The sequence below is a fragment of the Phyllobates terribilis genome, unplaced genomic scaffold (genome assembly GCF_046119375.1).
Source record: "Phyllobates terribilis strain yellow unplaced genomic scaffold, ASM4611937v1 Scaffold_11__3_contigs__length_659146591, whole genome shotgun sequence".
Taxonomy (NCBI): domain Eukaryota; kingdom Metazoa; phylum Chordata; class Amphibia; order Anura; family Dendrobatidae; genus Phyllobates; species Phyllobates terribilis.
Window position 1 is genome coordinate 245766735 of NW_027362771.1, and position 1153433 is coordinate 246920167.

At 42.8% G+C, this 1153433-nt stretch overlaps 1 protein-coding gene across 1 annotated transcript; it reads right to left on the reverse strand.

Moving 5' to 3' along the window:
• Positions 1-343563: 343563 nt before the first annotated feature.
• TBC1D22A (TBC1 domain family member 22A) lies at positions 343564-929475 on the reverse strand. The gene is made up of 13 exons (XM_073652139.1): positions 929209-929475; positions 908412-908468; positions 882614-882954; positions 866856-867026; positions 804495-804565; positions 773952-774080; positions 771525-771587; positions 753090-753204; positions 682576-682688; positions 638983-639058; positions 555658-555785; positions 473078-473173; positions 343564-344115 (listed from the first exon to the last, which is right to left on the reverse strand). The coding sequence occupies exons 1-13, from the start codon at positions 929268-929270 to the stop codon at positions 343987-343989; spliced, it is 1551 nt and encodes a 516-aa protein (XP_073508240.1). The 5' UTR covers positions 929271-929475; the 3' UTR covers positions 343564-343986.
• Between the last annotated feature and the right edge of the window lie 223958 nt (positions 929476-1153433).

The window sequence follows — 1153433 nt, forward strand, 5'->3', positions numbered from 1 at the left end:
AAATGGCGCCAAAAGTGGAAACCGCCCCCACCAACAGAGACCGTGATGCTGGAGGTGTCTGTCAGCGTGAAAGAACTCCCCCTGGAGCTGACAGTCACCGAGTTGCCCCGGGACCGCCCTCGAAGTGGGAGGAGACGAAAGAAAAGAGCAAAGATGGGTGTCGCTTGGAGCAGTCTAGAACGAGCGCACCCGGAGGCAAGGTGTCCAGAGCGAGAGCACCCGGAGTCGAGAAGAGGAAGAGTAGACCCGGGAATGGAGCGGCAGCAGAGCAGCACCGGCCCGCTGGCCAGGAGCCTGCAAAAGGAAGAAGGAGGAGAGCAGAGCAGCACCGGCCCGCTGGCCAGGAGCCTGCCGGAAGCAGAGCAGAGCAGCACCGACCCGATGGTCAGGAGCCTGCTAGAGTCAACAACCCCGCTAGGCTTAGCGGAGATCCTGGCGCAGCTTCCCCGAGATCGGGAGTGCGCGCGGAGTGCCCTGGAGGGCCTCGCGGGAAGGATGGCCCGAGTGCAGAGGGAGATCCTGGCGGAGTGGGGCCGGGAGATGGCCCAGCAAGCTGGAATCCGTCCACGGAACCCGCTCCCTTGGAAGAAGACACCGACTACCTCTGCGGATGACGCGGGAGGACCCAAGGCCGGAGACGGCGCAGAAGAGGGAGCGAGACGTATGGCAGCAGGTAAGGGGGACGCCTATACCCCATACCGGAAGACCACCCACCTGCCCCAGCTCCCCGTCGCAGAGCCCGAAAGTCCCCCTGCCGTACCCGAGACCGCCATGACACCGCCACCGACTAGGCCCCGACCGGAAGCCGCCGACGCGACCCCAGTGACGTCACGCGTCGTGACCCGGAGCGTGGCGCAGGAAGAAGAGCCTCCGGCCTGGTCACAGGGCCTAGCGTTTCCGGGCGCCGCATCCAAAGCAGAGCCATCTATCTCCGCGGAGCCTCCGGCCTGGTCGCAAGGCCAGGTAACCCAGGGCGCCGCCGTCCTAACGGTGCCCTTCACCTTCCAGGTGCCCCAGGCCTGGCCGCAAGGCCTGGGCAACCCGGGCGCCATCACCACCGCGCCCGCGCCCGCAATACCAAGGGTGCCACACCTGGGGGAGGACCTCTTCGGCCAGCTCACATGGCCGGACGGGCGGCCCTTCATCTGGCCCGAAGGGTACCCTGAGCTAGAGCGGCAGCAAAGACCAGGGCCCTTGTGTGAGCCCCTAATCCCGGCTCCGAAGCCCGTGGCTCGGGTCTCGCCTCCTCTAGCAGAAGCCCAATTCGTGTGGGACCCCACGGGAGAAGATTTGATGGGGTTCACCGGAGAAACTCGGGCAGCCGCAGCTGAACGTACAGAGTGTTGCCGTCAACAGCTGGCAGAGTTTAAGAGAGAACGGGAGGAGAGGCGGGTCAGAGAACAACAGGCCCAAATCCAGAGCGCGGAGCAGAAGAGCCGGACTAGGAGGAACCCCCGTGCAGCGCATTGTCCCCGCACCATCGGGACAGTGATAAAGTTCAACCCGCAGCATGGGTGGGGCTTTATTCGGGACCGTAACAACCGCGGTGACGTTTTTGTGACTCGCAGGGACGTCGAGTCCCACCTGCCAGAAGGTCACAAAGGCCGTGACCTCTACGTCGGTGACGAGGTAACGTTCACCCGGCACAAGTGTGCCAAGGGACCTTACGCCCTCCACGTGCATCGCCTGACAGAGGAGGAGTTGCGGTGTAGGGAGAAGGAGCCAGAAGACCCGGACGGGTTCAAGGCTAGAAAGTACTATGACTGAAATAGTACAAAGGAGATGTAAATAGTTACCCATCGGGGTACACAAGTAACCGTGGCTGCTTTAAAGTTTAGTCCCCGTTGGGACCAGTGAACAGTTTAACCCGTGTGTCCCCTACCCAAACCAGGCTGAGGACTGTGAACAGCCATCCCATTCCCTTTACTTGGCCGGGGACTGAGAACGGCCAAAACTCCCCTGTAAATAGTTGCGCTTCCTAAGGCGCCCCCTACTGGTTTTAGGAGAAACTGCTTATCAAAAGACTGTCGCACTTTACCTGGTCACGAGTTGCACGGTGACCAGAGGAGGAAGAAAGAAAGAGACGACGAGAATGTTTATATGAAAAGGTTTTATATATATATAATGTTTTACATGTTTTATATGTTGATATAAAAATTTTGTATGTTTTGGTGTTTTGTCTTGCAGCCCGAGGACGTGCTGTGATTTACCAGGGGGGAATGTAGCACCCTGAGGATTCGGCTGCTACAGGAGTATTGCACCTCAACCCAGAGGTGTGATATTCCACTCCCGGGTAAGGATGGAGTGTGGAACTGAGCTCAGATAGACTGCATGCACTACATACATCCCATTCCAGAGGAGCAGGCCGACGGCACTCCCACTTAGAAATGTGCAGGTGCGACCGAGCCTGTTCCTGGCTGGAGTGGGAGGGGGGAGGAACATCCCATGTAGTGTAGGGGCAGATAGGGGGAGCAGTCTGGGTAGTGGTAGGAGCTCATTGGGTGCTGGTCACCTGAGCTCACACATAGAGGGATATATAAGGAGGGCACCAACTAGGATCAGGGTCAGACGCAGAGAGTAAGTCAGATGCAGAGGACAAGCCTGCAGAAAGAGAGAGAAAGAAACAACAGCCCTGGAGAGAGAGTGGAGTGAAGAAAGACCCAGAGGGGGACAAAGAAGGGACCCAAGAACCCAAATAAGAACACCGGGTGAGGAGTCAGCAAGAGGGTACCGGAACCCAAGCTGGTGGGGGCAAAGACATTCCCCAGCCAGAGACCGGAGACCGTGGGCAGTGTCTGTCACGGTCACCCACTACATTCACCCTGAAGGCACACCACATGGAGGGTCAGGGAACCTGAGGCCAAAGGTTGCCCAACAGAAGGCCCGAGGGAGCTGGATTTAGGTGAATCACTGGTGGGGACGGCTGAAGTAAGGACAGAGGGAGAGCTCAGGGCCACGCTCCGGACTTGTTTGGGGGTTGGCCGGATCCAGGACCTGGTGGACGCAGCACGGCTCGGGAGGTCACTTGGAGCTAGAGTGACCAGGAACATCTGCAGTAAGTAAAGACCCTTAACTGCACTACCCGAGTCTGTCATCATTACCGGCTGCACCGCACCACCACAACCCCCATCCTCTGCGCCTGTCCCCTCTGAGGCTATACCCCTCCCGTTGGGGGTTATCCCACCAAGCTGCGCATCCACCATCAGCCTCAGCGGACCCTGCTGCAGCGGCGGCCACAGTGACCGCATCACAACGGGTGGCGTAGTCGACACAACGAACTTTAATAACATCAGTAAAGACTGCCACATAACCCTGAGCTTGACGCCCTGGGCACGGGACCGGGTCACAGCCGCTCGGAGACTACAACCCCCCATCTGATCCGGTGCCGGGTATTCCCCTCAAAAAGGAATATGTCCCAGGGGGCGCGTCAATTGGTATGGCTGATCTCTAATATTACGGGCTGCTGCTGGATATACAGTAAATTACAGCTGTCATCTGCTCTGTATGGAGCAGGAACAGCTCCTGTACCCGCTCCATACACTTTAACCCCATACATGTATGGCGGGGGTGCACGAAGGAGTTAATGATAAATACATAGACATTTAGATGTGGACAGTCCTAATATTTTCATCTGATGGATATGATGTTTTATCTTAGCGTTAACGCCACAGTCATTATATTGGCTGGTGGTGGAATCATGATTATACATATATTAATAGGAATATTTTGGTAAGTTTTGGGCAATCTTTGTAGAACGTATTAATAGACTTTGTAGGATGGAGAACTTTTTATCTCTCAGTCACTGATCCTTTTTAATGTGAAAACTTGAGATATTCCTATTATCCAGAGAGTTTGTATTAGGACGGTAACGATGGGACATGATCATCATTATAATACTCTACTCTATCTTTTCTTTATAGCCATCTAAGCCTCTTCAAAAACCCAGAAAATTCTATCTGAAAACAATGGAAGCAGCAGAGGCCAGAAAATGCCGTTTGTCATCTAACGACCAGGCCATATTCAGAGGGTTTTCATTTATCATCTCGAAAACCTTCCGTGACGCCCCCCCACAATAGCCAGCTGAGCCTACTGCCCTCCTGAGTCCCTGGGAGGAGGGCAGAAGAATTACACAGGTAAAGCTTAATGACAGTAACATTTTCCTATCTGATGTAATCTTTGTTTTTAATGAAAGAAATTGCTAATTTTTATGAAATTAGGTCTTGGTTTTCCTAAAGGATGAGGAGCATTTACATTAGGAGCACATTAATGAAATGTATCATTTCTAGTGTGGTCAAACATGTGCAATTCTAATACTTATTAGATGTGTCTATGAAATCAGTAAGGACAGTTTCACACGTCAGATTTATTCTCATAATTAAAAACAGTCCGTGGTTTTTTTTGGTGCACTAGACCCATTTTTGGTCCATGTGTCAATTTGTGTAAACCTTGTTACATCCATTTTTCTTTTACATAGAAATGCATTTTTATCTTCTCCTACCCATTAAACACAATACAGATTAAAATAAAGACAGCACATGGATTTATCACAGGGCCAATGTCTTGCATTGGAGAGTTTCATTCACAACATGGATCAAAAGTAGGACACTGGCATCTTCTTTTTGTGGACTATTGGTCTGAAAAAAAGGACATGTGAAAAGTCACATTGATAATAATGGGTACCATAAAAATAGATAACACCTGTACCACAAGAATTTATATAAGGCCTGAGATTTTATATTTGTGGATTTATGAGTACATATAAAAGTGTAGGATTGTAGAAAATGTATTAACGTTCAGGGTTATTTACTCTTTTAGACAAGTCATCACATGAAGACCATGAAGTCCATGTGCATTGAAGAATTAACAGAGTGGATCACACTGTGCCATCAAGACGTCTTCAGTATTCACCAAGTACACCTGCAGGGATGAAGAAAGACGTAACAGAGACGCGCCATGTGGAGAAGACCGACATGGAATGACCACTACACAACAGAGAAGGTGTTAGGCGTGATCAACCGCTGTTGGCAAGTGGAAGAGCGAAAACATCTGCGCTGGATTGGTATTGTAGGCATGTGTGAGCCACTTCAAAATTTTTATACCGGTGATCACCATTCATCTCATCCATGACAGCACTAACACCCAGTGCTGTGTTGGGTAAGAGAGAAATAAATAGGTGAATTATGGCCAGCTATTAATGGCTGGAGGAGGCTGGACTTTTTTTCTTTTTTTTTCATCATCACATGTCTGCAATATTTCCATCTTTATTGTACTATATATAGATTTACACTCTGTATATAATACATAAAAATACCGGTAATTGAATTTCCCCAAGACCATGATAATGCATCATAGTTTTGGGGAAAAAGGTGAGTGTTGGCCGGCTATTTAGGGGTGGAGGAGGCCGGATTTTTTTTTTTTTTTTTTTTTTTTTTTTAGTTCAGTTTATAGAACATCACATACAATTTGAGTGTAAGCAGTGCACATAGCAGGAAAATTCACCCAGAAGTGGGCAAAAATGGGGCATAATAATGTGTATAGCTGGGCTGTGTACTATCAGACTGTCTATAGAGTCTATTGTCAATCATATTGTGTATAGGGGGGCTATCATAGAATCATAGAATGGTAGAGTTGGAAGGGACCTCCTGGGTCATCTGGTCCAACCCCCTGCTCAAAGCAGGATTCACTAAATCATCTCAGACAGATGTCTGTCCAGCCTCTGTTTGAAGACGTCCAGTGAAGGAGAACTCACCACCTCTCGTGGCAGCCTGTTCCACTCATTAATCACCCTAACTGTCAAAAAGTTTTTTCTAATATCTAATCTGTGTCTCCTCCCATTTAGTTTCATCCCGTTGCTTCTAGTCTTTCCCTGTGCAAATGAGAATAAAGATGATCCTTCTACAATGTGACAGCCCTTGACATATTTGTAGACAGCTATTAAGTCTCCTCTCAGTCTTCTTTTTTGCAAGCTAAACATTCCCAAATCCTGCAACCGTTCCTCATAGGACATGGTTTGCAGACCAGTCACCATTCTGGTCGCTCTTCTCTGAACTTGTTCCAGTTTGTCTATGTCTTTTTTAAAATGTGGTGCCCAAAACTGTACACAGTATTCCAGATGAGGTCTGACCAAAGAGGAGTAAAGACCGATAATGACTTCACGTGATCTAGACTGTATGCTTCTGTTAATACATCCCAGAATTGTATTTGCCTTTTTTGCTGCTGCATCACACTGTTGACTCATGTTCAGTCTATGATCTATTAGTATACCTAAGTCTTTTTCACATGTACTGTTGCTTAGCTCCATTCCTCCCATTCTGTATATGCTTTTTTCATTTTTATTGCCCAGATGTTGTACTATGCATTTTTCCCTGTTAAAAACCATTCTGTTGGTTGCTGCCCACTGCTCCAGTTTATTTAGGTCTTTTTGAATCCTCTCTCTCTCTTCTCTAGTATTAGCTATCCCTCCTAGCTTTGTGTCATCAGCAAATTTAATCAGTTTACCCTCAATTCCTTCATCTAAATCATTGATGAAGATGTTGAACAATACAGGTCCCAGGACAGAGCCCTGTGGTACCCCACTTGAGACATTCATCCAGCTGGATGTGAAGCCATTTACAACCACCCTTTGAGTCCGATCACTAAGCCAGTTATGAATCCACCTAACAGTTGCCTGGTCCATTGCATACTTGGTCATTTTTTCAATAAGGATGGTGTGAGATACTTTGTCAAATGCTTTGCTGAAGTCAAGATATACTATATCTACAGCATTTCCCTGATCCACCCAGTCAGTGATTCTGTCATAGAAGGAAATTAAGTTAGTCTGACATGACTTGTTAGTTACAAACCCATGCTGACTCTGGTTAATCACTTCATTCTTATCCAGGTACTTACATACATGATGTTTAATAATTTGTTCAAAGATCTTTCCTGGTATAGAAGTCAGACTCACCGGCCTATAGTTCCCTGGGTCCACCTTCTTCCCCTTTTTGAAGATAGGAACAACATTTGCTCTTCTCCAGTCTTCTGGGACTTCTCCTGTTCTCCAAGAATTTTCAAAGATTATGGAGAGTGGTTCTAAAATTTCTTCTACGATCTCCTTCAGTACTCTGGGGTGTAATTCATCTGGACCTGGAGACTTGAACTCATTTATGTTAGCTAAATATTCCCTCACAATCTTTCTGTTTACAGATAACTTGGATTCTTCTATTCCTTTAAAAGGACAGTGAAAATCAGTTGATGTTACATTTTCTTTCTGAGAGAAAACAGATGCAAAATAGGAATTAAAAAGTTCGGCCTTCTCAACATCCTCTCTTACCATTTCTCCATTTTCATCCTGTAAAAATCCTATAGCATCTTTGACTTTTCTTTTACTTTTGACATACCCCCAAAATCCTTTTTTATTGCTTTTGACATCTCTTGCAAGCCTTAATTCATTGTCAGCTTTAGCTAACCTGATACGTGCCCTGCAGGATCTGCAGACTGATTTATAATCTTCTTTAGATATGCCTCCCTCTTTCCATTTAATAAACATTTCTTTCTTTCTTTTTAGCATGTGTTTAAGTTCTGTGTTCATCCATCCTGGTTTCCTTAAATGCTTCCCATTCTTCCTACTTTTCGGGATTGTTAACGATTGTGCTTTGAGAATCTCATTTTTAAAAATTTCCCATCCTTCCTGGACATTTTTGTCCTTAAGGACATCCAGCCATTGGATCCCTCCTATTCTCTTTCTGAGTCTCTTAAAATCTGCCTTTCTAAAATCTAACCTTGAAGTTTGAGTCTTCACATGTCTTCCTCCTCTAGTTATCCAAAATTCTATAATAGCATGATCGCTGCCTCCTAGGGTCCCAGCCACCTTTACCTCCTCAACCATTTCCTCCCTGTTTATAAGGATTAGATCCAAAGTAGCAGATCCCCTTGTTTTCTCCCCTACCTTTTGGAAGATAAAGTTGTCAGCAAGAGAGGATAAGAATTTGCTTGACCTGTTAGTTTTAGTTGAGAGAGATTCCCAACAAATGTCTGGATAGTTGAAATCTCCCATGACCACTACGTCATATTTTTTGGAGAACTTGGTCATTTGATACATAAAGAGTTCATCCATATCTTCAGCTTGCCCAGGTGGCCTGTAGTAAATGCCTACAATGGTGTCCTTTCCGTTGTTCTCTCCTTGTATTCTTACCCAAACAGTTTCCCCAGAACTCCCAGTCTCTGAAGCTTCAATCTCTGTGCAGATATATGCTTTTCTAACATACAATGCGACACCTCCTCCTCGTTTATCAATTCTGTTTCTTGCAAATAAGTTGTATCCTTTTAGCCTTTTATTCCAATCATGTGTATCGTCCCACCAAGTTTCAGTGATTCCAATGACATCATATTTCTTTTCCTGCATTAGTAGTTCCAATTCTCCTTGTTTGTTGCCCATGCTTTGTGCATTTGTATAAAAACATTTTAGTTTGTGATTGGTTTCTCTTCCTCCCATATTTTTATTTAGATTTTTTTGTCTTTGTTCTTTCTTTCCACTTCCAGTAGCAGAGATCTCAATAGTATTTGTCAGCTGTATGGCTTTTTCTGGCCTTTTGCTTCCCTTCCCACATTGTTCTAGTTTAAAGCTCTCCTGATGAGTGTAGCAAGGCGACTTCCAAATACATGTTTTCCAGTCTTCGTAAGGTGCACCCCATCTCTAGCAAGTAGTCCATCGTATAGGTAATTCATCCCATGATCCAGAAATCCAAATCCTTGTTGACGGCACCATCGACGTAGCCAGTTGTTCACCTGTAGAATCTTATTCCACCTCATTGTTCCATGGCCATCCACTGGGAGGATGGATGAGAAGACCACCTGCGCTCCCAATTCTTTCACTTTCTTGCCTAAGTCTTCAAAGTCACTGCAGATGGTTTCCAGGTCCTTTCTTGCGGTGTCATTTGTCCCCACATGTATTAGCAGGAATGGGTAGTGATCTGTAGGTCTGAAGAGTCTTGATATCCTGTCAGACACATCTTTAATTTTTGCTCCAGGAAGACAGCACATTTCTCTTGAGGTTATGTCTGGTCTGCAGATAGCGGCCTCTGTTCCTCTTAACAGGGAATCCCCCATGACCACCACTCTTCGTTTTTTCTTCACAACATTCTTCTTTCTCCATCCAGGAGGATTCTGAGGACTTACAAGGTTATTCATTGCTGGCAAAGTCTTATCTTGCTGTATTTCTTCAAGGTTCTCCTGCGTGAGAGCCTGGTACTGGTTCCTGAGCAGTATGGATGCTGGCTGCCTCTCGATCCTCCTGCTTCTCTGGGTCACATGCTTCCATTCCTCTGTTTCGTCAGGTGCAGTTCGAATTTCTTCTCTTTCTGAATCATGAAGAGATAATTCTGCTCTGTCTAAGAACTCTTCACCTTCCTTAATGATTTTCAAGGTAGTTAACCTCTCTTCTAGATTTCGCAACTTTTCCTCCAACAGGGACACAAGCTTGCATTTCTGGCATGTGAAGTTTGGCTTTTCCACTGGCAAGTCTGTGAACATGTAGCAGGATATGCAGCTCACCAAATGGCTCCTGGACTCTTCCATGTTCTTATTGTTAATGTTCTGAAAACAGTGAAAAAAGCTTAAAAAAAAAGCTTCAAAATGCAAATTATCTCCTCAGGACTCCTCCCCTGGTTTACCGATGTCCTCTTTTCAGCTCCAACAGCCAAAATCCAGTGTTCTTTGAGCTCGCGGAGACTCTTCACTTACCCCAAAATGCAGTGGAAATATGCAAATTATCTCCTCAGGACTCCTCCCCTGGTTTACCGATGTCCTCTTTTCAGCTCCAACAGCCAAAATCCAGTGTTCTTTGAGCTCGCGGAGACTCTTCACTTACCCCAAAATGCAGTGGAAATATGCAAATTATCTCCTCAGGACTCCTCCCCTGGTTTACCGATGTCCTCTTTTCAGCTCCAACAGCCAAAATCCAGTGTTCTTTGAGCTCGCGGAGACTCTTCACTTACCCCAAAATGCAGTGGAAATATGCAAATTATCTCCTCAGGACTCCTCCCCTGGTTTACCGATGTCCTCTTTTCAGCTCCAACAGCCAAAATCCAGTGTTCTTTGAGCTCGCGGAGACTCTTCACTTACCCCAAAATGCAGTGGAAATATGCAAATTATCTCCTCAGGACTCCTCCCCTGGTTTACCGATGTCCTCTTTTCAGCTCCAACAGCCAAAATCCAGTGTTCTTTGAGCTCGCGGAGACTCTTCACTTACCCCAAAATGCAGTGGAAATATGCAAATTATCTCCTCAGGACTCCTCCCCTGGTTTGTTCTATCATACTGTGTAAATAGGGGATGTATGGCATCATACTGTGTATGGGGGGCTTTAGGTGCATTATACTATGTATAGGCAGGTATGGGGACATTATACTGTGTATAGGGGCTATTCGGGCATCATATTGTGTATAGGGGCTTATGGGCCATAATGCTGTGTATCTGGGCTATGGACTATCAAACTGTCTATAGAGGGGCTATTGTCTATCATATTGTATATAGGGGGCTATGTTCTACCCTACTGTGTATGGGAAGATATAGGCTATAAAACTGTGTAAATAGGGGATGTATTGCTTCATACTGTGTATGGGGGGCTATAGGTGCATTATACTATGTATAGGCAAGTATGGGGACATTATAATGTGTATAGGGGCTATTCGGGCATCATACTGTGTATAGCTGGGCTATGCACTATCAAACTGTCTATAGAGGGGCTATGGTTTATCATATTGTACATAGGGGGCTATGTTCTAATATACTGTATATGGGAAGCTATGGGCTATAAAACTGTGTTAAAAGGGGATATATGGCATCATACTGTGTTTGGGGGGCTATAGAGGCATTATACTGTGCATAGAGGCTTTTTGGCCATGATACTCAATTAAGGGACTATGGGCCATAATACTGTGCATAGCTGGGCTGTGGACTATCAAAGTGTCTACAGAGGGGCTATTGTCTATCATAATTTATATAGGGGCTATGTTCTATCATACTGTGTATGGGAAGCTATAGGCTATAAATCTGTGTAAATAGGGGACATATTGCTTCATACTGTGTATGGGGGGGTTATTGAGGCATTATACTGTGTATAGAGGCTTGTGGGCCATCATACTCTAAAAAGGGCTATGGGAAATCATATTGTGTATAGGTTCTTTTGAGCCATCATACACTATAGAGGGGCTATGAGGCCATAATACTGTGTATAGCTGGGCTATGGGCTACCATACTGCGTATAGCTGGGCTATGGGTTACTTTATTGTGTAGGGGTAGCTATGGGCTATTGACGCGCCCCTGGGCCTGTGTCGCGCTGCGTTGCGCACGCGGGAGCTTACCCGGAGCCGGATCTCTTGAGGGTTGTAGTCTTGTGGCGGTGACCCGGTCCGTGCCCAGGGAGTCAAACTGAGCGGCGATGTAACAGCGGTAGATGTAGGACGACTACGCCACCCGTTGAATGCAGCTATGGAGCTGCCGCTGCAGGACAGTCCGCTGAGGCCGGTGGATGGATGGTGCAGCGTAGATGGTATAACCCCCAACGGGAGGGGTATGGCCTCAGGGCAGCAGATGTGGATGATGGGGGTAGCAGGAACCACTCAGAGACGGTGCGGTGTAATTCAGGGTCTTTACTGGTAACAACGATAGACCCTCCCGGAGTACTTGCTAGTGAACGGGGCCTGGTCAGTCCTTGAGCAGATGGGATCTCCCCTGGCCAGGCGGAGTTGTAGGCCTCCCAAACTGACTGTACTCTTCTGGCTACCTTGCTAGAAGCGGATATAAGTAGCCCACGTCCCTGAGTGTACCGTGTGGTGCTCACCCGTATGGCCGGTGACTCGGGGCCTTCTAATGGCTTCCGCTCCACGATGGCGGTGCTGGTCCCACGCGTGTGACCGTGCCTTCGGGTTTCTGGGCCTGAGGACCTGAAATCCCCTGCCGGTCGGCTTCTGCTGCTGGGTAAGAGTTAGTCCCCACAGCCTCGGACGCCGGGTCCGGTAAGAAAGCTTCTCAGTCAGGGCGAGCTCTGCAGCTGCCAGCCCCTGACTCGTAGTAGTATTGCTTCTGCTGTTTCTTGTCTCTACTCTCCTTGACTCCAGGCTCAGGCCCCTGGACAGGGCCTGCCTGTGGAGCAGAGCCCATAGAGCAGCTCTGCTCCCTGTCTTCTCCTCTCAGAACTCCCTACCCTGCCTCAGCCCCAGGTTTATATAGGGGAAGTCCTTCCCCTCCCAAGACTGGGCAGGAGGTGTGGCATGCACAGGATCCCTGACCAAAGGACCTCCCACCTGCTCTCAGACGTAATATCTCTATCACTGTGGCAACCAGACCCCTGGGGTGTCACATTCCCCCCTAGTGAAATTTAGTACTCCGGGACTAAACATATTTTTTTAGAAAAACATAACAAGGTATAACAATAACAATACAATAAGAAAAACACATAAGATGGTTACGGTGTGTCCGCAACCGGGTGCAGTTTTGAAAAGCAAGGTGTCCATTTCACCAAAACAGGGAGACGTAACCAGGTAGGGGTCTGTCCTACCCCGAGTCCTTAACAGTCTTTTAGTCCATCCTGGGTTACGCTCCACTAACTGTACAAAGGATTCCCGGTAAATCCACCAAGGACTCCTATAAATAACTGGAAACACATAATATTTACAAGATATGGCCGCTCTCAGTCCTCGGCCAGTGGGGATAAGGATTGGCTGCTCACAGTCCTCAGCCTGTGGGGAGATGGGATGGCTGCTCACAGTCCTCAGCCTGGTTAAGGATAGGGGACACACGGGAACAGTTCACACTTGTCCCAACGGGGACCATATTTTAATTAGCAACACAAGTACCCCTACGGGTAACTATGTACAGTTCCACTTTACCGTACTTCAGTAACGGCATCCTCCTGCTCCTTCTTGTGTGTAGGCTTCAGACCCGTCCGGGTCCTCTTGGCCTTCCTCGTATTGGTAGTACTGCAGCTCCTCCTCAGTCAGACGGTGTACATGGAGGGCGTACAGTCCTTTGGCACCCTTATGCCGGGTGAAGGTAACCACATCACCCGGATAGAGATCACGTCCGCGGTGCCCGTCCGGGCTGGCATGTTGTGCGAAAAGATCTGCGCCCAGGGGTGGCACTGTGGAGGTTGAGGGCGCCGTAGGGGCGGCAGCGCCCGAGGGTACTCGGCCTTGCGACCAGGCCGGGGGTGCTTTGGAAGTAGAGGGCACTGTTGGAACAGCGGCGCCCTGGTTCACTAGGCCTTGCGACCGGGCCTGGAGAGGGTCGCCGTTGATGACGCCCGGGGTCAGAGAGTGCGACTTTGGGCCTGGGCGCGGGCTGGTGGTGGCGGTGCCCAGGGCTGGAGGGCTCGGCCGCAGGGCTTGTTGCGGGGGCTGGAGCAGGTCGGTGTTCGCAGCGCCCGGGGTCAGCGGCTCCACCAGGGGGCCCGGGAGCAGGCTGACGCTGGCAGCGTCCGGGACAGGGAGACTCCTCTTACCTGCTCCCGCGACCGCTCCTGCGTCACGCGTCTTCTCCTGGTGCTGGTCGGGGCCCACGACGGCTGGGGCGCTGCCGATGCTGGGCAGCTTAGTCTGCTGCCGGTTCGCCATCTTGCTGTCCGTTCCTGGTGTCCTCCTCCCCCCTAGTGGACCGTGGCCTACCTTGCGATGATCCTCTTCCGTAGGCCGCGGCTCCGCAGTGGATCGTCAGGGTTGAGGACCTTCCGTCACGCTCCTGTGACGTCGGCGTCTGCTGGGCTCCTTCCAGGACCTTACGCAACGTCCGGACGTGAGGCGGGGCTTCAGTTCTCACGCGGTTTCGGAGTCCACGCCCCTCTTCTTCCCGCGCGGCGTCCTCAAGATGGCGTCCAATGGCGGGAAAACTCCACGGATGGCGGGAAGAAGGCAGAAGATGGCGCCGGATGGCGGGAAACTTCACCGATGGCGGGAAGAAGGCTGAAGATGGCGCCGGATGGCGGGAATCTTCACCACAGGTAAGTTTGAAAAGTCTCTTTTTCAGGCACGCAGTACCCCGTGGTTGCGGGCACGAAATCCTGCCGACTACGCCAAAGTTGACGCGCCCCTGGGCCTGTGTCGCGCTGCGTTGCGCACGCGGGAGCTTACCCGGAGCCGGATCTCTTGAGGGTTGTAGTCTTGTGGCGGTGACCCGGTCCGTGCCCAGGGAGTCAAACTGAGCGGCGATGTAACAGCGGTAGATGTAGGACGACTACGCCACCCGTTGAATGCAGCTATGGAGCTGCCGCTGCAGGACAGTCCGCTGAGGCCGGTGGATGGATGGTGCAGCGTAGATGGTATAACCCCCAACGGGAGGGGTATGGCCTCAGGGCAGCAGATGTGGATGATGGGGGTAGCAGGAACCACTCAGAGACGGTGCGGTGTAATTCAGGGTCTTTACTGGTAACAACGATAGACCCTCCCGGAGTACTTGCTAGTGAACGGGGCCTGGTCAGTCCTTGAGCAGATGGGATCTCCCCTGGCCAGGCGGAGTTGTAGGCCTCCCAAACTGACTGTACTCTTCTGGCTACCTTGCTAGAAGCGGATATAAGTAGCCCACGTCCCTGAGTGTACCGTGTGGTGCTCACCCGTATGGCCGGTGACTCGGGGCCTTCTAATGGCTTCCGCTCCACGATGGTGGTGCTGGTCCCACGCGTGTGACCGTGCCTTCGGGTTTCTGGGCCTGAGGACCTGAAATCCCCTGCCGGTCGGCTTCTGCTGCTGGGTAAGAGTTAGTCCCCACAGCCTCGGACGCCGGGTCTGGTAAGAAAGCTTCTCAGTCAGGGCGAGCTCTGCAGCTGCCAGCCCCTGACTCGTAGTAGTATTGCTTCTGCTGTTTCTTGTCTCTACTCTCCTTGACTCCAGGCTCAGGCCCCTGGACAGGGCCTGCCTGTGGAGCAGAGCCCATAGAGCAGCTCTGCTCCCTGTCTTCTCCTCTCAGAACTCCCTACCCTGCCTCAGTCCCAGGTTTATATAGGGGAAGTCCTTCCCCTCCCAAGACTGGGCAGGAGGTGTGGCATGCACAGGATCCCTGACCAAAGGACCTCCCACCTGCTCTCAGACGTAATATCTCTATCACTGTGGCAACCAGACCCCTGGGGTCTCACACTATCATGCTGTGAAAAGGGCTCTACATCTCAATTATAGACATGTGTGAGACACTTCAAAATTTTTATACCGGTGATCACCTTTCATCTCATCCATGACAGCACTAACACCCAGTGCTGTGTTGGGTAAGAGAGAAATAAATAGGTGAATTATGGCCAGCTATTAATGGGTGGAGGAGGCTGGACTTTTTTTTCTTTTTCTTTCATCATCACATGTCTACAATAATTCCATCTTTATGGTACTATATATAGATTTACACTCTGTATATAATACATAAAAATACCGGTAATTGAATTTCCCCAAGACCATGATAATGCATCATAGTTTTGGGGAAAAAGGTGAGTGTTGGCCGGCTATTTAGGGGTGGAGGAGGCCGGATTTTTTTTTTTTTTTTTTTTAATAGTTTAATTTATAGAACATCACATACGTTTTGAGTGTAAGCAGCGCACATAGCAAGAAAATTCACCCAGAAGTGGGCAAAAAGGGCCATAATACGGTGTATAGCTGGGCTATGGACTATTAAACTGTCTATAGAGGGGCTATTGTCTATTTTATTGTATATAGGGGGGCTATGTTCTATCATACTGTGTAAATAGGGGATGTATGGCATCATACTGTGTATGGGGGGGTTATAGAGGCATTATACTGTGTATAGAGGTGTAGCGTCGGCGTCCCTGCCTCCTGCTAGGCAGGGACGCTGTTCCCCTCACCTCTCCGCTCCGTGCCCGGCGTCTTCCTCCCGCTCTGCTGGCAGCACACGCTGCTTCTCGGCCACGGTGCTTAGGGCGCGCGCGCGCTCGCTTCCCCTCTCTTAAAGGGGCCGCCCGCGCCGTCCTAAGGAGTCCCTGGCCAATGGCCGGAGGACTTCACCATATATAAGGCACCTCCTCCAAAATGGATGTGCCCGAGCAATGTTGTAGCACAGTTCATCACTCTGCTTCAGCCCTCAGGTCCGTTTCCAGTTACCTGCCAGTTACCTGCCAGTTTCCTGCCAGTTTCCTGTCTGATACCTGCCTGACTCTTGTCTACCTGCTGCTTATCCTGCGGTCCGACAGTCTGCCTACCAGCCCTGCCAGTCTGTCTATGGATCCGTCTGCCCGCTCACCTGGGAGCGCACATCTGCTACCTGCCTGCTAGCCTACCTGGAGGCTTCGCCGTCACGTGCTGTGACCACCTGCCTGTCCAGAGACTCTTGCCCGCTCATCTGGGAGCGCTCACCTGCTACCTGTCTGCTAGCCTACCTGGAGGCTCCGCCGTCACGTGCTGTGACCACCTGCCTGTCCAGAGACTCTTGCCCGCTCACCTGGGAGCGCTCACCTGCTACCTGTCTGCTAGCCTACCTGGAGGCTCCGCTGTCACGTGCTGTGACCACCTGCCTGTCCAGAGACTCTTGCCCGCTCACCTGGGAGCGCTCACCTGCTATCTGCCTGCTTTCCTACCTGGAGGCTTCGCCGTCACGTGCTGTGACCACCTGCCTGTCCAGAGACTCTTGCTCGCTCACCTGGGAGCGTCCACCTGCTACCAGCCTGCTAGCCTACCTGGAGGCTCTGCCGTCACTTGCCATGACCACCCGCCTGTCAAGAGACTGTCCCGGTCACTTGCTGTGATCCCCTGCCCGTTTACCCAGAGACTGTCCCGGTCACTTGCCGTGACCTCCTGCCCGCTTACCCAGAGACTGTCCCGGTCCCTTGCCGTGACCACCTGCCCGTTTACCCAGAGACTGTCCCTGTCACTTGCTGTGACTACTTGCCCGTCTTCCCTGGGCGCCACCCGCTTCCTTACAAGGACTGCCCCCTTGTATAGTAGCTCAGAGGTTCCGCCTCCCAGACCCGTTACAAGAGGCTTGTAGGCCATCATACTCTATAAAGGGCTATGGTCAATCATATTGTGTATAGGTTCTTAAGTTCCATCATACACTATAGAGGGGCTATGAGGCCATAATACTGTGTATAGCTGGGCTATGCGCTACCATGCTGTGTATGGGGAGCTAGGGGCATTCATGCTGTGAATAGGGCTCAGCATCTCAATTACAGACATGTGTGAGACACTTTAAAATTTCTTATACCGGTGAACACATTTCATCTCATCCATGACAGCACTAACACCCAGTGCTGTGTTGGGTAAGAGAGAAATAAATAGGTGAGTCATGGCCAGCTATTAATGGGTGGAGGAGGCTGGACTTTTTTTACTTTTTTTTTCATCAGTACATGTCTGCAATATTTCCATCTTTTTTGTACTATATATAGTTTTACACTCTGTATATAATACATAAAAATACCGGTAATTGAATTTCCCCAAGACCATGAGAATGCATCATAGCTTTGGGGAAAAAGGTGAGTGTTGGCCGGCTATTTAGGGGTGGAGGACGCCGGATTTTTTTTTTTTCAGTTCAGTTTATAGAACATCACATACAATTTGAGTGTAAGCAGTTCACATAGCAAGAAAATTCACCCAGAAGTGGGCAAAAAGGGTCATAATATGGTATATAGCTGGGCTATGGACTATTAAACTGTCTATAGAGGGGCTATTGTCTATTATATTGTATATAGGGGGGCTATGTTCTATCATACTGTGTATGGGAAGCTATAGGTTATAAAACTGTGTAAATAGGGGATATGAGTCATAATACTGCGTATGGGGGGCTATAGAAGCATTATACTGTGTATAAGGGCTTATAAGCCATCATACTCTATAAAGGGCTATGGGCAATCATATTGTGTATAGGTTCTTAACTTCCATCATACACTATAGAGGGGCTGTGAGGCCATAATACTGTGTATAGCTGGGCTATGTGTTACCATGCTGTGTATGGGGAGCTAGGGGCATTCATGCTGTGAATAGGGCTCAGCATCTCAATTATAGACATGTGTGAGACACTTTAAAATTTCTTATACCGGTGAACACATTTCATCTCATCCATGACAGCACTAACACCCAGTGCTGTGTTGGGTAAGAGAGAAATAAATAGGTGAGTCATGGCCAGCTATTAATGGGTGGAGGAGGCTGGACTTTTTTTACTTTTTTTTTCATCAGTACATGTCTGCAATATTTCCAACTTTTTTGTACTATATATAGTTTTACACTCTGTATATAATACATAAAAATACCGTTAATTGAATTTCCCCAAGACCATGAGAATGCATCATAGCTTTGGGGAAAAAGGTGAGTGTTGGCCGGCTATTTAGGGGTGGAGGACGCCGGATTTTTTTAATTTATTTTTTATTCAGTTTATAGAACATCACATAAAATGTGAGTGTAAGCAGTGCACATAGCAGGAAAATTCACCAGAAGTGGGCAGAAATGGGGCATAATACTGTGTATAGCTGGGCTGTGGACTATCAAACTGTCTACAGAGAGGCTATTGTCAATCATATTGTATATAGGGGGCTATGTTCTATCATACTGTGTAAATAGGGGATGTATGGCATCATACTGTGTATGGGGGGCTTTAGGTGCATTATACTATGTATAGGCAGGTATGGGGACATTATACTGTGTATAGGGGCTAATCGGGCATCATACTGTGTATAGGGCCTTATGGGCCATAATGTTGTGTATCTGGGCTATGGACTATCAAACTGTCTATAGAGGGGCTATTGTCTATCATATTGTATATAGGGGGCTATGTTCTACACTACTGTGTATGGGAAGATATAGGCTATAAAACTGTGTAAATAGGGGATGTATTGCTTCATACTGTGTATGGGTGGCTATAGGTGCATTATATTATGTATAGGCAAGTATGGGGACATTATACTGTGTATAGGGGCTATTCGGGCATCATACTGTGTATAGCTGGGCTATGCACTATCAAACTGTCTATAGAGGGGCTATGGTTTATCATATTGTACGTAGGGGGTATGTTCTAATATACTGTATATGGGAAGCTATGGGCTATAAAGCTGTGTTAAAAGGGGATATATGGCATCGTACTGTGTATGGGGGGCTATAGAGGCATTATACTGTGCATAGAGGCTTTTTGGCCATGATACTCTATTAAGGGACTATGGGCCATAATACTGTGCATAGCTGGGCTGTGGACTATCAAAGTGTCTATAGAGGGGCTATTGTCTATCATAATTTATATAGGGGCTATGTTCTATCATACTGTGTATGGGAAGCTATAGGCTATAAATCTGTGTAAATAGGGGACATATTGCTTCATACTGTGTATGGGGGGGTTATAGCGGCATTATACTGTGCATAGAGGCTTGTGGGCCATCATACTCTAAAAAGGGCTATGGGCAATCATATTGTGTATAGGTTCTTATGAGCCATCATACACTATAGAGGGGCTATGGGGCCATAATACTGTGTATAGCTGGGCTATGGGCTACCATACTGCGTATAGCGGGGCTATGGGTTACTATATTGTGTAGGGGGAGCTATGGGCTATCATGCTGTGAAAAGGGCTCTATATCTCAATTATAGACATGTGTGAGACACTTCCAAATTTTTATACCGGTGATCAACTTTCATCTCATCCATGACAGCACTAGCACCCAGTGCTGTGTTGGGTAAGAGAGAAATAAATAGGTGAATTATGGCCAGCTATTAATGGGTGGAGGAGGCTGGACTTTTTTTCTTTTTTTTTCATCAGCACATGTCTACAATATTTCCATCTTTATTGCACTATATATAGATTTACACTCTGTATATAATACATAAAAATACCGGTAATTGAACTTCCCCAAGACCATGATAATGCATCATAGTTTTGGGGAAAAAGTTGAGTGTTGGCCGGATATCTAGGGGTGGAGGAGGCCGGATTTTTTTTTTTTTTTTTTTTATTCAGTTTATAGAACATCACATACAATTTGAGTGTAAGCAGCGCACATAGCAGGAAAATTCACCCAGAAGTGGGGAAAAAGGGCCATAATACGGTGTATAGCTGGGCTATGGACTATTAAACTGTCTATAGAGGGGCTATTGTCTATTATATTGTATATAGGGGGGCTATGTTCTATCATACTGTGTATGGGAAGCTATAGGTTATAAAACTGTGTAAATAGGGGATATGAGTCATAATACTGCGTATGGGGCGCTATAGAAGCATTATACTGTGTATAGGGGCTTATAAGCCAACATACTCTATAAAGGGCTATGGGCAATCATATTGTGTATAGGTTCTTAAGTTCCATCATACACTATAGAGGGGCTATGAGGCCATAATACTGTGTATAGCTGGGCTATGTGCTACCATGCTGTGTATGGGGAGCTAGGGGCATTCATGCTGTGAAAAGGGCTCAGCATCTCTATTATAGACATGTGTGAGACACTTCAAAATTTCTTATACCGGTGAACACATTTCATCTCATCCATGACAGCACTAACACCCAGTGCTGTGTTGGGTAAGAGAGAAATAAATAGGTGAATTATGGCCAGCTATTAATGGGTGGAGGAGGCTGGACTTTTTTTCTTTTTTTTTCATCAGCACATGTCTACAATATTTCCATCTTTATTGCACTATATATAGATTTACACTCTGTATATAATACATAAAAATACCGGTAATTGAACTTCCCCAAGACCATGATAATGCATCATAGTTTTGGGGAAAAAGTTGAGTGTTGGCCGGATATCTAGGGGTGGAGGAGGCCGGATTTTTTTTTTTTTTTTTTTTATTCAGTTTATAGAACATCACATACAATTTGAGTGTAAGCAGCGCACATAGCAGGAAAATTCACCCAGAAGTGGGGAAAAAGGGCCATAATACGGTGTATAGCTGGGCTATGGACTATTAAACTGTCTATAGAGGGGCTATTGTCTATTATATTGTATATAGGGGGGCTATGTTCTATCATACTGTGTATGGGAAGCTATAGGTTATAAAACTGTGTAAATAGGGGATATGAGTCATAATACTGCGTATGGGGCGCTATAGAAGCATTATACTGTGTATAGGGGCTTATAAGCCAACATACTCTATAAAGGGCTATGGGCAATCATATTGTGTATAGGTTCTTAAGTTCCATCATACACTATAGAGGGGCTATGAGGCCATAATACTGTGTATAGCTGGGCAATGTGCTACCATGCTGTGTATGGGGAGCTAGGGGCATTCATGCTGTGAAAAGGGCTCAGCATCTCTATTATAGACATGTGTGAGACACTTCAAAATTTCTTATACCGGTGAACACATTTCATCTCATCCATGACAGCACTAACACCCAGTGCTGTGTTGGGTAAGAGAGAAATAAATAGGTGAATTATGGCCAGCTATTAATGGGTGGAGGAGGCTGGACTTTTTTTCTTTTTTTTTCATCAGCACATGTCTACAATATTTCCATCTTTATTGCACTATATATAGATTTACACTCTGTATATAATACATAAAAATACCGGTAATTGAACTTCCCCAAGACCATGATAATGCATCATAGTTTTGGGGAAAAAGTTGAGTGTTGGCCGGATATCTAGGGGTGGAGGAGGCCGGATTTTTTTTTTTTTTTTTTTTTTATTCAGTTTATAGAACATCACATACAATTTGAGTGTAAGCAGCGCACATAGCAGGAAAATTCACCCAGAAGTGGGGAAAAAGGGCCATAATACGGTGTATGGCTGGGCTATGGAGTATTAAACTGTCTATAGAGGGGCTATTGTCTATTATATTGTATATAGGGGGGCTATGTTCTATCATACTGTGTATGGGAAGCTGTAGGTTATAAAACTGTGTAAATAGGGGAAATGAGTCATAATACTGCGTATAGGGGGCTATAGAAGCATTATACTGTGTATAGAGGCTTATAAGCCATCATACTCTATAAAGGGCTATGGGCAATCATATTGTGTATAGGTTCTTAAGTTCCATCATAGAGGGGCTATGAGGCCATAATACTGTGTATAGCTGGGCTATGTGCTACCATGCTGTGTATGGGGAGCTAGGGGCATTCATGCTGTGAATAGGGCTCAGCATCTCAATTATAGACATGTGTGAGACACGTTAAAATTTTTATACCGGTGAACACATTTCATCTCATCCATGACAGCACTAACACCCAGTGCTGTGTTGGGTAAGAGAGAAATAAATAGGTGAATTATGGCCAGCTATTAATGGGTGGAGGAGGCTGGGTTTTTTTTTCTTTTTTTTTCATCAGCACATGTCTGCAATATTTCCATCTTTTTTGTACTATATATAGATTTACATTCTATATAATACATAAAAATACCGGTAATTGAATTTCCCCAAGACCATGAGAATGCATCATAGTTTTGGGGAAAAAGGTGAGTGTTGGCCGGCTATTTAGGGGTGGAGGAGGCCGGATTTTTTTTTAGTTCTGATTATAGAACATCACATACAATGTGAGTGTAAGCAGCGCACATAGCAGGAAGATTCACCCAGAAGTGGGCAAAAAGGGCCATAATACGGTGTATAGCTGGGCTATGGACTATTAAAATGTCTATAGAGGTGCTATTGTCTATCACTGTGTATGGGGCTATAGATGCATTATACTGTGTATAGGCAGGTATGGGGACATTATATTGTGTATAGGGGCTAATCGGGCATCATACTGTGTATAGGGGCTTATGGGCCATAATGCTGTGTATCTGGGCTATGGATTATCAAACTGTCTATAGAGGGGCTATTGTCTATCATATTGTATATAGGGGGCTATGTTCTACCCTACTGTGTATGGGAAGCTATAGGCTATAAAACTGTGTAAATAGGTGATATATTCCTTCATACTGTGTATGGGGGGCTATAGGTGCATTATACTGTATATAGGCAAGTATGTGGACATTATACTGTGTATAGGGGCTATTCGGGAATCATACTGTGTATAGCTGGGCTATGCAATATCAAACTGTCTATAGAGGGGCTGTGGTTTATCGTATTGTACATAGGGGGGCTATGTTCTAATATACTGTGTATGGGAAGCTATAGACTTTAAAACTGTGTAAAAGAGGGATATATGGCATCATACTGTGTATGGGGGCTATAGAGGCATTATACTGTGTATAGATGCTTTTTGGCCATCATTCTCTATAAAGGGACTATGGGCCATAATACTGTGCATTGCTGGGCTGTGGACTATCAAAGTGTCTATAGAGGGGCTATTGTCTATCATATTGTATATAGGGGGCTATGTTGTATCATACTGTGTATGGGAAGCTATAGGCTATAAATCTGTGTAAATAGGGGATATGGGTCATAATACTGCGTATGGGGGGTTATAGAGGCATTATACTGTGTATAGAGGCTTGTGGGCCATCATACTCTATAAAGGGCTATGGGCAATCATATTGTGTATAGGTTCTTATGAGCCATCATACACTATAGAGGGGATATGGGGCCATAATATTGCGTATAGCTGGGCTATGGGCTACCATACTGCGTATAGCTGGGTTATGGGCCAAAATACTGTGTATAGCTGGGCTATGGGCTATAATGCTGTGTATAGCTGGGCTATGTGCTACCATATTGTGTTTGGGGAGTTATGGGCTATAATACTGTGAATAGGCCTCTACATCTCAATTATAATGTTGTATCATACTGTGTATGGGAAGCTATAGGCTATAAATCTGTGTAAATAGGGGATATGGGTCTTAATACTGCATATGGGGGGTTATAGAGGCATTATACTGTGTATAGAGGCTTGTGGGCCATCAAGTTGACGCGCCCCCTGGGTCTGTGTTGTGCAGGGGAACCCGGAACCGGGCCTGTTGTAGGATGCTGGGGGTTGTAGTCTCCGTGTGGCGGTGACCCGGTCCGTGCCCAGGGTGGTCAAACCAGTGGCAGTCTTAGGCTGAGTTCACACGATGCGTTTTTCATGCGTTTCCGCGGCGTTTTTGCAGTTGCGGAAACGCTGCGGAAACGCATTAAAAACGCATGGTAGAAGGGCAGCAATGTTCCCCAATTGAAATCCGCATATGCTGTGCCCACGATGCGGATTTTTCCGCAGCGTAAACGCTGCGGTCAAAAATCCGCAGCATGTCAATTAATTTTGCGGAAACGCTGCTCTTTTGCCGCCATTGACTTGCATTAGACCGCATGGAATCCGCATCACTGTATATGTTGATGCGCTTTTCATGCGGTCTAATGTGCGGATGGTACCCGGGTGTGGATGAGAGGACTCGCATCCAGACCCAGGTACCATTAAAAAAAAAAGAATAAAATAAAAAATATATATATTCTCACCTTCTGACAGCCCGCGCTGCATCCTGCTGGCTTCCCGGGCACTTCGCGGTTGAATGAAGGACCTTCGCTGACGTCAGAGTCATGTGACGGGTCACGTGACGCTGACGTCGGAAGGTCCTAAAGTCTTCACTGCCGGCAGCCGGGACCGAGCGAAGCCGGACACCGGGGGCCATCAGAGGGTAAAGTATATATTTATTTTTTATTTTTTGACATTCACACACTATATAAATCCATGCCGGTTGCATGGATTTATATAGTGTAAAGTTGACAAGCACTTTCCAAGTGATGCTAAAATCGCTTGGGAAGCGCTTGTCAACCCGCATGCGGAAATGAAAGTGAAGACTGCTTAATTTCCGCATGTCCCTGGCAGGAAACCGCATGTACAATCCGCATGCTTTTTTTCCTGCCAGAGAGATGCAGAAACGCTCAGGAAAAATCCTGAGCATTTCTGCATCGTGTGCACATACCCTTAATGTATAGCAAATGTCCGACTACGCCACCCGTGGATTGCGGTCAGTGGGGACCGCCGCTGCGCTGCCAACCGCTGAGGCTGATGTTGTTTGCGCAGCCGACTATGGGATAACTCCCCACGGGAGAAGTATTGCCTCAGGGCAGCTAATGTGAGAGATGATGGGAGTGATGGTGTGAGGGTCCCAGTGCTAATGGTGCTGGGGCGGCAAGGAATCACAGAGACGTGAGGTGCAGTTCAGGGTCTTTACTGATGGTACAAGGCAGACCCTCCCGGGAGTACTGGCTAGTATAAGGGGCCTGGTCAGTCTGCGAGCAAGCAGGAGTTCCCCTGGCCAGGTGGAGTTGTAGGCCTCCCCGTTTATCTGAACTCTTCCTGGCTAACTTGCTGTCAGCGGTTACAAGTAGCCCACGTCCCTGAGTATACCGTGTGGTGCTCACCCGTATGGCTGGTGACTTGGGGCCTTCTGTTAGCCTCCGCTCCTGGATGGCGGCGCTGGTCCCTTCTTTGTGACTGAGCCTCCGGGCTTGAACAGAGGACCTGGAATCCCCTGCCGGCTGGTTTCTGCTGCTGGGTATATATATCAGTCCCCACAGCCTCGGACTCCTGTGTCCGGTTTTAGTAACTTCAGCCAGGGCGAGCTATATCTCTGCTCAGCTCCAGCCCCTGGTCTTCAGCTGCTGCTCCTACAGAGCTCCTGATGTATCTTTCCCTGTGTCTGGAACTTCACTGTCTAATCCCGCCCCAGACCCAGTTTATAAGGGCAGATTCCTCCCCTCCCAGGTCTGGGTGGGCCGTGTTGCATGTTTAGGGCTCCTGACCAGAGAAATCTCCCACTTGCTCTCAGACATAATATCTCTATTACTGTGGTAACCAGACCCCTGGGGTGCCACATTCCCCCCTAGTAAATTTTAGTACTCCGGGACTAAACACATTTTTAAAGAAACATAAATACAGGGTATAAACGATAATACAAAAACATATTTACAAGAAGCTTTAGTTCTTTAAAGGTCACGGCGTGTCCGTAACCGGGTGTCCATATCACCCAAGGTGAAGTTTGTAAAACAAGGGGGTGTCCATGTCACCCAAGGTGAAACTTTAAGCGAAGTAGGGGACCTGTCCAAAGCAAACCCCTTGCGTTGGCCTTGGGCGTGGCTGCAAGGCTGGAGCTAACTACTTTGGGCCGCAAGTAGGCCACGCCAGACAGGTTTTCTTTTCCGCGGCCGTCTTTGCAAGAGGCACCAAGGTGCAACTATCTACAAGCATTGTTCCGGTTATCCAGTGTCCATAACCTGTTAGTCCAAATAAATCTGCAGGGTAACTGAGAAACATAATTAGTAACAGGCAACAAACATAAACCATAAACAGTTAACAGATAAATTCACAGTGCATCACTTTAGATTTTCCAGCGAGCGGGCATCTGACCTCTTGTGACTCTAGTGGACCTACGGAGCTCACTAACTGGTTCTGCACTACAGGGTGTATGAGGTGTTATGGGCAAGCTGGGCAGCTGTCTGCGCACTCTTTGGCTCACTAGGGGGACGGCAGGCTCACTACTAGCAGAGGGTTGATTCTCCTGTACTGCTGGTGTGGACTCTTCTGCCTCTTGGGCCGGCTGCTCTTCCAGCTCTACCGGTTCCTCTGTAGGCACTTGCGGGGCAGGCTGGAGAAAGGTGAGGACGGGTACCACGACAGCGCCGTTTACTTGTGTCCAAGACCGGGGGAAGTCTCCGAGTACGGTACTGATCATTTCTTCCCTTTCCTCTGCGGGTTGAGGGTTTTCTTGATCTTCTTCAGGGCTTTGCAGCTGCTCGGGACACTTCTTCAGGTGGTCTCTGGAGACAATGGCTGTGGTTTCTCCTCCATCCTTACTGATTACGCAGATTTTTGGGTTCTCATGGCTTGAGGGCAGTACGGTGTATGGGTCCTTCTCCCACTGGTCTTCCAACTTGTGGAGCCGCCTCTTCCTCTTCAAGACCTGCTCTCCAGGTACCAGGGGAACAGCGGGAGCATACTGGTTATAAGCCTTCTCTTGCCTTTCTCTAGCTTGAGACAGACTTCGCTCGACTCTCTCCTGCACTTTCCGATACTGCTGCTGCCGCTCTGTATCCCAGTCTGCCTCTGGCGAGGTGTCCTCAGGTGTCAGGACTCCCATATCCAGGTCAATAGGCAGCTTACCAGGTCTTGCTCTCATTAGGTAAGCCGGGGTACAGTTGGTGGAACCTACAGGGATGTGGTTATACAGGTCCACCAGATTGGGCAGTTTCTCAGGCCACAGACTGCGTTCTTCCAGGGGCAATGTTTTTAGCAGATCTATCACCACCTGGTTCATCTTCTCGCAGAGTCCATTGGTTTGCGGGTGATAGGGCGTTGTTCTTATCTTCTTGCAGCCATACAGGTTGCAGAACTCCTGGAAGACCTCAGCTTCAAAGGCTGGTCCTTGGTCTGTCAGCACTTGGTCCGGGTACCCGTGTGGACTGCAGAAGTGCTGCTGGAAGGCTCTAGCTGCTGTTTGAGCCGTTAAGTCATTGACCGGGACCACCACCAGGAACCAGGAGTAATGATCTACGATTGTGAGGGCGTAGACATACCCAGATCTGCTTGGAGCCAGTTTCACATGGTCCAGGGCTACCAGTTCCAGTGGCTGTCTGGTGATGATGGGCTGCAGGGGAGTCTTCTGGCTGGCACGGTCCTTTCTTCTTAGGTTGCACGGGCCACAGTCTCTGCACCACCTCTCGATGGCTCCTCTCATGCCTACCCAGTAGAACCGTTCACGCAACAAGAACTCCAGCTTCTTCCATCCGAAGTGTCCTGCTCCGCTGTGGTATGCCTCCAGAACCATAGCCGCGTCTCGTCTTGGGACCACTACCTGCAAGGTCAACTCATGTGTTCGAGAGTTAACCATTCTCCGGCACAGCTTCTCCCTGTAGAGGAACAGCTTACTTTTCTCCTTCCACAGTTGCTTGGTCTCCTCCGGAGCGTCTGGGTCAAGACTGGCATCGGCCTGGGTCAGCATTTCCTTCACCAAACGGACTGCGGGATCACTGTCTTGCGTCTCCGCCCAGTTGTAGTGGGGCAAGGGATTGAACGTCACGGAGCGCCTGTCCTTCACACGGTGGGAATACAGGGTAATCCCATGACGGTGGAACGCACGGAGCTCGACTTCTTCCAGATCTTCTGGATCTTCCCCTACGTTCGGTAAGTTCGGCATTCTAGACAGGGCATCCGCGTTGGCATTTGATCGCCCCGCCCGGTATTTGATGGTGAATTCAAAGTTGGACAGGCGGGCCATCCATCTCTGTTCCAGGGCACCGAGCCTTGCAGTGTCCAAGTGTGTCAACGGGTTGTTATCCGTGTACACAGTGAATTTGGAGGAGGCAAGGTAATGCTTGAAACATTCGGTCACTGCCCACACTACTGTCAGGAACTCCAGCTTGAATGAGCTATAATTCTCAGGGTTCCTCTCCGTGGGCCGTAGCTTTCGGCTGGCGTAAGCGATTACCCGTTCTTTTCCTTGCTGGATCTGGGACAGTACGGCTCCTAGCCCGATGTTGCTTGCGTCCGTGTGGAGGATAAAGGGCTGGCTGTAGTCTGGATATGCCAGGATTTCATCCCCCGTGAGGGCCATCTTCAGCTGGCAGAAGGACTCCTCTTCCAGCTAATCCACCTGAAGGGCGGCTTCTGGTTTTTGGCTTTCCGAGATTGACCTATCAGGAGGTCCTGCATAGGGGCTGCCAATTTGGTGAAACCGGGAATGAATCTTCGGTAGTAGCCTACCAACCCAAGGAACTGCCACACTTCCTTTATGCTGGAGGGTCTTGGCCAGTCCTTAATCACGGTGATCTTATCAGGGTCGGGAGCCACTCCGTCAGCACTCACCACGTGTCCCAGGTACTGCACCTTTGGTTTCAGGAGGTGACACTTGGAGGGTTTCACCTTTAGGCCGTAGTTTGCCAGAGCTTCAAACACTTCTGCCAGGTGTTTCAGGTGGTCCTCATAGGTCTTGGAATAGACGATGACATCGTCCAGGTATAACAGGACCGTCTCGAAGTTCCGGTGTCCCAGACAGCATTCCATCAACCGTTGGAAGGTTCCTGGTGCGTTGCAGAGCCCGAACGGCATACAGTTAAATTCGCTGAGACCCATCGGGGTGGTGAATGTGGTCTTCTCCCAGTCCGCCTCTGCTACAGGAACCTGCCAGTACCCGCTAGTGAGATCCAAAGTAGAGAAGAAGTTAGCAGATTTTAATGCAGCTAAGGACTCTTCTATCCTTGGTAACGGGTACGCATCTTTGTGTGTGATACGGTTGACCTTCCTGTAGTCTACACACATTCTCATGGTGTTGTCTTTCTTTTTCACTAAGACTAGTGGAGCTGCCCAGGGGCTACAGCTGTCCCTGATTACCCCAGCCTCCTTCATGTCTCTAAGCATCCCCTTGGCGTGTTGGTAGTGTGCCGGGGGTAGGGGTCGGTATCTCTCCTTTATGGGAGGATGGTCTCCCGTGGGGATGTGGTGTTCTACCCCCTTTACTCGCCCGAAGTCTAGCGGGTGTTTACTAAACACTCTCTCGTACTCTCGAACCACCCGATAGACTCCCTGTTTCTGGTGTGAGGGAGTGGAGTCCGTACCCAAATGCAGTTGCTGACACCAGTCCTCCATTGGTTTCTTAGAGCCGTTACCTTCCTCTGGTTGAGATGGAGGCAAGGGTTCCACGGCCTGTACAGAATTCTGGTTTATGGTGAACAATTTGGCTAGCGTGGCATACCGGGGCAGGTGTACTTCTCTCTCCCCGATATTTATGATGCGAATGGGCACCCTCCCATGGCGTACATCGACCACCCCCCGTGCTGTCAAAATGGTGGGCCTACTGTCTGAGTAGACGGGTTCTACCATTGCTTGGTAATCTCTACCTCTTAGACCAATAGCTGCCCGGCACCAAATCATCATCTCACTTTTTTGGGGCATGGCAATAGGGAACGGGTCACACATTCTCACGCTACCTATCTCACCACCAGATAGTTCCACCTGTTGCCGCTTCATCAGTGCCCGGATCTCTTTATGGAGCACACGCTGCTGGCCGGAACTGCCGTTCTTGGCAACCTGCTGTAAAATGAGAATCACCTCTGCAAGACAATTTTCAATCACATTAGTTCCCAAGGTTATTCTAGGGTGACTCTCATGACGGTCTATGTCCACTATACTCAGTCCTTGTACCGCCAGTTCGACTTTACCGATCTTAATGGTCACCTCCTTGAATCCCACCTGCGGCACGGGCTGACCATTGCTGGCGATGATACTCAGGTCGTCATCTAGGTAGCGGGTTATGTCCGAGTCATTCCAGTACTGCTTAAAGAGCACGTACGGGATGGTGGTCACCTGTGACCCAGTGTCTAGTAGGGCACTCATAGGAATTCCATCCAGTACCACAGGCAAGATTGGACGTCCCCCTACGTACTTATCATGCCAGTTTGATGGGCCTGATGATCTTATGCCTGGGGGTTGGCCCTCTACCCCAGGTTGTGCCCGTTTAAATGACAGTACCTTGCCACATGTCCGGGTTGATTGCAGCGGCGGCAGATGGGTCGTCCGTCCTCGTTGTATCTGTCGCTGGGTCTTCCTCTGGCCGGTGGGGTCCTCCTCAGTCGGCGCCACGGGACGTCCTCTGGTCCGGATGCCAGCTGGATCTTTCCTGGAGAAGAGACCTGTAAAGACTGCACAGTTCTGGTTAGCGCGGCAACGCTCTTAGTCAGCTCTTGGACCTGATGGTGCAGGTCTGTAGCCGGGTCACTGTTTAAAGCCTGCGCATCAGCTCCCACAGGCCCTGCAGACAAGGGCACCGTCTCCTGGTGGTAAGTGATAGCAGGGCGCCTGTGGGTCACAGCGCCACCTGGTGTCGGTTCTCGGAGCACCCGGATGGCTCTGTCCTTGAACTGTGCAAAGTCCAGGTCAGGGTCCTGTAAGGCCATTGCCCGCAACTGGGTTCGGTGGGCATTGCACAGTAGACCCTCAATAAATTGTTCAGTCAACAGCTTATCTTCATTTCCCACGCTGTCAGGGTCTGCCTGCTTAATGGCTCTTAGGGCCTCTTGTAGGTTTAAAGCATAGTCTCTTATACTCTCATGTGCCCGTTGTTTGCACCCGTAAAATCGGAGCTTTATTTCGGCTGAGGTGCGGGTGTCAAATGTGTCTTTCAGCCGGGCTAGTATTTCTCTGACAGTCCTCTTCCTCCCAGGTGGCCAGGACTTTACCTCCCTTTGGGCTGCCCCGATTAATTGGGCCACCAGGATGCTCACTTTTTGCTCTTCTGTGAGGGGGTACACCTGGAAGAGGCTATACAGTCTTTCTCTAAAGTCATTTAGAGTATGTGACTCCCCTGAGTACTGGGGTAGCCAGGTTGCCCCCGGGATATAGGGCATGGTGAATGGCATGACTGCTGCAGCGGTTGCGCTGGCGGTGGCTGTGGCAGTGGAGCTCCCCTCGGTGTCCGACATCCTCCTTCCCCCCTAGTGGACCGTGGCCTACCTTGCGATGCTCTTCTTCCGTAGGCCGTGGCTCCGCAGTCGATCGTCGGGGTTGAGGACCTGGCGTCGCGCTCCGATGACGTCAGCGTCGCTCTTCCTCCCTTCCAGGACCTTGCGCGGCGTCAGAGCGTGGGGCGGAGCGTGAGGCGGAGCTTCGGATCTCGTGCGCTTTCGGCGTCCACGCCCCTCTTCTTCCTGTGCGACGTCCCGAAGATGGCGTCCGAAGGCGGGAAGCAGCTGCGGATGGCGGGAAGAAGGCAGAAGACGGCGGGAAACGGTCCAAGATGGCGTCTGATGGCGGGAATCGGCTCCGGATGGCGGGAAACGACTCCGGACGGCGGGAAACTTCACCACAGGTAAGTTCAAAAGTCTTTTTCAGGCACGCAGTACCCGGTGGTTGCGGGCACGAAATCCTGCCGACTACGCCAAAGTTGACGCGCCCCCTGGGCCTGTGTTGTGCAGGGGAACCCGGAACCGGGCCTGTTGTAGGATGCTGGGGGTTGTAGTCTCCGTTTGGCGGTGACCCGGTCCGTGCCCAGGGTGGTCAAACCAGTGGCAGTCTTAATGTATAGCAAATGTCCGACTACGCCACCCGTGGATTGCGGTTAGTGGGGACCGCCGCTGCGCTGCCAACCGCTGAGGCTGATGTTGTTTGCGCAGCCGAGTATGGGATAACTCCCCACGGGAGAAGTATTGCCTCAGGGCAGCTAATGTGAGAGATGATGGGAGTGATGGTGTGAGGGTCCCAGTGCTAATGGTGCTGGTGCGGCAAGGAATCACAGAGACGTGAGGTGCAGTTCAGGGTCTTTACTGATGGTACAAGGCAGACCCTCCCGGGAGTACTGGCTAGTATAAGGGGCCTGGTCAGTCTGCGAGCAAGCAGGAGTTCCCCTGGCCAGGTGGAGTTGTAGGCCTCCCCGTTTATCTGCACTCTTCCTGGCTACCTTGCTGTCAGCGGTTACAAGTAGCCCACGTCCCTGAGTATACCGTGTGGTGCTCACCTGTATGGCTGGTGACTTGGGGCCTTCTGTTAGCCTCCGCTCCTGGATGGCGGCGCTGGTCCCTTCTTTGTGACTGAGCCTCCGGGCTTCTATGGCCAGAGGACCTGGAATCCCCTGCCGGCTGGTTTCTGCTGCTGGGTATATATATCAGTCCCCACAGCCTCGGACTCCTGTGTCCGGTTTTAGTAACTTCAGCCAGGGCGAGCTATATCTCTGCTTAGCTCCAGCCCCTGGTCTTCAGCTGCTGCTCCTACAGAGCTCCTGATGTATCTTTCCCTGTGTCTGGAACTTCACTGTCTAATCCCGCCCCAGACCCAGTTTATAAGGGCAGATTCCTCCCCTCCCAGGTCTGGGTGGGCCGTGTTGCATGTTTAGGGCTCCTGACCAGAGAAACCTCCCACTTGCTCTCAGACATAATATCTCTATTACTGTGGTAACCAGACCCCTGGGGTGCCACAATACTCTATAAAGGGCTATGGGCAATCATATTGTGTATAGGTTCTTATGAGCCACTATAGAGGGGATATGGGGCCATAATATTGCGTATAGCTGGGCTATGGGCTACCATACTGCGTATAGCTGGGCTATGGGCTATAATGCTGTGTATAGCTGGGCTATGTGCTACCATATTGTGTGTGGGGAGTTATGGGCTATAATACTGTGAATAGGCCTCTACATCTCAATTATAGACATGTATGAGACACTTTAAAATTTCTTATACCGGTGAACACATTTCATCTCATCCATGAGAGCACTAACAGCCAGTGCTGTGTTGGGTAAGAGAAAAATAAATAGGTGAGTCATGGCCAGCTGTTAATGGGTGGAGGAGGCTGGACTTTTTTATAGAACATCACATAAAATGTGAGCGTAAGCAGTGCACATAGCAGGAAAATTCACCAGAAGTGGGCAGAAATGGGGCATAATACTGTGTATAGCTGGGCTATGGACTATCAAATTGTCTATAGAAGGGCTATTGTATATCATATTGTATATATGGGGGCTATGTTCTATCATACTGTGTAAATAAGTGATGTATGGCATCATACTGTGTATTGGGGCTATAGATGCATTATACTGTGTCTAGGTAGGTATGGGGCCATTATACTGTGCATCGGGGCTATAGACTATCAAACTGTCTATAGAGGGGCTATTGTCTATCATATTGTATATAGGGGGCTATGTTCTACCCTACTGTGTATGGGAAGATATAGGCTATAAAACTGTGTAAATATGTGATGTATTGCTTCATACTCTGTATGGGGGGCTATAGGTGCATTAGACTGTATATAGGTAAGTATTGGGACATTATACTGTGTATAGGGGCTATTCGGGAATCATACTGTGTATAGCAGCTTATGGGCAATAATACTGTGTATAGCTGTACTATGGACTATCAAACTGTCTATGGAGGGGCTATAGTTTATCATATTGTACATAGGGGGGCTATGTTCTAATATATTGTGTTTGGGAAGCTATAGGCTATAAAACTGTATAAAAGGGGGATATATGACATCATACTGTGTATGGGGGCTATAGAGGCATTATACTGTGTATAGAGGCTTATTGGCCATCATACTCTATAAAGGGGCTATGGGCCATAATACTGTGCATAGGTGGGCGGTGGACTATCAAACTGTCTATAGAGGGGCTATTGTCTATCATATTGTATATAGGGGGGTATGTTGTATCATACTGTGTTTGGGAAGCTATAGGCTATAAATCTGTGTAAATAGGGGATATGGGTCATCATACTGCGTATGGGGGGCTATAGAGGCATTATACTGTGTATAGAGGCTCATGGGCCATTATACTCTATAAAGAGCTATGGGAAATCATATTGTGTATAGGTTCTTATGAGCCTTCATACACTATAGAGGGACTGTGGGACCATAATACTATGTATAGCTGGGCTATGGACCATAATTCTCTGTATAGCTGGGCTATGGGCTACCATACTGTGTAAGGGGAGCTATGGGCTATCATGCTGTGAATAGGGATCTACATCTCAATTATAGACATGTGTGAGACACTTCAAAATTTTTATACCGGTGATCACATTTCATCTCATCCATGACAGCACTAACACCCAGTGCTGTGTAGGGTAAGAGAGAAATAAATAGGTGAGTGATGGCCAGCTATTAATGGCTGGAGGAGGCTGGAGGTTTTTTTTGTTTTGTTTTTTAACATCAGCACATGTCTACAATAATTCCATCTTTATGGTACTATATATAGATTTACACTCTGTATATAATACATAAAAATACCGGTAATTGACTCTCCAAGGCCATGAAATTGCATCATAATTTTGGGGAAAAAGGTGAGTGTTGGCCGGCTATTATGGGGTGGAGGAGGCCGGATTTTTTTTATTTTTATTTATTTGAGTTCATAGAACATCACATACAATTTTGTGCACATAGCAGGAAATTTCTCCCAGAAGTGTTCAGAAAAATGCAACATATCATCAAAGCTGCTATTCTGGACCTTCAAATTTTGAGAATACAGATATGTAAGAACTCCTGCAAGACCGACGCCGTAAGGTTTGTTCAACCACTGTGGGTAAGTGGAAGCACCAAAACATTTGTGTTGTATCCAGGGACAAACAGGCAACGCGGAAAATCTGGCAAATTCTTAATGGGCCAATCTGTTAACAAAACTTTTACCAGGGAGCTATATTTTATCACACTGTGTATGGGAAGCTATAGGCCAGTGGTGGTGAACTTATGGCACGTGTGCCAGAGGGGGCACGCAGAGCCCTCCTTGTAGGCAAGCGCTCCATACCCTCAGCACTAGTGCCGCTACCACTTTCCTCAGCCTGCGCACCATCCCCCTCGTCACTAGCGCCACTTTGACTCTCCTCTTCTGCACACGCACCCTCCCATCATGCCGCGCGCCGAGGGTGCGGGATGTCGTCGCACGGGGCAACAGGTAAGGCTGTGGTATGTGAAGAGAAAAGATCAGCATTGGAAATGGTAAAGGTGAGTGAGTAGTTATTTCCTTTTTTTTAATGTGGGGCCATTATATAGTATGGAGCACTATGTGAGGCCATTATACAGTATGAAGCATCATGGGGGGCCATTGTACTGTATGGAGCACTATGTGGGCCATTTTACTGTATGGAGCGCTATGTGGGGTCATTATTCTGTATGGAGCACTATGTGGGGCCATTATACAATATGGAGCAGTATGTGGGGCCATTATACTGTATGGAGCGCTATGTGGTGCCATTATACTGTATGGAGCACTATGCGGGGCCATTATACAGTATAGAGCATCATGCACAGCCATTATACAGTATGGAGCACTATGTGGGCCATTTTACTGTATGGAGCACTATGTGGGGCCATTATACTGTATGGAGCACTATGCGTGGCCATTATGCAATATAGAGCATCATGCACAGCCATTATGCACTATAGAGCACTGTGTGGGGCCATTTTACTGTATGGAGCGCTATGTGGGGCCATTATGCTGCATGGAGCACTATGTGAGGCCATTATACAGTATGAAGCACCATGTGGGGCCATTATACTGTATGGAGCATCATCTGGGGCCATTACACAGTATGGAGCACTATGTGAGGCCATTATACAGTATGTAGCATGATGTGGGGTCATTATACTGTATGGAGCACTATGTGGGTCCATTATACAGTATAGAGCATCATGCACAGCCATTGTATAATATGGAGCATCATGTGGGGCCATTTTACTGTATGTACCACCATATGGGGCCATTATACTGTATGGAGCATCATGTGGGGCCATTATACTGTATGAAGCTCTCTGTCGGGCCATTATACTGTATGGAGCACTATATGAGGCATTATACAGTATGGAGCATGATGTGGGGTCATTATACAGTTTGAAGTACCATCTGAGACCATTATACTGTATAGAGGACCATTCAGGGTCATTATACAGTACGGAGCGCTATATGAGGCCATTATACAGTATGTAGCATGAGGTGGGGTCATTATACAGTATGGAACACCATGTGGGGTCATTATACAGTATGTAGCATGATGTGGGGCCGTTATACACTTTAAACCATTATACTGTATGGAACACCATTTAGGGCCATTATACTGTATGAAGCACTATCCGAGGCCATTTAATAGTATGGAGTACCATGTGGGGCCATTATACAGTATGGAGCACTATGTGGGGCCATTATACAGTATGGAGCATGATGTGGGGCCATTATACTGTATGAAGCATTATGTGGGGCCATTATACAATATAGAGCATCATCTGGAGCCATTATACAGTATGGAGCATCATGTGAGGCCATTATACAGTTTGGAGGATTATTCAGGGCCATTAAACTGCATGGAGCACTATGCAAGGCCATTATACAGTATGAAGAATCATGTACAGCCATTATATCGTATGGAGCATCATGTGGGGCCATTTTACTCTATGGAGCACTATGTGGGGCCATTATACAGTATAAAGCATCATGTGGGGTCATTATTCTGTATAGAGCACTATGTGGGGCCATTACACCATATGGCGCATTATGTGGGGCCATTATACAGTTTGGAGCATCATGCGGGGCCATTAAACTGTATGGAGTACTACGTGGTGCCATTATACAGTTTGGAGCATCATGCACAGCCATTATACAGTATGGAGCATCGTGTGGGGCAATTTTACTTTATGGAGCATCATGTAGGGTCATTTTTCTATATGGAGCACTATGTGGGCCCATTATACAGTATGTAGCATGATGTGGGGTCATTATACTGTATGGAGCACTATGTGGGTCCATTATACAGTATAGAGCATCATGCACAGCCATTGTATAATATGGAGCATCATGTGGGGCCATTTTACTGTATGAAGCACCATATGGGGCCATTATACTGTATGGAGCATCATGTGGGGCCATTATACTGTATGAAGCTCTCTGTCGGGCCATTATACTGTATGGAGCACTATATGAGGCATTATACAGTATGGAGCATGATGTGGGGTCATTATACAGTTTGAAGTACCATCTGAGACCATTATACTGTATAGAGGACCATTCAGGGTCATTATACAGTACGGAGCATTATATGAGGCCATTATACAGTATGTAGCATGAGGTGGGGTCATTATACAGTATGGAACACCATGTGGGGTCATTATACAGTATGTAGCATGATGTGGGGCCGTTATACACTTTAAACCATTATACTGTATGGAACACCATTTAGGGCCATTATACTGTATGAAGCACTATCCGAGGCCATTTAATAGTATGGAGTACCATGTGGGGCCATTATACAGTATGGAGCACTATGTGGGGCCATTATACAGTATGGAGCATGATGTGGGGCCATTATACTGTATGGAGCATTATGTGGGGCCATTATACAATATAGAGCATCATCTGGAGCCATTATACAGTATGGGAAAAGAAAAGAAAGGGCGCATGTGTAGACTCACAGGGCTATTTGCTGAATTTAAAAAGTGCCAGTACACTCACCTGTGAAGGTTGTGTACGTCTACACAACCAAGATTAAGCGTGTAATTAATGAGGCTCCGGGTCACCTCTATTTGTAGTACTGTCCTGTCGGTGTTTGCCTCGCAACTCCGTGCTCCTCAAGTGGTCACACGATCCTGCTGGACCAGATACCACGTCACCGCAGGTCCTCAGTAGTTTAACCCGGTGGTTGGATACCGCAGGTCCTCAAACATCCAAATAGACCAGGCCGCTCCTGCCGCTTTAGCTCCGCATGGAGATATCTCACAAGTAAACAATGGTGCAGCGGTCTCAGGGAGTGCCAAAGGAATACTGGACAATTTAGTAGATGTCAACCGACTTTTATTCTTCCTCCAATACCACTGCCACAACGCGTTACAGTATGGAGCATCATGTGAGGCCATTATACAGTTTGGAGGATTATTCAGGGCCATTAAACTGCATGGAGCACTATGCAAGGCCATTATACAGTATGAAGAATCATGTACAGCCATTATATCGTATGGAGCATCATGTGGGGCCATTTTACTCTATGGAGCACTATGTGGGGCCATTATACAGTATAAAGCATCATGTGGGGTCATTATTCTGTATGGAGCACTATGTGGGGCCATTACACCATATGGCGCATTATGTGGGGCCATTATACTGTATGGAGCACTATGTGGAGTCATTATACAATATGGAGCATCATACGGGGCCATTATACAGTTTGGAGCATCATGCGGGGCCATTAAACTGTATGGAGTACTACGTGGTGCCATTATACTGTATGGAGCATCATGTACAGCCATTATACAGTATGGAGCATCGTGTGGGTCAATTTTACTGTATGCAGCATCATGTAGGGTCATTATTCTGTATGGAGCACTATGTGGGGCCATTATACAGTATGAAGCATTATGTGGGGCCATTATACTGTATAGAGCGCTTTGTCAGGCCATTATACAGTATTGAGCACTATGTGAGGCCATTTTACAGTATGGAGCATCATGTGGGGCTATTATACAGTTTGGAGCACCATCCTGGGCCATTATACTGTATGAAGCACCATGTGAGGTCATATACTGTATGGACCATTATGTGGGGCCATTGTACAGTATGGAGCATCATGTGGGGTCATTATACAGTAAGGGGCATTATGTTGGACTCATTACACAGTATGGAGCACTATGAGGGGCTATTATACAGCATTGAGCATCATGTGGGGCCATTATACAGTATGGAACATCATATAGGGCCATTATACAGTATGGAGCATCATGTGGGGCCATTATACAGTATGGATAACTATGTGGGGCCATTATACTGTATGGAGGACTATATGCGGGGCCCATTAGACTGTATGGAGGACTTTTTGTGCCCAATATACTGTATAGAGAACTGTGTAGGGCCATTAGCTTAAGTTCACATGAAGCATTTTTGATGCATTTTCGTGGCGGTTTTCCCACCGCAAAACGCTGCGAGAACGCTTGTTAATAGGTCTGCCAGGTATAGTAATGCGAATCTAGATATTCTGTGCACATGATGCGGAAATTTCCGCTCAATTTGCATTGCGGTAAAAACCACAGCATAGACCATGGTTTGGGCATTTCCGCCACGAATTCGCGCCCATTGACTTGCATTAAATCGCAGCAAACCCGCAGGTATAATATCTATACCTGCAGATATGCTGCGTTTCAATGAAAGTCAATGGGCGCAGATTTGCACCGGAAATGCGCTGCGAGTGGTACCCAGGTCGGGAGAGGAGGACTACATCTCCTCTCATCCGACCGCCGCTCTCGCTGATAACAGCGAGAGGGGCGTGGAAGGGAGGAGCAGTAGTCTTGCCCTGCCCAGCCCACATGCTCGCTGTTAAAAAAAGTGAAAATAAAAAAAATAAACCTCTCTACTCACCTGTCCGGCGGCCCCCAGTGCGATCCTCTCCTCCCGGCGGTATACTGCGGGGAGTGGGCTCGCTCCCCGCAGTATACTGTGCTTCCAGGACCTGCGCTGACATCACTAATCAGCTGAGCGGTCTCATGATCATCAGCTGATCGGTGACACCCACAATCAGCTGATCGGTCACATGACCAATTAGCTGATGCTCACCTGACCCTGGGAACATTCGCAAGCTCACTGGGGCTGATCAGCTGCAACATGTATACTGTGATTTTACAACCCTGTCATTATACAGTGCTGTCTTCTATAGCAGTGACATCAGTGATGGCTGATGTGACTGGTGTAGAAGTGACCCGGATCGTCGTGGGACAATCGTTGGCGGTACGTGGACTACGTTGTTGACGGCGGCCAGGTGAGGGATAAGGTTGCTTGTTATTTTACGTTTTTTTCAGAAGATCGATGGCTTCGCGGACAGAGTGTAATAAAATAATTTAAAAAAATTGTATTCTGGCCGTGTCTTTTAGTGAAAAAGCGGCAACCATTTTACTACGCGGTTAGTAATGGGGGCGTCTTATAGACACCCTCCATTACTAACTTTGGCTTCTCGTCAGCCACCAATTCAAGGCTGAGGTGAACCCCAACCCCATTACCCCACTCTCCACCTCTACAGGGCAGTGGGAAGAGCGGAGGCTAACCACAATATTTGGCGCATCTTATGGCTGCGCCATTTTTGGGACTCCTGAGGGGTGATATTAATAGCCGCGGAGGGGGCTAGTATCCATGGCCCCTTCCCTGGCTATTAATATCAGCCCGCAGCTGTCTAGTTTAGCCTGGTTAGATTTTTTAGGGGGACCCCACGTCAATTTTTTATGGGGCCCCCCTGTAATTTAGCCAGTAAAGGCTAAACAAACAGCTGTGGGCTGATATCAATAGCCAGGGAAATATTGTTGGATAATGGCCCCTTCCCCAGCTACTAATATCAGCCCCCAGAGGTTGGCTTTCCCTCCGCTGGTTATAAAAATGACGTGGGAGCCCACTCCATTTTTTTTTACATTTTAGGCTCTGTGCCCATGATCCGGACATAGCAGCGCTTTGGACACATATTTTTTGCAGCGTAAAAAATGTTGCATTCTATTGAACGCAGGTAAATACACATGTGTTCACTGAACCATGCGTATTTACCACATTCTATACATTCTAGTGGTCAAATTTCTGTTGCGGAGACTGGTGACTCCACAAGAGAATTTGACATGCTGCCGCCCTGAAAGACGCGCTGCATGTCCGCGGGAGATCCGCAGCCTCAGATGCACGCATAATGGACATGGTATTTCTAGAGATCCCATCCACTATGCTGTAACATCTGGACGCTGCGGGTTTGACATCGTATAAACATGCAGCGTCAAACCTGCAGCGGCTCCTGATTGTGGCCATGTACCCAAACTCACCCACAGCTTGTAAATTTCTGTAGCTGACACGCTAGTCTCCGCTGCAGATTTTGACCGATTGAAGTGTCATTATATGTGGTGGATTCACATGTACCGACAACAAAACACCGCATTTTGGACGAAAAATGCTCTGCATCCAAAGCGCTGCTGAGAGCTTATCAGGGGGCATAGCGGCTAACGAGCCAGCCGTGAGCTGTTATTTAATGGCCAGGGACCATGTTTGCAAATGGCACCTCCCCAGGCTAAAAATACCAGTTCACAGCAGCCGCATAAATTACATGAATAGAAATGCTAATGAAGATTGGGTGAAAGGGACTAGCTGACACCCAGCTCTTTTGTTTGGTTATGACAAGGTATCAATCAGACCTTTTCATGACCAAAACTAATTAAAGTAAAGTAAAGAGTTAAATATACAGACATACACAGACATTTATTTAAAATACAATGGACACATTCTTTAATCATTTAAATTAACCAATAACTTTATTTAGCTCCAAAAAGCATTCATTGATGTACAAAAACGCTTCAAAAATCGCACCAAAAAACAAGTCAAAAACGCATCAAAAACGCCCAGCGTTTTTCCTGCCGAGGAGATGCAGAAACGCTCAGGAAATTTCTGCTTCAAATCCTAATTGTGCTCACATACCCTTATACTGTATTTAGGGCTGTGTGGGGATTACATTTAAAGTATCATGCTATGATGGTGTCACCATTCTTTGCTGGGGGAATTGAGGGAGAGGGGTACAGTAGGGTCATCATACTGTGCGTGTGGAGGAATTCACGGTGGGGGTGTCATATTGTGTTTGGGGGCACTTTTGTTTATATCATACTATATTCTGTTTTATTCAAGGTTTTTTATTTATTTATTTTTATTTATTTTACTCGCTTATATAGCGCCATTAATTCCATAGCACTTTACAGACATTATCGGCACTGTCCGCATTGGAGCTCACAATCTAAGTTCCCTATCAGTATGTCTTTGGAATGTGGGAGGAAACCAGAGAACCCAGAGGAAACCCTCGTAAATACGGGGAGAACATTCAAACTCCTTGCAGATGTTGTCCTTGGTGGGATTTGAATCCAGGACCCCAGCGCTGCAAGACTGCAGTGCTAATTACTGAGCCGCTGTGCTGCCCATTAATCCTTTGTTATTACATATTTAAATTAAGCCTTATGCTTTCTACTGCTGCTACATAACATATTATATCATTCCACTATAATTCCAAAAGTTAATCGTTTTAATTGATAAGGAAAAACTTCCTCAATCGTAGACATTTTTTAAAGAATAACAAGGTTGGCCCGTGACTTTATCCAAGCTTTTAACTTTGCCTCTGTGTATTTGTGTTTGACATTCCTGGCTTAAAGGGTTATTCTCATCATGATAAAGAAATACAGTTGCAAAGAGGTTGTAAAAACAAATAACTTTGCAATTTTACTTTTGATTAAAAATCCTCTCCATTCTCAAGAACAGACCTCCACTGCAATCGGTGGCTAGTATCTTAGGCTTGGAGTGCAGTGCTTACAAGCTCTTAGCTATAGACTCTATAGCGTGCTAATGTAGGAGTTGTTTTTCTAAACTAAAATCAAAGTATTCAGGTTAAATTGCCGTGTTGGCACTTTTCGATAAATAAGTGGGTTTTGGATTGCAATTTGGGCACAAGGTCTCTAAAAGGTTCATCATCACTGCTATAGGTTATAAAACTGTGAAAAGAGGGTATATGAGACATCATACTGTGTATGGGGGCTATAGAGGCATTATAATGTGTATAGGCAGATATGGGGAAATTTTACTGTGTATAGGGGCTATCTGGGCATCATACTGTGAATAGCGGACTATGGGCCATCATACTCTATAGAGGGGTGTGACAAAGTCACTGGCAAAGTGCTGGAGGTGAGGTATGTTTCACTGAGGCTATTAGCTTAAGTGATTTGAAACCCAGAAGTTTTGCTCCAGCACACTAACTGGTGCAAGGGGTTAAGCAGCCATTTTAAAAGGGTTGGGTTTTTGTGAACGACCATAGAGCGTGTGGGAGGTCCTTCACCAGGGTGTGGCCTGGGGTTTAAACAGATGGCCTGCTGAGGCATTAGTTGTTCAGGTGTCTGCAGAAGCTAACTCCAGAGATGAGCTCTTGGTCTTCTTTGTTATACTGAACAGTGTGGTTTTTGCTAACCCGGAGCGGGTGGATCCCCGCCAACTTATGGACTGTGCTATACATTTTCTTTTTGTTTACCCATTAAGACAGAAAGGCTGTGTTTGTTTTGATGAACCTTACAGTAGTATATGCTGTGTCTTAATAAACCATTGAGAAATTTAAAGAAACAGCGTCCCTGTATCTACCTCCGTGTGCATCTGAGTGAGCAAATTACAACAGGAGCTATGGGTCATCATACTGCGTTTAGGTGCTTATGGGCCATCATACTTTATAAAGGGGCTATATCTCAATTATAGACATGTGTCAGCGACTTCAAATTTCTTATGCCGGTGATTACATTTCATCTCATCCATGACAGCACTAACACCCAGTGCTGTGTTGGGTAAGAGAGGAATAAATAGGTGAGTGATAGCCAGCTATTAATGGGTGGAGGAGGCTGGACTTTTTTTCTTTTTTTTTCGTCAGCACTAGTGTTGAGCGAGCACTAAAATGCTCGGGTGCTCGAAGCTCGGGCCGAGCTCGCCGTGATACTCGGGTACTCGACCCGAACAACGAGCCCAATGTTAGTCTATGGGAGACTCGAGCATTTTTGCGGTGGCACCCCCGGCAGTCTTTTAAAAGCCTAACAAGTGCCCAAAACGATAGTGACAGTGCTTAAATGACATGGGGACAGCATGGGGATCGCCCCAGGAAGCATTTCTGACCCCCAGGTCACTGCTGTCAACAACGTGGTCAGAGGTATTAAGCCACTTTTACGGGCTCACAATAAAACGTTCAAAAACGAAAGTGAAACTTTTTTCCTGTGAAATATGTTAAGGAACATCCTTTCCAGGGAAAAGACTTGTGTATAAGTTAAAATAAATGACCAAAAACAAAAGTACTCCTCCACACCTTCGGCAATGTTCACAAGTAGCATTTTTTATGCGTTTTTGCACTTTTGTATTGCTTTCAACTATGACAAATGCATTCACCGTGAAATGTCATTTTAACATTTTACAACCTTATCTGGCCATGTGCTGTGTGACACATGCATAAAGTGCTGAAAAGACAAGGGAACAGCATGAGGAAGACCCCTGGAAGCATCTCTGACTTACAGGTCACTGTCTAAAAGTGTGCCCATCATAAGTGATCCTTACCGCATCAGAAGATGCAGACTTGCAACTATCCCCATGCAAGTTCTAGTCCCAGGGCAGTGTTCAATTGTACCTCCCCCATTCCTTACAATACAAGCTCAAGTATGCAGCCTGCCACCCACCCACCCCCAGGCTGCAATACCATACTGCTTGCTTGCACTTTAAATTGGGCCTTTTAGGCATGTGGAGGCGGAATCTGGCCACCACGCCATGGCTGTGTCGGCGGCCTGGTATCCATACTCAGTCCCCAGCCGCCTGGTGGCCGGGTGTCCCCGCTTGCTCCCCAGCCTCCAGGGGGTGGCCGGGTGTCCATACTCGGTCCCCACCCACCCCTATTTGTCCTGGTAACCTTTCCCACACTTTTCTTAGCCTGGCCTGCTTTAGGGCAGCATTGGCCGAGCCCACCGGACTATCAGACTCCTCCGGTGGGCCCTGGCTTCTCCATCAGGGGAGTTGAGAGTGCCAAGGTGAGGAGCATGATGAGGATGATAGAAGTTAGCATCTGCTTTGTTTTGTTGTAATGCAAGCGCATGTATGTAGTAGCGGCTAGGCCTGAGGTGGTCAGCGTTTTGGCGCATATCCTACCTCCTCCGAGGATTGCTGGATGTTTTCCTGCTACTATCCAAGTTCTATGACTCCCGTTAAACCAAAGCTTCAGGTGATAAATGATGGATGAGGTAGTGGCAAAGGAGAAAGAGCAGGAGGAACAGGGACCATTCACATCAATATCAGGCCAGTCAACCAGATATGTCTTGTAGGATATGTTTCTGTAACAAAAGGAGCGGTTTGGCTACACAGTTATAGGGCATACAGTGAGTGCAATGCCTACCAAAAATTTCAAACCACTCCAATGCCCCTTGGAAATGACATGGAGGTCAGAGGGCGTTAACTAAACCTTTTTTTCCATTTATAGCAACTGGGTCTCCCGTGCACTGTTGGCCTAAGCAGTGAATGGAAGGCTTTCCAAAAATTATGAGGAACTGCAATGCCCCTTACAAGAGCCATGTGTGGCACCCCAGGGGTCTGGTCACCACAGTAATAGAGATATTACGTCGGAGAGCAAGTGGGAGGTTTCCTGGTCAGGATCCCTTAAACATGCAACATCCTCCTGCCCCAATCCTGGGAGGGGAGAATTCTGCCCTTATAAACTGGATCTGGGGCGGGGTTGAGTGAGTCAGAGAACAGTCAGAGTCAGAGTGAGAGCAAGGGAAAGTAACAGCAAGGAGCTCTGTAGGAGCTAGGAGCTAAAGACCAGGGGCTGGACGCTGAGCAGAGCTCGCCCTGGCGGAAGACAATAGGAACCGGACACAGGAGTCAGAAGCTGTGAGGACTTATATATCCAGCAGCAGAAACCAGCCGGCAGGGGATTTCAGGTCCTCTGGCCATAGAAGCCTGGAGGCTCAGTCATAAGCAAGGGACCAGCACCACCGTCGTGGAGTGAAGGCTAACAGAAGGCCCCAAGTCACCAGCCATACGGGTGAGCACTACACGGTACACTCAGGGACGTGGGCTACTTCTACCCGCTTACAGCAAGGTAGCCAGGAAGAGTGCAGACAGACGGGGAGGCATACAACTCCACCTGGCCAGGGGAAATCCTGCTTGCTCACAGACTGACCAGTCCTCTTATGCTAGCCAGTACTCCCGGGAGGGTCTACCTTATAATCATCAGTAAAGACCCTGAACTGCACTGCAAAGACTCTGAGTCATTCCTGCTGCGCTCGTGCACCATCACCCCCATCATCCACACTCACTTCCCTGAGGCTATACTCCTCCCGAGGGGAGTTATCCCATTCTATGCTGCGCACACAACACCAGCCTCAGCGGTCTGCCTTGCAGCGGTGGTACTCCCTGACCGCAATCCACGGGTGGCGCAGTTGGACAATTAACCTCAACACCTAAGAAAGACTGCCACTGGTTTGACCAGCCTGAGCCACGGGACCGGGTCACCGCCACGGAGACTACAGACCCCAGAGACCGGGCACCGGGTATCCCACACACGTGTACACATGGCCCAGGGGGCGCGTCACATGCAGTACAGCATATTACAAACATAAGTCTCATTATTGGGGAGTGGGTGTCCCATGGTATTTGCTTATGCTTTCCAAGCAAAAGTTGCCAAAAATTAGGACGGAGCAACTTGCAATGCCCCTTACAAGAGCCATGCAGTACAGCATATTACAAACATAAGTCCCATTATTGGGGAGTGGGTGTCCCATAGTATTTGCTTATGCTTTCCCAGCAAAAGCTGCCAAAAATTAGGACGGAGCAACTTGCAATGTCCCTTACAAGAGCCATGCAGTACAGCATATGGTAAACATAAGTCCCATTATTGGGGAGTGGGTGTCCGATAGTATTTGCTTATGCTTTCCCAGCAAAAGCTGCCCAAAATTAGGACGGAGCAACTTGCAATGCCCCTTACAAGAGCCATGCAGTACAGCATATTACAAACATAGGTCCCATTATTGGGGAGTGGGTGTCCCATGGTATTTGCTTATGCTTTCCAAGCAAAAGCTGCCAAAAATTAGGACGGAGCAACTTGCAATGCCCCTTACAAGAGCCATGCAGTACAGCATATTACAAACATAAGTCCCATTATTGGGGAGTGGGTGTCCCATAGTATTTGCTTATGCCTTGCAAGCAAAAGCTGCCAAAAATAAGGATGGAGGAACTTGCAATGCTGGCACCCTGGTGGTATAGTGGTGGTGGAGGCTGAGGATAAGGAGAAGAAGATTAAACAGCCGAAACGAGGAAGTGTATACCCATGTGTGGGTGTGAAGCGGTGCATGTGAATACACCTCCCGAAATAACACAGTGGATTTGACTTTATGTTACTCTGCTGTCATTTGGTGGTGATGAGAAGACTGGCCCAATCCAGCCCTTGTTCATTTTGATAAGGGTCAGCTTGTCAGCATTGTCAGTTGACAGGCGAGTGCGCTTATCAGTTATAATTCCCCCAGCGGCACTAAAAACACGCTCCGATAACACGCTAGCGGCAGGGCAGGCCAGGACCTCCAAGGCCTACAGAGCGAGTTCATTCCAAGTGTCCAGCTTGGATACCCAATAATTAAAAGGCACAGAGGAATCAAGGAGGACGCTGGTACGATCGGCAAGGTACTCCCTCACCATCTTTTGAAACTTTCCACTCCTTGTGAGAGTACCCCGCGCCTCAGGGCCTGTAAGCTGGGCGGGTGTCAGAAAACTGTCCCAGAACGTTGACAGTGTTCCCCTGCCTCTGCTGGATTGGAGTTGCATCTCTCTCACCAGTACGCCTTGGTTGGGCAACGAACTGTGACCTTTGCCACTAGCGTCTTCAGATGGGAATTTTTTTAAGAGTTCTGCAGCAAGGGCCTTCTGGTATTGCCCCATTTTTGTAGACCTCTCCACCTCAGGAATAAGAGAGTGAAAGTTCTCCTTGTAGCGGGGGTCTACAAGTGTCACCAACCAGTAATGACTGTCACCCAACATTTTGACAACGCGAGGGTCACGGTTAAGGCAGCATAACATAAAGTCAGCCATGCGTGCCAGACTGGTAACGGGCAAGATTTCCGTGTCCTCACCAAGATGACTGACCATGCTCTCCTCCTCCTCCTCCTCTTCCTCCTCCCCCCTGTCCTCAGGCCACCCACGCTGAACCGACGGTATGACACTTGTACAGGTACTACCGTCTACAACACATGATAGCAGCTCCTGTTCTTCCTCCTCCTCCTCCTCTCACTCATTGTCCCCCAATGCACGTTGGGATGAGATGAGGCTGGGCTGTGTGTAATCGCCCGCTATGGCTTCTTGACCCATCTCATCATACTCTGGCCGCAATGCCTCCTCTTTAATTCTCTGCAGAGAGCGTTGCAAAAGACAGACAAGTGGGATGCTGACACTAATGATGGCGTCATCGCCACTCACCATCTTGGTGGCCTCCTCAAAGTTTGTTAGGATGGTACATATGTCAGACATCCAGGTCCACTCCTGAGGTCTTATGTGTGGAGTCTGACCTGAATATCGACGGCCTTGTTGCAGCTGGTACTCCACAACTGCTCTCTTCTGCTCACAAATCCTTTGCAACATGTGGAGGGTAGAGTTCCAACTTGTGGGGACATCGCACACCAGTCGGTGTGCCGGAAGCTGCAAACGCTGCTGCAACACAGCAAGGGCGGCGGAAGCTGTAGCCGATTTGCGAAAATGAGCTGACAGGCGGCGTACTTTCACGAGCAGATCTGGCAACTCGGGGTACGATTTAAGAAACCGCTGAACCACGAGGTTAAGCACATGAGCCAGGCATGGTACGTGTGTGATCTCACCTCGCCTCAGAGCCGCCACCAGGTTACGGCCATTGTCACACACGACCATGCCGGGATGTAGGTTCAGCGGTCTCAGCCACAGATCTGCCTGCTCTTTCACAGCTGTCCACAACTCACAAGCAGTGTGAGGTTTATCACCTAAGCTTATGAGTTTCAGCACAGCCTGTTGCCGCTTGGCGGAGGCAGTACTGCAATGCTTCCAGCTTGTAACTGATGTGGTGATATCTGAGATGGAGGCTGAACATGAGGAGAAGGAGGAGGATGCGCAGGAGCTGTACACTGTGGGGGCAACTCTGACTGACATAGGGCCCGCAATCCTCGGTGTGGGGAGGATGTGTTCCGTCCCAAGGTCCGACTGGGTCCCGGCTTCCACTATGTTTACCCAGTGTGCCGTCAGAGAGATGTACCGCCCCTGGCCACAAGCACTTGTCCACGTGTCCGTTGTCAGGTAGACTCTCCCAGTAACTGCGTTGTTGAGGGCACGGCAGATGCTTTGGGACACGTGCTTGTGTAGTGCGGGATGGCACACCGGGCAAAATAGTGTCGGCTGGGGACCGAGTACCGAGGGACGGCCACCGCCATAAGATTGCGGAAGGATTCCGTCTCCACCAGCCTAAAAGGCAGCATTTCCAATGCAAGCAGTCGTGAAATGTGCGAATTTAGGACTGTGGCCTGTGGGGCGTTAGCTGCGAATTTCCGCTTTCGTTCAAAGGTCTGGGATATGGACAATTGAACGCTGCGGTGGGACGTGGACGTGGACGTTGATGCTGTTTCTTGAGAAACTGCCATAACAAGTGAAGACTGAGAGGAGGGGGCATCTTTACATGCAGTATGGACAGGGGATTGCCTTGCACACAGAACAGGGGGTTCTATTGCATGCACAACACTGGAAGAAGCAGTGGTGACACCCGCTGACACTGGTCGTGGACCCTGGGTTTCGCCCCACAAAGTCGGGTGCTTTGCTGCCATGTGCCTGATCATGCTGGTGGTGGTCAGGCTGGTAGTTTTGTCACCACTGCTGATGCTGGCATGGCAGGTGGAACATATGGCCTTTTGGGGGTTATCAGCAGAGTCTTTAAAAAAATTCCAGACTCTGGAAGACTTACCGCTTGTACTGGCAACGTCCCTCGTGTTGGTGTTACGGGGAACGGTTGCCTGCCTTCTGTCTGCGGCCACCACACTGCTTCTTCCTGCCTGTTGGGGTACTCTGCCTCCCTCCCCCTGTGTGCTGCTGGCCTCACTCTGCATGTCCTCCTTCCAAGTTGGGTCAGTTACTAGATCATCCACCACTTCATCCTCTTCCACTTGCGCACCACGATCCTCCTCCTCACTTCCTGGCAATTGTGTCTCGTCATCGTCCACCTCTTGTGACAGATTGCCAACGTCGACTTCCTGTGGCCGTGGCTGTTCAAATATTTGGGCATCGCAACATGGGATCTCCTCTTCCACCACTTCAAGCGTATCAGGCGAGGGGCCCAAATATGGAAATGGACCAGTGTCCAAGTGTGGGATCACTTGCTGTCTGACGACACTCGGCATGGTGGGAGGAAGGAGCATCAGGGTGAGGAGGAGTATGCGGTCGAGATTCACGGCTACTAAGAGTTGACCGTGTGGAAGACAGACCGGAGGTGGTGGTGCCCAGGTAACAGGAAGTATTGTCTGCTATCCAATTAATAACCTGTTCACACTGATCAGTTCTCAATACTGGTGTTGTTCTGTGCTTCCCTAGTAATTCGGTCAAGAAGTTGGTTGTGGCACATTTTCACCTTGGCCACGGCCCCGTCCTCTGCACGAACCATCATCAGAATGTCCACTTCCACGTCCCTTGCCACGCGCCTTGCCCATTGTAAATGAAGTAAAATAGCTTACACTTGCACTATCAATGGAAAAAGGGTAATAAAGAGTAGATTAGAACCGTGGAAGAGGAAAATCACAGTTATTGTTTACTGGGGTATACCACACTTTTTTAAATAGAGATATTTGCGGCTGAACAGTGAGTGACACACTCAAACTGCTTTTTTTTTAGATACCAAAGGCCCAAAACTGGATAGTACAGCGATTTGACCCATGGAACTGCGAAACCACACTGGGATGTCGGGCCTACACAAGACTATTTTCAACAGATATATTTTTGTGTCACAACAGTCAGGAGACACTACTGTTTTTCTTTACGGAAAAAACTACCAAAAGCTGAATAATAGAGATTTTTTACCGTGGGATGGCAAAACCACAGTTATTGTTTACTGGGGTATGCCACACTTTTTTAAATAGAGATATTTGCGGCTGAACAGTGAGCGACACACTCAAACTGGTTTTTTTTTTAGATACAAATGGCCCAAAATGGATAATACAGAGGTTTGAACCGTGGAAGTGCAAAACAACACTTCTGTTTCTCTAGCCTACACCAGACTATTTTCAACAGTTATATTTGTGTCTGAAAAAATAGAGACACGCTTTTTTTTGGGGGGAGGGGAGGGGGGACACACCAAAAGGTTAATAAGACGGGTATTTTACAGTGTGAAGGAGGCAAAAAAAAGGAGGATTGAGATGGAAAAAAAAGGATTTTTCCTGGCCCCCGACACCTGGTGCTAAGTCCAGCAATTTCAGCAACAGGAGCACACAGGACTGTAATGCAGCGTTTGCTGGTATAACCACTGTGTCTCCTATACAGCCTGCCTGCCTGGTATCTGGGATGGATATTAGTCCTGAAAAGGACTGTTTGTTTGTTCTGGCAGCCTTTACAGACCCTACACTAACTATTTTGCAGTTTATATCTCTCCCTAAATCAGCAGCGCTGTCCCTACACTGTCTAATCCGGAGCGACTGTGTCCAAGATGGTGGCGCCCCGTTTTAAATACTCGAGGTGACGCTGTGCGGCCAGCCAATCACTGTAATGCCCACAACCAACATGGCTGCAGCATTACAGTGACTGGCTGGCAATCCCTGCATGTTCATTGGCTCTGTAAAGAGCGCCAAACATGCAGGGCGGAGACCCGAGCTCCCGCCCGAGGAACCCGGAAATGCTCGGTGCTCGCCGAACATCCCGAGTAGCGTGATGCTCGGGCGAGTACCGAGCAGTGTCGAGCATGTTCGCTCAACACTAGTAAATAGACATAAAAATACAGTGCTCAAAAAAATAAAGGGAATACTCAAATAACACATCCTAGATCTGAATGAATGAAATATTCTCATTGAATACTTTGTTCTGTACAAAGTTGAATGTGCTGACAACAAAATCACACAAAAATCATCAATGGAAATCAAATTTATTAACCAATGGAGGCCTGGATTTGGAGTCACCCCCAAAATTAAAGTGGAAAAACACACTATAGGCTGATCCAACTTTGATGTAATGTCCTTAAAACAAATCAAAATGAGGCTCAGTATTGTGTGTGGCCTCCACGTGCCTGTATGACCTCCCTACAACGCCTGGGCATTCTCCTGATGAGGTTGAGGATGGTCTCCTGTGGGATCTCCTCCCAGACCTGGACTAAAGCATCCGCCAACTCCTGGACAGTCTGTGGTGCAACGTGACATTGATGGATGGAGCGAGACATGATGTCCCAGATGTGCTCTATCGGATTCAGGTCTGGGGAACGGGCGGGCCAGTCCATAGCTTCAATGCCTTCATCTTGCAGGAACTGCTGACACACTCCAGCCACATGAGGTCTGGCATTGTCCTGCATTAGAAGGAAGCCAGGGCCAACCGCACCAGCATATGGTCTTACAAGGGTTCTGAGGATCTCATCTCGGTGCCTAATGGCAGTCAGGCTACCTCTGGCGAGCACATGGAGCGCTGTGCAGCCCTCCAAAGAAATGCCAGCCCACATCATTATTGACCCACTGCCAAACCAGTCATGCTGAAGGATGTTGCAGGCAGCAGATCGCTCTCCACGGCGTCTCCAGACTCTGTCAAGTCTGTCACATGTGCTCAGTGTGAACCTGCTTTCATCTGTGAAGAGCACAGGGCGCCAGTGGCGACTTTGTCAATCCTGGTGTTTTGTGGCAAATGCCAAGCGTCTTGCACGGTGTTGGGCTGTGAGCACAACCCTCATCTGTGGACGTCGGGCCCTCATACCACCCTCATGGAGTCGGTTTCTAACCATTTGCACAGACACATGCACATTTGTGGCCTGCTGGAGGTCATTTTGCAGGGCTCTGGCAGTGCTCCTCCTGTTCCTCCTTGCACAAAGGCAGAGGTAGTGGTCCTGCTGTTGGGTTGTTGCCCTCCTACGGCCCCCTCCATGTCTCCTGGTGTACTGGCCTGTCTCCTGGTAGCGCCTCCAGCCTCTGGACACTACACTGACAGACACAGCAAACCTTCTTGCCATAGCTCACATTGATGTGCCATCCTGGATGAGCTGCAGTACCTGAGCAACTTCTGTGGGTTGTAGAGTCCATCTCATGCTACCACAAGTGTGAAAGCACAACCAACATTCAAAAGTGACCAAAACATCAGCCAGAAAGCATTGGTACTGAGATGTGGTCTGTGGTCCCCACCTGCAGAACCACTCCTTTGAGTGTGACTTGATAATTGCCAATAATTTCCATCTATTGTCTATTCCATTTGCACAACAGCATGTGAAATTGATTGTCAATCAGTGTTGCTTCCTAAGTGGACAGTTTGAATTCACAGAAGTTTAATTTACTTGGAGTTATATTCTGTTGTTTAAGTGTTCCCTTTATTTTTTGAGCAGTGTACATGATGCCTATAAAGTCTTACTTTAACCCCTTACCAACATGTGCTTTACAGATACGTCATATGTTGGCTACCTGACCTTGGCTGTTATAGACAGATAATGGCTGATTATCACAGCCATCATCTTCCGGGAAAGATGCGGGATCGGCTTGCGAGCAGATGATGGCTGTGATGATCAGTCATTATCTCCCTCTAAAAGCCAAGGGTGGAGCAGAGCTGTTAACCTGTTAAATGCCACTGTCAATCTCTGACAGTAGCATTTACTGCTCGCCCTCAGGGGGGGTGCACCATTCTATGACCGTGCGGGGTCTGCTGACAGTTCTCCTGTGAAAGTCCGTGCCTGGCGTTCATAGGGGTCTGTGATTTTCACTACACAAAGCAATACTGTAGTTTTGCTATATATTGCACAAACGATTAGATGATTGCAGGTTCAAGTCCCCTAAGAGGGCTAATAAATACAGTAGAAAGTGAAAAAGAAAAACGTTTTTAAAAATATGAAAAAAAGTAAAAACATATAAATTTTCAATTCACCCCCCTTTATTCCCATTGAAAATAAAGGAATAAAAATAAAAAATGAACATATTTGTTATCCCTACAAACATAAAAGTCTAATCTATAAAAATATTACATTAATTAATTTGATTGGTAAACGTAATCAGAAAAAAATCTAAACATCAGAATGCCTTTTTTTTTATGTCACAAGACTGCAATCAGAACATGATATCTCTCCCAAAAGACAAAAATAGAAAATGCTTCGGTTCTCGGAACATGGCGACACAAGCAAACTTTTTTTTTTTTACAAATTTGCAAATTTATTTTTGCCACTTAAAAAAAAACACTACATGTTTGGTATCTTTGTTACTGTAGTGACCTGGAGAATCATATTGTCAGGTCATTTTTACTGTATAGTGAACATGGTAAATAAAAAACAAAAAAATAATTGTGGAATTTAACTTTTTTTTGCAGATTTGCCGGACCTGGAATTTTTTTCCTGCTTACTGTTATATTACATGATAAGATTGATGGAGTCATTCAAAAGTACAACTCGTCCAGCAAAAAACAAGCCCTCTTATGGCTATATCGATGGAAAAATAAAAGAGTCTTTGGAAGAAGAGGAAAAAACAAAAACAGAAAATAGCCATATCAGGAAGGCGATAAAGGGAATCTGTCAGTAGGATCATCCCCCCTAAGCCGTCTATATGTGTATGTCGGTCATAAGCTGGATAACATGGCACCTTGATATCTGTAATCCAGTGTCTTATTCCAGAGAAATCCACGTTTTTCTGATATGTAGATGAGCTGTTCAGGACTATGGGCCGGACACTGATCTGTATGAGGATCTCCCTCCAGAGAATATTATACATGAAGGGGCATTACCTGTGTGAGACATGGAAGTAACACAGGACAATAGAGCTGTCTCCTCACAGACACATTGTTGCTTCTCTGAGCTCTGCTGTATTGTAACAATATTACAACCCTGTCTGCCTGTGAGATGGAAGCCGGAGCTGAGAGGAACCTGCAGATGTGTCCGTCCAATGGATGATTTTATATCAATATCATTTTATCAAGCTATAGCAACTAAAGGAGAATAACTGAGCCATCTTCTATCCCTGATCCTCCGGGGCCGTGTCCTTAGGCTGCTCTGCATTATTACCCTGTGATACACCCCCCTTGGTAGAGACCAGAAGAATTAGCACTACATAAAAAGGCCCAAATCTCTGGAACCGTGTGACACATTTACAAAGAACAAAATACGGACTACTCAGGGGAGCGGCGAGGATGCAATAAGAGCAAAACCTGACTCCTTGTCACCTGGTTCATGACCTCTTTAAATGGAATAAAAATGCATCATGAGAAACTGCTCATAGTAAATTTCTCTACTGTATATGAGCAGTTCAAGGCAATATTTAAAGAAGCACTCCTCCCATCAAAGTTTCTATCCTGTTAATCTATTGCAATCATCATATGATATAGCACTGTGTACTTAGAATTGCTCATTTTGCCTGTCTACACAGCTAATTCTTCTCTTTTCTCTGCTCTATGTAGAAACAGGAAGTCTCTTGTCCCTGCATTTATCATTCCCTCCAACAAGTGCGCTGCATCCAATCCACAGCATTTACTGACCGTGAGCATGCACCCTTAGGCTGCTCTGCATTATTACCCTGTGATACACCCCCCTCGGTAGAGACCAGAAGAATTAGCACTAAATAAAAAGACCCAAATCTCTGAAACTGTGTGACACATTTACAAAGAACAAAATACGGACTACTGAGGAGAGCGGCGAGGAGACAATAAGAGCAAAACCTGACTCCTTGTCACCTGGTTCATGACCTCTTTAAATGGAATAAAAATGCATCATTGGAAACTGCCCATAGTAAAGGTAATTGCCATTTTTCTACTGTATATGAGCAGTTCAAGGCAATATTTAAAGACGCACTCCTCCCAGCAAAGTTTTGATCCTCTTAACATATTGCAATCATCATATTGTACAGCACTGTGTACTTACAATTGCTCTTTTTGTCTTTCCACCCAGCTAATTCTTCTCTTTTCCATTAGGTCTATGATGTGATTAAAAACTGACTAGCTGACTCCTTCTAAGCTCTATGTATAAACAGGAGGTCAATTCTCCCTGTATGAGTCATAAGTCCCTGCAAAAGTCCCTGACATGGTGGAGGAGGGAGCAGCTGTGTCAGGAGTTGCAGGGGATGATAAATGCAGGGACAAGAGACTTCCTGTTTCTACACAGAGCAGAGAAAATAGTAGAATTAGCTGGGTAGACAGGCAAAATGAGCAATTCTAAGTACACAGTGCTATATAATATGATGACTGCAATATATTAAGAGGATAAAAACTTTGATGGGAGGAGTGCTTCTTTAATAGAACCATTTCCTTGAACAACATGTCTGCTGGTTATGGCTGATCACCAAAAACTGCATGTATTATTTTCAAGTATATTCAGATTTTATTCTTATCATGCACTAAACAAAATGATTTTCCTTTTGTGTAATCTATAAAATAAGCTTCTGCAATATTCTTCTCATCATTAAAAAACAAACTTTCCATTATATAAATAACATTGCAAAAAGTTGTTATTTGTATCTAAGTAGAAATGAGCAAAGTTTTATATGCCCAGAAAAAGAGTGAAGCTATCATTATGTTCAATCTAATGCATATACCTATAGCACATACAGTGACATGCTATTGGTCAGTTACTGGTCACATGACCTGTGCCATGCATGAGGCCAGGGTAATTATAATATTCATATTCTGACGGGAGTTGGAAGGTGATTGTGGCAGTTGGAGACTGGCGATGGAGAAGGAGATGATGTCTGCTAGACCAGAGCAGAGCGATTTTATGGAGGACGAGGAGGTTATTTTTATCTTGGACTCATCGGACGATGAGGACAACACTTCAATCAAGATTCAACGAAGTAATGAGGAGGTTATTTGTATATTCGACTCATCGGACGATGAGGAGAACACTTCAATCAAGACTCAACGAAGTAATGAGGAGGTTATTATCTTGGACTCATCGGATGATGAGGATAAGACTTCTATCAAGACTCAAAGAAGCAAGCGGGGAAGAATATTTTCAAGCTCCGTGAAGTCCACCGATGCACAGAGTCATCATGTGAAGGAGGACGTGAAGGAGAAGAGGCAAGCCAAGAAAAGAAACCTGGATTCTACCTTGGAAGAAATACAGCCACCGGTCAAGATCCAGAAGAAAGACCCTCATGAAGACCAGGGATACTCAGGTAGATATACTGTGTGTGTATATATACGGTATATATCTGTATCATGGCACATATGGAAAGTCACACGCACTAAACCTGTTCTCTAGCTTAACTTTCATTACTTTTGTTGGTGAGGAGAATAATAGAAATATTATATTGTACTGTATCATGTGAAAAACAAAAAAAATGCAAATATTTCTTGAAATTTCCATGATTTGCCATTAAACATATGAGACAAAATTGATCGCAGCATCTCACCAAGAACATCACCATTTTATTTTGACCATATGCAATAATAATATGCTAAATAGGAGCTCCTCATTCCCTTCCCTTCGCATTTCATTACTGTTTAAGTCCTTATCATTTTTTATTAATGTTCAGTAAAATGTTAACAAATATTATAAATGTGTGATTCTTATTTTCTCTAAGAATGTCGGGTTTAATTGTTTTATTTAATAAAGAATATACCAAAAAATGTTTGTTATATGTGATTTATAGATAGAGCTTGGGCTGCTGAAATCATGAAATGATCGGTTTTCCTATTTCTTTTCACCCAATTTATATCTGGATGACATATATCTCAGCTATCTTACCTCCAAGAGCCATAACCTTTACTTTCCGTTACCATAGCTCCACATTGCTTTTTTCTGGACAAGTTGTAGGTGTAAATTTATCAGAAGAATAAGAAAATATCTAAGTGGGGTGAAAATATGAGAAAAAGATTCAGTTGCACTGTGTGTTTCTTTTAGTTTTTCTTTTACAGTGTGCGATAAAAATGGCCTGATTGATTCTACAGGTCAATAAGATTATGGGATCCCCAAATTTTTTGTTTGGTTTATTATATATTTTACTGTTTTTAGAAATTTTTAACTTTTTTTTATTGGTTTGTGTTGCCGTTTTCTGAGACCCATAACTTGTTTTTTTCCCCAGTGATGGAGCTGTCTGAGGGATTGATTCTTTTGCAGGGAGGGACTGTAGGAGGTATCATTTTGGGACACATACAAGTTTTGGATTTTGGATCGCTGTTATTCTATTTTAGGGGAGAACTGAACCATTTCAGATTGGTGGAAGGAGTTTGATTTAGTCTTTTTTTCATATTTTTAATAAATATTTATTTAAACTATTATTTTTTTCCATTAAAGATCTAGGAACTGCATTCACTCAATCACTTGTGTGACACACTGTAATATTTTAGTATAGTCACATTATCGTCAAATTAACAGTCTCCTATGAAGATCTAAAGAAGTGCCGACATGATGGACATGGGGGCCTTCAGTAGCTAACAGCATTTGTGGCCGCCAGTGCACCAGTCGTCTTCTCAGAGGGGTTTCAATCACTGCCGCCGGGAATGACAGAACCTGCGTGAGATTTCGGACAGGGGAGGCAGGTCCCACAGTGTCACACAGTTTACATAGAGAGATTAGTGTATGATGGGTATAACGTTTGTGTCTTTTCATATAGCTTGTGTATGAGGTGTAATGTATATAGGTGGTTTATAATGTTTATGTTTTGTTTATGATCATTGGGTACAAAAATATATAACTTATTCTATTTATTGTACATGGGGTGTATGTGTGAGACTGGAATATATGTGTATAAGGTACACAATGTTATTCTGTAAATATATATCAGAAGATATATTAGTGCTACTAGGCCAGTTTTGTAGCATAATTTTCTTAAAGAAATGGCAATTGACACAATTATTTATTAAAGGGGTTAAAAAAAATAAGAAAATAATCCTTAAGCCAAATTCAGACATCCATGTGTCACTCCAAGAAAACAGACTGTGATGTATGGACTGACCGTGCTTCTCCTGACCCAAATTAAACAGTCTCATATATTAACACATTAACCGGCGCCATTTAGGTGAAGACTACTCATGGGGATAGCTCACATACCAATAGAACATATACAAAGAAAAGCAAATGGAGCAAAAAAAATCACCTAATAAATTTCAAAATGGATTATAATAAAAAATATTTAAATCTTTATTAGTACAATATTAAAATCAGTTACAAAAATACAAAAAATGACAAATAGTATTATATAGCGAGTACACAAGAATAATGTGACACGTGCAAGTCAGGGCATAATATTCAAAAAGGATGTAATGTTAATGCATGGGTAATGAGGCTTGAGAAGAGGGGGATTATGATTAATAATAACTATGTAAAAGTAGCCATCCCCATAGAATAAACTGTGCCCCTTACTGAGCAGTGGAATAGCTAACATAAGTTAGTCCCTGGAGTGTCTTAAAAGACTAACACTGCTCAGAAAGTATGAAGTCCCATATTGGGGCCATCCTTACCCATGAGATGTCAAAGCCCGACTGTCCTGTAAAATTGCCCCGATCCGCATTTCGCATGGATTGCTTCTTCAAGGGACCTGTGTATCAATCGCATCTGCTCTTTATAAACCCCCTAGACTAATAATCCCCAGGTGTGTGTGAAAGCGCTTCTAATTGGCGCATGCGGGCGGGATATCTGGCAACACCCACGTCACCTCCGGCAGATATTAGGGCGCAGTACGTTCCAGGAAGAATACTTCCTGAGACGTCATATGGAACGCACGGTCCTGTACAGATGACGGGAAGTGACGGGGATCAGAGGGACTCCACCTGCGCATGCACACCCGGCGCAATAACATTACAAGTGAGTATGACACATAAATAAGGGGAATAGTAAGACAACCCTCTTCAAAGTGCACTCCCATCCCTTATCTGAAAACCTAACACTTACAATATCTAAATATATCAATTCAATTACGAATAAATTGTTTGCAGAATAAATACAGCCATAGAATTATTTAGAACATAGATAATTATAAGCAAAACAATATCCGATGATTTTTCATGCCGACATCCGGGATGATAATAGATTATGCTATCCAGCGTTCAAGGCTTATTTGCATTCAAGAGGAGGGGAGTCAGCACTCAAGCTTGGATGGTGGATGATATTACCGGGGAGAAAAGCACTACTGAAATAAACAACAAAAAACATACACAATTAATACACAAAAAGAAAGACAAAAATAAGAAGTACAAGGTTAAAAGTTGAAATTCCAGAGAGCATAATCACAAAACATGTAAGTGAGTCATATCCCAAGAACGGATATCACAAAAGGGACTAATGGTATGCTTGAGCATATCTGTGCAGGCACGTACCCACATAAGTACACATATACACCTGCAAATGCATACAAGGGTATACACAATTGCGTACAGGTGTTACAAAAATGGAGAGAAGCTTAGCCTCTCATTCAATCCACTGGGAGTCATTGTCCCCAACTTGACTATCCATTTGCATTCCAGGCTTGCCAAAGCCCTCTTATGGTCACCCCCCCAGATGCCCATATGTAAGCGGTCAATGCTCACACTCATACAGGTACATATCCCTCCTCTATTTTTCCAATGTCCACCGCGTTCCCCCCATTAGCTCTGTGTCCTCAGATTGAGATCTTCTGCAAATTGGTTACGGAGGATCTCAAAGTGTTATCAAAATGCAGTAGAGATAATCTTACAAGGAAACAGAGAAAAGCATTGGATGATCTTAGATCAATTACTGATGTTGTTTTTAAAGCTGCAGATAAGGGGGGCAACGTGGTAGTCTAGTCAATGGAGATTTATGAGCGGGAGGCCTTTAGACAATTAAGGGACAAGGAGGCTTATAAATCCTTATCAAGTAATCTCCAACCTGTTTTTTTCTAGGGAAATTTTTCTTATTTTGGATGATGCCTTGATACAAGGCATCATTCCAAAAGAGATTTTTGACTGACTGATGGTTGAACATCCTGTTATTCCAACATTTTATTTACTGACAAAGGTCCACAAGAATTCTACTGTTCCACCGGGGCATCTTATTGTCTCTGGCATAGGAGGGCTATGCGATCCCATTTGTAAATTTATTGAATACTACCTGCACCCGTTGGTTGAGACGCTGTCCTCCTATGTCAGAGACACTGCAGACGTCCTGAGAAGGCTTGTTGGTCTCTCAATGGAATCTGATATGTTGCTTGTAACAGCAGAAGTGGAGTCACTCTACACTTGCATATGCCATCAACAAGGCCTAGAGGCAGTGGAATTTTATCTGACTATGAGCAACTTGGAGACGTCTTTGTGCACCCTGATTTTGGAATTATTATAGTTCATTCTGACTCGCAACTATTTTATTTTTAACGACAGGTTTTTCATTCAAACAAGAGGCACTGCGAATGCTACGCAAATCTCTTTCTCGGTTATAGGGAGAGAGAGATTTTCGGGGGTGGTGCAGGCGCCGCTTCCCAGGCTGGTACCGCTATATTGATGACTTGTTCATCATATGGCAGGGCTGTGCTAGTGATCTGCGGTCTTTCATGACCAGCTTAAATGATAATCATTACAACATCAAATTGACCTACAAAGTTGATGCGAGTCAGGTTGACTTTTTGGATATCCAAATCAGGGTGCACACTGACGAAAAAATTACGACTGATGTTTTCCGTACAGAGACGTCGGTAAATGCTCTGCTCCATGCTACGTCGGCCCACACACCATCCACTATATGGGCCATTCCTGTGGGTCAGTTTTTCAGAATGCGGCGTATATGTTCCACTGAGGAAATGTTTGAGTATCAGGCCAATGATTTACGGTCCAGGTTTATTGCAAGAGGTTATAGCAATAGATGCATAAAAAGGAGTTATAATCGGGCTAAGAATATTACCCACATGCAACTTCTGGCAGATCCGGGTATTCATAGAAGAAATAAGAAATCGGAATCAGTGGTCAGATTCATTTCCACGTACAACAATCAGTGGGAGGGTATGCGTCGCATTCTTCAAAAACACTGGTCAATTCTAAAAACAACGATTGGTGCATCTGTACCGGATCGTCCATTATTAACAGCAAGAGGCAGAAACATTAAAGATCTAATAGTGAGGAGTCACTATGTCCCAAAAGTGTCTTGACATTTTAGACTATGTCATGGTTCAGACCCCGAGGGCCTTAAAGTTCGAGGCATTGACCGCTTACATATGGGCATCTGGGGGGGTGACCACAAGCGGGTATTAGCACGCCTGGAATGTAGATGGATAGTCAAGTTGGGGACAATGACTCCCAGTAGATTGAATGAGAAGCTAAGCTTCTCTCCATTTTTGTAACACCTGTACGCAATTGTGTATACCCTTGTATGCATTTGCAGGTGTATATGTGTACTTATGTGGGTACGTGCCTGCACAGATATGCTCATGCATACTATTAGTCCCTTTTGTGATATCCGTTCTTGGGATATGACTCACTTACATGCTTTGTGATTATGCTCTCTGGAATTTCAAATTTTAACCTTGTACTTCTTATTTTTGTCTTTCTTTTTGTGTATTAATTGTGTATGTTTTTTGTTTTTTATTTTAGTCGTGCTTTTCCCCCCGGTAATATCATCCACCATCCAAGCTTGAGTGCTGACTCCCCTCCTCTTGAATGCAAATAAGCCTTGAACGCTGGATAGCATAATCTATTATCATCCCGGATGTCGGCATGAAAAATCACTGGATATTGTTTTGCTTATAATTATCTATGTTCTAAATAATTCTATGGCTGTATTTATTCTGCAAACAATTTATTCATAATTGAATTGATATATTTAGATATCGTAGGTGTTAGGTTTTCAGATAAGGGATGGGAGTGCACTTTGAAGAGGGTTTTCTTACTATTTCCCTTATTTTTGTGTCATACTCACTTGTAATGTTATTGCGCTGGGTGTGCATGCGCAGGTGGAGTCCCTCTGATCCCCGTCACTTCCCGTCATCTGTAAAGGACCGTGCGTTCCATATGACGTCTCAGGAAGTATTCTTCCTGGAACGTACTGCGCCCTAATATCTGCCGGAGGTGATGTGGGTGTTGCCAGATATCCCTCCCGCACGCGCCGATTAGAAGCGCTTTCACACACACTTGGGGATTGTTAGTCTAGGGGGTTTATAAAGAGCAGATGAGATTGATACACAGGTCCCTTGAAGAAGCAATCCAAGCGAAATGTGCATCGGGGCAATTTGACAGGACAGTCGGGCTTTGACATCTCATGGGTGAGGATGGCCCCAATATGGGACTTCATACTTTCTGAGCAGTGTTAGTCTTTTATGACACTCCAGGGACTAATTTATGTTAGCTCTTCCACTGCTCAGTATGGGGCACAGTTTATTCTATGGGGATGGCTACTTTTAGATAGTTATTATTAATCATAATCCCCCTCTTTTCAAGCCTCATTACCCATGCATTAACTTCACATCCTTTTTGACTATTATGCCCTGACTTGCACGTGTCAAATTATTCTTGTGTACTCGCCATATAATACTATTTATCATTTTTTGTATTTTTGTAACTGAAATATTGTACTAATAAAGATTTAAATACTTTTTATTATAATCCATTTTGAAATGATTTAGGGGATTTTTCTGCTCCATTTGCTTTTCTTTGTATATGGTCTCATATATGTCTACAAGGCTGTGGAATTTGGGCCAGGAGAGCTGCGGCCAGTCCGGGCAACTCTTGCAGAGCTGAGTTTAGGTCCATTTACACTGCACAATTATCATGACTGAGCATTGCTAGGAACGCTTGTATCACTATAATCATGCAGTGTGAACAGGCTGCCGATCACAGAGATCATCGTTCTCAGCAGCACCTAATCCTATATAAAAAGGACTCGCACTGCTGGGAACAATGGCAGCCTATGTGCACTCGTCTATCACAGGTCACTCAGTGCACATCTGAATTATGGTTATCAAGTTCTTTTTCCCCAGTGCGCAGCTGCCTGCTTATGACTGTCAGCATCCATCAGAAGGAAGAAGACTCTGACCAATGAAATCTCTCTGATAAAGCCCATTTGGCCAAATGCTTTGATTGCTAACATCTCTGCAACAGAGAGGCAAAATTAATATATGTATGTATGTATATATATATATATACAGGGTGGGCCATTTATATGAATACACCTAAATAAAATGGGAATGGTTGGTGATATCAACTTCCTGTTTGTGGCACATCAGTATATGGGAGGAGGAAAACTTTTCCAGATGGGTGGTGACCCTGTCAGCCATTTTGAAGTCGGCCATTTTGGATCCAACTTTATTTTTTTCAATGGGAAGAGGGTCATGTGACACATCAAACTCATTGAGAATTTCATAAGAAAAACAATGGTGTGCTTGGTTTTAACATAACTTTATTCTTTCATGAGTTATTTACAAGTTTATGACCACTTATAAAATGTGTTCAAAGTGCTGCCCATTATGTTGGATTGTCAATGCAACCCTCTTCTCCCACTCTTGACACACTGATAGCAACACCGCAGGAGAAATGCTAGCACAGGCTTCCAGTATCCGTTGTTTCAGATGTGGCACATCTCGTATCTTCACAGCATAGAAAATTGCTTTCAGATGACCCCAAAGGTAAAAGTCTAAGGGGGTCAGATTGGGAGACCTTGGCGGCCATTCAACTGGCCCACGACGACCAATCCACTTTGCAGGAAACTGTTCATGTAGGAATGCTCGGACCTGACACCCATAATGTGGTGGTGCACCATCTTGTTGGAAAAACTCAGGGAACGTGCCATCTTCAGTGCATAAAGAGGGCAACACATCATCATGTAGCAATTTCAGATATCCAGTGGTATTGAGGTTTCCATTGATGAGGAATGGCCCCACTATCTTTGTACCCCATATATCACACCATACCATCAATTTTTGTGTTCCAGCAGTCTTGGAGGGATCTATCCACTGTGGGTTAGTGTCAGACCAATAGCGGTGGTTTTGTTTGTTAACTTCACCATTCACAAAAAGTTTGCTTCATCATTGAACATAATGTACTGTGTAAACTGAGGGTCCTGTTCCAATTTTTGTTTTGCCCTTTCTGCAAATTCAGTTCGCCGATCTGGGTCATCCTCGTTGAGATGCTGCAGCAGCTGGATTTTGTAAGGGTGCCATTTGTGAGTAGCTAATATCCGCCAAAGGGATGTTCGACTGATACCACTCTCCAGTGACATGCGGCAAGTGCTACGCTGTGGGCTCTTGCTGAATGAAGCTAGGACAGCCATTGATGTTTCTTCATTAGTGACAGTTTTCTTGCGTCCACATTTTGGCAAATCCAACACTGAACCTGTTTTACGAAATTGAGTAAGCAGTTTGCTAACTGTAGCATGGGAGATGGGTGGTCTCGGAGGGTGTCTTGCATTGAAATCTGCTGCAATGACCCGGGTACTGCGTTCACCAGACATCAACACAATTTCTATCCACTCCTCATGTGTTAACCTCTGTGACATGTCAATGGCTGTAAATAAAGAGAAACTTGTTAACAACTCATGAAAGAATAAAGTTCCGTTAAAACCAAGCAAACCATTGTTCTTCTTATGAAATTCTCAATAAGTTTGATGTGTCATATGACCCCCTTCTCATTGAAAAAAATAAAGTTGGACCCAAAATGGCTGACTTCAAAATGGCCGCCATGGTCACCACCCATCTGAAAAAGTTTTCCCCCTCCCATATACTAATGTGCCACAAACAGGAAGTTGATATCACCAACCATTCCAATTTTATTTAGGTGCATCCATATAAATGGCCCACCCTGTGTATATATGTATACAGTGCCTACAAGTAGTATTCAACCCCCTGCAGATTTAGCTGGTTTGATAAGATGCAAATAAGTTAGAGCCTTCAAACTGCAAACGAGAGTAGGTTTTATGAACAGAAGCATAAATCTTCCAAACCAAAAAGTTATGTTGCTCAGTTGAATTTTATTAAATTTTAAACATAAAAGTGTGGGTCAATTATTATACAACCCCTATGTTTAATATTTTGTGGAATAACCCTTGTTTGCCATTACAGCTAATAATCGTCTTTTATAAGACCTGATCAGGCCGGCACAGGTCTGTGGAGTTATCTTGGCACACTCCTCCATGCAGATCTTCTCCAAGTTATCTAGGTTCTTTGGGTGTCTCATGTGGACTTTATTCTTGAGCTCCTTCCACAAGTTTTCAATTGGGTTAAGGTCAGGAGACTGACTAGGCCACTCCAACACCTTGACTTTTTCCCTATTGAACCAGGCCTTGGTTTTCTTGGCTGTGTGCTTTGGGTCGTTGTCTTGTTGGAAGATGAAATTACGACCCATCTTAAGATCCTTAATGGAGGAGCGGAGGTTCTTGGCCAAAATCTCCAGGTAGGCCGTGCTATCCATCTTCCCATGGATGCGGACCAGATGGCCAGGCCCCTTGGCAGAGAAACAGCCCCACAGCATGATGCTGCCACCACCATGCTTGACTGTAGGGATGGTATTCTTGGGGTCGTATGCAGTGCCATCCAGTCTCCAAACGTCACGTGTGTGGTTGGCACCAAAGATCTCGATCTTGGTCTCATCAGACCATAGAACCTTGAACCAGTCTGTCTCAGAGTCCTCCAAGTGATCATGAGCAAACTGTAGACGAGCCTTGACATGACGCTTTGAAAGTAAAGGTACCTTACGGTCTCGTCTGGAACGGAGACCATTGCGGTGGAGTACGTTACTTATGGTATTGACTGAAACCAATGTCCCCACTGCCATGAGATATTCCCGGAGCTCCTTCCTTGTTGTCCTTGGGTTAGCCTTGACTCTTCGGACAAGCCTGGCCTCGGCACGGGAGGACACTTTCAAAGGCTGTCCTGGCCGTGGAAGGCTAACAGTAGTTCCATAAGCCTTCCACTTACGGATGATGCTCCCAACAGTGGAGACAGGTAGGCCCAACTCCTTGGAAAGGGTTTTGTACCCCTTGCCAGCCTTGTGACCCTCCACGATCTTGTCTCTGATGGCCTTGGAATGCTCCTTTGTCTTTCCCATGTTGACCATGTCTGAGTGCTGTTCACAAGTTTGGGGAGGGTCTTAAATAGTCAGAAAAGGCTGGCAAAAGAGATCTTTAATCCACACATGTGAAGCTCATTATTCTTGGTGCCTGAACTACTTCTTAATACTTTAGGGGGACCAAACAGAATTCTTTTGGTTTGAGGGGTTGAATAATAAATGACACTCTGAATTAACTTTTTACGTTTTAAAAAAAAAAAAAAAACAAGAACAAAAACAAAATTTGCTGCAGTGCATTTCCCACTTCCAGGCTGATCTACAGTACAAATGTCACAATGCCAAGTTAATTCCGCATCTGTCAACCAGCTAAATCTGCAGGGGGTTGAATACTACTTGTAGGCACTGTATATATATATATATATATATATATATATATATACCCACACACATACAGTGGCATGTAAAAGTCTGGCACCCCTGGTCAAAATTATTGTTATGGTGAACAGTTAAGTAAGTTGAAGGTTAAATGATCTTTAAAAAGCTGAATTTGAAAAGAGACTGGTCTCAACAAATGGATGATGATCCTAAACACACATCAAAATCTACAATAGACTGAATAGGCGCAAGCTGAAGGTTTTACAATGGCCTACACAGTCTCCTGATCTGAACAACATTGAAAATCTGTGGCTAGACCTCAAAATAGCAGTGCATGCAAGACGACCCAGGAATCTCACAGAACTGGAAGAATTTTCCAAGGAAGAATGGATGAAAATCCCTCAAACAAGAATTGGAAGACTCTTGGCTGGCTACAACAAGTGTTTACAAGCTGTGATACTTTCAAAGAGGGTGCTACTAGGTATTAACTATGCAGGGTGCCCAAACTTTTGCATTGGCCCATTTTCCTTTTTGTAATTTTTAAAATGTAAAAAGTAGCAATATATATATATATAAATATATATTTTTTGCCTAGAAAATAAAGCAAATGTGTCATCGTTAACGTCAGGCCTTTTAGAGATCACTTCATCTTCAACTTGCTTGACTGTTCACAACAACAGTCATTTTGAACAGGGGTGCGCAAACTTTTACATGTAATTGTATATAGTATATGAATATATAAAAGATTTATTCTGCTATACAGCCACTATTACATCGTGTGTCCATTTCAAGAGGAAACATTTGGTAAAAGGTCCCCTTTAATTTATTGGGAACCTGTCATCTGATTCATGCTGCCCAGATCACAGCAATCATGCAGCCAAGTATTTTTCCTCCGGAAGGCTCTGGCATTTTAGAGAAGATGTACTCTAAGGCAGTGTTCCCCAACTCCTGTCATCACAGCCACCAATAGGTCATGTTTTTAAGATTTTCTTAGTATTGCCCAGGTAATAATTCCATCACCTGTGCAATATTAAGGAAATCCTAAAACATGACCTGTTGGTAGGTCAACTGGTGACCATAACAAAACATGAGAAAAGTCTGACACCACACCCAGATGGCTTTTTCCAGTGCTGCTAGAGGTGATTGACTGGTCTCTCCCTCGTGTGTGTAGATAGGTAGCAGCAGGCCCGGACTGGCAAGTTGCAGAGGCGGGCAGATGCCCAGTGGGCTGGCGGCTGTGACCTACAAAGTGGGCTGCTGGCCCTTTAAAACTTCTGAATTAAGGTCCTGTGTGCATGCACTCTTTCGCTTGCACATGGTGACAAGGGCCGGGAAAGCCCTTGTCAGCGTGTGGCTGCAACTGCGTCCCTAGTCAGCGTGCTCGCTGCTGCGGCCCCTGTCAGCGTGCACGCAGCTGCGGTCCCTGTCAGTGTGCGCGCGGCCCCTGTCAGTGTGCACTGCAGTGGCGGCCCTTGTCCTGTGTGAAAGCATGAGAGCACTCGCACACAGGGCCTTAATTCAGCAGTTTTAAAGGGCCGCTGCAGCGTGTACAGGGCTCTAAGAACATTGGGCTCTACTCACCAACCCCAGGAATCTGCTCCTCTGAATGTCTGACCCACTACAGCTTTTCATTCACTGGGTGCGTGCCAAGAACAGCCGCCCAGGAACAGTGACCACCTTCTTTAACCACTTCACTACCTGGCTGCTTCATTTCCTTTCCGCTGACATCCCCACTATCATCATGTGTGACTTCAACATCCCCATTGACACTTTCCACTCATCTGTCTCCAAGTTTCTATCCCTCATTTCCTTCTTTAGCCTTGCTCAATGGTCTTCAGCTCTCACTAACAAAGATGGCCACACACTTGACCTCATCTTCACCCGCCTCTGTTCCCTATCTAACCTCTCTAGCTCACTTCTCCCTCTTTCTGACCACAACCTACTCACATTCTCTTCCCTCTCCTCTCCAGGTGCACAAGCCCCACCCCACAAACTTGCATACCCTCGCAGAAATCTCAAACACCTTGACCTACACTCACTCTCTGAATCCCTTCTCCCTCTTACAGACATAAGTTCCTTACACAATGCAGATGCTGCTGCCACTTTATATAACACAACAGCTTAGCTCTAAATTCGTTCGCTCCCTCACACATACCACAGCTTGCCCACTCAACCAACAACCCTGGCACACCAACCTAACTAAAGAACTGCGAAGGGCCTCCAGGGTTGCTGAGGGGAAATGGCAAAGGACCCACTCCAGTGAGCACTTCATTGCATTCAAACAGTCCCTCACTACCTTCAAGTCCACACTCACTACAGCAAAAAAAACATACTTCTCATCTCTCATATCCTCCCTGTCTCACAACCCTAAACAGCTATTCAAAACTTTCAATTCTCTCCTCCATCCCCCAGCACCTCCTCCCTCTCCTCTCATCTCAGCCGAAGACTTTGCCTCATTCTTCAAGCAGAAGATTGACACCATCAGACAAAGCTTTTGCCTAAAGTCCCCACAGCCCCTCCTCATAAGTACTCAACCATCCTCCTCCAAAACCAGCTTCTCCACCATTACGGACGATCACCTCTCCTCTTTACTCTCCAAATCACACCTCACACCCTGCGAACTTGACCCAATCTGTCCCACCTCATCCCTAACCTCACCACAGTCTTCATCTCAACCCTAACCCACCTTTTCAACCTGTCACTAACTGGTGTCTTCTCCTCATGCTTCAAACATGCCTCGATCACACTCATTCTCAAAAAACCCTCCCTTGATCCATCCTCTCTGTCTAGCTATCGCCCCATATCACTTTTCCCTCCTCCTGGACCTGTCATCTGCCTTTGACACAGTGGACCATTCCCTCTTACTACAGACTCTCTCTTCTCTTGGCATCAAAGATTTGGCCCTATCTTGGATCTCCTCATACTTAACAGACAGGACATTCAGCGTCTCCCACTCACACACCACCTCCTCATCTCGCCCCTATCTGTCAGTGTCCCCCAACATTCAGTCCTAGGACCCCTGCTCTTCACAATCTACACCTTTGGCCTGGGACAACTCATAGAGTCCCATGGCTTTCAGTATCACCTCTATGCTGATGACACACAGATCTACCTCTCTGGACCCGATATCTCCTCCCTACTAACCAAAATCCCACAATGTCTGTCCGCTATCTCATCCTTCTTCTATGACAGATTTCTAAAATTTAACATGGACAAAACTGAATTCAGCAACTTTCCGCCGTCTCACTCAACCCCCCCAACTGACCTATCCATCAAAGTCAATGGCTGCCCACTCTCCGCAGTCCTGCAAGCCCGCTGCCTCGGTGTAACCCTGGACTCTAACCTCTCTTTTAAACACATATCCAAGCCCTTTCCACTTCCTGCTGACTCCAACTCAAAATATCACCCGGATCCGCACATTCCTCAACCACGAATCTGCAAAAACACTAGTGCACGCCCTCATCATTTTCCGCCTCGACTACTGCAACCTCTTGCTCTGTGGCCTCCCTTCTACCACTCTCGCACCCCTCCAATCTATCCTAAACTCTGCTGCCCAACTAAACCACCTGTCCCCCCGCTATTCCCCGGCCTCTCCTCTCTATTAATCCCTTCACTGGCTCCCCATTGCCCAGAGACTCCAGTTCAAAACCCTAACCATGGTATACAAAGCCATCCACAACCTGTCTCCCCATACATCTGTGACCTAGTCTACCGGCACTTACCTACATGCAACCTCCGATCCTCACAAGATCTTCTTCTCTACTCCCCTCTTATCTCCTCTTCCCACAATCGTATACAAGATTTCTCCCACGCATCCCCCCTACTCTGGAACTCTCTACCCCAACACATCAGACTCTTGCCTACCATGGAAACCTTCAAAAGGAACCTGAAGACCCACCTCTTCCAACAAGCCTACAACCTGCAGTAACCCTCGCTCCACCATTCTCTGCACGGCCAACTCTGCCCTCACCTACTGTATCCTCACCCATCCCCTGCAGATTGTGAGCCCTCATGGTCAGGGACCTCGCCGACTTGTATTGTTCAAAATTTATTGTAATTGTTTGTGCTATGTATATCCCTTTCACATGAAAAGCACCATGGAATGAATGGCGCTATAATAATAAATTATAACAATAATAATAATAGTATAATGGTGTCTTAATTATAATGTAGAGTTGTGTATATATAGTATATATAGTGCAGAGATGTTTATATAGTATGGTGCTGTGTATATACTATAGTATATAGTGTGGAATCCACATTATATACATGGAAATATCTCTGCATTAAATAGTATATACACAGCTCCAGTCTATATTCTTTTGCACAGTATAGAGAGTGGAGCTGTGTATATAATTGATTGTAGTATATATTGTGGAGCTGTATATGCTATCTTGAAAAAAGCAGAGGGCTCTTTATTAGCCCATGTGGCAATGTTTTGGATCCATAACAGAACGTTTCTCTGCTGTGGAACCGAAATGTTACCACATGGGCTAATAAAGAGTCCTCCGCTTAAGATTTGGTGTTGCTCAGTTTTATATATACAGTATATATACTACCTGCGTGGTGCAAATCTAAGTATCTGTATATATACACTGCACAGTACCACTTCTCCTGTCCTGTGTATATATACTGCACAGTACCACTTCTCCTGTCCTGTGTATATATACTGCACAGTACCACTTCTCCTCTCCTGTGTATATTGTGACATAGTCACTGGTAGGATCTATGAGGGGAGGTTTGTGTCACACAGATTGATAGCCTGTGTGAACTGAAACCAATAAACATTCTGCCAGCATGTTATATGCTGGAGGGTTAACTCATTTAAAAGGGTGTTCTTTTATGGGAAAGACGTAGAGATGGGAGGGAAGTCATTCCCCCTATCTCGCCTCAGGGTATGGCTGAGCAAGTTTTAAATGCTCAGTCAGCTTTGTGTCTGTGGAGTGTGTGTGGTCTGGAGAGTGAAGTCTCCAGGCTATGTTTGGGTGAAACCATAGAGCAACACCAGAGGACTGGTGTTGCTGAAGACTTCACTGTGCTGCTTGCAGCAGCAGAGCCTCGCTCACTATTGGACTCTGTCATACCTTATCTTTTGTTTTCCCGTTAACCCCAAGAGGGACTGTTTATTTTTTATGGGACGCTGCTGGAGTTTATGCCACACAATAAACCCGAAGACAGTTTACCCAAACCGTGTGTCCTGTGTCTGCCTCCGGAGAGCCAAGCAAGTCGTCTTTCCACAGTATACACTGCACAGTACCACTTCTGTCCTGTATATATAAACTGCACAGTACCACTTCTCCTGTCTTGTATATATACTGTAGAGTACCACCCCTCCTGTCGAGTATATATACACTGCACAGTACCACTTCTCCTGTCCAGTATATATATACTGCACAGTATCACTTCTCCTGTCCTGTATATATACTGTACAGTACCACCCCTCCTGTCCTGTATATATACACTGCACAGTACCACTCCTCCTGTCCTGTATATATACACTGCACAGTACCACTTCTCTTGTCCTGTATATATATACTTCACAATACCATTTCTCCTGCCCTGTATATATACACTGCACAGTGCCACTTCTGTCCTGTGTACATACAATGTACAGTACCACTTCTTTTGTCCTGTATATATAAACTGCACAGTACCACTCTCCTGTCCTGTATATATGCACTACACAGTAGCACTTCTCATGTCCTGTATATATACACTGCACAGTAGCACTTCTCCTGCCCTGTATATATAAACTTCACAGTGCCACTTCTGTCCTGTGTATATACACTGTACAGTGCCACTTCTCCTGCACTGTATATATACACTGCACAGTACCACTTCTCTTGTCCTGTATATATACACTGCACAGTACTACTTCTCTTGTCCTGCATATATACACTGCACAGTACCACTTCTCCTGTCCTGTATATATACACTGCACAGTACTACTTCTGTCCTGTGTATATACACTGCACAGTACCACTTCTCCTGTCCTGTATATATATACTGCACAGTGCCACTTCTGTCCTGTATATAGACTGCAAAATACAACTTATCCTGTCCTGTATATATACACTGCACAGAACTACTTCTCCTGTCCTGTATATATACACTGCACAGTACCACTCCTCCTATTCTGTATATATACACTGCACAGTACCACTCCTCCTGTCCTATATATATACACTGCACAGTACCACTCCTCCTGTCCTGTATATATAAACTTCACAGTGCCACTTCTGTCCTGTGTATATACACTGTACAGTGCCACTTCTCCTGTCCTGTATATATACACTGCACAGTACCACTTCTCCTGTCCTGTATATATACACTGCACAGTACTACTTCTGTCCTGTGTATATACACTGTACAGTACCACTTCTCCTGCCCTATATATATAAACTTCACAGTGCCACTTCTGTCCTGTGTATATACACTGTACAGTGCCACTTCTCCTGCACTGTTTATATACACTGAACAGTACCACTTCTCTTGTCCTGTATATATACACTGCACAGTACTACTTCTGTCCTGTGTATATATACTGCACAGTACCACTTCTCCTGTCCTGTATATATATACTGCACCGTGCCACTTCTGTCCTGTATATACACTGCAAAATACAACTTATCCTGTCCTGTATATACAGTGCACAGTACCACTTCTCCTGTCCTGTATATATACACTGCAGAGTACCACTTCTCGTGTCCTGTATATACACTGCACAGTGACACTCCTCCTGTTCTGTATACACACTGCACAGTACCACCCCTCCTGTCCTATATATATATACTGCACAGTACCACTTCTCCTGTCCTGTATATATACACTGCAGAGTACCACTTCTCCTGTCCTGTATATACACTGCACAGTGACACTCCTCCTGTTCTGTATACACACTGCACAGTACCACTCCTCCTGTCCTGTATATATATACTGCACAGAACCACTCCTCCTGTCCTGTATATATACACTGCACAGTACCACTTCTCCTGTCCTGTATATATACTGCACAGTACCACTCCTCCTGTCCTGTATATATACACTGCAGGTCTTTTTTTTATTGATAGAATAAGTACAGTACATGACAGAACAATAATACATTACAGGACACCAAACATAAGAACAAAACAAGACGACAAATCACAGAAAATAGAAACAAAATAAATCCCCCCAGGAATATATACATATACAAGAAATAACTATTATAAAACCTATAAAACCCCCGGCCCAGCTTCATTCATACTACTATATACAATCCCACACAACGCTCACACCGTCCTATATACACATAAAACACCGTCCTATATACAAGATTATATACAATAAAACACTAAACCTAATATAACGTATATACAACCGGAAACTAACACTAACCTACTGGTCCCACTGCCTGACCTTAGTCACACCCTTACCGCACCTCATTCACACCACAGAAAACCAAAAATAACAATATATACAATAGTGACATGGACAATTTTAAACTTTTTTTTTAGATTTTTTTGTATTTTTTTTTTTTTTTTTATTTTGTAATTTTTTAATATATATATATATAAAACACAGACCTACACTAACTATCCCGCCACCCCTGATCCAGCTCTGGCCACAAAGTTCAGGATTATTCCGAGCTAGGATCAGGCCCCAAAGTTTTTCTCCAGGCAGGGCCTGGACCAGGCCAGATCAGTCCTCTTATCACCGCTGATGAAGAACCCCACCCACAAATCCCCCACCCAACCTAACTAAAAACCCCTATTATACATTATATACAATATATACAGAACACAACCTACACACTCACCATCCAAGGCTCAAGTTCCATGCCGGCAAACCTTCTATCCAGGAGACAGAAATACAAAACAAAAATCTAGGGTGGAAAGACATCAGCCCACCACCAGGGTATAGGAGTACTACCGGACTAAGGCACCCTGAAGGAAAAGCCCCTCCAGAGACGGGCCGCCCTCCGGGCACCCAGTCCTTCATACTCCAGAGAACGTACCTTCACCAGGTCACCTAGGATGTTCCTACAGACTTCATCTACATGGAGGATTTTACTCTGCGTCGAGACTAAAACTCGTGCGTTCCACGTGAAATACCTCACCACTGCGCTGACTATGAATAAAGTGTCTCGGTCCCTTCTCCCAAGGTCTCCGAACGCTCCATAGGCCCACCCGGCGTAGGACAGAGTAGCCAGCCGCGGCCAACCAATGGAAGCCCCCACCCTGTTGTACACCTCTGTATTAAAGGGACAATGAAGCAGGAAGTGCTCCATGCTTTCCAGCACGTTAGCACAAGCCTCACGGGGGCAATTCCTGTCCTCGGAGCTCCTGAACTTCAAATTGTCCCTCACATACAGCTTACCATGGAAGCAGCGCCAAGTCAAGTCCCAGTACTTCTCGGGGATCCTGCTAGAATTTAACAAACTCAACCCAACCTCCAGATCCCGACTTGGGCAGTCTTTGAGGGCCAATGGACTCTGAAAATGAGAAAGCAAGACCCTCATATCGAGGAGTTTCCTCGGGAGGGACCTCACCTCCCACATTCCCAGACCCCACCGGCGGATCATTTTCAGAACCGGGGTAACATAAGCCGGGAGATGCCCGTGTGGTGTGCGAAGATCCTTCAATCTTCCCCCTGTCTCCCATTCCTGGAAGAAAGGCTGAAACCATCCCTTGCAGGAGAATACCCACGGAGGAGCCCTCTCTTTCCAGAGGTTTGCCACGTTCACTTTCAAGAAGGTGTTCACTAGGAACACCACGGGGTTCACCATATTCAAACCCCCTAGTCTCCTCGTGCGGTAAGTGACCTCCCGCTTGACTAGGTTCAGTCTGTTCCCCCATAACATCTGGAAGAACAGACTGTAGACCCGTGTCCAGAGAGGCTCTGGCAAGACACAGACGCTGCCCAGGTAGATTAGCAAGGGGAGCAGGAAAGCTTTGCACAGGCCAACCCTTTCCCTCAGGGTCAAAGACCAACCCCTCCATTGGTCCACTCTTTGGGTGACACCTTTGATTCTGCCTTCCCAGTTTTTCGTGGGGTAATCACCCTGGCCGAATTCGATGCCCATGACTTTGGCATGTTCTTGGGGTTCGGGGAGGGTGTCCGGAAGATCAAACCCGGGATCTCCGCCTCCCAGCCAGAGACTCTCACACTTATCCTGGTTGACCTTGGACCCGGATGCCTCCGAGTAGCGTTCCACTTCTGACATCACCACCACTGCCTCCTCTTGCGAAGAAACAAAGACGGTGACATCGTCCACGTAGGCCACCACCCTCAGGATAGCCTCCGGCGCCGCCCCGCCCATCCGCACCCCCGCCAACGGTCCACAATCGATCCTTCTGAGGAAGGGATCGATCGCAAACGCGTAAAGCAAAGGGCTAAGAGGACAGCCCTGACGGACACCGGATCCTACCCCGAAAGGTCGTCCAATCCACCCATTCACCAGAGGGAAAGTCTCAGCCCCTGCATACAAGGTCTTAAGCCAGTCCACAAACCCTCCAGGCAGACCATACCTCAAAAGAGTGGACCAGAGGTACTCATGGTTAACCCGATCAAAGGCTTTTGCCTGATCCAGGGTCAGCAAGAACCCCTTCCAGAGGCCCGCCCTGCCTTGCTCCACGGCCTCTCGGACACCTAGAACAGCACTAAAAGTGCTACGGCCAGGAACGCACCAGTGCTGAACCTCCGAAAGGAGCCGGGGTGCAAACTTCACCAGCCTGTTGAAAAGTATCTTAGCCAAAATCTTCCTGTCCACATTGAGAAGTGCTATGGGACGCCAGTTCTCAATGCGTGACGGATCCTTACCCTTTGACAAAATGATCAAAGCTGACCTCCTTAATGATCTCGGCAGAGTGCCCAAGGAGAGACACTCGTTAAACACCTGAGTCAAGAGGGGGACCAAAGAGTCCATAAAGGTCCTAAAGAACTCGGATGTTAAGCCATCCGGACCTGGCGACTTTTTGGGCCTAAGCCCATCGATCGCCAGTCTCACTTCCTCTTCTTTGATCGCTTCTGCCAAATCGCCCAGCGAGAGGTCAGCCCCTGGCTCAGGAACGGATTCAGCCAGGAAAGCCGACATCCCGTCACGATCAAGCTCCCTCCTTCCCAAGAGGTGCGAGTAGTAGGAACTGACGACCTCCAAGATCCCTGATCTGGACCTTCTCAGGGACCCCGTACTGTCCACCAGCCCCGTCACTATCTTACTATTCACTGACATCTTACAGTTTCTGTAAGGGTCGGGCGAGCAGTACTTCCCGTAGTCCCTCTCGAAAACCAAAGATGCGTGCCTATCGTACTGACACCTCTTCAACAAGGACTTCACTCTGGAGATCTCCTCGCGGCCACCTCCAGTCGAGACAAGATGCTCGAGTTTCCTCCTCAGGCTCTGATACAGGCGATCCCTGTTCAGGCTTCTGAGGTTCGAGAGCTGCCGGAAGAATCTCGCCACCCGATGTTTGAACATCTCCCACCACTCTGACTTAGTGTTACTTAGGCCCAGCAATGGTACCTGGCTCTGAAAGAATTCCTCAAAAGACCGTCTCACAGCTTCTTCCTCAAGGAGTGACGAATTCAGCTTCCAATAGCCTATTCCCATCCGAGGAGTCTCTGTAACGTTCAGAGAAAACATAATCAAACAGTGATCGGAGAACTCCACCTCCACAACCGACAACGGTGAAGAGACGGCCTCCTCCTTCAAATAAAACCTGTCTAGCCTAGACCTGCACTGACTACCTCTAAAAAAGGTGAATCCCGCGTCGCCCAGGTTGTGCCGGATGTGGACATCTACCAGGCGAGCCTCACTCACTATCCTGTTTAACGCGACGCAGTCATAAGCCAGCCGGTCTCCGGAACCTCCTCTATCACAGGATCTCGTGACATTGTTGAAATCCCCTCCGAAGACCACCTGCCGACTCGAAAATAAAAAAGGTTTGATCTTCAGGAAGAGACATTTGCGGTCCCACTTGGACTGGGAACCATAGATGTTAATGAGCCGAAGCTCTTGTCCCCCCATGGAGACATCTAGGATCAAGCATCTCCCCATTTCTAATTCGATCACTCGTCTGCATTCAACCGCTGCGATCTTAAAAAGGACCGCCACCCCGCTATACGGCTCGGCCGCAAGAGACCAGTAGGAGGGCCCATGCCTCCACTCCCGCCTTGCTTTATGCAAGGTTGATATATCGGTCAACCTGGTCTCCTGCAAAAACAAAATGTCGGCGTCAAGTTGGCCGAGAAAATGAAAGGCCGTGTACCTTGCCGCATGTGACTTTATGCTGCAAACATTAATAGTTGCCAGCGTCAACGGGGTGGGTGCCGCCATCATGATTGATTGAATTAGATAGCCTTTTTCTTCCCACCACTGACAGTCCCAACCTCTTCCTCCGATAATGACGGGTTTTTAGTGCGCTTAAGACAAACAGACTCGTCCATTCTCTCCTTACATACATTCTTGCCCTCGTCTGGTGGTCCTGGGTTAGTCGTCCCCCCAGAGGGCTTTGTATTTGCCCCCCGAGAGGAAGACCCAGCCATCTCCTGAGCCCCAACCACCTTGTCCACAACCTCCGGCCCCGGGTCCCCACTTCCCCCCTCCAGAGGGAGGTCCTGGAGAGCCCCGAACCGGTTGGAGAGATCCACCAGAGGGGGGGCGGCTGAACCCTCCAATGGCGCCTGGATCACGGCCAGAGAGTCAGAGGGGTCGCACTCCAAAGAGGCAGCTCGAGACCTGGTCCCCCTCCTACCTCTGGCCGTTTTTCTGTTACCCTTTTTCTTTTTCTGTGACCACTCCCCCTCTCCCTCATCTAGACTGTCACCAGAAGAGGGTTCCTAGGAAGACGTGGCGTCCTCTCGCTCTTCCCTTTCAAGTCTCTTGACTTCCTCGCTCAATTCACTGTCTTTAGGATCCTCAGCTGCAAGTGAAGTACCTGGGTCAGAGTTTAGGGACATTACTCCCTGCCCCCTGTCCCCACGGCGCTTCTCCTGCCGCCTGATGGTGGATGGCGGCAGCTTGCTCCTCACCGGTTCCCTGCCTCCCCCGCCCCTACTGGTCCCTTCACCGGCAAGATTAGTTCCAGCTTTCGCCTGTCCCGCACTCGCCGCTTTCAGGACCGCATTGGCGAAAGAACGCGGACAGCGACTGAACGGGTGACCGAGGTCACCACACAAGTTACACCTAATCCTGCGACAGGCAGCAGCAAGATGACCGAGGTCCCCACACAGTGCGCATTTCTGGGTGGTACACTGCGCACTGAAGTGTGTGGGACTACCGCACCTGTGACAGACCTTAGGCTGCCCCCGGTAGAAAATCAAGATCCTATCCCTCCCCAAAAAGGTTGAGGAGGGGATATGGGTAACAGTGTTTCCCGAAACCTTCAATCTCACCATGAAGGTCCAGGCCCCTGACCAGATACCATGGTCATCCAGATTCTTTTCGGGAATATTGGTGACCTCTCCGTATCGACTCAACCAGGTGGTAATGTCCATACAGGAAAGCGACTCGTTACTAGTCAAAACAGTCACTTTCCTGACTGAATCTTGACGGGTTATTGCCAGGGGAAAGAGACCATGCCATTCGGGGCGACTCCGAGCCAGCTCATGGCGAGACCAGAAAAGTTCAAGGCCCTCCGGTCTCACGAAGCTGACATCGAAGTAGGAGGTCCCGTAGGGATGGATCAAGGCAAAGATGTCATATGCCGCAAAGCCCATCCCCAGCAGGAGCTCAACCACCTTCGACCTATCAGGACAGGCATCCTTTCTTGCCCACTGGAGACGGACCACGTTCCTACGGTTACTCCTCTGCCCCATTGTCGGCAGAGACCAGACGGTCTCTGCCCCTCTATCTCGGAAGGCTGAAAGACCATGTCTCTCTATCCAGAAAGACAGATCAACCTCCCTCCCCTCTACAGTGATGGAGCTCTCCAATCTCCTCAGGGCGTCCAGGAGCTGCTGTTGCAAGTCACCATCCCCAGGGCCACCAGACGAGGGCGCACTACTACCCCCAGCACTGACAGCTCCTGAATAGCTTTGGGCTGAAGCCCCCGCCAATGCTGGGGGGGCAGCGGGACCAGCGCCTACTTCCCCCCCACCAACACCAGTGCTGCTCCCACCATTCACTCCAGTACTATTCACACCATTCGCAGGACCAATACTCCCATCGTTCACTCCACTACTACTCACACCATTCGCAGGACCATTACTCCCACCATTCATTACACCACTACCCCCAACATTTGCTACACCACAACTCCCACCATTCCCACAACTCCCAGCATTCATTCCACCACTACCCCCACCATTTGCTACATCATCATTCACTGCACCACTACCCCCACCATTTGCTACATCATCATTCACTGCACCACTACCCCCACCATTTGCTGCATCATCATTCACTGCACCACTAATTCCACCATTCCTACTACTCTCGTCATCTGCTCCACCATTACTCTCACCATCTGCTCCACCATTACTCCCATCATTCACTGCACCACTATTTCCATTCCCTTTACTTGTCACCCCATTACCTCTGCTGTTCTCTGCACCTTCCACAGTCACCTCCATTCCTTCCTCCCTTGTGTCTGGTGTCTCTGCACTCACACCTGCTGGGCCGGGGGAGGGGAGCACTTCCAGAGACTCCTTTCCCTGCAGCACCACACCCGTTTTCTTTTGGTTGCTGCTGGCTTTCTGCAGGTCGTCTGCTGGAGCGCCCCGCCCCCCTACTGCAGCATTTTGGTCCTTGTTCTGGCTAGACTGTTTTCTCGACACCTCTGCCCGCCCTGCACCCACAGACTTTGGGGTCTTAGTGTCCTTTTTGGGCGCTGGGGCACACTGCCCCCCTGTCGCAGCAGTGTGCCCAGTGTTCTTTGCAGATGTGTTTTTCACATCCTTCCCTGCCCCCCCAGCCCCGGTGATAACCGGCTTAGCCGCAGAGGGCAGGGTGGGAAACTCCACAGAACTTCCTATGTCCGGCGCTGTGAGTACCTCCACAGCCTCGCCCCCTGCACTGTTCCCCGCACAGATGGCAGCATCGCCGGACGTCCTCCTCCTCTCCCCACCTTGCCTCTGCCTCGAGCCCACTGCAGAGCCCGTGCCTTTAGGTTTGGTGGGGTTTAAACAGAAGGTGGCAGGCGCAACATCAGACATTGGTACATACTTGTAACTCACCACCTCCTGTGCAGCTCCTCCGGTCTTCCTCTTCCTCCTCTTGGTCTCCTCCACTGGTTTGTCCTCACCGAAGGAAAATCACGTCAGGTCCACTGGAGACTCCAGCAGTCGGATCTCCCTCAGCAGTCCTCCATCCTCCCCCTCCCCCGACACTCCAGCCTCTGCTGTGGGAGTCCTCTGCCCTGCAGGGAGACCGCTTGAGCTCCGGCTCTGCCCCTCACTGGCTCCAGCAACTGAGACTCCAGTCACCTCTTCATCCTCCTCCTCCTCTTCACTAAGGACGCCGGCTGGCGGTTCTCCTGAGGTGTTTAACCCCTTCATTTCTGAGAACCGCCGCTGGTTCTTAAACCTCTCCAGGAAGGGACCTGCGCTTTTCTCAATCCCCTCCCGGAGGAGCACTAACCTGACCATCTCGTCTCTGAGGGCTTTAAACCTCTGGGAGGTCGCGGGTCTTTCCTTGTTGGACGCCCGGGTGTTCAGGACCCGGGCCTCCCTCAGCTCCTCTTTCAGCTGGGTTAGTGCTTTGCCGGCGTCCTCGTACTCTCACAATGTGGCAACCACTCGGGAGGAGAAGGAACTTGTGGACTCGCTGGAGCTCATCTCCCCCCAGGATCTTGCTGGGCTCTTGTTCCTGGGGCCTGGGGTGCCCCGGTCTCCCTCTCTGGGCTGGCGGTGAACAGTCTCGGGGTTGGAGCAGGTGGATGTATTCTTCCTCACCCTTCCCGATCTCCTCACTCCCTCCTGGGCCGGTTGTTGAGGCTCCTTCTCCCCCGCCAGCATAGACCGGGGGATAGGAGGCTGGGAAGCCATGCCGGCCTCCCAGTAGGCCTGCCTCTCCCTGGGGAGAAGAGAGGCAGACGACGACCCTCCTCCTGGAAGTGCTTGGGCTCAGGAGGCAGGTGCTACTCTCAGCACCACTCCTCCTGTCCTGTGTGTATACACTGCACAGTACCACTCCTCCTGTCTTGTATATATACACTGCACAGTACCACTCCTCCTATACTGTATATATACTTCACAGTACCACTTCTCCTGTCCTGTATATACACTACACAGTACCACTCCTCCTGTCTTGTATATATACACTGCACAGTACCACTCCTCCTGTCTTGTATATATACACTGCACAGTACCACTCCTCCTATCCTGTATATATACTTCACAGTACCACTTCTCCTGTCCTGTATATACACTGCACATTATCACTTCTCCTGTCCTGTATATATACAGTGTACAGTACCACTTCTCCTGTCCTGTTGTCGGAGAGGCGACATTGGACTTTTGGGAGGGTCAATATTGGTTTATTATTTTTAATATTCCTATGGGAAAAATAAATATTAGAAAACTCGTTTAAATGTATTATCCCAAGTAATCCCCTATCCTGAGAACTTTCCAATCGCTGGGGTCCGACCACTGGGACCCCCATGATCCCGAGAACAGGAGATCTTAAGAGCACCATGTAAATGGAGCTGTGGTGGATCATTTGCACTGCTGCGCCATTCACATGTGGCTCTTTAAATAACTCCTTTAAGAGAGTTTTGAAGGGCATGACAAAGTATAGCAAAATTCAGTGATCGGGGGTGGGGAGTGTTAAAGTATGTGGGCTGATGGGGTTTGTGTGGCAGCGCTGCTTTTTTGTCCCAGTCCGGCCCTGGGTACAGTACCACCCCTCCTGTCCTGTATATATACACTGCACAGTACCACTTCTCCTATCCAGTATATATATACTGCACAGTATCACTTCTCCTGTCCTGTATATATAATGTACAGTACCACCCCTCCTGTCCTGTATATATACACTGCACAGTACCACTCCTCCTGTCCTGTATATATACACTGCACAGTACCACTTCTCTTGTCCTGTATATATATACTGCACAGTATCACTTCTCCTGTCCTGTATATATACTGTACAGTACCACCCCTCCTGTCCTGTATATATACACTGCACAGTACCACTTCTCCTGTCCTGTATATATATACTGCACAGTACCACTTCTCCTGTCCTGTATATATATACTGCACAATACCATTTCTCCTGCCCTGTATATATACACTACACAGTGCCACTTCTGTCCTGTGTATATATACACTGTACAGTACCACTTCTCCTGTCCTGTATATATGCACTGCACAGTAGCACTTCTCATGTACTGTATATATACACTGCACAGTACCACTTCTCCTGTCCTGTATATATACACTGCACAGTAGCACTTCTCCTGCCCTGTATATATAAACTTCACAGTGCCACTTCTGTCCTGTGTATATACACTGTACAGTGCCACTTCTCCTGCACTGTATATATACACTGCACAGTACCACTTCTCTTGTCCTGTATATATACACTGCACAGTACTACTTCTCTTGTCCTGCATATATACACTGCCCAGTACCACTTCTCCTGTCCTGTATATATACACTGCACAGTACTACTTCTGTCCTGTGTATATACACTGCACATTACCACTTCTCCTGTCCTGTATATATATACTGCACAGTGCCACTTCTGTCCTGTATATACACTGCAAAATACAACTTATCCTGTCCTGTATATACACTGCACAGTATCACATCTGTCCTGTATATACACTGCATAATACCACTTCTCCTGTCCTGTATATACACTGCACAGTACCACTTCTCCTGTCCTGTATATATACACTGCAGAGTACCACTTCTCCTGTCCTGTATATACACTGCACAGTAACACTCCTCCTGTTCTGTATACACGCTGCACAGTACTACTCCTCCTGTCCTGTATATATACACTGCACTATACCACTTCTCCTGTCCTGTATATATATACTGCACAGTACCACTACTCCTGTCCTGTATATATACACTGCACAGTACTACTTCTGTCCTGTGTATATATACTGCGCAGTACCACTTCTCCTGTCCTGTATATATATACTGCACAGTGCCACTTCTGTCCTGTATATACACTGCAAAATACAACTTATCCTGTCCTGTATATACAGTGCACAGTACCACTTCTCCTGTCCTGTATTTACACACTGCAGAGTACCACTTCTCGTGTCCTGTATATACACTGCACAGTAACACTCCTCCTGTTCTGTATACACACTGCACAGTACCACTCCTCCTGTCCTGTATATATATACTGCACAGAACCACTCCTCCTGTCCTGTATATATACACTGCACAGTACCACTTCTCCTGTCCTGTATATATACTGCACAGTACCACTCCTCCTGTCCTGTATATATACACTGCACAGTACCACTCCTCCTGTCTTGTATATATACACTGCACAGTACCACTCCTCCTATCCTGTATATATACTTCACAGTACCACTTCTCCTGTCCTGTATATACACTGCACATTATCACTTCTCCTGTCCTGTATATATACAGTGTACAGTACCACTTCTCCTGTCCTGTTGTCGGAGAGGCGACATTGGACTTTTGGGAGGGTCAATATTGGTTTATTATTTTTAATATTCCTATGGGAAAAATAAATATTAGAAAACTCGTTTAAATGTATTATCCCAAGTAATCCCCTATCCTGAGAACTTTCCAATCGCTGGGGTCCGACCACTGGGACCCCCATGATCCCGAGAACAGGAGATCTTAAGAGCACCATGTAAATGGAGCTGTGGTGGATCATTTGCACTGCTGCGCCATTCACATGTGGCTCTTTAAATAACTCCTTTAAGAGAGTTTTGAAGGGCATGACAAAGTATAGCAAAATTCAGTGATCGGGGGTGGGGAGTGTTAAAGTATGTGGGCTGATAGGGTTTGTGTGGCAGCGCTGCTTTTTTGTCCTAGTCCGGCCCTGGGTACAGTACCACCCCTCCTGTCCTGTATATATACACTGCACAGTACCACTTCTCTTGTCCTGTATATATACACTGCACAGTACTACTTCTCTTGTCCTGCATATATACACTGCCCAGTACCACTTCTCCTGTCCTGTATATATACACTGCACAGTACTACTTCTGTCCTGTGTATATACACTGCACATTACCACTTCTCCTGTCCTGTATATATATACTGCACAGTGCCACTTCTGTCCTGTATATACACTGCAAAATACAACTTATCCTGTCCTGTATATACACTGCACAGTATCACATCTGTCCTGTATATACACTGCATAATACCACTTCTCCTGTCCTGTATATACACTGCACAGTACCACTTCTCCTGTCCTGTATATATACACTGCAGAGTACCACTTCTCCTGTCCTGTATATACACTGCACAGTAACACTCCTCCTGTTCTGTATACACGCTGCACAGTACTACTCCTCCTGTCCTGTATATATACACTGCACTATACCACTTCTCCTGTCCTGTATATATATACTGCACAGTACCACTACTCCTGTCCTGTATATATACACTGCACAGTACTACTTCTGTCCTGTGTATATATACTGCGCAGTACCACTTCTCCTGTCCTGTATATATATACTGCACAGTGCCACTTCTGTCCTGTATATACACTGCAAAATACAACTTATCCTGTCCTGTATATACAGTGCACAGTACCACTTCTCCTGTCCTGTATTTACACACTGCAGAGTACCACTTCTCGTGTCCTGTATATACACTGCACAGTAACACTCCTCCTGTTCTGTATACACACTGCACAGTACCACTCCTCCTGTCCTGTATATATATACTGCACAGAACCACTCCTCCTGTCCTGTATATATACACTGCACAGTACCACTTCTCCTGTCCTGTATATATACTGCACAGTACCACTCCTCCTGTCCTGTATATATACACTGCACAGTACCACTCCTCCTGTCTTGTATATATACACTGCACAGTACCACTCCTCCTATCCTGTATATATACTTCACAGTACCACTTCTCCTGTCCTGTATATACACTGCACATTATCACTTCTCCTGTCCTGTATATATACAGTGTACAGTACCACTTCTCCTGTCCTGTTGTCGGAGAGGCGACATTGGACTTTTGGGAGGGTCAATATTGGTTTATTATTTTTAATATTCCTATGGGAAAAATAAATATTAGAAAACTCGTTTAAATGTATTATCCCAAGTAATCCCCTATCCTGAGAACTTTCCAATCGCTGGGGTCCGACCACTGGGACCCCCATGATCCCGAGAACAGGAGATCTTAAGAGCACCATGTAAATGGAGCTGTGGTGGATCATTTGCACTGCTGCGCCATTCACATGTGGCTCTTTAAATAACTCCTTTAAGAGAGTTTTGAAGGGCATGACAAAGTATAGCAAAATTCAGTGATCGGGGGTGGGGAGTGTTAAAGTATGTGGGCTGATAGGGTTTGTGTGGCAGCGCTGCTTTTTTGTCCTAGTCCGGCCCTGGGTACAGTACCACCCCTCCTGTCCTGTATATATACACTGCACAGTACCACTTCTCATGTCCAGTATATATATACTGCACAGTATCACTTCTCCTGTCCTGTATATATACTGTACAGTACCACCCCTCCTGTCCTGTATATATACACTGCACAGTACCACTTCTCTTGTCCTGTATATATATACTGCACAGTATCACTTCTCCTGTCCTGTATATATACACTGCACAGTACTACTTCTGTCCTGTGTATATACACTGCACAGTACCACTTCTCCTGTCCTGTATATATATACTGCACAGTGCCACTTCTGTCCTGTATATACACTGCAAAATACAACTTATCCTGTCCTGTATATACACTGCACAGTATCACGTCTGTCCTGTATATACACTGCAAAATACAACTTATCCTGTCCTGTATATACACTGCACAGTATCACATCTTTCCTGTATATACACTGCATAATACCACTTCTCCTGTCCTGTATATACACTGCACAGTACCACTTCTCCTGTCCTGTATATATACACTGCAGAGTACCACTTCTCCTGTCCTGTATATACACTGCACAGTAACACTCCTCCTGTTCTGTATACACGCTGCACAGTACCACTCCTCCTGTCCTGTATATATACACTGCACAATACCACTTCTCCTGTCCTGTATATATATACTGCACAGTACCACTCCTCCTATCCTGTATATATACACTGCACAGTACCACTCCTCCTGTCTTGTATATATACACTGCACAGTACCACTCCTCCTGTCCTGTATATATACACTGCACAGTACTACTCCTCCTATCCTGTATATATACTTCACAGTACCACTCCTCCTGTCCTGTATATATACACTGCACAATACCACTTCTCCTGTCCTGTATATATATACTGCACAGTACCACTCTTCCTGTCCTGTATATATACACTGCACAGTACTACTCCTCCTGTCCTGTATATATACACTGCACAGTACCACTCCTCCTATCCTGTATATATACTTCACAGTACCACTTCTCCTGTCCTGTATAGCAGCCAAAAGATAAATATCTGATAGGAGGTCAATAAATAGTACACTCATATAGAGGTAATACAAAAAACTTTATTGGAAACACAAGTTGGTGTGCAGTGGCAATGTAGGAGACACAATTGATAAAATCAAAATAAAATGGACATATAGAAAATGACATGTGTAGAGGAGAGGCACATATGTATAGAGAGAGGTATAATATATATTGGCCATATAGTCACATGTAAATGACAACTGCTATAAACATAATAGCTGAATGAATAAAATGCTGAAGATGCATAATATAACATAACATTACCAAAATAAATGGTAACCAAACAGCCCATATAGAAATTAGAGCATATACTAATATACAGTTATATAGAGTATAAAATTAAAAAAAGATTATTATTATTATAAACTTTATTAGAATAAAATGAGTAACACAAGTTAAAATCCAAAATGGAGACTTGGACAGCAGAAATCCCTTTGAACATAAGTGTGATCATAAATACATGCATGAAAAAATGTCAATCAATATACATAAAGAGATCAGTAAGCCCATAAGAGAATACATACAGTACAGACCAAAAGTTTGGACACACCTTCTCATTTAAAGATTTTTCTGTATTTTCTTGACTATGAAAATTGTACATTCACACTGAAGGCATCAAAACTATGACTTAACACATGTGGAATTACAGTTAGGTCCAAAAATATTTGAACAGTGGCACAAGTTTTGGCATTTTAGTTGTTTTCCAAAAAGTATTCAAGTTATATAATGAGAATGGGCTTAAAGTACAGACTTTAATTTGAGGGTATTCACATCCTAATTGGAGTGAGGGAAAAAGGGTTTAGGAATTACAGCTTTTTAATATGTAGTTGCCTCTTTTTAAAAGGACCAAGAGTAATTGGACAATAATCCCAAAAGCTCCTTAATGGGCTGCATGGGTTATTCCCTCATTAATCCATCATCAATTAAGCAGGTAAAATGTCTAGAACTGAGTCTAGGTGTTGTATCTGCATTTGGCAGATGATGCTGTGAATCCACAACATGCTGTCAAAAGAACTCTCAATAAAAGAAAAATAGAACATCATAAGGCTGAAAAAAATAAGAAATCAATCAGGGAGATAGCAGGAATCTAAGGAGTAACCAAATCAATGGTTTGGTACACTCTGCAAAAAAGAGGGCACTGGTGAGCTTGGGAACTCCAAAAGGCCTGGACATCCACAGAAGACAACATTGGTGGATGATCGCAAAATCCTTTCCATGGTGAAGAAAACTCTTTCACTACATCCACCCAAGTGAAGAATACTGTCCTGGTAGTAGGTGTTTCAGTATCTAAGTCTACCATAAAGAGATGTCTTCATGAGAGCGAATATAAAGGGTTCATCACAAGGTGCAAACTATTAATCAGCCTTATAAATAGAAAGGCCAAATTAGACGTTATAAAAAAAAAACATCTAAAGAAGTCAGCCCAGTTTGGTAAAGCATTTTTTGGGCAGATGAAACTAAGATCAACCTGTACCAGAATGATGGGAAGAAGAAAGTGTGGAGAAGACTTGAAACGGCTCAAGATCCAAAGCACACCACATGCTCTGTAAAACATGGTGGAGACAGTGTGATAGAATGGGCATGCATGGCTTCCAGTGGCACTGGGTTACTAGTGTTTATTGATGATGTGACCGAAGACAAAAGCAGCCAGATGAATTCTGAAGTGTACAGGACTATACTCTCTGCTCAGATTCAACCAAATGCAGCAAGGATGATTGGACGGTGCTTCACAGTACAGATGGACAATGACCCAAAACATACTGCAAAAGCAGCCCAGGGGATTTTTAAGGCAAAGAAGTGGAATATTCTGCAATGGTTGAGTCAATCGCCTGATCTCAACCACATCAAGCATGCATGTCACATGCTTATGACAAATCTTTAGGCAGAAAGACCCATAAACAAACAACAGAAGTCAGCTGGAGTAAAGGCCTGGCAAAGCATCACAAAGGTCAAAACCCCACATTTGGTGACGTCCATGGCTTCCAGACTTCAGGCAGTCATTGCCTGCAAAGGATTCTCTACAAAGTATTAAAAATGAACATTTTATTTATGGTAAAGATAATTTGTCCAATTACTTTTGGGCTCCTAAAATAAGGAGGCTTTGTAGAAAAATTATTGTAATTCCTAAATGTTTCACAGAATATTTTTGTGCACCCTCTTTAATTAAACTAGAAAGTCTACAATTGAATTGCATATCAGTTGTTTAATTTTAAATCAAAAGTAGTGGCATGCAGAGCCCAAATCATGAAGATACGGTCAATGTCCAAATATTTCTGGACCTAACTGTATATACTTAACAAAAAAGTGTGAAACAACTGAAAATATGTCTTATATTCTAGGTTCTTCAAAGTAGCCACCTTTTGCTTTGATGACTGCTTTGCACACTCTTGGCATTCTCTTGATGAGCTTCAGTTGTTTCACACTTTTTTGTTAAGTATATAATTCCACATATGTTAATTCATAGTTTTGTTGCCTTCAGTGTGAATGTACAATTTTCATAGTCATGAAAATACAGAAAAATCTTTAAATGAGAAGGTGTGTCCAAACTTTTGGTCTGTACTGTATATGAGAATTAAATCAATATTAAATGGTGGTGAAATCCATGGAATAGAAAAAAAAGTGCAAGTGCATGAATATACACTGCTCAAAAAAATAAAGGGAACACTCAAATAACATATCCTAGATCTGAATGAATGAAATATTCTCATTGAATACTTTGTTCTGTACAAAGTTGAATGTGCTGACAACAAAATCACACAAAAATCATCAATGGAAATCAAATTTATTAAGCAATGGAGGCCTGAATTTGGAGTCACCCACAAAATTAAAGTGGAAAAACATGCTGCAGGCTGATCCAACTTTGATGCAATGTCCTTAAAACAAGTCAAAATGAGACTCAGTATTGTGTGTGGCCTCCACGTGCCTGTATGACCTCCCTACAATGCATGGGCATGCTCCTGATGAGGTTGCGAATGGTCTCCTGTGGGATCTCCTCCCAGACCTGGACTAAAGCATCCGCCAACTCCTGGACAGTCTGTGGTGCAACGTGACGTTGGTGGATGGAGCGAGACATGATGTCCCAGATGTGCTCAATCGGATTCAGGTCTGGGGAACGGGCGGGCCAGTCCATAGCTTCAATGCCTTCATCTTGCAGGAACTGCTGACACACTCCAGCCACATGAGGTCTGGCATTGTCCTGCATTAGGAGGAGCCCAGGGCCAACGGCACAAGCATATGGTCTTACAAGGGGTCTGAGGATCTCATCTCGGTACCTAATGGCAGTCAGGCTACCTCTAGCGAGCACATGGAGGGCTGTGCGGCCCTCCAAAGAAATTCCACCCTACACCATTACTGACCCACTGCCAAACCGGCCATGCTGAAGGATGTTGCAGGCAGCAGATCGCTCTCCACGGCGTCTCCAGACTCTGTCAAGTCTATCACATGTGCTCAGTGTGAACCTGCTTTCATCTGTGAAGAGCACAGGGCGCCAGTGGCGACTTTGCCAATCCTGGTGTTCTGCAGCAAATGCCAAGCGTCCTGAGAGCATCAAGCATCCTGCACGGTGTTGGACTGTGAGCACAACCCCCATCTGTGGACGTCGGGCCCTCATACCACCCTCATGGAGTCGGATTCTAACCGTTTGTGCTAACACATGCACATTTGTCGCCTGCTGGAGGTCATTTTGCAGGGCTCTGGCAGTGCTCCTCCTGTTCCTCCTTGCACAAAGGCAGAGGTAGCGGTCCTGCTGCTGGGTTGTTGCCCTCCTACGGCCCACTCCACATCTCCTAGTGTACTGGCTTGTCTCCTGGTAGCGCCTCCAGCCTCTGGACACTACGCTGAGAGACAAAGCAAACCTTCTTGCCACAGCTCGCATTGATGTGCCATCCTGGATGGGCTGCACTACCTGAACAACTTCTGTGGGTTGTAGAGTCCGTCTCATGGTACCACGAGTGTGAAAGCACAACCAACATTCAAAAGTGACCAAAACATCAGCCAGAAAGCATTGGTACTGAGATGTGGTCTGTGGTCCCCACCTGCAGAACCACTCCTTTATTGAGTGTGTCTTGATAATTGCCAATAATTTCCATCTATAGTCTATTCCATTTGCACAACAGCATGTGAAATTGATTGTCAATCAGTGTTGCTTCCTAAGTGGACAGTCTGATTTCACAGAAATCTGATTTACTTGGAGTTATATTCTGTTGTTTAAGTGTTCCCTTTATTTTTTTGAGCAGTGTATATATAGTGGTCGATGTGGACCTAGGATTAACCCACAATAGAATATTAAAAAACTCCATTAAGATACAAATATTAGTACGACCACTCAAGATGGACTTAGATAATAATGACATTAGAGTAGAAGGTAAATGGTAAGAGGCAGATGCCCTCTGGTGGTCAGTGTTCAAAATAACCATGAATAATGAGTAAGAAATAAATAGTAACCTGTAATAAGGCCTGGAGGGTGAGGGACCAAGACCCTGACGCGTGTTTCGACACCCCCAGGAAGAAACTAACGTGAAACGACTGTCGGAGTCTTGGCCACCCTGCAGATGCATCTGTCTCCTACATTGTCACTGCACACCGACTTGTGTTTCCCATAAAGTTTTTTGTATTACCTCTATATGAGTATACTATTTATTGACCTCATATCGGATATTTCTATTTTGGCTGCTTCAGTGTTAAAACCAATTGGTCTAACTACCATGTCCCTCACAGATTTTACTCGAGAATTGAGAATGATAAACAGCCTGTGAAGAGAAAGAAGCAGATTTCTCTGATAAGATATATTACAAAGTTGCTTATTTACATGGGTACTACTGATTTAGGAAATAAAAATGTAAATGACTGTTACTCTTTAAACTATGAATTGGGGTCTCTACTGTCAGTTAGATCTGTCAGTTAAGCTGAGCCAGGTGGGAAAAGCCTCCGCGTGCACTCATGTCTGACTCATTCTCCAAATTCTGTTTTCTCTCACATTTATAAGAGTACAGTTGCTTGTACATAGTCTTCATGTGTGGCCATCTCAAATTCGAGTGACCCTAAAAAAAAGCATAAGAACACAGTATAGACTGATAACTGTACTGCAGGAAATAATAAAAAGAATAAAAAAAAGAAAAAGAAAAAGTAGCATCTTTCTTTCACTAACAAATGAATTAATCAATTCAGTGATTGGTTTCTATTATTGTTTTTCATGTCAGTGTGAATATTGTAGCAAATATTGCAAATAATATAATCTTGCCTATTTTGTCACCCTGCTAGGAGGGCCCAGTGGTGCTCAGCCAACCGGCTCCAAAAGCACCATCTCTGATACCATCAAAGAGAGACTAGAGTTCCATCATGTGCTTGGACAGGGAAATTTTGGGAAGGTCGTGCTGGCAAAAAACACCATTACCAGCCGGCAATACGCTGTTAAGATCATCAGCAAGAGAGCCCTGCTAGCTGAAGATGAGGCGGACGTGTTGGTGGAGCACCGAGTCTTACAGCAGGCATCTGGGAGCCCCTTCATTGTCACCGCAGCGTTTGCATTCCAGACCGAGGTATAATTGTTAGCATGTGTCACCACACAGTAGGCAGAAGAAGGCAACTGCCCAGGGCGCCACGCTCATACCACCCTGGGGAGGGGGCACACAAATCTTTATTAAAATTGGTGCATTGTGGCACCATTCATCCCCCAATCTAGTGCACTGAATTACAGCACAGTGGTGGCCCGAGCACAAGGAAACCAATGAGGAGTGTCAGTGAGTCTGCTTCCACTCAGCCTTTGCTAACTGTTAGCACACTAAGGTCCTGTGCACATTTTGCACATTTGTCGCTTTTTTTCTGTGCAGATTTGTCACAAAGCCTGAAGGGCGTCCTGGTGCCAGGAAAGTGAATGAGAACCCTGAAGTCTCATGCACACATTGCTTATTTTTCACTTGGAGATTTGGTGCAGATTATATCAGCTGCATGTCAATTCTTTCAGCGTCTTTGCTGCAGATTTCACTGATAACAATAAGGGGGAAAAATCTGCACCAAAAATACATGTAAAAAATGAATCAAAAATGCGGCAAAAATGTGCTTTTTATTACAGTGTTTTTCCTGCCAAGAGGTGCAGAAATGGTGCAGAATCTTCTGCTCCACATACTTAACGTGTGCACATACCCTAAGTATAATATTGCTAATCACTGTCAGTAAAAACCAGGTGAAGGCAGACTGGAGGTGAACAGCGTTACTTTGCTCCTAAGGCCGGGGTCATGCAAGCGTATAACACGGCCGAGTACTATGCAGTGTTTTATCAGATAGCACTCGGCCCAATGTTATATTATAGAGTAGTGAAGATCTGCAATTATTTTCTTATTCTGATTCAACATGAGAGAACAGTTGCAGTATGCAGTGATTGGCAGTGAGACTCTGCTCACTCACACCCATACAAGTCTATAGGTGCATGTGAAACACTTTACTGCACTCGGATGTCAGCCCAGTGCAGTCCGATATACGCCGAGACAGGCCATAGAGGAGATGAAGAAATTACTTTCTCCATTTCCTCCATTCCTGTGCTGTGATTCTTTCATGTGAGAGGATCGGAGCACAGAGCAATGACACTCGGGTCACGCTCGCAGCAGAACTGGAGCCGAGTGTCATTAGCATCTTGCATCCGATGCCATACGCTACTTCAATTCCAGCTTTAGGCTATGTGCCCACGATGCAGAAATGCTGTGGATTTTTCCAAAGCGTTTCTGCATCTCCCTGGCAGAAAAGACGCATGCGGATTGTACATGCGGATTTACATGCGGATTGTACATGCGGATTGTACATGCGGATTGTACATGCGTTTTTCCTGCCAGGGACAAGCGGAAGTGAAGCGTTTTGCACATGCGATTTCGCATGCGGGTTGTCAAGCACTTTCCAAGCGATTTTAGCATCACTTGGAAAAGTGCTTGACAACTTGGTCACACTAAATAAATCCATGCAACCGGCATGGATTTTATATAGTGTGACCAAGTTAGTTAAAAAAAAGAATAAAAATGGTAAAAAAAAAAAAAAAAAAAACAGTATACTTACCTTCTGATGGCCCCCGGTCTCCTTATCCGATGCGTGCGGTCTTCCCGGTGACTTGCGGTTGTGTATAAGGACCTTCCATGATGTCATTTAGTCATGTGATGGGCCGACGTCGGCGGTCGCGTTACCTGTCACATGACTAAATGACGTCATGGCAGGTCCTTTTAGACCATCACGAGCTGCTGGGAAGCCAGGACGCATCGCTATGGAGACCGGGGGCTATCGGAAGGTAAGTATAATGTATATTTTTTATTTTAATTCTCTTTTTTTAACAGGTACTACGGTACCCGGGTATGAATGAGAGTCTCCTCTTCTCCAAACCCGGGTACCATCCGCACATTGAATCGCTTAATATCCGCATGTGCACATGTAGTCATGAGGATATTAAGCAATTCAATGCAAGTCAATGGCTGTGAAAACGCCGCGATTACGCAAAATAATTGGTAGTGCTGCGGATTTTTCCGCAATGATAATCCACAGCGGAAATTCCGCAGCATGTGCACAGCACATGCGGATTATCATTGGGGAACATGGCAGACCTTCTACCAAGCATTTTTTAGGCGTTTCTACAGCGGAATTGCCGCTGCGGAAATGCTTAAAAAACGCATAGTGGGCACACAGCCTTAGTGTGTTCATTATTAGTGATGGCCGGGTGCAGGCCAACTGATAAGCTGACACTGCGCACTGGTCTGCCTGCAGTCCGGCCATGATGGCAGTGCCGGTGCAGTCACAGCAGAGAGGAAAGGTGGTGGTCAATCTGCCAGTTCAATGACAATGAAAGACCAAACAGCACTTTATACCCTCCAGTGCCTGTCAGCTCTAGAGTTGGCATAGTGCTCTGAAATCGGCGCAGGTTGTGGAGGGGGTGCAGTGGAATTATAGTTGTCATCAGGGTTTGGCAGGGGTGTTTATTAACAGGCTGCTATAGGTGCATTTAGAAGAGCAGCTGTCGGCCTGTTAAAAAGTAAAGATTGATCATACACAAGCCCATTGGTTTTAGTTTAGTGGGCCTGGTTACACAGTCCAACAAGTACTGATCGGAGCAGAATGATTGGTAAAACAATTGCTCTGTTCCTATGCTACACTATGTTGTTGGCAGCACATCTCCTGTTTACAGAGGGTTATGTGCTGCCGATGATGGGGTTTTTTACAAGCATCTTAGCCCTATTAAAAAAAGGAATACTTGTTCCTGACTATTGGCCCATCAAAACAGGCTGGGAAACTTCCAACGAATAAACAAAAGATGGCGTGATTGGTTACACTGATTTCTATGCTGGCTTTCACCAGAATCGGATGCACATGGTGTAAACAGGAGATGTGGTGTCGATAACATTGACAATTTATTTGCACCTTTTGTGTACATAAAACACTCTTTGCACTGTATAAATGGGCCAGTAAACAACCACTGATTGACTTGTATGTTTAGCGGCCTGGATTGGCCCATATTAACGGTGCATTAAGATTCTGATCACCCAAGAAACAAGCAAAGCATTTTGTGAGCCCACATCAAAGGCAAGGAGACAACTTATGACGGACATAGTACATTGCTAAGGGGCTAATCCATGTGGATGGACAACTATTACCTGATTTGACATTTGGACTTATTGCCTTGGGGGCACCATTTGCCTCATCTATCTATAGCTAATCCATGTGGATGGACAACTATTACCTGATTTGACTTTTGGACCCTTTGCCTTGGGGAGCACCATTTGCCTCATTTATCTATAGCTAATAAATGTGGAGGGACAACTATTACTTGATTTGACTTTTGGACCCATTACCTTGGGGGGCACCATTTGCCGGATCTATCTATAGCTAATAAATGTGGAGGGACAACTATTACCTGATTTGATTTTTGGACCCATTGCCTTGGGGGCACCATTTGCCTCATCTATCTATAGCTAATCCATGTGGAGGGACAACTATTACCTGATTTGATTTTTGGACCCATTGCCTTGGAGGGCAACATTTGCCTCATATATCTATGGCTAATCAATGTGGAGGGACAACTATTACCTGATTTGACTTTTGGACCCATTGCCTTGGGGGGCACCATTTGCCTTATCTATCTATAGCTAATCCATATGGAGGGACAACTATTACCTGATTTGACTTTTAGACCCTTTGCCTTGGGGAGCACCATTTGCCTCATATATCTATGGCTAATTCATGTGGAAGGACAACTATTACCTGATTTGACTTTTGGACCCTTTGCCTTGGGGAGCCCCATTTGCCTTATCTATCTATGGCAAATCCATGTGGAGGGACAACTATTACCTGATTTTACTTTTGGACCCTTTGCCTTGGGGAGCCCCATTTGCCTTATCTATCTATGGCTAATCCATGTGGAGGGACAACTATTACCTGATTTGACTTTTGGACCCTTTGCCTTGGGGGACATCATTTGCCTCATCTATCTGTAGTCCCACAATATCTTGCCCCAGGCCTGTGTTCATGATCTGTGAGAGGCTCATGTAGCTGTACAGAGGGTTTTTAATCCAGATCACATGAGACCCCTCAGAGGTTTTGACTGACAGGAATGGCTGAAGTAGCAATGGCGAACAGAAACACATCCTGGGTTTCTGAGGCCTTATTCACACATAGCATAAAAACTGTATTTTTTTGCTGTTTTTTTTTCACATATATTTTGTACCAAAATAAGAAATAGGAAAATCACTATTTCTTGCATTCCTGAAGCGTTTTACCCTTTTATTAATGCCTTTTTTGTCCAGCTTTGAATCAGCATTTTTAATGTGTTTTTTTTCTTTAGCACAGAAACACTGGGATTCTGCACTTAAAAAAGTGCCTAATTAGATGTGTTTTTTTCAGACTCCCTTAGAAACCTATAGATAAAAAAACACCAAAGAAAATAACAGTTCAACAACGTCTTAAAACAGTCAGTGGGCATGAGTTTTCATAAAATCATATCCACTTTGCTTGCACTGTTAGGCCGCCATCACACGTCTGTTTTTCCAGTTCATGGGGTATTCATTTTTTTAATGGATTTCACATGTACCCATTATAACCTATGGTGCTATGCTCATGTCCGTGTTTTTACAGGGACCATGTGACTGTGCAAACCACATGGAGACATGACCGTTTTTCTCCCTGCAGCACGGATGACAAAGGCCAATACTAGTCTATGGGTCCATGAAAAACACATGCAGCACACAGATGCCACCCGTATGCCATCCTAGGCTGTCCGTGTTTAACATTGCAAAGTATAAGAGAAGCTTTGTCATTGCTTTCCTTCTTTATCCATCAGTGAAAAACACGGATGACACACTGATGGAAAAAACAGACACACGGATGACACACGGATGGTAAAAACAGACACAGATGACTGATAAAAACGGGCACACGGATGACACACTGATGGTAAAAATGGACACACAAATGACACACTGATGGAAAACACTGATGACACTGGTAACGTTTTTTCAGGTACGTGTTTTATACGGACGTGTGAAAGAGGTCGCAAATGCAGTGGATTTCCCACCTAAAAAACACAGCGGAAATATTTCAGCATTTACACTACAAGTGAACATGGCCTAAACCTTCTAGAGATGATTTGGTGTTGATTATGGCGAGGTCAAAATGAGACAGAAAAGTTGCGGATGTTACGTGTTGGTAACATTTCCAGAAGCGTGCAGTTATCCAGCAGCTGAGTGTGATAGTAACAAGCCTCGTATAATGTGGAATTTTCTGCATGCAAATTGACCTGCAGCGAGGATTTTGCAATGTTTAGCATGTCAATTTCTGATGCCGGTTTTTAGCATGGATTTAACCTCTTTCAATGAGATGAGGAAAATGTACCCTGAATTCACAGCCAAATCCACCACAAAACTCCACATCTTCCACATGTTGTGGTTTTAGCTGCCGCTGTGCTGCGGACTAGAAGCAGGAAGATTTGCGAAGGAATAAACTACCACAAGTGGACCGACACTAAAGATTCTGTCTGCTTTGTATTACAGATGCTTCTTCTACTCGGGCTGGAATATATGAGCTGCGGGGACTTTGACAAATTCTTGCTGTCGAAGGGGCCGCTAGACATCTCCAGTGCAAGGTAAAGATTTAGGCTGCGTGCCCACTATGCGTTTTTTAAGCATTTTCGCAGCATAATTTCCAACACAGAAACGCTTAAAAAATGCTTATTAATAGGTCTGCAATGGTCCCCAATGATAATCTGCATGTGCTGTGCACATGTTGCGGAAATTTCCGCTGCGGATTAACAAAATCCGCAGCTGGTCCATTAATTTTGCAGAATCGCTGCGTTTTAGCCGCATTGACTTGCATTGGACCGCATAACATCCGCATGACTACATGTGCACATGCGGATATTATGCGGTTCAATGCGTGGATGGTACCCGGGACTGGAGAAGAGGAGACTCTCTTCCAGACCAGGGTACCATAGTACCTGTTGTTAAAAAATAATTAAAATAAAAATAAACATATACTCACCTTCTGATGGCTCCCGATCTCCTTCTCTGGTGTCTTCGGCTGCTCGCGGTGGTAAAAGGACCTTACATGACATCATTTAGTCATGTGACAGGTCATGCGACCGCTGACGTCGGCGGTTGCGTGACCTGTCACATGACTAAATGACGTCATGGAAGGTCCTTTTACACCATCGCAAACTGCCGAAGACACCGGAAAAAGAGACCGGGGGCCATCGGAAGGTGAGTATAATGTTTTTTTTTATTTTTCACCATTTTTATTCTTTTTTTTTTTTTTTTACTATTGATGCTGCATTTGCAGCATTGTAACTTGGTTGCACTATATAAATCCATGCCGGTTGCATGGATTTATATAGTGTGACCAAGTTGACAAGCACTTTCCAAGTGATGCTAAAATCGCTTGGAAAAGCGCTTGACAACCCACATGCGAAATCGCATGTTCAAAATGCTTCCCTTACGCTTCTACCTGGCAGAAAAAACGCATGTAAATCCGCATGTACAATCCGCATGCGTTTTTTCTGCTAGGGAGCTGCAGAAACGCTCAGGAAAAATCCGCAGCATTTCTGCATCGTGGGCACTTAGCCTTACGTTACATATAATGTGGGCTGAGTTTTAAATAAACTAGATGGGAAAGGACTTTCACATGGGAAATAATTACCCGAATGATTATTTCCTAACGTTGCCCAGTGTAAACGTTCATCATTGTTTGGCAGAACTTCCAACCCATGTAAACAGGTGATGGGCTGCCAACAAAAATACGAAGAGTTTTTTCACATACCCTGAGGTTTTCATAGGAACAATTGTATGTTTGCATCATGTAATTGTAAGGCAAACTTTATGATGACAAATGATGCAAGACAACACATCCCATAAAACTCTATACTTTATTACTTTAAATACCATCTAAAAATACAGGATGAACAATGAAACCTGATTGAGATGCAGAGAGGCCACACAAACATTAACCACATGGTACAGGGCATATCAAAAAAAGTTACATAAAGCATAAATATATACAACATGAAACCTGGGCTTGGGCAGATATACACAGCTCAATAGACAGAGATCCAATTACCGAAGCTAGTTAAGTATAACAAATCAATATATAATTAATGTATAAAAAAGGAATTTTACCAAATTTTTCATGTTGAACTGGACACATAATGTCATAGTGGCTGAATAAAACATTTTTATTTTTTTGCTTGTTTTTAATTTAATTTGTCTCTCCGTTGCTGAGATATTAGATTCCAACACGTTTGGCACCTAATGAGTTAACTGTCATTAAGTCCAAGTGAGTGTTATCAGATAGTTTACACTGGAGCGTGTACTTCTTCTCCCTCTATGATGCTGACCAATCATAAACGGGCAATAACACTCAGGAGAAAGAAGAACACACCCCCACAACAGCTTAAAGCAGGTGTCTCAGTGTGTGAGATGTAATGATACAGCCTTGGTCGCCTTGTCTAAGCTGGTGCAGGACTAGAAAGTGCTGGGCGTTGAGCACAGGTGACTAACACCTTTCAGACTAGGTCCCTGAAATCATTGTCACCTCTGCTGTACTGGCTCTCCCCACCCTCTGTCTGCAAGATCTCTAAAGTGTCAGTAATCACACGTGTGTCTGTTGTGCAGACCTGACTGAGCTGTAAGAGGAAGAGAGCTGATAGTAGGGTTTTATAATGTGACACAGCTACGCTCCCTCCACACTTACTGCCAGGACCTTACCTTGAAGGTGTTCGTCATCTGTGCTCTACTCCCAGCATTTTCTAATCATGCAGGAGGTTAGTCCAGTGCTGTATGTTATGCATATCACACACTGAGAAGTCTGCTCTAAGCTATGGGGGGACATGTTCTCTTTCTGCTTTGTTGCTGCCTGCTTATGATTGGTCAACATCATACAGGGAAAAAGAAGTACACACCATCAGTGAAAACTAGCAGATTACACCAACTTGAACTTAAAAAAAAACTCAAATAATAACTCATTGAGTACCAAATATTTAGATTTTTAATATCTCTGCAACAGAGGTAAAAACAAACAAACATTTTATTCCGCTCAGCAGTTACTATTACTTTGTGTGTCTAGATCAACATGAATATTTTGTTCCTTTTTAATGGTATAATTGCACCAGGAACTGAATACCAGTCAGAAACTGAAAACCAGCAGCCCAGGACACACAATGGAAGTTCCACACAACGTGTTTCACCTCTTGAATAGATTTAATAATTATATACCTGTGCAATGAATAAGAAAACCCCTCAGCTGCCATAGCACATATATGAACTTGTCTAATCCATTGATGCCAATATAAAATATCGACAGAATATGATAAGGGGTCTTGTGTTCTCCTCAGGGTATTACAGCCATTATTTTCTTCATTCAGATTCTATGCTGCTGAGCTTGTGTGTGGCATCCAGTATCTCCACTCCAAGGGCATCATCCACAGAGACCTTAAGCCCGAGAACATCCTGGTGGCTGAAACGGGCCATGTAAAAATCACAGATTTCGGTCTCTCACTTGAGAACATGTTTGGAGACCGAACAGCCACCGGATACGCTGGGACTGAAGGCTTCATGGCTCCTGAGGTGAGAGGAATTGCTGATGTGATTAAATTATTGATATTTGGAAGACATTGGAAAAATAGGATTACAGATCTACAGAGTAGAATATTGCAGGAACATTAAGAATGTAAAACTTTTCCAGCAGTTTAATAACTGTTATTTGTTTTATGGCAGATGCTGGCTGATGAGGAGTATAATGCCGGAGTGGACTGGTATTCATTTGGGGTCATCTTGAATAAAATGATTACCGGTGAGTGTGAATACGATCCAACACTCTTTAATGAGACACGCTCCGGCGCAAAGAACATCATAGAACAACTACTCCAGAAAGATCCAGCCAAGCGCTTAGGAGTCAACGGGAACATCAGGAAGCACAAGTTGTTCCAGCGTATTGATTGGGTCTCTGTGGAAGCCCTTAGGATGCCCCCACCACACGTCCCTGTGGTAAGTATATGTAAAGAAATTGTAATATAGTAATCCTTATATAAGAATATGCTGCTCAGCCTCTAGTACATGCAGCACGTTGTGACCTTTACCCCTGCAGGACTGGTCCATTTTTCATTTTTACACTTTTGTATTTTTCTTTCCCATCTTTGAAGAGCTACAACATATTAAATGACACCATCTATTTTACTGTATCTTGTACTGAAAAACTATAAAAGAAATTCCAAGTGGGATGAAATTATCAAAAACTGCAATTCCGCTATTGTGTTTTGGGTTTTCATTTTACAGAGTTTATTGTACAGTAAAAATAACTTAGCAACATAATTACCCAGGTTACTACGATTACAAAGAAAAAAAAAATAGTAAATTTGTAACAAAAAATTTACCCTCCATTTTATTGAGACCTGTAACTTTTTTAGTTTTATGTCGATGGAGCTGTGTGATGACTTGTTTTTGCGTGCAAAGCTTTAGTTTTCATTGATACCATTTTGAGATACATAAAAAATACTGATCACTTTTTATTGCATTTTTGGTTTACAATGTGGTGGCTAAAAATCTGCAAATCTGGCTTTTAGATTTCTTTTTGTTTTTAGGATTTAACATATGTTTTAAAAAAAGTTATATTTTGAAAGACCAGACACTTAGGAACACGGTGATACGAATTATGTTCATAATTATTATTGATATTATTATTTTTGTGTGTGTGGTTTGCGTTTTATATTAAAACTGTGAAAAGGGGGGTGATTTACACATTTATAATTTTTTTATATATGTTACTGTAAAAGTCAGAAGGCCGGTAAAACCTAGGATTTACCGGTCAATCTGGACATTTACCGAGGCCATCGGTAAAAGCTCAAAATGAAAAGTAAAATTGGACTTTTACCGCTGAAGTCTTGGTAAAGCTTAACATTTCTCAACAGCGTTGGTAAAAGTCAGATGTATTCCATATAAACAAACGATTTTGGACTTTTACCTGGGCGAATTGGTAAATCTTTACATTTAACAGCATGTGTTGGTAAAAGTAACTACCAGCATGTGTTGGTAAAACTGCCCTTACAACCCTTCTCAGCTACATTTACCAAGAAGCTGTGGTAAATCTGCACATTAACCAACTGCGCTTGGTTAAAGTCAGATGTTCCATCTTCACACCTGATATTTCTGACTTTTACCACGCTCGACGGTAAATGTTAACATTTACCAAGACTTCACAGGTAAAAGTCCAATTTTACTTTTCATTTTGAGCTTTTACCGACGGCCTCGGTAAATGTCCAGATTGACCGGTAAATCCTAGGTTTTACCGGCCTTCTGACTTTTACAGTAACATATATATATTTTTTTTTACCTTATTTCTTAGCCCTCCTTGAGGACTTTAACCTGCAATCTCTTGATCACTTGTTCTATAGACTTTAATACCATATTCTTGTAACATACAGTATAAAAGGACTTTTCCTTTGAAGCTTAGCATATACAGTAGCTGAGCTTTAGAGGAGTATCAAGATGGCAGCTGCCATACCTCCCATTGGTCCCTAATGATCGTGTTGCACTTAGCTGGTTTGCAACGTCAATTGACTATTTAAATGCTGCTGTGAGTAATTAACAGCGCCATTTAAATAGTTAAACTGCAGTGATTATCGGTAAGGCTGATCTCTAATATTACGGGCTGCTGCTGGATATACAGTAAATTACAGCTGTCATCTGCTCTGTATGGAGCAGGAACAGCTCCTGTACCCGCTCCATACACTTTAACCCCATACATGTATGGCGGGGGTGCACGAAGGAGTTAATGATAAATACATAGACATTTAGATGTGGACAGTCCTAATATTTTCATCTGATGGATATGATGTTTTATCTTAGCGTTAACGCCACAGTCATTATATTGGCTGGTGGGGGAATCATGATTATACATATATTAATAGGAATATTTTGGTAAGTTTTGGGCAATCTTTGTAGAACGTATTAATAGACTTTGTAGGATGGAGAACTTTTTATCTCTCAGTCACTGATCCTTTTTAATGTGAAAACTTGAGATATTCCTATTATCCAGAGAGTTTGTATTAGGACGGTAACGATGGGACATGATCATCATTATAATACTCTACTCTATCTTTTCTTTATAGCCATCTAAGCCTCTTCAAAAACCCAGAAAATTCTATCTGAAAACAATGGAAGCAGCAGAGGCCAGAAAATGCCGTTTGTCATCTAACGACCAGGCCATATTCAGAGGGTTTTCATTCATCATCTCGAAAACCTTCCGTGACGCCCCCCCTCAATAGCCAGCTGAGCCCACTGCCCTCCTGAGTCCCTGGGAGGAGGGCAGAAGAATTACACAGGTAAAGCCTAATGACAGTAACATTTTCCTATCTGATGTAATCTTTGTTTTTAATGAAAGAAATTGCTAATTTTTATGAAATTAGGTCTTGGTTTTCCTAAAGGATGAGGAGCATTTACATTAGGAGCACATTAATGAAATGTATCATTTCTAGTGTGGTCAAACATGTGCAATTCTAATACTTACTAGATGTGTCTATGAAATCAGTAAGGACAGTTTCACACGTCAGATTTATTCTCATAATTAAAAACAGTCCGTGGTTTTTTTTGGTGCACTAGACCCATTTTTGGTCCATGTGTCAATTTGTGTAAACCTTGTTACATCCATTTTTCTTTTACATAGAAATGCATTTTTATCTTCTCCTACCCATTAAACACAATACAGATTAAAATAAAGACAGCACATGGATTTATCACAGGGCCAATGTCTTGCATTGGAGAGTTTCATTCACAACATGGATCAAAAGTAGGACACTGGCATCTTCTTTTTGTGGACTATTGGTCTGAAAAAAAGGACATGTGAAAAGTCACATTGATAATAATGGGTACCATAAAAATAGATAACACCTGTACCACAAGAATTTATATAAGGCCTGAGATTTTATATTTGTGGATTTATGAGTACATATAAAAGTGTAGGATTGTAGAAAATGTATTAACGTTCAGGGTTATTTACTCTATTAGACAAGTCATCACATGAAGACCATGAAGTCCATGTGCATTGAAGAATTAACAGAGTGGATCACACTGTGCCATCAAGACGTCTTCAGTATTCACCAAGTACACCTGCAGGGATGAAGAAAGACGTAACAGAGACGCGCCATGTGGAGAAGACCGACATGGAATGACCGCTACACAACAGAGAAGGTGTTAGGCGTGATCAACCGCTGTTGGCAAGTGGAAGAGCGAAAACATCTGCGCTGGATCGGTATTGTAGGCATGTGTGAGCCACTTCAAAATTTTTATACCGGTGATCACCATTCATCTCATCCATGACAGCACTAACACCCAGTGCTGTGTTGGGTAAGAGAGAAATAAATAGGTGAATTATGGCCAGCTATTAATGGCTGGAGGAGGCTGGACTTTTTTTCTATTTTTTTCATCATCACATGTCTACAATAATTCCATCTTTATTGTACTATATATAGATTTACACTCTGTATATAATACATACAAATACCGGTAATTGAATTTCCCCAAGACCATGATAATGCATCATAGTTTTGGGGAAAAAGGTGAGTGTTGGCCGGCTATTTAGGGGTGGAGGAGGCCGGATTTTTTTTTTTTTTTTTTTTTTTTTTTTTTTTTTTTTTTTAGTTCAGTTTATAGAACATCACATACAATTTGAGTGTAAGCAGTGCACATAGCAGGAAAATTCACCAGAAGTGGGCAAAAAGGGCCATAATACGGTGTATAGCTGGGCTATGGACTATTAAACTGTCTATAGAGGGGCTATTGTCTATTATATTGTATATAGGGGGGCTATGTTCTATCATACTGTGTATGGGAAGCTGTAGGTTATAAAACTGTGTAAATAGGGGATATGAGTCATAATACTGCGTATGGGGCGCTATAGAAGCATTATACTGTGTATAGGGGCTTATAAGCCATCATACTCTATAAAGGGCTATGGGAAATCATATTGTGTATAGGTTCTTAAGTTCCATCATAGAGGGGCTATGAGGCCATAATACTGTGTATAGCTGGGCTATGTGCTACCATGCTGTGTATGGGGAGCTAGGGGCATTCATGCTGTGAATAGGGCTCAGCATCTCAATTATAGACATGTGTGAGACACTTTAAAATTTATTATACCGGTGAACACATTTCATCTCATCCATGACAGCACTAACACCCAGTGCTGTGTTGGGTAAGAGAGAAATAAATAGGTGAATTATGGCCAGCTATTAATGGGTGGAGGAGGCTGGGGTTTTTTTTACTTTTTTTTTCATCATCACATGACTGCAATATTTCCATCTTTATTGTACTATATATAGATTTACACTCTGTATATAATACATAAAAATACCGGTAATTGAATTTCCCCAAGACCATGAGAATGAATCATAGTTTTGAGGAAAAAGGTGAGTGTTGGCCGGCTATTTAGGGGAGGAGGAAGCTGGATTTTTTTTATTTTTTTTTTATTCAGTTTATAGAACATCACATAAAATGTGAGTGTAAGCAGTGCACATAGCAGGAAAATTCACCCAGAAGTGGGCAGAAATGGGGCATAATACTGTGTATAGCTGGGCTGTGGACTATCAAACTGTCTATAGAGGGGCTATTGTCAATCATATTGTATATAGGGGGCCATGTTCTATCATACTGTGTAAATAGGGGATGTATGGCATCATACTGTGTATGGGGGGCTATAGGTGCATTATACTATGTATAGGCAAGTATGGGGACATTATACTGTGTATAGGGGCTATTCGGGCATCATACTGTGTATAGCTGGGCTATGCACTATCAAACTGTCTATAGAGGGGCTATGGTTTATCATATTGTACATAGGGGGCTATGTTCCAATATACTGTATATGGGAAGCTATGGGCTATAAAACTGTGTTAAAAGGGGATAAATGGCATCATACCGTGTATGGGGGGCTATAGAGGCATTATACTGTGCACAGAGGCTTTTTGGCCATGATACTCTATTAAGGGACTATGGGCCATAATACTGTGCATAGCTGGGCTGTGGACTATCAAAGTGTCTATAGAGGGGCTATTGTCTATCATAATTTATATAGGGGCTATGTTCTATCATACTGTGTATGGGAAGCTATAGGCTATAAATCTGTGTAAATAGGGGACATATTGCTTCATACTGTGTATGGGGGGGTTATAGCAGCATTATACTGTGTATAGAGGCTTATAAGCCAACATACTCTAAAAAGGGCTATGGGCAATCATATTGTGTATAGGTTCTTTTGAGCCATCATACACTATAGAGGGGCTATGGGGCCATAATACTGTGTATAGCTGGGCTATGGGTTACCATACTGCGTATAGCTGGGCTATGTGTTACTATATTGTGTAGGGGGAGCTATGGGCTATCATGCTGTGAATAGGGCTCTACATCTCAATTATAGACATGTGTGAGACACTTCAAAATTTTTATTCCGGTGATCACCTTTCATCTCATCCATGACAGCACTAACACCCAGTGCTGTGTTGGGTAAGAGAGAAATAAATAGGTGAATTATGGCCAGCTATTAATGGCTGGAGGAGGCTGGACTTTTTTTCTTTTTTTTTCATCATCACATGTCTACAACATTTCCATCTTTATTGTACTATATATAGATTTACACTCTGTATATAATACATACAAATACCGGTAATTGAATTTCCCCAAGACCATGATAATGCATCATAGTTTTGGGGAAAAAGGTGAGTGTTGGCCGGCTATTTAGGGGTGGAGGAGGCCGGATTTTTTTTTTTTTTTTTTTTTTTAGTTCAGTTTATAGAACATCACATACAATTTGAGTGTAAGCAGTGCACATAGCAGGAAAATTCACCAGAAGTGGGCAAAAAGGGCCATAATACGGTGTATAGCTGGGCTATGGACTATTAAACTGTCTATAGAGGGGCTATTGTCTATTATATTGTATATAGGGGGGCTATGTTCTATCATACTGTGTATGGGAAGCTGTAGGTTATAAAACTGTGTAAATAGGGGATATGAGTCATAATACTGCGTATGGGGCGCTATAGAAGCATTATACTGTGTATAGGGGCTTATAAGCCATCATACTCTATAAAGGGCTATGGGCAATCATATTGTGTATAGGTTCTTAAGTTCCATCATAGAGGGGCTATGAGGCCATAATACTGTGTATAGCTGGGCTATGTGCTACCATGCTGTGTATGGGGAGCTAGGGGCATTCATGCTGTGAATAGGGCTCAGCATCTCAATTATAGACATGTGTGAGACACTTTAAAATTTATTATACCGGTGAACACATTTCATCTCATCCATGACAGCACTAACACCCAGTGCTGTGTTGGGTAAGAGAGAAATAAATAGGTGAATTATGGCCAGCTATTAATGGGTGGAGGAGGCTGGGTTTTTTTTTACTTTTTTTTTCATCATCACATGACTGCAATATTTCCATCTTTATTGTACTATATATAGATTTACACTCTGTATATAATACATAAAAATACCGGTAATTGAATTTCCCCAAGACCATGAGAATGAATCATAGTTTTGAGGAAAAAGGTGAGTGTTGGCCGGCTATTTAGGGGAGGAGGAAGCTGGATTTTTTTTATTTTTTTTTTATTCAGTTTATAGAACATCACATAAAATGTGAGTGTAAGCAGTGCACATAGCAGGAAAATTCACCCAGAAGTGGGCAGAAATGGGGCATAATACTGTGTATAGCTGGGCTGTGGACTATCAAACTGTCTATAGAGGGGCTATTGTCAATCATATTGTATATAGGGGGCCATGTTCTATCATACTGTGTAAATAGGGGATGTATGGCATCATACTGTGTATGGGGGGCTATAGGTGCATTATACTATGTATAGGCAAGTATGGGGACATTATACTGTGTATAGGGGCTATTCGGGCATCATACTGTGTATAGCTGGGCTATGCACTATCAAACTGTCTATAGAGGGGCTATGGTTTATCATATTGTACATAGGGGGCTATGTTCCAATATACTGTATATGGGAAGCTATGGGCTATAAAACTGTGTTAAAAGGGGATAAATGGCATCATACCGTGTATGGGGGGCTATAGAGGCATTATACTGTGCACAGAGGCTTTTTGGCCATGATACTCTATTAAGGGACTATGGGCCATAATACTGTGCATAGCTGGGCTGTGGACTATCAAAGTGTCTATAGAGGGGCTATTGTCTATCATAATTTATATAGGGGCTATGTTCTATCATACCGTGTATGGGAAGCTATAGGCTATAAATCTGTGTAAATAGGGGACATATTGCTTCATACTGTGTATGGGGGGGTTATAGCAGCATTATACTGTGTATAGAGGCTTATAAGCCAACATACTCTAAAAAGGGCTATGGGCAATCATATTGTGTATAGGTTCTTTTGAGCCATCATACACTATAGAGGGGCTATGGGGCCATAATACTGTGTATAGCTGGGCTATGGGTTACCATACTGCGTATAGCTGGGCTATGGGTTACTATATTGTGTAGGGGGAGCTATGGACTATCATGCTGTGAAAAGGGCTCTACATCTCAATTATAGACATGTGTGAGACACTTCAAAATTTTTATTCCGGTGATCACCTTTCATCTCATCCATGACAGCACTAACACCCAGTGCTGTGTTGGGTAAGAGAGAAATAAATAGGTGAATTATGGCCAGCTATTAATGGCTGGAGGAGGCTGGACTTTTTTTCTTTTTTTTTCATCATCACATGTCTACAACATTTCCATCTTTTTTGTACTATATATAGATTTACACTCTGTATATAATACATACAAATACCGGTAAATGAATTTCCCCAAGACCATGATAATGCATCATAGTTTTGGGGAAAAAGGTGAGTGTTGGCCGGCTATTTAGGGGTGGAGGAGGCCGGATTTTTTTTTTTTTTTTTTTAGTTCAGTTTATAGAACATCACATACAATTTGAGTGTAAGCAGTGCACATAGCAGGAAAATTCACCCTGAAGTGGGCAAAAAGGGCCATAATACGGTGTATAGCTGGGCTATGGACTATTAAACTGTCTATAGAGGGGCTATTGTCTATTATATTGTATATAGGGGGGCTATGTTCTATCATACTGTGTATGGGAAGCTGTAGGTTATAAAACTGTGTAAATAGGGGATATGAGTCATAATACTGCGTATGGGGGGTTATAGAGGCATTATACTGTGTATAGGGGCTTATAAGCCATCATACTCTATAAAGGGCTATGGGCAATCATATTGTGTATAGGTTCTTAAGTTCCATCATACACTATAGAGGGGCTATGAGGCCATAATACGGTGTATAGCTGGGCTATGGACTATTTAACTGTCTATAGAGGGGCTATTGTCTATTATATTGTATATAGGGGGGCTATGTTCTATCATACTGTGTATGGGAAGCTATAGGTTATAAAACTGTGTAAATAGGGGATATGAGTCATAATACTGCATATGGGGCGCTATAGAAGCATTATACTGTGTATAGGGGCTTATAAGCCATCATAGTCTATAAAGGGCTATAGGCAATCATATTGTGTATAGGTTCTTAAGTTCCATCATACACTATAGAGGGGCTATGAGGCCATAATACTGTGTATAGCTGGGCTAGTGTTACCATGCTGTGTATGGGGAGCTAGGGGCATTCATGCTGTGAATAGGGCTCAGCATCTCAATTATAGACATGTGTGAGACACTTTAAAATTTATTATACCGGTGAACACATTTCATCTCATCCATGACAGCACTAACACCCAGTGCTGTGTTGGGTAAGAGAGAAATAAATAGGTGAGTCATGGCCAGTTATTAATGGGTGGAGGAGGCTGGGGTTTTTTTTACTTTTTTTTTCATCATCACATGTCTGCAATATTTCCATCTTTTTTGTACTATATATAGATTTACGCTCTGTATATAATACATAAAAATACCGGTAATTGAATTTCCCCAACACCATGAGAATGCATCATAGTTTTGGGGAAAAAGGTGAGTGTTGGCCGGCTATTTAGGGGTGGAGAAGGCCGGATTTTTTATTTTTTTTTATTTTTTTTTTTGTTCAGTTTATAGAACATCACATACAATTTGAGTGTAAGCAGCGCACATAGCAGGAAAATTCACCAGAAGTGGGCAAAAAGGGCCATAATACGGTGTATAGCTGGGCTATGGACTATTAAACTGTCTATAGAGGGGCTATTGTCTATTATATTGTATATGGGGGGCTATGTTCTATCATACTGTGTATGGGAAGCTATAGGTTATAAAACTGTGTAAATAGGGGATATGAGTCATAATACTGCGTATGGGGCGCTATAGAAGCATTATACTGTGTATAGGGGCTTATAAGCCAACATACTCTATAAAGGGCTATGGGCAATCATATTGTGTATAGGTTCTTAAGTTCCATCATACACTATAGAGGGGCTATGAGGCCATAATACTGTGTATAGCTGGGCTATGTGCTACCATGCTGTGTATGGGGAGCTAGGGGCATTCATGCTGTGAAAAGGGCTCTACATCTCAATTATAGACATGTGTGAGACACTTTAAAATTTCTTATACCGGTGAACACATTTCATCTCATCCATGACAGCACTAACACCCAGTGCTGTGTTGGGTAAGAGAGAAATAAATAGGTGAATTATGGCCAGCTATTAATGGCTGGAGGAGGCTGGACTTTTTTTCTTTTTTTTTCATCATCACATGTCTACAACATTTCCATCTTTATTGTACTATATATAGATTTACACTCTGTATATAATACATACAAATACCGGTAATTGAATTTCCCCAAGACCATGATAATGCATCATAGTTTTGGGGAAAAAGGTGAGTGTTGGCCGCCTATTTAGGGGTGGAGGAGGCCGGATTTTTTTTTTTTTTTTTTTTAGTTCAGTTTATAGAACATCACATACAATTTGAGTGTAAGCAGTGCACATAGCAGGAAAATTCACCCAGAAGTGGGCAAAAAGGGCCATAATACGGTGTATAGCTGGGCTATGGACTATTAAACTGTCTATAGAGGGGCTATTGTCTATTATATTGTATATAGGGGGGCTATGTTCTATCATACTGTGTATGGGAAGCTGTAGGTTATAAAACTGTGTAAATAGGGGATATGAGTCATAATACTGCGTATGGGGGGTTATAGAGGCATTATACTGTGTATAGGGGCTTATAAGCCATCATACTCTATAAAGGGCTATGGGCAATCATATTGTGTATAGGTTCTTAAGTTCCATCATACACTATAGAGGGGCTATGAGGCCATAATACGGTGTATAGCTGGGCTATGGACTATTAAACTGTCTATAGAGGGGCTATTGTCTATTATATTGTATATAGGGGGGCTATGTTCTATCATACTGTGTATGGGAAGCTGTAGGTTATAAAACTGTGTAAATAGGGGATATGAGTCATAATACTGCGTATGGGGGGTTATAGAGGCATTATACTGTGTATAGGGGCTTATAAGCCATCATACTCTATAAAGGGCTATGGGCAATCATATTGTGTATAGGTTCTTAAGTTCCATCATACACTATAGAGGGGCTATGAGGCCATAATACGGTGTATAGCTGGGCTATGGACTATTAAACTGTCTATAGAGGGGCTATTGTCTATTATATTGTATATAGGGGGGCTATGTTCTATCATACTGTGTATGGGAAGCTATAGGTTATAAAACTGTGTAAATAGGGGATATGAGTCATAATACTGCATATGGGGCGCTATAGAAGCATTATACTGTGTATAGGGGCTTATAAGCCATCATAGTCTATAAAGGGCTATAGGCAATCATATTGTGTATAGGTTCTTAAGTTCCATCATACACTATAGAGGGGCTATGAGGCCATAATACTGTGTATAGCTGGGCTAGTGTTACCATGCTGTGTATGGGGAGCTAGGGGCATTCATGCTGTGAATAGGGCTCAGCATCTCAATTATAGACATGTGTGAGACACTTTAAAATTTATTATACCGGTGAACACATTTCATCTCATCCATGACAGCACTAACACCCAGTGCTGTGTTGGGTAAGAGAGAAATAAATAGGTGAGTCATGGCCAGTTATTAATGGGTGGAGGAGGCTGGGGTTTTTTTTACTTTTTTTTTCATCATCACATGTCTGCAATATTTCCATCTTTTTTGTACTATATATAGATTTACGCTCTGTATATAATACATAAAAATACCGGTAATTGAATTTCCCCAACACCATGAGAATGCATCATAGTTTTGGGGAAAAAGGTGAGTGTTGGCCAGCTATTTAGGGGTGGAGGAAGCTGGATTTTTTTTATTTATTTTTTATTCAGTTTATAGAACATCACATAAAATGTGAGTGTAAGCAGTACACATAGCTGGAAAATTCACCAGAAGTGGGCAGAAATGGGGCATAATACTGTGTATAGCTGGGCTGTGGACTATCAAACTGTCTATAGAGAGGCTATTGTCAATCATATTGTGTATAGGGGGCCATGTTCTATCATACTGTGTAAATAGGGGATGTATGGCATCATACTGTGTATGGGGGCTTTAGGTGCATTATACTATGTATAGGCAGGTATGGGGACATTACATTGTGTATAGGGGCTATTCGGGCATCATACTGTGTATAGGGGCTTATGGGCCATAATGCTGTGTATCTGGGCTATGGACTATCAAACTGTCTATAGAGGGGCTATTGTCTATCATATTATATATAGGGGGCTATGTTCTACCCTACTGTGTATGGGAAGATATAGCCTATAAAACTGTGTAAATAGGGGATGTATTGCTTCATACTGTGTATGGGGGGCTATAGGTGCATTATATTATGTATAGGCAAGTATGGGGACATTATATTGTGTATAGGGGCTATTCAGGCATCATACTGTGTATAGCTGGGCTATGCACTATCAAACTGTCTATAGAGGGGCTATGGTTTATCATATTGTACATAGGGGGCTATGTTCTAATATACTGTATATGGGAAGCTATGGGCTATAAAACTGTGTTAAAAGGGGATATATGGCATCATAATGTGTATGGGGGGCTATAGAGGCATTATACTGTGCATAGAGGCTTTTTGGCCATGATACTCTATTAAGGGACTATGGGCCATAATACTGTGCATAGCTGGGCTGTGGACTATCAAAGTGTCTATAGAGGGGCTATTGTCTATCATAATTTATAAAGGGGCTATGTTCTATCATACTGTGTATGGGAAGCTATAGGCTATAAATCTGTGTAAATAGGGGACATATTGCTTCATACTGTGTATGGGGGGGTTATAGAGGCATTATACTGTGTATAGAGGCTTGTGGGCCATCATACTCTAAAAAGGGCTATGGGCACTTATATTGTGTATAGGTTCTTATGAGCCATCATACACTATAGAGGGGCTATGGGGCCATAATACTGTGTATAGCTGGGCTATGGGCTACCATACTGCGTATAACTGGGCTATGGGTTACTTTATTGTGTAGGAGGAGCTATGGGCTATCATGCTGTGAAAAGGGCTCTACATCTCAATTATAGACATGTGTGAGACAAAATTTTTATACCGGTGATCACCTTTCATCTCATCCATGACAGCACTAACACCCAGTGCTGTGTTGGGTAAGAGAGAAATAAATAGGTGAATTATGGCCAGCTATTAATGGGTGGAGGAGGCTGGACTTTTTTTTTCATCATCACATGTCTACAATATTTCCATCTTTATTGCACTATATATAGATTTACACTCTGTATATAATACATAAAAATACCGGTAATTGAATTTCCCCAAGACCATGATAATGCATCATAGTTTTGGGGAAAAAGGTGAGTGTTGGCCGGTTATTTAGGCGTGGAGGAGGCCGGATTTTTTATTTTTTTTTTTTTTATTCAGTTTATAGAACATCACATACATTTTGAGTGTAAGCAGTGCACATAGCAGGAAAATTCACCCTGAAGTGGGCAAAAACGGCCATAATACGGTGTATAGCTGGGCAATGGACTATTAAACTGTCTATAGAGGGGCTATTGTCTATTATATTGTATATAGGGGGCTATGTTCTATCATACTGTGTAAATAGGGGATGTATGGCATCATACTGTGTATGGGGGGGTTATAGAGGCATTATACTGTGTATAGAGGTGTAGCGTCGGCGTCCCTGCCTCCTGCTTGGCAGGGACGCTGTTCCCCTCACCTCTCCGCTCCGTGCCCGGCGTCTTCCTCCCGCTCTGTTGGCAGCACGCGCTGCTTCCCGGCCACGGTGCTTAGGGCGCGCGCGCGCTTCCCCTCTCTTAAAGGGGCCGCGCGCGCCGTCCTAAGGAGTCCCCGGCCAATGGCCGGAGGACTTCACCATATATAAGGCACCCCCTCCAAAATGGATGTGCCCGAGCAATGTTGTAGCACAGTTCATCACTCTGCTTCAGCCCTCAGGTCCGTTTCCAGTTACCTGCCAGTTACCTGCCAGTTTCCTGCCAGTTTCCTGTCTGATACCTGCCTGACTCTTGTCTACCTGCTGCTTATCCTGCGGTCCGACAGTCTGCCTACCAGCCCTGCCAGTCTGTCTATGGATCCGTCTGCCCGCTCACCTGGGAGCGCACATCTGTTACCTGCCTGCTAGCCTACCTGGAGGCTTCGTCGTCACGTGCTGTGACCACCTGCCTGTCCAGAGACTCTTGCCCGCTCATCTGGGAGCGCTCACCTGCTACCTGTCTGCTAGCCTACCTGGAGGCTCCGCCGTCACGTGCTGTGACCACCTGCCTGTCCAGAGACTCTTGCCCGCTCACCTGGGAGCGCTCACCTGCTACCTGTCTGCTAGCCTACCTGGAGGCTCCGCCGTCACGTGCTGTGACCACCTGCCTGTCCAGAGACTCTTGCCCGCTCACCTGGGAGCGCTCACCTGCTATCTGCCTGCTTGCCTACCTGGAGGCTCCGCCGTCACGTGCTGTGACCACCTGCCTGTCCAGAGACTCTTGCTCGCTCACCTGGGAGCGTCCACCTGCTACCAGCCTGCTAGCCTACCTGGAGGCTCTGCCGTCACTTGCCGTGACCACCCGCCTGTCAAGAGACTGTCCCGGTCACTTGCTGTGATCCCCTGCCCGTTTACCCAGAGACTGTCCCGGTCACTTGCCGTGACCTCCTGCCCGCTTACCCAGAGACTGTCCCGGTCCCTTGCCGTGACCACCTGCCCGTTTACCCAGAGACTGTCCCTGTCACTTGCTGTGACTACTTGCCCGTCTTCCCTGTGCGCCACCCGCTTCCTTACAAGGACCGCCCCCTTGTATAGTAGCTCAGAGGTTCCGCCTCCCAGACCCGTTACAAGAGGCTTGTAGGCCATCATACTCTATAAAGGGCTATGGGCAATCATATTGTGTATAGGTTCTTAAGTTCCATCATACACTATAGAGGGGCTATGAGGCCATAATACTGTGTATAGCTGGGCTATGCGCTACCATGCTGTGTATGGGGAGCTAGGGGCATTCATGCTGTGAATAGGGCTCAGCATCTCAATTATAGACATGTGTGAGACACTTTAAAATTTCTTATACCGGTGAACACATTTCATCTCATCCATGACAGCACTAACACCCAGTGCTGTGTTGGGTAAGAGAGAAATAAATAGGTGAATTATGGCCAGCTATTAATGGCTGGAGGAGGCTGGACTTTTTTTCTTTTTTTTTCATCATCACATGTCTGCAATATTTCCATCTTTTTTCTACAATATATAGATTTACAGTCTGTATATAATACATAAAAATACCGGTAATTGAATTTCCCCAAGACCATGAGAATGCATCATAGTTTTGGGGAAAAAGGTGAGTGTTGGCCGGCTATTTAGGGGTGGAGGAAGCCGGATTATTTTTATTTATTTTTTATTCAGTTTATAGAACATCACATACAATTTGAGTGTAAGCAGTTCACATAGCAAGAAAATTCACCCAGAAGTGGGGAGAAATGGGGCATAATACTGTGTATAGCTGGGCTGTGGACTATCAAACTGTCTATAGAGAGGCTATTGTCAATCATATTGTATATAGGGGGCCATGTTCTGAAATACTGTGTAAATAGGGGATGTATGGCATCATACTGTGTATGGGGGGCTTTAGGTGCATTATACTATGTATAGGCAGGTATGGGGACATTATACTGTGTATAGGGGCTAATCGGGCATCATACTGTGTATAGGGCCTTATGGGCCATAATGTTGTGTATCTGGGCTATGGACTATCAAACTGTCTATAGAGGGGCTATGGTTTATCATATTGTACATAGGGGGCTATGTTCTAATATACTGTATATGGGAAGCTATGGGCTATAAAACTGTGTTAAAAGGGGATATATGGCATCATACTGTGTATGGGGGGCTATAGAGGCATTATACTGTGCATAGAGGCTTTTTGGCCATGATACTCTATTAAGGGACTATGGGCCATAATACTGTGCATAGCTGGGCTGTGGACTATCAAAGTGTCTATAGAGGGGCTATTGTCTATCATAATTTATATAGGGGCTATGTTCTATCATACTGTGTAAATAGGGGATGTATGGCATCATACTGTGTATGGGGGGCTTTAGGTGCATTATACTATGTATAGGCAGGTATGGGGACATTATACTGTGTATAGCGGCTAAGCGGGCATCATACTGTGTATAGGGGCTTATGGGCCATAATGTTGTGTATCTGGGCTATGGACTATCAAACTGTCTATAGAGGGGCTATTGTCTATCATATTGTATATAGGGGGCTATGTTCTACCCTACTGTGTATGGGAAGATATAGGCTATAAAACTGTGTAAATAGGGGATGTATTGCTTCATACTGTGTATGGGGGGCTATAGGTGCATTATATTATGTATAGGCAAGTATGGGAACATTATACTGTGTATAGGGGCTATTCGGGCATCATACTGTGTATAGCTGGGCTATGCACTATCAAACTGTCTATAGAGGGGCTATGGTTTATCATATTGTACATAGGGGGTATGTTCTAATATACTGTATATGGGAAGCTATGGGCTATAAAACTGTGTTAAAAGGGGATATATGGCATCATACTGTGTATGGGGGGCTATAGAGGCATTATACTGTGCATAGAGGCTTTTTGGCCATGATACTCTATTAAGGGACTATGGGCGATAATACTGTGCATAGCTGGGCTGTGGACTATCAAAGTGTCTATAGAGGGGCTATTGTCTATCATAATTTATATAGGGGCTATGTTCTATCATACTGTGTATGGGAAGCTATAGGCTATAAATCTGTGTAAATAGGGGACATATTGCTTCATACTGTGTATGGGGGTTTATAGAGGCATTATACTGTGCATAGAGGCTTGTGGGCCATCATACTCTAAAAAGGGCTATGGGCAATCATATTGTGTATAGGTTCTTATGAGCCATCAAACACTATAGAGGGGCTATGGGGCCATAATACTGTGTATAGCTGGGCTATGGGTTACTATATTGGGTAGGGGGAGCTAGGGGCATTCATGCTGTGAAAAGGGCTCTACATCTCAATTATAGACATGTGTGAGACACTTCAAAATTTTTATACCGGTGATCACCATTCATCTCATCCATGACAGCACTAACACCCAGTGCTGTGTTGGGTAAGAGAGAAATAAATAGGTGAATTATGGCCAGCTATTAATGGCTGGAGGAGGCTGGACTTTTTTTCTTTTTTTTTCATCATCACATGTCTACAATATTTCCATCTTTATTGTACTATATATAGATTTACACTCTGTATATAATACATAAAATACCGGTAATTGAATTTCCCCAACACCATGAGAATGCATCATAGTTTTGGGGAAAAAGGTGAGTGTTGGCCGGCTATTTAGGGGTGGAGGAGGCCGGATTTTTTTTTAGTTCTGATTATAGAACATCACATACAATGTGAGTGTAAGCAGTGCACATAGCAGGAAGATTCACCCAGAGGTGGGCAAAAAGGGCCATAATACTGTGTATAGCTGGGCTATGGACTATTAAAATGTCTATAGAGGTGCTATTGTCTATCACTGTGTATGGGGCTATAGATGCATTATACTGTGTATAGGCAGGTATGGGGACATTATACAGTGTATAGCGGCTAATCGGGCATCATACTGTGTATAGGGGCTTATGGGCCATAATACTGTGTATCTGGGCTATGGATTATCAAACTGTCTATAGAGGGGCTATTGTCTATCATATTATATATAGGGGGCTATGTTCTACCCTACTGTGTATGGGAAGCTATAGGCTATAAAACTGTGTAAATAGGTGATATATTGCTTCATACTGTGTATGGGGGGCTATAGGTGCATTATACTGTATATAGGCAAGTATGTGGACATTATACTGTGTATAGGGGCTATTCGGGAATCATACTGTGTATAGCTGGGCTATGCAATATCAAACTGTCTATAGAGGGGCTATGGTTTATCGTATTGTACATAGAGGGGCTATGTTCTAATATACTGTGTATGGGAAGCTATAGACTTTAAAACTGTGTAAAAGAGGGATATATGGCATCATACTGTGTATGGGGGCTATAGAGGCATTATACTGTGTATAGGCAGGTATGGGGACATTATACTGTGTATAGGGGCTAATCGGGCATCATACTGTGTATAGGGGCTTATGGGCCATAATGCTGTGTATCTGGGCTATGGATTATCAAGCTGTCTATAGAGGGGCTATTGTCTATCATATTATATATAGGGGGCTATGTTCTACCCTACTGTGTATGGGAAGCTATAGGCTATAAAACTGTGTAAATAGGTGATATATTGCTTCATACTGTGTATGGGGGGCTATAGGTGCATTATACTGTATATAGGCAAGTATGTGGACATTATACTGTGTATAGGGGCTATTCGGGAATCATACTGTGTATAGCTGGGCTATGCAATATCAAACTGTCTATAGAGGGGCTTTGGTTTATCGTATTGTACATAGCGGGGCTATGTTCTAATATACTGTGTATGGGAAGCTATAGACTTTAAAACTGTGTAAAAGAGGGATATATGGCATCATACTGTGTATGAGGGCTATAGAGGCATTATACTGTGTATAGATGCTTTTTGGCCATCATTCTCTATAAAGGGACTATGGGCCATAATACTGTGCATTGCTGGGCTGTGGACTATCAAAGTGTCTATAGAGGGGCTATTGTCTATCATATTGTATATAGGGGGCTATGTTGTATCATACTGTGTATGGGAAGCTATAGGCTATAAATCTGTGTAAATAGGGGATATGGGTCATAATACTGCGTATGGGGGGTTATAGAGGCATTATACTGTGTATAGAGGCTTGTGGGCCATCAAGTTGACGCGCCCCCTGGGCCTGTGTTGTGCAGGGGAACCCGGAACCGGGCCTGTTGTAGGATGCTGGGGGTTGTAGTCTCCGTGTGGCGGTGACCCGGTCCGTGCCTAGGGTGGTCAAACCAGTGGCAGTCTTAGGCTGAGTTCACACGATGCGTTTTTCATGCGTTTCCGCAGCGTTTTTGCAGTTGCGTAAACGCCGTGGAAACGCATTAAAAACGCATGGTAGAAGGGCAGCAATATTCCCCAATTGAAATCCGCATGTGCTGTGCCCATGATGCGGATTTTTCCGCAGCGTAAACGCTGCGGTCAAAAATCCGCAGCATGTCAATTAATTTTGCGGAAACGCTGCTCTTTTGCCGCCATTGACTTGCATTAGACCGCATGGAATCCGCATCACTGTATATGTTGATGCGCTTTTCATGCGGTCTAAAGTGCGGATGGTACCCGGGTGTGGATGAGAGGACTAGCATCCAGACCCAGGTACCATTAAAAAAAAAAGAATAAAATAAAAAATATATATATTCTCATCTTCTGACAGCCCGCGCTGCGTCCTGCTGGCTTCTCGGGCACTTCGCGGTTGAATGAAGGACCTTCGCTGACGTCAGAGTCATGTGACGGGTCACGTGACGCTGACGTCGGAAGGTCCTAAAGTCTTCACTTCCGGCAGCCGGGACCGAGCGAAGCCGGACACCGGGGGCCATCAGAGGGTAAAGTATATATTTATTTTTTATTTTTTGACATTCACACACTATATAAATCCATGCCGGTTGCATGGATTTATATAGTGTAAAGTTGACAAGCACTTTCCAAGTGATGCTAAAATCGCTTGAGAAGCGCTTGTCAACCCGCATGCGGAAATGAAAGTGAAGACTGCTTAATTTCCGCATGTCCCTGGCAGGAAACCGCATGTACAATCCGCATGCTTTTTTTCCTGCCAGAGAGATGCAGAAACGCTCAGGAAAAAATCCTGAGCATTTCTGCATCGTATGCACATACCCTTAATGTATAGCAAATGTCCGACTACGCCACCCGTGGATTGCGGTCAGTGGGGACCGCCGCTGCGCTGCCAACCGCTGAGGCTGATGTTGTTTGCGCAGCCGAGTATGGGATAACTCCCCACGGGAGAAGTATTGCCTCAGGGCAGCTAATGTGAGAGATGATGGGAGTGATGGTGTGAGGGTCCCAGTGCTAATGGTGCTGGTGCGGCAAGGAATCACAGAGACGTGAGGTGCAGTTCAGGGTCTTTACTGATGGTACAAGGCAGACCCTCCCGGGAGTACTGGCTAGTATAAGGGGCCTATTCAGTCTGCGAGCAAGCAGGAGTTCCCCTGACCAGGTGGAGTTGTAGGCCTCCCCGTTTATCTGCACTCTTCCTGGCTACCTTGCTGTCAGCGGTTACAAGTAGCCCACGTCCCTGAGTATACCGTGTGGTGCTCACCCGTATGGCTGGTGACTTGGGGCCTTCTGTTAGCCTCCGCTCCTGGATGGCGGCGCTGGTCCCTTCTTTGTGACTATGGCCAGAGGACCTGGAATCCCCTGCCGGCTGGTTTCTGCTGCTGGGTATATATATCAGTCCCCACAGCCTCGGACTCCTGTGTCCGGTTTTAGTAACTTCAGCCAGGGCGAGCTATATCTCTGCTCAGCTCCAGCCCCTGGTCTTCAGCTGCTGCTCCTACAGAGCTCCTGATGTATCTTTCCCTGTGTCTGGAACTTCACTGTCTAATCCCGCCCCAGACCCAGTTTATAAGGGCAGATTCCTCCCCTCCCAGGTCTGGGTGGGCCGTGTTGCATGTTTAGGGCTCCTGACAAGAGAAACCTCCCACTTGCTCTCAGACATAATATCTCTATTACTGTGGTAACCAGACCCCTGGGGTGCCACATTCCCCCCTAGTAAATTTTAGTACTCCGGGACTAAACACATTTTTTAAAGAAACATAAATACAGGGTATAAACAATAATACAAAAACATATTTTCAAGAAGCTTTAGTTCTTTAAAGGTCACGGCGTGTCCGTAACCGGGTGTCCATATCACCCAAGGTGAAGTTTGTAAAACAAGGGGGTGTCCATGTCACCCAAGGTGAAACTTTAAGCGAAGTAGGGGACCTGTCCAAAGCAAACCCCTTGCGTTGGCCTTGGGCGTGGCTGCAAGGCTGGAGCTAACTACTTTGGGCCGCAAGTAGGCCACGCCAGACAGGTTTTCTTTTCCGCGGCCGTCTTTGCAAGAGGCACCAAGGTGCAACTATCTACAAGCATTGTTCCGGTTATCCAGTGTCCATAACCTGTTAGTCCAAATAAATCTGCAGGGTAACTGAGAAACATAATTAGTAACAGGCAACAAACATAAACCATAAACAGTTAACAGATAAATTCACAGTGCATCACTTTAGATTTTCCAGCGAGCGGGCATCTGACCTCTAGTGACTCTAGTGGACCTACGGAGCTCACTAACTGGTTCTGCACTACAGGGTGTAGAAGGTGTTATGGGTAAGCTGGGCAGCTGTCTGCGCACTCTTTGGCTCACTAGGGGGACGGCAGGCTCACTACTAGCAGAGGGTTGATCCTCCTGTACTGCTGGTGTGGACTCTTCTGCCTCTTGGGCCGGCTGCTCTTCCAGCTCTTCTGGTTCCTCTGTAGGCATTTGCGGGGCAGGCTGGAGAAAGGTGAGGACGGGTACCACGACAGCGCCGTTTACTTGTGTCCAAGACCGGGGGAAGTCTCCGAGTACGGTACTGATCATTTCTTCCCTTTCCTCTGCGGGTTGAGGGTTTTCTTGATCTTCTTCAGGGCTTTGCAGCTGCTCGGGACACTTCTTCAGGTGGTCTCTGGAGACAATGGCTGTGGTTTCTCCTCCATCCTTACTGATTACGCAGATTTTTGGGTTCTCATGGCTTGAGGGGAGTACGGTGTACGGGTCCTTCTCCCACTGGTCTTCCAACTTGTGGAGCCGCCTCTTCCTCTTCAAGACCTGCTCTCCAGGTACCAGGGGAACAGCGGGAGCATACTGGTTATAAGCCTTCTCTTGCCTTTCTCTAGCTTGAGACAGACTTCGCTCGACGCTCTCCTGCACTTTCCGATACTGCTGCTGCCGCTCTGTATCCCAGTCTGCCTCTGGCGAGGTGTCCTCAGGTGTCAGGACTCCCATATCCAGGTCAATAGGCAGCTTACCAGGTCTTGCTCTCATTAGGTAAGCCGGGGTACAGTTGGTGGAACCTACAGGGATGTGGTTATACAGGTCCACCAGATTGGGCAGTTTCTCAGGCCACAGACTGCGTTCTTCCAGGGGCAATGTTTTTAGCAGATCTAGCACCACCTGGTTCATCTTCTCGCAGAGTCCATTGGTTTGAGGGTGATAGGGCGTTGTTCTTATCTTCTTGCAGCCATACAGGTTGCAGAACTCCTGGAAGACCTCCGCTTCAAAGGCTGGTCCTTGGTCTGTCAGCACTTGGTCCGGGTACCCATGTGGACGGCAGAAGTGCTGCTGGAAGGCTCTAGCTGCTGTTTGAGCCTTTAAGTCATTGACCGGGACCACCACCAGGAACCAGGAGTAATGATCTACGATTGTGAGGGCGTAGACATACCCAGATCTGCTTGGAGCCAGTTTCACATGGTCCAGGGCTACCAGTTCCAGTGGCTGTCTGGTGATGATGGGCTGCAGGGGAGTCTTCTGGCTGGCACGGTCCTTTCTTCTTAGGTTGCACGGGCCATAGTCTCTGCACCACCTCTCGATGGCTCCTCTCATGCCTACCCAGTAGAACCGTTCACGCAACAAGAACTCCAGCTTCTTCCATCCGAAGTGTCCTGCTCCGTTGTGGTATGCCTCCAGAACCATAGCCGCGTCTCGTCTTGGGACCACTACCTGCAAGGTCAACTCATGTGTTCGAGAGTTAACCATTCTCCGGCACAGCTTCTCCCTGTAGAGGAACAGCTTACTTTTCTCCTTCCACAGTTGCTTGGTCTCCTCCGGAGCGTCTGGGTCAAGACTGGCATCGGCCTGGGTCAGCATTTCCTTCACCAAACGGACTGCGGGATCACTGTCTTGCGTCTCCACCCAGTTGTAGTGGGGCAAGCGATTGAACGTCACGGAGCGCCTGTCCTTCACACGGTGGGAATACAGGGTAATCCCATGACGGTGGAACGCACGGAGCTCGACTTCTTCCAGATCTTCTGGATCTTCCCCTACGTCCGGTAAGTTCGGCATTCTAGACAGGGCATCCGCGTTGGCATTTGAGCGCCCCGCCCAGTATTTGATGGTGAATTCAAAGTTGGACAGGCGGGCCATCCATCTCTGTTCCAGGGCACCGAGCCTTGCAGTGTCCAGGTGTGTCAACGGGTTGTTATCCGTGTACACGGTGAATTTGGAGGAGGCAAGGTAATGCTTGAAACGTTCGGTCACTGCCCACACTACTGCCAGGAACTCCAGCTTGAATGAGCTATAATTCTCAGGGTTCCTCTCCGTGGGCCGTAGCTTTCGGCTGGCGTAAGCGATTACCCGTTCTTTTCCTTGCTGGATCTGGGACAGTACGGCTCCTAGCCCGATGTTGCTTGCGTCCGTGTGGAGGATAAAGGGCTGGCTGTAGTCTGGATATGCCAGGATTTCATCCCCCGTGAGGGCCATCTTCAGCTGGCAGAAGGACTCCTCTTCCAGCTTTTCCACCTGAAGGGCGGCTTCTGGTTTTTGGCTTTCCGAGATTGACCAACAGGAGGTCCTGCATAGGGGCTGCCAATTTGGTGAAACCGGGAATGAATCTTCGGTAGTAGCCTACCAACCCAAGGAACTGCCGCACTTCCTTTATGCTGGAGGGTCTTGGCCAGTCCTTAATCACGGTGATCTTATCAGGGTCGGGAGCCACTCCGTCAGCACTCACCACGTGTCCCAGGTACTGCACCTTTGGTTTCAGGAGGTGACACTTGGAGGGTTTCACCTTTAGGCCGTAGTTTGCCAGAGCTTCAAACACTTCTGCCAGGTGTTTCAGGTGGTCCTCGTAGGTCTTGGAATAGACGATGACATCGTCCAGGTATAACAGGACCGTCTCGAAGTTCCGGTGTCCCAGACAGCATTCCATCAACCGTTGGAAGGTTCCTGGTGCGTTGCAGAGCCCGAACGGCATACAGTTAAATTTGCTGAGACCCATCGGGGTGGTGAATGTGGTCTTCTCCCGGTCCGCCTCTGCTACAGGAACCTGCCAGTACCCGCTAGTGAGATCCAAAGTAGAGAAGAAGTTAGCAGATTTTAATGCAGCTAAGGACTCTTCTATCCTTGGTAACGGGTATGCATCTTTGTGTGTGATACGGTTGACCTTCCTGTAGTCTACACACATTCTCATGGTGTTGTCTTTCTTTTTCACTAAGACTAGTGGAGCTGCCCAGGGGCTACAGCTGTCCCTGATTACCCCAGCCTCCTTCATGTCTCTAATCATCCCCTTGGCGTGTTGGTAGTGTGCCGGGGGTAGGGGTCGGTATCTCTCCTTTATGGGAGGATGGTCTCCCGTGGGGATGTGGTGTTCTACTCCCTTTACTCGCCCGAAGTCTAGCGGGTGTTTACTAAACACTCTCTCGTACTCTCGAACCACCCGATAGACTCCCTGTTTCTGGTGTGAGGGAGTGGAGTCCGTACCCAAATGCAGTTGCTGACACCAGTCCTCCATTGGTTTCTTAGAGCCGTTACCTTCCTCTGGTTGAGATGGAGGCAAGGGTTCCACGGCCTGTACAGAATTCTGGTTTATGGTGAACAATTTGGCTAGTGTGGCATACCGGGGCAGGTGTACTTCTCTCTCCCCGATATTTATGATGCGAACGGGCACCCTCCCATGGCATACATCGACCACCCCCCGTGCTGTCAAAATGGTGGGCCTACTGTCTGAGTAGACGGGTTCTACCATTGCTTGGTAATCTCTACCTCTTAGACCAATAGCTGCCCGGCACCAAATCATCATCTCACTTTTTGGGGGCATGGCAATAGGGAACGGGTCACACATTCTCACGCTACCTATCTCACCACCAGATAGTTCCACCTGTTGCCGCTTCATCAGTGCCTGGATCTCTTTTTGGAGCACACGCTGCTGGCTGGAACTGGCGTTCTTGGCAACCTGCTGTAAAATGAGAATCACCTCTGCAAGACAATTTTCAATCACATTAGTTCCCAAGGTTATTCTAGGGTGACTCTCATGACGGTCTATGTCCACTATAATCAGTCCTTGTGCCGCCAGTTCGACTTTACCGATCTTAATGGTCACCTCCTTGAATCCCACCTGCAGCACGGGCTGACCATTGCTGGCGATGATACTCAGGTCGTCATCTAGGTAGCAGGTTATGTCCGAGTCATTCCAGTACTGCTTAAAGAGCACGTACGGGATGGTGGTCACCTGTGACCCAGTGTCTAGTAGGGCACTCATAGGAATTCCATCCAGTACCACAGGCAAGATTGGACGTCCCCCTACGTATTTATCATGCCAGTTTGATGGGCCTTATGATCTTATGCCTGGGGGTTGGCCCTCTACCCCAGGTTGTGCCCGTTTAAATGACAGTACCTTGCCACATGTCCGGGTTGATTGCAGCGGCGGCAGATGGGTCGTCCGTCCTCGTATCTGTCGCTGGGTCTTCCTCTGGTCGGTGGGGTCCTCCTCAGTCGGCGCCACGGGACGTCCTCCGGTCCAGATGCCAGCTGGATCTTTCCTGGAGAAGAGACCTGTAAAGACTGCACAGTTCTGGTTAGCGCGGCAATGCTCTTAGTCAGCTCTTGGACCTGATGGTGCAGGTCTGTAGCCGGGTCACTGTTTAAAGCCTGCGCATCAGCTCCCACAGGCCCTGCAGACAAGGGCACCGTCTCCTGGTGGTAAGTGATAGCAGGGCGCCTGTGGGTCACAGCGCCACCTGGTGTCGGTTCTCGGAGCACCCGGATGGCTCTGTCCTTGAACTGTGCAAAGCCCAGGTCAGGGTCCTGTAAGGCCATTGCCCGCAACTGGGTTCGGTGGGCATTGCACAGTAGACCATCAATAAATTGTTCAGTCAACAGCTTATCTTCATTTCCCACGCTGTCAGGGTCTGCCTGCTTAATGGCTCTTAGGGCCTCTTGTAGGTTTAAAGCATAGTCTCTTATACTCTCATGTGCCCGTTGTTTGCACCCGTAAAATCGGAGCTTTATTTCGGCTGAGGTGCGGGTGTCAAATGTGTCTTTCAGCCGGGCTAGTATTTCTCTGACAGTCCTCTTCCTCCCAGGTGGCCAGGACTTTACCTCCCTTTGGGCTGCCCCGATTAATTGGGCCACCAGGATGCTCACTTTTTGCTCTTTTGTGAGGGGGTACACCTGGAAGAGGCTATACAGTCTTTCTCTAAAGTCATTTAGAGTATGTGACTCCCCTGAGTACTGGGGTAGCCAGGTTGCCCCCGGGATATAGGGCATGGTGAATGGCATGACTGCTGCAGCGGTTGCACTGGCGGTGGCTGTGGCAGGGGAGCTCCCCTCGGTGTCCGACATCCTCCTTCCCCCCTAGTGGACCGTGGCCTACCTTGCGATGCTCTTCTTCCGTAGGCCGCGGCTCCGCAGTCGATCGTCGGGGTTGAGGACCTAGCGTCGCGCTCCGATGACGTCAGCGTCGCTCTTCCTCCCTTCCAGGACCTTGCGCAGCGTCAGAGCGTGGGGCGGAGCGTGAGGCGGAGCTTCGGATCTCGTGCGCTTTCGGAGTCCACGCCCCTCTTCTTCCTGTGCGACGTCCCGAAGATGGCGTCCGAAGGCGGGAAGCAGCTGCGGATGGCGGGAAGAAGGCAGAAGACGGCGGGAAACGGTCCAAGATGGCGTCTGATGGCGGGAATCGGCTCCGGATGGCGGGAAACGACTCCGGACGGCGGGAAACTTCACCACAGGTAAGTTCAAAAGTCTTTTTCAGGCACGCAGTACCCGGTGGTTGCGGGCAATAAATCCTGCCGACTACGCCAAAGTTGACGCGCCCCCTGGGCCTGTGTTGTGCAGGGTAACCCGGAACCGGGCCTGTTGTAGGATGCTGGGGGTTGTAGTCTCCGTGTGTCGGTGACCCGGTCCGTGCCCAGGGTGGTCAAACCAGTGGCAGTCTTAATGTATAGCAAATGTCCGACTACGCCACCCGTGGATTGCGGTCAGTGGGGACCGCCGCTGCGCTGCCGACCGCTGAGGCTGATGTTGTTTGCGCAGCCGAGTATGGGATAACTCCCCACGGGAGAAGTATTGCCTCAGGGCAGCTAATGTGAGAGATGATGGGAGTGATGGTGTGAGGGTCCCAGTGCTAATGGTGCTGGTGCGGCAAGGAATCACAGAGACGTGAGGTGCAGTTCAGGGTCTTTACTGATGGTACAAGGCAGACCCTCCCGGGAGTACTGGCTAGTATAAGGGGCCTGGTCAGTCTGCGAGCAAGCAGGAGTTCCCCTGGCCAGGTGGAGTTGTAGGCCTCCCCGTTTATCTGCACTCTTCCTGGCTACCTTGCTGTCAGCGGTTACAAGTAGCCCACGTCTCTGAGTATACCGTGTGGTGCTCCCCCGTATGGCTGGTGACTTGGGGCATTCTGTTAGCCTCCGCTCCTGGATGGCGGCGCTGGTCCCTTCTTTGTGACTGAGCCTCCGGGCTTCTATGGCCAGAGGACCTGGAATCCCCTGCCGGCTGGTTTCTGCTGCTGGGTATATATATCAGTCCCCACAGCCTCGGACTCCTGTGTCCGGTTTTAGTAACTTCAGCCAGGGCGAGCTATATCTCTGCTCAGCTCCAGCCCCTGGTCTTCAGCTGCTGCTCCTACAGAGCTCCTGATGTATCTTTCCCTGTGTCTGGAACTTCACTGTCTAATCGCGCCCCAGACCCAGTTTATAAGGGCAGATTCCTCCCCTCCCAGGTCTGGGTGGGCCGTGTTGCATGTTTAGGGCTCCTGACCAGAGAAACCTCCCACTTGCTCTCAGACATAATATCTCTATTACTGTGGTAACCAGACCCCTGGGGTGCCACAATACTCTATAAAGGGCTATGGGCAATCATATTGTGTATAGGTTCTTATGAGCCATCATACACTATAGAGGGGATATGGGGCCATAATATTGCGTATAGCTGGGCTATGGGCTATAATGCTGTGTATAGATGGGCTATGGGCTATAATGCTGTGTATAGCTGGGCTATGTGCTACCATATTGTGTGTGGGGAGTTATGGGCTATAATACTGTGAATAGGCCTCTACATCTCAATTATAGACATGTATGAGACACTTTAAAATTTCTTATACCAGTGAACACATTTCATCTCATCCATGAGAGCACTAACAGCCAGTGCTGTGTTGGGTAAGAGAAAAATAAATAGGTGAATTATGGCCAGCTGTTAATGGGTGGAGGAGGCTGGGTTTTTTTTTTTATTCAGTTTATAGAACATCACATATGTGAGCGTAAGCAGTGCACATAGCAGGAAAATTCACCAGAAGTGGGCAGAAATGGGGCATAATACTGTGTATAGCTGGGCTATGGACTATCAAATTGTCTATAGAAGGGCTATTGTATATCATATTGTATATATGGGGGCTATGTTCTATCATACTGTGTAAATAAGTGATGTATGGCATCATACTGTGTATTGGGGCTATAGATGCATTATACTGTGTCTAGGCAGGTATGGGGCCATTATACTGTGCATCGGGGCTATTCGGGCATCATAATGTGTATACGGGCCTATAGGCCATAATACTGTGTATCTGGGCTATGGACTATCAAACTGTCTATAGAGGGGCTATTGTCTATCATATTGTATATAGGGGGCTATGTTCTACCCTACTGTGTATGGGAAGATATAGGCTATAAAACTGTGTAAATATGTGATGTATTGCTTCATACTCTGTATGGGGGGGCTATAGGTGCATTATACTGTATATTGGTAAGTATTGGGACATTATACTGTGTATAGGGGCTATTCGGGAATCATACTGTGTATAGCAGCTTATGGGCAATAATACTGTGTATAGCTGTACTATGGACTATCAAACTGTCTATGGAGGGGCTATAGTTTATCATATTGTACATAGGGGGGCTATGTTCTAATATATTGTGTTTGGGAAGCTATAGGCTATAAAACTGTATAAAAGGGGGATATATGACATCATACTGTGTATGGGGGCTATAGAGGCATTATACTGTGTATAGAGGCTTATTGGCCATCATACTCTATAAAGGGGCTATGGGCCATAATACTGTGCATAGGTGGGCGGGGGACTATCAAACTGTCTATAGAGGGGCTATTGTCTATCATATTGTATATAGGGGGCTATGTTGTATCATACTGTGTTTGGGAAGCTATAGGCTATAAATCTGTGTAAATAGGGGATATGGGTCATCATACTGCGTATGGGGGGCTATAGAGGCATTATACTGCGTATAGAGGCTCATGGGCCATTATACTCTATAAAGAGCTATGGGAAATCATATTGTGTATAGGTTCTTATGAGCCTTCATACACTATAGAGGGACTGTGGGACCATAATACTATGTATAGCTGGGCTATGGACCATAATTCTCTGTATAGCTGGGCTATGGGCTACCATACTGTGTAAGGGGAGCTATGGGCTATCATGCTGTGAATAGGGCTCAGCATCTCAATTATAGACATGTGTGAGACACTTCAAAATTTTTATACCGGTGATCACATTTCATCTCATCCATGACAGCACTAACACCCAGTGCTGTGTAGGGTAAGAGAGAAATAAATAGGTGAGTGATGGCCAGCTATAAAAGGGTGGAGGAGGCTGGAGGTTTTTTTTGTTTTGTTTTTTAACATCAGCACATGTCTACAATAATTCCATCTTTATGGTACTATATATAGATTTACACTCTGTATATAATACATAAAAATACCGGTAATTGACTCTCCAAGGCCATGAAATTGCATCATAATTTTGGGGAAAAAGGTGAGTGTTGGCCGGCTATTATGGGGTGGAGGAGGCCGGATTTTTTTTATTTTTATTTATTTGAGTTCATAGAACATCACATACAATTTTGTGCACATAGCAGGAAATTTCTCCCAGAAGTGTTCAGAAAAATGCAACATATCATCAAAGCTGCTATTCTGGACCTTCAAATTTTGAGAATACAGATATGTAAGAACTCCTGCAAGACCGACGCCGTAAGGTTTGTTCAACCACTGTGGGTAAGTGGAAGCACCAAAACATTTGTGTTGCATCCAGGGACAAACAGGCAACGCAGAAAATCTGGCAAATTCTTAACGGGCCAATCTGTTAGCAAAACTTTTACCAGGGAGCTATATTTTATCACACTGTGTATGGGAAGCTATAGGCCAGTGGTGGTGAACTTATGGCACGTGTGCCAGAGGGGGCACGCAGAGCCCTCCTTGTAGGCAAGCGCTCCATACCCTCAGCACTAGTGCCGCTACCACTTTCCTCAGCCTGCGCACCATCTCCCTCGTCACTAGCGCCACTTTGACTCTCCTCTTCTGCACACGCACCCTCCCATCATGCCGCACGCCGAGGGTGCGGGATGTCGCACGGGGCAACAGGTAAGGCTGTGATATGTGAAGAGAAAAGATCAGCATTGGAAATGGTAAAGGTGAGTGAGTAGTTATTTCCTTTTTTTTAATGTGGGGCCATTATATAGTATGGAGCACTATGTGAGGCCATTATACAGTATGAAGCATCATGGGGGGCCATTGTACTGTATGGAGCACTATGCGGGGCCATTATACAGTATAGAGCATCATGCACAGCCAATATACAGTATGGAGCACTATGTGGGCCATTTTACTGTATGGAGCACTATGTGGGGCCATTATACTGTATGGAGCACTATGCGTGGCCATTATGCAGTATAGAGCATCATGCACAGCCATTATGCACTATAGAGCACTGTGTGGGGCCATTTTACTGTATGGAGCGCTATGTGGGGCCATTATGCTGCATGGAGCACTATGTGAGGCCATTATACAGTGTGGAGCATCATGTGGGGCCATTATACAGTATGAAGCACTATGTGGGGCCATTATACAGTATGGAGAATCATGTGGGGCCATTATACAGTATGAAGCACCATGTGGGGCCATTATACTGTATGGAGCATCATCTGGGGCCATTACACAGTATGGAGCACTATGTGAGGCCATTATACAGTATGTAGCATGATGTGGGGTCATTATACTGTATGGAGCACTATGTGGGTCCATTATACAGTATAGAGCATCATGCACAGCCATTGTATAATATGGAGCATCATGTGGGGCCATTTTACTGTATGAAGCACCATATGGGGCCATTATACTGTATGAAGCATCATGTGGGGCCATTATACTGTATGAAGCTCTCTGTCGGGCCATTATACTGTATGGAGCACTATATGAGGCATTATACAGTATGGAGCATGATGTGGGGTCATTATACAGTTTGAAGTACCATCTGAGACCATTATACTGTATAGAGGACCATTCAGGATCATTATACAGTACGGAGCGCTATATGAGGCCATTATACAGTATGTAGCATGAGGTGGGGTCATTATACAGTATGGAACACCATATGGGGTCATTATACAGTATGTAGCATGATGTGGGGCCGTTATACACTTTAAACCATTATACTGTATGGAACACCATTTAGGGCCATTATACTGTATGAAGCACTATCCGAGGCCATTTAATAGTATGGAGTACCATGTGGGGCCATTATACAGTATGGAGCACTATGTGGGGCCATTATACAGTATGGAGCATGATGTGGGGCCATTATACTGTATGGAGCATTATGTGGGGCCATTATACAATATAGAGCATTATCTGGAGCCATTATACAGTATGGAGCATCATGTGAGGCCATTATACAGTTTGGAGGATTATTCAGGGCCATTAAACTGCATGGAGCACTATGCAAGGCCATTATACAGTATGAAGAATCATGTACAGCCATTATATCGTATGGAGCATCATGTGGGGCCATTTTACTCTATGGAGCACTATGTGGGGCCATTATACAGTATAAAGCATCATGTGGGGTCATTATTCTGTATGGAGCACTATGTGGGGCCATTACACCATATGGCGCATTATGTGGGGCCATTATACAGTTTGGAGCATCATGCGGGGCCATTAAACTGTAAGGAGTACTACGTGGTGCCATTATACAGTTTGGAGCATCATGCACAGCCATTATACAGTATGGAGCATCGTGTGGGGCAATTTTACTATATGGAGCATCATGTAGGGTAATTTTTCTGTATGGAGCACTATGTGGGCCCATTATACAGTATGGAGCATCATGTGGGTCCATTACACTGTATAGAGCGCTGTGTCGGGCCATTATACAGTATTGAGCACTATGTGAGGCCATTTTACAGTATGGAGCATCATGTGAGGCCGTTATACAGTTTGGAGCATCATGTTGGGCCATTATACAGTTTGGAGGATCATTCAGGGCCATTTCATAGTATGGAGTACCATGTGGGGCCATTATACAGTATGGAGCACTATGTGGGGCCATAATACAGTATGGAGCATGATGTGGGGCCATTATACTGTATAGCGCGCTGTGTCGGGCCATTATACAATATAGAGCATCATCTGGGGCCATTATGTAGTATGGAGCATCATGTGGGGCCATTAAACTGCATGTAGCACTATGCAAGGCCATTATACAGTATGGGGAATCATAAACAGCCATTATATGGTATGGAGCATCATGTGGGGTCATTTTACTGTATGGAACACTATGTGGGGCCATTTTACAGTATAACGCATCATGTGGGGTCATTATTCTGTATGGAGCACTATGTGGGGCCATTACACCATATGGCGCATAATGTGTGGCCATTATACTATATGGAGCACTATGTGGAGTCATTATACAATATGGAGCATCATATGGGGCCATTATACAGTTTGGAGCATCATGCAGGGCCATTAAACTGTATGAAGTACTACGTGGTGCCATTATACTGTATGGAGCATCATGTACAGCCATTATACAGTATGGAGCATCATGTGGGGCAATTTTACTGTATGCAGCATCATGTAGGGTCATTATTCTGTATGGAGCACTATGTGGGGCCATTATACAGTATCGAGCATCATGTGGGGCCATTATACTGTATAGAGCGCTTTGTCAGGCCATTATACAGTATTGAGCACTATGTGAGGCCATTTTACAGTATGGAGCATCATGTTGGGCTATTATACAGTTTTGAGCACCATCCTGGGCCATTATACTGTATGAAGCACCATGTGAGGTCATATACGGTATGGACCATTATGTGGGGCCATTGTACAGTATGGAGCATCATGTGGGGTCATTATACAGTAAGGGGCATTATGTTGGACTCATTACACAGTATGGAGCACTATGAGGGGCCATTATACAGTATTGACCATCATGTGGGGCCATTATACAGTATGGATAACTATGTGGGGCCATTATACTGTATGGAGGACTATATGTGGGGCCCATTATACTGTATGGAGGACTATATGTGGGGCCCATTAGACTGTATGGAGGACTTTTTGTGCCCAATATACTGTATAGAGAACTGTGTAGGGCCATTAGCTTAAGTTCACATGAAGCATTTTTGATGCATTTTCGTGGCGGTTTTCCCACCGCAAAACGCTGCGAGAACGCTTGTTAATAGGTCTGCCAGGTATAGCAATGCGAATCTAGATATTCAGTGCACATGATGCGGAAATTTCCGCTCAATTTGCATTGCGGTAAAAACCACAGCATAGACCATGGTTTGGGCATTTCCGCCACGAATTCGCGCCCATTGACTTGCATTAAATCGCAGCAAACCCGCAGGTATAATATCTATACCTGCAGATATGCTGCGTTTCAATGAAAGTCAATGGGCGCAGATTTGCACCGGAAATGCGCTGCGAGTGGTACCCAGGTCGGGAGAGGAGGACTACATCTCCTCTCATCCGACCGCCGCTCTCGCTGATAACAGCGAGAGGGGCGTGGAAGGGAGGAGCAGTAGTCTTGCCCTGCCCAGCCCACGTGCCCGCTGTTAAAAAAAAGTGAAAATAAAAAAAATAAACCTCTATACTCACCTGTCCGGCGGCCCCCGGTGCGATCCTCTCCTCCCGGCGGTATACTGCGGGGAGTGGGCTCACTCCCCGCAGTATACTGTGCTTCCAGGACCTGCGCTGACATCACTAATCAGCTGAGCGGTCTCATGATCATCAGCTGATCGGTGACACCCGCAATCAGCTGATCGGTCACATGACCAATTAGCTGATGCTCACCTGACCCTGGGAACATTCGCAAGCTCACTGGGGCTGATCAGCTGCAACATGTATACTGTGATTTTACAACCCTGTCATTATACAGTGCTGTCTTCTATAGCAGTGACATCAGTGATGGCTGATGTCACTGGTGTAGAAGTGACCCGGATCGTCGTGGGACAATCGTTGGCGGTACGTGGACTACGTTGTTGATGGCGGCCACGTGAGGGATAAGGTTGTTTGTTATTTTACGTTTTTTTTCAGAAGATCGATGGCTTCGCGGACAGAGTGTAATAAAATAATTAAAAAAAATTGTATTCTGGCCGTGTCTTTTAGTGAAAAAGCGGCGACCATTTTACTACGCGGTTAGTAATGGGGGCGTCTTATAGACACCCTCCATTACTAACTTTGGCTTCTCGTCAGCCGCCAATTCAAGGCTGAGGTGAACCCCAACCCCATTACCCCACTCTCCACCTCTACAGGGCAGTGGGAAGAGTGGAGGCTAACCACAATATTTGGCGCATCTTATGGCTGTGCCATTTTTGGGACTCCTGAGGGGTGATATTAATAGCCGCAGAGGGGGCTAGTATCCATGGCCCCTTCCCTGGCTATTAATATCAGCCCGCAGCTGTCTAGTTTAGCCTGGTTAGATTTTATAGGGGGACCCCACGTCAATTTTTTTATGGGGCCCCCCTGTAATTTAGCCAGTAAAGGCTAAACAAACAGCTGTGGGCTGATATTAATAGCCAGGGAAACATTGTTGGCTAATGGCCCCTTCCCCAGCTACTAATATCAGCCCCCAGAGGTTGGCTTTCCCTCCGCTGGTTATAAAAATGACGTGGGAGCCCACTCCATTTTTTTTTACATTTTAGGCTCTGTGCCCATGATCCGGACATAGCAGCGCTTTGGACACATATTTTTTGCAGCGTACAAAATGTTGCATTCTATTGAACGCAGGTAAATACACATGTGTTCACTGAACCATGCGTATTTACCACATTCTATACATTCTAGTGGTCAAATTTCTGTTGCGGAGACTGGTGACTCCACAAGAGAATTTGACATGCTGCCGCCCTGAAAGATGCGCTGCATGTCCGCGGGAGATCCGCAGCCTCAGATGCACGCATAATGGACATGGTATTTCTAGAGATCCCATCCACTATGCTGTAACATTTGGACGCTGCGGGTTTGACATCGTATAAACATGCAGCGTCAAACCTGCAGCAGCTCCTGATCGTGGCCATGTACCCAAACTCACCCACAGCATGTAAATTTCTGTAGCTGACACGCTAGTCTCCGCTGCAGATTTTGACCGATTGAAGTGTCATTATATGTGGTGGATTCACATGTACCGACAACAAAACACCGCATTTTGGACGAAAAATGCTCTGCATCCGAAGCGCTGCTGAGAGCTTATCAGGGGGCATAGCGGCTAACGAACCAGCCGTGAGCTGTTATTTAATGGCCAGGGACCATGTTTGCAAATGGCACCTCCCCAGGCTAAAAATACCAGTTCACAGCAGCCGCATAAATTACATGAATAGAAATGCTAATGAAGATTGGGTGAAAGGGACTAGCTGACACCCAGCTCTTTTGTTTGGTTATGACAAGGTATCAATCAGACCTTTTCATGACCAAAACTAATTAAAGTAAAGTAAAGAGTTAAATATACAGACATACACAGAGCAAGCACTTTATTTAAAATACAACAGACACATTCTTTAATCATTTAAATTAACCAATAACTTTATTTAGCTCCAAAAAGCATTCATTGATGTACAAAAACGCTTCAAAAATCGCACCAAAAAACAAGTCAAAAACGCATCAAAAACGCCCAGCGTTTTTCCTGCCGAGGAGATGCAGAAACGCTCAGGAAATTTCTGCTTCAAATCCTGATTGTGCTCACATACCCTTATACTGTATTTAGGGCTGTGTGGGGATTACATTTAAAGTATCATGCTATGATGGTGTCACCATTCTTTGCTGGGGGAATTGAGGGAGAGGGGTACAGTAGGGTCATCATACTGTGCGTGTGGAGGAATTCACGGTGGGGGTGTCATATTGTGTTTGGGGGCACTTTTGTTTACATCATACTATATTCTGTTTTATTCAAGGTTTTTTATTTATTTATTTTACTCACTTATATAGCGCCATTAATTCCATAGCACTTTACAGACATTATCGGCACTGTCCGCATTGGAGCTCACAATCTAAGTTCCCTATCAGTATGTCTTTGGAATGTGGGAGGAAACCAGAGAACCCAGAGGAAACCCTCGTAAATACGGGGAGAACATTCAAACTCCTTGCAGATGTTGTCCTTGGTGGGATTTGAATCCAGGACCCCAGCGCTGCAAGACTGCAGTGCTAATTACTGAGCCGCTGTGCTGCCCATTAATCCTTTGTTATTACATATTTAAATTAGGCCTTATGCTTTCTACTGCTGCTACATAACATATTATATTATTCCACTATAATTCCAAAAGTTAATCGTTTTAATTGATAAGGAAAAACTTCCTCAATCGTAGACATTTTTTAAAGAATAACAAGGTTGGCCCGTGACTTTATCCAAGCTTTTAACTTTGCCTCTGTGTATTTGTGTTTGACATTCCTGGCTTAAAGGGTTATTCTCATCATGATAAAGAAATACAGTTGCAAAGAGGTTGTAAAAACAAATAACTTTGCAATTTTACTTTTGATTAAAAATCCTCTCCATTCTCAAGAACAGACCTCCACTGCAATCGGTGGCTAGTATCTTAGGCTTGGAGTGCAGTGCTTACAAGCTCTTAGCTATAGACTCTATAGCGTGCTAATGTAGGAGTTGTTTTTCTAAACTAAAATCAAAGTATTCAGGTTAAATTGCCGTGTTGGCACTTTTCGATAAATAAGTGGGTTTTGGATTGCAATTTGGGCACAAGGTCTCTAAAAGGTTCGTCATCACTGCTATAGGTTATAAAACTGTGAAAAGAGGGTATATGAGACATCATACTGTGTATGGGGGCTATAGAGGCATTATAATGTGTATAGGCAGATATGGGGAAATTTTACTGTGTATAGGGGCTATCTGGGCATCATACTGTGAATAGCGGACTATGGGCCATCATACTCTATAGAGGGGTGTGACAAAGTCACTGGCAAAGTGCTGGAGGTGAGATATGTTTCACTGAGGCTATTAGCTTAAGTGATTTGAAACCCAGAAGTTTTGCTCCAGCACACTAACTGGTGCAAGGGGTTAAGCAGCCATTTTAAAAGGGTTGGTGTCACGCTGTCTCTGTGTACTGGAGGTAGGGGGCCTAAGCTGACCCTGAGCTGGGGCCCTGACTAATCCCTCTACCTGGAGGTACTGTTAAAGGTACAGAGGTCCAAGCCGCCAGCGTAACCCCTACCTCCTGAGGATCCCTGCACCTAAGTAATCTTGTCCTGAGAAGGACCCCGATCACAACAAAAGGGGACAGGTAATAATAGGCCAACACTCAGTACTTAGACGAACGAGACAGTACAAGGGTAAAACCAAAACCACCTTGCATACAAAAACTACACAACTACAACAGAGGGAACACCAACGGGAAAGGAGATAAATGATAAAGCGAGGAAGGGAAAAATCACTCCAAATACACTTAGCTCTGAAACTCCAAATACCACGATCCGCTCTGTTAGTCTGCATGAAATGCTTTCACCGACAACTTCCCTAACAGAGCAGCAGACATATGAAGGAATCTCACTACTGCAGAATTGATTGCAGCTGGGCGAGGCTGGACCTTGTCTAGCACAGAGAGAGAGAGTTAACTCCCTCACTGCCGAAAAGCACAAAGCACCAAAAACTCAGCTGCGAGAAGTCAGGCTGTGCAATCGTGACGATCTTCGTGGCGACACAACCATGACAGTACCCCCACTTCTACGAGGGGCCTCCGGACCCTCAGGGCCAGGTTTATCCGGGTGAGTCGTGTGGAAGGCCCGAATTAACCGGTCTGCGTTAATATCTGACGCAGGAACCCACATCCTCTCCTCAGGACCATACCCCTTCCAATGAACGAGGTACTGAAGGGACCGACGATTAAAGCGTGAATCGATGACCTTCAATACCTGGAACTCCAAGTTACCATTGACCACCACTGGAGGCGGAGGTAAAGGTGACCGTATCACCGGCGCCACATACCTCTTAAGCAACGATCTGTGGAACACGTTGTGAATTTTAAACGTAGGGGGGAGATTAAGACGGAATGCCACCGGATTAATTATAGAACTGATCCTGTACGGCCCGATGAACCTGGGACCCAGTTTCCAGGAAGGAACCTTAAGTTTTATATTCTTAGTAGACAACCATACCAGATCGTTCACACTTAGGTCCGGACCAGACACTCTCCTCCTGTCAGCCATACGTTTGTAACGGTTCCCCATAGTACTCAGATTATTCAGTACCCCTCTCCATACAGAAGCGAGTGATGACGAAAATCGTTCCTCCTCAGGAACCCCCGAAGAGCCCCCTCTACTGAAAGTACAAAACTGGGGGTGAAAACCATATGCCCCAAAAAACGGGGACTTACCAGTGGACTCGCTCCGCCTATTATTAAGAGCAAACTCCGCCAGAGGTAAGAAAGAAGCCCAGTCCTCCTGGTTCTCTGACACAAAACACCGGAGATATGTCTCCAAACTCTGGTTCAGACGTTCCGTCTGACCATTGGTCTGGGGATGAAAAGCCGATGAGAACGACAAATGCATCCCCCGCCGAGTACAAAATGCCTTCCAGAACTTGGACACAAACTGAGACCCCCGATCCGACACCACATCGGAGGGTACCCCGTGAAGCCTCACAATCTCCCCAATGAACACCTGTGCAAGAGTTTTAGCATTAGGAAGAGCAGGAAGAGCGATAAAATGTGCCATCTTGCTGAACCTGTCTACTACAACGAGAATGACAGTTTTACCCGAAGACGGCGGGAGGTCCGTAATAAAGTCCATAGACAGATGAGTCCAAGGACGCTCCGGGATCTTCAAAGGTAAGAGGGCCCCAGACGGACAGGTATGTGGGGTCTTAGAGCGCGCACAAACCCCACAGGACGCAACAAAAGTTACCACCTCCTTATGTAAGTTAGGCCACCAAAACCGACGCGAGAGGAGATCCACAGTTGCTTTACTCCCTGGGTGTCCTGCTAAAGCTGAGTTATGGTGTGCCTCGATCACCTTTTGTCGTAGCTGATCTGGAACAAACAGTCTCCCTGGAGGTCCAACAGGGGCGTCCCCCTGAGCCTCCAATACCTCCTCCTCAAGCTCAGAGCATACTGCCGACACCACCACCCCCTCTTGAAGGATAGGAACCGGGTCATCCGTATTCCCGGCCCCAGGGAAACTACCAGATAAGGCATCCGCCTTCACATTTTTTGACCCAGGACGAAACGTAACGACAAAATTAAACCTGGTAAAAAACAACGACCACCTGGCTTGTCTGGGATTCAGACGTTTTGCAGACTCCAGATAAAGCAGATTCTTGTGATCGGTGATGACGGTGACCGGATGGACTGCCCCCTCCAAAAAATGGCACCACTCCTCAAAAGCTAACTTAATGGCCAAGAGTTCCCTATTGCCGACATCGTAATTTCTCTCGGCGGACGACAATTTTTTAGAGAAAAAGGCGCACGGATGCCACTTACCAGGGGACGAACCTTGTGACAACACTGCTCCCACCCTTACCTCGGAAGCGTCTATCTCTACAATGAATGCCTGTGACGCATCAGGTTGAATGAGTATGGGTGCCGAGGCAAAACATTTTTTCAAGGAGGAGAAAGCTTGACAAGCCTTGTCAGACCACCTAGAAAAATCCGTCCCCTTTTTTGTCATGTCAGTGAGAGGTTTAACCATGGACGAGAAATTTTACGAATGAACTTCCGGTAATAATTAGCAAACCCCAGGAAACATTGTAGTGCCTTAAGATTCTCAGGCAGATCCCACTCAAGAACTGCCCGCACTTTCCCAGGGTCCATACGAAAACCAGACGCTGAAACCAGGAAACCTAAAAACTGGAGTTCCTGTACGGCGAACACACACTTTTCCCATTTAGCATACAGTTTATTATCCCGCAAGATCTGTAACACCTGCCTAACGTGCTCCTGATGAGACACCAGATCAGGCGAGTAAATTAAGATATCATCCAGATATATGACAACAAACTGTCCAACCAGGAGGCGAAAAATGTCATTAACAAAGTGTTGGAACACCGCCGGGGCATTAGTCAGACCGAATGGCATGACAAGGTTCTCATAATGCCCCTCCGGAGTGTTAAACGCCGTCTTCCACTCATCCCTCTCCTTCATTCTAATCAGATTGTACGCCCCCCTGAGATCCAACTTAGAGAACCATTTGGCGCCCACGATCTGATTAAAGAGATCGGGAATAAGTGGGAGCGGGTACGGATCTCGGACCGTAATCCGATTAAGTTCACGGAAATCCAGGCAAGGGCGTAGGCCTCCATCCTTCTTCTTCACAAAGAAGAACCCCGCGGCCACCGGGGAAGATGAAGGTCTAATATGCCCCTTAGCCAGACTTTCAGAAATATAATCCTTCATGGCCTGCCTCTCAGGACCAGAAAGGTTATACAACCTAGATTTAGGTAACTTGGCCTCAGGGAGCAGTTTTACAGAACAGTCATACTCGCGATGAGGAGGTAGTTCCTGACACCCCTTCTCCGAGAATACATCCTCAAAGTCCACCAAAAATGGAGGCAAGACCCTAGGAGTGACAGCACCGATGACCGTATTCATGCAGTTTTTATTACAGAAATTACTCCATTGGCTTATCTCTCTGGATTGCCAATTAATAACCGGGTTATGCTTAGTTAACCAAGGAAGGCCCAACACTATAGGAGTGGGAAGACCCTCCAACACGTAGCAAGACAACAGTTCTTTATGTATCGCCCCCACTTGAAGTTTTACGTTATGCACAACATGCAAAAAACTTCCCTGACCGAGGGGCCTGGCATCGATCGAGAATATGGGGATGGGTTTAGCCAACTCACTCAAATGCATACCTTGAACCTGGGCAAACCGAGCGTCCACCAGATTAGCCCCGGCCCCACTATCTAAAAGAACAGATATTTTCTCAGTTCTCGTACCCACCACCACCTCCGCCGGTACAAGAAACTGAGATGACCCCAGGGACGAAATACCTACTCCCAGATTGCCGTCCACCACACAACCTGGGATTAAAAGTTTTCCGACAACTCTTTACTCTGCAAAGGACGGGATGGACACCCCCCAATAAAATGTCCCTTTCTCCCGCAGAAGAAACACCTTCCAGTCTTGTGGTGTGCCACCGGTCCCCTCCCCCGAAATGATGTCCCTCCTAATTGCATAGGCTCCTCTGGACTGACCAGGGGAACCACCATATGAGGGGACCTTGTAGGAGGTGGAGTCATCACAGGGGGTGGAGTTATCCCGCACCTCTCCCGAAGCCGTCTGTCAATGCGAATAGCAAGGGCCATAGCGGCTTCCAGTGACGCGGGAGAGTCATACTGTGCCAACACATCCTTTAATTTGTCGGATAAACCTTGACAAAACTGGCTCCTAAGAGCCGGGTCATTCCACTGGGTGTCAGTGGCCCACCTACGGAACTCCGAACAGAATTCCTCCACCGGACGATCTCCCTGCTGGATCCTACGTAACTTAGATTCAGCAAGGGAGATCCGATCTGGGTCATCATATACAAGACCCAGAGCAGCAAAAAACCTATCCACTGACTGGAGAGCTGGGGAGCCCGGGGGAAGAGAGAACTCCCAAGATTGTGGGTCCCCTTGTAGGAGCGAGATGACAATTCCCACCCTTTGTTCTTCACTCCCCGATGACCGAGGCCGCAGCCGAAAGTACAACTTGCATGCCTCTCGGAAAACAAAAAACTTGTCCCGCCCCCCAGTGAACCTGTCAGGGAGAGCTACCTTAGGTTCTGGTCCGGCTTGCTCCTGGGGATACAAAACCTTGGACCTAACGTCCGCCAGCTCCATGGACAAACTCTGCAACTGCCGAGCTAGACCGGCTACTGGATCCATGGTAGCTGGAGAAAATCTAAGGGGTCGGTGAAAATGTCACGCTGTCTCTGTGTACTGGAGGTAGGGGGCCTAAGCTGACCCTGAGCTGGGGCCCTGACTAATCCCTCTACCTGGAGGTACTGTTAAAGGTACAGAGGTCCAGGCCGCCAGCGTAACCCCTACCTCCTGAGGATCCCTGCACCTAAGTAATCTAGTCCTGAGAAGGACCCCGATCACAACAAAAGGGGACAGGTAATAATATGCCAACACTCAGTACTTAGACGAACGAGACAGTACAAGGGTAAAACCAAAACCACCTTGCATACAAAAACTACACAACTACAACAGAGGGAACACCAACGGGAAAGGAGATAAATGATAAAGCGAGGAAGGGAAAAATCACTCCAAATACACTTAGCTCTGAAACTCCAAATACCACGATCCGCTCTGTTAGTCTGCATGAAATGCTTTCACCGACAACTTCCCTAACAGAGCAGCAGACATATGAAGGAATCTCACTACTTCAGAATTGATTGCAGCTGGGCGAGGCTGGACCTTGTCTAGCACAGAGAGAGAGAGTTAACTCCCTCACTGCCGAAAAGCACAAAGCACCAAAAACTCAGCTGCGAGAAGTCAGGCTGTGCAATCGTGACGATCTTCGTGGCGACACAACCATGACAGTTGGGTTTTTGTGAACGACCATAGAGCGTGTGGGAGGTCCTTCACCAGGGTGTGGCCTGGGGTTTAAACAGATGGCCTGCTGAGGCATTAGTTGTCCAGGTGTCTGCAGAAGCTAACTCCAGAGATGAGCTCTTGGTCTTCTTTGTTATACTGAACAGTGTGGTTTTTGCTAACCCGGAGCGGGTGGATCCCCGCCAACTTATGGACTGTGCTATACATTTTCTTTTTGTTTACCCATTAAGACAGAAAGGCTGTGTTTGTTTTGATGAACCTTGCAGTAGTATATGCTGTGTCTTAATAAACCATTGAGAAATTTAAAGAAACAGCGTCCCTGTGTCTACCTCCGTGTGCAGCTGAATGAGCAAATTACAACAGGAGCTATGGGTCATCATACTGCGTTTAGGTGCTTATGGGCCATCATACTTTATAAAGGGGCTATCTCTCAATTATAGACATGTGTCAGCGACTTCAAATTTCTTATGCCGGTGATTACATGTCATCTCATCCATGACAGCACTAACACCCAGTGCTGTGTTGGGTAGTGTTGAGCCACCCCCGTAGTGTTCGAGTTCGGTTCGGTTCGTCGAACACCCGTGTGTTCGCCGAACTGTTCGTCGAACTGTTCGTCGAACACCTTCGAACACCGTTAAAACCAATGGCAGGCAAACAAAAACACATAGAAACACATAGAAAACACCTTCAAAGGTGTCCAAAAGCTGACAAACTGCTCAGAAGACACAACTAACACATGGAAAAGTGACAAGTACATATAGTCATGCGAAAAGAAAAGAGGTGGAGGAGTAAAAGGAGGGGGAGACACAGATATAGGCATGTCATGCCCTTCTAAAATCCAAAAAGTGAGAAGCCGAGACGGCCAGTCCGCTCCTGCCCGTGCCACCTCCGTGTCGCCGGGTTTGTGCCAGAGCCGCGGTGAACCCTGACGGCCAGCCCCCCTCTCCCAATACTGGTGCCTGTCCGCTGGTGGGTCGAGAGAGCCCCCCTGTGGTGGAGGCAGCTCTAAGCTTTTTAATTTAAATTGTCCCTCTAATTTGAATGAATACACTTTAAATCCATTTACAAGGATCTATTGGAGGGCAAGTCTCATGCCAGCAGCCGCGTAATTCCAGCTCCAGTAGCGTCCACTAAAGCTGCTGCAGTTAAAAAGCTTTTATAAGGATCGAGCTCGGCTGTCCACCGCAAGGCATCCTAGTGCCAGTCCCAGCCCCTATGCCTTGGGGTGCCTCCTGATGCTCTTCACTAAGTATCCCGTGGTCCCGAAGCATTTCCTTTGAAAAAATTAAGTGTCCAAACTACAGGTGGTGTAGCTTGCTTAACAGCCGGGATAATCCGCTGACTAGCAGACACTGCTACTAGGCACAAAGTATTTCCTGGGCTAGATGCAGTTAAAAATTTGTAAGTAGATACTCTCGTTGGATGCTGAGAAAGCATTCCATAGAGTCTCCTGGCACGCCATATATGATTCTCTTAAAAAGCTTGGGGTAGGGGTCTAGGGGACCCTTTTATAGCCAAAATCACGGCCCTGTATCACAATACGTCACCTAGGCTGAAGATAAATGGAACTGTAGCACCGAGGGCTCGGTTGCTACAGACGTATTGCACCTCACCCAGAGGTGTGATATCTCACTCTCAGATAAGGATGGAGTGTGGATCAGGACCCGACACCTGCATGCATTACACCACATTGCCGTGGGGCAGGGCGACCAATATGCCCCTGAGATGGGCACGACAGTCCCTGTCCCTGGCTGGAGTGGGGGGAGGGAACACTGAGGAAGGGGAACCCTGCAGTGCAGGAGCAGGGAGGAAGCAGTTCCTGGGTGCATTGAGAAGGGAGTATAAAAGGTGGGCACCATCTTAGTTCAGTGCAGAGAAGTCTGAGCAGAAGTGGCAGGGAGCAGGGGCTCTGCATGAGCTCTGCTCCGGAGGCGGGCCTAGTAACAGAGGCCCAGGCCTGCAAGAGGGAGAAGGAAGGAAGAGGAGCGGAGAAGGCTCCAGGAACGAGGAATGAAGGGATCCCAGGGGTGCGGACGGGCGAGTCGCCACCGCACGCCCGAATCCACCTGCGTGGAGGGGTCAGGCCAAAGGGGGAGACCGGTCCCCGAACTAGTGGAGGCAGGAAACGACCCTCAGCTAGAAACCGGAGGCTCTGACATTTTATGTGGCGCAGCCCCTTGCTCCACCCGCTAGGAAGGCACCACATAGGGTCAGGGAAACTGGCGCCAAGTTTACCAAGAGGAGGCCCGAGGCAGCCGGACAGAAGTGTTGGTAAGAAAGGCCAGACAAAGGACACACAAAGGGGGTCCTGTGAAGCGCTCCAAAGTTATCTGGGAGTTGTCTGAGCCCCTCACCTGGTGAGCACAGTACGACGTGGGCAGCCGTTACCTGCAGACGTGGTCTGGATAATAAGAACTGTGAGTAAAGGCCCTGAACTGCATCACTGACTCCGTGTCGTTACTGCTGCTGCCCTGCACCATCACCCCCATCCTCCGCATACACTGCCCTGAGGCTATACTCCTCCCGTGGGGAGTTATGCTACGCTCTGCTGCACCCACAACACCAGCCTTAGCGGTCTGCCCTGTAGCGGCGGTTCACTCTGACCGCAATCGACGGGTGGCGTAGTCGGACATTTAAACATCAAAACCACATAAATAGTTCCGCCACTGGTTTGACCGCCCTGAGCCACGGAACCGGATCGCCGCCACGAAGACTACAACCACCAGCATCCACCAAAAAGGGTCCGGCTCCGGGTGTCCCAAGGCCCAGGGGGTGCGTCAGAACATTTTCATCACCTTTCACAATCACCAATGGGACAAGGCAGGGATGTCCTCTGTCCCATCTCTTATACATCCTAGTGACGGAGCACCTGCTCTCATCAATTCGCCATAACCCCAATATTAGGTGGATTGAGGTGGGAGGCACCGAGTACAAGTGCTCTCTATTTGCTGATGATGTCCTAGTATATATCACTCAATCACATATATCCATCCCTGCTGTTATGGCTGAAATAGATCACTTTGTTACATGGTAAAATTTTAAAATCAATGCAGCGAAGTCTGAGGCCCTCGATGTCTCCCTCCCTAAATCCATATAGGATTCCATCCAGTCCAACTTTCCCTTTGCCTGGCCCTCACAGGGTATCAAATACTTAGGAATTCCTATTCATAGAGACCTCTCCCATCTATGTTATCTTAATTTTGGGCCCTTTATTGAACAATTCCATACAGACCACGGTTGGCAAGTTAGAACTGTAAGATTCACTACGTGAACCACTGGTGTTTTGTGGAAAAGCACATGTACACCGCGTTCCAAATTATTATGCAAAAAGTGTTTAGGAGTGATAAGGGAAGAATTTGTTTGTTTGTCAGTTAAACTCATTGATGGTGATGTGTGTCAGGGCTCTTTATATCACTGTAAGCAATTGCAGACACCTGTGCTAATTAGTTTGGCAGGTGTGTCCAATGAAAGGCAAGACTACTTAAGAAGGCTCTCTCACATTATTAAGCAGCCTACATTTTCTGCCAAAATGGGAAAGAAAAAGGATGTGTCGGCTGCTGAGAAGCAACAAATTGTGGAGTGTTTAGGTCAAGGCATGACTACAATCAACATTGTGCGATGATCAGGATGAAGTGTCTTGGCAATCAAGAAGTATGTAGCTGATTCACAGTACACACGTGTGCGTGCTGATAAGGGCAAATTGAGGACTCTTTCCTACAGGCAATTACGTCAGGTTGAAAGAGCAGCGGCAAAAAAGCCTTGTCATAGCAGCAGACAAGTTTTTGAAGCTGCTTGTGCCTCCAACGTCCCCCGAACAACAAGATGCAGGGTCCTTCAGAGGTTTGCAGCTGTGCATACGCCATCCTGTCGACCTCCTCTATCCACTTCACACAAGCAGAAACGGCTCCAGTGGGCCAAACATTACATGAAGACTGATTTCAAAACTGTTTTGTTCACGGATGAGTGCCGTGCAGCGCTCGATGGTCCAGATGAATGGAGTGGAGGATGGCTGGTTGATGGACACCCCACGCAAACACGGCTACAGCGCCAACAAGGAGGAGGTGGAGTAATGTTTTGGGCTGGAATCATGGGGAGAGAGATTGTCGGCCCCTTTAGGATCCCTGAAGGCGCTAAAGATGAACTCCATAATGTATGTGGATTTTCTCAAACAGCACTTCCTGCCATGGTTCAAGAAGAAGAACCGTGTATTTCACAGCAAGATCATTTTTCTGCATGATAATGCACCATCTCATGCTGCACATAAAACATCTGCATCTCTGGCTGATATGGGCATAAAAGGGGACAAACTTATGGTGTGACCCCCATGCTCCCCTGACCTCTACCCCATTCAGAACCTTTGGAGCATCATTAAAAGGAGTGTCTATGATGGCGGGAGGCAGTTCACATCTAAGCAACAGCTCTGGGAGGGTATTCTGTCCTCATGCAAAACAATTGAAGCAGAAACCATCCAAAACCTGACAAATTCAATGGACGAGAGAGTTCAGAAGCTCCTTTCGAACAAGGGGTCCTATGTGAAAATGTAACATCACCTAGAATAAAGTTTTGAGTTGAAAACTGTTTGATTTCAGTTTCTAACAAACTGCTAATGCTTATAATTTCAAAAATGACCATTTTTTTGGTCTTTATTAAAATGAAAAGGTTGATCGAAAAGTTTGGGGGATCTAAGAGTGTGGCAACCCAGTAGTCATGATTACTTCGAATTCTGACAATATGAGGGTCATGCTGCAGGTAGTGCAGCAAGAAGGCACTTATGTGTCTTGCGCATCTCGGAGCCCCAAAATTATTTTCCGGGCTAGATGCAGCTAAAAATTATTTTTAATTTTAAATCTGGTGAAGCTTATTATAGATGGCCTAATAGGATCAGTGCTGCACACTGCTACAAAGCCCAAATTATTTTCCAGTCAAGATACAGATAAACATGATTAGTAATTTGAAAGCTTAAAACGGTTGGTAGGGTGATTTTAACCAATCATCAAGCTTTTACTCTCCCCAGGATGACACAGGGGTAGAAAAGTTGTTTCGGATCCATGATTTGTTCATCTTTATGAACGTGAGTCTGTCTACATTATCAGTGGAGAGCCGCGTGCGCTTATCTGTCAGCACACCACCAGCAGCGCTGAACACACGTTCAGACAGAACGCTGGCTGCGGGGCATGACAAGATCTCCAAGGCGTAAGTGGCTAGCTCCGGCCATTTATCCAGATTGGAAGCCCAAAAAGAGCAAGGGTCCAGTGACACAGTCGTGGCTTCAATGTTTACTTGGAGATACTCCTGTACCATCGTCTCTAGGCGTTGACTATGTGTCAGACTTCTTGTCTCCTGTGGCCTTGCAAAGGATGGGCTAAAAAAGTGGTGAAATGATTCCGCAAAATTGATGTTACCAGCAGATACTGTGGTTCTGTTACGGTTTGAGTGCTGAACACTTGACGGTCCCACGGTTGGCAAGTTGGAACTGTGAGATTCACTACGTGCACCACTGGTATTTTGTGGAAAAGCACATGTAAGATTCTGCAACAGTCTCTGCTGATACTCCTGCATGCGTGCATCCCTTTCTATGGCAGGAATAATTTCTGCAAATTTACTTTTGTACCGGGGATCTAACAGTGTGGCAACCCAGTAGTCAGGATTATTTCTAATTCTCACAATTCGAGGGTCATGTTGCAGGTAGTGCAGCAAGAAGGCACTCATGTGTGTTGCGCATCCAGGAGCACCAAGTCCCTGTTGTGTTGGTGGCGAGGTAACAATCATGCTTCCTTCCTCTGTCCTCTCCCCCCAACCTCGCACAACAGAAATGTGATCAAGGTCTCCCTCATCTGATGAGTCTTCCATCAGTTCGTCCTCCACTTCTTCCTGGGCTCCTGCACCTTCCTCACTAGTTTGGCTGCTACCATGCGCCCTGGTTAAACCATCTCCCCCACCCTCACATGCCTGCCGCCTTGGTGCTGCCGACCGTCTGGACCTTGCAGATGTTAGCCCTTCCGCATACAACTCCTCCTCCTCTACTTCCTCCACCTCCTCTTGTGCCACCACCTGACTCCGAATTCTGTTTAACATGTGCTCCAGCATGTAAATCACCGGAATAGTCATGCTGATAATGGCATCGTCAGCACTAAACATCTTCGTCGCCATTTCAAAACTGTGCAGAAGGGTGCATAGGTCCCTGATCTGAGACCACTCCTCCAGCGTGATTTGCCCCACCTCTGAATCTCGTTGGCCCAGGCTATACGTCAGAACGTATTGCACCAGGGCTTGTCGGTGCTGCCACAGTCGCTGCAACATGTGCAGAGTTGAATTCCACCGGGTAGGCACATCGCATTTTAGCCGGTGAAGTGGCAGGCCCAACGACTTCTGTAGAGATGTAAGTCGCTGAGCTGCGGGATGCGAACGGCGGAAGTGAGCACACAGCGACCGTGCCCTCTGCAGAAGGCCATCTAGTCTGGGATAGTGGGCTAAAAATTGCTGGACAACCAGGTTCAACACGTGAGCCATACAAGGCACGTGTGTGACATTGCCCCGGCGAAGGGCCGCACCCAGGTTTGCAGCATTGTCGCACACGGCCTTCCCTGGTTTCAGGTCCAGTGGAGACAACCATTCATGAAATTGGTTCTCCAGAGCTGACCACAACTCCTCAGCTGTGTGACTCACATTTCCCAGACATTTCAATGTAAAAACCGCCTGATGACGTTGAGCCCTACTGCCAGCATAGTAAGGAGGTGTGCAGGATCCCTTCTGCGCAGTTAGAAAGCTTGTGGCATGACCAGACAGGCTTTGGGTGCAGGTGGAAGACCGAGAGGAGGTTGAGGAGGCAGAAGCAGTGGAGGAAAAATGACATAAAGAGGATTGACGCACAACTCGTGGGGACGGCAAGACTTGGACAGCAGCCCCTTGTCCTGCTGTCACCATAGTTACCCAGTGCCCAGTCAGCGACATGTAACGCCCCTGTCCATGCCTACTCGTCCAAGTGTCTGTGGTGAAATGCACCCTGTCACACACAGAGTTTCTCAAAGAAGCGGTGATGTTGTGTGCGACATGCTGGTGGAGCGCAGGCACACCTTTCTTTGAGAAGTAGTGCCGACTGGGCATCTGGTACTGGGGCACTGCGACGGACATAAGGTCTCGAAAATCCTCTGTGTCCACCAGGCGGAAAGGCAGCATTTCTGTAGCCAAGAGCTTGCAGATGGTGAAATTCAACCTCTTAGCTTTCTCATGGCTAGGAGGAAATGGTCTTTTACTTGTCCACATCTGAGGGACCGAGGGCTGGCTATTGTGCTTAGACGGGGTTGATAAGGGTGTCCCCGGCAAACTGCCGGTCTGTGAGGAAGATGCAGGCGGACATGTTAGGTTGCCTTGATCCAAAGGTGGTGCTATCGATGTCGGACAGCGCTCAAGACCAGCTGGTGTTACCACCTCCAAAGAAAATGATGACCTGCCAATCACGCTGGCTGTTGCGGGTAAAGAGGTGGCAGGTCTGCGCCCCAAAACAGGTGTGACTGCTGTCCCCCCAGTCACAGAGGATGAAGAGGCCGCGGATGCACAAGATATGGCAGACGGTGGTTGGCCCGGCCGGCTAGACCGCATTGTAGCACACTGAGCTTCCCACTGCAACTTATGCTTCATGTCCATGTGCCGGTTCATGCATGAAGTACTCAAACTATGTATTTTTTGGCCTCTACTTAGCTTTTGCTGACAAATGTTACAGATAACACGAGTTGGGTCATCTTTATCGATCTGAAAAAATGCCCAGGCTATGCAAGGCTTAGCACCCATGCGACCTGAAGAGCCACCACGACTTGTGGTGAGAGGCAGAGTTGTGTTTGAGGATGCAGTTGTTGACGTGCTTCCAGTACTACGTCTCTGTCCAGGAAGGCGCAACCTGACCTCGTCGTCACTAGCATCTTCCTCCACCTCCTCTGCTGACCTCATCTCTTGGCTGACTGTGGGTTGACAGTAAGTGGGATCTCCGACCTCATCATCATCACCCTGTGCGTTATCACACCCGTCGTCCTCAGAGCCAACCTGTTCCTGCCCTGACAAAAAACTAAAGTTGTCGCTCCAATCAGGTATTTGAGTCTTATCATCGTCTTCCTCATTGTCTCCACCAACAGGAGTTACAGTTTGGGAATGAGGGTCTACATTATGGTCAGAACCTTCTGCGTCTGGTCCTGGATCCGACTCATAAAGATTCTGGGCATCAGTGCAGATCATTTCCTCGTCTGGATTCACAGAAGCGCTGGAGTCGACCTCTGATTCCCAGGCTATAGTATGAGTAAACAGCTCTGCAGACTCAACCATCTGTTCTACCTCATACTCAGACGGGCAGCTGGAGATTTGGGAGCTGTGAGGAAGCAAGTGCGATTTGGGTGACACCTTTGAGGACTGGAGTATTTGTGATGTTGAAGTTGATGTGGAGGAGAGCCCACTTAAAGGAGCACTTGATATCCGTTGAAGCACCTGCTGTTTTTGTGCCTCATCTGGAATTTGTAGCGATTGGCGTGGCCGTAAGAAAGGGATCTTATCACATTGTCCGCTAAAAGAAGTAGACATTTTAGTTTGGCTGGAAGATGGTCTTTCTTCTGCACCTACCCCACGGACACAACCTTTTTTCCCCTTCCCAACACGCCTATTCCCCTTTCCACCAGCAGCAGGCCTTTTTCCACTCATTTTGGTGGTTAACTAATTCACAACTCTGGAGTTGTTTGCACAAAAAAACAATGGATGGTAACCGAGCAGAGCTGAGTGGCCAAACTGTGGTATTAGGCCAAAACTATTGGCTGGGTTAGATGCAGAAAAAAATTATTTTTAATTTGCAACCTGATGGAGGTCAGTATAGATGGACTAATAGACCAAGTCCCACACACCGCTAGAAGCCCAAATATTTTTTCAGAGCTAGATGCAGAAAATTTTTTTATTCAATTTGCAACCTGATGGAGGTCAGTATAGATGGACTAATAGACCAAGTCCCACACACTGCTAGAAGCCCAAATATTTTTTCAGAGCTAGATGCAGAAAAAAATTATTTTTAATTTGCAACCTGATGGAGGTCAGTATAGATGGACTAATAGACCAAGTCCCACACACTGCTAGAAGCCCAAATATTTTTTCAGAGCTAGATGCAGAAAAAATTATTTTTAATTTGCAACCTGATGGAGGTCAGTATAGATGGACTAATAGACCAAGTCCCACACACTGCTAGAAGCCCAAATATTTTTTCAGAGCTAGATGCAGAAAAAAATTATTTTTAATTTGCAACCTGATGGAGGTCAGTATAGATGGACTAATAGACCAAGTCCCACACACCGCTAGAAGCCCAAATATTTTTTCAGAGCTAGATGCAGAAAAAAATTATATTCAATTTGCAACCTGCTGGACGTCAGTATAGAAGGACTAATAGAACAAGTCCCACACACTGCTAGAAGCCCAAATATTTTTTCAGAGCTAAATGAAGAAAAAAAATATTTTTAATTTGCAACCTGATGGAGGTCAGTATAGATGGACTAATAGACCAAGTTCCACACACTGCTAGAAGCCCAAATATTTTTTCAGAGCTAGATGCAGAAAAAAAATATTTTTAATTTGCAACCTGATGGAGGTCAGTATAGATGGACTAATAGACCAAGTCCCACACACCGCTAGAAGCCCAAATATTTTTTCAGAGCTAGATGCAGAAAAAAATTTTATTCAATTTGCAACCTGATGGAGGTCAGTATAGATGGACTAATAGACCAAGTCCCACACACTGCTAGAAGCCCAAATATTTTTTCAGAGCTAGATGCAGAAAAAAATTATTTTTAATTTGCAACCTGATGGAGGTCAGTATAGATGGACTAATAGACCAAGTCCCACACACTGCTAGAAGCCCAAATATTTTTTCAGAGCTAGATGCAGAAAAAAATTATTTTTAATTTGCAACCTGATGGAGGTCAGTATAGATGGACTAATAGACCAAGTCCCACACACCGCTAGAAGCCCAAATATTTTTTCAGAGCTAGATGCAGAAAAAAATTATATTCAATTTGCAACCTGCTGGACGTCAGTATAGAAGGACTAATAGAACAAGTCCCACACACTGCTAGAAGCCCAAATATTTTTTCAGAGCTAAATGAAGAAAAAAATTATTTTTAATTTGCAACCTGATGGAGGTCAGTATAGATGGACTAATAGACCAAGTCCCACACACTGCTAGAAGCCCAAATATTTTTTCAGAGCTAGATGCAGAAAAAAATTATTTTTAATTTGCAACCTGATGGAGGTCAGTATAGATGGACTAATAGACCAAGTCCCACACACCGCTAGAAGCCCAAATATTTTTTCAGAGCTAGATGCAGAAAATTTTTTTATTCAATTTGCAACCTGATGGAGGTCAGTATAGATGGACTAATAGACCAAGTCCCACACACTGCTAGAAGCCCAAATATTTTTTCAGAGCTAGATGCAGAAAAAAATTATTTTTAATTTGCAACCTGATGGAGGTCAGTATAGATGGACTAATAGACCAAGTCCCACACACTGCTAGAAGCCCAAATATTTTTTCAGAGCTAGATGCAGAAAAAAATTATTTTTAATTTGCAACCTGATGGAGGTCAGTATAGATGGACTAATAGAACAAGTCCCACACGCTGCTAGAAGCCCAAATATTTTTTCAGAGATAAATGAAGAAAAAAAATATTTTTAATTTGCAACCTGATGGAGGTCAGTATAGATGGACTAATAGACCAAGTCCCACACACCGCTAGAAGCCCAAATATTTTTTCAGAGCTAGATGCAGAAAAAAATTATATTCAGTTTGCAACCTGATGGAGGTCAGTATAGATGGACTAATAGAATGATGCTATGCCCAAAAGATTTTACTTCACTAGGTGCAGTAAAAAAATTGGTATTCTATACACAGGTGGTATATCTTGCAACACAGATAGGCTACTCCACTGACTAACACACTCTGCAATAGGCCAAAAAGGATTAGCTTTGCTAGATTCAGCCAAATGCTGTGAAAAAAACTTGCACAGCACTGGCACAGACCTGCCTGGCAAAAACTGATAGGAACTGATGTAACCTAGTCCTGAAAAGGACTCCAATTACAATTAGTCTTTACTCCCACAATCTATCTATTTAAGAGCACAGACCTGCCTGATAAAAGTCGTAGGAAATGCTGTAACCTAGTCCTTAAAAGGACTGCAATCACAACTATTCCCTACTCCCAAGCTATCTGTATATTTGTGCGAAAATTGGCTTGAAATTAACAAGGTATAGCGCACACAGCAACAGCGGTGCCGTCTAACACGCAGCTGCAGCAGTGAGAAAATGGTGGCGACGGGGAAAATGGCTTGGTCTTATAGGGCAAGGACATGTGACATACACTGCCAATCACACATGCCCTTGCTTGTGTGAAAAAAAGCACTTCGCTCCGTGTGTGCGCTGCTGATAGGCTGACAGATTGCACCTCCCCACTGCAAATGCGGGAAAGAGAAAAAAAAATGGAGATCTTCATTGTTCCTGCAGAGATCCATCCCCTGCCCCTCCCCCCGCCCCGCTGTACACTCAAACTGCGTATTAACATTAATTTTCATCATTACTGAGAAAAAATCCAGTTTTGATTTTGGTGCACGAACAGTTATCGAACATAACCTCGAACAGCCGAATTTTTCTCAAATTGTTCGTGTTCGCCGACCGGCTCGAACACCGCCCAAAACAGCTCGAATTTGAGATTGGCGAACAGTTCGAGTAGAACAACGCTCATCTCTAGTGTTGGGTAAGAGAGGAATAAATAGGTGAGTGATGGCCAGCTATTAATGGGTGGAGGAGGCTGGACTTTTTTTCTTTTTTTTTCATCAGCACTAGTGTTGAGCGAGCACTAAAATGCTCGGGTGCTCGAAGCTCGGGCCGAGCTCGCCGTGATACTCGGGTACTCGACCCGAGCAACGAGCCCAATGTTAGTCTATGGGAGACTCGAGCATTTTTGCGGTGGCACCCCCGGCAGTCTTTTAAAAGCCTAACAAGTGCCCAAAACGATAGTGACAGTGCTCAAATGACATGGGGACAGCATGGGGATCGCCCCAGGAAGCATTCCTGACCCCCAGGTCACTGCTGTCAACAACGTGGTCAGAGGTATTAAGCCACTTTTACGGGCTCACAATAAAACGTTCAAAAACGAAAGTGAAACTTTTTTCCTGTGAAATATGTTAAGGAACATCCTTTCCAGGGAAAAGACTTGTGTATAAGTTAAAATAAATGACCAAAAACAAAAATACTCCTCCACACATTCGGCTATGTTCACAAGTAGCATTTTTTATGCGTTTTTGCACTTTTGTATTGCTTTCAACTATGACAAATGCATTCACCGTGAAATGTTATTTTAACATTTTACAACCTTATCTGGCCATGTGCTGCGTGACACATGCATAAAGTGCTGAAAAGACAAGGGAACAGCATGGGGAAGACCCCTGGAAGCATCTCTGACTCACAGGTCACTGTCTAAAAGTGTGCCCATCATAAGTGATCCTTACCGCATCAGAAGATGCAGACTTGCAACTATCCCCATGCAAGTTCTAGTCCCAGGGCAGTGTTCAATTGTACCTCCCCCATTCCTTACAATACAAGCTCAAGAATGCAGCCTGCCACCCACCCACCCCCAGGCTGCAATACCATACTGCTTGCTTGCACTTTAAATTGGGCCTTTTAGGCATGTGGAGGCGGAATCTGGCCACCACGCCATGGCTGTGTTGGCGGCCTGGTATCCATACTCAGTCCCCAGCCGCCTGGTGGCCGGGTGTCCCCGCTTGCTCCCCAGCCTCCAGGGGGTGGCCGGGTGTCCATACTCGGTCCCCAGCCACCCCTATTTGTCCTGGTAACCTTTCCCACACTTTTCTTAGCCTGGCCTGCTTTAGGGCAGCATTGGCCGAGCCCACCGGACTATCAGACTCCTCCGGTGGGCCCTGGCTTCTCCATCAGGGGAGTTGAGAGTGCCAAGGTGAGGAGCATGATGAGGATGATAGAAGTTAGCATCTGCTTTGTTTTGTTGTAATGCAAATGTGGCACCCCAGGGGTCTGGTTTTCCACAGTAATGTAATGTTATGTCTGAGAGCAGGTGGGAGGTCCTTTGGTCAGGGATCCTGTGCATGCCACACCTCCTGCCCAGTCTTGGGAGGGGAAGAACTTCCCCTGTATAAACCCGGGGCTGAGGCAGGGTGAGTCAGACAAGGAGAGTGGAGACAAGAAGCAGCATAGGAAACAGGAGAGTTCCAAGGAGTCAGGGGCTGGCAGCTGCAGCGCTCGCCCTGACTAAGAAGATTCTTTACCGGACCCGGAGTCCGAGGCTGTGGGGACTAACTTCTACCCAGCAGCAGAATCCGTCAGGCAGGGGATTTCAGGTCCTCTGGCCCAGAAGCCCGAAGGCACGGTCACACGCGTGGGACCAGCACCGCCATCGTGGAGCGGAAGCCATTAGAAGGCCCCGAGTCACCGGCCATACGGGTGAGCACCACACGGTACACTCAGGGACGTGGGCTACTTACATCAGCTTCTAGCAAGGTAGCCAGAAGAGTACAGTCAGATTGTGAGGCCTACAACTACGCCTGGCCAGGGGAGATCCCATCTGCTCAAAGACTGACCAGGCCCCGTTTGCTAGCAAGTACTCCGGGAGGGTCTATCGTTGTTACCAGTAAAGACCCTGAACTACACCGTACCGTCTCTGAGTGGTTCCTGCTACCCCCATCATCCACGTCGGCTGCCCTGAGGCCATACCCCTCCCGTTGGGGGTTATACTATCACGCTGCACAATCCTACCACCGGCCTCAGCGGTCTGCCCTGCAGCAGCAGCTCCCTGGCTGCACTCAACGGGTGGCGTAGTCATCAACTATTTACTACTAATAGACTGCCGTCTAGTTTGACTCCCTGGGCACGGACCGGGTCACCGCCACGAGACTACAACCCTCCACTGATCCGGCTCCGGGTAGGCTCCCGCATGCGCAACGCAGCGCGACACAGGCCCAGGGGCGCGTCAACTTTGGCGTAGTCGGCAGGATCTCGTGCCGCAACCACCGGGTACTGCGTGCCGGAAAAGCAAAGACTGTTCAAACTTACCAGTGGTGAAGATTCCCGCTATCCGTGGAGGTTTCCCGCCATCCGGCGCCATCTTCTACCTTCTTCCCGCCATCGGTGAAGTTTCCCGCCATCCGGCGCCATCTTCGGCCTTCTTCCCGCCATCCGTGGAGTTTTCCCGCCGTTGGACGCCATCTTGGGGACGCCGCGCGGGAAGAAGAGGGGCGTGGACTCCGAAAGCGCGCGAGAACTGAAGCCCCGCCTCACGTCCGGACGTTGCGTAAGGTCCTGGAAGGAGCCCAGCAGACGCCGACGTCACAGGAGCGCGACGGAAGGTCCTCAACCCTGACGATCCACTGCGGAGCCGCGGCCTACGGAAGAGGATCATCGCAAGGTAGGCCACGGTCCACTAGGGGGGAGGAAGATGTCGGATACGGAGGAGAGCTTCACTGCCCCAACCCCCGCCAGCGCTACCGCTGCTGCAGTTATGCCCTTCACCATGCCCTATATCCCGGGAGCAGCTTGGCTACCCCAGTACTCAGGGGAGTCACATACCCTGCATGACTTTAGAGAAAAGCTGGATAGCCTCTTCCAGGTGTACCCCCTCACAGAAGAGCAAAAAGTGAGCATCCTGGTGGCCCAACTAACCGGGGCAGCCAAAAGGGAAGTAAAATCCTGGCCACCTGGGAGGAAGACTGTTGCAGGGATACTAACCCGGCTGAAGGACACCTTTGATACCCGCACCTCAGCCGAGATTAAGCTTAGATTCTACGGGTGCAAGCAGCGAGCGCATGAGAGTATAAGGGACTATGCACTAAACCTACAAGAGGCCCTGAGGGCCATAAAGCAGACCGACCCTGATGGGGTGGGAAACGAGGACAGGCTGTTGACTGAACAATTTATAGAGGGTTTATATTGCAATGCCCACCGAACCCAGTTGCGGGCAATGGCCTTACAGGATCCCCATCTGGACTTTGCACAGTTCAAGGACAGAGCCATCCGGGTGCTCCGAGAACCGGCACCAGGTGGCGTTGTGACCCACAGACGCCCCACTACCACTTACTACCAGGAGGCGGCGCCCTTGTCAGCAGGGCCTGTGGGAGCTGATGCGCAGGCTTTGGACAATGACCCGGCTCCAGACCTACACCATCAGGTCCAAGAGCTAGCTAAGAGCGTTGCTGCGCTAACCCGAACTGTGCAGTCTTTACAGGTTTCCACCCCAGGGAAGATCCAGCTGGCATCCGGACCGGAGGACATCCCGTGGCGTCGACCAAGGAGGACCCCACCGGCCAGAGGAAGACCCAGTGACCGATACAGCGAGGACGGACGACCCATCTGCCGCCGCTGCAATCAACCCGGACATATGGAAAGGTACTGTTCTTTAAACGGGCACAACCTGGGGTAGAGGGCCAACCCCCAGGAAAAAGATCACCAGGCCCATCGAACTGGCGCGACAGATATGTGGGAGGACGTCCAGTCTTGCCTGTGGTACTGGATGGCATTCCCATGAGTGCCCTACTGGATACCGGGTCACAGGTCACCACCATCCCGTACGTGCTCTTCAAGCAGTACTGGAATGACTCGGATATTACCCACTACCCTGACGACGACTTGAGTATCATCGCCAGCAATGGCCAGCCCGTGCCACAGATCGGATTTAAGGAGGTGGCCCTCAAAATCGGTAGAGTCGAACTGGCCGCACAGGGACTGATCATTGTAGATATTGATAAACATGAGAGTCACCCAAAAATAACTCTAGGAACTAACGTAATTGAAAATTGTCTTGCAGAGGTGATTTTCCTTTTACAGCAGGTTGCCAAGAACGCCAGCTCCGGCGAGCAGCGGGTGCTCCAGAAAGAGATCCGGGCACTGATGCAACGGCAACAAGTGGAACTCTCCGGCGGTGAGATTAGTAGCGTAAGAATGTGTGACCCTTTTCCTATTGCCATGCCCCCAAAAAGTGAAATGATGATTTGGTGCCGGGCAGCTATTGGTCTGAGAGGAAGAGATTACCAGGCAATGGTAGAACCAGTTTACTCAGACAGTAGGCCCACCATTTTGACAGCACGGGGGGTGGTCAATGTACGCCATGGGAGGGTGCCCATTCGCATAATAAATATCGGGGAGAGGGAAGTGTACCTGCCCCGGTATGCCACGCTAGCCAAATTATATACCACTAATCAAAATTCTATACAATCTGTGGAACCCTTGCCTCCATCTCACCCGGAGGAAGGTAACGGCTCTAAGAAAGACATGGAGGACTGGTGTCAGCAACTACATTTGGGTACTGATTCCACTCCCTCACATCAGAAACAAGGAGTCTATCGGGTGGTTCAAGAGTATGAGAGAGTGTTTAGTAAACACCCGTTAGACTTCGGGCGAGTCAAGGGGGTAGAACACCGCATCCCCACGGGAGATCATCCTCCCATAAAAGAGAGGTATCGACCCGTACCCCCTGCACATTACCAACACGCCAAGGGGATGCTTAGAGACATGAAGGAGGCTGGGGTAATCCGGGATAGCTGTAGCCCCTGGGCAGCCCCATTAGTTTTAGTCAAAAAGAAAGACAACACCATGAGGATGTGTGTAGATTACCGGAAAATCAACCGTATCACACACAAGGATGCGTACCCCTTACCAAGGATAGAGGAGTCATTGGCTGCTTTAAGATCTGCTAACTTCTTCTCTACCTTGGATCTCACTAGCGGGTACTGGCAGGTTCCTGTAGCAGAGGCGGACCGGGAGAAGACCGCATTCACCACACCGATGGGACTTAGTGAGTTCACCTGCATGCCGTTCGGACTCTGCAACGCCCCAGGAACCTTCCAACGATTAATGGAGTGCTGTCTGGGCCACAGAAACTTCGAGACGGTCCTGTTGTACCTGGACGATGTCATCGTATACTCCAAAACTTATGAGGACCACCTGAAACACCTGGCGGAGGTGTTCGAAGCTCTGGCGAGTTACGGCCTAAAGGTGAAACCCTCCAAGTGTCACCTCCTGAAACCAAAGGTGCAATACCTGGGACACGTGGTGAGCGCTGACGGAGTGGCTCCCGACCCCGATAAGATCACCGCAATTAAGGGATGGCCAAGCCCCTCCAGCGTAAAAGAAGTGCGGCAGTTCCTAGGGTTGGTAGGCTACTACCGAAGGTTTATTCCCGGTTTCACCAAAAAGGCAGCGCCTATGCAGGACCTCCTGATAGGCCAGTCCCGGAAGGCCAAGAACCAGAAGCCGCCCTTCAAATGGGAAGAGCTAGAAGAAGAGTCCTTTCGCCAGCTGAAGATGGCCCTCACGGGGGATGAAATCTTGGCGTACCCAGACTATAGCCAGCCCTTCATCCTCTACACCGACGCCAGTAACATCGGGCTAGGAGCCGTACTATCCCAGATTCAGCAGGGGAGAGAACGAGTGATCTCCTATGCCAGCCGAAAACTGCGACCCACCGAAAGGAACCCCGAGAATTACAGCTCATTTAAGTTAGAGTTCCTGGCCGTGGTATGGGCAGTCACCGAGCGCTTTAGGCATTACCTCGCTTCTTCCCGGTTCACCGTATACACGGATAACAACCCGTTGATACACCTGGACACGGCAAGACTCGGTGCCCTGGAGCAGAGGTGGATGGCCCGTCTGTCCAACTACGAGTTCACAATCAAATACCGGGCAGGACGCTCCAATACTAACGCGGATGCCCTGTCCAGGATGCCCAACCTGCCGGACGAAGGAGAAGATCCGGAGGGACTGGAAGAAGTTGAACTCCCTGCGTTCCACCGTCATGGGACTATCCAGTATTCCCACCGGGTAAGGGGTAAACAGGCTGCTACGTTGAACCCCTTACCCCACTACAACTGGGCGGAAACGCAAGACAGCGACCCTGCCGTCCGACTGGTGAAGGAGATGCTGACTTGGCCGGAGGCTCGACTTGAACCAGACGCTCCGGAGGAAGCCAAACAACTATGGGCGGAGAAGAGTCGACTATTCCTTTACAAGGGGAAGTTGTGCCGCAGAATGGTCAACTCCCGGACGCATGAACTACTCTGGCAAGTAGTGGTGCCACGAAGAGACGCAGCCATGGTGATGGAGGCATACCACGACGGAGCTGGACACTTCGGGTGGAAAAAGCTGGAGTTCCTGCTGCGCGAGCGGTTCCACTGGGTAGGCATGAGGGGAACCATCGAGAAGTGGTGCAGAGACTGTGGCCCGTGCAATCTGAGAAGGAAGGACCGGGCCAGCCAGAAGACTCCCCTGCAGTCCATCGTCACCCGGCAACCGTTGGAACTGGTAGCCTTGGATCATGTAAAACTGACCCCAAGCAGAAGTGGCTACGTCTACGCGTTAACCATCGTGGATCATTACTCCCGGTTCTTGGTTGTCGTCCCCGTCAAGGACTTAACGGCTCAAACAGCAGCTAGAGCCTTCCAGCAGCACTTCTGCCGTCCACACGGGTACCCGGACCAAGTGCTGACGGACCAGGGACCTGCCTTTGAAGCGGAGGTCTTCCAGGAATTCTGCAATCTGTATGGCTGCCGGAAGATAAGGACGACACCCTACCATCCGCAAACTAATGGACTTTGTGAAAAAATGAACCAGGTGGTAATGGATCTGCTAAAAACATTGCCCCTGGAAGAACGCAGTCTGTGGCCTGAGAAGTTGCCCGATCTGGTGGACCTATACAACCACATCCCGGTAGGTTCCACCAACTGTACCCCGGCTTACCTAATGAGGGCGAGACCTGGTAAGTTACCTGTTGACCTGGAAATGGGAGTCCTGACACCTGAGGACACTTCACCAGAAACAGACTGGGACACAGAGAGGCAGCAGCAGTACCGGAGAGTACAAGAGAGCGTGGAGCGAAGTCTCTGTCAGGCTAGGGAAAGACAAGAGAAGACTTACAACCAGTATGCTCCCGCTGTTCCCCTGGTACCCGGAGAGCAGGTCTTGAAGAGGAAAAGACGGCTCCACAAGTTGGGTGACCAGTGGGAGGAGGACCCGTACACCGTACTGCCCTCAAGCCACGAGAACCCGAAGGTCTGTACCATCAGTAAAGACGGAGGGGAAACCACAGCCATTGTATCCCGGGACCACCTGAAGAAGTGTCCCGAACAACTGAGGAACCCTGAAGAGGAACAAGAAGACCATCGACCCGTGGAAGAAAGGGAAGATATGGTTAGTACCGTGCTCGGGGACTTCCCTCAGTCTTGGACTCAAGTCAATGGTGCAGTTGTGGTACCCGTACTCACCTTCCTCCAACCATCATCCCAAGAACCTACGGAGCAACGGGTAGAGCTGGAAGAACAGCCGGTCCAGGAGGCAGAAGACTCCACACAAGCAGAACAGGAGAATCAACCCTCTGCTTATAGTGAGCCTGCCGTACCCCTAGTGAGACAAAGAGCCGGTAGACAGCTGCCCAGTTTACCCTTGACAGCTCCTACACCCTGTAGTTCAGGGCCAGACAGTCAGCTCCGTAGGTCCACTCGGGCCACTAGAGGCCAGTTACCCGCACGCTGGAGAATTTAAAGTGTATAAATTGTTTTATTTATGTTTTTCTGTGTATTGTTGCTTGTGAATAATTTTGTGTTTCCAGTTGTTTTTAGGAAACCTTGGAGGATTTACCGGGAATCCTTGTATATAGTTGGAGCGTAACCCAGGATGGACTAGAGACTGTTAAGGACTCGGGGTAGGACAGACCCCTACCTGGTTACGTCTCCCTGTGTTGGTGAAATGGACACCTTTGCTTTTCTTCAAAGACTGCACCCGGTTGCGGACACGCCGCAACCATCTTATGTGTTTTTCTTATTGTGTTGTTATTGTTATACTTTGTTATGTTTTTCTAAATGTGTTTAGTCCCGGAGTACTAAATTTCACTAGGGGGGAATGTGGCACCCCAGGGGTCTGGTTTTCCACAGTAATGTAATGTTATGTCTGAGAGCAGGTGGGAGGTCCTTTGGTCAGGGATCCTGTGCATGCCACACCTCCTGCCCAGTCTTGGGAGGGGAAGAACTTCCCCTGTATAAACCCGGGGCTGAGGCAGGGTGAGTCAGACAAGGAGAGTGGAGACAAGAAGCAGCATAGGAAACAGGAGAGTTCCAAGGAGTCAGGGGCTGGCAGCTGCAGCGCTCGCCCTGACTAAGAAGATTCTTTACCGGACCCGGAGTCCGAGGCTGTGGGGACTAACTTCTACCCAGCAGCAGAATCCGTCAGGCAGGGGATTTCAGGTCCTCTGGCCCAGAAGCCCGAAGGCACGGTCACACGCGTGGGACCAGCACCGCCATCGTGGAGCGGAAGCCATTAGAAGGCCCCGAGTCACCGGCCATACGGGTGAGCACCACACGGTACACTCAGGGACGTGGGCTACTTACATCAGCTTCTAGCAAGGTAGCCAGAAGAGTACAGTCAGATTGTGAGGCCTACAACTACGCCTGGCCAGGGGAGATCCCATCTGCTCAAAGACTGACCAGGCCCCGTTTGCTAGCAAGTACTCCGGGAGGGTCTATCGTTGTTACCAGTAAAGACCCTGAACTACACCGTACCGTCTCTGAGTGGTTCCTGCTACCCCCATCATCCACGTCGGCTGCCCTGAGGCCATACCCCTCCCGTTGGGGGTTATACTATCACGCTGCACAATCCTACCACCGGCCTCAGCGGTCTGCCCTGCAGCAGCAGCTCCCTGGCTGCACTCAACGGGTGGCGTAGTCATCAACTATTTACTACTAATAGACTGCCGTCTAGTTTGACTCCCTGGGCACGGACCGGGTCACCGCCACGAGACTACAACCCTCCACTGATCCGGCTCCGGGTAGGCTCCCGCATGCGCAACGCAGCGCGACACAGGCCCAGGGGCGCGTCACAAGCGCATGTATGTAGTAGCGGCTAGGCCTGAGGTGGTCAGCGTTTTGGCGCATATCCTACCTCCTCCGAGGATTGCTGGATGTTTTCCTGCTACTATCCAAGTTCTATGACTCCCGTTAAAACAAAGCTTCATGTGATAAATGATGGATGAGGTAGTGGCAAAGGAGAAAGAGCAGGAGGAACAGGGACCATTCACATCAATATCAGGCCAGTCAACCAGATATGTCTTGTAGGATATGTTTCTGTAACAAAAGGAGCGGTTTGGTTACACAGTTATAGGGCATACAGTGAGTGCAATGCCTACCAAATATTTCGAGCCACTCCAATGCCCCTTGGAAATGACATGGAGGTCAGAGGGCGTTAACTAAACCTTTTTTCCATTTATAGCAACTGGGTCTCCCGTGCACTGTTGGCCTAAGCAGTGAATGGAAGGCTTTCCAAAAATTATGAGGAACTGCAATGCCCCTTACAAGAGCCATGTGTGGCACCCCAGGGGTCTGGTCACCACAGTAATAGAGATATTACGTCGGAGAGCAAGTGGGAGGTTTCCTGGTCAGGATCCCTTAAACATGCAACATCCTCCTGCCCCAATCCTGGGAGGGGAGAATTCTGCCCTTATAAACTGGATCTGGGGTGGGGTTGAGTGAGTCAGAGAACAGTCAGAGTCAGAGTGAGAGCAAGGGAAAGTAACAGCAAGGAGCTCTGTAGGAGCTAGGAGCTAAAGACCAGGGGCTGGACGCTGAGCAGAGCTCGCCCTGGCAGAAGACAATAGGAACCGGACACAGGAGTCAGAAGCTGTGAGGACTTATATATCCAGCAGCAGAAACCAGCCGGCAGGGGATTTCAGGTCCTCTGGCCATAGAAGCCCGGAGGCTCAGTCACAAGCAAGGGACCAGCACCGCCGTCGTGGAGCGGAGGCTAACAGAAGGCCCCAAGTCACCAGCCATACGGGTGAGCACTACACGGTATACTCAGGGACGTGGGCTACTTCTACCCACTTACAGCAAGGTAGCCAGGAAGAGTGCAGACAGACGGGGAGGCCTACAACTCCACCTGGCCAGGGGAACTCCTGCTTGCTCACAGACTGACCAGGCCTCTTATGCTAGCCAGTACTCCCGGGAGGGTCTACCTTATAATCATCAGTAAAGACCCTGAACTGCACTGCAAAGACTCTGAGTCATTCCTGCTGCGCTCGTGCACCATCACCCCCATCATCCACACTCACTGCCCTGAGGCTATACTCCTCCCGAGGGGAGTTATCCCATTCTATGCTGCGCACACAACACCAGCCTCTGCGGTCTGCCTCGCAGCGGTGGTACTCCCTGACCGCAATCCACGGGTGGCGCAGTCGGACAATTAACCTCAAAACCTAAGAAAGACTGCCACTGGTTTGACCAGCCTGAGCCACGGGACCGGGTCACCGCCACGGAGACTACAGACCCCAGAGACCCGGCACCGGATATCCCACACACGTGTACACACGGCCCAGGGGGCGCGTCACATGCAGTACAGCATGTTACAAACATAAGTCCCATTATTGGGGAGTGGGTGTCCCATGGTATTTGCTTATGCTTTCCAAGCAAGAGTTGCCAAAAATTAGGACGGAGCAACTTGCAATGCCTCTTACAAGAGCCATGCAGTACAGCATATTACAAACATAAGTCCCATTATTGGGGAGTGGGTGTCCCATAGTATTTGCTTATGCTTTCCAAGCAAAAGCTGCCAAAAATTAGGACGGAGCAACTTGCAATGCCCCTTACAAGAGCCATGCAGTACAGCATATTGCAAACATAAGTCCCATTATTGGGGAGTGGGTGTCCCATAGTATTTGCTTATGCTTTCCCAGCAAAAGCTGCCAAAAATTAGGACGGAGCAACTTGCAATGCCCCTTACAAGAGCCATGCAGTACAGCATATTACAAACATAAGTCCCATTATTGGGGAGTGGGTGTCCCATAGTATTTGCTTATGCTTTCCCAGCAAAAGCTGCCAAAAATTAGGACAGAGCAACTTGCAATGCCCCTTACAAGAGCCATGCAGTACAGCATATTACAAACATAAGTCCCATTATTGGGGAGTGGGTGTCCCATAGTATTTGCTTATGCTTTCCCAGCAAAAACTGCCAAAAATTAGGACGGAGCAACTTGCAATGCCCCTTACAAGAGCCATGCAGTACAGCATATTACAAACATAAGTCCCATTATTGGGGAGTGGGTGTCCCATAGTATTTGCTTATGCTTTCCCAGCAAAAGCTGCCAAAAATTAGGATGGAGCAACTTGCAATGCCCCTTACAAGAGCCATGCAGTACAGCATATTACAAACATAAGTCCCATTATTGGGGAGTGGGTGTCCCATAGTATTTGCTTATGCTTTCCCAGCAAAAGCTGCCAAAAATTAGGACGGAGCAACTTGCAATGCCCCTTACAAGAGCCATGCAGTACAGCATATTACAAACATAAGTCCCATTATTGGGGAGTGGGTGTCCCATAGTATTTGCTTATGCCTTGCAAGCAAAAGCTGCCAAAAATAAGGATGGAGGAACTTGCAATGCTGGCACCTTGGTGGTATAGTTGTGGTGGAGGCTGAGGATAAGGAGAAGAAGATTAAACAGCCGAAACGAGGAAGCGTATACCCATGTGTGGGTGTGAAGCGGTGTATGTGAATACACCTCCCGAAATAACACAGTGGATTTGACTTTATGTTACTCTGCTGTCATTTGGTGGTGATGAGAAGTCTGGCCCAATCCAGCACTTGTTCATTTTGATAAGGGTCAGCTTGTCAGCATTGTCAGTTGACAGGCGAGTGCGCTTATCAGTTATAATTCCCCCAGCGGCACTAAAAACACGCTCCGATAACACGCTAGCGGCAGGGCAGGCCAGGACCTCCAAGGTGTACAGAGCGAGTTCATTCCAAGTGTCCAGCTTGGATACCCAATAATTAAAAGGCACAGAGGAATCACGGAGGACGCTGGTACGATCGGCAAGGTACTCCCTCACCATCTTTTGAAACTTTCCACTCCTTGTGAGAGTGCCCCGCGCCTCAGGGCCTGTAAGCTGGGCGGGTGTCAGAAAACTGTCCCAGAACATTGACAGTGTTCCCCTGCCTCTGCTGGATTGGAGTTGCATCTCTCTCGCCTGTACGCCTTGATTGGGCAACGAACTGTGACCTCTGCCGCTAGCGTGTTCAGATGGGAATTTTTTTAAGAGTTCTGCAGCAAGGGCCTTCTGGTATTGCCCCATTTTTGTAGAACTCTCCACCTCAGGAATAAGAGAGTGAAAGTTCTCCTTGTAGCGGGCGTCTACAAGTGTCACCAACCAGTAATGACTGTCACCCAACATTTTGACAATGCGAGGGTCACGGTTAAGGCAGCGTAACATAAAGTCAGCCATGCGTGCCAGACTGGTAACGGGCAAGATTTCCGTGTCATTACCAAGATGACGACTGACCATGCTCTCCTCCTCCTCCTCCTCTTCCTCCTCTTCCTCCTTTCCCCTGTGCTCAGGCCACCCACGCTGAACCGACGGTATGACACTTGTACAGGTACTACCGTCTACAACGCATGATAGCAGCTCCTGTTCTTCCTCCTCCTCCTTCTCCTCCTCCTCCTCTCCCTCATTGTCCCCCAATGCACGTTGGGATGAGATGAGGCTGGGCTGTGTGTAATCGCCCGCTATGGCTTCTTGATCCATCTCATCATACTCTGGCTGCAATGCCTCCTCTTTAATTCTCTGCAGAGAGCGTTGCAAAAGACAGACAAGTGGGATGCTGACACTAATGATGGCGTCATCGTCACTCACCATCTTGGTGGCCTCCTCAAAGTTTGTTAGGATGGTACATATGTCAGACATCCAGGTCCACTCCTGAGGTCTTATGTGTGGAGTCTGACCTGAATATCGACGGCCTTGTTGCAGCTGGTACTCCACAACTGCTCTCTTCTGCTCACAAATCCTTTGCAACATGTGGAGGGTAGAGTTCCAACTTGTGGGGACATCGCACACCAGTCGGTGTGCCGGAAGCTGCAAACGCTGCTGCTACACAGCAAGGGCGGCGGAAGCTGTAGCCGATTTGCGAAAATGAGCTGACAGGCGGCGTACTTTCACGAGCAGATCTGGCAACTCGGGGTACGATTTAAGAAACCGCTGAACCACGAGGTTAAGCACATGAGCCAGGCATGGTACGTGTGTGATCTCACCTCGCCTCAGAGCCACCACCAGGTTACGGCCATTGTCACACACGACCATGCCGGGATGTAGGTTCAGCGGTCTCAGCCACAGATCTGCCTGCTCTTTCACAGCTGTCCACAACTCACAAGCAGTGTGAGGTTTATCACCTAAGCTTATGAGTTTCAGCACAGCCTGTTGCCGCTTGGCGGAGGCAGTACTGCAATGCTTCCAGCTTGTAACTGATGTGGTGATATCTGTGATGGAGGCTGAACATGAGGAGAAGGAGGAGGAGGAGGATGCGCAGGAGCTGTACACTGTGGGGGCAACTCTGACTGACATAGGGCCCGCAATCCTCGGTGTGGGGAGGATGTGTTCCGTCCCAAGGTCCGACTGGGTCCCGGCTTCCACTATGTTTACCCAGTGTGCCGTCAGAGAGATGTACCGTCCCTGGCCACAAGCACTTGTCCACGTGTTCGTTGTCAGGTGGACTCTCCCAGTAACTGCGTTGTTGAGGGCATGGCAGATGCTTTGGGACACGTGCTTCTGTAGTGCGGGGATGGCACACCGGGCAAAATAGTGTCGGCTGGGGACCGAGTACCGAGGGACGGCCACCGCCATAAGATTGCGGAAGGATTCCATCTCCACCAGCCTAAAAGGCAGCATTTCCAATGCAAGCAGTCGTGAAATGTGCGAATTTAGGACTGTTGCCTGTGGGGCGTTAGCTGCGAATTTCCGCTTTCGTTCAAAGGTCTGGGATATGGACAATTGAACGCTGCGGTGGGACGTGGACGTGGACGTTGATGCTGTTTCTTGAGAAACTGCCATAACAAGTGAAGACTGAGAGGAGGGGGCATCTTTACATGCAATATGGACAGGGGATTGCCTTGCACACACAACAGGGGGTTCTATTGCACACACAACAGTGGAAGAAGCAGTGGTGACACCCGCTGACACTGGTCGTGGACCCTGGGTTTTGCCCCACAAAGTCGGGTGCTTTGCTGCCATGTGCCTGATCATGCTGGTGGTGGTCAGGCTGGTAGTTTTGTCACCCCTGCTGATGCTGGCATGGCAGGTGGAACATATGGCCTTTTTGTGGTTATCAGTAGAGTCTTTAAAAAAATTCCAGACTCTGGAAGACCTACCGCTTGTACTGGCAACGTCCCTCGTGTTGGTGTTAGGGAGAATTGTTGCCTGCCTTCTGTCTGCGGCCACCACACTGCTTCTTCCTGCCTGTTGGGGTACTCTGCCTCCCTCCCCCTGTGTGCTGCTGGCCTCACTCTGCATGTCCTCCTTCCACGTTGGGTCAGTTACTAGATCATCCACCACCTCCTCCTCTTCCACTTGCGCACCACGATCCTCCTCCTCACTTTCTGGCAATTGTGTCTCGTCATCATCCACCTCTTGTGACAGATTGCCATCGTCGACTTCCTCTGGCCGTGGCTGTTCAAATATTTGGGCATCGCAACATGGGATCTCCTCTTCCACCACTTCAAGCGTATCAGGCGAGTGGCCCAAATATGGAAATGGACCAGTGAACAGCTCTTCAGAGTGTCCAAGTGTGGGATCACTTGCTGTCTGACGACACTCGGCATGGTGGGAGGAAGGAGCATCAGGGTGAGGAGGAGTATGCGGTCGAGACTCACGGCTACTAAGAGTTGACCGTGTGGAAGACAGACTGGAGGTGGTGGTGCCCAGGTAACTGGAAGTATTGTCTGCTATCCAATTAATAACCTGTTCACACTGATCAGTTCTCAATACTGGTGTTGTTCTGTGCTTCCCTAGTAATTCGGTCAAGAAGTGGGAGTGAGAAGATGTGGCTGTTGGTTGTGGCACATTTTCACCTTGGCCACGGCCCCGTCCTCTGCACGAACCATCACCAGAACGTCCACTTCCACGTCCCTTGCCACGCGCCTTGCCCATTGTAAATGAAGTAAAATAGCTTACACTTGCACTATCAATGGAAAAAGGGTAACAAAGAGTAGATTAGAACCGTGGAAGAGGAAAACCACAGTTATTGTTTACTGGGGTATACCACACTTTTTTAAATAGAGATATTTGCAGCTGAACAGTGAGCGACACACTCAAACTGCTTTTTTTTTAGATACCAAAGGCCCAAAACTGGATAGTACAGCGATTTGACCCGTGGATCTGCGAAACCACACTGGAATGTCGGGCCTACACAAGACTATTTTCAACAGATATATTTTTGTGTCACAACAGTCAAGAGACACTACTGTATTTCTTTACGGAAAAAACTACCAAAAGCTGAATAATAGAGATTTTTTACCGTGGGATGGCAAAACCATAGTTATTGTTTACTGGGGTATACCACACTTTTTTAAATAGAGATATTTGCGGCTGAACAGTGAGCGACACACTCAAACTGCTTTTTTTTTAGATACCAAAGGCCCAAAACTGGATAGTACAGCGATTTGACCCGTGGAACTGCGAAACCACACTGGGATGTCGGGCCTACACAAGATTATTTTCAACAGATATATTTTTGTGTCACAACAGTCAGGAAACACTACTGTTTTTCTTTACGGAAAAAACTACCAAAAGCTGAATAATAGAGATTTTTTACCGTGGGATGGCAAAACCACAGTTATTGTTTACTGGGGTATACCACACTTTTTTAAATAGAGATATTTGCGGCTAAACAGTGAGCGACACACTCAAACTGCTTTTTTTTAGATACCAAAGGCCCAAAACTGGATAGTACAGCGATTTGACCCGTGGAACTGCGAAACCACACTGGGATGTTGGGCCTACACAAGACTATTTCAACAGATATATTTTTGTGTCACAACAGTCAGGAGACACTACTGTTTTTCTTTACGGAAAAAACTACCAAAAGCTGAATAATAGAGATTTTTTACCGTGGGATGGCAAAACCACAGTTATTGTTTACTGGGGTATACCACACTTTTTTAAATAGAGATATTTGCAGTTGAACAGTGAGCGACACACTTAAGCTGTTGTTTTTTTTAGATACAAATGGCCCAAAATGGATACTACAGAGGTTTGACCCATGGAAGAGCAAAACAACACTTCTGTTTCTCTAGCCTACACCAGACTATTTTCAACAGTTATATTTGTGTCTGAAAAATCAGAGACACGCTTTTTTGGGGAGGGGGGGAGGGGGGACACACCAAAAGCTTAATAAGACGGGTATTTGTACAGTGTGAAGGAGGAAAAAAAAAGGAGGATTTAGATGGAAAAAAAGGATTTTTCCTGGCCCCCGACACCTGGTGCTAAGTCCAGCAATTTCAGCAACAGGAGCACACAGGACTGTAATGCAGCGTTTGCTGGTATAACCACTGTGTCTCCTATACAGCCTGCCTGCCTGGTATCTGGGATGGATATTAGTCCTGAAAAGGACTGTTTGTTTGTTCTGGCAGCCTTTACAGACCCTACACTAACTATTTCGCAGTTTATATCTCTCCCTAAATCAGCAGCGCTGTCCCTACACTGTCTAATCCGGAGCGACTGTGTCCAAGATGGCGGCGCCCCGTTTTAAATACTCGAGGTGACGCTGTGCGGCCAGCCAATCACTGTAATGCCCACAACCAACATGGCTGCAGCATTACAGTGACTGGCTGGCAATCCCTGCATGTTCATTGGCTCGGTAAAGAGCGCCAAACATGCAGGGCGGAGACCCGAGCTCCCGCCCGAGGAACCCAGAAATGCTCGGTGCTCGCCGAACATCCCGAGTTGCGTGATGCTCGGGCGAGTACCGAGCAGTGTCGAGCATGTTCGCTCAACACTAGTGGAGACCCTAAAGGAGGTGGAGGAGGCAGAAGCACTGGAGGAAGTGTTAGATACAGAGATTTGTCCCGGAAGCCTTGGGGATTCCAACATTTGCTGTCTAGTGACATCTTGGTGTCTAGTGGTTTTGTTCTTCATCCCCTGGCAGTTTAGTTCTCCAACTCTAGCAGTTTAGTAGTTTAGTTTTCCAACCCCTGTTGTCTATTAGTTTAATTCTCCATGTTCTGGTGTGTATTTGTTTTTTTCTCCAACCCTAGCTGTTTAGTAGCTTAGTTCTCCAACCCCTGTTGCCTAGTAGTTTAGTTCTACATCTTCTGGTGGGTATTGGTTTAGCTCTCCATCCCCAAGCACCCTGCAAGCCTTTGGAGTTCCAAGACTTGTGGAGCAGCCCATTCCCCACCTGCCCCCACAGCCACCAGAGTCACCCAGTGCCCAGTCAGTGAGAAGTAACGCCACTGGCCATGCTAGCTTGTCCAGGTGTCAGTGGGGAAATGCACCCTGTCAAACATAGATTTTTTCAAGGAACCGGTGATGTTGTCTGCAACATGCTGGTGTAGCGCAGGCACAGCTTTCTTAGAGAAGTAATGGTGACTGGGCAACTAATACTTCGGGACTGCGACAGCCATCAGCTTTCGGAAACCGTCTGTATCCACCAGGCGGAAAGGCAGCATTTCCGTGTCCAACAGATTGGAGATGGTGAAGTTCAAGCTCTTTGCTTTGGCTTGTGTAGGAGGAAACAATCTTTTACGTGACCACAACTGTGGGATTGAGGGCTGGCTGCTGTTCTGAGAGAGGGTGGAGTAGGGTTAACACAAAAAGCTACTGGACTGTGAGAGAGGTGCAGACAGAGATGTTATGGTGGATTGAAAAAGATGGGGTGTGCTCGGTGTCTGAGATCAGTCAAAAACAGCAGGCATGTCTATTTCCGTAACAGCTGATGGACTCTCACTCCCCCCGATTTTAGCAGATAATCAAGTGGAGGCTCTGCGGCCTCAGACCTGTGTGAGAACACTTGCCACGGTGACGGAGGAGGAAGAAGCAGAAGATGAGGTTGATGGGGCGGCAATGGTTGGCGAAGCCCGCTAGTCTGCATTTTAGCACAGTGAAATTCCCAGATTACTGCATGTTGATCGTGCATGTGCCAGTTCATGCATGTAGTAGTCAACTTATTGCATTTTTTTTACTCTACTCTGTTGTTTTTAACAAAGTTGGCAGATAACGTGAGTTGTGTCATTTTTTGATGTCTCAAAAAAGACCCAGGCTAGGTAACTAAAGACTCGCGAACGTTGCTGGCCACTGCCAGAGTTGGGGCCGAGGAAGCAGTGCTTGTTGTGGTTGCATAACTTTGTATCTGTGCGGGAAGCCGCAACGTAATTTCCTCATCTTCCTCCTCCTCTACCTTCTCTGCTGAGCTACTCAGCTGCATGCCTCTAGGTTTACACCAAGTGGAATCTACAACCTCATCGTCATTCTCTCTGTTCTCCCACTCCTTGCCATGAGAGTCACTCTCCTCCCCTTCCTACCCTGACAGCGCAGTACAGTCCGCGTGCGCCTCAAGTATCTGAGTCTCATCAGGATCACCCCAACCCCACGGGTTAACGTCTGGTGATGAGGGTTTGAATTCTGCTCCGACGCTACTTCGTCCGGCCCTGGATCAACTGAAAAAAATGTTGGGCATCGCTGCAAATGCTTTCCCCTTCTGGAATCTGTGAAGCTTTGGATCAGACATCTGATGCCCTGGAATAGACCGTGTGAACAGCTCTGCAGACTCGCCCATCTGTGGTTTCCCACAGTCAGTTGGGCGGTTGAAGAGTTGTGACACTGGGGAAAACAAGCGTAATTGGGGTGCCACCTGTGAGCAGAGGCCATTTGATGCAGTGCTTGTCATCTACTGGAACACATGTTCTTTCTGGCCTTCATCTACAAAGTGTACCACTGTCTCGGTATCAGACTTGACCTTATGTTGGATCTCTTCATACCTAACCGACCGGACATTCAGTGTCTCCCACTCACACACCACCTCCTCATATCGCCCCCTATGTGTCTGTGTCCCCCAAGGTTCAGTTCTAAGACCCCTGCTCTTCTACATCTACACTTTCAGCCTGGGACAGCTCATAGGGTCTCACTGCTTTCAGTATCACCTCTATGCTGATAACACACAAATATACCTCTCTGGACCTGATATCACCTACTTACTAACCAGAATCCCACAATGTGTGTCCGCTATTTCATCTTTCTTCTCTACTAGATTTGTTAAACTTAACATGGATAAAACCTAATTCATCATCTTTCCACCATCTCATTCATCCACCCCCCAACTAAACCACCCATCAAAGTCAATGGCTGCCAACTCTCCCCAGTCCCACAAGCTTGACTCTGATCTGTCCTTCAAATGTCAGATCCAAGCCCTTTTCACTTGCTGCCGATTCCAACTCCAAAATATCTCCGGGATCTGCACATTCCTCAACCATGAATCTACAAAAACACAAGTGCATGCCCTCATCATCTCCAGCCTCAACTACTGCAAGCGCCTGCTCTGTGGCCTCCCTTCTACCTCTCTCACACCCCTCCAATCTATCCTAAACTGTGCTGGCCGACTAATCCACCTGTCACCCCGCTATTCCCTGGCTTCTCCCCTCTGTCAATCTCTGGGCTGACTCCCCATTGCCCAGAGACTCCAGTTGAAAAGCCTAACTTTGGCATACCAAGCCATCCAAAACCTGTCTCCTCCATACATCTGTCACCTAATCTCCCTGTACTTACCTGCGCGCAACCTCCTATCCTTACAAGATCTCCTTCACTACTTCCTTCTTATCTCTTCTTGCAAGATTTGTCCCGTGAATCTCCCCTACTGTGGAACTCTCTACTCCAACACATCAGACTCTCGCCTACCATGGAAACTTTCAAAAGGAAGCTGAAGACCCACTTCTTCTGACAAGCGTACAATCTGCAGTAACCATCACTCCACCATACCGCTGCACGACCAGCTGTACCCTCACCTACTGTATCTTCACCCATCCCTTGTAGATTGTTTGTGTGCCCTTGTGGGCAGGGTCCTCTCTCCTCTTGTACTAGTCGTTGACCCCTTTTCACATGTAAAGCACCATGGAATAAATGGCGCTATAATAATCAATAATAATAATTATACTACTTTGGGTCAATTGATAGCACTTTCCTGGTGTCTGCCCCTAATTTGATGTGTTTTGGCAGCTTTTGGGCCCGTTTGAAGGTGTTGTGTATGCATTTGGTTTTGCCCCCCATTGAATCCAATGGTGTTCGCATATGTTCGGCGAATATTCGACAAATAAATCAGCAAATATTGTAAAATGGGCGATTGTAATCCTAATTGAATATTGAAATATTCGCTCATCTCTAGTCATGTCACACAAAAAAGTTAATAAATAACATTTACCACATATCTACTTTACATCAGAACAAATTTTTAAACATAATTTTTTTGTTGTTATGAAGTTAGAAGGGTTAAAATATAACCAGCTATTTCTCATTTTTAGAACAAAATTGCTAAAACCATTTTTTAGGGACCACATCACATTTGAAGTCACTTTGAGGGGTCTGCTTGACAGAAAATACCCAAAAGTTACACCATTCTAAAAACTCCTCCCCTCAAACTTATCAAAAATGCATTCAAGGAGTTTATTAATCCTTCAGGTGTTTCACAGGAATTAATGGAATGTGAAATGAAAAAATAAACAATTAACTTTTTTTTCACAAAAAATTTACATTAGGACTTGGAAGGAAAGGAGAGCAGTCTTTTTGAACGCAAAATTGTCTGGAATCGAGAGCGGACACCATTTTGCGTTTGGAGAGCCCCTGATGTGCCTAAACAGTGGAAACCCATTGACCCCATGTTGGAAAGTAGGCCCCTCAAGGAACTTATCTAAATGTGTGGTGAGCAGTTTGAACCCCAGGTGCTTCACAGAAGTCTATAACATTGAGCCGTGAAAGTAATAAATCTAATTTTAAATTATTAGATTTTTAGCCCCAAAATTTTTATTTTCACAAGGATAACAGGAGAAAATTGACTGCAAAAATTGTTGCGCAATTTCTCTTGAGTACACCAATACTCAGTGTGGAGTAAATTTGGGCTCATGGCAGGGCTCGGACGTGAAGATGCCCCATTTGACTTTTCAAATGCAGAATTTACTGGAATCAAGAGCAGACGCCATGTTGGGTTTGGAGAGCCACTGATGTGCCTAAACAGTGGAAACACCTGAGGGAACTTATCTAGATGTGTAGTGAGCACCTTGAATCCCCAGGTGCTTCACAGAAATGTATAACGCTGAGCTGTGAAACTAAAAAAAAATTTTTTAACCCCAATTTTTTTATTTTCACAAGGGTAATAGGAGAAAATGGACCCAAAAATTGTTTTACAGTCTCCCCTAAATACGCCGATACCCTATATCTGGTGGAAAACTACTGGTTGCGCGCACAGCAGGTCTCGGAGAAAAGGAGTGACGGTTTGGAGCGCAGACTTTGATGAAATTTTCAGTCCAAACATAGATTCATAAGCACCATTGATTGATTTGTGCTGAACTTGAATGCGCCTCCCACCAGGTCACAAAGCAATATAAAAGTTCAAGAGAGTCAAGGAACCAAAACAGCAGGTTCTTGATCTTTATTCCATGTCAGTTAAAAACATCACAAGAGGACACAGCAGGCACCATTTCGGCCACAAATGGCCTTTTTCAAGTCCTCAAAGATTTCATACAGTTCCAGCTGTAAATCTTTGAGGGCTTGAAAAAGGCCATTTATGGCCGAAACATTGCCTGCTGTGTCTTCCTGGCTCTGAACTTTTATATGACTTTGATGAAATGGTCTGTGCACGCCATGTTGTGTTTGGAGAGCCCCTGATGTGCCTAAACAGTGGAAATCTCCCACAATTGACACCATTTTGGAAACTACACCCCTCAAAGAATTTACCTTAAAGGCATAGTTATAGTACTGATAATAATGCTGTTGGTTTTACTCATGTTTGAACTTATAATGTGGTGGTATGTGTAAGTTGTATGGAGAACATTAGATTAGAAAAGTGTGTTGTGTGAACAGGGTAAAAACAAATTTTATGAATTTGTGGATGTGTGGTATGCTTTAAAGCAATCCTTAATGCAAAGGCCAGGTTTTTCAGGGCTGGCTTCACAATGGTAAATTGTGTCTTTTCGGATTCCCTTTTGGAGCATATTCTGCACCATTTTTGTGTTCTTCTCTTGTTCGCTCTTTGGGGAACCTCTGTTGGAAAATGTTGACCTGGGAGGATACAGGCACTATCAGTTTCAGAAGTACCAGGACCCTCACCTTCCTGAGTGCCAAACATTAGGATCCTGATAACTACTTCCTGAAATTAAAGGAAGGTCCTCGTATTGCCTGTAAATCGAAATAGCTCAAAAGCATTGTACAGTGCCATCTGTACAATGTGAACAGCCAATTTTTTGTACCATACTTTAGCTTTTCACATGGTTCTGCATGGTTTGTGGACCTGATCTGAGAGATCTACACCCCTCATGTACTTATTATAATCCAAGATACAATCTTGCTTTGGGACTTGTGTTGTGGTACCTCGGACAGTGACAAGGGAGCTGTTGTCCCAGTGTATGCTAGTCAAGGTAAGGACATCTCTCTTGTCTTTTTACTTGACCACCATCATGTTGTTGTTGCATTGGGCTCTGCTGTCGCCCTTTCTTAGCAGTTTCCCAATTAGCGGCTTAGGGAGGCCTCTCTAATTTTTTCACACTATGGAGCATTAAACTGTACCTCGCACAGAGAGGATCTTGAAGAGTGGGATGCTGGTATAAATGTTATCTATGTAGAGGTGATAATCTTTATCCAGTAGTTGGTGTAGCAATCCCCACACAATTTTCCCACTCACCCCAGGACAGGAGGGCATTCAGGGGGGTCAATCTGGGTGTCCTTCCCTTCGTAGACCCTAAATCTGTGGGTGTACCCTCAGGTACTCTCGCACAGCTTGTACAGTTTAATTCCATACCTGGCCCTCTTACTGGACAGATATTGTTGGAATTGTAGCCTCCCTTTGAAATGAACCAGAGATTGATCTATAGTGATATCCCTTTGAAGGTTGTATGCCTCAGCAAATTTTCTGCTGAAGTGGTCGACTACTGGCTGAATTTTCAAAGTTAGGATCGTCTCCGGGAGGACACTGCATATTATCACAATAATGCAAACATTTTTGGATCACTTCAAATCATGTCCTTGTCATGGTCATATGGAATACTGGTGTGCTGTAGAGTATATCAGTACTCCAGTATTGCCGAAGCTCTGGTTTTTTGACTATGTCCATATGCAGCACAATGCCCAAAATGTCATAACTTCTGCTGCATTTACAGAGGTCCATCTGACGTATGATGACGTGGGATTTGGGGTGACAAATTGATGGGCATATAAAGTTGTCTTGGCCACCATAAGATTTATTATTTCCTCGCTGAAAAAGAATTTGAAAAAGTCAATTTGTAACATCAAATTGGATTCTTGAGCTGCCCATGAAATCTGGAATAATGGGCTGATAATTTTCAGGGGGAGAGTCCATATGGGAACGATTGCTGTACAGTTTGTCTGGGTTCCAGGGCGCCTTTCTGGGGGTCCATCCTCACTAGATGAGGAGGTGGAGGAGGAAGAGGAATAGAGGAATGTGGGATCTTCCTCACTGGCTGAATCTGTGTCAGAGGCATGGAAAGCGTATGCCTCTTCTAGGGAATAGCGTCTTCTTGACAAATGGGACGTGCTTTTACACGTCTATCATATGGGACTTGTGTAAAGAGTACTATTTATTATAAAAGTAGAGAAGAAAGAAGTAGATAAAAAAGAGTAAAAAGAAAAAAAATAGAAGAAACACTTAGAAGAAGAAAAATAAAAATAAAAATCAGCAGATGTAAAAAAAAAAAGGCTTGTATAAAAAAAATTACAATAACGTTCACTGCACTAATGCCTTACCTATAAAGTTGCTTGGTGCAAACAATTCTTTTTTTTTGCAAAAGAAAAATGAACATCACTAACAATGCGACATACGCACCCCTAATGCACTAGCTAAAAATTTACTCGGTGTTATTATTTTTTTTTTGTAAAAGGAAAAACGGGCGTCACTAACAATGCGACATACGCACCCCTAATGCACTAGCTAAAAATTTACTCGGCTCAAAGAATTTTTTTTTTTTTTTGCAAAAGAAAAAAGAACTTCACTAACAATGCGACATACGCTCCCCTAATGCACTAGTTAAAAATTTACTCCACGCTTAGAAGAAACACAAGAAAAAATATAAAGAGAAAAATCAGAAGATGTAAAAAGAAAGCTTGTATAAAAAAAATTACAGTGACGTTCACTACACTAATGCCTTACCTATAAATTCAATTCTTTTTTTTTGCAAAAGAAAAACATACGTTACTAACAATGCAACGTATGCTCCCCTAATGCACTAGTTAAAACTTTACTCGGCGCTATTATGTTTTTTGCAAAAGAAAAATGGACATCACCAACAGTGTGACTTACGCTTTCCTAATGCACTAGCTAAAAATTTACTCGACACTATCTATTCTTTTTTTACAAAAGAAAACCGGATGTTACTGACAATGCGACGTTCGCTCCCCTATACACTAGCTAAGAAATTACCCGGTAATAACAATTCTCTTTTTTTGCAATAGAAAAATGCTACTTCCCTCCCTATAAAGTTATTCTGTACTAACTATTTTTTTTCTAAAAGAAAATCGGACATCACTTAAAGTGTGATGTCCGCTACTCTAATACTCATCATAATCCCCTACAACTAGAATGCACAACAGACAATAATGAAAATCAAACAAGCTTTATTGAATAGAATAGACAAACAAATAAAGAATAATACAGAATCCGACAGGTGATGTTATACGGGATAAAGTGCCAAAACAGATAAATAGATAGATAGATATACAAAATCATGGGAACATGTATAAAATATTATGAGTAGCAAATGATGCTAAAGACTTGAGTAAACCCAAGAAAATGTATAATTTTGGACGGATGATCATCCTCTTTGCACAGATTATACATAAATGGCACTTTCCCTTCTTCTGGGCTTAATTCCTTCAACAGTTGATTTTATATGAACATAATGTCACTATATGCATTATTTATATTTTTCTTTTTCACTATATATTTTCTTATTTTATTATTTATATATATTTATTTCACTTATATTTTTTCATTCCATCATTTTTTTATTTTTTCTGTTAAGCTATGTCTATATCGGTTGTTTTATTATATATTTTTTACTTAATTATTGTCAACTTTTGGATAAATATATGTACCATTCTCTGGTTAGGAGATCACCGTGGACTTAGTATTAATTATGATTATTTTGTATCGGGCAACACCTCTAGTGTGTTCTCTAGCAATATATTATTTATTTATACCTCACTTTTTGCTTTCATCACTCCCTTTTTACCATCCCCGCTATCTCATCTTCCACATGCGTTCCACGGTGGAGGGCATTCTGCGTCCCATGGTGGAGCGCACTTTGACGTCATTTCCGCTTGTGTCGCGGCCTTTGGTCGTGTCGCATGATGTGGGGATGGCGCCGTGCGTCCCACGGTGGAGCGCATCCAGACGTCATTTCCGCTCTTGTGCCGCGACCTTTGGGTCGCGTCACGTGATGCGGAAGTGGCGCCGGGATTTGTGGACGGCCCCGCACGATCACCTGTTGCGGGGGTCCATAATTATTTACTTTTATTTCATTGGCCAATGGACTCTATTTAAGGAACCCATACCCATGTTTCCATTATCCCTCGTTAAAGCCAGCAAGGCGAAACGCATGTGGTAAGCATGCCTATTTTATTGCTCTTTGCATTTGCCCCCCTCCATATTACATGAGGGATTGTTTGCTCTAATTGTGGATACTATATCTTAAATGTTGCATTATTACTTCTTCTTTATTTATTTTTGCATATTTGCACTATTACTAGCACTGTCACTTTACTCCATTACTACTATGGGAAATATCACAATTATTTATTTTTACAATTTTGTGATGTATGCAAATTTTGAAGAGTCTCTGATCCACAATTCCACTTTTTGAGCTGTCGATATTTATATTATACATCTTGTGATTGTGTCTGCATGTACCCACCAGATATTAGATAAGTATCTTTATACATTTTCTTGGGTTTACTCAAGTCTTTAGCATCATTTGCTACTCATAATATTTTATACATGTTCCCATGATTTTGTATATCTATCTATCTATTTATCTGTTTTGGCACTTTATCCCGTATAACATCACCTGTCGGATTCTGTATTATTCTTTATTTGTTTGTCTATTCTATTCAATAAAGCTTGTTTGATTTTCATTATTGTCTGTTGTGCATTCTAGTTGTAGGGGATTATTATTCTGTGTTTACACAGCTATATTTTGCTGATTAATATTGTTGTTAATCTAATACTGATCAGAAGCGATACTGATTTTACAATTCTCCTGTAAAATCTGCACAATTTGGTAAATTCAAATTTTGGCAGATTCAATCATCTCTGGTTGCAGTGCTACTTTCAGCCCAACACAGCATGAGGTGAGATGGGCTTCCAGTACCTGGAATATCAAAAGCACGAATGCACATCAGCATCACAGATGTACTGTACATCAACTAGTTCAGTAAGAATAATTCTATTTTTACATCTTTTAAAAAAGTTACAATTTCCCACCCACTTTTCCCTTGTTGCAAGAACACCACAAAATCACAAGTTAATGTACACAAAATGCTTCTATCAAGACTGAAAAACTCCTAAATAACTTAAGAGATTGATATTTTATATGAAAACCTACAGAATTTGGCTATCCCAGTGCTAGGACTTAGAGTTCAAGCTGCGTACCTGACAGAAGACTGTGAGTTGGGGAGAAAGCCCCCATACACATTAGATGGCTGTTGGAAGAACAAAGGTTTGGCAAACTATTTGTTCGACCACTATCTCGGCCATTTCTCCTATACTTAGGAGAGCTCACTTTGCTGAGCACTCCTGTGTTCTCGATGAAAGAGTCATTGCCAGACATGTCTGGCAGTGGCTTATCTCATCGAGAACAAAAGAATTGGCAATCCAAAATCGGACATATATGGGGAGGCTTAAGGCTCCCTCTGCTTAGGGAAAAAGGAGCCACATCAATTAGAAGACTCTTTTGAGCCGTACACAGCCTCTAACTATGTGACCAGTCTCTTATCTTGCAATACATGTAAAAAATAATACCTTCACAAGATTTCTTTAATTTACCAACAAATAATGGCTGAATAATACAATTATACTTTTACTGAGCAAAGAACAGTATATAAAGACTAATGTAACCACCATACAATGACCTTATAATGGTCAATACTAGTTATACATAGGCCATATATAGATGGATACAGTACAAGTACATTCAATGACTCACAGTCAGCCACCCTCACAATTGGTAATGTAATTTGCTATTGGAATCTGTCACCAGGTTTTTGCTCCTCCATGTGAGAGCAGCATGATGTAGAGGTAGAGACATTTATTCCCGCTATGTGACCCTTACTGTGCTGATTGCTGTCATATCCATAAAATTACTGTTTATCTGCTGCAGATCTAGCAGTTCTCTGAATGCGTAGCTCTGTATAACCCCCCCACACCACTGATTGGCAGTTTTCTGTCTATGTACTGTGTACACAGAAAACTGTCAATTAGTTATAAGGTTGGGTTATCCAGGGCTCATGAATATGGAGTACTACATGGCAGCAGGTTTACTAGCCCTCTGCTGATAAACCAGTGATTTTATGAAAACTACACTAAGCAGCCCAGTAAGTGACAAAATACTGGAATCAGGTTCTCTTTCTCTGCATTATGGTGCTCTCAGATAAGGTAGCAAAAGCCCGGTGACAGATTCCCTTTTTAGTAAGAAATGTGCTAATGCATGTTCACATTCCTCAAGTGCTGTAGTTAAAGGGGTTATCCAATCTTAAACTACAAGTCTGCAGTCACTCTATGTGAATCCTCAAATCTCGTGCATTGTGAGGATTCTCCGGTGTGGGCTCTAGGAACTGCGGTAATGTCGCCATTAGTATGCGATATACAAATTCCCGGCCACATTCCGACTAGATGAAAGCGACCTCGCTCAATGAGCAATGCCAGAAACAGTCTAGTCGGAATGTGGCAGGAGTATGCATATCGCATACTTGTGGCCACATGACCGCCATTCCCAGCGCCCGCACCAGATTATCCTCACAGCGCTAAGCGTGCACAATGTGAGAATTCACAAGTATGTAGTCACATAGAGGGACTGCAGACTAGTAATTTAAGACCGGACAGCCCCTTTAATGGTATGAAGCTGTTGGTGACGTTGTTGAGGGGGTTAAACATAATTTCATTTTCTGGTTTTACACAGTCTGCAATTTTGTATTCTTTGAAGAATTTTTTAAGGCAGAATGTACTTGGATGAGGGTATGAGAAATAGCAGTGGGAGTCTGTCTCATAAAACATGAAGGCCATTTTGAATGATTTTCTTTTGTTTTAGCTTTGCGGAAATTTCCAGAACTGTAATTATGGAAAGATATAAGAAAAGTAGAGGCAGTCTTAAGATAATAATTAGCTGTTTATTGCATAGGTCAAAATTCTAGGATTGGATACATTCATGTAACCACCTTAAGATGCTTTTTAGATATATAATAAATGACTAACGGGTGAAGCCTGGAATTGTCCGAAATCATTTCTCTGAATTTAGTTTACATTTTCCCAGCATCATTGTAGAAATTTTAGAAGCTTCTAACAGGGTGAATCCTACTTCAACACATTTGAAAGCTTATAGACCCACTTGCTGTGTACAATGGAAAATATGTTTTTGTGGTTGTTGGTAATAGCTTATTGCGGTGTATGTATCTACAAATCACAAACTAATGTAAACTTCACTCTGTCATCTGAAGACAAAACTGCAGTGACACCATGTGGAATTTAAATTTCACTCCAGGAAACTTTTCATATTCTACTCCAGACAGGACACCATTCAATATTTGTCAGAAAGACCACCATGATCATTTGAAAAAAGCATGTTATACACTGTGCCTGCTGAAATAATACAATTTATGGTCCCCCTAAAATAAATAATACTGAATTCACTGAAATATATAATCCGTACTCTGTGGCTGTAAAATAAATAATACTATTCAGAGAAGTGCCCCCTGAAATAAATAATTCTATACATCATGCCCCTGAATTAAATGATACTACCCACAGTGCCCAAAAATAAATAATTATATATGGTACACAACGAAATCATTTTATATGTGGTACCCTCTGAAATAAATAATACTGTATAGTGTGCCCCCTGAAGTTAAATTCATTGAAATAAATTCATCAAGTGGGTGACACCTTCTAAAAAATACCCTACACTGTGCGACTTCAAATAAAAATATATATATACACATTACTTTGCATCATCTAGTGTAAGCAGTTGCCTCTCCTGGCCAAACTTTGCTCCTGCGGAATGACAATGCAATCATGTAATCACTGTATCTCTACCAACGGAAAAGTACTAAGTCCAGGATAGGGATCTGCTCACTCCCTTACATCTTCCTATTAGCTCCTAAATATTCAGAAGCATCCATGTCCAAAACACAGGGATACAAGTGTCACGGACGTGGTTTGTGGAAGCTGGGAGGGGCGTGACTAAGTGAGCACCGGACTGTTCACTAGAGCCTTTGATAGTGAGGTTAGACTTGGCTCCCAATGAACGCCAGGTGCCACTCCAGGACAGACCAATGGACACGCAGCAGCTGGACCCAGTAGGACAGACTGGATGGTGCAGCAGGCAGAGTTTGTTTCAGAGTGCAGCGGGCAGGATCTGCACCAGAGTGCAGCAGGCAGGATCGGCACCAGAGTGCAGCAGGCAGGATCGGCACCAGAGTGCAGCAGGCAGGGTCAGCACCAGAGTGCAGCAGGCAGGATCTGCCCCAGAGTGCAGCAGGCAGGATCTGCACCAGAGTGCGACAGGCAGGATCTGCACCAGAGTGCAGCAGGCAGGATCTGCACCAGAGTGCAGCAAGGACTGGTACGCAACCTTACACAACTTAGATTGCAGAACAGGAAGGTTGGCCAGGCACGTCCACAGTGGGGAGGAAGCAATATATACGTAATGTCCCACCGCCATTGGCTGGGAAGGTAATAGCAAGTGCACGTGCTGACCCTTTAAGAGGGCGGGAGCGCGTGCGCGCCCTAAGAACTTGGCTGGAGGCCCTGATGGAAGCAGGCAGAGCTTGGGAAAGGGAAGCACCAACCGCAGCGCGGGTGAGTGAAGTGACATGCCGGAGACCCTGCCTGTCAGAGCAGGGATCCGGCGTGGTGCTAACAACAATTGAGTCTAGGAGGAACTGAGTCAGGAAACCGCTGCGTCTTGGTTACAAAAGATATTCAGATCCCATCCCTCACTGTAAGCCCCATCAATACCAAGTAATGCATTAATATACAGTTACTACACATCAAAACATAACCTAGAAATACAGGTTAGTGAACTAAATTGCTAAAAGTTCCAGCATAACCTAGTAACAAATAGTACTAAGAGCTAAGCACTGGAGCACTAAGACACTGGAAGTCCCAGTATTATCCAGTAAGAAATAGATACATGGTGGAGAAGAACAGCAAGGCTCACCTATTTCAGGGCTAATGTGTTGTCACTGAGGGAGGCTAAAGGGGGGAATACTTTAGGATTCTTCAGCAGTTATCACCACTGGGGATTGATTAGCTGATGTAAGCCATCTCTTCTCTCTTTTTCCTTTGCACACATAGCACTGTACTCCTATGTGCAGATACTGCAGCAATCAGATTGTAGAGGAAATGAAAAGAATTACTAGAGACAAATCAATGTTTTCCTCCACCTGGGGCAAAAATTCAGTTTGGTACTCTCTCCTATACACAGCTTAAGTGGTTTTGAGTAGTTGCCATGTGATCCTGTATTTCTGTACTTATAGTGGTTCTGGTGATGTATTTGTGTACTGAAGATGATTGTGATGCTGTATGTCTGTACTGTTGATGGTTCTGGTGATTTATTTCTGACATCTGACCTGACATTACAATTGATTGCTGTACTAACATTAATGCTATATTTATGTACTGATGGTGGTTCTGGTTATGTATTCCTGTACTCATGTTGGCTCTGGTGATGTATTTCTGTTCTGTTGGTGTTTCTGGTATTGTATTCCTGTACTGATGGTGCTTCTAGTGATGTATTTCTGTACTAATGATGGTTCTGTTGCCCTGTTTCTGTACTAAAAGTGGTTGTGATGTTGTTTTTCTGTACATTTGGTGGTTCTTACTTTGTATTCCTGTGCTTGGTTCTGATCCTGTACATATGTATCAATTCATAACTTGTCAGATAACATGATACATGGCTATATTGATAAAGTATTGTGCCATCTGACAAGTTAAGGATTTCCACAACTGTATTTATGTTAGGAGCATTAATTATAAAATGAAGCATTGTAAAATCCCAACAGTGTTTAATATACTCAAAAACAGCTAATGGCAAGTGTATAAACACATCTGATCAATATTCAAATATGCCACAGCAAAGTGATCAGAATTAAACCGTAACCTTTAATAATATACTCTAAAATAAAGTGCCAAGTGCTCAGGTAAAATTACACTATAAGAAAAACATTGGCATGCTGACCACATAATTTATTATTATTATAATTTATTTATATAGCACTATTGATTCCATGGTGCTGTACATAAGAAGGGGTTACATACCAAATACAGATATCACTTACAGTAAACAAACTAACAATGATAGACTGGTACAGAGGGAAGAGGACCCTGCCCTTGCGGGCTTACATTCTACAGGAATGGGGAAGGAGACAGTAGATTGGGGGGTTGCAGTAGCACCGGTGTTGTTGAGGTAGCAGCAAACAAGGTCATGGCAGGCTGTAAGCTTGTTTGAAGAGATGGGTTTTCAGGTTCCATCTGAAGGATTCAAGTGTGGCGGATAATCGGACGTGTTGATGCACAGAATACCATAGGACGGGGGATATTTGGGAGAAATCTTGGAGGCGATTGCCAATCAGGATGTGCACAGTTATGCCAGTTTCACCAGGTGCATAGACAGTAACACACATGGACCTTCCAGATCCTACAGTGTTAAGCTCTCTTATATAGTGCTTCAAAAAATTAAACACATTATAGGATACACACTATATAAAGCCACTTATTTATTGACCTTTACAGTTTTACCCTATAGTCTTAGGTCATTCCGATAGACAGATATAGAACACTGTCCGTCAGTGATCTAATCCCATACTTTACTCTTACCATATGATTATGTGTGGTTGTTATAGGGGTTTTAACAGCATCCCCATCAGTGGAGTATTCAATGCCTTTCTATTAATACGGCACACACTGCAGCAAAACCAAAGGTGTCAGCATCAAAATGTAAATAACTTGTTTGTCCCCTAAATCAATAGGACTGTTTCTTGATTGTAAACCTCTCAAATAATTGGATCCTCTAGTGCTCATTCCAGGGTGATTTCATTGCTCACATGAACCTCTCAATGCATTTCCATTAAATCTTTCATCAGGGGAACGTGATTCAAATAAAAGGGGCGGCACCGCTCCCTGCAAGCGCCGACATGTTGAGCTGCTCACTGTCAATATTCAGATCTGCTTTCTGGTTCCAGCAGTCACCACATGACCACTCACATGCAATTTTCATATTGTACGCTCATGACAACTAGCTTCTCATCTTGCTTGTCTCCGTGAAACAGGGGCTGTAGTTATTAACTGAATATTGAGAGAATTAGGCCACCTTTATGAAAAAAAATGTATGTATGATCACAGGGATCCAACCCTTGAACTTTGAAAAATCATCCCAATAAAGGGACCAAGGTCCATGTTGTGGCCTCTGTGTGCACAATTATTAGACAAGTGAGTATTTTGACCATTTCATCATTTGTATGCATGTTCCAACTACAAGCTGTATAAATTTAATGTTTATTGGTTTGAAGCAGATCAGATGATATGTATTTGTGAAATGAGGGAGGGTGTGGCCTAAGGATATCAACACTTTTTATTAAAATTTGCAGAACTATTAGGCTAAGTGCCCACGATGCAAAAATGCTGCAGATTTTTTCCGCATCTCCCTGGCAGGAAAAACGCATGCGGATTTTACATGCGTTTTTCCTGCCAGGTAGAAGCAATTGTCAAGCGTTTTTGCATGTGTAGCACCCCGAGGGCTCGGCTGCTACAGGGGTATTGCACCTCAAACCAGAGGTGTGATATTCCACTCCCGGGTAAGGATGGAGTGTGGACCAGGACTCTGTAAGCTGCATGCACCACACACACCCCATTTCCGAGGGACAGCTCAACGGTGCTCCCACTAGACAGAAGTGCAGGCACGACAGCATCTGTCCCTGGCTGGAGTGGGGCGGGGGGAGGAATACCCAGTGGTGTAGGAGCAGATAGGGGTGGGTTTCTGGGCATAGGTAGGAGCCCATTGGTTGCTAGTCACCTGGGCTCACACATAGAAGGAGGTATAAAAGGTGGGCACCATCTTAGGACAGTGTTCAGTTCAGAGAGGAGGAGAAGAAGACAGGAGTTCAGCCAGAGAGGGCTGACAGGGAGCTGTGGCTCAGTCTGGGCCCAGCTCCAGAGGCAGGCCTGGAGTGGAGGCCAGAAACAGCAGAAAGAGAGAGGAGAGGGAGCGGAAAGGAAAGGAAAGTAAGAAAGGAACTGGAACAGAGGAGAAAGGAAGCAAGGAACACAGAGAAAGGTCCAGAGACACGAGGACAGAATGAACCCCATATGCCCAGAGAAGATACAGGGTGAAGGGTTGGCAGAACAGGGTACCAGAACCCAAATTGGTGGAGGCAACAGATTCCTCAGCCAAAGACCGGAGGTTGTTACCACATCTTGGTGCGACCCCTCACTACATCCACCAGAAAGGCATACCGTATAGGGTCAGGGAAACCGGGAGAGGTTTCGCCAACAGAAGGCCCGAGGAAGCTGGACAATGGTGGGTCACTGGTGGGGACGGCCAGAGAAAGGTAGAGAAGGGAGCTCTGAACCACACTCTGGAATTACCTGGGAGTTGACCGAGTCCCTCACCTGGTGGACGCAGCACGGCTCGGGCAGTCATCGCCTGCAGCATTGACATGAACAACAACTGTGAGTAAAGCATTGAAAACTTCAACCGCACGTCTCTGTGGTTCCTTGCCGCACCAGCACCATTAGCACTGGGACCCTCACACCATCACTCCCATCATCTCTCACATTAGCTGCCCTGAGGCAATACTTCTCCCGTGGGGAGTTATCCCATACTCAGCTGCGCAAACAACATCAGCCTCAGCGGTCTGCAGCACAGCAGCGGTCCCCACTGACCGCAATCCACGGGTGGCGTAGTCGGACATTTGCTATGCATTAAGACTGCCACTGGTTTGACCACCCTGGGCACGGACCGGGTCACCGCCACACGGAGACTACAACCCCCAGCATCCTACAACAGGCCCGGTTCCAGGTTCCCCAGCACAGCACAGGCCCAGGGGGTGCGTCAACTTTGGCGTAGTCGGCAGGATCATTACCAACCCGCCACAAGCGGGTATTGCGTGCCTGGAGAAAACTGCACATGTACCTTAAAAAGAAGTCTCCCGCCATTTCCAGAAGTTTCCCGCCGTCCGGAGTCGTTTCCCGCCATCCGGAGCCGATTCCCGCCATCGGACGCCATCTTGGACCGTTTCCCGCCGTCTTCATCCGTTTTTCCCGCCCTGGCAGAGCGGATGCCATTATGTGCGCACCAAAAGACAGCAGGAAGCCACCTCCCATCGTGGGCCAGGTCCCAGAATGGCGCCAAAGAAGGAGCCCGCCCTCACCAGCCATGAGTGCAGCAGTGGAGATGTCCATCAACGTGGGGGGGGCTGCCCCTGAGGGTGATTGTCAGCAGATGCCCCCAAGACCAACCCCCATGGGGGCGGATAGGAAAGAAAACTGAGGGGCTGGGTGCGGCCTTGATCAGTCTGGACCTGCTGCACCCGGAGATGGAAGGAGCAGAGAACTCCACCAGCACCCTGGCCCGCAGCCTGCTGCAAGCTGAGCCACCCTGCAGCCTGACAGAGTTGCTGGCCCAGCTGCCTAGAGACCCGGGCAGTGCGCGCGCAGCGCTGGAAGACCTAAACAGAAGAATGGTCCGGGCGCAGCGGGATGTGTTTGCCGGGTGGAAGGAGGAGATGACCCGGCAGCACGAAGGCAGCCAGCGGAGGACCCCGCTGGGACCGACAGCTGCAGACGACGCCGCGGAGGAGGCCATGGAGACCGAGGCAGGTAATGGGGACGCCACCACCCCAAGCCCTGGGAACACCAGCCTGCCCTCACCCTCCGTTGCGGGACCCAAAGCCCCGGGGACCGTACGTGACACCACGCCTCCACCGCCGCCAGCTAGGCCTCAGGCAGCGAGAACCGTCATCACGCCCCGCGCTGTGCCCTCTGAACCCGGGCGCCATAACGCGGGAGACGTCACAGGCCAGGACGCAAGGCCCAGCACACCCGGGCGCCGCTGCCTCACCAGCGCCCCCTACCTTGGCGGTGCCACCCCCGGGCGCGACCAACAAGCGACCACCGGCCTGGTCGCAAGGCCGAGTGCCCCCGGGCACTGCCACACGTCCGAAGCCCGCGGTGCCGCCCCTGGGTGCGGACCTGTACGCCCAACATACCAGCCCGGACGGGCTGCCCTTTGAGTGGCCACCAGAGTTTGACAACCCCCGTCTCTGGGGAGAACAACCCCTGAGCGAGCCTCTGATCCCGGCCCCGGAGCCCGCCAACATCGCTCCACCCCCGCTGGAGGATGCCAAGTTTGCATGGGACCCCACCGGTGAGAGTCTCATGGGGTTCACCCAGGAGACCCGGGCAGAAGCAGCCCAGCACCTGGATTGCTGCCGTCAGCAGCTGGCCACCTATGAAAGAGAGCGGCGGCAGAGGCGCATCAGGGAGGAGCGACTCCAGGCCAGGAGCGCGGAACAGAAGAGGAGGGCCCGACAAGACACCCACGGCATCCGCGGTCCCAGAGCCACCGGGACCGTAGTCAAGTTCCAGCTAGAGCATGGCTGGGGCTTCATCAGAGACCCGGAGGCTGACACCGACGTCTTCGTCACTAGAAGGGACGTTGAAAGCCACCTGCCAGAGGGACATCACGGCCGTGACCTGTACCCCGGTGACTTGGTCACCTACACCCGCCACAAGGGCGCAAAGGGACTGTACGCCCTCCACGTTCACCGGCTCACGGACTAGGAACTGCAGTACCGCCCAGACATGGAGTACACTGAGGGTCCGGACGGACCAGAAGATTACCCGGAAGAGCAAGGAGCATCAGGAGGACACCGTTACCAGTAAACGGTAAAGTGGAACTGTACATAGTTACCCGTATGGGTATAAGAACTGTTGCTGATTGAAGTGTGGTCCCCGTTGGGACTAGTGTGGAATAGTTAAAGGACTGTTACCCGTGTGCAAGTTAACCCCCTCAATCCCTAACCAGGCTGAGGACTGTGAACAGCCATTCCCCTATCCCCACTGGCCGAGGACTGAGAGCGGCCATCCCTGTAAATAGTTGCGCTTCCTAAAGCGCCCCCTACTGGTTTTATAAAAGAACTGCAACGTCTACCTCAGAATTAAATGGACTGTTGCACCTTTACCTGGTCGCAAGTTGCACAGCGGCCAGAGCTCAAGAATGTTCTACTTCAAAAAGTTTTATATTGAAAAGTTTTATATGCTGCTAGAATAATAATGCAAATGTTTCATGTGATGTTTTATATGCTAAAAGAGTTCCGGTAGTTTTGACCATAGCTAGTGACAGAAGAATATTAAAGAAAAGAAAAAGAGTACCAGCAACGTTAAAAGAGAAAAGTGCCTCCCATAAAGGGATGGGTTTATAGTTATTGTCTTATATACGAATGCATTCTAAAAATTTGTATGTTTAAATTGTTTTGCTCTTTTCCAGCCCGAGGATGTGCTGTGATTTACCAGGGGGGAATGTAGCACCCCGAGGGCTCGGCTGCTACAGGGGTATTGCACCTCAAACCAGAGGTGTGATATTCCACTCCCGGGTAAGGATGGAGTGTGGACCAGGACTCGGTAAGCTGCATGCACCACACACACCCCATTTCCGAGGGACAGCTCAACGGTGCTCCCACTAGACAGAAGTGCAGGCACGACAGCATCTGTCCCTGGCTGGAGTGGGGCGGGGGGAGGAATACTCAGTGGTGTAGGAGCAGATAGGGGTGGGTCTCTGGGCATAGGTAGGAGCCCATTGGTTGCTAGTCACCTGGGCTCGGGTGTTAGAAGGAGGTATAAAAGGTGGGCACCATCTTAGGACAGTGTTCAGTTCAGAGAGGAGGAGCAGAAGACAGGAGTTCAGCCAGAGAGGGCTGACAGGGAGCTGTGGCTCAGTCTGGGCCCAGCTCCAGAGGCAGGCCTGGAGTGGAGGCCAGAAACAGCAGAAAGAGAGAGAAGAGGGAGCGGAAAGGAAAGTAAGAAAGGAACTGGAACAGAGGAGAAAGGAAGCAAGGAACACAGAGAAAGGCCCAGAGACACGAGGACAGAATGAACCCCATATGCCCAGAGAGGATACAGGGTGAAGGGTTGGCAGAACAGGGTACCGGAACCCAAATTGGTGGAGGCAACAGATTCCTCAGCCAAAGACCGGAGGTTGTTACCACATCTTGGTGCGACCCCTCACTACATCCACCAGAAAGGCATACCGTATAGGGTCAGGGAAACCGGGAGAGGTTTCGCCAACAGAAGGCCCGAGGAAGCTGGACAATGGTGGGTCACTGGTGGGGACGGCCAGAGAAAGGTAGAGAAGGGAGCTCTGAACCACACTCTGGAATTACCTGGGAGTTGACCGAGTCCCTCACCTGGTGGACGCAGCACGGCTCGGGCAGTCATCGCCTGCAGCATTGACATGAACAACAACTGTGAGTAAAGCATTGAAAACTGCAACCGCACGTCTCTGTGGTTCCTTGCCGCACCAGCACCATTAGCACTGGGACCCTCACACCATCACTCCCATCATCTCTCACATTAGCTGCCCTGAGGCAATACTTCTCCCGTAGGGAGTTATCCCATACTCAGCTGCGCAAACAACATCAGCCTCAGCGGTCTGCAGCGCAGCGGCGGTCCCCACTGACCGCAATCCACGGGTGGCGTAGTCGGACATTTGCTATACATTAAGACTGCCACTGGTTTGACCACCCTGGGCACGGACCGGGTCACCGCCACACGGAGACTACAACCCCCAGCATCCTACAACAGGTCCGGTTCCGGGTTCCCCAGCACAGCACAGGCCCAGGGGGTGCGTCACATGCATTTCTGCATGCGGGTTATCAAGCGCTTTTCCAAGCGATTTTAGCATCACTTGGAAAAGTGCTTGACAACTTGGTCACACTATATAAATCTATGCAACCGGCATGGATTTATATAGTGTGACCAAGTTAATAGTTAAAAAAAAGAATAAAAATGGTAAAAAATAAAAAATAAAGATTATACTTACCTTCTGATGGCCCCCGGTCTTTTCTCCGCTGCGTCCGGTCTCTTGTACGGCTCGTGGTGGTGTGAAAGGACCTTTCATGACGTCATTTAGTCATGTGACAGGTCACGCGACCGCCGACGTCAGTGGTCGCGTGACCTGTCACATGACTAAATGACATCATGGAAGGTCCTTTTAGACCATCGCGAGCCGTACAAGAGACCGGACGCATCGCTGAGGAGACCGGGGGCCATCGGAAGGTAAGTATAATCTTTCTTTTTTATTTTAAATTCTTTTCTTGCGATTCAATGCAATTCAATTACACTACGTGTCCGCAAAATTAATGGACATACTGCATCTTTTTCCGCAATGACCATGGGGCACGTATTACCAAGCGTTTTTTAAGCGTTTTCGCTGTGGAAATTCAGCGGCAAAAATGCTTGAAAAACACATAGTGGGCACGCAGCCTTAGGCTAAGTGCCCACGATGTAGAAATGAAGCAGAAATTTTCCTGAGTATTTCTGCATCTCCTTGGCAGAAAAACGCATGCTGATTTTACATGCGTTTTTGACGCATTTTTTCATGCAGATTTTACATGCGTTTTTGTAAGCGTTTTTGAACACAAATAGGTGGGAAAAAAAAGAAAAAAATATGGCACTTCTGATGTCATTTCCTAGTCCAACCCCTCTTCACCATTTTCCTTTTTGCAATATACAGAATGCCACATGAACAACAGCCCACACATACCGGAGACACCGACACACACAGACCCATTCCAATGTGTGCTCGCACACGCATATCTGCAGTAACGTGGATATGTGGGCGTCAGAAACTGCCCTTACAGCGCATGCAGGAGCATTGAGTGAATGAACCTACATACGCTGTACAATAATCTAACATTTCAATATATTAAAAAAAAAATATGTGGTTACCGCATAATTTTCATAACTAGAAGAGGGAAAGCAGACGGTAGAGGGCTGATGTTATAGTCTCGGAAGCAGCCAATAATCATGGCCCCTTCCCTTGCTATTAATACCAGGCCGCAGCAGTTAGCTTAGCCTTTACTGGCCTTTCTACAGGGGGACCCCCCCAAAAAAATGACGTGGGGTCCCCCTATAAATTGTATCCAGCAAAGGCTAGGCGGACAGCTGCGACCTGATATTAATAGCCTTAGAAAGGGGCCATGGTTATAGGCCCCCTCCCAGGTTATAATATTAGCTCTCAACCGCCCCAGATATTGCGCATCATATTTGTGCGCCAAATCTGCGTCTTAGCCTCGCTCTTCCACGCTGCCCTGGTGCGGTGGCAGGGGGTAATTGTGTTGGGGTTCAGGTCAGCCGCAACTGGCATGAAGTCCAGGATAGTAATGAGGGGCCTCTATAAGACACCCCCATTACTAACCTTATTATCCCTAATTATGGGAACAATAATAAAATAAATTTAGGGGGCAATAATTAAATAAAAATATACGTGGCCATTAATAATTAATATGTAATATGGGGCACATTTTTTAGCAGGAGCAGGCTGATGGGAACTACTGCTCCCATCGAGCTGCTCCTGCTGACACTACTGAACGGGCAACAGACATAGGCCGATGGGAGTAATAGTCTCACATCGGCCTATGTCTGCCAGCAAACACCTGCACACAGACCCCACGCAGACCGCACACAGATCGCACACAGACACACACACAGACACTTTACCACACTAATCAAGTATTCAGGTCCATTCGCTTGTACCATCCCAGGTGAGCAGCCATGATCCAGGAAGAAGGTAATGGTCTGGGATTCTCATCTTCCTGGATTTATGGGATGCTAATGGGATGAATGGAACGCCCCCACATGAGGTCACTTACCATTTGCTGCAGTTTTGTGCTACAAAATCGCAGCAAATGCTTTTCAAATCCTTAAGAATTTTGACATGCTTGCGAATTTGAATCGGCTCAATGTAAGTCAATGGCGGCGATTTCGCCGCGATTCCGCAAAATTAATGGTAATGCTGCGTAAATTTCCGCTGCGGATTAACAATGTTAATCCGCAGCGGAAATTTACGCAGCATGTGCACAGCACATGCGGATTATCATTGGGGAACATTACAGACCTTGCACCAAGTGTTTTTTAAGCATTTCCGCGGCAGAAACGCATAAAAACCGCATTGTGGGCATGCAGCCTTAGACAGCTTGTTTTCCTCAGGCAACATGGGCCAAAAAAAAGATTTTGCTGACTCTGAAATGTTAAAAATTGCTAAAAGTCTTATAGAGGGATGCCATGTGACCACTCATATGCGATTAGCATCCTTACAGTCATGTGCCTACTAGCTTCTGTTCCAAATTCTCTCAATGTTCAGCAAATAACTACAACCCGTGCTTCATTGAGAGACTGAAGATGAGAAGCTAGTTGTCATATGAGAGTAAAATATGAAAATCGCATATGAGTGGTCATATGGTGACTGCTGAAACCAGAAAGCAGAGCTGAATTTTGACAGTGAGTATATTAAACACTATTGGGATTTCACAATACTTCATTTTATAATTAATGCTCCTAACATAAATACAGATGTGGAAATCCTTAACTTCTCAGACGGCACAATACTTTATCAATATAGCCATGTATCATGCTATCTGACAAGTTATGAATTGATACATGTGTACAGGATCAGAAGCAAGCACAGGAATACAAAATCAGAACCACCAACTGTACAGAAAAACAGCATTACAACCACTTTTAGTACAGAAACAGAGCAACAGAACCACCATTAGTACAGGAATACAATGCCAGAACCACCTAGAGAACAGGAATACATCATCAGAAGCACCATGAATACAGAAATACATAACCAGAACCACCATCAGTACATAAATACAGCATTAAGCTTAGTAAAGCAATCAATTGTAATCTCAGGTCAGATGTCAGAAATACATCACCAGAACCATCAACAGTACAGACATACAGCATCATAATCATCTTCAGTACACAAATACATCACCAGAACCACCATAAGTACAGAAATACAAGATCACTAAAACCACCATCAGTACAGGAACACATAACCAGAACCACCATCAATATAGGAATACATCACCAGAACCACCAGCAGTACATTAATACAGCAATCAATTGCAATGTCAGGTCAGCCTCATATACAATTGTATTGCATGAACCTATGATTCCCAATATATTCTTAACAATGGTAAGGAGATACTGGATGTTGTTTTTTACCGGTCATCATCAGACTGTGGACCATATAGGATTCACAGTACTGATGAGATGCAGGCAGTAATACAAATAAACATTTTTATCCATTTACCTTATAGGTACACTTTCTTTTCTTCTCTATCTTGTCCAGATGTCATGTTGACTTTTCACATACACAGTTTGTCCCTGCAGACTTCTCTCTTCTCAGGTCTTCTGCAGCACATTCTGACATGGTTACCTTAAAAATAACAGTGTCATTATAATGTTTCTGAATAAAAATATCTGCCCTATGCTGTACCAATGAATAATTGACCCTCAGTGTACTTACTGCACAAAAAAATGATTGATTCCCACACTATACTTCTTATGGTACATGGCTTCCACACTGTCTTCTCCTTTCCATGCTAGGTCCCTCTTTACATTGTCCCCCCTGTGTAACCCCTGTACTGCCCATTCTCTATACTATGCAACCCTTTCACACTCATCCTTTCTGCATACTGACCCCCTCAATACTGTGCCCTCAAACTTTGTCCTCATGCTGCCCCCTCAATATAGTGCTCCCCACTCTACCCAGTCTCTATAATGTGCCCTTCACACTTTTCTCCACTAATACGGTCTCCTCACACCATTTCCCTCAATACTGTCACTTCACACATTTCTGCCCTCATAATGTCCAATCAAACTTTTCCTCACATTTCTCCTCAATGCTGCTTCCTCTTTATAGTGTTCTTTCATGAAATCCAGTCTCTAAACTCTGCCTCCTCACACATTTCTCCCCAATACTGTCCCCTCACACATTTCTCCCCTATGCTGTTTACTCACAGAATTCTCCCTCCATACTGTTCCCTCACACTCCACCCCTACTGACCCATCACAAATTACTCCTCTTCCCATACTGTCTCCACACACATTTGCCCCTCACCGTAGTCTTCTTACACATTTTCCCCAGCTCCCCATATGGTCTCCTGACACATTTCCCCCCTCTCCCCATTTACTGTCTCCTCACACATTTTCACCCTCCTTCACCATACTGTTTCCTCACACATTTTCCCCTCCACCCATGCTATCTGCTGACACATTTTTCCCTTCCATACATACTATGTCCTCACACATTTTCCCTACATCACATACTGTGTCCTCATCCATTTTCCCTTCCTCCATACTGTTTCCTTATACATTTTCCCCTCCCTCCCATACTGTCTCCTCACACATTTTCTTCCTCCTTCTCCATACTGTCTCCTCATACATTCTCCCCGTACTCCCATGATGCCTACTCACACATTTCCCCCTCCCCACATACTATGTCCTCATACATTTTCCCCCTCCCACCATACTGTCTCTTCACACATTTTCCCCATCCCCCCATACTGTTGTCTCCTTACACTCCCCCCTTACCCAATAAAACTCCTGTGTCTTCAGCACCATTGGAGCCCGTACCTTTCGAAAGACAACCTCCTATGCAGTGCAGGTGTGATGTGTGCATTAGCTAACCTAATCATGCTTCTGATGTTATCCTGACCCAGAAGTGTAGGCAGTCAAGGCTTTAATTATACTCGTGCCCGAAAGACGAACGTACAATAGAATTCAGGAAGCTGGCTGTTTTCCCCTTCTCTAAGCCTAGGGCAGAAGCAGCGGCTGCCTCCCACCCACTGGATACACCACTGAAGTTGCAAGAGCATGCTGGATGAGAAACATGCTACAGGAGCCAGTCAGGAGAGGAGGACTAGCTACTGTAGCCCACAGTTAAAGAAGAGAGGACATTACAGAGTTTGGTAACCTACTGTGCTGCCTACTGTCAGCACCAGCCCATTTAACATTTTACAGAATTGCCAAACAGGCAGTCTAGTACTGCTCAAAGTTAATATATTCTTTATGGTCATTTTAATAGATACAGGAAATATAGTTATATGGAAAAGCATATAAAGTTTATATATCTTAGAAGGTGTATGAACTAGAATTAATAATGTTTGAAAGAAATATGATATAACACAGACAGCACCTGCCCTGCATTGAGACATGCTTAATTCCTGACCTTTCTCCATATGTGTGCACCCTGACACTAATATACAAACACATCTGGGTGCAGGAGTTAATTTCTGAGACAATATTGCTGCAATGAAATATTTTTTACTTGCATAACTTTTCAAATGGTATCATTAGCATGCAACCAATTTAGGAAAAAATGAAACTTACTGAAAAACAATGATTTTAGAATCAGCTTAGCCCATTTATATAAAATCATTTAATAAAATAAAGTAGAATAAAAATAAATATGTAATACATACTAAAAAACAGCATCTTCTTCTATTCAGTTTCTCAAAAAAACATAAAAAGCAAGCAAAAAGAGAACTCTAAATAGCTTAGAATACAAGCCACTGGTCTTTTAAATGATTGTGCTTACAAATGTTAAAATATACAGTAGATATGGACATCACACTGTAGAGAAATAGTATGGCCTGCTGCTGTTTTTTACAGCTACTTACAATATATTTTTCATTCCTCTGAGGCCTGTTGCTGAGAAAACACAACTGATGGAAAGCATAAAAATTGGATTTTGCAGTAAGTACAAGATAAAAGATGGGAAGTGGGAGGAAAAGGAGGAGGGCAAAAGCAAGCAGTGGGAATGCATTTAGCCAAGGTTTGTAAAGCTTACAAGTTCTCACTGGAGAATTCTACAATGAAATCACTATAGCCAGGCACTGACACTGTGCAATACTAGACATATCAACAAGAAAAAAAAGCAAAATGGGCAGTCTGGATGAATCTGTAAAGGTGCTGGGACATGACAAAAAAAAATTAGTTACCAATCAAATGAATGCCTATTGGCAGCAGGCCAGTTTCCATCAGCTGAATGTAAGGTACTATTCCTTCTCACTGGAATCAGATTTTGCAATTTTTGCAGTATGACTAATAGTTACAAACAGTGGATGGGCTGGAGTCCTTAGAAAATACACAAAGCAAAAAAAAGGAAATGGGGAAAAAATGATAAAAAAATCTATGTATATTTTTCTTCATATAGAAAAAGATAGAAGGACATTAACAATATAATCATTCAAATATAACAGGTGCCATCACAATAAGCCAAATCACCCCCTTAATAAAGGCCCAAACCCATGTATAATAATAACTAAAGCCATGACCAATGTTAGAAAGCAATAAAGTCATATACAAGAAAGTGCTATTCACTAGAAGCGAGAAACTAGTGATTGACATATGGATGTAGATAAACCATTGAACATATCACAACAAAATATTACAGAATCCGGATCCACCTCCCTCCCCCTCCTCCTCAGTCAGCCTACATATCAAAAAATACATGATCAAAGATATAGCAATACAACAAATCCAAGGAAAGGGGGACTTCTCACGGACCAGAGGGCAAGAATACACCCCAATCGCATCACCACCTCCCGTCATAAAGTTGCAAATGGAATTATCCCCATTGCTTTTCTTATGGATTCATAGAGTCAAGAGAATCTGATTACAATTTTCAAGAAATTGCTCCCACAAAGATTGTTTGTTCTCGGTTCAGTGTCATTTAATATGTATGGCCAATTTTTCTAATTTATATTGATTAAAATTGTGTTGCACAACGTCAACAATTGTTGAATAGTTATTCAAATGTCAACCCTTTTCTATCTAATGTGCATGACCACCTTTATGAAAAAACAAAAATGTATAATCACAGGAATCCAACCCTTGGAACTTTGAAAAATCATCCTAACAAAGGGACCATGATCCATGATGTGGCCTCTGTGTGCACAATTATTAGCCAAGTGAGTATTTTGACCATTTCATCACTTGTATGCATGTTCCAACTACAAGCTGTATAAATTGAATGTTTATTGGTTTGAAGCAGATCAGATGATATGTATTTATGTAATGAGGGACGGTGTGGCCTAAGGATAACAACACGCTTTATCAAGATGTGCAGAACTATTAGACAGCTTCTTTTCCTCAGGCAAAATTGGCAAAAAAAGAGATTTTGCTGACTCTGAAATGTTAAAAATTGCTAAAAGTCTCACAAGGGATGCAGAGTTCAATGGAGGCAGAGACAGAACAAGCAGCAGATGGGTATGTGAGCTGGTTTGGTAATTTCACCTTATTGCACAAATAAGGAGAGATGGGAGAAATTCCTAAAAAAAACTTGGGGCACTTGGGCATTAGTTGAGGTCAAGAGTAATATTACATTAGGGGACTGAACTTTTCAGTAATGAGGAGACAGCACATGCATGTGACCTTAGCCAGAGCGGGATGGAGGAGCAATTAGAATGAATAAGATGATGGACATGAGCACAGATTTGCTGGTGGAATGTTACAGGTACTTTTATGCACCTTTCCATAGACCACAATATTGCTAGATAAAATTATTTTAAATCTACTCTTGATCATATGAGATACAGGTGCATCCAAATATCCCCAAAACATTATGTGCTAGGGTAGGCAATGAGCTGAAAATATCAAAATTCTATATGATTATATTTAAACAAAATAATTTGCTAAGGGTTTTTGATTTTATAATATCACACCTCTTACCTATGACTTGAGTTCCAACATAAACAACATATAATTAATTTTTGTCTTGCACATTAAAAAAAAACGCTTTTAACTGTTCAAATACAGATGGATAATTTGACTTCCTATTCCCTAAACAACCAATTACCAGAGAAAACCAGTGGTATTTACTTGCAACATCTATAACCAATTGAAGGGAGTTGGAAAGCAAAGGCCATCCAAATAATGTAGTCAGTCAATTTTTGAAAGTCTATTACCTTTATTAAATTTTGAGATAATGGTGGAAAAGAAATTTGTGATATTTGCAGAAATATATCTGTACAAGTAATAATAAATATATTTTAGCATTAGCTGTTTTTTATTGGAAATAAGATTATTTCAGTTATTAGAGAGAACAACAGCAGAAACAAGACACTCTTGTTACCACAGCAACATAATAGAAATGTAACAATGTAATGATGAATGTGCCCTGCAAAAGAGCCTTTCATTCTTTCAACTTGTTAAACAGTAACTTGTAATTAGATAAGAAAAAATAGAAAGTCCTAGTCTTTAGACTGAGCAGTTAAACTTTAAAATTTTCATCTAACTTCAAAAGAAAAATCAAATACACTGGGTTGGAGCTAATAAATGCTAATTTGTTTGACGTATCTGCAACTATTTCAGAGTTATCCTGTGTTATTTCTGTTGCAGTTGCGATGACACTAGAAGCAATCTACATATTGAGCTAAAATTGCAATATTTTTTCAAGCAGACAATTTTAATGAAAGCTTATTTGATTTGATCATGCAGTTTTGCTAGTGTCAGATTAACAATAAGAAATAAAGTCAGTAATTTATCACAGAACTCTAGCAGCCAATTCACGTCTGTAAAGTAAAAAGTGATGACATCCCTCTGCCAATTTTCCTATGTAATTTTTGAAGCAATAGCAGAGCCTCCGTGCCGGCTGCTATATGCAATTCCATCTGAAAATTAAACATTTCCTTGAATTGATTGCTTGTAGGAAAAGATAGCTTAGCTAAAGGGGATTGTAGAAGAAATCCAGTCTCGTGCAAAAAAAAAAAAAAAAAACATATGCCCAAACTGCCATATTATAAAAATTGTAGCAGAACTTTTAAGTAAAGTAGAACATTTTATCTCATGGATCATTAAACTACACAAATATAACCTAGTTGGCTTGCACCCACATAAGGAAACTTCAGCCTATAATAAGATCAATAATTTTAAGTACCGTATTTTTCAGACTATAAGATGCACCTAGGTTTTAGAGGAGGAAAATAGAAAAAAAATGTAAGCAAAAAATGTGGTCATGATGCCCTGTTAAGGGGGAGGGGGTCTGCTGCTGACACTGTTATAGGGGTAATGTCTCCCAATTCTGTTAATATCTCCCATCCTGGTATATATGGCCCCCTCCTTCCTGTTTTACGTAGCCCTCATCCTCATCCTGATATGCATGGCACCCCTCATCCCCATCCTGGTATGCATGGCCCCCCTCATCCTTCTTCCTGGTATGTATTGCACTCTTCATCCTGGTATGTATGGCCCACCGCATCCCTCTTCCTGGTATGTAGGGCACCTCTCATCCCTCTTCCTGGTATGTATGGCCCGCTTCATCCCTCATCCTGGTATGTATGGTCCCCCTCATCCCTCTTCCTGGTATGTATGGCACCCCTCATTCCTCTTCTTGGTATGTATTGCACCTTTCATCCTGGTATGTATGGCACCACTCATCCCCATCCTGGTATTTATGGCACCCTTCATCCCTCTTCCTGGTATGTATGGCATCCCTCATCCCTCTTCCTGGTGTGTATGGTACCCTTCATCCCTTATCCTGGTATGTATGGCCTCCCTCATCTCTCTTCCTGGTATGCTTGGCACCCCTCCATCCTGGTATGCTTAGCACCCCCTGATCCCCATCACGCTGCACACAAAAGAATAAACAATTATACTCACCTCCTCTCTGCACCACCGCTGTGTCCTGCTCTGCCGACAGGAATCTCACTGAGACTGTGCATGTGGGGAGCAGTGACAATTCACTCTCCTTTAATAGCATGCACACTGTATCCTCAGGGCGGCTCCTGCTGCAGCCATCGGTCACATGTGTTAATGGGGGGGAGTCTGCTGCTGACACTGTTAAAAGGGTAATGTCCCCCAATTCTGTTAATATCCCCCATCCTGGTATATATGGCCTCCTCCTTCCGGTTATACGTGGGCCTCATCCCCATCCTGATATGCATTGCACCCCTCATCCCCATCCTGGTATGCATGGTCCCCCTCATCCTTCTTCCTGGTATGTATTGCACTCTTCATCCTGGTATGTATGGCCCACCTCATCCCTCTTCCTTGTATGTAGGGCACCTCTCATCCCTCTTCCTGGTATGTATGGCCCGCTTCATCCCTCATCCAGGTATGTATGGCCCCCTTCATCCCTCATCCTGGTATGTATGGCCCCCCTCATCCCTCTTCCTGGAATGTATGGCACCCCTCATTCCTCTTCTTGGTATGTATTGCACCCTCCATCCTGGTATGTATGGCACCCCTCATCTCTCTTCCTGGTATGTATGGCACCCTTCTTCCCTCATTCTGGTATGTATGGCCTCCCTCATCTCTCTTCCTGGTATGCTTGGCACCCCCTGATCCCCATCACGCTGCACACAAAAAAATAAACAATTATACTCACCTCCTCTCTGCACCACCGCTGTGTCCTGCTCTGCCGACAGGAATCTCACTGTGTGAGCCGTGCATGGCATAACTGCCATGCGCCCTCACACTGTTAGATGCTGTGCCGGAATAGTCACTGCTCCCCTTGCTGGGACTGAGTGCGTGGGGAGCAGTGACCATTCACTCTCCTTTCATAGCGCACACACTGTAACCTCAGGGCGGCTCCTGCTGCATCCAGCGGTCACATGTAGCTGCTATTAAAGACCATGAATATTCACTAAAACTCATGGGAGCAGGGGTGCAGAGAGAAGGTGAGTATAATTGTTTATTTTTTTTGTGTTCAGCGTGATGGGGATTAGGGGGTGCCAAGCATACCAGGATGGAGGGGTGCCGAGCATATCAGAAAGAGAGATCAGGGAGGCCATACATACCAGGACGAGGGATGAAGGGTGCCATACATACCAGAAGCTGCACTGCAAGTACAATGTGCGCACTATTAAAGAAATTAATATTCACTGCTCCCCACACCCAAGGGCGTGGAGAGCAGTGATTATTAATTTTCTTTAGCAGCGGGCACAGTGTAGGATGCAGCAGCGGATACTGCCTCCTGTGCCCCGCTCCTCCGCTGCTGCAGCTCCCCCCACAGTATATATATATATATATATATATATATATATATATATATAGGACTATAAGACGAACGCCCCACTTTCCTCCAATATTTTAATCTCTCAATTTAAAGCAAAGGTTAACTCCACTGAAGTTAAGAATACAATATATTGTATTACGACTAAATATATTAGTTATTATAAACTAATATATTTAGTCGTAATACAATTCACATGGAACAATTATATGCTAGCAGTTTAGAGTTTTAAACAATCATGGTTATCCTTAAACTGTCAGGGAACAATTATAGACTGAAAGTTAATTTTGAGCATAAGCCAATATTACCATTTTACCTAGGTCAAACACACCCTAAAACATAAAAAATAGAAAGTATGCTTCAGAGATTAATCATATACGCAGTCCAGCTTCTACAAGGTTTTTAAGCTACTCATTGGAATTTCCAGGAAGTGTTAGGAACCTCTATTGAGCTATAAATGTAGCTATGCTGCCAAACACAAATTAATGAAATAATATATTCTTAAGTATGACTATATTGAAATTTATAGTGATGGAAGAAAGCATTTTCATAAAGAACTTTATACTAGACCAGAGCCTCATGAGATTAAAAATGCTGGTTTCTTGTAGGTGTATGCTCCACGGGACAAAGATTAGTGTGTATTTTACTAGAATTACTTTTCAATTTCAAAGCAAATTTGCATCTAGTCATTAAAAAAGATGTATGGAAATTATCAGCTAAGTATTCCATCCAAAAGATTATAGTTCCCAGATTATATGTTCTGCTTCAGAGGCGAGTCACTAATATACAGATGCACTAATTATCTTGGCCATATTCTCAAAAATAACTAGATATTGTTTGCCAAAAGTACTTATTAAAACTACAAATCATAACAAACTGTAATACCAACAAAAAAAGTCTTTAAATTGCAACTACGTGAATTTTTTAGTAAAGTTAGAATTTTAAATAAGTTTAGATTATACTAAATCCTTAAAGGGTTGTCCAGGCACCAGATAAAAAGATAGGTCATCAATATCAGTTTGGTGGGAATCTGACATCAATCAGCTTTTATAAGATCCAGTGGCTCAAGAATGAAAAAATATTGAATGGAGCTGTAATCTGTATTTTAATCCAATGTATAATGACTGCTGTTGGGTACTGCAGATGAATAAAATCTGTTCTGCACTGTCTGGCAGCAGCCACTAACAATTGAAAGGATCTGTATATTTCCACATTGTTCAGTATGTTATCATATGATCTGGAGCTTAAACGAGCTGATTTTTGGGGAGCCGAGTGTAAGACCCCAACTAATCTAATATTGTTAACCTGTCCAAAGGATAGGTCATCAACTTCTGACCAGATAAACCCTTTATACAAGGTGCAAAGTCAGTTTCCTGACATGTCTCTCTATAGAACATACAAATAGATTGTAGCTTAAGCTGGAAACCCAACTATCTTGTATGCTTGTCAACGGCGGGCATATTTTTGCAGCAACACAGGGGCTCAAGAGGTAAGAGGGCCTACCTCCCCCTCAAAAGCATCAATGTCACGATTCTGTAGTTTGATAATCTGGGGCCAGGGGCTCCTTCCCTGTCCCTAACGCTAGAGGCACAGTAGCTATATCTGCTACTCAGGTTACTTCTGATGGTGAAGATTCTTGGGCCCTGTACCCTGCTGAGCTCCTGAATCAGCACTAATCTGTCCCCTACCCACCCAGGAAAGTGGCGAGGAATAGTGAATTTAAATACACAAACAAGGAAGGACGTACATAAATGAAAATACCAATCATACAAAATATGCACTCATGGACAACAGAGGGAAACACCGGAGAGATTAGGTAGGTAAACTAAATAGGAGAGGATGGGGACTATGCACACAGTTGAAACACCAAGCAGCAGTCACAGAACAATTCTCCAAAACTGACACCTCCACTCCATTCCTCACCAGGCAGTACAAGATTTAACACTGGCAATCCAGATTGCCAGAGGCTAGAATATATAGGAGAGAGAAGTGGCCAATACTGCACAGCTGAGATCATTCAAGCAGGAAGCTTCAGAGACTCAAAGCTGAACAATTTAACCCCTGCACTCCTGACAGAAACCTGCACCGTTTAATATGAGGGACAAGTGCTTCTGATCAGTGCAGGAATACGCGTAATCAGATGCTGCAGTCTTGTGGCTCCTCTCTGTCACGGTAAACCAGTGACAAGCAAGCTTCTGTAATTGCAGAACTATTGGACTGGAAAGGGCCCATATACTGTCTTTGCACAGGGGCCCTTTATTGTTTGTGTCCACCATTGATGCTTGTATGCGTATGTAATGTATGCTGTGCCTAATGCTTATTTAGCTATGGACTTCACTCATGAAAAAATACTATACTGGTAACATGTCTCTTTAAATGTTTACACACCTACCCCTAGAAGTCAGCATAAGGCCTCATACACATATCACAAGAACTCGGAATGCAGTGCTTAAACGGTTGTCTAGGACTGAGATTGCTTGACCAGTGGCGAACCGCAAATGGCGGCAGGCCACGCGACTGCTATGAGGCCCATGAGCCGGGGGGGCCCATAACAGTCCAGGGGTGGACATATCGCCGCTGGTGCAGCTGCTCCCTGCTCGCGGCGGGCGGGGAGCGATCCCTGCAGCTCCACTGCTGACAGGAGAGAATGGCAGCGGAGCTGCAGAGATCCATCCTCTGCTTCCTGCCCGCCACTTCCTCCCTCGCACAGGCAAGCACTGTTTGATGATGTCATCATGCAGCGCGGATGTGTGTGAGCAAGGGAGTTGCGGACATCAAGGATGCTGCAGCCTGCGGGGGAATGGGCAGAGATGTAAGAGTTGTTGTTTTTTTATTCTTACTGAAACGCTGGGGAGGGGAGGTGGGGGAGAGCAATGATGGGGATGGTGGGGCTGGGGAGAGCAATAATGGGGCCGATGGGGCTGGGGAAAGCAATAATGGGGCTGGGGAGAGCAATGGTGGGGCTGGGGAGAGCAATGGTGGGGCTGGGGAGAGCAATGATGGGGGTGGTGGGGCTGGGGAGAGCAATGATGTGGCTGGGGAGAGCAATTATGGGGCTGATGGGACTGGGGAGAGCAATGATGGGGCTGATGGGGCTGGGGAGAGCAATGATGGGGAGAGCAATGATAGAGATGGTGAGGCTGGTGAGAGCAGTGATGGGGCTGGGGTGAGCAGTGATGGGGATGGTGGGGCTGGGGAGAGCAGTGATGGGGCTGATGGGGCTGGGGAGAGAAATGATAGAGATGGTGGGGATGGGGAGAGCAATGACAGGTTGCTGGAAGAGAGCAATGATGGGGGTGCTGGGAGAGAGAAATGATGGAGGTGCTGGAAGAGAGCAATGATGGGGGTGCTGGGAGAGAGAAATGATGGAGGTGCTGGAATACAGCAATGATGGGGGTGCTGGGAGAGTAATGACGGGGTTGCTGGGAGAGAGCAATGATGGAGGTGCTCAAGAGAGCAATGATGGTGGTGCTGGGAGAGCAATGACTGGTGTTGCTGGGAGAGAGCAATGACGGGGGTGCTCGGAGAGAGCAATGACGGGGGTGCTAGTATATTTTCCGTGTGCAAATAGCCTTACAGTTAATTGGAGAGAGTCACAGAGACTGAATAATTTATATTATTGGGTGGCGGAGATTATAGTTAATGGGGTGCACCGTGCGCCTTATCACTTTATATTTTGATAACTAAGCGACTAATAGTATATTAATGGGGGGGTACATATCTGTATTCAGGGACGCAGTGTGGGGGAGACACATGTATATATACAATATATGTGACTTTGTTATTTTCTAGGCTGGAGATCATCGTGACAAGACGAGTCGTGGCTGGGAGATGTCGACATGAAGGTCTAACCAGATGGAAAAGAAGCAGCAGAAACCGACTCTGATCAGATGAGACGTCAGCGGTAAATGCCTGGATGTAAATATTATTCTGTATCTGCACTGTGTGACTTCTCACTTTTGTGTGAAATGTCCGTGTGCTGCCAGATTTTTTTTATCGGATGGTCCATGAACTTGCTGAGTTTTATAGATCCATTCACACATCCGTGAAAATCACGGATCTGAGAATGAGATCTGTGAGAGTCAGAGAATGTCCTGTTCTGATCTGATTTTGAGGATCAGAATAGGACATGCTCAATGCGTCTCTAAAAGGGGACAGCACACCGACACTGCACAAAGATGCAGGAATGTAGCCTTATTATGTATAGCATAGTCCCTTAGTATATAGTGCACTCACTTATTATGTGTAGCACAGTCCCTTAGTATATAGTGTACTCACTTATTATGTATAGAACAGTCCCTTAGTATATAGTGTACTTACTTATTATGTATAGCACAGTCCCTTAGTTATATAGTTTCATCTTTTATTATGTATAACTGCCTCCCTTATTGCCTACCATCCTCTCCAGCTCTAGGGCTCACAATTGGGGGATCATACTGTGCTGGGGTCAGCATACTTTGTCCTGGGAGTTGAGGTGGGGTACAGTAAGGTCATTATATTGCGCATGTGGAGGAATTCACCATGGGGGTATCATACAGTGTTTGGGGGACACTTTTGTTGGCATCACACTTTATGTGGCAATGAAAGAGGGATCTAGGACTTCAACAGGAAGAAAATTACTATGTAAAGGCTGGAAAGTTGTGAGATCTGTTCTTCTGTGACCCCGACAATTATTTACAATTTTTTTTTATGGGGGTGGGATAGGGGCCCAATTAGAACTTCTGCTATGTTGCCCCATGATTCCTATGTACGCCCCTGTGCTTGACCTATCCTATTCACTTGAATGGAAGATGAACAGCAGTACTCGGCAGTGGCAAATAAATTAGTTGTGGCAGCTGCTGGAGTGAATTTCAGCTGATCGGTGGGTGAGCTTTGTGTATGTCCTCCATGAATTGCATATTGATGACCTAGCTAATATCAGTATGTCAGTCTTGGATAACTCCTTTAATGCATTATAATTGAGCAATACATACTACCATTTCAAAACACTCTGGCATACACATCAGCATGCTTCAATGGATGCCAAAATTTGGACTAAACTCTCTACTTTTATTTCAGTAGTTCTAAAAGAAAACAACTATAGGATGTGTAATATGGTTCTGTATTGGACACAAATATTAAAGGCCAAATTGCCAATACCGGCAAAACAAAGACATGTCTCTACAAACATACAGTGGGTGCATAAAGTATTCACACCCCTTTAAATTTTTCACTCTTTGTTTCATTGCAGCCATTTGGTAAATTCTAAAAAGTTAAATTTTTTTTCTCATTAAAGTACACTCTGCACCCCATCTTGACTGGAAAAAAAACAGAAATGTAGACATTTTTTGCAAATTTATTAAAAAAGAAAAACTGAAATATCACATGGTCATAAGTATTCAGACCCTGTGCTCAGACACTCATATTTAAGTCACATGCTGTCCATTTCCTTGCGATCCTCCTTGAGATGGTTCTACTCCTTCATTGGAGTCCAGCTGTGTTTAATTAAACAGATAGGACTTGATTTGGAAAGGCACACACCTGTCTTTATAAGACCTCACAGCTCACAGTGCATGTCAGACCAAATGAAAATCATGAGCTCAAAAGAACTGCCCAAGATGCTCAGAGACAGAATTGTGGCAAGGCACAGATCTGGCCTAGATTACAAAAGAATTTCTGCATTACTCAAGGTTCCTAGGAGCACAGTGGTCTCCATAATCCTTAAATGGAAGAAATTTGGGACCACCAGAAAACTTCCTAGACCTGGCCGTCCAGCCAAACTGAGCAATCGTGGGAGAAGAGCCTTGGTGAGAGAGGTAAAGAAGAACCCCAAGATCACTGTGGCTGAGCTCCAGAGATGCAGTTGGGAGATGGGAGAAAGTTCCACAAAGTCAACTATCACTGCAGCCTTCCACCAGTCGGGCCTTTATGGCAGAGTGGCCTGACGGAAGCCTCTCCTCAGTGCAAGATATATGAAAGCCCGCATAGAGTTTGCTGAAAAACACATGAAGGACTCCCAGATTATGAGAATTAAGATTCTCTGGTCTGATGAGATGAAGATAGAACTTTTTGGTGATAATTCTAAGTGGTATGTGTGGAGAAAACCAGGCACTGCTCATCACCTGCACAATACAATCCCAACAGTGAAACATGGTGGTGGCAGCATCATGCTATGGCGGTGTTTTTCAGCTGCAGGGACAGGACGACTGGTTGCAATTGAAGGAAACATGAATGCAGCCAAGTACAGAGATATCCTGGATGAAAACCTCCTCCAGAGTGCTTTGAACCTCAGACTTGGCAGAAGGTTCACCTTCCAACAAGACAATGACCCTAAGCACACAGCCAAAATAACAAAGGAGTGGCTTCAGAACAATTCTGTGACCATTGTTGAGTGGCCCAGACAGAGCCCTGACCTACACCCAATAGAGCATCTCTGGTGAGACCTGAAAATGGCTGTCCACCAACGTTCACCATCCAACCTGATCGAACTGGAGAGAATCTAGAAGGAAGAATGGCAGAGGACCCCAAATCCAGGTATGAAAAACTTGTTGCATCATTCCCAAGAAGACTCATGGCTGTACTAGCTCAAAAGGGTGCTTCTACTCAATACTGAGCAAAGGGTCTGAATACTTATGACCATGTGATATTTCAGTTTTTCTTTTTTAATAAATTTGCAAAAATGTCTACATTTCTGTTTTTTTTCCAGTCAAGATGGGGTGCAGAGTGTACTTTAATGAGAAAAAAAATTAACTTTTTACAATTTATTAAATGGCTGCAATGAAACAAAGAGTGAAAAATTTAAAGGGGTCTGAATACTTTCCGCACCCACTGTATGTAGTAATATTGTGTAGATATTATTAGCTTCACGTTGCTGATAGTACACTTAGACTTATACAAGCACTATGCAAACACTCAGCTACAAGTTGAGCAGAAAGATTTGCAGGACCCTAATCCAGTGGCCATGTCCGTAGTCCAGTGAACTTCTTCCTACCTTCCAGTATCCCTGGCACTACTGCTACTGATTAGTAGGCATGGCGTGATGCAAAGCATGCATCACACCCTAAAGGTGACTTAGGGTCCTGGCCTACTAAATAGAAGAGGCGTAGAATGCTGAAAGGTAGAAGGAGGTTCATAGAGCATTGGTCCATCGGCCATGGACTACTGATGTTGCTGCTGGACCAGGGTGCTGCAAATAGTTTTTCTCAACTCTTACAAGAAAAATATTAAAAAAAAGTATTCCATCATACTTCACTAGCTTCCTTTTCATAGGAAGTAGCCATCAAACAAAAATGGCACAATTCTGCCTATTGATTTATAAAACACTTTATGATCCTTATACATTTTGCTCATCTTCCTTATAGACTGTAAGCTTGCGAACAGGTCCCTCACTCCTTTTAATATCTGAGTTATGCTTATTCTGTAACGTCTGTATTGTCTGTATAAGTCCCTCCTAAAATTGTAAAGTGCTGCGGTATATGTTGGCGCTATAAAAATAAAAATGATCATTATTATCCACCAGGTCATTATATACTGTGATACGGATGATGGGTTGGAGCCTGACATCACTTGCATCACTGTTTGGACATATACCCTGTATATTATGAAGATTGTATTGCTATGTTAACCTTTTCTTTCTGATACTTTGCTATTCCTTTAAAATATAATGGTTTAGAATGAGGAGGATTCAGCTTTGTACTTGCACACAAAGAACGCATCAGTTCTACAAATCTTATATGCACAAATAACAATAAACTCCTTAAATAATAAAACATACAACAGGTAATAAAAATTATTTAAAATCATCTGACAATGGATACAACCTTCAAAAAGATTTATACATGAAAATATATAATGGGTTATTTTATATTTTCTCTATATTTTTTTAATTTTTTAGATTTTCGATTCTCCTTTATCTGAAAATATTTAAAACATGCATTAAAGGGGATGTTTCATCAAATCAGCTCCTTTTAAAATGGAAACTAATTGTTGCAGGTTCATATTCACTATTCACGGATGATCAGCGGTTATTGCTATGAAAAGCTAATGGTTTATGGCATGAAGCATCAATTGATGGCCATTCAGATGAATCCATGACATGTTTATTCTGACTGTGTCAATAAGAGCAAGGGTGCCTCTTTCAGAGAGGTTCTCCATTCTGATGTCTAGTTAGGTCCTGAGCAAAAGGAGCCCCCTCTAGATTGTCCATTTGGTTTTAAGAAACAGCCCTTTAATATGGCGAGTAATCAAAGCTCAATAGATGATTATTTACATTAGTACTTTGCCAATAGTAGGATAAATCTACAATGGGTTTACAGTCTTTTATGCACTCCACTAGATGTTGAATAGTGTACTACTATTGATACTACTGAACTTGTTTTATTGAATTTTCCCATTATACATATCCAGCACTACAATTAGTACACAGAAGAATATCAGTGCAGTCTCTTCTCAAGACAAACTTTAGCAAAACTGAGATGTAGATGAGAATTCAACATAATGATATTTTTGGATTTAGTACCATGGATTGAAACAAATAGAGGATGGAAAATTTTTCTCAGCCTTTATGGAAGCAACAGTGCAGACAAGGGCATACATACATACATACATACATAGAAATCATGGGGCCACATAGCAAAAGTCCTCCCATACCCCCAAAAAAATATTTGGTGGAGTAAAAGGGTTAAAGGTGCACAGTCATGGAAGGGCATAAATCCCAATTTTTAAAGAAAGGAAGAGAGAATTGTAATGGCCCCAATAAAGTATAATGCCAACAAAAATGCCCTCCACACACAGTATGATACCCACACAGTGAGTTCCCCCACACAATTTGCCCCACATGCACAGAAGGATGACCAAACAATGCCCCCAATTGCAACCAAATTACTCCTAACCTATAGCCTCCAAAATGCAGTATGAGGCTGTCACAATGCACCCAACACAATATGATGCTGTTGTAGTGTCCCACATACATTATGAGGGTGCCACAGTGCCCCCAACACAGTATCATTTCCGTACAGTGCTCCCCAAAAAGTACAATGCATCCCCCCAGTCCCCAACACATTATGATTCTGTTTAAGTGCCCCACCCACATTATAATGTCCCACAGTTAACAAAACAGTATGATGTCCTCACAGCTCCTCCCTTAGCATGATACCCCTGCAGCCCTTTACATAGTATGATTTCCAGCACCCCCACCACACACACACAATATGAAATTCACAGCCCCCCCACACAGAATGATGCCCTACACACAATATTGTGGCCACAATTACACCCACACAGTGTTATGCCACCGCAGACACCCCCACTGTATGATCCCCCACAGTTCCACACATAGTATGATTGCCAACCACAGTCTCTCACATAAAGTACAATTCCTTCACAGCCACCCACACACAATATGATGGATCTCGCAACCCCTAGAGCCTCTACTGAGAGTACGATAGTATGATAGCCCCTACACACAGAATGATGGCTCCACAGCAACCATACAGAATATGATAGCCTCCACAGTCCTCCACACAGTATGATTGCCATAACAACCCCCCAAACAGTATGATTTACCCCTGTAGCTCCACCACAATATGATGTCCCCCACAGCCCACTCATACATTATGATTGCCCTTACTGCCCACCCACACAGTGCGATTGCACCCACAGCCCACCACGCATTATGATGCCCCTGAAGTCCCCATCCCCAAATGCTGACTGTGCAGCATGTGGACCGAGGCCCCACACTGTAGGCATGATCTAGTGTTGTCATCATGCCTGCTGCAATCAGACTCAAATGCGCAGACTGAATGGTGGAGTAGAAGTCATCGGTTCCCTAATCCATCATTGAATTCAACTGTATTTGCATCCTGATGCATATACTGTTGAAATTAAGATGCTGGGAGTAAAGGGGTGGGTCCCATGGCAGCCAGGTGGTTACCCAAAACCAGAAAGAGCCTGGAACATTTTGGGAAGTGGCAGCTCACACTAGTTGGAGTTGTCCTGTTAGCTTCCAACATGGTCTGCATATAGACCTCCAACCTCCTGACCTACCCAAACAATACTGTAAGGGAGGAACTACTGTAAGGGAAGGAAAAGAAGGAAGGAACTTTCATTGTTGACTCATGACAAAAAATGTCTTATCACCTTCATCAGAATGCAAATAATTTAATAAAATTACCTGGGATTTCTCCGTACCTAACAACAAACTTTTGTAAACCCTTAGTTTCTTATAAGTTCTTTGGTCTGACTAGCTTTTATGGTTCTCTATGATGAACAATGATCTGCGATGTGCTGAGTAGTATTGCGGTGGATCTTGTACTTCAGATTCGTGCTGCGTAGAACAAACAATGTCGGTGGCTTTCCGGCCAGTCACACTCGCTCAGAAGTCTGTTTGAAAAAGAAAACTGCTTCTCCCTCCCCAATCCATTTTCCCACACCTATCCATTCTTCTCCCGTCCCCCATATATTCATCTATTCCCTAACCCAATCCCTACCCCTTGAAATGTTATAAAATGTTAATAAAAATTATTGGAAAAGAAAAAGAAAACTGCCGTGCAGTATACCTGTGACGTCACTAGCTACGGGATCTCTTCAAGGCAAAAAAAGAGTGTGAATGTTCCAATCCGACAAATTTCTGAGGTATCGTCCTCCTTCTTCAGGGATCCTGATGCATGGCAATATATATAATTTGATGGAAAAATTAAACTGTAACAGCTTTGAAAAAAATGTCACTGTCCTTAATGGGACATTTATTTCTATCTTAGTTCTCTGTTTACTGAGCCTGGTGCCTATATACACTGCCCAAAAAAATAAAGGGAACACTTAAACAACAGAATATAACTCCAAGTAAATCAAACTTCTGTGAAATCAAACTGTCCATTAGGAAGCAACACTGATTGACAATCAATTTCACATGCTATTGTGCAAACGGAATAGACAATAGATGGAAATTATTGGCAATTATCAAGACACACTCAATAAAGGAGTGGTTCTGCAGGTGGGGACCACAGACCACATCTCAGTGCCAATGCTCTCTGGCTGATGTTTTGGTCACTTTTGAATGTTGGTTGTGCTTTCACACTCGTGGTAGCATGAGACAGACTCTACAACCCACAGAAGTTGCTCAGGTAGTGCAGCTCATCCAGAATGGCACATCAATGCGAGCTGTGACAAGAAGGTTTGCTGTGTCTGTCAGCATAGTGTCCAGAGGCTGGAGGTGCTACCAGGAGACAGGCCAGTACACCAGGAGACGTGGAGGGGGCCGTAGGAGGGCAACAACCCAGCAGCAGGACCGCTACCACCGCTTTTGTGCAAGGAGGAACAGGAGGAGCACTGCCAGAGCCCTGCAAAATGACCTCCAGCCGGCCACAAATGTGCATGTGTCTGCACAAACGGATAGAAACCGACTCCATGAGGGTGGTATGAGGGCCCAACGTCCACAGATGGGGGTTGTGCTCCCAGCCCAAGACTGTGCAGGACGCTTGGCATTTGCCACAGGACACAAGGATTGGCAAAGTCGCCACTGGCACCCTGTGCTCTTCACAGATGAAAGCAGGGTCACACTGAGCACATGTGACAGACATGACAGAGTCTGGAGACGCCATGAGAGCGATCTGCTGCCTGCAACATCCTTCAGCATGACCGGTTTGACAGTGGGTCAGTAATGGTGTTGGGTGGCATTTCTTTGGAGGGCCACACAGCCCTCCATGTGATTGCCAGAGGTAGCCTGACTGCCATTAGGCACCGAGATTAGATCCTCAGACCCCTTGTGAGACCATATGCTGGTGCGGTTGACCCCGGGTTCCTCCTAATGCAGGACAATGCCAGACCTCATGTGGCTGGAGTGTGTCAGCAGTTCCTGCAAGATGAAGGCATTGAAGCTATGGACTGGCCCACCTGTTCCCCAGACCTGAATCCGACTGAGCACATCTGGGACATCATGTCTCGCTCCATCCACTAACGTCACGTTGCACTAAAGACTGTCCAGGAGTTGGCGGATGTTTTAGTCTAGGTCTAGGAGGAGATCCATCTGCAACCTCATCAGGAGCATGCCCAGGCGTTGTATGGAGGTCATACAGGCACGTGGAGGCCACACACAATGCTGAGCCTCATTTTAACTTGTTTTAAGGACATTACATCAAAGTTTGATCAGCCTGTAGTGTGTTTTTCCACTTTAATTTTGGGGGTGACTCCAAATCCAGGCCTCCATTGGTTAATAAATTTGATTTCCATTGATGATTTTTGTGTTATTTTGTTGTCAGCACATTCAACTTTGTACAGAATAAAGTATTCAATGAGAATATTTCATTTATTCAGATCTAGGATGTGTTATTTGAGTGTTCCCTTTATTTTTTTGAGCAGTGTATATACTCATATATTCAATTGAAACCAGAAGTTTACATACACTATATAAAACGACACATATGCATGTTTTTCTCAATATCTGACATGAAATCAGAATAAACCTTTCCCGTCTTAGATCGATTAGGATTACCATAATTTTTAATATTTGCCAAATGCCAGAATAATGAGAGAGAGAGAGAATGTTTTAAGGCATTTTTATTACTTACTGCAAAGTCAAAAGTTTATATACATTTCATTAGTATTTGGTACCATTGCCCTTAAACTGAATGATTTGGGTCAAATTTTTGGGATATGCTTCCATGATGTACAATACAAAGTTATATTGTGGTACCGTGTTAGCCAGAAAAATCGATGTAAATACTTATATGCCAAAAATGACAAAAGTATTCTTGGGGTGATACCTTTATTGGCTAACCAGAAAATATATATATATATATATATATATATGCAAGCTTTCAGAGCACAGAGGCTCCTTCTTCAGGCAAGATTACAAATGAATTCATAAGACAAAAGGCACAGCATTTGAGAGATGTTACAACAAGACATTTGTTCATGAGGTGTAAGTTGTGATGCCTCCTATAGATAAGTTAGGGAGAGCAAATTAGTTTTTTTTGTTGCAAAATGAGAGGCCTTGGAAATGTTTAATTATCTGGAGGTGTGAATTGTGTCCATGTAGTGAATCATAAAGCCAGGTGTTATATTTAGTCCTGTTGTCAGTGAATTGAACATCCTTATCAATTTGAATTCCCAAATTTTTCTTTCTCTGTTGCCCTTGAAGTGAACTTTTAGTATTAAAACTTTTAGATCTTTCATACAGTGTCCCCGGCCAGAGAAATGTTTTCCCACAGGTGTATCCAGTTCATTCTTAATTGTGTGTCTGTGTAAATTCATTCTCATTTGCAGCCTTTGCATACAGTACAGACCAAAAGTTTGGACACACCTTCTCATTTAAAGATTTTTCTGTATTTTCATGACTATGAAAATTGTGCATTCACACTGAAGGCATTAAAACTATGAATTAACACATGTGGAATTATATACTTAACAAAAAAGTGTGAAACAACTGAAAATATGTCTTATATTCTAGTTTCTTTAAAGTAGCCACCTTTGGCTTTGATGACTGCTTTGCACACTCTTGGCAAGAGGAACTAACACATCATCAATGGATTTGATTCTACTTCATCCTCACTACTGTAACTAATACCAGACAATCCCCAAACAGGTACCTTCTACATGTTACCTAAAATACATAAAGAAGGTAACCCTGGGAGGCCAATCATTTCTGGTATTGGGACATTAACGGAAAATATCTCAGGCTGGGTAGAGAACATTCTGAAACCCCTTGTGAGACGCACACCCAGCTATATCCAGGACACCACGGATTTTCTCTGAAAACTGTCAGCCCTGGGCCCACTTCCGGAGGACACAATACTAGCCACCATGGATGTAGAGTCTCTCTACTCCAACATTCCTCATGAGGATGGGATTGCAGCATGCAAACATTTCCTACAAAAAAACAATCTGGCTACAGAACCAACTCTGCAATTCATCAGGTTTGTGCTCCATCACAATTATTTCTCCTTTGGAAACAATTTATACCAACAATGTATGGGTAGCGCCATGGGAAGCAAAATGTCCCCACAATATGCTAACCTATTTATGGCTAAACTAGAGGAGGAGTTTTTGTCATCTTGCTCTATTAAACCCCTAGCATACTTCCGCTACATTGATGATCTGCTAATAATCTGGACAGGCTCAAAAGATGATCTGCTCTCCTTCCACGACAACTTCAACAGGTTCCACCCAACCATCAAGCTCACCCTCAACTTCTCAAAATTCCAAATACATTTTCTGGACATGACCATATACATCAAAGACAACACCATACAAACATCAATTTACCATAAGCCCACAGGACGTCCAGCATATCTTAGATGGAACAGCTTTCATCCAAGACACACAAAAAAATCCATCATCTACTGTCAAGCTCTGAGGTACATTCGAATCTGTTCAGACAGCAAGGATAGAAAACTGCAGCTACTATCACTGAGGAATACATTCCTACAACAAGGATATCATCCACTGACAACAGGACTAAATATAACACCTGGCTTTATGACTCACTACATGGACACAATTCACACCTCCAGATAATTAAACATTCCCAAGGCCTCTCATTTTGCAACAAAAAAAAAATAATTTGCTCTCCCTAACTTATCTGTAGGAGGCATCACAATTTACACCTCATGAACAAATGTCTTGTTTTAACATCTCTCAAATGCTGTGCCTTTTGTCTTATGAATTCATTTGTAATCTTGCCTGAAGAAGGAGCCTCTGTGCTCTGAAAGCTTGCATATATATATATTCTGGTTAGACAATAAAGGTATCACCCCAAGAATACTTTTGTCATTTTTGGCATACAAGTATTTACATGGATATCCTTCCAGAAATTTCTCACAATAGTTGGTCAGAATTTGGGCCCATTCCTCCTGACAAAACTGGTGTAACTGATCCAGGTTTGTTGCCTTGCTCGCACCTTCCTTTTCAGCTTTGCCCATAAATTTTCAATAGGATTAAGATCATGGCTTTATGATGCCCACTCCAAAACATTGACTTTGTTATCCCTAAGCCAGTTTGTTACTGTTTTGGTAATCGTAATTGACCTAAAACAGGAAAGGTTAATTCGGATTTCAAGTTAGATATTGAGAAAAATATGCATATGTGTCTTTTTATATAGTGTATGTAAACTTCTGGTTTCAACTGTATATATGTATATGTATATATATATATATATATATATATATATATATATATATATACTGCTCAACAAAATAAAGGGAACACTCAAATAACACATCCTAGATCTGAATGAATGAAATATTCTAATTGAATACTTTGTTCTGTACAAAGTTGAATGTGCTGACAACAAAATCACACAAAAATCATCAATGGAAATCAAATTTATTAACCAATGGAGACCTGCATTTTGAGTCACTCCCAAAATTAAAGTGGAAAAACACACATTCAACTTTGATGTAATGTCCTGAAAACAAGTTAAAATGAGGCTCAGCATTGTGTGTGGCCTCCATGTGCCTGTATGACCTCCCTACAATGCCTGGGCATGCTCCTGATGAGGTTGCGGATGGTCTCCTGTGGGATCTCCTCCCAGACCTGGACTAAAGTATGTAACGGGTCTGGGAGGTGGAACCTCTGAGCAACTATACAAAAGGGGCAGACCTTGTAAGGAAGCGGATGGCTCCCAGGGAAGGCGGGCAGGTAGTCCCGCAAGTGACAGGGACAGTCTCTGGGTAGAAGGGCAGGAGGTCACGGCAAGTGACGGGGACAGTCTCTTGACAGGCGGATGGTCACGGCAAGTGACGGCTAAGCCTCCAGGTAGGCTAGCAGGTAGGTAGCAGGTGAGAGCACCCAGGTGAGTGAGTAAGAGTCTCTGGACAGGCAGGTGGTCACAGCAAGTCAGCAAGTGACGGCTAAGCCTCCAGGTAGGCTAGCAGGCAGGTAGCAGGTGAGCGCTCCTAGGTGAGCGAGTAAGAGTCTCTGGACAGGCAGGCAGGTATCAGGCAGGTATCTGGCAGGTACTTCCTGGTCCGCAGGCGGACTGATCCATAGACAGACTGGCAGGTGCTGGTAGGCAGACTGTCGGACCACAGGATAGCAAGCAGGTAAGCAGATATCAGGCAGGTATCAGGCAGGTATCAAGCAGGAATCTGGCAGGTGACTGGCAGGTAACTGATAACGGGACCTGAGGGCTGAAGCAGAGTTGAAAGGCTTTGCAACAACATTGCTCGGGCACCTCCATTTTGGAGGAGGTGCCTTATATATGGTGAGGTCCTCCGGCCATTGGACGGGGACTCCTTAGGAAGGCGCGCGCGGCCCCTTTAAGAGAGGGAGAGCGCGCACGCGCCCTAAGCACAGAGGCCGGGAAGCAGCGCGCGCTGCCAGCAGAGCGGGAGGAAGACGCCGGGCACGAAGCGGAGAGGTGAGGGGAACGGCGTCCCTGCCTAGCAGGAGGCAGGGACGCCGACGCTACAGTACCCCCCCTTTAGGCCCCCCCTTTTTTAGGCCAGACAGAAATTTATCAAGGATGAGCGGGGCATGGATGTTCTCCCGGGGCTCCCATTTTCTCTCCTCAGGACCAAACCCCTTACAATCCACTAGAAAAAAGGTCCTTCCTCTTACCCTTTTGGTGGCCAGAATGTTCTCTACCTCAAACTCGTTTTCAGCGGAAACCGGAGCAGGAGGCGTACCTGTAGACTTGGAAAAAGAGTTAAGTATCACGGGTTTGAGTAGAGATACATGGAAGGAGTTAGGAATCCGCAAATTGGCCGGGAGTTTCAATTTATAGGCCACCGGGTTGATTTGTTTGATAACTTCCAGTGGGCCGATGAACCGAGGCCCTAACTTGTAGGAAGGAATCTTGAGCCGGACATATTTGGACGAGAGCCAGACCTTATCTCCAGGATGGAATTGTGGTGGATCCAGACTTCTCTTATCAGCCTGTTTTTTCATCCGCTCGGATGACTGAAGAAGTGTGGATCTGGTACTCTCCCAAATGGAGGAAAATTCGTTAACGAGAGATTCCGCAGCCGGATTGTCCACCGGGGCAGAGACGGGAAACGGGATCCGAGGATGCTGACCGAAGACTGCAAAAAATGGGGATTTGGAGGAAGATTCGCTCTCGTGATTATTGTAAGAAAATTCGGCCCACGGTAAAAGATCCACCGAGTCGGAATGGTGAGCATTAACAAAGTGCCGGAGGTAACTGGTTAAAATTTGGTTGATCCGTTCTACTTGGCCATTGGACTGTGGGTGATAAGCAGAAGAAAAGTCCAAGGTGACCCCCAGCAGTTTACACATGGCTCGCCAAAAACGAGAGGTGAACTGAACCCCTCGGTCGGATACGATGTGGAGAGGAAGACCATGAAGACGGAAGACATGATGGATAAAGTCTTTAGCTAACTCTGATGCAGACGGGAGACCCGGCAGGGGAATAAAGTGAGCCATTTTGGAAAAGCGGTCAGCGACCACCCATATGACCGTACAACCGGCAGAGACAAGGAGGTCCGTTATAAAGTCCATAGCTATATGCTGCCACGGGGCAGCAGGTACAGGAAGAGGAAGGAGATGGCCAGCTGGCAGATGTCTCGGAACCTTGTTGCGGGCGCAGGACACACAGGCTGAAACAAAGTCTATTACGTCCTTGTGCAGGGTAGGCCACCAGTAATGTCGGGTAATAAGCTGCACGGTCTTTTCTGACCAGCGTGGCCAGCTAGCTTGGACGAATGTCCCCAGTGTAGAACCTTCTCACGATCAGGAACAGCTACGAACGTCTTACCGGATGGAAGACGATTTAGATTCACGGGGGCCACCTGCATTACTTTGGCGGGGTCGATGATGTGTTTAGGCTCCTCCTCAAGATCAGAGACCAAAAAGGATCGGGATAAGGCATCAGCTTTGATGTTTTTGTCAGCCGGGCGAAAATGAAGAATGAAATTAAAGCGGGCGAAGAACAAGGACCACCGGGCTTGGCGCGGGTTAAGTCTCTGAGCACTCTGGAGGTAAGCCAAGTTCTTGTGGTCCGTGTAAATTATTACCGGGTGAAGAGCCCCCTCGAGCAGGTAACGCCACTCCTCCAGTGCCAGCTTAATGGCCAACAATTCTCGGTCTCCTATAGAATAATTGCGCTCAGAAGAGGAGAAGAGTTTGGAGAAGAAGCCGCAAGTTACCATTCTTCCGGAAGACGACTTTTGGGTAAGTACTGCTCCGGCTCCGGAGGAGGAAGCGTCGACTTCAAGAAAGAATTGTTTGTTGCCGTCCGGACGATGCAGCACAGGGGCGGAGGAAAAAGCTTGTTTTAAGGAAAGGAAGGCCTCCTCTGCTTCGGGCGGCCATTCTCTGGGATTAGCGCCCTTACGGGTGAGTGCCGAGATAGGGGCAGTCCGGGAAGAGAAGTGCGGAATGAAGAGGCGGTAGTAGTTGGCGAAGCCCAGGAACCACTGAATAGCCTTCAACCCCTCTGGTCGGGGCCACTTCTGGATGGCAGACAGTTTCTCAGGGTCCATTTGTAGGCCGGTCTGAGAGATTATGTAGCCCAAAAACGGAAGCGAGGTCTGCTCAAAGAGGCACTTCTCATATTTAGCGTAGAGGTGGTTCTGCCTGAGCCTGAGCAGGACCTGACGAACGTCCCTCCGGTGAGTGAGAAGATCCGGAGAGAAGACCAAGATGTCGTCCAGGTACACTACCACGCAGGAGTAGAGAAGGTCACGGAAGATGTCATTGACCAACTCTTGAAAGATGGCGGGAGCGTTACAGAGACCGAAGGGCATTACAAGATATTCATAGTGGCCGTCCCGGGTGTTGAATGCCGTCTTCCATTCATCCCCCTGACGGATACGGACCAGATTATACGCCCCACGGAGGTCCAGCTTGGTGAAGATTCTAGCCCCCCTCAGACGGTCAAATAATTCAGGAATGAGCGGAAGGGGGTATTTATTCTTCACTGTGATCTGGTTAAGGCCTCTATAGTCTATACAGGGACGGAGTGAGCCGTCCTTCTTTTTGATGGAGAAGAAGCCTGCTCCCGCCGGGGAGGTAGATTTCCGGATAAATCCCCGGGCCAGATTCTCCTCAATATATTCAGACATGGACCGGGTCTCAGCAGCGGACAAAGGGTAAATACGCCCACGGGGAGGAGTAGCGCCGGGCATCAGGTCAATTGGGCAGTCGTATGGTCTATGAGGGGGTAATGTCTCTGCTTCTCTTTTATTAAAGACGTCCGCAAAAGACCAATAGGGAACCGGTAGGCCGGGTAGATTGGCTGGGGTAGAAGGACGAGCAGGATGAACGGGAACTAAACAAGTCTTATGGCAGTCCTGTCCCCAGCGAAGAACTTCTCCGGTTTGCCAATCAAGCACGGGTGCGTGTCTCTGGAGCCAAGGTAGGCCTAGCAAGAGGGCGTGAGAGAGTCCAGGCAGAACATGGAAGAAGATGCTCTCAGAGTGCAGCATTCCCACCTGCAGAGTTATGGATTCGGTGATGAGTTGGATGGGATGTGGTAAGAGGCCCCCATCCATGGCGGCGACAGATAAGGGTACAGCCAGAGGTTTGGTGGGAATGCGGTATTTCTCTACCAGGGACTGAGAAATGAGATTTCCGGCAGCTCCAGAGTCAAGTTGAGCCAGTTCAAAATAAAGGTTCTCCCCGCAGATGATAGAGACTGACAGCATTAGAGATGGAGAGGGTTTATTTCTGTTTAGGGTGACCTCTCTGAGCGATCCTAGACACAGGCGCTTCCCGACCTCTCCGGGCAGGAACGGATCCGGAGCTCCTTACTGCCACAGTAGAAGCAGCTCCCCTCGGCACGGCGTAATTCTTGAAGGGTCTTGACCATCTTGGTCTGGTCGACCTGCATAGGCTCGGGTGAGTGCGCCGGAGGAGTAACGGAGGAAGTGACGGGTCTCTGGAAGGTAGGGGCAAGGCGTGGAAACCTCCTCTCACGGGTGACCTCTTTGGTGCGCTCCTGGAACCGGATGTCAATCCGGGTGGCAAGTGTAATTAAGTCGTCGAGAGTGGTAGGAATGTCCCGACCGGCGAGTTCATCTTTTTAATACGGCCGGACAGACCCTCCCAGAAGACGGACACCAGGGCGTCGTTATCCCAGGCAAGCTCCGAAGCAAGGGTACGGAACCGTATGGCATATTGGCCCACGATGAGACTTCCTTGGCGGAGGCGTAGCAGAGATGAGGCGGATGAGGTCCTCCGTCCTGGTTCGTCGAAGACCTTCTGGAAAGCCGAGAGAAAGGCTGGCAGATTGGACACCAGGGGGTCTCCTCTCTCCCATAGAGGATTTAGCCAAGCCAGCGCCTCCCCCGTGAGATGGCACATGATGAAGGCTACTTTGGCTCGGTCGGTGGAAAACTGATGTGCCAACAGTTCGAAGTGCAGAGTGCACAGGTTAATGAAGCCCCGTGCCTGACCGGGATCTCCGCCAAAACGAGGTGGGGCGGTGAGGCGGGGACCGGGAAGAGATGCCATGGAATTGATGGGCAGCGACGCTGCCGGGGTAGGAGTCGTGCGACTGGAAGCCAGTCCCGAAGATGTAGTCAGTGTGTCCAGGTGGGAGTTAACACTACGCAGGTGACTCAGGATGGACTCCTGTTGGGACCTCTGACGGGACAGTTCATGGCATAGGTCCGAGAGCGAGGGAGCTTGGGTGCCACAGGGTTCCATGGCCCGAGCAAACTGTAACGGGTCTGGGAGGTGGAACCTCTGAGCAACTATACAAAGGGGCAGTCCTTGTAAGGAAGCGGGTGGCTCCCAGGGAAGGCGGGCAGGTAGTCCCAGCAAGTGACAGGGACAGTCTCTGGGTAGAAGGGCAGGAGGTCACGGCAAGTGACGGGGACAGTCTCTTGACAGGCGGATGGTCACGGCAAGTGACGGCTAAGCCTCCAGGTAGGCTAGCAGGTAGGTAGCAGGTGAGCGCTCCCAGGTGAGCGAGTAAGAGTCCCTGGACAGGCAGGTGGTCACAGCAAGTGACGGCTAAGCCTCCAGGTAGGCTAGCAGGCAGGTAGCAGGTGAGCGCTCCCAAGTGAGCGAGTAAGAGTCTCTGGACAGGCAGGCAGGTATCAGTCAGGTATCTGGCAGGTACTTCCTGGTCCGCAGGCGGACTGATCCATAGACAGACTGGCAGGTGCTGGTAGGCAGACTGTCGGACCACAGGATAGCAAGCAGGTAAGCAGATATCAGGCAGGTATCAAGCAGGAATCTGGCAGGTGACTGGCAGGTAACTGGTAACGGGACCTGAGGGCTGAAGCAGAGCTGAAAGGCTTTGCAACAACATTGCTCGGGAACCTCCATTTTGGAGGAGGTGCCTTATATATGGTGAGGTCCTCCGGCCATTGGCCGGGGACTCCTTAGGACGGCGCGCGCGGCCCCTTTAAGAGAGGGAGAGCGCGCGCCCTAAGCACAGAGGCCGGGAAGCAGCGCGCGCTGCCAGCAGAGCGGGAGGAAGACGCCGGGCATGAAGCGGAGAGGTGAGGGGAACAGCGTCCCTGCCTAGCAGGAGGCAGGGACGCCGACGCTACAAAGTATCAGCCAACTCCTGGACAGTCTGTGGTGCAACGTGACGTTGGTGGATGGAGCGAGACATGATGGCTCTGCACGGCATCTCCAGACTCTGTCATATCTGTCACATGTGCTCAGTGTGAACCTGCTTTCATCTGTAAAGAGCACAAGGCGCCAATGGTGACTTTGCCAATCCTGGTGTTCTGTGGCAAATGCCAAGCGTCCTGCACAGTGTTGGGCTGTGAGCACAACCCGCATCTGTGGACGTCGAGCTCTCATGCCACCCTCATGGAGTCGGTTTCTAACCGTGTGTGCAGACACATGCACATTTGTGGCCTGCTGGAGGTCATCTTGCAGGGCTCTGGCAGTGCTCCTCCTGTTCCTCCTTGCACAAAGGCAGAGGTAGTGGTCCTGCTGCTGGGTTGTTGCCCTTCTAAGGCCCCATCCATGTCTCCGGGTGTACTGGCCTGTCTCCTGGTAGCGCCTCCAGCCTCTGGACACTATGCTGATAGACACAGCAAACCTTCTTGCCAAAGCTCACATTGCTGCGCCATCCTGGATGAGCTGCACTACCTGAGCAACTTCTGTGGGTTGTAGAGTCCGTCTTATGCTACCATGATTGTGAAAGCACAACCATCATTCAAAAGTGACCAAAACATCACCTAGAAAGCATTGGTACTGAGATGTGGTCTGTGGTTCCCACCTGCAGAACCACTCCTTTATTGAGTGTGTCTTGATAATTGCCAATAATTTCCATCTATTGTCTATTCCATTTGCACAACAGCATGTGAAATTGATTGTCGGGGGCGTGGCCTAGCTCTTGATGTGAGAGGTCGGGTGGCAGTGCCTCTCCACCACCATTAGCTTCAATTATCCTGCACAGAGCCCGAACCAGCCAAATCCCTTATCAGGAACTACTGTCTGAGGGTCCCGGGAGTCAGAGGCGAGCTTCTGCCAGACTCAGAGAGTCCAACATGGGCCGCAAAAGTCAGAAGGATGCCGGGGCCTGCAGCAGTGCCTCAGCCCAAGATGGCACCGAGACAGAGGAAGAGGCGGGAAGGAGGAACACAGCCTATGCACGGAGGCTGGAGGCTTCAGCACGGCTGCACAGGTATGCGAGGGGCATGAAGGCAGATGAAGAAGGAAGTGAAGGCAGTGAGAAGCATGGAGATGAGGAGGAAGATGGTGAGGAGATGCCTGTGCCGGTGCTACATAATGAACAGCAGGAGGAGGGGGATGGTGACACTGTGCTGGCAGCTGAAAGTTCAGATGAGGCAGAGCCGACTCTGCGAGATGTATTCCAGGCTGTCTTATACTGCAAGACTGCTTTAACTGCTCTGACAAAGCAGGTGAATGGTCTGAAAGCCGACATGGGAGGCATTGAGGCTTCTATGCAGAAAGTTACAGCCAGATTGACTGAGGTGGAGGGCAGAGTTGGTGTAACAGAAGATCATTTAACCTCAGTGCAAAAGACGCAGCAACAGCACACTCAGAGGATCACGGTAGTGGCTAACAAAAACGATGACCTGGAAAACCGGTCACGCAGGAACAATTTGCGTATTGTGGGCATCCCTGAAAGAGCTGAGGGTGCTGACCCCACGACCTTTGTTGAAACCTGGCTGCTGGGAAAGTTTGGGTCTAATATCCTGTCGAGGGTGTTTGCTGTGGAGCGTGCCCATCGAGTGCCCATGAGACCCCCAGTGCCTGGAGAGGGCCCTCGTACGATGTTAGCCAGAATCCTGACCTGCAGAGACCGGGACACTATCTTACGTAAGGCCAGAAAATTGACAGATCTTACCCTGGAGGGCAAACGCATTGAAATATACCCGGATTACTCGGCTGAGGTGCAAAAGCTGCGGCTACGGTATGGTGAAGTGAAGAAACAGCTCCGCTCTTTGAATGTGAAATACTCTACAATTTATCCTGCCAAATTAAGAGTGGAAGCCTTTGGAAAGGTCAATTTTTTCCCGTCACCGGTAGAGGCCGCCTCGTGGTTGGAGCGGAACCGGAGCAAATTGAGAGAAGCTGAGGACTCGGCACGGTGAATGCACGACCCTGCTATCCTGACCACTGGACAGGGTTGTGGCTCTGCATTGCTCTGCGAAACCGCAGAGGAGGGGGAGAAACCCCCGCTGGGATCTACGTTTTATAGTTTTATAGTTAATTTGTTTGATTAATGGTTCGGGACTATGCATACTATTGATTATGTGGTGGAGAGACTGCCAATGCTGGAGGAGGACACGGCGCATGTTGATATGCGGTATACTACGATGTTGCTCAGGTTCTTTGAGCTCCCACTCTCACGTTGGGAAGAGAGTGACAAGAGAAGGGTGGGGGGGAGGTGGATGGGTTGGATTTGCGGGAAAATGGGGTTGCTTATGCTGTTTGACCTGGTATGCTTGGGAACAAAATGGAAAGATGTTACTTGATGATGGTGGATTGTTTTTTCTAATGCACAATGAGTAACCGTACGGTTCGGATTTTAAGTTGGAATGTACGTGGTATATCTGACAGGATTAAGAGGGCAGCAGTTCTGAATCACATCAGATCTTGTGATCCTATGATTGCGTGCTTACAGGAGACCCATCTCACTAGAGATACTAGGCACTGGCTATCGAGAGGGTGGATGTTAAAGACATATCATTCCACTTATTCCTCGTACTCCAGGGGGGTGTCAGTCCTAATACACAAAAACGCACATTATGAAGAGCTGGCAGTGCAAGTAGACAGTGAAGGGCAGTATGTATGGATTGCGTGCAGATTGTATGGATACAAAATGATTTTAGTGGCTTTATATATCCCTCCGCCTTATTCTAAAAAGGAACTTCAAGCAGTAATGGACTTGACGGCCAGATGGGGGGAGGCTCCGATGTTGATTATGGGAGATGTTAACAACACCATGAATGATTACTGGGATAAAGTACGTCCGGCAGGTATGGAAGCTGGACGGGACGGAATGACTGCATTTGGCACCTACGTGGGGGAGCTGGGGCTGGTGGATCTGTGGAGAGTACGAAATGAGGGTAAGAGGACCTTCTCGTGTCACTCGGCTACACACGGAACACTGTCAAGGATAGACCTGGCTTTTGGGGATACTGCTATGGATGGGATGGTTGGGGAGGTGGAATACCTACAGAGGACTCTATCGGATCATAGTCCTATGGTTGTCACGCTTCTAGTGGGATCTGCTCAGGGTCAGAGGGGAGGTTGGCGTCTTCACCCGACGTGGCTTAAAGTGGTGGATATGGGTGGCATAACCAAAGAACTAGAGCACTTCTTCCAAGTGAATGAAGGGAGTGCTGAGGCCACAGTGGTGTGGGAGGCTATGAAGGCATTTACGAGGGGACTCTTTATAAGTGAGATCTCACGGTGTAAGACCAAAACTAAATTGGCAGATCAACAAATAAAGGATGACTTGACAAGGGCAGAGGCAGACATGATTTTGGCGCCAACGAGTGTAGCTCACAATAGACTAAAATTGGCACAGGAGGCAGTTAATAAACTGCACATGATGCAAGCTGAGAGGAAAAGGGCATTTCAGCAAGCCCAATTCTTTGAGGAAGGAGAGAGAGTGGGTCACTTGTTGGCGGTGATATCTGCGGCACAGAGGGAGTCTTCCAGGGTGTACAGGTTGAGAGACCAAACGGGGACGACTCTGACAGACACAAAGGACATATTGGAGGTCTTCAAGGAATATTACATGGCACTGTACAATTCAAGAGTACGGGACACGGAGGGGGCCGTAGAGGAATTTTTGGAAGGCATCTCACTGTCTAAATTGTCTGAGGAAGATAGGATGAGGTTGGATGAACCTGTGAGTGTGGAGGAGGTGGAATGTGCAATTCTGTCTATGCCCAGTAACAAATCACCGGGTGCTGATGGTCTACCTGGGGAGGTGTACAGGGAGCTGGTGGAACTGCTAGCTCCAAAATTGAAATCTGTGTTTCATGAGGCTTTGGTGAAGGGGGCGTTACCGAGATCAATGGAGGAAGCGGTGATAGTGGTTCTGCCAAAGGAGGGGAAAGATCCCATGGATGCGGAGTCGTATAGGCCCATATCGTTGTTGACAACGGATGTCAAAATACTCGCTAAGATCCTGGCTACCCGGCTCACCGGGGTTGCGCATACTGTTATTCACGAGGACCAGTCGGGCTTTATGCCCAACCGCTCCACGGCTGTTAACTTGAGAAGATTATTTCTTAATATGCAGCTGCCTGCTGATAATGGTGGCGGGAGAATAGTGATGTCATTGGACGCTAGAAAAGCATTTGATAGCGTGGAATGGAAATATTTATGGAAAATCATGGAAATAATGGGATTTGGCCCCGCATTCATGGCCTGGGTGAAGTTATTGTACTCATCCCCAAGGGCGGTAGTTAAGGTGAATGGTGAACGGTCCGGGATGTTTGACTTACATAGGGGCACAAGGCAGGGGTGCCCGCTGTCCCCGCTATTGTTTGCGGTGGCAGTGGAGCCCCTGGCGGCCAAAATAAGAGCTGAGAGAGGAGTGGTCGGATTTAAATTTGGGAGGCTGGAAGAAAAAATATCACTGTATGCCGATGACATCCTGTTATTTCTGGAAAATGCAGGAGAGACATTGGGGTGCACGATGGATGTAATTAAACACTTTGGGAGCATTTCGGGACTGGAGATAAACTGGCACAAGTCTTATGTCATGGCCGTAGATAGACCAATAAAAGCGGAGGAGATAGATGAGAGGGGGAAGCAGCTCCAGCTGGTTTCACAATTTAAATACCTTGGGATATGGGTGGCGCTTCCATTGACACGATTCACGGATCTGAATTTAGTTCCTCTGCTAGAGAAATTTAAAAAGAAAATAGGCGCATGGTGCCAATTGGCTTTGACGGTGACGGGTAGAACTAACCTGATTAAGATGGTCCTTATGCCACAACTAATGTACGTTTTGCACAACTCACCGATATGGCTACCAAAAAAACGGTTTCAGGGTATTGATTCTATCTTCAGATCCTTGATATGGGGCAAGAGGCGGGCAAGGATTAAATTGGGAACGCTGCAAAATGGGAGGGAGGAGGGAGGATTGGCCGCACCCAATCCCTGGGTCTATTTCTTGGCAGTACAGGGCCAGCATGTCAGGGGATGGAGAGAACCCGATTGTGGAGGGGCAGCTTGCCGGGTGCTGGTACATGTGTCGGGGAGACGCCCACTGGTCCAGGCGTTAGAGGATGGTACCTTTAAGAAATTGGGAGCAATATATCCTACCTTAGGCTTGACTCATAAGGTATGGGACACTATTAAAAAGATCAGGGGGGTGGACGGGCTGACTAAGTACTCACCGGTGTTGGGCAATGAACATCTGCCGGAACTTAATAAGCTGTGTCAAATGGGCAATTGGAAGGCGCAAGGAGTGAGATATGTGTGCCAGCTGCAGAGTGGAACGGACCTGAAGACCTTTGAGAAATTAAGAGAAGAATTTGATTTGCCTTTGGTATGGGGATTTCAATACTATAGGCTTCGACATGCTTGGAGGGCACAGTGTGGATTGGGAGCCATGACGGTTCAGGGTGACATTGTACTAGACTCTGTGTGTATGAAGGGAGGGACGAGGGGAGTCATATCGAGCTTATATCATGACCTACTGCACTCCTATCTGGGGGGAAATCACTTCATTGCAAAGAGTAAATGGGAAAGGGAGGTGGGTACCCTCACAACAGAACAATGGGAGGCAATTCTAGAATATGTCCCGAAGATCTCTCTAAGCGAGCAGGCACGGATCTCCCAATTATACATAATACATAGGACATACAAAACACCGCTGCACCTGTACAAGGCGGGCTTGAGGGGAGATTCCAGTTGCCCTAGATGTGGCACGGACCAGGCCGGACTGCTACACATGCTATGGTCATGCCCGCGGCTAGTGGCTTATTGGTTGGTCGTTGTTAGCAAAATTGAGAGGGCTTATACATGTACAATTGACAGAAACCCGGTGCTGTGTGTTTTGGGGGAGGTGGATGGAATACCTGTCTCAGAACATTACAAAGTGGCGATAGCGCGATTGCTATATGTGGCACGCAAACTAATAGCACGAAAATGGACAGATTCGGAACCCCCCACTTGGAGGGAATTTATTGCTCAGACACGTACGGTAATGCATTTAGAGGAAAGCATTTACAGGCGGAGGCATGGAGAGAGAACTTTTGGGAAAATATGGTCCGCATGGATGGCGGTAATATGATTGTCAATGTTCCCAGGTATGCCCGGCATAAGGAGTATTGGCGGGAGGGGGGAGGGGGGAGAGGGTTTTGACTGTATTACTACACGTTATGTGAATTGTTATATGTATATTGATAACTGTTTGCTGTAAATTTTTGAAACCTAAATAAAAATAATTGGTTTAAAAAAAAAAAAGAAATTGATTGTCAATCAGTGTTGCTTCCTAAGTGGACAGGTAGATTTCACAGAAGTTTGATCTACTTGGAGTTATATTCTGATGTTTAAGTGTTCCCTTTATTTTTTTGAGCAGTGTATATATACAGTACAGACCAAAACTTTGGACACACCTTCTCATTTAAAGATTTTTCTGTATTTTCATGACTTTGAAAATTGTACATTCACACTGAAGGCATCAAAACTATGAATTAATACATGTGGAATTATATACTTAACAAAAAAGTGTGAAACAACTGAAAATATGTCCTATATTTTAGGTTCTTCAAAGTAGCCACCTTTTGCTTTGATGACTCCTTTGCACACTCTTGGCATTCTCTTGATGAGCTTCAAGAGGTAGTCACCGGAAATGTTTTTCACTTCACAGGTGTGCCCTGTCAGGTTTAATAAGTGGGATTTCTTGCCTTATAAATGGGGTTGGGTCCATCAGTTGTGTTGTGCGGAAGTCAGGTGGATAGACAGCTGATAGTCCTACTGAATAGACAGTTAGAATTTGTATTATAGCAAGAAAAAAGCAGCAAAGCAAAGAAAAACGAGTGGTCATCATTACTTTAAGAAATGAAGGTCAGTTGTCCAAAAAATTGGGAAAACTTTGAAAGTGTCTCCAAGTGCAGTAGCAAAAACCATCAAGCGCTACAAAGAAACTGGCTCACATGAGGACCGCCCCAGCAAAGGAAGAACAAGAGTCACCTCTGCTTCTGAGGATAAGTTTATCCGAGTCACCAGCCTCAGAAATCGCAGGTTAACAGCAGCTCAGATTAGAGACCAGGTCAATGCCACACAGAGTTCTAGCAGCAGACACATCTCTACAATAACTGTTAAGAGGAGACTTTGTGCAGCAGGCCTTCATGGTAAAATAGCTGCTAGAAAACCACTGCTAAGGACAGGCAACAAGCAGAAGAGACTTGTTTGGGCTAAAGAACACAAGAAATGAACATTAGACCAGTGGAAATCTGTGCTTTGGTCTGATGAGTCCAAATTTGAGATCTTTGGATCCAACCACAGTGTCTTTGTGCGACACAGAAAAGGTGAACGGATGGACTCTACATGCCTGGTTCCCACCGTGAAGCATGGAGGAGGAGGTGTGATGTTGTGGGGGTGCTTTGCAGGTGACACTGTTGAAGATTTATTCAAAATTGAAGGCATACTGAACCAGCATGGCTACCACAGCATCTTGCAGCGGCATGCTATTCCATCTGGTTTGCGTTTAGTTGGACCATCATTTATTTTTCAACAGGACAATGACCCCAAACACACCTCCAGACTGTGTAAGGGCTATTTGACCAAGATGGAGAGTGATGGGGTGCTACGCTAGATGACCTGGCCTCCACTGTCACCAGACCTGAACCCAATCGAGATGGTTTGAGGTGAGCTGGACTGCAGAGTGAAGGCAAAAGGGCCAACAAGTGCTAAGCATCTCTGGGAACTCCTTCAAGATTGTTGGAAGACCATTTCCAGTGACTACCTTGAAGCTCATCAAGAGAATGCCAAGAGTGTGCAAAGCCGTCATCAAAGCAAAAGGTGGCTACTTTGAAAAACCTAGAATATAAGACATATTTTCTGTTGTTTCACACTTTTTTGTTAAGTATATAATTCCACATGTGTTAATTCATAGTTTTGATGCCTTCAGTGTGAATGTACAATTTTCATAGTCATGAAAATACAGAAAAATCTTTAAATGAGAAGATGTGTCCAAACTTTTGGTCTGTACTGCATATATATATGCAGTATGTATATATATCTTTACGAGAAGAGTTTTTTTAAGATTTAACTTTGAGTACATATAACTGCATAATTAACTGTTAATTTTTGAGAGATCCCTAGTGTCTCCTGACCTCCCCCACAGTGATTAGACAGGGTACTAATGAAGCACTACCAATCAATGAGGGGTCTGTGCGGCATTTTAATTATAACAGCTTAATCCACTGTATTCCTTCACTAAAATAATCTCTAAAGTAATACATTTAAAAAATAAAAGCAACAAGGAGCAACAAAACAATGAAAAACAATGAAGTTTGTATTATAATGTATTTACTGTATTTTAAGGAATGAACATTTATTGATAAAACAAATCAGTGTACACAATAAAATAACATTCTGACTTTCATATAATGCAAGGAAATGCCAGATGGATTTTTTACTGGTATAACCTTAAAATAAATGTTGATTGGACTTAAAAAAAAATACAGAAGTTAATATTCACAAAGTAAAGTAAGGAAATAAAAGGACCTATATTTTATGTTTGGCAAAGTAAAATATTGTCCTAAAGGAATTGTCCACTTTCAGAAAACGTTTTGTTATTATCTAAGTTAATTCTAAAAAATAAAACATAAAATTACCTTCTTTGTGTCCGATGCAAGCTCTCTCCCGCTGCCTTGGTCTGTTTTTGGCTACAGCAGTGACGTCACATCGACAGTGCTACTTCACTGAGCTTATGGTCAGCACCGCTTAGCTCAGAGATTGGCAGCAGAACCATCAACTTGAAGTCACCACTGTAGCCACGGAACAGAAATTGGGACAGCATCGGAGAGCCAGCACTGGACCCAGGGAGAGTAAGTAATGCTCAGATTGTTTTTTATAACTAACTCAGCGCATGGTATACATTTTCTGAAATGGGTCAACCAATTTAATACATATTATCTAATATCTACAGTATATGGAGCTTTTAATTTACATTTTACTTTTAACGATAATCGTGCAGTGTAGACAGGCTGCCGATTACTTGATGAACGAGGAAATGAAGGTGAAATGATATTTTGTGCAGCACAAAAGATCATAATTCTCTGTGGTGCATCATCATGTGTAAACAGGACTCACACTGCAGAGAACCATGGCAGTGTATACTCACTGAATGATATTTTACAGATCATTACTAGTGTTCAGCGAGCAAGCACTAAAATGCTCGGGTGCTCGAAGCTCGGGCCGAGCTCGCCGTGATACTCGGGTGCTCGACCCGAGCAACGAGCTCAATGTTAGTCTATGGGAGACTCGAGCATTTTTGCGGTGGCACCCCCGGCAGTCTTTTAAAAGCCTAACAAGTGGCCAAAACGATAGTGACAGTGCTCAAATGACATGGGGACAGCATGGGGATCGCCCCAGGAAGCATTTCTGACCCCCAGGTCACTGTTGTCAACAACGTGGTCAGAGGTATTAAGCCACTTTTACAGGCTCACAATAAAACGTTCAAAAACGAAAGTGAAACTTTTTTCCTGTGAAATATGTTAAGGAACATCCTTTCCAGGGTAAAGACTTGTGTAGAAGTTAAAATTAATGACCAAAAACAAAAATACTCCTCCACACCTTCGGCTATGTTCACAAGTAGCATTTTTTATGCGTTTTTGCACTTTTGTATTGCTTTCAACTATGACAAATGCATTCACCGTGAAATGTCATTTTAACATTTTACAACCTTATCTGGCCATGTGCTGTGTGACACATGCATAAAGTGCTGAAAAGACAAGGGAACAGCATGGGGAAGACCCCTGGAAGCATCTCTGACTCCCAGGTCACTGTCTAAAAGTGTGCCCATCATAAGTGATCCTTACCGCATCAGAAGATGCAGACTTGCAACTATCCCCATGCAAGTTCTAGTCCCAGGGCAGTGTTCAATTGTACCTCCCCCATTCCTTGCAATACAAGCTCAAGTATGCAGCCTGCCACCCACCCACCCCCAGGCTGCAATACCATACTGCTTGCTTGCTTGAACTTGAAATTGGGCCTTTTAGGCATGTGGAGGCGGAATCTGGCCACCACGTCATGGCTGTGTTGGCGGCCTGGAATCCATACTCAGTCCCCAGCCGCCTGGTGTCCGTACTCAGTCCCCAGCCGCCCCGCGGCCGGGTGTCCACACACGGTCCCCAGCCGCCTGGGGGCAGCCGGGTGTCCATAAACGGTCCCCAGCCGCCCCTATTTCTCCTAGGAACATCCCCCCACACACTTTTCTTAGCCCGGCCTGCTTTAGGCAGCATTAGACGAGCCCACCAGAGAACCAGACTCCTCCGGTGGGCCCTGACTTCTCCATCGGTGGAGTTGAGAGTGCCAAGGTGAGGAGCATGATGATGATGACAGAAGTTAGCATCTGCTATGTTTTCTTTTAATGCAAGTGTAAGTGTGCAGCCTGCCACCCACCCACCCCCAGACTGCAATTCCATACTGCTAGCTTGCACTTGAAATGGGGCCTTTTAGTTTGGAGGAGGCCGAAGCTGGCCACTACCTCATGGCTGCTTCGGCAGTGAGGTATCCATACTCAGTCCCCAGCCGCCCATATTTGTCCTGGTGTGCCTTATACATAAGATTAAGCGCTTATACCAAAACATTACCTGTGCCCTCCCCAGTGCATTTAGTGGGAAGGAGAGCCTATTCCGCTATAGTGTGTGCATGCCAAACCCCTGTTCATGGTACATGCGAAGATGCCTCCCATCTTGCATCTGTCGTTGCAGACTTGCAACTATCCCCATTCAAGTCCTTGTCCCAGGGCAGTGTTCAATTGTACCTCTCCCATTCCTTGCAATGCAAGCGCAAGTATGCAGCCTGCCACCCACCCACCCCCAGGCTGCAATACCATACTGCTTGCTTGCTTGCACTTTAAATTGGGCCTTTTAGGCATGTGGAGGCGGAATCTGGCCACCACAGCATGGCTGTGTCGGCGGCCTGGTATCCATACTCAGTCCCCAGCCGCCTGGTGGCCGGGTGTCCCCGCTTGTTCCCCAGCCTCCAGGGGGTGGCCGGGTGTCCATACTCGGTCCCCAGTCACCCCTATTTGTCCCGGTAACCTTTCCCACACTTTTCTTAGCCTGGCCTGGTTTAGGGCAGCATTGGCCGAGCCCACCGGACTATCAGACTCCTCCGGTGGGCCCTGGCTTCTCCATCAGGGGAGTTGAGAGTGCCAAGGTGAGGAGCATGATGAGGATGATAGAAGTTAGCATCTGCTTTGTTTTGTTGTAATGCAAGCGCATGTATGTAGTAGCGGCTAGGACTGAGGTGGTCAGCGTTTTGGCGCATATCCTACCTCCTCCGAGGATTGCTCGAAGTTTTCCTGCTATTATCCAAGTTCTATGACTCCCGTTAAAACAAAGCTTCAGATGATAAATGATGGATGAGGTAGTGGCAAAGGAGAAAGAGCAGGAGGAACAGGGACCATTCACATCAATATCAGGCCAGTCAACCAGATATGTCATGTAGGATATGTTTCTGTAACAAAAGGAGCGGTTCGGCTACACAGTTATAGGGCATACAGTGAGTGCAATGCCTACCAAAAATTTCGAGCCACTCCAATGCCCCTTGGAAATGACATGGAGGTCAGAGGGCATTAACGAAACCTTTTTTTCCATCTATAGCAACTGGGTCTCCCGTGCACTGTTGGCCTAAGCAGTGAATGGAAGGCTTTCCAAAAATTATGAGGAACTGCAATGCCCCTTACAAGAGCCATGTGTGGCACCCCAGGGGTCTGGTCACCACAGTAATAGAGATATTACGTCGGACAGCAAGTGGGAGGTTTCCTGGTCAGGATCCCTTAAACATGCAACATCCTCCTGCCCCAATCCTGGGAGGGGAGAATTCTGCCCTTATAAACTGGATCTGGGGCGGGGTTGAGTGAGTCAGAGAACAGTCAGAGTCAGAGTGAGAGCAAGGGAAAGTAACAGCAAGGAGCTCTGTAGGAGCTAGGAGCTAAAGACCAGGGGCTGGAAGCTGAGCAGAGCTCGCACTGGCAGAAGACAATAGGAACCGGACACAGGAGTCCGAAGCTGTGAGGACTTATATATCCAGCAGCAGAAACCAGCCGGCAGGGGATTTCAGGTCCTCTGGCCATAGAAGCCCGGAGGCTCAGTCACAAGCAAGGGACCAGCACCGCCGTCGTGGAGCGGAGGCTAACAGAAGGCCCCAAGTCACCAGCCATATGGGTGAGCACTACACGGTACACTCAGGGACGTGGGCTACTTCTACCCACTTACAGCAAGGTAGCCAGGAAGAGTGCAGACAGACGGGGAGGCCTACAACTCCACCTGGCCAGGGGAACTCCTGCTTGCTCACAGACTGACCAGGCCTCTTATGCTAGCCAGTACTCCCGGGAGGGTCTACCTTATAATCATCAGTAAAGACCCTGAACTGCACTGCAAAGACTCTGAGTCATTCCTGCTGCGCTCGTGCACCATCACCCCCATCATCCACACTCACTGCCCTGAGGCTATACTCCTCCCGAGGGGAGTTATCCCATTCTATGCTGCGCACACAACACCAGCCTCAGCGGTCTGCCTCGCAGCGGTGGTACTCCCTGACCGCAATCCACGGGTGGCGCAGTCGGACAATTAACCTCAAAACCTAAGAAAGACTGCCACTGGTTTGACCAGCCTGAACCACGGGACCGGGTCACCGCCACGGAGACTACAGACCCCAGAGACCCGGCACCGGGTATCCCACACAAGTGTACACATGGCCCAGGGGGCGCGTCACATGCAGTACAGCATATTACAAACATAAGTCCCATTATTGGGGACTGGGTGTCCCATGGTATTTGCTTATGCTTTCCAAGCAAGAGTTGCCAAAAATTAGGACGGAGCAACTTGCAATGCCCCTTACAAGAGCCATGCAGTACAGCATATTACAAACATAAGTACCATTATTGGGGAGTGGGTGTCCCAAAGAATTTGCTTATGCTTTCCCAGCAAAAGCTGCCAAAAATTAGGACGGAGCAACTTGCAATGACCCTTACAAGAGCCATGCAGTACAGCATATTACAAAAAAAAGTCCCATTATTGGGGAGTGGGTGTCCCATGGTATTTGCTTATGCTTTCCTAGCAAAAGCTGCCAAAAATTAGGACGGAGCAACTTGCAATGCCCCTTACAAGAGCCATACAGTACAGCATATTACAAACATAAGTCCCATTATTGGGAAGTGGGTGTCCCATAGTATTTGCTTATGCTTTCCCAGCAAAAGCTGCCAAAAATTAGGACGGAGCAACTTGCAATGCCCCTTACAAGAGCCATGCAGTACAGCATATTACAAACATAAGTCCCATTATTGTGGAGTGGGTGTCCCATAGTATTTGCTTATGCTTTCCCAGCAAAAGCTGCCAAAAATTACGACGGAGCAACCTGCAATGCCCCTTACAAGAGCCATGCAGTACAGCATATTACAAACATAAGTCCCATTATTGGGAAGTGGGTGTCCCATAGTATTTGCTTATGCTTTCCCAGCAAAAGTTGCCAAAAATTAGGATGGAGCAACTTGCAATGCCCCTTACAAGAGCCATGCAGTACAGCATATTACAAACATAAGTCCCATTATTGGGGAGTGGGTGACCAATAGTATTTGCTTATGCTTTACCAGCAAAAGCTGCCAAAAATTAGTAAGGAGCAACTTGCAATGCCCCTTACAAGAGCCATGCAGTACAGCATATTACAAACATAAATCCCATTATTGGGGAGTGGGTGTCCCATAGTATTTGCTTATGCTTTCCCAGCAAAAGCTGCCAAAAATTAGGACGGATCAACTTGCAATGCCGCTTACAAGAGCCATGCAGTACAGCATATTACAAACATAAGTCCCATTATTGGGGAGTGGGTGTCCCATAGTATTTGCTTATGCTTTCCCAGCAAAAGCTGCCAAAAATTAGGACGGAGCAACTTGCAATGCCCCTTACAAGAGCCATGCAGTACAGCATATTACAAACATAAGTCCCATTATTGGGGAGTGGGTGTCCCATAGAATTTGCTTATGCTTTCCAAGCAAAAGCTGCCAAAAATTAGGACGGAGCAACTTGCAATGCCCCTTACAAGAGCCATGCAGTACAGCATATTACAAACATAAGTCCCATTATTGGGGAGTGGGTGTCCCATAGTATTTGCCTATGCTTTCCCAGCAAAAGCTGCCAAAAATTAGGACGGAGCAACTTGCAATGCCCCTTACAAGAGCCATGCAGTACAGCATATTACAAACATAAGTCCCATTATTGGGGAGTGGGTGTCCCATAGTATTTGCTTATGCTTTCCCAGTAAAAGCTGCCAAAAATTAGGACGGAGCAACTTGCAATGCCCCTTACAAGAGCCATGCAGTACAGCATATTACAAACATAAGTCCCATTATTGGGGAGTGGGTGTCCCATAGTATTTGCTTATGCCTTGCAAGCAAAACCTGCCAAAAATAAGGATGGAGGAACTTGCAATGCTGGCACCCTGGTGGTATAGTGGTGGTGGAGGCTGAGGATAAGGAGAAGAAGATTAAACAGCTGAAACGAGAAAGCGTATACCCATGTGTGGGTGTGAAGCGGTGCATGTGAATACGCCTCCCGAAATAACACAGTGGATTTGACTTTGTTACTCTGCTGTCATTTAGTGGTGATGAGAAGTCTGGCCCAATCCAGCTCTTGTTCATTTTGATAAGGGTCAGCTTGTCAGCATTGTCAGTTGACAGGCGAGTGCGCTTATCAGTTATAATTCCCCCAGCGGCACTAAAAACACGCTCCGATAACACGCTAGCGGCAGGGCAGGCCAGGACCTCCAAGGCGTACAGAGCAAGTTCATTCCAAGTGTCCAGCTTGGATACCCAATAATTAAAAGGCACAGAGGAATCGCGGAGGACGCTGGTACAATCGGCAAGGTACTCCCTCACCATCTTTTGAAACTTTCCACTCCTTGTGAGAGTACCCCACGCCTCAGGGCCTGTAAGCTGGGCGGGTGTCATTAAACTGTCCCAGAACGTTGACAGTGTTCCCCTGCCTCTGCTGGATTGGAGCTGCATCTCTCTCGCCTGTACGCCTTGGTTGGGCAACGAACTGTGACCTCTGCCGCTAGCGTGTTCAGATGGGAATTTTTTTAAGAGTTCTGCAGCAAGGGCCTTCTGGTATTGCCCCATTTTTGTAGACCTCTCCACCTCAGGAATAAGAGAGTGAAAGTTCTCCTTGTAGCTGGGGTCTACAAGTGTCACCAACCAGTAATGACTGTCACCCAACATTTTGACAACGCGAGGGTCACGGTTAAGGCAGCGTAACATAAAGTCAGCCATGCGTGCCAGACTGGTAACGGGCAAGATTTCCGTGTCCTCACCAAGATGACGACTGACCATGCTCTCCTCCTCCTCCTCTTCCTCCTCCCCCCTGTCCTCAGGCCACCCACGCTGAACCGACGGTATGACACTTGTACAGGTACTTCCGTCTACAACGCATGATAGCAGCTCCTGTTCTTCCTCCTCCTCCTCCTCCTCCTCTCCCTCATTGTCCCCCAATGCACGTTGGGATGAGATGAGGCTGGGCTGTGTGTAATCGCCCGCTACGGCTTCTTGATCCATCTCATCATACTCTGGCTGCAATGCCTCCTCTTTAATTCTCTGCAGAGAGCGTTGCAAAAGACAGACAAGTGGGATGCTGACATTAATGATGGCGTCATCGCCACTCACCATCTTGGTGGCCTCCTCAAAGTTTGTCACGATGGTACATATGTCAGATTTCCAGGTCCACTCCTGAGGTCTTATGTGTGGAGTCTGACCTGAATATCGACGGCCTTGTTGCAGCTGGTACTCCACAACTGCTCTCTTCTGCTCACAAATCCTTTGCAACATGTGGAGGGTAGAGTTCCAACGTGTGGGGACATCACACACCAGTCGGTGTGCCGGAAGCTGCAAACGCTGCTGCAACACAGCAAGGGCGGCGGAAGCTGTAGCCGACTTGCGAAAATGAGCTGACAGGCGGCGTACTTTCACGAGCAGATCTGGCAACTCGGGGTACGATTTAAGAAACCGCTGAACCACGAGGTTAAGCACATGAGCCAGGCATGGTACGTGTGTGATCTCACCTCGCCTCAGAGCCGCCAACAGGTTACGGCCATTGTCACACACGACCATGCCGGGATGTAGGTTCAGCGGTCTCAGCCACAGATCTGCCTGCTCTTTCACAGCTGTCCACAACTCACAAGCAGTGTGAGGTTTATAACCTAAGCTTATGAGTTTCAGCACAGCCTGTTGCCGCTTGGCGGAGGCAGTACTGCAATGCTTCCAGCTTGTAACTGATGTGGTGATATCTGAGATGGAGGCTGAACATGAGGAGGAGGAGGAGGATGCAAGAAGCTGTACACTGTGGGGGCAATTCTGACTGACATAGGGCCCGCAATCCTCGGTGTGGGGAGGATGTGTTCCGTCCCAAGGTCCGACTGGGTCCCGGCTTCCACTATGTTTACCCAGTGTGCCGTCAGAGAGATGTACCGTCCTTGGCCACAAGCACTTGTCCACGTGTCCGTTGTCAGGTGGACTCTCCCAGTAACTGCGTTATTGAGGGCACGGCAGATGCTTTGGGACATGTGCTTGTGTAGTGCGGGGATGGCACACCGGGCAAAATAGTGTCGGCTGGGGACCGAGTACCGAGGGACGGCCACAGCCATAAGATTGCGGAAGGATTCCGTCTCCACCAGCCTAAAAGGCAGCATTTCCAATGCAAGCAGTCGTGAAATGTGTGAATTTAGGACTGTGGCCTGTGGGGCGTTAGCTGCGAATTTCCGCTTTCGTTCAAAGGTCTGGGATATGGACAATTGAACGCTGCGGTGGGACGTGGACGTGGACGTTGATGCTGTTTCTTGAGAAACTGCCATAACAAGTGAAGACTGAGAGGAGGGGGCATCTTTACATGCAGTATGGACAGGGGATTGCCTTGCACACACAACAGGGGGTTCTATTGCACGCACAACAGTAGAAGAAGCAGTGGTGACACCCGCTGACACTGGTCGTGGACCCTGGGTTTCGCCCCACAAAGTCGGGTGCTTTGCTGCCATGTGCCTGATCATGCTGGTGGTGGCCAGGCTGGTAGTTTTGTCACCCCTGCTGGTGCTGGCATGGCAGGTGGAACATATGGCCTTTTTGGGGTTATCAGCAGAGTCTTTAAAAAAATTCCAGACTCTGGAAGACCTACCACTTGTACTGGCAACGTCCCTCGTGTTGGTGTTACGGGGAACGGTTGCCTGCCTTCTGTCTGCGGCCACCACACTGCTTCTTCCTGCCTGTTGGGGTACTCTGCCTCCCTCCCCCTGTGTGCTGCTGGCCTCACTCTGCCTGTCCTCCTTCCACGTTGGGTCAGTTACTAGATCATCCACCACCTCCTCCTCTTCCACTTGCGCACCACGATCCTCCTCCTCACTTCCTGGCAATTGTGTCTCGTCATCGTCCACCTCTTGTGACAGATTGCCAACGTCGACTTCCTGTGCCCGTGGCTGTTCAAATATTTGGGCATCGCAACATGGGATCTCCTCTTCCACCACTTCAAGCGTATCAGGCGAGGGGCCCAAATATGGAAATGGACCAGTGAACAGCTCTTCAGAGTGTCCAAGTGTGGGAACACTTGCTGTCTGACGACACTCGGCATGGTGGGAGGAAGGAGCATCAGAGTGAGGAGGAGTATGCGGTCGAGACTCACGGCTACTAAGAGTTGACCGTGTGGAAGACAGACCGGAGGTGGTGGTGCCCAGGTAACTGGAAGTATTATCTGCTATCCAATTAATAACCTGTTCACACTGATCAGTTCTCAATACTGGTGTTGTTCTGTGCTTCCCTAGTAATTCGGTCAAGAAGTGGGAGCGAGAAGATGTGGCTGTTGGTTGTGGCACATTTTCACCTTGGCCACGGCCACGGCCCCGTCCTCTGCACGAACCATCACCAGAACGTCCACTTCCACGTCCCTTGCCACGCGCCTTGCCCATTGTAAATGAAGTAAAATAGCTTACACTTGCACTATCAATGGAAAAAGGGTAATAAAGAGTAGATTAGAACCGTGGAAGAGGAAAACCACAGTTATTGTTTACTGGGGTATACCACACCTTTTTAAATAGAGATATTTGCGGCTGAACAGTGAGCGACACACTCAAACTGCTTTTTTCTTAGATACCAAAGGCCCAAAACTGGATAGTACAGCGATTTGACCCGTGGAACTGCGAAACCACACTGGGATGTCGGGCCTACACAAGACTATTTTCAACAGATATATTTTTGTGTCACAACAGTCAGGAGACACTACTGTTTTTCTTTACGGAAAAAACTACCAAAAGCTGAATAATAGAGATTTTTTACCGTGGGATGGCAAAACCACAGTTATTGTTTACTGGGGTATACCACACTTTTTTAAATAGAGATATTTGCGGCTGAACAGTGAGCGACACACTCAAACTGTTTTTTTTTTAGATACAAATGGCCCAAAATGGATAATACAGAGGTTTGAACCGTGGAAGTGCAAAACAACACTTCTGTTTCTCTAGCCTACACAAGACTATTTTCAACAGTTATATTTGTGTCTGAAAAATCAGAGACATGCTTTTTTTTTGGGGGGGGGACACCAAAAGGTTAATAAGACGGGTATTTGTACAGTGTGAAGGAGGAAAAAAAAAGGAGGATTTAGATGAAAATAAAGGATTTTTCCTGGCCCCCGACACCTGGTGCTAAGTCCAGCAATTTCAGCAACAGGAGCACACAGGACTGTAATGCAGCATTTGCCTGTATAACCACTGTGTCTCCTATACAGCCTGCCTGCCTGGTATCTGGGATGGATATTAGTCCTGAAAAGGACTGTTTGTTTGTTCTGGCAGCCTTTACAGACCCTACACTAACTATTTCGCAGTTTATATCTCTCCCTAAATCAGCAGCGCTGTCCCTACACTGTCTAATCCGGAGCGACTGTGTCCAAGATGGCGGCGCCCGGTTTTAAATACTCGAGGTGACGCTGTGCGGCCAGCCAATCACTGTAATGCCCACAACCAACATGGCTGCAGCATTACAGTGACTGACTGGCAATCCCTGCATGTTCATTGGCTCTGTAAAGAGCGCTAAACATGCAGGGCGGAGACCCGAGCTCCCGCCCGAGTAACCCGGAAATGCTCGGTGCTCGCCGAACATCCCGAGTAGCGTGATGCTCGGGCGAGTACCGAGCAGTGTCGAGCATGTTCGCTCAACACTAATCATTACGTGTGCAACGCTTACCTCTGATTGCCTGCAAAAACAAGTTATAAAACGAGAGCCAATTGGTAAATGTTTACCTATCGTGGTCATTTAGTGCCATCGTTAGGCCACGGCCCCAATATCAGTATTTGGTCAGTATTCGGTCAGTATTTTTTCTCAGGAGTGGGAATCAAACCCAGGTGAGCAACAATCATAGAAAAGATATAATAGAAACAAGAGCACCAATTCTGCATTTTTCACCCACTCCTGGTTTTGACTCCCACTCCTGTGAAAAAATACTGACCAAATATACTGCATTTCAATTTATTACGCAAATTGGATTTAAGTGTCGTAAAGATGTAATTTTTTGTTTTTTGTTTTTCAAATAAACTTATGGGTGGTATTGTGTCTCAGGGATCTTTGGATGAATTAAATCAATCTCAAGCATCTATGATAATTAGTTTGCTAGATGAGCCCAATTAAAGGAAAACTACTTAAGAAGGTGTGGTACGATGACTCACTTGGCTGCTTTCAGAAGTAGACTCAGGAAACTGCTTCTTCTGCAGGTTTATTGTAAAGGCATAAAGGACTGCAGGTTCAGCAAAATAAACACGGTCTTTCTGGAATAATGACAAAACAAAAGATAAACGATAGCACAGTCCTGAGCTGAAGCTTTCCAGTCTGGAGACTTGCCTCTCCAGACACAAAACCACAGGAAAAAAAAATAGTGACTGAGCATTTAACCCTGCTCAGCCACACCCTGAGATGGAGGTAGGGTGAATGACATCTCACCCATCTCTATGTCATTCACACAAAACCACTCCCTTTAGGTGATTTCACCCCCCCCCCACCCCAACATATAACATGCTGGAGGAAAGTTGTAGGTTCAGCTCGCTAAGGCTAGCAGCCGTGGTGAAACAAACCTCCCCTCACATATAACACCAGTGACTCTCTCTGTCACAAAGGATATTTCACATTATTAAGCAGGTCACAGGTATCAGGCAATATGGGAAAGAAAAAGAATCTCTCTGCTGCCGAAAAGTGCCAAGCAGGCCAATGCCTTGGACAAGGTATGAAAACATTAGATATTTCCCAAAAACTTAAGCGTGATTATCATACTGTGAATAGATCAGTGGCTGATAAAGAGCACAGACTGGTTTGTGCAGATAAAGGTATAATGAGAAAGGTTTCTGCATGCATACATGAAGACTAATTTTTAAATTCTTGTTTACTGATGAGTGCCGTGCAACCCTAGATGGTCCAGATGGATGGAACAGTGGATTGTTGGTGAATGGCCATCATATTCCAACAAGGCTGTGATGTCAGCTAGGAGGTGGCGGAGTCATGTTTTGGGCGGGAATCCTGGGGAAATAGCTGGTAGGCCCCTTGAATGCCCTGAAAGTGTGAAAATGACCTCTGCAAAGTATTTAGAGTTTCTGACAGACCACTTTCTTTGATGGTAAAAAAAGAACAATGGCATATGTAGAAAAATCACCTTCATAAATGCCATCTCATACTGCAAAGAATACCTCTGAGTCATTGACTGCTATGGACATAAAAGGAGAGAAACTCATGGTGTGGCAACCATTCTCCTCTGACCTCAACCCTGTTGAGAACCTTAGGAGTATCCTAAAGTAAAAGATCTATGAAGGTGGCAGGCTGTTCACATCAAAAATTCGGCTCTGGGAGGCTATTCTGACATCCCGCAAAGAAATTCAAGCAGAAACTACCCAAAATCTCAAATTCAAGGGATGCAAGAATTGTGAAGGTGGTTTTAAAGAAGGGGTCACATGTTAACATGTAATTTGGCCTGTTGTGTTTTGAATGAAAAGCATTTGATTTAAGTAAATGTGACCTCTTAATGCTGCAAATTCAGCAAATTACAATTTTCAGTTCTTTATAAAATGTTTGGAAACTCTGTTGTGCATAATAATTTGGAGCAGAGCATTTTGAGTTTTTTTAGTTTTGAAAAAAAATACTGTTATAATTGGGAGGTTTGTCCAATAAAATTTGATGTATACTCTAATGGTTGATGATTTGAACATTATACTGACTCATTTGTATTGACTTTTTAGGAAAACCTGAGAAAAATAGCCTAAATTAATAATTTGAAATGTGGTGTATAAACAGATCCTTAGGCTTGTTCATATCATGTCTGTGATGAACATTCAGTGTGTAAGTTGGAAAGACATGAAAGCACCTTAAATGATTTTTGTTAAATAACCCTGACTGATTTAATGTGCATACCGTCCTTAGTGTACTATGTCTAACCATTGACTAAACATAACATTTAACACAGACGTAAACCACATTTCAGCATGGAGGAAGGAAATTAACTTATAAATAATATGAATTATTTGATGTATGTAAATACATTATACACTAATCATTTTAGAGTCTGCGTAAAGTATTAAACTAGCTTAACATCCAATATTTATGTTCAGATCATAGAGAAATAAAATTATTGCTTTATTTTGGGCTGTCCGTGATATATTATGTACCACAAATAATCTATAGGATAAGTTATTCCACCGTTTTATTCTTAAATTGAACTATTTAAAAGCTACAATTTATCATAGCCTCTGGGATTGTTTGTTGATTAAAAATTATTGGCTATCTATCTCCCAGGCAGCTGCCATCATAACTAGTGTTAAACGTTTACATGAACTTTCCCTCTGGGGTAATAATAGACTTAGAACCACATACCTAAGATCAATAGAAATGTTCCTGGTTGCAGTTCAATCAATATGAAAGTTATAGATCACAGAGGACAGTACTATCATTATCATCAAAAATTACATTTCTCTTCACTTAATGGAACTTAGTCTTTTTTTATTTTTAATAACTGTATATGTGAATATTTATATCTAATGACATTAGTTTAAATTGTTTATGTTTAATAATTACAACCTCTATCCTAATCGTCAATTACCCTAACACTTGAAGACAGAGGGTTGCACTGGGAACTTGTTAACACAGTTTGGATATAAACATTCTTTGAAATATAAAATGCAACTTTAACATTAAATACTAATGTATTTTTATTACACAGGCTACTTGTGAGCTACTTGGCAGTTTGAGCCACTACTTGGCCTTGGTGATCCTCTAGATTGGGATTGGGTTTGCTAGAGTTTATGCAACATCTGTTACCTATTTGTTAAGTAAGTAAAAAGAAACATCTCACCAAGGCTCTAAAACTTTGTAGGATAACTAAAAACCTAATTTTTTTTACAGAAATATCTACATATAAACTGATTGTGTGGGCAAAACCATTGCAGATAAATTTTAATATTGATAAATGTAAAGTAAGGCACCCAGGCAACATTAATCATATTGCTGCTTATACATTGGGATTAGGGATTACAGAGCAGTAGAATGACTTGAGTATTCTGGTAACAAGTAAACTGAGCAAATTAATATACAGTGCCACTAAAGAAATTTTTAGCCTTTATATTCATAATAAACAACACACTAATAGTGCAATTGTGAAGTCTCTCTTAAAATGGCATAAATAAATCGTTTAAAATATTACATTTTATTATAGAGTTAAATAAAACAACATGGTGACATTGGAATTAAAATTAAGCAAAGGTATCACATGTAGCAAACAGGTAGTTAAGCAGGTAATTTCATGTCTCTCTTCCTTAGTTATGTTCACTTATAAAAGACCTAAAGTGCAAAGTGCTAATATGCGTAACAGAAAATCCTAAAAGGTAAGCTTATGAGCGCAAGTGCCTCTATCCAATATAGGTTAATCATTATTAAAGTAATATAGCAGCAGGTCTGAGTAAAGAGTGCATAGTGCTGATATGTAATGGAAGCAAGGCTTAAAGTAAAGTGCAAGTGCATGTATTTAAAGCAGCATAATTGGTCCTAATGTACTTTAGCAGCAAGATTAGGTATTAGTAATAGGAAGGAGAGTATGAATCAAAATAGTCAATCGTCAGATTAGTTTTCACTTACTGCCAGTAGAAGCCTGCAGCTGACCCGGCCACTACCCCGACGCTGCCGCTTCGCCTCATCTTTTTCAAAAGGGGCGTAGACATTCCAATGTCATCATGTTATAAACTCTAATAAAATGTAATATTGTAAACTATTTATTTACGCCTTTTTAATAGAGACTTCACAATTGCCCTATAAGTAAACTAAGCAGCATTACTCAATGTCAAGTGACAGTTGCAAAAACAAATATATTAGAGTGGATAAAAAGAGAGATAAAAAAAAATCTGTGATTACAAATCAAATAGTACTCCTCTTTATATCCTATGTAAGGCCACAACTTAAATATGGGCTCCATATTTTAAAATGGTTATTGAAAAGTTAGAGTTGGTTCAAAGGCGGCAACTAGATTTCTACACTGGATGGAAGGTCTCTCTTATAGTGAGAAGTTAAAAAAAAAATTAACCAGTTCAGATTATAAAAAAAATATTTGTGCTGCAGAAATGGACTCATTTAAATTCATAAATACATGGGTGGTCAATACAAAGAACTGGCAATGATTTTTACTTCCAAGGACCTTAAAACTGCTACAGGACATTCATTACATATGGAGGAAAGGTGTTATAGACATCTAAATAGGAAAAGGTTCTTTAAGGCTTGAACAGTCAGACTGTGGAATGCCCTACCACAAAAGGTAATAATGGCAGACTCTATATCAGCAATGAAAAAGGGCTGGATGCTTTTCTCAGAACAAATCGTAGTGAGGGTTATAAATAATCCGGTGTAAGGGTTTCTGCTCTATGGTAGCCGCTTGGATACGCACAGGCTGTTTATATCAAAACAGAATAAAATTTATTGTCCTTCATAAGCATCACAGCTCCAAACTGAAGACAGCTTTTCTTCAGCACAAACAAATAAGAAAACAGCATTCTCTGGGTAAGACAAAGAAAATCAAAACAGTCTCACCAACTTTGTGTTCCAGGCACTTCTCAATCTCTTGCATAACATGTCCACCATTAACAGTCTTTCTCCAGCTCCAAGACAACACACACTGCTGTGCTATCCAAGCTGCTTGTTATTAGGCCTGTAAGACTGGGATTGAAATATAGAAGCGACCTTTCCCATGCAGGCTCTCGTACTCGCTCCTAAATCCTGGGCCCAAAATCCGGTGGAATAAAAACCCTTTCAGTAACCTAGTGCTATTGGTACAGACTTTACATTGCCGAGGCCAGGCACCTCAGTGACACATAAATGCAAACCAGGACCTTTCTTCCTGCTTTCTTACACCAGTTACAAAGTGTGATATACACTGCTCAAAAAAATAAAGGGAACACTTAAACAACAGAATATAACTCCAAGTAAATCAAACTTCTGTGAAATCAAACTGTTCACTTAGGAAGCAACACTGATTTGTGGCGCCCCTGAGGGTTCGACCGCCACAGGGATGCTGCACTTCTCTAATGGAGTGTGGTGTTCCTCCTCTGAGGTAAGAACAGCGTGATGGTCAGGACCCAACCTTTACATCCAACACCACATTTTTCCACCAGAGGGGGTTAGAATGCACTAGGTGCTGCCCTCCTGGTTACAGGGAGACTGGGGAACCAAGAGTCAGGGTAACCAGTTAGTGGGTGAGGGTGGAGGACTCACAATTTAGTGACACTGTAAATTTCATATTTAATAAAAAGCCATCTTGGTTCTTGGTCTTTGTATTGTGATCTCCCTCCCTGAGCGTGTATCCTGTGTGGGCCTGCAGAGGACGGAGACACGGCCCTCGTACCCCGGCCTTGGGGCGAGGGGCAGGTTGCAGACGAGGAATGCCTCAACCGGGTCAAGGACCACGACCAAGAAGGCCTGGAGCTTAAGAGTGTAGCTCCACAGCAAATGGATCCCAGGGAGGATGCAGACGGAGCGGAGTACGCCACCTGTCCTCGCCAACCTGATATATTCAGAGGGAGTCCGGCTGCAAGAGGGGTACCGGCCCCCGACACCCGACTTTGCTACTCTATGTCCTGGTCAGGAAAGCCCGGTAGGCCCTGAGGATCCCACCGGGTATCGGAAGGAGCGGAGCTGCCACCCGTGCCCTTGTTCTGAGAGGAGCTCAGAGGGAGACCCGGCCTATCTACACACACACGGACAGGAGAGGATACGGTCTGTAGTTCAGGAACACTCTGGTGCAGGGTCCTGATTGAATGCTGGTCTTGCTCAGAGGTTGTCGGACCCCCGTCCCTGGGGACCGCAGGACTCTGCGGGGAGCAGGGCGTAGCCTTCCTTCTGCCATCTCTAAAGTGAGTAAAGCCTTGGAAGTTCACCCCTATGGCCTCTGGACTGTTTATTCTGTGCTACACCGCACGACGTGGCATTCGTTCTCCTCTACTACTACCCCCTCCATCCTGTCCCTCTGCCCTGAGGCCTTTCTCCGCCTGTGGGGAGTAGTAATAACTATGGCCGCCATACCACCATGCCTCAGCGGACTGCAGCGGTGCTGGTGGCCTTCACCAGGTGCCACAGGTGGCGTAGTCGGAATCAGCCACTCAACCCAGATAAGCCCACACCATCCTTTTAATGTGACGGCCCTGAGCACGGGTCGGGTCCGGGCCACGGCTGCTCCCCATCTCTCCATCACAGGACCCAACTCCGAGTCCCCATCTCCCAGGGTAAATGAAAGGGCTTCCGAGAAGAGGCGTCACAGATTGACAATCAATTTCACATGCTGTTGTGCAAATGGAATAGACAATAGATGGAAATTATTCTTAATTATCAAGACATCCTCAATAAAGGAGTGGTTCTGTAGGTGGGGACCACAGACCACATCTCAGTACCAATGGTTTCTGGCTGATGTTTCGGTCACTTTTGAATGTTGGTTGTGCTTTCACACTCGTGGTAGCATGAGATGGACTCTACAACCCGCAGAAGTTGCTCAGATAGTGCAGCTCATCCAGGATGGCACATCAATGCAAGCTGTGGCAAGAAGGCTTGCTGCGTCTGTCAGCATAGTGTCCAGAGGCTGGAGGCGCTACCAGGAGACAGGCCAGTACACCAGGAGACGTGGAGGTGGCTGTAGGAGGGCAACAACTCAGTAGCAGGACCGCTACCTCCGCTTTGTGCAAGGAGGAACAGGAGGAGCACTGCCAGAGCCCTGCAAAATGACCTCCAGCAGGCCACAAATGTGCATGTGTCTGCACAAATGGTTAGAAATCAACTCCATGAGGGTGGTATGAGGGCCCGACGTCCATATATGAGGGCTGTACTCACAGCACAACACCGTGCAGGACGCTTGGCATTTGCCACAGAACACCAGGATTGGCAAAGTCGCCACTGGCACCCTGTGCTCTTCACTGATGAAAGCAGGTTTACACTGAGCACATGTGACAGATGTGATAGAGTCTGGAGACGCTGTGGAGAGTGATCTGCTGCCTGCAACATCCTTCAGCATGACCGGTTTGGCAGTGGGTCAGTAATGGTGTTGGGTGGCATTTCTTTGGAGGGCCGCACAGCCCTCCATGTGCTCGTCAGAGGTAGCCTGACTGCCATTAGGTACCGAGATGAGATCCTCAGACCCCTTGTGAGACCATATGCTGGTGCGGTTGGCCCTGGGTTTCTCCTAATGCAGGACAATGCCAGACCTCATGTGGCTGGAGTGTGTCAGCAGTTCCTGCAACAAGAAGGCATTGAAGCTATGGACTGGCCCGCCCGTTCCCCAGACCTGAATCCGATTGAGTACATCTGGGACATCATGTCTCGCTCCATCCACCAACGTCACGTTGCACCACAGACTGTCCAGGAGTTGGCGGATGTTTTAGTCTGGGAGGAAATCCCACAGGAGACCATCCACAACCTCATCAGGAGCATGCCCAGGCATTGTAGGGAGGTCATACAGGCACGTGGAGGCCACACACAATACTGAGCCTCATTTTGACTTGTTTTAAGGATATTACATCAAAGTTTGATCAGCCTGTAGTGTGTTTTTCCACTTTAATTTTGAGGGTGATTCCAAATCCAGGCCTCCATTGGTTAATAAATTTGATTTTCATTGATGAATTTTGTGTGATTTTGTTGTCAGCACATTCAACTTTGTACAGAACAAAGTATTCAATGAGAATATTTCATTCATTCAGATCTAGGATGTGTTATTTGAGTGTTCCCTTTATTTTGTTGAGCAGTGTATATATATATATATATAGAGTTGCGCTCAAAAGATTACATACCTCAGCAAAATTTTTCCTTTCTTGGCCTTGTTTCAGAGAATATGAATTTTAACAAAAAAACTTTTTCTCCACTCATGGTTATTGGTTGGGTGAAGCCATTTATTGTCAAACTACTGTGTTTTCTCTTTTAAAATCTTAAAGGGAATCTGTCACCCCATTGGAGTTATCAGACCTCTAAAATGTGGGTACCAAACCTCATTGTTGCACATGCCGGAGGTCACTGGAGCAGAAGTCACAGTGACTCCCGATGCCTGCGCACTGGAGCAGACAAGTAAAATAGCACTTTGAGTGTACACATATATATTTTCTTTATATTTATGTATTTGATGTATTATTTATATGATCAGAGATTTATTGAGCACTGTGTCACTTTATACCTACAGAATTAATTAGAGTATATACAGTATTGGGCTCTCTCTGTTGCTCACTCACCTTTCTGTGCATCATTATACCTGTTGTTGGATCCCTATAATATTTGTTTGTGTCTTTTATTCAATAAAATTTACATCTTTTTAAATAATGTGGATGTATTTTGGTCCTGGCATTTTTTTCTTCTTCGTTGGATGTAATTATAGCTATATAGTACGTAATATCATCATACTGTTACTGACCTAAACTCAATTTCAAAATGCCCAATAATAACATTATAAAAGGATCAAGAATATAGGCACACTATTACCACATACAGATGCAGCAAGCTTTAAAGGAACGATTGGCACACCACTTGTTCTTCAGCAAACTGCTTTGAATGGTCGCTCCAACACAAAGTAAATGAGCCGCTGCACTATGGTTTTTATATAGGAGCAACACAGTAATAACACAGTATACCATGCACGCTGTTTTAACATTCACTGCAGATATATTCCCACCACATAATGACTAACTATGACCACCATACTGTTACTAAAAAAACTATAAGATACAAATAACAATATTACCACTAGACATTAACCTCTAGTGGTAGTTACATGTATCCTAAACACATATGGGATTACAGCACAGTTACATCCAGTGATTTACAGGTGACAGCTCGGCCATTCATCTGAGAATATCATGAGAATTTCTTTCAGCCACAACTTGTAGATACAAAGTTTGCTGCCCAAAAACGTTTGGCTTCGCCCTTTTACAGAAAAATTACTCCTTTATAGGCAACAGTAACTGAGGTATTAATTTTAGTACCTGTTTTAACCCCAAATTCAGTAAAATATCCCCTCACATCTCACTTTGGAGTAATGTCACCATGTATGCTCCCATGGTAGTAATATCTGCTCTTTGATCCCCACATAAAAGAAGTATTTCTTCTTATGGACTCCACATGGTTATAGTGCCTTTTTTGTGCTCCACACTGCAATATTTGATCACACCAAAATTGCTCAATAGTATCTGTAGGGATTAACTAATATTTTAAATCCAATAACCAAAGGACAAAAATCCCATTTTAACCAATATAAAATAAAACATAACTTTGAATTACTAAGTTAAAATATGAGTAATTAGTGCAGATCTTATGTTAAGGTGAACATTAAAAATTAGACTCTTTTCCTTATTGGTCTCATCTAGGTTTAAGTGTATCCCAAGCGTTCAAATTGCTACGCTAGTTGAGTCATTCAATTGTAGTATGCATATGGATAGATCTACCTATTTGTTTTTACATAGGTGTACAGCTCCGATAGCCTCAAATTATATAGCAAGTGTAAAGCAAAAGGACTGCCATCCATTATCTAACCTTAAGGCATTGTGTCCTATGTTGCATAGTCTAATGACCAGAGGAACAAGGCGCTATTAAAATAAAAAAGAGCCTCCTCAACATGCTTACGGGCTTCATCAGGTAAATGAGGCAAATATACTTTATATAACACCTGTTTTGACCTCAACACAGTAATCTCCTCCATTGTGCCAATGTTAGAACTGGAATAATGTCAACTCAGGACAATTCAGGGATAAAATAACTGCATATGTAATGGATGTTATAAAAGTAAATTACAACGGTGGTATTTCAGAAAAAAACAATTTGATAATGCGGTCAAGTTGACTTATACTCCAAATATTGATAGCAAGAAAATTCTAAGCACTGAGCTACAGTATATGGTAGATTATTATCAGCCTCTGAGCAGAACTTTGGGAACTTCTTAATTTAGTATATGCAACAATCTTTGGTAGTAATGATGAGTCTACAACCAGAAACAGCAGGTATGTCTCAAAGTGGAGCTAAGTACAGTCTTGGCATCAACACACTTGGACAATCTGAAACTTTAATTGAAACAATACAGTCTGTGTTGTAGCTAGGTCATTGGTACACCAGAAGCCCTCATAATGATGCCAGTTTCTTCTGAGAGTCATTAGCTTTGTTAGCTTGTCAGCTCTTTTGTTTCTGCCAGGTCTGAACTCATGGGGGACAGGAAGGGACAGAACCCCAGCTGACTTTAAGATGCTATGCTGAAGACTCTTTTGTGCACATTTACTTTAGCACAAAGTGTAAACTAAGGCTGTGTGCCCACGATGCGTTTTTGGTGTGTTTTTTGGTGTGGATTTGCAGTGCGTAAACGCTCCAGAAACGCATTGGATACCTTATCCCATGACTTCCTATGACATTCTGCAAGTTCTGTGCACATGGTCAGGATTTTTTCTGCGCAGATTTTACTCGGACATGACCAATTCTTGTGCGTTTCTGCATGCGTATTTGCCTATACAATGCATAGGAACAACGCATGGCAAATACGCACGCAAAAAAGCATCAAATATGCGTCAAAAACGCATGTAAAAAACGCATGTGGTTTTCTGCCAAGGAGATGCAGAAATGCTCAGGAAAATTTCTGCTTCATTTCTGCATTGTGGGCACTAAGCCTAAGAGGTCATCTCAGTCCTCACTCTTGTTCCACTATGCTGCTTCTCACTTCATATCTGGCAATAGAGGTTCTTTTCTGCTTCCTACCATCTCTCTGAGATTTTGACTACACTGTGCATATACTGTAGCTCTGCACTCTTGCTATCCTGCCTTCAAATTATCCTCTGCAACATCAACTATGCTCAATGATACCTTGTTCTGTGCATCACACCCATACACTAGTAATGTCACTTACGGTGCCTCTTTTTTAGATACCCTGCTGACCATAAAAACATATATTATATAGGCATAAGAGAGAGCTTACACTCTCCAGGTGAGAGAGAGGACCCCACTGACCATAAGAGCTTACACTCTGCAGGAGAGAGACTTACCCTGTAGCTTTGTAAACGGAAAATGACTCAGGTGCCCAAACTGAGCTCTGCTGGGAACGGGTGATTTGTAGTCGTCCAGGTACTGACCACTAATTTACAAGGTATGATAATCCGTCAGATTGTCATAGCTGCAGGGCATTGTATGGAGACTCATGCAACAATGCAAAATGAGGTTAGCCTGCTGTCTAATGCTTCAACAATGTGGGAAATGGAGCCAGGGAAGATTTTTTTTTGTGAACCGCAAATCAAATCTCAGAATGTTCAAGTTCTTATGAAACCGCAAATTTCAGGAATTTCGACACCAACTCTCCTCCTTGGATTGATCTGCTCCTCTCTAGCGTATATACAAAACACTTTAAATTATTTGGATAGAATTTATAGCCAGGTAGATTGTGGATAAGCTTGTGACAAGCATAGTTATTTTATTTACGCTATCTATACAGACTATGTGAAGAGTTTTAAAATGTCTAAGTTATTAGTATTCTGAATTTATGGCAGAAAAGCTATTATTTCTCCTTACAAATGTTTTCCATCCTGCAATTAGGGCAAGGATACAATTACTCCAGCATATAGAAATAGCACCCCTTCCATAGTAAATTAAACAATGGCAAATATTCTTCTTTTAATGGAACAGACAAGTTTGTCAATCTCAAAGTCATTCTTGAAAGAAGGTTTCACCTCTATGGAACAAATTATTCCGTAAATGATAGGGTTTTAAACGCTATAAAGAATTTATATCCCCACTGTCAACTTGTAACATCCCAACATAAAGGGTGTTCAGTATGCTTACTACATACTCTGAAGAATGCTGTCACTTCCCTGCCAGGGACACAACCTCAAAAGAAAAGAGAAGAGAATAATAAAAATTTTATTTATATAGCACTAACATATTCCATAGCATGTTCACGTTCAGACAATAAAGATATGACAAAGTAACACAGTTCTACTGTTACAGGAGAAGTGAGGGTCCTGCTCACAACCTTACAATCTATAAGGAAATGGGGGGGCACTCCCTGTAGGCTCCTGTTCCCAACTCGCTGGGGCTGTACTTCCACGTAACCCTGGTCGATTAGCAGACCAATCATCAGCCAATATTGCAGCCTCATCCAGGCTGAATGAATTTCTATCCGCCACCCATTATTTTAAGTCACACAGGAGCTTTGACATAAATTGTTCCAGCATGAACATATCCATGACATGTTCTGCTTCCCGAGCCCTCAGTCCTTCTATTCACCAAGTGCATGCCATACTTAGTAGGTTGGCAAACTCCCAATGCATGTGTACAATGGGCTTGTCAGTCTCCCGAAACTTCCTCCTCCTAGGACAGCATACCTCTCTAGTAATGCACTGCAACTGGTATAGTAACATCTCTGATCCCCAGAAGACAAGCTATTAAAAGCTTCTCTTGCTTTTTCAGTCAGGCCAATGCTCAAAAATCTGGGCCAATCACTGACTGACACCTCATGCATCAGGCAGAGGTTCTCAAATAACCAGAGATGTTCATCAATATCTGAGGTGTCCTCATTGAACTGTGGTATATCCCGGTACCATAACAATGCGGGCCCCTCTCTCCTGCTATCCACTGTCCTCTGTGCTGGGGTGGGTGGGGGTACTGCTACATGCACATCCGGATATTTGCTTTACACTGCCACCTGCTCTATGTGGCCCGCTTTTGTAGCGCGTCCAGCATCCGCCTCAACCCAGTCGGTCAATCTTCCACCATCTGGATGACAGCCCTGGGCTGTTGTCCCTCATCCACGTTGGAACAGACCTCCTCATATGGTTGCACACAGTCCCAATCATCCAAGTGTTGCATTAGGGTCGCTCGATTGTCCTCCAGCAACCACTCTAGTTATCTCTCAGAGCAAAGGGCTCTCAGCTCCTCGTTCTTGAGCCTCTTGTAGATGGAGTCTGCCATTACTTCTGCCAAGTCACCACTTGGTAACTTTCCCTGGTATGCTGTCCAGAGATAGTTGATCCCACCACTTGTGAAGATCTGAGATTGTGGGTTATAATAATCACCTAGGCAGGTTAACGATGCAATAATATTTTATTCCTTACATCCAAGCTAATACAGAAATTCCAGGTAAATGTTCAAAATACAATTGTCTCAGTCTACAATCCTCCATATGACAGATAAAACGATGGAAGCACAGGTATCCAGTAGCACAGTCCTTTAAGAAATTTTAAATCCCAACGACATGTCTCCCAACTGTAGCACGTTTACCAAGCCCAGTTGGTACTGATCTCCATATGCCATCGATCCATCCATAGACCAGGTCCACAGTTTCGATCCTACGCCTTAGATGTCCTTCCACACAACTGTCTGACTAAACATGTGGCTTTTTTTTTCTCCCTCACTGGGAACAGCCCCCTCCCCCTTAGATATTTGCTTTTAGCTGTAAGAATGAAAAATCTTACAGAGGCCCATCACTGGTGACCCCTGTGGTGATGGCTCCTCTCAGAGAACAATGGTTTAAGGCTCCTGAGATAAGGTCACTGAATGGAAGCATTGATACCTGAGGTTGAAATGATGAGCAAACAAATCACTAATAAAACACAGCAAAAAAAAATTCTAACAAAACACAACAATAAGATCAACGAAAATGGTTGCTCTGTGCTGGAAAAGTCTTTAGTAAGGCTATGTGCCCACGATGCAGAAATGCTCAGGATTTTTTCCTGAGCGTTTCTGCATCTCCCTGGCAGAAAAAAACGCATGCGGATTGTACAAGCGTTTTCCTGCCAGGGACATGCGGAAGTGAAGCGTTCTTCACTTACATTTCCGCATGTGGGTTGACAAACGCTTTCCAAGCAATTTTAGCATCACTTGGAAAGTGCTTGACAACTAGGTCACACTATATAAATCCACGCAAACGGCATGGATTTATATACTGTGACCCGAGAGAATGTCAAAAAATAAATATATACTTACCCTCCGATGGCCCGCGCTGTCTTGATTTCCTCTGTCCTGGCTGCCGGCAGCGGTAGAGTGAAGGACCTGCCGACGTCAGCGTCGCGTGACCCGTCACATGACTCTGACATCAGCGCAGGTCCTTCATTCCATCGTGAACTGCTGCCAAGCAAGGAGGAGTGCAGCGCGGGCCGCCAGAAGGTAAGTATATATTTTTTTTTTATTTTATTCTTTTTTTTACAGTTTTCAATGGTATCCGGGTCCGGAGGAGAGTCTCCTCTCCACTAGACCGGGGTACCATCCACGCATTAGAACGCGCCAATTACGCAAGTACAGATGTTGTCTTGCGGAATTAGCGCATTCTAATGCAAGTCAATGGCAGCAAAAATGCAGCACTTCCGCAAAATAATTGGTAGTGCTGCGTTTTTTTCCCCGATGATAATCCGCAGTGGAAATTTCCGCAGCATGTGCACAGCACATGCGGATTATCATTGGGGGACATAGCAGGCCTTCTACCATGCGTTTTTTAAGCATTTCTGCAGCGTTTTTGCCGCTGCGGAAACGCTTAAAAAACGCATCGTGGGCACACAGCCTAAATGGGCAGCTCCTCACAGACTGAGATGAGGGAGGAGTGGTGCAGAACTATGGAGTGCTTTGTAAGTGAGAGAGATAAGTTTGTATTGCATTCTGTAGTGAATGGGTAACCAGTGCAATGACTGGCACAAGGTGGAGGCATCGGTGAAGAATAAATAAAGGTTTAGGCCACAGCCACAATGAGTTAACCCTGAAAGGACTGTGGGTTTTTCCGTTTTTGTTTTTTGCTTCCCTCCTTCCCAGAGCCATAACTATTTTATTTTTCTGTAAATATGTGCATGTGAGGGCTTGTTTTTTTGTGAGACGGGTTGTACTTTTGAATGACACCATTGGTTTTACCAAATCATGTACTGAAAAATGGGAAAAAAACTCCAAATGCGGTAAAATTGCAAAAAAGTGCAATTCCACAATAGGTTTTTTTTGTTGTTTTTTTACCATGTTCACTAAATGCTAAAACTGACCCACCATTATTATTCTCCAGGTCATTACGAGTTCGTAGATAACAAACATGTACAGGTTCTTTTTTATTTATGTGGTGAAAAAAATAATCCACAATTTGTAAAAAAAAAAAAAAAAAAATGGCGCCATTTTCTTAGACCTGTAGTGCCTCCATCTTTTGTAATCTAGGGCTGGGTGAGGGCATATTTTTTGCGTACCGAGCTGACATTTTTATTCATACCATTTTGGGATAGATACAATGTTTTGATCACCCGTTATTGCATTTTATTGCAATGTTGCGGGACCAAAAAAACATAATCCTGGCGTTTTGATTTTTTTTCTCATTACGCCATTTACAATTGGATTAATTAATTTTTATATATTGATAGATCGGGTGATTCTGAACGCAGCAATACCAAATACGTGACATTTTGATTTTTTTTAATTGTTTTATTTTGAATGGGGCAAAAAGGGGGATGATTTGAACTTTTATATTTTTTACATGTATTTAATATTTTTAAAAACTTTTTTTTTTACTTTTCACACGCTTCAATAGTCTTCTTAGGAGACTTGAAGCTGTGATCATATGATTCAGCCCGGCTATGTGTAACAAAAGTGCTCATCTTCTATTAGTGCCAACCACGGGGCGGCGCTCATAGCAGTTGGAAAATGACAACCACAGGGGTCTCCTGCAGACCCCGGGTTCTCATGCCAACCCATCGGCGCCCCGCATTCATGTGACAGGGGCACCGATGGGCGGAGCTAATGACGCACATTCGGTTTGCGCAAGTTAAATGCCTCTGTCAGAGATTGACAGTGGCATTTAACTAGTTAACAGCCGCGGGTGGATCATGGTAGGAGCACATGACAGCAGAGCAGATCAGATCAGATGTCATGTGCCGGAAAAGGTGCAGGCTCCGGCGAAAACGGGGAGGCGACCTATGACGGATAATCACTACATAGGTCGTTAAGAGGTTAAATTGCCTAAAATTGCTAACAGCATAAACATGATTGATTAGACAAATATAGCATGATTTATGCAATTTGTAAAAAAGCAATTAACCACAATGGCCTATATGTAGAAAAACAAGGTTACCAAGAATTGTTCACAGGGTCATCAGGCTCCTCCAGGGCTGAACATGAAATCACTCAAATGAGTATAATCTGTTTGCATGTTTGTTACATCAATCTAGTAAAATATGGAAGGTTGTTTCCTGTCACCATGAGACTTTTCAATTTAAAACAACCTGTTGCAGGAGAAAAGTCAGCAATAGTGTGAACAATAAAACATAATTTCTAATAATCTTTTTTAAGATCAAAATAAATAGATAAACACCTTACTAATGTGCTTTCATTACCCTGATTATAAGGTTGGAATTCAAGTTCAGACTGTTAGGCAGGTATAAGAATTGAGTAGGATGAAAAAAAAGGATATTATTATTATGAAATAATTTCAGAGTGCAGCTGTTTTTTCTTAGCTTTATTGAATGGTTGTCTCAGCTTGCACCTGTTCACTCTTGTCTTGTTTTGTTTGGATGTGCTGATCAGTCTTTTTGATATATGTAGTATACTCTCTCTGACTGAGCACTCCTCCCATCAGCCTAAGGCATTTTTAATTAGAGCTGGATCCTACCTGCCCTTAAAATTGTAGGCTTTTAGCCCAGGAGAGGTATTAGGTTATGTTAGGGTCCCAACAAAGGAGTACGCCTTTTCGCTGGCTTTTGAGCTCTCATGAATTGGCCAATTTATGTGCTAAGTACCTTTATTTTGAACTTATTTTCTATAGCAGTAATGCAGTTCCAATTTCATATATTCAATGTTGGCATATTATAGCATTTCAGAGTGCAGCTGTTTTTTCTTAGTTTTATGACACAGTAGTGGGGTAACTTACTCCAGAAGTGTACTCCGGTTATTAGGCGTGTACATTCTGGCGGCGATGCACACCAGTTAAGAGATGCATCTAATTCATTAAGTGGTGTGTGCCTTTTAATGAAGTAGACACATCATACTAAAGGGAGCCCATTGATTAAAACTCGGGCAGCATGGCAGCTCAGTGGTTAGCACTGTTGCTTTGCAGCACTGGGGTTCTGGATTCAAATTCCACCAAGGATAATATCTGCAAGGAGTTTGTATGATATACTCTGTGTTTGTTTGAGTTTCCTGCGGGTTCTCTAGTTTCCTCCCACATTCCAAAGAAATAATGATAGGGAATTTAGATTAAGAGCCCCATTGAAGATAGTCATGATAATGTCTGTAAAGCACTGCGGAACATGATGGTGCTATATAAGCAAAGCATAATACTGGTAGGCTGTGGTGACAATACTGAATAGGTGGCAGCAGGGGACATTATACTGTATGGGGGCTGTGATGACTATATTGTATAAGAGGCTGTATTGGACATCATGCTGTATATTGTGGGGCTGTGGGAGACATTATACTGTATATAAGTGGCTGTGGGACCATTTTATTGCATCAGTGACTGTTGGGCCATAATACTGTATGGGGTGCTGTGGGGGCCATCATACTGTATATGGAGAGATGTGGTGGACGTCATACTATACATGTGAGGGGCTGTGATGGTGACCATATTATATATTTATGTACTAGTGATGGCATTGGTGTTCTATTTATGTTCTGATAATGATTTTGGTTTTCTATTTATGTACTGATGATGGTTCTGGTAATGAATATGTCAACAGAACAATCATCACTACATGAATATGTCAAAAGAACCACCATCAGTACATGAATACATCACCAGAACCACAAACCATACAGGAATATGGCACCAGAACCACCATCAATTTTGTTGCAAACTGTATTTGTTGCATGACGGATGTAAAAATCATCATACAGTACAGACCAAAAGTTTGGACACACCTTCTCATTTAAATATTTTTCTGTTTTTTCATGACTATAAAAATTGTACATTCACACTGAAGGCATCAAAACTATGAATTAACACATGTGAATAGACTGTTAGAATTTGTATTATAGCAAGAAAAAAGCAGCTAAGTAAAGAAAAACGAGTGGCCATCATTACTTTAAGAAATGAAGGTCAGTCAGTCTGAAAAATTGGGAAAACTTTGAAAGTGTCCCCAAGTGCAGTTGCAAAAACCATCAAGCGCTAAAAAGAAACTGGCTCACATGAGGACCGCCCCAGGAAAGGAAGACCAAGAGTCACCTCTGCTTCTGAGGATAAGTTTATCCGAGTCACCAGCCTCAGAAATTGCAGGTTAACAGCAGCTCAGATTAGAGACTAGGTCAATGCCACACAGAGTTCTAGCAGCAGACACATCTCTTCAACAACTGTTAAGAGGAGACTTTGTGCAACAGGCCTTCATGGTAAAATAGCTGCTAGGAAACCACTGCTAAGGACAGACAACAAGCAGAAGAGACTTGTTTGGGCTAAAGAACACAAGGAATGGACATTAGACCAGTGGAAATCTGTGCTTTGGTCTGATGAGTCCAAATTTGAGATCTTTGGTTCCAACCACCGTGTCTTTGTGCGATGCAGAAAAGGTGAACAGATGGACTCTACATGCCTGGTTCCCACTGTGAAGCATGGAGGAGGAGGTGTGATGGTGTGGGGGTACTTTGCTGGTGACACTGTTGGGGATTTATTCAAAATCGAAGGCACACTGAACCAGCATGGCTACCACAGCATCTTGCAGCAGCATGCTATTCCATGGAGAGTGATGGGGTGCTACGCCAGATGACCTGGCCTCCACAGTCGCCAGACCTGAACCCAATCGAGATGGTTTGGGGTGAGGTGGACCGCAGAGTGAAGGCAAAAGGGCCAACAAGTGCTAAGCATCTCTGGGAACTCGTTCAAGATTGTTGCAAGACCATTTCCGGTGACTACCTATTGAAGCTCATCAAGAGAATGCCAAGAGTGTGCAAAGCAGTCATCAAAGCAAAAGGTGGCTACTTTGAAGAACCTAGAATATAAGACATATTTTCAGATGTTTCACACTTTTTTGTTAAGTATATAATTCCACAGGTGCTAATTCATAGTTTTGATGCCTTCAGTGTGAATGTACAATTTTCAAAGTCATGAAAATACAGAAAAATCTTTAAATGAGAAGGTGTGTCCAAACTTTTGGTCTGTACTGTATATATATATCCATCTGAACTAACAGTCCTTCTGAGGACTAATCCAGCTGCATATATTCAGTGGTGATAGCAGCAGTTAGGCAGGCAGGCAGTGCATGTGGCAGACTGCACTGCATGAAACAGCACAAGAGGGTCCATTGAAGGTTCTGTCTGCTGCTGCTGTTCTTACCTATATTTGTAAACATAGCCCCATATATCAGGGACAAGGGCAATTTTTTTTTATCTTAATCCTGGTTATTTGCTTAAAAAGCAATCCAGAGTACATCATCTTTCTGTTCCATTTATTTGTTAGCACTGCAGAATACAGCCAGATCTGTTCCATATTTCAGCATAAAAATCAAGAAATTTGAACTGAACGTGGAAAATATTGGCCTACTTTTCCATTCTGCTGCAGTGTGTCAGTCAAGCTATTCACACTAGGTCTCTATGAAGAATAGTATTAGTAAATTACAGGCCTGCTATTTAAAACTGTGGTTCTCTGTCAGACATATCACATATAACAGCATTCCAAAATCAGCCATTTCTGCCTTCCATTTCATTGCAGTGTGTCGGTCAAGCTATTCACACTAGGTCTCTGTGAAGAATAGTATTAGAAAATTATAGGCCTGCTATTTAAAACCATGGTTCTCTCTCAGACATATCACATATAACAGCGTTCCAAAATCAGCCATTTCTGCCTTCCATTTCATTGCAGTGTGTCAGTCAAACAATTCACACTAGGTCACTGTGAAGAATAGTATTATTAAATTAAATATTTCAGCAGCCACGGTCACACGAAGGTAACAGTGGGAAACTGTTGCAAAAGGTGGATGATGATGAGACACAATTGCCAGAAAGTCAGGAGGAGGACCAGGGTGCGGAAGTGGAAGACGAGGTGGTGGATGATATAGTAACTGACCCAACCTGGCAGGTGAACATACAGAGCGAGGACAGCAGCACACAGGGGGAGGGAGAAGTAACACCACAACATGCAGGAAGAAGCAGTGTGGTGGCAGCAGACAAAAGGCAGGAAAGCGTTTCCAGTGACGCCAACACGACGGAAGTTGCCAATATAACTGCTAGGTCTTCCAGAGTCTGGTTGTTTTTTAAAGACTCTGCAGATAACCCCAAAAAGGCCATTTGCACCACCTGCCAGGCCAGCATCAGTAAGGATAGAAAAACTAGCAGCCTGACCACTACCAGCATGATCAGGCATATGGTAGTAAAGCACCCGACCAAGTGAGCCGAACCCCAGAGTCCAAAAACAGTGTCTGCGGGTGACACCACTGCTTCTTCCGCTGTTGTGCGTGCATGCCAATCCCCTGTCCATGGCGCATGCCAAGATGCCTCCCGCCCTGCAAGTGTCGTTGCAAAATTTCAACTAGCACCACCAGCAAGAACGTCCACGTCCTTGTCCCAGCGCAGGGTTCAGTTGTCCCTACCCCAGTCCTTGGAATGCAAGCGCAAATACACAGCCAATGCCCCACAGGCCACACTACTATATTCAAACATTTCGCGAATGCTTGAGCTTGAAATGCTGCCTTTTAGGCTAGTGGAGACGGAAGCTTTCCGCAACCTGATGGCGGCGGCCGTCCCTCAGTACTCGGTCCCCAGCCGCCACTATTTCTCCCAGTGTGCCATCCCCGCATTACACAAGCACGTGTCCCACAACATTACCTATGCCCTCAACAACGCAGTTACTGGGAAAGTCCACCTAAGCACGGACACGTGGACAAGTGCTTGTGAGCAGGGACGGTACATCTCACTGACGGCACACTGGTTTAATATAGTGGAAGCCGGGACCGAGTCGGACCTTGGGATGGAACACTTCCTCCCGACGCTGAGGATTGCGGGCCCTGGGACAGTCAGGGTTGCCCCCACATCCTACTGCTCCTGCACCTCCTCCTCCTCTTCAGCCTCCATCTCTGCAATGACCACATCAGTCACAAGCTGGAAGCACTGCAGCACTGCCTCGGCCAAGCGGCAACAGGCTGTGCTGAAGCTAATATACTTAGGTGACAAACCGCACAATGCTGAAGAGTTGTGGACAGCTCTGAAAGAGCAGACAGATCTGTGGCTGATATTGCTGACCCTACAGCCAGGCATAGTCGTGTGTGACAATGGCCGGAACCTGGTGGAGGCGCTGAAGCGAGGCGAGCTCACACACGTACCATGCCTGGCCCATGTGCTTAACCTCGTGGTTCAGCGGTTTATCAAAACCTACCTGAATCTGCCGGATCTGCTTGTCAAAGTACGCCGCCTGGGTGCCCATTTTAGAAAGTCAGCTACAGCTTCCGCCGCCCTTGCCATGCTTCAGCATCGTTTGCGGCTTCCAACTCACCGACTGGTGTGCGATATCCCTACATTGCAGATGTTGGGAAAGATTTGTGAGCAGAAGAGGGCAGTTGTTGACTACCAGCATCAACATGGCCGTCGGTATTCAGGTCAGACTCCACACATAAGACCTCAGGAGTGGACATGGATGTCAGACATCTGTACCATCCTCCAAAACTTTGAGGACTCCACCAAGATGGTGAGCGCCAATGACGTTATAATTAGCGTCACCATCCAGCTTCTCTGTCTTCTGAAACGCTGTCTGCTCACAATTAAATAGGATGCATTGCAGGCAGAGCACGATGAGATGGAGCAAGGAACCATACAGGGTCATTCCAAAAAGCCCAGCCTCATCTTATCCCAACGTGGAATAGGTGACAATGAGGAAGAGGAGGAGGAGGAGGAGGAAGAAAAGGAGCTAGTTTCCTGTGCTATAGACGGTACTACCTGCACAACTGTCATACTGTTTGTTCAGAGTGGATGGCCTGAGGACAGAAAAGAGGAGGAGGAGAGCATGGTCAGTCGTCTTCTTGGTGAGGACATGGAAGTCTTGCCTGTTAGCAGTCTGGCACACATGGCTGAGTTTATGTTATGCTGTCATTACTGGATGGTGACATTTCTAGACCCACGCTACAAGGAGGACTTTCTGTCTCTTATTCCCATGCCAGACAGGCCTAATAAAATGGGGTAGTACGAGAAGGCCCTTGTTGCGGAATTATTAAAAAAATTCCCATCTGAAAACGCTGGAGGCAGAGGTCCCAGTTCGTTGGACAACCAAGGACTACAGGCGAGAGAGACACAAATCCAGTCCAACGGAGGCAGAGGAACACTGTCAAAGGTCAGGGACAGTTTTCTTAGACTCTCCCATCGCATAGGCCCTGTTGCGCGGTGTACTCTCAAAAGGAGGGACAAGTTTTGGAAGATGCTGAAGGAGTACTTTGCCGACCGTACCGACGTCCTGCGTGATTCCCCTGTAACTTATAATTATTGGATATCCAAGCTGGACATGTGGCATGAACTGGCTCTCTATGCCTTGGAAGTCCTGGCCTGCCCTGCCACTAGCGTTTTGTCAGAGCGGGTTTTTAGTGCCGCTGGTGGAGAATTATAACCGATAGGCGCATCTGCCTGTCAAATGAAAATGCTGACAGGCTGTCTCTTATAAAAATGAACAATGGTTGGATTGGGCCAGACTTCTCAACACCACCGAATGATAGCAGCGTAACATAAACTCAAATACAGTGTCTTTTTTTTTTAAGAGGTCTAACTCTATTCCCATGCATCTCTGTCTTCACACCCAGACATGCGTATACACTTCCTGATTTTGTCTATTTGCTCTTGTCCTCCTTCTTCTCCTCATCCTCCACCACCATATCACCACCATATCTGCCATATCACCATATCTGTCTCTTGCAAGGGGCAATGGAGTTCCTCCAAATTTTTGGCAGCCATTGCATTCACTGCATAGGCAAACAGTATGGGAGACCCACTTCCTAAAAATGGGAGCATTTTTTTCAGGAGGCCCTCCGACCTCTACGTCTTTTGCAAGGGGCATTGGAGTTCCACCAAATCTTTGGCAGCCATTGCATTCACTGCATAGGCAAACAGTCTGGGAGACCCACTTCCTAATAATGGAAGCATTTTGTTCAGGAGGTCCTCCGACATCTACGTCTCTTGTAAGGGGCATTGGAGTTCCTCCAAATTTTTGGCAGCCGTTGTATTCACTGCATAGGTAAACAGTATGGGAAACCCACTTCCTAATAATGGGAACATTGTTTTCAGGAGGCCCTCCTACCTCTACGTCTCTTGCAAGGGACATTGGAGTTCCTCCAAATTTTTGGCAGCCGTTTCAGTCACTGCATATGCAAGAACAGTATGGGAGACCCACTCCTTTTTAAGGGGAACATGTCGTTACTGTGGCCCAGCTCTATGTGTCTTTATATTCTTATTGGGGTTTTTTCCCAATTTTTGGCAGCCCTTGCAGTCACTGCATACACAATAACAGTATAGGAGACCCACTCTTTAATAATGGGAACAACAAAGCGTAGCTGACTGCTGGCCCTTTAAGAATAGTAAGGGCCTCCTGATGGCCCTTTAAAAATAGTGTATGTGAATTTCAGAGCCCCTCCTTCATAAATGAAACAGGATGTGTCTGATGATATCTCACACACCACATGGCCAGATAAGGTAGTAAAATGTTAAAATGACATTTCCCGGTGAATGCATTTTTCACTGTTGAAAGCAAGGCAAAAGTGCAAAAACGCATCAAAAACGCTACATGTGAACATAGCCCAAGGTGTGTAGGAGCATTTTTGTATATTTATTTTGCCTTATATACAAGTCATTACCCTGGAAAGGATGTTCCTTAACATATTTCCCAGGAAAATCCATTTTGGTTTCGTTTTTGTATGTTTTATTGTGAGTCCGTAAAAGTGGCGTAATACCTCTGACAGCATTGTTGACAGAAGTGACCTGGGAGTCAGAAATGCTTCCAGGGGTCTTCCCCATGCTGTTCCCATGTCATTTGAGCACTGTTCCCATCGATTTGGGCAATTTTTAGGCCTTCTGCAGACCGCTGGGGGGGGGGCGCCGGAAAAATACTCGAGTATTCCATAGGCTTATATTGAGCTCGTTACTCGGACCGAGCACTCGAGCATTCCAATTTGCTCGACCCGAGCAACAAGTACCCGAGCATTTTAGTGCTCGCTCATCACTAGTAAAGAGCAGTACAGAAACTGTAGTATCCACTGTTCTGTACTGAAGTCATACTAAAGAGTCAATCAGTTTATGAATTTTATTAGTACAGGTGTTTTTGCAGTGAATTTACCATGTTGAAAAAAAATATTTAAAAAATAAAAAAATATATAAAACTCAAATCGTATTCTCTCTTATTAAAAATAAAGCTAAAAAAATTTTAAAAAATTAACATATTTGGTATCACCGCATCTGTAAAAGTTCACTAAAAATATTAAATTACCTAACCCAATCAGTAAAAACAGAAAATAGAAAAAAATAGAAATACCATGATTGTGTTTTTTCAGCTGCCCCAAACCTACAAAAAAATGCAGTAGGAAGTGATCAAAATGTCTTATTTACCCCAAAGTTTTATCAATAAAAATGTCAGATCAACAAGCAAAAAGCTAGGCTTCGCATAGCTCCATTGACAGAATGATGAAAATATTACAGGTCTTGGACAAAAAAAAGCTGTTTTAAGAATTTCCAAATAAAAATAAAATATGCAAGTTTAGTAGTCTAGTATTGTCATAATTGTACTAACTTATAGCGCACCTGTCAGCAGGATTGCGCTTACTAAAGTACATACACTGTCAGGTGGGCACCATTACACTGAATAAAATGATACCTTTGATGATGAAATCCGTCCAGTGATTCTTTAATAATCTTTACTTTCAGTTCTGCCATAATGATATGCATGTGCTCTCATTAAGTATTCATGTATTCCTATCTGTGCCTTGTGACAGGTCACTGTGCTTTCAGTGACCTGCCTACTGTTTTAAATATTGCCTGCGTAATTTCTGTTCAAAAGTGAAAATTTACATCCCCAATATCCCCACCGCCCGCGCTTGCGCAGTAGCATTTCTCGGCAACCAAAAGATGCTACTGCGTATGCGCGGGCCATGGAAGCCACATTGGGGGATGTAAATTTTCACTTTTGAACAGAAATTACGCAGGCAATATTTAAAACAGTAGGCAGGTCACTGAAAGCACAGTAACAAAGAAAATGACGGCACTTCCACTACAAAAACTAGGTGTGAACAGGTGCTTACTAAGAGCAGCTACCTCCATATATAATGAACAAATAAAGTAGCACACTGTAACACTGAGTATATAGATATGAAATATGAAATATGAATAGCTTAACTGCTGTAGAAAATAGAAATAAATGAAAAAAAATTTTTGAAAATTTTTTTTGCGCATGTAAATATGATGTATGGAAAATGAATAGCATTACTGCTGTAAATAAATGAGAAATCTTAGCGCATAAATTGGCCAATTCATGTGTACCTGACAGCCGCGGTAAGGCGTTTCTCGATGTCAGGACCTATAATGTGAATACCTCTCTAAGAGACCTCCGTCTGCTTATGTGTGGGAAAGACAGATCCTGATGCATTTAAAACCACCTGCGGCATGGGGGTGGGGGTGGAGTGCTCAGTCAACGCTAAATCTAGTAACAAAGAAAATGACGGCACTTCCACTACAAAAACTAGGTGTGAACAGGTGCTTACTAAGAGCAGCTACCTCCATATATAATGAACAAATAAAGCAGCACACTGTAACACTGAGTATATAGATATGAAATATGAATAGCTTAACTGCTGTAGAAAATAGAAATAAATGAAAAAAATATTATATATGGAGGTAGCTGCTCTTAGTAAGCACCTGTTCACACCTAGTTTTTGTAGTGGAAGTGCCGTCATTTTCTTTGTTACTAGATTTAGCGTTGACTGAGCACTCCACCCCCACCCCCATGCCGCAGGTGGTTTTAAATGCATCAGGATCTGTCTTTCCCACACATAAGCAGACGGAGGTCTCTTAGAGAGGTATTCACATTATAGGTCCTGACATCGAGAAACGCCTTACCGCGGCTGTCAGGTACACATGAATTGGCCAATTTATGCGCTAAGATTTCTCATTTATTTACAGCAGTAATGCTATTCATTTTCCATACTTCATATTTACATGCGCAAAAAAAATTTTCAAAAAATTTTTTTCATTTATTTCTATTTTCTACAGCAGTTAAGCTATTCATATTTCATATTTCATATCTATATACTCAGTGTTACAGTGTGCTACTTTATTTGTTCTTCACTGAAAGCACAGTGACCTGTCACAAGGCAGAGATATGAATACATAATGAGAGCACCAGAGCACATGCATATCATTATGGCAGAACTGAAAGTAAAGATTATAAAAGAATCACTGGATGGATTTAATTATCAAAGGTATCATTTTAGTCATAGTGTAATGGCGCCGACAGTGTATGTAGTTTACTAAGAACTATCCTGCTGACAGGTGCGCTTTAAAGAATCATATTTCTTGGTAATTTTTAGGACACGATGAATATCATAAAAATAAAACCCAAAAAACAATTGCTGAATTCCTTTTTTTTTTTTTTTTTTTTTTTTTTTTTTTGAGCAATTTCACTTGGAATTTTCCCTTAATATTACAGTGCATTGTATTGTAAAATAGATGATGTTATTCAAAATTAAAAATGTGCTGCTAAAATTAAGACCTCATACAGTGGGGAAAATAAGTGTTTGATACATTGCTGATTTTGCAAGCTTTTCCATCTACAAAGAATGGAGAGGTCTGTAATTTCTATTGGAGGTACATGTCAACCGTCAGAGACAGAATCTAAAAAAAAAAAAAAGATAATCACATTGTATGATTTTTACATAATTAATTTGCATTTCATTGCATTAAATAAGTATTTGATACAATAGAAAAACAGAACTTAATATTTGGCACAGAAATTTTTGTTTGCAATTACAGAGGTGAGACGTTTCCTGTAGTTCTTGACAAAGTTTGCACACACTGCAGCTGGGATTTTGGCCCACTCCTTCTCAGGTTTCAGGGTTGTCACTGAGCAACATTGAGTTCCAGCTCCCTTCAAAGATTTTCTATTGGGTTCAGGTCTGAAGACTGGTTAGGCCACTTCAGGAGCTTGAAATGCTTCTTACGGAGCCACTCCTTGGTAGCCCTGGCTGTGTGTTTTGGGTCATTGTAATGCTGGTAGACCCAGCCACGATCCATCTTTAATGCTCCTTACTGAGGGAAGGAGGTTGTTAGGTAAAATCTCACGATATATGACCCCATCCATCCTCCCTTCAATACGGTGCAGTCGTCCTGTCCCCTTTGCAGGAAAGCACCCCCAAAGTATGATGTTTCCCCCACCATGCTTCACAGTTGGGACTGTGTTCTTGGGGTTGTACTCATCCTTCTTCTTCCTCCAAACATAGTGAGTGGAATTGGTACCAAAATGTTCTATTTTGGTCTCATCTGACCACATGACCTTTTCACATGCCTACTCTGGATCATCCAGATGGTCATTGGTGAACGTCAAATGGGCCTAGACATGTGCTGGCATGAGCAGGAAGACCTTATGTGACCTGCAGGATTTTAATCCATGACGCTATAGTGTGTTACTAATAGTAATGTTTCAGACTGTGGTCTCAACTCTCTTCAGGTCATTGACCAAGTCATCCAGTGTAGTTGAAGGAGGGTTGTGGGAGATGAAGATGCCGTAGCAACAGAGGGGTTATGTGGTTATGTGTGATGTGCTAATATGTTATTTATGTGATAAACATGAGTATTATGTTTTATCCCTATGGCCGGTGTCTTGTTTCAGTTCTCCTCTAGGTTGTGCCTCAAGGCCATCCCAGGGAATGCGAGAGGTCTGTCTTCTAGGGGAACCATACAGCAGATAGGGACATAGTTTACACTGCATAGGGCACTAGGAGTTAACAGTTGGGATGAGCCCACAGTTTGGAAGGGGATAGAGCATTTTCATAGAAAAGGTTTTTCAAGGTTACAGTTAGAGTGTATGACTCACACAGCACAGGTGAAAGTTCAGGTTCAGTAAAGTGGAGTGGAGAGGAGAAAAGCTGGACAAGATAGGGAAACATGTTCTAACAATTAGAAGCAGCAGTGAGAGAAGTGTTTCACCAGTACAAGTTTTCTACTAGAATGAGGACACATCTGAAGCTCCATCGGGACGCCGGGACATTCTTGGGCCTAAGGTCTGAAAGAGGTTCTGAGAATTGGACCTCTGTCTCTCTGATGAAGAAGATATGGGTCTCAGGACAGGACAGGGACAAGGACGGTTAGGACACAGAACCAAGGGAACATCACTAAAAAGAGACTGTCTTAATCTGTATGCTGCAGCCATGTGTAAATTAATTGCCCAATAAAGATGAACTTGATAACCCGGACCCAAGGACTCCTGTCTTGTTTATTGCCGGATCCGGTCCCATGGATGGGGAGGTAACAAGGACTCCCGAAGTAACAGTGAGTAAAGAACGAACCCCACCCCACAATACACTCCACTCAAATTCATGTTTAGAAGAGGCCTTTCAGTACAAAGAGAACTCAGTTCCGCCCCACAGCATACTGCCCCTGTCTTCATAGTTCTGAGCTGATTCCTGACCTTTCTCACAATCATCCTTACCCCACGAGGCGAGATCTTGCAATGAGTCCCAGACCAGGAAGATTGACAATCATCTTGTGCTTCTTCCATTTTCTAATAATTGTGCCAACAGTTGTCACCTTCTCAACAAGATGCTTGCCTATTGTATTGTAGCCCATCCCAGCCTTGTGCAAGTCTAAAATTTTGTCCCTGGTGTCCTTAGGCAGCTCTTTGGTCTTGGCCATGGTGGAGAGTCTGGAGTGTGATTGATTGAGTGTGTGGACAGGTGTCTTTTATACAGGTAACAAGTTCAAACTGGTGCAATTAATGAGTGTGGAGAGGGAGGGTTTTTTAAAGAAAAACTAACAAGTCTGTGAGAGCCAGAATTCTTCCTGGTTGGTAGGTGATCAAAAACTTATTTCATGCAATAAAATGCAATTTAATTGCTTAAAAATCATACAATGTGATTTTCTGGATGTTTTTTAGATTCTGTTTCTCACAGTTGAAGTGTACCTACGATAAAAATTACAGACCTCTCCATTCTTTGTAGATGGGAAAACTTTCAAAATCGGCAGTGTATCAAATAGTTTTTTTCCCCACTGTATGTCTATGTTTGTAGAGAAATATAAAATGTATGGCTCTTGGAAGAAGGGGGGAAAGAAATAAAAGCACACAATTGACCCAGTGCTTAAGGGGTTAAGCAATGAATTTTTAAATAATTCTAGAAATAAATGGAAGGACCCATTTGTAACACTAATTAGTTTAATATGAGTTCAAAATAGGATAATGCAAAAAAGCACCACCGCTACACATACAGTAGCATGTGTCTATGTAGTTGCAATATTGGAGGCAGGGGACTTTGTGCAATGCATATGTTGGGGTAGACACTAGAGGTAATTAGATTTTAGTCAGCTTGTACCGAGAACATTATTCTGTTGGAATGAACAGGATTTTAATACCATTATTAATGAAGCTTACATTATTTATAGACATTCAGTGACTTAAAGGGGATAAAGTAATAAAATATAAAAAATAACAACATAAATTTGGTACTGTCTTAATCATAACCACTTGCATAATAAAATGTTACTTTTTAGTTATACTATAGGGTAAATGCCATAAAAACAAACTGCAAAACACTAGTGTAGAATTGCAATTGTTTCCCATTTCTTCCCTAAAAAAATGTAGAAAATGTTTATCAATACAGTATGAGACTAAAATCTGGCATAAAGCTGTTTGAAAGTTTTAGCATTTTTAAGCCAGTTTTCATAACTTTTCGGTAAGAGTGTAGTAGAAGAAGTCCAGCTTAACCGTATAAAATCTTCAAATTTATTTGTATATGATTAACCATCTCTGAGATGTTTTACTTATATACAAATAAAGTGGAAGGTTTTATACCATTAAGCTGAATTTCTTCTACTACATTCTGATCATCATCGACAATGGCAGTGACATTCATTCTATGCTCCGAAGGGACTGGGAAACTGCGATGGTCTGGCTTTTTTTGTTCTTTTCCAACTTTTTGGAAACTAGGTGGATCTTAGCAAAGATGGAAAAGAAAGTCATGAACGGCACTCTTATAACTGGTGAGAATGGTGCACAAGTAGGGCATCCAGCCCGCACATAGCAAGAATGAAGAACTTGGCATTCACACAGGAATAGGTGAAAATAAAGTTCCTTAGTTTATTTGTATTCAAAATACGTTGACCGCTTTCGGTCTTAACTCAGACCTTCATCAGAACTGAATGCTTGGAGGAACTGCATGTAGCTGCGCGTGTGTTGAGGTGACCTGCATCACTATGGAGGAGCGCTTTATTTTTACCTATTCCCGTGTGAGTGCCAAGTTCTTTATTTCAGCAAAGATGAAGTATGGCCGATTATGGCCTAATAATAATAATTTACTCCACAAAGGCGTCAAAAGAAATATTTTTGAATGTCAAAAAGCGTTAAACTTCAAATGTATTTTGAGATTTTAAAATTCATGACCATATGAAGATTAGATTTTAGACTTTAAAAAAAAGAAAGAAAATCACATCAACATTGTTTATAAGCTTTAGGGAATCTTACAATTTGTGCTTCAATTCTTAACAATAAATTGATTGTGCAAATCATCATTTATGCTACCTTCACAGAAAATTAGAATATATGTAGCACAGATGGTGTGGATTGTGCATCCTGATGTCCAGAGTCATTTTCATTCCTAGTCTAGCCAGTGCTTGTCACATTGCACATGATACACTACAGTACTTTGGCATAGAGCATGTTATATTAAAAGGAGCGGACTTGCCCCATAACTATACACATGGCTGCCTTTCCATCTACATTTCACATTTCAAACAAATACATTTTAAGTAAAGCTAACTTTTTATTTTCAGAAATGTTTTTACACATTCAATGAAATTTAGATGTTTTTCTCACTCGGCTACTTGATTACTGTAAAGCTCATGACCTCATTGATTGGGAATCACATTAAAGAAACTTGCTAATTTAGTTGCACTAATTGTAATTGTAAATTGCAAAAGAATCAATGCTTAAAAGGAGCGGACAACCAATTTTCTTAGAATATTATGTATTCACACATAAAAAAAAGGAAGACAGACGATCTCAGAGTCTAAGAGTTAATATGCATTAGTGGACACAAAAGTCTAATTGTTATGCATATTTTTTTGGGTTGATATTATCAATCAGGAAAATCATTAATTAGAGCCCTGGAGTCTGGCGCCTATACACATATATTTAAAAGACAAGTTAGCATTTATTATTTACATTCATTGGCTGAAATCATTCTTGCCCTAGTCCTGCTCACAGCTGAGAGTTCGTTATACTATATCAGTCTCAGCAATCAGTGCATTAAAGGGAATCTGTCAGGTCATTTTTGTGTAGTATACTAATAGTATCCTGAAATAGGGTTTGGGCAGCCCTTTCATGATATGTAACTTATATGCAAGAGATATTAGTATGGATACATGATGAATAGCCAGGGGTGGATTAAGAGTAGCAAGGGGCCCGGGCAGTTTAGAAGGCGCGGGGCCCCCCCCCACACCTGATTTATCACGTGACATGTCACATGATCCCCTGTGATAGATCATGTGATAGTTTATGGGAGATTAATTTGGCACAATATTAATTGTGCTGCCTCATCTGAGAGCAGCACAATATAGGGGCAGATACCCTGATTCCAGCGATGTGTCACTTTTTCAGCTGCTTGTTGTCATTTTGAGAAAATCACCGTTTCATCTGCTGCAGATCTAGCAGCTCTCTGAATGCTGCGCTCTGTATAGCCCCACCCACACCACTGACTGCCCATGCTCAGTGTACACAAAAATCTACTGATCAGTGATGGGGGTGGGGTCCTACAGAACTTACTAGTCATCTAGTGATAATTATCTTCTGACAAATCAATGATTTTATCAAAACAACACTAAGCAGCCCAGTAAGTGACACATTACTGGAATCAGTGCCTCTAACCCTACATTATGCTGCTCTCAGATTAGGTGGCAAAAACCTGATGACAGATTCCCTTTAAAGGAGCTGTAAACACAAAAAAGTTTGTATTAAAAAAAATACAAGCCATTTGTGAAATTAACTTTTTTTCATTGTTAATTCACATTAGACTGTATCTTCAACACTTTTGTCAGCAGGTCTTATTACAGACTCTGAATAGGGCAGCTCTCTCCCTCTCCCTCAGAAGAAAGTCACAGCATGGATAAAAAACGGGATCTTTTATGATTTTCTCATAATAAATAAAAAAGGACATGCAAGTCCTCCAAACTATTTTCCGTTTCTCTATAGGGGAGGTCCTAAATCTTTCTTGTTCTTTAGTTGATCACATGTCAAAAAGGTAAAGCATTTACTATGAACTCGCCTAAAAAAATATACACTGGGAGAGTAATATCATCATCTGCATGTAAATATTCCTTGACTCTAAGGGCTCGCTCACACTGTCATATAACACGGCCGAATGCTATGTGATGTTTTATCGGATAGGACTCGGCCCTATGTTATACTATGGGAAAGTGCAGATCTGCGATTATCGGCATGAGAAATTAATCTCATTCGATATTCGGACCATGTGCACCCATACAAGTCTATGGGTGCACGTAAAACATTAGACTGCACTCGGATGTCATCCAAGTGCAGTCTGATGAACACTCACAGAGACTATGGAGAAGATGGAGAAAGTAAGTTCTCCATCTTCTCCATATCTGTGCTGCGAGAGAATCGGATCACACTCAGTTGAAGCTCTGACAGAGTTTGAGCCGAGTGTCATTAGCATAATTGGCCCTATTCTCTTGCATGAAAGAATATATGGCTTAGTGAGTGGACCCTAAAACTGAATAGTAGTGACGGACAGGCACCTCACAAGCGGGATCCATGTAGCTCTCAGATGTCACATAGGTAGGGCTTCATTCCATGGGGTAGGGCTTAATTTCAAGGTATATAAAAAAATGGACTTCAAATAAAAATTAAATGAACACAAAAAGCACTAATTGAATTATTTTTTTCGTATTTATGTTTGCAGCCCCTTTAAAAACCCTTTGAGGACCAAGGCATATATATGTCCCATAGTTTTAAACTGGAAAAAAATTTGATTGAATAAAATTTAAGGTCCTCGAAGGTTTAAGTAGGTCATAAATTCATATGAATACTTGCTCATACAATTGCACATGCCAAAAGATGAAGAAGAACAGAATCAAAAATATGACATTAAGTGGAGCACTTACAGGTATTCAAGGTGAAAGAGACCAGCAAAGGCATCGTCTCGAATGACAGTAAATGAGTTAGAATTCAGCAAGCTGAAAATGAAGACAGCAGGTTAGAAGTGAACCAGACTTTATGGTGCTCAGAATTAGTCAAGCAGAATTTATTGACTGCTCTTGCAAAGCACTGAGACTCCCGCGGTGTATAGATGGCGCCGTGCGGCCTCCCGCTGTGTATAGATGGCGCCGTGCGGCCTCCCGCTGTGTATAGATGGCGCCGTGCGGCCTCCCGCTGTGTATAGATGGCGCCGCGCGGCCTCCCGCTGTGTATAGATGGCGCCGTGCGGCCTCCTGCTGTGTATAGATGGCTACGTGTGGCCTCCCGCTGTGTATAGATGGCTACGTGCAGCCTCCCGCTGTGTATAGATGGCACCATATAGATGGCTACGTGCGGCCTCCTGCTGAGTATACGTGTATAGATGGCTACGTGCGGCCTTCTGCTGAGTATAGATGCCGCACAGCGCCCCCCCCAGAGGCAGCAGGAGGCCGCACAGCGCCATCTATACTCAGCGGGAGGCCGCACGTAGCCATCTATACACAGCGGGAGGCCGCATGGCGCCCCCCCAGAGACAGCAGGAGGCCGCACAGCGCCATCTATACTCAGCGGGAGGCCGCACGCAGCCATCTATACACAGCGGGAGGCCGCACGGCGCCCCCCTCAGAGACAGCAGGAGGCCGCACATCGCCATCTATACTCAGCGGGAGGCCGCACGTAGCCATCTATACACAGCGGGAGGCCGCATGGCGCCCCCCCCAGAGACAGCAGGAGGCCGCACAGCGCCATCTATACTCAGCGGGAGGCCGCACGTAGCCATCTATACACAGCGGGAGGCCGCACGGCGCCCCCCTCAGAGACAGCAGGAGGCCGCACAGCGCCATCTATACTCAGCGGGAGGCCGCACGTAGCCATCTATACACAGCGGGAGGCCGCATGGCGCCCCCCCAGAGACAGCAGGAGGCCACACAGCGCCATCTATACTCAGCGGGAGGCCGCACATAGCCATCTATACACAGCGGGAGGCCGCACGGCGCCCCCCCAGAGACAGCAGGAGGCCGCACAGTGCCATCTATACTCAGAGGGAGGCCGCACGTAGCCATCTATACACAGCGGGGAGCCGCACGGCGCCATCTCTACACAGCAGGGGGCCGCACGGCGCCATCAATACACGGTGGGGGGCCGCACGGCGCCATCTATACACAGAGGGGGGCCACACGGCGCCATCTATACACAGCGGGGGGCCGCACGTAGCCATCTATACACAGCGGGGGGCCGCACGTAGCCATCTATACACAGCGGGGGGCCGCACGGCGCCCCCCCAGATACAGCAGGAGGCCGCACGGCGCCAACTATACTCAGCAGGTGGCCGCACGCAGTCACGCACACACACAAACATATACAGACATATACATACACGCATAAACACATTTGAAACACAAAAATACATATAAACAGACATCACACAATCATATCTGCCCACACACACACAAACAGACATCACACAATGATATCTGCCCCCCCACACACACATACAAACAGACATCACACAATGACATCTGCCCACACACACACACACAAACACACACACACAGACATCACACAATGACATCTGCCCACACACACACACAAACAGACATCACACAATGACATCTGCCCACACACACACACAGACATCACACAATGACATCTGCCCACACACACACACAGACATCACACAGTGACATCTGCCCACACACACACACACACACATACACACACAGACATCACACAATGACATCTGCCCACACACACACACAAACAGACATCACACAATGACATCTGCCTACACATACACACACACGCATACAAACAGACATCACACAATGACATCTGCCCACACACACACACAGACATGACAGAGTGACATCTGCCCACACACACACACACATACACACACACAGACATCACACAATGACATCTGCCCACACACACACATAAACAGACATCACACAATGACATCTGCCCACACACACACACACACAGACATCACACAATGACATCTGCCCACACACACACACAGACATCACACAGTGACATCTGCCCACACACACACACAGACATCACACAATGACATCTGCCCACACACACACACAAACAGACATCACACAATGACATCTGCCTACACACACACACACACACATACAAACAGACATCACACAATGACATCTGCCCACACACACATACACACACACACAGACATCACACAATGACATCTGCCCCCCCACACACACACACACAAACAGACATCACACAATGACATCTGCCCACACACACACACAAACAGACATCACACAATGACATCTGCCCACACACACACTTACAAACAGACATCACACAATGACATCTGCCCACACACACACACAGACAAACACACACACAAACAGACATCACACAATGACATCTGCCCACACACACACACAGACATTACACAATGACATCTGCCCACACACACACAAACAGACATCACACAATGACATCTGCCCCCCCACACACACATACAAACAGACATCACACAATGACATCTGCCCACACACACACACACACACAGACATGCACACACAAACAGACATCACACAATGACATCTGCCCACACACACACACACACACATACATACATACACACACACATACACACACACGCATAAATACACACACACATACACACACACATACATACACATACACACACACACATACACACACTCACCATCCCCCGTCTCGGCTCCAGTCCTCAGACTCTTCGGTGCAGCAGTGCAGGCCGGGTGCGCACTGCGTGACGTCACAGCTAGGAGACACGGCCGCGCACAGGGCCGTGTCTCCTAGCAGTGACGCGGCCGGGCCAGCACAGGGAAGTTAACTGCTGCAGTACTGGCCCGGCCGATGAAGAAGTAGCGGCGGCCGCTGCTGGGGGAGCGGTACGGGGCCCCCCCTCCCGCCACTGCTACCGGTATGTGCCGCGGCGGCCCGCACATATAATGAGGGCAATCCGGCATTAGACACCCCGCCCGGAGCCGCGGGCCCTCTGGAGGCTCGGGGCCCCGGGCGGTCGCCCGGATTGCCCTCATTATAATCCGCCTATGTGAATAGCCTGCCACTTTTCATCATGTATCCATACTAATATCTCTCTGACCTCCCAGGTCTTGTCCACTACAGAGTCATCATCATCATTTTTTCAGATTCGGCTGATGGTTGCCTCTATTTGAGAAATGGCATGAGCTCCTTTGTCCTCTGTCTGATTACCAACTTAAGATTTGCCATGGCTCAAAACACTCCTACCACTGTCAATGCCCATATCCTCATGGCTCATAGAGCCAGCAACACTGCTTGATGTTAGAATTAGGTCCTCCATTTCCTCTGTCCCCATGTCTTATGAGTACAAGAACGGACTGTTCATCTCTTACAGTATATCAAAAAGAAGTTGTTTCTGGTGTAGTACCTTCCTTAGTTCATTGGGTGCTGAGGCATAGGAAACTAAGGGGCAGAAAATAAACAGGTGTCATTGGTGGAATGAGCTATGGATGGCCCATGTCCTGAATTTAATAGTGTAACATTTCTTTCATATATTCCCACATGATGAAGGTGGTGGCTATGGTCTGTGCAGTGTCAGCTCATTTCAACCATTCTTGAAAGCAAAACGCACCCTCTTGGATTTGCATAAAAAGAACGGCCAGCCAGATTGCAGTCTTATTTGCAACATTGTAACCTGCTGGAACTCGATGTTGTATATGATGTGAGCACCATTTCAAGGTGGCGACAAAATTTGTGCAATCAACTTTGTGATACCCGGCATATTTTTTTGCATTAAATATTTTTAGTATTTTCCAAGAACCAGGATAATAAAAAAAAAACTACAAGAAACAAGATAATAAAGAGGAATAACATCCAGAATATAATGAATCAGACATCTATGACATATTAACAAGAAAAGGAGGAGGAAGAGAAGCAGCAGGTGGATGTAGAAGGGGACACAGAATTGGCACAGGCAGGGGACGAGGCTGACAGAGTGAAAATAATGATACTGGCCATGATATTGAACCATCACAGCAGTGTGATGTAAACAAACCAACTGAACCACTGAATGTGCTGGCCAGCATGGAAAGCAGTATTTCTGGAATGCTTGTGTGATTATATGTGTATTGTTACCATCAAGCAAAGGAGATGACTATTGGATAGTCATGATTTTTAGACCCTCACTATAAAAGAAAAATGGGACTATTTTTTCCAGCTTCCAAAAGGGAGTCGAAAGTGGCTTATTATCAGGATAAGATCAGCTTTGTAATGCTTTTTTTAAGTGACCAGTAGACCCCTCAGCAATACCCACAGATCCAATACTCTCCTGCAAGTTTCATCCTTAGGGCTGCAAAAAGTAACTAAGGCAGAAGCAGCAATAGCTGCAGTATCTTTGACATGATGGACCAGATGTTTTACCTACCATTGCGACAACCTGATACACTTCAGCAAACAGAGATGCACCACCTGCACATCCAGGTTCAATCTTACGTACACTGTGTCCTTTCTCAGGCAGATACCCTTAACCAGGGTTTCCATGGATTTGTGGGTCTGCAGATTGGACCAGTAGCAAGAATTGGGCCAGTTTGACATCACCATACTGTCATGTCCAGCCTCCTGTGTAATGTCAGAAAGTGTATTCAGTGTGATTGGTGGCTTTGTCACACCTAAGTAGACCAGGTTACCCACCTGAAGCATGGAAAACCTTATATTTGTCAAAATGAATCAGACATGGGTCTGTGCTAACTCACATTCATCTATGGCTGGTGCCAATAATTAAATCAGCTATATCATCTGCCCTTTTGTCTGTTTTCTGTCTTCTACATCTTTCTGCTGCCTCCAGTGTTGATGGCCCACATTCAGTGGGCATCTATCCTGTGTCCATCATGTCATCTACACTGTAGAACTACGTCTGGTATGGCTGCCATTGTTAGCATTACACTGCTCGGCATCTTGCCTACCTCGTCTTAATTCTCTAACATGCATTTTATGCCTCTACCACTTCCACTGCATAGCCATGCCATTCATATGTCTCCTGGTTGCCTGTCCACTGTGTTTTATAGTGCCAGACAAAACAGGGTAGATGACAGTAAAATAATTTCTGCTGGCGGCAGAAGGCACACTTCATTGGACGACCAAGGAGTACAGGCGAGAGAGACACAACTTCAATCCAGCAGAGGCAGGGGAACACTGTCAAAGTTCTGGGAGAATTTTCTCAGTCCCTCCCATTGCACAGGCCCTGAGGTGCGGGGTACTCTCACAAAGAGTGCAAAGCTTGGGAAGATGCTGAGGGAGTACCTTGCCAACCATGCCAACATCCTCCGTGATTCCTCTGTGCCTTATAATTATTGGGTATCCAAGCTAGATACGTGGAATGAACTGGCTCTCTATGCCTTGGAGGTACTGGCCTGCCCTGCTGCTAGCGCTTTATCAGAGCGGGTTTTTAGTGCCGCTGGTGGAATTATACCTGATAAGTGCATCCGCCTGTCAACTGAAAATGCTGACAGGCTGACTCTTATAAAAATGAACAAGGGCTGGATTGGGCTGGATTGGGCCTGACTTCTCAACACCACCAAATGATAGCAGCGTAACATAAACTCAAATCCAGTGTCTTTTTTTGGGAGGTGTATTCCCATGTACCTCTTCAAACCCACACATGGGTATACACTTCCTGATTTTGGCTATTTGCTCTTGTCCTCCTCCTTCTCTTCATCCTCATCTTCCGCCACCATATCACTAGAGTGACCGTTGTCCGTGATGCAACACCCACATAATTTTTTGAAAGGGTGCTTATGATGCCCGTAAAAAAATAATTTTATACTGTATGTTCATGTATACCCCCCATGGGTAAATGTTTGTCTGCCCATACACTTAGTGCATGGGCATTACAAGTATAGGAGACCCGCTCCTTTCTAATGGGAACATTTTTTATGATGCCCTCCTCCACGTCTCTTCCAAGGGGCATTGGAGTGCCTCACAATTTTTGACAGCCCTTGCATTCACTGCATAGGCCAACACTATGGGAGACCCACTTAATAATAATGGGAACATTTTTTTTCAAGAGGCCCTCCTCTACGTCTCTTCCAAGGGGCATTGGAGTGCCTCCAAATTTTTGGCAACCCCTGCATTCACTGCATAGGCAAACATAATGGGAGACCCACTTCCTAATAATGGGAACATTGTTTTCAGGAGGCCCGCTGACCTCCACGTCTCTTCCAAGGGGCATTGGAGTGCCTCCAAATTTTTGGCAACCCTTGCATTCACTGCATAGTCAAACACAATGGGAGACCTACCTCCTAATAATGGGAACATTGTTTTCAGGAGGCCATCCTCTAAGTCTCTTCCAAGGGGTATTGGGGTGTGTCCAAATTTTCAAAGTGATATTGGGGTGCGTCAAAATTTTGGGCAGCCCTGCCACTCACTGCATACACATTAACAGTATAGGAGACCCACTCTTTAGTAATGGGAACAATAAAACATAGCCGACTGATGGCTCTCTAAGAATAGTGAGGGCCGAATGCTGGCCCTTTAAGAATAGTAAAGGCCGCCTGATGGCCCTATAAAAATAGGCTTTTTGACTTTCAGTGTCCCTCCTTCATAAATGAAACACGATGTGTCTGATGATATCTCACACACCACATGGCCAGATAAGGTTGTAAAATGTTAAAATGACATTTCCTGGTGAATGCATTTGTCACGGTTGAAAGCAATGCAAAAGTGCAAAAACACTAAGTGTGAACATAGCCCAAGGTGTGGAGGAGTATTTTTGTTTTTGGTTATTTATTTTGCTTTATATACAAGTTATTAACCTGGAAAGGATGTTCCGTAACATATTTCCCAGGAAAATCCATTTTGGTTTCGGTTTTGTATGTTTTATTGTGAGTCGGTAAAAGTGGCGTGATACCTCTGACAATGTTGTTGACAGGAGTGACCTGGGAGTCAGAAATGCTTCCAGGGGTCTTCCCCATGATGTTCTCATGTCATTTGAGCACTGTTCCCATCGATTTGGGAAATTTTTAGGCCCTCTGCAGACCGCCGGGGGGAGCCGCTTGAAAAATGCTCGAGTTTCCCATAGACTTACATTAGGCTCGAGTATTCCAATGTGCTTGACCCGAGCATCGAGCACCCGAGCATTTTAGGGCTCGCGTATCACTAATGGTGACCTGACTATGCCTTTGTCTTACCCCTCGATTTATAACGAGCTCTCTTTACCCGGAGCCTCTTGACTTCCCTGTCTTATGGCTTGTTCATTAAAAGCAACTCAGAGTCACATTTGTGACTCAACATCTTAGTGTACTTAAAGAGTCAGAGGTGCGTGCAAATGTGCCATAAAATTCAGTTGAAAACATTGGAGATCAGGCAACGGGACACCCATGTCCCTCATTAGAATGGGACAGCCATTCATCAAGTAAAGTGCTGCAATCTTCATCCTTTGTACAACTGACTATAGTAGCAAAAATAAGCAGCTATCTTTTTAAGCCACATAGTATAACATCCATGCTAGTAACTGTCCGCTCTGTTTCCAGTTCTGTCACTGGGCAATGCAGGATGACCATGCTCTAGCTCCGTTTTACTGCAGTGACTTGTGGTACTGCCCAGTATAGAAGATTGGGAGTTAATTGTTAGCTAGTTAGAATTTTTCCCCGTTGTGAGCCCTTGACTGTATTTCTTTCTATTTAAACTCCTGAGTCTTAGTCTATCACTGCCAGTTATAGTTTTATTAGTTCTTGTTCACTTCTGTTCATCCTATCATTTATTCTTGCTCTGACCTCTGACTGTTTACTGACTATTCTTCTGATTTACAATTTTGTCCCTCATCTACCCTGCATTTTATGACCCGGTGACCTGACTTGAGGGTGCAGGCTGCTCTGGAGGCCAGTCAGTAATTTTACACAAATCCCATAGAGCATGAGCTATCCTTGATCATGCAGTGGTGCAGTGCTTACAAAACATGCTGTGGAAAGCTTTTAAGATTATTCGCGTAATGATTTCATAAGCAGCATATTTGGGCTCAGACTGGTCAAACAGAGATTTACAAACCTTTTCTGATGCATATTTTATACTCATTTTTGTCCACATTTAGTCAAAAGAAGCTGAATTTCATGCTCAGTTTTCAGTTTAGAATGTATCTATAGGATTTTTTACTCAGTTTCACAATTTTCACCATTAATATTCTGACTGAGGAAGTGAGGAATTTGTTTAAAGGGTACATATATTACTTTTATTTTATATCTAATCCATTACTAAAATGTCCAGCCGACCAGTGGGGTTCAAGTCTTGAGACCCCACCAATCACTCAAAAAAGCTGTTTAGTATACTGCCTCAATAGAAGTATATGAGCTTATACTATTTGTACTTTCTATTGAGCCTATGCACAGGTCTGTGAGTGCACTTATTCAGAATCTCAGCACTCCTCCCTGCTGGGCAGCATGCTGCAGTGGTGGAGCTTTCAGGACCCAGACTGTCATCGATCTGCTGCACATGTTAGGAAGGGACCTGATATTAAATAAAAAATAAAACAATAGGTATCCTTTAATCCCAGTTTAGTTGCATCTATAAAATGTATCCCCTTTATTATGGGCAGCTGTGTCATGTGATATCTAGTATGAGCACTACTTTATGTTCTCCTGTGTAGACAGGAGGTCAGTTTCTCATTTACTGTGAATGACTGGATGAAATTTACATGTATCTCATCCCCATAGCTCCCAACCATGCCAGATTCAGTGGGACTGTTCCGCTTTGAGGACGCAGTTCCGCCACGTCATTGCTTTGTCCCGGCTTCTATTCTCACCTCTCCAACTTCTTCATTGCTCCTCCTTGGGGGCAGGGACACTTCTCTCTGTCCAGTGTATAAATTAAATTAAATTTAATTTATTCACTTCTCCTGCCATCGTGTCTCCCTGGGATTCGAACTCACATTTCTATGCTGCAAGCGGCAGCTTTATCTATAAGCTGGAGTTCATAATGATAGACATAGGAGATTTTGGTAATTTTGACCTCAGGCAGTGAACCCAGAAACAGATTATACATGCACATTGTATACAGAAGTGTGTTTATTTGAACTTGTATACTGGGTTGAAAAAAGTCATTTTTTTGTTCCTATAAAACTAATAATCAATTACAAAAATGCAATTTTTTTTGTGAGTCCTCCCAGGTCTCAAACCCAAAACCCTCAACCTTACAGGCAGGAGCCTAAGCTGCTGAAGCACAAGCTCTGATGAGGTCATGTGGAGAATTTTGTGTCCTTTATCTGTACTCCATGCTCTGACTCCACAGGCAGATTGTACTGATACACTGTACACAGTAGTGTATTTCTATGCTTCTGTATTCTAGAGGGTGAATAAAAGGTTTTTTTTCTTACTATAAAATTACAAAAAAAAATGAAAAACACTTAAAATATTGTCATTTTAAGGCTGCGAGCACACGATGCGTTTTTCATGCGTTTATGCTGCGGAATTTCCGCAGCGGAAACGCATCAAAAACGCATGGTAATCTGCACCCCATGATCCCCAATGGCATTCGGCAATGTCAATGCACATGCTGAGGATTTTTCCGCAGCGTTTCTGCAGCGCAAATAAATCCGCAGCATGTTCATTAATTTTGCGGAAGCGTGGCGTAATCGCCGCCATTGACTTGCATTGAGACACATAGAATGCGCGTCTGTACATTTGTACAAGCGGATTATATGCGTCTCTATGTGCGGATGGTACCCAGTTCTGGAGGAGAGAAGACTCTCATCCAGACCTGGGTACCATTGTACCTGTGAAAAAAAGAATAAAATAATAAATAAAGTTTATATTCACCTGTCCGGCGGCCCCTGCAGCGCTTATCTTCCAGGACCTGAGATGACGTCGCGGTCATGTGACCGCAGACTGTCTCGCGAGATGCCGGCAACCCGGAAGAAGCCAGGACGAGCGCGACAGCACACGCCGGGGCATCGGGGGTGAGTATAGCTTTATTTTTTTATTTTTACAGTCACACTATATAAATCTATGCCTTTTGCATGGATTTATACAGTGTGACCTAGTTGTCAAGCACTTTCCAAGTGATGCTATCGCCTGGAAAGTGCTTGTCAGTCCACATGCGGAAACACATGCGTTAACGCATGTGGATACGCATGTGAATCCGCATGTATTCCGCATGTATTCTTCAGGAAAAACGCATGCACAATCTGCATGCGTTTTTTCTGCCAGGGAGATGCAGAAATGCTGCAGAAATTTTCTGCTTCATTTCTGCATCGTGGACACATAGCCTAAATGCACTTTTTTAAAAAAAATCAGCACATAACATGGACATATTTGGTGTCCATGTAATCGTAACGACCCACACAACATAGCGATCAGATGATTAATGGGGAACGGTAAATGACGTAAAAAATGGCATGATTGATATTTTTCTCTATTAAACCCATAAAAAAATGTATTAAAAATGTAATGCTGAGGCGACGTTCGCACGTAGCATAAATGCTGCATTTTTTCTACTGCTTTTTTTCCTGCATGTTTTCTGCAGGTGTTTGCAGAACATCACGCAATAACAATTATTTCTTTTATGTGTTTTCTATCTTATTTGATGTGATTTTGGTGCAGATATGAAGCAGAGTTTTTAATGCTTCTTTTAATACTCAGAAAAGCTTTGATTTTGCCCTTAAAAATGCAACAGTGTTTTGTTTTATTTTTTCAGAAGAATCCTATAAAGAAAAAATGCATCAAAACCTCAGCGTTCAGCAGCGTCTTTAGATGCACATAGGGCCGAGATTTCATGGAATCACATCCACTTTGTTTAGACATTTAGATCATGTTCACATGTAGTGTAAATGCTAGGTTTTTTCTGCTGTTATTTTGCACAGAAATTCTGCTGTGTTTAACTGTCCAAACAAAGTGGATGTAAATTTTTGAAAATTGCACCCACTGTGAGTCTAGAGATGCTGCTGAACTGTGCGGTTTTGGTGCTTTTTACCCTCTGGAGGCCTTTATGTGGAGGCTAAAAAAAACACATGTAAAAGACTGCAGTTACTTTTTAAGTGCAGAATCAAAGCTTTTCTGTACTATAAAAAAACACATTAAAAATGCGGCTTCACATCTCCACGAAAAAACGCATCAAATAAGGGGGAAAAGGCTTTAAAAATGCAGTGATATTCAAAGAGGAGTTTGGTGCGGACACCTGTAGAAAATTAAAAACACAGTATTTATGCTACGTGTCAACATGGCCTTACAGACAGAAAAAAACAGATCTCATATAATGCAGCCACATAAAGATGAGAATGTTATGGCAGTTCCAACTGTGAATGAAGGAACAAAAAATAAATCCACAGGTCCCAACTAGAGATAAGTAGGACACACAGGCTAATCAAAATCCAAGCTGGGGACACCAGAAGGTAAGAGATTTGCGGCCTCCCATCCAGCCATCAGGTAGCGCTGACCTGGACCGGAGTCCTGTGAATCGATCCACTCATCTCTAGTCCCAACCGTCCCGGATGCAACGGACAGTCCCGGATTTGGGTCTGCGCCCTGCAGTCTCCAGCGTCTGCTGAATTTTACTCACTGCCACTGTCCCTCTGAAATTTCCTCCTGCCAGGGTAGAAAATAATGGTAAATGAATGTGGATTGGGGAGTGATCAGTGACGTGACCAAAATTTGCCCCAACATGCTACGCACACAGCATCTTTTGGCCCTCTTTCTATTCTTCAAAACTTGGGAGGTATGCATCCCTTGTTGCAGTTCTCAGACATCTCCAGTGCTCACCACAACTACAACCTCTTTGTTCCTCTGTATGCCCCGCATGCAGCTAAAGATCTAAGGTCTGCTTTTTATAAGAGTCCAGCAATATAGTACACTTCCTGTCTATACCACATATGAATGCTCTGTAAAGAATCTCAAACATATTTTATGAGATGCTGCTTCACACTGCTCTCCCGAGCCTCATTAATCTATGAACTGTCAGAGGGAAACTAAGAACAAAAAAGGAGAGAGAGACAGGATATTTGATTTTTTTATAAAACCCAATTGCAAACATGCTTTTTAGCTCCAATTACATGCATTTAAAGGGGTTGTCCACTACTAGGAAAACCCCTTCTTAATCTGAATGCTTGCCCGTTTAAATAAAAGTACTGTATACTCACCTCCCGGGTTGGCGCTGTTACAGCGGTGTCAGGGCTAGCATTTCCGGAGTTCACCTGAGTTATGTCACGTGAGCCCTGCTCCCATTAAGCATTGGTGTCACTGTCCCTGCCTTCGGACAAATAAGTAATCAAGAGGAAGAGCTGCGCTGGCCGTTCTCTTCCTCTTGATTACTTATACATCAGCCAGCGCTGATAGCGTGCAATCAGACATAACAACTTCACGTAAGCCCCGGAAACACCAGGTCTGGCACCACTGGAATGGCACCGGTACAGGAGGTGAGTATAAGTAATTTTATTTTAACGTGGGAAAACATTCAGATTGAGAAGGGGTTGTCCTAGTAGTGGACAACCCCTTTAAGGCTATGTGCGCACAATCAGGATTTGAAGCAGAAATTTCCTGAGCATTTCTGCATCTCTTTGGCAGGAAAAATGTTGTGGAAATTCCACGCATTTTTTGCAGCGTTTTTGTACATCAATGAATGCTTGTTGGAGTTATTTGGTGGGACATTGCTTAAATCCTTGGATTACAGTCGGAACTGGGGTGAGTATATTGGTTAATTTAAATGATTAAAAAATTTGTAAATGTATTTCAAATAAAGTGTTTACTCTGTGTGTTTATTTAACTCTTTACTTTACTTTAATTAGGTTTGGTCATGAAAAGGTCTGACTGACACCTTGTCATCACCACACAAAAGAACTAAGTGTCAGCTAATGCCATTCACCCAATCTTCATTAGCATTTCTATTCATGTAATTTATGCGGCAGCTGTGAGCTGCTATTTTTAGCCTGGGAAGGTGCCATTTGAAAACATGGTTCCTGGCCATTATTAACAGCTCACAACTGGTTCGTTAGCGGCTACTTCCTCCCAATCAGCACTCAGCAGCGCTTTGGCCGCAGCATATTTTTTCTGCATCCAAAAAGAGGTTTTCTAATACCGCACTTTTTTGTCGGTACATGTGAATCCACAGCATATAATGACTCTTCAATCAGGCAAAATCTGCAGCGAAAACTAGCAAATTGATGTCGTGCGGGTGAGTTTGGGTACGTGGCCATGGTCAGTAGCAGCTGCAGGTTTGACGCTGCGTGTTTATACAGCGTTAAACCCACAGCGTCCAGATGTTCCAGCATAGTGGTTTGGATCTCTAGAAATTCCATGTCAATTATGTGTGCATCAGAGGCTGTGAATCATCCGTGGACACTGACATGTGGCGTGTCTTTCAGGACCGCAGATTGTCAAATTCTCGTAAGGAGTCGCTAGTCTCTGCAACATAAATTTTACCACTAGAAAGTATTGAATGGGGTAAATCCGCATGGTTCAGTGAACACATGTGGATTTACCTGTGTTCAATAGAACGCATTTTGGACGCAGCAAAAAATATGCGTCCAATGCGCTGCTACTTCTGGATCGTGGCTCAGCTGACATGTGTCTGGTTCAGTGCGGGCTCAGCGCCGGAGCCCGCGCTGGGGTTCACATCAGCTTTGTATTGGTGGCTGACGTGAAGCCCAGGTTAGTAATGGAGGGCTTCTATAAGACACGCCCATTACTAACTGCGTAGTAAAATGGTCACCACCCTTTCAAAATAAAAATTCCCAGAATAAAGTCTTTTAATGAAATAAAAAACACGGTTTTAATTTTTTTTATTGTACTGGGTTCCGCGAAGCCATCGATCTTGTGAAAAAAAAGTTAAAAAACAAACAACCATATCCCTAACCTGTCAGCCGTCTTGACGCAGTCCACGTACCGTCAACAATTGTCCTACGGCGATCTGGGTCACTTCTACAGCAGTGACATCAGCAATCACCGATGTCACTACGGTACACTGTGTGCAGACTTATTAGGCAAGTTGTATTTTAGAGGATTATTTTTATTATTGATCAACAACTATGTTCTCAATGAACCCAAAAGACTCATAAATATCCAAGCTTAATATTTTTGGAAGTTGGAGTGGTTTTTTTTTAGATTTGGCTATCTTAGGAGGATATCTGTTTGTGCAGGTAACTATTACTGTGCAGAATTATTAGGCAACTTAATAAAAACCAAACATAATCCCATCTCACTTGTTTATTTTCACCAGGTAAACCAACATCAGTGCACAAAATTTAGAAATAAACATTTCTGACATGCAAAAACAAAAACCAAAAAAATTAGTGATCAATATAGCCACCTTTCTTTATGATGACACTCAACAGCCTTCCATCCATAGATTCTGTCAGCCGCTTGATCTGTTTTCGATCAACATTGCCTGCAACAGCCACCACAGCCTCCCAGACACTGTTCTGAGAGGAGTACTGTTTTCCCTCCCTGTAGATCTCACATTTTATGATGGACCACAGGTTCTCTATGGGGTTCAGATCAGGTGAACAAGGGGGCCATGTCATTATTTTTTCTTCTTTTAGACCTTTACTGGCCAGCCACACTGTGGAGTAGTTGGATGCATGTGATGGAGCATTGTCCTGCATGAAAATCATGTTTTTCTTGAACGATACTGACTTCTTCCTGTACCACTGCTTGAAGAAGTTGTCTTCCAGAAACTGGCAGTAGGTCTGGGAGTTGAGCTTCACTCCATCCTCAACCCGAAAAGGTCCCACAAGTTCATCTTTGATGATACCAGCCCATACCAGTACCCCACCTCCACCTTGCTGGCGTCTGAGTCGGAGTGGAGCTCTCTGCCCTTTACTGATCCAGCCTCTGGCCCATCCATCTGGCCCATCAAGAGTCACTCTCATTTTATCAGTCCATAAAACCTTTGAAAAATCAGTCTTAAGATATTTCTTGGCCCATTCTTGACGTTTTATCTTATGTTTCTTGTTCAAAGATGGTCGTTTTTCAGCCTTCCTTACCTTGGCCATGTCCCTGAGTATCGCACACCTTGTGCTTTTTAATACTCCAATAACGTTGCAGGTCTGAAATATGGCAAAACTGGTGGCAAATGGCATCTTGGCAGCTTCACGCTTGATTTTCCTCAATTCATGGGCAGTTATTTTGCACCTTTTTTGGCCAACATGCTTCTTGCGACCCTGTTGGCTATTTGCCATGAAACACTTGATTGTTCGGTGATCACGCTTCAAAAGTTTGGAAATTTCAAGACTGCTGCATCCCTCTGCAAGACATCTCACAATTTTGGACTTTTCAGAGCCCGTCAAATCTCTCTTCTGACCCATTTTGCCAAAGCAAAGGAAGTTGCCTAATAATTAAGCACACCTTATATAGGGTGTTGATGTCATTAGTCAACACCCCTCCTCATTACAGAGATGCACATCACCATCTTTACTTAATTGGTAGTTGGCTCTCAAGCCTATGCATCTTGGAGTAGGACAACATGTATAAAAAGTATCATGTGATCAAAATACTCATTTGCCTAATAATTCTGCACACAATGTAGAAGACAGCAGTGTATACTGACAGGGGTGTAAAATCACCCGTCAGTATACATGCTGCGGGAAGTCACTGGAGTTCATTAGCTGAAGATCAGCTGATGAGCCCCGGTGAGCTTGCCATCATGGGAACGTTCTTCTGAATGTTCCCACAGTGAGGTTACTTGAGGGATCAGCTGATTGCTCACATGACTACAGGTCTTGGAAGCACAGTATACTACGGGGAGCGAGTGCGGGGAGACAACAACGCCGGCAATCTGGAGGACACCGGTGGCTGCCGGACAGGTGAGTATAAAGGCTTTTTTTATTTTTACATTTTTTTTTTTACGCCGGCTCTGCTGAGGAAAACTACTGCTCCCCTCAGCAGTGCCACTCTCGCTGTTATCAACGTGAGTGGCGGTCGGATGAGAGGAGTTCTAGTCCTCCTCTCCCGACCTGGGAACCACCCGCAACCCGTTTCCGCCGCAAATTCGCGGCCTTTGGCTTTAATTGAAACACAACAAATCCGCAGTTATAAAAATTCTGCGGTTCAATTCAAGTCAAATGGCGCAAATTCGCGGCAGAAACGCTCGCACAATGGTCATGCTGGGGTTTTTTCCACTATATTTGCCAGACCTATTAACAAACGTGTTTGTAGCGTTTCCGCGGCGGAAAAGCCGCCGCGAAAATGCATCAAAAATGCTTCGTGTGCACATAGCCTAAGTAAAAAAAAAAAAAGAACAAAAAAAACCTTTGACTTCTTAAGTCTGTGAGATACTCTTGGTTAAAGCCTGAAAACTCTGGGTCAGTACAGTTGAACGGCATCAAAAATAGCTTTTATAAGTATTTTAGGCCAAGGGGCTGGAAGCAATCAATGAAAGACTTAGGAGTGAATATTACTAAACAAACACTGACCATTTGAAATCTTTGAAAATATTGACATTCTTGTCACAAGGGCTGAAAACAGCCATTTACTACATGGTTGGCAATTCATATAAATGGTCACCACAATGTAATCTTTTTTTTTTTAAACTTCGGCTCTATCTCGAGCCATGGAAACTTGATGAATAAACAATCTGTAGGAAGATCCATCTTGTGCAAGACTAGATCGGTCCACCAGGGTCTTCTCCGCCGTTATTTTGATAGTATCAAGCCATCAGGTTGCTGTTCCTCATCTTCGCCTTGTTCCTTCTATTCTTCCAATCATGATGTTCTTCTCTAGCAATGGCTCTCTTAGTATGATGTGTCCAATATAAGCAAGTCATAGCTTGGTGATTCTTGCTTGTTTCTTTATAGTCCAGGGTGCACATCCATATGTTACCACAGAAAATACCCAACCATGTACGAGCCAGGTCTTCCTCACCAGTGAAATGTTCTTTGATTTGAAGACCTTGTCCAGTGACTTCATTTGCCCATAGCTAATCTGTTATCGACTTACGGTGTCATCGTTCCATGTTGAGTGATCATCAATCTGAGTAGGTTGAAGTCCTTTTGCAACATCCAATTCATTGCTGTCCATCTCAAATGTGTTCCAGTCATACCTGGCAGTACTCAATATCTTTGTCTTTTTTGTGTTGCGCATCAGTCCCATGTTTGAGCTTTCCATCTTGACACTCCTCAATGAGACCTTCATTCCATCTACGCTGTTGCTATCAATGTTGTATCATCTGCTTACTCACGTAGCTAACCCCAATTAACACTGATGATAACTGGGATTTCAGCACCCCAATCCTATGGTGATCTGATGTTAAATACTAAAGATTGTCATTTCATTAAAGTTCCCAACAGAAATAGTATCTAACAAGATTAGAATAGGATTTCATGTAATTTACTAAATTCTATATACCGCTATATTTAAAGTAAACAATATCCTAGATATCATTTTAGTGACGTATTAATTTTGAGTGACCTTTATTACTTTTTATTGATCTGTATTATTTTACCTAAACTTACTGTCCCTGTTATAAAATGAAAGCTAATGAGAAACTAAACAAATGTATGACTGTCTACTCATATGTACCAACCATGCAGATTTACTAGTCAGTAAATGAGTTCTGTTTAAAACAAACATTGCATTGTTATCAGTAGATATAGAAGAGACGCTCTCATACATACTAACAAAGATTGTAAATAACAACTCTATTCCAAGGTGATCAAAGTCATTCTGGGAATTTATAAAACCTAGGTGGATGAATGGCTTCATGAATAATATATTGAGGCCTGAACTGAGTAATTGAAAGTAAAAGGAACTAAAGCCAGGCCAGTCTATTGGAATTCATGATATTGAGTTTGCACCTAATTGGATAGCCTGCAGGGATATTGTATGTAAATGTTTAATTATTATGTTAGTTGATACTAACCATCCCAGAAGAACCAGAGCTTACATTTTCTAGTACACTTGATATATCCCAATATGTACAAATACATACAGCATAGAAAATTATAAAATAAAGAGAAAAACTTGCAGGAACAAAACCCAGTCTACCAGGTTTAAGCCCTTTTTACAGGACATATGCCTCATTCAGATGTCCATTAGTCACGTACGTGTTCTATCTGTGGTTTTCACAGCTAGAACACATATCCTTTATAATCTATGGGGTTTGTTTACCGATCCTTGCTTTTTTTTACAGAGTAAGGTGTCTACAAAAAAATCACAGACACACGTCTATTTTTCATCCGAGTCACAGATCAAAATTGCCTATATACTGTATGTCTCTAGGTGCGGGAAAATCACAGACAGCACAGGGATGACTTCTGGGTGTAATCAGTGTATTGTCAGTGATTAACACTGGGATGGATAGGAAAACCTCTGCAAACACTGACCAAACACTGATGAACCTTGGATGAAAAAGAAGGATCTGTATTTTTATGTGTGAGAAAAATCACTGATGTTAGAATGAGGCCTTAAGAAAGATTTTTTCTACTATTTAGAGGTTAATACTATTGCTGGGGCAGAATATTCGAAGCTCATGCTGTCACCACTTTTGCGCCCCCTGCACTAGCAAAGACTTGTTGGCTGAGGTTGTTGTGGATCAGGACTATTTGAATATGAGCATTATTTTTAAGTGGGGAAACAAGGGTGTCATTCATTTTGAAATTGTCAGGGGTATTCAACATTATTACTTTTTAATGAGGTTTCTCAGGGGGCTTGATTAATTTTTAAGGGAGAACTCATTAGCATTATAAATTTATAATAGGGGCACTCAGTGGTCATCATTAATTTGTAAGGTGGCAATCAGGGCATTATTACTTTTTAAATGGGCACTCAATTGCATTATTTCTTTAAGGTGGCATTAAGGTGAGAATTATTATCTAACACTATTGCTTTCTGGGGAACTGTCTGTATTGCACTTTTTGGAGATAATTATGGTAATGACTCAATTTTTTTAATTATTGTAGTCACTGTGTCACATAGCATGTGCAGTGGTAAGGCAAATGGGACAGCAATAGACACAGAATTGGGAGCAGCGGCAGGATGGCGAGCTTGTGTAAATTGGGAAAAAATGGGGAGCATGTCGGAAATGGGAGAAGTCAAATATGCTTGTGTTGCAAACGCTCTAGATGATAATTAGCCAAGAAGCCAAACCAGTGAAGGTTGACAGCAAAACTCTCTAGTTTGATCAAGCAAATAAGCAGAAAAGTACCAATATGTATCAATACACATAGAATAAAACCTAACTTTTAATAATGTATAGATAAAAGAGCTATGCTCAAATAGACATAGATGATGCAAAACAAAATAGCCAACCAAAAATGATAAAACCAATAGATATAAAGCAACAAAGTGCCCAATAGTGCCAGAAAAGTAAAGGTTGGATCTCACCCGTTTTTAGTAGTAGAGATGGATCAACCAGACGGCAGGAGTAAGGCGGTTAGGGATGCATGCTGTTAACGTATTATCCCCTGTCGTGTCCTATATCGCTCCCACCCTGATAAGGGCAGTACCCAAGTATGAACCTATATGCAAGTACATTGTACCCAAAAAAGTCCCTCCCTACGCATTTAATCCTCAGTCACGAGGCATCATCAGGGGAGTGTACTTGTAAAAAAGTAACAAAAAAGGGGGAAGATCAGACAGATTTCAATGTGAAAGGTGTAGGTCAGGTCCCTGCAGTAGCAGAACACCCCAATGGAGGGGTGCAGAGTGCTGAACAGCCTCAAAGAATATAGGCAATGGATATCCCAAAAGGCAAGATATATATTGGAACAGTAATCCCACCTCTCATGGCATCCCACATGGGAGGTAAGGCAATTCCGCCTAATCATGTGGTTTAGTCATATCGTTGTGTCTCCATAGCAATGGAACACCATAAACGTACTGGATATCTGTCAGACACCACAGCCGTGACGTTCTAAGCATCCATTAGATGTAGCGGCCGAGAGTTATACTATTTGTGGAGCGTGGACAAATGACATGATCAGACTGTGCGTTCATTAGACAGCTCGGTTGCAACGTTATGCACATCCATTGGATGCCACAGCCGGGAGTCGTGGCTATCACGTGGCGTGGTCCAGTGACGCAATAGTGACATGATGCCCTGGACCAACAGCTTAACAGTAGAGGAAATGGCCAATGGGTTTATGCTGTTGATGCATATTCTCTAAGATGAACTCGGCAGTGCATGGATGGCAAACACTGCCCAGGGAGGTGTGAAAGGAGAAAGCGTTATAGTAAGGGGGAAGGTCGAATGAGCAAAAAGCATGTGATGTATACATACTTCATATGATTTGGCATAAGTGATCACATGTAGAAGAACCCTTCAATGGGGATGTGAACAGATGTGACGCTTACAAAAAGAGATGTAAATGAATATGTAGCACCGTTGTTAAAATGACACAAGCTGGTGTGCCTTGATAGGCCAATGGTATCAAATGCAGGCAATCTGCTGTGGGAAAAACACTGATAGCTAAAATACCACAGACAAATTAGAGAAAGGGAAGCGAGGCAAGTAAACTGGTGGGTGGGGGGTGAATACCCAACCAAATTACATAATGGGACTCAAGATGGAAAGATTCATTTAGACCAGAGAAGACAAGGTATGGGGCACAAAGCTATGAGACAGGGGTGAGGCTATTACTCATAAAAAGGGGGAGGGCCTAGAGAAACAGCTTTAATTAGTTGCTCAAAAAGTCCATGAGAAGTAGTCTGTAATCGGAAGTTCCATTTGATCTCCCTCTGTAGGAGTAGTCTATCGAAATCACCACCCCTCTTGAGAGGCCTAACCAGATCAATGTCCATAAATCTAAGGTCTGAGGTATCGCCCCCCATGTACAGTGCTAATATGCCTCCCCAGGGATGTGTCCCATAGGTTACAGATGTCGAGAACATCTTCACCCACCCTCCTCCTGAATTCTCTTAGGGTTTTACCAATATATTCTTTTCCACATCCACAGGTGGCTTTATAGATAATACCCTTGGTTTTACAATATATAAAGTCTTTGATGGCAAAGTGTTCCATAAAATTCTGCAGATGAGTAGCTGGAAGAAGTTGTCATGGTAGTCTGGACCAGGTAGAAAAGATGAGAAAAGTGAACAACACAAATAGAAAGAACGCTACCTGTCAGGAATTCTATATCACTATTTTAATCCCTTATATGGTCTGCAGAACAGGTATCTACCACAAGATGGTGGTAATACTAGTGTTTTGTATAGTTTTTTTAAATTTAGTAACAGTTCAGTGGTACTAAACTGTAGTAGTATGGTAAATGTATAGTGGTAATATTGGCCTTTGCACAATGGCCCCAATTCATGAAGGTATTTACCACAGTTTTTAGAATAATTTCTGAAGTACCAGCCAGCTACAGCAACATGGAGGTACATGGGCAGGACGGTGCATGGTAAAGCTTGCCCATAGCAATATAGCGAATCAGAAGAACTATACTACATTTCTAATTTGAGGTATTTGCTAATATTATTATTACTCCTACTACATATTAGGATAGGATCTTGGAGATGGGAATATTACTTTAACTAAAGTTAACTCCTTAGGTGCCAATAATTTGATTTCTTATATCTCAGTAACAGAGAAGTGAAACTAAAACAAAAAAAACAAAACAAAACTTTTTATTCCACTTCTTCAGCCATCATTACATTGTGTGTCATGTTCAACATAAAAAATTGGTGAAAGGTCTTCTTTAAACTGGTGACACCAGCAGAACACAATGAAACATTAAAAATTCATCACAATATTCAAAATAGTGGCTGATTAGAATGCAAAAACATTTCATACAATCAGTGGTGGACACACATTTTCTGGCACATTTTCATTTTATCAAGATCGGCATTTTAAGAAATTTCTTATTGCTTCATCACTAATGTCAACCTTATCATGCTGTGTAATTGTGATATATGCAATATGGACACTCACAATCAGATAGCGGAAAATGAATCGTCAGAATTCATTTACAGATTTACGGAAGCTGATGGTATATAATATTCTGTTTGTTTAGAAATAACCAACTATTGAACAATCGCATCACCCAAGACAACACTGTGGCTGCAGTATTACAGAAGGCATGAGAGAGACTATCATAATATACTGTGGAACAGTATCAGCTGAATTGTAATGAAGTGTTTATCACCCCCAAGGAGTAACAACATATGATATGATTCTCTATCTAAGTGTTTTTCCTTCACGGTATGAACAGCATAAACACCTGAGCCACAGTCAAGGAAAGGGATGAAGATATCTCTTATTAAAAAAAGCAGCGGCTGGAAATTAACCCCTTTGTAGCCAAAAATGCCACCATTTGGAATATTTAATCAGAATGATTATATTTAACGTTATTACAGGCCATTATTATATTTGAAGAATATACTTTTATTATCCCTTTCGGTAGATAATAGATGTCAAAGTGTTATTTAGCTCTACTGCCAAGGGACAAAGATATATGTTTTAGCCACTGTAGGAAACATCCACAATGGATTTATTTATTGAGGACTTTTTTTTGCAAAAATGGTTTGGACTTTTCACTTTTACATTGCAAAGGATGAAATCCAAAATGAAATCAGTAGCATAATTTGACATGCTGCAGTTCTGATCAAATCTGCTGAATCAGCCAATTTTCTATGTGTATTTCTGTAAAATTCTATTCACAGTGCTATTGTGATATGTAGCATATTTTTAATCTAGAAAATTCAGATTGTAATTCTTCTGCAGAAACAACAGGTGCTCACATACCCAAAGTGTTCTCCTCCCCACTGATTTGAGACTAGGTTTAAATATTATTGAGAATATAAGGTTACATCATTTTCACAGTTAGGAATAAGGAGGGTTCTGAATATCCTGGTGAGCTGGTGTTCTTTTTATAAGGCTGTTGCAGAGACTAGAGTTAGAAAGCTATGCATACACACATTCATCTATGTTATTATAAATAGTCAATTAGAAATATTCCTGGAAACAGTCTCCTTATTGTACCACAAATCCAGAATGAAAGAGAGATATAAAAGAGCTAGAAACAGGCAAATTGACACTGGTGCAACTGTAAGGAGATGGAAATATTGCCCAACATTCCCCCTTGAAGTACAAGTGTAATGTTAGGTTGTGTAATTTTAATGATGACTTGCGATAATGATGTTAATGTTGTGTGCTGCCTGGCAGTAGGGAAAGTTAGAGTTAATGGTTGGGACAAGCCCAGAGTGAGAGGGGCTAGGCTAAATAGGCAGAGACAGTTCCTGTCAGAATGTCAGACATGGCCCAGTGTGCATAGAAAGCAGACCTAGGGTCTAATGTGTGCAGTGCCGCATGACGTGGGTGTCCCTAACATGAGAGGGACACCGGCGACATCCTGGTGGAAAATAGGAGAGAAGTGACTGAAAGAACAAAGTTGTCAACGGGTCCAGGGGAAGGATGCCTAGCAGTATGGCCCAGAGTTTATAACTCCAAGAGGTAATGGGCCTAGACAGGACACAGCACGTAAGGCGAAAACAGTGTCCCGGGTGGGAGTTCCAGAGCATCAGGGTCAGAGAAGATAAGTACCAGCCATACTGGCAATATTGTTCCCTAGAGGGGAAAGAAGATGTGGAACTGCGGGTTGAGAATAGGACTTTTGCTTGTTGGACTGTAGTACTGAACTGGGCTGTGGTGAAGTAGAGAAAAATGGTAAAGAGCACATGCGAGTGAATAGTAAGGAATTGAAACTGTGTGCATAGCAAAATCCTGCTGACAAGTTCTCTTTAAGCCGGTTTGAGATGGCCGAACTAACACTCAGACAAGTTATGTCTGCAAATTTCAGATGTGACTGGCTCTGTGTGTAGCTCGGTGTGCTTGTCCGTATATTGGACAAGTGCAAGGGCTGCCTGCTATTTACATGCACTATTCTAATTTGTAAAGCGGACCAGAATAGGGCATGCTGTGAATTTTTCTACACAGACAATTGATCCGCTAAGAAAATCGGCCATGTGCACTGGCCGTAGAACGCTCGTCTGAATCAGCCCTAAATTCCAGCAAAGGTGACCTGAGAGCCGTGGATTTTTATGGATTATGAAAGCTGACATGATAATGCAACACTTTTATAAGGCACAACCTTTTGTTAAAGAATTTCTGTGTATGGTGTATCATATAATTTAGGCATCAAGTTGTAAATTGGTGGAAAATCTCACCTTATAAGCATATGTTTGCACAGAATAATGGAACGGCAGATGGGCTGTAAAAGGTTATGAATTCAATGTGGTTGGCTCATTTCTGTGAACAGTCATCTTGAAATATTAACGGGTCTATGGTAATATGAATAATGTTGTAAACAATGTTGTGTATACTTACAAAATGTCTGAATGTAAAATTCATAGAAATGAAGTTTGAGAGGTAGGTTCACCTATGTATGTACATAAGAGAATTACTGTAATCAGAGTCATTTTCTCTTGTAAGATGAAGTGATTATAAATATACCGTAAAAAATCCCTCCTTTTGCTCCAGATCACCATATGCCCATATTATAGCAGAGCAAGTTTGTTTATTTTCCTGAAGTTTCTTTTTATTACTAGGATTATTACTTACATTCCCAGATGAAACACCATGCATAGGACCATAACACCCCAGGACACCTTTGAGGCACGATCGCCAATTAAAAAGTTGAGGAGCAATTTATATTGAAGAGATTGTCTTAAAGGATAAATTACATTTCAGGAGAACTTGCAGCAGAATGTGAGAGTCTACTTCTAGCTCCTCCCTCCTCCTCACCCCTCCCCATAGAACTTTATGAGCACTAACTGCCATCTTCAATCTCAGTAATGGGATAGTATAGTATCTGTATTCACTAAAGACAGATTTTGAACTCGAATTGAAAATATAGAACATGAATGATCAGTCCAGGAGGCAAAAGAAACAGATTAATTGTAAGATATATTACAAGGGTTTCTTGTTTATATGCATACTATTATTTCATAATAATAATAATCTTTTTATTTATATAGCACAACATATGGCGCACCGCTTTACAATTCAGACAATTTACAGAATTATTGGCATAACCTTCATAAGGTTTGGAAGCCAATCATCAAATATTCAGATGATAACTTTATATTACACAACTTTTAAAAAATAGTTTCCCTTTATAAAATAAAACAGTCATTAAGTCAAGCTTTTCTTACATTTTCTACTGATATAAGTATCATCATGTACGTTGTATAACACCAATGGATAAGAAAAAAAAAATTTAACTAGACAAGAAATATAGGGCTTCATTTATCAAAACTGTCTAATAGTAAAATGTCTTTGTTGGCTATAGCAACCACACACAGCACAGCTTTCATTTTACAATGCAATTTAAAAAATTAAAGCTGAATTCTCATTGGTTGCTCCAGGCAATAAAGTCAGTTCTACTGTTGGACTGCTTCGATAAATGAAGTCCGTAGTGTTGATAAATCATTCTAAATGAATTTAAAGTTTTAACAATGTAATAATTCTAAATACTATAATAACACATTATATTAGATAATGGAGTGTTCCTCAAAGAACTGAGGCAGGTCATTCTTAATGTTCTCTCATTGAGAAAATACAGTGCATTGTGAAAGTATTTGGCCCCCTTGAACTTTTCTAACTTTTGCCACATTTCTGGCTTCAAACATAAAGATATAAAATTCTAATTTTTTGGGAAGAATCAACAACAAGTGGGACACAATTGTGAAGTGGAACGAAATTTATTGGATATTTTAAACTTTTTAACAAATTAAAAACTGAAAAGTGGGGCGTGCAATATTATTCGACCCCTTTACTTTCAGTGCAGCAAACTCACTCCAGAAGTTCAGTGAGGATCTCTGAATGATCCAATGTTGTCCTAAATGACTGGTAATGATAAATAGAATCCACCTGTGTGTACTCAAGTCTCCGTATAAATGTACCTGCTCTGTGATAGTCTCAGGGTTCTGTTTCAAGTGCAGAGAGCATCATGAAGACCAAGGAACACACCAGGCAGGTCCGAGATACTGTTGTGGCGAAGTTTAAAACCGGATTTGGATACAAAAAGATTTCCCAAGTTTTAAACATCTCAAGGAGCACTGTGCAAGCGATCATATTGAAATGGAAGGAGTATCAGAACACTGCAAATCTACCAAGACCCGGCCGTCCCTCTAAACTTTCATCTCGAACAAGGAGAAGACTGATCAGAGATGCAGCCAAAAGCCCATGATCAATCTGGATGAACTGCAGAGATCTACAGCTGAGGTGGGAGAGTCTGTCCATAGGACAACAATCAGTCGTACACTGCACAAATCTGGCCTTTATGGAAGAGTGGCAACAAGAAAGCCATTTCTCAAACATATCCATAAAAAGTCTTGTTTGAAGTTTGCCACAGGCCACCTGGGAGACACACCAAACATGTGGAATAAGGTGCTCTGGTCAGATGAAACCAAAATCGAACTTTTGGCCACAATGTAAAATGATATGCTCAGCGTAAAAGCAACACAGCTCATCACCCTCAAAACACCATCCCCACTGACAACCATGGTGGTGGCAGCATCATGATTTGGGCCTGCTTTTCTTCAGCAGGGACAGGGGAAGATGGTTAAAATTGATGGGAAGATGGACGGAGCCAAATACAGGACCATTCTGGAAGAAAACTTGTTGGAGTCTGCAAAAGACCTGAGACTGGGACGGAGATTTATCTTCCAACAAGACAATGATCCCAAACATAAAGCAAAATCTACAATCTAATGGTTCAAAAATAAACGTATCCAGGTGTTAGAATGGCCAAGTCAAAGTCCAGACCTGAATCCAATCGAGAATCTGTGGAAAGAGCTGAAAACTGCTGTTCACAAACGCCCTCCATCCAACCTCAATGAGCTCGAGCTGTTTTGCAAGGAAGAATGGGCAAGAATTTCAGCCTCTGGATGTGCAAAACTGATAGAGACATACCCCAAGTGACTTGCAGCTGTAATCGCAGCAAAAGGTGGCACTACAAAGTATTAACTCAAGGGGGCCGAATAATATTGCATTCCCCACTTTTCAGTTTTTAATTTGTTAAAAAAGTTTAAAATATCCAATAAATTTCGTTCCAATTCACGATTGTGTCCCACTTGTTGTTGATTCTTCCCAAAAAAATTTGAATTTTATATCTTTATGTTTGAAGCCAGAAATGTGGCAAAAGGTAGAAAAGTTCAAGGGGGCCAAATACTTTCACAATGCACTGTACATAGTCTAATTAACGATTTATTGAAACTAATTAAGACATTAAATACTTGTGTGCAGATAAATGTAGATAATTGTATAAATGTATAATTATGAACTTTGATGTATGGGAATACTGTCATAATCTACCTTCTATTATGCAATATATTATTTATACTCTTAAAAAATTTGCTTAGCATTTTATGATTTTACTAAAACTCATGACAAAAATAAATCTTAAAGGGTTGTCCTAAAAATCAGAGTGACAATGAAATAATCTCTCATAGAAAGAACATTTTCAGTTTTTGCATTTTCGTTTTTTGCTCCCCTTCTTCCCAGAGCAATACCTTTTTTATTTTTCCATCAATATGGCTGTGTGAGGGCTTGTTTTTTTGCGGGACAAGTTGTACTTTTGAACAACACCATTGATTTTACCATATAGTGTACTGGAAAACAGGCAAAAAAATCCAAATGGGGTGAAATTGCAAAAAAAAGTGCAATTCCACAATTTTTTTTTTTTTTACGATGTTCACTAAATGCTAAAACTGACCTGCCATTATGATTCCCCAGGTCATTACTAGTACGCTGATACCAAACATGTATATGTTCTTTTTTATTTAAGTGATGAAAAAAACATCCAAATTTAAAAAAAATATATATATATATATATATATATATATATATATATATATATATATACAGCGCCATTTTCCAAGACCCGTACATCTCCATTTTTCGGGATCTGGGTCCGGGTGAGGGCATATTTTTTGAGCACCGAGCTGATGTTTTTATTGATACCATTTTTGGGTAGATACGATGTTTTGATCGCATGTTATTGAATTTTATTGCAATCTTGCGTCGACCAAAAAACAGTAATTCTGGAGTTTTGATTTTTTTTCTCATTGCGCCATTTACCGATTGGATTAATTCTTTTTAGATTTTGATAGATCTGGTGTTTCCGAACGCAACGATAGCAAATATGTGTATTTTTGAATTTTTTTTTATTGCTTTATTTTGAATAGGGCAAAAGGGGGCGATTTGAACTTTTAGAATTTTGTTATTTTTAATAAAAAAAATTTTTACATGCTTCAATAGTCTCCTTTGGAGACTTGAAGCTGTGATTGTCTGATCGCCTGTGCTACACCTAGCAGGGCCCTGCTATATGTAGCAGAAATAATCATCGACTATGAACACCGGCCACTGGGGGCGTTCATAGCAGATCAGCTATGACAACAACAAGGGTCTCCTGCAGACCTCGGGTTGTCATGCCAATCCATCAGTGCCCCACGATCATGTGATCAGGGCGCCGTTGGGCGGAGCTAGTGACGCGCTTCCGGTGCTGCCATGTTAAATGCCACTGTCAGAGTTTCACAGCAGCATTTAAAATGTTAACAGCTGCGGGTGGATCGCCACCCGTGGCTGTTAGAGGCACATGACAGTTGATCAAATTAGCTGTTACAATTATATGAAAAAGTTTGGGCACCCCTATTAGTCTTAAGCGTAATGTTTTATAAAAATTGGTGTTTTTGCAACAGCTATTTCAGTTTGATATATGTAATAACTGTTGGACACAGTAATGTTTCTGCCTTGAAATGAGGTTTATTGTACTAACAGAAAATGTGCAATCTGCATTCAAACAAAATTTGACAGGTGCAGAAGTATGGGCACCCCACCAGAAAAGTGACATTAATATTTAGTAGATCCTCCTTTTGCAAAAATAACAGCCTCTAGTCGCTTCCTGTAGCTTTTAATGATTTCCTGGATCCTGGATGAAGGTATTTTTTTTGACCAGTTCAGTTAAGTTTGATGGTCGCCGAGCATGGGCAGCCCTCTTCAAATGATCCCACAGATGTTCAATGATATTCAGGTCTGGGGACTGGGATAGCCATTCCAGAACATTGTAATTGTTCCTCTGCATGAATGCCTGAATAGATTTGGAGCGGTGTTTTGGATCATTGTCTTGCTGAAAGATCCATCCCCTGCGTAACTTCAACTTTATCACTGATTCTTGAACATTATTGTCAAGAATCTGCTGATACTGAGTGGAATCCATGCGTCCCTCAACTTTAACAAGATTCCCGATGCCGGCATTGGCCACACAGCCCCAAAGCATGATGGAACCTCCACCAAATTTTACTGTGGGTAGCAAGTGTTTTTCTTGGATTGTTGTGTTTTTTTGCCGCCTTGCATAACGCCTTTTTGTATGACCAAACAACTCAATCTTGGTTTCATCAGTCCACAGGACCTTCTTCCAAAAAGAAATTGGCTTCTCCAAATGTGCTTTTGCATACCTCAGCCGACTCTGTTTGTGGCGTGCTAGCAGAAACGGCTTCTTTCGCATCACTCTCCCATACAGCTTCTCCTTGTGCAAAGTGCGTTGTATAGTTGACCGATGTACAGTGACACCATCTGCAGCAAGTTGATGCTGCAGCTCTCTGGAGGTGGTCTGAGGATTGTCCTTGACTGATCTCACCATTCTTCTTCTCTGCCTTTCTGATGTTTTTCTTGGCCTGCCACTTCTGCCCTTAACAAGAACTGTCCCTGTGTTCTTCCATTTCCTTACTATGTTCCTCACAGTGGAAACTGACAGGTTAAATCTCTGAGACAGCTTTTTGTATCCTTCCCCTGAACAACTATGTTGAATAATCTTTGTTTTCAGATCATTTGACAGTTGTTTGGAGGAGCCCATGATGCCACTCTTCAGAGGAGATTCAAACAGGAGAACAACTTGCAAGTGGCCACTTTAAGTAGCTTTTCTCATGATTGCATACACCTGGCTATGAAGTTCAAAGCTCAATGAGGTTACAAAACCAAAAAAAGTGCTTTAGTACGTCAGTAAAAAGTAGGTAGGAGTATTTAAAACAAGAAAATGATAAGGTTGCCCATACTTATGCACCTGTCAAATTTTGTTTGAATGCAGATTGCACATTTTCTTATAGTACAATAAATCTCATTTCAAGGCAGAAACATTACTGTGTCCAACAGTTATTACATATATCAAACTGAAATAGCTGTTGCAAAAACACCAATTTTTATAAAACATTAAGATTAAGATTAATAGGGGTGCCCAAACTTTTTCATATAACTTTATGTGCCTGAACCAATGCATGCTCAGCGCCAGAGCCCACATCAAAGAGGGGGGAGGTAAAGGAGTTAAGCTGTATTTAAAGAGGATCTGTCACTTGTAATAATTATGTCATTTTTTTTTTTTACTTAGTCCAACGGGACTGAATCTGGCTTTTATTTTTGTTTTTGTGCCTCTCCTTTCTTGCAATATGGTTTCCTCTTCATTGTATGTAAATCTAGTCCTTTAGGGAAGGTTGTCTTCATAAGGAGCACACTCCCTTAGCTAAGATGATTAGATTTACATACATTGTAGAAGGAAGAACCGGTACAAAATAGCTAGATTCAGTAGAACAGCAGCAAGTAAAATGATTCCGTATTAATGTGTAAAAAAAATATATTTGGTGCCTGACGAAGACCTCATATTGAAGTTGTATCGTGATGTCTAATATAACTGCTTGCAAAAACCTCACATTTCTCTCATTACCATAGTTGTACCGCAGCATCTCTCCAGTGACTCATCCCCACCACCAACCCACCAATTCAGTCAAGATGACCATTTTGTCATCTTCTTAGATCTGCATACTTTACCAGTTTAAATGTCAAGAAAAAGCTCTTTGAAAATGTTTAACTTACAAAATATGCCAATTTTTACCTTAGTTTGGCATATCCTGGCTCTTACGCTGTCCAGCTTTTTGCATGTCCATGCAGCCCATGTTTTTTTTTTTTAGACCATGCATGTGCAGCTACATTGAGTGCTCTGCTGGATCCACCTAGCAAGCAGAGGTGCACTGATCCAAAAAGTATTTTCTGCCTCTCAGTTCATTGAGATTGTGAAGGCAATGATAGAGAAGCTGGGGCAGGAACAATGAAGGAGAGATGCATATGAGGTAATATGGGGCTTTTAGTACACAGTCTGTACTGTTCAGCATGTCACAGAGAGAGAAGAAAGTCTGAAAGTTATTGAAATGTTATGTTTTACACAAATTAATTTACACAGTTATTAGGAAGATGAATAGCTAATTGGGACCATTTGTGAGTAAAGCTTGTCCTGGGAAAATAATACTAGGTTTCCATCCAGCTCTAATTGAATTAGCCATTTTCTTTTACAGAGGGCTAAACTGAAGCTCCAGGGCCACGATGCAAAATCGATTACAGGACTTGCCACCTACCATTTATGAAACTAATGTCGTCTAATGTTTCAGAGTAGTCTTAATGCCCCTTCGGGCAGCAAGCTCCAGGTTAAGGTGCCAAACTCCTGATTTATTAGCTATATAATATAACCTGTAGGCTGAATACAGACTTACTTTGCATATTGCAAGCAATACAATGTAACAGCCTCAGAGTTAAATAATCAATGGGTAAAGGGAAGATTGAGAAAGAAGTGTTAAAGCTAAGAGATACATTTTATATAAGAAGTAAATATTCTTCAAACTTAAAAAAGAAAAAAAGAAAAATAAAGCAAAGGTAGAACTTGTTGATGCATTTAAGTGTCATACAGGTATGCCAATATGAAAGAATAAAGGCGCCATACTATAAGAGTAAACAAAAAGCTGCTATATATTGTCAGAACTTTTCTGTCATCATTTTAATCAACTGTATAATCATCTTCTTATTTTACCAGCGTTCAGTATTTAACGGAGGCAATGTAAGTTTGGGTGACATATATCTCCCTCAAAAAATGAACAGCATTTTAATTGTAGGCACCGCATTATGTTTCTTATATTACAGTATATTTCATCTCTGGCTGCTCCAAGATTCATTGCTTCATTACTTCATATTATATTGCCCAAAGCCTGATATCTACATCTTTATGATGCCCTGGAACCGGAGCTCATGAAATATGCAAGCTGACACTGCCTTTTGAGGGACAGATACAAGACGTTGCTATAAAATTTGGATAGACTGCCTGGAATTTATTGTCAGTTGAAGTAAAATAAAGTTTAGGAGAGTTTGTTAATGCTATGGAGCAAGAACTATCATTATTAGTATTACTATTTTGATTTTTGGCAGTTTTGAAAATCACTGATTTTGATAGGAAATACGTCATGAATAGAACAAAAGCAGCAAGCCCTAAGGAAGTTCTTCATGTGCTAGCCTGAAGACCATATATATCTTTATTATTATGGATTTATGACAACGCACATTAAATTCTGTGTCTATTATCATCACATATGGGATCATATATTACATATTTTCATGTTAAAAAGCAACATAAAATACAATGAATTCTAAATATGAAGAACTAAATTCACAGCACTATAAAGATTTCTGTAGTTAACTCTAAGTCTTGCAAAACGAGATATGAAATACATAAGTCCTATCTTCAATATTAACAGGGTTTTTTTCTTTTACTTTAAATGTGCTTGTTATTTTTTCTTTCAAAGGCTGATAGGCAGCAATCATGCAAAATAATGAAAAACAAAATAATGTGGTAATTTAAAATATAAAATATACAATTTTATTGTTCCATTATGTTCGATGTTACCCTTTTTTGCAGCAGTTTTTATGGAGGCCCTTAATGTTTTAACACAAAGAAATGTTTCAATGTTAGAGCAATTTTTTCTGACCCTCTTAAAATAAAAAGAATATTCCCTATGGGCAATTTATTTCATTAAAGGATAATTTATTTTTTTCAGTACACTTTGAATCAATATCAATACCATTTTTGGATCTCTACTTAACAGGTGACCCAGCCAACCATAAAATCATCACCAAGCTATACAGAAAGCCTTTATTTGGGAATATCAAACACTTTGATAGTTACCATCCTAAGTAGATGATGAAAATATTACCGATAGGTGAATATGTACGAGCATGCTCAGAGGAACAATGCTATATTAGAGAAAGTGTGGTCATTAACAAAAGGTTACACAACAGGGGTCACCCCTCCCCCTTCTAAAATGAGCAAAACAGATTACTGATTCAAATAATAGGGATTACTACCCACGTAAAAATTGTCAATCAACTAACATTACTCAACCCCATATAGCATACAGTTCCACAAAATTACAGACATCATCAGTAAGTATCTCCCTATCCTGTATGAAAATGAACAATTAGCACGCATACTGGAGAAAGGAGTTAAAGAGATTATCCACTACAATAAATAATGCCCCCATCAATTTAAACAGTGGAAAGAAGTGTTTTTGTAAATATCTTCCATTGTCATTCGTTGACCTCTCACTGGACATCATCTGACCCCGGCTGCAGCCTCCTGTGACATCACCTGATGTCAAGTCACATTCCGGGAACCCAGAGGCGTGACCCAGCGAAGCACTTCCCCCTGAGTGACTGGTCTGTGGGTGGTGTTTCACTGCACGTCACAGCCCAGCATCCAGCGTGTGCTTGCGGCCAATGAATACAGAGAAGAGGGAAAATACGCTCTGGATGCTGGGCTGTGGTGTGTGGTGAAACCCCACCCACAGACAGGCCAATAATAAATGAATCTGCTCTATCAATCAATCACGGACAGTGAAAGAATTTTTCTGCATTTCACAATATACCCAAACTTATCCCATTTGTTCTTTTATCAATTGCAATGTCACCTGTGAAGCATACGTTAAAGATTGCAGCGATTTCAATCTCCATTATGTTGGTTGCACATCTCACAAGCTAAAAATATGTACAGCAGAACACATAGTGGGATCTGTTCCTAAAATCCTTCCGGACACTAATTCTCTAGCAAAAAAACGCACGTTTTTGCATGGGGCTTTGGGAGTCCCATTTACTTTGCTAATATTGAGAAAGCCATTACTTCTTTGCAATTAAGTTACACAGGAAAGTGCACAACATGAGCGGAACAAAACTGCAATGTGTACACAGACTCTATTGACATTCATTATTATTTTTTTCCTGTGACATGTGTATGGGGCTTTAGGAGTTTCATCCACTTTGCTAATAATGGGAGAGCCCTCATATTTTTGTGATAAAATTTACACATGATAGGATGATAGGACACATTTTTTTTTTTTCATGCTGATCTGTTATTGGTTACAACAAACTTTTTGATTAAGCTCCACCTTTTCTTTTTACTATTTAAACCTTCACTTCATACTGTAACTTCCTGCAAGAGCTATGAATAAGGGTTTCTAACCCGAAACGCGTAAGCTCATGGATCCTTAATCTATTTTATTTTTTCTGCTTTTATCACCATATTTTTCATTGCACAGTAAAAGTTGTGTTTAATATTTTCTCATTGGTGCTGGAGCTCAGTGCTCATGGACCCTTCTTCCGTTTTACAGATGAGACATATTTATAAAATATTAACGCCTGAAAGCTCAAAAGAGGTAGTGGCTTATGAGTGTTTAAGCTTTAGACATATTTATGACTAGTTTTGGACAAAATGGATAGCAAAAATCTGGAGCCATCAAAATCACTTCCAAACTGTTGAGGTTTGACATGGTTAGCATAACTTACCATTAACACTGGATAAGCATCCAAATAAAAGTTTTTTAAACTATATTGAACAAAAATCTCAATTATCTTACTACATAAAGAGCTTAATGTTGAGGTGAGTCCGAGAAAAACATCAGCTGACATTGGAGCGATGACTCTGTTGTTGTAGATGACGATGATGAAAGGGAACATTTTCTATTGAATTTTTATATAGCTTAACCCCATAAGGCATGCCAAGTCATTGCCTTAGATTTAAGGTGGGCAGCATTATTATGTTCTTGAGAAATTTGAATTCAAAACAAGGACTCTGCAATGGTAGACGATTAGTTGTAACATCATTGAATAGAAATGTTCTTGAGGCAGAGATTTTAACAGGATCAGCTGAAGATGATAAGGCATACAGAGAAATTTCCATGCAATCTGCCCTGGGAAATTCACTTTTTGAATTGGCGAACGTCTCTGTAATCTTCTAAATTTTATTTTTGTTTGCCGTAATGCCATTTACTAATTTATTAATTATGACAACTTTGTTGTTTATCGTGTAAAAAGGCTGAAAGTAAGTAGACATGGGTAATTTGAGTTAGTTTTTATTATGTAGAGCACATTTTTCTACATTCCGAAACTTATTTGTTTTGCTAGTGCTTAAATAATGAAATAATGACTATTTTAGTCTTTGTTGATACATTTATCACTTTAGAGACTTTAAAATAACAAATATGTAATACAGCAGTTTGTGGCTCAGTGGTAAAGCTTCTGTCTTCCATTTCATAGGTTGCTGGTTTGAATCCTGGCTTTAACCATAACTTCTAGATTTATAAATAATATAAATGTAGCACAGTGCAAAAGTTTTAGGCAAGTGTGGCTCATTTCTTTGGTTTTTCTGCAATCTTGTGTACTTTGTACAAACAGGCACTTTCTGTACCAAGTATTTCATCTATATAGCTTCCCATGGATGAGTGTCTCAGTCAGGACCCTGTCCTGCTCTGCCCTTATTCACATTGAAGTTATTTGACACAAGGTAAGGTTTTAATAGTAGAGACAGGTTAGGACCATCCCAATGGGTACCCCCTTGTTGTGGTGTGATTATTGTGGTGGGATGGGTTTTATGATTTTTTTATTAAAAAAGCCTTAAAGGGGTATTCCCATCTCCAAGATCCTATCCCAATATGTAGTAGGTGTAATAATAATATTAGCAAATACCTCCAATTAGAAATGTAGTATAGTTTTCCGGTTTTAGGTTGCCGCTTTCCTCATGTGCAGGGCATTGCAGGACCTTAGATATCCATGGTTACGGCCATCAGCAATGAGCTAACTCACTATATCAATGGTCGTAACCATGGATACCTAAGGTCCTGCAATGCCTGAACATGAGATAAGTGACACAGAGAATCAGAAAAAACATACTACATTTCTAATTGTAGGTATTTGCTAATATTATTATTATTACACCTACTACATATTGGGATAGGATCTTGGAGATGGGAATACCCCTTTAACTAAGTACCCTATGTTATTTACATGTACTATTTACTCATTTACTTACTGCCGGATATATTTTAATTTTTACACTTTTTCTTGGGTTTTTGTCCATGAAATGGCCACAGAGTGAATGTGCTCTTACACTTTGAACATATACCAGCTTCTAGTCAGGTTCAATTCTTTGGTTTTGCTATAATTTCTTGTACTTTATACAAATTGGTGTGTCCCCCCCCCACACACTTTCTAAGCTTAGTTATTCATCTACAAGAAGCAAAATGTACATAAACCCTGCTATAAATAAATAAAAAGCAAAAGTGCATTTAAATAACATATGGTTCTTAGTAACATTGTTTTTGATCAAAAATGGCATAAAAGCTATCCCACCTCAACAAGGCGACCCCATTCGGGATTGTCCTACTCTATCTAATATTAAAAACCTCACCATGTGTCAAAGTTGACCTCAGTATGTGACTAAGGGCAGACAAAGGACCAGGTCCCGAACTGTTGCCACCAGCCTTGGGAAGCTATTTAAATGTGATTTCCAGCTCTAGGAAAGGAGGCTACACCCTGGCTTGCACAAAATGGAAAGCTACAAAGAAAAAAACACCAAAATTGAGCTTGATTTAAGTTGGTATACATGCAGCACATAAATGCATGTTCACAATGGCCATAAATCAGAAAAAGCCTACAAGAAACAAAATGAACATAAACCCTGCTGTCAATAAATAAAAAGCAAAAGGGCATTTAAATAACATAGGGTTCTTAGTAACACTGTTGACACATGGTAAGGCTTTTAATATTAGACAAAGTAGGACAATCCCGAATGGGATCGCCTTGCCGTATGGGATGGCTTTTATGCTACTTTTGATCAAAAACAGTGTGACAAAGAACCCTATGTTATTTAAATGCACTTTTGCTTTTTATTTATTTACAGCAGGGTTTATGTTCATTTTGCTTCTTGTAGATTTTTTCTGATTTATTGTGAATATGAGTTTATGTGCTGTATGTATACCAACTTAAACCAATCTCAATTTTTGTGTTTTTCTTAGCATTTCATCTGTATAGCTTCCTATGTTTGGGTGTCTCAGTTGGGTCTCTGTTCTGCTCTGACATTATTCACACTGAAATCATTTGACACAAGGTAAGGTTTTAAAACTAGAGACAGATTAGGATCGTCCCGATTGGTATACCATGCCGTGGTGGGATGGCTTTTACACTTGTTTTTATGAAAATAGCCTTAACTACAGGTGCATCTCGCTAAATTAGAATATCATAAAAAAGTTAATTTATTTCAGTTCTTCAATACAGTAAGTGAAACTCATATGTTATATAGAGTCATTACATTATATTATTTCAAGTGTTTATTTCTGTTAATGTTGATTATTATGGCTTACAGCCAATGAAAACACTAAAGTCATTATCTCAGTAAATTAAAATAATTAACAAAAAACACCTGCAAAGGCTTCCTAAGCATTTAAAAAGGTCCCTTAGACTGTTTCAGTAGGCTCCACAATCATGGGGAAGACTGCTGACTTGACAGATGTATAGAAGGCAGTCATTGACACTCCACAAGGTCACAGAGTTCCAATTTTCTTTTGGAAATCAAGGTCCCAGAGTCTGGAAGAGGAGTGGAGAGGCACACAATCCAAGCTGCTTGAGGTCTAGTGTGAAGTTTCCACAATCAGTGATGGTTTGGGGAGCCATGTCATCTGCTGGTGTAGGTCCACTGTGTTTAATCAAGACCAAAGTCAGCACAGCCGTCCACCAGGAAATTTTAGAGCACTTCATGCTTCCCTCCGCCGACAAGCTTTTTGGAGATGGAAATTTCATTCTCCAGCAAGACTTGGCACCTGTCCACACTGCCAAAAGTACCAATACCTGGTTTAAAAACAACAGTATCACTGTGCTTGACTGGCCAGAAAACTCACCTCACCAAACTCACCTATTGTCTGCTGGGTCTGTTTACATGCCTCCCTGGTTGTGGAGCCCTTTGGACAGTGTGTACTAACAACAGTCCCCTGCAGCTCCCCCAGATCTGCTGGGCTGAGTAGTATCCCACTGCTGCCACCAATATGTGAAGACCAAGGGTCTTCCATGGGCGTAATGCTACTCAGACAACACAGAGTGAGGGTAAAACAGTGTGGCAATACTTTACTGAACCACAAAGCGGACAATAAACACACAGAAAAGTCCCAGCAAATACCCAAGATGGTACAACATTACACAGTCTCACCCTTCCTTTTTACGCCCGCTGGAAATAGAACAGCTGCGACTTTGGAGACTTCCAGGGCCGACTACCTCAACCAGTGGCCCCCCGTTTCTGGCGGGTTCCCACAGAGATGAGGTAGCGGCAAGATTAGGAAGCTAGCAGTCCATTGAAGTACAAGGCCAGGAGACCCAAGGGTCCCACCCTGGCCTCTTTGAGAATATCCATGGGGCCTGGCAACTCCAAATGTCACAATGGGTTCTAGGCAACCGGTGGGTCCCTCCTAGCAACCCCAAAACAACATAACCATGGGGCCAGGTGACTTCTTAGTCCTCTCCTGGACTCTCCAAAATGCATCCATGTCTCTCTGATGGTTAATGGAGCAGATCCGAATCTTTCCAGTTAGGGCCGGTACCCTTAGACTAGAATCAGGTAGAATACAAATCTGTGTCTCTTTAGATGCCATGCAATCCATCTACTTTCCTGAATGATGTCTCTCATACTCCTTCTAAGGTCTTTCTGATGTTAAAGTTATGCCACTTTTGTAGTCTAACTTACATCGTAAACGTAACACACACATGCAAGCAAGTAGTAAGATGTGCTTAATTCTTTAAATGGAATGCACCTCTTAATGAATTAGGAGCATCTTACATGCACTTACTTCATTAAGGCTGGCATGCAAAATTACAGTCTTAATGAATCGGCCCCTCAGTGTTAGTCTTAGATGCATTAATGGTTCTGGTGCAAAAACTATCACAAATTTTGTTCTACAGTAAGAATTTGTGTATTTTAGAAAAAAATTGTAAGGCTATGTTCCCATGATGAGCTTTCAGTGAGTTTTTGATGTTGCAGATTTTCTGAACCCATTAAGTAAAATTTGTTACTTGCATTTTTTCCAAAATACACAGCAAAAAGTCAACAAATACTCATTGTGGGAACTTAGCCTACATGTTTCTTCTAAAATTGGTATTGTGCGCCAACCTGTACTAACTGCTTCATATATGCCTATGAAACAGCTCACATCTGGAGATCTGATGGTTTGGCTGGGTCTTCTAATGCAAGAATTGTCCATGTTTCATTAATATGTGAATTCTGGCCTAGTTAACAAAGAAAACAGGAAATATCATGATATAATCTCTGGATATCTAAAAGTATTTCAGGCACAAAAAAAATATATGCACTTCCATATACCATGGTTAACAAATTCAGGGATTACAATTAGGATCAGAAGTATTTGGACAGTGGCAAAAGTTTTGGCATTTTAGCTGTGTGCCAAAACATATTTAAGATGCAGTTATATCAATATGGGCTTAAAGTGCACAATGTCAGCATTAATTTGAGGGTATTTACATCCTAATTGGAGTAAGGGTTTAGGAATTACAGCTCTTTAATATGTAGCTGTCTTTTCTTAAAGTGACTAAAAGTAATTGGACAGTTATCTCAAAAGCTCTTTAATGGGCTACATAGGCTGTTCTGTCATTAATTTATCATCAGTTAAGCAGGTAAAAGGTCTGGGGCTGATTCCAGATATGGCATGTGCATTTGGAAGTTGTTACTGTGAACCCCCAACATGCAGTCAAAAGAGCTCTCAATGGAAGTGAAATAGACCATCATTAGGCTGAAAAAAAGATGAAATCCATCAGAGAGATAGCAGAAATGTTAGGAGTGGCCAAATCAACAGCTTTGTACATTCTGCAAAAAAAAGCATGCAGTGGTGTGCTTGGGAACTCAAAATGGCCAGGAAGTCAATGGAAAAAAACTGTGGTGGATGATCACAGAATCCTTACCATGGTGAAGAAATACCCTTTCACAATATCCACCCAAGTGAAGAACACCCTTAAGGAAGTAGGTGTTTAAGTATCTAATTCTGACATAAAGAGAAGACTTTTTGAGAAGGTTCACCACAAGGTACAAACCATTAATCAGCCTTAACAATAGAAAGGCCAGATTAGACTTTGCAAAAAAAAACATCTAAAGAAGCCAGCCCAGTTCTGGAAAAGCATTCTTTGGACAGATGAAACTTAGATCAAAGTTTACCAGAATGATGGGAAGAAAAAAGTATGGAGAAGGTTTGCAAAGCAAAGCACACCACATTCTCTGTAAAACATGGTGGAGGAAGTGTAATGGCATGGGTATGCACAGTTTTCAATAGCACTGGGTCACTAGAGTTTTTTGATGATGTGAATGAAGACAGAAGCAGCCGTATGAATTCTGAAGTGTACAGGACTATACATTCAGCTCATATTCAACCAAATGCAGCAAGGATGATTGGACAGCTCTTCACAGTACAGAGGGACAATGACCCAAAACATACAGTGAAAGCAACCCACGAGTTTTTAAGGCAAAGTGGATTATTCTGCAATGGCTGAATCAATCACTAGATCTCAACCCCAGCGGGCATGCATTTCAGATGCTTAAGACAAAACGTAAGGTAGAAAGACACACAAACAAGCAACAACTTAAGTACGCTGCAGTAAAGGCCTGGCAAAGCATTACAAAGGAGGAAACACAGTTTGGTGACGTTCATGGCTTCCAGACTTCAGAAAGTCATTTAAACCTATAAAAGAAGCTAACCAACCAAAGTAAATGTAACCAAAAAAGAGCCAAAAATGGAGAAGTGAAGCCAATATCCACAAAATATCGTGAAGGACACTGCTCACACTAATATAAAGACAAAGGAATACTATTAAGAATGAAACATATAATAATATTTTATTAAATGACAAACAATATTCCAGAATAAATAAATATAGAGAATATATATGATTATAGATGACTAAGGTGAAAGATACGATCGGGGGTGAGCAAAAGCAAACCCCAACAAAGAGAAAGGAGGACTCATACCCTCCTGCAGACAGCTATCCGTCTAATGTGTCCAAGTGCAAGTCCTGGGGCTCATGCCCAGATCTCAGACTACACAAGGACACAGAACAGTATAATGACTAGGTTAAAGCAAATAAAGAGTGTGACCAATCTGGTCAATAGAACCAGATAAATACAAAAATCACATAGACGTCCACATAGTATATGGTCACACATTACCTTGAGTCATATTAAGGTATAGAGGTATACGGTCTGCAGAACGGGAAACAAACAGCGCGCCTCGACGCGCGTTTCACCTGAATGGCTTCGTCAGGAGGCGTAGCCAGACAGGGCAGGTGAGTATATTTATATAAAATAATAAGCAGAGGCGTCCAATAGGTGCGCCTCCAGTCGCGGCGTCCCATCCGCTCCGGCGTGCAGACGATACCCCCGCCACCCGGCAGAACAGGAAAAGGAAACGCGTCACTTCCCCGTTGTCCGGGCGACCAGGGGCACGCCCACAACGCTTGGATCACAACACGCGAGCGGGGACCAGCAGAGGCCGGACGCGCACCTGAAACAGAGGGGGAGTGTGACATGCAACCAAATATCAGTCATCGGTAAGTAGGTGGGTGGCCAGTCCACAAACTCCCAGAGAATGATTTTGATCCATATCAATTACAATATAGACTAGTATACCATATAGAGGACAGTATTGCAGATACTATACAGTTAGAACAGATACTGTTCTCATATACATAGTCATCCCTCTTAAAAGAAGATCTTTTTGCAAAATGTATATACAACACATAATGATTAATCAAAATAATAACAAATACAAAAGATTTCCATAAGATGAATATATCCAACTGATCCCAATTATGTCCAAATGACTAAGATCAGTCTCTGTATACAATGAGCGTCATCCCAAATAGCATAGTATACAATAATGATAACAATCAAAATGAACAGTGAAATAAACAAGGCACAGTTAGTATATTAAAAAAAAAAAACAACAAACAACTATTATTAAATTTCAATATAATTTAAATAACAATTGTATAGGTCCTTTTCTTTCATCAATGATTCATACATCCAGGATGTTCGTAAATTTCCAGGATAGTAAGTGGACTGGCATGTTCAATAATCTCCCCAATATGGACACCACATATGAAAAAATATAAATGAATATCTGGAAAACAAATGTACTAATTAACAGCAGTTAAAAACATCACACAATTAAAAGAAGAAGATAGATAATACCACCCGCCAATGTCTTAGGTCAAAAAGGATTTGAAGCTAACGTACTCATTAAGCCCATAGGGGGCTATTGTATTCAGGAGCACAATCCAACGAGTTTCTTTTTGCAAAAGTTTTTGTTTTACATCACCACCCCTGATCCCCAAATAGACATGATCGATCCCACAGATAGTTGTACCTTTTGGGTCACCTTTATGAACTTCCCGATAGTGTCTTGGGATGGTTTTAAGTGCTTGGGGATCGAGGCATGTATTAGAATTTTTTATATCGCGGATGTGCTCCTGAATACGAACTTTAAGTGGTCTTGTCGTCATTCCTATGTAAATAAGTTTACAAGGGCATGTTAGATAGTACACAACTGCCTCAGTTTCACAAGAGATGTGATGCACTATTTTATATTGCTTATTGTTACCAGAGTCACAAAATTCTGTGACCCTGGGAACATATTTACAAATTGAACATCTACCACAAGAATGACTTCCCCATGATGGACCCTTACTCTTAAAGATAAATTTATTTCCTGGAGGGATATAGTGGCTCCTAGATAGAAGATCTCCCAAAGTCCTACTTTTGCGCCACGTAATGGATGGGTGTGCTGTTAAATTGTAGCGCAGATCTTTGTCCGTAAGGAGAATAGGCCAATGTCTAGATAAAATTAATTTAATAGCTGACCAGTTTGTATTAAAGGTGGAAATAAAGCGAGGGATTGTATTCCGCTGTATATATTTCCTTCTATGATCTCGTCGTCGTGGTTTATTCAGTAGTAGTTGCCTATCAGATTGCAAGGCTCTGACAAAACCCCTTTCTATATCTTGATTCCTATATCCTCTCTCTGAGAAACGTGAGGATAGCTCCTGTGCCTGATCCAGGAACCTTCCCTCAGAGGAGCAGATCCTGCGGGCCCGCAGGAACTGCCCCACTGGTATGGAATTCTTTAAATTTGGAGGATGGGATGAGCTATAATGCAAGAGAGAGTTCGTCGAGGTCTCCTTGCGAAAGATGTCAGTTTCAAGGCTGCCATCTAGATTCTTAAAGATAAGCAAGTCCAAAAAATCAATGTGACTCTGACTGTACTTCCATGTCAATCTAATATTCAAGTCGTTGACATTAAGACGGGCCAGGAAACCCTCCAATTGCGACGTGGAGCCCTGCCAGATAAAAAGAACATCATCAATATAGCGCGACCAGAGAATTACTGCTTCAATACCCAAAGTGTTCATGACAATATTCCTCTCCCACAGCCCCAGGAATAAATTAGCGTACGAGGGCGCACAACATGCCCCCATCGCAGTACCCTGGAGCTGAAGGAAGGGGCGGTCCTTGAACACAAAGTAGTTATGCGTCAAAATAAAATTGAGCAGTTTCAATATGAATTCTATATTCTCAGGTTCTAAGTTAGTCATATTAAGAAAGAATTCTACTGCACGAATTCCCTGGTCATGCCGTATCGACGTGTACAGGGACTCCACGTCGCAAGTGACCAACCACATATCATTATCTAAAAACACCCCATCCAACCTCCTGAGGACATCAGTAGTGTCCTTCACAAAGGAAGGAAGGGTCTCCACACACTGCTGTAAAAAGAAATCCACAAATTTGCATATTGGTTCACAAAGACCCCCGATGCCAGAGACAATGGGTCTGCCTGGAGGGCACAGGGGGTCCTTGTGAACCTTAGGCAGAAGATAAAATGTAGGGTTTATAGGAAACTCCGGTAATAATGCCTCACCCATTTTAGGCGTAATGACATGGTCTTCCATGCCATCGTCGATAAGATTTTTTAGTTCCTGCTTAAAGGAACTCAAAGGGATACCGTCCAATTTTCTATATTTCTGAGTACAGTGGAGTTGTTTAAATGCCTCAGCCTCGTACATCTCCACCGGCCACACCACTACATTCCCACCCTTATCCGCTCGTTTAATTACTACATTTTTCATCTGTTGCAATTCACGTATAGCACGCCTTGATGAAAAAGACAGATTATCTTGTTGAATCCGTGAATCGAGTTTACTCAGGTCCTCTCGGACGAGTTTCACAAATATATCAATCTGTGGGCATGCAGACAAGGGCGGGAAGGCACGGGATCGGCGGTGGAGATGCACGGGGCTGTTGATGGCCAATGACGACAATTGTTCCTCTTCTACCGACTCTAAATCCCTCAGAGCCTGTGCCTCTGAAAGGGATAGGTCCATGGCCACTGTTGAATTAAAATGTTTTTTATACAGTAAGGTTCTCGCAAATAATTCCAAGTCTTTAACCACTGTAAAGTAGTCAAATCTTTCTACAGGGGAAAAGGAAAGTCCCTTTGACAGTACATCAATTTGGGCTATGGATAAAGGTTTATTAGAAAGATTTATTACCTCTAAGGTTTCTTTCCTCTTTTCTCCCTGAAATTGTAGGGGCGACCTCTTAGATGCGCGGGGGGTGTTCTTGTATAAATGTGCGGTTGCATAGGAATGTCTTCCAAGTTGGAGAGAGGACGTTTGCCTAAAAAACGCCCAGTTCCACTGCCACATTCTTCCTCTGAATTAGTGGAGATAGATGAAATTGAATGTATGCGGGGTCTTGCTTTACCTCTATGTTTCCACCGATAGATATTATTCGACTGATAGTCAGCAAGGTCACGTATATATTTCTTAGACTTAATTTTTTGGATTTCACTCTCCCATTTGTTGAGATCTTCCTCCAAAATTATATCAAAAGCCTTACATTCTTCAGAGGTTAAGGAGTTATGTAATTTCTCTCGAATACTATCAATCTCTTTTTCTAGCGGTTCAAGGGCCTTTTTATCAAGACCTATAAGTAGCTCCAGAAGAGTTCGGGAACATTTAGTAAGTGTGTCTTCCCATTTATTAATGAAGACAGGGTCATCAATGTCCAATGTTGGAAATAATTGAATACGGAGACCTCTTGGCAAGATTTCTTTATGGAGATAGTTCTCCAAGGCCGCTTTATTCCACCACAATTTTACCCGTTTCTTCAGGAGCTCCCGTATTTTAAGCTTCAAATCCTTAATATCAAGAGTCTCCCTTTCACTGACCGTCCTCTCACCAAAGACCTCCCCGAGTTGATTAACCCAGGATTTGTCACGTTTTCTATAGTCCATGTAACCTGTTAAGGTCTCTGAAAATACAATAAATCAAAACCATATAAACCTATAAAAGAAGCTAACCAACCAAAGTAAATGTAACCAAAAAAGAGCCAAAAATGGAGAAGTGAAGCCAATATCCACAAAATATCGTGAAGGACACTGCTCACACTAATATAAAGACAAAGGAATACTATTAAGAATGAAACATATAATAATATTTTATTAAATGACAAACAATATTCCAGAATAAATAAATATAGAGAATATATATGATTATAGATGACTAAGGTGAAAGATACGATCGGGGGTGAGCAAAAGCAAACCCCAACAAAGAGAAAGGAGGACTCATACCCTCCTGCAGACAGCTATCCGTCTAATGTGTCCAAGTGCAAGTCCTGGGGCTCATGCCCAGATCTCAGACTACACAAGGACACAGAACAGTATAATGACTAGGTTAAAGCAAATAAAGAGTGTGACCAATCTGGTCAATAGAACCAGATAAATACAAAAATCACATAGACGTCCACATAGTATATGGTCACACATTACCTTGAGTCATATTAAGGTATAGAGGTATATGGTCTGCAGAACGGGAAACAAACAGCGCACCTCAACGCGCGTTTCACCTGAATGGCTTCGTCAGGAGGCGTAGCCAGACAGGGCAGGTGAGTATATTTATATAAAATAATAAGCAGAGGCGTCCAATAGGTGCGCCTCCAGTTGCGGCGTCCCATCCGCTCCGGCGTGCAGACGATACCCCCGCCACCCGGCAGAACAGGAAAAGGAAACACGTCACTTTCCCGTTGTCAGGGCGACCAGGGGCACGCCCACAACGCTCGGATCACAACACGCGAGCGGGGACCAGCAGAGGCCGGACGCGCACCTGAAACAGAGGGGGAGTGTGACATGCAACCAAATATCAGTCATCGGTAAGTAGGTGGGTGGCCAGTCCACAAACTCCCAGAGAATGATTTTGATCCATATCAATTACAATATAGACTAGTATACCATATAGAGGACAGTATTAAGATACTATACAGTTAGAACAGATACTGTTCTCATATACATAGTCATCCCTCTTAAAAGAAGATCTTTTTGCAAAATGTATATACAACACATAATGATTAATCAAAATAATAACAAATACAAAAGATTTCCATAAGATGAATATATCCAACTGATCCCAATTATGTCCAAATGACTAAGATCAGTCTCTGTATACAATGAGCGTCATCCCAAATAGCATAGTATACAATAATGATAACAATCAAAATGAACAGTGAAATAAACAAGGCACAGTTAGTATAAAAAAAATAACAACAAAAAAAAACTATTATTAAATTTCAATATAATTTAAATAACAATTGTATAGGTCCTTTTCTTTCATCAATGATTCATACATCCAGGATGTTCGTAAATTTCCAGGATAGTAAGTGGACTGGCATGTTCAATAATCTCCCCAATATGGACACCACATATGAAAAAATATAAATGAATATCTGGAAAACAAATGTACTAATTAACAGCAGTTAAAAACATCACACAATTAAAAGAAGAAGATAGATAATACCACCCGCCAATGTCTTAGGTCAAAAGGATTTGAAGCTAACGTACTCATTAAGCCCATAGGGGGCTATTGTATTCAGGAGCACAATCCAACGAGTTTCTTTTTGCAAAAGTTTTTGTTTTACATCACCACCCCTGATCCCCAAATAGACATGATCGATCCCACAGATAGTTGTACCTTTTGGGTCACCTTTATGAACTTCCCGATAGTGTCTTGGGATGGTTTTAAGTGCTTGGGGATCGAGGCATGTATTAGAATTTTTTATATCACGGATGTGCTCCTGAATACGAACTTTAAGTGGTCTTGTCGTCATTCCTATGTAAATAAGTTTACAAGGGCATGTTAGATAGTACACAACTGCCTCAGTTTCACAAGAGATGTGATGCACTATTTTATATTGCTTATTGTTACCAGAGTCACAAAATTCTGTGACCCTGGGAACATATTTACAAATTGAACATCTACCACAAGAATGACTTCCCCATGATGGACCCTTACTCTTAAAGATAAATTTATTTCCTGGAGGGATATAGTGGCTCCTAGATAGAAGATCTCCCAAAGTCCTACTTTTGCGCCACGTAATGGATGGGTGTGCTGTTAAATTGTAGCGCAGATCTTTGTCCGTAAGGAGAATAGGCCAATGTCTAGATAAAATTAATTTAATAGCTGACCAGTTTGTATTAAAGGTGGAAATAAAGCGAGGGATTGTATTCCGCTGTATATATTTCCTTCTATGATCTCGTCGTCGTGGTTTATTCAGTAGTAGTTGCCTATCAGATTGCAAGGCTCTGACAAAACCCCTTTCTATATCTTGATTCCTATATCCTCTCTCTGAGAAACGTGAGGATAGCTCCTGTGCCTGATCCAGGAACCTTCCCTCAGAGGAGCAGATCCTGCGGGCCCCAGAAAGTCATTGCCTGCAAAGGATTCTCTCCAAAGTATTAAAAATGAGCATTTTTATGATAAGGTAATATGTTCAATTACTTTTGAGCCCCTGAGATGAGGAGGCTTTGTAGAAAAATGGTTGCAATTTCCAGACGATTCATAGAATATTTTGGTTCAACCCCTTTACTCAAACCTGAAAGTCTACACTTCAATTGCATCTCAGCGGTTTCCTTTTATATAAAAAATAGTGGAATGCAGAGTCCAAATCATGAAGATTCGGTCACTATTCAAATATTTCTGGACCTAACTGTATATTATGTGAAATTATTTTACATGTTTGTGCATATGAAAAGAAGTGTTGGCATGTACTCTCTGCATTTACATTTAATAATTCCAAATAAGTAGTTATTTTGCTGCTGTAGCTCACTAGTTTAATGTCAATGTTACTTCAATAAAACTTGTGAAAGCATACACAACTCCTAGCTGAGAAATGCCATAAACTCCAGAGGTATGTGGATATATATTATTTTGACAAATGGCACTCTGCAGCAAGGCTGTATGCACTGGGTTAGGGCACTATAATTTCATACACGGATGCATCTTCACTTTGCTATCATATTGTAAGGTATGATGTCCCAACTAAGCTTTTGTGGCCCTCACAGACCAGGTATATAGTAAATTTACCAAGCTAAATGTGCTAGATAAATGTCACAAATTTCCACTTAAAAAAAAACTCTCACATGCCTTAAATCATCTGGAAATATTTGCGACTCTTTGTTACAGTATGTCACAGATCGCAATGCAACACCATAGGAAATCATTAGAGGAAATGTCGTAGTGCAATTTAAGCAAAAGAAATTACCAGCCCCAAGTGCGTTCAGCAATCTGATGTCATATAGATAAATAGATGATACACAGGGACTAGCACTTATCATAAATAGTCCCTTATATAAGGTCCCAGATGCATCAACAATCTGATATATGAATAAATAGGGAATAACACTTATCATTGGTGGTCCCTTATATCATGTCCCAACGCGTTTCTCCCTGGTAGTCACCAAAGTTATTCAGGGGACCTGGAGAGGGCATCAGTCTCTCTCCCCAGACACTCAGTCAATGCTGCATATAAAGAAATGAGACAATATCCAACATAAATAGACACACACTATCTCCAGGTGTTCACTCATTATACCTGTGATTTGGCGCCCATTTTCAAAAGTGTCACGCAAATTATGAGTCCAGCGCTCACACCATAGATCTAGTGGAGCGTAAACTGCGCATGTGAAACGCAAGCCCACAATCCGGAAGTAACACCCCCATGTCTCCACTGGCCAGCCACAATGCAGGCCGGAAGTGAGGTCATTGAAACGCATGCCATGCACCAAGGAGAGTAAACCGGAAGTGATGCTCCAATACCTTCGCTGGCCACCAATAACGTGGACCAGAAGTAAGATCACTGGAGCGCATACCAGCACCAGTAAGGTGCATAGCTTGCGAACATACAGGTCAACGGTTATCATGGTGACAAAGGTGGGCGCCCATAATTAACCGGTAACAAATAGCCACAATCTGCAAGTAACTACCATGAACCCTCATACACTCATAGATAGTTAATACAGAGGCCAGACACAATCCAAATGCTCAAGGAAATGATGTATTGACCTTTTTGCTGAGGGAAACTAAAGATTATAGGATGAACTCATATCAAATTATAATTAGTTTAACTAGTATGCGCCTATTAGCAAATAAATAGAAAGCAGGGAAAATCACATTTCTTCTAGTATAAATGTCAGTGTTATTCACACATTCTAACTCATCTGCCCTTTACTGCTCATTTGATTGTTATAATAAGGATAGAGGATAATCCCAAATTACAGATAAGAAGCCCCCATAACAATAATGGGTATATAAAAAAGTGATAGCCCAAACGGGCAATTATCACATATGCTGGTTTTGGCTTGGCCCTTAATGTCATACTCTAGATTAGATGAAACTGGAGAAGTTCAACTGCTCATTAAGGCCTCCTGGGGCCAGCTACTCCATCCAAAAAATCCAACGGGCTTCCTGTTGGAGAATTCTCTTATTCCAGTCTCCCTTTCAAATGGGTTGTTCAACAACCTCCAAAGCTCTGAATGAAATACATCCAACATCACCCCCATGTTTGGAATTTACATGTCTGGCGAGTGGTGTATCTCTGTTGTGTCTTATATCTCCAAGATGTTCACCAATCTGAACCCGTAGTTCGCGTTTGGTTTTCCCAATGTAATCCATTGGGCACGTGCAGAGATACATCACTCCCAACATTCTGCAGTTGGCAAAGCATCTCATGTCATATACACGATTTGTCACTGCACTGCTAAAACTCTTCGATGGTACCACAAACTTACAAATAGAGCAGTATCCACATCTAAACCTACCATTGGACCTATTACATAACCAAGTCCCTTCTTTGGTGGAGTGAAGTGGCTATGTACAACTGCATCCTTGACAGACCTCCCTCTCCTATAGGTGACCGAAGTTGTTTTGGAAATCAGGCCTGCCACATCCGGATCTACCTGCAAGATGCCCCAATGTCTTTTAAGGATATCCATGACTAGTCTTGACTGATCATCATAAGTGCCAACCAGGCGTGTGATGGATTCTGAGTCAGATCTATACCTTGGGGTAAGAAGGGATGATCTATCCGTTTCCCTCGCTTGCTGAAACACCTTATCGATTATTTGTTCAGGTTATCCCCTCTCACGGAATATCCCTGATAGTTGGTATGATTCAGACTGGAAGTCATTCCACGTGGAGCAGTTCCTAAGTTCTAAGGAACTGCCCCTTGGGGATGCCCCTCTTGAGGGGTTGAGGATGGAAGCTCCCCCACTGAAGAAGACTATTTGTTGCTGTTGGTTTCCGATATGACATCTACTTCTCGATATCTTCAAGTCAAGAAAGGAGATCTCCTCCACTCCTGCCTCACATGTGAAAGATAGTCCGATAGTATTCACATTCAGATACGCCACAAACGACCGAAAGGACACCTGGTCACCAGCCTACAGGACGAGGATGTCGTCTATATATCTGCCCCAAAAGAGTATTCGTGGGGCCCAGACGACATCCTCATCCCTGACACAATGGTGTCTTCCCACCAACCAAGGAGCATATTAGCATAGCTAGGAGCACAAGGGCTCCCCGTTCGCTGTGCCCCTGAGTTGGTGGTAATACTTCCCATTAAACTTATGCGGCCCCAAGTGTGCCCCTCAGATAGTACTCAAAAGCCTCTAGACCCACTGCGTGCCAGATACTACTATACAAGGCCTCGATATCAATCGAGACCAATACAGTATTGGAATCAATAGACACACCCTCCAGCCTATTAAGGAGGTCCATCATATCCCTCAAGTATGATGAAGGGCCAGCACGAATGGCCTCAAGACTTTGTCCAAATAAATGCTGGAATTTTGACACAGGTCAATGCCTGCGAAAATAGGTCGCCCCTTAAGGGGGCTGACGGCTTTGTGTATCTTGGGAAGCGCATAGAACGTCGCTATCACAGGCCGTTATAGGAGAAGGAAGTCAAACTCATTTTTTGAAAGCGGGTTCATTTTCAATGCAAAAATCTAAATCTTGGACAGTCCTTTAGTGTACTCTTTAGTGGGATCATTACGCAAAATTTCATATGTGGATTTATCTGACAGAAGTCTTTTTGCCTTCTAATCTTCTCAGCGCCGTTATTTTTGTTATAACATACAGACTTGGTCTTTTTAGTGAACATTTATGATGAATTGTCAGCTTCTTAATCTTTACGTTCACATTCTTCTATTTTTTTTTCACGACTGTAGTTTTTTACTTATGAAGTTAGTGATTTTCTAGGGACATCATGGACACGAACGTTGAGCGGGGGGACATGGAGCAAAAATTAGGGTGCCAACCTCCACTGTCAGGAAGGGAGAGAAATTAGGGAAAAATAGGAACAGAAATAGCTCGTAATCTCTCCTGGCCGGTGTGTCACTTATCACGGTTATCCCTTATGTATGGGTTGTTGTGGGGATTGTTGAGTCCTTTTAGAATATTTAATTAAAAGTTACATTTTAGGGCTCTAATCTTTTTTGTTTTTTGTGCATAACTAGGCCCCACATATATACACTGCTCAAAAAAATAAAGGGAACACTCAAATAACACATCCTAGATCTGAATGAATGAAATATTCTCATTGAATACTTTGTTCTGTACAAAGTTGAATGTGCTGACAACAAAATCACACAAAAATCATCAATGGAAATCAAATTTATTAACCAATGGAGGCCTGGATTTGGAGTCACCCCCAAAATTAAAGTGGAAAAACGCACTACAGGCTGATCCAACTTTGATGTAATGTCCTTAAAACAAGTCAAAATGAGGCTCAGTATTGTGTGTGGCCTCCCCGTGCCTGTATGACCTCCCTACAATGCCTGGGCATGCTCCTGATGAGGTTGCGGATGGTCTCCTGTGGGATCTCCTCCCAGACCTGGACTAAAGCATCCGCCAACTCCTGGACAGTCTGTGTTGTGCAAAGTGACGTTGGTGGATGGAGCGAGACATGATGTCCCAGATGTGCTCAATCGGATTCAGGTCTGGGGAACAGGCGGGCCAGTCCATAGCTTCAATGCCTTCATCTTGCAGGAACTGCTGACACACTCCAGCCACATGAGGTCTGGCATTGTCCTGCATTAGGAGGAACCCAGGGCCAACCGTACCAGCATATGGTCTCACAAGGGGTCTGAGGATCTCATCTTGGTACCTAATGGCAGTCAGGCTTCCTCTGGCGAGCACATGGAGGGCTGTGCGGCCCTCCAAAGAAATGCCACCCCACACCATTACTGACCCACTGCCAAACCGGTCATGCTGAAGGATGTTGCAGGCAGCAGATCGCTCTCCACGGCGTCTCCAGACTCTGTCACGTCTGTCACATGTGCTCAGTGTGAACCTGCTTTCTTCTGTGAAGAGCACAGAGCGCCAGTGGCGAATTTGCCAATCCTGGTGTTCTGTGGCAAATGCCAAGCGTCCTGCACGGTGTTGGGCTGTGAGCACAACCCCCATCTGTGGACGTCGGGCCCTCATACCACCCTCATGGAGTCAGTTTGTAACCGTTTGTGCAGACACATGCACATTTGTGGCCTTCTGGAGGTCATTTTGCAGGGCCCTGGCAGTGCTCCTCTTGTTCCTCCTTCACAAAGGCGGAGGTAGCGGTCCTGTTGCTAGGTTGTTGTCCTCCTACGGCCCCCTCCACGTCTCCTGGTGTACTGGCCTGTCTCCTGGTAGCGCCTCCAGCCTCTGGACACTACGCTAACAGACACAGCAAACCTTCTTGCCACAGCTCGCATTGATGTGCCATCCTGGGTGAACTGCACTACCTGAGCAACTTCTGTGGGTTGTAGAGTCCGTCTCATGCTACCACGAGTGTGAAAGCACAACCAACATTCAAAAGTGACCAAAACATCAGCCAGAAAGCATTGGTACTGAGATGTGGTCTGTGGTCCCCACTTGCAGAACCACTCCTTTATTGAGGGTGTCTTGATAATGCCAATAATTTCCATCTATTGTCTATTCCATTTGCACAACAGCATGTGAAATTGATTGTCAATCAGTGTTGCTTCCTAAGTGGACAGTTTGATTTCACAGAAGTTTGATTTACTTGGAGTTATATTCTGTTGTTTAAGTGTTCCCTTTATTTTTTTGAGCAGTGTATTTTGTCTAGGTGTTGACATGCTACAGAAGTATAAGAACAGACAAGTGGCACAAGACCAGTTGATTGGCCTTCCGGCAACATCGTAAAGAATTCTCACACATGAGATGCCCAAACATACTACTCGCTACCACCACCAGGTACTGTTGAGGTTTCAGGCACTTTTGAGTCTCCTATATCAACAACAGTCGTGACATCACCTGTTCCAGAGCTAACTGCAGAACAAGCAGATTTAGCCTCAAAAGGTGTTTCAGCTATACATTGCCTGTCCCGTGTATCGCTGAGACAAGTAACCTCCTCCTCTGTCCAAATCTTGACTGATCCCAACCAAGTCTTGCCTAATCACTGCTTGGAGTTTACCACATTTTCTATGTTTCTGTTTGTCCACCCGCTTTTTGAGGAGTAAGCACAGCTTCTTGATGGGTTTGTGATCTGGGGAGTTTCCTGGCCACGCACCTCAAATTTCAATGTTTTGTTCACGGAGCTATTTAGTTATACCTTTTTGCTTTTTGACATGGTGCTTCATCATGCTGGAAAAAGAATTGTTCAATACCAAATTTGCTGTTTATTGTTGAAAAAGTTGCTCTTAGAGGATGTTTAGATGCCATTCTTTATTCATGGCAGTGTTCTTAGGCAAACTTGTTAGCGATCCCGCTCCCTTGTATGAAAAGTAAACCCATATATGAATAGTCTCAGGATCCATCAATGTTGCCATGACACAGGACACACCATTTCTACCTGGACAGTCATTCTTTTAGATGTCCCTAACAGGCTGAAGAGAGCTTTATCAATGGAAACCCCTGAGGAGTGAATCCATTCTGGAAACTACACTGCTTTAAGATATTCATCTAGAGCATGTCAAACTCAAACACACAGAGGGCCAAAATGAAAAACTTGGACAAAGTCGTGGGCCAACCAGTATACAGTATAATGGGCCCCACAAAGTCCTCCATACAGAATAATGGGCCCCACATAGTTCTCAATACAGAATAATGTTCTCAATATAGCCCACCATACAGAATAATGGCCCCACATAGTCCTCCATAAAGAATAATGCGTCCCCCATACAAAATAATGACCCCACACAGTCCCTCATACAGCATAATGGCCCCACATAGGGGTAGTGGATCTTGTGTCGAGGGCCAAAAACCATCCTGTGGGCCAGATTTGGCACGTGTGATCTAGAGGTATAGAAAGTAGTAATAGGGGTAGAAGAAGTATCACTAGTTATATTTAGCAACCTAAATCCTGGACTGTCCTAAAAGAAGTAGAGTAGAGTGCTCTTCCAAACTACCTGCACAATACATTAAGATGGCATAAGTATTCCACTTTAGTAGCTGCACTGTTATAGTACGTGTTTATAATTGATTTGTGCAAATTAAAGAAGTTTTTGTCTTACATAAGCCTTAAAGTTTGTTCTCTACATCTAAGATGTTCTTCCTGTCAGAACGGTGATATTCTGTATAAATGAAGCTGAAGCATACAGATGGAATCCCCTTCAGAGCTTATTGTTTATGCACATATATAATTGGGAAAATCAGTTTATTCACAAGAACTGCATTTTATTCGCTCAGCAGGTAGAAAAGCAATATCAAATTAAATTGTGTACACTTTGAGGACTTAGAGAACAGCTTGATGACCAAAATAACAAATACTTTATTCCTTATTTACAGTTTAGATTTGCAAAACAGGATTTCATGTTGACAAATTACATTAAATTTAAACTTTTCATTTTGCCTCAACTTTTATTGTTTATATGTATTCCGATTTAAACATTTGTAACCAGCGCTCCAAGTTTTTAGGCTCCACATGCATTCGCAGTCATTTGCATCGAACTCTACAGAGAAATGGCATTAATTAAAGTCGAGCTCTACTGTTGTCCACCAATGCCTATACAGTCAATATGTGTAAAGCTGAATTACTTCCTTTTTTTCTTCTTAGTTCACTTTGCACAGTTAAATCAAGTTATTTTCCTGCTATCGACCAGGCCTGCCAGTCATCCCAACGACTGTTCAAACGTGAATGAGGCTTTAATCAGTCTACTTTGATGTCTACATGTCAATGAGCATTAGATGTTTTTAAATATATATTTGTAAAGGATACCTTACAAATACATTACAGAAAAAAAAAAAAAAAAAAGATACCAGAGTTTGATCCTTTTGCAGACCATATTCGCCATTTCTGGGTCTGGTTTTCAAATGAGCAGCACACATATGCCTTCAATGTTGCATCTATGTGCTGCCCGTCTGAAACCTTGATAAGTAGATTCAGCCTTAATGAGCAAGGTTGCACCAGTGGTTTCCTTAAGCAATAATAACATCTAGAAACAAAGATAGCCTATTTCTTGAAGGTGTCAATGTAGCAATAGATTGCACTTTATTATCACAGTCAAGTTTGGTATATTTTGGTATAAACCCATTCTTACACCACACTGTATACTTATAGTGCTAGTTGGATGAACAGCATGCTCAGGAGCTATGGCCTCACCATTCACAGCACATATCAGCTGTGACCTACAACATCAAAATTCATACCAATCCCAACTGTTCAACCCCTCATGAGCCAAGGTCAATACAGAGTCTTATGGGGCTGATGAGATGCCTTAGCAGCTTGTAGCCAAAATTCTACAGGACGGAAATGTAAAAGATCTGATTAAGCTTTCATTGTTCACCACTCTCCATAGTATCCATATTCAGTGCACAGGACATTCATTGACCTATTGCTGATTCATATACAAATTATTGCCACTGGTGTACATTATTGGATACCTTTCTATGAGGTTGAAGTCACACTTCTGCCTACTACAGTCCATGTATGGACCACATGTCTCCTGATCCACACAAACAGCCACGCATATGTTGTTAGTTCGGGTCAGGCCACCTGCAGTGGGTCCAGGCATTGTAGTCTGTACATGGACCTTGATACAAGGACACGTGAATTTAGCTTTAGAGTTTAAGAGGGTTTAATAAAAAACATATTACAGTAACGGAAGCGTTTTATTAAGACCAAAGCAAGAAAATAGGCTTGTTTACTTTGGGACATTGTTTTCGAGGTGACCTTACTGGTACATAACAATGCTTTATGTTCAATGTTAAGACAAAGCTCATGTGTTCAGAAAACTGCAGACATCATCAAGTAGCCCAAGGAGGGGTGCTTAGTGTAATGGCAATTAGGCTACGGTATAGGATTGCTTACATGAAAAACACAGTTACAGCAAATACAATAAGTGAATATCAAAAAGGATGCCTATATATAGTGTTAAAGTGGCATCTTTAAATATTATTTTACAAGCCTTTCACGTTAGCTGTAGATGTTTTCAGTCTTGCTAACCAAGTAATTGCAGTGTATAATACAACTATTGTGTATATTTTTATATACTGAAAGCAGCAAAACAAAATCCAACATGCATAAAAGATTTGTCCCTTCTTTTGCAGAAAATACACATTAAACTATAAATTCTTGTATCCATATTAAAACTGCAGAGTCAGCAAATCCTTTCCCATGAATCAATAGAATTCAATATGAGTTAATGTGCAAGCAATCTAGTTCTATTGGCCTCAGACTTGAATTGTGTATAACCTAGTGATTGGATAATAATCTATAGGAATAATCTGTCAGTTTTATTTCTATGTATCCTTAGAACTAAATCAGGTTGTTTCACTCATTGGAATTTTATCAATATTATGCCAAGTGGTAACCATATTATATGGGACGTCCTTCAGATATAGTGTAAACTGTATATGTAAAGATCACCTAATAAAAATTTGCAAATTTTAAATTTTGAGATAATGAGTAAAAATCTGTTTTACCACAAAGAACCAAACTTGCAATGAAAAACTAATAGCATGGCCTTTTAACATGACCCTTTTGGGCTTTTTACATTTTACAGAACACAGTAGTAGTACCTGTGATTATGGCAAGCTGATCCCCCAAAATCAACCCGAATATAATGCAAGATAAGAAATGTAAATCCCTTCTATTAGACCAATCTTCTCTAACCCCTTTATTACGCACAATTTTTTGTGCATTAATCGTTCCTTCTCCTCTTCCAAGAGCCATAACTTTTTACATTTTTTTGTCAATATAGCCATATGGGGCTTGTTCTTTGCAAGACGAGATGTAGTTTTAAATGACATCTTTAATTCTACCATATAATGTACTGAAAAATGGCAAATTAAAATTTCAAGAGTATTGAAGAAAAAAAACAAACCATATGCACACTACTGTTATTGCATTTTGTCTTTACAGTGTTTAATGACCTGGCAATATGATTCACCAATTGGTATGATTACAGTGAAACCAAATTTGTACTTTGTTTTTTATTTTTTAGCAATGAAAAAATTCTGAACTTTGTGAAAAAGAAAAAAAGTCTGGTTTCCATTTTTTGAGACCCATAGATTGCCATAAAGTGAGCTCTGCGAGGACTTGTTTTTCCCTATGTAGAGCTGATGTTTTTATTTATACCATTTTCAGATACATAATGTTTTAATTGACTCAGATCTTTCCTTCACTCCTCACATCAAATCACTCGCTCGTTCATGTCATCTACAACTCAAAAACATCTCAAGAATCAGGACTTTTCTCACCTTTGACTCGGCGAAAACTCTTACTGTCGCTCTTATTCATTCTCTTCTGGACTACTGCAACTCTCTACTTATCGGGCTCCCTCTTACTAACTCTCCCCTCTCCAATCAGTCCTTAACGCAGCAGCCAGGATCATATTCCTCGCCAACCGCTGCACCGATGCCTCTTCCCTGTGCCAGTCATTGCATTGGTTACCCATCCAATATAGAGTTCAATTTAAACTTATTATGCTTACCCACAAAGCGCTCCATGCTTCAGTACCCCCCTACATCTCCTCCCTTGTCTCAGTCTACCACCCTACACGTGCCCTCCATTCTGCCAGTGACTTAAAACTTAAATCCTCCATAATCCGAACTTCCCACTCCCGTCTCCAAGATTTCTCGCGTGCTGCGCCAATTCTTTGGAATGCATTACCCAGGACAGTTCGATTAATTCCCAATACCCACAGTTTCAAGCGGACCCTAAAAACCCCTTTCTTTAGACTGGCGTATCGCCTCCACACACTATCTGTCCATCCCAGTTGTCCGTCCCAGTTTTCCCTCATATTAAAATCTTCTTCAATTTCAGGCTCATACCAACCATGCACATAATAGCCTCGGTCAGGACTGCACACATACTGGCAGGCGACCAGTCCATGTATTATTTATCCTATTTAGTATATCAAGGCTGCATTATACAATATATGTACATTCTACCTTTTGTGTCTCCCCCATTTCCTCATAGACTGTAAGCTTGCGAGCAGGGCCCTCACTCCTTTCGATATGATTTGTTTATTCTGTATTATTGTATAAGTCCCCCCTAAAATTTGTAAAGTGCTGCGGAATATGTTGGCGCTATAAAAATAAAAATTATTATTATTATTATTAATTGCTTTTTATTTCAGCTTTGGATGCAAAGTAAAGTGTGGAAACCGAAAAACAGTGTTTTAATATATTTTTTTATCAGCTTTTAATGTACAATTTAAAGAAAACCTGTTACCAGGTCAAAAGTCACCAGTTTTTGCTTTCATTTAATTCCCACAGCTCCTCTGAGTAACTTGTTGTTTTTTTCTTATAAATCCGCCACACTGTTGCAGAGATATGGCCCACTTTATTTAGTGCTAATTTTTATGGACTTTCTCAAAGAGGGTAATAATGCAGAGCAGGCTAAAGACACAACCCCAGAGAATCTTCAGAGATAACACCCCCTTGTCAAAGAAAAATCACAACCGAGCAAGGCTGTTGTCACGTAAATAGCGTTGCAGCCAATCAGTGAGCTCATGCCGTCTACACAGGCAGAACCACTGAGCTCCCTGATTGGCTGCAGTGCTATCAATTCAACATCAGTGCTGCAGACAATAATAGACATCAGGAGCAGCGGGGACGTTCACTGCTGGACCCAGGGAGGGTGAGAAAAGAACAGTCTATTTTTTTCAAACAAACTGTGCCTGGGAGCGGGTTTTCTGAAAATGGAAAATCTCTTTAAACATGACAACTTTTATACTTTGACTCATTCATATATGATACAATGTAATATATTATAGATATTATTATCTGGTTGCTTGTTATGTCAAAATTAACTCGCTCATTTACAATCTTAGATCACAAGTTTTAACTTATCTACAGGAAAAATATATTGTGGAGCAGTGCTGGCTAGAAAAATCTATGTAAAAAAACAAAAGTATTATTACTCCTATGATCCCTACGTCTTTTACTCCACAGCAACTGCTCATGCTGGAATTTCTTTTAGTGTGGTGTGTCTTCCAGAATATGCTGTCCATCAGACATTAGATATGCAAAGACACTTTAAATTACAGTTGATCGGCTCTGACAGCTGAATAAGATGAAATAAAAAAATAAAAAAACATTGGATGGTACTTAAGGCTTTGTGAAAATCGGGCAAACTCAAAATATTATCAGAAGAATGATCAGATACTGGTCCTGAAATAGGGAGAAATGCTAATAAATGACCGCAGGAAAATGGCTTGCATTCAGCTTCTTTCACTTAAGGTATTTTGTGCCTGCCTGAAGTTTACATGACAGTTGTGCCACAAAACATTTACTACTGGGAAATACATCTCCGCACACTATTTCAGTGCAATTTTCCTGCTTAGAAAATAAATTGCTTGAAAGGCTCTATACTGCATCATTCAATACATTTTACTGCTGTTAAAGGTGATGTTCACATTACTATGGCATGCTGGGCTAATACATGAGGCTTACTATGATGGTGCACCCCTCCCCTTCTATTAACTAGAGACAGGACCTAAATACTGTGTGGCTCTCCGTTCAGGAGGACAGCAGGCTTGTATAGAAATTAATGGGTGCCCAATAATATAATGGGTACCTTGCAATGAAATCGCTTTTCCATGTAACCACACTGCTGTGAGAATTGGGACTTACAGTGCAGTTTCCACAGTCATTACAGCTGATTGTATTCGGCTCCCAGTAGTCCGCCGAGTTCAGTTGGTCTTAGTGGGACTGCCATAATACTTTAGATTTACAACTAAGGTAGTACTAATTTTCTTTTAGGGAAAAGTATAGTAAGGATAGTTTCTCTAATAATAATAATATTTTTTTCCCCCCCGAGATAAAAAAAAAAATAGTTAACCACTAATAAGAGCCAATCTCAAGAGAAATTCCTGGGATAATAAAGGTCTGTTGGCAAATTAGGCAGGAAACATAGGTAGGTGATTATATGGCTTTCCTGTGTGTCTTGTTGAGTGACATCACTTTCTAAGTTGTTTGCGGCATTTAGAGCTGTCAGAGCACATTTGCTGGACACGAAAGCTGCAAGGAAAAAGCTATTTATTTTAATATGACAATACACATACCTCTCAATGTTGAATTTACCAGTTAGGGATATGTGATGCAATGCATCAAGTATACTTTCAGATTACTGCTTAGAATCAGATGCTTTCAGCCAAATATTATCACATAAATGAAACTGAAGGGAAGCTATTATCAGAAAATTAACTATTGTTTAAATCAGATTTTTGTGTTACATTTTTGGGGGGCAATTTTTTTTTTACATATCACTTCATGTATTAAAAATAAAAAAATAAAAATAAAATATACAGAGTCACAATGGTCAAACCCTTTTGTTTGTATTCAAGTATATAAAGAACAAAATTTATTTTGAAAGAAGATTGAGCAATGTCAACTGTGACATAGCTCCACCCGTGGCAGTTACTTGCTAGATCCATCTGTCGATCTCTGACAGCAGCATTTAACACGTACTGGCAGGCAGTCGCGTCATTCTATGCTCCCAATGGCACGCCCGTAATGTGATCGTGGGGCGCCGATGGGTTGTCATGACATCTGGGGGTCGGCTGATGACCCCTGTGCCTGCCATTACGATCCTCCTGTGAAAGCAAGCCTGTAGCTGGTGTTCATAAGAGATTATAATTTACTGTATACATACCAGTGCTGATGCGTTGATATGTATAGAATAAGCGATCAGATAATCACAACCCCTAAGGGAACTATTAAATACAGTAAAAAGTGGAGAAAAAAAGTTTTTAAACATATGAAAAAAGAACACAAAGGTTCAAATCATACCCCTTTTGAATTCTTAAAAATAAAACAATTTAAAAAAATTAAAAATACACCTATTTGGTATCGCTGAATTTGTAAAAGTCCGACCTACCAAAATATTAAATAAATTAATCCAATCGGTAAAGTGCGTAATGGGGGAAAAAAAAAATAAAAATACGTTATTTTTTGTCTGCCACAACATTGCAATAAAATGCAATAAGAGGCGATCAAAACATTGTACCTACCCCAAAATTATATCAGTAAAAACATCAGATCAGGGCGCAAAAAATAAGCCTCTCGCACAGCCCCATATTCATAAAATGAAAACGTTAAGGGTCACGGAAAATGGCTACAAAAGCTATTTTTCTTCTTTAAACAAATTTCAGAATTTTTTTCATCGCTTAAATAATAAAAAACAAACAAAAAAAAATTATACGTGTTTGATATCTGCATACTCGTACTGACCTGGAGAATCATACTGCCAGGTCAGTTTTTCCGCATAGCGAACATGATAAGTGAAAAACCTAAAAAACAATTGTGAAATTGCAGGGCTTTTTTTTTGCAATTTCAAAGCACTTTTAATTTTTTTCCCATTTTCCAGTACACGATGCAATAAAATGAATGGTGTCATTCAAAAGTACTAGTCCCGCAAAAATAAGCCCTCATATGGCTATACTGACGGAAAAATAAAAAAGTTATGGGTCTTGGAAGAAGGGTAAATGAAAAAGAAAAATCACCATGTCCATGTCACGAAGGGATTAATATAGTGTTAGATGCACACACAATCCTAGATAAAGTACAGTACACAATTGTTACTGACAATTTACAATGTGAATAAATCCCAAAATAGGAAGTGAAGACACTATAAAGGTCTTATATTGTTGCAGAATAATACTCCACTTCATTTCAGATGACTTTTAGTTGATTATTTCGGATTGTATTCTATTTTTTGTACAGTAAACTATCTAAAAATATCTCATACTGTAGCTCATAATAAAGCAATTCAATAAGTTGACCTTGACACCATATAATAAGACATCTCATTATTTAAGGCTCGTAACACAGCTTCTCTCCAAAGCTGCCATTCACTGGCAGTCAATAAAAAAGCAGATACCAAAACATTTTTCTTTCCAATGCTTCCTTTATGACAAATTTTAATTTAAAGTAGACATTTTTCCTCCCTGTAAATATACAATAGAAAAACCCATCATTACTCTCACCAGGTTGAGTCCATATGTGACAGGCTTCGTTCTAGCCATATACAGCAGAGACAATGCATCAAGGTCCAAAAGTCTGCACCTGTGAATCGGAATTCAACATTAAGAAGCATTGGGGAGAATTTTTTTTGCCACTGCTACTTTATTGACTGCTCATAATTAGCGATGAGTGAACCCAAACTGTAAAGTTTGGGGGTTCGTATTTCTTCTGGAAGTCCGTTTTACAGTTCGGGGGTAAGAGAGGAGAGAGAAAAAGAGATATTTTCCAGCACCAAAGTTTGGGTCCCAATTGATTTCTATGGGGTTCGGGTTCAGGTACAGTTCTGGAGCCCGAACAGAACTTTGGACTAAAGAAGAACCTGTACTTACACGGGTACGCTCATCCCTACTCATAATAAAGCAACAGCCTATTAAAATGATCGGATATGGACCTCAGTGATCACCATCATCAATATTAAGGCAAAATAAAGGAAAAATTAAGATCCACGCAATGATGTGGTTAATATATTATAAGAATTTTAATGCTTACTGTACTGTACATTTCACAAGTTCCAAATAGTTATTCTCAGAAATACAAAGATTTGAAGATGTGGAGGTCTAATTCAAATTTGACAAACCTATCAAAACAATTCTCATCACATCTGTCATGATGATCTGAATCACAAGCGGGATGATGTCATAACTCCTACGTCTACCCTGTAAATATAATTAAAAATATGCTTCTTTGGTATATGGCATGTTCATGTCATAGTATAATCCACAGAAGAACTGACATCTAATGTTTTCATGTTGATTCCTGTAAATGTAAGCACTGTGATAAAAAAGGACAAAATAAAGTATTTATAATATTTATATATATTCATATAAATCATTAATAAGGAGGGAGACTCTCGAAACGTTGCACATGTTGAATTATGTTATTTTTTGTAGTGATTTGGGGCGTCTGCAAATGCAAATTTTAGTCTATAGGCTTCAGCTAAGAGAATGCTGATATCTTCATTCCCCCAGTGGACTGTTGGCAGATTCTGCAAAAGCATCAACAACCCCTGCAAGACATAAAAAAGAGAGTTTTGTTAAAGGAATGCCTCTATATAGTTGAGTTCAGGCAGAGATGCATTTACACACGGCAATCACACCTAATGTTTGACCTTAGAAAAGAACAAACGTCTTCCAATAAGATTTAGTGTTGATCTTGAACGATTACAAAATAAAATCTACCTAACCTTAAAAATATCACAAATAGCATTCAATTGGTTACTATAAGAAAACCAGGTTAACAGCAAAACATTGCATAAAAGTAATATTGTTAAGCGTAAAGTCTCCAAATATGTGATGGGCTTATCACTAGAAAATCCTCTGCAGATATTGTGATCACATTTGCAGAAAAATTTGAATGTGTTCCACACCATCAGCTTACCTGGGGGCCTGAGGCGTTGGTGGAGCAGGGTCCCAGGTGGCAGGGTCGAGTCATGGCAGAGGCAGGAGTCGGAAGATGGCTGCAGTCCCCATGCTGCGGTCCCATAGCTTGCGGTCCCCATGCTGTGGTCCCCATGCTGCAGGCCCCTTGCTTGCAATAGGTATCCGGCGGTGAGGGGGCTCCGCCGACATTTTGTAAAAGCCGGTGCCTCGCACCTTTCATACAGATCCATGCGGCGGTATCCGGGAAAATGGCCGCCGGAGGCGGCGCATGCTCAGATTGAGGCCTCGGCTTCCAAGATCTCAATTGCACATGCGCCGCCTCCCACGGCCATTTTCCTGGGGACCGCTGCATGGATCAGTATGGAAGGTGCGGGGCTCCAGCTTTTACAAAATGTCGGCGGAGCCCCAGCACCACCGGACACTTACCGTAATGCAAGCAAGGGACCCGCAGCATGAGGACCGCAGCAAGGGGACCCCAGACATCTTCCGACTCCTGCCTCTGCCGGAAGGCAGAAGCTTCCAGCAGCAGCGATCCTGGGATCCCGCTCCACCAACCCATTAAGTGCCAGTATAGTTTGCATTATAAGACGCACCCCCATTTTCCCCCCAAATTTGGGAGAAAAAAAGTGCGTCTTATAATCCAAAAAATACGGTATGTTCAATGTGTGGATAAGAATGTTTGTTTTCAACCACTTAACTCTTACTCTGTTGCACTGAGAATTTGCCACTGAAAACTCTGCAGCTTCGTAGGTGCAGAAACTTTACAACAAATATTACGGTTTGTTGAAAGTTATGTAGTATTTTCTCTATGTCCATATCTGTGTGCAGAATTATTGCAACTAGAAAGGCAACAAGATCCCGAAGAGGCAGAAAAAGGTTGACAATCATATGTAGCAAGTTTTCAACGAACAGATGGTAAGCAGAGATGCGCGAACCCCAACTTAAAAGTTCGGGGTTCGTACCGGACAGCTGGTGTCCGGTGCTAAATGCTGAACATTGACTTTTCCCAGAAGTCCATTGCAATGTTCGGAGGGGAAAGTGAGAGAGAGAGTTCCATGGGAAGTCCGGGAGGGGAGAGGGTGAGGGAGAGTGAGAGGGTGAGGAAGAGGGAAAGAGAGAGAGAAAATTTTCTAGCTCAAAAGTTTGGGTCCCCATTCTTTTTAATGGGGTTCAGGTATTGGTTCAAGTTCGGGTACAGCTCTGGAATAAAGTTCGGGTCGGGTACCAGAACCTGAACTTCCACGGGTCTGCTCATCCCTAATGGTAATGTGTGTATGCAATATATGAAGTGTGCTGATCATAGAACTCTGCACTATATTAATGGCGTAGAGCACTGTAGTAATGTCACGCAAGGTGAGGGAAAGACTAAGTGCACAACGACGGGAAGTGGGGAAGGGAACCCAACAACTAGGGAAAGGGGGAGTGGAGACCCCTAGTATTACCTCGCCTACCCTATTGTCCCTATACAGGTTCCACACCTATTGCCGCGAAGGAACCTAATCCCTGAATATCCCTAGAGCTAGGCCCTAGATAGGGAGGGGACTGAGTGAGCACTAATCAGGCCCCACTACAAACTAAAGACAACAAGGTAAACAAACAAAAGGGATACAATTAGCTTGAGCAGACACCAGAAAGATAATGCCAGCTGTCCTCCGAGGGCACCAAAAAATAAACTAGCAGACTGCTAGTGCTCCAAGCCTGCACAGAGGTACATAGAGCTATCACCGGTGACTCTCTGAAGAAACAGAGTTTTTAGCTACCAAGCAAGGGTGTGTCAATCAGCAGCAGGAGGTGGAGGTCGCTGCTGGGTCCTAAGGAGGAAGGATATAACTACACCACAGATGAGAGGATCAAGAAGGCATCTGCAATGCCAAGCGAAGTGATCTTCTACAGCCGGATCCAGAGCAACTGTCTGTCACACTTGACACACCCTTGACAGGTATTCTACATTATTTAGTAGCCCACCAGATGTATTGTGTCCTACATCTCTACAGGCCATGAATGTTACACTAATCCCCAGTTACTAGAACAATCCAGTGTAGTAGATGTTCTATCACACCCTGTGCTTGCTGAAGGATTTGCGGCAAAAGCACTGGAAAACTGAAATCCCTCAGTGTCCTCAATACTATTATGTAGTCCCCTAAAGTATTAACGTGATCCAATGCTGGAACTTCACATAAGTTTAATTTAAATTGACAAGATTTGTATTATAAAATACAATACATTGTTCCCAGTGAAATGTGTAATTTCCCTACACCAGTGGAGATATGAATGGAAGTCATCTGTTTCTATATTGTATGCTTTACAGTTCCCATTTCCACTATAATTTCAGTCTACAATTGAATGATCTCTAAAATTTATGCTCACTTTGCTAAAACCAGATAAGAAATAACTTCTCTTTTTTTTTCTTCAGAGTTTCGTTTTCAATCCATTTCACTTTATATTGCTATGACCTCTATAGTTCCAGGGTTGAATGCAGTGCTCCGGCATTATGGTAACTTACTGACTAAGCTACACACTCAATTTCAAAATCTAATTTAGGGATCCAAGTTCAGTAGATAAAGGGTGAATGAAACTGTCCAGACCTCTGTCTTATAAAATGTTAAAGAGATGAAAATTCTATTTGTTTGACCTTTGAAGATGGTAAGGCAGGAGCCTGAAAATAAAATCTGCTAACTACATTTCGGTCTGCTTTTATGGTCACCTCAATTATAGGCAGGACAAAAGACAAAGAAATCTCTTTGGCAGGACCTACTAACCTTTGTAAAGCAACAATCAGACTGATATGTTAGCTGGGTGCAGGCGTCGCTTACTTGTGATTTCAGAAACAAAAGCGCTAAAGAGACTTCTAGGTGATCGGATCAATGATCCAAATGATGACGTCTATTAGAGTGCATCTCATACACACAGCTTTAGGCTTACAATGCCAAGACATTTGATTTTGAAAGACCAATGCCCTGCATTACATGAAAGCATTCCTAACATACCTGTTATGTGTCTATGTACCATTTATTTAACTGTAAAGCAAAGCACAGCAGACTGCTTCTTCCTATACAGCAAGTCACCGCAAAAAATTATTTACAATGAGACTTTTGTAAGCGGATGTCTCAGTATTCAGACTTTGGCCACTGTTAGACCTATACTTCACAAAAGTGTAGCTCCACAAAGTCTGTACGCGGCATAATTATGGTAGCATTTAATAATACAAAAGTACAAACATAGAAAGAGTCCAAAAATTGAGCAGGAAAAGCTGAAGTCATCGATCTAGCAGCCTCCACTGGAATGATGGTTCATCAAGCCAGGACGGACAAGGTTGGAGAGCAGACTACTTGACTGTTCCTGATCTAGACATCAGACACTTATGTATAGCAAGCAGCATTGTATAAGTGATGTCTGCAATTTGTCTATATCAGATTTAGTGGTTAGAAACATTTTCGGTTTATGTATCAAGCTATATTGTCAGTTTAAGCACAGAAAAAGAGTTTCATAAAAGGAGATTTTCAAATGTGCCTATTTTTACTACAATTCTAATGATCTTCTAAAGAAGAACTGTTCAGATTATAGTAAAAAGACCAGTGTATGAAGCTGCATTGATCTCGATGGACTTTAAAATTTTTACTATACTGTATTATGTCACTGAAAAGATGTTAAGATATGTCAGTATTATAGAAATAAGGAAGTAAATGGCAATAAGACAACACATCTTCAGATGCAATCTTATTATATAGTTTATAAAGAATAAGTTTATATTTTTCCAATTGAAATTTGTACCCTGACAACTATACAGCACATCTGTCATATCCTGTTCTGCTGCTTTCTTACAGAACACAATAATTGCATGCCTCTTGTTGACACAAGTTTCTTAATTTAGTCAAATGATACTTTACCATCAGTTAATTAATAACTACGCCAACTCATACTGTGCCAGCGAGTACATTATAGTGTGCAGCTGATATATGATTCTACGCGGGGTCATGCATGGTCAAAATGTGCCAGCAATTAAATACCAAATGTAATACACACATATATATACACATATATATATATATATATATATATATATATATATATATATATATATATACACTGCTCAAAAAAAAATAAAGGGAACACTTAAACAACAGAATATAACTCCAAGTAAATCAAACTGTCCACTTAGGAAGCAACACTGATTGACAATCAATTTCACATGCTGTTGTGCAAATGGAATAGACAATAGATGGAAATTATTGGCAATTATCAAGACACCCTCAATAAAGGAGTGGTTCTGCAGGTGGGGACCACAGACCACATCTCAGTACCAATTGCTTTCTGGCTGATGTTTTGGTCACTTTTAAAAGTTGGTTGTGCTTTCACACTCGTGGTAGCATGAGACGGACTCTACAACCCACAGAAGTTGCTCAGGTAGTGCAGCTCATCCAAGATGGCACATCAATGGGAGCTGTGGCAAGAAGGTTTATGGTGTCTGTCAGCGTAGTGTCCAGAGGCTGGAGGTGCTACCACAAGACAGACCAGTACACCAGGGAACGTGGAGGGGGCCGTAGGAGGGCAACAACCCAGCAGCAGGACCGCTACCTCCACCTCTGTGCAAGGGGGAACAGTAGGAGCACTGCCAGAGCCCTGCAAAATGACCTCCAGCAGGCCACAAATGTGCATGTGTCTGCACAAACGGTTAGAAACCGACTCCATGAGGGTGGTATGAGGGCCCGAAGTCCACAGATGGGGGTTTAGCTCACAGCCCAACACCGTGCAGGACGCTTGGCATTTGCCACAAAACACCAGGTTTGGTAAAGTCGCCACTGGCGCCCTGTGCTCTTCACAGATGAAAGCAGGTTCATACTGAGCACATGTGACAGACATGACAGAGTCTGGAGATGCCATGAGAGCGATCTGCTGCCTGAAACATCGTTCAGCATGACCGGTTTGGCAGTGGGTCAGTAATGGTGTGGGGTGGCATGTCTTTGGAGGGCCGCACAGCCCTCCATGTGCTCGCCAGAGGTAGCCTGACTGCCAGTAGGTACTGAGATGAAATCCTCAGACCCCTTGTGAGACAATATGCTGGTGCGGTTGGCCCTGGGTTCCTCCTAATGCAGGACAATGCCAGACCTCATGTGGCTGGAGTGTGTCAGCAGTTCCTGCAAGATGAAGGCATTGAAGCTATGGACTGGCCCGTCCGTTCCCCAGACCAGAATCCGATTGAGCACATCTGGGACATCATGTCTCGCTCCATCCACCAATGTCACATAGCACCACAGACTGTCCAGGAGTTGGCGGATGCTTTAGTCCAGGTCTGGGAGGAGATCCCACAGGAGACCATCCGCAAACTCATCAGGAGCATGCCCAGGCGTTGTAGGGAGGTCATACAGGCACGTGGAGGCCACACACAATACTGAGCCTCATTTTGACTTGTTTTAAGGACATTACATCATAGTTGGATCAGCCTGTAGTGCGTTTTTCCACTTTCATTTTGGGGGTGACTCCAAATCCAGGCCTCCATTGGTTAATAAATTTGATTTCCATTGATGATTTTTGTGTGATTTTGTAATCAGCACATTCAGTTTGGTACAGAACAAAGTATTCAATGAGAATATTTCATTCATTCAGATCTAGGATATGTTATTTGAGTGTTCCCTTTATTTTTTGAGTGGTGTATATAATATAATATATATATATATATATATATATATATATATATACACACACACATTATATATATACACACACACATATATAGACATATTTGTATATATTAGAACCTCTAAAATTATATGTATAAATATCTACATATATAGATATATACACACACACGTGTATGTATTTATGTATATATATATATATATATATATATATATATACACACACATAAAATATATATACAGTACAGACCAAAAGTTTGGACACACCTTTTAATTTAAAGTTTTTTTCTGTATTTTCATGACTTTGAAAATTGTACATTCACACTGAAGGCATCAAAACTATGAATTAACACATGTGGAATTATATACTTAACAAAAAAGTGTGAAACAACTGAAAATTTGTCTTATATTCTAGGTTCTTCAAAGTAGCCACCTTTTGCTTTGATGACTGCTTTGCACACTCTTGGCATTCTCTTGATGAGCTTCAAGAGCTAGTCACTGGAAATGGTTTTCACTTCACAGGTGTGCCCTGTCAGGTTTAATAAGTGGGATTTCTTGCCTTATAAATGGAGTTGGGACCATCAGTTGTGTTGTGCAGAAGTCAGGTGGATTCACAGCTGATAGTCCTACTGAATAGACTGTTAGAATTTGTATTATGGCAAGAAAAAAGCAGCTAAGTAAAGAAAAACAAGTGGCCATCATTACTTTAAGAAATGAAGGTCAGTCAGTCAGAAAAATTGGGCAAACTTTCAAAGTGTCCCCAAGTGCAGTTGCAAAATCCATCAAGCGCTACAAAGAAACTGGCTCACAAGAGGACCGCCCAAGGAAAGGAAGACCAAGAGTCACCTCTGCTTCTGAGGATAAGTTTATCCGAGTCACCAGCCTCAGAAATTGCAGGTTAACAGCAGCCCAGATTAGAGACCAGGTCAATGCCACACAGAGTTCTAGTAGCAGACACATCTCTTCAACAACTGTTAAGAGGAGACTTGGTGCAGCAGGCCTTCATGGTAAAATAGCTGCTAGGAAACCACTGCTAAGGACAGGCAACAAGCAGAAGAGACTTGTTTGGGCTAAAGAGCACAAGGAATGGACATTAGACCAGTGGAAATCTGTGCTTTGGTCTGATGAGTCCAAATTTGAGATCTTTGGTTCCAACCACCGTGTCTTTGTGCGACGCAGAAAAGGTGAACGGATGGACTCTACATGCCTGGTTTCCACCGTGAAGCATGGAGGAGGAGGTGTGATGGTGTGGGGGTGCTTTGCTGGTGACAATGTTGGGGATTTATTCAAAATTGAAGGCATACTGAACCAGTATGGCTACCATAGCATCTTGCAGCGGCATGCTATTCCACCCGGTTTGCGTTTAGGTGGACCATCATTTATTTTTCAACAGGACAATGACCCCAAACACACCTCCAGGCTATGTAAGGGCTATTTGACCAAGAAGGAGAGTGATGGGGTGCTACGCCAGATGCCCTGGCCTCCACAGTCACCAGACCTGAACCCAATCGAGATGGTTTGGGGTGAGCTGGACTGCAGAGTGAAGGCAAAAGGGCCAACAAGTGCTAAGCATCTCTGGGAACTCCTTCAAGATTGTTGGAAGACCATTTCCGGTGACTGCCTCTTGAAGCTCATCAAGAGAATGCCAAGAGTGTGCAAAGCAGTCATCAAAGCAAAAGGTGGCTACTTTGAAGAACCTAGAATATAAGACATATTTTCAGTTGTTTCACACTTTTTTGTTAAGTATATAATTCCACATGTGTTAATTCATAGTTTTGATGCCTTCAGTGTGAATGTATAATTTTCAAAGTCATGAAAATACAGAAAAAAACTTTAAATGAAAAGGTGTGTCCAAACTTTTGGTCTGTACTGTAGATCTAAAGAAAAAATAGGTGCAGCACCAGCAAAAGCTGAAAGAAATGGTGGCTGCAAAGCCTCCCAGGCAAAACCAAACCTCAATAAGATCCAAAAACAGAACTCTAGCTTGGTAAAAATATAAAAACTGAATTTATTCCATGGCCATAGTATACAACATTTCGACTCAGTGAGGTTAGCCTTTTATATTCCAAATATATATATATGACTATATATCTATATAACATATGTATACACACAAAAATGCATACAGTACTCTGCAAAGTTTTAGGCAGGTACGGAGAAACTACTGCAAGGTAAGAATGCAGTTTAGTTAATGCTTATCAATTAACAAAATTATATAAATCAAATCAATATATGATGTGACCACCCTATGCCTTCAAAACAGCATAAAAGCATCAGTTCTTCAATGTACATTAGAAAGCAGCTTTTGTAGGGACCTGTCAGGAAGGTTGTCTCAAACATCTTGGAGAACTAACCACAAATCTTCTGTGAATGTAGGCTTGTGCAAATCCTTCTGTCTCTTCATGTAATCTGAGATAGACTCAATGATGTTGAGATCAGGGCTCTATTGAAGCCATATCATCACTTCCAGAACTCCTTGTTTATTTTTACGCTGAGGATAGTTGTTAATGACATTGACTGTATGTTTGGGGTTGTTGTACTGCAGTTGCATGTATGTTCCTCAGCATTGAGGACACTATTAATCTTGACAAAATCCTCAACTCAATTTGCTGAGATGCAGTTCCTCACTTTGCATTTTATTAATTGACAAACCTAATTTACTAGCACGTTGACTTTTGAAAGCATTCTTACTTCGCAGCATTTTTTCCACACTGGTCTAAAACTTTTGCACAACTGATAAAATGCTGATTTTAAAATTAAATTATGCAGCCATACTGGCATGAATTGTGAAAGTATACCACTCATCAAATATAATAGTGATTTAATAATGTGTACACTTTGTACTGTGAAATATGATGCCAGATCCAATTTATAGGCATTCAATTACTCCCACACATTTAGGCTGGATTAATACATCTGTGAAATAAAGACCATGCTCGGATCATCGTGTTGCCTGATTTGAACGGTTTTGTGTATGCCTATGATTCGATCATGATCTGTTTTTCACAGATGTTTAAATTCGCTCTTAGCTGGGTCTTTGGGACAGGGTAGTACTGGAAGCCCCTGTGTATTCCAAGTATAGAGCATGACTACCCAGATTGCCTTGGCCTGGTTTGTCTGATGTTCCATTTAAATTATGGCTGAATACAAATTTGTACAATTTTTCAAAATTTGCCATTTAAAAAGGAACTGTACTTTCAACACACTTTGCATAAAACATTAGTAAAGGCGATTAGAAGAACATTTGTAATGTATCTTATTAGAAAAATCAGCTTCCTTCCCTACTTATTAGATAAGTCTTACCCTCCCCCATGAACTAGTCATTCACTATAAAAAATCAGCTCAGAGTGACTGGACAACCCCTCTAATCTAGCTGAGTGCTCTGCAAAACTGCTCCTGCTGGTTCACTACTCTATCTTCCTTCTTGTAGTGTTATAGATACCTGCAGGGAGGGGGATGCACACACATCTCCACAGTGCGCAGAGGGAGAAAGCATATACTGTCTCAGTGCAGGCAGAGAAATAAATGCTAAAATTAGGAGGAAAGTATATGAAGAGTAAATAAGTGCAGAATAGAAGCTTTACTAATATAAAAGCTAATGAAGACAGTAGCACCCTGGATATACAAAGACCTCACATCTGGACTATGTTACTGTGAGAGATGCTCTCACAATAGAATGATCAGAAAATTAATAAAGCAATAAAAATAGCATCCTGAAACTTGGACCATTTTTTTAAACTAAAGAAAACAACTAACATGTAAAAATCATTTCTCCATGCCAAAATTTTCCCTAGTCTTTTAGGAACATATTTTATACAAGGATTGCTAAGGGCAACTTACGGCTTCAGTACAAAGTGTGGTCATAGGTATTCTCCATCAACAATTAAAAATACAGTACATAATAGATAAATATTACAAGTCTTGAAGAAATACATTCTCAGTAAAAATAAAAACGGTTATACATTGTCCGTAATTCTGTTTTCTATCAATTTTTAACAGTATTGCCACTTATGTCAGCCTTATGTCTTTATTAACAGCTGGAGTTTGGAAGCAGCTTTGGCTGTGAAACAAGTGATGCGGGTGCTGAAAACCTCCAGCAGTGACTGATAATGATGCCGGAATAAGCTGGTGCAAGATGTGCATCTTAGAATATACAGGCTATGCAATATATAACGGGCTACATTATTATAGATGATTAGGTAATGATATACATTCACATCTAATAATGCAATGAAGAAAACAAAAATTTAGATTTGCACAGATTACCACAAACACAAAATAGTTGAATATTACAGAAATATCACAAAGGAGAAGTTTTCAATACAAGTTGCTTAACCTCTGCATCTTATATCCAGAAATATCCTCTACTTAGACAATCACTATAAAAAAGAGAAACACAATACATCCAAAATACGTATAGCTGCATCAACTTGTCATGTCCTACATGTTATAGATTTCTAGCAAACTGTCTAAAATTAAGTCGTAGACTCCTAAAAGCATCTGTAAAAACCACAGGCCTTATAACATACTGAGATCAATGTGGTGGATGGAGCAATCTACGTAGATGGATCAAAAGTTGAGTATTACTAGCCAATGGCAATGTCAGTGTGTATAACAGGCTGAATTACACAAATAAGAGAGAAATACTAAACATATTAACATCAAGAAAGAGAAGATTAACAGATGTGTTCTAAACACAGATATTTAACCACTTTCAGACATCTGTAGTACATGTATGGCGCAGGCTCAGGAGCTGAGCCTGCACCATGCCCAGTATCTGCCTGTTAACAGACCTCTGACAATGGCATTTACGGTGCTCGGTCCGGGGAGTGCTGTTCCATGCGGCTATCGGTTGCCATAACAGTCGGGAACATAATGAATGCCTCTGTGTAAGCCATGATAGCGGCATGTATTGCAATTATATTGCAGCACATAGTGCAAGCAATCAGACTACCACAAGATCAAATTCCCTCAGTGGACAAAATAAAAATAATAACTAAAAATGAATCTTACCCCCAGTTCCCCAATTAAAAATAAAGATATTTTTGTTTTTAAAAAAAGTAAACATTCGGTATTTCTCACCACAAGAACAAATGCTTTGAGAAAGAGTCTGAGGACGTGAAACAGCTGTTGCTGCACATTTGTCTCCTGTATGTTTCCTGTATGCACCTTATGTAAATAAACCGAAATCGGGGATGAAGATTAATGTGGTGGGTGTCGTGAATACACTTCATCATAAAGGATATTTGGTATTGCTGCATCCTTAAAAGTCCAATTAAAATATACAATTACTTAACCTGTACGGTAAACAATGTAGCACCAAATAAAGGGATTAAAACGCCAGAATGGCCAATGTTTGGTGGTTGCATGTTAGCAAAAAATTTCAATTAAAAGCAATAAAAACCATTGCCTGTTCCCCAAAATAGTACCAACACAAATGTTTGCTTGACCCACAAAAACCAACCCCTCATGCACCTCAATCGACAGAAAAATGTAAAGGTCTCAGAAAATGGCAACACAAATAAGAATTTCAGATTTTTTTTCACCACTATAAATAAATAAAAACTGGACAAGTTTGGTATTTCCATAATCATAATGACCTGGAGAATCACGAAACCAGATCATTTTTACCACACAATGAAAGCCGTAAAAACAAAACAAAAAATAATGCCATAATTGCATTTTTTTTTTTTCAGGATTTTACTGCACTGAAATTTTTTTTCTATATTCCACTACATTTTATGGTAAAATCAACGGTGTCATTCAAAATTAAAAAATATACATCTGTGTTATGACTGTGTCGGACCTATCAAAACAAACAGGTTTATTCTTTACAGTAAATGAGTAAAAAAAAATGTAAATGCCAAAATTGCCATTTTGATCGTCGCGATCAAACAATCAAAACGTAGTACGTACCCCAAACTACAACTTGTTCCACAAAACCAAGCCCTCATATAGCAATATGGACAGAAAAATAAAGTTATGGCTGGTGAAAAGGGGAAAGAAAATATAAACGAAAAAAATGAAAATGGACAGTAGCTGGAAGGGAATTAAAGGAACAGGTCAGCAAAAAAAACCCCTACATTTACTGCATCCACAGCGGTAATCTGCTGGTAAATACTGTGTTAGAAATGTGCAGTAATGTTGCTGCAGGAAGAAAATTAAGGTATTAATTATTAAATTAAAAATTATTAAATTAAATTATTAAATTAAAGATTAAGGTATTATTAAATTAATTAAGTCCAATCTTTGAGGAGGTGCCGGGGATTTGAACAGTATACAGTAAGAGTGATGTAATCTTGCTACCTGCCCTTGACTGACATACCGCTCAGCACACATGCTGCAGTTGAGCGCACTGTTCACGCTTGCTTAGCATGTCCTCCTTGAAGAAAGCACCATTTATTTTATAATGTGATTAACTGGAAAGTGAAAAAGAATTCCAAGTGTGTTTAAATTGCAAAATAAAGTGCAATTTCACAATTATTTTTTGTTTTATTATGTTCACTATAAGGTAAAACTGATCTGGGAATATGATTTTCAAGGTCAGTATGAGTATGCAGATATCAAACATGAATAAGTCTTCTTTTTATTTAAGTAGGGACATTTTTTTTGGAAAAATTGTAAGATAATTTTTTTTTGTTTATGTTGCCATTTTCCAACACCCGTAGCGTTTTCATTTTTCGGGACATGGGGCTGGGTTAGGGCTTAATTTTTGAGCTGACGATTTTGTTGATACCATTTTGGGGTAGATACGATGTTTTGATCGCCTCTCATTGCATTTTATTGCCTTGTTGCGGCAGACAAAAAAACATAATTCTGGCACTTTGATTTTTTTTCTCATTACACCATTTCCCGATCGGATTAATTTATTTTATATGTTGATAGATAGGACTTTTACAAATGCAGTGATACCAAATATGTGTATTTTTTTAATGTTTTATTTTTAATGAGAAAAAAAGGGGGTGATTTGAATTTTTTTTCAAAATTTTAAAAACTCTTTTTTCTATGTTTAATAGGAGACTTGAAGCTGCGATCATCCGATCACCTGTGCTTTACATAGCAGTGCACCAGCACTGCTATGTAGAGCAGAAATCACAATCTCCTATAAATACGGCCACAGGCCAGCGTTCACAGGAGGATTGTAATGATAGGCTTGGGGGTCATCAGCAGACCTCCAGCTGTCGTGACTTCCCATCGGTGTAGCGTGATCACATAACAGGAGCACCGATGGGCAGGATAACTCAGTTATTGACAGCGGGATTTAACTTGCTAACAGCCGCGGGCAGAGCTCGGCTATACTCGCGGCTGTTAAAGGCACATAATTGCTGATTAACTCAGTCATCATGTGCGGAAAAAGACGTGGACTCGGCATGCAAGACCACATCAAAGGCAGGGACACAACCTTTCAAAGTAAATAAACATCAAAGGTCGTGAGGGGGTTAACAATAATAAATGTTCTCGTTGGAATATTAAAATCATTTTTGCTTCTTTTTGTCGCGATACAGAAGGTGTCATTTTTAGATTCCCTTTTTTGTTGTTGCTAATACCACAGATAAAAAAATGAAAAAATTTAATGTGTGTATTTTCCATATATAATTTTTATAGGACATAAAATATTTTGAACCGTGTCCCCTTTCCGTAGAAATTATGTTTGCATATTGAACATTTTCATTCTCAATATGGATGGGGCTAGGATTCCAACTGGCGTTTTTTTTTTACATTTTGGCTTTTTTTTTTTTTTTATTATGCTTATTTATTTTTTCATGTAGACCTTTAGGGGGGCATTTGAACACAATACATTTGTTTAATTGCAGATTTCCACTGTTACTGGGGCTAATATATTAGTACCAGTTATAGGAGAAAATTAGTCTCCTCTTGCATAGCAGTGCTGACTGGGCTTCCAAGGACCTCCATCTAGAGATCACATGATCACAGTAAATGCTTCCTAACCTGTATAGATTGTTAAGCACTGTGTATATAGCGATTGAGACGGAAGGCAGACATGACAATAAATCATATCTGCCTTCTTTGCAGGTAGTCTAGCTGTGTCTAATCGCTGGCTCCCTGTTCCCACAGCTACACAATAACATCATTGCATAATAGAGTGAGGACCGCTCAGACGTTTAGGCTATGGGTGGTCTAAAAGTAAAGAACTAAATAACATTGATAATGGCCATCCTCATATTAATTATAATGTATAAAAAATGATGAGATATGGGAATATTCTGCTGGATTTAAAAACATATAGGAAAGCTTGAAAAAAGAAATATGATTGGATATGGAAGCAATACATTTTTGAATATAGACAAGAGAAATGAGCCAAACGTTACAAAGATTTTCCTAGTAGTAAACTCCTTCACAATCTGATTCATGCCTCTGTTCACACACATAATTTGTCTCTGCTTAACGTATATGTTGTGAAAAGCTCATGATATATGCTATGATCGATGACCAACAGTGGCATGTCACCAATAGGCTATAATGGTATGTGTTTTATGGATAGGTCATGCGTTTCATCAAAGCCTTTGGTGATTTCTCCATTAAAGAAATACCATTATTGACTATGGCTGACAGAAGTAATTTTTTGTCAGGAGATTTGATATGGATCAAGCTAATTTATCAATCATATATATATCGTCACCAATTAGTGTCTTCATTTGTACTCTATTCTTTACGTTTCCACTTCAACATTTTTGCAGTTTTTTTTCTGCAGCCAAAACCTTCACTCATAACAATAAAATCACTGAATATAAAACGCAGCAAATAAGTGCGTTTTTGGTTACATTTTTTACTGTGTTTTTTTTTTTGACAAATTACACGTGTTATTTGTCCACAGGACATGTTAAAATTTAGTTTAATTCACCAAAAATGCAGCAAAATTCAGCACAAATGTTATGCTGTGTTTTTGCACTTTCTCATAGCTTTACAAAGAGGAAAAAACATTGTAAAAATGCTCAGTTACATGCTAGAGATTTTAAAAAGCTAAAGTGCTCAAATTCATTCAGGAAAAAAAGCTGCTTGTACATGAGATTTCTGAAATGTCAAAGCTTTTGCTGGTACTGTAAATACAGTTTATTTTCAGCAGAAAAAAAGGCTGCAAAATGCCTTGTAGGAACATAGCCTTCGTGTCTAGCTCGATCAACTGGCGAATATTGAAGTTTTTATATACCAACACTTTGTATAATTTATTTTATTGTTTTAGACGTTTTTTTTTTTTTCAATTAAACCAATTAATTTTATATGTATTTTTCTGAAATGTCTTACAATAGAGATGCCAGTATTACCAGCTACACTTGCAATATGCTGCACCTAAGCCTTATTTTCTTACTGAAAGTCTTATTAAAACCACTGCTATTTGTATGCATCTTATACTTGACAAGGGAGAACAAGAAGATGACATGGATTGTATATAACAAGGATTATCCATGCTGCGTAGTGACTCCTGATTGACCGTCACTGAAATCCAAAGCACACTTGACCTATGCTTTATTTCCGTCTGCTACCTCTGATATTAACAGGGTTTCTTCATCATAGTGCATCTAATTTCCACAAGCCATCCACAGATATTAACCCCTTAACACTTTATGATGGATATATCCATCATGGAGCCATTCGGGTTGTGCGAAGCAGGAATAATAGCTGAGCCAGCTACCCACAGATATATTACATAGTTGGTATATACCTCTAACAGCAGTAATCAGAGCTAACTCAGATCACTGCTGTTAAGCCTTTAAATGCCTTTGTCAATCACGGACAGCGGTGTTTCAGCAAGAGTGCTGCCCGTTGTCCACTCCAGGCCCCCATGAGCACCCACCACTATGCGATCACAATGACTTGTTCCTTGTCACATTTCCAGAACCTAGTACCCATGACCTGTGATATTATTTGATAAAAAGGCATTAAACCCCAAATTTTAATTTTTTAGTAAATCAACCATTACAACATGTTGCGACAGAGTTACATTGTCTCGCTGCTCACATAATAAAGAATAACTGGGGCCATATTAAGATATAGCAGTTTGGGAACAGTCCAGCAAGATAAAAACTTACCTCACATGATCAATCAAATGCAGCTTCCTTTCTAAGCAGATAATCTTTTCATCAAATGGGTATTTTTGAGAAATTTTTTAGCTGCGCATGTGCATAAACAGCCATGCAGACTTCGCTTTGCTTAGCAGATGCGGGTTGAATATATAGAACAGTGCTGATTGTTAATGCCTCAGATCCTGCTGCAGTTTCTTGCTGTTTTATTTAGTGTTTGGGAAAAGATTTTTCATATGACTGCAGCAGAGAACAAACCCAAGCAAAATACCATCATCTTTGGAAATAATTTAGTGCTTACAAAATCTTTAAGCAACTCAAAATAATGAAGATCATATCTGTGCATATTTTACAGTTGCAAGAAAAAGTAAGTTACTTCTCTGAAATTACCTATATTTCTGCATTTATTATTAAAAAATGTGGTTTCATCGTTATAACAGTCACAAACAGGCAAACACAACCTAACTAAAGTAACACAAAGAGTTGTACTGTTCAAGTATTCTATTTTCATGTAAGCATGAACAGTGCAAAAGAAAAAAGTAAGAGAACGTCTGTGTTAATGATTTCTCCAACAGTTACTTAACAAAATAATTTAAAAAGGAGATGTGATTGGAAATATGATATGATTTCACAAGTGCTTTGTACATTAAATAAAAGCACACAAAGCCTGGTTACTGCCTAATCAGTTTTTCTTAAAAGTTACATGTGTGAAACATACTCCAAAGCAAGCAATTTGGCATGTTAGAAGCTGGAAAAGGCTACAAATGTGTTGCTAAAGACTTATGTCTACATCGATCCAAATAGACCAATTGTATATCAATGGAGAAAACTTAAAGATGTTGTCCACTGCTTGAACAACCTCTTCTCATACTTCAAGCTTGGCCCTGATAAAATAAAAAAGCTTATACTCTCCTTAAGTGTCGGCGCCATTCCAGTGGTGTCGGCACTCGCGTTCCTGGGGCTCTAGCGCGGCTGTTGTGACACACGAGCCTGACACCCAATCAACGCTGGCATCACTGTCTCTGCCTTCAGACAAATCAAAGATCAAGAGGAAGTCAAGGATGATCTCTCACTTCCTCTTGATGTTCGATTTGTCTGAAGGCAGAGACAGTGACGCCAGCGTTGATTGGGTGCCAGGCTCGTGTGTCACAACAACAGCACAAAAGCCCCAGGAATGTGAGTGCTGACACCATTGGAATGGCGCCGACACTTAAGGAGAGTATAAGCTTTTTTATTTTATCGGCACCAAACAATTAGATCAAGAAGTGGTTGTTCTAGCAGTGAACAACCCCTTTAAGATAATTGCTACTCCACCTAGGACTGAGCATCGTACTATGATCAATCCAGCAGCACAATGGGCAATCCTCAAAAAGGTGATAAAAAAAGCAAAGGGTAACAGCAAAACTGAAAACTATACAAACGCCAAATCTGTTCAAGTGTCCGCAATTGGAAAAACATACAGACCAAGAATAGTGTTCATGGAAGGACACCACAAAGAAACGTGCTGCTGTCCCAAAAAAAACATGAAGGCCTACTATCTAAGTTTCCCGAGGCTTCCACATTGCTTCCGGGAAAATGTTCTATGTACATGTGAGACAAAAGTGGGAGGTTTTAGGACCAATGCACAATGTTTTCATTAGTGGAAAAAGGAAACTGAATACTAACACCAAACCCTCACCTCGACTGTGAAGCATAATGGAGAGCATCATGGTTTGGGGCTGGTTTGCTGTCTCAGGGCCTAAACACATTTCAATAATTGAGGAAACAATGAGTTTGAAGGTGTATCAAAACATATGTGTTAGGGCTGAAGTCCATGACCCCAAACTGAAGAGATGTGGGAAAATAATGACCCAAAAGCACTAAGAAATGTTATTAAAGAATGATTGAAAAAGAGGGCGATTTATTTTTTAGAATGGAAAAATTGCGAGTAGAGTCTTGACCTTAACCCTATTGAGATACTGCGGCATGACCTAAAGAGGACTGTGCATGCAAGACATTTCAGAATTATTTGAAGACATTTGGAATGAGGAATGGTCCAGAATTTCTTCTCAATGTCGTGCAAATATCACTTACAGAAATAGTTGGAGGTGATTGCTACTAAGGGGTTCATTTACTTTTTTTCCAGCACTGTGGTGATTTACTCAATGTGCTCAATTAAAGCAATAAATAGTGCAACTGCTTGCATGTTGTTAGCTTAGATTGTGTTTGGCTATAATTGTGACTTAGATAATGATCAGGCAATTTACTGGTTATCAATGTAAATATATGGGTAATTACAAAGGGCTCACTTATATTTTCTTGCAGTTATAAAAGTAACTTTACTGTATGCAAGAAACAGATGTCAGAAGATGAATACCCACTTTAAAAAAAAGTACACCTTTGTTAAACTATAATATCGTTTGATTAATATTAGTTCCTTTATTCATCAGTATTGGAAAGCCCAACTATGTATAGAAAAAAAGCTTAATGAAATCTCTTGCAAACCTGCTGAAAAATACCCGCTTAAGATGTCCTACTGAAAACAGGTGATATGATAGCAAACAAATAAATCATCTCCTACAGTGAACATTTCATATCTAATAGAAGCTGCCGCAATTTATACTCAATTTATGTTGCTAAGCTACAATAGGATATGAGAAGCACAATCCCTATGTCCTTAAGTGAAAATCCCCTGCTGTGCAACATATAAAAATCTTGACAAAGAAAAAATAAATCACATTAAAAGAATCAACATAAAAAAAACACTTACTAAGACTCTATAACTCCAAGTCCAAATCCTCTGCAATGTGTCCTTTGACGGCTTACCATCAAAAACCTATTCATTACTAAAACATCCTTCTCACTTGATTGCCATCATGACTCATTACACTGCCAAACGTGAAGACACAAACTAATTTGTGCAGATGTGATTGGAAAGTGTATTAGACCAATTAACCTGAATCTCCCTTGTTTGCATGTACAACTTAACGGCTATTGTTTTATCTCTTCTCTATGCAGTTATGACAGAATAATGAATAATTGTGAGTAAATGAGACTCTTATCTATGTCATTAGTGAGCTTTAGGTATTTAAATACAAATGTATACATAGCAGGAACGGCTGGTACATGTGATCCTGGCTAGATAGTCTTTAGAAACACTATAATCCTCATAGAAACATTATCATTTTAATATTAATTAAAAAATAAATTAAAAAAATGAAGAATATATATAATCTTCATGTTTAAAATTTACTTTTTAATTATTAACCAAATCATAAAGAGACATATGAGCCCATATATGTACATATATATGTATATACATATATGTTCATATATATGGGTCAAATATATTTACATAGCGGGGTGAGTCATTAGAGCTAGGGACCATCCATATTGGGATCACCTTGTTGTGGTTGGATGTAGCAATAGTAGAATTCATGTATTTATATATTGCAGTGTGCTGACATACAGTGCATGCAATGTATATGTTTATATACACCATGATCCACATTTAAAAGGGTTGTCATCAGCTCATTAGTATCAGATTGGTGAGGGTCTGACACCAATCACCCCCACTGATCATCTTTTATAAGCTCCTGTGGTGCCTGGACGTAAAAGCATTTAATGGAGTTAAAATGTGCATTTCCATTGTATCTGAAGTGGCCGCTGCCAGGTACTGCAAAACATCTCTTACTCTCAAGTGAACTGGAGCAGTTCTGCAATACTCGGCCACCACCAAGGCTGGGTGCCCACGTAGCGTTTTTCAAGCGTTTATGCTGCGGAATTTCCGCAGCATAAACGCTTGTGAAACGCTAGGTAATCCGCACCCCATGGTCCCCAAGGGGATTCCGCATGTTCTATGCACATGCTGCGGATTTTTCCGCAGCGTTTATGCTGCGTACAAAAATCCGCAGCATGTCATTTAATTTTGTGGAAGTGCAGCGGAACTCCCGCCATTGACTTGCATTGAGACGCATAGAAACCGCGACTGTACATTTGTACCAGCGGCTTCTATGCGTCTCTATGTGCGGATGGTACCCAGGTCTGGAGGAGAGGAGACTCTCATCCAGACCTGGGTACCATTGTACCTGTAAAAAAAGAAGAAAATAACAAAGTTTATACTCACCTTTCCGAAGGCTTTTCTCTGAATGCCGGCATCGCTTGAGGACCTGCGGTGACGTCACAGTCATGTGACCGCAGGCCCTTCACCGCTCTGTCTCGCGATATGCCGGCAGCCGGGAACCAGACAGGAACGAGCGCTGCTGCACACACCGGGGCCTCGGGGGTGAGTATAGCTTTATTTGTTTTAATTTTTACGGTTCACACTGTATAAATCCATGTCGGTTGCATGGATTTATACAGTGTGACCTAGTTGTCAAGCACTTTCCAAGTGATGCTATCGCCTGTAAAGCGCTTGTCAATCTGCATGCAGAAACGCATGTGAATCTGCATGTATTCTGCAGGAAAAACGCATGCACAATCTGCATGCGTTTTTTCTGCCAGGGAGATGCAGAAATGCTGCAGAAATTTTCTGCTTCATTTCTGCATCGTGGGCACATAGCCTAAAGCTTCTTAATGCTGATCAGTAGTGGTGACGAGTGTTGGACACATAAAAATCTGATATTGATTTTAAGAGTATAAGACATGTTCTGCAGTACCTGACAGCAGCTGCTACACAATGAAATGTGCATTGCATCTCCGTTCAACGTGTTTACATTCAGACATCACTGGAGTTTACAGCATAATAGCTGATCAGTGGAGGTGCAGGGGCTCGGATGTCCCCCCCAATATGAAATGGATGATGTATTCTAATTAGAGGTCCACAATAATATTGTGACCGGACAAACCCTTTAACCTACCATCATAATTAAAATATCCAACTGTTACAATTAGAAGGCCCAACAGTTGACATTATTAGTGATGAGCGAGTATGAATTGTTAACCCTTTCGGCGAGCACGCTTGGGTGCTCGCCGAGTATTTGCGCGGTGATAGGCATCGATGTCATTGTCGCTGCGGCGGCATGTTTCACTTCTGTTAGACAACTGTAACACATGCAATCCCTGGTATTTACTTCACATAGCTTTTGAATAAGTTTGTATTGATTTTTATTTAGATTTTTGTTACTGTGATTTTAATTGTGAAAAAATGATTATATTCTAATTGGCTTCTCTGCACATATTGGGTGAAACCCTTTTTCCATATATGCTTCTATTTCCATCGGAATACTTAAGTTAGACCATGATTAAGACTAACGTCGAAACGCATAGATCCTAACTCCTAGAGTGCACGTATGCCAACATGTGGTGGAGTATGACATTTTAAAGGCCAAATAAAAGCTAAGTTTTCTTAACTTTTTAGCAGTCCCCGCTGGATCGTTTTGTATTTTTTCCTAGCTCTCTCACAGCTGCTCTGACTGTGACAGTGCGAGACTGCAGATACTCCACATCCTTTCTTTTTTCAACCAAATATTAAGTTGAGGGTGTCAACAATTTTATCCAGCCCATATTTGGGGTTTTGTATGAAAATATGTCCAATTTGCCTTTTTTTCTCAGTTTTTTTTGTGTTCTGCCAATACACAAAGAAAATAAACACGTGTATAACAAAACATGTGTAATTGCAATACTTTTCGGGGAGAAATACTTCATTTTCTGGAACAACTTCAAGGGTGCAAACACTTTCAGCCATGACGGTATATTTGTCGCCTCTAGTTCATTCTACACTATTAAAATTACAAATAAACATAACTCCAGCTCTGTATTCGCACATGTGCAGAATTAACTAAACTGTACACCAGATTGCAGGAACTCTATTCCTTTTTGGGTGCTGTATCTTGGACCTGGCACAGTGTTTCTAAAAGAGAGTAAAATCAAAGAGGCAATAACTAAATAAACATGCTGTAATCTGTGTGTTTAACACCAGTGTGCGGTACAAATAACAAAATTCACAATCCAAATGAGGACGTTAGTGAATACCGTTTGGTCGTGCTCATACCATAGTTTTTTTTTTTTTTTTTTTAAATCTAGAAAGGCAAAATCTTTTTCCAGGATTCATTCCCACAGATGAAACCATGTGCAAAAAGCTTGTGTGGCAGCACGTGGAGTCCCCATTGGAGACGAGAGAATCCCTTTACGCAACTCCAGTCCACAGTCCAGGTCAGTGCTCTCCAGCCGTAGACAGGAACTGCGCAATTTTTCAGACCTTTGGGGGTTCCTCGGAGTGGCGTTTGATTTGGCGGCCTAGTGTGACGTCATCTGTGCACTGTGCAGCACAGCAGATCATAAGATGAGCCTAGGATCCCGGAAGGTCACAAAATGTGTGCAGCTCCTGTCCACAGCCATAAAGCACTGACCTGGACAGTGCACAAGGGTTGCATGAAGGATTCGCTCATCTCTAGTCCAAACAATAGAATCAGTATCTATCTCCAGTATTAGCTGCTGTTTATCCTGTCTGATACTGTAAATACCAAGGGTTGTGCGGTAAAGAGAGGCTGCCCTCAGCTGCTGTCCACCCTGTCTTTCTGATCTGATACTGGAGATACCAGTGGTGCAAAGGTAAGAAGTCACTGCTCACACTACTATCCCACGCAGTCCTTCTGATCTGAGGGCAGACACTTCTTTCCTCAGCACTTCTGGTATTTTCAGTATTAGATCAGAAACACAGAGAACAGTAGTGTGAGCAGCCTCTTCTCACCTCAGCACTACTGTTATTTCCAGTATTACATCAGAAACACATGGTGGACAGCAGTGTGAGCAGCCTCTTCTCACCTCAGCACTACTGTTATTTCCAGTATTACATCAGAAACACATGGTGGACAGCAGTGTGAGCAGCCTCTTCTCACCTCAGCACTACTGTTATTTCCAGTATTAGATCAGAATATCCGCTGGGAGCACATCTTGCTACATGTGAAAGGAGGGTGTGGAGCTTCATACTGCACATGCTCACAGGCACCTGCCCTACTAACATTCTAGAACAGATTTCTGTTATAACAATGAGGTCGTTATTTTAATCCTATAGTGATTAACTGACTAGTCAAATCTAATATGAACAGCTAATTTAAGATATTTTACAATTTATTTTCATTTCCTTTAGCTATTTTAATGTTTTTTTTTCATATACCAGAGAATCCCTTTAACTTCCTAACATAAGAAGAAGAGTTAATTTACCAAAGAACATCATGCTGCCCATTTAGATTGAATGTTTTTTCCTCTTCCAAGTGTTTTGACATGTTTAAAAGCGCTTGAATCATTTACTGATGGACTGTGTACAGGAGGTGGAAAGTATTATTTACTGCCGCTGTAGCTACACATGAATAACAACTATGTTGGTTAATTAGCATAAACATCTTGATAAATACTGACCGTCTGATCTACACTGCTTCAGAGGTGCTTGCAAAGAAAAATTACATCCGCAGTACGTGCAAACCACATTTGTACTCATCTAGTTTGCACATCCCCACTGAGCACTTAAGCAGCCATCTAGTAAGGAGAAAATACATTTTTTAACGGATTGTGTTCCTGAACTAAATATTATTCCCCAAATCAAGCAGCGGCAAGTCTCAATACCCAGGTCTAGTGAGTCATGAATAACCATGTAATTAATTTATTCATGACAGCTGCAGTACATAAAATATTCAAATTTTGTTTATATTTTTACAGATTGTTATAATTTCAATGTTGACTTTTTTTGGGGGGGAATTTCATAGACTGTATAATTTCTTCACAAAGTAAAGATTTAAAGGGGCAGCAGCAGCAGCAAATTCGAGCATACCCATTTATGTGTGTTACAGGCTACATTATTACATTTTATTTTCAAACTATTGCACCGACGTGTAATCAAAGATTAATAGGAGGTAGACATTAAAACAGACAGGCAGTACCAAGGTTTCTGTAAAGATGGAAAAAGTTGCTATTTCCTAATTTACCCTCTAATGATATCATATAACAGCAAAATAATTACATATCATTATTTTGATGTAATCACATAATCCCCTGACCCTAACCATTTCTACATAAATTAACCCAAAAGATAACATTTATAGATTGCTCATATTTTGTCCATACCGACATATTTATCATATTCTGCCTCTCCTCCTTTTCTCCACAAATTATCAACTACCCACATTCAATCTGCATTTCTCCACACTGGAGTATTAGGACAGCTTAAATGGAGATTCATTTTTACATAATGTAGCAGGAGGTACAATGTCAGTGTGAATATGTCAACCACTGGTAATGCCAATTTTTTTTAATAAGGCCTCATGCATGCTTCAGTATTTGCGTATGTTCACACACTGTGTATAGGCTCCAAATGTTTATTCTAAAAATTCTGCAACTGTCCTCATTCAGATTACTAGAACAAAGTGTCAGTCGCAGAAATAGTTCTAACAAAATCTTCAGCATGAGAAGTCATCCTTAGGCTATGTGCACATGGTGCGTTTTCTATGCAGTAAATCCGAGTGGCTCCAAAAACGCATTGCAAACCTTATCCCAGTATTTCCTATGAGATTTTGCAAGATCTGTGCACATGATCAGGATTTTTCCTCACAGAATTTCATGTGCGGAAAAAGAAGCAGCATGTACATTCACTGTGCGTTTTTCCTATACAATGCATTGGAAAAAACGCATGGCAAACCCGCAGGCAAAAACACACAAAAAATGCATGAAAATGCAAAAAAATGCATAAAAAAATGAGAGGAATTTCCACAGCGTTTTAGCTGCCAAGAGATGCAGAACCTTGAAGAAACGCAGCAGAAATTTCTGCAAGTAAATCCTGAACGTGCGCACATAACCTTAAAGGGAACTTGCCACCTTGGAAAACGCTATTTACCTACAGATACAGGGTTAAATTGCAAGTGAATAGCATTACGATGCTGCCTGGCCACCTTAATGAGAGTGGGGCTACTGTGAGAACATGAACTTATTTCTTCCCATGAATAATCGGCTTCCAGTCAAGGGGGCTGACGGGCACTTTGATTGACAGCCAGCTCTGAAGCACATCTGTGCAGAGCAAGCTGTCATTTAAAGTATGGGAAATGCTTAAAAAGTAACCGTCATTTTAATTTTTATTCCATAAATCAATAGTACACATGAAAATAAGCAGCTTTGTAATATATCTTTCCCATTATACAGACTTTCCCATTACTGAGATAGGAGATGGCAGCTGTTACGGATAAGATTCTATGTATATAGGAGCTAAAGACAGAGCTCCTCCCTCCTCCTATCTAAGTAGGATCTTTTCAACAGCAACTGCCATCTCCTATCTCAGTATTGGGAAAGTCAGTCTTCACTGAATACAGATTTTACCTCAGAATTGAGAATTTTGATAATGACTGATCAATTCTGGCAGAGAAAGAAGCAGATTTCTCTGATTGCAAAGTTGATTATTTTCATACATGTATCTGCTTATTCCAGGAAAATAGGCAAGTCCAGAAAGTGATGACAGTGAAGGGGATCATTTAGACAACTTCTGTGCAGGCAAGTAACCTATCTGTGGTTGTTAAGGGCTATAATGTCTCTTTAAGTCCCATAGATTTTTAATATAGGGGCAAGAGCAGATATTTAACTGGGGCACCATTCAAATTAATACTTATGGCAGTCAGATGGTATATCACTTCTCGGCCTTTTGGCTAAGATCAACTATAGGATGTTTAGAAAAAGTGACTCTGGCCTGGGCCACCACTGTAGATAGATATGTTATGTACACTGGGTTTGATGTGCTTGTTAGTACGCCGGCTAATATAATCATCAGTTGGAAAGCATGGTCCCCTTGGACCAAAGCTATTAGGCTGGGTAAAATTCAAAGCCCAAAGTGCCCCAGGAGTGGTGACCCTGGGTTGCCTTATTTCACTGGATTGGTAACCTCATTTGAATTTCGTCACATTTTCACTGCATTTCACCTTTTCATACTTTGTAAGCACACACCCTTTTTCGGGCCTTTTGGCCAAGATGGTGAATTTTTTAAAATTCCTGGTCAAAGGTCCGGCCAATATTACACTGAATAACCTTCACTATTTATTTTGATTGTTTCAACTGTGTTTCACTCATTTCACTGTGTGTCTTTGTCACAGGATTTGTCAGGATGCAGTTCCCTTATGGGTTCATCTCGACAGGTCTAAGGGGGAGTGTGTCGCCGTCAGGTTCCACTCAACCCTGATCCCTGGCTCTGCTCTCTCGGGACGGAAGCTGACAGTCGATAACTCCTAGTTCTCACTTGAGTGGGAACCAAGGCAGATGTTGGGAGCAAGATTAGGTCTCCTTTGGCTAGGGGAAGCCACTTGACCCTACGCTCGCTGTGGCCTTCTGGCTCAGATTAACGGGGAGATGTTATTGGGTGCCCTTTTTCCTGTTGGAGAGGGCAACAACAGACCACATCCTAGGGTACTTTTTTAGTGGTACTTGTAATTTTTTTTAAGGGCACTCGGGTTTTGTGCAAGATTTCAGGCTTCAAAAAAAAACACCCCCAAAAATTAAAGAACCTTAGTAGGTGTTGAGGTATTATAAATTGGTAAAATCTAATACATTTTTTTTAAAGAAATGTATTTTGCACACCATGGCTTTTAGTGAATTACACAAGCTTTAGATGCTTCTCAATAGTAAACGATGTTAGACTTTCTGAGTTCGATTGTGTACTCGTTACATATTAAACAATCATCTAAATAAAGTCATTAATTCCCCCTGCCTGTGGGCCCATGTTTCACTTTAAGATCTGGATTGGAAATAACAGCTAAGCATTCCATTGTCTACAAGTTTCTTGTAAGAAAATTGCCTATGAAAAGATCATCCTTATTTATCTTATTTTTAACCTTTAACAACACTCTATGACCTTTTCGCCAACGGATCAAAAAACAGAGAACACAACCTGATACACTGAAAAGATGAAACTAACTACAGACAAAAAGGTCATTCAGCACTGACTCAGATCTGACGGTGGGCACTCATTCTTGATTCTAAATAGGAGAAAAGTCAATCTTTACTGTCATGTTATCAAACCCAATAAGAACAAGCTACAGTCAATGTACGACATCAGTTTTCCAGAACATTCCACTGGCTTTATATATTGAAGTGAGCAACCTACGATTTGACTTCTCACTTGCCCTACCGCCAAACAAACCCTGATCTTTTAAAGATGGGGATAAATCTCCCCAGTAGTTATCTCTAAGCATCAGTGGATGCAGCTTTTCAAAGTTTATTGCTTTGACAGCTTGTTATTAGTTTGAATATCTTGTCAAGTTGTGGAAGAATCCTTGGCTAAAAATAGAGAGACATTGATAGCTCAATAGGACACAACTGCCAGCTTCTGAAATTGGTCAACAACTCGGGCTGACAGCTCTCAACAAAGTGAAAAATGGAAGGTGACACTTTGACAGAGCAATCTTCCGTTAATCTTCTGATAACATAGGGAGGTATATTGCTTGTGTAATTAATTTCATATTTTTGAGAAGAAGAAATTCCATTGAGAAATGTACCTTTATATCCGGAAAATAAAAGCTTATGACACATTGATGGTCTTTGCTGTTCATATTTCTTTTATCATACACTGGGGCATATATTTTATGATCACTACATGACCCACTTAAAGCAGCAATTAAATCTCTCATACATTTTTCTTGCAATTTTCACTTCATAAATACAGAATTGCCTAGTTGTTCAGCAGTGAAGCAAGTTTTAAGTCTCAGCAGTGTTTTATCTGAAGCAGTGAACATGAGACACCAGTGACTGGTGTGAATTTCTTGTACCTGGCAGACCAATGGAGGATGTCTTCTGTTTTTCTGTGTATGTTAGCATTCATATTAAGTCTGAAAGTACTCTCTACAGATTACTTTTTTTTCTATATTGCATTTTACATTAATAATGTAAATTTGTGTTCACAAATTTGTGTTATTTCCAAATAATCTCTCCAGCTGTACATTGAAACGTCTTCTGTTATAAGAAGGCCAATATAAACTTCTAGCATTAAGGAGGAGGCAATAAATATTGTAGCCATTAAAGTATATTTTTAGTATTATGTTTCTACATCAGATTATAATTTGGCACAGCCACCATAACATGCTACAATTAAGTCACAACCACGGCTGCAGACTAAATTATATTATTAATAAATTAATTTCATTATACAACGGTCCTAAAAAGAGAAAGAACGAAGAGGCTTTTTCCCACAAACCATTCTTCTTCAGTCTTTTTTATAAGCTAACTGTCATGAATGTGAATATTTAACATGCAATCTGAGGCCTTTAGAGCCTGAGCTGTAGCTCTTGTTTTTTTTTGCAAATTGTCCGAGCATAACTCAGTCTGAACTCAGGCAGAACTTCTGGGAAAATTGTAACTGCCTGGAATGTTTCCCAATTGTTAATAATCATTCTTACTGTAGACTGATGGATTTTAAACTGTTTGGAAATGGTCTTAAAACTATTCCTAGATTGATGGGGGGCAACATCTGCTTTTCTAAGATCATTGCTCATGTCTTTTCTCTTTGTCACCTCGCTGTTACTTACACTTTTAGTTCCTAAAGAATCAGTAAGAAGCAATAAGGGTTTATTTTATTATTCACAAACTTTCACATTATTTTTGCCTAGTATTTGTTCAATAAATAATGATGCGTGTAATTTGTCATGTTTTGCTGTTCATCTGAGGTTGTATTTATATCTAATTTTAAGACCTTCTAAAGGCCAGATTTTACTTTACTATGTCCTGATATGTAAAACCATAAAATTGAAAAAAGGTGTACTTTATTTTTCTCAAGACTGTATATAGTACATAAGTATAATATCTATATTCCAGTCACTTCACTCATACAATAACTAATATGCTAACCTAAATATATTAGATTTGTAGTATTATAGTCACTGTCTACATGTAATTGAATTCATCTGAGTATCAGCTGAGGGCATAAAACTATATTAATTCAAACCTTAATGGGTGATATTACTAGACTCTGATTATATTAACAGAACAGATAGAAGCCGGTTGTTAATTGTAAACAACCCATTTTACATATTAATGTGCAGTCTGCTTCATTTTAATGTGCAGTCAAGACTTAGAACTGATAAATGTTCTAAGACAAAATAATACGGTGTATGAATTATCGTAAAATGAGTCTGTATTTATATTGTACAGTTTGTCCAATGCCAGATCACATCAACTTAAATGCTCTCTGGCTAGAATAATTGGAGGTGATATAATGGCTTCATGAACATGGCTGTGTCTGGAAGTAAAAATAATTATATTTAAGTGTGTTGGCAACAATGTTGGCTTGCAGTATTTAGATCCTGGGTATCAACCAATGGTAAGATCTGCAAGAAGTGGTATGTTATACTTGTGTCTTTCTGGGGATTCTCTGGTTCCCTGCCACACTCCAAAAACATAAGACTGATTGGCATGGTGTGATATTAGATATAGCATACATGTATTTGAGAACTGTGTGCCATTCTAAGGAACATAAGCAACACAAAATACTTTGTTGTGAAAATTATTATTTAACAAGGAGATCTTATACTTGTCTTGGCTGCAACAGTCATGTGAAGTTAATATGATATCTTTACTGCAAAATAGTAAGGATAAACTGGTAGCCAGGCAGGGGGTTAAGTAGTGTAATGATATATACATTGTGACATGATTATCAATAAACTCGAATTCTTCGTGCAAACAGACTAGACCGTCTTAAAACGTCTCAAGCTGGATCTTGAAGTTTGATAAATCTGGCATATTTTAAGAATGTCTAGTCTAAGCTTACATTATTTATTAGTCGGCTAACTTTGAGTCAAAAACATGCACCACAATTTTGGAGCTTTTTTTTGGCACAAATGATGCTCGACAGGCTGCCACACTTTTAAGTGAGGTCAAGTCCATTTCTTTGACAAGTGTCTAAAGCAGATGCTAAGGCCACATTCAGACGTCCAAATCTTTCTGCTACATAAAAACAAGGACCGTTACTCATTAGTGTGTTGGATCCGATTTTCATCAGTATCTGCCATCAGTATTTGATCAATGATTTTTCTCTCATGAAAAAAAACAAACAAACAGCAAAGACATCCATTTGGTGTCCATGATTTTCATTCATCCATAAATTTGTATGGGTAATGTTGATCCATGACTCAGATCAAAAACAGACATGTCTCCATGACTTTTTGCAGGTCACTCAGTCCACAAAAAAACATGACCATGTGAACAGCTCCATAGACTATAACCGATATGTGTTCTATACGTGAAAAACACAGATCAATCACGTATGTGACTCACAGACATCTAAATGAGGCAATGATATGGGTTAAGTCATGAAACACAGTGTATTGACACAAATTGCTCACATAACCGCTCAACTCCTGGAACCGGAGATGTCTGACAGCATGCGCTGCCAGGATTCACAGGTCTGCAGCCACATACAGTGACTGCAGACTTTCGTGCCAAACCTGAACAACCCCTTTAAATGTAACCTGAGTAGGCAACTACTATAAGAGCAATTTCCTTCTTTGTAGTAAATGATGAGCTCCAAGGTTTCTCCATAGGTTTCTGCACTTTGGAGGGAAGCTATAAAGGTATGCTCGCATGAGCGTATAAAACGGACGAGTGCAATGTGAGAATACATCGCATTGCACTCTGACCAATGTTATTCAATGAGTTAGTGCTCATCTACTATTTTTTCTCCGCTCTAATCAAACAAAATCGCAGCATGCTGCAAGTGGATGCGAGAATCAGATCGCACTCGGCAATGCAAGTCAATGGGCGCAAGAAAAAAAATCGGACAACACACCGATCATGCACGTGCTGCCCGATTTTACACACACATCTCAAAAGGAAACCCAAAATTTCGTCGGCCAAGTACAGTAAATTCACAGCCTGAACCATAAGAATAGAGAGATAGATACAATAAATCTATTCTATCTATTTAATGTCACAAGCCCACTAATCTAATGTGATGCACCAATTCTGGGGTAGCTTCTGTATTTTTAGGCTGGGAAAGGCCCAATAACCATGGACCTCCCAGCCTGATGATATCAGTGCACAACGGTCCGCTTTACCTTGGCTGGTTCTAAAAAAATAAGGGGGACCCCACATCATTTTTTAATTTATTTATTAGGTTAATACTTGTACAGTAAACTACACATGAACTGCACTAATTATGTTTCTCACAGATCTGTTCTATTTATCTATCTATATATAAGATTGCTTTATTAGATTTGTAAGCTAGCTTTAAATGAGATAATTACTGTATGTAAAAGATAATGATAAAAACGGATCGCATAAGCATGTCATACGGATAATAGGGGAGAAAAACCGCATTGCACGTGCATGACATTCGTCCTAATTTTCTGGATCATATCGGAGTGATTTTTTATACGATCGTGTGACTCCAGCCTAAAGCTGATAAACATTACCTTCCATTGCATAGTGGCTTTATTTCTGTATGAATAAACTAATCTCTTTTCATCCATAGTTTATTATATTTGCGGTTTTAATTTTCTGATAGGTGTCTGAAAATTCTGATTGCAGGAGGTTTGGATAGATAAAATTTCTACATAAAATTAGAATAAACGTTACCTATATAAACTACAAATCAACTTATGCAAGGAAGCAAATCAATAAAAATGCACTTTAAAGGCTAAATTGTATAGATCATGAGAGTCAATTACATTAAAACCACACTGAACAATCCGAATACCCGTGTACACATCCGCGCAAGCTATACCATCGCTAAGATAGCAGAGCAGTGGAGTATAAACATATTACTAGATTAAATTAGTTACATGAAATTGCTGAGAACTACAGCATTTCTTGAATGTAAGAAGAGCACCATTATACATAGCAATGTGGGAGCGGAATTACATTCTGTGTGAATCTTATATGAAAACCCTAGAATGCAGATTCATAATTAGCCACACCGCAAGTGGAGTATAAGAGTTTTAACATGGTTTGGCCCTATATGAGCACTACATTGATCAATGTGGGCACAATGTGACACGATATGAGCACTATCCAACTAGGTGATAGCAGTAGACTGCGCCTACATTACTCAATATATTGCTCTTATAATATAATATTCTACACAATGTAGGATGCTAATGTTTACTTAGCGCTCAGCCAAGAAGGAGTTAATTTGTGTTTTGGGCCTGTATATAAAGGCTATACATTTATTATCTACACCAACAATAATAAACATTAAGGCTATGTGCCCACGATGCAGAAATGCTGTGGATTTTTCCTGAGTGTTTCTGCATCTCCCTGGCAGAAAAAACGCATGCGGATTGTACATGCGGATTGTACATGCGGATTGTACATGCGGACTGTACATGCGGACTGTACATGCGTTTTCCTGCCAGGGACATGCGGATGTGAAGCGTTCTTCACATGCATTTCCGCATGCGGGTTGTCAAGCGCTTTCCAAGCGATTTTAGCATCACTTGGAAAGTGCTTGACAACTTGGTCACACTATATAAATCCATGCAACCGGCATAGATTTATATAGTGTGACCAAGTTAATAGTTGAAAAAAAGATTAAAAATGTTTCAAAAACCCCCAAAAAACATTATACTCACCTTCTGATGGCCCCCGGTCTTTTCTCCAGCTCGCCGACGTCAGCGGTCTCATGACCCATTACATGACTAAATGACGTCATGGCAGGGTCCTTTTAGACCATCGCGAGCCGTAGAAGAGACCGGACACAACGGAGAAAAGACCGGGGGCCATCAGAAGGTGAGTATAATGTATTGTTTTACTTTAATTCTTTTTTTTTACAGGTACTATGGTACTCGGGTCTGGAGGAGAGTCTCCTCTTCTCAAGACCCGGGTACCATCCGCACATTGAAAAGCTTAATATCCACATGTGCACATGTAGTCATGCGAATATTAAGCGATTCAATGCAAGTCAATGGCGGTGAAAACGCCGCGTTTACGCAAAATAATTGGTAGTGCTGCGGATTTTTCCGCAATGATAATCCGCACCGGAAATTTCCGCAGCATGGGCACAGCACATGCGGATTATTATTGGGGAACATGGCAGACCTTCTACCATGCGTTTTTGTAAGCGTTTCTGCAGTGGAATTGCCGCTGCGGAAATGCTTAAAAAAACACATAGTGGACACACAGCCTAAAAGCCTTTTTGAACTGAATTTTTGTGTTACTGTCTCTGACTGCATTAAGCCAACTTTTCCTACCGCTAAAGAGCTAATCTTCCACAAAGAGAGATTCATGCAGTTGTTGTTTGCGTATAATACTCTGCAAACAAGAAAGTGGATTATACAGTAAGTGAACTGTAGTTTTACACATCTCTATTTCTGCCGCAACTGACTAGATCATAGAGAATTTCAAACCGAGCCTGTATAACCCCTTGGATGTGGCAGTCAATAGTGATCTTTTAGCAGCAACTAAGGTTACATTCACCTGCCCAATAGATATTTCTACTTTTGGATCGGTTTTAGAATAACAAGAATGGAAATAAAATGATCCTGTACAGATCCAATATGAAGCAGAACTAGAAAAATGCAGAATTCCACATAGGGTAGTGTACTAGGACCCAAATAAAGTTATAAAATTGAGAAACTCTCACCTTGTGTAACAACATTGCAAAGTCTAGTATAGTCGATTCAAAGACCAGCAGCAGAGGTTTAGGTGGATGATCGCCTAGGGAAGATCACTCGCAGAAAATCAAATGGTTTGTAGAGTATGTTTATGATAAGAAATAAAAATACTTTAAGATCTGGGCTAAAGATATTGTCTAAAAACAATGTCTTTCGGGGGAATCCCTTTCTTTCTATCCGGTGAAGGGGAATCCCCAGAAACAAGTAATTTTTAGGCAATAAATGTTTTACCCTTGACCTTTAGTGCAGATCCTTAGGTTATCACAAACCTGAGCTACAAACCCCAAACCTCCTCTACAAAACATTCAGTACGGTATCTATTCATTTGAATGAGGATGGAAATGTCCTAAAATGTCTTCAAGTTTGACTGCAATCCAGCTTCTTTAGCTGGATAAAAAAACGTAGTCTGCACAACTTTTTAGCCATGCCAAATAATGGATCTACATTTAAAACATTCAAGTCTATTAGAAATGGATCATAATGGAAGGCCATCTATTATGTAATTCATTAATTGATCCGTTTTTTAAGCATTGCCAATGCCCAGAACACTAGACGTGTTCAAAGATGCCTCTAGTAAAAACTGATCTGTTACAAACGGAACAAAAATGGATGCAAAAAAAGAAACCAAAGTGAGCATTAGTTGGTAATGGATCAATTTTTTTAATAAACTGGATTCATTACAAACAGATGAAAACTGGACATGTGACCAGAGTCATACGCTAGCTAACAAAAAGAGGGGGCTTCCTATGTCCCATCCCTGCCCCATGATGTGATCGTTGAATTATTAATTCAATTATTTTGCTATTCTAACAACCTGAGCACACATCCAGCACATTTGCAGAAGAAAATTCTGCTGCAAATCCTAATGCGTTGGCAGGAAAAATGCTATATAAAATAAGCAAGTTTTTGTTGCACTTTTGTCGCATTTTTTTACATGTATTTTTCTTGCTTATTTTTCCCCACTCATTAGTATGGGTGAAATTTGCAGCAAAAAATGGTAAAATAATTGACATGCTACAGATTTAAATCTGCAAGGAAAAAATAAGGACCGTGTCTACAAGACTTTATGAAGCTTATTCACTTTTCTGCTACTAAGAAATCCTTCAGGTTTTGTGACAAAACTATGCAGAAAAATGAGACAAAAACAAGACAAATAACGCAATGTGTGCACATACCCTACAGAAGTATGCAGATCTGTTATTTTCTTCTTTCTCCCTCTCCACAAAACAAGCCATCAGACAGATACATCAACTTCTTGTAAAATGAGGATACAAAAAAAAGGTAATTGCTTGGTGCTTAAGCTTAAAACAACAACAAAAAAAGCTTTATAAATTTCCATTAGTGGGATGGTAATTAGATTAAGGGAAAAACCCAATTTCTGTACTGGATACTGGAAATCATTTACCAGGACTTACATTTGATAACAATCGTCTGTCACTTATCAATCTGAAATGTTTTACATTTCACACTTTTGTAAATCCTGTTTCCGATGTATAAGAAAGATTTAATACCTGGCAAATCCAGGAGCTGGCAATAAAGGTAAACAGAATTAGGAAGGGAAGACGGGCAAGATTAAAGTCATAAAAGAACTCAAGCGAAAAATAGTGTTTACTTTCTGCTCAAGAAACATGTTACAGCAACTTTGTTACCATGCCACATTAAATGGGAATGCTATCATCGGAGATTTTACACACAGTATATATGATGCTACTTTCTGGTATTCAAAACTATTAAATCTCATTTCCCATCTTCAGCATCTGCCATAAGTTATTTCTCAGATTCTAGTTACCTAATAAACATGATGAAACTTCAACAACCGCTACAAGTTCTGCAAATGCCTCTATTCATTTTCAATATCAGAAATTACAGGCAGCCTAGATAATATTGCTGCTGATTACTGCTGGAGCGATAGAGCGGATTTCATCTGGGACACAGTGAATGGAGCATTTAGACACTTTCTCCTGTAGTGAGAGAATTCACAGATTCAAAGATACAACCAAGATTTTATCAAGGTAGGTTAAGTTAGACATACAAAGAGACTTAAAGAGAACCTAACACTAGGTCAAAGGTGGGCTGCTTTCATTTTCATCCTGTTGCTTTCTTGAGTATTACAAACAAGATTACAGAGATATGGGCCTTTTTATTTAGTACTAATTTTATGGTCTTTACCAAGGCTCACAGGGTAATAAAGCAGAGTGGGGTTAAAGACACACCCAGAGAATTCTGTGAGCAACGCCCCCTTGTAAATAATGAAGAGGAGCCTAATCGCATGCCCCCAGAGGATCCTGTGAGGACACCCCCTTGTAAATAATGAAGAGGAGCCTAATGGCATGCCCCCAGAGGATCCTGTGAGGACACCCCCCTTGTAAATAATGAAGAGGAGCCTAATCGCATGCCCCCAGAGGATCCTGTGAGGACACCCCCCTTGTAAATAATGAAGAGGAGCCTAATGGCATGCCCCCAGAGGATCCTGTGAGCAACGCCCCCTTGTAAATAATGAAGAGGAGCCTAATCGCATGCCCCCAGAGGATCCTGTGAGCAACGCCCCCTTGTAAATAATGAAGAGGAGCCTAATGGCATGCCCCCAGAGGATCCTGTGAGGACACCCCCCTTGTAAATAATGAAGAGGAGCCTAATGGCATGCCCCCAGAGGATCCTGTGAGCAACGCCCCCTTGTAAATAATGAAGAGGAGCCTAATGGCATGCCCCCAGAGGATCCTGTGAGCAACGCCCCCTTGTAAATAATGAAGAGGCGCCTAATGGCATGCCCCCAAAGGATCCTGTGAGCAACGCCCCCTTGTAAATAATGAAGAGGAGCCTAATGGCATGCCCCTAAAGGATCCTGTGAGCAACGCCCCCCTTGTAAATAATGAAGAGGAGCCTAATGGCATGCCCCCAGAGGATCCTGTGAGCGCCCCCCTTGTAAATAATGAAGAGGAGCCTAATGGCATGCCCCCAGAGGATCCTGTGAGCAACGCCCCCTTGTAAATAATGAAGAGGAGCCTAATGGCATGCCCCCAAAGGATCCCGTGAGGACACCTCCTTGTAAATAACGAAGAGGAGCCTAATGGCATGCCCTCAGAGGATCCTGAGAGCAATGCCCCCTTGTAAATAATGAAGAGGAGCCTAATGGCATGCCCCCAGAGGATCCTGAAAGCAATGCCCCCTTGTAAATAATGAAGAGGAGCCTAATGGCATGCCCCCAAAGGATCCTGTGAGGACACCCCCTTGTAAATAATAAAGAGGAGCCTAATGGCATGCCCCCAGAGGATCCTGTGAGCAACGCCCCCTTGTAAATAATGAAGAGGAGCCTAATGGCATGCCCCCAAAGGATCCTGTGAGCAACGGCCCCTTGTAAATAATGAAGAGGAGCCTAATGGCATGCCCCCAAAGGATCCTGTGAGCAACGCCCCCTTGTAAATAATGAAGAGGAGCCTAATGGCATGTCCCAGAGGATCCTGTGAGCAACGCCCCCTTGTAAATAATGAAGAGGAGCCTAATGGCATGTCCCAGAGGATCCTGTGAGCAACGCCCCCCTTGTAAATAATGAAGAGGAGCCTAATGGCATGCCCCCAGAGGATCCTGTGAGCAACGCCCCCCTTGTAAATAATGAAGAGGAGCCTAATGGCATGTCCCAAAGGATCCTGTGAGGACACCCCCTTGTAAATAATAAAGAGGAGCCTAATGGCATGCCCCCAGAGGATCCTCTGAGCAACGCCCCCTTGTTCATAATGCAAAGCAGCCTATTGGCATGCCCCCAAAGAATCCTGTGAGCAATGCCCTCTTGTAAAGACCTTAAAAATTATCATATTTGGCACACTAAAAAAAAAAGAGAGCACATATCTTTGGATTCATGCGGCCGATTTAAAGAAAACAAAAAACAAACAAAAAAATAAAAACAAAAAACAATATATTCAAGGGAGCAACAAGAATAAAATAAAATTTAGACACTTTTGATCTAGAGCCAGGACCTCTTTATTGTTTCGTTAGTGTCAGAAATTAATCCATGATACCTAGCTGAATTAGTCATCCAACTGATCCAAACGGTGTACGATTGCCCCACTGATTCACACGGTGATCTGTCTGCTGTTTTGATGACAAGAGTAGTACTACAAGCAAAGATATTTTTGCTGTGAAAAAGTTACAGGACTACTGATAAAGCCATAAATGGCAGAGTAAACACAGTGAAACGTACTCTCTTGGCGCATTCTGAATTAACAGAGTTGGGGGTACCTTGTTAGAAATGTCCATTAACTATTCAGAGTGGAAAGCAGCTATAAAGAGAGGGCCATTTTTTCAAATACAAAGGAACATCTAGCCAATTGATTTCAATGGGGACCATGGAGTGCTTAGCCCCTTGCACATTTCCTCTAGGTCAATGTCAATGATGACGGACATGATTGCCAGACTAGATTTCCCATTAAAGTGAGAATTTTGATAATGTCTGATCAATTCTGGCAAAGAAGCAGATTTCTCTGATAAGATATATTATAAAGTTACTTATTGTTATGTGGACTATTAATTTATTAAATAAAAATTAAAACTTTAATGAATATATATTTAATTTTGGTGCCGAAAAAAAAGTATTCGGCTCCTAATTATTCAGTTTAGGAGCCAAAGGTGCTTAGGTAATTTATTTAGCCTGGAGCACAGAATTAGCGATCCTGATAATCATCTTTTTTGGGAAACTGCTGTCTACGTATTTTTTTTATAGAATCTATAAAATGGATGTAACGGTGGAACTTTGCTTTAATAACAGGAAATATCAGAGTTATCAGAAGCACAATTTTACAAAATGACATAATGTAACTAATTCCACGACTGAATAAACAACATATACTTACTCCTTCATAATTAAGGCCAAATACATCAAAACGTTACTTAATACCAGACAATGAATATAAATTATGGGAAGGGATCTGTAATCTCATTTTAAGGCCTCGTAAAATGCCTATCTTTATTACAGAATCTGGTTGTCCATGTTCTCTATTGTATTTATTATGCGGTGGCTGGAAATTATTTATTCATTGCATGGCATAAACAAATAATATTCATTACGCTTGCCCATAATAAATGTCTTATCAAAAGAAGCATATTGCTTTCACTGAGGGGAAATCTAAAACTAGTTTTTATAACAAAGGATATTAATATTTTAACTGACGAAGCAATTTCTGGAAATGCAGGAAAAAAAAAACGGAATGTTTCCTGCCAACAAAATTGCTAAAGGTTAATAAATATGCATTTGGTTAATTCCTCGGATTGAAAAATAGGTGCTGTTCAACTTCACTAAATGGATTTCAAATTGCAACCTTAATTTAACTCCTTTTGTAATGCTAGTGTTTATGAAAAATTGCTGAAAACTGCCTTGGCAGATACATACGGAAACCATGCTAATTGTGATCCTCCTGTACAGTTATATAACATATAATGTCACCAGCAATGCTGAAATCAAATATGATCATGCCACCTGTGGCAGACATGCTTTCATCCGCAAAAAGCTGTAAAAGAAAAAAACATTTTTATGTAAAAAATAGAAACCAGAAAAACCTCAGATACTATTCTGATGAGAGGCATCATCGCAAGAAGTGTAAAGAATATAACAGAGCAGTAGTGCTAGAAGCAAGCAGTGTTGAGACATAACTTACAAAACTTTTTAGATGGGATTTTACAACTTTTTTCTCATACAGTGGGTATGCCAAGTTGTCACCAATTAGATATAAGTCCAGACAGCATTCCTGCAATGTGTCGCACAAGCTACACTCCTCATGATAGTCATAAATGCATAGTCTGCTTCAACTATGCAAGGATCAAGTTATATCCAAACTTCCACTCCCTTACAAATACTGTCAGCATCATAAAGGCGCCAGTAAGGCCCTTGTTACGCTTTCTACTGGCAGAATATGATCTTATGAACAAAGGATGGTTGTTTTTTTTTGCTGTTGAAACCTGCAAGGCAGTAGTAGAAATGTAAGTTATAATGTTCCAACTTGTAAAGGAAGGGAGTCTGATAACAATGGAAATGGATTTCTTCAGAAAGCAGTTCTCTAAATTCCTAGCTGGAGATAATTAGAGCAGTAAACTAAAGTATAATAGAAAATTATTTTTTATTATTACACAGATTTTATAAACAGGTATGCTACATGATATGCAAGAACTTTTCCCTGAAAGCAGCGCAATTAATCTGGTGCTACACAAAAACACCATACTGAAGGGCACCGACAGCTCCAAAGAACCTCGTCATACAGATTATGCATGCTCCCATACAGCCGGCATGGCACCTAGGCATGTTAAATATTGATCACAGCAAGAGAAACCTTAACATGCCAGCAACCATTAAAGAAGTACTTTAATGAATGTATTTTTTCACTAAACATTTGTATATGCAGTGTAGTGTCAATGTGTTTAAATACTCATCTACCGTGGTCTTCTCCGATATCCAGCGCCGCTCCTCTTCAAAGTGACATCACTGCTCTCCAAACTCTTCAGATCACTCTATGTGTGAACCGGGAGTCTCTTTTACAATGTACGCCTATGGATCCTTGTTCTGACCAGGGCTGTGGAGTCTGGAAAACCAAACCTCCCTGACTTCTGACTCAGACTCCAACTCCACAACTCCGACTCCACAGCACTGCCTCACTACTGAGCATGTACATGAAGAGTAGCACAGATTCATCTCAACTAAAAGCAGAGACCTTTAGATCAGGAATAGAACAGACATTTATAGGACATTTCATAACTTTTCTAAATTCTTATGAAAACATTTACAGCACATCCTGCATTGTACTACTGTACCCAATTTATTAGATATTTTAGGAGTCGGTCCATTTTATACCGTCTCCACTAAAAAGGACACCGACTCCACAGCCATGGTTCTGACGCTCCATAGGCTTACACTGTAAAAGCCACTTCTGGGTCACACAGAGTACAGTGTGATCTGGAGAGTCTGTAGAGGGATGATATCACTGAGAAGAGGAGAAGAAAGGAGTTGGATATAATAGACCACAGTAAGTGAATATATTAACAAACCACACTACATCTACACGTTTAGGGAAAAAATATTTCATGGGGGCGCTTCTTTAAGGCTGCATTCCCACATAGAGGAAACTGTACTTTTTACAAATATTTATGCCAGCCTTTGCAGAAAAATAAGCAATAGCAATCTACACTGTTTATTGCTTATTTGTTGGTGATTTTTGGAGGCGATATCCCTTCTAAGATGTGCATTTGACAGAGTGTCAAATCCACATTTCAAAACCACAATTGCAAATTTACACTTTTTTTTACTTTTTAAAGAAGTTTATAAAAAAGCTCCAAAAAACAGCTGAGTTCCAAACTTTTAATGCACAGTGCATGTGTGTTCAGGAAATCACCTCCACTTTGCTTTAGCTATATAATGCAGAGCAAAAAAAAAATGCAAAACAGTTGAACATAAGCAGCCTTTTCACTCAGTAGGAACATGATCCGAAGGGAATTTTTCACAAAAGAAGTTTATCACCTATCCACAACAGAATAGATAAATAACAGATTGCACAACCACAATGAGGCTATGTGCCTACAATGCAGAAATGCTCCGGATTTTTTCCTGCATCTCCCCTGGCAGAAAAAACGCATGCGGATTGTACATGTGGATTGTACATGTGTTTTCCTGCCAGGGACATGCGGATGTGAAGCGTTCTTCACATGCATTTCCGCATGCGGGTTGTCAAGCGCTTTCCAAGCGATTTTAGCATCACTTGGAAGAATGCTTGACAACTTGGTCACACTATATAAATCCATGCAAAGGGCATGGATTTATATACTGTGACCGAAAGAATGGTAAAAAATAAAAAAAAAAAATCTATACTTACCTTCTGATGGCCCCCGGAGTCTTGCTTCGCTCCGTCATGGCTTGCCAGCAGCTCGCAGTACACTGAAGGACCTGCCGACATCAGCGTCGCGTGACCCGTCACATGACTAGATGACGTCAGCGCAGGTCCTCGAGTCCACCGCGATCTGCCGGCAAGCGAAGACAAGCACACCGGGGGCCATCAGAAGGTAAATATAATATTTATTTTTTATTTTATTCTTTTTTTTTTTTTTAACAGGTTCTACGGTACCCGGGTCCGGAGGAGAGTCTCCTCTTCTCCAGACCAGGGTACCATCCGCACATTGAAACACTTGGATTCCGCATGTACAGATCAAGTGATGCGGAATCCAAGCGTTCCAATGCAAGTCAATGGCGGAGAAAACGCAGCGCTTCAGCAAAATAATTGGTAGTGCTGCGTATTTTTCTGCAATGATGATCTGCTGTGGAAATCTCCGCAGCATGTGCACAGCACATGCGGATTATCATTGGTGAACATGGCAGGCCTTCTACCATGCGTTTTTTAAGCGTTTCTGCAGTGTTTTTGCCGCTGCGGAAACGCTTAAAAAACGCATCGTGGGCACACAGCCTGAGGAAACTTTGAACAGAGATGCAGTCTAGCAGCAAGCATGATGCGGTTCTATTCAAAGTTGATGGAGACAGAAGAACATATTCCTCGGGCTGCTTTCCTCAGCCCTACAGACACTGCATGAAGAAGCAGTCGAGTAGTCTGTGTTGTGACACTAGGCAAAGTCTACAGGGCCTATAGAGACTGAAGAGCCCGGGTTGGGGTTGTTTCCTTCAGCCCTATAGACATTGGAGGGAGCATGGTACACCATACTCCATTCAAAGTTCTGATTATGGAGAGGTGATATCTGACCATTGTATGAATATCCCTTTAATTCCTAAGATAAAAACACATTGTGTTTATACTGTTACATCTTCTTTCTTGGCTACTTTAGATTTACATGTGTTGATCCTTTGTAGTTTGGACTCCGTTCAGTAACAACATCTGACACATTTGTATACGTATATTTATTGCCCCAGCTGAGTACTTCAGTCAATAGCTTGTTTCATTCCCAACTTCCCTTTATGGTCAGCATTTAGTTATTTGTCATGAGAAATACTGTAGTCAGGTCATCAAGAAACAAGACAGCAGTCAGAGTCAATAAAGTGAGCCATCCAATATTGCTTTATTGGGCAAAAACAATTCAGTGTCCTACATAGAACCCCTCAAGGAAAAGTTAAGACTTTGAGGTGTCAGACAAATGAGTTGATCTAAGAAATGCATAACCACATGATAATGTTAGGATAAGCTGACATCTACTTTTAATCATTTCCTCGATGCCTAATTTCACAATAATGTCATGTCTGGGATTTCTGTAATTTAATAAATCTAAGGTTCATTTCAAGAGAATAAAGACAAGTCAGGAGTATAACTATTCCATTAAATTGTCACAATAAATTGCCTTTGTGAATTGGAATCCTTATTGCAATAATCAAGGAATAAATCATTTAAATAAAACACATTTGCAATATTCAACTATAATAAAATGAACGCCACTTCATGTCTTGAAAAATAAAAAATGTTTATTTTAACAAATCTGTTTAACAGTTTGAAAAAAGGCACTTAAAATGCAGTCCAGGCCAATTTTACAATCGCCTCATGCCTCAGTTTGGAATAAATGTATGATTAATAAATCATTTACAAATAAGATGCACTTTCAAAGGCTTTCCAATTAGAAATGTCATATACTGTAGCTACTGAAAAGTGCTTCAATGATCATTTTCATTAAAGTGGACAGCTCACTTATAAGACAGGTTAAAAAAAGACTCCTGAGCACTGGATACTTAATAAAGGAACACTAAACCTATACGTGAATAAGAAAAGTAAACAGGAGATCATCTTGTCTCTATTGTTTGTCAGTTTGCAAATTTCCTGCAATCTCCTGCTAATCTGTTCTAATTTCTGGTGGTGACCTACTTAAGGTGACAAGGTTTAGGTAAGGGGGTGGCATTTAACAACCAATGTGTCACACTGCAGACAGAAGTGAAGGAAGACTTCTGCTGAAGCCAGTTGTCCCAAAGACAGACACATGACACATAATTCTCAGTTTTAATTGGAATATGACACAAAATAGAATCAAAGGAGAGGCAAAAGAGCAGGGATCGTAATTTATGAATGTTCGATCTTTAGTGTTAAAGAATATTGATAATTATCAAGCTTGTAAGACTATTAAAAGGCGTTGTCCCACAAACTAAGTACATTTTAATCAATAGATTTTGGAATAATAATATGTTCCACAATTGGATGTATTAAAAAAAAGTTCCTGTGCTGAGATAATCTTATGTCTCCCTGCTATGTACTGTGTAATGGCTGTGTCTGACTGTACAGAGCTGCTCCAGTACATAGTCAGTACTGACCACAGCTCGTGGCCAGGGGGGAAAGCATAAGACAATTATGATAAGTGAGTATACAGATGAAACAGGGGCTCGCAGCAACTGCTTTCTGAGGTAACACATTTACCTGCCTGAGGCAACACAAGAGTGAGTGTTTCTGTCCATTTCTGGCCCTCTGAGCTCATAAATCAAGTGACCGATGAGGTAGCTCAAGCAGCTGTTGAGCTTACATGTCATTGATTTGATACATGATGAGCTCAAAGGCCTGTTGACACAGCAGAAATATTCACTCCTGTGATAAAACAGACAAGGAAAAAGGAGATAGTTATGGATGAAAAACTGACAATTTTTAATAAGCTTGTGTAAACTTAGCCTAACACTGCAGCATAAAATACCATGATGCATGCTGCATAAAAGGAATTGTCCACCAATTAAACAAGGTTAGGAATAGGTTAATAAAACAATAAATGAAGGAAAGCAGGAAGTAGAAAAAAATATGAAGTAGAAGGCAGCGGTGGAAATGGGCAGCACTTGAAAGGAGTATTGCTTCATTTTTAAACCCATTATGATCATTTTTGTAAAAAAATAAATCAATAAATAACCTGCTAAGCATATATTTAAAAGAAAACTTTTTTTCTTTTTTTGCAATTAATAACAGTAAAATGGGTAACAGTGCAGAAAACCCTTATAACAGGTCAGATGCCATGGTAAGTTGCCATTGGCTGCCTGTTTAATCTGACCGGGCTGGTATGGAGGACATTTAGTATTACATGCAGTGGCTCAGTGGGGAGAACTATACAGTCATGGCCAAAAGTTTTGAGAATGACACCAAAATGATCTTTTCCCATGATCTGCTGGCCTCTGGTTTTTATTAGTGTTTGTCTGATGTTTATATCACATACAGAAATATAATTGCAATCATATTATGAATACCAATAGGTTATATTGACAGTTAGAATGAGTTAATGCAGCAAGTCAATATTTGCAGTGTTGCCCCTTCTTCTTCAAGACCTCTGTAATTCTCCCTGGCATGCTCTCAATCAACTTTTGGACCAAATCCTGACTGATAGCAGTCCATTCTTGCATAATCAATGCTTGCATTTTGCCAGAATTTGTTGGTTTTTGTTGGTCCACCCGTCTCTTGATGATTGACCACAAGTTCTCAATGGGATTAAGATCTGGGGAGTTTCCAGGCCATGGACCCAAAATCTCTATGTTTTGTTCCATGAGCCATTTAGTTATCACCTTTGCTTTATGGCAAGGTGCTCCATCATGCTGGAAAAGGCATTGCTGGGCGCCAAACTGCTCTTGGACGGTTGGGAGAAGTTGCTCTTCGAGGACATTCTGGTACCATTCTTTATTCATGGCTGTGTTTTTAGGCAAGACTGTGAGTGAGCCGATTCCCTTGGCTGAGAAGCAACCCCACACATGAATGGTTTCAGGATGCTTTACAGTTGGCATGAGACAAGACTGGTGGTAGCGCTCACCTCTTCTTCTCCAAATAAGCTGTTTTCCAGATGTCCCAAACAATCGAAAAGGGGATTCATCAGAGAAAATGACTTTGTCCCAGTCCTCAGCAGTCCGCTCCCTGTACCTTTTGCAGAATATCAGTCGGTCCCTGATGTTTTTTCTGGAGAGAAGTGGCTTCTTTGCTCCCATCCTTGAAACCAGCCCTTGCTCAAAGAGTCTCCGCCTCACAGTGCGTGCAGAAGCACTCACACCAGCCTGCTGCCATTCCTGAGCAAGCTCGGCACTGCTGGTAGTCCGATCCCGCAGCTGAAACAGTTTTAAGATACGGTCCTGGCGCTTGCTGGTCTTTCTTGGGCGCACTGGAGCCTTTTTGACAACAATGGAAGCTCTCTCCTTGAAGTTCTTGATGATGCGATAGATTGTTGACTGAGGTGCAATCTTTGTAGCTGCGATACTCTTCCCTGTTAGGCCATTTTTGTGCAGTGCAATGATGGCTGCACGTGTTTCTTTAGAGATAACCATGGTTAACAGAAGAGAAACAATGATACCAAGAACCAGCCTCCTTTTAAAGTGTCCAGTGATGTCATTCTTACTTAATCATGACTGATTGATCGCCAGCCCTGTCCTCATCAACACCCACACCTGTGTTAATGGATCAATCACTAAAACGATGTTAGCTGCTCCTTTTAAGGCAGGACTGCAATGATGTTGAAATGTGTTTTGGGGGTTAAAGTTCATTTTCTGGGCAAATATTGACTTTGCAAGTACAGTAATTGCTGTTAAGCTGATCACTCTGACATTCAGGAGTATATGAAAATTGCCATTACAAAAAATGAAGCAGTAAACTTTGGAAAAATTACTATTTGTCTCATTCTCAATACTTTTGGCCATGACTGTACACTGTGTTCCAAATTATTATGCAAATAATATTTTCTCAGATTTTCCCAAATTACCTATATGAATTGCAGTCATTGTAATTTTCCAGTCAAGTAACTATTAGAGTACAATTGAAAGTTTTTTGTACAAACTGCCTATGATAACAGTATATTTTAAAAAAAATAAACTCAAACTGCACTCAAAATGCATGTTCCAAATTATTATGCACAGCAGAGTTTTCAAACTTTTCATTTTAATAAAGAACAAAAAAAAGGTCGTTTTTGAAATTATAAGCATTAGCAGGTTATTACAAACTGAAATCAAACAGTTTTCAACTCAAAACTTTATTTTAGGTGATGTTACATTTGCACATTTGTTCAAAAGGAGCTTCTGAACTCTCTCGTCCATTGAATTTGTCAGGTTTTGGATGGTTTCTGCTTTAATTGTTTTGCATGAGGACAGAATACCCTCCCAGAGCTGTTGCTTAAATGTGAACTGCCTCCCGCCATCATAGACACTCCTTTTGATGATGCTCCAGAGGTTCTCAATGGGGTTGAGGTCAGGGGAGCATGGGTGCCACACCATAAGTTTGTCCCCTTTTATGCCCATAGCAGCCAGAGATGCAGATGTGTTATGTGCAGCATGAGATGGGGCATTATCATGCATGAAATGATCTCGATGGTCCAGATGGATGAAGTGGAGGATGGCTGGTTGATGGACACCCCATGCAAACACGGCTACGGCGCTAACAAGGAGGAGGTGGAGTAATGTTTTGGGTTGGAATCATGGGGAGAGAGATTGTCCCCTTTTAGGATCCCTGAAGGGGTAAAGATGAACTCCATAATGTATGTTGAGTTTCTCAAACAGCACTTCCTTCCATGGTTCAAGAAGAAGAACCGTGTATTCCGCAGCAAGATCATTTTCATCCATCAAAAGGAGTGTCTATGATGGCGGGAGGCAGTTCACATCTAAGCAACAGCTCTGGGAGGGTATTCTGTCCTCATGCAAAACAATTAAAGCAGAAACCATCCAAAACCTGACAAATTCAATGGAAGAGAGAGTTGAGAAGCTCCTTTCGAACAAGGGGTCCTATGTGCAAATGTAACATCACCTAGAATAAAGTTTTGAGTTGAAAACTGTTTGATTTCAGTTTGTAATAACCTGCTAATGCTTATAATTTCAAAAATGACCATTTTTTTGTTCTTTATTAAAATGAAAAGGTTGAAAACTCTGCTGTGCATAATAATTTGGAACATGCATTTTGAGTGCAGTTTGAGTTTTTACATTTTTTAAAAATATACTGTTATCATAGGCAGTTTGTACAAAAACCTTTCAATTGTACTCTAATAGTTATTTGACTGGAAAATTACAATGACTGCAACTCATATAGGTAATTTTGGAAAATCTGAGAAAATATTATTTGCATAATAATTTGGAACACAGTGTACATGAACTAAATATATATAAGGGTTAAAGTTTCTCCTTGTGGGGAGTGACATACTGACTCTGGCATGTCAAGGTAAGGAGGCTTATTCACCCTGCAATGCTCCTCTGGGAAATGTAATATGCAAATTGCCTCTTCAGAGAAAAAGAGGATTTGAACTCTATAGCGCCACCTATTGGAAGTAGCAATCCTACAAGTCACAATTAGAGATGAGCGGTGTTCGACTAGAACTGTTCGCCAATCTCAAATTCGAGCTGTTTTGGGCGGTGTTCGAGTTGTTCGACGAACCCGAACGATTTGCAAAAAATTCGGCTGTTCGAGGTTATGTTCGATAACTGTTCGTGCACCAAAAGCGTGTCCTGCATGTCTGGCGCTATTTAGAGCACCAATCATGCAGGGATTGTCTGCCACTCACTGTAATGCCACAGCCATGGTGGTTGTGGCATTACAGTGATTGCCCAAATCGATGGGAACAGTGCCAACAGTGAAACATGAAAAGCCGGCAATTCAGCAGCGGCATACACCTGTACCCGACAATTTAGAACAGAAAGAATAGAGCATCACACATAGATTAGATAGATATAAACATGTCAGCCACATATATAATAAGTACAGTGACAGTGTTGCTTACTGTACTTGTCATTTAGTGTAAAGGATTTATCAAAAAAAATAATAGTGTTTTCATGCACCGTCTCTTTAAAAAAGACGGCCGGCAATTCAGCATCTGTACCCGACAATTTATAACAGACAGAATAGAGCTTCACACATAGATTAGATAGATAGAAACATGTCAGTCACATATATATGAAGTACAGTGATAGTGTTGGTTACTGTACTTGTCATTTAGTATTAAAATAAAGGATTTATTATTAAAAAAATTGGCGTGGGGTTCCCCTTAATTTTAGGCTCTAGCGGAGGTTAAGCAGACGGCTGGGGCAGATGTTTGAAGCCTGGGAATTGGGTAATACCCACTGAGCTTCCCAGGCTACTAATATGAGCCCCCAGCTGAATACATAGCCTTTACTAGCTATTAAAATGGGGGACCCCCCCAAAAAAATGACGTGGGGTCCCCCCTAATTTAATAGCTAGCAAAGGCTAGGCAGACAGCTGGGGGCTGATATTAATAGCCCAGGAAGGGAGCCATGAATATTGGCCCCCTCCCAGGCTAGAAACACCAGCCGTCAGCCGCCCCAGAAATGGCGCATTCATAGGATGCGCCAATTCTGGCACTTAGCCTCGCTCTTCCACGCTGCCCTGGTGCGGTGGCAGGGGGTAATAGGGTTGGGGTTGATGTCAGCTTATAATGCCAGCTGACATCAAGCCCAGGTTAGTAATGGAGAGGCGTCTATAAGACACCCCCATTACTAACCCCATAGTCAAAGTTAAAAAAAACACAAACACCCAGAATAAAGTCCTTTAATTGAAATAAAGACACAATCCTTTATTGTTCTAAATTAAACCATACTTACCGTCACGCCCATTCCAGCTGAAGCCAACGATCTCCTGCAATAAAAGAAAAATAATAAAGCAACCTCATCCTTACCTTTCCATGGTTCCCACGACAGCTTCAGCTCTGCTACATCGAGATGACAGGCTGGACCGCAGCAGAACGCTGCCATCCAGCCTCTCATCCCGCAGACACTGAGAAGCGCAGGCTTACTTGCGCTGCTCAGCATCTCTCTGTGACGACATCCAGATGAGCCGAGTTCATGTCCAATGAACTCGGCTCACCTCATGCACGTCACTGACAGCGTGGGAAAATTCTCACGCTGAAGCGGTGAGTGCAGGAGAATTCTCCCACGCTGTCAGTGACGTGCATAAGGTGAGCTCATGTCCAATGAACTCAGCTCACCTCCTGCACGTCACTGAAAGCGTGGGAGAATTCTCCTGCACTCAGCGCTTCAGCGTGAGAATTCTCCCGCTGAAGCGCTGAGTGCAGGAGAATTTTCCCACGCTGTCAGTGACGTGCATAAGGTGAGCTCATGTCCAATGAACTCAGCTCACCTCCTGCACGTCACTGACAGCGTGGGAGAATTCTCCTGCACTCAGCGCTTCAGCGTGAGAATTCTCCCGCTGAAGCGCTGAGTGCAGGAGAATTTTCCCACGCTGTCAGTGACGTGCATAAGGTGAGCTCATGTCCAATGAACTCAGCTCACCTCCTGCACGTCACTGACAGCGTGGGAGAATTCTCCTGCACTCAGCGCTTCAGTGTGAGAATTCTCCCACGCTGAAGCGCTGAGTGCAGGAGAATTTTCCCACGCTGTCAGTGACGTGCATGAGGTGAGCCGAGTTCATTGGACATTAACTCGGCTCATCTGGATGCCCTCACAGAGAGACACTGTGGAGCGCAAGCAAGCCTGCGCTTCTCAGTGTCTGCGGGATGACAGGCAGGATGGCAGCGTTCTGCTGCGGTCCAGCCTGTCATCTCGATGTAGCAGAGCTGAAGCTGTCATGGGAACCATGGAAAGGTAAGGATGATGTTGCTTTATTATTTTTCTTTTATTTCAGGAGATCGTTGGCTTCAGCTGGAATGGGCGTGATGGTAAGTATGGTTTAATTTAGAACAATAAAGAATTGTGTGTTTATTTCAATTAAAGGACTTTTTTCTGGGTGTTGTGTTTTTTTTAAATACTTTACTAGAAATTCATGGTGGTCATGTCTAATATTGGCGTGACCCCATGAATTTCGGGCTTAGGGCCAGCTGATAATGCCAAGCTGGCCCTAACCCCTTTATTACCCAGTGAGCCACCGCATCAGGGCCCTGGATGAGTTGGGTACAGCGCCAGAAGATGGCGCTTCTATGAACGCGCCATTTTCCGGGGTGGCTGCGGACTGCAATTTGCAGCGGGGGTGGCCCAGAAAGCTTGGGCCTCCCTGCGCTGCGGATTCCAGCCCCCAGCTGCCTAGTTGTACCTGGCTGGACACAAAAACAGGGCGATGCCCCACGTCAATTTTCTTTAAATTATTTCATGAAATAATTAAGAAAAAAAGGGCTTCCCTATATTGTTGTGTCCGGCCAGGTACAAATAGGCAGCTGGTGGTTGGGGGCAGCCCGTTCCTGCCTGCTGTTCCTGGCTGGACACAAATATAGTGCGAAGCCCCACGTCAATTTTTTTAAAATTATTTCATGAATTTCCTGAAATAATTTAAAAAAATTGAAGTGGGGCTTCGCACTATATTTGTGTCCAGCCAGGTACAGCAGGCAGGAACGGGCTGCCCCCATCCACCAGCTGCCTATTTGTACCTGGCCGGACACAACAATATAGGGAAGCCCTTTTTTTCTTAATTATTTCATGAATTTCATGAAATAATTAAAAAAAATTGAAGTGGGGCTTCGCACTATATTTGTGTCCAGCCAGGTACAGCAGGCAGGAACGGGCTGCCCCCAACCACCAGCTGCCTATTTGTACCTGGCCGGACACAACAATATAGGGAAGGCCTTTTTTTCTTAATTATTTCATGAATTTCATGAAATAATTAAAAAAAAAGTACGTGGGGCTTCGCCCTATTTTTGTGTCCAGCCAGGTACAACTAGGCAGCTGGGGGCTGGAATCTGCAGCGCAGGGAGGCCCAAGCTTTCTGGGCCCCCCCCCCCGCTACAAATTGCAGTCCGCAGCCACCCCGGAAAACGGCGCGTTCATAGAAGCGCCATCTTCTGGCGCTGTACCCAACTCATCCAGGGCCCTGGTGCGGTGGCTCACTGGGTAATAAAGGGGTTAGGGCCAGCTTGGTATTATCAGCTGGCCCCAAGCCCAAAATTCATGGGGTCACGCCAGTATTAGACATGACCGCCATGAATTTCTAGTAAAGTATTTAAAAAAAACACAACACCCAGAATAAAGTCCTTTAATTGAAATAAAGACACAATTCTTTATTGTTCTAAATTAAACCATACTTACCATCACACCCATTCCAGCTGAAGCCAACGATCTCCTGCAATAAAAGAAAAATAATAAAGCAACCTCATCCTTACCTTTCCATGGTTCCCACGACAGCTTCAGCTCTGCTACATCGAGATGACTGGCTGGACCGCAGCAGAACGCTGCCATCCAGTCTGTCATCCCGCAGACACTGAGAAGCGCAGGCATGCTTGCGCTCCTCACTGTCTCGCTGTGACGGCATCCAGATGAGCCGAGGTCATGTCCAATGAACTCAGCTCACCTCCTGCACGTCACTGACAGCGTGGGAAAATTCTCCTGCAATCAGCGCTTCAGCGTGAGAATTTTCCCACGCTGTCAGTGACGTGCATGAGGTGAGCCGAGTTCATTGGACATGAACTCGGCTCATCTGGATGTCGTCACAGAGAGACGCTGAGCAGCGCAAGCAAGCCTGCGCTTCTCAGTGTCTGCGGGATGAGAGGCTGGATGGCAGCGTTCTGCTGCGGTCCAGCCTGTCATCTCGATGTAGCAGAGCTGAAGCTGTCGTGGGAACCATGGAAAGGTAAGGATGAGGTTGCTTTATTATTTTTCTTTTATTGCAGGAGATCGTTGGCTTCAGCTGGAATGGGCGTGACGGTAAGTATGGTTTAATTTAGAACAATAAAGGATTGTGTCTTTATTTCAATTAAAGGACTTTATTCTGGGTGTTTGTGTTTTTTTTTAACTTTGACTATGGGGTTAGTAATGGGGGTGTCTTATAGACGCCTCTCCATTACTAACCTGGGCTTGATGTCAGCTGGCATTATAAGCTGACATCAACCCCAACCCTATTACCCCCTGCCACCGCACCAGGGCAGCGTGGAAGAGCGAGGCTAAGTGCCAGAATTGGCGCATCCTATGAATGCGCCATTTCTGGGGCGGCTGACGGCTGGTGTTTCTAGCCTGGGAGGGGGCCAATATTCATGGCTCCCTTCCTGGGCTATTAATATCAGCCCCCAGCTGTCTGCCTAGCCTTTGCTAGCTATTAAATTAGGGGGAACCCACGTCATTTTTTTTGGGGGGTCCCCCATTTTAATAGCTAGTAAAGGCTATGTATTCAGCTGGGGGCTCATATTAGTAGCCTGGGAAGCTCCGTGGGTATTACCCCCTTCCCAGGCTTCAAACATCTGCCCCAGCTGTCTGCTTAACCTCCGCTAGAGCCTAAAATTAAGGGGAACCCCACGCCAATTTTTTTAATAATAAATCCTTTATTTTAATACTAAATGACAAGTACAGTAACCAACACTATCACTGTACTTCATATATATGTGACTGACATGTTTCTATCTATCTAATCTATGTGTGATGCTCTATCTTTCTGTTCTAAATTGTCGGGTACCGCTGCTGAATTGCCGGCCGGCTTTTTTAAAGAGACAGTGCATGAAAACACTATTATTTTTTTTAAATAAATCCTTTACACTAAATGACAAGTACAGTAAGCAACACTATCACTGTACTTATTATATATGTGACTGACATGTTTCTATCTATCTAATCTATGTGTGAAGCTCTATTCTTTCTGTTCTAAATTGTCGGGTACAGATGCTGAATTGCCGGCCGGCTTTTTTAAAGAGACAGTGCATGAAAACACTAATATTTTTTTTAATAAATCCTTTACACTAAATGACAAGTGCAGTAACCAACACTGTCACTGTACTTCATATATATGTGACTGACATGTTTCTATCTATCTAATCTATGTGTGATGCTCTATTCCTTCTTGTCTAAATTGTCGGGTACCGGTGTATGCCGCTGCTGAATTTGCCGGCCGGCTTTTTTAAAGAGTGTCTTCTGAGCAGTTTGTCAGCTTTTGGACACCTTTGCAGGTGTTTTCTATGTGTTTCTATGTGTTTTTGTTTGCCTGCCATTGGTTTTAACGGTGTTCGACGGTGTTCTAAGGTGTTCGACGAACAGTTCGACGAACAGTTCCTCGAACATCCCGGTGTTCGACGAACCGAACCGAACCCGAACACTACGGGGGTGGCTCAACACTAGTCACAATCAACCCTTTAAAGAGTCGTGCAATATGACTTAGGATAAAAGCCAAGTCAGAATCTCAATTTGCACTGATGAGGGACAACAGCCCGAAACACAGTGTCTGCCAATTAAATTGAATTGTGATTTGTAGGATTGCTGCTTCCAATAGGTGGTGCTATAGAAATCAAGTCCTCTTTTTCTCTGAATAGGAAATTTGAATATATATATATATATATATATATATATATATATACAGTACAGACCAAAAGTTTGGACACACCTTCTCATTTAAAGAAATTTCTGTATTTTCATGACTTTGAAACTTGTACATTCACACTGAAGGCATCAAAACTATGAATTAACACATGTGGAATTATATACTTAACAAAAAAGTGTGAAACAACTGAAAATATGTCTTATATTCATGGTTCTTCAAAGTAGCCACCTTTTGCTTTGATGACTGCTTTGCACACTCTTGGCATTCTCTTGATGAGCTTCAAGAGCTAGTCACCGGAAATGATTTTCACTACACAGGTGTGCCCTGTCAGGTTTAATAAATGGGATTTCTTCCCTTATAAATGGGGTTGGAACCATCAGTTGTGTTGTGCAGAAGTCTGGTGGATACACAGCTGATAGTCCTACTGAATAGACTGTTAGAATTTGTATTATGACAAGAAAAAAGCAGTTAAGTAAAGAAAAACGAGTGGCCATCATTATTTTAAGAAATGAAGGTCAATCAGTCAGAAAAATTGGGCAAACTTTGAATGTGTCCCCAAGTGCAGTTGCAAAAACCATCAAGCGCTAAAAAGAAACTGGCTCACATGAGGACCTCCCCAGGAAAGGAAGACCAAGAGTCACCTCTGCTTCTAAGGATAAGTTTATCTGAGTCACCAGCCTCAGAAATCGCAGGTTAACAGCAGCTCTGATTAGAGACCAGGTCAATGCCACACAGAGTTCTAGCAGCAGACACATCTCTACAACAACTGTTAAGAGGAGACTTTGTGCAGCAGGCCTTCATGGTAAAATAGCTGCTAGGAAACCACTGCTAAGGACAGGCAACAAGCAGAAGAGACTTGTTTGGGCTAAAGAACACAAGGAATGGACATTAGACCAGTGGAAATCTGTGCTTTGGTCTGATGAGTCCAAATTTGAGATCTTTGGTTCCAACCAGAGTCTCTTTGTGTGACGCAGAAAAGGTGAACGGATGGACTCTACATGCCTGGTTCCCACCGTGAAGCATGGAGGAGGAGGTGTGATGGTGTTGGGGTGCTTTGCTGGTGACACTGTTGGGGATTTATTCAACTTTGAAGGCATACTGAACCAGCATGGCTACCACAGCATCTTGCAGCGGCATGCTATTCCATTCGGTTTGCATTTAGTTGGACCATCATTTATTTTTCAACAGGACAATGACCCCAAACACACCTCCAGGCTGTGCAAGGGCTATTTGACCAAGAAGGAGAGTGATGGGGTGCTACGCCAGATGACCTGGCCTCCACAGTCACCTGACCTGAACCCAATAGAGATGGTTTGGGGTGAGCTCGACCGCAGAGTGAAGGCAAAAGGGCCAACAAGTGCTAAGCATCTCTAGGAACTCCTTCAAGATTGTTGAAAGACCACTTCCAGTGACTACCACTTGAAGCTCGCCAAGAGTGTGCAAAGAAGTCATCAAAGCAAAAGGTGGCTACTTTGAAGGACCTAGAATATAAGACATATTTTCAGTTGTTTCACACTTTAAGTATATAATTCCACATGTGTTAATTCATAGTTTTGATGCCTTTAGTGTGAATGTACAATTTTCATAGTCATGAAAATACAGAAAAATCTTTAACCCCTTAACAACATTTGACGTACTAATACGCGTCTGTGCCCTGGGACTTAAGAGCCAGACCTGTATTAGTACGTCATGGCGATCGCGCGTGCACACAGGCTGTGCGGGCGCCATCGCCGCCGGATGTCAGCTGATTGTCATAGCTGACACCCGGTACTATGTGCAGGGAGCGGTCCTGCACCGCTCCCAGCACATTAACCCCCGCGATGCTGCGATCGAAGTCGATCGCAGCATTGCGGTGGCAAGGGGAGGTGATCGCAGATACTCACCTCCTCTTCCGGCTTCCAGCGCTGACTGCCGTGGCTTCCAGGATGTTGCCATGACGACCCGATGTCGTCATGACAACATCCGGGTCACCAGACAGCAGGAAGATTTTTTGGACATGCGCAGTGCATCTCCAAACAATCTTCTCCCTGTCCAGCGCTGACAACCTGCATGACACAGGGATGGTGCTGCATTCCTGTGCCATGCAGGCGATCAGAGAAAAAAAAGTGAAAGTCCCATAGTGGGACAAAGTAATAAAGTATTAAAACTATCAGAAAGTGAAAAAAAAAATAAAAAAAAATTGTAAAAATATAAAAAAAAAAATAATCCACCAAAAATAAAAATATAATGTACCCATCAATAAATATTCAAAAAAAAACCAAAAGAAAACAATGAAAGTACACATATTCGGTATCGCCGCGTCCGGAACAACCTGACCTATAAAACTGTCCCACTAGTTAACCCCTTCAGTGGACACGGTAAAAAAAAAAAAAAAAAATGAAGCAAAAAACAATGCTTTATCACCATACCGCCAAACAAAAAATGGAATAACACGTGATCAAAAAGACAAATATAAATAAAAATGGTACCGCTGAAAACGTCATCTCGTCCCGCAAAAAACAAGCTGCCATACAGCTCCATCAGCCGAAAAATAAAAAAGTTATAGCTCTCAGAATAAAGCTAGGCTAAAAAATATTTTTTTCTATAAAATTGCTTTTACTATGTTAAACTGTAAAACATAGAAATACGATATAAATGTGGTACCGCTGTAAACGTACTGACCCGAAGAATAAAGCTGCCTTATCAATTTTACCACACGCGGAACGGCATAAAAAAAAAATAAAAAAATAATAAAAAAAAAAATTCCTGAATTGTTGGTTTTTGTTTATTCTGCCTCCCAAAAATCAGAATAGAAAGCGATCAAAAAATGTCACGTGCCTGAAAATGGCACCAATAACAACGCCAACTCATCCCGCAAAAAACAAGCCGTCAAATGACTGTCGGCCAAAATCTGGAAAAATTATAGCTCTCAAAATATGGCGATGTAAAAACTAGATTTTACAAAAAATGCGTCTTTTAGTGTGTGACTGCTGTCAGTCATAAAAACCCCATATGATTCTGGTATCGCTGTAGTCTCACCGACCCGAAGAATAAGGTCGTCTAATCACTTCTACCGCATGAGGAAAGGCGTAAAAAATAAACTCTCAGGTTAGGGTTGTGCTAGGGTTAGGGTTGTGCTAGGGTTAGGGTTGTGCTACGGTTAGGGTTAGGGCTGGGGTTGGGATTTTTTTCAAAAGTAAGAAAAAAAGATGACGATATGGCGACTAGTGTTGAGCGCAAGTGCTCGCTACTTGAGTTTGCATCGGGTGTTCTGGTATGCATTGAGTATCGTGGGTATTTGAGTGACATGCTCGAGCCTCCGCCCCATATGCTTCACGGCCCAAAAAACTTTGCGGGGATTGCCTGCCATGCACGAGCGATCCCCGCATGGTTTTTTTTGGGTGTCTAATAACCGTGAAACATCCGGGCGGGGACTCGAGCATGTCACTCGAGCACACGCAGTACATGGTGCATACCCGAGTACCCGATGCAAACTCAAGTAGCAAGCACTTGCGCTCAAGACTAATGACAACTTATTCAATATGATGACCTAATGTTATCAAATTCTGTGTCGTACCTCTGGGTTCAAAATGTTCACTATACACCTTAATAAAATCCTTGTGGGGTATAGTTTTCAAAATGGGGTCACTTGTGGGGGAGCTCCAATGTTTGGGCACACAGGGACTCTCCAAATGCAACATGGTGTCCGCTAACAAATTGAATGGAAAATCGGCTCAAATTGTTAGCGGACGCCATGTTGCGTTTGGAGAGCCCCTGTGTGCCCAAACATTGGAGCTCCCCCACAAGTAACCCCATTTTGGAAACTAGACCCCCCAAGGCACCTATCTAGATGCATAGTGAGCACTTGGAACCCTTAGGTGCTTCACAAATTGATTCGTAAAAATGGAAAAGTATTTTTTTTCCACTTTTTCATTTTTATGAATCAATTTGAGAAGCACCTGGGGGTTCCAACTGCTCACTATGCATCTAGATAGGTGCCTTGGGGGGTCTAGTTTCCAAAATGGGGTCACTTGTGGGGGAGCTCCAATGTTTGGGCACACAGGGGCTCTCCAAAAGCAACATGGTTTTCACTTTTTCATTTTTACAAAAAAAAAAAGGGTTAATAAACTTATTGAATGTGGTTTTGAGCACCTTGAGGGGTGCAGTTTTTAGAATGGTGTCACTTTTGGTTATTTTCTGTCATAAAGACCTCTCAAAGTGACTTCAAATGTGATGTGGTCCCTAAAAAAATGGTTTTGTAAATTTTGTTGGCAAAATGAGAAATCGCTGGTCAACTTTTAACCCTTATAGCTCCCTAACAAAAAAAAATTTTGGTTCCAAAATTGTGCTGATGTAAAGTAGACATGTGGGAAATGTTATTTATTAACTCTTTTGTGTGACATATCTCTCTGATTTAAGGGCATAAAAATTACAATTTTGAAAATTCCAAAATTTTCGCCAAATTTCCGTTTTTTTCACAAATAAACGCAAGTGATATCGAAGAAATTTTACCACAATCATGAAGTACAATATGTCACGAAAAAACAGTCTCAGAATCAGGGGGATCCGTTGAAGCGTTCCCGAGTAATTACCTCATAAAGTGACAGTGGTCAGAATTGTAAAAATTGGCCTGGTCATTAACGTGCAAACCACCCTCGGGGGTTAAGGGGTTAAATGAGAAGGTGTGTCCAAACTTTTGGTCTGTACAGTATATATATTATATATATATATATATATATACATACACACACACACACACACAATATGCACACTGCTCAAAAAAATAAAGGGAACACTTAAACAACACAATGTAACTCAAAAGTCAATAACACTTCAGTGAAATCTACCTGTCCAGTTATGAAGCAACACTGATTGTGAATCAATTTCTCCTGCTGTTGTGCAAATGGAACAGACAACTGGTAGAAATGATAGACAATTAGCAAGAAACCCCCTATAAAGGAGTGGTTCTGCAGGTGGTGACAACAGACCATTTCTCTGTTCTCATCCTTTTTGGCCGTTGCTTTGGTCACTTTTTCATTTTGCCATTGCTCTGACCCCTAGAGGTACAGTAGCATGAGGCGGTGACTAGAGTACAACCCACAGAAGTTGCTCGGGTAGTGCAGTTCATCCAGGATGGCACATCAGTACGAGCTGTGGCAAGAAGGGTAGCTGTGTCTGTCAGCACAGTGTCCAGAGCATGGAACATATACCAGGAGATGTGGAGGGAGCCATAGGAGGGCAACAACCCAGCAGCAGGACCGTTATCTACTCCTTTGTGCAAGGAGGAAAAGGAGGAGCACTGCCAGAGCCCTGCAAAATGACCTTCAGCAGGCCACAAATGTGCATGTGTCTGCACAAACGGTTAGAAACAGAGGGTAGCATGAGGGTCCGACGTCCACAGATAGGGGTTGTGCTCACAGCCCAACACCGTGCAGGACGCTTGGCATTTGCCACAGAACACCAGGATTGTCAAAGACGCCACTGGCGCCCTGTGCTCTTCACAGGTGAAAGCAGGTTCACACTGAGCACATGTGACAGACGTGACAGAGTCTGGAGACGCCATGGAGAGCGATCTGCTGCCTGCAACATCCTTCAGCATGACCGGTTTGGCAGTGGATCAGTAATGGTGTGGGGTGGCATTTCTTTGGAGGGCCGCACAGTGCTCGCCAGAGGTAGTCTGACTGCCATTAGGTACCGAGATGAGATCCTCAGATCCCTTGTGAGACTACATGCTGGTGTGGTTGGACCTGGGTTCCTCCATATACAGGACAATGCCAGACCTCATGAGGCTGGAGTTCGTCAGCAGTTCCTGCAAGATGAAGGCATTGAAGCTATGGACTGGCCCGTCCGTTCCCCAGACCTAAATACGATTGATATGGGACATCATGTCTCGCTCCATCCACCAACGTCACGTTGCACCACAGACTGTCCAGGAGTTGGCGGATGCTTTAGTCCAGGTCTGGGAGGAGATCCCACAGGAGACCATCCGCAACCTCATCAGGAGCATGCCCAGGCGTTGTAGGGAGGTCATACAGGCATGTTGAGGTCACACACAATACTGAGCCTCATTTTGACTTGTTTTAAGGACATTACATCAAAGTTGGATCAGCCTGTAGTGTGTTTTTCCACTTTCATTTTGGGGGTGACTCCAAATCCAGGCCTCGATTGGTTAATAAAATTTGATTTCCATTGATGATTTTGTGTGATTTTGATGTCAGCACCTTCAACTTTGTACAGAACAAGTATTTAATGAGAATATTTCATTCATTCAGATCTAGGATGTGTTATTTGAGTGTTCCCTTTATTTTTTTGAGCAGTGTATATAGAGTGAGGTATTTGATACACTGCCAATTTTGCAAGTTTTCCCACCTACAAAGAATGGTCTGTAATTTTTATTGTAGGTACACTTCAACTGTGAGAGACAGAATCTAAAAGTACAAAACAGAAAATCACAAAGTATCATTTTTAAATAAATGAATTGAATTTTTTAGCTTGAAACAAAAATTTGATCACCTACCAACCACCAAGAATTCTGGCTCTCAGAGACCTGTTAGTTTTTTTTTTGTTTTTTTTAAGAAGCCTGTATTTATTGCATCTGTTTGAACTCGTTACCTGTATAAAAGACACCTATCCATACAAATCAATCACACTCCAACTTTTGCACCATGGTCAAGACCAAAGAGCTGGCTAAGGACACCAAGGACAAAACTGTAGACCTGCACAAGGCTGGGATGAGCTACAGGACAACAGTCAAGAAGCTTATTGAGAAGGCAACAACTGTTGGTGTAATTATTAGAAAATGGACGAAACAAGATGACTGACAATCTTCCTCGGTGTAGGGCTCCATGCAAGATCTCGCATCGTGGGGGAAGGATGATTTTGAGAAAAGTCCGGAATCAGCCCAGAACAACATGGGAGGACCTGGTCAATGACCTGAAGAAAGCTGAGACCACAGTCTCAAATATTACCGTTAGTAATTTGATGGCCAAGCACTCCTCTACGATGGCATAGTTCTTTTCACAGGTAGAGAGTTTCCTACTCAGGAATAGGACTAGATGTTCGTCCCCATCTATTTCCTGGGCCAACACAGCTCCCAAGCTGACATCAGAGGCATCCGTCTGAACCATGAACTCCTTGGTGAAGTCAGGCGCGACTAAAACTGGCTACTTAAATAGGGCAAGCTTCAACTTCTGGAATGCCATCTCAACTTCAGAGCACCACTTGGCCATTGATGTCTTTGAGCCCTTAAGAAGATCAGTCAGTGGGACGGCTTTCATGGCGAAATTCGGGATACATCGCAGATAATAACCCACCATTCCCAGAAAGGCACAAACTTGCTTCTTGGAGTTTGGTTGCGGCCAATTTTGGAGAGCCTCCACCTTATTTACAGCGGCTTTATTTCTACCCTTCTGACGATGTAGCCCAAGTATTTTGCCTCTTCTTTCCCCATGGTGCACTTCTTTGGGTTTATAGTAAACCCTGCCTTCCTTAGCGCATCCATTACCGCTTGGACCTTCTGTAAATGACTTCCCCAATCCGGGCGGAATATTACAATGTCATCCAGGTAAGCTGCAGCGTACTTTTATGTGAGAGGCTAGGATCCGGTCAATGGCCCTCTGGAAAGTAGCTGGGGCTCCCTGCAGACCGAAAAGCATCCTGGCATCTCCTTAGCACTTGGGGACACAAGAATTTTCCAGTACCCTTTCGTTAGGTTCAGGGTGGTGATATATTTGGCTGACCCTAGCCTCTCAATGAGCTCATCGGGATATGCGTCGATCTTTGACACCTCATTCAGCTTCCTTTAGTCATTACAGAACCGCCATTCTCCACCTGGCTTCAGCACAAAGACAATGGGGCTGGACCAGATGCTTTTTGACTCCTCAAAGTCCAGGCTCAAAATTCTCCTCACCTCCTTGGGGGATCACCTCGCGGCGGGCTTCAGGAATCCGATACGGCCTTTGATTCACCCTCACATGCGGCTCCATGAAGATTTCATGCTCGACCACCTGCGTACAACCTGGCAGCTCTGAAAACATGTCCTGGTTCCGCTGAAGCAGCCCTCGGCACTGTTGCTTCTGGGGTGGTGACAGTGTCTCTGCCACTGTGATATCCTCTACTCAGGCTTCAGGATGGGCCCCAGGCACATAGCTTCCACCGGTTCCCTGTCTCGCCAAGGTTTGAGCAGGTTAATGTGGTACACCTCATACGGCTTTCTTCTCCCAGGTTGGTGGACCTTGTAGTTGACATCACTCAACTTTTCGACCACCTCGTCTGGACCTTGCCACTTGGAAAGCAATTTACTCTTCACCGTGGGGAACACCACCCAGTCTCCAGGGCTAAACTGTCTCAGTCTCGCCGACTGATTGTAGAACCTTGCCTGGGCCTCCTGTGCTTGAAGGAGGCTTCCCCTTACAATCGGCATCACCCTCACGATCCGGTCTTGCATCTGGGCCACTTGCTCGATGACGCTCTGGTTGGGTGTTACCTCAGCTTCCCAAGTCTCCTTTGCAATGTCCAACAGTCCCCGAGGGTGTCGTTCGTAAAGCAACTCGAAGGGTAAGAATCAAGCAGAGGCCTGGGGAACTTTACTAATGGAGAATAGCAGGTAGGGAAGTTGGCAATTCCAGGCTCAGCCATCCTTTTCCACTACCTTTTTAAACATGGACTTTAGGGTTTATTGAACTTCTCCACCAGGCCGTCCGTCTGCGAATGGTACACGGATGTCCTGAGTTGTTTAAGCTGGAGAGCCTTACACAACTCCCTCATCACTTTTGACATGAAAGGAGTTCCCTGGTCTGTCAGGATCTCCTTTGGCAGGCCCGCCTGGGAGAAGATATGTACTAGCTCTCAGGCTACACTCCTGGCAGAGGAGTTTCTCAATGGTAATGCCTCGGGGTACCATGTTGCATAGTGCAGCAACAATAGGATGTATTGGTGATCCCTGGCAAACTTAACTAAGGGCCCTACAAGGTCCATGGCAATTCGTTTAAACGGGACCTCGTTTAAACGATAATGGGTAACGGGACCAGGGGACTTCGAAAATGGGACACGTGAGCCGTTAGCTGACCAGTAAGGCAAGACCGGCAGAAATTAATGTCTCTAAGACATCCAGGCCAGTGGGACCTCTGCAGGACCCGCTCTTGGGTTTTGTCTACCCCTAGATGCCCACCTAAGATATGCGAATGGGCCAAATCTAATACCCTACGTCTATAAGGACCCGGCATCAACAACGGCTCTATCACTTCCCCTCTTGGTTTAGTGACTCAATAAAACAGCTCCTCATTTAAGGTGAAATATGGGAACCTAGTGTCAGCCCCCAGCTCATGAGTAACTCCATTTATCACATTGTCAAATGCATCTGTCAATGTATGATCCTGCATTTGTGCAGTACCAAAATTCCCCCCAGAAACCTCCAGTTCAGGAATCTCATCCTCATGGGTTCCTGTCTTGTCCTCATCACCAACAAGGATACACAGGGGAAACTCATCCTCATCTGACTGTAATGGGGATTCTTCATGGATTAACCGGCTCCGGTCTGAGTTAGGGGGCACCCCCGTCTTTCCCCACAAGTCACAGAACAGCCTGAAGTCCCATCTGATTATGACTGGGTGTAACAAGTCTCTCTATCCTGACCTCATGGGACTCAGTACAATGGTTAGTTTTTATAGTCATTGACGGGGTAGTCCTTGGCATCTCTGTGGATAAAGCGGACGCCAACATGGTTCCCAGGGATCAACTGTTGGGGGAGTATGGCCCTTACTAGAGTCACCAAACTCCCCAAGTTCAAAAGTCCCGACACCAGTATCCCATTTATGGTCACAGGACATGATTGTGGCCCCTCACTGGCCTGATAGTATGAGCGCCGCCTCCCTATGCTGCAGTCCATTTGTTCAGAGGAAATAGGACAACAGGCGGCTATGTGTCCAGGACCGTGACACCTCCAGCAGAGCAAGTGTTTACTGGCAGCCTTTGGCAACCCTTCAGCAAGCCCTTGGACTCCCCCAGTTGTGGCTCTACTACCGCTCTTTAGAGGTTTGAGCTCCTTCTGGGCACTCCCAGTATGGGGATGCAACTCCGCTCGGCTTCCTTAGGGACCTCTTGACCACCTGGTACCTCTCCGCTTAGCCAACCAGTTCGCCCGCATTCTGGGGGTCTCCCTGGGCAACCCAGGTCTGCACTGGCCTAGGAAGGGAGTGCACAAATCTGTCCATGACAACCCACTCAACCATCTGGGCTGGAGTGGAGGACTCCAGCTGCAGTCACTTCTGTACAAGATGCAGAAGGTCGAACATTTGGGAGCGAGGGGGTTTATCACCATAATACGCCCAGTGGTGAACCCTTTGGGCTCTGACTGACAGTCATTCCAACACATGCCAGTATCTCAGTTTTTAACTTTAAATATTCCTGGGACTCCTGTAAGGCTAGATCATAATAAGTCTTTTGGAGCTCACCAGTCAGATAGGGCGGCAGAACCTCCGCCCACTGCTCCGGTGGAAGCTTCACCCACTCTGCCACTCTCTCAAACACAGTCAAGAAAGCTTCCACATCATCGCCCAGGGTCATTTTTTGCATGGTCTCTCACGAACTGCCTCTGCAAGCAATTCCATCTGCTGCTGCTGCTGTCAGAGCTGGTCTTGTTGGTGTTGCTGCTGTTGGCGGATCTATAGTAGCTAACTTGTCTCCTGTGGGGTTAACACAAGATGCTTGACCAGGTCCTCCATACTGTCTGTCTTTGTTTCTTGGCTTATGGCCGCCTTTACCCAGGACAAGCGGTTTGTCCTCAGCCGTTACATGTGCCTCCTGGGGATCTTTCCCGCATTTCTACCACTACCTGTGATAGATCGCTCACTCAGCTGCACACAGAAGTAGAAACAGGTCCGCTGTCTCTTTAAATTTTCCTTGTTGGTTTATTAAAATTTGGCATAAACCAACATTGAGTCCAAAAAAGTAAACACGGCCCTGTGTGTAAAACAGGAAAAACAAACCAAAATGGTAACACAAAAAACAGTCCTTGTGGTAGCGGGAATCCGCCTGCTCAGAGTTCAGCAACTCCACGTGGTTCAGGATAGCTCAACACAAACAAATCTGGAGACACACTCCCCAGACCTACTGAACTCCGAATACCTCAGCAGGCTGAGTATTTAAACCCCAGACAACACCCTGGGGTGGAGATATCGTGAATGACCTCGAACCAGCTCTATAGTGGTCCACTAAAAACTGGTCCATTTAAATATGGTTGATTAACCCTCTCAGCACATATCATGCAGGAGAAGACACCCAGGTTTCACATCACTGAAGCTAATAACCTCAGTGAAACTTATCTCTCCTCCAGCACTCTGCCAGTGACTTTGTCACAATACCTACAATAAATATTACAGACCTTCCCATTCTTTGTATGTGGAAAAACATGCAAAATTAGCAGTGTATCAAATACTTATTTTCCCCACTGTATATAAACACACTGCACATACATATGAATATACAACACACACTGCACATACATACACGTCAACATATCTGTTAGGACAGGGCACAGTGTTACAGCCACATAGAGTGGTAACTAATATCAAAAGCATATAGCTAAGTTTACCACAGTCAATCATATTGTTCTGCCCCTGGACTTATACATATAAACCAATCGTCACTATATAAGTATAGGAGGAGCTTGAAAGCATAAAAGACGATCCATGGGTCTTAATAATATTAAAATATATAACTCTTTATTTAAACAAGGTAATTGAAAGGAGGTGAACACACAGGTATATATTAAAAACACCACCAGATCGCGTGCCACATGTGTATGGACCACATATTACATATATAAAATTCTCACATAGATCAAAATATGGAGAAAGGAAAGAAGAACAAAGTTCAAATTCCTCCATATGTATCAATATATCAGCATCGCGCATAGTGTCTTACCAGATAAAGAAGGTGGCCCCCAATCAGGTCCTACACATGGGCTTCCCGACGCAGCACATACATACACATGTATATACACACACTGTACTTACCAGACTAGTTCCTCTAGACTCCTGCAGTTAAAGGACCTTTGGTGACATGATGGTCACATGACTGTGATGTCACCAAAGGTCCTTAAGCAGTCAACCTCGGAACAGGCGGGGCCATGGGTAATTGACCAGTTTCCCCCCACAAACCCCTTGTGCCAGCCCTGCATACCAGTCTGTCTCTTTAGTTTCTCTAGACTCCCACAGTTAAAAAACCTTTGGTGACATCATAGTCACATTTCCGTGATGTCACCAAGGGCCGTAAGCAGTCTTAACCTCGGAAAAGAAATGCTGGGGGCCCCTATTGCCCCCAGCGTTAAGAGAATGCCCAGTTTGTTCCCCACCTCAAAAGCCAGCCCTGACAGTAAATATGGCTTGTTTTTGGAGAATGGCTTATATCTTAAGGATACTCCAAAAATCCTGTAAAATTATGCAAGGGTTCATTTTTGGGGAAACACCGTAGTAGTCCAAGTGCATTTATGTTGGAAGTAGGACACTGTAGATATAGAGTAACATACTTAGCTGCTGTCTGGACACAGCATTCTAGCACCTCAATGCACATTTCACCCTGCTTCATCATTCATGGTCTTATTATATTGTCTTTTTGCATTTTTTCAATAAAAATTTTTTTTTTACGTATATGGGGATCATTTTTTCATGCTGAATATTCTGAGCTTGCACTCAGGATTTTTGGTCTATATTAATCAATTAAGAGGCTGCCCATAGTTAGAAAAAAAGTCTGCTTTATCCCATAAGCAGTGCCTTTCTATTTTTTTGGGTTTTGTCTGGTTTTGCAACTTAACCCCATTTAAATTAATGAAACTGAACAACAGTACCAAAGCTCATGGACTGTGGTGCCATTACTGGAAAAAAAGCCACTTTTTCCAATCTAGAAAACCTCTTTAATCAATATGAAAACATGTGACGTATCAGTCATGCAAGAACAAATTTAGCAAAGTGAAGAAGGAAGTGGACTGCATACCAATTTAAATTCAGGATAAACAGGGCACCAGGCAAGTAGCAAAAAGAATTAGATAAAATATAAAGAAAAGCTAATCCTAAATCAGCTCCCCTCAATGAGAGGCATGTGTCACTTCATTCTATTATGGCGCTCATACTCCAAACACTTCTAGTTTCTATTAGTTTTCTTATCAGCCAACCTGATTGAATTTGGTAGTCAAGTGTGCAAGCTCCTGTGATTTTCCTCATCTCTGGGGTTATACACTGATAAGGCCAATAACTGACATTGTTATTCAGCATATTCTACCTGAGAAATAAACACTCTAAGAAAATGGTTTTCTTTAGAGAAACGTCTCCGGTGACAGCAGTGAATTACTAAGTAAATGAAGGTTCTGCAGTTACATTCCGCGGAATGGGGTAACTAAATTGTTTAAGAAGCATGGGTGTATTTACCCATGGCAGTGCTTCTGTGCGTCAGGAGTGAAGAGCTTGATGAATTAATTATCACAAAATACTTATAATAAATAACAAAACTAAGCAAACCAGATCACTCACCTATACAATGCTCCATACAATATATTTGTTCCATCGGAGAGGAATGGATTTAGTAAGGCTGACATCTGACTAAGAACCTTCATTCTAAAATCAGACTAGAAATCTGTGTTGGAGTGCAGTAATGTCCTTGACATCTTATCAAGTACAGAATAGTCTATTCTAATTTTGCCTGGATAAAAAAGGAGCAATGTAAGAATATACTCCAGGAAATAGACATCAGATTGGATCTATGTAACTCGGAGGTTAACAGTGTGCCGTGCAGAACTCACATGCTACTCAAGTCTCGCAGTAGATTGTACAGCACTGTTCAACAGAATGATCGACAAGATGCTGCCTAGACTGCAAAGTGGAAAACATCCATAGCTCTATCTAGGGCACGACCATGTAATCTACTGATGTTCCATTTCATAATCAAGCATCCTTCTAATACTCCCATGTAGATTGTTTCACATACTACTTACATTAACATAAAAACTGATTAACCGATTCCAAATCAAACATTTATGCACAAAAGAAATTGAAAAATTCTGTACATTTGATGAACTATTAGGTACTCAAACCAATCTTTTTAGGGCATGTGAACAAGGGTCACATATTAGCGGAAAATGTGCTGTGTACTAAAGAACCAACCTAATAGATCAGGGGACCTAAACCTGTGGCTTGTGGACTCATGATATGTGGCTCACAGCTATCTACCTACTTGGTGCATTAGCATCAGGTGTAACAAACAGCTATGAAAAGAAGAACTCCAGATGATGACTTTTGTGAGTAGCCCACACAGAAGACAATATCTGAGGGTATGCAGGGAATCAATATGGTAAGCTTGAGATACGAGGATACTGCCAGTGTTTGAAGCAGGGTGCAATAGTGTGGTGGGAGACCTTGATACTTGAATGCCGAGGGGTGTAAAGTGGGATGCCCTAGATTTAGGTATACTGCGTACAATGGAGAAGGGCACAACATCTTGGTGTGCTTTCTTTGGGGACATTTTGGGAGTCATTATACCTGAAATGTAGGGCTCTGTAGCTCATGACCATCTCTCAGACCTGAATATGGCACTCAAAGTAAAAAAAAAGGCTGGGGACCAATGTTGTACATTATTATTCATCTCTTCAGCACATGTGCTGGGCCTGTCTCCCTTCTCCTATGGCCGCCTACTTTTGCAGCAGTCCACACTAGATTTCTCTCATAATTTGACAAATCCTCTGACATCATCACCCCAGGCTTTTCAAGGCCAGCTGGCAGAACTCAAGTGCTTTGGTATGAAGAAGCATTGTCTACACTTGCTTCAAGTTGGTCAGGATAAATTGTTCTGCTTCAATTAACTGAACACCAGTCAGATGTTTATCATCTCTTCAGCTTCTCCTAACTTCCATGCTACAACCAGTATTATTTACTGTAGTCCGACTTGCTAGGTGTTGTCCACAATGACCTCTTAGTTACCAACTACTCACAATGGTTCTCACTCCTGTTCACAACTGGTCCCTGAAATTAAGGAAACACAACCTCAAGCGTGTCTGTAATACACATTTATTTCTCTGTTACAATGCTGCTATTTACCATAGCCCTGCTGCAAGATACAAGATTGCATTTACAGTACTTCTCTGTTACACCACTGCTAATAAGCATTGCCATGTTAGAAGACACCGTCCTGCATTCATGTAATTAACTGCTTCCCCGCCAGAGGATAACCGATTCCTATACAGTTACTTTCCTGCATTTACCTGCACAACTGGCTCAGATTAATCTGTGCTACCTGTTGTGCTGCTTTGTCTGGTATTGTGGTCCTTGCTAAAACACAGGTCATCCGTTAAGACCCACTCCATTGCACCTTCACCTCTTGTCTGTGCTGCTGACCCAGGCCTATGGCGCAAAAAATCGACCTCACCAAGTAACCCCTCAGTGTAATGGCTTACAAAGAAGTAGTGGCATCAACACTGCTGCCTCAGAACATAGAGGATTTATATGGACACATGCAGCTTGCTGTAAGCCAATGAGAGATTGTTAAAGTTGTGCATAACCATTCCGCTCATATGGATGTATTGCCTCAAACTCTTACTTTCACTCCTTCGAATTCTCTACTTCTGCTACAGATTCCCTTACGTCTAGGACATTCTTTGTGGGGGACACCTCCACATGCCTACTTCTGCTTGTTTTGATGGTGACCCTATGACTTGCCGTTCAAAAGTAGCATATATTTGTATATATTTATTTATAGGATGCCATCATTGATGGATTTGATGGGTGGACGTAGCCACACCCTAACCCACCCAGGCTTCTCCATTTTTTGGCAGAGCTGTCCGAAACCGGTGTGAAATTGCAAAAAAGTAGGAAAGGTGCGCAAAAATTTTGTGACTTTTTAAAGTGTTTATGCCATTTTTCTACTATAAACACTTTGATGACTTAGGGCTTATGTCTCTATTGTGGTGAAAAGGATTAACCTTGCATCAAATGTCCCAAACTTAAGATCCAACAAGGAAATTTCAGGCCCTAGATGAAAAACGAAGGTGACTCTATAGACTGAAGCACTTCATGTTGAGAGCCATTCATTTTTCAGTTTTACTACTCTGTGACACACGAGTGTTTCTGGGACTTACTTGGCTAAGACAACATGATCCGGGTATTGATTAGTTGCCCGATCAGATCCAATGATGGGGATCTTATTTTCAAAAATTTCTCAAAGCTGTACATCAACCAACCTCTCAGAAAGTCTGCTCTGCCTCTATATCCTCTAAGTTAACTGTTCCAAGATTTCGCAGATATCTTCTCAAAGCAGAAGGATGAGATCCTACCTGCACATCATCCATTTGACTGCGGAATACCTCTTCTTGCAGTTACTGAAACACCCAGAGAAATAATTAAATAAATCCTGAAATCTTGCCATTTTCATTCTGGCCATTGAGAATCATAAAAGGGTGACATTTCCGGTTATGTAGAAATCACATCTCATTATTATCATAGGCAAAATTACAATAACATGTTAAAATTGAATGTTCCAAATAACACAGGATCACATTTACATTTTTCCGCTTCCTCACCCAGTATCCAAAGCCCAAATCACAGAACACAACTAGTACACTTTACTACAGAAATCAATGTTATTTGGTGTTGATGTTGAATATGGCTGCCAGCATAGTCAATTAAAAGTTAATTTTCCAACAAAGTCGGAGTGCTGTAAGATTCTGCTGAAAGCTGAAATCTACAATAGGAGGTGGATAAATAATACAGGGAACGGATCCAATACCACTGGCTCAGCAGAGACTGGGCTCAGCAAACTTATTCCCCAGGGAAGTGCACTACTGTTGTTTTTTTCAGATCATGATTCCGACACCACAAGATACAATGAAGAGTGAATAGAGTACCTAATATTAAAAACTTAACACATTATACACACAATGCTGAACAATCACTAAAACTCTTCCTATTGTGCAGAAGTTACCTGAGTGACCATTTAATGTGAAATAACTTTATTTAACTTTTGACGTCCCTTTGTGCCAATAATCATACTTTATCTGATAATTTACATTCTTGGTGCATCCAAAGCAAGCCAATTAGGAAATGTAATGGCAAAAACAAATAAAATAATTAAAGTGCACCTATAATAATAAGAATAAAAAATAATAATAATTAAAATGAACCTAGTTTTGTTATAGAAGGTATAATATAATGTTCTATCAAGAGAGCATAAATGTGAAATTCCTACAATTATAACTGCAGAAGATGAGTGAAAAGGAATAATCTACCACCCACAATTGTAGAGCAAGTACTATGGTGTCCAGATCAGGAGGTCATTTCTTGTAATGAGCCTTCATGCCTAATAGATAAAGATGTGTATACCAGCCTCTATATCCGGTAACCTATCTAAACGCCATTAAAATAGTAACCTGAGATTACCTAATAATTGTGCAGACAACTTAAGTAATAACAATTCACCAATATTTTCCATGTCTCCAAAAAAAAAAAGTGTAGCTCTTAGCGGAATATGTCAAATCAAACCAAACTATGTGCTTATCATTTCACTGCTGTTAATTAACCATATGCATCAAATTAAAATGGAAAACTGACAAATAAAAAAGTCACAAACATTTCGCAAAGCATACCATGACTGTAACAGAACAGCGCAGATAGGCTTGTCACAATGACCCTGGATTCCTAGAAATGCCTATAGCAAAGCTGCAAGTCCACTATGTTTCTCCAGACTGACCTTCAAGATTCTACTAAGAGCAGAAGAAAACATACAGTTGAAACCAGAAGTTTATATACGCTATATAAAAAGACACCTATACATGTTTTATCAATCTCTGACATGAAATCAGAATAAACCTTTCCCATTTTAGGTCAATTAGGATTACCATAATTTTTAATATTTGCCATTTTTATTACTTACTGCAAAGTCAAAAGTTTACATACATTTCATTAGTATTTTGTACCATTGCCCTTACAATGAATGACTTGGGTCAAACATTTGGGATATCCTTCCACAGGCTTCTTACAATAGTTGGTTGGAATTTGGGCCATTCTTCCTGACATAACTAGTGTAACTGATCCAGGTTTGCAGGTCGCTTTGCTTGCACCTGCTTTTTCAGCTTCGCCCATACATATTCAATAGGATTGAGATCAGGGCTTTGTTATGGCCACTCCAAAACATTGACTTTGTTATCCTTAAGCCACTTTGTTACCATTTTGGTAATATGCTTCGGGTCATTGTCCATGTGGAAGACCCATTTCGCCCAAGCTTTAACTTCCTGACTGATGCCTTGAGATGTTGCCATTGCCACATAACATTCTTTTCTCATGATGCCATCTATTTTGTAAAGTGCACCAGTCCCTCCTGCAGCAAAACAACCCCACAACATGATGCTGCCACCCCCATGTTTCACAGTTGGGATAATGTTCTTAGGCTTCCAAGCTTCTCCCTTTTTCCTTCAAACATAACTATGGTCATTATGCTCAAAAAGTTAAATTTTCGTTCCACCAGACCACAGGAAATGTCTCCAAAAATTAAGGTCTTTGTTCCTGTGTGCATTTGCAAACATTAATCTGTCTTTTAATGTTTCTTTTGGAGTAATGGCTTCTTCCTGGAAGAGTGGCCTTTCAGCCCATGTTGATACAGTACTCGTTTCACTGTGGTTATTGGCACAATCTTACCAGCTTCCGCAATCATCTTCACAAGGTCTTTTGTTTTTGTCCTTGGGTTGATATGCACATGTCAGACCAAAGCATGTTCATTTCTGGGACACAGAACCAGTCTCCTTCCTGAGCAGTATGACGGCTGGACATTCCCATCTTGTTTGTACTTGCGTATAATTGTTTGTACAGATGAATGAGGCACCTTCAGGTATCTTGAAATTGTACCCAAGGATGAGCCAGACTTGTGCAAGTCCACAATTCTCTTCCTGATGTCTTGGCTGATTTCTTTAGACTTTCCCATGAAGCTACACCAAGAAGCAGTGTGTTTCAGGTGAGCATTAAAATACATCCACAGGTGTTTCTCTAATTAACTCAGATGTTGCCAAAAAAACAAAAATGTTGCCAAAAAATCAGAAGCTTCCAAACACATGACATCATCATATGGGCAGTCCAGAATTGTTTAAAGCATTTCAATCTTAGTGTATGTAAACTTTTGACTTTGCAGTAAGTAATAAAAATGGCTTAAAACATTCTCTCTCATTCTGGCATTTGGCATATATTAAAAATTATGGTAATCTTAATTGACCTAAAATGGGAAAGGTTTATTCTGATTTCATGTCAGATATTGAGAAAAACATGCATTGGTGTGTTTTTATATAGTGTATGTAAACTTCTGGTTTCAACTGTATGCTGCTTTTTCAGTATTCACCAAATACATTCCAACAATAATAACTACATCAATTGCCACTGCCAATTTTTGAATTTGTTCTGTCATTCTTTTTCCTTCTCCCTTCTCCCAAGAGCCATAACTTTTCTATTTTTCCCATTGACAAAGCAGTATGAGAGGTTGCATTTTGGTGGACAATTTTTAGTTTTCAATGACACCACTCACTTTACCAAATAATGTACTGAAAAATTAGAAAAAAAAAATCCAGGTGCAATGACATGGTATAAAATGTGATTCTGCAATTGTTTTTCTTGTTTTGTTTTTACAGTGTTCATTGTGTCAATTTTTTATCATTCTCCAGGTTACTATGATTATAGTCATCCTAAATGTGTATATATTTTTTTTATAATTACTTAAAAGGTAGAAAAAACATTTGAATAGTTGTAAACAAAAAAAATTATCATTTTCTGAGATGGATGCTCCATTGATGGAGCAGTATGAGGACTTGTTTTCTGCAAGGCATGCAGATATTTTGATACCAACTGTAAAACTACAATTCTAATATTTAGATTTTTTTTTCTCTTTAGATCGTTCACTGTATGGGTTAATTAAATTTATATTCGGATAGGTTCGAACTTTTCAAGACGTGCAATATTAAATATGCATATTTCCTTATTTCTTTAATTATAAAAGGGAAAAAAAGAGGGGACTAGAATTTTTTGTTTATATGTATATACAGGGTGGGCCATTAATATGGATACACCTAAATTAAATGGGAATGGTTGGTGATATCAACATCCTGTTTGTGGCACATTAGTATATGGGAGGGGGTAGACATTTCCAGATGGGTGGTGACCATGGTGGCCATTTTGAAGTCGGCCATTTTGGATCCAACTTTATTTTTTTCAATGGGAAGAGGGTCATGTGACACATCAAACTCATTGAGAATTTCATAAGAAAAACAATGGTGTTCTTGGTTTTATTGTAACTTTATTCTTTCATGAGTTTTTTACAAGTTTATGACCACTTATAAAATGTGTTCAAAGTGCTGCCCATTGTGTTAGATTGTCAATGCAACCCTCTTCTCCCACTCTTGACACACTGATAGCAACACCACAGAAGAAATGCTAGCACAGGCTTCCAGTATCTGTTGTTTCAGATGCTGCACATCTCGTATCTTCACAGCATAGACAATTGCCTTCAGATGACCCCAAAGATAAAAGTCTAAGGGGGTCAGAGAGGGAGACCTTGGTGGCCATTCAACTGGCCCACGATGACCAATCCACTTTCCAGGAAACTGTTCATGTAGAAATGCTCGGACCTGACAACCATAATGTGGCGGTGCACCATCTTGTTGGAAAAACTCAGGGAACGTGCCATCTTCAGTGCATAAAGAGGGCAACACATCATCATGTAGCAATTTCAGATATCCAGTGGCATTGAGGTTTCCATTGATTAAGAATGGCCCCACTATCTTTGTACCCCATATACCACACCATACCATCAAGATACGAGATGTGCAGCATCTGAAACAATGGATACTGGAAGCCTATGCTAGCATTTCTTCTGGGGTGAGGCAGCACTTTGAACACATTTTATAAGTGGTCATAAACTTGTAAAAAACTCATGAAAGAATAAAGTTATGTTAAAACCAAGCGCACAATTGTTTTTCTTATTAAATTCTCAATAAGTTTGATGTGTCACATGACCCTCTTCCCATTGAAAAAAATAAAGTTGTATCCAAAATGGCTGACTTCAAAATTGCCGCCATGGTCACCATCCATCTGGAAAAGTTTTCCCCCTTCCATATACTAATGTGCCACAAACAGGAAGTTGATATCACCAACCATTCCCATTTAATTTAGGTGTATCCATATAAATGGCCCACCCTGTATAACTACTTTTATACCCCAAAAGACAAATGTATTCTACCTTTATTGGCTAACCAGAAAAATTATATTTTCCATTTGACTTTTGTTAGGTGGCCAAAAAAATGTCATTTTGGCTTGTGGTGAGTAGTTGGCATACCTCCTTTTTTGCTGTGGTATAGGAAAGTTTATCAGACTACTCTTTTCTTCCATATATTGTTACTCTAGAAGTCACAGTGGCATATGCATAGAAAGCCTCACAATGTACACCTCCATTGAGAGGACTGAACGCAGTGGGCAATCAATCTTATTTTGTAGATATAACGTTCTGATATTTAAACATGAACAAAGAGAGTAGCAATATAAAATTGAATCTGTAGCATAAAGATTTCCAGTATTTTCTTTAACATATCAGAAAATACTGAAATAAATAGGAGGGCTTCCCACCTCCTGCTTAAGTTAAATCAGTATGTATAAAACATGGAAGGCTCTGTTTTATCTTTCGGGAAGAGACTGGAAAGCACGGCATGCGTTTTTAGTGCAAATTTGGCAATAAGAAAATAAACATGGTCTTGTAAGATGCCAATAAACTGCAGGTCTCCATCCCTCTGGGTGCATTTTAATTTTTATAGAGTGCCCAGCTGTTTTCAATGTCATAGGAGTAATGAAAGGAGAACTGGAAACAAAAGAAAAAAAAAAAGAAAAAGATGAAAAGAGAAAAAAAATCTATCAAGCATTCAGGGTGAACGTGTGAGGGTACGCATTGTTGATGGAAGATGACAGGGCAAGCTCAGTAACTCACGAGCATTGGAAGCTGCTCTTAAATGCAGTTGGCCCATTTTCAGAAAGTGATGTTTCTTTGTTAGGAGCACTGTTCAGAATCACAAGAACTTTATTTATTTACTATGGCGAAGGTTACTGGAGACCAAGAGTAGCTATTATGGCTCTGTGTAGGGAATAAAGCATGTCTCATTAAGATTAGTAGAGCAGTTTGGCAAACATACACCAATACAGGAGTGGAAGCAATAGAGTCCTTGCTGTTCCTTTATGTTCGCCATTTAGAATTATGATAGCTCCACACAACAAGGACTTTTCATAAAGCAAAAAAAGTTTAAGAGTATGCAAATCATAGAATAAAAGGATGATTTTATTTGACGCATAACGGCATGCAAGTACTTGAACTTATTGCATCTAAAGCATTATTAACAAACTTACTGTCGTTTTGCCTGTTAGTCTGTGGCTCTGTTAAACGGAACATTGTGTAACTTCAGAGCAAGCTGCTGTCTGTACATGGGTAATAACACAATTTCTGGCCACTATATAACTTGTATCCTACGTGCAGAGATAATCACAAATTGTCCCTTTTTACTAAGCTCATCTCCAGAATGAAACTAGTTGATCTTGTAGACGGGCAGGGTCCTCTCTCCTCCTGTACCAGTAAGTGACTTCTACTGTCTAAGACTATTGTATTTATTATGTATACCCCTTTTCACATGTAAAGCGCCATGGAATAAAAGGCGCTATAATAATAAATAATAATCTGACGTCTTCACTACACAGGAAAATAAAATCTCCTCTTCTCTCTTTGTATTGTCTCTCCCAAACACACAAAGAAATAGCCACAGAGTTGAGGACATAATACAGATGTAATGAGCAGTGTTGCTGTGACTCCAGCACTGGGGTGAGACAACAGAACCCTTATTAGAAGCAAAAGGCTCTTTGCGTTCAAGTGTCTCTTTTTCTGCAGCTGTTTCCCCTTTCTACTCCCCCTTTTCTCTTCATAGACTTTAAAGTGCAGCAGCTGTACCCAGATCTCACTGCCCCACTATCAGTATTTGGTCAGTATTTTTTCTCAGAAGTGGGAGCCAGAACCAGGAGTGGGTGATAAATGCAGAATTGGTGACTTGTTTCTATTATACCTTTTCTCTGATTGTTCCTCACTTGGTTTTGGCTCCCACTCCTGAGAAAAAATACTGACCAAATACTGATAGTGGGGCCGTGGCCTAAAGCAAATAAACAGTTTCCTCTCTGCCTCATTTTTAAGTGGATAAAGTGTGCAGAAGCAAGGTGGATGGGGGAAAGAAAAGTCTTCTAAGTGAACAAAAGGCACAATAGGTAATATGACATATTTCAATTTAAAAAAATGAAAACTACGGTTACCCCTTAATCGCCTTCAATTTGGATTCAAGACTATGGGCTCATTACATTAAGACTTCCGTTGGCATGCCAGTCTTAATGAAGACACCACTGGAGAAAGATGCACCTAATTCATTAAAAAGTATGTCAGCAGGATCAACCCTACTGAGCTGTCTACTTGGGCTTGCAGGTCACAAAAAGTTGAAAAATATGATATCTTGATATCTGCGATCCAATGTCTTGTTCCAGTGAAATCACCACTTTTCTTAATATGTAAATGAGCTGCTAAGATCTGTGGGTTGGACATAGATCTCACCAAGAATTTGCTGGCGGAGCCTATTTAAGATGAAAGGGGCCGCTACCAGTGTGAGACATGTAATGACTGACAGTATGCGCTCATGATCTACATGTCTCATACAGGTAATGTCCATTTTTTTTTAAATAAGCTCTGGAGGCAGATTCTCATGGAAGTCTATGTCTGGAACTTAACAGCGCATTTATATATTTCAGAGAAATCTATGTTTTTATTATTAAGACATTGGATCACAGATATCAAGGTATCTTTTTATTTGAATTTCTATGAACCGCGTGCCCATATAGACGGCTTAGGGGGGTTGATCCTACTGTCAGAATCCCTGTAAGAGACACAAGCCCCTAAATGTATTAGGCACATCTTACAACTGCCGTGTGCCACTGCCATAAGGGTTATTCCAGTCAGGGACTGGAGCACATTTATGGTGTAATTTATGCTACCAAGGCCAGAGTTATTTCTGCAATATGATGTAAAGCACAACATTTTTTCTGTGATTACTGGACATCACTAGAATTTGATGATGGAGGCCAGACCACTGGGACTCTTATCAATCACTACATCAATGTCAATTCCCCATTGGTGTTTTCACTGCGCAGGGATACTCCTATCCAGTCACCTGGGAACTCCAAAATATCAACAATTATGTGAATGGGGCTAAGGTGCATTATCTGCAAAGTGCCTGGAAATGGAACATGCTGTCGCGCTCTGACCCTTTATTTAGTAATCACGGGAGTTGCATTTCTCAGAAACCTACCATAAACACTCTTTCTTTTTCATTCCGTTCCAAAAGCCCAAACTTTTCTTGTGTCAACTTAACTGTATGAGCCAAATGAGGAAATTCAGGAAAGATCGATGTCAGACAACTATCTTAAATGTATGGGTATGGGCACCTTTACAAACCCTTAGCTCCTGTATCTGCTATACTATATGCAAGGGTCCATATGCCATAAATATATAATTATTATGCTGTTTAAATGACTTTGCTATCCTGCTTCCAGCATTGTGGTATTTTTTGTTCCTGTGCATTCCTATTATATGGCTTGTCATCCTTGTAAATTTAATCTAGTTAACAAAGGGCGTATGATTCTCAGTTTTTCCTTATGGATGTCTTCATAATGATTATGTCCCCTTATACAATAAAGAGGATGCCATATCTCAAAAAATGGAGAGAAGCAGACATCACAAGGCCAGATTCAGGAGAACATCGGAGTTTATACCAGATAAACCAATGACATATTTTTGGCAAGTGACAGATCCTCTTTAAGAACAATCATAGAAAAAAAAGATATAGGAAAAATAAAACCAGCGCACTCATATGAATTGGTACAATAATATATGAGTGGAAAAAGCTTATATGTACAATAATGCATCCCAAGTGTAGCGTCGGCGTCTCTGCCTCCTGCCAGGCAGAGACGCCGATCCCCTCACTGCCGCGGTCCCAGTCCGGTGTCCTCCAGCTCCCCTGCTGCTTCTGCCCAGGGTGCACGCACCACGTGCAGTTTCCCGGGCACTGACCTTAGGGTGCGCGCTCCCTCCCTCTTAAAGGGGCAGCGCGCCGTCCTAAAGAGTCCCGGGCCAATGGCCGGAGGACTACTCCTATATTAAGCACCTCCTCCAAAATGGAGGTGCCTGTGCAAGGTTGTTGTTTGTGTGCTAACACTCTCCTCAGTTCTCAAGTTCCAGTACCCGCCAGTCTGTCTATCACCCGTGCCAGCCAGCCTATTATCCGTGCCTGCCAGCCTGTCCATTAGCCATGCCCGCCTGCTTGCCTACCCGCATCACTTGCCTGTCTACCAGCAGTGCTCATCTGCTGTGCCTGTCAGCTTCAGCCATCTGACCCGTGGGAGTTGTCTGCTCTCACACAAGGTCGGTCCCAGAGTGGCACCTGGTTCACCTTCCCGGTCCCTCCTTGGTTCACGGAGTCGACTAAGCTGCCGTGTGGCCAGGGTCGGTCGGGGTATGCACTTAGTCACGCCCCTCTGGTCCCTCCTTGCATCACAGCACAGAGGTTCCACCACCCGGACCCGTAACACCAAGAAAACATCAAAATGTTAGGAAGGTACTTATGATCAATGTGAATCATACATTTCTTATTCTCGAGCAAACTTCAGAACTGCATCAAGACTTTACAATACTTTCCTAATGCTCTACTTGTAATAATATGACAGCTCTGCTATCATGCAGTTGCTTTGTTGAGACAGCAGGACTATAGGGCAAATCAATGGAAGACATCAATTAAAACCATACAGTTGGAGGTTCACGCTGTTGGGTCATGCTGTTCCACTCCTATATTTATGTTGTTCAAAACTTGTTTTAAGCTGGAAGCTTTCTTATGGATCAAAACAAAAATATGCAATGAAAGCTTACACTCTCAGCAACACAGTTCTATATGATCAGCAATACATTTATTTATCACAGTGCTCTTAAAACATTTAGCAATATTTTTGCTGACTTTTTCTAATGCTACGCACGAAATGAGTTTTACTTTTGGATGACTGTGCTGGTATCAAAGCAATGGACAAAGATTATTAATATTACAATAGAATTAGAATAACATGCTGCCGCTGTTACTTATTTATAAAGAGCCTACATATTTCACAGAGTTGCAAAAACATGGAATAGAAAAACACAATCCTTACATTTATAATCAGGTAATGTCTATAGGCGTTTTAATTGGCATGCATATGTTTGCTTTGTCTCAGATTATTATCCAGCTTCATGGTCTAGCTTCACTATGGAACTACTTTGCAAAAAATTAGGTGGGGATGGCATCAATAGAAATTTGCTATTAAAAAATCTGTTCAGGTTCCCTATAGCTATGGTGGTATTTATCCAACAATTATATTTAGAGCTGTACAAGGATCTTTAAGGTAACCTGACAGCTGATTCTCGCTGCTTCATCCATGGGCAGCATGGATCAAGTCTGGCTGCATTATTGACGGAGTTTATGTGCTGCTGCGCTTCAGAGAAAATGTACCGTATTTTGCGGATTATAAGACGCACCATAAGTTTTGGGAAAATAGTAAAAATGATTTTTTCTTTAAATAAAATGGTGGAGCGTCTTATAATCCGTTTAAACAGTAGCTTCCCTGGGGGGCAGCGGCGGTGGAGCAGGGTCACAGGAGGCAGGGTCGCTGCTTCAGGAGGACGGCAATGCTGCGGTGCCTGGGTGCTCATTAGATATCGGAGCTAGTGAGCGGAGTCCCCTTTCCAATTCAGTTCCCTGCAGTGGGCTTCGGGAAAATGGCCGTTGGAGGTGATGCATGTGCAGATTGAGATCCCAGGAAAAGAAGAAGGCAGAAGCTGCTGGGGACCTGCCTTGGACTAGTCAACCAAGATACACAGCTTGCTTTTCACAGCATTTCGGAGTAAAACAAACATGGCTGCAATATTCAAGCCCGTGTCTGATTCATGCTGCTGGCGTTCAGACAGCAAGAATCTACTGTCATTTTTGCTTTAACCTATATATTAAAAATATAATTTCAGGAGAATTTATCAGATTACAGGCTGTAGTTTGTGGAAAGGAAGAAGCAAGGCTCCGTCTATTATCCTATCCCGCTAAAAGATTTTCTATGTCTTCAATACTGAGACAAGGTTATGTTCAAACTAATTTCATGGCTTATGAAAAGATCAGTGAGGGCATGTTCATATAATGATTATTTCATGTGAATTTTGGTGCATATTCTACACAAGTATCAGCAGAAAATCTGCCTTACACTGCAATAGGTAATCTGCACAACGGTTCAAACATTGCAGAGTTTTTCCTTACAGATTTGAAATGTGTGGTGGAGAAAAAATAGTAAGTGAAGGCCCGATGCACAAAAGCCAGCGGATTGTTACACAGGGATTGGCCCTATTGTATGGGGATGGCTTGCCTATGGTATAGCATTACACTGGATGCGGACACGGACAGAAGAGGGCCCCTGTGTAGGAACAGTATATGGGTCCTTTGCAGTCCAAGAGCTCATCATAATGCATTTTTCCGCCTGCGTTGGAGGTGGATAGGGCCCTGTTACCTCTTGGGTCCCTGAATGTCCACCACTGATCTGCCTTGGATTTCTGACTGTAGCGTCTCTTGGATTATCTCTGATTTCTGCAACTTTCAGTGTCATATTTTTCTGTCTCAAGAGACAGTCCAGACATTAGTCAGTCAAATTGCTACATCTGGAATAGAGTGAATCCAAGTGCAAACAGCTATTAAGTGTGGAGGACCACCTTAAGGGATTGTTCCCCTTTAGACAATGATCGGTGTTGGCTCCAATTAGTTAAAAAACAACAAATCTCACAGTATCCACTTCCCCAGGTCCACCAGTGAGTGTTTGCCCCTAGTGCCTGGCATGTTTCATCTGTAGCATGGCAGCCAAACACTGAGCTCAGCGGCTGTCCATGTAGAAGGAATAGTCTCTACGCTGTTGAGCTTTATGATTGGCTGCCATACTGTCTAGGTGACATCAGCACCATTGCCAATGCTACAGCAGGTGACATCAGCACCATTGCCAATGCTACAGCAGGTGACATCAGCACCATTGCCAATGCTACAGCAGAGATTCTCCAGTGGACTCAGGGAAGGGGAGTACAGCGCTGGTTTTTTGTTTTTTTAACAAACGGCAGCTGGGCAGGACATTATCTAAAAGGGGACAACATTTTTAAAGGCACATGTGTATAGTCCCAAACCCCAAAACTAACCTTAACCCCAAAATTAAAACAACAAAGCACCCTAAAATTGTGAGCCTATAAGAAAGCATAGTCAGAAACAGTACATCAGCTATACACAGCAGAGAAGCAATCGCATGATTTGAAAAGCTGAATTCTGGCGTTTGCATCACTTTCTGGCTGCTCTACTTTGGGCAAAGTATCTTATCAATGACCAATGCATAGGGATGGCCATTAATATCAGATCAGTGGTGGTCTGATATCCAGCCCCCCCACGATCAGCTGTTATCTACTCCTACAACAGTTGGATGTAAAGAATGTACTTCTATTCACTTGTATATAAGATAAGATAGGCTGTATATGGTCACAAATATGTCAGTCTTGGACAACCTCTTTTAGTTTTTGTTCACAGACTGCAAAAATGGTAAAGAGACATTACAAGGACAAGTAGCTGGCATTTCTGCAAACCGGTGTTTTAGGCCGGGAAGATTATACTAAGATGTAAAGTGTTCAGCCTAAATCTGTAAAATCTGCTACAGGACAGAACAAGGAAAATAAATACATATGGATTATATAATTCAAAGACCATAAAAAAAAATGTTTCCATGTTACGCGTTTTAACCTTCCCGACCTTCAACCTTGGTAACCGCAGGCTTCTTCAAATGAATTAAAATAAGTCCTGTCATTTCATGGTTTTTATTTATGCATTTATTTTGTTACACTCTGGCAGCGCTCAGTAATGCCAATCAATATCAAAAGCAGATCTGCGAATCCGTAAAGTGTATGGTTGATATAAAACCACTTACAAAGAGGATTACTTAAATCCAACACATCCTTCAAATAAAAAAAATGAGTGATGGATGGAAATGCTACAGAATACATTGTTAGATACACAAGGCACTTAAAGCCTCTATTAAAAAGAAAAGAAACATACTGAACAACAGTGGCAAAAATGAAAACTTTATGTCACTAGCTGGATGGGTGACAAAGCACAAGTACTAACTGCTTTAAAGGTCCCGCAACTGAGGGGGCTGATATTCAGATGATTTACAGTTAGTGGAAACAGTATATGGTACAGTATATTGCAAAAATAAAGGCATTTGGTAAATAATCTTCAAACAGTTTCACCACATTAGTATCAATATTTCATGACAACATTTGCTTTCCAGTGAGCTGCACTAAAACTGGGAAATCTCCTGCATAGAAACATTAAGGCCACATTCACACGGTCAGTATTTGGTAAGTATTTACATCAGTGTCTGTAAGCCAAAACCAGGAGTGGGTGATAAATCAGAAGTGGTGACGTGTTTCTATTATACTTCTCCTCTGATTGTAAGTAAAAACCAGGAATAGAACAAATACTGAGGTAAGATATTGACCTTTTACTGACAGATGATGGCTGATTTAATCAGGCATCATGTGCCCTCAACAGCATGGCTCCACCCACGGTTGTTAACCTGTTAAATCCCACTGTGAATCTGTGACAGAAGCATTTACCGCAAGTTGGCAGGGGAGTGCGTCATTCCAAGAGCACATAGGCGCGCCCATGACGTGATCACCTTTGGCCTGCTGGTTCCTAGACCTGGCTTCCCAAATGTGCTCTGTGCTTTGTGGTCTGGAGAATTCTACCCCTTGTTTTCTTCACACTGCAGCAATAGTAGATAGTGTCCGTTTCACAGGCTCCCTCAGGCTTCTCTGAGAGGCGCTGTTACCCTGCCAAGCTGAACAGTGAAAAGGAAAGGAATGTCAAAGTTATGACATTTGGAGGGACTAGACCATGTTACTAGTTGAGGTGATGTCAGCAGAGAGATACCGTATTTTTCGGACTATAAGACACACTTTTTTCCTCCAAAATTTTGGAGGAAAATCGGGGATGCGTCTTATAGTCCGAATGTTGGGGGGGGGTGTATATTTATGTGTGGTGTGGGGGGAGTGGTATCGGTGGAGGAGCGGGGCACAGGAGGCAGCAGAAGCCTACTGCAGCCTACACTATCCCCGCTGCTAAAGAAAATGAATATTCACTGCTCCCCACGCCCAGTGTCAGCAGAAGACCCCCTTCCCCTTAAAAGTGCATCATAAAAATTTAAGCAAAAAATGTGGTTATTTTTTTTATTTTCCTCCTCTAAAACCTAGGTGCGTCTTATGGTCTGGTGCGTCTTATAGTCCGAAAAATACGGTACATAGAGACCACAAAAAATTCTATTGGGATTTTTTTTTTTTTTTTTTTTTTTTATAGTTCACCAGCTCTTCTTAGTATCCAAATAAATAACATGTTTCCCAGCATTAAAACTGAAAAAACAAAATAATCCTAATTTCTAGCCTTCTTGCATCATCAGAAAGTACCCATCGCTGCATTTACATCAGTTCAGCCACATACTCTTACCCTCTTCAGACACCATGTACGCCTTGTATGGGTAATTTTGTTCTGTGACTTGAATCAAAAACGGATACGACTATGTTGTTGATTTTTCAACAGATTATAATGGGTACGTGTTCTATCTATGACAAACAAGGATAGAACAAGTACACGAAAAACAGATGTCTAAATGAGACCTTATGAAGGCATTTGGCTAAGTTAGCTCAGCTAGGTTAAGATCAAGTTCACACGTTCAGTATTTGGTGAGTTTTTTACATCAGTATTTGTAAGTCAAAACCAGGAGTGGGTGATAAATACAGAAGTGGTGACGTGTTTCTATTATACTTTTCCTCTGATTGTTCCACTCCTGGTTTTGGCTTACAAATACTGATCGGGTGCATGTGGCGTGAAAGCTTTTAGTACTACATATTCCTGTTAAGCCATGTTCCCATGATGAGTACTTGGTGAGTTTTACTGCAATCTTTCTGCCACTATTTGGTAAATTAGGCTACTTGCATATATTGAGTGTGTTTTTTCCCATAAGTTTTATCATGTTTTTAACACTGTGTTTTTTGTCTCTTTTTTGCACGTCATTCTTTAAATAAACCTGCTTTATTTTTTATACTTCCTGGTATTATTATTGACACAGTCATGTGAGGATTAGATGCGGTTTTACTGTGTTTCCGCAGAGGATATGCACTAAAAATGCATGTGTTATTTCTTACCTGCGGATTTTCTGCATCTAATAGAATTCTATGGGGAAATTCCAAACATAAAACTCAGTGTACTTGTAAAAAACATGTAATGTAAAAAAAAAAAAAAAAAAGAAAGTACAGTGGGCATTAGATTTCTAAAAATCCCATCCACTTTGCTGGAATTATAAGACACTGCGTTTTTGTGTGCAGCGAAGATACCAGCGTCAAAAACTCAATGTGGGAAATTAATCCAAGGCTATGTTCACACGTTGCATTTTTGCTGCATTTGTTTATGCAAATTTTAAGCTGCAATTACAATACCAGAAAAACTATGAGATTTAAGAAATCTAATGCACCCATATTCTTTTTTGCAAAAACGCAGTAGTCACTTCTTTCAGTGTTTTTTCAGCATTTTTTCCCCCCACAGAAAGTAATGGGTAAGTGCAAAAACGCAGAAAAAAGCGCAGGTATCAGGTTTTGACTTGTTTTTGGAGCAAAAACTTGAATAAGTTGCATCTTTTTTTTTTTGGGGGGGGGGGGGGGCACTAAACTTTATCAGCATGCACAAGAGACAATAAAAACGCAGCAAATACTCAGCAAAACCTGTTGAAGCTGCTTCTTTACTGCCAAGAGAGCAGGCTTTGCCTGCAGAAAAAAAATGCACCAAAAACAGAACGTGTGAACATGGCCTAAGAGTTCGAAAAATTAAAATGACTGGACATATTTGTTTTCAGTTTAAAAATCACAGACAGCAGACAGATGACATCCGAGTGTAATTAACAGTGCAATAATATGGGAGAAATGTTGCAATGTTTTTTTTTTTCAAACATGAAAATCACTGATAAAACATTAATAGTAAAAATTGACACACTGAAGAAAATTGGATCAAAAAACACTAATGACACTCGGACCATGTTTTGCATACCGGAAAAATCACGGACGTCTGAGGATGAGGCTTAAAATGAAATGACTTTTAAGTACATTTTGAACTAAATGTACAACAAAGCCAGAGATTCAAATCATTAAGTAACTGATAAAATGTAACAGAATTTTGCACAGCCTTAAGCACAATGTGATGGCAGATAAGTACTTGGCCGACCAGTTGCACCATTTTTCTTTATGTTGTAAAAGCTGGAGCCCGGTATGGCTTCCTTTCATCTTTACAGTCGCTTTCTGTCATGCAGACAGAAAGTAAAACTAGATAATGAAACAGTTTTATTAGCAACATTCCCATTGTTTTTTCAGTGATTTAAAATGATATTACAGTGACCATATCTTCACAGTTCACAAATACAAAAGCAAATATATTTATACATTATTGCTGGGTGCCACAGAAAGGCTGCAGCCACCATAAAATGTGCACTATAATTTCAATCTTCATACCGCACCTCTAGTTTACAGTTATGCTGCATGCGCCGCCAGTCAGCCGTATTGGATGCTGTGATTGCTATTACTTTTGACAGGTCTTCATTCATAAATTTAAAAAGGCAGCCTCAAAGCTTTTCTCAACAGATATTTTGGAAGAATAGAATTTTCCCGAAGCCAGACTGAATTGACAACACCAAATAATTTTCATGGGTTAAAATGAGCTGTCGCACATAAAGCCTGACATTTGTAAGAACAGCCATTAGATAAAGGGTCTGGTGCTCCTCTTATCTTTTGTAACACACCTTCATAATTAGGCATCAAACAAAAATCCTTATGTAAACCTCAAATCTTGTACTTAAGAAATCAGAATATAAAATAAAAAAAAAATTATATCAAATCTAAAGAAGTGCATACATATTGCAGGAAAGTGAAACGCGTCATTTAACTGTTACTTTTCACCATAATTCAGGTTTGCAAAATACCTGCGATCTGATCGATAAACCACACATAACATGCTTATATTCATTAAATTAGAAATTCAATATATATATAAGATAATATACTAAAGGGGTGGTCTGAAGGCAAAAGTACATTTTATCTAAATCACTATATCTATTTGATGCCATAATCTATGGTAATCTAGTTTCTAATATACTTGCTTCAAAAATTCCCCACCGTTCCCTAATACTTTCTAACTGCTAGTCTATTTTATTTTTTTACTTCCTATCTGATGACGATTTGTTTCAGAGACTCCATTGCATGCTGGGATACTCAAACAAAACGTCATCAGAGCAGGGGGCAGAGGCTGCGGTCACTGACACAGCCTCTGCCCCCTCCCTGAAACAAAGAGTCATCAGTGACACTCACTTCAGGGGTGGGGCTAGTCTCTGCGCGCTGTGCACAATGACAGCAGCCGTTCTCTTGTTGGCTCAGACCTGCAGTAATGAGCCGGGAACATTGCGGTGATACAATACCTGGCAGAGATCAGTGACGTTACCTGTGGGGGCAGCGCTAATCTTCTGCAGGCCGGGTATTGTAATACTGCTGTGTTGCCAGCCCATTACTGTGGATCTGAGCCGACAAGAGAGCGAGCGCTGTCAGTGTGCACATTGCACAGTGTAAAGACAGAGCAGGGACTTGTTACAGGGGCATCTTGCTCATTTGTTGGGTGATTGCCGAAATGTTTAGATGTGTTGATAATCGAAATTAACCATTCCTTTGAAAGCTTGAACCTCGATCATCAGACCTACTAAATGAGTCCTAAGAACAGTGATATTATGGAGTTCTCTAGCAAAATGTTGTAATGGTCAAGGAAGTGGACTACTGGAGATGAGACATTGATCCAGGGATTTATTCCGACTACCAAATTATAAATTGGAAAGGAAATTTTTCTTTAGCATGATTAAAACTGACTTTTGCCTAATAAGGTTCTCACTGTGAATGAACACTACAAAAAATAGGCTGAAGTAGATGGACTTGTAGCTATTTTCCTCCTTATTTTTTTCTAGTACATTCTTACATAAAAGTACACTATATTACCAATTATTATGAGCTATATCAAGCAGGCAGATGTTCATAGAAACACACTTTCAATAGAGATATACATAAGAACATTGGCATGGCAAACAATAGATGCAATGTACATTATTGACATTCTTGTGAACTGGAAAACGAAGCATATTAAACAAGGTTTAGAATACAAAAGTTCTTATTTTTGTAACAGTTTGATTTATTGAACATTTTTTTTAAATAAAGCATAGTTTTTTAACTATTGTATAGAGGGCAGTAGTATCAAGTTAATATAAAAAGAAAAGAAATGTTAAATAGAAGGAAGTGTAAAAGCATATGAATAGAAAAAATTATATTGCATTTGTTATGTTTTCAACTGCAGTCGAACACTTCTTACATTAATTCCAAGGTCTGATACTCTCATACAGCATTAACTGCAAGCAAGAATGACTTACAATTGTGAGCTAATTTTCTGGTTGCAAGTACGCAAAAAAAATATTTTTATACATAAATTATTTTAAAATGATGAATGTAATAATTCAATTTTGGCCTATATTTTTTAACCCCTTCATGACGGGCAAATTTTCATTATTTTCTTTCCTACCTTTCTTCCAAAAGTACATAACTTTATTGATCATCAACACAGGCATATCACAGCATGTTTTTTTTTGTGGGACAAGTTATGTGCATACGACAATGTACAGATAGATGCAGTGACCGAAGAAATTCTACCATTTTGTTTTTCTCTCTTTACAGTGTTTACGGTAGTAGCAAGCTGTTCTGAACACAGTTGCATATTTCAGTGCATGTCTCCTCAAAGTGGGAAATTCATCACCACCCACGTAACGCTTACAGAACTCAGTGGGAGGTCTACAGTACACATTGCAGAGGAGACACTGACTGCTGAATGCATCACATAGGAGATCCTAAGACTGCACTATACATCACATAGGAAATATAGAGACTGCAGTACAAATCACACAAGAGATATTGCAACTGCTGAATACATCACATAAAATATACTGTTATATACAGGTGCATCTCACAAAATTAGAATATCATCAAAAAGTTAATTTATTTCAGTTCTTCAATACAAAAAGTAAAACTCATTATATAGAGTCATTACAAATAGAGTAATATATTTCAAGTGTTTATTTCTGTTAATGCTGATGATTATGGCCTACAGCCAATGAAAACACAAAAGTCATTATCTCAGTAAATTAGAATACTTTAAAACAACAGCTTGGAAAATGTTATTAAAATCCGAAATGTTGGACTACTGAAATGTATGTTCAGTAAATGCACTCACTACTTGGTCGGGGCTCCTTTTGCATCAATTACTGCATCAATGCAGCGAGGCATGGAGGCGATCAGCCTGTGGCACTGCTGAGGTGTTATGGAAGCCCAGGTTGCTTTGATAGCAGCCTTCAGCTCGTCTGCATTGTTGGGTCTGGTGTCTCTCATCTTCCTCTTGACAATACCCCATAGATTCTCTATGGGGTTAAGGCCAGGCGAGTTTGCTGGCCAATCAAGCACAGTGATACTGTTGTTTTTAAACCAGGTATTGGTACTTTTGGCAGTGTGGACAGATGCCAAGTCCTGCTGGAGAATGAAATTTCCATCTCCAAAAAGCTTGTCGGCAGAGGGAAGCATGAAGTGCTCTAAAATTTCCTGGTAGACAGCTGCACTGACTTTGGTCTTGATAAAACACAGTGGACCTACACCAGCAGATGACATGGGACCCCAAACCATCACTGATTGTGGAAACTTCACACTAGACCTCATACAGCTAGGATTGTGTGCCTCTCCACTCTTCCTCCAGACTCTGGGACCTTGATCTCCAAATGAAAATTGGAACACTGGGTGCTTGTGGAGTGTGTCAATGACTGCCTCCTGGACATCTGTCAAGTCTACAGTCTTCCCCATGATTGTGGAGCCTACTGAAACAGACTAAGGGGCCATTTTAAACGCTTAGGAAGCCTTTGTAGGTGTTTTTTGTTAATTATTTTAATTTGCTGAGATAATGACTTTTGTGTTTTCATTGCCTGTAAGCCATAATCATCAACATTAACAGAAATAAACACTTGAAATAGATCACTCTGTTTGTAATGACTCTATATATGAATTTCACTTTTTGTATTGAAGAACTGAAATAAATTAACTTTTTGGTGATATTCTAATTTTGTGAGATGCACCTGTACAAGATATAAGAGATACTTTGATTGCAGCATTCATCACAGGAAAGAACGGAACAGGAGCGCAGATTACGCTAACTTCATCCACAAAGGACATCCTCACGCTAGCCAGTACCAGCATCAGTATGTTATACAGCATTTTGTGCACTGCGGCGCTTAATACAGATTTCTACATGCGTCTGCGCACATTATCCAAAAAAATTAGAAGGCTGGAGACCCAAGCAGTATGGCCTGATGGGAATCTGCCAGAGGGCTGGAGCAAGCAAACTAAATCGGGCAGTGGGCTGAAGGATCCCCACACTTGGGTTATATACCGTACAGACCAAAAGTTTGGACACACCTCATTTAAAGATTTTTCTGTATTTTCATGAGTGAAGGCAAAAGGGCCAACAAGTGCTAAGCATCTCTGGGAACTTCTTCAAGATTGTTGGAAGACCATTTCCGGTGACTACCTCTTGAAGCTCATCAAGAGAATGCCAAGAGTGTGCAAAGCAGTCATCAAAGCAAAAGGTGGCTACTTTGAAGAACCTAGAATATAAGACATATTTTCAGTTGTTTCACACTTTTTTGTTAAGTACATAATTCCACATGTGTTAATTCATAGTTTTGATGCCTTCAGTGTGAATGTACAATTTTCATAGTCATGAAAATACAGAAAAATCTTTAAATGAGAAGGTGTGTCCAAACTTTTGGTCTGTACTGTATTTCTATACATCATTTTAGATCATATGTACATCATAGCAAGAGGTCGTATGATCAAATGGCTCTTATGGACACAGTTTAACCATGAATTATATGGTTGTCATTTCATGACTGAAAAGTAATACTGCATTACCTAAATGCTAGGGGTTTCAGAGGCCAGAAATGCAATGATCAGCTCATGGACAGGAAAACTTATCCTATTTACTTAGCTCTTGATATACGTTTTATGACACATACAGAAGTAACAAATTATGACTTAAAGATAATCTGTCCGCAGGTTTTGCTATGTACTCTGAGTCCAGCATAACGTAGTGGCTGTATGTTGTTGTTGTTTCAATAAAATCAGTGCTTTATTAGCAGGAGAATTATAATTAAATAATTCATTCTGATTCTCGGGGCCCAACTTTTATATCTCATATGGATTTAGATCTATTCTCTATTACAACTAATTTTACCAACATTATGATTGTCAGGCAAAATGTATTTTTGTCCTAGTTTTTAAAATGAGAGATGTCTTAAATCTCCACCCCCTGCTCATTTGGAAGAGGCTATATAGAACTCACTCTTGCTCCCCCTCAAACAAGGAATTTTTATAACCGCCATAAGACGTCAGCAAGCATACTGGTATACCCTGGATTTTCCCTCCAATCCTATTGTTTAATTGTACAAACTTTTAATGTCAAGTTTAATAATGCACATGACTATCACAAACACAGGGACCACATTTTTGGAATGCTCACCTTTTTCCAATTATAATAGTATATCTTGCATAACTGAGAAACCCCCGGAAACCCGGGAATAGGGTTCTGAGCTTCTGAGCGTCATAGAGATATCATATTTGATATACATCTTCATGAATATTGGTGACGGCAAACATGATGTCTCCATCTGGGATGTGGGACCCCCCCATATCAAGATATGAAATCTGAAGGATTTTTATGTCTTATGCAGCTGGGTGGGTTCACAAAACCGAGCCCCCGTGTGAGGTAAACAACATGGATGTCTCTTAGTGTTTTGGCCCCTTACTAAAAACCAGAACGCCCATTTTATGTCATTATTACCCCGGGACGTCAGACGCATGCACTCCTCGCTGCGTGGAGGAATCACACCTAATTTCCGGGGAGCCGTCCCCCCACAGAATCTGAGACCATCACTTTGTGGCGCAGGTTTTGCTATTACTTATCCCTTTTATTTTAATAACTGTTTTATGCATATATGTAAATTGTCTCTTTTATAATATCTTGTATATCTTTTGTAAACACTGCCCACTTTTGGGAGTTAGGCTGAGTTCACACGATGCGTATTTAATGCGTTTCCGTGGCGTTTTTGCAGTTGTGTAAACGCCGCGGAAACGCATTAAAAACGCATGGTAGAAGGGCAGCAATGTTCCCCAATTGAAATCCGCATGTGCTGTGCCCATGATGCGGATTTTTCCACAGCGTAAACGCTGCGCTCAAAAATCCACAGCATGTCAATTAATTTTGCGTAAACGCGGCGTTTTCGCCGCCATTGACTTGCATTAGAATGCGCCAATTCCGCAAGACTGCATTTGTACTTGCGCTATTGGCGCGTTCTAATGTGCGGATGGTACCCGGGTGTGGAGGAGAGGAGAGTCTCATCCACACCCAGGTACCATTAAAAAAGCTGTAAAAAAAAGAATAAAATAAAAAATAAATGTATATTTACCTTCTGGCGGCCCGCGCAGCGCTCCTGCTTGGTTCCCGGCACTTGGCAGTGAGTTGAAGGACCTGCGCTGACGTCAGAGTCATGTGACGGGTCACGTGACGCTGACGTCGGCAGGTCTTTCAATTCAAAGTTGCCGGCGAGGGAGAACGGATTGAGCAGGACAGCGCGGGCCATCGGAGGTAAGTATATACACTCTCTCGGGTCACACTATATAAATCCATGCTGTTTGCATGGATTTATATAGTGTGACCTAGTTGTCAAGCACTTTCCAGGTGATGCTAAAATCGCCTGGAAAGCGCTTGTCAATCCACATGCGGAAACGCATGTGAATCCGCATGTATTCCACAGGAAAAACGCATGCACAATCTGCATGCGTTTTTTCTGCCAGGGAGATGCAGAAATGATGCAGAAATTTTCTGCTTCATTTCTGCATCGTGTGCACATACCCTAAATCATTATTATTTACCAGCTTCGTTCTTCTTGTCCTATGTCGAGCAAACACGTTCCTCACCCGCTAATTCACGTTACCTAACGGGTACTCGATCCACCTGTTAAGTGATCGGTGGTGGCAGTATACCAGTATTTATGTGATATTGTGGTTTGAGGGTGGCTGGACGGAGGTATATATACGTTACTGGAAGGAACTGGTGGTGTATATATGTCCTGTCACATCACGTGCCACAATAGTCTACATAAATTAGAGCAGCTGCGCCCTGTTGCTTATCCTCGGTCAATACCGTGTTTGACCAGCAGGATAAGGGGGCGCCAGAGGGCTGCAAGGTCTGACCAAGTGTGTTTTCGTGACAATGATTAAATAATAACGCTTAGAAGCTGTCAATCAACATATAATTTTCCATGGCTTTTTTACAGTCTATCAGCAGACACCAGTTTATATATGACTGTTTCTGCCAATTGAGCAGCAGATACAAACTGACTAGCAAATATAAGTCTAGTCTAGAGTCTTCCAGATAATTTTATTGATAACTCTATGATCCAATTTTCTCCATCCTACATTTTTTATGTAATTCACAGATGCCACCTGCACCCTAACCTTTGCCAATGTCAACCTTCACTTCAATCACTGGCTGACAAACTGTTATGCTCCCCTCTTCTAAAATTTTGTAACTTGCCCTAAAAGAGCCCCCAAACTGGTATTTCAATTGTGCTTCCACCGGACGAGTTTAGAGCTGCTTATGCTGTTGCTTAACCTCTTATGCCTATCACTTAGATTGTAAGCCTGTATGGGCAGAGATGCTACCAAATATTTTTGTCTAGTGGGTTTTGTTTGTCTTTTGTAAGGGTTAGGCTACATTCACATAACTTTTTTCATGTTTACATCTGTGTAAAACGTTCCATTTTGTCTCCTGTCATCCATTTTGCATCTGTTCTTTTTTTCCAGCTCCATTTTTGAAAACTGAAGATGTTAAGCCTGAGTGAACTTTTTTATCCATCGACTAAGCAATGGACTATCTAAAAACAATGAAAGTAAGATAGAACACTGAAGGACAAAGTATGTCTTCAGAGCTTCATCCATTTTTAACGGCTCAACATGGATTTTAATGGGAGAGTCTAAACTGCAAAACAGATCAGAATAGGACATACGCTAAGTCTTGGGTCAGGCTCAGACAGACATATTTCAGTCTGTATACAGACCGCAATGCCTGGACTGCCCGGGGGTCTCCCAACCAGAAATTATAGCCTCATGTGTGTATGCCCACCGTCATTCCGGGCATTGTGGCCCATTAATAGTTCATGAAATACACTCCCTGACAGAAGTTATGTCGCTTATCCATGTTAGGTAAATAAAAGCTTATAACTTGACGTTAAATTTATCCATTGGTTTTATAAATTACTCTTGAAAGCTGAAACCCTCCCAAATTTGGCTTAGGTTAAGAAAATAAATTGGCATCAATGCTGAAATATTGATCATTTAATGAACACAGAATGGTCAGATTTTGGCAAGACAAAAGTTGTCGCCCACAGAAAGTACTGTGATATTCAAACAAATAATTATCTTAAAATACAAATATATGTTGCATAACATTGGTGAATGAAGTTGTGGTGCTATTAGAGTCATATTTAATATTTTGTGTGACTTCCATGAGCTTGAAGGACTGCATCTATGCGGTTCAACAATGATTCATACAATTTATTAATGAAGTCATCAGGAATAGCAAAGAATGCAGTCTTACATGCCTCCCAGAGTTCATCTAGATTCTTTGGTTTTGTCTTCCAAGCTTCCTCTTTCATCCTACCCCAAACATGCTCAATGATGTTCATGTCTGGTGACTGGGCTGGCCAGTCCTTGAACACCTTCATCTTTTTTGCCTGGAGGAACTTTGTTGTAGAGATGGATGTATGAGATGGAGCACCACCCTGCTGCAGAATTTGACCCCTTTTATGATTTGGAATGTAAGAGGTAGCTAATACTTCTTAATATTTTAGGCTATTGATATTGCCTTCCACCTTGCAAATGTTTCGCACACCCCCATACTGAATATAACCACAGACCATGATCTTTCCACCACCAAATGTAACTGTTTTCTGGGTGTATTTTGGATCCATACGGGCTCCAGTAGGTTTCCTGCAGTATTTGCGGCGGATGTGGTGTAATTCTACTGAAGATTCATCAGAGAAATCCACCTTTTGCCACTTTTTCAGCATCCATCTGTTTAGCAGGCTGTGGGACTTTGCAAATGCTACACGTTTTTTTATTTGCCTTTTGTTTAGTGCTGGCTTCTGGGCACTGATTCGACGATGGAGGCCATTTCGAGACAAAATCCTACAAACTGTTCTAGTTGACATGGACTTGAGGTGACCAGGCCTGTTGGAGCTCTGCTGCAGTGGAAGAGGGCCTTGCTTTGAATTTTGTAACCAACAAACTTTCCTCTTGAGCAGTTTTCTTGCGGGGTCTGCCAAACAAACCTGGGCTTGTCAAGCACATCTCCAGTCTCTTCAAATATTTTTTTTAATTCTTTGTACTTGACGCTGAGGCACATTAAAGGTGACAGCCACCTCTGCAGTGGATCTGGTCTTCAGCCTCTTGATAATCAAGGCTTTGGTTGCAGGGTGGATTTTTGGCATGTTGTCAGAGCTCAAGTTGCAGTTCAAGTGAAGGTCTGGGGTGCTGGGTTTATTTTTATACACACCCACTAATTAACCGATCATTTACTGAGAACTGGTGAGGATGTAAACTAGGATTGGGTGCATTATATGACCAGGCGACAAAACTTTTGTCTTGCCAAAATCTGACCATTCTGTGTTCATTAAATGATCAATATTTCAGCATTGATGCCAATTTATTTTCTTAACCTAAACCAAATTTGGGAGGGTTTCAGCTTTTAAAAGAGTAATTTATAAAACCAATGGATGAATTTAACGTCAGGTTATAAGCTTTTATTTACCTAACATGGATAAGCGACATAACTTCTGTCAGGGAGTGTAGGCTTGTCTGAAGCCAGCCTTATTAACTCAATGATATGTTACAGAAGTTGGTGGGCTTTTAGAAATATATTTATTCACTACTTTATTAAAAGTTCACTTCCAAATCAAGGAAACAAGTACAAGGACAGAATTATTTAGCAATTTCTTAAAATTCAAAAAAAGTATGCACTTTTCCACATTTTTTTACTATTATTTTTGCTGAGAGACCTTGTCAAGATCAAAAGACTCTTGACCAGTAACAATGAAATGGTCTCCCTATTGTCAACATTTTTCCAAACCGTCTGTAACTGTTAACTCCCTGTCAGTTATTCGCCTTATCTCCACTATCAATGCTGTTCTGTCACTGTCATTTATGATTTGTTCTTGTTTCATAGGTGCTAATTTTGTCTATGAAATGTGCTGATTGGAAAATAATTATCTCGACCCTGCTTATTCTTAAAACTAGAAGACAGCAGCACAACAATTCAGATTATAATCACGATGACAGGAAGATGGCTTTCCTTGAAAACAAAACAGCTAAGCAACTGTGAAATTGCAATATGGTCTACACTTAAGACAAATGTTCTCATTAAGTATCGAAAGCCACTCACAAGCTGTGCGCTTGTATTAATACAATATTCAAAGGTAATCCCCATAAACTCCCTTATAAGAGATTCGGAAATAATAAAGAGTACAGCTGCTTTCTTCACTGACAGCGAGATGCATTCATTATTTAGAATTTCAGAAAAACATGGCATTTGTTATCTACTTTCCAGAAAGTACAGTGCTAAGTGATTATACAGAATTATTAATATATTCCATTTTCAACCTCTAAAAAGACAAAAAGTTTATTTGCCAACATGGATACTTCCCAAAACAAGAACAAAGACAATCATGAATTTACGAGACCTACATTTATGATGGACCAAAATGACTGAGGCACTTTATCTATTAAAGGTACTGTACAAAAATTCAACTGTATATTAACTGTCCCTAGGATACAAAAGTAAGAAAAGGCAAAAAAGTTATGATATATTTTAGAACAATGACCCCTTATTACATACAGCACATGATTTACACAATAATTTCATTTAGCTATTTTTACTGTTGCATTTACAGAGCCGCTTTATTTCTACTGTTTTATTTCTCCAGGAATGTAGCAGAACGAGGGTTTGTTTTGTTTTTATTACAAATTAATTGTTTTTTAAAGGCAACATTTTGTTTGGGGTACTTATAAGGTAGTGATCAATTTTATACACTAAAGGGCACAAAAAAGGGGGTTAAGCATAGATATTTACCCTTAAATGGATAGCAATATAGTGTCAGGAGTGTTCGGGTCTAATTACATTGCTAGCTATGGATGTAAATATACAAAAAGATAGTCATTCACTTAGAAAATCATCTTTGAATCTTTATGAGGGTGAAAGTGCAATGAGGGCAGGCTTACTGCACATATTTTAGCGGTCCATGCTCAGCCAGAAGGGTAAGTTTGAATTTGTCTTTTACTGCCGTACCCAACAATGTAACAAATTTGGTGACCCTGAAGCTCCTGGCTCCTGACAAGTTTCTTTTAAAGGTAATCTGTCACCAGGTTTGGCTTCCCAATTTGACAGTTGAGTGATGTAAGCATAGAGACCCTGATTCCAGCTTTGTATTATTTACTGGGCTGCGTGATATACAAGTTCTCTGAATGCTGAGCGCTGTATAACCCCATGCACATCAGTGATTGGCAGCTTTCTGCCCATGCACAGTGTACACAGAAAGCTGCCAATCAGCTGTGAGGACAGAGTTATACAGAGCTCAAGAATATAGAGGACTACATGGCAGCAGGTTTACTAGTCCTCTAATGATAATCTCCTGCTGACAAAACAATTTCATCTGCCCAGGAAGTGACATCTTTTTCTACATTATGCTGCTCTCAGATTAGGTGGCAAAAACATGGTGACAGATTTTCTTTAAGATGCCAAGCTCTGGCATTTTGAATAGGTTATTAGGCCTTTTAGGTTTCAAATAGCAGTGGGTAGAATAACAATTTTAAATAAAAGATTAAGACAATCATTTAAAAAGGGTCTTCCAGGCCATTCATGAAATAGGTTATGACCTTTTGCTACTATGTCTTGTACTTTATTGGACGCTCTGATAATGACCACAATTCCAGTTTTTGGGCCACTTCTCCGGTAATCTTTGATAATGATCGACTGACCACCAACTTCACTATCGGACAATACTTCTATTAGGGAAGCCTCTTAAGATTTAATTTCCCGCTAAAAGCCTAAAACGCCCTGCCATAAACACCCATTTATAGTTATTTTATTTTTTTCTATATTTTGTAGTTTGTTTTTTTCATATTTTTCTTAAAGTAAATAAAATACAGTAAGTGAGAAATAACATTTAAGATGCTAAAAAAATGATCATCATTACATGAGCCTTAAAGGGATGCTACGGTCAGAAAATTATGCATTATTTAAAATCAGGTTTTCGTGTTAAATGTAATTTCTTTTTCATTTTTGGCAATATTTTTAATAACGCTATCTACTTTAAAAATAAATAGAAATCTTGAAATTTTCACACTGGCCACGGAGGCTTTTTTAGACTAAGGGTTCGTTGACACAGACCGACTGGCGACACGATACGTCGAATCATAAACCTTTACCTTTGGTGTTTGTTTAAAAACCTTTTACACAGGCAGACCAAAGTAAACGATGCGCATTAGATGATCTATATTAGGGAGATCGGGCAGCTTGTTTACAAAGCAAGATAATTGTGAAACGAGTGTGGTTAAGAATGCTCATTTATGATTATCTTGCAGTGTAAATGAAGCTTAACTTCGTATTGTTTCAGGAAATGACATATGGACATTAGCCACAATGAATAAACCTTTGCAAACCTGTGTAAATGTCATTGTGGAGGGAGAGGGAGCTGGATCAATGGTGACTTGTGATGAATTCAAGGGCTCGTTACGCAATATTGCACCGGGTGTGCACCGAGTATCTCAGATGCTCGAGTGACATGTTCGATTCATGTTTTGCTGTTGTTAGACAGTCACAAAACATGCGGGGATAGCCTGACAAACACAGGCAATCCCCGCATGTTTTGTAGCTGATTAACCCCTTTATGACATTTGTAATAATAGTACATCCTTGTGCCATGGGCCTATTGGACAAGAGACGTACTAATACGAGTGCTATGATCGCGCCCGCACACAAGCGGTGCGATTGCCGCCGGGTGTCAGCTGATTGTTACTGCATCGCTCCCGGCACATTAACCCCCGCAATGCTGCAATCAAAGTCGATCGCAGTATTGCAGGGACAAGGGGAGGTAAGCACGATACTCACCTCCTCTCCCGGCATCCAGCGGCGTCTGAGTCCGGTCGGGGATGTTGTCATGACAACATCCGGGTCATCAGGAGGCAGGAAGTTACTATGGTCATGCTCAGTGAATGACCAAAGTAACCTCCCTGTGTGCAGCGCTGACAGGCTGTATAAGATAGGGAGCTGCTGCTCTCCATGGTATACAGCCGATCAGGCGGCAAAAAGTGAAAGTCCCATAGCAGGACATAGTGTAAAAGTAAGTAAAAGGTCAGAAAGTAAAGAAAAAAATTGTAAAAATATAAAAAAATAAATAAAAATAATCCCCAAAAAATAAAATATACACATCAATAAATATTATGAAAAAAATAAATAAATAAAAGTACACATATTTGGTATCGCCGCATCCGTAACGACCTGACCTATAAAACTGTCCCATTTGTTAACCCCTTTAGTGAACACGGTAAAAAAAAAATTATCATAGAGCCAAACAAAAAATGGAATAAAACGTGATCAAAAAAACGAATGTAAATAAAAATGGTACCCCTAAAAAGGTCATCTTGACCCGCTAAAAACAAGCCTCCATACAGCTCCATCAGCTGAAAAATAAAAAAGTTATAGCTCTCAGAATAAAGCGATGCAGAAAAAATTTATTTTTTCTATAGAATAGTTTTTATTGTGTAAAAGCGCCAAAACATAAAAAAAAGATATAAATATGGTACCGCTGTAAACATACTGACCCGAAGAATACCGCCCTCTTATCAATTTCACCACACGTGGAACGGCATATAAAAAACAATTGCTGAACTGTTGGTTTTTGTTTATTTCGCCTCCCAAAAATCAGAATAGAAAGCGATCAAAAAATGTCACGTGCCTGAAAATGGTACCAATAAAAATGTCAACTCGTCCCGCAAAAAACAAGCCGTGACATGACTCTGTCGGCCAAAATCTGGAAAAATTATAGCTCTCAAAATATGGCGATACAAAAAATAAAAATAAACTCTAGGGATAGTGCTGTGCTAGGGTTAGGGTTGTTTCAAAAGTAAAAAAAAAAATTATGATGACGATATGGCGACTAGTGTTCAGCGCAAGAGCTTGCTACTTGAGTTTGCATTGGGTGCTTGGGTATGCACCGAGTATCACGGGTGCTCGTGTGACATGCTCGAGTCTCCGCCCCATATGCTTCGCAACCAAAAAAACCTCACGGGGATAGCCTGCCATGCACAAGAGATCTCCGCATGTTTTTTTTTGGGTGTCTAATAACCGTGAAACATGCGGGACGGGGACTCGAGCATGTCACTCGAGCACCCGTGATACATGGTGCATACCCGGCTACCCGATGCAAACTCAAGTGACGAGCACTTGCGCTCAAGACTAATGACAACTTATTCAATATGATGACCTAATTTTTGTGACGTACCCCTGGGTTCTAGCACTTGCGCTCAAGACTAATGACAACTTATTCAATATGATGACCTAATTTTTGTGACGTACCCCTGGGTTCTAAATGTTCACCATACCCCTTGATAAAATCCTTGAGGGATGTAGTTTCCAAAATGGGGTCACTTGTGGGCAGTTTCCACTATTTAGGAACATCAGGGGCTCTCCAAACGCGACATGGTGTCCGCTCTCAATTACAGCCAATTTTGCGTTCAAAAAGTCACACAGTGCTCCTTCCCTTCTGAACCCTGCCATGCACCCAAACAGTGTATTTTCCCCACATATGGGGTATTGGCTTACTCAGGAGAAATGGCACAACAAATGGTATGGCACAATAATTTCTCCTGTTACCTTATGAAAATGCAAAATTGGGGATGAAAAATATTTTTGTGGGAAAAATGTGAAAATTTTATTTTTACGGCTCAATGATATAAGCACCTGGTGAGCACCTGGGGGTTCAAGGTGCTCACCACACACCTAGATAAGTTCCCTGAGGGTTCTAGTTAACAAAATGGTGTCACTTGTGGGGGGTTTCCACTGTTTAGGCACATCAGGGGCTCCCCAAACGCAACATGGTGTCCGCTAATTATTCAAGCAAATTTTACATTCAAAAAGTCAAATGGCGCTCCTTCCCTTCCAAACCCTGCCGTGCGCCCAAACAGTGGTTTTTCCCCACATATGGGGCATCTGCATGCTCAGGAGTAATTGCACAACAAATTTTGGGGTCCATTTTTTCCTGTTACCCCTGAGAAAATAAAAAAAATTGGGTCTAAAGTAACATTTTTGTGAAAAAAGTTAAATGGTAATTTTTTTTTTTTTACACATTCCAAAAATTCCTGTGAAGCACCTGAAGGGTTTTTCTTGAATGTAGTTTGAGCACCTTGAGGGGTGCAGTTCTTAGAATGGTGTCACTTTTGGGTATTTTCTGTCATAACGGCCCCTCAAAGTCACGTCAAATGTGATGTGGTCTCTAAAAAAATGGTTTTGCTAATTTTGTTGGAAAAATGAGAAATCGCTGGTCAAATTTTAACCCTTTATAGCTCCCTAATAAAAAAAAAAAATTGGTTCCAAAATTGTGCTGATGTAAAGTAGACATGTGGGAAATTTTAGTTATTAACTATTTTGTGTGACGTATCTCCCTGATTCAAGGGCATAAAAATTCAAATTCTGAAAATTGCAAAATTTTCTAAATTTTCGCCAAATTTCATTTTTTTCCACAAATAAACGCAAGTGATATCGAAGAAATTTTACCACAATCATGAAGTACAATATGTCACGAAAAAAAAACAATCGAGAATCAGTGGGATCCGTTGAAGCGTTCCAGAGTAATTACCTCAAAGTGACAAAGGTCAGAATTGTTAAAATTGGCCTGGTCATTAAAGTGCAAACCACCATGGGTTGTAAAGAGGTTAACGTGCAAACCACCCTCGGGGGTAAGCGGTTAACAGCCGCGAAATATGAGGCCATGGCGACTCGAACATGTCACTCGAGCACCTGCCATACCTGGTGCAAGCTTGACTAATGAGCACTTGTGCTCATCACTAGTGGTGCCATCTCCTATTGTGATTGGTGGATCCTGTGTTATCAGCTGTGTATAGAGGTGTTACTTGGCATTGTAATCCTGCCCCTGCTGATATGGAGCCTTGCTGAAAGCTTTTAAAGTATAAGTATGAGTCTAGAAAAGCCTCCAAGGTTAGTGTGAAAATCAAGATTACTAATAACATCAGTAATCTAGCAATATCATGATATGAAGAAAAAAAAAAACTTTGCCAAATTATTTCATAAAATACAGGTAACATAAAAACTAGATTTAAACAATGGATCATTTTCTGTCGATAGCTTCCTTTTAAGTCTTTCCCTTCTTAACATGCTTACAAGAATTACTGGAAAAAAATCTCAATATCTTCTTCCCATCTAATTTTCAAGATCCAAAACCTGTTTTATCTGCAGAGCTTCATTCATTGAGCTATAGCTTAGGTGTCTCATAAAAGTCTTTAGCTTTAACCAGTACTTAGAGAGGCATGTAAAATATTTTATAAGTTTATGCATTTCAATTTTTAGCATCCCAAGAGAGGAATAATTTTATATGCTTATTACTTCCTTCTCCATTACCTATTTTCCCTTGAGAAAAACCTCTATTTGCTTTCTTTAAAACTCAATACACATTTCTATTTTTTTAAAATTTTGTGTTACTGAGCAACATGACTTTAAAAATAACATGCTAAATTACAGTCATTTAAAAGTTTTATTTAAGAGCTTCCACAATCTTGAAAAAAGTGATCTAGTGAGAGATTAAACCTACATCCCAGCTATAGGTGTTCCAGAAAATTGCCTAGCGCAGCACTGCACTCAGCAAGACCAGAAGTATCTAGTTTTAGATATTCTGTCTTAAGTGGATGCTAATAACCAAAAATGAAAAGATCATAAATGCATTCATACATCAAGGGATAACGTTTTACGCATTCAAAGCAGTGGAGGATTTTGGGAAGTTGCTTGCTCATTAATGCACACAACTGACATTGCCTGGCTGTGTGTTGGAAATGCATTATGGACAGGATATTAACCTAACTTTTTACCTTAAATAAGCAGATTTATCAACTGGATTTTGAAACACAGAACTTATGATTTTTTTGTTTGTTACTGAATTGCCAATAATTCTTTCATGTTTCCAAGAAAAATACTAGGATGTTTACACAGTGAATGCAAAAGGTGTATGTTTTGTTATCAGGAGTAATTTACGACACAAAATGTTATCCAGAAAGCTACAACGATATGCGATAAAAATAATCAAAAAATGCGTATAGCAAAAAGATATGCAAGAATTGAAAATTATATTTTTCTATACATTGGCAGCTGCAATATCCAATCCTATTTTAGCTTGAAAAGGAAATGGAAAACCTGCTGCCTTACAAGGTCTCTATGTAGATGGAAGACGTTTTAACGAACAATTATGAAGCTGTTCTGAAAGTTGATAATTTCACATACACACCATTGTCATCATTCAATATGGATTCCCTTTTACTTAATAGGCAGAGTCTGCTAGTTAATAATAGTCTGTGGGTGACCATACTGCATACTCTCAGAGAGACAGTCACTTCCAAAGGGTAAATTCCGGAGGTGTGAATTTTACAAGACTACAAGACCTCTGACACAGACAGTCAAGGAGAAGAAAATTGTGGCCTGGGAATCAGAGCTGATTTGGGGTTGCCAAGTGTGCCCTTCCTTTCTTGGTTCTTCTTTTTGTCCATTAGGCCAAACATCTAACATGAGTCAACTTCGGATGAAAACAATACTTCTCATTCATGGATCTGGTGTTCAAAGTCATGCCTCAGAGTTATCACACATTCTCAGAATAAAAGTTACATGGCCCTTTAAAGTTAACTTTCTTTAAGTACAGGTGCATCTCACTAACTTAGAATACCATCAAAAAGTTTATTTATTTCAATTCTTTAATACAAAAAGTGAAACTCGTATATTATATCAAGTCATTACAAACAGAGTGATCTATTTCAAGTGTTTATTTCTGTTAATGTTGATGATTATGGCTTACATCCAATGAAAACACACAAGTCATTATCTCAGTAAATTAGAATACTTTACAACAACAGCTTGAAAAATGTTTTTAAAATCCGAAATGTTGGCCTACTGAAATGTATGTTCAGTAAATGCACTCAATACTTGGTCGGGGCTCCTTTTGCATCAATTACTGCATCAATGCAGCATGGCATGGAGACGATCTGCCTGCGGCACTGCTGAGGTGTTATGGAAGCCCAGGTTGCTTTGATAGCAGCCTTCAGCTCATCTGCATTGTTGGGTCTGGTGTCTCTCATCTTCCTCTTGACAATAACTCACAGATTATGGGGTTAAGGTCAGGCGAGTTTGCTGGCCAATCAAGCACAGTGATACTGTTGTTTTTAAACCAGGTATTGGTACTTTTGGCAGTGTGGACAGGTGCCAAGTCCTGCTGGAAAATGAAATTTCCATCTCCAAAAAGCTTGTCAGCAGAGGGAAGCATGAAGTGCTCTAAAATTTCCTGGTAGACAGCTGCACTGACTTTGGTCTTGATAAAACACAGTGGACCTACACCAGCAGATGACATGGCTCCCCAAACCATCACTGATTGTGGAAACTTCACACTAGACCTCAAGCAGCTTGGATTGTGTGCCTCTCCACTCTTCCTCCAGACTCTGGGACCTTGATTTCCAAATGAAAATTGGAACTCTGACACCTTGTGGAGTACTTCAATGACTGCCTTCTGGACATCTGTCAAGTCAGCAGTCTTCCCCATGATTGTGGAGCCCACGGAAACAGACTAAGGGACCTTTTTAACCTCTTAGGAAGCCTTTGCAGATGTTTTTTGTTAATTATTGTAATTTACTGAGATAATGACTATTGTGCTTTCATTGGCTATAAGCCATAATCATCAATATTAACAGAAATAAACACTTGAAATAGATCACTGTTTGTAATGACTATATAATGAGTTTCACTTTTTGTATTGAATAACTGAAATAAATGAACTTTTTGATGATATTCTACTTTAGTGAGATGCGCCTGTAGATGTGGTTGATTGGACACTTCAAGTTACAATATTACAAAATGTAATATAATACAGTGCTAATGATTAGTAACCAGACAACAGGATATGTACAGTTAGGTCCATATATATTTGGACAGAGACAACATTTTTCTAATTTTGGTTCTAGACATTACCACAATGAATTTTAAACAAAACAATTCAGATGCAGTTGAAGTTCAGACTTTCAGCTTACATTTGAGGGTATCCACATTAAAATTGGATGAAGAGTTTAGGAGTTTCAGCTCCTTAACATGTGCCACCCTGTTTTTAAAGGGACCAAAAGTAATTGGACAGATTAAATAATTGTAAATAAAATGCTCATTTCTAGTACTTGGTTGAAAACCCTTTGTTGGCAATGACTGCCTGAAGTCTTGAACTCATGGACATCACCAGACGCTGTGTTTCCTCCTTTTTGATGATCTGCCAGGCCTTCACTGCGATGGTTTTCAGTTGCTGTTTGTTTGTGGGCCTTTCTGTCTGAAGTTTAGTCTTTAACAAGTGAAATGCATGCTCAATGGGGTTGAGATCAGGTAACTGACTTGGCCATTCAAGAATATTCCACTTCTTTGCTTTAATAAACTCCTGGGTTGCTTTGGCTTTATGTTTTGGGTCATTGTCCATCTGTAGTATGAAACGACGGCCAATCAGTTTGGCTGCATTTGGCTGGATCTGAGCACACAGTATGGCTCTGAATACATCAGAATTCATTTGGCTGCTTCTGTCCTGTGTCACATCATCAATAAACACTAGTGACCCAGTGCCACTGGTAGCCATGCATGCCCAAGCCATCACACTGCCTCCGCCGTGTTTTACAGATGATGTGGAATGCTTTGGATCATGAGCTGTACCACACCTTCGCCATACTTTTCTCTTTCCATCATTCTGGTAGAGGTTGATCTTGGTTTCATCTGTCCAAAGAATGTTCTTCCAGAACTGTGCTGGCTTTTTTAGATGTTTTTTTTAGCAAAGTCCAGTCTAGCCTTTTTATTCTTGATGCTTATGAGTGGCTTGCACTGTGCAGTGAACCCTCTGTATTTACTTTCATGCAGTCTTCTCTTTATGGTAGATTTGGATATTGATACTCCTACTTCCTGGAGAGTGTTGTTCACTTGGTTGGCTGTTGTAAAGAGGTTTCTCTTCACCATGGAGATTATTCTGCGATCATCCACCACTGTTGTCTTCCGTGGGCGCCCAGGTCTTTTTGCATTGATGAGTTCACCAGTGCTTTCTTTCTTTCTCAGGATGTACCAAACTGTAGATTTTGGCACACCTAATATTGTAGCAATTTCTCGGATAGGTTTTTTTCTGTTTTTGCAGCTTATGGATGGCTTGTTTCACCTGCATGGAGAGCTCCTTTGACCGCATGTTTACTTCACAGCAAAACCTTCCAAATGCAAGCACCACACCTCGAATCAACTCCAGGCCTTTTATCTGCTTAATTGAGAATGACATAACGAAGGGATTGCCCACACCTGTCCATGAAATAGCCTTGGAGTCAATTGTCCAATTACTTTTGGTCCCTTTAAAACAGGGTGGCACATGTTAAGGAGCGGAAACTCATAAACCCTTCATCCAATTTTAATGTGGAGACCCTCAAATGAAAGCTGAAAGTCTGAACTTCAACTGCATCTGAATTGTTTTGTTTAAAATTCATTGTGGTAATGTCAAGAACCAAAATTAGAAAAATGTTGTCTCTGTCCAAATATATATGGACCTAACTGTATCATCATGAAACTCCTTCACTCAAAAAGCATTAGCGCGAAGGGTAGAATCTCTGATGTTCATTAGACAGAATCCAAATCTGGTTTAGAATTTGATCTATATTAAAATTTGTTTCCATAATATTAATAATTACTTATATTGGAAAAAAATGTATTCCCAAGTGTTTACTATATAAAATACAATCAATTGCTATGCTAAAAATGCACAGAGGATGAATGGAATTTTTTGTAAAAAATGGATTAAAATAAAGAAATATGTTAAAGTAGAAAAGAACTAATGATGGTTTATTTAATCTTACGGTTCTCCAGTTCGCCATATTACATACATGAAGTTGTCACCGCTGATAGATATACTTAAAAGGTTTGTACCTTTTTGTTAACTTTCACACTGAGAAGAAAGCAGGGGAAGTGATGTCATGTCTACTGATACACGTCAAGCTGCATTGGCAGTCGGTAGGTATTGTGCACTTATCCTGTTCTAATGGATGGGACAGGTTCACCATACCTTCCAATGGAATGAAGTCCAGGAAATATCAGTAGAGGTCACTTATCCTGCTTAGTACTCAATGTCCAGCTGAATAGTGAGAGACAAAAAAAACTTTGATTACTTTACCTAAAGACCTAAATACACTGTAGATACTTATGACTAATTTACAGAGTAGACAGCTGGTACAGCGCATAATCAAATAAGCTACTGTTTGTCACCTACAATATGTCAGTGAATGATTGCAGTTCAATCAGATTAATCTCTGTCACAGACAATATGTTGGTAAGCAAAGACTGTCATTGTCACAGAATTTCTTTAGTATTCCTAAGAAAATAGAAACTAACAGGATTAACTTTAGAAAGTAACAAAAGAGTGCAGAATGCAATCAGATGGCTCACACGATCAGGATTAATTGCAACTATAAACACAACAGAACTAATGCAAATACCACTTTCAGATTGATATGGCATTCAGACATCTAAAAAAAATTTTAATCAATGCAAAATATGCTAATTAATAATATATGCAAGACAGTGCTAAACACATCAGTCTTTACACCAAGTTATGGGCGGGATAGTCAGTTCTATGTGCTAGCATAGCAGCAATAAATACATTTCCTTTTTCAGCCTGTCTCTTCCAAAAGGAATCTAACATTGGCTAAATGAACAACCTGTAATCTGTGGTAGCACCCTAATCTATGGGGAAATACAAGTGCTTCTCACTAAATTAGAATATTATCAAAAAGTAAATTTATTTCAGTTCTTCAATACAAAAAGTTAATCTCATATTATATAGAGTCATCACAAACAGAGTGATCTATTTCAAGTGTTTATTTCTGTTAATATTGAGGATTATGGCTTATAGCAAGGAGTGGACTGCTGTTGGAGTCATTGCTTCAAGAGCCTCCACACACAGACATATCCAGGACATGGGCTACAAGTGTCACATTCCTTGTGTCAAGCCACTCATGACCCATAGACAACAGAAGCGTCTTACCTGGGCCAAGGAGAAAAAGACCTGGACTGTTGCTAAGTGGTCCAAGGTCTTGTTTTCAGAGGAAAGTAAATTTTGCATTTCATTTGGAAATCAAGGTCCCAGAGTCTAGAGGAAGAGTGGAGAGGCACACCATCCAAGCTGCTTGAGGTCTAGTGTGAAGTTTCCACAATCAGTGATGGTTTGGGGAGCCATGTCATCTGCTGGTGTAGGTCCCCTGTGTTTAATCAAGACCAAAAAGTAAGCGCAGCAGTCTACCAGGAAATTTTAGAGCACTTCATGCTTCCCTCTGCCGACAAGCTTTTTGAAGATGGAAATTTCATTCTCCAGCAGGACTTGGCTCCTGTCCACACTGCCAAAAGTACCAATACCTGGTTTAAAAACAACAGTATCACTGTGCTTGATTGGCCAGCAAACTCGCCTGACCTTAACCCCATAGAGAATCTATGGTGTATTGTCAAGAGGAAGATGAGAGACACCAGACCCAACAATGCAGACGAGCTGAAGGCTGCTATCAAAGCAACCTGGGCTTCCATAACACCTCAGCAATGCCACAGGCTGATCGTCTCCATGCCACGCCGCATTGATGCAGTAATTGATGTAAAAGGAGCCCCGACCAAGTATTGAGTGCATTTACTGAACATACATTTCTGTAGGCCAATATTTCGGATTTTAAAAACATTTTTTAATCTGTTAAAGTACTCTGATTTACTGAGTTAATGACTTGTGTTTTCATTGGCTGTAAGCCATAATCATCAACATTAACAGAAATAAACACTTGAAATAGATCACTCTGTTTGTATTGATTCTATATAATATATGAGTTTCACTTTTTGTATTGAAGAACTGAAATAAATTAAACTTTTTGATGATATTCTAATTTAGAGAGAAGCAATGATTAGATAAGAGTGATTTCTATTCTGATAGATCCATTCTTTCCCCACCATCTGACATTGGGCTAAACATTAAAGGAGTTTAATTTTAATCAATAGATGTTAGAATAATAAAAAATGTTCACAATTGGATGCGTTTAAAGAAAATTTTCATATGCTGAGATCTTATAAATATGCCCCTGCTGTGTACTGTGTAATGGCTGTGTCTGACCGTGCAGGAACATGGTCTGATCATACCACAGCTCCTGGGCAGGGGAGGAAGCAAAAGAGTATACAGACATTACAGCAGGGGATCACAGATGATTCTTTCTTTGAAGTAAAACATTGTTTAAAAACAGGCAAGGAAATGTTTTATCTCAGAAAAAGAATCAGCTGCGATCCCATGCTGTAATGTCTGTATATTCTCTTTTGCGTCCCCCCTGCCCAGGAGCTGTGGTATGATCAGACACAGCCATTACACAGTACACAGCAGGGGCACATTTATCAGATTATCTCAACACAGGAATATTTTATTTCAACATATCCAATTGGGGAACTTATTATTATTCCAAGATCTATTGATTAAAATGCACTTTTGCTTGTGGGAAAACCCGTTTAACTAATACCATAGACAAACACGTGTCAAATGAGTCTTATTAGATAAGGTATTCTCATCTACAGTCATGGCCAAAAGTATTGAGAATGAGACAAATAGTAATTTTTCCAAACTTTATTGCTTCATTTTTTGTAATGGCAATTTGCATATACTCCTGAATGTCAAAGAGTGATCAGCTTAACAGCAATTACTGTACTTGCAAAGTCAATATTTGCCCAGAAAATGAACTTTAACCCCCAAAACACATTTCAACATCATTGCAGTCCTGTGTTAAAAGGAGCAGCTAACATCGTTTTAGTGATTGATCCATTAACACAGGTGTGGGTGTTGATGAGGACAGGGCTGGCGATCAATCAGTCATGATTAAGTAAGAATGACATCACTGGACACTTTAAAAGGAGGCTGGTTCTTGGTATCATTGTTTCTCTTCAGTTAACCATGGTTATCTCTAAAGAAACACGTGCAGCCATCATTGCACTGCACAAAAATGGCCTAACAGGGAAGAGTATCGCAGCTACAAAGATTGCACCTCAGTCAACAATCTATCGCATCATCAAGAACTTCAAGGAGAGAGCTTCCATTGTTGTCAAAAAGGCTCCAGGGTGCCCAAGAAAGACCAGCAAGCACCAGGACTGTATCTTAAAACTGTTTCAGCTGCGGGATCGGACTACCAGCAGTGCCGAGCTTGCTCAGGAATGGCAGCAGGCTGGTGTGAGTGCTTCTGCATGCACTGTGAGGCGGAGACTCTTTGAGCAAGGGCTGGTTTCAAGGAGGGCAGCAAAGAAGCCACTTCTCTCCAGAAAAAACATCAGGGACCGACTGATATTCTGCAAAAGGTACCGGGAGTGGACTGCTGAGGACTGGGGCAAAGTCATTTTCTCTGATGAATCCCCTTTTCGATTGTTTGGGACATCTGGAAAACAGCTTATTCGGAGAAGGGGTGAGCGCTACCACCAGTCTTGTCTCATGCCAACTGTAAAGCATCCTGAAACCATTCATGTGTGGGGTGGCTTCTCAGCCAAGGGAATCGGCTCACTCACAGTCTTGCCTAAAAACACAGCCATGAATAAAGAATGGTACCAGAATGTCCTCCAAGAGCAACTTCTCCCAACCATCCAAGAGCAGTTTGGCGCCCAACAATGCCTTTTCCAGCATGATGGAGCACCCTGCCATAAAGCAAAGGTGATAACTAAATGGCTCATGGAACAAAACATAGAGATTTTGGGTCCATGGCCTGGAAACTCCCCAGATCTTAATCCCATTGAGAACTTGTGGTCAATCATCAAGAGACGAGTGGACAAACAAAAACCAACAAATTCTGGCAAAATGCAAGCAAGAATGGACTGCTATCAGTCAGGATTTGGTCCAAAAGTTGATTGAGAGCATGCCAGGGAGAATTACGGAGGTCTTGAAGAAGAAGAGGCAACACTGCAAATATTGACTTGCTGCATTAACTCATTCTAACTGTCAATATAACCTATTGGTACTCATAATATGATTGCAATTATATTTCTGTATGTGATATAAACATCAGACAAACACTAATAAAAACCAGAGGCCAGCAGATCATGTGAAAATATAATTTTGGTGTCATTCTCAATACTTTTGGCCATGACTGTAGATAATTTTCTTATTTTTGTAGCTAACCCAGTGATTAAGTGAATGCTATTCACCCGTCTTCTACAATCCCATTAGTTGACATTTCTACATTTTTGGATGGTAGAACATGTAAACCTCCTAACATCAAGTTTTTACCAAAACCCAGAACAACAAGGCACTGGGTATTCGTCTTCACTAGAGATGATAGAGCTCGATTTATCCAAGCCTGTTCGGGTTCGGACAGAGTAGATTGCGTGCTCAAGTCAAATGCTCATGTACCTGCAGCTGCATTTATCATGGCTGATAAGACTGCTTCTACACATGCAGAGAATGCCCCTACGACACTAGAGGCCACGGTTACATGAGCATTTGACTCAAGCATGCTCGGATAACTCGATATCCGAGCATGCTCGCTCATCACTAGTCTTCACTCATTATTTTTTAATCCATTCTTTATATTTTTTATATCCTTTTTCTCGGTCTTCCCCATATTTTTATCTAACCATGCACTGAGAGTCAGACACTGAATATCGTACCTTGTTTTACATTATCTTCTCAACATTTTTTGAAGTTCTAATGCACATTTGATACCATCCTACCAGTAAATATGGACTATGTCTTAAGTCTGGGAATGTTTAGCCAATTATTTGCTGTTATTGGCCACCATGGAAGCGGTCGGCTCAGGACAATTCCTGTTCTATAACGAAATATGGAAGTCATAGATTGAGGTCACTGAATTTGGACCCTTATATTAGACAGAAATGAAAGCTTGGCTAACAGAAGGAAACTAATCACCAGGTTGGGTTTAATATAAAAAAAACATTATTGTTAATGCAGCCAATTGCAATACAAAATTTATTGAAATTTCTACAATTTTACTAGATTTAGAAAAAAAGTTTCAGAATTTTATCGCTGCATTATTTTGAAAGATGTGAGATTTTCCATATCCATTTTTTCTCCAACAAACCTTTGGCCCCTAAGATACCATAATTGAAGGTATTAAGAATAAAGTGAATGGTGGATTTTTTTGCCTTTAAGAGAAAGCACATAACATTCATTATCTAATTGCTTGATGTATGAACTGAATAGTAATTGTAACATTTTCAGCAAATCGATGAAATCCATTCAATCACATCTTGTCAAGGTGAGACATAGAGATCTGCCTCCAAATAAAAGATGAAATTATTGATGAGCCCACAGAGGAAAGAAAGATAGAATTGTTAATCGGAAAATAAAGCCTTTCTCATTGATTAAAGAAAATAACAAGGATAATTCTGATGCTCTAAGCAGCCAAATGAATCTCATCATGAAAACTCATATATTGATCATGTTTCTCAAAACAGGAGTATGGTTGTCCGTACATTCTTACAAGATAATATACATAAATGACAGGTTCATGTGATATTAAATACCAAAACCAGACTTCGTTGTACAATTAGGAATAGCTGGAAAATCAAAACTGCAGTCAAGTTATTACATGAAGTGAAATGGATTTCTTTAGTATTGGACAACAAACTGTTTTAACGATGATGGAACACACAGCAAAAACACCTACACTGGTTCTGTCTAATGTGCATACATCTACTGTATACATACTGCTGTTCAACAAATCCAAGAAACTGTTAAAAATATTTAATAAAATGCATGCAGCTGTCAGTCACAACTTTTTTTCTCCATGTAAAAATTTAAGTTCCACCCTACAATTATGAATACTGGTCACCTTCTTGAAGACCATCTGCCCAGAAAAACTACAATAACCTTTCCTCTTCTGATATTTAATCTTGGAGTGACTGCACACTTACATTTTTGAGCAGTCTTTGGTGGAATAGAAACTTAATGCTGGGTTATATGTGTCAACATCGGCTATATGCAAGTTAACCAGCGGTTGTTTTATGGCCAGCTACACTTCCATGCACATGGAAGGATCGTTAATATGATTGTTCTCTGCGAATAGAATATCATTCTTCTCTGCAGCACATAGATAATAACTATAAATAAGGAGTTGCTTCAGAACACTTAACTAAGTAGAGCTGCTATGTACAAAACCGGTAAGCCCCAAAATTCCCTACCCAAAACAGAAATATAAATGAATAGCTCTTTAACACAAGGGTACATTAGGAATCCAGAACAGTGATGCTGAGCATTAACTACTGGTTTAAAACCAGAAAAGATAATGTCTTAAAGTGAATTGTGCCAAATACGGAACTTTCAACCACCGTCGGCACATTAGTACAGTTCTATCATCTGGATCAAAGGTCTTCAATGTCCTACAGCTTTGTGAGATGTAAAGTGTAACCTGTCTGGTTGAAAAAGTATAAAGTACAAAACCACTAAATGTTCAAAGTATAAACAGGCGTTGTCCTACGGTGGCCAGCTATGGATGTCTTATAATGTTTTTAGTGAAGGTGCTTTTTAATATGTTCTTTCGTGAGTAAAACCACTTTATATCTTGATCATTTGGTGGCAATGAATTATATACTTTTAAACAAGACAGGCTACTGTATGAAGCTGCAAGACATTGAAGACATTTGACCCAGATGTTAAGACTGAATCAATGTGCCGTCGATCGAATGGGCTGAATCAGTTTTGATTCACATAAGACTTTCACAGTCCTGGTTATGAAGTGGTGGTGAGTGTTCAGTACCACTGTCTGGATTCCTAATGTAACCTAGAGTTAAAGCGCTACACATTGATATTTGTGACTCGGCAGCACATGTCCAGTTTGCAAAGTATGCATGCTGAGCAAGATGAGTTTTAAGTGGGCTAAAAAATCATCGCACCTGACGAACAAGCGTTTTTCCTGTTTAGACAGCACATAGTCAGGAACACACATTCTTAAGAACGCTTGCTTCCCAATTTCAGGAACATCTAAAAGCAGCATAAATATTTCATTTGCAGAGCCTTCCAGGAAAAATCTAATTTAAATGGAAAATGTCTAGTTGGGTAACAAAAAAAGTTAAAATTTAAAGTTTGATTAATTGCTATTTACCTGGAAATGTGCTGAAGTGTATATTGCATAACATGACGTGTTATAAAATATATGTAAATGTAGAATTTTCACAGTAAAATTATTCTCCATTAGTAATAAAAAATGCATTGAACTACATTCACAATTCTGAAGGACAGATTTGCCTCGAAAAAGAAAGGTTGAGATCAAAATCTTGGAAAACCACTTTGTAACTTTTTTTTATTACAATGCCAGTTAAATCTATACAAACACATCAGTACGTATTGAATATGAACAATGATTCATACCATGAGGCTCAGTAAGTTAGTTTACATGTAAATTAATATATTTCAGTCTAATGCCATATGGAATAATTCAGTCAGTATGTAGAAAGAAAAATAATAAGTAGTCACAAAGAGAGAACATTAGACTTCCCCAGGGTACTCGCAGAACAAAAGTGTCTTGGGTCGCTTTCATTCATGTGCAAATACGCTCAGTTCTGAGAATTTTTGAACAAGCGATATGCAAAGACTAAATTGTCTAAGCTTTGTACACTTTTGTAAAGAACTGTTTTTACAATTAGTGCTAAAAGCTAAATTACACTAATTACAATCATTAGTTGTATCTCCATGTTTCATCTTAATTATATTTTACAGATTGTAAGAAGAATGTATACTAGGGATTTTAGTTGCAACTAGACTCTCACTCTACACAGGAACGCCATATAATTTCTGATAAAATGCCTAGCAAATGCATTTAACACAGGACGGCAGTCCCACTTTCTCAAGGGTGAGAGCTAATTTAATTTTACACTACATTTGTACTGGGCCTCCTCTAAGTGCTGTGCCAAATTGAAGTATATGCAAAGGATAGAACTTAGCTGAGTCATTTAAATAAGACCATACATGTAATTACATCTCCTTAATGATTTAGTGCATAAACTTACAGAAGTTTATCTGCTTTGACACCTACCTGTAGCTGCCAGGATAACTTCATTATTGTAATTATTATAGACATACTTAAGGTCTGCTAGAATTTAAATAGTTAGACTAGTGGAATGGATTTATGGGACAGTTTTTACAACACACGTTTCCCAATATTCTAGCAGCAATAAAGTCAGTGAACAGCAGTTAGTCCGGAATACCGAATGAGAATTTAAATATCCTGGGCATTTAAAAAGAGAAAGCTTATTAAGTCAGTTAAATGATAGTCCAAACCACATTTTACAAAAAGGCATGTCTCTGCATAGAGTGTGCAAAAATATGCCTAAAGCAAGAACATTAGAAAGGAGATAGCAAACACTCCCATTAGAGTAATCTTCTAGAAGGAACTACAATATAAAAATAAGCCAGAGAGAAGTAAATTTCTCATAAAAATGGAGTTTTAATTAGAGGCCATTTTCTCTAGTCCCTAGACCCGGAATCGTTGGTGCATGATGCCTGGAATGATACATTCTAAATGTGAATGTCTGATAAAGAGGCTGTTAGATTACATGTCATATAATGAAGGTATTAAAAGAAGTTGTCCACTACTTTTTCATTGATGCCCTAGAGCAATGTTTGATCGGCCAGGGTCTCACACCTGGAACCCCGCCGATCAGCTGTCATCAGTGCCGGCGGACTACAGATGGACTGCCAAGCACCGCAAGTAAGTACTTACAGCCAGCGTCCGCCAGCACTGATGACAGCTGATCATCCTATCCAGGGCATCAATGAAAAAGTAGTGAACAACTTCTTTAATACCTTCATTATATGACAACTTCTTTAAAGAGAATACGTCAGCTTCTTCTAAATAACCACCAAGTCTTTATATAAGCCTACTGTTGCATTACACCAAACACCTTAAAGGGAATCTATCACCACTTTGTAGTTATCAGACCTCTACTATGGGCATACAGGGTATAGAAAAGTAAATCTATACACACCTGTATGGCCCACAGTAGAAGCCTGTACAAAATAGAACTGATTAAAGCGCTTTTCTCTGCAATCAAACCACGACTAAAGGCCATACAGGTATGTATAGATTTACTTTTCTATACCCTGTATGGCCATATTAGAGGTCTGATAACGCCAAAGTGGTGACAGATTCCCTTTAATGTGCTATATAATTATTTATTTCGGTGAAAAATAAAGGACAAACTTTGCGCTAGGCAAATAAAGTTAGAAACCATGCTTTTGCTATGTAAATTAGCCAGTAGTAGTCTGAAGGGCATTAGTTGTTTCAGAATGATCCAGTTTGGGATCTTGTAAGCGCACTTCCCTGGACATGGTTGATATCCAGACCAGTGGCGGTGTCAGCATCGGGCCCATACAAATCTTGCACATGCAAATGAAGTTAGACCTCCCTTGTCATGCACAATAAAGTCAGGTATACGTCCCTTGGTATTACTTGCAGGTTGTGCAAGTTCAGGGAGGCAGAAAGTTGTGTGTATGTTTGAGATTTACATGGATCCAGTGGTGACATTGAAGTTCCAGAAATTAATTACGTGCTTAAAAGATCTAAGGACTACTCTGGGGGAGAATCCACACGCCATTAATCTAATCTTGACTAATTTGCATAGTAAAAGTTATACTTACAACTTTCTTTTACAAACTCAGAAATAAGTTTACAGCACATGAACGAGTTGTTTGCAATGCAGCAATAAGCCGACTGATTTTATGTACGCCAGTTATTTTGGTGCATTTTTTGTGACATGCTACAAAACTTGCAACATTTCCAGATAAAAAAAAAAAAGCAAAACCAGTTAAAGACAGAAAAGAAGACCATTTTCGGCTTTGCCCAATATTCATAAATCATGTTTTTGATAAATTTTTTGCAAAAAACATCAGTGTATAGCTACAAGTAAAAAAAAAGAATAGGGACTTAAAAAAACACAAATGATTAATTGGGCCCAAAATCTTCACATATGTAACCCTGCAAATATCAAATATTTTCTTGCTAAAAAGTAGCAAAACCAGTTCAAGATGGGAAAAAAAGATAATTTTGGGCTTTGCGCAAAATTCTTCAATTGCATGCACCATTTTGACGAATTTGGTACAAAAAAACATCGGTGCATACCACAAGACAAAAAAGCAAATTGACCAAAAAAAAAGCTAATGATGAATAGGGCCCAAAATCTTTATATATATATATATATATATATATATATATATATATATATATATATATATATACACACACACACACACACACACACACATATCATCACATACATTCTATTTTCCGTGACAATCTACTGGTATAGTAAATTATATCAGTACAGGCAGAATGCAGAATGAAAGATGGCATCTCTATATAAGTAGGTAAAACAAAGTCCAATATTCACAATAGGTGGTATTCAAAGCTCACCCTCTATATTCCTGGATATATGTATTCTACACTATGGTCTAAATAACGCCTACTTGTTGACAGCAATATACAGAATAAGTATAAGCTTAGACTTTAGCGACTTGGCAACCTTTTGTGTTAAAGTTGGACACATTTTGAAAGCGTCAATCAAGATGGTTCTTCCATGTGAACATTACAAAGAAGCTAATTGGTGAAGCGTAAAGTCGTAAACACAAGTTACAAGTTGCCACTACAACAAAGAACCTTGTTAAAGCATAAACTGTTTGCAGGTTAAGGACAGCACCCCGGCTATTTTATTAATACTCCGACACAAATCATGGACAGATCACTGTCAACTTAACAATTCTAGAGACAAGCACATCAAACAAAAACAACTATTAATAGTGGCAAGCTGGCCTAGACGAGACAAGAAGGCCAAGGAAAATGGGAGTCTGAAACATCAGGTATTTCAAGAATGTAATAACTATGATAAAGTGTTTGGGTACCTTGGCAGCTAATGTAAGAGAGAGCAGCTGTCCATGCAGATGAATACTGAGCAATACAGTTTTATCAAAGGCATACCAGTCACTGAATAGCTTTTCTATTTCTTTCACCGTAAAAATGTGGAAGAAAAGAAGGCAATAAATGAAAAGGCCAGCAGTAATTAGGAATGTATTCTTTTAATGGTAGATTTTGGTTGGAGTTACACTAATAAACATGATTAAAGGGTTTTCAATTCTTATTGCTATTATTGCTTATATGTTCTGGATATGAATAAGTTCTGAAAAAGAGAAGGAAGAAGTTTTTGATATCAAACAGACGCAGAGGATATCATTCTCTGCATTGTGCAGCTTCAGCTAAGGGTAATCATTAGTCACGTGATTTCCGTTTTATAAAGGTTCAATGAATAATACTGCAGTATAATAAAGAAACAATGACGCTGAGTGGATTTATATTTTACTCTTGAATATAGAGTTGAGCAAAATCATTCTTAGGACCTTCTATATTATACACTACAAACATTTGTCAAAGAATTCCAATGTGGTACAGTAACAGGAAGCTATCTTTATAAAGAGCCAGCTTGTAAAGTTCATTCCTTCCTAAATATTCCACAAATCAGCTAAACGTGGTATTACTGAAAACATTTAGGAACCGCATCAACTAAGACACAAAGTGGAAAGACATGTAAAGTTACAGAGCAGGGTCAATGAGTGCCAAGACACATAGTCCATAAAAGTCCCAAACACTCTCCTGACCTAGTAACTACAGAGCTCCAAATCTCTGCCATTAACTTCAGCACAAAGACGATACACCAGAAGATTCATGGCATGGGTTTTCATGGCTAAGCAGTTGCATGCAAGCCTTACATCACCAAGATCAATGCCAATTGTTGAGTACATGTGTATCATGCTGCCTCTGGACCTGGGCGCAGCAGAAATACGTTCTGTTGAGTGTTAATTCACACTTCTCTATCCGGCCCTCTGATGGAGGACACTGGGTTTGGACAATGCCAAGAGAACAATAGCTGCCTGACTGCATTGTGCCAGCTGTAGAGTTTATTGGAAAAAAACCCTATTCTGCTGCTCCACGATCGTGCCCCACAGCAATAAACAAAATCCTTAAAGGCATGGACTGGTCCACAAAGAGCCCCGAGTTCAACTACATTACACATCTTTGGGATGAATAAAAACAGAAACTGACCACACAAATTCTCTTCAGAATTAATAGGCAAAGTCCCACAAAGGAGAAATGCTATAAAAGGTGTAGATGTACCAATACTTTTGTCCATATAGTACTAATATTTATATATAATATATATTACAATGCACACACTATATGGGCAAAAGTATTGGTACATCCTACATCTTTTATAGCATAAATATATATATATATATACACAGATCTGGCAAAAATTAAGAGACCACTGAACAGTTTTCTATTGGAAAGCATGGAAAGACTGGTGGAAAGCATGAAAGCTGGGATTAAAAATCATGGCTAGTCCATCAAATATTGATTTCTCAACTGTTTCTGAGTTAACATGAGTAATTTGAGGTCTGAAAGCACGGTTTCTTTTTTAGTATTTTGACGCTTTATCATTTGCTGCAAATAAATACAAAATTTTTAGCTTTGAATTTCGGAGACATGTTGTCAGTAGTTTATAGACTAAAACAACAATGTGCATTTTACTCAAAAATATACCTATAAAGAGAAAAATCAGAGAAAATGAAAATTTTGCAGTGGTCTCTTAATTTTTGCCAGAGCTGTATATATATTTATTTTTATGTAATGTATGCATTACGTATTTAGGAATATAGTGGTCAAGAGTCTGAAGGTAAGCTTGTAAACTAGACACTAGATTAACCATAGCGGTTCATGCTTTTTGATAAATGAGGTGCATTTTAGACTAAGTTTGCACTGTGTTAGACCATTTTAATAAATCAGGTCCTTTGCATATTGTTAACATGCTGTGCTGTCAATGTCATGGGTAACAAATGTTAGTAGTAAAATGCTAGGAAACGGTATACAAATATCCATTATATTTTCTGATGCAATTACTCCAGTTTTGCGCCTTAGGACACTGGATACATGACCCCCATTATCTTTCCAAGTACTGGGTTCAGATATCACTTACTAGTGCTTGACTAAAGGGTTTCTTTTGCTTCTAGTGTTATTAGAGCCACCACAGTGGCAATGCAAGACATGTGCAGTATCCTTCAATAATACAATTAATACGCATGGTTACAATTTACAGCACAAACTAAATTCAAACTACATCTTTACCATTTATTATGTGAATAAGACTTTAAAATGAACATGTTCCCTTGATTGAGGTCAGCAATTAAATAAGAAGCACTTTATTACTGTGATTTTGCTAAGAGATACCAGAATATTGCTAATACACGCATAAAACAGAGAAGGGTGAAATGGCATATGATTTAAATACTAATTAAACCAAACACATTTTTGGCCATCGCTACTTTCGAGATCTCAATTTCTAGAACAAAGTCAGAGCCTCCTATAAAATGTTAGCTTCAGTGCACGAAATCCACTCGCTATTACTGTATTAGTGCAAGAAAAGAAAAAGAAAACACAAGCCACAATTGCAAAGTGCTGCAAAGGTAAAGCTGTGTACATATAAATGTTCAGCCATATCCCAAACCTGTTCTGACAGGCACAGCAGATGCTGCACTAAGCTCAATAAAAAATAAGTTACTACACTGGCTGTACAGCTAAGCGATGCTCTAAAGCACAACTACTCTTGGAATAAATTTTGTTTTGGAATATAACTTTATAACCTATAGGAGACATATGCAAAGTAAGCCAAGACTACAGGAAGCCTTTACAAAATGGCAAATAGAAAGAAGCAAAGTCTGCTGATATTTCTCACCTATCTTATTGCTTAAAAAGATATTCTGTTTTATCGAAGATTTTTTAAGTTTTCAAATACATTCCTCAACAGCACCATGCACAGAGATACATGTATTCACCCAACCTGACAGGCTATCAACGAGGTTATTAATGGTTGTCTGAGGAGTGTTCTGCCATGATGCAAGTACTTTGGCATGCAAATCATCAAAATCCGCTGCTGGCAGCTTACTCTGCAATTGCCAACTAATGATGTCTGAGATGTGATCGAGTCCGGAGATCCTGCAGGCCATTGTAGCACGCTTAGGCCATGCAAGTTACTCACAGTAGCATCAGCAAAATGTGGTCTGGCGTTGTCAGGTTGAATAAGAGCTCCTGGACATTTTGGAGAAATGGCCATACAACTAGTTCCATGACCATGTCAATGTAGTGGTGAGCTGTTAATGTACCTGACATGAAGACTAGATGGGTTTGGCTACCATAGACTATGCCACCCCACTCCATGATTCTGGGAGTTTGATAGGTGTGACATTACCTTGTGAAGGCCTCTTCATAAAGTTGCCCATATGGTTTCTAGACCAATCTCCAGCTGTCACTACGTCCACGACAAAGGCGGGACTTAGAGGATAGATCTCCATTCCAGCCTCCAATGCAGTCTTTCCCTGCACCATGATAGACTTTGAGAGGAGTGGTTGTAGGTCAAAGGAGTATTTGTAGTTTGACATCTGGCTTATAGCCAAGTATCATGCAATCTATCTTTGTTTGTGCAAAAAAAATCCAGTTGTGAGTACAAGGGTTCTAAATGAAAAGAGAGTCACTTCCATATCCTCTTGGTAGCAGAAGTTTAAGGAGAATGGGATGGAAAGTAAACATGCCCAATTCTTTTCCCAACATCATCTTTCAGGGAACAGTCAGGTGGCTCTATATAAATGGTAGTCTGGTCCCAGTGCAATTAGGGGGTTCAGCCAAATTATACATATGAGGGCCTTTAGTCCTAATGATGATGATATACACATCCATGTCAAGTGATGATGCTATATAATTTCTTCACCTATTTTTATTTTAAACTTACGTACAGCAAAATATGTGGTGTAGTTCTGTTTCAAGAAAAATAAATGTGATATTAAATACTTTTGTGTAAAAAAAAAAAATGTATTACAGGCGTGCTACTTTTAATAGCTAATCAGTTCTCAATATTACTCCCCGTCTTTACTAATTCCATGGATTCCCATTTCAAATCGTCACTCACTCGTCATAATTTGTAGCAGTCACAAGTCTAGTCCTAAGAACTCCACAAAGTGCATTATTTTCATCATTTGCAGACAATTGATCAAAAGTTTGAAGCTTTAAGGACTGTTGGATGTTTTTTTTTTTGCTTGCACTTTCATTCTTCCCTTTCCTTCTTCCAACAGCCATAACATTTTTATTTTTCCACCGGCATAGCCAAATGAGGTCTTGATTTTTGTGGGACAAGTTGTAGTTTTGAATGACACCATTTTCCCATACAATATATTGGAAAACATGAAAAACATTCCAAATGCAGTGAAATTGCAAAAAAATCGCAATCATTAAAATTTTTTGAAATATGAGCACAATTATGACAATATCAAACTTGTCCATCATTTTTTATTATTATTTTGGATGTGCATTTTTTTTACATTTGAAAGAATTTTTTTTTTGTTTCTGCTGCCAGTTTCTGAGACCTGTAACTTTTTTATTTTTTTGTTAATGGAACTGTATGAGGGCTTGTTTTTTGCGTGTGAGCTCATGTTTTTGTTGATAACATTTTGAGATACATGCAACATTTTGATCATTTCTTATTGCATTTTGTGCACAGTTTTGTTAACCAAAAAATGCAATATTGTAGTTTCAATTTATTTTTTTTTTTTATTATCAATCGGGTTAATTTTATATATCAGTATTTTATGGATGCAGCAACACTTACTGTGAGGATCTGCCCACTTACTAAAGACTATGACACTTTCTCATCACGGAGCACCAGTTTCGTCAATATTATTATTATGTTTTATTAGAGATTTACTTGTTATATTTTATATAGTTCTGCTTGCTTGTCAGTGTGTACACTAGATTCACTTGTAAAATGTCCAGCATTCCGTTAATCTCATCTGTATCTCAGGAGTCTCTAACCATTGTTCCAACAGTGAATAATCTCATCGTGTGAGTGTTGATTGTAGACACACTGGAGCTTTCACCACAGGGGGTCTTACATAGAGTCTCAGATGAAGGCTCCTGTTTCAGCAAACAGAAAATGATTAAGGGGGAGGGTGTCATCACATCTGACCTGGGAGGGGGCTGAGCCAACAGAGGGAGAAGGGACATGTTTTAGTGGGAGTTGATGGAAGGATGCCGGAGGGATAGGATCTATGACTGAGGACGTGGAGCTGATGGATGGATTGCTTACAGAGTGTTGGAAAAGAGTTATCAACGAGGCTGGATAACCGTGCAACAGTTGTGGATATGTAATTTTTAGTCTATGTATTGCAACTGCGTCAATTATATTGCAGCATATAGTAAAAATGACAGTGTCTTTTGAAGCGCCCACACAGTCTGGATTTCAACACAGCAACCCCATGGCAAGCAAGCAAACCACTAGCGGCCAAACTTTCATGTTGTGGGGGGGTGGCATTTGGCAGAGGTACTCACCTGGTCCTCGACTAGGCATCAGCCTGAGAAGGCTCTGCCAAAGTCCCCCTTCCATTTATTGGGAGCTGTGTGAAGAGTATTCACGGCCCTCACGGGCTGGCCTAGATGGGCAGCTTGTGCCAAGTGCGTCTATGGCTGTGCCTTTGCTGGTTTGGTGCCGGACTTGGTGTGTCCCCACTGCGAAGCGCATAACAATAACACTGCCATCATCTGCCGGGAATGGGGCAGGCTCAGCCTCTTTGACAGCTCCATACACCCTCTCCCCACTTGCACCATACATATACAGTGTATGTCGGTAACTGGTCAATTTATTGTGTGGTTTATTCAAAGTTTTCACGAACGTGAAATTTCTAATTTTTGCGCTTTCGTATTTTAATACCATTCTTCGAAGAGCCAGAAGTTTTTTATTTGTTAATCAACATAGCCATAAGAGGATTTAATTTTCATGTTCCGACTTGTAGTTTTAAATGACACCGTTCACATCACCATGTAATGTACAAAAAAACGGGGAAAAAATCTTAAGAGTGGTAAAATGGTGAAAAGTACACAAGTCTGCCATTGTTTTTTGGATTTTGTGCTTACAGCATTCATTATACGGTAAAATTTACCTGGCAGTATGATTATTCAGGTTAACATGAGTACAGCAATACCATATTTTGATGCTCTTTCCATTTGATGATAATGGATTTGATGGTGCTCTGGGGGATCATCAGAGATTGGGATATTTTTATTTTTTTTTTTTTTATTTTTTTTTTTTAAATAACCCAACCCTGACTCGTACTTCTCAACAACTTTGTCCCTGACTTGTTTGGAGATCTCCTTGGTCTTTATGGTGTTGTTTGGTTAGTGGTGCCTCTTGCTTAATGATGTTGCAGCCTCTGTGGCCTTTCAGAAAAGGTGTGTATACACTGACCAACCATGTGACACTTAGATTGCACACAGGTGGACTTCCTTTTACTAAACATGGGACTTATGAAGGTAATTACTTGCATCAGAAATTTTTAGGGTTTTCATCACAAAAGTGGTGAATACATATGCACACGCCAATTTGCAGTTATTTGATCGCATAAATGTAATTTATGCCTATATTTTTCTCACTTCACCAACTTAGACTATTTAGTGCTGATGCATCACACACAAATTGGATTAAAAAAATATTTATACACAGGTTGTAATGTAACAAAATAGGTAAAAAGCCAAGAGGGGTGAATATTCGCAAGCCACCGTTTATAATTTTAGTGGTCAAAACAAATTCAGAACTTTGTAACTTTTTTTCCCCGCAACAGATCTGTGTGAGAGCTTGGTGTATATAAGCCTTGATCCTTTTTTTTTTGCATATGTGTGGTGTGTATAGACTAAAAAAAAATAACAGGTCTTGCGTTTCAACATTTTTTTCCCAGCGTTTTACATACAGTTAAAATAATTAGAAAACTTGATAATTTCTTCGGTTACAGACTTATTTCTTTATTCGCTAAATAGCCAAAGGAGAGACAATTTTAAGATTATTTTTAAATTTTTGTTTTTAATGGTTACTTTAGTTCTTAGTTCCCTTAGGGAACTTGAATCTGTGATCAGTTGATTGCTTATGCTATATAATGCAATACTAAAGTATTGTTGTATACAGTGTGAGGGATCGGCTCTGTGGTAGACGCTGGTTCACACACAGGGATGCAGTTCGCAGGTTCAAACAAACTGGTGCTTTATTAAGTGTCCATAAACCAGTCAGGTATCTAGGAGTAATATTTCTCCTTGTGGAGAGTCAAGTGTTAAGCACGTCAGGTGAGGAGACTTTTAAAGCAGCAATGCTCCTCTGGGTACTGCCCCTGAAGAGACAATTTGCATATTTACCAGAGGATCATTGTGGCTTTAAAAGTCCAAAAGTCTCCTCACCTGATGTGCTTAACACGTCGCTCTCAACAAGGAGAAGTATTACCCCTAAATACCGGTCTGACGCTTCTCATCCAGCCAAACCAGAACTCGCACTTTGCACTGATGAGGGGTAGTACCCTGAAACACAGTGTCTGCAAATTGAGTTTCTGGTATTTGCTTTTATCCTAAGTCATGTGATAAGGCTTATTAAAGGGTCACTATTGACTTTTAGGATTGCTACTTCTGGTAGGTGGCACTAGACTTCTAGTCGTCTTCCTCTCTGAAGAGACAATTTGCATAAACCAGTCAAGAAACAAAATATAACAGCCTCTTTCAGGTTCAAAAAGGTATAACTGAACAAAAGCTCAAAAGAATAAGTCCATATACAGCACGGCTTTAGCCGTTTAAATGAAGTGCTTTTCTCTGCCTTCAAAAGGGTCTGAGCAGCACATACAAGGTCTGCTCACACAGACACACAGACTGGGACAGACCCAAGTGCCTTAAATCAGGACATTTCAAAACCTGGACTGGAGGTAAGTGAGCAGCCAATCCCACCCAGCTCTTTCAGCTGCTCGTAAAATCCGGCCCCATAATCCAGGATCATTAAATACCTCTCAGCACTGTGTGTGCGGGAGCCTGCTTCTCCAGGTCCTACATCACCGAGGCTTGGTACCTCAAGGACACATACCTCCCGTCCACGACCTGTTTAGCTGCAACCTTACATACCCCCCCCTCTGCCAAAAGCTAGAGGGCTTGACACCTTCAGCCAACATACAATAGAGCCTTGATAGGGCATCTGCATTGCCATGTTGTTTCCCAGGCCTATGATCCACCTGAAAACTAAAATCCTGCTAGGAACCACCTAGTTACTCGGCATTGTTCCCCTTCTTCTCTTGCATCCACCTCAGTGGGGCATGGTCCAACACTAACCTGAACCTTCTACCTAACAGGTAATACCTCAAAGTGTCCAACGCCCACTTAATGGCCAAAGTGGACCCATTAAATACCTCTCAGCATTATGTGTGCTGGAGCCTGCTTCTCCGGGTCCTACATCACTGAGGCTTTGTACCTCAGGGACACATACCTCCCGTCCACGACCTGTCCAGCTGCAATCTAACAACAGTTAAACTTTCTCCTATAAAGCCCAGCTACAGACTGGGCTTCAGAGGCAGATCTACATGACAACCATAGGAGACTTCAGTAAACCCCCAGTTGCTATGATAACCCATTGGCAATTCACGCAATCGCATTGCAAAGGGGTTAATGGGCGCCAGAGCAAGCTCACATCAGCATCATAGCAATTTAAATGTTGCTATCTGTGATTCACAGCAGTACTTAAATGGTTACATATTTCCCAATTGTAGCCAGCTCTGGCTGCTGCTGTTAAGGGTATATGCTGGCTATGGAACACAGATGGAATATTCCAGGTATAGTGTGGGCTCAGTTCCTGAGCCTGCATCATAAACCCGCTGTAAACATATGATGTAAGTTTACGTGATGTGGTCGCAAAGGGGTTCATTTCTTCCACACTCTGTTTACCACAAAAATTTCAAGACTCCTTCAGATTCATGACAAGAAAGTTTATCTGGAGTAGACATGAGTAGAAAGAATGGGAGGTTGTTCTGTCGTTTACCAAACACCTATTCTTTTTATACCTCACAACCTCTTCATTAAGGCATTAATCAGCATGAAAAACTTCTAAAATGGATTTCCCATTGCATTCTTCATGAGTTTACTTTGCCCAATGCATTTTCTTGCGAACAAAATTATCTATATAGTTTTTAGGTTTCGAGGATATTATCAGGGACATGTTGAAAGTTATACTCCTATCCTAGTCCACTCATGCTTTTATTTTGTATTCCAGATTATGCTTTGGCAGCACATCACCTTATGCTGGAGAAGTTACTTCAATAAAGGTACAATGTCTCACAACTGGTGGAACTGCTCACCTTTAAAGACGATGTTGATAAGATAATCCAACTTCAATCAGTTTACGCTCTAATAAATATGACATATATGAGATAGAAATATATATGTGGTCTTTACTAATTAATTTCCTCCTTAAAGGGGTATTCTCAATTTGTCTCTTGAGCAATGTAGTGTCCTTGAAGTTTCCTTACTTCCTGGTTTCTGGCAGGGCCAGGCATTCCTCTTTGAGTGACAATTCTAGTGACAAAACGACCTGTACTATTAGTAGAACTATACAAGATCAGGACATGTTCAGTATTTTGTTTGAGTCTACACTGCTATCACTGTGTTTACATATAGAGATAACAGGGCATTAGAACAAGCAAACAACTCAGACAGTGAGAGCTGTGATTAGGAGACCTGCTCTGAAAGCTGCAGGCTGGTGATTTTGCAAGATTTATAACAGCAGCTTGTCAGAACCTTAGAGGGAGGTAGGGTGAGGGAGGTAAGCAGCTAACAGCAGTATAAAAATCAATGGCTGGAGAGAGATTGTTGGTAATTTAAACATTAACCCCTCTTCTGGATTGTAACTACTATGCACTCTCAGCAAGGGTCTGGGCAGGCACTAGTGGCCAAGCACTATGGAAACCAGCTCTACACTGTGAAAGATAAAATAACTCATTGTAGGAGAATGACTGCGGATAGAAACAGCAAGTCAATTGCAAACTTGCTTATTTTCATTCTGTTTAACTAATTAAAGCAATATAATTAACTCGAGAACACTGCTTTAATATATAACAATTAGAAGATATTTGTGGTGATGCCATGTACCACTGATCTAATATATCTTGATTAACATTTGTATTCTAATAAATACAAGTATTTGATCATGAATCTGAAATGTCATGAACTTGTAGTTCCCATTTTAAAACATGTATACATATTACTTTTCTATATGTAAACCATGTAGGACCCCATTATTCAATAATACAGTAGAATAGATTAATTTTGTATTGCCCCATATACAGAACACTTAAATAAATCACCTCTATTTAACTCAACTCTCACTCAAGTAATCTCACAGAGCTATTACCGTCAGATTTAAATTGTGGTTTGGAATGCTGCATCTCACTATAAATCACCTGTATTTGAAAAGTTTGTGATGCCAAAGGTGACATTGTATAACTGTACAATTTGTCACATTTTACAGTTGGTAATTACTTCCTTTTGTTGAGTGGATTTACTGCATAGCCACAATAGGCGCATAACTGTGGCCTCATTTCAATCCATATGTTATAGCAAGTAAAACAGAAACACTTACATGAAAATCTTTTTCTTCTAGAATCTCCTTCCTCCATCTCACAAGAAAGGCAGCACATACATATAAATGGAAGTGGGAAAATCCTTCGGGTTCAGACTAGAAGATACAAGAATGCAGGGAAAACATTTTATTTGTATTTTAATTTTCAAAGATAAATAGTCATAATAAATAATAAACATCATTTTTCTTTTTTTTCTGTTGAAAGCAGTTTATGCAGCTTTGGACACCTATGGAATCGTGATTTCCAAATAGGTCAGTGGTTACAGAGGAAAAAAAATGTTGCGGTAGGTTTCAGGCTGAATTCTTCATACTTTTAATTATTTTTCATATTCACCAATATGCAATTTGCAACCTGCTACAAGTTTCTGACTTTTCTATTTTGGAAGTTTCCTTCTTCGTAATACATGCTGGATGTGAATTCTGTGCATCTAGGATGCTGCATATTTAACGGGGTCTTATAAACTAGCACATCTTCATTTCTGTACAGATTTCCCCTTCCAGATTTAACCTGAGTGGAACTTTTCACCAAATGTTAAAACAAGAATGAATAAACTAAAAGGTACCCTAGATTTAGGACTAAACCATTGAAAGACCGTGCTACAATGGGCAAAACGCAAAATCTCGCATGGAGTTTATATCTTCTCCCTGTACTCCAGTTTCCTCCCAAACTCAAAAGACAAGATGCATAAACTAAAGACACGCTATATAGCTTTGGGGATTAACCATTTAAATACTAGGTTACTAGATTGTGAGCCCCAAGCTGGATAGAGATGACAATATTTGTAAAATGCTGTAGAATCTGCTTGGTGCTATATACAGTTATATGAAAAAGTTTGGGCACCCCTATTAATCTTAAGCTTAATGTTTTATAAAAATTGGTGTTTTTGCAGCAGCTATTTCAGTTTGATATATGTAATAACTGTTGGACACAGTAATGTTTCTGCCTTGAAATGAGGTTTAATGTACTAACAGAAAATGTGCAATCTGCATTCAAACAAAATTTGACAGGTGCATAAGTATGGGCACCTCACCAGAAAAGTGACATTAATATTTAGTAGATCCTCCTTTTGCAAAAATAACAGCCTCTAGTCGCTTCCTGTAACTTTTAATGATTTCCTGGATCCCGGATGAAGGTATTTTTGAACATTCCTCTTTACAAAACAATTCCAGTTCAGTTAGGTTTGATGGTCGCCGAGCATGGACAGCCCTCTTCAAATGATCCCACAGATGTTCAATGATATTCAGGTCTGGGGACTGGGATGGCCATTCCAGAACATTGTAATTGTTCCGTTGCATGAATGCCTGAGTAGATTTGGAGCGGTGTTTTGGATCATTGTCTTGCTGAAAGATCCATCCCCTGCGTAACTTCAACTTTGTCACTGATTCTTGAACATTATTGTCAAGAATCTGCTGATACTGAGTGGAATCCATGCGTCCCTCAACTTTAACAAGATTCCCGGTGCCGGCATTGGCCACACAGCCTCAAAGCATGATGGAACCTCCACCAAATTTTACTGTGGGTAGCAAGTGTTTTTCTTGGAATGCTGTGTTTTTTTGCCGCCATGCATACCGCCTTTTTGTATGACCAAACAACTCAATCTTGGTTTCATCAGTCCACAGGACCTTCTTCCAAAAAGAAATTGGCTTCTCCAAATGTGCTTTTGCATACCTCAGCCAACTCTGTTTGTGGCGTGCTTGCAGAAACGGCTTCGTTCGCATCACTCTCCCATACAGCTTCTCCTTGTGCAAAGTGAGTTGTATAGTTGACCGATGCACAGTGACACCATCTGCAGCAAGTTGATGCTGCAGCTCTCTGGAGGTGGTCTGAGGATTGTCCTTGACTGATCTCACCATTCTTCTTCTCTGCCTTTCTGATGTTTTTCTTGGCCTGCCACTTCTGGTCTTAACAAGAACTGTCCCTGTGTTCTTCCATTTCCTTACTATGTTCCTCACAGTGGAAACTGACAGGTTAAATCTCTGAGACAGCTTTTTGTATCCTTCCCCTGAACAACTATGTTGAATAATCTTTGTTTTCAGATCATTTGACAGTTGTTTTGAGGAGCCCATGATGCCACTTTTCAGAGGAGATTCAAACAGGAGAACAACTTGCAAGTGGCCACTTTAAGTAGCTTTTCTCATGATTGCATACACCTGGCTATGAAGTTCAAAGCTCAATGAGGTTACAAAACCAAAAAAAGTGCTTTAGTAAGTCAGTAAAAAGTAGGTAGGAGTATTTAAAACAAGAAAATGATAAGGGTGCCCATACTTATGCACCTGTCAAATTTTGTTTGAATGCAGATTGCACATTTTCTGTTAGTACAATAAACCTCATGTCAAGGCAGAAACATTACTGTGTCCAACAGTTATTACATATATCAAACTGAAATAGCTGTTGCAAAAACACCAATTTTTATAAAACATTAAGCTTAAGATTAATAGGGTTGCCCAAACTTTTTCATATAACTGTAAGTAAATGAAGACAGGCATATTCCAGTGGTAGACCTATGGCTGTGCATTTTCATACAGTAAGCTATTTCCCTTCCCTCGACCCCTTTACCCCATATCTTGTCACTATCTTACTATGTCTTGTTCAGCTTAAACTCAAGAAAAAAAGAGACATTAGTCTGACTTCTTTAGTCTTAATTTTTATATAAACTAAGAAAATGGAGTTATTCTTTGAATTGCTATGCTAAAGTCGATATCTCAATTACTTTATCCTTTAAAGGTGACCTTTATTTTGAATAGCAATAACAATGCTTTTCTTACAAAGAATAGTACACTCTTGAATACAAAAAAAATTACAATTAGTCAAAATATTAATATACTGGACCATGGGTCACGACGAATTAATTGCAATTAATCAACAATCATCTGATGATTTTTACTGTGAGGATAGAGTATGAAATTCATTTAAAAAGTGGTAACGCAGACAATGAGCACATTTTACCATTAGAAAACAAAAAGTTATAAAAATATATAAAAAGTCTGTTGAAGACCAATAAATAAAGTCCTGGTTTGTGTGTAGTATGGAGGTATTTTGCAGTACTGGGGACCGAAATTTTGTGTAATGGGCGCATCAGCATGAAATCTATGTTATCCCTGTGCTATACTGTAAATACACTAATGCCAGGCACACACCAAGCATATTGATAGGGTAATTGGTTTCCGATAAGAATGATCCTAGTTTGTAAATGATGTGGACATTACTTTGTCAGTCTCACTGAAAAAAGGGGCAAATGTGTATGATGACAGTCTCTGAAAAGCGCTGAGGAATAAGTTGGAACTAAATAAGCATCAGGAAACAATATACTTCGAAGTACAGAACAAGAAATTCACTGTGCTCTAGGCAGAAATCTGAAACTCGGATTCCAATTTCTACCATGGTCCTGCCATGCCGGTAAATCCACATGCTGATGAGCCTTATTGAAATCTAATGGAGTTTATTCACAGCTTTTCTGTGTAGATCCAGAGCAATAAAGAACATGCTGAGAATGTTTTACATCTGTAGCGCAAAATCTGTCTCCTTCAGACGGGCGTATTATACGTGTGCTGTCCGAGTAAGAATGGGACCGCATACCGACCAATGTTATTCAATAGGGCTGTTCAGATGAGACAAAGCCAGGGCAAAAAAAAAAAAAAAAAAAAATCACAGCATGCACAAGTTTCTCCGTATGTCTGATAAGACTCACCAGTACAGGTGTATGGGTGAGCAAAAAAGATCGGTTCCCATATGGATCAACCATATAGCATCTGATTTTTATAGATATATTGTCATTAACCTCGGAAACTGTATTAATCATGTACATTTTAAAATGTTGATGTATAAACACGGATCGTACACGGACATAAAATACAGACATACAGACGTACAGACGAAAATCGTCCTAGTTTTCTGGATGCAAATAAATCATTCTTAGTCGTAACAGCATCCTATATGTGAACATTCTCATGTTGTATATCAGGTCTCGCCCTTCAAATTTCAATGGGGTATTTCATTTAAATGAGTACACCCCCTTTGAAAAGCAAGATTTTAGTCAAGATCTCACTGAACACGTGAACAATTTCCAAAATTTTGACAAGACTGAGTTTCATAGAACATCTTTTTAACCCATAACATGAAAGTAAGGTAATAATATAACTTTCATTACAAAATCTTCAGTGTTACTCAAATTAGTTGATGCAAAAATGAATTCACCCCACATCATAAACTACTACATCTAGTATTTTGTATGACCGCCATGATTTTTAAAGTCAGCACCAAGTCTTCTAGGCATGAAATGAACAAGTTGGCGACATATTGCAACATCTATCTTTTTCCTTTCTTCAAGGACGACCTCTTTTATAGCCTAGATGCTGGATAGAGAGTGATTCTCAACTTGTCAGCTTGTAGCTGAAGATTTGGAGATTCTGGCACTTTTCAGAGCTACAGTGTAGCAGTGAGTTGCATAACTTAATTATTAAAACACAGGTAACTACAATTGATACATTAATTTCTAATTCTCAATGGATGTCTTAAAAATTGCTTCTGCAGAATATAGGCATTTGTACAATAATGCTCTTGACATAGGACTGGAATAGGAAGTTATGCAATTCTCTTACATATAGCAGAATCACCTTGAGGCCATAAACACATTAATAGATCTGAGTTAATGAAATAGATTCCCATGAAAGGAATTGGCACAGTTTTTTTTCTCACTGAAGAAACTGTGCAAATGGTTCCCTGTGGTTTTAGTCTTGTCTTCTGCTGGACCATTACAATACATCTAGAATTAACAGCATGAACTTATTGGTCCTTTATCTTTTCTATGTAACAGATTTAGAATTCGGGATCTATACATCCTTTTTGTTTTCAGAGACATTAGTACCATGTAGATGGCTATAAATCCCACAGATCTGCATTTACTAGAATAAATTAATTTTACAGCTTATATAAATCCTTGTCTAGCGGGCGGCTTAGAACGCCACTTAAAGAAAAACTTAAAGAACAACTAAAACCCAAACACAAGAAACATTAGAGCAGAATGCATGGTGCAGTCGAGTACAATTTTCCACTGCAGTATAATAGTTTCTTCTCTCTATCCTTCCATTTGTAAGACACTGCGTCAAGTGGTGTTGATACGAATAAGCATTGCTGTAGACATGCATTCTTTTTCATTCTTTTATACGATCCTTCTCACTTGCTACATATCACACTGCAGGCTATAGATGTGCTATTACTGGACTCCCCTAATCTTACTAATGGAAGCAGATGGCTTTTCAGTTTCAAGGAGCACACACTGTTTGGAATGTCCTACAAATCTTAGCAGGAACTCGAAAATGATTTTGCCTACAAATGTGTGGAAATGTTTTTTGAAACTAAAACTGCATAACCCATATTTGAGCATGTCTAAAGAGTTCTTCCATAAAGTATTTGAAAATCTAGAGAGCCTGAAGCTAAAAACCCACCAAGTCCATTGCATTCTTGGTAGCTGGTGAGGCGGAAAAAGAAAAAGGTGTTAACTAGAATTCTGTGTCATAAAATTAGCAGCAAAATTGCTTGTTTAATAACTCAGATTAACAGCACAGGGTGATTATAAGGTGCTGCTAATGCCATACTGTATATCCTCCCTCTGTGAGCACTCCATTAAAAGAGGTTGTTTTATGGAGACAACCCCGGACCATTTGTCCGGCTGAACATCATAGGGGATTGTCTCCCAGCTCCATATCACATGCTCTGTAGTACCAGCTTCCATTCTGGAGGACATAAATTATCCCCATATTCATGTGTATGACCACCATGTAATACTATTGAGCATTTGCTTGCCGAATTGTCTAGCTATCCACAGCTTTCCTTGCCAAGTAGCCACTTGCTGGGATCACCTGATTGATGCCTTGACTATATATTAAAGGAGGCTGTCCCTGATGAGATAACCCCTTTAATTGTGCACAAGCGGCTGTAAAAGGCATCTGTATTCTGCTATCTATGCATAAGTATAGGGCGTTACACAGGTTGGACTTGCTCTTAGGGCCTGTAGAGGCTTCATGACTTGATCCTCGGACAAACAATATAATATATATCAAAGCCTTGCATTAGAGATCTTTAAATTATGCCTTTAACTTCTGACAGCATCTATACAGCAACAAAAGTAAATCCAGAGATCCTAATGTATAGAAGAAATAGAAGTCTGTTCTCTTCTGGTCACATACACATGGCTGTATTCATACTGCAATACTTTTCTTTAGGATACTGCAGGATCACTGTGACGTCTTTTCTCTGGCTTCTACAGACAGACAATGACGCATATAGTAACCTGCTTGTATTACACCTGGAGTTTGCTTCACTGTATCTGAATGGTTGGTGCTCTGGATACAATGAATGAATGAGAAAAGGAAAAAATGGTTCATAGAGTTTATTTATCACTGCTCTGTATACTAAGAATAAAGCTGTAACAAGAAGAGAGAGCATAATATAATTTAATATCAAACCCTTCTGATCCGCAGTTTAGTGCTCTTCATATCTCAATCTACTCAATGAAATCATGGCAATAGACTTCTATTACTTTCATACTTGGACTTGTTTAAAATTGGACGCTATTACTGGATAGCGGTTGTTTGGACTGATCATACAATTTTAGAGACATGTATCTTGTCTTACAATAACTACGACATCATTCTAATAGCTCAGACAAAGGCCTCCAAATAATAATGACTTGAAACACATTTACGAAGCCAGATTTATGATCTTACCGTACTTAATAAAAGAAAAAGTGCACATAATTTTAGGGAATTCTCCAATTTAATTATCAATGTGTAAAAAATGTACATTTTTGAAAGTAGAGGAGCTCAGAGCCACACCAAGAATCCAAAACATATGTTTCCAAAAATTTATTCTGTATCTAATAGGGCTCTCTCATCTTCTTCAATGTGTCTAAACAAGCAACTTAGCTATTTAACGATTATTAAAAATTCACTCTGTTCTAGGGGAAAAAAGGGATTTTTATTTTTATAACTTACTGCTCATTGCCAAGGTTACTGGTGACCTCTGCTGTCTATCAGCTGCGGCCAGTCTCCTAGGCGCAGTGCTTACAAGATTTTATTTTCTATAAAGTCTGCAAGAGATGCCCTGAAACTGGTCGCTGGATCTGGCCAGCTTTCGAGCGCCTGCATTCTTTTTATTCTGTAGAGGCAAAGCTGTCTCTGTCTCTAGAAATGGTGGAAAGCACAGTTAAGAGCAGCCACGCAACCCTGCTGCTAGTCTGAACTGTCAATCATCAGGAGCGCACTGTCACTCGGCAAGCAGGAGGGCAAGAGGCAGGGGAGCAGTGTGCTCCTGAATAAACAGCCCCTTTAAGAATTGTCAGCCACCAATAGTCTTGCCTAAATCAAGAGAAAATAATTCTAATAAGTGTAGTGTCTGTGCCTTTATATACAAAACGTCTGAGGCGAAGTTTACAGTTATATTACCACCATCTCAGTTTTACAAAGCTTTGGACCCCTGTAATAAGCTGGATGGGAATTGTTGAGAAACTATTGCTCAGTAAATATGCCAAGAAATTAATGAAGCCATTAATGATGTATGCCAGAAACTCGCTGTTATTAAACTCAAAACCGCCTAACTGCCTTCCGTTGTCCCATTGGATACAGTTATTATCTACTCTAATAAAATATAAGATTCCTATCTAGAATCTTTTCTACAGTATTTGGATTGGAGTCTGATGCTTCTAACTCTAATTACAGTGTATGACAGAGTTGATACTATGAGTAGAATGAATGTGTTGGGTATTATACATCCTTATTCATATACTGTATATTTAATAGTTTGTTGTAAATGCAATAAAATAGTGCCAGAGGGAAAGTTCTTAATTTTCCTGTATTACTTTTTTGTGGTTACTTCTGTTTATTGAAATAAAAAACATAAATTTTTTTTTATTTTTTTTTTTTACTAAACAATATATAGGAGAAATAACATAATTCATCATGAAGACAAAGCAAGCCCCAAGCCCCGAACAGTCTAGTATTTGATCCTTTTTTCAAGACTCATCCAAAAAGGATTTAGTTTACAAAACTTCCTTTCTATTTTTTCTATTGTCTGCCCCAAGACTGTTCAACCACTGTCATTACAAAATACTGAAAGATCCAGCATGTAATTTATAGCACATCACCCCACACTTCAGCATAATAGTGTATTTTTCAAGCCAGAATATCCACTGGATGATTAGATCAATCTAAACTGTTAAAATAGGAATGAGAAAAAGATGATGTCAAGTAAATTATACATTCTGTATATCAAGGCTATTTCTTTGTGAAACTATATCACATGCAAGAAAGGCAGCATTTCCTGCCAAAATGTGAAACGGAAAGAAAAGTTTTTTTTGTACAATTATAGCACAATATGCACAGCTTAGATAATGGGGAACACAGTACTGGGAGGAAACTGGACATTTATGAAAAATAGTGCATAAAACTGTGACCAGAAAAAACAGATCTTTTTTGGCAAAATAAAGATCCTAGTTACTTACCGGCAACGGGATTTTACAGAGCCCATGACAGCACCACCTGAGAGGGTATCCGCCCACCAAGGACAAGAACCTACTGAATAAAAAGGCCGTACCTCTCTTCCGCATCAGTTTTTGTTTCAGAGCATGAGAGGGCCTCCGAAAAATAGGTTAGTACATAACTGCCACCTAAACATTTCTTAATAAAACACCCTACGAAGTGCACATCATAAGTGATAAAGGGGAGGGAATTAATAGGGTGCTGTCATGGGCTCCGTAAAATCCCGTTACCAGTAAGTAACTAGGATCTTTTCCCCTTCTCCCATGACAGCACCACCTGAGAGATTTAGAGAGATCAGACACCCGAGGGAGGGATCACCGCTTGCAACACCTTCCTCCCAAAGGACAGATCAGTAGAAGAGGAAAGGTCAAGATGGTAATGCTCGTAAAATGTAGCGGGGGATGACTAAGTTGCCGCCTTACATATGATGTCGATGGGCACATCCGCTTTCTCCGCCCAGGAAGCAGATACAGCTCTGGTGGAGTGGGCCTTCAGGTTCTCTGGAAATGGCAGATTCCTAGAAGAGTATGCTAAGCCAATGGTGTCCCTGACCCACCTAGCTATGGTCCCCCTTGTAACCTTAAGCCCTTTCCTAGCCCCCTGAAATGAAATGAATAAGGCGTCACTTTTTCTCCAGGCCTTCGTTACCTCCAAATACTGGACTAATACCCTCTTAACATCTAGAGTGTTAAGTTTTTGTTCCTCCAAATCCCTAGAGTCAGGATAGAAGAAAGGGAGAGTAATTACTTGTGTCCTATGGAATTTGGAGGCCACTTTTGGAAGATAGGCCGGGTCTGGTCTTAAGATTACTCTATCCATACACACTTGGGTGAACGGATGGTTAACTGACAGTGCGTGCAGATCACTAACCCTACGAGCTGAAGTTAGAGCTACAAGCATGGCTGTTTTTAAGGTGAGAATTTTCCCACCTTGGAGAGGCTCCCATCAAGGACAGGAACCAAAACTGATGCGGAAGAGAGGTACCGCCTTTTTATTCAGTAGGTTCCTGTCCTTGGTGGGCGGATACCCTCTCTCAGGTGGTGCTGTCATGGGAGAAGGGGAAAAAAAACATTTCTACAATAGACTGAGCACTATGAGGATTTGGTGAAAATTGCAGCCAAGTACTGTATTCTGAGATACATTTTTGCCCTACATCTAGATAGGCATTTGATGGTATAGCATCAGAAATTTTGGGGGATTTTTGAGCTGGAAACTTCAACAGAAATCTGTTAAATTGTAATGTACATGAACGTATTATAGTTGAATACCAGAATAATTCTAAACATCAACCAGAATAGATTTGGTCAGAGTATTAGAAAAATTCTAGAGTATCAAAGAGTAAGTCCCCGATTGATCAAAAAATTTTCACTCAATTTTCGCCAAGCTCCAAAAAAGGGGGCAAAGCTGAGGGGAACAGGGGCATGATGACCGCCGCTAGTCAAGTTCATGACAAGCGGTGGCACACGTTATGCCACAAATCTTACTTCAGTCACTGACTGTTTAAAGATTTGTGGCCTTTCTCCTGAGGGTCCTGAGTCATTAAGAGGCATGTACCTCTTAATGAAATAAGGACCCTCAGACTTCACTATGCCCCTTTATCAAGACTGGTGTGCAAAAAAGTAGGACTCATCGCTGCAGAAGTCAGACTTCTCTTCCAGTCTCCATTGCCATCATGCTCTGCACCATTATAGCTGTTGAGAATGGAGGTGTGACGTCAATGGAACACCTGTAGCTGGATATCTGTCTCCTAAACCAATGTTGTGCAAATGCCTTCTGACGGTTAGTGCAGACAATGTTTGACAAATTGGTATTTGATGTGCAATTTCACTTGCAGTACATAATTAACAACTACGTGTCATTCTTCTAATCTGTTGATACATCTGTGCAAAGGTTAGCCTTTGTAAGCCTCAGGCTGCCAATTCAGTTTGTGGTCTTTCTTTCAACCACTGGGACCTGCAATGGTGAGCATCGCTGACATCTGATTCTACGCGGGTAGCGAACTGACGGTGTGATAAACCAAGGTCTCTCAGTTTAAAGAACCCCTATTTTAATCAATAGATCTTGTAATGAAAATAAGTTTGTAAGACAACCCCTTTAGTGATTCTCTCCCCCTCAGCTTTTGACAACTGGCGATAATTGGTACGTTGATGAGCAGAAGGTGTCACACACTCATCCCACAAGACTTGATCCAATTTTTAAGCCTTTCGTGTGGCAAAAAAATAAATAACTGCTTTCAAGCTAGCTTTTATGCCTCTTCCACGTGATCAGATTTTTAGGTGCCTAGCTCCAATCTGTGGCATTTGCAGGTCTTAGAGACACTTGCTGCCTCCTAGATTTGCATAGGCTTATAACTTAACTTTCATGGTTGTGCAATTTCAATGTTTAGGAGTGTATATAGAGGCACTGACCAATAGAATTGCTAAAAGAAAAACTCGACAGCGATCTTCATTTTAGTTTGGTTAAACTAGATCACTAGACAGATGAATAGCTTTCCAGAAGACTTACTCAGAACTTATTAATTATGATTAGGAGTGTGTTTTTACTGAACCCATCTGTCAGAGTTAATAAAGATTATTCATATTTCACAATCATAAACATCAGGTTACAATGAAAAAAAATGTTAAACTTTATGTGATAAGCTTCATACAATAGCGCTTTAAATTAAATTTTTTTTTTATAAGACATCGTTAAAAAGCAAATACGACACTAAAATAGCCAACTAAGAAAAAAAGACAATAAATTCCTTTATTCCATCTGCCAAGAGTCAAAAGTTGATATCCTGGTATGAAAAACAAAAACCACACCAAGCTGAAAAGTATTTCTAAAGCTGGTATAGGCAGGGGTTCTGCCAGCTTGTATTTGTCTGGAAGTTACCCCATGTTGCGGTTCTCTGTGGTTTCCAAGTATAAATTACTTTTAGGCATCTCAAAAAGCTTAAAGGCAACAATAGACTAAAGTCATCTGATATTGGTAATCTCGGTCAACAGTCTAATGTGTAAGGGGGCCTCCTGGTTCTTCCCAAAAACATCTAAGTAGTCCGTTCTCAGAATGCCGATCTTTATGATTACATTGAGAAAGGCAGTTGCCTGAGGAGTCTGGCAGTTTGGCAGAGGGAACGCTCCTTTGTAATCCAGGAGACGAGAGAGATAGCAGCCAGCAGAATCATTGTTCGGTCGACAACTATCTGCTGTGTATGTTGCTGCTAAGAGCATTTCTGAAAATATCCAATAACGGAGCTACCCAATTCTAGCTTCTACATGAAGCTACTGGCCAGCCAAGGAGAATCTCAATGGATATGTCATGCTAACTCAGCTGTGCAATAGGGCAAATTTTACTGGTGTAAAGTTAAATATAAAGGTTCTTTAAGTTAAGTTATGGAAAATTATCCAATTCAGGGATCTTGGCCCTCTTTCCGTGTCAGCAAGTAACAAGTGACATTGCTTGCAGGGGGCTGGCTGGGATGATCAATTCAATAGTTAAGCCAGCCACCTTCTATGTCTTAGCATCAAATATGATGGAAAGGGTGGCTGACACTAGTGTACGAAGTCAATCAGCCAGTCCCCTTCATCATGCCAAGTTTTGACAGGGGGTGGGAATGAACTTGAAAAATGCAATGGACCTGCAAAGGAAAATTATGACACCAAGGCCGATATAATAAACAAATTTGTTTTACAGCTTTGATAAAGTTTTCTAACTTTTAGATTTTAATATTTTAAACACATTTAAACAAATATATGGCTGGGAAATCACTTTAACTGCTTATGCTTGAGACTTTGTGACTTCTTTTTAATTCTCCCTCTCTAAAGCCCAAAGTTGGAGGGAGAAAAATTATTTTTGTAATTCTGTATGGCAATTTGTTGTAAAAAAAAAAATCTAAAGCAAACTTCTAAATAAATTTAGAAAGAAGGCATAAACTAAGCTTCTAAATTAAATGAAAAGGAAAAGAGTAAACTACCGCACTTTAAAACACATACTGTGGAAAGAACACGTATACTGAGAAAGGTCGAAAGATAGCAAAACGGAGCACATACATCATTTAATAACTGCAGAATTTGGTATATGGAAATTAAACATTTTAGAAAACTAATGAGTCGACTTGCCACAGCTAGCCTAGGTCTTATCACCTGAATGCAATGTGATAATTGGGCCTTTGTATAAAAACTGCTCTTTTCTATCTGGTGCTAACAGACATTAATGGGTGTCTTAGTCCCATTTACTTGGAAGGGTAGTCCAGCTGGTTGAATAATATGCAGTACTACACCGGAGAAGATTAATTATCACCATCACAAACAACTTATACCCCAATCTAACAATATAATTATTACATATTTTACATTTTGATGTCTAAACTACTTACCTCATGTATCATCTTAATTACTTTTCTACTTGTTTCCCAGAGAAGCTGAGTAATATGGCATTAATTAATGGACACAATAAAGAAACTGCCAGTATTGTTTCAATTCTTTCTGCGTACCGGGCTCATTTGCATGTCTGTTTTTCCCCTACCTTTTATATTTAACAATAGCACCACTGAGATTTCTGCATTAAATTGTAAGCCCATTAAACAAAACACAAATATATCCATTCCTTCAGATATTCATCTATTACCATATTTTACAATGAGTACTTTTTATTATTTTGTCTCGGGGGTGTTGAGCTGTGAGGTCAAATTTGTACATTATATAATGTATTTTGCATGATAATATATTGTGAGGTTACTGCATTACATAGCAAATATATGGCGAGTTAAATGAATACCATGTAAGTGGGTGTTAAAGGCACAACTACAAAATCACATATGCTCAAGATACAAAAAAGAAAGCCTATGAAAAAGGATGTTAATACATTAATCAAATCCCAATGACAAAAGGCAGTGGTGAAGTAAATGGTGTGAACACTAATGCTAACATTTTTTTTGTTTTGCTACAGTGTAGGTAACAAAAAAATTTACCATTGTACAATCATCATGCGGTTTTGCGTATACATCCCCTAATTAAAAGCAACGCAGTTAACCCACGTTTTTCATGCTCCATTTTAAATCTCATGCTGATAAAACAGTGATTTTATAAAAACTACACCAAGTTGCTGGTCTCCCTTTCTACATCATACTGCTCTCAGATTAGTTGGAAAAAAATCTGGTGACAGATTCCTATTAAAGGGAACCTGTCACCAGGTTTGTCCCGTAGGAGGTAAGGCCACCACCTTTCAGCCCTCATATTCAGCATTCTAATATGCTGTATATAAGCCCCCGATCCGGCCTGCAAGACAAGAAAAACACCTTTTATTATACTCAACTGCGGGGCAGTCCGGTCCGATGAATGTCGTTCATACTGGTCCGGCCCTTCCCTTCCTCTTTCAATGCCATCCTCCTTTTGTGCTTTGCGTGGATGACGCATCCTACATCGTCCACACAATGTCCCTGCAATCTCGCTCCTGTGCAGGCGTACTTCTCTGCCCTCTTGACGGCAAAGCAAAGTGTTGCAGTGCGCATATGCCAGAAAAGGTCAGAGACCCGGCGCATGCGCGCTGCAGTACTTTGCTCTAATCAGGGCAAAGAAGTACGCCTGCGCAGGAGTGCGATGTCAGAGACACTGTGTGGATGACGTTGGACATGTCATCCACATGAAGCACAGAAGGAGAACAGCATCGCAAGAAAGGAGGCACCGGACCAAGACCAGTATATGAGAGCTGAAAGGCAGTGGCCTTGCCTCATATGGGACAAACCTGGTGACAGGTTTCCCTTAAGTATAGATACACTTTTCCTTTGCCTCTTCTTCATGACCTACAAATAATATACGAGTGGGCAGATGAAAAGCAACAACATAAATGCAATGAATAAAGTATGTTATTTTTAAACTGTCATTTTAAAAATTGTATTTTAATTAGGAGATGTATGTGTGGCTTGTCCTGATGAAGAAGTCAGATGACTTTGAAACACGTTGACAAATAAACAGCAATGAATATTCTTCAGTCTCCTGGATCCTTCTACTATTCATCAGCAGAGCAGTTAATCCATACTTTTCCAGTTCCGTTTTACATCTATATCTTCAAGGCTTGCAGCAGCTGACATTTCATACTTCTACAGTGGTTGTGTCTTGCACAACTCCATAAGATAAGCACCTATATGCACCTTTAAATGTTCTCACCAATCCTTGGATAAGACACTATTGAAATTTTTACATTGTAGCTCCAGCTTTTTTCTACTTATCAGCATGAGATTATTACTATAGGACTAGTAAACCTGATGCCATTATAGCCCTCCATATTAATGAGCTCTGTAAAACTCCGCCCCCACCATTGATTGGGAGCTTTCTGCCTATGCACAGTGTAGAGAAAAAGCTGATAATCAGTATTGTGGGCTGAGCATTTCGAGAACTGCTACATCTGCAGCAGGATGGTATGAGATACTTTGTCAAATGCTTTGCTGAAGTCAAGATATACTATATCTACTGCATTTCCCTTACACACCAAGTCAGTTATTCTGCCATAGAATGAAATTAAGTTAGTCTGACATGACTTATCCGTTACAAACCCATGCTGGCTCTGGTTAATCACTTGATTCTCATAAAGGTACTTGCATACATGTGGTTTATTAATTTGTTCAAAGATTTTTCCTGGTAAAGAACTAAGGCTCACAGTTCCAAACTTTACAGCTATTCAAGTTTCCACTTTCCTGGGAAGGCTCTCTACAAGATTCTAGAGAGTGTTTTTGGAAATTTCTGCTCCTTCATCCAGAGTATTTTCTTTGAGGTTAGATACGGATATTGGATGAAAAGACCTGGCTCGCAATCTGTTTTCTACTTCATATCAAAAGTGTTTGATGGGGTTTAAGTCACGATGTCTGGGTTCTGTGTGGCCAGTCAAGTTTTCCCACACCAATCTCACCCAACTATGAATTTAATAGCCATTGTTTTGTGCACATTGGCACTGCCATACTGGAACAGAAAACTTACTCAAGCTGTTCCCACTAAGTTAGAAACATACTATTGTCCAAAATGTCTTAGCATGCTGAAGGATTAAGATTTCCTTTCACTGGAACTAAGAGACCTAATTATCCCCCCCCCCATCTCTCCTGAAAAACAGCAACATACAATTATGCCTCCTCCATCAAACTCTACAGTTGGCACAATATGGCACAATACAGTCTGTCAGGGGACATTCTCCTGGCATTGGCCAATTCCAGATTATATATCATATTTCTAGATAAAGAAGTGAGATTATTCACTCTACAGAACAGGTTTGTACCGACCGGAGTCCAGAAGTGGCATGCTTTATACCAGGGTTCCCCAACTCCAGTCCTCAAGGCCCACCAACAGGTCATGTTTTCAGGATTTCCTTAGTATTGCAAAGGTGATAATTGCATCACCTGCACAAGCAATAATTCCATCACCTGTGCAATACTAAGGAAATCCTGAAAACATGACCTGTTGGTGACCTGGAGTTGGGGAATCCTGCTTTACACCACTTTATGCTTGGTATTGTGCTTGGTGATGTATGGCTTGTAAGCAACTGCTTGCCCATGGAAACCCATGCCATGAAACTCTATGCTAATTTTTTTGTGCTGATGTTAATGGTGGAACAAGTTTGGAAATCTATTGAGTGTGCAGCAGAGCATTAGCAACTTTTATGCACCATGGACCTCAGCACTCAGCGACCCTGCTCTGCAACTTTATGTAGAACAGCATTAAATGGATGTTTTGCTGTGGATCCTAAATACTTTTCAATAATACCACTCTCAGTTGATTGTGGAATATTTTTTGAGAAGGAACTAATTTCATATAATTGTTTGTTTGGCATACAATTACAAAGTCACACTTGAATTCAGTGAGCTCTTGGAAACAGGACTGAATGAACAACCCACATTCACTGATTAAGACGTGAGCCAGAAAACCTTTTTGTATATATGTGTGTACAGAACTGTGCAAAAGTTTTAAGCAAGTGTGGAAAAATGCGGTAAAGTAAGAATTCTTTGAAAGATAGTAGTGCTATTCATTTATTTTTAGCAATAAAAAAAAGCACATTATACAAAAGAGAAATTTGAATTGAATCAATATTTATTGTGCTCACCCTTAGCCTTCAAAAGAGTAACAAATCATCAAGTCCGCTAGGTACACTTGCAGTTTGAAGGAAATCAAAATCAGATTTAGTAGACTCTGGAGGTGTGGTGCATTATTCTACTGTTCAGAGACACCTTCACAAATATAGTCTTCATGGAAGAGTCATCAGAAGAAAACCTCTACTGCGTCCTCACCATAAAATTCAGAGTCAGAATTAAGAACATCTAAAAAAGCCTGATGCATTTTGGAAACAAGTCCCATGGACCAATGAGGTTAACATAGAACTCTTTGGCCACAGTGTTCAATGGTATGTGTGGAGAAAAAAGGGCACAGAACTTCAGGAAAAGAATATCTCACCAACCATTAAGCATGGGGGTGGATCAATCATGCTTTGGGGTTGTGTTGCAGCTTATGGCATGCAGAGCATTTCATGGGTAGAGGGAAGAATGGATTCAATGAAATTTTAACAAATTATTGATACAAACAAAACAGCATCAGTAAAAAAAAGCTGAAGTTGAAAAGACGATGGCTTCTACAAATGGATAATGATCCTAAACACACGTTAAAATCCACAATAGACTGCTACAAAAGGAGAAAGCTAAAGGTTATACAATGGCCCTCACAACATTGAAAATCTGAGTCTAGACCTCAAAATAGCAGTGCATGCAAGACGACCTAGGAATCTCACAGAACTGGAAGAATTTTCCAAGGAAGAATAGATGAAAATTCCTCAAACAAGAATTGAAAGACTCTTGGCTGGCTACAAAAAGTGTTTACAAGCTATGATACTTTCAAAAGGTCAAAAGGGTGTTCTACTAGGTACTAACCATGCAGGGTGCCCAAACTTTTGCATAGGCCCATTTCCCTTTTTTATAATTTTTAAAGTTTTTCCTAAAACTCAAAGGAAATGTGTCATCTTTAACTTTGGCCCTTTTAGAGATCATTTCATCTTCAACTTGCTTAACTGTTCACAATAACAGTAACTTTGACCAGGGAGATGTCTGATTGGCTTCAAATTTAATCTGCAACAATCATAGAGCAAATGTCATTAAGTACCACCTTTATTGCAAACAACAACAAAGAGTCCTGGAAGTAATGATATGGCACTCAAGAGTCCTGACCTTAACATAGATCATAGAATCAAATAGAATGTTAGAGGTAGAAGGGACCTCCAGGATAATCATGTCCAACCCCCTGCTTAATGCAGGATTCATTAAACCATCTCAGACAGATGTCTGCCCAGCCTCTGTTTGAAGACTTCTATTGAAGGAGAAATTGCCATCTCTTGTGGCAGCCTGTTTCACTCATTGATCAGCCTCACTGTCAAAAAGTTTTTTCTAATATTTAACCTGTATTTTCTCCCTTTCAATTTCATTCCATTGCTTCTCATTTTTCATATGCAAATAAGAATAAGGATGATCCCTCTACACTGTGTCACCCCTTCAGATATTTGTAGACTGCTATTAAGTCTCATCTTAGCCTTCTTTTTTGCAAGCTAACCATTCCCAGATCCTTTAACTGTTCCTCGTAGGACATAGTTTGCAGTCTGCTCACCATCCCGGTAGCACTTCTCTGATTTTTCTATGTATTTTTTAAAATGTCGTGCTGAGTACTGGACACATTTTTCCAGATAAGGACTGACAAAGGAGGAGTAGAGGGGGATAATTACTTCACGTGATCTAGACTCTATCCTTCTCTTAATACATCTCAGAACTGTGTTTGCCTGTTTTGCTGCTGCATCACACAGTTGACTCATGCGGAGTCTGTGGTCTATTAATATACCAAAGTCTTTTACACGTGCTGTTGCTCAGTTCTATTCCTCCCATTCTGTAGATGTAATTTTTGTTTTTCTTGCCCTGATGTAGAATCTTTCATTTCTCCCTGTTAAATACCATTCTATTAGTTGCTGCCCATTGTTCAAGCTTACCTAGATCCTTCTGAATCCTTTCTCTGTCTTCTCTAGTGTTAGATACCACTCCTAGCTTTGCATCTTCCGAAATTTGTTTCATTTACCTTCAGCTACTTTATCCTGATGAGTTATAAAAAATGTTGAACACTGGGGCCAGGACAGAGCCTTGTGGCTCCAGACCAGTCTGTCTGAGATTACATGAAGACACAGAATTATTTGTGAAAGCCTACATTCACAGATCTGTGGTTAGTTCTCCAGTATGTTTGGAACAACCTTCCTGCGGACTTACGTGAAAAACTGTAATCAAGTGTACCTTGAAGAATTGATGCTTTGAACTGTTTTGAAGTAAAAGGATGGTCATATCAAATATTTATTTGATTTCTCTTTTTTTGCATTCACTTCCTGTTTTGCTAATTGATAAAAATAAACTAATAAGACTTCTAATTTTGAAAGCAGTCTTTGCAGAATTTTTTTCTACACCTGCTTAAAACTTTCATATAGTATTGCATATATACATTATATATATATATATATATATATATATATATATATATATATATATATATATATATATATACACACACACACACAGTACACACCTTCTCATTTAAATATTTTTCTGTATTTTCATGACTATGAAAATTGTACATTCACACTGAAGGCATCAAAACTATGAATTAACACATGTGGAATTATATAATTAACAAAAAAGTGAGAAACAACTGAAAATATGTCTTATATTCTAGGTTCTTAAAAGTAGCCACCTTTTGCTTTGATGACTGCTTTGCACACTCTTGGCATTCTCTTGATGAGCTTCAAGAGGTAGTCACCGGAAATGGTTTTCACTTCACAGGTGTGCCCTGTCAGGTTTAATAAGTGGGATTTCTTGCCTTATAAATGGGGTTGGGACCATCAGTTGTGTTGTGCAGAAGTCTGGTGGATACACAGCTGATAGTCCTACTGAATAGACTGTTAGAATTTGTATTATGGCAAGAAAAAAGCAGCTAAGTAAAGAAAAAAGAGTGGCCATCATTACTTTAAGAAATGAAGCTCAGTCAGTGTGAAAAATTGGGAAAACTTTGAAAGTGTCCCCAAGTGCAGTGGCAAAAACCATCAAGCGCTACAAAGAAACTGGCTCACATGAGGAACGCCCCAGGAAAGGAAGACCAAGAGTCACCTCTGCTTCTGAGGATAAGTTTATCCGAGTCACCAGCCTCAGAAATTGCAGGTTAACAGCAGCTCAGATTAGAGACCAGGTCAATGCCACACACAGTTCTAGCAGCAGACACATCTCTACAACAACTGTTAAGAGGAGACTTTGTGCAGCAGGCCTTCATGGTAAAATAGCTGCTAGGAAACCACTGCTAAGGACAGGCAACAAGCAGAAGAGACTTGTTTTGGCTAAAGAACACAAGGAATGGACATTAGACCAGTGGAAATCTGTGCTTTGGTCTGATGAGTCCAAATTTGAGATCTTTGGTTCCAACCACCGTGTCTTTGTGCGACGCAGAAAAGGTGAACGGATGGACTCTACATGCCTGGTTCCCACCGTGAAGCATGGAGGAGGAGGTGTGATGGTGTGGGGGTGCTTTGCTGGTGACACTGTTGGGGATTTATTCAAAATTGAAGGCATACTGAACCAGCATGGCTACCACAGCATCTTGCAGCGGCATGCTATTCCATCCGGTTTGCGTTTAGTTGGACCATCATTTATTTTTCAACAGGGCAATGACCCCAAACACACCTCCACGCTGTTTAAGGGCTATTTGACCAAGAAGGAGAGGGATGGGGTGCTACGCCAGATGACCTGGCCTCCACAGTCACCAGACCTGAACCCAATCGAGATGGTTTGGGGTGAGCTGGACCGCAGAGTGAAGGCAAAAGGGCCAACAAGTGCTAAGCATCTCTGGGAACTTCTTCAAGATTGTTGGAAGACCATTTCCGGTGATTACCTCTTGAAGCTCATCAAGAGAATGCCAAGAGTGTGCAAAGCAGTCATCAAAGCAAAAGGTGGCTACTTTGAAGAACCTAGAATATAAGACATATTTTCAGTTGTTTCACACTTTTTTGTTAAGTATATAATTTTTCATGTGTTAATTCATAGTTTTGATGCCTTCAGTGTGAATGTACAATTTTCAAAATCATGAAAATACAGAAAAATCTTTAAATGAGAAGGTGTATCCAAACTTTTGGTCTGTACTAATATATATATATCTACACTACCGTTCAAAAGTTTGGGGTCATTTAGAAATGTCATTATTTTTGAAAGAAAAGCACATTTTTTTACAGTGAAGCTAACATTAAATGAATCAGAAATACACTCTATATATTGTTAATGTGGTAAGTGACTATTCTAGCTGCAAATGTCTTGTTTTTATTGCAATATCTACATAGGTGTATAGAGGCCCATTTCAAACAACCACCACTACAGTGTTTTAATGGTACATTGTGTTTGCTAAGTGTGTAAGAAGGCTAATGGATGTTTAGAAAACCCTAGAAAACTCTTGCACAAGTATGTTAGCCCAGCTGAAAACGGTTTGGCTGATTTGAGAAGCTATAAAATTGACCTTCCTTTGAGCTAGTTGAGAATCTGGAGCATTACATTTATTTGCTCTATGAAACTCTCAAAATGGCCAGAAAAAGAGAACTTTCATGTGAAACTCTACAGTCTATTCTTGTACTTAGAAATAAAGGCTATTCCATGAGAGAAATTGCCAAGAAACTGAAGATTTTCTACAACGGTGTGTACTACCCCTTCAGAGGAGAGCACAAACAGGCTCTAACCAGAGTAGAAAGAGAAGTGGGAAGCCCTGCTGCACAACTGAGCAACAAGACAAGTACATTAGAGTCTGAGAAAACGTAGCCTCACAGCTACTCAACTGGCAGCTTCATTAAATAGTACATGCAAAACGCCAGTGTCAAAGTCTACAGTGAAGAGGCGACTCCAGGATGCTGGCCTTCAGGGCAAAATGGCAAAGAAAAATCCATATCTTAGACTGGCTAATAAAAGGAAAATATTAATAAGGGCAAAAGAACACAGACATTGGACAGAGGAAGATTGTAAAAAAGTATTATGGACAGACAAATCAAAGTTTGAGGTGTTTGGATCACACAGAACATTTGTGAGACACAGAACAATTGAAAAGATGCTGGAAGAGTGCCTGACGCCATCTGTCAAGAACGGTGGAGGTAATGTGATGGTCTGGGGTTGCTTTGGTGCTGGTAAAGTGGGAGATTTGTACAAGGTAAATGGGATTTTGAATTTTGAAGGCTATCACTCCATTTTGCAACGCCATGCCATACCCTGTGGACAGCGCTTGATTGGAGCCAATTTCATCCTACAACAGGACAATGACCCAATGCACACCTCCAAATTATGCATGAACTATTTAGGGAAGAAGATCTATAACAGCAATGTGACCGCCAGATAAGAAGAGATTCTGACAATGTAAGGATAAAATACTAACAATTTTATTTCAAATAATGAATAAAAAATATAATAAAATAGACAAGGGAATAAACCTCCAAAAAAGTGGGGATAGGAAACACAGTATGGTCGAATAAATAATGACTGATATAATCATATAAAGCAGCTCATGACACGCCCCCTGGAAGAAGCGATCAAGTGAAACGGCGTCTGTCGGGTGTGGGGAGGACAAAGCAGGTCTTCAGCGCTCCAGGATCCACTTCATAACGAGGTATCCTCATTCCCTCTTCGATACAGATTACCCTTATCCCTAGAGGGACTAAGCATATCAGCTCCAATACCTCACTTAGAGCCCCCCCTTTTTTCTTGTTTTACATAACCTTGATTAAAATTGCATGTACTCCCTTTGTCGCACTTGCGCAAGATTTGGTGAAGTATAGCAATTGGTTTAATATGCCCTGCTACTATTTGGGTTAATTACTTGACCTCATTTAAGTGTATTTTCCTGTGAGCTGCTTTATATGATTACATCAGTCATTATTTATTCGACAGTACTGTGTTTCCTATCCCCCCTTTTTTTGGAGGTTTATTCCCTTGTCTATTTTATTATATTTTTTATTCATTATTTGAAATAAAATTGTTAGTATTTTATCCTTACATTGTCAGAATCTCATCTTATCTGGCGGTCACATTGCCGTTATAGATCTTTTTGTGGTAGAATTGTTTCGAAGTTGTCTGACCTCATGTTATTGGACTATTTTTGGATTTATTTAGGGAAGAAGCAGGCAGCTGTCACCAGATCTCAACCAAATTGAGCTGTTGTGGGAGCAGCTTGACCGTATGGTACGCAAAAAATGCCCATCAAGCCCAGCTAACTTGTGGGAGGGGCTTCAGGAAGCTTGGGGGAAAGTTCTCAAGATTACCACAGCAAATTAACAGCTAAAATGCCAAAGGTCTGCAATGCTGGAATTGCTGCAAAGGGAGCATTCTTTGACGAAAGCAAAGTTTGAAGGCCAAAATTATTCTAATAAAAATCATTATTTCTAACCTTGTCAATGTCTGGACTATATTTTCTAATCATTTTGCAACTCATTTGATAAATAAAAGTATGAGTTTTCATGGAAAGCACAAAATTGTCTGCGTGACCCCAAACTTTTGAACAGTAGTGTATATGCATAGATATACAGCTCTGGCAAAAATTAAGAGACCACTGCAAAATTTTCATTTTCTCTGATTTTTCTCTTTATAGGTATATTTTTGAGTAAAATGTATATTGTTGTTTTATTCTATAAACTATTGACAACATGTCTCCAAAATTCAAAGCTAAAAATTTTGTATTCATTTGCAGCAAATGAGAAATTGTCAAAATAATAAAAAAAAACAACAGTTTTCAGACCTCAAATAATGCAAAGAAAACAAGTTCTTATTCATTTAGAAACAATACTCATGTTTTAACTCAGGAAGAGTTTAGAAATCAATATTTGGTGGAATAACCATGATTTTTAATCACAGCTTTCATGCGTCTTGGCATGCTTTCCACCAGTCTTTCACACTGCTTTTGAGTGACCTTATGCCACTCCTGGCATAAAAATTTAAGCAGTTCTTCTTTGTTTGATGGCTTGTGACAATACATCTTCCTCTTGATTACATTTCAGAGGTTTTCAATGGGGTTCAGGTCTGGAGATTGGGCTGGCCATGACAGGGTCTTGATGTGGTGCTCCTTCATCCACACATTGATTGACCTAGCTGTGTGGCATGGGGCATTGTCCTGCTGGAAAAAACAGTCCTCAGAGTTGGGGAACATTGCCTGAGCAGAAGGAAGCAAGTGTTTTTCAAGGATAACCTTGTATGCGGCTTGATTCATACGTCCTTCGCAAAGATTAACCTGCCCAATTCCAGCCTTGCTAAAGCATCCCCAGTTCATCACCGATCCTCCACCAAATTTCACAGTGGGTGCAAGACACTATGGCTTGTATGCCTCTCCAGGTCTCTATCTAACCTTTAGATGACCAGGTGTTGGGCAAAGCTGAAAAGTAGACTCATCAGAGAAGATTACCTTACTTCAGTCATCTATGGTCCAATCCTTATGGTCTTTGGCAAACTTCAGCCTTTCTCTCCTTTGTTTCTCATTGATGAAAGGCTTTTTTCTAGCTTTACATGACTTGAGGCCTGCCTCTAGGAGCCTGTTACGAACTGTTCTTGCAGTGCACTTCACCCCAGCTGCCATTTGCAATTCCTTTTGTAGGTCACTTGATGTCATCCTGCGGTTGCTGAGTGACATTCGAATAGGAAGACCGTCATTCCGGTCAGTGGAGAGTCGCTTTCGCCCTCTGCCGGTCTGTAGCTTTATTGTCCCCAATGTCTGCTGCTTCACCTTGTTGTAATGGACTGCCGTCTTCGAAATTTTAAGGATGGAGGCAACATGACGCTCACTGTGTCCCTCTGCCACTAAAGCCAGAATTGAGCCCTTTTCCTCACTCAAGACTTATCTTTTCAACTTTTCAAGTATTTTTTCATTCAAATTACTCCTGGGCTATTCCAAGCACTTGTTTTGCCATCCAGTTTGTCCTATTGCAAGAGGATTGTGAAGACCACAGCAGTGTTTTTTATACTTTCTCTCGTTACATAAGTTTTGCTTTACGTGATAACCTAATCAGAAGTACATTAAGTAGAAAGAGGTGTACTTTGGTTGGAATTCAACTGACACTGGAATTGAATGGCTGTCAGACATGTAGAGATGGTGATTTTTACAATGGATTCCCTTGTACTTACTGAAGTGTGTGCACACTGTAGATTCAAACCGAAGACAGCAAAACCACAAAAGATAAATATATAGAAAAAAGGAGTAAAGACACACATGTGAAACAACAGAGTAAAGTACCCTCCCTTTACTCTGATGATTTACACTCCCTTGGCATTCTTTCAAGCAGCTTCATCGAGTAATCACTTGAAAAGGATTGCAATGAACAAGTAAGCTTCGTTAAGAGTTCATTAGAGGAATCACCGGCCTTCATAAATTGTTGTGACCATCTGGTACCTTTTGCAGAAGCAGTGTTGGTACACAGTTCCATACAGTGCTGACCCCTATTTCACAACTATTATAAGCCAGAATATGGTAAGAACCACTCAACTAAGTAAAAAGATATGACAGCCCATCATTACTTTAAGACATGAAAATTGATGGTTTTCATTACTGCATTTGAGAATATCTTCAAGGTTCTAGCAAACTGACTCATGAGGATCACCCAGGAAAGGAAAACTAAAAACTACCTCTATGGCAAAGGATACGATTAACAGAGTTAAAAGCCTTAGAAAACAGCAAATTGACAGCACTTCAGATAAAAGCTCTCATAAATCAAACAGCAGACACATCATAAAGCAGACACATCTTAACATCATCTAGGGTACAGTGCGAAAAGCAGGCTTTTATGGTTAAATAGCTGCAAAGAAGTCACTACTGAGGACCTCAAACAAAAAGAAGAGACATGTTTGGGCCAAAGAAAACAATGACTGGACTTTGGATCAGTGGAAATCTACTGTGTCTGATGAGTCAAAATCTGATATTTTTGTAACCATCCACCATGTCTTTGTGATATGCAGAATAGGTGAATGGATGGTTTCTACATGTGTGTTGCCAACCATTTAACATGAAGGGGTAGGTGTGATAGTGTGGCAGTGGTTTGCTGTTAACACTGTTGGTGATTTATTATCAAATTCTAGGCACACTTCCAAGCATGGCTACTAAAGCATTCTGCAACAAGACAATTCCATCTGGTCTGCACTTAGTGAAACTATAATATGTGTTGTAACAGTACAAGGTTATGTAAGGGCTATGTAACCAAGAAGGTGAGGGATGAAGTGCTGCCTAAGAGGACATGGTCTCCACAATCACCTGAACTCTGCCCAATTGAGATGGTTTGAAATTAGCTGAACTACAGAATGAAGGCATAGCAGCAATCAATGCTCAGCACCTCTGAGAACTTCTTCAAGACTTTTGGAAAGCCATTCCTGGTGACTATCTGATAAAGCTGCTTGAGAGAATGTGGAGGTTGTGTAAAGATTTCATTAGAATAATAGAGGTATTTTGAGGTATCTAAGATTTAGCATATTCTGGTTTGTTTTACTCATTTCTTTGACGCCTTATTTCCATATGTGTTTGCTTGTGGTTTTGCTGCTTTAGGTCTGAATCTACAATGTTCACATTCCAGTAAGAACAAAGAAAATAATTGTATGAACAGGTGTGTTCAACCCTTCAACCGATAAGTTATATACACACACACCATCAGATTCATATCTGTAATGATTCCGTCTGCAAACATTTACAATTATAGATCTTGTAAATATGTCTCTTCATAATACTTAGGGATTATTACTTTGCACATTTAATGCTTACTAAATGCACTGGGGACATGGTCCCATTCAGTGAATAATGCTAGCACAAAGGCTATTATTTACACTGCTATTACATTAAGCAAAGCCCAACATAAATGATTATAAAGCAATATTTTTCAATGTGACTAACTGAATTTTAACAGACATCAGCTAACAAGCCGTCATACAGATCGTTGAAAGAAACATACATAAACAACAGATTTTAGGAAAAAATCTACATACACTTCACTTACATCAATATCTTTAGTATAATTTATCGCTTGTCTTGCTGTTGATACAATAAAGAACAAGTGAACTGACTTTCTGTCATTCTAATACTCCACCTACAATTACCTATAAAGATAACCTCATACCTTGCAGCATGCTGTAATTGGAGTTTAACATTTTCTATGCCATTTAAGAATAATAACCTTTGGGTGACTTGTGGAGAAGTCTTAATATTTGGTACTTAAAGAAGTATTCTCAAGTTATTACATTGCTTTAGTTAGTGTGAGGAGCTGCCCACTTACTAAAGACTATGAGACTTTTCCATCATGGAGCTTCGTTTCCGTCGATATTATTATTGAGTTTTATCAGAGATTTGCTTGCTGAGTTTTATTATGTTCTGCTTGCTCGACAGTTTATGTACACTAATTTCACTTGTAAAGTGTCCAGCATTCCAGTAATCTCATTAGTATCTCAGGAGCCTCTAACCGTTGATCAAACAGCGTCTAGGCCCATTGTGAGTGTGTTGAAAAAAAGATCCGGCGGAGCCGTCACCACAGGTAGTCTCACATGCAGACCCAGGTGATGGGTTCGACCTGAAAAAATACCTTCACTAATGCACACTTAGCTTTGGGGGGGGTGGTGAGAGCAGTTCTGCCCATTCAGGGGGCTGATCCCAGTGAAGGAGATAAGAAGCCACATGTTTAATGGGGAGTCATGTGGAATGACATCGAAGGAATAGGATCAAGACTGAGGACCTGGAGGGATGGATGCATGGCATATAGAGTGTGGGAGATCAGTTACCGACTGGACTGGATAAACATGCTACAGTTGTGGGATCTGTCGTTTGGATTTAAACTTTCTTAAAGGATTGTTGTTACTGGATATCTGCGCTTGCATCGTTTTACCTTTCGTCTGGAGGATTGGGGACCGTGACTACAGACTATACTGGCACAAAAGCAGTGGAACTACCGTCCCAGGAAGGGGATCTTGTGGACTGAGACAATTGTATTTTGGACATTTACCTGGAATTGCTGAATTACCATGGATGTGAGAAATAAAATATTGTTGCATCGTTAATCTGCCTAGGTGATTATTAAAGCCCACAATCTCAGATCTTTACAGTTAGGCAACATAAAAATAAGCAATTTTGCAGTGAATGCTTTTATCTTTCATACTGTACAGCAGGTTTCCATGGAGTCTGGCCACTGGTGCCTGCTAAGACTCTGGCCAAGAGTGCTGCAGTAGACACATTCGAGAGAGGGGTTAACTCCAACATTCCAGCCACCTCTCTCCAGCCCAATGATTTTTATACAGTAGTTGTCTGCTTACCTCCCTCCCCCTCAGCTCCTGACAAGCCGCTGTTATAACTTGCAAAATCAATAGCACACAATGACTTCTCAAAGAGTAGTTCTCATAACCTCGGCACTTTGCTCATGCTGTCTGAAACTGTGCTTGTTCAAATCACTACTAAAAGTAGTAGTATAGTGAAAGCAGTGCACACAGTTCAGAACAATCCTCTGACAGCCGAATGTGTTACACTGAACACTCTGCTAAGCTTTAAAGTTCTTCTAACACCAAAGTTCTGCTGCTCATCAGAATTGCCACTTTAGTAGGAGTGCCCGTCATGCCAGAAACAAGGAATAAGTACACTGTAAAGAGCCTGCAGCTACTTCAGAAACAACTTGAGAACACCCCTACAATTTTAACACGCATTTAAAAAGCCAAAATGAAAAAGCAACAAAATTCTAAAAAAAAAGTTTTCAATAAATCTTTTATAAATATTCCCCTTTTAGATAAAACTGTCATTTTAATATTTTTTATTCGATGCTGCACCATCTCTAAATAAGTATTGCGAGACACGTTTAATACACTTTAATGTATGGGATAACGATCAGAGCAGATTTGAAGGGAGAACAGACATCAGTCTTTGGGATAGACAAATTACCTGTCTCAATTTAGAAACCCAATAAAAGAGTCTCTGTGTCTTGATTATTCCTGCCAAAATACAAAGCTATTTGAGATCAGTGCAGTCTCTGCTAGATATTAGTCATACCATTGCTGTTATCATGTTCTTACTAACAACCTGAATGAAGCTAATTAAATAAGTCAGAGAAGATCTATCAGTCTTAAATCTGTTAAGCTTGTAAGATACAAAATAATTACTATTACCTCTAGTTTATTTCAACTTTTATAATTAGATTCAAAGTTTTGACAGCAATTATTTTTTTTAACTAAAGAATGAGTTTCCTTCAGTTCTGCGTTCTTATTGCAATTTCTAGATCAGTGACGGATATTAAACATACAACTTTCCATCTTAAAGTTGTACCTCCAAATTTTAAATAATCTTTCTATACATATATTTGTGTCCACAGTACAAGTGCTAAGTGCCTATAAATAGAATGGAGTGAATGCAAGTAGGAAAACAAATGACCAGAATCCATATTGCACCTTCATCATGTTAGTACGTTATCCCTATTCCAGTCTTAGTATGGGCAGGAACCAAATCATATAGTTGTTCAACAAGACACAATTTGTGATCTCAAGTATGGGTGAATGACTGCTTTTAAGAATGAAAAAATGACAATTAGGACCTATGACGGGAGACCCCATCCGTAGATGTCCAATCTTCTTCTGCAGGCCCCTGACATGGAAAGGCTTTTCTTATACTGGGATATATAAAATATGACTATGGCACAGTGTCTCCAGGATGAACTTAACTTTTATTCTCACAAGCAGGTTTTATAGAGAATCACACAGGCTATTTTTAGCACCCATTGTTCTCACCAAATAATACCCACAGTAGGCTCCCAGACAGCAGTTATGCAACAACCCATTAATCAGCACATTGTCTGTTTGCCACTGCTAAGTGAGCACAGGAAGGTGGGGGCCCAAGAGTGCTTCGGTCACATCACAGAATGTCCAACAATATGCGATCCACAATATTCACCCCACTTTATAACATTATGTCCCATTAGCTGCATAGGCGCTACAACAACCCCCATGTGGCAAAATCTTGGAGTACGGGGTTGATCCGTCACAGGAACCATTAAATATGATTGTGCATCCCGTTGACTAAAGAGGAGTGGTTTGCGCAGTCTCGGGCCAAGTCAGTGCTCTTTGGCCATGCACAAAAGCAGTGCAAATTTCCTTACCTTTCAGGGTCCCAGGCTCGGCTTATAATTAGCTGGGCTGGTGAGAAGACACCTGCGAGTCACACAGTTAACATCATGCCATACCAGGTAAATCAAACCCTGCACCGTGGAGCCCAGGAAGTCAGGAAAATAGCGCAACTCCTGTCCACAGGACAATGGACTTTGGTTGCGCAACGCGATCTGCTCATCTATAATGTTGACAGGTACCGATTCTTTTTTCAAGATTGTTGAAGCGAATCTGTCACCAGGTTTTTTTTACCATCTAATCTGAAAGCAGCATAATGGAGAGACAGAAACCTTGATTCAAGCAATATGTCACTTATTCGGCTGCTTGCTGTAGTTTTGATAAAACCAATGTTTTATCAGCAGGAGATTATAACTAGAGTACTAGTAAACCCACTGCCAGGTAGTCAAGCATATTCATTAGCTCTGTGTAACCGCACCCCAGATTTCTGTATAAACTGTACATGGACAGAAAGCTTCCAATCACTGATTTGGGCGGGGTTATACAGCGCTCAATCTTCAGAGAACTGGTAGATCTGCTGCAGATAAAGCAGGGATTTTATCAAAATGACCAAAAGCAGCTCAGTAAGTGACACATGGCTGGAATCAGGATCTCTGCCCCTACATCATGCTGCTGTCAGAAGGGGTAGCAAAAACCTGGTGACAGATTCCATAAAAAAAAACCCTTTAAAACAAGAGAGCTATTCTTCTGTGTCCTGCTGAAATTGACTTTTTGTTTATGAAAAATAGATTTTTGGATTCTGGTTTTTCAGCAAGACAGCAAAAGGGACTTCGTCTTTTTTCTCCTGCTACATCTTGCATTGTTGGTATATTTGATCAAAAAGTAAAAACGTACCTTTCAACAGGATGCAAAAATGCAGTGTACAGAGCCTTATCATTTTAGTTGACAAGTCCCTGACACATTGCCTGAAATCTCCTTAGAATAGAAGCCTCAGCTGCTGCTAATATGACATTTAATTCTTTAGAGCTCTGCTTCTCGTATATGGAGCAGCGATGATCAGCTATCCTTTCCAGTTTGCTTTTCAGATTCTGCTTCTTCTTTTAGATGATACTTTAACTACTCAGTGTCCCTATCCAGGTCAATACTAAATAAGGTTGACACTGGTTCAGCAATTCTGGATATTTTGGGAGGCAATGACAATTTGGCTTCAAATAATGTAACGATTTCCATTGCTCAGCGACTTGTCGTTCCAGTCCAGAAAAAAAGTAACATTTTATGCAATTATTGCTATGATTCCAAGGCAACTGCATTTTCATATATTCCACTTAACTTTTTTATAGCAAAATTTTTCAACTTTGTATTGAGATTTCAATGAAAACCATCAGTCAAGATGTCCACTTAAATATTAGTATAGACAACTCTATTAAACTAAAAACTGAACAAAGTGCATTTTGTTCCCATAGTTAGACATTTCTGGTACCTCCCTCCCAGACATACAAAGGTCCCTCCTATTCATCATTTGGGGGATTTTATTTTTGTCTTATTTTTCTATTTGCTCTGGAGAATTTTTTCCCAATTTAAGCAAAATGGCACACAATGTTTGATCAATGTAAAACTAATTAACCACTTCGCACCAGAGCCTGTTTTTGCCTTCGTGACCAGGCCAATTTTTTCAATTCTGACCACTGTCACTTTATGAAGCAATTACTCTGGAACGCTTCAACGGATCCCCCTGATTCTGAGATTGTTTTTTCGTGACATATTGTACTTCATGATAGTGGTAAAATTTCTTTGATATCACATGCGTTTATTTGTGAAAAAATCGGAAATTTGGCGAAAATTTTGAAAATTTTGCAATTTTCAAACTTTGAATTTTTAAGCCCTTAAATCAGAGAAATATGTCACACAAAATACTTAATAAATAACATTTCCCACATGTCTACTTTACATCAGCACAATTTTGGAACCAAAATTTTTTTTTGTTAGGGAGCTATAAGGGTTAAAAGTTGACCAGCGATTTCTCATTTTTCCAACAAAATTTACAAAAACATTTTTTTAGGGACCACATCATATTTGAAGTCACTTTGAGGGGTCTTTATGACAGAAAATACCCAAAAGTGACACCGTTCTAAAAACTGCACCCCTCAAGGTGCTCAAAACCACATTTAAGAACTTTATTAACCCTTCAGGTGCTTCACAGAAATTTTTGGAATGTGGAAGAAAAAAATTAACATTTAACTTTTTTCACAACAATGTTACTTTAGACCCAATTTTTTTTATTTTCACAGGGGTAACAGGAAAAAAATGGACCCCAAAATTTTTTGTGCAATTTCTCTTGAGCGTGCTGATACCCCATATGTGAGGGAAAACCACTGTTTGGGCGCACCGCAGGGCTCGGAAAGGAAGGAGCGCCATTAGACTTTTTGAATGTAAAATTTGTCTGAATAATTAGCAGACGCCATGTTGCGTTTGGAGAGCTCCTGATGTGCCTAAACAGTGGAAACCCCCCACAAGTGACACCATTTTGGAAACTAGACCCCTTAGGGAACTTATCTAGATGTGTGGTGAGCACCTTGAACCCCAAGGTGCTTCACAGAAGTTTATAATATTGAGCTGTAAAAATAAAATTTTCACATTTTTCCCACAAAACCGTTTTTCATCCCTTAATTTTGCATTATCATAAGGGTAATAGGATAAATTGCACCATGAAATTTGTTGTGCAATTTCTCCTGAACACGCTGATACCCCATATGCGGAGGCAAATTACTGTTTGGGCGCATGGCAGGGTTTGAAAGGAAAGGAGCGCCATTTGACTTTTTGAATGTAAAATTTGTTTGAATAATTAGCAGACGCCATGTCGCATTTGGGGAGCCCCTAATGTGACTAAACAGTGGAAACCCCCCACAAGTGCCACCATTTTGGAAACTAGACCCCTTAGGGAACTTATCTAGATGTGTGGTGAGCACCTCGCACCCCCAGCTGCTTCACAGAAGTTTATAATATTGAGCCGTAAAAATAAAATTTTCACATTTTTCCCACAAAAAATCTTTTTCATTCTCTAATTTTGTATTATCATAAGGGTAACAGGATAAATTGCACCATGAAGTTTGTTGTGCAATTTCTCCTGAACACGCCGATACCTCATATGTGAGGGAAAACCACTGTTTGGGCGCACGGCAGGGTTTGAAAGGGAAGGAGCGCCATTTGACTTTTTGAATGTAAAATTTATTTGAATAATTAGCGGACGCCATGTCACATTTGTGGAGCCCCTAATGTGTCTAAACAGCGGAAACCCCCCACAAGTGCCACCATTTTGGAAACTAGACCCCTTAGGGAACTTATCTAGATGTGTGGTGAGCACCTTGCACCCCCAGCTGCTTCACAGAAGTTTATAATATTGAGCCGTGAAAATAAAATTTTCACATTTTTCCCATAAAAAATGTTTTTCATCCCCTAATTTTGCATTATCATAAGGGTAACAGGAGAAATTGCACCATGAAATTTGTTGTACAATTTCTCCTGAGTACGCCGATACCCCATATGTGGGGGAAAACCACTGCTTTGGTGTACGGCAGGGTTCGGAAGAGAAAGGAGCGCTATGTTGGCTGGGATAGGCAGCAGACACCATGTCACATTTGAAGAGTCGCTGACATGCCAAAACAGCAGAAACCTCCACAAATGACCCCATTTTGTAAACTACACCTCTCAAGGAATTCATCTAGGGAAGTAGTGAGTATTTTTTAATTTTTAAATTTATACCATTGGGCAGTGAAAAAATCATAATTATATTTTTACCACAAAAAAATGTTTTACCCTCAGATTTTACATTTTCACACAGGGCAATGGGTAAAAATGGTGCCGAAATGTGTCACACAATTTCTTCTAAAAGTGTCAATACCCCATATGTGGCTGTATCGTACCGCTTAGCCATACGGTGAGATCTGGGGGGGACGGAGTGCTATTTGACAATTGGAGAACAAATTATTGTAGAATAGGCATTTGGATTTGGGAGCACAAAATTTTCTGAATTTCTTTTGGGGGGCAAGGGTCATTTTGGTTTTCCAGAGCCTTTCTGCTACCAGTAACTTGGAAGTCCCTTATATTTTTAACAGATGACGGACCTGAGTGGGGACTAGCTTTTTTGAGGACTGAGTTGAACCTTTTATTGGGAACATTTTACGTAACATTTATCCGGCGCTCTAGGCTGAGCACTTACATCGGGGTTTCCATCTAAATTTCCAAGTGATGTAATTCAGATGAAACCCCTGCAGGATCCATTCACTGTAATGAGGCAGCAGAGTTACTCTGGACACCGTCTGGCCTCTGTGTAGCGGTGTCCTTTTTTTCAGAAGTGCACAAAACTGTGGCCAACCGCACTTTTATGCACGCCTAAAACAAATGACACCGTGGGATCCCAGGCTAGACGGCGTCCACAGTGGCCTATATCTGTCTCATTACAGGGAATCTTCCGTCATGGGTTCCGGCTGAATCATGTATTTCAGAGATTTACACGGAAACTCTGGTGTAAGTGCTCAGCGCAGAGCACAGGATAAATGTGGGCAGAGCCTTACTGGGATCTTTGGGGACATAATAAACAAATCAGTAGCAGGTGAAGAATTGGTTTTATTTATTTTTTACGCCGTTCCTAGTGTGATATAACTGATTAGATTACTTTATTCTTCGGGTCGGTGTGATTACAGAGATACCAGATTGATATCGGGTTTTTATGACTGACAGCTGTCACACACTAAAAGACGCTTTTTTTGCAAAATCTAGTTTTTGCATCACCATATTTTGAGAGCTATAATTTTTCCATATTTCGGCCGACAGAGTCATGTGATGGCTTGTTTTTTGCGGGACGAGTTGACATTTTTATTGGTACCATTTTTGGGGACGTGACATTTTTTGATCGCTTTCTATTCCGTTTTTTGGGAGGTAAAATTAACAAAAACAAACAATTCAGGAATTGTTTTTTGAGTTTTTTTTTTATGCCGTTCTGCGTGTGGTAAAAGTGATAAGGCAGCGTTATTCTTCGGGTCAGTACGTTTACAGCGATACTACACTTACTGTATTTTTTTATGTTTTGGCGTTTTTACACAATAAAACTATTTTATAGAAAAAAATATTTTTTTTGCATTGCTTTATTCTGAGCGCTATAACTTTTTTATTTTTCGGCTGATGGAGCTGTATGGCGGCTTTTTTTTTGTGTAACAAGATGACGTTTTCAGTGGTACCATTTTTATTTCTATTTTGTTTTTTGATCGCATTTTTTTCCACTTTTTGTTTGGCAATATGATGAAAAAGCATATTTTTTTGCTCCGTTTTTTATTTATTTTTATTACGGTGTGCACAGAAGGAGTTAATTAGTGCGACAGTTTTATAGCTCGGGTTGTTTCGGACGCGGCGATACCAAATATGTGTACTTTTTTTGGTTTTGTAAAAATATACGGATTTATTGGTTTAATATTTTATTTATTTATTTTTATTTATTTTGTGATTTTTTTATTAATAGTTTAAAAACTTTTTTTTTACTTTTTTTCACATTTTTACTTAGTCCCTGTATGGGACATTAATTTTTATTTTTCTGATCACTGATCTCATGTAATGTAATAGACATATATTACATTACATGAGATCTTCACACAGTCAGTGTGTCCTGCCAGGCTTCAGCTGTAGCTGAGCCAGACAGGACACCATATATGGCAGAGCTGGAGGCGGTCATGTGACCTCCAGCTGCCATAGCAACCCCAGGTCCTGGAAGGACACGGAGGTCTTCGGAGAGGTAAGTTGACGACCCCCTCTCCTCCTGCTGTCTCCTATATGCCGTGATCACTATAGATCACAGCATATAGATGACAGCTAAGGGTTAACATCACTGGGACCTGATCTAATCAGGTCCCGATGATGTTCCCTGTCAGAGCTAACGCTCTGCACCGGAATCGCAGCGCTTGCAGGACCCTAGGGGTCCTGAGCGCTGCGAGACCACCCACCGTTTTTAAACGTCGGCGCTGCACAGAGCCCAGGCAGCGCGGACGTTTATCTACAGTGGGCGGTCGGGAACCGGTTAAGAGATGTCTGTTTGTGCTTGTTTTGTGTCTTTTAGCATTAACAGCTACATAAGCCTTTAAAATGTTGCATGTTAGTCTACAACTGATGAAAAAAATATAACTACAAAAAAAATATGCCAGATGGCGTAACAGAGAACATTTGTGCAAAAAACTTTTTAAGATGTTGCAAATGATGAATAAGACGAATACATACGGAACTGATTAACTACTGGTACAATCGGAGCAGAGGGATGGATTGGAGCTGGCCATGCAGGAGGTATGTGGAGATCCGTTGCAGAAGGAATAACCGGTGGGTGGCGTACCTGCTGGTGATTTCAGCTGACGAGGAAAAGGCTAAAGGGTAATTTCCGCCACAAACATACAGGTATAAAAACAGGCCTTTGTTAGATCAGTTAAAACATGGTTAAAAACAGAAACCACAGAGCCTGACGCGTTTCCGGCGTATTAAGGCACCCTTAATCATAGGATATCACATTGAGGCAAATAAGGGGGGTATATATTATATATATACATATTATAAATATATATATATATATATATATATATATATATATCTATATATATCTATATCTATATCTATATCTATATATATATATATATATATACACAGTACAGACCAAAAGTTTGGACACACCTTCTCATTTAAAGATTTTTATGTATTTTCTTGACTATGAAAATTGTACATTCACACTGAAGGCATCAAAACTATGAATTAACACATGTGGAATTATATACTTAACAAAAAAGTGTGAAACAACTGAAAATATGTCTTATATTCTAGGTTCTTCAAAGTAGCCACCTTTTGCTTTGATGACTGCTTTGCACACTCTTGGCATTCTCTTGATGAGCTTCAAGAGGTAGTCACCGGAAATGGAATTCACTTCACAGGTGTGCCCTGTCAGGTTTAATAAGTGGGATTTCTTGCCTTATAAATGGGGTTGGGACCATCAGTTGTGTTGTGCAGAAGTCTGTTGTATACACAGCTGATAGTCCTACTGAATAGACTGTTAGAATTTGTATTATGGCAAGAAAAAAGCAGCTAAGTAAAGAAAAACGAGTGGCCATCATTACTTTAGGAAATGAAGGTCAGTCAGTCCGAAAAATTGGGCAAACTTTGAAAGTGTCCCCAAATGCAGTTGCAAAAACCATCAAGCACTTCAAAGAAACTGGCTCACATGAGGACCGCCCCAGGAAAGGAAGACCAAGAGTCACCTCTGCTTCTGAGGATAAGTTTATCCGAGTCACCAGCCTCAGAAATCGCAGGTTAACAGCAGCTCGGATTAGAGACCAGGTCAATGCCACACAGAGTTCTAGCAGCAGACACATCTCTACAACAACTGTTAAGAGGAGACTTTGTGCAGCAGGCCTTCATGGTAAAATAGCTGCTAGGAAACCACTGCTAAGGACAGGCAACAAGCAGAAGAGACTTGTTTGGGCTAAAGAACACAAGGAATGGACATTAGACCAGTGGAAATCTGTGCTTTGGTCTGATAAGTCCAAATTTGAGATCTTTGGTTCCAACCACCGTGTCTTTGTGCGACGCAGAAAAGATGAACGGATGGACTCTACATGCCTGGTTCCCACCGTGAAGCATGGAGGAGGAGGTGTGATGGTGTGGGGGTGCTTTGCTGGTGACACTGTTGGGGATTTATTCAAAATTGAAGGCATACTGAACCAGCATGGCTACCACAGCATCTTGCAGCGGAATGCTATTCCATCCGGTTTGCATTTAGTTGGACCATCATTTATTTTTCAACAGGACAATGACCCCAAACATACCTCCAGGCTGTGTAAGGGCTATTTGATCAAGAAGGAGAGCGATGGGGTGCTACGCCAGATGACCTGGCCTCCAAAGTCACCAGACCTGAACCCAATCGAGATGGTTTGGGGTGAGCTGGACCGCAGAGTGAAGGCAAAAGGGCCAACAAGTGCTAAGCATCTCTGGGAACTTCTTCAAGATTGTTGGAAGACCATTTCCAGTGACTACCTTTTGAAGCTCATCAAGAGAATGCCAAGAGTGTGCAAAGCAGTCATCAAAGCAAAAGGTGGCTACTTTGAAGAACCTAGAATATAAGACATATTTTCAGTTGTTTCACACTTTTTTGTTAAGTATATAATTCCACATGTTTTAATTCATAGTTTTGATGCCTTCAATGTGAATGTACAATTTTCAAAGTCATGAAAATACAGAAAAATCTTTAAATGAGAAGGTGTGTCCAAACTTTTGGTCTGTACTGTATATATGTGTATATATATATATATATATACACACACACATACATACACAGTATATCTATATATAGGGAACCAATCCCAACTGAAAAAAATTAATGGCATTATGAAAACATCAGCTGATTTTAACATTAGACATGTAATTCCTTTGTATGTCAATCATGGTATTTGCCTTTGCAAAAAAATGTTCTCTTTGGAAGAACTCAGCTAATGTTTTCATAATGTCATGAAAGGGCATATCCAGGACTTTATTCAAAGACCCCACCTGCCGGTGATTCAGCTACATTTGCGACGGGGAGTTAGGCAGTGGGGATCCGGCTGTCAATGACGTCGAAGTCCCACACCGTCGACAGAGCGAAGTGGAAAAGAAGCCTTCGCTCTGTAGACGTGACAGCAGCAGCTTCAGAATCGCGGAGGAGCACAGGAGCGGTCTGCGACCGATCTGTGCGGGGGAAGAACGGCACCGTGCACAACAGGCAGGTAAGTTACAATTACCTGCCTGTTGGTGCTTAGCCACATTTTTTATTTTTCTCTAAAGTCTTAGATATATCCTTTAATCCCTTTCACATGTAAAGTGCCATGGAATGAATGGCGCTATAATAATAAATAATAATAATTTGTTCAGTTGAGATTGGTTCTCTATTCATATATATACCCCCTTATTTGCCTCAATGTGATATCTTTTAAGGGCGTCTTAGAACACCAGAAACGCGTCAGGCTCTGAGGTTTCTGTTTTTAACCATGTTTTAATCGATCTAACAAAAGCCTATTTTTATGCCTGTATGGTTGTGCCGGAAATTACCCTTTCACCTTTTCCTAACTACTTCTACACTGGCAAAAAATAAAGTTGGCAAATGTGAAACGTTAAAAAAAAGAGAAAATCACTTAAAAAAATAAACACAAAATGAATGATGAATAAACTCCAAAATGCCCTTTTCCATGTAAAACCTCCTCATGTCATTGAAATATGTCACTTACTGAATATGTTCCTATCTACTTTTATTTTCCCATGGCCAAGATCAAATCAGCAGTGTCTAGATTCCTATGATTAGAGATGCTCGTAGATAACTTGCATATGTGGGAAGTGTAAAAGACTTATTAGTTGAAAGGCTGCACTTTTTACCAGGATGCATTTGACGTGCTGATATTACAGTACAATATTACAACCATTTCCTAGAAATTTCAGATGGGTTATAGACGTTACCGAGGAGATATTTACATATCAAGTATTCCTAGCTTCAAACATAGAGCAATCCAGCAGAAGGGCAAACAATGACACCATAGAGGAAATGCTAATTTATTTGAAGGAAATAACCCTTAAAAAAGTATACTAATGACTAGCAATCACAAGTGATTAAATAAATCAATTGAGCTCTTAGATATAATGAAATGCTTTAGAAGACAATCACTCTTTTATTATCAATAAATTGCCACTTATAATTAGATTACTATTTAAGTCCCCATTTATGTTTCTACAAAAAATACTCTAAGGATGACTGAATATAGTGGACCGCTAAGTCGCTGTTATGTTTTGTTTTTTTAAAAGGCAGTTTATGTTTTAAAATGGCACCAATTCATGACAATTATATAGAAGCAATAAAAAATAGAACCTGGTTTGTTTGCCTTATGTGGTGTCCACATGATAATGCTTATTGGACTCATTCATCAAGACCATCAGTAAACCTGACCTATCTACCTATTGCAACCAATCACAGATCTGCTTTCATTCCACCCGAGCGGAAATCGATGAGACCCACTGTATCCTTCACTGCCACGTGAGTGGTAATCTTTGAGGAGGGTCTTGTGCTTGAGTGTGTCCAACATGCCATTCAAAGATACAAAGAATTGCAACTGTGAAGGCCCATGTAAGCACAGGCTCGCTGACAAATACAGAACTGTTCTGCTGGTCTATTCCGTGACCTTACAGTAAAGCAAAAAGCAGTATAGATGGTTGGGTGTCTAAGTGGTGCAACTTGGTGTCTTCTCCATCAGGAAATAATGGCGCTCATTGTAGCTTCATTCACAATCAAGAGTCTAAAATACTCCATTGAAGCCATTTGAATGTACACAGACAACCCAGAAGTAAATGGAAGAGATTTATAAAGCTATATGCACCAAAATGGTGCCAAAAAATCCTCTCTTTCGTGACTTGCACCATATTATGTGTTTTAGACTTTTCTATGTCTTGGCCAATGATGGAGGTGTGATTTTGCTGAAAAGGGCACGGTTTATTGAAAAAGGCACATGACTTAATATACAGCATAGTGCACCAAAAAATGCACCAAACATTTTGGTGCAAATTTCTAATACAAAATAAGAAAGCTAATAGGTGGTGTAAATGTAGACTATAGGGTCCAAAGATGAACCATATTTATAAAAAAAAATGAGCCATTATGATCAATAATTTTAAGATTGCTTAGTCTAAAGCCTCCCCATACACTTAGATACCTTATTCAGCTGGCAGCCGTCTCGCCCAACTCTATACACAGGAGCTCTAGCTCTGTCAAGCACTCCGTTTCTGGCAGTGGCTCATCTATCACAGAACAAAAAGATTAGGAGTCCGAAATAAGACATGCCAGATCTTTATCTCATTCGACAACCCTCTGTTGGGTCCTCCATACAAATTAGACTGCTGTCCAAACCCTTTGATATCAACATGTTAGGCCAAAATTCATCTAATCTGTATGTAGGTATTACATTTTGCATTAAGAATTAGACAGTATTAATAAATATGCCCCAATGCCGTTTATTTCACAGTACTTAATTAATATTCTGGCAAAATATGCATATTCAATCTTCTTCAAAGTCTTAAACACAGTGGAGCATGAAATCAATGAGTTCTGCTATATTGACCTGTGTTATGTCGGCCTACTCAGTGCACAAACAATCTCAAATCACTCCATGTAAAGCAGGTTATGTAACCTTTCCATTAGTGGTAAACAATCAAGCATAGCCTAGAGATATTCTATGAGAATCATGTCAGGTGACTGACTAGCCCATGGAAGCTTCTGGTTGCCTTTTCTGCTTGCAAACCTTGGGAATTACATCTGCAATTGAGAAAAAATTAAGAGCAGAGTACATAGTACCAAAAGGTCTTCCATCAATGTTACAGATAAATCTAACTTAACTTAATCAGCTGTGAACCCACGCTGTCCTGTCTGTATATTCTTTTACTTCCTCCCCTGCCCAGGAGATGTGGTATGATCAGACCATGTTCCTGTACGGTCAGACACAACCATTACACAGTACACAGCAGGGGCACATTTGTAAGATTACGTCAGCATAGGAACATAGTCCAAATTTACAGTAGCTTACAGGGGAGGGGGTGGTGATAGAGCGGGGTTACAGGAGGCAGGGTCGATGCTGCAGAAAGCTGGCAACAGTGGCAGGAGTGGGACGATGCTGCGGGCCCCGGGCTGGGAGGAGATGGTGTCCCGTCTGTGCAAGGCTGTGGGCCCTGGGCTTTCAGAAAATGTCGGCGCTGAGCGGAGTCCCCATACTTCCCATTGATTTCCTGGTGGTAGGCTTTGGGAAAATGGCCGCCTACAGCTGCACATGTGCAGATTGAGGTCTTAGAAGCAGAGATCTAAATCTGAACATGTGCCGCCGTAGGCGGCCATTTTCCTGAAGCCCACCGCTGGAAGTCAATGGGAAGTGTGAGGAGTCCGTTCAGCGCCGACATTTTCTGAATTCCAAGGGCCCATAGCCTCGCACTACTGGGACACCCTCTCCTCCCAGCCCGGGGCCCGCAGAATCGCCCCACACCTGCTGCCAGCCTCCTGCAGCAGCGAGCGTGCCATCACATCACTGCATCCATATTCCCCCCCGGTATGCTACATTCGGATTATAAGACAAACCTCATTTTCCTCCCAAATTTTGGGGAAAAAAAGTGCATATTATAATCCGAAAAATACGGTACATTATACTTTGCCTATATATCAAAAAGGTCAACAAATTGCAACTCCCAATTCAAATGGTATTTAACAAACAAACTCGCGCTACATAAGTCCGGTTTAAAGGATGGGGGCCCCCATTGAAGAAGCCAAAGGCGAAACGGCGTCGCCGGGGTAGATTTCCTTCACATCCCTACAGGCTGTATACCGATACCAATACTTAACATGTAAGTACTCTCTTTACAATTCATGCCTAATGATAGTATAAATACAACTGTCTCTATATGTATAGCTCCCCATCAATGACATTACCAAGTGTTGTGTGCTGTTTCTCACATTCCCATAACTCGAGAAAAAAGGTATACTTTTGGTAATTATATTAAACACTTATGCACTTATACCTACAAGTATAGTCATTTTTGTTTGTTCCTCTAAATATTGAGTGAGAAATCTCCTTTTTACGCACTTGCACTTTATTTTTGGATTAGAGGGGATTAGATCAAATTGTTTTCAGCACTTTATTGTTAGGGAGAGAGTGTAAAAGAGGTGCCACAGACTTTTTGCATGCTATATAAGAGATAATTCATTGTATTAAACATTAGCCAGTAGGGAGATTTGAATTGGTGAAATCTGAAGGTACCTGTTTTTTAATTTTTTACAAAAAGTATTTTTAAATAATTGAAATAAAAATGAATTTATTTAAAAATGAATTTATTTTAACAAATCTGTATTTAATCTTCCTTTAAACCGGGCTTATGTAGCGCGAGTTTGTTTGTTAAATATTATACTTTGCCTGTAGCTCTTTCTCGCTATATATATACAGTGGGTACGAAAATTTTAAATTTGTCACTCTTTGTTTCATTGCAGCCATTTGGTAAATTCTAAAAAGTTAATTTTTTTCTCATTAAAGTACACTCTGCACCCCATCTTGACTGAAAAAAAAACAGAAATGTAGAAATTTTTGCAAATTTATTAAAAAAGAAAAACTGAAATATCACAGTCATAAGTATTCAGACCCTTTGCTCAGTATTGAGTAGAAGCACCATTTGAGCTAGTACAGACATGAGTCTTCTTGGGAACGATGCAACAAGTTTTTCACACCTGGATTTAGGGATCCTCTGCCATTCTTCCTTGCAGATCCTCTCCAGTTCCGTAAGGTTGGATGGTGAACGTTGGTGGACAGCCATTTTCAGGTCCCTCCAGAGATGCTCAATTGGGTTTAGGTCAGGGCTCTGGCTGTGCCAGTCTTGAATGGTCACAGAGTTGTTCTGAACCCACTCCTTTGTTATTTTAGCTGTGTGCTTAGGGTCATTGTCTTGCAGGAAGGTGAACCTTCGGCCAAGTCTGTGGTCCAGAGCACTCTGGAAGAGGTTTTCATCCAGGATATCTCTGTACTTGGCCGCATTCATGTTTCCTTCAGTTGCAACCAGTCGTCCTGTCCCTGCAGCTGAAAAACACACCCACAGCATGATGCTGTTACCACCATGTTTCACTGTTGGGATTGTATTGGGCAGGTGATGAGCAGTGCCTGGTTTTCTCCACACATACCGCTTAGAATTATCACCAAAAAGTTCTATCTTCATCTCATCAGACCAGAGAATCATATTTCTCATAGTCTGGGAGTCTTTCATGTGTTTTTGAGCAAACTCTATGCGGGTTTTCATATGTCTTGCACTGAGGAGAGGCTTCCGTCGGGCCACTCTGCCATAAAGGCCCGACTGGTGGAGGGCTGCAGTGATAGTTGACTTTGTGGAACTTTCTCCCATCTCCCTACTGCATCTCTGGAGCTCAGCCACAGTGATCTTGGGGTTCTTCCTTACCTCTCTCACCAAGGCTCTTCTCCCACGATTGCTCAGTTTGGCTGAATGGCCAGGTCTAGGAAGACTTCTGGTGGTCCCAAACTTCTTCCATTTAAGGATTATGGAGGCCAATGTGCTCTTAGGAACCTTGAGTAATGCAGAAATTCTTTTGTAACCTTGGCCAGATCTGTGCCTTGCCACAATTCTGTCTCTGAGCTCCTTCGGCAGTTCCTTTGAGCTCATGAGTCTCATTTGTTCTGACATGCACTGTGAGCTGTGAGGTCTTATATAGACAGGTGTGTGCCTTTACAAATAAAGTCCTATCAGTTTAATTAAACACAGCTGGACTCCAATGAAGGAGTAGAACCATCTCAAGGAGGATCACAAGGAAATGGACAGCATGTGACTTAAATATGAGTGTCTGAGCAAAGGGTCTGAATACTTATGACCATGTGATATTTCAGTTTTTCTTTTTTAATAAATTTGCATATTTTTCTACGTTTCTGTTTTTTTTTCAGTCAAGATGGGGAGCAGAGTGGACTTTCATGAGAAAAAAATGAACTTTTTAGAATTTACCAAATGGCTGCAATGAAACAAAGAGTGAAAAATTTAAAGGGGTCTGAATACTTTCCGCACCCGCTGTATATATATATATATATATATATATATATATATATATATATATATATATATATATATACACACATACACATATATACATACACATATATACACACACACACACACACATATATATATATATATATACACAGTACAGACCAAAAGTTTGGACACACCTTCTCATTTAAAGATTTTTTTTGTATTTTCAGGACTATGAAAATTGTACATTCACACTGAAGGCATCAAAACTTTGAATTAACACATGTGGAATTATATACTTAACAAAAAAGTGTGAAACAACTGAAAATATGTCTTATATTCTAGGTTCTTCAAATTAGCCACCTTTTGCTTTGATGACTGCTTTGCACACTCTTGGCATTCTCTTGATGAGCTTCAAGATGTAGTCACCGGAAATGGTCTTCCAACAATCTTGAAGGAGTTCCCAGAGATGCTTAGCACTTGTCGGCCCTTTTGCCTTCACTCTGCGGTCTAGCTCACCCCAAACCATCTCGGTTGGGTTCAGGTCTGGTGACTGTGGAGGCCAGGTCATCTGGCGTAGCACCCCATCACTCTCCTTCTTGGTCAAATAGCCCTTACACAGCCTGGAGGTGTGTTTGGGGTCATTGTCCTGTTGAAAAATAAATGATAGCCCAGCTAAACGCAAACTGGATGGAATAGCATGCCGCTGCAAGATGCTGTGGTAGCCATGTTGGTTCAGTATGCCTTCAATTTTGAATAAATCCCCAACAGTGTCACCTGCAAAGCACCCCCACACCATCACACCTCATCCTCCATGCTTCACGGTGGGAACCAGGCATGTAGAGTCCATCCGTTCACCTTTTCTGAGTCACACAAAGACACGGTGGTTGGAACCAAAGATCTCAAATTTGGACTCATCAGACCAAAGCACAGATTTCCACTGGTCTAATGTTCATTCCTTGTGTTCTTTAGCCCAAACAAGTCTCTTCTGCTTGTTGCCTGTCCTTAGCAGTGGTTTCCTAGCAGCTATTTTACCATGAAGGCCTGCTGCACAAAGTCTCCTCTTAACAGTTGTTGAAGAGATGTGTCTGCTGCTAGAACTCTGTGTGGCATTGACCTGGTCTCTAATCTGAGCTGCTGTTAACCTGCGATTTCTGAGGCTGGTGACTCTGATAAACATCCTCAGAAGCAGAGGTGACTCTTGGTCTTCCTTTCCTGGGGCGGTCCTCATGTGAGCCAGTTTCTTTGTAGCGCTTGATGGTTTTTGCAACTGCACTTGGGGACACTTTCAAAGTTTGCCAAATTTTTCAGACTGACTGACCTTCATTCTTTAAAGTAATGATGGCCACTCGTTTTTCTTTACTTAGAATTTGTATTATGGCAAGAAAAAAGCAGCTAACAGTCTATTCAGTAGGACTATCAGCTGTGTATCCACCAGACTTCTGCACAACACAACTGATGGTCCCAACCCCATTTATAAGGCAAGAAATCCCACTTATTAAACCTGACAGGGCACACCTGTGAAGTGAAAACCATTTCCGGTGACTACCTCTTGAAGCTCATCAAGAGAATGCCAAGAGTGTGCAAAACAGTCATCAAAGCAAAAGGTGGCTACTTTGAAGAACCTAGAATATAAGACATATTTTCAGTTGTTTCACACTTTTTTGTTAAGTATATAATTCCACATGTGTTAATTCATAGTTTTGATGCCTTCAGTGTGAATGTATAATTTTCATAGTCATGAAAATACAGAAAAATCATTAAATGAGAAGGTGTGTCCAAACTTTTGGTCTGTACTGTATATATATATATATATTTTTTTTTTATACATGCACCTATAGGCAAAGTAGAGTGTAATTGACTAAAGCCTTACTATTAAGTTATTTCGTTATTTGGAGACTTCCATGAATAGGTCAAGAATACAAGAGGTAATACCTAACTCTTTTACCTAGAAAACTCACAGTACACATTGTTGATGCTTCCCTGCTTTCTGTAGCGAAAGTTCTGTGCATACAGATTATTGACCCAACCTTCTAACAAAAACAGTATTCAGAACTGATTTTTAAGTGAGTTTCCACAATGGCCGAGCTACTTGACTTCAATCAGCTGCAAAGCTTCTTTTATTCTGTTATCACATCAGCATAGGGAACGAATGCCAAAGATTGAATAGTCTTCCTGAGGAAGTGCTGTCACACTATTAGAATAGCAATGAGCCTCCATCCTCTCTTCTCACATACTTTCATTCTTGTAGATGAATGTATGCATGACAAAAAATAAATACAACAAGGGAAGGTAAATGGTAGATAGGTGTGAGGGACATACATAATAACTGAAGAGGAAAAATACCGCAGCTTTTCCAAGGACATTCTGATCTGTGCACAAATGAATAGAAATAAAAAGTTTCTGCAAAGCGGAGCAGATAATCATCATGGATAGATCTCTTACATATAAAGGCTGAGAGTAATTTACATTATTTAGCTTGCGATGTGACCAAAAATACAGTGGAGATGTAGAGGTTTTATGAAAGATTGACTGGAGAGTCAGGTCAAGTGAAAAAAAAAAAACAATTTCAAGAAGAAGTATAAATCTTTATATTTTCTTGATATCTATCACATAGTTGATTTAAGGACCCCTATGCCCTGCAAATATCTAGCAACACAGGAAGAGTCAGCATTACTGCCTGCAAGGATATGCCAACCCTCATCCCACATTACAAATGCAGATGAGAAGAAACCTAAAATAAATCTTACACTAAAGCACAGTTTTACTATTAATTACAATTATTTTAATTTTCTTGGGGAGATCATCCTTATGAAAAAGTGTGCAAATATGGAGCAGTTTCCCAAATTATAAGGTTCTTAAAAAAAAGTTTAGATCTAGCAAGAAGATAGCAACTCCAACAATACAAGCCATCCAAAATAATTTGACTCTATAAATATTGTACAGCACTTACATACAGCCCTAATACACAAAGTATTATTCCGCAGACTCACCTGTACACAGCACCTCTTATATACCAAGGCAGATTTTACATGGCTTTAGTAGTTGTGCACAGGAGTATACAGTGAAGGAAATAGTTATTTGCTCCCTTGCTGTTTTGTAAGTTTGCCCACTGACAAAGACATGAACAGTCTATAATTTTAAGGGTAGGTTAATTTTAACATTGAGAGATAGAATATCCAAAAAAAATCAAGAAAATCACATTGTATAAATTAAATACATTTATTTGAATTTTGCAATGAGAAATAAGTATTTGATCCCTCTGGCAAACAACACTTAATACTTGGTGGCAAAACCCTTGTTGGCAAGCACAGCAGTCAGACGTTTTTTTGTAGTTGATGTGTTACCAATGGTTTTCTTGGTGACTGTGGTCCCAGCTGCCTTGAGGTCATTAACAAGTTCCCCCCCATGTAGTTTTAGGCTGATCTCTCACCTTCCTCATGATCAAGGATACCCCACGAGGTGAGATTTTACATGGTGTCCCAGATCGATGTCGATTGACAGTCATTTTGTATTTCTTCCATTTTCTCACTATTGTACCAACAGTTGTCTCCTTCTCATCCAGCGTCTTACTTATGGTTTTGTAGCCCATTCTATCTTTGTGCAGGTCTATGATCTTGTCCCTGACATCCTTAGAAAGCTCTTTGGTCTTGCCCGTGTTGTAGAGGTTAGAGTCTGACTGATTAATTGAGTCTGTGGACAGGAGTCTTTTATACAGGTGACTATGTAAGACAGCTGTCTTTAATGCAGGTAATGAGATGATTAGGAGCATCTAACTGGTCTGTAGGGGCCAGAACTCATAATGGTTTGTAGGGGATCAAATACTTATTTCTCACTGCAAAATGCAAATAAATTTATCAAATTTATACAATGTGATTTTCTTGATTTTTTTTTTATATTCTATCTTTCAATGATAAAATTAACCTACCTTTAAAATTATAGATTGTTCATGTCTTTGTCAGTGGGCAAACTTACCAAAACAGCAAGGGATCAAATCCTTATTTCCTTCACTGTATGTATCTTAAAGTGCTGTGGATTATATTGGCGCTATAGAAATACAAAATTATTATTATTAACTTATAGGGATGAGTAAATCTGCCAAACTTTGATTTTGTCAGTTTGCTCAAATTTAGCCAAAAAAAATGATTTGCATCCATGGTATTTGATGCAAAGTGAATGGTCCCATACTATAATAAATACAGAGAAATATAGTGAAAAAAAAAATACTCACCTCACCGGTCATCTGTGATGTTGCCACAACCCTCACATGCTCCTCCACACAGTATTATCTGGCACTGAACACGTGACGTCCTCTTCAGCATTTCCAGCATCTTCACTCGGCACCTAGTCAGCGCCTTGGACCACGCACATAATGATATCAGGGACCGACTTGGCACCAAGTGAAAATACTGGGAGATCCAAAGGGAGTGGTGCCAGAAATAGCCATGCAGAAGACCTAAATGGGGGCTGCTGTGGTGAGACCGGTGAGTAGTTTTTTCTTTCACTCCTTTTTCTGAGCCTCTAGAAATTGCTCAAAGCACATAAAAAAATGACAATTAGGAGAATCAGAATTGTTTAGCTGATTGCAGGGCTGCACCGCAAGGATCCACATTGGTTACACGAGGACAGCAATCTCCATTTACTCTCCAAGTCAATTTCTTTACATGCAGTACCTGCAGAGTGAATGAGTAACAGTGCTGGTGGTCCTGAAGATCATAAAGGACGTCAGCCCCTTTATTGGAGCAGTTGGGGGGGGGGGGTGCCAACAGTATGCTACCACACTTTTTTAAGACTTGGGCTGCATTACTTTTTTTTATCTTTAAAAAAACAGATTTGTTTTATAACATTGCATTCACTGGAAGACTGATGTAAAACAGAGGTCTCATTTGTCATTCGTCTTTGTCAATCAACAGAGTTTAGCTGAACCTTTTTTAGGATCTTTAAGTTCATTCTGCTAAACTCAATGCACGTCCTATTCTCATCCATTCTGCGGATCAGTCTTGGCAATTCAAGTCTATGGAAATCTTCAAAAACAGATGGAAAATCTAAAACACATTTGTTTTACACCCATTTTTAACTGATCCATTGGCTAAGTGGTAGAGATGTGTAGATCGCGTCACACAACCCTAGTTTATGATCCAAGTCAGTGCTCTCTAGTCATGGACAGGAGCTACGTGAATTTCCCTTGCCTCCAGGATCGGCTTATGATTATCCAGGCTGGTGAGAAGTCACCTATGAGCCTCACGATGCACAGATGAATTCTCGAAAGATCAGAAGCTCAGAAAATTTGTGCAGCATCTCTCCATGGCCAGAAAGAAGTGACCTGGACCGTGGATCGGGGTTGTACGAATCGATCTACTCGTATCTGCTAGGTAGTAAAAAGGTGAGAAAAATGGTACAGACAGATGACCTCCTTTTTATAAATAAATGATAAAATAGCTGTAAATTGGCTGTGAAACGGCAACAAAATGGTTGACACACAAGTCAAAAAATGATCCGGATGTAAAAACAGAAATGAGTGTGGGAATGTAGCCTTATGATGTCAATCTCAATAATTCTGTCTTTACAATCTATACGCCACAATGAAATTTAGTTGTACTTTGAATTTTAAAGCGTAAATGAGTTTCGGTCCACAGAAAATGTACTAGAATATACATCTCCCTACAGAGTTCGCAGCAACTCATTCTTCTCCCATCACCTCCGTGTAATAGATCACGTCCACACAGACAAATTTCTCCTGATAGCTATACTATGACCTACTTATCCTATGTTACTCAGGTACCAATTAAAGAAGAAAGCAATCCCCACTGGGGTACGCTCAACTTGCATTTCTTATTACTTATTTACTCTTCAGTAAGCTGGAACATAAGGTATTCATCCATTATCATTTTTGGGTGATCACATTCTCCTGCAAAAGAGGCAATTAAACATGTTTCCAAAAGATTCAAAGCAAACGGTTATAGTCCAAAGTAAAGCACAGCGCTCACTAATGATAATATTCCAGTTCTCTGATATATTTTGCATAATTTCTAGATCTATAAACTCCGGCATTCTTGCAGCTGTTGGACAAAGATAATTGTCGGCACCTGGCAATTGATCTGCAGCAAGTGCCCTGCGTACTGTAAAAGAACTCATTTATTTTAATAGCAACATCTGAGTAATCAGGTTTTAAATTGGCACCAGTGGTGCGCTTACACTAAATATTGCTGACTGTCATGTTTATTAAGGACTGATAAATAAAATGTTTGGAAGCTGGTTCCCATAGTGTTTTCTTGTCTCCACAATCCGGTGTCATACTGTGAGAGTTCAGAGGGCTCGAAGCAGATTGCTAGCTTTGATCTCCCATTTGTTTGTAAAGCAATTACAATGAAGTGGTTGGGGCTACAACTATATAATAATCATCCACGGTATTAGATTCAAGAAACAACCATAATAAATAAAACTTTAATACTATAAATGACTTTATGAAGGAAAAGCACTCCATTTGTATTAAGAAATTATGTAAAAAATTATATTCCTGCCCGGTTTTAAGTGCTTTCTAGGGGGAGGCTATCAAATATACCCAGGAGATGACAGGGGTAACAATTTCTAAAAGCCCAGAAGAAATTCATTTATACATATTCCCAATGTCCAAATGTGTTTATAAAAAATCCCTGCTATGGCACCTTCTTCAAGCTGCTAAGACATTAATCCTCGTTCTATAAAAGAGTGGTTCGCGGAGATAGCAGTTTTGCATCATATGGAAACACTGATAGCCCAAACCCAAGAAGAAACCAATGTAGTTGCTACCAAATGATTTAATCTTTTCTCCTTCTCCATTCTATCAGAGTATTGTAGGATGAATCATGAAGTGCCCTTTTCCTTTGCTTTACCCGCCAATAAAACATTTCAGACTTTTGGTTTGGTCGGTCTCTCTCCTCCTACAGTATGCTGCAGGTTGTCTATTGAACAGACTGGTCATCTTGGTCTCCTTTGTCTATTTTGGGTTCTCTTCTCCTCTATCTTTAAATTCACATTATATATATATAGTTTTAAATGAACGACTGTTAGGTTATTGATACCCTCCTCTTTACCCTAGTTTCGAATTTGCTAAATAACCCATTTTATGGTATTGCATTTTCTTTACTCTTGATTGTGGATTATTGTTTGTTCATGATTCTCCTTTAAGAAAAAACAATAAAACTTTGAATTGGAAAAAAGGATATTCCGGAGAGTAAAATACATTAGTTATCCAAATGTGCATTTTGATCCTCTGAACGCAGATTATTTATTCACACTGAGGTCTTGGAAATGGTGTCTGGAAAATGACACTGTGGCTGACTTTATTGGGCTGTGACACCAGCTGGACGAGTGAAAAAATGATAAATTCAGAGCGTTGTCTGCAGGGCTAGGACAAGGAACAACACTCTTCAAATGGACAAGATTCTCAATGCAATAGCACCTACTAAAATCACTTTTCTGCTTCCTATAGTCACATACAGAAGACTGTGAAACCTTAAAATCAGAAGTAGAATTGTTACCCACTGTATTTTAACACACATATTTTCGTCCAGCAAACTAAACTGAAATTCTTTCAATGATTAGAAAGACACATAAGCAGTCATCTATATATACAGCTATGTTCACATCAAATTTTTGCCAAAGAATTGAAGAATGATATTTTTAGCAGTAAAGAACAAATAGCAGAAACATGATGTGAACAAAGTTTAAAAGCAATCTGTCAGCGGGATTTCACCTCCTAAACCTAATTATATTGTAAGGTGGCTAATGGTCGCATAGTCGATGGGAGGTATGTGTCACAGAGATGGCTGTCCTCTGTGATGTATCCCGGAGTTTTTCTCTAGTGCACGTAAGCACTAAGAGGCTGTTTTGTGCACCTGGGACCGGGTTATTGGTAGCTTGGAGAGTTGGGCGGGTCCAGCTACCCACATACCTCACCTCTGGGTATGGTTAACAGCCTATAAAATGGAGGCTGTTTGGCACATTGTGTGTTTGGAGGGAGAAGGCCTCCTGTGTGTTGTGGTCTCCAGACTGAGACGTGTACTGGATGCCTACCAGCCTGTGTGACCACAGGACTGGCTAACCAGAGACTTTGCTTGAAATTCCACTTCACAATAACAGGACCCTGTCACAGCACTTAGTAATCCAACATGTAGGTGGCACACGCAGTGAATAAGAGTTACCTTTCCACTGGAGCCAACCTCTGAGCTCCTGTAGAACAATAGTAGAGTGAAGGAACTGCATACCTAAAGGCACTTAGAAATGCTTCAAATAGGATTTGTTAGTATTTCATATCCATTGATTTCACCATGGTAAGTAAACTATTGCATAACATTTCGGGTGAAAACCCTTCATCAGACGTATAGACTATATTCATTTCATATAGGTCAAGGGTATCCAGAGTGTGGGTGGGATTCCCCCAATCAGGGTTCAGTTGCATCAAGGCCTGTGGTGTGTGCAGTGAATATAGCCTATACATCTGATGATGGGTCTTCAACCGAAAAGTTACGTAATACTGTGCTTACAATGGTGTAACCAATGGATATGAAATACTGACAAAAAATCCTATTCAAAGCATCTCCAAACGCCATTAGGTGTGCAGCTCCTGTCACAGCACATAATCCTTCCTGTATAAGAGACAAGTTCTCTTTAAATATCAAACCCTGCAAAATGTAAAGTACACCGAAGAAAAATTCACCAAATACACAAGTCAGCCAGTAACACGAATATTATCAAAAATTAACCCAGTTATAACTTTAAACAAGTTTTACACTTTTATCCAAAATATAATCACTGTAGCATAAGGGGTTGCCCAATAGTAAAATAATATTTTTTTTAAACATGTATGGTCTTAAAATAATAAAGTTTTAGTCAGTTCCCAGCACTCGCATAGACCTAGCATAGGACCACTATAACAGCTAAGTGACTAGAAGGTAATGCCATTAGAAAAACATCTGAAGATGCACTTTCTAGTCACCTGATTGTTGCAGTCAATCACAGGCTGAAGCGTTCCTATGACTTTTGAGCGGAGCAGACACCATTTTTGAAGCCAGCACAGCTGCGTGTGCTGGGCGTGATTAGATGTATAAACCTCCATTTATTACTTTAAAATCATCCATGTCTAATTAATATATATTATATATTTTACGTATTTATTTCCCTTCTGTCTGACAACCTCTTTAAATCTTGCTTCTTATATTCATTCAGTACCATTTTCAATTCACTTGATTAATTGCATAACCCTTCTAATCATGTCTATCTACAACAGAAGGTTCAGAAATACTTATAGGGAATCTGCATGCTAGTCTTTAAAATGTAAATCCATTGACACCTTTATATGTTCTATCTGTTGCTGCATTCCCAAGTACTTAGCAGTTTCATTCATATACAAACAGTAGTCATGAGATCTAAGGAGACCAGGCCTAATCAGAACTTTGTCTTTAAAGCACCATCCTGTATAAACTGGGTAAAAGTCTAAAGAAGCCACTGTTAGAATGGAGAGGCAGTGCCCATTCTCATCCACTGCTCCATTCAAGCTTTTTCTGGCAGCCCCATAGAGAATGACCTGCTGAACCATTTTGTACTGGGGTCAAAACTTCCCCATCAGAGATGAAAATTTCCCAATAGGTGAACAGGTGATAACTTATTTTCACTGGACAACCCCTTTTAAGGGGAGCACAAACTGACTGTTCAAACCAAGCACAGTTGACTTGTGCAACCTATGTCCACCTCATTTTCCTGGAATGACAGCTGCGGCTTTACAGAAGCAGAGATAGATGGAGAACATGTGGGAATGTGGGAAGGTGCACTAAACAGACAAGTTTAAACGTCTTTAAAAATGTTTTCATACGACAGCAAATGATGATCTTAGTGAGAAAAAAAAACTTGATTTGCATACATTTCTTTAATTATTGAAAATAGCCCCAAATAGAAGTTATATCCATTGCAAATATTGGCCCAAATATGTATTGTATTGTAAAAGTCGTTTTCTTTACTTGCAAGACAGGACTATCACCATCAGGACCATATTGTTGATCACTGCCTGTCTGTATTATGAATGCAAATAGCATAGTCATTATAGTGGGTTTAACTTGGGTAACCTGTTTTTAGTTATTCCTTTTGGATAAGGTCTTATTACATATAGAATTTGTTGTTAAACTGCTGCTCATCATCACAAACAGATATGACAGTAGCAAAAAAAGAAATAAAAAGGTTTAGGACCTTGGCACCACAAGAGATAAAGAGCTTTTATGCAGTTTAGGAGTAGAAACGAGATTATAGCTTGCAAGCTCCAAAGTGCCACAAAAGACTGAAAACTGATGGATTATTGGGTTATAATAAACTAAAAAGCAGTCTTTCTTCCAACATTTCATAATCACAAAGATTTGTGATAGTAAAGCCTGTTAAGCTTTAACCCTGTACAAGGCTTGAATTACCGTCAAAATGAAGAGGATTTATAAGAGAAGTGCAGGAAAGATGCAAAGCCGCCAGAATGGTGCGGAAAAACACTTTAATAATTGGTCTAACCTTCTTATTTACTAAGGATTTACGACTAATATTTAATGAAGATTCCAGCATATATTTAACGACCCTGTGACTCCTTAACGAAGATCATTTTCTGGCTTAGGAGCAGAATGTTTAAAAGCGTCCCCATATGAGAAACATCCAGACCGAACAAAAGACAAAGTGTCGGAAATATTCTTGAAAAACAGCTTTATGCCTCATTTAAAGTACTGAGAAGAAACAAATTTAGTGAATAAGATAGAAATTGGTGCTTTAGCAGTGCCAAATCTACTGGACATCCACAAGAGAACAAGAGTAAAAGCACAAAATGACCCATCACAATGGGAAGTGTAGTTATAGGGCTGTTATTAAAGCCATTTTTTCAGTGTTATCAGCAAATATAATTCTGGTACCAACTGAGAAGTCATTTGACTTATGCCTATGTAAATCTGAACTGCCAGGCAACAAGACATTTACATTAGGCTTTGTATTCATTGTATAAGAAGCTGTTTTAGCACACTGTACTTACAGTACAGTGGGAAGGATACAAGCTTTCTTCTTCCCCTGGTAGAAACTTCTGTAAAGCAGAGAAACAAGACTGCAATCAATCAGCGTCAAGGGGCTGACATCAATTCAGAGACGTGGACTGCTATAGCTCCATCACTGAGCAATTATAAGTGGGAACTGCGGTTCATGCTCCTTCATAGTCTGAAAACATTATACTGAGACACAAAAAAAACAAAAACATTATGATCTACTTATTAATATAGCAAACTTGTATCTTACATAAAAGGACATGACATGCATAAAATGATGAGCGGCAAACAACCCCAAACACTGCCTGATCTGGCTTCATATCCTAAGTCATGTGGCAAGGCTCAAAGGGTCAATTACTTTTAGGATTACTACCCCCAATAGATGGCACTAGAGTTCAAGTCCTTTTCCTCTCTAATGAGGCTATTTGCATATTTAAATTTCCAGAGGAGCACTGTAGAAGGTATAAGTCCTTACTCTGGCTTGACATTCACAACAAGAAATGTTCCCTCTTAGGCCACGGCCCCACTATCAGTATTCGGTCAGTATTTTTTTTTCTCAGGAGTGGGTGATAAATGCAGAATTGGTGACTTGTTTCTATTATACCTTTTCTCTGATTGCTCCTCATCTGGTTTTGGATCCCACTCCTGAGAAAAATTACTGACCAAATACTGACAGTGGGGCTGTGGCCTTAGACACTTTGTCAGAGGACTCTCACCAAGTCAAATCAAATCTCCTGCTTTACACTGATTAAGGGTAAGCACCTTGAAACAAGTCTCCAAATGTAGTGTATTGTTTGGCTTCTTATCTTAAGTCAAGAGGCAGGACTCAAAAAAAGGGGCCAATATTAACTTTTAGGACTCCTGCCACCAATAGGTGGCACTAGAGTTCAACTCCTCTTCCTCTCTGAAGAGGTTATTTGCATATTACCAGAAATACTAATGTTCTGTTTATGTAGGCAATGAAAGCATAATGATTCGCTAAAAGCATTATTCTTGGCTTGCAGAATCGTTCCAGCGTTTTTTTATTTCAGCACTGGAGTGGTGCCACTAATCCAAGATCCCTGACACTAATATTATACTTAATAGCTGCTGTCTTCAGCTCTACCTGGTGCCACTCCGGTCCTATGCTGCCATCTTGTAATCTCAACAGATGACCGGAAGTCAGCAGTAATAGTCGCAAGCTCTCATTTTAAGTCTAGGAGAACCCCTTTATTGCTCTCCTAGACTTACATTGAGCGATTCAATGCAAGTCAATGGCGGCAAAAACGCCGCGATTACGCAAAATAATTGGTAGTGCTGCGGATTTTTCCGCAATGATAATCCGCAGCGGAAATTTCCGCAGCATGGGCATAGCACATGCGGATTATCATTGGGGACCATGGCAGACCTTCTACCAAGCGTTTTTAAGCGTTTCTGGGGTGGAATTGCCGCTGCAGAAACGCTTAAAAAACGCATAGTGGGCACATAGCCTAACAGTAAAGTCTAATAAGAGAAATTCCCGAATACACTTATGCACAGAAGCATATACTAATATAAAAAGAAAGGTCCTGGGAAGATAAACTGGCCAGCAGAAGATAATTCATTGCTGTTGATTACATTTCCTAATATATCAGGGTTGGTTCATTAAAGGTAAGCCTACACAAGGTATTACCATCTCAGACATTTATGGTACATCTGCAGGATATGCCATAAATGTCCTGAACATTTTATAGTGCAGTCATATACTCAATAAATCATTTCTTACCATAAAGAAAATGTCATTCACGAGCCCAATTTGATTCTTAATAATCATAAAATATTGTCTATCACTGATTACTGAACAGGAGAGTCACACATTCATAAAGATGCAGAATAGTAAAACTGAGGTGTGCTGTCTAATGTAAACAGATGTGTACTATCACTTTAATTGATGCCATTGGCATTTTAACTGGTATTATAAATTTACAGCTACGTCTGTTTGCCAAGGACTCGGAATTATGTAAGCCAGTAAAGTCAGATCAGCATGCATAGTCTCTGAAAAAGGATTAGGACAGATTGGGAGCCTGAGTTGGTAACAGATGAGGTTTAGCAGAGATCAATGAAAAAATATGTACATATTTGGGAAGTAAAATAATTTGTGTGTCTGGAGCGGTAAATACCAGCAGTCGGATTTCCTAGGAAGCGACATCAATTGTATACGCAAAACAATAGCTAGTCTATTTTTATACCAGTAAAAATAGTTACAACTATGCAAGCAAACCTCCTAACCCCTTATCTAATTATTCTCCACATTCTCCATTTTCAGGATACAGCTGGAAGTTGCACAATTTTCTCCTGTTTTTTTGTTTTACGGTATTTTCGCGCTCAGAGTAGAAAATGTGCATCAATTCCAAAACACTCAGCACCGTGCTTCAAAGAGAAGAGTGATGTTACACATGTGAACTCAAAGAGAACTTCAAATGAAAGTTACCCTGGTATAGATATGGCAGATATAGAATTAACTGCTTTACAGGACGAACAGTGGGTGTTTTACCAAGCAGCAGCATAGAAGAACATTTGTACAGTCAACACTGATTTCTATTTCTCAGCATTAACCGAGTTGGGAATATACAAAACACAACTGATTATTGACAACCAAAAATGGTAGTGGAATCCACAATAGTGAAAATAATAGCAGAAACAACAAAAGTGAATAGAAGATTTCCAAATAGTCAATATAATAGTAGAATTCAGAAGAATTAGTATAATAGTAGAATTCAGAATAGTGAATATAATAGTAGAATTCAGAATAGTGAGTATAATAGTAGAATTCAGAATAGTGAGTATAATAGTAGAATTCAGAATAGTGAGTATAATAGCAGAATTCAGAATAGTGAGTATAATAGTAGAATTCAGAATAGTGAATATAATAGTAGAATTCAGAATAGTGAGTATAATAGAATTCAGAATAGTGAGTATAATAGTAGAATTCAGAATAGTGAGTATAATAGTAGAATTCAGAATAGTGAATATAATAGTAGAATTCAGAATAGTGAGTATAATAGTAGAATTCAGAATAGTGATTACAATAGTAGAATTCAGAATAGTGAGTATAATAGTAGAATTCAGAATAGTGAATATAATAGTAGAATTCAGAATAGTGAGTATAATAGTAGAATTCAGAATAGTGAGTATAATAGCAGAATTCAGAATAGTGAGTATAATAGTAGAATTCAGAATAGTGAATATAATAGTAGAATTCAGAATAGTGAGTATAATAGAATTCAGAATAGTGAGTATAATAGTAGAATTCAGAATAGTGAGTATAATAGTAGAATTCAGAATAGTGAGTATAATAGTAGAATTCAGAATAGTGAGTATAATAGTAGAATTCAGAATAGTGAGTATAATAGTAGAATTCAGAATAGTGAGTATAATAGTAGAATTCAGAATAGTGAGTATAATAGTGGAATTCAGAATAGTGAGTATAATTGTAGAATTCAGAATAGAGTATAATAGTAGAATTCAGAATAGTGAGTATAATAGTAGAATTCACAATAGTGAATATAATAGTAGAATTAAGAATAGTGAGTATAATAGTAGAATTCAGAATAATGAGTATAATAGTAGAATTCAGAATAGTGAATATAATAGAGTTCAGAATAGTGAATGTAAAAGAAGAATTCAGAATAGTGAATATAATAGAAGAACTCACTATAGTGAATATAAAAGAAGAATTCAGAATAGTGAATATAACAGAAGAATTCACAATAGTGAATATAATAGAAGAATTCACAATAGTGAATATAATAGAGTTCAGAATAATGAGTATACTAGAAGAATTCAGGATAGTGAATATAATAGTGGAATTCACAATAGTGAAAATAATAGAGTTCAGAATAGTGAGTATAATAGTGGAATTCAGAGTAGTGAGTATAATAGTGGAATTCAGCATAGTGATTACAATAGTGGAATTCAGAATAGTGAGTATAATAGTGGAATTCAGAATAGTGAGTATAATAGTGGAATTCAGAATAGTGAGTATAATAGTGGAATTCACAATAGTGAGTATAATAGTGGAATTCAGAATAGTGAGTATAATAGTAGAATTCAGAATAGTGAGTATAATAGTAGAATTCAGAATAGTGAGTATAATAGTAGAATTCAGAATAGTGAATATAATAGTAGAATTCAGAATAGTGAGTATAATAGTAGAATTCAGAATAGTGAGTATAATAGTAGAATTCAGAATAGTGAGTATAATAGTAGAATTCAGAATAGTGAGTATAATAGTAGAATTCAGAATAGTGAGTATAATAGTAGAATTCAGAATAGTGAGTATAATAGTGGAATTCAGAATAGTGAGTATAATTGTAGAATTCAGAATAGAGTATAATAGTAGAATTAAGAATAGTGAGTATAATAGTAGAATTCAGAATAATGAGTATAATAGTAGAATTCAGAATAGTGAATATAATAGAGTTCAGAATAGTGAATGTAAAAGAAGAATTCAGAATAGTGAATATAATAGAAGAACTCACTATAGTGAATATAAAAGAAGAATTCAGAATAGTGAATATAACAGAAGAATTCACAATAGTGAATATAACAGAAGAATTCACAATAGTGAATATAATAGAAGAATTCACAATAGTGAATATAATAGAGTTCAGAATAATGAGTATACTAGAAGAATTCAGGATAGTGAATATAATAGTGGAATTCACAATAGTGAAAATAATAGAGTTCAGAATAGTGAGTATAATAGTGGAATTCAGAGTAGTGAGTATAATAGTGGAATTCAGAATAGTGATTACAATAGTGGAATTCAGAATAGTGAGTATAATAGTGGAATTCAGAATAGTGAGTATAATAGTGGAATTCAGAATAGTGAGTATAATAGTGGAATTCACAATAGTGAGTATAATAGTGGAATTCAGAATAGTGAGTATAATAGTAGAATTCAGAATAGTGAGTATAATAGTGGAATTCAGAATAGTGAGTATAATAATAGAGTTCAGAATAGTGAGTATACTGGAAGAATTCAGAATAGTGAGTATAATAGTGGAATTCAGAATAGTGAGTATAATAGTGGAATTCAGAATAGTGATTACAATAGTGGAATTCAGAATAGTGAGTATAATAGTAGAATTCAGAATAGTGAGTATAATAGTGGAATTCAGAATAGTGAGTATAATAGTGGAATTCACAATAGTGAGTATAATAGTGGAATTCAGAATAGGGAGTATAATAGTAGAATTCAGAATAGTGAGTATAATAGTGGAATTCACAATAGTGAGTATAATAATAGAGTTCAGAATAGTGAGTATACTGGAAGAATTCAGAATAGTGAGTATAATAGTGGAATTCAGAATAGTGAGTATAATAGTGGAATTCAGAATAGTGATTACAATAGTGGAATTCAGAATAGTGAGTATAATAGTAGAATTCAGAATAGTGAGTATAATAATAGAGTTCAGAATAGTGAGTATACTAGAAGAATTCAGAATAGTGAGTATAATAGTGGAATTCAGAATAGTCAGTATAATAGTGGAATTTAGAATAGTGAGTATAATAGTGGAATTCAGAATAGTGAGTATAATAGAGTTCAGAATAATGAGTATACTAGAAGAATTCAGGATAGTGAATATAATAGTGGAATTCACAATAGTGAAAATAATAGAGTTCAGAATAGTGAGTATAATAGTGGAATTCAGAGTAGTGAGTATAATAGTGGAATTCAGAATAGTGATTACAATAGTGGAATTCAGAATAGTGAGTATAATAGTGGAATTCAGAATAGTGAGTATAATAGTGGAATTCACAATAGTGAGTATAATAGTGGAATTCACAATAGTGAGTATAATAGTGGAATTCAGAATAGGGAGTATAATAGTAGAATTCAGAATAGTGAGTATAATAGTGGAATTCACAATAGTGAGTATAATAATAGAGTTCAGAATAGTGAGTATACTGGAAGAATTCAGAATAGTGAGTATAATAGTGGAATTCAGAATAGTGAGTATAATAGTGGAATTCAGAATAGTGATTACAATAGTGGAATTCAGAATAGTGAGTATAATAGTAGAATTCAGAATAGTGAGTATAATAATAGAGTTCAGAATAGTGAGTATACTAGAAGAATTCAGAATAGTGAGTATAATAGTGGAATTCAGAATAGTCAGTATAATAGTGGAATTTAGAATAGTGAGTATAATAGTGGAATTCAGAATAGTGAGTATAATAGTGGAATTCACAATAGTGAGTATAATAGTGGAATTCAGAATAGTGATTACAATAGTGGAATTCAGAATAGTGAGTATAATAGTAGAATTCAGAATAGTGAGTATAATAATAGAGTTCATAATAGTGAGTATACTACAAGAATTCAGAATAGTGAGTATAATAGTGGAATTCAGAATAGTGAGTATAATAGTGGAATTCAGAATAGAATAGCGAGTATAATAGTGGAATTCAGAATAGTGAGTATAATAGTGGAATTCAGAACAGTGAGTATAATAGTGGAATTCAGAATAGTGAGTATAATAGTGGAATTCAGAACAGTGAGTATAATAGTGGAATTCAGAACAGTGAGTATAATAGTGGAATTCAGAATAGTGAGTATAATAGTAGAATTCACAATAGTGAGTATAATAGTGGAATTCACAATAGTGAGTATAATAGTGGAATTCACAATAGTCAGTATAATAGTGGAATTCACAATAGTGAGTATAATAGTGGAATTCACAATAGTGAGTATAATAGTGGAATTCACAATAGTGAGTATAATAGTGGAATTCACAATAGTGAGTATAATAGTGGAATTCACAATAGTGAGTATAATAGTGGAATTCACAATAGTGAGTATAATAGTGGAATTCACAATAGTGAGTATAATAGTGGAATTCACAATAGTGAGTATAATAGTGGAATTCACAATAGTGAGTATAATAGTGGAATTCAGAATAGTGAGTATAATAGTAGAATTCACAATAGTGAGTATAATAGTGGAATTCACAATAGTGAGTATAATAGTGGAATTCACAATAGTGAGTATAATAGTGGAATTCACAATAGTGAGTATAATAGTGGAATTCACAATAGTGAGTATAATAGTGGAATTCACAATAGTGAGTATAATAGTGGAATTCACAATAGTGAGTATAATAGTGGAATTCACAATAGTGAGTATAATAGTGGAATTCACAATAGTGAGTATAATAGTGGAATTCACAATAGTGAGTATAATAGTGGAATTCACAATAGTGAGTATAATAGTGGAATTCACAATAGTGAGTATACATAATAGTAAATAAAATAGAATGACTATAATTGTAGAATTCACAATAGTGGCTAGAATAGTGAAATACACAGTACTGAAAGTAATAGTGGAATCCACAACAGTGAATATAATTGTGCAATTCACAATAATGCAAACAAGGCCTCATTCAGACATCAATGATTGTTCTCATAAGCAACAGTTGGAGGTTCATCAGTGCTGGGTGTCAGTGTTTTTAGTCAGTTTGTCAGTTTTTACCATCCGTACTAGGGCAAAGCTCCATCAGGTTTTCTCAGATGAATAAAAAGCAGATGGGGTTTCTTAAGCTTTGTCAAAAAGTGAAAAACGGACAGCACACAGATGGCATCTCAGTACTGTCCAATATTTTCAAGGAGGCATAGGCTTGCATTGGCAAGTTTGATCTGAGACTCGGAGGGACTTTGTTAGGGGAACAGTGGAGGGCATTATTGTTTGGGGCACGGAGAGGCGCTCTATTTTTGTGCTAAACAACAGGTCCAGTAATAAGGACAAATAAGGCAAGGGAAGACTCAGCATTGGGGTAACAGCAGGATGAGGAGTTTCTGCAGGTTGAGAATTGATGCGATTGATAATTAAATGTGAGAAGTCAAATGTGTCTGTTGTAAACTCTGCAGACGAGTCATTGCTGGAGGAAGCTGTCATGGCGGTCTGGGCAAAATAGAAAAAGTAAACAACTCATACAGAAAGAACAAAAGCTGTATATCAATAACAGTACTGAAATCTCTTAATATCTTCAAAACTTGTATCTACCACTATATGGTCGCCATAAGGCAATAATTTCAGTATTGCTTTTTTTATAGAGATATGTTTTCAACAATAGCATTATCATTGTCATGAAGCTCTTCTATACCCAAAATTAGGGTGCGCCACTGTAGATGTAAACATGGTTACCTAGTTAGGGGCCCATTCAGATGTGTATTGTTTGACCTGTTCTGAACCACTAACTACAGTGCATTGTGAAAGTATTTGGCCCCCTTGAACTTTTTTACCTTTTGCCACATTTCTGGCTTCAAAGATATAAAATTCTAATTTTTTGGGGAAGAATCAACAACAAGTGGGACACAATCGTGAAGTGGAACGAAATTTATTGGATATTTTAAACGTTTTTAAAAAATTAAAAACTGAAAAGTGGGTCGTGCAATATTATTCGGCCCCCTTGAGTTAATACTTTGTAGCGCCACCTTTTGCTGCGATTACAGCTGCAAGTTGCTTGGGGTACGTCTCTATCAGTTTTGCACATCGAGAGGCTGAAATTCTTGCCCATTCTTCCTTGCAAAACAGCTCGAGCTCATTGAGGTTGGATGGAGGGCGTTTGTGAACAGCAGTTTTCAGCTCTTTCCACAGATTCTCGATTGGATTCACGTTTGGACTTTGACTTGACCATTCTAACACCTGGATACGTTTATTTTTGAACCATTCCATTGTAGATTTTGCTTTATGTTTGGGATCATTGTCTTGTTGGAAGATAAATCTCCGTCCCAGTCTCAGGTCTTTTGCAACAGGTTTTCTTTCAGAATGGTCCTGTATTTGGCTCTGTCCATCTTCCCATCAATTTTAACCATCTTCCCTGTCCCTGCTGAAGAAAAGCAGGCCCAAACCATGATGCTGCCACCACCATGTTTGACAGTGGGGATGGCGTTTTGAGGGTGATGAGCTGTGTTGCTTTTACGCTAAACATATCATTTTGCATTGTGGCCAAAAAGTTAGATTTTGGTTTTATCTGACCAGAGCACCTTATTCCACATGTTTGGTGTCTCCCCCAGGTGGCTTGTGGCAAACTTCAAATGAGACTTTTTATGGATATCTTTGAGAAATGGCTTTCTCCTTGCCACTCTTCCATAAAGGCCAGATTTGTGCAGTGTACGACTGATTGTTGTCCTATGGACAGACTCTCCCACCTCAGCTGTAGATCTCTACAGTTCATCCAGAGTGATCATGGGCTTTTGGCTGCATCTCTGATCAGTCTTCTCCTTGTTCGAGATGAAAGTTTAGAGGGACGGCCGGGTCTTGGTAGATTTGCAGTGTTCTGATACTCCTTCCATTTCAATATGATCGCTTGCACAGTGCTCCTTGAGATGTTTAAAAGTTGGGAAAATCTTTTTGTATCCAAATCCGGCTTTAAACTTCACCACAACAGTATCTAGGACCTGCCTGGTGTGTTCTTTGGTCTTCATGATGCTCTCTGCACTTGAAACAGAACCCTGAGACTATCACAGAGCAGGTGCATTTATACGGAGACTTGAATATACACAGGTGAATTCTATTTATCATTACCAGTCATTTAGCACAACATTGGATCATTCAGAGATCCTCACTGAACTTCTGGAGTGAGTTTGCTGCACTGAAAGTAAAGGGGTCGAATAATATTGCACGCCCCACTTTTCAGTTTTTAATTTGTTAAAAAAGTTTAAAATATCCAATAAATTTCGTTCCACTTCACGATTGTGTCCCACTTGTTGTTGATTCTTCCCAAAAAATTAGAATTTTATATCCTTATGTTTGAAGCCAGAAATGTGGCAAAAGGTAGAAAAGTTCAAGGGGGCCAAATACTTTCACAATGCACTGTATGTCTCTGCAATGATGACATCCTAGTTGTATCCTAGTGCTGCCCATTTTTCACAGATTGCTAGGAGAATATGCATCAGGTTTTTTTTTTTGCATTATTGAAATAAATGAGGAAAATGTTATATATCAGAATGAGGCAGTTCTGAAACACTAATACCCTTTGTACATAATTCCACCGTTTACATGTAATCTGACTATAAACCAAGTATTTTGCTTAAACTCGTCCTGGGTTACAGAGTTAGTCAGATTTATACTAGTTGCAACTAAAATATTTCAATAAGTCTCTAAGGGATCATTCAAACGCCGTTAGAAATCGGTCCGAACATGGACCACAAGGCACAGTCTCCCGACATGAAGCTGTCGTTGTCATGCTCCGGTCAGGTGCCTGCGGCCAGTCTGCATTGCAGTCTGTGCTCAGCCAGATTTGCACTGAAGTCTGAATGAGCCCTAAGCTTACATTTCAGTGCAATCTCAGAAAATGTGATCATTCTACACTGCAGACAAAACCATTTGGAGAATGCAAGTGACTACTCAGCTAGTAGGGAATGATGGCAAATTTGAGCTTGAAAGTCTGCAGAAATGTGAATGCAGCTATGATTGAAAATGCGTTATTGTCAAGTGCTGTGACTCTGTATCAGTACAAGATAAGTAAAATGTTATATATAGATAAGATCTGAATGTCCTATATAAACTGACATTTTGCCAGTCTGTAGTTAGAGCTCCACTATCCATCTTTATCCTGCCATAAGATGTTGCCAACAGTTTGTCACCAAAGGGAAATGGGTAGCTGAAAGATTTTTTAATTTGTGTGCCTGCAAGCTGAATAATTGTCAGACGCTGATTTTCCATTCCATCATCTGGAGCCTATCATTTACTTGTAAAGGCACTCACTGGTAGTGCTGTCCAACTGGCATATTATTACGTAATGTATGTGAATAGCACAATGGTGCCCCTATGGAGCCAGCCTTGCAATGCGTGGCATGTGATCTAACCTTTAGGAACCTATTTTACACTTACAGAGCATGCCAGGGACATCTTACTTATGGAAGTTGTCACATAGAATTGTCACAGCTGTGATGTTTCATTGGTGTCTGGTATTTTTCACTACTCCTTCCACTAGAGCTGTGATGCCGAGTTGTAATACTTGAGACAAGCAGCATAAGTATAGCCATAAGTAACATAAAGCAAAATATATTCATGATGTTCATTTGCAAGCTGTTTGGAAAGGATCAACAAAATAAAGATGTAACGCTAATTTTCCCTGAGTTTATATTAATCTATGCGGTGACCATCTGGAAAAAATAGAAAAATAAAATCAAAGTGTAACCAGCTCAAAGCGAAAACGGTAATAACAGGATGCGAGTTGGATAATGAGATTAGTAACGAAGTCACTGCATCCGAGGGATTACAAGTTGTTTTTCTTCATCAGTATCCCATCAATACAGTACGGCGTTTTATCTTTTATAACCTTTTTTAAAACACAGGATGGACAGACATCTGTCTGAGATGGTTTAGTGACTCCTGCATTGAGCAGGGGTTTGGACCAGATGACCCTGGAGGTCCCTTCCAACTCTAACATTCTATGATTCTATGACATAAAATCCACTTTTTTTTCCAGATTTAACATGTGTGAATGACCTGTAAGATAGCTGTATTGTGTGTGTCACAGGCAAAATCAAAACTTGACACAAAAAAAAGCTTGGAACAAAGAAATAGGTTTTACAGACCCCACTTGCACCCTACTGACACTGATCTACTGATGTATGATGATGATGGAACACCAAGATTCTGTGATCGTGAGATCTGTGATACGGTGTCTGCAATCAGCAAATGACTATTAAAAAATTATGTCGTCTTACCCGCCAAAAGTTACTATAAAAAGTACCGACCACTAGGTGCCTCTCTTCTGTATTAACTGGCTAATGATTGCCTGTTGTAAAGTGCAATCCATCTCTAAAAGCAGAGACTAATTAGAGGAAAAGCCAGATACCGAGCCACACGGAAGACAAGTCAGACAGGTAGGTCACCAGTGGCTTCTCTCCGCCCGCTGCCAGTGACTGACAGGTCTCTCCTTACATGCCTCCATAGGGAGAGACCTGTCACTCCAGGGCAGTGGGCGGCGAGAGACTGAAGCCACCGGGGACGTGCCTGTCGGACTAGTCACCTGTGCGGCTCTGTCCCCAGCGGCTTTTAAACTATATTTTTCTCTGAAATGCTGGAGCGTTCCTGAGTTAGACACAAAAGGTTGAAATCATACGGCCAGCGACTGATACATGCTGCCCATGGGGTATAAGTTCTTACTGACAGGTTCTCTTTATATAGATGAACACTATTTTTGGCCAACTTCTTACAGACATCATATCGGTATCTAATTTAAGAGATTATTTTTAATTTTATCTATAAAAGAAAATCTAAGTTTTGCTCTGGAATGAAACAAAGCCAAGCGAACAGCATATTTGTGAATGTATGGCCATGCTCCAGAGTGTCACTCTGCACAGGGAAGCAGTGGTGATGAAAAGGCTCATAAATCAGAGAAAGCCTGGATTCATCTTTCTTCTTTGTAACTTCTAGGAGAAATACACATACCAGCTTTCCTCATTTACACAAGGTCTTTTGGCAAGCTTTTATGTCTCCCAGTGTGATTATAAACTGTGAACCTTCCGCATTGTAAGTTTATCTAGAGAGCGCTAAACAAAGATTTGGAACCACAACTGTTCAGACGTACCTCTCACACATGTGCACCTGCACCTAAATATATTGCATTAGTAAAGCCATCATGGGGCGAGTGAATATTAAATAAAAATGCATTTCAAAATCAAGTGGAAATGTATTAATAGAAAAACAGGAACAATAGATGATGTTGGATAATCTGAAAGGCATTTACATTGAAGGAAAAACACAAGTAGAATCTAAATTATTAAAAGGGTTGTCCACTTTATGTTTAGTTTACCAAATTTGCCAGGGACATGAGTTTTTGGCACTTATTAATATATACAGTATTTTGTGGACTATAAGACGCACTGGACCAAAAAACGCTCCCCAAATTTTGGGGAGGAAAATAGGAAAAAAATTTTTAAAATAAAACGGTGATGCATCTTATAGTCCAATTTTACGGCAGCTAACCAAGGAACGGCTGTGGTGGAGTGGGGTCACAGGAGGCAGGGTCGCTGCTGCAGGAGACCGGCGGTGACAGGAGTGGGGCAATGGTGCAGGCCTCTTGATGGGAGAATAGGATGTCCTGGCGGTGCAAGGCTGCGGGCCCTGGGCTTTCATAAAATGTCGGCAGTGAGCAGAGTTCACTTCCCACTGATTTTCTTGCGGTGGGCTTCGGGAAAATGTCTGCCAGAGGTGGCACATGCGCATATTGAGTTCTCAGGAGCAGGTCAAACACAGCCGGTAAGTTACATTCGGATTATAAGATGCACCCCCATTTTCTTTCCAACTTTGGGGGTGGGGGAGAGTGCGTCTTATAATGCGGAAAATACGTTATGTGAGGCAGGTTTTCATTGTGCACTTCCTTTCACAGACTGAACAACTCTCCTTTCCACAAAAATGGCTGCATGTGGAGGAGCATGTGACCAGACCTGTACATCAGTATCCTCCAAGAGCAAAACAGCTTTCCCCTGTGCAGGGGAGGATACTGACGGACAGGTTTGGTCACTTGCTCCTCCAACAGCAGCCATTTTTGTGGACGAGATAGTTGCATAGTCTGTGGGGAAAGTTGATCTAACAAATGCAGGAGGAGAACCTGTCATACCTACATAATAGTAAGTGCCACATAATCATGTCGTAACCACACCAACACATCTGATAAAATAGAGATAATGTGGCCAACACCTTTGAATTGGTCTTTGGCCAAAACCTTTCAGAACTGAGGCATTTTGTAGTTGTCCAAATATAATAATGAATCTGTACTATGTGTGTAATAAAATGGTTGTCAATCGAGCAAAGCTGGATGGTGAGAAGATGGAGGTAGCTACCAAGAACGCTCCTCTCCACATGTCTAGCTTATTATTAAGGCAAGGTTTTCTCGGTGACGCACTTGTCTAGATGCCATGCTGCCGGTGCTTGACATAACATAAAAACAGCTTGGGGGTTCCCTTTATACTTCAATTATTTAGGACATAAGAATACTTTTGTATATTGCATCAGACCGGTCTCCTATCACAAAAATTTGTTGGGTGCGGAGCTATATAAATGAATGAATGAATGAATGAATGAAACAATACAAGATGGATTTTAGTATAAAAGCAGGCAGACTCTGCTCCCATTCTACAGAGACAACAAGCAGCCAAAATTGCCTATATGAAAAGGACAAAGGCTCCAACATTTTTTCACATTTTCTTCCTGTGGACGTATCTTCGGATGGATGCATGAATACACACCATATAGTGTAAACCCGGCCCCTAGAATAAGTATTATTGAATTTATAGAAATGAGAACATGAAAAGCATATCAGATTTAAAAGTAAAAAAAAAATGCTGGCAAGAGATCAGTTCCATTCATCGAAACCCATCTGTTCCAATCTGTCAAAAACATAGTGCCAAACCGTATTTTGGCAATCCAGGAGACTTACTTTCTTCAGCTGTTGACATGTTTAATGACAATAACTATAGATGCTTATTTGCTGGGCTATAAACAAACAGAAAAGCATTTCTAATGAAATATGATGATTTATTGACCAACAACTCAAGATTTTGATCAAAACACAAAAGCGGTAATCATTTTTGTACAGTTTCTCATTTCCTTTTTCTCCTCTTCTTTTGTGGCTCACAAAACAGGAAATCGATATTCAAGAATTAAGGAATACCTTTAGATTATCAATGTAAGCTTTACCAGGCAATTGTCTATAACAACATGCATCAAACAAATGAAAAAACACACATCAGTCAAATGCTGTGCAAAATCAATGCTAAACGTAATACCAGTACAGCTTAAATCCACATATCTAAAGCACCACAAAAACGCGCTGTCCATCAGCTCCTGGATTTAGCTTAATCCGCTCGCGACAACAGGTACATTGTTCATTAAAACTTTTAAAGTCAGAGTAGATGTCACTAGGTGAATATAGTGTATGGAGAGAAATAAGAAACTCCATATGAGGGAATACAAAAGTTGCATTAATTTTAAGTACAAATAAACCTCAATGTATGACATCAACTTTTCATTCTAAATAATGTCACTAAATAATACCACATGTCAGCCAGCTGTTCTATAGTCTACAAATATCAGGTGTGTACATGTGCACACAGTGGATATAAAAAGTCTACATATCCCTGTTAAAATGCCAGGTCATGTAAAAAAAAATATTTCAATAAGAATCATTTCAGAACTTTTTCCACCTTTAATGTCACCTATAATCTGTATAAATCCATTGAGGAGAAAAAAAAAACCCTGAAATTATCTTGAGCAGGGAAATAAAAATAAAAAAACAAAAATGTGAGGTTACATAGGCGAAAATACCCTCTTATACTTGGGGATGTGGTTGAGATCAGAATTAGCCAATAGTGATGAGCGCTGGAGCTCGTTACTCAGATATGCACCGAGTGTCGCGGGTGCTTGAATGACATCATGTTCAAGTCCCTGATGAGATATTTTGCGGCTGTTAACCACAAAACATGTGGGAAATGCCCGTGCTTGTCAGACAATCCCTACATTTTGTGGCTGTCAAACAGCTGCAAAACATGCGGCCGCGGTGACTCAAACATGTCACTCGAGCACCCACGATACTCGGTGCATACCCGAGCACCCTAGGCAAATTCGAGTAAAGAACACTTATGCTCATCACTATTAGCCAATAACACAAACTCATGTTTATAGTAGTTGTTATGCACAAGCCCGGACTGACTGGCGTGTGCGTGATTTAGTGATTTCACTGTGCCATGAACCGGAGAGTGCCTCGAGGGGCATAACTAAGTATCCACCCGATCCGACCAAGGTCGCACGACGGCTAACGACGCCGTGCACCAGGGAGGAACCGAGCAGAGGGACCAGGTGCTACTCCAGGTCAGACCCCGGACACGGCTGTTGACCCACACCGGGGAATACAGGAACAGGCAGGTTAGGCTGGCACACAGACTGGTGGGTATAGGTAGGCACAGCTGGCGTATAGACTGGTAGGTACTGGCAAGCACGGCTGGAGTGCAGACGGGGAGGATACTGGCAAGCATGGCTGGTATGCAGATAGGGGGGTACTGACAAGCACGGCTGGCGTGCAGACTGGATAGAGTCCAGTACAGACAGACTCAGGAACAGAAAAGCAGATGCAGTAGACAAACAGAGCAGAAAGGAACCGCTGGAGCAGTGAGCAAGGCAGAGCAGGGCGAAACCGCCGGAGCGGTGAGCAAGGCAGAGCAGGTCGAAACCGCTGGGGCGGTGAGCAAGGCAGAGCAGAGAGGAACCGCCTGAGCGGTGAGCAAGGCAGAGCAGAGAGGAACCACCGGAGCGGTGAGCAAGGCAGAGCAGAGAGAAACCGCCAGAGCGGTGAGCAAGGCAGAGCAGAGAGGAACCGCCGGAGCGGTGATCAAGGCAGAGCAGAGAGGAACAGCAGGAGCGGTGAGCAAGGCAGAGCAGAGAGGAACCACCGGAGCGGTGAGCAAGACAGAGCAGAGAGGAACCGCCGGAGCGGTGAGCAAGGCAGAGAGGAACCGCCGGAGCAGTGAGCAAGGCAGAGCAGGCAGGAACCACCGGAGCAGTGAGCAAGGCAGAGCAGGTAGGAAACGCCAGAGCGGTAAGCAAGGCAGAGCAGGCAGGAACCGCCGGAGCGGTGAGCAAGGCAGAGCAGGCAGGAAACGCCGGAGCGGTGAGCAAGGCAGAGAAGGCAGGAAACGCCGGAGCGGTGAGCAAGGCAGAGCAGGCAGGAACCGCCGGAGCGGTGAGCAAGGCAGAGCAGGCAGGAACCGCCGGAGCGGTGAGCAAGGCAGAGCAGGCAGGAACCGCCGGAGGGGTGAGCAAAGCAGATCAGAGATAAACCGCCGGAGCGGTGAGCAAAGGCAGAGCAGAGGGGACAGGCCTCTGTTCACACGGAACAGACTGGAAGGGAAAGGCAGAACCAGATACACACAAGATACTTGCAATGAAATAGCGAGTGGACTCCAAACTCACAAACGTTAGTACAGCGACAACGAGTAGGAGTTAGGTGCAGGTTCAGACTCTGCAGAAGAAGGGAAGGTACGGACATAGAGAAAAACAGGTAACAGGCTAGGAGAGTGTTCAGACAGGAACTGAGTGTTCAGACAGGAACTGACACTGCAGCGAGATACAGGAGCGAGTCTGGGTATGCGGCCCCCAGAATGGCGGACAAACAGGCTAGAAGACACAGATAACAGGTCTGGGTATGCGGCCCCCAGAAGGCAGGACGAACAGTCTAGGAGCGTGTTCAGACAGGCCTGGGAATACAGCCTCCAGGAAGGCGGACAGGCAGGAAAAACAGAACAGGACCTGGCACATCAGAGGCTAGGAGCTCTCTGAGGGTAAGGGTTGCTCAGGGACCAGCTTCAAGGTGGAGCTGGTTTAAATATCCAGTGACAGACAGCAATAGGCTGAGGACGCATTAGGGGTGTGCCCACAGCAGTTACAAAAAACAGGAAGTAACCGGGCCGCCGTCCTAAGCAGTCAGGACAGGGACAAGCAGACAACATTAACAGAAGCCAGGCTGGCAGACTGGACTGAAGATTAAGTTTGCGATCTTGCATAGTGGGAGATGGTGCACTATGCAAGTATGCCGCCAGGTATGTTACAGTAGTCAAGACACAGATGCCATTATTTAAAGCTATTCTGATTAACCCCATCTAAAAGTTTAGCTGCTCTAGTAGGAGTTTCCTGACATTTTCTTAGTTATATTTTACAGTAACAACCAGGGTTTTATTTATAGCTTACAACACAGCAAAGGGGTCTCACTATTGAAAGTTATCAAAGATAAGATACAAACAAAATTTCCAAGGCATTAAAATACCATGGGACTGTGAAGATTGTCATTAAGAAGTGGCTTAAATTAGGCAAAAAAGTGACATTACCTAAATCTGAATGTCCATCAAAAATTGTTGAAAAGAAGAAAATTGGTTTGAGAGGCTGCCAAGAGGCCTACAGCAACATTAAAGGAACTGCGAGGAAATTCTGTCAATTACTGATTGTGTACTTCATGTGACAACAATCTCCTGCGTTCTTAATATGTCTGGCCTGTGGACTAAGGTGACAAGATGAAAGCCTTTTCTTACAAAGAGAAACATCCAAATCTGGATATATTTTGACAAAATGTACATCAAGTCTGCAAAAAGCATGTGGGAAAACCTGTTATGAGCTGTTGAGATCAAGATTGAACATTTTTGGCACATAAATCCAAGTGTTATGTTTGGCACAAAGCCAACAATGTATATCACCAAAAGAACACCATACCTACAGTGAAGCATGGTGGAGGCTGCATTATGCCTTTGTGCTGTTTTTTTGGCAGTTGGAACTGGGGTTTTAGTCAAGGTGGAGGGAATTATGAACAGTTCTAAATATCAGTCAACTTTGCATGAAAACCTTCAAGGGTCTGCTAAAAAACTTAAGATGAAGAGTAACTTCGCCCTTCAGTACGACAACGAACATAAGCATATGTCTGGCTTTACCAGAAAAAAATCAAAAGTTTAGGAATGGTCCACTCGGAGTGCGGATATGAATACAACTGAAAATCTGTGGGACTATACATAGGAGATGCCCTCGCAATCTTCATATTTGAAGCGCTACTGCAAGGGAGAGTAGGAAAGATTGCCAATTCTCAATGTGTGTTATGCTGATAGACTCAAAAGGTACTTAAACAAAGTATTATTTTAAGAATTTGCCTATTTATGCAACCACACTAATTTGGTTCTTTATTTTTTTCCTACCGTAAGGCTACATTACCACAATGAGCTTTTGGTGAGTTTTTGACGTTGCAAAATTTCTGCAACTATAATGTAAATTGGGTTACTTTCAGTTTTTTATTGTGTCTTTATCACGTTTTTGATACTGCATTTTTTGTCTTTTATTGGCATGTCATGTTTTAAACAAAGCTGCCTTGTTTTTGATACTTCCTGATATTTGGCTGTGACAAAAAAATTTTTGATATACTCATGTGCGTATTACATGCATCTTTGATGTGTTTAAGCAATGGAAACACACTAAAAACGCGTGTGCATTTTTTTTACCTGCAGATTTCCGCATCTATTGCAAGTGTATAGGATAAAATAAGCACAGAAAACTGAGCGTACTCGCAAGAGATATTGACATATTGCGGATTTGGAAGACTCACCAAAAACTCATTGCGGGCACACTGCCTAATAGAAATAAATCAGTTTGTTTTTTTCTGATCTCATATGGTTCCCCAGCTACAGGTAGGGCTTTATAGGAATAATACCATGGCATAGTCTTCAGAAGGCACAAGCTGACAAACCATTGGCACTCCACAATCAGATCGTGCAGGATGGCAAAAAACCAATGGTGGACATCTTGTAAATCTTACAACATTTAAGAGGTTAAACTGATATGACCAGAAGTAGCTCTCAGACTCTGGCTATGTAATGCAGCCAACACTTTAACTGTGTGGAGCAGGCTCTGCATCTGAATCCACTCCGTATAGTGATGGCGAATGGCCACCGTACAAGGCCAGAGATTTCATCACTAAATTTGACTGAATTTTTTAGTTTTCCTAATTTTATAAAGGAAAGGTAAACATTTTGGACACAGATGTTTATGCAATGATTTTCCTTGCTCTTATTGGAATCTGAACATTGTAGATTTAAAGAGGTTGTTCACTTATATACAGAATGTCCATATAGATTCAAACGGTGGAAATACGTTTTTTGTAATTACCATCTTTTGTGATTGTTGCCTGTGAGCGACGCTATTGCTGACCATTCACAGGCATCACGTGAGCCTCGTTGATGTCACGTCAAGTTCGGCTGCAGCCGGGCGTGACCCAGTGACGTGCTCCCCCCTGATTGATGGGCTGTGGGTGGGGTTTCACTGCACGTCACAGCCCAGCATCCACCGCGCGCTCTCGCTCTCCTCTGTATTCATTGGGAAAGTGAGCGGTGGATGATGGGCTGTGACGTGCGGTGAAACCCCACCCACAGCCCATCAATCAGGGGGGAGCACGTCACTGGGTCACGCCCGGCTGCAAGAGGGAACTTGACGTGACATCAGCGGATGTCAGAGCCGGCTGCAGCCAGGGTTACGTAATGCCTGTGAGCGGCCAGTGATAGCGCCACTCACAGGCAACAATCACAATAGACGGTAATTACAAAAAATCTTATTTCCACCGTTAATGGATATGGGCATTCTGTATAGTAGTGGACAACCTCTTTAAACTAAAAACAGCAAAAACACGTAGGAACACATATGGAAACAAAAGGTAAAGATACACACAGGAAACAAACTAAAATGTGCATTAAACCTTACAGTCCTCAAAATAACCCCATATTACTCTGATGACTGCTTTAGACATGCTTGGCATTCTCACAAGCAGCTCTATCCCATGAACATGTGTGTCCAAACTTTTCACTGGTACTATAAATCTGTAGGAAAGGAGACCAAAATATAAAACCAATAAGCCTAGTAAAATGAATTGTGACTGTGGATACAGTCCTTTATGAGAAAGCTATCCACTATGTGTTCAGAAATGAACTTATACACTTACATCCTCTATACAAACACATGAACCTTCCCCTTCATAGAACGGTAATTCTATTCCTACTAAATTAAACCTATGCAAAATTATGCATGTGGGAAAGAGATGCAAACACGTGGAGATTAAATCCTGCCCAGAAACACAATAAAATACATGAAGTAGATTAAAATTCACAATGTGAATTACAAAAGCTCGACAAGAATTTTGGTTCTAGCCACCTGGGACTTAGCGCTATTAGATCAGATAAGCTGCACTAAGAAGCATGGAGGAATTTACTAAACCGTGACAATCATTATCATCCTATCTGATCTAATCACATGGTGTATTGATAACCTTGATTGCCCGAATGTACAGTAGATACTGAGAAAGATGCAAAGTGAAAATGAAAATGGGAAAATAATTACTCTCCAAAACGTATGGCTGACACTGTACTAATGTGTATGGGATTGTACACTAATATAAACAACTATAAGTGTGGCGGTTTTAGATTTCTTACATATAACTAAGTCTGCATTCAACCTGGCCCTTAAACAACAATTGATTGGCCACATGCAAACCAAATCGGCAGTCACTTAATAGCCTGTTTAGACAGGCCGACGGCACTTAATGGTCACAGAATGATTCTTGTACACATAGAATATCATTGTTCTCGACAGCATGTCCTGTTTATATAGTACAAAGTGCACTAAGAACAATGATTTTTAATGAAGCTTAAAAATAATTTTACCCAACGAACAAACGTTTGGCTCATTTGTCACCTGGCAGGCTGCCTGCTTAGACAAGCAGATAATCGAGAATACAAGTTCCAAATTATTGGCCAGTGTAAATGAATCCTGACAGGTACAATGAATGCAGACCTCTACTTTATCAAACATCTTCAGGGTATGTTCACCGATCAACATGTTCCTTAGCCCCATTTTCAGGGCTGCTAAAGTCTGTTAAATTTATTGCCAAAAGTTGCTGAGCGTAGCTCTTGAGTATCTCCGGCAATTACATAGAGAATGAATAGACCAGAGTGCACAGGCTTGACCTCTGTTCCATTCAGATGCATCTCTGCAGAGTCCTGTGCTTGGGAATGGTGGTGGGGGTCCCAGTGGTCAATAGGGGATAACATATAATTGGCATAAAGCCTTTAGGGTATGTGATGACTCAATCTGCATCAATCTGGTCACTTGTGCAAGGGTGAACTATTCTTGCCAGACGTACTATTCCTTTATTCAGTAAGTCAAAGGACATGAACCATTGTTTCATGTGAGACTATCCGGTGCTCCGCTTTGAATCGTAATTTGTGTAATGCCTGCTGATTACGGATTGCATCAGCCCCCTGCGGTGTACTAGTCTGCATCATTTGAAGGACAATTATGTAGTCTAATTGAACTAGCGAACAATGAGGGTACAGCCATGACTATCTTCCCCTCCAATCCTGTGGGGCAATGCCCTGAAATGGGAGCTGAGCGATGTAAAAGTGGCCTGATCACATCATTGATGTGATTCTACAGGACTTCAGCATAGGGACCATGGTTCCAGCTGGTGGATTACAGGATTGCTCCACTGCCCAACACTAAGCCAACAAATTTCTTTGGAGAACCCAGGTTGACACAATCGGGTTACCTGGCCACATATCTCGCTGTTCTCGGTCAGCTTCCCGTTACCTCCTCTCCGTGGGTGCCCGCCAAAAGCGGGGTGCTGCTGGCTGACGGTAGTTGGCCCTGGATGCTTGGAAGTCACAGAGGTTCTAATCCCTGGCGAGTGAGCGGAAAGGTGATCATCTTGTATCATAAATGGGAATGTATTTTATGCTGTTGACTTTTGGTGATCAAATCAAGTTTTACCGGAGTGTGGTACCCTCACCATGTGTTGTCGTGTTCTTCCCACAGTGAAGGAGTACGGGTGATCAGTGGGATAAGTCCTGGCCTGTGCGCTCTTTCTAAAGACAGTCAGGCCAGTGGACGAGAGCACCCATTGACCCTCGCGTCTCCACAGGGTAGAATAACAAAGAACAAATTTGTTACAGAATTGTATGAATTTTCATAAAGGGTTTTATAGAAATCCATTTATCTACTGTAAAACAACCTCAGACAGATGGAAGGAAGGTGATGGGGGAACTGTTCAGCTACAAGAACATCTGCAAAAAATATACCATGCTGAACTGAAAAGAGTTGACAGGTATGGGTTGAGGAACTACATGCTGCAGAATAGTTAGCAGCATGTCCTCTAATAAGTATTACACAATTAACTACGGATTTCTGCACAAAACATATGTAAGCACATTCTAGTATGATTTAATAGCAAGGACAGAACTATGTCCCAACTATGATCAGACGGTGAAGGGCAAAATTCTACACACTGCAATATCTTCAGGACATTTTATTGACGTGATGTATTTCAGTAAAACTGCAAGTTTTCTGTTTAACCAATATGAAATAAACTCCAACATGCAATGCATTATATTAGTGTTTTATAGATGGTGAAATGAATATGGAGAAACATAAGCCTGTACAAGCAACTACTGAACTACAGTGTTAACACAATGAGAAACGGTTTCCAAAAAGGTTTCCACAAAATGATGCATTATCGCTGCTTACACTACAATTCTCAGCAGGCTTGACCAGGGTTAGCTGCCACAGATCAGGTTGACTGATTTCTAATACCACTCTCAGGGGGTGAAGATGACAAAACTGCAGCGCTAGTCGCATTAACCTGCTGAGGCACCGTACAACACACTAAAAGAGCCTATTCTTTACAAACAGGAGAATGTTAAAAGGCTTCTACTAACTCAACTTTATATTTCTAAAGCATATTCATGGAGCTAAACTCTTCACATAGATAGGCTGATTAAGCAGCCCTGACAACTATTTTTACATATAGCCAAGCATACAGCATGCATTATCAGTAGAAGGATCCGTAATCTTTTTCAACAATTCAGTTAGTAAACAGAAGTCCAACTGTAAAAACAGATTTACTAATTAAAATGATGAAGAATTCAGTGACAATTGCACAAAAAAGTAAAATACATGCTGTGTACCAAATATATTATACTCTCCTGACATATAGCTATGATGTATGCCAGTGTATAGGCATAGAGGGTCATACTCTGCATATAAGATCCCACTGCAAAAGAAGTACACTGGATGATATATACAATTATTATGGTTTCCATAGGATAGCAGTGTCAGCAGCACTTTCCTATACAGTTGGAAAAAAGATATACGTATGGCAAAAAATATACCAGGGTATACAATTCTCTGGGAAAGCTAAGTAGAAGTGGCATTTAATATGTAAAACCTGAATTTTATTACATTCTGACATTTAAAAACAGCAGGCTTGTATGAGTTAACGAGTGTTTCGCAAAGCAATGCGCTTCCTCTGGCTTATTCTTGTTGTTTTTAACTGATAGAAAAAAGGAAATGCAAAGAGCCAGTGCTGGAGACTTGCTGCACATCTATTATAGTAACTAGAAGTATTACAAAGAAAGCACTTATGTGAAATAAGTGAGCCCCAAAGCAAGTTCTTTTTGACGGTATTCCATTTTTTTTCCATCATTTAAAAACACCAAGAATAGAGCAGGCCCATATGACATAACGAGCGTTTCACAAAACCAATACGCTTTCTCTGAATTATTCATGTCGTTTTGAAATTATACAAAAAAAGGAAATGCAAATAGTGCTGAAGCCTTGGCGTATATCTACACTACCCACAAAAAGTTAGCGATAGTTGGCTTTCAGGTGAAATTTCAGAATGATCCTAAAATGCACTCGAACCTTCTCAGATGAACTTAATTTGACCTGGTCTAAACTTTTGAATGCACGTGTCCAACTGTTCAGTGTTTCAGTACTTTTTGCACAACTTGCTGTTCTCTAACAAGGAGCTTACTGGCAAAATTCACAAGTGTTGGATCCACGAATCGCTCAATATATTTCGGAGTTTAATTAGAATTGGTATTTAAACAGCGCTCCACATCATGCTGTTCACATTTTGACATCATGAGACCAAGACGACACCTAACAATTGATCAACACCACCTCATCATTGCGAGGTTTCAAGCCTCAGACGGAAGTGGCCACTGAGCTTAGAGTGTCACAGAGTGTCATCAGTAGGTTGCAACAGAGATACAGAGAGACTGGAAGAGTCACAAAAAGGCATAGAAATGGACGTCCTTTGGCCACATTCCACAACGATGACCGCTTCAATGTGAACAATGCCCTTCAGAATCGGATTATGAATGCCACACAACTCCAGGCACATTTAATGGAGGTGAGAGGCACCCAAATGTCACGCCAGACAATTCAAAACTGCTTACATTAGCTGGCTAGACGACCTGCAAGGGTACATTACCACATCACCAGACACAGGCGTCATCGTCCTGGATGGGTCATGGAGAATCTATGCTGGAAGAGGAACCAAGTGGGCCTAAGTGCTGTGCATTGATGAAAGTCGATTCACGCTGAGCAGAAATGATGGCTGCCAATGATGTTGGAGACGTCCAGGAGAGCGCCATGATTCAGCCAATTTTGTCATCTGACGAGCCTTTGGTGGTGTTACAGTGTGAGCAGGTGTGTCTAGTCAATACAGAGCTGCCCTACTCTTTGTGAACGGTACAGTGACAAGCCCCTACAACTTGAATAACATCATTAATGCAGTCATTGTGCCTCTGCACAAAAAAACACAGGCCTAATTTCATGTTCATGGACGACAATGCTCCAGCTCATCGAGGTCACATCATTAGGGATCGGCTGCTGGAGACTGGGGTACCTCAAATAGAGTGCCCTTCACTTTCTCCAGACCTAGAACCCATAGAAAACCTATGGGATCAGCTGAGTTGCCATGTAGATGCTCGTAACCCTGTACCCCATAACCTCAAGAAAAGTGGGATGGAATGCCTCAGCAGACAGTACCTGGACTTGTGAATCGCACGAGACATCGTTGTGAAAGGGGTAATTTAGGCTCTAGACCACATGACAAGTTATTGAGACACTGACATTTTTTAGGGGGCATACCCACCACTGTTGCTGGCTTTTGTTTAAATAAATTGTTTGAGATGAAGAAAACACCATTGCATGCTTTTACTTAAATGCCCTACTTTTATGATAAAAATATTACTGTAGCATAAACATTTTAAGTTTTCCATAAATTTCACCTGAAGGTCAAATATCTCAAACTTTTAGTGAGTAGAAGTATTACAAAGGAAGAATTGATGCCGAATAAGTAAACCCTGCTCTGTTTGTCGGTATACATTTTTTCCAACATGTAAAAACACCAGAAATACAGCAGGCTTGTTTAAGGTAACAACTCTTTCTGGCAGAAATGTGTTTCCGCTGACAGACACTCCTGTAAGAAACGGTCATTGCCCTATACAAGCCTGCTATATTCTTGTTGTTTTTAGATTAGGCATCAGAGGAAGCGCATTACAATGCGAAACGAGTTTGCTGTATTCCTGCTGTTTTTAAATGATAGAAAAAAGGTATGTCAACAAAACTAACTTTGTTTTGGAGACTCACATATTTAGCATCATTGCGTCTGTTGTAATATTTCTATTTACAATAAAAGATGTACAGCAAGGCTTCAGCACTGAAGATTTGCATTTCCTTTAAAAATGCTTATTTCTTCCACCTGCTACAAGATGCATGTTATTCTCTGCCTCACAGTCTTTCCTTCTACTTTCTTATCTTTTTTCACAAACTGTCTTCAGTATAAGTGTTTTAGCACGTTCTCTCTTCCATCCCCACTACAGTTTATCGGCTTTCTCCTTCCCTAAAATATCAATGTGTTGCATAATCAATTCAGAACAGAACAGTATTAGTTACATTTTAAATAACCAAAGATAAAATTGGGTAAAATGTAACCATAGCAGAAAATAAATGGAAGTCTTTACGCACAACAGCTAGATGGCATGCGTTTATTTTTTCAGTGCAGGTTCGAGGACAAGTTCAATGATTATCTGTGAAATTAGACGAATACCACAGTGAATAGCAGATTAAACTTGATAATAATTTCCTTGGGACACATTGTGTTTACTATGCGATTTAGCAAGCTATGTTATCTTGTTTGTCCAGTGTATTTCTACAAATTGCTCCTTAGAGAGTTAGCTGGTTTTGTTCATTTAAAATCCTACAAGATATAAGCTAAAAGCACAGCGGATCGTAGAATAAAATACAGAGAAAACATTGTACACTAAGATTATAGAGGACAATTAATTTCTGTACTATGACTACAATATATTGTCTATACAGTACAGTCTATATAGAATAATGTATACAAGAGCTATATCAGGACACTAGGAATTATATCCGTCCATATGCAGGCCAGCCTTCTCATGGTGGCCACAGGCAGCGGGAAGGAGGGATTGTACTGTAGCACCAGGAATCCGTCCTTACTGAAAGTTCAGACACTTAGACGGCATGCACAACCCTCAAACACACTGAGTTTCTACCAGTCGGTATTACGCACCATATACATTACTGAGAGTTCCATTGTATGGGGTTTGCTCTATCCTTTAGAACATTTCTTCCAAGGCAGAATACTTCTGTAATAGGGGATATGATGTAGGTGCACACATAATTATGGTATAAGCGCACATGAGGTGGACCTAGAAGTATATTCTGCACATCACTGAGTCAGTAAGTCAATTTACTTTGCAACAATAGAATTATAACTTCTTCTGCTGATCAATAACATTCATATTCCACAATATTCCCTGGATCTGCCTACGATGGTACTGAATTCCACAGACTGTTTCAGGTATGCATGTAAATATACGAAGCAGATGCTCATACACCTGACAGTAAATGCAAGTGGTTACCTGCTGTTCGGACTCACCTGGTAGGTATCCCACAGCCTGATGGTGCGCCGCAGGGGAACCTCTCTCATCAGAAGATTATTCATCCAGCGGAAAGCAAATTGCAGGTATTCCACCTCATACTGATGTAAGTGTCTGTGTACTTGTTCTGCAAGCAAGAATAAGACCACTTGTTACATCTTCAGATGCTTCACATTATCGCACACTAATAATATAATCACCCTGCGAGCCACACAGCAAATCCAGAAACAATCACATTTCTCTTACATCAGTGTAAGGATTTATATGTGATACAATACATACAGTCAGCTTGGGGTAATAAAATGGCCATTTGTTTTGCGCTGTTAAAACTTTATACATGGATATTATGTATATAGAGGTATAAATATATAATTAAATATTATATATACTTACATATTTATATATATATATATACATACATACACACACACGTATATGGATATATACACACACACACATACGTATTATACCCTCACATTCTTATATCCCCATACACAACAGAGAAAAGCTACTTTGTTTGGAGGCCTGCTTTATTAGATCAGGAGATAAGCCACCACCAGGGAGATTTGCCAGCAATCTATATACCCCTATTCACACAGAAAACTGAACAGTGTGCATGTATATGAGTGGTTGGAAAGAAAAACTGTCATATAAATGAGTGTTCAGCTCACAGGTATCTAAGCTATATGAGCACCTTTAGGCCTAGTGCCCATGATGCAGAAATGCTGCATATTTTTTCCGCTTCTCCCTGGCAGGAAAAACGCATGCGGATTTTACATGCGTTTTTCCCGCCAGGTAGAAGCGTTTGTCAAGCGTTTTTTCATGCATTTCTGCATGCGGGTTATCAAGCGCTTTTCCAAGCGATTTTAGCATCACTTGGAAAAGTGCTTGACAACTTGGTCACACTATATAAATCCATGCAACCAGTATGGGTTTATAAAGTGTAACCAAGTAATAGTTAAAAAAATATATATATATTATACTTACCTTCCGATGTCCCCCGGTCTCCTCAGCGATGCGTCCGGTGTGTTGGGCGGCTCGCGGTGGTGTGAAAGGACCTTTCATGAAGTCATTTAGTCAGGTGACAGGTCATGCGACCACCGACGTCAGCGGTCGCGTGACCTGTCACATGACTAAATGACGTCATCGAAGGTCCTTTCACACCACCGCGAGCCGCCCAACACACCGGACGAATCGCTGAGGAGACCGCAGGCCCTCAGAAGATAAGTATAATCTGTATTTTTTATTTTAAATTCTTTTTTTCACAGGTTCTATGGTACCCGGGTCTGGATGAGAGTCTCCTCTTCTCCAGCCCCGGGTACCATCCGCACATTGAATCGCTTAATATCCGCATGTGCAGATGTAGTCATGTGGATATTAAGCGATTCAATGCAAGTCAATGGCGGCAATTAAGCTGCGTGTCCGCAAAATTAATGGACATGCTGCGTATTTTTCCGCAATGATAATCCGCAGCGGAAATTTCCGCAGCATGTGCATAGCACATGCAGATTATCATTGGGGACCATGGGGCATGTATTACCAAGCGTTTTTTAAGCGTTTTCGCTGTGGAAATTCCGCTGCAAAAACGCTTGAAAAACACATAGTGGGCACACAGCCACAGGATAAGGCCTCATTCAGACACCAGTTTTTCTCATATAAGCGCTATCCGTGTTTTTCCCAAATAGCACTCGTACCTATGATGGTCTATGGGGCTGTTCACGAGTACAATTTTTTCCTGGAACCAAGTGGTCTGTTTAAAAAACAGAGACCTGTCCGATTTGGATCTGAGGGTAAGATTATTGCCATTGCAAAGCTACACGTCCGTTAAAAAAAGTGGTGAACTCTCAGAAAGAAGAAGGTGGAGAAACTTTTTTTTCTCCACATAAGAGAAAAACTGATGACATTCGGGATCATATTCTGATCAAACTAAATCGGTCTGTTTTTCTCTTATGTGGAGAATACTGACGTCTGAATGAGATCTTTTATCTCACAATGCTGCACTTTTGATGCTGCAGATTTTTTTGCCAGCATTTCTGCACCAATTAGTTAATTTAGGTTACTTGCATTTTTTTGTTTGTTTTTTTTTAGTGGGTTATTTATTTTTTTTTACATGCTTTTTATATTCCGTTTTTCAGCTGCAATTTTTTTTCTCAAGTGTTAAATAAAACAACTTTGTTTAGGAAATGTCCTGTTTGCTGAATTTCTTAGCTTTGATAGGATTTTATTGATAAACACATTTACTCTGCACATAAATTTACGGTAATTGTGGAAACACACAAATGCATTTTTAGGATTTTTGGATTTTTTGCCTGTCATTCATGTCTATGGGTAAAAATTCACACGAACCGGAGAACCTTACACACACACAACCAATATAATCTATGGGGCTGCGCACATATACGTTACAAATTTACATCTATTCAGTCACCGGGTACTGGCGACCACACTCAACAGCGTCGCTGGCTCCCCCTGCGCTCAGCGAGTCCCGGTGGCTCTGATGAGCGGTGACGTCAGTATACGGCAACTGTGAATAGCTGTAACTTTACTGCTATTCACAGTTGCTGATGCCGGATTTGGGGAACGCTGAACTACGTCGGAGCTGCGTGGGAACATTTTTTCTACTGAATTGGTGAACGAGGGTCTGGCTCTCCTGTTTATTTCTGTCTTTTCATGTTTTTCAGGTTTCCATTTCTGGGCTACATCCAATTCGGTGGATTGCGGCTAGACCTGAGTGGGAATTTTTTTTTTCTTACAATAAACTGGTGAACTAGGGATAGTGTGGGGGAGTTTTCATTCAAATAAAGTGTTTTTGTTTCTGTGTGTGTGGTTTTTTATTTTATTACTGGGTTACTACTGGAGGTGTCAGATAGACACCTCTCCATTACTAATCCCAGGGCTTAATGCCAGCTGTGATTTTTGCCAAATCACAGCTGACATCAACCCCAACTACCATTACCCCGATTGCCACTGAACCAGGGCACTCGGGGAGTGCCGGGCAAAGCGCCAGAATTGGCGCATCTAATATGATGCACCACTTCTGGGGCAACTGTGAACTGGTATTTTTAGGCTGGGAAGGGCCCAATAACCAGGGACATCCCCAGCCCGCAGCTGCCTGCTTTACCTTTGTTGGTTATCAAAAATATTGGAGACACTATACAGTTCCAGAGATATGGGCCTTTTTGTTTAGAGCTATTGTTACGATCTATACCACTTTTGTCCCGGTAACAGGTCCTCACTAAAGTTGTAACTATCACTACAATTGAACTTGTTGGGTCACACACATACCTCAGTTGGTGGCCAGGAACAGGGCTGTGATAGTTTAAGAAATATATCTTCTCCTAGTTGAACACAACGGAATTAGCATCATCTTCATACTCCTCAATATTTATTTGTTTTCTAGGTGGGCTAAAGTCAGTCTCCATGCACTTCTATAAAGCTGTCAGATTGACAGAGGAGGACGAAGCAATAGATCTCCTTGCCGAGCACAACGTGGGTTATGACGTATTTCTTCACATATCACTTGCTCCCAACCACCGATTGAGGTATGTGTGATACCCCTCTCATCAGTTGAGAGACAGGTCTCACGAGCTGCATGTCTTCAGTTTGCAGCTCGGCAGGTCAGGCTGTGGTTTGAATTACATCAGGGACGCCAGTTTATCTCATTCTTGGAGAATCCCTTTAAGTATAAATCTCATAAAACTGGGGATTAGGAGCCCAATAAAAGTTATATTCCAGTTAGGCTTTGCTCACACATTGTTCAGGGATTATAGCAGGATACAAGTTAAACTTCTGTAGAATAGAAGACACTCAGTGTGGGGCAGATGACCGGAGGCGATGCGGAGAGAGAGTTGATATTTCTTACTGAGATAACATCAGACACACTGCACTTTGAGTCTTTTGGGCTCCTTTATCAAGTAACAAAATACCAGATAGGCATTTCCATACTTGGTAAGAGGCCCAAAATCTCTGAAACATGTTGTATCTGATGCTATCTCAGTAAGAAATATCAAGTCTCTCTCCAAACAGAATGGACACCGAAGTGACTAGATAGGGCTAAAAACCCTGCTGACATGAAGTTAGGCACTATTTTCAAACTGATTGATAATTTTGTCAATAAAACTGCTATTTAACTGAATAGTTGAATCCATTAATAAATAGATCCATTAAACGGCAAAAAAGTTTCACGTAAACCTGTTTTTAATGTAAAATGAATAGCTAATTTCATATCCATTCATGTCCCTTATCTCTTGTCCCTACTTGTTACATATACTGCCCATACTGTAGTTCTCCAGTCATTACCACATAGTATTGGTCAGATCACTACGCAGCATGAGCAGGGAAAGAGTAGAGAAACTACTGAGAATGTGAGACCAGCACTGAACGTGGACATATGCTCCAATTACAGGAGAAACAGCATGGGTCATTATAACAATTCATTTAAAGTTGTTGCATATCGCAAATACACTTCTTTTCAAATTCTCTATGGAGTTTTAAACAATATTTTTCAAAAGACAACTACTTTATATGGGTCAAATGTGAGCAGTAGATAATTTAAAGATGTGTTCGAAAGCAGCCTAGTAGTGGTACAGGGATGAGAAATGTGACTAACATGCCAATAGAGATGTGCTGGAAATATACTACTACATGAAACATTTTCAGAAATTTCTTGCAGTTTGTGACATCTCTGCTGATTCAAAAGGTATGCATCTTATCAGACACTTCATACATCTCTGCCATTATATTTAGGAATCTTGCATACTGGAGATGTCTTTTTTCGAACCAAAAAAATAAATCTATTCCTCTCTAAATAGTCATCATTGGTTTTGGAGCTGGCTGAGATTTGGTTCTCATTATTCAGTGCAACTTTAGTAAAACCTTTTGCTTGTTGTATCTTTGATACCAAAGTTTAAAGGCCTCCATAGACATTAGAAAAAATTTAGATGAACCTGCCAATTTTGGCGGGACCAGCTGACCAACTGCTGTGTATGGGGTCTTCCTATTCTCCATCAACAGATTATGGGAGCGAGGTGAGAAGGATCAGGACATTAGGATATCTTCATCTGATCCCTTTATTTTCAGGGGTCACAGGGTCCTACCAAAGAAATCTAACAGTGACATTCACCTTTCATTCCACTAAAAACACAGGAACACTTGGCCAAGCCAAGCACTCATGAGTATGGGGGAGTCGAGGAGATAGCAGTCATGTATATGGGCAGCCTTACTTTGTGAACAAGGCCCTAATGGAGTTGTGCCAATGACATATACATCATAGATCACTTCTTTCTCGAGAAGGACAGATTACTCCTACTTTGAAACATAGTCATAATGAAATCTGATAATTGGATTTACATATCATGACTGCAACAGAAAGCTTTAATAAGCCCTATAAGCATCCGAGAGTCACTAGCATTTAAACAATGATGAATAATGTCCCAATAAATTATGAGGATTGCTCGCCAGTTATATTGATCAAGAAAAGCAATGGCAAAAGCTGAATGAATTCATTCTTCCTTCTTATAAGTAATTGTGAGCAGATGCACTTTCGCAGATAAAGGTAATTTGGTTAGCAATAATTCTAAATTTAAATTTTCCAACTCACTAGAAATAAGCATTTGCACATAATGAATGAACAGGCAAATGTAACTATTGTCATCTATCAACCAAAAAATATTTTTTTCATAAAATACTTATGCAGCAGTTTATGATAATAACATTATACAAGAGTGAAAGGAAATGATAGCTCTAATATAAAAATGTATAAGGCTTAAGCAAGAGCCGTTAAGCACATTTCTCAGCAGTTTTAACATTTTGCAGTCATATTTTCCCTCGATAACAAGCCACTAAGTTTCCTTAGAGATAAATTATGTATATCAATGCTGTTAAGAAGACTAATTATAACTGTATATCAAGCAGGGGAATTCCATAAGTAAGATCAATATCTGTAACTGCTCCACGTGTCTCAGTAAGATAGTTAGGATGGACAACATTCTGCCCTTTCAAAGAGCATCTATATGCCTGAAGGGTTATCCCAACAAAAACATTTATCAGACATTCACAGAATAGATGATAGATGTATGACTGCTGGGGTACACAACGATCAGAAGAATAGGCGTCTTGGACCACAGTGAGAAGAATTTAGACTAGAGCGGGTGGTACACACGCATGAGACCTGCCGCTTCATTAAAACACCTCCTCACTGTGATGGTCAAAAATGCTCCCAGCCATCAAGCTTTTATCTTTGTAAATTGGTAATATTTTGCATGGATAACCAAATTAACACAAAAGGTACTAATTTATTAAAACTAGCATTTCATAGTTTTTAAGGTTGAAGATTGACATAGGTTATAGGTTAAACTTGATGGACTTAACATGCTAATCCAGAGGAAAAGGAAAACCCAATGAGGCAGATGTTAATTGTCCCATATTAGGTAAAAAAATCCTTCCCGACTCCATGTGCGGCAATCAGACTAGTTTCCAGGATCAATGCCCCATCACAGAATCTAGTACCCATAACCTGTAATATTATATTTTTCAGGAAAGCCATCCAAACGCTCACTGAATCAATCATTACAACATCAAGTGGCAGAGAGTTCCATAGACTACCTGCTCCTAGAGTAAAGAATCCGCCTCTGTGATTATGAATAAACCTTCTTTCCTCTAGATGTAGAGGATGCCCCCTTGACACCCTTGCAAGCCTAGGGGTCAAAAAAGTGATTATACAGATCACTGTACTGTCCCCTCATATATTTGTACACTGTAAGCAGATAGCCCCTAAGGCTTTGTTTCTCCAAACTGAATAACCCAAGTTTGATAACCTTAGTACTGCAATCCACCCATTCCCATAATAACCTTGGTTGCTCTTCTCTGCACCTGCACGTTCAGCTACAAGTGCTTCCCACTAAATTAGAATATCAGCAAAAAGTTAATTTATTTCAGTTCTTCAATACAAAAAGTGAAACTCATATTATATAGAGTCATTACAAACAGAGTGATCTATTTCAAGCGTTTATATCTGTTACTGTTGATGATTATGGCTTACAGACAATGAAAACACAAAAGTCATTATCTCAGTAAATTAGAATACTTTATAACAACGGCTTGAGAAATGATTTTAAAATCTGAAATGTTGGCCTACTGAAACGTATGTTCAGTAAATGCACTCAATACTTGGTCAGGGCTCCTTTTGCATCAATTACTGCATCAATGCGGCGTGGCATGGAGGCGATCAGCCTGTGGTACTGCTAAGGTGTTATGGAAGCCCAGGTTGCTTTGATAGCAGCCTTCAGCTCGTCTGCATTGTTGGATCTGGTGTCGCTCATCTTCCTCTTGACAATACTCCATAGATTCTCTATGAGGTGAAGGTCAGTCGAATTTGCTGGCCAATCACAGTGATGCTGTTGCTTTTAAACCAGGTATTGGTACTTTTGGCAGAGTGGACAGGTGCCAAGTCCTGCTGCAGAATGAAATTTCCATCTTCAAAAGCTTGTCGGCAGAGGGAAGCATAAAGTACTCTAAAATTTTCTGGTAGACGGCTGAGCTGACTTTGGTCTTTATAAAACACAGTGGACCTACACCAGCAGAGAGCATGGCTCCCCAAACCATCACGGATTGTGGAAACTTCACACTATACCTCAAGCAGCTTGGATTGTGTGCCTCTCCACTCTTCCTCCAGACTCTGGGACTTTGATTTCCAAATAAAATGCAAAATTTACTTTCACCTGAAAACAACACCTTGAACCACGGAGCAACAGTCCAGGTTTTTTTCCTCCTTGGCCCAGGTAAGACGCTTCTGGCATTGTCTATTGGTCTCGAGTGGCTTGACACAAGGAATGCGACACTTGTAGCCCATGTCCCGGATATGTCTGTGTGTGGTGGCTCTTGAAGCAATGACTCCAGCAGCAGTCCACTCCTTGTGAATCTCCCCCAAATGTTTTAATGGCCTTTTCTTAATCCTTTCAAGCCTGCGGTTATCCCTGTTGCTTGTGCACCTTTTTCTACCACACTTTTTTCTTCCACTCAAGTTTCCATTAATATGCTTAGATTCAGCACTCTGTGAACAGCCAGCTTCTTTAGCAATGACCTTTTGTGGCTTGCCCTCATTGTGGAGTGTGTCAATGACTGCCTTCTGGACATCTGCCACATCTTCCCCATGATTGTTGAGCCTACTGAAACAGACTAAAGGACCTTTATAAACGCATCGGAAGACTTTGCAGGTGTTTTTTGTTAATTATTCTAATTCACTGTGATAAAGACTTTTGTGTTTTCATTGGCTGTAATCATCAACATTAACAGAAATAAACACTTGAAATAGATCACTCTGTTTGTAATGACTCTATATAATATACGAGTTTTACTTTTTGTATTGTAGAACTGAAATTAACTTTTTGATGATATTTAGTGAGAAGCACTTGTATGTCGTTCTTAGAATACTATGTACCAATGTATGCTCCAATGTATAAGTGTAGCCGCCCTAGTGAATTGTATAGACGAAAAACAGTTTTAATAAATAAGACAGAGCGTTTTGCATTAACAAATGCGCCTTAATAATTTTAGCTGCTGCGCACTATAGTATTATGTTCCCATACAAGCTCAGAGTTGCAAACAAGTACAATATGGTACCCATGTAAGTCTAAGGGACCATACTGTATCTCAATATGCCTTCTATTTCACATAGAATATGAAAGATAAAACATTGTGGCATGCTCCATCCTTTTATGAAGATACTGCCCCCAAAACCATTATTTATGGAGGAAGCATAAGTTATCCCATGGAGTACCTATGACTCATATGCACAGACCATTGTGCCATAATGCAAACTGTCCTAATATTATTATTATTATTTATTATTATTATAGCGCCATTTATTCCATGGCGCTTTACATGTGAAAAAGGGGTATACATACAAAAACAATTACAATGATCTTTAACAAAACGTGGGACTAGGGACTGACCTTTGTATACAATTATAAGGTAACATAGTTAGAAGGGGTATGGAGTTTATTTCCCGGGAGACAAATGGCACAAGGAATGTAATTGGGTGTAACTTGTAAAACAAGACTTGTATCACTGCAAAATATTTAAGGCAATAGAACAGCCCGACTTACGGTGGGTCTGGGACACATCACACACAGTCATTTAAAATGTAAGAAACATTTTTTACTCAGTATTAAAGGGAATCTATCAGAAGATTTTTGCTATTTAATCTAAGTGCGACAGGGTATAGAGGAAGACACCTCGATTCCAGTGATGTCGTACATACTGTGCTTTATGTTGCTCTTTCAGTAAAAACAGTGTTTTATCAGCAGGAGATTATCACTACAGGACTAGTTGTCTCATGCCATATAGTCCTGCTGCTCTGTATAACCCCACCACTGATTAGCAGCTTTCTGACAAAGTACAGTGTACACCGAAAGCTGTCAATCAGCTGTCAATTACTTAAATCTAACACCTTGTGTAGTTTCAGATCTATCTTGAAGCATTTTCTTTCAGTATCTAAACACAGCTACTGTGATAATTAATAAGCGTACTCACCCTTTCATAGACATGTAGCAGATGTCGTCAATTCTATTATTATCTCACGGACTGATTTATCTCTTCTTTACCTCTCATCACATTAGATATTAGAATTCAGCATATATACCACTAGGCACAACAGCAGATGTTAACTCCATTTTTTAGCACTTGCTTTAAAATTTGTCACCATTATTTAATGCTCTGTTTCTTTGGTGGGGCAAAGGACACTGTAGTCCTCTCCATATATATTTCAAGCAATGCCACGTTCTTGTGAACCATATGCAGGTTATGCATCTCAATGCATTATCCATAGCTTGGTACATTTCACTGGGAAAAAAATAATTGTCTTGATTTATGACTACCTTGTACTTAATTATTTGCATGCTATACCCTCCAATATGACTTTCTTTGTAAAATAAATAATGATGTCAAAGCATGTGCAAGTCTCTTTGGTACTCTTAAATGTTAATTATGTCTCCCTTTCAACACCTCTTTCCTAGTTAGTTTATTCGAAAGTACTTGAATCACTCTTACACTCAAGAGGACAAATCATTCTTCCTTTGCATCCATTGTCATGAGCGGCACTGCACAACGTCCTTCATGTAGCTTTTAACCTCCACTGTTGTCAAAATCCTGGAAATCCGCAGCGAGCACAGTAAATACCATTTCATTATCAACCATATATTAAAGCAAAAAAGATATATTTTTTCAGATATAAACCTACAAACTATATACAAGAAATCTGTGGATTACATCAATTTTGCCACATAGCCTTAGAACTTGTTGATATGATTATTGAGTCCGCAAAATTTTTTGGGAATTTTTCTATTTTTTTTTTTTTTTAAACAAAAGCAGAAGGAAATGGGTGCTAAACTCAACACCACTGAAGCCAATTCTCCTTTTTGGGCTTTTGTTTTCCTTCTCTTCTTCCAAGAGTCGTCTTATTTTTTTCCATCGAAATAGCTTTATGAAAGCTACAGCAAAAAAAAAAAGTAGGAAGAAGAATGCCAGACGCAAAAGTTAAATATATATATCTTTTGTTAATTAAATTATTAAAACTCAGAAAAATGAAAAACAGGGAAGAGAATCAAGATAACTGACATGGATAGTAAAAAAAATAGATACCTGGGCAAAGAGAATAGCTATGGCAAGTAAGTATAATAACTAGACTATGTAGTTAAGGTATTGGTCTTAAAGAGGGAAAAATATACCTCCTACCATATAGTGTTAATGGAACTGTCATAGATGAAGGGAAGACATAAGATTCGAGTAATGGCATAAAATATAGGCGTGACACAGTGTGCAAATTATACACACAGAAAATTATCATAAGCCATCTATATGGATATAAATAAAAGTAAAAAACAGATTAAGTCAACAGGATGGTGAGCAATTCAGCAGATAAAAACTAACACACAAAAGAGATAAATATCAAAAATTAAGCCATTCAATATAAAGTAAATATACCCATCCATGGGACCACACTCGAAGCGTGTTTCACTGAGGCTTCGTCTGGGTTGTAGTTTTGAATTACACCATTCACTTTATCAAACAATGTTCTTAAAAATGGAGAAAAAAAATCCAAATACATTGAAATAGTGAAAAAAACATGATTCTGCCATTGATTTTTTTTATACAGTGTTGATTGTGCAGTAAAAAAAATAACCATGCAAGATGATGCTCCAGGTTAATAGCAAAATCAAACTTTTTAAGTAATATAAAAAAAATTGTATATTTGAAAAATATTTTTTTCCCCATAGATAGAGTTCTTTGGGAGCTTGTTTTAGTGTGGCAGGTTGATTATTTCATTATTTTATTTTAGAATATATACCACATTGTAATAACTTTTTATTACAATTTTTAAACAAGTATGGTGACAATAAAAACCCGCAATTCTAGCATTTTGAATATTTCTTATTTCCTTTTTACAGCATTTCAGTTGGAAGTTAATTAATTTTATATTTTTAAGGATTTGAGTTTTACGGCCCCGAGATACCAAATTTTCTTTTTTTTTTTAAAAGGGCAAGAGGTGGATGTAATATTTTTATGTTTCTTTTTTCACTTTTTAAAAACTATACATGGTGATCCTACACAGGATGTGCTCTTACATTTTACATTAGGACGGTTTTAACTGGGAAAGTTTTATCCAACAATGCAAAAACATTGATTTATGATAATCTTCAAACAAATATGGCATACAGTTGGCATTTTACATTGAATTCAATGGGAGGATTTATGCCAGTACAGATGGAACTTATAACATAATTGTCATTCATTTTTTCATTAGTTCCTAGACTTAACTTCATGAGAGAACTTATTATTAATATTATTATTATAGATAACTGAAGTGAGAACTGGAAGCAAAATGGAAGCATAAACATGAATTTTAGGAAGGTTTTTTTGTTTTCCATAGGACTTGATAAAGTATTTTCCAGTTTAGAAGTTAACCCTTATCCATTAAAAAGGTGATAATGATCCAATCGCTGGGGATCTGACTGCTGGCAACCCTACCAATCCCAAGAACTGGTGCTTTGTAGAGGAGCGGTGGTCGATCATGCACACTAATGCTTCATTCATTCTTATGGGAGTGCTGAAGACAGGCTGAGTGTAACTCTGGGCTATCTCCGGCGGGCCCATTAGGAATAAGTGGAGCGGCAGTGAGCATGATTAATTATCATTCCATCTACACAGGGCTCTTCAGAGGCTCAATTTTCAGAACCAATGGGTTCCCAGTCGTTGGACACAAGCAATCAGGAATTTATTCCCTTTCAAATGGATCAGAGATTACTTTCAAATTTGATTATTATTTTCAGCTGCCTGTAAAGGCAACTCAATGCATAATTGTGAAATGCACAAGGTTGAAGACAAGAAAATTTCTATAAGAACAGCCCACATTTTAGAAATACCTGGAAAGATACTAGTTATTTCTACCCTATCATATGGAATCTGTCCGCAAAAGAAAAGTTGTGCAACCGTATAAAACTGATACAATGGTGGCCCATATGTACTCCACACAATGGGAAGTAGTTGCTCTCAAATGGCCACCAGATATGATGAGATTCATCCTAATGTCCAGGAATTAACAGACTTTGACATTTTGATTTTTTTAGATGTCAAAAGGACATTCCCATCTAAAAATGAGAGATCATATAACTAGAATATTATGAAAGGTGGGGCTCGGACATTGAGTATTCCCGCGTATAAGGATAATAAAAGGAATGAGGTTTCCTGTTGTGTTTGCAAACACTTCTGAGTTTAACATGAAATCCAGGCTGAAGAAAACACATCTCCTTCTGACACTGCACTCTAAAGCCATTAATACGTTTTCCTAATTTACTTCAGCCAGAAACTTGTTATTACATCTGAATAAATAGCTGTCTCTTTTTGCCATGCAGCCAGTTTGAGATGCTCAAGTATTAATTCCTAAGTAATGTGATTACCGAGGCTTCTGCCTTCTATAAATTAAATACAAACACACCGGGATTACGGAATATCATTCCGTTATTGATTTATATTAAATATGTAGTGTATAAAGGGTCTTAATCAACCTGTGTTTATAAACTTATAGGATAATACATCCAGCTGGAAGCACAGCATTAAATTCTGAGGTGCTCCTGAAAATGAGGATCACTGCAGTAAGGCAAGAAATCTAGCCGCAAAATACAAAATAATTGGTAACAAATATTAAAATAGTTCATTTCCATTTTGGCAGAGCAATAAACTAAATAAACTGATATATATTAAAGATGATTCAAAAATATTATTGAGATAAAACAATGTAGGGAACTCTAAAAATGGCTCAAAGTTTTCTAGTGCATTTAATTCACAACATTTTGCACATAGTTGGTCAAAGCAGTCACGGATTGAAAGATATTTAATATGCCACTCACAAGCAGTGCCAGGGATGTTTTCTGGCAGAGTTGTGTAGCAGTGGGAAAAGGGCACTTAAGTGGAGAGGTGCTAAGCATAGAATAAGACAAGTTAAACTACTAGGACCACCTCTTCTCAAGCACCATATTTCACCCATGTAAAATATTAACAGCTATACTCACTCCCGGTACCGATGCCGTACCAGCGTTGTCGGCTCCAGATCTCAACAACACGCAAGCCCAGCAGCCAATCAGCAGTCGCTTCGCTCTCACTTCCATTGGATGTAAGCTGACGTAACCGGAAAAAAGTCATAGAACAGCGGCACGCTCTCACTTCTTTTGGATGTCGGTTTCATCTAAAGGAAGTGAGAGTGATTTTTTGTAGGGCTCATGTGAGGCCCAGGGAGACCTCGCGCCAACATCACTGGAAAGGCACCTGTGCCGGAGCGGAATATAACAGTTATTATTTTAAATGGGAGAAATATGGTGATTGAGAAGGGGTAGTCTGAGTGGTTGACAACCCCTTTAAGAGTTTTGCCTGTCAGCATGTGCTAGACATTCACCATAGACAGCAAATATATAGACCGTATATCAATTTCCCCTTCACTATCTTATTGATAAATTGGGTAGACTTGGCCTTGAGTGGGTGAAATGGATTGTAGGCACGGACATAGATTAAATTACAGTCATCATCTCCTTCCCTAGATAATCCTGGCTGAATACAAGCAACTTGTACAACCCATGTGGATTCGCAGTTAAAATACTTTATGTATTCCAATAACTTTTAAAAAATGTTTGGATTACAGTTGTTGAAAACTCTGGATTACAAAATATCCTCAAGCTTACCTCTGAGGATTCATAGCTTTACAAGATATAAACACCTTTTGGGACATACAGGATTTAATTACAAAATTTCTATAGTATGACTTCTATAGCTTCTCTGTATCACTGTACACAGCAAACTGCAGAATAAGTTTATTGATTTATTTTACTTACTTATATAGCGTCATCATATACCACAGCACTTTACAGATATCATCATCGCTGTCCCCATTGGGGCTCAAAATCTAAATTCCCTATTAGAATGTCTTTGGAGTGTGGGAGGAAATCGGAGAACCCGGAGGAAACCCACGCAAACATGGGGAGAACATACAAACTCTTGCAGATGTTGTCCTTGGTGGGATTCGTACCTAGGGCCCCAGCTATGCAAAGTAACAGTGCTAACCACTCAGCCACCGTGCTGCCCAATCATACTGGATTAATGAGTCAATCAGCTGTCATCGGTGTCAGTGGTGGCTGGCAGGAACTACCCACTTGTGAAGCTGGCCGTCTAGTAGCCGAGGCTTGGTACTACACATCTGCCTCCTATTCAAATCAATAGGAGGCGGATATGTAGTACACTGTGGCGGCCACTATCATAAGACGGTCAGCTCCGCAAGTGAGTACTTCCGGCAGGAGGTGGCCGCCGACACAGATGACAGCTGATCCGCAGGAGTGTCAGGTGTCGGACCCCGATTGATCAGACATTGATGACCTGTCCTGAGGATAAGTCATCAATGATAAAGTAGCGAACAACCTCTTTAACATAGATCAGCTGTCATTAGTTTAGAAACACATTAACATGGATCAGTTTCGTCTATAATCAAAAACAAAACTATTCGTTTTAAAACTTATTTCAGTTTGTTACAGATGCCTTGCAAAAAAAAAAGTTGAAAAAAATTAAAGCATGTCATTACTTTAAAATAAATCTGGAGGATTATGAGTGCATACATGAATATTTAATGCCAATGAAATACACCCTTTTAAACTAATATTTCAAACATTGGTATGATTATGAGCTGGCAGACTGCCAATAATCTGATTTGCATAATTTGCATGACAAACAAGTTATTGACGAAGGCAATAAAAAGCATTACACATTCACAAAAAAAAAAATCTAGAGAAGTTCTCATTTTAATTACCACCAGGCTGAAACGCATGCATATATGATTTAAAGAGGTGGTTCGCAAAATGTTCACTATTACATCAATTTTATAAAAAACAGAAGGACCTCAATGCACATAAAACTATCTGAAAACAAGAAAATATTCAAAAATAGCTGATTTCATTACAGCATTTAGGCTTGAGACAAAACTGGAGATGTGAAAAGGGTATAATTTGACCCATTAAACAGATTTATTTGGTTATCAAATCAGCTGTGTTTTAAAAAAAAAAAAAATACCCCAAAATAATTGGTTATCATCAGCAGTGGCTGGGTTCAGCCAATACATAGCTAATGAGGATTTCAGGATGAGAAAGTAAAGACCAAAGAGGACTCAATAAACATCAGAAAACAAGAAGCAGGAGATAGGTGAGGGAGAGAATCGCTAATTCCCTTAGTGACCACCAATATGCCTTTTTACTGACCTGGGATATAAGAGAGTAACAGCCCTCGACAAGTGAAAATGCAGCATCTGTCCACTATGACTGACACCCTGCTGCGTCAGCCACGATTGGTGTTATCGACCATGGCCATTGAACCCCTTAGACATTTCTGTCAAAAGTGACTACATAATTAACAGTCTGTGGGGGCTCCCTCTTTGCCACCCCGATATCATGAGTGCGTGGTCCGGATATGCTTGCCATGACAATTCACGGCCAAATAACGGCCTTAGAGTTTGCCGACTATATTGACCTGTTCAAAAATTAGCAACATTTAGTTGGTGAAAATAAAATTTTTAATTTCTGTCATGCCACATTGCATTAATTCCTGAAAAGCACCTGAAGGGGTAATACATTATCCGACAGCAGATTTGAATATGTTAAGAGGAGCTGTTTATAAACTAGTATAACTTTAGGGGGTTTTACCAATATACCAAAGTCACTTTAAATCTGAATAGGTCCCTAAAAAATAGTAAAATGAAAAATTGCTGCAACAGTTTTAAACCTTTTAAAAACCTAACAAAATAAAAGAACATTTCACAAATGGTGTTGATGTAATGCAGACGTATGGGAATTGTTATTTATTAACTATTTTGTGTGGTATGACTCTGGATTAAACGGATAGTCATTAAAAGTTTGAAAACTGCAATTTTTTTTTTTTTTTTTTTTTTTTTTACAATTTGTCAAATTTCTGATACTTACACATAAATGGGAAACATAGCGTCCTAAATTTACCATTAACGTAAAGTATAATGCGTCAAGAAAGAACAAAATTACTGGGATAAGCTGAAACATCCAGAGTTATTGCCACATAAAGGGGCCCGTCAAATTTGAAAAATTTGGCCTGATAACTAAGGGTTTAAAATTTTGTGAGTTATTAGCAAAAAAAGCAAAATATTTTTAGTTGTGTATCATGTTCTGGAAGACCACAATTATCAATTATTATTAAAAGTAATGCAGAATAATGACCTAATGGGAATCTAGGAATGATGCATTCCCACTGTGGCTCAGCCAACAATAGCAGCTACTTGCAAGTTCCCATAAGAAACCTTTTTTTAACAGGTTGCCAACCTCTGAAAATTAAAAAAAGGAAAAAACAACTATCTATCTAGCATGCTGCTCCTCCTCTTTTAATGGTACCAGAGTCTCCGTCAGTCTTTGTGATGTCTCTTTATGGCCATGTGGACACTTCAATCACTTATTGCAGCAGTGCCAAACACGTAATTGTTCAGCCAGATATTTATCTATTAATGTGATCACAAGTCTATAAAGATGGTACAGGATGTGTCCTGAATAGTGATGAGAGAGCGTGTTCTGTTAACCCTTTCGGCGAGCATGCTCAGGTGCTCACAGAGTATTTTCAGCGTGCTCGGGTGTTTTGTTTTAGTCACTCCGTGCTCATGATTTGCGACTGTTTGACAGCTTTAATACATGTGAGGAATGCCTAAGAAACAGGCATTCCTCACATGTATTAAAGCTGTCAAACAGTCGCAAATCATGAGCACGAAGTGACTAAAATGTAACACCTGAGAACGCTGAAAATACTCGGAAAACACCCGAGCATGCTTGTAAATCTTGAGTAACGAGCATGCTCACTCATCGCTAGTACTGAACAATTTTTGTCCCTGTAAGTGAATGCATTTTACTGCTGAAGATGGAAGTGATACATGTCAAAGTAACATTGTCAAAGTAACATTCACACGAATGTGAGTGCCCAAAGTTTCTCAGTATAACATTGTCTACAGCAGGGGTCCTCAAACTTTTTAAACACGGGGCCAGTTCACTGTCACTTAGACCATTGGAGGGCCGGAATATAGTTTTTTTAAAAACTATGAACAAATTCCTATGCACACTGCACATATCTTATTTTGACGTAAAAAAACAATACAGGAACAAATACAATATTTAAAATGAAGAACAAGTAAAGTTATATAAACCGGTATTTCAATAGGCAGGTAAATGTCCCCAGTAGGCAGGGAAATATCCCCAATAGGCAGCATAGGTCCCCAATAGGCAGGTAAATGTCCCCAAAAGGCAGCATAGGTCCCCAATAGGCAGGTAAATGTCCCCAATAGGCAGGTAAATGTCCCCAATAGACAGCATAGGTCCTCAATGGGGAGGTAAATGTCCCCAATAGGCAGGTAAATGTCCCCAATAGACAGGTAAATGTCCCCAATAGGCAGCATAGGTCCTCAATGGGGAGGTAAATGTCCCCAATAGGCAGCATAGGTCCTCAATAGGCAGGCTATTCCCCCCTTATAATGCCCCATGCAGGCTGTTCCCCCCTTATAATGCCCCATGCAGGATGTCACCCCCCATATAATGCCCCATGCAGGATGTCCCTTTCTCCCACCATATAATGACCCATGCAAGATATCACTCCCCTGTCTTTATAATGTCCCATGCAGGATGCCACCCCCCCATATAATGCCCCATGCAGGATGCAACTCCCCTGTCGTTATAATGCCCCATTCAGGATGTCACCCCCCCATATAATGCGCCACGCAGGATATCACTCCCCTGTCGTTATAATGCCCCATTCAGGATGTCACCCCCCCATATAATACCCCATGCAGCATGTCACTCCCCCATATAATGCCCCATGCAGGATGTCACCCCCCCATATAATGCCCCATGCAGGATGTCACCCCCCAATATAATGCCCCATGCAGGATATCACTCCCCTGTCGTTATAATGCCCCATTCAGGATGTCACCCCCCCATATAATGCGCCACGCAGGATATCACTCCCCTGTCATTATAATGCCCCTTTCAGGATGTCACCCCCCCATATAATGCCCCATGCAGCATGTCACTCCCCCATATAATGCCCCATGCAGGATGTCACCCCCCCCCTAATGCCCCATGCAGGATGTAACTCCCCTGTCGTTATAATGCCCCATTCAGGATGTCACCCCCCCATATAATGCGCCACGCAGGATATCACTCCCCTGTCGTTATAATGCCCCATTCAGGATGTCACCCCCCCATATAATACCCCATGCAGCATGTCACTCCCCCATATAATGCCCCATGCAGGATGTCACCCCCCCATATAATGCCCCATGCAGGATGTAACTCCCCTGTCGTTATAATGCCCCATTCAGGATGTCACCCCCCCCATATAATGCGCCACGCAGGATATCACTCCCCTGTCGTTATAATGCCCCATTCAGGATGTCACCCCCCCATATAATACCCCATGCAGCATGTCACTCCCCCATATAATGCCCCATGCAGGATGTCACCCCCCCATATAATGCCCCATGCAGGATGTCACCCCCCAATATAATGCCCCATGCAGGATATCACTCCCCTGTCGTTATAACGCCCCATTTAGGATGTCACCCCCCCCCATATAATGCGCCACGCAGGATATCACTCCCCTGTCATTATAATGCCCCTTTCAGGATGTCACCCCCCCATATAATGCCCCATGCAGCATGTCACCCCCCCATATAATGCCCCATGCAGGATGTCACCCCTCAATATAATGCCCCATGCAGGATGTCACCCCTCAATATAATGCCCCATGCAGGATATCACTCCCCTGTCGTTATAATGCCCCTTTCAGGATGTCACCCCCCCATATAATGCGCCACGCAGGATATCACTCCCCTGTCGTTATAATGCCCCTTTCAGGATGTCACCCCCCCATATAATGCCCCATGCAGCATGTCACTCACCCATATAATGCCCCATGCAGGATATCACTCCCCATTCGTTATAATGCCCCATTCAGGATGTCACCCCCCCTCATATAATGCCCCATGCAGCATGTCACCCCCCCATATAATGCCCCATGCAGCATGTCACCCCTAATATTATGTCCCATGCCTCCATACATTAAAAAAAAAATGCAATACTCACCTCACTCCTCCTCACCTGCTGCCTCTGCTCATGTCTGGACACCAGCGTCGTCCCGCTCTGCGCTGCCTGTGATGGCTCAGGGGAGGGCGCGGTGTAAAGACGTCACCGCACCCTCTGACCTAATAAGTCACAGGGAGCGCGCACCAGGAAGACAGCGGATCTGCGGAGGCACGAGGAGAGGTAAGTATCCGGTTGCTGGGGCCCTGAGAAAGCAGGAGGGAGCGGGCGGGCGCTGACACAGCTCTCCTCTGCCCACAGCCCGGCGGGCCGGATAAAAATCCTCCGCGGGCCGCATGTGGCCCGCGGGCCGTAGTTTGAGGACCCCTGGTCTACAGTATCATACTGCCTCCACCACTACACCTTTTTCTCATGGCGCATCCAGTTGTATAAGTGAAATATCCAGAACTCTGACATATGGTATAATTTAAAAGTGTTTTGAAGCACCACTCCAGCGCTGGAGTGGTGTTACTAACCTAAATTCCCTGCAATTACGCTTATCCTTACCAGCTGCCATCTTCATTTTTTATTGGTGCCACTCCGGTCGGTCTCCGGCAGTTTGTGACTTGCTGAATCACTCCAGTGTTTGCCGGAGTGATCCAAAAATCACAATTCAATTTAAGTTTATGAGGTTCTCACAGTCTTACACTGAGCGATGATGAGCAAGATGGCGGTGCGGGACCAGAGCAGCACCCGGAAGAGCTGAAGACTACAGCTGGTGAGTATAAGCCTAGGGTCAGGAAACTTACAATAACAGCACCATTCCAGTGCAGAAATAAAAAAACAAAAAAAAAAGCTGAATGGCCAATTCTCATCGTTAAGTAAAGGGACTAATACAAATTGATTGTCAATGAGATCTATACTTCGATATCTAGCATTATTTACCATACCAGATTGGCTGGACATTTTAACGCTCACACCCGGACTGGCGTGAGCGTGGTTAGTGATCCCACTGGGCCACGCACCGAGGAGTGCCTGGAGGGGGCCTAGCCAGATCCGACAACGAACACACGGCGGCTTAATCGACTCCGTGGTCCGATGAGGGATGTGGGAGGTGGCCCAGGTGCTACTCCAGGTCAGACCCAGGTCACAGCTGTTGACCCACACCGGGGAATGCAGGAACGGGCAGGCACAGCTGGTATGCAGACAGGTGGGTACTGGCAGGCACGGCCGGTATGCAGACAGGCAGATACTGGCAGGTAGGTACGCAGGCTGGATAGGGACCAGTACAGACTGGGATACAGGAACAGATCCACAAGTGTGGTGGACAAGCAGAGCAGAAACGCAGGTGCAGAGGACAAGAAGAGCAGAGCGAAACCGCAGGTGCAGAGGGCAAGCAGAGCAGAGCAAAGCAGCAGGTGCAGAGGGCAAGCAGAGCAGAGAAAAACCCCAGGTGCAGAGGGCAAGCAGAGCAGAGCAAAACCGCAGGTGCAGAGTGCAAGCAGAGCAGAGCAAAACCGCAGGTGCAGAGGGCAAGCAGAGCAGAGCAAAACCGCAGGTGCAGAGGGCAAGCAGAGCAGAGCAAAACCGCAGGTGCGGAGAGCAATTAGAGCAGAGCGAAACCGCAGGTGCGGAGGACAAGCAGAGCAGAGCAAAACCGCAGGTGCGGAGGACAAGCAGAGCAGAGCGAAACCGCAGGTGCGGAGGACAAGCAGAACCAGATACACACAAGGTACTTGCAATGAAGTAACGAGTGGACACAAAACTCACAAAAAGAAGTACAGAGACAATGAGTTGGAGTTAGGTGCAGGTTCAGACACTGCAGGAAAAGGAAAGGATCGGACATAGAGACAAACAGGTAACGGGCTAGGACACTGTTCAGACAGAAACTGAACCTGGAACAAGATACAGGAACAAGCCTGGGTACTCGGCCCCCAGGGTGGTGGAAACAGACTAGAAGTCACAGATACAGGTAACGGTCCTGGGTACTCAGCCCCCGGGGTAGCGGAAACAGACAAGATACAGGACAGGACCTGGCAACTCAGTTGCACAGAACACACTGAAAGAAAGTGTTGCTCAGGCCCCTCCTACTGGGTGGAGGGGGCTTAAGTAGCCAGTGACTCACAGCAATAGGCGGGGACGCATTAGGACTGCGCACACTGTAACTTTATTAAACAGGAAGCAACAGAGCCGCCGCCCTAAGCAATCAGACAAGAGACATGCACACAGCAAGTAATGGATCAAAGTGTGCAGCCTGGACTGATAGGTAAGTTGGCGGTCTTGCATGGTGTGAGATGGTAAGCCATGCCAGCACGCCGCCAGGGATGTTACAGACATGTAGTAAAACATTCATTTATGCTTGTCTAACATACTGAACAACCTAAGACATATCGTTCTCATCTTGCAAAGAATGCCTGCTGAGTTACCATTATTTACACTTTGCTTTGCATGAGCTTACCAAAAGTAACTTTGCTATGATTCATTATATTGTACAGTATCTCAATGGTAATACAGAATATGATAACGAGTCTGACAAATGCGACATGAAATGTATAAAAGTTAACAAGTCAGCTGTCCTACCTCCTTAAACTGCCACCATGTCTCCACTGCTCCCTATTTCTACATTCTAACAAGCTCCTTCTTATGCTTTACTACTCTAGAATTATAAAATCAAGTCTTAATTCACACTCGGGAGTACTTCAGTGGGGCATTGATTTCACTGGACTAATTATTCCTCCCATCTTTTAAGCTCATTCCCGGGTCATGGTTGACATGATTTTCAAAAGCGTCGTCACTGATGGCTCTTAGCAAATCTCACTCATGTTATGCCTTTCTGGGCATGTGCAGTGCAGTACACTGATGAAGCTAGGGAGCATACACATCTCAAGTGAGGCAGAAAGTTGCATGCATGCACAAGACTTGCAAAAAGCCGACAATGAGGTTGGTCTTGCAAATCATGTCAATCGCATCAGTGCAGAACTGGCTGTCAAAGAGCCGAAGTGTGATTACATCCGCTGCTCATAGAACTGTGAGTGATGACTGCAGCCGCACTGGCACGCCTGTATTACTGAAAGCCGGCGGCTGCTGAACAATAAAGTTAATTTTCTCCCTGGTGTCGCACTTTTAGTAGAGAGTCTGTGAACCTTCCTAACACTATTAACCCGAAGATTAACCACATATTAGTAGGCAAATAGCATTATCTGACGGTGGATAACCCTTTCAATTTTAGCAGAGCCATGTTTTTGTAATCTTGTACGATCCATTCAAATAACATTCAAAATAAGTTTAGGAGACACTGTCTAATCAGACAAGGTCATCAGCTACTATGCAAACATATAATGTAAAACCTACTATCCTAAAAGAATAGAAAATGTCAGCAGGAATTACAGAAATGACATGTCTTTATGAGAGCTAACAAGTAGCACTTTGGTAGACAATTTTATGTACAATTTAGGAATGAAATATTAATATGTCAAATTAAGGCTCAGGGTATCCTATATTTAGCAGAAAATACTGCAAACCCCATTTTCTTGAATTTGAATTGGAAAAATTCAGATCTGTTTTTCATCTATTCTATTACTATAAGGTATAATCTCTGCACCAGTTGTCATGCTGTCACTGGTGGTAGAGAAATACAAATTACATCTGCAGGTAGTGTTCATTTGTGTGTACCCAAGCATGCCATCAGCACAGCCTTAGAAATGCACGACAAATGACAACACCTGGCAAAAAAAGGATAGAATGAGATTTACTAGATGTCACTTGTTATCACAGTTTCATTCTAAAATGTTTACAGATTCAACCTTAGCAGGGAATTATATTCAGGATATGTACAATTTGTAGAAGCCTTAAAGAAGCACTGCCGGAAAACTTTTATTGCCTGAACCTGTTTAAATGTATCTGGAGTGTAAGTGCAATAATATTCTCACTGCTCACTTTCTTTCCTGGTTTCCAGCGTGGCTCTGGTCCTCTTCTAGGTCTTGTGATGGCTGTTCCTACTTTCCAGTTTGTGTATGAACTGGAAGTGGCTAATACAATGTAATCCTATGGAGCCTAATTCTAAAACTCCATAGATTTAAATTGTAAAAGCTACTTCGGGATCACATCGAGTCCTGTATGATCTAGCAAGTCGGAATAGAAGTCATGTGGGTGAGAAGAGGACAGGAGCAGCGCTGGAAAACAGGGAAGACGGCAATCAATAAGTATATTACCGCACTCACACAACTTACACATTAATACAAATTTAGGCAATAAAAAGTTTTGTATGAGTGCTTCCTAAAGGCTCAAATTGAAAGCACATATTAATTTTACAGATTATTTTTTTTTATCCTTTGCTGTATTATATATAACCAGATGACCAGTGTCAGTATTAAAATATTCCTATTAAAAAGTAATGTAAAAAGTAATTCCCAGTGAAAGTCCTAATGGCAAATGAGATGTATGTTGTCCATAAAGATGTGCACCAAAACTAAGTAAATTCTGTAGACTGTAGAGAATCTTACAAGTGTTGTTCTCACTGTGAGACTACACATACTAGACATTTACCATTTCCAACAGGATAAGGAAGACGTGAACTGCATGTCATCAAGTGAAGTTTCTTCTGACTACATCCAAATCCGAAGGCAGCAGTATATACAGCAGCAAGCCATGTATTAGCTGTGCAAGGACTACACAGCGTTTGTTAACGCTCTTAATGTATTACAAGATTACGGAATTAATCTAATTAAGTCAACACAGCATTATTGACACTTTACATTAACCCCTTAAGAACCAGACAAAACCTAAGATAGAAACAAAATGAACACATACCCTGCTTTAAAGCGCACCTGTCAGCAGGATTGTGCTCAGTAAAGTAAATACACTGTCATGTGGGTGACATTACACTGATTAAAATGATACCTTGGTTGATGAAATCTGTCCTGCAGTTCTTTTGTAATCTTTACTTTCAGTTTGGAGATAATGATATGCTCGTGCTTCGGGGATTCACTGACCCGCCTCCTATTTTACCTAGCCCCACACTACTAGATGCATTATGTAAAATAGGAGGCAGGTCAGTGAACGATCAGTGAGATGTCATAAGAGCAAACAGATGAATATGTAAGCAGAGCACCAGATAGAGCCCCCCACGGGCTGCCCCAAAGCACGAGCATATCATTATCTCCAAACTGAAAGTAAAGATACACAAGAACCGCAGGACGGATTTCATCAACCAAAGTATCACTTTAATCAGTGTAATTGTCACCCACCTGACAGTGTATTTAATTTACTGAGCACAATTCTGCTGACAAGTGCACTTTAAGTGAGTAAAAAGCAATAATGCATATAAATAAAATACGGTACTTAATAAACACTGTTTCTGATCAAAAAAGCGTAAAAGCCATACCACTAGAGAAAAGGTGTACCCAGTCAGGACGGTCCTAACCTCTAGTATTAAAACCTTACCATGTGTCAAACTTGACCTCAATGTGAGTAAGGCCCTTATTCACATTGAGGTCATTTTTGAAACCGCATGCTCGGATTAACCTTATGGTCTCCAGTAAAATGGCGGCACAGTAAAATAGAACTCTTTGGCCACAATGATCAAAGGTATATGTGGAGAAAAAAGGGAACAGAATTTCAGGAAAAGAACATCTCGCCAACCATTAAGCATGGGGATGGATCAATCATGCTTTGGGGTTGTGTTGCAGCCAATGGCACGGGAACATTTCAAGGTTAGAGGGAACAATGGATTCAATGAAATTTCAACAAATTCATGATGCAAAAATAACACCATCTGTAAAAAAGCTGAAGTTGAAGAGAGGATGGCATCTACAAATGGATAATGATCCTAAACACACATAAATATCCACAATAGACTACCTCAAAAGGCGCAAGATAACGGTTTTACAATGGCCCCCACAGTTACCTGATCTGAACATCATTGAAAATCTGTGGCTAGACCTCAAAGTAGCAGTGCATGCAAGACGAGCCAGAAATCTCACAGAAATGACAGAATTCTCCAAGGAAGAATGGATGAAAATCCCTCAAACAAGAATTGAAAGACACTTGGCTGGCTACAAAAAGAGCTTACAAGCTGTGATACTTGCAAAAGGGGGTGTTACTAGGAACTAACCATGCAGGGTGCCCAAACTTTTGCATTGGCCCATTTTCCTTTTTGCAATTTTTAAAATGTAAGATGAATATATACTTTATAACACATATATATATAATTATTTAGTGCCTAAAATTAAAAGGAAATGTGACATCCTTAACTTTATGCCATTTAGCGATCATTTCATCTTCGACTTGCTTAACTGTTCACAAAAACAGTAATTTTGACCAGGGGTGCCCAAACTTTTACATGTCACTGTAACACGGCCATTATGGCCCTATCTTTACTTCAGCAGTTTAAAACGTTTTGACAGGTTCTCTTTAAAGGGAATCTTTCAGTAGGATCAACTCTCCTAGAAAGTTGAACAAAATGATATATTGATATCTGCGATTCAATGATGTTTTATTCCAGAGAAAATCATGTTTTTCTTAAAGGGAGTCTAACAGGAGGATCAATCTGTCTATATGGGTATGCAGGTCATAGAAAGTTGAATAAAATGATACCTGGATATCTGCAATATGATGTCTTAATCCAGGGAAATTATGTTTCTCTTAATAAGTAAATGAGCTGTTAAGAACTGTGGGCTGGACGCAAATCTGCCTCTAGAGCTTTTTTCAATCAAAAGGGGGCGTTACCAGTGATAGACCAGGAGAGCAGACTGTCAGTCATTACATGTCTCATGCTTTTAATTTAAAACAAGCTCTGGAGGCAGATTCTCATGGAGATCTGTCTACAGATCGTAACAGCCCTTTTATATATTAAGAGAAATGCAGATTACAAGGTATCATTTCATTGACATTTGTATGATAAACATGACCATATAAACAGCTTACATGTGTTGATTCTACGGACAAATACCTTTCAACTTAAGGACTGTAGAGAAATTTGTAAAAACTTTTATATCATCACATTCTGTAAGTATGTAAGCTGTATTATGGCTCTGTTTTTTAGCAGGACAGAGTGTATTAGTCAATTTAACATTTTCAGGGAACATATAACTTAAAGGGGATGCCTCATCTTATCATTATTAGCACACTGCTCTCCTGGCTTCCAGCTTGACAGAGAGTAGTGTGCTTCGGCTTGATTTATAGCTTGCACCACTGATCTGAATTGTCTGCTCTCCAGTGGTGAAAGCAGTGGCAGCTTTGAGTCTGCAGCATCAAAAGAGCATAGTTCCACTTAAAGGGGTTGTCCAGTTTAAATTACAAGTATGCAGACCCTCTATGTGACTGCAAACTTGTGAATTCTCACATCTCGCGCACTGCGTGCTATGAAGATTCTCTGGTGCCAGCATCAGGAGCGGCAGTCATGTGATCTCAAATATGAGATATGCATACTTTTGGTCACATTCCGACTAGACTATTACCGGCCTTGCTCAATACACTTGCATTGAATGAGGCCGTGCCCATAAAGTCGGAATGTGGCTGTGAGTATACACATCTCATACTTGAGCTCACTTGACCAACGCTTCCGATATCGTCACCGAAGCATCTTCACAGCACACGATGTTATGATTCACAATTCTGCTGTCACAGAGTGTTTGCAGACATCTAGTTTTAGACCGGACAATCTCTTTATGGAGTTTTCTCAAGTTCATAGATCTGCACTGTCCTTCCTGGTTGTTTTTGGAGAGGCGGGTACTTGTCCTTGAGACAGTTCTGGTGAGCATAGGCAGATTACAATGAGGGCAATCTGGGCTAGAGCCCGGGGCCCCAGGGCTTCAGGGGGCCCGGGGCTCCGGGGGGCCCATGGCCAGATTACCCTCATTATAATATGTGCGGCGCCGCGGCACATACCGGCAGTCAGACGCGGGGACCGCTCCCCCAGCAGCGGAGCACGGCCTCTACTTCTTCTTCGGCCGGGCCAGCACTGCACCTGTTAACTTCCCTGTGTGCTGGCCCGGCCGCGTCACTGCTAGGAGACACGGCCCTGTGTGTGGCCGTGTCGGCTAGTGTGACGTCACGCAGTGTGCGCTGCACTGCTGCACCGGAGAGGAGCTGAAGAACTAGAGCCGAGCCGGGGGGATGGTGAGTGTGTGAGTGTGAGAGAGTGTGTGTGTGTGTGTGTGTGCAGGCAGATATCATTGTATGATATCGCTGTGTATAGATGGCGCCGTGCGGCCTCCCGCTGTGTATAGATGGCTACGTGCAGCCTCCCGCTGTGTATAGATGGCTACGTGCGGCCTCCCGCTGTGTATAGATGGCTACGTGCGGCCTCCCGCTGTGTATAGATGGCTACGTGCGGCCCCCTGCTGTGTATAGATGGCTACGTGTGGCCTCCTGTTGTGTATAGATGGCTACGTGCGGCCTCCGGCTGTGTATAGATGGCTACGTGCGGCCTCCTGCTGTGTATAGATGGCTACGTGCGGCCTCCTGCTGTGTATAGATGGCTACGTGCGGCCTCCTGCTGTGTATAGATGGCTACGTGCGGCCCCCTGCTGTGTATAGATGGCTACGTGCGGCCTCCCGCTGTATATAGATGGCTACGTGCGGCCTCCCACTGTATATAGATGGCTACGTGTGGCCTCCCACTGTGTATAGATGGCTACGTGCAGCCTCCTGCTGTGTATAGATGGCTGTGTGTGCTCAATATTAAGCCATACAATTAATGTAAGGCTATGTGCCCACGATGCAGAAATGCTCCGGATTTTTTTTGAGCGTTTCTGCTCTCCCTGGCAGAAAAAAAAGCATGCGGATTGTACATGCATTTTTCCTGCCAGGGACAAGCGGATGTGAAGCATTCTTCACATGCATTTCCGCATGCGGGTTGTCAAGCGCTTTCCAAGCGATTTTAGCATCACTTGGAAAAGTACTTGACAACTTGGTCACACTATATAAATCCATGCAACCGGCATGGATTTATATCGTGTGACCGTAAAAGAATGGTAAAAAATAAATATATACTTACTTTCTGATAGCCTGCCGACGTCAGCGGTCGGTGACCTGTCACATGACTAAATTAAGTCACCACAGGTCCTTTAGTCTACCGCGAGCTGCCGGCAAGCCAGGACGCATCGGATAAAGACACCGGGGGCCATCAGAAGGCAAGTATAATATTTATTTTTTATTTTATTCTTTTTTTTTACAGGTTCTATGGTACCCGGGTCCGGAGGAGAGTCTCCTCTTCTCCAAACCCGGGTACCATCCGCACATTGAGAAGCATGGAATCCGCATGTACAGATGCAGTGATGCAGATTCCATGCGTTCCAATGCAAGTCAATTGCGGCGAAAACTCCGCGCTTCCGCAAAATAATTGGTAGTGCTGCGGATTTTTCCGCAATGATAATCCGCAGCAGAAATTTCCGCAGCATGTACACAGGACATGAGGATTATCATTGGGGAACATGGCAGACCTTCTACCAAGCTTTTTTTAAGCGTTTTTGCAGCGAAATTGCTGCTGCGGAAACGCTTAAAAAACGCATAGTGGGCACACAGCCTAAAAAAAATTATTATAATATATTAAAATTGTGCCAAATTAATTTCACGTGAACTATCACATGATCTATCACAGGGGATCATGTGACATGTGATACATCAGGTGTGTGTGTAGGGGGGGGGCCCGCGCCTTCGCTACTCTTAATCCACCCCTGCTGGTGAGCAGCTTCATTCTGCCATGGGCTGTCAGTGTTTGTTCTGATTCCACACGGTTTGAAAAAGCACACAATTCAAGCCAGTAAGAGCCATGATTAGCAAAGATCTGTAAAGTTAAAAATCTCTAAATTCTGGAGATCAGAGAGAATTTTTAATAGCAAGTAAAATGCAAAGTTGTTTGTTTTTACAAGCAATCTGTAATTTTACCTACCTTATTATTAATGCTTATTCTTTTTTGAAGCGAATGGTAGAGAAAAGACTAATTGCTTTTTTATTATTCATCTGAAATCATAGTTAACTGTGTTGTGTAATTAAAAATGTAAAAATTAAACCCCAAAACAAAGGTGGAAATAAATTTCTCTTTCTGTACCATTTTTGCTATACTTGGAATTTTTCCCCATTTTCCCGTATACTATGTGGTAAAATGAATAGAGTCATTCAAAAAATGAAAATGCAAAAATTATAATTAAGAGGTTAAACGTTACTTCATTTTTTTTATTAACACTAGGGTAACTGAATGTGTGTATATATAATGCTTTGGAATACTTGAGACTGGTAGGGTCTGGTGGGCAAACAAAAAAGATGCTATTAGGACTAGCTAGGACATAGAAACTAAAATCATCATCAGATGGCACCCTCCTCTATGGATGTGGCTATCAAAGTAACAAAAAGCTGTGGCTTGTGCTGTGTAAATCAGGGGCTGATTGCTCACATATAATATTGTTACAATTTCACTTCTTTACAGTATTTGTAATTATGACAAGCCAGTGTAAAACTCAAAAAAAAAAGTCAATGATATACGAACAACGTCAACAATAAGTTTCAAATTGATGAAAATTTTCATGAATAAAAATCATTGTTCTCTCTTATGAAATTGTAAAATGTGAATGGCCGTTCTTCAACTTGTCCTAATAATGTGGTGCTATCAACTGGGGTTTAAACATGGTTACCAATAAGTACAAAGTTGTAACAGCCTAAAAGGTTCATCTAATGCACAGCACAGATTTAAGTGGTTGACAACTTGAGTAAAATTCACCATAAACCTCACAGCTAACAGAAATGCTGGAATAAATTACAAAATAATTATACCAAAAATGGCCTAAACATCACCTGCTCGCAATCTGAATTTAAGGCAGATTAGCCAGGTCTGATATGTTACCAGATCGGATGGCAGCATAAGTTAGAGAATTAGATACTGAAGTCAGATATATACAGATTTCTATTATTTGATCATGAAATTTAATGTAAATGCTACTAAGACGTAGAATGCTTGTAAGTTCCACTTACCCCACTCACAGAGTGAGTGACAGGTTATTCTGAAGAATTGTTAATCACTGTGAGTGGGTGGGGAAGCAGAACTTACTGCTTTTTTTCCCAGAGTCCTAGTAATATTTAAACATTTTTACATAAAAATACAGATTCAAATCATAGAAGACTAGCTCAGCGACCAATTCTCAGCCAATTGTTGCCCTTCTGCTATCATGACACATCTCCTTCTACAATGTGTTTTGCGTTAACCTTTTCACTACCAGGGGTTTTTCATCATTTTTCTTCTCCGATAACCAGGAGAATTTTCACACTTTTGACATATACAGATAAAACCTAAAATTTGAAAATAACAAAAACTTACATTAAACACTGATACCTATGCATTTTCTAAAAGCAGGTACCTGGCACATTGTCGAAATGCCACTCAACACTTTATACGTGCAGGTACCTTCATGCAATTTTGCATCCAAGTGAAAAATGTTTTTAAAGGAAAAGTAGTAATTGGTATTCATGGATAAAAGTGTGACCAAAAAAGAAAATGAGATAACCCTTTATTTTTGGACAAAAATGTGGTGTAACATGTGCAGGGTCCATACATCCCATTCAATCATGTCTAAATATTACATAAAGTGGATATAATAAGTCTACACAAATCTGTTAAAATGGCAGGTTTTTGTCAGATAAAAGAAAAATCAAACCACAAAAAATAATTTCAGAACTTTTTCCACCTCTAGTGTCACTCATAATGTGTACAATTCAATTGAAAAACAAACCAAAATCTTTTCAGGTGGAAAAAGAAAAAACTAAAATAATGTGTCTGCATAATTATGCACACCCTTCAACTAATATCTTATTGAAGTACACTTTGAATAAATGACAGCATTCAGTGTTTTGGGTAGGAGTTTATCAGCATGGTACATCTAGAATTGTCAATCTTTGCCCTTTCTTCCTTGCCGTAGCACTCCAAATCTATCAGATTCTGAAGGAATTTGTGTGCAGCGCTCTCTTCAGGTTTTAATTGGATTCAGGTCTGGCTCTGGCTCTGCCATTCTAAACCTTTGATCTTCTTCTGGCATAGTAATTTTTTGTTGATATGAAGTTAAGCTTAGGGTTGTTGTAATGCTGAAAGGCGAAATTCTTCTTCAGCTTTTTAGCAGAGGGCTGAAGGATTTGATGTAAAACTGTCTGATATTTGGAGCTGTTCATAATTCCCTCCAGCTTGACTAAGTCCTCAGTTCCAGCTGCTGAAAAACGGTTCCAAAGCTTAATGCTGCCTCCATCATGCTTCACTATGGGTATGGTGTTCTTTTGGTGATGTGCAACATTGGGTTTACGCCAAACATACCTTTTGGAATTATGACCATATGGTCACATATTACTACAAAACGTTTTCCCACATGCTTTTGGCAGATTTGATGTAAGACGGCTAGCTGTAGGTAATGTCACTGTTGTGCCAAATTTAAGTTGTTTACAGAACATGGATTTTGCTATAAAATGCAACTAAGAAAATGTCAGAGGTTAGGATCATCCCGACTGGGTACAATTTGGCGCTGGTGGAATAGCTTTTACGCTTTTTTGTATCAAAACAGTGTTTACTAAATACTCTATGTTATTTACATGCACTACTGGTTTTTACTTACTTAAAGCAGGGTATATGTTCATTTTGTTTCAATCTTTTCAGCTGAATGTGTGTCTGAGCTGAAATGTAGTGCGGCACAGAGACCAGCTGTCTCCCTGTACCGCAATACACGTCTTCAGCCAATCAGAGGCTGGCAACTGATGTCGGTGTGTCAGTCACAGGTCGCACATGAAAGTGACATCTGTTGCCTGTGGCGGGAATGATGAAGTCAGGTGCCAGCAAAGACAGGGAACTCCATGTGCCGTGAAAAGAGCAGTATAATTGGGAACATTATAACAGGAAGGTGCCAGGATGGGGGACATTATTACTGGAAAGGGCCCAGGGTAAAGGACATTATAGCAGGAATGGCCCCAGAATGGGAGAAATTATACAAGGATCGGGGAAAACAAAAAAGGGAACCAAGATGGACAAGATTCTACCAGAAAGGGGCCAAGGATGGTGGACATTATTACTGGAAGGGGCCCAAGATGGGGGATATTATTACTGGAAGGGGACCAGGATGGAGGACATTACTACTGAAGAGGACCAAGATGGGAGCATGATTCTCGAAAGGGCTCAAGATATAGGACATTTTACCAATAAGGGGCCCAGGATGGGGGACATATTTACTGGAAGGGGACTAGAATGGGGGGCATACTATAGGAAGGGGCAAAGGATGGGGTACATTATTACTAGAAGGGGTCCAGGATGCCAACATTATTGCTGGAAGGGGCCAGGATCAGGGACATTATTACAGGATGTGGGACATTATTACATTGGGGGTGAACACGTATGTCTTTATAGGATCTAGAAAGCTTCAAGGGCAGGTGGAGGACCAGGTCCAAATTCTGCACAGAGGCTCATCAGACTCGTTACACCACTGGTGACTGATATCCAAGCTTGTGCAGGGTGGAGGAGAAGAGGGACGACATAGTTTTTAAACACATACATATAGTATTATTCAAAGAAAAAAGTGAGAGACAGCTCACCGTTCAGAAGTTCTGCGCATGGATGCCTGTATGCCCCAGGATAGGTCAAGAGAAAAAGGAGAAAAATCCAGAGTCCAAGTGTTCCATAAAAATAAATTCTTTATTATATATTTTGAAATCCATACAAAAAATCCATATACAGTACAGACCAAAAGTTTGGACACACCTTCTCATTTAAAGATTTTTCTGTGTTTTCATGACTATGAAAATTGTACATTCACACTGAAGGCATCAAAACTATGAATTAACACATGTGGAATTATATACTTAACAAAAAAGTGTGAAACAACTGAAAATATGTCTTATATTCTAGCTTCTTCAAAGTAGCCACCTTTTGCTTTGATGACTGCTTTGCACACTCTTGGCATTCTCTTGATGAGCTTCAAGAGGTAGTCACTGGAAATGGTCTTCCAACAATCTTGAAAGAGTTCCCAGAGATGCTTAGCACTTGTTGGCTCTTTTGCCTTCACTCTGCGTTCCAGTTCACCCCAAACCATCTCGATTGGGTTCAGGTCTGGTGACTATGGAGGCCAGGTCATCTGGTGTAGCACCCCATCACTCTCCTTCTTGGTGAAAGAGCCCTTACACATCATGGAGGTGTTTTGGGGTCATTGTCCTGTTGAAAAATAAATGATGGTCCAACTAGACGCAAACCGGATGGAATAGCATGCCGCTGCAAGATGCTGTGGTAGCTATGCTGGTTCAGTATGCCTTCAATTTTGAATAAATCCCCAACAGTGTCACCAGCAAACCACCCCCACACCATCACACCTCCTCCTCCATCCTTCACGGTTGAAACCAGGCATGTAGAGTCCATCTGTTCACCTTTTCTGCGTCGCACAAAGACACGGTAGTTGGAACCAAAGATCTCAAATTTGGACTCATCAGACCAACGCACAGATTTCCACTGGTCTAATGTCCATTCCTTGTGTTCTTTAGCCCAAACAAGTCTCTTCTGATTGTTGCCTGTCCTTAGCAGTGGTTTCCTAGCAGATATTTTACCATGAAGGCCTGCAGCACAAAGTCTCCTCTTAACAGTTGTTGAAGAGATGTGTCTGCTGCTAGAACTCTGTGTGGCATTGACCTGGTCTCTAATCTGAGCTGCTGTTAACCTACGATTTCTGAGACTGGTGACTCGGATAAACTTATCCTCAGAAGCAGAGGTGACTCTTGGTCTTCCTTTCCTGGGGCGGTCCTCATGTGAGCCAGTTTCTTTGTAGCGCTTGATGGCTTTTGCAAGTGCACTTGGGGACACATTCAAAGTGTGCCCAATTTTTCGGACTGACTGACCTTCATTTCTTAAAGTAATGATGGCCACTCATTTTTCTTTACTTAGAATTTGTATTATGGCAATAAAATAGCAGCTAACAGTCTATTCAGTAGGACTATCAGCTGTGTATCCACCAGACTTCTGCACAACACAACTGATGGTCCCAACCCCATTTATAAGGCAAGAAATCCTACTTATTAAACCTGACAGGGCACAACTGTGAAGTGAAAACCATTTCCAGTGACTACCTCTTGAAGCTCATCAAGAGAATGCCAAGAGTGTGCAAAGCAGTCATCAAAGCAAAAGGTGGCTACTTTGAAGAACCTAGAATATAAGACATATTTTCAGTTGTTTCACACTTTTTTGTTAAGTATATAATTCCACATGTGTTAATTCATAGTTTTGATGCCTTCAGTGTGAATGTACAATTTTCAAAGTCATGAAAATACAGAAAAATCTTTAAATGAGAAGGTGTGTCCAAACTTTTGGTCTGTACTGTATATGCCAAATAGTGAAAAATAGCAACAAATGCAATGATTAAGGATCTTAATTCGAAATGCATTTGCTGGTCTATCTGATCCCTATGTAGGGGTTGCGACTTTTCACTATTTGGCATATTAATAAAGAATTTATTTTTTCCCCTGACCCTGCCCAGAAGATGTGGTATGATCAGACCAGGTTCCTGCATGGTCAGACACAGTCATTACACAGTACACAGCAGGGACACATTTATAAGATTATCTCAGCACAGGGACATATTATTTAAATACATCCAATTGTGAAAGCTATTATAATTCCAAGATCCATTGATTAAAATGAACTTTTTTGTTCATGGAAAACCCCTTTTAGGTCTGTATATCATTTACAAAGGCTATTACCTTTGCCATCAATTTGCAGTTTCTGAGGCTAGTAACTCTGATGAACATATCCTCTACAATACAAATGTATTCTTGATTAGGCATATCTGTTTATTAGAAACCGTTAGCGGGGACTACCTGATGAAGCAGCTTGAGAGAATAGCAAGGGCGTGTAAAGTGGTTATCAGAGTAAAAAGGGGGGACTTTGAGAAAGCTAAAGTTTATCACATATTTTAGTGTTTCATACTTGATTCTTTACCCCTTGCATCCATATATGTTCTTTCATGGTTTTGCAACCTTCAGTCTAAATCTACAATGTGCACCTTCCAAAAAGAACAAGAAAAAGCATGATACTATATGCTACACAGAAGAAGCTTCCTTAATCTAACAGGTAACTATTTCATCCACATCTTCTAAGGGTGCTTTCACATTGCATTCTGTGTCCCTGTCGGGGCATACGTCCGGAAACCCCAGCAAAACAGGGTCCGGACGTATGCACTGACAGGGGCCATAGACTGTAATGGTGACGGCAGAGCGAACGTGAGCTCTGACATGCAACATTTTTGGTCATGTACACCTACAGGAGGTGGGCACTCAGATGTAGTAGACTGCTTCTGAGTTTCTGCCTCCTGTAGGCGCACACTCCCAAAAATGATGCACGTCAGAGCTCACGTTCGCTCTGCCTGCATCATTACAGTCTATTGCCCTGTCAATGCATACATCCGGACCCAGTTTTGCGGGGGATTTCAGACGTATGTGACACAGATTGCAATGTGAAAGCACCCTAACACATTATTAACTTAATTATCACTGCATCCTCTGGTACTACAGTGCCTCATAAAATCACACCACTGTGAATACGCAAACTTCAGTAGTGTCCATGTCCAGACTTAGCAAATCAAAGAAATTCTTTAAATTGCTAAAGTGAATAATTACGTTTAAGGATCCATCAACTAAACTAGGAGCCTTGATACTTAATATAATAAAAGCTTAAAGAGTGCAGAAAACTCCACTGTCAGTAGTGAAATATACCTCATTGTATAAAAATAAAGGAAATTGTTCCATTAATCATGCTGCCGACTGTGTAATAAGAAAAAAATATCTATGAGTATGAGACAGCCTCAAGGCTTATCGATAATGCCACTGCAGGTAGACAAACAAATTGTTGACTAAATCATTTAATTGCCATCTGTAGTAGATTATGTTTGTTTCTATGTACAGTAGAAATAATGCATTAATGCTTTGTTTTTGCTTTTTTTTATACAGCAACTCATAAGGTAACTAACAATATCAAGGTGCAAACCCATCCCAAAAATCCTCTGGTTAGATTCATATTATTATTATTATTATTATATATATTTTTTTATTTTACTCACTTATATAGCGCGGTAAATTCCACAGCGCTTTACAGACATTATGGGCACTGTCCCCATTGGGGCTCATAATCTAGATTCCCTATCAGTATGTCTTTGAAATGTAGGAGGAAACCGGAGAACCCAGAGTAAACCCACGCAAACACGGGGAGAACATACAAACTCCTTATGATTTCATTTATTTATTTAATTCATCTTCACAGTGACCACATGTTCTGAAGTGCTGCACATAGATTGTCAGTCCTACCAGTGTCAGTCCTCACAATCAAAAATTCTAAATTAATCTATTAGTATGCTTTTGGAGCATGAGAGGAAACCAAAGCACGAAGTATGAACCAAACCTATAGAATCACTACACTTGAAGGCAAAAGTGCTACCATGTTGCCTCTTCAATTCTATCAGATAAGAGAAACTGGGTAGCGCTAGGAAGGCGTTTTCTAATTCAAATGTAATCTAGCTCCATCCAAACATTAATAAGAAGACTGCTTAACCCCTTCTTAAAGGGAATCGGTCACCAGTAAAAACGCTATTACCCTCCAGATATGTGGTAAATCTGCAGGTTAATAGCGTTACTAACCTGCCCGGCGCCTGCACTTAGCTGAATGCTGCTGGGAGGAAATTAACTTTATTACTCCTCGCAGCACTCAGTTTCAGTCATGGGGGCGGCTCCGGCATGGGTTTAGTCACCCCTCTGTGTATAGAGATTGGAGGCTATAACTACGCCCCCGGCCCTGACTGATAGCCGGCCCCAATGCAGAGCCAGTGTGAGACAGGGCCGGGGACTCTGTTACAGTCTCCGCTTACTATACACAAAGCAGTGACTGAACCATCGCCGCCCCGCGATTGAAACGGGAACGCTGCTGGAGAAATAAAGTTAATTTTCTCCCAGCAGCATTCGGCTAAGTGCGGGCGCCGGGCAGGTTAATAACGCTATTAACCTGCAGGTCAAACCCATATCTGCAGATTAATCGTGTTTTTTTTCTCTCGTGACAGGTTCCATGAAATCTATAAAGTGCCACAGTAAAAAATAACAAATGAAAAACAACCACACACACATACATACCATCCAGACTGGAACTGTTCTGGCAATGTCGGCGCTGTCTCCTGGCAGTTACGGGACCACTGCAGCCAATAAAGAATCCACTGATCAGCTGCAAGTTTTCAGTTGCAACGCCTTTAAAACTGATGTGACTTGCCATATAATTTTTTTTAGAAATAATTTCAACATTAAGCATTCAGTGAATGATTTCTGAAAAGTCTATTCTGTATAACTTTGGCTACGCACTGAGAGAGCATTCAATCATGCTTATCTTGAAAAAAAAAAAAAAAGCTTTCAAAATAGTTGATGTGAAAGATGTTTCTTATGCACAAAGATCAAAAAAACTAACAAGCCAAAATTTTTTTTAAAGAAGCACTCCCATCAAGTTTTAATCCTCTTAATATATTGCAGTCATTATATTATATAGCACTGTGTACTTACAATTGCTCAATTTTCCTTTCATCCCAGTTAATTATTCTCTTTTCTCTGTTGAATGAAGAAAAAGGAAGTCTCTTGTCCCGGCATTTATCACCCCCCTCTTCAACTTTTGACCCAACCTATCGGCTCCCCCCTGCCACAGAATTTTGCAGTGACTCATGACTTGTTCAGACAAAATTGACCTCCTGTTTCTACATAGAGCATAGAATGATTCAGCTAGGCAGTTTTTAATCACATGATCTCATGGCCCTAATGGAAAAAAGAAGAATTAGCTGGGTAGAAAGGCAAAATGAGCAATTGTATGTACAAAGTGCTATATAATATGATGATTGCACTATATTAAGAAGATAAAAACTTTGATGGGAGGGCTTCTTTAAGTAAAATTCCAGGACTATGCCAAGTGCAGGGCCTGAAGGAGCCCTTGGCTTAACTCTCTCGGGTTATTTCAATCCCGCTGTCATGCAGCAGCCTCCCTCCAGGCCTAATCATTTTTTAACAGAACTTTACCCCTTGCTAAAGTAGGTTTTACAGGTTAATTATTTCAGGGCGAGGATTATATATGTATAATTGAACATATTTACCATATTTAACTGACATAAAATACCCAACAAAATAAATCTAAAATAAAAGCTGTGTAGAAATGATTTCTTACATAGACAAAAGAAGCTGTCACAGCCATTTACTCCCCATAAGACGAATATGAGTAACCAAATGCTATGACACAATCTTAATATTTCGCTCGGGCAGCTTATAAACACAAGAAAAAGTATGCTTTACTAAAGATGCTCATTTATTAAGCGCCCAATTAAACTGAAATGAAAGCGTCACATTAATCTTCTTGTCAACGACAGCACATCTCTACAGTAGTCTCTTTTGATCAATCACAAAGCACAAGCAGCGGGCAATTTGGTTAATGTTATTATTAATAAAGAAGTTTACAAAATTCTGTTTATTAAGTGGATCAACAGATTTATTAGCATTAGAAATGGAACTGTAGGATTTCATTAATACTAATTTAACTTTGGTCTTTTTGCTGCTTTTTTAACTTTAAATTAGTTTAGTCGATCACTGAGAATGATCTAAGCAAGTGTTACTGTCCTTCTAACCAGAGCAACTAATCAGAGTTCACATTTAGTTCAGTACAATTTAAAGAGGACCTTTAACCAAATTTGTCATGTTGAACTGGACACACGATGTAATGGTGGCTTCTGAGCAGAACACTTTCTTTTCTCCCAATTTTAACTTTCTGTTGCAAAGATATTAGCAATCTAAGTATTTGAAACCTATGAGTTAATTTTTGAGTGTTTCAGACAGTTTTCCCTTGAGACGTGTAATTCTTTTTCCTGCATGAATTGCCCAATCATAAGCATGCAGCAACACAGTAGAAAAAAAAACATGCCCCATAATAGCTTAGGTTTCTCAAAGTGTGAGATGATATAGTTTTGATCTCCTAGTCTATCCTCCTGCATAATTAGAAAGTGCTAGCTAGATTAGAGCACAGATGACTCACGCCTTTTATGCGTGGTCCCTGTGGTGAAAGGGGCAGCACAACTGAGTTTAGCTGTGTAACATTACAAACCCTTTTATCAGTTCTCCAACCATAGCACTGTCAGCACTGCTGTACTGCTCTCCTCGTCACACTGCTTGCAGTCGGCATGAGTGGGATTTCGTATGAGACTTCTTGTGCTGAGAGGGAATGAAGTCTTGTCAATCAGGGTTTGATTAATGGTTTAATCAAGCAGAAGGCATGACTTTAAACAGGTACCGTATTTTTCGGACAATAAGACGCACTTTTTTCCTCCAAAATTTTAAAGTTAAGTGGGGGATGCATCTTATAGTCGGGATAATACATAGTCCGCTATGGATGGTGGGGTGGAGGGTAAGCGGTGGAGGAGGGAAGGGTAACAGGCAGTCATCGGCTGCTGCAGCTATCACATGTGCATGCTGTTAAAGAAAATGAATATTCACTCCTCTCAACGCCCATGGGTGTGGAGGAGTGAATATTCATTTTCTTTAATAGCGCACACAGTATCAGTCGCAGCCGCCGCATTCCTGCAGAGGCTGGGCGATCACACGTGCCCGCTATTAGAGAGAATGAATATTCACTCCTCTCCACTCCCATGGGCGTGGAGAGGAGTGAATATTCATTCTCTTTAATAGCGGCCACACGTGATCTCCAAGACGCAGCAGGAGCCAGTGGCTGTGGCTAACAGTGTGCCGAGTATTAAAGAAAACTAATATTTGCTGGAATTATGGGCGTGGAGAGGAGTTAACATTACAGCAGCTGACCTCTGCGCGAGGGTTCATGGAAGTGACGTCATGCGCATCTTAAAGGCTGAAATCAGCGGCTAGCAGCAGAACAGGACGAAGCACTGGAACAGAGGGAAGGTGAGTAAAATTGTTTATTTTTTCATGTGTGTACTGATGGGAGGCCATGCATACCAGGATGAGGATGGGGGGACATGCAAACGAGGATGGGGATGAGGGGGCCATGCGTACCAGGATGGGGATGAGGGGGCTATATATATCAGGATGGGGATGAGGGGTGAAATGCATAGCAGGATGGAGATGAGGGGGCCATGAATACAAGGATGGCGATGAGGGGACATTGCATGCATACCAGGATGGTGATGAGGGGACATTGCATGCATACCAGGATGGTGAGGAGGGGACATTGCATGCATACCAGGATGGTGAGGAGGGGACATTGCATGCATACCAGGATGGTGATGAGGGGACATTGCATGCATACCAGGATGGTGATGAGGGGACATTACCTGCATACCAGGATGGTGATGAGGGGACATTGCATGTATACCAGGATGGTGATGAGAGGGCCATGCATACCAGGATAGGGATGAGGGGGCCATGCATACCAGGATGGGGATGAGGTGGCCATGCTTATCAGGATGGGGACGAGGGGGCCATGCATACCAGGATGGGGATGAGGGGGCCATGCATACCAGGATGGGGACAAGGGGGGCATACATACCAGGATGGGGACAAGGGGGCCAGGCATATCAGTATTAGGATGGGGGCCATGTATACCAGGATGGGGGATGGAGGGCCATGCATACAGGATTAGGATGGGGGCCATATATACTAAGATGGGGACATATATATACCAGGATGGGGGATATTAGTATAGAATTGGGGGACATTACCCCTATAAAACAGTGTCAGCAGCAGACCCCCTCCCCCATAACAGTGCATCACAACCACATTTTTTGCTAACATTTCTCCCCCCTATTTTTCTCCTCAAAAACCTAGGTGCGTCTTATGGTCTGGTGCGTCTTATAGTCTGAAAAATATGTTAATTATAACATTGGGCAGGAACTTGTTTGAGGGGTTAAACAAAATTTAAAAAATTGATATAGTCTAACATAACATAATCTAGGGTTATGAGCAGAGTTGAGCATTCCGATACTGAAATATCGGGTATCGGCCGATATTCGCGGTATCGGAATTCCGATACTTAATTCCGATACTTTTGCAATATCGTATACCGGAATCGGAAGTTCCCATAATGCAATGAGCCAGTTTCATTTTATTCAGCCAATGAGGATCCTAAGAAGTGTGGGCACATCCTGTTAGGCATGTAGGCATCTTAACTAATGGCATGGCTGTGATTGGCTGCTGAAATGATGTCATGATGCACTATAATAGCCGCTGCCATTTTGAGCGCACTCTGCTGTGAATTCAGTTAGGGATAGGACGCTTTTGCTCTGAGGGACAGTTTTAGCTACCTATTTGGTCTATTCTGCTTTACCCAAGCTACTTTATAAATCGCTGTGCCTTGCAGCGCTAGTGCACAGTTCTCTGTGCTGTTCAACGCTGTCTGCAAGGTCTGGTGTGTGAGTGCAGCTCACCCTGTAGTGTGTGCTTCAGCCACATCTGGTTGTAGTGCACTCAGTGTGTGTCACTGCCTCATACATTGTCCTTTTTTGCCAATTCATAATTTTTCCTGATTTCTCCTATTAGTGTGGTGGTTCCATCCGTATTCAGCTAAATTGGTTCCAAACACACTATATAGGAGTAGATAGAGAATTTTTTTTTGTCTTGCAGCGCTAGTGCACAGTGCTCTGCATCTGCACTGTTCACGCCTGTCTGCAAGGTCTGTGTGTGTGAGCGCAGCTCACCCAGTAGTGTGTGCTTCAGCCACGTCTGGTTGTAGTGCACTCAGTGTATGTCACTGCCTCATACATTGTCCTTTTTTTCCAATTCATAATTTTTCCTGATATCTCCTATTAGTGTGGTGGTTCCATCCGTATTCAGCTAAATTGGTTCCAAACACACTATATAGCAGTAGTTAGAGGAGCCTTTCAGCAGCATTGTGCCCTGCAGCCCCAGCCAGATTAGTATTAGCCTATTTTTTGTAGCCTCATCTATTGCATTGAAGGTTACCTTCCTACATTGTAATAGCTACAAAAAGTTTGTGATACTATCGGTATTACATCTTTGGGCACATCCAGTGTCTTTTTGTGACAAAAAAAAACTAAATAAAGTTCACCAAACACTTCACTTTACAGTTGTGTAGGCCACATTAGCTCATATTAAAGTCCAGTCCACACTTTATAAAATTAGTGTTTCTTATACCTGTTAGCAGCTGTACAGGAATAAGCACACTAAGCCCTTAGTACTTTTGTGCCTACCTTTATCAGTCTACCAAGATGAAGAAGGCAGGGAGTAAGGCATGTGGTCGTGGGCGTGGAGTTTCTGCAGGGAGAGGATGTGAGGATTCTGTGCCTGCAGGGAGAGGACGTGGGGATTCTGTGCCTGCTGCGGGCACCAGTGACTCAGCATCCCCCAGTTTTACCAGGGAACAGTCCTTTATGCGCAGCTTTGTAGGAGCTAGCCATACCCCACTGCTGCGGGAGGACCAAATTGAAGCCGTTGTCGGATGGATGGCAGCTAACGCATCGACTTCAATTAGTTCCAGATCCTCTCAGGTCCTGAGTACTGAAGAGCACCCATCTGTCTCTTCACCACCTGCCAAATTGCCCAGGCAGTCAGAGAGCCCTGGACAGGAGCCATCTCTACTTCTGTTCTCTGAATCTCTTGGCTTGGAAAGAGGGGGCCAGCCAAGCAGAATTCGAGAATTTGAAGAAGAGGTAGTATGCAGTGATGCGCAACCGTTTTGTCTCTCTGAATCTGAAGAGGCGGGTGGGCAAGTGCCTATGGTCAGCAGCACACCTTAGTACGCATCTGATGATGAGACTCAGGTGCCACTTTCTGGTGCGTACTGTGCTGTCGAGACTACCCAGGAGAAGCAGTTGTTTGAAGAGGGTGGTGTAGATGATGAGGTCCTTGACCCATCATGGTATGAGGGACAGGAAGGGGGTGGGAGCAGCTCTGAGGAAGAGATTCCCCGAACAGCCCAAAAAGGAGGGAGAGGGAGGGGGCAGACTTGGTTGCCTGTAGCCTCCACTTCGGCACCCATTAGGAGCATGGCTCTTCCAAAATCCAAAGCGGGCGCTCCCAAGACTTGCAATGCCTGGTCCTTTTTTGACACAGTTGCAGATGACATTTGCTTTGTCAAATGCAAGCTGTGTAATCAGAAGGTGAAAAGAGGGAAAAGTGTCAGCAACCTCAATACCACAAATATGTGGAAACATGTGCGGACCAAGCACGTGGTGGAGTTACAAAAGCACACTGAAGACCTAGGCCAACCTACAGCGCAACCTACCACCTCTTCAGCTCGTGTTGTAGCCTCTTCCTCCAGCTCACACACAGCTGGTTCGGCTTCCTCACAGGATCGCCATGGAAGAATCTCTGGCACTGTTGTACAGAGACACAGTGTAATTCGACCCACAGCACCACTTTCCCAGTCATCCTCACAATCCCAGGCCAGTCTACAGCCATCGTTAGCACAGGCATGGGAGAAAAGGCGCCCATACTCGGCAAACCACCCCCGAGCACAGGCTCTGAATGCTGGCATTGCTAAACTACTGGCCCTTGAAATGCTATCATTCAGGCTGGTGGAGACACCTTCCGTAACTTTATGGCATTGGCAGTCCCACAATACAACGTGCCCAGCCGCTTTTATTTCAGCAGGCAAGCCGTCCCTGCCCTGCAACATCATGTGGAGGGAAAAATTAAACATGCGCTACAAAACGCCGTCAGTAGCAAGGTCCACCTGACCACCGATGCGTGGACCAGTAAGCATGGACAGGGACGATACCTTTCCCTCACGGCCCATTGGGTAAATGTTGTGGAGCCGGGTACAGATCTTGAGAGTGGCGCTGTACGTGTTCTGCCAACTCCAAAGATTGCAGGAATCCAGTCTGTACACATCGACTCCTCCTCATACTCCAGTTCCTCTGAATCAGCGCTGCAGGAGCCGTCACGGTCTACCTCCACATCGACCCGTGAACGGTTACCTGTTATGATGACCGATATGAGCACAGCCGTGGCCAAACGTCAACAGGCCGTATTAAAATTAATTTCTTTGGGGAATCGAAGCCACACAGCGCAGGAGCTCTGGAATGGCATCAAGCAGCAGAGCGACGTGTGGTTTGTGCCAGCGAATCTCCAGCCAGGCATGGTAGTGTGTGACAATGGCCGAAATCTGGTGGCAGCTCTGGGCCTAGGCAACCTCACTCACATCCCATGTCTGGCACATGTGCTCAACTTGGTCGTGCAGAGTTTTTTGAGGGACTATCCGGATCTTGATGCACTGCTTCACAAGGTCCGCATAGAGTGCACTCACTTGCGGCGTTCCAGCAACGCAAGATCACGCATTGCAGCTCTGCAGCGCCGATTACGTCTTCCCGAACATCGCATCATATGTGACCTACCCACCAGGTGGAATTCAACGTTACATTTGTTGGAGAGGTAGTGTGAGCAGCAGGCAGCAGTAATGGAGTACCAGCTGCAGCAGGCGCAAACAAGTCGCAGTGCGCGCCGTTCACACTTCACCACCACTGAGTGGGCCTCTATGAAGGACATTTGCCACATTTTGCGTGCCTTCGATTATTCCACGCGGATGGCGAGTGCAGATGATGCACTAGTCAGCATGACTATCCCCCTTATCTGCCTGCTTGAAAAAACACTGCAAGCACTAAGGGACGAGGTTTTGGAAGAGGTGGAGGATGAGGAGTCACAAATGTCATCTGCTTCTCACCAGTCTGCGCAACGTGGTTCCTCACAAAGGCCTAGGCAGGGGACACTTTGTGAGGAGGATGAGGAGGAGTCAATGGATGAGGAAGACATCTGTCCAGAGGAGGGAGGTACACAATGCTCTAGTAGTCAGTATCTAGAGCGAGGGTGGGGTGATGCAGAGATCACACCTCAAGCAGGGGACAGCGTTTCTTGGCCAGTTGGCAGTCTGCAGCACATGGTTGATTTCATGCTGCAGTGCCTGAGAAACGACTATCGCATCGCCCATATTCTCAACACGGCTGATTATTGGGTGTCCACCCTCCTAGATCCTCGCTACCGGGACAACTTACAAAGCCTCATAACACCGTTGAACCGGGAGCGTAAAATGCGGGAGTACCAAGACGCACTGGTGCATTCCATCATGTTCTCCATTCCAACCGAGAGCAGTGCTGCTAGTGCTTTACAAAGCAGCTCAGTGCGTCGAGGCAGTGGAGGAAGCTCTGCACAAAGAGGGAACAGAAGCAGCGTCTCAGCACAAGGCAAGACCAGTATGGCCGAAATGTGGCAAAGTTTTGTGTCCCCGCCGCCACAGATGTCTACACCATCACAGACGGCTCCAGTCAGCAGGAGGCAACGTTTCCGTCAGATGGTGACAGACTACATGTCTTGCCCTCTTAGTGTACTCCCAGACGGCTCTTCTCCCTTCACGTTTTGGGTCAGTAAGCTGGATACATGGCCAGAGCTTAGTCAGTATGCATTGGAGGTGCTAGCTTGCCTTGCTGCTAGTGTATTATCGGAACGCATCTTTAGTGCCGCAGGTGGTGTACTAACAGACCGTTGCATGCGACTATCCTCCGATAACGTTGACCGGCTTACTTTTCTCAAAATGAAAAAGGCCTGGATCTCTCATGAATTTGCCAGTCCTCTTCCAGAATAAATAATTGGTTGGCAACAGTATCCAGGTCTCCTGTTGTGTTCATGTTTCTACCACCTGAACTGTAATCCCTGAGCTCCAACACCGCCAGTTGGCGCTCGGAAGTGCCGTCTGACACATTCAACACTTGCTGCCGTGTTATTGGGGTTCAGTAACGTCAGCTGTTCCCCTGCTGTGCGGACGGCAATTTCTCCTGCTCTGTCCACATTCTCACTACTACAGATTTAAAACTTGCTCCAATTACACCTCTGGCTCCTCTGTTTTTAGTATTTACCCTGGGCTCCAATACCGCTAGTTGCTGCTCGGAAGTGCCGTTTGCACAGTCAACACTTGCTGCCGTGTTATTGGGGTTCAGTAACGTCAGCTGTTCCCCTGCTGTGCGGACGGCAATTTCTCCTGCTCTGTCCACATTCTCACTACTACAGATTTTAAAGTTGCTCCAATTATACCTCTGGCTCCTCTGTTTTTAGTATTTACCCTGGGCTCCAATACCGCTAGTTGCTGCTCAGAAGTGTCGTCTGCACAGTCAACGCTTGCTCCAGTGTTGTTGGGGTTCAGTAACGTCAGCTGATTCCCAGCTGTGTGTCTGGCAAATTCTCCTGCTCTGTCCACATTCTCACTACTACAGATTTTAAAGTTGCTCCAATTACGCCTCTGGCTCCACTCTGTTTTTAGTATTTTCCCTGGGTTCCAGCACCGCCAGCTGTTTCCCAGCAGTGTCTTTGGCACGGGTACTCCCTCCTGCCCAGCCTGGTTCCAGCACGCCAGCTGTTTCCGGGTAGTGTCAACGTCACTTTGCCTCCAATGCGTTGTCCTGTCGTGTTGCGGTCGGGTTAGCCGACTCTATGGTGACTGCAGTTTAGGTGACTCCTATGTGGGCTGCGGGATCTGGCAATGAAGGCTGGTTCCATAGTGCCAATAGGACAAGCACCCCCTGTAGGTCTGTGGGTTTTGGTAACTGCGGCCGGCTCGCGGCCTTGAAACTTTTTTTTACATGGGTACCTTCTGCTACCCATCCGGGTTCCAGTACCGTCAGCTGGTTCTCGGCAGTGCCTTTGGATTAGGTGCCTCCTTCTCGGTATCCAAGTTCCACCAACGACTGCTGGTCCTTGGTAGTGCTTTCTGGCACAGGTACGTCCTGCTTAGTAACAGAGTTCCAGTACCATCAGCTGATCTTCGGTAGTTCCATTGGCTCTTGTACCTTCTGCTACCCATCCGGGTTCCAGTACCGTCAGCTGGTCCTCGGTAGTTCCATTTGCTCTTGTACCTTCTACTACCCATCCGGGTTCCAGTACCGTCAGCTGGTTCTCGGCAGTGCCTTTGGATTAGGTGCCTCCTTCTCGGTATCCAAGTTCCACCAACGTCTGCTGGTCCTTGGTAGTGCTTTCTGGCACAGGTACCTCCTGCTTAGTAACCGAGTTCCAGTACCGTCAGCTGGTCCTCGGTAGTTCCATTGGCTCTTGTACCTTCTGCTACCCATCCGGGTTCCAGTACCGTCAGCTGGTCCTCGGTAGTTCCTCAGCCTTCTTGTACCTTCTGCTACATTTCCAAGTTCAAGCTTTTTGAAATGGTTCTTGTTAATCACTCTGGATCTCCCTGACGAGGACCCTGAAGACGAGGACCCTGAAGACCAACCCGAAGAAGACGAGGACCCCGAAGACTAAGACCCTGAAGACGAGGACCCTGAAGACCACCCCGAAGAAGACGAGGACCCTGAAGACCACCCCGAAGAAGACGAGGACCCCGAAGACGAGGACCCGAAGAAGATGACCCCGAAGACGAGGACCCCAAAGACGACGACCCCGAAGACGACCCCGAAGAAGACCAAGAAGATGACCCTGAAGAAGTTGACCAAGAGGACAAAGAAGAGAAGACAACCACCAAGATACAGAAGAACAAGAGACAGAAAACCAAGAAGCAGAAGTACAAGAAGCTGTAGAACAAAAAGCGGAAGAACATTAAGCATAAGACTAAAAATCGGAGTAAAAGATTATATCTAAATTATAAGCAGAAGATGACTAAGCAGTGTATGGGGGTGAGTCCGTTCCTCCTCGTGGTGCCCGTGGAAAAGACCTGCTGCTGCAGGCCAAACTGAACGCGGACAAATCCTGTTGTAAATCTTTTGTGACGGGCAGAACGAAAGGTGTAATGTTCAAACTTTTATAGATAACAACTACAGGAATGCCTGTCACAAATAAGAATATGATGAAGAATATGAAGAAGATGAAGAAGTAGAATATGAAGAAGAATAATAGTTGAATAAGAAGAATATGAAGAATGTAAAAAAAAAGAATAATACGAAGAAGGTGAAGAAGAAGAAGATGAAGAGGGTGAAGAAGAAGTGGATGAAAAAGATGCTGATGCTGAGGATGATGAAGGAGAAAGTGTGGGAGAAGTAAAAAAGAAGGTGAAGAGCATGGAAGTAGTGAAACATAAATAACTGACAAAATATAAAAATACTTAACATAGTCAATATTTCCGTAACTCAGAACGTCTTAAAAAAAATATTAATTCCTGCTATTCCATTTAATTGGGCTAAACCTCTATGCCTTTATTGTCTCCCCCACGTCCCCCAATACATTCTACATTATGCTTAGTTGTTTTCCTTCATGTAGAATTAACCTACAAGGAAAGAAAGGGTTTATTTTCATTCCGATATTTCTGTCCCATTGACTTGCATTGGTTTCCGGTATCGGAATCGGCGATATCCGATACTTTTGGGGTATCGGTCCGATCCAATCCGATCCGATATTTGCCGATATCGGAAGGTATCGCTCAACACTAGTTATGAGTTAATGATTTAGAGAGGGTTCTGAAGTGTGATGGGTTCCCTTTAAATCTCTTCCCAAATCCATACATCTTACGGTGTGCAAAAAGTTGCAAATGTGTCTGTACATGAGAATACTGATTGATGTAAATTTGGTCTCAGCAGTGCAGCATCAAACAAAATAAATCATATCTTAGACTAGGTATAATACTGTCAATTTAAATATGTCTCCTTAAATGTAAAAATAAGTTCGAAAATCAGAAAAAAAAAACCTCTCACCAACTTAGCAGACTTCTATATTCCCAGGCATGGATGGCACTTACGTTATAGCACTGGACATGTGAAAAGTGGATATTCCAGCTAAAAAATCTTTACTATTTTGTATCTTGTGGCAGGGAAGGGAATAAAAAGCTGCTAAATACAACTGGTGATGGTTTATTTCAGCCGAGAACAAATTTATAAGTATGTTGAAATTCCACAAGCAAAAACCTTCTTTCCATCAACACTTTATGATATCTCTGTAAGCATTAGATAGCCATTAGTGATTAGCACAAAAGTGCTTGTTACTAGAGTTTGCCTGGGGTGCTCGAGTATGCACAGAGTAACATGAGTGCTCAGAGTGACATGTTCAAGGTTCTGCAGTCGCATGTTTAGCGGCTGTCTAACATCTGCGAAACATGGGGCCGCAGGGACTTGAATATGTCACTTGAGCACCCGCGACACTTGGTGCGTACCCGAGCACCCAAGGCAAACTCGAGTAACAAGCACTAGAGATCATCACTAATGGTCATCTGTTAATGCAGAAATTAGCCTGAAAATGCTTCTAATTTGTAAGGCATTCTTGTAATCTTGCAAATTACAGCTACCAATTTATCACAAAAGAATACATAAACCCTTAAATTTGAAAGTCAGACACGACTGGCATTACTCCTAATTCTTCTGACAAACAGCTACATGTGCATGGGTCCAGATTAATCCGCACAAGCATATCCCTTGTTGTAAATACCAGGGCTGTAGAGTCGTTGAGTCGGTGTCCATTTTGGTGGAGTCGATATAAAATTGACCGACTTAACACCTAAAATATATAATAAATTGGGTACAGTAGTTCAATGCAGATTGTGGGGAATATTTTTTCACAAGAATTTGGGAAAGTTATGAAATGTCCTATAAATGTCTGTCCTATTCCTGATCTAAGGGTCTAGACTTTTAGCGGAGATGTGTTAGAATCTACGTATGTTGTTTTACTTTTCGGCCATCTTTTTGTGGTTTGCTGGCTTCTAGTCTTTTCCTCTGGTGCTGGGTGTCTTGGTCACGTGATCTCCTCACTCTTTATTACTCAGCACCTGTCTCCTATTCCTCGCTGGACATCAGTGTTGTTACGCTTGTGCTCTGGCTAAGTTGCCTTGTTAGTTCTTTGTGCTTAGGACAATTGATATCCTGGGACGACAACTTCCACCAGTTTTATTTCCTTTAATCTTCATTTCTGCAACTAACCTTTCTTTTAGGAGGTCATTTGTTTTTGCTCCCAGTCCTTAGATCTTTTAGGGACACCCTTTCCCCTTCCTTCAGGTCTTCGTTTGAGTTCAGTGCAGGATCGTCGGTGGGGCTATTCACAAGGAATAGGGCACCCACCCCAGCGTAGGGTTTAAGCGGAGTCTCAGTGCAGGGACAGCTTTTCCCTTCTATTCCTTAGTTCAATTTTTCCGTAACCTTTGTCCAGGGGACAAAGAATGTTAAGGCAGACACTTTGTCTCATAGTTTCTCGGTTTGGCTTACCGACTCCACAGCCCTGGTAAACACTACACAAGAAATATATTATTACACAGTAGCCATTCAGATGTAACTGGCTCTCATGCTCAATAAGGAAGTCCAGGATGGAGTTAACACTGTATGAAGTCCATATTCCCAGAAAGAGCTTTTTATGGGACAGGAAGATGAATCCAAGCAGAATTCCAAATTTTAAGAATCAATGTAGTGAAAATATATAGGTAATAAGGGTAGGGGTGTAGGGTGGGTGTGGAATACCTATTTAATTTGCACATCTGCATTTTTTTTTCACAATTAGAACAAAATTATGTTAGCACACATACACACACACTAAAAGCAAATAATCGGAATTCATTATATAAAATATACACAGCGTTCCAAATTATTATGCAAATTGGATTTAAGTGTCATAAAGATGTCATTTTTTGTTTTCTTCAAATAAACTCATGGGTGGTATTGTGTCTCCAGGCTCATTGAATCAATCTGAAACACCTAAGATAATTAGCTTGTCAGGAGAGTCCAATAAAAGGAAAGCTACTTAAGAAGGACTTTGCATATCATTAACCACTTCACCCACAGGCCAAATTTTACAATTTTGACCACTGTTACTTTATGAGGTAATTACTCTGGAACGCTTCAATGGATCCCACTGATTCGGAGTGTGTTTTTTCGTGACATATTGTATTTCATGATAGTGGTAAAATTTGTTCGATATCACTTGCGCTTATTTGTGAAAAAATGGAAATTTGGCGTAAATTTGGAACATTTAACAACTTTCAAATTTTATTTTTATGTCCTTAAATCAGAGACTTATGTCATACAAAATAGTTAATAAATAACATTTCCCACTTTACATCAGCACACTTTTTGAAACCTAATTTTTCTTTGTTTGGACATAATAAGGGTTAAAAGTAGACCATCAATTTCTCATTTTTCCAACAAAATTTACAAAACCATTTATTTAGGGACCACATCACATTTAAAGTGACTTTGGGGGGCCTGTATGGCAGAAAATACCAAAAAGTAACACTATTCTAAAAACTGCACCCCTCCAGGTGCTAAAAAACACATTCAAGAAGTTTATTAACCCCTTCAGGTGCTTCACAGGAATTAATAGAATGTGGAAGGAAAAAAAAACATAACTTTTTTTTCACAAAAATGTTACTTTAGACCCATTTTTTTTTTTTTACTTTCACAAGGTTAACAGGACAAAATAGACCCCAAAAGTTGTTGTGCAATTTCTCTTGAGTACGCCAATACCCAATATGTGGATTTTAATTGCAGCATTAAGGGGGTTAAAGTGCCGGGAGCATTGTGGCACCACTTCTGGCACTGAGTGCCGGGTCTCAGCTGTCAGAATCAGCGGACACCCGGCGGCGGTTGCACGCACATAGCTCCTGTGCGCAGGCGATCGCCTTGACATATCCATACGTCCAAGTTCTGTAAGTACCAGGCGACCTGATTGTATAAATACGTCAAAGGTCATGAAGGGGTTAAGCACCACACAGGTATGAAACAACATGGGAAAGAAAAAGGCTCTCTCTGCTGTTAAAAATCATCTAAAAGTGCAATGACAATGGCAAAGAATGGAATGGAAGATCAGCTCACCTATCCACAGATGCAGGTGTGCACGGATCCAAATTCCAAATGAAGCAGTCCATGCAACAAAGGCAGTTGATCCAGCACTTCAAGTAAAACATATTTTTATTCAGTTAGAAATCCATCCATAAAAGGTATATAATTCCATAAAAAAATCCACATAGATATATGAAAAAGTATATCATCTGAGGAAATAGTCCCAAGAGAGATGAATCAATTGACAAGTTTTGAAGTAATACTTCTTATTCATAACCTCAGATTATATACTTTTCCATATATTTATGTGAATTTTTTATGAAATTATATACCGTTTTCTTCCTAAATAAAAATACATGTTTTAATTGAAGTGCTGGATGAACTGCCTTTGCTACATAAAAAGAGTAATGACTTGCACAAGGTATGAAAACATAACATATTTCACAAAAACGTAAGCATGACCATCGTACTGTGAAGAAATTTGTGGCTGATACAGAGCACAGGTAGGTTTGTGCAGATAAATGCATAATGAGGAAGGTTTCTGTTAGACAAATTCATAGGATTAAAAGAGCAGCTGTTAAAATACCGCTACAAAACAGCAAACAAGTAATTGAAGCTGCTGGTGCCTCTGGAGTCCCTTGAACCTTAAGTTGTAGGATCTTTCAGAGGCTTGCAGTTATGCATAAACCTATATGGAGCCGCCCCTAAACAGTGCTCACAAGCAGAAACATTTACAATGGGCCCAGACATATATGAATACTAATTTTAAAAGTCTTTTTTACCTTTGAGAGACGTGCAATCGTGGATGGTTCAAATGGAAGGCGTAGTGGTTGGTTGGTGGATGGCCACGATGTCCCAACAAGTCTGCGATGTCAGCAAGGAGGTGGCAGAGTCATGTTTTGGGCTGGAAACATGGGGAGAGAGCTGGTAGACCCCTTTTTGTATCATGGAAGAAAGTGGTCAGACAGAAACTTTACATACTTTGCGGAGTTTGGTTTCAGCAAAGTATATAGAGTATCTGACCGACCACTTTCCTCCATGGTACAAAAAGAAAAACTATGCCATTGGTAGCAAAATAATTTTCATACATGACAATGCACCATCTCATGCTGCAAAGAATACTTCTGAGTCATTGGCTGCAATGGGCATAAATGAAGAGAAGATCTTCGGGTGGCCATCATCCTCCCCTAAACTCAACCCTATTGTGAACCTTTGGAGTAACATCAAGAAAAAGATCTGTGAGGGTGGGCGGTGGTTCACATCAAAACAGCAGCTCTGGAAGGCTATTCTGACATCCCGCAAAGAAATTCAAGCAGAAACGATCCAGAACTTACACGTTCAATGGATTCAAGAACTGTGAAGGTGATATCAAAGGAGTCCTATGTAAAAGTGTAACTTGGCCTGTTACTATGTTTTTGATTGAAAAAGCTTTTAACCCCTTAAGGACCTGAGCTTTTTCAGTTCTTGCTTTTTCGTTTTATGCTCCCCTTGTTCCCAGAGCCATAGCGTTTTTATTTTTTGGTCAATATGGCCATGTGAGGGCTTATTTTTTGCGGGACGAGTTGTACATTTCAAAGCCATTACTAGTTTTACCATATCGTGTACGGGAAAACGGGAAAAAAATTCCAAGTGCGGTAAAATTGCAAAAAAAGTGCAATACCACAGTTGTTTTTTATTAATTTTTTTACCACGTTCACTGAATGCTAAAACTGACCTGCCATTCTTATTCTACAGGTCATTACGAGTTCATAGACACCAAACATGTAGAGGTTCTTTTATATTTAAGTGGTGAAAAAAAATTCCAAAATTTGGTTAAAAAAAAAATAGCGCCAGTTTCCGAGACCTGTAGCGTCTCCATTTTTCGTGATCTGGGGCTGGGTGAGGGCTTATTTTTTGCGCGCCGGGCTGACGTTTTTATTGATAACATTTTGGGGTAGATCCGATGTTTTGATCGCCCGTTATTGCATTTTATGGCGACAAAAAAACGTAATTCTGGCGTTTAGAATTTTTTTCTCGTTACGCCGTTTACTGATCGGATTAATTCTTTTTTTATATTGATAGATCGGGCAATTCTGAACGCGGCGATACCAAATATGTCTATGTAGGTTTTTTTTTTATATTTTATTTTGAATGGGGCGAAAGGGGGGTGATTTAAACTTTTATATTTTTTAAATTTTTTTATATTTTTAAAAACTTTTTTTTTTCACTTTTTGCTTGCTTCAATAGTCTCCATAGGAGACTAGAAGCAGCAGTTGTCTGATTGGCTCTGCTACATACAGGAGACGAGCAGATCCCCTGCATGCAGCAGAAATGGTCCTGTGCTATGAGCGCCGACCACTAGGTGGCGCTCATAGCGACCAGAACATGACAACCACAGGCGTCTGCTGCAGACCCTGGGTTGTCATGCCCACCCATCGGTGACCCGCGATCACGTGACGGGGTCGCCGATGGGCGGGGCTTATGAAGCACTACCCGGAAGCGCGCGTTAAATGCCGCTGTCGGAGATTGACAGCGGCATTTAACATGCTAACAGCCGCGGGTGGATCGCGATTCCACCAGAGGCTGTTGCGGGCACATGTCAGCTGTAAGAATCAGCTGACATGTGCTCGGTTCAGTGAGGGCTCAGCGCAGCAGCCCTCACTGAACGGGGGGTACGCAAATGTGCGTACTAATACGGCATGGGTTGTAAAGGGGTTAAGCTCAGTAAATGTGACCTCATAATACTGCAAATTCAGCAAATGAGCATTTTCACTTCTTTACAACCTTTAAAATGTTTGGAAACTCATTTGAAAAATAATTTGGAACAGTCCCTTTTTATTTTTTTATTGTTATTTTGAGGTTTGACCAATACAATTTGATTTATACTCTAATGGTTGATGATTTGAGCATTATACTGACTCATTTGCATTTACTATTTAGGAAAATCAGAGAAAAGTAGCATTTGCATAATAATTTGGAACACAGTACATACCAACACACACAATATATCCTTTAGCATATATAATATAAAGAAATCTGCTTTTGCAATGTACATAATTATTCAGCTAATCTGTTATTCTAGCTGAAGGCTTCTTAGTCTCCTCTTTTATTGGTTGACACATTTACTATCATGATCAAAAGGAAAGTTAAAAAAAAAAAAGCAAGATGAACAGTGCAGCGTTCTATTGCTTTTATTGTGATGGTTCTGTTCATAATTTATACTCTGGGGTGAAGCTATAAAAGGCTCCTTTCAAATTTACATTTTCTTTTCAAATAAAACAAAATAAAACCATAGTAAGCTATGAAAGTGACAATATTTGTCAAGTCAAATAATATTATATCTGAATGCAAATCAATCAGAGTCAAAAATTATTAATGTTACTAAATACAATGGGTAATAAATAATGTCTTTCATGCTGTAGACACCAAATAGTAACAAAGTGACATTAAAATTAAACAAAATGATGGTAAAATAGAATCGAAATTAAGTCATAATTGGCAGTGTAAAAATACTCTTAAAAATATTTTCCCAAGATTGAAACTCTGAGGCTAAGCATACATTAAGAGTCCTAAGCTGTTGCAGAGAACTTTAATAAAGATATCGACTCAAAAGTCACAGTTTTTGCATTTAAATGAACTTTAAAAAAAAATAAAAAATTCTTGCCAATTTGCCGTTCTGGCACCATGATAATCCCTCAGATGTTATACCCATGTGTTTCAGCAGTTTACAGTTCTCATTAGCAATTCAACTTAATAATTCTGTACAGAAGAAATCATTAAATACACACGCATTAAAAACTCGGGAAAAACACACAGATAAGATATAAGACACAAACTTTACTTGGAAAGTGGTTTATCATAAGCAAACGATCAAATTTGTTACGTGAACCAGTAAATTAAAGAACTATCAAGTCCCTGAAAGACATCTGTTTCAGACTGACTTGTTCTCTTGCCAAATCGATTTTACCCATCATACAGAAGAAATTAGTCTCCTCTCCATATCTTGGGGGAATTTGCATTGGGAAGTCAAATAGTTATCCTTAAAAAGATTGAATGTCTTATTTAAATTTAAACTGTAAATCAGGATTTCATTTCAGAATTCAATAGGGTAGATGGAACGCTGTTGTATGCAAACTTTCTTTTCCATGTGGTAGGACGGTTCAAAGACATTAGCCAAAAACATACAGTACAGACCAAAAGTTTGGACACACCTTCTCATTTAAAGATTTTTCTGTATTTTCATGACTATGAAAATTGTACATTCACATTGAAGGCATCAAAACTATGAATTAACACATGTGGAATTATATACTTAACAAAAAAGTGTGAAACAACTGAAAATATGTCTTATATTCTAGGTTCTTCAAAGTAGCCACCTTTTGCTTTGATGACTGCTTTGCACACTCTTGGCATTCTCTTGATGAGCTTCAAGAGGTAGTCACCGGAAATGGTCTTCCAACAATCTTGAAGGAGTTCCCAGAGATGCTTAGTACTTGTTGGCCCTTTTGCCTTCACTCTGCGGTCCAGCTCTCCCCAAACCATCTCGATTGGGTTCAGGTCTGGTGACTGTGGAGGCCAGGTCATCTGGCGTAGCACTCCATCACTCTCCTTCTTGGTCAAATAGCCCTTACACAGCCTGGAAGTGTGTTTGGGGTCATTGTACTGTTGAAAAATAAATGATGGTCCAGCTAAACGCAAACCGGATGGAATAGCATGCCGCTGCAAGATGCTGTGGTAGCCATGCTGGTTTGGTATGCCTTCAATTTTGAATAAATCTCCAACAGTGTCACCAGCAAAGCACCCCCACACCATCACACCTCCTCCTCCATGCTTCACGGTGGGAACCAGGCATGTAGAGTCCATCCGTCCACCTTTTCTGCGTCGCACAAAGGCATGGTGTTTGGAACCAAAGATCTCAAATTTGGACTCATCAGACCAAAACACAGATTTACACTGTCAATGTCAATTCCTTGTGTTCTTTAGCCCCAACAAGTCTCTTCTGCTTGTTGCCTGTCCTTAGCAGTGGTTTCCTGGCAGCTATTTTACCATGAAGGCCTGCTGCACAAAGTCTCCTCTTAACAGTTGTTGTAGAGATGTGTCTGCTGCTAGAACTCTGTGTGGCATTGACCTGGTCTCTAATCTGAGCTGCTGTTAACCTGCGATTTCTGAGGCTGGTGACTCAGATAAACTTATCCTCAGAAGCAGAGGTGACTCTTGGTCTTCCTTTCCTGGGGCGGTCCTCATGTGAGCCAGTTTCTTTGTAGCGCTTGATGGTTTTTGCAACTGCACTTGGGGACACTTTCAAAGTTTGCCCAATTTTTCGGACTGACTGACCTTCATTTCTTAAAGTAATGATGGCCACTCGTTTTTCTTTACTTAGCTGCTTTTTTCTTGCCATAATACAAATTCTAACAGTCTATTCAGTAGGACTATCAGCTGTGTATCCACCAGACTTCTGCACAACACAACTGATGGTCCCAACCCCATTTATAAGGCAAGAAATCCCACTTATTAAACCTGACAGGGCACACCTGTGAAGTGAAAACCATTTCCGGTGACTACCACTTGAAGCTCATCAAGAGAATGCCAAGAGTGTGCAAAGCAGTCATCAAAGCAAAAGGTGGCTACTGTGAAGAACCTAGAATATAAGACATATTTTCAGTTGTTTCACACTTTTTTGTTAAGTATATAATTCCACATGTGTTAATTCATAGTTTTGATGCCTTCAGTGTGAATGTACAATTTTCATAGTCATGAAAATACAGAAAAATCTTTAAATAAGAAGGTGTGTCCAAACTTTTGGTCTGTACTGTATATGTAAGCCAATTTGGAGGTTAGTGTCACGCACAGTGTGGGAAGGACTAAGTGCAACACGAAGGCATGAGGAGATGGAAGCCCAGACACTAGGGAAAGGGGGAGTGGAGATCCCTAGATAGATCTAATAATATACTGCCTACCCTACCGTCCCTATATTGGTTCCACACCAATCACCAAGCAGGAAACCTAAGCCTTGTATATTCCTAGAGCTAGGCCTTAGATAGGGAGGGGGGAGGTGAGTACTGGTCAGTCCCCACTATAAACTAAAGACAACAAGGGAAACAAACAAAGGAGGGAAAACTCAGCTTGAGCTGACACCAGAGAGATAACACCATACGTCCTCCAAGGGCACCAGAGAGGAATCTTGCCAACTGCTATAGCTCCGAGCCTTCACAAAGAAAAATGAGAATATCACGGGCGACTCCCTGAAGCAGACAGAGTTTATAAACACCCAGACCAGGATGTGTCAATCAGAGCAGGAGGGAGGTTGCCGCTGGATCCAAAAGTCAGAAGGTTTTATGTAATATTACTCTATAATAGTGTTCCCCAACAGGTCATGTTTTCAGGATTTCCTTAGTATTGCCCAGGTGATAATTGTAGTACCTGCACAGGCAACAATTCTATCATCTGTGCAATACTAAGGAAAGCCTGAAAACATGACCTGTTGGTGGCTCTTGAGGACTGGAGTTGGGGAACACTGCTCTACAAGACAAAAGTGTAGAGACACACCTCTTAATCACTGAATTCAATTGTTTCAGTTACATCACAAAGCACAAGGCCAAAATACGGACATAGTAGTGAAAAGCATGTTGCCACTGGACTCTGAAACAGTGGAACTATGATCTTTGGAGTCACACTTTTTTTTTATCATACTGACAGATAGAGTAGTCTGGGTTTGGTGAATGCATGGAGAACGCTATCTTCCTGACTGCATTAGGCAAACTGTAAAATGTTTGGCAAAGGGCTAATTGCTATGAGATTTTTTTTTTTTTTTTTTAAAGAGGTCAGCTTAGGCCCCTCAGTTCCAAAGAAGGAAAATCTTAAATGGAGTCTGTCAGCCAAATTTACAAGGTAGACCACTACTCACAACCAAATTCTATTTGCTGAAATACAGCCCCAAACTTGCAAGGAGCCTCTTCCATGCTTCACTATTGCCTGCAGACACTCATTATTGTACCGCTCTCCAGGTCTTCAGCGAACAAACTGCCTTTTGTCATATGTTTTTATTATAAATTATTTATCTGCACAATAGATGGGTGTAGTTGTGTCTCAATTGTTGCTGCCAGTTGCGAGATGATGGCAGCCCTGAACATCTTCCAATTTCAAAGAGAAGTAACTATGATGTGTCATTTATCTGCTGCACTAAGTTTCATTGGCCAACCACAGTCTACAGTTCTCAGCGTTGCCCATTTCGCAATATAATGAAGGAGGCAACTGATTGGCTCCAGATTTATTTTGCAGCAGGACAACAACCTGAAACATACAGCCAATGTCATTAAGAAGTATCTTAAGCGTAAAGAAGAGCGAGAAGTCCTGGAGGTGATGATATGGCCTTCACAGAGACCGGATCTCAACATCATCAAGTTTGTGTATGATTATACAACCAAAGATGGATCTCTATCTGCGTTCAACGTGGCCGAGAGAAGTAGTAATACTACAAAATATAAATTGTGTGGCCCGTCAGGGATTATGAAGAAACCAAAAACACTAAGAGGTTAATTAGAAAAGATAATACATTTTATTGAGCAATGCTTATATAAACTTACATAGGGAAGTAGAAAACATGGAGTAAAGAGGGGAAAAACGACTAAAAACAGATATGGGAAATGATGGAGAAGAACACCATATCAAAAAAGGAGACAACAAATCCCTCATGGTAAGTAAATGATCCTGAAAAGTGATATGTTGAATACCCCTGCAGAGGTATCATAAATAATATGTCCTAGTGTAGACAACTCCATATAAGTGACCTGTCAAGCAATCAAACATAATTGGTTCCATACAAATGTTTACAGAGTGCAACAGCAAGAGGGGACCAAAAGGGATCTAATCTAAAAGATCACAGGTTATAAATAAAAAATATACTTAAATACGTTCTTATCCCATAGACCCAAAAATATGTATCACCAGAATTAGGTAGATCAGGTCAAATAAATGAAAGGAATTACCTTGAGACATGATGTCAAAAGTTGGAGCACATGAGGTATAGTGCAATGGCCTCGTATGAGTAAGATTGCCTGAAGAGGTTCAACAGTTTGCATAAGCCTACATCCACAGAAGATCTGTGGTTATTTCTCCAAGATATTTCGAACATCCTCCCTGTTGCGTTTCTTCAAAAACTGTGCAAGCGTACATAGAATTGATGCTCTGATGCATTTTTGAATACAAAGCTTGATCACACCAAATAGTGATTTGATTTAGATTTCTCTTTTGTACGTTCACTTTACATTTTGTTAATTCATAAAAATATACTATCAATAGTTCTATTTTTGAAAGCATCATACTCTGTGTATATACACACACACACATAGCACATATAAAAAAGTTTTCTGTTTTCCCACTAAATACACTTCTTACCTACCCATAAGATGTATGATAGCTAGGGGAAACATTAAGACCCCACTGATCAGTTGAGCAGCGGTCCCACAGTTGCCTAGGTGAATAGAGAACATTCAACCAATGTTCTATGCACTTCCATTGGACTGAAACAAAAATCTTTCCCTGTCAGGACCATAAAAATTAATTTAGCAGTAGTTATACATGCTAAATTTATTTAGCGAGAAAGTATGTTTAACAACTTTAATGATTTATTGCATTTGACTTTTTAGTGCACGCTCTCTTGACAGCTATTACTTTTTAGTTAAGCTGCTGATTTTTGCATCTTAAATTTTAATTTACTCAAAGTGACAAATACAAGAAGCATCAGACACTTTCTTCTAAAGACTACAGAAAATGTAAAACAGAAATTATTTTAATATTAGAATTTAACAATTCTTAAAGAAAAACATGGGAAGGTTATATACTGTTTAACAAAATAGGATTTTGATGGAATCGTATAACAGGTATGTAATGAGCACATGTAAAATAATTTACTAACAATAATTACTTTCTCCAACAGAACAATAAGAGTGGTTTGCAAAGGCTATTTAGTTATTTGCTTAGCAGTACGGTTTGTAGAGCTCTGGTCCAGTGGCCATGGACTTTGAATGTAGTCGCTAGACCGGGATCATGGGCTCAACTTAACTTTTGTTCAACTCCAATGGTTTCTGAATTCTATCACAAGGCGAACATTTCTTTAAAAGCTTGTCAACTTTATATAGCGCACACAATTATGCGCTTAATAAATAAAACTTATAAATGTGTAAAAGTCAAAGAGGTTGTCCTCTTTCAGAAAAACTTGATCCAAGGGCCTGACAAAAAAAAAAAAAAAAAGAAAAAGTTCTTTACTCACCATCCCCAGATCCAGCGCCTAGACAGAACACCTTGCTCACAGTTACTGAGCTCTCCAATTGCCTGCCACACTTTTGAGGTGACTTCAGTGTCATAGCCAATACGGGACACTGGGAAAAGCAGATCAGCGTTGGACCCAGGGATGGAGAGTAAAGCTTTAAAGGTTTATTTGCTTTAACAATGAAAAAATGCGCCCGGGGACCTAGATTTTCTGAAAGGGGACAAAGCCTTTAAGTTGTCAAAGTTCTGCTACACTGATCAGTCCTGTTTTGCCTCAGAACAGAGTTAACATAGTAACTTTGCTGCACAGCATCGCTCAAGGATTTTAGTAAGTGATTGGGTTTGAAGACAGACAGATGTTCGTTATTGAGCCTCCAGAGGCAGGAGTCTGTCGTATTCTTTACCCTATATATTACAAAATCTTACAACTAGAGACGAGCAGATTGATCCATGGAGGTTTGACTCATTTTCTGAAATTCGCTGTTTCACGCGAATTTAAACATTTTGAGATTGTGCTAAAAAAAAAACTTGCACGGCACTACTTACTAACAGAAGCACCAGAGAGCGAATAACGTAATTTTGTTTTGTCACGCAGGCATGCCTATAATGCCCTGCAGCTATGACAGTTTGTATGTCAGGGTCGTTTTCCATCACAAGATTCACTGGGTAAGTCTCTCGCCTGTAGAGTGTAAGCTCTTATGGTCAGCAGGGTCCTCTCTCTCTTGTCTGTATAGTGTAAACTTTTATGATCAGCGGGGTCTTCGCTTTCTCTCTTTACTGTAGACTGTAAGCTCTTCTGGTCACCGGCGATCGATCTCTCTCTCTCTTGCAGAATATAAGCTGTAATGATCAGCAAGGTCCTCACTCTCTTCTATAAAGTAGAGCGTAAGTCCTTAAGGTCAGCGGAGTTCACTCGCATCTACTGTAGAGTGTAACCTCTTATGATCAACAGTTTAAGCTCTTATAATCAGTGGCGTCCTCTTGCGCTCTTCTTTAGATTAGAGTGTAAAGTCTTAAGGTCAGTGGGGTCCTCTCTCCTGTATAGTATAAGCCCTTATGATAAACAGGGTCCTCATTCTCTCTTCTTTAGAGTAGAGGGTAAGCTTTTATGGTCAGAGGGGATCTCTCTATTTCCAGTAGAGTGTAACCTCTTATGATCAACAGAGTCCTCTCTGCTCTGAACAGCAGAGGGTAAGCTCTTTTGTTAAGTTTGGTTCTCTGTCTCTCCTCTCTCCCACGTGTATTTTTTTACCCAGTCAAACCATATCTCACACTTTGCACTGACAAGGAGCAGTACCCAGAAAAACAGTGTCTGCAAATTGAGATTTTGGCTTTTATCCTAAGTCATGTGACAAGGCTTGTTAGAGAGTCGGTATTGAATTTTAGGATTGCTACTTCCTATAGGTGGCACTAGAGTTCTAGTCCTCTTCCTCTCTGAAGAGACCATTTCCACATTTATTCGCTACCAATCAAATTTTTGGGGAAAAGTCGGCAACTCAAATTTCAAAAGATCTGCTAATCTGTAGTTACATGTCACCACAATTGATGCAGATTCGGTGAATGACAGGTGTCATGAACTATAAGGTGTGGGGTATAGTGAAAGGTAATCAGGATTCTTACTGACAGAAATTTCTCTTGTTGAGTGGCAAAAGGATTTAAAAATAAAAAATCATTCATGTAATTTTAAAGAAAATATCTTAATCACAAAACTTTAAATGACTTAAATGCAACTGATAATTTCCCTTTCCCCTGTGAAATGTAGATAAATAGAGCGTTGCTTGGAAATCACTATATCAGTAAATGACAATCAAAGCACCCATGCATTAGAAGCTTTTCTACTTCTATTGAAGGGATTTAACTTTTGATTACAGCATCTTAAACAGTTTCTCTGCATCATTGAACTGTGTATAACTTAAATACATAATTACACATCCAAGATTTTACTAGCTTTGTACAGAACTTATTTAAATGCTCCCGTGTATGAACCGGAAAACTTTGAACACAAAATATAAACCAAGGCCAGCTAAAAAATGCAGAATTATCCCGACAATGGTTCAATTAATCCACAATGTAAAAAAAAATAATCTATGAAATACATCTCTTAACTATGTAAATAATGGTGAGGGCAAAGAGAAGGACAACCAGCTAGAGACCAACTAGAAAAGAAAAAACATTATTATTATTACACTAGGAGTAAGATGAAAACCTTATCATTAACATCAGTATCACTCTATGCCACCTCTCCATTTTCATGGCACTCGTTCACTCTTTAGGGTTCCCAATTTACTGCATCTTTAATACAAATATAAAAAAAACTGATTTGATAAAAAAAAAGGCAACAATATAACGTCCATGCACAGAGATAGAAAGTAACATAAATGGTACATTATGGACACCTTTAAAGTAGCACTCCAGATAAATCTAAGGGGGAGGGTTGTAGATGTGTAAGTGAATGCATATCTGATATTGAGTCGTGTAACATCTCTAAGTCTGGACGTGGCAAATAAAGGATTTCTATTTCGCCTTACAGTGGTATTCCTAGCTCCAAGATTCTATCCCAATATGTAGTAGGTGTAATAATAATAATATTAGAAAATACCTCCAATTAGAAATGAAGTACAGCTCTTCTGCTTCACTATGTCACTTACCCCATGTACAGGGCATTGCAGTAGCTTAAGTAGCCATGGTTACAACCACTAACAACTAACGGTCACTGTATGAGTGGTCATAACCATGGATACCGCAGTTACTGCAATACCCTGCACTGATATGCATTCTATTAATCAGCATGATGTCGTGACTCAGGCCCATAGACAGAGCAGCCTGGAAGAGGTAGAGCTGCTCTGCTGACGCAAGATCAAATGAGGCAGTAGAATTGCTGCCAGGAGCAGTCTGTGACCACTCTGATCTGGCGCTGGGCAGAACAGTCAGGTAATTAACAACTACCTGCTTGCAAGGAGAAAAAAAAAAAAAGATCCCGGATAACTCCTATAAAGAGCAGTTAAAGGGAATCTGTCACCTCCGTGGGAGATATCAGACCTCTACTATGGGCATACAGGTTATAGAAAAGTAAATCTAAACATACCTGTATGGCCCATAGTAGAGGTTTGATTGCAGAGAAAAGTGCACCTCTGTTTTCCACAGGCTTGGCGTCCGGGGCACGCCAAGAAATCTCCGCCTAACTTTTTATTATTCCCCGAAATACCCGCCTATCTGCTTAGTTATCATATCCCCCCTCTGATGCACGTCACAGGGCCCTGTGACTTGCACTGTGCTCCCTGACTTTCCAGCATGCGTGAAGCCCAGCTCACATAGAGCGCGCTTTGCTTCCTCCCGGCCTGTCTCTCCATGCTCTACTATAGCACAGGCGCCGGGAAGTGACAGTGACTACCAGGCGCCTGCGCAATAGAACCCTGCGGCTCAGTGCACGGAGAGACAGGCCGGGATGAAGCAAAGTGTGCCCTATGTGTGCGGCGCTTTGCGCATGCCCGGGAAGTCAGGGAGCACAGTGCAGGTCACAGGGCCCTGTGATGTGCAGGGGAGGGGAGGAATATGATAACTAAGCACATAGGCGGGGATTTCGGGGAATAATAAACAGGAAAGGATTTCTTGGCGTCCCCCGGACGCCAAGCCTGTGGGAAACAGAGGTGATAAAAACACTTTTCTCTGCAATCAAACCTCTACTATGGCCCACACAGGTATGTATAGATTTACTTTTCTATACCTTGTATGCCCATATTAGAGGTCTGATATCTCCCAGAGGGTGACAGATTCCCTTTAACAAGCCTAGATCTCACCAATTGCCCTCATTTTCAATTAGAGAGGTGTTTATCCCATACTTTGTAAATGACGAATACGTGTTAGAGCAGCACAAGATATTAACCTCATTATGTCAGGTGCTGCTGATTTATTGAAGACGTCAATTCAAAAAGATTTATTTACTTGCGGTTTTTATTCAACGCGTTTTCAAGATGAAAGGCGCTTCTTCTTCAGGAAACAACCACATCTTCTTCCCGAAGAAGTAGTGGCTGAAACGTGTTGAATAAAAACTGCAAGTTAATAAATCTTTTTGCGTTGACGCCTTCAATAAATCAGCAGCGCGGGAGGTATCCACAAATTCTCCAGATCCTGACAACCCATGGATTCCCAGGAGCTGATCATAAAAGTTAATACGCCTAATGCTACGGATGAGGTTAGAACAATCTTATAAAAAATACCTTTAATGTTTGTTGCATAAGACCCTATTTGCCCTACTTTCTCCCTAGTGTTTTAACTTTATTATGTGGCATTTGCAGCAATTTTTGAATACGCATTCAATATACCATAAATGTATTATCATTTGTTTTAGAAATATTGTAAAATGCAGTCCCAAAAATGTAAAATTTTCAGACTGGCTATTCACTCAGTTGACAACAAATAATGTAAATTTTACAGCAATACATAGTCTGAAGCACAGGTTTCCTTATAAAAAGAACTTTCCAAATAACTTTGAAAGATGAAGCGTTTATTACCAAACTGTAGCTCCACTTTAACAGCATGTCTAAATTAGCCAACAAAAATCCATGAGAAAATTCTCTGGTGCTTTTTCAGGTAGCAAAATATATATTTAATTGTTTTTAAGTGCACAAGACAAAGACAACATAAAGCAGCTAAACCATGATGTATCCTGAAACTGACTGCTAAGTGAGATCTGCAGATAAATACGTCTTGCTTGTCATTAAAACATGGAAAATGTGACATATCCAACAGAACGACATGGGCTATGCGATTGTAAATGCCTGTGAAAACTGAGAGGCTGACAGGAAGAAAAACCTCTAGAACAAAGCAGAACTTGGAAAGAAAGATACAAATTGAAGTCTTCGTGTTGCTAAGCATTTCATGCAGGTGTTTTAAACTTTTTTGCTTGATTCCTTTAAATAAAAGCAAACTGTCAATTCCTAATACATAGTGATGAAAAGAATAGAATTGGGAAGACCCAATTCTCATAGATTACTGAGACGATGGGGAATTTTTTCCACATTGGAGTATTATTTTTTTTATTAGGGTTTGTCAGTCACACAGTTCCCAAAAATAGAATAATACATGAAAATATAAGCTTAGTCTAGGGTTTAGTGCCAGGTCTTAGGGTAGCTTCATATGCAGCCCAAGTTGCATACATCTCTGGGAATGAAAAGAAGTTTCACCCTATTTGCAGTCTTCATCGGAATATGGGACGAACTGGTCCAAATAATAATTAGATACAAGAAGAATTAAATAGTTGTATCTATCCTATGGGTAATATTCAGGTCATATACTACAAACACAGAAATTTATAAAGGCCAGAATATCTCATCAGCATTCCGGCCACGGTGCCCCTTATTACACCAGCTATTGTCTAGCAGCAGTGCTCCCCTGTTATTCCAGTAATGGTGCCCACTGCCAGCAGGATTTTACACCCCAAAATAATATCATCACCATATAGTACTTGAAATGATGATTACTTCCATACCATAATAACAAATCTGTGTCTCCGTTATCTATCCATTGGCGATGTCTTATGGAAATGAGCTCAAAAGTGCAGGGGCTTGGTTGGCACTTCCAGTTCACCAGCTTCACCAATCTCGTCCTCCTAACAATGCCAGCCTCCTGCCAGTGATTAACAGTTCACTCTTGTCTGTGACTTTCTCTCCCCTGCTGACATCTTAAGCAGGTACCGTCATTTTGGGGATGGTGCATGCCTAGTAATGCCCTGATGACATTGACAGAGCCAGAATATCCATCTACACATGCAACACCCACGGGAATGACAGTGTCTTTGCAAGATGTCAGTTTATGTGACCTGTTTGCCCCGGCTCAGCATCTTGCGCAAATGACATCAAACTAGCAGGAGATAGATGCTTAGATCGATATTCAGGCTCACGAAATGTTATAAGGACCTCACCGCACATGCGCTGTCGGCATAGCAGGTGACAGATTACAGCAATCTGTTATTCACTGGCAGGAGGCTGGCATCGAAAGCAGAAAGTGGCCAGAGAAGCCGGAGAGTTGTAAATGCAGACAAAGCCCCTGCACTTACGAGCTTGAAGGGGTTTTCCCACAAATAAAGTTCATTTTAATCAATAGATCTTGGCATAATAATAACTTCCACAATTGGATGTGTTTAAATAAAATGTTCATGAGCTGAGATAATCTTATAAATGTACCACGGCTGTGTACTGTGTAATGGCTGTGTCTGACCGTGCAGGAACATGGTCTGATCATACCACAGCTCCTGGGCAGGGGAGGGAGCAAAAGAGAATACAGACATTACAACAGGGAATCGTAAATAATTCTCTTTCTTTGAGGTAAAACATTTTTTAAAAAATGGTAGGGAAATGATTTACCCAACACAAGAATCAGCTGTGATCCCCTGCTGTAATGTCTGTATACTCTTTTGCTTCCTCCCCTGCACAGGAGATGTGGTATGATCAGACAATGTCCCTGTACGGTCAGACACAGCCATTACACAGTACACAGCAGGGACACATTTATAAGATTATCTCAGCACAGGAACAGTTTATTTAAACACATCCAATTGTGAAAATTATTATTATTAATAAATGTATTGTTTAAAATCAACTTTAAAAGTAACTTTGTTTGTGGGAAAACCCCTTTAACTGCATAAGAAGTCGCTGATGGATTACAAGACAACGGAAACACAGATTTGTAATATAAAAGGTATGGAAGTAATAATTACAGGTACTTTACGGTGGTGATGATACTCTGGGGTCTAAAAACGACCTGACAGGTTCTCTTTGACTATGCCAGACACAATTCCCCGTTGATAACAAGTAGTGAATTTCAATACAACTATTCCACTGAGCTTAAAGCAAATCTGTCAGCAGGTTTTTGCCATGTAATCTGAGAACAGCATGAGGTAGGGGTTAAAACACAGATTTCAAGGATGTGTCACTTATCAGGCTTGTGCTGCTCTTTTTTTACAATGAAGATTTTATCGCCTGGCGATTATCATTGTCCGGACTACATGGCACATGCTTGCTAGGCTGACCACACCCCCTCCTGTGATAAGCAGCTCACTCTCCATAGACAATATACACAGAGAGGTGGGGTCTAGGAGGGGTTAGCTTTCTGAGCTCTGCTTCATACTGCATCTAATTACTCTGTATCACAACTGTTGCACCCAAAAAACATTGTTGGAATCAGTGTCTCTTTTCCTACATTTATCAGCATCTAGATAAGGCAGAAAAAACAGTTGTTAAAAGATTCCCTTTAACAGACAGTAGCAGTGCAGGGTTTACTGGGATGAATCTGCTTCCTATCACCATGTAGAAGAGTAGCGCAATCTGTCAGCTATTTGCAGCACAGCAGGAGTGGTTTATGCAGTACATGACCCATCCACACACTACCATAACAGAATTTTCAGAGCTCAGATTAGCCTGCTTATTGCATTTGGATTATTATAAATACCAGCGAAGTAAAAAAATATGATACAGCAACTGGAGTAACATTTCTGGTGTAAAGTACACTGTCACCGCATCTTCTTCCTGCTCCAGCTTCTACCAGTTTGGCAGAGGTGACTGAAAGTGGCGTAAAGATGCCAAAGGTCGCAACTTCACGTGGTGCAAAAAACGTGTAGCTTTTCAACATATTTTACACCAGAACTTAAACATTGATGATTTAGGGCCCAAATCTTTCCCAATCATAACAAGAGAGATTTGTGATCAGGCTCAGGCTGTACAAAGTTGCCCATTTGCTTTTTTTTCCCCACGTCATAACATACTGAACTCTTATAACGGATTTAAACTACATTTACATGACAGGTCACGAGGGCCATACAATTATATATTATGGAATGGTAGCAAGTACATGAGCAACTTGTTTTTCTACAAGAAAACATAACGCCTGTGATAATCACCTGACGAGGATGAATTTCCATCCAATATCAGAAAAATTAAGGTTTCTGTGCACTGAATCAAGTAATGTAAAAAAGTAGAAATTATGAGGAATCGATACCAAAAAGATATTAGAAAATTGTATAATCTAAAATTCCCGAAACCAAGAGAGCCCCAGAGGATTTATATGTTCAACTAAAATTTTCACTGTAAAGGTCAATGCTCAAATACTTTTTTTTTTCATTAAAACTGGGAATATTTTACATTGCTAAAAAAAAATGTGCCCCAGAAATTATTTCAATTAAGCAGGTGAAATTATAGGTATAGATTAAGTTTTTAGTAAAAAAAAAAAAAAAGAAAAAAGAAAGACTCGTGTCCAAAATATTTGTGTCATAGAGTTGGAATGCTAACATAATTACCAGATACGCTTCAATCAGCTGACAAATGTACAGATGGAGCCAAACAAGAACATCGCCAAATGTCTAACATCTGCAGAACTTGGATACAAGAGTCCTCAATGGATTCCAATTTTTACAAGAGCCAATTTGCTACACCGGGTTTGTGCAAAGTGCAACATTTCAAAGAGTAAAGGACGGAAAGAGGAAGGTTAAAACATTACTTAACCTTCTTGTGTTAGAAAAATAAGAAATCCACAGGCATGCAACTGGTTATAAAGGACGACAACAGAAGGAAATCATCACTTAAGGGATGCAAACTAACTAGCTCGATTGTCCTTGATGCAGCTTTCCCAATGCTGACTTTAAGAAATTATTTAAAACCAGGATGCTTTGCTAAATGAGAAAAAGGCATTCGGCTATCAATGTAAATAAAGACGCTGCTGAGCATTTCAAGACTGAAAACAGTTGTTCACTGCTAACAAGCACTTTAAATACTTGATTGAATTGCTTGTTTGCTAGTTAATGAAATATCTGACTGGCAACGTTTTATTTGACTGGGTCAGCTGGGTGTCATTTAAGTACAAACAGCTCCAGTGCTCTTTCTGTGCTCCGAGACTGACTACACTAACAGAGAACTAAGGCTATACTATATGAATACAAAATAAAAAAGCCAAACTCTCAGAGGACTTCCTAAAAATAACAGACATGTAATGGCCAGAGTACACGTGGAGACTATATTAGTCTGGGCTTACAGTATTTGAATTTTATGTCAATATCAATCTTGGGACTATACAAAAGTCTTGCAAAATCTCTACTTTATAAGAATGCAGAAGTTCTTTATTTTTTCATTTTTTGATAGCACCTGACCAGTAGTTTAGAGCAAGAACATGAAATAGTTGGCAATAAAAATCGCAGTTAATCAGCAGGATGTAACTGAAAGCATCAAATATTTGCTGCTTTTAAATACAACAAACTCTACTTAACAGGTTTCAGTTATTAGAAGAACTAAGTGGGCAAATCTGTTACAATGACTAGGAGGGAAGAACAGCGTGCTGCCTTTATGGCGTTCAAGTCCAACATATCATGGATAGGCTTTGATAAGATTACTGATGAGGACCAAGCAACCATGGCTCAAAGTGGCACCAATGATCACGTTAAGTCAGTGGAAGGTCTTTAAGTTTTAAGACATAAGCTTAAAAAGGTTATTTCAACAATCACATTATTTTACGCAAAGAACAGTAAATGCATACTTATTTGTAATAAAGAGACTGAGCCCAACATAGAAATTTCTTTCTTGGACCTTTGTGTCTTTTTTATCATCTCTACCTGGCCCTCTGTGCATCCAGCTTCGCATAATGAAATGGGTAGTCCTATTCTTATATGGCAAAAATTGCTACTCCTGAGTACTGAAGACCCCACCACCCTCTTTTGTGTGCAAAAGACTAGCCCACCACTCCGAGTTATCAAACTACTATCTGTTTCTGTAAAATACCCTTTCGGGCCAATTTTATGATCTACATTAGTAGTGCATTTTACATCATTGTTAGCTGGTATATAGCAGAGCTCAACTCTCCTGCAATTCTCCACGAATGAGTTTAATTACTAGACAGCGCAGAGTTGTGTTTGCTGCCTGCTGCTGACAGAACAGTGATTTGAAACTGCAAATGATGCTTTGCTGATGCATATGGCAGAGGATAAGTTTCTGTCACATGCATTATATGTGGTTATATCCAGAGTAAGAAGTTTGTGTTCTTTGAAAAGTGTCGATTAAATAACTGCTTGAATACAGCTTCTGACTTTGGATCCTCATTTCCAAGAAACAGCAGAGCGGAAAAATCCACGTCCTTTTGCTACATCGTCACATGCATTAACAGAACAGCATTTGCAGTTTCACATCCCTGATTTCTCTGCAGCAGGCAACGAAACGCTCAACCCTTTTCTGCCCACCGAATGATATTAGCTCTGCACTATATTAAAGGGGGCTCTGTCCCTTGTCCCTTCCCAGTACGTTATCCCTTACATGAGCAACTCCGTTTCGGACATGTCCCACAGTAGAGCTATACTGGTGGGAAGCCAGCTGAGAGAGACTGCACTGCGCATGATCAACCATGACGATTCTAATGGTAACCGGAGGGTAACTAGAGCCTTGAGTGGACTCCTTTGGGGGGAGTGATGGGTGAATTGGGGCAGATATAAAACAGAGTTATGATTGAACAAGCGGATCCAACAGCAATCATTTTATTTTAGCTGGACAAGTACGGTAAGTACAACTTTTTTCCCAATTAAGAAAAAAAAAAAAAAAAAAAGATTGCTGCAATGTGAATAGTCAGTTTTAAAATGCAACAGTTCTTTATCAGTTTGAAACTGATCCAGTGTTTTTATTTACAAGACTAGTTTCAAACAGATGAATGTACATGTGAACAACGGTCAGACGGCCGTAGATTTTCTCAGCTGAGAGAATTGCGCAGATTATGCTGATGACACTCGGATGAAACTCTGATCAGAGTTTCATCCTGTCAGCAAAGTGTGATAAGCTATAAAAAATTCTCCATCTTCTCTACTCTATGACTCCGCGGAAATCGGATTGCACTTGGATGTCATCTGAGTGCAGTCCAATGTTTTCTACACAGACACAGAGTTGAATGAGCTTAATTTTTTTTAAAAATTCTGTGGAAGCAATGACTGACTTTCATTTGTTCATTTTCATAGATTTTTAATTTATTATTACTTTTGTCAGATTCAAGTTATACTTGTGATCATTGTGGGTTTTTCTTTCATTAAACGAGGGGCACCAACAATTTTGACCACGTGTGTATAACTATAGGTTGAACTTGACGGACTTCTGTTTCTTTTTCAACCTTAGCAACTAAAAATAATGCCATTTAGTACAGAATCAGAGTAACTGCGGAGATCAGAAATAAAATTGATTGCACCGCCACAGTCAATAAAAATTGAAATTGCGTGTATACACAAAGCAAACTTTTTTATTAGAGTAGAAAATGAAAAGGAACTTTAAAAAATGCATTTAGCGGGGTCATATTCGTTAGAGTATCAGTAGGAAAAATTGTGATGCAATCTACCCCAACAAATTTCCCATTGAACCTTTCAAACCTGATTCCATAATCTTCATAAGTCAATGTGCTCAATACTAGGTAGGACTAAACCATGGCTCACACATAGTGTTGAGCGATACCTTCCGATATCAGGAAATATCGTATCGGATTGGATCGGGCCGATACCCAAAAAGTATCGGATATCGCCGATTCCGATACCGGAAACCAATGCAAGTCAATGGGACACAAATATCGGAATGAAAATAAACCCTTTCTTTCCTTGTAGGTTAATTCTACATGAAGTAAAACAACTAAGAATAATGTAGAATGACATGAAAAGCCGGCAATTCATCAGCGGCATACACCGGTACCCGACAATTTACAACAGAAAGAATAGAGCTTCACACATAGATTAGATAGATAGAAACATGTCAGTCACATATATATGAAGTACAGTGACAGTGTTGCTTACTGTACTTGTCATTTAGTGTAAAGGATTTATTAAAAAAAATATTAGTGTTTTCGTGCACCGTCTCTTTAAAAAAGCCGGCCGGCAATTCAGCAGCGGTACCCGACAATTTATAACAGACAGAATACAGCTTCACACATAGATTAGATAGATAGAAACATGTCAGTCACATATATAAGAAGTACAGTGACAGTGTTGCTTACTGTACTTGTCATTTAGTGTAAAGGATTTATTTAAAAAAATAATAGTGTTTTCATGCACCGTCTCTTTAAGAAAGCCGGCCGGCAATTCAGCATCTGTACCCGACAATTTAGAATAGAAAGAATAGAGAATCACACATCGATTAGATAGATAGAAACATGTCAGTCACATATATATGAAGTACAGTGACAGTGTTGATTACTGTACTTGTCATTTAGTGTTAAAATAAAGGATTTATTTAAAAAAAAATTGGCGTGGGGTTCCCCTTAATTTTAGGCTCTAGCGGAGGTTAAGCAGACAGCTGGGGCAAATGTTTGAAGCCTGGGAAGGGGGTAATACCCACGGAGCTTCCCAGGCTACTAATATCAGCCCCCAGCTGAATACCTAGCCTTTACTAGCTATTAAAATGGGGGAACCCCCCAAAAAAAATAACGTGGGGTCCCCCCTAATTTAATAGCTAGCACAGGCTAGGCAGACAGCTGGGGGCTGATATTAATAGCCCAGGAAGGGTGCCATGAATATTGGCCCCCTCCCAGGCTAGAAACACCAGCCGTCAGCCGCCCCAGAAATGGCGCATCCATAGGATGCGCCAATTCTGGCACTTAGCCTCGCTCTTCCACGCTGCCCTGTAGCGGTGGCAGTGGGGTAATAGGGTTGGGGTTGATGTCAGCTTATAATGCCAGCTGACATCAAGCCCAGGTTAGTAATGGAGAGGCGTCTATAAGACACCCCCATTACTAACCCCATAGTCAAAGTTAAAAGAAAACACAAACACCCAGAATAAAGTCCTTTAATTGAAATAAAGACACAATTCTTTATTGTTCTAAATTAAACCATACTTACCATCACGCCCATTCCAGCTGAAGCCAACGATCTCCTGCAATAAAAGTAAAATAATAAAGCAACCTCATCCTTACCTTTCCATGGTTCCCACGACAGCTTCAGCTCTGCTACATCGAGATGACAGGCTGGACCGCAGCAGAACGCTGCCATCCAGCCTGTCATCCCGCAGACACTGAGAAGCGCAGGCATGCTTGCGCTCCTCAGTGTCTCTCTGTGACGTCATCCAGATGAGCCGAGTTCATGTCCAATGAACTCAGCTCACCTCATGCACGTCACTGACAGCGTGGGAAAATTCTCCTGCACTCAGCGCTTCAGCGTGAGAATTCTCCCACGCTGTCAGTGACATACATGAGGTGAGGTCATGTCCAATGAACTCAGCTCACCTCATGCACGTCACTGACAGCGTGGGAAAATTCTCACGCTGAAGTGCTGAGTGCAGGAGAATTTTCCCACGCTGTCAGTGACGTACATGAGGTGAGCTGAGTTCATTGGACATGACCTCGGCTCATCTGGATGCCGTCACAGCCAGACACTGAGGAGTGGAAGTATGCCTGCGCTTTTCAGTGTCTGCGGGATGACAGGATGGATGGCAGCGTTCTGCTGCGGTCCAGCCTGTCATCTCGATGTAGCAGAGCTGAAGCTGTCGTGGGAGCCATGGAAAGGTAAGGATGATGTTGCTTTATTATTTTACTTTTATTGCAGGAGATCGTTGGCTTCAGCTGGAATGGGCGTGATGGTAAGTATGGTTTAATTTAGAACAATAAAGAATTGTGTGTTTATTTCAATTAAAGGACTTTTTTCTGGGTGTTGTGTTTTTTTAAATACTTTACTAGAAATTCATGGTGGTCATGTCTAATATTGGCGTGACCCCATGAATTTCGGGCTTGGGGCCAGTTGATAATGCCAAGCTGGCCTTAACCCCTTTATTACCCAGTGAGCCACCGCACCAGGGCCCTGGATGAGTTGGGTACAGCGCCAGAAGATGGCGCTTCTATGAACGCGCCATTTTCTGGGGCGGCTGCGGACTGCAATTTGCAGCGGGGGTGGCCCAGAAAGCTTGGGTCTCCCTGCGCTGCGGATTCCAGCCCCCAGCTGCCTAGTTGTATCTGGCTGGGCACAAAAATAGGGCGAAGCCCCACGCATTTTTTTTTTTTAATTATTTCATGAAATTCATGGAATAATTAAGAAAAAAAGGGCTTCCCTATATTGTTGTGTCCAACCAGGTACAAATAGGCAGCTGGTGGTTGGGGGCAGCCCGTTCCTGCCTGCTGTACCTGACTGGACACAAATATAGGGCGAAGCCCCACATAATTTTTTTTTAATTATTTCATGAATTTCCTGAAATAATTAAAAAAAAATTGACGTGGGGCTTTGCACTATATTTGGGTCCAGCCAGGTACAGCAGGCAGGAACGGGCTGCCCCCAACCACCAGCTGCCTATTTGTACCTGGTTGGACACAACAATATAGGGAAGCCCTTTTTTTCTTAATTATTCCATGAATTTCATGAAATAATTAAAAAAAAAAAAACGTGGAGCTTCTCCCTATTTTTGTGTCCAGCCAGGTACAACTAGGCAGCTGGGGGATGGAATCTGCAGCGCAGGGAGGCCCAAGCTTTCTGCCCCCCGCTGAAAATTGCAGTCCGCAGCCGCCCCAGAAAATGGCGCGTTCATAGAAGCTGGATGCTGTACCTGGCTGGCATACAAAAATATGGCGAAGCCCACGTCAAAAGTTTTGGGAAAAATTAATTAAAAAATAAATAATAATTTAGGGACTGCATCTTTATTAACTCCTCAAATGTCATTTAGTGTTAAAATAATGGATTTATTTTAAAAAAAAATGGCGTGGGATCCCCCATAATTTTAGTCTCTAGCGGAGGTTAAGAAGACGGCTGGGGCAGATGTTTGAAGCCTGGGAAGGGGGTAAAACCCACGGAGCTTCCCAGGCTACTAATATCAGCCCCCAGCTGAATACCTAGCCTTTACTAGGTATTAAAATGGGGGACCCCCCCAAAAAAAATGACGTGGGGTCCCCCCTATTTTAATAGCTAGCAAAGGCTAGGCAGACAGCTGGGGGCTGATATTAATAGCCCAGGAAGGGTGCCATGAATATTGGCCCCCTCCCAGGCTAGAAACACCAGTCGTCAGCCGCCCCAGAAATGGCGCATCCATAGGATGCGCCAACTCTGGCACTTAGCCTCGCTCTTCCACGCTGCCCTGGTGCGGTGGCAGGGGGTAATAGTGGTGGGGTTCATGTCAGCGCCAGCTGCCATGAAGCCCAGGTTAGTAATGATGGGCGTCTATAAGACACCCCCATTACTAACCTACAAAGTGTTAAAAAGAAAAAACACACTACACCCAGAAAAAAATAATTTATTTGAAATAAAACACACAATTTTATTTAATTCTTAGTTTACTAAAAATAATAGCTACCTGTCCACGTTCCTGCGCTGATCTCCCATGCACAGCTGTCACATCTGGAGATGGTGACAGCTGTGCATGGCTGCTGTAAGCTCACGCTGCCGGGAACACGTCCGCTCCCGGCAGCGGGAGCCACTGACTGAGGTCACCGGAGTGCATTCAGGTAGCGCAGCTCCGGAGACCTCCTTTACGGCACTGCTGTACCGTGGGAATTTCTCACGATACAGCAGGGCCGTAAAGGAGCTAACCGGAGCAGCGCTGCCTGAACTCCGGTGAACCCTTACGGCCCCGTCATTCTAGCGGCGGCGGCGGTTCAGAGCGGTCACATTCTATGTGGCTGCTCTGAACTGGAGATCTTCGTGGGACACTCGTGGACTGCTACGGAGGGGTAAGGATAAGGTTGTGGTTTATTATTTTATATTTTATTACAGGAGATCGATGGCTTCGGGGAATTAGGTGTCTAGGTGAGTATAGGTGTAGTTTTTTATTTTTTACTTTATTTTAGGTGGCGATCGGCGGGGACAGGTAATGTATGAACTAATTTATTGTAGGCAACCACTGGCCACCAATGACATGTATTTAACATTTATTGGGGACACAGTAGGGCAATTTAAATAGCAGGATCAGGCTGATGGGAACTACTGCTCTCATCGAGCTGATCCTGCTGGCACGAGTAGACGGGGGACAGACATAGGCCGATGGGAGTAGTAGTGTCACATCGGCCTATGTCTGCCTGCACGCACACACCCGCACACATCGCACAGACACCGCACACATCGCACAGACACCGCACACACCCCCAGACATCGCACAGACACCGCGCACACCCGCACACATCGCACAGACACCGCGCACATCGCACAGACACCGCGCACACCCGCACACATCACACAGACACCGCACACACCCGCACAAACATCGCGCACACACCCCGCACACACACTAATCATGACGGTCTGATCGTCTGGGAGGTGAGGCTGACCTGTGCGGCCGTGGGAAAGTTCATGTGAGTTCATGCAGTCAAGCATGAACTCACATGAACCCTCTGAGGGCAACGCGGCGACTTCAAATGAACAGCTGATCGGCATCACCTGATACCTCAGCTGTTCATTTGAAATAACCGGCGGGAAAGCGCAGCACAGAACGGGAAAGCCGGCGGTGAAGTCTTTTCACTGCCGGCTTCCCCGCCCGGGTCCTTCACTCCCCGCTCCTTGGAGTTGCGCTCCCCGCCCGGTCCTAACTTACGATCGGGATGGGAGGTGGCGAGGGGAGCGGAGGATCGGGGTGGGAGGCTGCGGGGAAGCAGTATGGGGCTGTGTGATTGTTTAAAAGCCGGCGGCTTTATACCGCCCGCCGGCTTTTAAACAATCAGGAGAATTCTCCCCCGCTGGGATGGCATTCTGATGACAGGCTGGATCGCGCTGCCATCCAACTTGTCATCCTTCACAGACACTGCAGAGCGTAGGCATTATGGGAACTTCCGATTCCGGTATCCGATATTGTAAAAGTATCGGAATTAAGTATCGGAATTCCGATACCGCGAATATCGGCCGATACCCGATATTACAGTATCGGAATGCTCAACACTACTCACACATATAATCTAGTGCAAACCAGTGCTTCCAGCTAAAGAGAGGTAACTGGTGAATAATGTATCGAGAACTATGATAAAACAAAGGTTTTATATTTAGCCAATGCCAGGGGTGGAAGCTAAAGAGAACAAATGTACAGAGGAATACTAGTCTTTTTTTGCATTTACTTCTGGTTTTGACTGAATAAGGCACATCAAAAACGGTTCTGTTCCTGTGCCAGGCCAAATGGTTTGCCTATAGCAGATGAAACAGAGTTTTGCAAGGAAGCAAGACAGCAAACCATTGGAAATCAGATAAGTGTATTATTACCAGGTAAACTACATGTCAACATAATCCTGTTACCTGCGGCCAACAATTTATTCCAAATGAAGAGCAATTAACAACTAAACTGTGTAAATCAAAATCCCGCCTTGAATTTGTAGGTGTATCAGCAACTGAAGATATCGTATAATATACACTGCTCAAAAAAAATAAAGGGAACACTTAAACAACAGAATATAACTCCAAGTAAATCAAACTTCTGTGAAATCAAACTGTCCACTTAGGAAGCAACACTGATTGACAATCAATTTCACATGCTGTTGTGCAAATGGAATAGACAATAGATGGAAATTATTGCCAATTATCAAGACACACTCAATAAAGGAGTGGTTCTGCAGGTGGGGACCACAGACCACATGTCAGTACCAATGCTTTCTGGCTGATGTTTTGGTCACTTTTGAATGTTGGTTGTGTTTTCACACTCGTGGTAGCATGAGACGGACTCTACAATCCACAGAAGTTCCTCAGGTAGTGCAGCTCATCCAGGATGGCACATCAATGTGATCTGTGGCAAGAAGGTTTTCTGTGTCTGTCAGCATAGAGTCCAGAGGCTGGAGGCGCTACCAGGAGACAGGCCAGTACACCAGGAGACGTGGAGGGGGTCAGAAGAGGGCAACAACCCAGCACCAGGACCGCTACCTCTGCCTTTGTGCAAGGAGTTACAGGAGGAGCACTGCCAGAGCCCTGCAAAATGACCTCCAGCAGGCCACAAATGTGCATGTGTCTGCACAAACGGTTAGAAACCTACTCCATGAGGGTGGTATGAGGGCCCGACGTCCACAGATGGGGGTTGTGCTCACAGCCCAACACCGTGCAGGACGCTTGGCATTTGCCACAGAACACCAGGATTGGCAAAGTCGCCACTGGCGCCCTGTGCTCTTCACAGATGAAAGCAGGTTCACACTGAGCACATGACAGACGTGACAGTCTGGAGACGCCGTGGAGAGCGATCTGCTGCCTGAAACATCCTTCAGCATGACCGGTTTGGCAGTGGGTCAGTAATGGTGTGGGGTGCCATTTCTTTAGAGGGCCGCACAACCCTCCATGTGCTCGCCAGAGGTAGCCTGACTGCCATTAGGCACCGAGATGAGATCCTCAGACCCCTTGTGAGACCATATGCTGGTTCGGTTGGCCCTGGGTTCCTCCTAATGCAGGACAATGCCAGACCTCATGTGGCTGGAGTGTGTCAGCAGTTCCTGCAAGATGAAGGCATTGAAGCTATGGACTGGCCCGCCCGTTCCCCAGACCTGAATCCGATTAAGCACATCTGGGACATCATGTCTCGCTCCATCCACCAACGTCACGTTGCACCACAGACTGTCCAGGAGTTGGCGGATGCTTTAGTCCAGGTCTGGGAGGAGATCCCACAGGAGATCATCCGCAACCTCATCAGGAGCATGCCCAGGCGTTGTAGGGAGGTCATACAGGCACGTGGAGGCCACACACAATACTGAGCCTCATTTTGACTTGTTTTAAGGACATTACATCAAAGTTGGATCAGCCTGTAGTGTGTTTTTCCACTTTAATTTTGGGGGTGACTCCAAATCCAGGCCTCCATTGGTTAATAAAATTGATTTCCATTGATTTTTGTGTGATTTTGTTGTCAGCACATTCAACTTTGTACAGAACAAAGTTTTCAATGAGAATATTTCATTCATTCAGATCTAGGATGTGTTATTTGAGTGTTCCCTTTATTGTTTTGAGCAGTGTATAATTTCATTATTATCATTTTATAACACTTATGAGCATGAAATGTAAAGCATTGACGTGGCTGTCTGAAAGTTTAAAAGGTATTTATTGGAAAAGTATAAAAATTGAGACATTCTCTACAGTGTGTTCCTGGGTACATGTGGAAGATAACCTGATAGAATTGTAGCAGTGTCTGAACAAAGCATCAGTCAGACACTAAAACTAGCCTACCCCAACTACACTTGCCTCATCTGGGATCGGATTCATTCTACAGGATGGGACAGGCTCAATAAAGACTTTTATTGAAGTTGTAAGTGCCTTGGCGCACAATACTGCAACGAACGTTTAAACAATTATAAGGGTTTAAGCTTAAAACTTTGCAGTGACCAATAGGTAGTCCTAAATAGTAACCCCTCTTCTCTGTATTCTTGCCTGAGTTACTGCAGACAGGGGAGACGGCAGGATGAATAGTTATGGTTACTGTCCGCTGTAAAATCCTATTCAGTTACAATCCCTGCTGTATATTAGACATGGAGCTGGTGCAGGCAGTGAAATCTTCGGTGGGTTACTACAAAGAGCAGCTTATAGCTGCAAGGGGCGATGAACAGAACTGAAAACATGCTGATGATGGTGCAGTAGAGCCGACTTGCGGAGTTGGAGGACAGGGATTTCACTATTGTACAGTGAGGGGGTAAATATTGTGGACTGCGCAGAGATGGAGGTGAGGAGGGCAAAGAGGGGTCTGGGAATAAGCTGTACATGAAAGAAAGATCCCTACCTGCTCTACACACAATATTTCACAGCAAACAGAAGCAAATCCCTGTCCCATTTCTTGCCATCGGTTTTGATTTTTCTGTAACTAAAAACGGATTTATCCGAACAACAGTGTCCAGCACTTTAGAGCATTTTCTTTACAGGGATTAGTCAACATTTTCTGTAAATGAAGTGATTTACAATTTTCCTATTTAGTACACTGGCTATCCAATCACATTTAATAACATTATCTGAATCTTTTTAAAGTCTGCTATAAGCATTTAAAGGGAATCTGTCATGTCCAATAACACTATTCATCTATTCACTAGCGTTACGTTATGAATGAGCCCGGCTGCTGTACTGAAAGTGCAATAAATTAACTTTATTCCTCCCGGGAGCTGTCGGCTTTCAGTCATGTAGGCGTGACCGGAGCAATCACAGTGACCACTCACAGCACTGAGAGGGACGACTGTAAGCACGTCCCACCACTGACCGGCAGCCGGCTCAGCATTGCATCAGTACGGAGAGAATTTACAATTAGTGCCGGGACGTGATTACAGACACCACTCTTGGTGCTCTTAACGGTGATTGTACTTGCTCCGGGTACGACTGCAGGAGTGAAAGCCGGTCGCTCCCGGGAGAAATAAAGTTAATTTTGTCCCGAGTGTCGCACTTTCAGCACAGCATCCGGGCACCTTCAGAACTAGATAAACCTGCACATTAGCAACATATCTGCAGAGTAATAGTGTTATCAGACCTGAGACGTTCCCTTTAATGATAAAGTGTGATAAAGTACACAATGGATCCATCAATTCTACTGTTAAAACATTTCACTCTATATCTTTTGTAACAGTTATGATGGGTATCAGAGCTCAGTCCCATTTTCTTGAATGAGATTACTCCAGGGTGACGCCAAGCACAGTCGCTACTAAAAGAATGAAGCCCTTCCTGGTAAACGATGAAGGGTATGTGGCAGCCCCCTCCAAACGGCTGATCAACAAGAGGCCATGACGAGCAGAAGATCCCTTTTAAAACTTATTAACCCTAACAGTTTCTATCTCTACAGCATTTGAACTCAATAATAGTTTCCCATTGTCATAACATTAGATATATCAATAAGAATCTAGAAAAAGAGAAACTTGTTTTAGTATCTAATCCGCATTTTTTGACATACAAAGAATAACATAAGCTTTGTCAAAAAGAAGTTGCCATGGCCTTGCGTTACTTTTTTTGTTGATCACTATTCTCCAACAGAAAAAATGAGAACAGAGATTCCGGTGTGAAGACTTTGTTTTCTGAAGTTTTTCCTTTTGTTCATGTTCAGGACATAAATTCCTTTGTATTTATGTGGGCTCTAAAATATTCAAGTCCTTTAGAGTGAGATCTTGCATTTAAAGACTAAGTAACATAAAAACAGATGGAATTAATCTTTTAACAAGATTCTTTTAAGCTATTTCTGGAAGAAGGAAAAAAAAATCATTTTTTGTTGTTTTCAGTTCCATCATTGACAAGTAAGTGTCACAAAAAGCTTAGTTCTGCTTGGCATCACTTTGTTAATACCCTGTTCATTAATTTAACAAACTATCCAGAGAATATGTTAAGAATGGCCAAGCATTATCTGTAGAATTTCTTTTAATTAAATTTTGCAATGGCATGATGACAGTCAGCATCTCACAAAGGGAATTCTTTTCAGAACAGGGAGGTCTAAGTACAAATCATATTTGCACACACAATTCATTTCAAACTTTACTGACACTTTCCTTATTAGTACTGCAATAAAAATGTATAGACTGAGAAGTAGGTGTAAGAATCAACAGAAAACCTCACAAACAGGCACCATAAGCAAGTGGAGGCTCTATGAAATTAATCAATCACCGAGCTTTGCTTAAAATGGAAGATGTTTCATTGTATTTGGTCTTTCCATTGCTGCAAGATTGCAATTGAATTTTTATTATGGAAGCTTAATACAAATAATGGAAGGTGCTCATGGTCTACTAGCTTCTCTTTAAATGATGCATAGTAGAAGTAATTCAAGCCCTGCTAAGCACTATGCTGATTGAGAATGACATGCCATATGAGAAGCGGAGGAAGACTGGCAGAGCACATAATTGCACGGATAGGAGTAGTACAATCACTTAGTACTGTAAATATACCTTGCCAAAACTGCTTTAAGCAACTCACCATCAATGCGGCTAACCAGCTCCTCCAACATTTTCACTTTTTTCTGAATCCCTGGTTGTGCAAAAGTGTAGTTATCCTAAAAGGAAAAAAGGATAGAAATAAATGAATGCAAACCTAGTAAAATGATTAGGTGTTACAATGCTACATGCATTTGACCATGATAGATTGTAAGTTCAGACATATTGTAACGTGGGTGGGTGTGGACCCACTGCGCAACTGGCCAGGCTTACCATGGAGGGGAGTAACTAAGGGACTACCTGTTATGCGCTAGAGCCTCTGATGGGGAGGATAGGTTTGGCAGCAGGTAGTCACCATGTACCACTCTCCAAGGCAGTCCCTGGGTCTGCAGCAGATGACCCGGAGGGTCAGAAACTTGGGTATGAGGTACAGGTGGACGAAGGCAAGGACGTAGTCAGACAATCCGAGGTCAGGGCAAGCAGCACAGGTTCAACATACGTAGCCGAGATCAGGAACGGAGAGATCAGGATAAATAGTAAAACAGCCGGTTCAATATAAGGAGAAACCGAAAGAACATGCACCAACAGGATCTAGAGATAAGCAACAAGGAACCTACGTTCAGGCAAGGTGTGAGCTGCTTAATAAACCCCCTGCTGTCTATGGATAGGCTAGAGAAGTTAACCTCTGCAGGACACCAGTGGTTTCGTTCCTGTAAAGTCTGGCCGCACCTCCCTATAAGTTGGGTGGAGATTCACCAGCAGCAGTAGGATGGCGCAGAGCTGGAAAGGCTGCAAGAGGCAGCCAACGAAATGACCAGAGACTAGGAGGAGCAGAGAGGTGACCACAATGAGTAGAGCGGCACTCACTGCCAAGGCGAATAGCCGACGTGACATATATTAAGTCCCTTTTTCTTTTGTAGTTTTATTTATTTGGTACATTGCTGGTTACCAAAAGTGCTAAAAAATATTCCACTATTAGTCAGTGTTCACATCTGCACTAGGAGCTCTGTATAGAGCCTCCATCACAGATAAAGCCACACTTGGAAAATAGAGCATCAAGCAGGATTAATTTCTCCAACCAAGCAAACAACACTTTGGCTAAACTAGAAAGACCCCTTTACAAGTCAGTGTGATCTATTAGACGCCGGCTGTATTTATTTTGCAACAGAGCGACATAGCGTTGTAATTTTATGCATATACTGAAGCTATAATTTAATATGAACAGTGCTTTACTAAAGGTTACCACTCGTATTAAAGACAGGCGTTTATACATTCTTTAAATTCTACTTTGATATTTCCTCACATAAAGTCCTCTCAAGCATTCTTCAAACAAAAAAAAAAAAAGAGTGAAAAGGAATTAACCCCTTCGCGACCTTGGGATTTTAAGTTTTTGCATTTTCGTTTTTTGCTCCCCTTGTTCCCAGAGCCATAGAGTTTTTATTTTTTGGGCAATAAGGCCATGTGATGGTTTATTTTTTGCGGGACGAGTTGTACTTTTAAACACCATTACTAGTTCTACCATATCGTGTACTGGAAAACGGGAAAAAAAATCCAAGTGCGGTGAAATTGCAAAAAAAAATGCAATTCCACAGTTTTTTGGTTTTTTTTCTTTCCACGTTCACTGGATTCTAAAACTGACCTGCAATTATTATTCTCCATGTCATTACGAGTTTGTTGATACCAAACATGTATAGGTTCTTTTTCATTTAAGTGGTGAAAAAAAATCCAAATTTTGCTAAAAAAAAAAAAAAAAATGGTGCCCGTAGCGTCTCCATTTTTCAGGATCTGGGGCTGGATCAGGGCTTATTTTTTTGCGCGCCGGGCTGACATTTTTATTGATACCATTTTGTGGTAGATCCGATGTTTTGATCGCCCATTATTGCATCTTATTGCAATGTTGCGGCAACCAAATAAACTTAATTCTGGAGTTTGGAATTTTTTTCTCATTTCGCCGTTTACCGATCGGATTCATTCTTTTTTTATATTGATAGATCGGGCGATTCTGAACGCGGCGATACCAAATATGTGTATGTGGGGTTTATTTTTTATTTTATTTTGAAAGGGGCGAAAGGGGGGTGATTTAAACGTTTATATTTTTTTCTTTTTTTTTTTTATTTTTTAAAACATTTTTTTTTTAATTTTTGCTTGCTTCTATAGCCTTTAATTCCAGTCCTCAAGGCCCACCAACAGGTCATGTTTTTAGGATTTCCTTAGTATTACACAGGTGATGGAATTATTGCCTGTGCAGGTACTACAATTATCACCTGAGCAATAGTAAGGAAATCCTGAAAACATGACCTGCTGGTGGGCCTTGAGGACTGGAGTTGGGGAACCCTGCAATAGAGGAGCCAGCTGGGACTGAGGAACAGAGGTGGACATATCATTGGTGCATCCTGTGCGGCTGCACAGAGGCCCGAGAGGTAAGGGGGCCCATTTCAAAGCAGGTGCAATTTTACATTTTTAGGAGCTCTTAGGCTGCAAAGGGCCCATATATTTTTCTTGCACAGGGGCTATTTTTTTGTCCGTGTCCGCAAGTGCAGAGGAACATACTTGTACATGGTTATAAGATGAATATCTTAAAAACCATGCATTATTTTAAAGTGGGAATAAACTCATAGAAGGTCAAAAATGTTATAAATAGACATATGATAGCGGCACAGCCCCTGTAAAAGGGTTAAAGGGTTCCCTAGCACTACTTGTTTGCACATCTTGAGGTAAGTTGTGTTAAAGGGGCTATCCTGTCCACATCAATAAGTCTGGAGTCACGTCGTATGACTGCAGACTTATGAACAGTGCGCTGCGGGAATTCACCGGATTCTGAGGCGGTGTAACAGGCCAGTTTCACCCCCCCGCCCAGAATATACCCTGGGGTATAAATTGGCCTAGGCCAGATTATACCCCTCCGGGTCAGAATATACCCCAGCTGCTGTAGATCAGATTTTTCACGCTTTTGAGAACCATTGAGTGATATACTTAATAACGGGGCCCCAGTCAGTGCACAGGGCCCCAGGTAGCACACAGGGGGCAGAGACAGAGCGCAAGGGGGGGGGGGAGAAAGCACGCAGGGCCCCTGTGAGCTTTCTCTGCACCCCTGTGCGCTGTCTCTGCCCCACTGTGTGCTATCTGGGACCCCCTGTGCAACGTCTGGGGCCCCGTTCTTGAGTATATCACTCAATGGTTCTCATAGGCATGAAAAATCTGATCTACAGCAGCAGGGGTATATTCTGGCCCGGAGGAGTATAATCTGGCATAGGCCAATTTATACCACAGGGTACAGCTTGGCCTAGGCTATAATATACCCATGGTCTATATTCCTCTACGGTAGCATATTAGTGCGTTTTTGCTGCTGCAGTGCTACAGTATATATAGATGCACATACACAAACCATATACCATTTCATGCGGCTTTTTTGTCAGATTTTGATGTGGTCTGCAGAAGATTTTCCTCTTCCATGTGACACAGAGAAATCTGCTGTGATTCTGCACAAAAAATCCACATCATTGGGAAGCGGATTTTGATACAGATTGGCTGCTGATTTTTTCCCTGTGGAAAATCAGCAGCAAATCTAGTGCATGAGAACGGGTGGACTAGACTTACAGCATGTGTTGGAGGCATTACATTGAACTGACAGTGGATGGTGCAGTTCCAACAGTGCATAGTTAATGTTATGTGTTGTAACTTGTTATGTATGCTTCTCCCTGCTCTCTATGATATGCACTTTAAGTTCTCCATGTGAGTTCCTATTCTATCCTGATAAGGTATATAAAGTGAACTTGGAACACCTCCAACAAAAAAATAAGTTTTCCAATTTTGACAACAATGGAAGACCAACTGTATGATCAGCTTTTGAGATTCTACACTGCAACAGAACAAAAGTACCCCCAGTGGATCTATGATCTACCTCCAGAGAAACGTTCAAATGCCAAGTCCCAGTTTAGACAAACATCTAAGTCACATCGAGCAGAGAAAGGGATTATTTACTATGGAAAAAAGGAGGTTCTCACTAAAAGCCAACTGCCAAATATCCTGAAGGCCTGTCATGACAACCCAACTTCTGGTGGCCATTTTGGCAGAGATAAAACATTTGCCAAAATTTCTGATTGTTATTACTGGAAGGGAATGAAGAACTATGTTCACCAACATGTCAAAGCTGTGAAAAATGTTTTGTCACAAGTCCCAAAATCAGCAAAGAAGCTCCACCACTCAACAGTATACCAGTGCCTGGAAAAGTATAGAGCTTAGTTGAGATTGATATGATCGGTCCTCTTCAGGAAACATCAAACGGCAACAAATATACATAGTTGTTGTCACTGATCATTTCTCCAAGTGGACTGAAGCAACAGCTGTTCCAGACAAGAGTGCCATGCCAGTAGCAAAATTTTTGGACACCATTATTTGGCGCTTAGGGTGTATGGACACTTTGATTAGCGACCAGGGAAGAGAGTTTGTGAACTCGATCATCGACAGCCTGATGGATCATTTTCAAACAGGTCACCGCATTTCTTCTGCCTACCACCCACAAACAAATGGCCAGCGGGAACGTGACAATCGAACATGCAAAGAATCTCTTAGCAAGCTTGTAAATGACCAAGGAACCAACTGCGACCAGTTCATCCCTGGTGTTTTGTTTGCCTATCACACATCTGTGCATGCCTCAACCAAGTGCACTCCATTTGAGGTCATGTATGGACGAAAGGCTAAGCTTCCTATTGACCTCAATCCATCAGCAAATGACACTGTGGATGTCATGTCTCTTTCAGATGATGCCAACCCTCATGTGCTAAATGCACTCACAAGCATTCATAACAGGATCCACTCAACTTTAAGTACCAACATCCATTCTGCTCAGGAACACTAAAAGTGTGCCTTTGATCGCCGACACAACAGCAACAAAGAAATCACTGCTGGCACCATTGTTTATATCAGGAATCAATGTCATATTCATCGCATAGGTTCAAAAATGGAACCACGCTGGGTTGGACACTACTTAGTTGTGGAATCCTTAACCAAGGGACAAGTAAAACTTAAGAACAATAAGACTGGTAAGATATTAAGCAACACCTACCATGCCAGCAACCTTAAGATTTACCAGAATGAAGAGACTTCTCTACCACTCTAGTCCCCTGATGACTGTCCCAGTGACTCTGCCACACAGAAACACAAGCAAAGCAAGTCTTTCAACCCACTACCAAGTTCAGGAAGGAAGTATCTTACCACCACTCTTGACCTTACGTTTAGTAGGGTTGTGTACTTTGGATGCACAAGAGATCTTGGACAACTACGGCGTACATATAAAACCAAAGGTGATGGGAACTGCTACTTTGGGCCATCAGCTATATCCTGACAGGAACAGAGGACAACTACTCCCTTCTCAGGGCTAAAGTCATCCACCACATGAAAACTGACTTGTCTAAAAAACTACAGGGCTACTTTAATCAAGATGTGAATGAATATGTGAACACCTCTGGCATCTCTCGTGATGGAATCTAGGCAACTGATGCAGAAATCATGGCCACAGCAAATCTGTTGAATTGTGACATAGTCATCCACACAAAAGTCGGTGACACCATGGATTGGTTGACCTATCCCGCAAGCTTCAATCTGCAGTCAACGACAGAACATGCACTTTATCTTGAAAACAAGCATGATCATTTTAATGTTATCAGTGTTTACTTTTGAACGTTTATATTGTAGTGTCCTGTCACCAGCCATGTGTACGATTATCGGCCAATAGCCTCTCTGGAACCAATAATCGCCCCATGTAAAGGAACCTTTATAAGTTGAAGTTTCAGAATGTTATGACTTTTATTCTATCCTGAACAGTCAAGTTTTTTATGAACCGTCAAGGTTTTCTGGTTGAAGTAAAAAAAAAGTCTGTGTGTTTAGAGTTTGAAACAATAAAATGTTGAAAAATTATGTAATTCTTGAGTATATCACTCAATGGTGCTCATAAACGTGAAAAATTTAATCTTTTATTTACTTTATCTATATCTTTAATATACTCAAGAACGGGGCCCCAGACATCACATCATACAGGGGCCCCAGATATTGCACAGGATTGAGTGATATACTCAAGAACGGGGCCCCAGACATCGCACAGGGGGTCCCAAACAGCGCACAGGGGCCCCAGACATCACACATCGCACAGGGGCCCCAGACATCGCACAGGATTGCGTGACATACTCAAGAACGGGGCCCCAGACATCGTACAGGGGGTCCCAAACAGCGCACAGGGGCCCCAGACATCGCACATCACACAGGGGCCCCAGACATCACACAGGGGGTCCTAGAAAGCGCACAAGGGGTCCCAGAAAGCGCAGAGTGGGGCAGAGACAGCGCACAGGGGCCCTGCGCGCTGTCTCTCCCCCCCCTTGCGCGCTGTCTCTGCCCCCCAGTGCACTGTCTGGGGCCCCGTGCGCCGTCTCTGCCCCCCGTGTCCTACCTGGGGCACAGTGCGCTGCCTGAGGCCCAGTTATTGAGTATATCACTCAATGGTTCTCAAAAGCCTGAAAAATCTGATCTACAGCAGTTGGGGTATCTTCTGACCCGGAGGTGTATAATCTGGCCTAGGCCAATTTATACCCCGGGGTATAGTTTGGCCTACGCCAGAATATACCCGGGGTATAATCAGGCCTAGGCCACTTTAACCCCGGATATATTCTGTGTGGGGGGTTAATCTGGCCTGTTACACTGGGACCAGAAGATATGTATGTGTTATACCTACTCCCGGCCACAGCCCGTCCAGTTGACGGCCGAGTCACTAGACAGGGCACGGCCTCGCTCAATACAAGTGTATGGAATGAGGCAGCGCCCACTAGATGGGCTCTGGCCGGGAGTAGGTATAATGCATACATACCCGCCGGTCCTGGCTCAGAAACCGGCGAATCCCTGCAGTGCAAGCGCTGGGGGGATTCAGAAGTCTGCAGTCACATAGAGTGACTGCAGACTTATCGATTTGGATCTGACAATCCGTTTAATGATGCGCCAGCAGATGATTGCTAGGATGTGTACATGATTGGCAGGTATCATGTGCCTGTTCTATGCCTATGATTATGTACAACACAGACTTCTCCAAAACGATGCTCCAGAATAGTTCTGAAATGGCGAACACAATTATTTGCTGAACAAAAACATCAAACAGAGCAAACAGGTATTCTTTACATTATCACATCATTCATCCTGTAGTTTTAAAGTATTATACGCATTTCTAACAGGTCCAATGGTACACTAAACTTAGAGGATCTGTCTTTTCTTTTAAATGGCTGAGGTACATTTAATAATTTAGCCTTTTGCTGCAAATGAAAGCAATCACACAAATGAACAGATAGTATTGAACTTTACAAGCTTTTCACAGGTGCTTTAGATGCCTTAGGCAGAGAACTAGGAGAAAGATCAATGTTAAGCTCTAATAATTATAAAGGCTGTGAAGCCACAAAAGAACACATGAACTGGGCTCTGCTTATTGTACTAATACAATGGGGCTGGTATATTATATGGAGAAGAAGTAATGTAGTAAACATCGACTACTGCGCTTTTAAGTTTACTTTTATTTCAAATAAAATTAAAGTGATATAGGTAGGAAACTTTTTAAGCACTAACAGTTTGGAACATTTTTCATATACAAGTGGTAGATATGTTAATAATCTAGTCTACATTAAAAAAGATGCTCATGGAATCCACAAAGATCATTATTAGAAAACCATAGGCACTATGGGGCCGATGCATTAGAATTCTGGCATAAAACACCTTATGAGTTGCAATATTTTTTGTAAGAGTCAGAAGTTGCACATAAATAGTGACTTTTGGAATTTACACAAAAGTCATTTCCACCTACACCATTATGGAGGTGGCATGGGCAGGAAAGGATGTCACCATACCCACCCATCAAATTCATGGAAATATAATCCACTTTAATGGCATAACTTCAGAAATACTCCAGTCACTGAACTAAAATATATAGTTGCAAAAAAATGTAACTACTTCCAGACTGCCAACAGACTATAAATGTCTGGCAAGTCCACACCATACTCTGCAGTGACGTTCTAAAACATCACTGTATAGTAAATAGAGTGCAGAAGATTGAGCGGCAGTGGGGGTGGGGAGTCGGATGTTAGACACAACTAGACTTAATAACTTCTATGGTAAGGGGAACACAATCTAAAATGTTTTAACCATTCTCTGTGGTTGTAAAAAGAAAAAGAAAATTGAAAAATAAACATTTATTCACCATTTAGTTTTTCATTCCCCCTGATAACCGCAAAAATTTTTTTTAGAAACTGTACCTTTTTTTGTTCCCAACAAGAAAACATCTTAGAGCAGTTAAAACCAAACCTGAAAATGTGCACGTCAGGAAAGGGGTAAAATAGCCCAACCACGTGAACGGCACTGAGCGAGCAGAGATAGCGCCAATCATAGGCAAATATGAAAAAAAGAATGTATTGGAAAATATACTTATTTCAGTGGTTTAAATTGATGCGCACAATAGAAATTATAGTGGACCACCTCTTAAAATGTATTTCGGCCTAAAAATAGTTTTTTGCAATTAGGTCTCATTAAAAATTTGTGGCTGCAGAATGAGTTGAGAATCCTTCGGTGAGCTTGTGCTGATGAGGGAATAACGCTATTCTTTTTTAGTAAGTATCTCTCAGCTGATTTATAACCACAGACCACATCAAAATTGAAGGAGCAGGGAAACAAATAAGTTATAAAAGACAAATGATGCAAATTTTTTAATGTAACCAAATTGAAAAAAATATATATTTTTAGCCCAATATACATGAAGTATCTATTAAAGTAAAATAAATACATTTAAAAAATTGTCTGCAAAGGAGGACAACATAAAATATTTAATGATAAGCAGGCTCTGAAACTAGATATAGGTTACATAAAAGGCTAACATTAGAATATAACATGTATACTTTGTATTTAAATGACATTGCATTACATTTATTTAAAGGGAATCGATAAGTAGGATCATCCCTCCTAAGCCGTCAATATGGCCACGTAGGTCATAGGAAGCAGAATAACATGATACCTTGATATCTGTGATCCAATGCCTTTTTTTTTCAGAGAAATCCACGTTTTTCTTATATGCAAAAGAGCAGTTCCAGGCTATAGGGCAGACACTGATCTGATTGATAATCTGCCTGATTTTGACTTACAAATACTGATATAAAATACTGGCCAAATACTGAATGTGTGAATGAGGCCTAACTGATACATCTGCAAGTTTCTCTCAGCTTCCATTTCACAAGCAGCTAGTGTTGCAATATTGTAGCAATACAGCAGATCTCAGAGAGCTGCAAAAAATGTGTTTGCAAGAAGACAAAGTTCAATTCCACTGTACTGTGTTAGCTACATTTAAAGCACCACTCAAGCGTTTTGTTTTTAGCGCTGGAGTGGTGCTTTAAGCGTAAGCCCCCAGCCCCTGTTGATATACTCACCTTCTAGTGTCTTCCCTGGTTTATAGCAGCGCTCCAGTCCCGCGGCACCATCTTGTGAGCGCAGCTTCTGACAGCCGGAAGTAAGAAGCTCAGCTCACAAGCTCTCAATACAAGTCTATGAGTCCCAGAACGGGGCTCTCATAGACTTGTAATGAAAAGTGACCTGCTGGAGCGGTCCAGCAGGTCACTTTTCACAGAAGATGGATCAGAGCGGCGAGGAAATCGATGAAGGCAGTGGAAGGTGAGCATATGACAAGGGACAGAGGACTTGCATTTAAAGCACCACTTCAGCGGTGCAATAAAAAAAAAAAAAACATGGCTTTGTCCAGAATAAAACATTGGATGCAGATTTCAAAGTATCAATATATTCAGCTTCCTATGACCTACATGTCAATATAGACAGCTTAGGGGAGTTAATCTTACTGACAAATTCCCTAGAAATTTGGCACAACAATGACATTACCAAGAACTGTACGTCCTTCAAAAATGTATTAAAATACAAGCCTACAGCACATTAAATGAGCTTCAGTAATTTCTGGCAAGTTCTGGTTGTGTACTGCATGTGAAAACAATCTCTCGCAATCTTCATATATCTGGCCTGTGGGGTAGGGTGGTAAGACAAAAGCCTTTTCTTACAAATAAAAATATCCAAGACTGGCTATGTTTTGTCAAAACCTACATCACGTTTGCCAAAAGCATTGTGGGAAAAAGTGTTATAGTTTGACGAGGCCAACATCAACAAAAGAACACCATACCCACAGTGAATCATGGTCGAGGCAGAATTATGCTTTGGGGCTGTTTTTCAGTAGATTTAATTGGGGATTTAGTCAAGGTGGAAGGAATTATAACTAGTTATAAATATCAGTTAATTTTGCATCAAAACCTGCAGGTCTCTGGTATAAAGATAAACATAAAGAGGAATTTCACCTTTTAGCATGTAAACAACCCAGGCTTTGCCAGAAGATGATCAAGGTTTTGCAATAACCCAGTCAGAGCCAAAACCTGAATCCAATTGAAAATCTCTGGGTTGACCTGAAGAGAGCTGGGCAGAGAAGATGACTTCACAACCTGACAGTTTATAGTTTAGGCATCTATCACTGATCTTCATGTATATTTGAGCAAATATCATTATAATATCTAAGAAGGCAGAGGTTAAATAATTGCATTAACGTTGTCTGGAACTTTTAAAATTTCCTAAAAGCAGGAATTCTTATTTACCGTACTAAAAAAAAACAAACAAAAAAAAACTCTTGATCCCAGCACTGCTGATTTGATCATTCCTGGAGGTTCTACATCAATGAGGTCACATTAATCAGTCACAAGACTGTTATATTCCATCACTAGCTATGATGTGAAATACAACAAGCAATACAGGGCAAACACTGCTAAATTTTTAAAGAAACCAAATTACAAAAGCCACAGGTTAAGCTTCATATGAGATCTTCATTTACACTATATATAATCCTAAGAATACCTCAGAGTGCACCACAGTCAGCTGACTGGTGCAAACAACCAAAAGAAAAGGCTATCAATATCAAAATCCAGGGAAACCCCTTTATCCCATTAACAGTTGGACAGTTACCAGAAAGTGACTATCACTGTTGACCCATCCACAACTTAAAGGATTTGGCCACTACTTTTTTAATGATGGCCTATCCTCTGGATAATCAATATCAATATCGGATTAGTGGGAGTGCGACACCTAGCACTCTCGCCGATCAACTGCTACCGATGCCCCTAGTAGCTAGAAGTTCTCAGATGCTGCAGAAAGCCAGCAGCTCCATCATTTGTATACTGGCCACGTCCATATACTGCAGATCCACCCCTTATTGAAATGAAAATTAAATGGATCTGTAGTACGCTGCCATGGCCACTATAGTTTTGACAGAGCTTATGTGTTGCGACAGCATTGAAAACTTCTGGCCACCACAGGCATCTGCTGATCGGCAGGGGAGCCAAATGTTGCACTCCCACCAAATATTCATTGCCTACCTGAAGTATAGGCCATCAATAAAAAAAAGTAGTGGCCAACCTCTTTAATCTTTCTTTGGGAGGTTATACAAAATTACCCTATCTTGCACAGGATTTTCTAGTTAAAAGCAGACAGTACTATGTCCTAATGTTTTATCCTCATTCATTTTAGCTATTCTTGGGGAACATCAAAATTTGGTATGGAATCTACTAATGGTTAATGAAAGAGTGTTCTACAGAACTCTGAGAAGATTGGAATGCTTCTGCTATTCTCAATGGAAAATAATATGGCAGGTAAAACCATTATAGCAGTGGTTAAGTTTGATAAGAGTAAGCCATACTAAGCAGCATCTCCAGTGAGAACATCAGAAGTAGCTGGGACATGAATAAACTGAGGTTGCTTCAGTGTAATGCAGGAGAGCAAATCAGCAGAAGAAGAATTTTTCCATAACGGAGGACATAAAAGAATTGTTCACAAATTATTTACATTGAAATATAAATAAAAACAACCAATGTACTTGCATTTTCAACAATGTCCCAATCATCATGTATCCGCACCTATCCCAGCTTGTGTTAAACGAGACAGTGTCACGTATGGGAATACGATCATTGTTGTGTGAGAAGGGGGGGATGGCTGACTGGTACATTTAAAACATATTTAAGGCACAGTTCCCCTCTGTTACAGCAAAACAAACTGAGTGGAGGACTGGCCTAGCTATTATCACATCCAGCACCATTGATGTTTCTACACCGGAAACTCTCTCTGTGCCAGAAACTCTCTTGCATTGCGCACATGCTGGACAAAGCTTTTGGGACTCGGAATCCATGCTCATATCTGAAGACTGATACACTTTTGTAAGTACCAATATACACTGCTCAAAAAAATAAAGGGAACACTCAAATAACACATCCTAGATCTGAATGAATGAAATATTCTCATTGAATACTTTGTTCTGTACAAAGTTGAATGTGCTGACAACAAAATCACACAGAAATCATCAATGGAAATCAAATTTATTAACCAATAGAGGCCTGTATTAGGTGTGACCACCAAAATTAAAATGGAATAACACACTACAGGCTGATCCAACTTTGATGTAATTTCCTTAAAACAAGCCAAAATGAGGCTCAGTATTGTGTGTGGCCTCCATGTGCCTGTATGACCTCCCTACAACGCCTGGGCATGCTCCTGATGAGGTCAGATGGTCTCCTGTGGGATCTCCTTCCAGACCTGGACTAAAGCATCCGCCAACTCCTGGACAGTCTGTGGTGCAACGTGACGTTGGTGGATGGAGCGAGACATGATGTCCCAGATGTGCTCAATCGGATTCAGGTCTGGGGAACGGGCGGGCCAGTCCATAGCTTCAATGCCTTCATCTTGCAGGAACTGCTGACATACTCCAGCCACATGAGGTCTGGCATTGTCCTGCATTAGGAGGAACCCAGGGCCAACCACACAAGCATATGGTCTCACAAGGGGTCTGAGGATCTCATCTCAGTACCTAATGGCAGTCAGGCTACCTCTGGCGAGCACATTGAGAGCTGTGCAGCCCTCCAAAGAAATGCCACCCCACACCATTACTGACCCACTGGTCATGGTGAAGGATGTTGCAGACAGCAGATCACTCTCCACGGTATCTCCAGACTCTGTCACGTCTGTCACGTGCTCAGTGTGAACCTGCTTTCATCTGTGAAGAGCACAGGGCGCCAGTGGCGACTTTGCCAATCCTGGTGTTCTGTGGCAAATGCCAAGCGTCCTGCACGGTGTTGGGCTGTGAGCACAACCCCCATCTGTGGACGTCGGGCCCTCATTACCACCCTCATGGAGTCGGTTTCTAACCATTTGTGCAGGCACATGCACAATTGTGGCCTGTTGGAGGTCATTTTGCAGGGCTCTGGCAGTGCTCCTCCTGTTCGTCCTTGCACAAAGGCGGAGGTAGCGGTCCTGCTGCTGGGTTGTTGCCCTCCTAAGGCCCCCTCCACGTCTCCTGGTAGCGCCTCCAGCCTCTGGACAATACGTTGATAGACACAGCAAACCTTCTTGCCACAGCTCGCATTGATGAGCCATTCTGGATGAGCTGCACTACCTGAGAAACTTCTGTGGGTTGTAGAGTCTGTCTCATGCTACCACGAGTGTGAAAGCACAACCAACATTCAAAAGTAACCAAAACATCAGCCAGAAAGCATTGGTACGGAGATGTGGTCTGTGGTCCCCACCTGCAGAACCACTCCTTTATTGAGGGTGTCTTGATAATGCCAATAATTTCCATCTATTGTCTATTCCATTTGCACAACAGCATGTGAAATTGATTGTCAATCAGTGTTGCTTCCTAAGTGGACAGTCTGATTTCACAGAAATCTGATTTACTTGGAGTTATATTCTGTTGTTTAAGTGTTCACTTTATTTTTTTGAGCAGTGTATTAATATGTGGTATGGATGTTTAATTCTAACACCTCAAGATTTTTTTTCAAGTGGACAAATCCTTTAATTCTTTGACTTTTATTACCCATAAGAACATTAAGTGAAAACAGAATGTGAACAAATGCTAAAGCATAATAAAATGAACAGTAAAAGCACAAGAATGGTTGCATGAACATAAACTTATCAAAAATTAATACAGTGATCAAATGAAAGAGCCATAATGCTGCAACCTTAGGTCACTTGCCATAATAAAGCATGAAGCTAAAGTATCAGACAGCACAAATTAGGACTTCTGTGTCTGCTACAAATCAACAATAAGAAACCTTTAAAGGGAACCTGCCATGTGAAAAAATGCTATTAACCTGCAGATATGGGGTTAATCTCCAGGTTAATATCATTCTGAAGCTGTGTAGCTTCCGCACTTAAAACCCGGTTCCTGGGAGGAAATTAACTTTATTCCTCCTGGCAGCCTGCGGCTTTCAGTCAGAGGCGCAGCTTTAGTCATTGCTCAGTGAAGTGATAAGCGGCTGTAACTGCACCCTGCACTGACTGACAGCAGTGCATCAGTACGGAGCTGGCAGTCAGTGCGGGGACATGGTTACAGTGGTTGCTTAGTGTGACTGAAGCCGCATCACCCACGCCAGTATGACTGAAAGTGAGAGACTGCCTTGAAGAATAAAGCTCATTTCCTCCAGGCAGCAGGGCTCTCAGTGCCAGCGCCGCACAGCTTCAGAATGCTATTATCCTGCAAATTAAACCTATAACTGGAGGTTAGTAAAGTTTTTTTCACGACAGGTTCCCTTTAAGAAGTGGTTTCCTATAAGTCAAACAGTCAAATATATGCAGCCATTTAAATGCTATATAACAAAGATAAGGTAGAAAAGTAAAAGCAAATTCGCTACACATGAAAATATAATACACATTTCTAGATTTCACAAAGGAAGCTTTGCAAAGAATCCATACCCTGGTCAAACTCAACAACACTCACTTGCCAATCACTAATGTCTGCAAGTTTTCCGGTGTCACCTTTGTTGCGGCTTGAAAATTGTCGGTTGTCAAGAAAAAAAAAAAGCTTTTGACAGAGATATACAGCACAGAGATTATTTGTTAAAGTATGAATTAAAAGATTTCCTCAGCTTCCTGGCACCCTGGAGCTGCGTAGGTGACAGCAAATGCTTCAATCCATTTATATTCTACCGTAAACATGCTTGGAAACATTTCCAAAAATGTGATATCAAATATGTTTTAAAAGTATTTATCGGAAAACTGTCTATTGAAAAGTGTTGATTGCAAAACCAAAAGTACATCAATGATGTACTGGAATGTAAACCACCTGGGAAATGATAAAACTTCTTCTGGTAAGCTATATTAAAATTGACTTCATTAAAATGTCGGTAAGTGAGAAATGGGGGAAAACTGTTAACATAGCATGTTTTACAGCATTAAAAATACATTATTTTTCTAGTTAGAATAGCTTCAAATCGCACTATGGTCCAGAGCAGCATTCACATTTCTGCTGATTCTTGTTCGAAAACAGGCAGCAAGCTTTTTGACAATCATACCGCCTATACTATACATGAGCGTCTGCAGCTTAGGTGGAGTTTTATCTAAAATAGAGCTCTAGCAATATTCATGTCCAAATGTAATTCTAACTCCGTTATATTCCAATTATATATTTTGTTTCATTTATACCTTTTTTAACCTTTATTATGGAAAGCTATGTTATGTAATCTCCAATTTGACCACTGATTTGAAACATTATATACTGGACGGGTAGGAGGAGTGTCTCTGACTTCCCGCAAGCTACATATCTTCACCAGCTCTCAGACATCTACACAATTTTTGTTCCCCTGTATATCCCATGCAGCTGAAGAGATCATTTCTGCCTCATACAGTATACAAATGCAGTGATATAGTAGGCAAGTCCATTCAATTAGTTACAGTTATAATCCTCAAAATGTCGAGACTAACGCACAACTTGCAGTTTCATACCGTCTGAGATGGAGAAACCTATCAACAGCAGGAGGCAGGATAAAGCAACATTGCATAAGACACACAGAGACTCAGCAGTGCGAAGGCAAAGTATTCACTGATCATTTACTGCTATAATTAGCTAAGACTAGGATTGTAGCAAATAACGGCAATGTGATGAGACTGTCCCTTATGTCTCTGGAATGCCATCAATGGAAATGTAGTCTGCATGTAGCGTCGGCGTCCCTGCCCCCTGCTAGGCAGGGACGCCGTTCCCCTCACCTCCCCGCTCCGTGCCCGGCGGCTTCCTCCCGGCCTCTGTGCTTAGGGCGCGCGCGCGCTCCCCCTCTCTTAAAGGGGCCGCGCGCGCCATCCTAAGGAGTCCCCGGCCAATGGCCGGAGGACCTCTCCATATATAAGGCACCTCCTCCAAAATGGAGGTGCCTGAGCAATGTTGTTGCAAAGCCTTCACTCTGCTTCAGCCCTCAGGTCCCGTTACCAGTTACCTGCCAGTCACCTGCCAGATTCCTGCCTGTTACCTGCCAGTCACCTGACAGATTCCTGCCTGTTACCTGCCAGTCACCTGCCAGATTCCTGCCTGTTACCTGCCAGTCACCTGCCAGATTCCTGCTTGATACCTGCTTGATATCCGCTTACCTGCTTGCAAGCCTGCGGTCCGACGGTCTGCCTTCTGACACCTGTCAGTCTGTCTATGGACCAGCCTGCCCGCTCACCTGGGAGCGCTCACCTGCTACCTGCCTGCTAGCCTACCTGGAGGCTCTGCCGTCACTTGCTGTGACCACCTGCCTGTCCAGAGACTCTTGCCCGCTCACCTGGGAGCGCTCACCTGCTACCTGCCTGCTAGCCTACCTGGAGGCTCTGCCGTCACTTGCTGTGACCACCTGCCTGTCCAGAGACTCTTGCCCGCTCACCTGGGAGCGCTCACCTGCTACCTGCCTGCTAGCCTACCTGGAGGCTCTTCCGTCACTTGCCGTGACCACCTGGCCGTCCAGAGACTCTTGCCCGCTCACCTGGGAGCGTCCACCTTCTACCTGTCTGCTAGTCTACCCAGAGACTGTCCCTGTCACTTGCCGTGACTACCTGCCCTTCTACCCAGAGACTGTCACTTGCTGTGACTACCTGCCCTTCTACCCAGAGACTGTCCCTGTCACTTGCCGTGACTAGCTGCCCTTCTACCCAGAGACTGTCCCTGTCCTTGCCGTGACTACCTGCCTGTCTTCCCTGGGAGCCACCCGCTTCCTTACAAGGACCGCCCCCTTGTATAGTTGCTCAGAGGTTCCGCCTCCCGTTACAGTTTGCTCGGGCAATGGAACCCGGTGGCACCCAAACTCCCTCGCTCTCGGACGTATGCCATGAACTGTCCCGTCAGAGGTCCCAACAGGAGTCCATCCTGAGTCACCTGCGGAATGTCAACTCTCGCCTGGACACTCTGACTGCTCCACCAGCAACCACTGCTAGTGTCATGACTCGCAACCCGGCAGCGCCGCTGCCCACCAATACCATGGCATCCTGCCCCGGTCCCCGGCTTTCTGCACCTCCTCGCTTTGGAGGCGACCCCGCTCAAGTTCGGGGCTTCATAAACCAGTGCACCCTGCACTTTGAACTCCTGGCTCACCAGTTTATCTCCGACCGAGCCAAAGTGGCATTCATCATGTCCCATCTCACTGGGGAGGCACTGACATGGCTTAACCCTCTGTGGGAGAGTGGGGATCCCCTGGTGTCCGACCTGTCGTCTTTCCTCACTGCTTTCCGTAGGGTCTTCGATGAACCGGGACGAAAGACCTCATCTGCCTCCTCTTTGCTACGTCTCCGCCAAGGGAGTCACACCGTGGGCCAATATGCCATACGGTTCCGCACCATCGCTTCTGAGCTTGCCTGGGATAATGAGGCCCTGGTGTCCGTCTTCTGGGAGGGCCTTTCCGGTCGGATTAAAGATGAGCTCGCCGGTCGGGACATTCCTACCACCCTGAATGACCTGGTCTCTCTGGCTACCCGGATTGACATCCGGTTTCAAGAACGTACCAAAGAGACCACCCGTGAGAGAAGCTTTCCCCGCCTAGCTCCTACTTTTCAGAAACCTGTCTCCTCTTCTGTCACTCCCCGGGCGCACTCACCCGAGTCCATGCAGATCGACCAGACCAAGTTGGTCAAATCTCGCCAAGAGTCACGCCGAGCCGAGGGGAGCTGCTTCTATTGTGGCAGTAAGGAGCACCTGATTCGTTCCTGCACGGAGAGGCCGGGAAACTCCAGTGTCTAGGACCGCTCGGAGAGGTCGCCCTAGACAAAAATAAGTCCTCTCCAACCCTGACTTTGTCTGTATCTATCTCCTGGGGAGAGAACCATCACTTTGAACTCGCCCACCTGGACTCTGGATCCGCTGGAAACCTCATCTCTCAGTCCCTGGTTGAGAAATACCGTATTCCCACCAAGTCTCTGGCTGAACCATTGTCAGTCGCCTCCGTGGATGGAAGACTCCTTCCGGTGACCATCCTGCTCGTCACGGAACCCATAACCCTGCAGGTGGGAATGCTGCACTCTGAGGTAATCTCCTTCCATGTGTTGTCCGGACTCTCCCACTCCCTATTGCTAGGTCTACCTTGGCTCCAGACACATGAACCCGTGTTGAACTGGCATTCCGGTGAAGTACTCCGGTGGGGGCCGGCCTGCCATAAGACCTGCCTGGTTTCGGTTCGTCCGGTTCGTCCTCCACCTATCCCAGCTAATTTACCCGGTCTTCCGGCTCCTTACTGGCCCTATGCTGATGTCTTCGGTAAGCAGAGACATTGCCTCCTCATAGGCCATATGATTGCCCGATCGACCTGGTACCTGGTGCCACTCCACCCCGTGGGCGTATTTATCCGTTGTCTGCGGCAGAAACTCGGGCCATGTCTGAGTACATAGAGGAGAATCTGGCCAGGGGATTCATCCGGAAGTCTACTTCCCCGGCTGGAGCTGGATTCTTTTTTTGTCAAAAAAAAAAGATGGCTCGCTTCGCCCCTGTATTGACTATAGAGGACTCAATCAGATCACGGTTAAAAATAAATACCCCCTTCCGCTCATCTCTGAGTTATTTGATCGTCTTAAAGGCGCCAGGATCTTCTCCAAGCTGGATCTACGCGGAGCATATAACCTGGTCCGTATCCGTCAGGGAGACGAGTGGAAAACAGCATTTAATACCCGGGACGGACACTATGAGTACCGTGTGATGCCCTTCGGTCTCTGCAATGCCCCCGCCATCGTCCAAGAACTGGTCAACGACATCTTCCGTGACCTTCTTTACTCCTGCGTGGTGGTATACCTGGACGACATCTTGGTCTTCTCTCCGGATCTTCCCACACACCGGAGGGATGTTCGTCAGGTCCTGCTTAGGCTCAGGCAGAACCACCTCTATGCTAAATACAAGAAGTGCCTTTTTGAGCAGACCTATCTTCCTTTCCTGGGCTATGTTATCTCCCAGACAGGCTTGCGAATGGATCCCGAGAAGCTCTCTGCTGTCCTAAAGTGGCCCCGTCCAGTGGGCTTGAAGGCGATACAGCGATTCCTGGGCTTCGCTAATTACTATCGTCTCTTCATTCCTCACTTCTCGTCACGGACTGCGCCCATATCTGCGCTCACCCGTAAGGGAGCAAATCCCAAGGTATGGTCATCCGAAGCTGAGGAGGCCTTCCTTTCCCTGAAACAAGCCTTCTCCTCTGCCCCTGTGCTGCATCGTCCGGACTGCAACAAACAGTTCTACCTGGAGGTTGATGCCTCCTCCTCTGGGGCCGAAGCGGTGCTCACCCAAAAGTCTTCCTCCGGGAGAATGGTAACCTGCGGCTTTTTCTCTAAAATCTTCTCCTCCACTGAGCGCAATTACTCCATAGGAGACCGAGAACTGCTTGCCGTTAAATTGGCGCTGGAGGAATGGCGTTACCTGCTTGAAGGGGCTCTATACCCGGTGATCATCTACACGGATCACAAGAACCTGGCATATCTCCAAAATGCCCAGAGACTTAATCCACGTCAGGCCCGGTGGTCTTTGTTTTTTGCCAGCTTCGATTTCATCCTTCATTTCCGCCCGGCGGACAAAAATGTCAAAGCTGATGCCTTGTCCCGATCCTTCCTGTCCTCTGACCAAGAGGAGGAGCCTATGCACATTATCGACCCCTCCAAGGTGATGAATGTGGCCCCCTTGCATTTGACTCGTCTTCCACCCGGCAAGACGTTCGTGTCGCCTCCAGACCGTGAGATGGTTCTTCGCTGGGGTCATTCTTCTAAACTAGATGGCCATGCCGGCCAAAAGAAGACCTTCCTACTCATTTCCCGGCATTACTGGTGGTCTACCCTGCGTAAGGATGTGGTAGACTTCGTCTCTGCCTGTTCATCTTGTGGCCGCAACAAAGTTCCCAGACACTTACCAGCTGGTCATCTCCTGCCGCTTCCCATACCTGTTGCCCCGTGGCAACACATCGCTATGGACTTCATTACCGATCTTCCTGTCTCTGCCGGGTGTACTGTCATTTGGGTGGTTGCGGACCGCTTCTCTAAAATGGCCCACTTCATTCCCCTGCCTGGTCTCCCGTCTGCACCTGAGCTGGCTAAGGACTTTATTCGCCATATCTTCCGTCTCCATGGCCTACCCCTCCACATCGTGTCGGATCGAGGGGTTCAGTTCATCTCACGCTTCTGGAGAGCCACATGTAAACTGCTGGACGTCACCCTGGACTTCTCCTCCGCTTACCACCCTCAGTCCAATGGTCAAGTGGAGCGGATCAATCAGATCCTTACCAGCTATCTCCGGCACTTTGTTAATGCCCACCATTCTGATTGGGTGGACCTCCTGTTAGAACCTTGCTCTTAGGTTTTTTCCTTTGCTGGTCACATGACCTTGTTGGCCTATTTAATCCTGCTCCGCCCTTCTGGCTTTGCTGGACTTCATTGTATAACTACTTTCTAGCTAGCCTGTGCTCTGTATCTAACTCTGTTAGTTTGCTTGGTCTACGGACCTCTATGTTCTATATATTTTGTTTGTTCGTCTGTCTGCTACTATTTCTGTTAGGAGGTGTCCCATTTTCCTCCCAGTCCTTAGTACTTGTAGGGATTCCTTCCCCACATCTATAGGTCTCCGGACAGACTAGCTTAGGACTTTAGCAGGTCTGATCGCAGGATCAGGTCCCCTGTTACATCGTAGGGATTCAGCTGAGTTCTATCGTAGGGACAGATCTCCTCTCTTTCCTTAGCTCTGGTAGCAGAACATAACACCTCCTTCCTTGGGCCGAGTTCTCTTATAATAACCACGAGAGCGAATCCTCTTCCAAGTCCCCGTTCTTTATTGTCTATGGCCAGCACCCCCGGATTCCGTTTCCCGTCTCCGCCACTGTGGACAACCCTGCCGCGCAGTCTCTTGTCAGCGAGTTTTCTACCATTTGTGAGAGTACTAGGTCTGCACTTCTTCAGTCCTCCGAGCGGATGAAGCGATATGCTGATAAGAGACGTCTGGATCCGCCTCAATTCCGTCTGGGAGACAAGGTTCGGCTCTCTTCCAAACATGTACGGCTCAAGATACCCTCCTACAAGTTAGGTCCTCGCTTCATCGGTCCTTTCGAAATCCTCAGGCAAATTAATCCAGTGGCCTACAAATTAAAACTCCCGGCCACCTTACGGATTCCCAACTCCTTCCACGTATCTCTCCTCAAACCCGTTGTCTTTAACTCTTTTTCCAACAATCCAGGTACTCCTCCTGCTCCGGTTTCCGCTGAAGACGTCTTTGAGGTAGAGAGTATTCTGGCCACTAAGAGGGTAAGAGGAAAGACCTTTTTTTTGGCAGATTGGAAGGGGTTTGGTCCTGAGGAGAGAACATGGGAGCCCCGGGAGAACATCCATGCCCCTCTCATCCTTGCTAAATTTCTCTCTGGCCTAAAAAAGGGGGGGCCTAAAGGGGGGGTACTGTAGCGTCGGCGTCCCTGCCCCCTGCTAGGCAGGGACGCCGTTCCCCTCACCTCTCCGCTCCGTGCCCGGCGGCTTCCTCCCGCTCTGCTGGCAGCGCGCGCTGCTTCCCGGCCTCTGTGCTTAGGGCGTGCGCGCGCTCCCCCTCTCTTAAAGGGGCCGCGCGCGCCGTCCTAAGGAGTCCCCGGCCAATGGCCAGAGGACCTCTCCATATATAAGGCACCTCCTCCAAAATGGAGGTGCCCGAGCAATGTTGTTGCAAAGCCTTCACTCTGCTTCAGCCCGCAGGTCCCGTTACCAGTTACCTGCCAGTCACCTGCCAGATTCCTGCCTGTTACCTCCCAGTCACCTGCCAGATTCCTGCTGGATACCTGCCTGATATCCGCTTACCTGCTTGCAAGCCTGCGGTCCGACGGTCTGCCTTCCGACACCTGTCAGTCTGTCTATGGACCAGCCTGCCCGCTCACCTGGGAGCGCTCACCTGCTACCTGCCTGCTAGCCTACCTGGAGGCTCTGCCGTCACTTGCCGTGACCACCTGCCAGTCCAGAGACTCTTGCCCGCTCACCTGGGAGCGCTCACCTGCTACCTGCCTGCTAGCCTACCTGGAGGCTCTGCCGTCACTTGCTGTGACCATCTGCCTGTCCAGAGACTCTTGCCCGCTCACCTGGGAGCGCTCACCTGCTACCTGCCTGCTAGCCTACCTGGAGGCTCTGCCGTCACTTGCCGTGACCACCTGGCCATCCAGAGACTCTTGCCCGCTCACCTGGGAGCGTCCACCTTCTACCTGTCTGCTAGTCTACCCAGAGACTGTCCCTGTCACTTGCTGTGACTACCTGCCCTTCTACCCAGAGACTGTCCCTGTCACTTGCCGTGACTAGCTGCCCTTCTACCCAGAGACTGTCCCTGTCCTTGCCGTGACTACCTGCCCGTCTTCCCTGGGAGCCACCCGCTTCCTTACAAGGACCGCCCCCTTGTATAGTTGCTCAGAGGTTCCGCCTCCCAGACCCGTTACACTGCATTAGTGGACTCATATCAGAGGCGGAGTAGAAATCAACATGACAACTGAGAAAGGATACAAAAACTAAAAATACATACACATAGGTATATATAAGGCATAAACAAGATCCTTTAGTGTATGTGTCCACGTTGCGGAAATGAAGCAAAAAATTTCTGCTTCATTTCCGTATGTTCTCTCCCGGAAAAACGCATGCGGAATTTCGCAAGCGTTTATCGCGCGTTTTCCACATTCGGAATTGCCTTGCGTTTTTTATTGCATTGCAAAGGCAATTCCGCATGCGGAAACGCAAAATTAATTGACATGCTACGGATTTTTGCGCGCATCAAAAAAGCTGCGGAAAAATCCGCAGCATGGGCATAGAACTTGCGGATTCCCCTTGGGGACCATGGGGGGTGGATTACCTAGCGTTTCACAAGCATTTACGCTGCGGAAATTCCGCAGAATATACGCTTGAAAAACGCTACTTGGGCACATACCCTTACATTATTCACTAAAAATAGCCAATTGTGCGCTGTATAGGCAAAAAACAGCTGGAGCATTGATTTAAGTAAGAATACTATTTAGGCTACTGTAAACTAATGGTTTGTAGAAATTTTGGGCAAAAATAAATGTTGGAACATTTCAGTTCTTTAGTCTGCAGAATTGTAAATACGATTATGGCGGGAAATCAAGATCAATAAGTTACAGGAGGAAATTTCTTTGCACCATGTTAGACAGTAGAAAGAAGAAGCATGAAAATAGAAACTCCTCAGTGGTTAATACATTTTAATGCCTAAATCAACAAGTAATGACTGATAGCAAGCTTTTGACGTTGCATAAATGGTTGTCTAGGACTAACACATTGACGAGTTACCCAGAGATAAACATCAGTATGTGATAGGTGTGGGGGGAGTCTGACCCTCCGACCGAATGTATGCAATGTTCAGAGCGAAACACCGCAACTCTGTACATTTAGTGACTGTTGCAGAGTTCGGCAGTATGTCCCATGCAAGTGAAATTTAGCAAAACAACACCCAATGGTGGCGTGTCTGAGGTGGTCCTTACGGTAAAGCTTAAATGTCCGGAGCTTAGGATTTTATGTGTGAATTAACGCACTATATTTTAAATACAACATGCAACGCTTAAAAAGGCAAGAAAACTCTATATTTTAATTTTATTTGCAACTAGTACAAAGGGAGGGATTGGGAAGTTTTACATGATTGCTAACATTACCAAACAAAGTAGCACTATGCTGATTCTGATCTATTGTACTATCTAGATTTCCAACATGTACTCAATTACAAACTGGGATACTGTATTATTTATCCCCCTCACTACCTCGAGACCGCTTTTGGTTTATCTATATTCGTGACACTAAATCTCAACTTCACTACTCGTTTGTTTTTTAATTTTCACTCTATTTGTCCTGTTCCCTATGGCAGTTTATAAAATGAAGCAACTTGCAGGACATTATTTCTTGCCCTGCAGCTGTCTGGAAGCATTAGGGACCATATACCTAATTGCAGTTAATACAGCAGACTTAGCCCCCTGCAGAGTATCAACTCCTTTCCCCATCATTAAGCTCTTAGTGCCGCAGTCCAGATTTCACAGCAAGAGAGAAATGCAAAATCTGTCAATGTTTACAGTGGGTGCCCCAAATCTACTGGCGCCATGTTGATAATACATACAAAGCTTTATTATCTGTACTCATCATCTTTTATTTCAGGCGTCACAGTGAAGATGCTCTCATTTTACAGAACGCCATTGAATATTCATAGAATCATTGCCTCCGTCTGAATTAAGTTGAGGACACTTGCTTCAGATGATATTTCAGATTATTCGCAGAAGGAGCAATACATAAACAGTGCAACCTCTTGTTCTGTCTGAATATTAAGGATACTCTGGGGCAGAGCTGCTGCTCACTGGCTGTATGAGACCAACCGTATACATGCAGTAAAAGGTGACAAGAAAAGCATAATCGCGAGGCCACCTAGGAATGACAGAAATCATTTTGAATGCTAACAGCAGGGAATATAGACTTTTCATGGAGGGTTTTAAGACTGTTGTGTAATATTCTGAATTCTGGCCTTTTGGACTAGAATAAAAATCATCAGGGTCAACAATATTGCGCCCTCAGAATAAAAACAAACCTACTTGCATTGTATTTGCCATGAACTTAACATTAAAGAGGTAGTCCACTACTAGGACAACCCCTTCTTGATCTAAATATTTGGCGCCGATAAAATCAAAAAGTTTATACTCACCTCCTGTGCAGGCGCAGTTCCAGTAGTGTCAGCACTCGCGCTCCTGGGGCTCTCCTGCGCTTGCTATGACACGTGAGCCTGGCGCTCAATCAGTGCTGGCATCACTGGCTCCGTCTTTGGAAAAATCGAACATCCAGAGGAAGTGAGAGAGCATCCGCAGCTCGGACTTCCTCTTGATGTTCGATTTGTCCCAAGGCTGGGCCAGCGACACCAGGACTGAATGGGCGCCAGGCTCACGTGTCATACAACCGCACGAGAGCCCCGGGAACGCGACTGACTATACCAATGGAGTGGTGGAGGAACGGGTATAAGCTTTTTTATTTTAATCGGGGCCAAGCGTGTGGTACGAGAAGAGGTTGTCCAAGTAGTGAACAACTTCTTTAAGTATAACAAGAAATTGCTCTTTTTATAGGGCTTTTCGAGTCCCATCATATCACCCGGTTCCCCTGCCGGTGAGTCACATCCTATTTACAAAAGATTTATAGACTATTTATTTTTCATTTGCACAGGGACACCCGAAGAAGCAATATCCTTTGTATTTCAACTTAATAATAATTCTTGGGGGGTTAAAGTTTTCATTATTTTCTTTCTTTCTCCACCACAAGGATTGAATTTCTGGATTTGGTCATCTACAAAAGGAGAGCAGGGTGATATTCACACTTCGACATTTTTCAAAACGTTGAGGTGAATAGTTAACTGGAATTCTCAAGGGGTCACTACCAGAAATGGATTAAAAACATCCCTTATGGTCAAATACAGGCGGATTAGAAGAAATCCGATGGGGAGTTTTTCAAGGAAGCTTCCAATTTAAATAAAAGGTTCAGGGAAAAGAAATACCCCCAAAAATTTGAAGGATGCCTTTCAGCATAAAAAAAAACTGAACTGAGGTCTCATGTAATAGGTAATAACACAATAAGGATGACAACCACAGAGGAAGCAGAAATAAATAAAAAAAAATATATATAGTTTTACAGCTACATTTAGTCAGTCCCACAAAGAAATAAAGGTTTGGACAAAGTATTGGACAAGTTTAACTAATTATCCTATTCTCTCAGGAAATATTACAAAACAATATATTATCTTCCATAGAAGCATGAATCATGTTGCACCAAGTAGGATCAAACTAGATACCCCTTTGACTGATCATGCATCAATTTCTATTGTACAAACCCTGGTTAAAGGATCTTATCGGTGTGGAGGGAGCAAATGTCTCTGTTGCAAAACGATAGTACAAGGCTGCATTGATTTTTCTTCCACAAACACAGGGGAAGTTTTTTGTTTCAGTCAATTTTTAACTGCAACTCTAATTTTGTGATCTACTTGTTACAATGCGACTGCAACCTTCAATATGCCAGCCGACACAAGCAGTTCACAATAGAATGAATTGTCACCGATACAATGTACACAACGGCATTATTAACCATAGCTTGTTAAGGCATTTCTTACTGGATCACTAAAAGGATCCCAGTTGTCTGACACTTATTATTCTTGAACAATAGCAGAGAATATATCCAATAGATTCCAGAGACTTGTCAACAGTGAATGGTATTGGATATTTAAATTGTCACCTCTTAATAACTGAGGGCCACAATGAATGTATAGAAACTATTCAGTGAGGGGGTGTTTGATTAAGGATTCCCCTTTGGGAAATCTTTTTTAATTACTGCATTTATTATTTTTATCAGTATTTTTATCTCTCTGTTATTAAAAAAGAAATAAAAAATATATATATATCGTTTAAAATCTATTTTTTTTAAACATTTTTTATAGTATTGGGGGGTATTAAACATCTGTTTAACATTGGTATTGTTAGTCCTTTTTATCCTTCTGTTCTCAAAATTGATAGTACATGTTGTTGTATACTAATTAAAACAGATTTCTGATGTCACTGGGGAAGGTATATCAGCTAGCCTTCACTATCTGTATTGTTTGAGCCTGAGGAAGGAGCTGAATCAGATCCGTTTTTGTCAGCGCTATTAATGCAAAGAAAACCCCCTTTTTATTTTCTAAAAAAATGGCTAATAGCTCAGAGAACCATCACATGCTTAACATAAAAAAATTCCCTTAAAATATAATTTTTATTTGATATATATTAAAACTGTAAACACACGAGCCAAAAATGAAACCAAAATCAAATTGAGGTAACCCTGTGACACTGTGCAGATTTGGACGTACCCACTGTAAAAAAGGATCCCCCCGGAAAAAAAAAAATTTTTAGGGCTATTTGTCCCTCAGTAGACCTAAATTGTTGCCTGTCTTACCGCGGAGGTTCGCACCCTAAATTATGAGCGATATTGGTGCCGCCAATAAGATTTATGCCTAACATTGGAAACCATAAATGATAGGGAAAATAATAGAAAGGTACTTATCTTTAGGTTTAGAATTTTAATAGCAAATAAAAATGATATTTTAAGGGATTTCTTCTGTTAAGCATATAGCTAACATTGTTAAATAATATGATCTTTTTCATAATATGCCCAGATAATTCTCTGAAATCATGCCCGATATGTTTTAGCAATGGTCCGGAATTGGCCCACCCACATCCTATCTTCCTGCTTCCAAAACAATGTTTACATAGCTTCAATTAAAAAAAATCTTTTTATCTAATTTTTGCTTTCTACTTTCCCTATAATGAGATTGATTCATCAAAGCTTTAATGCCAGAATTCTGACATAAAACTGGTTGAAATATAGTGAAATTTTGTCGCAATTTGAGGACACACTTAGTGATTTTGGCGTTCTCACGTTATTTTCGCCCAGCTTCAATAAACTGGGAGGAACAGGGGAATGGAAAGTGCTACTCGTCAAATTCAAACGGGCAGTGGCATTTGTTATGAGGCGCACACGGGGGTACACCTCACTTGGTCATCTGACTCCACCACGCCCCCTCATCAAGACCTGCGTGAACAATGCCGGTCTTGATGAATCGGGGGTCATGAACCTTATCTACATTGTGGATGGACAGCAGTGTCCATACATGTGACCCCTTATTTTCTTGGCTTTTTTATGCATTTATTAGCTTTGTTTTTTTGGTATAAAATTAAATCCGGCTTTAGGCTGGAACACCATGTTAACTTGTGGTTACGCAATATTAAAATTACCTCTGTCATGTTGCCGATTACAACTAATGATAATGAATGTGGCTGCAAGAAAAACCCAGTAGGGCTGGATTTCGGGCACCGTCCAGACCGGATTCTCTGTTAATAGTTGTAGAAAGACATAGTGATCTTAAGTTGTATAACCCCAGCCATAAAAACAGCAACCTACTTTAACCCCTTGATTATGATGATATATGATATAAGGGGTAATTAGAGAAATTGGTATAAATTAGGAAATTATTAATAATACTATTTCCTAATATTATATATGGCAATTGTGGAGCTGCATATTAAAGTGAATATTTCTGATAAAAGTAAACTAGAAGGAATTAAAACCATTCCAATGATCATGGCTGGAAAATGTTAAAAACTCATCAAACTAAGGCTTCCTGGTCAATTTTGTGCACATGTGACCTTTAGATTGGGGATTCATGTTGACTGTGGCTGAGAAACAGATCGCATGACCAATGATCGTTTTGGGCCACTGCTACATCGCAGCATAATGCAAGTGAATAAGGTTATATTGTGACCCGCAAGGTAATACGAGCCGAAAGTCAATTGGATATATGACCTTGCAGTTGTGGTACCCTGTGGGTCAAAATGTATCACCTTCATTACGCTGCGCTGTAGTAGTGGCACAGAGAATTCTTTGACCACGTTACCAGTGTTGTGGCCAAAGTCAATGTGTGGCTCCAGCTTTAAGAGTACATTCATTAATTAGTGGTTTGGTTGCAGACATTTCTGCAAGTGCCTCATATGTGAATAGGACATGCAGAAATCCATGGACATGCCGCAGAATGAATCTCATTCACATGTATGGAACTGAGCTTCAGTCATAGAAATGTTTGCAACAAACGTGCCATGGGTGAATATACCCTTTGGCTGTTTGCAAAAACTGCTTCTGGGAACAATAGGCGATTAGCAATATGGCCTCCATAACAAACGCACTGGCGCTTACACCAAGCTTTCCAATGCTGGTGAATATTTATATTGTACAACATATTGGTGGGAAAAGAGGTTTATTATATCTGATATATTTAAGAGTCTATTACCCATATTTTCTAGTACTCAAGATTTCTAGTCTCATTATATTCCCTTATAAAATAGAACTCCATCTGCTTAGGAACAAATTAGCTGGTGTTCTGCATTTAACAGGCTCGAACATTTGTATTTACTCCGGCTCGCACTGCACAGTGATATATGTTATCTTATATTCTCATGAAAAAGTACAAAATCTGGTGTCGTCTGATTTATGATTTGTTTCTCTTTTCCAACAGTGCACGATGACATCTGTATAAATTGTGCATCTGGCTCTTAAATAATATTTTATATTATAAAAATCAATTGAACAAGATGTGAATATTCTTGTTCAAACTTTATGTAGTCTCGAGCAGAGCCGAGGCGAAAAAGTCATGCACTAAGGAAAATATCAACCATATTAAAGGCAGTTCAGAAAGAAGAAACTTTATGCATACTAAATAAAATTTTTATTCATGAACAGAAGACCAAATCCCTTTCAAATCACATTTTCTTTCCTTTAACTTCCTCTCACAGCTCAACAATTTACGCAGCTTATGGTCCCACACGAGCATAAGTATCATGTTTCCATGTGGAAGCAGAATCTTTTGCGTCAAGCGCAAGATTGGATCCCATCAAAACAAAGTACGGAAACAATTGTAGAAAGAAAAAAAAATCTTGACTTATAGTCACCTTAAACCACCTATACATAACCAAATTACTAAGAGAGAAAAAGAATGCAGTGCACCGTATTAAAAATCCACAAAAAAGTTACCTGAAGGGCAGCTAGACAGCACAGTTGGGAATGCACTCAGTATAATTATGCAAAGCAAACACATTACCGCTAGAAGGCATGTAAGAAGACACATGTACTTCAGCTCAGCCTGCAATGGTAGAAATGTATTCTGGCACACAAGAGTAATCATGCATCAATGAAAAACTAGACAAGCCCATATCAAAAACCTAATAAATAAAGTTTCACTCTAACGCTAAAGCATACAAACATGAAATATATGAAATTGGAATTGCATCACTGCTCTAGATAATAGGAAAAAACAAAAGATACTTAGCACATAAATTGGCCAATTCATGTGTACCTAGCAACCACGAGAAGGCGATCCTCTTTGATGGGAACCTAACATAATGTGATTCCTCTCCTGGACTGATAGCATCCATTTATATGAATAGGTAGGATCCTGCTGTGATTAAAACCGCCAGAGGCTGATAGGAGGAGAGCTCGGTCAGAGAGCCTATGTATACAAACAGCAAAGACTGACAGTCACTTACAAAGACTGACGGACAGTCTTTGATATTCATAACAAAAAACCTATACAACCTAGATTGTCAAAAAAACTGACAATCACCCGACGAACAAGCAGAACACTTGTCCATTGGGTGAGATGATTTTTAAGCTAACTTAAAAAAATATTATTCTCGGCAGCACTTTGTCATGGGTAAACAGGATATGAGCTGCCAATAATACAATATCCTATGTGCACTGAACGGTCATATTAATGTTCGTTCTGTGAGCATAGAAATGTGGTAGGCTCCTCTAAACAGGTCATTTAAATGAATGCTGATCTGAATGCATGTGGACTATAGGCGGATGATTAACCTGTCTAAATGCAACCTGAGAGTGCAAGGCCATTCAGATGCAGATGTATTCTTTAAATTCCTTTACTGGCATTATTCACTATGGCACCGGAATAGTGCCTTCTTCATGTAAATAAAGTAATGAATGCAATTTAACAACCATATCCCTCTTTAAAAATATTGTCCACCTGACCCTGAAAGGTCCTGCACACTTTGTTTCTTGCTTTTTCTTTATGAGCCAGTAGAAGCAGAAGGATTAGGCATGTCCACAGATAATGTCATAAATGCATGATAGGTGAAGGTTCTATCACTGGGATCCCCACCTTTCAAGAATACGGGAGTCTCTGTGCATGCATGGCCAACTTTCTATTGAAATTTAGGGGGGTCCCGCAGCACAGAATCGGTTCATGCATGCTATGGGGCTCCTGTACTACTAATAGTTGAGAATCCAAGGGATGAAGATAGCATATTTATGGTACATCCTGTGGATGAGCCAACCAAAGGACTGTCTGACCTAAGGCTACATTCATATATACCATATATACTCAAGCATAAGCCAACTTTTTCAGCACATTTTTTATGCTGGAAAAGTCCCCCTCGGCTTATACTCTGGTATATACTTATATATATAGTATATACCGACTGCGGGGTGGGTTGCGGAGGCGGAGGAGCGGGGAACATGCAGTAGGCGGCTGCTGGTGCTACCACGTGTGCCCGCTGCTAAAGGAAATTTACATTCATTCACTCTTATCCACGCCCATGGGAGTGGAGAAGAGTGAATATTCATTTTCTTTAATAGCGCGCAGTGTCAGCAGCGGCCACAGCAGGCTCAGCGATCCTGTGTGCCTGCTATTAGAGAGTATGAATATTCACTCCTCCCCACTCCCATTGGCGTGGAGAAGAGTGAAGGCTCATTCTCTTTAGTAGCGGGCACACAGCTGCGGCCGCTGCTGACACTGCGCGCTATTAAATAAAATGAATATTCACTCCTCTCCACCCTCATAGTCCCAGCGTGAAGAGGAGTGAATATCCCCACAGCTCACCTCAGCGTCTGAGAGCACATGGCAGTGACGTCATGTGCTGCTCAGATGCTGAGGTGAGCTGCTGGCTGGCACAACAGGATGCAGCGCTGGAGCAGAGGGAAGGAAGGTGAGTAGAAGTGTTTATTTTTTTCATGTGTTCAGTGATGTGAGGTCCATGTATAGCAGGATAGGAGGGCCATGCATACCAGGAGTGGGAATGAAGGGGCCATGCATACCAGGATTGGGGATGAAGGGACCATGCATATCAGGATTGGGGATGCGGGGGCTATGCATACCAGGATTGGGGATGAAGGGGCCATGCATACAAGGATTGGGGATAAAGGGGCCATGCATACCAGGATTGGCGAAAAAGGGGCCATGCATAGCAGGATTGGGGATAAAGAGGCCATGCATACCAGGATTGGGAATGTAGGGGTCATGCATCCCAAGACTGGGGATGAGGGGACCATGCATACCAGAATGGGGATGAAGGGGCCATGCATACCAGGATTGGTGATGAGTGGGCAATGCTTACCAGGAGACGGAAATTTACCAGTAGCTGCTGCATTTCCCACCCTCTGCTTATACTCGAGTCAATAAGTTTTCAGTTTTTTTTTTTTAAATTAGGTGCCTCGGCTTATATTCGAGTAGGCTTATACTCGAGTATATACGGTAAATGGCACATAAAACAGATAAAAAATATATAAAAACTATTGTCCTTCAATAAGTTAGTAAATAAAGGCAATGTACTTGATTAACTAGAGATCTCATTGGAAAATATATAGCATATAATATTATTTCCATTTACTTAATTTCAATGTAGGACATTTCAAGTCACTTTTCATTCAAGTGTTAATATACTGACAGTAGACCACTTTTCTTGAAGTTTAATAAAGAACTTGGTGAATTTCTCTGCAGTTACTAGTGTCCAATTATGAAATCTCTAGAGCTCTATGCTTTTCTAAATGTCTATATTTCAAGCGAAAGCTAAAAATGCGCACATTTCATTATTCTATTCTTACTGCAGAAAAGGTTACTAATTAACAGAATTGCATATGTGCAGCCATATACCGTCCTAAGTGGAAGTACAAGATACCTAGTAGAACAAAGAGAGTTTACACAAGTCCACCAGAAAGGCTTTATACTCTGACTGCTTTCGTCCCAATTTACTAATGCCTCGGTGGAGAAAAAAATCTTTTAAGTCTTGAGCTCATTAGACCAAGTAAATGGAACAACATTTAATAATGTGCATTTGGTTAATTCACAGCACTAAAGAGAAATCAATACTGGATTGTAATGATGCTGCATGGAACCCTGTTTAACCTGATCAAAGGGGAGAAAACCTTGATCGTTTCTGCTAGGACAGGTACACAGATGGTAGATTCTAATTATCGGTATTATTCAGCCATAGTTGTAGCTATTAAAGTAAGCAAAGCATAGCGCGATCATAAACAAGCTGGCCGAAGATCATATTCCTTATCATAAATGTAGCTCAAATCATCAGAAAATATTTGTCCTCTTTATTTTCTTAACAGTTCTTCCTTATTCTGTAATACAATATTTGTAAAAAACATTGACTATGTATCTTCAGTCTTCATTAAACTCCTTGAGGACCAAGGCTCACTAATGCATTTGTAGAATAAAGTATTCCACCTGCGAGGACACGGGGCTTTCCTAGGGAGATGTGGTCTTATTGGCTTGCAATGGATTTGGCTTAGCACTAAACTGAAGACTAACGTTTAAGGGATTCCCAGGTTTTCACCCTTAAACCAGATTGCAACAATTGCAGTAGATTTCAGCGCACGGTACCAAAGCAAGAGACGGGAATCGTTGTCTTAGGGGCTAAGATGAGGGCGAGCAGAGTTTTATCAGAAAGGAGCGGTGATAGTGAGACAGGTGATTTCTTTTTTGTCTATCTTTTAATAAGTTTACTTATTGTGGGACACACGGGTATGATTATGGCATCAATATGAAACCACATTCTTTTCAATTGGTCACTAAATATATAGAGGGAAACTTTTTTTTTTTTGCGGTTTCACTTAAAAAGCGTTGACCCCTTTCAGTCATGTTCTGCTCCCATTTGCAGTTTGATAAAAAATACCAAACCACACTCTATTCTGTTTCGCGGGCCCACCGACGAGTCTCCACTGCTGCAAAGCGGACGTCATATCGACTTGGTGGTAGTTAAACCGTGAGCTGAGTAGCTCTGAAGGGGGCTGCCCGTCTGCACAGGCAGAGCTGCTGAACTCACTGATTGTGGGCAATGACCGATACCAGGAGGAGCAGCAGCAGACTTGCCGATGGGCCTTAAGGGGGTAAATAAAGTGTCGTTTGTTATTTTTTAACAAATTGCAACCAGGGAAGAACATTGTTTTGTGGGGGACAACCCTTTAATACTTGTAAGGAACCTGTTATCAAAGAATTCCCTCTCTAAGTAATGGCCAGAAAACAGTGCATATTCTAACCTTTTGTAAAATGCCCTTCTTGTAGACACTAAGCAGAGCAGATAGAAGGCAGAAAATGATATAATGCCACTGAGGCCAACATCATTTCAGTGATCTGGAGAGTAGTGCAGTACTGAGAAGGCATGACTTACCGTACATTCACAGCCGGATCAGGCCATCAATGAAGCAACAGTGGGGTGATTACTGAATACAGTTCAGAATTTTTGCAGCTTGGAACATTTTTGTTTCACTTTAAGGAGCAGGTAGGGACAAGTTGGCAAGACAAGAGCAAAAAAAGAGAACATCCAGTTGCATGATATAGGCATGAAAGACTGGCATTTGGGCTCGACATATAAAAAAAGTGTGTCTAGAATGGGAAAGTGTTTGTTTTATTTTACACACTTATACAGCGCACTGTCCCCATTGGGGCTCACAATCTACATTCCCTACCAGTATGTCTTTGGAGTGTGGGAGGAAACCCACGCAAACACGGGGAGAACATACAAACTCCCTGCAGATGCTGTCCTTGGAGGGATTTGAACCCAGGAGCCCAGCGCTGCAAAGTAACAGTGCTAACCACTGAGCCACCGTGCTGCCCATGTAGCAGTGAGCTTTATGTTTTTCCTTTTTTATAGGAACGAGAAAAAGTGTTTGCGTCTGAATCCAGAAACCACATGCTCACGTTAGTCAGAATTTTTGACCAGGACACAATTAGTTTAGCTTTTTTTGTGGAATCAAGTTGTCTCAAATGCACATCGGTCTTGGCAATTACAATGTGCTTTAGAAGCAAACAGTAATCCAATTACCAAATTAAATATAAAAATTGTAGCTCTAAAAGGGTTAAAAACATTCTATATGTCCAAGATGATAAACTAAGACACAAATTAAAAACCTCATCACCGTCAATGTTAACAAAAATAAACTGTATATCCTCTACCTCCCTCCAAAAGAAAGTCCTTCAGTTATGTTTATTAGCGACATTATTCCGTCAAGGACAATATTAATTTATCGTATACGCTATTGTCACGTAAGACAATTCTCAATCAATGCGAGCAATACAAAAGATGGATGACTGTTTTTCTTTAAAGTGTAGCAAAATAAAGATCTCAATGTCATTATAATTTTACTTTGTTGGTACTGTCAATAACATATTCAATCATTTTATGATGAGACCAAGGGTTTATTGGTTGAGAATATAGACGAATGCCAATCTTATTTTTCAAAGGACCTTGACTTAAAACCCTGCAGCAAACTAGTTGCACTCAAGTGCAAGCATTGAAAAAAGGCTGAAAGCATGGTGTCTGCAATAATCACTCAATTACTTTTTCCAACATAAACCACATAAACTAAGAGTGCATGATCAGGGACTACGCCAGTCACTGATAAGACCAAGTAACACATATCATGTTAACTGCCCGCCGGAGAAAGGTCTAGTCATTAAACATGCAAGCCAGAGAGCTACATTTTCTAAGTTGTAAAATAAACTAATCTATTGTATTGTAACGCACTGGATTATAAAACCACACCGCAGTGAGATGTATTTTACAGCCTGTGTTAGTATTTGGGAGAAAAGACTATATTTCAATTGCACGTGTTATATTATACACGTTGATTTCCTTTGTGTGTATTAAAACAACACCAAAAACAGAAAAAAAAAGTAAATTGGACATAATTTCACACAAGACCCCAAAAATGGGCTGGACATAGTTGTTGACACCCTCAACTTAATATTTGGTTGCACACCCTTTGGAATAAATAGCTACAATCAATCACTTCCTATAACCATCAACAAGCTTCTTACACCTCTCAACTGCTCAACTGGAATTTTGGACCATTCTTCTTTTGTAAACTGCTCCAGGTCTCATATTTGAAGGGTGCCTTCTCCCAACAGCAATTTTAAGATCTCGCCACAGGTGTTCCATGGAATTTCGATCCATTGCTGTCCACTTCAGATCTCTCCCGCTCCTTACTTCCATCCATTTCTGTGGGCTTCTTGAAGTATACTTGGGGTCATTGTCCGGCTGGAAGACCCATGACCTAGGGCGCAAACCCAGCTTCCTGACATAGGGCACTACGTTGCGACACACCTCATTACATTTTCGACAAACAGAATGATGCGTTTTACCAAAAAGCTCCATCTTGGTCTCATTAGTCCACAGGACACTTTCCCATAAGGTTTTTTGCTTACGTAGATTTTGGCAAACTGCAGTCTAACTATTTTATGTCTCTGGGTCGGCAGTGGGTTCTCCTGGGTCTCTTGCCTAAGCATTTCATTTCATTCAAATGTCGACGGATGGTTCGCGTTGACACCGACAAGTCCTCGGATAGTTCGCGTTGACGCCGTCAAGTCCTCAGACAGTTCTCTTCTTTTTTTGTTCTCCATGCCTAGTGTGGCACACACAATGCAAAGATTGAGTCAACTTCTCCCCTTTTTATCCGGTTTCAGGTGTGATTTTCATATTGCCCACACCTTTTACTTGCCACAGATGAGTTTGAACCAGCATCAAATTCTTGAAACAAAGTTGCTTACCCACAATTTTGAAAAGATGCAAACAAATTTTTCTGGCCCATTTTTCAGAGTCAAACTCACCTAGCTGAGATCTTTCATCCAGTGCCTAATACATACCGCCAAAAATTTGGGCAGCATGTATCATCTGAAAGGTTCCCTTTAAAACAAAGTCAAAACCCACCTCCCCTTCATCAGCATTTTTTACAAGAATCACTATTTTTAAAGATTAAGCTTAAAGGGACCTTCCCTTAGTGTCAGTCATCTTCTCATCATGAGGTACAAGTAGGTTACTGAGAACAACCCAACTTCTCAGCACAAAATGATACCAGCAAAGAAAAACTCAGCAATTACTAAATAAAAATGGAAAGAGAATTGAACTAAATAACACAGAGACACAAAGTCCAAGATGAAGTGAAAAGTTTGTAATAAACAGAGTTATAGATCTACAACAACATAGGAAGTGAACGGTTGGTAAATTGCCTCAGGATATATTACAGTTTTATCAGTAAATTTTAAGAGTCTTATCAGAAAGTATAGTAAAATAGTTTTGCTCATCACGACATGACATCTACTGTGTGAAGGAAGGTTCCCAAACGCTTAAATGCATATATAGACTACCCCAAACATATGGTAATCCCTTAGTCAATTAGACTGTATAATGAACAAAAACGAAAGATTAAATATTGTCACTGAATATTTTTGCATTCAGATGAAAAAAAAATGGTCATCATAATTGATGTCAGAATTAACAGTAGCAATTAAATACACTAAATGTACTCTTAGTCAGTGGACTTAGAAAACACAATGAGCCAATTGTATCCACTAGAAAGAATTGTATACACTCCAACAGAAAGCTGTTGTAATGAAATCTAAACAAGTGGGTGGAACGCTGCACTTAGCTACACCATAGGTGCACTGAGCACCCTCATTTGTATATTACAATAAAGTTGTTTTTGGGGGCAATGGAGGAACATGTTTAATTATGAAAAGATCAGTTATTATTGTTGCTCCTTCTACAAGGCTATGTGGTTAGTTTGAAATGTAAACTTGGGGTAGTAGTCTCCCTTTAAAAAGAACTAAAAGTAGATTATTAATACATTTTTTTGTAAATGTTAACCAAATTAAATCCCCTCCCTTTACAACATAAAAAAAGAAAAATAAAATGTTCTCATATAGATGGGTATGATTGATAAGAAAATTTAAATTTCAAACATTTAGTCTACACATTAGACTAAAGTGGGCTCAACCTGTCGATATCTGAGGCATCAGTCTGATGTGTATAGGGCCCCCCAATTGTCCACAGGCAGATAATGTCATCTTTTTATTCTTCGGGGAAATAAAGCTACCACCAGAGGACAAGGGTACTCGCTTTTTCAACGAGAACACAGGAGTGTGAGTCAGGAGAAATAGCAGCCGGCTGAACAAGTATTCAGCCAACAGCTATCTAATGTGCATGGAGGCCTATATACTCTATTTTATTACCAATACAATTCTAATCTAACTTTACAATTGATGCCGACAAAACTTTAAACTTATTCCAATTTGTTAGTATATTTTAATTTCTATAATAGAATGTAACTTGGCATTCCTTAATTGTTGAATTTTACTTTGTAATGAAAAATTGTACAAAAATAATTTTAAACAAAATTAAGAGTAAGAAAATTATGAAAATTTATTCATTCGGATTTCAGAATCATTTTATCAAATGGTAACTTTCACTTTTCAAAATAATTACAAAAAGGAAAAATTAGCTGAAAGTCTGTCTAGTATATGCTCTCACTTAATCGGTAATACAAATATGTTACCCATTGTGGAGTTTAAGACCTAGAACCTATGCCCTTCATTTGCAGAGCATTAACTTGTACTAAGTATGTATACCGTAGCGTGTCATTCTAGGGTGCCAGTGCCAGTAAGGTAGTAAATATTGTGCATTCACCATTATGCTGCAGCCTGTGATAGATTCAATCACAGATACCATTAGTACGTGACATTGTATATTACTTACAAAGGATATCTCTTTTCCTATATTGTAGAGCTGGCAGCAGGTTGCAAGCCAGACAGAATGAGTTACTGGCTCTTTAGAAGCCACTTATTGCAACCGACAATAGCTTTAGGGCAATCTATGTAAAGCAAAGGCACACTTTTATGTCCACACACTTTACACCCTGAATCTAGATGTCTGCAGTTTAATCATTGTGTGATGTTTGGGAGATTGGAATAGGATCGAGGAGCTAGGAGGAGACATGGCTGGACTTATAATACGTGAGAACGCAGAGACATTGTGTGTATAGGATTTTAAACTAAATAAAACAATACTTTGAGTATTTTCAATAACAAGGGATGTTTTCACTTTCCTAAACTTGAAGTCACGAGATTTTTATTTTTAATACTTTGCTGCTCTCTGACATACATATGAAAATTAGGAACACATTTCCACTTATGTCATAAGTATACGGTAAGTGTCGGAGAGACACGGAGTTTGTGACTGCATATCTGGGACTATGCTACAAATTCCTGATCTGCAGCTGAACGCTTCCTTCTCTGTCTATCCCTTGCACACCATTCTGTACATCAGGATTTTGAAAACCGTGAGATGGATCGCTCTAGTTTTTGGTAAGGCATTGCTGTTGGGGCAGTGATGATGAAAGCAAAAATATGTACAGATCAGCCTTAACATTAAAGGGGTTACTAAAACAAGCCCGTCTCATAGCCAACGCTTGGAACCAATAAAATAAAAAAGGTTATACTCACATATGGTGCCGCTCCAGTTGGCACTCATGGTCCCGGAATTCTCGTGCAGTTGTGATGACACTTGACCCTGGAGCCCAATCAGCGCTGGCGTCACTGACCTCGCCTAAGTACGAAATGAACATGAAGAGGAAGTCAGAGATCAGCAGTTCGCACTTGCTCTTCATGTTCAAAACATCTATAGGTGAAGCCAGTGAAGCCAGCGCTGATTGCGCTCCAGGGTCAAGTGTCATCACAACTGCACGAGAGTCCCGAGACCGTGAGTGCCGACTGGAAAGGCGCCATAGGTGAGTATAACCTTTTTTATTTTATCGGTTCCAAGCGTGGGGTATGAGATGGGCTTGTTTTAGTAACCCCTTTAATGTTAAGGCTGATCTGTACATATTTTTGCTTTCATAATCACTGCCCCAATAGCTATGCCTAACCAAAAAACTGGAGCGATCCATCTTACGGTTTCCATGTGGTCATGTGATACCACAACCATATGAGAGCCCCAGGACAGTGAGTGCTGACACCGCTGTAACGGCATCGGCACTGGAGGAGAGTATGATCTTTTTTATTTTATCGGCGCCAAACATTTAGATCCAGAAAAGGTTGTCCTAGTAGTGGACAACCCCTGTAAAGCTTGATATTTTATAGGACCCTCTAAAGCCACTAAAAAAAAATTAACCCATCAGGGCATGGATTTCACTAGACCTTTGAAGGTGCCTCATGATATCAGCACTAATCCATTAGAATTATCAGAAAACATGCAGCTTACTGGAGATCCAACATGCAAAACACCACGTATTGTTCTGCACCGAGGCGTTTTTCAAGTGCACGTGAAAAAGCCTCTATGTAGGCTGATATGTGGCTTTTGCATGATGGATCTCCAATAAACTGGAAGGAAATTCCGGATATTTTGGTAGTTGCATCAAGCTATACAGGTTTGTTTAATCCCGCCACTGCGGTCTATACCTTTTTACTGAAACATAGAAGATTTTAAGTCTAGTATGTTATTTGTAAGGAAGGACCTCCATGGATCAGACTTGTTTTTCCAGGAAGTCCTACAGATATTAGATGAAATTGACAATTGGGAAGTTCAAGGTCAAGTCAACGTCCTGAAGCATTTCTGTACAGTTTTAGGAACGTGAAAGGGTGTATTATCCTGCTTCTATCATTTGCAAAAAGATGCCGCCGACATTATGGAATACTGTTGTCTGTAACAAAATCTAGATAAGTGGCATGGTAATAATTTCATACATGAACGCAATGGCAAGAGGCTTCCTGGCAGAACATTTATGAGCATATCACATCGTCTCCGCTGATGTGCCTTCCATTAATGCAGCCCATGGCTATCTCTCCCCAGGTAAGTGGTCATCCAAAGGATGCAGCAAAAACTTGATTAAGCAGACTAAGCCATGGGCAGAAATCAGCACAGGCATAATAGTCAGTCTGTGACTTCACACCAGGCAGCGATGCACGCTCTTTTCTCACAGCTTTCTTTAATATCAGGGGCTTTTTGCAATGACTAACCTTTATTCCAGTTATGTTCCAGTTCACCTTTTTATTCTGCTGGCTAGATAGTAATCTAGCCAATGCAAAAAAAAGTGCAAGTCAGCAAGGATAAAAGGCCAGTCTTTGCATAAATCACCACAAAGAATTATATAATTTGTCCTCTGCCGTTAAAGAGGAGGTGGCGGACTACTGAATATACTGTGGATGTATAAAGCCCTGTGGTAACCACATTACTGTGTTTGCAAACAGATCTCAATATTACAAGCATTATGTAAAGAGTCCATGCAGGGATTGGGTAGAGCTTCTCAGCTGTGAAGGGCAGCTTTGGCCTATAGCTGAAGAGCACTGGGTCATGTCAGAATAAAGGGCGTTATTTTGCAATCGGTGTTCACAAAAAAGCAGATGTCTCATCCTGGTTCACACAAATATGCAAGAAACTTACATCTACAAGATAGTGGAATTTAGACAATTAGCAAAGGTGCTTAATTTTTATATGCACTGGATAAAAAAATATGGGAAACAAAAATGTACAAAGGGAGTCTATCACCACCAAAATGCCAATTAACTGCCTAAACATTTCTATAGGGGACGTAGCCCCTAGAGGAGTCATACCAGGCATATTTAAATTACCTTTTGCTGAAAAATCTACTTTTATTCAAAATACTAATGAGGGCGCTATCAGTGCAGCCTTGGTACAATCTATGCCTTGGTGCACCATTACCCCCCCTACTATCTGCACATTAAAGCTAGTCTCTTATATTGACAGCACACCACTGGGAAGAGCAAGCGCTGTCTAAAATCAATTTGCATGTCTGTGCTTGTGCACTGACATTGGAGGAGCACAGCGGTGCACTCCAAGTGCCTGTCTTTGGCTGCCGCTCAAGCAGTATCAGTAAGGAATGGATTGGTGAAGTGAGCAGACCGCATGAGCACATCAGAATGAAAGCTCCTCATCACTGGGACTGCTTGGTCGGTACACTACTAGGTGCATTAAAACGAACTTGTCAGCAGGATTTTGATAAGTAAACTACAGGCAATGTCATTTTGGGGCTGCTGCACTGATTAATATGATACCTGAGGTTCAGAAATCCGTCTTGTGGTTCTTGTGTAATCAGTGTTTGCAATTTTGAGTTAATGATATGCCCGTGCCCCGGGGCGGGACTGTAGGCCGGGTCTTTCCTTGGTGCTCTAGGCCAGATCAGCAAGAAAAGATCAGCCCACAGGCCTGCCCCTATCTGTTTCTCTGTCTGGCTGTCTTTATGATGAGGAACATACTTGTGGTTCGGGGCGGCCTGTGGACAGGTCTTTTCTTGCTGATCTGGCCTAGAGCACCACGATAAGATCCTGCCTACAGGCCCACCCCGAAGAACGGGCATATCATTAACTCAAAACTGAAAATACTGATTACACAACAACCACAAGACGTATTTCTTCACTTAAAGTATCATATTAATCAGTGCTGCAGCTCCCCACATGACAATGCCTTTAGTTTACTTAGCAAAATCCTGCTGACAGGCTCGCTTTAAGCATCAGAGAGAAGCCTGGCGTCAGATTAGGTCTACAAGCTAATATCATTGCACATTAGCTGTATATTCTGTGGAGAAGTGTTTTTATATGGCTAATAAAAGCTAAGTTTTATATTTTTTCTACTAAACAAGCCTTTACGCTGGATTATTTGCACTCTTCCTTTGATTCTTTGGCGGCTCAACCAGGATCCGTCCAAGGCGCTGATTGCTCCACACGCCAAAGAAGTGAGCTGACCTTTTCTTTTTTTGTGTTTATACTGATTACACAAGAACCACAAGACGAATTTCTACACTTCAGGTATCATATTAATCAGTGCAGCAGCCCCAACATAACACTGCTGGTAGTTTACTAAGCAAAATCCTGCTGACAGGTCCACTTTAAGCATCAGAGAGAAGCCTGGAGTCAGATTGTGCCTGCAGACAGATTCTGTGAGCGGCTGCACTGACACTTCTGACTCCAGTGTCAGTTAAAAGCGCAGACAAGAAAACTGATATTAGACAGCGTTTGCTCTTACCAACTAAGTGCTGTAATTTTAGATAAGGAACTGGCTTTAATATGCAATGTTGAGAATGTAATGGACCACCAAGGCATAGGCGTAGCAAAGGGTGCAGTGAAACGCCCTCATTTGCAAACCACAAATGAAAGTCGTTTTTAAAGCAAATATTAAGTTTCAACGTTTTATTGCTGATATGATTTTTATAGGGGCTACGTCCATTATATGAATGTTTATGCAGTTTAATTGGCATTTTAAGGGTGACAGACCTCCTATAAGGTGCACTGGCAAAATATAATCATCTTACAAAATAAGCATATGCTACTTTGCTGCGACATTGGTGAATTTTCTCAAGGGATAGATACTCCGAAACCTAACCTCAAACAAACAATCTGATGCACCACAATTGACTGCCATCCTTACTAATGTCTAGAGACTGGAAACAATATCCCAGGGGTTTGGACCCCAGCCCTGTGTTACACAGTGAAAGTTGGTTTTGTAAGTGAACGCATTTGTCATTTTACAAGCCAGCAGTAATGATACAATGTAGACAGATTTCCTCAATGGAGCAGGTTTTCCCATATGTATTTATTTCTCAGAGTCCCAGCAGTAGCTGAGATTCATGAAATAAATCAGATATAGAGAATGCACGAGGACATGGGGAATCAATTTACCTGAATGCCATCAAGTAACTTGCTCATGCACCAGTAACTGTCAGCTTCAATGTTCCGCAGCACCTCTTCGGGCAGACTGGAAACATCAACATTTTCCACTTCTTCTTCTTCAGCTAAAATTTAGAGAGAAGAAAGTATAGTAAGGTAGAGTGTGCAAATGAGTGAAGCTAGGTTATGTACAACCATGTGCAACAAAAACATGCAAAGACATCTCTAACAACACTGGCAGCTACAGGAGAGCGATGGCTACCTATCAATCCATTTCGATTAGTGAACACTTATAAACTACTTTGACAGATACAGGATACAGCTTAGAAATATTGACAGGATGAGCACAATTTGTACTTCACAATAAACATACGTGGAAAACTATTACAGCCCACGCTAAGCAGAATGTAAAAACACCTTTAGATTACAGTATGCAGTTGCTGAGAATATCTAAGCCCTGCTGTAAGCTTAGGCATTTAAGTGGATTTGTCTCCACATTTTTTAAATCAAATTACATACATTGTTAAAGAGGACTATTCACCAAATTTTTCATGTTGAACAAGACACGATATAATGGTGGCTGCAGAGCAGAATAATTTATTATTAGCCAAGTTTCTCTGTTGCGGAAATATTAGCCAAGTACCGTATTTTTCGTACTATAAGACACTTTTTTCCTCAAAAATTTGGGAGGAAAATGGGAGGTGCGTCTTATAGTCTGAATGTTGCTGGGGGGTATATATATTATATATATATATATATATATATATATATATACACACACACACACACACACACACACACACACACATATATATATATATATATATATATATATATATATATATATATATATATATATATATATATATATATATATATATATATATATATATATATATATATATATATATATATATATATATATATATATATATATATATACATATACACACACATATATATATACACATACATACACTGTGTGGGGGGAGCGGTTGCGGCGGCGGAGCGGGGCACAGGAGGCAGCAGCCGCCTGCTGCAGCCTACACGGTCCCCGCTGCTAAAGAAAATGAATATTCACTGCTCCCCACGCCTATAGGCGTGGGGAGCAGTGAATATTCATGCTCCTTAATAAAGGCACACAGTGTATCAGCAGTGCGGCACCTGCTATTAAAGGGCATGAATATATGAATATTCACCCCCTCTCCAGCGCTGAGGCTACACTGTGTGCCGGCTAATAAGGAGAGTGAAGTCACTGCTCCCCGCGCACACAGTGGGGAACAGTGACTTCCGGCAGCTGATCTCTCCTTGTGAGCCGCGCATGGCAGTGACGCCATGTGCGGCTCACATGGCGACATCAGTGAGGGCAGACAGGACGCAGCGCTGGAAGAGAGAGAAGAGAGGTGAGGAGTGTTTTTGTTTTTTTTATGTGCAGCGTGATGGGGATTAGTGAGACCATGCATACTAGGATAAGGATGAGGGGTACCATGCATACTAGGATAAGGATGAGGGGGCCATACATACCAGGATATGGATGAGGCGCATCATACATATCAGTATAAGGATGAGGGGGATCATACATACCAGGATAAGAATGAGGGGGATCATACATACCAGGATAAGAATGAGGGGGATCATACATACCAGGATAAGGATGAGGGGAGCCATGCATACCAGGATAGGGATGAGGGGTGCCATACATACCAGGATAGGGATGAGGGGTACCATGCATACCAGGATAGGGATGAGGGGTGCCATGCATTCCAGGATAGGGATGAGGGGTGCCATGCATACCAGGATAGGGATGAGGAGTGCAATGCATACCAGGATAGGGATGAGGGGTGCCATGCATACCAGGATAGGGATGAGGGGTGCCATGCATACCAGGATAAGGATGAGGGGTGTCATGCATACCAGGATAGGGATGATGGGTGCCATGCATACCAGGATAGGGATGATGGGTGCCATGCGTATCAGAATAGGGATGATGGGTGCCATGCGTATCAGGATAGGGATGATGTGTGCCATGCATATCAGTATAGGGATGATGGGTGCCATGCGTATCAGGATAGGGATGATGTGTGCCATGCATATCAGGATAGGGATGATGGGTGCCATGCATACCAGGATACGGATGATGGGTGCCATGCATACCAGGATAGGGATGATGGGTGCCATGCATACAAGGATAGGGATGATGGGTGCCATGCATACAAGGATAGGGATGATGGGTGCCATGCATATCAGGATAGGGATGATGGGTGTCATGCATATCAGGATAGGGATGAGGGGTGTCATGCATACCAGGATAGGGATGATGGGTGCCATGCATACCAGGATAGGGATGATGGGTGCCATGCGTATCAGGATAGGGATGATGGGTGCCATGCATATCAGGATAGGGATGATGGGTGCCATGCATACCAGGATACGGATGATGGGTGCCATGCATACCAGGATAGGGATGATGGGTGCCATGCATACAAGGATAGGGATGATGGGTGCCATGCATACAAGGATAGGGATGATGGGTGCCATGCATATCAGGATAGGGATGATGGGTGCCATGCATACCAGGATAGGGATGATGGGTGCCATGCATGCCAGGATAGGGATGATGGGTGCCATGCATACCAGGATAGGGATGATGGGTGCCATGCATACCAGGATAAGGATGAAGGGTGCCATGCATACCAGGATAAGGATGAAGGGTGCCATGCATACCAGGATAAGGATGAGGGGTGCCATGCATACCAGGATAAGGATGAGGGGTGCCATGCATATCAGGATGGAGGGGTGCCATGCATATCAGGATGGGGATGGGGGCCACGAATAATAGGAAGGGGGGCATATCTACCAAGATGGGGGATATTATCAGAATTGGGGGACATTACCCCTATACCAGTGTTAGCAGCAGACCTGCTCCCCCTTAACAGTGCATCGTGACCACATTTTTTGCTTCAATTTTTTTTGCCATTTTCCTCCTCTAAAACCTAGTTGCGTCTTATAGTCCGAAAAATACAGTATGTGACAATTAATTTTTATTTTAAGTCCAAGTGGGCATTATTAGAGAGATTTCATTGGGGACATGTACTTCTTTCTCTGTGTGTTGCTGCTTGCTTAGCCAGCATCAGAAAGAGGAAGAAGAACACCCTACCATAATAAAATAGAGCAAGCTGAGTGCGAAATGTGTATTCACAAACAGTCTGCTCTCCCGACTGCAGAGTGCTGATGTGCTGGAGCACAGCAGACCTGAGTGTGATTAACTGACAGCTTTCAGCTCTCATCTCCCATCTCCAGCAGTCAATGTGTGGAGACAGAAGAGTTGATAACACTACATATGCTCTGGCAAGGTTAATGTGTATTTTTTGAATTTCAAAGAAGAGCTACTAGCAGGATTTGTAGTGAGACTCAACTTCCCCCCACACTTATTGCTGGAGATGAAAGTTGTCACATAAAGGGAATCTGTCAGCAAGATTTTGTTACCTCATCTGAGAGCAGCCTGATGTAGGCAAAGAGAAGCTGAATCCAACCATATATCACTTAGATTACTGGATGCAGCAGTTCTCACACAATCAGAGCTTTTAGATTTAGAAAGAAGCAGAGCTGAGAAAGCTAACCCCACCCACACCAGGCTCTCCACGTGCAAAGTCCATAGACAGTGAGGTGCTTAGTAGCCGGACTAGTCTGACAATGTTAATTTCTTAGTCATAAATCCTTCACAGTTAGTAAACAACAGCACACGCTTTGACAAGCGACAGGTCTCTAATCTCTGTGTTTCAGACTCTATATCCTGCTGTCTTCAGATAACATAGCAAAAAGCTGCTGACAGATTCCCTACAATCACACCCAGGACTGCTGTGCGGCAGCACATGTCACCACTTTTCAGTGAGGAGAGACTGTTTTGTCAATACATGTCTCAGGCTGTGTGCCCACTATGCGTTTTTTAAGCTTTTCCGCAGCGGCAATTCCGCTGCATAAACGCTTAACAAATGCTTGGCAAAAGGCCTGCCACGTTCCCCAATGATAATCCGCATGTGCTGTGCCCATGATGCTGAAATTTCCGCTGCGGATTAGCACTGCGGAAAAATCCGCAGCACTACCAAGTATTTTGCGGAAGGGTGGTGTTTTCGCCGCCATTGACTTGTATTGGAACGCATGTCATCCGCATCACTGAATCTGTACATGCACATTCCATGCGTTTCAATGTGCGGATGGTACCCGGGTCTGGAGGAGAGGAGACCGGGTACCATAGAACCTGGAAAAGACAAGAACAAGAACACCGGGGGCCATCAGAAGGTAAGTATAATATTTATTTTTTACCATTCTTTCGGTCACAGTATATAAATCCATGCCGTTTGCATGGATTTATATAGTGTGACCAAGTTGTCAAGCACTTTCCAAGTGATGCTAAAATCGTCAACCCGCATGCGGAAATGCATGTGAAGAACGCTTCACTTCTGCATGTCCCTGGCAGGAAAACGCATGTACAATCCGCATGTACAATCCGCATGTACAATCCGCATGTGTTTTTTCTGCCAGGGAGATGCATAAAAGCTCAGGAAAAATCTGCAGCATTTCTGCATCGTGGGCACATAGCCTCACAATGAGCCCGTTCTAAGCTATTGTGGGGCGTGTTCTTCTTTCCCCAGTGTGTTGCTTCCTGCTCATCTAAAAAAACAAAGAAAGTTTTATTCTGCTCTGCATTGCCTATTACATTATGAGCCCAGTTAAATAAGAAACATTTGGAGAAAAGATCGATGAGACTTGTGTACTTACTATGATAATCCTTGTCAGAATGGCTAGAATTAGACTCAATACATGCTCGTTTTAATACTAGACCAGGAACGTTAAAAAAAAAAAAATTATACAGACATCATGATGAGTATTTTCAAAGTAAGTAGTATTCTCATCAGGTCTAAAAGTTCTCGTAATAATGTAAGCAATTTGTATTGTGAAAATTGGAGCTAGATCTGCTTTAAGTATGGTAGGTTATACAACCAACAGTTCAATGCTTCATTTCAACAACTTTTGAAATCTATAGCATTGTCATTATTACATAAAACACAACATGCACATATTATATATATATATATATATATATATATATATATATATATATATATATATATATATATATATATATATATACAGTACAGACCAAAAGTTTGGACACACCTTCTCATTTAAAGAAATTTCTGTATTTTCATGACAATGAAAATTGTACATTCACACTGAAGGCATCAAAACTATGAATTAACACATGTGGAATTATATACTTAACAAAAAAGTGTGAAACAACTGAAAATATGTCTTATTTTCTAGGTTCTTCAACGTAGCCACCATTTGCTTTTATGACTGCTTTGCACACTCTTGGCATTCTCTTGATGAGCTTCAAGAGGTAGTCACCGGAAATGGTTTTCACTTCACAGGTGTGCCCTGTCAGGTTTAATAAGTGGGATTTCTAGCCTTATAAATGGGGTTGGGACCATCAGTTGTGTTGTGCAGAAGTCTGGTGGATACACAGCTGATAGTCCTACTGAATAGACTATTAGAATTTGTATTATGGCAAGAAAAAAGCAGCTTAGTAAAGAAAAACGAGTGGCCATCATTACTTAAAGAAATGAAGGTCAGTAAGTCCGAAAAATTGGGAAAACTTTGAAAGTATCCCCAAGTGCAGTTGCAAATACCATCAAGCGCTACAAATAAACTGGCTCACATGAGGACTGCCCCAGAAAAGGAAGACCAAGAGTCACCTCTGCTTCTGAGGATAAGTTTATCCGAGTCACCAGCCTCAGAAATCGAAGGTTAACAGCAGCTCAGATTAGAGACCAGGTCAATGCCACACAGAGTTCTAGCAGCAGACACATCTCTTCAACAACTGTTAAGAGGAGACTTTGTGCAGCAGGCCTTCATGGTAAAATAGCTGCTAGGAAACCACTGCTAAGGACAGGCAACAAGCAGAAGAGACTTGTTTGGGCTAAAGAACACAAGGAATGGACATTAGACCAGGTGAATTCTGTGCTTTGGTCTGATGAGTCCAAATTTGAGATCTTTGGTTCCAACCACCGTGTCTTTGTGCGACGCAGAAAAGGTGAACGGATGGACTCTACATGCCTGGTTCCCACCGTGAAGCATGGAGGAGGAGGTGTGATGGTGTGGGGGTGCTTTGCTGGTGCACTGTTGGGGATTTATTCAAAATTGAAGGCATATTGTACCAGCATGGCTACCACAGCATCTTACAGCGGCATGCTATTCCATCCGGTTTGCGTTTAGTTAGACCATCATTTATTTTTCAATAGGACAATGACCCCCAAACACACCTTCAGGCTGTGTAAGGGCTATTTGACCAAGAAGGAGGGTGATGGGGTGCTACGCCAGATGACCTGGCCTCCACAGTCACCAGACCTGAACCCAATCGAGATGGTTTGGGGTGAGCTGGACCGCAGAGTGAAGGCAAAATGGCCAACAAGTGCTAAGCATCTCTGGGAACTCCTTCAAGATTGTTGGAAGACCATTTCCGGTGACTACCTCTTAAAGCTCATCAAGAGAATGCCAAGAGTGTGCAAAGCAGTCATCAAAGCAAAAGGTGGCTACTTTGAAGAACCTAGAATATAAGACATATTTTCAGTTGTTTCACACTTTTTTGTTAAGTATATAATTCCACATGTGTTAATTCATAGTTTTGATGCCTTCACTGTGAATGTACAATTTTCATAGTCATGAAAATACAGAATAATCTTTAAATGAGAAGGTGTGTCCAAACTTTTGGTCTGTACTGTATGTGTATATATATATATATATATATATATATATATATATATATATATATATATATATATATACACAGTACAGACCAAAAGTTTGGACACACCTTCTCATTTAAAGATTTTTCCGTTGTTTCATGACTATGAAAATTGTACATTCACACTGAAGGCATCAAAACTATGAATTAACACATGTGGAATTATATACTTAACAAAAAAGTGTGAAACAACTGAAAATATGTCTTATATTCTAGGTTCTTCAAAGTAGCCACCTTTTGCTTTGATGACTGCTTTGCACACTCTTGGCACTCTCTTGATGAGCTTCAAGAGGTAGTCACCGGAAATGTTTTTCACTTCACAGGTGTGCCCTGTCAGGTTTAATAAGTGGGATTTCTTGCCTTATAAATGGGGTTGGGACCATCAGTTGTGTTGTGCAGAAGTCTGGTGGATACACAGCTGATAGTCCTACTGAATAGACTGTTAGAATTTGTATTATGGCAAGAAAAAAGCAGCTAAGTAAAGAAAAACGAGTGGCCATCATTACTTTAAGAAATAAAGGTCAGTCAGTCCGAAAAATTGGGCAAACTTTGAAAGTGTCCCCAAGTGCAGTTGCAAAAACCATCAAGCGCTACAAAGAAACTGGCTCACATGAGGATCGCTGCAGGAACGGAAGACCAAGAGTCACCTCTGCTTCTGAGGATAAGTTTATCTGAGTCACCAGCCTCAGAAATCACAGATTAACAGCAGCTCAGATTAGAGACCAGGTCAATGACACAGAGTTCTAGCAGCAGACACATCTCTACAACAACTGTTAAGAGAAGACTTGTGCAGCAGGCCTTCATGGTAAAATAGCTGCTAGGAAACCACTGCTAAGGACAGGCAACAAGCAGAAGAGACTTGTTTGGGCTAAAGAACACAATGAATGGACATTAGACCATTGGAAATCTGTGCTTTGGTCTGATGAGTCCAAATTTGAGATCTTTGGTTCCAACCACCGTGTCTTTGTGTGACGCAGAAAAGGTGAACGGATGGACTCTACATGCCTGGTTCCCACCGTGAAGCAAGGAGGAGGAGGTGTGATGGTGTGGGGGTGCTTTGCTGGTGACATTGTTGGGGATTTATTCAAAATTTAAGGCATACTGACCCAGCATAGCTACCACAGCATCTTGCAGCGGCATGCTATTCCATCCGGTTTGCGTTTAGTTGGACCATCATTTATTTTTCAACAGGACAATGACTCCTAACACACCTCCAGGCTGTGTAAGGGCTATTTGACCAAGGAGAGTGATGGGGTGCTACGCCAGATGACCTGGCCTCCAGAGTCACCAGACCTGAACCCAATGAGGTTTGGGGTGAGCAGGACCGCAGAGTGAAGGCAAAAGGGCCAACAAGTGCTAAGCATCTCTGGGAACTCTTTCAAGATTGTTGAAAGACCATTTCCAGTGACTACCTCTTGAAGCTCATCAAGAGAATGCCAAGAGTGTGCAAAGCAGTCATCAAAGCAAAACGTGGCTACTTTGAAGAACATAGAATATAAGACATATTTTCAGTTGTTTCACACTCTTTTGTTAAGTATATAATTCTGCATGTGTTAATTCATAGTTTTGATACCTTCAAAGTGAATGTACAATTTTCATAGTCATGAAAATACAGAAAAATCTTTAAATTAGGTGTGTCCAAACTTTTGGTCTGTATATATATACACATACATACACATTTGTAAATATTTTATTATATCTTTATATCTTTTCATGGGACAACACTGCAGATATGACACTTTGATACAATGTAAAGTCTAAATTTGGTGTGCCCTCTAAATAACTCAACATACAGCCATTAATGTCTGAACTGCTAGCAACAAAAATGAGTGCGCCCCTAAGTGAAAATAGCCAAATTGTTCCCAATTTCCCAATTAGCTATTTTCACTCCCCGATGTCATGTGACTCATTAGAGTTACAAGGTCTCATGTGTGAATGGGGAGCAAGTATGTTAAATTTGGTGTTATCACTCTCAGTCTCTCATACTGGTCACTGGAAGTTCAATATGGTACTTCATTGCAATAAATTCTATTAGGATGTTAAAAGAAGAATTGTTTCGCTATATAAAGATGGCCTAGGCTATAAGGAGAATGGCAACACTAAAATAAGCTGCAGTACGGTGGCCAATACCATACAGCCGTTTAACAAGACAGGTTCCACTCAGAACTGGTCTCACCATGGTCGACCAAAGAAATTGAGTGCATGTGCTCAGCATCATATCCAGAGGTTATATTTTCAAAAAAGACGTACGAGTGCTACCAGCACTACTGTAGATTTGAATGGGTGGGGGATCAGCCTGTCAGTGCTCAAACCATACGCCACACACACAGCATCAAATTGGTCTGCATGGCTGTCATCCCAGAAGGAAGCCTCTTCTAAAGATGATGCATAAGAAAACCCACAAACACTTTGCTGAAGACAAGAAGACTAATGACATGGATTACTGGAATCATGTCCTGTGGTATTATGAGACCAAGATGAACTTATTTGATTTAGATGGAATCAAGCGTGTGTGGCGGCAACCAGGTAAGGAGTACAAAGACAAGTGTGTCTAGCCTACAGTCAAGCATGGTGGTGGAGTATCATGGTTTGGGGCAGCATGAGTGTTGCCGGCTGTGGGGAGCAACAGTTCACTGAGGGAACCATGAATGCCAACATGTACTGTGACATACTGAAGAAGAGCATGATTCTCTCCCTTCGGAAACTTGGCCGCAGGGCAGCATTCCAACATGATAACTAACTCAAACACACCTCCAAGATGACTACTGCCTCACTAAAGAAACTGAGGGTAAAGGTGCAGGACAGGCCAAGCAAATCTCCAGACCTAAACCCTATTGAGCATCTGTGGGGCATCCTCAAAAGGAAAGTGGAAGAGTGCAAGGTCTCTAACATCCACCAGCTCCGTGATGTCGTCATGGAGGAGTGGAAGAGGATTCCAGTGGCAACATGTGAAACTCTAGTGAGCTTCTTGCCCAAGAAAGTTAAGGCAGTGCTTGAAAATAATGGTGGCCACACAAAGTATTGACACTTTGGGCACAATTTGGCCATTGTCACTCAGGGGTGTACTCATTTTTGTTGCCAGCGGTTTAGACATTAATGGCTGTGTGTTGAGTTATTTAGAGGGCACACCAAATACTGACTTTACAGCAGATTTGTTAGTACTGCAGCAGTCGCAGCCACATTTACAATGTTCTAAAAAGGTAGTACTTCTATTTTTTATAGAATGGAAGTCTGTGGGAAAAGGAACAACTGTAAATGCATCCTGTTCCTGAGTTGTTTTATTTTTTCCCAACATGATGTGAATACATATGCATCAACTGTATGTCAAAAATGTGGAATGATCAGTTTTGTTTTGTTTTTTTACACTTTTAATACATAATTCCATTATACAGCCCACTTTTTATACAGGCTATATTCCTGGAAATTATGTATAAAAGGCTTTAGCACTAAAAAGCCTAAATTGTAACAGTTTTATATTGACACATCTGTATTTAAAAATCAAAATAATGAAAATAATAAATAGTATTTTACGTTTCAAATACATATTTAAATGAACAAGAAAGGAAACCATTCAACTGTGAGGAGCAAAAATAAAGCAAAAAAAACCTAAATATCATTGTGAGACAACAAGCTTTGTTGTAATTAAATCCCTTACATAATTAGAAAAAATAAATTCTTATCAGTCCTCTGCAATTTTCTGACAAGATCATAACCTCCAGCATACTTTCTAGAGACATCTCTTCTTCGCATATATACAACACTTTTGCTGTAAATGTGATTTGCATGTAAAATTTACATAACCATACACAGTAAAATGACATCTGCAATATAAAATTGATATTTATCATAATTTCTTTTCTTTCTTCGATCAAAGTTTCAGCATGTTTAGGCCTTGTCCACACAGTGCTGATACGCTGCAATAATGCAACAAAATTTTTGTAATATCTTAACCATTTTGCTAGTACTGTAATACACTTTAGATATTCTCACATATAATTCTGCAGCATATTTACTGAGGTCCACAATAGAGATCATAGATCTTCTCATCAAACACCTAATTAATGCTGCTAGAGCCCTATGGAGATCTAGATCTTCCATTATTCTCTGGCTACTTCAGGTTTACCACCTCCTTCTATAAACTTCACCTTTAGGTTCCATGTTAGTTTTTCTATGCTTTTGTCACATTGGCAGATTGCTTCCTGATTAGAGGCCTCCATTTTAGTATCCTTCATTATCAAATCTCTTCATCACGAGGCCTCCCCTCTACTACGATTGGTTTCTCAAAGCGGTTTATTACTGTATGTGTTAGATGATTTGTTTTTATTTATTGAGGCTGTCACCAGATCTTTGCTTCCCCATCTTAGGGCAGAATAAACCCAGATTCCAGAGATGCATCACTTACAGGGCTTCTTGCTGTAGTTTTGATAAAACCCTTTTATTTGATGTAGCTCTTTGAGACATCTGAATGCAAGTTCCTGCTTGTAGTTCTTGACACTCAAGCACTGTGGCTACACTTGACACGCACCTTTGAAGGACAGCTTTCTGCCTATGCACAGTGTAGGGAGGAGGCTTTGTTTAATTGCGTTTCACGGCGGAGTTCACATCTGTTTGGTCACAAGAGTATTATGAATGATCTAAAAATCTCCCCTGATGAATCTTATTGCTGTAAAACAAGGATGGTTAGTTAATGGTGATGCTGTACCCTTTCCCTAAAAGGAAGACTATCTGCCTGTTAGTGGTTTAAGAAATTGGATGAGACCTTTCCTTTATTAAGTATGATCGCATGCATTAAGTGTACTGTTTATGGTAATGTTTGAGTTGTTGTATTCCACTAACATCCGCTTACCATATTGACCCGTTCAAGGTATAACTGATATGGCTATCCTAGTGAGGGAGCCCCAATACATGCGGTCCGTGACAAAAATATTCTATAATCTGATTTGTATGTTTATTCAGATTGGTCCATGTGTCTACAATGTTGTAATGTCTCTATATATGTTTTAACACTTTTAAAACAAAATTGGGATCTTAGGGGTAAGGTTACTCCTTGTGGAGAATGACATGCCTTGCATGCTCCTCTGGGAAATTCAATATGCAAATTGTCTCTTCAGAGAGGAAGAGGACTTGATCTCTAGTGCCACCTATTGGAAGTAGCAATCCTACAAGTTATTACCAACCCTTTAACGAGCCTTGAAATATGACTTAGGATAAAAGCCAAATCAGAATCTCAAATTTGTAGACATGGTGTTTCGGGGTACTGCCCCTTGTCAGTGCAAAGTATGAGATCTGGTTTGGCTGGGTGAGAGGCTAAGGCTGGTATCTAAGGGGTAAAATTTCTCCTTGTGGAGAGTGACATGCCAGGTCTGGCACGCCAGTATTAGGAGACTTATGGTCGATAATGACTTGTAGGATTGCTACTTCTTATAGGTGGCACTAGAGTTCAAGTCCTCTTCCTCTCTGAAAAGACAATTTGCATATTTCATTTCCCAGAGGAGCATGCAAGGCATTTAAGTCTCCTCATACTTGCGTGGCAGACCTGGCATGTCACTCTCCACAAGGAGAAACCTTACCCTTTAAGATTCCAGTGTTAGCCTCTCACCCAGCCAAATCAGATCTCATACTTTGTACTGACGAGGTATAATAACCAGAAACATGGTGTCTACAAATTGAGATTCTTATTTCACTTTAATCCTTAAGTCTTATTTCAAGGCTCGATAAAGGGTCAATAATGACTTGTAAGATTTCTACTTCCTGTAGGTGGCACTAGAGTTCAAGTCCTCTTCCTCTCTGAAAAGACAATTTGCATATTTAATATAAGATTAAATGTCAAATTTAAGGCCCCATTTTTTTGCTACAGCCGTGATTTTATCAAAACTACAGCAAAGAGCCAAGTAACACCGTTGGAATCAGGGTCTCGGCCTCTAGTTTATGCTTCTCTCAGAGACAGATTCCCTTCAATACTCTCATTTTGTAAATTGCCAGGTAATAAAAATCAATATGCTAAATATATTTAAGCCCATTTGGATTTTACAGTGTCATAAGAGGATTTTTCTTCTTACACAAGAAGTCTTTGCAGCAAATCTAGCTAATATGGAATCACCAATACAACCAACTGTTCAACTACACCCATTAATAAATTAAGAAGGCAATTAGACTTAGTATGGTTTTATATGTTTACAGAAAGGTATGTAAACCCATATATCCATTTTTTTTTTCTAGCTACATCCTTTAGTATGCCCGCTGGCATAATGTGATACAATGGCTGAAGTACACTAGGAAGAGCTGCTCAGAAGAGCTCAGAATGTTTGATGGTCAGATGTCCGGATGTCCAGATGTCCGGATGTCCGGATGTCCAGATGTCCGGATGTCCGGATGTCCAGATGTCCAGATGTCCAGATGTCCAGATGTCCAGATGTCCAGATGTCCGGATGTCCGGATGTCCGGATGTCCGGATGTCCAGATGTCCAGATGTCCAGATGTCCAGATGTCCAGATGTCCAGATGTCCGGTTGTCCGGATGCACTCATCTGTGCAGCCGTCAAGAGCAACTCATTTCTTTTCCAGATCTATGATGAATCAGATATGTATCTCTTTTAGATGAATGCTTTTGAAACACTGTAAACTAGGTCAGCATCAAAGAAAGGATGCCGTCTTGAAGTGTTTTTTTCTTTTTCCTTTTATGTTTTTTTTCTTTATCTGCTAGGATCTTCAAAGCAACTGGGCAATACGCAATCAGCTAAAAGAAAATGGAGTGCAGCAAATGGCTCCATTATACAAGCCATGAGCAAACATTCTCTGCTCCTTCTGACACACAATTCAGGATCACAATGGGAAACGCACTGTGCTCTGCTATGAGATGAAAACAACTTCTGGATTAGGGGCAAATCATACTTAAGAAGAGAAATCTACTATTCACAAATTAAAGCATTTCACAGAACATCACCACAAATGAAACTCCTTAAATGTAAGATTTATATAACAGTACCTTTAAAGTAATCAGAGATCTTCAAAGAGATTATGCAGCTTATTTGTTTTATGGGGAAAACTCAAGATGACATGACTGTAGGGATATTAATTGCAAATATTGGCAGATAGAAAATATAAATAAAATTCAAATTCACAAAATTCTGTAAAATCTAATACTTAAATTACCTTGCATCTCATTTTATTAAAGGAAACCTGTAACCAGATTTTTGCTATGTAACACATGCTAGTCTGTGTGCTGCCATTTTGATACAATCACAGTTTTCTCTGCTGATCTAGCAGAGCTCAGAATGCTGATCCCTGTATAACCACGCCCCCACACCACTGATTGTACAGTGTACACAAAAAGCTGCCAAATGAGCGAACACTGCTCATCAGTGATGGGGGCGTTGTTGCAAATAGTAGTTGACTAGGAGACAGGAGGCAGCTACTCCTGTAATTTTAATCTCCTGCTGATAAAACATTGATTTTATTGAAACAGCAACACACAGCCTAGTGAGTGACATTACTGTAATCAGGGTATCTGCCGCTATATCATTCTGTTCTCAGATCCTGCTGACAGATTCCTTTAAACAAACTAAATATGACCATTAGTTCATAGAGACAAAAAAAAAACAATGAGACAGATCAAAGTGAAAAATAACACCATTAAAAAACTAACTAAAATATCTGTCTGCTTAAAGTACTGATACATTTTGTCAAACGATCATCCTAATATGATTATAATTTTCTGAAACAGTGCAATAAATTCCCTAAATATAATTTATGACAATTTAAGTATAACCATTTTTTTTACTTTATGACAAATACACAAATCGCAAATTTACTATTCAAAATGTGGTACAAGTCAGGCATGACATCAGATGTACATGAAATAAGGCACACTAACTTGCGCTGGGGCGCCTGCGCAATAGAACTCTGCGGCACAGTGCACAGAGAGACAGGACTGGGATGAAGCAAAGTGTGCTCTATGTGAGTGGGGCTTTGTGCATGCTCGGGAAGTCAGGAGCACAGTGCAGGTCACAGGACCCTGTAGCATACAGGGGAGGGAGGGAATATGGTAACTAAGCAAATAGGCGGGGATTAATAAACAGATAGGGGGGGATTTCATGGCGTCGGTGGACGCCAAGCCTGTGCAAAACGGAGATGATAAAAACAGATTTCTCTGCAATCAAACCTCTATTAGGGCCCACACAGGTATGTATAGACTTACTTTTTTTATACCCTGCATGCCCATAGTAGAGGTCTGATATCTCCCAGGGGGTGACAGATTCCCTTTAAGCCAATCACTAGTTATGTTTACGGTGCATTTAGACATGCTGATTTCAGCCTCCCAATGCACCTTTGAGAGCGCCGATTGGCAATTGTTTAACACTAATATGATCATTGTGTTCCCAGACTTGTTACTGGCAGCTCAACTCATGTGTTCATAAATGATGTCCAGCCAATAACAATGAGTCTGTGTGCCCACTATGCATTTTTTAAGCAATTCCGCTGCAGAAACGCTTAAAAAATGTTTGGTAGAAGGTCTGCCATGTTCCCCAATGATAATCCGCATGAGCTGTGCACATGCTGCGGAAATTTCTGCTGCGGATTATCATTGCGGACAAATCCGCAGCACTACCATTAATTTTGCGTAAACGCTGCGTTTTCGCCGCCATTGACTTGCACTGGAACGCATGGAATCCACATCACTGCATCTGCACATGCGGACAACATGCATTTCAATGTGCGGATGGTACCCGGGTGTGGAGGACAGGAGACTCCCCTCCGGACCCGGGTACCATAGAATCTGTAAAAAAAAAAAAAATAATAAAATAAAAATATACATTATACTTACCTTCTGATGGCCCCCGGTGTCCTTGTCTCTGCTTGCCGGCAGCTCGCGGTCAACTAAAGGACCTGCGCTGACGTCATTTAGTCATGTGACGGGTCACGCGACAGCTGACGTCGGCAGGTCCTTAAATCTACCGCGAGCTGCCGGCAAGCACACACAAGCACACCGGGGGCCATCGGAAGGTAAGTACATATTTATTTTTTTATTTTTTAACATTCTTTGGGGGTCACACTATATAAATTCATGCCGTTTGCATGGATTTATATAGTGTGACCAAGTTGTCAAGCACTTCCCAAGTGATGCTAAAATCACTTAGAAAGCGCTTGTCAACCCGCATGCGGAAATGCAAGTGAAGAACGCTTCACATCCGCATGTCCCTAACAGGAAAAACGCATGTCCAATCCGCATGAGTTTTTTCTGCCAGGGAGATGCAGAAACGCTCAGGAAAAATCCGGAGCATTTCTGCATCATGGGCACATAGCCTGACTTTTTTCGCCAGAACAAATGATTTGATCACCTCTACGAACAAGTGTTTTCTTTGTTCCTCTGGCAAATCGCCGGCATCTTTACACCAAGAAGTAATAGAAACGGGTGTTACTATGAACGTTCAATCAACGATTAGCCACTGGAGAAAGTGCTCCATCAGGCTCCATGCTGCATTATTTTATGGAACTCTGATTATACGTTTGTGCGACCATGTAATGATTCGCTTTCTTTCACTAATGCATTAACTTGATATTCGTACCTGTAAAGGTTATTAAATTTCTCTTTTGTGCAACCAGTCACTCTTAATTTACTATTTCACAATTACTCAGTTATTGAGGTTATCTATAGTTTCTGCCATGTACGTTATTTAAAACTCAGAAAGTATAGTGTGATATATACTGGCGATTTTCTACAATTTTCTGGAAGCATGGTATCATATTCATTAAACTATACAACAGGAAAACAGTATTCCTGAGAAAGAAAAAAGTGAGAAACTGAGGAAGTTAGATGACTATGACACACTTTGAAATTGCGAGTGATACCATTAAGCGAGTATTATTTCTATGTAGGACACAAACCAATTCTTTACGAAATTTCCTGTAGGACCAAAAAGCAGAATATAATAAGCAATCTGGATATTTTTCATTGCCTAAAGGGTGTGGAAGAGCTCATCTAATATAATAAATCTACTTTTTATTTCCAGTAAATGAACGGAACAACATTTTTAAAGCTTGTTGCCAAGTATGGCCAGTACCATTAAAAACATACAAAATAGGCATGAAAAATACCCCAAAATAACAGCAAAATATTAAAATAGATGGGGGTAATCTAAAAAAAAATTGGTCTGTATAAAAAGGAATATTCCATGAGCTTTAAGTTGTTTTCAGTGACCCTTTATTATATAACAATTCTTTTTCTTCTGCCATACCTAAAATAATACATAAAATGCTGACAGAGCCATCCATCAAAATGCAAAGAAAGACAAAAAAATGTCTGCAATAAATCTGATCATACAGCCTTAGTAGTACAGGTCATGACAAATGGTGTGAGAAAAATAGCCATTGCTGTTTTTCTGAGGCCTTGCTGCTAAGATTTATTAAAAAAAAAAAAAAAAAAGCATGAGTACCTATGAAATAGTTTCAATGAATGTCTAGCAGAATTACACATAACAGAATGAACTGGGCCATGCAGTTTTCTCATATACTTCATAAATGTGGTTATTTCAAGAAGACCACGCTTGTTCATATTTAGTATTAGGGCAGTGGCAGGCAGTGCATTTACCAGCAAGCAAAGGAGCGCCATTGGGCCACCTCATGACACGGTCTGATGTGCATTTTGCTACCCCCTGGAAATGGGATTTAGCTTTTCTACAAACTGACAGCCGGCACAGATAACAAGTAAAGGGAGATGTGAGTACAAGTGAACCTCTGATCGCCAGCACTTCTAGGATCAAGGCAACGTACAGCAGCTTGATGAGGTCACCTGATCACGCGGCAGATGACATTCCTGCGCCACAGAGTAATAGAAGATGACGGTAGTAAAAGAAGTGCTTTAATGGATCGCAAGAAAAAAAGGTGCTTTATTGGGTATTGGGGGTAGTGGAGAATAGTGTGAAGAGACAGTATAGAGAGGGGTAGCTTGGAGGGACAGTATTGTGGGAAAAGTGTGAGAAGTGGGAAAAGTATTGAGACTTGGCAGCAGTGTCTGGGGGAGCACAGTGTGAAGACGCAGCAAGGGGGAACAGTGTGTGGGCATGGTATGGAGGGGATTGTCTAGAGAGGGACTAAGTAAAAATGTGGTCCAGTATGGAACAGGGGCAGCATGAAGGTAAACTTAAAATAGGGACAGTCTGGAGGTTATAGCTATGAAAGCGAACCTTTCATCAAAATTGTGGTAAGTAAACTTCATGAATTATCAGGTTTGCACCGTTACACTGATTAAAATGATACCTGGGTTGATGAAATGGCCGTGGCGCATGCGCAGTAGCATTTATCAGCAAGTGACAGGTGCTACCGCACATGTGTGGGCGCCATTTTGTTGGAGCAAAAACATTTTTTTTAGAGCTCCAGCAAAAAGACCACGGTGCGCGCACAGTAGCTTCTATCGGCAAGCGACAGATGCTAATGAGCACGCACAATTTTGCTGGGGTTAAAAAAAATCTTTACAGACCACAATATGAGCAGCGCAAGCACAGTATTTAAAATAGGAGGCAGGTCACAAAGTTCAGTGACCTATCATTTAAGGTCATAAGCATGAATATAAGAAAAGAGCACCAAACAAAGACCCGCCCACAGTCCTGCCCCAAAGCACTAGAATCTAATTAACTTAAAACTACAAATACAGATTAAACAACCACAAGCCGGATATCATCAACCCAGGTATCATTTTAATCAGTGTAACAGTGCCGACCTGACAAAGCATGTAGTTTACTTTGCACAATCTTGATGACAGGTTCGCTTTAAGGGCTGATAGTGGGGCAGTTACAGAGAATAAGGATGGACAATGGCACTTTTAATTCATAAGGGTGGATGGTGTATGTTGTAGGGGAGGACAATGTGGAGGCCATGTGTCATAAAAGAGACAGTGTGGGGTCAAATTTTGTGAAGGGTTAGCATGCAGGTGCAATTATTTATTCAAGAGAACATCATGGGCAGACATTTTTATTTAGAGACATTATAATGACAATGTTATTTTTAAGGGCACCGTATCGGGATGTGCTGCAGAAGACCGGATAAGACGAAAATCAGCAGAGATGGCCTGTGAATATGAAAAGTCATCATGGTGTCTGGACTAGATCAAGACGAAATGGATGTATACAACTTCAATCAAAGATGTCATCTATAAAGGTTACTAGGTGTAAATGTATATTTGTAATACTGACTATGTCTCATCAGTACTGTGGTTACTGTATGGTCAGCAATCTGAGGACGACTAGTAACAACAACTGATAGCATCTCCTTACCATTGTTAAAGGGACTGTCAGCACAGAATGACAGTTCAAACCAAGTAAAGGTGCTCTGTGCTTCATGGCCTGGCCAAACATTTAAGTGCTCGGTCTCTTTCTTGGAGGCCTATTGCCCTATCTTTTTATGTTTTTTTCCTTCTTTTTTATTAATTTAATAAAATTATATATTTTTTAAATTTTCAGCTGGAATCTCTTTATAACCTGCAGCACATTATTTGTTGTTATGGATACTGGTTGTGAATCTATATGGGGCTGACCTGAGAAAGGATTTGATATGCTGTACTAAGCTCGGTGATGCATTCATGTACTGATAGTGATTCTGGTGCAGTATTCATGGTTCTGGTGATGTACTCATCTACTGATGGTAGATTAGTGATGTGTTCATGTACTGATGGTGCGTCTGGCAATGTTTTACTGTACTGATAGTTTTGGCAATATACACTGCTCAAAAACATAAAGGGAACACTCAAATAACACATCCTAGATCTGAATGAATTAAATATTCTCATTGAATACTTTGTTCTGTACAAAGTTGAATGTGCTGACAACAAAATCACACAAAAATCATCAATGGAAATCAAATTTATTAACCAATGGAGGCCTGGATTTGGAGTCACCTCCAAAATTAAAGCGGAAAAACACACTACAGGCTGATTCAACTTTGATGTAATGTCCTTAAAACAAGTCAAAATGAGTCTCTGTATTGTGTGTATGACCTCCCTACAACGCCTGGGCATGCTGTAGGACATTACAAGACTCACTACTTGATTTGTCAATTACAACTTAAATACTCACCTGGCCAGCACCTAACCACCCCTGAACGAAGGATTTCAATGCGAAATGCGCATTGGGTATGGTGGGACCAAGTACACAACAAGTGAGGTAATGCAGAATACACTTGTATTTACATTTATCTAGTTTTTATTGAATGCCTATACTCTGCTATATACTCTACATGCAATTGCCACTATGTTATATTTTGTATCATGCTTATTTCTACTGACAACAGTTTGATTGGTGCTTTATATATAGGAGTGCCACCTACATATTTTTTACTCTGGTATTAATGATTTAGATACTCAATGCTCCCTCATCCGGGTAAACCCACTTTGTGCCTTTGTGCATTTTATCTCACAATTTTATATTTATCTGCTTTTTTAAAATATTTCAATAAAATATACTATTTTATCTTTGTACTTTTGGTCACATGTAAAGTTTTTCTTGGGAGACCATTGTATCAAATACTTTATGGCCTTATTTTTTTTAATAGAATTTGTGTACTTACTTAACCTACGTATCAGAGGGAGCATCAAACTGATATTTTGCCCTGAGTGCTAATTAACCTAGATTCACCTCTATATTAGGAAATATAGCAATCATGTGGGTTTGAGGTGTCAGCAACCATGCAGCCACTGCTGATACAATTCAAATACCTTGCAGCTGCCACTAAATTAATACATTTTAGGTTATTCAAAGAGGAACTTCTACCAAATTTTTCACATTGAATTTGACACACAATATAATAGTGGCTGCAGAGAAGAATAAAACTTTTTTTTTTTTTTTAATTAAAAACTCCATTGATTAGATACTAGCAATCAAAGTATTTAGTAGCTAATAAGTCAAATTTTGTTACGTTAACGTGGGTATTATCATACAATTTTAACCAGGGGGGGTGTAGTTCTCCCTGTATGATGCTGACCAATCATAAGCAGGCAGCAACACTCAGGGGAAAGAAGAACAAGCCTCACCATAGCTTCAAGTAGGTTTCTCAGTGTGTGATATGACAGACAGCTCTGATCTCCAGGTCTAACCTCCTGTATGAATCAGTGTTGGAGGAGGTACACTGTAGATGAGTAAGCGGTGTCACATTACCAACCGTCTAAAGGCCCCGTCACACTTAGCGACGCTGCAACGATCCCAACAACGATATGACCTGTCAGGGATCGTTCCTGCGTCGCTATTTGGTCGCTGGTGAGCTGTCAAACAGGCAGGCTCACCAACGATCAGGGGAGCAGCGACATCGTGGAAAGAATCTTTCCACGATATCCTGCTCCTGGTTACCAGCCTGCTGCTGAAGCAGGAGCAGGCTGGTAACCATGGTAAACATCGGGTTACTAGGGGCTCACGCGCACCTAGTAACCCGTTGTTTATCATGGTTACCACTCTGCTACAGTGAGCGGGAGGTTACCGCTCACTTTAGCAGGCTGGTAACCATGATAAACATCGGGTTACTAGGAGCACACACGCACCTAGTAACCCGTTGTTTATCATGGTTACCGCTCTGCTACAGTGAGCGGGAGGTTACCGCTCACTTTAGCAGGCTCGTAACCATGATAAACAACGGGTTACTAGGTGCGCGTGTGCCCCTAGTAACCCGATGTTTATCATGGTTACCAGCCTGATCGCTGCTCCCGCTGGTCACACACAGCGTTGTGTGCTGACCAGCGGGAGGGCAACGACCAAAAAATGGTCCAGGACACTTTGCAGCGATCAGCGACCTCTCAGCAGGGGCCTGATCGCTGAAAAGTGTCACACATAGCGACATCGCTGGTGAGGTCGCTGTTGCGTCACCAAAACCGTGACACAGCAGCGATCTCGCTATGTGAGATCGGGGCTTAACAACCATTTGAACTTAAAAAGTTAACTCACTAGATGCCAAATACTTTGCCAACATCTCCGCAATGAAAAAGCAAAATTAAAAGCAAAACTAAACAAAAAAAATAAACCTAAAAATTTTTACTCCACTCTGCAGCAACTATTACATCATATTTGACTTCTAACTGACATTGTATTACTTAACTCAATGGTTTTGCAGAAAATTTGGAGATGTGTATCAGAAAAACAAAGGTTGAACAACAAATATTTGTATTGCACTTTCCTCACAATAGAATCAAAGTGCATCAGCCACAATATACAGTATATTATCAGAACAGACCTGAAAACCAAATCAATAGTAATAATCAATTAAAAAGTAAACCTAACAACACACATGCAGTTCTTCTTCATCTTAGATCATTGCACTATAAATATAATCTGGTATATGATAAAACTAACCAGAACCATAGTCCGTATGGACGGGAGCCAGGGCTGTAAAATCGGAGTCGTGGAGTTGGTGTCCATTAGGGTGGAGTCGAAGTCTGTATAAAATGGACCGACTCCAACTCCTAAAATATACAATAAATTGGGTACAGCAGTTCAATGCAGTTTGTGGGGAATATTTTTTTATAAGAATTTGGGAAAGTTATGAAATGTCCTATAAATGTCTGTCCTATTCCTGATCTAAGGGTCTAGACTTTTAGCCGAGATGAATCTGTGCTACAGTAAATTTATCACTTAAACATGAGCCATGTACAGGGTGGTCCAAAAGTAGGTGGACAGAAAGTGTAATAAGGTTATGAAGGGGGAGATTTATCAAACACTAAATTGCAGCCGTCTGTCTGGATCATTCTCCAATAAACCATGAATTAGACGTGGACGATAAGTTTCCACCCAATAGATTTCAGGATTCGCATGATAGAAGCTTGTGAAGTTCCCAATTCCAAAGAGGCTCTTCTGGTGGACTTTTTTGAACTCTGAACAAATGTTTCAGCAACAAGTTGTTTATTATCTTCTGTACAGACTGTTTTGGGTTGACTAGTTTTTGGCGCTTTATGAATTGAGCCAGTGGCATTGAATTTGTCACGAATGCGGTAAATGGTTTGTCTCATTGGGGCTTGAGTATCAAATGTTTCAACCCAATTTGCTCTAACGGTTTCAGCATTTTGAGATTTCCAATACTCTGTTAAAATCCATTTTCTTTGATCTGTATTTAAATTATTTGCCATTATGTGTTATCTGAATTATCTGAAAAGAAAACAGATTTGGGGGAGATCTATCTGTGAAAACTAGATTGGGCAACTGGCTCAGTTGCCCAATCAATCAGATTCCACCTTTCATTTTCCAAAGAGTCTGTGAGGAATGAAAAGTGGAATCTGATTGGTTGCTAAGGGCAACTGAGCCAGTTTCACTTTACACCATGTTTGATAAATCTCCCCCTTCATAACCTTATTACACTTTCTGTCAACTTACTTTTGGACCACCCTGTATAAGTAAGTCGGAGTCAGTGTCATGGAAATTGAGGAGTCAGAGGTTTGGCTTATAGACTCCACAGCCTTGACGGGAGTAATAACTGGTTAACAGGGCTGTCTACAGATGGGTGTCACAGGTTTGGGTGATCACCCTAGTTATGTTTCACAGCTCCCTAAAAGAACACTAAACTTAAAAATAAAGTAGCACAGGTACATAGGTGATAAAGTTGTCTCAACTGTTTAAAATCTGTAGAATCCATGCATGATCATAAAAGAAATAATCATAGAAAGTCTACATATACTACAAAGGATTCTTGGGGATCTGTTTCATTTTGGCTAGTGAACTGCTGAAAGTAAAAGCAAACTATGTGTCCCAACATTCATGATGAAAAACAGAATGCCGTCAGCTATACTGCTTTAGCCAGTTGTCTTACAGTAAGACACAAGATATTGAGAAGGGGGGGGGGGGGGGGCAGAAATAGCTGAACTGTTGGACACAGATTTGTTTGTTACATTTTTCTCAGTTTTACTTATATGACACAATAGAACCAAAGATACGAAATCAATTAAGGAAGGAATAGATGTGTCATTTTATTTTTTGTTTTTTTGTGCTTACTATATGTTTAGTGATCCTTTAAAGACTTTGTTATTTACTTACATGCTATAGTTGGCACTAGGTATACATTGTTGCCAAATCTCCCTTATCTCTATAGCAATTGTACTCTTACAAGAAAATATATACAGTGGGGAAAAAAAGTATTTAGTCAGCCACCAATTGTGCAAGTTCTCGCACTTAAAAACATGAGAGAGGCCTGTAATTGACATCATAGGCAGACCTCAACTATGAGAGACCAAATGAGAAAACAAATCCTGAAAATCACATTGTCTGATTTGGAAAGAATTTTTTTTTCAAATTTTGGTGGAAAATAAGTATTTGGTCAATTACAAACAAGCAAGATTTCTGGCTCTCACAGACCTGTAACAACTTCTTTAAGAGGCTCCTCTGTCCTCCACTCATTACCTGTAATACTGGCACCTGTTTGAATTTGTTATCAGTATAAAAGACTCCTGTCCGCAATCTCAAACCGTCACACTCCAAACTCCACTATGGTGAAGACCAAAGAGCTGTCGAAGGATACCAAAAACAAAATTGTAGCCCTGCACCAGGCTGGGAAGACTGAATCTGAAATAGGCAAGCAACTTGGTGTGAAGAAATCAACTGTGTGAGCAATAATTAGAAAATGGAAGACATACAAGCCACTGATAATCTCCCTCGATCTGGGGCTCCACACAAGATCTCACCCCGTGGGGCCAAAATGATCTCAAGAACGGTGAGCAAAAATCCCAGAACCACAAGGGGGGACCAAGTGAATGACCTGCAGAGAGCTGGAACCAACGTTCCACAGGCTACCATCACCAACAAACTACGCCACCAGGGACTCAGATACAGTGCCAGACGTGTCCCCCTGCTTAAGCCATTACTTGTCCGGGCTCGTCTGAAGTTTGCTAGAGAGCATTTGGATGATCCAGAGTATTGGGAGAATGTCATATGGTCAGATGAAACCAAAGTAGAACTGTTAGATAGAAACACAACTCCGCGTGTTTGGAGGAGAAAGAATGCCGAGTTGCATCCAAAGAACACCATACCTACTGTAAAGCATGGGGGTGGCAACATCATGCTTTGGGGCTGTTTGTTTGCCAAGGGACCAGGACGACTGATCCGTGTACATGAAAGAATGAATGGGGCCATGTATCGTGAGATTTTGAGTGCAAACCTCCTTTCATCAGCAAAGGCATTGAAGATGAAACGTGGCTGAGTCTTTCAACATGACAATGATCCCAAGCACATCGCCAGGGCAACGAAGGATTGGCTTCGTAAGAAGCATTTCAAGGTCCTGGAGTGGCCTAGCCAGTCTCCAGATCTAAACCCTATAGAAAACCTTTGGAGGGAGTTGATAGTCCGTGTTGCCCAGCGACAGCCCCAAAATATCACTGCTCTAGAGGAGATCTGCATGGAGGAATGGGCAAACATACCAGCAACAGTGTGTGCCAACCTTGTGAAGGTTTACAGAAAACGTTTGACTTCTGTCATTGGCAACAAAGGATATATAACAAAGAATTGAGATATACTTTTGTAATTGACCAAACACTTATTTTCTGTGTATATGTATAATATACACTGCTCAAAAAATAAAGGGAACCCTCAAATAACACATCCTAGATCGGAATGAATGAAATATTCTCATTCAATACTTTGTTCTGTACAAAGTTGAATGTGCTGACAACAAAATCACACAAAAATCATCAATGGAAATCAAATTCATTAACCAATGGAGGCCTGGATTCACCCCCAAAATTAAAGTGGAAAAACACACTACAGGCTGATCCAACTTTGATGTAATGTCCTTAAAACAAGTCAAAATGAGGCTCAGTATTGTGTGTGGCCTCCACGTGCCTGTATGACCTCCCTACAACGCCTGGGCATGCTCCTGATGAGGTTGCGGATGGTCTCCTGTGGGATCTCCTCCCAGACCTGGACTAAAGCATCCGCCAACTCCTGGACAGTCTGTGGTGCAATGTGACGTTGGTGGATGGAGCGAGACATGATGTCCCAGATGTGCTCAATCATATTCAGGTCTGGGGAACAGGCGGGCCAGTCCATAGCTTCAATGCCTTCATCTTGCAGGAACTGCTGACACACTCCAGCCACATGAGGTCTGGCATTGTCCTGCATTAGGAGGAACCCAGGGCCCACCACACCAGCATATGGTCTCACAAGGGGTCTGAGGATCTCATCTCGGTACCTAATGGCAGTCAGGCTACCTCTGGCGAGCACATGGAGGGCTGTGCGGCCCTCTAAAGAAATGCAACCCCACACCATTACTGACCCACTGCCAAACCTGTCATGCTGAAGGATGTTGAAGGCAGCAGATCGCTCTCCACGGCGTCTCCAGACTCTTTCATGTCTGTCACATGTGCTCAGTGTGAACCTGCTTTCATCTGTGAAGAGCACAGGGCACCAGTGGCGACTTTGCCAGTCCTGGTGTTCTGTGGCAAATGCCAAGTGTCCTGCATGGTGTTGAGCTGTGAGCACAACCCCCATCTGTGGACGTCGGGCCCTCATACCACCCTCATGGAGTAGGTTTCTAACTGTTTGTGCAGACACATGCATATTTGTGGCCTGCTGGAGGTCATTTTGCAGGGCTCTGGCAGTGCTCCTCCTTGCACAAAGGCGGAGGTAGCGGTCCTGCTGCTGGGTTGTTGCCCTCCTTCGGCCCCCTCCACGTCTCCTGGTGTACTGGCCTGTCTCCTGGTAGCGCCTCAAGCCTCTGGACACTACGCTGACAGACACAGCAAACCTTCTTGCCACAGCTTGCATTGATGTGCCATCCTGGATGAGCTGCACTACCTGAGCAACTTCTGTGGGTTGTAGAGTCCGTCTCATGCTACCACGAGTGTGAAAGCACATCCAACATTCAAAAGTGACCAAAACATCAGCTAGAAAGCATTGGTACTGAGATGTGGTCTGTGGTTCCCACCTGCAGAACCACTACTTTATTGCGGGTTTCTTGATAATAGCCAATAATTTCCATCTATTGTCTATTCCATTTGCACAACAGCATGTGAAATTGATTGTCAATCAGTGTTGATTCCTAAGTGGACAGTTTGATTTCACAAAAGTTTGATGCACTTGGAGTTATATTCTGTTGTTTAAGTGTTCCCTTTATTTTTTTGAGCAGTGTATATATACATATATGACACATACTGTAGCATCGGCGTCTCTGCCCCCTGCCAGGCAGAGACGCCGTCCCTCTCATCTCCCCGTGCGTCGTCCTCCTGCGCTCCTCTTCCTGCTGCTGCCGGCGCGCGCAGCTTCCCGGGCACTGTGCTTAGGGCGCGCGCTCCCTCTCTCTTAAAGGGGCCGCGCGCACCGTCCTAAGGAGTCCCCGGCCAATAGCCGGAGGACCTGCCATTTATAAGGCACCTCCTCCAAAATGGAGGTGCCCGAGCAAAAGTTGTTGCACAGTATACTTACCTCTGCTTCAGCCCTCAGGTCCAGTTACCAGCCTGACTACTGTTCCAGTCCGCCAGTCGACTACTCTCCAGCCCAACAGTCTGTCTTCCATTGAACCCGCCAGTCTGTCTATGGGCAAGTCCGCCTGCTTACCAGGAAGCACCTGCCAGTTACCTGCCTGCTACCTGCCGTGCCTGCTAGCGCGCTCACCTGGGAGCACTCGCCTGCTACCTGCTAGCCCACCTGGAGGCTCTGCTGTCACTTGCCGTGACCACCCGCCTGCTAACCTAGAGAAATCAGCCTGCTTGGCCGTCACTTGCAGTGACCACCTGATAGCCTACATGGAGGCTCCTGCCGTCACGTGCCGTGACCACCCGTCTACTAACCCAAAGACTTCTGCCTGCTTGTTGTGCTCATCCGCTATACCGGTCAGTCCCAGTCTGCTGACCCGTGGGAGCCACCTGCTCTCTTACAAGGTCGTCCCCAGAGTAGCACCTGGTCCCTCTGCTCGGTCCCTCCCTGGTCACGGAGTCGTTAGCCGAAGTACGACCAGAGTCGGTCTGAGTTGATACTTAGTCACGCCCCTCTGGGTCCCTCCTTGCACCGCAGCACAGAGGTTCCACCACCCTGACCCGTAACACATACATATATATACATACATACATACACACACACACACACACACACACACACACACACACACATTTCTGCTAGTATTCTGCTGTGATATATACAGCAAGTAGTGTTGCTGTATGTTTTTTATACACTATTTAGCATGTCTATGTATAAGGAGCATACTGGTACAAAGACCCATACAAAAAATTATTCCAGTGCCACATTTACATTAAATAAAACTACCTTTTCATTAGGAATAACATATCTGAATTGTTACCCATGAATATCTCTTGTAACTACCACTTTTATACCAACTTCATATACCATATGCACATTTTATACATTTTCATGGTTATTTTCTAAAATAAAAGATAAATCAAAGATGAAATATCATCTATTTGCCTAATAGTTATTTGAGGATTCATACATTCTTGCTTTTACTGGACAATTCATAACAAATAATAGACTAGAGAGAAAATTTATTGATGAAATGACATCAAACTGTCACAGTACATGATCTATCACAAACATTACAGGTCTCTGAGGTTGAATGAACACAGAATACATGATGACTCACTAAAAAGAGGTTTAAAAAATACAAATGGCTCAAAAAAGGTTGAATTATTACGCCATCAGTAATAAGGGCAAGGCTTGTTTCTGCAGTAAGTACAAGAGGTCGCTGTTAAACTTGCATCAATTTTATACAAACACAGAATGTTTACGATAGAAAATGAATTAAATCAATCCAGACAATCCTGACTTCATCATACTAAAAGAAACTGGAAAAAAGTATAATGCAGTCTTAAAACAATTCAGAACAAATATTTTACTCAAAGAGAATCTGCCATCGGGTTTTTGCTAATCTCAGAGCAGCATAATGTAGGATATGAGACCGTCATTACAGCGATTTATCACTTACTGAACTGATTAGTGTAGATTAAAAAAAAACATTGGTTAATCCACAGGAGATTATCACTAGAGGACTACATGGCCAGCTGCCAAGTAGTCAAACCACTCCCCCACCAATGATTGGCAGCTTTCTGCCTATACAACTTTTACAGAGATAGCCATCAATCAGTGGTGTGGGTGGGGTAATACAGAGATCAGCATTCAGAAAATTGCTAGATTTGCAGCAGATAAAGTTTTTATTCATACCAGCAGCACCCAATAAAGTTATACAACACTTGAATTAGGATCATGTATCATGCTGCTCACAGATGGGGTAACAAAAACATGGTGACCGATTACCTTTAAAGGGTGTGACAAATTCACTGGCAAAGTACTGGAGGGGAGATATGCATCACTGAGGTTGATAGCTTTAGTGATATGAACCTAGGAAAACATTCCAACACACTAAGTGCTGAGAGGGGGTTAACTGGCCATGTTTAGGGCTAAGTAGAGTGAACAGCTGTAGAGTGAGTGGGAGGCTGTTCCCCATATCTCCACCCCAGGGTGGAGTCCAGAGGATAAATACACAGCCTTATGGCTCATTGATTGTTGGGTGTGTCTGGAGTTGAGAGCTCCAGAGCTGTGTGAGTATAAAGAAAGTTGAATTTTTTTTTAGGTTTGTTCCATCAGCGGACGAATCCCGCAGCAACACGGACTGAGCCATACATTATGGTTTTGTTTTCCCATTAGGCCAGAAAGGCAGTGTTTATTTTGCTAACACTGCACTGATTTATGGAGTACCTTTAATAAAGTTACTCAGACAGGAGCTGGTTCAACCATGAAGAATCCCCAGCGCAGTTGGAGGCGGATGAGTTCCTCCGCGTGTCCTTTCGGGTGAAGAGGATGAGATGGTGACCCATGAGGCGGAGATTCCTGAATTAGAGGTTTCTGGAGGGAATTTTGAGACTGCTCAAATGGAGGACCTTATGTTAAAAGGTGCATGAGACAATGTGACGGTGATAAATGGGGTTGCCCAAGAGCTAGGGGCCGACACTATGTTTCCATATTTTGGAGTAAATGAGGATCTGCTACATCAGGTCACTAAACTGAGAGGCAAAGTATTAGAGCAGCTGTTATAACCGGGACCCTGTAGGTGAAGGGCCCTAGACCTGGCCCATTCTCATGTCTTGGGTGGACATCTGGGCGTAGACAAAACTCAGGAGCGGATATTTCAAGGGTCCTACTGGCCCGGGTGTCACAAAGATTGTTAATTATTGCTGGTCCTGTCCTACCTGTCAGCTAACTGCTCCTGTCTCCCACTTCCGCAGTCCCCTGGTGCCATTACCCATTACAGAGGTCCCATTTCCCATTACAGATGTCCCATTTGACCAGATTGCCATGGAGTTTGTTGGGCCCCTAGTCAAGTCTGCCAGTATATGGTAGTTATGGAATATGCAACACGGCACCCGGAGCCGGTACGACTAAGAAACTCCTGCGCCAGGAGCATAGCCTGAGAGCTAGTTCATATTTTCTCCCAGATGGGGCTGCCAAAGGAAATCCTGACAGAACAAAAAACGCTGTTTAAGTCCAAGGTAATGAGAGAGTTATGTAAGGCTCTACAGATTACTCAACTCAGGACGTTGGTGATCCATCCGCAGATGGATGGCCTGGTGGAAAGGTTCAATAAGACCTTGAAACCTATGCTTAAAATGGTCGTGGAAAAGGATGGCCAAGACTGGCATTGCTTACTGTACCTGCTGTTCTCTATTAGGGAAGTGCCACAGTCCTCTATGGGGTTCTCGACTTTCGAATTGTTATATCGACAGCACCCTTGGGGACTTCTGGATATTGCGAAAGAAACCTGGGAAGCAGAGGTTACACCCCACTGAAGTATTATCGAGCATGTGGCCCAGATGAAGGACAAGATAGCAAGAGTGATGTCAAATGTGAAGGAGTGCCTCCTTCAAGCACAAGAGGCACAGGAAAGGGTCTGCTATTGGTAGGCGAGGCTGAAACAGTTTAGCCCTGGAGAAAAAAGTGTTGGTGTTGATCACCGCAGTTGAAAGCTAATTTCTGGCCAAGTGGAAGGGCCATATGAGGTGATCGAAAAGCTGAGTGACGTCAACTACAAGGTCCACCAGCCAGGGAGAAGAAAGATGTACCAAGTGTATCACATCAACCTGCTTAACTATGGTGAGACAGGGAACCGGTGGAAGCTATGTGCCTTAGAGCCAATCCTGAGGCAAAAGTCAAGGATGTCACAGTGGCAGAGACACATGCACTAGCCAAGAAATAGTGCCGAGAATTGTTTCAGAGAGCTTGGGACCTGTTTTCGAAGATGCCAGGATATACGCAGGTTGGTATGGGTGAACCAAAAGTCGTACAGAATCCTCAAAACCCGCAGTGAGGTGATCTCAAAGGAGGTGAAAAGAATGTTGAGCCTGGGAGTCATTATTTAGTCAAAGAGCGGTTGGTCCAGCCCCATTGTCCTCGTGCCGAAGTCTGATGGTGAGTGGCATTTCTGCAACGACTACAGCAAACTAAATGAGGTGTCTAAATTTGACATGTATCTGATGCCCCACATAGATTAACTCATATAGAGGCTAGGGCCAGCCAGATATATCACCACCCTGGACCTAATGAAAGATTACTGGCAAATCCTCCTCTCTCAAAGTGCCACAGAGATGACGGCCTTTTCAAACACATGATGGTTGCTTCCAGTATACCAGAATGCCTATTGGGCTACAATGGGCCTCAGCTACCTTCCAGAGGGCTATGGACCGGATCCTAGACCCTCACAAAAAGTACTCCACAACTTATATCAAGGATAGTGATTTTCGGCCTGGATTGGGGAAGTCCTCTGCAGAAGGTCCAGACCGTGCTTGGTGAGCTGAGGAAGGTGGAGTTAACCATAAACCCAAAGAAGTGTGCCCCGTGGAAAGAGGAGGCAAAATAGTTGGGCTACATCACCAAAGGGGAAGAAATAAAGTCGCAAGTGAATACGGTGGAGGCAATCCAAAATTGGCCGCAACGAGTCTCCAAGAAACCGGTTTGAACATCTATGGGAATGGTGGGATACTATCGAAGGTTTATCCCGAATTTTGCCATGATGGCTGCACCCCTGACCGACCTCCTTAAGGGCACGAAGACGGCGATGGCCAAATGGTTTCCTGAAACAGAGATGGCGTTCCAAAAGTTGAAACTCGCCCTATTTAAGCAGCTGGTCTTGATCGCATCTGACTTCGGTAGGTAATTTCGTGGTCCAGACAGACGCCTCAGAGGTTGGGAGCAGTGTTGTCTCAAGAAGTAAACGGGGAGGAACATCCAGTCCTGTATTTAAGTAGGAAACTTTTCGACTCTGAGAAATACTATGCAGTTACAGAAAAAGAATACTTGATCAGAAAATGGGAAATTGACACCCTTAGGTACTACTTGTTAGGAAGCAAGTTCAGGCTAGTATCAGATCATGCACTCCTGAGATGGATGAGAGAAAGATAGAGGAAGAATGCCCGGGTGAGTAGATGGTTTCTAGCGATACAGGACTTCAACTTTTATGTGGAACACAGGCCTGAGAAGCTGCAAGGCAACACAGATGCCCCTTCGAGACTTCCCTGTTTGGTGACTGAAAGTGCCAAAACCCCCAGCTTTGCACAGAGGGGGAAAGATATGTGCAAAGTACTGGAGGGGAGATCTGCAGCACTAAGTTTATTAGTTTTAGTGATATGAAATTAGGAAAACATTCCAGCACATTAAGTGGTGAGAGGGGCTAATCGGCCATGTTTAGGGCTAGATTGAGTGAACAGCTGTAGAGTGGGTGGGAAGTTGTGCACCATATCTCCACCCCAGGGTGGAGTCCATAGGATAAATACACAGCCTTCTGGCTCATTGATTGTTGAGTGTGTCTGGAGTTGGGAGCTCCAGAGCTGTGTTTGAGTAAAAGGAAAGTTGAACTTCTTTTTGTTTGTTTGTTCCATGAGCAGATAGATCCCTGCAGCAATAGGACTGTGCCATACATTATGTTTTTGCTTTACCGTTAGGCCAGAAAGGCAGTGTTTGTTTTGCTAACACTGCACTGATTTATGCAGTACCTTTAATAAACCAGTGGAAGATTTAAAGAGACAGCGTTGCAGTGTCTACCTCTATGTGCAGACGAGTGAGCCTACCATAAGGGGTTCCCCACTTTATATTTATTTTTAACAGATGTGTTGGGGACATGATTGTGTACACTAACTAAAACATATGTTTAGTAACGAAAGATGGACCAAAAAACGCATTTTAAACATTAATCAAAAAAGAGATCATTAGAGGGCACCTATAATACTAAATTACCAACAAACTTACTCTAAAGACATAAATACAATGTACCATAAATAACTATACAATATTTAATTCAAATATTCACTTTGTTAGATACAATAAATCACATTCAATTGGCAATAGAAAAATATTAAAAAATCCATGAAGGCAGTGTGATCATATAGGTAAATCCCACAATGGCATCATATAATGTCATTCAATTCGCTGTAAATGCCAGCAGATAGGATCCCCAAGTTAATTTTAAAAAATGAGGTCTCAGCATTTGCAGTCAGGTTTCTCTGACAAATTTCAGTAATATCTTTGTACACTGGTCAATGCACTAGACCAGTGGTCGGCAAACTTTTTTGCACCACGGACCGGCTTTAAGCAAGACCAGTTTTCAATGGCCCGGTGGGGGTGGGGGCGGGGCTTTGGTCATATGTGGGTGGGGTTATGGAGGGGTGGAGCTTACTGCATACTTATCATATAATTATGACATTTATAATGAGAATGTGATTCAACTTACCATAGGCTCAGAATGAGTGGGAGCACCAGGCTTGTTTCCCTGGATCAGTGGGAGCACTGGGCTTGTTTTCCTGCAACAAGACGGTCCCATCTAGGTCCCATCTGATGATGATGACTAGTGTTGAGCGATACCTTCCGATATCAGGAAATATCGTATCGGATTGGATCGGACCGATACTCAAAAAGTATCGGATGTCGCCGATTCCGATACCGGAAACCAATGCAAGTCAATGGGACACTAATATCGGAATGAAAATAAACCCTTTCTTTCCTTGTAGGTTAATTCTACATGAAGTAAAACAACTAAGAATAATGTAGAATGTATTATGCGAAAAGCCGGCAATTCATCAGCGCATACACCGGTACCCGACAATTTACAACAGAAAGAATAGAGCTTCACACATAGATTAGATAGATAGAAACATGTCAGTCACATATATATGAAGTACAGTCACAGTGTTGCTTACTGTACTTGTCATTTAGTGTAAAGGATTTATTTAAAAAAATAATAGTGTTTTCGTGCACCGTCTCTTTAAGAAAGCCGGCCGGCAATTCAGCATCTGTACCCGACAATTTAGAATAGAAGGAATAGAGAATCATACATAGATTAGATAGATAGAAACATGTCAGTCACATATATATGAAGTACAGTGACAGTGTTGGTTACTGTACTTGTCATTTAGTGTTAAAATAAAGGATTTATTTAAAAAAAAATTGGCGTGGGGTTCCCCTTAATTTTAGTCTCTAGCGGAGGTTAAGCAGACAGCTGGGGCAGATGTTTGAAGCCTGGGAAGGGGGTAATACCCACGGAGCTTCCCAGGCTACTAATATCAGCCCCCAGCTGAATACATAGCCTTTACTAGCTATTAAAATGGGGGACCCCCCCAAAAAAATGACGTGGGGTCCCCCCTAATTTAATAGCTAGCAAAGGCTAGGCAGACAGCTGGGGGCTGATATTAATAGCCCAGGAAGGGAGCCATGAATATTGGCCCCCTCCCAGGCTAGAAACACCAGCCGTCAGCCGCCCCAGAAATGGCGCATCCATAGGATGCGCCAATTCTGGCACTTAGCCTCGCTCTTCCCACTGCCCTGTAGCGGTGGCAGTGGGGTAATAGGGTTGGGGTTGATGTCAGCTTATAATGCCAGCTGACATCAAGCCCAGGTTAGTAATGGAGAGGCGTCTATAAGACACCCCCATTACTAACCCCATAGTCAAAGTTAAAAAATAAACACAAACACCCAGAATAAAGTCCTTTAATTGAAATAAACACACAATTCTTTATTGTTCTAAATTAAACCATACTTACCATCAAGCCCATTCCAGCTGAAGCCAACGATCCCCTGCAATAAAAGAAAAATAATAAAGCAACCTCATCCTTACCTTTCCATGGTTCCCACGATGGCTCCAGCTCTGCTACATCGAGATGACAGGCTGGACCGCAGCAGAACGCTGCCATCCAGCCTGTCATCCCGCGGACACTGAGAAGCGCAGGCATGCTTGCGCTCCTCAGTGTCTCTCTGTGACGGCATCCAGATGAGCAGACAATGAACTCGGCTCACCTCATGCACGTCACTGACAGCGTGGGAAAATTCTCACGCTGAAGTGCTGAGTGCAGGAGAATTTTCCCACGCTGTCAGTGACGTGCATGAGGTGAGCAGAGTTCATTGGACATGACCTCGGCTCATCTGGATGCCGTCACAGAGAGACACTGAGGAGCGCAAGCAAGCCTGCGCTTCTCAGTGTCTGCGGGATGACAGGCTGGATGGCAGCGTTCTGCTGCGGACCAGCCTGTCATCTCGATGTAGCAGAGCTGAAGATGTCGTGGGATCCATGGGAAGGTAAGGATGAGGTTGGTTTATTATTTTTCTTTTATTGCAGGAGATCGTTGGCTTCAGCTGGAATGGGCGTGATGGTAAGTATAGTTTAATTTAGAACAATAAAGAATTGTGTCTTTATTTCAATTAAAGGACTTTATTCTGGGTGTTGTGTTTTTTTTAAATACTTTACTAGAAATTCATGGTGGTCATGTCTAATATTGGCGTGACCCCATGAATTTCGGGCTTAGGGCCAGCTGATAATGCCAAGCTGGCCTTAACCCCTTTATTACCCAGTGAGCCACCGCACCAGGGCCCTGGATGAGTTGGGTACAGCGCCAGAAGATGGCGCTTCTATGAACGCGCCATTTTCCGGGGCGGCTGCGGACTGCAATTTGCAGCGGGTGGGGCCCAGAAAGCTTGGGTCTCCCTGCGCTGCAGATTCCAGCCCCCAGCTGCCTAGTTGTACCTGGCTGGACACAAAAATAGGGCGAAGCCCCACATCAATTTTTTTTTAATTATTTCATGAATTTCCTGAAATAATTAAAAAAAAATTGACGTGGGGCTTCGCACTATATTTGTGTCCAGCCAGGTACTGCAGGCAGGAACGGGCTGCCCCCAACCACCAGCTGCCTATTTGCACCTGGCCGGACACAACAATATAGGGAAGCCCTTTTTTTCTTTATTATTTCATGAATTTCATGAAATAATTAAAAAAAAAAATACGTGGGGCTTCTCCCTATTTTTGTGTCCAGCCAGGTACAACTAGGCAGCTGGGGGATGGAATCTGCAGCGCAGGGAGACCCAAGCTTTCTGGGCCCCCCCCCCCCGCTGCAAATTGCAGTCCGCAGCCTCCCCGGAAAATGGCGCGTTCATAGAAGCTGGATGCTGTAACTGGCTGGCATACAAAAATATGGCAAAGCCCACGTCAAAATTTTTGGGAAAAATTAATTAAAAAATAAATAATAATTTAGGGACTGCATCTTTATTAACTCCTCAAAAGTCATTTAGTGTTAAAATAAAGGATTTAAAAAAAAAATTGGCGTGGGATCCCCCATAATTTTAGTCTCTAGCGGAGGTTAAGCAGACGGCTGGGGCAGATGTTTGAAGCCTGGGAAGGGGGTACTACCCACGGAGCTTCCCAGACTACTAATATCAGCCCCCAGCTGAATACATAGCCTTTACTAGCTATTAAAATGGGGGACCCCCCCAAAAAAATGACGTGGGGTCCCCCCTATTTTAATAGCTAGCAAAGGCTAGGCAGACAGCTGGGGGCTGATATTAATAGCCCAGGAAGGGTGCCATGAATATTGGCCCCCTCCCAGGCTAGAAACAACAGCCGTCAGCCGTCCCAGAATTGGCGAATCCATAGGATGCGCCAACTCTGGCACTTAGCCTCGCTCTTCCACGCTGCCCTGGTGCGGTGGCAGGGGGTAATAGGGTTGGGGTTCATGTCAGCGCCAGCTGCCATGAAGCCCAGGTTAGTAATGATGGGCATCTATAAGACACCCCCATTACTAACCTACAAAGTGTTAAAAAGAAAAAACACACCCTACACCCAGAAAAAAATAATTTATTTGAAATAAAACACACCATTTTATTTAATTCTTAGTTTACTAAAAAAAAATAGTTACCTGTCCACGTTCCTGCGCTGATCTCCCATGCACAGCTGTCACATCTGGAGATGGTGACAGCTGTGCATGGCTGCTGTAAGCTCAAGCTGCCGGGAACACATCCGCTCCCGGCAGCGGGAGCCACTGACTGAGGTCACCGGAGTGCATTCAGTCAGCGCAGTTCCGGAGACCTCCTTTACGGCAGTGCTGTACCATGGGAATTTCTCACGATACAGCAGGGCCGTAAAGGAGCTAACCAGAGCAGCGCTGCCTGAACTCCGGCGAACCCGCTTATGCAATGACGGGGCTGCTTTACGGCCCCGTCATTCTAGCGGCGGCAGCGGTTCAGAGCGGTCACATTCTATGTGGCTGCTCTGAACTGGAGATCATCGTGGGACACTCGTGGACTACTACGGAGGGGTAAGGATAAGGTTGTGGTTTATTATTTTATATTTTATTACAGGAGATCGATGGCTTCGGGGAATTAGGTGTCTAGGTGAGTATAGGTGTAGTTTTTTATTTTTTACTTTATTTTAGGTGGCGATCGGCGGAGACAGGTAATGTATGAACTAATTTATTGTAGGTAACCACTGGCCACCAATGACATGTATTTAAAATTTATTGGGGACCATGGGGCAGTTTAAATAGCAGGATCAGGCTGATGGGAACTACTGCTCCCATCGAGCTGATCCTGCTGGCACGAGTGGACGGGGGACAGACATAGGCCGATGGGAGTAGTAGTGTCACATCGGCCTATGTCTGCCTGCACGCACACACCCGCAGACATCGCACAGACACCGCACACACCCACAGACATCGCACAGACACCGCGCACACATCGCACAGACACCCGCACACACCAATCATGACGGGTCTGATGGTCTGCGAGGTGTGGCTGACCTGAGCGGCCGTGGTAAAGTTCATGTGAGTTCATGCAGTCAAGCATGAACTCACATGAACCCTCTGAGGGCACCGCGGCGACTTCAAATGAACAGCTGATCGGCATCACCTGATACTTCAGCTGTTCATTTGAAATAACCGGCGGGAAAGCGCAGCACAGAACGGGAAAGCCGGCGGTGAAGTCTTTTCACTGCCGGCTTCCCCGCCCGGGTCCTTCGCTCCCCGCTCCTTGGTGCTGTGCTCCCCGCCCGGTCCTAACTTACGATCAGGATGGGAGGTGGCGAGGGGAGCGGAGGATCGGGGTGGGAGGCTGCGGGGAAGCAGTATGGGGCTGTGTGATTGTTTAAAAGCCGGCGGCTTTTTACCGCGCGCCGGCTTTTAAACAATCAAGAGAATTCTCTCACGCTGGGATGGCATTCTGATGACAGGCTGGATCGCAGCTGAGCGCTGCCATCCAGCTTGTCATCCTTCAGAGACACTGCAGAGAGCAGGCATTATGGGAACTTCCGATTCCGGTATTCGATATTGTAAAAGTATCGGAATTAAGTATCGGAATTCCGATACCGCGAATATCGGCCGATACCCGATATTTCAGTATCGGAATGCTCAACACTAATGATGACCACTACTGCTGCTACTGGACACAGCCACTGCTGCTATGTATTTTCACTGTTATTTGCTTTTTTCACTTTAACCAGAAAATCTGCTGCTAGGCCGCACGACACCAGAACACAGCTACAAGAGTCATAAGGGTGGGACACCTGACGTCATATCTAGCTGCCCATTAGCATCCAGAGCCCCTCCCCCTCCTACTCACAGCTAGCAGGAGGGGAAGGAGCGCTGGACACACATGACCTGCTTGTCCCTGCTCCTGCCTGAGCACATTCTGCGAGTAGGGCCGCATGGCTAATTATCTATTCACTGCCAGTCCCTCCTCCTCTTTTCTTATAGGCTACTGATCACATGCTGGCTTTCTCCCTGCTGATCCTCTACAACTGACAGCGGCGCAGCGGACCGGCTGAAAAACCCCAACGGCCCGGTCCTGGTTCGCGGACCGGCGGTTGGGGACCTCTGCACTAGACTTCTGGCACAAACTGTTGCAAAATGTAAATAATGCAGTATGCGCCAAATTTATTTGGTTTTAGAAATGTTTTGCGCTTACCTTAACAGAACATCAAACAGCACAGGTAATAGTGCTGATAAATTTGTAAAAGTTTATAACTGTCTGATCTAGTTTTAGCTTTTTTAAATTTAGTACAAAGCAAAAAAATTTACTACATAGTAAGAAAACATTTGTGGGTACAGGGAGAAAAAAAAACGCAAAGAAAAACATTTTACATAATAGGTGCAGAAATAGTACAGATATTCTGCAACATCAAAACTCTCTAAATGCTCATTGTGGGAACGTAACCTAAGGGTGCAAAGGGAAAGATAACAGCACGCTCACTTTGTAGTGAGTGGTGACAGTTACACCTCCGGGCTCTTCCCCCATGATTGGAAACGAGTGGCTGCAGGGAGAAAATAACTTAATTTACTCTCAATAGCTGTGCCTCCAGTAACATAGCGAAACATGGATAAAATGCTATTTATCTGCAGATTACCACAATATCTGCAGGTAAACTGAGTTTTCAAAGTGACTAGTTCCCTTAAAACTGAAAAAAAACAAGACCAAAATAGCAATTACAATACAACAGAAATAAAGTGCATCACACACATACATACTGTAAGTAGCTATATATTTAATTAAGACAATAGAGACAGCATTTGTTTGAAGCACCAGCTCTCTATGAAGACTTTCCTTCTTTTGAACTTATCTTGCTATTAGAGTTGAGAGTTTTATGGCACACAGATGCCAAAGGCAATTGCATTTCTGTGTTACTCAAGAGGAAAATGTTTGAGAATAATTTTAACCTGAAATATCAATCTATTTTTTTTTTACTAAGTTTAACATCAGTTGATGGAAAAAAAAAAAAAAGTAAAGTGGTATTCTACAGGGAAGCCTGAAAATCCGAAAACTAAAGGAGGATAGCTTCCTTGGAATACATTCCCCTTCACAATTGCATTAATTGCAATTAGCTTCCACTTTTTAATAATTCTTTAATTTTGACACCTACGAACATCCTTTGGCTTTAGTTCAACTCAATTTCATTTCTACCGTCATTATTCAAAATCTTATTTTCCTTGCAATCCCCTGACACAACATTTTTCCAACTTGCTGTTTCAGTTAATGTTCCTTCCAATGAACTCCCACTACACTCTGCTATCTAGTACTAATCTTCAGAAACAAATTAACTTTGCCACTGTTAAAATCTGATACAGTTAACATGGTAAAAAAAACAAAAACTGATTAATGTATCTACATGTATCTATAAGATAAACTCCACTCCGCATACAGTACAGACCAAAAGTTTGGACACACCTTCTCATTTAAAGATTTTTCTGTATTTTCATGACTATGAAAATTGTTCATTCATACTGAAGGCATCAAAACTATGAATTAACACATGTGGAATTATATACTTACCAAAAAAGTGTGAAACAACTGAAAATATGTCTTATATTCTAGGTTCTTCAAAGTAGTCACCTTTTGCTTTGATGACTGCTTTGCACACTCTTGGCATTCTCTTGATGAGCTTCAAGAGGTAGTCACCGGAAATGGTCTTCCAACAATCTTGAAGGAGTTCCCAGAGATGCTTAGCACTTGTTGGCCCTTTTGCCTTCACTCTGCGGTCCAGCTCACCCCAAACCATCTCGGTTGGGTTCAGGTCTGGTGACTGTGGAGGCCAGGTCATCTGGCGTAGCACCCCATCACTCTCCTTCTTGGTCAAATAGCCCTTACACAGCCTGGAGGTGTGTTTGGGGTCATTGTCCTGTTGAAAAATAAATGATGGTCCAACTAAACGCAAACCGGATGGAATAGCATGCCGCTGCAAGATGCTGTGGTAGCCATGCTGGTTCAGTATGCCTTCAATTTTGAATAAAACCCCAACAGTGTCACCAGCAAAGCACCCCCACACCATCACACCTCCTCCTCCATGCTTCACGGTGCGAACCAGGCATGTACAGTCCATCCGTTCCCCTTTTCTGCGTCGCACAAAGACACGGTAGTTGGAACCTAAGATCTCAAATTTGGACTCATGAGACCAAAGCACAGATTTCCACTGGTCTAATGTCCATTCCTTGTGTTCTTTAGCCCAAACAAGTCTCTTCTGCTTGTTGCCTGTCCTTAGCAGTGGTTTCCTAGCAGCTATTTTACCATGAAGGCCTGCTGCACAAAGTCTCCTCTTAACAGTTGTTGTAGAGATGTGTCTGCTGCTAGAATTCTGTGTGGCATTGACCTGGTCTCTAATCTGAGCTGCTGTTAACCTGCGATTTCTGAGGCTGGTGACTCGGATAAACTTATCCTCAGAAGCAGAGGTGACTCTTGGTCTTCCTTTCCTGGGGCGGTCCTCATGTGAGCCAGTTTCTTTGTAGCGCTTGATGGTTTTTGCAACTGCACTTTCAAAGTTTTCCCAATTTTTTGCACTGACTGACCTTCATTTCTTAAAGTAATGATGGCCACTCGTTTTTATTTACTTAGCTGCTTTTTTCTTGCCATAATACAAATTCTAACAGTCTATTCAGTAGGACTATCAGCTGTGTATCCACCAGACTTCTGCACAACACAACTGATGGTCCCAACCCCATTTATAAGGCAAGAAATCCCACTTATTAAACCTGACAGGGCACACCTGTGAAGTGAAAACCATTTCCGGTGACTACCTCTTGAAGCTCATCAAGAGAATGCCAAGAGTGTGCAAAGCAGTCATCAAAGCAAAAGGTGGCTACTTTGAAGAACCTAGAATATAAGACATATTTTCAGTTGTTTCACACTTTTTTGTTAAGTATATAATTCCACATGTGTTAATTCATAGTTTTGATGCCTTCAGTGTGAATGTACAATTTTCATAGTCATGAAAATACAGAAAAAATCTTTAAATGAGAAGGTGTTTCCAAACATTTGGTCTGTACTGTACATCTAGCTAAAAAATATTTTAGAAGGCTTAATATACAAAGAGAGAGAGAGCAGTCATTAGAAGTTTGTGAGCTCTTCAGCATTTTCCTTTTTTTCTGTATAAATTTGACCTATAACTAAATCAGATTTTCACAAAAGTCCTACAAGTAGATAAAGAGAACTAAATCTAACAAGTAAAAAATATCAGATTGTCATTTTTTATTGAGGAAAACAATCCAATATCACATGTCTGAGTGGCAAAAGTATGTGAACCTATGCTTCAGTATCCACCATGTGACCACCATGTGCAAAAGTAACTAAATATAAACATTTCTGGTAATTGATTAGTCCTTCACATCTGCTTGGAGGAATCTTAGCCCATTCATCTCTTCAAAACAGCTTCAACTGTTAAATTGGTGGGTTTTCTCACAAACTGCTCACTTCCGGTCCTTACACAATATTCCTTTAGGACCAAGGTTAGGACTTTGACTTGGCCATTCCAAAAGATTAATCTTCTCTAACCATTTTGTAGAACGACTGGTGTGCTTTGGATCATTGTCTTGCTGATTGATCCATGTTCTGAAGTATCGGCGTCTCTGCCCCCTGACAGGCAGAGACGCCGTCCCTCTAACTGCCGCGCTCCCCGCCCAGCGTCCTCTGGCGCTCCTGTTTCTGCTGCCGGCGGGCGCAGCTTCCCGGCCACTGTGCTTAGGGAACGCACGCGCTCCCTCCCTCTTAAAGGGGCCGCGCGCGTCGTCCTAAGGAGTCCTCGGCCAATGGCCGGAGGACCTATCATATAAAGGCACCTCCTCCAAAATAGAGGTGCCCGTGCAAGGTTGTAGCTTTGTGTCCTAAACTCTGCTTCAGCCCTCAGGTCCCACTGCCAGCCTGACTACCCATCCAGTCCGCCAGCCTGACTACCCGTCCGGTCCGCCAGCCTGACAACCCGTCCGGTCCGCCAGCCTGACTACCCGTCCGGTCCGCCAGCCTGACTACCCGTCCGGTCCGCCAGCCTGACTTCCAGTCCTGTCCGCCAGCCTGACTTCCAGTCCTGTCCGCCAGCCTGACTTCCAGTCCTGTCCGCCAGCCTGACTTCCAGTCCTGTCCGCCAGCCTGACTTCCAGTCCTGTCCGCCAGCCTGACTTCCAGTCCTGTCCGCCAGCCTGACTTCCAGTCCTGTCCGCCAGCCTGACTTCCAGTCCTGTCCGCCAGCCTGACTTCCAGTCCTGTCCGCCAGCCTGATTATCTGTCCTGTCCGCCAGCCTGACTACCAGTCCAGCCCGCCAGCCTGACTTTCCTGTCTCCGCCTGCCAAGTGTGCTCTCCAGCCCGACGGTCTGCCTACGATCCAAATCCGCCAGTCTGTCTATGGGCCTGGCTTGCCTGCCTTCCTGGAGAACGTACCAGTAACCTGCCATGCCTATCTGACAGCCTACCTGGAGGCTCCTCCCAGTTACCTGCAGTGTCTGCCAGTCCGTTTACCCGGATCACCCGTCAGCCTGCCTGCCGTGCTCATCTGCTGTACCGGTCAGTCCCTGGCTTCTCACACATGGGAGTCACCTGCTCTCATACAAGGTCTGGCCCAGAGTAGCACCTGGTCCCTCTGCTCGGTCCTTCCCTGGTCACGGAGTCGATTGAGCCGCCGTACGAGCTTGGTCAGTCTGAGTTGATAACTAGTTACGCCCCTCTGGTCCCTCCTTGCACCGCAGCACAGAGGTTCCACCACCCGGATCCGTAACATGTTCTTATGAGATTCAGCTCATGAACGAATGTCTTAGCATTTTCCTTTAGAGTTTGCTTAAAAAAAAATTAGAGTTCATAGTCCTATAAGTGATGGCAAGCCGTTTTTGCCCAAAGGCAGCAAAACAGGCCCAAAGCATGATGTACTATCACAGTGTTTCACATACTGCATGATAAGTTTACAGTGGTTTACTTTCTCCTAAACATAATGCTTTTCATTTAAACCAACATGTTCTATTTTGGCCTCATCAGCTCACAAATCATTGCTCCAATAGCATTCTGGTTTGCAGGATATTTTAGCAAACTGCAGATGGGCAGCAATGTTCTCTTTAGAGATCAGTGGCTTTGTCCTTGCAATCCTGCCATGCAGAGCATTGTTGTTCAGTGCCCTCTTGCTGGTGGACATTATTAACAAATATGAAAAAGGACCTTTAGTTCCTTAGAAGTTACCTTGGGTTCCTTTGTGACTTTGTAGACTATAATAAGCCTTGCTTCTGGGGAGGCTAATAATGGTTTTGAATTTCTTCCATTTGCACACAATCTGTCTGAATATGGATTGGTGGAGCCCAAACTCTTTAAAGATTGGTTTGTAACCTTTTTCCAGCTTGATGATCATCAACAACTTTTCTTACGATATTTTCCTTTGTTTCTGCCATGATGCACTTCCACAAAAATGTTTTATGAATATCTTACTTTGATAGATTCCTAATTTTGAAATAAAATGAGTTGCCCATGCACAACAGATAGTCATCCCATTAATTTAATACAGCGGACTCTAAATTCACCCTCAAACTATCTGCTAATCCTGAAGTCATTTTTTGGACAATGTCAGTGTTTATTGCTAGGCCAGTAACAATTACATTCAGCTCTTCGAGTGGTCTGACTGGCTTGTGAAGTCTATAGATTGCTTAAAGGAAACCTGGCAATGATACATGCCCATGGCTTGGGCAGCATGTATCAGCTGTTAGGTTCTCTTTAAAAGATTACACAGACCTTTGCAACAATAAATTATTATTTCTCTATCTTAATATGTTTAGAGTGTTCATATTGGGATAGTTTTTGGTTTGTGTCCCTAGCCGTACTACATTACAAAGGTTTCTCAAAGGAGAAGAAACTCAGAGAGCCCAAAATATTAACGTACACACACAGTAAAGCCTCACATATATATTAAAAAAAAGGGGAAAAAAATAGCACCCGAAATAAGTTTTATATCATGCTTCGACAGAGAACACCTCTGTATCCAATGCTGAGATATGAATTGTCTCTACTACTTATTGGTGTGTCTATTACCCATCAGGGTGGTCACACTGCTCACTTAGTTTTAACGTGTGTCTGACCTTGTACATTTAATTATTGTATCTTTTGTTTTATTCATGTGTCAATAAAAATATTTAATTTTTGAGCTCTGCACATTTTTTTGTGGAGGTGTTACTGGAGTTATTGGAAGCACAAGCCAAAATTGGATTTTACGATACAAAGAGAACGAAAGGTTGAGATCAGTTACTACTGTCAATACATATACAGATCACTGCTGGGTTCAAAATTATGCATTTAGATTGTGTAATACTAATACACTAAATATACCATTAGATACTGTGAGTATTATTATCGGTAAAACTTATTAGATGTGATCTATACTTTATACATAATACATGATTAAGAATATATAAACAGTATAAAAAAAAATATGACAAAACTTTTACTTTTGAATAACTATTTTCTACCATTCTGTTTCAACTACTGTACAACTTACTGTATGTGTCTCTATGGCAAAAAGACTATAATGCTCTGAATTTCTATCCGGTAATTGTACTCACACTACAGTTTTTATTTCTATTAAAGTTACCATGGAGAGGCACAGGCCCAAATACTTGCTGTATACACAATATTGCTATATATGAAAATCTTCAAATAAATTGCAGGATTTTTGGTGTGGAAATGCTGAATACTAGTTTGGAGCTAATAATACTGACAGTGTATCTAAAATATTTTGTAAAAATGAAAGAAAACTGTAATCGTCTACTTTAGGAGGAATTGGAATATGTTTTATATGTATGACTGGTCAAGGAATTGGTGAATTAGGTTTTAAAAACAAATAGTTATATTGTCAGCTCTCATCAGACAATATTCACATAGGTGAACACCACCATAAAGTAATCAGATGATTGGGAAAAGGGAAAAAGAAAAGGTGAAGGGAAAGGATGTGAATAAAAATAACTTATTAGGTAATAGATAAAATTACAACACTTATACATACATCCTAGTAAGGATATATATTGAGTCACAGTTGATATGTTATTATATACAATCTACCACTGTGGCTCACTAGAATCCTGATAATTGACTAGATAGCAAAGATATTAATAATTATGGACCCGTAACCAATGTCCCTTTAAATTTATGGTTGGGTTACATATGTCCACATTATAAAGACTATAAGTTGATGCCCTAATTGTATTGTAAGGGAATAAATAATCCTATTATTGCACTGCACTAGATCAAAGGTGATTTTTTGACCTTTATGATGTCACTAAATTAATGTTATATACTATTAGATTTTATTATAGACCATATGCAGCTAAGCCACCATATAACTTATTGTGGAGACAGTAGATTACCGCATTGTCTCAATTATAATAGCCGCCATTAATTTATGTCTATACCGGCAGCGGAGTTCATATGCATAATGTATAGCCGCAGTGGAATTATATTGGCACATTAGCCAAACAGGGTATCATTCACCATGTGTGTCAATAGCATAGTGTCGTGCAGCCCGTAATTATAGCCGCCGACACACTCCCACACTATCCGCACATCAGTGTGTGCGGCCAACAGGAGAATACACATTTGAAGGGATATGAAAAGGAGTCTGCAAGTGCTCTGGGTGGGACAAAGTACCTCCATTGCCCCAGATCCATTCTCAGCCTAAGGGCCCATTGACACGAGCGTATAACATGGCCGAGTGCTATGTGATGTTTTATTGTATAGCACTCAGACCAGTGTCATACTATGGGACAGCTCAGATCTTAGATTTTTTTCTCATGCCGATAATTGCAGCATGCTGCGAGACTCGGTTCACCGGCACCCATATAGGTCTATGGGTGAGTGTGAAACATCGGGCTGCACTCAATGTCATCCCAGTGCGATTACTGCAGCTGCCAGCAATGGAGAAATTAAGTTCTCCATCTCCTCTGCCCCTGCGCTGCGATTCTATAATGTGAGACAATCAGAGCACGGACTGAGAGGTTTTGCATAATCGGCCCGATTCTCTCCCATGATAGAATCGCCGGCAGTGTGACCGTACCCCAACTCCGCCCTCCAATAGATGATTGGCAACCTGCTACAGCGCTAGCTACCAATTATCTAGCGGAGAGTGAATCACTTGTGTTCTTGTAACCTACACACACATGTAATCTGTTTAGAGGGGTATAATGAGCTGACAGATTACTTATAAAGGAAGGATTATAAGGCGTTCTGAGATTGCTACTGTATATATACATAATGGGGCAGATTAAACGTTATGCCATCTGTATGCCATAAATATAATGAAAAACATGGTGACCAGTTTTTGTTCCATAATTATAAGGTCCCTGGGCAATGAAGTGGATCGAGCTTCTGAGCTGCTCCACATGTCAATCATTTAAGAAAAGGTTCCAATACATTCCTCTCTAAAAACAAAACCAAAATATTTTGCCTCAATTCTTTCTATTTGTTCAGTATGTACATATTTGTCAAAAAGTGATCACAATTATACTCTCTGGGCATAACATGGAACTCAAGATAAGCGAATAAATTAGTAAGACCATGATGTTGTGCAAGGCCAGCGAGTCAAAAGAGGAGCCGCGGCTGGGATCAGGAGGTAAGGGGCTCGCAGGATTGCTGTTCAGCGGCCACAGAGTACAAGACCTGGACTAATGTCCTGCGAATCGATTTGCTTATCTCTACATTGCAGTCATGAAAGGAGTCAGTAATTTGCATTTGATGTATCCGTTTTAAGGAATTAGGTACTTGTACATCCATAAAGTTGGAAATGACTCAGACTAAAGTAAACACAATTTACTCATAGGAGGGGAATAGCTTTTAAATTAATGTAAGAGAAATCTAATAGGTCATTTTCAAACCATTTCAAAGCATTTTCCCCAATGAAAAACACAGTGGATATTATGTGTTTATCAATTTCTGATGCTTTTTTATGCAGTTTTCAGGCACTAAATTACTGTATTTTTCAGACTATAAGACGCACTGGACCATAAGACGCACCAAGGTTTTAGAGGAGGAAAATAGAAAAAAAAATTAAAGCAAAAAATGTGGTCAAGATGCCCAGTTACGGGGGAGGGGATCTGCTGCTGACATTGTTATAAGGGTAATGTCCCCCAATTCTATATCTATATGCCCCCATCCTGTTATATATGGCCCTCATCCTGGTATGCATGGCACCCTCATCTCCATCACCGTGCACACACAAAAAAAAAAAAAAAAGGATTCTACTCAACTGCCCTCTGCTGCAGCTCGGCATCGTGTTCTTCTGCCTGCAGCTGATCTCAGCATGCGCCCTCAGATGCCGAGATCAGCTGCTGGAATAGTCACTGCCCCCCATGTCAGGACTATGGACGTTGGAAGTAGTGACTATTCACTCTCCTTAATAGCGCTCACAGTCTCCGCTCAGCCGCGGCTCCTGCAGCTGCCGGGCGATCAAGCATGTCCACTACTAAAGAGAATGAATATTCACTTTTCTACAAGCATATGGGTGTGGGGAGTAGTGAATATTCATGCTCTTTAATAGCAGGCACACAAGACCACCCAGCCGCTGCAGGAAGCCGGCAGCTGGGCTGACACTGTGCATGCAATTAAGGAGAATGAATATTCAGTGCTCCACACCCATGGGCGTGGGGAGCTGTGAATATTCATTTTCTTTTAACAACGGGCACACGCAAGAGCAGCAGCCGCCGGCTCCTGCCTCTGGAACCCCTCTCCTCTGCAGCTCCCCCCACCATCCACAGCCACATTCGGACTGTTAGACGCCCCCCCCCCCCACCGTTCCTCCAAAATTTGAGAAAAAAAGTGCGTCTTATAAACACAGTAAATGAATAAAAAACCCTAACAATTAAAGAATTGACAACTTGCAGCTTTAAAAAAAAAAACGAGAAGGTAAAAACACAAAGTGAGATTTTAAAAATCTAATTTTGTTATTAACGTAAAACACTGCTTTTACTCAAAACGAAAAAAAAAAAAAACGCAGCAAAATTGCTAAGTGTGAACAAGCCGTTATTCAGCTAAGCTAACTTAAATAAACTTAGGGTATTTGTGTCTGCACGTTAAATGAAAATATGAACATAACCTAGCAATTCATTCTAAGCATATTAAGAAAACCTTAAAAAAAATCAAGCTGTAATTGAATGCAAACAAGGGAAATAAATACAACTGCTTTCGAGAACTCTAATTTATCAACACGATAACTGTGATAGTTTTTCTTTCCTTTACTGTCATTCAAACTTTAATTTACACTCTGATAATTGGACTAGCTAAAGAAGAACTGCACCAGTGAGATCTATCTAATAGTAAATTGTGTGCATTATTGCTCCTCTAGGTCCCTAAAGACCCGGAGCATTTGCTTCCCTTGCCAATGTTACACTAATTATGACTCCTGGAGCACTCCAATCTGCATGCGAAAACATATTATGGAATTCCCATTAACATTAGAGAAAATTCTATGACTTTTCAAGATTTATTTTAACAAAACAAATTTAAAGACACACGTTCTCTTTTTTTTTTTTTTTTTTTTTTTTAAACGGCTGCGTATTCTCCACCTGGTTTACATCCCTTTCACTTTAACAACATATCAAAATGTAATTCACCCATGAAAATAATATTTTGTAACGATATTTACGTAAATTAGGTTGAAAAACCAATGCACTAAACTTTATAAAGAGGATAGTAAATTCTGTAATATCATGAGGCAGATATTGAGCATTCAACATGGCCTTTTTCACTATCATGCCTGGGTTAAAGAGAATCCGTCAGTATGCTTTGCTATGTAGTCTAACAGCAGCACGGGTTACCACCCCCTTAATAGTCACATTGTACAAAGACAGAGATCTGCTAATCAGTGCAGGGATGTGGTTGGACTAGGATGCAGGAGGCCAGTTGTCCTGGAGTGATAATCTCCTGCTGGTAAAACATTGATTGTATTGAAACAGCAACACAGCCCAGTAAGTGACACATCAGTGTAATCAAGCTCTCTGCCTCAACGTTATGGTGCTCTCAGATTACATGGCAAAAACCTGGTGACAGATTTCCTTTAAAAAGGTACTATTTTGATTCCGCTGAAAATAACAGCTGATAATTTTAAATAAAGCTTAGCAAAATAAAGTCTTATTTTTTTTACATTAATTTTTAAAGGTAGATTAAGGAATACCCAAAAATGACTGTGTTTTTTAGACTATAGGACTTGCTAAAAAATGTGTGCGAACCTTATAGACCACTGCCAGCTCCATTTTCTTTGAGAGGACAAGTTTATTCATGTTAAAAAATACAATTGTGTCTATAATGAAGAAATGGATTAACAGATTATGGATATGTTAAAAAAAAAACCTTCACATTTTGCACAACGGTGTTTGATAGAGGCTTGCTATGCAAAAGACAAATCTGGTACCCCTCAACTTCCGGTTGGCTTCTTTATACAGTACAGGCCAAAAGTTTGGACACATCTTCTCATTTAAAGATTTTTCTGTATTTTCATGAATATAAAAATTGTACATTCACACTGAAGGCATCAAACCTATGAATTAACACATGTGGAATTATATAGTTAACAAAAAAGTGTGAAACAACTGAAAATATGTCTTATATTCTAGGTTCTTCAAAGTAGCCACCTTTTGCTTTGATGACTGCTTTGCGCACACTTGGCATTCTCTTGATGAGCTTCAAGAGGTAGTCACCGGAAATGGTCTTCCAACAATCTTGAAGGAGTTCCCAGAGATGCTTAGCACTTGTTGGCACTTTTGCCTTCACTCTGCGGTCCAGCTCACCCCAAACCATCTCGATTGGGTTCAGGTCTGGTGACTGTGGAGGCCAGGTCATCTGGCGTAGCACCCCATCACTCTCCCTCTTGGTCAAATAGCCCTTACACAGCCTGGAGGTGTGTTTGGGGTCATTGTCCTGTTGAAAAATAAATGATGGTCCAACTATACGCAAACCGGATGGAATAGCATGCCGCTGCAAGATGCTGTGGTACCCATGCTGGTTCAGTATGCCTTCAATTTTGAATAAATCCCCAACAGTGTCACCAGTAAAGCACCCCCACACCATCACACCTCCTCCTCCATGCTTCACGGTGGGAACCAGGCATGTAGAGTCCATCCATTCACCTTTTCTACGTCGCCCAAAGACACTGTGGTTGGAACCAAAGATCTCAAATTTGGACTCATCAGACCAAAGCAGATTTCCACTGGTCTAATGTCCATTCCTTGTGTTCTTTAGCCCAAACAAGTCTCTTCTGCTTGTTGCCTGTCCTTAGCAGTGGTTTCCTAGCAGCTATTTTACCATGAAGGCCTGCTGCACAAAGTCCCCTCTTAACAGTTGTTGTAGAGATGTGCCTGCTGCTAGAACTCTGTGTGGCATTGACCTGGTCTCTAATCTGAGCTGCTGTTAACCTGCGATTTCTGAGGCTGGTGACTCAGATAAACTTAGCCTCAGAAGCAGAGATAACTCTTGGTCTTCCTTTCCTGGGGCGGTCCTCATGTGAGCCAGTTTCTTTGTAGCGCTTGATGGTTTTTGCAACTTCACTTGGGGACACTTTCAAAGTTTTCCCAATTTTTCGCACTGGCTGACCTTCATTTCTTAAAGTAATGATGACCACTCCTTTTTCTTTACTTAGAATTTGTATTATGGCAAGAAAAAAGCAGCTAACAGTCTATTCAGTAGGACTATCAGCTGTGTTTTCATCAGACTTATGCAAAACACAACTGATGGTCCCAACCCTATTTATAAGGCAAGAAATCCCACTTATTAAACCTGACAGGGTACACCTGTGAAGTGAAAACCATTTCCGGTGACTACCTCTTGAAGCTCATCAAGAGAATGCCAAGAATGTGCAAAGCAGTCATCAAAGCAAAAGGTGGCTACTTTGAAGAACCTAGAATATTAGACATATTTTTAGTTTTTTCACACTTTTTTGTTAAGTATATAATTCCACATGTGTTAATTTATAGTTTTGATGCCTTCAGTGTGAATGTACAATTTTCATAGTCATGAACATACCGAAAAATCTTTAAATGAGGTGTGTCCAAACTTTTGGTCTGTACTGTAGGTCGGTCATCATGTTATAGATGACATACCATGAAACTGCAGGAAAGGAGAGAATAGGTCTCGTATAGTTAGGATCTTTGTTAAAGTCAAGTCATATTATCAGTCATGGAAGGAACTTTTTGGCAAAGAAGATGACTTTAGAGCAGATACTGCACTTTATTAACTCATGATTAAAATCAGTGTGTAGAATACCTGCAGCAGTATGGTGTATGCAGCAGAGCTGTGTGTGTCAACTGTGTGTTGCATAGCTGTGTGCGACTTCGGTACATACTGTTCATACAAAAAAGTTGTTTATAAATCTAGAATATGCATACAGTGTGCAAATGTATTATATCTATTGTTTGTGTATATGTATTGATTGTGCAGCAGTGCTGAGTATATACATGCACTGTGCGTCCAGCATTGTTTATAAATGTGTATGTTGCAGTGTTTATGCACATGGTTGGTATGCTACGGAGCTGTATGAATGTATAAAGTTCCTCCTGTACAGCTGTGTGTGGGTATATACAGTACAGCTGAATGAGGGCATAATATGCTGTAGAGCTGTGTACAAACCCTGCAGAGTTGTTTGTATTATATTTTGATTACTGCACAACAATGTGTGTAATAAATCTTACAAAATCAACAGCCCCCACCATTGGCTTCTCCCAGAGCAGTTCTCGTAATAACAACTCTCACTGTCTGGAGCGGTGTGCTTGTTCAAATGCCCTGTTATCTCTATATGTAAACAGAGTTATAGCAGTGTAGACTCCAGAACAAAACAGAGCGGAATGTATTACAGCAGAACTTGTGCTGAGCTTTATAGTACTACTACTATTATAATTCTACAGAACTGTCACTCAAGGAGGAGTGCCTGCACTGACAGACACCAGGAAGCAAGGAGATTGTAAGGAAACTGCATTGCTCTGAATTGCTCAAGAGGCAACTGGAGAATACATCTTAAAGAAAATCGCTAGGAAATCATTTGACTGATGGCTTTTTAAGAAGCACTCAAAGGTGAAATGGACAGCGCTATTCCTATGGACAAAAATTTCTTGTAGTGAGTGATTTATAATCTACAGTAGTGTCTATGGAACATGCAGCGGTAGCCAAGTACATAGCATGGCTATCTCCGAAAGTGGAAGAGACATGAAATGAGCAGCAGCCATCTGGGGAGACCATGTTCCATAAAAAGCAGATCAGAATCCCTGTGTAAGTAATTGGTAGGGGTCCAGAATTTACACATTTAAATCCTATCCTATGGATAGGTGATAAATGTATTTTTTGTGAGCAAACCTTTCTGAGGTCCAGAGTAGTAATCACAGTAATGCAGGATTTTGGGCTGAAATCTTAGTATTTCGAGTTGGCTCAGTGACTTTACAGAGCTTGTTTTAGTGATTTACATATTGCTGAAGTGTCATTCATATACTGTAGAGATGTCGGATATTGGAAAAGGTGATTGACCCACAGCATTATAGGAGCCCAGCACAGCTGCTATGGATGTGTCTAACATAAGCTTGTTGCCTGTGAGACGACAGCAAGTAAAGTACTGCAAGGTATTTTCAAAGGAAAATGTCTCTATATTCGCCTAATAACATAAAGCAATATAAACCATATCAAAACAACGAAAATATACATACATTATTTACACACATACACATACGTTCCACATAATAAATAGAAAATGCAACACAACATTAAAAATCTGGTGCCTTGGATCTTTTTAATTTTAAGTTCTTCTAAGGCCTCATTCACACGTCTCTGATTAGACACATACCTGAAAAAATTGTACTGGTGTAATCAGTGTTGTCCATCAGTGTGTCCGTTTTATCATTAGTGTGTCAACTATGTGTCTGTTTTTATCCTCCGCGAGTCATCCATGTATCAGTTTTTATCATGATTGTGTCAATTTTTATCAGTGTGTCCGTTTTTATCATGAGAGTGTCATCCGTGTATCCGTTTTTACCATCAGTGTGTCCATTTCTATCAGTGTGTCAGCCGTATGTCCGTTTTTATCAGTGTGTCCGTTTTTACCATCAGTGTCCGTTTTTATCATCTGTATCATCAGTGTGTCCGTTTTTATCAGTTTGTCATCCATGTATCCGTTTTCATGATCAGTTTATCAGTATATCCGATTTTACCATCAGTGTGTCATCATTGTAACTGTTTTTACCATTAGTGTGTCATCAATGTATCCGTTTTTATCATCGTGTCCATTTTATCATCAGTGTGTCATCCGTGTAACCGTTTTTACCAGAGTATCCCCCATGTGTCCGTTTTTATCATCCATGTGTCATCCATGTATCCGTTTTTATCATTGTGTACATTTTTATCAGTTGGTCATCAGTGAGTCCGTTTTTACCATCAGTGTGTCACCCGTGTATCTGTTTTTGCCATCAGTGTGTCATCCGTGTTTTTCACGGATGGATAAGTATATAAATTACAAAGCTTCTCCTATACTTTGCAATGATAAACATGGACAGCACACGGATGGCGCACAGATGCCATCTGTTTGCTGTACATGGTTTTCACTGACCCATAGACTTGCATTGGCCCTTTTCCTCTGTGCTGCTGGAAAAAACAGACATGTCTCTGTGTGTTTTGCACGGACACAGTCTGTTTGAAACACGGACATGTGAATAGCACCATAGATTATATTATAATGTATACAAGAGAAGGGAGATCCAGCGGTGAGACATCATTCTAGGTAAATGTATAAACTTGACTTTTATTTCACCATTAAAAACGTCCAGTAACTAACTGACTGGTCAGCAAAATAAAATACGGTAGGTATTGGTTTGTTCCGACAGCTATTTTTTCTTGCTGACAAGTCAGTTACTGTTACTGGATGTTTTTAATGGTGAAATAAAAGTCAAGTTGAAATAAAAGTCCCGTTTTATATCAGTGTACACTTCACTTAGGGAATATTCCACCAAACAGATATAATTCCCCAGAGTCTGTAACACAAAAGGAACAAATCTGGGGGCGCCAATCAGTAGTCCAACATCAAGAAAGATAAAACATTGGTCCTTAGAAAAGCACTCCAAATCTAGCAGGGTGGGCAGGATAACACAGTACTACATGGTCAATGATCCCCAGTCTATAATTATCCAAATAGTGGCACCAAGATCTGGCTGCTGCAGCAGATCCTCGCTCTTCCAAGACACAGAACCAACAAGAATACCCAAACGTATCATTCCCTTTTTATTTCTTTCTTGGGACCAGCCACCTTGGGTGGGCAGAAATGTTTTACCCCATCCCCTTAAATACTTTCAATTCAAAAGTGTGAAAGAAGGTCACCTAAGTCCCAATTCTGGACAGTCTGCAAAAGTTGTGTATCTGGGGGGGGGGCCTGCAGAGAGGAACTAAGGCACACATGTCCCCCACCAGATCCAGGACAGGGAATGCTAATGGAGGCCTAAATACATTATGGCTGACTGGGGGTGACACACTATAAGGCTATGTGTCCACGATGCAGAAATGAAGCAGAAAATTTCTGCTTCATTTCTGCATCTCCTTGCCCGGAAAAACGCGTGCAGAATTTCACACGCGTTTTTCGCGCGTTTTGCACATGCGGAATTGCCATGCGTTTTCTAATGCATTGTAGATGGCAATTCCGCATGCATAAACGCACAAATAATGGACATGCTGTGGATTTTTAAGCGCATCAAAAACGCTGCGGAAAAATCCGCTGCATGGGCACTGAAAGTGCGGAATTTCATTGGGGACGATGGGGGGCGGATTACCAAGCGTTTCCCAAGCGTTTACGCTGCAAAAATTCCGCAGCATAAACGCTTGAAAAACGCATCGTGGGCACGCACCCTTTACAGGTACCATGCATACTTTACCAGCACTTCTGTTTCATGAGTCGCAGGTTTTCGTGTATTTCATATTCACTATTATGACGCCATGTTAATACATTGCAAATTAATGTAGAAATCCCATGAGAAATCCAATAAATGAGCTGGTTAAAAGTTATCATACTGCTGTCCAATGGTAATAATGTGGCGGTTTTCCCACAAATAAGAATGTTACTTACAGCTTAATTTAAAAGATAATGGGAACAGAGGATGCGGTGACTGGAGCCATTTAATTTGGTACTTAGAATTCACAGCATTCATAAGATCATGTGTCGAAATGAAACAATAATTAAGTGAATGCTGAAATCTATTCATTTCATGAGCTAAAAATCATGCCCAGCTTTAAAGCAAACACATTAGACAGAAGACCATATGTCGGAGTTTAAACAAACAATATCACAAATTGAAAATTATCTGACATCGGTGAGAGAGACAGCCTGAAGCATTTATCTACCAAGCCTGTAAATACTCAGCGCCAAGGTTGTTTCCAGAAGCTATTGTCCTTGCACACAGGAACTAGAACAAGTTGAATATTAATACTAGGCCTCAGACTAATTAACATTACACTAAAACTATCAATCTTACAAATATGGTTTTCATTTTCATCATTCAAAAGAAAACAAAGGTTTTGTCATCTCTGATACAAGCGAGGATATATTCAGGTTCCTTCCTCATTATAACCACCATTCTACCTGTGAAATAGTCAAACAAGCGGTGAGCCCTCAACTTTACACTCTGTGCCACAAAGTTTATATTCAGAGACATCTGTTCTCTCTCAAAGTATAAGGCTGTATTCAGATACAACAATTATGGGGTTTTTGTTGCTGTATACACCACAGATGGTGAGCACTATGAGCATATAAAATTCAGTAACACATTGTTTTATTGTTGGGTTTTACTTTATGAATTTTGGCCCCAGAATTGTATGAATTCCAAAATTCGACAGTCTGTGTGCGCAGCGGCCATTTTTTTCATCTCAAGAGGCCTGATCCATTATTGCCTTAGCACCTGTTTTTTATGTGTGTGTTTTAAGGCTACTTTTCATTTGTTCCAAATTCTTCATTTACTTAGCTCTTTTTTTTAAAGCCTATTTTATATATGGTCATCTGTTCTTTAAAATGTTTATCGCTCTGGGTGTGGGTTTTCATCTCCAGATGTTTGCTGCCGATTTGTCATTTGCGACTTTTTCAAAAGTCACAACATTTTTGTGGAAATTTACTCCAGGTTATCCCAGAGTGATTTTTTCATACACCAAAATTTTTGTGTGCAAGTGTTCATATTACGTTAGAAGTTGTAATGTAGAACGGCACAATAATGGTAAAAAAAATAAAATAAAATGCATTCTTTATTGTGTGAAAAATTCATGAAAGGAAGAGTGACTTAAAAAAAAGATGCAAATAATGACTTGAGGTAATAGACTTTAAAGTCTAAGGCCATTTACACACGCGGAATATTTGGTGAGTATTTTACCTCAGTATCTGTAGGCCATAACCAGGAGTGGGTGATAAATGCAGAATTGGTGACTTGTTTCTATTATACTTTTCCTCTGATTGTTCCTCTCCTGGTTTTGGCTTATAAACACTGATGTAAAAACTTACCAAATATTCAACGTGTGCACAAGGCCTTAGAGCAATTTCATGAAAACTTGAGGCAGAAGGTCTGTATCGGATCGGCTTTTAGCTCCTCCATAAAATTTTCAGAGCAGCAGCCGTCTCCTCTTTCAGTAATGAGAAAATCTGTCTTCACTGAATACAGATTTTACCTCAGAATTAAGAGTGAAAAATCAGCAAACGAGGAGAAAGAAGCAAAATTCTCTCTCTGATAAGTTTTAACGTATTTTTCACTTTATAAGACGCACTTTTTTCCCCCTCAAAGTGAAAGGAAAAACTCAGTGCGTCTTATAAAGTGAACAGACCTTGCGCTATCACACTCCAAGGCCCAGGGGAAGCTCACGACGGGCAGTCAGTGCGGAGGGCGGTCATGTGAAGCAGCCGGCGAGCTGTGAAGTGGGCAGCGGGAGTGGTGGGCTGTAAATGGTGGCAGCAGGCGGTGTGGGCTGAGTATCATGGCGGCGGGCAGTCACAGAGCCACCGAATGGTCCATTCAGTGCAGAGGAGTGCGATTCTCCTCCCCCTCCGCAGGGCCGGATGACGCTGCATTCAGGGCTCCGCAGCAGGCAGAGACTTTCTTTAACACAGAGTAGAGACAGGAGAGCGATTTTCCTCCCCCGCTGCAGGGCTGGATACTGATTGGTGCAGGGAGCTGCTGCTGAGCTGCCTCCACCAATCAGAGATCTGTCAGTGACAAATAAGTGTTCCTTGTAAGAAAGGTCCTGTGAGCTTTAATAAACATCTAGCCGGTTTTATAGGTGAGAAGAGGCACTGAAGGGGAGTAACTACAACCCCATCATCCTTCAGAGTATACAGTACCAATGTGTGTATTCTGCAGCATGATGGGGATTGTAGTCATATTTAGTATAAACACTCCAGGGAGTGTACCATAAGTGGCCAAAGTGTTTATTGTAAATGTGACTACCACCCCCCTCATCTTTCAGCATATACCCATGTATACAGTACGTGGGTGTATTCTTAAGGATGAGGGAAGTGGTAGTCAAAATGTGACTACCACCTTCGATTTCTTTAGAAATACACTCATGTAGACAGTACATGGGTGTATTCCTAAGGATAAGGGGGGTAAGTAGTCAAAATGTGACTATTTGACTCAAAATAATATTTTTTTCTTATTTTCATCCTCTAAAACCTAGGTGCATCTTATAATCAGGTGCGTCTTATAAAGCGAAAAATAAGATAATACAATTTCTTACAGTTTCTTATCTTTACTAGTACTATTGCTTTATGGAGGAAAAAGTAAAAAATAAAATAAAATAGATTGCACTTAAATGTATGCCAAGTTTTTTTCTTGGAGGTTTAGAAAGGATTTCTGAAATGTGTAAGAAAACCTCACACAAACCACCTTCTAACGCAATGAAGTACATCTGGCTACGGATTTTTCCTTAGTGTTGCATCAGTAGGTGACAGATCACTCAATCAATCGCTCCCCCCGAAGTAGTGGCGAGTAGCTGTGCATTAATTAGCAGTATTGAATGAGACTAAGGTGGCCTTGTACAGCATCAGTAGTATGAGCTATTATTAATATGGCACAATCACATAAAACCAACATTTTTACTAAAGGATTACTCACAAAAAAAGTAATTCCTTATCAACATGATAGAGAATAATGTGCTGATATCTGTGGTCTTAATATTAGGGCCCTCAGTGACCCAATGGGTTCTGCAACCCTCAAAAAAAGAAGACACAGGTCCCCATTTTTGGGGTCTCTCCTACTGGTCTTAAGCACACTGCTTACTACGGTAATTTGTTGCACACTTCTGATGTTACTCCCTAAGAACACCGCCTGAGTATTCAGGTAGTTTGGCATCCATGCTGAAACCACACAGATAAACTCTATGTTTCTCTTCAAGTGTGCTTCTTGATATACCCAGCTCTTCTACAACCTCTGTTCTCACTTCTCTGTGCTACTGAGGTGCCCCTGGCAAATAAAGCTCTGCTATAACCACCTGGCTCAGTTATATTCGCTAGGCTCTGCTACTTTACTATAAGTGTGCTACTTGACATACTTATCTCTGCTGAACCGCTGGACTCTGCTACATCACCACATACATGGCTCATGTCAAAACCAACTTTGCCTTGTCATTGGGTTCTGTTACATTACCACAAGTATATATCTTGACTTATCAAGCTCTGCCATTCGCTGGACTCTTGATATTCTGACACAAGTGTGCCTCCTGAGAAACACAACTCTGCTATATCACCACAGGTGAGTCTCCAGTTCTATCCATTTCTGCTGGTGCACTATTCTACTTCACCGAGTCTTAGGCTTCCTGTGGTGTACTACAGCCTTCAAGCCTCCAACTACCATCCAGCCTCCATTGCTCCAACCGATTCTAGTTACTAAATTCACATCATCAGTCCATGCTGCATCCCATCAGCTCATCCGGAACAAAGACTCAACAGATCCACCACACCGGGTGAGAAATAATGATTAGGTATTACATAGTTGCCATTCATTTGAATAAATGTCGCACAATTTTATAACCTGCATGTGTGAGCTTGATCTAAGAGGAGTTATACACATGGTAAAATGAAAGGTTTAAAGGGGCTGTCCTAGTAGCGGAGTAGTATTTCAGCTCTTTATGTGGCCAGACAGATTAGATAACTGACAATCAAGTGTGCATGTGCATGGAATGGTCAAAATTAGGTGAGAAGTATGACTTTTTTTTTTTAAAGGGAATGTCTCACCAGAAAATTACTTATTGCTTAAATCAGGTTTTTATGTCAAGCGTTTTTTTCTTAAAACGTTTGACAATGTTATTCTCAGGTTTTCTATACGGTTATATTTAAAAAAAAGTTGAAAACTAAGCTCATATTTTCTGTTCTGTGCAAAAGACTATTTCATTATCATCACAGACAGGCTAAGGCTGTGTGTCCACGATGCACTTTTCAAGCGTTTCTGCAGCGGCTATTCTGCTGCAGAAACGCTTAAAAATCGCATGGTAGAAGGTCTGCCATGTTCCCCAATGATAATCCGCATGTGCTGTGCACATGCTGCGGAAATTTCAGCTGCGGATTATCATTGCGGAAAAATACGCAGCACTACCAATTATTTTGCAGAATCTCTGCATTTTTTCCCCCATTGACCGCATGAAATCTGCATCACTGGATCTGTACATGTGGATTCCATGCGTTTCAATGTGCGGATGGTACCCCAGTTTGGAGAAGAGGAGACTCTCCTCCGGACCCGGGTACCATAGTACCTGTAAAAAAAAAAAAAAGAATAAAATAAAAAATATACATTATACTTACCTTCTGATGGCCCCCGGTGTCCTTAGCGATGCGTCTTGGCTTCCCAGCAGCTCGCTATCATCTAAAAAGGACCTGCCATGACGTCATTTAGTCATGTGACGGGTCACGCGACCGCTGACGTCGGCGGTCAGGTACTATGGTACAAGGGTCCGGAGGAGAGTCTCCTCTTCTCCAAACCCGGGTACCAATCTTTTACGGTCACACTATATAAATCCATGCCGGTTGCATGGATTTATATAGTGTGATCAAGTTGTCAAGCACTTTTCCAAGTGATGCTAAAATCGCTTGGAAAAGCGCTTGATAACCCGCATGCAGAAATGCATGCAAAAACGCTTCACTTCCGCTTGTCCCCGGCAGGAAAAACGCATGTACAATCCGCATGCGTTTTTTCTGCCAGGGAGATGCAGAAACGCTCAGGAAAAATCTGGAGCATTTCTGCATTGTGGGCACATAGCCTAACAGTGAAAGTTAACAACACTATGTACAGTAGATAACAGCTGCTCCACCATTAACAATAGGTGATGAGCTCAGCTCACCACCTTCCCCTACCCGGACCAAATGACCTTTGCAAATGATCCCTCCCTCCAAAAAATATCAATAAGCGATAGCCAGATAATTGAGTGGCTTTTGAAAAAACAGTAAGTATGAGCCTAAGATTAGTCATAGTGAACAGTGTGCAAACTTCCATTATAGACAGTGAAACGGAAAAATGAAAAAACAAACCAGCTCATCAAATATATCTTGAACTGCGGTAAAGTATTACCTGTGGTAAATATACAATGGGGAAAATAAGTATTTGATACACTGCTGATTTTGCAAGTTTTCACACCTATAAAAAATTGAGAGGTCTGTAATTTTTATCGTAGGTACACTTCAACTGTAAGAGAAAGAATCTTAAAAAAAAAAAATCCAGAAAATCACATTGTATGATGATTTTTACATAATTAAATTGCATTTTATTGCATGAAATAAGTATTTGATACAGTAGAAAAACAGAAATTATTATTTGGTACAGAAACATTTGTTTGCAATTACAGAGGTGAGACATTTCCTGTAGTTCTTGACCAAGTTTGCACACACTGCAGCAGGGATTTTGGCCCACTCCTCCACACAGATCTTCTCCAGATCTTTCAGGTTTCAGGCCTGTCGCTGGGCAACATGGAGTTTCAGCTTCCTCCAAAGATTTGCTATTGGGTTCAAGTCTGTAGACCGGCTAGGCCACTCCAAGACCTTAAAATGCTTCTTACAGAGCCAGTCCTTAGTTGCGATCCTGGTCAAATATCCAACGCCTTTGGCTGTGAAGCAACCCCATATCATCACACTTCCTCCACACAACTTGACAGTTCTTTGAATTTCTCCATCTGTTAGCCCCTTTTTTCCTTGTTTCTTCCAGACCCATTTGCACCCATCAGAGCCTAGTCTATTAACGTTCGTCTCATCACTCCAAGTCACCAGTTTCCAATCTTATACAGTTCACTTTCCGGACTTCTTTGCAAACTCGTACTGACATTTCTTATGACGATAATGAAGTTGATGTTTCTTTGCCTTTTTTCTGGCCACGAATCCAGACTTCTGTAACGTGCATCGCACAATGCTTGCATGGACGTCTGATCTCACTATTACAAAGCATAAGAGCCACCTCCACTGCCATGTCTGTCACGCCAGAACTGATAGACCTTGACATAAGAGATGACTTGTTGACTCAGATATTTTGCCTGGACGTCCACCTCTTGGCTTTTGAATGGATGAATAGACTTCATTTCATTTTCTTCCAACTGTCATGGTACTCGCATGATGCAGATTGGCAATTTTGTTGCCAAGAGACCAGTATCTATGAGCTGGATGATGATGTTTCTGTTTTCTTGGGAAATCTTCTTCATGGCTGCTCCTCGATCCGAACCAGTGACATATTGCATGGGAATCAACCTAATAACACACTGAGCTATTAGGGAATGTGAAAATATGTTGTCTTTTGGAATATACAGGAAGAGAAAGATTTTTCCACCACCAGCAGCAAAACAGTAACAATGCAGTGACATAACAAGAACCTGCATAACTAATCATATGCTAAATAGCTGCAAGTTAAATTTCTGAATGAGATAGCCAAGATGATTGTCTATAAAATGATGGTAGTCTCACATTAGAAGCAGTAGTGGATGGTGAGATATGGAGCCTGAAAGTCAAAAGTTCAAAATATAGTTACCCTTTTGCTCGTCACTGTATATGTACCGTATTTTTAGGACTATAAGACGCACTTTTTTCTTCCAAAATTTTGGAGGAAAGTGGGGAGTGTGTCTTATAGTCCGTACGTATACTTATTGCTGTGGATGGGCAGGGAGGAGCAGCAGCGGCGGAGTGGGGCAGAAGAGGCAGGAGCTGGAGGCTGCAGCTTTTGAGCGTGTCCGCTGTTAAAAGAAAATGAGTATTCCTTGCTCCCTACGCCTATGGGCGTGTGGAGCACTGAATATTCACTCTACTTAGTAGCGCGCAGTGTCAGCCCAGCCGCCGGTTTCCTGTAAATACAGTTGTGCTCAAAAGTTTACATACCCCGATAGAATTTTTCCTTTCTTGGCCTTGTTTCAGAGAATATGTATGCTAACAAAAACACTTTTTCTCCACTCATGGTAATTGGTTGGGTGAAGCCATTTATTGTCAAACTACTGTGTTTTCTCTTTCTAAATCTTCATGACAACCAAAAATATCCAAATGACCCTGATCAAAAGTTCACATACCATGGTGATTTTGGCCTAATAACATACACAGAATTTGACAAAATGAGTTTGAATGGCTACTAAACGCAACATCCCCACATGTGACCTGATTGCTTGAAATCAGTGTATGTGCATAAAAGGTGAGTGAGTTTCTGGGATCCAGACAGACTCTTGCATCTTTCATCCAGCCACTGATGTTTCTGAATTGTGAGTCATGGGGAAAGCAAAAGAATAGTCAACGGACACAGGAAAGGGATACAAAAAAATATCCAAGGAATTGATAATGCCTGTCCGCAGTGTTCAAACTGTGATTTACAAATGGAAAATCAGGGGCTCTTTAAAAATCAAACCACGCTTAGGTAGACCAACAAAACTTTCGGCCACAACTGGCAGGAAAACGAAAAAAACACAAATAACATCAGCTGAAATTCAGGACTCTCTGAAAACTAGCGGTGTGGCTGTTTCAAGAGGCACTTGAAGAAAAATGGGCTGCATGGTCGAGTCACCAGAAAAAAGCCATTACTGCACAAATGCCACAAAGTAGTACGCCAAACAACACAGAGACAAGCCTCAAAACTTCTGGAACAAGGTAATTTGGAGTGATGAGACCAAAATTGAACTTTTTGGCCACAACCATAAAAGTTACATTTGGAGAGAGGTCAACAATGCCTATGATGAAAGGAACACCATTCCTACAGTAAAGCACAGAGGTGGATCACTGATGTTTTGGAGACGTACTAGCTACAAAGGCACAGGAAACTTGGTAAGAATTGAAGGAAAGATGAATACAACACGTTATCAGCAAATACTGGAGGCAAATTTGCACTTATCAGCCCGGAAGCTGCACCCTCAATAAAGGAGTGGTTCTGCAGTTGGGAACAACAGACCAAATCTCAGTACCAATGCTTTCTAGCAGATGTTTTAGTCACTTTAAAATGTTGGTTGTGCTTTCACACTCGTGATAGCATGAGATGGACTCTACAACCCACAGAAATTGGTCAGGTAGTGCAGCTCATCCAAGATGGAACATCAATGCGAGCTGTGGGAATAAGGTTTGCTGTGCCTGTAAGCATAGTGTCCAGAGGCTGGAGGAGCTACCAGGAGACAGGCCAGTACACCAGGAGACGTGGAGGGGGCCATAGGAGGGCAACAACCCAGCAGCAGGACCGCTACCTCCGCCTTTGTGCAAGGGGGAACAGGAGGAGCACTGCCAGAGCCCTGCAAAATGACCTCCAGCAGGCCATAAATGTGCATGTGTCTGCACAAACGGTTAGAAACCGACTCCATGAGGGTGGTATGAGGGCCCGACTTCCACAGATGGGGGTTGTGCTCACAGCCCAACACCGTGCAGGACGCTTGGCATTTGCCACAGAACACCAGGATTGGCAAAGTCGCCACTGGCGCCCTGTGCTCTTCACAGATGAAAGCAGGTTCACACTAAGCACGTGTGACAGACATGACAGAGTCTGGAGACGTCGTGGTGAGCGATCTGCTGCCTGCAACATCCTTCAGCATGACCGGTTTGGCAGTGGGTCAGTAATGATTTGGGGTGGCATTTCTTTGGAGGGCCACACAGTGCTCCATGTGCTTGCCAGAGGTAGCCTGACTGCCATTAGGTAAAGAGATGACATCCTCAGACCCATTGTGAGACCATATGCTGGTGCGGTTGGCACTGGGTTCCTCCTAATGCAGGACAATGCCAGACCTCATGTGGCTGGAGTGTGTCAGCAGTTCCTGCAAGATGAAGGCATTGAAGCTATGGACTGGCCCGCCCGTTCCCCAGACCTGAATCTGATTGAGCACAACTGGGACATCATGTCTCGCTCCATCCACCAACGTCACGTTGCACCACAGACTGTCCAGGAGTTGGCGGATGCTTTAGTCCAGGTCTGGGAGGAGATCCCACAGGAGACCATCCACAGCCTCATCAGGAGCATGCCCAGGCATTGTAGGGAGGTCATACAGGTACGTGGAGGCCACACACAATACAGAGCCTCATTTTGACTTGTTTTAAGGAAATTACATCAAAGTTGAATCAGCCTGTAGTGTGTTTTTCCACTTTAATTTTGGGGGTGACTCCAAATCTAGGCCTCCATTGGTTAATAAATTTGATTTCCATTGATGATTTTTGTGTGGTTTTGTTGTCAGCACATTCAACTTTGTACAGAACAAAGTATTCAATGAGAATATTTCATTTATTCAGATCTAGGATGTGTCATTTGAGTGTTCCCTTTATTTTTTTGAGCAGTATCTATCTATCTATATCTCTATCTCTAGTGCATTGTCGCTGCGGTGGTGGTTGGCGCACGGCTCCGCTCCCATTCAGGCAGGAAATGTTAGGACCCACTACGAGGTTTGCCGTGACATGACAGTGGGCTTCATACAGTCTGATCAGAATGTTAAACTAAGAACCTCATGTTCAGTTTTATATATTTTTGCCGAGAGGCATTAGATCAACGTATGTTTTTGGAGGTGCTGTCCATTCTCTTTTTCAGCTTAATGCATGATCTGTCCTTTTTTTTCCGGACGTGCACTCCTCCCATTTGGCACAGGTGATTTTAATTAGCAGGAGACTGCAAAGAGGGTCCAGACTATTTTTGCTCTCACTTGAGAGCTTGAGGAAGGTGAGTCACAATGCTCCATTCTTGTGGTGTTGGTGCAGTGTGTCGGCCATTGTTGCTGTGGTTTTGTGCTTGTGGGGCGGCGCGGGCTGGAGTCATGGGGACTCGGCCTTGCAGCATGGGTGCTGTGAGGCACCAGGCCGCCCGCCCTGCTGCTGCATTGTCGTTGCGGTGGTGGTTGGCGCACGGCTCTGCTCCCATTCAGGCAGGAAATGTTAGGACCCACTATGAGGTTTGCCGTGACATGGCAGTGGGCTTCATACAGTCTGATCAGAATGTTAAACTAAGAACCTTATGTTCAGTTTTATATATTTTTGCTGAGAGGCATTAGATCAACGTATGTTTTTGGAGCTGCTGTCCATTCTCTTTTTCAGCTTAACAGATAGATAGATAGATACACACATACATACATATACACACATACATACAGTACAGACCATCAAGAGAATGCCAAGAGTGTGCAAAGCAGTCATCAAAGCAAAAGGTGGCTACTTTGAAGAACCTAGAATATAAGACATATTTTCAGTTGTTTCACACTTTTTTGTTAAGTATATAATTCCACATGTGTTAATTCATAGTTTTGATGCCTTCAGTGTGAATGTACAATTTTCATAGTCATGAAAATACAGAAAAATCTTTAAATGAGAAGGTGTGTCCAAACTTTTGGTCTGTACTGTATATACACACACCCCCACACATATATATTATATACATATATACACACACACACTAATCCTGTTAAATAACTGCAAAATGCAAATTAAGGTGCAACAACATCTAGCTGTGCTGTGATCATAGATATGGTAAGAGTGAATGCAGTGGTCATCGTATGTAAAATGTATAAAGAAAAAAGACTAATGAATATTAAACCATGAAAAAAACTATCCTGCCTGTATTTTGCGAGAAGATAAATCCGTATTTGTGTTCACCTATGATCTTGACACAGATGCTACTGCATTAATAGTCACTTGGGTCCTACAATGCAAGTTGCTGGCAAAGTAGTTAAGACAAACTTATTTACCACATTAATTAAATGGTCTATTTAACATGGAATATCAATTCTCTAATCACATCTCAGCTGAACTTCTTATTTCAATTAACAACTCTAAAGTCTTCCAACAGAGATCCAACTGCTCTAGGATCATTAAGAACATTTTCATTATCTGTCAAATGAGGGAGTAAAAGGCAAAAACGGCAAGCACTCTCAGGAGTAGGCCTCTACCCTACTTAAGAGATGATTAGGGAGTAAGCAGCAGTAGTTCTCATTAGTTGCTAAGCAATGAATAGACCGCCAATGAAACAAGAATTGGAAACAAAGAAAAAAAGGTGTTTCCATGCAAATCCAAACTCAAGGGCAGCTTGCCCTTTTCTATTAACACTAAATGTGACTTTACCACACAGCGTTATCTTCAGAAGTCAGGGAAAGGTGAAACGGGAAACTGGAATCGCATTTCCTATTAAGAGTAGCTATACCTTCCCGCATAATCCTCAGCGGATGTGTCCTTGGGAATTTGTATCGGAGGACACTACGTAAACCTGATGTTAAAAACAACAGCTGCGCCTTACATCATCCATATATACATGAAGCTGCTGGGTTTCTGAAAGCCAATATAAGACTGACTAGCAATTAGCTCCTGCTTGTCTATGCCCAGTGAGGAAGGAAAGAAAAATCACAGATCATCAGCATAAAATAATTTCAAAACCTGAATGGATTAATATTGAATGTCAAAACAATGTAACAAAATGAGACTGCACATCTACGCATAGATATTTAAACATAAAGTTGGTAAAAGATACTCGGGACATACTGATCCTGCAACAACTCTGGGCAAGAGACTTCTAGAACATGAAGAGAAACACATTTATGATGAGCGATGAGCTTTGGTGAGTTTTTGATAGTAAAATAGGTTACTTGCATTCTTTTCAAAAATAAGCAGCGTAAAAAAACTCATCAAAAATTCATTGTGGGAACATAGCCTTACAGATGCAGCATTTCTTAAAATAACAAATGCCACAAGAGATGCAGAATAGTGTAACTTCACACCTAACTGTACAATTCAATGGTTTGTGCTGTGCTAAGAGTTCGCTTTCTGCTTTGGATATCCTTCTTGTTTGTTCTCCAAGAGATGCTACATCTGTATCCATCAGCTGTGATGGAGGAGGAGGCTGGCTCAGCTATTCAATCAGCAGTCGACCAGCTCCCTGCTTCGGTCATGTGCCAACACAGGAAACGTCTTGTTTTACAAAGGACCAATAAGGGAACCGGCGGGGGCCCAGGTTTGAGTGACCATCAAATTATTAGGGCACCTAGACTAATGGAATTCTATTAGTAAATTATCTACCTTACCATTTAAAGATTATAATAATCTCAGAACCACACTTTTTTTTTTACGTAGACCCTAGATACATTGTAAAAATGGCACCCAACAGTTCACATTCCCTGTAATTTTACATCGTAAACTTTTAAATGCGTAACAACTCATGCTTACTAAAAAAAAAAAAAGAAATCCTTTTATCTTGCTCACTTCTAATATCTGCAACACCTTGAATATTGTACCTGGAACTTTGATTCAGTAGTACTGATATGATCCGAAAATCTAAAGTCTAGTTCTTACAAATGTGAAAGGTGTAGTAAAGAATTATTGAGAATAAGAAGTAACACTTAAAGAAATCGATGTGCCTTGATATCTGCGCTTCTCCGTATAAGTAACGATCCGGTGTTTGTTTAAAAAAAAAAGTAAACTTTTTTTAATATAATAAATAACATATATTGCAATAAGCTATGGTCAAACGCGTTTAACGGACATCCTGTCCGCTTCTTCAGTTAATAGCTATTCACTGAAAAAGCGGACAGGACGTCCATGAAACGCGTTTGACCATAGCTTATAGCAATATATGTTATTTATTATATTAAAAAAAGTTTACTTTTTTTTTTAAACAAACACCGGATCGTTACTTATACGGAGAAGCACAGATATCAAGGTACATATATTTTCTTCTCATCCACGTGTTGATTTATCTGGACCCTGCCAGGGCTGGTGTCATCTGCAGCACTCCGCAAGCGTTTATATGTGTTGTGCATTATCACAACACAATAAGGTGAGCATCATTTTTTTATATTCATTTACTGTCTACTCTACTGAGAAAAAATACTGACCAAATACTGATAGGGCCGTGGCCTTACACTAAAGCTTTCATCGATAGTTCACAAATTGTCTTTTGACATAGAAATATATCTTTGATAACCCATATAGTGTTCAGTGTCAGATAAAGATATGACCTATTCAATGAAAAGCAATAATAAATTGGATAATAGAGTATATACAAACTGATAATAACTAATTGATTTTTTTCTTACTTAAGATTACATCCTAAGTTAATTATAATATATTGCGGTTCTAAAAGTGCCTTTACTGTTATAATGCATTTTATAGTGTATAGTGTTGTGTATATTATAAATGATAAATTGTAATATTTTTTTGGTGGAGGATGTCACGTGGTTGATATCTAAGAACTAGGAACCACAAGCTTGAGAAAGGGGAGTGTCCCCTTGTGGGATGGAGTATGTGCTCACCCTTAATTATGGCAGTGCTCAAAAGTATGTGAGCTAAAATCACCATCTGTATGGGAATGCGCTATGGTGATTATGCGTCTGTGCTATAGAATGTCATTGCCTGCTACCATGGACATGAGTCGACATATAGAAAGAAGGATTTAAAAAATATTTCATATGTGCACCAGCTTGTGCATGACATGGCACCGTCCATCCCAGCATAAGTACTGAAAGCACTGGGGTCACTTACTGGTCGGTGAAATAAATAGATATGAGAAAACTGTTGCAAATAGCCAGACAAATGGTTGTTTATCAAATATTTCCAAAATCAATTAATCTATGCTTTCTAGAGGTGTAATAGGAGTATGAGGCTTGATTAATATACAATAACCCGTCTGAAATATAATTACATAGTTATATAGGTTAAAAAAGACCTAGGTCCATAAAGTAAAAGCTTTTTCCACTGGGCAGCACAGCGGCTCAGTGGTTAAGCACAGTCTTGCAGCGCTGGGATCCTGGGTTTAAATCCCACCAAGGACAACATCTGCAAGGAGTTTGTATGTTCTCCCCGTGTTTGCGTGGGTTTCCTCCAGGTAGGATGCCTTTCTTGATAAGTATAATATTACAGGTTATAAATACTAGATTCCTTGATAGGGCGTTGATCCAGGGAACTAGTCTGATTGTCGTATGGAGTCGGAAAGGAATTTTTTTCCCCAATGTGGAGCTTAGTGTTTGCCACATGGTTTTTTTTTGTCTTCCTCTGGATCAACATGTTAGGCTATGGGCTGAACTAGATGGACTTGGTCTTCCTTCAACCTTAAAAACTATGTTACTATGTAAACTATGTAAGTATACATTTTTTGCACTAAATTATCAATAACCCACAATATTATTTGCACTGAGGAAAGCATCCACCCCTTTATTAAAAGCTGTTATAGTGTCTGCCATTACTACCTCTTGTAGCAGACATTAAACAGTCTGACTGCTCTAACTGTAAAGAACCCTTTCCTGTTTAGCTGTATAGAATATAGAACTTGTACAAATCCAATATGTTCTTGTAGTAACTTACCAACATAGTCCCCAATAAATACCACAAAGAAGGGGGTGACAAGGTCATTTATCCCTTGAACGTATCCACTGGCTGGATGTCGAATTGCCCATATAAACAAAATCCTTTCAAAGATCTGAAAAATAAAAAAAGATCAACTTAGATTCCTCAGATTTAGACAGGTATGGCCATAATCAGCAGCCATCAATACAAAGCTCACGTATTTTATCACTAAAAAAATGTTATTACAAATGTTGTTAAATTGCTAAAAGAAAACCCATAAAAGAAAACAAATTAGCTGTTGTCTGTAGTTTTCTTTTTAGGTATTCTTTCAAACAGTGGAGGACATAGACAGAAGAGGGCCCCTGTGCATGAATTTCTTGCTGATTTGAAAGTGAAAGTTGGCCCCTTTATCTTTTGGGCACCAATAATATGTCTGCCCCTGTTTTCTTAACCATTTTTGAGACACAGAGAAATATGGTAGATCTGAAGCAGATAAAATAGTAATTTTTATCAAAACTGCAGCAAGCAGCCCAGTAATTGACCATTCACTGGAATCAGGGTCTTTGCCTTACTTGTAATATGCGATGAACTGGTGTTGCGTACTCGCTTACCTTGAAAATGCCCCCATGCACCCCAAACACGGGTTAATAGTTGAAACCCACTTTATACACTTAAAATATCACTATAGCATTTGAAAATGGGTTTCAAAACAGAACAACTCTTCTTCACTCCTTCCCACCCTTTCCCATCCACCCAGTTGATTTTTCGCTTTTCCCCTCCCCTTCTTCCAAGAGCCATAACTTTTTGATTTTTCTGTCCATATAACTGTATGAGCGCTTGCTTTTTTGTGGGACAAGTTGTGCTTTTGATTGACAGCATTAGTTTTATCATGTGATGCACTGGAAAGCAGGAAAAAAAATTCAAGTGCGTTGAAATTTCAAAAAAAACGTTTAAATTCCCTAATTGTTTTTTGTTTTTTTATATACAATTTCCACTATAGGGTAAAACGGATCTCCTGGCAATAGGATTTCTGGTCAGTACAAATACACAGATACCAAACATGTATAGTGTGTTTTTTCAGTTAAATGGGGAAAAAAAATTGGAAATTTGTAAGAAAAACATTTTTTCTGCTTTTGTTGACATTTTCCGAGACACTTAACTTCATTTTTCAGGATATGGAGCTGTGTGACGGCTTTTTTTTTTTTTTTGCCCTGAACTCACATTTTTACGGATACCATTTTGGGGTAAATATTATGTTTTGCATTTTATTGCTGTAAGAAGTTCATGTACAAAGTAAGAACAAATTACACACAAGGAACAGCAGTTTAGGCCAGTCTTATTTGGGCTCAGCTTACAAATGTATTTGTAGAATTTTGACATGAAATGTGATCCTGTGAACACAGAATTATTCCCATTAAGTTCCAAAACCACCAGACTGGAGGAAATTGATCAAGAACGAGGCCCTCATAGAATTAAACTGAGAGCTTGTGACCGTTACCGCCAACTTTTGGTCAGTCAGAAGTTGGGGTCACAAGATGGCGGCGCAGGAAAGAGCTGAAGACAGCAGCTAAGTATGGTTAGTATGGTGGTTTGATGGTTACCTAAAGTCAAAACTGGCTTACTAGAACATAATATTAATAATATCATGATGACACAAGACTATTCACATGTTTTAAGTATTTGTGAATTCACGGTAGGTTATTTAATATTCTAATGTTCATACTTCTATTTAACCATAATTTCAGTGGAAAAGAAAACTTTACCGTATTCTTAGAACTTCTTGTATTGCACTTTGTAAAGCCTCGATCTATCATAAATTAGCTTATATCAGCCCACTCTTTACTCCTAATTCAGCAGTCCTTATTTTTAACCACATTACAGATAAAGTGGAGCAGCAGAAATTTCACAAAAAGTGGGTAGGTCTTCACCGAGGAGGTGGGGCCCCTAATGCCAAAGACTAATATAGATTATTCGGAAAATGTATTTTTGTTTCTAAAAACGTGCACATTTTCACGTTACTGGAATAAGTTGCAGAACAACAAATAGTTTGATACAATCCACCTGCAAGAACTGCTGTGAACTGTTGATTAATATTTCTAATTGTCTTTCTGCTACATTTTCTAGTAGCCTCTGAGCATTGTGTGCTGTAGGGCCTATGCAGACACGCACAAAAGGTGGGAATGTAACAGTTTTCTTGTAAACATATATTGTACATACCAAGAATAAGAGTGGAACTGATCAATGAATTCAAGCCCCCCACGGTGCAGACTCAGACTATGTTCTACATAAACTGACAGTGCAGTTCAGCCGCAGCCCAGACAACACTCAGGCTTTATCATTTAACTTATTTTTTCCACTTGAAGAACTATAATAGGCATCTAAAATGATTTCTCACCTTCAAATGTAATATTGAGCTAAATATGCTAAGTCACAACAATTTCAAAATAAACTGCACATCCCTATGCATTATTCATAAAACTATATTTATGTTTTTTATGTCTAGTTTTCCGTGGTGTGTGAAAACGAGATAACACTTTCCTTCTGTATTACATATTTGAAAGTGTCCTCTGACTTGCTGGGGTATTTCATATTTGAAAGATACTGTAATGAACCACTCAGACTGATTTGCATTTGTTTTCTATTTGAAATGACAGGTCAGTACAACACCGGATCCACAGGAAAATGCAAACAAGTGACAATAACATTAAAAAAGAGAAAAAAAGATCAATTCCATAAGCATTCTAGCGAGTTATCATACTGTCTCATCCAGTCTAATTTATAAACAACATAGACTTACACTAGACTGCCTAAAAAGTGACAAATACATCAAGATTTCAATATAAACCACCTATTGGTTGGCTTAGTTTAACATAATATTTTGCGCAAAAAGTGGCACAAACATTTTTAACAATACCCCTTGCTGCTAGGCCATGCCAATTTGTATGGTGCTCCATAAAAAGTGTCTTAATTACATAATGGTCATGTAAGTTACACAGGCCAGTTTTTTGGCACACAGAATTCTCCCACAAATCACCATTAATATCTTTATTTCAGATAATTTTTAAACCATTTCTTCCCAGAGTAAAATTCTGTATTTTTCTGTCCACGTAACCTTACGTGAGCTTTTTTTGTGGAACAAGGTGTAATTTTAAATGGCAATATTTATTTCACCATATAGTATACGGGAAAACAGGAAAAAATTCCAAAAGTTGTAAAGTGGCAAAAAAAAAAAAAAATCCCTCAATTCTCACATTGTTTTATGGGTTCTCTTTGTATGGTGTTAATTGTACAGTAAAAAAAATACCTGCAACAGGAATCTTAAGGTCAAGACGATTACAACAATACCAAATTTGTATAGTTTGTTTTATTATTCTAGTGGTGCAAGAAAATAAAAAAAAAAACTGAAATTTGAAAAAAAAAAAAAAAAAAACACACAACAACACAAAACAACAACTTACTATTTTTTTAAAATTTGCCTGCATGATGATATGAGAACCGTAACTCGATTTTTCCATTGTTTGAGTTCTGTGAGGGATTTTTTCACTGGATGAGCTGACGTTTTTAATTATACCATTTTGAGGTCCGTAAAATATTTTAATTTAAATTTTTTTGAGGCAGATGCGGCAACCGAACGAAACCAATACTGGTATTCCAATTTTTTTTTTTCTGCTTTATGGTGTTTACCATATGGGATAAATTATTCTCGATTTTGATAGATCAGACTTTTGTACGATCATAGAGAAAATTCATTATTTAAAAATCTATTTTTATTTGTGGAAAAAGGGTGGGGTTTGAATATACAGGGTGGTCCAAAAGTAGGCGGACAGAAAGTGCAATAAAATGTTCCTGTGCTGAGATAATCTTATAAATGTGCCCCTGCTGTGTACTGTGTAATGGCTGTGTCTGAAAGCAAGAACATGGTCTGATCATACCACATCTCCTGGGCAGGGGGGGGGGGGGAGCAAAAGAGTATACAGACATTACAGCACAGGATCACAGCTGATTCTTTCTTTGAAGAAAAATATTGTTTAAAAACAGGCAGGGAAATGTTTTACCTCACAAAAAGAATCAGCTGTGATCCCCTGCTGTAATGTCTGTATACTCTTTTGCCCCCCCCCCCCTGCCCAGGAGATGTGGTATGATCAGACCATGTTCCTGTACGGTCAGACACAGCCATTACACAGTACACAGCAGGGGCACATTTATAAGATTATCTCAGCACAGGAACATTCTATAACACTTTCTGTCCACCTACTTTTGGACCACCCTGTATAAGTGTTTTGGTTTTTTTTTTTTACATACAGTACAGACCAAAAGTTTGGACACACAATCTCATTTAAAGATTTTTCTGTATTTTCATGACTATGAAAATTGTACATTCACACTGAAGGCATCAAAACTATGAATTAACACATGTGGAATTATATACTTAAAAAAAAGTGTGAAACAACTGAAAATATGTCTTATATTCTAGGTTCTTCAAAGTAGCCACCTTTTGCTTTGATGACTGCTTTGCACACACTTGGCATTCTCTTGATGAGCTTCAAGAGGTAGTCACCGGAAATGGTCTTTCAACAATCTTGAAGGAGTTCCCAGAGATGCTTACCACTTCTGGGCCCTTTTGCCTTCACTCTGCGGTCCAACTCACCCCAAACCATCTCGATTGGGTTCAGGTCTGGTGACTGTGGAGGCCAGGTCATCTGGTGTAGCACCCCATCACTCTCCTTCTTGGTCAAATAGTCCTTACACAGTCTGGAGGTGTGTTTGGGGTCATTGTCCTGTTGAAAAATAAATGATGGTCCAACTAAACGCAAACCGGATGGAATGGCTTGCCGCTGCAAGATGCTGTGGTAGCCATGCTGGTTCAGTATGCCTTCAATTTTGAATAAATCCCCAACAGTGTCACCAGCAAAGCACCCCCACACCATCACACCTCCTCCTCCATGCTTCACGGTGCGAACCAGGCATGTAGAGTCCATCCGTTCACTTTTTCTGCGTAGCACAAAGACACGGTGGACTCAATTTGGACTCATCAGGCCAAAGCACAGATTTCCACTGGCCTAATGTCCATTCCTTGTGTTCTTTAGCCCAAACAAGTCTCTTCTGCTTGTTGCCTGTCCTTAGCAGTGGTTTCCTAGCAGCTATTTTACCATGAAGGCCTGCTGCACAAAGTCTCCTCTTAACAGTTGTTGTAGAGATGTGTCTGCTGCTAGAACTCTGTGTGGCATTGACCTGGTCTCTAATCTGAGCTGCTGTTAACCTGCGATTTCTGAGGCTGGTGACTCGGATAAACTTATCCTCAGAAGCAGAGGTGACTCTTGGTCTTCCTTTCCTGGGGCGGTCCTCATGTGAGCCAGTTTCTTTGTAGCGCTTGATGGTTTTTGCAATTGCACTTGGGGACACTTTCAAAGTTTTCCCAATTTTTCGGACTGACTGACCATCATTTCTTAAAGTAATGATGACCACTCGTTTTTCTTTACTTAGCTGCTTTTTTCTTGCCATAATACAAATTCTAACAGTCTATTCAGTAGGACTATCAGCTGTGTATCCACCTGACTTCTGCACAACACAACTGATGGTCCCAACCCCATTTATAAGGCAAGAAATCCCACTTATTAAACCTGACAGGGCACACCTGTGAAGTGAAAACCATTTCCGGTGACTACCTCTTGAAGCTCATCAAGAGAATGCCAAGAGTGTGCAAAGCAGTCATCAAAGCAAAAGGTGGCTACTTTGAAGAACCTAGAATATAAGACATATTTTCAGTTGTTTCACACTTTTTTGTTAAGTATATAATTCCACATGTATTAATTCATAGTTTTGATGCCTTCAGTGTGAATGTACAATTTTCTTAGTCAAGAAAATACAGAAAAATCTTTAAATGAGAAGGTGTGTCCAAACTTGTGGTCTGTACTGTATATATATATTTTTTATGACAGTCCTGTGAGATGAGAGCAGTAGTGCATTTGCGGCACTCGGCACACAGCACTCTGCATAAATTACAGGTACCACACATTATTCGTAAATACCCGGGCTGGATGAAAAGTTGTGTTTGTAATGACAATGACTTTGTTCTCCTCCTACTGCACAGTAATTGCTGGCAGTTATATCTGTGTGACCTGGCTAGAAATTAGTTTTACCATATCACCGGAGAAAGCAGGCTCTTACATTCTCTGGGGTCTTTACTTTTTTTTTTGCCTGCATGATGCTTTCTGTTTAGATTGGGCAACAAGACATAAGGAAAAAAATAAACACCCACAGTGAAGAATCTCTGCCAACGACCTCTTGGTTATAGTGGAAATTAGCATAGAAACTATACAAGCCTGCAATGAAGATGTGAAATAATAAATGAAAAAATACGTTTTATTCTGAATTAAAGCCACTTCAGTATGATGTGGCCAATTTAGCACATAGTTAGTAAATTAGTGTAATGTTAGTGTAGGGAGTACAATTGGGGGACAAAAATTGAACTTGATGGACCTAGGCCTTCATTCAACCTACGTTACTATTTACTACAGGGTGGGCCTAAATTAAATGGGAATGGTTAGTGATATAAACTTCCTGTTTGTGGCACATTAGTATATGGGAGGGGGAAAACTTTTTCAGATGGATGGTGACCATAGCGGACATTTGAAACAATAAAGTTACGTTAAAACCAAGCACACTATTGTTTTTCTTATGAAATTCTCAATAAGTTTGATGTCACATGACCCTTTTCCCATTGAAAAAAATAAAGTTGGATCCAGAATGGCCGACTTCAAAATGGCCGCCATGGTCACCACCCATCTGGAAAAGTTTTCCCCCTCCCACATACTAATGTGCCACAAACAGGAAGTTGATATCACCAACCATTCCCATTTTAATTAGGTGTATCCATATAAATGACCCACCCTGTATGTTACATATAATGTGGTGAAAGGTTCTCTTTAACGCAGCCCCTATTTTAATTACTGATGTAGATAATTCCTTTAATGTCATTCCCAAGCCACTCCAGTAAAGTATTGTTGTGTGTGCAGAGCATTTTCAGTTTATATGGGAAGAGGAAATGTTGTTTTGAGCAATTGTGGTCGCCATCCACTTCTTGGGTCGTCAATCTTTTCATTAAAAGGAACTGGTACAATCTCAGAACAATTACTCCACTGCACACAAAGGGGAAAGACCACTACGCATGAAGCAATTACTTACTGGAGCATCATGAGATGGGAGAAGTCATCCATATCAATTAAGGGAAAAGGGGGCTAGCTTCGTGACAATTTTTCTGGACACTTGGATGATCCGGATATGTTTAGCGTACACTTTACAACTAACAGATATTGCAGGGTCTTTGTAATTTCAATTTTCTAAAGTATGTTGTGGTAATGAGATTATTAGATCCTGTTTTGCGTGAAAGTTAGCGAGCTCTTCAAAAGTGTCCATATTTCACCATAAATTTGACCTAAAAATCAGATTTTCACATTCATAGATAGTAAAGAGAACCCAATCAAATAAAAATCAAAATCTTGATATTTTCATTTAATTTTTTTAATGAGGAAAATGCTTTTCAGTATCTGTTGTGACCTCCTTCTGCAATAAATGATGGGACCTAATATTTACAGTAATTGTTGATTACTTGACTCACCTACTTTCTCTCGAAATTCACGTGCTGACGTTTTACTTTAGAATTTGCTAATATAATTCAGAATTCACTATTCCATCAATTATGGCTTGCCATCCTGGCCCAGAGGCCGCAAAACAGGCCCAAGCCTAGATACCACCATCCTCATGTTTCAGAGATTGTATGCAGTTTTTATTCTGTAATGCAATGTTTTTCTTACACCAAACAGAAAGCTTTTTATTTACACCAAAAAGCTCTATTTTGATGTCATCCCTTTACAAAACTTTGTTGCAATAGTCTTCAGTCCTGTCCAGGGACCTTTAGCAAAATGCAAAAGTACTGCAATGTTCTTTTTGGAGAACAGTGGCAGTCTCCTTATAATTATGCACTCCATTTGTTCAGTGGATTGGTGGAGTCCCAAGCTCTTTAGAATTAGTTTTGTAACCTTTTACAGCCTAAGGAGCATCAATAATTCTTATTATAAGGTCCTTAGAAATCTAAGATATTAGCAGTGGCACATCAACATCAAATCCTAAGAGTTTTGGTGCATATTTGTCTGTTAATTAGCCACTGTGAAGAAAATCTCACAATCACACAGGACAAAGCATAACACTACAATTAAGGTCGGTGTAATACCAGAAACTTGTCAGCTAATTGATCATCTGGAGGATCAATTTTTATGTTTTTTACAAATTTTTCATGTTGAGCTGGACGCACAATGCAGTAGTGATTGCAGAGAAGAAGAAAACGTTTTTTCTTTTTTTTATTTAGTCTATGCATTATAGAGATATCAGCATTCAAAATATTTGGCCTCTATTGAGATAACTTTACTATAGTCCAGGTCGGTAGTGTTAGATCATTTTCACTGTATTTTCTCCCTGTACGAGTCGCTATCGGATAACTTGGACTTAACAAAATGTAACTGGCTACCTACATATCTCATCTCTGGGTGTGGTTAACGAGTTAAAATGGAGGCTGTTTGGCACATGGTCTGTGTTTGGAGGGAGAAAGCCTCCTGTGTGTTGTCTCCAGACTGAGCCAGGTTGCTGGATGCTATGCAGCCTGTGTGCCCACAGGACTGGCTAACCAGAGACTTTGCCTAAAGGACTGTTTACATTGTTTTGCCTGCACCACAGGCTGTTTGTTTCCTTTCATACTTATGAATGGTTTATGAAGAATTAAACAGACATGGACATTTGAATGAAAAACGCTTCTTGTTTGCCTACCGATGCACCCAAGTGAGTAGAAACCCTACAGTACCTACATATGTGCAACAGCTTGGGATCCTATTATGATTTCCAAACAATTGTGGTGGTTATTTAGAACATGCAAGCATGATCGAGACACCAGTGTGTCCTAATTTTAAGAATAAATGATTTTAGTTTTAAATAGTAAAGATCAACTTTCTAGGAACTCAAAATGCAAAATCCTAGATAGTTCTCACATCTGAATTCCAGAAAGGGGATTCTACAATAATCTTTGTAGAGGTCGAAACACACAATCTACTCTGATTCGAATTTGTTTGATGTTTCGTAAAACAGTAAATTAATGAATATTTAGAATTCAAAGAAAAACATGCAATGGAAATGGTACAAAGGACCAAAAAGTTTACCATCTGCTGAAAAAGATATAAGGTAGAAGTTGATATTTCTTATTGCAGAGTATGAAATGTGATTGTCGCCTTTCCAAAAGGTTTTACTTTGTCTAATATTAATGAATCTTTAATGCCTAAAACCTAATCACTTCTTTCCATATGTATCTCATCATTATTTCATGGCAACGCTTAGCATTCAGAGCATTATGTACATTAAGGTGAAGAAAGAAACATTTATAGTGTACACATGTCGGCAGGTAAATATAAGTACTGACCATGTGATTACTTTCACCAATATCAATACGGAAAAACGGTTTGCAGCAAGGATTTATTCACTTATCCATAGCACTGCTCACTTACTATTTGCTTCATAGCCCTGAGCAGATAAGAAATATAGTGCAGGAGAGAATGGCAGACTTTAGGAAGAGAAAGTAAGACTAAAGAAAGGAGGAACAAGTGTAGAGTTCAGAGGACAGCAAACATAAGAGAAATGTGATGTATCAAACGCATTCATTGTGACTGTGATTGATATAAAGAGTGAAAGATAGCATTTAACAAAGGAGCTTTAACATAAAATATCTTTTTTACACTCAGGGCAACCTAAAGGTCATCTCAATAGTCCGCAAGCTCCACTGAGTTGGACAAAGCAGTGAAGTTTAACACAGAACAGAGAGGAAAATCCATTTCACTTCTAAAGCTCGTGTTACATAAAAAGTGCCGCACTACTAACTGATAAAAAAAGGAACAGGGTAGACAGAGGCAAAGACAAATTGGCATGTCTGGGAAAAGGTTAGGTACATTTAATAAGAATGTTATTTCCCATTAAGCCAGTCTGTGGTACATGAATTCAGTAAGATTTACAGAACATCAGCCAATGCAGACGTAATTACATTTGAATGGTCACAAGGTTTCAGGCTCTGGAACAATGAGTGTAACATATCAGTCTTGCTGAAAAATACCTGACGGATCCTCTTCAGTATTTTTATGGAGTTTGAACATTTTTTTTTTTTTTTACCTGGACCAGGTTTTGAAATAAAAAATAAAAAAAAGCTAAATTGTTAATCAGCTCAGGCATGAAAACTACTAATTTAAGAAATGTAAATGCCATCAAAGTACAACCGAGGCAAATGTAAGAATTCTGTCCATCATACACACAGTGTAAACCTAAACTAGACAGTCTAAAAATCTCATTAGCTCATGCTGGATATTAAATTTGGAGCAGATTGTTATCTAACTTTACACAACCTTTAGCTTGGCTTACTTGATGGCTATGTGCCCACGATGCAGAAATGCTCCGGATTTTTCCTGAGCGTTTCTGCATCTCCCTGGCAGAAAAAATGCATGTGGATTGTACATGCGGATTGTACATGCGTTTTTCTGCCAGAGACAAGCGTATGTCCCGTGTTTTTCACAAGCGATTTCGCATGCGGGTTGTCAAGCGCTTTTCCAAGCGATTTTAGCATCACTTGGAAAGTGCTCGTCAAAAAAATAAAATATTATAATCACCTTCTGATGGCCCCCGGTCTCCTTCTCCGATGTGTCCGGTGTGTTGGGCGGCTCGAGATGGTCTAAAATGACCTTTCATGACGTCATTTAGTCATTGACAGTTCACGCGACCGCCGACGTCAACGGTCGTGTGACCTGTCACATGACTAAATTAAGTCATGGAAAGTCCTTTTAGACCATCGCAAGGCGCCGGGGAGCCAGGACGCATCGCTGAGGAGACCGGGGGACATCTGAAGTATAATGTTTATTTTTTATTGGAAATTCTTTTTTTTTTACAGGTACCATGGTACTCGGGTCTGGATGAGAGTCTCCTCTACTCCAGACCCGGGTACCATCCGCACATTGAATCGCTTAATATCCGAATGTGCACAGGTAATGATGCAGATATTATGCGATTCAATGCAAGTCAATGGCGGCGAAAACGCCGCGATTACGCAAAATTAATGGCAGTGCTGCAGATTTTTCCGCAATGATAATCCGCAGTGGAAATTTCCACAGAATGTGCACAGCACATGTGGATTATCATTGGGGAACATTGCAGACCTTCTACCAAGCAATTTTTAAGCGTTTCCGCGGCAGAATTGTCGCAGCGGAAACACTTAAAAAAAGCATCATGGGCACACAGCCTTAAACCAATACTTTGAGAGTTAAAACATTGGCACACGTTTCGTGCATACTGAGCCATGCCCTTTTTTTATTACTTCCCTTCGTTGAGCAAGTAGCAAAAAATGTCTAAAACACTTAATAAATGACTTGAAGGACACGTCTGGGTGCATTTTGAAGAATAAATCTGCCCCACTGTAACTGTGTTCTTAAAGCAGGGATGTCAAACTCAAAAACACAGAGGGCCAAAATTAAAAACTTGCACAAAGTCGTGGGCCAACTTGATATAAAAAAAAAACCTTAATATTCGGTGGGGTCACACGAGAGCATATCCCACAACTTTGCAACCCTTACGGACTAATTTTCCTCCTATCGAAGACTCTTGTCCTTTCATTGTCCCCATAAAGTATGATACTGTACCAACAAAAGTGCCCCCAAACACAGTAGGATACCCCTACAGTGAATTCCTGCACAGTACCATCCACACAAATGGTATGATGACCCTACTGTATCCTCCCTCAACTCCTCTGGCAAAGTATGGTGACTCCAACACAGTATAATACCCCAACTGTGATCCCCATACAGCCCTCCACACAGCCCTCCATTCAGAATAATGGCCCCACATAGTCCTGCATATGGCGCCGCGAGCCAAATATAATCACCCTGAGTGCCAAATTTGGCCCACGGGCCAGAGTTTGACATGTGTGTCTTAAAGAGTTCAACATGTGTCTTCAGCACAGTGCTTCACAGCCTCGTTCACTTCCTTGCTGCTGGGGAAAGGTGGGCACTTTTCCTTGAGTAACAGTTCTGGTTAAGTAGTTTCATCCTACTGCTGAGTTTCTGCTTGCTACTGTGACATATTAATGGTCTGTCAGTGCGTGTTCTGAAGTCTACACGATTTTCACTCTTTTTGCATATAGGAGATAATAAGGCCTCTGAACAAGCACATGTCTCAAATTAGTAATGAACAGGAGAACTACTCTGGAAAATGCTGATGGTGGGTGCTGGGTATGAAGATTTTGCAGTACTGGTAACAGCAGCTCAGTCAGGAGGGAGGGGAGAGCCCCAACTGCTGTATAGAAATCAATGGGCTGGAAAGAGATTGCTGGTATCTCAGGAGTTAACCTCTCAGCCTGGAATGTAAATACTGCATATCCTCAGCCAGGCCCTGGTGGTGCATCTCCTTGACAACAAGCCGCACCTAAAGCTCTCATTGCAGGGGAATGACAGAAAATAGAAAAAGCAAGTCAATTCCAAACCTGCTTATTTTCATACTGTCTAAGTAACTTAGACTTTCATAGCTGAAACAAGAGCCAGAAACCAAACTGCACTACGCCGTTTCCTTAACCTCCAAAGGAATTATTGTTGCATTAGTTAACTTTTGCAAAGCAGTCACATTTTTACCAGACAAAATTACTTCACTTTGTTAGGAGGTGTTGACTACGTTTGTCTTCTCAAGTGAGGACAGCATCACATCCTTTCAAATGCAAAACTTTACAATTTAACCTCACATGCAGGAATTTTACTGGTTATCCACAAACAGGTAAAAAAGGAATGATCCCTGGGGGTGACACTGCTGGGACTCACACAAGCACTAGAAGAGGGGTGCCAAGGTCTGGTTCCTTCTCATGAAGCGGTGGTCACATATACGTCATACTGATCCATTCAATGTCTATAAAGCTGATGGAAAAAGCCAAGCAATCTACAGTAAATAGAGAAAGGGGGTTTGGACCGCGCCTAGTGATTCTGGACATCCCAGCAATTGCACACTTATCACCTAGACTGCAAAAAGATTATACATGTTTTCTGTGGAAAAATCCCTTTAACACATCCTAACAAAGCAGCTTTTTAGGTAACCAGAAGTGTAAACATATTTTTAGTTTTGTGTTGGTGCATGAAATGTAGTAAATGTTTTTTTATTTCCAAGATATTAGAAATTACAGTAATTTATAAACTAGGGCTGTATCTGGAAAAAAAAGTACTGATACTATATAATGAAGAAAATAAATATTCAATACACTGCTGATTTTGCAAGTTTTCCCACCTAGAAAAACAGAACTTAATATTTGGTACAGAAACCTTTGTTTGCAATTACAGACGTCAGATGTTTCCTGTAGCTCTTGACCAAGTTTGCACACACTGCAGCAGGGATTTTGGCCCACTTCTCCATACAGATCTTCTCTGTTTCGGGGCTGTCGCTAGCCAACATTGAGCTTCGGCTCCCTCCAAAGATTTCTATTGCGTTCAGGTCTAGAGACTGGATTGGCCACTCCAGGACCTTGAATTGCTTCTTACGAAGCCACTTTTTAGTTGTCCTGGCTGTGTGTTTCAGGTCATTGTCATGCTGGAAGACCCAGCCATGACCCATCTTCAATGCTCTTACTGAGGGAAGGAGGTTGTTGGCCAATTTCTCGCGATACATGACCCCATCCATTCTCCCTTCAATACGGCGCAGTCATCCTGTCCCCTTTGCAGAAAAGCTCCCCAAAGTATGTTTCCCCCACCATACTTCATGGTTGGGACAGTGTTCTTGGGGTTGTATTCATCCTTCTTCCTCCAAACACGGCGAGTGGAGTGGAGACCAAAAAGTTCTATTTTGGTCTCATCTGACCACATGACCTTCTCCCATGCCTTCTCTGGATCATCCAGATGATCATTGTCAAACTTCAAACAGGCCTGTACATGTGCTGGTGTAAGCAGGGGGACCTTTCATGCCCTGCAGGATTTCAATCCATAACAGCTAGTGTGTTACTAACGTCCTGTAGCCCATCCCAGCCTTGTGCAGGTCTACAATTTTGTCCCTGGTGTCCTTAAACAGCTCTTTGGGCTTGGCCATTGTGGAGAGGTTTGAGTGTGATTGATGGAATGTGTGGACAGGTGCAATTAATACAGGTAATGAGTACAGAGTAGAAGTGCTTCTTAAAGAAAAACAAACAGATCTGTGAGAGACAGAATTCTCGCTGGTTGATAGGTGATCAAATACTTATTCCATCCAATAAAATGCAATTTAATTATTTAAAAATCATATAATGTGATTTTCTAATTTTTATTTTTACATTCTGTCTCTCACAGTTGAAGTGTACCTACAATAAAAATTACAGTCCTCTCCATTGTTTGTAGGTGGGAAAAATTGGAAAAGCGGCAGTGTATCAAATACTTATTTTCTCCACTGTAAATCAGAATAACCTATTTCCTCTCCAGCATTATGTATTTTAGTAAATTATATCTCAGAAAGGGTTATAAATAAAAGGACTTGTGTCTCCTCGAGAACAAAAAGCAAATTATAAACCATATTAATAGCAAAAATAATAGATTGTAACATGGAGAATTTATCCCAGACTATTATGTATGAAAAGAAGCCCATCAATTCTCCACCAGAAGAAAAACTGGATAATAAAATACTTGCACATTTCAATAAAAAGATTGGTTAGGCTTTTGATCAACCATGACAAAAGCTGATGTATCTGTCAATCATAAGGGAAAACAAATAAAATGTATCTTACTATGCAGTGATACATTCTGAATAAGTGCTCTCTTGTGTGAAGTGTGACTTCGGATAATTATTTGCTTTGTGCATCTATTAACATTCTAGAAGATTTCTATCAAACTGGACAACCAAGAGATGCAAAATATGAATTATCAAACCAGGTGCCTCTCAGAGTTGAATACTAGACACCAAAATTATACCTCTAAAATTAGTTACAGGCATGGAATGAATGGCTAAGTGTAACTTTCTATATGGACCTGCAGATTACATCCAGCAGTGGAGTATCCTGTTGCATTCCCGATGCAAATGTAGTTGCATGTACTGTAATCTATGGGTAATTTTGTTTAGATTTCCCGTCATATGTTATGGATGGTTATCACATGCGACTTTGTTTTCATCAGTGGGCATACTAAAGCTGGCCATGCATATCAGATATATAGGCCCACCTCAAAGACAATATAAAGTGTGTAAAAGTGAAAATAGCCAGCTCCTCATAAATAGGTACTCAGGGCACGGAACAGCACAACTGTCTTGGCGCGCCTAGAATATCCTAATAAATAATGGTCCAACTCAATGAATGTATGTGTCACCATTACTAAGGGTGCAACACGAACTGGAAACGAGTCGGCATACCTTTTATGGACAGTCCTTGAATGTAACCATAACTTTATAACCTACTAATAAAAGGTTGGGATTTTAGCTTCAGTAGGATCCATTCCTATATCTTCACTGTGGCAGTGGCAAAGCACAATGCTTTGGTGAGCTGGCTTTCTTTTTCAACCAATTAAATTTCTTCAACATTTTATTAAAAAATGTTAAAAACTGGTAGAGCCAATCCATACCACCAACACGTTTCTGGCATCAATTTCTCTTACAGTGTATGGAAAAGAGAAATATTATTCCACTAAAATACCGTATTTTGCGGACTATAAGACGCACCCCAAATTTTGTGGTGGAAAATAGGAAGACATTTTTTTTTTTCCTTAAATAAAATAGTGGTGCATATTATAGTCTGTTTTAAGTAACGGTAGCCTACCGGGGGGGATCGGCAGCAATGGAGCAGGGTGACAGGAGGCAGGGTCGCTGCTTCAGGAGGCTGGCACACCTCAAGGAGCTGAATGGCAAAGGAAGTCTCTTCACTTACAGGCACCGATCTCGAATGAACGGCCAGGCACCGCAGCATCGCCCCACTCCTGTCGCCACCGGTCTCCTGAAGCAGCGACCTTGCCTCATGTGACCCCACTCCACAGCCGCCAACCCCACCGGTAAGCCATCTTCGGATTATAAGACTCATTCCCATTTTACTCCCAAATTTGGAATAAAAAAATGCGTCTTATAATCCAAAAAAAATACGGTACCTTCTGATTCCAAATAACACATGGGTTGACTAATTAGTCTAAATTAAATCCAAAACTGTAAAGGGGCAGAAAATAATTGTTGGCAGTCAGCCATCTTTATGCATTTGGCTTGTTAAAGTTCCTACATACAATAAAGTACGCCCTATATGAATGCAACACCTGAACTACATACACTGGTACTTGAGGTTATCCATGCATTTATATAGGGTTTTTACTAAGCTCATATATACATACAAAGAAAAAAGTTTCTTCGTAATTAGGGAGCTGCTGTCTAATCTATACACACATGGAGTTAAGGATAATCAAAGGGTTAAAGCCAAAGTGCACATGCCGAACTGCTCCGAAATTTTCAGGGAATGTCTTATTTTTTTCCAATAACAACAATCCAAATTTATTCTTGCACAATAAATCAACACTTATTCAAACATTATCATGTCATCACATTCTGGAACATCAACATAATTCTCCAAACCCTGAATTCCATCGTGAATTTCTTGAGATCCTATTTCCTTTTTCCATGTACAACAATCTACTCTATACATAGGCTGACGAGGATCGATGGGGTTAGAACAATCACTAATCGATCATTCTGTCTCCATGCTTATCAGGTTATCTGCAGCACATCGCCTGTTCACACTAGACGATGTGTAGCGTGAACAATGGCCCTGATTCATTAAGACTGACGTTGTGCTGGCCAGTCTTAATGAACTAGGCAGATGGAGTATGAAGCATCTAATTCATTAAAGGGAATCTGTCAGCAGGTTTTTGTTACCTCATCTGAGAGCAGCCTGATGTAGGCAAAGAGAAGCTGAATCCAACCATATATCACTTAGATTACTGAGTGCAGCAGTTCTCACACAATCAGAGCTTTTAGATTTAGAATGAAGCAGAGCTGAGAAAGCTAACCCCGCCCACACCAGGCTCTCCACGTGCAAAGTCCATAGACAGTGAGGTGCTAATCATAGAAGGGGGCAGAGTCAGACAAGGAGGCAGGCGCTGCTGTGTCCCAGCAATGACAAGCTCCAGTTGCTAAAACAATCTTTGCAAATAAACAAAAACATGGAGCTTGATAAGAGGCATCGCTGAAATCTGCTGACAGTTTACTTTTAAGGCCACGGTCCCAGTATCAGTATTTGGTCAGCATTATTTCTCCGGAGTGAGCTAAAACCAGGTGAGGAACAATCAGAGAAAAGGTATAATAGAAACAAGTCACCAATTCTGCATTTATCACCCACTCCAGGTTTTGTCTCCCACTCTTGAGAAAAAAATATTGACCGATTACTGATTTAGGCAGTGGCCTAAAAGGTGCACACCACTTAATAAATTGGGAATCTTACAATTGCACACACACACTGTGCAAACACTTGTGTATATGCATGCACACGCGTACACACGTGTGTATATATGCTGACACTGCACATACAGTACATACCAGCCAGTCTCCTCTCCAGCACCAGATTCCTGCAGTTCCAGAAATCATGGGCACAAAGGTCCAAAAGTAGGCTTGATCTCAGAATAGAAGTGCTAGGAGCCCTGAAAAACTGCCCAGTTTGCCCTCCATTCTCCCTAACACTGGCCCTGCATACCAGCCAGTCTCCTGTTCAGTTCTCCAGATTCCTGCAGTTTAGAGACCTTTGGTGACATTATGATCACAAGTCACCAAAGGTCCACAGACAGTCTTAACCTCGGAACAGAAACGCTGGGGGCCCGTATATAGTGGGAGCCCTGGGCGATTGCCCAGTTTGACTCCTCCTAACGCTGACCCTGACTGGAATAGGGCTTATATTTCAAGAATACTGCAAAAATCCAGTAAAATAATGCTTGGGTTTATTTTCAGGGTAGTTCCTATTTTCGGGGAAACATGATACTATTTTAATAAAAAACAAATTCCTCTCTTAGGTTTGGGCTACATGGCAATTTTGGAAGAAACAAAGATCACACAGAAAATGATGCTGTGTCCGTGCTACATGACAGCGTAATGTAAGGTGAATGGAGTCGCATGGCTACCTGGCAAGGTACCTCGACAAAACAAGTTACAAAAAGTAGGAAATATTTAGTGACTTTCTTGTCTCAGTAACTTGTGGGTCACAATTCAACCCCATTCACCAGCATTACACTGCAATGTGTCAGTGGCATAAAGAGATCTTTGACCATGAAACCTCCATCGTGGCCAAAATCTCGGTGTAGCAAACTTGGTGGTAATCACCCGTTACTCTGGGCAGCACAAAGGACCATGCATGACGCAGAGGGAAAGTAACTATATGATGCCAGGCCCTGAGCTGAAGGGACATGAAAGGTATCCAGAACTTACCTCCGTAACGACTGGCTGAAGAATCAGTGTCTCCGGACTCATTCTAGGAATATCTATCCGAATCTGCAAGCACAGAAAACAGCAGATTTTGGAAACAGCTTTGGCATTTAACCACATATGTTTCCATTTTCACAAGCACTTTCTCTTTAACAATTTAGTTTTATTACTAAACCCTCAACTGCCTTTTGCATTAACAATTCATTTAGACAACAAGACATGTCCATGCTTTCCATTTATATTGCGGTAATATATTTGCATATTTACAAGTCCTCTGTTGACTCGTGTATAACAGATGAGAAATATTTGAAGGGCAAGTGGAGTCCTTTGAATAAGACGCTTAAATGGAAACCGTAAACCTTGCTTATGGCTGCAATAGCTATGGGATAGAACAATAGACTCAATCGCTGGAATTTTATCATTCATGAGCTGCTATTGACCAATTAGCATATAAGATAACATTAATAAATGGCGGTCGTTAGATACAAAAAGCAAAACGTCTGCTTTATCCTGTTTGCAATGTCATGTTCGATGATACTATGCAGGTGCAATGTTTACCATTATATGACATACTCTTAATAAAATCATAAAAATAAGTAAAAAAAAAAAAATATATTGCTAAAATATGCCTTATAGATCTGATCTGTGATCCCAGCACTTAGGTCAGATTGCCTAAGAATAGAGCTGCGGTACTGAAGTCTATATTGTTCTTTAATATATTCAATTTTAATCACAACCCAACTACTGTATATACGGTACTTTTGGTTCCGAAGTTAGAATTTTTGGACCAGTGGGTATTGGTAGATTCAGGCTGGGCTCACAGGTTGTGTATTTGGTGCAGGTTTTATGCACTGATTTCTAAACTGCATTTCTGCATCTAAAATGCACACATTTTCCGCATTTATTCATGAGTTTTTACGTATAAAAAACCTACAACAAATTAATGCCAGGCTAGTGGTTTAACCTGCTAATTTAAGGTTTCCTTTGAATTGAATAGGTAAAATATGCACCAAAACTCCGCAATGAAAATTGAAATACTGCGACTTTAAAAGCCACAACAATAGCCAAAAAAAGCAATAAAGCTACATGCAGATGATGTTAAGTTAAAACTAATCAACTTTGCTGATATTGTAAAATGCTGTGGATTTGTGTGGAAAATCTGTGCATAAAATAGGAGCCAATTATGCAGTGTGTAGACTGTGCTTAAAAGTGCAATATGAGTGTTGCATAGAGACCTTCAGTAAATCGAGCATACAGCTAATTCAGTGAAGGCAGTAGAGATGCAAGGTACAGTTTCTTTCAACAAAATATTCAAGGGAACCTGTAACCAGATTTTTGATACCTAATCTGAGTGCAGTATAACGTAGAGACCCTGATTCCAGTGTTTGTCACTTACTGGCAGTGATTATGATAAAATCACTATTCTATCAGTAGGAGATTAACACTAGAGGACTAGTAAATCTGCTGCCATTTAGTCCTCCATATTCTTGAACTCTGTATAACTCCGCCACCCACCACTGACTGACGACTTTCTGCGTATACTATGCATAGGCAATGCAATCAATCTGCATAGAGTTGTGGCATTATGCATTACATATTATTCATACACAGTAATATAGCCCACAACACTACCCTCTAATAAGACCAAAGGAGCTGCATTCGGTGTTGGTACTATCAGAGGGCAGTGACAGAGCAAGAGGTGTGTATGTGGCTTCTGGGAATGCTCTCCACAGAAAAGTCACAGGTTACAGAATGGAAAAACAGCTAGAAAAGGAAGCCGGGTTTTTAAACAGGTATTCCCATCTCCAAGATCCTATCCCAATATGTAGTAGGTGTAATAATAATAGCAAATACCTCCAATTAGAAAAGTAGCATCGTTCTTCTGACTCGCTATATCCCTTACCCAATGTGCAGGGCATTGTAGTAGCTTAGAGATCCATGGTTAAAACCACTAACAGCTAACTGTCACTATATTAGTGGATATAATCATGGATACTTAAGCTACTGCAATGCCCTGAACATGGGGTAAGCGACGTAGCGAATCAGAAGAACTATACTACATTTCTAATTGGAGGTATTTGCTAATATTATTATTATTACACCGACTACATATTGGGATAGGATCTTGGAGATTTGAATACCTCTTTGGCTATACAATTGAACTGTAATATTTGCATTGCAGATCCAATCCAAACAGTCTGCACTATGTTCCAAAGGTGGTACACATGGGTAATCACTATAGACCAGACGAGAGGAACAAGCTATGGCACTCACGTGCTCACTAATGCTTTTTAATGGCAATTCACACGAAATAAGACGTTTCAGCCTCTCCCAGGCTTTTTTCAAACATTTGCTTTGGCCTTGAGGGTTGATTTCATTATACTTCTGGATAAGGAGTATAATACTTCTCATTAACTATGAAGTATTTACCTGTCTGTATGTGCTTTGATTTGCTTCATCGTTCCTGGAGTTGTAGTATTGTTCTATAAAGGCAAAGTACTCCTTCTGCTTTCTTTTCAGTGTACCATCCCTTCGTTCCACATTGGCTGGAAGATAGCCCTGTCATATAAAGAAACACAAGACAATGTGAACGTTTAGGAATAAATAAGAAATCCCACTGACACCTAAACAGTGAAGCGGTCACCAATAGAAAGGGGATACGGTTGTATTTCAGGTCTCAGCATTCTGATATTTGTGCCGGTAAATGCAAAAATAACAGATTCAGTACGGCTCCGATTGTGACAGTTTTCCATGGTACTTAAGACTTCTAAAAAAGCTTAGAGGAAAAACAGTGTTTATATACACAAGACAAAACTCTAAGATGTCTTTTCTGACCTTTATCAGAATGGCAGCAATAAGAAAATTTAAAATGAAATAAATAGAAAATGTTACAAAATACACACCCATCCCCCATCATACATCTTCTAAAAGTAACACTAGTCCTGATCCAAACCCCACAAAAAGGACACGTTTCATCCCATACTTGCTATATATGCCGTGTTACCGATATAAACCGTAATGACAGCACAATTCCATCACTCTTAAGGAGAGAAGTTTATGGCGGATTAACTTAATTGTACAACTCTTGTCGGGAAGTTCCATTGGCCATGAATCATGCGCTGCAGAATGTATCAATGCAAAAGTGGTGGGTTTTCCCCTTCCAAAATGTGGTGGCATATCATTAGCATATGCCAACACGCTCATCCATGGGGGTCTGGCAGACGGAATAATCTCCTGACCACAGAAGCAGGTGACTATAATAATATTGGTCTCCCAAATGTAACCCCTTAGTGACTGTACCAATTTTTTTTTATTTTTTTATTTTTTTAAATCTGACCGGTGTCACTTTATGTAGTAATAACTCTGGAACGCTGCAACATATCCCATTGATTTTTAGATCGTTTTTTCGTGACACATTATACTTTAGAATAATGGTAAATTTAGGTTGATATGCTTTGCGTTTATTTATAAAAATATCAGAAATTTGACAAAAAAAAATGCAATTTTTAAACTTTGAATGATTATACCTTTAATCCAACTAGCCATATTTAACAAAAACATTAATAAATGACATTTCCCTCATGCCTGCTTACATCAGCACCATTTGTAAAGTGCTGTTTTATTTTGTTAGCCTTCTAGAAAGTTTAAAAATGTAGCAGTAATTTTTTACTTTTTCAAGGAAATTTACAAAACTTTTTTTTTTAGGGACCTGTTCAGTTTTGAAGTGGCTTTGGGGATCCTATATGTTGGAAACCACCCAAAAGTGATACTATTTTAAAAACCGCACCCCTCAACATAATTAAAATGGTTTTCAGGTAATTTTTTAACCCTTCAGGTGCTCTTCAGGAATTACTTCAAATTGGGATGACAGGAATGAAAAAGTTTTTTTTTTACCACCTAAATGTTGATAACTTCTGAACAGGCCGCCATAGCCTGAAGACTCTAAGGCCGTTATTTGGTCATGAACTGCCATGGCAAACATCAGGACCACATGATCACGATCTCAGGGTGCCAATGGGGATAAAGAGGGAGCCCCCACACTCTGTTAACTATCTAGATTCTGTAGTCACTATTGACAGCAGAATCTAAGGGGTTAAACGGTCATGGCTTGGTGCCAACACTGATCGTGGCTGATGCTGCAAGTAGTCAGCTATAGTGTACAGGTGACAGCTACAGGATTGTCACCAGTCGGGGGATGCTAGTCTGTTATGTCGCAGGTCAGTAAAAAGACGTATTGGTCACTAAGGGGCTAAACTATCTCAAGCTCCAATATTTTAGCCTCAATGTCCCTTTCATAGCATTAACCATCGATGCCCTATGCAGAATACTCAGTACATCTAGGCGTGAGTACATATGAATTCCTACAACATACATGGATGCACTCCCATACACTCGGCACATATGGATGCATTACATGGACACCCTCGTACACACGCTCACCATGTTTAGTAACAGAGGTGGACTCTCTTAACCAACACGCTCTAGCACAGCAGTCCACAACCTTTCTTACTTGGAGAGTCACATTCAACTCTGAGAGATGGTGTCAAGCCACATCTAGATCCCCCTCCCCAGTAGTGACACTCAGAGCCCATCATTACTGGTTTGGTGACAGCCAAAGCTTTTCCACAGAAAGCATACGCAGACATTGTGCCCCCTCCCATGTAGGTTGTATAATTAGAAGGGTTCCCACTTTGCCCTCATTCGGTATTCTTGTACCAAGCACACTCACCACACTATTACATTAAGCTTCAAGCTCCCCTCTAACTAGCAGTATCATCCCATCTGCTATTTAAAATCTCTCCGCAAGTATGTACACATCCAGATCTGCTCTCCTTTTCAGGGCTACGCATAAAAGTCACCATCTGGAGACCTTCCCTTCATTTGCTAGACCTAGTGCTAATACAGCAAGCTGGCAGACCGGCGAGAGACAAACTTCTTGGGCTTGCTAGCCACATGTGGCTCCTGAGCCAGAGGTTGGGGATCCTTGCTTTATAACATAAGACGTAGATGAAGACCCTTGAAAATCACCCATAATTACAGTGACTGCAGCGAACAGTTCCCCACCCACATGGGAACAAAGTAAGCAATGTAAAACTAGGAGTGATCTTCAGAGCTGTCCAAGTGCTGAACAGACCTCCACTTCCTAGGTTATGGAACAGCTTCCAACCGTCCTGGATACCGAGGAACAGGCCTGAATTTGGTGAGTCAGTTTTTCAGATTTTTTACATCACATGATAGCAGTGACAGCTGTATATTGATTAAGTGAACTACCAGGGTTTATAGTGAAGGAGAGCTGGCTACCGGGTCTGTTCATATCTGTGTTCTCAAGTTTAATTACACTGTTTTATCAAAGGAGCAGAACAATTAAAGGAGCTTTCCCATCTCCAAGATCCTAACCCAATATGTAGTAAGTGTAATAATAATAGCAAATACCTCAATTAGAAATGTAGTATAGTTTTTCTGATTCGCTATGTCTCTTTCCTCATGTGCAGGGCATTGAGGGACCTTAGGTATCCATGGTTACGACCACTAGCAACTAGCTAACTGTCACTATATCAGTGGTCATAACCATGGATAACTAAAGTCCTGCACATGAGGAAAGAGACATAGCTTATCAGAAAAACTATACTGCATTTCTATTTGGAGGTATTTGCAAATATTGTTATTATTACACATACTACATATTGGGATAGGATCTTGGAGATGGGAATACCCCTTTAAAACAATGGCAATAGCGGACCAGTCTCATGACCAACACCAGCAGTGTCCGACGGACTCTATTAACTGTAATCAAGTCAGTCGAGTTTCTGTCTGCTTATTTACCAAATATTATTTGGTATTTTTGGCCCAGTTTGGAAAAGAACCTGAAATGCAGAAATGAACAGAGGGTAAATGGGACAGAAGCAATTGTGCACCAAAAGGTTTACTATAGGATTAAGAGCAGATTGGGACTGGGCTACAGATACAAAAGCTGGTGACAAACATTAATACACAAGGATTTAATCCAACATGTAACCTGTGACGCATCCATGTAAAATGCATTCATAAAACACAATAATCTGTGATGGTGCGAGTAGGTCGGGAGAAGGTGTTCAATGTTATTTTTAATTCCACAAGTTTTTTTATTTTAAATCTATTATTTATTGCCTTAATTTGTATTTGTTTACGGGGTTTTTTCTCTCTGTTTTTTTCACGATGTCTGGAGATAGATAAACATGATCTGTGTAATCCCATAGGATTAGTGATCTAATGCCATCAATACTAGCAGTGATCTACTCACTGAGGAATACTGGGATTACTCAGATCATGCCCTCCCACCATGCTCCTGGAAGCCTATGCAGAACAGACAGGTTTTCCACGTTAACGGCCTAAATGCAGGGAGGAAGCATTTACAAAAGATGCGGTAATGCCTTCACACGCCGCGGTAATGCCGGCACACGCCGCGGTAATGCGACCTCTGCTATAGTGAATTTGTTGTTAGTAACTATTGGCCATCTATGAAGAGGTCAGAGCTGAAGTCACAGCCAGACTGTGGAGAAATAGAGGAGTCAGAACTAGTGTTGAGCGATACCTTCCGATATCAGGAAATATCGTATCGGATTGGATCGGGCCGATACCCAAAAAGTATCGGATATCGCCGATTCCGATACCGGAAACCAATGCAAGTCAATGGGACACAAATATCGGAATGAAAATAAACCCTTTCTTTCCTTGTAGGTTAATTCTACATGAAGTAAAACAACTAAGAATAATGTAGAATGACATGAAAAGCCGGCAATTCATCAGCGGCATTCACCGGCACCCGACAATTTACAACAGAAAGAATAGAGCTTCACACATAGATTAGGTAGATAGAACCATGTCAGTCACATATATATGAAGTACTGTGACAGTGTTGCTTACTGTACTTGTCATTTAGTGTAAAGGATTTATTTTAAAAAATATTAGTGTTTTCGTGCACCGTCTCTTTAAGAAAGCCGGCCGGCAATTCAGCAGCGGTACCCGACAATTTATAACAGACAGAATAGAGCTTCACACATAGATTAGATAGATAGAAACATGTCAGTCACATATATATGAAGTACAGTAATAGTGTTGATTACTGTACTTGTCATTTAGTGTTAAAATAAAGGATTTATTTAAAAAAAAAAATGTCGTGGGGTTCCCCTTAATTTTAGGCTCTAGCGGAGGTTAAGCAGACAGCTGGGGCAAATGTTTGAAGCCTGGGAAGGGGGTAATACCCACGGAGCTTCCCAGGCTACTAATATCAGCCCCCAGCTGAATACATAGCCTTTACTAGCTATTAAAATGGGGGAACCCCCCAAAAAAAATAACGTGGGGTCCCCCCTAATTTAATAGCTAGCACAGGCTAGGCAGACAGCTGGGGGCTGATATTAATAGCCCAGGAAGGGTGCCATGAATATTGGCCCCCTCCCAGGCTAGAAACACCAGCCGTCAGCCGCCCCAGAAATGGCGCATCCATAGGATGCGCCAATTCTGGCACTTAGCCTCGCTCTTCCCACTGCCCTGTAGCGGTGGCAGTGGGGTAATAGGGCTGGGGTTGATGTCAGCTTATAATGCCAGATGACATCAAGCCCAGGTTAGTAATGGAGAGGCGTCTATAAGACACCCCCATTACTAACCCCATAGTCAAAGTTAAAGAAAAACACAAACACCCAGAATAAAGTCCTTTAATTGAAATAAACACACAATTCTTTATTGTTCTAAATTAAACCATACTTACCGTCACGCCCATTCCAGCTGAAGCCAACGATCTCCTGCAATAAAAGAAAAATAATAAAGCAACATCATCCTTACCTTTCAATGGTTCCCAGAACAGCTCCAGCTCTGCTACATCGAGATGACAGGCTGGACCGCAGCAGAACGCTGCCATCCAGCCTGTCATCCCGCAGACACTGAGAAGCGCAGGCATGCTTGCGCTCCTCAGTGTCTCTCTGTGACGTCATCCAGATGAGCCGAGTTCATGTCCAATGAACTCAGCTCACCTCATGCACGTCACTGACAGCGTGGGAAAATTCTCCTGCACTCAGCGCATCAGCGTGAGAATTCTCCCACGCTGTCAGTGACATACATGAGGTGAGGTCATGTCCAATGAACTCAGCTCACCTCATGCACGTCACTGACAGCGTGGGAAAATTCTCACGCTGAAGTGCTGAGTGCAGGAGAATTTTCCCACGCTGTCAGTGACGTACATGAGGTGAGCTGAGTTCAGTGGACATGACCTCGGCTCATCTGGATGCCGTCACAGCCAGACACTGAGGAGTGGAAGTATGCCTGCGCTTCTCAGTGTCTGCGGGATGACAGGATGGATGGCAGCGTTCTGCTGCGGTCCAGCCTGTCATCTCGATGTAGCAGAGCTGAAGCTGTCGTGGGAGCCATGGAAAGGTAAGGATGAGGTTGCTTTATTATTTTACTTTTATTGCAGGAGATCGTTGGCTTCAGCTGGAATGGGCGTGATGGTAAGTATGGTTTAATTTAGAACAATAAAGAATTGTGTGTTTATTTCAATTAAAGGACTTTATTCTGGGTGTTGTGTTTTTTTAAATACTTTACTAGAAATTCATGGTGGTCATGTCTAATATTGGCGTGACCCCATGAATTTCGGGCTTAGGGCCAGCTGATAATGCCAAGCTGGCCTTAACCCCTTTATTACCCAGTGAGCCACCACACCAGGGCCCTGGATGAGTTGGGTACAGCGCCAGAAGATGGCGCTTCTATGAACGCGCCATTTTCTGGGGCGGCTGCGGACTGCAATTTGCAGCGGGGGTGGCCCAGAAAGCTTGGGTCTCCCTGCGCTGCGGATTCCAGCCCCCAGCTGCCTAGTTGTATCTGGCTGGGCACAAAAATAGGGCGAAGCCCCATGCATTTTTTTTTTAATTATTTCATGAAATTCATGGAATAATTAAGAAAAAAAGGGCTTCCCTATATTGTTGTGTCCGGCTAGGTACAAATAGGCAGCTGGTGGTTGGGGGCAGCCCGTTCCTGCCTGCTGTACCTGACTGGACACAAATATAGGGCGAAGCCCCACATAATTTTTTTTTAATTATTTCATGAATTTCCTGAAATAATTAAAAAAAAATTGACGTGGGGCTTTGCACTATATTTGTGTCCAGCCAGGTACAGCAGGCAGGAACGGGCTGCCCCAACCACCAGCTGCCTATTTGTACCTGGTTGGACACAACAATATAGGGAAGCCCCTTTTTTCTTAATTATTCCATGAATTTCATGAAATAATTAAAAAAAACAAAACGTGGAGCTTCTCCCTATTTTTGTGTCCAGCCAGGTACAACTAGACAGCTGGGGGATGGAATCTGCAGCGCAGGGAGGCCCAAGCTTTCTGCCCCCCCGCTGAAAATTGCAGTCTGCAGCCGCCCCGGAAAATGGCGCGTTCATAGAAGCTGGATGCTGTACCTGGCTGGCATACAAAAATATGGCGAAGCCCACGTCAAAAGTTTTGGGAAAAATTAATTAAAAAATAAATAATAATTTAGGGACTGCATCTTTATTAACTCCTCAAATGTCATTTAGTGTTAAAATAAAGGATTTATTTAAAAAAAAAATGGCGTGGGATCCCCCATAATTTTAGTCTCTAGCGGAGGTTAAGCAGATGGCTGGGGCAGATGTTTGAAGCCTGGGAAGGGGGTAAAACCCACGGAGCTTCCCAGGCTACTAATATCAGCCCCCAGCTGAATACCTAGCTAGTAAAGGCCTTTACTAGCTATTAAAATGGGGGACCCCCCCCAAAAAAATGATGTGGGGTCCCCCCTATTTTAATAGCTAGCAAAGGCTAGGCAGACAGCTGGGGGCTGATATTAATAGCCCAGGAAGGGTGCCATGAATAATGGCCCCCTCCCAGGCTAGAAACACCAGCCGTCAGCCGCCCCAGAAATGGCGCATCCATAGGATGCGCCAATTCTGGCACTTAGCCTCGCTCTTCCACGCTGCCCTGGTGCGGTGGCAGGGGGTAATAGTGGTGGGGTTCATGTCAGCGCCAGCTGCCATGAAGCCCAGGTTAGTAATGATGGGCGTCTATAAGACACCCCCATTACTAACCTACAAAGTGTTAAAAAGAAAAAACACACACTACACCCAGAAAAAAATAATTTATTTGAAATAAAACACACAATTTTATTTAATTCTTAGTTTACTAAAAATAATAGTTACCTGTCCACGTTCCTGCGCTGATCTCCCATGCACAGCTGTCACATCTGGAGATGGTGACAGCTGTCATGGCTGCTGTAAGCTCACGCTGCCGGGAACACGTCCGCTCCCGGCAGCGGGAGCCACTGACTGAGGTCACCGGAGTGCATTCAGGTAGCGCAGCTCCGGAGACCTCCTTTACGGCAGTGCTGTACCGTGGGAATTTCTCACGATACAGCAGGGCCGTAAAGGAGCTAACCGGAGCAGCGCTGCCTGAACTCCGGTGAACCCTTACGGCCCCGTCATTCTAGCGGCGGCAGCGGTTCAGAGCGGTCACATTCTATGTGGCTGCTCTGAACTGGAGATCTTCGTGGGACACTCGTGGACTACTACGGAGGGGTAAGGATAAGGTTGTGGTTTATTATTTTATATTTTATTACAGGAGATCGATGGCTTCGGGGAATTAGGTGTCTAGGTGAGTATAGGTGTAGTTTTTTATTTTTTACTTTATTTTAGGTGGCGATCGGCGGGGACAGGTAATGTATGAACTAATTTCTTTTAGGTAACCACTGGCCACCAATGACATGTATTTAACATTTATTGGGGACACAGTAGGGCAATTTAAATAGCAGGATCAGGCTGATGGGAACTACTGCTCCCATCGAGCTGATCCTGCTGGCACGAGTGGACGGGGGACAGACATAGGCCGATGGGAGTAGTAGTGTCACATCGGCCTATGTCTGCCTGCACGCACAGACACCGCGCACACCCGCACAAACATCGCACACACCCCCCGCACACACCCCCCGCACACACACTAATCATGACGGGTCTGGGAGGTGAGGCTGACCTGTGCGGCCGTGGGAAAGTTCATGTGAGTTCATGCAGTCAAGCATGAACTCACATGAACCCTCTGAGGGCACCGCGGCGACTTCAAATGAACAGCTGATCGGCATCACCTGATACCTCAGCTGTTCATTTGAAATAACCGGTTGGAAAGCGCAGCACAGAACGGGAAAGCCGGCGGTGAAGTCTTTTCACTGCCGGCTTCCCCGCCCGGGTCCTTCGCTCCTTGGTGCTGCGCTCCCCGCCCGGTCCTAATTTACGATTTGGATTGGAGGTGGCGAGGGGAGCGGAGGATCGGGGTGGGAGGCTGCGGGGAAGCAGTATGGGGCTGTGTGATTGTTTAAAAGCCGGCGGCTTTTTACCGCGCGCCGGCTTTTAAACAATCAGGAGAATTCTCCCCTGCTGGGATGGCATTCTGATGACAGGCTGGATCGCGCTGCCATCCAACTTGTCATCCTTCACAGACACTGCAGAGCGCAGGCATTATGGGAACTTCCGATTCCGGTATCCGATATTGTAAAAGTATCGGAATTAAGTATCGGAATTCCGATACCGCGAATATCGGCCGATACCCGATATTACAGTATCGGAATGCTCAACACTAGTCAGAACCTTGGCTTTCCATCTCCACAGTCCTGGTTCCGGCACGGTTCACAGTGCAGAATGAAAACGGCACTTTTTTCCTAAAAGAATCACAGTATTGAAAGCAAAAAGGATGCTTTTTTGTAGTCCGTTTTTGATCCTGATTTTTTGTCCATTCCAGTCAACAATCAAAGAGGAAACAAGAAGAAGAACCTGCTCCAGTTTTGAAAAGGTTTTAATGCCGTTTTGCATAGTGCGGGCCATGGATTTGGCCCACATTATGCAATTTATCATTTTCTCTGTAGTTCTTGCGGAGAAATACAGCATTTGCTGCTGATTAGTCCACATATTACTGTTAACAGCTGGACACCGTGTCTTTGGCTAAATTTGAAAGGAACCCTTGTAAGAAACAAGTATTTTCTAACAAGGTCAATGCCAATAGGAATCACAAGGTAAGGTCTTTTACCTTGAACATGGCTAAGACATTCACAATATTTTGCACCTCCACTAATTGGGGGAATATACACTGTGTGCAGAATTATTAGGCAAGTTGTATTTTAGAGGATTATTTTTATTATTGATGAACAACTATGTTCTCAATCAACCCAAAAGACTCAAATATCCAAGCTTAATATTTTTGGAAGTTGGAGTGGGATTTTTTTAGATTTGGCTATCTTAGGAGGATATCTGTTTGTGCAGGTAACTATTACTGTGCAGAATTATTAGGCAACTTAATAAAAACCAAATATAATCCCATCTCACTTGTTTATTTTCACCAGGTAAACCAATATCAGTGCACAAAACTTAGAAATAAACATTTCTGACATGCAAAAAAAAAAAAAATTAGTGATGAATATAGCCACCTTTCTTTATGAAGACACTCAACAGCCTTCCATCCATAGATTCTCTCAGTTGCTTGATCTGTTTTCGATCAACATTGCGTGCAGCAGCCACCACAGCCTCCCAGACACTGTTCCGAGAGGTGTACTGTTTTCCCTCCCTGTAGATCTCACATTTTATGATGGACCACAGGTTCTCTATGGGGTTCAGATCAGGTGAACAAGGGGGCCATGTCATTATTTTTTCTTCTTTTAGACCTTTACTGGCCAGCCACGCTGTGGAGTAGTTGGATGCATGTGATGGAGCATTGTCCTGCATGAAAATCATGTTTTACTTGAACGATACCGATTTCTTCCTGTACCACTGCTTGAAGAAGTTGTCTTCCAGAAACTGGCATCCTCAACCCGAAAAGGTCCCACAAGTTCATCTTTGATTATACCAGCCCATACCAGTACCCCACCTCCACCTTGCTGGCGTCTGAGTCGGAGTGGAGATCTCTGCCCTTTACTGATCCAGCCTCTGGCCCATCCATCTGGCCCATCAAGAGTCACTCTCATTTCATCAGTCCATAAAACCTTTGAAAAATCAGTCTTAAGATATTTCTTGGCCCATTCTTGACGTTTTATCTTATGTTTCTTGTTCAAAGCCTTCCTTACCTTGGCCATGTCCCTGAGTATGGCACACCTTGTGCTTTTTGATACTCCAGTAACGTTGCAGCTCTGAAATATGGCAAAACTGGTGGCGAATGGCATCTTGGCAGCTTCACGCTTGACTTTCCTCAATTCGTGGGCAGTTATTTTGCGCCTATTTTGGCCAACACGCTTCTTGCGACCCTGTTGGCTATTTGCCATGAAACGCTTGATTGTTCGGTGATCACGCTTCAAAAGTTTGGAAATTTCAAGACTGCTGCATCCCTCTGCAAGACATCTCACAATTTTGGACTTTTCAGAGCCCGTCAAATCTCTCTTCTGACCCATTTTGCCAAAGGAAAGGAAGTAGCCTAATAATTAAGCACACCTTATTTAGGGTGCTGATGTCATTAGTCAACACCCCTCCTCATTACAGAGATGCACATCACCAGATTTACTTAATTGGTAGTTGGCTCTCAAGCCTATGCAGCTTGGAGTAGGACAACATGTATAAAAAGTATCATGTGATCAAAATACTCATTTGTCTAATAATTCTGCACACAGTGCATCTCATTTTATGTCCAGATACTTCTTTCTATGTTTATTTATATTTAATATTGTATACAACTAAAGCAGGATCACATCATGTTTTAGCCACACATCATCGGCTCCATCAGGGCCTCTGTCTGAAGCTCAAAAAAACGAGATTTATATGTATCCGCCAATGGGGCCATTTGACTTTAATGAACCAGGTGCAATCACTTTGTGTAATATCTGACATCAGTTCCTGCAGTGTCCCCCTTTCTTGAGGCAGGCACAAAAATATTTTTGTGCCTGTTTGAAAAATGTGGACACTGCAGAAATTTGGTGCAGACAGAGTACAAAAGTGACTCCACCTGGTTCATTAAAGCCAAATGTCCCATCAGTGGGTACCCCTGAATCCTGTTTTTCAGGGCTTCAGACAGAAGCACCAGCAGAGCCACTAACTTGTGGCTAAAATATGTTCTGAACAGGGTCTTACTCATGTAGTGGCATCAAAGCTCCACCAATGTCTCTCGGTTGGTAACATCCTGGGTCTTTGCTCCTGAACTACACATATAATACACATATACAGGGTGGTCCAAAAGTAGGTGGACAGAAAGTGTAATAAGGTTATGAAGGGGGAGATTTATCAAACATGGTGTAAAGTGAAACTGGCTCAGTTGCCCTTAGCAACCAATCAGATTCCACTTTTCATTCCTCACAGACTCTTTGGAAAATGAAAGGTGGAATCTGATTGATTGGGCAACTGAGCCAGTTTCACAGATCTAGTTTTCACAGATAGATCTTCCCCAAATCGGTTTTCTTTTCAGATAATTCAGATAACACATAATGGCAAATAATTTAAATACAGATCAAAGAACTTGGATTTTAACAGAGTATTGGAAATCTCAAAATGCTGAAACCGTTAGAGCAAATTGGGTTGAAACATTTGGTACTCAAACCTCAAAGAGACAAACCATTTACCGTATTCGTGACAAATTCAATGTCACTGGCTCAATCCGTAATGCTCCAAAAACTGGTCGACCCAAAACAGTCTGTACAGAAGATAATAAACAACTTGTTGCTGAAACAATTGTTCAGAGTCCAAAAAAGTCCACAGAAGAGCCTCTTTGGAATTGGGAATTTCACGAGCTTCTATCATGAGAATCCTGAAATCTATTGGGTGGAAAGCTTATCGTCCACGTCTAATTCATGGTTTATTGGAGGATGATCCAGATAGGCGGCTGCAATTTAGTGTTTGATAAATCTCCCCCTTCATAACCTTATTACACTTTCTGTCCACCTACTTTTGGACCACCCTGTATATACATACATATACACATATATATACACATATATATATATATATATATGTGTGCACACACATATACATATATACAGTACAGACCAAAAGTTTGGACACACCACCTCATTCAAAGATTTTTCTGTATATTCCTGACTATGAAAATTGTACATTCACACTGAAGCTCATCAAGAGAATGCGAAGAGTGTGCAAAGCAGTCATCAAAGCAAAAGATGGCTACTTTTAAGAACCTAGAATATGACATATTTTCAGTTGTTTCACACTTTTTTGTTTAGTATATAATTCCACATGTGTTAATTCATAGTTTTGATGCCTTCAGTGTGAATGTACAATTTACATAGTCATGAAAATACAGAAAAAATCTTTAAATGAGAAGGTGTGTCCAAACTTTTGGTCTGTACTGTATATATTATATATACATAAATACATACACACACTCTTTGGGAATTTTTCTAATTGTATGTACAGTATTTTTTTATTTTATTCACATTATTAAGGGGAACAGCCATCTTTCTTCAGCTGCCCCTGTGCTCTATGAACATGAGTTTAGAGATTTCATTATACAGCGATACCTTGACTTACGAGTTTAATTCGTTCTGTGACAGGGCTACTCTTAACTCAATTTGCTCTTATATCAAATTACATTTCCCCATTAAAATGAATTGAAGTGCTATTAATCCGTTCCAGACCCCCAAAAACCACACCAATTTTTATTTGTTAGGTGTTATAAATAAGAAAAATTTACTTTATTAGTAACAAACACAGTAATGTACTGTATGAAAAACTATTAAACGTGTAATAAACTATTGTACTGTAATTTTTTATTTATTTTTTTAATAACTTCACTTAATCAACTTCACATATAAATATTGTAAACATTGAACCCTAAAGCCAACACTCCAAAGAGTCAGAGAGTGCACATAATAGTGAGGTATACTGTACCTTGCTGCACATGTGAAATAACAGTACTGTAACAGAAAAAATAGCAGAAGCATAAAGGAAAAGAATAATCATTATCCTATATACAGGTCCATGTCAAATGCATGCAGTGCTAAAAATAGAGTGCACCCCAGGAAAATGATTCCCAAGAAAAGGTCAAGAGTGCAAAATATGTAGCGAAAAAGGTGGTACCCAATATTAGATTATAATTAGCAAAAGATAAAACAGTGTCTCTTTATTATACCTTATTTAAAACAGCTGGATACTGGACAATACTAGACACAAAGCATGTAAAAAGACACACACAGTGTACTGATTGAAGAAGTGATGACAAATGTGAGGTCAGCCTAATCGAGACTTGACCTGGCTAAACCAAATGGTATAATGTGGTGGAACCCTTAACAATATAAGGCCCTCCAGGCAAATATGTGTCTCACCAATGGTCATAAGGACCCATACAAAGTGAAATCATATGACACATACACTTCCACAAATTAAAAAAAAACAGTACACATAGATCTACTCACTAAATGTGTGATAATACCAGATAATTATTAGAGTATGATAATGGATAGTGGTTAGGCAATGTCATATACCACTCTGACCATACAGATCTACTATCTCTAATGGTACCAAAAATTAGATCAGTGCACATTGAAGGCTACCTGGTCATATAGTCACAGCAATATATCGGAGTCAGTGGGTACAGCTATCTCTCACAAACTGCTGTACATTCACAAAATTACTAGATTTGCGTAAAAATAGGAGACACTCATAGCTCAATAGAAAGAAACTACTACTTAGCTTTCCAGTATTTTTAGCAGTGCGCCAATACTAAAGGCGGGCTCCCGACGCATTTCTCCTTCATCATCAGGGGAGTGCATAGCCCATTCATAGCCCAATGTTCTGTGCCATCACAGAGGTACATGTGCTGAGAAGAGATTGTCCCTGTGTCTTTTATAAACGCCGCACGCTGACCGCCGGCGTGCTGCATGCTTCCGGGTTGTCATGTGTCAGCTGGGTGATGCACATCCTGCCGGATACATACTCACATCCGGCTCTTGCAGCGCACCGTGGAACGCTCAGATCAGAGGCAGCTATACCTCCAAGCAATAAGCCATGGAGACAGCTCCAGCCCCAAACATAAACCGCATTAGAAGAAATGCCTTATAAGACAGTACTAATGCTAATGTAGATGATCATGCCCGCCCACATGGGCCTGTCAAAATGATCATAAACCACAGGGAAGAGGTCAGTTCCTGTACATGATAAATAGACATCCAACATACCAGACCAAAAAGGAGCGGAAAAACATATAGAGACCAAGGAGGTCGGTCTCATCAGATACAGAAGATAGTGCTACAGATATACGATTAGATGGTATGCTAGGGTCCCTGAACTCGCATGTCATGCTTAAAATATGACTAAAAAAAAGGTGGGAAAGAGTGCAACAGCAACGGCAGAGATGCTTGCACGGCGAAGGATAACCACGTCGCTCGTAACTCAGATCTCCGCTTGCAGCTCAGAAAATTCATAAGTAGATGCGCTCGTTAGCCAAGATATCACTTTAATCCTGCTGTTATTATGGTAAGAAATGACTGCTGAGAGGACAGGATGAGAAAGTCTATTTTAAGTCCTCCATTTTTTATTTCCTATTGAATCCATTTCTGGTTTTGGCTCAAAAAAAAAAAAAGCAGGAGAAGCTGTCACAACCACCGCAGACTTCCTTCTAACCCCTTGTCATACTAACTGAGGTCCAAGAAGTTGTGATATTATGGCCTTAAACTTGAAGGCTGTCATCATTATAAGGGTGTGTGCACACGGTCAGTAAACGCTGCGGATTGGAAGCAGCGCAGTTGCATGTAATCCGCAGCGGCCAGATGTTAGAGCATAGTGGATGGGATTTCAAGAATTCCCATGCCCACCATGCGTCTTCGTGCTCCTGCAGCTCACCTGCGGAGATGGACATGCGGGGCGTCTTCACAGACCGCAGCATATTAATTTATCTTGTGGAGAAGCTTGTCTCCGCATGAGAAATTCTATCAGTGCAATGTATAGGATGCGGTGAATCCATATGGTTCAATGAATACATGCGGATTCACCTGCGTGCAGCGCTTTGGACGCAGCAAAAGTATGCTGCGTTCAAAGCGCTGCTAAAAAGGATCGTGTGCACATGCCCTAACAATCTCAGCTTCAGGGTTTTTATGTTTTGATTTTTCCATTTCTGCAGTGCATTCGGGGGTTCCATAAAAATGGGATTCAGATTTACTCCCAACTGAGCCATAGACTGCTTAGACGGGAACGGAGTGAACTCAGTTTCTGCTCCTTTTCTGAAGGTGTGAGTCTTTTCAGACAGGAACAGAAATGTAGCCTGCTTCATGTTGTACCATGACTTTTGGCTCTATTCTTAATATCGGCAGCATATGGTTAGCACGTGCCATCTGATTGAAAGCTGCCAATTAAGATAACCTGGTAATGGAAGGCACGATTCTCATTTGTATTCCTACTGTCAGGAGTGTCCCTAACTGATCTGTTTTTTTGTGTAAATGTTTCGTTTCCTATTCAGGCACTTTCCATTATTAACCATTTAAGAATAGAAAACGTGGAGGTTCTCAGCATGCTTTATTACAATAACGGCAGCGCTCTTTCTATCTCAGTGAGCAGAAGCACTTTGTAGGCAACACACAGTTGCAGCTCTTGTACTTTATGGTACATGGTAAAATCTTTAGCTGGAATATGAAAGCGGTAGGCTAAATGCCTTAACCAGTCAAGCTTTGTATCTCTTCATAATTAATTGTGCAAGAGGTATAAAAAGTTAGATAGGAGGAAATGTTTGCTCAAGTAGCATGCCGCTATGGGTTCTCCAGCCGGAATGGCGCATATTTCGATCACGTATCTTGTGTAAGACAATATTTTCTTAAGAGAATAATTGTTCTGCAATACTGCAGAAAGGAGACATCAACGCGTTCCTATTTAAGCAGAAGAAGCAGTCATTTATTAGGAGTTTGCCTCGTTTAGATTGTAAAGGAACATTTTCCACGGCTCATATAAAGCGCAGCAGAGCCCCAATAAGAGACACTGGCTCACTAGAAAGCAGATGCATCAAGTTCACAAATGCCTTTCTGCACGTCCTGTAACGGAGGAAATTTAAGGCATATTGTTGCAATGTTCAACTTAATTAGCCTTTAAAAATGTTGAACAGATGTTCGCTGCATACAAAGACGTCTGGAATAAATAACGCAAGACAGGTAGAAACGCTAATACCCGGTGAGTCAGTTCATTAGATTGTCATGTGACCTTTACGGCTCTCCCGGTGAATTAGGGAAAGGCCCCCCCATGTGTCTCATAATAAGCAGATAAGTCGTCCAGGTGTCACAGGTCGCTGGTAGGAATATTTACACTGCGGGATTAGACATTCTGGGGTACTAAAAGCTGACGATTGCCTACCCCTTAATGAGCTCACTGGTAAAAGCAGAATTATTACTCAACACATCATATGTTATTACCCTGTGCATGCAATGCTAACATTACTACTGTGGATTCATGGGATACTCAGTTTCCATACAAATCTGTACAGGTAATATCCATGTAGTATAATGTATGAACGATCCTATAAGCCTATGTTCAAGAGTTGACACGCTGCAGATTACAAATTCAGTGAGGAAGAGGAAAAAACAAGAGTGTGAATGAGACTTCTGAACGCTCACAGCTTTTGCTGCTTACTGTGAGACACAGCTTCTTATTTGCATTAAAAAATGCTGCAAAAACGCCACATGTGAACATAGCCCAAGGAATTTAAGATTATATTAATATGCGAGAATGAATTTTGGAGGATAGAGAAAAGCCGGCAAGTAATGACTGTGAACAATGATTTCAAAACAGCTTTGAATAAAACTACTTATTGAGAAAAACTCAAGAAAACAACAAAAAAAGAGCATATACGCCACAGCACGTGCACCGGACCACAAGACGCACCCCAAATTTTGGGGAGGAAAATAGGAAAAAAAATGTAAATAAAATGGTGATGAGTCTTGTAGTCCGATTTTAAGGGGGAGGTGGGGTAATGCGGCTGCAATGGGGCGGGGTTACAGGAGGCAGGGTCGCTGCTGCGGGAGGCCGGTGGCGGCACGAGTGGGGCAATGCTGCGGTCACGGTGTCGGGAGGAGGGGGTGTCCTGGCGATGCGAGGTTGCGGGCCCTGAGCTATCATAAAATGTTGGCGGTGAGTGGAGTCCCCTTCCCATTAATTTCCCTGCCGTCGGCTCCCGAGATCTCAATCTGCACATGTGACCATTTTCCCGAAGCCCAATGCAGGGAAATCAATAGGCAATGCTGAAACTCTGCTCACCGACATTTTAGGAAAGCCGAGGGCCCGCAGCCTCGCACCACCTGGACACCCCCTCCTCCCAGCACCGGGCCTGCAGCATCGCCCCACTCCGGCCACTGCCAAAGCCGGCCTCCTGCAGCAGCGACCCTGCCTCCTGTGAACACCCTCCACCACTGCTGGTAACCTACATTCAGATTATAAGACGCACTCCCAAATTTGGGGGGGGCGGGGTGGAGGGGTGGGGAGTGAGTGTTATAATCTGAAAAATATGATTAAGTAAATAGTAGATGTAAATAACACAGGGTACTTCGTTAAGATGATTTTGATCAAAAAAGCATAAAAGCCATCCCTCCGCAAAAAAGTGTAGCCATCAGGACAGTCCTATCCTTCTCTAGCATTAAAACATTACCTTGTGTCAGCCGCCCACAATGTGAATAAGGGCAGAGCCGGACTAAGTCCTGACTAAGACACCCATCAATGGGAAGCTACATAGATGAAATACTCAGCTCAGAAAAGTGGGGGGCACACCCCTGTTTGTACAAAGTACAAGGAATCATTGCAAAACCAAAGAAATGAGCCGGACAATAAGCTGGTATATGTGCAAAGTGTAAGAGCACATTCACACTGTGGCCATTTCACAGACAAAACCTAGACAGACCTTGAGTTTTGTCAGTGAAAAAGCCACAATGTGACATGGCCACATCAGATCGATATTGGAACGCAGTGCACGGACTAACAGGCAGGTCTCTTAACCAGAGTGTGACGGCTTCATATATTTCTATGCAGCTGCCTTGCTTGGGTCGGGAGAGCCACCGGCCAGTCCGAGCATTGTGGTCCGATTTATAGGGCCATCTGACTGTGCCCTAACATGGAACAGTGAACCTAGAGGAGTCACAGTCTCTCAAAGTCCCAGGTACAAACCCTCAAATGTGCCATATAAGTTGAGACATTTAAACTAGAGTGACCACCAAGCTGCCTCTCCTTCCTGTCATTCACAACACTGATGTCACTGCTTTAACAGAAGCCACTGTTTAGTGTCCTCAAGCCATAAAAGCAGGTGGGTTATTTTTGTTCAAATCATAAAACAAAATTGAGAACATGGGACACTTTATTGTAAGAAATATCCTTCTTTATCCTTCTCCCAATATAAATATCCTAGGAAAGAGATTTTCTACTTTGCCTGGCATCCAACTGGAAAGGACATTAGGGAACATCTTGGAATGATTATTAAAATGAAAGAAAAAATAATAGCAAATAGTAACAATGAATTTCTAGAAAAGTTTTTACCACCTCTATCAACAAACAGTATAAAGAGTTTCATAATTCAGTTTCAAGGAAAAGTAATAACTGCTTGGATGATCTGTATTTTATACCTGACAAAACAGGATGAGATTCATTTTATTGAATGTAAAGAAGGATGTTAAGTATTCACACTATCCAGCAGTTCTTTATTAACAATGTATTAATTACTACATAACTATAGCACTGCTATACAGGCACAAGGTGCAGGACGCCTAAGCTCCAGCTCCATCCTGCTGTACAGCCTACAGGACAAGAGCTCCTATAGCGGGAGCGTCGCACACAGGGTTCTCAGCGCTTTCAATTCAACCTTCTGTTCCTGATGCCTCTAGCAAAAGCACCAACACTACTGAGAAACTTCTAAACACTTTTCCATGTTGTAGCCCTTGTTCGGTACAATTGATCAGTGGGGGTTCACCAAGTTTAAGTGATCCGTGGGGGTCTCAGAAACCAGACCAACACTATCTAACAGAATCTATAACTTATCAAAAAATGTTAAAAAGCTTATTTACCCTTTAGATGCATTTTATTGCTGTGAGCATGTAATATAAAGCTAAATTCTTCTATTTTATACCGTAAATCTTACTTTATTCTGTAGGTAACGTTGCACAGAGTACTCATGCATTGCACATCGGTGTGTAATGCAGAATAAGAATTAATTTACTGTGACAGATTATTTACAAACACAACATTAAAGGGAAATTATCACCAAGTTTTTGTTAACCCATGTAAGAGCAGCATGATATAGGGGCAAAGACCCTGATTCCAGTGATGTATCACTTACTGGCCTGTTGCTACCATATTGATAAAATCTCGGTTTTCTCTGCTGAAGATCTAGCAGTTCTTTGAACGCCAAGCTGTGTATAACCCCGCCCACACCACTGATTGGCAGCTTCCCGTGTACACTGTTCATTAACAGAAAACTTTCAATCAGTGCTGCGGGAGTGACTGGACTACCTGGAAGAAGGCCAAGGAGTCCTCTAGTGATAATCTCCTGGTGATAAAACAGTCATTTTATAAAAACTGCACTAAGCGGACCAATAAGTGACACATGGCTGGAATCAGTGTTTCTGCCCATATGTTATGCAGCAAAAACTTGGTGACATATTCCCTTTAATAAATGTCTGTACACAAAGTGAACTTAACTTAGCATGAAGCTGAATTGGGTTTTACTTACTATTACTTCACCTATCAATGTCAAGCTAGGTGGGGGGGAGGACCAAGTGTACAACGATGGGAAAAGGGGGGGGGGGAGCCCAACAACTAAGTAAAAGAAGAGTGCAGACACCTAGGCAGATCTTACAACATCCTGACTCCCCTACAGTCCCTAAATAGGTTCCACACCCATCGCCGGGCAGGATACCTAATCCCTAACTGACCCTAGAGCTAGGCCCTAGGTAGGGAGTGGAAGGGGTGAGCACTAGTCAGCTCCCACTGCAACTGAAGACTAACAAGGAAAACAGACAAGGGGATACACTTAGCTTTGAGAAGACACCAGAGAGAAGATGACAAAAATCCACCAAGAGACTCCTAAAGGAAACTATCCGACTGCTAGAGATCCAGTCCTGAGCAGAGGAAAATAGTTCTACCACCGGTGACTCTATGGAGACACTGAGGGTTTTTAGATAGGGTGTGTCAATTAGCAGCAGAAGGTGGATTTCACTGCTGGATTCTAGCGAGAGAAGGATACCACTACACTACAGAGATGAAAGGATCAAGAAGGTGTCTGCAACGCCAAGCGCAGCGACCTTCTACAGCCGGATCCAGAAAGACTGTCTGTCAAACCTGATACAACCGACAATGACACAGAAAAAAAATGAAGACTGTATGCACTTGGCAGCAAAAAGAAGAGTAACCAGGGTGCACTTAACCATCCTTTGGTTACATGTCATCACCACTATGACTGCCTCCTGCTTGGTCTGGGTAAAGTATAACATGCTGAATGATAGAATATTGCCGGCAGTCCAGGGGCCATTGGCAGATTTGTAGAATTTCAAACATATTTTCAAATTCTTAAAAATAAAAATGTCACTATTTCAATGTATCTATATCTTCCATAAGTATCACCAAGGACATAATTTGCAGGACAATTTAATGGGTTATACAGAATGTTTTTTTTACTATTGGCCTAAGCACTAACAGTGAGGTAGTTGCTACCTGCCTGTTCTGCCCAGCACAAATTTGCCCGGCACAGAGCGGTCACAAACCGGCAATGACAAAGTTGACAGAGCTATTCTAATCTGCTGTGACTGCCGACATCATGCTGATTGACAGCCGCCCCCTGCTGACTACCTGCGGGAAGCAGACTGTCAATCAGCATGACGAGGGCAGTCACACCCCGTCAACAGAGCAGCCCGTAAGAGGAAGAGCCGCTCTATTGATGCTGAGCAGCTGAATCATTGGCAGTAGCGGACAGTGACTGCTCTGAGCCGGTGGGTAGTTTTTGGGTCTATAGGTAAAGCAAAAAAAAAAGTCCTGGCTAAACCTTTAAAATGAGTTCACTGCTCAGAGATATATCTTGGCCTTAGCAATCAGTGTTGGTTTGGGCACAGATCTGGCTAGTAATTATATAATATTGTGGTGAGAACGTCTTGGTTTTCCCCAGATTTTTTCATTCCATTGAAACAACAATATGAGATGACGTTCAGATATGTTAAAAGTACATTTATGGCTAGGATCACGATGTGCAGCTCCAATTCCTTCACTTCTGAACAGAAGTCATTTAAAAGAAATACATTTTTTCCTCATAGATAAAATTGTCCTTTTCTGACATTTTGTAACATTTTAAGGGATCAAAAATGTTGTGGTAAGCGATCCATGACACCCCCTTAATAACTCCATCCTAAACCTTAGCTTGCCGCTGATTTCATTTGAATAAGTGCTTGTCATTTTATGTGCTATCATTTAAATTACAACTCCTTTCATGCTTTCTGGACAAGCAAAAGATCACAGTGAGCGCGAGAAAACCTTGTAGCTCATAAACTTAAGGACAGACTAAAACCCGCATAAGCATTCCGTCATAAAGTTTTAAATATCTCAACATTGACACATGACTTCATTTAATAATGATCAGTAACCCATTACTTTGATTATACTCGCCATAAAAGCCTCAATCCAATGGTATCGAACATTAACAAATACATATTACGTAGGTAAGGCTTTTTTTCAACCATTAAAAGGATGCAGGAAACCACTCCACACGTCCTGAGTGCCTTCAATCCTGGAAATTACTCGGAATAATATTCCTGGTGTACTCAACCGAGAACTTGATCATGTCCTAAGCCCTTTATTAATGCTGAAAGGTAGTAATCCATGCTGAATAATAAATGTTAAATTAATTCTGCACAGAGCCTTCTTTACACTCATGCCATGTAAACTTGGACTGGCCAGTAACCAATGTAACAGAATTGTGAATCCAACTTATAATACAAAAACCGGAATTAGTCTTACCGGTAATGATGTTTCCAGGAGTCCACATGACAGCACCATAGGAGGAGTAATCCCATATCCTGTGTAGGGACAGGAAGCACAAGAGGTTAAAACCCCTCTCACCCCCAACCTCCTCAGTGATTTTCCAAGAACCACATTGGCTGGGTACAACAAAATTTTATTTTTAGACTTGCTTAGACATAGGTTAGATTCACATACAGTAGCAATATAGGGAGGGAAATAAGGGTGCTGTCATGTGGACTCCAGGAAACATCATTACCGGTAAGACTAATTCCGGTTTTCCAGTAAGTCCCCATGACAGCACCATAGGAGTATACCCAAGAACTCGTAGCTTAGGGTGGGATAACTGCATGAAGTACCTTCCTACCAAACGCCGATCTCTGCTGTGAGAGAACATCTAGCTTGTAGTGTTTGCAGAAAGTAGTATGTCTTGACCATGTGGCTGCGGTACATAACTGTTCAATGGTAGCCCCTGCTCTAGTTGCCCATGAGGTGGAAATTGCTCTGGTGGAATGGGCTTTGATAGTTTCAGGGGGGGGCTGTCCTTCTGAAAGATATGCTAGATTAATCATGGATGTAACCCATCTAGCTAAGGATGGTTTTGAAGCCTTCCTGCCTCTATTTTTCCCCCAAACTGTATAAAAAGATTAGAGTCTAATCTCCAGTTCAGAGTGGCTTCCAAATAGGCCAACACTGCTCTGCGGACATCGAGATGGTGGAACTCTTCCTCCCTCTGATTCCTAGGGTTTTCGCAGAATGATGGAAGAACCACTTCTTGGTTCAAGGTCATTGACGATACCACCTTCGGGGAGAAACTTGGATCCAGCTTCAGAATGATGCAATCATCCCGAATCTGCATACAAGGCTCGACAATAGATAGAACCTGGATTTCACCCAACCGTTTAGCCATGGTGATTGCCACCAAGAAGACTGTTTTCAGAGTCAAGTTCTTTATTCCCAATTCATTAACTGGGCCGAAGGCAGGCATACAAAGGACCCTCAGGACAAGATTCAGATCCCACGGACGGGAAGAAATTCTCTGGGTAGGCCTAAGTCTCTGGATTGCCTTGACAAACCTGATTATCCAGGGATGCGAGGACAACGATGTGTCGAAGAAAGCACCTAGTGCCGCAATCTGCACCTTCAAGGTACTTGGTCTAAGACCTGCGTCAAATCCTGCCTGCAAGAAATCAAGGATCGCAGAGATGTCTGGCTGAGAGGTGTCTACCGTCCTATGGAACTGACAGAAGGTCTTCCAGACTTTTTTATATATGGCCTGACTTACAGGTTTTCTACTAGCCTGCATAGTCTGGATCACTCTGGCAGATAAGCCCTTATTCTTCAGGATCTCCCCTTCAGAAGATAGGCTGAGAGCTGGAGTTGTTTAAGATTCCGATGCAACAGTGGACCTTGCGTCAGAAGATCCTCCTGAAATGGTATCATGATTGGGTCTTCCAATGCTAGATGACGTAGAAGGGAGAACCAACTCCTCCTTGGCCAGAACGGGACAATTGCTATGACTGTCGCCCGATCTTCCTGAATTTTCCGCAGCATTCTCGGAATTAGAGGGGCAGGTGGGAAGGCATATGTTAGGCCTTCTCCCCAATATTGTGAGAGAGCATCCACTGCCAGAGGATGATCTCCTGGGTCAAGAGAGAAGAAAGATGTTGTCTTTGCATTCGTTCTGGATGCAAAAAGGTCTAGGTGTGGCTGACCCCATCTGCGAGTTAGTTGCTGGAACACCTCTTCGTTCAGTTCCCATTCTGAAACCTTCATCTGACGCCTGCTGAGATAATCTGCCTCCTGATTGTCGGATCCCCGAAGGTGAACTGCTGAAATGGAGCTCACTATTTTCTCTATCCCTAAGAAAATCCTTTTGGTCAGGGACTGGAGAAGTGGATGTCTTGGTCCGCCCTGATGTCTGATGAAGGAGACTGCCGTGATGTTGTCCGACAGGATTTTTTACATGTCTGTCTCTTAGGACCGCCTGGCTTCTCGATAGGGCTTCCCAGATTGCCTGTAGTTCCCGAAAATTTGATGACTGGGTCTGAATTTCTGTGGACCATGTTCCTTGGAGATAAGAATCTCCCACTCGAGCTCCCCATCCCGAGAGACTTGCGTCCGTGGTCACTAAAAGACAAGGTTCCAGGATCCACTGCACTCCCGTCTGTAGATTCTTCTGGTCGAGCCACCAGTGTAGAGAGTTCTGGGCGTCTCTGGACAAAGACATCCTCCTGTCTAGGTAATTCTGATGTCCGTCTGTCACTTCCAGGATGCATTTCTGTAGAGGCCTGGAATGGAACTGGCTCCATCTGACGCAGGTGATACATGACGTCATAATTCCCAAAATACTCATTGCCTTTCGGATTGAAGGATTCTTCTCTCTTGAAAAAGAACGAATCCTTTTTGGAATTGAGAGCATTTTGTCTTCCGGGAGATAAGACATTCGCCTTCGGGAGTCAAGCTGGACTCCCAGGAAGATGTGTGAAGTACTGGGGATAAGATTTGATTTTTCTTTGTTCACAATCAAACCCAGGTTGGTAAATGTCCGTAGGACAACTTCCAGATGTTGCGTCATACCTAGAGGAGATCCGGCCATCACCAGGAAGTCGTCCAAGTACGGAATGATGGTAATATCCCTGAGTCGGATATAGGCCACCACCTCTGCCATGATCTTCGTAAAGATTCTGGGAGCAGATGACAGGCCAAAGGGAAGACATCGGAACTGCTAGTGTAGAATCTGACTGCCTGATGGTAGTGCAAACCTCAGATATTGCTCACTTGAGGAATGTATTGGCAGGTGGTAGTATGCATCTCTGAGGTCCAGGGTGCACATTACCGCATCTGCGTCTATTAGAGGAATGGCTGATTTTACTGATTCCATGCGGAATATTTTTTAACGGACCCATCGGTTTAGGGGTTTCAAGTTGATTATTGTACGGAACTCCCCTGACGGTTTCTTTATTGAAAACAGAGAGGAGTAATGGCCCTGATGTTGTTCGTGTTCCGGAACTGGCACAATAACCCTCTGATGTAGCAGCTTCTCTATGGCTGCCCGAAGACAGGAAAGAGGTAGGGGAACCCTTTGTCAGGCTGAATTTTTGAGGGGGATATTGAGAAAATTCCATCCTGTAACCCTGTGCTATAGTTGTTAGTATCCAGGGATTTTGAGTGACCCGATGCAACTGTTTTTGAAAAACTTTAATCGCCCCCCCACTCTGACATAGTCATTGTCGTTTTGGACGGGAGCTAGTACTGGGCTGCCATCTTTAACAGGGGCAATGATTGAAGGAGAGTTTCCCTAGGGGTGCCATCCCGTAGGTGACTCTCTAACTCTTCTAGCCAGATTCTCATGGATCTGGCAATAGATGTAGCAGCGATATTAGATTTAATGATTGCCACCGAAGATTCCCAGGCTTTTTTCAAAAGTCCATCTGCCTTCTTATCCATAGGATCTTTAAGTCCTGACGAGTCCTCAAAGGGGATAGAGGTTTTCTTGACCACTTTAGCCACTGGGACATCAATTTTAGGAAGTGTCCCACACGTTGGTGTCCTCTGGGTCAAAAGACAGTCGGGCGTGGAAGTCTCATGGTATAGAGAGTCTCTTCTCCGCATCTTCCCATTTCTCCAGTATCATGTCCTTCACATGAGCATTAACAGGAAAAACCATGGATCTCTGGGTTTTAAGACAACCAAACATCTCATCCTGAATGTTACTGCTCTTCTCCGTTTCCTCTACTTGCATCGTGTTTCTGACGGCTCGTAGAAGAATATCCATACCATCTGAGTGGAACATATATCTTTTCTGTTCCCCGCCCTGAGGTAGACTAATGGTCTCACTGTCAAAGTCGCCAGATGGGTCGATTTCACCCTCAGAAGATGGTGCTATATCTTCTCTGGGTCTTTTGGGTCCCGGGACTTCCTGGACTCCTGAACCTGGGGGCTGTAGAGACGTGATAGAAGCCTGAACTTCTTCTTTAATTATACTTCTCATTTAATAAAGCCCCGTGTCATTTAATAAAAACCCCGTGCTCCTCCTTTAGCATGGAGGCTCTACATTCAGCACATAGACGCTTTGTATATGAGTCGGGAAGTCTGATGTTACAATCCAGGCACCTCTTGGATTTTACTGTGGCCTTTTTTGTTCCGTATCCTTCTTCTTTCCAGAAGTAGGTGGTAACTGCCCAGAGACATCCTATAAAATATATGGAGTGCCTGGTAAGTGTAAGCCCCATTAGCCATATAAAAAGGAGTAATGGTACACTTACATGACTCTGGGACGATCCAGGGTGGGTATCAGGGTGTGACACGTCAATCACTGTACTGCCAGGGGTGCCAAAGCTGTAAGCCTGCCTATGCTGCTCCCCAGCCCCCCTTCTTATACCTTACCTGGTCGTCCTGTCATTTTCTCCTGCTCCCTGGTGTCTGGTCTAACCGCGGTTTGAATTTCTTGCGCGACCGCCACTGGAAGTCGTCATCTCCGGACTTCCGGTTTCAACGCCGGGCGGTCCTGGAGCCGGGAGAAGCTGGACCAGGACCCGCTTGACGGCGGGAAGGAGAGAGCCGTGGCCCCCCCGATCCCCCCGGGGTCCTCGAGGTAAAACCCTTTTCTTCAGTGCTCCTGCACCAGCGCTCCTCCTGCACTCACTGTCCTGTGTAGGGACAGGAAAAACACTGAGGAGGTTGGGGGTGGGAGGGCTTTTAACCTCTTGTGCTTCCTGTCCCTACACAGGATATGGGATTACTCCTCCTATGGTGCTGTCATGGGGACGTACTGGAAATTTAGATTGCGAATAATAAAAAAAATATATAATAATATGATGAATTGCAGCTCTACAAAAAAAAAAAAAAACATACGGCATGGCTGACAGAACCATAGTTGTGAAGCCGGTAAGCCAAGGTTGCAAATCTTCTATTACTACAGACTCAACATTGGGGACTACATTACTGTTGTTATTAAATTATCTGCACTTGAAATATGCCTTCAAATGATGCGCTATTTTATTTTGTGGTAAGCAACACATTCTAAGGCCATGGCCCCACTATCAGTATTTGGTCAGTATTCTGTCAGTATTTTTTCTCAGGAGTGGGTGATAAAGAATTAGTGCACTTGTTTTAATAATACCTTTTCTCTGATTGTTCCTCACCTGGTTTTGGCTCCCACTCCTGAGAAAAAATACTGACCGAATACTGACCAAATACTGATAACGGGGCCATGGCCTAAGGGTTAACCTCACCACTTAGCTGGTAGCTAGGGAGAAGTTAGGTGGGTGGAGTTTAGTTCATAAAATACTGCAGCCATGGTTGCTAGTTGGAGTAGTAGCAGTGAAGCAGCCACAGCGAGGATGTAGGAGAGCAGCTTTCTCCATGCTCCAGTAGGCCGACATAGCATTACTATCTAAAGAAAACGAGTGCAGTATTCCTGTTTTACTTCTTAATAGGAAGGAGCCTTATCGGCTCTAAAATGCGTAGTGCAATAAAGTATCATACTTACCTTGGATCTTCGTCTCATTAGCAGCACTCAGCCAGTCCACGTTTTTGCACCACATCACCTATCCACAGTCCCAGTACCGGGGAGCCCGGGATTTGGCAGATGCTGGTGCAGGCGACTGACAGATTCTCTACACGCGAGCAACAGCGTTGTGCATGGCTTGCACAATGCAAACAGGTGATTAACAGCTCACAGTTTATCAGCATATCCCATGGTCTAGCTGCACTACAAGCACTTTTTATGCCCCTCTGATCTTACTCCTTAATAAGAGGAATCTCCTGGTCCACAGAATGCACCCAACTGTGCTTGGACTCAGAGAGGCCCATGGAAGGAAAAGAAGTAGATGATGAAACTAAGCACCAACCTACGAATGTAATGACGAATAGAGGGTACTGGGATCTGGAGGCCTACTAGGGTGAAGCAACCCTGTATAGAACGGAAGATATTTGGGGAAATTAGGCATTTAGTTTAGTCTTCCGGGATAACCACTAGCTCCTATGGAGTGTCCTGGAACATACTCTATTGCCTTACCATTTATTCCCAGTTTGCCTGTTTCAGCTGCTAACAAACGTCAGTGGAACTTGTCTCAAGCAATGCCCCTCTGTGATGAGAAGATGTGTATCCAACAAGTCTTTGTACCACCATCTGCTCTTATCAACTTGTTTAAAGTTAAGTTTACTTCTGTTTTACAAAACCACTGCTGCCTCTCCTGTTTCCTCTCTACACCACTATCATGGGGTGCACCACTAACCATCCAGCCATGAGAGAACAGTAATGTCGGCGTCACCGCCACAAATTCACAAACATGTGCCCACCACTGTGTCAGTGGGCCCAGGCACAGCCACCACTGACCCATGCTCGATGTACAGGGTTCTCTGCGCACTACAATAGCACAGCTTCACTATTTTTTTCTTAATTAATAATGTCCTTAGACTGAAGAACATAAAATAAATTTTTATTTTTAACATACCTAAACTTTGCTAAATTCTAAAGTAAATAAAAAATTATAAAATACTGGCAATAGTTTACATCAATTTCAAAGTCCTGGTGGGAATATTTTTGGGGGAGTTGGAAAAAATGATTTCTCATGTTAAAGAGGCAGTAGGGTGCACAGAAAGAAATAGTGGAGAAATGAATGAAATCGTGATAGATTTAGTATAACAATTTAGGGGTAGAGGATTTGTCTAATTTGCTTACAAACGTGTTACCTGCCTAAATGAAAGAGTAAGGACTGGGCTACACTGCAACTCTTTGTTGTGCTACGGATTCATTTTAACTATTAAGCTACAGATGCAGTCCAAAGCAATAAGTTGAGTAGTATGCAATAGTGTGGACTGCAGCTGCAAAATAATGGTTACAATTAAATCGGTAGCACTACAAAAAGTCATAGTGTAGCTCGGGACTAATAAAGAGAAATGATTCGTAAAAGGGAAAAATCTCAGCATGAGCGCCAGCACACTATTTTCAGAGTTTAAAGGGAATCTGCCAGTAAGATCAACCCTTCTAAGCCATCTCTATGGGCATGTAGGCTATAGAAAGCTGAATAAAAGGATACCTTGATATCTCCAAACCGATGTTTGGAGTAAAGGAGGATGTGCAGTACCACTATCAGAAGACGGAGCAGCTCCACAATTGAGCATTATCGGCCAGCGGTGGCCGACACCAAGAACAGCTGATCGGCCGGGGTGCCGGATCCCCCTGAGGATAGGTCATCAATGATAAAGTAGTGGACAACCTCTTTAATCTGGACCCACAACGTATCTCAGCACTCAGGCTCAGCATGGTAAAAACAACACAAGGTTTCAGAAATTACCATTTTTTAAATCAATCTCAGGTCCCCAATTATTGGATTACTGAATCACTGGGTTAATAAATGACAGTCCACATTATTCAGATGGCTGAAAGACTGCCATGGACACTAGTAATGTGAGCAATCCAATGAAGCTCAGAAAACAAACTCCAAAACTCAGACAACAGCTTGGAGATTGTACAAATTACCAATTAAAACTGTTAAATCCTGAATAAAACCCAGTAAACTGCAAACATATTAGCCCTCATTAGCATGAGGAAAAAGTATTTCAACACTGGAAAATAAACTCAATCTGATGTAAACACTTTGTTTTCCCACTTGATGTTATGCCAAAAAAAGGATAGCTGTCTAAAACATCTTTCTGAGAAAAGGAAAAAAGCCAGCCGTGCTAAACACTCATGTGCACAGCTCAGAATGTTAAGCAGAGGTTAAGTGCATGGAGATCCAGTGATAACGTCTCCTTCACATTCTCCAGAGTAAGCAGTCCAAGTGAATCCATCTACAATCCTACAGCTGCTAAAGCTGGCACACACAACGGCCACTAGTTAAAAGCATTAATATTAAAGAGGATCAAAACTGACAACTAATACAGGATTTCTCTAAACATCGCTGACTCTGCCTCTTGCACGTCTTCTAATAAAATAATTCATCAAATAAATAAAAATCAAACTCAAGAATACAAAATAATGGAAATAACAGATTCCGTCATCTCAGAAAAGGTCTGATCTGAGGATGCTGTCAAGGATTAACTTACAGAGAGCAGCTTCCAGGTTATGGATCTGACGGGTTTCGGGATTCCAGACCAACTTAACTTCCTCAGCTCATCTGTAAGAAAACAGAATGCAGAATAAGTATCTAGAAAATGACTGCGATCTAGAAACCCATTACATTTGGTTTACAAAACACAGTGAGGTGTATTTATCTATAAAATCTAAGGCTGTGTTCACACATACGTGTGTTACCACCAGAGATACAGATCAATTTTTCTTCCTCAGGTGTCATCCTAGCTGCATCAGATTTTTCTCATCCATTTTTTCCCTTTGAAGCAGATAGACAGATCTTATTTTATCCATTGACTCTTCACAATGTCTGGTCAAGTTCACATGTTCAGTATTTGGTCAGTATGTTACCTCAGTATTTGTAAGCCAAAATCAGGAGTGGAACAATCAGAGGAAAAGTATAATAGAAACACGTCACCACTTCTGTATTTATCACCCACTCCTGGTTTTGCCTTACAGACACTGATTTGAAATACTGACCAAATACTGAACATGTGAACGTGGCCCATCAGTTAAAAACTGATGGAACTATGAAGAAACTGACATACAAAGTCAAGTTAGTAGTTTCATCCTTGTCTCACGGATCCCCATAGACCTTAATGGTCGAGTCTGACCTGCAAAATCAAAAGCTCTAAGTCTCATGGACTAGTGTGAAACTGATGTGTGTAAACTTTATGAGTCAGTGTGAGGTCCGTGAAACAAAAAGGACAGCACTAGCAGATTGCATGGATGTGTGAATGCAGCCTAATACTGAGACAGTGCAAATGTAGACTAGACAGACTTAAAACAATAGTTCATGCTGTTTGATACATTTTAGTGATGAGAGCAAGCGCTCGTTACTAGAGCTAACCTAGGGTGCTCGGGTATGCACCGAGAATAGCGGGTGCTCGAGTGACATGTTTGAGTCCCCGCGGCCGTGTGTTTCCCAGCTGTTAGGCAGCCACAAAATATGCGGGGAGTGCCCATGTATGTCAGACAATCCCCGCATATTTTGTTGCTTTTTAACAGCAGAGCACCCTAGGCAGACTCGAGTAATGAGTACTGAGTACTTGGGCTCATCACTAATAAATTTGGCTCCATTTTAGACTATCTAGTCCAGAGATGTCAAACTCAAATACACAGAGGGACAAAATTAAAAACTTGGACAAAGTCGTGGGTCAACCTTGACATTTATTAAAAAAAATGTCTACAATTGAGAAAGTTTTTTCCTTATCATCAAATATAATTATTTAACTTTTCATGTGGAAAGAAACTTAGAGGGCTTGTCCCATGAACAAAGTACATTTTATCAATAGATCTTAGAATAAAATTAGCAAATAATTATAAATGAAGCATATTATACTGGAATAATATATGTTATGTAAGAGCAGTAAAAGAATGTGGCCCAATGGCCCAATTTAAATATGTAATAACAAAAGGATAGTGAATTCCTCCACACACGGTGACCTAGATAACACTAGTTCATATTTGATACGGCTGCACGCCATATTTTGATTCATGCTATGGTCAACACTTTATGAATACCTATACTATATGCTGTTAACCATGTATCTCATTAGACTCACCAGATTTGGAAGTTCCACATGTATTTGATATGGATTTAAGCAGGATGAAATGTTAGATTAGATTATTCATGTGTTCTAAATGCACTTAAGCACTTTCTTTTTTGCTACTATTATATTGCATGCTGCTAGTATTCATTTCATGTGACTGTGGGATGTGGAATGACTTTTTCAGCCTAAGGATTATTGTGGTCAATAATTGAAGGATGTCTATGACCCATATGTAGTGTCTTCTTTCTTCACCAATCACGCTTGTTATATATAAAAAAGGCTTCATTTGTCTTCCCTATTTTTTGTTACCTTTTTCCTTTTTAATTTTTTATCATGTTTAAAATAAAAGATTACATTTTTTTATACCATATTGTAGTTACTTCTATTTTTACTTGGTGACTAACCGTTCACCGTGTAAAGTGTTGTGTAGAACCAAAAATATGATGCAGTGTCACATTTATTTTTCTGAGAAACCATGCCCCCTTGTCAGACAAGGCACCGAAGGTGGCAAAAACATAATACAAATGATACAAGGCATGAAAGAATTTTTTTTGCACAACTTGTACCAGAATTCTGGCAGAATTAGCTTCGTATAATCTGCCCGACAGGTTGCAATACACATTGTGGGAAGAAGCACTACAAGACATATATCATAGTTTCCATAACATTAACACTAAAAAACACATTTGAAGAAAACAAAGGTTTATCAAATGACATCCCTCTCCTCTTCTGCTGTTTCTACTACCAACCATCCAGCCACTTTTGCCTTGTACATGTAGCTTCCCTATCAGTTGAATACACAAATTTATTTAGTTCTCCCTGACCTCAAAGCCTCTTACCACCAAAATTATCTGAGGCTTCCTATATCCTTTGCATACCTCATATAGCTCATATCAGTGATTCTCCATCTATCACAGGTGTGTCATAGGTGACAGACAGTCGCCCTGCAGTTGGTTGCAGGATATCTCTACATTGGCATTACAGACATCTTCTTAGAGGCTGTCTCTAGGACCCAGCAGATACCTCCCTCTGGCTAATTATCTCCCTGGCCTGGGTGTATAAATACCTGGTGTGTCTGAGAGGGAGGTGCCAGCGATATTCATTACTACTTGTGAGGCTTTAGAAAGAGCAGTACATGGTCCTCTCTGGAGCTTGAGGCCATGTGCGCATTTGTCTGGAGCCGTCTAAAGCTAAGCAATCCGCCCCTGTTTGTCTACCCTTGTTATCTATAGAGTTTAGTGGAGATCGACTAGTGTTCATCTCCTTCCTTCTCTAGCCTTCGCCACATGCCAGGGAAAGTCAGGGCGAGGCACGCGTGCGGAGATTTGTGAAGAGCCAATATAGGGACGGTAGTTGAGACAGGGTTACACTAGACCAGACTAGGAGATCTCCACTTCCTCCTTTCCCTAGAGTCTGGGCTCCCTTTGCCTCTTCCCTCTGTGTTGCACTAAGTCTTTCCCACACCCTGCGTGACCCCATCCCCACAACATAAAGGACTTTATCATCTGTTGACCCCAGATTTGAACCCATTGATCAACTGCTGTATAGCAGACTACTGCAATGATATTCATTTATCCAAAAAGTATTATAACGTCAAGACTATTATTTTGAGTTTTATTTAGACCAATTTGCCTTTTTTTGATCTAACCAACACTGTACCAAACTTTAGTTTTCTTCTGTCCACATATACAGTGGCACACAGACACTGTGCTGTATTCATAATAAACCTTTGGCATACAGCCACTGTATATAAATGAAAATATGCAAAGCCTGTTACTCAATAGTGATGGGGGCAGGAGGAGGCATGGGGTGGGCACTGTTTATCAGTGCAGGAGACTCATGACTACTGTAATCTATTTCAGTCATTATCTAAACATCCACCACACTCAGCTAGTATAACAGAAGTATCCCTTGAGAAAGCAACAAACGAAACGCGCATCGGGGTGTCTTGGAGGACCTTGTATTAATTACACTATGGGTAAGCATTAGACATTTCTCTTATATATTTATCAATTCTTACAACCTTGTCTCTCTAAGAATACTGGTATCTCATAGTATATATCTGAGTAGACTAGGATTTCTGTGATTACATTTTTGTAGATACTATTCCAATTGTGTATTTCATTGGAGTCTTAATTGACCATTTGCTACTCTGTGGTCCTCTCTCTTCACTTGATCCTTGTTTTAATACTCTTTGGTGCTCATTTGTAGGCAGTTACAATAGGTGTGTGGTGTAATTATGTTACAGGGAGAAGGTATCAGGACAAGTAAAACTAGCATAAGCCGACCTGTAACACTGCAGATTGTACTGTATTCTATTGGCTGTAGACAAGTGTCAGGACATTCTAACATTAATCATACATAATGCAAACACTACAGAAGACGAGCTTTCCCCCTTAAATGCCAATTTTACCTGCTGTTTATACCCCAAGCCTAAAGTGTTTATGACAATGAAATGCTCATTTTTCCATGAACAGCTTTCATTTCCTAGAAACATATTTAGAAAATACAAAGATCCTCATGCAACAGCCCAAAGTTACATCAAATTGCTTCAATTACAAGAAAAAATATTTGCAATCCTATCTCTACTATAAAGAGTTTAGAGAGCCGGCAAATATCATGAAAGTTCTGTAAGATGGATGGAGAAGTGAAATGACTGTGCTCAATATGCTAGAAATGCTGTTTAGTAGTAAACAGAAAAAAGACTCCCATCCGCTGCTAGATTCTAAATGGCTTTGCAGGAATTCTTTATTTTTCCACCGCAGCTATATAGTGGGCCCATATTTTACAGGGCATTGTCTGAATCGCTCTTATTTATGTCGTAAGCTTCTCCTTCCCGAGCTGGAACTCTTATTACGTTCACCTGCATGCTCATATAAAATACCTTTATATGAACAGCAGAAAATATCTACAATAATTGGCAGTGAACATATCAACCAACCGCAAGACTTTAGGGCCTTAACAAGAGAGAACATTATGTAGTAAAATAACCAATTACGCAGGCATTTTGTCTAGCGGCAAATTTTACACTAGGCCAATAACGCCCTTCTTCGGAGGACTGTAAAGAAAGCACCGTCCTAGCCAGAGCCTCATGGGCTTTGAACCAGGGAACACAGGTTCAAGATCACTCTAATGTTACAATAAACAAGTCCGTCAGTCCCTGCTCCCAAGCTGCAGGTACTAAATGACAATTTCCCCAGCACAAGAATAAATTGTGCCAGAGCCGTTCATACTGCATTAACCACACAGTGCAAAATATAAATGGTATTCAACCTTCAAAATACCATTAGAAAAGGACTTTTGAAAATAACCTACCTATATACTGTATATAGAAAAATGCTGTATACCATAGACACATATCCAAGAACAAAAGTGAAAAAAGAACCTTAAATGTTGTTTACAATCATTAGAAGTTATTACCTATCTATAGGATAAGTGATAACATGCTGATCAGTGGCGGTCTGAAAGTTGGGACCCTCACCAATCCCAAGAAAGTGGCTCTGAAATGTCAAGTCTGAACCGAGTGGTGGCCGGACATGTGCAATACCTCTCCACTCATTCTCTATAGGGTTGCTGGGAAAAGCAGAGCAATGTACATGTACAGCAGTGCCATAGAAAATGAATGAACCGGTGGTGTGCATGTGTGGCCACCACTCCATTCAGACGTGGCAACTCAGAGCCTCATTAATTAGACCCCCATCAATCAGCATGTTAGCACCTATCGTATGGATAGACAATAACTTCTAATGATGGGAATAACTCTTTAAAGACTTGTGCACATGGGACATTTTTTGCAGCAGATCCCGCAAAATCTATGGAAGTAATTACCATTGCGGAATTCATCACTAAAATGGCATGGTTAAAGGGAATCTGTCAGCAGCTTTTTGCTACCTCATTCGATATCAGCATAATGTAGGTAAAGAGAAGCTGAATCCAACCATGTATCACTTAGATTTCTGGGTGCAGCCACTCTGACAATTCGAGCTTTTAGATTTAGAATGAAGCAGAGCTGAGGAAGCTAACCCCACCCACACCAGGCTCTGTATATACAATGTCTATAGACAGTGAGGTGCTTGTCACAGGAGCGGGTGTTGCCGGAATAATATAGTCCAGCAATCTTAATCTCTTGGTGATAAATCCTTCACAGTTAGTAAACCACAGCAACTTTGACAAGAGACACATCCCTGAATTCTGTGTTTCAGCCTCTATCTCCTGCTGCCTTCAGATTACATAGCAAAACCTACTGACAGATTCAGGTCAGTTGCAGGAAATTTAACAACAAATCTGCATGGTGGGAGCATACTAGTAAACGCTAAAGGAAATTGTCACATTTGTGTCTCGAGAACCAAGACCTCTTTCCATTAACAATAACTAAAAAGGCATTTGTCAGTACAACAGGTGGGGATCCTCATGGTCAAGGTCGTGTTTTCCAATGCATTCATGCATTTTGTATGACATATGTATATACAATACCCATGCTCAAATGAAAATAATAATATACAAACAGACTTTAGAATGAGACTGGTGTACAAATGAAAGATTTTAACAAGCCTTTGTGCCCTGAAACGTCGCTTCATTGACTACAAACGTCTACTCATGAGTAAAGCACATGAAGACACAGACGACCTCTGCGAAGGAGTGGTTTACACATTTATGGATATTTTCCTTGAAGGGGTTGTCCAGGATTACATGTTATTGACTTATAGGTTTGCAGTTTTAAAAAATAAACAAAGCTCTACTCCCCTTGCCCAGGTCCAGAGATGCCGCTCCGCTATTCCTCCAGCCTTTGTTAACAGCCGGCATCAGTAATGTCACAATTACAGCGCACATGACTGCTGCAACCAATAAGTGGGCTCAGTGCCTCGCGCCATCTACATCAGCATAACCACTGAGGCAAGTAATTGTCTGCAGCAGTAAGATTGGCTGCAGCAGGTAAGATGTCACTGCTGTAAAATACAAAGCTGGTAATGTAATATGAAGCGGATTTCCTGCCCAAAAAAAGACAGAAATTAAATCAGCTGTTTATCTGACCAACAAAAAGGTTTATTATATCAAATTTTTCTAAGCAATAAAACAAAACATAGTGCAAAATCTTTACAAGGTCTGGATGCCAGCAAGGTTTATTCTATATATTCACAAGATTAAAATCCCAAATCAACATAAAATATTAACCGCTTCCCGACCGCCCACTGTAGATAAACGTCCGCACTGCCTGGGCTCTGTGCAGCGCGGACGTTTAAAAACGGTGGGTGGTCTCGCAGTGCTCAGGACCCCTGGGTCCTGCAAGCGCTGTGAGAGCGGTGCAGAGCGTTAGCTCTGACAGGGAACATCATCGGGACCTGATTAGATCAGGTCCCAGTGATGTTAACCCTTTGCTGTCTTCTATATGCTGCGATCTATAGTGATCGCGGCATATAGGAGACAGCAGGAGGAGAGGGGGTCGTCCACTTACCTCTCCGACGACCCCTTGATTGCTTTCAGGACCTTAGGTTGCTATGGCAGATGGAGGTCACATGACCGCCTCCAGCTCTGCCATATATGGTGTCCTTCCTGTCTGGCTTCAGCCTGTAGCTGATGCCAGACAGGAGACTGTGAAACAGTCAGTGAAGATCTCATATAATGTAATACATGTCTATTACATTACATGAGATCAGGGATCAGAAAAATAAAAATTAATGTCCCATACAAGGACTAAGTAAAAATGTAAAAAAAAGTTAAAAAAAAGTTTTTAAACTATTAAAAAAAAGAAATCACAAAATAAATTAAAAAAAATAAATAAAATATTAAACCAATAAATCCATATATTTTTACAAAACCAAAAAAAGTACACATATTTGGTATCGCCGCGTCCGAAACAACCCGAGCTATAAAACTGTCACACTAATTAACTCCTTCTGTGCACACCGTAATAAAAATAAATAAAAAACGGAGCAAAAAAATATGCTTTTTCATATTGCCAAACAAAAAGTGGAAAAAAATGCGATCAAAAAGCAAAATAGAAATAAAAATGGTACCGCTGAAAACGTCATCTTGTTCCGCAAAAAAAAAAAGCTGCCATACAGCTCCATCAGCCGAAAAATAAAAAAGTTATAGCGCTCAGAATAAAGCAATGCAAAAAAATATTTTTTTCTATAAAATTGTTTTATTGTGTAAAAGCGCCAAAACATAAAAAAAAATACAGTAAGTGTAGTATCGCTGTAAACGTACTGACCCCAAGAATAACGCTGCCTGATCACTTTTACCACACGCAGAACGGCATAAAAAAAACCCTCAAAAAACAATTCCAGAATTGTTTGTTTTTGTTAATTTTACCTCCCAAAAAACGGAATAGAAAGCGATCAAAAAATGTCACGTACCCAAAAATGGTACCAATAAAAATGTCAACTCGTCCCGCAAAAAACAAGCCATCACATGACTCTGTCGGCCGAAATATGGAAAAATTATAGCTCTCAAAATATGGTGATGCAAAAACTAGATTTTGCAAAAAAAGCGTATTTTAGTGTGTGACAGCTGTCAATCATAAAAACCCGATATGAATCTGGTATCTCTGTAATCGCACCGAACCGAAGAATAAAGTAATCTAATCAGTTATATCACACTAGGAAAGGCGTAAAAAATAAATAAAACCAATTCTTCACCTGCTACTGATTTGTTTATTATGTCTCCCAAAGATCCCAGTAAGGCTCTGCTCACATTTATCCTGCGCTCTGCGCTGAGCACTTACACCAGAGTTTCCGTGTAAATCTCTGAAATACGTGATTCAGCCGGAACCCATGATGGAAGATTCCCTGTAATGAGGCAGATATAGGCCACTGTGGACGCCGTCTAGCCTGGGATCCCACGGTGTCATTTGTTTTAGGCGTGCATAAAAGTGCGGTTACCCTTATGATAATACAAAATTAGGGAATGAAAAACATTTTTTGTGGGAAAAATGTGAAAATTTTATTTTTAAAGGCTCAATATTATAAACTTCTGTAAAGCAGCTGGGGGTGCAAGGTGCTCACCACACATCTAGATAAGTTCCCTAAGGGGTCTAGTTTCCAAAATGGTGGCACTTGTGGGGGGTTTCCACTGTTTAGGCAGATTAGGGGCCCCCCAAATGCGACATGGCGTCCGCTAATTATTCAAACAAATTTTACATTCAAAAAGTCAAATGGCGCTCCTTCCCTTTCAAACCCTGCCATGCGCCCAAACAGTAATTTGCCTCCACATATGGGGTATCAGCGTGTTCAGGAGAAATTGCACAACAAATTTCATGGTGCAATTTATCCTATTACCCTTATGATAATGCAAAATTAAGGGATGAAAAACGGTTTTGTGGGAAAAATGTGAAAATTTTATTTTTACAGCTCAATATTATAAACTTCTGTGAAGCACCTTTGGGTTCAAGGTGTTCACCACACATCTAGATAAGTTCCCTAAGGGGTCTAGTTTCCAAAATGGTGTCACTTGTGGGGGGTTTCCACTGTTTAGGCACATCAGGAGCTCTCCAAACGCAACATGGCGTCTGCTAATTATTCAGACAAATTTTACATTCAAAAAGTCTAATGGCGCTCCTTCCCTTCCGAACCCTGCAGTGCGCCCAAACAGTGGTTTTCCCTCACATATGGGGTATCAGCACGCTCAAGAGAAATTGCACAAAAAAATTTGGGGTCCATTTTTTCCTGTTACCCCTGTGAAAATAAAAAAAATTGGGTCTAAAGTAACATTTTTGTGAAAAAAGTTAAATGTTAATTTTTTTCTTCCACATTCCAAAAATTCCTGTTAAGCACCTGAAGGGTTAATAAAGTTCTTGAATGTGGTTTTGAGCACCTTGAGGGGTGCAGTTTTTAGAATGGTGTCACTTTGGGGTATTTTCTGTCATAAAGACCCCTCAAAGTGATTTCAAATATGATGTGGTCCCTAAAAAAATGTTTTTGTAAATTTTGTTGGAAAAATGAGAAATCGCTGGTCAACTTTTAACCCTTATAGCTCCCTAACAAAAAAAAATTTTGGTTCCAAAATTGTGCTGATGTAAAGTAGACATGTGGGAAATGTTATTTATTAACTATTTTGTGTGACATATCTCTCTGATTTAAGGGCATGAAAATTCAAAGTTTAAAAATTGCAAAATTTTCAAAATTTTCGCCAAATTTCCGATTTTTTCACAAATAAACGCAAGTTATATCGAAGAAATTTTACCACTATCATGAAGTACAATATGTCATGAAAAAACAATCTCAGAATCAGGGGAATACGTTGAAGCGTTCCAGAGTAATTACTTCATAAACTGACAGTGGTCAGAATTGAAAAAATTGGCCAGGTCACGAAGGCAAAAACAGGCTCTGGCGCGAAGTGGTTAAAAACAGAGTGCAGTAGCCTGAGACAGGGTTTCGCCTCACAGTTTCTGACCCCCCAGACAAGGCTGTGAAGCGAAACCCTGAGTCAGGCTTGGGCAATGAGTCCCTCTGTTTTTAATATTTTATACCGATTTCGGATTTGAATCTTGTGAATATACTGAATAAACCTTTCTGGCATCCAGACCTTGTACAGGTTTTGCACTAAGTTCAGTTTTATCTCTTAGAATAATAAAAGAAGTGGAGTGGTGCAAAAGTGGATTCCTTCATATAAGTGAGTAGAAACGGAAGAAGGCAATTAGCAGAAAACTATGAGATCTAAGAGCATTTCCTCCAGGTGAAGAAAATAAAAAACCTGAAGGTATAAATACACCTCAGGAGGGTTTCATGTGACAATATAGAGCGGTTTTAATAATTACGATTTTGGGAAATAATTTCAGACCTTTGTCATCTCCGGTAATTGCTCCAGGTTCTGGAGGATATATTTCCGCACATGAAGAGTACTGCTCATCTGACCTGCATGAACATAACCTAAAGGAGTCCAGGAAAATGAGCGTTTTTGAAAATGCACATTTGAATATATTTAAAGCATATTTATAATAAGTATGTGTCAATTAAGGGTAAGAAAAGTGTCCATCAAGAGACCTTTCCTCATCCGTTCAAAAAGGTGTCCCTATAGGTGTGCAGCAAGACATAATGTTCTAAATATGTCAGCATCGCAGGCTGGACGGCCCATCTGATTACCATTCTGCAAAACTAGATTCACATCAATATTGATGGCTTTCGCCACACTACATTAAGCAAAGAAAGGTGTGTAATAGACCGTGAAAAAGGCTAAACACCATTTATCTCTATCTAAAGAAAATTCACCCTGTTCCACTAGTGTAATCCTTTATAAGTCTTAAGATTTAGCCACACTCAGAAATATGCAAAGAATACACGTCTAGGTTTACAGACGTATTATCTTATTTAGAGAATGTCTGTAAGGATAAAAGCTAGAATGGGACCTCGCCTTATAGTAGATGTGGTTAGTAATAAAAGGATTCGACTTCAGCCACATGAAGGACATTCCTTCCAAATCAATCACTGGTGAATCTGCTGTGTATATACAATGCTAAGCTGCTGAATATGTTGAACGGCCTTTATGAAGATAAATCACTGATGCCCTAACCATTACAATTCCTTTCTCCCTTTCTTGGAGACAGCCAGTTATAGGCAGGGTCTCGCTAGACTTTCTTCAGCAAAAGTAAACTACAAACTGGACAAACATGGAGGTGAAAGGGTAAAGTGTCCTATAGTTGAAGGCTAGCAAAGCTCCAACTATAGATACAGCTATAAACACCCCTTCATGACCAGCCATTTAATTTTTCATCTTTACGACTCCGTTTTTTATTTTTTTCCCCTCTCCTTCTTCATAGAGGAATAAGGTTTTTCTCTTCCTGACGACCTACCCATATGACAGCTTGTTTTTTTTTGCGGGACGAGTTGTATTCATTGACACCTGACACCATACAATGTACTGAAAAATAGCAAAAATAAAAGTTCCAAGTGTGCTAAAATGTTGAAAAACGACACCATTCCGCCATTGTTTTTTTAAGGTTTTGTTTTTAGAGCCTTCACCGTGTGTTAAAAATGACCTGGATATTAATTTTCCTGATTAGTATGATTATGCTGCTAAAAAAAAAAAAAAAACTTATGTATTTTGGTAAGTGGCAAAAAAACAAAATTGTGAAAAAAATAGAAAATGGCGACTTGTGACTTTTTTATTTTCAGTCGATGAACCTTTGTGACAGCTTGCTTTCTGCTTAGGAATCTGATGGCATTTATAGATACCATTATTGGGTACATACAACATTTTGAACACTTTTTACTGTAGAGAGCTGAGGATACATGCAATTGTGGTATTTTGACTTTTTTTGCTCATTACAAAATTTACCATAGAGATTAATTATTATATTTTGATAGCAAATACTTTTTTGAACGTGGCAATACCATTTTTTTTTTTTTTTTTATTAATGGGGGCGATTCAAAGTTTTAATTTTTTTTTTTTCATTTTATCTTATATTTTTAAACCTGCTATGCTTTGTTAGTCACATGCTAATTTCCCCACTGGTACTCCAGTGGTCATGCATGCATGCAGGCATCACCTTTGGGGACACTAACTGGCCAGTGCACATAGTCAGCAAGCCAACAGTACAGGACAGTTAAAGATTGTTGGGATCAGCCAGGAATAGACAAGTACAGTGCATGCTTTTTCCGGCAGTCCCTTAGACAATGAATGGAGTAGAAATGTGTATGTTCAACCTCTGCTTCATCCAGGTAAAACTCTATAGAGCCCCATTCCTGGGATCGCTGGAGGTATTAGTGGATGGATCCAAGCAATTAGTAAGCTATCCCCAATTCTAGGGATAGATGGCAACTTGATATATTGGAAAAACCTCTTTATTTTTTATTTTAACAACACATTCAATGATTCATTTAAAGGGAATCGGTCAAAAGGTTTTTACAACCCCCATGTAAGAGCAGCATGATATAGAGTCAGAACTCTTGATTCCAACTGCTTTCTGCAGCTTTGATAAAATACATTTCATCTACCGCAGATCTAGCAGTTCTCTGAAAGCGGAGCTCTGTATAACCCAACCCACACCCCTGAAAGGCAGCTATCTATGTACTCTGTGCATAGGCAGAAAGCTGCTTGCCAATGGTGGGGGCAGAGTTCTACAGAGCTCATGAATATGGAGGACTACAGGTTTACTAGTCCTCTGGTGATGATCTCCTGCTGATAAACATTGATTTTTATTGAAACTACAGCAAGTAACCCAGTAAGCGACACATCACTGAAATAAGGGTCTCTGTCTCTACATAATGCTGCGCTCAGATTTTGTGGCACATACCTGAGGACAAATTCTCTTTCAAGAACCTCTGGCATTCTATGCAAACAACTAAAAAATATGGAAAGAAACCTGGTGGTTGTCAAGAGGAGAAAAAGCAGAATAGCAGGCTGGAGTCTTCCATGTCACTTACACATACATGGCATCTATAGTGACAAGCAAGATGAAAGTACCATATAACATGGACAATTTCAAAGTATGCAGCAGTACAAGTGGGGGATAGGTGAAGCAAAAGGAAGAAAAACAGAAAAGAAAATGGTCATTCCAAAGAACAAAGAGTAGATCTGAAGGAACTGAGAAATATCGGTATGTATTATGTACACAGGATAAGTGCTGTGCGGATATAGCCTGCAGTTGTATGAAGCAGATATGTTACTTCAACAAGGTGAAAGCAGCTGACAGGGCAGGAGAGGTGCCAATGTTACTGAGCTCCCTCTGCCTGTCAGCTGATAGTCCTGTGTGCCTGTGCTTTACACTGAGAAGTGCCAATGTTACTGAGATCCCTCTGCCCTGTCAGCTGAGAGTCCTGTGTGCCTGTGCTTTACACTGAGAAGTGCCAATGTTACTGAGATCCCTCTGCCCTGTCAGCTGAGAGTCCTGTGTGCCTGTGCTTTACACTGAGAAGTGCCAATGTTACTGAGCTCCCTCTGCCTTGTCAGCTGATAGTCCTGTGTGCCTGTGCTTTACACTGAGAAGTGCCAATGTTACTGAGCTCCCTCTGCCCTGTCAGCTGATAGTCCTGTGTGCCTGTGCTTTACACTGAGAAGTGCCAATGTTACTGAGATCCCTCTGCCCTGTCAGCTGAGAGTCCTGTGTGCCTGTGCTTTACACTGAGAAGTGCCAATGTTACTGAGCTCCCTCTGCCCTGTCAGCTGATAGTCCTGTGTGCCTGTGCTTTACACTGAGAAGTGCCAATGTTACTGAGATCCCTCTGCCCTGTCAGCTGAGAGTCCTGTGTGCCTGTGCTTTACACTGAGAAGTGCCAATGTTACTGAGCTCCCTCTGCCTTGTCAGCTGATAGTCCTGTGTGCCTGTGCTTTACACTGAGAAGTGCCAATGTTACTGAGCTCCCTCTGCCCTGTCAGCTGATAGTCCTGTGTGCCTGTGCTTTACACTGAGAACTGCCGATGTTAATGAGCTCTTTCTGCCCTGTCAGCTGATTGTCCTGTGCTTTACACTGAGAAGTGCGGATGTTAATGAGCTCTTTCTGCCCTGTCAGCTGATTGTCCTGTGTCTGTGCTACACACTGAGAAGTGCCGATGTTAATGAGCTCTTTCTGTCCTGTCAGCTGATTGTCCTGTGCCTGTGCTATACACTGAGAAGTGCCAATGTCACTGAGCGCACCAGAACCAGCCAACAGGGCAGGGGAGCTGTGTGCCGACAACCAGGAGCTGACAGAGTTGGTGCACTGTGCCGAAGACTGAGGTAACCTACTCATGCACTGACAAAGTGCATGGGATCCATTGCGCACTCTGTGTAGGCTCAGCCCCCACCCTTAGAAAGCCATATTCTGTATCTGTAGAACTGAATACAGATTTTCTACAGAAACAGCATAGAGGGACATCATCTAGAAGGGTTTTGAAAGGTTTTCTTTCACATTAAATTTTGTAAGGTATATTTGAAAGATTATTAAAATCACTTGCTCTACATTATTATTGAGGATTAAAACTACAGTTACGCTTTAAGTCAACATGGGGCTCTATTATGCAGATAGCATACTACCAACCACCAGAAATAGAAGCTAGAATTACGTTTGTTACCTCATACCAATGGCAAATGTGAACGTGGAGGCTGGAAGCCTCAGTAATAAGCTCCTAACCAGACACGTTCTGCCTCTTCAGGTGGTCCCACCTTTATAAACCCAGTAATCATCCAAACATCTGGACTGACTGAGGGTTAAAGGGAAAACCAGTATTGACAGGACCAATTATCACACTTGACCATCCTAATGGTCCAGCAACAAGACACTTTGCTTGGGACTTCCAAGCGTTCCTGAATTTGTTATATCTCATCCAACTTTCTCTCAATCAGATATATACTTACTGGAGTCTAGAATCCTCAATCTTCATGAGTCTAGAAACCCCAATCACTTTTCCGGTCACAGTGTCACAATATAAATTAGCATTTGTGATTGTAGTACTTTTAGAAAGGGGAATTGAGCAGAAAATGCGCAATAAAAAATAAAAAAATATATATCCTAGCAATCTTCTCTCTTTGATGCTTTTGTGTCTCATGTTTCTATTAAAACGGAGAAATCTATAAAGAAATAAGCTGCTGACTGTGGAGTGACGATCTAATTTAGCTTTTACGATTTCAACACAAACCACATTTCGCTATCAAATATAGTATTCTATAATATGTATAAACACAAACCTTTTCAGAAAATCAAAACTTGACACTTTTTTTTAGAAATGTCCCCATCACCAGTTCTGTTGGAAAAAATACAGCAAGTTCTAGTTCATTTATTAGCGGCCATATCTGCTCAGCTCACACTCGTGATCCCTCCCCTGTGCTGTCAGCTACAAAAATTAGACAATGAATCTTGTTCTTCTAGTATAATTAAACTATCCATGATAACCTCTAATTCTATATTAATCACACGGTTGGAAATATCAAACCCAATTGTCATTGGTTATTAAATCAAAATGTTCTTAAGGCAAAAAAAGGATTATTACCAGAGAAAATGTTTATAGACAGAAGTATAACTATATTTGGAAACCAGGGCAGCCTGTGTATTTTCTATGTACATACCCTACAAAGAATAAGAAAATAATGATTGCTGGGGAGGGCAGCAAACACCGGATACCTTCTGTACAGCATCATTCCAACTTCCATTTTTCACGTGTGTTCTCTGTTTTTCAGGGATAGGACATATAACCATTATAGTCTATGGGGCTATTCACATTTCTAAGGGATTTTATTTCAGACTGTGTATCTGCAATGAAAATCAAAAGGGGCTCATGCAGACGTCCGTAAATCGGTTCAATCTCGAACCGCATGTACGGACTGGACGAGGGTCTCCTGGCCCGAACATGATAGCCTCACCAAAACCTTGTGACGCTGTCACACCCAGATTGAGAGAGAACGCTGCGGCCAGTCTATATATTGTGGTTCGAGATGGGACCGAAATCCACGTACATGAGCCGTAAGACGTATGGTTTTGATCCGAGTAACAGATGATAATTCCCCATAAAAGTCTAGGTTGTGAGAAAATCACACACAGAACACATATGTCATTTGTGTGCACTTCGTGTGCTGCCCATTTTTAAACCTTGTAATAGATAGGAGAAGCTTAGGGATTTTTCTCGTATGCAGAAAAAAAATTCCAGGTCGGAAAAACAGACACACTGACCAAAAATCCTGATGACAATCTGACCCGTTTTTTTGCATTTATATAGAGAGAAAAAAAAAAGGTCTAAATAATAACTTACACTAATTAGGCTAGGTTAAAGAAGCACTCCTATCAAAATATTTATCCTCTTAATATATTGCAATCATATTATATATAGCACTGTGTACTTACAATTGCTCATTTTGCCTTTCTACCCAGCTAATTCTTCTATTTTCCATTAGGTCTATGACATCATGTGATTAAAAACTGACTAGCTGACTCCTTACAAGTTCTATGTAGAAAGAAGAGGTCTATTTTCCCTGTATGAGTCATGAGTCACTGCAAAAGTCCCTGGCAGGGGGAAGGAGCAGAGCAGCTGGGTCTGGAGTTGAATGACAAATGCTGGGACAATTGTCTTCCCGTTTCTATATAGAGCAGAGAAAAGAGGAGAATTAGCTGGGCAGAAGGGCAAAATGAGCAATTGTCGGTATAAAATATGATGACTGCAATATATTAAGAGGATAAAAACTTTGAAGGGAGGAGTGCTTCTGTAACACTAAATTTCTTCCATTATTGAAATATTTCATAATTTTACATTCATTTTTTTTTTGTTAATTTTATATTGGCTTCAATTGTAAAAATTAACATACACTAAGGTTGTGTGTACACGTTGCAGATTTGGGGTATTTTTGCCATACAGATTTGGTGGCAAAACCTGAAGCAATCCTGATGTCAGCAAAGTGAATGAGAAACCTGAAGTGTCATGCATACGTACAGTATTTTTGACTTGCAGGGTTGGGGTATGTGCACACGATCAGTGTTCACTGAGGATTGGATGCAGCGCAAGTGCGTTGCGTGCAATCCGCAGCAGCCAGATGTTACAGCATAGTGGATGGGATTTGTACAAATCCCATGCCCAATATGCGTCTGAAGCACACCGGCGGAAACTAACATGCGGCGCGTCCAGACTGCAGCATGTCAATTTCTCCTGCGGGTCCGCATGCGGGCCTTCCCCAAAGACACAATCTCTATGGGGAAAGTCGGCATGTGAGAAAAAAAATTCTGTGAGTTTTTACCAGTGTTTTTCACCATTGATTTCACTCAAATCAGGCAAAAACGCGAACTGCATTCATTACTCAACGTGCGCACATACCCTAATACTTCTACCTAATCCACATCAAGGATGAATCATGCAGCCACTGGTAGGTGATCCACCATTTTAGTCAGTGGCCTCCATAGTTGGCAACAGACAAACAAAATGCAACCACGAGGAATTGTAGCACTAGTGAAAATCCACCCCAGGTAATAATTGTGGCAAATAGAAAACTCCTGTGACTGTATACACCAGAAATTGGTAGCTAAAATATGATTATCATTTACACAGCAACTACTATAGTGAAATAGGGGTACACACATGAATATATATGAAATGCATGTATAACAAACATTTTTACAAGGTAGCAAATCAGAAAAATTGCCTATGCTAAAAAAAATGTTATGCTTCAACATACCTAAAATGTTAATACATTTTTAAAAGGTGAAAATCCTATTTTCAGGGAGCAATGTATTTTTCTCTTGCTATACGACATATCTTTAGTTCAATCTTTCTTGATTATTATTAAAAAAAAAAAACACTGTCTGCCTCCCTTAACAGTATTCCTCTTCAGTAAACCCCATGCCCATCAGTCATTCCCCAGTTAACAGCTGAAGAGAGAATAAATTTCCACTGCATTAGGCTATGTGCACACTGTGCGTTTTTGATGTGTTTTCGCTGCGTTTCTTCGTTGTGGAAATCCACCAAAAGCGCTAGGTATTCCGTGTGCCGGCTAATGCAATGACAATCCTGAAGTGCTGTACAAATGATCAGGAATTTTCCTGTAAGGATTGTCATTGTGTTTAAATCGGCAGCATGTCAATTCTGCAGCGTTTTTCACCCACAGACTTGAGTTGAGTCACTGAAATCCACAGCAAAAACGCAGGTATAAAAATATTTTCGGATTTGTTGCGGTTGTTCGCTGCATATTTGACTGACTCAATTCAAGTCAATGAGTCAAAAACGCGACAAAAGCACACAAAGAATTGTCCGTGGGAGACTACTCCTCCAAACATCCGACGGCAGCTCCCGCAGACAATAGCAGGAGCAGGTGCGACTGAGGGGAGAAGTAGTCTCCTCAGCGGGCATCTGTGCGCAGTGTAAAAAAATAAATCGATAATAAAATAAAATCACTTTATTCTCACCTGTCCGCCGTCATCCCGATGTCAGATGGCGATCCGATCACCCAGTAGCTGGCAATATATGGACAGGAGCGCAATCACTCTCGGCAGTATACATTGCTGCGCTGCTGGGGCTGAGTTCACCGGAATTCATCAGCTTAAGATCAACTGACGAGCTCCGGAGACCTCACTTAAGGCATCGGTGCTTCGTGAGAATTTTTCCATGCAACACTGATGCAGTAAGTGAGGTCACCGGAGCTGATCAGCTGATCTTTTGCTGATGAACGCCAGTGAACTCAGCCCCAGCAATGCAGCGCTATATACTGACAGGAGTGATTACACTCCTGTCAGTGTATACAGTGCTGTCTTCTACAACAGTCACATCAGTGATTGCTGATGTGGCTGCTCTAGAAGTGACCCGGATCTTCATGGGACACTGTGGATTACGTCATGACGGCGGACAGCTGAGGGAGATGGTTGTTTTTTTATTTTGGGCTTCTTACAGGAGACAAGGGCTTCGGGGATTGGGCGTTAGGTGAGTATACAGTGTTTTTTATTTTTATATAAAAGATTAAAACCATGTGTAATTTTATTTAAAATATAAGACTTTATTCTGGTCGGGTCTTTATTTAAAAAACTTAAAAAAAACCTTACTACGGGATTTGCAATGGGGGAGACTTATAGATGCACTCCATTACTAACCTGGGCTTCATGTCAGCCTCCAATACAAGGCTGACATGAACCCCAACCCTATTACCCCAATTGCCACCGCTACACGTCAGTGGGAAGAGCGGCAGCTAAGCACCATATTTGGAGAATCTTAAGGATGAACTAGTTCTGTGGCCGCTGAGGGCTGATATTTTTAGCCTCGGAGATGAACAGGATCCATGGACCCTTCCTTGGCTATTAATGTCAGCCCGCAGCTGTCTGCGGGCTGATATTTTACAGAGGGACCCTATGACAATCTTTTTCTGGGGTTCCCCTGTAATCTAGCCAGTAAAGGCTAAGCAAACAGCTGTGGGCTGTTATTAATAGCCAGGGAACATTTTTGTCTAATGGCCCCTTCCCCGGCTACTAGAATCAGCTCCCAGTGGTGGGCTTTCTCTCTATTAGTTATGAAAATGACGCGGGAGCCCAAGTCATTTTTTTTAAATTTTAGGTTATGTGACCACGATCTAGACGTAGCAGCGCTTTGGACACAGCATACTTTTGCTGCGCCGAAAACGCTGCGTTCTGTTTAGCACAGGTAAATCCGCATGTGTTCACTGAACCATGGGGATTTACGGCATTCAATACATTGTAGTGCTCAAATTTCTGTTGTGGAGACTAGCGACTCTGCAAGTGAATTTGACATGCTGCGGTCCTGAAAGATGTGCTGCATGTCAGTGTCTTGCTAAGGAAGTGAGCTAGAATAATCGTTTAAAAATTAAAAGGTAATTATGCAAAATGAACATTCTTATGACCTTCACTCCCCTCAATAAAAACCTTTCACAGGAGGAAAATGTGGTAGGGGTTAGAGGATTGAGGGAGCAATGGAGAGCCTTGTGTATGCACTGTAACCCAACTTAAGCCTCCCTCACATGTCAGTGTTTCCAGTACGTGTGGCATCCCATATCACACATACCGATTATAATCTATGCTGCTATGCACATGTCCGTGATTTTACACGGATTGTGTGTAGGTGCAAAACACATGGAGACATGTTCATTTAATCGGCAGAACAGGTGACAAGGGCCAATACAAGTTTTGAATAACACATATAGCACACGGATGGCATCCATGTGTTTAACATTGCAAAGTTTAGGAGAAGCTTTGTAATTTTTCTTTAACCACCAGGACCAATGATGATCATCGTTGTGGTTTGAGGTTTGGTCCTGATGTAATAAACCGCATTCATGCTTTGACAGAGTCTGCTACATTTGAATCCCGTTTTGAAGGGGGGATCGGATGCAAGCAAGCCCCGACAGGGCCACTGAACATGAGAAAGAATGCAATGTGAAAGGGGCCTTAGGAATAAACTGGCAGCATTGCTCCGAAGATGGTCGTGCTTGAGGAAGGGACTTTAGTATGAATTGAACCTCACCACCGAAGAAGACAAAGGATGGAAAAATTTATACATTTTATTTTGATCCAACAGACTGGAGGAACACATAATGCCCAACATTTCAACCAACAATGGTCTTTTATCAAAGATATCTGTATTTTCAAGCCATGAGTGCATCATGTACACTCATGACTAGAGGTAGAGGAGTATGCAGTTTGGAGCTAGCAACCGGAAAGTGACCAGGGGACGGTTGTGTACAGAACAAATTAGGAGGGGGAGACTGATGAAAGCTGACGCGGGGTAACATCACCAGGAAAAAGGAAGCAGTGGCAGTGCCGCTACTATATACTTTACATTGGTCATTTTCTATCTCCCATTTTAATCCTGTCTGCTATGCCCAGCGCTAGTGCGCGGAGGTAACAGATAACTCTGCTGTGTGCCTCATGGCTAATAACATCCTACACCAGGGCCACACGCCAGTTCAGTGGGCTCTTCATTACAACCTACAATATGACTAATGTTCGTCTATTGAGATAGCATGGCTTTGAGATAATCAGGTGATTTCTTCAAAGAGGTGGTCTTTTGTTTTATTTCTCTGAAAAGGAATTTACTGACAACTTTTGTGGAATCATGGAATGGATGTCTTCACAAACTCACATATTTAGTAATGATCAATGTCTTAATACACAATATTTCCCCCACACTACAGAGACATACTATTAGGTAGGTTGTGCGTAATCCAACTGCACAGAGGCTGATATGAGTACATATACAAGTATGTAGTCTGTGCACTGTGCCTCAGGAGACATCGGTGGACGATAAATAAAGGAAATAAATGTGTCAATCAATTAAAGACACGTTCACACATACCACCCTGAAAGACAACTGCAAAATAATTGACAGCGAGCCTGGGATGAACTTGCGGTAACCTCTGATTGCTTTTCAATAAGGCAGCTCCATTAAACAAGATGCATTAAAAAAGGGTATTACATCCTTTAAAGCATGTAAAGCTGAAGTAGCTGTGCTATTCTCATTGCCTACCATCGTACAAGAATCAGGAGCTTCATCTCCCTTTGTGACCATGATCCTAAAACTATTTCCACTAATAAGACTTCTTTGGCACATACATTCTAGCAGTTGGCACAGCAACCTCTCCGAATTCCTTGCAGAACGGCTCTGCCATTTGGTGAAGCTTTCAGGACAAGGCATTTGAGAATGATTTCTCGCACAGATGCAAAGTGGCTCTGTACCTCAGGTGACTGGCATGAGAACAGCACAATAAGGGTTTATCTAAGATGTGGCTGCAGGACATTAATAATCTGGATGAATGAAGATTTTCTTATTGGTACAATGTATACTGCAAATAGTCTACATGGTTCAAGAATAGGAACTATATAATAAATGGCATCATTATAGATCCTAGTATAGTATATAGGAACATCCCCAAACATTAAGGGGAATCTCAGCTAAATTAAAGCTTATGACTAGAATAGAGTATTTCTGGACAATAATGAATATTTTCTCTTGTTGTAAAACACATCCTGCGGTGTATGATAACATTAAATCAACTACATATAAACCTCGGTGAAAAAAAATAAATAACTAGGCTAATATCATCTTAAGTGGAGATTCTATTTTAAAATAAGGGTTTAAAAAAATCTATATATTTGTATCTGGTGCCAGAATTTAAAGTAGCACTCACATCAAGAATTTTTCCTCTTAAAAGGGAACTTGTCACCAGAAAAAAAAAGCAATTAACCTGGGGTTAATCTGCTAGCTGAACGCTGACGGGAGAAAATTAATTTTATTCCTCCCCGCAGAGTAAGGGATTCAGTCACGGCGGAGGCGCCGGTGTGGGTTCAGTCATCGCTCTGAGAAAACAGAGCAGAATCTGTAACGACACTCCCGACTCTGACTGACAGCCGGCCCCAATGCAGAGGGAGAGTTAGTCAGGACCGGACCGTCCATTAGGCAGCACAGTGACTCAGTGGTTAGCTCTGATGCTTTGGGGTCCTGGGTTCAAATCCCAGCAAGGACAACATCTGCAGGGAGTTTGTATGTTCTCCCCGTGTTTGTACGGGTTTCCTCTGGGTTCTCCGGTTTCCACCCACACAGATAGGAAATTTCGATTGTGAGCCTCAATGGGGACAGTGATGATAATGAATGTAAAGCGCTGCGGAGTATGATGGCGCTATATAAGTGAGCATAATAATCCTCGCAGTCTGAATAAATATGGGCCTAGAGTCACCCACATACAAAAACAATCTAACGTATTGGATGCAGTCATAGTACATTAAAATTAAATCAAGTAATAGAAACCAAGTGTACCCATCATATCGAATATAGTGAAGTATGAATAACAATACATTAAAAAAAATTAATTTGGCGCATAAAAAGTGGTGAACAAAGGAAAACTATTAACATTAACTATTGGAAATTCATGTAGGTAATGCCCCCTAATACCAGGGTATGGGGGAGAAGCCATGACACACGTATAGCCATTCTAAGTCCCCTGACTCGGGGGCAATATAAAGCACTCTGTTGCTTTCTATGAATATATTAGACCCATCTCCTCCAACACAAAAACACATGGGGTGATTCTTGAACCAGATTAATTGGTATTGAGAGGATGAGCCTCCTGCCTGTTGGCAGTTTTGAATTGTTTTTAGATCGTCTTCAATAAATTATTAATTTTTCAAGCCATGTTGGGTGGATGTGAACTTCTTTGTTGGACTTTTCACACTTGCTGGCACTCCAGGCTTTCCCTATTGGTGGACACAGGGAGCGTCACATACACATTTTATAACAAATGCCGTAAATAAGTAATAAATAGACACCAATAAATAATAAAGAGGCTCCCCAGCGTTCCAGGACCAGCGACTTCATTTCCTCAGTCACGTCAGCTAAGCTAACATTAAGATGATGCCAAGACTGAGCGAGGTCCATGAAAACTGAAGAAATCCACTGCTGTTTTTCACGGGCCAGCGGTGGCTATCCTTGACCTTCCTTCTCGCTGAAGAGAGTGTGCTATTTTTAATAAGTTAACAGCTAGAGGAAACCTCCCCCATGCCATTATCCGAGATGTCACCCTGTACAACTCAGGAGAAAGTCGCCTTCGCGTTCTCCGCACCGAAGCCACAACAAATAAGACATCCTGTAATACTTCCCGACAGATATCCCAACACCTATTAACTTATCGCACAATTTTAGGTCAGGTAGGTCTTAAAAGAAATATTTGGGTCTTAACCCTTTGAAGACTATAGCATCAATGCTAAATCATCATGTTGCAGCTTTCTCCTCTCGGAGGTGCTCCGGCAGGGAAAGGGTTAACGTAATCTCCTTGCGCAAACCACATGCTACAGCTTGTTTAATTTGTTTCAAAGCCTGTACACATCAAAAATGACTATGAAACCTACTTGTTTTGTTCCCTTGGTTCTGATGTAGTTTATTGATTTCAGTGGAAGCAAACAGATGATGGAAGTGTCTTTGACTTCACCAAACTGTGCTAACACATAACTCGAAGACGCCGCGGCTTTTCATCATTCTTATTTGAAATTGTCAAACGCATTTGTGTATTTGAACGCACTAAAGGAAGACAGAGCAAATATTCCAATGGAAAACTCCCTGCTAAATAAGTGACACGTTCAGCTAATGAGTAGGCTCCTTCCCGTCTCCTCCTCGGGCTTCATTCTCACATAATTACACAACTACGCGCACGGGGTATAGATAACGGCTCCTTATGACACTCTATAATATGATTTTATGAGGAGACATAATGACTTAAGATATACAGTGGGATCCAGAAGTGAACAGAAACATCACAATGGATTTAAAGGGAATCACACGGGCTTAGGACAAAGGTCTGCAGTCACTCCCTGACTACAGGCTGCCGAATCGTGTCAGTGTGCGGGGCATATACTGTCACAATACCCAGTATTCCCAATGCAAGCAAACAAATTGTGCTTTACTCACCCTCTCCAGGTCCAGTACAGAGTCTGACATCACGTTAATAGCACTGCAGCTAATCAGTGAGCTCAGCAACTCTGAGCGGCTAGTGCCAGCTACTCAGCAGAGCTGCTGTGCTCACTGATTGGCAGCAGCACTGTCAATGTGATGTCAGCACTGAAGACAAGGGTGGAGACTCAACACTGGACCCAGGAAGGTGAGTAAAGGACAGGTTTTTTTTTGTTTGTTTTTTTAAGTAAACTGCAGCTGTGGAACGGGATTTCCAAAACCAAAAAAATGCCTTTAAATGGTACTGACTGTTTATAATGCCAGCCTGAAAAATTATTGTTAAAAAAGGGGCAATATAATCAAAATGTTTTAGCTTGTTTAGTACTTAAGCAGCATGTACATATCTAACATATTTTAAAAGGAGCCACAAATTGAATATTACAATGTTGTATTAAAGGTCCCCCAAAGGAATGGGTACTTTTTTCTTGTTTTCCTAACTAGTCATTTGGAAGGAGGGGGGGCAGAATAGGGTGATCCCATCCACGCAGCCTATTCTAGTTGGCTTTGTGACTACTTATTTTTCACTGACATGTTAATGAATGTGTTTTTTCACTTGAACTATTGCACTTTGCTGTCAACAGTTTTCCTGACAAATTCTTCTATAGGGGATGATGCCAACAATTAAAAATTGTCCTTCGTGTCATTGATATCTCACCTATGGGTGCCGTCTTGTTTGTTGGCTTGATTTTAATGTGTAATTTGTTATATGTTACTAAAGATGCAATTTTTAATTAATGGTAAATTGGTTGTTTGGCACTCATTTGAAGTGTAGGTTTGCTTTATGACTTTCGCGTGCAGCCCAGTAATAGTTTATGGATATAAAATATTACTAAAAACTATTACTATAAACATTAATCACAGAATTGAGCTATTACTTTATCATTTGGCATCTATTGCCAATCGGTTAAATTATTATGAGATATTAATTCATATAGCCTGAAGCACTGTCATCATAGTCTTCAGAGTACCTCATTCTTTCATTGTTTTCTGGATAATTATTATATATACAGTATATTAGACATATTACACACGCATATATTTCAGATTGATTTACATGAGAGCAATGTAAGGGCTTGTTCACATATAGCATTTTTTATAGGTTTTCTAATAGCAAAATGAATGAGATTTCTAAAATGTTGTTTATTATTTCCTTGCAGATTTTTTTCAATCTGTAGAATGTTATTTCTTTCAGCATTTTTGTAGCCTTTTCACCCATTCAAATGAATGGGAAAAGAAAAAACACAAAAACATGGGCATTTTACACAGCATTTTTCCTGCCAATGCTACGTTTTTGCAGCAGAAAAATCAGCTGCAAATGCTAAAAGTGTGCACATACCCTAAGGGTATATAGTGGCTTCTAAATACCTCATTTTAAAGAGGTTGCAGATAGTATTTTTCTAAGAAGGGATCATCGTGAAGCCCTGGCTCTTACCCAGCTCAGATGTGACGTACAAGAAATATTCTAATCTCTTTTACCAAAATAAAATAAAATATAGAACAGTAGTCACTTTAGGGTTCTAGGACTGGCAGTCTTGTGCCTCAACATCACCACAGTACTTTATGGCATGTATTGCTCTGTGTATAGGATGCATCCACTATAACTTGTTAAATATATGTTTGTTTAACATACTGGCATGACCACAAACAGTTAATTCGGTAAACAATGAAGGCTGAACAAAGTTTGCATAAAACAAGCAGGTTTAACCCTTTCACCCCTAAGCCTGCTTTCACCTTTACACCAGGCCAATTTTTTTTTTAATTCAGACAGCTGTCACACTATGAGGTAATTACTCTGGAACGCTTCAACGGATCCCACGGATTCAGAGACTGTTTTTTCGTGACATATTGTACTTCATGATAGTGGTAACATTTATTTGATATGACTTGTGTTTATTTATGAAATAAATCGGAAATTTGGCAAAAATTGTCAAACTTTAAATTTTTATGCCCTTAAGGCTATGTGCGCACAATGCGGATTTGAAGCAGAAATTTCCTGAGCGTTTTTGCCTCTCCCTGGCAGAAAAAACGCATGCGGATTTTACATGAGGTTTTGACGCGCTTTTACACATCAATGAATGCTTTTTGGAGCTAAATAAAGTAATTTGGTGGGACATTGCTTAAACCCTTGGATTACCATAGAACTGGGGTGAGTATACTGGTTCATTTAAATGATTAAAGAATGTCTGTTGTATTTTAAATTAAGTGTATACACCGTGTCTGTGTGTTTATTTAACTCTTTTTACTTTAATTAAGTTTGGTCATGAAAAGGTCTGATTGACACCTTGTCATCACCAAACAAAAGAGCTGGGTGTCAGCTAGTCCCATTCACCCAATCTTCATTAGCATTTCTATTCATGCAATTTATGCGGCTGCTGTGAGCTGTTATTTTAAGCCTGGGAAGGTGCAATTAGGCAAACATTTTCCCTGGCCATAATTAACATCTCACAGCTGGTTCCTTAGCCAGGATCAGCACTCAGGGTGCTCTGGACACAATGTATTTTTGTTATGTCCAAAATGCAGTGCTCTAATACTGCACTTTTGTTGTGGGTACATGTGAATGCACCGCATATAATGACACTTCAATCACTCATAATCTGCAGAGGAGACTGGTGTGTCCGCTACAGAAATTGACATGCAGCAAGTGAGTTTGGTTACGTGGCCATGGTCAGGAGCAGCTGCAGGTTTGACAGCGTCCAACCCGCAGTGTCCAGATGTTACAGCATAGTGGATGGGATCTCTAGAAATCCCATGTCCACTATACGTGCATCAAAGGCTGCGAATCACCCGTGGACACTGACATGCGGCGCGTCTTTCAGGATCGCAGCATGTCAAATTCTCCTGCAGAGTGGCTAGTCTCCACAACACAAATTTGACCACTAGAAAGAATTGAATGCGATAAATATGCATGGTTCAGTGAACACGTCGATTTACCTGCGTTCAATAGAATGCAACATTTTGGACGCAGCAAAAAATATGCATCTAAAGCGCTGCTACCTCCAGATCGGGGGCACAGAGCCTAAAATAAAATGAAAAAAAAAATGGCGTGGGCTCCCGCATCATTTTTATAACCAGCAGAGGGAAAGCAGACCGCTAGGGGCTGATATTAGTAGCTGGGGAAAAGGCCATTGTCCAAAAATGTTCCCTGACTATTGATATTAGCCCACAGCTGTTTGTCTAGCCTTTACTGGCTAGCTTACAGGGGGACCCCAGAAAAATATGGACCTGGGGTCCCCCTATAAAATCTAGCCAGCAAAGGCTAAGCTAGACAGCTGTGGGCTGATATTAATAGCCAGGGAAGGGGCCATCAGCTGATTGCCGATGTCTGGATGAGCTGATGGTCGAGTGACCATCAGCTGATTGCTGGTGTCAGTGGTCAGCTGATGGTCAAGTGACTATCAGCTGATCGATGACGTCAGCGCAGGGCCTGGAAGCACAGTATACTGTGCTTCCAGGACCAGCTCCCTCAGGGTACAGCTGGCCGCCGGGCTGAAGACATCGCCGCCGGCGTCCAGGAGGACACCGGGGTCCGCCGGACAGATGAGTATAGAGGTTTTTTTTGTCATGTTTTTAAAAAAAAAAAAAAAAAAACTATCGTGTGCAGACTACTGCTCCTCCCCATCCACGCTGCTCTCGCTGTTATCAGCCAGAGCAGCGGTCAGATGAAAGGAGTAATAGCCTCCTCTCCAGACCTGGGTACCAGCCGCAACGAGTTTCTGGTGCGAATTCGCGCCCATTGACTTCTATTGAAACACAGCAAAATCTGCAGGTATAGATATTATACCTGCGGGTTTGCTGCAATTCAATGCAAGTCAATGGGTGCGAAATCGTGGAGGAATCGCGCAATAAATGGTGATGCTACGGTTTTTGCCGTAATGGTAATCCAGAGCGGAAATTTCCCCATCATGTGCACAGCACATCCGAATTACCATTGCTATACATGGCAGGCCTATTAACAAGTGGTTTTAATGCGTTTCCGTGTCAGAAAAACAGCCGCGAAAATGCATAAAAAACGCATCGTGTGAACTTAAACTAAATCAGAGAGAGATGTCACACAAAATAGTTGATAAATAACATTTCCCACAAGTCTACTTTACATCAGCACAATTTGGGAAAAAAATTGTTAGGAAGTTATGAGGGTTAAAAGTTGACCAGCGATTTCTTATTTTTACAACAAAATTTTCAAAACCAGTTTTTTTTAGGGACCACATCACATTTGAAGTGCCTTTGAGGGGTCTATATGACAGAAAATACCCAAAAGTGACACCATTCTAAAAACTGCACCCCTCAAGGTGCTCAAAACCACATTCAAGAAGTTTATTAACCCTTAAGGTGCTTCACAGGAATTTTTGGAATGTGTAAGGACAAAATAAACATTTACCTTTTTTTCACAAAAATGTTACTTTAGACTTAATTTTTTTACATTCACAAGAGTAACAGGAGAAAATGGACCACAAAATTTGTTGTGCGACTTCTGAGCACACCGATACCCAGTATATGGAGGAAAACCACTGCTTGAGCACACCGCAGAGCTCGGAAGAGAACGAGCGCCATTTGACTTTTCGAATGTAAAATTTGCTTATATAATTAGCGGACACTATGACGTGTTTGGAGAGCCGCTGATGTGCCTAAACAGTGGAAACCCTCCCCAAGTGATAACATTCTGGAAACGAGACCCCTCACGGAACTTGTATAGATGTGTAGTGAGCACCCTGAACCCCCAAGGTGAGTCACCGAAATTTATAACGTTGAGCCGTGAAAATGAAAAAAATAAATAAATAATTTTTTCCCCACAAAATATTTATCTCCAAATTTTGCATTTTCATAAAGGTAACAGGAGAAATTGCACCATGCAATTAGTTTGTGCAATTTCTCTCGAGTACGCTTATACCCAGGAACTACTGTTTGGGCGCACGGCAGGGCTTGGAAGAAAAGAAGTGCCATTTGACTTTTTAAATGCAAAATTTGCTGGAATAATTAGTAGACGCCATGTCACATTTAGGCACATCAGGGGCTCTCCAAATAGTGTAAACCCCCACAAGAGACACCATTTTGCAAACTAGACCCCTCAGGGAACTTATCTAGTATGTGTGGTGAGCACCTTGAAACCCCAGTTGCTTCTCAGAAGTTTGCGCCGTGAAAATTAAAAAAAAAAAAAAAAAAACACATTTTTCCCCTCAATGTTTTGTAGCCCCAAATATTGCATCTTCACAAGGTTAACAGGAGAAAATGAACAGCAAAATTTATTGTGCAGATACCTCCACATGTGATCGAAAACTACTTTTGAGACTTAGTGCAATGCTCAGAAGGGAAGAAGCGCCATATTTGAATTCAGATTTTACTGGCCTGGTTTGAGGGTGCCATGTCACATTGGTAGAGCCCCTGAGGTCCAATATCAGCCGAATCCCCCATAAGTTACCCCATTTTACAAACTATACCGCTCAATGAATTCATCTAGGGGATCATATTGACATCACAGGTGTGTCACAGCATTTTATACCATTTGGCAGTGTAGAAAAAGAAAATTTTAACCACCAAAATGTTGCTTTAGCCCCAGATTTTACATTTTCACAATGGGAAATGGATAAAGACAATTTCTGCTGAATGTAGAAATACCCCATATGTGGCTGTGCAGTACTGCTTAGCGATACAGCAAGACTTGGGAGGGACGGAGCGCTTTATGCAAAGCTCATGCCTCTGGAGACATGCACCTGTAAATTAGGTAGGCTCTGATCGCTACAGGAATGCCAAACATGTGGATATTAACTGCGGTTAAAGCAAACTGTGAAGCTCAGAAGGGAGGGGCACATTTGGATTTGGGAGAACAGAATTTGCTGGATTTCTTTTGGAGGGTGAGGCGCTATTTAATTTTTCCAAAGCCTTTGAGCTACCAGTGACGTGAAAGCCCCCTATATTTCCATTAACAGATGACGGATCTGAGAGTGGGGACTTGCTTTTTTGGGGAATGGAGTTGTAGCTTTTATTGGGAACATTTTACATAATATTTGGAATCTCATTTATCATGCGCTCTATGCTGAGCACTCAGGCTTTCCATCTAAATCTCCGAGTGACGTGATTCAGATGAAACCCCCGAGGGATCCATTCACTATAATGAGTCAGCAGAGTTACTCTGGACTTAGTCTGGCCTCTGTTCAGCATCGTCCTTCTTTTCAGTAGTGCAGAAAACTGGGCCTACGGCACTTCTATGCACACCTAATAAAAAGACGAACACCACCGGATCATAGGCCAGACGGTGTCCACAGTGCCTCCATCTGCCTCACTACAGGGAATGTTCTGCCAGGGATTTTCATCTGAATCACGTATTTCAGAGATTTTCATGGAAACCCCGATATAAGCGCTCAGCGCAGAGCGCAGGATAAATTTAAGCTGAGCCTTACTACGATCTTTGAGAGGCAGAATGAGCAAATCAAAAGAAGGTGAAGAATTAGTTTTCTTTATTTTTTACGCCATTCCTTGTGTGGTAAAAGTCATTATGCAACTTTATTCTTCAGGTCATGCGATTACAGCGATACCAGATTTATAGCGGGTTTTTAGTTTTGGCTGCTGTCACATACTAAAATACGCTTTTTATTGTAAAAACAAGTTTTTGCATTTCCATATTTTGATGGCTATAATTTTTCCATATTTCTGCCAACAGACACATATGACAGCTTGTTTTTTTGAGGGACGAGTTGACTTTTTATTGGTACCATTTTCGGGCAAATTACATCTTTTGAACGCTTTCTTTTCCATTTTTTGGGAGGCAGAATGAATAAAAATCAGCAATTCAGGAATTGTTTTTTGGGAGGTTTTTTATGCAGTTCCGTGTGTGGTAAATTTTGATAAGGTAGCTTTATTCTTCGAGTCAGTACAAGTACAGCGATACCACTTTTTTTTTTTTTTTATGTTTTAGCGCTTTTACACAAAAACTATTTTATAAATAAAATAATTCTTTTTGCATCGCTTTATTCTGAGAGTTTTAACTTTATTTTTCCGCTGAAGGAGATGTTTGGCAGCTTGTTTTTTTGCACAACAAGATGACGTTTTCCATGATAATCATTTTTATTTTCATTCGTCTTTTTGATTGCGTTTTATTCCACTTTTTGTTTGGCGGAATGATGATAAAGCATAGTTTTTTGCCTTGTTTTTCATTTATTTTTTTTGCGGTGTTCACTGAAGGGGTTAAATAGAGGGATAATTTTTATAGATCGGGTCGGCCCGGACACGGCAATACCAAATATGTGTACTTTAAATGTTTTTGTTTTTTTCCTAATATTATTTATGGGATTTAAGAAAAAAAAAAATCACACAGATAAATGTATTTATTGGATATTTTTTCGTTTTTGTTGTTCTTTAATTTTGTGATTTTTTTTTCAATACTTTTAGAATTTTTATCAATTTTTTTTTTTTTTTTTTTACTTTTTCACATTGTCCCAGTATGGGACATCAACTTTCCCTGCCCTAATCGCTGATCTCATACTTTGCAATGCATCACCACAGCAGAGCATCAGATCAGCGTCTGACAGGCAGGGTGGAGGCATTTCAGCTCCTGCTCTCTGAGCAGGCGCTGACAGGCCACCTTCCGGTTGGACCCTGAAGGATCCCGCGGCCATATTGGGACCAGGGGTCACCATGGAGACCATCAGCACAATGGGATCCCATCACGTGCTGATGGAAGCAGACAAGGCGCTCACTCCCTCTGCGATGCTCTGCAAATGTCGCTGTCACTATTGACAGCAGCATCACAGGGGTCAAACGCCTGCGATCGAAATTAGCACCGATCGTGGTTGTTGCTGCAGGGTATCAGCTCTCTCATAGAGCTGACACCCGCATGTGATCAAGGCTGCACTTAGCGTGAGCCCGCGTGATCACTGCGTCGTATATATACTAATCTTTGCAGGAATGCAGCTCCCGCAGAGCAGTATACAGTGAGTACGGAAAGTATTCAGACCCCTTAAATTTTTCACTCTGTTTCATTTCAGCCATTTAGTAAATTCTAAAAAGTTCATTTTTTTCTCATTAAAGTACACTCTGCACCCCATCTTGACTGAATAAAAACAGAAATGTAGAAATTTTTGCAAATTTATTAAAAAAGAAAAACTGAAATATCACATGGTCATAAGTATTCAGACCCTTTGCTCAGTATTGAGTAGAAGCACCCTTTTGAGCTAGTACAGCCATGAGTCTTCTTGGGAATGATGCAACAAGTTTTTCACACCTGGATTTGGGGATCCTCTGCCATTCTTCCTTGCAGATCCTCTCCAGTTCCGTCAGGTTGGATGGTGAACGTTGGTGGACAGCCATTTTCAGATCTCTCCAGAGATGCTCAATTGGGTTTAGGTCAGGGCTCTGGCTGGGCCAGTCAAGAATGGTCACAGAGTTGTTCTGAAGCCACTCCTTTGTTATTTTAGCGGTGTGCTTAGGGTCATTGTCTTGTTGGAAGGTGAACCTTCTGCCAAGTCTGAGGTCCAGAGCACTCTGGAAGAGGTTTTCATCCAGGATATCTCTGTACTTGGCCGCATTCATGTTTCCTTCAATTGCAACCAGTCGTCCTGTCCCTGCAGCTGAAAAACACCCCCATAGCATGATGCTGCCACCACCATGTTTCACTGTTTCGATTGTATTGGGCAGGTGATGAGCAGTGCCTGGTTTTCTCCACACATACCGCTTAGAAGTATCATCAAAAAGTTCTATCTTCGTCTCATCAGACCAGAGAATCTTATTTCTCATAGTCTGGGAGTCCTTCATGTGTTTTTGAGCAAACTATGCAGGCTTTCATATCTTGCACTGAGAAGAGGCTTCTGTCGGGCCACTCTGCCATAAAGGCCCGACTGGTGGAGGGCTGCAGTGATAGTTGACTTTGTGGAACTTTCTCCCATCTCCCTACTGCATCTCTGGAGCTCAGCCACAGTGATCTTGGGGTTCTTCTTTACCTCTCTCACCAAAGCTCTTCTCCCACGATTTCTCAGTTTGGCTGGAAGACCAGGTCTAGGAAGACTTCTGGTGGTCCCAAACTTCTTCCATTTAAGGATTATGGAGGCCACTGTGCTCTAAGGAACCTTGAGTAATGCAGAAATTCTCTTGTAACCTTGGCCAGATCTGTGCCTTGCCACAATTCTGTCTCTGAGCTCCTTGGGCAGTTCCTTTGAGCTCATGATTTTCATTTGGTCTGACATGCACTGTGAGCTGTGAGGTCTTATATAGACAGGTGTGTGCCTTTCCAAATCAAGTCCTATCAGTTTAATTAAACACAGCTGGACTCCAATGAAGGAGTAGAACCATCTCAAGGAGGATCACAAGGAAATGGACAGCATGTGACTTAAATATGAGTGTCTGAGCAAAGGGTCTGAATACTTATGACCATGTGATATTCCAGTTTTTCTTTTTTAATAAATTCGCAAAAAAATTCTACATTTCTGTTTTTTTTTCAGTCAAGATGGGGTGCAGTGTGAACATTAATGCGAAAAAAAAAATTACCAAATGGCTGCAATGAAACAAAGTTTAAAATTTAAAGGGGTCTGAAAACTTTCCGTACCCACTGTATATACTGCGCGTGTCAGGAAGGGGTTAGATAACCGATGAACAAGTTTACCACGCACGACAGCAAAAGATGAGACTGAAAAGAAGATAACCTGAAGATTGCTACTGGAACAGGAAAAAATTAATGACTTGTTGTAGAGTGGTATCATTGAGTGTCACACTGGACAGGTGATTGTATAGACTATTTTAAACTACAGTTCATAAATGTCAGAGATTTACCAGATGGAATCCATCAGATTATCTTGAGAATTTATTTTAGGAAAAAATAAAAATTTTCTCAGTGGGATTATTAAAAGGGAATAGTCTCAAGTTCTTATATTGCTTTGCCTTAATTAAACAGACAGTATGAATATAATAAAGTTTGAAACTGACTTGCGTTTTCTATCTGCAGTCTTTTTCCTGCAATGAGAGCTTTTGTCTTTCATAGTGTTCAGCTTGTTTCTTTGAGTTTGGCCTCCATACCCTGGCTGAGAGTGCAGAGTAATTATATTACAGGAAAGGGGTTAACTCTTAACATCCCAGCCACCTCTCTCTAGCCCATTGATTTCTATACAGCAGTTAGCTGCTCACCAATAGAGATTGTTATAAATCACCAACTTAGCAGCTTTCAGAGCCGGTCTGATAATCACAGCTCTAAGCTCTCTGTGCTCGCTGAGCAGAGTTTAGTACTTGTTCAAATGCCCTAATATGTCTATGTGTAAATCTAGTGTTAGTAGTGTAGACTTCAGAACCATTGAATGTGCTATAGCAGAACTTGTGCTGAGCTTTATAGTTCTACTAACAGAAGAGTTCTACTATCACTAGAGCTGTCATTCAAGGAGGAGTGCCCGCTCTGCTAGAAACAAAGAAGTGAGGAAACCAATGCTAACTGCTTAAGAGACAACTTGAGAATATATCTTTAAGAAAAACAAAAAAAAACAAACAGAAAACACCACTCTGTTGGATATAAAGGGGAGACCAAATTGTAAAAAGGAGCTTCTTTCCCATCTCTACCAACAAGAAAAACTAGACAAGAGCAACTGTCAATTTTCTTAAAACACTTCAGAAGGTCTAATTACACACTCTGCTTTCTTCAATACAATTGATTAAGCAGCCAATACCATGCGGGATTTAATTAAGGAAAGCTTTCTTTTGTGTTAAAAACCAATCCATTGTTTTAAACAAAAAAAAAAAAGCGAAATAGATAAAATACTAAAGATGTTCATTTTCTGGCTCAGCAAATTATTGTAAATGTGTTTTGCTGTTTTTCATCTATAATAAAAGTATATGAAGATCACCAACCTTGTAATATGTTCAAGAAACAATGAATAGTGAATGAAGTTTCAATAACTAGTAAACTGTAGAAAATATGAAGTCTGTTTTATCCATTTGACTGCTAAAACATAAAAGACAATGAACATGACTGGCTATTAAACAACTGGTTTACAAGGAGAACTTGGAGGAAGCAGAAAATGGGCAAAAATAGGCATTATGTAAGCGAAGACCACCACCCAAATCTCCATATACTTCACTGCATCACAGTGACCCTACAACAAGAGGTGCACTCATCATACGTCATCATTCTCTATCACACGGATAGAATAAAATAACATACACAAACAGATTTCTTTTACTACATCAGCTCAATGTTAAGCCACAGAGTAATGTTGGCATTTAGGAAGTTGTTCACCTGTTGGGGCCAATTTTTTATTTATTATTTGGGGCTAAAAATCAATTTTTCCAACTTGGTTTTACACCATTTGGTTTTTACATTTGTTTGTTTCCCTGCACATTTAACTTTGATATGATATGTGATTAGAAATAAGCTAAGAGAAGTTAATTATTAAAAAAAAAATAAAAAAAAGTTGCTAACTCTCCAATTGGACCATCAGAAAGTTCACTGATGGATTTTCAGTTAACTCATTCCACAGTCATCAATATATGGTGCAACACAGAGGATTTAGAAGGCAAATGGTGCAAACTTTTTAATAAACCTTCCCCTACCAAAAAAAAAAAGATTTTTAAACAAAAAAAAAAAAAACCATGCATTTAAGAAACATATGTGCCTGAAGGCGGTCAAACAGACACTTTACTTCCTCAGCACAATATTGTATACATGTATGTGACTGCAGGGTGATTATGTGAGGAGAGGGCTCAGGAGCCCAGCTCTCACCACACTCAGTAAATGATGCCACTGTCAATCTCTAAGGCTAAGTGCCCACGATGCAGAAATGCTGCAGATTTTTTCCGCTTCTCCCTGGCAGGAAAAACGCAAGCGCTTTCCAAGCGATTTTAGCATCACTTGGAAAGTGCTTGACAACTTGGTCACACTATATAAATCCATGCAACCGGTATGGATTTATATAGTGTGAACAAGTTAATAGTTAAAAAAAAAAAAAAGAATAAGAATGGTAAAAAATTAAGATTATACTCACTTTCCGATGGCCCCCGGTCTCTTGTACGGCTCGCGGTGGTGTGAAAGGACCTGCCATGACGTCATTGAGTCATGTGACAGGTCACGCGACCGCCGACGTCAGAGGTTGCGTTACCTGTCACATGACTAAATGAAGTCATGGCAGGTCCTTTTACACAACCGCGACCCATACAACAGACCGGACGCATCGCTGAGGAGGCCGGGGGCCATCGGAAGGTAAGTATAATCTTTATTTTAAATTCTTTTTTTTACAGTTTCTATGGTACCCAGGTCTGGATGAGAGTCTCCTCTTCTCCAGACCCGGGTACCATCCGCACATTGAACCGTTTGATATCCGCATGTGCAGATGCAGTGATGCGGATGTCATGCGGTCCAATGCAAGTCAAAGGCGGTGATTACGCTGTGTGTCTGCAAAATTAATGGACATGCTGCGGATTTTTCCGCAATGATAATCCGCAGCATGTGCACAGCACATGCGAATTATCATTGGGGACCATGGGGCCCGTATTACCAAGCGTTTTTTAAGTGTTTTCGCTGTGGAAATTCTGCGGCAAAAACGCTTGAAAAAATCATGGTGGGCACGCAGCCTAACAGCAGCGTCTACATGGAAAGCATGCCGTCGCCCCATTGCATCACGGTCCTCTTCTGAATCTTAGCTGTTTGCTAAGCTTCATAGGGGCGCCCAGTTTTCACTATATACAGCAATATTGTGATATAAGCAATTGGATGATCACAGGTTCAAGTTCCCTGTGGATACTAAAAAAGTAAAGAGAAAAAAAGTTTAAAAAAATAAATAAATAATAATATACAAAAAGTCGAAAGACCACACTTTTTCTCCAATTAAAAATAAGGAAATTAAAAAAATAATTACATTTGGTATCCCTCTGCATTAATAAAAGTGCAATATATAGAATATATATAAATAGAAAAAAAACACCAGAATTGTGGTATTTTGGTCACCACTCATCCCTAAAAACAGCAATAGAAACATGAAAATGTTCTATTTACTCCAAATTGATTAACATGGAAAATACAAGCCCTCGCCAAGCCACCAATTTTTTTTTATTTATTTTTTTATTTTCGCACATTTCTGAAACATTTTTCTACACTTAAAGTGGAACAAAAATGTATACAAGTCTGGTATCGCTGAAATCATACCGACCAAAACAATCGTGACTCAGAGTACGAATGTACATCGCAAAAATAAAACAAAAAAAAGTGTCAGAATTTAATTAAAATTTTTTTTTTTAGTATTTCATTGCACTTGTAATTTGCAAAATTTTTACGTTTTTGAATACACTGAATGTTCAAACAAATGGTGTCATATGAAACTATAATTTACTATGCAAAAAATAAGCCATGATATGTCAATGGAAAAACAAAACGTTATGTATATTGGAAGAACGGGAGAAAAAAAAGTGCAAAAGCAAAAATTGGCTGTGGAGGGAAAGAGTTAAGAATAGTTTTTCAAATAGCATTTTTTTGTAAAAAAAAAAAAAAAACATTTAAAACATGAAAATCAGTGTTTTTTGGGGGGGTTTTAAAGGTGAAACACGTCACCACTTCTGGATTTATCACCCACTCCGGGTTTTGGCTTACAAATACTGCTGCAAAAAACAGACCAAATACAGAACGTGTGAATGTGGCCTTATGGTGCAATTAAATTCGTGTGTTTCACAATAAAAAACAAAGTGATTTTTTTTTATTTCACTAGATCAAAGTCACAGTTGTACTCCTGAGCAAGGATCACACGATCCAAGACTTGTGCTTCTCCTCCTGCACCTGTGCAGCCTTCCTTACAGACTCTACAATGCGCTTGGAAAAATGGAAGTTGAGGACAGTGCAGCGACCAGATCTGTCCATCAACCTTCTACAATCAAAAAAAAAATTAAAACATACAAGCTAATTTTTACTGAGAGGAGGCTGATGGACAGATCTGGTCACGTGTCCCTACATCAGCAGCCATTGTATGGACTGGAGAGCTGTGCAATCTGAGGAAAGCAGCACTAACAAGATGCATCTCACTAAATAAGAACATAATCAAAAATGTAATTTATTTCAGTTCTTCAATACAAAAAGTGAAACTCATTATATAGAGTCATTACAAACAGTGATCTATTTCAAGTGTTTATTTCTCTTACTGTTGATGATTATGGCTTACAGCCAATGAAAACACAAGTCATTATCTCAGTAAATTAGAATACTTTATAACACCAGCTTGAGAAATGTTTTTCAAATCCGAAATGTTGGCCTACTGAGATGTATGTTCAGTAAATGCACTCAATACTTGGTCAGGGCTCCTTTTGCATCAATTACTGCATCAATGCGGCGTGGCATGGAGGCGATCAGCCTGTGGTACTGCTAAGGTGTTATGGAAGCCCAGGTTGCTTTGATAGCAGCCTTCAGCTCGTCTGCATTGTTGGGTCTGGTGTCTCTCATCTTCCTCTTGGGGTTAAGGTCAGGCGAGTTTGCTGGCCAATCAAGCACAGTGATACTGTTGTTTTCAAACCAGGTATTGGTACCTTTGGCAGTGTGGACAGGTGCCAAGTCCTGCTGGAGAATGAAATTTCCATCTCCAAAAAGCTTGTTGACAGAGGGAAGCATGAAGTGCTCTAAAATGTCCTGGTAGATGGATGCGCTGACTTAGATCTTGATAAAACACAGTGGACCTACACCAACAGATTACATGGCTCCCCAAACCATCACTGATTGTGGAAACTTCACACTAGACCTCAAGCAGCTTGGATTGTGGCCTCTCCACTCATCCTCCAGACTCTGGGACCTTGATTTCCAAATGAAATGCAAAATTTTCTTAGATTTGCTAAGTGTCCATGACTGCCTTCTGGACATCTTTCAAGTCAGCAGTCTTCCCCATGATTGTGGAGCCTACTGAAACAGACTGAGGGACCTTTTTAAATGCTTAGGAAGCCTTTGCAGGTTTTTTTTCTGTTAATTATTTTAATTTACTGAGTTAATGACTTTTGTGTTTTCATTGGCTGTAAGCCATAACCATCAACATTAACAGAAATAAACACTTGAAATAGATCACTCTGTAATGACTCTATATAAATATATGAGTTTCACTTTTTGTATTGAAGAACTGAAATAAATTAAACTTTTTGATGATATTCTAATTTAGTGAGATACTATTATATACAGGTGTAAGTGCCATAAAATTATGACCTCAACACATCTGTTAAAAAATCAGAGTGCCAACCCCTTTAAAGAGAATCAGTCACCAGGTTTTTGCTACCTAAACTGAGAGAAGCATAATGTAGGGGCTCACTGATTCAGTTACTAGGCTGCTTGCTGTAGTTTTGATAAAATCACTATTCTATCAGTGGGAGATTATCACTAGAGGATTAGTAAACCTGCTGCCATGTAGTCCTCTATATTACTGAGCTCTGTATAACCCCGCCCACACCACTGATTGGCAGCTTTCTGTGTACACTGTGTATGGGCAGAAAGCTGCCAATCAGTGGTGTGGGTGGGGTTATACAGAGTTCAGTATTCAGAGAACTGCTAGATCTGCAGCAGATAAAACAGGGATTTTAACAAAACTGTAGCAAGCAGCCCAGTATACATTCCTGGAATCAGGGTCTCTGCCCATACATCATGCTGCTCTCAGATGGGGGAGCAAGAACCTGGTGACAGATTCCCTTTAAATTATATCCTCAAAATAATAGGAAAGATAAAAATAGAAATATATGTCATTTACTGTGCTAAAATGTTCCCATAGTTGATTTGTAGCCACAGAAATACCTCTAGGATTAATGGATGAATGAATACCTGCACTGGTAACTAGTTTACATTCCCTCTAGGGCTCCGCACAGCCTTACCCAACACACCAGTGTTCCAGAAGTACAAAACATTTCTAGCAAAGAAATTTTAAGGAGCTCAACACTTTCATCACATTCATTATTCATTCTTTGGCACAAAATTGTTATTTCAGTAAGATTACTGTAAATCGCTACATGAGGAGATGGCTTGCATGAACAATTAAACGATGGAAACGATAAACTAGATTTAGCTTTATGTTCTTATTGCAAATTTCTTGAGCAATTTAGCAGCACAGACCTAGGAGAATTCCTTCCACAATGGAAGTGAATGGAACAGCAGCTCCCCCATCAGATGTGAATGGAAATAGCTAAGGAAGGCTGGGAACGCAGTCTGTGTGACCTTGGTAAGTACAGCATACTAATTAATCATGTCCTTTTACACACTTTCTGGTCTTCCTTGGTACAACAGCAGACGACAAAAGGCTGTGTAATGTCTACAAATGTTTTCTCTATAATGGTAAGGAAATTGGATGTCATATTCTGATCCTTTGCTTGTGCTAATCATTGCCGTGATTACTGGGCACTATACATATTTACCACCTTAGTACAGAAGAACTGGAGAAGACCATGACTACTGTACCTCTCAGGCCTTAAAGGGGTTATCCAGGACTGTTTTATTATTTTTTTTTACTATGGGCCTAAGAACTAACAGGTAGGTAGTTACCAGCTGCCTGTTGTGCCCGCTGCTGATCTCTGCTGGCACAGAGTGGCCACAGACAGCTCCTATAGGTGATTCAGCGGCTTCACACTGATGTCACGTGGACAGAGCAGCGGCTAATTTAGGGGAGCTGGCTGTCAATCAGCATGAGGTAGGCAGTCACGCCCTGTCGGCAGAGCAGACTGGAAGAGAAAGAGCCGCTCTGTTAACCTGGAGCAGCTGATTGGTAGGCAGGAACGGTAGGTGACCGCTCTAAGCCGGCACCTGGCGGAACAGACTTGTTATGGCTAGGCAGACAGTTGGGCGCTGATATTAATAGCCTAGGAAGGGACCATGAATATTGGCCCCCTTCCAGACTACAGACATCAGCTCTCAGCCTCCACAGAAATGGCGCATCTTATGGATGGCAGGCTGTATAGTCGCATCAAGCTACTATGCTGCCTGCCATCTAGATGTAGCAGAGCTGGACCGGTCGCGGGACAAATGGATTATGTTCTTCACGTTATTTTTTTTTAATTCTTTAATTTAAAAATAAATTATTTACAGTATTACAGTAAGCAACACAATCACTGTACTAATTATATAAAGTACAGACCAAAAGTTTGGACACACCTTCTCATTTAAAGATTTTTCTGTATTTTCATGACTATGAAAATTCTACATTCACACTGAAGGCATCAAAACTATGAATTGACACATGTGGAATTATATACTTAACAAAAAAGTGTGAAACAACTGAAAATATGTCTTAAATTCTAGGTTCTTCAAAGTAGCCACCTTTTGCTTTGATGACTGCTTTGCACACTCTTGGCATTCTCTTGTGAGCTTCAAGACGTAGTCACCGGAAACGGTTTTCACTTCACAGGTGTGCCCTGTCAGGTTTAATAAGTGGGATTTCTTGCCTTATAAATGGGGTTGGGACCATCAGTTGTGTTGTGCAGAAGTCAGGTGGATACACAGCTGATAGTCCTACTGAATAGACTGTTAGAATTTGTATTATGCCAAGAAAAAAGCAGCTAAGTAAAGAAAAACGAGTGGCCATCATTACTTTAAGAAATGAAGGTCAGTCAGTTCGAAAAAAATTGGGCAAACTTTGAATGTGTCCCCAAGTGCAGTTGCAAAAACCATCAAGTGCTACAAAGAAACTGGCTCACATGAGGACCGCCCCAGGAAAGGAAGACCAACTGTCACCTCTGCTTCTGAGGACCGCCCCAGGAAAGGAAGACCAACTGTCACCTCTGCTTCTGAGGAGAAGTTTATCCGAGTCACCAGCCTCAGAAATTGCAGGTTAACAGCAGCTCAGATTAGAGACCAGGTCAATGCCACACAGAGTTCTAGCAGCAGACACATCTCTACAACAACTGTTAAGAGGAGACTTTGTTCAGCAGGCCTTCATGGTAAAAGAGCTGCTAGGAAACCACTGCTAAGGACAGGCAACAAGCAGAAGAGACTTGTTTGGGCTAAAGAACACAAGGAATGGACATTAGACCAGTGGAAATCTATGCTCTGGTCTGATGAGTCCAAATTTGAGATCTTTGGTTCCAACCACTGTGTCTTTGTGCAACGCAGAAAAGGTGAACGGATGGACTCTACATGCCTGGTTCCCACCGTGAAGCATGGAGGAGGAGGTGTGATGGTGTGGGGGAGCTTTGCTGGTGACACTGTTGGGGATTTATTCAAAATTGAAGGCATACTGAACCAGCATGGCTACCACAACATCTTGCAGCGGCATGCTATTCCATCCAGTTTGCGTTTAGTTGCACCATCATTTATTTTTCAACAGGCAATGACCCCAAACACACCTCCAGGCTGTGTAAGGGCTATTTGACCAAGAAGAAGAGTGATGGGGTGCTACGCCAGATGACCTGGCCTCCACAGTCACCAGACCTGAACCCAATTGAGATGGTTTGGGGTGAGCTGGACTGCAGAGTGAAGGCAAAAGGGCCAACAAGTGCTAAGCATCTCTGGGAACTCCTTCAAGATTGTTGGAAGACCATTTCCGGTGACTACCTCTTGAAGCTCATCAAGAGAATGCCAAGAGTGTGCAAAGCAGTCATCAAAGCAAAAGGTGACTACTTTGAAGAACCTAGAATATAAGACATATTTTCAGTTGTTTCACACTTTTTTGTTAAGTATATAATTCCACATGTGTTAATTCATAGTTTTGATGCCTTCAGTGTGAATGTACAATTTTCATAGTCATGAAAATACAGAAAAATCTTTAAATGAGAAGCTGTGTCCAAACTTTTGGTCTGTACTGTACATGTCACGGGCATCTTTCTATTCTATGTATGTATAGCTAATCTCTCTATTCTATAATGTTAGGTACCACTGTGATTTTACAGTACGCGACAGATGAATTGTCGGGTTTCAAGGAAACGGGTGCATGAAAATCGGACTGCACTCGCATGGTCCGAGTGCCGTGCGTTTTTTTTTCACACACCCATTGACATGCATTGGCGAGTCTCGTCTGAGATACGCGGCAATACGCAGCATGCTGCGATTTTTTTCTCAGTCCGATTTCAGCTGAGACAAAAAAAACGCATATTAGACTTTCATCGTAGAATAAAGTTAGTCAGAGTGCAATCCAATTTTTTATCGGATTGCACTTGTCTGTTTTTCACGTAGATGAGTATGGGCCCTAAGTGCAAGTCACTAGACTATTTATTAACACCTTACTACTATTAATCATTAGGATTAGGGCCCCACTATCAGTATTTGGTCAGTATTTCACATCACTATTTGTAAGCCAAAAGCAGGAGTGGGTGATAAATGTAGAATTGGTGACTTGTTTCTATTATACATTTTCTCTGATTGTTCCTAACCTGGTTTTGGTTTACAAATACTGAGGAAAAATCCTGACCGAATACTGATAGTGTGACCGTAGCCTTAGCCAGAATATGGCTTTATTAGTTGCATGAAGTGCCATTAACCTATTTAGTTTGAACATTTTGGTAATTGTGATTACAAGTATTTGTAGAAGATATCTAGAACAACCAGGCTTAGGTCCTTCAAAAACTGTGTGTAAATGTACCTGAAAGAATTGATGCCATTTTAAAAGCTAAGCGAGGTCACACCAAATATAGACATAAACATACTGGTAGACCAAGGAAGACATCAAAGCGTCAAAACCGTAAACTTAAAGCAATATGTCTCCAAAACAGGAAATGCACAACAAAACAAATGAGGAACGAATGGGAGGAATATGGAGTCAATGTCTGTGACCGAACTGTAAGAAACTGCCTAAAGGAAATGGGATTTACATACAGAAAAGCTAAACATAAGCCATCATTAACACCTAAACATAAAAAAAACAAGGTTACAATGGGCTAAGGAAAAGCAATCTTGGACTGTGGATGACTGGATGAAAGTCATATTCAGTGATGAATCGCGAATCTGCATTGGGCAAGGTGATAAGGCTGGAACTTTTGTTTGGTGCCATTCCAATGAGATTTATAAAGATGACTGCATGAAGAGAACATGTAAATTTCCACAGTCATTGCTGATATGGGGCTGCATGTCAGATAAAGGCACTGGGGAGATGGCTTTCATTACATCTTCAATAAATGCCCAAGTTTACATTGATATTTTGGACAGTTTTCTTATCCCATCAATTGAGAGGATGTTTGGGGATGATGCAAAAGCTGTGAAAACATTCCTTGAAAGAAGACACAAAGGTCAATTTCATGGCCTGCAAATAGTCCGGATCTCAATCCAATTGAAAATCTTTGGTGGAAGTTGAAGAAAATGGTCCATGACAAGGCTCCAACCCGCAAAGCTGATCTGGCAACAGCAATCAGAGAAAGTTGGAGCCAGATTGATGAAGAGTACGGTTTGTCACTCATTAAGTCCATGCCTCAGAGACTGCAAGCTGTTATTAAAGCCAGAGGTGGTGCAACAAAATACTAGTGATGTATTGAGGTGTTTTTTTCTGTGTTTGCTTTTCATGATTCCATAATTTTTTCCTCAGAATTAAGTGATTCCATAATTTTTTCCCTCTGCTTGGTCTGAAAAAAATTAACCTTACTGAGTATCACATTTTTTAACTGGATTTCTTTTAGTGTTTCTTAAAGCCATAAAGTTGCCATTTGAAATTACTTCAATTTTGTGCCATGTCTGTGACTTGCTTTTTTTCAACAAACATTAAACAACTGAATGAACATCCTCCGAGCCCGGTGATTCCATAATTTTTGCCAGGGGTTGTACAAAGAAGCAGGCTGATCAGAGTGCCGATGAAGAACCACATTCACTGGTAACACTCCCAGAAACGGATACATAGGCAGTGGTCCTAGCAATGGAAGAATGTGGCCTGGTGTGAGCAATTATGTTTTTGTAACTCATACTTTACTGGGTTAACTGGGTGCATACACTTTGGTTACATGAGTAAGAGGTGGCATGCACTATAGGAAGTTGGCAATGTGATGCTCTGGACAATAGTCTGCTGGGGTCCTCTCAAAGAATGTTATTTTGACACCCACCTAAGCATGGTTGCAGAATTAATACATGGTTTATGGTGAAAGAATCACCTACTAGCAGTGGTTTTTTTCCTCAGAACAATGCATCCTGCCGTCCTGCAAAAATTGTTCAGGAATGGTTTAAGGAAGATGATAAAGAGTTCCAAGCAATGACCTGGACTCCTAATTCTGCAGATCTCAATCTGATGGAGACTTTGTGGCCTGATCCAAGGAAACCCCACCTGGAAACATTTTTGTGTTCATTTTTTTTTTACTCCATTCTGTCATAAAATATATAGGGGTACTAGTTACAGAATGGAGTAAAAATAAAAAATAAAAACAGTATTTTTAGATTGAAGGATCGCTCTCTGTATGTATAACCAGGGCTGTGGAGTCGGTAAGCCAAACCTGCGACTCTGACTCCTCAATTTCCCTTACACCGACTCCACGATGCCGACTCCCACATATATTGCTTATATTTAAGTGAAAAATTTATTGTAGTACAATGTGAACATCAGACATTTAATCATTTTTATGATACAACAATCAAGATATTTAGAGGGAGGGATAGACGGAGGGAGGGATAGACGGAGGGAGGGATAGAGTGTGATAGACAGATGACAGCTACAGACAGCAAATAGTACATTGCACATATCGCACATATAGTTCACACACATTGCACAGAGAGCACATAATAATTACCTACAATATTAGCATTAGTTACCTTCCTGTGACAAAGATGAGCAGTAGTACTTTCACTTTCTCCAGCTCGGGTGCCCAGGAATCGGATCCTGTGCAGGCACCCCTCCCCCTCCTCTCTCTGGTGAAGACGGCAGAAGACAGGACAGAGGAGGGGACATTGCCCCCTGCAGTCTGGAGCCAGTGCAGGACGGGAGCACTGCAGCATATAAGTGAGTTTTGATAGGTGTGTGCCCCTGCTTCTAGAGGGGGGGGGAGCTGCCCCCCCTGCTCCTCGCTGGCTACGGCCATGATTCACACAGCGTTTTTGCGGATCCGTTTTTTTTGCAGTAAAATGCAGTGTCTCTGGGCATCCCAGCAAAGTCAATGGGTTTCAAGATATGACATTCAGACACATCGTTTTGTGAGGATCCGTTTTTGGGCTCAAACGAATCCTCACAAAGAATGAGCGTGTCAGTTTGTTCTGCGTTTTTCTAATCTGCTTTTGCTATTGAAAACATTATCTATGAGCTCAAAAACCTTTCAGGTGATGTGGTTTTTTAAAAAGCTGATCTGCTTTTGCAGCTGAAAAACATATCCTCAAAAAATGCAGCAAAAACGCTGTGTGTGAATGTAGCCTTAGATCAGGACTAGAACAGCCATTTATAGGACATTTCATAACTTTCCCAAATTCCTATGAAAAAATATTCCCCACAAACTGCATTGATCTACAGCACCCAATTTATTATATATTTTAGGAGTCGCAGTCGGTCCATTTTATACCGACTCCACCAAAATGAGCTCAGACTCCGACTCCACGGCTATGTGTAGAACGTCGAGCAAAGAAATCAGACAGCGAAGTAGAGACCAGCGGGGACCCGTCTTCCTTGGCTCAAGTCACATTGTTCCTGGATCCCTGTTCAAAGTAATTTTTTGTTTAAACATTGATATTTCTAACGATGGAGTCGGTCTCTCATTCCTGCTGCCCATGGTTCAGGCAGAATGAATCACCTGACATTGGGACCTTTAAATTTATTTGTACACGGGTATCCCCCTTATCTTAAGGGATGATTACCATGAGAAAAAGTGATGAAAACAAAGTCCACATTCTTCTAAATGTATGTGGCTTTGCATTAACAATGTGCAGTGTTTTACTTAAAGTCTCCTTTTTCTGCTTTTTATCATAATCTCAGACTTTAGCAGAACACACCAACATATTCTCTTATATCTATTAGCTAAGCAGCTGCAAGAAAACACAAGACACTTTGCTTTGTATTCCCAGTGTCGCAACAGTAAAAAAAAAAACTATTTATTCCATTTTTATCAGGAAATAACTCCAAACATCCGCAGCAGAAAACATTTACCATGTGCTAAAGCAATAAAAGGTTTAAACCACGGAGGAGAACATCAAACCATATGATCACCAACAGAAGACAGCGGCTCTCAGTCCACCTTATCCCCCAGCACACAAATGTTTTAACTAGGTCTCTTCGCACAAAGTAACAAAGCCTTTGAATGCTGGCTACAAGCGAAAAGTGCTGAAAAGCCTCAAACCATGCCAAGCCTTATCAAAGCACCTTAACTAATCTTCTCAACCTGTTCCGCTCTTGCCTAAAGGGATCTAAATCACCGCATTTAGTAACAGTATAAAAATAGACAATTCTGAGGTTCACTGTGTCCAACTGCATTAGCCAGTCCTAAGCTATAGTTTGTTAAAACCAGGAACATGTAGAAATTAAATACAACTATTTCATTTTCCAGAATGCTACACAACTGATTGAAAGATAGAGCGGATGCTGAAAAATATGATCACGCACCGTGCACACTTAGGCTGTGTGCCCACGATGCGTTTGTTAAGCATTTTTGCAGCAGCAATTCCGCTGCAGAAACGCTTAAAAAACGCTTGGTAGAAGGTCTGCCATGTTCCCCAATGATAATCCGCATGTGCTGTGCCCATGCTGCAGAAATTTCCACTGCGGATTATCATTGCGGAAAAATACGTAGCACTACCTATTATTTTGAGGAAGCGCAGCGTTTTCGCTGCCATTGACTTGCATTGGAACGCATGGAATCCGCATCACTACATCTGTACATGTGGATACCATGCGTTTCAATGTGCGGATGGCACCCGGGTTTGGAGAAGATGAGACTCTCCTCAAGACCCGGGTACCATAGTACCTGTAAAAAAAAGAATAATAAAATAAAAAATATACATTATACTCACCTTCTGATGGCCCCCGGTGTCTTTATCCGATGCACCCTGGCTTGCCGGCAGCTAGCGGTGGACTCAAGGACCAGCCATGACGTTATTTAGTCATGTGACGGGTCACGCGACCGCTGACGTCGGCAGGTCCTTTAGTGTACCGCGAGCTGCCGGCAAGCCAGGACTCATCGGATAAAGATACCGGGGCCATCAGAAATTAAGTATATATTTTTTTACCATTCTTTTAAGGTCACACTATATAAATGCATGCCGTTTGCATGGATTTATATAGTGTGACCAAGTTGTCAAGCATTCTTCCAAGTGATGCTAAAATCGCTTGGAAAGCGCTTGTCAACCCGCATGCGGAAATGCATGTGAATAACGCTTCACATCCGCATGTCCCTGGCAGGGAAAACGCATGTACAATCCGCATGTACAATCCGCATGCGTTTTTTCTGCCAGGGAGAGCAGAAATGCTCAAAAAAAATCCGGAGCATTTCTGCATCGTGGACACATAGCCTTAAAGATTCATAATCAAAAATATGGCCTTAGAATGTTTAATAAGGGGTTCATAGGGGCAGTCGAAAGCATCCCACATCCCATATAGATTACTTTATCCACACTAATTGTTACATTTCCATACAATGAATATATGAAGACAGTCTGGCTTAAGATGCACGTCAGGCTCCATTTGATGCCATCACAAAAGGCATTTGACTGGAACTGCGAATTCCCCAGTGACTTTCACAACATGACACAAAGCGCCGCACAAATCAGTTTACAGCAGCGCTGCGCGAAAGCGGCTACAGCCACACTACTTGTATAGTAGGAGCATTAATTAGCTTTACTTAAATTATCTCATTTTAACATATCAGTGCGGTAATTTTTAATGTCCATCAGAACAAGCTAATTTATGGTTTCTGACAGCACACACGGCAAGCCTGTCTCCGTTGCCTAATCTGTGTAGCTTAATTAGTAATACAGAATTAATTCTGACACCTTCAAAAATGGGAAACAGTGAGACCATTGGTAGGTCATATTAATGCATCTACATCTGGAATATTCGGCTTAGTATCTCACACTAATTAGATTTTTAAAGGAAATTGTTCTCTTGATTAGCATTCATACCCTCTACAACCTCAGCTTGCTAATATTAGTCTGTGGAGTATCACCTCCATTTTCTCTGGCATTAAATGCACATTCTCTCGGTATTCAGTCCACTGATCACTAACTCCTGGAAAACACAATTATCAACAAAAACTTCCCAAAAAAAAGTCTCTCAATAGGGTGTCTGCATCATAAAAAGACCTGTCACTACCTGAAAAGTAGGCAGATTATGCTCTCATGTTCTTCCCGACCAGTTTTCACTCTTATTTTATTCCCACTGCTCTCAAGTATTGTGTTCTGTGGTTTATGGTTCCAAAGACATGGGCCTTTTTATTTTTTTTATGCAAATGTTTAGGGTTTTCACCAAGGGGGTGCAGCTCATAGGATTTTTGGGGGGCATACCTTTAGGCTGCTCAGCATTATTACCCTGTGTTCTCTACATTACTTATGTTCAAGCTGAGGACCTGGACGAGGCATAACAAAATATCTATTTTGCACTTTTGATCCTTTATACGGTTGCATTTCCATGATGCACTTTTGGTATGTTTTTGCGTATTTTCAAAAAAATGCAAGTATCCCATTTTACTTAATGGGTGCAGAAAATCTGCATCATCAAAAGCTCATTTTGGGAACGTAGCCAGTTCACGTACAAAACATCATACAAATGCAAAATAAGGGCTTGTTCACACGCTGCATTTTTTCAAAAAAATTTCTGCGTGTTTTTCAAGGGTGGATATTCTACAGTTTTGGGGCCTAGTGGGATTCCCTACTGAAAAAGCACAGAATTTATCAATGGTGCATGGGACATGGACACTGCATATGAGGGCTTGCTATCAGTTGTAGTTTGGGGGGCATACAATATTTTGATCGCCTTTATTGCATTTTTGCAGAAAGAGTGGCAACGAAAAAAAAATACAATTCATTATTTTTTGCCATATGGTTCTCTCCATAAGGATTAAATAATTTAATACTTTGACAGAGTTAACTTTTACAGATACAGCAATTGAAAATAGGTTTTGTTTTTTGTTTTTTAAAAAAAGGGTTATATGAATTTTCATTAAATGTTAATTTTTAATATTGTTCTAAGTTTTTATTTTCTCCCCATAGTGGATTTAAACCTGTGATCAATTGATTGCTAATTTGATATTCTAGAGAGGGAGTCAAGGGAATGGAGTACCCCAAGGATCGCACACCCTAATTCCTCTGTCAGGGATTGACACCAGCCTTTACGGGTTTTACAGCAGTGATCGGAGCTTTTTAGATCACAGCCAGCACCAGCCAGGTATGCTATGTGCCCAGCTCCTGATTCCAGTCCATTCATCCACAACCAACATGAGCCATCAAATGAATAACTCGCTGATCACTTTGGTACCCCCACCAATCTCAAGAATGGGAAACTGCAGGGGAAATCGAGCAGACTCAATTCTACCCCTTAATTTGCTATGATCAAAAGAACGGGGTCAGACACCCAGCAATCTATAAATTAACCTGTATCCTATGGATACGAAATAGCTTCTATATTTGGCATATTTCTATATTAGTAAAAAGTCTAAGGCTTGTGCCTACGCAACAACAGCTCAGGGCTGAGAGGTGATGCCAGTACCTAAGGCTCAATGACATGACTGTTAAATTCATGGGGGATTGAAAAGACATTTTTTTATTTTATTTTTCATTTGTTGCTTTTTTTTATTTTTTCTTGAAAAATGCAACTAACTCATTCATTCTATATATAAAATGAAAAATGCCAATCAATGGCGGACATAGGCTTATAGCAAAGCCACGTGGAAAAGGAAGCCATAGATGTGCCAAAGAGAGCATCCCCACCGTATAGCATAACAATACACAATAATACATAGTCCTCGTATATGTATGCACAGGGAAAACAATTTATCGCCTCTTTTGTGCCAGTTAAAGAAGACAAAAATGAACAGAAATGGAAGAGATGTACTGCTAGTGGGTGCCGCACTTCTGCGAACATTTGTATGAATGAGCCTTTGGAAGGAATTGTTATTTTCCAGCAAATCTATTTTGTATTCGTGCTTTCAATTTTGAAATCGGGGATAGAAACGCCAACATTATAATAATATATAGCTTACTCACAATACCTCCCTCCAAAAAAAGGGACTCAACCATAAGTTTTCTTTAGTGATGATTTGGAGAGTGTATCTTGAAGCTTATATTTTACATATATCTCAATACAGTGAAAGCAAGATGTTCTTTCACATTTAAATGTGGATTCCTTGTAACAATTCAACTCATTATGAGCGCTTGACGGCTTTGCCCGTTTCAATAGGCCGGCATTTCTAATCGCTTGTTTCAAAGAATCAAACAGGAAGAGAAGAACCTTGCTTCAATCAGAAGAAATGTTAATGTCTAGTGCTTTCAGAAATAATATAACTTTTAAAAAAAAGGCAATCGAAGAAAGATTTCCATTGAAAAAGGTTCCTAAAAATATTTGATACACTTCCAAATAACTTAACATTTTTATTGATCTATAACTTAGAGGGGAAAACTATTTCAAAGTTAGAATACCTTTCACTTAATGTTATTTTTAATAAAAAATAATTTCATATTTCCAGCTATTTTCAATTTTGCTTTGAATAGTCATAATTTCCATGTAAATAAATGATAAGATATCTGGACAAAAAAGTACTTTAACTTGTTGGCCGCAAGGAGGAAACAGTATAAGAAATAAAAACAAACTATACTCACCTGTCAAAGGTAGTATGTCATCATAAAATGACTGAAGAGTAAAAGTAAGATTAATCCAATTACATAATCAATAAAAACTAAATGACAATGTTGGCCCCCTGAACATAATCTGGGTGAAATGGAGCAAGAGGGTGAGGGAAAAGCCAGTCTACTAAATGCCTTCTGCTCTACGGTATCTACACTAAAAAATCCAAAAGACACGTGACACGATCAGGGATACCATGTATTCTCCAGTAAATGTCACCAGCTTAACATATCAAGAAGAGCGGCGTTGCCTCAAAACCAGGGCTGTGGAGTCGGTAAACCAAAGCTCCGACTCCTCAATTTCCATGACTCCGACTCCCTCGTACATGGCTCATGTTTAAGTGATAACATTTACTGTATAACAGATTCATCTCAGCTAAAAGTCTAGACCCTTAGATCAGGAATGGGACAGACATTTATAGGACATTTCATAACTTTCCCAAATTGTTATTAAAAAATATTCCCCACAAACTGCATTGTTCCACTGTACCCAATTTATTATATATTTTAGGAGTCGGAGTTGGTCCATTTTATACCAACTTCGCCAAAATGGGCTCCGACTTCACGACTCCAACTCCACAGCCCTGCTCAAAACCACTAAAATAGACAAATCACCAAGTCCAAATGGCCTTCACCGCCGAGTTCAGCAGGAATTAAGTACCATGATAGAAAGACCATTATTTTTAATGATTCAATAATAACAGGGTCGGCATCACAGGACTGGTGCATACCAATAGTGGTGACAACAATCAAAAAGGGATAAAAAAAAACGGAGCCCGTAAGCTGTGGGTCTATACATTTATCCTTTATAGTGAGGAAAATTGAAAGTTTTTTTTTGTTAAGAAGTGCTATCCTGGAGTTTCTCAATATAAAGAACGTCATAACCCTGCATTGAAATGGTTTTATGAGGGATCAGTCATATCAAACTAATCTGATCAGCTTCTATGAGGAGCTAAGCGCCAGACTGGACCAGGGAAAGACCATGGATATTTTGCATCCGGACTTTACAAAGGCATTTTATATGGGGTGACAAACGTTTGGTACATAAAATGAGAGCTATGAGACAAGGAGAAAATGTGTGCAACTGGGTTATCACGTGGCTCAGTGCTAGGAAGCATAAGGTGGTTGATAATGGAACACACTGATTGGCTCACAGTTAACAATGGGAAAACACAGGGGTCAGTATTGGTCCCTTTTCTTAATAAATTTCTTAATGACCATGTAGAAGGCATATAGAGTATAATTTCAAAATCTGCACATAATAGTAAACTATGGAAGGTAATCAATACAGACAAGAATAATTTAATATTATAGAGAGATTTGGGTAAAGCTGGAGGCTTGGGCCGAGAAACAGCAATTGGAGTTTAATGAAAAATACATGTATGGTCATGCATTTGGGCCGAGGAGGCAAAATAAGCAATTATGTACTAAATGGAAAAACACTGGGTAAAATGGTCACTGAAAACACTTGGGTGTATGAGTGGACGGCAAACTCACCTTTAGTAATCAGTGCCGGACAGCCGCAGCCAAAGCAAATAATAATATAATAATTATGTGATGCATTAAAAAAGAGGCAAACATGCTCATGACAAGAACATAGTTTTGCCTCTATACAAAAGTCACTAGTCATGGCACACTCAGAATACATTATAGAGCTTTGGGCACCAGTGCATATGAAAGACATAGCTGAACTGGAGCAGGTGAGAGAAGCAAGATTATTAAGGGAATGGGTGAACTGCAATAGCAAGACAGGTTATCAAACTTAAAAAACCAAAGGCTTAGGAACAATCTCATTATAATGTACAAATATTAATGGGACAGTACAGAGATCTTTCTGATGATCTTTTTATACCTAGACCGGTAACAGGGGCATCCTCTACAACTAGAGGAAAGAAGATTTAATGGGGTATTCCAATCTCCATGTTTACTACCACTAAAAACTAACTAACTGTCACTATATCAGTGGTCGTAACCATGGATACCTAAGCTACTGCAATGCCCTGCACATGGGATAAGCGACATAGCGAATCAGGAGAACTATACTACATTTCTAATTGGACAATTTTGCTATTATTATTGTTGCACCTCCTACATATTGGGTTAGCTTCTTGGTGATGGGAATACCCCTTTAAGCATCACCACAGACAAAGGGTTTTTGTTATTTTTTTTGTACAAGTAGTGACATTATAGAACTCTCTCCACAACATGTTGTAATGGTAATTTCACTAAAAAAGCTAGAGAATGATCTGGATACCTTTCTTTAAAAATATAATACATCAGGCTAGGAGTACTAAATTTTGGTCATTGGACGTTGATCCAGGGAACTAGACTGACTGCCATTTCTGGAGTCAGCAAGGAACTTTTTCACAATGTGGGACAACTAGCATTTTCTTCATGGAGTTTATAGGTAGAACTTAATGGATTTGTGTCTTCTTTCAAGCTTAAAACCAAGCATAGGCACTCAGTGCACCTCAACAGATCAGTGCCCCTTGTCACCTACTTGCTTTCCATTTATCTCTGCTCCTCTTGTGACATGCTTTAAAGGAGCTATAGGAGAGCAAAGATAAATGGAAACCAAGTAGGTGGGAAGGTGCAATGAACGGCTCGGATACGCCAAGAGTGCACCAAGTGCCTGTGCTTGATTTGAACAGTTATTTTGTGCACATAGACAATGGCTCACTTGTCATACCTGTCTCCTTGCTTGGCTGCAGTGATGGCGACTTGTCTACCCTTGTGACTGCTAAAAGCCAATCACTAACATCATGAGTCTCATGTCATACACCGTGGGGTCATTGACTGTCCTCAGCGTTCACGTGGATGGATGAGACATCATCAAAGCAGCCAAGTAAACAAAACCCCACAGGGAGCACGAGAGTTAAGAGATTTAACAGGAAAGGAAATTCAATTTCCTCCCTCTGGCCAATTTTTTGGGGATCTCAGAAAACTCTTATGAATAAGGTTAAGCTTACTTAAATCAATGTTGTTTAAATGACCTTTTGAAGTAAACATTTATTTCTCAGAACTGAGAATACAAGTATTGCCCCAGAAACATGTGGCACAGCCATTCTGTAACCAGGCTCCTCAATCATAGTATAATATTAGAATGATAAAATCCAAAAGAGAAGTTTATTTTGCACAAGGTTTAGTTTGTTTTGCAAGCCAGTCTTGATGAACAGTGTGCTGGAGCAAGACTTGCCAAATATATGAAGAGGCGAAAGCCTGCAGAGTGCCACCGCATGTAATGTACTCCAGTCGGGGTACATATGGTACTTTGGTAAAAATTGCTTACATCCAGCCATTGCTGAAGCAAGTATCAACTGACCAGTGAGGGTGGCCAGCAATCTCCTATTGATGACCTGCCCTACAGATAAGTCATCAACATGCAAGTCCCACACAACACTTTAAAGACAACCGGTCATGTAAAATAACACTGATAACCTGCAGATATAGAGTTAATAGCATTCTGACGCCGTGCGGTGTCGGCACTGAGAGCACCACTGGTGACAGGAAATTAACTGTCCAGTCATAGGGCTGGTGTCGTCACGTTTTCAGTCACCGCTCTGTTTAAAGAGAGCGGTGGCTGTAACCGTCCCCCGCACTGACTGACAGCCAGCCCTAAAGCCGAGCCTACTGGTAGTCAGTGCTGGGAGTGCGATTACAGCCGCCGCTCTCTATACACAGAGCGGTGACTGAATCAGTGCTGGCGCCACCCCTATGACTGGAAGCTGAACGCTGACGGGGGGAATAAACGGTGTCAGAATGCCATTAACTTGCAGATAAACTCTGTACCTGCAGGTTTTCAGCGGTTTTTTTTTTTACATGACAGGTTCCCTTTAAGTTGACTGATGGGTATAGAAACCAAAATTGTTGGAGGTCAAAAAGCGAATAAAATGGGAGAAGACAGGAGAGTGGATACATTCTTTATGGTGCTCTGATACAGGGAGTAGTAAGGTGGGGCAATAACTGGACAGAGGTGATGGGACAAGCTTTGGCTACTTGAAGTTGACCTGTTGGCTCTCTTAACGGTTTTGTCTATTGTAAATATTGGTATACCCCAATTAAGAATTTGGGAGATTTTCTCTTAGAATTCTGTGTTGTGCCTTTCTTTTGTTATTCCTCCTAGAAATGTAGGAGTAACCTTAACCACTTCGCACCAGAGCCTGTTTTTGCCTTCGTGACCGGGCCAATTTTTTCATTTCTGACCACTGTCACTTTATGAAGTAATTACTCTGGAACGCTTCAACGGATCCCCCTGATTCTGAGAATGTTTTTTCGTGACATATTGTACTTCATGATAGTGGTAAAATTTCTTCGACATCACTTGCGTTTATGTGTGAAAAAATCGGAAATTTGGCAAAAATTTTGAAAATTTTGCAATTTTCAAACTTTGAATTTTCATGCCCTTAAATCAGAGATATGTCACACAAAATAGTTAATAAATAACATTTCCCACATGTCTACTTTACATCAGCACAATTTTGGTACCAAAATTTATTTTTTGTTAGGAAGCTATAAAGGGTTAAAAGTTGACCAGCGATTTCTCATTTTTCCAACAAAATTTACAAAAACATTTTTTTTAGGGAGCACATCTTATTAGAAGTGACTTTGAGGGGCCTTTATGACAGAAAATACGCAAAAGTGACACCATTCTAAAAACTGCACCCCTCAAGGTGCTCAAAACCACATTCAAGAAGTTTATTAACCCTTCAGGTGTTTCACGGGAATTTTTGGAATGTGGAAGAAAACAATGAACATTTAACTTTTTTTTCACAAAAATGTTACTTTAGACCCAATTTTTTTATTTTCACAGGAGTAGCAAGAAAAAATGGACTACACAATTTGTAGTGCAATTTCTCCTGAACACGCTGATACCCCATATGTGGAGGAAAACCACTGTTTGGGCGCACGGTAGGGTTCGGAAGGGAAGGAGAGCCATTTGACTTTTTGAATGTAAAATTTGTTTGAATAATTAGCGGACGCCATGTTGCATTTGGGGAGCCCCTAATGTGCCTAAACAGTGGAAACCCCCCACAAGTGCCACCATTTTGGAAACTAGACCCCTTAGGGAACTTATCTAGATGTGTGGTGAGCACCTTGCACCCCCAGCTGCTTCACAGAAGTTTATAATATTGAGCCGTAAAAATAAAATTTTCACATTTTTCCCACAAAAAATGTTTTTCATCCCCTAATTTTGCATTATCATAAGGGTAACAGGAGAAATTGCACCATGAAATTTGTTGTGCAATTTCTCCTGACTACGCCGCTACCCCATATGTGGGGGAAAACCACTGCTTTGGTGTACGGCAGGGTTCGGAAGAGAAAGGAGCGCTATGTCGGCTGGGATAGGTTGCAGACACCATGTCACATTTGAAGAGTCGCTGACATGCCGAAACAGCAGAAACCCCCACAAGTGACCCCATTTTGTAAACTACACCTCTCAAGGAATTCATCTAGGGAAGTAGTGAGTATTTTTTAATTTTTTAATTTATACCATTGGGCAGTGAAGAAAACATAATTATATTTTTACCACAAAAAAATGTTTTACCCTCAGATTTTACATTTTCACACAGAGCAATGGGTAAAAATGGTGCCGAAATGTGTCACACAATTTCTTCTAAAAGTGGAAATACCGCATATGTGGCTGTATTGTACCGCTTAGCCATACGGCGAGATCTGGGAGGGACGGAGCGCTATTTGACAATTGCAGAACAAATTATTGTAGAAGAGGCATTTTGGATTTGGGAGCACAAAATTTTCTGAATTTCTTTTGGGGGGCAAGGGCCATTTCGCTTTTCCAGAGCCTTTCTGCTACCAGTAACTTGGAAGTCCCTTCTATTTTTAAACAGATGACGGACCTGAGTGGGGACTAGCTTTTTTTGAGGACTGAGTTGAAGCTTTTATTGGGAACATTTTAAATAACATTTATCCGGCGCTCTAGGCTGAGCATTTACATCGGGGTTTCCACTAAATTTCCAAGTGATGTAATTCAGATGAAACCCCTGCGGGATCCATTCACTGTAATGAGGCAGCAGAGTTACTCTGGACTCCGTCTGGCCTCTGTTTAGCGGTGTCCTTTTTTTCAGACGTGCACAAAACTGTGGCCAACCGCACTTTTATGCACGCCTAAAAAAACTGACACTGTGGGATCACAGGCCAGATGGCATCCACAGTGGCCTATATCTGCCTCATTACAGGGAATCCTCCGTCATGGGTTCCGTCTGAATCACGTATTTCAGAGATTTACACGGAAACTCTGGTGTAAGTGCTCAGCGCAGAGCGCAGGATAAATGTGAGCAGAGCCATACTGCGATCTTTGGGAGGCAGAATAAACAAATCAGTAGCAGGTGAAGAATTGGTTTTATTCATTTTTTACGCCGTTCCTCGTGCAGTATAAGTGATGAGATTACTTTATTCTTCGGGTCGGTGCGATTACAGAGATACCAGATTTATATCGGGTTTTTATGACTGACAGCTGTCACACACTAAAAGACGCTTTTTTTGCATCGCCATATTTTGAGAGCTATAATTTTTCCATATTTCGGCCGACAGAGTCATGTGATGGCTTGTTTTTTGCGGGACGAGTTGACATTTTTATTGGTACGATTTTTGGGTACGTGACATTTTTTGATCGCTTTCTATTAAGTTTTTTGGGAGGTAAAATTAACAAAAACAAACAATTCAGGAACTATTTTTTGAGGTTTTTTTTATGCCGTTCTGCGTGTGGTAAAAGTGATAAGGCAGCATTATTCTTCAAGTCAGTACGTTTACAGTGATATTACACTTACTGTATATTTTTTTTATGTTTTGGCGCTTTTACACAATTAAACAATTTTATAGAAAAAATATTTTTTTGCATCGCTTCATTCTGAGAGCTATAACTTATTTTTCGGCTAATGGATCTGTATCGCGGCTTTTTTTTTGCGGAACAAGATGACGTTTTCAGCGGTACCATTTTTATTTCCATTTTGCTTTTTGATCGCATTTTTTTCCACTTTTTGTTTGGCGATATGATGAAAAAGCATAGTTTTTTGCTCCGTTTTTTATTTATTTTTATTACGGTGTGCACAGGAGGAGTTAATTAGTGTGACCGTTTTATAGATAGGGTTGTTTCGGACGCGGCGATACCAAATGTGTGTACTTTTTTGTTTTTGCATAAATATATGGATTTATTGGTTTAATATTTTATTTTTTATTTATTTTGTGATTTTTTTTAACAGTTTGAAAACTTTTTTTTTACATTTTTACTTAGTCCTGTATGGGACATTAATTTTTATTTTTCTAATCACTGTTCTCATGCAATGCAATAGACATGTATTGCATTGCATGAGAACTTTGCTGACAGTTTCACAGTCAGTGTCTCCTGCTAGACTTCAGCTGCAGGGTGAGTCTAGCAGGACACCATACATGGCAGATCCGGAGGCGGTCATGTGACCTCCAGCTGCCATGACAACGGCAGGTCCTGTCAGACATCAGGGGGCCGTCGGAGAGGTAAGTGGACGACCCCCACTCCTCTCACTATCTTCTAAATGCCACGATCACTATAGATCGCGGCATATAGAAGATAGCAAAGGGTTAACATCATTGGGACCTGATCCAATCAGGTCCCGATGATGTCCCCTGTCAGAGCTGTCGCTCTGCACCGCACCTGCAGCACTTGCAGGACGCTGGGGGTCCTGAGGGCTGCGGGACCACCGACCGTTCATAAATGTCGGCGCTGCACAGAGCCCAAGCAGCGCCAACGTTTATGTACAGTGGGCGGTCGGAAAGCTGTTAAACTGGATGTTCCCAAATGGGGCTGTGTCCAAGGATTGTCTGAAACTGTCCAGTCAGTGCCAAACTGCATAGCTACAGATTCCACTGAAAACCAGAATGCTCATGCCCATCCTTTAACTTTTTATTACATTTCCAGGAGGAAAAACCAAGGAATACTATTATGCAAAGCTCTAAGAAATGCTCGTCATGTAAAACACTAATACTGTATGTACTAACAATCACAAGAGTAGGGACAGGTTCTTTGAAAGAATTAATGTGCTTATTTAAAGAAAATCATTTTTACATTGATAAACTATATCTAACAAGAGACAAAACATATCTTTCACATGAAAACTTGTCTTCAAACAGCATTAGTTTTTCTTTCTTGTAACAGAATTTTTTTCTCATAAAGCAAGGTCTTACGCGTGTTGACTAAAACAGAACAAAAGTTTGACATTTTATGAAGCAATGGAACCTTACATAAAGAAATGATTTCTGCATAAGCCCTTGTCTGCCAATAAGATAAATGAATAAAGTAATAGGCTCTATGATTACTGTTATGAGGACATTTTTGATGGGGTTGGTTATATTCAGCAGTTTCGGAACACTATTATAAAAAATTGTGATTTAACAATTTTAGGATGAATGCACACACCAATGGTAGAGTAAAACGATCCACAGAAGTCTACGGGCTCGTACTGTAACTCCTGTATGCCTTTGGGTGTATTCAAAAACATATTAAACTTTTTTTTTTAAAGAAAAGCATAATAATAATCATAATTATTATTATTATTACATGCTCGTTCCTTCAGAGATATAGTGGCACAAGGAATACCAATAGCTTCAAATCACAGAACAGCATGGACAACGTGTTCTCAGCTCCATTCATTCAGTTTTCCAAGGGAAGGAGCCTGAAATCCACTTCGTAATTTATAAAGACCAGAACATTTGTTCAGATCATAGCCAAATGACGCAATTTACAGAATTTACTACTTAACCGATTTAATGGATGAATAGAAAGTGCAATGCTTCACAACACTAAAGCTAATAATCTGAAGTATTACATTAATAGCTATTCCCTAACATATTGTAACTAGCTGAACAAGAACATAGGGCACAGCAGAGATGCAGCCTACTGACAGACTGCAGTGCATCTGTGGAGGAATGAAATTCACTAATTCACTTGCTTTATGTTCAGCTAAAGAAATGGAATTGCTACAAATGTTTTGCAAATGTGTCATAAAACCATATGAACAGTTTATATGGCTCATCTGAATCTTAAAATGAATCTGTCAGCACAAAATGACGGTTCAAACTAAGCAGAACCTTGTAAAGACTGTAGCAAAGCCAGGCAGGCTAGGGTTAAATCCTAGCTCTACAGGTTCTGATAAGATCACCTGGCTAGCCTGCATATAACTAAGCTAGCTGTTCTACTTAGTCAGCCAGGTCAGGGAAGCTGACCAGACTGGATGTGTCTTGGGGCAAAAGAGAGAGACAAGCCAGGATCCCTCTCTGAAAAGAGTCTGCATAGACCTGTGTGCAGATAACAGCAAGCATCAGTGGTTGCTATGGACAATAGCTATTTTGTTTGATAGAGCTGGGGCTAGCTAAGCCATGTATGAGTAGCCAGAGTCCGTTCTGTTTAGTTACTGCCTGTACACGGCTAGGGATTTGGGTTCATGATTTTGTTTTGGTGCTGTGCAACCTGTGGAAAGCAATAAAAACTTCACGTGTTTGGACAAAAAATGCACTGCTTGTGTGAACGCTACCTAATGCCTACCAGAGAGCGTGAATCCCTACAGGACATGAAATGAATTAAAATCGTACCTTTGACAAAAATCCATTGTGGATTTTGCCAGAAATCATTCTGATTTTAAATATACTAATGAGATGTTTGGTGCAGGGCTGTGGAATTGGAGTCAGAGTCGTGGAGTCATTGCCCATTCTAGTAGAGTCTGAGTTGGTATGAAATGGACCGACTCCAAAAATATATAATAAATTGGATACAGTGATTCAATGTGCTGTAATTTTTTTCATAATAATTTAGGAAAGTTATGAAATGTCCTATAAATGTCTGTTCTATTCCTGATCTAAGGATTTAGACTTTTAGTTGAGATTAATCTGTGCTGCTCTTTATGTACATGCTCAGTAGTGAGGCAGTGCTGTGGAGTAGGAGTCGGGAGTCAGGGAAATTGAGGAGTCGGGAATTGAAGGTTTGGCTTACCGACTCCACAGCCTTGGTTTGGTGCACCCCTGACGTGGCCAGGTACTGCACTGCACCTTTGCATCCATCACCTCGCTCTCTTCCATGATTAACTGCTCTGCATTTACAGGAGCCAGAGAAAGATGGAGACAGAAAAAAAAGCAGGTGGAAAAGTGCACTGAACTTTTCAGCCACTCCAAGAGCGCACCGAGATCCTCAATGACATATCTGAATAAAGAACTATATTTGGCAACTGATTTGTAGATCAACATTAGGTTATGTTCACTACAAGTTGTTGTGATTGGTTTGAATGATCATTTTGCTCTTAGAGACTCTTTATTACACTTACAACAAATTCAGAGTGTGTACTTACCAAGGTCAGTGTTTGGGCCTGCAAGAAGCTGTTTAAACTTTTCCAGTCGAAAAGCTTCTCGTTCAGATAATCCAGCAGTGGTCAAGGAGATCTGTTCAGTTGACTTGCCCATAAGTATTGTAGATGGCTGGTATGGTACCGACTGCTGTCTCTGCAAGGAATGTTTTTCACCTGCAACACCAAGTATGGAAATGTATGCTTAGTTATGAAGAAAGACATTGGTGTAGTCTAGACTACACTGTAAGGAGTTATCACATAAAACAATTCTATGTATAAACATAAATCACTCTGAAGCTCAAGAAACACACAATACCATAGAAATGATCCAAACTTCAGGGGTTCGATGAAGTAGCAACTAATAGAAAAGTATAAGTCCAGTGTAGAAAATTTGCTTAAAGCGAGCCTGTCAGCAGGATTTTGCTAAGTAAACTACAGGCAGTGTCATGTTGAGGCTGCTGCACTGATTAATATGATACCTGAGGTGAAGAAATCCATCTTGTGGTTCTTGTGTAATCAGTGTTTGCAGTTTTGCGTTAATGATATGCCAATGCTTCGGGGTGGGCCTGTAGGCAGGGTCTTATCCTGGTGCTCTAGGCCAGATCAGCAAGAAAAGACTTGTCCACGGGCCCGCCCCGAACCACAAGTATGTTCCTCATCATAGAGACAGCCCGATAGAGAAAGGGACGGGCCTGTGAGCTGATCTTTTCTTGCTGATCTGGCCTAGAGCACCAAGTAAAGACCCGGCCTACAGTCCCGCCCCGGGGCACGAGCATATCATTAACTCAAAACTGCAAACACTGATTACACAAGAACCACAAGACGGATTTCTTCACCTCAGATGTCATATTAATTAGTGCTGCAGCCCCAAAATGACATTGCCTGTAGTTTACTTATCAAAATCCTACTGACAGGTCCGCTTTAAAGATAGTGTGAAAGGTTACACAACACATCTAAAACAAGAGAATAAGACTGATTGAGAATATTCTAAATCTTGATTATCGTCTGAGAACCACTTTCTTTTGGGCTGCATGTATTACAAAGACAAAAGTGGGGTAATATAGCTAGACATTATGGCCATTAGCCCACAAGAGCTTACCATTGCTATATTCATGTAACTAATATTCATTATTATGAAACCTCCATCTACAATCCGAAGAGAGAGGCGACTCCCACTAAGGCAGACCTGACACATCCATGTAGTAATTATATATGATTCTTCGTTCAATGTAAGACTAGATTAGGCTTTAGATTTCATTCAGACGTCAGTAATTTTTCCCCAACTCCAAAAAAAGGTCCAAGTTTCATCACTGTTTTGGCTCAGATTTTCATCAGTTAGGTCAGTGTGTCAGTTTTTACCACCAGACTTTCATTTATGGGAAAAAAAAAATTGATATGTTTCTTAAGATTCTCCTATCAAACATTGCATGAAAAAAGGACAGCACACAGAGGACATCCAAGCGCTGTCCAATTTTTTCACAGACTTGCATTCACAACTTTGATTCTGGATCAAGATCGAACATGTCTCTGTAATTCTATATGGACCACTTGGTCAATAAAAATACATGGACATGTGAGCAGTCCAAAATACTATAATGGGTACCTGATTTATCCTTGAAAAACACAGAAAAAACTTGTATGTGAAAAGCTTACTTCTGAATAAACCCTTAATGAGTGATTAACGGCTTATTGCTAAATGTGCTATAAGTGACTTACTATCGGGCTGGCCTTAGTTATCAGACAGCCTTTTTACGAATGCCACTTTAGTATTCAGATATCAGGGATTTTTCTTGTACACAAAAAAAAAAAACGGTCCAAGTTTCATCGGTGTTTTTGATCAGGGAGTCAGAGTTTGGTCACTGTGTGAGTTTTTACCATTCGAGTTTGGTCACAGTTTCATCAGTTTTTCTCTGATGAAAAATTGAACGATCGCGGTTTCTCAAGGTTCTTCTATGAAACAGTCCGCGAAAAACGGACATGGATAGCATCTGACACTCGGATTAATATCAGACAACACTCCATGCTTTTAAGTGGATCACTCGGTCCAAGGAAAAATAATGGGAATGTGAACTACATAACAGATAATCATAGGTGGGAGTTCTGAATGAGCCATAACAGCGAGACTACTGCTGGGAAGTAAATTAAAGGGACACAAACAATAACTGGTCACCTCTTTGTTACTTTCGCAAAAATGTGTCCCAAATTACTACTGCTATAGAAAAAAAAAAAAATCGAGAACAGGAATATCACACTTAAGGCTTCATAATTAACCCAACATAGAAGCTTTAAAGTTTTAAATTACCAAGATTTTTTTTTAACACACAGCCCCCCAATTCCCCCTAAAAAAACCCCATCAAATAAGTTAAATGCTATTGCACACAAAAGCAAAAAATATATTTTAAAAATAAAAGAAAAAATAAGACACAAAGCAACCGGATTCTTTCAAAGCCTAATAATTTACACCAGTTTTCCTAATAACAATTCCTTTCTTTTTGTACAGCTCGTGTTCCCGTGTATCAGCTAAGATGGGACTATTCGACTTCTATCCACAAAGTAAATGTTAATCTTTATGAGAATGAACATTTAATGGCATCTTCCAAGAAAAAAAAATGTTTTCATAGACAACCGGAAAAGCTTCAGGTTCAAGATATAAATGTTTATGACTAAACCTGAGAAAGCCTGAAGATGTGAGAACCTGCCCTCTGATAATTTCTAGACGTTCACAATAAATCACCACATACAGCGAAAGAGTGTGAAAACTTCAAGACCTTATAAGACCTGCCATAAGCAACATATAATCAAGATAAGCCAGAGTGTCAAAGGCCAGGCTTACTGCACGCATCAAGAGGTGTATGAGAAAGAGGACCGGAAGCGACAGCAGAGAACAAAGGACAAAAGTCTTTACTTACAGAAAGTTTTCTTTAAATTCAAATGAAAACATAATATTTCTTAAAAAATTAACACCATTTTAGGCCACTGAGCTCGGCCTAATATGATCATATGTTTACAGCAGGAGCTCAGTGTAGGGCTACATTCACACATCCATGTACTGTACTGCCATAGAGTTTCATGGAGTGAGATCCCTGAGAATCAGTGCAGATCCTTTTCTGATCTATGCTTGAAGATCAGAATTGGTCATTCAAATCTATGGGAATCCTTGAAACACGGATAGAAATCAGAAGGCTTCTGACTTGCTTTAGTTTTGCATCCATCTTTCACGGATCTGTTGCTTAGTGATAAAATTTGATATAAAGTGATAAATGTGAATAAAAACCATGCCCTTCCAGAGGACTGGATGAAACTAGAATGACACCTGCGTAAAAAACGGTAGGTTATAAAACTTTAGAAAAGTGAACTTCTAACATAACAGTAGCTGGTTGATACTTAAACAGTCTTGGTAGCCTCAGTGAACTTTGCATTAACATAGAAATTTCTTAAGAAAAAAAAAAAAAAAGCTAAAATCAATTTGTGTCAAAACAAGATGGATTGCTAGCTCACTAAGGGATCAGATTACAGCTGCCAAAAGCAATAGTGGGTGATAAATCCAGAAGTGGTGACGTGTTTCTATTACACTTTTCCTCTGATTGTTCCACTCCTGGTTTTGGCTTATAAATACTGATGTAAAAACTCACCAAATACTGAACGTGTGAACGTGGCCTCATAGGTAAACTGCTCAATACTTCTGTATAAAATCCTCCATGCTGCTGCTTGTATACAAAAGTCTACATGAACTTTTCATGTCTTTGTGCACTGTCTATAGGAGACGTCATACTGCCCAGTATATCTACCCACTAACTCTCAGACATCTGAAAATTACAGAGAAAGCATGCAAAAAGCAAAACTAGCGCCAAAACTCAATCATATGATGGTCAAAAATAGCATTATTGCTCATATACACATAACCTAGGGGTGCAGATTTCATTAGAAAAAAACGGATATTTTATTTAAAGGGAAACTGTCATGTCATTTGTAGCACGTAAACTGTCCCCAGTGCATTGTAAGGCTATGTGCCCATGATGCAGAAATGCTCAGGATTTTTTCCTGAGCGTTTCTGCATCTCCCCTGGATTGTACATGCGTTTTCCTGCCAGGGACATGCGGATGTGAAGCGTTCTTCACAAGCATTTCTGCATGCGGGTTGACAAGCGCTTCTCAAGCGATTTTAGCATCACTTGGAAAGTGCTTGACAACTTGGTCACACTATATAAATCCATGCAACCGGCCAGGTCCTTCATTCTATTGCGAACTGAAGCCAAGCAAGGAGGAGCGCACCGCGGGCCGCCAGAAGGTAAGTATATATTTATTTTTTATTTTATTCTTCTTTTTTTTTTTTTCACAGTTTCTATGGTACCCAGGTACGGAGGAGAGTCTCCTCTTCTCTAGACCTGGGTACCATCCACACATTAGAACGCATGGAATGCGCATCTACTTATACAGTGATGCGTAATTCATGCGTTCTAATGCAAGTCAATGGCGGCGAAAACGCAGCACTTCCGCAAAATAATTGGTAGTGCTGCGTTTTTTTCCGCAATGATAATCCGCAGCGGAAATTTCCGCAGCATGTGCACAGCACATGTGGATTATCATTGGGGAACATGGCAGACCTTCTACCATGCGTTTTTTAAGCGTTTCTGCAATGTTTTTGCCGCTGCGGAAACACTTAAAAAAACGCATTGTGGGCACACAGCCTTAGTAATGCAATGTGCATCACGAACACGCTTTTTTCCTTAAAATTGGCGCTATAATCCTTTACAAAAAGCACTTTATATAGTTATATGGTACCTGCTCGTTCAGTCATAGGGGGGTGCTTCATTGCATTCAGTCAGGATTGTCACTGCCCACTCATATTGAATTATGTCTCCGAGTTTGCACTGACATCCCGCACTCGCGCAGTGTGTATTGGGAGCTGCACTTGCGCATTGCCGATTGGGGAACAGCGCATGCGCCGTGACGAGCGGCTCCCCGCGCGCACAGTGAAGCTGTTTGTCATTCCCAGCTTCACAGACTGACGTGCAGCGGCTCCGGAATACACAATGCGCAAGAGCAGATCCCAATATACACTGCGCAAGCGCAGCATTTCAACGAGTATATTCAAGTGATGTCAGAACAAACCAGGGAACATAACTCAAAATGAGTGGGCAGCGACAAGCCTCGCTCAATGCAATGAAGAACACCGCTATGACTTAACGAGCAGGTACCATATAACTACATAAAGTGCTTTTACAAAGGCTTCTAGCACCAATTTTAATGAAAAAAGCGTGTTAGTGATGCACATTGCATGACTAACAATGCACTGGGGACAGTTTACATGCTACAAATGACATGACAAGTTCCCTTTAAATAAATATTAAAATTCATAGTTAATGTATATGAAGAAAAAAAAAATGACAGTAATCAACCCAAAGAAATGGCACTTAGTGCTAACAAAAATCGCAATGTGGTCTCCAGTATTAGTCAATAGAGAAATATATGTAGATCATAAGCCAACAAGATCTAGAAACGCTAGTAAGCAGGAAAGCTGACCTGATATCTCAGTTGCAAAACCACATTTTACCGTGCTTCCTTTGAATAGGTCTACGGTGAAAGTTTCGCCCTTCTCCTTCAGAAGTAGCAAGGTGACACACAAGTCAGAGCGTTTGGATCTCACATCAGCTTTCCTCTTTACTAGTAAGTGTTCCTTCCTATTGCTCAGTATCTAATTATCTACAATATATATTTCTCTATTGACTAAAATAGGAGATAGAAATAGGGTTGCTGCTAGGCATACTTGCCACTCCAAATCCTAGACAGTCTTGGTAGGAAGCCCTCCAATACCGGGGCACATTTTTGCTGTTCCTTTGTGTTTCTTTAAGTTGGTTATTGTCATTTTATTCATAAACACCAACTATGGATTTTAATATTTAAATAAAACATTTGTATTTTTATAAGAAAATCTGTACCTCCCCATGATTTCCAGTAAGTGGAGTAGGTACTTTATGGAGTTTTCCATGTGAATTGAAACCTTGGCCATTTTGGGGTAATTAATGCACATACATGATAGCTGATTCTCTACTGCCATTTAAAATGAGAAGTGTCTTTTAAGGTGAAAAAAAATATTATTTTAAAGGAAAAAAATAATATATGTTTTAAAAGGAGAAAAATAATATTAATTTTCATTGGCAAAACTTACTGAACATGTGTAACTATAACGCCACACCATGGCATGAGTGTATGTCTTAAAAGGGCGTGAATAGTTGTACATTGAATTAGTTTGTGTTTTAAGCATCATGAATGCATAACACTTTGTATAGATTCTAATAGTTAGAGACCATCTATTGATCATTCATTTTTTTAAATAGTCACCATTATTCAATGTTGTACTACATTTATAATACGATTTCATTTTTTGAAGGGTAACATTAGTTAAAATGAACAGAGTTTTGGAAAAATGCTGAAAATAAGGTATCTCATTTCAGAGACCATTGATGGAATATCAGATTAGTATGCCATCAATGCTTACGGTGGTGTAACCCATTTAAAGAGTATAAGAAAAAAAAACCTGTCACCTCCATTCTGATTAGTTGAATGTAATAAAAAATAAAACATTCTACACATATAGTTTGGACATGTTCTCTAAAAATACAAAACTACTAGTAAAAGGCTTTTAAGAGCAGAAGCACTTTCCTATATATTCCCCACTGTGACATGTCTATTTATTTTGTGTTCTTATCATAGCTTTTCAAAAAAAGTGTTGCCATAGCAACTTAAATGGTAACTGACATCTGAACAACTTAGTCTCATCTGATGCCCACTGCAATTACTAACAAAACTGCAAAGTACTTTATATACTAAAAATTACATTTTCACCCTGAAAATTCCCTCTAACGTGATGGCCACTAGGAGTCTCCCTGCTGTGTAGCCAGCTGCCCACTGCCTGTTGTCAAGAGTAATCAGTCTGTAGCAGCAGACAGGCACAGAGCGGGAGGGCTCCTAGCATTCCTCTGCATGCCCCAACGGATAACATTAGGGCTTGTTTACATGTTGCATTTTTCCTGCGTGTTTGCCGTGAAAAAAAACACAACATTGTGGTGTCCCAGCAAATTGAATGGGCTTTTTTAAATGTCCGGCACATGCTGCTTATTTTTTCCTTGCAGGTTTGAAGCAAGTTCAAAGCAGCGTTTATCACTAATTCAAATGAATGGTATAAACCCATTAAAAAAAAGCATAAAAAGCGCACGCAAGAATGTATGTATTTTACGCAGTGTTTTTCGTGCCGAAAGACAGGTTTTGGAGCAGAACCTTCTTCTGCAAATACTTAAAGGGTTTTTTCCAAAAACAAAGTTAAAATTAAGCAACATTTTAATCAATAGATCTTTGAATAATAAGTTATACAAATGGATGTGTTTAAAAAAAAATGTTCCTGTGCTGAGATAATCTTATAAATGTGCCCCTGCTGTGTACTGTGTAATGGCTGTGTCTGACCCTGCAGGAACATGGTCTGATCATACCACAGCTCCTGGGCAGGGGAGGAAGCAAAAGAGAATACAGACATTACAGCAGGGGATCACAGCTGATTCTTTCTTTGATGTAAAACATTGCTTAAAAACAGGCAGTGAAATGTTTTCCTTCACAGACAGCAGCAGCTGTGAGCCCATGCCGTCCTGCCTGTATACTCTTTTGTGTCCTCCTCTGCCCAGGAGATGTGGTATGAACAGACAGTGTCCCTGTACAGTCAGACACAGCCATTACACAGTACAGGAACATTTTATTTAAACACATCCAATTGTGGAAGTTATTATTATTCCAAGATATATTGATTAAAATGATCTTTGTTTGTTGGAAAACCCTTTTAATGTGTGCACATACCTCCGCCATCAGTGCACTTTTTTGCGCACCTGTTTAACACTCTGGAAGAAACTAAACGGTTCTACAATATGGCTGGGCCGTCTTCCTGCATCCACTCTATTCACCAGAAGTAGCCATGAACAATGTCCAGTGAGATCCGAAATATTGGCCATACTGTTTCATAAATAATTGCTGGCTCTTCAATGAATCATTTAGAATAATTTCACCAGCAGTCTCCGAGTGCCGAGGTTTCTTCTTATTTTGTCCAAATGTAGGACATTTAGGAACTCATCTAGCGGGTGCAGGGGTAAAGTATGTTCCTCATTCCTTTACACTGACACGTATAACTAACTTACAGGGACATATTTAAAAGAAAAAATGCATCACATAAATGAAACATCTTATCAGTTATATTTTGTGTTCAGTCTGATCCTGAAGTCGTGCGACTCTCTAGTTCTTCTTATTAACATCTGTTTGTGTTAAGAGGAAAAGAAGGCAGGTAGAAGACTGTTATTCGTGCCTGTCTGATCATACTACAAAGAATGATATTTTGGAGTTTGTAACCATGGCGACAAATTGCTCGCCAAAAGAACTGTAGAAACAAAATATTAGAGAGATGTTCAATGACTGATGCCTTCTTACAAAAAAATAAAATATAGCCCCTCCTTCCAAAAAACAAGCCATCATTAATTAAGATTTGATTATTTAAAAAAAAAAACACAGCTCCCCCCCAGGACCCTTAGCGTCTCCATTTTTCGGAATCTGGGGCCGGGTGAGGGCCTATTTTGTGCGCGCCGAGCTAAAGAAGTTTTTATTGATATTATTGGTGTAGATACGATGTTTTCATCACCAGTTATTGCATTTTATTGCAATGTTGTGGTGACTAAAAAAAACATACAAATGCACAGGCAACCAGCACTGCAGCAACTCAGTCATTGTGCAGAGACTCCAGAAGCTCGACCTCATCAGCTGGAGCAATCAATCTTACCATCGGGTGCAACTCGCTCCAGAAACAAAGTAAGTCACAATTCATGCATGAAGAAAGCGAGGTGGCACACCGATGTAATAAAATCTGCTTTTATTCCATTTCCATTAAAAATGCAGGGAAGCGGCGCCTTTTGCGGACGACGGCCGTTTCGCGTGTCTATCACGCTTCTACGGGTCCAGGCAAAAAGCGCCGCTTCCCGGCATTTTTAATGGAAATGGAATAAAAGAAGATTTTATTACATCGGTGTGCCACCTCGCTTTCTTCATGTATGAATAAAAAAAACATAATTCTGGCATTTTGATTTTTTTTTTCAGCCCTGCTATGTGTTGCAAAAATGGTCATCTGCTATGAACACCAACGGCTGGGCAGCGCTCATAGCAGATCGGCTATGACAATCACAGGGGTCTTCTGCAGACCCCGGGTTGTCATGCCAACCCATCAGCGCCCTGCAATCATCTGACGGGCGCGCTGATGGGCGGGTTTTATGACGCGCTTCAGGCGCGGCCATGTTATATGCTGCTGTCGGAGATTGACATCTCTCCTACATTAAAGGGAGGCAAGATATGACGAATATATACGTCATATGTTGTGAAAGGGTTAGAGTCTCAGATATCCCCTTTAACATTGTTACAAGCAGATGCAACTTTGTAGCAAGGCTGTGAAGTCGGTAAGCCAAGCCTCCGACTCCACGACTCCCTCACACATGGCTCATGTTTAAGTGATAAATTTACTGTAGCACAGATTCATCTCAGCTAAAAGTCTAGACCCTTAGATCAGGAATAGAACAGACAATTATAGGACATTTCATAACTTTCCCAAATTCTTCTGAAAAAAATATTCCCTACAAACTGCATTGAACTACTGAACCGAATTTATTATATATTTTAGGAGTTGGAGTCGGTCCATTTTATACCGACTCCACAGCTCTGCTTTGTAGGAGTGCAAGCTGTCTGAAGCGAGATGGCATTAAGATGTAAACAAATTAAAAATGACACCATTCTTGACTTTGATTAACATGTGAATTGTAATCTAGCTTGTAACAATGACTGTGCAATTTTTGTTCCTTTAAGATGAGGAATCTAAGCCTTTAAATATAACTGAGCTGCAAAACCAGAAACAGCCTATGGACAAGAGTAACTCTGTTTCTGAAAATAAAACAACCACGTTTTCTCAGCTCTGACGACCCTTTCAATTTCTAAAAAAACAAGTTACATTTCATTGCATTCAAAGAACAAAAATGATTTAATACAATGCACAGTGTTTTGTTTTTTTGGGCTGCGATCCTTAGAGGAATGTGGTTTTAAAAGTTGTGTGTAATTACAATCTGTGGTAAAGAACAATTACTGTATATTACCTTGGTGCTTGCAAGTAATTAGTGCATGAAATGGACTTTAAACTGTTTTTAGCCCAGTACATGAAAACCATTACAATTGCTCAAAGCAGCAGAAACCTTCAAGTTAACCAAGATTTTTTTAATAAAGTGTGCATACGTCATGGCTGGTCTCATTATGTGAGGAATATTTATGACTGTATACCTAACAGAAGAGGAAGCAACTTTGTCATTTTAGGAGAATGTGGCCATAATAGACATATGCAGCAATTTTAGGAGATGCTACTTCGTAAAAAGGTGGGGATTTAAAAAACACAAAAAACAGGGTGATATTTTAATATTTAAACACATTTTAATCTAAGTATTACCATCAATTCAGTACAAACAGCCCTGCAATGTAGAAGTCACATTCATTGTTCATGTGAACACTGCAGCCAATCACTGACTACAGGAATCACCTATCATACATGAAATCATCATCACCACTGGTGTTAGTGATTTTCTGCAGAAGTCACATGAAAGATGGACAAGACATCATTATTGCAAGACAAACAGGAACCGCTGGAGCAGTGGCGCTGGACTGAAGGGGAATGAAGGGGGTCTTCTAGTCTAGATGCCCGATTTTTATGCCATTCAACTACAGCATCATCTACTTTTTTAGAATGTTTTCTCATTAGAGTAGACACACCAAATACAGATGAGAATCCTCTTTTTTTTCCATGTTACATCGGCAGAAAGTGTTAAATGTGTTGCAACATTTCCAGCTTCTTCATTCTTCGTTTTTTCTTCGTCAACTGCTTGCGATAAAGTGGTTGTCCCTGCTTGGCCCCAATAAAATAAAAAAGCTTATTACTCCCCTCCCGTGCTGGCGCCGTTCCAGTGGTGTCAGCACTTGTGTTCCCGGGGCTCTCGTGCAGTGTTGTGACTTGTGACGCCGGCATCCAATCAGCGCTGCCATCACTGTCCTCGCCTTTGTACGAATTGAACATGAAGAGGAAGTCCGAGAACAGATGCAGCCTGGATTTCATCTTCATGTTCAATTCGACAGGAGGCAGGGACAGTGATGCCAGCGCTGGCGTCACGACACAGCAATAGAGAGCCCCGGGGCGAGCGAGTGCTGACACCGTTGGAACGGCGCAAGCACAAGCCTGATTACTTTATTGGGGTCAAACAGGGGGTATGAGAAAGGATTGTCCTAGTAGAGGACAACCTTTTTAAAATGCAACTGCACATTGCAGATGATATATATCGCGTAATAAGTGTTTATAGCCATGCCATGGCTAAAAGCTGTGACATAGGCAGGCGGGGCGACAATGAGTGAAACGCTGAGCACGCCAAAATACTCGGCAAGCACCCAAGCGTGATCGCCAAAAGGGTTAATGAGGCATACTCGATTATCACTACATACAAGCACACAAGGCTGATGAAATGCTCCATTGTGCGCCGTGCAGTCAGAGAACAGAGCGCGCGCCGGAGATTGCTTCCAATAAGGTACTATAACTTTATATCTGCAAAACTATTTTTAGCTCGATTCGCAATATTATTCTCCACAATAAATATATGAGAAATATGAAAAAAAAAATCATTCCGCTAGAATAGAAGACCCCCTTACATAGATGTAATGACTTTATTATTTTTACACATTTCCAACTGTTAAACTAAGTTTTGAATATCTCTTTAAAACGTTTACAGTTGTTTTTTTGCACGCCCAGACAGGTCTTACAACCACACCAAGAAGGAAAAGTCATGGAGTTCTAGAAATTACAGGATAGCTAGACATGTTAATGAAATAAAAATGACAAAATGTTAAGAACATTTTCAAAACATCTAGGTTTATTCAGTATCAAGCAAGAGCACCATGCCCAGATAGACACATGCACACCCTGGCATTGCTACCAATGAAGTTATCAATGTTTGCCTGAGAAATGTTCTATCACCACTGTATGCACCGAATGCACTTGGGCACACAAATCATTAAAGGGAACCAGTCACCAGGTTTGCCCTATATGAGATATGGCCACCACCTTTCACCCCTCATATACAGCATACTAAAATGCGGTGTATGTGCCCCCGATCCAGCCTGCAACAAAAGAAAAACACCTTTTATTATATTCACCTGTGGGGCAGTCGGGTCCAAGTGGCGTCGCTAATCTTGGTCCGGCGCCCCCCTTCTTATTTTGATGCCGTGCTCCTTTTTGCTTCGTGACGATGACACGTCCCTACCTCATCCACACAGGATCCCCGGCATCACGCTCCTGCACAGGCGTACTTCTCTGCCCTGTAGAGGGCAGAGCAAAGTACTGCAGTTAATATGCACTGAGAAAGGTCAAAGAGCCCTGGCGCATGCGCACTGCAGTACTTTCCTCTACCCTGTGCAGAGAACATTGTGTGAATGAAGTAGGGACATGTCATCCACACAAAGCAAGAAAGAGGACGGCATCGAAAGAAGAAGGGAGGCGCAGAACAAGAAAAAGTGACACCCCTCTCACCCGACCGTCCCACAGGTGAGTATAATAAAAAGTGTTTTTTCTTTTGTTGCAGGCCGGATCGGGGGCATATACACAGCATATTAGTATGCTGTATATATTGGCTGAAAGGTGGTGGCCGTATTTCATATGGGGCAAGCCTGGGGACAGGTTCCCTTTAAGATCTTCTGCTGGCAGTCCCTTTTGTAATTTCTGTTCAATGAAATCCCAGATGTGATTGATGGGAGACAAGTCCGGAGACACTGCAGGCCACGCAGAATGCCCAAAGTAGCACAGGCAACATACGGCCTGGCATTATAATGTTCAAAAACGGCCCCTGGGACACTGGAGAAATGGCCGTACGACTGGTTCCACAATCAAATCAATGTGATGGTGAGCTCTTATTTTCCATGGAATGAAGACTAGAGCGGTCAGGCTATCATACATCATGTCATAGCATAATCCCGAGAGTAGTACTGATGAGACGTCTCCTTATGGAGGATTCTTCTTGGCATTGCTCATGTGTTCTCCAGACCAATCTCCGGAAATCATTGAATTCAAAACAAAAGTATGACTCATCGCTGAGTAGGAGAGACCACTAGTCCAACTTCCATTGTAGTCTTGCTTTTCACCAGGATAGCCTTTAAGAGCAGTGCTGTCAGGTCATTGGTAAACCTGTAGCTGGACATCATAGCCAAAGCTTATGCAAACACCTACTGATTGTTTGTGCTGACACTATTGATGTCAAATTTAACATGCAGTAGAGAATGAATGAATCGTCTAACCAGTGGTACAGCCATTTCTCCCAAGAGTACCAGGAGCAGTTTTTCAACACGACCGTGCCAGGCCGCATATTGCTCATGCTATTGTGAGCAGTTTTTGTGGCTTAAATGTGCTACAATGGCCAGCAAAGACCCAGACTTGTCTTCCATCTGAGATGTCATAGCAATGAAAAAAGGAGCTGCTAGCATCAGATTTTCATGATTTGTGTGCCCAAGTGCATTCAGCGAGATGGCGCATTCTTCAGACAACCATTAACAACCTGACTGATAGTATGCCAATGAGTGTAAGGCCGATTTCACACATCCGTATATTTCCGGTACTGGAAAAACCGGCACCGGAGATGTCCGTATGTTTCGCATCAGGATCACACGTAGCGGCGCCAGGGAATCAGCGCTACTTTTAGCGCTGTTCCCAAGCGCCGGGTGCTGAACACTGCCCTCATCATGGTTCCCTGCTGGCGCTTCGATCAGCGCCAGCAGGGACAATGATGAGGGTAGTAGCAGTCTGCTACCGCAGTGTCCCTGTGTAAAAATAAGAATAAAATAATAAAATCCATATGCTCACCTATCCGGTAATGTCTCCAGCTGTAATCCTCTGACCGCTGACGCCAGGGAGCAGGGGAGAATGAGCCGCTCCAGCGAGCAGCTCCGGAGCGGTGTTCTGTCACTCACTGAACGCAGCTCCGGAGCGGCTCATTCTCCCCGGTGTGAGCGGTCAGAGGATTAGAGAGGGGCACATATCCGGACAGGTGAGTATAAGGATTTTATTATTTTATTCTTATTTTTACACAGGGACACTGCAGGAGCAGCCTACTAGTACCCTCATCATTGTCCTTGCTGGTACTGATTGCAGCGCCGGCAGGCAACCATGATGAGGGCAGTGTTCAGTACCCGGTGCTTAGGAACAGCGCTAACTGTAGCGCTGATTCCCAGGCGCCGGTACGTGTCACACAGATGATACACGGATGTCATCCATGTGGGACGTTTTGCGGACCGTGCATTCGCAAAAAAGCGGACATGTCAGATTGTGGAGCACACGGACACACGGTCCGTGAAAACACACTGACATGTATGCAGACCCATAGATTTGAATGGGTCTGTGTGTGTCAGTGTCTCCAGCACGTGTGTAAATAGTCACCACAGACGAGTGAAAGAGCCCTAAGTACGTGTATTTCTGTGCATGGCGCGCATAATCAATAAATCAAGATTTTTTGAAAATTTTGTTTCCATTTCTTCATCATTAACATGTCTATCCATCCTGTTATTTCCATAATTAAACGACTTTTCCTTCTAGGTGGCGCAATTTCAATGTTGAGAAGTTAAGATATGTATTTATTACCTCTAACAGCTCCTTTCTTGTTGTAAATCAGTCTGATTTCTCAATACCAAAATTCTAAGGTGACCCCCATGTTTTATAGTTAAGCATGTGTGTGCTGGCGGATCATTGCAGTTCCAAAAGCCCGCCAACTTCCCCCTCATCTTCATGTTATGCTGTCTGAATGTCCCCCTATCAAACCTTCTGGTGCCTTTACACCCATAATCAGACCCTCTGCTGAACATGTTCCTTAACTTAAAGGATCATGAAAGATGTAATCCAGCCATGCGAGCATGACTGATATCACGGAGCAAGAAGGAGCACATCCAATATCTAGAAACTGATAAATCAGAAGGCTTCAACATGGCTAACTCTGGAGGAAGTAAGGAGCGCGAGTTAGAAAGTGCTGCATTAATGATGCAATATTATTATAGTAATCTAGCAGTGTAATGTTTATAAAGAGGAAAAAAAATCACCGTAGTGCTTCTTTAACTGACAATCGACACTATGCAACAATATCCATTTTACAGTGAGAAACAATGGAAAACAATATGAAGCATTTGCACATTCTCCAGTTCCACTCTGACCTAAGCTTCAATTTAAAGGGGTTGTCCACTACTAGGACAACCCCTTGCCATTTCCCATGTTAAGCCCCATTAAAATAAAAACACCTATACTCACCTGCCATGCCGGCACTGTTCCAGCAGTGTCGGAACGCACGTTCCCAGGACTCACGTGAGGTTGTTATTTCACGTGAGCCCTGCGCCCAATCAGCACTGGCGTCACTGTCTCCTCCTTCGGACGTATAGGTAATCAAGAAGGAATGAGCGGCCAGCCGCAGCTCTCACTTCCTCTTGATTACTTAAACATCTGAGGGTAGCGCTGATTGGGTGCAGGCCTCACATGATGTAACAAACTAACTTGAGCCCTGGGAATATGAGTGCCTACACAGCTGGAACAGTGGGAGGTGAGTATGAGAAGAGGTTGTCCAAACGGTGGACAACCCCTTTGAAACATACAATGACCCACTATTCAGTAATACCAAGAAATGTACATACCAGGCGGATTAGGAATCTGACTTTCACTGGCTGATTTTACTATTTTACTGTCGCTGTTAATAAAGGAGGGCAGCTCTTCAATTTTCATAGGTCTGTCTTCCAATTGCTGTGTCTCTTGAAATTTGTTCTGTTCTTGTAATTTTGTATGGTTTTCTATCACTTTGTTCGCAGTTTCCATAACCACTTCAGTATTTAAATTTTCCGCTGCCATTGCCAAAAGTTCATCATCGTCCTCTCCAACGTCCCAGGCATCACTTGTGTTGCTTTCAAATTCTTGGAAAGTAGTGACTTTTTTTAGTTTTACAGGTGTTGTGGGAATCTTCTGAGTAGGTTTGCTTAAACTAAGAAACACAAAAAAGACGCAGTGAATACTACTGGACCAGTTATAAATTAATAATACTATGCAAAATTCAGATGCAGTAAGAACCTCATGCAAAGCTCCTAAACGGATTTCGCATGAGTTAGGCACTTGTCTAATGTTTCACTGTTCCCCCAGTATTTAGTTTAGTCCTGAATGGTCTAAAGAAATTAACAAATCTCATATTAATGCTTGTATGTTTAGAAATCGGATAGCTCACCTGACTCCCAGACTGTATGCAGACAACTACTTGAATCAGAAACTAAAGGAAGCAAAAAATCTGGAGCAGAAGGAGCTAAAAATTGTCTGTAAAAAAGTAAAAATTCAAGAGCATTGTCAAGTTTAAAATTTAGGCTAGGTGTATTCCTTAAATGTGTTGTCCCATCTTAAACATTAGTGTCATATTATCAAGATATGCCAAATATGTCCAAGAGATGCGGCCACCCTTTGTTATCAGAAAAAGTGGTTGTTGGTGGATTAGAGTTTGTTGACAGGATCTGTGGGAAACTAAAGACCTCCAATACTGCAACACCATGGTTTGCAGCAGATAATGCAAATCTATAATATTTGACCAGGACTACCAATTAACTTTCCACTAAATCTGTGCTATGAAAGTCCGTAGTTGATCTAGCATTTATTATAAATCACTGTTTGCCAAGAAATTGTTACTTAGTGACAAGGGACTGTGGGCAACTCCCCGATCCCTGCAACTAAGGGCGCCCTAGGCTATCCCTGTCCCCCGAATTACCCCGGATGGTGGAGATGACAGGGGCAAAGCAAAGTACGAGACCCCATCTTAACTCTTATCTGCTCCCTTCCCCACGCAGGGAGGTGTGAGGCCGAAGTGTATAAGAAAACACTAACCAGACAGACAAGGGTTAACAGACAGGGATAAAAGAAAACTACAATCATACAAATACACTCACAAAACAACAAAGTGGAAAACGGGAGGAATAGGAATGAAAAACCAAATGGGAGAGGATAAGGATAGACAAGCAAACCAACTCCACGCCGCAATCTCCTGAAAAACTCTCCAACCGCCATCTCCAAATACTGAATTTCTCTTTCAACTCGTAAATCGGGTAGTAGAACGACTATCACTGGAAACTCCCAAGTGCCAGTGACGAGCATGTATACCAGAGGGGAGTGGCCAACACAAAACAGCTAAGACAATTCACGATGGAGAGCTCCAGAAGATCAACGGAACTGAATAACCTTTGCAATGACAGAGCAAAGAAAACCTGCATTGTGTAATAGGATGGTGACACAGTTCTAATCAGAGCAGGAGTTTGTGTAACCAGACACCGCGATCTTCTGGCCCCTCTCTGTCGCAGTAACCCCCTGACAGAAATGTTGTTGGTCTCTGCAAACCTAATTTCTTATGTACACTGTCTGAACATAAGAATGGAATCAAAAATACTCATTACAACTACAGTGGTATTTTTTGCTGACAATGAGTGACGATTTTACACTCTTTCATAGGTTTTCATTATCTCATTATAATGTCCTTAGCTTATTGTGATGCACAGATGAAATAGTGTGACTATTTAAAAATAAAGATATAAAAAAAATAACCAAACTAATCGAAAAAGAAAAATAAGCCTTACTAACATCAGTTTCAGATGTACACACTTAAGTATGTTACAATCTTGGATGAATTTAAAGCAGTGCAAATCAACTGTGAAAGTATTGAAAGTTAAACCAGAGGTCATCCTAAGCCCCTGGTAAGAGAAATGGTAAAATATTTCAGTTTCACTTTGTAGACAGAAATTAAAGGACTTTCAACAGTTTTATTAATTCTTTTCTGATTTTTTAATAACCACTTCCAATGGCAGATTTAAAGGGTACCGTAATTGTCATGTTTCAGAATTCACTTTCCTGTGTGTGTAGATGAGGATTATCACCATTTCTGATCATTATATGACCTGTATCTTACATTTTCTCCAGTTTTCACCTCTGCAGCCTGTACCTCTTAATTTAAAATTGACTCTCAGCTGGTAGGAGGAAAACAGGCTGCTGTGATTTCTCCCATACAAAGCATAAAAAGGGATTCCTGTTCTTCATTCCTTTTTTTAGCATACAGCCACAAACTGCATGAAGAACATTAACCAGCATTCCTGAGCTTTCTGGATGTGACTCAAGCTCTGATGTGAGGTAGAAGACTTGTTAGAAAGCTCAGCACAACCTTTCTGTGTCTTCCTCTGCCCATTTTCTCTCCCTTTTCCTCACTTCCCCTCCCCCCTCAATAAAATATAATGGGCTCTATCACATTACACGCCTGAGAGCTAGAAGTCCCTTTTGTCTGAGCAAGATAGATAAGAGCTGTTTATTATAGTGGATGACCAGTTCTTTGATAAGATGTATGGAAAGGGTTCTTAAATTCATCCGTACAATTGATTTATGAAAAGTCTGTTTAAAGTACAATTCCACTGTAAATTTAATTTGGGCTTTTTGGCCTCCAGGCCTGGTGATGGCTTCCCACATCCTTATACCAGTAACACTTATAACAATCTATTTGCCTTTTGTAGATCAGCTTTGGTGTAGCAATGTGCTGAAATCAGCACTGCCTACCAAAACACAAGCTACCAACACCTTTTATGTATATTAGCACATAGGGCCTCATATTTTGGGGGCATTTGAGACTTCTTCCACCCTGCAGGAGATACTTCACAATTTCTTCTGGAGCTGCTTAGTTACTGTTCTTCTGAAGTAACTGCACAATGGCTTGCGCAATTTATAATATAAGAATTACAATTAGAAATGACTACCTAATATGTAAATGTTTGTTATTACATTCTACAGTTAGGAATATCGGGGAAAAAACTGCTAAAAACTTTATAGCAGGCTCACACTAGTGTCGATTCTCTCATGCGAGAGAATCGAGTCAATTATGCTAATCTCAAACTCTGTCAGAGCGTGATCCAAGTGTCATCTTATTGTGATCAGATTCTATTCTCTTGCATGAGAGAATTACAGCACAGGTGTGGAGAAGGAGAACTTAATTTGTCCATCTTCACCACTGTGTAACGCTAGCGCTGGCATCCCTGCATGGTACCTCTTCTTCCTCCCAACAGTGACGCCAAGAAAATCACCGCCACGGAAGCTCGGCGGTGTCTCCTTGTCCTGCCACGGCTTCCTGCTCCCAGGGCCTGCACACGCTGAGCATGTCTCCCGGACACGCACTCCCCGCTTCTTAAAGGGGCATTACTGGAAATGCCCCCAGCCAATAGCTGGCAGGCCTTAGGTATTTCAGGAATCCCCCTGTAGGGAGGTGCCAGAGCAATGCTAGTTTTATAGTTAGTAGCTAATCAACTAGTCAGTTATCAAGTCCTTGTTCCTCAACCCATCTTGTCTGTATCCGAATCTATTCCTTAAACCGTCCTGTCTGAACCTGTACCTGTGTTATCTACCAGTGATCTAGAACTTGCCTCACCTAAACCCAGAGTCCGTTCCGGCTGATCATCCTGCTCTGTCCGTGCCAGATCCTGTTCTGTCTGAACCGGCACTGATATCTGTTCTACCAGTTATCCAAATCCTGTTCTGCCTGTGACTCAGAGTCAGTGACTGTTATCCTGACCTTTGGGGTCAGCTATTGAAGTACCAGGGACTGCCTGGGAGTGGTAACTGGTGGCTACCTGCAGCTCAAGACTAACTCCACCATCAGGGGCTCTAGTGAAAACCAGGTGGCCGCTTAGCCACGCCCTCCACGGTAAGACCGGCCCGTGGTGCAGTGGGTCCATGATCCACCAGCATGACACAATGTCTCTGTGCAGGTACATAGGACTGCACTCAGATTACAGAGTGCAATCCGATGTTTCACACGCACCCATAGACAGGTATGGGTGCACGTGATCCAATTATCATATGCACTCACAGCATGCTGCAATTGTTTTCTCATGCCAATTTGGCATGAGAAAAAAAAATTGCAAATCTGCACTGCCCAATAGTACAATATTGGGCCAAGTGCTATCCAACAATACATCAGATAGCACTCGGCCTTGTTATACGCTAGTGTGATCGACCCTTACACAGAGCAGTTTAATGGGGATCTGCCATGTCAAAAAAGGTCAATTTGTGCTAATTACCGTAAAAGACGCACTTTTTTCCTCCAAAATTTTGGAGGAAAGTGGGGGTGCGTCTTATAGTCCGATATATATAAAATATACTGTGGCTGTGGGGGGAACAGCAGCACAGGAGGCAGTAGCCCGCTGCTGCATCCTACACTGAGCCTGCTGCTACAGAAAAATGAATATTAACTGCTCCCCATGCCCATGGGCATGGGGAGCAGTGAGAATATTCACTTCTCCCCACGCTCATGGGCGTGGGGAGAAGTGAACATTCATTTTCCTTAATAGCGCGCACATTGTACCTGCAGCGCGGCTCCTGGTATGTATGGCACCCTTCATCCCTCTTCCTGGTATGTATGGCCCCCCTCAACCCTCTTCCTGGTATGCTTGGCACCCCCTGATCCCCATCACGCTGCACACAAAAAAAAAAAACAATTATGCTCACCTTCTCTCTGCACCACCGTTGCATCCTGCTCTGCTGCTGACAGATCTCACTGTATGAGCCGCACATGGCGTAACTGCCATGCGTCCTCACACTGAGATGTTGTGTCGGAATAGTCACTGCAGTGACCATTCATTCTCCTTAATAGAGCGCACACAGTACCCGCAGCGCAGCTCCTGCAGCGGCTCTGCGGTCTGTGTGCCCGCTATTAGAGACCATGAATATTCACTACAATCCACTCCCATGCGTTGTAGTGAATATTCATGGTCTCTAATAGCGGGCACACGTGACAGCCGGCAGCAGCAGGAGCTGCGCTGCGGGTACAGTGTGCGCACTTATTAAGGAGAGTGAATGGTCACTGCTTCCCACGCACACAGTCCCGGCGTGGGAAGCAGTGACTATTCCAGCACAGCATCTCAGTGTGAGGGCACATGCCAGTTACGCCATGCGTGGCTCACACAGTGAGATCTCTGTCGGCAGCAGAGCAGGACACAGCGGTGGTGCAGAGAGGAGGTGAGTATAATTGTTTATTTTTTATGTGCAGTGTGATGGGGATCAGGGGTTACTAAGCATACCAGGATGGTGGGGTGCCAAGCATACCAGGAAGAGGGATGAGGGGGGCCATATACATACCTGGATGAGGGATGAAGGGTGCCATACCTACCATTGATTCCATGGTACTGTACATGATACAAAATAGTGCATTGGTCACATATAATGGCCCAAACAATGGCCAAATGCATAAAGTATAAAAATGAACATATTGGGTGCACTAAATAAAAAAGGTTTATATCTGTAGAACCTTATGGCAGATATTAAAAAAGAAAAAAATAATAATTAGGGGTGTGGGCAGCAGCAATAAATTAATCGGGCACTATGTCTTGCAAATTTAAGTCTATGTATACTCCTCCACATGGGTCTGAATACAGGTTTTGTTTTTTGTTTTTTTTAAATTCAGGTGTATATGTCCAAAGTTAATCATTACAATCTAGCCTTAGTTTTGACAGCTTTAAATCTGGACAAAGATTTAAAGGCTATGTACACCTTTGTAAAGAGTTGTATAGTACTGTTTGATCAGTTCCTAAATTAAAAGTAAAGCAACTTTGTAATTAGATTTCATTTAAATAGTCTACTATTATGCTGCGGCAAGAGTGTCTCTAGGTCCTTTAGTTGGGTGCTAAAGCAAAACTGATACAAATAGATAGCAGAAGTGAAAAAGATTGGGTTGTGCACAAAGCTGCATTGGAGGGGGGAGAAAGTAACTAAAATCCTATGAAGAGCAGATAAAATAAACTATAGACACAGAGGAAAGCTGATGGCAAGGAAATAAGTGCTGTTCTGAAGCTGTGCTGATACATGATAGCAGCAACCTGGACACACAGACATCACATCCAATATATGTTACAGTAAGGGTATGTGCGCACGTTCAGGATTTGATTGCAAAAATTTCTGCAAGGTTTCTGCATCTCTTGGCAGCAAAAACGCGCATTTTGTCGCGATTTTGATGCCTTTTTGTACAGCAATTAATGCTTTTTGGATCTAAATAAAATTTGATTAGTCGCTATGTCCCCATGATCAGAAACTAGCAGCGCTTTGGACGCAGCATATTTGCTCTGCGTACAAAACGCTGTGTTCTAATGCCGCACTAGTTTTGTCATTACATGCGGATCCACCGCATGTAATGACATTTCAATCAGACAAAATCTGCAGAGGAGACTACAGTCTCCGCTACAGAAATTGACATGCTGCGGGTGAGTTTGGGTATGTACCCATGACCAGGAAATGCTGCGGGTTTGAAGATGCGTGTTTATGCAGTGTCAAACATGTTACAGCATAGTGGATGGTATTTCTAGAAATCCCATGTCCACTATGCGTGCATCTGAGGCTGCGGATCACCCACAAACACTGACATGCGGCGTCTCTTTCAGGACCGCAGCAAGTCAGATTCACTTGAGGAGTCGTTAGCCTCAGCAACAGACATTTGACAATTAGAATGTATTGAATGCGTTAAATCCATATGGTTCAGTGAACACATGCGGATTTACCCGTGTTCAATATAACGCAGCGTTTTGGACGCAGCAAAAATATGCTGTGTCCAAAGCGCTGTTATGTCCAGATTGTGCGCACATAGCCTAAAATTAAAAAAAATGGAGTGGGTTCCCGCGTCATTTTCATAACCAGTAGAGGGAAAGCCGACCGCTTGGAGCTGCCCTTAGTAGCCGGGGAAGGGGCCATTAGGCAAATATGTTCCCTGGCTATTAATAGCCCACAGCTGTTTGCTTAGCTTTAATAGGCTAGATTACTGGGGGACCCCAGATAAAAAATTTAAGCAGGGCCCCCCTATAAAATCTGACCAGCAAAGGCTAGGCAGACAACTGAGGGCTGCTATTAATAGCCAGGGAAGGGGCCATGGATAGTAGCGCCCTCCGAGGGTAATGATATCGACTCTCAGTGGCCCCAGAACTGGCGCATCCATAAGATGCGCCAAATCTGGGGCTTAGCCTCCGCTCTTCCCACTTGCCCTGGTGCGGTAGCAAGTGGGGTAATAGGGTTGGGGTTAATGTCAGCCTTGTATTGGCAGCTAACATGAAGCCCAAATTAATAATGGAGGGCATCTATAAGACGCCCCCATTACTAACCCTGTAGTAAGGGTTTTGAAATAAAGACAAGGCCAAAATAAAGTATTTTATTTAAATAAAATTACACACGGTTTTAATATTTCATTTAAAAATAAAAAAACACCGTATACTCACCTAACACCTAATCACCGATGCCCTAGTCTTCTATAAGAAACCAAAAATAAAGAACAACCATCTCCCTCGCCTGTCCGCTGTGATGACGTAATCCACAGAGTCCCACGACGATCCAGGTCACTTCTACAGCAGCCACATCAGCAATCACTGGTGTCACTGATGTAGAAGACAGCACTGTATACACTGACAGGAGTGTAATCACTCCTGTCTGTGTATAGCACTGTGCTGCATGAGTGAGGTCACTGGAGTTCAATCAGCTGATAAGCTCCTGTTAACAGCATCAGTGTTGCATGGAAAAATTTTCACGCTCCCATCAGTGTATAGCGTGCTGCCGGGTGATCGGATTGCCGTGGGACACTCTGGGTACGACGGAGAGGTGAGAATAATGTGTTTTTTTATTTTAAATATTGATTTTATTTATTTTTTTACACAGCGCACAGATGCCAGCTGAGGAGACTTCTGCCCACAGCCACGCCTGCTCTAGCTATTGTCAGTGTGAGCGGGCAATTCTTTGTGCGTTTTTGACTCATTGACTATAATTGAGTCAGTCAAATACGCAGTAAACAATTGCAGCAAATCCGCAAATATTTTTATACCTGCGTTTTTGCTGCAGATTTGACGGACTCCATTCAAGTCTAAGGGTGAAAAACGCAGCAGTAACGCCCAAAGAATTGACATGCTGCAGATTTAAACGCAATGACAATCCTTACAGGAAAATTTCTGATCATGTGCACAGCACTTCAGGATTGTCATTGCATTAGCTGGCACACAGATTACCAAGCGTTTTTGATGCATTTCCGCGCATAAAAAAAGCAGCGAAAACGCACAGTGTGCACATAGCCTAAAGGACGCTTCCACAAGGGCAAACTCTGTAACTTGGACCAGGTTATAAACTGCATATCAGGGATCTGTTAATGAATAAATGAAGATTGCAGGACTGAAACTTAACGATCACTTATTTAAGAAAATTGCACAAATAGGTGTTGAAACTATTTTTTGCCATGTCAAGGTTGTCCACAGTCTTTAAAGATTTGGCCATGATAATGACCAAACTGCTTTTTTTTTTTTTTGCAATAAATTTGCATATATGAAAAGCAATTTCCCATCTCGGATCTTTTTAATGGCTCATATGTACACTGCTTCCATTAACCTACAAGCTTTTCTGAAACAATGGTAAACTAAATGCTATGATTGTAGTGATTACTCATAAGAGGTAAGAAAACTGTAAATGCTAAGAAAAAACATGAACAATAAGTGTTGTATATCATGGAATAGTCAGTTTTTTAGTGGCAGTAAAGAAAGGTCGCGTTCACATGTCAAGTAATCATCCAACAGAAGGAATCCAGCAGCAATCCATTGGTAAAGAAAAGTTGTGAGGACAAAACTTTTCAGTTTTAAGAAAAAACGGATTTCGGCTGGATTCGTTTTTTTGTTGTTTTTTTTTTAACATTGAAGTCTATGGACAATGGATCCATCCGTTAATCAGCTTTATGTTTTTCATTTAAAAGGGAACCGTATTTTGCTTACTGGATCAGTTTCAAATGGGAAATAACTAATGGCTGTTTAACGGATCCGTTGTCCGTTGACTTCAATGTTAAAAAAACAGATCCAGCTAAAATCAGTTTTTTAAAAATGGACAAAATAGTTGTGTCTGCAGAAGTTTTTTGTTAACGGATTGCTGCTGAATCCGTTCTCAGTGATGCTGCTGTTAATAACCTCTAGAGCAGCTGTTTAGTTCATGTGCACAGAACGGTCATTAAAACAATAGTTCTGTGTAAGGAGTATCATTGTCCTCGGCAGCAGAACAATGTATTCTTTACACAGATTGATATCCTGCTGAAAATGACGACTTTTGCCTAAAAAGCATGGTAATCTTGTTCAAATCGGTGATTGGCTACCTAACTACACAGGCCTATAATCGAGAAATGAATGTTCCCAGCAATGTTAGTTTCCTGAATAATAAGTGTACCTTAAGAAGTTACTTAAATGGGTTATCCCAATATACTTTTTATTTTCATAAGCTTAGTCTAATAGCATCTCTAAAGTAGCCTAAAGATCCATCACCTACTTCTTGCTGGCGGTCGACCATGACTGGCTTCATCACCAGCCACGTGACCGTTGTTTGTAAGCTAGATTTCCTACAAGCACCTTGCGCTTCCTTGTGTCTCCCCAGCCATCAGTCATGAAGCCCCCATAATATTAAAGGAGAGAGGCTCAGCAAACAGGTTGTCAGGCGATTCTACTACACAAAACCAATTCATTTCCTCAGCCATGATGTTGGAGGTGAACCTGCTGTTGCTGCTTCACCCATCTACCAAAATGGGACATCCACTATAAATGTTATCTTTCACTCCGACTATTTTAAGTGAAAAATCTATTCGATGGTGGACTGGAAGTAGCCAGTACTATCCTGAAGAGTTAGAGAGAAGGGAGACAGCCACGGAGCTCAGGCACATCATGCCATCAATGTAGGACATTCCTTCTCTCTGTGGTTTTGACCCCATTATTCCCCTGATGGACCCTGAACATAGATAAAAACGCGTTGGGAAGATAAGCACGATGTTGTTCAGACATCCCAAAGGGACGTATTAATTGTAGATGCTATTGTTTACCTGCCACTTTGTACAATGAGTACACATCTCTTACTATGGATATTGTCCAGAGATAGACAGCTCATTACATGATTTATCATTGGCATTATATCGAGGCGTGACTCCAATTACTATCAGATCAAGGCTGTTAAGGTAGAGTTTTCAGGGAGCGGGGGCATCATTTTCGACCAAGTTTAGGGTGCCAACCTCCATGGTAAGGAGGTGTGTATAGGGATATGACCAGATATGTCTAGGTATAAGACCAACTAACTTCCTACAGCCAATATAGAAAGCAGAGTAGCAGCGACGCATCAACCAAATAAACCAAAGAAAAAAAGGGAATTCTGCAAACGGGTCTCAAATATCATAAACTTTAATACATCTTTTACATATGTGAACAATGGAAGTTCAGTGGGTAGCGCCCTGAACCTCAGCAATATTACCTACTTATGGAAAGTATCTAATAAGCAAGCCTCACCAATCCTTCCTATGGAAATAGAGGGCTCGGCAAACATCCTAAAAAGACAGCTTGTGTCAAGGATGAATACAGTGTGTCATATTACTTATTTATTAAAAAAAATACCGCTAAACACATCATAAACTAGGGAAAATGTTATCAATACTCACTTTACTAAACTTGTCTCCTCCAATCAATAGCATCAAAATAAGTCACTTAGTGTGTCAACTCAAGGACCACCAAGTTTTCCGATTTCAGTCACATTAGCCTCCATTTCATGGGGTGTCACAGAATCCATAGCACTGCTTCACATTTCACTTTAGTCAATAGCAGCATTGTTATATGTAGCAAACTGCCTACAATTTAACATTTCGACTAAAGTTACATTTTTTGGTTTCTAATCAATAACCCGGAGGGAGTTGTAAAGCTAATTGAACTTCATGCAGTTTGTATTCACATGGATACTCAAACCACTTATTGCTCCACTGGATGCTTTACAATGAATAGTGATGTGTTAAATGTTTTGGAAACTATGTACAGTACGAGAAATGTCTGGCGCTTTTATTATATGTTATCGGAAGGGTTTGTTTCCAAATATGAACACTAATTGGAAAAATAGTCACCAGAAGACTCCATAAAAACCTTATCAAAAGAAAGTGCCTCTAGCTTAAATGTCAATGGAAGCCATTTTTGGCACATTGGGACTCACACCTATCTTCGGAAAGAGTCTCGATCAGCGAATGAAGAGGTGGCCACATATGTGCGGCCCCTGCCATTCACTTTTTTGGAATGAAGGAAATAGCCAAGTGTGCTTGCAAATCTAATAATGGGAAAATATATATTTTTCTTTTTTTGGGTGGGGTGGGAGGAGGGGGGTGGTGCTATCTTCATAAGTGGGATTTTTTATTTATCTATAGCAGTGGTCTCCAATCTTTCGGACCTTGAAAGCCACATTCAGCTCTGATAGAGGGTCGCGAGCCACATATAGCTCCCGCGCCCCCACAGTAATGGCAACTAGATCCCACATTCAGTATTCTCAGATCAAGCACTCCCACCACATTGTAGCATCGAACTTCAAGCATCTCCTTTGACAGATAATATCACCCGGTTTTCATTTTACCATGCTTAAATTTTCCATAAACCCCCAAGACCAGTATATGCACATCCAGATTTGCTCTTCTTTAAGGGTCTACTCACAAATGTCACCATCTGGAGACCTGCTCTTCACAGCTGTTTGCTAGTCTAGGTGCTAATACACAAAGCTGGCAGGCAGTCGCAAGCCACACGTCATGGGCCCACAAGCCATATGTGACTCCCGAGCCACAGGTTGGGGACCCCTGATCTATAGAGTTGAGAAATTTTGAGGCCCACAGGTGCAATGCGAGCTCATTGCACCACACAAACGGTTCATCACAAGTGCTGATGAACTTGCAGAAGAAGCCTCTCCCTCTGTAAAATTATCTAAGTGACAGTCACTAATGACATTGCCATCTGAATCAGTTATCTTAGATTGCGTATTTTACAGTGGGATGTCAGCTATATTATGGGCTCCGTAAGATTGATGGCAGTAAAATTAAAAGAAAACGCCAGGCAAAACTTAGAAATTGAGTGCAAAGAGCCAAATTCTCACAACTTTTCATTCAGTGTGCAGCAAATCGTTCTGCTTCTGAAAAACAAAAAACTTGCACCATGTTTGATCGGACGTGGTCCCACAGATGAGCACTGCATGATTTCAATTATGGCAATGAACAGCTGTGACAATGATTGAACCACAGCTCCCTGGCTAACAGACTACATTAAAAAGTGAATGCAAAGCTTCACTGGCAGGAATATCCTAAGGCCGGAGACACATTAGCATATGGAATCCAATGTTCTCGCATTGGGCGCAACATGCTAATGTCACTCGGCTCCAGCTCTGCTGCGAGCCTGAGCCGAGTGTCAGTGCTCTGATCCTCTCACATGAGAAAATCGCAGCACAGGTGCGGAGGAGACAGAGAAAGTAATTTCCCCATCTCCTCCATTTCCACCTTCGGCAGGAATCACACTGCACTCGGTGACATTTGAGTGCAGAGCGATATTTCATACGCAACCATAGACTTGTATGGGTACATGCAATCCAAATTCTCGCTGCCATTCGCAGCATATTGCGAATGGCAGCGAGAATTTGAGCTGCCCCATAGTTTAGCAGTGGGCCGAGTGCTATCCAATTTTTAATCAGATGGCATTCGTCCGATTTAATCGCAACTATGAGCAAGCCCGCACACATCTTTTCAGGATAGATGTGTACTTCTGCTTATGGCAATCCTTTACTTTCCTCTTCCCTTTGTATTTGTCCTTTTGTAACTGACTTGTGTGTACTGTTAAGTAGCCATATTAAACCAGTACAGTTAATAACTGTTGTTTTGTTCGGTTGACGGAGCCCAGTTATATTTAGTATTAATGTGTGTAGCTGTCACGGGGAACAACAACAGAGACTGGTCTCCTCTATTTCAAAGGTCAGAAGATCACAGCGTTTGGCTACACACGTCTGCACTGGTTGGATCTATTTTGATTTCCAATTAGCTGTGCATATTTCCCTTGTTCTTTTATTGCAAGGGTTAAGCAGTTTTGTTTGTCTCTGAAAGCTTTCTGTCCTGGTTATCTCAGCTGTTCTGATTTCTCCACTCCCCTCTGGTATCAGTACTCACCTATTAACTTGGGTAGTTGCCAGTGACCGCTTGTTATATCTTGGCATCGGTATGGAGGTGCAAGCTGTGAAAAGAGAAGTCGTCTAGGAGTGGTCTCCAGAGGTTGCCGTTTGGAAGTTTGTTTGGTGTTTTCCCTTTCTTTAGCTCCAATTTGGAGATTAAATCCTTCCTTTCCCTTTATACTTTTCTGTAGTCTAGGTGCGTGTGGAGTGATTGCAGTTTCTTTCACCCATGTCCGCTTCCTTTAGTGTCTAGATCACAGAGCAGGCAGTGTGACAGTAGCAATGTATTGGCTGATAATAGCACTGGGAGAACTGTAGACCAATGCACAGAACCCAGGCATGACAGGGATGATTTTTCAGCCTAAGGTTAAGTTCACACGTAGCGTCTTTGATGCGTTTTTGCAGAAGAAACACAGCGAAAACGCTTGGTAATCGGTCTGCCAGCTATTGCAATGGCAATCCATGATGTGGACATTTCCGCTCAGGATTGCCATTGCAGCAAAAACTGCAGCATGTCAATTGTATGCAACTTTTCCGCAGCGTTTCCCGCCCATTGATTTTAATTGAAACGCAGCACATCAGCACATCAGCAGGTATAATATTTATATAGACTTGTATGGGTGCATGCGATCCAATTCTCGTTGCCATTCACAGCATATTGCGATTGTTTTCGCATGCCAAATATATAAATATTATACCTGCGGATCTGCTGCGTTTTAATTCAAGTCAATGGGAGGGAAACGCTGAGGAAACGCTGCGAGTGGTACCTGGGTCGGCTGGGGAGGACCACTACTCCCCCTCATAACAGTGAGAGCGGCGCAGCTGAGGGAAGTAGGGTGTCCTCCTGGTCCTCGGCGATGTGATCAGGTCGACGGGCAACGGTAAGCGCTCGCTCCCAGCAGTGTACTGCGCTGCCAGAACCTGCGGTCAATGTGAGCTCTCAGCTGAAGATCAGCTGAGAGCTCACGTGACCTCACTTCACGGCACCGATGCTGCGTGGGAACATTCTGAAGAATGTTCCCACAAGTACTGGTGCTGAGGTCACGCTGAGGTCATCGGGGCTCATCATCTGATCTTCAGCTGATGAACCCCAGTGACCTCATTCCTGCAGAAGCATGTACACTGACCGGAGTGATTTTACACTCCTTGACAGTGTACATTGCTGTCTTCTACAGTGATTGCTGATGTCACTGCTGTAGAAGTGACCCGGATCGCCGAGGGACAATCGTGACAGCGGTAATAGTGGACTACGTCGTGACAGCGGACAGGTGAGGGATATGGTTGTTTTTTAATTTTACTTTTTTTTCAGGAGACGAGTCATTCGGGGACTGAGCATGCAATAAAAAAATTTTTAAAGCCGTATGTATTTTTATTTCATTAAAATACTTTATTCTGGCCGTGTATTTATTGAAAAAGAAGTGACAACTTTACTACGCAGTTAGTAATAGGGGTGTCTTGTAGATGCCCGCCATTACCAACCTGGGCTTCACGTTAGAAGCCAATACAAGGCTGACGTGAACCCCAGCCCTATTGCCTCACTCGCCACTGCTACAGGGCAGTGGGAAGAGCGGAGGCTAAGCGCCAAATTTGGCACATCTTATGGATGCGCCATTTCTGAGTCTGCTGAGGGGTGATATTATTAGCTGTGGAGGGGGCTAGTATCCATGGCTCCTTCCCTTGCTATTAATATCAGCCCGCGGCTGTCTGTTTAGATTTTATAGAGGGACCCTACGTCAATTTTTTTCTGGGGTCCCCCTGTAATCTAGCCAGTAATGGCTAAGCAAACAGCAGTGGGCTAATATTAATAGCCAGGGAACATTTTTGGCTAATGGCCACTTCCCCGGCTACTAATATTAGCCCCCGGCGGTTGACTTTCCTTCTGCTGGTTATAAAACGCAGGAGCCCATCCTTCTGCTGGTTATAAAATGCAGGAGCCCACGCTTTTTTTTATTTATTTTTTTTTTATTTTAGCCTCTGTGCCCACGCTCCGGATATAGCAGCGCTTTGTACGCATATTTTTGCTGCGTCCAAAACGTTGCATTCTATTGAACACAGGTAAATCAGCATGTGTTAACTGAACCATGCGGATTTATCGCATTCAATACTTTCTAGTGGTCAAATTTCTGTTGCAGAAACTAGCGACTCCGCAAGAGAATTTGACATGCTGCGGTACTGAAAGACGCGCCACATGTCAGTGTCCACGGGTGATCCGCAGCCTCCGATGCACGCATAGTGGACATGGGATTTCTAGAGATCTCATCCACTATGATATAACATCTGGATGCTGCGGGTTTGACACTGTATAAACACGCAGCGTCAAACCTGCAGCGGCTCCTGATCGTGGCCACGTACCCAAACTCACCCGCAGCATTTCAATTTCTGTAGCGGACACGCTAGTCTCCGCTGCAGATTTTGACCGATTGAAGTGTCATTATATGCAGTGGATTCACATGTACCGACAACAAAAGTGCGGCATTAGAACACCGCATTTTGGACGCAGCAAAAAACGCTGTGTCCAAAACATTGCTTGTTGCTGTTCGTGGGGACATAGCGGCTAACGAAACAGCTGTGAGCTGTTAATAGCCAGGGACCAGGTTTGCCTGATGGCACCTTCCTAGGCTAAAAATAGCAGCTCACAGCTGCCCCAGAAATTACATGAATAGGAATGCTAATGAATATTGGGTGAGTGGGATTGGCTAACATCTAGCTCTTTTGTTTGGTGATGACCCTTTCATCACCAAACCTAATTAAAATTAAGTAAAGAGTTAACCACACAGACACAGAGTATTTGAAATACAACAGACATTCTTTAATCATTTAAATTAACCAATATACTCACCCCAGTTCTAGCGGTAGTCCAAGGGTAAAATCAATGTCCCAAATAACTTTATTTAGCTCCAAAAAGCATTCATTGATGTACAAAAACGCTTAAAAAAAGCGGCAACACCGCGTGTTTTTTCCGCAGCGTTTTTCCTGCCAAGGAGATGCAGAAACGCTGCACAAATTTCTGCTTCAAATCCTGAACGTGCGCACATAGCCTAATAAATATTTGCTTATGGATTTATTTTTGCAATGGAAAAAAATTGCAGCAAGTCTCATTAATTTTGTAAACGCAACACACACTTTCATTCAGGCTTTTATGCCAGTATCGGGCTCTCTTCTAATAATATATTTATTAAATGACCTTGTAGAGAGCATACAGATTAGAAATTTCAATCTTTGCATATGATACTAAACCCTCTAAGGTAATCTTCACAAAGTTGGATCATTTAATATAAGAGCGTGATCAAGGGGTGCTTGATCAATCTGGGCGAAGAAATGGCAATTAAAAGGTGAACATAGATTAATGTAAGGTCATGCACCTGGGCCAAAGAAATAAAATGCACAATTATGTACTAAATCGTAAAACACTGGATAAAACTGCCAATAAAAAAAACTTGTGTGTATTGCTGGAGAGTAAACTCTAGTGACTAGTGCCAAGGAGCAGCTGCCAAGATGGATAAAAATCACAGGATGCCTTAAAAGAGGCATGACAAGAACACATGCAAGTTAATAATCAGGCTACACTTACACTGTGAACAATTTTGAGCTCCAGTGTACACAATGAACACAAGATCGGGCGCAGAGAAGGTTATTAAGAGAACTGGAGAACCACAATACCAATGCAGGTTATCAAACTTTAGGCTATTTAGTTTGGAAAAAAAGAAGAAGATTTAGGGGCTAATAAAATATATGAATGGACATTCATATGAGCAATGACAAGGGTGCATCCTCTTCGTCTAGAGCAGGGATGTCAAACTCAAATACACAGAGGGCCAAAATAAAAAACTTGGACAAAGTCGCGGGCCAACCTTGACATTTATTTAAAAAATAAGTCTACAATTGAGGAAGTTTTACCTTATCAAATTTAACGATGAACCTTTCATATAGAAACAAACAAAGTGGGTTGTCCCACAAACAAAATAAATTTTAATTAATAGATCTTAGAATAAAATAAAACACATACTGTAAATACAAATGGAGCATACTGGAATAATATAATATGTTATGTAAGAGAAGTAAAAGCATACGGCCCAATGACCTAATGTACATATGTAATAAAGTATGAAAAACTTTAACATTAATACATAATACAGATAAAGTATGATGCCAACAAAAGTGCCTCCCAAACACCGTATGAAACCACCACAGTGAATTCCTCCCCAGTACCTTCCACACGCATGGTATGATGACCCTAGTGTACCGCCCGAGCAAAATATGGTGACCTCAACGCAGTATGATGACCAAGCTGTGATCCCCACACAGCCCTCCATACAGTAAAATGAGCCCCACATAGTCCTCTATACACTATAATGGCCCCACATAGTACTCCATACAGAATAGTGGACCCCACATAGTCCTCCATACAGAATAATGGACCCCACATAGTCATCCATACAGAATAATGGACCCCACGTAGTCCTCCATACAGAATAATGGGCCCCACGTAGTCCTCTATACACTATAATGGCCCCACATAATCCTCCATACAGAATAGTGGACCCCACATAGTCCTCCATACAGAATAATGGGCCCCACGTAGTCCTCCATACAGAATAATGGACCCCACGTAGTCCTCCATACAGAATAATGGACCCCACGTAGTCCTCCATACAGAATAATGGGCCCCACGTAGTCCTCTATACACTATAATGGCCCCACATAATCCTCCATACAGAATAATGGACCCCACATAGTCCTCCATACAGAATAATGGACCCCACATAGTCCTCCATACAGAATAATGGACCCCACATAGTCCTCCATACAGAATAATGGACCCCACATAGTCCTCCATACAGAATAATGGACCCCACATAGTCCTCCATACAGAATAATGGCCCCACGTAGTCCTCCATACAGAATAATGGGCCCCACGTAGTCCTCCATACAGAATAATGGGCCCCACGTAGTCCTCCATACAGAATAATGGGCCCCACGTAGTCCTCCATACAGAATAATGGACCCCACGTAGTCCTCCATACAGAATAATGGGCCCCACGTAGTCCTCTATACACTATAATGGCCCCACATAATCCTCCATACAGAATAATGGACCCCACATAGTCCTCCATACAGAATAATGGGCCCCACGTAGTCCTCCATACAGAATAATGGACCCCACGTAGTCCTCCATACAGAATAATGGACCCCACGTAGTCCTCCATACAGAATAATGGGCCCCACATAGTCCTCTATACACTATAATGGCCCCACATAGTCCTCCATACAGAATAATGGACCCCACATAGTCCTCCATACAGAATAATGGACCCCACATAGTCCTCCATACAGAATAATGGACCCCCCATAGTCCTCCATACAGAATAATGGACCCCACATAGTCCTCCATACAGAATAATGGACCCCACATAGTCCTCCATACAGAATAATGGACCCCACATAGTCCTCCATACAGAATAATGGACCCCACATAGTCCTCCATACAGAATAATGGACCCCACATAGTCCTCCATACAGAATAATGGCCCCACGTAGTCCTCCATACAGAATAATGGGCCCCACGTAGTCCTCTATACACTATAATGGCCCCACATAATCCTCCATACAGAATAATGGACCCCACATAGTCCTCCATACAGAATAATGGACCCCACATAGTCCTCCATACAGAATAATGGACCCCACATAGTCCTCCATACAGAATAATGGCCCCACGTAGTCCTCCATACAGAATAATGGACCCCACGTAGTCCTCCATACAGTATAATGGCCCCACATAATCCTCCATACAGAATAATGGGCCCCACGTAGTCCTCTATACACTATAATGGCCCCACATAATCCTCCATACAGAATAATGGACCCCACATAGTCCTCCATACAGAATAATGGACCCCACATAGTCCTCCATACAGAATAATGGGCCCCACGTAGTCCTCCATACAGAATAATGGACCCCACGTAGTCCTCCATACAGAATAATGGACCCCACGTAGTCCTCCATACAGAATAATGGACCCCACGTAGTCCTCCATACAGAATAATGGACCCCACATAGTCCTCCATACAGAATAATGGACCCCACGTAGTCCTCCATACAGAATAATGGGCCCCACATAGTCCTCTATACACTATAATGGCCCCACATAGTCCTCCATACAGAATAATGGACCCCACATAGTCCTCCATACAGAATAATGGACCCCACATAGTCCTCCATACAGCATAATGGACCCCCCATAGTCCTCCATACAGAATAATGGACCCCACATAGTCCTCCATACAGAATAATGGACCCCACATAGTCCTCCATACAGAATAATGGACCACACATAGTCCTCCACACAGAATAATGGCACCACATAGTCCTCTATACACTATAATGGCCCCACGTAGTCCTCTATACACTATAATGGCCCCACATAATCCTCCATACAGAATAATGGACCCCACATAGTCCTCCATACAGAATAATGGACCCCACATAGTCCTCCATACAGAATAATGGGCCCCACGTAGTCCTCCATACAGAATAATGGACCCCACGTAGTCCTCCATACAGAATAATGGACCCCACGTAGTCCTCCATACAGAATAATGGACCCCACGTAGTCCTCCATACAGAATAATGGACCCCACATAGTCCTCCATACAGAATAATGGACCCCACGTAGTCCTCCATACAGAATAATGGGCCCCACATAGTCCTCTATACACTATAATGGCCCCACATAGTCCTCCATACAGAATAATGGACCCCACATAGTCCTCCATACAGAATAATGGACCCCACATAGTCCTCCATACAGCATAATGGACCCCACATAGTCCTCCATACAGAATAATGGACCCCACATAGTCCTCCATACAGAATAATGGACCCCACATAGTCCTCCATACAGAATAATGGACCCCACATAGTCCTCCATACAGAATAATGGACCCCACATAGTCCTCCATACAGAATAATGGACCCCACATAGTCCTCCATACAGAATAATGGGCCCCACGTAGTCCTCTATACACTATAATGGCCCCACATAATCCTCCATACAGAATAATGGACCCCACATAGTCCTCCATACAGAATAATGGGAAGGGTGCTGGCGTTGTGGGCCAAATAATAATATAATAATGTGTGGTCTAGAGTAAAAATGATTTAAAGAATCACTCATTTTTTTCATAAATCTGTGTATATGTGCATGTAATGTAGTATCTATGTGTTTACATACTGACCTACCGCCGCTGACGTCATGGCTTTTTAGACTCTCCTGGTCACGCTGCGCTCTGCGGGTCCTGGAAGTGACTGTTACAATGCAAGTTTATGGAATGTCACCATGAGGCTCCATAAGCTTATATTGTAAAGAGACTTCCAGCTTGGACATAGAGTGAGCCACATAGTCTGAAGTGCGGTGACGTCACTGAGAAGAGGAGCAGACCGGCGCTGGATCCCAGAGAAAGCGGCAGTAGGCGACTATATAACCACATGCACACTACATTACATGCACATATATGAGATTAAGGAACTCTGCCACATGAAGTAATAATGGTAGATTTACTAAAAAGTTCAGCTTAGTATAATGTCAAACTACATTATTCTTCTCATGGCACACATGGAACTGGGTGTGGGGTTTTCTAGATATGACCGCCCTACTTCTTTACACTGTCAATATACTCGCTGGCCTTGTACATTTTTGTCCTGTCATTACGGTTCGAAAAGAAACCTTCAGATCGATAAGTAAATACAAAATGAACCCCACTTCCAGGTGAAATAAAGTAAACTCATATTCACTTTATTGATCAGAAAAATGTATAGTAAGCCACCCCGGTAAGTTGCTGAGAGGTAGCGGATAGCGAACGTCTTACAAGATCACATACTGTGGGAAAATAAAAAATGAAAAATGACAGCGACACCATGAGATTATTATTCAGAATGTATTTAACGGCAGTTTTCTCAGCGCATTTCCAATTCCTGGGAGATAAAAATCACTCACGCTTACAACAAGGTATCTAACATTTTCAATCCCTTCCATAAAATATTTAATAGCTGTTAATATAAATCAAATTTCTCTTTCCACTGATTTCACAAAATGGAAACAAGTAATTCAAAGCTGACAGCATGATGACCATGGAGAGGAGGTAAAAACAATCAAATTGCTCAAACTGACCCAGGAATCGTCACTGGCAGCCATTTTTTTCTCTTTTGTAGACATTGAAACTCCAGAGCTCACAATACAAACTGTATACATTATTATACAGATCACGTAGTCCTGATGAAGCTGGTGCATTTACTTTAGTGCTCACGAGTTTAAAGAGGTGCTCCACTACACTGTATAATGTGCCCATTGGTTTAAACCTTGTAAATACCTCTTGTTGCCATATGTGTCTGTGCGCGGCGCTATCGCTGACCGCTTAGTCCGCATCACGTGACCTCAGGCTGCAGTTGTTGGATGTCTAGTCTACTTCTGGATTTCCTGGATTCCCCCAGGCATGACCCAGTGACGCGCACCCCCCTGACTGACTGGGCTGTGCACGTCACAGCCCAGTACCCAGCGCGCGCTGTGGCCAATGAAAGCAGAGGAGAGGGAAAGTGCTCGCTGGATAATGGGCTGTGACGTGCGGTGAAACCCCGCCCACAGCCCAGTCAGTCAGGGGGAGCGCGTCACTGGGTCACGCCTGGGGGAATCCAGGAAATCCGGAAGCTGACGTGACATTAACAGATGTCAGCGGGGGTCACGTGATCAGGACTGAGCGAGCAGCGATAGTGCCACTCACAGGCACATATGGCAGCAGTATGTATGTATTTACAAAAATACTTAGTTGTGTAAATCAATGGGGGCATTATACAATGTAGTGGACCACCTCTTTAAAGACTCACGTAGACGACAGTAGTTTCGCTCTGAGTGTGATCCATCAAAACATCAGACCTCACTCGGACCAATATAATTCAAAAAGGCTGTGCACATGTCCAAATTTTTCCTCAGACAGAGTGGTCCAAGGAATAAATCAATAAATAATCGAAGCATGCATGATTTGCCTCCAATAATTGAACGGCATTCATCCATTCATGTCGATGGGTCCGTGAAAACATCAGACCTCACTTGGATGACATCCAAGTGCAGTGTGATATTCATGGACTGAAGTCATGGAGAAGGAAGAGAAACTTTATTTTTATTGAAATTCTCTGATCCCACTCTTATCTAAGTCCGATCAGCGTCGGATTACCAGAATCGCACAGATTTGTCAGATGGAGAACATAGGATTGTCTGCACCTGCCCTAAGTGCACTCAATCTCTGGTCACCCCTGCCTTACTGAAGCTGCACTACCCAACAGTGGGAGATAGATGGGCAGAAATTAAGGGAACGTTTTATGAAAGGGTATACAGCTATTTTGACATTTTTTTCTAAGTAGAACAAACACTCTTCAGTGCTGCAACTGGAGCCATTTTGGGAGGCAAGTAATGAAGGTTTTTGCTTAGTTTTCTTGTTTTTTTAATATTGGGGCCATTGATGAGCGGTTGTCAACTAATGGACAAACAGTCTAAGAAAGTGGGGGAAAGTGTTAAGGATCCTTTAAAGTGAGAATCTTCACTCAAACTACTACTGAGCTGTTTCTCTATTAGTACAATACGATTCTGTAAGAACCAAATAAATAGATTAACCAGTTCAAGACCAGGCCATTTACACCCTTTCTGACCTGGAACATTGTACGCTTTTTTCCGTATATGCAGGTTTAAAAGAGCTATAATTTTTTTCCTTGCTCTGATAGTCAAATACCGTACTGTGCCTTTTTTTAGTGAAACATGGGATCCCATGTTTATGTCACTGTCATATTCTTTTTTTATATTGGGCGATATCATTGGGAAAATAGGAGAAAAAAGGGTATGCTTTTCTAGTTTTTATTTTATCACACACTAAAATGCATTTACAAATTTGTTCACCATCCTGTACCAATTATTTTGATATATCGGACACTTTTTTTTAACCTACTTATTAATTTCATTTATTCTGCACATTGTTCCCCCAATAAAGGTGATAAACGATGGCGGGGGAGCTTTTCAAAATGTAAATATATATTTTAACTTTCATCTTATTTCCCTTGTAACTTTGGCTGGTATATCAGCCCCAGTTTCAGGGGAAATGCAGCCTACTGGCTACATAGCAGAGCTGTCAGGATCTCTTAGGACTCCGCAGCTCATGCTCCCTCTCTATACACAGCAATCATATGATCGCTGTGAATGAAGGCGGAAGTGCGGTCAGCGCTTTCTATTACTGCTTGTTTAGTGCTATGAGCCACCTTTGCCTTCTTTATGGGCACTCCAGCAGTCTCTGACAGCCGTATTCCATCACTGCAGAGTAGGAGTCGGACCTCCCAGACCTTTAAAGTCTATGCGCAGTCTGGAAGCTGTTAAGATCAGGTTTAAGCTCAGTTGGAGTTTTTCATAAAAGGTGACTAAGCATAAAAAATAATTAAATTAATTTATCTTTGTCTCAAATTAGTCAACTCTTTTATGAAGAGACAAGTAAAGTTAGAAAAACATGGCTGTTTTATTATTTTGGACACAGCGCCACCCCTGACCATAGGTGGTGTCTTGCATTGCATCCCAGCCCCGTTGGAGAGAATGGAATAGAGTTGGAATCCCACACAAAACCCATGGTCAAGGGTGGCATTATTTATGAAAGAAAGTAGCCATGATTGTCTAACGCATGTCCACAACCTGGTGTTATATCTGTTTGCATGGCACGCCAGTGTGAGATGACGGGACTGGCAAGATTGGAGGACAGGGGAATAAGCTTCTATTAAGATGAACATGGCAAAACTCGTCTGTCTTTCACCAGCTAAAGACCAAGGATTTCCCATTCCAAAAAATAATCCATTTCCTAGTCCCCCTAGTTCCATACTGGTTTTTTAATTTGATTTAGAGTGTTTTGTTTTTCCCTGATCCTATTGTTAGATAAATCTCGCCCCTTTCAAACTAGTGTATGTTGCACTTTCATATGATATGTGTGAAAAACTGTACATGCATTGGTCCACTGATTTTTAAAGGGTATCTCTCAGCAGGTTTTTGCAATGTAATCTGAAGACCGCATGCTGTAGGGGTTAAAACACAGATTTCAGCGGTGTCTCTTATCAAGCTCAGTGGTTTTATTTACTTGCAATTATTATTTTAGCACCAGTAACTTATCCTTACTGGGACACAGCAGCGCGTGCATGCTAGATCGACAAGCCCCCTACTGTGATAATTAGCAGCTCACTGTCTATGGACTATGTACAAAGAGAGCCTGGTGTGGGCGGGGTTAGCTTACTCAGCTCTGCTGCTAAATCTAAAAGCTCTGATAGGGTCAGATCGGCAGCACCCAGTAATCTAAGTGATCCATCGTTGGGTTCAGCTTCTCTTTGCCTACATCAGGCTGCTCTCAGACTAGCTAGCAAAAACCTGCTGACAGATTCCCTTTAAAAAAGGTGGGCATTCAGTACAAGTGAAGCCTGATCTACAAGTGAACATTAGCAAATTGTCACCTCTTCCCCCTACACCGCAAGAAACTACCTTTATGCTAAATTCACACAGTGCAGTTTTTCACAACGTTTTTAATGGATTTTTGTAGGTCGATAACACAGCAGCTAAATGTTGCTTTAAATTATATGAAAAACTATAGAAAAGTCAACAGTGTTTTTTGTCATCTGCAGATGATTTTTAGCATCCTCTGGGTATGGCGTTTTTTTTTTCGTCATAGACTTTGTTATAAAACTTTAGAAATGCAAAATAAAAAAATAAAAAAACACCAACAAATTATTGTAAAATAAATGCTTTACGTAAACCATGTGTAAATGTACATGGTATCTATTAGACGCTAGCGTACCCGCATTGTTTTTGAAGACGACGCTTCAGGAAAACACTGGAGGCGTTCGCGATTTCTTGCAAAATATAAGCAGTACCAAGTAGCAGCAGCCATTTTTATTAGCTATGGAGCTGCTCCTCAGTTATAGAGCCACCATTGGATAAAACTACTGATTATTCTCCTCCTCTAGCATTTCCCTCTTTCTAATAATAAAGCTTGGACCAATGTCTTTTATGTTCATGTTTGGCATGTGACCAAAATCTAAAAAATCAAGAAGCCTGCTAGCTCCAGTGCATCTAGCCATTGAACTGTTCACATCCTATGCCAAGACTAAAGTAGAAGAATTCTTAAAGTAGGAGTATGCCCCAGATCAATAACTTATCATTTACAAAGAGTTAATGATAAATTCTGCATTTCAAAAAATCCAATTTTTTTTATTTCATCCTTAGCAAAAGAGAAAAAATAAAAACTAAAATCAAATAAGTGGGTCAACTGTCCATAATACATAAAAATGGAGCTAAAAGCTTGCCCATTGCCTTTTGTTCTATTTTTAATAGAAGAGAAGATGAAAGGACTAAAAAGAAAATATCTACTTACGTTCCGTGCAGCACTGGATCAAAAGGCGGATGTTGTGCTCCGTACACATGCTGAATGCTAATTTGTAGGGAAAAACATAAAAACAATGTCATAAATAATGCAAAATTAGAAAGAAAAAAACAACTTCTAAGAGGCTTGATTTACACGTAGCTTTAATACACTTTAGCAAGTATTTTAGCAAGAATTGTACATGTTGATGGACTTTATCAGCAATTTTACTGCCTAAAGGGATTTTCTGGACACAAAAAAAAAATGATCTGGTGTCCCCAACACCTACCCCTATTTTGCATTTGTAGCCCCCAGAAGCCATCTTTACCATTGTTTCCGGAACTTCTTGACAACTCTCTCGATATGGCTCTACACTATATTTCCTAAGAGCCAAAGTTGTATCTGTCCCTCAGCTCTCTCATTCCCACCTACAAAGCGCTATCTGTAGACTTCTATGCAGCCTTAAGAGCTCTATATTGCTGTACACACTTTCTCCCACTTCACCTTCTATGTGCTGTGTAAGACTCTCCTGCAGTCAGTAATGTTACCGATGCAGATACTGGCACCGCACAGTCTTAGTGTAGTATCGGAAGCAATGCAAGAAAGTCAGACAATGCCTTCATGTATAATATAATTGCTCTGGGATGGGCACTGCCCCCTTCCCCTTTGGCACCCGACCTTTGCTGTTGTCAAGCCAGGTGTGGGAAAGACTTAGTGCAACACAGAGATAAGAGGGAAAGGGAGCCCAGATACTAGGGAAAGGGGGAAATGGAGTCCTCCTAGTCTGGTCTAGTGTCACCCTGTCTCAACTACCTTCCCTATATTGCCTCTTCAGCAATCATCGCACGCGTGCCTCGCCCTGACTTTCCCTGGTGTATGGCTAAGGCTAGGGATGGGAGGAGATGAGCACTAGTCGATCTCCACTAAACTCTATAGACAACAAGGGTAGACAAACGGGGAAGTTGCTTAGCTTTAGATGACCCCAAATGTGCACACGGCCTAAAGCTCCAGAGAGGATGAAGTACTGCTCTTGCTAAGCCTTCACAAGTAGTAATAAATATCGCCGGTACCTCCCTCTCAGACACACCAGGTATTTATACACCCAGGCCAGAGAGCTAATTAGACAGAGGGAGGTAACCACCAGGTCCTAGAGAGAAAGCCTCTCATCTAAGAAGTCTGTAATGCCAAATGTAGAGATCTCCTGCAACCAACTGCAGGGCGACTGTCACCTCTGACACACCCGTGACAGCTGTGATTCACGTTGGATTTTTAGTCTGCCTCAGTGACATCATCTCACTAGGACTAATAAGGCCTAGTTAGAGACACACTAGTATCTTGCTATTGAGCCTCAAAAGTTCATCTGCTGTTTGGAGTTCTCCACCTTCTGTGCGCCATCATGATAACCCTCTGATCCTACCTACCCTCACTCTTTCCGGTTAATCCTCTGCTAATCATCTCCTAGATTAACTATCAGATGAAGTAAGCTAATGAACGGTTATTGGATTCAGATCAAACTATGCATTCATCCTTGTAAATATGCCTGTGATTCCTCTGCCTTCCTCCATGTGCTGCCCCGAATTGCCATTTTCTTGTTCATCTGCCCTCCTAATCCTGTGATTCCCGAGTATCAGAAGTCTCATTTCGCCACATGCCATTCGGCTGTCTGCACCAATGACATGGAAGCGTGAGTCTACTCCAACCTACGGCTTCATGAATCTACCTCACAAAATGAGCCTAACAGTAATCTAGCACTCTGAAATACCCAGCACTTCATCCTCTGGACAAAGTCACAAGCGGATAAGATTACTTGTTCTATGTGCTTTCCCTTCCTATGCACATCACCAGTCACTCAAAGCTAACCGAGGACCACAAGCTACGCTCCACCACCCAAGACATCACAGAGCACATTGCAGAGCTGCTGGCTGAGCCCTTCAAAGCACAGACAGGAAATCTCTGTGCCTGGCATGGACTGCAGCAGAATGTGAGGAGCTGGCGATCATTTCTGATATATTTCACATGGCTTTAATAATCTGTGAGACAGCAAAACTCCTTTAAAGCTATACACATTGCAGAGTATCTTTGCTTTAACAAATCTTAAATTTACATTGTCATATGGGTTATGTTCTGCACGTTCAACAAGGAAATCCCTAATTTATGCCCCTGACTCGCCCCCTGGGCCGTGGGGTACCCGGAACCGGGCTTCTGTACGATGCTGGGGGTAGTAGTGGCGACCCGATCCCGTGGCTCAGGGTGGTCAGACCAAATGTTGTGGCAGTCTATTTATAGATTTGCAAATGTCCGACTACGCCACCCGTGGATTGCGGTCAGGGATAACCGCCGCTGCAAGGCAGACCGCTGAGGCTGGTGTTGGTGTGCCGCACAGGGGTAGGATAACTCCACACGGGAAGAGTGTAGCCTGGGGGTGATAGTGCCGGAAGCAATAGTAAAAGTTCAGAGCCCATTTCAAACAGTTCTGGGTCTTTATTGTAGATGTTACTAATGACCCAAAAGTAGTACCGGGTAGGAATGGGCCTGGGTATCAGAGCATTCGGGCGAGCCCCACTGGCCAAGGTGAGCGTGTAGGCCTACCATTCTCTCTATGCTCTTTCTGACTATCCCCCCTCTTCGTCGTGTAATAGCCCACGTCCCTGAGCTGGCCGTGTACTTCTCGCCTGTATGGCTTGCAACTCGGGCCTTGGGTACCTTTTGCTTTCTCCTCGCTGTACTGGTCCCTCTGTGTGGCGGAGCCTCCAGGCTTCTTAGGCCAAGGGACCTGAAATCCCTCACGGGTTGGTTCTCTGCTGCTGGGCTTATAACCCTGACAGCCTCGGACCCCAATGTCCAGTTGTGTGATTCTCTCAGCCAGGACCGGCTCTAGTCGCCTCTGTCCCTGGCTCGCAGTTTCTCCTCTGCCTCACGGACTCCTCAGCTGCTGCTGACCTGTCCCTCTAATCTGAGAACCCTTCTGGACACTTCAGAAGTGGGTTCTGGTCTCTCTAACCCTGCCCCAGTTCCAGCTTTTTATAGGGCAGCCAGCTCCCCCTACTGGCCTGGGACAGGAGGAGCTGCATGCTAATGGTCCCTAACCAGGGAACCTCCCTCCTGCTCTCAGACACAGCCTTTAATATTTGTGGCATCCAGGCCTGGGGTGACACATTCCCCCCTAGTAAAATTTAATACTCAGGACTAAACAGGAAACACAAATACAGGGTATAAATGATAACATAACATATATACAAGTACATTTTGTCCTTAAGGTCACGGCGCTTCCGCGACCGGGTGTCCATGTCACCCAATAAGGCGAAGTTTTGAACGGAGAGGGGACCTGTCTCCATAAACCCCAAGTTCTTGGCCTTGGGCGTGGCGACAAGGCTGAGCTACCTACTTTGGACCACAAGGGGGCCACGCCGGACAGGTTTTTCTTCTGTGGTCATCTTCGCAAGAGGGGCACCAAGTGCAACTATCTACAAGACAGTTCCGGCCATTCAGTGTCCATGACCTGTCAGTCCATTGTACTAGGAAAAACATTATTAATAACCAGGTAAACATAAAACATTAAATATATACTTTGCATTTAGACTCTCCAGCGAGCTAGTATTTGACCCTTAGTGCTCCGGGTTGACCTGCGTAACCCACTGTCTGGTGGTGGTCTAACCTGGCTTTCCCCACTAGCATTTAGGGTACAGCTACTAGCTGGGTTTACAGGCAGTGCAGGCAGCTGTCTGCGGGTCCTTTGGTTTACCGCAGGCATGGCAGGCTCACTGTCAGCAGAGGGTTGACTCTCCTGGGCTGCTGGCATGGGTTCTTCTGCCTCCGGGGCTGCTTGTTCCTCTTGTTCTTCCTGCTCTCCTGTAGGCTCCTGCTGGGTTGGTTGAAGGAAGTGTAGGACGGGTACCACTATTGCGTCGTTTATCCGAGTCCAGGACCGGGGGAACTCTCCAAGAACTGTGCTGATCATTTCTTCCTTGTCCACTGCGGGCTCAAGGTCATCTTGATCTTCACTTGGACTCTGCAGTTGCTCGGGGCACCGTTTTAGGTGGTCTCTGGAGACGGTGCAAGCGGTTTCTCCTCCATCCTTGGTAATTACACATACCTTCGGGTTGTTGTGGTCGGACTGCAGTACTGTGTACGGGTCGCTCTCCCACTGGTCATCTAGCTTGTGAAGCCTTCTCTTCCGCTTCAGGACCTGCTCACCAGGTTCCAGGGGACCAGCAGGGGCGTGTTGGTTGAAGAGCCTCTCTTGCTTTTCTCTCGCTTGAGCCAGACTCCTCTCCACCCTCTCCTGTACCTTCTTGTACTGTAGCCGCCGTTCCGTATCACAGTCCGCGTCTGGGGAGGTGTCCTCGGGTGTTAGGACTCCCATCTCCAGGTCTACCGGCAGCTTACCTGGTCTTGCTCGCAACAGGTAAGCCGGGGTGCAATTTGTAGCATTCACCGGGATATGGTTGTACAAGTCTATCAGGTCTGGCAGCTTCTCCGGCCACAGGCTGCGTTCTTCCAGGGGCAACGTCTTGAGGAGATCAATGACGATATTATTCATTTTCTCACACAGCCCGTTGGTTTGCGGGTGGTAAGGCATTGTCCGAATCTTCCTACAGCCGTAGAGGTTGCAGAACTCCTGGAAGACTTCAGCCTCAAACGCTGGACCTTGATCTGTCAAGGCCTGTTCCGGATACCGGTGTGGACGGCAGAAGTGTTGTTGGAAGGCTCTGGCCGCTGTTTGGGCTGTCAAGTCTTTAACAGGAACCACCACCAGGAACCGAGAGTAATGGTCCACAATCGTTGGGGCATAGATGTAGCCGGAAAGGCTTGGGGCCAACTTCACATGGTCCAGAGCTACCAGCTCCAGAGGCTGCCTAGTGACGATGGGCCTCAAGGGTGTCTTCTGGCTGGTACGGTCCTTCCTTCTGAGGTTACATGGGCCGCAGTCCCTGCACCACTTCTCTATGGCCCCTCTCATACCGATCCAGAAGAACCGCTCTCTCAGTAGGAACTCCAGTTTCTTCCACCCGAAGTGTCCCGCTCTGTCATGGTAGGCCTCCAAGACCATTGCGGCATCTCGTCTTGGGACAACTACCTGCCAGGTCAGCTCGTGCGTCCGGTGGTTGACAAGCCTTCTGCACAGCTTACCTTCGTAGAGGAATAGCCTGCTTTTCTCCTTCCATAACTGCTTGGCTTCCTCTGGAGCGTCCGGGCCAGGGCTAGCATCTGCCTGGGTTAACATGTCTTTCACCAGGCGTATTGCAGGGTCACTATCTTGCGTTTCAGCCCAGCTGTGGTGGGGTAAGGGGTTGAACATGACGGTGGCTAGGTCTTTGTCTCTTACCCGGTGAGAATATTGAGTGGCTCCATACCGGTGGAACACAGGGAGCTCTACTTCCTCCAACTCTTCCGAGTCTTCTTCTCCTTCGGGTAGGAGGGGCATTCTTGATAGGGCGTCTGCACTGGCGTTGGTTCTGCCCGCCCGGTACTTGATTGTGAAGTCATAATTTGATAGCCGGGCCATCCACCGCTGTTCTAGGGCAACTAACCTTGCATTATCCAGGTGTGTCAACGGGTTGTTGTCCGTGTACACAGTGAACTTTGCGGAGGCCAGGTAATGTTTAAACCGTTCTGTGATGGCCCACACCACTGCCAAGAATTCTAGCTTGAAGGAGCTGTAATTCTCCGGGTTTCTTTCAGTGGGCCTCAGCTTCCGGCTGGCATACGCTATCACCCTTTCTCTGCCCTGTTGGTTCTGTGACAGTACGGCTCCCAGCCCCACATTACTGGCGTCCGTGTGGAGGATAAAAGGCTGGCCATAATCGGGGTAGGCCAGGATCTCATCCCCCGTGAGGGTCATCTTCAGCTGGCGGAAGGACTCCTCTTCCGGCTTGTCCCACTTGAAGGGTGGCTTTTGGCTCCTGGTCTTAGATTGTCCTATAAGGAGGTCCTGCATAGGGGCTGCCATCTTGGTGAACCCGGGGATGAACCTTCGGTAGTAGCCTACCAACCCGAGGAACTGCCTCACTTCTTTGATGTTAGAGGGGCTTGGCCAGCTCTTGATTACTGTAACCTTGTCGGGGTCGGGGGGCTACTCCTTCTGCACTCACCACGTGTCCCAGGTACTGTACCTTCGGTTTTAACAGGTGACACTTTGAGGGTTTCACTTTCATGCCAAAGCCTGCCAGGGCCTCGAACACCTCGGCCAGGTGCTTTAGATGATCCTCGTAAGTCTTCGAATAGACAATCACGTCGTCCAGGTAAAGTAGGACCGTCTCGAAGTTTCGGTGCCCTAGACAGCATTCCATCAGCCTCTGGAAGGTCCCTGGTGCGTTGCAGAGCCCAAATGGCATACAGTTGAATTCGCTTAATCCTATCAATTTTAGTGCGGCCAAAGACTCCTCTATCCTAGGTAACGGGTACGCGTTTTTATGGGTGATACGATTGACCTTTCTATAGTTCACGCACATTCTCATGGTACCGTCTTTCTTTTTTACCAAAACTAAGGGAGCTGCCCAGGGGCTACAGCTATCTCTAATGACCCCAGCTTCTTTCATTTCTCTCAGCATGCCCTTTGCGTTCTGATAATGTGCAGGGGGTACAGGTCTGTGTCTCTCTTTTATTGGTGGGTGGCTCCCAGTGGGGATGTGGTGTTCCACTCCCTTTACTCGGCCTAAGTCTAGCGGGTGCTTACTAAAAATTCTCTCGTAATCCTGAACCACCCGGTAGACTCCTTGTTTTTGGTGCAGGGGAGTAGAGTCAGCACCCACATGGAGTTTCTGGCACCAGTCCTCCTTGTGTTTCTGGGAGCCATTATCCTCCACCGGGAGAGATGGAGGCAAGGGCTCCACGACCCTGAGAGCATTGTGTTCGACAGCAAACAATTTGGCTAATGTAGCGTACCGGGGAAAATGTACTTCCCTCTCCCCAATGTTTAAGATCCGGATGGGCACCCTTCCATGGCGGACATCAACCACCCCCCGGGGCTGTCAAAATGGTGGGCCTGCTGTCTGAGTACACGGGTTCTACCATGGCTTGGTAGTCTCTCCCTCTTAACCCGATTGCAGTCCGACACCAGATCATCATTTCACTTTTGGGAGGCATGGCAATGGGGAACGGGTCGCTCATCCTCACGCTACCTATCTCACCACCAGACAGTTCTACCTGCTGCCGTCTCATCAGGGCTCTTATCTTTTTCTGGAGGACCCCCTGTTGGCTGGAGCTAGCATTCATCGCCACCTGCTGCAAAATTACAATTACTTCTGAAAGACAATTTTCAATCACGTTAGTACCCAAGGTTATTTTAGGGTGACTTTCTCGACGGTCAATGTCCTCAATGATCACTCCCTGTGCCGGCAGTTCAACTTTAACAATCTTAATGGTCATCTCTCTGAACCCCACCTGTGGCACGGGCTGGCCATTGCTGGCGATGATGCTCAAGTCATTGTCTGGATAGCGGGTTATGTCAGTGTCACTCCAATACTGCTTAAAAAGTACATAGGGGATGGTGGTCACTTGAGACCCAGTGTCCAGCAGTGCACTCATGGGGATACCGTCCAGCACTACGGGTAAAACCGGGCGCCCCCCCACGTACTTATCGCGCCAATTAGACGGACCTGGTGACCTTATGCCTGGGGGTTGGCCCTCTGCCCCAGATCGGACCCGTTTAAAGTACAGTACCTGGCTATGTGTCCTGGCTGGCTGCAACGGCGGTAAATCGGCTGTCCATCCTCAGTGTAACGACTGTACGGTCCTGGTCAATGCAGTAACACTCTTTGTTAGTTCTTGGACCTGATGGTGCAGGTTTGCAGGCTGGGATCGATTTAGGGCCTGCGCATCAGCCCCCACAAGGTCAGCGGGGTAGGGCGCCGCCCCCTGGTGGTAAGTGATGGCAGGGCGCCGGGAAGCTACAGCGCCACCTGGTGAGGGTTCTCGGAGCACCCGGATGGCCCTATCTTTGAACTGTGCAAAAGTCAAATCGGGGTTCTGTAGGGCCATCAGGCACAGCTGGGTTCTGTGGGCGCTGGACAGCAGGCCTTCTATGAACTGGTCAGTCAATAGTTTATCTGGATCCTGCACGCTGCCAGGGTCAGCTTGTTTGATTGCTCCCAGGGCTTCTTGCAGGTTTAAGGCATAGTCTCTGATACTATCTTGGGCTCGCTGCTTACATCCAGAGAACAGCATTTTGATTTCTGCTGAGGTAAGGGTATCAAAGGTGTCCCGTAGACGGGTCAGAACCCCCCTTACAGTCCTTTTCTCTTCATCTGTCCAAGACTTTACCTCCCGCTGGGCCGCACCAGTTAACTGCCCTATCAGTATGCTTACTTTCTGTTCCTCTGTCAGGGGATAAACTTTGAATAAGCTATACAGTCTTTTTTTAAAGTCGCCCAAGGTATGCGACTCGCCAGCATACTGTGGCAGCCAGGCCGCTCCGGGGATATAGGGCATGGAAAACGGCATCACAGCTGCAGCGGCTACGCTGGTGGTAGAGGGTCCCTCAGCGTCCGACATCTTCCTCCCCCCTAGTTAACCGTGGCCTGCCTTCCGGCGATCCTCTTCTGTAGGCCGCGGCTCCGCTCGTGATGCTCTGGGCGAGGACCTTGCGTCGCTCGGTGATGACGTCGGCGTCCGCTGGATCTCCTTCCAGGACCTTGTGCAGCGTCTCAGCGTAGGGCGGAGCATCAGGTCTCGCGCGTTTTTGACATCCACGCCCCTCTTCTTCCCGCGCGGCGTCCCGAAGATGGCGCCCGATGGCAGGAAACGGCTCCGATTGGCGGGAAACGGCCCCGCATGGTGGGAAACTTCTCTCGGGTATGTATAAAGTCTTTTTCAGGCACGCAATACCCGTTTGTGGCGGGTTGCTCACAATCCTGCCGACTACGCCAAAGCTGACTCGCCCCCTGGGCCGTGGGGTACCCAGAACCTTTTGCTTTCTCCTCGCTGTACTGGTCCCTCTGTGTGGCGGAGCCTCCAGGCTTCTTAGGCCAAGGGACCTGAAATCCCTCACGGGTTGGTTCTCTGCTGCTGGGCTTATAACCCTGACAGCCTCGGACCCCAATGTCCGGTTGTGTGATTCTCTCAGCCAGGACCGGCTCTCGTCGCCTCTGTCCCTGGATCGCAGTTTCTCCTCTGCCTCACGGACTCCTCAGCTGCTGCTGACCTGTCCCTCTTCTCTGAGAACCCATCTGGACACTTCAGAAGTGGGTTCTGGTCTCTCTAACCCTGCCTCAGTTCCAGCTTTTTATAGGGCAGCCAGCTCCCCCTACTGGCCTGGGACAGGAGGAGCTGCATGCTAATGGTCCCTAACCAGGGAACCTCCCTCCTGCTCTCAGACACAGATTATTGTTTGTGGCATCCAGGCCTGGGGTGATACACCCCCATATAATACACGGTGGCATACATCATTGTGGATTACAGAGAACATCCTAACTTTTTTACCCCAAATTTCCCAATTTCTAAACAAATTTCACATGTTCATTGGTCAGACACGCACCCAGCCTCCCAACTTCCAGGTTGTTGGGGGCCAGGTAGTACTTCCGCTTGATTGAAAGTTTGGACCAGTTGCATTGTGGCACCACTGGCCTGAACTGTGTGCTCCCAATGCAGCCATACTAGACAGCCATGTCTCTGCAGCTTTGGAAGAGCATTTTGCCTGCACAGATGTGGTCAGGGTTAGGCGCAAAGTGGCTTCCGTGCAACACTTGTATGCTTTGCACATGTTTGGCCGCCACTCCAAGCCCACAGTAGTGGCCAATCCCCTTAGCACAGAGGGGTAAACAATAAAATAGAGAAGTAGAGCTAGCGGGGGCGTGAGGGACGGGGAGGGGGGACGGGGACACCAGACTCTCTGTGTACTCAGAGCGGTGCCTGAACCGGCGCTGCCGCCACCACGCCAATGACTGAAAGCAAAACACTGCCAGGGAAGTTCATTTCCTCCCTGCTGCATTCGGCTATGAGCAGGCGCTGGGCAGCATAATAAAGCTGTTAACCTGCAGATTAACAGGGTTATTTCTGGTGACAGGTTCCCATAAGAAAATTGGATTTGTTATACCAAGATGCTGCCTTTTTTAACTGATCCGCAGCAGTCACTCGGGTGGGGAAGATATGAGCTAGGCTCTTAAATACGGTAGTTTCATACTAGTTATAATGGAGCCTCTGACTCAAAATTCCTTCAGATTTCCTTGGTATTTTTTTGTTTTAGGAAGGAATAGTGCAATAGCCTACTCCATCCTTGCTGTCAAAAAAGGAATGGAAACCTGACAGAACAAAGCATACCAGGGCACTGGAGATAGGGTTGGAGTCAGAGTCTGTAATAAAGTACGGCATCCAATTCTGGCCTCAAAATAAAACTATTAACTCTCTCTTGTTGTGCTTCATCAATCTATGACCTCTATTAGCCATGAGCCAGATGTTTGGCTCACTGACATCCTTGGTAGATGCACTGTAACTAGTGTTGAGCATTCCGATACTGAAATATCGGGTATCGGCCGATATTCGCGGTATCGGAATTCCGATACTTAATTCCGATACTTTTGCAATATCGTATACCGGAATCGGAAGTTCCCATAATGCAATGAGCCATTTTCATTTTATTCAGCCAATGAGGATCCTAAGAAGTGTGGGCACATCCTGTTAGGCATGTAGGCATCTTAACTAATGGCATGGCTGTGATTGGCTGCTGAAATGATGTCATGATGCACTATAAAAGCCGCCGCCGCCATTTTGAGCTCACTCTGCTGTGAATTCAGTTAGGGATAGGACGCTGTTGTTCTGAGGGACAGTTTTAGCTACCTATTTGCTCTATACTGCTTTACCCAAGCTACTTTCTAAATCACTGTGCCTTGCAGTGCTAGTGCACAGTTCCCTGTGCTGTTCACCGCTGTCTGCAAGGTCTGTGTGTGTGAGTGCAGCTCACCCTGTAGTGTGTGCTTCAGCCAAGTCTGGTTGTAGTGCACTCAGTGTGTGTCACTGCCTCATACATTGTCCTTTTTTGCCAATTCATAATTTTTCCTGATATCTCCTATTAGTGTGGTGGTTCCATCTGTATTTAGCTAAATTGGTTCCAAACACACTATATAGGAGTAGATAGAGAAATTTTTTTCCGTCTTGCAGCACTAGTGCACAGTGCTCTGCATCTGTACTGTTCACCGCTGTCTGCAAGGTCTGGTGTGTGAGTGCAGCTCACCCTGTAGTGTGTGCTTCAACCCCGTCTGGTTGTAGTGCACTCAGTGTGTGTCACTGCCTCATACATTGTCCTTTATTGCCAATTCATAATTTTTCCTGATATCTCCTATTAGTGTGGTGGTTCCATCTGTATTCAGCTAAATTGGTTCCAAACACACTATATAGGAGCCTTTCTGCAGCATTGGGCCCTGCAGCCCCAGCCAGATTAGTATTAGCCTATTTTTTGCAGCCTCATCTATTGCATTGTAGGTTACCTTCCTACATTGTAATAGCTACAAAAAGTTTGTGATACTATCGTTATTACATCTTTAGGCACATCCAGTGTCTTTTTGTGACAAAAAAAAACCTAAATAAAGTTCACCAAACACTCCACTTTACAGTTGTGTAGGCCACATTAGCTCATATTAAAGTCTAGTCCACACTTTATAAAATTAGTGTTTCTTATACCTGTTAGCAGCTGTTCAGGAATAAGCACACTAAGCCCTTAGTACTTTTCTGCCTATCTTTATCAGTCTACCAATATGAAGAAGGCATGGAGTAAGGCATGTGGTCGTGGGCATGGGCGTGGGCGTGGGCGTGGAGTTTCTGCAGGGAGAGGACGTGAGGATTCTGTGCCTGCAGGGAGAGGACGTGGGGATTCTGTGCCTGCTGCGGGCACCAGTGACTCAGCATCCCCCAGTTTTACCAGGGAACAGTCCTTTATGCGCAGCTTTGTAGGAGCTAGCCGTACCCCACTGCTGCGCGAGGACCAAATTGAAGCCGTTGTCGGATGGATGGCAGCTAACGCATCGACTTCAATTAGTTCCAGATCCTCTCAGGTCCTGAGCACTGAAGAGCACCCATCTGTCTCTTCACCACCTGCCAAATTGCCCAGCCAGTCAGAGAGCCCTGGACAGGAGCCATCTACTTCTGTTCTCTGAATCTCTTGGCTTGGAAAGAGGGGGCCAGCCAAGCAGAATTCGAGAATTTGAAGAAGAGGTAGTATGCAGTGATGCGCAACCGTTTTGTCTCTCTGAATCTGAAGAGGCGGGTGGGCCAGTGCCTATGGTCAGCAGCACACCTCAGTACGCATCTGATGATGAGACTCAGGTGCCACTTTTTGGTGCGTACTGTGCTGTCGAGACTACCCAGGAGAAGCAGTTGTTTGAAGAGGGTGGTGTAGATGATGAGGTCCTTGACCCATCATGGCGTGAGGGACAGGAAGGTGGTGGGAGCAGCTCTGAGGAAGAGATTCCCCGAACGGCCCAAAAAGGAGGGAGAGGGAGGGGGCAGACTTGGTTGCCTGTAGCCTCCACTTCGGCACCCATTAGGAGCATGGCTCTTCCAAAATCCAAAGCGGGCGCTCCCAAGACTTGCAGTGCCTGGTCCTTTTTTGACACAGTTGCAGATGACATTTGCTTTGTCAAATGCAAGCTGTGTAATCAGAAGGTGAAAAGAGGGAAAAGTGTCAGCAACCTCAATACCACAAATATGTGGAAACATGTGCGGACCAAGCACGTGGTGGAGTTACAAAAACACACTGAAGACCTAGGCCAACCTACAGCGCCACCTACCACCTCTTCAGCTCGTGTTGTAGCCTCTTCCTGCAGCTCACACACAGCTGGTTCGGCTTCCTCACAGGATCGCCATGGAAGAATCTCTGGCACTGTTGTACAGAGACACAGTGTAATTCCACCCACAGCACCACTTTCCCAGTCATCCTCACACTCCCAGGCCAGTCTACAGCCATCGTTAGCACAGGCATGGGAGAAAAGGCGCCCATACTCGGCAAACCACCCCCGAGCACAGGCTCTGAATGCTGGCATTGCTAAACTACTGGCCCTTGAAATGCTATCATTCAGGCTGGTGGAGACTGACACATTCCGTAACTTTATGGCATTGGCAGTCCCACAATACAACGTGCCCAGCCGCTTTTATTTCAGCAGGCAAGCCGTCCCTGCCCTGCAACATCATGTGGAGGGAAAAATTAAACATGCGCTACAAAACGCCGTCAGTAGCAAGGTCCACCTGACCACTGATGCGTGGACCAGTAAGCATGGACAGGGACGATACCTTTCCCTCACTGCCCATTGGGTAAATGTTGTGGAGCCGGGTACAAATCTTGAGAGTGGCGCTGTACGTGTTCTGCCAACTCCAAGGATTGCAGGAATCCAGTCTGTACACATTGACTCCTCCTCATACTCCAGTTCCTCTGAATCAGCGCTGCAGGAGCCGTCACGGTCTACCTCCACATCGACCCGTGAACGGTTACCTGTTATGATGACCGATATGAGCACAGCCGTGGCCAAACGTCAACAGGCCGTATTAAAATTAATTTCTTTGGGGAATCGAAGCCACACAGCGCAGGAGCAGCAGAGTGACGTGTGGTTTGTGCCAGCGAATCTCCAGCCAGGCATGGTAGTGTGTGACAATGGCCGAAATCTGGTGGCAGCTCTGGGTCTAGGCAACCTCACTCACATCCCATGTCTGGCACATGTGCTCAACTTGGTCGTGCAGAGTTTTTTGAGGGACTATCCGGATCTTGATGCACTGCTTCACAAGGTCCGCATAGAGTGCGCTCACTTGCGGCGTTCCAGCAATGCAAGATCACGCATTGCAGCTCTGCAGCGCCGATTATGTCTTTCGGAACATCGCATCATATGTGACCTACCCACCAGGTGGAATTCAACGTTACATTTGTTGGAGAGGTAGTGTGAGCAGCAGGCAGCAGTAATGGAGTACCAGCTGCAGCAGGCGCAAACAAGTCGCAGTGCGCGCCGTTCACACTTCACCACCACTGAGTGGGCCTCTATGAAGGACATTTGCCACGTTTTGCGTGCCTTCGATTATTCCACGCGGATGGCGAGTGCAGATGATGCACTAGTCAGCATGACTATCCCCCTTATCTGCCTGCTTGAAAAAACACTGCAAGCACTAAGGGACGAGGTTTTGGAAGAGGTGGAGGATGAGGAGTCACAAATGCCATCTGCTTCTCTACAGTCTGCGCAACGTGGTTCCTCACAAAGGCCTAGGCAGGGGACACTTTGTGAGGAGGATGAGGAGGAGTCAATGGATGAGGAAGACATCTGTCCAGAGGAGGGAGGTACACAATGCTCTAGTAGTCAGTATCTAGAGCGAGGGTGGGGTGATGCAGAGCAGGCAGAGATCACGCCTCAAGCAGGGGACAGCGTTTCTTGGCCAGTTGGCAGTCTGCAGCACATGGTTGATTTCATGCTGCAGTGCATGAGAAACGACCGCCGCATCGCCCACATTCTCAACACGGCTGATTATTGGGTGTCCACCCTCCTAGATCCTCGCTACCGGGACAACTTACAAAGCCTCATAACACCGTTGAACCGGGAGCGTAAAATGCGGGAGTACCAAGACGCACTGGTGCATTCCATCATGTTCTCCATTCCAACCGAGAGCAGTGCTGCTAGTGCTTTACAAAGCAGCTCAGTGCGTCGAGGCAGTGGAGGAAGCTCTGCACAAAGAGGGAGCAGAAGCAGCGCTTCAGCACAAGGCAAGACCAGTATGGCCGAAATGTGGCAAAGTTTTGTGTCCCCGCCGCCACAAATGTCTACACCATCACAGACGGCTCCAGTCAGCAGGAGGCAACGTTTCCGTCAGATGGTGACAGACTACATGTCTTGCCCTCTTAGTGTACTCCCAGACGGCTCTTCTCCCTTCAAGTTTTGGGTCTGTAAGCTGGATACATGGCCAGAGCTTAGTCAGTATGCACTGGAGGTGCTAGCTTGCCCTGCTGCTAGTGTATTATCGGAACGCGTCTTTAGTGCCACAGGTGGTGTACTAACAGACCGTCGCATGCGACTATCCTCCGATAACGTTGACCGGCTTACTTTTCTCAAAATGAACAAGGCCTGGATCTCTCATGAATTTGCCAGTCCTCTTCCAGAATAAATAATTGGTTGGCAACAGTATCCAGGTCTCCTGTTCTGTTCATGTTTCTACCACCTGAACTGTAATCCCTGAGCTCCAACACCGCCAGTTGGCGCTCGGAAGTGCCGTCTGCACAGTCCACACTTGCTGCGGTGTTATTGGGGTTCGGTAACGTCAGCTGTTCCCCTGCTGTACGGATGGCAATTTCTCCTGCTTTGTCCACATCCACTGTACTACACATTTTAAAGTTGCTCCAATTACACCTCTGGCTCCTCTGTTTTCATTCTTATCCCTGGGCTCCAGCACCGCCAGTTGGCGCTCGGAAGTGCTGTCTGCACAGTCAACACTTGCTGCCGTGTTATTGGGGTTCGGTAACGTCAGCTGTTCCCCTGCTGTGCGGACGGCAATTTCTCCTGCTCTGTCCATATTCACTGTGCTACTTATTTAAAACTTGCTCCAATTACACCTCTGGCTCCTCTCTGTTTTCATTCTTATCCCTGGGCTCCAACACCGCCAGTTGGCGCTCGGAAGTGCCGTCTGCACAGTCAACACTTGCTGCGGTGTTATTGGGGTTCGGTAACGTCAGCTGTTCCCCTGCTGTGTTCACGGCAATTTCTCCTGCTCTGTCCATATTCACTGTGCTACTTATTTAAAACTTGCTCCAATTACACCTCTGGCTCCTCTCTGTTTTCATTCTTATCCCTGGGCTCCAACACCGCCAGTTGGCGCTCGGAAGTGCCGTCCGCACAGTCAACACTTGCTGCGGTGTTATTGGGGTTCAGTAATGTCAGCTGTTCCCCTGCTGTGTTCACGGCAATTTCTCCTGCTTTGTCCACATCCACTGTACTACGGATTTAAAACCTCCTCCAAATACACCTCTGGCTCCTCCGTTTTTAGTATTTACCCTAGGCTCCAATACCGCTAGTTGCTGCTCAGAAGTGCCGTCTGCACAGTCAACGCTTGCTCCAGTGTTATTGGGGTTCAGTAACGTCAGCTGATCCCCAGCTGTGTGTCCGGCAAATTCTCCTGCTTTGTCCACATCCACTGTACTAGGGATTTAAAACCTCCTCCAAATACACCTCTGGCTCCTCTGTTTTTAGTATTTACCCTGGGCTCCAGCACCGCCAGCTGGTTCTCGGCAGTTCCATTGGCTCTTGTACCTTCTGCTACCCATCCGGGTTCCAGTACCGTCAGCTGGTCCTCGGTAGTTCCATTTGCTCTTGTATCTTCTGCTACCCATCCGGGTTCCAGTACCGTCAGCTGGTTCTCGGCAGTGTCTTTGGCACGGGTACTCCCTCCTGCCCAGCCTGGTTCCAGCACGCCAGCTGTTTCCGGGTAGTGTCAACGTCACTTTGCCTCCAATGCGTTGTCCTGTCGTGTTGCGGTCGGGTTAGCCGACTCTATGGTGCCTGCAGTTTAGGTGACTCCTATGTGGGCTGCGGGATCTGGCAATGAAGGCTGGTTCCATAGTGCCAATAGGACAAGCACCCCCTGTAGGACTGTGGCTTTTGGTAACTGCGGCCGGCTCGCGGCCTTGAACTTTTTTTTACATGGGTACCTTCTGCTACCCATCCAGGTTCCAGTACCGTCAGCTGGTTCTCGGCAGTGCCTTTGGATTAGGTGCCTCCTTCTCGGTATCCAAGTTCCACCAACGTCTGCTGGTCCTTGGTAGTGCTTTCTGGCACAGGTACCTCCTGCTTAGTAACCGAGTTCCAGTAACATCAGCTGGTCCTCGGTAGTTCCATTGGCTCTTGTACCTTCTGCTACCCAACCGGGTTCCAGTACCGTCAGCTGGTCCTCGGTAGTTCCTCAGCTTTCTTGTACCTTCTGCTACATTTCCAAGTTCAAGCTTTTTGAAATGGTTCTTGGTAATCACTCTGGATCTCCCTGACGAGGACCCTGAAGACGAGGACCCTGAAGACCAACCCTAAGAAGACGAGGACCCCGAAGACAATGACCCTGAAGACGAGGACCCTGAAGACCACCCCGAAGAAGACGAGGACCCTGAAGAAGACGAGGACCCTGAAGACCACCCCGAAGAAGACGAGGACCCCGAAGACGAGGACCCAGAAGACCAACCCGAAGAAGACGAGGACCCCGAAGACGAGGACCCCCGAAGACGACGACCCTGAAGACCACCCCGAAGAAGACCAAGAAGATGACCCTGAAGAAGTTGACCAAGAAGACAAAGAAGAGAAGACAAGCACCAAGATACAGAAGAACAAGAGACAGAAAACCAAGAAGCAGAAATACAAGAAGCTGCAGAACAAAAAGCGGAAGAACATTAAGCATAAGACTAAAAATCAGAGCAAAAGATAATATCTAAATTATAAGCAGAAGATGACTAAGCAGTGTATGGGGGTGAGTCCGTTCCTCCTCGTGGTGCCCCTGGAAAAGACCTGCTGCAGCAGGCCAAACTGAACGCGGACAAATCCTGTTGTAAATCTTTTGTGACGGGCAGAACGAAAGGTGTAATGTCCAACCTTTTATAGATAACAACTACAGGAATGCCTGTCACAAATAAGAATATGATGAAGAAGAAGAATATGAAGAAGATGAAGAAGTAGAATATGAAGAATGTAAAAAAAAGAATAATACGAAGAAGGTGAAGAAGAAGAAGGTGAAGAAGAAGTGGATGAAAAAGATGCTGAGGATGATGAAGGAGAAAGTGTGGGAGAAGTAAAAAAGAAGGTGAAGAGCATGGAAGTAGTGAAACATAAATATCTGACAAAATATAAAAATACTTAACATAGTTAATATTTCCGTAACTCAGAACATAATAAAAAAATAGTAATTCCTGCTATTCCATTTGATTGGGCTAAACCTCTATGCCTTTATTGTCTCCCCCACCTCCCCCAATACATTCTACATTATTCTTAGTTGTTTTCCTTCATGTAGAAATAACCTACAAGGAAAGAAAGGGTTTATTTTAATTCCGATATTTATGTCCCATTGACTTGCATTGGTTTCCGGTATCGGAATCGGCGATATCCGATACTTTTTCGGTATCGGTCCGATCCAATCCGATCCGATATTTCCCGATATCGGAAGGTATCGTTCAACACTAACTGTAACAGATTCCCAGCCTTCTAAAAGTAAGGCCACATTCACACATCTGAGTGGGTGCTACCAATTCAAGAGAAAACTGACTTTCTTTTCCTCAGGTATCATCCTTGCTACTTCCATTTTTTTTCACTGAAAAGATGTGCTTACTTTCAAGCCAATAAGAAGACCCCTGGAAAGTCTCATTTTTAGTCAAAATGGATCACTAAACAAAAGGCAGAGTAGCAAAACAGAGGCGGTGTGGAAGCCTTCCGATTTGTATTAGTGTATCACGGATCCTCATTGACTTGTATGGCCAAGTCTGAACCGCAAACGTGGACCAGAATAGGATCTGCTCTGAGCTTAAGGCCACGTTCACATGTTCAGTATTTGGTGAGTATTTTTACATCAGTATTTGTAAGCCAAAGTAAGGTGAGGAACAATCAAAAATTATAGGAAAAGTATAATAGAAACAAGTCACCACTTCTGTATTTATCACCCACTCCTGGTTTTGCCTTACAAATACTGATGTAAAATACTGATCAAATACTGAACTTGCGCACGTGGCTTTATGGATCTAAAATCTTGGATCCGAGATCTTTACAGATGTGTGAATTGATCCATTCAACTCTATGGACTTGGACAGCACTCGGACAATTCACACAAATGGAGCCAATGCCGGATTCAGACAAGTATATGGAAAAGTGTCCGATTTTCCTCCAGAAGAACGGGACGATTTTCGCCTGTATTTTTCATTGGTGTGCAATCCGTTTTTATACATCAGCATTGAATTAAATTTACAAGACCAAATAGTCTCTCCTATTTTAATAACTGCAATGTATTTGTAAAAACCGGATACACATGTTCCATATGGGCTATGATTATTTTTTTTGTGCCCCCATAGCTTTGAATGGACAAGTCTCATTTGCAGCACAAAAGACACCAGGGCACGCTGTGATATTTTTTCTTCACAAGGACCGAGTGACTGCCATCTGAACAGCCATATTGAATAAGATTTGTCAGTGTGCTGTCCGTGGGTTATCAGCAAGCTTACCTATAATACCCATCTGCAAGGGTCCTAAGGCAAGGTTCAGAGGTCTGTATTTCACAGTCCGTATACGGACAGGACCGCAATGCTGTAAGATCAGGTCAGGACCAGGGTCAGTCCATGCATTCCTGTCCGTATACAGACCATGAAATATGGCCGTCTGAACCCAGCAGTAGACCCAGTCAGCCTTTCAATAACAAGTCTGACCTCAGTCACAAGAAGCAGCGGCCATTATCATAGTGAGAAAGTGAAGCACAATTACAATATAAAAGCAGAAAAACAAGACTAATAAACCGAGCGCTGAACTGAGGCGTGCCTGCATTATGTCACACCTTTACAGAAACAAGGACACAGACTCACAAATCACTTGTGAGTCTTTCTTAAATGACCTGATTTCAGGTCTGGGCAAATCCGGGGAGCAGTTCACACGTTAGTATTAGTTTTGCACCAAAAACAGGATCCAAGCAGGCTGTGTGACCATGGCTTAACTCTGCAGTGCTGGTCCTCGGTAAGGGCTCATCCAAACAACGAGTAACAAACTGCACACGGACCAGTGCTAGTCTATGCTGTCTTCACATCACATCAACGCTCTTATACACGGACAGATGGTCTGCATGTAAAAAAAAATGGCAGCGTGCACTACTTTGGTCTGTATTAGGGCTACAGTCTCCCACTCTAAGTCAGTGTGTGCGCAGAGTAACACCTTCCTTACAGGTCCCCATATCAGGATCTCATAGATCCATTACAATTACTAAAGATAAGGAGCTGCGCTTGACCTTTTATTATTTCTTAAATTGTTCATGTAAAAAACAGATGTACAAAAAAAAGCACAAAGATTAAAAAAATCATCTGCTTTTTTGGGATGGAACCCAGATGATTTTTCGATTTGCTTGTCTGAACATGACCTTATGCTTCTATTCACCTTGTGGAATAAATTGACAGGTGGGTGGAACCAGTTCGGGGGCGTGTCCCTGCAGATGCTGACATTGTCCAATCAATCAGTGCCTGCGTAGGGACACACCCCCTCAATAAGGGTGAGATCACACAGGGGGCTTAAACTCCCCACCCCACAGTGACCAATGACAACATGATTTGGTTTTAAAATGGGGAATACAGATATTTCATAGATCAGATGTGACAGGAGCGCTGCACCCTATTCAGACGCCTCCTGACATTAGATTTCGGGGATCCTGAGGACATCATCACTGCTTTTCATGGCAGTATAACATATAGGGTCCCCTTACTTAGAGCCCAGATGTGACAGGGGCTCTGCACCACACTGGCCCCTATTCGGACGCCTCCTGACAATTAGATTTGGGGGATCCTGAGGACATCATCACCCGCTTTTCATGGCAGTATAACATACAGGGGCCCCTTACTTAGAGCCCAGCCTCCACGATCAGTATCCTTTAGGCTGTGAATACAGGGCTGACTAGTCTATGGAGCCTGATGGCCACCTGACAGCCCACACCTGGTGCTGAGCCTTCCTGGTCCCCATGACAGTCCTATCTCCTAGGTAACAGCGCTTCTCTGCTCCCACCAATGACTGACAGCTAGTGATGGCCGGCCCCACCCACCTCGCCACCTGCACATGCCGGCCCCTGCAGTGTGGAGATCAGGAGCTGTCATGGACCCCGCAGCCCTACACCCGGCCATGTCCCCGGTCACACGCACCTTCCCGGCACCTTAGCGGCGCTCCTCTTCCAGAACTGCTTTCTCCCTGCGTCGCTCGCCATTTCCTCCCCACATTACCGGCTCGCCGGGATTCCAGCACGCACCGCCACCGGGTGATTTGTTCTACGGAAAACCCTATCCACTGTGACTGTGTGCCGCCATGTTTGAACAAGCAACAATCGCCTCCGCCATTGGACGACTTGACATACTGAAGACAGCCGACCAATCACAAGTGCCGATGCTGAGCACTAAGGAAGTCAACAAACTTTTGCCTGCGCTTAAAGGTCCGTGCTGTCAGCGTGACGTAAAGCAGTACTGCAGGTGTCGTGCGGGCTGTGTGCAGGGACACGGCGCCATGTTTTTGGTTGTCACAGAAGGGGGAAGATGGTTCTTGCGTCTTTTCCGATGTGTAGTTAACCCCTTCTAATAGGAAGGATTACTGAAGCTGAGAAATGTAAAGTTTATGTGTTAAATCTATGAATAAATGAAATAAATAAATGTACCCTTGGTCCAGAATGTGTGGACGCCATCAAAGTAACTGCAAAAACAAATCTATACTGGGCTGTCAAACATGTAAAAATGCGACACATTTCTGTGTTAAATATATGAAATAATTTCAGTATGGAATTATCAGACTAAATGTACCCTTAGTCCAGAAACAATGGGCCCCATAAAATTAACTGCAAAAAAAAAATTATATTAGGCTGTAAAACATGTAAAAATGCAACATATTTTTGTATTTTTTCAGCACGTTTTATGAAATCTTAATGAAAGGAAACCAGCTGATCACTTCTCAGCCAGACGCTCCTCAGCTTGAGCAGAATGAGTCCGTATTATCCAAAGGGAAAAGACAACATCCGTCCTTAAAGGGGTTTTCCCACAAACGAAAGTTCATTTTAATCAATAGATCTTGGCATAATAATAACTTCCACAATTGGATGTGTTTAAATAAAATGTTCCTGTGCTGAGATAATCTTATAAATGTGCCCCTGCTGTGTACTGTGTAATGGCTGTGTCTGACCGCACAGGGACATGGTCTGATCATACCACATCTTCTGGGCAGGGGAGGAAGCAAAAGAGTATACAGACATTACTGTAGGGGATCACAGAGGATTCTTTCTGTGAGGTGAAACATTTCTCTGCCTGTTTTTAAACAATGTTTTACTTAAAAGAAGGAATCAGCTGTGATCCCCTGCTGTAATGTCTGTATACTCTTTTGCTTCCTCCCCTGCCCAGGAGATGTGGTATGATCAGACCATGTCCCTGTACCGTCAGACACAGCCATTACACAGTACACAGCAGGGGCACATTTATAAGATTATCTCAGCACTGGGACAGTTTATTTAAACACATCCAATTGTGGACATTATTATTATTATTACAAGATCTATTGATTAAAATGAACTTTTGTTTGTGGGAAAACCTCTTTAAGAAACTGAAGCTATGAATAAGGAGGTTTACTTCCAAAGCGCGTCAATGTTTGATCACCTGTGTTCAGTGGTTTTAGCGCTGCTGAAATAAAGTTACAATAAACTTGAGTTTCTCAAGGACGGAGCGCCGGCTTTTCTCTTACTGGATTTTACAAAGTGTTACCTTTTTTTTCTGGTGTGTTTGATGTTTTATATAGACGTCTGATGGCTACACTGCATGAAGACGATGAAGATATCTGGGATGTAGACTTTGCAGAAAGGCGACCATTTTTATACTGCGGTTTCTCACAGGTGTTCAAAACAAAATCCGTATTTTCTTGCACAGAGGTTCAGCAAATCTGCGCTTAAAAACACAACTGCAATTTTCCATATGTTTTTCAGTCTCCCTATACAAAGCCTTAGGCCTTGTTCACACATAGTTGCATTTCGTTTTTTCCACTGAGCTTTTTTTGTGCAGGAAATCCTCCGTGTTTACCAGGGGAAGTAAAGTGGATGTGACTTCATGAAAACGTGTGTCATCTGTGCATGTAAAGATGCTGCAGAACTGCTTGTGTTTTGGTGTTTTTTTTTGTTTTTTTTTACCCAATAGCCTGAAAAAAACACATGTAAAATTGCAATTAGGATTCTAAAGCACCACTCCTGCATTTTTGCACCGCTGGAGTGGTGCTTTAAATGTAAGTCCCCTGTCTAATACTTACCTGCTGCCGCCTTAATCGTTTTCCAGCGTCGCTCCCATCAGTCTCTTGCGAAAAGTGACCTGCCTGCAGCTCCAATGTTTTATGGGGCGTGCCAGAGGTCACTTTACAATACATCTCTATGAGACCCTCGTTCTGGCTCTCATAGACTTGCATTGAGCTCTTGTGACGTAGCTTCTGTCTTCCAGTCATTCAGAAGCTGCGCTCACAAGATGGCGCAGCGGGACCAGAGCAGCGTTCGTAAAAAAGGTGAAGCCACCGAAAGGTGACTATAAGAACGGGCGCAGGGAAGTTATATTTAAAGCGCCACTCCAGCTCTGAAGAAAAAAATGCAAAGTGGTGCTTTAAAGGGAACCTGTCACCAGAAATAATGCTGTTATCCTGCAGATATGGCTTTGATCTGCAGGTTAATAGCATTATTATGCTGCTTGGTGCCTGCAAGTAGCCAAACGCTACGGAGAAGAAATTAAATTTATTTTCCCCGACAGAATTCTGCGTTCAGTCATGGGAGCGGCGTTGGTTCAGTCACCGCTCTGAGAATACAGAGCAGCAGCTGCAACCGTGTCCCCAGCCCTGACTGACACTGGCTCTGCATTGCGGCTGGCTATCAGTCAGGGCAGAGGGGGAAGTTACAGATTCTGCTCTGTATTCTCAGAGCAATGACTGAACCGGCGGCGCCCCCGTGACGGAAATTGAATGCTGGCGGGGAGAATAAAGTTCATTTTCTCACCGCTGCATTCAGCTACGTGCAGGCGCCGGGCAGAATAATAACATTATTAACCCGCAGATCAACCGCATATCTGCAGGTTAACAGTGTTATTTCTGGTGACAGGTTCCCTTTAAGTGGGAAATGACAGTGCGTATGCACAAAATAAAGTATTAAAAAAAACACTATGTTAAATAAATGGGAAAATGCATCTTAAAAAGCACAATAAGCGGAGCTGATTCTATTATTATTCTTTTAGAAACCTGCAGAAAACACAGAGAAAAAATGCAGCATTTCCTATAGGGTGAATAAGCACCAAACAATTGTCTGTTAACGCACAGTTAAACTTGGCCAAGTTATCTTCACTACATTTTAAAAGGATGGGATCCTACTTGTGCACCATATATAGGAGTGCCGTTCTATACAATCGTTCATTTTTAAAGCACAGTTGTCACGAGTTTTCAGAAAATTGTATCTACTTTGCTTGAAATGTAAAATGCACAGCAATTCTGCATTTTCTGAAAATGGCCTCTACTTTATCTTGGGTGCAGTGTTTTTGCTGGAAAAAAATCACTAAAAACACAAGCAAAAGTGAAAAACCCTAAGAAAATTTTTCAACTCCCTACATTAACCCCAACAGGTCAAAATAGCAAACAATAATATTAATATTCTTTGAATTTTGGGTGGCTTATGCTGTAATCCTTTGCCACTGCTGTGTAGTGATATTAGTGTAAACCTTTTGGCTGTTCCATTTCGGCTCGCCTCCTGAGACTCCTGAAGGGCTTAAAACAGTGGCCCGAGAGTCACACCATGCCCTAACCCTTCCTCCACCGCCGCTCACTCTCACCGTTATCCGCATCCTCAGGATGCAGACAGTAGTGAATACATTGGTGGAGGAGGTTTTGCCGGCTTCTTCCAACAATCAGCGTGTGAAACAGCAGACGTGGTGACGTCACTTCATCGCGTCTGCTGTGCGGAGAGTCAATGCACTGGGGACAGGAGCAGAGCCCCAGGGGAACGGAAGCGAGGTGAGTATATGTTGTTTTTTTTCATGTGTATGTGTGTATATGGGAGGTTTGTATGTATATAGGAAGCTATGTGGGGGCTCATACTGTATATAGGAGGCTATATGGGGGCTCATACTGTATATAGGGGCCTATGTGAAGGCTAATATTGTATATAGGAGGCTATGTGAGGGCTCACACTATATATAGAAAGGCTATGTGGGGGCTCACACTGTATATAAGGAGACTATGGGGGGCTCATACTATTTATAGGGGACTATGTGAAGCTCATTCTGTATATAGAGAGGCTATGTGGGGGTTCACATTGTATATAGAGAAGCTATGTGGCGGCTCATACTGTATATAGAGGTCTATGTGGGGCTCATAGTTTATATAGGTGGCTAATACTATATATAGGAGGCTATGAGAAGGGTCATATTGAATATAGGGAGGCGATGTGGGGGCTCAAACTGTTTATAGAGCGGCTATGTGGGGGCACATACTGTATGTGGGGACTTTTACTATATATAGGGGGCCATTTGTGGGCTCATACGATATATAGGGGGATGTCAGCATACTTAATTCTGCTCAATATCAAGTGATAATATTAATATAAAATAATAATTACAATATACAGTACAGACCAAAAGTTTGGACACACCTTCTCATTTAAAGATTTTTCTGTATTTTCATGACTTTGAAAATTGTACATTCACACTGAAGGCATCAAAACTATGAATTAACACATGTGGAATGATATACTTAACAAAAAAGTGTGAAACAACTGAAAATATGTCTTATATTCTAGGTTCTTCAAAGTAGCCACCTTTTGCTTTGATGACTGCTTTGCACACTCTTGGCATTCTCTTGATGAGCTTCAAGAAGTAGTCACCGGAAATGGTTTTCACTTCACAGGTGTGCCCTGTCAGGTTTAATAAGTGGGATTTCTTGCCTTATAAATGGCGTTGGGACCATCAGTTGTGTTGTGCAGAAGTCAGGTGAAGCTGACTCGCCCCTAGGCCTTGGGGTACCCGGAACCGGGCTTCTGTGCGATGCTAGGGGTAGTAGTGGCAACCCGATCCCGTGGCTCAGGGTGGTCAGACCAAATGCTGTGGCAGTCTATTTATAAGTGTTTTGAATGTCCGACTACGCCACTCGTGGATTGCGGTCAGGGATAACCGCCGCTGCTAGGCAGACCGCTGAGGCTGGTGTTGGTGTGCAGCACAGGGGTAGGATAACTCCCCACGGGAACAGTGTAGCCTCAGGGCAGTGTAAGTGAATGCTGTGGGTGATAGTGCAGGCCGCAGTAATAAGATTTCAGAGTCTGCTTCAAACAGTCCAGGGTCTTTATTGTAGGTATTACTACTGACCCAACAGGAGTACCGAGTAGGAATGGGCCTGGGTGTCTGTGAGCATTCGGGCGAGCCCCACTGGTCAGGGAGAGTGTGTAGGCCTACCGTTCTCTCTCTATGCTCTTGCTGACTATCCCCCTTTTCGTGGTGTAATAGCCCACGTCCCTGAGCTGGCCGTGTACTTTGCCTGTATGGCTTGCGACTCGGGCCTGGAGTACCTTTGCTTCTCCTAGCTGTACTGGTCCCTCTGTGTGGCGGAGCCTCCAGGCTTCTTAGGCCAAGGGACCTGAAATCCCTCGCGGGTTGGTTCTCTGCTGCTGGGCTTGCAATCCTGACAGCCTCGGACCCCAATGTCCGGTTGTGTGCTTCTCTCAGCCAGGACCGGCTCTCGTCGCCTCTGTCCCTGGCTTGCAGTCTCTCCTCTGCCTCACGGACTCCTCAGCTGTGGCTGACCTGTCCCTTCCTCTAAGGAACCCTTCTGGTCACTTCAGAAGTAGGTTCTGGTCTGTCTAACCCTGCCCCAGTTCCAGCTTTTATAGGGGCAGCCTGCTCCCCCTACTAGCCTGGGACAGGAGGTGCTGCATGCTAATGGTCCCTGACCAGGGAACCTCCCTCCTGCTCTCAGACACAGCCTTTAATATTTGTGGCATCCAGGCCTCGGGTGACACAGATACACAGCTGATAGTCCTACTGAATAGACTATTAGAATTTGTATTATGGCAAGAAAAAAGCAGCTAAGTAAAGAAAAACGATTGGCCATCATTACTTTAAGAAATGAAGGTCAGTCAGTCTGAAAAATTGGGCAAACTTTGAAAGTGTCCCCAAGTGCAGTTGCAAAAACCATCAAGCGCTACAAAGAAACTGGCTCACATGAGGACCGCCACAGGAAAGGAAGACCAAGATTCACCTCTGCTTCTGAGGATAAGTTTATCCGAGTCACCAGCCTCAGAAATCGCAGGTTAACAGCAGCTCAGATTAGAGACCAGGTCAATGGCACACAGAGTTCTAGCAGCTGACACATCTCTTCAACAACTGTTAAGAGGAGACTTTGTGCAGTAGGCCTTCATGGTAAAATAGCTGCTAGGAAACCACTGCTAAGGACAGGCAACAAGCAGAAGAGACTTGTTTGGGCTAAAGAACACAAGGAATGGACATTAGACCAGTGGAAATCTATGCTTTGGTCTGATGAGTCCAAATTTGAGATCTTTGGTTCCAACCACCGTGTCTTTGTGCGACGCAGAAAAGGTGAACGGATGGACTCTACATGCCTGGTTCCCACCGTGAAGAATGGAGGAAGAGGTGTGATGGTGTGGGGATGCTTTGCTGGTGACCATGTTGGGGATTTATTCAAAATTGAAGGCATACTGAAAAAGCATGGCTACCACAGCATCTTGCAGCGGCATGCTATTCCATCCGGTTTGCGTTTAGTTGGACCATCATTTATTTTTCAACAGGACAATGACCCCAAACACACCTCCAGACTGTGTAAGGGCTATTTGACCAAGAGGGAGAGTGATGGGGTGCTACGCCAGATGACCTGGCCTCCACAGTCACCAGACTTGAACCCAATCGAGATGGTTTGGGGTGAGCTGGACCGCAGAGTGAAGGCAAAAGGGCTAACAAGTGCTAAGCATCCCTGGGAACTCCTTCAAGATTGTTGGAAGACTATTTCCGGTGACTACCTCTTGAAGCTCATCAAGAGAATGCCAAGAGTGTGCAAAGCAGTCATCAAAGCAAAAGGTGGCTACTTTGAAGAACCTAGAATATAAGACATATTTTCAGTTGTTTCACACTTTTTTGTTAAGTATATAATTCCACATGTGTTAATTCATAGTTTTGATGCCTTCAGTGTGAATGTACAATATTCAAAGTCATGAAAATACAGAAAAATCTTTAAATGAGAAGGTGTGTCCAAACTTTTGGTCTGTACTGTATGTTAATATTACTATTGAGTAGAATTAATTTCAGCCTATTAGTTTGGCCCTCCACAACAGTCACTGTCTCTCATGTGGCCCCTCGGGAAAATTAATTACCCGAGACACAATATCAGACCAGTTAGCAGTAAGTTTATTGGGTCTGTTCTATTGTATCAGTTATCAGCAGTGACTGTAGTTTAGTCATGCTTGCCAACTTGCGGCTGTACCAGATATTTGATTGCTGACAATAATTTTATGTACAAGCTCATCTGATTTTATAAGCCAAGTCCCTGTTCCTTGCCCTCTAAGTGTGCAACTGAATACCGTCGCGCCACCTGAAGTTAAAAACTCCTGATGTCACGTGCAGCAAACTTTTCAAAAGGACTGCTTTGCAAGACCTTTCTGGAGGGTTTAGCAGTGCTCAAGGTATTTAGCTCTTTAGAAAGTCAGTTTTTTGGGTAAAGTAGACAATATGGGCTGAATTAATCATTTGCAGGTTTTGTAAGCCCTTCACAACGAAGCCTGTTTTCACCTTCCTGATCAGGCCTATTTTCCAATTCTGACCACTGTCACTTTATGAGGAAATAACGCTGGAAAGCTTCATTGTATCCCAGTGATTTGAAGATAGTTTTTCTGTGACACATCGTGCTTTATGGTAGTGGTGCATTTAGTTCGATATTTTTTGCATTTATTTGTGAAAATTTCGGAAATTATGCGAAAAATTAGCAATTTTTAAACTTTAAATTTTTATGCCCTTAAACTAGATAGTAATATTATACAAAATAATTAATAAATAACATTTCCCATATGTCTACTTTACATCAGCATAATTTTTTACACAAAATATTTTTTAGTTAGGGAGTTAGAAGGGTTAAAAGTTGATCAGCAATTTGTCATTTTTCCAACAAAATTCACAAAACCATTTTTTAGGGACCACATCACATTTGAAGTGATTTGAGAGGCCTATGTGACAGAAAATACCCAAAAATGACACGATTTTAAGAACTGCACCCCCAAAGTGCTCAAAACCACATTTAAGAAGTTTATTAACCTTTTAGGTGCTTCATAGATTATAAAGCAATGTGGAAGGAAAAAATGAAAATTAGTGATGATCGAGTATGTTTCATTAACCCTTTCGCCGAGCACGCTCGGGTGCTCGCTGAGTGTTTTGGCGTGCTCGGCATTTCTTTTACTGTCGCCGCGGCTGCAAGTGTCACTGCTGTTAGATAGCTGTCACACATGCAGAGATTACCTGTCAAACAGGCACCCGAGATTGCTCGCCGAAAGGGTTAATGAAACATACTCGAGCATCACTAATGAAAATATTACATTTTCCCACAAAAATGTTGCTTTAACCTCAATTTTTTCATTTTTAGAAGGGTAACAGGATATAATGGATGCCAAAATTTGCTGTGCAATTACTCCTGAGCACGCCGATACCCCATATGTGGTAGAAAACTACTGTTTGGGCACAAGAAGGGCTCAGAAGGGAAGGAACACCATTTGACTTTTGAAGCGCAAAATTGGCTAGAACAGCAGATGCCATGTCATGTTTGCACAGCCCCTTATGTGCCCAAACAGTGGAAACCCCCCCACAAGTGACCACATTTTGGAAACTACTCCTTTCAAGGAATTTATCTAGAGGTGTGGTGAGCACCTTGAACCCACAGGTGCTTCATAAAATGTGATAACATTGAGCCGTGAAAATGAAAAAAAAATACACTTTTCCAGTATGTCCATCCGGCCAGACAGCACACCTGGACCTATGATGGGACAGGATCACAGAGAGGTTTAAAGGCTCCTCCAACCTCCACCCTGCAGTGGTTTTCCTGTCCCTACAGGGGAAAGTTGCATGAGAGGTGCTCCTAGAGTGAAGATAGCTTATCCTGTGGAGCTTCATTATACAGACTCCTGGGCATTGGGAGGGGAAGTCCCAGCCTTTCCTTCCCTGCTAAGCAGTCCGGAGCTGACTCCTCTCTGAGTAGAGGTCCCTCAGCCATCATTCACTGTATCAGAGTATGAACTCAGGGGTATCGGAGTGTCTCAGCCTTCCCTTTTCCCTGTCAAGCGGTCCGGTGCCAACACTTCTCTGGGTGGAGGTACAACAGCCAGGCTGTACACTATCTGCAATAATGCAATATTCCTGGTTGTGACGCCGCTTCTCTTCAGGGTGGGCTCTCGGCATTACCAGCTCCCCTGTTCTTCTAATGTTATCTGGAGGCAAAGGTTATGAGGAAGGAAGGGGTGAAGCTACGGGATGTTGTGGAGGCAGCACAGGTAAGTGCACTGTGTAAATGTTGCCTCGAAGGGCAAGGCATCTAGGCTGATACTAGCTTCACGCCAAAGCTGAGCCTAGGGCCTCATTTGCTGAAGTTTGGCTTCAGGTCCAGGAGCTAGGCATTGGACCTCTAGGCTAAAGTTAGGCTGCATGTCTGGGCTACGTCTCATGATTTGACTTCAGTTAACCGCATGTCATGGCTGCACAGGGCCTCATAATTGGGCTTCAGAGTTTAAACACTGATACCAAGCATGTTTGTTCTCCTTTTGTGGTTCAATATACAGATGTTTTCACTGTTGCCCACCAGGCCGGTATCAGATCAACTATGGTACTCCATCTGTTGGAGGGCACGTGGTGTTAATTCAGCGCGTTATCTCTGTGAAGACTGCCCTCCAGCTGCGCTTCATTAAACTGGCTCCTTCAGGAGGGGCTGGTCTGACAATTGAGATGTACCACTAAAATTGAAGGTTTATCCTGAATTCAGATGGATTAAATGTAAAGTCTAAGTCTGGTCTCGTGTCTCACGCCTTCAAACACAGCCCTTGTTTGTGCCTCCAGGCCTGATTCTTATGGTGCCTCTGTTCCTCATAGTGCTTCTTAGCACCTCTGGGCCTCATAGTGTCCCTGGGCCTCATGTCGCTACTGTGCCTCATAGCACCTTGGTGCCTCTGTGCCCCTTGTGGCTTTGTGCCTTGTGCATTGCGGCTTTGTGCCTTGCTGCATCGTGCCTCTGGCTTTGTGCCTTGTGCCTCTGGCTTTGTGCCTTTGGCTGCATGGCTCTGGCTTTGTGACTTGTGGCTCTGGCTGCATGGCTCTGGCTTAGTGCCTCTGGCTTCGTGCCTCTGGCCTCTGCGCTTCTGGCTTTGTTCCTCATGCCGTGTGCTTCTGGTTTTGTGCCTTGAGCCTCTGGCTTCGTGCCTCATGCCTTGTACCTGACATAGCGCCTTGGTGCCTCTGTGCTCCTTGTGGCTTTGTGCCTTGTGCATTGCGGCTTTGTGCCTTGCTGCATTGTGTCTCTGGCTTTGTGCCTCTGGCTGCATGGCTCTGGCTTCATGCCTTGTGGCTCTGACTGCATGGCTCTGGCTTCCTGTCTTTGGCCTCTGCCTTTGTGCCTTGTGCCTCTGGCTTTGTTCCTCGTGCCTTGTACCTCTACCTTCGTACCCCTGACTTCATGCTTTGTACCTCGTGCCTCTAGCCTCATGCATCTGCATTTCACACTTTGTGTCTCTAGCCTCGTCTCTGGATAGAGATTCCCCGTGTCTCTGGACTCAGATCCAGCCCTGCAGATAGGATATGCAAAATACGAGCAACGCTGTCCTGCACTGTAGTCCATTGGCTCGTTGATCACGGGGCAACAGGCGGCTATATGACCTGGGGTGTGACACCTCCAGCAGATTACATTATTGGACGGGGCCTTTGGTAGCAACTCTGACCCCTCCTAGGATGCCCCCCAGATGTGGCTCTAGTGCCCCTCTTTTGGGTGTCTGCCCCCCTTTGTGAACTCCATTATGGAGATGCTAAGACCCCTTGTTTCCCCAAGGAACTCCCAACCGCCTGGTACCTTTCCACCAACCCCAACAAGTCATCGGCATTCCAGGGATCTCACTGGGCAACCCAGGATTGCACCAACCTCGAAGGGAGTGTATGAACCTGTCCATGCCAACTTTCTTGACCATTTGTGCTGGGGAGGAAGATTCAGGTTGTAACCACTTTTGGACCAGATGTAGGAGGTCGAAGATTTGGGACCGGGGAAGTTTGTTATTGCAATAGGCCCAGTGGTGCACCCGTTGCACCCTGACAGTCAAAGTCACTCCCAAGCGCGCCAAGATCTCCATTTTTAATCTGACGTACTCCTTTGCATCCTGCAAGGCCAGGTCATAATAGGCTTTCTGCTTTTCCCCTGTTATATATGGCGCCAGCACCTCCGCCCACTGCTCCGGAGGCAATATCTCCCATTCCGCCACCCTTTCAAATACAGTCAGGAACGCCTCAACGTCATCACCTGGGGTCATCTTTTGTAACTCTTCTTACCGACTTCCTGACGTGTGAGTCATCACCTGGATTTGCGGGTGGGGCGATTGCCCTGCCACGGATCACCTCGGCCAAGAGCTCCATCTGCTGTTTGTGCTACAGTTGCTGCATCTGCTGCTGCTGCGCCTGCTGCTGCTGTTGATGCTGCTGGAGATTAGCCTGCACTAGTTGCTTTATCAGCTCCTCCATGCTGCCAGACATCCCTTGCTGGCTGGCGACCTTCACCCAGGACATCAACAGATACCTGTAGCAGTCACACTGCCCTTTGGGATTCATGCCTGTGCTTCTAGCACCAATTTGTAGGGTTTGGTACTCACTCAGCTGCTTTAGAGGAAGGCACAGGAGTAGGTTTCTTTGAAATGTCCAAGGCAGGTTTATTCAGACTTCATAAACCGCACTTTCAAAGTAAACAAAACACAGCCTTGTCCGGCTCAAAGTAACAAAGCAGAAATATAAACAGTTCATACAGTGCTGCGGGTTCACCAGCTCACGGTCAGTGTCCTTTAGCACAGACACACTGGAGGTCTCCACACCTCCAGCCACAGAACCTGAAAGAGACACTTGGTCTCCATTTTATTTACAAAAGAGGCACGCCATGGGGTAAAAATGAATGGAACTCTGAAGTGCAAAGTCAGTCTTCCTAGTTTCAGTCATGTCTCATGGATGCCCATAGATTTTAATGACCTGGTCTGATCTGATCTGATGAGAATAGGACATGCTGTTATGCACACGCCCGGGCTAAGCGGCGTGTGCGTGTGATTGGTAGTGATTCCACTGGACCGTGCCGGAGAGTGAATGCCTGGAGGGGCGTGACTAGGTATTCACCCGATCCGACCAGGGTCGCACGACGGCATACGACGCCAGTGCACCAAGGAGGAACCGAGCAGAGGGACCAGGTGCTACTCCAGGACAGACCCCGGACACGGCTGTTGACCCACACAGGGGAATACAGGAACAGGCTGGTAGGCTGGCACACAGACTGGTGGGTATAGGCAGGCACGACTGGTATGCAGGCAGGCGGGTATGCAGGCAGGGGGGTAAAGGCAAGCACAGCTAGAGTGCAGACAGGGAGGCACTAGCAGGTAGGAACACAGGCGGGATAGGACCCAGTACACACTGGGACTCAGGAATAATACAGGCAGAGGGGTACAGGCAAGCACGGCTAGAGTGCAGACAAGGCTGAGCAGGGAGGACAGGGCTCTGTTCACACGGAACAGACAGGAAGGGAAAGGCAGAGCCAGACACCCACAGGGTACTTGCAGTGAAGTAGCGAGTGGACCACAAACTCACAAACGGGAGTACAGAGACAACAGGCAGGAGTTAGGTTCGAGTACAGACTCAGCAGAAAAAGGAAGGGAACGGACATAGAGGCAAAACAGGTAAAGGATAGGAGAGAGTTCAGACTGGAACTGAGTGTACGGAGGAGACCGACACTGCAGCGGGATACAGGAGCGGGTCTGGGAATACTGCCCCCAGAGAGGCGAGACGAACAGGCAAGGAGCGTGTTCAGACAGGACAGACAAGATACAGGAGCGGGTCTAGGTAATCGGCCCCTAGAAGGCGGGAGGAACAGGCTAGGAGCGTGTTCAGACAGGACAGACAAAATACAGGAGCGGGTCTAGGAAATCGGCCCCAAGAAGGCGGGAGGAACAGGCTAGGAGCGTGTTCAGACAGGACAGACAAGATACACAGAAAGGACTCAGTTCAGACACGGGAACAAATACCGCAAAGCAGGAGACATACAGGACTCAGTTCAGACACGGGAGCTGATACCGCAAAGCAGGAGACATACAGGACTAAGTTCGGACAGGCCTGGAAATACAGCCTCCAGGAAAGGCAGACAAGGAAACAAAGAACGGGACCTGGCACCTTCAGAGTGCAAGCACACACTGAAGGAAACACTATGCTCAGGCAGGGATAGAAGGGAGCTGCTGAGCTATATACCAAGTGACAGACAGCAATAGGCTGAGGACGCACAAGGGGTGTGACCAACAGCAGGTACAAAAGGCAGGAAGTGATCGGGCGCCGCCCTTAAGCAGCAGAAACAGACACAAACAGACAGCATGGAGGGAAGCCAGAGAGACATTCTGGACAGGAGATCAAGTGCGCCCTCTTGCACAGTGGGAGATGGACCACTATGCAAGGACGCCGCCAGGTATGTTACAGTACCTCCCCCCTTACGCCCCCTCTTCTTCAGGCCTGCCAGAATCTTCCGCAGGGAATTCGAGGACCAGTCGTTCACTGGGTTGGAGGGGGACAGAGACTTAAGGGTAATCTCTGCTTCGAGGTACATCTTGTCAAGCTCACAGGAAGAAATAGACGGGTTATCAGGTACATAATGAGGAAAAGACACTGTCTCTTTGTTATCTGGTGGTATCCCGGAGGATTCAGGAAACAACTGGAGGTCCTCCGCCGGGTCAGAAGAGTGCAGAGGCTCAGAGAAAACAACTGCTTCAGAGTACACTAGGTCGGACTCACTGGAGGAAGCAGGCGAGGTATCGGGTACCGAGTATAGGAAAGTCTCTGTCCATTCACCACCAGGTGGCACCCCGAAGGGTTCTGGAGACAGCTGGCGGTCCTCCGCCTGGTCAGAGGGGTGTAGAGACTCACGGGTAACCTCTGCTTCAGAGTACACTAGGTCGGACTCACTGGAGGAAGCAGGCGAGGTATCGGGTACCGAGTATAGGAAAGTCTCTGTCCATTCACCACCAGGTGGCACCCCGAAGGGTTCTGGAGACAGCTGGCGGTCCTCCGCCTGGTCAGAGGGGTGTAGAGACTCACGGGTAACCTCTGCTTCAGAGTACACTAGGTCGGACTCACTGGACGAAGCAAGCGAGGTATCAGATCCAGGATATAGGAAAGTCTCTGTCCATTCACCACCAGGTGGCACCCCGAAGGATTCTGAACACAACTGGAGGTCCTCCGCCTGGTCGGAGGGGTGTAGAGACTCAGGAGTAACCTCTGCTTCGGAGTACACTAGGTTGGACTCACTGGACGAAGCGAGCGAGGTATCAGGTACAGAGTATAGGAGAGTCTCTGTCCTTTCGCTACCAGGTAGCACCCCGAAGGGTTCAGGAGACAACTGGAGATCCTCCGCCTGGTCGGAGGGGTGTAGAGACTCGGAGGTAACTACCACTTTGGGGTACCCATTGTCAGGCTCACAGGACGAAGCGGACAAAGTATTGAGTACCGGGTGTAGAGAAGTCTCTCTCCATTTGTCATCGAGTGGTATCCCGGAGGGTTCAGGAGGCAACAGGGGATCCTCCGCCAGGTAGTAGAGGTGCACAGACTCTGAGGTATCCACAGCTTTGGAGCATCCTTGGACATGCACACCGGTTAAAGAGAAAGAAGCATCTGATGCCGGGTGCAGGAAGTTCTCCTGTGTGGAGTCTGGATGGGCAGAAGTCTCTTCGGCCAGGAGAACTGGTGCACTAGCCACGCACATTACCCATTGGGGTTTCTCCGGGATACAGGGAGATGAAGCTTCAGTAGGGACTTCAAGGTTGGGGTCAGGAGGTCTCAGGGAGGACAGACCCTGGCGTGACGGCTTGCCTCTAAGTCTAGCACGTCTGGACTGCCTCTTGAGGTTGAGAGAAGTATTCCGGAAAGCGTAGTCACCCTGTGAGGATTCTGGGTGGGCAGTAGTCTCATTGGGCTGGAGGACTATTGCGCTACCCACACACATTACCCGTCGGGGCTGCTCCGGGATATTGGGAAGTGAAGCTTCAGCAGGGGCTTCAGAGTTAGGGTCCTCGAAGACCATACGAAAGGCCACCAGGAAGGCCTGCAGGTCAAGGATGACAGGATCCCATGCTTCCCATAGGGGGGTGACCCATTTCAAGGCATCACCCGCTAGGTAGTCAATCATAAAGGCCACTTTAGCCCAATCGGAAGGAAAATAGAGAGGGTAGGCCTTAAAGTGTAGCATGCATTGCTCCACAAATGCACGACACTGTCTTGGATCCCCATAGTAACGTGGCGGATCCGCAGGAACGAGGGCTGATAGATCCATCTGGACGGGTGCGTAATTCGCCTGGAACTCAGCTAAAGGGGGGAAAAAAAAATTATTTATTTATTTTAATGCATGTATTCGCTGGAAAAACTTCTCAAAGAGCGAAGGCCGTGGGGCTCAATGGGAACCATGGCCTGAGCATGCTGTTATGCACACGCCCGGGCTAAGCGGCGTGTGCGTGTGATTGGTAGTGATTCCACTGGACCGTGCCGGAGAGTGAATGCCTGGAGGGGCGTGACTAGGTATTCACCCGATCCGACCAGGGTCGCACGACGGCATACGACGCCAGTGCACCAAGGAGGAACCGAGCAGAGGGACCAGGTGCTACTCCAGGACAGACCCCGGACACGGCTGTTGACCCACACAGGGGAATACAGGAACAGGCTGGTAGGCTGGCACACAGACTGGTGGGTATAGGCAGGCACGACTGGTATGCAGGCAGGCGGGTATGCAGGCAGGGGGGTAAAGGCAAGCACAGCTAGAGTGCAGACAGGGAGGCACTAGCAGGTAGGAACACAGGCGGGATAGGACCCAGTACACACTGGGACTCAGGAATAATACAGGCAGAGGGGTACAGGCAAGCACGGCTAGAGTGCAGACAAGGCTGAGCAGGGAGGACAGGGCTCTGTTCACACGGAACAGACAGGAAGGGAAAGGCAGAGCCAGACACCCACAGGGTACTTGCAGTGAAGTAGCGAGTGGACCACAAACTCACAAACGGGAGTACAGAGACAACAGGCAGGAGTTAGGTTCGAGTACAGACTCAGCAGAAAAAGGAAGGGAACGGACATAGAGGCAAAACAGGTAAAGGATAGGAGAGAGTTCAGACTGGAACTGAGTGTACGGAGGAGACCGACACTGCAGCGGGATACAGGAGCGGGTCTGGGAATACTGCCCCCAGAGAGGCGAGACGAACAGGCAAGGAGCGTGTTCAGACAGGACAGACAAGATACAGGAGCGGGTCTAGGTAATCGGCCCCTAGAAGGCGGGAGGAACAGGCTAGGAGCGTGTTCAGACAGGACAGACAAAATACAGGAGCGGGTCTAGGAAATCGGCCCCAAGAAGGCGGGAGGAACAGGCTAGGAGCGTGTTCAGACAGGACAGACAAGATACACAGAAAGGACTCAGTTCAGACACGGGAACAAATACCGCAAAGCAGGAGACATACAGGACTCAGTTCAGACACGGGAGCTGATACCGCAAAGCAGGAGACATACAGGACTAAGTTCGGACAGGCCTGGAAATACAGCCTCCAGGAAAGGCAGACAAGGAAACAAAGAACGGGACCTGGCACCTTCAGAGTGCAAGCACACACTGAAGGAAACACTATGCTCAGGCAGGGATAGAAGGGAGCTGCTGAGCTATATACCAAGTGACAGACAGCAATAGGCTGAGGACGCACAAGGGGTGTGACCAACAGCAGGTACAAAAGGCAGGAAGTGATCGGGCGCCGCCCTTAAGCAGCAGAAACAGACACAAACAGACAGCATGGAGGGAAGCCAGAGAGACATTCTGGACAGGAGATCAAGTGCGCCCTCTTGCACAGTGGGAGATGGACCACTATGCAAGGACGCCGCCAGGTATGTTACACATGCTCTGAGTTTTATGGATCGGAGACATGGACCCGTTTTGAAAACTGATGCCTGTATGGCTCAAAGAAACTTTATAGGTCAATGTGCTGTCCGAGAAATAAACGGACAGCACTGGGACGTGTCTTATGGATATGTGGATGTATCCTTGGACAGTTTTATTAAATACGCTCTATTGTGTTAAAGAGGTATTCCCATCTCCAAGATCCTATCTCAATATGTAGTAGCTGTAATATTAGTAAGATTAGCAAATATCTCCAATTAGAAATGTAGTATAGTTTTTCTGATTCGCTATGTCTCTTTCTTCATGTGCAGGGCATTGCAGGACCTTAAGTATCCATGGTTACGTTCACTGATAGTGACAGTTAGCTAGTTGCTAGTGGTCATAACCATGGATACCTAAGGTCCTGCAATGAAGAAAGAAGAAAGAGACAGCGAATCAGAAAAACTATACTACATTTCTAATTGAAGTTATTTGCTAATATTATTATTACACCTACTACATGCTGGGATAAGATCTTGGAGATGGGATTACCCCTTTAATTTCTTGAGGTCAATGGTAACATAATAAAAGACAATTTTTTAAAGCTAATGCTAACTGATGTAATTATGTGCATTGGCAGATGAACAAAAACAATCTGACAATCTCATTTGCTTAGAGGGCCTGCTAATTGCTGCTGATCAGCCCTCATTGAAATTAATAGGAGCCTACCTGAATAATGGCCACTACACAGTGTACTGAGCTGTGCTGTTCCTGCTGTGTGCACTTTGTACATTTGGACACCTTTGGGAGCTACAAACAGCACACCTTCCCTTGAGAAAGCTACGCACTGTCAACGCGAAACGCGCGTTGGGAAGTTGTTTTAGCACCCTTTCATCCCACTGGGGGGTCTCCTGTCCTAGGGTAAGTGTCCACTACTGGTTTCATTCATGTTCCAGTTCAGCACAATTCTTTAGGAGGGCTACCACTTGTTGCTCCTTCTGTTTGGCTCTTGATCGGCTATGGGGTGTTTTAACAGCATTTCCTGCTCCCCTTCACTTAATTCTACCTCTCAGTAGTTAACTTGTTAGGTGGTCATGTGCTGATATGTAAAAACCTAAACACAAGCAAATCACCGAGGTGAAATGCAATCTCCAAACACTAAAGACAAAAACCAAACCAAAGTCTATTGGGTATCAAGGAGTAGAACCAGATGGTAATAAACTAATAGAGGAAAATATAAATAGACACCCAAGACACACTGGAGAAATAGTATGAGATATTATAATTTTATTAACAAAAATATATAATTATATAAGACATATAGCATGAAGGGTTATCGGAGAGAAGACAGCTAAAACGCAAGGAATAACAGGGTATGTAATCCCAAAGTGACACAGCAGCGTTGTGAGCATAACCCCCGATCAAAAAGGCTCCTACAGACGTTATAATGTAATAATAAACATCATAGTAATCAGGGCAAAATACTAACAAAGTCCATCACATGATAAGTGATGTTAAGATAATAGATACAACAGTACAAAATTTAGATAAATATAACAGCATAAAGTGCCAGGAATAGTGCACATGAAGCAATAGCTATAAGCTTAATTAGAAGGCTGATAGCATTGTGACCTGCTGACAGATAGTAGTGTCAGTCTCTCAGGTAGAAGTGAATGATCGCAAGCACATAATAGTAATCAGCCCAATACCTCAGATAGTCATAAGGTATATCAATCTGGAGATAAAGTGTAGCTACCTTGAGTCATGTTGTAGGGAGCAGGGGTACTCGTGGTGACACTCTGCCAGAACGCAAATATGTGGTTATGTATACTTGTAAACTTTATTACCTTGCACTTTACTCCTTGGAGTGGTTATCCTGATGGGGTGTCTGCTTCTGTTCTGAACACATTGTAGATGTTTTACTGACTCTATGTGAAATTTTACAATTTATATATTTATTCAATAAAGAATTTTCTTATTTGCATTTAAAAGCTCTCGTTGTCTCCTGCTATTATATGTACTTTGGAGCTATGCTGCTGTTACGGCACGCTCTCACCTACAGGTATTGACGTGCCTTTAGCAACCATGTATTTGGGTTTTTTGTTCCAAACAGCAGACTGGTGGAGGTGCTGATTGTCAGACCCCTGCTTATCTGATATCGATGGTCTATCCTTAGGATATATCAAAAGTACTAGACATTTAGAGATAAAGTGTACAGGTCTTTAAGGATTACCAATAGTTAATGGATGCATCAATTTATAAGATTCGAAAAATTATGTGGATTGTAACATGAATCACACAGCATGGTAAATGTAGGTGTGGTAGACTCATAAAAAGGGTTTGTACCAAAATAAGTTATCCCCTATCGGTAGAATGGAGGACATCTTATTGATTGCTGGAGGACCAAATTCTTGGTCCCCCACAGATCCCAAAAAATGTGGTGGGACGGAGGTTGAGAATGTGAACCTCTGCTCCATCATTTCTCTATAAAACTGCTGGAGATAATGGAGTACAGTACCCGGCTCTCTCTGGCAGTCCCTTAGAAAATGAATGGAGCAGAGAGGTGCACACATTTCACCTTCATTCTATTAAGATGGGGCTCTGAGGATAGGTTCAATTTACAATTGTTGCACCCCAGCAATCAATAACCTAATGATAGCTTATTAACTTGGTACAAACCCTGTAAATTAAACATCTTTCTTACGCCCCATCGTGTCTTACATACATTTACACCTATTTTTTCTTTAAAAAAAAAGGCTCAAACAATTCTATTTACATTTTTTTAGATTGAATTCCCATTTTCCTTAGTGAATCTCCCATTTTTAAAGCGTTGTCCGGGCAAAATAAAATGTCACCCAGGGAATGGGATTTGTAAAAAAAATAACATGATTGGCTTTAACAGGTGACTTTGCTCACCTGTACATTAATATAATAGTAAAAGTGTGTGTGCCCATTTTTGGTTGTTTTTTTGTGGTATAAATTGGGAGTAGAGGGTGGGCCCTCTCCTTAGAATGCTTATCCACCCATTTTTCCCAAAAATGGTTTTAATTACGAGCTATGCCTGGTTTCCCCAGTTCGGATAAGGCCAGGTTTGGCACATAGAGAAGTGAGACACCAATGGTTAGCACCATCCATATAAAAGGAACACGATCCAGGGGAGCCTCAGAGATTGGGATATTTTGTTTATAACCCAACCCTGACTCGTACTTCTCTCCAACTTTGTCCCTGACTTGTTTGGAGATCTCCTTGGTCTTCATGATGTTGTTTGGTTAGTGGTAACTCTTGTTAAGTTAATGTGTTGCAGCCTCTGTGGCCTTTCAGAAAAGGTGTGTACACACTGACCAACCATGTGACTTATGAAGGTAATTTCACTAGAAATTTATAGGGGCTTCATAACAAAAGGGGTGAATACATATGCACATGACAATTTTTACTTCTTTGACTTCATATACCTATAATTTTTCTCACTTCACTTCAGCAACTTAGACTATTTAGTAAAAACCTACAAGAAGCAAAATGAGCATAAACCGTTCTGTAAATAAATAAATAATAAGCAAAAGTGCATTCAAATAAAATGGGGTTCTTAGCAACACTGATTTCGATCAAAAATGGCATGAAAGCTATCCCACCCCGGCAAGGTGAAGCTATTCGGGATAGTTCTGCTCTGTCCAGTATTAAAAACCTTACCATGTGTCAAAGTTAACCTCAATGTGTAAATAAGGGCAGACAAAGAACCGGGTCCCCAACTGTAGACACCAGTCCAGGGAAGCTTTAAATGTATTATCCAGCTCTAGGAAGGGAGGCCACATCCTGGCTTGCACAGAATGCAAAAAATACAAAGAGAAAACACAAAATTTGAGCTTGGTTTAAGTTGGTATACATGCAACACATAAACGCATGTTCACAGTGGCCATAAATCAGAAAAAAACTAAAAGAAGCAAAATGAACATAAACCCTGCTGTAAACAAATAATTAATTAGCAAAAGTGTATTTAAATAAAATAGGGTTCTTAGTAACACTGTTTTTAATCAAAAATAGCATGAAAGATAACCCACCACGGCAAGGTGAACCCAATCGAGATAGTCCTACTCTAGACTAGTGCTGATGCATCACACACAAATCAGATTACAAAATAGTTAAACACAGGTTATAATGTAGCAAGGTAAAAAGGCAAGGGATGGGGGGGATACTTTTGCAAGAATTCAAAAAATGTATTGGTAAAACCAATGGAGTTGTTCAAAAGTACAACTCGTCCCGCAAAAAACAAGCCCTCACATGGCCATATTGATGGAAAAATAAAAAAAGGTATGGCTCTGGGAAGAAGGGGAGCATAAAACAAAAATGCAAAAAACGGAAAAACTTAAGGTGGTAAAGGGGTTAATAGTCTAGGAAGGGGCCATGGTTATTGGTCCCCTCCCATCAGCTCTCAGCCGCCCCAGAAATGGCACATAAACAAGATGCACCCATTCTGGAGCTTAGCCTCGCTCTTCCCACTTGCCCTGTGGCGGTGGCAAGTGGGGTAATAAGGGTTGTGGTTCATGTCAGCCTTGCATTGGCAGCTGACATGAAGCCAAGGGGTTAGTAATGGAGAAGCATCTCTAAGACGCCCCCATTACGAACCCCATAATAAAATTTGTGAAATAAAGACACAGCCAGAATATAGGGGGAAATGTGTGAGGAGACTATTGAGGGGAGAAAAGTCTGAGTGGGCACAGAATAGAGACTGATTAGTGTGGGGGGCAGCATGGGGGGAGAGTGTAAGGGCACAGCCAGGAGGGGACAGTATGCCAAGAAGGGGAAGTGTGATGACTGGGCCTTATAGGGTGGTCACAGTGTGAGTGGACAGTGTGAAGAGGAGGCCCAGTATGGAAATGAGGTGGCAGTGTGGAGGACATGAATCATAAGAGGGACAGTAGGTCATATTTTGTGCAGGAAATATGGTGAGGAGCAATTAATAATTTAGGGGCTCAGTGTAGGACAGATATTTTTTATTCAGGAGCATTATAATGACACTGCTATTTTTAAAGGCATCGTGTGAGGATGTGCTGCAGAAGACTGGAGAAGATGGAAGTCTGCAGAGACGAGCTGTGGATGAGAAAAGTCATCATAGAGTCGGGATAAGATAAAGAAAAGAAAGAGAACGATTCCAGAGAAAACATCATCTATAAGGTACCTGGATGTAAATGTTTTTGTGATACTGACTAATTTTCATGTTTTTACTTATGTGAGGAGCATTAAAGGGGTTGTCCAATTTGTGATGAGTCTGCAGTAGTGTTGATCGAGCACTAAAATGCTCGGGTGCTCGAAGCTCGGGCCGAGCTCGCCGTGATACTCGGGTGCTCGACCCGAGCAACGAGCCCAATGTTAGTCTATGGGAGACCCGAGCATTTTTGCGGTGGCACCCCCGGCAGTCTTTTAAAAGCCTAACAAGTGCCCAAAACGATAGTGACAGTGCTCAAATGACATGGGGACAGCATGGGGATCGCCCCAGGAAGCATTTCTGGCCCCCAGGTCACTGCTGTCAACAACGTGGTCAGAGGTATTAAGCCACTTTTACGGGCTCACAATAAAACGTTCAAAAACGAAACTGAAACTTTTTTCCTGTGAAATATGTTAAGGAATTTCTTTTCCAGGGTAAAGACTTGTGTATAAGGTAAAATAAATAACCAAAAAGCAAAAATACTCCTCCACACCTTGGGCTATGTTCACAAGTAGCATTTTTTATGTATTTTTGCACTTTTGTATTGCTTTCAACTGTGACAAATGCATTCACCGGGAAATGTCATTTTAACATTTTACAACCTTATCTGGCCATGTGCTGTGTGACACATGCATAAAGTGCTGAAAAGACATGGGAACAGCATGGGGAAGACCCCTGGAAGCATCTCTGACACCCAGGTCACTGTCTAAAAGTGTGCCCATCATAAGTGATCCTTGCCGCATCAGAAGATGCAGACTTGCAACTATCCCCGTGCAAGTTCTAGTCCCAGGGCAGTGTTCAATTGTACCTCCCCCATTCCTTGCAATACAAGCGCAAGTATGCAGCCTGCCACCCACCCACCCCCAGGCTGCAATACTATACTGCTTGCTTGCACTTTAAATTGGGCCTTTTAGGCATGTGGAGGCGGAATCTGGCCACCACGTCATGGCTGCGTTGGCGGCCTGGAATCCATACTCAGTCCCCAGCCGCCCGGCGGCCAGGTGTCCATGCTCGGTCCCCAGCCACCCCGCGGCCGGGTGTCTCCACACGGTTCCCAGCCACCTGGTGGCAGCCGGGTGTCCATAAACAGTCCCCAGCCACCCCTATTTCTCCTTGGAACATCCCCCCACACACTTTTCTTAGCCTGGCCTGCTTTAGGGCAGCATTGGACGAGCCCACCAGAGAACCAGACTCCTCCGGTGGGCCCTGGCTTCTCCATCAGGGGAGTTGAGAGTGCCAAGGTGAGGAGCATGATGATGATGACAGAAGTTAGCATCTGCTTTGTTTTCTTTTAATGCAAGTGTAAGTGTGCAGCCGGCCACCCACCCACCCCCAGACTGCAATGCCATACTGCTAGCTTGCACTTGAAATGGGGCCTTTTAGTTTGGAGGAGGCCGAAGCTGGCCACTACCTCATGGCTGCTTCGGCAGCGAGGTATCCATACTCAGTCCCCAGCCGCCCCTATTTGTCCTGGTGTGCCTTATACATAAGATTAAGTGCGTATACCAAAACATTACCTGTGCTCTCCCCAGTGCATTTAGTGGGAAGGAGAGCCTATTCCACTGTAGTGTGTGCATGCCAAACCCCTGTTCATGGTAGATGCGAAGATGCCTCCCACCCTGCACCTGTCGTTGCAGACTTGCAACTATCCCCGTTCAAGTCCTTGTCCAAGGGCAGTGTTCAATTGTACCTCTCCCATTCCTTGCAATGCAAGCGCAAGTATGCAGCCTGCCACACACCCACCCCCAGGCTGCAATACTATACTGCTTACTATTTCTCATTCCTCATTCTACATTAATAATTTAAATAAGGAGATCAAAGTACTCAGTAAATCTGCTATTTCAAATTTTTATTTATGTTATCACAAGACATACAAACACCCCATAAAATCATGTCAAAAAACCCCTAAGACATAGAAAGCCCCAATAAAATTGAGGCAGTGTGGTCAAAAGATATCACTGTAAGCACAAAAAATAAATACAGTTCAGAAAATAGGGATGTAAGACTATATCAGTAAAGTTCCAGACCTCTTAGTTTCGTGGGATATGCCCCATGTCCCTGCCATTAGATTATCACAAAACATGTGTAAATAGAATACATACCCATATATATAAGCCATAAAAATATCATATGACATGTACAGAAAAATACAAATTCTCATATTTTGAGGGATATATTCTCATATGGGATTATCATATAACATATATAGACAAAGTACAGGTCCCCATAATTTGAGGGAAATATCCTCCTGTACAAGTCATTAGATTATCGTGTAACACATGTAAGTAAAGTATAAATCCTCATGGTTTGAGGGATATCTCCCATATACAAGCCAGTAGAATAATCACAGTAGTTACATCAATTACAGCTTACATATGGAACACATAAACTAGTATATAAAACCGGGTGCATATCACCAATCATAAGGATCATATCAGAATCGTTATCAGCAATCAAGTGATATCAGCATTATAGTACCCCCAAGGCAGGCATAATACAAACCAATGCCAGAGTGTTGTAAGACCACACTGCCTCGTACCCCAACACGCGTTTCGCGTGCTGCAATACTATACTGCTTGCTTGCACTTTAAATTGGGCCTTTTAGGCATGTGGAGGCGGAATCTGGCCACCACGCCATGGCTGCGTCGGCGGCCTGGTATCCATACTCAGTCCCCAGCCGCCCGGTGGCCGGATGTCCCCGCTTGCTTCCCAGCCTCCAGGGGGCGGCCGGGTGTCCATACTCGGTCCCCAGCCACCCCTATTTGTCCCGGTAACCTTTCCCACACTTTTCTTAGCCTGGCCTGCTTTAGGGCAGCATTGGCCGAGCCCACCAGACAACCAGACTCCTCCGGTGGGCCCTGGCTTCTCCATCAGGGGAGTTGAGAGTGCCAAGGTGAGGAGCATGATGAGGATGATAGAAGTTAGCATCTGCTTTGTTTTGTTGTAATGCAAGCGCATGTATGTAGTAGCGGCTAGGCCTGAGGTGGTCAGCGTTTTGGCGCATATCCTACCTCCTCCGAGGATTGCTGGATGTTTTCCTGCTACTATCCAAGTTCTATGACTCCCGTTAAAACAAAGCTTCAGGTGATAAATGATGGATGAGGTAGTGGCAAAAGAGAAAGAGCAGGAGGAACAGGGGCCATTCACATCAATATCAGGCCAGTCAACCAGATATGTCTTGTAGGATATGTTTCTGTAACAAAAGGAGCGGTTCGGCTACACAGTTATAGGGCATACAGTGAGTGCAATGCCTACCAAAAATTTTGAGGCACTCCAATGCCCCTTGGAAATGACATGGAGGTCAGAGTGCCTTAACTAAACCTTTTTTTCCATTTATAGCAACTGGGTCTCCTGTGCACTGTTGGCCTAAGCAGTGAATGGAAGGCTTTCCAAAAATTATGAGGAACTGCAATGCCCCTTACAAGAGCCATGCAGTACAGCATATTACAAACATAAGTCCCATTATTGGGGAGTGGGTCTCCCATAGGATTTGCTTATGCCTTCCAAGCAAAATCTTCCAAAAATTAGGACGGAGCAACTTGCAATGCCCCTTGTAGCGTCGGCGTCCCTGCCTCCTGCTAGGCAGGGACGCTGTTCTCCTCACCTCTCCGCTCCGTGCCCGGCGTCCTCCTCCCGCTCTGCTGGCAGCGCGCGCTGCTTCCCGGCCACTGTGCTTAGGGCGCGCGCGCGCTCCCCCTCTCTTAAAGGGGCCGCGCGCGCCGTTCTAAGGAGTCCCCGGCCAATGGCTGGAGGACCTCACCATATATAAGGCACCTCCTCCAAAATGGAGGTGCCCGAGCAATGTTGTTGCATAGCCTATCACTCTGCTTCAGCCCTCAGGTCCCGTTACCAGATACCTGACAGTTACCTGCCAGTTACCTGCCAGATTCCTGCTTGATACCTGCCTGATACTTGTCTATCTACTTGCATTCCTGCGGTCCGACAGTCTGCCTACCAGCCCTGCCAGTCTGTCTATGGATCTGATTGCCCGCTCACCTGGGAGCGCTCATCTGCTACCTGCCTGCTAGCCTACCTGGAGGCTCTGCCGTCACGTGCTGTGACCTCCTGCCTGTCCAGAGACTCTTACCTGCTCACCTGGGAGCGCTCATCTGCTACCTGCCTGCTAGCCTACCTGGAGGCTCTGCCGTCACGTGCTGTGACCACCTGCCTGTCCAGAGACTCTTACCCGCTCACCTGTGAGCGTCCGCCTGCTACCTGCCCGCTAGCCTACCTGGAGGCTCTGCCGTCACATGCTGTGACCACCTGCCTGTCCAGAGACTCTTACCCGCTCACCTGGGAGCGTCCGCCTGCTACGTGCCTGCTAGCCTACCTGGAGGCTCTGCCGTCACCTGCTGTGACCACCTGCCTGTCCAGAGACTCTTGCCCGCTCACCTGGGAGCGTCCACCTGCTACCAGCCTGCTAGTCTACCTGGAGGCTTAGCCATCACTTGCTGTGACCACCTGCCTGTCCAGAGACTCTTGCCAGCTCACCTGGGAGCGTCCACCTGCTACCCGCCTGCTAGCCTATCTGGAGACTTAGCCGTCACTTGCCGTGACCACCCGCCTGTCAAGAGACTGTTCCCGTCACTTGCCGTGACCTCCTGCCCTTCTACCCAGAGACTGTCCCCGTCACTTGCCGTGACCTCCTGCCCGCCTACCCAGAGACTGCCCCCGTCACTTGCCGTGACTACCTGCCCGCCTACCCTGGGAGCCACCCGCTTCCTTACAAGGACTGCCCCTTTGTATCGTTGCTCAGAGGTTCCACCTCCCAGACCCGTTACAGTTTGCTCGGGCCATGGAACCCGGTGGCACCCAAGCTCCCTCGCTCTCGGACCTATGTCATGAACTGTCCCGTCAGAGGTCCCAACTGGAGTCCATCCTGAGTCATCTGTGGAATGTCAACTCTCGCCTGGACACTCTGACTGCTCCACCAGCAACCACCGCTAGTGTCATGACTCGCAGCCCGGCAGCGCCGCTGCCCACCAATACCATGGCATCCTGCCCCGGACCCCGGCTTTCTGCACCTCCTCGCTTCGGAGGCGACCCCGCTCAAGCTTGGGGCTTCATAAACCAGTGCACCCTGCACTTTGAACTCCTGTCCCACCAGTTTATCTCCGACCGGGCCAAAGTAGCCTTCATCATGTCCCATCTCACGGGGGAGGCACTGGCTTGGCTAAATCCTCTATGGGAGAGAGGAGACCCCCTGGTGTCCAACCTGCCAGCCTTTCTCACGGCTTTCCGGAAAGTCTTCGACGAACCCGGACGGAAGACCTCATCCGCATCATCTCTGCTACGCCTCCATCAAGGAAATCTCACCGTGGGCCAATATGCCATACGGTTCCGTACCCTTGCTTCGGAGCTGGCCTGGGATAACGACGCCCTGGTGTCTGTCTTTTGGGAGGGTCTGTCCGGTTGTATTAAAGATGAACTCGCCGGTCGGGACATTCCTACCACTCTCGACGACTTAATAACTCTTGCCACCCGGATTGACATCTGGTTCCAGGAACGCGCCAAAGAGGTCACCCGTGAGAGGAGGTTTCCACGTCTAGCCCCTACCTTTCAGAAATCCGTCACTTCTCCCGCTACTCCCCAGGCGCACTCACCCGAGCCTATGCAGGTCGACCAGACCAAGATGGTCAAGACCCGTCAAGAGTTACGCCGAGCCGAGGGGAGCTGCTTCTACTGTGGCAGTAAGGAGCACCGGATCCGTTCCTGCCCGGAGAGGTCGGGAAACGCCTGTGTCTAGGATTGCTCAGAGAGGTCGTCCTAGACAAGAGTAAACCCTCTCCATCTCTGTTTCTGTCGGTCTCTATCATCTGCGGGGAGAACCGTTATTTTGAACTAGCCCAACTTGACTCTGGAGCTGCCGGAAATCTCATTTCTCAGTCTCTGGTAGAGAAATACCGCATTCCCACCAAACCTCTAGCTGTACCCTTATCTGTCGCTGCCGTGGATGGGGGCCTCTTACCACATCCCATCCAACTCATCACCGAATCCATAACCCTGCAGGTGGGAATGCAGCACTCTGAGAGCATCTTCTTTCATGTTCTGCCTGGACTCTCTCACGCCCTCTTACTAGGCCTACCTTGGCTTCAGAGACATGCACCCGTGCTTGATTGGCAGACCGGAGAGGTCCTTCGCTGGGGACAGGACTGCCATAAGACTTGTTTAGTTCCCGTCCATCCTTCTCCTACCCCAGCCAATCTACCTGGTCTTCCGGTTCCCTATTGGTCTTATGCGGACGTCTTTAATAAAAAGGAGGCAGAGACATTACCCCCTCATAGACCATACGACTGCCCAATCGACCTGATGCCCGGCGCTACTCCTCCCCGTGGGCGTATTTACCCTTTGTCCGCTGCTGAGACCCGGTCCATGTCTGAATATATTGAGGAGAATCTGGCCCGGGGATTTATCCGGATATCGACCTCCGCGGCGGGAGCAGGCTTCTTCTTCATCAAAAAGAAGGACGGCTCACTCCGTCCCTGTATAGACTATAGAAGCCTTAACCAGATCACAGTGAAGAATAAATACCCCCTTCCGCTCATTCCGGAATTATTTGACCGTCTGAGGGGGGCTAGAATCTTCACCAAGCTGGACCTCCGTGGGGCGTATAACCTGGTCCGTATCCGTCAGGGGGATGAATGGAAGACGGCATTCAACACCCGGGACGGCCACTATGAATATCTGGTAATGCCCTTCGGTCTCTGTAACGCTCCCGCCGTCTTTCAAGAGTTGGTCAATGACATCTTCCGGGACCTTCTCTACTCCTGCGTAGTGGTGTACCTGAACGACATCTTGGTCTTCTCTCCGGATCTTCTCACTCACCGGAGGGATGTTCGTCAGGTCCTGCTCAGGCTCAGGCAGAACCACCTCTACGCTAAATATGAGAAGTGCCTCTTTGAGCAGACCTCGCTTCCGTTCTTGGGCTACATAATCTCTCAGACCGGCCTACGAATGGATCCTGAGAAACTGTCTGCCATCCAGAAGTGGCCCCGACCAGAGGGGTTGAAGGCTATTCAGCGGTTCCTGGGCTTCGCCAACTACTACCGCCTCTTCATACCGCACTTCTCTTCCCGGACTGCTCCAATCTCTGTGCTCACCCGTAAGGGCACTAATCCCAGAGAATGGCCGCCCGATGCAGAGGAAGCCTTTCTTTCCTTAAAACAGGCTTTCTCTTCCATCCCGATGCTGCATCGTCCGGACGGCAACAAACAATTCTTCCTGGAAGTGGACACCTCCTCCTCTGGAGCCGGAGCGGTACTTACCCAAAAGTCGTCTTCCGGAAGAATGGTAACTTGCGGCTTCTTCTCCAAACTCTTCTCCCCTTCTGAGCGCAATTATTCTATAGGAGACCGAGAGTTATTGGCCATTAAGCTGGCACTGGAGGAGTGGCGTTACCTGCTCGAGGGGGCTCTTCACCCGGTAATTATTTACACGGACCACAAGAACTTGGCTTACCTCCAGAGCGCCCAGAGACTTAACCCGCGCCAAGCCCGGTGGTCATTGTTTTTTGCCCGCTTTGATTTCGTTCTTCATTTTCGCCCGGCAGGCAAAAACATCAAAGCTGACGCCTTGTCCCGATCCTTCCTGGTGTCTGATCTAGAGGAGGAGCCTAAGCACATCATTGATCCCGCCAGAGTAATGCAGGTGGACCCCGTGAATCTAAATAGTCTCCCTCCCGGTAAGACGTTCGTAACAGTACCTGATCGGAAGAAGATCCTACACTGGGGTCACTCGTCTAAGCTAGCTGGCCACGCCGGTCAGAAAAAGACCCTCCAGCTTATTACCCGGCATTACTGGTGGCCTACCCTGCACAAGGACGTAATAGACTTTGTTTCAGCCTGTGTGTCCTGCGCCCGCAACAAGGTTCCGAGACATCTGCCAGCCGGTCGCCTCCTTCCTCTTCCAGTACCTGCTGCCCCATGGCAGCATATAGCTATGGACTTTATAACGGATCTCCCTGTCTCTGCTGGTTGTACGGTCATTTGGGTGGTCGCTGACCGCTTTTCCAAGATGGCTCACTTCATTCCCCTGCCGGGCCTCCCGTTTGTACCCGAGCTGGCTAAAGACTTTATCCGCCACATCTTCCGTCTCCATGGCCTGCCCCTCCACATCGTGTCGGATCGTGGGGTTCAGTTCACCTCACGCTTCTGGAGAGCCACATGTAAGCTGCTGAACGTCACCCTGGACTTCTCCTCCGCTTACCACCCACAGTCCAATAGTCAAGTGGTGCGGATCAATCAGATCCTGACCAGTTACCTCCGGCACTTCGTTAATGCCCACCATTCGGACTGGGTGGATCTCCTACCATGGGCCGAGTTCTCTTACAATAATCACGAGAGCGAATCTTCCTCCAAATCCCCGTTTTTTGTAGCCTTCGGTCAGCATCCTCGGATCCCATTTCCCGTCTCCACCTCGGTGGACAATCCGGCTGCGGAATCTCTCGTTAGCGAATTCTCCTCCATTTGGGAGAGTACCCGATCCGCACTCCTTCAGTCGTCCGAGCGGATGAAAAGACACGCTGACAAAAAACGCCTGGATCCTCCACAATTCCGTCCTGGAGATAAAGTCTGGCTCTCGTCCAAGTATGTCCGGCTCAAGATTCCTTCCTACAAGTTAGGGCCTCGGTTCATCGGCCCACTGGAAGTTATCAAACAAATCAACCCAGTGGCCTATAAATTGAAACTCCCGGCCAACTTGCGGATCCCTAACTCCTTCCATGTATCTCTCCTCAAACCCGTGGTACTTAACTCTTTTTCCAAGTCTATAGGTAAGCCTCCTGCTCCGGTTTCCGCTGAAAACGAGTTTGAGGTAGAGAACATTCTGGCCACCAAAAGGGTAAGAGGAAAGACCTTTTTTCTAGTGGATTGGAAGGGGTTTGGTCCTGTGGAGAGAACGTGGGAGCCCCGGGAGAACATCCATGACCCTCTCATCCTTGATAAATTTCTGTCTGGCCTAAAAAAGGGGGGGCCTAAAGGGGGGGGGTACTGTAACGTCGGCGTCCCTGCCTCCTGCTAGGCAGGGACACTGTTCCCCTCACCTCTCCGCTCCGTGCCCGGCGTCCTCCTCCCGCTCTGCTGGCAGTGCGCGCTGCTTCCCGGCCACTGTGCTTAGGGCGCGCGCGCTCCCCCTCTCTTAAAGGGGCCGCGCGCGCCGTCCTAAGGAGTCCCCGGCCAATGGCCGGAGGACCTCACCATATATAAGGCACCTCCTCCAAAATGGAGGTGCCCGAGCAATGTTGTTGCATAGCCTATCACTCTGCTTCAGCCCTCAGGTCCCATTACCAGATACCTGACAGTTACCTGCCAGTTACCTGCCAGATTCCTGCTTGATACCTGCCTGATACTTGTCTATCTACTTGCATTCCTGCGGTCCGACAGTCTGCCTACCAGCCCTGCCAGTCTGTCTATGGATTTGATTGCCCGCTCACCTGGGAGCGCTCATCTGCTACCTGCCTGCTAGCCTACCTGGAGGCTCTGCCATCACGTGCTGTGACCTCCTACCTGTCCAGAGACTCTTACCCGCTTACCTGGGAGCGCTCATCTGCTACCTGCCTGCTAGCCTACCTGGAGGCTCTGCCGTCACGTGCTGTGACCACCTGCCTGTCCAGAGACTCTTACCCGCTCACCTGGGAGCGTCCGCCTGCTACGTGCCTGCTAGCCTATCTGGAGACTTAGCCGTCACTTGCCGTGACCACCCGCCTGTCAAGAGACTGTTCCCGTCACTTGCCGTGACCTCCTGCCCTTCTACCCAGAGACTGCCCCCGTCACTTGCCGTGACTACCTGCCCGCATACCCTGGGAGCCACCCGCTTCCTTACAAGGACTGCCCCTTTGTATCGTTGCTCAGAGGTTCCACCTCCCAGACCCGTTACACCCCTTACAAGAGCCATGCAGTACCGCATATTACAAACATAAGTTTCATTATTGGGGAGTGGGTCTCCCATAGGATTTGCATATGCCTTCCAAGCAAAAGCTTCCAAAAATTAGGACGGAGCAACTTGCAATGCCCCTTACAAGAGCCATGCAGTACAGCATATTACAAACATAAGTCCCATTATTGGGGAGTGGGTCTCCCATAGGATTTGCTTATGCCTTCCAAGCAAAAGCTTCCAAAAATTAGGAGGGAGCAACTTGCAATGCCCCTTACAAGAGCCATGCAGTACAGCATATTACAAACATAAGTCCCATTATTGGGGAGTGGGTCTCCCACAGTCTTTGCTTATGCCTTCCAAGCAAAAGCTGACAAAAATAAGGACGGAGGAACTTGCAATGCTGGCACCCTGGTGGTATAGTGGTGGTGGAGGCTGAGGATAAGGAGAAGAACATAAAACAGCCGAAATGAGGAAGCGTATACCCATGTGTGGGTGTGAAGCGGTGCATGTGAATACACCTCCCGAAATAACACAGTGGATTTGACTTTATGTTACTCTGCTGTCATTTGGTGGTGATGAGAAGTCTGGCCCAATCCAGCCCTTGTTCATTTTGATAAGGGTCAGCTTGTCAGCATTGTCAGTTGACAGGCGAGTGCGCTTATCAGTTATAATTCCCCAGCGGTACTAAAAACACTCTCCGATAACACGCTAGCAGCAGGGCAGGCCAGACCTCCAAGGCGTACAGAGCGAGTTCATTCCAAGTGTCCAGCTTGGATACCCAATAATTAAAAGGCACAGAGGAATCACGGAGGACGCTGGTACGGTCGGCAAGGTACTCCCTCACCATTTTTTGAAACTTTCCACTCTTTGTGAGAGTACCCCGCGCCTCAGGGCCTGTAAGCTGGGCGGGTGTCAGAAATCTGTCCCAGAACATTGACAGTGTTCCCCTGCCTCTGCTGGATTGGAGTTGCATCTCTCTCGCCTGTACGCCTTGGTTGGGCAACGAACTGTGACCTCTGCCGCTAGCGTGTTCAGATGGGAATTTTTTTAACAGTTCTGCAGCAAGGGCCTTCTGGTACTGCCCCATTTTTGTAGACCTCTCCACCTCAGGAATAAGAGAGTGAAAGTTCTCCTTGTAGCGGGGGTCTAAAAGTGTCACCAACCAGTAATGACTGTCACCCAACATTTTGACAATGCGAGGGTCACGGTTAAGGCAGCGTAACATAAAGTCAGCCATGCGTGCCAGACTGGTAACGGGCAAGATTTCCGTGTCCTCACCAAAATGATGACTGACCATGCTCTCCTCCTCCTCCTCCTCCCCCCTGTCCTCAGGCCACCCACGCTGAACCGACGGTATGACACTTGTACAGGTACTACCGTCTACAGCGCATGATAGCAGCTCCTGTTCTTCCTCCTCCTCCTCCTCCTCTCCCTCATTGTCCCCCAATGCACGTTGGGATGAGATGAGGCTGGGCTGTGTGTAATCGCCCACTACGGCTTCTTGATCCATCTCATCATACTCTGGCTGCAATGTCTCCTCTTTAATTCTCTGCAGAGAGCGTTGCAAAAGACAGACAAGTGGGATGCTGACACTAATGATGGCGTCATCGCCACTGACCATCTTGGTGGCCTCCTCAAAGTTTGTCAGGATGGTACATATGTCAGACATCCAGGTCCACTCCTGAGGTCTTATGTGTGGAGTCTGACCTGAATATCGACGGCCTTGTTGCATCTGGTACTCCACAACTGCTCTCTTCTGCTCACAAATCCTTTGCAACATGTGGAGGGTAGAGTTCCAACGTGTGGGGACATCACACACCAGTCGGTGTGCCGGAAGCTGCAAACGCTGCTGCAACACAGCAAGGGCAGCGGAAGCTGTAGCCGACTTGCGAAAATGAGCTGACAGGCGGCGTACTTTCACGAGCAGATCTCGCAACTCAGGGTACGATTTAAGAAACCGCTGAACCACGAGGTTAAGTACATGAGCCAGGCATGGTACGTGTGTGATCTCACCTCGCCTCAGAGCCGTCACCAGGTTACGGCCATTGTCACACACGACCATGCCGGGATGTAGGTTCAGCGGTCTCAGCCACAGATCTGCCTGCTCTTTCACAGCTGTCCACAACTCACAAGCAGTGTGAGGTTTATCACCTAAGCTTATGAGTTTTAGCACAGCCTGTTGCCGCTTGGCGGAGGCAGTACTGCAGTGCTTCCAGCTTGTAACTGATGTGGTGATATCTGAGATGGAGGCTGAATATGAGGAGGAGGAGGATGATGCGCAGGAGCTATACACTGTGGGGGCAACTATGACTGACATAGGGCCCGCAATCCTCGGTGTGGGGAGGACGTGTTCCGTCCCAAGGTCCGACTGGGTCCCGGCTTCCACTATGTTTACCCAGTGTGCCGTCAGAGAGATGTACCGTCCCTGGCCACAAGCACTTGTCCACGTGTCCGTTGTCAGGTGGACTCTCCCAGTAACTGCGTTGTTGAGGGCACGGCAGATGCTTTGGGACACTTGCTTGTGTAGTGCGGGGATGGCACACCGGGCAAAATAGTGTCGGCTGGGGACCGAGTACCGAGGGACGGCCTCCGCCATAAGATTGAGGAAGGATTCCGTCTCCACCAGCCTAAAAGGCAGCATTTCCAACGCAAGCAATCGTGAAATGTGCGAATTTAGGACTGTGGCCTGTGGGGCGTTAGCTGCGAATTTCCGCTTTCGTTCAAAGGTCTGGGATATGGACAATTGAACGCTGCGGTGGGACGTGGACGTTGATGCTGTTTCTTGAGAAATTGCCATAACAAGTGAAGACTGAGAGGAGGGGGCATCTTTACATGCAGTATGAACAGGGCATTGCCTTGCACACACAACAGGGGGTTCTATTGCACGCACAACAGTGGAAGAAGCAGTGGTGACACCCGCTGACACTGGTCGTGGACCCTGGGTTTCGCCCCACAAAGTCAGGTGCTTTGCTGCCATGTGCCTGATCATGCTGGTGGTGGTCAGGCTGGTAGTTTTGTCACCCCTGCTGATGCTGGCATGTCAGGTGGAACATATGGCCTTTTTGGGGTTATCAGCAGAGTCTTTAAAAAAATTCCAGACTCTGGAAGACCTACCGCTTGTACTGGCAACGTCCCTCGTGTTGGTGTTACGGGGAACGGTTGCACGCCTTCTGTCTGCGGCCACCACACTGCTTCTTCCTGCTTGTTGGGGTACTCTGCCTCCCTCCCACTGTGTGCTGCTGGCCTCACTCTGCATGTCCTCCTGCCAAGTTGGGTCAGTTACTAGATCATCCACCACCTCCTCCTCTTCCACTTGCGCACCACGATGCTCCTCCTCACTTCCTGGCAATTGTGTCTCGTCATCGTCCACCTCTTGTGACAAATTGCCAGCGTCGACTTCCTGTGGCCGTGGCTGTTCAAATATTTGGGCATCGCTACATGGGATCTCCTCTTCCACCACTTCAAGCGTATCAGACGAGGGGCACAAATATGGAAATGGACCAGTGAACAGCTCTTCAGAGTGCCCAACTGTGGGATCAATTGCTGTCTGACGACACTCGGCATGGTGGGAGGAAGGAGCATCAGGGTGAGGAGGAGTATGCGGTCGAGACTCACGGCTACTAAGAGTTGACCGTGTAGAAGACAGACTGGAGGTGGTGGTGCCCAAGTAACTGGAAGTATTATCTGCTATCCAATTAATAACCTGTTCACACTGATCAGTTCTCAATACTGGTGTTGTTCTGTGCTTCCCTAGTAATTCGGTCAAGAAGTGGGAGCGAGAAGATGTGGCTGTTGGTTGTGGCACATTTTCACCTTAGCCACGGCCCCGTCCTCTGCACGAACCATCACCAGAACGTCCACTTCCACGTCCCTTGCCACGCACCTTGCCCATTTTAAAGGAAGTAAAATAGCTTCCACTTGCACTATCAATGGAAAAAGGGTAATAAAAAGTAGATTAGAACTGTGGAAGAGGGAAACCACAGTTCTATTTCTCTGGCCTACTCCCGACTCTTTTAAACAATCTGAACAATCAGGGAGAAACTATTACTGTTTTTCTTTACGTAAAAAATACCAAAACCTGAATAATAGAGATTTTTTACCATGGGATGGCAAAACCACAGTTATTGTTTACTGGGGTATACCAGACTTTTTTAAATTATATAGATTTGCGACTGAACAGTGAGCGACACACTCAAACTGGTCTTTTTTAGATACCAAAGGCCCAAAACTGGATAGTACAGAGATTTGACCCGTGGAACTGCAAAACCACACTGGGATTTGTCGAGCCTACACCAGACTATTTTCAACAGATATATTTTTGTATCACAACAGTCAGGAGACACTACTGTTTTTCTTTACGGAAAATATACCAAAACCTGAATAATAGAGATTTTTTACCGTGGGATGGCAAAATCACAGTTATTGTTTACTGGGGTATACCAGACTTTTTTAAATATATAGATTTGCGGCTGAACAGTGAGCGACACACTCAAACTGTGTTTTTTTTAGATACCAAAGGCCCAAAACTGGATAGTACAGAGATTTGACCCGTGGAACTGCAAAACCACACTGGGATTTGTCGAGCCTACACCAGACTATTTTCAACAGATATATTTTTGTGTCACAACAGACAGGAGACACTACTGTTTTTCTTTACGGAAAATATACCAAAACCTGAATAATAGAGATTTTTTACCGTGGGATGGCAAAATCACAGTTATTGTTTACTGGGGTATACCAGACTTTTTTAAATATATAGATTTGCGGCTGAACAGTGAGCGACACACTCAAACTGTGTTTTTTTAGATACCAAAGGCCCAAAACTGGATAGTACAGAGATTTGACCCGTGGAACTGCAAAACCACACTGGGATTTGTCGAGCCTACACCAGACTATTTTCAACAGATATATTTTTGTGTCACAACAGTCAGGAGACACTACTGTTTTTCTTTACGGAAAATATACCAAAACCTGAATAATTGAGATTTTTTACCGTGGGGTGGCAAAACCACAGTTATTGTTTACTGGGGTATACCAGACTTTTTTAAATAGATATAATTGCGGCTGAACAGTGAGCGACACACTCAAACTGTTTTTTTTTTAGATACAAATGGCCCAAAAGTGGATAATACAGAGGTTTGAACCGTGGAAGTGCAAAACAACACTTTCTCTAGCCTACACCTGACTTTTCAACAGATATATTTGTGTCTGAAAAATCAGAGACACGCTTTTTTTTTTTGCGGGGGGACACCAAAAGGTTAATAAGACGGGTATTTGTACAGTGTGAAAGAGGAAAAAAAAAGAGGATTTAGATGAAAAAAAAAAGGATTTTTCCTGTCCCCTGAGACCTGGAGCTAAGTCCAGCAATTTCAGCAACAGGAGCAGCACACAGGACTGTAATGCAGCGTTTGCTGGTATAACCACTGCATCTCCTATACAGCCTGCCTGCCTGATATCTGGGATGGATATTAGTCCTGAGAAGGACTGTTTGTTTGATCTGGCAGCCTTTACAGACCCTACACTAACTATTTCGCAGTTTATATCTCTCCCTAAATCAGCAGCGCTGTCCCTACACTGTCTGATCCGGAGCGACTGTGTCCAAGATGGCGGCGCCCGGTTTTAAATACTCGAGGTGACGCTGTGCCGCCAGCCAATCACTGTAATGCCCACAACCAACATGGCTGCGGCATTACAGTGGCTGGCTGGCAATCCCTGCATGTTCATTGGCTCTGTAAAGAGCGCCAAACATGCAGGGCGGAGACCCGAGCTCCCGCCCGAGTAACCCGGAAATGCTCGGTGCTCGCCGAACATCCCGAGTAGCGTGATGCTCGGGCGAGTACCGAGCAGTGTCAAGCATGTTCGCTCAACACTAGTCTGCAGTCATTCTATGTGACTGCCGACTTCTGAATTCTAATAGTATGCACTGCATGCGGTCAGTATTCTCTGGTGCTGGTGATTTGCATACATGCGGTCTCGTGCCAACAAGACGTGTGGCCTCACTCAGTGAAATGAATTGAGTGAAGCTGGACATGTCTAGTCAGAATGAGGCCAGAAGTTTACAAATCGCATACTTGCACTCACATGACCGTCCACTCTTGCCACCGGCAAGGGAGAATCCTAGAAGTGTGCAGTGCATGAGCTGTGAGAATTCAGAAGCCTGCAGTCACCTAGAGTGACTGCAGACTTTCATCTCCAACCTAGACAAGCACTTTAATTATAAAATGAAGCACTGTAGCCTATCCTAACAGCGTGTAATATCCTCACTGTAAGGATTCAGCTCTGCTTGCTGGGATCCATCAGTCATTACATGGCCACTTCACTCATATGCGATTTTCACGGTGACGTGACTGCAAGCTTCTCTTCCTGCTTCTTTCAGTTTTTCACTGAGCCTTGAGAAATATAGGGAGACCAGCTGGTTGGCACTTAACTAAGTGTGCAAATCACATATGTGCTTGGGGTTGGGGCCCCAAAGTGAATTCTTACCCGGGTGCCGAAAAACCTAGATACACCTCTGAGTGGTAACATGTAATGTGGAAAGTTGTGCTATAGTGGCTGCCTGATAGTAGCATGTAAGGTTTTAAATTCTGAGTCCACCGTTGTGTTTATGTAATGTCAGTGTACGAATTTGGGGTAGGAGGCCCTCCATCTTTCCACATATACGTCTTTATAAGTTAAGTTAAAAAATGTGTGGGGACGGAGATGGGTAGGATATGAAAAAAGTAAAAGAGCTTAGAGAGTATTGTCATTTTGACAGCATTATTTCTGCCTAGTCAGGATGTGGTCAAGGAGGACCAATTGGATGTAAGGGTTCAGATGGAGCGTAACATAGGTGGATAGTTAGCTGTGAAGAGCTATTTTGTTGCTTTATTATTTGCTTTTTTGAGTAGCACACCTGTTGCACATGGCGAGTGATGAAACAAGTGTAGAATGATGGGAAGCGGAGGAAGGTAGCCCAACAACTAGGGAAAGGGGGAGTGGAGACCCCTAGGCAGATCTAATATCACCCTGACTATCCTATCATCCCTAAATAGGTCCCGCACCTATCACCGAGCAGGAAACCTAATCCCCGAATGTCCCTAGAGCTAGGCCCTAGGTAGGGAGGTGACGGGGTGAACACTAGTCAGGCCCCACTGTAACTAAAGACAACAAGGTAAATAAAAGGGATACACTTAGCTTTAGAAGACACCAGAAAGATAATGCCAACTGTCCTTCAAGGGAAGTCCAAGAAGAAACTACTCCAAGGGAAGTCCAAGAAGAATCTAGCCAACTACTAGAACTCTCGGCATGGTCAGAGGAACATAGAACTATCACCGGCGACTCTCTGGAGAAACTGAGAGTTTTTAACTACCAAGCAAGGGTGTGTCAAATCAGCAGCAGAAGGTGAAGGTCACTGCTGGGTCCTAAAGGAAGAAGGATATCACTACACTACAGAGATGAGAGGATCAAGAAGGCATCTGCAATGCCAAGCGCAGTGACCTTCCACAGCCGGATCCAGAGTGACTGTGACATTTGATAGACCCGTGACAGTAACCCCCCTTCTACCAGGTTTCTCAGGATGAGAGGTGTAGAACCTAGAGGTAAAATGCCTAGAGGCATTTACCTCCGATGCCGAAACCCACATCCTTTCCTCTGGACCATAACCAAGTACTGTAGGGAACGACGCTGGAGATGAGAATCCACAATCCTCGAAATTTGAAACTCCAAATTACCATCAATCATGATTGGGGGCGGCGGCAAGGCAGAGGACTCAAGAGGTTCTACATATTTCTTGAGCAGAGATCTGTGAAACACATTGTGGATCTTAAGGGCCTGAAGTAACATAGTAACATAGTTTTTAAGGTTGAAGGAAGACTAAGTCCATCTAGTTCAACCCATAGCCTAACATGTTGATCCAGAGGAAGGCAAAAAAAAAAACATGTGGCAAACACCAAGCTCAATATTGGGGAAAAAAAATTCCTTCCTGACTCCATACGACAATGAGACTAGTTCCCTGGATCAACGCCCTATCAAGGAATCTAGTATATATAACCTGTAATATTATACTTTTCAAGAAAGGCATCCATGCCCTTCTTAAATTTTAGTAGTGAATCACTCATTACAACATCATGCGGCAGAGAGTTCCATAGTCTCACTGCTCTTACAGTAAAGAATCCGCGCCTGTGATTATGATTAAACCTTCTTTCCTCCAGATGTAGATGCCCCCTTGTCCTCGTCTCAGGCCTCAGAGTAAAAAGATCAGTAGAAAGGTCTTTGTACTGTCCCCTCATATACTTGTACATAGTAATAAGATCAACCCTAAGCCTTCGTTTTTCCAAAGTAAATAACCCCAAGTGTAATAACCTGTCTTGGTATTGCAGACCCCCCAGTCCTCTAATAACCTTGGTCGCTCTTCTCTGCACCCGCTCTAGTTCAGCTATGTCTTTCTTATACACCGGAGACCAGAACTGTACACAGTATTCTAAGTGTGGTCGCACTAGTGACTTGTATAGAGGTAAAATTATGTTCTCCTCATGAGCATCTATGCCTCTTTTAATGCATCCCATTATTTTATTTGCCTTTGCAGCAGCTGCCTGACACTGGCCACCAAACGTAAACTTGTCGTCCACCAATACACCCAGGTCTTTTTCAGTGACAGTTTTGTCGAGTGTTTTACAATTAAGCATATAATTATACATTTTATTTAGTCTACCCAAGTGCATTACCTTATATTTATCCCCATTAAAGCTCATTTGCCATTTATTAGCCCAAGCTTCTAGTTTACATAGATCCTCCTGTAATATAAAATTGTCCTCCTCTGTATTGATTACCCAGCAGAGTTTAGTGTCATCTGCAAATATTGAAATACTACTCTGTATGCCCCCTACAAGGTCATTAATAAATATGTTAAAAAGAAGCGGGCCCAATACTGGCGCCTGTGGTACCCCACTGTTAACTGAGACCCAGTCTGAGTGTGTTCCATTAATAACCACCCTTTGTTTCCTATCACTGAGCCAATTCTTAACCCACATACATATATTTTCCCCTATCCCCATTGTTCTCATTTTATGTATCAACCTTTTGTGTGGAACCGTATCAAAAGCTTTTGAAAAGTCCATATACACAACATCCACTGCATTTCCTTGGTCCAGTCCAGAACTTGCCTCCTCATAAAAGCTAATCAGATTAGTTTGACAGGAACGGTCCCTCTTAAACCCATATTGATATTGGATCATGAGGTTATTCTTCTTCAGATACTCTAGTATAGCATCTCTTAGGAAACCCTCCAGGATTTTACCCACAGTAGAGGTTAAGTTTACTGGCCTATAATTTCCAAGAATCGGTTTTTGTCCCCTTTTTGAATATTGGCACCACATTTGCTATACGCCAGTCCTGTGGTACAGACCCTATTATTATGGAATCTTTACAGATTAAAAATAATGGTCTATCTATGACGTTACTTAATTCCTGCAGTACTCGCGGGTGTAGAGCCTAGAAAAATTGGAGTGGGACACCCAACATATCAAAAACAACAGGATTGTTGTATGATTTAAAAAAGTCACTTTTATTAGGTAGAAACATTAAAAAGTGTATGTATATATAAAGATAGTGGACAAGGTCAAACAGGGTAGGAAATACATGAACAGCAATGGCGGCAATAAATATGTGGGTCCCCCGGGGACACGGTATAAAAATCACACCAATGGATTCACAAATCATGGAGCAATTAGGATAATATATCCACAGTATATACCAATATAAGGCATTTCTGCAAGCTCAGAATCTAAAGATGAAGAAGAGAATGGCCACTGCTCAAAGTAAGAGAGGAAATAGCCAGAGTCGAGAAACAGTTCAAATTAGTGAACTCACCCATGGGGACTGGGGTAACCACGTAGCCGTGCTGTAGCCCCAACGCGCGTTTCGCGTGGCTTCCTCAGGGGGCTGTGGTTGTGGATGGGGTGGGCATCAGTTAAATACCCTCCTGGATGCATCGCTGATGAGTGCAGCGCATGCGGAGTGACAGCGTCCCCCCACACCGCTTCACGTCCGGCCAGTTTCCCGGGGGAGCGCAGGCAGTGACGCACAACGCTGACGTCACTACCCACAATTCCCACGTACGGAAGCCCGACGGGACGTGGCAAAGAAGAGGACGGCACTGCGCATGCGCGGCTCAGCTGCGGCCATGACGGATGAGGGCAAACGAAAGGGCAGGAGTCGCTATAGTGCAGACACAGATGATGGATTGACAAGAAACGGAGTACATGTGAGACAAGTATCCCATTCATGTTACAAAGGAGTAGTGATGTCGCCATGGGTATATATTAGATGGGGGATAAGGATGAATATATGCTTTTATAGATGAAACAAAAACAATATTACCCATATGGGGCACAGTAATAGCTGCGACACCAAGTTCAAATATACAAAGATATATAAATTACCACATGAAAAGCACATATATAAATATATGGAGATCAGATAATTACACACTTTGTAAACATTAAAAAGCTGATCTTGTCAAGAAGCAAGATGCATGTTCATGGCAGTAGGACGACTCCTAAGAATTATTTGTAACGTTGAATATTCATAAGTATTGCAAATGCCCGTCCTATATACGTCCAAAAAGCATCCAAGGTGGTATGGAGGTGTAGATAAATGTGCCTGGATATGGGAAAGTAATGGAAAGAATAGGAAAAAATGTTAAGACAATGAAAGAAAAATTAAAAATCCACAATTAAAAACAGAGGAGAAGAGGACCTACAGGAATGAAGAAAAGCTATTATGTTCATTGAGACCCCCAGGGGTCACTGTGTCCAGTACCGCAATCCAGCGGCACTCCAGCTGCGCCAGAATGATCCGAACAGTACTCGCGGGTGTATCCCATCCGGGCCCGGGGATTTGTCCACTTTAGTGATTTTTAGACGCCGCCGTACTTCCTGCTGGGTTAAGCAAGTGACATTTAATGGAGAATTTTTGTCATCACTAATCATGTTTTCTGTCATGCGATTTTCTTGTGTAAATACTGTTGAAAAAAATCATTTAGCATATTGGCTTTTTCCTCATCCTCATCCACCATTTCACCCAGACTATTTTTAAGGGGGCCAACACTATCATTTTTTAGTTTTTTACTATTTATGTAGTTAAAGAATATTTTGGGATTATTTTTACTTTCTCTGGCAATGAGTCTCTCTGTCTCAATCTTTATTTAATTTTCTGTATTTATTTAATGCCTCATTACTACCTACTTGCTTTAGTTCTCTAAATGCTTTTTTGTCACTTATAGCTCTATTTAGCCATAGTGGTTTCCTCCTATTTCTAGCATGTTTATTCCCATAGGGTATATATTGTGCACAGGTCCTATTCAGGATGCTAATAAATGTCTCCCATTTGCTTTGTGTAGTTTTATGTCTCAGGATATTGTCCCAGTTTATTGCACTAAGATCATCTCTCAGCTGTTGGAAATTTGCCTTCCTGAAGTTTAGTGTCCTTGTAACCCCTCTACTACACATCTTCTTAACCCCTTAAGCCCCGGAGCATTTTTCGTTTTTGCATTTTCGTTTTTGCTCCCCTTGTTCCCAGAGCCATAGCGTTTTTATTTTTTGGTCAATATGGCCATGTGAGGGCTTATTTTTTGCGGGACGAGTTGTACTTTTCAACGCCATTACTAGTTTTATCATATCCTGTACGGGAAAACAGGAAAAAAATTCCAAGTGCGGTAAAATTGCAAAAAAAGTGCAATACCCCAGTTGTTTTTTATTTATTTTTTTTACCATGTTCACTGAATGCTAAAACTGACCTGCCCTTCTTATTCTACAGGTCATTACGAGTTCATAGACACCAAACATGTATAGGTTATTTTATATTTAAGTGGTGAAAAAAAATTCCAAAATTTGGTAAAAAAAAAAATAAAAAAATAGCGCCATTTTCTAAGACCCGTAGCGTCTCCATTTTTCGTGATCTGGGGCTGGTTGATGGCTTATTTTTTGCGTGCCAGGCTGACGTTTTTATTGATAACATTTGGGGTAGATCCGATGTTTTGATCGCCCGTTATTGCATTTTATTGCAATTTTGTGGCGACCAAAAAACGTAATTCTGGCGTTTAGAATTTTTTTCTCGCTACGCCGTTTACCGATCGGAATAATTCTTTTTTTATTTTGATAGATCGGGCGATTCTGAACGCGGCGACACCAAATATGTGTATGTGGTTTTTTTTTATATATATTTTATTTTGAATGGGGCGAAAGGGGGGTGATTTAAACTTTTATATTTTTTTATTTTTTTTTATATTTTTAAAAACTTTTTTTTTTTACTTTTTGCATGCTTCTATAGTCTCCATAGGAGACTAGAAGCAGCAACTGTCCGATCGCCTCTGCTACATACAGGGGACCAGCAGATCCCCTGCATGCAGCAGAAATGGTCCTGTGCTATGAGCGCCGACCACTAGGTGGCGCTCATAGCGACAAGATCATGACAACCACAGGCGTCTGCTGCAGACCCTGGGTTGTCATGCACGCTCATCGGCGACCCGCGATCACGTGACGGGGTCGCCGGTGGGCGGGGCTTATGACGCGCTACCCGGAAGCGCGCGTTAAATGCTGCTGTCGGAGATTGACAGCAGCATTTAACTGGTTAACAGCCGCGGGTGGATCGCGATTCCACCCGCGGCTGTTGCGGGCACATGTCAGCTGTAAGAATCAGCTGACATGTGCTCGGTTCAGTGAGGGCTCAGCGCCGGAGCCCTCACTGAACCGGCGGTACGCAGATATGCGTACTAATACGTCCCCGGTAAGTAAGGGGTTAAAGGTTACATGAAAACGTATTATTTTGTGATCACTATTACCCAAGTGACCCCCAACTCGTATATTTCATATGCGGTCTGGCCTGTTGATTAATATGAGGTCTAGCAGTGCCCCCCTTCTTGTTGGGTCCTGAGCCAGTTGTGAAAGGTAATTGTCTCTCAAAGTTGTCAAAAACCTATTACCTTTGCTTGAACTACAGGTTTCTGTTCCCCAATGTATTTCAGGGTAGTTGAAGTCCGCCATAATAATGACTTTTCCTTGAGTCTCTGCTTCATCTATTTGCTTTATGAGGATATTCTCTGCTTCTTACATTATTTTTGGAGACGTCTAACAAACCCCTATCAGTAATTTATTATTTTTTCCCCCTCCCCTTATCTCCACCCACAGGGACTCTACATTTTCATTAGATTCACATATATTCTCGCTCAAGATGGGTTTTAAGGATGATTTTACATATAAACACCCCCCCCCCCTCACTTGTTTGTACGGTCATTTCTGAACAGACTATAGCTCAAGACAAAACGCTGCTGATTTAATGATGGCAGTTATTTTATAGGGACCAATAAATCTAGGTCCGAGCTTCCAGGAAGGAACCTTCAACTTGATATTCCTGGCAGACAACCACAAGTCATTCACACATAGGTCCAGACCTGGCGAGCGTTTCCTGTCAGCCATACGTTTGTACCTGTCGCCCATGATCTTCAAATTACTCTGAACCCACCACCACACAGAGGAGAGCAAAGAAGCAAAACGTTCCTCCTCAGGAACTTCTGAAGCCCCTCCCTCACTAAAAGTACCAAACTGTGGATGGAAACTGTATGCACCAAAGAACAATGCTTGGCGATGATTATTAATAGCAAATTCGGCCAACGGTAAGTAAGATGTCCAATCCTCATGGTTCTCAGAGACAAAACACCTGAGGTAAGTCTATAAATTCTGATTAATGCTCTTGGTCTGTCCATTCGACTGAGGAAATGCCGATAATGCAACGAAGTGAACCAGTTTACTGAACCTATCTACAACTACCAGAACTACAGTGTTGCCTGCAGATACCAGTAGATGAGTAATAAAATCCATGGACAAGTGTGTCCATGGCCTTCTAGGAATAGGTAGTGGAAGAAGAGGACCAGACAGACGGGTATGCGATACTTTAGAACGTGCGCAAATACTACAAGCAGACGCATGTTCTACCACATCCTGATGCAACCCCGGCCACCAAAAACGATAAGAAAGGAGGTGTGCAGTTGCCTTACCACCTGGATGACCAGCAAGCACAGAGTTATGATGTTCCCTAAATACTTTACAGTGCAGATTAGATGGTACAAATAACCTCCCGAAGGACAGGAAGCAGGGGCACCCCCCTGAGCCTCCAACACCTCACCCTCCAGGTCAGGGTACAATGCCAAAATGACTATCCCCTTTTGCAAAATTGGGGCAAGGTTCTAATGGTCACCACCAACAGGGAAGCTCCGGGACAAAACATCAGCCTTGATGTTTTTGATCCCTGGACAGAAAGTGACAACAAAATTGAACCTAATAAAAAACAGGGACCATCTAGCTTGCCTAGGGTTGAGACGTTTAGCAGATTGAAGATATGACAGGTTCATATGGTCCGTTGTCAGGAAAATATTAATGTCAGGAAAATGTTTGTCCATATTTGCTTGACATAGATGTTCACCCGCCTCCCTTATTCCCCTTCTGCTCAGCACAAAAGCCCCAATTAACACAGTCATGAGGGAGGCCTTACACAAACAAAGGCCAGCTAAGAACTGGTACAAGCTAACTAAAATGTAAATGTATTTCCTCTTAACACAGACCTGAGATAGATTGACACCTTCTCCCAGGCCAGAGTTTGGAGGAAAGAGGAAATGGTTTGATAAGTTCAAAGGCACTCACAAATAATTCCCGGCCACCGGCCATAGCCAGGTCGACTCCGATATGAAATATGAAATATTGTGAGTTCTATACGTCCAGCGATAACGGGACCCATATTTTTAGAGGTAAAATCAGTGACAGAATGATAGGGATATTTTTCTGGCACGGAAAAACGCTACATAGAGCTGTAGCGCAAAAACACCAGAATAGCAGACTGCAGCTATGCGATGTGTGGTCTCTTTTATAAAGATAAAATCATAAGAGAAAAAATAGCGTTGTTAGCACGCTTCTGCGATCAATGAGCGATGAGTTATCGCAAAAGTTAGCGTTTTTAATAAAAATGTACAGGCTGGAGACCAACCCACATGATGTCACCACCTGGGGCGTGTGGCCAGATCTCCCCTTAGGTATAAGAGAACCCATGGACAGTACAGACTCACTCATTGCCAGGGGGGAATAAGAATTATAAGTAACAGGTCCTGTTCGATAACAGCATAATCCAACTGGGGAGCCCCTCTTCCACCTATATTGAATCGTCTCAGAGATGGTATAGTGTAAGTTATCTTCTTTTATCCTGTTTATTTTATGTAACTGCTTATGTGTTTTAATGTCTACTTTGTAACATCCTTGTATATATTTTTCCTAAACACTGCCTCCCTTTTGGATTAAATATAAAATTTAATAGTCTTGTTTCTTTTGTTCTGTAATCGTTCCCTTCCCCGAAGCCATATACGCTACAAAAATGCAGGCATCCAGCCAGGCCTGTATTATAATTCAGTATCAAGAGAATATAGTCGGCACTCCGTACAGCAGGGGTGGTGCACGTGGAAAGTAATGTTCTAGGAAAAGAAAATCCCGGCACTCACGTGTTGGTCAACACGTGAGTGCCGGGATTTGTTTTTCCTGTATTATAATTCAAACTCTGCCGGTTGTGGCAGAGAATATTAATAATTGGGCTATTGTGAAGCTGACAGTGACTGTACGGAGGGCGTTAAACGCGAATTCCCGGCTTTGGAACCCAGGGGTGTTACACCATATGCTCACTGGTCGCTTGCCGATACCTACGTAGGGAGTAGTCTGGATTGCGTGCTCACGATTCCGGACAAAATACTGACAGTGTGACGGCTCGGTGAGATATCGCATGATCTCTCCCGTGTCATCCTTCTGTGTGTAGGAATCCCAGTGATAACAGTAATAGGATGGACAGCCACCTCCAACCAATGACGCCATTTTGCAAACGCCAATTTAATCACCAAAAGCTCCCTATTACCACGTCATAATTTCTCTCAGCCGAAGATAATTTTTTGGAAAAGAAAGAGCATGGACGCCATTTCCCAGGGGACGCACCCTGAGACAACACAGCCCCAACCCCCACCTCCGACGCATCAGCTTCAACGATAAAAGATTGATAAACATCGGGTGGACTGAGTGTAGGTGCTGTGGCAAAACAACTCTTCAGAGAAGAAAAAGCCTGCTGGACGGCATTCGACCATTTAAAAAAATCAGACCCCTTTCTTGTCATGTAAGTGAGGGGTTTCACAATTGCCGAATAATTTTGGATGAATTTCCGGTGAAAATTATTAAAGTCCAGAAACACTGTAAAGCCTTCAGGTTTTCGGGATGGTCCCAATCAAGGACAGCATGGATCTTCTCCGGATCCATCCGAAAACCCGAAGATGACAACAAGTACCCCAAAAACTGCACCTACTGGACGGTCGAAAACACATTTCTCTAGTTTGGCATAAAATTTGTTATCCCTTAAAACCTGGAGCACCTGTTTAACATGCCCCCGATGTGTCTCAAAATCAGGTGAGTAAAGTAAAATATCATCCAGATAGACTACCATAAACCTGCCCACTAAATGATGGAAAATATAATTTATGAAATGCTGGAACAACGCAGGTGCATTGGTCAGACAGAAAGGCATAACCAAACTCTCGAAATGTCCTTCAGGGGTATTGAACGTCATTTTCCATTCATCCCCTTCTCTGATTCTAACCAGATTATAGGCTCCCCTTAAATCCTACTTGGAGAACACCTAAGCTCCCCCAACCTGGCTGAACAAATCTGGTAACAGAGGAAGAGGGTATGAATCTCGGATGGTAATTTGATTCAATTCCCGTAAATCTAAACAGGGACAGAGACCGCCATCTTTCTTCTTCACGAAGAAGAACCCTGCTGCCACAGGCGAAGATGAGGGTCTGATATGTCCCTTCTTCAGACTCTCCGCAATGAAATCCTTCATGGCTTGTCTCTCAGGGCCAGAAAGATTATACTGTCTGGACTTCGGTAGTTTAGCTCCAGGGGTCAGGTTAATAGGACAGTCATATGCACGATGAGGAGGCAAATCCTGACACCCCTTCTCAGAAAAAACGTCCTCAAAACCAGGCAAAAACGCAGGTAAGGTCTCAGTAGAGACTGCAGAAAGGGAAATGTTTAAACCGTTTTCATGGCAGTAATCTCCCCATTCAACGAGCATTCTGGATTGCCAATCCACTTTCGGATTATGTTTCACCAACCAGGGTAGACCCAGTACAATTGGAGTGGGAAGGCCTTCCAGGACACCACCCTCAGTCTTACATTAGGTATAATCTGAGTCAGAGCTTTCTGTGCAATTGGCGCTGAGTCGAATGGACTTAGCTAAAGTACAGCAAGCAAGCCCATGAGTTCTCACAAACTCAACATCAACCATGCTGACCTCAACTCCTCTGTCTACAAACACAGAAAGTTTCTCAGTCCTGCTCTCTAGCACCACCTCTGCTTTCAGGACAAACTGAGAACTGCAGGTTGATGACAAACACACCCGCTGATTATCCAACTCCAGACTACCAAGGGTTAATCGAGTTTCTTTTTGCTTAGAAATCAAGGGACAGGCCCCTAATAAAATGTCCCTTTTTTCTACAGAAAAAAAACACACGCCCTTTTTCTTGCGGACCTAAGGGGAAACATATGATGCAGAGGCACGCCCTAACTGCATGGGTCCTTCTAACTCTGCAAATACTGGTTCACCCCCCACCCGCCCGGCAAAGGGGCATTGTCCCTGAAAAGAGGGTTCTGGAGAAGGAGGTCTCACCCACCTATCCAGAAGGCGTCTATCAACACGTATAGCCAATGACATGGCAGCCTCCAAGGACTTTGGGGTTTCTTACACTGCCAAGCCATCTTTCAGCCTTTCAATAGGGCCCTGACAAAATTAACTTCTAAGAGCCAGGTCATTCCATTTGGTAGCAGTAGCCCATCTACGGAATTCGGATCTATAAGTCTCCACTGACAGATTCCCCTGCTGAAAGCGATGCAGCCTGGACTCAGCCAAGGAGATTCGGTCAGGATCATCATAGATGAGGGCAAGAGCCCCCAAAAAATACTTCCACCGACTGGAGACAAACAGAACCCTGTGGCAAAGAGACAGCCCAGGATTGGGGATCTCCCTGCAACAGTGAGATCACAATTCCCACTCGCTGCTCCTCATCTCGAGAGGAGTAAGGTCGAAGTTTGAAATACAACTTACAAGCTTCTTTAAAAACAAAAAACTTGTCTCTACCTCCAGAAAACCTATATATATATATAAATCGTCAAAGCGATTAACACAAGCCAGATCAAGCACTAGCACATCAATGTATATATACATATAAGTATAGAAGTGTCAGAAAAAATCAAACTGACACTAGATCAGACACATCTAAATGATTACATCCATTAAGTCAAATAGTATGCATAAATATATAGAGTAGAACAATATCAATGTGGGGTTGGATGTGTCAAAAGACGGCTAATGAAACAATATATAGTATGAAGATACAATTACCTCGCACAACTATAAAGGCTTGAGTCGCTGGCCCAGCTTGTGCTCCTGCTATGTATGTGGACAGCTCACCCCGACGCGCGTTTCGTTTGCGTCCTTCCTCAGCTCACCCCCTGAGGAAGGACGCAAACGAAACGCGCGTCGGGGTGAGCTGAGGAAGGACGCAAACGAAACGCGCGTCGGGGTGAGCTGTCCACATACATAGCAGGAGCACAAGCTGGGCCAGCGACTCAAGCCTTTATAGTTGTGCGAGGTAATTGTATCTTCATACTATATATTGTTTCATTAGCCGTCTTTTGACACATCCAACCCCACATTGATATTGTTCTACTCTATATATTTATGCATACTATTTGACTTAATGGATGTAATCATTTAGACTGTCTGATCTAGTGTCAGTTTGATTTTTTCTGACACTTCTATACTTATATGTATATATACATTGATGTGCTAGTGCTTGATCTGGCTTGTGTTAATCGCTTTGACGATTTATATATATATATTTTTTTTGGTCTACCTGTGCTGTGTAGTGGATGCTCTTTTCTTTTGTGCCACCACATACTGTGTTTCAATAAAGGTTTAATTTTAATATGACCGGTTTGTCGGACAATTCTTATAGGTTTCTCTCGTAGGTTTATCCGATGGTCTAATATTTTAGTCCACGGTGATATAGTCTGTATAATGTGGATATTCAAGGTTAATGTCCTACAGAAATATAAGTATATATCATCTGTTTTTCCATTGCAATTCTCTCCAGAAAACCTGTCCAGGAGGGCAATTTTGGGTTCAAGTCGGACCGGCCTACCCGCAGAGTCCTTAACATTAAGAGTCTGCAGTTGCTGCCGTTGCTGCTGAACCTCAGATTGAAGGTTAGTCACGCTCAGTGACAACCTCCACAGCCGCTCTGACAGCACTGCAACGGGATCCATGAACCAGGACAGAGAAAGGAAAAAAAACACACACAGATGTACGGCCGGTGATAATGTCATGCACAGTGAAGGAAGAAACAAGTGTAGAACGATGGGAAGCAGGGGAAGGGAGCCTAACAATTAGGGAAAGGGTCAGTGGAGACTCCAAGGGTAGTCAGGGTGATGTTAGATCTACCTATCATCCCTAAATAGGTTCCGCACCTATGGCCAAGCAGGAAACCTAATCCCTGAATGTCTCTAGAGCTAGGCCCTAGGTAGCGAGGGGACAGGGTGAAAACTAGTCAGACCCCACTGTAACTAAAGACAACAAGGTAAACAAACAAAGGGGATACACTTAGAAGACACCAGAGAGATAACGCCAACTGTCCTCCAAGGGAAGTCCAAGAATAAACTAGCCAACTACTAGTACTCCAGGCATGGACAGAGGAACATAGAACGATAACCGGCGACTCACTGGAGAAACTGAGAGTTTTAAACTACCAAGCAAGGGTGTGTCAATTAGCAGTCGAAGGTGGAGGTCACTGCTGGGTCCTAAAGGGAGAAGAGCATCACTACACTACAGAGATGAGTGAGGATCAAGAAGGTGTCTGCAATGCCAAGCACAGTGACCTTCTACAGCAGGATCCAGAGCGACTGTCTGTCACACTTCATACACCCGTGACAACGCCATCATAAAAAATTCAGTGGAATCACCTTAGTGCACAAGCTAATCCCAGGCCACAGCTGTCTGGCAGCTGATGGAATAGTGACATCTTCACTTCCTGTTTCTGTTCATACCATGGAGGGACTTGTGCTGGATCCCGGTAGGTGCCAGTAGGTATCACTGACTTTGTATATTTTTTACATATAGTGTTCCTTGGGAAATGTTTTATTTTGACCAGAAAACCCCTTTAAATGGGCAAATGAATGAAGTCTTATTTATAACTTTTTTCTCAACATAGCGTGTATTTGGAATAGAAATGTTCTGCTGTTGCGGCTGCTGTCTTTCAGTATTCCACCGAAGTATTTAAATTTCTTTTTGTTATCTTCTGCAACTAGCTGCACCATCTGAAAGAACGAGCATATCTGAAATCATTTTATTTTTTCATTTCCATGCATACTGTACGTTCAGTCAGCGATCACAAATTGGCACCTGAACAAACCTACATACCATGCTGTGTGCAACAAAAAATCATCTAGAAGGTGGATGAAAATGTTGGAAATGTAATGTACTTGTACTCATTGGGAGCACCATCCACCCTGTCAGCTGCCTTTTCAGCTTCATTGATCTCACTGACTTTTAGAGTTCCTCTTCACAATTTGACAGAGGCTGATAAAACATACAGTGCAGCTTGTGAAAAAAAAGCAAAGGAAAGCAAAAAGACAAGGAGGCAAGTTCAGTACAAGTAAGTAATTGTAATATATTAAGCGTAGCCAGGTTCAGAAGTATTTGAAAAGTGACATAATTTTCATAATTTAGCCTATACGTTCAAGTATAATGAATTTGAAACAAACCTATCAAGATTTAACCCCTTCCCAACACGGCCAATTTCCATTTTTATTGTTGATTTTTTTTTCCTCCAAGAGTAATAACTTTTTAATTTTTCCATTCACATATATGAGTTCTTGTTTGTTGCGAGAGACAAGTCATACTTTTGATTGACATCTTACCACATACTGTAATGGAAAACGTGAAAAAGATCCAAGTATGGTGAAATTGCGGAAAGAAATACAATTCTGACATTTTGGGGGGGGGGGGGGGATTGTTTTTACGGCGTACATTGTGTAGTAAAAATGACCTGGCAATATGATCCTCCTCAGCACTAGGATTACACAAAACTTGTTCAGTTGATTAATTTTAGTGGTAAAAAAAATGTTGGATTGTGTCCCCATTTTCCAAGACCCGTTATATTTCAGTTTTTGGTCGATAGAGATGTTTGAGGACTTGTTTTTTTTGTTATTGATACCATTTTGGGATAGACATGACATTTTGATCACTGCTTACTGCATAATTTATGGTGGCGACCAAAAAAAACGCTGTTTTGTAGTTTTTAATTTTTTTCTGTTTACATCAGTTACCAACGGGGTTAATTTTATATTTTGATCAGATTTTTATGGACGTGGCAATAACACATGTGTATTTTTTAATATCTTTATTTTTAATGGGTGAGAAGTAGGGTGATTAGAACTTTTATGTTTTTTTTTAAATCCTTTACATATTTTTTAAAACTTTACCTTTTAGTGTATTTATTAGTCACTTTAAGGGATTTGATCCTGCGATCGTCTGATCACTTGTACCATACACCGCAATACCACAATATAGCTGCATTTAGTAAAAATCACAGTCTTCTTTGAAGCCCAACCAAAGTCTAGGTTTCAACGGAGCTCCATGATGGCAGGCATGGATGCCATAGCAACTCATTGGTGCCCCTCTATCACATCACACCGGCACTCTGTATATGTTGCTGTCAGAGACTGACAGCTGCATCTAACAGGTTAACTGTCTAGGGCAGAGCTCTGCTCCACTAAGAGCTGTGAAAGGCAGATCGCCTGACTGCGATCAAAGGATCATGTGTTCAAGTCCCCCGTGTTATTAATAAATACTGTAAACAAATATATATTTATATTAAAAAATGTTTTTAAGTGTTTAAAAAAGTAAAAATATATATTTTTTTCAGAATAGGAAGATGTTTAACCGGTTCCCGACCGCCCACTGTAGATAAACGTCCGCGCTGCCTGGGCTCTGTGCAGCGCCGACGTTTAAAAACGGTGGGTGGTCTCGCAGCGCTCAGGACCCCCAGGGTCCTGCAAGCGCTGCGATTCTGGTGCAGAGCGTTAGCTCTGACAGGGGACATCATCGGGACCTGATTGGATCAGGTCCCAGTGATGTTAACCCTTTGCTATGTTCTATATGCCGCGATCTATAGTGATCGCGGCATATACAAGATAGAAGGAGAGGGGGTCGTCTTACTTACCTCTCCGACGACCCCTGATAGCTTCCAGGACCTGGGGTTGCTATGGCAGCTGGAGGTCACATGACCGCCTCCAGCTCTGCCATATATGGTGTCCTGCCTGGCTCAGCCTGCAGCTGAAGCCAGGCAGGAGACTGACTGTGAAACAGTCAGCGAAGATCTCATGTAATGTAATACATGTCTATTACATTACATGAGATCAGTGATCAGAAAAATAAAAATTAATGTCCCATACAGGGACTAAGTAAAAATGTAAAAAAAAGTAAAAAAAAAGTTTTTAAACTGTTAAAAAAAAAATCACAAAATAAATAAAAATAAATAAATAAAATATTAAACCAATAAATCCGTTTATTTTTACAAAACAAAAAAAAGTACACATATTTGGTATCGCCGCGTCCGAAACAACCCGAGCTATAAAACTGTCACACTAATTAACTCCTTCTGTGCACACCGTAATAAAAATAAATAGAAAACGGAGCAAAAAAATATGCTTTTTCATCATATCGCCAAACAAAAAGTGGAAAAAAATGCAATCAAAAACAAAATAGAAATAAAAATGGTACCGCTGAAAACGTCATCTTGTTCCGCAAAAAAAAACCGCCATACAGCTCCATCAGCCAAAAAATAAAAAAGTTATAGCGCTCAGAATAAAGCAATGCAAAAAAATTTTTTTTTTCTATAAAATTGTTTTATTGTGTAAAAGCGCCAAAACATAAAAAAAAATACAGTAAGTGTAGTATCGCTGTAAACGTACTGACCCGAAGAATAACGCTGCCTGATCACTTTTACCACACGCAGAACGGCATAAAAAAAAACCTCAAAAAACTATTCCTGAATTGTTTGTTTTTGATAATTTTACCTCCCACAAAACGGAATAGAAAGCGATCAAAAAATGTCACGTACCCAAAAATGGTACCAATAAAAATGTCAACTCGTCCCGCAAAAAACAAGCCATCACATGACTCTGTCGGCCGAAATATGGAAAAATTATAGCTCTCAAAATATAGTGATGCAAAACCTAGATTTTGCAAAAAAAAGCGTCTTAGTGTGTGACAGCTGTCAGTCATAAAAACCCGATATAAATCTGGTATCTCTGTAATCGCACTGACCCGAAGAATAAAGTAATCAAATCAGTTATATCACACTAGGAACGGCGTAAAAAATAAATAAAACCAATTTTTCACCTGCTACTGATTTGTTTATTATGTCTCCCAAAGATCGCAGTAAGTCTCTGCTCACATTTATCCTGCGCTCTGGCTAAGCGCTTACACCAGAGTTTCCGTGTAAATCTCTGAACTACGTGATTCAGACGGAACCCATGACGGAAGATTCCCTGTAATGAGGTAGATATAGGCCACTGTGGATGCCGTCTGGCCTGTGATCCCACGGTGCCATTTGTTTTAGGCGTGCATAAAAGTGCGGTTGGCCACAGTTTTGTGCACTTCTGAAAAAAAGGACACCGCTAAACAGAGGCCAGACGGAGTCCAGAGTAACTCTGCTACCTCATTACAGTAAATGGATCCGGCAGGGGTTTCATCTGAATTACATCACTTGGAAATTTAGATGGAAACCCCAATGTAAGTGCTCAGCCTAGAGCGCCGGATAAATGTTATGTAAAATGTTCCCAATAAAAGCTTCAACTCAGTCCTCAAAAAAAGCTAGTCCCCACTCAGGTCCGTCATCTGTTAAAAATATAGGGGACTTCCAAGGTACTGGTAGCAGAAAGGCTCTGGAAAAGCGAAATGGCCCTTGCCCCCCAAAAGAAATTCAGAAAATTTTGTGCTCCCAAATCCAAATGCCTATTCTACAATAATTTGTTCTCCAATTGTCAAATAGCACTCCATCCCCCCCAGATCTCGCCGTATGGCTGAGCGGTACGATACAGCCACATATGGGGTATTGCCACTTTTAGAAGAAATTGTGTGACACATTTCGGCACCATTTTTACCCATTGCCCTGTGTGAAAATGTAAAATCTGAGGGTAAAACATTTTTTTGTGGTAAAAATATAATTATGCTTTTTTCACTGCCCAATGGTATAAATTTAAAAATTAAAAAATACTCACTACTTCCCTAGATGAATTCCTTGAGAGATGTAGTTTACAAAATGGGGTCACTTGTGGGGGTTTCTGCTGTTTCGGCATGTCAGCGACTCTTCAAATGTGACATGGTGTCTGCTGCCTATCCCAGCCAACATAGCGCTCCTTTCTCTTCCGAACCCTGCCGTACACCAAAGCAGTGGTTTTCCCCCACATATGGGGTATCGGCGTACTCAGGAGAAATTGCACAACAAATTTCATGGTGCAATTTATCCTGTTACCCTTATGATAATACAAAATTAGGGAATGAAAAACATTTTTTGTGGGAAAAATGTGAAAATTTTATTTTTACGGCTCAATATTATAAACTTCTGTGAAGCAGCTGGGGGTGCAAGGTGCTCAACACACATCTAGATAAGTTCCCCAAGGGGTCTAGTTTCCAAAATGGTGGCACTTGTGGGGGGTTTCCACTGTTTAGGCACATTAGGGGCTCCCCAAATGCGACATGGCGTCTGCTAATTATTCAAACAAATTTTACATTCATAAAGTCAAATGGCGCTCCTTCCCTTTCAAACCCTGCCATGCGCCCAAACAGTAATTTGCCTCCACATATGGGGTATCGGCGTGTTCAGGAGAAATTGCACAACAAATTTCATGGTGCAATTTATCCTATTACCCTTATGATAATGCAAAATTAAGGGATGAAAAACTGTTTTGTGGGAAAAATGTGAAAATGTTATTTTTACAGCTCAATATTGTAAACTTCTGTGAAGCACCTTGGGGTTCAAGGTGCTCACCACACATCTAGATAAGTTCCCTAAGGGGTCTAGTTTCCAAAATGGTGTCACTTGTGGGGGGTTTCCACTGTTTACTCACATCAGGAGCTCTCCAAACGCAACATGGCGTCTGCTAATTATTCAGACAAATTTTACATTCAAAAAGTCTAATGGCGCTCCTTCCCTTCCGAACCCTGCAGTGCGCCCAAACAGTGGTTTTCCCTCACTTATGGGGTATCAGCACGCTCAAGAGAAATTGCACAAAAAAATTTGGGGTCCATTTTTTCCTGTCACCCCTGTGAAAATAAAAAAAAATTGGGTCTAAAGTAACATTTTTGTGAAAAAAGTTAATTGTTAATTTTTTTCTTCCACATTCCAAAAATTCCTGTGAAGCACCGGAAGGGTTAATAAAGTTCTTGAATGTGGTTTTGAGCACCTTGAGGGGTGCAGTTTTTAGAATGGTGTCACTTTTGGGTATTTTCTGTCATAAAGACCCCTCAAAGTGACTTCAAATATGATGTGGTCCCTAAAAAAATGTTTTTGTAAATTTTGTTGGAAAAATGAGAAATCGCTGGTCAACTTTTAACCCTTATAGCTCCCTAACAAAAAAAAATTTTGGTTCCAAAATTGTGCTGATGTAAAGTAGACATGTGGGAAATGTTATTTATTAACTATTTTGTGTGACATATCTCTGATTTAAGGTCATGAAAATTCAAAGTTTGAAAATTGCAAAATTTTCAAAATTTTCGCCAAATTTCCGATTTTTTCACAAATAAACGCAAGTTATATCGAAGAAATTTTACCATTATCATGAAGTACAATATGTCATGAAAAAACAATCTCAGAATCAGGGGAATACGTTGAAGCGTTCCAGAGTAATTACTTCATAAAGTGACAGTGGTCAGAATTGAAAAAATTGGCCCGGTCACGAAGGCAAAAACAGGCTCTGGTGAGAAGTGGTTAATGTAATAAATGCGTCCCAAAAAAGATACATATCTGACATCATTGCGTTCATAATGACCAGTGCAATAAAAATGTATAATTATTCATCCTGCACCGTGAACTCCACAAAAAATATACACAATACTTTTTCAGAATTGTCATTCTTGTCCAGTATACAACAAATAAAATAAGAAAATAATCAAAATACAGTTCAATCTTCAAATCACAAGCCCTCATTTAGCTTTGCAAATAAAAAAATAAAAAGTTAGGACTCCCGGAATATGATGCAAATAACAAAAACCTTTTTATAGGTAATTATCTTGTGTAAAAGTGGTAAAACAAAGATACAAATTGGGTAAGACTGTAATCATATTGAACTGTCCTATAAAACTCTCTTGTTAATTATCCCGCAAAGTAAATGCCCTCCAAAAAATATAGAAAAACAATGGCAGAATTGCTGTTTTTGTTCATCCTTCTATAAAAAAAATGAAATAAAAATTTATCAGAAAATCAAGTAGATGGGTGCTTTCAATACACTCGGATGCCGTTCAGACTACAGGGGGCCCCAGCCACCTTCCAGAGGGCCTACCTAGATGACATTGTCGTCTTTAGGCCAGACTGGGATAGTCATCTACCTAAACTACAGGCCGTTCTGGATGCTCTGAGGAAGGCGGGATTTACTATAAATCCAAGAAAATGTGCAGTTGGAAAGGAGGAGGCCAAGTACTTGGGTTATGTCGTCGGAAGAGGTGAAATAAAGCCACAAGTCAATAAAGTGGAGGCAATCCAGACATGGCCGTAACCACTCTCCAAGAAGCAAGTGAGAGCGTTCCTGGGAATTGTGGGATATTACTGGCGGTTTATCCAAAATTTTGCCATGATGGCCGCGCCACTTATGGATCTCCTAAAAGGCAGCAGATCAACCATGGTGAAGTGAACGGAGGAAACAGATGGCGTTTCAACAGTTGAAGCTAGCACTATGTAAGCAGCTGGTCCTGGTAGCACCAGACTTTAAGAAAGAATTCGTGGTCCAGACGGACGCTTCAGAAGTTGGCCTAGGAGCTTTACTCTCTCAGGAGATAAATGGGGGAGAACATCCCATACTCTATCTGAGCCGGAAGCTCTCTTCCTGCTAGAAAAACGATGCAATAGTAGAAAACGAAGCTTTGCCATAAAATGGGCCATAGATACACTGAGATACTACCTACTAGGCCGGAAATTTAAACTGGTATCAGACCATGCCCCTTTGAGATGGTTGAGAGAAAAGAGAGGTAAAAATGACCTGGTAACTAGCTGGTTCATAGGTCTCCAGTAGTGATGAGCGAGTTTGTTCGGTTAACCCTACTCACCGAAAGGGTTAACCGAACATACTCGCTCATCACTAGACTCCAGGAATTTTTTAATTTTCATGTGGAGCATAGACCTGGGAAGTTACACAGGCACGCTGATGCCCTCTCTAGAATTCCCTGACTAGTGTCTGAAGGTGCTCAAACCCTCGGCTTTGGGCATAGGGGGGGAATATGTGACAGAGTCACTGGTGTTGCATGTGAGGGGAGGTATGTGTCACTACGGCTGTTAGCCTGTGTGAACTGAACCTAGAACTTTCTCCCTAGCATGTTATGTGTTGGGGGTGTAATCACCATTTTGAAGGGTGTGGTCTTGTGTGAATGACATCCTGAGTCTACTTCCGAAAGCGGCCGAGTGAGTCGTCTTACCACAATATTATATATATATATATATATATATATATATATATATATATATATACAGTACAGACCAAAAGTTTGGACAAACCTTCTCATTTAAAGATTTTTCTGTATTTTCATGACTATGAAAATTGTACATTCACACTGAAGGCATCAGAACTATGAATTAACACATGTGGAATTATATACTTAACAAAAAAGTGTGAAACAACTGAAAATATGTCTTATATTCTAGGTTCTTCAAAGTAGCCACCTTTTGCTTTAATGACTGCTTTGCACACTCTTGGCATTCTCTTGATGAGCTTCAAGAGGTAGTCACCGGAAATGGTTTTCACTTCACAGGTGTGTCCTGTCAGGTTTAATAAATGGGATTTCTAGCCTTATAAATTGGGTTGGGACCATCAGTTGTGTTGTGTGGAAGTCTGGTGGATACACAGCTGATAGTCCTACTGAATAGACTGTTAGCATTTGTATTTTGGCAAGAAAAAAGCAGCTAAGTAAAGAAAAACAAGTGGCCATCATTACTTTAAGAAATGAAGGTCAGTCAGTCCGAAAAATTGGGAAAACTTTGAAAGTGTCCTCAAGTGCAGTTGCAAAAACCATCAAGCGCTACAAAGAACCTGGCTCACATGAGGACCACCCCAGGAAAGGAAGACCAAGAGTCACCTCTGCTTCTGAAGATAAATTTATCCGAGTCACCAGCCTCAGAAATCGCAGGTTAACAGCTGCTCAGATTAGAGACCAGGTCAATACCACACAGAGTTCTAGCAGCAGACACATCTCTTCAACAACTGTTAAGAGGAGACTTTGTTCAGCAGGCCTTCATGGTAAAATAGCTGCTAGGAAACCACTGCTAAGGACAGCCAAAAAGCAGAAGAGACTTGTTTGGGTTAAAGAACACAAGGAATGGACATTAGACCAGTGGAAATCTATGCTTTGGTCTGACGAGTCCAAATTTGAGATCTTTGGTTCCAACCACCGTGTCTTTGTGCGATACAGAAAAGGTGAACGGATGGACTCTACATGTCTGGTTCCCACCGTGAAGCATGGAGGAGGAAGTGTGATGGTGTGGGGGTGCTTTGCTGGTGACACTGTTGGGGATTTATTCAAAATTGAAGGCATACTGAACCAGCATGGCTACCACAGCATCTTGCAGCGGCATGCTATTCCATCCGGTTTGCGTTTAGTTGGACCATGATTTATTTTTCAACAGGACAATGACACCAAACACACCTCCAGGCTGTGTAAGGGCTATTTGACCAAGAAGGAGAGTGATGGGGTGCTACGCCAGATGACCTGGCCTCCACAGTCACCAGACCTGAACCCAATTGAGATGGTTTGGGGTGAGCTGGACCGCAGAGTGAAGGCAAAAGGGCCAACAAGTGCTAAGCATCTCTGGGAACTCCTTCAAGATTGTTGAAAGAACATTTCCGGTGACTACCTCTTGAAGCTCATCAAGAGAATGCCAAGAGTGTGCAAAGCAGTCATCAAAGCTAAAGTTGGCTACTTTGAAGAACCTAGAATATACATATTTTCAGTTGTTTCACACTTTTTTGTTAAGTATATAATTCCACATGTGTTAATTCATAGTTTTGATGCCTTCAGTGTGAATGTACAATTTTCAAAATCATGAAAATACAGAAAAATCTTTAAATGAGAAGGTGTCCAAACTTTTGGTCTGTACTGTATATATATATATATATATATATATATATATATATATACAGTATAGACCAAAAGTTTGGACACACCTTCTCATTTAAAGTTTTTTCTGTATTTTCATGACTATGAAAATTGTACATTCACACTGAAGGCATCAAAACTATGAATTAACACATGTGGAATAATATACTTAACAAAAAAGTGTGAAACGACTGAAAATATGTCTTATATTCTAGGTTCTTCAAAGTAGCCACCTTTTGCTTTGATGACTGCTTTGCACACTCTTGGCATTCTCTTGATGAGCTTCAAGAGGTAGTCACCAGAAATGTTTTTCACTTCACAGGTGTGCCCTGTCAGGTTTAATAAGTGGGATTTCCTGCCTTATAAATGGGGTTTGGACCATCAGTTGTGTTGTGCAGAAGTCAGGTGGATACACAGCTGATAGTCCTACTAAATAGACTGTTAGAATTTGTATTATGGCAAGAAAAAAGCAGCTAAGTAAAGAAAAACGAGTGGCCATCATTACGTTAAGAACTGAAGGTCAGTCAGTCTGAAAAATTGGGCAAACTTTGAAAGTGTCCCCAAGTGCAGTTGCAAAAACCATCAAGCGCTACAAAGAAACTGGCTCACATGAGGACCGCCCCAGGAAAGGAAGACCAAGAGTCACCTCTGCTTCTGAGGATAAGTTTATCCAAGTCACCAGCCTCAGAAATCGCAGGTTAACAGAAGCTCAGATTAGAGACCAGGTCAATGCCACACAGAGTTCTAGCAGCAGACACATCTCTTCAACAACTGTTAAGAGGAGACTTTGTGCAGCAGGCCTTCATGGTAAAATAGCTGCTAGGAAACCACTGCTAAGGACAGGCAACAAGCAGAAGAGACTTGTTTGGGCTAAAGAACACAAGGAATGGACATTAGACCAGTGAAAATCTGTGCTTTGGTCTGATGAGTCCAAATTTGAGATCTTTGGTTCCAACCACCGTGTCTTTGTGCGACGCAGAAAAGGTGAACAGATGGACTCTACTTGCCTGGTTCCCACCGTGAAGCATGGAAGAGGAGGTGTGATGGTGTGGAGGTGCTTTGCTGGTGACACTGTTGGGGATTTATTCAAAATTGAAGGCATACTGAACCAGCATGGCTACCACTGCATCTTGCAGCGGCATGCTATTCCATCCAGTTTGCGTTTAGTTGGACCATCATTTATTTTTCAACAGGACAACAGGTTGTGTAAGGGCTATTTGACCAAGAAGGAGAGTGATGGAGTGCTACGCCAGATGACCTGGCCTCCACAGTCACCAGACCTTGACCCAATCGAGATGGTTTGGGGTGAGCTGGACCGCAGAGTGAAGGCAAAAGGGCCAACAAGTGCTAAGCATCTCTGGGAACTCCTTCAAGATTGTTGGAAGACCATTTCCGGTGACTACCTCTTGAAGCTCATCAAGAGAATGCTAAGAGTGTGCAAAGCTGTTATCAAAGCAAAAGGTGGCTACTTTGAAGAACCTAGAATATAAGACATATTTTCAGTTGTTTCACACTTTTTTGTAAAGTATATAATTCCACATGTGTTAATTCATAGTTTTGATGCCTTCAGTGTGAATGTACAATTTTCATAGTCATGAAAATACAGAAAAATCTTTAAATGAGAAGGTGTGTCCAAACTTTTGGTCTGTACTGTATATATATATATAAACACACTGTTCAAAAAAATAAAGGGAACACTTAAACAACAGAATATAACTCCAAGTAAATCAAACTTCTGTGAAATCAAACTGTCCACTTAGGAAGCAGCACTGATTGACACTCAATTTAATTTCACATGCTGTTGTGCAAATGGAATAGACAATAGATGGAAATTATTGGCAATTATCAAGACACCCTCAATATAGAAGTGGTTCTGCAGGTGGGGACCACAGACCACATCTCAATACCAATGCTTTCTGGCTGATGTTTTGGTCACTTTTGAATGTTGGTTGTGCTTTCACACTCGTGGTAGCATGAGACGGACTCTACAACCCACCGAAGTTGCTCAGGTACTGCTGCTCATCCAGGATGGCATATCAATGCGAGCTGTGGCAAGAAGGTTTGCTGTGTCTGCCAGCGTAGTGTCCAAAGGCTGGAGGCGCTACCAGGAGACAGGCCAGTACACCAGGAGACGTGGAGGGGGCCGTAGGAGGGCAGCAACCCAGCAGCAGGACCGCTACCTCTGCCTTTGCGCAAGGAGGAACAGGAGGAGCATTGCCAGAGCCCTGCAAAATGACCTCCAGCAGGCCACAAATGTGCATGTGTCTGCACAAACGGTTAGAAACCTACTCCATGAGGGTGGTATGAGGGACCGACGTCCACAGATGGGGGTTGTGCTCACAGCCCAACACTGTGCAGGACGCTTGGCATTTGCCACAGAACACCAGGATTGGCAAAGTCGCCACTGGCGCTCTGTGCTCTTCACAGATGAAAGTAAGTTCACACTGAGCACATGTGACAGGCGTGACAGAGTTTGTAGATGCTGTGGAGAGCGATCTGCTGCCTGCAACATCCTTCAGCATGACCGGTTTGGCAGTGGATCAATAATGGTGTGGGGTGGCATTTCTTTGGAGGGCCGCACAGCCCTCCATGTGCTCGCCAGAGGTAGCCTGACTGCCATTAGGTACCGAGATGAGATCCTCAGACCCCTTGTGAGACCATATGCTGGTGCGGTTGGCCCTGGGTTCCTTCTAATGCAGGACAATGCCAGACCTCATGTGGCTGGAGTGTGTCAGCAGTTCATGCAAGATGAAGGCATTGAAGCTATGGACTGGCCCGCCCGTTCCCCAGACCTGAATCCGATTGAGCACATCTGGGACATCATGTCTCGCTCCATCCACCAGCACACTGTCCAGGAGTTGGCGGATGCTTTAGTCCAGGTCTGGGAGGAGATCCCACAGGAGACCATCCGCAACCTCATCAGGAGCATGTCCAGGCATTGTATGGAGGTCATACAGGCACGTGGACGTCCAGGCAAAATATCAGAGTCATCAAGTCGGCTCATCACAAAGTCTATCAGTGCTGGTGAGACAAACACAGCAATGGAGGTGGCTCATATGCTTCGTAATAGTGAGACCACAGATCTCCATGCAAACACGGTGGGACGCACATTACACAAGTCTGGAATGGTGGTTCGAAAAAAGGTGAAGAAGCCTCAAGGTCAATATCATTATAAGAAGTGCCTGCTCGAGTTTGCAAAAAAGTACAAAAAGTGGACAGTACAAGTTTGAAAACGGGTTATTTGGAGCGATGAGACAAAAGTCAATAGACTAGGCTCTGAAGGGTGCAAATGGATCTAGAAGAAACAAGGGAAAAAGGGGCTAACAGTCTGAGAAATTGAATGAACTGTCATGTTCAGTGGACAAAGCTTGATGATATGGGGTTGTTTCCCAGCCAAAGGCATTGGATACTTGACCAGGATCAATGGTGGTCATAATACTGAGATCTATATGAGTATCCTATGTAAGGCAGCGCTCGTCATCATACTGGGGGTAACTCGCTTCGCTGCGTCAATCAATGCACACGTGCAATGTCTTTACGTTTTTCACACAGTGTTGCAGTTTATTATGGCACTTCATAAACCGCTGTTCACACACAGTTCATCTTAGTCCGCCACCGGCAGGTTTACACACATAAACAATTCATGAGCCAAGTGGCACACCGGCCCACTTGCTCCAGGGTACAGCTTACGGCAAGGTAATAAAGTAGCAATGTTCATATCACAATGTCCATATAGCACCGGGTATTACCTTTGCCGGGTATAGCTGTCTCAGTCCGTTACTCTGCCACCACTGTGGCTCTGCGGCTTCCCAGGTAGGGGTCTCCAGCCGTCGTTCCGTCTAAGGCTACTGGTATGTCTCCACTCACATCCAGCCTGCGCCTTTCAGGACTCTTCCACAAGCCGGCTTTCCCTCAAAGGCCACTGACATCCATGCATCGGATCCAGGCTTGGCCTTTCAGGCTGCCAGGCTTCACTCTCGGCCTCACTAGGCCTCTCACAAACGGTATCACGGTATCCCACACACATGGGGAACAGGCCTCACACCGAACACACCTGTCTCAAATTAAGCAGGTTTATATATGCTGTGCACAGACAGCCACATACTGACAGGACATTGCTGATGTCACAGTCATGTGATCAGTCAGCTGTGTGTATAGGTCCTGTGTGCTGTCCCAGTCATGTATACAGAGCTTTACTGTGCATGCAGGACCTGGGTGATGTCACAGTCTTGTGACCAGTCAGATAAAGGGGAAGGTACATGGTCCGGTAAGCACATCCTGGACCATTTACAGTAATGCTAGCAACCTACTGCATTACACCTACAAGACCACTTACTTCGTACACATGAGTACTATGGATATGAAAAGGAAGACATAGTATTCCAGCAGGACAACAACCCAAAGCATACGTCGAGATTGGAGAAGAAATGGTTCAATGACAATGAAGTAGAGCTGCTGGATTGGCCCCCACAGTCCCCAGACCTCAACCCAATCGAACACTTGTGGATAGAGTTGAAGAAAAAAACTGTATACATACCCAAGTGCGTTGACCAGTATGCACCAACTTTGGGAATGTGTAGAAGGGACCTGGGATCAGATTTCGGTCGAGCCATGCTTGAATCTGATTGGAAACATGCCCAGAAGGATTCAAGCACTGTTGAAAGCCAAAGGTGGATTTACAAATTACTAACAAAATAATAAAAATTTGAATTTAAATTTTTAGGAGCAAAACAGTAACAATGTAGTGATATGACAAGAATCTCCAGAACTAATCATTTACTAAATAGTCGCAAGTCAAATTTATGTATGAGATATGCCAAGATGATTGTCTATAAAGTGTTGGTAGTCTCACGTTCGAAGCAGTAGTGGATGGTGAGATATGGAGCCTGAAAGTCAAAAGTTGATTACATTGTTACCCTTTTGCTTGTCACTGTATATTGTGGTAGATCGGCTCACTCGGCTGCACATAGAGGTAGACACAGGAACACTGTCTCTTTAAATATTCTGCTGGTTTTATTAAAAGTATTGCATAAAACCAGGGCAACGTTAGCAAAACAAACACTGCCTTCTTGGCCTAACAGGAAAAACAAAACATTATGTATGGTACAGTCCTTGTTGCTGCTGGAGTCCGCCTGCTCCAGGAACAATCAACACATCATCCAGCTTTCCTTAACATGAAAGCCACAGCTCCAAAGCTTTTACATCCAGGCCCACCCCACACACACTGCTCTAAAAAGCTGGGTATTTCTCCTCTGGACTCCTCCCACTCTACAGCTGTTCAATCATCCTAGCACTAAACATGGCTAATTAACCCCTCTCACCACTTAGTGTGCTGGATGATTTTTCCTAGGTTTATATTACTGAAGCTAGCAACCTCAGTGCTACAAATCTCCCCTCTAGTACTTTGCCAGTGACACACTTTCACACTGGGCCCTGTAGGTATTTTTCGCTTAATAATAAAGACCTTCATTTAAAAACTGCCATTTTGTGTTGACTTTTGTTAGCTTTGTCTAATATTTAAATTTGTTTTGTGATTTGAAATTAAGCGTGACAAACATGCAAAAGAATAGGAAATCAGGAAGGGGGCAAACACTTTTTCACACCACTGTATATTGTTTAGTTAACACCTGTACAAGGCTAGGGATTCATGTTTATAGTTTTGCTTTGGCGCTGTGCAACCTGTGGAAATAAATGTCACGACCCCAATTCCAAAAAAAGTTAGGATGCTGTGTAGAATGTGAGGAGTGCAATTATCTCTTACATTGTATTTGCAACAGAACTAAGAAGGGATAACAGAAGTTGAAAGTTCAACATTTTTCCACATCATTTGAAAAAATAAACTAATTTAGAAACAAATGCAGCAACAAATCTCAAAAGTTGGGACAGCGTTAACAAAAGGCTGTAAAAGTAAGTGGTACTAATTTAAAAAAAAGAGCTAGCAGGTCAATTTTCAACTAAGTCACATGACTGTGGCTAAAAAGAACATGTTAGAGAAGCATAGTCTCTCAGATGCAAAGATGGTCAGAGGTTCATCTGTCTAAATAACTGTGTTTAAAAATTGTGAAAACACAAGAGAAAACTGAGTGTATGGCATATAGAAAAAACTTTATTAGTAAAAATACATAATGTTACATGTATAATAAATAAATACAGATGGGAAGACGATACAGAACCACAAGAGCACGTAGCAAATATCCACAGCTAACAATGTAGCAGGATAGTGTGAAGAGGGGAAGAGAAAAGAGCGACCCAAAGTAACATGTACTAGTTGATGACAAAAATGGGAGAGGTATATATAGAAGGATAACAATACTTCAAATAATAGATACATGTCACAGTTTTCCCATGATGGGGCAAGAGTAGGTATAATCCATAATATAAAATACACTCACCAATATAATCACCAAAGGACGCTCAAGGGGGGGGCAAGGGGACAAGGCAGGAACAGACCAGTGTGGGACCTGCAGGCCTCGACGCGCGTTTCGCAAATTCGCTTTGTCAAAAAAGAGCTAGCAGGTCAATTTTCAACTAAGTCACATGACTGTGGCTAAAAAGAACATGTTAGAGAAGCATAGTCTCTCAGATGCAAAGATGGTCAGAGGTTCATCTGTCTAAACAACTGTGTTTAAAAATTGTACAATTTCCAAAAAATGCTCATTGATGTAAAATTGCAAAGACTTTGAATATCCCACCATCTACAGTACATAATCTCGTCAAAAGATTCAGAGATTCTGGAGAATTCTATGTACACAACAGCCAAGGCCGATGGTTAATATTGGATGGCAGTGATCTACAGTCACATTAAAAACAGAATGAATACTGAAAACATGGAGTCAGAGTCCATAAAAATACCATAAACTTTATTGAAATACAAAAGGCATACACAAATATCACTCAGTAGTCATATATTGATACAAAATCATTTAGAACAGAGACTCCGGTACCAAGGCATGAGTACCACACATATATATCTAGGGCTGGGAAAATAAATATTTTATATCGCCATTACATAAACTGCAAATGCATGTATTGTCTTCCTTAATTGTGCTGAACATATTGGGAATATATAAAGGTGAAGGGTGACACACATTGGACTATGGCCCCCTGAGGAAGCCAATGCAAAACGCGCATTGGGGGTGTCAGCTTGGTACATCACAACTGGGTAATAATGAGTATGAATTTACTTGTCTTTGTATGGATGGTGGCAGGATTATTCAGAATATTACTAATTAGCTATTGAGCCCGTTCTACGCCAGGGTGGCGAGCATTTTTATTGGTATATGGTCTCCCATGCTGGTATGTGCTGCCCCCATCCTGGTATGTGCTCCTCAATTCTATTCCCCCATCCTGTTATGTGCTGCCCTCATCCCTATCCTGGTATGCATGGCACTCCTCACCCTCAATCCTGGTACACATGGCACCCCTCACCCCCAATCCTGGTACGCATGGCACCCCTCACCCTCAATCCTGGTACGCATGGCACCCGTCACCCTCAATCCTGGTACGCATGGAACCCTCAGCCCCAATCCTCGTATGCATGGCACCCCTCACCCTCAATCCTGGTATGCATGGTACCCCTCATCCTCCAATCCTGATATGCATGGCCCCTCATCCGAAACCTGGTATGCATGGCCCCCCCAGATCCCTATCCTGGTATACATGGTACCCCTCATCCCCCAATCCTGGTATGCATGGTACCCTTCATCCCAAAATCCTGGTATGCATGGTACCCCTCACCCCTGGTATGCATGGTACCCCTCACCCCTCAATCCTGGTATGCATGGCACCCCCTCTTCCCCCAATCCTGGTATGCATGACACCCCTCATCCCCAATCCTGGTATGCATGGCACCCCACCATCCCCAATCCTGGTATGCATGGCACCCCCCATCCCCAATCCTGGTATGCATGGCACCCCTCATCCCAAATTTGATATACATGGCACCCCTCATCCCAATCCTGGTATGTATGGCACCCCTCATCCCCCAATTCTGGTATGCATGGCACCCCTCATCCCACAATCCTGGTATGCATGGCATCCCCCCATCTCCCAATCCTGGGTTGTATGGTACCCAATCCCTCTTCCTGGAATGCATGGCTTTCTCATCCTCAATCCTGGTATTTTTGGCCCCCTCATCTCCCAATCCTGGTATGCATGGTACCCCTCATCCCCCAATCCTGGTATGTGTGGCCCCCTCATCCCTTTCACGCTGCACACATACAAAAAAAAATAAACACTTATACTCACCTTTCTTCCCTGTGCTGCAGCGCTGCTGCATCCTCTTCTGCTGGAGGCCGTGGGAGGAGTGAGGTGCCGGAGCACCGCGCTGTCCGCCACCATTTTGCTGAAGACACACTGTAAATGTGTCTTCAGTAAAATGGCGCATGATAGCGCTATGCTCATGCGCCGATTCCGGCGCCTACACTCCACCCCCGGTCTCCGGCCAGAAGAGAGGCGTCGCGGCAACGCTCCTCCTGGTCAGGTAAGTATGTAAGTATGGCGCCGGAGATCGCAGTATGCATTCATTGTCTACGCCTACCGCGATCTCTGGTGCAATACACTCCTCTTACCTATAACAGCTCCATGCGTTCTTCTGTCTGGAGCCAGACTATGCGTCGCGCATGCGCAGTCTATAGAGGCTTCAGACAGAGGGACGCTTGGCTGATTATATTATAGTTGATGTATTAAAATGGTTACTAGTAGTTTAATATACATTTAATCTTCCATGGTTATCAGCAACAGAGATAGCGTATGCTAGGACTATCATTTAACAATTAAGGAAGACAATACATGCATTTGCACTTTATGTAATGGTGATATAAAATATTTATTCTCCCAGCCCTAGATATATATGTGTAGTACTCATGCCTTGGTACCTGACTCTTTGTTCTTAGTGATTTTGTATCGATATATGACTACTGAGTAATATTTGTGTATGCCTTTTATATTTCAATTAAGTTTATGGACTTTGACTCCATGTTTTCAGCTTAAGGAGTGCCCATGCTGATAATTTGAGTAGGCCCTGGCATGAAGGCATTGAGTCTTCTCTATATCTATTTTGTTAAATATGCTTTCTGTTTTGAAGATACTGTTCACATTAAAAACAGGCATAATTTAGTTGTGCAAATAACTGCAATGGCTCTGGAATACTTCCAGCCATCATGCTGTGTACACAGTTCACTGTGCAATCCACAAATCTAAGTTAATCAGTTCAAGACCAGGCCATTTGCTTCTGTTTTAAGGTTTAACCCCTTAGTAACCGGACCAATTTTTTGAAATCTGACTAGTGTCACTTCACTTCATGTAGCAATAACTCTGGAATACTTCAACATATCCCAGTGATTTTGAGATAGTTTTTTTGTGACACATTATACTTTATAATAATGGTAAATTTAGATTGGTATGTTTTGCATTCATTTATAAAAATATCAGACATTTGAGCACAAAAGCATTAATAAATGAGATTTCCCTCATGTCTGCTTACATCAGCACCATTTGTAAAATGTTGCTTTATTTTGTTAGCATTTTAGAAGGTTTGAAAATGTAGCAGTCATTTTTCATTTTTTCAAGGAAATGTACAAAACTTATTTTTATAGGAACCTGTTCAGTTTTGAAGTGACTTTGGGGATCCTATATATTGGAAACCACCCAAAAGTGATACCATTTTAATAACCGCTCCCCTCAACGTATTCAAAATGGCTTTCAGATAGTTCATTAACCCTTCAGGTGCTTTTCAAGAATTAATGTAAAGTTGTATGACAGGAATGAACAAGTTTATTTTTACCACCTAAATTTTGATAACTTCTGATCAGGTCACTATAGTTGGCAGACTCTAAGGTCATTATTTGGCCATGAACTGCAATGGAAAACATCAGGACCACACAATCAAGATCTCAGGGTGCCAATGGGGCTAAAGAGGAAGCCCCCACACTCTGTTAACAAATAAAATGCTGTAGTCACTACTGATAGCAGCATCTAAGGGGTTAAACGGTCATGGTTTGGTGCCAACACTGATCATGGCTGATGCAGCAAGTTGTCAGCTATAGTGTACAGTTGACAGCTACAGGATTGTCATCTGTCGGGGGATGCTAGTCAGTTATGTCGCAGGTCAGTAAAAAGATGTATTGGTGGTCACTAAGAGGTTAAAGAGCTGAAAAAATGTTCTTGTTCAGATATTGAATTTTTTTTCATCTTTTTTTCTTGACACATGGGCTTAATTTTTATATTATTTTCATACTTTATTTCACGTATTTTTATGACAACAAAAATGATAAAAGATCTTTAAGGATTATTTCAACATTTAAATACTGTGGAAATGCAGCCTCTTGTCTGCATAGCAGAGCTGACAGGATCCCCTTACACCCAGTGATCACATGATCAATGTATCAGGAGGAAAAAAATGCCGTTAACACTTGTTTAGCGCTGTTTATCTATTGATGAAGAAAGCAGACATGGCAATAATCAGTCTGTGTCTTCTCTATTGGGATCTCAGCTGACTCCCGCAGCTGCTCAGTGGTGTGGTCACTGCAGAGTAGAACACGCACCCCCCGGACATTTAAAGTCTGTGGGTGATCTGGAAGTGGTTAAAGCTGTGTCATCTAAAGAAGAAACCATTGATCAACACAATTCTCCGGGCTATAGCTCATTTGAAATAAACTGAGGCAAAATGGGAAACTGTTCTGTTGTCAGGGGAATCAAAATTTTTAATTTTTAATGGAAACCATGGACACCTGTCCTGCAGCCTCTAGAGGAGATGGACCACCCAGCTTTTCAGCGCACAGTTTAAAAGCCTGCATCGCTAATGATATGGGGCTGCTTACACATTTTTAAATGCTGAGCATCCTATAGAGCAGGGGTCTCAAACTCGGCTGGGTATATGGGCCGCACATGGAAAAAATTTGAATTTGGGGGGCCGCATTCTTTGTTCAATGTGACATTTTTAGTGATACCATTTTTTTTGTATACACCTTTTGAACATTTTTTCCGTGTTTATTTTTTTATGGCTTGGGTCGTTATGGATGTGGCGATAATAAACGTGCACTTTTTTGTGTTTACTTTAGTTTACATATAAAACAGCATTTTTAGCGCCCAATATTTTTTCATGCTTTATTTTTATTTTTTTGATTTTTACAATTTTGTTTCCCCCAATTGGCCACATTCAGTAATATTGTCTTACAATTAGCATCATATAGTAATAATGGCAAACATCTTGTAGTAATGTTCCCCATCCAAGTCCCCATCTTGTACTAATGTGCCCCATCCAGGTCCCCATCCTGTGGCTATGTGCCTCATCCAGGTCCCCATCTTGTGGCTATGTGCCCCATCCAGGTCCCCATCCTGTGACTATGTGCCCCATCCAGATCCCCATCTTGTGGCTATGTGCCCCATCCAGGTCCCCATCTTGTGGCTATGTGCCCCATCCAGGTCCCCATCCTGTGGCTATGTGTCCCATCCAGGTCCCCATCTTGTGGCTATGTGCCTCATCCAGGTCCCCATCCTGTGGCTATGTGCCCCATCCAGGTCCCCATCTTGTGGCTATGTGCCCCATCCAGGTCCCCATCTTGTGGCTATGTGCCCCATCCAGGTCCCCATCTTGTGGCTATGTGCCCCATCCAGGTCCCCATCCTGTGGCTATGTGCCCCATCCAGGTCCCCATCCTGTGGCTATGTGCCCCATCCAGGTCCCCATCCTGTGGCTATGTGCCCCATCCAGGTCCCCATCTTGTGGCTATGTGCCCCATCCAGATCCCCATCTTGTGGCTATGTGCCCCATCCAGATCCCCATCTTGTGGCTATGTGCCCCATCCAGGTCCCCATCTTGTGGCTATGTGCCCCATCCAGGTCCCCATCTTGTGGCTATGTGCCCCATCCAGGTCCCCTCTTGTGGCTATGTGCCCCATCCAGGTCCCCATCTTGAGGCTATGTGCCCCATCCAGGTCCCCTCTTGTGGCTATGTGCCCCATCCAGGTCCCCATCCTGTGGCTATGTGCCCCATCCAGGTCCCCATCCTGTGGCTATGTGCCCCATCCAGGTCCCCATCCTGTGGCTCTGTGCCCCATCCAGGTCCCCTCTTGTGGCTATGTGCCCCATCCAGGTCCCCATCCTGTGGCTATGTACCCCATCCAGGTCCCCTCTTGTGGCTATGTACCCAATCCAGGTCCCCTCTTGTGGCTATGTGCTCCATCCAGGTCCCCTCTTGTGGCTATGTGCTCCATCCAGGTCCCCATCCTGTGGCTATGTACCCCATCCAGGTCCCCTCTTGTGGCTATGTACCCCATCCAGGTCCCCTCTTGTGGCTCTGTGCCCCATCCAGGTCCCCTCTTGTGGCTATGTGCCCCATCCAGGTCCCCATCCTGTGGCTATGTACCCCATCCAGGTCCCCTCTTGTGGCTATGTACCCCATCCAGGTCCCCTCGTGTGGCTATGTACCCCATCCAGGTCCCCATCTTGTGGCTATGTGCCCCATCCAGGTCCCCATCTTGTGGCTATGTGCCCCATCCAGGTCCCCTCTTGTGGCTATGTGCTCCATCCAGGTCCCCATCCTGTGGCTATGTACCCCATCCAGGTCCCCTCTTGTGGCTATGTGCTCCATCCAGGTCCCCTCTTGTGGCTATGTGCTCCATCCAGGTCCCCTCTTGTGGCTCTGTGCCCCATCCAGGTCCCCATCCTGTGGCTATGTACCCCATCCAGGTCCCCTCTTGTGGCTATGTACCCCATCCAGGTCCCCTCTTGTGGCTATGTGCCCCATCCAGGTCCCCTCTTGTGGCTATGTGCCCCATCCAGGTCCCCTCTTGTGGCTATGTGCCCCATCCAGGTCCCCTCTTGTGGCTATGTGCCCCATCCAGGTCCCCATCCTGTGGCTATGCTTTCCCTGTGCTGTTCTTCACACACATAAAAAAAAAAAAAGATGATTCTCACCTGTCCTCCGTTCCCTCGGCGTCCTTCCTGCAGATGTGGCCCGCAGGCACCACAGAGTCAGACCCCTTGACGATCCCGACTTGGTCCAGGAGGAGCCGCCGACAGCAGCGCTGCATTGCCGCACAGAGACTGTCTCCCAGCACAGCATTTTCAATGTCAGCCGCCGGCCAATCAGAGGCCAGCAGCTGACATCTGCATATGGCAATGACGTCATACTCGCTGCGCCGACACGCAGATATCAGCTGCTGGCCTCTGATTGGCCGGCGGCTGGCATTGGAAATGCAGTGCTGGGAAACAGTCTCTGTGCGGCAATTCAGCGCTGCTGTCGGCGGCTCCTCCTGGACCAGGTCGGGATCGTCAAGGGGTCTGTGCCTGCGGGCCGCATAAAGCAGCCTCAGGGGCCGCATGCGGCCCGCGGGCCGCGTGTTTGAGACCCCTGCTATAGAGGTTATAGATCAAGATATGCTCCCATCTAGACAACGCCTGTTTCAGGGGAGGCCTTGCAAATTTCAGTAAGACGATCCACAATCTGTATCTATCACAACAGCATAGCTTTGAAGAAGAAGAGGTGATGAGCTGGCTGCCTGCAGCCTGACCATTCATCAAAAGAAAACATTTGGTGCATTATGAAACTAAAAATCCAGCAAAGAAGACCCAGGACTGTAGAAGACTGTAGATCAGCTAGACTCCTACTGAATACATACAATATGTAAATAAATGCATATATAATAAGTTCAAAATGTGACACTTTTTACTGTCATATACAGTTAATTAAAAGACAATACTACCAAAATGATTAATAATTTCACAAACTATGTCAGCAAATGTGTTACACCTACAAAATTAGACCATAATGCTCTATGAGACTACACTGCTAAAGCTGTAATTGTCAAAGTATCCATTATATAAAAATGGGCTAATCAGGCTTTAAAACTAAGTTGATATGTTATTGTTAAATCTTGGGAGTGGTTTCTAGTAACTTCAGAACTGAGAAATTCTGAACAGAGTGCTGCCATAAAGTTGTGATTGCATATTGTGAAATACAGACAGGACTGAAATAAAGCAGAATAAAATTCAGTAGGACTACATAACTGCAGTGTTAATTATTCACTGATCATCATGATCAAACATGAAAAAAATACAATTATATCCAGCTCACTCACGATTAAGTAGTTATCCCAAAGCGATGCACGGGCTGAAAGCTTGTATCGGCTACAAGAAATGAAGCAAATGGTAGAGAAAAAAAGTCCAGCATCCAATATGGGGGAAAAATGTATTTTTGTAAAAACAACCTTTAATGAAAAATCTTATTAAAAAAACATGAGAGGTTAAAACTGGTCGCGGATGCAACCGCATGCATGCGTGCGACGACAGGAGCGTCTAAACATTTTTTATATACAGTCATGGCCAAAAGTATTGAGAATGAGACAAATAGTAATTTTTCCAAAGTTTACTGCTTCATTTTTTGTAATGGCAATTTGCATGTACTCCTGAATGTCAAAGAGTGATCAGCTTAACAGCAATTACTGTACTTGTAAAGTCAATATTTGCCCAGAAAATGAACTTTAACCCCCAAAACACATTTCAACATCATTGCAGTCCTGCCTTAAAAGGAGCAGCTAACATCGTTTTAGTGATTGATCCATTAACACAGGTGTGGGTGTTGATGAGGACAGGGCTGGTGATCAATCAGTCATGATTAAGTAAGAATGACATCACTGGACACTTTAAAAGGAGGCTGGGTCTTGGTATCATTGTTTCTCTTCAGTTAACCATGGTTATCTCTAAAGAAACAAATGCAGCCATCATTGCACTGCACAAAAATGGCCTAACAGGGAAGAGTATCGCAGCTACAAAGATTGCACCTCAGTCAACAATCTATCGCATCATCAAGAACTTCAAGGAGAGAGCTTCCATTGTAGTCAAAAAGGCTCCAGGGTGCCCAAGAAAGACCAGCAAGCGCCAGGACCGTATCTTAAAACTGTTTCAGCTGCGGGATCGGACTACCAGCAGTGCCGAGCTTGCTCAGGAATGGCAGCAGGCTGGTGTGAGTGCTTCTGCACGCACTGTGAGGCGGAGACTCTTTGAGCAAGGGCTGGTTTCAAGGAGGGCAGCAAAGAAGCCACTTCTCTCCAGAAAAAACATCAGGGACCGACTGATATTCTGCAAAAGGTACAGGGAGTGGACTGCTGAGGACTGGGGCAAAGTCATTTTCTCTGATGAATCCCCTTTTCGATTGTTTGGGACATCTGGAAAACAGCTTATTCGGAGAAGAAGAGGTGAGCGCTACCACCAGTCTTGTCTCATGCCAACTGTAAAGCATCCTGAAACCATTCATATGTGGGGTAGCTTCTCAGCCAAGGGAATTGGCTCACTCACAGTCTTGCCTAAAAACACAGCCATGAATAAAGAATGGTACCAGAATGTCCTCCAAGAGCAACTTCTCCCAACTGTCCAAGAGCTGTTTGGCGCCAAACAATGCCTTTTCCAGCATGATGGAGCACCTTGCCATAAAGCAAAGGTGATAACTAAATGGCTGATGGAACAAAACATAGAGATTTTGGGTCCATGGCCTGGAAACTCCCCAGATCTTAATCCCATTGAGAACTTGTGGTCAATCATCAAGAGATGGGTGGACAAACAAAAACCAACAAACTCCGGCAAAATGCAAGCATTGATTATGCAAGAATGGACTGCTATCAGTCAGGATTTGGTCCAAAAGTTGATTGAGAGCATGCCAGGGAGAATTACAGAGGTCTTGAAGAAGAAGGGGCAACACAGCAAATATTGACTTGCTGCATTAACTCATTCTAACTGTCAATATAACCTATTGGTACTCATAATATGATTACAATTATATTTCTGTATGTGATATAAACATCAGACAAACACTAATAAAAACCAGAGGCCAGCAGATCATGTGAAAATATAATTTTGGTGTCATTCTCAATACTTTTGGCCATGACTGTATGCATAAAGGCGATGTCAGCAGCTTGTCAGTAACTGCTATAGAGAGGGTTCTTCCCCCAAAATAAGGTGGGGATAGAACACACTTGTTAAAATTTGAGGAAGCAGCATGGATCTTAAAACTCAATAGCAAAATCCCCAATGGAATGAACATTCGCTCTGATTTAATGTATATACACTGAGTTTGTATTATTTTGTATACATTATCATGCAGAGGTTTATAATTTACCCTATTTCCGTGTTCTTTGCCCCTCCCATTTTTTCCTCCCACTATTTCCTTTCTCTATTTAAGCAACCATGAGGTACCATGTGCTCATGCTTAGATTATGATAAAGAACTAGTTTCAGTTCGAAACGCGTCGTCGCACGCATGCATGCGGTTGCATCCGCGACCAGTTTTTAACCTCTCATGTTTTTTTAAAAAGATTTTTCATTAAAGGTTGTTTTTACAAAAAAATTTTTTTTCCCCATATTGGATGCTGGATTTTTTTTCTCTATCATTTGATCATCATGATCAGTGAACAGCAATAGCCACATTATAAGCTTACTCGCTATGCTAGTGACCTGCTATACTCATGAGATCAAGTGTAGTTAAACAGCTGTATTATACAATCACAGCCAAACTCTTATGGTGCACATGGAAAAAACTCGGATTTCTGGAGTTTAATAATTTTACATGCCAGGGTCAATATAAGGGGAAATTCTTAAGGAGTTGACCCATGTGATTGCATCAGAGTAACATCCTTTGAATCATTTGTCGCCCAAACTAAGTATATACAGACTAGTGTTGAGCCACCCCCGAAGTGTTCGAGTTCGGTTCGGTCCGTCGAACACCCTTGTGTTCGCCGAACTGTTCGTCGAACTGTTCGTCGAACACCTTCGAACACCATTAAAACCAATGGCAGGCAAACAAAAACACATAGAAACACATAGAAAACACCTTCAAAGGTGTCCAAAAGCTGACAAACTGCTCAGAAGACATAACTAACACATGGAAAAGTGACAAGTACATATAGTCATGCGAAAAGAAAAGAGGTGGAGGAGTAAAAGGAGGGGGAGACACAGATATAGGCATGTCATGCCCTTCTAAAATCCAAAAAGTGAGAAGCCGACACGGCCAGTCCGTTCCTGCCCGTGCCACCTCCGTGTCGCCGGGTTTGTGCCAGAGCCGCGGTGGACCCTGAAGGCCAGCCCCCCTCTCCCAATACTGGTGCCTGTCCGCTGGTGGGTCGAGCGAGCCCCCTGTGGTGGAGGCAGGTCTAAGCTTTTTAATTTAAATTGTCTCTCTAATTTGAATGAATACACTTTAAATCATTTTACAAGGATCTATTGGAGGGCAAGTCTCATGCCAGCAGCCGCGTAATTCCAGCTCCAGTAGCGTCCACTAAAGCTGCTGCAGTTAAAAAGCTTTTATAAGGATCGAGCTCGGCGGTCCACCGCAAGGCGTCCTACCGCCAGTCCCAGCCCCTATGCCTTGGGGTGCCTCCTGATGCTCTTCACTGAGTATCCCGGGGTCCCGAAGCATTTCCTTTGAAAAAATTAAGTGTCCAAACTACAGGTGGTGTAGCTTGCTTAACAGCTGGGATAATCCGCTGACTAGCAGACACTGCTACTAGGCACAAAGTATTTCCTGGGCTAGATGCAGTTAAAAATTTGTAATTAGATACTCTCGTTGGATGCTGAGAAAGCATTCCATAGAGTCTCCTGGCACGCCATATATTATTCTCTTAAAAAGCTTGGGGTAGGGGTCTAGGGGACCCTTTTATAGCCAAAATCACGGCCCTGTATCGCAATACGTCACCTAGGCTGAAGATAAATTGAACTGTAGCACCCCGAGGGCTTGGTTGCTACAGAGGTATTGCACCTCACACAGAGGTGTGATATCTCACTCTCAGGTAAGGATGGAGTGTGGATCAGGACCCCGACACCTGCATGCATTACACCACATTGCCGTGGGGCAGGGCGACCAATATGCCTCTGAGATGGGCACGACAGTCCCTGTCCCTGGCTGGAGTGGGGGGAGGGAACACTGAGGAAGGGGAACCCTGTAGTGCAGGAGCAGGGAGGAAGCAGTTCCTGGGTGCATTGAGAAGGAAGTATAAAAGGTGGGCACCATCTTAGTTCAGTGCAGAGAAGTCTGAGCAGAAGTGACAGGGAGCAGGGGCTCTGCATGAGCTCTGCTCCGGAGGCGGGCCTAGTAACAGAGGCCCAGGCCTGGAAGAGGGAGAAGGAAGGAAGAGGAGCGGAGAAGGCTCCAGGAACGAGGAACGAAGGGATCCCAGGGGTGCGGACGGGCGAGTCGCCACCGCACGCCCGAATCCACCTGCGTGGAGGGGTCAGGCCAAAGGGGGAGACCGGTCCCCGAAACTAGTGGAGGCGGGAAACGACCCTCAGCTAGAAACCGGAGGCTGTGACATTTTATGTGGCGCAGCCCCTCGCTACACCCGCTAGGAAGGCACCACATAGGGTCAGGGAAACTGGCGCCAAGTTTACCAAGAGGAGGCCCGAGGCAGCCGGAAGCGTTGGTAAGAAAGGCCAGACAAAGGACACACAAAGGGGGTCCTGTGAAGCGCTCCAAAGTTATCTGGGAGTTGTCTGAGCCCCTCACCTGGTAAGCACAGTACGACGTGGGCAGCCGTTACCTGCAGAAGTGGTCTGGATAATAAGAACTGTGAGTAAAGGCCCTGGACTGCATCACTGACTCCGTGTCGTTACTGCTGCTGCCCTGCACCATCACCCCCATTCTCCGCATACACTGCCCTGAGGCTATACTCCTCCCGTGGGGAGTTATGCTACACTCTGCTGCACCCACAACACCAGCCTCAGCGGTCTGCCCTGCAGCGGCGGTTCACTCTGACCGCAATCCACGGGTGGCGTAGTCGGACATTTAAACATCAAAACCACATAAATAGTTCCGCCACTGGTTTGACCGCCCTGAGCCACGGAACCGGGTCGCCGCCACGGAGACTACAACCACCAGCATCCACCATAAAGGGTCCGGCTCCGGGTGTCCCAAGGCCCAGGGGACGGGTCCGAACATTTTCATCACCTTTCATAATCACCAATGGGACAAGGCAGGGATGTCCTCTGTCCCCTCTCTTATACATCCTAGTGACGGAGCACCTGCTCTCATCAATTCGCCATAACCCCAATATTAGGTGGATTGAGGTGGGAGGCACCAAGTACAAGTGCTCTCTATTTGCTGATGATGTCCTAGTATATATCACTCGATCACATATATCCATCCCTGCTGTTATGGCTGAAATAGATCACTTTGTTACATGGTCAAATTTTAAAATCAATGCAGCGAAGTCTGAGGCCCTCGATGTCTCCCTCCCAAAATCCATACAGGATTCCATCCAGTCCAACTTTCCCTTTGCCTGGCCCTCACAGGGTATCAAATACTTTGGAATTCCTATTCATAGAGACCTCTCCCGTCTATGTTATCTTAATTTTGGGCCCTTTATTGAACAACTCCATACAGACCACGGTTGGCAAGTTAGAACAGTAAGATTCACTACGTGAACCACTGGTGTTTTGTGGAAAAGCACATGTACACTGTGTTCCAAATTATTATGCAAAAAGTGTTTAGGAGTGATAAGGGAAGAATTTGTTTGTTTGTCAATTAAACTCATTGATGGTGATGTGTGTCAGGGCTCTTTATATCACTGTAAGCAATTGCAGACACCTGTGCTAATTAGTTTGGCAGGTGTGTCCAATGAAAGGCAAGACTACTTAAGAAGGCTGTCCCACATTATTAAGCAGCCTACATTTTCTGCCAAAATGGGAAAGAAAAAGGATGTGTCGGCTGCTGAGAAGCAACAAATTGTGGAGTGTTTAGGTCAAGGCATGACTACAATCAACATTGTGCGATGATCAGGATGAAGTGTCTTGGCAATCAAGAAGTATGTAGCTGATTCACAGTACACACGTGTGCGTGCTGATAAGGGCAAATTGAGGACTCTTTCCTACAGGCAATTACGTCAGGTTGAAAGAGCAGCGGCAAAAAAGCCTTGTCATAGCAGCAGACAAGTTTTTGAAGCTGCTGGTGCCTCCAACGTCCCCCGAACAACAAGATGCAGGGTCCTTCAGAGGTTTGCAGCTGTGCGTACGCCATTCTGTCGACCTCCTCTATCCACTTCACACAAGCAGAAACGGCTCCAGTGGGCCAAACATTACATGAAGACTGATTTCAAAACTGTTTTGTTCACGGATGAGTGCCGTGCAACGCTCGATGGTCCAGATGGATGGAGTGGAGGATGGCTGGTTGATGGACACCCCACGCAAACACGGCTACAGCGCCAACAAGGAGGAGGTGGAGTAATGTTTGGGGCTGGAATCAAGGGGAGAGAGATTGTCGGCCCCTTTAGGATCCCTGAAGGGGTAAAGATGAACTCCATAATGTATGTGGAGTTTCTCAAACAGCACTTCCTGCCATGGTTCAAGAAGAAGAACCGTGTATTCCACAGCAAGATCATTTTTATGCATGATAATGCACCGTCTCATGCTGCACATAACACATCTGCATCTCTGGCTGATATGGGCATAAAAGGGGACAAACTTATGCTGTGACCCCCATGCTCCCCTGACCTCTACCCCATTCAGAACCTCTGGAGCATCATCAAAAGGAGTGTCTATGATGGCGGGAGGCAGTTCACATCTAAGCAACAGCTCTGGGAGGGTATTCTGTCCTCATGCAAAACAATTGAAGCAGAAACCATCCAAAACCTGACAAATTCAATGGACGAGAGAGTTCAGAAGCTCCTTTCGAACAAGGGGTCCTATGTGCAAATGTAACATCACCTAGAATAAAGTTTTGAGTTGAAAACTGTTTGATTTCAGTTTCTAATAACCTGCTAATGCTTATAATTTCAAAAATGACCATTTTTTTGGTCTTTATTAAAATGAAAAGGTTGATCGAAGAGTGTGGGGGATCTAAGAGTGTGGCAACCCAGTAGTCAGGATTACTTCGAATTCTGACAATCTGAGGGTCATGTTGCAGGTAGTGCAGCAAGAAGGCACTTATGTGTCGTGCGCATCTCGGAGCCCCAAAATTCTTTTCCGGGCTAGATGCAGCTAAAAATTATTATTAATTTTAAATCTGGTGGAGCTTAGTATAGATGGCCTATTAGAATCAGTGCTGCACACTGCTACAAAGCCCAAATTATTTTCCAGCCAAGATACAGATAAACATGATTAGTAATTTGAAAGCTTAAAACGGTTGGTGAGGTGATTTTAACCAATCATCAAGCTTTTACTCTCCCCAGGATGACACAGGGGTAAAAAAGTCATTTCGGATCCATGATTTGTTCATCTTTATGAACGTGAGTCTGTCTACATTATCAGTGGAGAGCCGCGTGCGCTTATCTGTCAGCACACCACCAGCAGCGCTGAACACACGTTCAGACAGAACGCTGGCTGCGGGGCATGACAAGATCTCCAAGGCGTAAGTGGCTAGTTCCGGACATTTATCCAGATTGGAAGCCCAAAAAGAGCAAGGGTCCAGTGACACAGTCATGGCTTCAATGTTTACTTGGAGATACTCCTGTACCATCGTCTCTAGGCGTTGACTATGTGTCAGACTTCTTGTCTCCTGTGGCCTTGCAAAGGATGGGCTAAAAAAGTGGTGAAATGATTCCGCAAAATTGATGTTACCAGCAGATACTGTGTTTCTGTTACGGTTTGAGTGCTGAACACTCGACGGTCCCACGGTTGGCAAGTTGGAACTGTGAGATTCACTACGTGCACCACTGGTGTTTTGTGGAAAAGCACATGTAAGATTCTGCAACAGTCTCTGCTGATACTCCTGCATGCGTGCATCCCTTTCTATGGCAGGAATAATTTCTGCAAATTTACTTTTGTACCGGGGATCTAACAGTGTGGCAATCCAGTAGTCAGGATTATTTCTAATTCTCACAATTCGAGGGTCATGTTGCAGGTAGTACAGCAAGAAGGCACTCATGTGTCTTGCGCATCCAGGAGCACCAAGTCCCTGTTGTGTTGGTGGCGAGGTAAAAATCATGCTTCCTTCCTCTGTCCTCTCCCCCCAACCTCGCACAACAGAAATGTGATCAAGGTCTCCCTCATCTGATGAGTCTTCCTTCAGTTCGTCCTCCATCTCTTCCTGGGCTCCTGCACCTTCCTCACTAGTTTGGCTGCTACCATGCGCCCTGGTAAAACCATCTCCCCCACCCTCACATGCCTGCCGCCTTGGTGCTGCCGACCGTCTGGACCTTGCAGATGTTAGCCCTTCCGCATACAACTCCTCCTCCTCTACTTCCTCCACCTCCTCTTGTGCCACCACCTGACTCCGAATTCTGTTTAACATGTGCTCCAGCATGTAAATCACTGGAATAGTCATGCTGATAATAGCATCGTCAGCACTAAACATCTTCGTCGCCATTTCAAAACTGTGCAGAAGGGTGCATAGGTCCCTGATCTGAGACCACTACTCCAGCGTGATTTGCCCCACCTCTGGATCTCGTTGGCCCAGGCTATACATCAGAACGTATTGCACCAGGGCTTGTCGGTGCTGCCACAGTCGCTGCAACATGTGCAGAGTTGAATTCCACCGGGTAGGCACATCGCATTTTAGCCGTTGAAGTGGCAGGCCCAACGACTTCTGTAGAGATGTAAGTCGCTGAGCTGCGGGATGCGAATGGCGGAAGTGAGCACACAGCGACCGTGCCCTCTGCAGAAGGCCGTCTAGTCTGGGATAGTGGGCTAAAAATTGCTGGACAACCAGGTTCAACACGTGAGCCATACAAGGCACGTGTGTGACATTGCCCCGGCGAAGGGCCGCACCCAGGTTTGCAGCATTGTCGCACACGGCCTTCCCTGGTTTCAGGTCCAGTGGAGACAACCATTCATGAAATTGGTTCTCCAGAGCTGACCACAACTCCTCAGCTGTGTGACTCACATTTCCCAGACATTTCAAAGTAAAAACAACCTGATGACGTTGAGCCCTACTGCCAGCATAGTAAGGAGGTGTGCAGGATCCCTTCTGCGCACTTAGAAAGCTTGTGGCATGACCAGACAGGCTTTGGGTGCAGGTGGAGGACCGAGAGGAGGTTGAGGAGGCAGAAGCAGTGGAGGAACTTTGAGATAAAGAGGATTGACGCACAACTCGTGGGGACGGCAAGACTTGGACAGAAGCCCCTTGTCCTGCTGTCACCATAGTTACCCAGTGCCCAGTCAGCGACATGTAACGCCCCTGTCCATGCCTACTCATCCAAGTGTCTGTGGTGAAATGCACCCTGTCACACACAGAGTTTCTCAAAGAAGCGGTGATGTTGTGTGCGACATGCTGGTGTAGCGCAGGCACACCTTTCTTTGAGAATTAGTGCCGACTGGGCATCTGGTACTGGGGCACTGCGACGGACATAAGGTCTCGAAAATCCTCTGTGTCCACCAGGCGGAAAGGCTACATTTCTGTAGCCAAGAGCTTGCAGATGGTGAAATTCAACCTCTTAGCTTTCTCATGGCTAGGAGGAAATGGTCTTTTACTTGTCCACATCTGAGGGACCGGGGGCTGGCTATTGTGCTTAGACGGGGTTGATAAGGGTGTCCCCGGCAAACTGCCGGTCTGTGAGGAAGATGCAGGCGGACATGTTAGGTTGCCTTGATCCAAAGGTGGTGCTATCAATGTCGGACAGCGCTCAACATCAGCTGGTGTTACCACCTCCAAAGAAAATGATGACCTGCCAATCACGCTGGCTGTTGCGGGTAAAGAGGTGGCAGGTCTGCGTCCCAAAACAGGTGTGACTGCTGTCCCCCCAGTCACAGAGGATGAAGAGGCCGCGGATGCACAAGATATGGCAGACGGTGGTTGGCCCTGCCGGCTAGGCCGCATTGTAGCACAGTGAGCTTCCCACTGCAACTTATGCTTCATGTCCATGTGCCGGTTCATGCATGAAGTACTCAAACTATGTATTTTTTGGCCTCTACTTAGCTTTTGCTGACAAATGTTACAGATAACACGAGTTGGGTCATCTTTATCGATCTGAAAAAATGCCCAGGCTATGCAAGGCTTAGCACCCATGCGACCTGAAGAGCCACCACGACTTGTGGTGAGAGGCAGAGTTGTGTTTGAGGATGCAGTTGTTGACGTGCTTCCAGTACTACGTCTCTGTCCAGGAATGCGCAACCTGACCTCGTCGTCACTAGCATTCTCCTCCACCTCCTCTGCTGACCTCATCTCTTGGCTGACTGTGGGTTGACAGTAAGTGGGATCTCCAACCTCATCATCATCACCCTGTGCGTTATCACACCCGTCGTCCTCAGAGCCAACCTGTTCCTGCCCTGACAAAAAACTAAAGTTGTCGCTCCAATCAGGTATTTGAGTCTCATCATCGTCTTCCTCATTGTCTCCACCAACAGGAGTTACAGTTTGGGAATGAGGGTCTACATTATGGTCAGAACCTTCAGCGTCTGGTCCTGGATCCGACTCATAAAGATTCTGGGCATCAGTGCAGATCATTTCCTCGTCTGGATTCACAGAAGCGCTGGAGCCGACCTCTGAGTCCCAGGCTATAATATGAGTAAACAGCTCTGCAGACTCAACCATCTGTTCTACCTCATACTCAGACGGGCAGCTGTGAGGAAGCAAGTGCGATTGGGGTGACACCTTTGAGGACTGGAGTATTTGTGATGTTGAAGTTGATGAGGAGGAGAGCCCACTTAAAGGAGCACTTGATATCCGTTGAAGCACCTGCTGTTTTTGTGCCTCATCTGGAATTTGTAGCGATTGGCGTGGCCGTAAGAAAGGGATCTTATCACATTGTCCGCTAAAAGAAGTAGACATTTTAGTTTGGCTGGAAGATGGTCTTTCTTCTGCAGATGTTACTGTTGCTTTAACACCTACCCCACGGACACAACCTTTTTTCCCCTTCCCAACACGCCTATTCCCCTTTCCACCAGCAGCAGGCCTTTTTCCACTCATTTTGGTGGTTAACTAATTCACAACTCTGGAGTTGTTTGCACAAAAAAACAATGAATGTGAACCGAGCAGAGCTGAGTGGCCAAACTGTGGAATTAGGCCAAAACTATTGGCTGGGTTAGATGCAGAAAAAAATTATATTCAATTTGCAACCTGATGGAGGTCAGTATAGATGGACTAATAGACCAAGTCCCACACACTGCTAGAAGCCCAAATATTTTTTCAGAGCTAGATGCAGAAAAAAATTATATTCAATTTGCAACCTGATGGAGGTCAGTATAGATGGACTAATAGAACAAGTCGCACACACTGCTAGAAGCCCAAATATTTTTTCAGAGCTAGATGCAGAAAAAAATTATATTCAATTTGCAACCTGATGGAGGTCAGTATAGATGGACTAATAGACCAAGTCCCACACACTGCTAGAAGCCCAAATATTTTTTCAGAGCTAGATGCAGAAAAAAATTATATTAAATTTGCAACCTGATGGAGGTCAGTATAGATGGACTAATAGAACAAGTCGCACACACTGCTAGAAGCCCAAATATTTTTTCAGCGCTAGATGCAGAAAAAAATTATTTTTAATTTGCAACCTGATGGAGGTCAGTATAGATGGACTAATAGACCAAGTCCCACACACTGCTAGAAGCCGAAATATTTTTTCAGAGCTAGATGCAGAAAAAAATTATATTCAATTTGCAACCTTATGGAGGTCAGTATAGATGGACTAATAGAACAAGTCCCACACACTGCTAGAAGCCCAAATATTTTTTCAGAGCTAGATGCAGAAAAAAATTATATTCAATTTGCAACCTGATGGAGGTCAGTATAGATGGACTAATAGAACAAGTCCCACACACTGCTAGAAGCCCAAATATTTTTTCAGAGCTAGATGCAGAAAAAAAAAATATTCAATTTGCAACCTGATGGAGGTCAGTATAGATGGACTAATAGATCAAGTCCCACACACTGCTAGAAGCCCAAATATTTTTTCAGAGCTAGATGCAGAAAAAAATTATTTTTAATTTGCAACCTGATGGAGGTCAGTATAGATGGACTAATAGACCAAGTCCCACACACTGCTAGAAGCCCAAATATTTTTTCAGAGCTAGATGCAGAAAAAAATAATTTTTAATTTGCAACCTGATGGAGGTCAGTATAGATGGACTAATAGACCAAGTCCCACACACTGCTAGAAGCCCAAATATTTTTTCAGAGCTAGATGCAGAAAAAAATTATATTCAATTTGCAACCTGATGGAGGTCAGTATAGATGGACTAATAGAACAAGTCCCACACACTGCTAGAAGCCCAAATATTTTTTCAGAGATAGATGCAGATAAAAATTATTTTTAATTTGCAACCTGATGGAGGTCAGTATAGATGGACTAATAGACCAAGTCCCACACACTGCTAGAAGCCCAAATATTTTTTCAGAGCTAGATGCAGATAAAAATTATTTTTAATTTGCAACCTGATGGAGGTCAGTATAGATGGACTAATAGAACAAGTCCCACACACTGTTAGAAGCCCAAATATTTTTTCAGAGCTAGATGCAGAAAAAAATTATATTCAATTTGCAACCTTATGGAGGTCAGTATAGATGGACTAATAGAATGATGCTATGCCCAAAAGGTTTTACGTCACTAGGTGCAGTAAAAAAATTGGTATTCTATACACAGGTGGTGTAGCTTGCAACACAGATAGGCTACTCAACTGACTAACACACACTGCAATAGGCCAAAAAGGATTAGCTTTGCTAGATTTAACCAAATGCTGTGAAAAAAACTTGCACAGCACTGGCACAGACCTGCCTGGCAAAAACTGATAGGAACTGATGTAACTTAGTCCTGAAAAGGACTGCAATTACAATTAGTCTTTACTCCCAACCTATCTATTTAAGAGCACAGACCTGCCTGATCAAAGTCGTAGGAAATGCTGTAACCTAGTCATTAAAAGGACTGCAATCACAACTATTCCCTACTCCCAAGCTATCTGTAGATTTGTGCGAAAATTGGCTTTAAATTAACAAGGTATAGCGCACACAGCAACAGCGGTGCCGTCTAATACGCAGCTGCAGCAGTGAGAAAATGGTGGCGACGGGGAAAATGGATGGGTCTTATAGGGCAAGGACATGTGACATACACTGCCAATGACACATGCCCTTGCTTGTGTGAAAAAAAAGCAGTTCGCTCCGTGTGTGCTCTGCTGATAGGCTGACAGATTGCACTTCCCCACTGTAAATGCGGGAAAGAGAAAAAAAAAATGGAGATCTTCATTATTCCTGCAGAGATCCATCCCCTGCCCCTCCCCCCGCCCCGCTGAACACTCAAACTGCGTATTAACATTAATTTTCATCATTACTGAGAAAAAATCCAGTTATGATTTTGGTGCACGAACAGTTATCGAACATAACCTCGAACAGCCGAATTTTTTTCAAATTATTCGTGTTCGCCGAACGGCTCGAACACCGCCCAAAACAGCTCGAATTTGAGATTGGCGAACAATTCGAGTCGAACAACGCTCATCTCTAATACAGACCCAAAATCTATTAAGGATGCCTTTATGATCCCAAAACACCCCTCCAGCAGCTAGAACTTTGCATTCTGAAGTTCTGTCTGGAAGTGCATTGGGTTGTAACAATGCATTGCTAGCATCTCAGCCACACGCAGTATTTCCTACTTTGCAGCACGCTCTGCTGGTTAATTTACAGGTCATTTGCTCTGGTACTCAGCCATTGACCAGGCAATCAACTAGGGGAGACTGCTGCTAGGTATTAAATACAGAGTGAGGCTGAGGAGCTAGAAGTGCATGGTCACGCCCCAAGCACTTCCAGGCACAGCTTCAGAATGTGATTTCTGGCTGATGAAGCAGTACTTTGAGGTCATATTAGGATTGATTGACATAACTTTTAATGGAATATACAATCATATTAATGGTTTTTGGGGGAAGGGTGGATAAAAGTTTCTGACAGATTCCCTTTAATATTTCTTTATTGACTCCCAGCAAACATTTGGCTGAGCATATTGTACCTCAAAAATCAAAGGAATAAAAAAGCAAGACAAATTACTGTATGTGAAGGCACCCGAAAGTTATTACAGCGAAATGTCATAGGCCAAGCATTAACCAGCTAATCTTCAACTGGCTAAGGTTTAGTTCCCACAATTAAAGGAGTTGTCCAGTACTTTAGAGTACCCCCCCCCCCAATGTATCCCCCCGGGGCCCCTAAGGATTTTTGTAATTAGCTTACGTCGCAGATTATGCCTGTGAGAGGCGCTATCCTTGGCCGCTCACAGGCATCACGTGACCCCCGCGCTGACATCACACAAGTAAGGCGTGAATCAGCGCTGGGGTCCCCACGGTGGCTGCTGGGTTGTGGGCGGGGTTACCCCCCCATGTCACACCCAGCATCCACTGCGCGCTTTCCCAATGAATGGGGTGAGGCAGAGCGCGGTGGATGCTGGGTGTGATGTGCGAGGTAACCCCGCTCACAGCCCAGCATCCACCGTGGAACGCAGAAGACAAAGACCCCCGGCTGCTGCCGGCACTTGTCGTGACATCAGCGGATGTCAGAGCCGGCTGCAGCCAGGGGTCATGTGATGCCTGTGAGCGGCCAGTGATAGCGCCACTCACAGGCATTATCTGCAACGTAAGCCAATTGCAAAAATCCTTAGGGGCCTCGGGGGGATACATTGGGGGGGGTAATCTAAAGTACTGGACAACCCCTTTAATATTTGGTGCGTTTGATGCTGCAGGAATTATACAACAATTAGCTAATTTTGGCTAATTATGTTTTTTATTGAGTTTTTAGTGAAATTTTTCTTACAAGCGTTTTTAGTGCATTTTTCAGCTGTGGTTTTTATCTCTTTTTGGTACGTCATGTTTCATAAATCTATTGTTTTTGAACCTTCCTGTTTCCTCAGTGACATAGCTTTGATCAAACTTTATAGATGAAGTCATGTGTGGATTACATGTTTACTTTGTTTCCTCTGTACAAATGTACGAAAAATGGATATGTATTTTTCATGTGTAGATTTTCCACATCTCATTCAAGACTATGGGAAAATCTGTAAATCAGACGCATATTTAACGCAAGTGAATTTCATGCTGCAGATTTTAAAAAGAGCACTGCAGGTCAATTTCCACAGTATTAAAAAACAGCAGAGTGGGCATGAGATTTACAAGACTCTTATCCACTTTTCTGGAACTGTATAATATGCTGTGTTTTTATTATAAAATTCACCAAACTCTCATCGTAGGAACTAATATTAAAAATGTGGCTGTAAAGAGTATATCAAAATTAACCCCTTCCTATTTGGGACATACATATACGTGACATTTCTTTTGTAGTTTTATATGTGGGCTCAGGACATGAGTCTGATCAATTGGTCTCCTTCATATGTCCGTGTTTGTAGTACGTGTGACATCTGTTTTTTTCACAGATGCCAGACGTACCCATTACAACCTATGGTGATCTTCACATGTCTGTGTGTTCACACGGAGACATGTTCGTTTTTTTCTGGCAGCACAGATGATAAGGGCCAATATAAGTCTATGGGTCCGTACAAAACACCTACAGCACACGGTTGGCAGCTGGGGGTCTACTTATGGTTTCAGTTGCCACCATCCTGGTACATCTATGAAGCCCAGCCATGCAGAAGATCGATATTTTTTTTACTAAATACTGCATTGTACTACATAATGTAAGCGCTCAAACAACCACAGGTTTACATCCCCACGTGGGGGCTAAACAAATAAGAAAAAGTAATTTAAAAGTTTTAAAAAATATTTAAAAGGTTAAAAAAGAAAACAAACTTTTAAATTACACCCCTTTTCCCAATCTGAAAATATTTAAATAAAAAAGCATATTTGTTATTGCTGTGTTTATAAAAGTCTAATCTGTCAAAACACTATTTTTTTGACCATTTTGGTAATTGCATCTAGTTGTTCTATGAGAAAAGCTCACAGGGGAAAAAAGTGCACATGAACATTTCTCATAGAAAACCACACTATCCTACATTTGCACCATATTGAATAGGTTGACATGGAAAAATGTACACATGTAAAATTGCTCACACTGTATAAAGCCCACACAGACCTTTGTGAATTAGGGCTCATGCAGACAAGCATATAAATCGGATGGATGTGCACTGATGTTTGATCGGATAGCACACAGACAGTACACTCACCCATATTACTCAATACGTCTGTTCAGACTAATGAGTTTTCTCTCAATCACACTGTCCATTGGTAAAAAAAATTATAGCATACACTACTTTTTTTGCATATATCAGATGAGAGTCATCCATTCAAGGCTATGGGTACATAAAAAAATTGGATCTCGCATAGAACATCCATGTGACATCTGAGTTTTACCAATACATTTCTATTATATATCTATGAAACATTTTTTGATTACGTACATTTTTTAAATGTGGATGTATGAAAACGGATTGCACACGGATGTCACACGGAGCTAAAAAATTGACACCGATGAAAATTAGGTGAAAATCATCTTGAGTTTTTCAGATGAAACTCGGATGATTTTCCGTACACTCGTCTGCAGCCGGTCTTAGGTTGGGGTTACACTATGATTTTGCCCATCGCACATATAGAGTGGCCAAAGATTTTGAGTGGCCACTTCATTACAGTGCAATACTAGTGAATGAGGTTGCATGGAGACCTCTAGGATACCACTACCACAACAAACAAGTCGCAAATAATCTGACCTAGTTGGTACCCTGAAATCCCATTCACTTGTGTTGTGCTGCAATGTAGCAGCTACACATAACCATCTTTGGCCTCTCCATCTATGTCAGGCGGAAGTCGCCATAAAGCCCCTGACTAAATCACCAGAACCTTAAGGGCTCTGGTGGGGCACTATTATTGAAGCTGTATGTACTGTGCTATATGTGTAATTTGCTGTGTTATCTGATAACTGAACAATCAGATTCTACACACAGACTTTCTATTTAATGTGCACATCTACAATGTCAGTCAATACTGCAACATAATGCCAGATAGGACCCCTGTCACGCAAGGTGAGGGAAAGACAGGGAAAGACTAAGTGAAACACGAAGGGAAGAGGGGAAGGAAGCCCAAACACTAAGGAAAGGAGGGGTGGAGACCCCTAGGCAGATCTAATATCACCTTGCCTACCCTACCATCCCTATATAGGTTCTACACCTATCATCGAGCAGGAACCTATGCCCTGAATGTTCCTAGCGCTTAGCCCTAGATAGGGAGGGGGCAGGGTGAGCACTAGTCAAGCCCCACTACAAACTAAAGACAACAAGGTAGACAAACAAAGGGGATACACTTAGCTTGAGCAGACACCAGAGAGATAATGCCAACTGTCCTCCAAAAGCACCAGAGAAGAAACTAGCCAACTGCTAGTGCTCCAAGCCAACACAGAGGTACATAGAATTATCACTGGTGCCTCTGTGGAGAAACAGAGTATTTAACTACCAAGCAAGTGTTTGTCAATCAACAGCAGAAGGTGGAGGTAGCTGCTGGGTTCTAAAGGAAGAAGGATATAACAATACTAAAGAGATGAGAGGATCAAAAAGACATCTGCAATGCCAAGCACAGTGACCTTCTGCAGCCGGCTCCAGATCGACTGTCTGTCACACCTGACACACCCGTGACAAACCCACCACAATGTTAGATAGTATCCCACTGGTCCACAACAATGCCAGTCATTGCCACACCACAATGCCAGATATGCTCTGCTAGTGTGTCAATTAGAGCACCACCACAATGCCAAATAGTGCACCACTACTATGCGAGTCACATTGCCCTCACCCTCCCATGAGCTCTCAAAACAGCTTAGGTGATGGTTTAGAATGGTTTCTGCTCTGTTCAATGGGGGGGGTGGTTGTGGCTAGAAGGTCCCTTCAACTTAGTACCTGCACAGGTTTACTGTACTCCATGTACAAATCTTTATAGACAAATCTGTGTGTAAGATCTGACTTTTCAGTTATCAGATAACACAAAGATTTGTACATTCAGCACAGTATGTTCCACCCCAATAAAGCTCCCGATACACGAGACAAACGTGGGCCAATGAAAGATTGTTCATTGGTCGAGCAAATTGGTCTTTTGTCGTTGGGGGGGGGGTTTGGGAAACATTTCAGCATCGCTCCTGTTGAATTAATTTGGCCAATTTTACAGCCAATGCTTATGATCGACCAAAAAAATCCTATGTGTTCAAGTGTTCAATCGGTTTTTTGAATAATAATGAATGTTCGTTGGTCACAATGGCGGTGAATGATTGTTCATTACGGTCAAAATCAGCTGTTTTGAGAAAATCTTAACATGTCTATGTGGGCTTTTTTTTTTTAAATTTTTCATGTGTGTAATATTCCATGTGGACATTATTCTTGTGTGCATATATAGCACTGGAGTTTTTTCCGTGAGCAAATTTTGTGTGGGCTTTTTTTATTGTGAGCTTTTTTTCTAGTCATTGGGTTACTTTTGTGCTAGAATTGTATCAAGTTATGCATCATTGCTCTCATATCCTCATAGGACCACATTTTGGCTACGTACTCTAAAATGCACAATTTGCAAATATAACAGATTTTATTAATCTGATTTATGAATGGTCTTAAACATATTACGCAAGTAGATAACGAATCATTTTCCTATAATGTTTATTACGTTGCTAAAGTTTTTACCTCAGTGGCTCTCCTTACAATTAGTATCTAAATTAAGATTAAATATTCATTACATATGAGAAATTCATTAGAATGAGGGAGCAGGAGTCATAATGAGACACCCTAAGGCAGTCATTTCAGCCTTATTTTTTAAATTGGGAAAGTTAAGGCTTTTTTGAAACCAGGCACATTGGATATGAAAACCCATTAGTAATTTCATTATGCCTGCACATTATGCAGACATTGCTAAGTGCAGATGGGTTGTTTCTGTTAAAACTCTCTGTTTCCTTACGTGTTTAACTTTTCAGTTGTAAATGGTTTTAAAGTTAGAAGTGCCAGATTTGACCACTGCCCAGGAAGACAATTTAAGTGCTTCAAAGTGCTTGACTCACATTAATGTGAGTTAATTTGCGAAAATAAAAAATTGTAAGTTATTACAGTAAAATCACTCTAGAAAATGTATTGCTAAATGTATTTGCAAAACAGTTATTTAATAAATGTATTATATTTAACCCCTTCACGACATTTGATGTAAGTTTACGTGATAGTCGGGAAGGGGTTCTGCAAAATGACTTAAACATGCATTATGGCGATCATGCAGGCACAGTTGTTGTGCCCACACGGTCGCAGCAGAGAGCTCGACTTAAGTGATAGCTGAGTTCTGGCTGTCACAGCCAGGGCGGTGTGCACATTGCCCCAGGCCACTTAACTCCCTAAATGCCACGATCAATAGCAATCGCATCATTTAGAAGCCTGTGAGAGGGAGGGGGCTCCCTCTCGCACACGATTGCACCCCTACAACGTCATCACGGGCTGCCAATCGTTCTCATGGAAACCCTAGGACGTCATGACGACTTCTAGGTCTGCCAGCTACAGTGGTCTGTTTAGACCATGCCAGGAGTATGGTCTAAAAGGCATTCTGTCAGTGTAGCACTGACAGATGCAATGCATTGCAGTGCTGGAGCATTGCAATGCATTATACCTGTGATCAGAGTAATAAAAGTTAAAGTCCCATAGAGGGGCTAAGTAAAAAAGTGAAAAAAAAAAAGTTAAAAAAGATTGCAAAAATATATTTTTTAAAAATCACAAAATAAAGAACAAAAAAAATGTAAAAAAATATTATACCAATAAAAACGTATATTTCTGTTAAAAAAAAGTACACACATTTGATATAGCCGCATTCGGAATGGCCATATCAATAAAAATGCTACACTATTTAACCCCTTTAGTTAACACCGTAAAAAGAATAAATAAAAAATGTGGCAAAAAACTATGCTTTTTCATCATACCGGACAAAAAAAAGTGGAGTAAAATGCGATCAAAAAGTTGAATGTAAATAAAAATGGTATCTCTGAAAACATCATCTTGTAATGCAATAAACAAACTGCCATACAACTCCGTCAGCAGATAAATAAAAAAGCTATAGCTCTCAGAATATAGCGATGCAAAAATAATTATTTTTCTATAAAATAGTTTTTATTGTGTAAAAGCGACAAAACATAAAAAAAAATGATATAAATGTGGTACCGCTGTAATCGTACTGACACAAAGAATAACAGTATGTGCACACGTTGAGTATTTGGATGCAGAAATTTCAGCACCATTTCTGCACATTTTTGCATGCGTTTTTTCACCTGTGTTTTTCTAGCGTTTTTGGACACCATTGAATGCTATAGTGATACTGTAGATGAAAGATAATATAGAAAGACTAGACATATACACAGACACACATATAGACATATAACTGCACAACCCCCAACATATTATAAAATTGCACTCTGTGGAGCTTATTGGACAGCTTTTTATGAATGAATAAATAAATAAGTAAATGAGATCTTCTTAGCTGGTCCACTTGCCGGGTCAGTTCCTGAATTGCGGCCCTCATCTCAGCCAAGGATTCGGACTGCTGAATTTCACTTGTACTCAATTGTACTCAGGGGCCATACATCTTCACAGTCTGGGTCGGACTGGGGTGCCTAGGGCCCACCAGGGGAACTGGATCTATGGGCCCACACTACAGCCCACCATAAACGGTTTTATTACTTGTTATGCTTTTCTATAATGTACTATAATTACATGATTGGCCGCACAGTGGAGCACCAAGCGGCAGGACTTTGTTCGAACAGTCATTCCGTACTGCCAGAGTCCCTTTAATGGTAACTTGTCACCTTGAAAAATGCTATTTATCTGCAGATATAGGGGTAATCAGCAGGTAAATAGGGTTTAAAGCCTGGTTAGACGGCTTATTGGAAAAGCATTGGCTATACGGAGAAAATTACATTTTATTCTCCCTGCTGCCACTCGCTTCCTGTCATAGGGTCGGTGCAAGGAGGGAGACATTACAGTCACCGCTAACTACAAAGTGAGGGTGGTGCAATAACGTCCAGCACCTTGATTGTGACATCTTCCATGGAGGCCAACCTCAGGCTGAGCTTCATTGAATGACTAACATGGCAGCAGCACCTGGCAACTAGTGCTGAGCGAGCGTGGTCGGATAAGGTGTGATCCCAGCATGCTCGGGTGTTATCCAAGTATCTTGTAGTGCTCTGCTACTATGCTCGAGTCCCCGGGGTAGCATGTTTTGCGGCGGTAGACAGACGCAACACATACAGGAATTGACGGTTTGTTAGGTAATCCCTGCATGTGTTGCTTCTGTCTACTGCCGCAAAACATGTTACCGCAGGGACTCGAGCATATTAGCAGAGCACTACAAGATACTCGGATAACACCAGAGCATGCTGGGATCACACCTTATCCGACCAAACTCACTCAGCACTAGTTGCCAGGTGCTGCTACCATGTTAGTCATTCAATGAAGCTCAGCCTGAGGTTGGGCTCCATGGAAGTGTCATAATCAAGGTGCCGAACGTTATTGCAGCACACTCACTTTGTAGTTCGCGGTGACTGTAATGTCTCTTATCTGACCACGCTCACTCAGTACTACTGGCAACCCATCAGCAACCTGCAACTGCGTCACAGGGGGCTGAAGGGAACAGGTGACTGCATGCATCGGCCATTGTGCTATCTAAATGCCGCTGTCAGTGATTGACAAGGGCACTTAAATACTCAAAACAGCAGCAATCAAGGCGAGCTCTGATCACTGCTGTTACAGGCAGACGCCGGCTATGTAACAGAGCCGACATCTGCCCGGTATGGAGCGGGCTCAGCTCCTGAACCCGCTCCATACAAGCACATCCCAATGGTGACAGTTATGACAAGGTTAGCAAATTTCACTTGTCTGTTCCTAAATGTGGAAAGACAAATGGAATTCCCTAACACATGTGAAAGAGACCTAATAGATTTAGTAAAGGTGCCTCAAGCATATGAATGTTATTACACACCACAATGCACAGTTACATACACGCATCTTACAAAAATACATATTATTCCAGATACGCAGATGCGCACAAACACATCAGTACATGAATGCATCATCTGAACCACCATCATTTGTAATGTCAGGTCAGCCCCATATATATTTGTATCGCATAAACCTACAACTCCCAGTATGTAGTTAACAATAGAGATACTGGGAGTTGTTATCAGTCATCATCAGACTGCGGACCATACAGGAACCACAGTACTGATGAGACGCAGGCAGGATCACAAATGAACATTTACATCCAGGTATCTTACCTGAGACGGCTTCTCTGATTAGAGTCGTTCTCTTTCTGTTCTTCCTCTTGTCCAGTCTCCATGATGAGTTTTCTCATCCACAGCTCGTCTCTGCAGACTTCCATCTTCTCCGGTCTTCTGCAGCACATCCCCACACAATGCCCTTAAAGATAGCAGTGTCATTATAATGCTCCTGAATAAAAATATCTACACTGAGCCCCTGAATAAACCTAACTCTTACAATGCTCCCTGCACAAAAAACATGACATACACTCTACCCCTCTTATGGTACCTGCTCTCCACACTGTCCTCTCCTTACCATACTGGGCCCCCTCTTCACATTATCCTCTCACACTGTGTCCCCCCTATACTGCCCAGTCTCTATACTGTGCCCCTTCATCACACTCCCCCTCCTCAGCATACTGTTCCCCCCTTTCTGTGCCCTCACACTGTTTCCCCCATACTGCCGCATCTCCATACCTTCCCCCACACTACCTAGTCTCTGTGCTGTGTCACCTCACACTTTTCTCCCTCCATACTGTCTCCTCACACTATTCCCCCACTCTCCATACTGTTTCCTCACACATCCCCCTTCCCCATTCTGTTCCTGCACTCATTCCCACCCCTCCTCTGGTTCACCATACTGTTTCTTCACACATCTCCCCATTCTGTCTCCTAAAATTTCTCTCCCATCTCTCGCCAAATATAATAAATCTTCAGAAGAGCACACAGACATGCAGAAGCGCACACAGACACATACTAAGGGCTCTTTCACACGTCAGTACATGCGATGACAGTTTCCACACGTACCAGAGACACTGGTACACGTAGACCCATTCAAATGAATGTTTTTACCTGCTGCACCTCCCGCAAAACGTCCCGCACACTGATGACAGCACTCTTCCCAAGCACCGGGTGCTGAACGCTGCTCTCATCATAGATCCCTGCCGGCGCTGCGATCAGCAGCAGCAGGGTCAATGATGAGAGTAGTAGTCTACTCCCGCTGTGTCCAATTGTAAAAATAGGAATAAAATAAAAAAATCCTTATACTCACCTCTCCTAAGTGTCACCCGCGGTAATCCGTGCGAGCGCTCACGCCGAGGAGAATGACTCCTGCAGCGAGCGGGCCCCGGAGCTGCGCTCAACAAGGGGTGCCCTGTCAATCTCCTCGGCGTGAGCGCTCGCACGGATTACAGCGGGTGACACTAGGAGAGGTGAGTATAAGGATTTTTTTATTTTATTCCTATTTTTACAGTTGGACACGGCGGGAGTAGACTACTACTCTCATCATTGACCCTGCTGCTGCTGATCACAGCACCGGCAGGGATCTATGATGAGGGCAGCGCTCAGCACCCAGCACCCAGCTCTTGGGAACAGCGCTAACTGTACACTGATTCCCAGGATATGTGAAAGAGCCCTAATATACACACGCAGATACACATACTCACAGAAATGGGGACAAGTACACACGCAGGCAAGCACACACAGAAATGCACACGCAGTCATGCACAGACACACTCAGACAATCACACACAAAAATGCAGACATGCAAGGAAGCATGCACACACCTAGACATGCAGGCACTCAAATACATACACACACACGCATGCAGGCATATACACACACACATGCAGGCAGTCATATACACACACACTGTACACACACAGGCATATACACACACTGTACACAGGCATATACACACACACTGTACACACACAGGCATATACACACACTGTACACACAGGCATATACACACACACACACACACACACACACACATTGTACACACACAGGCATTTACACACACACTGTACACACATGCAGGCATTTACACACACATGCAGGTATATACACACACACACACACGCACCCGCAGGCATATACACACACCCGCAGGCATATACACACACCCGCAGGCATATACACGCACCCGCAGGCATATACACGCACCAGCAGGCATATACAAGCACCAGCAGGCATATACAAGCACCAGCAGGCATATACAAGCACCCGCAGGCATATACACGCACCAGCAGGCATATACACACACACACGCAGGCATGTACACGCACCAGCAGCCATATACACACACAAACGCAGGCATGTACACGCACCAGCAGCCATATACACACACACACGCAGGCATGTACACGCACCCGCAGCCATATACACACACAGGCATATACACACACACAGGCATATACACACACACAGGCATATGACTCACCCATAAAAACGTTATTGAATACTTGGCACGGTGCTCTTGACATGAAATTGAAGCAGTGAGAGCTGTAGGCCGGCAGCCTTGTTTCCAATTCCAGGCCAGGCCAGGTTGGAGAGTTGAACTGTAGAGTGCTGCAGGTCACCGTCCACATATCCAGCCCCGGAGCAGATATAAAAAAGCCCAGAGTCAGAGCAGGAGAGAAGGGGGCGGTGCCACCACCTGGTTGGGAGGCGGTATTACTACAGGGGAGCAAGCCAGGGCAGATATAGAGCCGGGATGGGACCGTATCAGAAGCCCGGGAGCAGGGAGAGCAGAGCGAGACATCAGCTTCGGTGGCGCCGGCGTATCATAGGACGGCCCCGGAGCAGAGAGAAAGCACTGCAGAGCGCGGGCGCGGCGTATCAGAAGCCAGAAGAGAACGGCGTCAGTGTCACCTAACACCACACCACAGTCTGCCAGCCAGCGGGAAAGCAGAGCGTGGTGCGTGTCACCGCCCAGAAAGACTCCATCCTCTTAGTGTCACGGACTCACGTGGTAAGTATGCTGCATGCACGTCACTGCAGGCTCGCTGTCACCAATGAATGTGCCGTGCGCGCTGGGCGCTACATTTGCTTCGGCCGCGCTTTTAAAGGGCCCCCGCCACCAATTCTCTCACTCTCATATCGGGGCCCACCGGGAAATTTCCCGATTTCCCGCCAGGCCAGACCGACCCTGTGCACAGTGCTGGGGCCCATAACATCGTCTTCTTCACAAGCCAAAGCTTCTGCAGCAACCTGAGCAAACAAAGGTGTCTCATTTGCCCGTATGTATCCGCCTCAGCGATGAATACATCAGTCCCTGAACAAACTGTTCTTTCAGGATGGTGTCAGTATCAGTGAAAATCCAGGCTCCAGCCTTGCATTTTTTTGACAGGTCTGTAACAGTCTCTGTAAGGCATATATATACTGGGACATGCTTTCGTCTTCTTGCTGACACCGATTAAAGAAGCGCGTCCGGAAACTAACGGCCAAGCCCCTCTCTCCGTAAACCTTTTCTGATATGGCCACAATGTCTTCTAGAGTTTTTCGTGTTGACGTGGGACGCCGTGTCACCATTTCCCTGGCTGCTCCTTCTAATACGTGCAGGGTGACATCAGAGTGCAGCTCCTCAGCTAGATTGTGCAGTCTTTAAAAGAAAAAACTATCTGGGAATTAATAATAAAATCTAAAATCTAACGTATTAGATTTGAGCAATTAGATATTTATTATTGAAAAGACATCACATGACAATTCATAAAAAAACATGTAAGACAATTTAAAAAGACTAAAAGTAAACAAGGAGGAGGCAAGGAGACATCAGCAACATCTATCAGTAAATGCAAAGTGCTTGATCAGAAATCACCCTATGTAGACAATATAGAAGTATATAAAGTGCAAATGCTTACTGGGTATCAGATGTAAGCTGCATAGCAGTACATGCAAGCACACAATGATGTGCCTGTAAGAGTGAAAAATGGCACAAGAGGGTACAAACAAGAGATTACCATCCTTGAGTCATGCTGAGGATGGGTCCACGCCACCCCTCAATCCAATTATGTTTTGCACGTGATTCCTGTATTCCAGTCTGTACTGGGCCCTGTCCGTTCCTGTATACTAGTCTGTACTGGGCCCTGTCTGTTCCTGTATTCGAGTCTGTACTTGGCCCTGTCCATTCCTGTATTCCAGTCTGTACTGGGCCTGTCCGTTCCTGTATTCCCGTCACGACCTGCCTGTCTGTATACTAGCTGTGCCCGCCAGCACCTACCTGTCTGTATACCAGCTGTGCCCGCCAGTACCTGCCTGTCTGTATACCAGCCGTGTCCACCAGTTCCTATCTGCCTGTCTGTATACCAGTCGTGCCCGCCAGCACCACCTGCCTGTCTGTATACTAATCATGTCCACCAGTAGCTGCACCTGCCAGTGCTTACCTGTATTTCCGCCGGACCTCACTACACCCCTATGACGCGCCCCCTGGGCCGGGTGTGTAGGGGAATACCCGGAGCCAGGTCTCTGTCTAATGCTGGGGGTTGTAGTCTCCGTGGCAGCGACCCGGTCCCGTGGCTCAGGGTGGTCAAACCAGTGGCGGATCTGTTTCTTTGGTTTTGTAATGTTTAAATGTCCGACTACGCCACCCGTGGATTGCGGTCACTGAGAACCGCCGCTGGGGGGCAGACCGCTGAGGCTGATGTTGTGAGCGCAGCAGAGGGTAGTATAACTCCCCACGGGAGGAGTATAGCCTCAGGGCAGTGAGCGCAGATGGTGGGGGTGATGGTGCGCGGGAGCAACAGTAATGACTCAGAGTCCAGTGATGCAGTCCAGGATCTTTACTCACAGCTTTACACTCCAAGCCACTTCTGCAGGTAATGGCTGCCCATGTCATGCTGTGCTCGCCAGGTGAGGGGCTCGGCCAACTCCCTGGTACCTTTGGAATGCTTTTCAGTACCCCCTTCGTGTGTCCTTTCTCTGGCCTGTCGTACCCCACAATTGACCACGTTTCTGTCCGGCTGCCTCGGGCCTTGGCGGGCAAACGTATGTTCCGTTTCCCTGGGTCCTATGTGGTGCCTTCCTAACGGGTGTAGTGAGGGGCCGTGCACGTACAATGCCACGGCCTCCGGTTACTAGCTGAGGGTAGTTGCTCTCCTCCACTAGATGAGGGATCCGGTTCCCTTTTCTTGGCCTGACCCCCCTACTCTGGTAGCAGTGGCAGCTGGCCGGTCCGCACCCCTGGGGTCCCTTCAGTCTTCTCCTAGAGCTTCCTCCGTTCTTCTCCCTTCCTTCCTTCTCCTCCAGGCCCATGCCTTAAGGCTTGGCCTGCCTGCGGAGCAGAGCCCATGCAGAGCCCCTGCTCCCAGCCTCCTTCTCTCTCACTTTCTACTTCTTCTCTCACTGAACTCTAAGATGGTGCCCACCATATATACTCCTCTATACAGTGCACCCGGGATCTACCCGGGAACCCACCCATACACTACCGGGTTCCCCCTTCCTAGGTGTTCCCTCCCCCCACTCCAGCCAGGGACAGGGACAGTTGTGCTCACACCCGGGAGCATTGTCGCCCTGTCCCCCGGAAATGTGGTGTAGTGCATGTGGGTGTTAGGGTCCTGAACCATACTCCATCCTTACCTGGAAGTGAGATATCACACCTCTGGGTGAGATGCAATACCTGTGTAGCGACCGAACCCTCGGGGCGCTACACCTGCATTCCTTGAAAGGTTGCAGTTTCCAAAATGTGGTCAAATCAACATTGCATCTGCAATCTGTTCCATTGCCTGTCAAAAGTCAAATGGCACTCCTTCCTTTCTGAGCCCTGCTGTGTCCCCAAACAGTAGTTTCTGACCACATATGGGGTAATGGTGTACCTCAGGAGACCTCACAATCTATTGTTCAATTTATCCTGTTACCCTTTCTGAGAATGAAAAATTTGGTGCTAAAGCAACATTTTTGTCGAAAAAAACAATATTTAATTTTCACAGGCCACTTGTGGGTTCAAGGTGGTCATCCCACCAGTACATGAATTCCTTAAGAAGTGTAGTTTCCAAAATGGGGTTACTTGTGAAGAGTTTCTGCTGTTTTGGCACCTTGGCAGCTCTCCAAATGCAAAAAATCAAATAGTAATTTCAAGCCTTGTCGTGCTCAAACCGTACTTTCCACCACATATGGGGTATCAATGTACCCTGGAGAAATTACATAACAAATTGTATGGTACATTTTCTCCCTTTACATTTGTGAAAATTAAAAATTTGGGGCTAACGCAACATTTTAATAAAAAAATAAATGAAATGTAATTTTTTTTTTCTTCCAATCCTAACAGAAAAAAGTATTTTCAAAAATGATGTTGATGTAAAGTATCCTTGTCAATAATTGTCTTTCTAATCTCCTGAGACAACTCTTTCCTTTGCTTTCTCTGGTCCATGTTCAGTGTGGTACACACTATGTCACCAAACAGCACAGTGAGTATCTGTAGCCCTATATACAGGCCCGCTGACTGATTACAAGATTGTAGACACCTGTGATGCTAATTAGTGGACACAACTTGATTTAACTTGTCCCTTTTGTCATATTATTTTCAGGGGTACCATCATTTCTGTCCAAGCCTATTTCATGAGTTTAATTTTTTTTTTCAATTCTGTGGAAGCAGGGTTGAAAAGCAATGTCTGACTTTCATTCGTTCATTTTCATAGATTTTTAATTTATTATTACTTTTGTCAGATTCAAGTTATTTCTGTGACCATTGTGTTTTTTTTTTTTCATTAAACGAGGGGTACCAACAATTTTGACCACGTGTGTGTGTGTGTGTATACAGTACAGACCAAAAGTTTGGACACACCTTCTCATTTAAAGATTTTTCTGTATTTTCATGACTTTGAAAATTGTACATTCACACTGAAGGCATCAAAACTATGAATTAACACGTGGAATTATATAGTTAACAAAAAAGTGTGAAACAACTGAAAATATGTCTTATATTCTAGGTTCTTCAAAGTAGCCACCTTTTGCTTTGATGACTGCTTTGCACACTCTTGGCATTCTCTTGATGAGCTTCAAGAGGTAGTCACCGGAAATGGTCTTCCAACAATCTTGAAGGAGTTCCCAGAGATGCTTAGCACTTGTTGGCCCTTTTGCCTTCACTCTGCAGTCCAGCTCACCCCAAACCATCTCAATTGGGTTCAGGTCTGGTGACTGTGGAGGCCAGGTCATCTGGCGTAGCACCCCATCACTCTCCTTCTTGGTCAAATAGCCCTGACACAGCCTGGAGGTGTGTTTGGGGTCATTGTCCTGTTGAAAAATAAATGATGGTCCAACTAAACGCAAACCGGATGGAATAGCATGCTGCTGCAAGATGCTGTGGTAGCCATGCTGGTTCAGTATGCCTTCAATTTTGAATAAATCCCCAACAGTGTCACCAGCAAAGCACCCCCACACCATCACACCTCCTCCTCCATGCTTCACGGTGGGAACCAGGCATGTAGAGTCCATCCGTTCACCTTTTCTGCATCGCACAAAGACACGGTGGTTGGAACCAAAGATCTCAAATTTGGACTCATCAGACCAAAGCACAGATTTCCACTGGTCTAATGTCCATTCCTTGTGTTCTTTAGCCCAAACTTGTAGTGATGGCCCCACATACAGTCCTGCGCACAGTATGGTGGCCTCGCATATAGTCCTGCACACAGTATGGTGGCCCCACTTACAGCTCTGCACATAGTATGATGGCCCCACATACAGTCCTGCACATAGTATGATGGTCCCACATACAGTCCTGCTCATAGTATGATGGCCCCACATGCAGTCCTGCACATATGATGGCCCGCATGTAGTCCTGCACACAGTATGATGGCCCCACATATAATCCTTTACATAGTATGATGACCCCGCATACAATCCTGCACATAGTATGATGGCCCCACATATAGTCCTGTACATAGTATGACGGCCCCACATACAATCCTGCACATAGTATGATGGCCCCACATACAGTCCTGCACATAGTATGATGGTCCCCCATACAGTCCTGCATATAGTATGATGGCCTCACATATAGTCCTTCACATAGCATGATGGCTCCACATACAATCCTGCACATAGCATGATGGCCCCACATACAGTCCTGCACACAGTATGATAGCCTCGCATATAGTCCTGCACACAGTATGATGGCCTCACTTACAGCTCTGCACATAGTATGATGGCCCTACATACAGTCCTGCACATAGTATAATGGCCCTGCATACAGTCCTGCACATAATAAGATAGTCCCACATACAATGGTCCCCACATATAATGGCCCATATAGTATGATGACCCCCACATATAATGGTCCCTATAGTATGCTGGTCCCCACATATGATATAATGGCCCCCACACACACGATGGCCCACACACATGATGGCCCCCACACGCACGATGGCCCCCACACACAATGCCCCCCGCACACACACGATGGCCCCCTCACACACACATGATGGCCCCCCCACACACACATGATGGCCCCCCAAACACACACACGATGGCCCCCACACACACACATGGTGGCCCCCCCACACACACATGATGGCCCCCCCCACACACACACAATTGCCCCCCACACACACATGATGGCCCCCACACACACACACACACGCACACACATGATGGCCCCCACACACACATGATGGCCCCCACACACACATGACGGTATCCGGCTGCCGGGGCCCTGAGCAGGCGGGGGGGCCCACTGGCGGTCGCGCACCCCGCTGGGCTATGGGCGGAGGAGAGCGGTGCCAGCACCCGCCCTTCTCCCCCGCTTGCTCAGGGCCCCGGCAGCCGGATACTTACCTCTCCCCGTGCCTCCGCAGATCCGCCGTCTTCCTGCTCTGCGCTCCCTGTGACGTCTCAGGTCAGAGGGTGCGGTGACGTCTTTCCACCGCGCCCTCCCCCTGAGCCGTCACAGGGAGCGCAGAGCGGGAAGACGCCGTCGATGCTGGAGTCCGGACCTGAGCAGCTGCAGCAGGTGAGGAGGAGGGAGGTGAGTATTTGATTTTTTTTTTTTTTTTAATGTATGGGGCATAATATGGGGGGGGGGGGTGACATCTTGCATGGGGCATTATAAAGAGAGGGGGGGTGACATCCTGCATGTGGCATTATAGAGAGAGGGGGTGACAGCCTGCATGGGGCATTATAGAGAGAGGGGGTGACATCCTGCATGGGGCATTATAGAGAGAGGGGGGGGGACATCCTGCATGGGGCATTATAAAGAGAGGGGGGTGACATCCTGCATGGGGCATTATAAAGAGAGGGGGTGACATCCTGAATGGGGCATTATAAAGAGGGGGGGTGACATCCTGCATGGGGCCTTATAAAGAGGAGGGGTGACAGCCTGCATGGGGCAATATAAGGGGGGGAACAGCCTGCATGGGGCATTATAAGGGGGGGGGACAGCCTGCATAGTGCATTATAAGGGGGAGGGGGACAGCCTGCATGGAGCATTATTAGGGGGGGACAACCTGTATGGAGTATTATGTGTGGGGGGGTAATAGCCTGCATGGAGCATTATAAGGGGGGGGGCAGCCTGTATGGGGCATTATGTGGGGGGTAACAGCTTGCATGGAGCATTATATGGGGGACAGTATCCTGTATGGAGCGTTATAAGAGGACCAGTATCCTGTATGGAGCGTTATATGGGGGCCAGTATCCTGTATGGAGCGTTATAGGGGGGCCAGTATTCTGTATGGAGCCTTATATGGGGGCCAGTATTCCGTATGGAGCCTTTTATGGAGGCCAGTATTCCGTATGGAGCCTTATATGGGGGCCAGTATTCCGTATGGAGCCTTATATGGGGGCCAGTATTCCGTATGGGGCCTTATATGGGGGCCAGTATTCTGTATGGAGCAATATATGGGGCCCATAATACTGTATGGAGGGCTATGTGGTGCCCATTATACTGTACGAGGACTATGTGGGGTCATTATTCTGTATGGAGCAATATATAATGAGGCCCATAAAACTGTATGGAGGACTTAGTGGTGCCCATAATACTGTATGGAAGACTATATTGTCCGGTCTGCACTGTGTGCTGCGAGGATGCCCCGGTTTCTGAGCTATTGTGGAATTTACAATAGATATTACTCATGTAATGTAAGAAGTGAAATCTTTGCATTGTACTATATATATAGATTTCTCTGCGGTATCTGTGCATCATGAATCGTGGTATGTATTAAAGGGGCTCACTGAGACTCTTTCGCCCGGGGCCCAGAAAAACCTGGAGCCGGCCCTGCATGACGGCCTCCACATAGTACTGTTTGATTATGAAAAAAAAAAGATACTCACCTACCTTGTTCCCTGCTGCTCCGGCTGGGATGCGGGTGGCTGCTGTGTTGCTGGGGCCGTGGGCGGGAGAGCAGAGTGCGCGCTCTCTGCTCACAGAGCGCCAGACACATAGCAGTGTCAGCGCGTTCCCGCCGGCTCCAGCCACACAAGCATCGCAGCGTTCAAATGATGAACACTGCGTGCCCGCGCCCTTCCCCCGGTGATGCCGAGCCACCAGGGCAGGCACCTGGAAAATTAAAGGGGCCGGCACAAGTAAAAACGGGCTGGGGACCCCGCAAGCACCGCGGCCCCCGGTTGGACAGATTAGCAATTTGGGCCTGCCACTTGTATCGTACCACTGTATAGTGTGTCACGAAAGAATAATCTCAGACTCACTGAGAGACGTTGAAGAGTTCCAGAATTATTACCACATAAAAGTAACTTGTTAGATTTGAAAAATTTGGCCTGGTCAGGATGGTGAAAACAGGTAAGTGGTTAATTCAGTATGGTAGTGACATTTATTTGATCTTTATTAAGTGTATACTTTTGAAGTAAACAGAACTGAACCAACAACCAGAAATGTTGGCATATATTAAAATGAGTGCAGTTCCTGTAAAAATGGAAAACAGCTGTTTATAATCCACTTTTCTCCTGAACCAACACAGCCAGCTGAATTTTTGAATAGATTACAAGACATGAACCAAGATTTTGTTATAAATAATGCAGAAAACACAGCTTCTTGAGAGCCCAAAACAGCTTGTCTTAAAAAAAACAAAGATGCTTTAATATGTCAAACAAACCGTTATGGAAAGAAAATCGTATCATAATCATATAGGGTATGCAAAAAGTGTAAAACGCAGCTTCATTAAGTAACTATGCCAGGTACACATGGACCCGTTCATGCACTATATATCACATGTGATTTCCATTTTTACATGGTCGTTTTTTTCTATTAGAAAGTTGTTATATATTTTTCAACTGCTTGATTTTTTTACTTTTATTTTTTTATGTCAGTATGAACAGGAACACTATGAAGATGCTACCAATGCTCATCCAATGTTTTTGAACACACTAGTATATATTTAGTGTTTTTGTTTTCCCATTTCTTTTTTTTTTATTCTATTTTCTATAGATGAATTTGGAGGCAGCCATTTTGGTTGAGCTGCTGCTTTGCTCTGTTAACTAGGTCCTACAATGATTAATGATTATTGGTAAATCCAGCCACTAAGTATAAACATTTTTTGTATGTATACTTATTTTTTTAAAAAAATGCTGGTATCACCAGTTACTCAAGGAATAACAATATTCACTCCTTGCTGCTCCTATTGAATATCCTTTACTATGTCCGCTTGGGTAAATGTAGTGAGTTGGACTTGAATGGTCAATCTTGCTTTTTTCTCTGTTCCACTAAGTATATAATATGCCAGCTACAGAAAAGATAAAAAAGGAGCGCCAGCCGACACTACTTCTGAGCATATGAATCACAAAAGGTACAATGTCACTTTCAGTCTGAAGAAGGGTTTTACCCCGAAACGTTGGTAAGCTTATTTGTCTGTTCTTTTTATGATCAAATAAAAAAAAAGTTCTTTGAACTCTGAAGTGTGGTCGACTTGAAGCAGTTAAGATTACAAGAGAATCACAGAGAGGAGTTGCCATCCAGACTAAGGAAGAGGAAAGGTGGAACAAGAAAGTCTGTGCTCATCAAGCAGGAGAGTTTGTTTCCACGGGAAGGCTGCGGATGAAGGTCTCAGTCGGAGCTTACATGTGTTACCAAGATTAGGGGGGCAAAGGTGGTTCCTCTTCCCCCCTGCTTAGTACGTGAACTGACATCATACTTTTTGTGATGCATATGCTCAAAGTAGTGTCGGCTGGCGCTCCTTTTTGCTTTTCTGCAGCAAAGATTCTTGTTACGGCGTTTGTACATAGGATGACCGGTGTGGAATCTGCAGGCCGACTCAACGCACTAGAGGCTCTATCTGTTATGTGAGCGGTATTGTGCCACTCACAAAGTATAAGTTCCTTTTCTCCTTTTTGGGGATTTTTTATTTATATGATCTTTTCCACATCTGATTGAAAGCCCTGCGAATGGGATTAAGCCCTTTTTTTCTGTTGTTCCTTCACTAAGTATGCAGTGGGATCCCATGTGTAGTGAGCTGGTTGCTTCTAAAGCAGTAGCATTTTCTATGCTTGTATAAGAGATGTTACACAAGTGCAATTGTGGTAACACATGCTGTCTCACTCGCTTTTCACTGGCTTAGGGTCTCATCTCATAAGCAGTGATGACTGAGAAGCTCTCAATTAAAATATCTTAGCAGCTCCTGCATACCTCAGTGATGTAGACAAGCGCACGGAGCTGCACACGGACACCGTCACGTCTGCTATTTAAGTGCACAACTGGCCCAATAATGTAAGTGGTCATATGAACCCGACCTAACTGTTCAACATAATGCCAATGAAAAATTACTTGGAATAACATATTTGCAAGGCCAGCCAGTCACTTTGACATCTGGCACGCTGTCTTCAATGGAGCAAAGGTTTGCCCTGATTGAAAAGGAATGTGTAGCCACTATATATTCATGTCAGAAGCACAATCAGTGACACTGATCAATAACCACTAGAGAGAACCACTCCTAATCACTCATGGAGCACCAAAATATATGATACTATACATGCAGAGTTACAGCAGAAATGTGGTCTACGCAAAAAAGGGATATGATATGTAATCTGAAGACAGCGTCAGTGTATCTCACAAAACAATGGACAGGTATATTCCTGATTGTGAAATATTCTCAAAACAAGCAGAGGATGTCTATTACAGCAAACTTTTATTACTGAGCAGCACATAAACTTTCATAAAAGTTTTCTTGTCTGGGATGAAATCTTACAAGCTTTCTTACATGATGGCCAGACCAGAAAGATAAAGTACGCATTTGCATCAAGGACTACTGGACTTTAGCGATAAAAGAGTAGATAGAAACTGGAACTCTGAATAAGTTATACAGGCTCACATTACCAAAAAATAGTGCAACAAATCTAGTTATTTATGACCTGAAGCATGCCTTTGTAAGGATAAATATGTCATTTTTGTGCAACATATCAGCCAAAAGATTTAAGAAGCAATAAGGTGTAAAAAAATGGTAAACTGTAATAATTGCAATAAGTACAGCATTGGTCAAAAGTTTGGACACATCTGTTCATGCAATGGTTTTCATTGGTATGTACACATTGTAGTTTCAGACTGAAGGAAGCAAAAAAGAAAGGGTCATATTTGGAAACAAGAGCTAAAGTAAAACATGTAAAACCTTAGAGTCCTCAAAGTACCCCTGTTTTACTGCGATTGCATCTTTACACACCCTTGCAGAAAGACATGAAAGTATATGCAATGGCAGAACTGCAGATTCAAAAATATAACGTTATATTACAGAGATAGATAATAGATACAACACAGCAGATAAAAGAATTTAAAACCACCAAACAGTCTGCAGCTAAATGTATCAAGGTTCAATCTGACGGATCACAAGGCCAACTATATCCTCTATACAATAATTCTGGATCTAAAAACTGATTAATCCCAAAGGGGCTTTTAATAATTAATGTCTAAAATTCATATCCATATTAGAACCACTCTCATAGTTTAAAACTTAGGTATACATGATATCAAGCTATATATATATATATATATATATATATATATATATATATATATATATATATATATTGTAAGGCAAAGCTAGTCATCATAATGGGGGTTACTCGCTGCACCGGGTCAATTAAGGCACATAAGCAATGTCTTTGCGCTTTTCTCACAATGCTGCAGTTTATTACATCATAAGCCACAGTTCACCGGGTCCAACTCCGTGGCACGCCGACACACATATCTACAATATTCATGAGACAAGTGGCACACAGGCCCACTTGCTCCAGGTTACAGCCTACGGCAAGGTAATAAATTATCAATGTCCATAACACAGTCCATGTAACAAAGTGTATTACCTTTGCCGGGTTTTAGCTGCTACAGTCCGTTTATTCCGCCACCACTGTGGCTTTGCGGCTTTCCCAGGTGGGGGTCTCTAGCCGTCGTCCCCTCGTAGGCTACTGGTATGTCTTCCACACTTGACATCCAGCCTGCGCCTTTCAGGGTTCTTCACCAAGCCGGCTCTTCCTCAAAGGCCACTGACATCCACGCACAGGATCCAGGCTCGGCCTTCCAGGCTGCCAGGCTTCACTCTCGGCCTCCCTAGGCCTCTCACAAACGGTGTCCCACACACACAGAGCACAGGCCTCACGCCTCACACCGAACACACCTGTCTCAAATTACCAGGGTTTATATATCCTATGCACACACACACAAACTGACAGGACATTGCTGATGTCACAGTCATGTGATCAGTCAGCTGTGTGTATAGGTCCTGTGTGCTGTCCCAGTCATGTGTACAGACCTTTACTGTGCATACAGGACCTGTGTGATGTCACAGTCATGTGACCAGTCACCTGAGGGGAAAGGTATATGGTCAGGTAAAACACATCCTAGACCATTACCGTAATGCAAGCACGTCGCTGCATTACAATATATATATATATATATATATATATATATATATATATATATATACACCAATACTTCTGTGAATATCAAATTCAAATGGTGGTCACAAACCATAATAAACTATCATAACATACTTACATGTCCTTAAAGAAGTAATGCTTAAGATGCACATATATCCAATGTACCAAACACATATACCGTAGTTCTCAATATAATTACCCGGGATGCACCCTCCAGCAAAGTGAGTACATGTAGCAAATCATATATAGAATCCCAGAATTATTAGTAGAGGATATATTATCTCAAACAAGAGTCTTCATGATTTGTACCCAATCCTCTGTCCCTACGTGTTTTCCCCCCATTCTTATGGGGTTCATGTATGTATTTTATAATGGTTGATTCTGTTTTGCGGCCGCTACTTGAATTTGATATTCCCAGAAGGGCTGGTGTGTATATATACAGTACAGACCAAAAGTTTGGACACACCTTCTCATTTAAAGATATTTCTGTATTTTCATGACTATGAAAATTGTACATTCACACTGAAGGCATCAAAACTATGAATTAACACATGTGGAATTATATACTTAACAAAAAAGTGTGAAACAACTGAAAATATGTCTTATATTCTAGGTTCTTCAAAGTATCCACCTTTTGCTTTGATGACTGGTTTGCACACTCTTGGCATTCTCTTGATGAGCTTCAAGAGGTAGTCATATATAGTCATGGCCGAAAGTGTTGGCACCCTTGAAATTGTTCCAGAAAATGAAGTATTTCTCCCAGAAAATTATTGCAATTACACATGTTTTGTTATACACATGATTACCGTATATTCCGGCGTATAAGACGACCTGGTGTATAAGACGACCCCCCTACTTTCCTGTTAAAATATAGAGTTTAGGATATATTCACCGTATAAGACTACCCCTTTTCCAACGCATACCAAACACCGGTAAAAATGTAAAAAAAACAGATTTGAATTTAACATGGTCCTTTTTTAATTTAAATTCTTATGACATGCAGGTATATAGCAGGAAAACTGTCACTCATAAACATATTAAAATAGGGGGGACCCCACATCATTTTTTGGGGGGGTCCCCCATTCTAATAGCTAGTAAAGGCTAGGTATTCAGCTGGGGGCTGATATTAGTAGCCTGGGAAGCTCTGTGGGTATTACCCCCTTCCCAGACTTCAAACATCTGCCCCAGCCGTCTGCTTAACCTCCACTAGAGACTATAATGATGGTGGATCCCACGCCAATTTTCTTTTTAAAAAATCCTTTATTTTAAGACTAAATGACAATTGAGGGGTTAATAAAGATGCAGTCCCTAAATTATTATTAATTTTGTAATTAATTTTTCCCAAAAATGTTGACGTGGGCTTCGCCATATTTTTGTGTCCAGCCAGGTACAGCAGGCAGGAACGGGCTGTCCCCAACCACCAGCTGCCTATTTGTACCTGGCCGGACACAACAATATAGGGAAGCCCTTTTTTTTAAAATTATTTCATGAAATACTTAAAAAAAAAAAGACGTGGGGCTTCGCCCTATTTTTGTGTCCAGCCAGGTACAACTAGGCAGCTGGGGGCTGGAATCTGCAGCGCAGGGAGGCCCAAGCTTTCTGGGCCCCCCCCCCCGCTGCAAATTGCAGTCCGCAGCCACCCCGGAAAATGGCGCGTTCATAGAAGCGCCATCTTCTGGCGCTGTACCCAACTCATCCAGGGCCCTGGTGCGGTGGCTCACTGGGTAATAAAGGGGTTAAGGCCAGCTTGGCATTATCAGCTGGCCCTAAGCCCGAAATTCATGGGGTCACGCCAATATTAGACATGACCGCCATGAATTTCTAGTAAAGTAATTAAAAAAAACACAAACACCCAGAATAAAGTCCTTTAATTGAAATAAAGACACAATCCTTTATTGTTCTAAATTAAACCATACTTACCATCACGCCCATTCCAGCTGAAGCCAACGATCTCCTGCAATAAAAGTAAAATAATAAAGCAACCTCATCCTTACCTCTCCATGGTTCCCAGGACCGGTCCAGCTCTGCTACATTCACATGACAGGCTGGACCGCAGCAGAACGCTGCCGTTCAGCTTGCCATGCGGCAGACACTGAGAAGCGCAGGCATGCTTGTGCTCCTCAGTGTCTGACTGTGACGGCATCCAGATGAGCCGAGATCATGTCCAATGAACTCGGCTCACCTCATGCACGTCACTGACAGCGTGGCAAAATTCTCCTGCTCCCCGCATGCGCAGTAGAAGTTTCCCACGCTGTCAGTGACGGACGTCCAGGAGGTGAGCTGAGTTCATTGTCGGCTCATCTGGATGCCGTCACAGTCAGACACTGAGGAGAGCAAGCATGCCTGCGCTTCTCAGTGTCTGCGGGATGACAGGCTGGATGGCAGCGTTCTGCTGCGGTCCAGCCTGTCATCTCGATGTAGCAGAGCTGAAGCTGTCGTGGGAACCATGGAAAGGTAAGGATGAGGTTGCTTTATTATTTTACTTTTATTGCAGGAGATCGTTGGCTTCAGCTGGAATGGGCGTGATGGTAAGTATGGTTTAATTTAGAACAATAAAGAATTGTGTGTTTATTTCAATTAAAGGACTTTATTCTGGGTGTTTGTGTTTTTTTTAACTTTTACTATGGGGTTAGTAATGGGGGTGTCTTATAGACGCCTCTCCATTACTAACCTGGGCTTGATGTCAGCTGGCATTATAAGCTGACATCAACCCCAGCCCTATTACCCCCTGCCACCGCACCAGGGCAGCGTGGAAGAGCGAGGCTAAGTGCCAGAATTGGCGCATCCTATGAATGCGCCATTTCTGGGGCGGCTGACGGCTGGTGTTTCTAGCCTGGGAGGGGGCCAATATTCATGGCTCCCTTCCTGGGCTATTAATATCAGCCCCCAGCTGGCTGCCTAGCCTTTGCTAGCTATTAAATTAGGGGGGACCCCACGTCATTTTTTTTGGGGGGTCCCCATTTTAATAGCTAGTAAAGGCTATGTATTCAGCTGGGGGCTGATATTAGTAGCCTGGGAAGCTCCGTGGGTATTACCCCCTTCCCAGGCTTCAAACATCTGCCCCAGCTGTCTGCTTAACCTCCGCTAGAGACTAAAATTAAGGGGAACCCCACGCCAATTTTTTTTTAAATAAATCCGTTATTTTAACACTAGATGACAAGTACAGTAACCAGCACTGTCACTGTACTTCATATATATGTGACTGACATGTTTCTATCTATCTAATCTATGTGTGATGCTCTATCTTTCTGTTATAAATTGTCGGGTACAGATGCTGAATTGCCGGCCGGCTTTTTTAAAGAGACGGTGCATGAAAACACTAATATTTGTTTTAATAAATCCTTTACACTAAATGACAAGTACAGTAAGCAACACTGTCACTGTACTTCATATATATGTGACTGACATGTTTCTATCTATCTAATCTATGTGTGAAGCTCTATTCTTTCTATTCTAAATTGTCGGGTGCCGGCTTATGCCGCTGCTGAATTGCCGGCTTTTCATATATTGTCACAGAAGCGATGCGAACTTCCCAGCTCCGGACACAGCGCAGCGCTTCTGTGACAAGTGAAAGCTGTCGGCACAGAAGCCCTGCGCTGTGTCCGGAGCTGGGAATACGCAGCGATGTGTCCGTTTCAGCACAGAAGCGCTGACTGTCTGGACCTACCGCCGCCGTATTTTAACTCCCTCCACCTTATATTAACTCCGACATGGCAGGGATACGGCCACGGCAGCTTATTAACACCCCCAGAGTATCCCCGCATGTCAATTTATGAAAGTTCAAAAGCATTACCGGCGTATAAGACGACCCCAGACTAGACAGAAGATTTTTCAGTCTTCAAAAGTCGTCTTATACGCCGGAATATACGGTATTTCCTTTGTGTGTATTGGAACACCATGAAAAAAAACTGAAAAAGGGAAAGTTGGACATAATTTCACAATTTCACACAAAATCCAAAAAATGGGCTGGACAAAATTGTTGGCACCTTTACAAAAATGTGAATTTTGTAAATTCACAGAGGTGTATGATCGACACCTAGGCTTGTGCCAGATGACACTACAAAGCTGACATCAAACCCAAAAAATATTACCTCGAATGCCACCGCACCAGGGCAATCAGGAAGAGCTGGACAAAGTGCTCGAATTGACGCATCTAATGGATGTACCAATTCTTGGGTGGCAAATGGCTCGTATCGTCTCTCTGGAGACAAGATCTCAGTGCCGAAATCTCAATCTGCGCAGGCACCGCCTCCGACGGCCATTTTTCTAGAGTCCACCGCATAGAGAAAATAGAAGTGCGGGACTCCGGACTTTCACAAAATGCCGGTGGAGCCCCCGCACAGCCAAGGACAGTCAGACACCCCCTCTTACCACCCTGGAACACGCTGCATCACACCTTCAGACATCTCCTCCTCCAAGCGCAGGACCCGTAGTATCTCCAGACTCCTGCCGCCGCCTCCCCAGGTAAGCTACATTTGGTCTATAAGATGCACCCCAATTTTCCCATAAATTTGGGGGTTTGGTAGTGCGTCTTATAGTCCAAAAAATACGGTATATTGCATAACCTTTATAGCCTTGTTTTTCTCATAAGTCATCAACATCACATACATGCAATCAATGCTACAAAATGTAATTATCTTTCACATGTGACCTGCTAATTCACCAATCACAACAAAATATGTATTGCTTTCCTTCCAAAAGAAGATACAGCAGTGAATGGGTTTACTATAGTGAGATGTGATCTTGATTTTATACCAGGTTAATGAATGCTGAAGTAAAAGGCAATAAGACACTTAATTAGATATACTGATTTATGGCAATATACAATGTTAATGGTCTGAATCTAATTTTTTTTCTGCAAGGTTTAATGAAAAGCTACAGGCTACAGTTTACTTACCTATTTTGTTCTGTGCAGTAGATTTTATGTTTTATTTCTGAAATCTTGGCAGTTCCTGCTAATTTATGTTGCAGAGTTCATTTGAATGCCAAACTAGGAGAAATATTCAAATTTAGGCAACGAGCGGAATGTCAACACTACAATTTTACATTTTAAGGTCGTCTTTTTGGCTCGCATTTCTCTTGCTTATTTATGTTTTTCCGCAGTCTGTGGACTTTATGAGCTCATGAAATCTATTACTTACATTCACAACATGGTAAATGCAATAGCTTATCCTTTTTTAATAAGTAATTAACAGCATCGTGCTAGATGCATTTTCTGCATAATGCATTCATTCCACTTGCTCTGTAGGGTTTTCAGCAGAGATCAGCTATTTAATGCTTGCAGGGCTAACAATTTAAAAGTGCTTAGTAACCTAACCTCAATTTTCCTTCTTGTGAGTGTATTTAAACTTAGATTTGTTTAATTTAATTAACATCTAGGAAATGACCTTTAATGCAGTAAAACTATTTGTTGACTGAACAAAATGCAAACCACTGTTAGAGCGACTGTATATGAGTATTTTTGTTAGACTAGTTAAATGTCGTACAAATGCCTTCAGTTTGGATTATTCAAGCAAACAAAGTCAATTGACAAAGTTATGCAATGACAACTGTATCAAAAGAAGGTTTCAGACGGTAACAAGACTAAGTTCCCACAACATTTGGACTCTTCAACATTTTTTGCTGGGAACTTTTGGTGTATAGAATGGTCATATACAATTGTCAAATGTGTTGATCTGTCATTCTGGGATACATTTGTTCAGTGTATATCAAGACTCAGAATTTTCAAGCTGTAATGAGACAATAATTTGCTACACTTTTTGGTACAACTGTAGTCAAAAAAATGTATCCCGCTCATATCATTTCCATTAGTAGGAGCCAAATGAAGATTACGAGGTATACAAATGAAAATTGAACATTTTTGAGGATTATTGTATAGTATGTATGATGGAACTCTTTGTATGGTCCTACTTCCAACTAAATGTAAAGGGATTATCGGGGACTATTTTTATATTTTCCTCATGGGGCTAAGAACTAACAGGCAGATAGTTGCTAACTAAATTCCTGTTTTGCCCGGAGCTTCTCTTCTGCTTTGCTGTGTGCACAGGGCACTACTGTCAAAGTCATGGTGATTGACAGCCACCTCCCAGCTGCCTAGCTGCTGTGAGCCGGCTGTCAATCAGCATGACATCGGCAGTCATCTCCTGTCCAAGGAGCAGCCTGGAAGAGGAAGAGCTGCTCTGTTGACATTTGATTAAATGAAACAGCAGAATTACCAACAGAAAGCCTATTTACACTAAAATGTATAGCCAAGAGTTTGGATAAAAAGGTGTAAATCTTTATTAAATAGCAATAATAACAAAGGGTTAAAAAGGCACAATGAGTTCACACTAAAGACATCACATAACAGTAGGACTGGATGAGGTAAGTAAATAATGCAGCATTAACATATAAAGTAAATGTAATACTGAAAGGGCAATAGCCCATGAATCTGTGACAATTGTGAGACTGCAAATATAAACCAAAGTATAACTATTAGTTAGATGCACAAACCTGTATTCATCTCCTCCTGACGGAATGGCGCCAGGTCCCGACGCGTGTTTCTGCGTTGGCCTTCGTCACACTCCCTGAGACTACCTCTCTCATAGAATCATAGAATGGTAGAGTTGGAAGGGACCTCCTGGGTCATCTGGTCCAACCCCCTGCTCAAAGCAGGATTCACTAGATCATCTCAGACAGATGTCTGTCCAGCCTCTGTTTGAAGACGTCCATTGAAGGAGAACTCACCACCTCTCGTGGCAGCCTGTTCCACTCATTAATCACCCTAACTGTCAAAAAGTTTTTTCTAATATCTAATCTGTGTCTCCTCCCATTTAGTTTCATCCCATTGCTTCTAGTCTTTCCTTGTGCAAATGAGAATAAAGATGATCCTTCTACAATGTGACAGCCCTTGACATATTTGTAGACAGCTATTAAGTCTCCTCTCAGTCTTCTTTTTTGCAAGCTAAACATTCCCAAATCCTGCAACCGTTCCTCATAGGACATGGTTTGCAGACCAGTCACCATTCTGGTCGCTCTTCTCTGAACTTGCTCCAGTTTGTCTATGTCTTTTTTAAAATGTGGTGCCCAAAACTGTACACAGTATTCCAGATGAGGTCTGACCAAAGAGGAGTAAAGACCGATAATGACTTCACGTGATCTAGACTGTATGCTTCTGTTAATACATCCCAGAATTGTATTTGCCTTTTTTGCTGCTGCATCACACTGTTGACTCATGTTCAGTCTATGATCTATTAGTATACCTAGGTCTTTTTCACATGTACTGTTGCTTAGCTCTATTCCTCCCATTCTGTATATGCTTTTTTCATTTTTATTGCCCAGATGTAGTACTTTGCATTTTTCCCTGTTAAAAACCATTCTGTTGGTTGCTGCCCACTGCTCCAGTTTATTTAGGTCTTTTTGAATCCTCTCTCTCTCTTCTCTAGTATTAGCTATCCCTCCTAGCTTTGTGTCATCAGCAAATTTAATCAGTTTACCCTCAATTCCTTCATCTAAATCATTGATAAAGATGTTGAACAATACAGGTCCCAGGACGGAGCCCTGTGGTACCCCACTTGAGACATTCATCCAGCTGGATGTGAAGCCATTTACAACCACCCTTTGAGTCCGATCACTAAGCCAGTTATGAATCCACCTAACAGTTGCCTGGTCCATTGCATACTTGGTCATTTTTTCAATAAGGATGGTGTGAGATACTTTGTCAAATGCTTTGCTGAAGTCAAGATATACTATATCTACAGCATTTCCCTGATCCACCCAGTCAGTGATTCTGTCATAGAAGGAAATTAAGTTAGTCTGACATGACTTGTTAGTTACAAACCCATGCTGACTCTGGTTAATCACTTCATTCTTATCCATGTACTTACATACATGTTGTTTAATAATTTGTTCAAATATCTTTCCTGGTATAGAAGTCAGACTCACCGGCCTATAGTTCCCTGGGTCCACCTTCTTCCCCGTTTTGAAGATAGGAACAACATTTGCTCTTCTCCAGTCTTCTGGGACTTCTCCTGTTCTCCAAGAATTTTCAAAGATTATGGAGAGTGGTTCTAAAATTTCTTCTACGATCTCCTTCAGTACTCTGGGGTGTAATTCATCTGGACCTGGAGACTTGAACTCATTTATGTTAGCTAAATATTCCCTCACAATCTTTCTGTTTACAGATAACTTGGATTCCTCTATTCCTTTAAAAGGACAGTGAAGATCAGTTGATGTTACATTTTCTTTCTGAGAGAAAACAGATGCAAAATAGGAATTAAAAAGTTCGGCCTTCTCAACATCCTCTCTTACCATTTCTCCATTTTCATCCTGTAAAAATCCTATAGCATCTTTGACTTTTCTTTTACTTTTGACATACCCCCAAAATCCTTTTTTATTGCTTTTAACATCTCTTGCAAGCCTTAATTCATTGTCAGCTTTAGCTAACCTGATACGTGCCCTGCAGGATCTGCAGACTGCATTATAATCTTCTTTAGATATGCCTCCCTCTTTCCATTTAATAAACATTTCTTTCTTTCTTTTTAGCATGTGTTTAAGTTCTGTGTTCATCCATCCTGGTTTCCTTAAATGCTTCCCATTCTTCCTACTTTTCGGGATTGTTAACGATTGTGCTTTGAGAATCTCATTTTTAAAAATTTCCCATCCTTCCTGGACATTTTTGTCCTTAAGGACATCCAGCCATTGGATCCCTCCTATTCTCTTTCTGAGTCTCTTAAAATCTGCCTTTCTAAAATCTAACCTTGAAGTCTGAGTCTTCACATGTCTTCCTCCTCTAGTTATCCAAAATTCTATAATAGCATGATCGCTGCCTCCTAGGGTCCCAGCCACCTTTACCTCCTCAACCATTTCCTCCCTGTTTATAAGGATTAGATCCAAAGTAGCAGATCCCCTTGTTTTCTCCCCTACCTTTTGGAAGATAAAGTTGTCAGCAAGAGAGGATAAGAATTTGCTTGACCTGTTAGTTTTACTTGAGAGAGATTCCCAACAAATGTCTGGATAGTTGAAATCTCCCATGACCACTACGTCATATTTTTTGGAGAACTTGGTCATTTGATACATAAAGAGTTCATCCATATCTTCAGCTTGCCCAGGTGGCCTGTAGTAAATGCCTACAATGGTGTCCTTTCCGTTGTTCTCTCCTTGTATTCTTACCCAAACAGTTTCCACAGAACTCCCAGTCTCTGAAGCTTCAATCTCTGTGCAGATATACGCTTTTCTAACATACAATGCAACACCTCCTCCTCGTTTATCAAGTCTGTTTCTTGCAAATAAGTTGTATCCTTTTAGCCTTTTATTCCAATCATGTGTATCGTCCCACCAAGTTTCAGTGATTCCAATGACATCATATTCCTTTTCCTGCATTAGTAGTTCCAATTCTCCTTGTTTGTTGCCCATGCTTTGTGCATTTGTATAAAAACATTTTAGTTTGTGATTGGTTTCTCTTCCTCCCATATTTTTATTATTTAAATTGTTTTGTCTTTGTTCTTCCTTTCCACTTCCAGTAGCAGAGATCTCAATAGTATTTGTCAGCTGTATGGCTTTTTCTGGCCTTTTGCTTCCCTTCCCACATTGTTCTAGTTTAAAGCTCTTCTGATGAGTGTAGCAAGGCGACTTCCAAATACATGTTTTCCAGTCTTCGTAAGGTGCACCCCATCTCTAGCAAGTAGTCCATCGTATAGGTAATTCATTCCGTGATCCAGAAATCCAAATCCTTGTTGACGGCACCATCGACGTAGCCAGTTGTTCACCTGTAGAATCTTATTCCACCTCATTGTTCCATGGCCATCCACTGGGAGGATGGATGAGAAGACCACCTGCGCTCCCAATTCTTTCACTTTCTTGCCTAAGTCTTCAAAGTCACTGCAGATGGTTTCCAGGTCCTTTCTTGCGGTGTCATTTGTCCCCACATGTATTAGCAGGAATGGGTAGTGATCTGTAGGTCTGAAGAGTCTTGATATCCTGTCAGACACATCTTTAATTTTTGCTCCTGGAAGACAGCACATTTCTCTTGAGGTTATGTCTGGTCTGCAGATAGCGGCCTCTGTTCCTCTTAACAGGGAATCCCCCATGACCACCACTCTCCGTTTTTTCTTCACAACATTCTTGTTTCTCCATCCAGGAGGATTCTGAGGGCTTACAAGGTTATTCATTGCTGGCAAAGTCTTATTTTGCTGTATTTCTTCATGGTTCTCCTGCGTGAGAGCCTGGTACTGGTTCCTGAGCAGTATGGGTGCTGACTGCCTCTCGATCCTCCTGCTTCTGTGGGTCACATGCTTCCATTCCTCTGTTTCGTCAGGTGCAGTTCGAATTTCTTCTCTTTCTGAATCATGAAGAGATAATTCTACTCTGTCTAAGAACTCTTCACCTTCCTTAATGATTTTCAAGGTAGTTAACCTCTCTTCTAGATTTCGCAACTTTTCCTCCAACAGGGACACAAGCTTGCATTTCTGGCATGTGAAGTTTGGCTTTTCCACTGGCAAGTCTGTGAACATGTAGCAGGATATGCAGCTCACCAAATGGCTCCTGGACTCTTCCATGTTCTTATTGTTAATGTTCTGAAAACAGTGAAAAAAGCTTAAGAAAAAAGCTTCAAAAAGCGCGCACCGCTAGGCGCGCGGTTTACCGATGTCCTCTTTTCAGCTCCAACAGCCAAACTCCAGTGTTCTTTGAGCTCGCGGAGACTCTTCACTTACCCCAAAATGCAGTGGGAATATGCAAATTATCTCCTCAGGACTCCTCCCCTGGTTTACCGATGTCCTCTTTTCAGCTCCAACAGCCAAACTCCAGTGTTCTTTGAGCTCGCGGAGACTCTTCACTTACCCCAAAATGCAGTGGGAATATGCAAATTATCTCCTCAGGACTCCTCCCCTGGTTTACCGATGTCCTCTTTTCAGCTCCAACAGCCAAACTCCAGTGTTCTTTGAGCTCGCGGAGACTCTTCACTTACCCCAAAATGCAGTGGGAATATGCAAATTATCTCCTCAGGACTCCTCTCCTGGTTTACCGATGTCCTCTTTTCAGCTCCAACAGCCAAACTCCAATGTTCTTTGAGCTCGCGGAGACTCTTCACTTACCCCAAAATGCAGTGGGAATATGCAAATTATCTCCTCAGGACTCCTCCCCTGGTTTACCGATGTCCTCTTTTCAGCTCCAACAGCCAAACTCCAGTGTTCTTTGAGCTCGCGGAGACTCTTCACTTACCCCAAAATGCAGTGGGAATATGCAAATTATCTCCTCAGGACTCCTCCCCTGGTTTACCGATGTCCTCTTTTCAGCTCCAACAGCCAAACTCCAGTGTTCTTTGAGCTCGCGGAGACTCTTCACTTACCCCAAAATGCAGTGGGAATATGCAAATTATCTCCTCAGGACTCCTCCCCTGGTTTACCGATGTCCTCTTTTCAGCTCCAACAGCCAAACTCCAATGTTCTTTGAGCTCGCGGAGACTCTTCACTTACCCCAAAATGCAGTGGGAATATGCAAATTATCTCCTCAGAACTCCTCCCCTGGTTTACCGATGTCCTCTTTTCAGCTCCAACAGCCAAACTCCAGTGTTCTTTGAGCTCGCGGAGACTCTTCACTTACCCCAAAATGCAGTGGGAATATGCAAATTATCTCCTCAGGACTCCTCCCCTGGTTTACCGATGTCCTCTTTTCAGCTCCAACAGCCAAACTCCAGTGTTCTTTGAGCTCGTGGAGACTCTTCACTTACCCCAAAATGCAGTGGGAATATGCAAATTATCTCCTCAGGACTCCTCCCCTGGTTTTCTCTGTCAGTTCTGAGCCCCATGAGAAAAAAATAAAATAGTCCCAGATAACCACTTTAATGGCAAAACTCAAGGTGAACCAAACCTAAGATGGGGAGATCTTCACACCTCTCAACAAGCTATACCAAAGTTAAAACCCCTGCAAGTAACTAGTTGCAATTTTACATTTATACATTCATTTCTGAAGAAAACAGTTTTCTTCTTAAATATTAATGGTCAATAGTAACAGGTAAAGCCTACATTTACAGGTTTTAGGAAAACTAAAATAAATGTGATTTTTAAAACATAAATCTCATTCACATTTATATAACACATAGACCATGTGTTTTAAACTGCTGAGAAAGGCAAGAAAACCAATAATGAAAATCATGTCAATTCTGAAAACAGCTTTTTCATTTTGTATAGGCTCATTTGGAGATCATAAATTGTGTAACAAAGGGCAACAACTATAGTAGGCGCAAATCTATTAACAGAACCTGCTCAATCGGCCACATCAGTAATCTGTGACAGTTTAATGAGAGACCTGAAAACCGCCTCCTATCATCTGTAGCTCTAAATTTGATTAGCTGGCCTGGTGCAATGTCATTGTGACATGACACACGTGATGTCACGCTAGGCCAACTAATTCAGAGATAACCGCAAGTGCTGTCAAGTAGGTGGTTCTCAGGGCCCCCATCCAGCGATGACAGATTACTTTTGTCCTTATGAATAACAACTCTGCACATGGCCATATTTTAGAACCTTAGTGTAGTGTACCATGATGTTATGACGCTCTGACAAGGGTCACCTGGTAGCTCTAAAAATGGCTACCAAGGACAGACTTTGTGCAAGCCACTTTGTTTACCAGATCCTAGGCATTGGCCTAGCTTTCACCCCTTAAATCCTGAGCAGGCATTCAGACTTACACAGGGGCTCCTAGTTTGGTGCCATGGGGCCAGCTGCTGACTGATGGTTTTGGATGGCAGGAGTGGTAAGGTAGATAGGTCAGAATCAGGAGAGACAAGGTACAAAATCATGGAGGCAAAATAATGATCAGGAAATCGGCTGCGGTCAGGCAAAAAGAAAAAAAAACAAGCTAAGCAGGAGCTGAAAGTAGATAAACTTTTAATTGGCAGTGTAGTGGAAGTCAGAGATTCAGGAGTTTAAATAGAAGACTAGCCTATCCATGGCTCACAGAAAGGAGCAATTTAAATGGACAGGAATAAACTTCATAGCTCCCTGACTGAGCAGCATCAAAAAGTTGCAGGAATTAAACAAAACTGCCGTGCTGCTGCAATGCATTGCTAGCAACAAAGGTACAGTGCTGCTCAATGACCAAAGTTGAAATAGAGGAGATAGGTACTGGCCTAGATGTTAAACAAACCATACCTTCAGTTTTATATGGAGGGCCATGCAGTTTTTAACAGTCTTATATGAAATACATGAGAAAAATATTAAAATATTCTAATGCATGTTTTTTATTCCAGGGGTACTCTTTCAAGCACTACCCACATGCTCAAGAATGGGAAAGATTACCCTTCTTTGATCTGGAAAATGAAGGAGGTCTTGAGCGAGTCCTTGTTCATATACACTGTGTAGCATCGGCGTCTCTGCCCCGTACTAGGCAGAGACGCCGTCCCTCTCACCTCCCCGCTCCTGGCGCGGCGTCCTCCAGCGCTTCTCTCCCCGCTGCTTCCGGCACGCGCTCCTTCCCCAGCAGTGTGCTTAGGGCGCGCGCGCGCTCCCCCTCTCTTATAGGGACCGCGCGCGCCGTCCTAAAGAGTCCCCGGCCAATTGCCGGAGGACCTCCCATATATAAGGCACCTCCTCCAAAATGCAGGTGCCCGAGCAATGTTGTTGAAAAGCCTTCACTCTGCTTCAGCCCTCAGGTCCCGTTACCAGTTACCTGCCAATCACCTGCCAGATTCCTGCTTGTTACCTGCCAGTCACCTGCCTGATTCCTGCCTGTTACCTGCCAGTCATCTGCCAGATTCCTGCTTGATACCTGCCTGATATCCGCTTACCAGCTTGCAAGCCTGCGGTCCGACGGTCTGCTCTCCGACACCTGTCAGTCTGTCTATGGACCAGCCTGCCCACTCACCTGGGAGCGCTCACCTGTTACTTGCCTGCTAGCCTACCTGGAGGCTCTGCCGTCACTTGCCGTGACCACCTGCCTGTCCAGAGACTCTTGCCCGCTCACCTGGGAGCGCTCACCTGCTACCTGCCTGCTAGCCTACCTGGAGGCTCTGCCGTCACTTGCCGTGACCACCTGCCTGTCCAGAGACTCTTGCCCGCTCACCTGGGAGCGTCCACCCGCTACCTGTCTGCTAGTCTACCTGCAGGTTCTGCCGTCACTTGCCGTGACCACCTGCCTGTCCAGAGACTCTCGCCTGCTCACCTGGGAGCGCTCACCAGCCACCAGCCCGCTGCCCTTCTACCCAGAGACTGTCCCTGTCACTTGCCGTGACTACCTGCCCCTCTACCCAGAGACTGTCCCTGTCACTTGCCGTGACTACCTGCCCGTCTTCCCTGGGAGCCACCCGCTTCCTTACAAGGACTGCCCCCTTGTATAGTTGCACAGAGGTTCCACCTCCCAGACCCGTTACAGTTTGCTCGGGACATGGAACCCGGTGGCCCCCAGATCTCCGATCTGCACCAGGAAGTCTTACGTCAGAAAACGCAGCAGGAGGTGGTACTGTCCTATCTACGGTCCGTTAACTCTCGTCTAGGCGCATTGTGTGACTCGTCTATGTCTACCTCTGGTCCAGCCGTGCCCATTTCTGCGGTACCGCAATCCAGTCCCTTCATGGTACCCGACTATGGACCTCGGCTTCTGGCACCTCCACGCTTTGCCGGCGAACCTACTTTAGCTCGGGGTTTCATAAACCAGTGCACCCTGCACTTTGAGCTATTGGCATACCAGTTCATCTCCGACCGGGCCAAGGTGGCCTTCATCATGAAGAGGCACTGGCATGGCTAAATCCCCTGTGGGAGAGAGGGGATCCCCTGGTGTCCGACCTGCCGTCTTTCCTCGCTGCTTTCCGGAAAGTCTTCGATGAACCTGGACGGAAAACCTCTTCTGCCTCCTCTCTGCTACGTCTCCGCCAAGGGAGTCTCACCGTGGGCCAATATGCCATACGGTTCCGCACCCTCGTTTCTGAGCTTGCCTGGGAAAATGAGGCTCTGGTGTCCGTCTTCTGGGAGGGTCTTTCCGGTCGGATTAAGGACGAGTTAGCTGGTCGGGACATTTCTACCACTCTGGATGACCTGGTGTCACTAGCTACCTGGATTGGCATCCGGTTCCAAGAACGTGCCAAAGAGACTACCTGGGAGAAAGACTTTTCTTGCTCTGCTCCTACTTCCCTAAGACCTGCCTCTCAACCAGTCACTCCGCGGGCGCTCTCGCCTGAACCTATGCAGATCGACCAGACCAAGATGGTCAGATCTCGCCAAGAATCTCGCCGAGCCGAGGGAAGCTGTTTCTATTGTGGCAGTATGGAGCACTTCATCCGTTCCTGCCCGGAAAAGCCGGGAAACGCCAGTGTCTAGGACCGCTCGGAGAGGTCGACATCATCGACCATTATCAGTCGCCTCCGTGGATGGAAGACTTCTCTCAGAGACCATCCTGCTCGTCACTGAACCCATAACCCTGCAGGTGGGAATGCTGCACTCTGAGGAAATCTCATTCCATGTGCTGTCCGGACTTTCTCACTCCCTGTTGCTAGGTCTACCTTGGCTCCAGACACACAAACCCGTATTGAACTGGCGATCTGGTGAAGTACTCCGATGGGGTCCAGACTGCCATAGGACCTGCCTGGTTCCGGTCCGCCCAGCTCGCTCTCCGCCTACTCCAGCTAATTTACCAGGTCTCCCGGCTCCTTACTGGCCCTATGCGGACGTCTTCGGTAAGAAGGAAGCAGAGACGTTGCCACCCCATAGGCCATATGACTGCCCGATCGACCTGGTACCTGGCTCCACTCCTCCCCGTGGGCGTATCTACCCGTTGTCTGCAGCCGAGACCCGGGCCATGTCTGAGTACATTGAAGAGAATCTGGCTAGGGGATTTATCCGAAAATCTATCTCCCCGGCTGGAGCCGGATTCTTCTTTGTCAAAAAGAAAGACGGCTCGCTACGTCCCTGTATTGACTACAGAGGACTCAATCTCATCACAGTAAAAAACAAATACCCCCTGCCGCTCATCTCCGAATTGTTTGACCGTCTCAAGGGCGCCAGGATCTTCTCCAAGCTGGATCTACGAGGAGCATATAACCTGGTCCGTATCCGTCAAGGAGACGAGTGGAAGACGGCATTCAATACCCGGGACGGTCACTATGAGTACCTTGTGATGCCCTTCGGTCTCTGTAATGCTCCCGCTGTCTTTCAAGAACTAGTCAACGACATCTTCCGCGACCTCCTGTACTCCTGCGTAGTGGTATACCTGGACGATATCTTGGTCTTCTCTCCGGATCTCCCCACACACCGAAGGGATGTTCGTCAGGTCCTGCTTAGGCTTCGGCAGAACCATCTCTATGCCAAATACGAGAAGTGCCTCTTCGACCAGACCTCCCTACCGTTCTTGGGCTATGTCATCTCCCAGACAGGTCTGCAAATGGATCCCGAGAAGCTCTCTTCCGTTCTAAAATGGCCTCGTCCTGAAGGTTTGAAGGCGATACAGCGATTCCTGGGCTTCGCTAATTACTATCGTCTTTTCATCCCACACTTCTCGTCTCGGACTGCTCCCATATCTGCACTTACCCGTAAGGGGGCTAATCCCAGGACATGGTCGCCTGAAGCCGAGGAGGCCTTCCTTTCCTTAAAGAAAGCCTTCGCCTCTGCTCCCATCCTGCACCGTCCGGACTGTAATAAACAATTCTACCTGGAGGTTGATGCCTCCTCCTCCGGAGCCGGAGCGGTACTCACCCAAAAATCTTCTACTGGGAGAATGGTAACCTGCGGCTTCTTCTCCAAAATCTTCTCCTCGTCTGAGCGCAACTACTCCATAGGAGACCGTGAATTGTTAGCCATCAAATTGGCACTGGGGGAGTGGCGCTATCTGCTTGAAGGGGCTCTCTACCCGTTAATTATCTACACGGATCACAAAAACCTGGCATATCTCCAAAATGCCCAGAGACTCAATCCTCGCCAGGCCCGGTGGTCGTTGTTTTTTGCCCGCTTCGATTTCATTCTTCATTTCCGTCCGGCGGACAAGAACGTCAAAGCTGATGCCTTGTCCCGGTCCTTCCTGTCCTCCGATCAAGAGGAGGAGCCTACGCACATCATCGACTCCTCCAAGGTGATGAAAGTGGCCCCCTTGGATCTGACTCGTCTCCCACCCGGTAAGACGTTTGTAGCTGTACCAGATCGGGAGAGGGTTCTTCGCTGGGGACATTCTTCTAAGCTAGCTGGCCATGCTGGCCAAAAGAAGACCTTCCAACTCATTACCCGGCATTACTGGTGGCCTACCCTGCGTAAGGACGTGGTAGACTTCGTCGCGACCTGCTCATCCTGTGCCCGTAACAAAGTTCCCAGACATCTACCAAACGGCCATCTCCTGCCCCTTCCCGTACCTGCTGCTCCTTGGCAGCACATTGCTATGGACTTTATCACCGATCTTCCTATTTCTGCCAGTTGTACAGTCATTTGGGTTGTCGCTGACCGCTTTTCTAAGATGGCCCACTTCATTCCCCTGCCTGATCTCCCATCTGCACCCGAGCTGGCTAAAGACTTTATCCGCCACATCTTCCGTCTCCATGGCCTGCCCCTCCACATCGTTTCGGATCGTGGGATTCAGTTCACCTCACGCTTCTGGAGAGCCACATGTAAGCTGCTAGACATCACCCTGGACTTCTCCTCCGCTTACCACCCACAGTCCAATGGTCAAGTGGAGCGGATCAATCAGATCCTGACCAGTTACCTCCGGCACTTCGTTAATGCACACCATTCGGACTGGGTGGATCTCCTACCATGGGCCGAGTTCTCTTACAATAACCATGAGAGCGAATCCTCTTCCAAATCCCCGTTCTTTATAGTCGGTGGCCAACATCCCCGGATTCCACTTCCTGTCTCCGTTTCTGTGGACAACCCTGCTGCGGAGTCTCTTGTCAGCGAATTTTCTACTATTTGGGAGAGTACCAGGTCCGCTCTTCTTCTGTCCTCTGAGCGGATGAAGAGATATGCTGATAAGAGACGTCTGGATCCGCCTCAATTCCGTCCGGGAGACAAGGTTTGGCTCTTGTCCAAACATGTGCGGCTCAAAGTACCCTCCTTCAAGTTGGGCCCTCGATTCATCTGTCCCTTCGAAGTCCTCAGGCAAATTAACCCTGTGGCCTACAAATTAAAACTCCCGGCCACCCTACGGATTCCCAACTCCTTCCACGTATCTCTCCTCAAACCCGTTGTCTTTAACTCTTTTTCCAATAATCCAGGTGCCCCTCCTGCTCCGGTTTCCGCTGATGACGTCTTTGAGGTAGAGAGTATTCTGGCCTCCAAGAGGGTAAGAGGAAAGACATTTTTTCTGGTAGATTGGAAGGGGTTTGGTCCTGAGGAGAGAACTTGGGAACCCAGGGAACCCGCTTCTCCTTGAAAAATTTCTTTCTGGCCAAAAAAAGAGGAGGCCTAAAGGGGGGGGGTACTGTAGTATCGGCGTCTCTGCCCCGTACTAGGCAGAGACGCCGTCCCTCTCACCTCCCCGCTCCTGGCGAGGCGTCCTCCTGCGCTTCTCTCCTCGCTGCTTCCGGCACGCGCTCCTTCCCCGGCACTGTGCTTAGGGCGCGCGCGCGCGCGCTCCCCCTCTCTTATAGGGACCGCGCGCGCCGTCCTAAAGAGTCCCCGGCCAATTGCCGGAGGACTTCCCATATATAAGGCACCTCCTCCAAAATGGAGGTGCCCGAGCAATGTTGTTGCAAAGCCTTCACTCTGCTTCAGCCCTCAGGTCCCGTTACCAGTTACCTGCCAGTCACCTGCCAGATTCCTGCTTGTTACCTGCCAGTCACCTGCCTGATTCCTGCCTGTTACCTGCCAGTCATCTGCCAGATTCCTGCTTGATACCTGCCTGATATCCGCTTACCAGCTTGCAAGCCTGCGGTCCGACGGTCTGCTCTCCGACACCTGTCAGTCTGTCTATGGACCAGCCTGCCCGCTCACCTGGGAGCGCTCACCTGTTACTTGCCTGCTAGCCTACCTGGAGGCTCTGCCGTCACTTGCCGTGACCACCTGCCTGTCCAGAGACTCTTGCCCGCTCACCTGGGAGCGCTCACCTGCTACCTGCCTGCTAGCCTACCTGGAGGCTCTGCCGTCACTTGCCGTGACCACCTGCCTGTCCAGAGACTCTTGCCCGCTCACCTGGGAGCGTCCACCCACTACCTGTCTGCTAGTCTACCTGGAGGTTCTGCCGTCACTTGCCGTGACCACCTGCCTGTCCAGAGACTCTCGCCCGCTCACCTGGGAGCGCTCACCAGCCACCAGCCCGCTGCCCTTCTACCCAGAGACTGTCCCTGTCACTTGCCGTGACTACCTGCCCCTCTACCCAGAGACTGTCCCTGTCACTTGCCGTGACTACCTGCCCGTCTTCCCTGGGAGCCACCCGCTTCCTTACAAGGACTGCCCCCTTGTATAGTTGCACAGAGGTTCCACCTCCCAGACCCGTTACACAGTGTGTTCAGAATTATTAGGCAAGTTGTATTTTAGAGGATTATTTTTATTATTGATCAACATCTATGTTCTCAATCAACCCAAAAGACTCATAAATATCCAAGCTTAATATTTTTGGAAGTTGGAGTGTTTTTTTTTTAGATTTGGCTATCTTAGGAGGATATCTGTTTGTGCAGGAAACTATTACTGTGCCGAATTATTAGGCAACTTAATAAAAACCAAATACAATTCCATCTCACTTGTTTATTTTCACCAGGTAAACCAACATCAGTGCACAAACTTTAGAGATAAACATTTCTGACATGCAAAAACAAAAACCAAAAAAAATAGTGATCAATATAGCCACCTTTCTTTATGATAACACTCAACAGCCTTCAATCCATAGATTCTGTCAGTTGCTTGATCTGTTTTCGATCAACATTGCGTGTAGCAGCCATCACAGCATCCCAGACACTGTTCCGAGAGGTGTACTGTTTTCCCTCCCTGTAGATCTCACATTTTATGATGGACCACAGGTTCTCTATGGGGTTCAGATCAGGTGAACAAGGTGGATATGTCATTATTTTTTTTTCTTTTAGACCTTCACTGGCCAGCCACGCTGTGGAGTAGTTGGATGCATGTGATGGAGCATTGTCCTGCATGAAAATCATGTTTTTCTTGAACGATACCGACTTCTTCCTGTACCACTGCTTGAAGAAGTTGTCTTCCAGAAACTGGCAGTAGGTCTGGGAGTTGAGCTTCACTCCATCCTCAACCCGAAAAGGTTCCACAAGTTCATCTTTGATGATACCAGCCCATACCAGTACCCCACCTCCACCTTGCTGGCGTCTGAGTTGGAGTGGAGCTCTCTGCCCTTTACTGATCCAGCCTCTGGCCATTCATCTGGCCCATCAAGAGTCACTCTCATTTCATCTGTCCATAAAACCTTTGAAAAATCAGTCTTAAGATATTTCTTGGCCCATTCTTAACGTTTTATCTTATGTTTCTTGTTCAAAGGTGGTCGTTTTTCAGCCTTCCTTACCTTGGCCATGTCCCTGAGTATCGCACACCTTGTGCTTTTTTATATTTCAGTAACGTTGCAGCTCTGAAATATGGCAAAACTGGTGGCGAATGGCATCTTGGCAGCTTCAAGCTTGATTTTCCTCAATTCGTGGGCAGTTATTTTGCGCCTATTTTGGCCAACACGCTTCTTGCGACCCTGTTGGCTATTTGCCATGAAATGCTTGATTGTTCGGTGATCACGCTTCAAAAGTTTGGAAATTTCAAGACTGCTACATCCCTCTGCAAGACATCTCACAATTTTGGACTTTTCAGAGCCCGTCAAATCTCTCTTCTGACCCATTTTGGCAAAGGAAAGGAAGTTGCCTAATAATTAAGCACACCTTATATAGGGTGTTGATGTCATTAGTCAACACCCCTCCTCATTACAGAAATGCACATCACCAGATTTACTTAATTGGTAGTTGGCTCTCAAGCCTATGCTGCTTGGAGTAGGACAACATGTATAAAAAGTATCATGTGATCAAAATACTCATTTGCCTAATAATTCTGAACACAGTGTAGACATTAGGCGTATTTGAGATTACTTTTCTAAACATGCCAAATTATCCAGTTTAAATACATTAACCCCTTAGCAACATTAGGCGTACTAATACGCGTCTGTGCTCTGGGACTTAAGAGCCAGACCCGTATTAGTAAGTCATCGCGATCGCGCGTGCACACAGGCTGTGCAGGCGCGATCGCCGCCGGGTATCAGCTGATTGTCACAGCTGACACCCGGTACTATGTGCAGGGAGCGGTCCCGCACCGCTCCCCGCACATTAACCCCCGCAATGCTGCGATCGAAGTCGATCGCAGCATTGCGGTGGCAAGGGGAGGTGATCGCAGATACTCACCTCCTCTTCCGGCCTCCAGCGCTGTCTGCCGCGGCTTCCAGGATGTTGCCATGACGACCCGATGTCGTCATGACAACATCCGGGACACCAGACAGCAGGAAGATTTTTTGGACATGCGCAGTGCATCTCCAAACTATCTTCTCCCTGTCCAGCGCTGACAGCCTGCATGGCACAGGGATGGTGCTGCATTCCTGTGCCATGCAGGCGATAAGAGAAAAAAAAGTGAAAGTACCAGAGTGGGACAAAGTAAAAAAGTATAAAAACTGTCAGAAAGTGAAAAAAAAAAATAAAAAAAAAATTGTAAAAATATAAAAAAAAAATAAAAAAAATAATCCACCAAAAATAAAAATATAATGTACCCATCAATAAATATTATTATGAAAAAAAAACAAAAAAACAATAAAAGTACACATATTTGGTATTTCCGCGTCCGGAACAACCTGACCTATAAAACTGTCCCACTAGTTAACCCCTTCAGTGAACACGGTAAAAAAAAAAAAAAAAAAAAGCAAAAAACAATGCTTTATCACCATACCGCCAAACAAAAAATGGAATAACACGCGATCAAAAAGACGAATGTAAATAAAAATGGTACCGCTGAAAACGTCATCTCGTCCTGCAAAAAACAAGCCACCATACAGCTCCATCAGCCGAAAAATAAAAAAGTTATAGCTCTCAGAATAAAGCTATGCTAAAAAATAATTTTTTCTATAAAATTGCTTTTATTATGTAAAAGTGCAAAACATAGAAAAACGATATAAATGTGGTACCGCTGTAAACGTACTGACCCGAAGAATAAAGCTACCTTATTAATTTTACCACACGCGGAACAGAATAAAAAAAACAAAAAAAACAATTCCTGAATTGTTGGTTTTTGTTTATTCTGCATCCCAAAAATCAGAATAGAAAGCGATCAAAAAATGTCACGTGCCTGAAAATGGCACCAATAACAACGTCAACTCATCCCGCAAAAAACAAGCCGTCACATGACTGTCTGCCAAAATCTGGAAAAATTATAGCTCTCAAAATATGGCGATGCAAAAACTAGATTTTACAAAAAATGCGTCTTTTAGTGTGTGACAGCTGTCAATCATAAAAACCCGATATGATTCTGGTATCACTGTAATCGCACCGACCCAAAGAATAAAGTCGTCTAATCACTTGTACCGCACGAGGAACGGCGTAAAAAATAAACTCTCGGGTTAGTGTTGGGCTAGGGTTAGGGGTTAGGGATGTGATGGGGTTGGGATTTTTTTCAAAAGTAAGAAAAAAAGATGACGATATGGCGACTAGTGTTGAGCGCAAGCGCTCGCTAGTTGAGTTTGCATCGGGTGCTCGGGTATGCATTGAGTATCGTGGGTATTTGAGTGATATGCTCGAGTCTCCGCCCCATATGCTTCGCGGCCAAAAAAACTTTGCGGGGATTGCCTGCCATGCACGAGCGATCCCCGCATGTTTTTTTTTGGGTGTCTAATAGCCGTGAAACATGCGGGGCAGGGACTCGAGCATGTCACTCGAGCACACGCAGTACATGGTGCATACCTGAGTACCCGATGCAAACTCAAGTAGCGAGCACTTGCGCTTAATACTAATGACAACTTATTCAATATGATGACCTAATGTTATCAAATTCTGTGTCGTACCTCTGGGTTCAAAATGTTCACTATACACCTTAATAAAATCCTTGTGGGGTATAATTTCCAAAATGAGGTCACTTGTGGGGGAGCTCCACTGTTTAGGCACATCAGGGGCTCTCCAAATGCGACATGGTGTCCGCTAACAAATTGAATGGAAAATCGGCTCAAATTGTTAGCGGACGCCATGTTGCGTTTGAAGAGCCCCTGCGTGCCTAAACATTGGAGTGCCCCCACAAGTGACCCCATTTTGGAAACTAGACCCCCCAAGGCACTTATCTAGATGCATAGTGAGCATTTGGAACCCCCAGGTGCTTCACAAATTGATTCGTAAAAATGAAAAAGTGTTTTTTTTCCACTTTTTCATTTTTATGAATCAATTTGTGAAGCACCTTGGGGTTCCAAGTGCTCACTATGCATCTAGATAGGGGCCTTGGGGGGTCTAGTCTCCAAAATGGGGTCACTTGTGGGGGAGCTCCAATGTTTAGACACACAGGGGCTCTCCAAACGCAACATGGTGTCCGCTAACAATTTGAGCCGATTTTCCATTCAATTTGTTAGCGGACACCATGTTGCATTTGGAGAGTCCCTGTGTGCCTAAACATTGGAGCTCCCCCACAAGTGACCCCATTTTGGAAGCTAGACCACCCAAGGCACCTATCTAGATGCATAGTGAGCACTTGGAACCCCCAGGTGCTTCACAAATTGATTCGTAAAAATGAAAAAGTGAAAAAAAAAAATACTTTTTCATTTGCACGAATCAATTTGTGAAGCACCTGGGGGTTCCAAGTGCTCACTATGCATCTAGATAGGTGCCTTGGAGGGTCTAGTTTCCAAAATGAGGTCACTTGTGGGGGAGCTCCAATGTTTAGGCACATCAGGGGCTCTCCAAACGCAACATGGCGTCCGCTAATTATTCAAGCAAATTTTACAATCAAAAAGTCAAATGGCGCTCCTTCCCTTCCGAGCCCTGCCGTGCGCCCAAACAGTGGTTTTTCCCCACATATGGGGTATCTGCGTGCCCAGGGGAAATTGCACAATAAATTTTGGGGTCCATTTTTTCTTGTTACCCCTGTGAAAATAAGAAAAATTGGGTCTAAAGTAACATTTTTGTGAAAAAAGTAAAATGTTCATTTTTTTCTTCCACATTCAAAAAATTCCTGTGAAGCACCTGAAGGGTTAATAAAGTTCTTGAATGTGGTTTTGAGCACCTTGAGGGATGCAGTTTTTAGAATGGTGTCACTTTTGGGTATTTTCTGTCATAAAGACCTCTCAAAGTGACTTCAAATGTGATGTGGTCCCTAAAAAAATGGTTTTGTAAATTTTGTTGGAAAAATGAGAAATCGCTGGTCAACTTTTAACCCTTATAGCTCCCTAACAAAAAAAAAATTTGGTTCCAAAATTGTGCTGATGTAAAGTACACATGTGGGAAAAGTTATTTATTAAGTATTTTTGTGTGACATATCTCTCTGATTTAAGGGCATAAAAATTCAAATTTTGAAAATTGCAAAGTTTTCAAAATTTTCGCCAAATTTCAGTTTTTTTCGCAAATAAACTCAAGTGATATCGAAGAAATTTTACCAAAATCATGAAGTACAATATGTCACGAAAAAACAATCTCAGAATCAGGAGGATCTGTTGAAGCGTTCCAGAGTAATTACCTCATAAAGTGACAGTGGTCAGAATTGTAAAAATTGGCCTGGTCATTAACGTGCAAACCACCCTCGGGGGGTTAAGGGGTTAATCATATGATCCCTAATCCTGAAATATTGTGCACATGATTGTTATTCATTAATAAATTAATACTAACACTTGTACTTAGAACATAAAAGTTGTTAAAAATAAGTTCTCATGCTGCTAGATTACAGAAATTGTTATAAACACTAGTCATAAAGTCATTTTATGTTCAGAAACTTCTAAGACATTCCCTGTGGGGTATATAATTTTATAGTATAAGCGATTTATATTGGTTTGTTAGAGTGATTTTTAGCAATCTGCTGCCCCTACCAATAAAGTAGAATTGTCAGCTTGTTCGCCCAGAGAGTGGTCCTTACCTGTGTCTGACTTCCTTGCTGTTTTGATGGACAGAGCAACTGTAGTATAAAGAAAATAATATTATTTTGCAATACTCTGAAGTTTCAATTTTCAAGTTTCATCAACAGAAATTGAGAACTAGTGCCTCATAAAAAAAACAATTTTCATTTCACTGCCTATATAGCATAGCATGAAATGAGCCTGGCATGCTTCATTTCAATGAAACTTTTTCTGCAGCCAGATATTTTTCACTAAGGGAAACTCCAAACCATATATAAGTGGAAAAAAATGTAAATAAAGAAATTATAATCTGAAATACTTGTTGTGAGCACAAAAGTTGACAAAAAATAGCTGTTAAGCGTAATTTATATACTAAGTGGATAGGAATAGTGTATGTTGTGTGAATACAATGGACATCATCAAATGGATTTATGGCTCTTATAGATGTAAGAGAAAATATGCTTAATAGTCAAATGTCAAAGCCAACCTTTACAGCTTTCTGTGTTCAAGCTTTCTTATAAGAAAAAGATGGATAATTCTGATTTTATAGTTATACAGAAAAAATAATTTAATAATAATCTTTTTATTTATATAGCGCCAACATATTCCGCAGCGCTTTACAATTCAGAAAATTTACAGACATTATTGGCACTATTCCCATCGGGGCTCACAATCTACATTCCCTATCAGTATGTCTTTGGAGTGTGGGAGGAAACCGGAGAAAACTCACACAAACAGGAGGAGAACATACAAACTCCTTGCAGATGTTGTCCTTGGTGGGATTTGTACCTAGGACCCCAGCGCAGCCAGGCTGCAGTGCTAACCACTGAGCCACAGTGCTGCCCTAATTTATTCTGGGATTTGATAGGTGCCAGATTGCCAAATATTTTGGGTCATCAGATGATAAATGAAATGCTAACACAAAAATACTATTATGGTTTCATTTATTTAAATGAGGTATTTCCTATTTATAAATAAAGTAATTGTTACTTGACTCCCCCATTTCTCCAGTGCCGCTGCCAGGACCTACAGTGACCTAAAGTGATGATATACCATCCGTCACCCGACTGCTTATGGACTTTGTCAAATAAAAATAATAATCTATACAAGATAAGTTCAGTATGACCATTTGACTGCATAACATTGGAGTTACCTTAATGCACAGTATAAATATGCTCAATCAACTGGGCTGAAGCTTCATCCAAATATATATTAATATAAATTGATATGTTTTCTGATTCTCACATTAATCTGATATCATTTTACTGATACACAAATAGCCACGTAATTTGTTCTACAACTAAAAAACGAATGTACATAACTCGGCTCGTTTTCAAATGTTTCTTTTTTTTAAGTAGTAATTAGAAATATTTGCAATGGCCACACTTACAATTCACTTTTGGGGTCATTTTTTCTAGCCAGTTAGTGCATCGTTTTTGCAACTTGCTTTTCACTAATGAATCATTTAACTCAATGTCTCCGCCTTCGGACGAATTGAATATGAAGAGGAAATCGGGGCTGCAGCTGATCTCTGACTTCCTCTTCATATTCAATTCGTACAAAGACGAGGTTAGTGACGCCATCGCTGATTGGACGCCGGGCGCCACGTGTCATACAGCTACACGAGAGCCCCAGGACTGCGAATGCCGACACCGCTGGAACGGCGCCGACACCGCTGGAATGGCACCGGCATGGGAGGTGAGAATAAGCTTTTTTATTTTACCGGGGCCAAACTTTTCGATCGAGAAGGGGTTGTCTTAGTAGTGGACAACCCCTTAAACATAAATTTTTACCAATTTCTACTCAGCAATAAAAGTTTTCTTTTTCATATAGTGTATATTTTATTATAGCTAACAGTAAAAAATCTAATGAACAGCCATTTTATTTTTTATAAAGAAATTTGTCAAAAATTCTTTGCAAAAGTCCATCTTTAGGACAGTAAAATGCTAAAGTTTTCTGTTGATATGATGGATTTGTTTTACTTTCTACTTAAGTAAAGTTGAATTTCTTATTTTCAATATGCAGGCAGGTATTTATTTCATAAGAGAGATTTATTCTAGAGAAAGTACAGAACAGTGTGGGAAGTTATGAAACATCAAAACTGGAGCACAGTGAGAACAAAATCTATGGATCATTCTGAGCAGCAAACGGTAAAAGTAAACCCCAGATCAAATTCATGTGCTGAGAAAATACATGGATTCTGCCTCTGAAAAGGCTTCTTTATAACATTCATTTATCTTGATATTTTGCTCATAAATACTGGTAGTCTTATTACGCTGACTTTGTTAGGGCTGTCATTCCATTTTGTTGACCAAAATGGTATTTATGGAAGTTTCCTGACCTCATTTATAACAGTGTGTATAATAATGTTGTCCATATCCATCATATTTCTTGTGCTTTACTGTCAGTGCAAGTCAATATTGTGGGGTAAAACAAGCAATAGACATATTTCTGTCACTTGATTCTACAAAGGTGACACCTTGTAAAAATTGGATTTACTTACCACATCAGAAAACATCATAGTACATAATTACACAATGCTGCTTTACTAGGTGTTTGGACAATTCATTTTAGAATGATATAAAAAATATACTGGGTTATATGGGGTAATTTAATTCATTTACATTGTGGTCCTAATAATTAAGAAAGATGGATTCTGTCATGGTTTTTTTTGCGTGGGGGAAGTGAAAAAAGAAGGACATATCTGCGTACCAGTGCACCTTATAACATGGATGAATGATATAGGATTTGCACAGGCAGCGATGTATGAAGCCAGTTTATATTAAACTGCAGTATAGCAATACTTCTGTAGTTATTGCTGGTTCCCCAGTTAGTAGCTTGCTTTTTGAATACACAGTTTCACATGTCTGTAATATAGCCCCATTTGGCCAACATGACCATATAATATTTAATTGTATATATTTCACATGACATGGAGTGCCACGAAAAGCATACTGTATAATAAACCAGAACTGTAGAGAAAATATGAACCACACATCCAAAAATCATACGTTGATCTGATGCCACTGGGCAAAAATTTACAAAACTGAACATGAGGTTTTTAGTTTCTGAATAGACTGTGACGCGCCCCCAGAGCCGTGGGGTACTCCGCAGCTGGGCCTATGGATGCTGGTGGGGGATATCATGGTGGCTGGCCCGGTCCGTGGCCCAGGGCGGTCAAGAAAAAGGGGAATGTTATTTATATGGAGTTACTCACAGTTCTCATGTAAGTTCCACAGGTGCACTGTACAGGTGTCAGCCTCCCACGTCGCGCTGCGTTCACCAGACCGGGGGTTCAGCTCTTCCTCAGGTAGGTTAGGAGCACCTGACGGAACCCCGCTTTCTTGTGTTCCTCTCTAGACCGTCTTCACGCTGGGTCTTCTCCCTCCTGCCCTGCGCTTCCCCACTCTCAGTCCCGCTCAGGTGCTCTGAAGTCCCTCCTGTCTAACTGGAGTTCCCGGACCCTCACGGAGATTAGAATGAGGCTTTGGCAAATGAACTATAAAAGCCAGAAGCCTCCGGTTTTTCCAGCCGAGACCTGGAGTAACACGGCTGGTCCAGGGGCCAGTCCCCTTCTTGCGGCCTACGATCCCTCTGTCTTCTGACAGATTCGGGGCGTACGGGTGCCGTCCTGCACTCGCCGTACCCCTTGGGATCCCTTCAACAGAACGGTGCCTACTCCTCTGCTCCCCTCCTGGGCCTCTATCATTAGGCCCCACTTGTGGAACAGAGCTCCTAAAGAGACTCTGCTCCCTGACTGACTTTTCCTACTAACTTGCCACCCTAAGATGGCTTCCCTTTTTATACCTACTACTATGGTGCTCCCCTAAACTGCTTCCTCCACCCACACCCACTACTGGTTCCCCCTACCTTTGGGTTCCCCCCCACTCCAGCCAGGGATAGAGCTCAGCACTGTGCATATGCATCTTGCCCTTCCAGCCGGTCTGGAGCAGTGTAGTGTTGGATGCAGGTGTTGGAGTTCCGGGCAGCACTCCCTCCTTACCTGAGAGAAGGAGACACCACACCTCTGGGTGAGGTGCAGTACCTCTGTGGAGACTGAACCCTCAGGGGCACCACAACTGTATGAAGCCCAATGCCACATCAAGGTGAACCTCTCAGTGCGCCCCCAGCCTATAGGGTGTGGTGCTATATGCCGTTTACTGCAAAAGCGACAGCGCACAAGCAGGGGGAGTGACCTGGTGCCCCATAGCACCCATGCTGCAAGTCAAAACCCATGTGGCTCCAGGTCACACCACCTCACAGGCACATCACCACAGCAACAATGGCTGCCGTTCAGCTCCAACACCAAGTGAGTACATCTGAAAAACTCACCTTCCACATGGTCTCAGACTGTGAGCTGAGAGCAAAAAATGAGCGGAACCCCTCTTGCAGTCTCCTGTTAATTTTAAAATACCTAGAGTACTGGTACCAAAGTAAAACAAAAAAAAGAGGGGAAAGGAATGCAAATGTAAACACAGAAATATGCAGATTTTTCTTTTTCTGGGTGCTGCCTGGGGTGTGGAATAATAATACAGGCAGCACCCAGAAAAAATTGATGTAACGCCATTAGGCAAAAATTTACAAAACTGAAGATGAGGTTCTCAGTTTAACATTCTGATCAGACTATATGAAGCACATGCACAAAAAAGATCATTAAAGCAAAAAAAGAGTATATAATGCCTGATAAAAACACTTTTTTATTTAAACATGATTAAAATGATCATGCAATACAAAGAATTATACAGAGACTGCTGACCTCCAAGCAAGGACTTGAATGTCTGTACACAGAGTGGTATCAGTTCACATAATCAGGTGTTCCTGCCGCCCCAACGCATGTTTCGTTATTTCTTCATCAGGAAGCACCTCCTGATGAAGAGATAATGAAACATGTGTTGGGGCGGCATGGACAGTCACACACACAGGGGATCGTTTCATGTAAGCTATTTTTTCTGATTGTATATTGCTTAAACTGCATAAGAAGGGAAAAGTGTATCCCAATTTATATTGCAAATACCATTAGGCAATCCCTATACACCTGATTATGTGAACAGATACCACTCTGTGTATGTCATGCACTTCTAATAGGGACCAAAAAGACTGGCACCAAATCAGCAAAGGCGCAGCCACAGACGCACTTGGCACAAGCTGCCCAGTTAGGCGAGCCCTTGAGGGCCCGGATTACTTTTCACCCAGTTCCCATTAAATGGAAGGGGGACGTTTGGCAGAGGCCTTCCCAGGCCTACTGTCACCGGACAGCTGGTGTCTGGTGATGCGGCTGGTGCTCAGTCTAGGACCAGGTGAGTAGCTGTGCTTGGACCTCAGGAAGCATAACCAAAAACAAAATGAGGAAACCCTGCTGTAATAGCAAAACTTTATGCTAACACCACAAACCACCAAGCACGTGGAAACTGCAATAAACAGCAAAGGACTGAGCAGGGAGCAGGACTAAATAGCCGGCCTAATGATCAGGTGTTGACTACCTCCCAATCATCCCCAGACAGCCACTCCCTGCTAGCTTCAACCACTGGCTGGACAAAATCCTTCCATTGCTCATTGCCAAACAAAGCAGCGTGCTGCGTTGCTTGGCAACCAGGGAAGATAGCCTCACATCTTCCCTGGGCAGAGAAATTAGTGAGGGACTTGGCGTCCCACGTCCTCACGCATCCTACAACACCAGAACTAGATGCTACACCAGAATGGGACATATTCCCTGCACGCATGGTAACTCTGCCTCCTGGGTCAGGACAATGGCGGTGCTTGCGACCGGAGACGTGCTGCACCGAACCATCTCCATTACCAAGTGGGAGCACGGAACCATGATTCGTAACAGTGTATAGGCATTCAAGTCCCTGCTTGGAGGTCAGCAGCCTCTGTATCATTCTTTGTATTGCATGATCATTTTAATCATGTTTAAATTAAAAAGTATTTTTATCAGTCATTATATACTCTTTGGGCTTTTATGCTCTTCTTTGTTTGTCAGATTATAGAGTTTAGCCTCATATTTTGTTTATGGGTATCCTGCTGTAGTTTCTATGAAGCCCACAAGCACGTCACGGTGAAGCTCTTAGTGGGTCCCTAGCCTAAAAGGTGCGGCGCCATGCGCTGACCAGCACCAAACCAACAGTTCACAAGCGGGGGAGTGACCTGGTTCTCCACAGCACCCATGCTGCAAAGCAAAGCCCTCATTTGTTTTACATTAATAAGATGTTTCTCCTCCAAGATCAACTGTAAATATGGAAATATGTTGATTTTTTTTCTGGGTGCTGCCTGGGGTGTGGAATAATAATACAGGCAGCACTTAGATATATTTTTTTCTATGTCAAATGTAGAATATGTCCTAAATCACCATGATCTAAATGGCGGCTCATCAAGGAAGAAGGCACTCGTCCAGGAACACTATAAAAAAGCCAGCTTATACTTTCCAACTGCCTGTGGGGACAAAAATCTTACTTTACGGAGAATTGGCCTCCGGTCTAATTAAATAAAAATTGAAAAGTTTGGCCATAGCGACAAACAATAGGAGCAGGTAGAAGCTCTGCCTGTAGATCCTATCTTCTCCCCCTCCAATCTTTGCTGGATCTTATCATAAGTAATTGCCATCTCATATCTCAGTAATGTAAAAATCTGTCTTCAGTGAATACAGATTTTACCCATGAATTGATAATTTGGAAAATGACTGACCAGTCCTGCCAAAGTAAGAAACAGATTTCTCAAAAATATATTGCAAAGTTAGTTATTTTCATGTGTACTATTGAGTTATAAAATAACAATTAAAACTATGTTTACTCTTTAACACTTTTACACCAGATCTTTCGGGAGGAATAGGCCAAAATTCAATCAACTTATTTTGAGAAACCTGAGGAATGGCTAATATAGGACAACATTTATAAAAAATCAAAGAAATAGATACAGCCTTAACAACACCAGGTCAGATTACCAATGCACTAGCAGGATGCAGCAGACCCCCATGATAAAGGCAGGGGGGCAGCACAGGTGGAAAATACTGATGCAGCAGCCACTGACAAACCTGCCAATTCATGGAGGGGGTGGCTGTGTAGTATTAAACATGCATGGGGGTCTGCTGCATACTGCTAGTGCACTGGTAATCTGCCCTGATGTGGGTAAGGCTGTATCTTTTTCTGTGATGTTTTTGAGAAACCTGAGAAAGACTACCCCAAACATTTAACCCAAGTTAGACAATTTAAAGGCAAACCTACCAAATACTAACCAATTGTATGTAGACTTCTGAGATACAAGTCTATGGAGCGTGTATAACAATGGACTGCACTCGGACGCCATCCGGGTGCAGTCCGATGTATGTGCACAGAGACAATGGAGAAGATGGAGAAATTAAGTTCTCCACACTTGTACTCGGATACTCTCATGGGAGAGAGAGATCAAGATCACAGTAAGATGACACTGAATGTCATTAGCATAATCAGCCTGATTTTTTCACATGAGAGAATCTATGCTAGTGTGAGCATACACTAAAGGTCAGGAATTGTGAAAAACAGGGGTTTAACCCCTTTACCCCAGTACCATTTACCGTTTTTACGTTTTCATTTTTTGCTCCCCTTCTTCCCAGAGCCATAACTTTTTAATTTTTCTGTCAATATGGCTGTGTGAGGGCTTATTTTTTGTGGGAAAAGTTGTACTTTTGAACGACACAATTAGTTTTACCATATCGTGTACTGGAAAACCCAGTTGCTTTTTTTTTTTTTTTTTTTACCATGTTCACTAAATGTTAAAACTGACCTGCCATTATTATTCTCCAGGTCACTACGAGTTCATAGATACCAAACATGTATAGGTTCATTTTTATTTAAGTGTTGAAAAAAAAATCCAAAGTTTGTTAAAGAAAAAGTCGCCGTTTTCCAAGACCCGTAGCATCTCCATTTTTGGGTATCTGGGGCCAGGTGAGGGCTCACTTTTTGTGCGCTGAACTGATGTTTTTATTGATAACATTTTGGGATAAATACGATGTTTTGATCGCCCGTTATTGCATTTTATGCTCCGTGTGCACATACCCTGAGCCAGTCTTAGAAGACCTTGCTAATACTAGTGTGATTTGGTACCAGTATTAGCAAATATAAGTTTGCATTATCAGAAATAGGTTTATTAAAAGGAACGTTGCTGCTGCAAGGCTGTAGGTGTGAATGGCACCAGTATTTGAAAAGATAAGTTTGTTAACAGGTACCTCTTGCGACAGAGTTGTAGATGTGAACAGCACCAATATTGGTAGACATGAGTTCGTTTACAGGTACCTTTTTTGCAGCAGATCTGTAGTTGTGAAGAGAGCCAGTATTAGCAGAGATGAGTCCATTAACACTGATTTTGTTGCAGAAGAGTTGTAGGTGCAAATAACAAGAAGTTTGTTTACAGGTACCTTGTTGCAGCAGAGTTGTAGGTGTGAACAACATCAGTATTAGCAAGACTGTACTTGGTAGTTGAAGCTAGCTGCAGGATTGCAGATACTCTGACATCTGGCTGTAGCAGAGCCAAGTGGACATGTAGCTTAACTATTGGAAACCACGTCGTAGCAAAGTGCATTACTACCTCAATACTTAAGCAACATGTATCTACCTGAGCCAGCCTTAAAAGGCCATGCTAATGCTGGTATGAATGGCACGATTTTTAGCAAATATCAGTACGTTAACAGGTACCTTGTTGCAGCAGAGTTGTATCTGTTATATCACTAAAGCTAGAAATTAACCATTTCTTTAACAGTGTGAACGGCTCCAGTATTAGTGGGACTGTGGTTAATAGTTAATAAATAGGTTAATAGTTGCAGCTGGCTGTAGGATAGCTGAGACACCTGGCTGGAGCAGAGCCAACTGGAAGTGTAGCTTGACTCCTATATACCATGTAGTAGCAAAGAGTATTACTACCTCAATACTCAGGCAGCATAGCGGTCTGATTCAGCTTTAAAAAGCCTTGGATGATGACATCAGAGGTGCTTGCCGGGTTACCACAGTAACCCAGCGCAGACTAGTTCAGTGCTGGTGCTGGACAGGTGAGTAATGGAAGCTCCTCAGATCAGACAGTACAACCGTTGCTCATTTTGAGCATTAATGAGCTGTGGTTACCAATCACCCTATCACAAGTTCAATGGTTGTCCTTCCTTGTACCGCTTTGGGTAGGTACTAACCACTGCATGCTAGGAACACACCAAAAGAAATACTATTTTATTGATGTTCTGACTGTCGTCTAGCCATTAGAATTTGTCCCTTATCAAAGTTGCGTAGAACCTTACATTTAATCGTTTTTCCTGCTTCCAAATATAACTTTGAGGAACTGACTGTTTACTTGCTGACTAATTAATATGACAGGTGCAATTGTGTCAAGATAATTAATGTTATTCATTTCACCTGTGACTGGTTTTAATGTTAGAACTGGTTGACATGCTGTTTATGGTGTAAATACAGTGCCTTGAAAAAGTAGTCATATCCTGTTAATTTTTACAAATTTTTTCACATTACACCCACAAACTTAAATGTGTTTTATTGGGATATTATGTGATATACCAACACAAAGTAGCAAGTATTTGTGATTTGGCTTTTATCCAAGGTCATATTGCACGACTTGTTTAAGGGTTGATTGTGACTTGTAGGATTGCTGCTTCCAATAGGTGGCGCTATTGAGTTCAAGTCCTCTTTTTCTCTGAAGAGGTAATTTTCATATTAAATTTCCCAGAGGAGCATTGCATGGTGAATAAGCCTCCTTACCTTGATGTGCCAGAGCCGGTATGTCACTCTGCACAAGGAGAAACGTGACCCCTTAGACCTCAGTCCAGAGCCTCTCACCTAGCCAAATCAGTTCTCATACTTTGCACTGATGAGGGCCAACAGCCCGAAACACTGTGTCTGCAAATTGAGATTCTGATTTGGCTTTTATCCAAGGTCATATTGCAAGACTCGTTAAAGGGTTGATTGTGACTTGTAGGATTGCTGCTTCCAATAGGTGGTGCTATAGAGTGGCAATTTGCATATGAAGTGTAAAGAAAATGATACATGGTTTTCTAATTATTTTAAAAATTTAAATCTGAAAATTGTGATGTACATTTGTATTCAGCATCCCAGAGTCAATACTTTATATGACCACTTTTTGCTACAATTACTGCTGCAAGTCTTTTGGGGTATGTTTCTATCAGCTTACACATGTAGAGGCTGAAATTTTTGCCCATTCTTCTTTGGAAGCTAGCTCTAGCTTAGTGAGACTGCACTGAGAGTGTCTGAACAGCAATTTTCAAGTCTTGCTACAGATTATCAATGGGATTTAGGTCTTGACTTTGACTGGGCCATTCAAATAAATTAATATGCTTTGATCTAAATCATTCCATTGTAGCTCTGCCAGTATGTTTAGGGTCCTTGTACTACTGGAAGGAGAACTTACTTAGTCTTAAGTCTTTTGCAGCCTCTAGCAGGTTTTCCTCCAGGATTGCCCAGTATTTAGCTCTATCCATCTTTCCATCAACTCTGATCAGCTTCCTGTCCCTGCTGAAGAAAGGCATGATGTTGCCACCACCATGTTTAACGGTGGGGATAGTGTTCTCACTGTGATGTGCAGTGTTAGTTTTCCATGACACACAGCGTTTTGCATTAGGCCCAAAATGTTCTCCTTTGGTCTCATTTGAACAGAGCACCTTCTTTCACGTGCTAGCTGTGTCCCCTATATGGCTTTCTGCAAACTGCTAACAGGCCTACCCTGAACAGCTATAGTTATACTAAGAATAAATTACACACAGGTGTACTCAATTTACTAATTTTGTTTCTCCTGGAGGCCATTGGTCACTCAGGATCATATTTAGGGATATCAGACTACAGGGGGCTGAATACAAATACACTTCACAATTTTCAGATTTCTATTTAAAAAAAAGAAAAAAAAAGAAAACCACGTATCATTTCCTTTACAGTTCACAAATACTTGCTACTTTGGGTTGGTATTTCGCATAAAATCCCAATAAAAAACATTTAAGTTTGTGGGTGTAACGTGAAAAAATGTGGAAAAGTTCACGTGGTATGAATACTTTCTCAAGGCACTGTAGCTCCACTGACATTAGCTTTGTAATCTAGATCTCCCATAAGTGTAACTCAAATGGAAAATACAACAGAACATACAGTAAATAAAGCAAAAGTCAATGAATAACCATGTAATATCTGCATTGTCATAAATATAGTAGCTTGGGATAAGGAACTTAATTTATGGACATGGTAACATATTGTACTGTTGACTAGTCAAGTCATCAGAATGAAGCTGAATTTTTCTGACGTGGATTGATTTCAGGCTGGCTTGCTGTTCATCCTAGTATATCGAACATGTACTGAATCCAAACCATTGCTTCCTTTTTTTATATAAAATATATTATTAAAACAACCAGACTTTCAAGAGAAAAAGTAAAACCTTTTAGTGCATATTCATGAGCTTTATAGTGCATCCCAGGAGCACAGATTTGGTCTTACACATAACTTAAAGTTAGCAGGCTCGATGCATATGCAGAGTGGATCAATAAGTGGGATTTTCTAGCATTAAAGACTTTGCCGTAGTGAAGCAAAAGCTCTTGGTATATGTGTCTACAATTGCAGAGAGCCGACAGAAAAGCTGAAGAATACATACACATTTGTCTTTTCAGTATGCTTTAGACTTTGTTAAAGTATAGCCTCCTAATTTGGCACAAAGCAGCTGAGCGGCTTCAGAATAAGCCTAAGGCACAAGAGGAGAGTGACAGATTGCCGGGATATAATTTAATATGTCACCTTTTATGAGCTCAAAAAGATACATTTTACTGGACAGAAGGAGAGTTATAACTTACTGGAGCAATATCTAATTAGTTAAAAGCAAGTTGCTAAGTTGTGGCAGTAGTTCTTTCAGCTAAAATCTTACAAAAGAGCAAGGTATCCTGGCAACTGGCTTGGGGGATTGAAAAAAATCTGTTTCATTGTAGTGCAGAAATGCCAATGTCAAAGACGAAAGACTTTTTCATAGCAGATAATTCCCAAAGGGAAAGTTCTGCTACACGCTACTTGTCTCTCTCATGAAATACATTCCCTTATGTAAGTTTTCAAAACTCCCTTTGGGTATGAAATTGCATTATGAAACATCAAGCTTAAACACAGCATCTCTTTATCTTCTTTTGTCTTCGGAGACCAAGATATTATTGGTCTCTTGCTGGACACAGAATATTATTAGTCTTCCTATATTTAGCTGCTTTGTCTACTATATTGGAATATAAACCTATAGATGGAAAAAGTTTGATGAATTAAATAGTGAGGTAAAAAGACACAATTTGTCTGTTTGTGCAGGAAATGTTTTTTTTTTTTTTTAATTTAACAAATACAATACATGTAAAAAGACAGTAAAAGTCTCTAAGCACAATATGATATCGGCTGAATGTATTTAACTTCATTTATCTGAAAACATTTTAAGCAATTGAAGATAAGACATGAGGAAATGTAATTGGTGCATTTAAAGTTTTCTTTCAAATAAAAAAAAAAATTGTAAGCAAAATAAATAATTATTAGAGTTAAAGTGAGTTTGTCTTCAGTAAATTAAAGAAGCACTCCCATCAAAATTTGTATCCTCTTAATATATTGCAATCATCATATTATAAAGCACTGTGTACTTACAATTGCTCATTTTGCCCTTCTACCCAGATAATTCTTCTCTTTTCCTCTAGGTCTATGACATTACGTGATTAAAAAAAATTAGCTGAATCCTTCCAAGCTTTATGTAGAAACAGGAAGTTTATTTTCCCTGCATGAGACATCATTATAACTATAATTCTACATCACTGGCAGTAGGGAGGAGCAAAGCAGCTGGGTCAGGTGTTAAGAAGGGGATGACTCATACAGAAAAAAGAGACTTCCTGTTTCTGCATAAAACCTAAAAGGATTCAGCTAGTCTCTTTTTAATCACGTGATATCATAGACCGAGTGGAAAAGAGAATAATTAACTGGATTGAAGGGCAAAATGAGCAACTATAAATACACTGCTATATAATACGATGACAGCAGTATATTAAGAGGATAAAAACTTTGATGGGAGTGCTTCTTTATGCATATGCATAGAATACAAGTTAAAACATGCCTTTCTGACCACATATAAACTTTTGATTGCAGACATAATAAAGTTTAAAACTTTATACAAATAAACTGGCAAGTATCATGGCTCGGTTTAGGGATTCGATCCGCTGACCTTTTGCTCTGTGGTTGGTTCTTCTGTCTGCTGAGCTATTACTTTTCTTTCCTGTCCAAATGTTGATGGTTCCAATTGTCTTTGTTCCCCCTTCTTGGTCTGCTCCTCTTCAGGTGTTTTCCATTTTCCCATTTTGGAATGCCCTATCACATTCTGGGTTAGGTTTTATATTTCCTTCACTGCACTTCCTTGCTGGCTATACCTCTAGGTAGACTTCGGTTTAGGAGTTCCAGCCCTTCGGCTAAGGGGTTTATCTTGCATGGTAAACACCAATTGAATTCCTGCAGTGAGTCTGTTTGTTTCCCTTCCCAGTTTCTCTTCCTTTCACCTCTTTAGGTTTCTGGGAGGTTATTCTTATTCCATTTATTGTTGGATCTCCTTTGTTTCCCCTCTCCACTTTATATGAACATGTTTTAATTTTCTCACCCTGGGATTTCATATTTTCCTACACATTTTCCTCTCCTCTTGTTGGCAGTGTGTTATGGCCTCCCCTATGGTTCTTCAGGAGGTACAAGAGATCCCTCAATGGCCTTTAAGGGACCAAGGTCCAAGGTGGTGTTTTTGAGTTGTGCGGCTAGGGTATTCTAGTCTGTACAGGGAACAGTTGGGTGTGGGTGCGGCGTCTCCCTGTAGTAGGTCTTTACTTTTCCCATTAGCCCGTGAGTGAGTGTGTGTTGTTGTCACGGATAATACCTGGGGGAATCGTGCAGATCCCACTGCTGCTGAGTGATGGACGAGGCCACGGCTGCTTCCTCCACTAGCAGGTGTTTTCCATTTTCCCATTTTTGTCTGCCCTATCACATTCTTGGTTAGGTTTTATATGTCCTTCACTGCACTTCCTTGCTGGCTCTACCTCTAAGTGGACTTGGATTTAGGAGTCACAGCCCTTCAGCTAAGGGGTTTTTCTTGCTCGGTAAACATCGGTTGAATTCCTGCAGTGAGTCTGTTTGTTTTCCTTCCCAGTTCTTCTTCCTTTTACCTCTTTAGGTTTCTGGGAGGTTATTCTTGTTCCTTTTATTGTTGGCTCTCCTTAGCTTTAGCTTAGTTTTTTATTTTTAGATTCTGTCTCTCACAGTTGAAGTGTACCTACAATAAAAAGTACAGACCTCTCCATTCTTTGTACATGGGAAAACTTGCAAAATTGTCAGTGTATCAAATACTTATTTTCCCCACTGTATATTCATCCCGGTATGATCACTGCCAACTCCACAATAACCAAAGGAACTACTAACTGCCACCACCAATTGTTTATAAAGGCCTATTTGACACCTGTTAAAGGTACATATGGCTTCAGGGGTGCGGTTTACAGAGCAAGAGGAACAGAGCTATTACATTTTACATATTTAATCTGGAAAGGTAGGCAGTATTTATAAAAAATATATGAACAAAACAATACAGTTTATACAATCAATCACATACAATAAAAGGGATAGCAAAAGAAAAAAACAGAGCTACAGCAACCTGTACCTTCCAGGAATGGAAGGCCTACATACCTCCCCTTAGAGAGCTTATATGGGGAATGGTCATGGGATGTGCTAGGCCTTTTAGAATTTTATGAGATCCCTAACTTTCGGGATATATGTAACATACCTGGCGGCGTCCTTGCATAGTGGTCCATCTCCCACTGTGCAAGAGCGTGCACTTGATCTCCAGTCCAGTCTGCTAGCCTGGCTTCCCTCCATGCTGTCTGCTTGCCTCTGTGTTTGCTGCTTAAGGGTGGTGCCCGATCACTTCCTGTTTCTTGTACCTGCTGCGGGCACACCCCTTGTGCATCCTCAGCCTATTGCTGTCTGTCACCTGGTATTTAACCCAGCTGCTCCAATGAATCCCTGCCTGAGCATTGTGTTTCATTCAGTGTGCTCTCTCCCTCTGAATGTGGCAGGTCCCTTTCTGTGTTTGCTCGCTTGCCTTTCTTGTAGGCTGTATTTCCAGTCCTGTCTGAACACGCTCCTTGCCTGTTCGTTCCGCCTTCTAGGGGCCACATACCTAGACCCGCTCCTGTATCTTGTCTGTCCTGTCTGAACACGCTCCTAGCCTGTTCCTCCTGCCTTCTAGGGGCTGTATACCTAGACCCGCTCCTGTATCTTGCTACTGTGTCTGTTCTTGTCTGTATACTCTTCTAGCCTGTTTCTCTATGTCCGTACCTTTCCTTTTTCTGCAGAGTCTGAACTCGTACCTAACTCCTGCTCGTTGTCACTGTACTTCCGTTTGTGAGTTTGTGGTCCACTCGCTACTTCACTGCAAGTACCCTGTGGGTATCTGGTTCTGCCTTTCCCTTCCTGCCTGTTCCGTGTGTACAGAGCCCTGTCCCCCCTGCTCTGCCTTGCTCACCGCTCCAGCGGTTCTAGCCTGCGCTGCCTTGCTCACCGCTCCGGCGGTTCTAGCCTGCTCAGCCTTGCTCACCGCTCCGGCGGTTCTAGCCTGCTCTGCCTTGCTCACAGCTCTGGCGGTTCTAGCCTGCTCTGCCTTGCTCACCGCTCCGGCGGTTCTAGCCTGCTCTGCCTTGCTCACCGCTCCGGCGGTTCTAGCCTGCTCTGCCTTGCTCACCGCTCCGGCGGTTCTAGCCTGCTCTGCCTTTGTTCACTGCTCCGGCGGTTCTGGCCTGCTCTGACCCTTTGCTCACTGCTCTGGCAGTCTTGCTCCGCTCTGACCCTTTGCTCACTGCTCCGGCAGTCTTGCTCCACTCTGACCCTTTGCTCACTGCTCCGGCAGTCTCGCTCTGCTCTGACTCCTTTGCTCACTGCCCCGGCAGTCTCGCTCTGCTCTGACTCCTTGCTCACTGCTCCTGCAGTCTCGCTCAGCTCTGACCCTTTGCTCACCGCTCCAGGCGGCCTTGTCCTGCTCTACTCTTGCTCACCGCTCCAGGCGGCCTTGTCCTGCTCTACTCTTGCTCACCGCTCCAGGCGGCCTCGTCCTGCTCTACTCTTGCTCACCGCTCCAGGCGGCCTCGTCCTGCTCTACTCTTGCTCACCGCTCCAGGCGGCCTAGTCCCGCTCTACTCTTGCTCACCGCTCCAGGCGGCCTCGTCCTGCTCTACTCTTGCTCACCGCTCCAGGCGGCCTCGTCCTGCCCTGCTGTCGCTCACCTCTCTGGGCGGTCTCACTCTGCTGTGTTTGTCCGCCACATCTGTGGTTCTGTTCCTGAGTCCCAGTGTGTACTGGGTCCTATCCCGCCTGTGTTCCAACCTGCTAGTGCCTCCCTGTCTGCACTCTATCCGTGCTTGCCTGTACCCCCCTGCCTGCATACCCGCCTGCCTGCATACCAGTCGTGCCTGCCTATACCCACCAGTCTGTGTGCCAGCCTAACCTGTCTGTTCCTGTATTCCCCTGTGTGGGTCAACAGCCGTGTCCGGGGTCTGTCCTGGAGTAGCACCTGGTCCCTCTGCTCGGTTCCTCCTTCGTGCACTGGCGTCGTATGCCGTCGTGCGACCCTGGTCGGATCGGGTGAATACCTAGTTACGCCCCTCCTGGCATTCACTCTCCGGCACGGTCCAGTGGAATCACACGCACACGCCGCTCAGCCCGGGCGTGTGCATTACAATATCTTTGCCCCTGGTGGTCCTAAGTGGTAGATATTGTCGTCATGTTTCCTATCGCTATTTTACCTTTCTATAGATGAAACATGGCATGGATAGTGTCATCCATTGGATGATATTAAGTTGGAGCAGTTAGAATGGCTTTACAGTGATGTGAAGGAATGTGTTATGTTCGTCCCTTTGCTGTGACGTCAAAAATATATCTCCCATAAATATTGGATTGATGCAAGCCCCAATATTCATTGCTGACCACTGGCTCCAAAGTGTCTAAGGCAAGCCCTTTGAACAGAAAAAGCCTTTGAAGTGTTCCTCTCCACCTCTGAGTAAATGGATCCTCATATTAGTGACTTATTCTCAGAATAGATATTCTGTTGTAAACCCTACTTCAATGTAGGTTGAAGTGTCAGCTCTTTCTCACGTCTCCAGTTATAATTAATCCTATTCTCAATGTGAGGGTGATATATACCCTCTCCAGAGATGTCTTTATGGATTTTATAATTTTTCCTCTACAACAGTTACGTTCAGAACAGCAAATACTTTGAGGGCAATCCCAATTCCACAATTACATCAGCTATCCTCGAGAAATCACTCCTATCACTTCCTCCTTGGACTTGATATATCTACATCAATCCCAATTCCACAGGTGCATCTGCTCCTCTGTGTAAATCCCACCTAAAACCTCCTACTTAGATTTAATTGACATCTCTACACCTCCTCAATGGATTTTATTGATGTTTCTAAAACTTCACTATGTCACTGTCATTAGCAGCTAAATCTCGTGTATGCTTGGCCATGTGCACACACATACAAAATTATTGTCTCCACTACTATTTTACTTGCATTACACAATATGCTGCTTCCATCACGCTGCAGCCCCTTTAATTGGCAGATTAGTACAGGTGCCAGGAGAGTAGAGAGTACTCCCACCAATCTGACAATAAAGGAGTTTTCCATGAAGTTCCTGATATAATTAAAATTGCAGTCCATACTAGGCTGCATACTGAAGCCATACAGCTCATGAGGCTGGTGTCTCAACTTGCAAGAGCTGTATCACACATACCTCAGTCATCCAGGAGCACGGCTGTGATGTGTGAAGAAATGTTTAAAACCACTTTGTGCTCAGAAAGGGGATCTTCAGATTCATCCTCCTCCTCCGTCAGTCTGACAGCTTTATAGCAGTTGTGGTAGATCGGCTCACTCGGCTGCATACGGAGGTAGACATGGAACACCGTCTCTTTAAATATCTTGTTGGTTTATTAAACGGCATAAACCAACATAGAATTCATAAAAATAAACACGGCCCTTCTGGCATAATAGCAAAACAAAAGAAAATGTCCAGCATAGTCCTTGTACCTGCCGGGGTACGGCCACTCAGGGTTAGAAAAACACACGGTTCAGATTATCACAAAATAACACAAGCTCCTCCTCTGGAGCTGGCATCCAGATTCTGAACAACACCTGAGGGTGGAGATATGGTGAATGGCCTCCCACCCTCACTATGGACATTCACAAAAAAACCCAGCCCTTCTAAAATGGCAGTTTAACCCTCTCAGCACATAACATGTTGGAGAAGACTTCCCGGGTTCACATCACTGAAGCTAATAGCCTCAGTGAAACATATCTCCTGTCCATCACTCTGTCAGTGACTTTATCACACAGTGCACAGAGACTGACTGCACCCAACTGGAAAACACAAACATTAAGGATGATGAAGTTGGAGATTACACCCTTTGTGCTTAGCAAGGAATAGATATATTTCTTCACACATCACAGCTTTGCTCCCAGCCATGAGGTATGTGTGATATAGCTATTGGCAGTTGAGACATAGGTCTTGGGAGCTGTATATTTTCAGTCTGCAGACATCCTGACACATGACTATGGCGGGCTGAAGTTTGAATTATATCAGGGATACCATTTTATCATCTCGGAGAACCCCTTTAACTCGTTTAATGACTTATCCTACTGAAAAAGTCCCAAAAAACCTCTAAAGCTTGGATTTAGATGGAATGCAGCTTTAAATAGATATTGATTTATTGTTGAGTGTTGTTCTCGATTTGAGATTTACATTGTTTTATCCAAGGCAAAAATCGACTAGAAAAAAGCAGTTCCTGCTTTTGTGGACTTTGTAGGGCAATGTATTATATGGTTTATTATTTATTTGATTAAGTACCATGTAATACTATCTTTCTTCTGCAATAGTTGGGAAGTTATGCATTCTTAAAATGGGTTGTCTAGTTAGGATCATATTATACACAATTACATGCAGTATTCTTCTAAACTATGCCAATAATATTTAGTGAAGAAACACCTAAAGTAGAGACTGTGATAGACTGATCATCAGAATTCATTCCAATCCCATAAATCTCCCTTGGAATGAGCTTCATCATATGGTCAGAAAAGCATGCCTTATAAGTCACATATGCCTTTTTGATCCTACAGAATTTGTGGATTAAAGAGGACATTGCACCAAATATTTCATGTTGACCTGGACTCACTATGTAATATTGGCTGCAGAGTGGAATAAAACATTTTTTTGCCTCTCTATTGAGGAGATATGAGCAATAAAATATTTGGTACCTAATGATTTAATGATTTATTTTTGTTAAGTCCAAGTGGGTGTTTTCTTTGGGGGCGTGTACTTCTCTCTGAATGAGTTGCTACCGCTAACACCCACTTACTTGGACTTAAAGAAGCACTCCCATCAAAAATGTTATCCTCTTAATATATTGCAATTGTCATATTATATAGCACAACGTTATTACAATTGCTCATTTTGCCCTTCTACCTAGTTAATTCTTTCTGTTTCCCATTAGGTCTATGACATCATGTGATTAAAAACTGACTAGCTGAATTTATCTAAGCTCTATGTAGAAACAGGAGGTCTATTTTCCCCGTATGAGTCATCAGTAATTAGGTGCCAAATACTTTGATTACTAATACCTCTGCAATGGAGAGATGAAATTGAAAATAATAATAATTATTATTCCGCTCCGCAGCCACTATTACATCATGTGTCCAGTTCAACATGAAAAACTTGGAGAAAGGTCCTCTTTAAAAGTCATCCTGAATGTTTTCAAACCCCATCAACTAAAGTACCAAATGTGTCTATAAAACTTTTATTTTAATATGTGGGTCTTGCATTTGATGAAAATAAAAAAAAAAACAGTTTTGGCATAAGGAACCTAGGTTTGGCTGGAGTTTCCCTTAGATGGGTTATCTTTGACTTTAAAATTGATGGCATATCCCAAAAATATACCGTCAATATTGTGTGGGGTTCAACTTATGGCATCCTCACTCATCAGCCGTTTGAAGAGGCTACAACATTTCGGTGAACATCACATTCCCTTTATGGGCTATCTGGTACACCTCTGCCCTTTTTTAAGTGGTTGTTCCTGGTGGTGCAGTTCATTCCCACTGGTTTGTATAGAACGAAGCCTAGTAAACAATGGCTCCTACAAACAGTGCAATGGCAAGGGAGGCAATAGTCAAAGTTCAACCAATATTGATGACCTATTCTTAAAATACTTTATTGTGTTTAAAGCACTGGATAACCCCTCTAAAATCTAAATTGGCTCCAAACCAGAGCTTTTCTTTAATTCTTTGCAAAAAAGTCCTTAGTCGTAGAACTTGCTTTGATCATGATCTATCAACACCTTTAATAATTCATCTTTATTTTTATGTATTGTTTTCCTCAATAGGCAGAGATTTATCTATTTATCATATAGTTTTCATGGCAGTTTTGGCTGATTCTTATTCATCTTAAAAATAACAAAACATAACAACATAACATCTGGTTCTATGAATAAACACGTGTTCTTTTATGAGGCTAGTCAAATTCATTTGTATGCTAAATACAATATAAAAAATCCTGCGGTTTTAATGATATGCTTTTCATTCTGATTTGAATGTGGTGCATTATAAAGGAGAGTTGAAAATGTCAAGGCATGTGAACTGTCCTTAATGGCTGCTAATGAAAGAATAGCTGCCCTTTTTACTAATAGTTACTATGTTCTTAAGTTCTGGATTGCTCATTGTGCAGAACAAATCTAAATTATGATCCAAGGAGGGTCATCTTGATCAGTATCCTTAAAAATGCCCCATATATATTGCATATTGTTCAGAGGTACACCAGTGCTATATAAACAGCAATTGAATTGGAGACTGAAGGCGCTTCCCTTGGACATTTTTAATCATTTGCCATAGGCAAGTTTTAGCTTAAAAATATACAGGTTTTGATGACCAAACAATAAGCAGTATTTGTGTTTATAGTTGAAAAAGGAATATGTTGAGCAAAAAAGTTTTATCATTATGTGAAAAGTAATCAGGCTGACAGGCATTGTACAATATTTCTGTATTGCTTGCACAGGAAGGGTTGTTTGCTGTAGTTTTATGTGTGTTAGAGTTGATTCTGACCTCTACTTGTATAATCACTGCCGAAAATGACTCAAAATGTTTTCAACTAATGAAAATCTCTCTTAGGCTGTTTACCCACAATGCGTTTTTTAAGCGTTTATGCAGCGGAAAAAACGCCGCAGAAATGCTTAAAAAACGCATGGTAGAAGGTCTACCATGTCCCCCAATGATAATCCGTATGTGCTGTGCACATGCTGCGGAAATTTCCGCTGCGGATTATCATTGCGGAAAAAAATGCAGCACTACCAATTATTTTGCGGAAGTGCTGCGTTTTCGCCACCATTGACTTGCATTAGAACGCGCCAATTCTGTAAGACTGCATCTGTACTTGTGTAATTGGCGCGTTCTAATGTGCGGATGGTACCCGGGTGTGGAGGACAGGAGACTCTCCTCCACACCCAGGTACCATTAAAAAAGCTGTAAAAAAAGAATAAAATAAAAAATAAATGTATACTTACCTTCTGGCGGCCCGTGCTGCACTCCTCCTTGCTTCCCGACACTTCGCGATGGAATGAAGGACCTGCGCTGACGTCAGAGTCATGTGACGGGTCATGAGACGCTGACGTCGGCAGGTCCTTCACTCTACCGCTGCCGGCAGCCAGGACGGTGAAGCAAGACAGAGCGGGCCAACGGAGGGTAAGTACAGTATATATTTATTTTTTTATTTTTTGACATTCTCTCGGTCACACTATATAAATCCATGCCGGTTGCATGGATTTATATAGTGTGACCAAGTTGTCAAGCACTTTCCAAGTGATGCTAAAATCGCTTGGAAAGCGTTTGACAACCCGCATGCGGAAATGCAAGTGAAGAACGATTCACTTCTGCATGTGCCTGGCAGGAAAACGCATGTACAATCCGCATGTGTTTTTTTCTGCCAGGGAGATGCAGAAACGCTCAGGAAAAAATCCTGAGCATTTCTGCATCGTGGGCACATAGCCTTAGAACTGTAATGAATCCATCCTGGCATAAATTATTGCTTTTAAACAGGCAGTCCTATAGTTATGAATGCTGCATGGAAACAGGGATTTAAAGGGGTATTCTCATGCCTGGAAGATATCCCCTATACATAGGATAGCGGATAACTTACCAATCACTTTGGGTCCGATAAGACACTCACGCTAAGACCAACACCAATCCAGAGAAGCAGGGCTCTGAAGAGCCTTGTGTAAAAGGAGATGTGGTCCATCATGCATACTGCCGCTCCATTCATTTCTAATGGGAGTGCTGAAGACCAACCAAGCACATCGCTTAACTATCTAGCTCTACCAGTGCCCATGATCGACCAACGCTCCATTCACACGGGGCTCTTCAGATCCCTGGTTTACAGTATAGGGGAGGGTTGCTGTTGGACCATCAACAATCAGGAAGTTATCCCCTATCAATTTGGATAACTTCCAAACTTGAGAATACTCCTTCAAGTCTCTCAATATCAGACTCCAGTCAATAAATTAAAAGATTTGCTTAAATTCTTCTCAAAATTGCTCTGATCAATTATTATTTGTATTATCACTGCACTAATTTATAACTGGGTCACAATTTAAATCCCAAAAATGTCCGCACTTACACCCAGCCTTACTTTTCTTATTCATCTTGGCCTTTAAGTATCTGGAAGCCTCCCAATCTTGTTTAGCTAAATGACTTGTTTTAGTCAATTAACATTTCTTCTTACACGTTGTACAAAGGTATCTGTGTTTCACCTTTACTAATTGGTGGATTAAACTGAGATTTAATCTTCCCTAGTTTTAATCACTTTCCCAGTTTAAAATGTATTACAATTACTCCCTGTTTTGTAGTCAGTTGCACGATGAAAATCATTATTGTGGTCATTTCCATCTTCTGAAATGCTGACATCTGTCCCAATATCATTATAAGGAGGCATCGTTACTTTTCTGTTATGGATGAATTCCTTATAGTTTTAATAGGGGCTTCCATTAGTTATCTATTGAGGGCATATTGTTAGACTATGCCATCAGCATGTGATTGTACAGGTCCAACTGCTGATACTCACCTCTGAAAGAAAACTCACTGCAAATTAGATTTATTAGTAGTTTCTACTTATTTATTAAAATGTTTAAAATGAGTCTAGCCTTAATAGAAAAGTAAGCAAAATCATTTAGGTAGCCAAAAGGAATCCTAAGGTGACAAGACAAAATTCTGCTCACCAATTAAACACAAGTCCTATAAAAATGTCAAACTAAAAAATCCAACAAACTATACATTTTCAGACACAGGCAAATTCGTAAAACAGGCACAAAATTAATATATACCAAGTAGATAAAGCACGCACTAACAATATAAGACCAAATAATGAGGCCCATTAGCGCCATAAGACTGCTCCAATTGGCAATTCACCATATAAAAGTCAACAGCTACAGCCAAACTCCCTGGAGGAAACTAAAGCGGAATTGCTGGCGTCTCGGCTCTGGTAACACTGCCTCTATCGGTATATTTATGAACAAATACTTTATGGCTATGGTATATTTTATATTCTGTTGGCTTTTACTTGGAGGCTTTAAATATCTATAGAGTGATATAGCCTTCAGGGGCTTTTGTATACTAGTTACTTTACAAGCATTCTGAGATTTGCAATTCCTAGGATATTTATTTGGTAGCATTGTTAGTTCTCTTATATTGTGGACTCATTACTGGGTGTTACATTGTTACTGTGTGCTTTCAATATTTCATATTTATTGATTTTGTGCCCTTGTCAGGGATTTATCTTTGTCTGCCTGTGTTACATGCATATTATAATTTAGTGGAAAAGAGACAGATCCGGCACCGATGTTTCGCCTGGAAGCAGTGATCAGCAATTTCAAGGAACGTAGAATACACCTAACCCCTAGGGACCCCGATGCTCATCATAATAAAAAACAGTCCAATAAAGAAGAATTGATGGCACTCACTGGTCCATAAGAACAAGTCTTTACTCCATAACTTTAAAACATACAAGCAGGGGGATGTATGGAGCACATGTCAGATGACAGCCGTTTCGCACTACTTGTTCTTCAACGGGTCCTGTGGTCCCTGTACATCATATGTCATTAAGGGATTGAGCGTATCTTTAATATCTATTTTAAATTTTAGAGTTTTTATTGAGTTTTTATTGATCATTTAATACTCTGATGCTGAGGAAAACTAGGATGACATGATCTATGTCTTCCATACACTCCACTGTAAGAAAATCCCTCTTGGAAGTGATCTGGAGGCTGATTGTCCTTAGATAACCATTAGTTATCTCCATGCAAATCATATAGTGATATCAGAGGTTTTACATGGAAATATTGTGAATGCTGTCACATACGTGGATCGTGGACCACTGTGCCACAATCTGGGCTTATCTAGGAGGCTCATAGCTAAGCGGCTACCTGGTGTTCGCTAGTGATCCTGATGGTGTTGTTAGACTTGAGTTGCAGGTAGCCACCAGGTACCACTCCTTGGCAGTCCCTGGTACTGCAAATGCTCAATTGAGAAGTCAGGAACGCAGACATGGACACTGGCTTGGAGTCACTGGCAGGACAGGATTCGGGCACTGTCCAGACAGCACAGATTCTGGGTCACAGAGCTGAATGGACATAGACTCAAATTCACTGGCAGGACAGGATTCGGATTCTGTTACAGGCTCCGACAGTACAGACTTTGGAATGCTAACCAGGACAGACATTGGTGCTGGTTCAAGAACAGTCGGAACGGTCACAGGTTTGGGTACCGCCACAGCGGCTTAAGGGTTCAGGTACCGTGGGTGCGGTTTCAGGCTCAGGTACCGTTGGATCGGTGTCAGGCTCAGGTACCGCAGGTGCGCCTTCAGGCTCAAGTACCGCCGGAGAGGTGACAGGCTTCAGGTACCACAGGTGTGGCTAAAGGTACCGCTGGTGCAGCTTCAGGCTCAGGTACCGCAAGAGCTGTGTCAGTGTTCAGATACCGTGGGTGTGGCTTCAAGACTTGGGTTACCACCGAAGCAGATTAAGGGTTCTGGACTACGCAACACAGGATATAGGAAAAGGTTCAGACACATACAAAACAGGATACAGGGACTCAGAAACTCACTAGTTGTACAACACTACTGATTGGAGAATGTTGCTCAGACTCCTCCCTATGGGGGAGGGTGCCTTATATACTTGATGCCTCCCAGCATTTCCAAAGTGCGTATGCTGCCCCTTTAAGAATTGGGGATCACGCGCGCAGACTCAGGGGAATCATAGCAGGGAACGAAGACAATGCCGCGTGGCCGGAGCAGTGAGTATGGCACACTGGCATTAGAGTTACAAATGTTTTACATAAATTTCCTTCATCAGGGACCCTAATTCTAAACATAGTGCTGACTTTTAATTTCAGCTGTCATACTTTAGTTTCTTTAGTAAAATCACTGTATACAAGCATGAATGGTATGGATATAAATGTACAGATTGTGGACATTGAGAAGTTAATAATGGCAATTCTTTATGTGATTACACTATTGCTACTATTACATTCTATTGTTAAATTCCAAAATTGATGGTTACTTTATAATAGCATTTATATACACTTCACAACGTACTTTTCTCTGAGGAGCTCTGTATTACAGATAGTGAGAATGACATTAGCCTCGTTGCCTACAGCAACTTTTCAGATTTTAATGATCAGTATTCTAGCGAACAATGAAAGAATGAAACTAAATATCTAATTAGTTGTCTTGAGTAACACTACATATATATTTTACACTATTTGTTTGTTATTCTGGATATTTTGTGCTTTTTTGATAAACCTCTTTAAGCTAACCTTTTTTGACTTACACGATTCTGCATTTTTAGGAGGAAATAATGTTTTTTTGACAAATTATTGTTGGTTGTTTTTTTTTTCTAAATTTTACACAGAGATTTTGATAGATATCACCATAATTTTGGTATTCCATAACTCCTCCCCAAATCCTTAGCTGGAGACCTACTAAATCAAAAGTGACAAACAAGGCTAAGAGGGAGCAGGAATATTTGATAAATTGACACAAACAATAAATATTCTTAGAAGTAGAAGCAGAACTTTGTTGACAATACTTCTAGTTTGATAAATGAATCCAAAATTATGTATTCACTAAACAGAAAGTAATAAAATAAAGAGACTGTATAAATTTTCATTTAAAGAATATGCAAACATAAAAGCATGTTGTGTCTCATGTATTAATTTATTATAACTAAAAGTTTGTATGGAGGTGTAGGAAATTGTCTCAGTTGACATCTGCCGTATGATTAAAAAAACAAACTGTTAATAGCTCGGGGATATGTATTTTTCTATTGATTACAGTACTTTCATGTAAGAAGCTATTTAACTCTTGCCAAGACTCATAGACATCCTGTGAGTTATGGTTTTATGCCCACACTGGCTAATTGATAGCTTACCTTACAATTCACACACATACAGGGGGAGCTGTCAATCACTTTATGGAGGTTGTGTAAGTAGGAATTATAGGGTTTCTTCATTTTAAAAATCTTTAGACATATATATAGCCTTATTGCCTTGGGAGGTGTATGGTTACATAGTGCCCCCTAGCTTCCAAAATGATAGTGGCTGAACTTCTCAGCTAAAATTTGGAAATTCCTATCCTGGTCATGTTATTGTAATGATATACACTGCTCAGAAAAATTAAGTGACCACTTAAATCACACATTGGATCTCAAATGCAATATTTAAGTTGAAAATCTTTACTGATATAATTTGTATAAATGATGTATCACCACCAGACAATGGGAACCAAAACCATCAACCAACTGGGGGCTGGATTCCAAATCAAAATCAAAATTGAAGGCACAAGTGGATCCAGTTTGCATGAATTTCATCACTTCATCTCAAAATTAGAAGCCTCATGTTTGTTTGCATTCCCATTCAAAGTCTGGACATGCCCCTCAAGAGACAGTGGATGGTGTCCTATGGAATTCCTCATACATCTGGATCAAGGCATCAGTGAGTTCCTGAACAGTCTGTGGCACTACTTAATAGACTGAATGCACTTATACAAAATGTTTCAAAGGCTATCAATTGGATTCTGGTCTGGGAAACGTTATGGCCCATCAATGGCATCAAGGCCCTCATCATCCAGCAACTGCCTACCTGGCAACATGAGAACAAACATTGTACTGTACCATGCGGAACTCAAGGCCTAGTGCACCAGTTTAAATTTTGACAATGGCTCTGAGCATTTGATCCCAATACCAAGTGTGAACCTGGTCTTATCTGTGAAAAAAACAATGGTGTTTTCTGGCGAATGCCATTTGAGCTGTATGGTGCTGGGCTGTGAGTACTTGTCCCACTATAGGATGATGGGCTCTTCTGCTACCCTCATGGAATCGGTTTCTGAAAAGTTGGTTAAAAACATACATGTCAGTAGCCCACTGAAAGTAATCTTGTAGGGCTCTAGTAATGCTCCTCTTGCTCATTGTTGCACAGGGGAGCAGCTCCGAAAGTAGCCCAATGGAAACAGTGTATAGAGCGGAAATCCACTGTGCTGTCACACTGTTTTGTGTCCAATCCAAAAGTACTGCAGATCAGCTAGTTTTCGAATTATTGAATTCACATACAAAGTAGCATGCTTGGGACCGTCTTATTTTACCTGTAATGATCATTTCTTCAGTGTATGAGGAATGGAGAAGGTGTTAGAGGAGTGAGTTGTGCTGAAAAACAGGTGTACTGGCAGGATTAGATTGGGTTCACTTAGTGTTTTTTCCTACGTTCAGTTGCCCCTTTCGGGATTCGGGTGTATGCACTGACGGGGCACATCACAATGTGCTCTGTCATGTATCATTTTCAGCTGTATATGTCTAGTTGAGGTGGGCACCAAGACTTATTAGCCTATGAATTGCTGCCCTCCTCCAATAGGCATATATGGCTGAAAATGATGGATGACAGCACACTTTGACACTGTCTGCATAATTATAGTCAAATGCAATATCGGCGCATACGCCCAAATCCCGTTTTGTGGAAGGTTAGGACATAATTCTCAACTGGGCCACTGAACGTATTAAAAATTGCTATGTGAATCCAGCCTTACAGTAAGAGGTGGGACATATAGTGAGTCGGTTTTCTGCTGAAGAGTACTGGGTGGAAACTGCAGGGCCCTCATTCTTCTGCTCACCGGGCCCCCACGACAGGATTCTGCCTCTTCAGTTACTGTGAACATGAGTTCTCGGACGCACGTTCACTTGAAATCTGTTCCCGTGCAGGAAGATTCCGGCACAGCAATAGTTAACAGCCGCCAGCCAATCACAGGCCAGAAGCTGATGTCAGCGTGCACGTTTCTGGTGTATGACGTCACTGTTATGCGCCCTTGACTGTGCTTTGGTTGATGGGAGAGCCGGGTGCCACTGGAGCGCTATAAGTTAAGGAGAAACTTTCTTTTTTTTTACTTTTTTTGTTTTTGTAAAGCCACACTATGGGGGCAGGATGGAGAAACATTGGCGCAGGATGGAGAGACATGGGGGTGGAATGGAAACATGGGGACAGAATGGAGAGATATGGGGGCAAGATGGAGAGACATGGGGGCAGAATGGAGAGACACTGTGGGCAGAATGAAGACAGTGGAGGCAGAAAGGAGACATTGGGGGCAGAATGGAGACATTGAGGACAGAATGGAGACAGTGGAGGCAGAATGGAGACATTGGGGCCTATCATGCTAGGTATGGGAAGGACCCAGTGTACAACAATGGGAAAAGGGGAGAAGTCCAACAACTAGGGAAAGGGAGAGTGGAGACCCCTAGGTGGATCTAACAACACCCTGACTGCCCTATCATCCCTAAATAGGTTCCGCACCTATCGCAGAACAGGATACCTAATCCCTATCTGACCCTAGAGCTATGCCTTAGGTAGGGAGGGGGAGGGATGAACACTAGTAAGCCCCCCACTGCAACTAAAGACAAACAAGGCAAACATACAAGGGGATAACTTTACTTTGAGAAGACACCAGAGAGATCATGACTACAATCCACCAAGGTACTCCAAGAAGAAACTAGCTGACTGCTAGAACTCCAGACCTGAACAGAAGAAAAAACTTCTATTACCGGTGACTCTCTGGAGACTCTGAGGGTTTTTAAATATCAAGCAAAGGTGTGTTTATTAGCAGCAGAAGGTGGAGATCACCTCTGGGTCCCAGTGAGAGAAGAATGATGAAAAGATCAAGAAGGTGTCTGCAAAGCCAAGTGCAGTGACCTTCTACAGACGGATCCAGAACGATGGTCTGTCAAACCTAATACACCCATGAAAGGGGCAGAATGGAGACATTGGGGGCAGGATGGAGACATTGGGGGCAGAATAGAGACATTGGGGGCAGAATATAGACAAATGGGGACAGGATGGAGAGGAGCAGAATGGAGACATGGGGGCAGGATGGAAACAAATGTGGGCAGAATGGAGACAAATGGAGACATGGGGGCAGGATGGAGACAAATGGGGGCAGGATGGAGACAATGTGGCAGAATGGAGACAAATGAAGACATGGGGCAGAATGGAGACATTGGGGCAGAATGGAGACAAGTTGAGACATGTGGACAGGATGGAGACAATGGGGCAGAATGGAGGCATGGGGGCAGGATGTGGGACATTATTACTGTAGGGACTAATTATGGAGACAATAAGGGCCAGCATGGAGACACTGGGGACAGGATGTAGACATTTGGGGCAGAATGGAGACATTGGGGGCAGAATGGAGACATTGAGGGTAGAATGGAGACAAACGGGGTAGAATGGAGACATGGGGGCAGTATGGAGACAAATGGGGGCAGGATGGAGACATTGGAGCAGAATTGAGACAAATGAAGACATGGGGCTTAATGGAGACAAAATGAGACAAGGGGGCAGTATGGAGACAATGGGGGCAGGATGGAGACATGGGGGCAGGATATTGGACCTTATTACTGTAGGGACTAATTATGGAGACAATGGGGGCAGGATGGAGACATGGGGGCAAGATGGAGACATGAGGACAGGACGTGGGACATTATTACTGTAGGGGCTAATTAAAGGATATTATTACTGTTGTGATGTATTTTATTTTTGAGGATACTGTTTTCAGTGTGGGGGGGTCATGTTACTGTGCAGGGTGGCACTGTGTCGCTTTTTTTTCTTCATTTGGTGTAGTGTAGAAGTTGGGGAAAAATTGGGGAATGTGCTATGGAAGCAGTGCTTAGATAACTGTTATTTTATGCAGAGACGAGTCTTTGCTGGAAGAAGTGATGGCGGTCTGTGCTGGATGAACAAAGACTTCAACTAGAGACGTCAGTTTGTTATCTGTACACTGACACTATACAATGTATACTATGTACAGCGCTCCTGTGTATAATGGCACTTATAGTAATATTAGTATTGTGTTTTTTTAATAATGATCAGTATTTTAGTATTCAGTCACTATGTGGTGACAATATGTGGTCCGGTCATGGTGTGACGGAATTTGTCCCTAGTATGTAGTATTATTCGGTCACTATGTGGTGGTAATATGCGATCACATCACGGTGTGATGGAATTTGTCCTTTGTATGTGGTATTATTTGGTCACTATGTGGTGGTAATATGTAGTCTGGTCATGGTGTGACAGTATTTGCCCCTTGTATGTGGTAATATATGATCTGGTCATGCTGTGGTGGTATTTGTTCCTTGTATGTGGTATTATTCGGTCACTATGTGGTGGTAATATGTGGTCTGGTCATGGTGTGGCGGTATTTGTCCCTTGTTTGTGGTATTATTCGGTCACTATGTGGTGGTAATATGTGGTCTGGTCATGCTGTGGTGGCATTTGTTCCTTGTATGTGGTATTATTCGGTGTCTATGTGGTGGTAAATGTGGTCTGGTCATGGTGTGACGGTATTTGTCCCTTGTATGTAATATTATTGGTAATTTTAAAAAATTTATGTGACACATTCCCTTAAATAAAAATAAATAAAAATATACCTAAAAAGAGTATTGAGAATTCTAAGAAATTTTTAATAGGTTAGAGTAAACTACGGCCCGGCCAAAAGAATCTACCTTGTCCTGGTGGTGGCTTAAAAAATCTTTTGGCCAAAACAACAGCTGATGGCTATGTGTGTGATTATGGTGTTGGATGGGAACTGTTAATATGTGATTGGTGAGGAGGTGGGTCATAAAGTAGAGTTTTTCCAAGAGTGGGTGGTGTAACTGTGGAAGGTTCAAGAGAACGAGGTGGAGCTAGGGTGGAGCCTGGGCGGGGTCTCAAGGTGGCCCAAAAAATTTGCCATTATGGGGCCCCGAAATTCCTGGTGGCAGCCCTGGGATACTGTCCTGACTAAAAGGTCAGTTCATAGGACACAAAACTGTATCCTTGACTCGCACTTCTGATGGAAGTTTGCAATGCTCACAAATGGTGCCTGACTGGAATATGGGTTCAGCGTAAAAGTAAACAAAAAACATACAGATTTAACATTGGCTGCATATCACTGGTTTAGAATGCATTCATGGTTTTTTAGGTCCTGGAAAATCCATTTAAAATGGTAAAATACATAGAAATTCTAGTACATTAATTCACAAACATGGCCAACACCTCCATTAAAAGTGTTTTATTGCAGACGTCTTGTTTACTGTTCCCCAGATGCAAACCTGAGCAATAGACAACAATCAGATTAATCATAGAAAATTGATTTGTTTGTGAGCAATGGTATTTTCCTCCTGATATATTGTTTGCCATTTCTTCACTATGATTTACCCCAGTTTCAGTCAGCAATTTGATAAATTGTCTAGCAGAATTCATGGGGCAAAGTCCTGCAAATATTGAAGTAGTTAATATTCTTCGCGGCTTGTTAGGTTATCAGTCTGACAGGTAAGTAAATATCTATCTGTCTTTGGAACCTGTCAATTTTTTTCTGCTGAATAGGCATTCTTGCATGTTGATTAGCTCAATAAATATTGCTTTCAAAGCCTTACATTAACTCTGAGTGTAACGCTTTCCTCATCTCTGAGGGCTCCTGTTCTGCAGTCATGGGAAAAAGCAATGTAAATGCAAGAAGGGTTGCTACAAGATTAATCATTTGAGGATTATAGTTGCCAAGCTGTAGGCTCATTACATAGTAATGTCTAGTAAGTTATGTACCACTGTTCTGAAGATACCATTTAAATGCATTGGAAGGTGGTTTGTATATGCACAAAAAATACACAAGCGAAGAGTGCTAATCAATATATCAATGGAATAAAGGGTATGGGTAAAAAGAGCAATCAGGGCTGTTTGTATCTATGGAAAGAGATATCCATCAATGGGACAGTAATAAAAGTATAATACTAATACTGTAGAGAATCCTCTTGTGAGTGTGGCACCCATCCTTATGTGCGTTTTGGCACTTGCCTTCTTCCAGGAGTGTTGCATGGGGGTAGGTGCCACACTCATAGGAGGATTCTCTATAGGTAATATACTTTTATTACTGTCCCATTGATGGATATTTCTTTCTATAGATGAACACATCCTTGATTGCTCTTTTACCCATACTCTATTACATTGATACATTGATTATCACTCTTCGGTTCGTTTTTTAAGTACCTGTTACGTGAACATTAGTACCAGTATATTATTAATTACTTACAGGGAACCTCTCATGGCTCCAAATCTTATTAACAAGCAGATATACGGTTAATTTGCATCTTAATAGCATTTTAAATCTGTGCGGCCGTCGCACTGAAAGCCCCACTGCCGGCAGGAAATGAACTTTCTTCCCCCTGGCAGCCTCCAGCTTTCAGTCATAGAGGAGTATCCGACGTGGCTTCAGCCACTGCTCTGTGCATAGTGAGGAGCAGCTTTAACCACGTCCCGGCAGTTCATTTATTTTCTTCCCGGTAGCCGGGTTTTCAGTGCAGGGGGCTGTACAGGTTTACAACGCTATTAACCTACAGATTAATCCCATATCTTCAGGTTGATAGCGTTGTAAAGCTGTGCGGCCACTTGAGTGAAAGCTTGGTACAGGGAAGAAATACATTTTATTCCTCCCATCAGTCTTGGCCTTTCAGTCATAGAGGCGCGTTTATAGGCAGCAGCCAATAAAGCCGATCACTCATTCATATCAGTATCTAACAATTCTGCGGGAGGTTGAGAGCAACAACCAGGGCAATAAAAAAGTGCCACAGATTTTTAACTGTACCCAATACTTGGTAGTCACGCTGGAGTTGCACTTCATATCTCCACTAACAGCCTAAATCACAGAGAAGCATGCACTTGTCTAAAGATACTCCGGCCAAGTAACTTTCGGACCTATCAATTGTTTTTAGAAGCTCGGCCATTGAAGTCAAAGATAAAACATCACAGACTAACTGGTACACTTATTTCACCTCTCAAGTGCTATCAGCGCTGGAGAAGAAAGAGGCCAGATATAGATCTTGCGCACAAGGTAATACATAACGAAATATTCTGCGGTTACCGAATTCACAACATATGAAGTGTTTCCCAGATCATTTGTTCTTGCTGTGATCCAGGGCTATGTCTTGGATAGGATGATATATTCAGTAAATATATACCAGGACATAGATTTAGAACTCATTTGTTTTCTTTACATCCCATTGTCAGCATTGTGCCAGTGTCATTTTGCATACAGCTGTGTATATTCTAAACACTATGTAAAAAATATTGTTATACTTAGTTGAAAGATTAATTAAACAGATCCATTTTCTATTCTGGCACTATGTGCTTGCATCTCTACATGATATACTGCGTTGTAAATAGGAATAATTTATTATACTCTCAGCTTTCAGAAAAAAAAAAAAGAACAGCAGGACATCAGATTCTTATAATGAGCCATAAATATATGAACATTTCAACAGCACCAGGAAAGTTTGCTGTTTTATCTGCTCAATGAGGCGGGATAATGTGCAAGCATTGTGCTTCTTATAAACCTAAGAGAACCTGCGAGCTGTGACAACTATATTGCTAATTTTTCACTAGAAATAGTACGGGTATTCCACTTTAAGTAAAGACTAGTCACATCACATTGAAGGATTGAGCCATCAGAGTCGGTCATCTTCTGCCAATTGTTGGTGACAGCGTGCGACACAGGCCTAAATGAAAAGCTATACTTTTAAGAAGCCCTACAAGTATGTAGAAAACTTGTCACCCCTGTCCTCCTGAAAGAACAGTACAAACATTAATTTAGTACCAATGACCGCAGAATGAAAACTATCATTTGGCACCATGAATATCTTAATTATTATTATCTTTTGTCCTTCTTCTATTTTAGCTGCACAGCTTAAAAATTTTCCTTGCTCAGGGAAAATTTGCTTCCATGTAGAATCTTGAACTTTCCACTTAGTTATCTCACAAAGTGGTGTACATAAGAGATGAAACTCTAACCTCCCTTCTATAATACTAGTTTTTGCCACCCATGACAAAACTAAAAGGGCTTGGTCATTGTTACCTCTTGTTTTTTTTCCCATGACCTCTGATCCAGTGCCTCACTGCTTACTATGCGGTTCCTATGAAGATGAATGTCCTGCACAGCTTCTCACCACCCAGATACAAAAAGAGTAGAACCAACCAGAGATACAGTACGGTGTCATTCTCCATGGCACTAATAGCAGATGATCCGTCTGCCTCTGTGACATGTACATCCATGGCATTCAATAAGTTCAATCACAGCTGCATATGTAAGAGGTGTGGGCTGAACTGTCGCGTTCCTACCTCAAAGGACACCAATCGCGTTGTGTGTACTATGTCTTGCGTCTTTTGTATATATATAGTGACATGTGAAGTGTAATAGTACATAAGTAATGTTGGTAGTGTACAGTATAGGATAAGCATAAGATAAGATGTAGGTTAGGACTTGGGACATAAGATAAGGATAAGATAGTAACTGTAGTGAGATAGTGACGTTAGGGTAAGAATAGAGTTAATGTTTGGGGCTAGACCATAGTGGGAGGGGATAAGTGGTAAGGCAAGTGACTGCTTTCTGTAGTTAGTTAGATAGAGACAAGTTCATAGTCAAGTAGGAAGTGTCTGTAAGAAGTTCTGCTAATGTGGGTGAACTGCGGAGAAAGAGACGGAGGGACAAGGGAGTAGCACGACCTTGAACTGGCCAAAGACAAGACAGAGTGGCCTTCTGCCAAAACGGGGTCTTTGCACAGGATGAGGTATCACGAGAAACTCTGAGCTTGAAAAACGTCTAAGGTAACGGGCCTAAACAGGATTGAGTTCATGGGAATAGTGAGGGTACCGAGCAGTAGATCCAGGGCGCCATTAGTGGAAGAAATAGGATGCGGAACCGCTGAGCAAGTAGAGATACTTGCTGAGCAGGACTGTGTCGACAAGCTAGGCTGTGACGAAGTAGGGCAAAACAGTGTGCTTCACTAGTCCTGGAGGAGACTACAGTGGATGGATACTGTGTGTAAAAATGCTTTACACTGTGAAAGAAACGTCCATAAGACTTTGCACCTGCTACCCCTTGTACAAGTTACCGTTCAGTAAAGTCTGTGTTTTAGAAAGGGAGTCTCCTTTATTGAACACTGAAACCTATGGTCATGGTCGGCCAACGCCATTGGTACAGGCGGTCTGCATGGGCGAAAGGACCTCACAGCACCAACACCAACACCCAGCCTGGACCCACTCTTTCATGTAGCGCACTGGAGAAGACCAGTGCCTTTCCCGTGACTACTACCCCTCGCCGAGATACATTGTCCTGACTATCATTGCCCTACAATTATATAATCATTGCAAGAATTAAACTAAGGGTCTTTTTACATGGGCAGAAAAATAAACACCATTCAACAATATATGAACTTGTTGGTGCTCAATGAGGACCATATTGCCCTTTTAATGATCAGTAGGGGGTTTGTATGAATAATTGTTAGTATGATCATTCCTCCTCCAGTCATTGGTGACAACATGTTCCTGTTTACACGTGGGATGTGCTGCCAACCAATAATAAGTTTAATGACCACATACAAGATGCGATCAGCTTATAAATGAGCCCTTGCTTGCTTGTTGACCTTTGGCATATTTACATGGGACAATGGTGAGAAACGATCTTTGTTTGACCAATCATTGGCCGATGTAAAAAGGTCTTACTACACTGTCTTCTAGGGAACAGTGCCCAAACCCCTTATTGGCCCTCTAAGTAGTTTATAGGGAACATTGCTCTTAGCCTCTCAGATTTCACGAGGCTTCACTGTAAGTATAGAGTGCCCACACGTAGCTCGGTTGAACCCTTTTTTATTTTAACCAGGGGAAATGCTTACTAAGTCAGACACTGTATATTTCACGCTCTAATCCTTTTAATCCTTTTTTTTGCTTATATTGTGAGAAAATATAAAGTAAAATAAAAAATATGTCTGTTTTTCAAATTTTTTCTTTAAAGACCACAAAGGACTGACAAGCATTTTAAATTGTGTTCCCCTTTCCATAGAAATAATTTTTATATGTTGAACATATTTTTTTTTCAACAAGGGTGGGGCTATAAATAGCAATTCAGAATGCCAATGTTTCCTTTTTCTTAGTTTTTGTTTATTTTTGTTTTTTTTTATTTATTTATTTATTTTTCACACTGTATCCCCATAAACTAGTAAAAAAAAAACTTTGGAAGGCATTTAAACATATTAATAAATAGTTATTTTTATTGCTGATAATCCCTGCTACTCGGGCTGGTACATGAACGCCATTTACAGGGGAAATTCAGCTTGTAGGCTGCATAACAGAGCTGACTGAGTCTTCTAGGACCCAAAAGCTCCTGCTTCCTACCCACACTCAGCAGTCATATGATCACTGGGTCTAGAAGAGGAAGCAGAATCGGTTCTTTGTAATCTGTGTACATAATGCTTATTCAGCGTTGTGTACACAGCGATCAAGAAGGAAAATCATATTTACCTTCTATGTGAGGAGTCTGGCTGTTTCTGACAGCCTGCTCCCCACCCCCACAGCTGCACCATCGCCTGCAATCTGCTTACTATGCAGTAATATTTTGAATTGTCACTGCAGAGTAAAGTGATGACTGCCTAGACGTTTATAGTCTATGGGCAGTCCAGAAGTAGGTAGTCATTTAAATGCCGATTTCAGCCTCAGACAAGGGCATTCAAATGGACTGACTGCGCGCGTGCATTGCCTGCCATCTCCCATGCACATGTGACAAGATTGCATGGTGCAGATGGGTTGTCATTAGCGTTAGTGCAAATCGATTCAGGACCCGGTCCATTGGTCAATTATTGGTAACTAAATGGGAGCCCTAAGAACCACCTTTTATCTTATTACCTGACTGCATCCGTGGCTCTACTTTTGATTAGCAGTCATGGCGCAACATCATATGTGCCTCACACTGCAACAATGACATTGCACCACCTAATAAAAAGAAGAGCAGTTCTTACAGCTCCCATCCAGCAACCACTGATTACTGACATGGCCAATAGACTGGGTCCTGTGAATTAGTTTACACCAACTCAAGTTGCCACGGCAGCCGAGGTCCTGGTAAAGGCCCCCGTCACTGCCATCTTGGTCCTCCTTTGGCTGGGCTTCATAGGAGAATATCATTTTTCTATATACAGTACAGACCAAAAGTTTGGACACACCTTCTCATTTAAAGATTTTTCTGTATTTTCATGGCTATGAAAATTATACATTCACACTGAAAGCATCAAAACTATGAAGTAACACATGTGGAATTATATACTTAACAAAAAAGTGTGAAACAACTGAAAATATGTCTTATATTCTAGGTTCTTCAAAGTAGCCACCTTTTGCTTTGATGACTGCTTTGCACACTCTTGGCATTCTCTTGATGAGTTTCAAGAGTTAGTCACGGGAAATGGTCTTCCAACAATCTTGAAGGAGTTCCCAGAGATGCTTACCACTTGTTTGCCCTTTTGCCTTCATTCTGCGGTCCAGCTCACCCTAAACCATCTCGATTGCGTTCAGGTCTTGTAACTGTGGAGGCCAGGTCATCTGGCGTAGCACCCCATCACTCTCCTTCTTGGTCAAATAGCCCTTACAAAGCGTGGAGGTGTGTTTGGGGTCATTGTCCTGTTGAAAAATAAATGATGGTCTAACTAAACGCAAACCGGATGGAATAGCATGCCGCTGCAAGATGCTTTGGTAGCCATGCTTTTTCAGTATGCCTTCAATTTTGAATAAATCCCCAACAGTGTATCCAGCAAAGCACCCCCACACCATCACACCTCCTCCTCCATGCTTCACGGTGGGAACCAGGTAAGATAGGGAAAGGGGAAAGTAGGAAAAGTGTGGATATAAAGAAATTTAAAATGCATAAACTTTATTGATTAATTAAAATCCTATAGATGTAAAATTGCTCATGCATCTATAGATGCATATAAGGTAACCACCTACTGGTATAAAAAGTGGTACCCACTAATAGATCTGGCTGGATGTAGTGTAGGGCAAATTATGGGACACTTCAGTCAAATCCCTCTAATGTAGGACCGAGGTTATATATATATATATATGATATCCCCATATATTGGAATAGCCTAAATATGAATGTCAGGTGGAACAATTAAAGTTGAAAATATATATAGTTGCTATAGTAGCAAAATGTACATGTATAAGTCTGCCTTAGGGCATTACTATTCACCACCTGACAGACATATATACAGTACAGACCAAAAGTTTGGACACACCTTCTCATTTAAAGATTTTTCTGTATTTTCATAACTATGAAAATTGTGCATTCACACTGAAGGCATCAAAGCTATGAATTAACACATGTGGAATTATATACTTAACAAAAAAGTGTGAAACAACTGAAAATATGTCTTATATTCTAGGTTCTTCAAAGTAGCCACCTTTTGCTTTGATGACTGCTTTGCACACTCTTGGCATTCTCTTGATGAGCTTCAAGAGGTAGTCACCGGAAATGGTTTTCACTTCACAGGTGTGCCCTGTCAGGTTTAATAAGTGGGATTTCTTGCCTTATAAATGGGGTTGGGACCATCAGTTGTGTTGTGCAGAAATCAGGTGGATACACAGCTGATAGTCCTACTGAATATACTGTTAGAATTTGTATTACGGCAAGAAAAAAGCAGCTAAGTAAAGAAAAACGAGTGGCCATCATTACTTTAAGAAATGAAGGTCAGTCAGTCCGAAAAAACTTTGAAAGTGTCCCCAAGTGCAGTTGCAAAAACCATCAAGCGCTACAAAGAAACTAGCTCACATGAGGACCGCCCCAGGAAAGGAAACCAAGAGTCACCTCTGCTTCTAAGGATAAGTTTATCCGAGTCACCAGCCTCAGAAATCGCAGGTTAAGAGTAGAGATGAGCATTGTTCGACTAGAACTGTTCGCCAATCTCAAATTCGAGCTGTTTTGGACGGTGTTTGAGCCGTTCGGCGAACACGAACGATTTGAAAAAAATTCGGCTGTTCGAGGTTATGTTCGATAACTGTTCGTGCACCAAAATCATAACTGGATTTTTTCTCAGTAATGATGAAAATTAATGTTAATACGCAGTTTGAGTGTACAGCGGGGCGGGGGGAGGGGCATGGGATGGATCTCTGCAGAAATAATGAAGATCTCCCCACCTACAGTGGGGAGGTGCAATCTGTCAGCCTATCAGCAGCGCACACACGGAGCAAAGTGCTTTTTTTCACACAAGCAAGGGCATGTGTCATTGGCAGTGTATGCCACATGTCCTTGCCCTATAAGACCCAGCCATTTTCCCCGTCGCCACCATTTTCTCACTGCTGCAGCTGCGTGTTAAACGGCACCGCTGTTGCTGTGTGCGCTATACCTTGTTAATTTCAAGCCAATTTTCGCACAAATCTACAGATAGCTTGGGAGTAAAGACTAATTGTAATTGCAGTCCTTTTCAGGACTAAGTTACATCAGTTCCTATCAGTTTTTGCCAGGCAGGTCTGTGCCAGTGCTGTGCAAGTTTTTTTCACAGCATTTGGCTAAATCTAGCAAAGCTAATCCTTTTTGGCCTATTGCAGAGTGTGTTAGTCAGTGGAGTAGCCTATCTGTGTTGCAAGCTACACCACCTGTGTATAGAATACCAATTTTTTTACTGTACCTAGTGAAGTAAAACCTTTTGGGCATAGCATCATTCTATTAGTCCATCTATACTGACCTCCATCAGGTTGCAAATTGAATATAATTTTTTTCTGCATCTAGCTCTGAAAAAATATTTGGGCTTCTAGCAGTGTGTGGGACTTGTTTTATTAGTCCATCTATACTGACCTCCATCAGGTTGCAAATTGAATATAATTTTTTTCTGCATCTAGCTCTGAAAAAATATTTGGGCTTCTAGCAGTGTGTGGGACTTGTTCTATTAGTCCATCTATACTGACCTCCATCAGGTTGCAAATTAAAAATAATTTTTATCTGCATCTAGCTCTGAAAAAATATTTGGGCTTCTAGCAGTGTGTGGGACTTGGTCTATTAGTCCATCTATACTGACCTCCATCAGGTTGCAAATTGAATATAATTTTTTTCTGCATCTAGCTCTGAAAAAATATTTGGGCTTCTAGCAGTGTGTGGGACTTGTTCTAATAGTCCATCTATACTGACCTCCATCAGGTTGCAAATTGAATATAATTTTTTTCTGCATCTAGCTCTGAAAAAATATTTGGGCTTCTAGCAGTGTGTGGGACTTGGTCTATTAGTCCATCTATACTGACCTCCATCAGGTTGCAAATTAAATATAATTTTTTTCAGCATCTAACCCAGCCAATAGTTTTGGCCTAATACCACAGTTTGGCCACTCAGCTCTGCTCGGTTCCCATCCATTGTTTTTTTGTGCAAACAACTCCAGAGTTGTGAATTAGTTAACCACCAAAATGAGTGGAAAAAGGCCTGCTGCTGGTGGAAAGGGGAATAGGCGTGTTGGGAAGGGGAAAAAAGGTTGTGTCCGTGGGGTAGGTGTTAAAGCAACAGTAACATCTGCAGAAGAAAGACCATCTTCCAGCCAAACTAAAATGTCTACTTCTTTTAACGGACAATGTGATAAGATCCCTTTCTTACGGCCACGCCAATCGCTACAAATTCCAGATGAGGCACAAAAACAGCAGGTGCTTCAACGGATATCAAGTGCTCCTTTAAGTGGGCTCTCCTCCACATCAACTTCAACATCACAAATACTCCAGTCCTCAGAGGTGTCACCCCAATCACACTTGCTTCCTCACAGCTCCCAAATCTCCAGCTGCCCGTCTGAGTATGAGGTAGAACAGATGGTTGAGTCTGCAGAGCTGTTTACTCATACTATAGCCTGGAAATCAGAGGTCGGCTCCAGCGCTTCTGTGAATCCAGACGAGGAAATGATCTGCACTGATGCCCAGAATCTTTATGAGTCGGATCCAGGACCAGACGCAGAAGGTTCTGACCATAATGTAGACCCTCATTCCCAAACTGTAACTCCTGTTGGTGGAGACAATGAGGAAGACGATGATGAGACTCAAATACCTGATTGGAGCGATAACTTTAGCTTTTTGTCAGGGCAGGAACAGGTTGGCTCTGAGGAAGACGGGTGTGATAACACACAGGGTGATGATGATGAGGTTGGAGATCCCACTTACTGTCAACCCACAGTCAGCCAAGAGATGAGGTCAGCAGAGGAGGTGGAGGAGAATGCTAGTGACGATGAGGTCAGGTTGCGTCTTCCTGGACAGAGACGTAGTACTGGAAGCACGTCAACAACTGCATCCTCAAACACAACTCTGCCTCTCACCACAAGTCGTGTTGGCTCTTCAGGTCGCATGGGTGCTAAGCCTTGCATAGCCTGGGCATTTTTTCAGGTCGATAAAGATGACCCAACTCGTGTTATCTGTAACATTTGTCAGCAAAAGCTAAGTAGAGGCCAAAAAATACATAGTTTGAGTACTTCATGCATGAACCGGCACATGGACATGAAGCATAAGTTGCAGTGGGAAGCTCACTGTGCTACAATGCGGCCTTGCCGTCCGGGCCAACCACCGTCTGCCACATCTTGTGCATCCGCGGCCTCTTCATCCTCTGTGACTGGGGGGACAGCAGTCACACCTGTTTTGGGACACAGACCTGCCACCTCTTTACCCGCAACAGCCAGCGTGATTGGCAGGTCATCATTTTCTTTGGAGGTGGTAACACCAGCTGGTGTTGAGTGCTGTCCGACATCGATAGCACCACCTTTGGATCAAGGCAACCTAACATGTCCGCCTGCATCTTCCTCACAGACCGGCAGTTTGCCGGGAACACCCTTATCAACCCCGTCTAAGCACAATAGCCAGCCCTCGGTCCCTCAGATGTGGACAAGTAAAAGACCATTTCCTCCTAGCCATGAGAAAGCTAAGAGGTTGAATTTCACCATCTGCAAGCTCTTGGCTACAGAAATGCTGCCTTTCCGCCTGGTGGACACAGAGGATTTTCGAGACCTTATGTGCGTCGCAGTGCCCCAGTACCAGATGCCCAGTCGGCACTACTTCTCAAAGAAACGTGTGCCTGCGCTCCACCAGCATGTCGCACACAACATCACCGCTTATTTGAGAAACTCTGTGTGTGACAGGGTGCATTTCATCACAGACACTTGGACGAGTAGGCATGGACAGGGGCGTTACATGTCGCTGACTGGGCACTGGGTAACTATGGTGACAGCAGGACAAGGGGCTGCTGTCCAAGTCTTGCCGTCCCCACGAGTTGTGCGTCAATCCTTTTTATCTCAAAGTTCCTCCACTGCTTCTGCCTCCTCAACCTCCTCTCGGTCCTCCACCTGCACCCAAAGCCTGTCTGGTCATGCCACAAGCTTTCTAACTGCGCAGAAGGGATCCTGCACACCTCCTTACTATGCTGGCAGTAGGGCTCAACGTCATCAGGCGGTTTTTACTTTGAAATGTCTGGGAAATGTGAGTCACACAGCTGAGGAGTTGTGGTCAGCTCTGGAGAACCAATTTCATGAATGGTTGTCTCCACTGGACCTGAAACCAGGGAAGGCCGTGTGCGACAATGCTGCAAACCTGGGTGCGGCCCTTCGCCAGGCAATGTCACACACGTGCCTTGTATGGCTCACGTGTTGAACCTGGTTGTCCAGCAATTTTTAGCCCACTATCCCAGACTAGATGGCCTTCTGCAGAGGGCACGGTCGCTGTGTGCTCACTTCCGCCGTTCGCATCCCGCAGCTCAGCGACTTACATCTCTACAGAAGTCGTTGGGCCTGCCACTTCACTGGCTAAAATGCCATGTGCCTACCCGGTGGAATTCAACTCTGCACATGTTGCAGCAACTGTGGCAGCACCGACAAGCCCTGGGCCATCAAGATCCAGAGGTGGGGCAAATCACGCTGGAGGAGTGGTCTCAGATCAGGGACCTATGCACCCTTCTGCACAGTTTTGAAATGGAGACAAAGATGTTTAGTGCTGACGATGCCATTATCAGCATGACTATTCCGGTGATTTACATGCTGGAGCACATGTTAAACAGAATTCGGAGTCAGGTGGTGGCACAAGAGGAGGTGGAAGAAGTAGAGGAGGAGTAGTTGTATTCGGAAGGGCTAACATCTGCAAGGTCCAGACGGTCGGCAGCACCAAGGCGGCAGGCATGTGAGGGTGGGGGAGATGGTTTTACCAGGGCGCATGGTAGCAGCCGAACTAGTGCGGAAGGTGCAGGAGCCCGGAAGAAGTGGAGGACGAACTGATGGAAGACTCATCAGATGAGGGAGACCTTGATCACATTTCTGTTGTGCGAGGTTGGGGGGAGAGGACAGAGGAAGGAAGCATGATTGTTACCTCGCCACCAACACAACAGGGACTTGGTGCTCCTGGATGCGCAAGACACATGAGTGCCTTCTTGCTGCACTACCTGCAACATGACCCTCGAATTGTGAGAATTAGAAATAATCCTGACTACTGGGTTGCCACACTGTTAGATCCCCGGTACAAAAGTAAATTTGCAGAAATTATTCCTGCCATAGAAAGGGATGCACGCATGCAGGAGTATCAGCAGAGACTGTTGCAGAATCTTACATGTGCTTTTCCACAAAACACCAGTGGTGCACGTAGTGAATCTCACAGTTCCAACTTTCCAACCGTGGGACCGTCGAGTGTTCAGCACTCAAACCGTAACAGAAACACAGTATCTGCTGGTAACATCAATTTTGCGGAATCATTTCACCACTTTTTTAGCCCATCCTTTGCAAGGCCACAGGAGACAAGAAGTCTGACACATAGTCAACGCCTAGAGACGATGGTACAGGAGTATCTCCAAGTAAACATTGAAGCCATGACTGTGTCACTGGACCCTTGCTCTTTTTGGGCTTCCAATCTGGATAAATGGCCGGAGCTAGCCACTTACGCCTTTGAGATCTTGTCATGCCCCGCAGCCAGCGTTCTGTCTGAACGTGTGTTCAGCGCTGCTGGTGGTGTGCTGACAGATAAGCGCACGCGGCTCTCCACTGATAATGTAGACAGACTCACGTTCATAAAGATGAACAAATCATGGATCCGAAACGACTTTTCTACCCCTGTGTCATCCTGGGGAGAGTAAAAGCTTGATGATTGGTTAAAATCACCTCACCAACCGTTTTAAGCTTTCAAATTACTAATCATGTTTATCTGTATCTTGGCTGGAAAATAATTTGGGCTTTGTAGCAGTGTGCAGTACTGATTCTATTAGGCCATCTATACTAAGCTCCACCAGATTTAAAATTAATAATAATTTTTAGCTGCATCTAGCCCGGAAAATAATTTTGGGGCTCCGAGATGCGCAAGACACATAAGTGCCTTCTTGCTGCACTACCTGCAACATGACCCTCAAATTGTCAGAATTCGAAGTAATCCTGACTACTGGGTTGCCACACTCTTAGATCCCCCACACTCTTCGATCAACCTTTTCATTTTAATAAAGACCAAAAAAATGGTCATTTTTGAAATTATAAGCATTAGCAGGTTATTAGAAACTGAAATCAAACAGTTTTCAACTCAAAACTTTATTGTAGGTGATGTTACATTTGCACATAGGACCCCTTGTTCGAAAGGAGCTTCTGAACTCTCTCGTCCATTGAATTTGTCAGGTTTTGGATGGTTTCTGCTTCAATTGTTTTGCATGAGGACAGAATACCCTCCCAGAGCTGTTGCTTAGATGTGAACTGCCTCCCGCCATCATAGACACTCCTTTAGATGATGCTCCAGAGGTTGTGAAAGGGGTAGAGGTCAGGGGAGCATGGGGGTCACAGCATAAGTTTGTCCCCTTTTATGCCCATATCAGCCAGAGATGCAGAATGTGTTATGTGCAGCATGAGACGGTGCATTATCATGCATGAAAATGATCTTGCTGTGGAATACACGGTTCTTCTTCTTGAACCATGGCAGGAAGTGCTGTTTGAGAAACTCCACATACATTATGGAGTTCATCTTTACCCCTTCAGGGATCCTAAAGGGGCCGACAATCTCTCTCCCCATGATTCCAGCCCAAAACATTACTCCACCTCCTCCTTGTTGGCGCTGTAGCCGTGTTTGCGTGGGGTGTCCATCAACCAGCAATCCTCCACTCCATCCATCTGGACCATCGAGCGTTGCACGGCACTCATCCGTGAACAAAACAGTTTTGAAATCAGTCTTCATGTAATGTTTGGCCCACTGGAGCCGTTTCTGCTTGTGTGCAGTGGATAGAGGAGGTCGACAGGATGGCGTACGCACAGCTGCAAACCTCTGAAGGACCCTGCATCTTGTTGTTCGGGGGACGTTGGAGGCACCAGCAGCTTCAAAAACTTGTCTGCTGCTATGACAAGGCTTTTTTGCCGCTGCTCTTTTAACCTGACGTAATTGCCTGTAGGAAAGAGTCCTCAATTTGCCCTTATCAGCACGCACACGTGTGTACTGTGAATCAGCTACATACTTCTTGATTGCCAAGACACTTCATCCTGATCATCGCACAATGTTGATTGTAGTCATGCCTTGACCTAAACACTCCACAATTTGTTGCTTCTCAGCAGCCGACTCATCCTTTTTCTTTCCCATTTTGTCAGAAAATGTAGGCTGCTTAATAATGTGGGACAGCCTTCTTAAGTAGTCTTGCCTTTCATTGGACACACCTGCCAAACTAATTAGCACAGGTGTCTGCAATTGCTTACAGTGATATAAAGAGCCCTGACACACATCACCATCAATGAATTTAACTGACAAACAAACAAATTCTTCCCTTATCACTCCTAAACACTTTTTGCATAATAATTTGGAACACAGTGTACATGTGCTTTTCCACAAAACACCAGCGGTTCACGTAGTGAATCTTACAGTTCTAATTTGCCAACCGTGGTCTGTATGGAGTTGTTCAATAAAGGGCCCAAAATTAAGATAACATAGACGGGAGACGTCTCTATGAATAGGAATTCCTAAGTATTTGATACCCTGTGAGGGCCAGGCAAAGGGAAAGTTGGACTGGATGGAATCCTGTATGGATTTGGGGAGGGAGACATCGAGGGCCTCAGACTTCGCTGCATTTATTTTAAAATTTGACCATGTAACAAAGTGATCTATTTCAGCCATAACAGCAGGGATGGATATATGTGATTGAGTGATATATACTAGGACATCATCAGCAAAATAGAGAGCACTTGTACTCGGTGCCTCCCACCTCAATCCACCTAATATTGGGGTTATGGCGAATTGATGAGAGCAGGTGCTCCGTCACTAGGATGTATAAGAGAGGGGACAGAGGACATCCCTGCCTTGTCCCATTGGTGATTATGAAAGGTGATGAAAATGTTCTGACGCGCCCCCTGGGCCTTGGGACACCCGGAGCCGGACCCTTTTTGGTGGATGCTGGTGGTTGTAGTCTCCGTGGCAGCGACCCGGTTCCGTGGCTCAGGGCGGTCAAACCAGTGGCGGAACTATTTATGTGGTTTTGATGTTTAAATGTCCGACTACGCCACCCGTGGATTGCGGTCAGAGTGAACCACCACTGCAGGGCAGACCACTGAGGCTGGTGTTGTGGGTGCAGCAGAGCGTAGCATAACTCCCCACGGGAGGAGTATAGCCTCAGGGCAGTGTATGCGGAGGATGGGGGTGATGGTGCAGGGCAGCAGCAGTAACGACACGGAGTCAGTGATGCAGTCCAGGGCCTTTACTCACAGTTCTTATTATCCAGACCACTTCTGCAGGTAACGGCTGCCCACGTCGTACTGTGCTCACCAGGTGAGGGGCTCAGACAACTCCCAGATAACTTTGGAGCGCTTCACAGGACCCCCTTTGTGTGTCCTTTGTCTGGCCTTTCTTACCAACCCTTCTGTCCGGCTGCCTCGGGCCTCCTCTTGGTAAACTTGGCGCCAGTTTCCCTGACCCTATGTGGTGCCTTGCTAGCGGGTGTAGCGAGGGGCTGCGCCACATAAAATGTCACAGCCTCCTGTTTCTAGCTGAGGGTCGTTTCCCGCCTCCACTAGTTTCGGGGACCGGTCTCCCCCTTTGGCCTGACCCCTACACGCAGGTGGATTCGGGCGTGCGGTGGCGACTCGCCCGTCCGCACCCCTGGGATCCCTTCGTTCCTCGTTCCTGGAGCCTTCTCCGCTCCTCTTCCTTCCTTCTCCCTCTTCCAGGCCTGGGCCTCTGTTACTAGGCCCGCCTCCGGAGCAGAGCTCATGCAGAGCCCCTGCTCCCTGTCACTTCTGCTCAGAATTCTCTGCACTGAACTAAGATGGTGCCCACCTTTTATACTCCCTTCTCAATGCACCCAGGAACTGCTTCCTCCCTGCTCCTGCACTACAAGGATCCCCTTCCTCAGTGTTCCCTCCCCCCACTCCAGCCAGGGACAGGGACTGTCGTGCCCATCTCAGGGGCATATTGGTCGCCCTGCCTCACGGCAATGTGGTGTAATGCATGCAGGTGTCGGGTCCTGATCCACACTCCATCCTTACCTGAGAGTGAGATATGACACCTCTGGGTGAGGTGCAATACCTCTGTAGCAACCGAGCCCTCAGGGTGCTACCGTTCCATTTATCTTCAGCCTAGGTGACGTACTGCGATACAGGGCCGTGATTTTGGCTATAAAAGGGTCCCCTAGACCCCTACCCCAAGCTTTTTAAGAGAATAATATATGGCGTGCCAGGAAACTCTATGGAATGCTTTCTCAGCATCCAACGAGAGTATCTAATTACAAATTTTTAACTGCATCTAGCCCAGGAAATACTTTGTGCCTAGTAACAGTGTCTGCTAGTCAGCGGATTATCCCGGCTGTTAAGCAAGCTACACCACCTGTAGTTTGGACACTTAATTTTTTCAAAGGAAATGCTTCGGGACCACGGGATACTCAGTGAAGAGCATCAGGAGGCACCCCAAGGCATAGGGGCTGGGACTGGCGGTAGGACGCCTTGCGGTGGACAGCCGAGCTCGATCCTTATAAAAGCTTTTTAACTGCAGCAGCTTTAGTGGACGCTACTGGAGCTGGAATTACGCGGCTGCTGGCATGAGACTTGCCCTCCAATAGATCCTTGCAAAAGGATTTAAAGTATATTCATTCAAATTAGAGAGACAATTTATATTAAAAAGCTTAGAGCTGCCTCCACCACAGGGGGGGCTCGCTCGACCCACCAGCGGACAGGCACCAGTATTGGGAGAGGGGGGCTGGCCGTCAGGGTCCACCGCGGCTCTGGCACAAACCCGGCGACACGGAGGTGGCACGGGCAGGAACGGACTGACCGTGTCGGCTTCTCACTTTTTGGGTTTTAGAAGGGCATGACATGCCTATATCTGTGTCTCCCCCTCCTTTTACTCCTCCACCTCTTTTCTTTTCGCATGACTATATGTACTTGTCACTTTTCCATGTGTTAGTTATGTCTTCTGAGCAGTTTGTCAGCTTTTGGACACCTTTGAAGGTGTTTTCTATGTGTTTCTATGTGTTTTTGTTTGCCTGCCATTGGTTTTAACGGTGTTCGAAGGTGTTCGACGAACAGTTTGACGAACAGTTCGGCGAACACACGGGTGTTCGACGAACCGAACTCGAACACTACGGGGGTGGCTCAACACTAGTTAACAGCAGCTCAGATTAGAGACCAGGTCAATGCCACACAGAGTTCTAGCAGCAGACAGATCTCTTCAACAACTGTTAAGAGGAGACTTTGTGCAGCAGGCCTTCTTGGTAAAATAGCTGCTAGGAAACCACTGCTAAGGACAGGCAACAAGCAGAAGAGACAAGTTTGGGCTAAAGAACACAAGGAATGGACATTAGACCAGTGAAAATCTGTGCTTTGGTCTGATGAGTCCAAATTTGAGATCTTTGGTTCCAACCACTGTGTCTTTGTGCGACGCAGAAATGGTGAACGGATGGACTCTACATGCCTGGTTCCCTCCGTGAAGCATGGAGGAGGAGGTGTGATGGTGTGGGGGTGCCTTGCTGGTGACACTGTTGGGGATTTATTCAAAATTGAAGGCATACTGAACCAGCATGGCTACCACAGCATCTTGCAGCGGCATGCTATTCCATCCGGTTTGCGTTTAGTAGGACCATCATTTATTTTTCAACAGGACAATGACTCCAAACACACCTCCAGGCTGTGTAAGGGCTATTTGACCAAGAAGGAGAGTGATGGGATGCTACGCCAGATGACCTGGCCTCCACAGTCACCAGACCTGAACCCAATCGAGATGGTTTGGAGTGATCTGGACCGCAGAGTGAAGGCAAAAGGGCCAACAAGTGCTAAGCATCTCTGGGAACTCCTTCAAGATTGTTGGAAGACCATTTCCGGTGACTACCTCTTGAAGCTGATCAAGAGAATGCCAAGAGTGTGCAAAGCAGTCATCAAAGCAAAAGGTGGCTACTTTGAAGAACCTAGAATATAGGACATATTTTCAGTTGTTTCACACTTTTTTGCTAAGTATATAATTCCACATGTGTTAATTCATAGTTTTGATGCCTTCAGTGTGAATGTACAATTTTCATAGTCATGAAAATACAGAAAAATCTTTAAATGAGAAGGTGTGTCCAAACTTTTGGTCTGTACTGTATATATGGTATATATGTCTGTCAGGTGGTGAATAGTAATGCCCTAAGGCAGACTTATACATGTGCATTTTGCTACTATAGCAACTATATATATTTTCAACTTTAATTGTTCCACCTGACATTCATATTTAGGCTATTCCAATATATGGGGATATCACATATATATATATAACCTCGGTCCTACATTAGAGGGACTTGACTGAGGTGTCCCATAATTTTCCCTACACTACATCCAGCCAGATCTATTAGTGGGTACCACTTTTTCTACCAGTAGGTGGTTACCTTATATGCATCTATAGATGCATGAGCAATTTTACATCTATAGGATTTTAATTAATCAATAAAGTTTATGCATTTTAAATTTCTTTATATCCACACTTTTCCTACTTTCCCCTTTCCCTATCTTACATGACTATTTTGGTGGTGTACACCTGTGGATATAGATCTGATGAGAATAGACCACTCTTTTGATAACAGTGGGAACCAGGCATGTAGAGTCCATCCGTTCACCTTTTCTGCGTCGCACAAAGACACGGTGGTTTGAACCAAAGATCTCAAATTTGGACTCATCAGACCAAAGCACAGATTTCCACTGGTCTAATGTCCATTCCTTGTGTTCTTTAGCCCAAACAAGTCTCTTCTGCTTGGTGCCTGTCCTTAGAAGTGGTTTCCTAGCAGCTATTTTACCATGAAGGCCTGCTGCACAAAGTCTCCTCTTAACAGTTGTTGAAGAGATGTGTCTGCTGCTAGAACTCTGTGTGGCATTCACCTGGTCTCTAATCTGACCTGCTGTTAACCTGCGATTTCTGAGGCTGGTGACTTTGATAAACTTATCCACAGAAGCAGAGGTGACTCTTGATCTTCCTTTCCTGGGGCTGTCCTCATGTGAGCCAGTTTCTTTGTAGCGCTTGATGGTTTTTGCAACTGCACTTGGGGACACATTCAAAGTTTTCCCATTTTTTCGGACTGACTGACCTTCATTTTTTAAAGTAATAATGGCCACTCGTTTTTCTTTACTTAGCTGCTTTTTTCTTGCCATAATACAAATTCTAACAGTCTATTCAGTAGGACTATCAGCTGTGTATCCACCAGACTTCTGCACAACACAACTGAAGGTCCCAACCCCATTTATAAGGCAAGAAATCCCACTTATTAAACCTGACAGGGCACACCTGTGACGTAAAACCATTTCTGGAGACTACCTCTTGAAGCTCATCAAGAGAATGCCAAGAGTGTGCAAAGCTGTCATCAAAGCAAGAGGTGGCTACTTTGAAGAACCTAAAATATAAGACATATTTTCAGTTGTTTCACACTTTTTTGTTAAGTATATAATTCCACATGTGTTAATTCATAGTTTTGATGCCTTCAGTGTGAATGTACAATTTTCATAGTCATGAAAATACAGAAAAATCTTTAAACTTTTTGTCTGTACTGTACTGCATATACTGTAGTATTGTACAGTCATGGCCAAAAGTATTGAGAATGAGACAAATAGTAATTTTTCCAAAGTTTACTGCTTCATTTTTTGTAATGGCAATTTGCATATACTCCTGAATGTCAAAGAGTGATCAGCTTAACAGCAATTACTGTACTTGCAAAGTCAATATTTGCCCAGAAAATGAACTTTAACCCCCAAAACACATTTCAACATCATTGCAGTCCTGCTTTAAAAGGTGCAGCTAACATCGTTTTAGTGATTGATCCATTAACACAGGTGTGGGTGTTGATGAGGACAGGGCTGGCGATCAATCAGTCATGATTAAGTAAGAATGACATCACTGGGCACTTTAAAAGGAGGCTGGTTCTTGGTATCATTGTTTCTCTTCAGTTAACCATGGTTATCTCTAAAGAAACACGTGCAGCCATCATTGCACTGCACAAAAATGGCCTAACAGGGAAGAGTATCTCAGCTACAAAGATTGCACCTCAGTCAACAATCTATCGCATCATCAAGAACTTCAAGGAGAGAGCTTCCATTGTTGTCAAAAAGGCTCCAGGGAGCCCAAGAAAGACCAGCAAGCGCCCGGACCGTATCTTAAAACTGTTTCAGCTGCGGGATCAGACTACCAGCAGTGCCAAGCTTGCTCAGGAATGGCAGCAGGCTGGTGTGAGTGCTTCTGCATGCACTGTGAGGCGGAGACTCTTTGAGCAAGGGCTGGTTTCAAGGAGGGCAGCAAAGAAGCCACTTCTCTCCAGAAAAAACATCAGGGACCGACTGATATTCTGCAAAAGGTACAGGGAGTGGACTGCTGAGGACTGGGGCAAAGTCATTTTCTCTGATGAATCCCCTTTTCGATTGTTTGGGACATCTGGAAAACAGCTTATTCGGAGAAGAAGAGGTGAGCGCTACCACCAGTCTTGTCTCATGCCAACTGTAAAGCATCCTGAAACCATTCATGTGTGGGGTTGCTTCTCAGCCAAGGGAATCGGCTCACTCACAGTCTTGCCTAAAAACACAGCCATGAATAAAGAATGGTACCAGAATGTCCTCCAAGAGCAACTTCTCCCAACCGTCCAAGAGCAGTTTGGCGCCCAACAATGCCTTTTCCAGCATGATGGAGCACCTTGCCATAAAGCAAAGGTGATAACTAAATGGCTCATGGTACAAAACATAGAGATTTTGGGTCCATGGCCTGGAAACTCCCAGATCTTAATCCCATTGAGAACTTGTGGTCAATCATCAAGAGACGGGTGGACAAACAAAAACCAACAAATTCTGGCAAAATGCAAGCATTGATTATGCAAGAATGGACTGCTATCAGTCAGGATTTGGTCCAAAAGTTGATTGAGAGCATGCCAGGGAGAATTACAGAGGTCTTGAAGAAGAAGGGGCAACACTGCAAATATTGACTTGCTGCATTAACTCATTCTAACTGTCAATATAACCTATTGGTACTCATAATATGATTGCAATTATATTTCTGTATGTGATATAAACATCAGACAAACACTAATAAAAACCAGAGGCCAGCAGATCATGTGAAAATATAATTTTGGTGTCATTCTCAAAACTTTTGGCCATGACTGTAGTATACAGAAGAAGTTATCAAATGAACAAAGGTTCAATTTCTCTTAATGGACCACAAAAATTAAATAAAAAAAAAATATTTTTTGTTTAATATATACAAAAAATATAAAAGTTTGAGTTACCACCCTTTTCCTTCTTTCCGTTCCGGATATGGCCATTTTGTGTATACGTTTTTTTCCTCCCTTTCTTCCAAAAGCCATACATGTTTACATATTCCATTGATATAGCTGTAGGGAAGCACTGTGGCTCAGTGGTTAGCACTGCAGCCTTGTAGCACTGGGGTCCTGGGTTCAAATCTCACCAAGGACAACATCTGCAAGGAGTTTGTATGTTCTACCCGTGTTTGCGTGGGTTTCCTCCCACAATCCAAAGATATACTGATAGGGAATGTAGATTGTGAGCCCCAATGGGGACAATGATGATAATGTCTGTAAAGCGCTGTGGAATTTATGGCGTTATATAAGTCAATAAAATAAATAAACACGAGGGCTTTATTTTTTGCAGGGTGAGCTGTACTTTTGAGTGACACTATTAATTTTATCATACAAGGTACTGAAAAACGTGGAGAAAAATGCAAATGCGGTTAAATTGCAAAAAAAACTCTCAATTTTTTTAAAAAAAATTGGGGTTTTATTTTTACAGCATTCATTGTATAGTAAAAATGACCAACCATCATTATTTTCCAGGGCAATGTGATTAGAGTGATATCAAACTTGTCCATTTTTTTATTATTTTAGTGGTTAAAAAAAAAATCAGAAAGTATAAAAAAAAAAATTGAGGAAGGGAGGGGTTTAGTTGCCATAATCCGAGACTTGTAACTTTTTTATTTTTCTGCTGATGTAGCTGTGTGAGGGTTTATTTTTTGCTGGGCAAGCTTCAATATTTATTGATGCCATATTATGATAGTTGTGACATTTTGATCACTACTTATTGCATTTTTTGCTGTGTTATCGCAACAAAAAAGTTAAATTCTATGGTTTAGAATTTTTTTTCTCTATATAGTGTTTATCGATCGGGTTAAATAGTATAATAGTTTAATAGATGGGACTTTTACAGACGCAGTGATACCGAATATGTATAATTTGTTTTATTTTCATAATAATATCTTAAAGGAGGGTGATTTGAACATTTACGCATTTTTTTTATTTTTATTAACAAACTTTAACAACACGACACCATCAGCTTCAGCTGTTGTATACTCCAACACCCTTCTGGACCACTAAGACTCAACCCTTGCCTCTTCATTAACTCAGAAGTTTTCTGTAATTGATGGATTTGCAAAAAATATCCTCAGTCATGTACTTAGTTGAGCAGCACTGCAAGTCTTGAACACACTGCCATTGAAAATCCCTCAGAAAATGGAACTCCACACTTACATGCTTGGCTGTTGTGTCTACCCTTTTTATCACTACGAGTGCCAATTATCCTTGCTTATCATGTAATTATTCTTCTTTTGCACGCTTTATCCATTTATTGGCTTTCTCTTCTGAGAGCTTAGATATGTCTTCCCAAGGTGTGGATTCATATACTTTGACTGTGCTTGCTGTGTATGAGAGATGTACAGGTGGTTTACCTTTGTTTTCTCTTGTTGAATGCCTTGATTCAGTATCTGCTCAGTGTCTGGGGCTGGGTTTAAACATTTGATCAGAAGTAGTCTGATCACTATCAGTTTTCTTTTCTATTTTTTAGTTCCAGTGATGTCATCGCATTATCTTTTAGAATCTCAGTGAAAGTAAGGCTGTTGCTAATAATTACTCTGGCTGTTGGGATTAGGATTCTGTACCGTTTGAAATTTTCACTGTGTAGTTGGTAAAGAAATCTTAACACTTTGCTTTTACTTTCTTTGGGAAATGATTCCCTTGTAGCATTGGGTTTAATGCAGCATTCGCATCTTATAGCACCTAGAAAAGTGGACAATCTAAGATCCTGTATCAACTTAAGTTTTTGCAGTTTCTTAATGGTTTTTACATGTCTATGAACCATGATGTCTATGCCCTGTGTGAATATGGCCATTGTTTCATTATGTTCAGGCTCTCACCTGTTCCTTTGCTGTATTGAGATTATATAAATTTTTATCTACTTTGGCATTAGCTTGCTTTCCATCCATGATAGAACATGTTACCTTAGTTATTTAGCTGTCATATGCTTTACATACATACATACAGGTGCATCTCACTAAATTAGAATATCATCAAAAAGTTAATTTATTTCAGTTCTTCAATACAAAAAGTGAAACTCGTATATTATATATAGTCATTACAAACAGTGATCTATTTCAAGTGTTTATTTCTGTTTGGCTTACAGCCAATGAAAACACAAGAGTCATTATCTCAGTAAATTAGAATATTTTATAACAGCTTGAAAATTGTTTTTAAAATCCGAAATGTTGGTCTACTGAAATGTATGTTCAGTAAATGTACGCAATACTTGGTCGTGGCTCCTTTTGCATCAATTACTGCATCAATGCGGCGTGGCATGGAGACGATCTGCCTGCGGCACTGCTGAGGTGTTATGGAAGCCCAGGTTGCTTTGATAGCAGCCTTCAGCTCGTCTGCATTGTTTGGTCTGGTGTCTATCATCTTCCTCTTGACAATACCCCATAGATTCTCTATGGGGTTAAGGTCAGACGAGTTTGCTGGCCAATCACAGTGATGCTGTTGTTTTTAAACCAGGTATTGGTACTTTTGGCAGTGTGGACAGGTGGCAGGTCCTGCTGGAGAATGAAATTTTCATCTCCAAAAGGCTTGTCGGCAGAGGGAAGCATGAAGTGCTCTAAAATTTCCTGGTAGACGGCTGCGCTGACTTTGGACTTGATAAAACACATTGGACCTACACCAGCAGATGGCATGGCTCCCCAAACCATCACTGATTGTGGAAACTTCACACTAAACCTCAAGCAGATTGGATTGTGTGCCTCTCCACTCTTCCTCCAGACTCTGGGACCTTCATTTACAAATGAAAATTGGAACTCTGGGATCTTGTGGAGTGTGTCAATGACTGCCTTCTGGACATCTGTCAAGTCAGCAGTCTTCCCCATGATTGTGGTGTTTACTGAAACAGACTAAGGGACCTTTTTAATTGCTTAAGAAGCCTTTGCAGGTGTTTTTTATTAATTATTTTAATTTACTGAGATAATGACCTTTGTGTTTTCATTGGCAGTAAGCCATAATCATCAACATTAACAGAAATAAACGCTTGAAATAGATCACTATGTTTGTAATAACTCTACATAATATATGAGTTTCACTTTTTGTATTGAAGAACTGAAATAAATTAACTTTTTGATATTCTAATGTAGTGAGATGAACCTGTATAAAAGTCCTCCTTCTACACCAAAAACACACAACACAGCACCTGAGGATTCCATGTCCAGGACATCCCGCATTTATTTTGCTTCCATCAGCAAGAAAGATTGTTTCCTTGTTATTTAAGTCAAGTTCTGAGAAAAAGTGTCTTTAATTTGTCTTGTATTTGTCATGTGACTTGTTGCTCCAGAGTCAATGAACCAACCTTATAATAAAGACACGGTGGCGTTAACTCTGCGCTGGACCTGGGGAGAATGAATAAAGCTCAGTTTGTTTTTTAAAAGGGGTCTTTCTTAAACAGAAAACTGATTTAATGTTAAAGATTTCTAGATCTATAGAAAAATTAAGATCATAAATTAATTGTTTGTGAAGCAAATCCTGCTATCCTAAACTATAACTTACTACTCCATACTAGGTAGTTAGAGTGAGCATATCCTTATTAGATACATTAGAATATACAGCTGTATTTGAACTTGCAGTCCTCCTTTTTTTATAAAGCCATTCTATTCTTGTCCTTTGTTTTCTCACATTGCTGAATAAAAATAAGGATTTTACTCAGAAGTACAGTATTTTGTCCAAAAGAACATGAAAGTAAGTTTGGCTGACAGTGTGCCGAGCCTTAGGATACAGTTAAGCATCTGTCAGTTGAAGCTTTAACCGCAGTTCACAGAGGCTACCGCGTTCTAAAATAGAAACTTACAGCTTGAGCTGCACGGGATGGCAAAATCAATCACCGAGAAACATGGTGGTCAAACCTGTCCAAGCTCCAATCGTTGTATATTTTTCTGTATCAAGTTTTTCCTCCTCGATACTGTTTCTAATCCTTTATCATTTTCTTGCCTGCTCTGTTTATATATTAATAATTTGATTTTTCACTTGTTAGATGTTGACATTTGCTTTAGGCTTGAAATTCATGTTAAAAGAAAGAAGTGTTTGGAATATGGATATAGAGCCACAGGAGATTTTGCTCTATGGATTTAAAAACATTTAGATAGTCACAGTTTCTTAAATTCTTTAATTTCTCTAGTGACAAACTGAGAAGATGTAATATTATCACAGCATGTAATATAAATTCCTGACTTTGCTAGAAAAGACAAATTTATGGCACATTGTTTCTCACAAATATTCAAGGCTGTGTAATGGTAAATTCTTTAGAGGAATGAAGAATTTAGAAAGACGCTGAGCAAAATCATTGAGTGCTGTCTAGTTCCTGCAAAGCTGTGCAAGTTTTAGAGATAGCTTGTTGTTTAGTATTCAGCATAAAGTCCCTGGTGGAGCCGCGAGACTGCCTGCCACCTGATTTCCAGTCATATATAGCAGCTGAGCGGGAGCTGCTTGTGAATTCATAATGCACAATATTATGACACTTTGGGGGCTATTTATCAAGTTACAGAAATGCGTCTAGCAGCTAAACGCACACATTTAGGTGGAAATTTAGCTTACGCTTGACTTTTAATATAGTGGTTTCAAGCAGAATATCTCTGGTTTACGCAGATTTGAAATTCCCCCGAACACAAACTGTGGTCAGATCACATTCAGCACATATATCATTTTATTTCTCAACATGTTTATGTGTTCCTCTAGCACCAAGACCAAAGGGGTAAATTTTATAAATAAGGAAGTGAATATAGGGGTAGCCATGAGGGCAGGAATTTGACACATCATCAATAGAAAGGTCTCAGTTGTTAAAAAAAAGTGTGCTTATAGTTTATTAGAAAAACAATCTATTCAGGCTTCCTTGCAAAGCACTTGCAACATTCTTATACCAAGTAACCTCATATGATGACATATGATAGAATGATGATTAGATTTGATCTTCAAAGGGGAATAAAAAAGACAGAAGCAGTGAGATGCCCTTAATTTACTTGACTTGATATTTGGCACTGAACAACTGCTAGAAGACTCATCATTCTCTCACCTCTGGTAGGAGTGCATTATACTTAGTCATAAACATTATCTACAGCTTCTCAGTAAAAAACAGAAAATTCCTTCCAGATTTCTGGCAATACATAGTTTAGAAAATAGTAAGAATTCCTGCATTTCCTTGTGCTTTGGAGATCTTTCATGATTTTTCTTACTAAAAAGCTTGCTATTGTGAGAGAACAGACTCCACTTTGTGTTTGTGGTATCCATCTTATTTCATTCTCTAGTTGCATAGTAACTAAATAGTTAGCACTGCTGGGCAGATAAGTTTCACATTTCTGTTCATGCCCCTAAGTTGCTATTAGCTACATATTATGAGGGAACTTTCCTTTGTAACACTACTTAACCTTGGGCTCTGTACTAATAAACCAGAAATCCTGAATACACCATAGAAGGCTGTGCTGTACTGATTTCCCAAGTGTTCGTAAAACAAATCTTATTAATTTGGAGTTCAAAAGGCAAAGAAGAAAGTGGATTTCAAAATTGAGCTATGATGAGGCTTGAGAAACACAAGATATGGCCGAAACATAGCCTTGTCTTCCCATTGGTGTGATTTTTTAATACTACGGAATAAAGATCTAACTTTGTAAAGATTACCCTCTGGTTATGGAACAGTTGACAAACCTAGAAGTGAATGACCATGGAAAACTTCCACCAGAGTTGATCACTTTATAAAAAAAAGTCAGTATCTGATGTCCATAAAAGTGCTGCACAGATTTCGCATGAAATGAATGAAGAATATGGGGTCAAAGTGAGTCGCCAAACTGTGGTGCGATGGCTAAGAGCAGTAGGGTTGAATGCACATATTCCAGTCAAGGAGCCTTTCATCTATGCAAAGAACCGGAAGGTCCGACTTCAGGAGGAATAGGGATCTAAAAAACTGCATTGCACTCAGATTTGTGGTGAGCACCTTTAACCCATAGGTGCTTCACAGAAGTTTATAATGTGAAATGAAAAAACAAAATTGGTTTTGCCCCAAATGTTTCATTTTCACAAGGGTAACGGAGCTAAATAGACCATGCAATTTGTTTTACAATTTCTCCTAAGTACACAGATACCCCATATGTGGTCAAAAACGACTTTTGAGGCACAGTGCAAAGCTCAGAATGGAAGAAGCACCATATTGGAGTTCAGATTTTGCTGTAATGTATTGAGCGTGCCATGTCACATTGGCAAAGCCCCTAAGGTGTCAGAAAAGCAGAAACTCTCCATAAGTGACGTAATTTTACAAACTACACTTCCGAATGAATTAATCTAGGGGTTCACTAAGCATGTTGACACCACATGTGACTCACAGAACTTTATACCATTGGGCGGTGAAGAAAGAATAATTACATTTTTACCACTAAAATGTTGTTTTAGCCCCAAATTTTAAATTTTTATAAGGGCTAATAGGAAAAAATAGACCCCTCAGTTTGTTGTGCAATTTCTCCTGAGTACGCTAAAACCCTACATGTAATCGAGAACTACTTTTGAGGCACAATGCAAAATTCAGAAGGAAAGGAGCCCCATATTATAATACAGATTTTACTGATATGGTTTATGCGTGCCATGACCCACTGGGAGAGTGGACTTTGAGGGGCCTACATATTGGAAACTCCCCAAAAGTGATACAATTTTAAAAATTGCACCCATCAAATACTTTAAAACTGTTGTTGGGAGATGTTTAACCATTCAGTTGCTACACAGGAATTAAAGCAAAGTGTAATGAAAAAACAATATTTAAATGTTACCTCTAAAATCTTGCTTTAGCACCAAATTTCTCACTTTTGCAAGAAGTAACGCCAAAAAATCGACCCCACAATTTGTTACCCACTTTATGAGCGTGTTGATAACCCACATGTAGTCAAAAAGTTTTGTTTGGACAAATGTCAGGGCTCGGAACGAAAGGAGCAATATTTGAATTTTGGAACACAAATTGGCTGAAATAAATTGCGGGCGACATGTCACATTTGCAGATCCCCAAACAGCAGAAACCCCCCACAATTGACCCCATTTTGGAAACTACATCCCTCAAGTATTTTATCCAGGATTATAGAGAGCATTTTGAACCCAAAGGTACTACACAGAATTTGACAACATTAGGTCATCAACAAATTTTCCTACATTCACAATCTCTTCATCACTACCAAGCTTTCCTTTCTCGGCATCACTGAAACCTGGCTCACCCCCTCCAACACGGCCTCTCCTGCTGCACTTTCGTACGCTGGATTCCACCTTTCCCACACACCCTGCTACAATGGCAAGCATGGTGGAGGAGTAGGTTTCCTCCTATCAGATAACTGCTCCTTCACCCAAATCCCACTGCTGCCCTCTGTTACTCTCCCCTCTTTTGAGGTGCACTGTGTGCGCATCTACTCCCCCTCCAACCTCCAACTGGCTGTCATTTACCGTCCCCCAGGGTCAGCCACCACCTTCTTTGACCACTTCACCACCTGGCTACTTCATTTCCTTTCCACTGACATCCCCACTATCCTCATGGGCGACTTCAACATCCCCATTGACACTTCCCTCTCAGCTGTCTCTAAGCTTCTATCCCTCACTTCCCCCTTCGGCCTTACTCAGTGGTCTTCCGCAACCACCCACAAAGATGGCCACACACTGGACCTCATCTTCACTCGCCTCTACTCCCTGTCTAACCTCTCTAACTCACCCCTCCCTCTTTCTTAACGCAAACTACTTACATTCCCTACCCTCTCTTCTCCAGGTTCTCAATCCCCACTCCACCAACTTGCACACCCTCGCACAAATCTCAAACACCTTTACCTACACTCACTCTCTGAATCCCTTCTACCTTTTACAGACATTAGTTCCTTACATGATGCAGCTGTTGCTATCACTTTATACCACAGCTGCAGCTCTCAATTTGGTCGCCCCCCTCACACATACCAAAGTTTGCACAATCAACAGGCAGCCCTGGCACACCAGCCTAACTAAAGAACTGCGACGGGCCTCCAGGGTTGCCAAGCGTAGATGGAAAAGGTCCCACACCAATGAGCACTTCACCGCATTCAAACAGCCCCTCACTACCTTCAAGTCCACACTCACTGCAGCAAAACAAACATACTTCTCATCTCTCATATCCTCCCTGTCTAATAAACCAAAAACAGCTATTCAACACCTTCAATTCTCTCCTGCGTCCCCCAGTGCCTCCTCCCTCTCCTCTTACTTCAGCTGGAGACTTTACCTCATTCTTCAAGCAGAAGATTGACACCATCAGACAAAGCATTTGCCTAAAGTCCCCACAGCCCCTCCTCATATCCACTCAACCCTCCTCCTCCAAAACCACCTTCTCCACCATTACAGAAGATCAACTTTCCTCTTTACTCTCCAAATCACTCTTCACCACCTGTAAATTTGACCCAATCCCGTCCCACCTCATCCCAAACCTAACCACTATCTTCATCCCAACCCTAACCCACTTTTTCAACCTGTCACTAACAACTGGTGTCTTCCCCTCACACATGCCTCAACCACACCCATCCTCAAAAAGCCCTCCCTTGAGCTAGCCCTTCCTCTCTAGCTATCGCCCCATACCACTTCTCCCCTATGCCTCAAAACTACTGGAACAACACGTCCATTCTGAACTGTCCTCCCACCTCTCCTCCTGCTCCCTCTTCGACCGCATACAATCTGGTTTCCGACCACACCATTCTACTGAAACTGCACTGACTAAAGTCACCAACGACCTACTAACTGCCAAATCCAAGCGACACTACTCTGTCCTCCTCTTCCTGGATCTGTCATCTGCCTTCGACACAGTGGACCATTCCTTCTTACTACAGACTCTCTCATCTCTCAGCATCACTGACTTTGCCCTATTCTGCATCTTCTCATACCTAACGGACCAGACATTCAGTGTCTCCCACTCACACACCACCTCCTCATCTGTCAGTGTTCTCCAAGGTTCAGTTCTAGGACCCTTGCTCTTCTCCATCTACACCTTAGGCCTGGGACAGCTCATAGAGTCCCATGGCTTTCAGTATCACCTCTATGCCGATGACACAGATCTACCTCTCTGGACCTGATATCTCCTCCCTACTAACCCAAATCCCACTATGTCTGTCTGCTATTTCATCCTTCTTCTCTGCTAGATTTCTAAAACTTAACATGGATAAAACAGAATTCATCATCTTTCCACCATCTCACTCAACCCCCTCCAACCAACCTATCTATCAACATCAATGGCTGTCCACACTCTTCAGTCCAATAAGCTCGCTGCCTTGGGGTAACCCTGGACTCCGACCTCTCCTTCAAATCACATATTCAAACTGTTAGGCGTCGGTCTGTGGCTGGATTCCAAAATGGTTCCAGGACCTTCTGTGGTCTACCATTTCAGTCCAGCCAGAGCTGATGCTGCTCAGCATTGACATGAGCCCCAATGCCTAGCTGGTCCACGAGACATACAGATTGTCTCCCGTGTATTGGTTCCTAGCAATGTTAAGCATGGGTTGCAGAGGGAGACAGGGCGTTTGGAGTCTAAGTCCAGGATTTGCCGTACTGAGCATGCCCATGACCTGGCGGATCGTGATTGGTGGTTTCGCACCCATCTGACTCAGTGACCTGGCACCGCCTGATTGGTCCACGGGTGGCGTCACCAATGGCGCGTCGGTGGGCAGGGCTTAGTCTTTAAAAGGCCCGCCCACAAACATGGCGGCGCGCTCTGATCATTGAGCAGTGATGCAATTGTATGGACGACTGTGCTCCATGAGTAGTTTCTGTCAGGCAGGCTAGTTCCACAGAGGCAGGTAGCTTCGTCTAGCAGTCTGGCTCAGCCAAAGGGGTAGCCTAACACCCTGAGCAGCCTGCAGACATCCTATCCACGGCTATCGCCTGTCAACCACGTGGAGTAGTACCCTTCAGTCCTGTAGCATGCCGGCTGGAGGCACGTGTACCCATCGGCGTAGTCACACACGCATCCTAGTGCCGCCACTGTAGTCGCTGTGCTGTAACAGGACTACAGATAGCAGCACGAGAGATAGGTGGAGAAAAACTAACAGAGATAGTGCGATTTGCTATACTCGTTCCAGTGTGCAGAAACACGGAAGGGTTTTACATTTAAGTTGGTTGCTTTCCTTTCCACCCGGAAAGTGTTCGGCAGCAGTCCACCAGGCTGCATCGCGGACCCCGGGGTCGGTTGCGTTCCATTATATTAAAGTTGTCCGCAACCGCCCTCCTAACATAAGCCCTTTCAACTTCCTGCCGACCACAACTTAAAAATATTTCCCGGATCCGCACATTCCTCAACCATGAATCTGCAAAAACACTAGTGCATGCCCTCATCATCTCCCGCCTTGACTACTGCAACCTCCTGCTTTGTGGCCTCCCTTCCAACACTCTCGCACCCCTCCAATCTATCCTAAATTCCGCTGCCAGACTAATCCACCTGTCCCCCTGCTATTCCCCGGCCTCTCCTCTCTGTCAATCCCTTCACTAGCTACCCATTTCCCAGAGACTCCAGTTCAAAACCCTAACCATGGCATACAAAGTCATTCACAACCTGTCTCCTCCATATATCTCTGACCTAGTCTCCCGATACAAACCCGCACGCAACCTCTGATCCTCACAAGATCTCCTTCTCTACTCCCCTCTTATCTCCTCTTCCCACTATCGCATACAAGATTTCTCCCGTGCATTCCCCCTACTCTGGAACACTCTACCCCAACATATCAGACTCTCTCCTACCGTGGAAACCTTCAAAAGGAACCTGAAGACCCATCTCTTCCACAAGCGTACAACCTGCAGTAACCACAGCTCAACCATACAGCTGCATGACCAGCACTGCCCTCACCTACTGTATCCTCACCCATCCCTTGTAGACTGTGAGCCCTCATGGGCAGGGTCCTCGCTCCTCCTGCACCAGTTGCCGTCATGTTTTGTTCAAGATTATTGCAATTGTTTTCGCTATGTATCCCCCTTTCTCACATGTAAAGCGCCATGGAATAAATGGCGTTATAATAATACATAATAATAATAATAATAATATTGAATATGTCGTTATTAGTGTTGAGTGTAAGTCCTCGCTACTCGAGTTTGCATTGGTTGCTCGGTTATGCACCGATTGCTCGGGTGCTTGAGTAAGATGCTCGAGTTGCCGTCCAGCCATGCATGTTTTGCTGCTGGTAGACACCCAAAAAATATATGCACGGATTACCCATGTACAGTGGGGAAAAAAAGTATTTAGTCAGCCACCAATTGTGTAAGTTCTCCCACTTAAAAAGATGAGAGAGGCCTGTAATTGACATCATAGGTAGACCTCAACTATGCGAGACAAAATGAGAAAACAAATCCTGAAAATCACATTGTCTGATTTGGAAAGAAATTTTTTTAAAAATTTTGATGGAAAATAAGTATTTGGTCAATTACAAACAAGCAAGATTTATGGCTCTCACAGACCTGTAACTTCTTCTTTAAGAGGCTCCTCTGTCCTCTACTCATTACCTGCAGTACTGGCACCTGTTTGAACTTGTTATCAGTATAAAAGACACCTGTCCGCAACCTCAAACAGTCACACTCCAAACTCCACTATGGTGAAGACAAAGAGCTGTCGAAGGACCCCAGAAACAAAATTGTAGCCCTGCACCAGGCTGGGAAGACTGAATCTGCAATAGGCAAGTGGCTTCTTATGAAGAAATCAACTGTGGGAGCAATGATAATCTCCCTCGATCTGGGGCCCCACACAAGATCTCACCCCATGGGGTCAAAATGATCTCAAGAACGGTGAGCAAAAATTCTAGAACCACACGGGAGGACCTAAAGAATGACCTGCAGAGAGCTGGGACCAACTTTACACAGGCTACCATCAGTAACATACTTCGCCGCCAGGGACTCAGATCCTGCAGTGCCAGACGTGTCCCCCTACTTAAGCCATTACATGTCCGGGCCTGTCTGCTAGAGAGCATTTGGATGATCCAGAAGAGTACTGGGAGAATGTCATATGGTCAGATGAAACCAAAGTAGAACTGTTTGGTAGAAACACAACTCATCATGTTTGGAGGAGAAAGAATGCTGAGTTGCGTCCAAAGAACACCATACCTACTGTGCGGCATGGGGGTGGCAACATCATGCTTTGGGGCTGTTTCTCTGCCAAGGGACCAGGACGACTGATCCGTGTATATGAAAGAATGAATGGGGCCATGTATCATGAGATTTTGAGTGCAAACCTCCTTCCATCAGCAAGGGCATTGAAGATGAAACCTGGCTGGGTGACAATGATCCCAAGCACACCGCCAGGGCAATGAAGGAATGGCTTCGTAAGAAGCATTTCAAGGTTCTGGAGTGACCTAGCCAGTCTTCAGATCTAAACCCTAAGAAAACCTTTGGAAGGAGTTGAAAGTCTGTGTTGCCCAGCGACAGCCCCAAAACATAACTGCTCTAGAGGAGATCTGCATGGAGGAATGGGCCAACATACCAGCAAGAGTGCGTGCCAACTTTGTGAAGACTTAAAGAAAATGTTTGACCTCAGTCATTGCCAACAAAGGATATATAACAAAGTATTTAGATGAACTTTTGTAATTGACCAAATACTTATTTTCTACCAAAATTTCTAAAAAATTTATTTCCAAATCAGACAATGTGATTTTCAGGATTTGTTTTCTCATTTTGTCTCTCCTAGTTGAGGTCTACCTATGATGTCAATTACAGACCTCTCTCATCTTTTTAAGTGGGAGAACTTGCACAATTGGTGGCTGACTAAATACTTTTTTTCCCCACTGTTTGGCAGGCAATCACCGCATGTTTTGTTTGGGTGTCTAATAGCCGCAAAACATGCTGGGCGGAGACTCGAGCATGTCACCCGAGCACCGTGATGCAAACTCGCATAGCAAGCACTTGCGCTCAACGCTAGTCATATCATCATCTTTTTTTTACTTTTGAAAAAACCCTAACCCTAAACCCAACCTTAACCTTAAGCCCAACCCTAATCCTAACCCTAACAGCAAAGAATGAAAGAAATAAAAATGATAAAATAAAAAATAATCTGACTAACGGAATGAAATGGGGGGTGGGTGATTTACTAATTATTGGCTTTTGATCACTGTGATAGGGTCTATCACACCTGCTGTTGTCGGGCTCCGGCAGGCGGATCTTGGCGGGCGTATGACCATGCCATTTTTTTTTCACAAAGAGGAGGTGGAGGGCCGGGGGATGGAGCAGGAGGGCCTGGAGGATGGCAGAGGTACCGGAGGTCGGCTTGGGGACATCATTTCTCCTCTGGTATGAACAGTGGGGAAAAATAAGTATTTGATACACTGCTTATTTTGTAAGTTTTCCCACCTACAAAGAAGGGAGAGGTCTGTAATTTTTATCGTAGGTACACTTCAACTGTGAGAGACAGGAAAACTAATAGGTCTGTGAGAGCCAGAATTCCTGCTGTTTGGTAGGTGATCAAATACTTATTTCATGCAATAAAATGCTAATTAATGTAAAAATCATAGAATATGATTTTCTGGATTTTTTTTTCAAGATTCTGTCTGTCACAGTTGAAGTGTACCTACAATAAAAATTACAGACCTCTCCATTCTTTGTAGGTGGGAAAACTTGCAAAATTGGCAATTTATCAAATACTTATTTCCCCCACTGTATATCATGTCAGAAGAGAAATTATTTTAGAAACGGGCAAACTTTTTTTTTTACGTAATCGCCGTTATTCATTGCAATCCCATAATCGGGGACCAGAAAATCCTGCCCTGATCGTGTTCTCCAGGATCTTAGCTAGCCCTGGTAGCTCTTGGGGGCGCTATAGGTTTTAAAACGGCGATAAGGGAATAAGGACCCTTAGTGGCCGCCGTTTTAATGTTTATCGGTGGTCGTTAAGGGGTTAAAGGTGTTCTCCAGGAATAAAACTAAATAAAAGAATAAAGAAAATTTAATTATGAATACATTTCTTAACACCTTTAATTAACAAATCACATTTGTTTTGTCTAGGAAGGAAATCAATATGGTAAACTAAAATGACAACCATCTTGTTACACTGACAAAAACCTAAATGTTAGGACAGGTCAGATGCATGTGAGCATGTGCAGTAGGAAGCTTCACCTAGAGATAGCTTCGAAGTATGAGATGTAAGTTATCTCAGGTCACAGAAGACGAGTTCCATGCTGCATATGTTCACAGGCACCTGTTGTTATTGACATTCAAGGACAGGTTTGCTTATTAATGGAATTTACTAGGAATTTATTCATAATGATATTTTCTTTCTTTTCTATTCTCAGAGAACCCCTACAATATAGATCGGCCTTCATTGTACAACTGTAAATATCCTGTTGCAATCTTTAGATTAAAAAAGTATGAAATAAGATATCAATAAAAGGACTAAAAAAGTGGATGATGTAAAAGGTTTCTCATTAGAGCTAGTAGGACACATACACATAATGAATGTGAAGGCCAAAATATGTAAGAGTTTAAACTGAATTTTTGGGTTATGAATGTAAAACAAAATAATAAACCAGTATGAACAAAACACGATCAGATAATGGGAGCAAACAAATCATGTGTCTTTCATCATTGCCGGGTAAATGAAAACATGATGAATGCGCGCACGTCTAAGGGAAATATTGTTTGCTTACCAATTTAAAGTAAATGAAATGAATGGAAAGTTTTCTCAGTTGAAAGCACTTGCAACATTGTTCTGGAACACTGTCAGTCTATATACACAAATACAGATGACGTGGAAGTATTCACATTTTCATCCTCTTAAGTATGGTTTACATCCTGGAAACAAAATGATGCATACGGCTATGTCTTTGGTTTGACACTCTTGTTCCAAATTGTAACCCAAAGACTTGAATTACATTGTTAATGACATACAAATATTCATATCAAATTCTGAATGTCAAAAGAAGCCATAAAAAATGTTTATTCTATGAAACCTAACTGAAAATTAGTAATGGGACTTAAAGGGACTCTGTCGCCTGATTTCATAACACAATCGGAGTATATTAATAAATATAGGCTGGTGGACATACTTTGAAAAGGCATTTTAGAATGGCTCTATAATTCTCATATTAAAAGATACCTTCTAAGTGTATCCAGTCTCAGCCTGCCAAGCCAATAATGTAAGATTTCACCAGCAGGGAGGTGTGTCGCTGAGTCCAAAGTTTCGAAACCCAATCTTGCCAGCTCCTTCTGACATACATACATGTATTGTGAAATCTCATACCGGATCCACTTTAAAACTGTCACCCAAGATGCACTTTGAATCTTTAATAGCTTAAGATGAAGTACTAAATGAGCTCTTCTGTAACACTTTCACGTGTTATGTTATGAAGGGCACTGTTGCTGGCAATGCAATGGAAACACTGTGACTGGCTTTATAATAGACACCTTGGCTGGCACTACCATTATTGAGGCATTTCGGCACTCGAGGTATGTGCTCACATCCTCCAACTCTGCATCTCATATTGATGTGGCTAAGCTGTGAGAAATATGAAGGCACCCAACCTTGACATGAAGCTGATGGCATCTCTAACGATGATAGGAGCAGCACAGTATCAATACACACAGTATCAGGTTCACAGTATAACATGCTGTCACCTCAACAATTTTGTTTGAAATGGTCACTGATTAAAAGCTACTAGGTATCAGGCTGGATTGATACGCCTGCTGAGTACATAGTTTGGAAACATTGTGAGACAATGGAATACATGATGAACAAGAAATCATTTGTCTGTACTCATTGCATACTTTAAGGGAGAAAAAGATGAGAGATCTACAGAGCTGTTTGTTTGTATCAATATACCCTATAACTACATATGAATGACTCCTAACATTAAAACAGGTAGTATGAAAATACATTACCAATTCAGCGTTTTTTTTTTTTATTTCACCATCCTTTCGCAGTAATGTATGTTCAGTGTATACATTCAAAGTTACCATCCACTAGATTCATGCTGCACGAACCACAGGTAGCGTGAATGAAAGCCTGGATGCACGATTGCAGTCAAGTATGTTTTATTTTAAAACGCTATTTGAAAAGCTGTCAGGGGACTATAGAGAGAGACCTGACTAGTATGTAGTGATGAGCGAGTATGTTCGGTTAACCCTTTCGACGAGTATGCTCGGGAAAGTACAGAGTATCTTCAGAGAGCTCGGTGATATGTTTAAATCACTCCCGTGTGCATGATTTGCAACTGTTTGACAGCTTTAATACATGTGAGGAATGCTTGTTTCTTAAGCATTCCTCTCATGTATTAAAGCTGTCAAATAGTGGCAAATCATGCACACGGGAGTGATTCATACATATCACCGAGCACGCTGAAGATACTCGGTACTCACCCGAGCATACTCACCGAAAGGATTTTTTTTTAATTTTTGAATTGTTCTGTTGTTGCATCCAGTGTCTGGTTATCTTTTAAGTTTATTATTAAAAGTTTATGTTTTAATGAATCTTTCCATGCTAAAAGAATTAATCTGCAGATTAACCCCATAGCTGCAGGTTAATAGTGTTTTTTCTTATGACAGGTTCACTTTAAGCCCTCCTTCACATGTCCATGTTTCCAGTACGTGTGATATCCGTTTTTTTCACAGATACAGCAAGTACACTGTGATTGATCAGTGAAAAGGTGTAGCTGACAGCCCTCCAGCTGCATTCAAATTACAATAACAAAGTTTTTTCTTCATTCCTAATGCACTAGAAAGCAGAAGCAAGCCAGCACAATATTTTTCACAGGAAAGAAAAATCTGAAATCTGTGTCAGACGGTGTGCTTGCTTGTCATAAGTGACGGGGTAGTGTAAAAGAAAAAAAACATACCATGGCTTAGAAAGTGGGAATTGCTAGCAGCAGCAGAAGTATCATCACTACTGCTGGTACAAGACATCCGAGCAGTATTTGTACCAAAAACAGGTCACAATGTGCCTCCTTTGACTTAGTCAAGCATATATATAATGATGAAGCGGAGGGCATTATGGAATTTATGGCACACCACTTGTATCAGTCACAGCAGGAGGATATTACATCTAACATCGACACTGTTAGTTTAAGTCAGTGTTCTGCATAGAATGGTCGATCTGTTCACAAATTACTAAGAAGTATAAATTTTGGTGAGGTTACTTTGATTAGTCAAATTTTAATTTTTTTTTGCCAAAGCCAGTGAATCTGAATTACAAAAGATTTGATTGCCTCTATTTAACATCAATAAAACAAATGTAATTCAGCAAATAATTTGAATTCAAAATGTAAGTAATTTGGTTGTACACAGTTAGCCAAGTTTGCAGTTAATGCTGTATAATTTATTTATTTTACCTGCTAATAGAGCACCAACATATTCCACAGTACTTTATATATATTATAATTAGTGATGGGCGAACCCGAACACTAAAGTTCGGGGTCCGTACCAAACACCTGCTGTTCGGGTGTTTCCCGCTCTGCACCTGCGTGACAACGCAGGAAACACAGGCTCTGATCAGCGGTAATAACATTACCGCGGTCAGAGCACTGTGGCATCATGCTGACAGGTGTGATGCCACAGCTGTGACAGTGACCCTTGTTAAAAAGCTTACCGCAGGTCATAGGCACCGGCTGATGGTACTACTACCACCATCAGCCGGCGGCTACTGCCATAGGAAACAGCGAGCGCAGGCACTGCTGATTGGGAGCAGTAGTCTCCCATCCACTGGTGCCTGTGCTCTGCAGAAAGTAAAAAAAAAAAGTTAAAATTAATAAAAAAATATTAAAATAAAAATAAAACACATTATATTCACCTACACATGTCCCCGATGTTCTCCGCCCTTGCAAAAAAACAAAACAAAAAAAAACACCATATACTGACCTTACAGCTAGTCCCCGAAGCCTATGATCACCTGTAATAAAGGTAAAATAATAAAGCAACCTCATCCTCACCTGTCCACCGCAGTCAAATATTGAGGGTCCCACGATGATCCCATGAACAGAAAACTCAAAAACTCAAAGGAGTTGTCCAACTAAATGCCTCTAAAACATATGCACGTACAGTACAGACCAAAAGTTTGGACACACCTTCTTATTTTTCTGTATTTTCATGACTATGAAAATTGTACATTCACACTGAAGGCATCAAAACTATGAATTAACACATGTGGAATTATATACTTAACAAAAAAGTGTGAAACAACTGAAAATATGTCTTCTATTCTAGGTTCTTCAAAGTAGCCACCTTTTGCTTTGATGACTGCTTTGCACACTCTTGGCATTCTCTTGATGAGCTTCAAGTGGTAGTCACCGGAAATGTTTTTCACTTCACAGGTGTGCCCTGTCAGGTTTAATAAGTGGGATTTCTTGCCTTATAAATGGGGCTGGGATCTTCAGTTGTGTTTTGTTTTGCAGAAGTCTGGTGGATACACAGCTGATAGTCCTACTGAATAGACTGTTAGACTTTGTGTTATGGCAAGAAAAAAGCAGCTAAGTAAAGAAAAATGAGTGGCCATCATTACTTTAAGAAATGAAGGTCAGTCAGTCTGAAAAATTGGGAAAACTTTGAAAGTGTCCCCAAGTGCAGTTGCAAAAACCATCAAGCGCTACAAAGAAACTGGCTCACATTAGGACCACCCCAGGAAAAGAAGACCAAGAGTCACCTCTGCTTCTGAGGATAAGTTTATCCGAGTCACCAGCCTCAGAAATCGCAGGTTAACAGCAGCTCAGATTAGAGACCAGGTCAATGCCACACAGAGTTCTAGCAGCAGACACATCTCTTCAACAACTGTTAAGAGTAGACTTTGTGCAGTAGGCCTTCATGGTAAAATAGCTGCTAGGAAACCACTGCTAAGGACAGGCAACAAGCAGAAGAGACAAGTTTGGGCTAAAGAATACAAGGAATGTGTATTGGCGTGTGCGTGTTTAGTGGTTCCACTGTGCCATGAACCGGAGAGTGCCTGGAGGGGTGTAACTAAGTATTTGCCCGATCCGACCAAGGTCGCACGACGGCATTCGACGCCAGTGCACCAGGGAGGAACCGAGCAGAGGGACCAGGGTCTACTCCAGGTCAGACTCCGGACACGGCTGTTGACCCACACCGGGGAGTACAGGAATAGGCAGGCTAGAGCGCAGGCTGGGTAGGGTCCAGTACAGACAGGGAGACCAGTTCAGAGCCGCAGATGCGGTAAACAAACAGAGTAAAGCGAAACCACAGGTGCGGTAGACAAGGCTGAGCAGAGCGAAACCGCAGACGCGGTGGACAAGGCTGAGCAGAGCGAAACCACAGACGCGGTAGACAAGGCTGAGCAGAGCGAAACCACAGACGCGGTAGACAAGGCTGAGCAGAGCGAAACCGCAGATGCGGCAGACAAGGCTGAGCAGAGCGAAACCGCAGACGCGGCGGACAAGGCTGAGCAGAGCGAAACCGCAGATGCGACGGACAAGGCTGAGCAGAGCGAAACCGCAGATGCGGCGGACAAGGCTGAGCAGAGCGAAACCGCAGACGCGGTGGACAAGGCTGAGCAGAGCGAAACCGCAGACGTGGTGGACAAGGCTGAGCAGAGTGAAACCGCAGACGCAGTGGACAAGGCTGAGATAAATCGCCGAAGAGGTAAACAAAGACAAAGCAAACGGGATAGGGCTCTGTTCACACGGAACAGACTGGAAAAGAAAAGCAGAACCAGATACACACAAGGTACTTGCAAAGAAGTAGCGAAAGGACTCACAAACGGAAGTACAATGACAACGAGTAGAAGTTAGGTGCAGGTTCAGACTCTACAGAAAAAGGGAGCAAACGGACATAAAGACAAAACAGGTAAGAAGCTAGGAGACAGTTCAGACTAGAACAGTTACTGCAACAAAATGCAGGAACGAGCCTAGGTGAAGCCAAGCGCTGGTTCGGACACTGCAGAAAAAGGGAACAAACGGACATAAAGACAAAACAGGTAGGAAGCTAGGAGACAGTTCAGACAGGAACTGTACTGCAACAAATACAGGAGCGAGTCTGGGTATGCGGCCCCCAGAGGGCGAGACAAACAGGCTAGGAGCCTGGAAATACAGCCTCCAGGAAGGCAGAGAGACAGCTGGCTAGAGTGCACAGACAGGACACAGTTCAGACACGGGAACTGATACCGTAAGGCAGGAAACATAGACAGGACCTGGCGTGTCAGCGACCAGAAGCCAACTGACAGAATAAGATGCTCAGGCATGGATTCCAAGGAGGAGCCGGTCTAAATACCAGGTGACAGACAGCAATAGGCTGTGGACGCATTAGGGGTTTGTCTGCAGCAGCTACAAGAATCAGGAAGTTCGGTGGGCGTCGCCCTAAACAGCAAGAGCAGAGCAGACAACATGGAAAGAAGCCAGAGTGGCAGTCTGGACTGGAAATCAAGTGCGCGCTCTTGCACAGTGGGAGATGGACCACTATGCAAGGACGCCGCCAGGTATGTTACAGAATGGACATTAGACCAGTGGAAATCTGTGCTTTGGTCTGATGAGTCCAAATTTGAGATCTTTGGTTCCAACCACCGCGTCTTTGTGCAACGCAGAAAAGGTGAATGGATGGACTCTACATGCCTGGTTCCCACCGTGAAGCATGGAGGAAGAGGTGTGATGGTGTGGGGGTGCTTTGCTGGTGACACTGTTGGGGATTTATTCAAAATTGAAGACATACTGAACCAGCAGGGCTACCACAGCATCTTGCAGCGGCATGCTATTCCATTTGGTTTGCGTTTAGTTGGGCCATCATTTATTTTTCAACAGGACAATGACCCCAAACACACCTCCAGGCTGTGTAAGGGCTATTTGACCAAGAAGGAGAGTGATGGGGTGCTACGCCAGATGACCTGGCCTCCACAGTCACCAGACCTGAACCCAATCGAGATGGTTTGGGGTGAGCTGGACCGCAGAGTGAAGGCAAAAGGGCCAACAAGTGCTAAACATCTCTGGGAACTCCTTCAAGATTGTTGGAAGACCATTTCCGGTGACTACCTCTTGAAGCTCATCAAGAGAATGCCAAGAGTGTGCAAAGCAGTCATCAAAGCAAAAGGTGGCTACTTTGAAGAACCTAGAAAATAAGACATATTTTCTGTTGTTTCACACTTTTTTGTTAAGTATATAATTCCACATGTGTTAATTCATAGTTTTGATGCCTTCAGTGTGAATGTACAATTTTCAAAGTCATGAAAATACAGACATTTTTTTAAATGAGAAGGTGTGTCCAAACTTTTGGTCTGTACTGTATGTGTCACAAACTTACCTGCATTGATACTAGCAATAGGCACAGTGACTGGCTTGATTATAAAAGAACAGTGGTATAAACAGCACTCTCTATCCATACCTCTGTGCTTCTTCAAAATGTGACCTCTGCTGTAAGAAAGCACCTCCACCACCCCAGGTTTGAACATTATGCCTTAAGATCCCCCATGCTGCATTGTAATTGGCAGAAATGTTCACGCTTGCCAAAGATTCGAACAGGCAACAAAGTGGTTGGAAGGTGAGGACTGTTCCCTTAAATTACAGGTAACCAGTATTGTCACATGAAAACTATTATGTTCAATGTACCCTAAACTTATATCTGATGCAGAAACTGCCTGAAAAACATTAATTAAATCTGAAAAAGAAATGTCGACATATCTGCAAGATATGTTTTGATAAACTCTTCACACAATAACATCCAGGTTGGTTAGATTTCAATATTTTATTCTGAAAGTATGGCAAGCCTAAAATTGCAAGTCATTTATTAGCTTACCACACCTTGTTTCAAGTTCGTACCTGAAATTGTAACATTGGACATTTACTTTTCTCTTGTTTGACTATACACTTCATTGTAACACTTTCCCTATTTTCTTCACCTTGGGATTCATTGCTCTTATCATATTACTATGCATTTGAATAAGCAATTAAGCAATGACATATATATACACTTCTCAAAATAATAATGGGAGCACTCAAGTAACACATCCTAGATCTGAATGAATGAAATATTCTCATTGAATACTTTGTTCTGTACAAAGTTGAATGTGCTGACAACAAAATCACACAAAAATCATCAATGGAAATCAAATTTATTAACCAATGGAGGCCTGGATTTGGAATCACCCTCAAAATTAAAGTGGAAAAACACACTACAGGCTGATCCAACTTTGATGTAATGTCCTTAAAACAAGTCAAAATGAGGCTCAGTATTGTGTATGGCCTCCACGTGTCTGTATGACCTCCCTACAACACCTGGGCGTGCTCCTGATGAGGTTGCGGATGGTCTCCTGTGGGATCTCCTCCAAGCCCTAGACAGTCTGTGGTGCAACGTGACATTGGTGGACAGTCTGTGCTGCAACGTGACGTTGGTGGATGGAGAGAAACATGATGTCCCAGGTGTGCTCAATCGGATTCAGGTCTGGGGAACGGGCAGGCCAGTCCATAGCTTCAAAGCCTTCATCTTGCAGGAACGGCTGACACACTCCAGCCACATGAGGTCTGGCATTGTCCTGCATTAGGAGGAACCCAGGGCCAACCGAACCAGCATATGGTCCCACGAGGGGTCTGAGGATCTCATCTCGGTACCTAATGGCAGTCAGGCTACCTCTGGCGAGCGCATGGAGGGCTGTGCGGCCCTCCAAAGAAATGCCACCTCACACCATTACTGACCCACTGCCAAACCGGTCATGCTGAAGGATGTTGCAGGCAGCAGATCACTCTCCACGGCATCTCCAGACTCTGTCACGTCTGTCACATGTGCTCAGTGTGAACCTGCTTTCATCTGTGAAGAGCACAGGGCGCCAGTGGTGACTTTGCCAATCCTGGTGTTCTGTTGCAAATGCCAAGCATCCTGCACGGTGTTGGGCTGTGAGCACAACCCCCATCTGTGGATGTCGGGCCCTCATACCACCCTCATGGAGTCGGTTTCTAACAGTTTGTGAAGACACATGCACATTTGTGGCCTGCTGGAGGTCATTTTGCAGGGCCCTGGCAGTGCTCCTCCTGTTCCTCCTTGCACAAGGCGGAGGTAGCGGTCCTGCTGATGGGTTGTTGCCCTCCTATGGCCCCCTCCACGTCTCCTGGTGTACTGGCCTGTCTCCTGCTAGCGCCTCCAGCGTCTGGACACTACACTGACAGACACAGCAAACCTTCTTGCCATAGCTTGCATTGATGTGCCATCCTGGATGAGCTGCACTACCTGAGCAACTTCTGTGGGTTGTAGAGTCCATCTCATTCATGCTACCACTAGTGTGAAAGCACAACCAATATTCAAAAGTGACCAAAACATCAGCCAGAAAGCATTGGTATTGAGATGTGGTCTGTGGTCCCCACCTGCAAAACCACTCCTTTATTGAGTGTGTCTTGATAATTGCCAATAATTTCCATCTATTGTCTATTCCATTTGCACAACAGCATGTGAAATTGATTGTCAATCAGTGTTGCTTCCTAAGAGGACAGTTTGATTTCACAGAAGTTTGATCTATTTGTTGTTATATTCTGTTTAAGTGTTCTTTATTTTTTTGAGCAGCATATATATATATATATATATATATATATATATATATGTAGCACCCTGAGGATTCGGCTGCTACAGGGGTATTGCACCTCAACCCAGAGGTGTGATATTCCACTCCCGGGTAAGGATGGAGTGTGGAACTGAGCTAGTAGGCTGCATGCACTACACACATCCCATTTCCGGGGAACAGACCGATGGTACTCCCACTAGAGAAATGTGCAGGTACGACAGTGTCTGTTCCTGGCTGGAGTGGGAGGGGGGTGGAACATCCCAGTAGTGTAGGGGCAGATAGGGGGAGCAGCCTGGGTAAAGTTAGGAGCTCATTGGGTGCTGGTCACCTGAGCTCACACATAGAGGGAGTATATAAGGTGGGCACCATCTTAGATCAGGGTCAGTCAGTCAGTTGTCGGTCAGTCAGTCTGTGAGACGTCAGTCTGTCTGAGAGCTTGAGAAGCAGAGCAGAGGAGAAGGAAGAGAGACCCAGAGGCGCAGAGGGGACCCCAAGAGCCCATAAGAGAGCTAATAGGGTGAAGGGTCGGCAACAGGGTACCGGATCCCAAGCTGGCAGAGGCTACAGCACACCTTAGCCAGGAACCGGAGGTCGTGGGCAGGATCTGCCACGATCACCCACTAAATCCACCCGGAAGGCAGACCAAGAATAGGGTCAGGGAGCCCAGAGGAGGCTTGACCAACAAGAGGCCCGAGGGAGCCGGACTTAGGTGGATCCCTGGTGGGAACGGCCAGAAGAAGGGAGAGACAGAAAGGAGCTCAGGACCACACTCCGGAGTTGCCTGGGAGTTGACCGAGTCCAGGACCTGGTGGACGCAGCACGGCTTGGGTGGTCACTGCTGTACACAGTGACCCGAGCAACACCAGTAAGTAAAACCCTGGAACTGCATTTTATGCCTCTGAGTCTCCTTGCTGCACCTTCACAACCACCATCCTCCACGGCTGACCCCCTGAGGCTATACCCCTCCCGTTGGGGGTTATACTACCTAAGCTGCACTCACATCATCAGCCTCAGTGGACCCTGCTGCAGCGGCGGCCGTATTGACCGCAAATCAACGGGTGGCGTAGTCGACACAAAAGAACATCTAGTAACATCATAAGGACTGCCACACACTGAGTTTGACACCCTGGGCACGGACCGGGTCACAGCCACTCGGAGACTACAACCCCCATCTGATCCGGCTCCGGGTATCCCTAACAGCACTGGCCCAGGGGGCGCGTCAACTTTGGCGTAGTCGGCAGGATTACGTGCCCGCAACCACCGGGTACTGCGTGCCTGAAGAAAAGTACACCGTTACCTCAAAAAGAAGTCTCCTGCCGGTTCCGGAGGGTCCCCGCCAACGGACCCCATCACAGGTCGCTTTCCGCCGGTTGTCCGCCATTTGCAGCTTTTTCCCGCCATCCATGGAGTTTCCCGCCACTGGGAGACGATTCCCGCCATTTCCGAAGATTTCCCGCCTTGGGGGAGCGGACGCCATTATGGGCGTGCCAGAGGGTGGCAAGAGGCCACCTCCCATCGTGGGCCAGGTCGAAGAATAGCGCCAAAAGCGGAAACCGTGCCCACCAACAGAGACTGTGATGCTGGAAGTGTCCATCAGCGTAAGAGAACTGCCCCTGGAACTGACAATCACTAAGTTGCCCCGGGACCACCCTAAATGTGGGCGGAGACAGAACAAGAGAGCAAAGATGGGTGTCGCCTGGAGCAGTCTGGAGAGTGCGCACCCGGAGACAAGACGTCTGGAAGAGAGTCCAGAGAGAGCCCACCCGGAGATGGAGGGAGAGTCAGGCAGCACCGACCCAGTGGTCAGGAGCCTGTTGCAGGTCGCCACTCCAGAAGGCCTGCTGGAGATCCTAGCACAGCTCCCCCGAGACCGGGAGTGTGCACAGACCGCGTTGGAGGGCCTCGCACGGAGGATGGCCCGGGTGCAGCGGGAGACGTTGGCGGAGTGGAGCCGAGAGATGGCCCAGCAGACCGGAACCCGTCAGCGGAGCACGCCGCCCGAGACGAGGAGACAGACCGCCTCTGAGGATGGCGCAGGAGGAATGAAGGCCGGAGACGGCACCGAGAAGGGAGCTGAACGGACGGAGGCAGGTAAAGGGGACGTCTCTACCCCGAGCCGGGAAACCGCGTGCCTGCCCCAGCTCCCCGTCGCAGAGCCCGAAATTCCCCCTGCCGTGCCCGTCGCTGCATCGTCACCGCCGCCGACTAGGCCTCAACCGGAAACCGCGGCCGCGACCCCTGTGACGTCACACGCCTCGACCTCGAGCGTGGCCAAGCAGGAAATACCACCGGCCTGGTCGCAAGGCCTAGTACCTCCGGGCGCCGCAATACCAACAGCGCCCCCTACCTCCGCGGAGCCACCGGCCTGGCCGCAGGGCCGAGTAACCACGGGCGCCGCCGTTCTTACGGTGCCCTTTGCCTTTAGGGTGCCCCAAGCCTGGTCGCAAGGCCTGGTCGACCCGGGCGCAGCTACCATCAACGCGCCCTCAACATCTAGAGTGCCGCACCTGGGTGAAAATCTATTTGCCCAGCATACGTGCCCGGATGGGCAGCCCTTTATATGGCCACCGGAGTTTCACCATCCCCGACTCCGGAAAGAGAGACCCCTAGACGAGCCCCTGATTCCGGCTCCGAAGCCTGTAAAGAGGACCTCGCCCCCGCTGGAGGAGGCACAGTTCGAGTGGGACCCCACTGGAGAAGACCTCATGGGGTTCACTCAGGAGACTCGGGCGGCCGCAGCGGAGCGTGCAGAGTGCTGCCGGCAGCAGCTTGAGGTCTTCGAGAGGGAGCGGAGAGAGAGGCGGGTCCGGGAACAGCAAATGCAGATAAGGAGCGCGGAGCAGAAGAGCCGGACCAGGAGGAAACCCCGTGCAGCTCATGGTCCCCGTGCCACCGGGACTGTGATAAAATTCAACATGCAGCACGGATGGGGCTTTATCAGAGACCATCAGACCCCCGGCGACGTCTTTGTAACCCGCAGAGACGTAGAAAGCCATCTGCCGGAGGGACACAGAGGTCGTGACCTGTATGTAGGGGACGAGGTCACCTTCACCCGGCACAAGTGTGCCAAAGGACCCTACGCCCTCCATGTGCATCGCCTGACGGAGGAGGAGCTGCGGTGTGAGGAGGAGCAAGAGGACCCGGACGGGTCTGAAGAATCTAAAGAAGGAGCAGGAGGACGCCGTCGTTGAAGTACGGTAGAGAGAGACTGTACATAGTTACCCGTCAGGGTATAAGAACTGTTCTAGTTAAAATATAGTCCCCGTTGGGACCAGCCAATTGAACTGAAACCCGTGTGTCCCTATTCCCACTGACCGAGGACTGAGAGCGGTCATTCCTCCCTAATACCTGGCCGAGGACTGAGAGCGGCCATATTTCCCTTGTATATAGTTGCGCTTCCTAAAGCGCCCCCTACCGGTTTTATAGGGAACTGTTTTATTCCAAGAGAGACTGTCGCACTTTACCCGGTCACAAGTTGCACCGTGACCGGAGGAACCAGAAACAAGAATGTTATTTATATGAAAAGTTTATTGCTGATGATGATGTATATGATGTTTTATATGTTTTATATGTTTATGTTTATGAAAAAAAAAAAAAAAATGTATGTTTTGGATGTTTATATTTTACAGCCCGAGGACGTGCTGTGATTTACCAGGGGGGAATGTAGCACCCTGAGGATTCGGCTGCTACAGGGGTATTGCACCTCAACCCAGAGGTGTGATATTCCACTCCCGGGTAAGGATGGAGTGTGGAACTGAGCTAGTAGGCTGCATGCACTACACACATCCCATTTCCGGGGAACAGACCGATGGTACTCCCACTAGAGAAATGTGCAGGTACGACAGTGTCTGTTCCTGGCTGGAGTGGGAGGGGGGTGGAACATCCCAGTAGTGTAGGGGCAGATAGGGGGAGCAGCCTGGGTAAAGTTAGGAGCTCATTGGGTGCTGGTCACCTGAGCTCACACATAGAGGGAGTATATAAGGTGGGCACCATCTTAGATCAGGGTCAGTCAGTCAGTTGTCGGTCAGTCAGTCTGTGAGACGTCAGTCTGTCTGAGAGCCTGAGAAGCAGAGCAGAGGAGAAGGAAGAGAGACCCAGAGGCGCAGAGGGGACCCCAAGAGCCCATAAGAGAGCTAATAGGGTGAAGGGTCGGCAACAGGGTACCGGATCCCAAGCTGGCAGAGGCTACAGCACACCTTAGCCAGGAACCGGAGGTCGTGGGCAGGATCTGCCACGATCACCCACTAAATCCACCCGGAAGGCAGACCAAGAATAGGGTCAGGGAGCCCAGAGGAGGCTTGACCAACAAGAGGCCCGAGGGAGCCGGACTTAGGTGGATCCCTGGTGGGAACGGCCAGAAGAAGGGAGAGACAGAAAGGAGCTCAGGACCACACTCCGGAGTTGCCTGGGAGTTGACCGAGTCCAGGACCTGGTGGACGCAGCACGGCTTGGGTGGTCACTGCTGTACACAGTGACCCGAGCAACACCAGTAAGTAAAACCCTGGAACTGCATTTTATGCCTCTGAGTCTCCTTGCTGCACCTTCACAACCACCATCCTCCACGGCTGACCCCCTGAGGCTATACCCCTCCCGTTGGGGGTTATACTACCTAAGCTGCACTCACATCATCAGCCTCAGTGGACCCTGCTGCAGCGGCGGCCGTATTGACCGCAAATCAACGGGTGGCGTAGTCGACACAAAAGAACATCTAGTAACATCATAAGGACTGCCACACACTGAGTTTGACACCCTGGGCACGGACCGGGTCACAGCCACTCGGAGACTACAACCCCCATCTGATCCGGCTCCGGGTATCCCTAACAGCACTGGCCCAGGGGGCGCGTCATATATATATATGTATGTAGAATTATATACTTAACAAAAAAGTGTGAAACAACTGAAAATATGTCTTATATTCTAGGTTGTTCAAAGTAGCCACCTTTTGCTTTGATGACTGCTTTGCACACTCTTGGCATTCTCTTGAGGAGCTTCAAGAGGTAGTCACCGGAAATGGTCTTCAAACAATCTTGAAGGAGTTCCCAGAGATACTTAGCACTTGTTGGCCCTTTTGCCTTCACTCTGCGGTCCAGCTGTTAGAACCTTGCTGTTAGGTTTTTTTTCCTTTGCTGGTCACATGACCTTGTTGGCCTATTTAATCCTGCTCCGCCCTTCTGGCTTTGCTGGACTTCTTTGTATATCTACTTTCTAGCTAGCCTGTGCTCTGTATCTAACTCTGTTAGTTTGCTTGGTCTACGGACCTCTATGTTCTATCTATTTTGTTTGTTCGTCTGTCTGCTACTATTTCTGTTAGGAGGTGTCCCATATTCCTCCCAGTCCTTAGTACTTGTAGGGATTCCCTCCCCACATCTATAGGTCTCCGTACAGACTAGATTAGGACTTTAGCAGGTCTGATCGCAGGATCAGGTCCCCTGTTACATCGTAGGGATTCAGCTGAGTCCTATAGTAGGGACAGATCTCCTCTCTTTCCTTAGCTTTGGTAGCAGAACATAACAGTAAGTCCAGCCTGCAAATTCTCTAAGGAAAGATTTTTTTTTTTGTTCCATCATGGTGTCGGTTCAGGATTTGGCTAAACACCTGCAGGGACTCTCTCTGGAAGTGGCCGAGCTCCGTCAGCACGTGAGTAACTGTCCTGGAGCATATTTCTTGGAGCCTAAGGTATGTTTGCCGGATTTATTTTTTGGTGAACATCGAGAATTTTTTTCATTTAAAAATGCTTGCTTATTGTATTTTCGTTTGAGACCCAAGTCCTCTGGGGATGAATCCCAGCGCGTAGGGTTCATAATGTCACTTTTGCGCAAAGAGCCTCAGGAGTGGGCCTTTTCTTTGCAACCTAGTGATACATGCTTCAGATCAGTGGATAGTTTTTTTTCTGCTTTAGGACTATTATATGATGATCCTGACCGTGTGGCATCAGCTGAGACTGAGTTGAGACGTTTAAAACAAGGATCAGGTAATGTCGAAAAATATTGTACTCATTTTCGTCGTTGGTCCACTCAAACAGGGTGGAACGATTCTGCTCTGAAAAGTCTATTTCTTGCTGGGCTCAGTGAAAGGGTTAAAGACCTGCTAATTGCTTATCCTACACCTGAGGATTTGCAACAGGCTATGCAATTAGCTATACGGGTGGATAGAAGACTGCGTGCTAGGGTTAATGAGAGCAAATCCTCTGCTATGTCAGTTTCTGGTTATGATAATGTGTGTACTAACAGTGGTGAACCGATGGAGATTGGATCGGTGGCACCTCGCTCTCAAGAAAAAGACCGTCGTTTTTCGGAAGGCTTGTGTTTCTATTGCGGAAAATCTGGTCATTTGATTAAAGGCTGTGAGCTTCGTATGAAGAAAGAAAAAAAAATGGTCAGTCACGCCCGTATTGCCTGTTTAAATTCCAAGGGTATATTTTTAGCTGCTTCCACGATTGCTCAGGAAAAATTAATGGAATTTCGGGTTTTTGTTGATTGCGGGTCTACACTGAATGTAATTGATGGGGGATTCGTGGAAAAACTCAATTTAAAACCTGAACCTTTATCATCCCCCATTGCTGTGGTTTCTGTGGATGGCTCCCCTTTGAAGAATATTACTCTCAATGTCAGTGAATTTCCTCTCACTATTAATGGTGTTCACCATGAGAAATTGGATTTGGTAGTGTTGAATAACTTGCCTTCTCCAGTAATATTGGGTTTGCCCTGGTTAAAATTTCACAATCCTGTACTGGATTGGTCTACCAGTGAAATTAAATCCTGGAGCCATAAATGTTATGACAAGTGTTGTAACGGGCGTATTGCAGCTTTGGATAGGGGAGAATTGCCTGTTCCTATTCAGGATTTTTGGAGAGTTTTTTCTGAGAAGGAATCGCAGGTTTTGCCTCCCCATAGAGACTATGATTGTTCTATTGAATTTGTCCCTGGAGCGACTCTTCCTAAAAGTCGTTTATTTAACCTTACTATTCCTGAGAGGAAGGCTTTGGAGGAATACATACAGACAAGTTTGGCCGCCGGTCACATTAGGCCCTCTAAGTCTCCTGTGGCGGTTGGATTTTTTTTTGTAAAAAAAAAGGACGGCGGTTTACGTCCTTGTCTGGATTTTCGTGAGATTAACAAAATTACGGTACGCAATCCTTACCCACTGCCATTGATTCCTGATCTGTTTAACCAGTTATTGGGGGCCAAGTGGTTCTCTAAAATTGACCTTAAGGGGGCATACAATCTGTTGCGCATGAAGGAGGGTGATGAATGGAAGACTGCTTTTAACACTCCTGTGGGTCATTTTGAGAATCTGGTTATGCCTTTTGGTCTTACTAATGCTCCTGCATTTTTTCAGAATCTGATTAATGACATCCTTAGACCTTTGATCGGTAAAAATGTGGTTGTGTATTTGGATGACATTTTGATTTATTCGCCAGATCTGGAGTCTCATTGGCGGAGCGTGCGTGAGGTATTACAGTTATTAATGGACAATTCGCTTTTTGCTAAGCTGGAGAAATGTGAGTTCGCTGTACAGAGAATTAGTTTTTTGGGCTACATTATCTCCAGCAAAGGTTTTGAGATGGATCCGGTTAAGGTTCAGGCTGTGCAGGAATGGCCTAGGCCTATTGGTTTGAAATCGATACAGAGGTTTTTGGGTTTCGCCAATTACTACAGAAAATTCATAAAAAATTTTTCTAGTATTGTCAAACCTCTGACTGATCTCACCAGGAAAGGTGCTGATGCGGTTCAGTGGTCTTCTGAGGCCATTGAAGCTTTTGTGTATCTCAAGGAGAGGTTCACCTCTGCTCCCATCCTTATGCAGCCTGATGTTACTAGGCCGTTTTTGGTTGAGGTTGATGCTTCCTCTGTGGGGGTTGGCGCAGTATTGTCTCAGGATAACGGGGATGGATTACATCCCTGTGCCTTTTTTTCAAAAAAATTTTCGGAGACTGAACTGAATTACGATATTGGTAATCGGGAATTATTGGCTATTAAACTCGCATTTGAACACTGGCGCCACTTCTTGGAAGGTGCGGAATTTCCCGTTCAGGTTCTTACGGATCATAAAAATCTGATATATCTTGATGCTGCCAAGCGCCTGAATGCCCGTCAGGCTAGGTGGGCACTGTTTTTCTCGCGGTTTAATTTCTCCGTTACTTACATCCCTGGTACTAAGAATGTTAAGGCGGATGCCTTGTCTCGCAGTTTTTCTCCCATAGTCGGTGCTGAGAAAGAGGAAAACATTTTACAAGAAGATGTTGTGATAGCTGCTTTAGACTCCGTTTTGGAAGATGAGATTCTTAAAGCTCAGGAGAATGCCCCATCTAACACTCCTCATGGGAGGTTGTTTGTGCCTGGGACCTTTAGGAGAGATTTGTTTGTTGAGTGTCACGAATCTCGGTTGGCAGGTCATCCCGGAATCTCTGAGACCAAGAGACTGGTGGGTCGCAGTTTTTGGTGGCCTGGATGGCAGAAGGAAGTCATTAAGTGGGTGCGCCAATGTACTATATGTGCTAGATCTAAGTCCTCACATACTCCTGCTGCGGGGTTGCTTTGTCCTTTGGAGGTCCCCAGTGCTCCTTGGACACATTTGGCTATGGACTTTATAACTGACCTTCCCCCCTCTGAGGGTTTTACTGTCATCTGGGTGGTCGTGGACCGTTTTAGCAAGATGTGTCACTTGGTTCCCTTCGTCAAACTGCCCTGCGCTAAAACTCTCGCTAAGGCCTTTGTCAAGGAAATTGTCAGACTTCATGGCGTTCCTACTGACATTGTTTCTGATAGGGGTCCTCAGTTCGTGGCTCGTTTTTGGCGTGCCTTTTGTGACAGGTTGGGAATTCATTTGTCGTTTTCGTCCGGATATCATCCTGAATCTAATGGCCAGACAGAAAGGAAAAACCAGGATGTTGAGCAGTTCTTGCGTTGTTTTGTGGCAGACAATCAAGAGGGGTGGTCTGAGTTTCTGCCACTTGCCGAATTTGCTCTGAACAATCATACATCTTCTTCTGCTGGTTGTTCGCCTTTTTTTTGTTGTTCTGGGAGACATCCGTCGTTTGGGTCGTTCTCCAAGTTGGGATCTGCCGTGCCTGAGGAGGAGAATTTTTCAGGTGATTTGGAAAGAGTTTGGACGGATGTGCGTGGTAATCTTCAGGAGGCCAACAGAAAATCTAAAGACTACTTTGATAGGAAACGACAGGAGGTTTTGTTTGCTGTTGGTGACATGGTTTGGTTGTCCTCTAGGAATCTGCGGTTGAGGATTCCTTCTAAGAAATTGGGTCCCAAGTTTGTAGGGCCCTTTAAGGTGCTTCAGGTTGTCAACCAATCTGCTGTTAGGTTGGAGGTTCCTACCTCCTGGAGAATTAATCCGGTCTTTCATGTCTCTCTGTTAAAAAAAGCTGTTGTGTCGGATGGTGACGCCTCTGCCTCTGTTCCTCCGGTGGTGGAGGACGGGGAATATGAAATTTCTCGCATCCTTGACTCTAGACGGTATAGAGGTAGTTTGCAGTATCTTGTGGCCTGGAAAGGTTTCGGACCCGAGGATAACTCTTGGGTGAGGTCAGATGATGTTTCCGCGTCCAGACTTATCAGAGCGTTTCACAGGAGATTTCCTGATAAGCCTGGTCCTAGGGGATCCGGAGGATCCTCTTAGAAGGGGGGGTACTGTTAGAACCTTGCTGTTAGGTTTTTTTTCCTTTGCTGGTCACATGACCTTGTTGGCCTATTTAATCCTGCTCCGCCCTTCTGGCTTTGCTGGACTTCTTTGTATATCTACTTTCTAGCTAGCCTGTGCTCTGTATCTAACTCTGTTAGTTTGCTTGGTCTACGGACCTCTATGTTCTATCTATTTTGTTTGTTCGTCTGTCTGCTACTATTTCTGTTAGGAGGTGTCCCATATTTCTCCCAGTCCTTAGTACTTGTAGGGATTCCCTCCCCACATCTATAGGTCTCCGTACAGACTAGATTAGGACTTTAGCAGGTCTGATCGCAGGATCAGGTCCCCTGTTACATCGTAGGGATTCAGCTGAGTCCTATAGTAGGGACAGATCTCCTCTCTTTCCTTAGCTTTGGTAGCAGAACATAACACCAGCTCACCCCAAACCATCTCGATTGGGTTCAGGTCTGGTGACTGTGGAAGCCAGTTCATCTGGCATAGCACCCCATCACTCTCTTTCTTGGTCAAATAGCCCTTATATAGCCTGGAGGTGTGTTTGGGGTCATTGTCCAGTTGAAAAAGAAATGATGGTCCAACTAAACGCAAACCGGATGGAATAGCATGTCGCTGCAAGATGCTGTGGTAGCCATGCTGGTTCAGTATGCCTTCAATTTTGAATAAATCCCCAACAGTGTCACCAGCAAAGCACCCCCACACCATCACACCTACTCCTCCATGCATCACGGTGGGAACCAGGTATGTAGAGTCCATCCGATCACCTTTTCAG

Coding starts and splice junctions, on each gene's coding strand:
- TBC1D22A (XM_073652139.1), bottom strand. CDS start 929,270: ATGGCGAGCGACGCAGGGAGAAAGCAGTTCTGGAAGAGGAGCGCCGCT. Junction 753,205..771,524: donor TTCAGCCAGTCGTTACGGAG/GTAAGTTCTGGA, acceptor TTTATTTTTCAG/ATCTTTGAAAGGATTTTGTT. Junction 682,689..753,089: donor ATTTATTGGGGACTATGTTG/GTAAGTTACTAC, acceptor TCTAAATTTTAG/CTGAAGAAGAAGAAGTGGAA.